This window comes from Calonectris borealis, chromosome W, assembly GCF_964195595.1.
Source record: "Calonectris borealis chromosome W, bCalBor7.hap1.2, whole genome shotgun sequence".
NCBI lineage: Eukaryota > Metazoa > Chordata > Aves > Procellariiformes > Procellariidae > Calonectris > Calonectris borealis.
The window spans coordinates 54,449,736-55,603,168 of NC_134351.1; the positions used below are offsets into that span (position 1 = coordinate 54,449,736).

The 1,153,433-nt window shown below is 44.3% G+C and overlaps 4 protein-coding genes, 3 long non-coding RNA genes and 4 pseudogenes across 9 annotated transcripts; 5 read left to right on the forward strand and 6 right to left on the reverse strand.

Moving 5' to 3' along the window:
* The first annotated feature begins 12,906 nt into the window (after positions 1 to 12,906).
* On the forward strand, positions 12,907 to 284,428 carry LOC142074857 (single-stranded DNA-binding protein 2-like). 2 transcript variants are annotated; one of them, XM_075135770.1, is made up of 17 exons: positions 12,907 to 13,057; positions 90,997 to 91,069; positions 104,813 to 104,874; positions 106,491 to 106,575; positions 218,358 to 218,447; positions 242,624 to 242,683; positions 245,943 to 246,009; positions 246,201 to 246,271; positions 249,877 to 249,944; positions 256,893 to 256,941; positions 260,008 to 260,043; positions 268,873 to 268,927; positions 272,218 to 272,288; positions 273,525 to 273,603; positions 276,599 to 276,627; positions 281,577 to 281,675; positions 284,127 to 284,427. In XM_075135770.1, the coding sequence occupies exons 1-17, from the start codon at positions 12,999 to 13,001 to the stop codon at positions 284,154 to 284,156; spliced, it is 1,083 nt and encodes a 360-aa protein (XP_074991871.1). In that variant the 5' UTR covers positions 12,907 to 12,998; the 3' UTR covers positions 284,157 to 284,427. The 2 variants fall into 2 exon arrangements, with proteins under 2 accessions (XP_074991871.1, XP_074991872.1); XM_075135771.1 differs by lacking the exon at positions 218,358 to 218,447 and having other exon boundaries at positions 284,127 to 284,428.
* On the reverse strand, positions 32,519 to 57,429 carry LOC142074858 (uncharacterized). 2 transcript variants are annotated; one of them, XR_012670729.1, is made up of 3 exons: positions 56,946 to 57,429; positions 55,015 to 55,501; positions 32,519 to 35,057 (listed from the first exon to the last, which is right to left on the reverse strand). It is a non-coding gene; the product is annotated as an uncharacterized LOC142074858 (long non-coding RNA). The 2 variants fall into 2 exon arrangements; XR_012670728.1 differs by lacking the exon at positions 32,519 to 35,057 and adding an exon at positions 53,332 to 54,106.
* LOC142074859 (uncharacterized) lies at positions 130,228 to 142,901 on the forward strand. The gene is made up of 3 exons (XR_012670730.1): positions 130,228 to 130,286; positions 138,241 to 138,319; positions 142,674 to 142,901. It is a non-coding gene; the product is annotated as an uncharacterized LOC142074859 (long non-coding RNA).
* On the reverse strand, positions 150,147 to 752,541 carry LOC142074860 (uncharacterized). Its single transcript, XR_012670731.1, has 3 exons — positions 752,209 to 752,541; positions 708,092 to 708,182; positions 150,147 to 150,185 (listed from the first exon to the last, which is right to left on the reverse strand). It is a non-coding gene; the product is annotated as an uncharacterized LOC142074860 (long non-coding RNA).
* LOC142074698 (creatine kinase S-type, mitochondrial-like) lies at positions 347,367 to 378,832 on the reverse strand. Its single transcript, XM_075135494.1, has 9 exons — positions 378,681 to 378,832; positions 376,057 to 376,255; positions 374,498 to 374,593; positions 372,811 to 373,032; positions 364,855 to 364,940; positions 359,624 to 359,747; positions 357,081 to 357,215; positions 356,614 to 356,739; positions 347,367 to 347,486 (listed from the first exon to the last, which is right to left on the reverse strand). The coding sequence occupies exons 1-9, from the start codon at positions 378,830 to 378,832 to the stop codon at positions 347,367 to 347,369; spliced, it is 1,260 nt and encodes a 419-aa protein (XP_074991595.1).
* Positions 428,974 to 432,886, forward strand: LOC142074991 (protein FAM151B-like; annotated as a pseudogene).
* LOC142074992 (protein FAM151B-like) lies at positions 470,418 to 474,330 on the reverse strand (annotated as a pseudogene).
* LOC142074853 (microtubule-associated protein 1B-like) lies at positions 681,093 to 800,629 on the forward strand. The gene is made up of 7 exons (XM_075135760.1): positions 681,093 to 681,288; positions 686,098 to 686,199; positions 773,146 to 773,228; positions 780,104 to 780,244; positions 790,989 to 797,274; positions 799,507 to 799,745; positions 800,474 to 800,629. The coding sequence occupies exons 1-7, from the start codon at positions 681,108 to 681,110 to the stop codon at positions 800,627 to 800,629; spliced, it is 7,188 nt and encodes a 2,395-aa protein (XP_074991861.1). The 5' UTR covers positions 681,093 to 681,107.
* A 31,740-nt stretch (positions 800,630 to 832,369) lies between these two features.
* LOC142075053 (small ribosomal subunit protein mS27-like) lies at positions 832,370 to 883,730 on the reverse strand (annotated as a pseudogene).
* Positions 883,731 to 898,008: 14,278 nt separating this feature from the next.
* LOC142074993 (pentatricopeptide repeat-containing protein 2, mitochondrial-like) lies at positions 898,009 to 925,673 on the forward strand (annotated as a pseudogene).
* Positions 925,674 to 970,497: 44,824 nt separating this feature from the next.
* On the reverse strand, positions 970,498 to 983,745 carry LOC142074856 (zinc finger protein 366-like). Its single transcript, XM_075135769.1, has 4 exons — positions 982,418 to 983,745; positions 980,103 to 980,294; positions 973,580 to 973,754; positions 970,498 to 971,015 (listed from the first exon to the last, which is right to left on the reverse strand). Exons 1-4 carry the CDS (start codon positions 983,714 to 983,716, stop codon positions 970,498 to 970,500), a joined length of 2,184 nt encoding a protein of 727 aa, XP_074991870.1. The 5' UTR covers positions 983,717 to 983,745.
* Between the last annotated feature and the right edge of the window lie 169,688 nt (positions 983,746 to 1,153,433).

Sequence of the window (1,153,433 nt, forward strand, 5' to 3'; positions counted from 1 at the left end):
AAAGACGTGTAGATGTGGTGCTTAGGGACATGGTTTAGTGGGCATGGTGATGTTGAGTTGATGGTTGGACTTGATGATCTTAGAGGTTGTCCTGGTTTTGGCTGGGATAGGGTTAAATTTCTTCCTAGTGCTGTGTTTTGGATTCAGTATGAGGAGAATGTTGATAACACACTGATGTTTTCAGTTGTTGCTAAGTGCCCTCCTAGTCCAAGGGCAGCTCCCGTGCCTACTGACTGAGCTAGGTACACAAGATGGGAGGGAACATAATCAGGACAGCCAGCCCAGCTGGCTAATGGGGTATTCCATACCATGTGACATCATGCTCAGTATATGAACGGTAGGCGTGATCCAGGAAGTACTGATCGCTACTTGGTTATCGGTCAGCGCGGGTGGTGAGCAATTGCATTGTGCATCACTCATTTTGTATATGCTATCATTATCATTATTATTCTCCCTTTTCTGTTCTATTAAACTTTCTTTATCTCAACCCATGAGTTTTTCTCACTCCTACCCTTCCGATTCTCTCCCCGTCCCACTGGGTGTGGGGGGGAGTGAGCGAGCGGCTGCGTGGTATTTGGCTGCCTGCCAGGTTAAACTACGACAGAGGTCTTTTCCAGCCTTAATGATTCTATGATTCTATGATTCTATGACAGAGCCAGTTCCAGCCAGCTCCAAGACGGACCCGCTGTTTGCCAAAGCTGAGCCAATCAGCGACATTGGTGGCACCTTTATGGTAACATATTTAAGAAAGGGTAAAAAAAGCTGCGCAATAGGAGCTGAGAGACAGGAGTGAGAATATGTAAGAGAAACAACCCTGCAGACACCAAGGTCAGTGAAGAAGGAAGGGGAGGAGGTGCTCCAGGCACCGGAGCAGATTCCCCTGCAACCCATGGAGGTCCACAGTGGAGCAGATATCCACCCTGCAGCCCGTGGAGGACCCCACACCAGAGCAGATGGATGTGCCCTGAAGGAAGCTGTGAACCTGTGGAGACCCCATGCTGGAGCAGGCTCCTGGCAGGAACTGCAGCCCGTGGAGAGGAGTCCACGCTGGAGCAGGCTTTCTGGCAGGACCTCTGACTCCATGGGGGACCCATGCTGGAGCAGTCCATTCCTGAAGGACTGCACCCTGTGGAAAGGACCCATGCTGGAGCAGTTCTTGAAAAACTGCAGCCTGTGGGAAGGACCCACGTTGGAGAAGTTCATGAAGGACTGTATCCTGTGGGAGGGACCCCACACTGGAGCAGGGGAAGAGTGTGAGGAGAAAGGAGCAGCAGAGATGAAGTGTTGTGAGCTGACCGCAACCCCCATTCCCCATCCCCCCTGTGCTGCTCAGGGGAAAGAGGTAGAAGAGTCTTGAGTGAAGTTGAGCCTGCGAAGAAGGGTGGGGGTGGGGGGAAGGTGTTTTTAGTTTTGGGTTTTTTTCTCACTATCCTACTCAATTTTTAATTGGCAATAAATTAAATTAATTTTCCCCAAGTCGAATGTGTTTTGCCTGTGACGGTAATTGGTGAGTGATCTCCCTGTCTTTGTCACATATCATTGTCAGTGAGAGTAATAAACCAATGATGGTTTTATTCTTATCAAGTTGTTGTGGTTTAACCCTGGTCGGCACCACACAGTCGATCGCTCACTCCCCCCCAGTGGGATGCGGGGGAGAATCGGAAGGGTAAAACTGAGAAAAATTCATGGGTTGAGATAAAGACAGTTTAAGAATTAAAAAAAAAAAAAAGTAAGAAAAAAAAACAACAAAGAGAGAGGAAATTAAAAACCCAAGAAAAACAAGCAATGCAAATGAAAACAATTGCTCACCACCAACCAACCAATGCCCAGCCAGTCCCCGAGCAGCGGCCCCCCTGACAACCTCCACCCCCCTAGTTTTATTGCTGAGCATGACGTCATATGGTATGGAATATCCCTTGGGTCAGTTGGGGTTAGCTGTCCCGGCTGTGTCCCCTCCCACCTTCTTGTGCACCCCCAGCCTACTCGCTGGCAGGGCAGTGTGAGGAGCAGAAAAGGCCTTTACGCTGTGTAAGCACTGCTCAGCAATAACTAAAACATCCCTGCGTTATCAACAGTGTTTTCATCACAAATCCAAAACATAGCCCCATACAATTTAACTCTATCGCAGCCAAAACCAGTACACAAGTTTTATTTCTAAGCTAAATATATTCAGATTCTATCTGGCCCTTTCATGGATGAACTATGTAAGAGGAGGCTGCAAAGAATCCCTGCTTCCTCTCCAAAGATGGAAGGAAATTGTAGTCATGGTTCTCATTGGAAAAAGAAAATGTAAATAGGAAGCAGGGCCAAAACTTAAGTTTCGTAGGAGAATGAGAGTGAGAAAGCAAGGACAGACTGTGTTCCGGAAAGAATTGTAGCAGATTGCAAATTCTTCCAGGCAGTTTCAGGGTATAGAAGTACTTCTCTTCTCCCTGTCCTGTAGCTCTTTGCTGAAAGATGTCCCCAGCTGCTTACAGGACAAGTGTCCTTTAGCAGGAAAGAGTTCAGGCTACCAAATACTGGTAGAGACCCCTTCCAGTGGTACTGCAGAAACACCTATAAAAGATACCATGGAGTGAAAGAGCGCGCCATGCTGACAGGAGATCTTTGTGACAAACTGGTTATTAATGAGCCTTTCTTTGAGACTTCTCTTACTATACTGCTCTCACTAACACTGAGCTGTATTTACCAGGCTTTTATTTCCTCCAACTGGAAGACAGGGACAAATAAAACTTTTGTTCTACACTTCTGACCAAAGCATTTCTCCTATCTTCATTCTTCAATAATGATTTAGGACTCATCTCACTCACCTAAGTAATTCTTATCCATCTCTATGGCATGAGAATGAAAATTGTAGAATGAGGTTCATAGTTAGAAACTCCATACAAATATTAAACATCCACTCCATAGAAATATTAAACATCCTATAGAAGGATTCTTGGGAAGAGCTTCAAATCTGCCTAGTCACATACCCGTTGAAAAAGACCAAGCAAAAGCTTCTCTTTTCCATGATATCTTGTCCAAAAAATCTTTCCAGCTACACAACAATAACTATATATAACTAGAATTAAAATAAGGGAGTACCATTTCATGACTTAAATTCCTGAACAGGCCCTTGTTAAAGGCTGTCTGAAATCTGACAGTTAGATTAATTTATGATTTTGAAAATCAACACAGTGGGCAGAACTATATATTGATTGTACATATTCCTGTAAGTATATGAGGAAAGTCATGATTCTATATTATAAGTTACATTGTTTAAGTAACTGTTATACAGCTATACAAGTAATGTTTCACTGCAGACATTCTTAACATTAATCCATAATGTAACTAGCTACAGTAAAAGAAAAAAAAAAAACAACAGTTTGTAGCTATCCTATATCTCAGACAGGGTAATAACATATGTTTTAAAATGATAAACATTCAAGAATAAGATGCAGTTTCCAGAAAAATGTTCATATACACCCAAACAAAAGTAAAATCTTGTAATAATTGTATAATTGCAGCTTTCAGTATTAAAAAGTTTTTTAAAAAAATCCAGCCCAAACCAGCCCTTTTCAGTGGTTTAGCTGGTCAACACTCTGTGGTGGGTTGACCTTGGCTGGCCACCAAGTGCCCACCAAGCCGCTCTATCACTCCCCACTCAACTGGACAGGGGAGAGAAAATACGACAAAAAACTTGTGGGTCGAGATAAGGACAGGGAGATCACTCAGCAATTACTGTCACGGGCAAAGCAGACTTGACTTGGGGAAATTAATTTAATTTATTGCCAATCAAAATCAGAGTAGGATAATGAGAAATAAGAACAAATCTTTAAAACCACCTTCCCCCCACCCCTCCCTTCTTCCCGGGCTCAACTTCACTCCAGACTCCTCTATCTCCTCCCCCCGAGCAGCGGAGGGGGATGGGGAATGGGGGTTGTGGTCAGTTCACTATGTGTTATCTCTGCCGCTCCTTCCTCCTCGCACTCTTCCCCTGCTCCAACGTGGGGTCCCTCCCACAGGAGACAGTCCTTCACAAACTTCTCCAATGTGGGTCCTTCCCACAGGCTGCAGTTCTTCACGAACTGCTCCAGCATGGGTCCTTTCCACAGGGTGCAGTCCTTCAGGAATGGACTGCTCCAGCATGGGTCCCCAGCAGGGCCACAGGTCCTGCCAGAAAACCTGCTCTGGCATGGGCTCCTCTCCACAGGGCTGCAGTTCCTGCCAGGAGCCTCCTTCTTCCCTGACCTTGGTGTCTGCAGAGAGAGTTGTTTCTCACATATTCTCACTCCTCTCTCCCAGCTGCTGTTGCGCAGCAGTTTTTACCCTTTCTTAAATATGTTATCACAGAGGTGCTACCACTGTCTCTGATTGTCTCAGGTTTGGCCAGCGGCGGGTCCATCTTGGAGCCGGCTGGAACTGGCTCCATCTGACATGAGGACAGCTTCTCACAGAAGCCATCCCTGCAGCCCCTCCCTGTTGCCAAAACCTTGCCACACAAACCCAATACACACTCTCATACACAAAGCCCAGTGCTCTTTAAAACCTAAGAAGTAATCAGTATTATGTAAGAGATTATATATAACACTGTAAAAATACATTGTGAATTCCTTTCCACTGTTGGACTGAGAAGCTTTAAAGTACAGCCATCCCTTTATCCCCCTTTTTCACAAACATTGCATCTCTGATATGTGCCTCAAATTTCATTAATTACAATACTGGCCTCATAAGATACAATTGCTGCTGCTAAGAGTAGTGTTTATGCTCAAAATTATTTGATCAAGGGAAAAGATACAGAGATATTATACAAGTATAAATATTTTTAAAAAGAACTAATGACACATAAAACTTCATAAGACTATTCAAATATTTTCATTGAAATTATCTGTTAACTTTAGTATCCGCATGATGTTTTGTTTGCACAGTATTGATAAATAATACATGATAGCATTCTTGCAAACGCAGTTGTAACATTAGTCTCGCAAATCCACAAGTCCTATGAGTCCTTTACTACTTTTTGTGCTCTATTTTTGCATATTCATAATAAATAAGTAGGAGTACCTTTTCTATATATTCCACTGAAGGATCTCTAAGCAAAGTTACAAACTCATCACCTGAATATTAATGGTAGTCTGGGAACCAGACCTCTAATAAATTATTAAGGAAAACAAAATTGTTTCATATATATCAACAAGAGATTCTGTGGCAAAAAAAAGAAGACCCAAGAAGATTCCCTAGCCAAGAAATGACTTCAGTACTGTTTTCATGTGAATGCAGTACTGATCCTATGGCTAATTGGTGGCAGTATAAAGCCTCGGAAAAGAGATAGTCAACATATCTGACAGGGTGATAGCACCTGTTTGACTAAGGCAAGCAAATATTTAGATGAAAATGGTACTCTGCATTATAATGATAGAATAGAATAGAATAGAATAGAATAGAATAGAATAGAATAGAATAGAATAGAATAGAATAGAATAGAATAGCCTATTTCAGTTGGAAAGGACCTACAACGATCATCTAGACCAACTGCCTGACCACTTCAGGGCTGACTAAGTTAAAGCATGTTATTAAGAGCATTGTCTAAATGCTTCTTAAACACTGACAGGCTTGGGGCATCAACCACCTCTCTAGGGAGCCTGTTCCAGTGTTTGACCACCCTTTCAGTAAAGAAATGCTTCCTAATGTCAAGTATAAACCTCCCCTGACGCAGCTTTGAACCATTCCCACGCATCCTGTCACTGGATCCCAGGGAGAAGAGCACAGCACCTCCCTCTCCACTTCCCCTCCTCAGGAAGAGAGGAGAGAGCAATGAGGTCGCCCCTCACCCTCCTTTTCTCCAAACTAGACATTCCTCATAGGACATGCCTTCCATCCCTTCCACCAGCTTTGTTGCCCTCCTCTGGATGCATTCAAGGACCTTCACATCCTTCTTAAATTGTGGGGCCTAGAACTGCACACAATACGCACGGTGAGGCCGCACCAACGTTGAATACAGCGGGACAATCACCGCTTTTGACCGGCTGGTTATTCTGTTTGATGCAGCCCAGGATGTGGTTTGCCCTGTCGTGGTTTAACCCCAGCCAGCAACTAAGCACCACCCAGCCACTCATTCACTCCCCCCACAATGGGATGGGGGAGAGAATCAGAAGGGTGAAAGTGAGAAAACTCGTGGGTTGAGATAAAGACAGTTTAATAGAACAGAAAATGGAAAATAATAATAATAATAATAAACGATAATGATAGAATATACAAAATGAGTGATGCACAATGCAATTGCTCACCACCCGTGCTGACCGATAACCAAGTAGCGATCACTACTTCCTGGAACATGCCTACCATTCATATACTGAGCATGACGACACATGGTATGGAATACCCCGTTGGCCAGCTGGGCCAGCTGTCCCGGCTATGCTCCCTCCTGCCTGCGCTTGGTAGAGCATGGAAGCTGTCCTTGACTAGCAGGGTACATAGCAACAACTGAAAACATCAGTGTGTTATCAACATTCTTCTCATACTGAATCCAAAACACAGCACTAGGAAGAAATTTAACTCTATCTCAGCCGAAACCAGGAAAAACCCAAATTCCTCAGCCACTCCTCATAGGACATGCCTTCCAGCCCTTTCACCAGCTTTGTTGCCCTCCTCTGGACACATTCAAGTACCTTCACATCCTTCTTAAATTGTGGGGCCCAGAACTGCACACAATACTCAAGGTGAGACCGCAACAATGCTGAATACAGCGGGATCATCACCTCTTTTGACCGGCTGGTTATGCTGTGTTTGGTGCACCCCAGGATGCGGTTTGCCCTCTTGGCTGCCAGGGCACACTGCTGACTCCTATTGAGCCTGCTGTCGACCAGCACCCCCAGATCCCTTTCTGCAGGGCTGCTCTCCAGGGACTCCTCTCCCAATCTATACTTGTGCCCAGCGTTATTCCGTCCCAGGTGCAGAATCCGGCATTTGGACTTGTTAAATTTTATCCCGTTAATCATAGCCCAATGCTCCAATCTATCTAGATCCCTCTGCTAATGGTACATTCAGCTCCTGCATCCAGATCACTGATAAATATATTGAACAGGACTGGCCCTAGAATTGAGCCCTGAGGAACACCACTGGTGACTGGTCACAAGCCAGATGTAGCCCCATTCACTACAACCCTTTGAGCTCTGCCCTTCAGCCAGTTCTTCACCCAGCGCACCGTGAACCTGCTCATCCCACAGTTGGACAACTTGTCCAGAAGGATGCTGTGAGGGACAGTATCAGAAGCCTTACTAAAATCCAGAAAAGCTACATCCACCGCCTTCCCTTCATCCACTAGGCAGGTGACCTTATCACAGAAGGACGTCAAATTAGTTAGACAGGGCTTTCCCTTTGTGAACCCATGTTGACTGTGCCTGATGATTGCATTGCTCTTTAAATGCCTTTCAATAGCACCCAGTATGATCTTCTCCATAATTTTTCCAGGAACTGAGGTTAGACTAACAGGTCTGTAGTTTCCTGGGTCTTCCCTCATGCCCTTCTTGTAAACCGGAATAACGTTGGCTAGCTTCCAGTCAGCAAGGACTTCCCCAGACTCCCAAGACCTTTCATAGAATCATAGAATAGTTTGGGTTGGAAGGGACCTTTAAAGGTCATCTAGTCCAACCCCCCTCTGCCATGGGCAGGGACATCTTCAACTAGATCAGGTTGCTCAGAGCCCCGTCCAACCTGACCTTGAATGCTTCCAGGGATGGGGCATCTACCACCTCTCTGGGCAACCTGTGCCAGTGTTTCACCACCCTCATCGTAAAAAATGTCTTCCTTATATCTAGTCTAAATCTACCCTCTTTTAGTTTAAAACCATTCCCCCTTGTCCTGTCGCAACAGGCCCTGCTAAAAAGTTTGCCGCCATCTTTCTTATAAGCCCCCTTTAAGTACTGAAAGGCCGCAATAAGGTCTCCCCGGAGCCTTCTCTTCTCCAGGCTGAACAACCCCAACTCTCTCAGCCTTTCTTCAGAGGAGAGGTGTTCCAGCCCTCTGATCATTTTTGTGGCCCTCCTCTGGACCTGCTCCAACAGGTCCATGTCTTTCTTGTGCTGAGGGCTCCAGAGCTGGACGCAGTACTGCAGGTGGGGTCTCACCAGAGCAGAGCAGAAGGGCAGAATCACCTCCCTCGACCTGCTGGCCACGCTTCTTTTGATGCAGCCCAGGATACAGTTGGCCTTCTGGGCTGCGAGCGCACATTGCTGGCTCATGTCCAGCTTTTCATCCACCAGTACTCCCAAGACCTTTGGTAGATGATTGAGAGGGGTCCTGCCATAACATCTGCTAGCTCCTTCAGTACGCTGGGATGAATCCCATCAGGCCCCATGGACTTGTGAACATTCAGCTGATACAACTGGTCCCTTACAATTTCAGTGTCCACAAACGGAAAGTCACTGTTCCCACACTCGTAGTCCTCCGACTCAGGGGACCAGGCAGCCCAAGGTCTATCACTATTATTAAAGACTGAGGCAAAAAACGCATTGAATGCCTCTGCTTTTCCTTCATCCCTAGTAGTCAGGTGACCCTCTTCAACAAGTATCGGTCCAATGTTTTCTTTAGACCTCCTCTTGCTATTAACGTACTTAAAAAAGCCTTTCTTGTTGTTTGACACAACACTGGCCTGTTTCAACTCTAGTTGAGCTTTGGCCTTTCATGTCTTCTCCCTGCATATACGAACCATGCTTCTGTAATCTTCCTGCGAAGCCTGACCTCGCTTCCAGAAATCATATAATTTCTTTTTCCTCTTGAGTTCCACGACAAGTTCCCTGTTCAGCCAAGCTGGTCTTCTGCCCTGCTTGCTTGACTCATGACACAATGGGATTACCTGCTCCTGTGCTTCTAAAAGGTGGTTCTTAAAGACTGACCAGCACTCGTGGACTCCTAAGCCCTCAAAAGCAGATTCCCAGGGGACTCTGCCAAGTAGCTTCCTGAGTAGCTTAAAGTTTGCTCTCCTGAAGTCCAGGGTAGCAACTCTGCTGTCCTTTTTTCTCATTACACTGAAAATTTTAAACTCAACCATTTCATGATCACTGTGGGCAAGACCTACCATCACATCCCCCACGAGTCCTTCTCTATTCACAAACAGCGAGTCTAGGAGGGCATCTTTCCTAGTTGGCTCACTGAGTACTTGTGACAAGAAGTTATCATCTCCTACAAACTTCAAGAATTTCCAAGACCTGCTCATCACAGCAGTATGATATTCCCAGTTGATGTCTGGGAAGTTGAAATCTCCCATAAGGACAAGGGCTACCGATCCAGAGATTTCTCCTAATTGCCTATAGAATAACTCATCAGCACTTACATCCTGGCTGGGCCATCGGTAGTAGGCACCCACTACATCTGCTTTGTTTTCCATCCCCCTAATCCTCACCCAGAGGCTCTCAACCACATCATCACTAACTGTAAGGGCTGTACAGTCAAACCTCTCCCTTATGTATAGTGCAAGTCCTCCACCTTGCCTGCCCTGCCTATCCCTCCTGAACAGCCTGTAGCCCTCCATCCCAGCACTCCAATTGTGAGACTCATTCCACCAAGTCTCACTAATACCAGTGACATCATAGCTCTGGGAGCTGACCAACACTTCCAGTTCATTCTGTTTGTTTCTCATACTGCATGCTTTGGTGTACAAGCATTTCAGATGTGCTCCTGAGCCCTCCGTGCTCTCTGGAGCAGCGTAAATGTTCCCACTAGCATTGCCACCCTCGGGCGATGCCATGCCAACCCTTGGCTTACCTGCTGCAATCCTGTTGGTATCCCCTTCCCCCATTGATTCTAGTTTAAAGCTCTCTCAATCAGTCCTGCCAGCTTATGCCCAAAGACCCGTTTTCCTCATTGGGACAGGTGGATCCTGTCAGGCCCCAGCATACCTTGTGTCTCGAAGACTCTTCCATGGTTTAAAAACCCAAAGTTTTGATGATCCTGTACCAAAATGTGTCAACTATCCTTCTAGCATTTGCCTAAGAATATCCATGCTCACTCTTTTTCTTCCCTCAGCTACTCTTATATTTTACTCACAACCCAAGTCCTTCTTTGTTCTCTTTCCTGATTCTTTCTATCATTTTTTGCTACCCATATTCACATCCAGCTTTTCATCTACCAGTACCCCCAAGTCCTTCTCGGCAGGGCTGCTCTCAATGCCTTCATCCCCCAGCCTGTATTGATACTAGGGGTTGCCCCGACCTAGGTGCAGGACCTTGCCCTTGGCCTTGTTGAACCTCATGAGGTTCACACGGGCCCACTTCTCCAGCTTGTCCAGGTCCCTCTGGATGGCATCCCGTCCCTCAGGCGTGTCAACCGCACCACTCAGCTTGGTGTCGTCTGCAAACTTGCTGAGGGTGCACTCGACCCCACCGTCTGTGTCATTGATGAAGATATTAAACAGGACTGGTCCCAATACGGACCCCTGAGGGACACCACTCGTCACCGATCTCCATCTGGACATTGAGCCGTTGACCACTACCCTCTGGATGCGTCCATCCAACCAATTCCTCATCCACCGGACAGTCCACCCATCAAATCCATACCTCTCCAGTTTAGAGAGAAGGAGGTTGTGGGGGACTGTGTCAAAGGCCTTACAGAGGTCCAGATAGACGACATCGGTAGCCCTTCCCATGTCCACTGATGTAGTCACTCCATCATAGAAGGCCACTAGGTTGGTCAGGCAGGACTTGCCCTTGGTGAAGCCATGCTGCCTGCCTCGAATCCCCTCCCTGTCCTCCATGTGCCTTAGCATAGCTTCCACGAGGATCTGTTCCATGAACTTCCCAGGCACAGAGGTGAGGCTGACTGGCCTGTAGTTCCCCGGGTCTTCCTTTTTTCCCTTTTTAAAAATGGGGGTTCTGTTTCCCCTTTTCCAGTCAGCGGGAACTTCACCAGACTGCCACGACTTCTCAAATACGATGGATAGTGGCTTAGCAACTTCATCCGCCAGTTCCTTCAGGACCCGTGGATGGATCTCATTGGGTCCCATGGACTTGTGCACCTTCAGGTTCCTTAGATGGTCTTGAACCTGATCTTCTCCTACAGTGGGTGGCTCTTCATTCTCCCAGTCCCTGTCTTTGCCTTCTGCAGCTTGGGCCTACCTTTCAAGTGTTCAGATACAACAGGATTTGTCCAATCACTACTTAACACACACACGCTACTGTTTTGCAAAGCAACTATAATTCTGTGGTGTCATCATCCATCTGCTTCTTTCTTGATCTAGATGTCCCTGGAGTAGGTCTTGCTACGGTTACTTATCTATGATGCCAGATAACGGGAAAGTTTCACCGAGGTGTCGGAGGGGCTAGGATGCTGGCATTATCTCGGTAGTTGAGGGGTATCCTTTTTTCTTCAGGGTGGGTGCTGTTGTCCTCCTCCTTGCAATGAGCTGGAGTCCTTTGGTCATGCTTACTTAACCATGACTATGCAGTATACAATGTCAACTATATATATCTCTCTCTTAAGAAAGTTCATACAGTTTCATACTATAAAGACTAATTGGTACAATAGTTAGGGAATGAGATTTTCCTAACAATTTCCAATGTGGCCTGACTAAGAAGCACTCTGAGTGCTTGACATTAAACACTAAAAGCCCCCTTGGGTTACACACATGAGTAGATTTACAGGATTAGTCATATAAAGATAAATATGTATCAAAATCTGAAAAATTTGGGATTTTACTTGAGTAGCAACAACCAAAGTCTTGAAACTTTGGGATACTTAAAAAAACCCAAGTAATAAATGGTAGCAGTGGTTTCTCTCTTCCTATCACCTCTCAGGAGCATGCAATTATTTGAAATGTACCTTTAAAAAAATCTTTAGGTTTTGGTGGTGTGGTTTTTTTTTTTTAGCTTTTCTAAGACATACTGTTTTGATTCAGTATCCCTACTGTGATAGGGAACACACTCTCAGCTTGTCCCTACCCTTCCTAGCTGTGCTAGAAGAAGAGTTTGAGCTTTGGTGCTCAAAGAATGTAAGAGCTGAGCAGATTTCTGTGGGAGGGCAGACATAGGTGCTCAAGTAGTTTGGGGCCTGACAGAAGTAGCATGTGCCATAGCTTGGGGGGTACTTGTGGGTACTAAAAGTGGATTTGAAACCCAGCACGAAGGGGTCTAGGTGGAAGGGCCCATGAAGTGGCCTCTGAGGTGGTCAGAGGGCTCAAGGGCAAGGGTGTTGCAGTGCCAAGGCTTGGTGCGGGCCCCCACATAGTGCAGGGTGTGTGAAGCATCTCCAGTGGGCCAGAGGAGGCGCAAAAGGGGTGGCAGACCCTAAGGTAGTTTGGGGCTGAGTGTCAGGGCCCTGCAGCTGCTGAGGGGACTTCTGCAGGGAGTGGGGTCACCGTGGACGCCGAGGGCAGTTGGGGTGGAGGGGAGGAGGGGGACGGAAGCAGCCGCAGGGCCGCTCTAGTTCCCAGGAGGGTGGCAGAGGCGACTCCGTGCCAGCTGTGCCCCCAGCCTCCGGGGGATGGCGGACGCAGCGCACTCCACAGCTGGTTGAATGGGCTAGGGGCAGGGAAGGGGTGCCGGGGAGGACGGCAGGCGCGGTGGCCTGTGCAGCTGGCTGAACAACAGGGAGACTGGGAGCTGCCTGGTGGTGCTAGCTGTGGAATCCAGTCCGCACTTTCCCGCTCTCCTTCGTGCTCTCCCTCGCCGGTAGCAACGGAGGGCGGGTAGCGCGCGCTCGGAACAGCGAGTTGTTTAAAATCCTTCTAGAACCGTTTCTAATTCCCCCTTGCACAGGGGAAGGGAGAGCGCAAGCGGGGGAGGGGAGGGAGGAAGAAGAAGAAGAAGGAGGAGAAGGAGGAGCCGAGAGGGTGGGGAGAGCGAGAGGGAGGAGGAGGAAGCAGTCTGTCCTGTTCTCTGCCTGTCAATCACCGCGCGGGGGGTGTGCCCTTCTGCGCGGCGGGCCAATGGTGTGTGTGTGTGGCAGCGTCTCCATGGTGACGGGGCTGTTCCCGGGGAGGCTGTGATGGGTTGACAGGTGCGTGACAGTCGGAGCTCTCTGCAGGCATGTACGGCAAAGGCAAGAGCAACAGCAGCGTCCCGTCCGACAGCCAGGCCAGGGAGAAGTGAGTACAACCTGCCTGATCGGGCGCCTACACACGCACATTGCACAACGTAACTTTCCTGCTCGCGGGTGATATGGCCGGGTGCACGCTCCGGGAAAGGAAGGGGGAGCCCGTGGGGAGCGGAAGGGACCGGGCGGGAACGGGCCGGGGCGGCGGGAGGCAGGGAGGAGTTGGGCCGCGGGTGCCCTGGCTCTCGCACCGGGGTGGGCAGGGAGGCCCGACACGGGGGCTGGGGGCGATGTGGAGGGAGGCGATCTCAGGCTGCCCTCTGCGCCGCGGGCGAGAAGGGTCCGGGAAGGGGTCCCTCAGTGCCCCGCGGCGGGAGAGGTGGCGGGACAGGAGGGGCCGACAGGGGCTGGGTGAGTGGGAAGGAGGGAAGCATAGGTCGTGCTGGCGGAGACCATCGCCCCCCCTTCCCCCGCTCCTCAGCGCGGCGGGATGTGGGGTCAGGGAGGGCGACCGTTGAGCCGTCGGCGCGCTAGGGCGAGGACGCAGGAGTGCACTTGGGCGCCCCTTCCTCCTGGCCCCAGCGGGGCCAGGGAGTGTTTGTGGTAGCGCAAGGTTTTGGGACAACTTTGGTAACAAAGAGCCTCAGCCTGGCTGCTGGGGACGGTGCTGCCGCCGGGTGGGGGCGGGGGCATCGGGAGCCTCCCACCGCTGCTTTATAACTCTCTGGCTCTCAACTTTTCATCGGGACCGCGTATCTTCCTGCCCCCTCCGCGTTTGTCTTCCTCTTCTCTGCCTGGCTGGCCCTGCCGGCCGTGTCCGGGCCCGGGGTGCGGGCAGCGGGCAGCGGCCGGGCCGGGGAGGGGGCACGGAGTGAAGTGCATTGTTCTCCGGGAGTTAAAATAGGGATACTGCAAGCAGGGGGGGGATTACTTGCGAGGGATATTGTGTTTCAAGAGACAGGGGAAAGCAGTGGTGTGTTCATCGTTTTGTTTATTTAGTCCGTTAAAAAAACAAACAGCAAAGGTGTTAGAAGAAAGCAAACGGTCGTCGTGTGTGTGAGTGTGTGTGTGTGTGTGTGTGTGTAAAAGGGACACCAAACGCTAGAACTTTGTCAAAATTGGCTAATGCTTAAATAGTCTGCAAGAACTACTTTTTAGGTGTTGGCACTGTGATATGAAAAATATAAATAAAATCTGTTAAAACCATGTAAGGATTTCTTTATTTAAACATACACAGGAGGAAAAAAAATAATAAAAGACTTCAGACTGGGAGAAACTTGACAGTGCGCATGAGAAATGCTGAAAACTGACAATGTAGCACATGCAATAAAATGCCCACAGTAAATATAGTGGCAGTGGTGGGACAATAAACAGTGTTGTTTGGCTGAGCGGGGTTTTAGGATTATTTCCTTCAGATATTATAACGTTATACATTACTTGCAGATATAGTAGGTGCAAAATAATTGGAAGGAAAAATGACTTCCGAGTAGTGTCTCTTTAAGTTCGCTGTAGTTGCAGCTTTGCTTTGCATTACTGAGATTGGTTTAGCACAGGCAGGAGGTGATGGCTGTGAAGGAGGAAAAGTCGAATAAAGCGAAGGGGTGGGAAGAAGTGTATAAGTGGCTTTAGCCTGGTCAAGGCTACCGAGTCAGTCTGCTGCAGCCTGTAGAAGGTTGAGAGAGGCTGTTGAGAGGGTCAGGTGACCTCTAACCAAAAATATGTTTGCGTGTGTCTTCTGCAAAAATAGTATTGCTTCAGAATTGCATTTAACATGACAACACATAGTCCAAACATGAGTGATGAGTTTTCGTTCAGGCAGTTTGTCTTGAACCTTCAACTAGAAGTGGTTTGGGTTTGGATTTTTGGGTTTTGTTGTTGTTGTTTTGTTTTGGGGGAGGTGGGTTTTGCTACAGTATTTTAGGGACTAGATAAGAGAACATGAGATTCATCTGACTGGACAAACAGTAGCCCTATAGGTTTATTTTAATTCCACTTTGCAAAGTCTACCTGATACAAGCTATAGACAAAACTCTCTTGATTGTAGGACTGGAATATTAAAATATTTTCAGTCTTTTTTCTTTTAAGCTGACTTTTCTTCCTGAGTCCTGCTGACATTTTTCTTAGGGCGCAAGATCTCTCAATCCCGATGTGCAAGAAGTCGGGCAGGGGAGGCAGGAGGCCAGCTTGGCTAAGTCAAGACTTCTTAGCCAAACTAAAACACAAAACCAAAATGCATAGGCAGTGGAGGCAGGGATACACATCCTGGGGAGATTATAGGGATATGGCCCAAGAGTGCAGGAAGGGGATCAGGAAAGCCAAGGCACAGCTGGAGCTGAACATGGCTAGGGACGTAAAAATCATAGAATCATAGAATCATTTAGGTTGGAAAAGACCTTTAAGATCATGGAGTCCAACCATAAGCCTAACACTGCCGAGTCCACCACTAAACCATGTCCCTAAGCACCACATCTACAGGTCTTTTAAATACTTCCAGGGATGGTGACTCAACCACTTCCCTGGGCAGCCTGTTCCAGTGCTTGACAACCCTTTCAGTGAAGAAATTTTTCCTAATATCCAATCTAAACCTCCCTTGGCGCAACTTGAGGCCATTTCCTCTCGTCCTATCGCTAGTTACTTGGGAGAAGAGACCAACGCCCACCTCACTACAACCTCCTTTCAGGTAGTTGTAGAGCGCGATAAGGTCTCCCCTCAGCCTCCTCTTCTCCAGACTAAACAGTCCCAGTTCCCTCAGCCGCTCCTCATCAGACTTGTGCTCCAGGCCCTTCACCAGCTTCGTTGCCCATCTCTGGACACGCTCCAGCACCTCAATGTCCTTCTTGTCGTGAGGGGCCCAAAACGGAACACAGTATTCGAGGTGCGGCCTCACCAGTGCTGAGTACAGGGGGACAATCACTTCCCTACTCCTGCTGGCCACACTATTTCTGATACAGGCCAGGATGCCGTTGGCCTTCTTGGCCACCTGGGCACACTGCCGGCTCATGTTCAGCCGGCTGTCAGCCAGCACCCCCAGGTCCTTTTCCTCTGGGCAGCTTTCCAGCCACTCTTCCCCAAGCCTGTAGAGTTGCATGGGGTTGTTGTGGCCCAAGTGCAGGACCCGGCACTTGGCCTTGTTGAATCTCATACAGTTGGCCTCGGCCCATTAATCCAGCCTGTCCAGGTCCCTCTGTAGAACCTTTCTACCCTCGAGCAGATCAACACTCCCGCCCAACTTGGTGTCGTCTGCAAACTTACTGACTGTGCACTCGATCCCCTCATCCAGATCATTGATGAAGATTTTAAACAGAACTGTCCCCAGTACTGAGCCCTGGGGAACACCACTCGTGACCGGCCGCCAACTGGATTTAACTCCATTCACCACAACTCTTTGGGCCCGGCCAGCCAGCCAGTTTTTTACCCAGCGAAGAGTATGCCCGTCCAAGCCATGAGCAGCCAGTTTCTCCAGGAGAATGCTGTGGGCAACGGTGTCAAAGGCTTTACTGAAGTCCAGGTAAACAACATCCACAGCCTTTCCCTCATCCACTGAGCAGGTTACCTGGTCATAGAAGGAGATCAGGTTAGTCAAGCAGGACCCATGCTGACTGAGCCTGATCACCTGGTTGTCCTGTACATGCTGTGTGATGGCACTCAAGATGATCTGCTCCATAACCTTCCCCGGCACCGAGGTCAGACTGACAGGCCTGTAGTTCCCTGGATCCTCCTTCTGGCCCTTCTTGTAGATGGGCGTCACATTTGCTAACCTCCAGTTAACTGGGACCTCCCCGGTTAGCCAGGACTGCTGATAAATGATTGAAAGCGGCTTGGTGAGCGCTTCTGCCAGTTCCCTCAGTACCCTTGGGTGGACCCCATCCGGCCCCATAGACTTGTGTGTGTCTAAGTGGTGTAGCAGGTTGCTAACCATTTCCCCTTGGATTATGGGGGCTTCATTCTGCTCCCCATCCCTGTCTTCCAGCTCAGGGGGCTGTGTACCCAGAGAACAATTGGTCTTTCTGTTAAAGACTGCGGCAAAGAAGGCATTAAGCACCTGTCTTGGTTTCGGCTGGGATAGGGTTAAATTTCTTCCTAGTGCTGTGTTTTGGATTTAGTATGAGAAGAATGTTGATAACACACTGATGTTTTCAGTTGTTGCTAAGTATCTTGTCAAGGACAACTACCCTCCCGGAAGCTACCAAGCTACTACCCCCCAAGACTGGGAGGAGGGAAAACAGCCAGGACAGCTAGCCCAGCTGGCCAACGGGGTATTTCATACCATGTGATGTCATGCTCAGTATATGAATGGTAGGTGTGATCCAGGAAGTACCGATCGCTACTTGGTTATTGGTCAGCGCGGATAGTGAGCAATTGCATTGTGCATCACTCATTTTATATATATTAATTATTATTATTATTTTCTCTTTTCTGTTCTATTAAACTATCTTTATCTCAACCCACGAGTTTGTTTCCTCACTCTCACCCTTCCGATTCTCTCCCCACCCTGCTGGGGGGTGGAGTGAGTGAGCGACTGCGTGGTATTTGGCTGCCTGCCAGGTTAAACCACGACAGCACCTCAGCCTTTTCCTCATCCTTTGTCACTATGTTTCCCCCCACATCCAATAAAGGATGAAGATTCTCCTTAGCCCTCCTTTTGTTGCGAATGTATTTATAGAAACATTTTTATTGTCTTTTACAGCAGTAGCCAGATTAAGTTCTAGTTGGGCTTTGGCCCATCCAATTTTCTCCCTGCATAACCTCACGACATCCTTGTAGTCCTCCTGAGTTGCCTGCCTGTTCTTCCAAAGGTCAAAAACTCTCTCTTTTTTTTCCTGAGTTCCAGCCAAAGCTCTCTGTTCAGCAAGGCCGGTCTTCTTCCCCGCCGGCTCGTCTTTCGGCACATGGGGATGGCCTGCTCCTGTGCCTTTAAGATTTCCTTCTTGAAGAATGTCCAGCCTTCCTGGACTCCTTTGCCCTTCAGCACTGCCTCCCAAGGGACTCTGTCAACCAGGCCCCTAAACAGGCCAAAGTCTGCCCTCCGGAAGTCCAAGGTGGCAGTTCTGCTAACCCCGCTCCTTACTTCTCCGAGAATCGAAAACTCTATCATTTCATGACCTCTGTGCCCAAGACGGCCTCCAAACATCACATCACCAAAAAGTCTTTCTCTGTTCGCAAACAACAGGTCCAGCAGGGCGCCTTCCCTAGTTGACTCCCTCACCAGCTGTGTCAGGAAGTTATCTTCCACACACTCCAGGAACCTCCTCGACTGTTTCCTCTCTGCTGTACTGTATTTCCAGCAGACATCTGGTAAGTTGGAGTCCCCCACGAGAACAAGGGCTAGCGATTGTGAGACTTCTGCCAGCTGCTTATAGAATATTTCATCTACCTCTTCATCCTGATTGGGTGGTCTATAACAGACTCCCACCGTGATATCTGCCTTGTTGGCCTTCCCCCTGATTCTTACCCATAAACACTCAACCCTTTCGTCACCATCGTCAAGCTCTAGACAGTCAAAACACTCCCTAACATACAGGGCTACCCCCACCGCCTCTCCTTCCTTGCCTATCCCTTCTGAAGAGTTTATAGCCATCCATTGGAGCACTCCAGTTGTGCGAGTCATCCCACCATGTTTCCGTGGTGGCAACTATATCATAGTTTTCCAGCTGCACAGTGGCTTCCAACTCCTCCTGTTTGTTGCCCATGCTGCGTGCATTGGTGTAGATGCACTTCAGTTGGGCTATTGACCCTGCCACCTTTTTGGGGGGGAAAAGCCCTAATTCCTACATGACTGTTCTCAGGCGCTTCCGTGGTTTCTAATACATCAGTAATCCTTGGGTCCATCCCCTACCTCCACTGAGATGGCAGACCGAAGGACCTCGCTAGCACACCGTCCCTCAAACATTGGCATGCTGCCCCCAGGCTTCTCTCTAGTGAGCCTGGTTTTCCTCCTTTCCCCCTTCAAATCTAGTTTAAAGCTCTTTCTGCGAGCCCTGCTAACTCTTGCGCAAAGATCCTTTTCCCCCTTTGAGACAGGTGTACCCCATCTGTTGCCAGCAGGCCTGGTGTCGTGTAGAGCGACCCATGATCAAAAAACCCCAAATTCTGCTGGTGACACCAGGCTTGGAGCCAGGTATTGATCTGCTGGGTCTTCCTGTTTCTTCCCTCATCATTCCCTGCAACTGGAAGGATAGAGGAGAACACTACTTTAACATGCAAATGAGGAGAATGTAAGCTAATTGCAACTCCCGTCAGAGCATGCGACCACCCAGGTTTCTAGCTGCAAGGTGTGTGTGTGGGGCTACTCCCAGAGATGGAGGGCGGTAGCAAGCAAGCCTGTGGGAGGTGTGCCCAGGTAGATGAACTGCTCTGCCTGGTGGCCGAGCTTCAGGAGGAGGTGGGCAGACTGAGGAGCATCTGAGAGGGAGATTGACCAATGGAGCTGTGCTCTGCCATCTCTGATGCACACAAGCCAACTCAGCACGGCCACTACGGAGGCAGGTCCAGGATCTGTTTTGTGCCAGGAGGAAGGCAGTGTTACGAGGGATAGGGACGGGTGGAAGCAAGTTACTGCATGGAGTTGTAAGAGGAACCCCTCCTTACCCTCTCAGCTACCTTTACAGAGTAGGTATGAGGCTCTGGGTATGGTAGACAAAGCGCATGATGAGATAGAAGAGGAGGAACCTGCGCAAGCACTCTCGCTAAGGTCAGATTGACCAACCCCTCACATCAAGAGCCGCATTAAGACCAGCACCGAGAAGAAATAACGGCAAGGTATGGTTATAGGTGACTCCCTCCTGAGTGGAACGGAGGCACCCATCTGCAGACCGGACCCTCTTTTCAGGGAAGTTTGCTGCCTCCCTGGGGCCTGAATCAGGGATGTCACCAGACAACTGACGAGCTTAGTACAGCCATTGGACTGTTACCCACTCCTGCTCTTTCACGTGGGTACTAATGACATTGCAACAAGAAGTGTAACGTCAATCAGAAGAGATTTCGGGGTCCTGGGAAGAATGCTAAAGGATTCAGGAGCACAGGTAGTGTCTTCCTCAATCCTCCCAGTAATGGGGAGAGACACTGGAAGAAACAGGTGAAATGACATCAATACCTGGCTCCAGGACTGGTGCCTCTGCCAGAACTTTGGGTTTTATAACCATGGAAGAGCCTTTGAGACACAAGATACGCTGGGGCCTGACGGGATCCACCTGTCCCTATGGGGAAAACGCGTCTTGGGCGTAAACTGGTGGGACTGATTGAGAGAGCTTTAAACTAGGATCAATGGGGGAAGGGGATACCAACAGGAGAGCTGACGCTAAGCCAAGGGTTGGCATGGCACCGCCTGAGGGTGGCAATGCTAGTGGGAACATTTACGCTGCTCCAGAGAGCACGGAGGGCTCAGGAGCACATCTGAAATGCTTGTACACCAACACACGCAGTATGAGAAACAAACAGGATGAACTGGAAGCATTGTCGGTCAGCTCCCAGAGCTACGATATCATTGGTATTAGTGAGACTTGGTGGAATGAGTCTCACGATTGGAGTGCTGGGATGGAGGGCTACAGGCTGTTCAGGAGGGATAGGCAGGGCAGGCGAGGTGGAGGACTTGCACTATACATAAGGGAGAGGTTTGACTGTACAGCCCTTGCAGTTAGTAATGATGTGGTTGAGAGCCTCTGGGTGAGGATTAGGGGGATGGAAAGCAAAGGAGATGTTGTAGTGGGCGTCTACTACCGATGGCCCAGCCAGGATGTAAGTGCTGATGAGTTATTCTATAGGCAATTAGGAGAAATCTCTGGATCGGTAGCCCTTGTCCTTATGGGAGATTTCAACTTCCCAGACATCAACTGGGAATATCATACTGCTGTGATGAGCAGGTCTTGGAAATTCTTGAAGTTTGTAGGAGATAACTTCTTGTCACAAGTACTCAGTGAGCCAACTAGGAAAGATGCCCTCCTAGACTCGCTGTTTGTGAATAGAGAAGGACTCGTGGGGGATGTGATGGTAGGTGGGTGTCTTGGCCACAGTGATCATGAAATGGTTGAGTTTAAAATTTTCAGCGTAATGAGAAAAAAGGACAGCAGAGTTGCTACCCTGGACTTCAGGAGAGCAAACTTTAAGCTACTCGGGGAGCTACTTGGCAGAGTCCCCTGGGAATCTGCTTTTGAGGGCTTAGGAGTCCACGAGTGCTGGTCAGTCTTTAAGAACCACCTTTTAGAAGCACAGGAGCAGGTAATCCCATTGTGTCATAAGTCAAGCAAGCAGGGCAGAAGACCAGCTTGGCTGAACAGGGAACTCCTCATGGAACTCAGGTGGAAAAAGAAATTGTATGATCTCTGGAAGCGAGGTCAGGCTTTGCAGGAAGATTACAGAGCCGTGGTTCGTATATGCAGGGAGAAGACATGAAAGGCCAAAGCTCAACTAGAGTTGAAACAGGCCAGTGTTGTGTCAGACAAAAAGAAAGGCTTTTTAAGGTACATTAATAGCAAGAGGAGGTCTAAAGAAAACATTGGACCGATACTTGTTGAAGATGGTCACCTGACTACTAGGGATGAAGGAAAAGCAGAGGCATTCAATGCGTTTTTTGCCTCAGTCTTTAATAATAGTGATAGACCTTGGGCTGCCTGGTCCCCTGAGTCGGAGGACTACGAGTGTGGGAACAGTGACTTTCCGTTTGTGGACACTGAAATTGTAAGGGACCAGTTGTATCAGCTGAATGTTCACAAGTCCATGGGGCCTGATGGGATTCATCCCAGCGTACTGAAGGAGCTAGCAGATGTTATGGCAGGACCCCTCTCAATCATCTACCAAAGGTCTTGGGAGTCTGGGGAGGTCCCCACTGACTGGAAACTAACCAACATTATTCCAATTTACAAGGGCGTGAGGGAAGACCCAGGAAACTATAGACCTGTTAGTCTAACCTCAGGCACAGGCAACATGGGTTCACAAAGGGAAAGCCCTGTCTAACTAATTTGACGTCCTTCTGTGATAAGGTCACCTGCCTAGTGGATGAAGGGAAGGCGGTGGATGTAGTTTTTCTGGATTTTAGTAAGGCTTCTGATACTGTCCCTCACAGCATCCTTCTGGACAAGTTGTCCAACTGTGCGATGAGCGGGTTCATGGTGCGCTGGGTGAAGAACCAGCTGAATGGCAGGGCTCAAAGGGTTGTAGTGAACGGGGCTACATCTGGCTTGTGACCAGTCACCAGCAGTGTTCCTCAGGGCTCAATTCTAGTGCCAGTTCTGTTCAATATATTTATCAATGATCTGGATGCAGGAGTTGAATGCACCATTAGCAAGTTAGCTGATGATACCAAACTGGGAGGTGCTGTTGACTCTCTTGAGGGACAAGAGGCCTTGCAGAGGGATGTAGATGGATTGGAGCATTGGGCAATCATTAACGGCATGAAATTTAACAAGAACAAATGCTGGATTCTGCACTTGGGATCGAGTAATGCCAGGTACAAGTATAAATTGGGAGAGGAGTCCCTGGAGAGCAGCCCTGCAGAAAGGGATCTGGGGGTGCTGGTTGACAGCAGGCTCAATAGGAGTCAGCCTTGTGCTCTGCCAGCCAAGAGGGCAAAATGCATCCTGGGGTGCATTAAAGACAGTATAACCAGCCGGTCAAAAGAGGTGATTATCCCTCTGTCTTTAGTGTTGTTGCGGCCTCACCTTGAGTATTGTGTGCAATTCTGGGCCCCACGATTTAAAACAGTTGTTAAGGTACTTGAATGCGTCCAGAGGAGGGCAACAAAGCTGATGAAAGGGCTGGAAGGCATGTCCTATGAGGAGCGGCTGAGGACTCTGGGTTTGTCTAGTTTGGAGAAAAGGAGGCTGAGGGGCGACCCCATTGCTCTGTACAGCTCCCAGTCTTTCCCTCCCAAAATTATTTCACATGGCATCTCATTTGAGGCACAGGTTTTACAACTACCACCCACACCTTTCCCATTCCACCCAATTGTCAGTATTTGATAGGTCTCTGTAGGTTTTATCTTCAGTATAAGACATTTTACCCTTGATTTCCACAGATGTACTGGCAGCAAAGGAATGATTCTTTTCTAGTATCTGGAAGGAGTGTTTGTTCCTCCTAACTTAACAAAAATCTTCCCCTTTCCGATTTGTCTCCTTCAAGGTATTCTGGTTGTTGTTCTGGCTCTATTCTCTGCTTTGTACCAGGTTCATTTTCCTTGTCTAGATTCACTGAGCTCCCAGTCAGATCTCTGATCCTGCTGTCAGTCTCCTTAGAGAGTAATTCTTTGTGTTATCTCTCTGATCTGCCATTTCTACCCTACTCCCTCCAGTCTCCTTCACAAGCCAAATCCTAATTATCTCTATTTCCTTACATCTCTCCACTGTAGACTCCAATCGCTCATATTTACATTCTCCTTCTCATCAATGTCCAGTCCCAAATTTCTCTCCAAGCTTCTCCTCTGATCCGATTATTTCCATATGCTTCAGTTCTTTTTTCAGTCCCCCTGCCTAGCCAGTTCCAGTTCATAGAATCATAGAATAGTTTGGGTTGGAAGGGACCTTTAAAGGTCACCTAGTCCAACCCCCCTGCCATGGGCAGGGACATCTTCAACTAGATCAGGTTGCTCAGAGCCCCGTCCAACCTCACCTTGAATTTTTCCGGGGATGGGGCATTTACCACCTCTCTGGGCAACCTGTGCCAGTGTTTCACCACCCTCATCGTAAAAAATGTCTTCCTTATATCTAGTCTGAATCTCCCCTCTTTTAGTTTAAAACCATTCCCCCTTGTCCTGTTGCAACAGGCCCTGCTAAAATGTTTGCTGCCATCTTTCTTATAAGCCCCCTTTAAGTACTGAAAGGCCGCAATAAGGTCTCCCCGAAGCCTTCTCTTCTCCAGGCTGAACAACCCCAACTCTCTCAGCCTTTCTTCATAGGAGAGGCATTCCATCCCCCTGATAATTTTCGTGGCCAGTTCTCTCATTGCACTCTCAAATTCCTGTCAAATTCTTCTTATCCAAAGTCCAATCCCTCTCTCTAACAAACTGCATTCATCCCAGCTCTTCATACAAATTTTCCATCCACAAGTGGATGGATACTAGCCAGTATCCCTTGTCCCCTTCTTAGCTCCTAGATCATGTCTCCTATGCAGCCAGATGCAGTTTCTTAACTCCTTACAGAAAAAGTCTGGTTTCTCCCATAAGCCCTTGGCTACTGCGTGTTCTGTCACTGAATGGGAAAGGATATATGTCACACAGAAACCAAACATTCGGGGCTTGCTCACTTAAATCTGTGAGAATGGCATGTGTGCAGTCTAGTCAGAATGCATCTTTGCAGCATTCTCAGAAGAAAATGAAATATTCAGAGATTACAGTTAGTAAACCCTAAGGATATGCAAATCGATCTTTTTGAAAGGCTTGTATCCTGGCTAAATTCAGATGCTTTGTCATGCAAATGGCAAAAGACATCCCTGGAATAAAATCTCTCATGCTTTTTCAACCAAATTTCAAGTGTTCTAAAGGAGAGTGGTACTACCAGTTTCCACAGTAAAAGTTGCCAGAACATTTAAAACTTTGGAAAATACATTTTTCTCTTTTTCTAATTTTCAAAACCAGCCAAAATATTTTCAACCAAAATTTTACACACACAGAAATTAAATAAATCAGCACAAAGCATATATATGCCATTATAAATTTTCAGCCCAAACAGTTAAATTTTGGCAAAGTTATAAAAATCTTGTTTGGCTACTTTAATACTTGGTGACATTATCGTCTGCCTATAATTTCAGCCAAATGAATTATTAATATATACCTGTTTCTGTTAACTACTGTCTCCTCCGGCAAGATTTAATTATCTCTTAACTGAGTCCAAATCATGCTTACTATAGTGAACAGTATATCTGCTGGGTGGGTAACAGGTTTCAGAAGTCCCTACTCTTCAGTAGCAAAAATTTGCTTAACATTACAGAGGCTATGAAAGGTGGAATTAGACACCCCATTACATTCATAATTAAGAATAAACACAGGAAAGAAAAAAAAGAACTTTTATGAGCAGACCAATTGAGGAAGCAATACAGAAATAGATTTTTTGCCTTTGGAACGTCCAATAAAGCACTTCAGCATGTGCTTAACTATATGCATACAAATAGCCCCACTGTAGGCAATACACTTAAAATTTAGGTATATATTTCAGCACACTGCTAATCTGAAATATGTTTCTATGGTCCATTGTAGGTATCATTGTGTCTATCAGTGACCTGTTAAATCTACAGTGCAAGAGCAATTATTCTTAGTGGTCTGAATTATAGCACATACATTATGTGAAATGCTTTGATATGCTGTCCAATATACCTGCACAATATAGAAGAGCACCTGAAGCACCATGATCAACAATAAATACTGAGAAATAGTTACCATTTCCAGAACCTTCCCTTCTGTGCTCCTCCCTATTAAAAAAAAATATTATTGTAAAATTGCAAAAATTGTTTGTTCATAGACTCCCCAAACAGTATTCCTGCAACTTCTACATTGTTACATACAACAGTTATATATTTTATAAGTTAAACTTAATGGATGAAACCAGTGTGCAAATGTAAAATCTAAATTTTGTAAAGCAGTCTGGATTAAATTATCAATTTTGGGTGTTTTTTGGGGGGGATCAATATCTTTCACCACCTGAAGCTTGAAAAGCTAGCTCACCATTTCCCAGTGACAAATAGCAAGTTTATCATTGATGGCAATGAATTTTTAATCTGTATCTTACTTTTACGTAGCTTACAGACAAAGCAAAGATATCTCAGTGGCAAAGATAACCTTAGTAATGTAAATACATGCAATGCTGTCTTTTCAAATAATAATAAAAATCCACACAATTCTCCAGAAATCCACAAACCCTCCAAAACCTTAGGAAATCTCAGAGATTTGCTCAACAGCAGCAGAATCAAATGAGGAAAGCATTGCTAAATTTTTCTGTATTTATGGAGAACTCTATTGGTACCACCAAAAAGACAGAAATTGTGTAATTTTAGCTGTTTTCCTGCCTGGGAAGAGATATATATCAAGGCAGGCACTCAAACCATTCATATAGAAGACCCATACATCCAAACAGCCAATCAACCAAGACAGACTTGAGGAGAAACAAAGGGGACACTTTCTGTTTCTTCAAAGCAGTGCAAGCTATATGGAAAAGAAAAAGAGAAAAATGCCCATCTTCCTTCATGCAGCCAACTGGCAGGGATCAAACTTACAAGACATTTACAAGTAGGGTCATGCAAAAAAATGGAGCAAGAATACCATGTTCACAGCAATTAAATATTCTCACTTTCTTTTGGTCCTCTCCTACCCCAAGCTGCAAAGAAATCAATAATTGATTTTAATGCTTGTCTCTACATTGTTACATTGATCATGCATCCTTTTATATTAAACTAAATAGAAGTCTCTAATCACCTGGTAATTTTTAAACAAAATTTGCATGCTTGCTGAGCCCCAACAAGAAAAAAGCATCTTGGGAAAAACCTAGTTTAGAGGACTGCTGAAAGATCAAGATAACTGAACACAAACCAGCTAATCCCTTCAGAAATTAATTTTGCTTATAACATAAGTCTTTTTAAGTATTTTTATATATTTTTTTCTAACTTTAAACACTGCTTATATCTACAGATATTACTATTGGAGAATGCCAATAGAAGTGCTGTTTAAAAAGGTATATAACTGGATATAAAATTTGCATGGTCCAATCCTTCTTTCTCCAAGATTAAAAGTTCATAGAGTTTTGCCACTCAATGAAATGTTAGGAGGTCCAAACTCCTAATCTGAATTAATCCAATTTTAAGGAATAAGAAGAAAAATAAAAAAAGATATATTTGCTGTGAAGAGATAACAAAAGAGGATGTTAAGAAAAATTTTAGTCTTTTTCCTTTAACAATTTAGACGAGCCTTATTTGGCTCTGGCACAGCATGAGTAGAACAAGAGCTATTGTTTAATACAACTTTATCATCCATTATGCAATAGGGGTGGCCTGAACCCAGAATTAAGTCACAACTGTTCCAAAACGGGAGGAAGTGGGGTAAAAACATTTCTGATTTTTCTCTTTTCATCTTCTTTGCGCTTTACAGATACCATGCCTTCATTTTTCAGGTTTTACCTAGCTGTACTGTACACAGCTGTACACTTTATACCTCTGTGGTATAAAGTTAGATATTTTTCCTGAATTCATCTATCCACACTTCAGGTTTGTTGTTAAGCTACATAAAAATAGGTAATTTACCCCCAAGGTCACATGGGAGGGACAAAGAGAAAGACTATAAAATGAATGCAATCTTTGGAACTGAAAACTTGCCAGAGGCTTCTGTAAGTGACTTACAAAACATCTTCATTTTATTTAATAGAAATTACCTAACCTCAAAAGACAAATATTAAAGGCAGCTTATAGTGAGATACTGTCGTGGTTTAATCTGGCAGGCAGCCAAATACCACGCAGCCGCTCACTCACTCCCCCCGCCTGCCCAGTGGGACGGGGAGAGAATCGGAAGGGTAAGAGTGAGAAAAACTCGTGGGTTGAGATAAAGACAGTTTAATAGAACAGAAGAGGGAAAATAATGATAATAAATAATGATAGAATATACAAAATGAGTGATGCACAATGCAATTGCTCACCACCCGCGCTGACTGATAACCAAGTAGCGATCGCTACTTCCTGGATCACGCCTACCGTTCATATACTGAGCATGACGTCACATGGTATGGAATACCCCATTGGCCAGCTGGGCTGGCTGTCCTGATTATGTTCCCTCCCATCTTGTGTACCTAGCTCAGTCAGCAGGCATGGGAGCTGTCCTTGGACTAGGAGGGCACTTAGCAACAACTGAAAACATCAGTGTGTTATCAACATTCTTCTCATACTAAATCCAAAACACAGCACTAGGAAGAAATTTAATCCTATCCCAGCCGAAATCAGGACAGTATCCACCCCTTATTCTATACCATCTACGTTGTGCTTAGGTCTCACATTTTTCGATACATTTCAATTAATCACCACTATCTTTCTTTTTATATATACATATATATATATATATGCACACACAGATATCATTCACTTAGTCTATGGACTATCCCTTTAAACTGTCCATTGAGTTCATTTAGTCCACGACTTTGGGCTCCATCTGTCATAACAGTCTTTCAGGGCGGGAGAGATGGTGTGTGGTGTTGGGCTGTTGCATGCTGAAGCCAGTTCTCATTTCGGTACTGCTGCGCTCGTCCAGTTCTATCATCGTTGCACTTTGCTTGGTTTCATCGGAGGTAGTTCATTCTTCGTTAATCTGGGTGATTTTCACGACTCTACCATTGATAGCAACCATAGAAAAAATGATATACAATATCATATAAAAATTGACATCATAAAATTCAGTTCATTGGCTATTTTCACCCAAAATCAAATCCCCTTGAGGTACACACCAGACTTCCCCATCCTTTCGCATTACCCACCAAGTGCACCCAGGTCCTTGAGCAAAAGCAATCCCACGGATGGGTTTTCCCTTGCCAGAGGCAGGAGTAACCCAGACTGTCTTCCCCAGCATATTTCTTATGTGCACGACAGGGACTTTATCTCCATCTACAGTACATAAGAGTTTTGATTGGACAGGGCCAGCTTGAGTGACAGATCCCCTGGTGTTGACTAACCGGGTGGCCTTTGCTAAATGTGTGTCCCAATGCTTGAATGTCCCACCACCCATTGCTCTCAGTGTAGTCTTTAGCAGCCCGTTGTATCGTTCGATTTTCCCGGAGGCTGGTGCATGGTAGCTGATGTGATAGACCCACTCCATGCCATGCTCTTTGGCCCAGGCGTCTATGAGGGTGTTTCAGAAATGAGTCCCCTTGTCTGACTCAATTCTTTCTGGGGTGCCATGTCGCCATAGGACTTGCTTTTCAAGGTCCAGGATAGTGTTCCGGGCAGTGGCATGGGGCATGGGATATGTTTCCAGCCATCCGGTGGTTGCTTCCACCATGGTGAGCACATAGCGCTTGCCGTGCCGGGTTTCTGGGAGTGTGATACAATCAATCTGCCAGGCCTCCCCATATTTATATTTCAACCATCGTCCCCCATACCAAAGAGGCTTTACTCGCTTGGATTGCTTGATTGCAGCGCATGTTTCACATGCATGGATAACCTGTGCAATAGCGTCCATGGTCAAGTCCACCCCTCGATCACGAGCCCATCTATATGTTGCATCTCTTCCTTGATGGCCTGAGGCGTCATGGGCCCACGGAGCTATAAATAATTCACCCTTATGTTGCCAGTCCAGATCCACCTGAGCCACTTCAATCTTAGCAGCCTGGTCCACCTGCTGGTTGTTTTGGTGTTCTTCAGTGGCCTGACTCTTGGGTCCGTGAGCATCTACGTGATGTACTTTTACAGCCAGGTTCTCTACCCGGGAAGCAATATCTTGCAACAATACAGCGGCCCAGATGGGTTTACCTCTGCGCTGCCAGTTGTTCTGCTTCCACTGCTGCAACCACCCCCACAGGGCATTTGCCACCATCCATGAGTCAGTATAGAGATAAAGCACTGGCCATTTTTCTCGTTCAGCAATGTCCAAGGCCAGCTGGATGGCTTTCACCTCTGCAAACTGGCTCGACTCACCTTCTCCTTCAGCAGTTTCTTCAACTTGGCGTATAGAACTCCGTACAGCATCTTTCCACCTCCGATGCTTTCCCACAAGGCGACAGGACCCATCAGTGAACAGGGCATATTGCTTCTCGTTTTCTAGTAGTTTATTATACAGTGGGGCCTCTTCAGCACGCATCACCTCCTCCTCTGGGGATATTCCAAAATCTTTGCCTTCTGGCCAGTTCGTGATCACTTCCAAGATTCCTGGGCGACTGGGGTTTCCTATTCGGGCCCGTTGTGTGATCAGTGTGACCCACTTACTCCACGTAGCATCGGTTGCATGGTGTGTAGAGGGGACCCTCCCTTTGAACACCCAGCCCAGCACCGGCAGTCGGGGTGCCAGGAGGAGCTGTGCTTCAGTACCAACCACTTCCGAAGCAGCTCGAACCCCTTCATATGCTGCCAATATCTCCTTCTCAGTTGGAGTGTAGCGGGCCTCGGATCCTCTGTATCCCCGACTCCAGAACCCTAAGGGTCGACCTCGAGTCTCCCCTGGGGCTTTCTGCCAGAGGCTCCAGGTAGGGCCGTTCTCCCCGGCTGCAGTGTAGAGCACATTCTTTACATCTTGTCCTGCCCGGACTGGCCCAAGGGCTACTGCCTGAACTATCTCCTGTTTAATTTGTTCAAAGGCTTGTTGTTGCTCAGGGCCCCATTTGAAGTCGTTCTTCTTCCTGGTCACTTGATAGAGGGGGCTTACAATCAGGCTGTAATTTGGGATATGCATTCTCCAAAAGCCCACAACGCCTAAGAAAGCTTGTGTTTCCTTTTTGCGAGTTGGTGGGGACATGGCTGTTATTTTGTTGATCGCATCCATTGGGATCTGACGATGTCCATGTTGCCACTTTATTCCTAAAAACTGGGTCTCCTGTGCAGGTCCCTTGACCTTACTTTGTTTTATGGCAAAACCGGCCTTCAGAAGGATTTGAAGTATTCTCTCCCCTTTCTCAAAAACTCCAAAATCTTTGGGCATTTGTTCATCGTCCAGGTTACTATAAACTACCTCCAGCACGCCTAGTTCTCTCAGGTACTGGATACCTCTCTCCATAGTGGACCATTTGCCTGGGCGATATATAACATCTTCCTTGAAGGGATACCTTTCCTTCTCGCCTGACAGCAGTCGCCTCCAGAGGCTGAGGACCTGTGTCCCTTTGCAATTGCTTTGTCAATGCGCCCTTCCCTAGCAAGGGATCCCAGCTGCTTGGCTTCCTTCCCCTCCAATTCCAGGCTACTGGCCCCATTATCCCAGCATCAGAGCAGCCAGGTAACAATATGCTCGCCTGGACGTCGGCTGAAATCTTTCTGCATATCTCGCAGCTCACTCAGGGATAGGGATCGGGTGGTTTCCGTCTCGTTTATGAGTTCTTCCTCTTCCTCCTCCTCTCCTCGTCATGGCCCTGCTTTTCCATCATCCCTTTCTAAACGACCTGACTTCCGCTTCCAAGATTTCCTCTTCTGTACAGGGGCAACGGATACCAGCAAGGGTTGGTCCTCTGGTTCAGCTGTAGTGCCTGTTGCTGGGGTTTGGGTAGCTGCAGTGCCTGTCATGGGGGTTGGAGTAACTGTAGTGACTGTTGCCGGGGTTTGAGTAGCCATAGGGGTTGTCGTGGGGGTTGAAGTAGCCGCAGTGCCTGTCGTGGGGTTTTGAGTAGTCACCGTGTCTGTTGCCAGGGTTGATCTCCCGCTGCCCGCCGCCCCCGGGACCCGCCGCTCCACCTGCCCCGACGAGGCACCGCCGTTTGCCCTCCCTCTTTTCTTGTTCCTGAGGGTTGATCTCTGGACAGTATTCCTGAATAGTTGTTTAACCCTAAACAAGGCCTGAACCACATTCAGGGGACATAGCAATATGAACATGCTTGTTTGAACATCCCAAGGATATTCAAAATTCTCAGGGAATATTGTGGACATCTTCGTGAAGAGGATAGAAGAAAAAGGAGTTTCTGACGATATGGAAGGGAAGATGAACAAGTGGGAGAGAGTGTCCCATCCTGTCTCCCCCTTAAATTCATTCTCCAAGGAGAAAAAAGTGCAATTACCGATAATTTCTAAGAGGTGGTTCCCGAGGTACAGAAATGACGGCAGTGCCGAGTACAGATACCAGATTAGACTTATGACCAATGATTTTTTCACCTCATAAAACAGCAGCAAAATGATAATCTTGGCCCAGTTCCGAATAATGATAAACAGCACAACAGGGAACACATACTGTAAGCAAGGTATTACATGACCCAACATTGAGAGCCAGCCCCACAACTTTGACAGCCAATACATCAACATTGTGACCAATCAATATAATGGATGCTTATAACAATTTTGCCTTAACACACTGTGGTCAGATCTATCGTTATCTCAACCCTTCGAGCCCCATGTTGGGTGCCAAAAAGGACTGTCGTGGTTTAACCTGGCAGGCAGCCAAATACCACGCAGCCGCTCACTCACTCCCCCCGCCCCCCCAGTGGGACGGGGAGAGAATCGGAAGGGTAAGAGTGAGAAAAACTCGTGGCTTGAGATAAAGACAGTTTAATAGAACAGAAAAGGGAAAATAATGATAATAAATAATGATAGAATATACAAAATGAGTGATGCACAATGCAATTGTTCACCACCCGCGCTGACCGATAACCAAGTAGCGATCGGTACTTCCTGGAACACGCCTACCGTTCATATTCTGAGCATGACGTCACATGGTATGGAATACCCCATTAGCCAGCTGGGCTGGCTGTCCTGATTATGTTCCCTCCCATCTTGTGTACCTAGCTCAGTCAGTAGGCACGGGAGCTGTCCTTGGACTAGGAGGGCACTTAGCAACAACTGAAAACATCAGTGTGTTATCAACATTCTTCTCATACTAAATCCAAAACACAGCACTAGGAAGAAATTTAACTCTATCCCAGCTGAAACCAGGACAGATACTACACTAGAAATGTATTTGGCACTGCATCAGTCTGTAAAATATATTACATCCTTGATTAGAAACAAACAAAATCAAAACAAAAACACACACACCTTTTCCAGACTTGAAAAATACTCCTCACTAGACTAGCCCATGATTTAAAATCAATCCATTAAGTGTTTTATATAAGATAATCTATACATGAGCAATTAATTTTTTCAGCATTTAGTTATAATGAATGGAGACAAAGTGTATGTAAAAATTGAACAGCATCATCTAGCAGGGCCACCCATAACTTTACTTAGGAGTGCAGCTACTATTCAGAAATAGGTCAGTTTGGCAGGCTTGCCTTGAAAATTATTATTAATATTTTATAGAGTATAAAAATCCTTATGTGGTTTATGATCATAGATCATAGAATGGTTTAGGTTGGAAGGGGCCTTAAAGATCGTGTAGTTCCAACACCCATGCCATGGGCAAGGATACCTTTCACTAGATCAGGTTGTTCAAAGCCCCGTCTCTCTCAGGCTGTCCTCATAGAGGAGGTGCTCCAGCCCCCTGATCATCTTTGTGGCCCTCCTCTGGACCCACTCCAACAGGTCCATGTCTTTCTTATGCTGGGGTGCCCAGAGCTGAACACAGTACTCCAGGTGGGGTCTCACGAGAGCGGAGTTGAGGGGGATAATCCCCTCCCTCGACCTGCTGGCCACGCTTCTTTTGATGCAGCCCAGGATTCAATTGGCTTTCTGGGCTGCGAGTGCACATTGCTGGCTCATATTCAGTTTTTCATCCACCAATACCCCCAAGTCCTTCTCTGCAGGGCTGCTCTCAGTCCACTCATTGCCCAGCCTGTATCCATGTTTGGGATTGCCCTGACCCAGGTGCAGGACCTTGCACTTGGCCTTGTTGAACTTCATGAGGTTTGCACGGGCTCACCACTCAATCCCACTGTCCATGTCCCCAACAAAGATGTTAAATAATACTGGTCCCAATACGGACCCCTGAGGGACACCACTCATCACTGGTCTCCACCCGGACATTGAGCCATTGACCGCAACTGTTTGAGTGCGACCATCCAGCCAATTCCTTATCCACCGAGTGGTCCACTCATCAAATCCATGTCTCTCCATTTTAGACAAGGATGTTGTGCGGGACAGTATCAAATGCCTTGCACAAGTCCAGGTAGATGACATCAGTCACTCTTCCCTTATCCACCAATGCTGTAACCCTGTCGTAGAAGGCCACCAAATTTGTCAGGCACGATTTGCCCATAGTGAAGCCATGTTGGCTGTCACCAATCACCTCTGTTTTCCATGTGCCTTAGCATAGTTTCCAGGAGGATCTGCTCCATGATCTTGCTGGGCACAGAGGTGAGACTGACCGGCCTGTAGTTCCCCGGGTCTTCCTTTTTTCCCTTTTTAAAAATGGGGGTTTTGTTTCCCCTTTTCCAGTCAGCGGGAACTTACCAGTCTGCCATGACTTTTCAAATATGATAGATAGTGGCTTAGCAACTTCATCCGCCAGTTCCTTCAGGACCCGTGGATGGATCTCATCAGGTCCCATGGACTTGTGCACCTTCAGGTTCCTTAGATGGTCTCGAACCTGATCTTCTCCTACAGTGGGCAGTACTTCATTCTCCCAGTCCCTGTCTTTGGATTCTGTGAATGGAGTGGCATGGCTTGAGCACTTGCTGGTGAAGACTGAGGCAAAAAAGTTGTTGAGTACCTCAGCCTTTTCCATGTCGGTTGTAGCCAGGTCTCCCGTTTCTCTCATCGGGGGGGTACAGTTTCTTTCATCTTCCTTTGTTGTCTTACATACCTGAAGAAACCCTTCTTGTTATTTTTCATGTCCCTGGCCAAGTTCAGCTCCAGCTGTGCTTTGTCTTTCCTGATCCTCTCCCTGCACTCTTGGGCCACATCCCTATAATCTTCCCAGGATGTATATCCCTGACTCCACTGCCTATGCATTTTGGTTTTGTGTTTTAGTTTGGCTAAGAGGTCTTGACTTAGCCAAGATGGCCTCCTGCCTCCCCTGCCTGACTTCTTGCACATCGGGACTGAGAGCTCTTGTGCCCTAAGAAAATTGTCTTTAAATATCTCCCAGTTCTTATTCGCTCCTTTAACTCTGAGGGCAGTTTCCCAACTGCACTAGTGCCCTAAACAGCTGAAAGTTTGCCTTTCTGAGTTTTAGGGTCCTGACTCTACTTTTTACCTGTCCTGTACCCCTCAAGATTGAGAATTCCACCAGGGCATGATCACTGCAGCCCAGGCTACCTCCAATCTTGACCTCTCTGATAAGTTCTTCCGCATTAGTGAGCAACAGGTCCAGCAGTGCCTCTCCTCTGGTCAGGCTCTCCATCACCTGTACTAGGAAGTTGTCCTCAATGCACTCCAGTAGTTTCCTGGACTGCTTGCAGTTCACTGTGTCGCTTTTCCAGCAGATGTCTGGGTGCTTGAATTCCCCTATCAGGATCTGGGCCTGCGAGCGTGATGCTTCCTGCAGTTGAAGAAAGAACTCTTCATCAACCTCCTCTTCTTGATCGGGTGGCCTGTAGTAGACACCAACCACAAAGTTTCCTTTGTTGGCTTGGTCTCTAATTTTCACCCATAAGCTCTCGACCTGCGCATTGCTATTCTTCAAAGATAGCTCCGTGCAATCAATCCCGTTTTTGACACAGAGGGCAACTCACCCACCTCTCCTTCCTTTCCTGTCCCTTCTGAATAGTTTATAGCCATTTTGTTTCTTTCCTATCTATCTCCTATTCCTAAAGAAAAGACTTTTCTTTGAAAGAGAGAATTTCAATCATGAAGAAGAAATTAATGTAATGGGAAGAAAGTACTGATTACACAGTATCCTGTGTTTTATATTTACTTTCATTTTACTTGCAATGCTTTTTACTTTTGGGAATGATTTCACCTTTTAGAAAATATCCTTGTAAGTTTTCTAGAAAGGACCCAGTATTTTGAAAATACGGTAAGTCATATGTTATCAGTATATGTAAATCATAGAATAGTTTGGATCCCATGGTTGTACATGTAAAATTTCTTTTTTTTAAAATATTGATACTGAAAATGTCTTCTTACTAGCAGATGTATTTTGAAATTCATTTAATGAGTTTGGAAAATTAATAACGTTCCATTCTTGGGATTAAGTATTTTTACTAGTAGTTATAGAAAGATAATATTATCTGTAGTGTATTTTCTGTGATAATCAACTTAATGCTCATAGAAACAATCTCCAAGACTAATAGTCTACCACTTTTTATTTGTTTAAAAAAAAAGTTACATCAAAATCAATGGCAACCTAAGCTTGCCTGTTGTCGTATTGGCATATCACAGCCTTTCATTTGGAAGGGCTGTGCTTTCTGAAGAAAATATTTGAGTGCAAAAGTGGAACTATAATTCCTTAATAAATATGCTGTCTCTTGACAGTCTCAGGACAAAATGGATCATGTGGCTGATGGGCTGTATGATTGTGTCATAAATATTCAGTGATTTATGAGAGTGAAAGTAAAGATTCCACCCAGTGCTAGGACTATAAAAGTTGTGGTGCTTTATCAAATATTTGTAATTATAACAGTAAGATATGATAAAACAAAAAAAACCTTTGTTTTTTAAATACTAAATATTTTATTTACTGTTCTTTTCTCCCAACTGTCAAAGAATAGGGGGCTAGTCATGGAAGGCTCCAATTATTTCAGATTAGGTAATCCTTTGATTTGAGGTGTGTGTGTGGGAGTTGATAAAAGCTATTTATAGGAGGAGTATGGATGAGTTAGTGAAATTACATCAGGTGTATGAGGAATAATAAAGCTCTTCTGCTGAATCTGAAACTGTCTTAGAAGTGAAGGTTATGACTCCCACTGACAATCTCTTGAACTGTTCAGCTCCTTGAACTGTTTATTACTAAACCCTCTTGAAACTGTGTATTGTTTAATCTGCCTTGAAATGTAAATTATAAGTCAAGGCCTTTGAGTAATATAGTGAAAAGTTGTCTGATTTTTATTGCATCCTCAGCAAGTATTTTCTAAAACTTGGTAAATTGCTGTTCAATAGCTTGTTATAGCAGTGTTCTTTGACAACAGAACTGTTGGTGCCTCCTACAACTGTGGTATAGTAGGGGAAAGGCTCCATTCTGCTCTGCTCCTTTTTTATAAAGAAATAAAAAAACCTTCTGTGACGATGCCAGTGTTAATAAAATATTTATAGAGTATTATACATGGAGAGGATGTTTTAGAAACTTAAAGAAACTTCATGTCCTGCAGAATTAACTTTGATTTTCCTTTGTGTTATATGCATATTGTAAAATAATATAAATGGAAGTTGATTTTCTGGGTTGGAGTAGGAAAAGTACTTGATCAACAAATACACGGAGAGTAGTGCTTGCACACAGGACAGACTATATAAGAAAATACAAAGCTAGGAGAGATAAAGGAAAGCTTCAGAAGATGAACAGTGTGAGAAATATGAAAGTACACCTCTAGTAATAGTAATAAGCTTCACAGACAGATATGAAAGGTACAACACATTGATGCTTCTGACTTCTGTTGCGGCTACTCAAATTCAATGCCACAATTTTACTATCTGTACATCTAATTCTTTATAGAAAAGAGATGTTTACACTTTGAGACTTAATATCTGTAGAAATGTGTAACTGGATGTCGTGGTTTAACCCCAGCCAGCAACTAAGCACCACACAGCCGCTCGTTCACTCCCCCCACAATGGGATGGGGGAGAGAATCGGAAGGGTAAGAGTGAGAAAACTCGTGGATTGAGATAAACACAGTTTAATAAATGAAATAAAATATAATAATAATAATAACAATAAAAATTGTTATGAAAAGGAAAATAACAAAGAGAGAGAAATAAATCCCAAGAAAGACAAGTGATGCAAATGAAAACAATTGCTCACCACCAATCGACCAATGCCCAGCCTGTCCCCGAGTAGCGGCCCCCCCGCCAACCTCCCCCCAGTTTTATTGCTGAGCATGACGTCATGTGGTATGGAATATCCCTTGGGTCAGTTGGGGTCAGCTGTCCTGGCTATGCTCCCTCCCAAATTCTTGTGCACCCCCAGCCTCCTTGCTGGTGGGGTGGGGTGAGAAGCAGAAAAGGCCTTGACTCTGTGTAAGCACTGCTCAGCAATAGCTGAAACATCCCTGTGTTATCAACACTGTTTTCATCACAAATCCAAAACATAGCCCCATACTAGCTACTATGAAGAAAATTAACTCTATCCCAGCCAAAATCAGCCCACTGGAAAACCTAGAACCTAAATTCTTTTTAGAAATAAAGTGAGACTAATGTAGCAAAAGCAGAAGAAAGCTGTATCTCATGCTTTGAAGATGCATGACAAATAATTTGACCAACTATAGTTGGGGAACCTATAATGAGAGAATGAAAAGAAAATCTTGATTTCACAGGACTTCTTAAAATAGATAACTAAAAAAACCAGACTGGAATACTGGATGCATCTATATTCATATACTAGTCACTGAGGAAAGTTGCTTTTAAATCTTTCCAAATATTCCCAAGCAGCCTGTAGTTATTCAAAATAAAAAACAAACATATAAAAAGTTTGCAGCTGCATAGGATTATTCATTTTTTAAAAAGGGCATAATAAACAGGAAAAGGTTTTATTTGTCATAAAGCCACAATTATTTTTCCCCTATAGCCAAACATTCATTTGAAAGTGTATAGACATGCATGCAAGAGATTTTCGGTGTATCTGTTCACATATATACAGCAGATTTTCAGTGTACCTGTTCCATATTCTAGGTTCTCATACAAACACTTTTGACAAGGAACACTTGCCAAAAACTGCAGACTGTATCAGTGACTATAGTAAGATTCACATCCACTCAGTAGTTATAGGCTTGTTTCTCCCTCTTTAATACCACATCTTAATCCTCAGTAACTTGATCTGGTAAAATAGACAAGTTCTGCAACATCATCCACAGCTAAAAATATTTTTTTCATACTTTGTTGGAACAATCAGCTGTGTGTGCATACTGTAGGTTCACAGTTATCCAAAGGTTAAGGAAGTACACTTGTAGGAATCTTCATTTTCATGTTTGGAGTACTTGAAATGCTCATAATATTTGTAGTTGGCTGTCCTTTGGTAGAGTTATAGGCTTTGAAACAAATTGGAATTGTGTATTTTCGTGGTTTAACCTCAGTAGGCAGCTAAGCCCCATGCAGCCACTCACTCACTCCCCCACAGAGGGATGGGGAAGAGAATCGGAAGGGTAAAAGTGAGAAAACTCGTGGGTTGAGATAAAGACAGTTTAAAAGGTAAAGCAAAAGCTGCACGCGTAAGCAAAGCAAAACAAGGAATTCATTCACTGCTTCCCATGGGCAGGCAGATGATTAGCCATTTCCAGGAAAGCAGGGCTCCATCACGCGTAACAGTGAGAAGACAAATGCCATACCTCTGAACGCCCCCCCTTCCTTCCTTCTTCCCCCAGCTTTATATGCTGAGCACGACGTCATATGGTATGGAATATCCCTTGGGTCAGTTGGGGTCAGCTGTCCCGGCTGTGTCCCCTCCCAACTTCTTGTGCACCCCCAGCCTACTCGCTGGTGGGGTGGGGTGAGGAGCAGAAAAGGCCTTGGCTCTGTGTAAGCACTGCTCAGCAATCACAAAAACATCCCTCTATTATCAATACTGTTTCCAGCACAAATCCAAAACATAGCCCCATGCAAGCTACTATGAAGAAATTTAACTCTATCCCAGCCAAAACTAGTACATGTATGCACATGCTGAAGCTGCACTTTTTTGTTCTCCTGATGCTAGCTCTTTAGTGTTTTTTTTTTTAACCATGTTACAGTGGAACCTATACTCTTAAGCTAGCAGCAGATCTTTAAGTTAAGTTAAAACAAACATAAACAATCTCCCATCCCTCAAAAAACTTAAAATATTTTGGTGATAATTTTTTATTGATTTGGTTGCAGGGTTGTTGCAAACTGTATCTAAACCCTGAAATACCATGGGGAGAGATGATAGGAACATTTCAAGAGAGATGGTAGGAACATTCCAAGAGGACAGGCCAGATGTTCTGCTTTTTGGAATAATACATAAATTGCCTTAAGTATTGAGGTCATCTTTGAACCCTGTTTGCTCCACAATATTATGGCTATAAGAACCTGTCGTGGTTTAATCTGGCAGGCAGCCAAATACCACGCAGCCGCTCACTCACTCCCCCCGCCTGCCCAGTGGGACGGGGAGAGAATCGGAAGGGTGAGAGTGAGAAAAACTCGTGGGTTGAGATAAAGACAGTTTAATAGAACAGAAAAGGGAAAATAATAATGATAATGATAAAATATACAAAATGAGTGATGCACAATGCAATTGCTCACCACCCGCGCTGACCGATAACCAAGTAGCGATCGGTACTTCCTGGATCACGCCTACCCTTCATATACTGAGCATGACGTCACATGGTATGGAATACCCCATTAGCCAGCTGGGCTGGCTGTCCTGATTATGTTCCCTCCCATCTTGTGTACCTAGCTCAGTCAGTAGGCATGGGAGCTGTCCTTGGACTAGGAGGGCACTTAGCAACAACTGAAAATACCCTGTTGCCCAGCTGGGCTAGCTGTCCTGGCTGTGCTCCGTCCTCCCAGTCTAGCTTGGTAGCAGAGGATAGTTGTCCTTGACAGGGTACTTAGCAACAACTGAAAACATCAGTGTGTTATCAACATTCTTCTCATACTAAATCCAAAACACAGCACTAGGAAGAAATTTAACCCTATCCCTGCCGAAACCAGGACAGAACCATAAGATAAAAATGCCATGTACTCCACACTAATTTATGATGTATCTGACTACTCAGAGGTGCTCCTTGGACCCGGCTTGCCATTTCCTCTTCCCTCAACCTGCTGTTTAGCATGGGAAATTTCCCAGCATTTGTTCTGCTTGTTTTTTCATCCAACATATAAGAGCCAGAAATTGGCTCTATAAATTAGTAGGGCAGCATCATAACATTCAGTGACTTGATTTAACCCATAAGTTACTCTGTGACATTCCTCCAATAAAGATATTGAGGTGTCATTACATAATAGTCTAGATTTTTTTTCTTCACATTCAAAGTTTCAGATTCAGTAAATAGTCATTTTCCAACTCATAGGTGATCTGCCTCTTAATATTTTATATTTGTTATTTAGACTCCAGGAATGTCACTGCTTGAAGTGTTTGAAGTATGAGTGTTTTCTAGTGGCAGAATTATCTTTTGTCTATTTTTTAAAGTAACACAGTTCGTAAAATTAAGTAAATTTCAACTGTCTGAAGCATTTTTGTGAATAAGTAATGTTCAACTATAGTATCTACAAGAGTTCAGCAGAATTGTACTGGTATTCTCTTTTCTTAATTGTCAAATGTTTCAAGTAAGTGAAGATGTTTGTATACAGAAACACTACACTTAGGTCCTGCATGGAAGGAAATATATGAGATGATTCTAACAAATCCAAACCAGTTTGAGTGTCTCTCTAATGTAGTATGATCCAATATGATGTACAAGTTTCAAATACATGATTAAAGATGATAAAGCATAGTGTTATATGCTTTAGCAAGATCATTTCTCTTTATGCGGTTTTTCCAGCACTCTAAGAATTTTCTTTCAAAATGAAGTAATGCAAGATTATTGAATCCTAGCTTATTTTCTGGGTTAATTGTCCTAAAACATCATGGTTGCTATGTTTATTTTATAGTTGACATGACCCCATTCTGCTGGCCGCCTTTATTCTTCTGAGTACAGAAGGCAGTTAAATGTAGGTGGATTCTGCTTGCATTTCAGTACCTTGCCTGCTTACAGAAATGAAAAAAACTTAATGATGTGCATGTGTGTACCTGGAAACCAAAACAAAGTTGGATTTGCTCATTTGACTAATTCACCTTCAGTTTGAAAAATATGTAAGAAATAATGGTACAGTTCAGATCTGGGAATCTTGTTGGCTACAAGATTCATTTTGGATTAGAATCAGTGGAAGAAAATATCTATAGCCTTTCAATCCCTGCAGTATCTGTGTTAGCAGCCTTCTAGAGGAGCATCCCAGTTGAGGGGAAAAGTTAGCCTTGGCAGAAAGCTCCAGAGCAGAAAAAGAGCAATCATTTACTCAGTTTGCTCATTTACCTTTCTCTGAATACCTTCAAACTCCACAGGTTATACTTCAGGGCAGGAGTACTGCATATATTACAAAACTGTTGTAGTAACTGTTTCAGATTTATGTGATGGGCAGCAACTGTGTGTTTCGGTGGTGTACGGAGAGGGGAAATGTTTTTCTCCTCCCATCAGGACTGCATTATTGGGCGTGTTGCCCGCCCTCCCCGCCGGTTCCTGTGCAAAATATGTTCATATGGGTGAGTCACCTCTGTTACTATGTTTTGAATACTTCCTCCCTAATGTGGTTTATTTTTGGCAGGGAAGGGAAAGAATTTATGCTGGTTTGGTTCTTTATTTCTGTTAGAGCTCTGTTAACAACTTCTAGCTGAGGGAGTTCTTAATATTTTTAGCCTGAGGTATTTAGATATGTTAGCCTCTTTATATATTTTTCCCCTGATAATATATTAATTGGGGGAAAAAATGGCTCTTGTTAGTTAATATATTCATGAGCATGCTTGCCAAATTGCCTGTACTTATTCCCAGGAATCTGAACACTTCAGAATTTTTGGGAAAGTTTGCGTCCTGGTCTAAACTGTGACAGATGTTAGAAAAAGATTTTAATTGAATCTTCCTCTTTATTTTTAAGAGAATGTATTTAGTATTAAAAATGTATGTAATTGATATTCTGCTCAAAAAAACACTCAAATTAGAAGTAAATAAACTAAAAGGATCAAAGAACCATAAAATGGGAACCCTTGTTCCTCATTTTTTTTTAAGTATCTTTTGAGCGGCAGGATGCTCTGTCTTATTCCTAAAGTTACTGTTTTATTGATTGCCTGGCTTAGTCTGATGTAGTTCTTTAATATTCCAAATACTGAACTTGCTGGCACATCTTGTATATACAGCATTTTCAAGTTTCTGAATAAACTTACCCCTCCATGAAATTTATATGACTATTACTTTGAAATAAAATACTTCATATTGACCTTTTGCATTTAAGAACCATTTTAAACTGTTTAACCAAAACTTTACAGATTTTGTTATCATAGGTTCTTTTTTTTTCTTTTTCCTCTAACAAAATTTCAAAACCTGTTTTGAAACCTGTTTGAATAGTAATTCTGTTTGAATCATTGGAATATCTTCATTAGGCAAATGATTCCTCCAAATTTGAGAATATTGTTATTATCATTAAACTTATTATTGGTTACACTTATGTTAGCTTGTCTCACTGAAATATAGTGATTCCAGTAAATACTCTAAAGGTCTCTGTCCTGGTTTCGGCTGGGATAGGGTTAAATTTCTTCCTAGTGCTGTGTTTTGGATTTAGTATGAGAAGAATGTTGATAACACACTGATGTTTTCAGTTGTTCCTAAGTGCCCTCCTAGTCCAAGGACAGCTCCCGTGCCTACTGACTGAGCTAGGTACACGAGATGGGAGGGAACATAATCAGGACAGCCAGCCCAGCTGGCTAATGGGGTATTCCATACCATGTGACGTCATGCTCAGTATATGAAGGGTAGGCGTGATCCAGGAAGTACCGATCGCTACTTGGTTATTGATCAGCGCGGGTGGTGAGCAATTGCATTGTGCATCACTCATTTTGTATATTTTATCATTATCATTATTATTTTCCCTTATTTTTCCCTGTTCTATTAAACTGTCTTTATCTCAACCCACGAGTTTTTCTCACTCTTACCCCTCCGATTCTCTCCCCGTCCCGCTGGGGGTGGGGGGAGTGAGTGAGCGGCTGCGTGGTATTTGGCTGCCTGCCAGGTTAAACCACGACAGTCTCTCTGAAGGGCCTAGGGGGTGGGGGAGGTGGAAATCATGTTTAGTTTAAAAAGAAAATTAAGTGACAGTCCTTCACAAACTTCTCCAATGTGGGTCCTTCCCATGGGCTGCAGTTCTTCACGAACTGCTCTAGCATGGGTCCTTTCCACAGGGTGCAGTCCTTCAGGAACAGACTGCTCCAGTGTGGGTCCCCCACAAGGCCACAGGTCCTGCCAGAAAACCTGCTCCAGCATGGGCTCTCCATGGAGTCACAGCTTCCTTCGGGCACATCCACCTGCTCCGGCGTGGGGTCCTCCATGGGCTGCAGGTGGATATCTGCTCCACCGTTAACCTCCATGGGCTGCAGGGGGACAACCTGCCTCACCATGGTCTTCACCATGGGCTGCAGGGGAATCTCTGCTCCGGTGCCTGGAGCACCTCCTCCCCCTCCTTCTTCCCTGACCTTGGTGTCTGCAGAGAGAGTTGTTTCTCTCACATATTCTCACTCCTCTCTCCCAGCTGCTGTTGCGCAGCAGTTTTTACCCTTTCTTAAATATGTTATGACAGAGGTGCTACCACTGTCGCTGATGATTGTCTCAGCTTTGGGCAGCGGCGGGTCTATCTTGGAGCCGGCTGGAACTGGCTCTGTCCGACATGAGGACAGCTTCTGGCATCTTCTCACAGAAGCCACCCCTGCAGCCCCCCTGCTACGAAAACCTCGCCACGTAAACCCAATACAACCTCCCTGAGACTGGGTAGTCACTACTCCCTATTTAGACATAAATCTTTGTTTAGCTTTGAGGATCTAATTTAAAACATGTGCTCCAATTTTTTTTCCAAAGTACTTATCAAAATGTTTATTTCTATACTTTTTAAACACTGGAGATTTTTTCCTGATAACTGTAACCTTTTTGGAAACTTGCCATTCTTTTGCTGTAAGCGATGGGGCCTTTTAAAGACAAAGATTCTGTGTTTTACCCCTAGATTTAAACTGGTTTTTGTGCCTTTTCATAGAAAGATTCTGTATTCCACTTTAAAAGAGTAATTTTAAGTGAACTGTTTTTGTTTTGCATTGTCAGTCTCTCTGCTTCAAGGTTGACTGATATTGCTGAGAAGCCCTAGAACAAGCACAATAGACCCTTAAGTATGATGCCTGATCTGTGCTGGGCCTTCTCAGTGGGACTGCCAGATTAACTAAATACTAATCTTGAGCTTCTGAATGTTTTCAGTAAGGACAGTCATAATCTGATTACTTTTAACTGTTTTGTAATAGGCTAATATAATTACACTGTGGGGAATTTTTTATATTTTTTTTTCTTTGCAAATCCAAACCTAATAAGGTTGTTTCATTTTGCAGAGTGAATTTCCTTTGCAATTTCTTTTGAACTGCCCTATGAGTTACAGGGACCCTAAATAAAATGAGCAGCTGACTCCTTATTCTTTGCCGTTTGTACAACTAGTTTTTCCATTGGTCCTTCTTGAACATTGTCATGGTTTAACCCCAGCCAGCAACTAAGCCCCACACAGACGCTTGCTCACTCCCCCCACAGTGGGACGGGGAGAGAATCAGAAGGGTAAAAGTGAGAAAACTCGTGGGTTGAGATAAAGACAGTTTAATAGGGAAAGCAAGAGCCGCGCGCGCAAGCAAAGCAAAACAAGGAATTCATTGACCACTTCCCATTGGCAGGCAGGTGTTCAGCCATCTCCAGGAAAGCAGGGCTCCATCACGCGTAACGGTGACTTGGGAAGACAGATGCCATTACTCCGAACGTCCCCCCTTCCTTCTTCTTCCCCCAGCCTTATATGCTGAGCATGACGTCATATGGTATGGAATAGCCCATTGGCCAGTTGGGGTCAGCTGTCCTGGCTATGCTCCCTCCCAGCTTCTTGTGCACCTGGCAGAGCATGGGAAGCTGAAAAGTCCTTGACTAATGTAAACACTACTTAGCAACAACTAAAACATCAGTGTGTTATCAACATTATTCTCATACTAAATCCAAAACACAGCACTATACCAACTACTAGGAAGAAAATTAACTCTATCCCAGCTGAAAGCAGGACAAACATGAAAAGCAATACAATAAAATATTTGGAGGAGAGGAAAGGAAAATGTTACATAGAAGTTGTATTTAGTGACTTCAACTCAGTGTACAAAAAGTACATACATAAGTTCCATAGACTGTTTTCAACCTTATATTTGCAATCTCTTATCCTAGTACTGACCAGGCCAAATCTTGCTTTGCTTATGAGACCTGACAAGATCACAGTCGATATGATTTTGTTTCTTGCATTAATGGAAGCCCTGGGGAGTGAAATAACTAGAGCAGGAATGAAACTGTGCTTTCCTACACAACACAACACAAGCACTATAACAACTTGGCCAGCAGAGATTTTAGATAGATAAATAGATGATGTTAGATAATAGAAAGATGTTCGTGCCAGCAGGGCGTGCGAGCAGGGCGCAGCCCCCCCTCCAGACTCTAGAGGCTGGCTCAACTCGTGGTCGTCGCCCTCCCAGAAGAGGACCTGGCCATGGTATCCACTCGGCCGAAAGCCATCGCCAGAAGAAACGTGGCGACCCAGACGGAGCCCCTACGCAAACAGACATCTGTCCAGGTCTCTGGCTGCAGGGAGTGCCTGAGGCTGTCACTGGTACAGGAGGGCAGCAGAGACGACGCCTGTGTGCGCTGCGACCAGGTGGATGATCTGCTCAGCCTGGTGGCAGAGCTGAAGGAGGAAGTGGAGAGGCTAAGGAGTATCAGGGAGTGCGAGAGGGAGATAGATTGGTGGAGCCGCACCCTACCGTCCCTGAGGCAAGGGCAGCAAGTGGAGGCTCCACAAGAAGCGGAGGAACCCCTGCCCTCTTGCTGCCAGGCAGAAGGAGGGGACCCAGGCGACGGAGGGGAATGGACACAGGTCCCTGCTCGGGGCGCCAGACTGTCGTGGTTTAACCTGGCAGGCAGCCAAATACCACGCAGCCGCTCACTCACTCCCCCCGCCCCCCAGTGGGACGGGGAGAGAATCGGAAGGGTAAGAGTGAGAAAAACTCGTGGGTTGAGATAAAGACAGTTTAATAGAACAGAAAAGGGAGAATAATGATAATAAATAATGATAGAATATACAAAATGAGTGATGCACAATGCAATTGCTCACCACCCGCGCTGACCGATAACCAAGTAGCGATCGGCACTTCCTGGATCACGCCTACCGTTCATATACTGAGCATGACGTCACATGGTATGGAATACCCCGTTGGCCAGCTGGGCTGGCTGTCCTGATTATGTTCCCTCCCATCTTGTGTACCTAGCTCAGTCAGTAGGCACGGGAGCTGTCCTTGGACTAGGAGGGCACTTAGCAACAACTGAAAACATCAGTGTGTTATCAACATTCTCCTCATACTAAATCCAAAACACAGCACTAGGAAGAAATTTAACCCTATCCCTGCCGAAACTAGGACAGTATCCACCCCTTATTCCATACCATTTACGTTATGCTTAGGTCTCACATTTTTCGATACCTTTTAATTAATCACCACTATCTTTTTTATATATATACATATATAATACATATACATACATATATATATATAATACATATACATACATATATATACATAAATATATATAAATGTCCGTTGAGTTCTTTTAGTCCACAACTTTGGGCTCCATCTGTTATAACAGTCTTTCAGGGCCAGAAAGATGGTGTGTGGTGTTGGGCTGTTGCGTCCTGAAGCCAGTTCTCATTTCGCTACTGCTGCGCTCGTCCAGTTCTATCATCGTTGCACTTTGCTCGGTTTCATCGGAGTTAGTTCATTCTTCATTAATCTGGGTGATTTTCACTGCTATACCATTGATAGCAACCATAGAAATAATGATATACAATATCATATAACAATTGACATTATAAAATTCAGTTCATTGGCTATTTTCACCCAAAATCAAATCCCCTTGAGGTACACACCGGACTTGCCCATCCTTTCGCATCACCCACCAAGTGCACCCAGGTCCTTGAGCAAAAGCAATCCCATGGATGGGTTTTCCCTTGCCAGAGGCAGGAGTAACCCAGACTGTCTTCCCCAGCATATTTCTTATGTGCACGACAGGGACTTTATCTCCATCTACAGTACGTAAGAGTCTTGATTGGGCAGGGCCAGCTCGATTAACAGACCCCCTAGTGTTGACTAACCAGGTGGCTTTTGCTAAATGTGTGTCCCAATGCTTGAATGTCCCACCACCCATTGCCCTCAGCGTAGTCTTTAGCAGTCCATTGTATCGTTCGATTTTCTCGGAGGCTGGTGCATGGTAGGGGATGTGATAGACCCACTCAATGCCGTGCTCTTTGGCCCAGGTGTCTATGAGGGTGTTTTGGAAATGAGTCCCGTTGTCTGACTCAATTCTTTCTGGGGTGCCATGTCACCATAGGACTTGCTTTTCAAGGCCCAGGATGGTGTTCCGGGCAGTGGCATGGGGCACAGGGTATGTTTCTAGCCAGCCGGTGGTTGCTTCCACCATGGTGAGCACATAGCGCTTGCCGTGCTGGGTTTGTGGGAGTGTGATATAATCAATCTGCCAGGCCTCCCCATATTTATATTTCAACCATCGTCCCCCATACCAAAGAGGCTTTACTCGCTTGGCTTGCTTGATTGCAGCGCACGTTTCACATTCATGGATAACCTGTGCAATAGCGTCCATGGTTAAGTCCACCCCTCGATCACGAGCCCATCTATATGTTGCATCTCTTCCTTGATGGCCTGAGGCATCATGGGCCCACCGAGCTATAAATAATTCACCCTTATGTTGCCAGTCCAGATCCACCTGAGCCACTTCAATCTTAGCAGCCTGGTCCACCTGCTGGTTGTTTTGATGTTCTTCAGTGGCTCGACTCTTGGGTACGTGAGCATCTACGTGACGTACTTTTAGAACCAGGTTCTCTACCCGGGCAGCAATATCTTGCCACAATGCGGCAGCCCAGATGGGTTTACCTCTGCGCTGCCAGTTGTTCTGCTTCCACTGCTGCAACCACCCCCCCAGGGCATTTGCCACCATCCATGAGTCAGTATAGAGATAGAGTACTGGCCATTTTTCTCGTTCAGCAATGTCCAAGGCCAGCTGGATGGCTTTTACCTCTGCAAACTGGCTCGATTCACCTTCTCCTTCAGCAGTTTCTGCAACTTGGCGTATAGGACTCCATACAGCATCTTTCCACCTCCGATGCTTTCCCACAAGGCGACAGGACCCATCAGTGAACAGGGCATATTGCTTCTCGTTTTCTGGTAGTTTATTATACAGTGGGGCTTCTTCAGCACGCGTTACCTCCTCCTCTGGGGATATTCCAAAATCTTTGCCTTCTGGCCAGTTCGTGATCACCTCCAAGATTCCTGGGCGACTGGGGTTTCCTATTCGGGCCCGTTGTGTGATCAGTGCGACCCACTTACTCCACGTAGCATCGGTTGCATGATGTGTAGAGGGGACCCTCCCTTTGAACATCCAGCCCAGCACCGGCAGTCGGGGTGCCAGGAGGAACTGTGCTTCAGTACCAACCACTTCCGAAGCAGCTCGAACCCCTTCATATGCTGCCAATATCTCCTTCTCAGTTGGAGTGTAGCGGGCCTCGGATCCTCTGTATCCCCGACTCCAGAACCCTAAGGGTCGACCTCGAGTCTCCCCTGGGGCTTTCTGCCAGAGGCTCCAGGTAGGGCCATTCTCCCCGGCTGCGGTGTAGAGCACATTCCTTACATCTTGTCATGCCCGGACTGGCCCAAGGGCTACTGCCTGAACTATCTCCCGTTTAATTTGTTCAAAGGCTTGTTGTTGCTCAGGGCCCCATTTGAAATCGTTCTTCTTCCTGGTCACTTGATAGAGGGGGCTTACAATCAGGCTGTAATCTGGAATATGCATTCTCCAAAAGCCCACAATGCCTAAGAAAGCTTGTGTTTCCTTTTTGCTAGTTGGTGGGGACATGGCTGTTATTTTGTTGATCGCATCCATTGGGATATGACGACGTCCATCTTGCCATTTTATTCGTAAAAACTGGGTCTCCTGTGCAGGTCCCTTGGCCTTACTTTGTTTTATGGCAAAGCCGGCCTTCAGAAGGATTTGGACTATCCTCTCCCCTTTCTCAAAAACTTCTTCTGCTGAGTTACCCCATACAATGATGTCATCAATGTATTGCAGGTGTTCTGGAGCCTCACCCTGTTCCAGTGTGGTGTGGATCAGTCCATGGCAAATGGTAGGGCTGTGTTTCCACCCCTGGGGCAGTCAGTTCCAGGTGTACTGGACGCCCTTCCAAGTGAAAGCAAACTGTGGCCTGCACTCTGCCGCCAAAGGGATTGAGAAGAACGCATTAGCGATGTCACTTGTGGCGTGCCACTTGGCTGCCTTTGACTCCAGTTCGTATTGGAGTTCTAGCATGTCCGGCACGGCAGCACTCAGTGGCGGCGTGACTTCGTTCAGGCCACGATAGTCCACTGTTAGTCTCCACTCTCCATTAGACATTCGCACTGGCCATATGGGACTGTTAAAGGGTGAGCGAGTCTTGCTGATCGCTCCTTGGCTCTCCAGTCGATGAATCAGCTCATGGATGGGGATCAGGCAGTCTCGGTTGGTGCGGTCTTGCTGCCAGTGCACCGTTGTGGTAGCGATTGGTACCTGCTGTTCTTCAACCCTCAGCAACCCCACAACAGTAGAGTCCTCTGAGAGACCGGGCAAGGTGGACAGCTGTTTAATTTCCTCCGTCTCCAGGGCAGCTATACCAAAAGCCCACCGGTACCCTTTTGGGTCCTGGAAATACCCTCTCCTGAGGTAGTCTATGCCAAGGATGCACGGAGCCTCTGGGCCAGTCACAATGGGGTGCTTCTGCCACTCATGCCCGGTTAGGCTCCCTTCGGCCTCCAATACAGTTAACTCTTGGGATCCCCCTGTCACTCCAGAAATACAAATGGGTTCTGCCCCTTTAGAGCCTGATGGCATGAGGGTACACTGTGCACCAGTGTCTACGAGAGCCTTATACTCCTGTGGGTCTGATGTGCCAGGCCATCGAATCCACACAGTCCAGTAAACCCGGTTGTCCCTTTCCTCCACCTGGCCGGAGGCAGGGCCCCTCTAGTCCTGGTCATAATATCTGTTTCTCACTTCTTGCAAACATGAGTGAAGAATTTCTTCATTACAATCCAAAGTAAGATCAGCCCTTCTACTCTGTCTGGGGAACTGTTCACTGGAAACTGGACCGTCCTGAAAAGTGGAGCAGCATTTTTCCTGGGAGAACCCCCTTGTGTGATTGTTTTGCCTTGCAACTCACGTACATGTGCCTCTAGGGTCAAGGTAGGTTTTCCATCCCACTGCCTCATGTCCTCTCCGTGGTCACGTAGGTAAAACCACAGGGTACCCCGTGGTGTGTACTTTCTATATCCTCTCTCTTGAGCAATAGGACGCTGACTCCTAATGGATGAGATACTGGTCTGTACAGGTGGAGAATAGGACATATCCTCTTCGAGTTGCTGGACCTTCTGGGACAGTTTCTCCACAGCCGAGATAAGGGAGGAGGAGACAGTTTCTTCGAAATCCCGGAGTCTGCTAACCACGACATCCACCGTTCGTGCTTCTTCCTCTGCCCAGGAAAATGTTGCCAATGAACTGGCGTACGACGCTGGTGCGCTCCGTACCAACTTCCTCCACATGGGTCACGTGCACTGGACTTCATCTGGATCTTTGGGCATTTGGTCGTTGTCCAGGTCACTATAAACCACCTCCAGCATGGCTAATTCTCTCAGGTACTGGATATCTCTCCATGGTGGTCGACTTGCCTGGGCGATATATAACATCTTCCTTGAAGGGATACCTTTCCTTCACACCTGACAGCAGTCGCCTCCAGAGGCTGAGGACCTGTGTCCCTTTTCCCATTGCTTTGTCAATGCCCCCTTCCCTAGCAAGGGATCCCAGCTGTTTGGCTTCCTTCCCCTCGAATTCCAGGCTACTGGCCCCATTATCCCAGCATCAGAGCAGCCAGGTAACAATATGCTCGCCTGGACGTCGGCTGAAATCTTTCCACATATCTCGCAGCTCACTCAGGGATAGGGATCGGGTGGTTTCCGTCTCGTTTATGAGTTCTTCCTCTTCCTCCTCCCCTCCTCGTCATGACCCTGCTTTTCCATCATCCCTTTCTAAACGACCTGACCTCCGCTTCCAAGATTTCTTCTTCTGTACAGGGGTGACGGATACCAGCAAGGGTTGGTTCTCTGGTTCAGCCGCAGTGCCTGTTGCTGGGGTTTGGGTAGCTGCAGTGCCTGTCGTGGGGGTTGGAATAACTGTAGTGACTGTTGCCGGGGTTTGAGTGGCTGTAGTGCCTGTGACGTGGGTTGGAGTACCAGCAGTGTCTGTTGTTGGGGTTTGAGTAGCCACAGTGCCTGTTGCAGGGGTTGGAGTAACTGTGGTGGTGACTGTTGCCGGGGTTTGAGTAGCCACAGTGCCTGTTGTAGGGGTTGGAGTAACTGTGGTGACTGTTGCCGGGGTTTGAGTAGCCACAGTGCCTGTTGCAGGGGTTGGAGTAACTGTGGTGACTGTTGCCGGGGTTTGAGTAGCTACAGTGACTGTCATGGGGGTTGAAGTAGCCACAGTGGTTGTCGTGGGGGTTGAAGTACCTGCAGTGCCTGTCATGGGGGTTTGCGTAGCCACTGTTTCTGTTGCCGGGGTTGATCTCTGGACAATATTCCTAAATAGTTGTTTAACCCTAAACAAGACCTGAACCACATTCAGGAGACATAGCAATATGATCATGCTTGTTTGAACATCCCAGGGATATTCGAAATTCTCAGGGAATATTGTGGACGTATTTATGAAGAGGACAGAAGAAAAGGACTTTCTGAAGTTATGGAAGGGAAGATGAACAAGTGGGAGAAAGTGTCCCATCCTGTCTCCCCATTAGATTCATTCTCCGAGGGGAAAAAAGTGTAATTACTAATAGTTTCTAAGAGGTGGTTCCCGAGGTACAGAGGTGACGGCAGTGCTGAGTACAGGTACCAGATTAGACTTACAACCAACGATTTTATCACATCATAAAACAGCAGCAAAATGATAATCTTGGCCCACTTCTGAATAGCAATAAACAGCACAACCGGGAACATATACTGCAAGCAAGGTATTACATATTGCAACATTGAGAGCCAGCCCCACCACTTTGAAAGCCAATAAATCAACATTGTGACCAATCAATATAATGAATGCTTATAACAATTTTGCCTTAACACGCTTTGGTCAGATCTATCGTTATCTCAACCCTTCGTGCCCCACGTTGGGCGCCAAAAAGAACTGTCGTGGTTTAACTTGGCAGGCAGCCAAATACCACGCAGCCACTCGCTCACTCCCCCCACCCCCAGAGGGGCGGGGAGAGAATCGGAAGGGTGAGAGTGAGGAAACAAACTCGTGGGTTGAGATAAAGATAGTTTAATAGAACAGAAAAGAGAAAATAATCATAATAATTAATATATATAAAATGAGTGATGCACAATGCAATTGCTCACCACCTGTGCTGACCGATAACCAAGTAGCGATCGCTACTTCCTGGATCACACCTACCATTCATATACTGAGCATGACGTCACATGGTATGGAATACCCCGTTGGCCAGCTGGGCTACCTGTTCTGGCTGTGTTCCCTCCTCCCAGTCTTGGGGGGTAGTAGCTTGGTAGCTTCCTGGAGGGTAGTTGTCCTTGTTCTCACTTCTTGTAGTCCTGTTCTCACTTCTTGCAAACATGAGTGAAGAATTTCTTCATTACAATCCAAAGTAAGATCAGCCCTTCTACTCTGTCTGGGGAACTGTTCACTGGAAACTGGACCGTCGTGAGACAGGGTTTTCCTGAAAACTGGAGCAGCATTTTTCCTGAGAGAACCCCCTTGTGTGATTGTTTTGGAGCAGTTTGCAAAGAACTGCAGCCTGTGGGAAGGACCCACCTTGGAGAAGTTTGTGAAGGACTGTCTCCTGTGGGAGGGACCCCACGTTGGAGCAGGGGAAGAGTGTGAGGAGGAAGGAGCGGCAGAGACAACGCGTTATGAACTGACCGCTACCCCCATTCCCTGTCCCCCTGCGCCTCTTGGGGGGAGGAGGTAGAAGAGTTGGGAGTGAAGTTGAGCCTGGGAAGAAGGGAGGGGTGGGGGGAAGGTGCTTTTAGATTTGTTCTTATTTCTCATTATCGTACTCTGATTTTGATTGGCAATAAATTAAATTAACTTCCCCAAGCCGAGTCTGTTTTGCCCATGATGGTAATTGCTGAGTGATCTCCCTGTCCTTATCTCGACCCATGAGGTTTTCATCATATTTTTTTCCCCCTATCCTGTTGAGAAGGAGGAGTGAGAGAGCAGATTGGCGGGTACCTGGTGGCCAGCCAAGGTCAACCCACCACAGTGTGTACGTATATATGTATTTATTTATATAAAAAGCATAGTCTCATGCAAGCATTAATGTAACCTGTTAGCCCATGTAGAACAAATGGGAGATAATCACCCATTCTGGTACCAGACAGGTCAAAACTGTATTGAGCTTTGGAGAAGTAGAGTGCTCAGTAAAACCAGTTGTTACCAAGTGTTTCATGTAAATCTTCAGTTCCAGCTTACTATGCTTGAAATTTAGTCCTGCTGTTGTAAAGTTAGCACTGACACATAGAAAGATTTTTATGCGTTGTTCACCTTGAATGAAATGTAAAAAGCACTTTGGAGGGCTAATCTTCCATTGTTATCTGTAAATGTGAGAGAAAGGCATGTGAAAGAGAAAAGCAACAGAATAAAGAACTGCCAGTTGGGTTTGAGAAGGTGGGAAACAACACACAAATACTTGGAATAGAAGAAGCATTGAGGGAACTTGTTACTCAGTTTAGGATACTGTATTAAATGATTAAATTTGAGATTGACATCACAAAAGCTAACTTGAGACTTCAAGGATAGGAACTTTTTTGTATTGGCTTGATTTTACAATGTGATATCCATTTCAAGATTATATTAATCCATATTCCCATGAGCTATTGTATTTCTAATTGTTAAAAGATGTTCTAATCTACATAAATAAGTCATCTTGGCATTTGATGTATGTTGTTATTGAATAAGCACCAAGAAACTTAAACAATGCAGATATACCAAATCTTAACAGGGATAATGTTATTTAAAAAGCATGTCTTTTGTAAAGAGAATTCTGAGTTCAATCAAAAAATGTCAGAAGTTTAAGTACTGTTACAAAGCTATGGTTGTTTACTCACTTAATGAATAGGAGAAAAATCCCAGGGAAGGGAGGTGCAAACAACAGATTTGAAAATTTAGGAAAGTGTTGTTTCTTGTTGCTTGCCATTAGAAAACTTTTCTTACATTTTGCTGCAATATAAGTATTAACTTTAACACAGTTCTCATGTGAGAAGAATAATATTTATAGTAAAGGCAAGCCAGTATGGTGCCAGGAGGAGTCTCAGAATGCCTTATAGTAAAACTGATAACTAATTTTAATACTAAAAATATATAGAATGTGAACTACTCTGAAAAAATGAATGTTGACACTTAGTTAACATACAATACTGTTTCCAAAATCTATGTCTAAAAGCTTTTTTCTTCAAAAATGAGGGAATAATGCAATACACAGTTTTCCTAAAATTTTCATTACCTGTTGAGTAAGGAGATTTCAGGCAGTCTTGGCTAAGATGATCTCATTAAATAAAATACTTCTAAGACTCTCCAACCTGTAAGTGACCAGAAATATGAAAATAGTTGTATAAGCTTTTCAGCATCCAATTTTATCTGTATGGTAGCACCAGGGAGCTGAGCTTCTGGCTCTGGAGATTATTCTGAGTGTGCAGTTCTATGAACTTCAAATTACCAAAGGAAGCAGTAAAGACTTCTCAAACTGGCTTTTGTTCCTTTGAGGCAGTTCCATCTTCTCTGTTTTAGACTGGCCTGTCCCATCTACCTTTGAGACAGTTCTGAAAGATATTCAGCATTTAGTCTTTTGGGAAACCCTTTTCCAGGGTGTATTTGGGAAGAGGTTTTCAGCAGTTGTTTAGTGGAAGAGCAGATTTGAGCTTCTTTTCTGATGTAATCCCACTGCTGTCTCTGTTCTTAAGTTGACTTCCCTTCTCTTTTTGTTGAAGTAGCTGTATAGTGAAACATTTACATACTTACTATTTCTCTCCTAGTAATAATTTTATTATTTAACAGTTATGAAGTCAGATGCCACAATTGGAAGCAGGACCCTATTGTGCTAGGAAATGTATTATGACAGATTGTTTATATCTTATTATACTAGGCAATCTCTGGACACATAGGGAACTCTACTTTCAGGATTTGCTTTATGCATGATGGACGGGATGTATGAAGGCAGGACTAAAATCTGAATGATTGGCTTTTGGTGTGGAAGGAGGCAGGACATGGAACAAAATGTGATGATAAAGTTTAATGGGGAAGATGGTGCAAATGTGTTCTTTGGAAACCGTTCATAAAATCATAGAAATGTTGGATAGAAGGGACTTCTGGAGGTCATCTAGTCCAAATTCTTACTTGAAGTGGGATCGTCATGAACAATAGATCAGGTCAGCCATGGCTTTGTCTAGCTGAGTCTTGAAAACCTCCAAGGACTGAGATTCCTCAACCTCTACAGATAACCTTTTCCAGTGCTGCACCCTCCCTCCTGCCCTGTTTTGCTTAGTATATTTATAGTACTGGAAAAAACAGAGATGGCATACAGCTTGCTCATTCTAGAGAGAAACTGGGCAAAAATATTCAGAGTGGAAGTATTTGTGTCAGTCATCTGTGTTCAATCTCAAGTATTCATGGTTTATACAGGACCCAGGATAAAAACTGAAAATAAGGTAGACTATTTTTGTATGTCAGGTAGATGATCACTATGTGCAGAGGTTGATTTCTTCCCCGTGTTGCTAAAACTCACTGGAATTTAAGGGCGGAAAGGAAGAAGCTTTGTTGTGACTGTTAGACACATTTTATTGAGAGTTGTAGATACTTCTCAGCCAAACAATAAAGATTTTTACAAACAGTCTGTTTTGTAACTGTGATTTGACTGTCTTTCTGTCACGAAAGAATAGCGATTTGTAAGCTGACTGATTTAAAATGTGTTTTCAGTGAGGACTGAAACATTTTTTGAGTCCCATTTAGTTTCAAAGGAACATTTAATACAGAATACAGGAGAGTTTACTAATGAATCACAAGTGTTGTCTTTCTTTTCTTTTTCATTATATTCATTACCCATTTAATATAATTTCTTTCACTCAGTTTTTGCATTTATTTAAAAGCTGGAAGTAACATTTATTTGGGAAAAGCATATACATCATTATTATTTTCCCTTCATTTTCTATCCTACTAAATTGTCTTTATCTGCTATAGTAATTCCTATAACATGCAACTCAAATCCCGGGTTACAACAATTTAAAGGTATTTCCATTACAATCTCCACCCCTGGTCCCTTTGAACCAGACCATCGGGTTTAACATTGCAATGAACTCCTCCCCTTGCCCCTGCTCCAGCTTGGACTTACCCACAGACTGCAGTCCCTTAGGGGTGTACCTGCTCCAAGTGGAGCCTTACCTATGAGCCACAGTCTCTCCAGGGGTATACCTGCTGCGGCATAGACTTATCCACAGCCACAGTTGCTTTGAGGTGCACCGGCTCCAGCATGGCCTTCTCCATGGGCCACAATGCCTTCAGAGAGAGACCTGCTCCAACGTGGCCTTACCCACAGCCACAGTCCCTTCAGAAGTAAACCTGCTCCAACATGGCCTTGCCCATGGCTGCAGTCACTCCAGGGCTGTACGTCCCCTGTCATGGGCTTCTCCATGGCCACACGCTTTGAGGTGCTCCAGCATGACCTCATGCACAGCCACTGATGCTTCAAGGTGTACCTGCTGCAGCATGGACTTATCCACAGCCACAGATGCTTCGAGGTGTACCTTCTCGAGCGTGGACTTATCCTTGGGCCACAACCCCTTCAGAGATATACCTGCTGCGGCATGGACATAACCACGGCCACAGACGCTTCGAGATGTACCTGCTCTGGCGTGGGCTTATCCACGGCCACAGATGCCTCATAGAATCATAGAATCATAGAATCATACAGGTTGGAAAAGACCTCTAAGATCATCGTGTCCAACCGTCAACCCAACACACCATGCCCACTAAACCATGTCCCTAAGCGCCACATCTACACGTCTTTTAAATACTTCCAGGGATGGTGACTCAACCACTTCCCTGGGCAGACTGTTCCAAGGTCTGATCACTCTTTCAGTAAAGAAATTTCTCCTAATGTCCAATCTAAACCTCCCTTGGCGCAACTTGAGGCCATTTCCTCTTCTCCTATTGTTAGTTACTTGGCAGAAGAGACCAACACCCACCTCACTACAACCTCCTTTCAGGTAGTTGTAGAGCGCGATGAGGTCTCCCCTCAGCCTCCTCTTCTCCAGGCTAAACAGTCCCAGTTCCCTCAGCTGCTCCTCATCAGACTTGTGCTCCAGGCCCTTCACCAGCTTCGTTGCCCTCCTCTGGACACGCTCCAGCACCTCCATGTCCTTCTTGTAGTGAGGGGCCCAAAACGGAACACAGGATTCGTGGTGCGGCCTCAGCAGTGCCGAGTACAGGGGCACGATCACCTCCCTAGTCCTGCTGGCCACACTATTTCTAATACAGGCCAGGATGCCGTTGGCCTTCTTGGCCACCTGGGCACACTGCCGGCTCATGTTCAGCCGGCTGTCAACCAGCACCCCCAGGTCCTTTTCCTCCGGGCAGCTTTCCAGTCACTCTTCCCCAAGCCTGTAGCGTTGCATGGGGTTGTTGTCGCCGAAGTGCAGGACCCGGCACTTGGCCTTGTTGAATCTGATACAGTTGGTCTTGGCCCATTGATCCAGCCTGTCCAGGTCCCTCTGCAGAGCCTTCCTACCCTCCAGCAGATCAACACTCCCGCCCAGCTTGGTGTCGTCTGCAAACTTACTGAGGGAGCACTCGATCCCCTCGTCCAGATCGTTGATAAAGATATTGAACAGGACCGGCCCCAGTACTGAGCCCTGGGGAACACCGCTCGTGACCAGCCGCCAACTGGATTTAACTCCGTTCACCACAACTCTCTGGGCTCGGCCGTCCAGCCAGTTTTTTACCCAGCGAAGAGTGTACCTGTCTAGGCCTCGGGGTGTCCTGCTCCCGCATGGACTCATCCACAGGTCACAGTCCCTTCGACTCGAGTTCACACTGGAGTTCCAGCCTGCCCAGTACGGCAGCACAGAAACAGCAGCGATGCCCTGGCCATCTGCCAGCCCAGGCGCATCGCCATTGCTGTTATCAAAATGTTCCCAGGCACAGCAGAGTCAGACGATAAGCAGTGCAGCAGTACAGCAAGCAGCGAAAGCAAAAAGCAGCCACTAACGAGCACTAGGCTCTAAAATACAGTGAAGCAAGCAAGCCCCATGGCAAGCACAGGAGCCTGCCAATTAATAGCTAAACAGCAATAACAGCTATAAATTTGATCTAGCACATTCCAATCAAACCTGTTGTTATCTCCAACCCTTCGAGCCCCACGTTGGGCGCCAAAAAGGACTGTCGTGGTTTAACCCCAGCCGGCAACTAAGCCCCACGCAGCTGCTCGCTCACTCCCCCCACAATGGGATGGGGGAGAGAATTGGAAGGGTAAAAGTAAGAAAACACGTGGCTTGAGATAAAGGCAGTTTAACAGGGAAAGGAAAAGCCGCGCACACAAGCAAAGCAAAACAAGGAATTCATTTGCTATTTCTCATGGGCAGGCAGGGGTTCAGCCATCTCCAGGAAAGCAGGGCTCCATCACGTGTAACGGTGACTTGGGAAGACAAACGCCATCACTCCGAACGTCCCCCACTTCCTTCTTCCCCCAGCTTTTTATTGCTGAGCATGACGTCATATGGCATGGAATATCCCTTGGGTCAGTTGGGGTCAGCTGTCCCGGCTGTGTCCCCTCCCAGCTTCTTGTGCACCCCCAGCCTCCTTGCTGGTAGAGTGGGGTTAGAAGCAGAAAAGGCCTTGAGTCTGTGTAAGCACTGCTCAGCAGTAACGAAAACATCCCGCGCTGACTGATAACCAAGTAGCGATCAGTACTTCCTGGATCATGCCTACCATTCATATACTGAGCATGACGTCACATGGTATGGAATACCCTGTTGCCCAGCTGGGCTGGCTGTCCTGGCTGTGCTCCGTCCTCCCAGTCTAGCTTGGTAGCAGAGGATAGTTGTCCTTGACAGGGTACTTAGCAACAACTGAAAACATCAGTGTGTTATCAACATTCTTCTCATACTAAATCCAAAACACAGCACTAGGAAGGAATTTAACCCTATCCCAGCCGAAACTAGGACACTACCCCACACAGTGAGTATGTTAGGGGTGGCCAAGAAGTTGGGAGGGGAGACAGCCTGGACAGATGACCCAAATTGACTAAAGGCATATTCCATGCCATATAACATCATGCTCAGCAATAAAAATGGAAGGGAGGAGGGCAGCCATTGCTCAGAGACTGGCTGGGCATTGGTCTACTTGTGGGAGGTGGTGAGTGACTGCCTTTGCATCACTTGTTTTGCTGGGGCTTTTTCTTCTTTTTTCCTTTGCTTATTAAACTATGTTTATATCAACCCACAAGTTTTCTCACTTTTGCTCTTCCTTTTCTCTCTCTTGTCCCACTGGGCAGGGGGAGTGAGCAAGCAGCTGAGTGGTGCTTAGCTGCTAGCTGGAGTCAACCCACCTGTGCTGGTTTTGGCTGGGATAGAGTTAATTTTCTCCATAGTAGCTAGTATGGGGCTATGTTTTGGATTTGTGCTGGAAACAGTGTTGATAACACAGGGATGTTTTAGCTGTTGCTGAGCAGTGCTTACACAGACTCAAGGCCTTTTCTGCTTCTCACCCCACCCCACCAGAGAGTAGGCTGGGGGTGCACAAGAAGCTGGGAGGGGACACAGCCGGGACAGCTGACCCCAACCGACCAAAGGGATATTCCATACCATATGACATCATGCTCAGCAATAAAAAGCTGGGGGAAGAAGAAGGAAGGGGGGACGTTCGGAGTGATGGCATCTGTCTTCCCAAGTCACCGTTACGCGTGATGGAGCCCTGCTTTCCTGGAGATGGATGAACACCTGCCTGCCGATGGGAAGCAGTGAATGAATTCCTTGTTTTGCTTTGCTTGCGTGCGCGGCTTTTGCTTTACCTTTTAAACTGTCTTTATCTCAACCCACGAGTTTTCTCACTTTTATCCTTCCCGTTCTCTCCCCCATCCTGCTGGTGGGGAGTGAGCGAGCGTCTGTGTGGTGCCTAGTTGCCGGCTGGGGTTAAACCACGACAACACAGAACAGAAAAGATAACTAATCTAAAGGAGTTTTGGTTTTACTGTTCTTTTACACAAATAGTCAAGACGACTGATATGCACACACAGACAAGACTCAGTTTGCTTGATTAGACAGAGTTGATGTTAGACAAAACTTAATATGCACTGTTTTTTAGGATAGCACTATAGATAGAATCTAAGAAGGATCCTCTTAGTCTTTTTCTCCCCAGTATATTGCAGATGTATGAAGTCCAGAGGCATAGAAGTTTGCCAACGATACTAAACTAGGAGGAGCGGTGGACTCCCTCAAGGGTAGAGAGGCCTTACAGAGAGATCTGGATAGACTAGAGAGCTGGGCAATCACCAACCGTATGAAATTTAACAAGAGCAAGTGCCGGATTCTCCACCTGGGACGGGGTAATCCTGGCTATACGTACAAATTGGGGGACAAGAGGCTGGAGAGCAGCCCCGCGGAAAGAGATCCGGGGGTTTGGGTTGATGGCGAGTTGAATATGAGTCAGCAGTGTGCCCTGGCAGCCAAAAGGGCCAACCGTGTCCTGGGGTGCATCAAGCACAGCATAGCTAGCCGGTCGAGGGAGGTGATTGTCCCACTCTGCACTGCACTGGTGCGGCCCCACCTCGAGTCCTGTGTGCAGTTTTGGGCGCCTCAATATAAGAAGGACATCAAACTATTGGAGTGTGTCCAGAGGAGGGCGACCAAGATGGTGGAAGGTCTTGAGGGCAAGACTTATGAGGAGCAGCTGAGGTCACTTGGTTTGTTCAGCGAAGAGAAGAGAAGGCTGAGGGGTGACCTCATCGCAGTCTACAACTTCCTCAAGAGGGGCAGCAGAGGGGGAGGTGCTGATCTCCTCTCTCTGGTGACCAGCGATAGGACACGAGGAAATGGAATGAAGCTGCGTCAGGGGAAGTTCGGATTGGACATTAGGAAAAGGTTCTTCACTGAGAGGGTGGTCAGTCACTGGAACAGGCTCCCCAGGGAAGTGGTCACAGCACCAAGCCTGTCAGAGTTCAAGGAGCATCTGGACGACACTGTTAGTCATATGGTTTAGTGTTAGGTAGTCCTGCGAGGAGCAGGGAGTTGGACTCGATGATCCTTATGGGTCCCTGCCAACTTGAGATATTCTGTGATTCGATGATTCTATGATATATTTAGTTGTATTCAGTGACAAGCAAAGCACATGCTGAAATTTTATGACAAATCAAATAGTGAAATAATCCTCATCATGTGAAAAAATGTTGTCTAAAAAAAACCCATGACATTATCTTTTGCTACTGCAATTAGAAACTGTGCAACTTAAAGAGAAGTAATCAAATCTTTCTGTATCTAATAATTTTATGAGTCAACCTGTGTGTTTCAGAATGACTAGCAACTAAGTTGGTTGAGGCAGCAGTACTTCAGAAATCATTAAATCATGCCCAAGTACTTCCCTCCTCCATCAATCAATCTTAAATCTTTCTTTTTTTTTGCAGAAGCAAAGACAGAAAAAATATTAGGTCAGGTAATGCAACCTACTTAGCATTAAACATGACTTGTCTGATATACTAGACCACACACGCCTACAGCAAGAATAATTTTCTTAGATCAAGAACAACACATACCTAATTAAAAATTCTGAATTGCTAATATGAATTAATAAATGAGCCTTCTGTACTTTTTGTACTTGACAATTACAGTTTTTAGATATGACAGTGCAACTCTATTACTTGACCTGTAATCTAACAACAGGGTTTTGATATTATCAAACCCCTTGACCTGACTCAGAAGCTAGAATTCAGTCACTGGCTTTATGACAGTCTTTATTGATGATGGAATTTTGATTCCTCTTGAGTCAGTGGCCAAACTCTACATGGGTCAGGATTTCACAGAGCATTTACTAAATGTTTATCTTCAACTACTATGAAATATGCTTTACTGTATTTTATAACCATTTGTCATGTGCTTTAATATGAACGTACAATACACTCATGAAATATTAAATATATAAACAATTTCAAAAGTATGCATTTGTCACGATGCAGATTATTTTATTAAACAAAAACCACATGACACAAAGGAACAGCATCAGTTTTGCTAGATATCAGACAAGTTCATCTCAACTGTGACAAAAATAATGCAACAGCTAGCTTTTCCTGTCACCTCAAAAGATTGAGAAAGAATGGGTTACAGAAATACCTGGTGAATGTATTTATAAAATAAACCAATTTATTTCTAAAATAAACATTCATCCTCTCTTATGCAGATTGATGTACATACAGAAGCATACCATGATCTCATTTATTTTATCAAACAAGACTTTATACAGTAACATTCACACAAGCACACAATTGTATCACACACAACATTCATTTGAGTATTTTCTCAGTTTTTTGAATTATGATAATAAATAGCAGACAGAACTAAGCAATAAGACCATGGAATAAAGAGTCTGGTCCTAAGAGTTTCCAGAGTAATTCAAGACTAATTTTTTTTTCCTGGTAACAAACAGGGAAAATGAAAGGATGATGAAGATAATATATGAAACATGGAATAGCATAAGCATTGCAGGGTATATGTGCATAGCTTTCTGGCTTAAGATCAGATCTTTTTAATACCATATAAATAACTCAAGTTATATAAATATTTGCTGAATATTTAAATGAGACGAGACATGAATAATATGTTTAAGTTGTGTAAGTCAGTTTTTCTGTGTTCTGAAGAAATAGTTTGATCAAAACTCTTTAAGAAGTCACCGAGAAGAAATTAAAAAACCTGCTCAAGCAGTAGTTTGAACCTGAGTAGTGGACAAAGTAGTATTTATATTTAAATAAAACATTTTTGAGTGCCTTTTGAGTGTTAAATTTATTTTGCACTATTATTACAGAGGATGTTTAGGTAAAATGCCTTATCACTGATGATATTTTGGAAAATGTGTTTTGAAACTAACTCCATCCCTAAAGTCCTTGCAAAGAGCTCTGCAGCATTTTTTAATTGTAATGCTTTGAGTCCTTTAAGATATATTCACTATCTTGTTCTTTGTTGACAAGCTAACAGTAGTACTTTTTAGCTATGCTTGATATGCCACTGTTGGTATTCCCTATGGGTATTAGTGCTTTCAAATGTGCTTCCATAGCTGGAGTCAGGTGTGGACTCATGCAGCTGTATTAATAGGTGTGCAGTGTTGCAGTGCATCCGCCTATTGGAGCATAAGCCTTGATGCTAACTTCTGGAAGCTTAAATTTTTTTTGCTGCCAAGACCCCATTTGTGGGGGTTTTTTGTTTGTTTTTGTTTTCCTTCTTCCCCATCTTAAAACCTGACCACGGCCTTTTGGAGTCTTCTGTTTGTTTACTGTTTTGCTGCTTTGGGTATGCACTGCAGCATTCCATCTTGGCATTATGACAGTGGTTTACAGTCTACATCTCCTGACTTGCCTGCTTATAAAATGTCAACAAAGTTAATTTGTAAACTAAATTTGTTTATGCCTTCAAAAGGCAACTGAGATTCTAGTAGTTCTAGTAATCCCTACTTACAGAACTGAGAAAATATAATTTGGGGACCTGGGACACAAAAAAGCAAAATCTAAGATAACTTATTCTGAAGTGAATATGTACTATACAGAAATACATTCATAATTGGTAAGAGCAAAATAGCCAATCTGAATTGTGTCCTACACATGGTAGAATTTCAGTCTTTTTGATGCTTGGATCTTTTAAATTTTGATTTAGAAATAAGAAGTGCTCAGCCAGAGGTTTTCCCAGAAGTGGTTTGCATATTTTCCCTTGTTTTAATTATGAAAAAATACAATACCATATCAGTTTTTCCACCAAACATCAACCATCAGTATGGAATCAAATACTTTCATCCCTGTTGTCCAGTTGTCCTGGTTTCGGCTGGGATAGAGTTAAATTTCTTCCTAGTGCTGTGTTTTGGATTTAGTATGAGAAGAATGTTGATAACACACTGATGTTTTCAGTTGTTGCTAAGTACCCTGCTAGTCAGGGATATTCAGCTTCCATGCTCTGCCAAGTGCAGGAGAGGCTGGGAGGGAGCATAGCCGGGACAGCTGGCCCAGCTGGCCAACGGGGTATTCCATACCATGTGTCGTCATGCTCAGTATATGAATGGTAGGCATGTTCCAGGAAGTAGCGATCGCTACTTGGTTATCGGTCAGCACGGGTGGTGAGCAATTGCTTTGTGCATCACTCATTTTGTATATTCTATCATTATTATTATCATTATTTTCCCTTTTCTGTTCTATTAAACTGTCTTTATCTCAACCCACGAGTTTTTCTCACTCTTACCCTTCTGATTCTCTCCCCGTCCCACTGGGTGTGTGGGGGAGTGAGCGAGCGGCTGTGTGGTGTTTAGTTGCTGGCTGGGGTTAAACCATGACAGTCCTTTTTTGGTGCCCAACATGGGGCACAAAGGGTTGAGATAACGACAGATCTGACCAAAGCGTGTTAAGGCAAAATGGGTTATAAGCATTCATTATATTGGTTTAATAGTCGCTGGTCACAATGTTGATGTATTGGCTCTCAAAGTTGTGGGGCTGGCTCTCAATGTTGGGGTATGTAATACCTTACTTGCAGTATGTGTTCCCTGTTGTGCTGTTTATCACTGCTCGGAGCTGGGGCAAGGTTATCATTTTGCTGCACTGTGTAACACAGTTTTATGAGATGATAAAATCATTGGTTGTGAGTCTAAGCTGGTATCTGTACTCAGCATTGCCATCATCTCTGTACCTCGGGAACCACCTCTTAGAAACTATTAGTAATTACACTTTTTTCTCCTTGGAGAATGAATCCAGGGGGGAGACAGGATGGGACACATTCCCCCACTCCTTCATCTTCCCTTTCACATCTCCAGAAACTCCTTTTTCTTCTATCCTCTTCATGAAGCCCTCCACCACAGTTCCTGAGAATTTTGAATATCCTTGGGATGTTCAAACAAGCATGTTCCTATTGCTATGTCTCCTGAATGTGGTTCAGGTCTTGTTTAGGGTTAAACAACTATATAGGAATATTGTCCAGAGATCAACCCCGGCAACAGACACGGTGGCTACTCCAACCCCCGCGACAGGCACTGCGGCTGAACCAGAGAACCAACCTTTTCCGGTATCAGTCGCCCCTGTACAGAAGAAGAAATACACAAGAAAATCAGCTCGTTTAGTAAGGGATGAAGATGAACCAGGGCCATCACGAGAACAGGAGGAGGAAGAGGCAGAACCCGTAAATGAGATGGTAACCACCCGATCCCTATCCCTGAGTGAGCTGCGAGATATGCGAACAGATTTCAGCCGTTGTCCAGGCAAGCACATTGTCACCTGGCTGCTCTGATGCTGGGATAACAGGGCCAGTAGCCTGGAATTAGAGGGTAGGGAAACCAATCAGCTGGGATCCCTTTCTAGGGAAGGGGGCATTGACAAAGCGATTGGATAAGGGACACAGGTCCTCAGCCTCTGGAGGCGACTACTGTCAGGCGTGAAGGAAAGGTATCCCTTCAAGGAAGATGTTATATATCGCCCAGGCAAGTGGACCACCATGGAGAGAGGTATCCAGTACCTGAGGGAATTAGCCATGCTGGAGGTGATTTATGATGACCTGAACAACGAGCAGTTATCCAAAGACCCAGATGAAGTCAAATGCAAAGTTGGTACGGAGGGCACCAGCGTCGCATGCAAACTCGTTGGCAATAATGACCTGGAAAGATGGAGACGAATAAACGGTGGATGAATTGTCTGGCCAACTCTGGCAATACGAAGAAAGTCTCTCTTCCTCCCTACGGGCCTGCGTCTCTGCTGTGGAGAAACTGTCCCGGGAGGTCCAGCAACTCAAAGAGGATATGTCCTATTCTCCACCTGTACGGACCAGTATCTCAGCCATTAGGAGCAAGCGTCCCTCTGCTCAAGAGAGAAGATGTCGTGGGTACACACCCCGGGGCACCCTGTGGTTTTACCTGCGTGACCACGGAGAGGACATGAGGAAGTGGGATGGAAAATCTACCTCAACCCTAGAGGCACGGGTACGTGAGTTGCAAGGAAAAACAATGACACAAGGGGGTTCTTGCAGAAAAACTGCTGCTCCAGTCTCCAGTGAGCAGTTCCTCAGACAGAGTAGAAGGGCTGACTTTACTCCCAATCTTAAAAAAGGGAATTTTGATTCATATCTACAAGAAGTGAGTAACGAGTACTATGACCACTGGCCAGGTGGAGGAAAGGGACAACCGGGTTTACTGGACTGTGTGGATTCGATGGCCTGGCACATCAGACCCACAGGAGTATAAGGCTCTCGTAGACACCGGTGCACAGTGTACCCTGATGCCATCAAGCTCTAAAGGGGCAGAACCCATCTGTATTTCTGGAGTGACAGGGGGATCCCAAGAGTTAACTGTATTGGAGGCCGAAGTGAGCCTAACCGGGCATGAGTGGCAGAAGCACCCCATTGTGACTGGCCCAGAGGCTCCGGGCATCCTTGGCATAGACTACCGCAGGAGAGGGTATTTCAAGGACCCAAAAGGGTACTGGTGGGCTTTTGGTATAGCTGCCCTGGAGACGGAGGAAATTAAACAGCTGTCCACCTTGCCCGGTCTCTCGGAGGACCCTTCTGTTGTGGGGTTGCTGAGGGTCGAGGAACAACAGGTACCAATCGCTACCACAACGGTGCACCGGCGGCAATATCGCACCAACAGAGACTGCCTGATCCCCATCCATGAGCTGATTCATCGACTGGAGAGCCAAGGAGTGATCAGCAAGACTCGCTCACCCTTCAACAGTCCCATATGGCCAGTGCGAAAGTCCAATGGAGAGTGGAGACTAACAGTAGACTATCGTGGCCTGAACACAGTCACGCCGCCACTGAGTGCTGCCGTGCCGGACATGCTAGAACTCCAATACGAACTGGAGTCAAAAGCAGCCAAGTGGCACGCCACAAGTGACATCGCTAATGCGTTCTTCTCAATCCCTTTGGCGGCAGAGTGCAGGCCACAGTTTGCTTTCACTTGGAGGGGCGTCCAGTACACCTGGAACTGACTGCCCCAGGGGTGGAAACACAGCCCTACCATTTGCCATGGACTGATCCACACCACACTGGAACAGGGTGAGGCTCCAGAACACCTGCAATACATTGATGACATCATCGTGTGGGTAACACAGCAGAAGTAGTTTTTGAGAAAGGGAAGAAAATAATTCTAATCCTTCTGAAGGCCGGCTTTGCCATAAAAGGTCAAGGGACCTGCAATGGAGATCCAGTTTTTAGGAATAAATTGGCAAGATGGACGTCGTCAGATCCCAATGGATGCGATCAACAAAATAACAGCCATGTCCCCACCAACTAGCAAAAAGGAAACACAAGCTTTCTTAGGCGTTGTGGGCTTTTGGAGAATGCATATTCCAGATTACAGCCTGATTGTAAGCCCCCTCTATCACGTGACCCGGAAGAAGAACGGTTTCAAATGGGGCCCTGAGCAACAACAAGCCTTTGAACAAATGAAACGGGAGATAGTTCAGGCAGTAGCCCTTGGGCCAGTCTGGGCAGGACAAGATGTAAGGAATTTGCTCTACACCGCAGCCGGGGAGAATGGCCCTACCTGGAGCCTCTGGCAGAAAGCCCCAGGGGAGACTCGAGGTCGACCCTTAGGGTTCTGGAGTCGGGGATACAGAGGATCCGAGGCCCGCTACACTCCAACTGAGAAGGAGATATTGGCAGCATATGAAGGGGTTCGAGCTGCTTCGGAAGTGGTTGGTACTGAAGCACAGCTCCTCCTGGCACCCCGACTGCCGGTGCTGGGCTGGGTGTTCAAAGGGAGGGTCCCCTCTACACATCATGCAACCGATGCTACGTGGAGTAAGTGGGTCGCACTGATCACACAACGGGCCCGAATAGGAAACCCCAGTCGCCCAGGAATCTTGGAGGTGATCACGAACTGGCCAGAAGGCAAAGATTTTGGAATATCCCCAGAGGAGGTGACGCGTGCTGAAGAGGCCCCACTGTATAACAAACTACCAGAAAATGAGAAGCAATATGCCCTGTTCACTGATGGGTCCTGTCGCCTTGTGGGAAAGCATCGGAGGTGGAAAGCTGCTGTACGGAGTTCTATACGCCAAGTTGCAGAAACTGCTGAAGGAGAAGGTGAGTCGAGCCAGTTTGCAGAGGTGAAAGCCATCCAGCTGGCCTTGGACATTGCTGAACGAGAAAAATGGCCAGTGCTTTATCTCTATACTGACTCATGGATGGTGGCAAATGCCCTGTGGGGGTGGTTGCAGCAGTGGAAGCAGAACAACTGGCAGCGCAGAGGTAAACCCATCTGGGCTGCCGCATTGTGGCAAGATATTGCTGCCCGGGTAGAGAAGCTGGCTGTAAAAGTACATCACGTAGATGCTCACGTACCCAAGAGTCGGGCCACTGAAGAACACCAAAACAACCAGCAGGTGGACCAGGCTGCTAAGATTGAAGTGGCTCAGGTGGATCTGGACTGGCAACATAAGGGTGAATTATTTATAGCTCGGTGGGCCCATGATGCCTCAGGCCATCAAGGAAGAGATGCAACATATAGATGGGCTCGTGATCGAGGGGTGGACTTAACCATGGACGCTATTGCACAGGTTATCCATGAATGTGAAACGTGCGCTGCAATCAAACAAGCCAAGCGAGTAAAGCCTCTTTGGTATGGAGGACGATGGCTGAAATACAAATATGGGGAGGCCTGGCAGATTGATTATATCACACTCCCACAAACCCGGCACGGCAAACGCTATGTGCTCACCATGGTGGAAGCAACCACCGGCTGGCTGGAAACATACCCTGTGCCTCATGCCACTGCCCGGAACACCATCCTGGGCCTTGAAAAGCAAGTCCTATGGCGACATGGCACCCCAGAAAGAATTGAGTCAGACAACGGGACTCATTTCCGAAACACCCTCATAGACACCTGGGCCAAAGAGCATGGCATGGAGTGGGTCTATCACATCCCCTACCATGCACCAGCCTCCGGGAAAATCGAACGATACAACGGGCTGTTAAAGACAACACTGAGGGCACTGGGTGGTGGGACATTCAAGCATTGGGACACACATTTAGCAAAAGCCACCTGGTTAGTCAACACTAGGGGGTCTGTTAATCGAGCTGGCCCTGCCCAATCAAGACTTTTACGTACTGTAGATGGAGATAAAGTCCCTGTCGTGCACATAAGAAATATGCTGGGGAAGACAGTCTGGGTTACTCCTGCCTCTGGCAAGGGAAAACCCATCCATGGGATTGCTTTTGCTCAAGGACCTGGGTGCACTTGGTGGGTGATGCGAAAGGATGGGCAAGTCCGGTGTGTACCTCAAGGGGATTTGATTTTGGGTGAAAATAGCCAATGAACTGAATTTTATAATGTCAATTTATTATCATTATTCTCCCTTTTCTGTTCTGTTAAACTGTCTTTATCTCAACCCACGAGTTTTTCTCACTCTTACCCTTCCGATTCTCTCCCCGTCCCACTGGGGGGGCGGGGGGAGTGAGTGAGCGGCTGCGTGGTATTTGGCTGTCTGCCAGGTTAAACCACGACAGCTCGTTATCGAGGGGTGGACTTAACCATGGACACTATTGCACAGGTTATCCATGAATGTGAAACGTGCGCTGCAATCAAGCAAGCCAAGCGAGTAAAGCCTCTTTGGTATGGAGGACGATGGTTGAAATATAAATATGGGGAGGCCTGGCAGACTGATTATATCACACTCCCACAAACCCGCCACGGCAAGCGCTTATTGCTCACCATGGTGAGGATATGTCCTGTTCTCCACCTGTACGGACCAGTATCTCAGCCATTAGGAGTCAGCGTCCCTCCTGCCCTGAACGACTGTTATGACAGATGGAGCCTAAAGTCATGGACTAAATGAGCTCAATGGACGTTTTAGAGGGATGGCCCATAGACTAAGGGAATGATATTTGTGTGTATATATCAAAAGACAAGAAAGATTGTGGTGATTAATTGGAATGTATTGGAAAATGGGAGACCTAGGCATGATGTAGATGGTATAGAATAAGGGGTGGATACTGTCCTGGTTTCGGCTGGGAGAGAGTTAACTTTCTTCCTAGTGCTGTGTTTTGGATTTAGTATGAGAAGAATGTTGATAACACACTGATGTTTTTATTTGTTGCTAAGTACCCGTCTAGTCAAGGACTTTTCAGCTTCCCATGCTCTGCCAGGTGCACAAGAGGCTGGTAGGTAGCATAGCCGGGACAGCTGGCCCAGCTGGGCAACGGGGTATTCCATACCATATGACATCATGCTCAGTATATAAATAAGAGGCGTGTTCCAGGAAGTAGCGGTCGCTGTTTTGGGCATTGTTCGGCGAGTGGTGAGCAATTGCATTGTGCATCACTCATTTTGTATATTCTATCATTATTATTGTTATTATTTTCCCTTCCTTTTCTGTTTTATTGAACTGTCTTTATCTCAGTCCACGAATTTTACTTTTTTTTCCGATTCTCCCCCCCATCCCGCTGCAGTGGGTGGGTAGTGAGCGAGCAGCTGTGTGTTGTTTGACTGCCTGGCGGGTTAAACCACAACACTTCAGAAAAAGCTTAGTGTTTTCTCACATATGCATTGGCAAGACATTCAGAAGTACAGGCTCCAGGTTTTGTGAGGCAGTGGCATTGGACAGGTAATGAATCTACTGTTGACTCCATGCTGGACATCCAAATTGACACCTCCTGGTGTCAGCAGCTTGATCACAGTCTCTGCCAGTGCTGAAGCTGCCCTTAGCACCACAACAGGTCTCAGCACTACCATAGTTTTGGCACCATAATGTTGCAGCCAGAACAGCCATTGGATTCCACTCTTCATGGAGGCCATGAGGATTTACACCGAGGGCATGCTTCCTAGCCTGACTAAAGTCAAGGTCTGCTTTCCTCATTTCTAACACCACCAGTTGTTCTGTCAGAGAAGGAAATTTGATTTTATTGAAGTAGAATTAATGTGATCTCTTCTTAAGAAGCAGAGCCAATATTATGTTCTTGGCTTGTCTGATCCTAAAAAGTGAACATTCGTGGTGATAGAGATTATTTCTGAGTGGACTGTAAATCCCCGGACCATTTCTTTTTCCCTTTTCAAAAGACATGTACTAGACTTTCTTCAGTCCTTCCAGGTTCAGAATATACTTTGTCTTGTTTCTTAGTGGTGTTGAGGGAATATCATCAAGTCCTCTCAACTGTAGTACAGCTGTCTTACTATAAGTATTCTTTAACCTGTTGTTTCCTATTACTGTGTGTATTGCTGTTGATGCATTTAAATAATAATGCTGTCTTTTCCTGTTTTGTGAAGGTGGGAATGAAGTAGGCATTAAGACTTCATACTTGACATTCTTTCCTTTATGCTCTTTTTCCATTTAATAGTAGAACTCTAGCTCTTTGGTGGTATAAAATGTGTTCTTGCTGCCTTATTAATGTCCTTGCTAACTGAAACTCATTTTGGACTTCAGTCTTTCTCATTTTGTCACTACATGCTTCTGGTGTTCCTAAATACTGTTATGTCTTTGTTTTCTTTTTTGTTGTTGCACTTTTTTCTTCTATCGCTGAGGAATTTGTGATGCAGCCAAAATAACCTCATATTATTTCTTATCTTTCTTCCATGTGATATTTGCCATTGAGTTGTTTAGTAGTTTTTTTTTTTAAATATAGTCTGAATCATTTAAGATGTCTTGCACTCTTTTCTTCTGGTTATTTATTTATTCAAGAAATTATTTCCACCAATTCCCTGAATTCGTTTGACAAATTCAAACAGGCTAACAGTTGTCTGTTAGCCTTATTCTGATTCTTTCAGGACTTCCTCTCTCTAGAAGGGAATGCTATCATTTCATAATCATTCACACAAATTACTTTCCACCATTACTTTTTAGATAGATACTCAGGGAAATCATCCCATATGATTCCCATAAGATTGATGACGTGAACTCATTCTTGCTTGTCTCTTCCTCCTTTTTTCTCCCTCTCCCTTTTGAGACTGACTCCATTTCATGATTCTTTCGTGGCTCCTGGCAGTTTACTGTTTTATTCTTTTATGATAATGACCATTATTTCAGCTTGCCATTGAGATAATCTGCCAGCCAGGAGTGTTAATAAGAGTCATTCTTTGTCTATCTGGTTCTAAAAGGAAACTTTGTGATGAAATTCAGGAAGTAGTTTTCTAATATATTGCCGAGATGCAATTTCATCTAAACCAGTCAGTAAACTTAGAAGTGTTCTTTCCAAAACTTTGTGCTTCTTAGTAGAGGAGAATCTGTGTTTTAGAAATCTCTACAGCTGTATGCTGCTATCTGAACCCAAATTCTTCAGCTCTTTCCTATTTATTTGTTACCGCATGGGTATGCTAAAAAGCCAGGCATGATCAACTCAGAAGCTTTCCAAATAGATGACTCTCTGGATTTCCACCTGTCACCAGTTGGCTGCCATATAAGTCTGTAGGTACACTGATCTCAAGCTGCTTCAGTAATATGCCAGTTTTTGATACTTAAAAAGAACTCTTTAGAGCATCTAACCAACTACCAAAGAAGAACATTTTTGACATGTCAGCTGGAGCAGGCAGTGAGTGGGAAAGTACAATACAGTCTTTAGTTGACTAATTATCTGTGACTTCTCATGCTGTTGTACAAGAAGTATGCTGCTTGCTAGTTGCCTACAGCGGGATTAGCCATGATATGGTCTAAAAGAAGAAAAAAACCCAATTATTTGCCCAACATTAACTATGACTCTTAAAAAGGAGATAGGCAGTGACTCCTACAGCCCTGCCTGTATTCCCATCCAGAGTCCTTGTCTTCCAGTTCTTCACTCCACATTGTGACAACTTAGATATTAGTCTCCTGCTGTCTCACTGTACAGCTTTGAAGAGGGGAGTTGAGGTTTCAGTGGCAGTGATTTCTGGTAATCCTAATTGTTGTGGAACCACCATGTTTATTAAAGATATTAAACCTATACTTTCTGAGAAGAGCTAAGAAAACTGGCAAAAACATGGATCCTTCTAGTAGCCAGATATTCAGAAATACTGTTTTCCTCATATGAATGAAATAATGTTATATATTACTTGCCTTGTGTAGTAAGTGGAGCTGATTCACGTTGCAACTTCCAGTTGGCACTGATTTGAGATTAATCTAATTCATTCTTGGAGAACTGTCTGTATGCATTCATGCTTCCTCCTTTTTCTCTGCCTTTTCCTGGTACTGCTGAAAACAGAGAATACTTTCTCCTGAAAGGATAGTATCATGCTGTTAGCTCTACTTACTGCTGGGGCAGGATGCATTTCATTAAACTCTTTAACCATAGTAAATTACATAGTAGGGAAAAATAGCATTTAAAAATTTGTTATTATCCCATTTGAAAGAAGCAGGGAAGACCAAAGTTATCACCTTTATTACCAGGAAGAGCTGGACCCCCCTGTATTTATAAAGGTGTTGAATTTTCTCAACTTTCTTTTTAAAACGTGTTTTGTTGTTTAACATTTTTAGCTGACATTTAACAAATTTTATAGTTATGATAAGTTGAATAGTTTATATGGTTAACTGGAACATGGATAAAGGAAGAATGATTGCCAAAGGAACTACTTAAACGTTACCTTAAGAATACATTTGTTCTCATAAAATGACAATTCTGAGATTCTAGCCACAAGGAAGAATTAAAGGCATTTTGTGGCTGCTCTGGCATTTGTCTGACACTCAACAGGCTGATTCTGCTCACTGATCAAGCAGAAAACTCTTTACTTTTTTTGTTGGGTTAGTTTTCTAACCACTTTAGCTGGGAATGGGAGAAGAAATGAGGGAGTAGTGGGAAGAGGAGGCTTGGTCCTCAGTGTCAGTGAGTGATTGGATTAACTCAGCCTTCTTTCCTGATCTTACAGGAAGGAATAGGCCTAATTCAGTGTAAATAGCATGCCCTCACAGAGGAAAAGCATAAAGGTCAAAGACCACATCAGCAGCAGACTGGCTTAGTGTTGGACAGCCCTGAGAATTATGAGATAAAGGCATTTTATTATGTATGCATGGTCTCAGCAAGTCACCTGAGCACCCAAAGACCTTGACTTGCTTCCTCTGGTACAGCAAAGTAATCCTTGATGACAAAAGATTTCCAACAGTAATAGTTTGGCTAGTCTAGAATAAGCCTCAGCTTCCTGCCCCTTTGGGCCCAAGAGAGAAGGAAGAGGACAGTCTTTCAGCCAGTACAGAGACTAAAGAACTATTTGTAATGTGACTTCAGGAATGATATATCTAAACGATTTAGCTTTCTAGACTGGTGACATTAGATTGGGGAAGGCAAGAAGGTGGGAGAGGAAGCTGCAGAAATACATAATGTGTTAAGCAGAGGTAGTGGCAACTGAATAAACTGAAAGAACAGGACAGTTGAAAGCTACATAAGAAACACTCTGAAAATGCAAAGTCAACTAGAATTAATTTTGGCACGTTTCACTTTTCATTTGCATCTATCATTTGCAAATGAAATTAAAGGTAGTCCTATTTCTGACAATTGCAACTGTTGATGCACTTGATGTTTAACAATTTTCACATAGCTATATTGTAGGAATAATGATGGGGCTGTAATGGCCTAAGAGAACAAGGTTTGTAGGAAGATATACTATATTTTGTTACACCAGCAAATATAGCTGGAAAAAGCAGACAAACTTCCAGGCATATAAGCCATACTTCTCTTTTAACCATGGACTAGGAAGTCTGTGAAATTCTACTGGTAAAATTTTGAGGAATATATGTGCAAAACATAGTTGTGAAACCTTAGAGGTCATCAAGAAAATCAACCTTTTGATGAAGCATTTAGAATTTGGGAATCAATGAAAATTATCCCATTCAGAATAAAGTATACAGAAAGAATGTTTTAATATTGCAGTATTTTGGATCTGTAGTAATTTCTACAAGCTGAGACCTGAGACAAAAATTAATTTGAAACTTGGTCAGAATCAAATGAAAATAACATGTGGAGCAATGTGCATTGTGACATTTTAGCACAAACCAAGACAACCTTAGCAGATGAGAATATGTAAACCCATGGTCAATTAAATGCTTGTGGGAGAGATCGCAGACTCCACCACAGCATATATCTCTGATTTTTTCAAATGATCAATGGACACCAGATACTTGTTTGATTTTTAGTTGGATACTGGAGCACAAGTTAATGTGTTGCTGGAAATAGTTATGCTAGCACTTAATCTCCCCCTACCTGTGGATTTCAATTAGTAAACGTATATGAAATTATCCCCACAAAAAGAATTTGTGAGTTTAAGTGTATGGGTAAACTGAAAAAAACCACATTATTTCTAATAGCATCAAAGTAAAAGAGCACTTACTAGGTTACAACTGTTTTTAGCACTTGAAGCAGTATATACAAATGAAGAGAGTATATACAATCAAGGGGAGACCAAAATTAATGAGGCATAGTTTCAGGATGTCTTCCAAGCAATCAGGTAGAATAGACGTGAAAGTACCTCCCCAGAATCATGCTACTAGAAGGCTTTTCCTCTCTGTAAAACCAGAATAAATGAAGAGGAGGATCAGCTAATACCTTTTGTACCATAAGCCTAATAGAAGGCACTGAGTCCATTGGTTATTATAACACTGGGTATAAGCCCCAAATAGTTAAATATGTACAGGGAGAACATTTCTTTGCTATCTACAAAGAGAGGAAGAAATAAGTGGTTATGGATAATGTCAAATACGTATATTTTTATGCTGCCTGTGTTTGTAGGGTTGTGATAGGAGCTCTCCGAAAAAGCAGTGCACATATTCGAACAAACATTTAGTATCACTTTTGGGACATACTGTTTCCTCATACCAATGTTTGTTTTTTCTTTAATCATAGAATAATAATACCCAAGTGTTTCTCAGAAAACCAGTCACATTGTTGATAGGATAGAGAGTACTAACATTAACTCAGATGATGTTTTGTGCTGGAAAAAAAACAGTAGACTGGTATGATTAGAGGCTCTTGAAAAGAGCAGTCTGCTGGCCTCAAGCTAAGCAAACAAAAATGTAAATTATGTGTAGATGAAACAGCATGCCTGGGAGAGCTAATGTATGAAGGTGTGTGTACAGAAAAAAAACTGTAAAGTTGGGGACATCATTAATGTACCTGCCTAAGCAAATGAAAAAGCATAAGCAAATTCTTGGGTATAGCTTGAGTTTGATGCTGCATCTAAGCAAATTGATCTTCCCACAGTACAAAGAAGCTGAGTAGAGATAGGCACAGGTGACTCTACTATGTTGACTTTGTGCAGCATAGCACTTCTACATCCAGCACAGCCCTTATTATTTCTTATCCCAGTCCTCTGTTATCATGGATAATTGAGAGTTGACTGAATCACCTTAATCTCAGGTACTAGGAAAATTATTAAAGTTTGGACCAGAAGATCTTTCGAGGTCCCTTCCAACCTGGGCTATTCTATGATTGTATGATTGTCAATATGATAAAATAGGGAAGAAAGGATGGTTTGGCCATGGCATACTTGACTGTTGAAAATATGAAACTTTTTAGAAAGCTGTTTACCCTTGTTAGTTGAAACTGACCAACACCAGCTTTCTGTCAAGAGCTTCAGAGCAGTTTTAAATCTACTGAAGTGATGGGTTTGAGAAAGTTTGTTTGAAAAACTTCAAACTTGAAGTGTTTTTTAGCTGTTGTATTATATTTTAAATATGGGCTCAATGCTACTGTCTCTTACTTTAGAGAATGAGATTTATATTTTAGATATTAAATCAGTGAGATTTCTAGGAATCTCAGGATTTGAAATGGAGTCTATATAACTTTTTATAAACAAAAGAAAAAAAATACTGCTTCTCTGTATGGGTCTGAGTAGTGATTTTGTGTTGTGGTTTAACCCCAGCCAGCAAAAATAAACTCCACGCAGCCGCTCGATCACCCCCCTCCTCCGGTGGGATGGGGAAGAGAATTGGGAGGGCACAAGTAGGAAAGCTCCCGGGTTGAGATAAAAACAGTTTAATAATTGAAATAAAACGAAGTAGAACAGTAAGAATAACAATGAGAACAACAACAATAACAGAATACACAAAACAGGCAATGCACAACGCAACTGCTCGCCGACCGTCGACCGCGTGTCACGAACGGGGGGCGAGCCCCCCCACACACCTGGTTTTTATACTGAGCAGATGTCACATGGTATAGAATACCCCATTGGCCAGCTGGGTCCACCACCCCGGCTGTGCTCCCCGCTCCCGGTGCAAGCACCACCCAGCAACAGTCAAAGCATCAATGGGCCATGAACGCTCCTTTCACACCAAACCCAAAACACAGCACACCCCCAAGCTACTGGGAAGAAAGTTAACCCTGTCCCAGCCAGAACCAGGACATTTTGGAATATTGCAAGTCTCCTTAAACACAGAAAGGAACATTTAGGATCTTTTCTATGGAACTACTTTTAAATGTTGCCCAGCTGCTTCACTCTTCTTCACACAAACTAAAAATTATCTATGTATATTGATTTTTTAGTTTTCATTGTGATTTTTTAATTATTATTTAATATTAAATTTTTATGGGTAGTATGTTGTATGCAGAACTTTCCATACACACTTAGTTTAAAAAATGAAATCTATTAACAATCCAAAAATGCTAGATTTATTTCCACGATACTCAGATCCGGAACATTACAACTATATATATAATTTTTTCTATATCCAGCATCAGATGTTAACAGCATAATGGCTATTGCTGGCAAAGGAGGTGCTAACATCTAGGAAATAAGCTGATATATTTCTGTGATTGCACTAATTCTCTGTCATAGACTTTGTGAAAGAGTATACTACTTGGAATGTGCTTTGACACACTGGCAAATTTGGCGAGCTTGAGGCTTTCACTCTACCACATTGATTTTATTACTTTCTGGATTATGGTTATACACAACTATACCTTCAGTTAAAATATATTTTTTTTTTTAGGTATGTGTATTAGGTGTATGTGTTAAGGTTTTGGGGCGGGGTGCTGCAGAGGTGGCCCCTGTGGGAGAAGGTCAGGGGCTGCCCTGTGCTGGACACAGCTGGTTCCATCTGGTTCTGCAGCAGACCCACTGCTGGCCAAAGCTGAGCCCATCAACTAAGTCAGTGGTGCCTCTGTAAAATCATATTTAAGAAAGAACAGAAAACGCCGGGCAGGCAGAGGATGAGGGAACAAAAAGAGTGAGAAATAAGAGGGAGCACCAAGGTTGGAGGAGGAGGAGGTGCTCCATGGCGGAGCACATATTCCCTGCAGCCCTTGGAGGACCCACACTGGAGCAGAGAAAAAGTGTAAGAAGAATGGACTGGCAGAGAGAAACTGCTATGTACTGACTGTAAACCCCTGCTTTGCACCGCTTGTGGCCTCACTGAAGGGACTGAGTGTAACCTGCGATGATTATAAGAGGGGGGAGGAGAGGAGTCTGGAGTGAAGCCTGGGAAAGGGGGTAGGAAAGGCGCTTTAATGTTTGTCTTTTTGTTTCTCACTGCCACTATGTGTTTAATTTATTTGTCTTGGAGGGGGAGAATCCTGGCCTATGGCCTGTCTTTATCAAAAATTACTACAGACTTCACATAAATTGATTAGTATAGGATGTTATAGGATGTCAACAAGTATGTAAATATGAAAATTTAACATATGTTTACTTGCTGCTTTTACAAAATTTCTCACATCCTTTTATTGCATAAAGACTCTCTTTGAAAATGCCACTTTGAACCCAAGTCCTTTGGTGTTGAAGAATATCTCACTATTATTTTCTTAGTCTTCTGCTCAGATGTGAAATAGTTTATACCTCTGTTAGTTGCAGACTGGACCCTCTTTTCAGGGAAGTTTGCTGCCTCCCTGGGGCCCGAATTAGGGAAGTCACCACAAGACTGAAGAGCTTAGTACAACCTTCAGACTACTGTGCATTCCTGCTCTTTCACGTGGGTACTAATGATGTCGCAACAAAAAGTCTGAGGTCGATCAAAAGAGATTTCAGAGCCCTGGGAAGAATGCTAAAAAGTTTGGGAGCACAGGTAGTGTCTTCCTCAATCCTCACAGTAATGGGGGTAGACTCTGGAAGAAACAGGTAAGCCCAGGATATCAATATCTGGCTCCAGGACTGGTGCCTCCACCAGAACTTTGGGGTTTTAAACCATAGAACAGTCTTCGAGACACAAGGTATGCTGGGGCCTGACAGGATCCACCTGTCCCAATGAGGAAAATGGGTCTTTGGGCATAAGCTGGCGGGACTGATTGAGAGAGCTTTAAACTAGAATCAATGGGGGAAGGGGATACCAACAGGATTGCAGCAGGTAAGCCAAGGATTGGCATGGCACCGCCCGAGGGTGGCAATGCTAGTGGGAACATTTACGCTGCTCCTGGGAGCACGGAGGGCTCAGGAGCGTATCTGAAATGCTTGTACACCAAAGCATGCAGTATGAGAAACAAACAGGATGAACTGGAAGTGTTGGTCAGCTCCCAGAGCTATGATGTCACTGGTATTAGTGAGACTTGGTGGAATGAGTCTCACGATTGGAGTGCTGGGATGGAGGGCTACAGGCTGTTCAGGAGGGATAGGCAGGGCAGGCGAGGTGGAGGACTTGCACTATACATAAGGGAGAGGTTTGACTGTACAGCCCTTACAGTTAGTGATGATGTGGTTGAGAGCCTCTGGGTGAGGATTAGGGGGATGGAAAACAAAGGAGATGTTGTAGTGGGTGTCTACTACCGATGGCCCAGCCAGGATGTAAGCGCTGATGAGTTATTCTATAGGCAATTAGGAGAAATCTCTGGATCGGTAGCCCTTGTCCTTATGGGAGATTTCAACTTCCCAGACATCAACTGGGAATATCATACTGCTGTGATGAGCAGGTCTTGGAAATTCTTGAAGTTTGTAGGAGATAACTTCTTGTCACAAGTACTCAGTGAGCCAACTAGGAAAGATGCCCTCCTAGACTCGCTGTTTGTGAATAGAGAAGGACTCGTGGGGGATGTGATGGTAGGTGGGTGTCTTGGCCACAGTGATCATGAAATGGTTGAGTTTAAAATTTTCAGTGTAATGAGAAAAAAGGACAGCAGAGTTGCTACCCTGGACTTCAGGAGAGCAAACTTTAAGCTACTCGGGGAGCTACTTGGCAGAGTCCCCTGGGAATCTGCTTTTGAGGGCTTAGGAGTCCACGAGTGCTGGTCAGTCTTTAAGAACCACCTTTTAGAAGCACAGGAGCAGGTAATCCCATTGTGTCATAAGTCAAGCAAGCAGGGCAGAAGACCAGCTTGGCTGAACAGGGAACTCCTCATGGAACTCAGGTGGAAAAAGAAATTGTATGATCTCTGGAAGCGAGGTCAGGCTTCGCAGGAAGATTACAGAGCCGTGGTTCGTATATGCAGGGAGAAGACATGAAAGGCCAAAGCTCAACTAGAGTTGAAACAGGCCAGTGTTGTGTCAGACAAAAAGAAAGGCTTTTTAAGGTACATTAATAGCAAGAGGAGGTCTAAAGAAAACATTGGACCGATACTTGTTGAAGATGGTCACCTGACTACTAGGGATGAAGAAAAAGCAGAGGCATTCAATGCGTTTTTTGCCTCAGTCTTTAATAATACTGTCGTGGTTTAATCTGGCAGGCAGCCAAATACCACGCAGCCGCTCGCTCACTCCCCCCACCCCCAGCGGGGCGGGGAGAGAATCGGAAGGGTGAGAGTGAGGAAACAAACTCGTGGGTTGAGATAAAGATAGTTTAATAGAACAGAAAAGAGAAAATAATAATAATAATTAATATATATAAAATGAGTGATGCACAAATGCAATTGCTCACCACCCGCGCTGACCGATAACCAAGTAGCGATCGCTACTTCCTGGATCACACCTACCATTCATATACTGAGCATGACGTCACATGGTATGGAATACCCCGTTGGCCAGCTGGGCTAGCTGTCCTGGCTGTGTTCCCTCCTCCCAGTCTTGGGGGGGTAGTAGCTTGGTAGCTTCCTGGAGGGTAGTTGTCCTTGACAAGATACTTAGCAACAACTGAAAACATCAGTGTGTTATCAACATTCTTCTCATACTAAATCCAAAACACAGCACTAGGAAGAAATTTAACTCTATCCCAGCCGAAACCAAGACAGTATCCACCCCTTATTCTATACCATTTACGTCGTGCTTAGATTTCACAATTTCTAATACATTCTAATTAATCACCATCACCTCTCTCGTCTTTATATTTATATATACACAGATATCAGTCCCTTAGTCTATGGGCCATCCCTCTAAAATGTCCATTGAGTTCATTTAGTCCATGACTTTGGGCTCCATCTGTCATAACAGTATTTCAGGGCGGGAGAGATGATGTGTGGTGTTGGGCTGTTGCATTCTGAAGCCAGTTCTGATTTCCAGTATTGCTGTGCTCCTCCGGTTCTACCGTCGTTGCACTTGGCACGGTTTCCTTGGAGTTAGTTCATTCTTCATTAATCCGGGTGATTTTGCTGCCATAGCAACCATAGAGATAATGATGATATACAATATCATATAATACTGTTAATATGGCATATGGTAACCATAGAAGTGATGACATACAGTACTATGTAAAAAGTAACATCATAGAATTCGGTTCATTTGCTATTTTCACCCAAAATCAAATCCCCTTGAGGTACACACCAGACATCCCCATCCTTTGGCATTACCCACCAAGTGCACCCAGGTCCTTGAGCAAAAGCAATCCCACGGATGGGTTTTCCCTTGCCAGAGGCAGGAGTAACCCAGACTGTCTTCCCCAGCATATTTCTTATGTGCATGACAGGGACTTTATCCCCCTCTACAGTATGTAAGGGTTTGGATTGGGCAGGGCCAGCTCGATTGAAAGATCCCCTGGTGTTGACTAACCAGGTGGCTTTTGCTAAATGTGTATCCCAATGCTTGAATGTCCCACCACCCATTGCTCTCAGCGTAGTCTTTAGCAGTCCGTTGTATCGTTCGATTTTCCCGGAGGCTGGTGCATGGTAGGGGATGTGATAGACCCACTCAATGCCATGCTCTTTGGCCCAGGTGTCTATGAGGGTGTTTCGGAAGTGAGTCCCGTTGTCTGACTCAATTCTTTCTGGGGTGCCATGTCGCCATAGGACTTGCTTTTCAAGGCCCAGGATGGTGTTCCTGGCGGTGGCATGGGGCACGGGGTATGTTTCCAGCCAGCCGGTGGTTGCTTCCACCATGGTGAGCACATAGCGCTTGCCGTGGCGGGTTTGTGGGAGTGTGATATAATCAATCTGCCAGGCCTCCCCATATTTATATTTCAACCATCGTCCCCCATACCAAAGAGGCTTTACTCGCTTGGCTTGCTTGATTGCAGCGCACGTTTCACATTCATGGATAACTTGTGCAATAGCGTCCATGGTCAAGTCCACCCCTCGATCACGATATGTTGCATCTCTTCCTTGATGGCCTGAGGTGTCATGGGCCCATGGAGCTATAAATAATTCACCCTTATGTTGCCAGTCCAGATCCACCTGAGCCACTTCAATCCTAGCAGCCTGGTCCACCTGCTGGTTGTTTTGGTGTTCTTCAGTGGCCTGACTCTTGGGTACGTGAGCATCTACGTGACGTACTTTTACAACCAGGTTCTCTACCCGGGCAGCAATATCTTGCAACAATGCAGCGGCCCAGATGGGTTTACCTCTGCGCTGCCAGTTGTTCTGCTTCCACTGCTGCAACCACCCCCACAGGGCATTTGCCACCATCCATGAGTCAGTATAGAGATAAAGCACTGGCCATTTTTCTCGTTCAGCAATGTCCAAGGCCAGCTGGATGGCTTTCACCTCTGCAAACTGGCTCGATTCACCTTCTCCTTCAGCAGTTTCTGCGACTTGGCGTATAGGACTCCATAAAGCAGCCTTCCATCTCCGATGCTTTCCCACAAGGCGACAGGACCCATCAGTGAACAGGGCATATTGCTTCTCGTTTTCTGGTAGTTTGTTATACAGTGGGGCCTCTTCAGCACGCGTCACCTCCTCTGGGGATATTCCAAAATCTTTGCCTTCTGGCCAGTTCGTGATCACCTCCAAGATTCCTGGGCGACTGGGGTTTCCTATTCGGGCCCGTTGTGTGATCAGTGCGACCCACTTACTCCACGTAGCATCGGTTGCATGATGTGTAGAGGGGACCCTCCCTTTGAACATCCAGCCCAGCACCGGCAGTCGGGGTGCCAGGAGGAGCTGTGCTTCAGTACCAACCACTTCCGAAGCAGCTCGAACCCCTTCATATGCTGCCAATATCTCCTTCTCAGTTGGAGTGTAGCGGGCCTCGGATCCTCTGTATCCCCGACTCCAGAACCCTAAGGGTCGACCTCGAGTCTCCCCTGGGGCTTTCTGCCAGAGGCTCCAGGTAGGGCCATTCTCCCCGGCTGCGGTGTAGAGCACATTCCTTACATCTTGTCCTGCCCGGACTGGCCCAAGGGCTACTGCCTGAACTATCTCCCGTTTAATTTGTTCAAAGGCTTGTTGTTGCTCAGGGCCCCATTTGAAATCGTTCTTCTTCCTGGTCACTTGATAGAGGGGGCTTACAATCAGGCTGTAATCTGGAATATGCATTCTCCAAAAGCCCACAATGCCTAAGAAAGCTTGTGTTTCCTTTTTGCTAGTTGGTGGGGACATGGCTGTTATTTTGTTGATCGCATCCATTGGGATATGACGACGTCCATCTTGCCATTTTATTCGTAAAAACTGGGTCTCCTGTGCAGGTCCCTTGGCCTTACTTTGTTTTATGGCAAAGCCGGCCTTCAGAAGGATTTGGACTATCCTCTCCCCTTTCTCAAAAACTTCTTCTGCTGAGTTACCCCATACAATGATGTCATCAATGTATTGCAGGTGTTCTGGAGCCTCACCCTGTTCCAGTGTGGTGTGGATCAGTCCATGGCAAATGGTAGGGCTGTGTTTCCACCCCTGGGGCAGTCGGTTCCAGGTGTACTGGACGCCCTTCCAAGTGAAAGCAAACTGTGGCCTGCACTCTGCCGCCAAAGGGATTGAGAAGAACGCATTAGCGATGTCACTTGTGGCGTGCCACTTGGCTGCCTTTGACTCCAGTTCGTATTGGAGTTCTAGCATGTCCGGCACGGCAGCACTCAGTGGCGGCGTGACTTCGTTCAGGCCACGATAGTCCACTGTTAGTCTCCACTCTCCATTAGACATTCGCACTGGCCATATGGGACTGTTAAAGGGTGAGCGAGTCTTGCTGATCACTCCTTGGCTCTCCAGTCGATGAATCAGCTCATGGATGGGGATCAGGCAGTCTCGGTTGGTGCGGTCTTGCTGCCAGTGCACCGTTGTGGTAGCGATTGGTACCTGTTGTTCTTCAACCCTCAGCAACCCCACAACAGAAGGGTCCTCTGAGAGACCGGGCAAGGTGGACAGCTGTTTAATTTCCTCCGTCTCCAGGGCAGCTATACCAAAAGCCCACCGGTACCCTTTTGGGTCCTGGAAATACCCTCTCCTGAGGTAGTCTATGCCAAGGATGCACGGAGCCTCTGGGCCAGTCACAATGGGGTGCTTCTGCCACTCATGCCCGGTTAGGCTCCCTTCGGCCTCCAATACAGTTAACTCTTGGGATCCCCCTGTCACTCCAGAAATACAAATGGGTTCTGCCCCTTTAGAGCTTGATGGCATCAGGGTACACTGTGCACCGGTGTCTACGAGAGCCTTATACTCCTGTGGGTCTGATGTGCCAGGCCATCGAATCCACACAGTCCAGTAAACCCGGTTGTCCCTTTCCTCCACCTGGCCGGAGGCAGGGCCCCTCTAGTCCTGGTCATAATATCTGTTTCTCACTTCTTGCAAACATGAGTGAAGAATTTCTTCATTACAATCCAAAGTAAGATCAGCCCTTCTACTCTGTCTGGGGAACTGTTCACTGGAAACTGGACCGTCCTGAAAAGTGGAGCAGCATTTTTCCTGGAAGAACCCCCTTGTGTGATTGTTTTGCCTTGCAACTCACGTACCCGTGCCTCTAGGGTCAAGGTAGGTTTTCCATCCCACTGCCTCATGTCCTCTCCGTGGTCACGTAGGTAAAACCACAGGGTACCCCGTGGTGTGTACTTTCTATATCCTCTCTCTTGAGCAATAGGACGCTGACTCCTAATGGATGAGATACTGGTCTGTACAGGTGGAGAATAGGACATATCCTCTTCGAGTTGCTGGACCTTCTGGGACAGTTTCTCCACAGCCGAGATAAGGGAGGAGGAGACAGTTTCTTCGAAATCCCGGAGTCGGCTAACCACGACATCCACCGTTCGTGCTTCTTCCTCTGCCCAGGAAAATGTTGCCAATGAACTGGCGTACGACGCTGGTGCGCTCCGTACCAACTTCCTCCACATGGGTCACGTGCACTGGACTTCATCTGGATCTTTGGGCATTTGGTCGTTGTCCAGGTCACTATAAACCACCTCCAGCATGGCTAATTCTCTCAGGTACTGGATATCTCTCCATGGTGGTCGACTTGCCTGGGCGATATATAACATCTTCCTTGAAGGGATACCTTTCCTTCACACCTGACAGCAGTCGCCTCCAGAGGCTGAGGACCTGTGTCCCTTTTCCCATTGCTTTGTCAATGCCCCCTTCCCTAGCAAGGGATCCCAGCTGTTTGGCTTCCTTCCCCTCGAATTCCAGGCTACTGGCCCCATTATCCCAGCATCAGAGCAGCCAGGTAACAATATGCTCGCCTGGACGTCGGCTGAAATCTTTCCACATATCTCGCAGCTCACTCAGGGATAGGGATCGGGTGGTTTCTGTCTCGTTTATGAGTTCTTCCTCTTCCTCCTCCCCTCCTCGTCATGGCCCTGCTTTTCCATCATCCCTTTCTAAACGACCTGACCTCCGCTTCCAAGATTTCTTCTTCTGTACAGGGGTGACGGATACCAGCAAGGGTTGGTTCTCTGGTTCAGCCGCAGTGCCTGTTGCTGGGGTTTGGGTAGCTGCAGTGCCTGTCGTGGGGGTTGGAATAACTGTAGTGACTGTTGCCGGGGTTTGAGTGGCTGTAGTGCCTGTGACGTGGGTTGGAGTACCAGCAGTGTCTGTTGTTGGGGTTTGAGTAGCCACAGTGCCTGTTGCAGGGGTTGGAGTAACTGTGGTGGTGACTGTTGCCGGGGTTTGAGTAGCCACAGTGCCTGTTGTAGGGGTTGGAGTAACTGTGGTGACTGTTGCCGGGGTTTGAGTAGCCACAGTGCCTGTTGCAGGGGTTGGAGTAACTGTGGTGACTGTTGCCGGGGTTTGAGTAGCTACAGTGACTGTCATGGGGGTTGAAGTAGCCACAGTGGTTGTCGTGGGGGTTGAAGTACCTGCAGTGCCTGTCATGGGGGTTTGCGTAGCCACTGTTTCTGTTGCCGGGGTTGATCTCTGGACAATATTCCTAAATAGTTGTTTAACCCTAAACAAGACCTGAACCACATTCAGGAGACATAGCAATATGATCATGCTTGTTTGAACATCCCAGGGATATTCGAAATTCTCAGGGAATATTGTGGACGTATTTATGAAGAGGACAGAAGAAAAGGACTTTCTGAAGTTATGGAAGGGAAGATGAACAAGTGGGAGAAAGTGTCCCATCCTGTCTCCCCATTAGATTCATTCTCCGAGGGGAAAAAAGTGTAATTACTAATAGTTTCTAAGAGGTGGTTCCCGAGGTACAGAGGTGACGGCAGTGCTGAGTACAGGTACCAGATTAGACTTACAACCAACGATTTTATCACATCATAAAACAGCAGCAAAATGATAATCTTGGCCCACTTCTGAATAGCAATAAACAGCACAACCGGGAACATATACTGCAAGCAAGGTATTACATATTGCAACATTGAGAGCCAGCCCCACCACTTTGAAAGCCAATAAATCAACATTGTGACCAATCAATATAATGAATGCTTATAACAATTTTGCCTTAACACGCTTTGGTCAGATCTATCGTTATCTCAACCCTTCGTGCCCCACGTTGGGCGCCAAAAAGAACTGTCGTGGTTTAATCTGGCAGGCAGCCAAATACCACGCAGCCACTCGCTCACTCCCCCCACCCCCAGAGGGGCGGGGAGAGAATCGGAAGGGTGAGAGTGAGGAAACAAACTCGTGGGTTGAGATAAAGATAGTTTAATAGAACAGAAAAGAGAAAATAATCATAATAATTAATATATATAAAATGAGTGATGCACAATGCAATTGCTCACCACCCGTGCTGACCGATAACCAAGTAGCGATCGCTACTTCCTGGATCACACCTACCATTCATATACTGAGCATGACGTCACATGGTATGGAATACCCCGTTGGCCAGCTGGGCTACCTGTTCTGGCTGTGTTCCCTCCTCCCAGTCTTGGGGGGTAGTAGCTTGGTAGCTTCCTGGAGGGTAGTTGTCCTTGACAAGATACTTAGCAACAACTGAAAACATCAGTGTGTTATCAACATTCTTCTCATACTAAATCCAAAACACAGCACTAGGAAGAAATTTTAACTCTATCCCAGCCGAAACCAAGACAAATACTGATAGACCTTGGACTGCCTGGTCCCCCGAGTCGGATGACCACGACTGCGGGAACAGTGATTTTCCATTTGTGGACACTGAAATTGTAAGGGACCAGCTGAAATGTGGTCGATGCCCCAAGCCTGTCAGTGTTTAAGAGGCATTTGGACAATGCCCTTAACAACATGCTTTAACTTAGTCAGCTGTGAATTGGTCAGGCAGTTGGACTAGATGATCGTTGTAGGTCCCTTCCAACTGAACTATTCTATTCCATTCTGTGCTATTCTATTCTAATTTTACATACTTGGACTGTGGCCATTTTTATCTTGTTCTAGTCCTTCTTATGTCATAGTTAAAGTCACTATATCCATTAATCCTACTTGTTACGCTGTGTTGAATCTTTTTTGATTTCTTTGCTATCTTTCCTCAGAGCATCAGTTTTCATCGATCATTTTGCTCTGACTAATGCAGTAAAATATTAGTATCTTTTTTTTGATCTCTGTGGCAAATGCATTTATTTCTGAATGGAACTATAATGTTGTTAACTTCTGTAAAGACTTCCTGTCAGAATAATAGCTAGGATGGGCAAACAATTTAGATTTAAAATGAACCAATCCGATTAGCTTATGCTTTGCCTTCTGTCTCACATCTGTTTGTGGAAGGTGGTCCTGGCTTTCCTGTCAGAGGAGTTATGCAGTTCATTTGCTAGTGTGGTCCCACTCTTAATTTATCACAGTTGAATAATCTTGGAAGGCTAAAATGTGACATATTTTATCTTTTCCTGAAATCTGTCTCCTCCCACCCTCTGCTTAAAAAACAAAGTTGTTTCAGCATTTCATTTCATAGTTAGTGTATTTAGACCAGTATGTAATAATGTATGTCAAAGTGTAGGAGACTTTATAATTTTAATTACAACTTAATTAGCACATTCCATATGCTTATATCAAACCTCTAGGGTTGTCTTTTTTGTTGTGTTAAAAAAATCTTGGGTTTTTTTAGATGCTGACCAACTAAGATGCATAGAGGGTAGTGATATTCAGTTATACTGGAACATTGCTGGCATGTGCTGTGTTTTGCAGATAGATTCCAGGAGTCCTTAGATGATACTTAGAAATCTTTTATGATATTAAAGTATTGTGCTGTCGATTTGGGTATCATAGCACAGTATTCACTAAAGCTTTTAATAGATGGCAGACTTATGAAGGTGGTGTATCTGCAATAAACACCTGGTTCTGGTATCTGCACTGCAGGCTTCATGTTTTGAGAAGAACAAAAAAAATGTGCATCTTGGAAAACAAATGAAATATTTTAAAGTGTTACTAGGTATATAAGTCATCTTGGTTATTATATAGAGTTCTTCCTCTGTCTTTTACATCTTTCTGATCTTAGATTTTGTCTATAACCATTTATTGCTTAAAAATTGAATCATAGTTCAACTGGAAAATATTAAGTCAACAAGATTTGACTTTTCTTTTTTTTTGAAAGATCCAGTTGTGCTTTTGAGATGAGAGGCTAGAATAAGTGATCCTCTCTCTCTTCACAGTAATTAGAAAAAGCATATCACTGTATCATCTCTGAGCTGTTAGGCATTTGAGCTATGAATGGTACCATGCTCCATTAGAATAACTCTGCTTTCTCCTTATCACACTCTTTGTATTTATTCATATGGCTTCATACAAACTAATAGACAACTGTTTTGTAAAATACTAGAATTAAAAAGTGGGTATGGTCCCTTTCAAGGTTCAAACTAAAACCAATCATATGCTTAAATATTAAATAGCAGTATATCACAAAGTGCACTCATAGATTTTGCTTCTTAAAAACAGTACGGCTAGCAGTTTTTTAAAAAGTGCAACGTGACTTTCTTTTCTTTCTTGGACTGAAATGTTTTATAGACAATTTCTAAGCATTATTATTAAATCATTATTTTAAACAGATGAAAATCTCAATAAATGAGATTTCATTTTGAAAGACTTGAAAAATGCAGACAGGAACATCTCTAGAGAATCAGTTGCAGAATAGGAAGTGCTACATGTTTAGTTTTCTAACTCAGATCTAGCCTATATTAATAGAAGTTGTTTCTTACTGCTCACCTGTTCTTGGTTTTTTTTAAAAGGCATTCTCAGCCCAAGTTCTAGTGGATATCCATTCAGGGTGTGAGTCCCATTTTTGCAATAAGATCCTTGTGCCAGCTCTATTGATTTATTTGGAGATGTGCCTGCCTGCTGAAGATCACTTTTTGTGAAGCTTCTTCTGGAACTGTGACAATAATTTGTAGCTGTGTTGTCATCAGAACTCAAAGATGCATGTCTGAATAAATCTAAAAATATGTTTACACTCTGCTTAAGAGATGTGGTTGTACTACAGTAGTGTTGTGAATTCTGTAATTACTTTTCCTGATGCAGCTTGAAGTTTGCATGTTCTTTCAATAAACATAGACTATTGTTCACATGTGCTCACAGCTTGACACATTCTACATGTAAAAATTTTGATTTGGAAAGATAATCAGGGTTTCTGTATGAATATATTATATTTACAATAAGCATGCTATAGTGGGCAAATAGGCAGCAGTAGGTCAGTTGTTAGCTAACTGGGCACCTGTCCAAATATCATTAAAATATTGACATCAAGTAATTTGCTTTTTAATAATATTTAATTAACTACTATTTAAACACCTCTGTTCAGATTGACCTACATGTTCTAGTTTTAAAAGTTCAGTACAGATAATAGATTTGACATGCTTGGTGTGCATAATAGTTTCTGAAAGGAAACAGTGTGCAACACTGATTTCTGAAATCCTTTGTTTCTAAAAAGAGGAACAAACAAATGCACAATACTAAATATTGTCTTGTTTATTTTTCAGATTAGCACTGTACGTATATGAATATCTGCTCCATGTAGGAGCACAGAAATCAGCCCAGACATTTTTATCAGAGGTATGTTTTCCCCATCTTTGTTTTTTTCTTCCATAACTTTCAAGCATGTGCAAGTGAAATAAATATGTCGGTTTAAAATGAAAAGCAGTGACAACCTTGAGTATCAGTTTACATTGATCAGCATAGATTTCTGATCCTGCAAAAGCCAGTTTGCTATGTATGTCATTTTACATGCCTTAGTATAATTACTTTTTCTATGATTTGTTACCCCCTGTTCTCTGATTTGCTACTACACTGAGAAAGATTCCCCTATTTTCTCTAATAAATATGCATGTTAGAGAATGCATCGATGGTGCTCCTTTTTGATGATCTTCTAACTTATTGTTGATACGCCCAATTGTGAATAATGGAGCCATCCCAAATACACAGCAGTCAAGTATTTTACATCCTACTGTCATATACTTGCAGTTCTCATTCTCTTAAGCATTGCTAATCTCCATATATAGTCTTACCATGCTTCTAACCACTTCACTTTTCATCGGGTGAATCAATTATGACTATAACCATTTAGGTCCTGTTTCTTAAACACTTCTTAACCGCTAGTAGAATTTTTATTATTGCACAATAGTTAGTATTTTTCATAGTCTTTTGCAAAACCACCTGTGTACCTGTTGTGGTTTAAGCCAGCAGGCAGCCAAACACCACACAGATGCTCGCTCACTCCCCCCAAAATGGGATGGGGGAGAGAATCGGAAGGGTAAAAGTGAGAAAACTTGTGGGCTGAGATAAAGACAGTTTAATAGGGAAAGCAAAAGCCGTGCACGCAAGCAAAGCAAAACAAGGAATTCATTCACTACTTCCCATGGGCAGGCAGGTGTTCAGCCATCTCCAGGAAAGCAGGGCTCCATCACGCGTAACGGTTACTTGGGAAGACAAACGCTATCACTCCGAACGTCCCCCCTTCCTTCTTCTTCCCCCAGCTTTATATACTGAGCATGACGTCATATACTATGGAATACCCCATTGGTCAGTTGGGTTAGCTGTCCTGGCTGTGCCCCCTCCCAGCTTCTTGTGCACCTGGAAGAGCATGGGAAGCTGAAAAGTCCTTGACTCTCTGTAAGCACTACTTAGCAACAACTAAAACATCGGTGTGTTATCAACATTCTTCTCATACTAAATCCAAAACACAGCACTATACCAAAAACTAGGAAGAAAATTAATTCTATCCCAGCCGAAAACAGGACAGTATCCACCCCTTATTCCACACCATTTACGTCATGCTCAGGTCCCACACTATGCAATAAATTCTCATTACCCACCACCCCCCTTCCCATCCTTTGATATAATACACAGATATCATTCCCTTAGTCTATGGATCACCCCTGTGAAATGTCTGTAAAATATCCATAAATGTCCACAAAATGTCCATTGAGTTCATTTAGTCCTTGACTTTGGGCTCCATCTGTTATGGTGGTCACTCAGGACAGGAGAGGTGGTGTGTTGCGTGGAGTTATTAGGCACCAAAGCCAGCTTAGGTTGGGTCACTGCTGCACTTGCGCTGCTTCTTGTAAGGCTTGTCCTCCATTGGTTCAGGTGGTTCCTGCTATAGTAATTCCTATAACATGCAACTCAAGTCCCAGGTTACAACAATTTAAAGGTATTTCCATTACAATCTCCACCCCTGGCCCCTTTGGACCAGACCATAGGGTTTAACATTGCAATGAACTCCTCCCCTTGCCCCTGCTCCGGCTTGGACTTATCCACAGACTGCAGTCTCTTAGGGGTGTACCTACTCCAAGTGGAGCCTTAACTATGAGCCACAGTCTCTCCAGGGGTATACCTGCTGCGGCACAGACTTATCCACAGCCACAGTTGCTTTGAGGTGCATCGGCTCCAGCGTGGCCTTACCCACAGCCACAGTCCCTTCAGAAGTAAACCTGCTCCAACATGACCTTGCCCATGGCTGCAGTCCCTCCAGGGCTGTACCTGCTCTGTCGTGGACTTATCCACGGCCACATGCTTTGAGGTGCTCCAGCATGACCTCATGCACAGCCACTGATGCTTCAAGGTGTACCTGCTGCAGCATGGACTTATCCACAGCCACAGATGCTTCGAGGTGTACCTTCTCCAGCGTGGACTTATCCTTAGGCCACAATCCCTTCAGAGGTATACCTGCTGCGGCATGGACATAACCACGGCCACAGACGCTTCGAGATGTACCTGCTCTGGCGTGGGCTTATCCACGGCCACAGACGCCTCGGGGTGTCCTGCTCCCGCATGGACTCATCCACAGGTCACAGTCCCTTCGACTCGAGTTCACACTGGAGTTCCAGCCTGTCCAGTACAGCAGCACAGAAACAGCAGCGATGCCCTGGCCATCTGCCAGCCCAGGCGCATCGCCATTGCTGTTATCAAAATGTTCCCAGGCACAGCAGAGTCAGACGATAAGCAGTGCAGCAGTACAGCAAGCAGCGAAAGCAAAAAGCAGCCACTAACGAGCACTAGGCTCTAAAATACAATGAAGCAAGCAAGCCCCATGGCAAGCACAGGAGCCTGCCAATTAATAGCTAAACAGCAATAACAGCTATAAATTTGATCTAGCACATTCCAATCAAACCTGTTGTTATCTCCAACCCTTCGAGCCCCACGTTGGGGGCCGAAAAAGACTGTTGTGGTTTAAGCCAGCAGGCAGTCAAACACCACACAGCCGCTCGCTCACTCCCCCTACAATGGGATGGGGGAGAGAATCAGAAGGGTAAAAGTGAGAAAACTCGTGGGTTGAGATAAAGACAGTTTAATAGGCAAAGCAAAAGCCGTGCATGCAAGCAAAACAAAACAAGGAATTCATTCACTACTTCCCATGGGCAGGCAGGTGTTCAGCCATCTCCAGGAAAGCAAGGCTCCATCACACATAATGGTTACTTGGGAAGACAAATGCCATCATAGAATCATAGAATCATAGAATCATTAAGGTTGGAAAAGACCTCTAAGATCATCGAGTCCAACCATCAACTCAACACCACCATGCCCACTAAACCATGTCCCTAAGCGCCTCATCTACATGTCTTTTAAATACTTCCAGGGATGGTGGCTCAACCACTTCCCTGGGCAGCCTGTTCCAAGGCCTGACCACTCTTTCAGTACAGAAATTTCCCCTAATGTCCAATCTAAACCTCCCTTGGCGCAACTTGAGGCCGTTTCCTCTCGTCCTATCGCTAGTTACTTGGGAGAAGAGACCAACCCCCACCTCGCTACAACCTCCTTTCAGGTAGTTGTAGAGCGCGATAAGGTCTCCCCTCAGCCTCCTTTCTCCAGGCCCTTCACCAGCTTCGTTGCCCTTCTCTGGACACGCACCAGCACCTCCATGTCCTTCTTGTAGTGAGGGGCCCAAAACTGAACACAGTATTCGAGGTGCGGCCTCACCAGTGCCGAGTACAGGGGCATGATCACCTCCCTACTCCTGCTGGCCACACTATTTCTGATACAGGCCAGGATGCCGTTGGCCTTCTTGGCCACCTGAGCACACTGCCGGCTCATGTTCAGCCGGCTGTCAACCAGCACCCCCAGGTCCTTTTCCTCTGGGCAGCTTTCCAGCCACTCTTCCCCAAGCCTGTAGCATTGCCTGGGGTTGTTGTGGCCGAAGTGCAGGACCCGGCACTTGGCCTTGTTGAACCTCATACAGTTGGCCTCGGCCCATCGATCCAGCCTGTCCAGGTCCCTCTGCAGAGCCTTCCTACCCTCCAGCAGATCAACACTCCTGCCCAACTTGGTGTCGTCTGCAAACTTACTGAGGGAGCACTCGATCCCCTCGTCCAGATCATTGATGAAGATATTGAACAGGACCGGCCCCAGTACTGAGCCCTGGGGAACACCGCTCGTGACCGGCCGCCAACTGGATTTAACTCCGTTCACCACAACTCTCTGGGCTCGGCCGTTGTCCTGGTTTTGGCTGGGATAGGGTTAAATTTCTTCCTAGTGCTGTGTTTTGGATTTAGTATGAGGAGAATGTTGATAACACACTGATGTTTTCAGTTGTTGCTAAGTGCCCTGCTAGTCCAGGGACAGCTCCCGTGCCTACTGACTGAGCTAGGTACACAAGATGGGAGGGAACATAATCAGGACAGCCAGCCCAGCTGGCCAACGGGGTATTCCATACCATGTGACGTCATGCTCAGAATATGAATGGTAGGCGTGATCCAGGAAGTACCGATCGCTACTTGGTTATCGGTCAGCGCGGGTGGTGAGCAATTGCATTGTGCATCACTCATTTTGTATATTCTATCATTATTTATTATTATTATTTTCCCTTTTCTGTTCTATTAAACTGTCTTTATCTCAACCCACGAGTTTTTCTCACTCTTACCCTTCCGATTCTCTCCCTGTCCCGCTGGGGGTGGGGGGAGTGAGTGAGCGGCTGCGTGGTATTTGGCTGCCTGCCAGGTTAAACCATGACAGTCCTTTTTGGCGCCCAACGTGGGGCTCGAAGGGTTGAGATAACGACACATGTGACCTGAACGGGTCATCTGACCTGAGCCGTCCAGCCAGTTTTTTACCCAGCGAAGAGCGTACCTGACTAGGCCGTGAGCCGCCAGCTTCTCTAGGAGAATGCTGTGGGAGACAGTGTCAAAGGCTTTACTGAAGTCCAGGCAGACCACATCCACAGCCTTTCCCTCATCCACGAGGCGGGTCACCTGGTCATAGAAGGAGATCAGGTTGGTCAAGCAGGACCTGCCTTCCATGAACCCGTGCTGGCTGGGCCTGATCCCCTGGTTGTCCCGCACATGGCTCGTGAGCGCCCTCAAAACGAACCGCTCCATGATGTTCCCCGGCACCGAGGTCAGGCTGACTGGCCTGTAGTTCCCCGGATCCTCCTTCCGGCCCTTCTTGTAGATGGGCGTCACATTGGCAAGCCTCCAGTCGTCTGGGACCTCCCCAGTTAACCAGGACTGCTGGTAAATGATGGAGAGTGGCTTGGCAAGCTCCTCCGCCAGCTCCCTCAGTACCCTCGGGTGGATCCCATCCGGCCCCATAGACTTGTGAACGTCCAGGTGGCATAGCAGGTCATTAACTGCTTCCTCTTGGATTATGGGGGGTTTATCCTGCTCGCCGTCCCTGTCTTCCAGCTCGGGGCTGAGTGGCCTGAGGATAATTGCTCTGGCTATTAAAGACTGAGGCAAAGAAGGCGTTAAGTACCTCAGCCTTATCCTTGTCCTCGGTGGCAATGTTCCCCCTCGCATCCAATAAAGGATGGAGATTCTCCTTGGCACTCTGAACGTCCCCCCCTTCCTTCCTTCTTCCCCCAGCTTTATATGCTGAGCACGACGTCATATGGTATGGAATATCCCTTTGGTCGGTTGGGGTCAGCTGTCCCAGCTGTGTCCCCTCCCAGCTTCTTGTGCGCCCCCAGCCTACTCGCTGGTGGGGTGGGGTGAGAAGCAGAAAAGGCCTTGACTGTGTGTAAGCACTGCTCAGCAATCACAAAAACATCCCTCTATTATCAATACTGTTTCCAGCACAAATCCAAAACATAGCTCCATGCAAGCTACTATGAAGAAATTTAACTATCCCAGCCAAAACTCTACAAGCCCATGGAGAAGACCATAGAAAAGCAGGTTGTCCCCCTGCAGCCCATGGAGTACCACGCCAGAGCCTGTGGAGGACCCCATGCTGCAGCAGGTGGATATGCCATGAAGGGAGTTGCAGCCTGTGGAAAGCCCATGCTGGAGCAGGCTCCTGGCAGGAATTGTGGCCCATGGAGAGGAGTCCATGCTGGAGTACTGTTTTCCTGAAGGACTGTATCCCGTGGAAAAGACCCATGTTGGAGCAGCTTGTGAAGGACTGTATCATGTGGGAGGGACCCCACTCTGGAGCAGGGGAAAAGTGTGAAGAGGAAGGAGCAGCAGAGACAAAGTGTTATGAACTGATGCCAACCCCCTTTCCCCACCCCCGTGCACCACTCAGGGGGTGGGTGGAAGAGGTAGAAGAGTCGGGAACACAGGGGTCAAGTTGAGCTTGGGAAGAAGGGGGTGGTGGGAAGGTGGTTTTAGTTTTGTCTTTGTTTCTCACCATCCCACTCTATTTTTAATTGGCAATAAATTAAATTAATTTTCCCCAAGTTGAGTCTGTTTTGCCCATGACGGTAATTGGTAAGTGATCTCCCTGTCCTCATCTCGACCCATGAGCTTTTTCATCTTATTTTCTCCCCCATCCTGTTGAGGAGGGGAAGTGAGAGAGCGGCTTGTTAGGCGTCTGGCAGCCAGCCAAGGTTAACCCACCACACTCCTCCAAAAGATAATAGAATTATATGCTAGTGATGATATTTTGGAGGTGGGAGAGGGAAGGAAGAGAACAGGAGGGTTGTTTTAGGTAGATATCATGGAAAATTCACATAACAGCTAGGTAAAAGGGGTAAAAATTGTGGTAGTATCAATTTATGTTTATAGTAAAGTATGTTTTTGAAAATTGTTTTTTCTCTTTAGTAAAGCAATGTAAAAATAAGAGAAAAAAGAGAAAATAATGGAGAGTACAGTCTTGGCTTTTACAAAACAGCTGTCACATAAATAATACACTGTGCAGGATTCATTTTGCTCATTTTGATTTTAGGATATATTTGCAAAATGAATAGCTGACAGTTTAACTTCTGTGACATTTGGATTTCAGGAAAATATTCAATATAGTGTCTTGACATGTTTCTCTTAAAACTAATTAAAACTTGGACTATAGAGAAAATGTCAGATCTGAACTAATACAATCTGAGAATATATCACAGCTTTCAAATTCAGACTGAGACTAGCCAAAAGACAATGAGTACGAGGTAGAGATAATTAATAATGTATTGGATTGGTATGAGGTGTCTGTTAGGTTTCACACGGAGCTGTGAGCTTGTTCATCCCATTCATTAGCAATGCAGAGGGGCAAAGACTATGCTGGTAATGTTTGTAAATAGTTGTATGTTGGAACAAAAGACAGTTATCACTAATACAGAGAAACCTGGAAAAAAACTGATATTTGGACTGAAAGTCATAAAATGAGGTTCAGATTGAGAAAACCGTACACTAATACAACTTGGAGGAAATAATCTAAGACACAAGTTAAATGGCAAGTGGCAAAAGCAGCACTTGTGGGCTGTAAACCACAAAATAATAGCTCTACTCCCCCTCTCTACCCCATGTGAGTCAGCTGTAGTTGTTAGAAAATTATTATTGGCATACAGGATGAAAATGAGAGAACAGCAGTTGAGAAGTCCAAAAAAAAAGTCTTCTAGACAAATAATTTATGATATGAAAGTTACGATTTTCCATCTATTTTTGTACTTTTCTGATTCATGCCTGTTGAGAAGCAACTGCCCTATTGCAGTGAATTAGTTGCGAGAATGCTTCAGTTTTAGGAGATATCCAGGTGGCATAGGAGGAAATTGATATTGTTTTGGTCACTCCTGAAAGAGCATGGCTGTCTGGGCTCAATGCCCTCTCAGCTCTGGCAGTCCATAGCTGCCAGAACAGTTTGGGTGGATTTTTAAAAAGATTAAATAGTTCAGAGTAGCTTTAAAACTGACTATTGGAGCATAAAAGAAGTAAGCATATATAATCTGAGCAGGGAAAGTGACTAAGAATAATGGAACAAAATTAAGGAAAAGAAAATTTAATCTGGATATCATGAAATCACTCTGATATTAGATAACTTAGAGATGGTTGTCTTAAGCAGTTCTACATTTTTGTGATGCATTGTGTCTAGTTTAGATTTCATAGAACTGATTCACAGATTAGTAAGTTCCAGAAGCTCTCTGCTGGTCTTTCTCACTTGCAAGATGCACTGTGGTTTCCACATCTTTGTGGTCCCTGTTGAGTACAGCCTTCAAAGCTTTGTTGCCTTCATCTCTAAAATGTAGGACCTCATGTTCAACTAGCCTTTTCCTGGATCTCTGGATTGCAGAGACCTCTAATTTATTAACTATAGCTCTAGTCTCTTGGTCTGCAAATTACTTCCTTTCTAGAGACATGGTGTGAAGTAATTGATTGAAGGAACTCAACAGCTGTTTCATCCCAAAATATGTAGTTATTGTACAATTGGCAAAATGGCAAGGAGCCAGCACAAATAGATTTCATGTAAAGCACATCATTTTCTTATGAGGGTTAAAAAAAGGCTATTCAGATGATGTACCCAAATTTTTGAAACAGAAGAAGCTGCTCTGCTCCAGAATCTTTCCTTTGATGTCCAAGCTGCTACATTTTCCTTCAAGAGTTGATCCTTAGTCCACATATTTTAATGCTTTAGTATCCTTGGAAATTAGGTTCCAGCCTTGAAGGAATAATTCCATTAGCTTGGCTGGACCAGGAAGGTAGGCATTTCCTGGTTAATAGATCATCAGTTATGAACTTAATTGGTACAGTTGACAATATGGGTATTTTTTTAATTAATAATTCTTTATAATTATTTTTAAGATTAATTCTTTTAAGATTGATTCTTTTTATGATTAGAAAGACTGACATCTACCAGATGAAACAGAATGCATATTTTTTTTAAAAACAAAACAAAGAAAAGAAAACCCTCAGGTAACCCCCAAACGTCCATATTCCCTTCAGGCTCCTTCTTTGAATACATTTATCAAGATGAAATGTGTCCCAATAAAAAGGACCAGCGTAAGACCTGTGAATCAGGTAATTTCCTCATCAAGCCCTGCTTTGAAGAGCTCAAATACTGCATAGACATTGTGAGGGCTTTCTACACAGACTTAATTTTTACTCTAACTGAATGATTTTCCAACTTCAGAAACAATTTTTGGTTTTGACTATATATTGCATCTCTTCTTCAGTATGTTGCTTTTGAAACATCCCAGAAGTACTGTGTATTCCTGGTGATAAACACAAGTCCTTCCAAGCCATTCCCAATGGATGTGAGGAGCACTCATGCATTTGAGGAGCGTGAAATACCTTTTTAGTAGCTTTGGTTTTTATTTATATTTTTCATTTTAATTAATATTTTTATCTGGCAGAGTTTAGGCAAGAGTTCCGCATTTTAAAAGTCCTTTTTATATCTTAACTGTTGTTACATGGTGGGGGGTGTGTGTGCGTATGAAGCTCCATGCAGTTGGCTCATTCTGCCGACTTTGCTGACAGAAATGATAGTGCCTCTAGGTTATCTCTTAAAATAATATCTTAAAATAATATCTCTTAAAATAATCTGCTTAAAACAGCAGAATGATTTTTGAATAGTTGTGCCCATTTACATAATACATCAAAATTACGTTAGGTAACTTCATATGAGAGTGAAGAAAACTTTTTAGGTGTACTAATTATATATTCCTCTCCTGCAAGCTATTGACAGAAAATATATATGCTTAACTTTCTTAAGAGTTGGGTGCAGAAATCAAGTTGGAGCTGAGAATCAAAGTTTTATTTTCTTTTGAAAAATCCCAGCTTTACCAGTGCCTCTTGCAGTATGAACACTGTTAGGTTTTGTGATAAAAGCTTGTCTGCACACCCACAAAGGAGCCCAGAAAGACAAGGGGGGAGAAAGCCCAAATAATAATACCCTGCCCCAGCTCCTCCCAGGTCCATCACAGGAGCTATCAACTATGTGATGGGCCTTATCAAAGGCCTATCTCCACAAGCCCAGAGGAGCACAGAGGTCCCAGGGCAGGCAAGAACCCAAATTAAGGACTTGGAGGAATGGATATCCTGTCTGGGCCTCTCCCAGGAGACCCTTAGCCCCATTGTCCAGATGTGACATCCATCAAGATGAGTCAACACTAGAGCACCTTTCGGACTGAGAGGGGTTGCTGCCTAGAGGTATGGGACACATTATGGGATGCAGGGGAAGAGCATTTTAGGATTGCACAGGATTTATTATGGTATGTTTACGGGAGGAGCCAAAGGTGAGAAAGGGGAGGGATTTAGGTGATTTGGGGAGGAACAAGTGTGGGGAAAATAGAGGGGTAAGGGGATAAAAGGGCCGATTACGTGTAAATAGGTGCTGATCAGTGCATTTGTTTGGTCATACCCTGCACCTGATCAGTGCAGTCTGTCCTATCTTCTTATTAAATTACTTTCTAACTCTTTCCTGGGTGAGGGATTCTCTACACGCTCTGTGTGTGTGTGTGTGTGTGTGTGTATTGGGGGCTGAGTGCCAACAACTGGAGTCAGACCATGGGTCAGAGGGCCTGTGTGGCTGTGGTGCCAGTGATTGGAGAGACCGGAGTGAATGGACTTCACTGCCAGCAACTGGAGTAAGACCTCGGGTCATAGCAGCCTGTGTGTCTGTGGTGCAAGCAACTGGAGTGAGTGAGGGTCTGGGTGCCAGCAAATGGGCTGGGACTGCAGGTTGGAGGGCCTGGGTGCCAGTGACTGGAAAGACTGAAGTGAGTGAAACCAAGTGTCAGCCACTGGGGTGGGACCAGGGGTCAGAGGCCCATATGTCTGTGGTGCTAACAACTGGAGTGAGTGCGGGTGTGCAAGCGAGTGTGTGAGCGCTAGCAAAGATCAAGCCGGACTAGCTGGCAAGTAGGTGAAGTGGCCTGGGAGCCAGGCGTGTGTGTGTGTCTCTTAAGGGTGAGACCACTGGGGGTTGGCTACTGGGGAACCAGATGTGCGTGTGAGACGATCAGTTCCAGCAACTGGAGTGGGGCTGTGGCCTAGGGAGCTCATATGTCCAGGTGCCAGCAACAGGGGAGACTGGGATCCAAGGGCAGCTACTGGGCAGACTGAGTGTCTGAGCCCAGCTGCTGGAGGGATCCACGTTATACATATGTATAGATATTCTCACTAGTGGACCTCCATCCTGCTCAGCTAGAGAGGGGAGCAGGATGAGGCTGTTGGTGCTGTCTGTGTTCATGTGTGTGCTCTGAGTGTCTGTCTGTGATCTGTGTGGCCTGCCATGTATATATGTATATATGTATATATGTATATATGTATATATGTGGTGTATATGTGTGCTCTGTGTGCGTATGCCTACTGAGAATACATCTTCAGCCTCGCTACTGGTTAGACCTGGGGATGTGGAGCTGCAGCAGCCTCGCCTCTCTTGGGCTGTCGAATCCAGTGTGGAAATCAAGTTGGAGCTGAGAATCAAAGTTTTATTTTCTTCTGAAAAAATCCCAGCTTTACCAGTGCCTCTTGCAGTATGAACACTGTCTACCTTTTATATTAAGCATTTATATACCTTTATATATATCTTTACATACATTTCATATTAAAGCTGTTCAAGCATTTCATTAAAATAATCCTCCTTTCATCTGCCATTACTTCTGTCTCTAGAGCAGAATATGGTATGTATTTAAACAATTATTTTTAGCAATTTTTGCAGGAAATAATGCTATGTGTAGTTGTAACTGGAGGAATTTGGAGTATATAGAATGCCCTGGTGTCCTGGTTTCAGCTGGGATAGAGTTAATTTTCTTTCTAGTAGCTGGTGTGGTGCTGTGCTTTGGGTTTGGTACGAGAGGAATGTTGGCACATTGATGCTTTAGTTGTTGCTAAGTAGTGCTTACAGTAGTCAAGGACTTTTCAGCTTCCCATGCTCTGCCTGGTGCAGGAGAAGCTGGGAGGGAGCATAGCCAGGACAGCTAACCCAACTGGCCAATGGGGTATTCCATATCATATGACCTCATGCTCAGTATATAAACTAGGAGGCATCGTCCGGGAAGGGGGATTCGCAGCTCTGGGGACAGGCTGGGCATTGGTGGGTGGGTGGTGAGCAGTTGTATTGTGCATCGCCTGCTTTGTATATTCTATTATTGTTGTTGTTATTATTATTATTGCTACTCTTCTGCTTTGTTTTATTTCCATTATTAAACTGTTTTTACCTCAACCCACGAGTTTTCCCACTTTTGCCCTCCCGATTCTCTCCCCCATCCTACCGGAGTGGGGGGGTGAGCAAGCGGCTGTGTGGTGTTTAGTTGCTGGCTGGGGTTAAACCACGACACCTGGTTTCCACCTTGTTTTAAGATGAGCTGGCCTTCCTAACAGTGTTGTATGGATTTCTACAGAATCTTAAGTGATTTGTGATAGAGTTCCTTAAACAATCACACTGGCTTTATTATAGTTCAAACTCTTTAGTTTTGTAGTTAAGGACAAGCTGATGACTATGTCATTAATAAAATGATTGTGTGGTAATGGTTAAGAGATAACACTTTTAAAGAATTGCAGAGAGCCAGAATGCTTTCACAGTGTGTTTATGTTGTCTAATGTGTTAGTTGATCAACAATAAAAGTGTGAAGTCAAAGGTAAGAATTCTTAAACTGCATTTCCTTTGAAAACAGTGTTAAATAAACCAGAGTTCTCAGCTAGGAAAGCAAGCATAGATAGTATATCTCTATTCAACAGAGTTTGCCAGTGCAGGCAAATCAAGCCAAACTAGTTTTACATTTTCATTGTATGGTGAGAGAATGGGTTATAACTCTGTTGTTACTCTGATGTTAGTCAGATTTGTCACGTTACCTCTAACAGTGAAGTACTTCTTGAGGATTCTAAAACATTTGCTCACTTCAGATGTGGAGAGAAGACTGCCACCTGCTGAATCAGTAACGTTAGTCCTGTATCTTGTATGTTTTTCTTAGGAATTATTCTTGGAAAATCTTTTAGATAACTTTAGGGGTGTTTTTTAACACTTTTTTGTTATGAATTTTTGAACTTAAATAATGGTGGAGAGAGACAAAATATATCCTTAATAAAATCGTATTAAAAATCTTTTAAAAATAAATCTAAACCATGCTTTGCTAAAATAAGAGGCATCAGCTTAATTAATAAGTGTGTGTATTGGTTGTACATGGCAAGGTTTTGGTAGCAGTGGTGGGGGCTGCAGGGGTGGCCTCTGTGAGAAGAGTTCAGGGGCTGCCCTGTGCTGGACACAGCTGGTTCCAGCCGGCTCCACAACATCCTCACTGCAGACCAAAGCTGAGCCAATCAGCAAAGTTGGTGGCACCCCTGTGAAAACATATTTAAGAAAGGACACGAACGCCAGATGAGTAGAGGAGTGAAGAAAAAAAGTGAGAAACAACTGTACAAACACCAAGGTCAGAGAAGAAGGGGGGGAAGGAGGGGCTCCAGGCGTGGGAGCGGAGATTCCCTTGCAACCTGTGGAAGAGACCACAGTGGAGCAGATATCCACACTGCAGCCTGTGGAGGACCCCATATCAGAGCAGTTGGATATTTCCTGAAGGAAAGTGTGGCCCATGGAGAACCTACACTCCGGCAGATTTTTTCCTGAAGGACTTCAGCCCATGGAAGGACCCCAGCCCATGGAAGGACCCACGCTGGAGCAGGGGAAAAGTTTGATGAGGAAGGAGTGGCAGAGAGGAATTGTTATGTACTGACTGTAACCCCCCAAAGGCTCAGGGACGATGGGGGGGTGGGGTGGGGAGGTAGACGGAGTTGGGAATGAAGCAGCAAAGTTGAGCCTGGGAAAAAGGGGGAGTGGGGGAAAAGGTTTTATTTTGTTTCGCATCATCCTACTCTTTTTTAATTGGCAATAAATTAAATTAATTTTCCCCAAGTTGAATCTGTTTTGCCCATGATGGTAATTGGTAAGTGATCTTCTGTCTTTATCTCAACCCATCCTATTTTCTCCCCCTGTCCTGCTGAGGAGGGGGAGTGACAGAGCTGCTTGGTTGGCATTTGGCCCTTAGCCAAGGTCAACCCACCACAGTGTGATAAAGTAATATGGCCACCCAGACTGATGATGATAAAGCCTTTCATAACTACAAAATCTTTTATTCTTCCTTTTTTACTACCTGAATAAAGTATGTAATGCTTTTTAGTCACAGTGATCACAAAAAGAGTACAGACTGTTTTTACTGTTTCTCTTTAGATAAGATGGGAAAAAAACATCACACTAGGGGAGCCCCCAGGATTCTTGCACTCCTGGTGGTGGTAAGTGTCAATTTTCTTTTCCTCTGATTTTTAGAATATGTTCATTGTGAATTCCAGTGTCTGGAGGCAAGAAATTCAGGTGAACACTGTAAAAAGGATGTGAAGATGAGTATCAAGAACTATTTTCTCGTAAAGTGTTGAAAGAACAGAAAATTAGATATAGGAGAGTATATAGATATTAGATATAGGAAAAGAAATATTGAATAACGGATTGATAAGGCAGCATCTTTGAAAGAAGATGGCCTGCATTTCTTTGTTTACCATCTTTTATTAAATTGTGCGTTTAAGAGATCATTCTCTATATCCTGAATAACTACATTTGAAAGAAATATATACAGAGACTCTGCAAATAGATGTGAGCTTCCTCAGTCTTTAGTGCACATTTTAGTCACGGGAATAGCATATGAAAGCCATTAGCTGAACCCAAGCTACCAGCATTTTTGAGGGGCAGTGTATGTTAGCATGAGCTTGGAGTTGTAGTAGCTGCTTTTGCAATTTCTTTCAGCTCAGAATATGGGTAGGACACAGATCTGACTTGCAATTTTTTATGCATGATGCTCCTTACTTATATATATTGCTTTCTAGAGAAAATATATGTATATATAAAATTCCCAAGGCAAAAAGCTATAAGTTGTAAAGTAGTCCCACTTGAATATAAAAACCCATGTGATTTGTACAGCTGTGTGGAAGATGCTTTTAATTAAGTGACAGAAGCCTGACAAGGAGAACTTGTTCCTTGTATCTCTGATGTCTGCATTATCCTTAATTTTGATCATCTGCAGCAGAGTGGTCAAATTTTCCACAATTCTGAATTATGGTGCTGGGCTAAGTTAGAGGGTTAAGTCTAAAACAATAAAGAAACAAAATGAAACTAACAAATTTTATTCTTTTAATTGTTCTAGCATATAGATAATTTCGTTCTAGAAACTTTGAGGCTAACATTCCTGCCATAATGAAATATCTTATATACTGTTTCTTAACAGTTCAGAGATACTTGTAGTGTGTTAGAATCAATTCATGTATAACTCCATTTGAGGCAGGGGAAGACTTATTGGAGTATCATAATTTCCTTTTACTCTTTCATTCTTTATCAACCAAGAACTATAGGATAGCATACCCTTCTATTTCCTACTCTTATCCATACATTTGTTTCTCTAGGAACTTTTGTTTAAAGGACAGTATTGGAACTTGGAAGAACTCCCAGTTTTCTCTTCATTTTCTTGCCTTTTCACAACATCACAGTATTACTGCATGAATCTGTGCCTTCCAGTGCTTTGTGGTAGTAAATTGCAGCAGTTGCAGAGGTATGAGGTTAAATGCAGAGCTTTATTAATTTGCTTTATACTCTGAAAGCTTGTATATTAGACTAGCTTCTTGGTTTATACTACAGTGGTTTTAAAGAAATACAAGCACTGCTTGCTTCAGAGAATCAGATAACAAGACTTGATTCCTCATAGATGTTTTACAAAGCTGAATTCTTTCATAGAGGTATTTTCAGCTCTTGGCTAGAAAGTGATGTCTATTTCATACATATATATGTGTGAAGTGTGTACACCATAAAATCTATGAGAATTACAATGATTTTCTCACCATATCTGTTACTTCTTAACTTGCAGTGTATTTTGGGATCTCTACTGTGCAGCTCCAGAAAGACGAGAAACATGTGAACATTCAAGTGAAGCAAAAGCCTTTCATGACTATGTAAGTTTTATGTATCTTTATCATGTTTTTATTAATTGTATGTATGAATGTGATAGAGAAATATTTCTGCAGGACAGTGACTCAAAAATGCAGGAGTCCATCAAATATAAGTAACTCTCATAGTGTCACGTGGGAAACTCCTGGAATCTATCTCACAAGTCAAAGTACTGTCCTATTAATACAGAATGAAGGATGTCCATCTCTCTCTCCCCCATGAACACAGCAGCCTGGTCTCAGTCGCAAAGACCCGGGCCAAATAGAAGCACAGATATGTGCTGTCCAAATAACCATACCCTATCAATGCTAAAGAAAAGACAGTTCAGTAGATGGAATTGATCCCATGGCTTCTGGCAGGACCATACTGATTTAACATGTGATTATTCTTTAGATATTTTGGTATCCTGAAATAAGTATTTTTTGTTACAGTAGTAAACACTTATGCATCATAGAACAAGTTAAATATCAATCATCTAGTCTACTAGAGCAAAAGAAAAAGGGGAAGGGACAAAAGTATTATGCCGATTTCGATGCCACTGAGTTCCAGTTCAAAGCACAGCAATAAGTTTGGTGGTGTTTTGCCTGCAAGGGCCAAAAAAAAGTTCTAGAAACTAGCAATGACAACAACACTGTAACAGTTTTCCATTCCTTTTTTTATATTCTCATAATATAAATGGAGAACTCCAGCACTCTGGAACTGCATTCCAGAGTTGGAATGGAATTTGGGATACATTTACTATGACATCTCTTCTTCATCTGTTGATTTCCTTTTTACCGATGAAATCCTCAGGAGGCTGACTGAACTGGGTTTATCATTCCTTTGGGCCATTCATATAATATAAAGAAGGAATATAAACACTCCCCCAATTATATAGTTCTGAAACCTCTTTCCTTGAGTGTTTTCTAGGTCTGTCTTAAAAATATTTTCTAATTATTGCAGAAAAATATTTCTACACATAAAATTAAAAGTAGGCTGCCATACCACAATGCCTTATGAACAGAAATTTGGAAAAATTTAGACAAATCAACTAAGTGATCATTTTCCACTGTCTATTTAATTTCAAGATACTGACACAAATTGTCATAATCTGATGACAGCTCAGCATCCTATAATATGTGAACTAATGGTAATCTTGCCTTATTTGTAGTTAACAAAGACTATGTTACAAATGCACCATTAACACAATTAGAACTGTTAAGCATATTTTACTTACAGACTAGTGACACTTTAATATCCTGTCCTTGGTGGTTAGATTTTGAGGCTGACTGGTAGAGGAGCTTGGATAGTTTTGCACAGTAGTGTCTATGCTGCATTGATTATTCACTTGTCATAATCAATGAAAAAAATGTGTGAGAGAGGAGAAGTTGGGAACAAAAATATGAGGAAGTTTCCCATCCACTGAGGTGTTAAGGTCAACCAAATTGGTAAAGCATATTCCTCAAATTAAAAACAAAGTAACCATTGCAAGTACAAATTTCTGCCATCTTTTTTACCTTTTCTGTTTTAAATATACAGTGGTTGAAAAAAGTACAATATTGCAATAGCTTTGCTGTTATGAATGCTTGTTATTAGAGCAATGTTTAATTCCCCACTGAAGAAGGAATAGTTTTACAGGAATAGATGATGACAGTAAGGAATGACTATAGTGAAGTAAATTTGTGGAGATCAGAATCCACAGTATGACAGTTGACTTCAGCGGGCCATTGTGCACTCACAATATAGTGTGTATAACAAAAGCCAATGTGGTGGGTTGGCCCTGAATAGCAGCCAAGCACCCACACAGCTTCTCATTCACCCCCTCTTTGTTTCGGGAGGTGGGGGGGAATGAGACAGAAAGAACAGGTGCAAGAAAACTCATGGGTTGAAATAAAGACTGGGAAATCACTCAGCAGTTACTGTTGCGGGCAAAACAGACTCGACTTGGAGAATTTAACTTAATTTATTGCCAATGAACATAACCTAAACATTTAATTACTGATTTGGGTATTGGGAAACAAAGACAAACATTTAAACACTTAGGGAAAGCACCTTTCCTCCCCCTTTCCCAGGCTCAACTTCACTCCAGACACCTCTCCTCCCCCCATGTTATCACCATGGGTTACACTCAGTCCTTTCAGTGAGACAATGAGCAGCTCAGGAGATTGGGGTCAGTGCGTGGAAGTTTCTCTTTGCCACTCCTTGTTTCTCACTCTGTTCTTCCTGCTGTTCCTTCCTTCATACTCATTTCCTATGCTCCCGTGTGGGTCCTCCACGGGCTGCAGTCCCATCGGGAGTGTGCCTGCTCTGCCATGGAGCATTTCTTACTTCTCTGACCTTGTTGTTCCCTCCATTCTTCCCTACTCCTCAGCATTTTCTGCCCTTTCTTAAATATGTTATCACAGAGCTGCCACAAACTTGGCTGATGGGCTCAGCTTTAGCCTGTAGTGGGGCCGTTGCGGAGCCAGCTGGAACTGGCTGTGTCCGGCACAGGGCAGCCCTGACCTCCTCCCACAGTGGCTACCCCTGCAGGCTGCCCTCCAAAAAACCTTGCCATTTACACCCATGCAGCCAAAAATGTAGGAAACCTATAAAAGTTGTGAAATTATTTTGAAATGAAATAACAAAGTACTTGGAGATTGAAAAAGGAGTAGACTCTACAGTTCTTTAAACTCATGATCCATTTGAATTGCAAAGTTTCCCTTCCAAAATGGGCAACTACTATGCTGATTCCTGGGAAGAATTACACCATCAGCTTTGAGTTTGCTATTCATGTTGGGAGAGAAGTTCTGCACAAGGGACCAAAGTGAAAAAACTCAAGGTATTTCCCTTAAAATAAAAAATTATATTAAAAAATATTAAAAAAACCCAAAGATACTCTACATAGTATAGGTACAGAAATTTTCGGCACACATAACTTGATCCTGCAAAACATCATGCACAAAAAACTTCAAATCACTGCAGTTTGCACCCATAGGTCAATTGCACACAATTTGATATGATCAGACCTACCAACTAACATATGGCTGCCAGCCCTATTACACCTGTCTGCTGAATTTTCACACATCTGGCTAACCTGCTGGAAAGCTATAAGCATTTGCCTGCAATTTCTCCTCAACTCACGCATCCAGCTACAAGCTGCAGTCTATGCATGACAAGTTTGTTAAGCTTCAAGTCCTCTCTCAAGCTGCTGAGGGGATAGTCTACTGCACAAACATACATATTTTACAACTTTACAGATAATTTGCTTAGACTCCAAATTGGAAATTACTGGAAATATTTTCTTTCAAGAAGTAAGGCATAAAAAATTGCTAGTTTCAATATCCTCCCAGAAATGTTTAGTGAGAATACTTTCCAAACAGAAAGAATTTCATCAGTGGAAGGAAGATATTTGACAATCTGGCTAACAAAGAGTTGTTCCACACAAAAAAAAACAACCAACCCAGTAACTTTAAAATCCTGTAGTTGTGAAGCTATACTACCAAGTGTGATGACCAATCTAGAGAATTTTATTGCTAAATGACCAAATTGCCTCTACTTGCTGGTCTTACAACGGAAGAAAGCAGACACTGGTGTCGTGGTTTAACCCCAGCCAGCAACTAAGCACCACACAGCCGCTCGCTCATTCCCCCCCTCAGTGGGACGGGGAGAGAATTGGAATGGTAAGAGTGAGAAAATCTCATGCATTGAGATAAAGACAGTTTAATAGAACAGAAAAAGAAGGGAAAATAATAATAAGGATAATAATAATAATGATAATGATAGAATATACAAAATGAGTGATGCACAATGCAATTGCTCACCACCCACACTGACCGATAGCTCAGTCGGTAGAGCATGTAAGCTGAATGTCCTTGACTAGGAGGGTACTTAGCAACAACTGAAAACATCAGTGTGTTATCAACATTCTCCTCATACTAAATCCAAAACACAGCACTAGGAAGAAATTTAACCCTATCCCAGCCGAAACTAGGACAGTATCCACCCCTTATTCTATACCATTTACGTCATGCCCAGGTCTCAAATTTTTCAATACATTCCAATTAATCACCACCACCTTTCTTGTCTTTTGATATATACACACACAGATATCATTCCCTTAGTCTAGAGGCCATCCCTCTAAAATGTCCACTGAGTTCATTTAGTCCATGACTTTGGGCTCCATCTGTCATAACAGTCTTTCAGGGCAGGAGAGATGGTGTGTGGTGTTGGGCTGTTGCATTCTGAAGCCAGTTCTGATTCCATTATCGCTGCGCTCATTCGGTTCTATCATCGTTGCACTTTGCTCGGTTTCACTGGAGTTAGTTCATTCTTCATTAACCTGGGTGATTTTTACTGCTATACCATTGATAGCAACCATAGAAATAATGATATAAAATGTCATATAACAATTAACATCATACAATTCAGTTCATTGGCTATTTTCACCCAAAATCAAATCCCCTTGAGGTACACACCGGACCTCCCCATCCTTTGGCATTACCAACCAAGTGCACCCAGGTCCTTGAGCAAAAGCAATCCCACAGATGGGTTTTCCCTTGCCCGAGGCAGGAGTAACCCAGACTGTCTTCCCCAGTATATTTCTTATGTGCACGACGGGGACTTTATCTCCATCTACAGTACATAAGAGTTTTGATTGGGCAGGGCCAGCTTGAGTGACAGATCCCCTGGTGTTGACTAACCGGGTGGCCTTTGCTAAATGTGTGTCCCAATGCTTCAATGTCCCACCACCCATTGCTCTCAGCGTAGTCTTTAGCAGTCCGTTGTATCGTTCGATTTTCCCGGAGGCTGGTGCATGGTAGGGGATGTGATAGACCCACTCAATGCCGTGCTCTTTGGCCCAGGTGTCTATGAGGGTGTTTCGGAAATGAGTCCCGTTGTCTGACTCAATTCTTTCTGGGGTGCCATGTCGCCATAGGACTTGCTTTTCAAGGCCCAGGATGGTGTTCCGGGCAGTGGCATGGGGCACAGGGTATGTTTCCAGCCATCCGGTGGTTGCTTCCACCATGGTGAGCACATAGCGCTTACCGTGTCGGGTTTGTGGGAGTGTGATACAATCAGTCTGCCAGGCCTCCCCATATTTGTATTTCAACCATTGTCCCCCATACCAAAGAGGCTTTACTCGCTTGGCTTGCTTGATTGCAGCACACATTTCACATTCATGGATAACCTGTGCAATAGCGTCCATGGTCAGTCCACCCCTCAGTCTCGAGCCCATCTATATGTTGCATCTCTTCCTTGATGGCCTGAGGCGTCATGGGCCCACCGAGCTATAAATAATTCACCCTTATGTTGCCAGTCCAGATCCACCTGAGCCACTTCAATCTTAGCAGCCTGGTCCACCTGCTGGTTGTTTTGGTGTTCTTCAGTGGCCCGACTCTTGGGTACGTGAGCATCTACGTGACGTACTTTTACAGCCAGGTTCTCTACTCGGGCAGCAATATCTTGCCACAGTGCGGCAGCCCAGATGGGTTTACCCCTGCGCTGCCAGTTGTTCTGCTTCCACTGCTGCAACCACCCCCACAGGGCATTTGCCACCATCCATGAGTCAGTATAGAGATAAAGCACTGGCCATTTTTCTAGTTCAGCAATGTCCAAGGCCAGCTGGATGGCTTTCACCTCTGCAAACTGGCTCGACTCACCTTCTCCTTCAGCAGTTTCTGCAACTTGGCGTATAGGACTCCATACAGCAGCTTTCCACCTCCGATGCTTTCCCACAAGGCGACAGGACCCATCAGTGAACAGGGCATATTGCTTCTCGTTTTCTGGTAGTTTGTTATACAGTGGGGCCTCTTCAGCACGCGTCACCTCCTCCTCTGGGGATATTCCAAAATCTTTGCCTTCTGGCCAGTTCGTGATCACTTCCAAGATTCCTGGGCGACTGGGGTTTCCTATTCGGGCCCGTTGTGGGATCAGTGCGACCCACTTACTCCACGTAGCATCGGTTGCATGGTGTGTAGAGGGGACCCTCCCTTTGAACATCCAGCCCAGCACCAGCAGTCGGGGTGCCAGGAGGAACTGTGCTTCAGTACCAACCACTTCCGAAGCAGCTCGAACCCCTTCATATGCTGCCAATATCTCCTTCTCAGTTGGAGTGTAGCGGGCCTCGGATCCTCTGTATCCCCGACTCCAGAACCCTAAGGGTCGACCTCGAGTCTCCCCTGGGGCTTTCTGCCAGAGGCTCCAGGTAGGGCCATTCTCCCCGGCTGCGGTGTAGAGCAAATTCCTTACATCTTGTCCTGCCCGGACTGGCCCAAGGGCTACTGCCTGAACTATCTCCCGTTTCATTTGTTCAAAGGCTTGTTGTTGCTCAGGGCCCCATTTGAAACCGTTCTTCTTCCGGGTCACGTGATAGAGGGGGCTTACAATCAGGCTGTAATCTGGAATATGCATTCTCCAAAAGCCCACAACGCCTAAGAAAGCTTGTGTTTCCTTTTTGCTAGTTGGTGGGGACATGGCTGTTATTTTGTTGATCGCATCCATTGGGATCTGACGACGTCCATCTTGCCAATTTATTCCTAAAAACTGGATCTCCATTGCAGGTCCCTTGACCTTTTATGGCAAAGCCGGCCTTCAGAAGGATTAGAATTATTTTCTTCCCTTTCTCAAAAACTACTTCTGCTGTGTTACCCACACGATGATGTCATCAATGTATTGCAGGTGTTCTGGAGCCTCACCCTGTTCCAGTGTGGTGTGGATCAGTCCATGGCAAATGGTAGGGCTGTGTTTCCACCCCTGGGGCAGTCAGTTCCAGGTGTACTGGACGCCCCTCCAAGTGAAAGCAAACTGTGGCCTGCACTCTGCCGCCAAAGGGATTGAGAAGAACGCATTAGCGATGTCACTTGTGGCGTGCCACTTGGCTGCTTTTGACTCCAGTTCGTATTGGAGTTCTAGCATGTCCGGCACGGCAGCACTCAGTGGCGGCGTGACTGTGTTCAGGCCACGATAGTCTACTGTTAGTCTCCACTCTCCATTGGAGTTTCGCACTGGCCATATGGGACTGTTGAAGGGTGAGCGAGTCTTGCTGATCACTCCTTGGCTCTCCAGTCGATGAATCAGCTCATGGATGGGGATCAGGCAGTCTCTGTTGGTGCGATATTGCCGCCGGTGCACCGTTGTGGTAGCGATTGGTACCTGTTGTTCCTCGACCCTCAGCAACCCCACAACAGAAGGGTCCTCCGAGAGACCGGGCAAGGTGGACAGCTGTTTAATTTCCTCCGTCTCCAGGGCAGCTATACCAAAAGCCCACCAGTACCCTTTTGGGTCCTTGAAATACCCTCTCCTGCGGTAGTCTATGCCAAGGATGCCCGGAGCCTCTGGGCCAGTCACAATGGGGTGCTTCTGCCACTCATGCCCGGTTAGGCTCACTTCGGCCTCCAATACAGTTAACTCTTGGGATCCCCCTGTCACTCCAGAAATACAGATGGGTTCTGCCCCTTTAGAGCTTGATGGCATCAGGGTACACTGTGCACCGGTGTCTACGAGAGCCTTATACTCCTGTGGGTCTGATGTGCCAGGCCATCGAATCCACACAGTCCAGTAAACCCGGTTGTCCCTTTCCTCCACCTGGCCAGTGGTCATAGTACTCGTTACTCACTTCTTGTAGATATGAATCAAAATTCCCTTTTTTAAGATTGGGAGTAAAGTCAGCCCTTCTACTCTGTCTGAGGAACTGCTCACTGGAGACTGGAGCAGCAGTTTTTCTGCAAGAACCCCCTTGTGTCATTGTTTTTCCTTGCAACTCACGTACCCGTGCCTCTAGGGTTGAGGTAGATTTTCCATCCCACTTCCTCATGTCCTCTCCGTGGTCACGCAGGTAAAACCACAGGGTGCCCCGGGGTGTGTACCCACGACATCTTCTCTCTTGAGCAGAGGGACGCTTGCTCCTAATGGCTGAGATACTGGTCCGTACAGGTGGAGAATAGGACATATCCTCTTTGAGTTGCTGGACCTCCCGGGACAGTTTCTCCACAGCAGAGACGCAGGCCCGTAGGGAGGAAGAGAGACTTTCTTCGTATTGCCAGAGTTGGCCAGACAATTCATCCACCGTTTATTCGTCTCCATCTTTCCAGGTCATTATTGCCAACGAGTTTGCATGCGACGCTGGTGCCCTCCGTACCAACTTTGCATTTGACTTCATCTGGGTCTTTGGATAACTGCTCGTTGTTCAGGTCATCATAAATCACCTCCAGCATGGCTAATTCCCTCAGGTACTGGATACCTCTCTCCATGGTGGTCCACTTGCCTGGGCGATATATAACATCTTCCTTGAAGGGATACCTTTCCTTCACGCCTGACAGTAGTCGCCTCCAGAGGCTGAGGACCTGTGTCCCTTATCCAATCGCTTTGTCAATGCCCCCTTCCCTAGAAAGGGATCCCAGCTGATTGGTTTCCCTACCCTCTAATTCCAGGCTACTGGCCCTGTTATCCCAGCATCAGAGCAGCCAGGTGACAATGTGCTTGCCTGGACAACGGCTGAAATCTGTTCGCATATCTCGCAGCTCACTCAGGGATAGGGATCGGGTGGTTACCATCTCATTTACGGGTTCTGCCTCTTCCTCCTCCTGTTCTCGTGATGGCCCTGGTTCATCTTCATCCCTTACTAAACGAGCTGATTTTCTTGTGTATTTCTTCTTCTGTACAGGGGCGACTGATACCGGAAAAGGTTGGTTCTCTGGTTCAGCCGCAGTGCCTGTCGCGGGGGTTGGAGTAGCCACCGTGTCTGTTGCCGGGGTTGATCTCTGGACAATATTCCTATATAGTTGTTTAACCCTAAACAAGACCTGAACCACATTCAGGAGACATAGCAATAGGAACATGCTTGTTTGAACATCCCAAGGATATTCAAAATTCTCAGGAACTGTGGTGGAGGGCTTCATGAAGAGGATAGAAGAAAAAGGAGTTTCTGGAGATGTGAAAGGGAAGATGAAGGAGTGGGGGAATGTGTCCCATCCTGTCTCCCCCCTGGATTCATTCTCCAAGGAGAAAAAAGTGTAATTACTAATAGTTTCTAAGAGGTGGTTCCCGAGGTACAGAGATGATGGCAATGCTGAGTACAGATACCAGCTTAGACTCACAACCAATGATTTTATCATCTCATAAAACTGTGTTACACAGTGCAGCAAAATGATAACCTTGCCCCAGCTCCGAGCAGTGATAAACAGCACAACAGGGAACACATACTGCAAGTAAGGTATTACATACCCCAACATTGAGAGCCAGCCCCACAACTTTGAGAGCCAATACATCAACATTGTGACCAGCGACTATTAAACCGATATAATGAATGCTTATAACCCATTTTGCCTTAACACGCTTTGGTCAGATCTGTCGTTATCTCAACCCTTTGTGCCCCATGTTGGGCACCAAAAAAGGACTGTCATGGTTTAACCCCAGCCAGCAACTAAACACCACACAGCCGCTCGCTCACTCCCCCACACACCCAGTGGGACGGGGAGAGAATCAGAAGGGTAAGAGTGAGAAAAACTCGTGGGTTGAGATAAAGACAGTTTAATAGAACAGAAAAGGGAAAATAATGATAATAATAATGATAGAATATACAAAATTATGATAGAATACAAAAAATACAGGGTAGCCCTGTATGTTAGGGAATGCTTCGACTGTCTAGAGCTCGATGGTAGTGATGACGAGGTCGAGTGCTTGTGGGTAAGGATGAGGGGGAAGGCCAACAAGGCAGATATCCTGCTGGGAGTCTGTTATAGACCACCTAGCCAGGACGAGGAGGCAGATGAAATATTCTACAAGAGGCTGGCAGGAGTCTCCCAGTCGCTAGCCCTTGTTCTCGTGGGGGACTTCAACTTTCCGGACGTCTGCTGGAAATACCACACGGCAGAGAGGAAACAGTCGAGGAGGTTCCTGGAGTGTGTGGAGGATAACTTCCTGACGCAGCTGGTAAGCGAGCCCACCAGGGGAGATGCCTCGCTTGACCTGCTGTTCACGAACAGAGAAGGGCTGGTGGGAGATGTGGTGGTCGGAGGCCGGCTTGGGCTTAGTGACCATGAAATGGTAGAATTTTCGATACTTGGTGAAGTAAAGAGGGGGGCCAGCAAAACCGCTACCATGGACTTCCAGAGGGCAGACTTTGGCCTGCTCAGGACACTGGTCGAGAGGGTCCCTTGGGAGACAGTCCTGAAGGGCAAAGGGGTCCAGGAAGGCTGGACGTTCTTCAAGAAGGAAGTCTTAAAGGCGCAGGAGTGGGCTGTCCCCATGTGCCGCAAGAAGAACGGGCGGGGAAGGCGACCGGCCTGGCTGAACGGGGAGCTCTTGCTGGGACTCAGGAAAAAAAGGAGAGTTTATCACTTGTGGAAGAAGGGGCAGGCAACTCAAGAAGAGTACAGGGATCGCGTTAGGTCGTGCAGAGAGGAAATTAGAAAGGCAAAAGCCCGGCTAGAACTCAACCTGGCCACTGTCGTGAGAGACAACAAAAAATGCTTTTATAAGTATGTTAATGACAAAAGGAGAGCCAAGGAGAATCTCCATCCTCTATTGGATGCGGGGGGGAACGTTGCCACCAAGGACGAGGAAAAGGCTGAGGTACTCAACGCCTTCTTTGCCTCAGTCTTTAGTAGTCAGAGCAGTTATCCTCAGGGTACTCAGCCCCCTGAGCTGGAAGACATGGACGACGAGCAGGATAAACCCCCCATAATTCAAGAGGAAGAAGTTAATGACCTGCTACGCCACCTGGACGTTCACAAGTCTATGGGGCCGGATGGGATCCACCCGAGGGTACTGAGGGAGCTGGCGGAGGAGCTTGCCGAGCCGCTCTCCATCATTTACCAGCAGTCCTGGTTAACTGGGGAGGTCCCGGACGCCTGGAGGCTCGCCAATGTGACACCGATCTATAAGAAGGGCCAGAAGGAGGATCCGGGGAACTACAGGCCGGTCAGCCTGACCTCGGTGCCGGGGAAGATCATGGAGCGGTTGGTTTTGAGGGTGCTCACGAGCCATGTCCGGGACAACCAGGGGATCAGGCCCAGCCAGCACGGGTTCATGGAAGGCAGGTCCTGCTTGACCAACCTAATCTCCTTCTATGACCAGGTGACCCGCCTAGTGGATGAGGGAAAGGCAGTGGATGTGGTCTACTTGGACTTCAGTAAGGCCTTTGACACTGTCTCCCACAGCATTCTCCTAGAGAAGCTGGCGGCTCACGACCTAGACAGGTGCACTCTTCGCTGGGTAAAAAACTGGCTGGACGGCCGAGCCCAGAGAGTTGTGGTCAACGGAGTTAAATCCAGTTGGCGGCCGGTCACGAGCGGTGTTCCCCAGGGCTCAGTTTTGGGGCCGGTCTTGTTCAATATCTTTATCAACGATCTGGACGAGGGGATCGAGTGCTCCCTCAGTAAGTTTGCAGACGACACCAAGCTGGGCGGGAGTGTTGATCTGCTCGAGGGTAGGAAGGCTCTGCAGAGGGACCTGGACAGGCTGGATCGATGGGCCGAGGCCAACTGTATGAGGTTCAACAAGGCCAAGTGCCGGGTCCTGCACTTCGGCCACAACAACCCCATGCAACGCTACAGGCTTGGGGAAGAGTGGCTGGAAAGCTGCCCAGAGGAAAAGGACCTGGGGGTGCTGGTTGACAGCCGGCTGAACATGAGCCGGCAGTGTGCCCAGGTGGCCAAGAAGGCCAACGGCATCCTGGCCTGTATCAGAAATAGTGTGGCCAGCAGGAGTAGGGAGGTGATCGTGCCCCTGTAGTCGGCACTGCTGAGGCCGCACCTCGAATACTGTGTTCAGTTTTGGGCCCCTCACTACAAGAAGGACATGGAGGTGCTGGAGCGTATCCAGAGGAGGGCAACGAAGCTGGTGAAGGGCCTGGAGCACAAGTCTTATGAGGAGCAGCTGAGGGAACTGGGACTGTTTAGCCTGGAGAAGAGGAGGCTGAGGGGAGATCTCATCGCGTTCTACAACTACCTGAAAGGAGGTTGTAGCGAGGTGGGTGTTGGTCTCTTCTGCCAAGTAACTAGCGATAGGACGAGAGGAAATGGCCTCAAGTTGCGCCAAGGGAGGTTTAGATTGGACATTAGGAGAAATTCTTTACTGAAAGAGTGGTCAGGCCTTGGAACAGGCTGCCCAGGGAAGTGGTGGAGTCACCATCCCTGGAGGTATTTAAAAGACGTGTAGATGAGGCCCTTAGGGACATGGTGTAGAGGGCATGGTGGTGTTGGGTTGACGGTTGGACACCATGATCTTAGAGGTCTTTTCCAACCTGTATGATTCTATGATTCTATGATTCTATGATTCTAAGGTCAGGTTGGTCAGGGCTTTGAGCAACCTGATGTAGTGAAAGATGTCCCTGCCCATGGCATGGGGGTTGGACTATTTGATCTTTAAAGGTCCCTTCCAACCCAAACCATTCTATGATTCTATGGTTCTATGAAACGCATCTCTTTCCCTATAGTCACTGTTAAAACACTATAATTTACTTTTTTTATAAATGGTGTTCATTTTTGAGTATGAATGAAATGCCTTTCTTTCCTGCTATTTCATTCTGCAGAGATATGTTTTAATTCCTATTGCTTAGGTATATTTGTAGTTAAATATTGTGGTGGGTTAACCTTGGTCAGCTGTCAGATGCCCACCCAGCTGCTCTCTCACTCCCCCTCCTCAACAGGACAGGGGAAAAATAGGATGAAAAAGCTTGTGGGTCGAGATAGACAGGAAGATCACTTACCAATTACTATCACGGGCAAAACAGGCTCGACTTGGGGAAGATTAATTTCATTTATTGCCAATTAAAATAGATTTGGATGGTGAGAAAGAACATCAAAAATTAAACACCACCACCCCCTCTTTTCCTAGGCTCAACTTCACTCCTTCATTCCCAACTCCTCTACCTCCCCCCGCAAGTGGCTCAGGGGGGATGAGGGGCTACGGTCAGTACATAACAGTTCCTCTCTGCCACTTCTTCCTCCTCACACTTTTCCCCTGCTCTGGCGTGGGTTCTCCACTGGACGGAATTCCTTCAGTAAATATCCAACTGCTCTGGCATGGGGTCCTCCATGGGCTGCAGTGTGGATATCTCCTCCAGCATGGTCTCTTCCGTGGGCTGCAGGGGAATCTCTGCTGTGGCACCAGTAGCACCTCCTTCCCCTTCTTCTTCTCTGGCCCTGGTGTTTGTACTGCTGTTTCTCACTTTTTCCTCCCTCTTTCTTAAATGTTTTCATAGACGCACCACCAACTTTACTGATTGGCTCAGCTTTTGCCTGTGGTGGGTCTGTTGCTGACTCAGCTGGAACTGGCTGTGTCCGGCATTGGGCAGTCCCTCATCTCTTCTCACAGAGGCTACCCCTGCAGCCCCCTGCCCACTGCTACCAAAACCTTGCCGTGTATACCCAATACTTAGATATGAAAGCTAGGAGGAGACTAAGGAAGCCTGTAATTTTCTCTGACATTCCATATCAGAACATATTTTATAAATCCATATGGTTAAAGACTACACTGTTTCATTAGAAAAATAAAATGGATAATTAATAAGTCATATTCAGTACAGAATACTCTAAGTAGCGTGTCTTACAAGGTGATATGTCTTTGGCTTACTTAAATGTTCAACCAAAAATCTGCAAGGCTCAAAGGTAAAGAAATGCTAATGTCAGTGCCTGAGTGATTTTGCATGTACGACCTTCAGTATTAGAAAGCAAGCAAAAAATCTCCAGTTAGTAAACTGTTTTGCAAAATGTGATATATGTTTAGAATTCTTATCTTTCTTCCAGTTGTCAATTGCATAGGAACACTAGTATAAAATGAGGTGAATGTCTATATGGGATGACAGTATTTTTTGGAAGGTTTGGAGAGGACAATGTAGTAGTATTTGCAATCTGAGAGTCTTCTTGTACAGTGGTATTGGCAGAATTGTGCACAGGCAAGCTTAACTTTTTCAGTCTCTTCAACTGCTTAATTCTGTTACTTAGTAGATGTTCTTTAATGCAGTTGTTTGGAATGGAATGATTAAAGCATGCTCCAGCCCTCAGTCAAAGTAAGCATCACTTTCTACAGGAAAGCTGCATTGACATGTATCAGGATTTGGTCCACATAATTATAGGTATATCTCAAATAGCTCAAAACAATGTTGTACTGTTATCTCGAAGACCTATCAAACTGTTTATGTCTGTTCTTCAGAAATTTGCCAAATTGAGAAATTGATACTTTCCTTGGACTGTAGGGACCCCTTTTGCAGGAAAATATGGATTTATTTTTTGTTTCATGTTAAGAAAATCTCCAAGAGAATTCTCCTCCTCACATTTTCATGAAGAAGGAAGATGTGCCCTTTCTGCCCCTACAATCCTCCTTCATCGTTCCTTCCCATAAATTATTGGATAATGTACTCCATGTCACAAATCTAAATTGTAAGCTCTGATACAGAAATGTATTGTTTCTTACAATCCACATAAGTTTTTCTCTTTATAGAGACAGTTTCATAGGTAAATTTGTGCTGTGCTTTCCTTTTATGAGGACTAAATAATTTTTTTCAGGTAGAAAAAAACAATATATCCTCCCCATTCCATTTTCTATGGAAATCCCAGGATATTACAAATTGTTTCTGCTTGGTTGTGCTGATGAACAGTTGTTAACTTTTAACCATTTCTCAGAGCTATGTTGTTCAATATATCTTACTCCAAAATTTCAAGCAACTGACTCCTGATGTATTTGGAATAAACTCTATTTAAATTTAAATTTTCAGTTTTGATGTGCTATAATGGAGTATTTATGCTACTAAACAAAGGTTGTACTATAATTTAAAACTTAGACTTAATGATTTGGAGTGAACTCAAAATCTTTTTAACCAAGGTTTCAATAGAGAGGGGATATTTTTTCTATTACAAATGGAAACCCTTCTTTATACACATACACATTTCATGGTATACATTTTAATAAAGTATAAACGTATGAACCTTGTGGGTTTTAGATATTCCCTCAGAAGTTGTAGAAATTTTGCTGCTTGTTAATTGATTTTGCTTTTAAGAATGAGAATATACATGATACCATGAGTTTAAATAGAGTGCATTGGCTTATTTCTAAACTTTTGTTTTAATAGTTGCATGTAACGATGTTATATTTACTGCTGTTAACATGGATCATTCTTATTCATTGCATACTGTAAGCAGTATGTATTTTAAGTGGTCTAGAAAGTTATTAAAGGAGATTAAGTTGTAGCTTAGTAACATGGGGAATGTTAAATTGGCTAACAAATGCTCTCTAAATTTAGAGTTAAAGATCTTTTGACATGAATATTTAACATTGTACATAGAATCATAGAATCATAGAATCATTAAGGTTGGAAAAGACCTCTAAGATCATCGAGTCCAACCGTCAACCCAACACCACCATACCCACTACACCATGTCCCTAAGCGCCTCATCTACACGTCTTTTAAATACTTCCAGGGATGGTGACTCAACCACTTCCCTGGGCAGCCTGTTCCAAGGCCTGACCACTCTTTCAGTAAAGAAATTTCTCCTAATGTCCAATCTAAACCTCCCTTGGCGCAACTTGAGGCCATTTCCTCTCGTCCTATCGCTAGTTACTTGGGAGAAGAGACCAACACCCACCTCGCTACAACCTCCCTTCAGGTAGTCAATGAGGTCTCCCCTCAGCCTCCTCTTCTCCAGACTAAACAGTCCCAGTTCCCTCAGCCGCTCCTCATAAGACTTGTGCTCCAGGCCCTTCACCAGCTTCGTTGCCCTCCTCTGGACACGCACCAGCACCTCCATGTCCTTCTTGTAGTGAGGGGCCCAAAACTGAACACAGTATTCGAGGTGCGGCCTCAGCAGTGCCGACTACAGGGGCACGATCACCTCCCTACTCCTGCTGGCCACACTATTTCTGATACAGGCCAGGATGCCGTTGGCCTTCTTGGCCACCTGGGCACACTGCCGGCTCATGTTCAGCCGGCTGTCAACCAGCACCCCCAGGTCCTTTTCCTCTGGGCAACTTTCCAGCCACTCTTCCCCAAGCCTGTAGCGTTGCATGGGGTTGTTGTGGCCCAAGTGCAGGACCTGGCACTTGGCCTTGTTGAACGTCATACAGTTGGCCTTGGCCCACCGATCCAGCCTGTCCAGGTCCCTCTGCAGAGCCTTCCCACCATCCAGCAGATCAACACTCCCGCCCAACTTGGTGTCATCTGCAAACTTACTGAGGGAGCAATAAAGTACTGAACATTTGATCAATAGAAAGCAAATATTGGATTAAAACCTTGCAATAACCTAATTCTAGTGCATGCTTTTCTTTCCCCACTTCTTGTCCCCTCCTGGCATTCTTTCTTGTGATGCTTTATTTTCCATATCAGCATTTCATCTGATATTTATTATTCTAAATGAGAGTAGAGATTTAGGTTGCCTTTTATTAAATGTTTTCATTTAGAAGTTCCAATTTAGCTAGTGAAATTTCTCTATTAGGTAATTTCAAGAGAGTATTTTGAGAACTCTGTATAGGTGTGTGTATCCATGTGTGCGTATGTATGTAGTGATATATTCATATCTATTAGAATAATAAAGTACAAGTCAGCACTACATTGATGTAAAGAATTTTTATTTTTCTGATAACAGTATTTGGCTAGATTTGAGGCACTCTGCTTAAATATATTCTTTAGCCTCACAAAAAGTAAAAGTGAAAGTGAGTCTTATTCCTGTACAATATGCCAAACACAGATTTTGTAATAAGCTCAACTGCTCTGTTAATACCTTTAAGTGACTCATTTCAGACTTGCTTAACACATGCCTGGAAAAACCAAAGACTTTAACATCCATCTGCTCTCTAATATGATGAAAGATGAATCCTGAAGGTCACAAATTGTGGGAGACATGCAACTCTTAATAAGAACAGCTGAACAACAAATGCCTTGTGAGAGGTGGTGAAAAATTAAGTCATGAGGAGGAAAAGCAGGCAAGCCTCTTGAGGGAACATGGATATCCATGACTGAATAGAATAGAATAGAATAGAATAGAATAGAATAGTTCCATTGGAAGGGACCTACAACGATCATCTAGTCGAACTGCCTGACCAATTCAGGGCTGACCAAAAGTTAAAGCATGGTATTAAGGGCATTGTCCAAATGCCTCTTAAACACTGACAGGCATGGGGCATCGACCACCTCCCTAGGGAGCCTGTTCCAGTGTTTGACCACCCTCTCGGTAAAGAAATGCTTCCTAATGTCAAGCCTGAACCTCCCCTGATGCAGCTTTGAACCATTCCCCCGCGTCCTGTCACTGGATCCCAGGGAGAAGAGCTCAGCACCTCCCTCTCCACTTCCTCTCCTCAGGAAGCTGTAGAGAGCAATGAGGTCACCCCTCACCCTCCTTTTCTCCAAACTAGACAAACCCAGAGTCCTCAGCTGCTCCTCATAGGACATGCCTTCCAACCCTTCCACCAGATTTGTTGCCCCCCTCTCGACTAGAACTGACTAGAACTTGTCACATTGCACGAAATATGAAATACACATTATATAGCACAAGTCACAGGGAACAGATAATAGTCTGTTTAAATTTTCTACAAAATTAATGCCTTAATATTACAAGAACTGTGCTAAAATGAATTCCTGAGCTTGCACAGACAAACTGTTTTACGTCAGAAAAAATGTGGTACTGTCCTGGTTTCGGCTGGGATAGAGTTAAATCTCTTCCTAGTGCTGTGTTTTGGATTTAGTATAAGAATGTTGATAACACACTGATGTTTTAGTTGTTGCTAAGTACCCTGTAGTCAAGGACTTTTCAGCTTCCCATGCTCTGCCAAGTGCACAAGAGGCTGGGAGGGAGCATAGCCAAGACAGCTGGCCCAGCTGGCCAACGGGGTATTCCATACCATGTGATGTCATGCTCAGTATATGAATGGTAGGCATGTCCAGGAAGTAGCGATCACTGGTTTTTTTGGGGCATTGCTCGGTGAGTACACTCATTTTGTATATTCTAATAATAATAATAATAATAATAATAATAATAGTTTCCCCTTCCTTTTCTGTTCTATTAAACTGTCTTTATCTCAACCCACGAGTTTTCTCACTCTTACCCTTCCGATTATCAACCTGTCCCACTGGCGGGGAGGGGGAGTGAGTGAGCGGCTGCGTGGTGTTTGGCTGCCTGCCGGGTTAAACCATGATAGATCTCCATAGTAGGATATCAGTTTTCAAAATGAGGTTTTAAAATCTTCTGTTGTTTTTTTTTTAATCCCCACATTAATACCAAACAATGCAAATTTTCTGTTAAATTAGCTGTTGAAAATGTATAAAACTTTAATGTACACAAATAGAGCATCTCATTTCTATGTAAAGTGTAGCAGAAAAAAACATACATGCATACATGTACACTCAGAGCAAAAAGAAGATTGTGGCATAGTCAAGGAGAATTAAAATTAAGCCTGACTTAAGATGAAATTCTGCTTTGCGCTTTTTCATTCCAGACTGTTTAAATGTGGCCCCTCCTTAATTTAAATGGACATCTCCATAGTGCTGTCACAGTAAAGTACACAAACTAGGTTTATGCCAGTTAGCAAGGATACCTATAACAAGATTGAGATGCAGCAGCCTGTAACCCATCAGAGGCTAATTTACACTGCCAAGAAAGTGCATAATTCACTGTGCATAATTCACACCAGAAGAGGAGCATGACCTAATTTACTCTGACATAGGAAGAAGACAAAGCTCATTATTAGATGTGTTAAATATTATGTTCTGAGACACAGAGAATCTTGCAAACATTTTCCAATTCTGCTTTTGAATCTGATTTCCTTAAATGTATTTCAAACCTGAAATCTTAGCCTATGAAATGTACAAAGTTCTTAACTATAAAATAGTTAAAGGAAAGTAATCCATGAGGTGAATTTTAGTCTCTTTTATGTTGGGGGGACTGTACAGATCATAGAATCATAGAATCATAGAATGGTTTGGGTTGGAAGGAACCTTTAAAGATCATCTAGTCCAACTCCCCTACCATGGGCAGGGACATCTTTAACTACATCAGGTTGCTCAAAGCCCCGTCCAACCTGACCTTGAATGTTTCCAGGGATGGGGCATCTACCACCTCTCTGGGAAACCTGTTCCAGTGTCTTACCACCCTCATCGTAAAGAATTTCTTCCTTATATCCAATATAAATCTGCCCTCTTTCAGTTTAAAACCATTGCTCCTTGTCCTGTCAATACAGGCCCTCGTAAAAAGTCTCTCTCCATCTTTCTTATAAGCCCCTTTCATATATTGAAAGGCCACAATAAGGTCTCCCCGGAGCCTTCTCTTCTCCAGGCTGAACAACCCCAACTCTCTCAGCCTGTCCTCATAGGAGAGGTGTTCCATCCTCCTGATCATTTTTGTGGCCCTCCTCTGGACCCGCTCCAACAGGTCCATGTCTTTCCTGTGCTGGGGGCCCCAGAGCTGGATGCAGTACTCCAGGTGGGGTCTCACCAGAGCAGAGCAGAGGGGCAGAATCCCCTCCCTCGACCTGCTGGCCACGCTTCTTTTGATGCAGCCCAGGATATGATTGACTTTCTGGGCTGCAAGTGCATATTGCCGGCTCATGTCCAGCTTTTCATCCACCAGTATATCCCCAAGTCCTTCTCGGCAGGGCTACTCTCAATCCCTTCATCCCCCAACCTGTATTGATACCGGGGGTTGCCCCAACTCAGGTGCAGGACCTTGCCCTTGGACTTGTTGAACCTCATGAGGTTTGCATGGGCCCACTCCTCAAGCCTGTCCAGGTCCCTCTGGATGGCATCCCTTCCCTCAAGCGAATCAACTGCACCACTCAGCTTGGTGTCATCCACAACCTTGCTGAGGGTGCACTCAATCCCACTATGTCATTGATGAAGATATTGAATAGTATTGGTCTCAGTATGGACCCCGAGGGACACCACTCGTTACTGGTTTCCACTTGGACATTGAGCCATTGACTATAACTCTTTGGATGTGGCCATCCAACCAATTCCTTATCCATCTAACAGTCCATCCATCAAACCCATATCTCTCCATTTCAGAGGGAGGAATGTTGTGGGGGACCGTATCAAAGCCATTACAGAAGTCCAGGTAGATGACATCTGTAGCTTTTCCCTTGTCCACTGATGCAGTCACTCCATCTTAGAAGGCCACTAGGTTAGGTATTGCATATAGTGGAGTATCATGTTAAACTTCATAAATCAATTTTACATGAATAAGATGTGCAGTAAGACTTGTAAAGACAGATACTTGAATCCCTGTGGAGTATAACCTCATTGACTTTATCACAGATCTACACAGATATTGCAATCTGCCTCTACAGATCTGATAGCAGGACCGGGTCTTTTACCCTAATCTGGTAAACAATTTCATGATTGAGTAGCATTGTATGTGTGAATATTCTCATTAAACTCCCATATATGTTTGCAGTATTAGGATCATATGAAACAGTACAAAAGCAATGGATGGTTCTTGTTTACTGTCCAATTTTACTTATTTCTCAATATAGAAATCATCTCTTCAATTATTTATTCTGTTTTTTCTTCTTGAATATTCATGTACAAAGAGACCTTTTTCTGATTCACTCTACTGTGAAGAAAACCTCTAAATTTCTGTTTATAAGGACAAAATTCTGTTGAGGAGGGGTCCCTTGGACAACTCTCATGTATCATTGCAGAAGGCTTTTTGCTCAGTCCCAACAGTTAATTTATCACATTTTATTTTCCCACTGTTTTTATGGTTTTACATTATTCCATTCTGTGTACACCAACATAGTATTTTCTGACTCCAATTTCCAACAGTTTTATATTTCTTGCTTCAGTTGCTTTTCCCCCATTTGGTGGGTTAGTATACCTCCTACCACTCCTAAGTCAGATAAAGTTGCTGTCTTGGCTTTCACTAATTTAGAAGAGTTTACTTTCTGCTAGTTGGATTAATTTAGCATTTCCAGTAACTGCCCTTCTCCCTTGAGAAATAAACAAAAATAAAACTAAACAGCCTCCTACCAACTGTTCTTTCTCTTTCTGTGTGATGGCCATCTCTTGAGGCTTTGTGGAATCTTCTGTTTTCCTTGATGCTGGAAAGAAAGGCTTGCTTTCACTATATTTTGGGAAACTTTTTTTCTTCAATATTAAAAAGCTCTATAGTACGGGGGGGGGGTGGTGTTGAGGTTGAAGCCTCTGCTCCCTAAATCATTTTCCTTAAACTATATAATCAACTCAGTTTTCATTATTTTTAAAAAATATCTTTCTTAGCCTGCTTGATTGCTTAGAAAATATAACGTGAGCCAAAGACGGAAAATGATTAGGCACCAAAAAAAAAATCCCTAATAAAGATGACATTGTGTATATTCTGTTTTTTGAAATCCAAATTGCCATAAGAAAATGGTATTCATAGAATCATAGAATTGTTTAGGTTGGAAAAGACCTTTAAGACCATCGAGTCCAACCATTAACCTAGCACTGCCAAGTCCACCACTAAACCATGTCCCTAAGCACCACATCTACATGTCTTTTAAATACCTCCAGGGATGGTGACTCAACCACTTCCCAGGACAGCCTGTTCCAAGGCCTGACAACCCTTTCAGTGAAGAAATTTTTCCTAATATCCAATCTAAACCTCCCTTGGCACAACTTGAGGCCATTTCCTCTCGTCCTATCACTTGCAACTTGGGAGAAGAGACCAACACCCACCTCGCTACAACCTCCTTTCAGGTAGTTGTAGAGAGCGATGAGGTCTCCCCTCAGCCTCCTCTTCTCCAGACTAAACAGTCCCGGTTCCCTCAGCCGCTCCTCATAAGGCTTGTGCTCCAGGCCCTTCACCAGCTTCGTTGCCCTCCTCTGGACACGCTCCAGCACCTCCATGTCCTTCTTGGAGTGAGGGGCCCAAAATGGAACACAGTATTCGAGGTGCGGCCTCACCAGTGCCGAGTACAGGGGCACAATCACCTCCCTACTCCTGCTGGCCACACTATTTCTAATACAGGCCAGGATGCCGTTGGCCTTCTTGGCCACCTGGGCACACTGCTGGCTCATGTTCAGCCGGCTGTCAGCCAGCACCCCCAGGTCCTTTTCCTCTGGGCAGCTTTCCAGCCACTCTTCCCCAAGCCTGTAGCGTTGCCTGGGGTTGTTGTGACCCAAGTGCAGGACCTGGCACTTGGCCTTGTTGAACCTCATACAGTTGGCCTCGGCCCATCGATCCAGCCTGTCCAGGTCCCTCTGCAGAGCCTTCCTACCCTCGAGCAGATCAACACTCCCGCCCAGCTTGGTGTCATCTGCAAACTTACTGAGGGAGCACTCGATCCCCTCATCCAGATCATTGATAAAGATATTGAACAGAACTGGCCCCAATACTGAGCCCTGGGGAACACCGCTCGTGACCGGCCGCCAACTGGATTTAACTCCATTCACCACAACTCTTTGGGCCCGGCCAGCCAGCCAGTTTTTTACCCAGCGAAGAGTATGCCCGTCCAAGCCATGAGCAGCCAGTTTCTCCAGGAGAATGCTGTGGGCAACGGTGTCAAAGGCTTTACTAAAGTCCAGGTAAACAACATCCACAGCCTTTCCCTCATCCACTGAGCAGGTTACCTGGTCATAGAAGGAGATCAGGTTAGTCAAGCAGGACCCATGCTGACTGAGCCTGATCACCTGGTTGTCCTGTACATGCTGTGTGATGGCACTCAAGATGATCTGCTCCACAACCTTCCCCGGCACCGAGGTCAGACTGACAGGCCTGTAGTTCCCTGGATCCTCCTTCTGGCCCTTCTTGTAGATGGGCATCACATTTGCTAACCTCCAGTCAACTGGGACCTCCCTGGTTAGCCAGGACTGCTGATAAATGATTAAAAGTGGCTTGGTGAGCACTTCTGCCAGTTCCCTCAGTACCCTTGGGTGGACCCCATCCGGCCCCATAGACTTGTGTGTGTCTAAGAGGTGTAGCACGTTGCAAACCATTTCCCCTTGGATTATGGGGGCTTCATTCTGCTCCCCATCCCTGTCTTCCAGCTCAGGGGGCTGGGTACCCCAAGAACAATTGGTCTTTCTGTTAAAGTCTGTGGCAAAGAAGGCATTAAGCACCTCAGCCTTTTCCTCATCCTTTGTCACTATGTTTCCCCCCACATCCAATAAAGGATGAAGATTCTCCTTAGCCCTCCTTTTGTTGCGAATGTATTTATAGAAACATTTTTATTGTCTTTTACAGCAGTAGCCAGATTAAGTTCTAGTTGGGCTTTGGCCCATCCAATTTTCTCCCTGCATAACCTCACGACATCCTTGTAGTCCTCCTGAGTTGCCTGCCTGTTCTTCCAAAGGTCAAAAACTCTCTCTTTTTTTTCCTGAGTTCCAGCCAAAGCTCTCTGTTCAGCAAGGCCGGTCTTCTTCCCCGCCGGCTCGTCTTTCGGCACATGGGGATGGCCTGCTCCTGTGCCTTTAAGATTTCCTTCTTGAAGAATGTCCAGCCTTCCTGGACTCCTTTGCCCTTCAGGACTGCCCCCCAAGGGACTCTGTCAACCAGGCCCCTAAACAGGCCAAAGTCTGCCCTCCGGAAGTCCAAGGTGGCAGTTCTGCTAACCCCGCTCCTTACTTCTCCGAGAATCGAAAACTCTATCATTTCATGACCTCTGTGCCCAAGACGGCCTCCAAACATCACATCACCAAAAAGTCTTTCTCTGTTCGCAAACAACAGGTCCAGCAGGGCGCCTTCCCTAGTTGACTCCCTCACCAGCTGTGTCAGGAAGTTATCTTCCACACACTCCAGGAACCTCCTCGACTGTTTCCTCTCTGCTGTACTGTATTTCCAGCAGACATCTGGTAAGTTGGAGTCCCCCACGAGAACAAGGGCTAGCGATTGTGAGACTTCTGCCAGCTGCTTATAGAATATTTCATCTGCCTCTTCATCCTGGTTGGGTGGTCTATAACAGACTCCCACCGTGATATCTGCCTTGTTGGCCTTCCCCCTGATTCTTACCCATAAACACTCAACCCTTTCGTCACCATCGTCAAGCTCTAGACAGTCAAAACACTCCCTAACATACAGGGCTGCCCCACCGCCTCTCCTTCCTTGCCTATCCCTTCTGAAGAGTTTATAGCCATCCATTGGAGCACTCCAGTTGTGCGAGTCATCCCACCATGTTTCCGTGGTGGCAACTATATCATAGTTTTCCAGCTGCACAGTGGCTTCCAACTCCTCCTGTTTGTTGCCCATGCTGCGTGCATTGGTGTAGATGCACTTCAGTTGGGCTATTGACCCTGCCACCTTTTTTGGGGGAAAACCCTAATTCCTACGTAACTGTTCTCAGGCGCTTCCGTGGTTTCTAATACATCAGTAATCCTTGGGTCCATCCCCTACCTCCACTGAGATGGCAGACCGAAGGACCTCGCTAGCACACCGTCCCTCAAACATTGGCATGCTGCCCCCAGGCTTCTCTCTAGTGAGCCTGGTTTTCTCCCTTTCCCCCTTCAAATCTAGTTTAAAGCTCTTTCAATGAGCCCTTCTAACTCCTGTATTAAAGGTGTATCCAAAAGGGTGATTGCAAAAGAGAGCTTTATACTGTTCATTAATGCTTTACCATGTTATTAGATGTCATCTCATCCCATAGTGGTAATTATAGAACCTTTATAATTAATAAATATACATCTTTTTTATTGCCACTGAAGGAAGTACACCAACAAATGTAACTTTTAGTTTTCTTACAATATGTATAATATTTTTATGAAGTGGAATCTATTGATTAAGATTCTTTTAAAAGTCTGGGTTTATTTGTTTATGATTTTGTTAAACTTCAGCAATTCCATCTGAATTGTCTATTCAAGGTGTCTGCTTCAGAATGAATTCTTTTTTCCCAGTAACTTTTAGCAAAAGTAGTTCTTGGAGGGTTTATAGAGATATCTCTCAACCAAACAAACAAACAGACAGAACTGTTCTTCCTTTTGATGGAACCATTATGTTTTGCTGTGGGAGAAAGAAAGGGATGAGCTAGCTCACCCACCATGGCCAGAATAATCTATGACAATATGATGTTTCTACATACTGGAAGCATTATTAGAGACTGGTATCATTGTTTTGTAAATGTTCTAAATATTATATTTGTAAATATTGTCCTTAGACTCGGTATGCTTCTCCCTTACCATCCTCATGTGCTACAAAAAAAATTGAAGTTGGAGGAACGTGCAGTCCAGCCCATCCTGTGAAGCATGGGTCCCACAGAAAAAAAGCTATGCATGATCATGTAATTGAAGAGTGTGTCACCATCCTTACAGGCATGGGTCTAAAATTAAACTTAGAAGTCAGGGCAGTCATCTTGGAAGTTGGAGATCATAGAATCATAGAACAGTTTGGGTTGGAAGGAACCTTTAAAGGTCATCTAGTCCAACTCCCCTGCTGTGGGCAGGGACATCTCCAACTAGATCAAGTTGCTCAGAGCCCCATCCAACCTGACCTTGAATGTTTCCAGGGATGGGGCATCTACCACCTCTCTGGGAAACCTGTGCCAGTGTTTCACCACCCTCGTTGTAAAAAATTTCTTCCTTATATCTAGTCTGAATCTACCCTCTTTTAGTTTAAAACCATTCCCCCTTGTCCTATCGCTACAGGCCCTATTAAAAAGTCTGTCCCCATCTTTCTTATAAGCCCCCTTTAAGGACTGAAAGGTCACAATAAGGTCTCCCCGAAGCCTTCTCTTCTCCAGGCTGAACAACCCCAACTCTCTCAGCCTTTCTTCATAGGAGAGGCATTCCATCCTCCTGATCATTTTCGTGGCCTCCTCTGGACCCGCTCCAACAGGTCCATGTCTTTCTTGTGCTGAGGGCTCCAGAGCTGGACACAGTACTGCAGGTGGGGTCTCACCAGAGCAGAGTAGAGGGGCAGAATCCCCTCCCTCGACCTGCTGGCCACGCTTCTTTTGATGCAGCCCAGGATATGATTGACTTTCTGGGCTGCAAGCGCACATTGTCGGCTCATGTCCAGCTTTTCATCCACCAGTACCCCCAAGTCCTTCTCGGCAGGGCTGCTCTCCATCCCTTCATCCCCCAGCCTGTATTGATACCAGGGGTTGCCCCGACCCAGGTGCAGGTCCTTGCCCTTGGCCTTGTTGAACCTCATGAGGTTCACACGGGCCCGCTTCTCCAGCTTGTCCAGGTCCCTCTGGATGGCATCCCGTCCCTCAGGCGTGTCAACCGCACCACTCAGCTTGGTGTCATCGAAGCTGAGTGGTGTCCTCGAGATGTGTGCTTGATAGCCCCAGGGTTATGAGTTACTGAGCTACAGTTCCTCAGTAAGTGCTGTGACGCTAATTGGTGGTTTGATTTTGTTCTTTTTAAAGGTTGTGGGAGGAAGTGGGGATGTTACATCACCAGCAGTAGTTCAAGAAAACAGTGGTCACCACTACACTTTCCATAAAGTACAGTCCTGAATACGAATGTTTGTCTAAAGGAAGGTGAAGGGCTGTGGTAGCAGTTAGACATCTGTGAAGTTAGATGGTACGAGTTGTGTTTTTTCTGGAAGGTATTTTTTATTAAATAGCTATGTCCTATTTAAATCCCATGTTAAGCATGCAAATTCTTTTGGATGGAACCTTCACATTCTACTACAAGACCCTCTTCAACTCTAGAGGAGTCTTTAAAGTGTCCTTCAATGACAGCTTGGGCTAGTCCACATTTTTGTAGATCAGACATCCCTAACAATTGGTGTATTTACTGTTGACAGACCTGTGACTTAAAAACTTCAAAATACATGGAAGAGAATAAATTATCATCTTGATATGTTTATTTTGTTCTATCTTCTCAATTCGTCAGATACCCAAAGTGCAAAATAAATCGATCTCGAAGAAAAGTGTAGCTGAATGACACTATGCACATTGCAATGTATTGCAACTATCCTAGCTATTCTGTTCTTGTGAACCAGCAGGAGTTTTATATTAAGGAGATTCCTGTTCTCCAGTTTTTGAAGAGTAGGATTTTTGTGTAACTCAGTCCCCCACTAGTTCAAAAATAGGGCTGGCAGAAAGAGCAGAGGATGATTTGTTTAATAATGTTAGCTGGGAATGGCCTGGTTGTCAGAGTCCAATACTCTCTGACCAGGTTCTTTTAGACATTCCACACAAGGAGGATTTAATGTTTTAATACCAAATTTACTTATTTGAAGTTATTTGACGTTACACAGGATTTTGATTTAGCAGTGAGACAGCAATATACTGAAATCACAATACAAGCATAATATAGCAATTATAATATACAGTTGAATCATAATACAAACGTGATTCCCATTATCAGTCTCTCATCATCACGGATGCTCACTGTCACAACACTGGGTGCCCCCAGTTGCTGGGAAGGAACGCATGGGTTGAAGTCACCTCAAGCCCATTGCTCTCTTCAAAGTTCATTTTGTTGTTGGTTCAGTTTTTATAGTAGGGCTATAGTTTTTTTAACTATAAAAACTATAGTTTTTATAGTTAGGCTGAGCCACATATACACTTCCCCTGTCCTGGTCTGGCTAGCTCAGGAAGATATTCAGAACCTTTTTGGTTAACTCTGGGAAGGCCATTTACATAACTAGTTGATCCACTCAACTGATACAGCCATTTATCTAAAACAAAGGCCAGCTTCCAATCCCCTTTGTGTTGAGGTAAGTTCAGCTTTCTTTGTAACAGCTGTGGTTACTCCCTATATTCTTCCCTGAGCTTCATGAGCTCCTGGCCTGTGCCCATCTCCTCTGAGCCCTCTTCCATTGTAAGGGTTCCTTGATCTGTCACACCAGTTAACATTATTAATATTATTACCATTGAGCCCAGGTTTGAACAATTGTTAAAACCTCTGTTTTTGTTTTCTGTTTTAAAAATACATTTAAAGCTAGCAGGAGCTGAGCGCTAGTAATTTGGGACCTGATGAATTAAATTTCAGCTATGGGTGCCTAAAGATTGGCTCCAAAGTTCATGCCAATATAGTTAGCCTGATTATTTTTTTTTCAAAACCTCTGAGTATGCAGCAGCTTTTATTGAAGCCAGATGAATTCCAGAGGTGCTCCAACTGTCATAAATCAGGCTACCTATTTGGGAGGCTGAGTGCACATATGGTACTAGGATACTTATTCTTTTAAATCTTGGGTTTTATTGTTTCAAACTATGGCTCAGTTTATACACGTTTCAACAGTAATATCTTTGTTTTTTTAAAAAACATTTCTTGATACAAGGGTAATACTTCATGAATTGAAGGGATTTGATAAACTGGCCACATAAAAGACTTGGTATATCCTGGTTCTGTAAAAAATTTCCTGGTTTAAAAAAATTATAGTAAAACATAATAATTTGAATACCTGGTCTATTTTGTTTTCAGATTACTCACAGTTTTCAGAGTTTCAGGGTAAGATCAAAGGAAATATTTCAAGAAATACATTATAAAGCACTTAGGTATTGGATTTCATATTTCTTAGTGACTAGAAGCTGTGTCAGAAAATGTATTCTAACTTTATTAAATGGGGCCTGACAAATGTTGCAGTAGTTGAGATACTGCCTTGATAACAGTAAAAATCGAATTATTATTTTTGTGCTTATTGTAAGCAATTACACACCACCATTACCTAAACGTGTATATTATGTATTCTCCTGGAAGAAGAATTCTGTCAGTAATATTGTTTTTTTTAATAGTCATTTCTATGTTATATTTTTGCTGAATACACCTATTGAAGCAGCAAAACTGTAAAATGCCTCCATTTTTATATTGTGGAGAACACACCTTATTTGAACTTTTTAAAACATCATGTAGTCCCGCAGTCCTGATATAATTCTCCTAACTACTTGTTATTTTCATTTCCTATGACACTGAATCTGTCGATCCTTAAACTTTCTTTTGGATGAGCTCTAACTCTTCCTTGGCCAAAAGATTGTTACCTAGTACTCCCTACTCTTTCATAGACACGAGGCCCTATAGTTCAGGTGCCTTTTGCTCTTATGCTGAAACTTTCTATTTTCACTGTCAGAAGCAGTTTTCAATAAAAATTGCTTCTTGCATTTCAAAGTGCTTTCTTAATATAGGGAAAAAGGAAGTTTTGAACTTGATGCTGTTATGATAGCTCTGTGGTTCACTGGAACTTAAATAAGCATTTGCCTGCTCTGTAAAAATGTTTCTATACTAGTTAATTGGTACTGTACAAATTGCAAGAGTAAAATGGAATAACTTTTGTTGAATATCTAAACTTGACGTACTGATTTTTAAATAATTTATGTATTTATAATATTTTATAACAACTTTGCCAGAATCTCACTATGAATAACTTTTGAGAATGAGTGCTTAGCTGACTCTCTGTAGACCAGTGGTCTCCAAAGTGGGGTGGGTGCACAGGGTGTGGGAAGAAAATATTTTTTGTACCATTAATAAATAAAATAAAAGAATATTTTTTAAATAGTGTTTATTCAATCTTTATCTCATCCTTTTTTAATTTCTATTTTTGTGTATGTTTTATAATGTACATAATATATTAGTACAGTCATATATGTATATAATTTATAAATAAATATACATATGTCGTGGTTTAACCTGGCAGGCAGCCAAATACCACGCAGCCGCTCACTCACTCCCCCCACCCCCAGCGGGACGGGGAGAGAATCGGAAGGGTAAGAGTGAGAAAAACTCGTGGGTTGAGATAAAGACAGTTTAATAGAACAGGGAAAAAAAGGGAAAATAATAATGATAATGATAAAATATACAAAATGAGTGATGCACAATGCAATTGCTCACCACCCGCGCTGACCGATAACCAAGTAGCGATCGGTACTTCCTGGATCACGCCTACCCTTCATATACTGAGCATGACGTCACATGGTATGGAATACCCCATTAGCCAGCCGGATTGGCTGTCCTGATTATGTTCCCTCCCATCTTGTGTACCTAGCTCAGTCAGTAGGCACGGGAGCTGTCCTTGGACTAGGAGGGCACTTAGCAACAACTGAAAACATCAGTGTGTTATCAACATTCTCCTCGTACTAAATCCAAAACACAGCACTAGGAAGAAATTTAACCCTATCCCAGCCGAAACCAGGACATGGAGGTGCATGCTCAAAAATTTTTTACTAATAGTGATGCACGATCAAAAAAGTTTGGAGACCACTGCTGTGGACCATCTAACTGTGCTCCAGAAGTGTTTTCTCTCATGAGAAAACAGCACAGAGTCCTCTAGAACATAGCTAGTGAATGAGTTAGTTTGACATCAGGAGATCTGAATGAAGAAAAGGAGGAGCAGCTAAGGGGTTGTAATTATTTATCATGTGTCAATTTTCTCTGTTTACCTTTTTCTACATGTAGCTTTTGGAAGTATCCAATATGCAAGGTCATTAAAATAAAAAAAACTCAAGAAGAAAACTTCTGCAATATGCCACTTAAGACATTTTATACTAAATTGTTTCTTTGAGTATTACCTATTTAATGTAGATTTGGAGGTGTTTCATTATCTATTGTTTCCTTTCCTGGTGTGAATTAGTGAGCTCATGGCCTATTTACTTAACTCCTGAACCTTTCCTTACCAGGGGAATTCTTTGTCTGCTAGACTTGCGTACTATAACAGAGTGTAGTTTTTAGTCTTCCCTTGACAACTACTGTCACTTTGACATTCTGTTTGGGAAATCAATCAAATATGTCTGTCTCTAGAGCAGACATTTTTGTGTTGCTTTATGGATCAAGTAGCAGAAGGTGGTAAAAATCACAAATAGCTTTTGCCTTTAGATTCATAAAATACACCATTTTCAATAACCTAGGATCTGTCAACTTCTGACCTCCAGATGCATGGACAAAGAATGTGTATTATTGAGAAGTGCCAGTCCAGTGCCAGTGCACAGTTTTCTGTTTACTCACTTTGCTTGGTTTACTTTTCATTGTATCATTGTGTCTTCAGGAAAAAAATAATTGTATGATTAATTGCATCAATGTAAGCATGCAAACACATTTTCACATTAAAAAATGTTGACAATTTTTTAAAAAAAGTTCATAGTGTTCTGCAAAGATCAAGAATTAAACTAACAGTTCTGATGTAACTATCACAAGTTATTTGAGGGTTTTATTCCAGAGTTTAGTGAAATACTGAAACATAATAATTTCATCTGTATGTTATTTGAATGAAAAAGTTATTTTAAATAATGCTTGGAAATATAAAGAAGAGTTGATCACTCTGAGCATTCTTTCTGTGTGTACCTACTACATTAGCCAAGGCACAGAATCTTTTTAACTGCATTTTCATTCCATATTTAACAGTATCATATGTCTGCATTTATTTACATTTAACCTATATCTTAATTTTGACCTCTCTGAAACTACTTTAAAATAAGTCAATTAATACTTAATGGCAGTTTTCCTGTGTGTGGACAGATGTCTCATCATACTGTTGAGTGACGTAACCAACCTTTTTTTAGTAAGTCATCTAGTATCAGCTAGATGATACCAGCTTGCTGGCACAATTAGCATTCTGAAAACTGAATGTATGCTCTTGGGGCTGTGTCACAGTCCATTTGGATAACTCAAATTTACAGGACAACATACTCTGTAAATTAAACTGTATTTCACGAGCCCATAAGATAAAAAAAAAAAATCAAACAAGGGATCAATCCTCTTTGTACAGACTAGTCTAACACATGAAATCTCAAATTCATTACTTCATTAATTCTTTAGCTTGCAAATTCTCTCACTTGCAAATTTTCTAACTTCTAACTCACGTGCCTATGAGCAACATAGTTATCTAGATGACGATGACAGTGCTCATTCTTCCTCCTCCGTCACGGTGTAGGCATCCCCTGTATCACACCGGGAAGCATGAAAGCCTCAGCAGTCTGGCTGCTGTTGGACCCGCTTCAAAAGCTTTTTGGGTAAGCTGACATATTTATACCTTCCAGCCTGGAAGTTTGGTCTATACTATTTCCATAAGTTAGTGGATTCTGAAGAAACTGCCGAACAGTTACTATGCAAAAATGCAGAAGATGATGGCTGCAGGAGACGGCAAGTTGCAGGTGATCACGGTGGCAGAATGGCCCTTATCCCTTCCTGTCCATTGTGTCCTACACACATGTTGCTCTCGCTTTGACCTAATGGCACTGCTCCCAGCATACATCAGACTTTACCATGAGCTGTGTGTTAGGCCAAAACCTGAGCAGGAATTGAGTGAACAGTCACAGGCTGTGCACAACAGAATAAATCCCTTGAGCTCTTTGATTCCGTTTTTAAAATTATATTTTCACTTTCTGTACAGGCATTTAGTATCCTGTATAAAAAAAGATAAAAACAAGACTGAAATACTGCTCTCTAGCAGTCTCAAGTGTCCATCTCAAAACTGGCTATCAGCCTTGATGAAGTATGCAAATTTTTCTTGCTTGTCTCATCTTCTCCTTTTCTCAACCCACTGTCACCATTGTTCTGATAATTCCCCACTGCTAAGTGATTTTTTTTTTTTTAATTGGAACTCCTTTATTATTTCCTTTTGGTTCACACCTGATATAGGCAAAGATGCAACCCTGCATATTTCTTCACATGAGAGACCTTGTGATGAGTTACGCCTTCCCTCTGAACCCCTTCTAGCATTACTGACTGTTTCAGAAAACAGTTTCAATTCCTGACATGCCAAGACCTCTGCTTTAATTTTTTATTCTGACCTGACAGGCATTCAGATTCATTGCCTGTAACTGCACTAGAATCAACATATTATTGCATATGTTTGATGAACCATAGAATTGGTTCAAGTTTCATTTTCAGTTACTTAGTTTCTGAATGTAACACTGTTGTCAATATTCTTTGTTCTGGTTGCTCAGCAGTTTGCAGTTTAATATTGTCGAGGGACTGTTGTATTACAGCAAAATGTTTTTCTTCTCATTTCTATGTGGGGTAAAGTTTAAATAAAACCACATTCTTTACAGCTTGTTTTTATCTGTGAACATTATGGTAGCTTTTTAATTAAACAACAAGCCAAAAATGATTCAATTCACCATGAAATCCAGAAAATTGTATCTGCTCTTTAAATTGGTGCTATTTTTTTTTCTATATTTGAGTTCTTTCAGTGTTTTTTTTTTTTCTTTTATTTCTGAAGATATGCAGTTAGCACATACTGTGTCTCTATGGTAGACTTTTTTTTTAGATACAAAATTGAATTGTGGTAAGTAGTTCAGATGCTGCATTACTTCCGTACTGAGTTCTGGAACCAAGCTTTCATCTACTGTTTAGTATAAAACCCCCTTTTGTTTGCTAAACTGTACTCTATACGTACCTAGACCTGAAACAGTGTTCCTAATATGAAATCTAACACATAAAAGAATTCTTAAATCAGTTGCTCTCCAGCAAAATCTGATTTCCTGTTACTGTGGCAAAATTCTTAGGAATTTTAGGAGGATTAGGGAGTAAATAAGGGCTGAAGTTGTCAGGATTTGGTTTTAATTTGTATATCTGCTAATTTAATACCACTGTAATGGGGATTCAGGGATAGTTCTGCAAGGTTCTTTGAAGGTTGGGAGGATTCAGAAAAGAATGCAGTTTAGACTCCCAGTACAGTTGATGAAAATCTAAGAAGATAATAATTTCCACAGAATGGATAAAAATAATGTATAGCCTTCTTGAAAAAAACAGCATTGCACATAATTTTTCAAGGTACAGCAGATGATTACTGAAAGAAGATTTTTTGGGGGTAGTTCTTTAGAAACGTTTTTTATTTTTTAAGTTAGAGTTGACTGCTGGATTGTACTGCAGTGAAATTGGCACCAGATTTGCAAGATGTATAAACATATGCATGTAAATATATCTGATGAATATAGGCATTATAATCTGTATGTCTCAAAATGGAGCTGTATCTAATTTCAAGACTTAATTGGTGAAATAACATCATGCATATATATTTCAGCATTAATACTTGTGTTAAAATCAATTACATGTTGCAGAGTTCATATTATATTACTGCTCCTATCTCTCAGTGAAGAAGGAGGCATATCTTTAAGCCTGCAGCTATGTGGTTGATTGTTGTGGTTTAACCTGGCAGGCAGCTAAGTACCACACAGCCGCTCGCTCACTCCCCCCCAGTGGGATGGGGGAGAGAATCGGGGGGGTAAAACTGAGAACACTTATGGGTTGAGATAAGAACAGTTTAATAATTGAAATAAAATAATAATTTTAAATAATTAAAATTAAATAATTTTAAATAATAATATAATAATAATAATAATAATATGATGTAATGAAAAGAAAGATAACAAAAAGAGAGAGAAATAAAACCCAAGGAAGACAAGTGATGCAAATGAAAAAAAACAAAAACAATTGCTCACCACCCACAGACTGATGCCCAGCTAGTCCCTGAGCAGCAGCCCCCCGGCTAGTTTTCCCCTAGTTTATGTACTGAGCATGACATCATATGGTACGGAATATCCCGTTGGCCAGTTTGGGTCAGCTGTCCTGGCTGTGCCCCCTCCCAGCTTCTTGTGTATCTCCAGCCTTCTCAGTCAGTAGAGCATGAGAAGCTGAGAAGGCCTTTACTCTGTGTAAGCACTGCTCAGCAGTAACGAAAACATCCCTGTATTATCAACACTGTTTTCAGCACAAATCCAAAACATAGCCCCATACTAGCTACTACGAACAAAATTAACTCTATCCCAGCCAAAACCAGCACATTGATGTAAGCAGGACCTACTTGAATGTTGACATGCTGGTATGTAAAACTGAAGATTGAAAAGTCACTAGTCATGCTGAGAACTTGTTATAATGAATACTGGATCTAAACCATTTCTAAATCAAGGGACCAGTAACTTAGGCATGCAATAATATCTCATAAACCTCCAGTTCTGCACATAGCTGTTGGGAAGCTGGGATTCTCCAAGTCAAAGGGAGATTTCCTGGAGATAATTAATCTATTTTAAAGTAATTAACATTTCAGTTTTCTGCATGCTCACCAATCGTTTTCATGTTTTTCAGTCTGAGAGCAAGACTAGACCTGTAAGACAGCCTGTGAGGATTTTAGGTAGCCCCTGCAAATTCTGTTCTGCAGGAGCAAACACTGCAGGTCCTGACCTCTGTTCTAACTTCTGAGTTTTTCCTGGGCTAATCATATATCTGAACAGAGATTTTAGGTAAACTAGATTCTCCTCTTTTTCCCCTACCAACACCTGGCCCTGGCTGTCTCCCAACATCCGCTTCCTCCAATCCTCCTGTCATGTAGCACAGTATCTCAGTTCACTGAAGGAGTTAGGTCTTTCTTTTTGCTATAGTTTGATTTCCCTTTTTTCATCTCTGCCATCTTTGTAGCAGAATTTTATACTCAGACATAATCAGATTCCATACTTGCAATCTCAGTTGCCTCTTCTCTGCTTTTGAATCACTGCTCAAATCTTTGACTCCTCCCTCCCTTCTTTCTCCATGTAGGATCTCAATGACTTCTTAAAAAGAAAAATAAACAATAACATAATAACATAGTGTGACCTTTCCCCTTCCCTGGTTTGTCTTTTCTTTCCCCTTTTCCTTGTTCAGTTTTCTTCTGTCACAGATTTGGGAAGGGCTTTTAACTCTCCTTCAGTAATCCTTCCCACTTGCTCCATTGTTTCAAACCTTCTCATCTCTTGCTTTCTTTGTATAAATTCTTTCCCTTTCTTTTGTTCTTAATCTCCATTCCCATCTGATGTTTAACTTCGAAAAGAAGTTTTTCAGTCCTTCTCTTTAAAAAAAAGGCAAAAAAATTTTTTACTCCATTTTCCTTTAGCTACACACTCCCACCAGCTTTTCATCTCTCAACTGGCTGAATACACTGTTTACATGTGGAGTGCCTCTTCCCCAAAGATATCAGAGACCTTCCTCAATACAGATTCCACCTGTTATATTAAAATGAAATGGACCTCTTGACCCATTTTTTATTTCCTTCATTCTTTCCTTCCTCCTGTGAGCAATTTTAGCTGTTGCTCAATATACTGTTTGTGTTAGGAAGCTGTTTACCAATTTAATGCTGTATAATATGCAGTTCAAATATGGTAGCAAAATTGATTTGGAATTTTAGATTAATTTCTGTTGATAGTTTAACCACTTTAGTTTTCCCTTCTTAATAAAATGTTAAATATTTTCAGACTTCTAAGAGAAAGCCTTATTAGTTATGCTTAACATTGCTATTATAGAATACAAAGTTTACTATTAAACTTATTAGTTGTCTTTCTGAAATTTATTGCATTTAAATTCAACTGTCTTCTTTCATTTCATTCTTTGCAGCTTCAAATGCCCTGATTAGAAGGCAGTTCAACCGGTCTTGCTCTAGAGGAAAGAACTGTCTTTCTTCCCATTCTCTGAACCTTTGTCTACCACTTTTATATCAATTCCACATAGAGGAAACAATCCAATTCCCTTATCTCCTGAGAACGCAAACAACCTCCCAATCAACCTATGTTGTCTTCCTTCAAACTAAACTTCAATGTGCCCCAAACCCCACTGTGTCTTATTAAAAAGAAATGCAACACAATTTTAGTTTGATTTATCTTTGTCTTCCAACAAGGATGTTGATAACAAGACTAATCCCTGTTACTTAGAAAGGTGAATCTGGAAAAGACACAAAGTAACGTTGCATATCTAACATTTATTTAATGGAAGAACAGGGGTAATAAATCCAGACAGTAAATAAAGGAAGTGAAAGTTATCACTGTTTTTATAAGTAGTCTAAGTATCGGTTTGACTAAGTACTTCTTGTGGCAAAATAATAAATGTTATAAGCCTTAAAGGAGGTTGCTGAACTGTTGCTACGCATTATTTTCAATTCTAATATATATTAATGACTCGTTTCCCATCAGTCTAAACTGTTAATAAAAGACACATTCATTGTCTGCATTAAGGTATCATCTGCATACCTGTATTGTGCTTTATGACTATTTTTTTTTTTTGGCATTTCTTTTCTTCTACCTAATATACTCAGTATATTACCAAAATGCAGTAAGAATATGTCGTGGTTTAACCTGGCAGGCAGCCAAATACCACGCAGCCGCTCACTCACTCCCCCCCCACACCCAGTGGGACGGGGAGAGAATCGGAAGGGTAGGAGTGAGAAAAACTCGAAAACTCGTGGGTTGAGATAAAGACAGTTTAATAGAAGAGAAAAGGGAAAATAATACTAATAATAATGATAGAATATACAAAATGAGTGATGCACAATGCAATTGCTCACCACCTGCGCTGACCGATAACCAAGTAGCGATCGGTACTTCCTGGAACCATTCATATACTGAGCATGACGTCACATGGTATGGAATACCCCGTTGGCCAGCTGGGCCAGCTGTCCTGGCTATACTCCCTCCCAATGATTGTTTTGTTTTGTTTTCTTGAGCTGAATGTCCTTGACTAGCAGGGTACTTAGCAACGACTGAAAACATCAGTGTGTTATCAACATTCTTCTCATACTAAATCCAAAACACAGCACTAGGAAGAAATTTAACCCTATCCCAGCCGAAACCAGGACAGTATCCACCCCTTATTCTATACCATTTACGTCATGCCTAGGTCTCACATTTTCCAATACATTCCAATTAATCACCACCACCTTTCTTGTCTTTTTATATATATATATATATACACACACATACAGAGATATCATTCCCTTAGTCTATGGGCCATCCCTCTAACATGTCCACTGAGTTCATTTAGTCCATGACTTTGGGCTCCATCTGTCATAACAGTCTTTCAGGGCCGGAGAGATGGTGTGTGGTGTTGGGCTGTTGCATCCTGAAGCCAGTTCTCATTTCAGTATTGCTGTGCTCCTCCGATTCTATCATCGTTGCACTTTACTCGGTTTCATCAGAGTTAGTTCATTCTTCATTAATCTGGGTGATTTTTGATGCTACACCATTGATAGCAACCATAGAAATAATGATATACAATATCATATAACAATTGACATCATACAATTCAGTTCATTGGCTATTTTCACCCAAAATCAAATCCCCTTGAGGTACACACCGGACCTCCCCATCCTTTGGCATTACCAACCAAGTGCACCCAGGTCCTTGAGCAAAAGCAATCCCACAGATGGGTTTTCCCTTGCCCGAGGCAGGAGTAACCCAGACTGTCTTCCCCAGCATATTTCTTATGTGCACGACAGGGACTTTATCTCCATCTACAGTACGTAAGGGTTTTGACTGGGCAGGGCCAGCTCGATTGGCAGATCCCCTGGTGTTGACTAACCAGGTGGCTTTTGCTCAATGTGTATCCCAGTGCTTCAATGTCCCACCACCCATTGCTCTCAGTGTTGTCTTTAGCAGTCCGTCGTATCGTTCGATTTTCCCAGAGGCTGGTGCATGGTAGGGGATGTGATAGACCCACTCCATGCCATGCTCTTTGGCCCAGGACTCTATGAGGGTGTTTCGGAAATGAGTCCCGTTGTCTGACTCAATTCTTTCTGGGGTGCCATGTCGCCATAGGACTTGCTTTTCAAGGCCCAGGATGGTGTTCCTGGCGGTGGCATGGGGCACGGGATATGTTTCCAGCCATCCGGTGGTTGCTTCCACCATGGTGAGCACATAGCGCTTGCCGTGGCGGGTTTGTGGGAGTGTGATATAATCAATCTGCCAGGCCTCCCCATATTTGTATTTCAGCCATCGTCCTCCATACCAAAGAGGCCTTACTCGCTTGGCTTGCTTGATTGCAGTGCATGTTTCACATTCATGGATAACCTGTGCAATAGTGTCCATGGTCAAGTCCACCCCTCGATCACGAGCCCATCTATATGTTGCATCTCTTCCTTGATGGCCTGAGGTGTCATGGGCCCATGGAGCTATGAATAATTCACCCTTATGTTGCCAGTCCAGATCCACCTGAGCCACTTCAGTCTTAGCAGCCTGCTCCACCTGCTGGTTGTTTTGGTGTTCTTCAGTGGCCTGACTCTTGGGTACGTGAGCATCTACGTGACGTACTTTTACAGTCAGGTTCTCTACTCAGGCAGCAATATCTTGCCACAGTGCAGTGGCCCAGATGGGTTTACCTCTGCGCTGCCAGTTGTTCTGCTTCCACTGCTGCAACCACCCCCACAGGGCATTTGCCACCATCCATGAATCAGTATAGAGATAAAGCACTGGCCATTTTTCTCGTTCAGCAATGTCCTAGGCCAGCTGGATGGCTTTTACCTCTGCAAACTGGCTCGATTCACCTTCTCCTTCAGCAGTTTCTGCGACTTGCCGTATAGGACTCTGTGGTGTATGATTGCACAGACCCTCACATACATGCACAGAATCCTTTATTGTTACAATACTGGAACCTTTATCATAACAGGGCAGTCCCACTATCTCTCCATCCATTGCCTCACCCGTCACCCGATTTGTCTCCCTTATATACTAAGAAAAACAGTATCTCTTCCTTCTGGCAACGATCACATGTCTGCTCACAATTCCCTTCACCTGTTTCAGCTCTTGAATCAGCTGGTGCTCATTAGACAACCTCTTCTGCTTTATTCATTTCTTCCTTAGCTTCCACATCTGCCACCTCAGGGTGACTGCAAGCAGCATCCCTAGCTGAGAGCTTTTTCATTTTATTCTTTACAGTTTCCTTACAGAGGAGACAACTAAGACAGGAGTTCAGGTCTTATCTCAGGCGTATGTGCGCGTCTGCTAGTTCTCAGCGCACAGGCCGAAGTCCTAACTTATCTTGGCCGAAACTCCCGATTCCACAATTCTTCTCCACAGGACTCCATACAGCAGCTTTCCACCTCCGATGCTTTCCCACAAGGCGACAGGACCCATCAGTGAACAGGGCATATGGCTTCTCTTTTTCTTCTTCTTTTTCTGGTAGTTTGTTATACAGCGGAGCCTCTTCAGCACGTGTCACCTCCTCCTCTGGGGATATTCCAAAATCTTTGCCTTCTGGCCAGTTCGTGATCACTTCCAAGATTCCTGGGCGACTGGGGTTTCCTATTCAGGCCTGTTGTGTGATCAGTGTGACCCACTTACTCCACGTAGCATCGGTTGCATGATGTGTAGAGGGGACCCTCCCTTTGAACATCCAGCCCAGCACCGGCAGTCGGGGTGCCAGGAGGAGCTGTGCTTCAGTACCAACCACTTCCGAAGCAGCTCGAACCCCTTCATATGCTGCCAATATCTCCTTCTCAGTTGGAGTGTAGCAGGCCTCGGATCCTCTGTATCCCCGACTCCAGAACCCTAAGGGTCGACCTCGAGTCTCCCCTGGGGCTTTCTGCCAGAGGCTCCAGGTAGGGCCGTTCTCCCCGGCTGCGGTGTAGAGCACATTCCTTACATCTTGTCCTGCCCAGACTGGCCCAAGGGCTACTGCCTGAACTATCTCCCGTTTAATTTGTTCAAAGGCTTGTTGTTGCTCAGGGCCCCATTTGAAATCGTTCTTCTTCCGGGTCACGTGATAGAGAGGGTTTATGATCTGACTGTAATTTGGAATATGCATTCTCCAAAAGCCCACAACGCCTAAGAAAGCTTGTGTTTCCTTTTTGCTAGTTGGTGGGGACATGGCTGTTATTTTGTTGATCACATCCATTGGGATCTGATGACGTCCATCCTGCCATTTTATTCCTAAAAACTGGATCTCCTGTGCAGGTCCCTTGACCTTACTTTGATTTATGGCAAAGCCGGCCTTCAGAAGGATACGGACTATTCTCTCCCCTTTCTCGAAAACTACTTCTGCTGAGTTACCCCATACAATGATGTCATCAATGTATTGCAGGTGTTCCGGAGCCTCACCCTGTTCCAGTGTGGTGTGGATCAGCCCATGGCAAATGGTAGGGCTGTGTTTCCACCCCTGGGGCAGTCGGTTCCAGGTGTACTGGACGCCCCTCCAAGTGAAAGCAAACTGTGGCCTGCACTCTGCTGCCAAAGGGATGGAGAAGAAGGCATTAGCGATGTCACTTGTGGCGTACCACTTGGCTGCCTTTGACTCCAGTTCGTATTGAAGTTCCAGCATGTCCGGCACAGCAGCACTCAGTGGCGGCGTGACTTCGTTCAGGCCACGGTAGTCTACTGTTAGTCTCCACTCTCCATTGGACTTTCGCACTGGCCATATGGGACTGTGAAAGGGTGAGCGAGTCTTGCTGATCACTCCTTGGCTCTCCAGTCGACGAATCAGCTCATGGATGGGGATCAGGGAGTCTCGGTTGGTGCGATATTGCTACCGGTGCAGTGTTGTGGCAGCGATTGGTACCTGCTGTTCTTCAACCTTCAGCAACCCCACAACAGAAGGGTCCTCCGAGAGACCGGGCAAGGTGGACAGCTGTTTAATTTCCTCCGTCTCCAGGGCAGCTATACCAAAAGCCCACCGGTACCCTTTTGGGTCCTGGAAATACCCTCTCCTGAGGTAGTCTATGCCAAGGATGCACGGAGCCTCTGGGCCAGTCACAATGGGGTGCTTCTGCCACTCATGCCCGGTTAGGCTCACTTCGGCCTCCAATACAGTTAACTCTTGGGATCCCCCTGTCACTCCAGAAATACAAATGGCTTCTGTCCCTTTATAGCTTGATGGCATCAGGGTACACTGTGCACCGGTGTCTACGAGAGCCTTATACTCCTGTGGGTCTGATGTGCCAGGCCTTCGAAACCACCCAGTCCAGTAAACCCGGTTGTCCCTTTCCTCCACCTGGCTGGAGGCAGGGCCCCTCTAGTCCTGGTCATAGTATCCATCTCTCACTTCTCGCAAACGTGAGTCAAGAATTTCTTCATTACAGTTACAATCCAAAGTAAGATCAGCCCTTCTACTCTGTCTGGGGAACTGTTCACTGGAAACTGGACCGTCGTGAGACAGGTTTTTCCTGAAAACTGGAGCAGCATTTTTCCTGGGAGAACCCCCTTGTGTGATTGTTTTTCCTTGCAACTCACGTACATGTGCCTCTAGGGTCAAGGTAGGTTTTCCATCCCACTGCCTCATGTCCTCTTCGTGGTCACGCAGGTAAAACCAGAGGGTGCCCCGTGGTGTGTACTTTCTATATCCTCTTTCTTGAGCAGAAGAACGCTGACTCCTAATGGCTGAGATACTGGTCCGTACAGGTGGAGAATAGGACCTATCCTCTTTGAGTTGCTGGACCTCCCGGGACAGTTTCTCCACAGCTGAGACAAGGGAGGAGGAGACAGTTTCTTCGTATTCCCGGAGTCTGCTAACCACGTAATCCACCGTTGGTGCTTCTTCCTCTGCCCAGGACAGTACTGCCAACGAACTGGCATACGACGCTGGTGCGCTCCGTAGTAATTTCCGCCACATGGGTCGCGTGCACTGGAATTCATCTGGATCTTTGGGCGTTTGGTCATCATCCAGGTCACTATAAACCACCTCCAGCACGCCTAATTCCCTCAGGTACTGGATACCCCTCTCCATAGTGGTCCACTTGCCTGGGCGATATATAACATCTTCCTTGAAGGGATACCTTTCCTTCACGCCTGACAGCAGTCGCCTCCAGAGGCTGAGGACCTGTGTCCCTTTTCCAATCGCTTTGTCAATGCCCCCTTCCCTAGCAAGGGATCCCAGCTGTTTGGCTTCCTTCCCCTCTAATTCCAGGCTACTGGCCCCATTATCCCAGCATCAGAGCAGCCAGGTAACAATATGCTCGCCTGGACGTCAGCTGAAATCTTTCCACATATCTCGCAGCTCACTCAGGGATAGGGATCGGGTGGTTTCTGTCTCGTTTATGAGTTCTTCCTCTTCCTCCTCCCCTCCTCGTGATGACCCTGCTTTTCCATCATCCCTTTCTAAACGACTTGACTTCTGCTTCCAAGATTTCTTCTTCTGTACAGGGACTACGGATACTGGCAATGGTTGGTCCTCTGGTTCAGCTGTAGTACCCGTCGCGGGGGTTGGAGTAGCCGCAGTGCCTGTCGCGGCGGTTGGAGTAGCTGCAGTGCCTGTAATTTTGTCATCAGATCCGGAGACCTTCTCTCCCCCTTGAGGGTTCTGAATAGTGTCGAACAGGGCTCGGTAGGCATGGGCCAGGCCCCAGCACGTTGCAGTGATCTGGGTCTCTCTGGAATTGCCAGGGTGACAGCATACGTTTTCCAAGTATTTTACTAGTTTTTCAGGATTCTGCACTTGTTCAGGGGTGAAGCTCCAAAACACTGGAGGTGACCACTGTCCTAGGCACTTGCCCATGCTGTCCCACACACCCTGCCACTCATAACTATCCAGCCTTGGGGCAGATCTCTGGGTGGTATTCTTAAGTAGTTGTTTAACCTTAAACAAGGCCTGAGACACATTCAGGAGACATAGCAATAGGAACACGCTGGTTTGAACATCCCAAGGATATTCAAAATCCTCAAGAGCTGTTGTAATCAGCCTGGAGGAGAAGGGGAAGGTGAAGGAAGCTGTCTCCCCCCTAAATTGGCTCTCCGAGGAGAAGAGGTAAAAAGTGTAATTAATAATAGTTTCCAAAAGATAGCTCCCGAAGAACAGGAATGACGGCAGTGGTGAGTACAGTCTCCTGACCAATAATTTTATCATACCATAAGCCAGTGTCACACAGTATAGCAAAGCGATGACCTTAATCCATTTCCCAGAGATGACCAACCCCACATACAAACTGATAATCAGCAGTATAGACAGCCAGTAAGGTGCTACAGACCACAACTGCAAGAACAGATCCAAAAACTCTGAGAGCAAATAAACCAACATTGTGACCAGCGAGTACTAAACTGATGTAATGAATGCTTATAACAAATTTGTTTTAACCCGTTTGGGTCAGATGTGTCATTATCTCAACCCTTTGAGCCCCACGTTGGGCGCCAAAAAGGACTGTCGTGGTTTAACCTGGCAGGCAGCCAAATACCACGCAGCCGCTCGCTCACTCCCCCCACACCCAGTGGGACGGGAAGAGAATCGGAAGGGTAAGAGTGAGAAAAACTCGTGGGTTGAGATAAAGACAGTTTAATAGAACAGAAAAGGGAAAATAATAATGATAATGATAGAATATACAGAATGAGTGATGCACAATGCAATTGCTCACCACCCGCGCTGACCGATAACCAAGTAGCGATCGCTACTTCCTGGATCATGCCTACCATTCATATACTGAGCATGACGTCACATGGTATGGAATACCCCGTTGGCCAGCTGGGCTGGCTGTCCTGGCTGTGTTCCCTTCTCCCAGTCTTGGGGGCGTAGTAGCGTGGTAGCTTCCTGGAGGGTAGTTGTCCTTGACAAGATACTTAGCAACAACTGAAAACATCAGTGTGTTATCAACATTCTTCTCATACTAAATCCAAAACACAGCACTAGGAAGAAATTTAACTCTATCCCAGCCAAAACCAGGAAAAAATACCAGAAACAATTATCACTTATTTAACAAAGGAAGTCAACATACTTAACTTTTTACATACAGGAAATCCAGTTTTATTCTTGTTTTTATGACAGGTTGTCATAGAGCATTAAACCACTCAGTACACAAAAGACAGAGATAGAGGGCGGACTTTCAGCCATTTCCTCTTATTGCCTCCCTTCAAATCCAGAAAGAAAGGATAATCTTGTAGTTAAAATTATATATATGTACATATTGTATAAACTGGGGAGGACTGAGGAAAATGTCCAGTTTTGAGGCAGACGTCCTATATGAAGAACATTGAATTTCTCTGCCTCGATTCCTCATCTGTTAACTGTAGTACATAATTGTAGTCCTTTTCTTAGATCTCTTGCCTCTGTTTGAACTTTAAATTATTTGTGGTAATGATTATCTCTTGCTTTTTGTTTATACAATGTGCCATAATCAAATTCTGACTTGGCTGAGTCTTTTTCATTAAAATACAAACAATAAGTAATAATAGGCATGGGATCTCATTGCAAATTAAAAAAACCTTAGGGTAGGCTGAAATTTATTAGCCCCTGAGACAAAGATTGCCAGAATATACTGTGTTTTTGCTATATTTTCAGATATGGCGTGCATTTGTGTGTGACAGTAAAAAATGAGGGATGGCAGTCAGTAGTATAGCTCTGACAATGCTAATTTTATTTAATTTTCATTAATTTCTTTACACAGATATTGTTAGCTGGTTTAAAGCCAGTTTTGGGGTTTTCATCCCCAACTGCAAGAAACTAAGCATGCTGTATAATCAAGCATCAGTCAAGAAAAGGATACTGAGATAGTGAGTTCACAACAGAGGGAGCTGAAGAGTCTGTGAAATCTGACTAAATTATAATAACACAGGACTTAAGTTAGAACTAAATTGGTCGAATAGCACAAAATTTTAGGTATACTTTTTAGCACATTAAAGAACTGTTTTATCAGAACAGTTTGTTGGAGAGCCCACATTATTCTCAATTTAATATTAAATAGTTAACTGAAGTTAATTTAAGACAGGATAACTGAAGGTCTGGATGTTACTTAAGAGAACAATGACAGTTCCTTAGAAGCCAGTGTGCTACTGAATGGGAAGGTAAGGTAAACTGGGATGGTTAACCAGTACAGTTTGAAATCCTATTCGAACTAAACAAAAACGGATGGAAATTTGGAAAATTTTAGTGAAGAGCAAATAGAAAGGATCATAAAATTCAGCAAGCAATTTTTAAGGGGAAATTAAAAGACTGAAAATGCATTTTCAGGACTGTGGGCAAAAGTGCAAAACTAAACCAATTCTTAACGTTTATTAAAAACAGAAAGCCTGCAAAAGAACTGAGGGTTAAGAAAGCTAAATTGAGAAATATTCCATTGTTTAAAAATTAGGACTAATCCATATAATACTTAACTGTCATAGCGTACTAGAACAATGGAGGAAAGGGTCTGGACTGTTGTAGGTAGTTCAGTGAAGACCTCTGTAACTGTGGTCCAGAAAACTGATCAAGATAAAATTAAAACCAGAAGGGAAGATTAAATGGATTAATCTGAATTCCTGTCTATATCAGACCATAAAGTTTCACCCAAGATCTCTGTATCAAGTCAAAAAACTTTAGCTAGACTACATGTTTTGCCCCTATTGACTTGCGGAAACCGGACTCCACAATCTATGAGATTGTAAAGTAGGTATGTTTATTCAGCGCTGGGCAGCACGGGGGGTAGTCCCACCAAAATCATGCGCGCCTCAACGCGGCACTCACCATAAATATATACAGTAAAATATTACATATTCATAGAGTTTTGTAATACGCCTATACATATGCATGACCTGTCCCCGCTTTGTATTAAAATGAGTTCCAAGAAGTCATTTCCATAGACCCCTCCCATCTGCGCTTGCGCATTGCTTCCTAGTGGTGGTCGTCGGGGGTCGTGGGGATGAAGGCTGATAGTTCCTCTTCGTCACCGCTAGTAACCTTTTGTTCTTGCGCAGGCTCAGTTGTCCTCTTACTTTTGTCCGAACCGCAGGGTCGGTTTTAGCTGGTTTCTTAAGGCAAGTTCTTAGTTCTTATCAGGAGCTGTCCTTGTGAGGCGCCTCAGTTAATTTACACAACAAAGTATCAGACTAATCCTTTAACTACTATCAATCACTCTACTACCTTAACCCCTTCTCTCAGTCCCCCCTTTTCTAAAAAGTTAGTAAATTCTTTTACTTTATATTAATGCCTTTTATATTATCCCATTCTTCTCCAGGTTCTTTATAAGATTTTTGCCTGTTTCAATTTGTTGTCGGAGCTGATAGACATATATCAAGTGCCTTATTTGTTTTACCATTCGCCAATTTAAAACATATAGCACTATAGATAAAACAATACTAATACAGGACAAAATTAGGAGAACAATAATAGGGTGACACAAGTTATTAAGGATACCTGTAGCAGTGGGTGACCATCCGAAAAGTGTATCTCACCATTTATGTTCTCCATCCTTTTCTACTCTTTTTAGTACTTCTTTTAAGTATACTTGACTTCCGTGCATAACCACGGTACATAGATTTGCACCCTTTCGATCAGAATGTATCCCCATGGATCCAGTGTATCCGATATAAGCTTGAGACCAAGGTTGCCCAATATTATTCTGGCTAGAAGTGCTCCCCCATCCCTGAATTATAATTATGACTGTGAGAAAAATAATTTTCCTGGTTGGGCTTGTGCAACCTTCCATGGAGATTTATGTGTCTTTTTCACTCTGGTGTGATGGATCCAGGCGCTCTGCTCCTTGATTTTGATTGCTGTGAAGGAGGTGAGGAGTACCTGGAATGGTCCTTCCCACTGCGGCTCCAAAGCCTTTTCTGTAAGAGACTTTACATACGCATAGTCTCCAGGTTGTATATTATGTACAGGCCCATCCAAACCCCTACTTCGAGTCCCAACCACATATTTCTCAACTTTCCTGAGTTGTTTCCCCAATGCAACCATGTAGGAGGTCATGATTTCATCCCCGGCTTGTGTGGTCATCCCTTTCTGTACTCTGTAGGGTCGTCCATACAAGATTTCAAAAGGGCTCAGTCCTTCTTTTGCTCTTGGCCTAGTTCGTATGCGCAAAAGAGCCAAAGGAAGAGACTGAGGCCAGGCCAAGTTAGTTTCCTGTCCCAATTTCACAATTTGCTGTTTGATTAAGTGGTTCATTTTCTCTACCTGGCCACTCGACTGAGGGCGATGGGGGGTGGGGGGAGTGAGCAAGCGGCTGTGTGGTGTTTGGATGCCTGCTGAGTTAAACCACAACAGGTGTAAAGTTACACGGTACAGTGATTTTGTTCTTTTCATGAACAAAGACTTCAAGCAAATGTCTTTGAAACAAATACAATCTTGAAATTCATGAGCCTGTTGTGAAAGGACATCTCTCTGAACTTCCTATGAAACCACCACAGGAAAGACCTATTGCTTAGAGGCCTATGAAGGTCTGACAGACAGATTATTGTTAAATCTAGAAGAAAAGTTAAACCAAGAAACGAACTTGCTGAGCAGAAAATGTTTCTCTAAGAGAATATAGTCACTTTTTGGACCTTTCTAAAATTACCTCTTAAACTCTAATTACTTTCACTGACTCCAGTGAAAATATAACAACTTTGACCTAGGATTGGTTGCTCTCTATTGTCAGCTTAGATACCCCAGTAATGGACCCCAGTAATGAAGTGACTTGTAACTCATAAATAAAATTATTTTAGAGTAAGAAGTTCCTTTTCCAATAGAACTTAATTTGGAATGAAATTGACTTAGATCACATTGAGTGAGATTTAGCTGGCACAGATGTAAGGACTATGGGTGGCAGTAATTGAATTCTTTTCCCTCAAATGCTAGGAAGGTTTTAACTTTTCAAGTTGCTCCATTTCTTAGGAAGAACTTTATCTTAAGGTGGATTTTTTTCCCCCTTCTTTTGTTAGTAACCATGCAGTACAAAAAGTCCATCCTTATATATTTACATTTATATGGTGTATGCATTTACTTTACCTCTCTCCTACTGTGTCAGGTAGCAAGACAATAATTACAGGGGTTTTATTTTTCTTTCTGCTGGCTAAAATAAATTTATTTTTGTCTGTGGTATAGATTTTATTTTGCCATCTCTGTGATCCCTAACATTTTTTTGTAAGACATTTAAGTAATGTCCCACCCTTAATGCTTCCTTTTCTGATGCTAAGGGGAGAGGAAGGCTTCCTCGGCCTCTAGAGAAGCTATATCCTGCTTGGTCTAGCTTTTTTTGCAAGTACAGACTCCTGATTTATAATAAGATAATTCTCATTGCTATTACTACACCAAATGGACAGTTATTTCTTTAAATACATAATAGATGCATAAGATTGTAGTTGTTTAAAACATAATTACAAGGTGAATTCTCAGTGAAGCTTGGTTTACTTTTTTTTAAAGCCTTTCTTGACATATGAGTGTGTTCATTTCAGTTTGATTATAGCATGCCATTGGTATTATATGTCACTGCCTCATAGTATTGTAATGGATTTAACTTCAAAACAACCCTGTAAAAAGAGACAATATTAGTTTTAAATGTTTGGATTTTCTGTTTCAATAATGTTATTTAAAGTCTTGACTGCAGTAGTTAGGTTAAATTTGACTCAATTTTCTCAGGACTGAATCTGAAAGAGTGATTTAGTGCTACATAATGTCTTGTTTATGCTTTATAAAGCAGTTAAAATACTATAGAAGAGGTGAGTCTGCCCTTGAGATAGAGCTAGAAGTATGAGGCTAGCATGAAAATCATTTTAAATAAGGGTTAAAATATTTTCTGAGCTTTGATGAAATCACTGTGCAATCTTTTCTATCATCTGAAGTAAAAAAGTGCACTGAGAAATTTGGAAATCCAAAACTGCCAGCTCTGGAGTACAAAATATACAATGGGAATGAAATATTACTATCTTTAGGCTTGATGTGGGAGGCATTCTTTGAATATTTCAATTTTAATTTCAAAGATGTTGAATACCTTAAAGATAAAGAGAGTTCTGTGCCCAGCACTTATAAGATCTCCAGTTAAAGAGAAAGTTGCTCTTTATAAGGGTATTAAGTGATAGTGTCAGTAAAACAGGCCAAATACTGAAAAATCTTATTGAATTCAAATGGATTTTGTTGTAATTCTGTGTTGGGGTTTTTTGTTTGTTTGTTTTGTGGGGGAGGGTTGCATACTGGAACAACTTTCTCAATAAAAAATGACAGGGCATGTAAAACAAATGATAATATGAGAGTGTGAGAATAATTACTGCTTCATTACTACATTATTAGGAAGTCCTCTCTTTACAGAAAAAAAAAAGTATTTTCACAATAAAGTTTTCTCACTGTCTTTGGTTCTCATCTTTGAAATACTTACAATTTCTCTGTATTTACAGCCCCAGACTTTGCTTGAGCTTACTTTTAGAACTCTAACAGGCAAATAAGTGTAAAAGATTTTGGAAGAGGTGGTACATGTAAAATATGAACTCATTCTGACCCATTTCCATATGTATGCTGCTACCATTTGCTGATGGAGTGTCCTTCAGTCTTTTCTTCACATGTCCATATCTATAGAGAAAATGCACATAACTTTCCCAATCTTGATTTTTAAAAAAAGTTCATTATGCTATTAGAAAAGCCCCAAATAAATAAGTGGGTCCTTTTACCCTCACAAATTTGAGTAGTTTTATCTCATTTTCTTTTAAACTTCTTGTTCCATTAACCAAGTTCTCTGGACTCAGTAGTCCTGTTGCCCTTTGTAGGGGGTTCCAACTGGGGGCTTCCTAGTCTTCTTTGTCTCCACTGTACTGTGTTCCTTGCTTTCTGTGAAGCTTTACTTGGCGATCTTTTCTTTGCCAGCAACCACTTAAATTCTAAGAAAATTCATAACATCTCAGAACTATTCCAGTTTCCTAAATATTACATTGCTCACAAGGCAGCCTTTCTCAGAAGAGAAAGAGCTACTCTTGCATGAACTTGGGTTACCAGGCTCAGAGCAGTCCCAGCGAGCTGCACCTAACCTACCTAATTAACCTTTCCTGTAGGAAAGGAGAGGGATGCCCTCTAGAGAACACAGTAGCTTTAAAATGCCTATGTTATTTAATTGCCTTTCTTATCTTGGGATGATCTTTAGTCCCTTTTGCTGACTTTGCAACATACTATTAGGAAAAAAACCCTCTAAGACATGGACTGTTTTAATACTTTAATGTTTTAATGGATTTTTAATTGGCCTTTGAATGAAAAAAAATGATAGTTAAGTAGCAGTGTAATGATTTTTGGGTTTGTGTCAGGTTTGGGTGTTGTTTTCCATAGATACAACTGATAAAGAAAAATAGTGGCAATATGTAGTGTTCTGTGTATTTACAGTTCACATTGGTATTAAGATAATATACTGGTATCAGAATCCGCAGATGTAATTACTATTATATAAGAAGTTATAAACTGTTAGTTGTGTGTCAGATGATTAATGACAAACTTTCTGAAGAGTATAAAAAACATGGCGAACTAAGTATTGTCATGCACAAAAAGTTTGAGTATATAATATTTTGAGTGTTGCAAACATAAAAAAGGCAGTCAATTTTTTTTTTGGGGGGGGGAAATCATTTATACTTTTAGGTTAATTTAGCATTAATTCATGGTAGAGATATGCTGCTTTTCCCTGGAATTAACAACTGCTGAAATTTAATAGTTCACTAACATTTAATTTGTGGAGAGTAAGAGAAATAAAAGGCTCTATACACATATGTACTTTTCTTTTGCCTGGAGCCTGGAGTGATTTATTGATTCTTTCTGTCTACGTTGCAGTGTCTGAAGACATTCTTGTCTGAAAGGCTCTAGCTTAGGTAGGGTCATTGCAAACAAAATCTAGTTAAAACTGGCTAGTAGTTCTGGCCTGAGTCTAGCTTGTCTTTCTATTCTCTTCAGTATAAATTTGCTTTATTGTTCAAAACACTGTTTATGTATGTTATAGCCAAAGGCTGCTGGCTTTGGCTTGGAATAACAACTGTATTTTTTGAATGGGTAAACAAATTGAAAAGGAAGATTGTATTTATTTTGCCTTTTGAGTATTTCACATGAGCATCAATAACACAATGTTTCTCTGGAATGAGTAGCAAGGGAATTTAATCAATACATATTAAATGACACATTTTCATTGTTTTAAATATGGTATGGAGACTTGCTGTGATTTCTCTTTTAAAAATAAGGTTCTGTAATTAAATCTTTAGATTCAATGGGCACTGTGTTATGTTGGCATATTGCCATGTCTTAATTTCCTTCGAAGAATAAAAGCCAACTGTCTCAGCTACTTGTGAAATGTTAAGAACCCGGTATGAGAGACAGTCTGAAATGTCTTAGTGTGATGGCGTTATTTTATAATATAAGTACAATAAACTAATGCATGTATTGTAACACCATGAAAATTATGTGTAAAATTAAAATGATGTAAGTTAAGCTCTTAATTATTTTGTTTTCTTGATTTTAGATCTTGTTTTAAATTAAAACTAACTAAATGGCATTTAAAATAATTCTGAGTCAGCTTTTAAATACAGAAGAAGTAATAAAATATAAATACTAGGAGAAGTTATGACAAGCAGTTGGTTACTCTATTAATTTTCTCTTTTTTTTTCTTATGAGGACCATGTGGTGTTTTGTGTATGGCACAGACAATGTACCAGTAGGGGCACTTCTCTTCCCCATTCTTTTTCTCCAGTAAGAGTTAAACTCAAAAATGTGATTAATTTTTTTAGTAACATATTAAATCTCAAAACTAAATCAGAAGAGATAAAAGGTAGTAGTGGATCAGGGAATGGGGAGGAACTTAAACAAAGGCAGCAAAGAAACAAGCAATTTATCAGAGAGAGAAAAGAAAAAGAAGTGAGAACAGAAAGAATAGACAAAAGCACAAAAAATGGATTTTGCAGGTTTTGTCTTGAAAATTTTTTTGGGGGGAAATTGGTTACATTTTTGCAGAATCACACCTTAAATTACTCTACAGACTAATAATGAAATAAAGTAACAACAATCCAAAATATGTTATAAAGATTAACTACATGGAAAACTTGATGATTTTGAGTTAATTCTTAATATAATTTCTTTAACATAGATCAACATAAAAATATTAACATTCTCTTCACTGAAAAAGTTACTGCAATTTTAAAGCTGAATAATACTGAATGTTAATAATATTGCACAACTAATTTGTTTCCTCAGGGTCAGTCACTGAACCTCCATAAATTTGACAGTTGGTATTTTATTTATTTTTCAGATTTTTATTTTTTCCCAGATTGGGAAATCCCTCAGTCTAAAGAATATCCAAAATCTACAAAATAAACCAAATTTTTTTCATTAAACAGAGCTAAATTCAAAGCAATAAAATAAATGCTTAGTCTTAAGTACTTACTCGTAAGTAAGTACATAGAAAAAAACTCCTTACAAGGAGTTGTTTTATAGCTTGGAATATTCTCCCAGAGGAAGTGATGAAAGCATCACTACTTTCAAGTCATTTCAAAGCAGAAGGGACAAAACACTTGGGTATATATTATAAGACAGTGTAATAGTGTTGCATTAGAGTAGCTAACCTAGTATTTCTTTTCTATCCAGAAACTGTATGTAGCTTTAACCATACAGCATACTTATTGTTCTTTATATTTATGTGCTTCTCCTTTATTCAGGAAGTGTCTAATGGCGTTTGGGGGAAGGAAAGGTCATTAGCTTCCTTCCTGAGTAATGTAATTTTTATTTCCTGTTGTAACAGTGGCCTCAGCCAAAACCAACAATGTAAAAAGGGGGTGGGGGGAAGGGTTGCCTGTGCAAAACATTTGCTTGTCTGAGGTGAAATACTGGTTACAAGAAAATGTTGAGACAAATGAGCAGTTTTAAAAAATACTTTGCAACATGAGAATTGCAGGAGACATTGAACTTTATGTCCTACATTGCAGAAGGCAGCCAGTCAACCAAGATAAACCTTGTTCCAATCTTCAGGTATAGTTCCTTAGCTTTTGGCAGATAAGGGGAGCACTGCTGTCGATTCCTTATTAATGGATTTGAGCAGCATCCCTTGAAACCAATGGGGATTCTGCAACAGCTAAAGAAAAGTACCCCAAGTTTGGAATGCTGAATATACTCAGAGTCTTCCTATTGGCACACATCTTTTTCTTAGTGTGCTAAGGCATGAGTTAAATTTGAAAATGTGAAACAGCCTACTCTCGTGTCTTGTAATTTTGTATTAGCATTATAGCCTGTAAGAACCATGTTCTACTTTTTACTTTAAAACCCTTTTTTTTCCTGAAAATAACTTATATACTTAGTATTAGATTGCTTAACAAATATTGCAGGAAATGGACAGCAGTATTGTTGAGAATGAAAATGAAAATGTCGTGGTTTAACCCCAGCCGGCAACTAAGCACCACACAGCTGCTCATTCACTCCCCCCACAATGGGATGGGGGAGAGAATCGGAAGGGTAAAAGTGAGAAAACTCGTGGGTTGAGATAAAGACAGTTTAATAGGGAAAGCAAAAGCCACGCACGCAAGCAAAGCAAAGCAAGGAATTCATTCACTACTTCCCATCGGCAGGCAGGTGTTCAGCCATCGCCAGGAAAGCAGGGCTCCATCTGTCGTGGATGGAGTGAGAGAGAGATGCACTTCACTCGTAAGAGAGAAGCAGCAATATGTTTATTGATGTAAGACCGTGAGTTAACAGGATTCGATGGCAAGGTACACTTGATTATTTACTGCATAGAGGACAGGGTCAGACAAAACTGTCAGGGAGACCCTCCCATTGAGTCATGAGGTTCAGAAAGGACCCCCTTGCTTTCTAACTCCTTCTCAGAGAGGAGTCTAGCTGTGGCTGGATCCAATCCTAGTCCCAGACTTGGTCAACCCTGAGAGGCGTCCCTACTCAAGGGGAGATCCTGGTGTGCAGCCGGCTGCCGTGCCGGAGAGTTCAAAGGGCTCTTGGGCTGCCCACTATTTATGGAGGTAAGATGATTGACTCATAGTCATATTTACATACCGACTGCAGACATTAGTTTCTTCCAAATTTGGCTTGAGTTGGACATTGACCAGCACTGTGGTTAGGTGAATGCATCACCTATTGTGTTGTTATCTGCATCCATCAGATGCATTCATCACAGTTGCCACAGGTGGTTATCACTTGAGCAGGGTTATGGGAAAAAGTCAGGTCGGGGGCAGGGGGAGCACACCGTCACACCATCACGCATAGCGGTTACTTGGGAAGACAAAACGCCATCACTCCGAACGTCCCCCCTTCCTTCTTCTTCCCCCAGCTTTATATGCTGAGCATGACATCATATGGTATGGAATATCCCTTTGGTTGGTTGGGGTCAGCTGTTCCAGCTGTGCCCCCTCCCAGCTTCTTGTGCACCCCCAGCCTACTTGATGGTGGGGTGGGGTGAGAAGCAGAAAAGGCCTTGGCTCTGTGTAAGCACTGCTCGGCAATCATGAAAACATCCCTGTATTATCAACACTGCTTTCATCACAAATCCAAAACATAGCCCCATACTAGCTACTATGGAGAAAACTCTATCCCAGCCAAAACCAGCACAGAAAAGAAAATGAAAAGTTTTTTAAAAATTGTTACACTGAGTCAGGTAATAAAATGCGAACTTTTTGTTTTTTAATACCTTTTCAATTGCACATATAATAATTGTCATGCACATAACCATCATACACTTTTCTGTGCATAAAGGAGGATTTTAATATATAATTGAAAGTCTATTGTGCTGAGTCTGGCTGGGATGGAGTTAACTTTCTTCATAGCAGCTGGTATGGTGCTGTGCTTTGGATTTGTGGCTAAACCAGTGTTGATAACACACCGATGTTTTGGCTATTGCTGAACACTGCTTGCACAGCATCAAGGCTTTTATTTCTCACTCTGCCCCCCTAAGCGAGTAGCACAAGTGTTTGGGAGGTGACACAGCCAGGACCAGAATTGGCCAAGGGATATTCCATACCATATAAAGTCATGCTCAGCAATAAAACTGGCGTAGAGGAAGAAGGAGGTGGGAGTTTTGGCTTCCAAGGTGGCTGTTGCTCAGAAACTGAGGTCTGCTTGTGGGAGATGATGAGCGATCTACTTTCTGTTGCTTTTCTGTTATGTTTTTTTTTCCCCTCTTTCCTTCTTCTATTAAATTGTCTTTGTCTCCACCCACAAGTTTTCTCACTTTTGCTCTTTCTATTCTCTCCCCTGTCCTGCTAGCTGGGGGGTGTGTGTGTAAGTGAGTGAGTGGCTATGTGGGTGCTTAGCTGCTGGCCAGGGTCAACCCACCACAGCTGTATAAGTTCATGTTACCTCAAACAGCCTGAGAAGTTAAACATTTTGTCCATGTGTCCTGGTTTCGGCTGGGATAGAGTTAAATTTCTTCCTAGTGCTGTGTTTTGGATTTAGTATGAGAAGAATGTTGATAACACACTGATGTTTTCAGTTGTTGCTAAGTACCCTATGGTCTAGGACATTCAGCTTCCCATGCTCTGGAAGAGGCTGGGAGGGAGCATCATCGGGACAGCTAGCCCAGCTGGCCAACCGGGTATTCCATACCATATGATGTCATGCTCAGTATATAAATAGGAGGTGTGGTCCAGGAAGTAGCGATCACTGTTTTGGGCATTGCTCAGCAAGTGGTGAGCAATTGTATTGTGCATCACTCATTTCGTATATTCTATCATCATTATTGTTATCATTATTATTATTATTTTCCCTTCCTTTTCTGTTCTATTAAACTGTCTTTATCTCAATCCACGAATTTTACTTTTTTTTTTTCCCCCGATTCTCTCCCCCATCCCACTGCGATGGGGGGGAGTGAGCGAGCAGCTGTGTGGTGTTTGGCTGCCTGCCGGGTTAAACCACAACACCATGCTTCATATTGTATATATTTAAAAACAGATTTTCTTCTCCTTTTCACACAATTGCTACTATATTTTGAACTGCTTTTCACTCTGGAAATTTCAAGTTGGTTCATTCAGTCTAACTATAACTATGCATTCACTAACTTGAAATATTTGTCCTAAATGAATATGGCGTGAATCTTGCTATGTTGCATGAATTTGGCACTAGTATACAATATGCTACATACACTTATAAGTCTATACTAGACTAACACCAAGCTAAGGCCACTAAAAGAAAAAATAAACTTTTGGTTATCCTTCTGCTATACAAACTCTGAATCTTTTTGCTTGAGTTTAAAGGCTGGAATGGTAGCATTTACATTAGGCTGCAGATTAAATATATTTGAGTAGGAATTATATTTTCCTGAATCTTGAAACTTCATTATTTAGTATCTCTTGAAATTGCTTATTACCAAGTTATTAAAAATTTACTATATTGTTTATTTTATTAGTCTAGCTCATCTGTTTTTGGTGCGTCCATTAATAATTATGATATTGTAGTCATTTGTATCCCAATGCTGATATGAAGGGATAATAGTACAATGGAAGTAAAAAAATGAGTAATAAACCAGTATTTGCTGCTTAAAAACTGTGTGAAGCATTTTCTTTCTATTCTGTACAATATAGACAGCTTTGAAAATGAAGACATTCTTGTTATTGTGAGGTTTCTTTTGAAGAAGTAGTAAATTGAGTGGTTAGAAAGTAAGGAGAACTACCTTCCTTGCATATAATCTTCATTAGTCAAATCATAATTAGAACAGTAATCACAGAAATGTTCAATATAGCTAACAGACACCAAGGAATGAGACCCTGTTTTCTAAAACAAATTCTGAAAAGTCACTAGCCATTTACTGTATGCACAACTGTTTACAATTTGAGTTCCCTAACTAATTTAATGAAGCTAACATACATTGATACATTGCATCATTGGGGAATGTTATTCAGAAGGAAAATTAAACACAGTAGCTCTTCATTTTACATGAACTAAGGGGAATGAAGGACTTTAGGCAGGCAGGTTAGGATGTTTAAGCTTTGCTGTATGGGGTGGGTTGACCCCAGCCAACAGCCAAACACCCACACAGTCGCTTACTCACTCCCCTCTCCCGTGGGATGGGGAGAAAATAGAAGGAACATGAGAAGACTCATGGATTGAGATAAAGACAGTTTAATAGGGAAAGCAAAAGCTGTGCACGCAAGGAAAGCAAAAAAAGGAATTAATTCACTACCCATCAGCAGGCAGATGTTGAGCCACTTCCAGGAAAGCAGGGCCTCAGCACATGTTAACAGTTACTTGGGAAGATAAATGCCATAACCACGAATATCCCCGCTTCCTCCTCCTTTCCCCAAGCTTTCATTCCTGAGCATGACATCATATGGTATGTGTCGTGGTTTAATCTGGCAGGCAGCCAAATACCACGCAGCCGCTCGCTCACTCCCCCTGACCCCCAGTGGGACGGGGAGAGAATCGGAAGGGTAGGAGTGAGAAAAACTCGTGGGTTGAGATAAAGACAGTTTAACAGAACAAAAGAGGGAAAATAATAATAATAATAATGATAGAATATACAAAATGAGTGATGCACAATGCAATTGCTCACCACCCGCGCTGACTGATAACCAAGTAGCAATCGGTACTTCCTGGATCACGCCTACCGTTCATATACTGAGCATGACGTCACATGGTATGGAATACCCCATTGGCCAGCTGGGCTGGCTGTCCTGATTATGTTCCCTCCCATCTTGTGTACCTAGCTCAGTCAGCAGGCATGGGAGCTGTCCTTGGACTAGGAGGGCACTTAGCAACAACTGAAAACATCAGTGTGTTATCAACATTCTCCTCATACTAAATCCAAAACACAGCACTAGGAAGAAATTTAACCCTATCCCAGCCAAAACCAGGACAGTATCCACCCCTTATTCCATACCATTTACGTTAAGCTTAGGTCTCACATTTTTCGATACATTTCAATTAATCACCACTATCTTTCTTTTTTTATATATATATATATATATATATGCACACACAGATATCATTCCCTTACTCTATGGACTATCCCTTTAAAATGTCCATTGAGTTCATTTAGTCCACGACTTTGGGCTCCATCTGTCATAACAGTCTTTCAGGGCAGGAGAGATGGTGTGTGGTGTTGGGCTGTTGCGTCCTGAAGCCAGTTCTCTTTCCGGTACTGCTGCGCTCGTCCAGTTCTATCATCGTTGCACTTTGCTCAGTTTCATCGGAGTTAGTTCATTCTTCATTAATCTGGGTGATTTTTGATGCTACACCATTGATAGCAACCATAGAAATAATGATATACAATATCATATAACAATTGACATCATACAATTCAGTTCATTGGCTATTTTCACCCAAAATCAAATCCCCTTGAGGTACACACCGGACTTCCCCATCCTTTGGCATCACCCACCAAGCGCACCCAGGTCCTTGAGCAAAAGCAATCCCACGGATGGGTTTTCCCTTGCCAGAGGCAGGAGTAACCCAGACTGTCTTCCCCAGCATATTTCTTATGTGCACGACACGGACTTTATCTCCATCTACAGTACGTAAGAGTCTTGATTGGGCAGGGCCAGCTCGATTGGCAGATCCCCTGGTATTGACTAACCAGGTGGCTTTTGCTAAATGTGTGTCCCAATGCTTGAATGTCCCACCACCCATTGCTCTCAGCGTAGTCTTTAGCAGTCCATTGTATCGTTCGATTTTCCCGGAGGCTGGTGCATGGTAGAAGATGTGATAGACCCACTCAATGCCATGCTCTTTGGCCCAGGTGTCTATGAGGGTGTTTCGGAAGTGAGTCCCGTTGTCTGACTCAATTCTTTCTGGGGTGCCATGTCGCCATAGGACTTGCTTTTCAAGGCCCAGGATGGTGTTCCGGGCAGTGGCATGGGGCACGGGATATGTTTCCAGCCAGCCGGTGGTTGCTTCCACCATGGTGAGCACATGGCGCTTGCCGTGGCGGGTTTGTGGGAGTGTGATATAATCAATCTGCCAGGCCTCCCCATATTTGTATTTCAACCATCGTCCCCCATACCAAAGAGGCTTTACTCGCTTGGCTTGCTTGATTGCAGCGCATGTTTCACATTCGTGGATAACCTGTGCAATAGCGTCCATGGTTAAGTCGACCCCTCGATCACGAGCCCATCTATATGTTGCATCTCTTCCTTGATGGCCTGAGGCGTCATGGGCCCATGGAGCTATAAATAATTCACCCTTATGTTGCCAGTCCAGATCCACCTGAGCCACTTCAATCTTAGCAGCCTGCTCCACCTGCTGGTTGTTTTGGTGTTCTTCAGTGGCCCGACTCTTGGGTACGTGAGCATCTACGTGACGTACTTATACAACCAGGTTCTCAACCTGGGCAGCAATATCTTGCCACAATGCGGCAGCCCAGATGGGTTTACCTCTGCGCTGCCAGTTGTTCTGCTTCCACTGCTGCAGCCACCCCCACAGGGCATTTGCCACCATCCATGAGTCAGTATAGAGATAAAGCACTGGCCATTTTTCTCGTTCAGCAATGTCCAAGGCCAGCTGGATGGCTTTCACCTCTGCAAACTGGCTCGATTCACCTTCTCCTTCAGCAGTTTCTGCAACTTGGCGTATAGAACTCCGTACAGCAGCTTTCCACCTCCGATGCTTTCCCACAAGGCGACAGGACCCATCAGTGAACAGGGCATATGGCTTCTCGTTTTCTGGTAGTTTATTATACAGTGGGGCCTCTTCAGCACGCGTCACCTCCTCCTCTGGGGATATTCCAAAATCTTTGCCTTCTGGCCAGTTCGTGATCACCTCCAAGATTCCTGGGCGACTGGGGTTTCCTATTCGGTCCCGTTGTGTGATCAGTGTGACCCACTTACTCCACGTAGCATCGGTTGCATGATGTGTAGAGGGGACCCTCCCTTTGAACACCCAGCCCAGCACCGGCAGTCGGGGTGCCAGGAGGAGCTGGGCTTCAGTGCCAACCACTTCCGAAGCAGCTCGAACCCCTTCATATGCTGCCAATATCTCCTTCTCAGTTGGAGTGTAGCGGGCCTCGGATCCTCTGTATCCCCGACTCCAGAACCCTAAGGGTTGACCTCGAGTCTCCCCTGGGGCTTTCTGCCAGAGGCTCCAGGTAGGGCCGTTCTCCCCGGCTGCGGTGTAGAGCATATTCTTCACATCTTGTCCTGCCCGGACTGGCCCAAGGGCTACTGCCTGAACTATCTCCCGTTTCATTTGTTCAAAGGCTTGTTGTTGCTCAGGGCCCCATCTGAAGTCGTTCTTCTTCCTGGTCACTTGATAGAGAGGGCTTGCAATCAGGCTGTAATCTGGAATATGCATTCTCCAAAAGCCCACAACGCCTAAGAAAGCTTGTGTTTCCTTTTTGCTGGTTGGTGGGGACATGGCTGTTATTTTGTTGATCACATCCATTGGGATCTGACGTCGTCCGTCCTGCCAATTTATTCTGAAAAACTGGATCTCCTGTGCAGGTCCCTTGACCTTACTTTGTTTTATGGCAAAACCAGCCTTCAGAATAATTTGAATTATTCCCTCCCCTTTCTCAAAAACTTCTTCTGCTGTGTTGCCCCACACGATGATGTCATCAATGTACTGCAGGTGTTCTGGAGCCTCACCCTGTTCCAGTGCGGTGTGGATCAGCCCATGGCAAATGGTAGGGCTGTGTTTCCACCCCTGGGGCAGTCAGTTCCAGGTGTACTGGACGCCCCTCCAAGTGAAAGCAAACTGTGGCCTGCACTCTGCCGCCAAAGGGATTGAGAAGAACGCATTAGCGATGTCACTTGTGGCGTGTCACTTGGCTGCCTTTGACGCCAGTTCGTATTGGAGTTCCAGCATGTCCGGCACGGCAGCACTCAGTGGCGGCGTGACTTCGTTCAGGCCACGGTAGTCTACTGTTAGTCTCCACTCTCCATTAGACATTCGCACTGGCCATATGGGACTGTTGAAGGGTGAGCGAGTCTTGCTGATCACTCCTTGGCTCTCCAGTCGACGAATCAGCTCATGGATGGGGATCAAGGAGTCTCGGTTGGTGCGGTATTGCCGCCGGTGCACTGTTGTGGTAGCAATTGGTACCTGCTGTTCTTCAACCCTCAGCAACCCCACAACAGAAGGGTCCTCCGAGAGACCGGGCAAGGTGGACAGCTGTTTAATTTCCTCCGTCTCCAGGGCAGCTATACCAAAAGCCCACCGGTACCCTTTTGGGTCCTGGAAATACCCTCTCCTGAGGTAGTCTATGCCAAGGATGCCCGGAGCCTCTGGGCCAGTCACAATGGGGTGCTTCTGCCACTCATTCCCGGTCAGGCTCACTTCGGCCTCCAATACAGTTAACTCTTGGGATCCCCCTGTCACTCCAGAAATACAAATGGGTTCTGCCCCTTTATAGCTTGATGGCATCAGGGTACACTGTGCACCGGTGTCTACGAGAGCCTTATACTCCTGTGGGTCTGATGTGCCAGGCCATCGAATCCACCCAGTCCAGTAAACCCGGTTGTCCCTTTCCTCCACCTGGCTGGAGGCAGGGCCCCTCTAGTTCTGGTCATAGTATCCATCTCTCACTTCTTGCAAACGTGAGTCAGGAATTCCTTCATTACAATCCAAAGTAAGATCAGCCCTTCTACTCTGTCTGGGGAACTGTTCACTGGAAACTGGACCGTCGTGAGACAGGTTTTTCCTGAAAACTGGAGCAGCATTTTTCCTGGGAGAACCCCCTTGTGTGATTGTTTTTCCTTGCAACTCACGTACATGTGCCTCTAGGGTCAAGGTAGGTTTTCCATCCCACTGCCTCATGTCCTCTCCATGGTCACGCAGGTAAAACCACAGGGTGCCCCGGGGTGTGCACTTTCTATATCCTCTCTCTTGAGGAGAAGAACGCTGACTCCTAATGGCTGAGATACTGGTCCGTACAGGTGGAGAATAGGACCTATTGTCTTTGAGTTGCTGGACCTCCCGGGACAGTTTCTCCACAGCTGAGACAAGGGAGGAGGAGACAGTTTCTTCGTATTCCCGGAGTCTGCTAGCCACGTAATCCACCGTTGGTGCTTCTTCCTCTGCCCAGGACAGTACTGCCAACGAACTGGCATACGACGCTGGTGCGCTCCGTAGTAATTTCCGCCACATGGGTCGCGTGCACTGGAATTCATCTGGATCTTTGGGCGTTTGGTCATCATCCAGGTCACTATAAACTACCTCCAGCACACCTAGTTCTCTCAGGTACTGGATACCCGTCTCCATAGTGGTCCACTTGCCTGGGCGATATATAACATCTTCCTTGAAGGGATACCTTTCCTTCACACCTGACAGCAGTCGCCTCCAGAGGCTGAGGACCTGTGTCCCTCTTCCAATCGCTTTGTCAATGCCTCCTTCCCTGGCAAGGGGTCCCAGCTGTTCGGCTTCTTTCCCCTCTAATTCCAGGCTACTGGCCCCATTATCCCAGCATCGGAGCAGCCAGGTGACAATATGCTCGCCTGGACGACGGCTGAAGTCTTTTCGCATATCTCGCAGCTCACTCAGGGATAGGGATCGGGTGGTTTCCGTCTCGTTTATGAGTTCTTCCTCTTCCTCCTCCTCTCCTCGTGATGGCCCTGCTCTTTCATCATCCCTTTCTAAACGACCTGATCTCCGCTTCCAAGATTTCCTCTTCTGTACAGGGGCAACGGATACCAGCAAGGGTTGGTCCTCTGGTTCAGCTGTAGTGCCTGTTGCTGGGGTTTGGGTAGCTGCAGTGCTTGTCATGGGGGTTGGAGTAACTGTAGTGCCTGTTGCCGGAGTTTGAGTGGCTGCAGTGCCTGTTGCAGGGGTTGGAGAAGCTACGGTGACTGTTGCCGGGGTTTGAGTAGCCACAGGGGTTGTCGTGGGGGTTGAAGTAGCTGCAGTGCCTGTCATGGGGTTTTGAGTAGCCACCGTGTCTTTTGCCACCGCCGAGACTCGCCGTTCCGCCCGCCCCGATGAGGCACCGCTGCTTTCTCTCCCTCTTTTCTTGTTCCTGAGGGTTGATCTCTGGACAGTATTCCTGAATAGTTGTTTAACCCTAAACAAGGCCTGAACCACATTCAGGAGACATAGCAATATGAACATGCTTGTTTGAACATCCCAAGGATATTCAAAATTCTCAGGGAATATTGTGGACATCTTCGTGAAGAGGATAGAAGAAAAAGGAGTTTCTGACGATATCGAAGGGAAGATGAACAAGTGGGAGAGAGTGTCCCATCCTGTCTCCCCCTTAAATTCATTCTCCGAGGAGAAGCAAGTGCAATTACCGATAATTTCTAAGAGGTGGTTCCCGAGGTACAGAAATGACGGCAGTGCCGAGTACAGATACCAGATTAGACTTACGACCAATGATTTTATCACCTCATAAAACAGCAGCAAAATGATAATCTTGGCCCAGTTCCGAATAATGATAAACAGCACAAAAGGGAACACATACTGCAAGCAAGGTATTACATGACCCAACATTGAGAGCCAGCCCCACAACTTTGACAGCCAATACATCAACATTGTGACCAATCAATATAATGGATGCTTATAACAATTTTGCCTTAACACACTTTGGTCAGATCTATCGTTATCTCAACCCTTCGAGCCCCACGTTGGGCGCCAAAAAAGGACTGTCGTGGTTTAATCTGGCGGGCAGCCAAATACCACGCAGCCGCTCGCTCACTCCCCCCGCCCACCCAGTGGGACGGGGAGAGAATCGGAAGGGTAAGAGTGAGAAAAACTCGTGGGTTGAGATAAAGACAGTTTAATAGAACAGAAAAGGGAAAATAATAATGATAATGATAGCATATACAAAATGAGTGATGCACAATGCAATTGCTCACCACCCGCACTGACCAATAACCAAGTAGCGATCTCTACTTCCTGGAACACGCCTACCGTTCATATACTGAGCATGATGTCACATGGTATGGAATACCCCATTAGCCAGCCGGGCTGGCTGTCCTGATTATGTTCCCTCCCATCTTGTGTACCTAGCTCAGTCAGTAGGCACGGGAGCTGTCCTTGGACTAGGAGGGCACTTAGGAACAACTGAAAACCTCAGTGTGTTATCAACATTCTCCTCATACTGAATCCAAAACACAGCACTAGGAAGAAATTTAACCCTATCCCTGCCGAAACCAGGACAGTATGGAATATCCCTTTGGTCAGTTGGGGTCAGCTGTCCCCTCCCAACCTCTTGCTCAGCCACAGCCTACTCACTAGCTCACAAGGTTAAATATCCTCAAGGTACACACCAGATTTCCCCTTCCTTTCGCATTACCCACCAAGTGCACCCGGGTTCTTGAGTGAAAAAAATACCATGAATGGGTTTGCCTTTTCCCAAGGGAGGAGCAACCCACACTGCCTTTCCCAACCACTTCCCAGCCACTACGGGAACCTTAGTTTCTACCACAGTATGTAGGGGCTTTGTTTGGGCAGGACCAGGGGCATTCCTTGGGTATGTTGCCCCACATAATGATATTGTCAATGTACTGCAGATGTTCAGGGGCTTTGCCCTGTTCCAGTGCAGCCCGTGTTAGTCCATGACAAATGGTAAGACTGTGTCTCTACCCCTGAGGCAGATGATTCCAGGTGTACTGGACACCTGAGAGAGCAGTTGGAGTGTGTGTAGCTCTGCCTGGAGATGGATGATGAGCTAACTGAGAGCTTACGGGTAGGGATTAAAGACAAGACAGGTAAGGGTGACATTGTAGTGGGTGTCTGCTATAGGCTGCCTGACCAGGAAGAAAAAGTGGATAAGGCCTTCCACAGACAGCTAGGAGCAACCTCACGTTTGCAAGCCCTCATCCTCCTGGGGGACTTTAACCATCTCAAAATGTGCTGGAGGGACAACACAGCAGGGCATAAGCAATTTTCGTGATTTAACTAAGCCGGCAACTAAGCACCACACAGCCACTCGCTCACTCCCCCCACAATGGGATGGGGGAGAGAATCGGAAGGGTAAAAGCGAGAAAACTCATGGGTTGAGATAAAAACAGTTTAATAGGGAAAGCAAAAGCCGCGCACGCAAGCAAAGCAAAACAAGGAATTCATTCACTCCTTCCCATCGGCAGGCAGGTGTTCAGCCATCTCCAAGAAAGCAGGGCTCCATCATGCGTAACGGTTACTTGGGAAGACAAACGCCATCACTCCAAATGTCCCCCACTTCCTTCTTCTTCCCCCAGCCTTATATGCTGAGCATGACATCATATGGTATGGAATACCCCGTTGGCCAGTTGGGTTAGCTGTCCTGGCTGTGCCCCCTCCCAGCTTCTTGTGCACCTGGCAGAGCATGGGAAGCTGAAAAGTCCTTGACTAACGTAAACACTACTTAGCAACAACTAAAACGTCAGTGTGTTATCAACATTCTTCTCATACTAAATCCAAAACACAGCACTATACCAGCTACTAGGAAGAAAATTAACTCTATCCCAGCCGCAACCAGGACACAATCCAGGAGGCTCTTGGAGAGCGTTAATGACAACTTCCTCACCCAGGTGATAGAGGAGCCAACGAGGAGAGGTGCTCTGCTGGACCTCCTACTGACCAACAAGGAGGGGCTCATTCGGGATGTGAAGATCAAAGGCAGCCTTGGCTGTAGTGACCATGAGATGGTGGAGTTCAGGATCCTTGAGGGTGCTCACAAGGCATGTGCAGGACAACCAGGGGATCAGGCCCAGCCAGCATGGGTTCATGGAAGGCAGGTCCTGCTTGACCAACCTGATCTCCTTCTATGACCAGGTGACCCGCCTGGTGGATGAGGGAAAGGCTGTGGATGTGGTCTACCTGGACTTCAGTAAAGCCTTTGACACTGTCTCCCACAGCATTCTCCTAGAGAAGCTGGCGGCTCACGGCCTAGACAGGTACGCTCTTCGCTGGGTAAAAAACTGGCTGGACGGCCGAGCCCAGAGAGTTGTGGTGAACGGAGTTAAATCCAGTTGGCGGCCGGTCACGAGCGGTGTTCCCCAGGGCTCAGTACTGGGGCCGGTCCTGTTCAATATCTTTATCAACGATCTGGACGAGGGGATCGAGTGCTCCCTCAGTAAGTTTGCAGACGACACCAAGCTGGGCGGGAGTGTTGATCTGCTCGAGGGTAGGAAGGCTCTGCAGAGGGACCTGGACAGGCTGGATCGATGGGCCGAGGCCAACTGTATGAGGTTCAACAAGGCCAAGTGCCGGGTCCTGCACTTTGGCCACAACAACCCCATGCAACGCTACAGGCTTGGGGAAGAGTGGCTGGAAAGCTGCCCAGAGGAAAAGGACCTGGGGGTGCTGGCTGACAGCCGGCTGAACATGAGCCGACAGTGTGCCCAGGTGGCCAAGAAGGCCAACGGCATCCTGGCCTGTGTTAGGAATAGTGTGGCCAGCAGGACTAGGGAGGTGATCGTGCCCCTGTAGTCGGCACTGGTGAGGCCGCACCTCGAATCCTGTGTTCCGTTTTGGGCCCCTCACTCCAAGAAAGACATTGAGGTGCTGGAGCGTGTCCAGAGAAGGGCAACAAAGCTGGTGAAGGGCCTGGAGAATAAGTCTTATGAGGAGCAGCTGAGGGAACTGGGACTGTTTAGTCTGGAGAAGAGGAGGCTGAGGGGAGACCTCATTGTGCTCTACAACTACCTGAAAGGAGGTTGTAGCGAGGTGGGTGTTGGTCTCTTCTCCCAAGTAACTAGCAATAGGACGAGAGGAAATGGCCTCAAGTTGCACCAAGGGAGGTTTAGATTGGACATTAGGAAATGTTTCTTCACTGAAAGGGTTGTCAAGCCTTGGAACAGGCTGCCCAGGGAAGTGGTTGAGCCACCATCCCTGGAAGTATTTAAAAGACATGTAGATGAGGCGCTTAGGGACATGGTTTAGTGGGCTTGGTGGTGTTGGGTTGACGGTTGGACTTGATGATCTTAGAGGTCTTTTCCAACCTTAATGATTCTATGATTCTATGATCCTCAGGGAAGGGAGGAGGGTGAAAAGCAAGCTCACAACCCTGGACTTCAGGAGAGCAGACTTTGGCCTCTTCAGGGATCTGCTTGGAAGAGTCCCATGGGATAAGACTCTGGAGGGAAGAGAGGATGAAGAAAGCTGGTTAATATTCAAGGATCACCTCCTCCAAGCTCAAGAGTGGTCCATCCCAACGAGCAGGAAGTCAGGCAAAGATCCCATGGGCCCTGTGTGAATGAACAAGGAGCTCCTGGACAAACTCGAACGCAAAAAGGAAGCATACAGAGGGTGGAAGCAAGGACAGATAACCTGGGAGAAATAGAGAGACATTGTCCGAGCATGCAGGGATGACGCTATGGAAGCCAAAGTCCACCTGGAACTGAATCTGGGCAGGGATGTCGAAGGCAACAAGAACTTCTTTAAGAACATAGGAGACACAAGGAAGACTAGGGAAAACGTGGACCCACAGCTGAATGAGACAGGGAACCTGGTTACACGGGACACGGAAAAGGCTGAGGTACTGAATGCCTTCTTTGCCTCAGTCTTTACAAGCCAGACTGGCCTTTGGGAATTCTGGGTCCCAGAGACCAGGGGCAAAGGCTGGAGCAAGGAAGATGTACCCATGGTGGAAGAGGATCAGTTCGGGGAATACTTAAGCAAACTGGACATACTTAAGTCCATGGGCCCTGATGGGATGCACCCACGAGTACTGAGGGAACTGGCAGATGTCATTGCAAGGCCATTCTCAATTATCTTTGAATGATCATGGCGATTGGGAGAAGTGCCTGGGGACTGGAGGAAAGCAAATGTCACTCCTATCTTCAGGAAGGGCAAGAAGGAAGATCCAGGGAAATACAGGCCAGTCAGCCTCACCTCGATCCCTGGGAAGGTGATGGAGCAGTCAGTCCTGGGAACCATTTCCAGGCACATGAAAGGCAAGAAAATCATCGGGAGTAGTCAGCATGGCTTCACCAAGGGGAATTCATGCTTGACCAACCTGATAACCTTCTATGATGACATGACTGGCCTGGTAGATGAGGGGAGAGCAGTGGATATTGTCTACCTTGACTTCAGGAAGGCTTTGGCACTGTCTCCCGTAAGATCCTCATAGAGAAGATTAATGAAGTATGGGCAGAAGTGAGGTGGACTGAAAACTGGCTGGACGACCAGGCCCAGAGGGTGGTGATCGGTGGCATGTAGTTGGAGGCCAGTGACTGGCAGTGTACCCCAGTGGTCAATACTGGGTCCAGTCTTGTTCAACATCTTCATTAATGATCTGGATGATGGGGCAGAGTGTACCCTCAGCAAGTTTGCTGATGACACAAAACTGGGAGCAGTGGCTGATAGGCCAGAGGGTCATGCTGCCATCCAGAGGGACCTCGACAGGCTGGAGAAATGGGCCAACAGGAACCTCATGAAGTTCCACAGAGGGAAGTGTAAAGTCCTGCACCTGGGGAGGAACAACCCCAGGCACCAGTACATGCTGGGGGCCACCCAGCTGGAAGGCAGCTTGGCAGAAAAGGCCCTGGGGGTCCTGATGGACACCAAGTTGAACATGAGCCAGCAATGTGCCCTTGCCGCAAAGAAGGCTAACGGTATCCTGGGCTGCATTGGGAGGAGTGTTGCCACAGGTCAAGGGAGGTGATCCTTCCCCTTTATTCAGCGCTGGTGAGGCCACACCTGGAGTACTGTGGCCAGTTCCTGGGCTCCCCAGTACAAGATAGACATGGACATACTGGAGACTTATATAAAGGGTCACAAAGATGATGAAGGGACTGGAGCCAGGCTCTTTTCAGTGGTGTCCAGGGACAGAACAAGAGGCAATGTGCACAAACTAAAACACAGGAGGTTCTCTCTGTACATCAGGAAACACTTTGTTACTGTGAAGGTGACCAAGCACTTGAACAGGTTGCCCAGGGATGTTGTGGAGTCTCCCTCCTTGGAGATATTCAAAAGCTTTCTGGACATGGTTGGACCAGATGACCTCCAGAGGTCCCTTCCAACCTCAGCCATTTTATGATTCTTTGTTTCTGTGTGTGGTGGGTTGACCTTGGCTGGACGCTAGGTGCCCACCAAGCCACTCTATCACTCCCCCTCCTCAGCAGGACAGGGGAAGAAAAATATGACAAAAGGCTCATGGGTCGAGATAAGGACAGGGGGATCACTCACCAATTACCGCCACGGGCAAAACAAACTCAACTTGAGGGTATTAATTTAATTTATTGCCAATCAAATCAGAGTACGGTAATGAGAAATAAAAACAAATCTTAAAAAAACCTTCCCCCCACCCCTCCCTTCTTCCCAGGCTCAACTTCACTCCCGATTTTCTCTACCTCCTCCCCCCGAGCGGCGCAGGGGGATGTGGAATGGGGGTTGTGGTCAGTTCATCACACGTCATCTCTGCTGCACCTTTCTCCTCACACTCTTCCCCTGCTCCAGCGTGGGGTCCCTCCCACAGGATACAGTCCTTCACAAACTTCTCCAACGTGGGTCCTTTCCACGGGGTGCAGTCCTTGAGGAACAGACTGCTCCAGCATGGGTCCCCCGTGGGGCCACCAGTCCTGCCAGAAAACCTGCTCCAGCATGGGCTTCTCTCTCCACAGGGTCACAGGTCCTGCCAGGAGCCTGCTCCAGCGCAGGAACTCCATGGGGTCACAGCCTCCTTCAGGGCACATCCACCTGCTCTGGCGTGGGGTCCTCCACGGGCTGCAGGTGGATATCTGCTCCACCGTTAACCTCCATGGGCTGCAGGGGGACAACTTGCCTCACCATGGTCTTCACCGCAGGCTGCAGAGGAATCTCTGCTCCGGCGCCTGGAGCACCTCCTCCCCCTCCTTCTTCCCTGACCTTGGTGTCTGCAGAGTTGTTTCTCTCACATATTCTCACTCCTCTCTTCTGGCTGCAGTTGTGCAGCAGTTTTTTTCCCCTCCTTAAATATGTTATCACAGAGGCGCTACCACCGTTGCTGATTGGCTCGGCCTCGGCCAGCAGCGTGTCTGTCTTGGAGTTGGCTGGCATTGGCTCTCTCGGACATGGGGGAAGCTTCTAGCAGCTTCTCACAGAAGCCACCCCTGTAGCCCCCCTGCTACCAAAACCTTGCCATGCAAACCCAATACACTGTGACACCCCTCCACGTGAACGCAAACTGGCCTGCACTCTGCTGCTAAAGGAATCGAGAAGAACACATTGGGAATATCATCAGTTGTGGCATACCACTTGGCCGCCTTTGACTCCAGTTCATGTACAGCAGTACTCAATGGTGGTGTGACTTCGTTCAGGCCACAATAGTTCAGTTAACCTCTACCCTCTGTGAGACTTTCACACTGGCCATATGGGACTATTAAAGGGTGAATGAGTCTTGCTGATCACCGCTTGGCTCTCCAATTGATTAATCAACTTACAAGTGGTAACCCAGAAGTCTTGGTGCGATACTGCTGTCAGTGCACCATTGTGGTAACAATCAGTACCTGCTGTTCTTTGACACACAGCAACCCCACAACAGAAGGATCATCTGAGAAGCCAGGCAAGGTAGACAACTGTTTAATATTCTATGTATCCAGGGCAGCTACATGAAAGGCCCACTTGTACGCTTTAGAGTCCTTGAAGTACCCTCTCCTGAGGTAGTCTATGCCAAGGATACACATGGCCTCTGGGCCAGTCACAATAGGGTGCTTCTGCCACTTGTCCCCTGTTAGGCTCACCTGGGGCTCCCTTTCCCTCCAGCAGGGGGAGGCTGGCTCTGTGGGGCACCCCTGACAGCTGCGATGCTGGCCCATGGAGATGAGAAGGAAGAGAGATTCTCTTTGAAATGCTGGAGCCAGCGGGACATTCTCTCCACAGTTGATATCTCAAGGTCTGGCTTGTCCGTCATTGCCAGAGTGTTGACATACAACACTAGTGCATTTCACACAAACCTCCTCCACATGGCCTGTGTGCACTGGGCACCATCTGGATCTTTGGAGGCCTGGTTGTTGTCCAGGTCACTGTAGACCACCATTGCTAATTCTCTCAGACACTGGTTACCTTCCTCAACAGTAGTCCACTTACCTCAGTAGTTTACAAGACCTTCCTTGAGGGGATACCTTGCCTTGTGCTCAACAGGAGCCACCTCCAGAGGCTGCGGATTGTCACCTCTCATTCGATTTCTTTTTCTATTTCCCAGTCCCTAGCTAGGGATCCCAGCTTCTGGGCTTCCCTACCCTCTAAGTCCTGAGTGTTGTCCCCAGTATCCCAGCATTGGAGCAACCAGGCAGCAATCCGCTCCTCTGGCTGGCAGCTGTAATCTTTCTGCATATCTTGAAGTTCGCTCAGGGTTAGGACCTGGGTGTTTTCCGCCTCTTGGGTGACTTCTGTCACTGAAGGACTGGCTTGCTGGGGCAGGGCAGGGCAGAGTGGGAAGGAGAGAAAGCCTTGATTATCTGCAAGCAGTGTTCAACAATAGACAAAACATCGGTGTGTTATCAACACTGTTTTAGCCACAAATCTGAAGCGCAGCATCATACTGGCTGCTATGAAGAAAGTTAACTCCATCCCAGCCAGACCCAATATACTGTAACAATGAAATAATTTGCAAAAGAAACTGACCTTACAGTCCTGTAAATCTAGGTCCTTTTCCTTTCATCAGCTGTTACTACCTAAAGATCAGGCTACTAGGTTAAATTAAACAATTGAATATAGTACTGTTTCTATGGGACTTAATTATCTATTGTAACCTTACACTTTGCAGTTTTGTCAGCTTTTCCTTTGTGCTAAATATGATATCCCTCCCTTGGGAACTTTGTAGTGTCTGTGGAGACACTCTACCCACAGAAACTTGGTAATTTTTGAGAAAACAGCAGAAGTCCCTGGAGAACAAAAAACCTAGAGTTGTTTCTAGGGATTTGAAAACTTAGAAATGGAAGCAAAGAAAAAGAAATTATAGGATAGATTAGCTTTAAATTTATTTATCTTGTCCATTGCTCAGAGGAAATCCCCATAAATGTTGCATTTCCCTCATTCCTTTAACAAAATATCACTTGGATGTAAACTTGCTATCTGGCAGCTCAGCTGCTGTCTTTTAGAAGTGGGTCTTATTTTGTCAAACTTCTCCAATTTAAGATTCAGAGAAGAAGAATGTCAGCTTTCCAATACTTTACTGATGTGAATCTTATGAGCAGATAGCGAGAGCTTTATAATTTCCCATCAAAAGTCTGTATTACGATTGCTAGCTTCTGCAGTGTAATATAGGCTATTTACCTGATGGTAGGGGACACAGCTAGAACACTGGTTTGGTTTAGCCATTTATAGTTTGTATTATGCCCGTGTAGCACAGCACTTTGGGGTCAGCCAGCTCTCTATAATTAACCAACCTGGCTGGGAAATTATTAGGTTTTCTCTATCAGCATGAAGAGAAATGGTATCATAGAAATAGAGGCTGTGGTCAGGAGGATGAAAGGGAAAATACCTCTGGCTGTCATAGTTTAGGTAGTTTAGGATGAAGAGAAACCTTAATTTTTTTTTTCTTTGTAGGGGGGGTGCCTGAGTTTTGACTAGATACTTCACCTGCCTCAGAAAAGACCTGGGTCTGTAGTTCTTTCTCAGCCAAGGAAGTTGGCCAGCTATCTTACGTTCCAATAGGCAGCACATTACAGACACTCTGCTACCAGCCTGTACATTATATAGTTCTTAGACTGCTGTAGTTTAACCTGGTCTTAAAGTAACTTTTAACAGCTTTATGTAGTGGGAATTATTAAGGTGACACATTGGTGACTTTTGTTGCTCTCTTCCACTTGAGCAGAGCTAAGCTGGATCTGTACTTTGCTTCCTACAAGCTTCTCAGTGTTAGGTGAGAGGAGGAAAACAGCTTTTTATGTATAGAGAAATATGGATTATTCCAACTAGTTATCACTTGTATTTATCACTAGTCTTTTAGATTATCTTGGACACTGCCCTGAAGTGAAGCTGACTATGACAGTTAGGTTTGTACTAATATACTTAGTTAGGGAATTTGGAAAAACATGCTTTTTTTTTTTCATGGTGTGCAATGAAGAATTATATGGTGAAGGAGAAGTTTTGGCAATCTTAATTCTGGCAATCTTAAATGGACTAGCTTTTGTCTCTTGTTCCTTGTATAACATATATATCTAAAAATAAGATGATCTGTCCTATGTCTTACAGGTTAGAACTGTTTGTTTCTCAGCATGTTGAGGGTGGGTTCAGTCTGGGCAGAGCAGTATACTACTGTGCCTGTTGTTCACTTGCATGGAAGCATTAAGGGTCCTAAGAAAGGAGTGAATTTTAGGGGCAGCCAAAAGCATTGTTAAGGAAAAAGACTGACTGTAGTGGCAGCCTACATATGTACTGTGTGTATAATTCCATTATTTAAAAGCATTTTTAAAAAGTAAAAAATTTTTGGTTTACTATCAATATTAGCATTTTCCTCTCAGATAGCTATCCATATGGGTATCCCGGTGGTCCACAGAAGGACAGGACAAGAGAGAAAGCCCAGTGGGATAGCTGTTTGCATAAGGGGTCAGTGTGCATGAATCATCATTCTTACAAAAAAGGAGGTACCTTGACTTCACTTTATATGTCTAGAGTTTGCTGGCAGTGTGAAGGAATGGCCATAACTACCCTGAGCATTAGAGCCATGGTGGAACCAGCTCTTTGAGTATGTCTCCTTCTTTCAGATGACTGTGGATTTGATGCCACTGTGAGATTTTGAGATTTCCCCTAATTTAGAGATTGGAGAAGCAATGCATCATTTAAGTTTGTGTGTTTACTCTCACATTAATGTTTAAAAAGTCTTTAAAATTGAGAGCAAAGGACTGTGCCTTTTCCTGCATTCTACTACATCAATGTGTGTACATTACTTAAAACAAATGTAATAATAAAATAAGCAAAAATCTACATAAAGATTAAGGTTTTAAAAGTATATTTAAGAGCTTTAAGAGCTAGTTAACCCTAAAATACTCAAGTTCTCATTATCACAGGTATTCAGTCACCATAAGGTGTAAAATAATTGGTTCCCTGAAGAGAAGCATCTTAACATCATAAGGAATCTATAAGGAGTATGCTAGTAACTAACAGAGTTCATTTTGTCATATGAGATACTGTCGTGGTTTAACCTGGCAGGCAGCCAAATACCACGCAGCCGCTTGCTCACTCCCCCCGCCCACCCAGTGGGACGGGGAGAGAATCGGAAGGGTAAGAGTGAGAAAAACTCGTGGGTTGAGATAAAGACAGTTTAATAGAACAGAAGAGGGAAAATAATAATAATAATAATGATAGAATATACAAAATGAGTGATGCACAATGCAATTGCTCACCACCCGCGCTGACCAATAACCAAGTAGCGATCGGTACTTCCTGGATCACGCCTACCATTCATATACTGAGCATGACGTCACATGGTATGGAATACCCCATTAGCCAGCCGGGCTGGCTGTCCTGATTATGTTCCCTCCCATCTCGTGCACCTAGCTCAGTCAGTAGGCACGGGAGCTGTCCTTGGACTAGGAGGGCACTTAGCAACAACTGAAAACATCAGTGTGTTATCAACATTCTCCTCATACTAAATCCAAAACACAGCACTAGGAAGAAATTTAACCCTATCCCAGCCGAAACTAGGACAGATACTGTACTTAATTCCCAGAGAAATGAGGATTTTTAGTCTTTATTAGATGAAAATATATCATGCTGGATCCAACATCTGGAGAGAGGCAAGGCTGCTGCTGCTGCTCCATATCCCCAGGTCCAACCAGTAGTGAGGCTGAAGATGCATTCCCAGCAGACACACACACACACACACACAGAGCACACATATACACTACATATATACGTGGCTGGCCACACAGATCACAGACAGACAATCAGAGCACCCATGCTCCCCTCTCTGGCTGGACAGGATGGAAGTCCACTAGTGAGAATATATATACACGTATGTGCAAGATGGATCCCTCCAGCAGCTGGGCTCAGACACCTTTCCCCATGTCGTGAATGAGTGGTTTAGAGGCCGCTTAAAGAGTCGCCATCAAAGGTATGAGCAGAAAGTGATTTTAATAGAAATTTATAAAAGCACGACTTAACAGAGTTCGATGGCAAGGTTCACTCTATCACTTACTATGTGGATGAAACATACAAAGGAAAATCGAGTTAGAATTGTGCTAGAATGATTTATACAGAGACCGAGGACGGAAAAGGGTAAGGGAGACCCCCCTTGCTTTCTAAACTCCTGATGGAGCTTAAGTGTGGCTGGATGTACTCTTAGTCCCAGACTTGGTCAATGGTTTATGTCTAAGGGATTATATGTGTTTAGCAGCAGTCTAAGGTTCATTCACAGTTTTAAGATAGATCACAAGATTTTAGTAGCACTTAATCATTAACTAATTTAACATTTACAAAGTAAGTTAGTAGAGTCTACTACAATCACAACAGTGACTTAATTACAGATTATGCTTATTATCAGTTCACACACACAGAGACAGGCAGAAATATATATATTAATGTACAAAAGGTATACCTGTTAAAAATTCCCCTTGAGTCCAGTGAAATATTCACGTCAAATGTCTTGGCATTTCTCAACGGGCGAAGGGTTGAGGTGTTTCAGCCGAGGAGAGTTTCAGCCCAGGTCCCGTCATCAGTCGGCAATGATCCTCCAAATATCGCAAACTTGAGAGTTCACGAGCTTTGAGAGGCGTCCCACTCAGAGGGAGATTCTGGGCGCAGCCCGCTGCGGTCCTGGAGAGCTCAAAGGGTCTCACTTAGGACCACCGTTTATAGGTTCGCAAGATGGTTGGCTTTAGTCATCCGTAAATTTCCATCCTGGCCACAGTCCCAGGTGGTAGTTACTAAAAATTCTCAAGGTTTCAGTGTTGTTCCACTTGAGCTACGACTCAGATAATGGTATCAGGGGATGACACCTGGGCCGGGCAGTGGGAGTACGTTCCCAACCTCAGCTATGCAGAATTTCTGATACGTTCAAGGAGCGCTTAACTGCCAGACTCAGTACACCAAGGCCAAGGTTTCATGGAAATTTCTGAGATCAACAAGCAGTCCAGGAGGGGCGGGGGGATGCACCACCACATATGTAAATTGAGATATTCCAGCATATATCTCTATTTTTCAGATGCTTGTTGTTTTTCTGAAAATGTTGGTCTTGTGCTGACACTTCTGCTTGTGAAATTAACTTCAGGAAGTTTATAGAACAGATTGACTCTTAAGAAAAATAACGAAATCTCTTTGCAAGAATAATATAGGTGGGTTTTTATTTAATTCCAATTACTCAATGGCTTAAAATTACTACATACTTGTTATGGAATTAAGGATTTATTGTTCGACACCCATATACATGAGAAATGCCACTGATTTTAAAGTTGCAAAATTCATGCTTGAGACTTTAAAGAAAAGTATGTATTGTGTTACATACCACTAACACTATCGAGAATAGAGCTAATGTTCAAAAAAACAAACAGCTTCTTCAGCATGTTCTATCTATGAAAATTTGGTGTCAGTATTAAAATATCTGTGAAGTCACACATTTTTGGTTTTTTGGACAGAGCAATATTTACAACATGGTCTTAAAAAAGACAAAGATAGTATTTTAGTAGCAGTTCTTAAAGAGTAATACATATCAAGATATGAAGGTCCAAACAAGAACACCTGAATGTACTCTTTCTTGAGCAGAGGAGCAGTTTCATCATGATGTGAATTCTGCAGTTCAACTCCTTCTGAAATAGCATTTGGGTTTCTATCTGTATGCTTTCTTTTTCAGCCTACTACCTATAGAGAGAAAAAATCCAATTTGGAGAGAGAAGGAATTACTGAGGTTGGCTGTGATTTTTTTCTGAAGGTATACAGATATTGCCAAGACTGCTGAATCACTCCTAGTAGACTTAAGGATACCCTCAAACCTCTCTAATTTCCATTTCATATTCAAAATTCAGCCTTTCAACATACTTTTTTTCACGTAATTATTCATAGCATGTTTGCTCTTTTGTGTTTCATGACTTGGAGAAAACAGAGAACTGTAGAGAAACTTTAATCTTACCATTATTAATATATATATTTTTAAAATGGGAAAGCACTTGACTATTGTGTGGAGTGCAGTGGTATCAAAACTGGAATACAATAGCATAGCAATCTTAAAATCTTTGAAAAATAAAATGGGTTTAATAATTGTCATAATGAAATGATTTAACAAAAGTGTAACATGAGTCACTGGGATAGAATTTGGTATTTTGGTTCCATACATAGATATACATTATTAAATAGCAGTGTGCTTGGAATTAAGCTGAAATAAATGCCCTTATTTCAGTACCAAATTGTCTGAAAACATTTGAAATATTACTCTTCTTTTTTGTATTTTCATAAAGAAATAGGAAAAGACAAGTATTTAGCTTTTAAGTATAGTTCTGTTCAGTTCTAAAGCAGAATAGACAATAATTTGATAGTTTAGTGTGTTTCCATATTTAAAACACAAGTTATTTTTGCACTTTTCCTTATTTTATGAAAAAAAAAAAGAACATTCTGTTGATACCTTTGTGTAATAGCAATTTTTAATAACTTCCAATAAATGATAAAGGTTTATTTTAAAATAGCTTTTCTTTATAACCATACTTTAGAGAAATCCTTCACTGGAAATTGTGTTATAAACAATCCAAGGGAAGAAGAGCTAAGAGATAGGACTGAAATGCTGTCTTTGCACAAGACTTTGAAATCTTTTTATTAATTTTATTAATTGATAGCAAAGGTTTCCTTAAAAATCCTTTCTGTTATACTTAACATTTTAGTTCCAAATTAACATATAGTTTACAGTTCTGTAATAGAATTTCACTATATCAGCTAAGTAGAATGAAAACCCCAGATTGGACACTGGGATACGGTAAAGCAAAGTATAATCCTACTTCAGATATATGGAAGCTCTGCTTATATGAAGGTTGTTTTGGGGGTAGGATTACTACATGGGGAGAGAAGAATTATGTTTTAGGCAGATGGATTCCCAGAGTATACCATATTAGTGAACAGCTTTGATACTTCAAACTAAACTGACTGTCGTGGTTTAACCTGGCAGGCAGCCAAATACCACGCAGTCGCTCACTCACTCCCCCCACCCCCCCAGTGGGACGGGGAGAGAATCGGAAGGGTAAGAGTGAGAAAAACTCATGGCTTGAGATAAAGACAGTTTAATAGAACAGAAAAGGGAAAATAATAATGATAATGATAGCATATACAAAATGAGTGATGCACAATGCAATTGCTCACCACCCGTGCTGACTGATAACCAAGTAGCGATCGCTACTTCCTGGATCACGCCTACCGTTCATATACTGAGCATGATGTCACATGGTATGGAATACCCCATTGGCCAGCTGGGCTGGCTGTCCTGATTATGTTCCCTCCCATCTTGTGTACCTAGCTCAGTCAGTAGGCACGGGAGCTGTCCTTGGACTAGGAGGGCACTTAGCAACAACTGAAAACATCAGTGTGTTATCAACATTCTCCTCATACTAAATCCAAAACACAGCACTAGGAAGAAATTTAACCCTATCCCAGCCGAAACCAGGACAGTATCCACCCCTTATTCCATACCATTTACGTTGTGCTTAGGTCTCACATTTTTTGATACATTTGATACGGCCTGGCTGAACGGGGAGCTCTGGCTGGGACTCAGGGAAAAAAGGAGAGTTTATCACTTGTGGAGGAAGGGTCAGGCAACTCAGGAAGAGTACAGGGATCGCGTTAGGTCGTGCAGAGAGGAAATTAGAAAGGCAAAAGCCCGGCTAGAACTCAACCTGGCCACTGTCGTGAGAGACAACAAAAAATGCTTTTATAAGTATGTTAATGACAAAAGGAGAGCCAAGGAGAATCTCCATCCTCTATTGGATGCGGGGGGGAACGTTGCCACCAAGGACGAGGAAAAGGCTGAGGTACTCAACGCCTTCTTTGCCTCAGTCTTTAGTAGTCAGAGTGGTTATCCTCAGGGTACTCAGCCCCCTGAGCTGGAAGACATGGACGACGAGCAGGATAAACCCCCCATAATTCAAGAGGATGAAGTTAATGACCTGCTACGCCACCTGGACGTTCACAAGTCTATGGGGCCGGATGGGATCCACCCGAGGGTACTGAGGGAGCTGGCGGAGGAGCTTGCCGAGCCGCTCTCCATCATTTACCAGCAGTCCTGGTTAACTGGGGAGGTCCCGGACGACTGGAGGCTCGCCAATGTGACTCCCATCTACAAGAAGGGCCGGAAGGAGGATCCGGGGAACTACAGGCCGGTCAGCCTGACCTCGGTGCCGGGGAAGATCATGGAGCGGTTGGTTTTGAGGGTGCTCACGAGCCATGTGCGGGACAACCAGGGGATCAGGCCCAGCCAGCACGGGTTCATGGAAGGCAGATCCTGCTTGACCAACCTGATCTCCTTCTATGACCAGGTGACCTGCCTAGTGGATGAGGGAAAGGCAGTGGATGTGGTCTACTTGGACTTCAGTAAGGCCTTTGACACTGTCTCCCACAGCATTCTCCTAGAGAAGCTGGCGGCTCACGGCCTAGACAGGTACACTCTTCGCTGGGTAAAAAACTGGCTGGACGGCCGAGCCCAGAGAGTTGTGGTGAACGGAGTTAAATCCAGTTGGCGGCCGGTCACGAGCGGTGTTCCCCAGGGCTCAGTACTGGGGCCGGTCCTGTTCAATATCTTCATCAATGATCTGGACGAGGGGATCGAGTGCTCCCTCAGTAAGTTTGCAGACGACACCAAGTTGGGCGGGAGTGTTGATCTGCTCGAGGGTAGGAAGGCTCTGCAGAGGGACCTGGACAGGCTGGATCGATGGGCCGAGGCCAACTGTATGAGATTCAACAAGGCCAAGTGCCGGGTCCTGCACTTCGGCCACAACAACCCCAGGCAACGCTACAGGCTTGGGGAAGAGTGGCTGGAAAGCTGCCCAGAGGAAAAGGACCTGGGGGTGCTGGTTGACAGCCGGCTGAACATGAGCCAGCAGTGTTCCCAGGTGGCCAAGAAGGCCAACGGCATCCTGGCCTGTATCAGAAATAGTGTGGCCAGCAGGAGTAGGGAGGTGATCATGCCCCTGTACTCGGCACTGGTGAGGCCGCACCTCGAATACTGTGTTCCGTTTTGGGCCCCTCACTACAAGAAGGACATGGAGGTGCTGGTGCGTGTCCAGAGGAGGGCAACGAAGCTGGTGAAGGGCCTGGAGCACAAGTCTGATGAGGAGCGGCTGAGGGAACTGGGACTGTTTAGCCTGGAGAAGAGGAGGCTGAGGGGAGACCTCATTGTGCTCTACAACTACCTGAAAGGAGGTTGTAGCGAGGTGGGTGTTGGTCTCTTCTGCCAAGTAACTAGCGATAGGACAAGAGGAAATGGCCTCAAGTTGCGCCAAGGGAGGTTTAGATTGAACATTAGGAAAAATTTCTTTACTGAAAGAGTGGTCAGGCCTTGGAACAGGCTGCCCAGGGAAGTGGTGGAGTCACCATCCCTGGAGGTATTTAAAAGACGTGTAGATGAGGCCCTTAGGGACATGGTGTAGTGGGCATGGTGGTGTTGGGTTGACGGTTGGACACGATGATCTTAGAGGTCTTTTCCAACCTATATGATTCTATGATTCTATGATTTCAATTAATCACCACTATCTTTCTTTTTTATATATACATACTATATATATATATACGCACACACAGATATCATTCCCTTAGTCTATGGGCCATCCCTCTAAAATGTCCATTGAGTTCATTTAGTCCATGACTTTGGGCTCCATCTGTCATAACAGTCTTTCAGGGCGGGAGAGATGGTGTGTGGTGTTAGACTGTTGCATCCTGAAGCCAGTTCTCATTTTGGTACTGCTGCGCTCGTCCAGTTCTATCATCGTTGCACTTTGCTCGGTTTCATCGGAGTTCATTCTTCGTTAATCTGGGTGATTTTCACTGCTATACCATTGATAGCAACCATAGAAATAATGATATACAATATCATATAACAATTGACATCATAAAATTCAGTTCATTGGCTATTTTCACCCAAAATCAAATCCCCTTGAGGTACACACCGGACCTCCCCATCCTTTCACATCACCCACCAAGTGCACCCAGGTCCTTGAGCAAAAGCAATCCCACGGATGGGTTTTCCCTTGCCAGAGGCAGGAGTAACCCAGACTGTCTTCCCCAGCATATTTCTTATGTGCACGACAGGGACTTTATCTCCATCTACAGTACGTAAGAGTCTTGACTGGGCAGGGCCAGCTCGATTGGCAGATCCCCTGATGTTGACTAACCAGGTGGCTTTTGCTAAATGTGTGTCCCAATGCTTGAATGTCCCACCACCCATTGCTCTCAGCGTAGTCTTTAGCAGTCCATTGTATCGTTCGATTTTCCCAGAGGCTGGTGCATAGTAGGGGATGTGATAGACCCACTCAATGCCGTGCTCTTTGGCCCAGGTGTCTATGAGGGCGTTTCGGAAATGAGTCCCGTTGTCTGACTCAATTCTTTCTGGGGTGCCATGTCGCCGTAGGACTTGTTTTTCAAGGCCCAGGATGGTGTTCCGGGTGGTGGCATGGGGCACGGGATATGTTTCTAGCCATCCGGTGGTTGCTTCCACCATGGTGAGCACATAGCGCTTGCCGTGGCGGGTTTGTGGGAGTGTGATATAATCAATCTGCCAGGCCTCCCCATATTTATATTTCAGCCATCGTCCTCCATACCAAAGAGGCCTTACTCGCTTGGCTTGTTTGATTGCAGCGCATGTTTCACATTCATGGATAACCTGTGCAATAGTGTCCATGGTCAAGTCCACCCCTCGATCACGAGCCCATCTATATGTTGCATCTCTTCCTTGATGGCCTGAGGCGTCATGGGCCCATGGAGCTATAAACAGTTGACCCTTATGTTGCCAGTCCAGATCCACCTGAGCCACTTCAATCTTAGCAGCCTGGTCCACCTGCTGGTTGTTTTGATGTTCTTCAGTGGCCCGACTCTTGGGTACGTGAGCATCTACGTGACGTACTTTTACAGCCAGGTTCTCTACCCGGGCAGCAATATCTTGCCACAATGCGGCAGCCCAGATGGGTTTACCTCTGCGCTGCCAGTTGTTCTGCTTCCACTGCTGCAACCACCCCCACAGGGCATTTGCCACCATCCATGAGTCAGTATAGAGATAAAGCACTGGCCATTTTCCTCATTCGGCAATGTCCAAGGCCAGCTGGATGGCTTTCACCTCTGCAAACTGGCTCGACTCACCTTCTCCTTCAGTAGTTTCTGCGGCTTGGCGTATAGGACTCCATACAGCAGCTTTCCACCTCCGATGCTTTCCCACAAGGCGACAGGACCCATCAGTGAACAGGGCATATTGCTTCTCGTTTTCTGGTAGTTTTTTATACAGTGGGGCTTCTTCAGCACGCGTCACCTCCTCCTCTGGGGATATTCTGAAATCTTTGCCTTCTGGCCAGTTCGTGATCACCTCCAAGATTCCTGGGCGACTGGGGTTTCCTATTCAGGCCTGTTGTGTGATCAGCCCGAGCCACTTACTCCACGTAGCATCGGTTGCATGATGTGTAGAGGGGACCCTCCCTTTGAACACCCAGCCCAGCACCGGCAGTCGGGGTGCCAGGAGGAGCTGTGCTTCAGTACCAACCACTTCCGAAGCAGCTTGAACCCCTTCATATGCTGCCAATATCTCCTTCTCAGTTGGAGTGTAGCGGGCCTCGGATCCTCTGTATCCCCGACTCCAGAACCCTAAGGGTCGACCTGTTCCAGTGTGGTGTGGATCAGTCCATGGCAAAAGGTAGGGCTGTGTTTCCACCCCTGGGGCAGTCGGTTCCAGTTCACTGGAAACTGGACTGTTGTGAGGCAGGTTTTTCCTGAAAACTGGAGCAGCATTTTTCCTGGGAGAACCCCCTTGTGTGATTGTTTTTCCTTGCAACTCACGTACACGTGCCTCTAGGGTCAAGGTAGGTTTTCCATCCCACTGCCTCATGTCCTCTCCGTGGTCACCCAGGTAAAACCACAGGGTGCCCCGGGGTGTGCACTTTCTATATCCTCTTTCTTGAGCAGAAGAACGCTGACTCCTAATGGCTGAGATACTGGTCCATACAGGTGGAGAATAGGACCTATCGTCTTTGAGTTGCTGGACCTCCCGGGACAGTTTCTCCACAGCTGAGACAAGGGAGGAGGAGACAGTTTCTTCGTATTCCCGGAGTCTGCTAACCACGTCATCCACCGTTGGTGCTTCTTCCTCTTTCCAGCACAGTACTGCCAACGAACTGGCATGCAACGCTGGTACGCTCCATACTAATTTCCACCACATGGGTCACGTGCACTGGACTTCATCTGGATCTTTGGGCGTTTTGTCATCGTCCAGGTCTCTATAAACCACCTCCAGCACGCCTAATTCCCTCAGGTACTGGATACCTCTCTCCATAGTGGTCCACTTGCCTGGGCGATATATAACATCTTCCTTGAAGGGATACCTTTCCTTCACGCCTGACAGCAGTCGCCTCCAGAGGCTGAGGGCCTGTGTCCCTTATCCAATCGCTTTGTCAATGCCTCCTTCCCTGGCAAGGGATCCCAGCTGATTGGCTTCTTTCCCCTCTAATTCCAGGCTACTGGCCCCATTATCCCAGCATCGGAGTGACTTGCAGAAACCGGACTCCACAATCTATGAGATTGTAAAGTAGGTATGTTTATTCAGTGCTGGGCAGCACGGGGGGTCATTTCCATAGACCCCTCCCATCTGCGCTTGCGCATTGCTTCCTAGTGGTGGTCGTCGGGGGTCGTGGGGATGAAGGCTGATAGTTCCTCTTCGTCACCGCTAGTAACCTTTTGTTCTTGCGCAGGCTCAGTTGTCCTCTTACTTTTGTCCGAACCGCAGGGTTGGTTTTAGCTGGTTTCTTAAGGCAAGTTCTTAGTTCCTATCAGGAACTGTCCTTGTGAGGCGCCTCAGTTAATTTACACAACAAAGTATCAGACTAATCCTTTAACTACTATCAATCACTCTACTACCTTAACCCCTTCTCAGTCCCCCCTTTTCTAAAAATTTAGTAAATTCTTTTACTCTATACTAATGTTCTTTATATTATCCCATTCTTCTCCAGGTTCTTTATAAGATTTCTGCCTGTTTCAATTTGTTGTCGGTGCTGATAGACATACATCAAGTGCCTTATTTGTTTTATCATTCACCAATTTAAAACATACAGTATTGCACATAAAGCAATACTAATAAAAACTAGAATTAGGAGAATAACAATAGGGTGACACAAGGTATTAAGGATACCTGTAGCAGTGGGCGACCATCCGAAAAGTATTTCCCACCATTTGTGTTCTCCATCCTTCTTTACCCACTTTAGAACTTCTTTTATTTTGTCTACGTCATGATGCACCGTTATCAAGATCTCCTTTCCATTGTTTTTTAACTTCTAGTATCCGTATTAAATCGTGATGCTGTAGTAATTCCTTTGTTCGGGCTAAATCCATCCTGAGGGATGTAGGTATCAATTTATGGAATAATGTATAATTAGATTTAAGAACCTGATGGGATATAACTGGAGCTATATAATTAAAGTCACACCCAATGATTTTAGTAAAATTGCAAATGCAAAAATTTGAGTAATTTTTAGTATCTACCTTCGTGTCCTCTACAAATATAAAACTAGAAGTAGTTCTCAAACATACGCAACCTTTGCCAGTGTATATTAATATGGTTTTAAGGTCGGCATTGGGGTGAATTTCAAAATGACAAACTTTCTGATCAGTGTCAAGACAAATATCTTGCATATCGATAGCATTATTCTCACAAATGAACCCTTGTTGTTCTCGTACAATGCAAGATTCATTCCCTGTTTTTTGAGCCCATGCCCTATGTTCAAAAGGGTAAAGTAGAGTCTTGTTGTGATTCAGTCCTAATGCTATAATAGGGTGGATCACATATACTGTAGCTTTGCTAATAGTTAATACAAAAGCCTCGACTGTGTTTGTAGCAGGATCATAAGTAAAATTCACCAAGTTCCACCAAGACTGAAGTTTCTTTTCGAAGTCATTTGCATTGTCCCAAATTAATTTCCGAATTTCAGTGGGGAAGATTCCCTCTTCACCCTCTCTTAGGACTGAAGCAGTTACTGATTGCATCCACAATTGTGCCTGAATACAGCTGAGAGCTAGAGAAACATTATTTTGGAGCCCACCAAGTGCATTCATGATTATCTCATGGTCTCCTCTGTTTATTCTTTCCCAATCAGGTAACACTTTTGACAGTAGCCACTGATGGGTTCCCAGAGCCAATAGGGAAGATCGTAAAGGCTGGTGTAATTTTGTCAGCTCGGTAGTAGAGGCAGCCAATGTATTCATTATTACCTCTGAGTCAATGCTATTTAGGACCCCTAACCCTGTACCTAAAATACCAGTTAAGTCTCTTGATATTCTTCTTTTATGTAGCCAGGTAGTCCACCCCTCGTAAGAGGTTTACAAAAAAGGAGAACAGGCCGGTTGAATTTCTGCTGTAGTTTTACTCCATTCCCCTCTCAAGTAAACCTGGCTTCCGTGTATAACCACGGTAGATAGATTTAAGCCTCTCAGATCAGAGGATTTCCCCATGGATCCGGTATATTTGATATAAGCCTGAGACCAAAGCTGCTCAGTATTATCCTGGCTAGAAGTGCTTTCCCACCCCCAAATCATAATTATGGCCGTGAAAAAATAATTTTCCCGGTTGGGCTTATGTGACCTTCCATGGAGATTTGTGTGCCTTCTTCACTCTGGTATGATGCATCCAGGCGCTCTGTTCTTTGATCTTGATTGCTGTGAAGGAGGTGAGGAGTACCTGGAATGGTCCTTCCCACTGCGGCTCCAAAGTTTTCTCTGCAAGAGACTTTACATACGCATAGTCTCCAGGTTGTATATTATGTACAGGCCCATCCAAACCCCTACTTCGAGTCCCAACCACATGTTTCTCAATTTTCCTAAGTTGTTTCCCTAATGCCACCATGTAGGAGGTCATGATTTCATCCCCGGCTTGCGTGGTCATCCCTTTCTGTACTCTGTAGGGTCGTCCATACAAGATTTCAAAAGGGCTCAGTCCTTCTTTTGCTCTTGGTCTAGTTCGTATGCGCAAAAGAGCCAAAGGAAGAGACTGAGGCCAGGCCAAATTAGTTTCCTGTCCCAATTTCACAATTTGCTGTTTGATTAAGTGGTTCATTTTCTCTACTTGGCCACTCAACTGGGGACGATACGGGGTATGAAGCTGCCAATCTATGCCCAAATGGCAGCTAATTTGTTGTACTACTTTGGAGATGAAATGTGGTCCTCTGTCAGAAGATATGGTTGCTGGAACACCCAAAACGTGGTGTTATTTCTTGTATTAATGCTCTGGTTACCTCCCGAGCCTTGGCTGTTCTGGTAGGGAATGCCTCTGGCCAACCTGAAAACGTATCAGTTAATACCAATAAATATCGATACCCCCCTTTTCTTGGGAGTTCTGAAAAATCGATCTGCCATTGTTGCCCAGGCCCATTGCCTCTCCCAATTTGGCCCATTTCTAGTTTGGGGTGTTCTTGGGATTTGTCTGGAGACAGAGATCGCACTGCTGAGTCACTTGCCTTACAGTAGTGTATAGATTTCTAGCTACGATCTCTCTAATTAGGTGTTTATATAGGGCCTCTGCCCCCCAATGCCTCTTCTTATGTTCTTCCCTTATCAGAGACCATGTTAGATAGGAGGGAATAATTACTTTCCCTTGTGGGGTGAGAGCCCATCCCTCTCTATTATATGACCCTTCTAGATCTGCAATAAGCTTCTCATCTTCTTTTGTATATTCTGGCTTACCTTCTAGGGAGATTCGCCCGTCAGGGATTAAAGCCCCTTCTATTTTTACCTTTGCCTTGGCTGCCTGTTTTGCCTCTCTGTCCGCCAGCTCATTTCCCCTTTCCAATTCCGAGCTCACTTTCTGGTGTGCTTTAATGTGTATAATTGCCACTTTGTTAGGGAGTTGTACTGCCTCCAACAGTCTCAAAATTTCCTCTGCGTGTTTAATATTCTTTCCTTGAGAGTTCAATAACCCTCTCTCTTTCCAGATTGCTCCATGTGCATGCACAACTCCGAAGGCATATCTTGAGTCTGTATAAATGTTCACAATTTTTCCTTGGGCCAATTCCAAGGCACGGGTTAGAGCGATTATCTCCGCTTTCTGTGCCGAGGTATTTAGGGGCAAAGGCCTTGATCCTTTTATCTCCTGACTAGTGGTAATAGCGTATCCCGCGTATCTTTTACCACTCAGGACATAGCTGCTTCCGTCTGTGAACCAGTTCTCTCCGTCTTCTACGGGGCTGTCTTTCAGATCTGGCCGGCTTGCATATGTTGCTTCAATGGTTTCTAAGCAGTCATGATGCACTGGTTCTCCTGTGTTTCCCTCTAGGAAGGAAGCTGGGTTGACAATGTTAGTGACTATTATTTCCACATCATCCTGTTCTACCAATATAGCCTGATATCTTAGAAATCTTTGTTGAGAAAGCCAATGTCCACCCTTCGCTTCCAGTACTGCAGATACTGTATGGGACACCAGCACAGTCATTTTCTGACCCAGGGTGAATTTTCGGGCTTCTTGTATGTTTATGCGGGCAGCTGCGACTGCCCGCAAGCATCCAGGCCAACCCTTCGCAGTTGTATCCAACTGTTTGGAAAAGTAGGCAACTGCTCGTCGATCGGGACCCAAATTCTGTGCTAGTATCCCCAGAGCAACCCCTTGTTTTTCGTGGGAAAAGAGGAGAAATGGCTTACTCACATCTGGGAGCCCCAAGGCTGGAGCTGATATCAAGGCTTTCTTTAGCTTCTCAAAGGCTCGTACGGCCTGGTTGTTCCATTCAAGGTGTCCCTGGTTGGTAGTTATTAGGGCATATAATGGTTTAACAAGCAGTCCATAATTATAAATCCACAGCCGACACCACCCAGTCATTCCTAAGAAAGTCCGTAACTCTTTCACTGTTCGAGGTCTCTGGGTTTGGCAGATTGCCTCTTTGCGGGCTTGTCCCAAAGTTCTTTCCCCAGCACTGATTTCATAGCCTAAATAAATCACTTTGCACTGTATTACTTGGGCTTTCTTCTTAGACACCCGGTACCCTTGGAGCCCCAAGAAATTTAATAGACTCACCGTCCAGGTGATACAATCGTTCTCTGTTTCGGTGGCAATCAGGATTGTATTGTAGCAGTTTTCCTTTTTCAGACGGGTTTTCCCATGATTCCAAGTCCTTTGCAAGCTGATTGCCAAAAATGGTAGGGCTATTTTTGAATCCTTGTGGCAACACCGTCCAAGTGAGTTGAGTCTTGCGACCGGTTTTGGGGTTTTCCCATTCGAATGCAAACAATCTTTGGCTGGCTTCATGGAGAGGGAGGCAAAAGAAGGCATCTTTCAAGTCTATAACAGTAAACCAGGCTAATTCAGGTGTTAGTGTAGTCAACAGAGTATATGGATTCGCCACCACGGGGTAGAGATCCTCAGTTACCTTGTTTACAGCCCGTAGATCCTGGACCACACGGTACGACCCATCAGGCTTACGAACTGGTAATATGGGTGTGTTAAAATCAGACTCACATTCTTTCAATAGTCCCAATTGTAAAAATTTTTCGATTATTGGCCGAATCCCTTCTCTATCTTCTCTCTTTAGGGGATATTGCTTAATCCTTACTGGTTGTTGGTTTCCCTTTTTAAGTCTAACTTCACCAGGTAATGCATTCTTTGCTCTTCCGGGTACATCGGTAGCCCATACCCCAGGGTATACCTGATTTAAGACTTCCTCCCTAATTTCTCCTTTTATGGAAGGACTGGTTAAGAATAAACCCAGGATTTGAATGTATTGTTGATCTTTTACTTTCAGAGAAATTTCTCCTTTTTCAAATATAATTTTTGCACCTAATTGTTCTAGCAAGTCTCTTCCCAATAGGGCCTTTGGAGAGTCGGGCATATATAGAAATCTGTGAATTCCCCATTGTTTTCCCAGTTTATATTTCAAAGGTTTACAGAAATACGCCTTTTCACTTTGGCCAGTTGCCCCCTTTACCATGATGTAATCGTTCTCCAGGGGCATCAAGGCTTGATTCAAAACTATGTTGCCCCTGTATCAACTAAAATTCTACCTCTTGTTGTTCCTTCCCTAGCTTTATTATAACCAGTGGATCCGCTAGGGTGGATTCCCCAGGTTCCCGTCAGTCCTCTTTCACATGAGCTACCACTTTCCTTGCCTGATAACTTCATCCTCTTCCCCTATTCATCGGACATTCTCCTTTCCAATGACCAAACTTTTTGCATCGTGCACATTGATTTTTTTCTAAGCGAGGCGGTTCTCGCCTAGGTCTCCTTTCCTCTTTTTTCCTTACAACTGCCACTATTCTCCTTTGCACCTGCTTGTATCCTTCTTCTCTGTTACTAAATACTCTCCATGCTTCATCTAGCAACACTTCCAAATTTCTACTTTCTGTAGTGCGTAGCTTCTGGAGCTTGCGCCTAATGTCCCCTGTGGACTGACCCAAAACCAGAGAGACTAGTTGTTGTATTCCTACCTCGGATCCAGGATCCAGCGGTGTGTTACGGCGCATTGCATCCCTCAGTCGATCCAGGAATTCAGATGGGGACTCGGAGGGACCTTGCTTAACTGCATATAGAGCTGAACAGTTTATGGTTTTGGGTATAGCCTTTTCATAGAATCATAGAATCATTAAGGTTGGAAAAGACCTCTAAGATCATCGTGTCCAACCGTCAACCCAACACACCATGCCCACTAAACCATGTCCCTAAGGGCCTCATCTACACGTCTTTTAAATACTTCCAGGGATGGTGACTCCACCACTTCCCTGGGCAGCCTGTTCCAAGGCCTGATCACTCTTTCAGTAAAGAAATTTCTCCTAATGTCCAATCTAAACCTCCCTTGGCGCAACTTGAGGCCATTTCCTCTTCTCCTATTGTTAGTTACTTGGCAGAAGAGACCAACACCCACCTCGCTACAACCTCCTTTCAGGTAGTTGTAGAGCACAATGAGGTCTCCCCTCAGCCTCCTCTTCTCCAGGCTAAACAACCCCAGTTCCCTCAGCCGCTCCCCATCAGACTTGTGCTCCAGGCCCTTCACCAGCTTCGTTGCCCTCCTCTGGACACGCTCCAGCACCTCCATGTCCTTCTTGTAGTGAGGGGCCCAAAACGGAACACAGTATTCGAGGTGCGGCCTCACCAGTGCCGAGTACAGGGGCACGATCACCTCCACTGCTCCTGCTGGCCACACTATTCCTAATACAGGCCAGGATGCCGTTGGCCTTCTTGGCCACCTGGGCACACTGCTGGCTCATGTTCAGCCGGCTGTCAATCAGCACCCCCAGGTCCTTTTCCTCTGGGCAGCTTTCCAGCCACTCCTCCCCAAGCCTGTAGCGTTGCCTGGGGTTGTTGTGGCCGAAGTGCAGGACCCGGCACTTGGCCTTGTTGAACCTCATACAGTTGGCCTCGGCCCATCGATCCAGCCTGTCCAGGTCCCTCTGCAGAGCCTTCCTACCCTCCAGCAGATCAACACTCCCGCCCAGCTTGGTGTCGTCTGCAAACTTACTGAGGGAGCACTCGATCCCCTCGTCCAGATCGTTAATAAAGATATTGAACAGGACCGGCCCCAAAACTGAGCCCTGGGGAACACCGCTCGTGACCGGCCGCCAACTGGATTTAACTCCGTTCACTACAACTCTCTGGGCTCGGCCGTCCAGCCAGTTTTTTACCCAGCGAAGAGCGTACCTGTCTAGGCCGTGAGCCGCCAGCTTCTCTAGGAGAATGCTGTGGGAGACAGTGTCAAAGGCTTTACTGAAGTCCAGGTAGACCACATCCACAGCCTTTCCCTCATCCACTAGGCGGGTCACCTGGTCATAGAAGGAGATCAGGTTGGTCAAGCAGGACCTGCCTTCCATGAACCCGTGCTGACTGGGCCTGATCCCCTGGTTGTCCCGCACATGGCTCGTGAGCGCCCTCAAAACCAACCGCTCCATGATCTTCCCCGGCACCGAGGTCAGGCTGACCGGTCTGTAGTTCCCCGGATCCTCCTTCCGGCCCTTCTTGTAGATGGGTGTCACATTGGCAAGCCTCCAGTCGTCCGGGACTTCCCCAGTTAACCAGGACTGCTGGTAAATGATGGAGAGCGGCTCAGCAAGCTCCTCCGCCAGCTCCCTCAGTACCCTCGGGTGGATCTCATCCGGCCCCATAGACTTCTGAGTGTCCAGATGGCGTAGCAGGTCATTAACTTCATCCTCTTGAATTATGGGGGGTTTATCCTGCTCGTCGTCCTTGTCTTCCAGCTCTGGGGGCTGAGTACCCTGAGGATAACCACTCTGACTACTAAAGACTGAGGCAAAGAAGGCGTTGAGTACCTCAGCCTTTTCCTCGTCCTTGGTGGCAACGTTCCCCCCCGCATCCAATAGAGGATGGAGATTCTCCTTGGCTCTCCTTTTGTCATTAATATACTTATAAAAGCATTTTTTGTTGTCTCTCACGACAGTGGCCAGGTTGAGTTCTAGCCGGGCTTTTGCCTTTCTAATTTCCTCTCTGCACGACCTAACGCGATCCCTGTACTCTTCTTGAGTTGCCTGCCCCTTCTTCCACAAGTGATAAACTCTCCTTTTTTTCCTGAGTCCCAGCAAGAGCTCCCCGTTCAGCCAGGCCGGTCGCCTTCCCCGCCCGTTCTTCTTGCGGCACATGGGGACAGCCCACTCCTGCGCCTTTAAGACTTCCTTCTTGAAGAACGTCCAGCCTTCCTGGACCCCTTTGCCCTTCAGGACTGTCTCCCAAGGGACCCTCTCGACCAGTGTCCTGAGCAGGCCAAAGTCCGCCCTCTGGAAGTCCATGGTAGCGGTTTTGCTGGCCCCCCTCCTTACTTCACCAAGTATCGAGAATTCTACCATTTCATGGTCACTAAGCCCAAGCCGGCCTCCAACCACCACATCTCCCACCAGTCCTTCTCTGTTCGTGAATAGCAGGTCAAGCGAGGCATCTCCCCTGGTGGGCTCGCTTACCAGCTGCGTCAGGAAGTTATCCTCCACACACTCCAGGAACCTCCTCGACTGTTTCCTCTCTGCCGTGTGGTATTTCCAGCAGACGTCCGGAAAGTTGAAGTCCCCCACGAGAACAAGGGCTAGCGACTGGGAGATTTCTGCCAGCCTCTTGTAGAATATTTCGTCTGCCTCCTCATCCTGGCTAGGTGGTCTATAACAGACTCCCAGCAGGATATCTGCCTTGTTGGCCTTCCCCCTCATCCTTACCCACAAGCACTCGACCTCGTCATCACTACCATTGAGCTCTAGACAGTTGAAGCACTCCCTAACATACAGGGCTACCCCACCGCCTCTCCTTCCTCGCCCGTCCCTTCTGAAGAGCTTATAGCCATCCATTGCAGCACTCCAGTTGTGAGACTCATCCCACCACGTTTCCGTGATGGTGACTAAGTCATAGCTACCCCGCTGCACAATGGCTTCCAGCTCCTCCTGTTTGCCGCCCATGCTGCGTGCATTGGTATAGATGCACTTGAGCTGGGCTGCCGATTTCTCCCCCGACATTGGCGTGCGGTCCCTAGGCTCTTCTCTAGAGAGCCTGGTTTTATCCCCTTCCCCCTTCAAATCTAGTTTAAAGCCCTCTCGATGAGCCCCGCCAACTCATACGCGAGAATCCTTCTCCCCCTGTGAGACAGCTGAACTCCATCCGTCGCCAGCAGGCCCGGTGCCGTGGAAACCTCCCCGTGGTCAAAGAAGCCAAAATTCTGTCGATGGCACCAGCCCCTGAGCCACGTGTTGATCCGATGAGTTTTCCTGTTCCTTTCGGTGTTCCGCCCTGCCACTAAAGGGATCGAGGAAAACACTACCTGTGCTCCCAATCCTCCCACCAGTCGCCCCAGTGCCCTGAAGTCCCTTTTGATCCCTTCGGGACTTCTCCCTGCAACCTCCTCACTGCCAGCCTGTATAACCAGTAGCGGGTAGTAATCGGAGGCCTGCACGAGACTAGGGAGCTTCCTAGTAATGTCCTTAACCCGGGCCCCAGGGAGGCAGCAGACTTCCCTGGGGGATGGGTCTGGCCGGCAAATTGGGCCCTCCGTCTCCCTCAGAAGGGAATCACCAATGATAATTACCCTCCTTTTTTTCTTAGCAGAGGCAGTCGTAATTTGTGGGGCTGGCTGCCTCGCCTCGGGCAACCCCCTGGATGGGCCTTCATCTGCGTCCTTGTTTGTCTGGCCCTCAAGTTCCAGAGCCCCATATCTGTTGTGTAGGGGCAACTGGGAAGGTTGAGGTGAGGGAGGCCGGGCAGGGGTTTGCCTGGCACCCCGAGCAGGGACCTGTGTCCATTCCCCTCCATCGCCTGGGTCTCCTCCTTCTGCCTGGTGGCAAGAGGGCAGGGGTTCCTCCGCTTCTTGTGGAGCCTCCACTTGCTGCCCTTGCCTCAGGGACGATAGGGTGCGGCTCCACCAATCTATCTCCCTCTCGCACTCCCTGATACTCCTTAGCCTCTCCACTTCCTCTTTCAGCTCTGCCACCAGGCTGAGCAGATCATCCACCTGGTCACAGCGCACACAGGTGTCGTCTCTGCTGCCCTCATGTACAAGGGACAGCCTCAGGCACTCCCTGCAGCCAGAGACCTGGACAGATGTGTGTTTGCATAGGGGCTCCGTCTGGGTCGCCACGTTTCTCCTGGCGATGGCTTTCGGCCGAGTGGATACCATGGCCAGGTCCTGGGAGGGCGACGACCACGAGTTGAGCTAGCCTCTGGAGCCTGGAGGGGGGCTGCGCCCTGCTCGCACGCCCTGCTGGCGCCAACTGCCGCGCCATGCCCTTCTGACGCGCCACGCCCTGTTTGCTCACCCTGTTTGCCGCGCTCCGGGTCGCTCGCGCTCCCTGGGGGCTGCTCTTGTATCTGAGGGGGTTTGGCCGCCGTCCCTCCTGTCCCCGCCCACGCTGAGTCAGAGCCGCCGCTCGTCAGGAGCTCGCTCCTCCGGCTCGGGGGAGGGGGGCTGGGGCACCCTCTCGCTCCCTGTGCTTTTGCCTTCGCGGTTTTTGCCGCGGTTTCGCCGCTTCAGGAAGGGTCCCCCGGCGCGATCCTCCGCTCCGGAGCCCTTCGCCTCGGTGGCTTCCATTCCTCTCGAAATCCACTCCTGATACCCCTGTAGTTTTACCTTTTCTGCAGATCTGTTCGCATCCCATCTTGGATCTTGTAGAGGGAAATATTCCTTAACATCCCCTCCTGTAGTCTTATAGTGGTCATCAGCCAAACTCCCTGCTGTTTTTTAAAATCGATTCCTTTTCTGTTTCAGTCATACAGTCTAATAATAACTGTATGTCCTTCCAATCAGGGTTATGTTGTTTCACAATAAACTGTAAATGTTTAGTTACACTGATCGGATCACTCCTATAATCCTTTGCAACCCTTTTCCATTCCCCTAAATCAGTAGTGGAAAAAGGTACCTTGATTAGCATCGTCCCGCCATCAGGCGCCACCGCCTCTTGAAGAGGTGCCTGTAAGGCTACTGGGGCAGTTTTCTTTCTGGTACGGGACGATACTGGGCTGTCCGGAGGGGTGGAAGTTTCATCCGAGTCCGCATCCTGTTCCTGTGGTCGAGGGGGAGGCTTAAACAGATCAGTTAGCTCTGGTTCCAGTGCCTGGTGAATTTTGTTTGCTTTAATACACCTTTGTCCAATACTACATGCCGAGCAACACCGCTTCAGTTTACCTTTAAGTTCCTTATTATTTTCTCGCTCAAGTGTGAGTACCATAGGGTCCTGTGGTGGTACCATTCCACAGTCCCTTTGCCACTCCGGATGGTTTCGGAGGGTAAAAAAACATATCTGCATATGAAACTTCATCCCACTTCCCTTCTCTCCTTAGAAATAGCATCAACTGTAGGAGAGTAGTGTAGTCTATTGATCCATTAAGTGGCCATTTAACGTCACTTTCCAATTTATACAATGGCCACCATTGATTACAATACTTAATAAGAACCTTTCTATTTTCCGTCCCTCCGGTCCCAACAATATCTCTCCAATGAGCAAGCACACAGCCCAAGGGGCTTTTCTTCAAAACTCCCTTTTGAATGTTACCCGTTTCGTATCTTCCCTTTATTGATCTTTTCTGTTAACCTTTAATAAGATTCTGGGACTAGTTTTCCTTCCCCCACTGTCTCAGTGATTTTATCGGAGGTTTTCTTATCATAGAACTCTCTAGATATACAATACTGCTTTTCCACAAAATTCTACAATGTTTTCGTACACAAAAGACGAAGGCTCAATCCTATCATTCACTTCGTTCGTCTCCGGCCGGTCTCCTCGCAGAGATTACGGAACCGCGGATCAGAACTCCGCACTCGCTTCGCAGCTGTGCTGCGTCTCACTCTGTCGTGGTTTAACCTGGCAGGCAGCCAAATACCACGCTCACTCACTCCCCCCGCCCCCCCAGTGGGACGGGGAGAGAATCGGAAGGGTAGGAGTGAGAAAAACTCGTGGGTTGAGATAAAGACAGTTTAATAGAACAGAAAAGGGAAAATAATAATAAATAATGATAGAATATACAAAATGAGTGATGCACAATGCAATTGCTCACCACCCGCGCTGACCGATAACCAAGTAGCGATCGCTACTTCCTGGATCACGCCTACCGTTCATATACTGAGCATGACGTCACATGGTATGGAATACCCCATTGGCCAGCTGGGCTGGCTGTCCTGATTATGTTCCCTCCCATCTTGTGTACCTAGCTCAGTCAGTAGGCACGGGAGCTGCCCTTGGACTAGGAGGGCACTCAGCAACAACTGAAAACATCAGTGTGTTATCAACATTCTCCTCATACTAAATCCAAAACACAGCACTAGGAAGAAATTTAACCCTATCCCAGCTGAAACCAGGACACACTCATACAACACAGACACTCAGTCACACAATAAATTGTTGCAACAGATGATAATACTTATAGCCATGCCCCGTACAACTCCTCAGACTAATTGTACATTAATTACTCCAATTAACACCCACCCATCAGCTGCAACTGTAAAGATGACCCAATCGTAATTGTGAGGAGGTCTGCTTACCCTTCTCCTGCTTCTTATATACCAGACATTAGCAGGTCCGTCCTGGCTCCCAACACTGGGATGCAGCGGAAACCTCGGATTCACTCGATCTACTCCCAAGATCACTAGCGGCCGCTCTATCAGTCAACTAAATCCAAAACACAGCACTAGGAAGAAATTTAACCCTATCCCAGCTGAATCCAGGACACTGACTCAAACCCAATTTTTTTTTCAGAAGATGAAATGTGATTCTTTTTCTTCTGATAACAGATCTATAACTTGGATATTAATAGAATTATTATTACATTTCACTATTTTTTTTTATCACTCATAATGATGTACAAGATGAAGTGAACAGAAGTACAATTTCAGAATCCAAGTCAAACTGTAAGGAGTTGAAATTTGATAAAAACTGAGCAGTTATAAATAATACCTTTTACTATTATTCTTTTAAGACTAATACTGCAGTGTGAGTGCCTTTCTGTTACAGAACAGAAATTAAACATTGTAGATCTATATATATCAGTGAAACTATACTAAGGATTAATTAGCTCTTGTGAGCTAGATTTTTCAAATGGCTTGCTTGGATGGATGTGATGAATCTGCCTTTTGGGGCAAGATCTTCAAATCATTCTAAATAGACCATGTCTGTTCAGTCCAAATCTGGATATGGTTCTTGTGTATACAGCTGAACATTCAAGGGCTCTACACAAGGAATAATAATTTATTGCTAGTTCTTTTTTTTATTTTTTTGTTCAGAACTGTGAGCAGTTTTATGTTCTATCTTAAAGAAAATGAGAAGATTTTTTAGTGGAGAATTAACGTAGTATCTCTTAATATTTCATTCTCTGATTTGTAGTAGGTGAAAAACAATGAAGCACTATCATAGTAACTGGCTAATAACTTAGAAATACTCAATAAGTTACACGTCGAAGTGTTTCCAAAAGGAAATTTGTTGATCTTGTTACAATATTGACTACAGTACATCTGGCAGTGAAGCTGTCAATGGCCAGGGGGTAAATGAAATTGGAAATAATAATCATTGATAATTTGTGTTTCCAGGAAAAAAAAAAAGATTTAATTTCCCTTGTCATGAACTTGAAAAAATAGGACTGAATATTTATCCTATGTCCTTTGGGGAAAAAAAAAAAGGCAAGTTTTTAATTGTTCTCCTAAAGAAGACAACATATTTGTATGAAAAATATTCTGTAAAATATAATAAAATTTAATATGCACTTTTTGCATCTGTCTGTTCATCTGGTTTTTATCTGTTTGCATAAAGCTGGAGAATGCATGAAATTCTGTGAATTAGAAGGTATGGAGAGAATCGGAAGTGATAGAGGAGCCAACATGGAGAGGTGCTCTGTTGGATCTCCTACTCACCAACAAGAAGGGCTCGTTGGGGATGTGAAGATCTAAGGCAGCCTTGGCTGAAGTGACCATGTGATGGTGGAGTTCAGGATCCTGAGGGCAGGGAGGTGAATTGAAAACTGGCTGAATGGCCCGGCCCAGAAGGTGGTGATCAGCGGCGCAAAGTCTAGTTGGAGGCCACTGACTAGTGGTGTACCCCAGGGGACAATACTGGGTCCGGTCCTGTTTAACATCTTCATTAATGATCTGGATGATGGGGTAGAGCGTACCCTCAGCAAGTTTGCAGATGACACAAAACTGGGAGCAGTGGCTGATAGGCCAGAGGGTTGTATCAGCCACTCAGGGTTCAGGGGGGATCTTATTAATGTATATAAGTACCTGAAGGGAGGGCGCAAAGAGAACATAGCCAGGGTCTTTTCAGTGGTGCCCCATGACAGGACCAGAGGCAATGGGCACAAACTGAAACACAGGAGGTTCCATCTGAACATCAGGAAACACTTTTTTCTGTGAAGGTGACTGAGCACTCGAATAGTTTGCCCAGGGAGGTAGTGGAGTCTCCCTCCTTGGAGATATTAAAAAAAAATCTAGACATGGTCCTGGGCAACTAGCTCTATGTGGCCCCTGCAGGGGGGGTTGGACAAGATGACCTTCAGAGGTCCCTTCCAACCTCAACCATTCTCTGATTTTGTGATTCTGTATTCTTTAAGGTAATAAGTAGTAAGTAGGTAACAAGTAGTTAGATTTTTGGTGCATTATATATATCCATGCTTTCATGACGCAACAACCAGACAGCTGTGTTTAACTTACAAAAAAATGTTGGAAAAAGGAGGGTATGAGAAAGTAATGAAAATAGACAGTTGGCTTTTGGATTATTTTGCTGTTAATACTCCTATTTTGGTGCATCAGAGACTGATCACAGCTAAACATAATGGCCTTTACTAGTCTTCTGTTCCTGTGTTTATTTACATTTCTTTTAATTTGCATCACTGGCTGTGATGAATTAAGCAATACTGATTTGGAGAGACATTTGATTTTCATATGAACTTACTTGTACATTCATCTCAGAGCTTTCAACTGACTATCAGAGTCTTATTTAAACTTAGTATGAGCTTTAAGCATGGGGTTCAAGGAAATATGTACCAGAAATTAAATATTTTCTTCTTTTCCTGCCAACAGTATGCTGTTATCAGTGTTTTAAACTTAGTACTAACAGCAGCTGTAGTTTCCCTGTGTTCTCCTTCACATCATTCCTTACATGTCTCTGCTTTTGACAAAGTCTTTGTAAAAAGCTTGACAAGATCAAGCCACCCGGAATTCTGAGTCTACTTTTTCCCAGTGCTAACCAAAGGTTCTTCTCTTAATACTTTACACACTGTCTGCCTGTAGCTACCTATTACCTCTGCTTTGGACTTAAATTGTGAACTTTTTCATCAGGAGCATCTCTGTTCCCTGTCTACAAAGCATAGGACAGTGAGGTCCTGGTCTATCACTGGGTATTTTTGCTTATCAATATACTTATCGATAACAATAGCAACACATAAAATAAATAGTAGGTCATGTTGTGAAATGAAATTATGACATAGTCTTAAAAGGAGTCCGTGTTCCCTGTTCAGTTTGTGTAAATTACCTATGTATTAATGTCATATGAACATAAACAAAACTAACTTGAAATATTAAACATTGCTTTTGTTAATTTTATTGAATTGATTGTTTTAATATCCTTCATGAGAGAATATTTTTAGTCTGGTTATCGCATATTTTGGTTGCATATGTATATATGACAAAGTTATATTAATATTCCTATACCATAATTTTTAAAAGACATCTAAATTCATTTAGGTTAGAAAGCTCAGTGATTTTTAAAATAAAAGGATAATTGGTTTATTTATTAGATATCAAAATTATCCTTAACATGAGGTTAAGTGCCAATTGTATCTATATTTGAGTAGTTGAGTTTGAGGAGTGAATTATGTCTTAGTCACATTAAGGTTTAGATGAAATGTAAAATGATACTCCATATATAATACAGCTAGCTTTCTGGATTTATATAAGGTAGATTTTTCATGAAAATATCACTCTTGATGAAAAATTTAAATTTCAGAGAAATGGATTTAAGTGTTATTATTTCTGAAGATCTTGCCAAAATTCTCACGACCTAACTTCTCTCTGAAGCAGGATTCAGAAAGAGGAAAGAAAGCTTAAGTATGTCTAGCATTACTTACAGTAGTTCAAAGTACATCAAAAGCCTTTTCTGATTCTCATTCAAAATCAGATATGACATTTTGGATTAATCTAAGAAAAGCTTTCAGGTTTATTATTAAAGTGATTAGAGTCTCAGCAAAAGGAATATGCATGGTAGGAGTTCCTACACCATGTAATATTTTCAGTAAATGCTACTTTAGACTTCAGAGTTCTGAGATCTATAGTAAACATGAAGTTTCTTGGGTATTTTTGTTTGTTTGTTTTTTCTTGCCCTTGACTTCAGAAAAATGGTGCATACAATTTATTAATACAGTTTGCAGCCAGTTTTGCAACTGGATGTTTCTGCTCAGTCCATTCAGTTTGTAGGACTCTCACAAAAACAGGTTAGAAGTTTGTTCTTCCAGAATGCTCTCTAAATCACATTTTTGCTACAAATTTTTACTAGTATAATGAATTTTACATATTTGTACTGATATTGCTAATTCAGTCAATATGTTCACTCTGGGCTGCCTTTACTAATGCAATTCATTCATGATGCATCACATTCTGTCAGAGTCTAGGGGTGTATCTACAGGTTTAGATGAAAATTTAGTTTGGAGATCAGTTAACTCCAAGGAGGTTAAACATCTCGCAGTTTGAGGAGGCACACTTTGTGTTTGCTTGATTTTTGTCATGGGAGCAATCACTTTAACACTATTTTCTTCTCATGGATCATCTGAATCATCATCATGAAGAGGATTGGGAGGGTCGAGATCAAGCCAGATATCTCCTGACCTTTCATGGTCCTTGGTATACATAGCAGCCACCACTTAAACAGGGTCTATTTGAGTAGACTGTAGTAAGTAATCCCTATGCATGTGGGCATTGGCTATGATCTGAGGCTGCAATTTTGATTCTAAGAATCTATTCTGACTTTCTAGTAGCGTACATCGTGTTTTATACATCATGTTATCTTTTATAACTGTTTCTTTTTCTCTTTCTAGCATACTATTCTTACATACCTCCTCTTCTATCTTTTCCACTACAGCTCTCAAGCAACTTCCTAACAAACAGCACAAGCCTCTCCTTTCTTCAACTTTTTAGAACCTTTGCATTTTTCAAATTAATCCCAAATATTATTGGGATCACTACAATGTTCTTCTATCCATGAAAAATCCCAATTAGGATTTATCCATCCCTTTTTTTCAAATTTATCAGCTAGCTTTTTCCAGCCTTTGTTACTATTCATAATGATTGATACCCTCTAAATGGTAGTGGTCCTGTCTGTAGCCAGTCTTATCACTACCCTTCCTTACTCACAGTGCTAGTTGCCTCTCTTAGGCTCTTATTCATTACTATAATGCTAAATCAGAAATCCCATTATTGCCGAACTGTTAGTAAACAGCATTCACTCTCAGGAATATCCTGTCCACGATGCCAATTAGTGTCAGAGTCCAATACTCTCTGACCAGGTTCTTTTAGATATACCACACGAGGATGGTTTAATGTTTAATACCAAATTTACTTATTTGAAGATATTTGACATTACATGGGATTTTGATTTAGCAGAATGATACAGCAATATACTGAAATCACAACACAAGCATAATATACCAATTGCAATATACAGTTGAATCACAATACAAATGTGATTCCCATTACTGGTCTCTATATGCTCACTGTCATGATGCTGGGCATCCCCAATTGCCAGGAAGGAATACATGGGTTGAAGCCAGCTCAAGCCCATTGCTCTCTTCAAAAGTTGTTTTATTAGTTGTCCAGTTTTTATACTTTATGTTGTTCTCAGCCACTTGTATGCTTCTCCCATTGTTGGTCTGGCTAGCTCAGGAAGACATTACGCTCTACTAATTATCTCAGAGAAGGCTGTTTATACAACCTGATGACCCACTGGTACAGCCGTACATCTAAAACAAAGGTTGCCCTTTGGTCCCCCTTGTGTTGTGATAAGTTCAGCTTTCTTTACGATAATTGACAGTCATCCTTTACATTCTTCCCTGAGCTCATCACTCTTGCCCATCTCCTCTGAGCCTTTTTCCATTGTGGGGGTGTGTTGGTCGGTCACATTCCACCCCTTGCTCAGACCAACATTAAACGATTACTGGTGTAAGCACAGTGAGCTTAATACATTCACTGTATGAATGACCAGCCTCTTGCCAGTGAGAGCATATATATATATATATACACACACACACATATATATGGGAAGATGGTAATTTACAACAGTTTAGTATGTGATTTAACTTGAGTTCATATATCATTCATGTGTACTATTTGATTTTTAAGGTAACAGATCAATATCAAGGTTGCAACAAATAACAATATGATGATTATTAACAATGCAAGTATAGGATGTAACATCAGTTACAGTACATTGGTAGCCACCATTGAGTGTTGCTGTAGTTGAAGGCGGCCAAGTGGTATGCCACAACTGATGATATTCCCAATGTGTTCTTGATTCCTTTAGCAGCAGAGTGCAGGCCAGTTATGTTCACATGGAGGGGTGTCACAGAAACAAAGAATCACAGAATAGTTGAGGTTGGAAGGGACCTCTGGAGGTCATCTGGTCCAACGTCCCTGCTCAAGCAAGGCCACCTAGAGCTGGTTGCCCAGTACCGTGACCACGTCCACAAAGCTTTTGAATATCTCCAAGGAGGGAGACTCCACAACATCCCTGGGCAACCTGTGCCAGTGCTCGGTCACCCTCACAGTCAAAAAATGTTTCCCAATGTTCAGGCGGAACCTCCTGTGTTTCCATTTGTACCCATTGCCTCTTGTTCTGTCACTGGGCACCACTAAAAAGAGCCTGGCTCAGTCTTCTTTACGTCTTCCCTTCAGGTATTTATACACACTGATGAGATCCCCCCTGAGCCTTCTCTTCTCCAGGCTGAACAGTCCCAGCTCTCTCAGCCTTTCCTCATAGGAGAGATGCTCCAGTCCCTTCATCATCTTTGTGGTCCTTCGTTGGACTCTCTCCAGCATGTCCATGTCTCTCTTGTACTGGGGAGCCCAGGAACTGGCCACAGTACTCCAGGTGTGGCCTCACCAGCGCTGAATAAAGGGGAAGGATCACCTCCCTTGACCTGTGGCAACACTCCTCCCAATGCAGCCCAGGATACCGTTAGCCTTCTTTGCGGCAAGGGCACATTGCTGGCTCATGTTCAACTTGGTGTCCATCAGGACCCCCAGGGCCTTTTCTGCCAAGCTGCCTTCCAGCTGGGTGGCCCCCAGCATGTACTGGTGCCTGGGGTTGTTCCTCCCCAGGTGCAGGACTTTACACTTCCCTCTGTGGAACTTCATGAGGTTCCTGTTGGCCCATTTCTCCAGCCTGTCGAGGTCCCTCTGGATGGCAGCACGACCCTCTGGCCTATCAGCCACTGCTCCCAGTTTTGTGTCATCAGCAAACTTGCTGAGGGTACACTCTGCCCCATCATCCAGATCATTGCCCTGGCAGCCCAAAGGGCCAACCGTGTCCTGGGGTGCATCAAGCACAGCATAGCTAGCCGGTCGAGGGAGGTGATTGTCCCACTCTACACTGCACTGGTGCGGCCCCACCTCGAGTCCTGTGTGCAGTGTTTTGGGTGCCTCAATATAAGAAGGACATCAAACTATTGGAGTGTGTCCAGAGGAGGGCGACCAACATGGTGGAAGATCTCGAGGGCAAGACTTATGAGGAGCAGCTGAGGTCACTTGGCTTGTTCAGCTTAGAGAAGAGAAGGCTGAGGGGGGGCCTCATCGCAGTCTACAACTTCCTCAAGGGGGTCAGCGGACATTACATGTCTGTAATACCTATTTCATTTTATTGTTAAAACCATGTGCAGCTTCCCATCTAGTGTTATCACATATAGTCAAATTCAGGTTAACTTTAGATCTTAGGGTTAGTGTAACATTAACACCTACTATCAATCCTTGATGTCATGTTAATACAGATGGTATTCCTCCTGTAACTGTAGTTTCAAAGATGGGTTGTGACTGGTGTTCAACACTTAAGTTGTTCCATGGGCAACGTGAAAAGGCAGAACCTGTTAGAGACAGGTTAGGTGTATGTTCCAGTTATCAGTATTTCCACGGTGATAAGGTAGTCCCACATTTTCCTGCAAAAGAAGACATCTAGGTCTTGGACATAATCCAAGCCTCAATTTTTGTTAACTTACTCCCTTTAGTGTCTACAGCATCCCATACTCCTTTTCCTTTGTAGAGGAAAACAGTCACCCATATTGAACCCTGAGTTGGGTGTGTAACCACAACCTCATCTCCAGGACTTAGATAGGATTTTACTTCTGTTTTAACAGGAATTTGTGCAGCTACTGACATGAATGCCTTATCTATGGGACTTCCCATGGGAGTTTGCCACTTATTTAGCCAATTTACAACTCCCCACAAATGGAATCCCCACTTAGAGGTATTCATAGATTTGCTCTTGTGTAGCTGTCGCTTTAGTAGTCCATTCCATTGTTTTACTATCCCATTTCTTTGAGGTAGATATGGTAGGTGAAAAGTCCATCGTACTCCATTTGAAGCTCACTAAGTTTGCACTTCTTTATTCTTAAAATGTGATCAATTATCAAATTGTATTTCTCTGAGAAAAGGTAAAGTAGCAAACCACCGGTTTAAACCAGCAATGGTTGCTAGACCAGTTGCAGCTCTGGTGGGGTGCATGTTCCCCATGCCACTAATTATTTTTTCTCCTGTGAGGATGTATTTCCAGCCTTCAGGTGTTCACTTTAAGAGACTGATATAATCTACTTGCCAAGTTTCCCAGAGTAGTTTACCTTCCCTGAGATTGGCAAACTGTTGTCCTTTTGACGTGTACTGTACCATTGTTTGACAAAAATGACATGAGTCTACAATTTGTTTTGCCAGGACTTTTGTCAAAGGCCATCCTCTCCTTGCAGCCTGTTGAAACAAATCATAACTCCCAGTGTGTCCTAGCCATTCGTGTAACCACTTACCTAGCCATTCTACCTCAGAATTTTGTACTACATTTATTCTAGCAAAATCATCAGCCATCTGATTCCACTTTGCCTCAGGGTTTTTAGGTTTTTGGTGGGCAGATACATGTCCTATGGAAATGCTCTTAGGTTGAGCTATATCATAAATCTTTTTCCAATATGATTTCCCCATATGTCTCGACCATTTACTTGCCAGTTGTTTTTCACCCAATTCTCTAGCCACTGGGTAGCACTGGCCCATACAGCATATGAGTCTGTATAGACACAAGTGACTCTTTGCTCCAGGGCCATCTCCACAGCTCTGAGCTCTGCCAACTGGGCCAAGCCATTGATTTCCTCTGTGAAAGATTCTCTGGTCTCTACCCATATAGGTGCGGCTTTGCCTCTCCATTGTTTCCCTATGCGCTGGGCGTTCCCGTCTGTGAACCATACCCCCAGCTTTTGTCTCGCCATCCCAGGGTGGGGCGAATGGTGGCTGGGAGTACTCCGTAGGCATCCCGAGTCGCTCTGCACTCTCCAATAGATTGTTTTCTTTATTCATCCCATCACTTGTCACCCGGTGATGTATATACAAAGCCCATTGCTGCACTGTAGTCTTTTGTGCTACCCCTAGGGGTAACTGCTTAGCAGTTAAAATCGGTTTTAAAATAGGAATAGGCACACATAACTTGATTTCCCTTTCTTGAGTTAATGGCTAATAGCACTTTCTCGAACAGGGTGTAGTTCTGTTGAGAGCCTTGCCAGGATTTAGAGCCAAAGGTAATAGGGTAATCCTTTTTAGTTTGCACATCTTGTTGCCATAATCCCCATTGATATCCCTTATCACCTATGCCTATATGTACTTTAAATGGGTGTGTAGGGTGGATGGGTCCCATAGATTGTTAAATAAAATTTCATCTTTTAAAGCAGTTATTGCTTCATGATGTTTCTGTTCCCAGTTTCATACTGCGTTTTTCTTCAGCAAATCATACAGAGGTCTTGCTAGAATACTGAATCCAGGAATGTGTGACCTCCAAAACCCGAAAGTTCCTAACAAAGCTCGCAAGTCTTTTTTATCAGAAGGTGCCTGAATGCTTTGTATCTCTGCTAATGTAGATTCTGCCACAGTTTTCCATCCTCCTATCCATGGGGTACCTAAAAATGTAACCTCTTGACTTAGTCCTTGCCGTTTTGAGTTGGGAATGCTAATATCTAATTCCTGTAAATGCTGGACAATAATGTTCATACTTTGGTGAACTGTTTCCTCATCTGGTCCTCCAATTAGAATATATTGTAAAATTGTTACCTCAGGTGGGAGGATGATTGATTCTAGTTCTTTAGCTAACATGGCGTCAGCAATGGTGGGGCTATGTTTAAAAACTTGGGGTAAGTGATTAAAGGTGTATTGTATTCCACCCCAAGTAAAAGCAAACTTTGGTTTGTCTTGCTCTTGTATTGGGATCACAAAGAACATGTCTTTTATATCTAACACTGCCAGTTACAGAAAAGCACGTTAATTTATTGTATTAACTATATCTACTATGCTAGGAATAGCAGCCCTATAGTCAATAGTCATGCGTCATGTCCTGTCTGTTTTTTTAACAGGCCATATGAGGCTGTTATATAATGAATGTTTTTTTTTCTATAATACCCCATTGCTTTAATTGCTTAATTCTGTCACAGGTTTTATGGCAGGAGCAGGTAGCTTATACTGAGAAATGTTAACTGGTTTTCTATTAGGCAGGGGTGGGGCTATTCGTAGCAGATTTACAGGCTTAATCATATGGAGATTAGTTTTTAACTAATTAGTTTTTAACTACATCCTCCTGTAATTGGAGGACTACCGATTTCCCATTTCCCTAGCTATCTATCCAAGACTGTCCTTTCGGAATATCCATTCCCAGAATATTCATTTTGCCCAATAACAACAACAGTTGTACGGTACATCCATTAGACAATGTTAATTTAGCCTGTACAACTGACTGGATAAGTGTTAATTGCACCATTAACATCTACTACTGAATCTGCTTCTTTCTTTAAAGGAGCTTTACCTTCATAGGTATGTTGATCTATCATTGAAACTTGTGCTCCTGTATCAATCAAAAATGTTGTGGTGTACATTTACAGCAACCAACATTTCCAGACTGGCAATCATCTATGCCTTATTAGGTCCAGCTCCACACCTTCTTCCAAACCAGAGTTATTGATGCATCTGATTCCTCATCCTGACACTACTGCCATGTTCTCAACAAACTATTGCTCCTCCTTGCTCTTTGATGCCAGCTTTAGCATCATTGAATCTTAGACAGTAGTTTGAATTTGCCTGCTTCATGGACAGTAGTGCTAGTAGTTTCAATGTAATCTAGAGGCACTAGCTTGTCCCTGCCTGGAGTCCAGCATGGACTTTTACTTGCTTGGTCTTCACAGCACAACTCACCTGTAACATGCTCATGCTTTGCCACAGAGGACAAGGGCACTGCCTCCAAATAAACCAGTAGCAGGAGGGGTTTGATGCAGCTAAGGAAGAAGTGGGTATCAACCATCTCTAGGAATTCATCAGGAACTAGTATTGTCCAGTTAAAGGTGCAGAATTAGAGCTGATGTGGAAGACATTTGTGAAGGAAGCTTGGGTGATGAGGGAATTGAGTTGGTAAGAGTGTCCATAGATCTTCCTTATATGTGAGATCCAACTTCTCTTATTCATTCCAAATAGACTTCTAAAAAATTGGAAATTGCCTTTTTGTGGAAAAAATTAGTAACACATGTTAAATTCTTACTTTGGATAAAAATAAGGATGTCTTGCTCTAAGCAAAATATTTAAAATGAAATGTCCAGATTAGTGAATGAGAGAGATCAGGATTTTTATGGATAAACTCAAGTCCTTTCTTTGTAAAATATTTTGATCACATATGGAATTCACCCTGTGAGCTTCTGTCACAAACCACTTTTTGTGATAGCTTCAGAAAATGACCTGTGTATTGCAAGTTGCTCTTATGATTTTTATATGTGGTTTCAATATTTGCAGATACTGAATTAATGGAATAACTAATCTATTTGTATTTTTATTTTGTATTTACTTTGTAATTTCTTTATTGGTAAAAATTAGTCTAAACCATGGCTATCAGCAACTACTGATCAGACACTAGTTTTAATTTTTGTATATAATCATCTATTTTTACATTGCCTAGTGTTGCTTGGGTAGATCAATGAATGTTCACAGTAGTTGTTATTCAAGTAGACCATTTTAATTAATAATTGTAAAGAGATACCATAAATTCAATATTTTAGATAGAAAAAACAAATAAAGTTTTCCATTTTAAGGAGGTAAAATATATGAAGAGATTAAACAATTTAAATTTTCTTTTTATGAAAAGCAGGGAAAGCAAATTTCAAATATTGCAAATATTTTAAATTTGGAAATAGAATGGAAATATAAATTATGAACAACTTGTAATGCATGCAAAAAGAAGCCATGGTTTGTAGCGAGACTGTGAAAGGAGAACTGAACAGGCTAAATAAGAATATTTCAATGCAGCTGCTGCAGGTTTGTTTATTGATCTACCTGATGTAAGTTTTAAAAATGTTTGTTGTATAGTGCAGGCTAGAAAACATATAATACCTAAAACACTGAAAATGCTTTATTTCTAGTTTTGGGACTTCATTGTCCTTTGGGGGAAAAAAAATCCCAAACAAACAAACAAACAAACATGAAAACAGAAACAAACTCCAGTACATTACATAATGAAAGATAGAAATTGTAATTTCACTAACACCTAAGCCTAAATTACTGTGGAATGCCTATAACTACAAAATTCTTACAATTATAAAGCAGCATGCGCTTACCATTATTTAGCAAGGTGTGATAAAACTGACCTACTATTGTAGCCACTCACACTTTGCATCATTCTGTCCTCCTTCCCACTCCCAGAAATATAGAGGAGAAATGGTTTTACATAGTGTCCATAAACTACACAATGTAATCAAGTCTCAAATAATTTAGGACAATTAAAACCAACACTTTGAATACCTCCCTGTAACATCATGGTCCACAAACAAAAAATGACCAACATTAACAGAGTAAATTAAACTAATTTTTAGTAACTAGCATGAAGCAAAGAGCTGGTTCCCTTCTAGTTGAGACCTTTTTCTCCAGAAACCACTAGAACTGAGAATAATTAAATAATTCAGTCTGGATCACTTGTGGTGTAATCACTTCCACAAGATGTTGCTTTCGTTCTCCCTTCATCACCACAAAGAATTCCTTTTGCCAACCTCTGTTTTATTACTGTATGATAGCTACTATTACAGCAGCCATTTTATCAGGCCTTGAAAATTGTGTACTATTCCCTCAGGTTGAATGAATGGAGCTGGATTCCTCAGGTATCATTGCTAAGTCAGATTACAAAATTGTAATCAAAATATATTTAAAAAAAAAAACTATTGAGACTTAATTACCTAAATGTTATCTTTAGGCATATTTTAAAATAAAGCTTTGTTAGGAAAGTTTAATGGCTAATAGAAATCCTAACAGATATAATTTTTAACTTTTTTTCCACCCTGTTTTGGAATAGTCATTATTTCTTTCTCTCTTTTTTTTTTTTTTTCCTATTAAGTATAATTTACCATTTTTTCTTTTGCTCTGTTCCATTTTGAAGTGATTTTTGAAGTGTGGAAAACAGAGTGAACTCTGCTGGGGCAGATTGCCATATCCCTATAGGAACACTGTACCGTGAGAAGTCACTCTCTCCTCTTACGTTGTTTCATAACCAGGATAGTCTGGCAGAGGTCTCAATTGAGAAGGACATCTAAGACCCATTTTCCATTGTTCATTAAGGCACTATGCCTTAAGGCACATGCATTAATGCCTGATATAATTTAGTTTAAATAATATGAGCAAATGTGGAACTTGTGGTGGGAGCCTTCAGAAAACCGGTCATATATCAAAGGAGGTGCTACTTGGTTCTTTTTTTGAGATCTCTCCACTTACAGGATTTTGAATAACTGAACTGATACTGTTGACATATGTTTGCCCAGTGATTTATTTTAGTCTGTTCAAATGCTTTATTCTGTAACATCAACTCTGTTGGACATATAGTGCTTCACACATGACCACTAAAGACAGACACATCTAAGGTAGCATAGGGACAATAAGGCATTAGTATGCAAGGAGGGATGATATTGTAATCAGGTTCATAATTATTAATGCCCTTTTAATGGACTACTCCCTCTTAGTTTAAGGCTGCAGTGCAGAGTATTTTGGACATTTTAGGTTGTTCAAGCTTTTAACATCATCAGTTTTCTCCATCAGTGATGTTACTGTTGTCATTCTTTAGCTAGAAAACCTTTACATCTGGAAGCTGTACATCTGTTCATGATTTTACTTGACATTATGATCTGATGCTCAGTTTAACCAAGTCCATTTTTTGCCTAAAAAAATCCCCAGAACTTTCTTGTCTGTTCTCCTTTGGAAATATAGATATTCTGAGAGTAATTAGTGGACAGACACAGATGCCATGCAAAAGAAAAGAAGGATAACAAAATTACATTGTTCTTCAGGAGTTATTTCTGTGCATTAACACCACTTGCTTATTTTCCCCTCTGGGAGTCCAAGATAGTGCCACAGACCTGGAAGAAGGACCTGAGATGTTCCAGGGAGTAGTATGCTTTTCCATGCATCTAAGCAGCCTCATACTCCAATCCCATGAACTTCAGGCAGTGTTCAAGGAATGGCCGTTACTAGCAGATAATCATCTTTATTTGCTGAAGCTTTATAGAATAACTTGATAGGTTTATGTTAGTCCTTCACAAAAAGATTGTGATTCAAATGTGGTTGCTACTTCAAATTCATGTGACTGACATTTTTTGTCAATTGTGATTAATATTTTAACATTAATCCTACAGACCAGATCTTTGCATAAATAAGAACGGCCTTTATTACAGGGTTTTCTAGGGAATCAAAAGTCTCGTACTCAGTTCTGAAGCCAGTACTTATTACAATCTTCATGCTTTAATAGCACGTTCTAGACTTTTGTTTGAGAAGAACATACAGCTTAGATGCTAAATGTGTTACTGGTAGTTGTTAAAAAAATTGATTCTAAAGCACAGTTTAGGCCATTGAAAAATCTTTGGTAATTAACTGAATATTTCCTTTTTGCTTGGTTTAAAAAGGTCAGTCCATCTTTGTGCCAGTTTTCAAATCTTTCCAGCATTATTCTTTAATTTCCTAGACAGTGTGCCAAACACCTGGAAATATAATTTAGAGATCTGCATCTTTTTGATAGCAAGTGTGAGAGTACATGGAGTAATAAGTTAATAAACATAAGTCATGCATATTCTGCAGGGCAGATATTGGCAGATCATCAGTGAACTGCAAGCGGCTCACTTTGCATTGTGTGTGCATGAGTACTTTTACAAAAGACTGCAAGTCTTTATAAGTGATTCAGTCTTGTGCCCTAACAGAAACATATTGCAGGAAGAAAGACTGCTGGAAATTAAAAGTGACTGAGGTTCCAATACATGACAACAATAATGGTTTGACTTTCCTTTTTGTGATGATCTCCTGCTTATAAATTGCCAGAAGCAATATTCTTTACTTGCTTCTTCCATCTGAAAGATTTGCAAAGGTAACTAATTTCATTCTTTGATTCACTTCTTAGAAATACTTTTTTTTTTCTTTCCAAAAATGTAACCTGAATTCTTCTAATTTATCATGGTGGTTATTTTGAGGGTTGGTAAAATCATGAGTATTACTAGTAGTATTGTGAGCATTCCTTCTTGTACTATTTGTAACAGAAACATGTTTTGAAGCTTGATATAATTCTGAAAGAATATTACAGTCTGCTGAAATTATCTTTAAAGTGCTTGGAAATTGCTCATAAAATGCATAAATTAATTTCCTTATGCTACATATATATCTGTATGCATGTCTGGGAATGTTTATACACATAATACAAAAAAAAGTGTGCAAGTTACATTCTCGCTTGTGTATATATAGACACACTGAGATACATTTTTTAAAAAAAAATCTAGTCAAGATCTATCTAGTCAATACATATTTGTATGTCTATACAATCTCTAGCATCCTTCCCCTCAACATACACTTGTCATCTTTAACAAATCATTCTGTTTGTATAAAATAAGACTAAACACTATACAATTTTAATTTACCTTTAGATGAAACAATGACATTATGACATATCTGGAGAATTACTTCCTGCATTTTGGTCATGGCAGGTTTTTTTGGGATTTTTGTTTTGTTTTTTTTATGCCTACCATGCAATGACAAAGGTTTATTTTCCCTTTGTTCTTTTCAGAGTGCTGCAGCAGCTCCCAGTCCAGTGCTAGGAAACATTCCCTCAGGAGATGGCATGCCAGTAGGCCCTGTACCACCGGGTTTTTTTCAGGTATTCAGAAAAATTATGATTACAGGAACTTTAGGATAGAAAATCCTCCATAATACTGTTTAAAAGTTTGTAGAAAAGGTCCTCTTCTAAACTATATGTCATTATACAGTACAATACTTGAGAGGGTTTTTTTAACAAAAGTAAATAGATGGAAAGGAAGGGATCTCTCTAACCAACAAATATTCAATTTGTGAAATAGTACAGCACAACTCATTTAAAAATTTCAGGAATAAGAAATAGTGCCAGTTGACGGTTGGAGCTTGGAAATGCTTGAATATAATTTTATAACAATTTCTTATGATAAAATATTAGAATTGAATATTAGAATTGAAATAAGAACTTTGTTGGTCATGCCACAAGCTAGACAATTGAGATGTTCAAATTTCAATGAAAGTTAGACCTAGACAATTAAGAATATCCTACTGAGCATCTCTTTGCATTGAAGATCTCAACCCCAATGCCTAAAAACAAGCCAAGGAATTAGAGCATATGTTGCCTCTCATAAGTTTTGTCATAAATGAAATTAAATAGCCAGTTACCACTTTGGATACTAGCAGTACAGAATACTAGGATTGGAAAAAATTGCAACTTATAGTGCAAGGCCAAACTACAACTGTAGTCAAAGATTGGATTGCTCATATGAGTGAGCTTGCATCTCCTGGTCACCAAAGCTCAGTTCTTTTTCTCCTCACTGGCAAACTCTCTCTGTGCAGCAGTAGGAGGAAATGCTGCTCTGGAATTGAAACAGTCCTTTAAGATGGGGCACAATAGAGATTTCCACTTCACATACTTGAGCTCATGATGTGAAAGGAACAATTCAGATTTCCAGGACCATGATGTGGGGAGAAGATCATGATAGGAAGCTTCTGTTCCATAAAAAACAAGTGTTGAAATCCAGGTAGAGATACAGGGTAGCATAATTTTCCTTCTTCCATGAGATACGTAGACAAAAGAAGCTATTAATCTGAAAAAAGAGATGTTTTACTCTCTTACATCTTTACAACTCTTTATTTTCTTATCAAAATGGTGATCGTAAAAAATGGCAGGATATCAGCAGTCTTTATTTCATGTTTTTCTTCTGTATGTGAGTGACAAGGGGTTATTTGTGGTGTTCCTTTTCCCACAGTCACGGGGGAAAGAGTGCTATGTTGCAGTATTGATACCTACCTAGAGAAATCCAAAACCTGGCATGAGCATGTTGTTTCCTTGATTGACTCAGAATCTGAAGTGCGGTTTTTAATACATGAATGAAAAGATACTTGCAAGTACAAAATATCTTATAGTTGCCAGTCACAAAATCTTCAGGAGGTGGCAGAAGTGAGGCCAATAGACAGGAAAAATTTATGTGTTGTTAAAGATTCCTCCATAGGGGAAAGTCTTTCCTTTTCTGTTCCACTAAAGCTTCCATTCTCTTCCCCAAAAAGCCTCAGGCCTCAGCACTGGCTTCATATATCAGAAGAAAAAGATTCTTGTTTGTCAGTATCTGAATTCAGTCTTATTGGAAGCCCCACAGACAGCCTGCTCTTTTTCCAAGGCCTGGGACTGAAAATAAACTGAGAAAAATCTATTTTCACTGTAACATTTTGTAACATTAATTAGAGCTATAATCAACTCAAAAATATGTCTGATGAATCTTCTGCAAGGCAGGTTTCAAGAACTGATCTATGCAGTCCAATTAGTTTGGACTCCTCCAGAGATTACCATTCACCTATTCTTAAAATTGCCAAGTCCTTGTCATCATGTATCTCTGTAACATGCAAGACCTGAAATGAGTCCTTTGTAGTTTTAGTTGCTAGAAACCTACTTTCTTCAGTTGAATGGCCTAGTTAACAAAACAAACATTTTTCAAGAGGCTATTAGTTTTCTCTGTAGTTAAATGTTTAAGAATATATATAAAGAAATAACATTTTAGTTAGCAAATCCAACTGTAAGTTTGACAGCAAATATATTAATATGGTTGGGAGCAATCCTGACTGTCCTGGTTTTGGCTGGGATAGAGTTAATTTTCTTCCTAGTAGTTGGTATAGTGCTGTGTTTTGGATTTAGTATGAGAATAATGTTGATAACACACTGTCCTAGTTTCGGCAGGGATAGGGTTAAATTTCTTCCTAGTGCTGTGTTTTGGATTCAGTATGAGGAGAATGTTGATAACACACTGATGTTTTCAGTTGTTGCTAAGTGCCCTCCTAGTCCAAGGACAGCTCCCGTGCCTACTGACTGAGCTAGGTACACAAGATGGGAGGGAACATAATCAGGACAGCCAGCCCAGCTGGCTAATGGGGTATTCCATACCATGTGACGCCATGCTCAGTATATAAATGGTAGGCGTGATCCAGGAAGTGCCGATCGCTACTTGGTTATCGGTCAGCGCGGGTGGTGAGCAATTGCATTGTGCATCACTCATTTTGTATATTCTATCATTATTTATTATCATTATTCTCCCTTTTCTGTTCTATTAAACTGTCTTTATCTCAGCCCACGAGTTTTTCTCACTCTTACCCTTCCGATTCTCTCCCCGTCCCACTGGGGGGGCGGGGGGAGTGAGTGAGTGGCTGCGTGGTATTTGGCTGCCTGCCAGGTTAAACCACGACAGTCCTTTTTGGCGCCCAACGTGGGGCTCGAAGGGTTGAGATAACGATAGATCTGACCACAGTGTGTTAAGGCAAAATTGTTATAAGCATCCATTATATTGATTGGTCACAATGTTGATGTATTGGCTGTCAAAGTTGTGGGGCTGGCTCTCAATGTTGGGTCATGTAATACCTTGCTTGCAGTATGTGTTCCCGTTTGTGAAGTTTATCATTATTCGGAACTGGGCCAAGATTATCATTTTGTTGCTGTTTTATGAGGTGATAAAATCGTTGGTCGTAAGTCTAATCTGGTATCTGTACTCGGCACTGCCGTCATTTCTGTACCTCGGGAACCACCTCTTAGAAATTATTGGTAATTGCACTTGCTTCTCCTCGGAGAATGAATTTAAGGGGGAGACGGGATGGGACACTCTCTCCCACTTGTTCATCTTCCCTTCCATATCGTCAGAAACTCCTTTTTCTTCTATCCTCTTCACGAAGATGTCCACAATATTCCCTGAGAATTTTGAATATCCTTGGGATGTTCAAACAAGCATGTTCATATTGCTATGTCCCCTGAATGTGGTTCAGGCCTTGTTTAGGGTTAAACAATTACTCAGGAATACTGTCCAGAGATCAACCCTCAGGAACAAGAAAAGAGGGAGGGCAAGCAGCGGTGCCTCATCGGGGCGGGCGGAGCGGCGAGTCTCGGGGGCGGCTACAGACACGGTGGCTACTCAAAACCCCACGACAGGCACTGCGGCTACTCCAACCCCCACGACAACCCCTGTGGCTACTCAAACCCCAGCAACAGTCACCGTAGCTTCTCCAACCCCTGCGACAGGCACTGCAGCCACTCAAGCTCCGGCAACAGGCACTACAGTTACTCCAACCCCCATGACAAGCACTGCAGCTACCCAAACCCCAGCAACAGGCACTACAGCTGAACCAGAGGACCAACCCTTGCTGGTATCCGTTGCCCCTGTACAGAAGAGGAAATCTTGGAAGCGGAGATCAGGTCGTTTAGAAAGGGATGATGAAAGAGCAGGGCCATCACGAGGAGAGGAGGAGGAAGAGGAAGAACTCATAAACGAGACGGAAACCACCCGATCCCTATCCCTGAGTGAGCTGCGAGATATGCGGAAAGATTTCAGCCGTCGTCCAGGCGAGCATATTGTTACCTGGCTGCTCCGATGCTGGGATAATGGGGCCAGTAGCCTGGAATTAGAGGGGAAGGAGGCCAAACAGCTGGGATCCCTTGCTAGGGAAGCGGGTATTGACAAAGCAATCGGAAAAGGGACACAGGTCCTCAGCCTCTGGAGGCGACTGCTGTCAGGCGTAAAGGAAAGGTATCCCTTCAAGGAAGATGTTATATATCGCCTAGGCAAATGGACCACTATGGAGAGAGGTATCCAGTACCTGAGAGAACTAGGCGTGCTGGAGGTGGTTTATAGTGACCTGGATGATGCCCGAACACCCAAAGATCCAGATGACGTCCAGTGCACCCGACCCATGTGGCGGAAGTTGGTACGGAGCGCACCAGCATCGTATGCCAGTTCGTTGGCAGTACTGTGCTGGAAAGAGGAAGAAGCACCAACGGTGGATGAGGTGGTTAACAGACTTCGGGATTTTGAAGAAACTATCTCCTCCTCCCTTGTCTCGGCTGTAGAGAAACTATCCCGAGAGGTCCAGCAACTCAAAGACGATAGGTCCTATTCTCCACCTGTACGGACCAGTATCTCAGCCATTAGGAGTCAGCGTTTTTCTCCTCAAGAAAGAGGATATCGAAAGTACACACCATGGGGCACCCTGTGGTTTTACCTGCGTGACCACGGAGAGGACATGAGGCAGTGGGATGGAAAACCTACCTTGACCCTAGAGGCACGTGTACGTGAGTTGCAAGGCAAAACAATCACACAAGGGGGTTCTCTCAGGAAAAATGCTGCTCCAGTTTTCAGGAAAACCCTGTCTCTCGACGGTCCAGTTTCCAGTGAACAGTTCCCCAGACAGAGTAGAAGGGCTGATCTTACTTTGGACTGTAATGAAGGAATTCTTGACTCGCGTTTGCAAGAAGTGAGAAGCGGATACTATGACCAGAACTAGAGGGGCCCTGCCTCCGGCCAGGTGGAGGAAAGGGACAACCGGGTTTACTGGACTGTGTGGATTCGATGGCCTGGCACATCAGAGCCACAGGAGTATAAGGCTCTCGTAGACACTGGTGCACAGTGCACCCTAATGCCATCAAGCTATAAAGGGGCAGAACCCATTTGTATTTCTGGAGTGACAGGGGGATCCCAAGAGTTAACTGTATTGGAGGCCGAAGTGAGCCTGACCGGGAACGAGTGGCAGAAGCACCCTATTGTGACTGGCCCAGAGGCTCCGGGCATCCTTGGCATAGACTACCTCAGGAGAGGGTATTTCAAGGACCCAAAAGGGTACTGGTGGGCTTTTGGTATAGCTGCCCTGGAGACGGAGGAAATTAAACAGCTGTCCACCTTGCCCGGTCTCTCGGAGGACCCTTCTGTTGTGGGGTTGTTGAGGGTTGAAGAACAACAAGTACCAATCGCTACCACAACAGTGCATCGGCGACAATACCGCACCAACCGAGATTCCCTGATCCCTATCCATGAGCTGATTCGTCGATTGGAGTGCCAAGGAGTGATCAGCAAGACTCGCTCACCCTTCAACAGTCCCATATGGCCAGTGCGAAAGTCTAATGGAGAGTGGAGACTAACAGTAGACTACCGTGGCCTGAACGAAGTCACGCCGCCACTGAGTGCTGCCGTGCCGGACATGCTAGAACTTCAATACGAACTGGAGTCAAAGGCAGCCAAGTGGTACGCCACAAGTGACATCGCTAATGCCTTCTTCTCCATCCCTTTGGCAGCAGAGTGCAGGCCACAGTTTGCTTTCACTTGGAGGGGCGTCCAGTACACCTGGAACTGACTGCCCCAGGGGTGGAAACACAGCCCTACCATTTGCCATGGACTGATCCACACCGCACTGGAACAGGGTGAGGCTCCGGAACACCTGCAATACATTGATGACATCATCGTGTGGGGCAACACAGCAGAAGAAGTGTTTGAGAAAGGGGAGAGAATAATTCAAATCCTTCTGAAAGCCGGTTTTGCCATAAATCAAAGTAAGGTCAAGGGACCTGCACAGGAGATCCAGTTTTTAGGAATAAAATGGCAAGATGGACGTCGTCAGATCCCAATGGATGTGATCAACAAAATAACAGCCATGTCCCCACCAACTAGCAAAAAGGAAACACAAGCTTTCTTAGGCGTTGTGGGCTTTTGGAGACTGCATATTCCAGATTACAGCCTGATTGTAAGCCCCCTCTATCAAGTGACCAGGAAGAAGAACGACTTCAGATGGGGCCCTGAGCAACAACAAGCCTTTGAACAAATTAAACAGGAGATAGTTCATGCAGTAGCCCTTGGGCCAGTCCGGGCAGGACAAGATGTGAAGAATGTGCTCTACACCACAGCCGGGGAGAATGGCCCTACCTGGAGCCTCTGGCAGAAAGCCCCAGGGGAGACTCGAGGTCGACCCTTAGGGTTCTGGAGTCGGGGATACAGAGGATCCGAGGCCCGCTACACTCCAACTGAGAAGGAGATATTGGCAGCATATGAAGGGGTTCGAGCAGCTTTGGAAGTGGTTGGTACTGAAGCACAGCTCCTCCTGGCACCCCGACTGCCGGTGCTGGGCTGGATGTTCAAAGGGAGGGTCCCCTCTACACATCATGCAACCGATGCTACGTGGAGTAAGTGGGTCACACTGATCACACAACGGGACCGAATAGGAAACCCCAGTCGCCCAGGAAGGCAAAGATTTTTCGCCAGAAGGCAAAGATTTTGGAATATCCACAGAGGAGGAGGTGACACGTGCTGAAGAGGCCCCACTGTATAATAAACTACCAGAAAACGAGAAGCCATATGCCCTGTTCACTGATGGGTCCTGTCGCCTTGTGGGAAAGCATCGGAGGTGGAAAGCTGCTGTATGGAGTCCTATACGCCAAGTTGCGGAAACTGCTGAAGGAGAAGGTGAGTCGAGCCAGTTTGCAGAGGTGAAAGCCATCCAGCTGGCCTTGGACATTGCTGAACGAGAAAAATGGCCAGTGCTTTATCTCTATACTGACTCATGGATGGTGGCCAATGCCCTGTGGGGGTGGTTGCAGCAGTGGAAGCAGAACAACTGGCAGCGCAGGGGTAAACCCATCTGGGCTGCCGCATTGTGGCAAGATATTGCTGCCCGAGTAGAGAACCTGGTTCTAAAAGTACGTCACGTAGATGCTCACGTACCCAAGAGTCGGGCCACTGAAGAACACCAAAACAACCAGCAGGTGGAGCAGGCTGCTAAGATTGAAGTGGCTCAGGTGGATCTGGACTGGCAACATAAGGGTGAATTATTTATAGCTCCATGGGCCCATGACGCGTCAGGCCATCAAGGAAGAGACGCAACATATAGATGGGCTCGTGATCGAGGGGTCGACTTAACCATGGACGCTATTGCACAGGTTATCCATGAATGTGAAACGTGCGCTGCAATCAAACAAGCCAAGCGAGTAAAGCCTCTTTGGTATGGGGGACGATGGTTGAAATATAAATATGGGGAGGCCTGGCAGATTGATTATATCACACTCCCACAAACCCAGCACGGCAAGCGCTATGTGCTTACCATGGTGGAAGCAACCACCGGATGGCTGGAAACATATCCCGTGCCCCATGCCACTGACCGGAACACCATCCTGGGCCTTGAAAAGCAAGTCCTATGGCGACACGGCACCCCAGAAAGAATTGAGTCAGACAACGGGACTCATTTCCGAAACACCCTCATAGACACCTGGGCCAAAGAGCATGGCATTGAGTGGGTCTATCACATCCCCTATCACGCACCAGTCTCCGGGAAAATCGAACGATACAACGGGCTGCTAAAGACAACACTGAGGGCAATGGGTGGTGGGACATTCAAGCATTGGGACACACATTTAGCAAAAGCCACCTGGTTAGTCAACACCAGGGGATCTGCCAATCGAGCTGGCCCTGCCCAATCAAGACTCTTACGTACTGTAGATGGAGATAATTCCCTGTCGTGCACATAAGAAATATGCTGGGGAAGACAGTCTGGGTTACTCCTGCCTCTGGCAAGGGAAAACCCATCCGTGGGATTGCTTTTGCTCAAGGACCTGGGTGCGCTTGGTGGGTGATGCGAAAGGATGGGGAGGTCCGGTGTGTACCTCAAGGGGATTTGATTTTGGGTGAAAATAGCCAATGAACTGAATTTTATGATGTCAATTGTTATATGATATTGTATATCATTATTTCTATGGTTGCTATCAATGGTATAGCAGTGAAAATCACCCAGATTAATGAAGAATGAACTACCTCCGATGAAACCGAGCAAAGTGCAACGATGATAGAACTGGACGAGCGCAGCAGTACCGAAATGAGAACTGGCTTCAGGATGCAACAGCCTGACACCACACACCATCTTTCTGGCCCTGAAAGACCGTTATGACAGATGGAGCCCAAAGTTGTGGACTAAAAGAACTCAACGGACATTTTTATATATTTATGTATATATATGTATGTATATGTATTATATGTGTATATGTATTATATATGTATATATATAAAAAAGATAGTGGTGATTAATTGAAAGGTATCGAAAAATGTGAGACCTAAGCATAACGTAAATGGTATGGAATAAGGGGTGGATACTGTCCTAGTTTCGGCAGGGATAGGGTTAAATTTCTTCCTAGTGCTGTGTTTTGGATTTAGTATGAGGAGAATGTTGATAACACACTGATGTTTTCAGTTGTTGCTAAGTGCCCTCCTAGTCCAAGGACAGCTCCCGTGCCTACTGACTGAGCTAGGTACACAAGATGGGAGGGAACATAATCAGGACAGCCAGCCCAGCTGGCCAATGGGGTATTCCATACCATGTGACGCCATGCTCAGTATATGAATGGTAGGCGTGATCCAGGAAGTGCCGATCGCTACTTGGTTATCGGTCAGCGCGGGTGGTGAGCAATTGCATTGTGCATCACTCATTTTATATATTCTATCATTATTTATTATCATTATTTTCCCTTTTCTGTTCTATTAAACTGTCTTTATCTCAACCCACGAGTTTTTCTCACTCTTACCCTTCCGATTCTCTCCCCGTCCCACTGGGGGGGCGGGGGGAGTGAGTGAGCGGCTGCGTGGTATTTGGCTGCCTGCCAGGTTAAACCACGACACACACTGATGTTTTAGTTGTTGCTAAGTAGTGCTTACCTTGGTCAAGGACTTTTCAGCTTCCCATGCTCTGCCAGGTGCACAAGAAGCTGGGAGGGGGCACAGCCAGGACAGCTAACCCAACTGGCCAACGGGGTATTCCGTACCATATGACGTCATGCTCAGCATATAAGGCTGGGGGAAGAAGAAGGAAGTGGAGGACGTTCGGAGTGATGACGTTTGTCTTCCCAAGTAACTGTTACGCGTGATGGAGCCCTGCTTTCCTGGCGATGGCTGAACACCTGCCTGCCGATGGGAAGGAGGGAATGAATTCCCTGTTTTGCTTTGCTTGTGTGCGCGGCTTTTGCTTTCCCTATTAAACTGTCTTTATCTCAACCCATGAGTTTTCTCACTTTTACTCTTCTGATTCTCTCCTCAATCCCAGTGGGGGGAGTGAGCGAGCGGCTGTGTGGGGCTTAGTTGCTGGCTGGGGTTAAACCACGACACTGACAAAAGGAAGTTAAGCCAAAATTAAGTCAGTTACATATCAGTGTACGGAAACTATACGGTGTGTATAAAGCAAATATGTACAGACAGTCCATGATAATGTGTTGTGGTGTTGGGATGAGTGTCTATTGTCAAGAAGCAGTTAATATCTGGTTTTAATGCCTTCAGAGCTGAATCTTACTGATATCAATCTATCTGAGGACAAGAAAATATATTGGCAGACATCAGCCCTGTAATGTGGACCTTGAAAATTGAGGGGCATCATCTGTTTCTTAAAAAGTAGGTGAAAAGACAAATAAGAAAGACAAACTCATGGGCAAAACATCCTACTTTCTTAATAGATGCTGTCTTTCTACTATATCTTTAACTAGTAAATCAGTTTCCATATACTCTTCTGCAACTCCACTGATCCTGACTGATCACAAGAGTAAACCAAACCACCGAAAATATGTTCACCTGTCTTAGCCTGAATACTGGGGAACTCCAGTCCCTTTCCTATGAATTACCAGTCTTTCACTGAGGGATGAGAATTTACACTTGGACCTGCAATTCACTCCTAGATTATGAAAGTGAACAATTCTGTTTTTTAAAGAGTGGGAAGATTATAGAAATAGTGGTAGAATGGTACTTATATCTATATATAGTTCACTAGGACTATATTTAGTTTACTAAGACTTTCCATTACAAAAACATTGTAACAGTTCAATGTTTTGCAAACTACAATTTATCTGGAAGATCATCCTGGAATGATAAAGCTGCCTTTTGTTGCATTCATGAAAATGTTTGGATTGGTCTAAGTTACAGCTGTCAACAACCACTATCTTCCAGCTCTACTTGGCTAACTCTGAATTGCTAGGCGACTTAAAATCATTTCATTTTTCATCAGTACTGGCTCTTAGTTTTGCACTGGAGCTTGATTTCAGTGTGTGGTGCAAACTACTAACTAGGACACAAGCAAAATGGATCCTCTTGCTACAGCAATTGCTTCTCATCAGACAATTCAGAGGAAGGTGGAAATTAGGTAAGGACTGTGCTGGGAACCAAGAAACCTTACATGAGTTCCAGTTTCACTGGAACTACTGCCCACTGCTGTTAATTCTGTCCTTTATTTTTTATAAAAGAAAAAGAATCCAGTACACTAGTATGACACAGTAATCGCTCCTATAGTCAAACACTGGAAGCTTTGCTAAATGTGGTGAGCTGACCCTGGCCAACAGCCAAACACCCACACAGCCTCTCACTCACTCCCCTCTCCTGTGGGACAGGGAGAAAATAGAAGGAAGACAAGAAGACTCACGGTTAAGATAATGACAGTTTATTAGGGAAAGTAAGTAAAAGCTGTGTGTGTAAGGAAAGCAAAAAAAGGAATTAATTCACTGTTTCCCAGATGTTTAGCCGTGGCCAGGAAACCAGGGCCTCAGCACACGTTAACAGTTACTTGGTGTCCTGTTTTCGGCTGGGATAGAGTTAAATTTCTTCCTAGTGCTGTGGTTTGGATTTAGTATGAGAAGAATGTTGATAACACACTGATGTTTTCAGTTGTTGCTAAGTACCCTGCTAGTCAAGGACATTCAACTCAAGAAAACAAAACAAAACTAAACAAAACAAGCGTTGGGAGGGAGCACAGCCAGGACAGCTGGCCCAGCTGGCCAAGGGGGTATTCCATACCATGTGACATCATGCTCAGTATATGAATGGTAGGCGTGATCCAGGAAGTAGCGGTCGCTACTTGGTTATCAGTCAGCGCGGGTGGTGAGCAATTGCATTGTGCATCACTCATTTTGTATATTCTATCATTATCATTATTATTTTCCCTTTTCTGTTCTATTAAACTGTCTTTATCTCAACCCATGAGTTTTTCTCACTCTTACCCTTCCAATTCTCTCCCCGTCCCACTGGGGGGATGGGGGGAGTGAGCGAGCGGCTGCGTGGTATTTGGCTGCCTGCCAGGTTAAACCACGACACTTGGGAAGACAAATGCCATAACCACAAACACCTCCGCTTCCTCCTCCTTTCTCTTAGCTTTTATTGCTGAGCACGACATCATATGGTATGGAATATCCCTTTGGTCAATCAGGGTCAGCTGTCTTGGCTATGTCCCCTCCCAACTTCTTGCACACCCCCAGCCTACTCACTGGGGGGGCAGAGTGGGAAAAAAGAGAAAACCTTGATGCTGTGCAAACACTGTTCATCAACAGCTAAAACACTGGTGTGTTGTCATCACTGTTTTAGTCACAAATCCAAAACACAGCACCCTACAGGCTGCTATGAAGAAAATTAACTCCATCCCAGCCAGACCCCGTACACAGCTATAGCATGCTCAAATCAAAACTGTTGTTATCTTGGGCCTCACGTTGAGCGCCAAAAGGACTATGGTGGTGTTGTCCCTCAAGCGGGGTTCGTTACCCAGTGTGCAATAAGCCAATCTCACACACAGAGCCGAGATAGTTGTTTATTCCATGTCTGCGCAGAGATGGGTGCTAGGTAGTAACTCCACAAAGCTAGCACCCCTCAGTTAACACGCGGTAAGTATTTTATACATTCCGAGCAACAGTTATCAGTACTTTTACATCTACGCTTAGTCATCCTTGCTTCTATTGGTTCTTGTAATGCCTCGTCTTCACTTAAAGTCACAGTGTCCTTTCTTTTTACTGTGCGTATTCAGTGGGGAAGGGGCTTTGTTGGGTAGGGGGCTTTCCTTCCCTGGGGGTGCGTTTTTTACTATGCTAATTAGAATAGGTCAGAATAGGTCAGACTACTCTAGAGGAATTTGCTGGGAAACAATGGGGTTAATTGGTAGCTCTTATCTTGTTTCAAGGATGTACCTCCTCACTTATCTTACCGGAGCCGCCCCCCCCCCCCAGCACCCACCACCCCTGGCGCCTCCAATCCCCAAGACAAACAATGCCAATGCATCCCAAAAGCCAACCCAAACATATGGATCTGATCAGACTACAGTGGGTTGACCCCAGACAACAACCAAACACCCAGACAGCTGCTCACTCTATACCCTCTCCCGTGGGATGGGGAGAAAATAGAAGGGAGAAGACTCATGGATCGGGATAATGAAAGTTTAATAGGGAAAGCAAAACCTGCACGTGCAAGCAAAGGAAAAAGAGGAATTCATTTACTACTTCCCATCAGCGGGCAGATATTTAGCCACTTCCTGGAAAGCAGGGCCTCAGCACGTGTAATGGTTACTTAGAAGACAAATGCTATAATCACAAATGTCCCCACTTCCTCCTCCTTTCCCTGACCTTTTATTGCTGAGCATGACACCATATGGTCAATCTGTGTCAGCTGTCCAGGTTGTGTTCCCTCCCAGCTTCTTACATATCCCTTGTTTTGCACCGGGAGGTGCTGGTCCGTGATGATCCCAGCAAGAAAGGCACTCAGACTCTGGAAGGTAATATTTAAAATGCTATTTATTAGAGCTAACACTATAAGAAGGTAAAAGCATAGATAATCTTATGTCCCTTTAGATGCTGGGAACCCCGAGTGGTGTAGCATCAAACAGGACTCTGACCTACATGCAGCATGCTGTGCAGACCCTGTCTGTAGAGGAGACTCCCACATTTAGGTCATTCAAGCTATTATAGGCTTTTCTTACAAGGAAACAACTCTATTCACCATTTCTGCTGGCAAACAGAAAGGATGCTCTCATGAGAACTTCTTGCTGCACTGTTAGATAAAGGCAAGGCCATGCAGGTGGCATAATCGCAGCAAGCGGGAGCTGCCTGCAGGCTCCTCTCATAATGAACCGGCTGAGTTTATCTTGCAGCCAAAGGATTTGTGCAGCACAGCACAGGCCTGGGCCTACCCAGGTTAACTGTTATGTGGATCACTAACTCCTCGACGTACAGTGGTCTCCCAGTCAGGATCACTACATTCCACCCCTTGATCCACATGCAGTTTACCTTTCCTAAAGATATTATAAGTTACAGATTATATTAGTAAGCAGTTCAGCTAATAGAAAGTTTCTTATACATAAGCTAGTCACTATGAATAATAATAGTACAAGGATAATGGCAAGTAAAACAAATACTGGTTGTGAAAATAACTGTAGAACAGCAATGATATTAGGGCTAGCATAGTGCAGCACAGCACAGCACAGGCCTGGGCCTGCTCATGTTAACTGTTACGTGCATCCCTAACTCCTCAACGTAAAATGGTCTTCTGGTCAGGACCACTACAACCCCCAGCCTACTTGCTGAGGGGACAGAGTGAGAAACAAAGAAAGCCTTGATGCTGTGCAAGCAGTGTTCAGCAATAGCCAAAACGTTGTTGTGTTATCAATGCTGTTTTAGCCACAAATGCAAAGCACAGCACTATACCAGCTGCTATGAGAAAGTTAACTGCATCCCAGCCAGACCCAGTACAGTATGTATTTTAATATAACTTTTAATTTCAGAGCTACATATTTTTTATTCACAGGATCTTGTCTTCTTTCAGTACATAGGATAGGTTATACTCTGGAAATAAATTGGTGTTAAACAGTAACTGAATCTGTTCCTGCTTCATTTGCTGCAAAACTCAAAGTGTGGGACTACCGGAAGAGAGAATAGTTTTGTGATATGAAGCTCTTAAACCCCAAATAGGAGAACCTAAACAAATTTTAGAGTTGACTTTGTATCTGGCTGTAATGGTGGGTCAAATGCAGTTCAATAACTGGGATTTCTGGAGTGTCAGCACATCTGAAAGTTCCTTTCTTAGACAAGGAGTCTCAGAGAAAGCTAATGGTTGGAAATCAGAGTGCTAGACTGGATCTTAAAACCATGTGTGCAGTTCATTGTTAAGTTAGCTACATTTCTCCTGGGTAATCCAAGATAAATAATTTCATTTCTCTTTTTTCTTGTTTTTCCACAAATAAAAAGGAATGTCATAAGAGAAAATCCTTTTTGAAAGATTATGAATCGATTTGGCAATAGAAATGATAAAACTATCTTAGATTCCATAAGGATAAGATGACTATATACATGTCTGAAATTCTCGTCTAAAATAATCTTGCTTCCAGTCACAGTTCCTGTCAGGAAAATCTGTTCCAGTGTGGGCTCTTCTGTGGGCTGCAGGGAATATCTGCTCCAGTGCCGTGTAGCACCTCCTCCCCCTCCTTCTCTGACCTTGGTGTTCCCTTTGCTGTTTCTCACTCTTTTTTTTCCCTCCTTCTGTCTCTGTCCAGCATTTTTGCCCTTTCTTAAATATGTTTTCACAGATGCGCCACCAACTTCACTGATGGGCTCAGCTGTGGCCTGAAGTGGGGCTGTTGCAGAGCCGGCTGGAACTGGCCATGTCCAGCACAGGGCAGCCCCTGACCTACTCCCACAGAGGCCACCCCTGCAGCCCCTCTGCTACCAAAACCTTGCCACCTGCACTCAATACAACCACATTCATTACATTGATGATCTGTGCTGTACATGGAGTTACAATATGAAGAAAGCACTTAGCTGCTATGTTAATAAAATAATTCAGGACATTTTCTGCGCCATTTTTAAGCATCAGAGTTAGTAATTTGTAATGTCTTGGTATGTCTGTGCACAGAGATCAACATGACCTAGTCTTCATCCCTATTTTTGCAGCCCTATCTGATACTGAAATAGTAGGAGTGCAGTAGGAGTGAAATAAGAATGTAGCAATTATTTACCTTCAGGTCTAGATATTAGAGGATGCATATAATATCTGCAGTCAAAGTTTTACATAAGGTTCTAATAGAACAGCAGCAGCAGTTGTTGCTGTGTGCTGAGAAGAGTGAGAGGCTCGTGAGGTCCCCGGGAGGTGTCTGAGGGGGTTTCTGGGCCCCTGGCACCCTTGGGCTGTATGTGTGGAGGGACCGGCCGGCAGGCGACACGTCTTGCGAGAGGGGCGGGAGAGAGTTAGGCGGTGCTGGCGGTCCCCGCGGCTAGTTCAAACCGCTAGGGAGCGTCAGCGACCAGGACATAGCGTGGTAGTTCGCTTGTGCAAACAGGGAGCAGTGCCTGAGGGGAGCGGTGCAGCAGTTTGCGCAGAAGGGCGGCGCACCCTACCAGTTGTCGGGCTGCTGCCTGCTCTGCTCGCCTGCAGGCCTAGGCTGCAGCACCGATGGTCTCCCCAGCTAGCTGGTGACTGTGCAAGCCTACCCAGCAGCTTGAGGCCTCCAGGGAATTAGAAAGGCATATTAAGCAGTGCTTTGAGATCATTGGAAGCATGGTGGCAGAGATCAGGTGAGGGCTGTGCTCTGCAGCAGCTGGGAACCATCTACCTAGCCAGGCTAGCCTGGGACGAGCAGAGGCAGCCACCCAGACAGAGCTTCCTATCAGGGAAGCTGCTGTCCAGGTGGAGGGCTGTAAAGTCTGTACCCCACACTCCTGGGTGGAGGAGGGTGCAAGCTCCACCTGCGCAAGGTGTGCTCTGGTGGAGTCACTCAGGCAGCAGGTGGAGGAGCTGTAGGAGGAAGTCAGCAGGTTATGCTGTATTAGGGAGGGGGAACAAGAAATAAAGTACTATTTGAGGCATTGCAAGAAGAAATATTAGGGCCCCATGGCACTGACCTCCAAGGACTACCAGACAAAGAGCATCAACAGCAAACAGACAGCACCTTGGAGAAGGAGGTGCCATGGTCTCTGGTGACCCATGGGAACAGGATATCACTTCACCCCATTTCCTCATATGTACCAACCAGCAACAGATGCAAAATCTTAGCAGTGGATGAAGCCAATGAGCAAGACTCACAGGGAGAAACTGCACCAGTTGCACACACTAAAAGCTGCAAAAAGAAGCGGCGAGTGCTAGTAGTGGGTGACTCTCTGCTGAGAGTGTATATCTGCCGGCCTGATATACAGTCAAGGGAAATTTGCTGTTTGCCAGGAGCCAAGATCCGGGATGTCACAGAGAGACTGCCACAACTGGTAAAAAGCACAGACTACTATCCCCTACTTCTTTTTCATGTGGGCACCAATGACATGGTAAAGCATAACCTGGGCAAGATCAAGCAGGACTTCAGAGCCCTGGGGGCACAAGTGAAGGGGACAGGAGCCCAAGTGATCCTCTCCTCTGTCTTGCCAATCAGGGATAGGGGTGCAGACAGAAGTCGACGCATCATGCAGATCAACACCTGGCTTTGTGGCTGGTGTCATTGCCAGGGCTTTGGTTTCTACAATCATGGGATGTCCTTCGATGAATACAGATTATTGGGGAGAGATGGGATCCACCTATCTAGAAGAGGCAGGAGAATCTTCACTAGCAGATTGGCTGACTTAGTGAATCACATTTTAAACTAACGAACTTGGGGGATAGTGTCCAAAGCTGTGACACTTGTGTACTCACAAGCAGCAGGGTGGATAAGTGCACCTAGCAGATTAGTGAGGAATGCCCCCCAACCCTCCAAAAAGGTTCTGCCAAAAAGGTGAGACAGCTGACAGTCCAACTGAAGTGTCTCTATACCAGTGCACACAGCATGGGTTACAAGCAGGAGGAGCTGGAAGCCACTGTGCAGCTGGAAAGCTATGATCTGGTTGCTATCACTGAAACTTGGTGGGATGAATCACATGATTAGAGCACTGCAATAGATGGCTATAAACTGTTCAGGAGGGACAGGCAAGGAAGGAGGGGGGGGGGGGGGGTTGCCCTCTGCATAAAAAAATTGATTGATTGCACAAAGCTGTCCTTGAAAAACAGCAGTGCACAGGTTGAGAGCTTATGGGTGAAAATTAGTGACCAAGCCAACAAAAGAAACCTTGTGGTTGGTGTTTACTACAGGCCACCTGATCAAAGGGAGCCTGTTGATGACGTGTTCTTACTTCAACTACAGGAAGCATCACGCTCACAGGCCCTGAGCCTGCTGGGGGACTTCAATCACCCTGACATCTGCTGGAAAAGCAGCACAGCAAGCTGCAAGCAGTCCAGGAGACTCTTGGAGTACATAGAGGATAACTTCCTAATCCAGGTGATAGACAGCCCAACCAGAGGAGAAGCATTACTGGACCTGTTGCTCACTAATGCAGAGGAACTTCCTGGAGAGGACAAGACTGGCTGTAGCATGCCCTGGTGGAATTCATGGTCTTGAGGGATATAGGCCAGGTGAGAAGTATAGTCAGGACCCTAAAACTTAGGAAAGTGAACTTTCAGTTGTTTAAGGAATTAGTGGGTGGGACCCCCTGGGAAACTGCCCTCAGGGATAAAGGAGCAGAAGGGAGCTGGCAGCTCTTTAAGGACATTTTTCTTAGAGCTCAAGAGCTCTCGATTCCCACATGTAAGAAATCAGGCAAGGAAGGCAGGAGACCAGCGTGGCTGAGCAAGGACCTCCTGGTCAAACTAAAGTGTAAGAAGAAAATGCACAGGCAGTGGAACAGGGACGTGTATCCTGGGAAGAATAGAAGGACTCTGCCCGGATGTGTAGGGATAGGCTCAGGAAAGCTAAGGCACAGCTGGAGCTGAATTTGGCAAGGAATGTGAAGAATCATAAGAAGGGCTTTTACAGGTACATTGGTCAGAAAAGGAAGACAAAAAAAATTGTACACACACACACACACACCCCCCCGATAAATGAGACGGGATCTGGTGACAACCAACATGGAGAAGGCTGAGGTACTCAACAACTTTTTTGTCTCAGTTTTCACTGGCAATCACTGTTCCCACATCTCTCAAGCCCCTGAACCTCAGTGCAGGGACTGGGGGAATGAAGTCCCTCCCATCGTAGGAGAAGATCAGGTTCAAGACCACCTGAGGAACCTGAACAAGTCCATGGGACCCGATGAGATACATCCTAGGGTCCTGAGGGAATTGGCTGATGTAGTTGCCAAGCCACTCTCCATCATATTTGAAAAGCCGTGGCAGTCAGGTGAAGTCCACAGTGACTGGAAAGAGGGAAACATCACACCCATTTTCAAAAAGGTTAAAAAGGAGGACCCTGGGAACGACCGACCACTCATCCTTACCTCTGTGCCCGGTAAGATCATGGAACAGATCCTCCTGGAAGACATGTCAAGACATATGGATGACAAGGAGGTGATTAGAGACAGCCAACATGACTTCCCCAAGGGCAAATCGTGCCTGACTAATCTAGTGGCCTTCTATGATGGAGTGACTGTGTTGGTGGATAAGGGAAGAGCTAAGAATGTCATCTACCTGGACTTCTGTAAGACCTTTGATACGGTCCCCCACAATATTCTTGCCTCTGAATTGGAGAGATATGGGTTTGATGGATGGACTGTTAGGTGGATAAGGAATTGGCTGGATGGCCACATCCAAAGAGTTATAGTCAACGGCTCAATGTCCGAGTGGAAACCAGTAATGAGTGGTGTCCCTCAAGGGTCTGTACTGGGACCAATACTATTCAATATCTTCATCAATGACATAGACAGTGGGATTGAGTGCACCCTCAGCAAGGTTGTGGATGACACCAAGCTGAGTGGTGCAGTTGATTCGCTTGAGGGAAGGGATGCCATCCAGAGGGACCTGGACAGGCTTGAGGAGTGGGCCCATGCGAACCTCCTGAGGTTCAACAAGGCCAAGGGCAAGGTCCTGCACCTGGGTCGGGGCAACCCCCGGTATCAATACAGGTTGGGGGATGAAGGGATTGAGAGTAGCCCTGCCGAGAAGGACTTGGCGGTGCTGGTGGATGAAAAATTGGACATGAGCCAGCAATGTGCTCTCACAGCCCAGAAAGCCAATCGTATCCTGGGCTGCATCAAAAGAAGCGTGGCCAGCAGGTTGAGGGTGGTGATTCTGCCCTTCTGCTCCACTCTCGTGAGACCCCACCTGGAGTTCTGCATCCATCTCTGGGGCCCCCAGCACAAAAAAGAAATGGACCTGTTAGAGTGGGTCAGAAGAGGGCCACGGAAATTATCAGGGGGATGGAACACCTCTGCTATGAAGAAAGGCTGAGAGAGTTGGGGTTGTTCAGCCTGGAGAAGAGAAGGCTCCGGGGAGACCTTATTGCGGCCTTTCAATACTTAAAGGGGGCTTATAAGAAAGATGGAGAGAGACTTTTTACCAGGGCCTGTAGTGACAGGACAAGGGATAACAGTTTTAAACTGAAAGAGGGGAGATTTAGATTGGACATAAGGAAGAAATTCCTTACAATGAGGGTGGTGAGAGACTGGAGCAGGTTGCCCAGAGAAGTTGTGGATGCTCCATCATTGGGAATGTTCAAGGTCAGGTTGTACGGGGCTCTGAGCAACCTGATCTAGTGAAAGATGTCCCTGCCCATGGCAGGGAGGTTGGACTAGATGATCTTTAAAGGTCCCTTCCAACCCAAACCATTCTATGATTCTATGAAAATAATCTAAGGTGAGGTAAACTCATTCAATTGTGATCAGAAGGGATTAGTTCATAGAATTCAAAGAGGCTAAGATTTTAACAATCTTATTTCCAGTTTCTGGTCTGAGGACAGCTTTTTTCACAACAGTTAGTTCTGTACAGTAGAGAAGTGTTATATTTGAAAGTTCTGTTAGATTTAGGCCTAGTGAGATCTTCAAAGTATTTAGTACTAGCTTCATTCTGTTCTTCCTGAGGACAATGAGATCTGAAGAAATTCATATTTTGTCCTTACATATCATGGTATGGTATGAATGAAAAAATATTTACTTGAACATTTAGAAGTTTTGCCATGGAAATTTTGAATTCCTGGTACACCTCTATTCTATGATACATGCCAGTGCATCCATTTTAAGTGCAAGTTGCATTCAGGTACATACCAGTACTCTTCAGGTAGTACAGTGCTGTCTCATTTCCATCTATCTCTTTATTGATCTTGAGATCAGCTAAAAAAATTGAGGTTTATTACATTTGTCTTTTCACAAAATATTTCTTTGTGATCTTTGTCTATATTATCAGCTTTACTAAGTAAATAAACAAAGGCCAGAGGAAATTTTTGGAGCTTGTGTTCGTTGAAGTATGTTTAATTTTTTAAAAACGTGAAAAGTGTTGGTTTTATAGGATTTTCTTTGCCTTTTAGTTATTTTTTTCAGTTTTAACATAGGTAAATATAGAGTTCTAGGTTCTAATCCAATGGAATTCATTGTGTTTCTTCAAGTTAGTGACAATTTGCACTGCGGAAGATCTGACTCAGGTTGCTTAATTTTGCAGTGCAATTATGAGAAACATTTAAATGCATATTTAATGAAACCAGTGTTATCTTCGCCTCTTTTATTACCTGGCTGACCAAAAGTTTGCCATGTCTGCATCTATATAAAAGAATCTTTTTTTTTTTTCAAGGCACTCAGGTAGATAAAAACATTGAGATTGTACTTAACTCACCTGGGAGACACTGCTAAATAGTTAAGTCATCAAGTGCCAACTGAGATTTGGAGGAAACAGGTTGTTTATAATTCACAGTTCACGTTTTTAATTTGGTAGATTTTTTTAAATTAAATTCTACCACTGACTATAGCTTTTGCACATATGTTTTTAAATGTGTTACTGTTTTGTAGCAAATTTGTTAAGATTTGTTCTAGTTGAGCTAACCTCTAAACCTTATTTCTAAAGTGCGTATATAATGTAAAGGAATTGTCATGTAGTTTGCTTCATTCACCAGTTTTGATCATCACAAATACTAGGATAGGCATGGGAATAATGTGTTGACAGCATGTTTGAAATACAAATGTTACATATTGCTCTTACATAAAGCAAAAATATCCCCCAAAATCCAACCCACCAAAGTAATATAAGGCTGTCATAACATCTAGTGGCAGTTGTTCATTCTTATATTAGCTCAATCCATATTATTCTAATATATTACCTTTAGCCTTGTTGTGCTTTAGTAGAGCTGAACTAATGCTCTAGTAGAGCATTATTACAGTAAGACAGAGCAAAAAGAACTTTTCCATTTCTTTTCCTGCCTAGCATTAGCTATAAAAAAAGTGAATTTAAATAGCACATAGATAGTGAAAATAATCAAAATAAGTTAGTGAATTAAAAATCAGTAATATACATCTCTTTGCATTTCAAAACAGAAATAGTGAACTATTTACATATAAAAAGAAAATGGTTTTTTAAGCTTATGTGAAAGGATATAAAAAGTCTGTCCTTTTTTCAAGTCATTGATCAGTGAAGCCTTTTACAGGTTTACAGGTTCACTCAGTCCTTGCAGTCACTTTAATCTAGCTCACATGTGTTAGTCTCCTAGAAACTATTCTACTGGCCAGGGATCTGCTGGGTACATGATCCTCTATGTCAGCCCCTTTGCACTTGCAGAACATCCTCCCAAATTGCTAATTTGAACAAGCATCCAACAGTAAGAAAGATAAGGAGGGAGAAATCCTCCGACGTCCCTTTAAAGCCATTTTGAATTGTCCACTGAGGGGTTGTTGTTGTACAAGGAATGAAGATACCTAATTCCTGCTGCTAAATTATATGACTAAAGTTAAATGATACAGATATCTCTCAGACTGATCTTTGCAGGTCCATAGTGTGTATTTACATTGATTTTGAAAATTTTTTGTTTCTTTTTAAACCTCTTTGAACTGTTTAAACTATTGTCTTCCCCTAATCCTCATGTAGTTTCCTGGTTTTCCAGGGCATTACCATTTTTTCCAGCATTGGAAACAAAATGAGTCATATTTTGAAAAGTAAAATTTTGATTTTGTATGAGCAAACCTCTGCTTAATGCAGCGGGAGGATCTGTTTCAGAACTTTGTACTCTTACATTTTCTGCAGCATTGACATGAGGATGAAAAGCACTTTTTATAAACTTTCGATTCTGTACAAAAATATGTTGCATTTTTTTTTGGTATTTTTATAAACTGAATAGAACAGTAAACCCATTGGGAAGAGAGGGGACATGGCTAGAATTAAAGGTGATAAAATGAGTTCCATCCTGCTTGAAAGGAAATATAAAAGTTGAAAGAGTAGACATTCTGTGAATTATGCACTATTATATAATAATATCATGTAATGTGATACTATGTTAAAATACGGTTGACTTGAGAGATATTGCTGACATCTCTTTTATGAGATGTACAACTGTAAATAAACTTAAAGTACTGTTTGCTGAATATAGTAAATCAAGTACACTAATGTGCTGCACTCCATAGAATGCAATTAGTTGACCTTTAAGGAACCTGTTTAGATTCTGATTTCCTCCCACTCTTACTGCTTCACAAGGATCACGTTTACAACCTTCACCACACACACAATCCTTTTTTCTCTCTTTTTATCATAAAATCTCACCATCAGACAGAGGGCATGAAGAAGCCTCCCTCTTTTATAGCACATAATTTCAAAGGCTCTTTTTACTAATGTAATCTTTTCATAACTGTCATTTAACTTTTATTCTCCAGTTTGTAAACCCTCTATATTTTAAATTTCTTTCTAGTATCTTTTTGGAACATGTGTTTATGTAGAAGATTATTATTACAACTTTCATCTGATTCTGACATGTGAAAGGTTCAGTAAATGTTTTTCTGCATACCATGTGAAAAATATTACTAGTTATTAGTAACATAATTATGTTGCTAGTTATTACTAATATTATTGCATGGATTGCTAATAATGATGATAACTGACAGTTTATAACACAGTACAGCTGACAGAGCCCAAATATGCCATTCATTCATGAAACAATGATGTTGACCATAGAGTTTTAGTGACCTGTTTGTGTTCCTTAGCTATAGCAGAGGAGATGGTTTCTGGTTAGGTACATTTGTTTTATTTCCAAGAGATCCCAAAGAGTGGGTTTCTGCAATATCTCATTTGTCATAAGAGATTTCTCTTGGGAAGTTCTATGAGACTCCTTTCTTTTATATCTCTCATTTCTCCTATGACTGCTAGGCAGTTTCATGAGTGGAAGTGAGCTCCTGTTTCATAACATAAAGTTTTATGGCATTTTTGCTTTCCCAGTGCCCAGCGATTTAGGCACAGGAGAGAAGATGCTAGTGTATTAGTAGAAGGTTTGAGAGGAAACCTCATGGAAAGATTTTTTTCCCCTCTTAAAGGAAACAGTCTTTTTTGTCCCTGTATTCACAGTCAAAGTGTACATTTAGTCTTCATTTTCTTCTGAAATTATAGGTATGTTTGCTTGCCAAAATAATCCTCTTCATCATATGTTTAGTCAGATGTTTGTGCCTTTTTCCTGTAGATCTCAAACTTGCCACTAATCTCCCTGCGTTTTAGATTTCTAGATTGCTGTCGCACTTTGAGATGGAACAAGTAGAGATGTTAAAGCTATTTGCTGATGCTACCATTTGTTTATCATTTATTTCTGGACCTAGTTTAAGGGATTGAACTTTTTTCTAGGCTACAAAGTAGTATAGTAGTAGCGAAGAGCCACTAGAATCTCAAAGAGTGCAGGATGGTATGAGAATTGAGTGGATATTTGGTTTTGAGAGAGGAAGAGTTGTAATGAGCATGGAGCTACGTATGGAGGGATGGAAGGAGTACAATACTGAGTTAATATAGTTCACCACTAGATATTTATGACATAAACTTGAAATCCATGCCCTCACAGGTTAGATCTTGTATTGTATTTTACTGTATTATTATAAAAAAGTGAAGGGAAAGTATTTGCTAATTATTATGCTGTTATTTACCTCTTGAGTCTTCCAAGAACATTTTTCTTTTGTATTCCCCCTTATCCAGTCAAAAAATTAGATGTGTGATTATATGATCTAAATGGTTTCTTATTCTTCATAGTTGATGCATTAAGTTGTTTATATCTGCCTTCACAATAGCTGTAGCAAAATTTTATATTTTAAAATAATGTATCTTAGTAGATAGATACACTAAGGATCTTCAAATTTATTTAGTTATAGCTAAACATTGCAGAATAATGTACTGGATGCTCTGTGGAAGCATGTAAGCTGGATTCCTGAGTTTTGAGCATGACACAAGCCATATGCCCAATGACTCAACGCAGTATTTACAAGCTAACTTGAATTATTCAGCACTACTTTTTTTTCCATAGCCTTTCATGTCTCCTCGATACCCTGGAGGTCCAAGGCCACCTTTAAGAATACCCAATCAGGTAAGAATTTATCACTGATGCACATTTGTGTTCCAGGAGCATGGTGCAGTATTGAGAACAGGGAATGTTCTCTCGTTGGCTACCAATTTCTCTGACATACAAAACTCACTTAGTTTCTCTCTACCCCATTTTGTCTGACCATTAAATGGTTATTTTGATATGGTGTGTGATAAGACACACCACTCTCAGCTCACTTTCCTATGCTTAATTAGTGTCTACACCTCAAAATTTATTGTGCATTAAGCCTGTCTACAGAGGGAGAATATAGTTGTCTTGTGCAGTGCTTCATTAACCTTAGCCAATCAGTGCTGTCTCCTCTGAGAAGGCGGCAGAATGTCTCCATGGTTGTTATATTCTGTAAACTTTCCTAACCACATTAAGCAGTTAGCATTGAGAATTTTTTTACTTAATTATGCATAAAATGCATCACTCCCTCCTATTCCTTGTTAGATGTGTAAAGTATTTTTACTTTGCAGTTATGGAGATTATTGGTGAGGTAAAGATATCATAAAGAACACTGTGCCTCTTACAGAATGAGTAATGAGCTGCTGTTTGTCAGCAGAGACCTTTATTGGCCCATCTGTGAAAAGATGGTTCTGGAAGCAGATAACTTTTGCATTTTTACAAATTTTTACATTTTTGTTCTCCTTAGTGTAGATAGATGAAGAGAACACAGTAGTTAGCAGATGAAAAGTTAGAGATAAGCAGATGGAAATTATCAGCTGAGCTCTGAAAGTGAAACTGAGTCAATTAAAAGATTGGGAAAGGTTGATAGGATAGCTGGAATAGGGTTTTTTTGTGCAGCTTAGACTTCCAGGACTGCTTTTCTTGTGGTCACAGCTTGATGAGGAGACTCTTCTGCTCCAACCTCAGTTCTGGCTATTGTTTATGTCTGTATGGCACAATGTCAACAAAATGATCTTGAGCACTGGCACAACATTGCCAGAAAGTTGAAGTTTAAATTTTAGTGAGCTGGACACTTCAGGTTGCAAGACTTCTTCAAATGTTCCCCTTGATGAAGTTTGAGAGCAGGTTAAGTTATCTATAGCATAGCTACTTTCTCACAAGGGAAATAGGTGACTTAACATTCCTGAAGTGATCATCAAGGGACAATATAAGAGTGCAATATTAGGGCTTTAGTTAAATATTTGTTATAGATATACTGTAAGTCAGTATCGGATATCTTCCTGCTTTTTGCACCTTTCAATAATGTTAGCCAAAGATACACAAGCATTTGGCTTTCACTTTTTTTATTTCTCTTTCTACGTTTCTGAATTGTATAAATACTGACAGGTAAAAACTGGATGTGGTAAATGCTATAAAAGTGCTACCAACCTCCAGTTTTAGTTTCAGAACTATTTTTCAGCTATTTTTGTCTGTACATTACATTATTTTCAGATTAGAGTTGTAACATAATCTTAGTGAATTACAGCTCTTGCAATTCATTTACATTGTGCTGCATTCATGAATTACTGCTTTTGGCAATGCTGCCATACTGTAAGTTACAGTATATATGGGCAGTGTGTGGAAGTAATAAACTATTGTAATGCAGCTTTAAGGTTGAAATTTTGATTACATGAAAGTCAGTAAAAATCAGACTTAAAGTTCCCACTGTAACTATAATTCTATCCCTTAATGCATTGCAGTAGGGATTATATTTCTTATGCAAGGAAGTGTAACAAAGGGCATGCATACACAGCACAGTGCAGTGCTGTGTAAGGATATCTGAGCTAGTTTTAAGCTTTTTAGCAAGGAAAGTTAGCATATACTGAGTATCACACTAATGCACCTAAAGTGCCTCTAGTACTCGTTCATCTAGTCCTACAAGAGCATCTGCTCTTGGCAATGCATTGTGCTGTGCAGTTTTCTTGAAAAGTAATATGATACACTGAAAAGGAACTGCAGTCTCTTATGTAACTATCCACACTAATTACTGCATGAGTTAAGTCTTCAGTCAAATGGGCTTACAGCAGTTCCTCCCTCCTTGTCCTTATTTATCACCTGTCATCTCTGACAGAAATTAACAGTTCCTGCTTCACTAGTATTTGGCACTTCTCTGTGTATTATTTCATGTGTTGTTCTTGCATATCGTCCTGACTTGGAGCCACTGAAGTAAATATAAAACTCTGATTTAAATTATGCAGTCTCAGATTAATATATATTCCATAAATACTACAATAGAATACCTTTTGAGTAGGTGTTAAAATGAGGTAACAATGTGGATCTTAATTTTGAATTTCCTACCTCTTGTGGAAATAAACGTTGGAGTATTTGCATATGGTTCCCCTTTGTATATATCCCAAACTACCACAGTATTTCCAAGTCAAGAGTAACTGAACCGTTCCCTCAGTAAGCAATAACTCTATTGTCTGAGTAGATTACTTTCATAATACCAGATTTATTCACTCCAGATACATTTTTACTGAAAATGTGGTGTTGTTCTGAAATGTTAAATAGCACTTTATGGATCAGCTACAAAGATCCATTTATAACAACATTTTTCTAGTTGACTAAACTATAGGTAAGAGACTGTAGAAATTGGCCTTAAACCTAAAGGTTACTATAAACTCAAAGGGCAGATAAAAAACTGGGGATTTAAAAATAATATGTTTGATTTGGACCAGAGGTGAGGTAACAACACAATATATCTTCATGCTTGAAGGCAAGATTTAGGAACAAGTTTTGTGACTCTTGTACTACTCTTCTGTAGATGGATAATAAGCTTATTTTAGCATTGATGTCCTTCAAGAGTAAGGCAGAGTGGAAGCTAAAATATCACTCACATCACAGCCCTAATTTACCCTTTGAATGCTGTGAAGTTGGCTCATTTATGACTCATTCTCAGAGAAGATCACAATCTTCGCATTCTGGCCTCTTAAAGGAAGATGTTAAAATAATGGTTAAAAAGGAAAACTATAAAAATTTAAGCTTATGATAAATTACCAGGTAACCAAGAAATAGGTAATGTTCTGAGGTTAAAAAATAGGTAAGGTAAATTGAAGGAAGAATTGGGGAAAAAAGAAAGAAAATTAGGCAAGAGTATATTTTGGAGATTATTTATACATAATTCCATGGAAGCCCAAGATTTTGTTTGTGCAAATCCATAATCAGTGTCTTAGGCATTTAGGAGAGTTAACTCTTCCAGATTGCTCTTGATTTGGAAGAAACATCTGAGAATTAAAAACAAAATACCTGTATTATATGTTTAACACAAATTATAGTGTATTATCTCCTTTTAATACTGTTTCTATGTCTGCAGGCACTTGGAGGTGTCCCAGGAAGTCAGCCATTATTGCCTAGTGGGATGGACCCAACACGGCAGCAAGGTGAAGTGTGAAATAATTATTTGGAATGTTCAAAAGTACTATGATCTCAAACTTGTGTCTTTCTCTTTATGTTTCAAAGCTTACTGCAACTTTGTAAAGTCTTTGTTAAACTAAGGGATTATTTGTTAAAGTTATTTTAGAAGGTGCTTGTATATTGCATAGCTGTTCAAGTTGCATAATTTTCTTTCCAGGGCATCCAAACATGGGTGGGCCAATGCAGAGAATGACTCCTCCAAGAGGAATGGTTCCTTTAGGACCACAGGTACCTTCCATGGATATATGTCTCTTTTTACTGACAGGATCTGTACTTATACTATATTACTCTGGCTTTCTGTGAGTTGAAGATAGAATGTGCCAGGACCTGTTCTTCTAATCCCATTTTAAAATAAATTTTATCTCTTTTATAGAATTAATTCTGAGTTGCATCTGTACAATGTCTCAAATTCAAGAATAAGTTATTTTAATTAACAGTTGAAATTAAAACTTACTTGAGTAACTTACTTATTTCAGAAAAGTTATGTTTGTCCCCCAGGCAGTGTATGTTATAACTAAAGGATTTGTAAAGGAGCTCAAGGACTGAGTAGGTGTTTCCTTATCCTCCCAACCTAATTGATTGCACTGTTTAAGAGGGAAGAATTAATCTAATACAATTAAGTTAGTCAAATCCACTATTGATCTAGATTTTTGTTGAGTGCCAGAGAGAATTTAATGTAAGATTTGAAGTTCACGCTGCTGTTTCTCCTCCTTATCAATCATAAGCTCTAGCTCTGTTTTCAAGGAGCGAAGCAACCTTGAATTGCAAGAATCAGCCTGCTGCCTTGCTGCACAGGCAGTAAATGGAAAACCCTTAATGTGCTGGTATAGAAACGCTTATATCAAGTATAGCATTTATATGTTTGTTTCCCAACTTCTATAAACTATTACCAGTAGAAATGCTTTGATGCCTATATGATTGTGTCATATACTTATGTCAATATAAACCATGACTGTAAACAATTTTTTTCAGTGTAAAGACATACATAGTGTGACTTAAGTCCTCCAAAACCAGAAAAGTTACCTCAGTTTTATATTTTATGATTCTAGACTGTTTCAAACTAAATAACTCGAAGCAAAAAGTGGTATACAGTTGTAAATGCTCGAGTCTTTGAAAAGCTCCAAAGGCTTTGGTTCAAGCTTTTTCAAGCTGCAGTTATGCCAACTGAACAGGCTGCTACCTACAATCTGTGACTGGCTACTTATTCCAAGTCCCTCATATCTGCTGGTGAGCTTCTCACATGCTCCCTAATGCATTCTAGTCAAAAACAATTGGGTTATCTTAAATATTTAAAAAATAAGTCTTGGCTAATCTGGCTCATTTTGACCATCAGAAGTTAGGGAGCACTTTTATGAACAACTCAACTACCAGATAAACGGTGGAGATGGTGACTTTCATTAAAAAGTTGTAAGGAACAAATTAGGGCAATAACTTCTGCAGAGAGCATAGCTGCAGCTGAAGGAACCTATGTATCAGTAGCCTTAATGAAAATATTTTATGACCAAGAAGTACATTTGAGTAGAATTCTTCCAGCCCTGCAGGATTCCATAAAGATCTTTAACCCAGGTCCACACAAATGATTCTTGAACTAAAGTAAAGAGGGGAGATACCAGACAGACCAAATAAGGAGAATGGCTCAGCCCTCAAAATCAAGATGTGAAAATGAAATAAAATAGATACAGAACTACTGTTTTGTTACATTAAGACTGTGTCCTCTTCCAGATCCAGTAGTGCCAACTGAAGATGTTACTGTGCCTAGCTGCTTTGGCTACCCACCAGTTACTGCCCTACAGTTCTGACAGAGGAGTTGTTACTGTGAGCATCCTCTAATCTATGTCAGGCAAAATTATCTAGGATAACTCAGGTTAAACAGGTGGTTTGAGTTAATCTGGCTGACTTTTGCCTGAGCATGCACACCAATCAGTCTGCCAGCACTACAAAAAAAGGCAGGAATGAGTAGTGCTTGATGACTAGCCGCTATGAATAATACTATCTTCAGATGGCACAGTTGGATCTAGAAAATGACATCAGTTTGCAGCCTTTGGACCTATTATTGCAAACCAGCTATCTATGGGACACTTTTGGGAGTTTCTAATAATGAAGGAAATTATAAGTGTGGGGTTTTTGTTTGCAGCAACAGAACATCCTCTCGTAGTTCTAGATCAGTTCTAGGTAACTGATATGTCTCGTATCACTCAACGTATATACAGCACCAGACCAATACTTTGAATCTCATTGTTGGATTTCTCCCAGGTCTTCATGACTTCATTTTGACATGGATTTGTGAATCTGACCAATATAGAGAACACCCATAAACTTGAGTCATATAGTTTATAGTATATGTAGTTTATACTATAAGTAGAGCGTATTAGTTCTAGTATTGGAAAATAGCAACAATTATTTAGGACTTTTTTAAAATAAATCATTTCCCCCCTGTCCTGGTTTCGGCTGGGATAGAGTTAATTTTCTTCCTAGTAGCTGGTATAGTGCTGTGTTTTGGATTTAGTATGAGAAGAATGTTGATCACACACTGATGTTTGAGTTGTTGCTAAGTAGTGTTTACATTAGTCAAGGACTTTTTCAGCTTCCCGTGCTCTGCCAGGTGCACAAGAAGCTGGGAGGGAGCATAGCCAGGACAGATAACCCAACTGGCCAATGGGGTATTCCATACCATATGACGTCATGCTCAGTACATAAATTGGGGTTTGGTCGGGGAGGGGCGATCGCTGCTTGGGGATGGGCTGGGCATCGGTTGGCAGGTGGTGAGCAATTGCATTGTGCATCACTCATTTTGTATATTCTATCATCATTGTTACTATTATTATTTTCCCTTCCTTTTCTGTTCTATTAAACTGTCTTTATCTCAATCCATGAATTTTACTTTTTTTTTCCTATTCTCTCCCTCATCTCACTGGGGAGGGGGGAGTGAGCGAGTGGCTGTGTGGTGTTTGGCTGCCTGCCGGGTTAACCACAACACCCCCCCTTCAAAGTGCACAGCTGTTCATTTTAGAGAATATGCTATTATCCATTCCTTTGGAATATCAGAAAAATTTAGCACGATTAACAGAGATTACAGAGTGAATTATGCTTGTCAGGTGAGATAGATTGCTCTGCATTCATTTAAATAAAAATAGATATAATTTAGTTTTTCATATAAATAGTACAGTTGCTAGGGTTTTGCCATAATATTATCAAAGCACAAACTCTGATTTTATAGGCTTTGGGCAATATGTTTATTGGCATTGTTATGACATTCATTATCATATTAAATAATTTTCATATTAGTTACCTTAGATTTATTAGAATAGACTGACTGATTAGAAGATAAATGTAATGGTTATTTTATATGTTATAAAAGTGATATGTGGTGTAATTTCATACAAGCATTTATTGATATACTGTTCATTAACAAAATCTAATTAAAAATAATTTTATTTAAATTTTATAATGTAGAAATCTCAGAACAGTCCAGATTTCTTATTTTGATTGAGCTCCCTTGGTATAAAAGTTGAATACATTATAAAACCTGCCCCTCACTGGCCATTGACCGGATCTCTATATGTGTAAATAATTCCTCCTGAAACAACTGACATTTTAAGTATTCTTAGTGTGTTTATATTGTTTGAGTAGTACATGTAATTCTTTTTCCTTGGGGATAACAATATTATTTTTTTAAGACAACAATGGAAACTCCTGAGAGAATGAATTACATTGGCCTATCTAGTCAGCAGTTATGTAGGGATATCATTAACCTGCTGTCCTTTCTTTCCCCCTCCTCTTTGGTTTTGTTTTTTTTTGTTTTGTGGTAGTCTGACCCTTGGTTATCATTGCAGAACTATGGAGGTGCAATGAGACCCCCGCTGAATGCTTTAGGTGGCCCGGGGATGCCTGGAATGAACATGTAAGCATAATAATAAAATCTTATAATGTTTAGAAAAAAACATTATTTCTTTCTAGAAATAACATTTGATAAACATAAGACAAGGGAGAACATGCTTTGGTTAGTAAACATGCTTTGATGGATAATAACTGCAATTAAAAAAAGTGAACCTACAGCAATTCTTCTGCACACATCTCTTACAGGCTCTTTTGCTTTCCTTCCAAGTCTGTACAAATACTGAGTTTCTTTTACAGGTCAAAATTCAAATATTGGGAATATTTTGTCAGTATAGTCACTGATATTTGCTTGTATGCATTTTTTACTGACATTGTTTTCCTTTTTTTTTCTCTGATTATTTTGCCAAGAATAGTACAAGTATGCTTCTTTTCTGCAAAATAAATACATTATTTTAGCAAAATAAAGCCATTGTCTATTTATAAAAAGGACACGTATTTGAAAAAAAGAGTGTGGATGATTCTCCCTCTGTTGCTGTTTTTATTTCTGTAACTACATTTATTTCCACTCTAACTGGATAGAACAGTATTACAGATATAAGTTCTTCAGTATTTCTGTGTACTTCTCAGGCTGGTTTGTCATTTAGTGTAAATTGACTGAGTTCAATTAAGCTATATGAATTTATTCCAGGTGTGGATTTGGTCATTGGAATGCATTATTCCTTTTACACCTGTAGAGACACACACCCTTCCTAAGCATGTAGAAAAATTTCAGATGTAAAATTACTGTATCTACAGTAGACCAGATTTAAACTAAGGATTTTACCATAGCAAATAGCCCAAAATGAGTAATCTTCTGCACTTATGATAAATCCTTTGTTCACTAAGAGATGTTTCTATGATTAGCAAGCCTGGGAAAAATAAGGTGCTCCTTGCATTATTTAGATTTCTCTCTTAAGAGATTCAGAAATTTTAAGGGGCTGTTATAATTACATTCAAAATAACACAGGCCAGAGATTATCAAGTGATTCTTGTATCTTGGCCCTACCTCTACATAAGTTACTACACTGTTTTTTTAACCAGCATTTTGCAATCCCTGGGTAGTCACAGAAGGCAGCATGGCAGTCAGGATATCAAGACACTAAAATGATATTACAATCTAAAGCAGAGAACATTTTATTTTCTTACTCCTTTTACACCTTTGTCTTTCAAGAATGAGTTTGCAGCAGATCGACACAGAAAACACAGTGAAGATTTATATATGCTTGTTATCATTATATCATAGATACTAATTTTTACTCTTATTTTTAAGTTTTATTTTATGTTTATAGGAAACATAAGCAAGAGAGGATAATTTTCATTTCAAATAAAGAGTTACCAACCTGAAAAAGTAAAAGAGGTACTGAGTTTTAGAAAAATATCTAATCCAACATATCCTTAATTTATTCTGATTTCCAGATAAAACTTGAATTCTCGAAGCAAATCAAATCTAAAGTTGGTTGTTACTCTATTATAGACAGCATATATTGGACTCAAGACAATTCTAGGGTAGGCATTTCTTCTTTTAAATAGAATCGATGTAGAAAAAATATTTAGATATTTGACATTCAGTGCGAGTATATAAGCAGTACATAGATTGTCCTCAGGAGGAGATATTACGATAAGAAAAGGAAATACAAATTTCTAAAATAAAATGTTCTATAAGTAAAATTCAGGATAGGTAAGATATTTTGAGGATAGTTATCCACATAAATCAGTATTTACATAAAAAAGATTGGCAAATGGGTTCCTGGATGAAAAAAAGAACTCCTCCTCTGCCAGAAAGAAGAATATGGTTATGGGTTGAAATACTAATATTTCATTATTGCAGTATTTAAGAAGCACATTTCATCTTGTGTTGAGTCAGTAAATGTACATAGATCGTGTTCTTTTAATTCAGTGATGTGGGAAGAGCATTTTTCTTTGAACTTGTGTGTTCTGTTGAAGGGGATACCATGAACTGCAGTCCTTTACTCAGGGAATTCATGAGCTTTGAGACAGTGTATGATTTCTTCTGAGAGCAACATTATATAAAGTAGTAATTACGAAGTAGGTAACCATAGCTATCTCTATGTCTATCAATCAGGCATATGCTGCACTCCTTTACATTTCTTACAAACTCATCTTTACTCCAGTTCAGCTGAAAGTGGGAACAGAATACTGTTTCTTGTTTTCGAACAAGACTTCACACTGTCCCTTGCCATATAATGCACATTAAAGGCTTAAGAGAGTCCAAAGTGCTAATGCTGGAATATTATGCTGTAGCATATATTTATCTGTGTTACATGCTGAATCACAGACCTCTGTAAGGAGTTCCATTATTGCATGCCTTCTATGTGAATAATTTTTTAGAACTTTTTTTTTACTGTCAAACAATATTTTTTCCTCTTTCAAATGGAGTAACATATGCTGTAGTTTGGGTTTCTTTTAACTGTATTTCCAGGACATCAATTTGATTTCTTACTGTAAAGTTATTGCTGTCAAATTTGTCTGAAATCTGATAGTACTGAAGTCCTTATAGTGTGAAATCTTAGTAAAGACTTGTCTGATCAATTCCAATATTCAAAATCAGTCAGAGTGTATCTAAGGATAACCCATGGGCAGTAGCAATAAATGGACCCAAATGTGTTAGAATTCATACTTTGTACATCAAATAAATTGTAAGGGATAATATAATGCTAAGAAATATCAGTGTAAGTCACATAGTACTTGCATTTCTATGTAAGATAACTTCCCTATTGCCTTATGTACAGTGCATATTCATTTACATTTGCCTTCACATAGACATATCTTTTTCTTACATTAAAATTTTCCTGTGTTGTATTCAATGTTTTTGGATTTCTGGCTATGTTAAAATATAAAAATATGTGTACTCTACAAAAACAGTTGTCATTTTAAAATCCAGCTTTTTCTCCCATGAAAGCTCAAAAGGAAGCTGTTCTGGTTAAGAGCAAAATATCTGCCAAATATAATTTTACATTTTTCTGGATGAAAAAGTATCCTTTATTTTTAAAAATGGCAACAACCAGCCTGAGAGGTCATAGACAGTATTTCAATACAGGAGCATATACATCATAAATTTAGTTGTATTAGGTGTATGTGGGAAGGTTTCAGTAGCGGGAGGGGAGCTGTGGGAGGAGGGCTGCAGGGGTGGCCTCTGTGGGAGTAGGTCAGGGGCTGCCCTGTGCTGGACATGGCCAGTTCCAGCCGGCTCTGCAACAGCCCCACTTCAGGCCATGGCTGAGCCCATCAGTGAAGTTGGTGGCGCCTCTGTGAAAACATATTTAAGAAAGGGCAAAAACACCAGTTGGGGGGGGAAAGACAAGACAAGACAAGACAAGACAAGACGAAGACAGACTGAGAAACAGCAGAGGGAACACCAAGGTAAGAGAAGAAGGAGGGGGAGGAGGTGCTCCATGGCACCGGAGCAGATATCCACCCTGCAGCCTGTAGAGGACCTCATACCAGAGCAGGTGGATATTTCCTGAAGGAATCGTGTCCTGTGGAGAACCCATGCTGGTAGCTGGGGAAAAGTATGAGGAGGAAGGAGCAGCAGAGAGAAACTGTCATGTACTGACTGTAGCCCCCCCATCATTCCCCATCCCCCCTGAGCCACTTGGGTGGGAGGATAGAAGACTTGGGAAGAAAGGAGTGAAGTTTGAGCCTGGGAAAGGGGGGGAGGTGATGTTTTAATTTTTGTCTTTGTTTCTCACTACCCAAATCTATTTTGACTGGCAATAAATTAAATTAATTTTCCCAAGTTGAATCTGTTTTTCCCATGACAGTAACTGGTAAGCAATCTCCCTGTCTATCTCGACCGAAGAGCTTTTTCATACTATTTGAAGCAAATACAGAAGCAAATTGATGCCCAGCCAGTTTTTATTGCTGAGCACGACATTATATGACATGGAACATCCCTTTGACCAATTTGGGTCAGCTGTCCTGGCTATGTCCCCTCCCAACTGCTTGCCCACCCCCAGCCTACTCGCTGGAGGGCAGAATGGGAAGAAAAAGAGAAAGCCTTGATGCTGTGTAAGCACTGTTCAGCAATAACCAGAACATTGGTGTGTTATCAACACTGTTTTAGCCACAAATGCAAAGCACCGCATAATACGAGCTGCTATGAAGAAAGTTAACTCCATCCTGGCCAGACCCAGTACACACAAAGACCCTCTCCCACATTTCTGTCTTTCCAACCTTCCAAAAATAATGTCAGCAGCTGTATTGGTTGTACATGGCAAGGTTTTGGTAGCGGGGGGGCTGCAGGGGTGGCCTCTGTGGGAAGTGGTCAGGGGCTGCCCTGTGCTGGACACAGCTGGTTCCAGCCAGCTCCACAACGGCCCCACTGCAGGCCAAAGCTGATTTAATCAGCAAAGCCTGTGGCACCTCTGTGAAAACATATTTAAGAAAGGGCAAAAATGCCACAGAGAGAGCAGAGGAGGGAACAAAAAGAGTGAGAAACAGCAAAGGGAACACCAAGGTCAGAGCTCCATGGTGGAGCAGATATCCACACCGCAACCTGTGGAGTACCCACACCAGAGCAGATGGATATTCCTAAAGAAACTGCAGCCTGTGGAGAACCCATGCTGGAGCAGATTTTTCTGAAGGAGTTCACCCTGTGGAGAACCCACACCAGAGCAGAGGAAATGTGAGAAGGAAGGAGTGGCAGAGAGAAACCATTATGTACTGACTGTAACCCCCAATCCCCCATCCCCCCTGTGCTGCTTGGGTGAGGCAGGTAGGGGAGACTGGAGTGAAGGAGTGAAGTTGAGCCTGGGAAAGGGGGAGGAAAGGTGGTGTTTTAATGTTTGTCTTTTTGTTTCTCACTACCCAAATCAGTATCTACTTTAATTGTCAATAAATTAAGTTAAATTTCCTCAAGTCAAGTCTGTATTGCTCACTACAGTAATTGGTAAGCAAACTCCCTGTCTTTATCTTGACCCACGATCTTTCTCTTTCCTGTTCTTCCTATTTTCTCCCCTATCCCGCTGAGGAGGGAGAGAGAGTGAGTGAGCAGCTGGGTAGGAGCTTGGCTGTTAGCCAAGGCTAACCCACCACAGCAGCATAAAATGAAATGATTCACTTAAATTTTCACTTTATTTCAGTTGATTGTTTTAGCCAACTTCTTTATAGTTTTATCAACAATGTAATAAAAAATAAGAGAGTTTCAATATTAAAACCCTGAGGCAACATATATACTTAATAGTTTTTAGTTCTGCAAAACTTTAAAATAGATAGAAAACTTCCTTAACTCATTTATAAAGCCTACTTTTTGCGCTGTATTTAAATAATTTTCCCATGTCTAGTAAGCTGTGGTGGCTAATATAGCTTTTCTAAAGCCCATGAGGCCAAAGTGCCATTTTAAATGCAGAAATTTTGTCATCTGCTCTGCCTTTATGTTTTCAGGGCCTTCAAAAAGTCATTTCATCTTATTTTTAAATAAATAGGAGTGCTAATGCTACCAGGAGTAATTTTAGTTATTCATATGTTATGACTGTAAACATTGAGATTTTTATCTTCCATATGGTTTAGTTCCCTCAAGACTTTTAAAGTAAGAAGCCTAACCACCAAACTACTCTGAGCTCAGATAAGATTAAGAAAGTTAATATAACCGCAAAAGTTGTGAGAAAAACCTGCTCTGTCAGGAAAGGAGTTTTTTCCTTTTTCCTTTCCCTCATTTTGCTTTTAGTATCTGTCTGATGTTTAGTCTGAGTTAGCTTTATCAAAGACTTCTTTTGCATGTTGTATTCTTCTCCCACCTGCTAGGAAATTGCCACTTAATCATAAATATACTATTTGGGCAAAGTGTAACAAAAGAATGTCTGAAAAGTCTGAAATTTCCATTTTGCCTGCTGTATGGTAAATTTCATGTTTATGTGATTTCTGTGGAGATAACGTAGCCTAAGTCAAGTAGCAAACTAATTTTAGATACATATCTAAATATATGCTTAAAATGTATGTATGAAATGGCATGTTTTCAATTTTTAATATATAAAATATATAAATATATCACTATATAAATATAGTTGTTATTCTTCTTAGATACATATTACAGCAAATGGCTTGTTTTTCTAAAAAATAGTTTTAATCAAAACATTTATAAGGAACTAGCATTACTTTACTTTTACTAATGAAACCTTACTATACTTGCAGTATTCTAGACCCATACTCAATAAATGTTTGCTACAGTCTTTCAGGAAGGTATTTAATTATGTAAGCAAGAGTACATTTCTATGGCTGAAATTGCACTTACAGTTTAGTACCTTTGGTCTATATTGTAAATAGACTTCTGCGGAATGTGTGATACTTCCTCCAAATATTTTTTAAAATGTGAACAAAGTACAAAGAAAAACACTCCTCATGAGAACTTAAAGAATTTTGCAACTTGTATTTTACTCTCTTTAAAACTTCTGTGCCACAATAAAACATTATCTCTATGTAACGTAGAGTTAAATTCTCCCTGAACAAGAAGAAAGCACTATAAGAGGCACAAATTTGCAGCATCTTTCAAATTGTTCCATTGAGAACATGATAGGGGAATGTCTGACACTTCCTAAATCTGCAAGTGTTATGACACTGATGCAAAACTATATCATCTCCACTATAGCCTCTGGCAGTGTGGCTACTGATGAAAGACTTGTTATGATACAGTTCTAGCAGGTAGTGTCCTGAAAAGGCCATAGAATGAGTTAGGAACTGAAATGTCTTAAATGTAAATGGCAAGGTTCTAATAATAAATAAATTATCTTTAATCATCTCATAAACTGATTAAATGAAGAAGGTAGTGCAACAATGATAATTTTGCTATACCATTATAACTTGGTGTAGTTACAGTTTATAATCACACTTTATTACAATTTAAAAAGCTGTATTCTAACTTAATCTGGGAACAGATTACTTGAAAACATTTGCTTCCTCATAATTGGTCAGAAACTGGGGGGTCATTCTGTTTCTCATCTTTCATCTTCTGTTACAGGGGTCCAGGCAGTGGTAGACCTTGGCCAAACCCAACCAGTGCCAATTCTGTAAGTAAATATTTAAATATATTAGACATCATCTTACATTAAGTGAGTTGTTTTTCATCAAGACACCGAACCACAGGAAACAAAATCTACTTTATTCAACAAATAGAATATTGTGGCGAATGAGGACACGGACTCCGTCTCAGAGGGCATGAAGACGAAGACAAAAAAAAAAAACCTTTATTATACAGCACAAGCGCCTTTTTATACCTCACATTATGCCACGTATACACTTCAAAGAATTCCCTAGTACATCCCCCAAGCAAAGGTCATCTCGACACTCTTCCGCTAATTTCCTTATCTTTGTCATGCCCTCAGAACCGTTAACTGCCACCTCTTATCTCCCTTTTTCCCACGGCTTCTTTCACTTCCCATCTTCCCACGGCTTCTTGTTTAGCAACGCTATGATACTGCTTGTACTCTCAGACATTGATTCCTCCACATCTCCCCCTTTTTCTTTTACAACAAACACTAAGCTAACTGACTTTTCTATTATTCGTTTCACACATTGCAATAAACATAGTACACACACAAGAATACATACAAATACAATCAAATGTATAATTCCCAGTTCAATCAAACTCATTACCCATTTTGCCAAGCCCCAATAATTCTATCTTTTGTGGCTCTACACTCAGGGGCGGATGGTACACCAAACATCCGTCCCAATTGTCAGTCACATTGCGGCCGCCACTACAAAGTGTTGCATGCGGCTCCGTGAGACCTAAGGTCCAATTGTTCCACGGGAGTCCCACTAAGCAGGTGGAAGAAGGATCTCCAGGTGACGAGAGCGAAAGGCAAATGGTCTCCTGGCCTGTCTGATTCGCAAGGGCGATGGGGCCTAAAACGCGCTTACGCCTGCGACAACGGCGATCAAGACGGCTTGACGAACCGCGCTGGTACCCATCTTGGTCCTTGATCTCTGTTCTGCAGAGACGATTCGACGTCACTATCCTGTTTCCTTTCAACAGCTTTTCTCCCGTTTCCTTTCAACGGCTTTCTTCCTGTCTCTTTTCAACGGCTTTTTTCCTGTTTCTTTTCAACAGCTTTTTTTTCCTGTTTCTTTTCAACAGCTTCTATCCCGTTTCCTTCCAACGGCTTTTTTCCTGTTTCTTTTCAACGGCTTTGGCAGTTCAGCGGGGCTCGCCACCGGATATTTCTATTTCCTTTCTTCAAGACCTTCTTCCTTCAGATTTTCTTCTTTCAAGTCCCTGTTCGGGCGCCATTTGTGGCGAATGAGGACACGGACTCCTCTCAGAGGGCATGAAGACAAAGACGAAAAAAGAAACCTTTATTATACAGCACAAGCGCCTTTTTATACCTCACATTATGCCACGTATACACTTCAAAGAATTCCCTAGTACATCCCCAAGCAAAGGTCATCTCGACACTCTTCCGCTAATTTCCTTATCTTTGTCATGCCCTCAGAACCATTAACTGCCACCTCTTATCTCCCTTTTTCCCACAGCTTCTTTCACTTTCCATCTTCCCATTGACCATTTTTGACTGCACATATCCAGCTCTGTTCATAATCACACAACAGCTCTACATCAGTTACAGAACTTCCTTAACAAAAAAGTTTTCCTGGAGTATATTTAAAATATATTTTAGCTTCCTTTAGTGCAAGTAAGAAGAGTTAGGTCAATACTATTTGGCTAGCAATCTCTACAGAAATCATAGTTTGAGAAGATTTATCCTAATGTGGGCTTATGTATTTTACATAACAAAAGCACATTTACTGCTGTTAACTAGGGAACATAGAATCATAGAGCAAATGCTTGCAAGACATCAGCATTTGCAGTTGGATAAGATGGGTCTGACTTGCCAGATGGTATCGGTTCTTTTTGTTGTTCTCAGTTTTGATTTTTTATTTCTACTGAATTACAATTAGGAAAAAAAAAGAGCTGAAACTCTTCCTCTGTTTATTTTTGCATGCACTCAACTAAAATGGACATTAGGGTATTTTTCGACTCATAGTTGAAACATTTTCACTCTGTGAAATCAATTGAGAAGTCCAGTACTAGATACATTTGTAACAATTAGTTGGCTGACAAGTTGTCTACAACCATGGAAAATGCTTATTCCACAAAATAATTTTGTCATTTCTCAATTGAGTTTCTTAAGTCTTACTCCATCCTCCTATAATGGTATTGCTCCCTGCTCCTTCAGAGAGAATCATCACAAAGACTATTTCATAAAGAAGAAAAACGGATTATTTGCGGGCAACTGTTTTTCTCCAAATATCCTCTGTAACAAATACCAAAATTGAATTTGAAATTAAATTAGGACACTGTCCTTTAAAAAAGAAAAAAAATAATGCAAAGAAATAAAATTAGTATCTTCTCGGCTGAAAGAAATGAAGAGAGATGCTTTTCCTTTTATGGTCTGGATTTTAATCGAGATTCAGTACATGTAAGAACATAGAAATTTAGTCCCTGTTTGGTATGACTCTGAAGTCCTGTTGACTTAAATGCAAGTATGTGTTACTTAAGCTTAGAACTTTATAAAGCATATTACATTAATAATCTTACTGCTGAACCTTTTACAAGATTGTAGAGCTTTACAGAGCTTATTGTGCCTCCCACACTACGAATCAGAAGATTCTTGTGATAGACACAAGGGCTGGCATTGGTACTGGAGTTTGTAACTCTTACAAGAGTGATGTTGGCTGTTCAACATGCATGCATCACTTAGTATGAAATAATAGAGAATAGATATCAGACCTCAACTTGCATACATTTAAGTATGTGAATTATGTTATTCCTGTTGATTTCAGTAGAGTGGGTTCCAGGACACAGTAATCTTAAATGGAAATATTTTGATTTGAAGTATTTGGTATTAAATTCTGTTTATGACTATATTGCAAGTTTTAGTCTTCAACATACAATAAGTTGTTAATTAGAAAAGGTGCAGTGTGTTTGTTAACAATAGCATTTTCCCATAATCTTTAACTTTGTCTTTAAAATGAATTATACAAATATGCTTTAACATATGACTGTCAATAAATGTAGGTATGGATACCATCTCTCTGCAGAAGAAATTACTGTCTTGTTTCTGTTGATATTACAGATACCTTATTCTTCAGCATCTCCTGGGAACTATGTAGTAAGTACACTGTTATGTATTTGCTCATTAAAATAGGTGTTACATTTTATTTAGGCAAAGAAATCATTGTCCACATGAAGAACCCTTGTGTGTTGGTTGAGAACTGAACATCTGATCTGCAGTTAGCTGTTTTGTCTGCCATCTGTGGTGCATATGTTGATATTCATTACTAGAATCATTATCAGTCTGCTCTAAATTGCCCCGAGTACTATGTTTTATTTCAGCATATGTTTCCATAACCAACAAAATATATTGTCTTCAATAAAGGACAAAAAAACCCAGCTTCTTTGGTGATACAATATTGTGCATGAATTTCTGAACTTCTTCAGGAAAAAAAGCATTTGAAGAATTAGAAGAAGATTTTATCTCCCCAAAGATGTATAAATGGGTCCCTATAGCTAACATTTTAAAGGATATTTTTATTCTTATAATTACCTTCTAGAGACTTGAAAACTTTTTTCCCCTCCATATTCTGTTTTGTTTTTATTTCACAAACGTTGTCTTAATTTATTATGGATTAGTTGGTATTGTTTTTTCTTAGTATTAACTGTCATTAAACCCCAGGTGACATGTGCTGCACAAAGGATTTGTGCAGCACAACACAGACCTGAAGGCCATGCTGTATGTGCAGCATAGTGCAGCACAGTGTGGCGCAGTGCAGGCCTAGGCCTACTCAGGCTAACTAACTGTTATGTGGATCATTAGCTCCTTGATGTACAGTGGTCTCCCAGTCAGGATTACTATGTTCCAACCCATGATCCACATGCAGTTTACCTTTCCTAAATATATTGTAAGTTACAGATTATATTAGTAAGCAGTTCAGCTAATAGAAAGTTTCTTATACATAAGCTAGTCACTATGAATAATAATAGTACAAGGATAATGGCAAGTAAAACAAATACTGGTTGTGAAAATAACTGTAGAACAGCAATATTAGGGCTAGGACTACTGAAGATGTCCTGCCATTGGGCTCCACCCTTCCTCCCATGTCCTGTAAGACAATGGTGGTGCAAATTTCACCAAACAGTCCAGTTACTTGTGTAGTAGACAGGAAGGAGCTTTAGTGCAGCCAGTGGGCAGGGGCATCCAACACCTCATGTTTGTTGATACACAGCATGCAGCAAACAAAAGCAGCAGTGTGAGGCTCCACATAGAAGTTCTGCATGAGATAAATCAAAGGCATTATTTTATGTACAGCATATATTGAGGCACATAATGAGGTGTGTTTGCCTGCTCCTCTAGGATTAGGTACATGGCCTCTGGTCCCTTTGCCAGGATCTCTGCAGGGATGAATTTCCCTTGAGGAGTCTGGTACATGCAGTTGCCTCTGACTCGCAGTGAGTCATGAGACTCTGTCAGCATCTAGGATTGTACCTCATAGTGGTGACCTAATAGAAGCTGGTAGGAGGTATAGCCTTGGAAGTATGCTTTATTATTCAAATTCATTACAGCTTGTTGTAGCACTGTTGGCCAGTTACACAGAGTGTGAGAGGAACAGCATATGTAACTTCCTTCAGTAAGGCATTGGTCTGCTTGACTAGACCAGCTCCCCTGGGATGATGGGGTATGTGGTATAACCAGTGTACTTTGTGCTCGGCAGCTTTTTTGGCCTGTAAAATGAGACCCGTTGTCTGACTGGATACAGGTGGGTGGGCCTATCCACTGGCTAAGTAATCATAGGCCTTTCAGTGTCCCTTTCTGGTCGACATGCGTAGCCAGGGACACAGCAACACAGTATATGTGTCAACCATTACCAATATGTACTGTAACTGCTGTGCTTTTGGTAAGGGCCCAATGTAATCTATTTGCCAGGTATAGCCAGGGACAGGGCCTCATTGAATCTGCCCATAAGACTGCTGAGGCAACTTTTTATCTTTCAATACCTTAGAGACTGCGCACCGCTGCACTAGCTCCTGAATGGCTTCCCAGGTACATGGGAGGCCCCAACTTTGGGTCCATCTGTATGTACCATCGACACCCAGGTGCCCAGATTTTTTGTGGGCCCATTGACTAAGGGCTTCCTCATCAGGTAATAGAGCATCAGGGGATGGGATATCAGGAGGTAAAGTAACACTATTAATTTGAGCTAATCGATCAGCTGTGGCATTGTGCTCCCACCCCTCCCTGACACCCCGGGTGACATGGACATCAACATGTTGAACCCACAGGTTCAAATTCACACATTTCTGGGCTGTTTCCATAAGTCCTGACCCCACAATGTTTTCCTGTGTATTGTCCAATTGTCTGCTTGCTGCTTACTAACCCATGCAGTTAATCCTGTATATGCCACCCAGGAATTGATATATATGCATAGCTCAGGACTGGGGGTCTCTTTTTATATCATGAGCACAGCCATTAGTTCCACATACTGACTGCTATCCCCCTTGCCTTGCTGAGTCAAAGAGATTTGCTTGGCAGAATTAAAGGTGGCAGTCTTCCACCACCTCTCCCCCTTAACATATCTTGCTGATCCATCCATGAACCAGGCACACTGTCACTGCTCAGGAGTGAGGTGTTTGTATGGTGGGGCTTCCTGAGCCCAGGCAGGGAGTAGTGGCTCCAAACTAGGTTGAGATACAGTTGTCAGTTCTAGTTGGGCTATTTTTTCCTGCAAGGCACTGATTTTGTGGGGACCTGGCTTTGCCTGCATGGGAATATACCATTTCCCTTTTACAGTGCTGGACTGTTGTGCATTTCCAATTCTATAGTTGGTATCATTAGACAAAATCCACTGCAATATAGGCAAGCCCACATTCAGAGTAACAGTCTCTCCCCCAGTGACTCGATCAGTTTCTACTAAAGCGCAATATGCAGCCAGTAGTTGTTTTTCAAAAGGCATGTAGTTCTGTGCAGAGGGGGGGAGCTGACGTGACCAGAAGCCAAACGGGATTCACCTCCCTTCACCTTTTTGCCACAAGCTCCAACGTGCTAGCAATATCATCTCCTGAAACTAGGACTTCCAGCTCAAAAGGTTTGTGAAGTTGCTTCAAACCCAGTGCAACAGCACAGGAGACGGCGTGCTTAGCTGGTTTGAAAGCTCTTTTTTCATCTTCCCCTCATACAAACTGGTTCCTCTTTCTTGCTACATTATGCAGGGGTCTTAAAATCTGTGCTGTGTGGCCAGTACCCCAGTAATCCTACAAAGTGCTACACATCAACCTTGCTTTGGGGCTCAGCTATATGAAGTACTGTTTGTTTTGCAGCTTCAGGCATAATCCAGCAGGGTCCTTGCCAGATGAAGCCTAAAAATTTTACTTCAGCTGCTGGCCCTTGTGCTTTTTGTGGATTGACTTCCCAACCATGCCCCCTCATGGTGTCCACGACACTGCTCAGTGCCTCTCCAACATCCTGCTCTGTAGGTCCAGTCAGCAGGATGTCATCAATGTAATGGAACAGTTGACACTGGGGGCAGGCTGTGCTCCTCCAAGTTCAAAAGCTGGTAATCCACAGTCATATGCCAGGATCCATCTGGTTTCTTTGCAGGCCAAATAGGGCTATTAAAAGGTGAATGTGTCTGTCTGATAACTCCGGCTTCTAACAACTGTTTAATAGTTTGAGAAATTTCAGCATGCCCCCCAGGCAACCAGTATTGTTTTAAGGCTATAGGATGGGGGGGGGGGTCAGCACAATGGGGGAAGTCACAATCCTCCCTACCATAAGTGCCCGGATCTGAGCTGATTGGATACCAAAAGAATATCTTCCCCCAATGGTATAAAAGGTCTTGCCTGCTAACAGATTGTGCCCTATGATATATTCGGGCACTCTCGTAATCCATACTCGAGCCGAAAATGATGGGTATCCTTCTAAGTGCAAGATCAGAGAAACTTGTTGAGCTGGCTCTTCTCCCCTCCCCCTGAATACATTAATATTCATCAGTTTATTCTTGGGGTAATGGGACGGATTTCCATGAATTAGGGTTACTTCTGCCCCAGTATCCAGCAGGGCCATAACCCATTGCTTATTATGCCAGCTCCGATGTATTACAAGCAGAATGTGTGGGTGGTGGTCCTCCCAGCTAGCTTGCTTTATTATCCGTACTGGAGAGGGACCACACATTTCCTATTCTTGTTTCTAAGGAGAAAGGTTGGGGTATTTAGAGGCAGCTGGGGAGGATGCATCTTCACTGTCGACAGAGGGTGATGCGGGTGGGACTGATGTCCTGATGCTCTGTGCTTCCCTTCACACCTTCCTCTTTTCTTTTGCTTTCTTATGCAACTCCACAAATAAGGAGTTGATTTGCCATCTATCTGCTCCCTAGGCACTCATGCCTGCATTAGTGCCAGAAACATCTCTTTCTGCGTCACCTTTCCCTTCAGCTGTTGCATTTGAAATGCGTCAGGCTCTGTCTCCTCTTTTTCAGTCTGATAATCACCAAGCTGTCCTAGCGATAGGATAACATCCCACACTGGTCTTCCCACAGCAGCCCCTAGCAAGGAAATTATTGGTCCCTTCAAGGCAAATGGGTGCCCTCTAACATGCAGGTTTTTATGCTGGGTGCAAAAGGTTCCATATCAGGACTTTACAAGTTATGCAAATAGACGCCTTGCTGCGTGGCCGATTCCCATAAATACTGATCAGCCTCAGCTATACTTTTCCAGGATTCTGCTTTATCGTCCCAAATGGTAGGCGAGGGATACTCTTAAAGCTTCCTGGAGCCATGCTCACAGGGAATGGGATACATTACCCTGCGCTCCTCTCAGACACTGGGTAATCATAGGGTTTTGCGAGATGACACCCAAACACTTTAACTCTTTAGGATTTAAATTTATACTATCGCCTCCAAAGTCCCATACTCGCAATAGCCACTGCAAAAGCCTTTCTCCCGGCTTTTGCCAGTATGCTTTTGCTAAATCTTGCAACTCAGGCTGTGTAAAACCACACACTGAGACAGCCTGTTGGGATGCCCCCGGAGGCCCTTTGCTTTGTGACTCACTAATGGCCAGATGAAATGTGGTTGCTGCACTCATCCTCTGACCCCTATGTCTATTCGTCCTCACCACAGAAACAGGGGTCCTCGTCCTACCATTCATCCCTCTGGCGAATAGTTCGTACCTCAGCACTGCCCTTCCTGGGCTGCTCTGTGCACCCCTCCCTGCACCGTGGGCACCTGCACCACCGCTTGCTACCCGGGGACTGCCATGAGGAGCTGCGCCTGCAGCTCATGCAGTTCGTTTTGCATCAGCTCTAAATGCCCCCATGTCCGTATCAAGCATGTTAGTAACAACCAAAGACAGCACAAATATTCCTTGCCTTTTCCATTCCCCAGCCTCTGCTTTCTAAGACAAGATAATACTTCAGCTGGGGTGGGGCATTCAGACAATTCCTCCTCACTTTCCCAACCCGTTGGTGAAGCTACCTGGGCTAAATACCTTGCAAACGCCCCCCCCCCCCCCCCCCCCGGCTGCTTGCAGGGCCAGCCAGGCACCCAGTTTCTCTCTTTACTATTCTTTCTCCTGAAAGGCATTTCTCACTGGATCCTGCCGACTACGCCAAATGTTTTGCACCAGGAGGTGCTGGTCTGTTATGATCCCATTAAGAAAGGCACTCAGGCTCTGTAAAGTATAATTTAAAATGCTATTTATTAGAGCTAACACTGTAAAGAAAGAGAGAATAATATAGATAAGCTTATGTCACTTTAGATGCTGGGAACCCCGAGTGGTGTAGCATCAAATGGCCCTCCAATCTATGCACAGCACGCCGTGCAGATCCAGATCCCATCCATGGAAGGGGTACCCCATTTTGGTTATTCAAGCTATTATAGGATTTTCTTAAAAGGAAACCACTCTATTCATCATTTCTACTGGCAAACAGGAAGGATGTTCGCGTGAGAACTTCTCGTTGAATTTTTAGAGAAAGGCAAGGCGTAATCGCCGGTACCAAGTGGGAGCTGCCTGCAGGCTCCTCTGATACAATGATCTGGCTGAGTTTATCCTGCGGCCAAAGGATTTGTGCAGCGCAACACAGGTCTGAAGGTCGAGGTGTACGTGCAGCACAGTGCAGCGCAGCACAGACCTGGGCCTACCCAGGTTACCTGTTATGTGGATCACTAACTACTTGATGTACAGTGGTCTTCCGGTCAGGATCACTACATAAGCTTAGTGCACAAGTACATGGATAAAAGGATAAACATTCCCAGAAATTTGGAATATGTGATTTAAAGGTCCCTTTGAATTTAGAGTCTGTAGCTCTACAACAGAAATGGGAAGATTTTTTTGTTGCTGAGGTCTGAATAAGCATTTCAAACACTTTTGGCAAGGCCAATCTTAACACATTCATTTCTGATTCAATTATAATTTGGAGGGGAAAAAAAGCTATGGAGCTGCCAGCAGTATGAAATGAAATTGTGATTATACCTTGATTTGTATTACCTGACCTGTGGGTTTCAAACTTTATAAGAGATGCTCAGTGACCTTGCTTACTTTACAACAAAAGGGAATCACAAGATGAACTGGTAGGTGTTGTTATATATAAGGGCATAGAGGTATATATATGTTGTTTGACTGCAGGAACGTGCTGCTACTTCTGGGTAAAACATTTCTCTTTAATCTACAATTAACTGAGAGTTAATCACTGATTGGCAGAGATGCTTCCCACTGAAGTGTTAAGTATTTTACTTGTATGAACCTGGGGAGGAGTGCTATCAGTCAGAAAGCTGCTACATTACTGATTTTGACTGTCTGGAAACAGTCTTCACTAGTGTATTGCTACTAAATGTTTTGTAAGAAATGTTATTTTTAGCAGGCCAGCGAGAAAGTGTCTATTGTTTTAATTCCAGAACTTCCCCGCCTCATTCCAAAATATTTCAGTGAATTTTAGCAAATCTCAGCAATGTCCTTTTAAGCAGACAGGAACAATCAAACCTTTATATTCAGTGCTATTGAAAAAAAATCTTTCTGTTTGGAACAGTATATCTACTATTTTAAAATATAAGAAATGATAAAAAATATAATAAAAGTCATACAGCAATGAAAATAATCATCTGTTGTTAGCATTCTGCATCATTTTTATTACAGAAAATGTGGGGGGCAGTTTATTTTTATTGACATAACATTTTTGTCAAACTATAAGTAGGCAGTTTTTCATGTTACTTCAAAATATTAGTGGATCTGCAAATGTAGGAAGCAAGAAGTTATGATTCAGTTCTTACTAAACAATTAGGACTTTTAGAATAAAATTATTGGAGACATTTTTAAAGAACCTTAAAAAGCTTGTTTAACAACCAGAGCAGTCTGTATACAATGTTTACTCATAAACAGATTTACAACACAGAAATACCTTAAACTAAGTAAATAGATATTCCTTGGGGTTTTGTTTTGTATTCTATGATTTAGCACTCTAGGTAAGTGATATGACTATACCCAAATTTATGCAGCTGGCATCATCCTGACATATTTTATTCATTTGTCATTAATTTGAGAAGGAATTATCATAGAATCATAGAATCATTTAGGTTGGAAAAGATCTCTAAGATCATCAAGTCCAACCATTAACCTAGCACTGCCAAGTCCAGCACTAAACCATGTCCCTAAGCGCCTCATCTACACGTCTTTTAAATACTTCCAGGGATGGTGACTCAACCACTTCCCTGGGCAGCCTGTTCCAAGGCTTGACAACCCTTTCGGTGAAGAAATTTTTCCTAATGTCCAATCTAAACCTCCCCTGGTGCAACTTGGGGCCTTTTCCTCTCGTCCTATCACTTGCTACTTGGGAGAAGAGACCAACACCCACCTCGCTACAACCTCCTTCCAGGTAGTTGTAGAGCGCGATGAGGTCTCCCCTCAGCCTCCTCTTCTCCAGGCTAAACAGTCCCAGTTCCCTCAGCCGCTCCTCATAAGACTTGTGCTACAGACCCTTCACCAGCTTCGTTGCCCTTCTCTGGACACACTCCAGCACCTCAATGTCTTTCTTGTCATGAGGGGCCCAGAACTGAACACAGTATTCGAGGTGCGGCCTCAGCAGTGCCCAGTACAGGGGCACGATCACCTCCCTACTCCTGCTGGCCACAGTATCATTTGTATTGTATAATTTCTGATACAGGCCAGGATGCTGTTGGCCTTCTTGGCCACCTGGGCACACTGCCGGCTCATGTTCAGCCGGCTGTCAGCCAGCACCCCCAGGTCCTTTTCCTCTGGGCAGCTTTCCAGCCACTCTTCCCCAAGCCTGTAGCGTTGCATGGGGTTGTTGTGACCCAAGTGCAGGACCTGGCACTTGGCCTTGTTGAACCTCATACAATTGGCCTCGGCCCATCGATCCAGCCTGTCCATATATATATATACACAGGTGTTATTAAAAAAGAATCGTGGAATATTATACAGACTGAATTAAGATTGACATGATACCGAGATACCAAGTCTGCCTCAAAAAGAAAGCTTTCTTCAGGTGATTAGCCTCTTCTGCCCCCACAAAGCATCCCCATATTTTGTGCTTAGCAGACATTGATTACTCTGCCATTGACTATGTACTGAGAGCAATGAAAGAGAAATGCCAGTTGGAAAACTGGTGGTAACAAAAGTAGGTTGAGGGAATTAAATATAATTGTCTTAGGCCCTGATCTAAGTATCCCTCTTGTCTGACTCACAGCATGGTTCAGAGTTTTTGACTAATGGATCTTCTTGGATCCATAGATCTACATATATCAGAACTCTGTGCCAGAGTCTGCTGACCAATGATGTCTTAATGAGCTGTTTTGCTAGCTTATCAGAAAATGTGCATGTTTTTACCAGAGTAACTCATGATATTCATGATACTTTTTTTCTTTTGTACCATATTCATTCTTGACTGTGGTATTTTTTTCCTTTCATGCTAACTCTTATTTTCTACCCTCTCTAGGGTCCTCCAGGAGGTGGAGGGCCACCAGGAACACCTATCATGCCTAGTCCAGCAGGTATTGAAATCTACTCAGAAAAAAATGAAAGAAAATTATAAGGGATTTTAGCAAGTACACAAATTCTTTTTTTCAGATTTTTTTGTGCTATTAATGCAGACAAAATGATAGATCCAATTGATACATTTTTCATGAAGGATCAGCTAATGAGAAGTTATTAGTTTTGTACTTTCTGTATCAGTTTTTTTTTTCTGCTCTTTCCCTTTCTTTCTCTCCCTGCTGTGTTGCAGAGATACAAAGCCTTGTATCTGTGCAGTTCAAAGCAATTAATTACTCTGGCTCTTGAGCCCATCTTTTCTTGCATGATTTTAGCAATAGCAAGAAAAAAAAGAAAGAAGGCAGAATGTGTATTTGATTTTGCTGATGTTGTTCAGGACAATTCTTCCAGTTCGGAAATCAGGAGATTTTTGAATCCTGTGAAACTTCCTCTATAGTACCCTATGTGATAGACCTTACCGATATATGGCTCTTTAGCTATGCATGACTCAGAAGCATGACTGCATCACATGGCTATGTCATCTGACTGACAGCATGGTTATGCTGGACAGACTGCTCTCCTCTATCCTGCAATGGAGCAGTAAGGCCCCAGAGAAACCATTGTCATGTCCTATTTGTGATCTGTTCCCAGAACTTCACTGTCCCGTTTTTTTCTCCAAGTTACATGATCTGTATCTTGGAATTCTGACCACATGGAGATTTTGGCCATACAGATTGGCCACCATTCCTATTAAGGTTTAAAGAATCGAGGAGGAGGATGGGAGCATTCAGGACAGCTAGCTAGCTTCTCAAGGCTTAAAGTTGGTCAACTAGATGTAAGTATTTCCCTCCATGGAAGTTCAGCAAGTATCTGACATGAAGGAGGAACTGCAAGATATGGAGGATGCTCTCCTCCCATGGATATCATCAGATATCTGCTAAAAAGAAACTAATTACTTTTTGTGTAACCCAATATTCAGCAGATATTCAGACTCCTTTTGGCCAACATCTGTCTTTGTAACCCACTCTGACCAGCTAAGAGGGACCTGTTCACCTCAGTGATGCTATAGCATCCTCAGTCCTCACATCCTACATATTCTTGCTGTCCTCTACAGCACAAGAGGGTAGGGAAGTTTTCTAACTTCCCATGAAAACTTACTGCACCAATGTAAAATCTTAATTAAATACAATTCCAGGGCTGTAAAATGTGACCTGAAATAAAAAGTAGGGCTTCCTTGTTCATATCATTAGTGAAAAAGATAATTAACGTGAGCTGGCAGTTAAAAGGTAGAATCTCTTTTAACATAAAAACAAATGCACAGACAGCCTGCACTTTTAAAAGTAGTCAGCACTGTAGTTATAGCATGTGTTAAGCTGTCTGTGTGCACTTAAAATAAAGCATCTATTGAGGAATTGTTTCTATTTTCAATTAAAGAGACTCTAACGTGTTTTAAGGCCTCTGCTTTCCAAAGTATAAAAACACTTAGACATTGGCCACCTGAGAATTTTGCAAAGGTACTCACTCACCTCTGAAAAAACCCTTCCAGCTCTGAATGTTTCCATGGTCCAATCAATCTGTATGTGTTTTTACAAGAGGCAGTAGAACTTAGGGTGAGCCAGGATCTGGTGGTTAAAGAACTTATTGTCTACCTCCTTGAAATTTAAAAATAAATTTTTATATGCTAATTTTACTTTTGCTAACTTTAGGCTAAAAGCTTTTAGTTTCCCTCTTTTTTAAACAATATATTTGAATGTCCTAGTAATGCATAGTTCTTTGTATATAATGGAATTATTTACTCACCAAGGTTACATTAATTAATGCTTGGAAAACTGTATCAGAAAATAAAGGAATAGACAAAGACCTTGATTTTAACTGCCCCGAGTATGTACAAATATATTCTTGCATGAGGTCAGGCTGCATTCCCAGTTCCAACACACATCAGTCTGGTCTAGACTTTCTTGCTTTGACTACTTCTGACTCAAAAGTCCCTTGTTTTGGAAAAAGATTTACAGCTCAACAGTGTTTTTTTGTGTCTGCTGTTAAGCTCAAAACTCACAGTTCAAAGTGATGGAATAGTGTTTTGGAGGAACTAGGTATAGAGCTACTTAGCTATTCTTTTACTCTTTTTGTAGATATTATAGAGGGTAGTGTTTTTCCAGAGTTGCCTAAATTTTTTAAAGATATGCTGTCCCCTTAGGGATTTATTTAGACTTTTCTGAGGTCATTCTCCTCTCAGTAAACTTTTTTGTTACATGGCCTATCTCTTGTCAAGTTCCCTTGTGAAAGTTTTTTTCCTAATTTGTCTACCTATCTATCATTTTTTGCCTTCTCCTTCTTACAAATATTGATGAGGGGTATTAAGACTTTGTGTGTGTTAGCAGTAGGGATAAATTGGAGCTGGGAATGAATAATTTGTATCTACTAGTAGTTTTCAAGCATTGATTTCCTAAGTTCAACCAGAAGAGTTATGTGGGTTGTATTCTGTATGTCATTATTTAAATCTTGCATTTTGACTCTGGAGGTGCTCCAGTCTGAAAGTTCATGTACACTGATTGGAGGGAAAGGGCATATCTGTCCTTTGGTTCTATGTGAAGTAATCCCAGACTGAGAAGCAGTATAGCTTTGTCAACTTCTGGCAAGGCCCAGTGAAGCTCTTGGCAGAACTTATAGCTTAGGCATCACACTGTGCCAACATGGTTTTGTTGGTTTTGGATTCAGGTTGGTTTTGAAGCATTGCACCACACTGTACCATGAAGATACATTAGCTAAAGCTGTCCTTGGAGAGGGGATCTTTGCACAATGTTCCACTGAATAGTTAGATCTATTAAAAATCTAACAGACTGACACAGATGAGAATAAAAGATTTTCATTCACTACACTAACCTGAAGGATATATAAAAGAAGCTATTTATTGGTTATTACAGATGGAAAACAAATTACAGGAAGTATTGATAAGAGAGAAACTCCTGTTTTATAGATTATTGAAGATGAGTGAAGTAATTTGGAACTCCAGGAAAAAGGGTTTAAGGAATTAAATAGTTACAGATACTTGGTGATTTATAAACCTTTTAACGGTCATTCATAAAAGTAGAGTCTAGAAATAGTCGCGTAGGGACAATTGCAATTATTTCTTTTCATAGCTCTATTGTGTGGTAGAAATAGATAAAAAGGGAATTAAATCTTCCATTATATTGCCACTGTGTATCAGTGATTCAGGAACAGAAATAATATGAACTAAATGAAAAGAAATGTATTAGGTGAGTAGTTTTATTGAAAGGTATATATTAGCACTTAAAATAATCTCTTATTACAGATTCAACCAACTCTGGAGACAACATGTACACTTTAATGAATGCAGTACCACCTGGACCCAACAGGCCTAATGTAAATATGAATCTAGTTATTTTTTTTTTAATTATACAGCCTTGTTTTATCCAAACCACTACATTTCTATCACACCATGTCCATTGTAGTGTTTTTAACGTTTCGCAAATCGATCATGCCAGTACGTGCAAAATAATGATTGGGGCCTATTTTTCTACACAGAAAAGACCTGAGAAGCATGTGCATGTGGATATTGAGGATGACTTAGTTTGTCATACTGCAGTGCAATAGATTTCTGTACAATATGACACCATCCTAGGAGCTGCCACCAAGCATTAGTTTCTGCTGGCTTTAAACTTTCATTATAAAAAAGTCTCTATGACTGAAGAGGGAGAAGAAAACTGTTGAAAGTGGCCCAGTATTATGTTTCCCTGCTATTCTGTAAAAAGGGGTAAAATCAATACCTTTAAGAAGAAACAAACTTCCCTGTTTATCTAAATAAGGTGTCAAGAATGAAAGCTAATGATAACATTTAGGTATTTGCCTCGTTAACTACCGGACTGGTGACTATTTTAGCCCAAACTTCAGCAGTTCTAGAACTGACAAAAATTGGAATTCTTAGATAGAACTTGTTTCTTTTCTGATCTCTATCTATGCCTTCAATTTTATTGTATTTATCTGATTACAACCATATTTCATCTAATTACAGTCCATATTGCAGGCCTTTTGAAAAAAGGACAATAAAACTTTAAGAATATAGATACTTAGATATTGCTAAATTGGTATGCAGTGAATTTTAGAAAATGTTCTGTAATGCTAATGCCTTTAAGTTTTTGAAGAACTGAATTTAAGGTTAATATCTTAAATCTGTAAGAAACTGATCATATTGCAAAGGTAATGCAGAGTAGTCTGACTGTCAATATAGATAGGGTGGGGTTTGAAAACTGTTAATCACCTACTAATTGAAGTGAATAGTAAAATTCTCTGTAACTTCAATGGGAGTAGAGTTAGGTCAGCACTTGCAGGTTTGAAAATCATGTACAAAGTATTAAAGTAGATTAGCCAGCCTACAGAAATGAGTTTCTCAAAAAATGATGAAGGTAGCATCGGAAAAAAGTAAAAAAAACCAATGACACTTTTTGCAATCATCACGTGGAAGACTTTCACTTGACTTTCACATTCAGAGATGGGACTGTGCATTTTTCCTTTACCATTTTTTTCTCAGGAATTTTTTTTTTATTAGATTATCTTAAAAAAATGTGCAGTAATATTTTTTAATGTCTGATCCTTTTATAGTTTCCAATGGGGCCAGGGTCAGATGGACCTATGAGTGGACTGGGTGGAATGGATTCACATCATATGAATGGATCATTAGGTAATAACAGTAAATGTTATGAACATTGTGAATTTACAATGACCAGTGCCATTTTCTATGACTAGTTCTCTAAGTTATATGGGAGACTGTATGTTAAAATATTTTAAAAACTAAAAAAGCTGTATATACATTAATAAGAAATATTAAGATATTTTTAAGCATATGAATTGGATTATATAATGCACCTCTGGAAGAAAAATACTGTGTTATTTATATAACAGAGTATAATTTTAATCCAGTTGTTTCAAACCACTCTATAAGCATACCATCACAGTAATGTAGAACTGATGGCATAAGACCCATTTTTCTTTACCTCTCTTCCTCTTTCAAAAACTTGAGAAGGTGTCATTATGACATGCTGGTTTGAGTTCTTATCAAGTACATGGAAGTAAGTTATTACATATATTGATGTATGTGTTAAGCTGGTTTTATCCCATATTTTGATATCTTTATTTGTTCTGTAATTAGCCTTCTGTCTGTTAAATATTAGTTTTATTATTCCATCCCCATAAGCAGCTTCAGACAGTTGCCATTTTAGTGCACCAAGAAAGAACATGCATTCTTGTCAGGGCACGCAGAGGCAGGAAGAATAGAGTACTTCCTGTCTTTCGACACTATGGTTTTCGACTCTTATCTAAGGGAGAAGCCTTATACAATTCTAAAAAACATGCACTGCTTTATCCCCTGACTATCCTAGCAAACTCTGCTCTTACTCTTTGCTGGATGGATGATAGACACTTGAAAGGGATTTAAGCAACAATCTGCAGCTAAATAAATTGCATTTATGCCTTCCTCTTCCATACCCACAAGGTAAATAAATACCTTGTATTTATTTGTACTCATACCATAACACCAAGCCAGTAACTCTGAATACAGTTTCTGTATTCTGTTCTTCACTTCTATCTGCACCAAGGAGTGTCATTCATACGGGCAACAACAGGGGGGAACCTCAGTCTGCAAAGACTTCAGATCTATTTCCTCTTCTATCCCCACTGTTGACCAGCAAGGTTTTCTTTTACATCTGGGAGCTGGCCCTATGACACATGGCACCTGCAACACTGCTGAATAGCATTTTTCTTTATGTGGAAAAACCCAAGCAAGCTAAATGCATGATGGGCAAGCAGAAGCCAAGCTGTCACTGTTCCCCCTGCTTCTATCCATACTACCATGGTGGATGGAAAAATAGCAGTTATAGCCTAGCAGCTGGAGACTGTGAGACAGGAAATATAAACAGGTAAGAAGAAGGGAGAAACTGGAAAAGGCTATGCCAAGATGAGAAAAAACTAAACCATCAAACCTCACTTAGAAGATGTATTCTGAGCAATTAAAATTCAACAAAATGCATCTAACTCCTGATAGAATTGTCTTTTTTTCTTGGCAAGCAGGTCTCTGAAACTCCTATATTACTTTGCATAAGGCCATCTTGTGAGTTTATAGCTTTTCTTTACATATTACAATCCTAAAATGGATTGTTGCTTTAATTAATAATGATGCACATTATATTCAAGTAAATGAAAACCTGTAAATGATAATTGCATCTTTTTCTGTCACTTATTATAGCCCAAGAATTATTTCTCAGCTAAAAGAAAAATTAAAATTGAAACAGTTACAGATGGTTTTTATATGTACCTAGTTGGTTAGTTATTTTCTCTAGTGAAAATTATATCATGTTTAGTCAAATTAACAGCAACTGTTTTCTAAGGTTAATTTAATTTCTAAAATGGAACCTGAGTTCTTTTAGGAATGTAACACTGGAAGAGATCTCCTGCATTCAGTTCCATGCTGTAGCAGGCAGTTATGTCTCATAATCACAGGCATAAATTGGTCAAGCTCCATCTTGAACTTCTCTAGCTTCTTTAACCACAACCCTTCTACTGGATATCTGTTCATGCCTCTGATGGTTAGAAAGAAATCTTTTTCTGATTTCCACCAAAATTTTTCCATTTGTCCATGACAAAATGACTTTTCCTCTTCCTAATGTTTATGTATCTGGTGTATTTATAGTGAGAAATCATATTCCTTCTCAGCCTTAATTTGCCTGGCTAAGTATACCAAGCTATTTCAGTCTCCTCCCATAACTCTATTTTCTTGATTGTTTTTCTCTGACACTCTTCCAGTTTGAATTTGTCTTTCCTGAAAATAAGTGACCAGAATTGTTTACTGTCTGTTGCTGCTAGAAATGCTTTTCTTGATACATCCATCCTTAAATTATATTTCATTTATTCTTGGCTTCAACTGAGAGCTACAGCATATGAGAAAAATTCTTTTTGTTAGTCTTGCACTCATTATATTTAAATTTTTTTGGTTTCTATTACTCCAGTCCTCAGGATCACCTACTTTCTTCTGAAAGATATTATCATCATCAGTATTTGTAATGCATCCAAAGTTGATGTCATTTTAGCAAATTTCAGTAGTAGGCTTCTGCTTCTGGGGGCAAAGACATTGATGAAACACCCCCCAGCTGACCCTAGAGATATTTCATTAGCAGTCTTCTATGGAGTTTTGGGTAGCTGAAGTTCAGTAAAAATGGTGATCATTTTTGTCAGCAACATTAACTTTTACTAGTTATCCATGATTTTGCTTTTTTTTCCCCCTCAATCTGAAGCAACATCTTCCTCAGGTGTATGTACCCAAAATGAATTGCAGTACCTGGCTAAGAGGACAGGGAGGTTGGACATATCCTTTTCTGAGTTGTGTCAGGCTGTGTCATCCTAAAGGATGCCATTCAAGGAACTGATACAGATCAGAAATGTGTCCTTCATTCTTTTCTCCTTTTTTTTTTTTTTTTGCATTAGGTGTGTACACAGAGAAAGGACAAACATTATTCACTACTGACTGTAAACTTTTACTCAGAGAGACAGTGGGAAGGAAGGGAGATCAAGCACAGTTATGTTTTAACATACTGCTGTTACACTATATATTTTAGTATGAAAAATAAGCTCTTAGATTAATTTCAGCTCAAAACTAATTGAATAATTATCTATTTTAATTTAAGGCTCAGGAGACATGGACAGTATTTCCAAAGTGAGTATCTAGTAAAATATTTGGAATTTTTAGAATAATATTTCACTCTAAACATATTTTCATTGTCTCTGTTAAACTTTTTATTATGTATCTAGATTTTCTGCTTGTCAACTCTTTGGAGGCTGTGCAGACAGAATTAGCATTAATTGAAAGTTTTAAAACAATATCTATAATCAATAGGGAGTATAAGTAGACTTATTTCTTACTGCATAACAATGTGTATTAATGAATGTGATTAATATATATCCAGTTCATAATCTGATTGATCATGTTATAATCTTCCATACTGTTAAGACAAATGAATATAGTTCTAATAATCAATTCTAGTTGAATGCAAATTTGGGAAAATGTCATTAGGATGTTACTTTTATGCACTGCATGATTCCTTTTGTCACCTCTGTAAGGCAACATTAATATCTTAATCACTAGTCTAAGTCCCTAAAAGCTAGATTAAAAAGTAGTTGCAAAAAAAGCACTGTTTTGATACAACCGTTAAACAAACATTAAATAGTAAACACAACCATAAAATAGTATATGCAAAATGAATGTGAGTTTAACCTGTAGGGGTTTTGCAGCTACAAAAATAATATTGTGCTTGAATGTGTCATTTCTTCCATAAAAATAAAAATCTGCTACATCTGTAATCATTATTAATTTAGGGACTTATTCAAATAAGGAATTAATGAGCTTATTCAGTGTTGATAAAGTGGTAGAAATTTGTCCTTGTAAAATACTGTGTTTTGTACTCAGCATCTTCAGATGTAAATGACTAAAACTAATAAAAATATCACTAAAATTGTCTCCCTGTACTTTTGTGCTTTTGATCTATAAATATGGAATTGATGAAGGGATTGTTTCAGTTAAAATTTTATAACTCATTCATTTGAAATTGCTGTAACAAAATTCTTATCGATCTTCCAAAAAAAAAGGAATGAGAGTTTGAGTGAATTAATTGCCTGCATCTTTTGGTTGACCCAGGACTAAGTGCTACAGCACCGTGGCTAGATCTCTCTCAGTTCAGACTTTGCCACTTTGAATCTGGCTAAGGCTTGTCTGCACGTGTTCTGGTCGTACTAAGGATGTCACTGTAGATGCTCTCTCAGGCTAGCACTGAGATATGATGAGATACAAACACATGTCAAAAGGGAAGAAAATATTGGCCTAAATTCCTGTGGCTTAAAATAGAAGTTTGTAGTATGAATTAATTTAAAATACACTTTCAAATGTTCAAAAAACAGGAAGCATTCTTCAATTAGTGATACAGTCCTTTTAAAATTACATAGGTGATTATAGCCTCAGAACAACCTTCCATGGCCTTTCATGGAGAGTAGGACCACAGCAGTATGCCTCTTAGGCCATTTTGGGGCTATGAGGGAAAAACATCTATAGCAGTGCTACATTTTTGTAAGTTTTGAAGATCTGTATCATGTTCAGACCCTGTGAAGAATATAACAGTGGACTGAAATGACCATGTTGCCTTAGCTGTGCTGTGCTCACGTGTACAGTGGTAGATTCAATATACACCTCCAATGAGATAATAAGCATACAGCACATTTTTAATCAGTGCCTATAATTTTTCTTCAGATTTTTTGTTTTTTTTTTCAAAATGCAGCATTTTTAAAGTAGAAAACATTTCCATTACCTTGCCACTAAAATTTTTTTTAAAACCTGTATTCAACCCACTGGTATTAAGTATCAGCATATGCGCTAATATGATTATTAGAAAACCTGGATCCAAAAATTTATCTGGAAGTCTTGTAATTTGTTAACCTTAATAAATACATATATTTGATGCAAGTCTTTTTCAAATAGCTAAAAGAAAAGTGATGTTTACTTGGGAAGTAAGTGTTGTATTGCTATACCATTATATATAACAGCTTTTAAATATCTTTTTCTGAGTAGCACTCTGCCCAATATGCAGCCTTAATTGATACTAGTAAAAGTGTGTGGGCAGTCTTGTATATAGCATTAGCAATTTCAGGTAGATAATAGTATAGAATACTTTTGGAACTTGATTGGAAAAGTTTTGCATGCAAGGAATACTAGATTTCTGGGGTTTGATGCATGCAAAATTAATATGTGGCTGCCTTCCAATTTTGTACATAGTTTACCAGGATTCTTCTTGTTAAGGCAACAGTTTCCCTTTATACATCACCAGCTAGTTGTTCAACTGGCTTTTTCACAAGTAGATTTCCAGATTACTAATTAATGTGACAGAAATTGTTCACTGAAGTTAATACAGTTTGGGGTACACGTTGCTAGATGCTCAAGGCCAGGCACAGGATTTCAATGGAGTAAAATGCATATTAGAGGAACAGATTATCTATTACCACTGAGATGAAGAAAATTAATCCAGTCTTGGTAGAATCATTACAGCTGACAGAATTCATAGCTACATTTTCCAGAGAAGATTTTAATTTAATTGGCTGAATGACAAAATGTGACTTTTTAAAAATCTATAAATATGAATTGATTAATCCACATAAAGTAGATTGAGATGGGGGAAAGTAAATGAACTGAAATTATGCATATTAAATAAACATCAATAACCAGTGTTTCTTGCAGTGCCCGTGGAATTTCTGCAGTCATCAAAGAAATATTTGCTTTGGAAAAACTCAGCTAGTGCTACAATGCTAGACCCCATACTGGCAATAAAAGCAGCCCAGAGAGTTGCTATAAAAGCATTTATGTCAGGAATTTGAATCTTTGGGCCTGGCACACTGTAGCAATTGCAGAATTTCAAAGCTTAGTACTACACAGAGAAAGATAAAATAGGAGTAAATCCCCAAGGAATGAACAAAAGTCTGGAAGCATCATATAAAATAAATGTGACAAGGCCTTAGTGGGTTTTAAACTATATATTCATAGATTTTAAGGGCAGAAGGGACTGATGTGATTGACCTCCTGCATAATACATGCAACAGGACTTCCCTGAATTAATTCCTGCTTCAGGTGCGATAGCTGTGGTTGAACTAAAGCAATAGTTTTCAACCTTTCTCAAGCTGTAGATTCCCAAATATTTGGTATAATAACTTTACTGAATAGTAGACTTAATTGTCTGATGTTAATTAGCTAGTTAATTTTTAGTTGCCTTTGATGGACCCTTCACCTGCTGTCCAGTGATTTCTGGAGATCTGAGGATCACAGTTTGAAAGCCAGTGAACTAGATTGTGAAGAAAACAACAGGGCTAAGGGAGGGGTCTTGACCCTACTCTATAAGCTGCATTTCAGATGCCAGTTAAAAACAGTTATGTCTTCATGGTGGTTATGTAATTAATTTTACATTTCATCTATAACTGAAAATAAATACACCAGGCTGAACCCACAAACATATTTGCCCATTCAGGTGGAAATGGTAATCTTCCTTCAGGGGAATATGGTTAAAACTTAACAGCCTTTCAGTAAGGAGACTTTCTCTTAATTTAACATTTCCTATTTTTCACTCAAAGTTTGCCCCATTGCAGCCTTAGTTATACTAAATGAAGACTGCAGGCAGGTATTTTCAAATTATGATATATTTTGCTTTTTTTTAAAGAAGCTTCATAAATCTATAAGCTAACAGAAATGCTATGTTAGGATTGTAATTGAGAATTAACAGAAGAAAAAGAGGACAAATTCATTTATGATTCTTACAGATGTTATCATTTGGTCACTTTGATCAAATGCTCTACTTTGAGTTGCATTTTGTTAGCCTACCCATTGACTATACTAGGTTTGTGTTAAGCCTGCTTAAACTTTGTGTTAAACCTGCTCAAACTTTAAGCCTGATGCATTTGTACATGTACAGATATGTACATATGTATATGCTGTATTTGTAAATCTTGTGTTTAATTTTTCTGGATTAAAAAAACTCAAGGGAAGAACTGTGATAGACATAGTAAATGTTTTATGATGAAGTTCATAATTTCACTCCCCCTTTTCCCTGACTGTTCCTTTTCCATCACAAAGCCCGTATTAATAGGAGTCTAACTGTGATGGAAAGAGAATCATCCCTGCCCCAGGCATGGTAGGGTACCACAAATCAACTTTGTAAACGCACCTAACTACTTGTAGTATTTACAATAATCATGTATTGATTATTGATGCTGAATAATTTCTGTGAAAATTATCTAGTTTTATTCTTTCTGTGACTAACTGAATCTTGAAAGCATTTTCTGAACATTATAGAGGTGGTTGAGCAGGAGCACTTCCATAAGAAAAGAATTTACCTTCAGGAGTCTTTGTATTGTTATTATTTAGTAGCATTTCACTTGCACCTAGACACTGAAAAAGTAGATGAAGACCCTACTGCATTATGCTCTGTGCAAGCAGATAGCAAAAGTACAGCTCCTCCTGAAAATGTTTGTAAGGCCAATCCTGTGGCTGGCTGTTATTCATGAGTCTTTTATCTAATACTCTTGTTAACTCATTTATCTATAAACTGTACATAACTGCTCTTGGTGAAGTGGTTTAGCAACTCAAAATTTGAACTAGAAGCTATTTCAACAAACTACACACTATGAACAAATACTTCAAATACAGGCCTTGATTTGTGAAGGTCTGTGCAGACCAGATCTGTCCACATGTCTACCTTTAAGTACATATTCTGAACTCACATATTTCAAGGCACATGCTCATATACCACTGATTTGACCGTACTGATTTAATGTAGTTTCAGAGCTAATACTTATTCCTACCATTTATACTTTTTCCCAACTTTAGTAGGAGAACATGCTGGCTATACCCTGAAAACAAGAATCACAGGTAAATAGTTGTTACTTCAGAGGAGAAAATACTTCTTTGCAGGTTAAAATTAGTAATTGAAACATACAGAACTCTACAGAGACTTATCTTTTAAGTTCAGAAATTCCAGTGCATTGTACAGATACTCTTTTGACATGCTAGGTGAAGCTGGGAAAGGAACTGAAATCTTCAACATTTCATCTGTATTTTAAAATCTTGTTTAACAGAACTCTCCCAGTAATATGAGCATGAGTAATCAGCCTGGTACTCCCAGGGATGACGGTGAGATGGGTGGAAACTTCCTAAACCCTTTTCAGAGTGAGAGCGTAAGTATTTAAGTAGTTTTTTACTTGGCAAAATTTATCCCTGATCTTTTATTTTAAAAAAGAAAAATAACAGCCAGAACAAACAGTTTTGTAGTGTACCTGTAATGCAATGCTGTGCCTTATGTGTTTTTTTACTAGCATCTAAAATTATAGCATTGATTCACTAAAAAATTGTGCCAAATACTTTTAGAAGTTGAGCTGAAACTGAAAAATGTGGGAGGTGTAGATTTACTGCAGAAGTTCTTTTTCTAGGTTAAGAGGTCAATTGTCAATGAAAGTTAAATCTGTCAAACAGTAATAATTATGCCATACATATTCAGTAATGCACAATGGGCATTTGTCAGGCAATATCTGAACAGCCTAGATACACATAGTTGTCAGATCTTTACATCTGAGTGTTTCAATTTTTGGTTTTTCAAACTTTGACTCCTGAACCATGTATTTTGCAGGGCAGTAATGTCTTTTAGAACAGGATTCACACTGAAGTATATAATTAGAGCACCAAGAGATCTTACGTTGAAAAGATGTCGCATGCTTTTAGAGCAGAGAAAGCAAAGATACCCTCTAGTGTTCATTCTGGGAAAAATTATATTTTTTAAAATGGAGAATGTTTGAGGCAGCAAAACATGGTATAAAATACATTACAAAGCTAGACTAGTATTTTAATACTCATGTGCCTGAAGTTGGGTTTCTAAATCCACGTTTAGGTTCCTATATAGAAGTGGCCTGATTTTTCAGAAGTGCTGAGTGACTTCAACACTTCTATTCTTACTGGAAATCACTGCTGTTCAGAAGTGAGTGCAACTTCATTAACTATGCCAGTGGTGATATTTAGCTCAGAAATTATGAAGACTAAACAGTTTCTCTTAGATCACACAACAGTCAAAGATCATGGCAAATTTCATGAAAATCAGATTGGGGGGGCAGTTGTTTCTTAAACTAGTGAAAAGGAAGAGGGAGTATTTTCTGCATGTTAGCTGTTTGTGTCCTCATAAAGAGGGCACATGTTCAGATTGTTTGGGGTATTGGAGAAAATTGATTTGTACAAAGCAAAAAGACTGATGTTTCAAAATCTGCAGAAAAAGCAGTAACCACAAAATCTCCATTAAATGTGATCTTTGGTCATGGTAGTCCATGTTAGTTCTCAACTCAGCATGCTTTACTTGTGCTGAGGACAAACAGTCTGATTCAGCAGGCAGACCAGTTCACCAAACCAAACTCATTAAAAGAAGGACATCAGTTGTACTCAAAAGAAAATTAGTTTTCTCAGATGCTTACTACTTACTGGATTCTAGATACTCCTAGTTTTCCTACCTGAATGAATCTGGGACCCAACTAGTAAGATAAGCTTTGCTGGGCCCACTATGAGAGGGCTCAGCACATGACGGGAGTAAGCCCTAAAGCAGACAAACCATCAGAGACATGATATGGGACAAAATGGATTTTACCCAAGTGGTCCATTCTATGCAATTTATATGACAGAGAAGACCCATCCAAAATGCTTTTTCTGAATATGTTTTGACACTTAGAAATGGCCACCTCAAAAATCTAGCTTTGGTAGGTTTTTTTTATTACATATCTGTTTTTTCCAAGGCAAATGAATATCTTTCTGTTTCTTGTATCAGTATATTTCTATTGTATCACTAATATTTCTTGCGTTTGAACATTTTCCTCTACTTAGAAGATTTTTAGGCCAATTGAGTATTTCTGCAGTCTATAAGTTTCAATTGAAATACAAATTAAAATAAGCATATAAATGTGCATTTGTATTAGGCATTGTGGTGTCCCATTGATTATTTGTAATGAAGTATTGCTAACTTGAGGGCAACTATAGCTTGTATAAGGGCTGCAGTTCAATTTGTGTTACAATAATAATGTAATATGGTGATGATTGAATTTTCAGTTCACGTAAAGAAGAATAACCACTGATACTTGATTCAGCTTGCCTCATAAAATCTATAATACAGAATTTAAAAATAAGCCAAAAACCTAGTTTAATTCCAGTCAGACATTTCACCTTTTTCCCATCAAGTAGTAAAAAGCCCTTCAAAATAGTTATGTGGTTCAAGTGACCACAAATGTAGCTGGTCTGTTTGAGACTAGCTATCTTGCCCAGCTAAATCCCTCCAGTAGCCAACATTGACCAGTAAAAGGCATGAAAAGCATCAGTGAAATATTGATTCATCATACTACCCAGGTAGCAGTGTCCAACACTGAAACTGTCAAGTGAATTGATTTCATCAGCAATGGCTATATTTTTACATAATGATAGAAGTATAACGGAAGTTATGATACCACAAAATGAACTACAGCCTTAGCATGTGCTATAGTACAAATTTAGGAGAAAATTAAAATAGCATGTTGACATTTAAACTTATTGCTCTTGTCCAAAAGTGGTTTTAGTTACCTGGGAAAGAACTGTTGTTAAAATGTGGATTCCTCTTTTTTCAGTATTCCCCTAGCATGACAATGAGTGTGTGATCTGTTACCAAGTCTCCTCATGAAGACCACAGTGAGTTGGCTCTCTTCAGAGAGCTACTACAGAAGAAAATTATTTGTCCCAGTGTATAGTTTAACAAAAGGATCTCAGACACAATCAGAACCACCATTTTTTCCTACCATCTCCCCAGTTTTGTCAAGAAATTGGGTCCCAAACATGATTGAGACAAGAGTAGAGTGGCGTAACAGAATTGCCCAAGATGGAACTGCGAACAATTATCTGTCTATGTAAATATATGGGTTAATGTATATGTATGTGTGTGTGTGTGATATAGAAATACACACATACATATATAAACCTGCAAGACATTGTAAAATATTGTCACATGACATCTTAAGTAGAAATGAGGAGTAGGGACTTTTATTCCATCTTTTTTTTTATGTTTACATTTTAATTATTAAAGTTTGCTTTCCTTCTTCCCTCCTGAACTGTTTTATGTTGCATATATCACTGCTTTATAAGTTATTTTTTAAGGTGAACTCAAATGATAAATTCTTCTGATTTTGTAAATGTCTGCCATTATTGATAGGAATAAAATTGCTTATAAGAGCTCTCATTAATTTGTGTTTGATACCAGTTACCCTGTGAATCACAAACTGTATTGTCTCAAGAAATAGAAGAAAGCATAATTTTTGGAGAAATTTAATAATTTTCACCTAGTTTGGTGATTTTTTTTTTATACTTTGCCTTTAAAAAAAGAAGCACTGAAGGTTATTTTTCTTCTTTAATTGAAGCCTAATATCTGCAATATCTATTTTAAATGGAAGCCTGAATTTGATACAAGCTTCTCAGTTTATATAGAGTACTATAAGTTTATTGTAAGTGAGCTCCAATTGATATAGAATCTAGCAATAAAGTATCAGGGCTTCTTCTGCCCTTGGAAATGAGTTTTCTATTTAGCATGATCTTCCATAGGGTTGGTAGTGGAAATACAGTTGAGTCCTTATTACTGAAATATTTTCTAACAATTTACCATTATGTTTCCCCTTTTCAATGATTCTCAACTGAATCATAACAATCCATAAGCCTGATTATAAACAGCATCTCCAAAGCCCATTCAGAAAATCAGATCACCCTGGTACTTCAATATGTATTTTTTACTAGGTTTATCAGGCTGAAACACCCCACCCCCACAACTTTCCAGTAAGCAGTCATTTTTGTGAACCAAAATGATTGGGTGAACTTTTTATGACTACTAGCCTTGTGAGGGTCCTATCTTTTGCTATAAACATAAGAGGAACAAAGGTCTGAGCCATTTCATAAAGAGGTTGGCATATTGAACATGAAAGCTTGGGACAGAATGGAGAAAAGGTATATGGCCTTAAAGGAAAAGCTTCTAGAAGCAGTCCCCTGTCTCCTCAAGCAAAGTTCTAAAACCAAGATTATAGTAAATTTAGTTCCTAAAGACTTCCAGCTCCCCCAAGAAAATGAAAGCTCGCAATTGTGTAGTGGTCAAAAGGTTGATGGTCAGCAATGCAGACACAAAGTGGCTGAACTAAAATTCATGCCACAGACAAAGAGCAAAGATCTTACCTTGGATTTTGCATACAGAAGAGCCACTTACATAGGGGAAACAGTTCTGAGATATGATATGTCTATGCAGTCTTGTAAGGAGATTTTTTTTTTCATGAAATTGTGATGAAGAGGTGTATGTAATGGGTTCATTGTGAAGGTAGATGCACATAACTGTATGTGTAAGGTGAACTACAATCTCCTAATTTTTATTTTTACATATAATATATATATGAAAATAAAAAGATGTAATACTTTCTACTCTCGTTAGGACTATTCAAAGATGAAACTCTTGGAGACAGGGTCTTACTTAAAATTATGTTAAAATGTCAAAGATTTTGGTGGCATTACTTTTTTGTTAATAATAACTGCTTTGATCAGTTGTAATCATAAACTAGATAGATAGTCATTATATGGTTTTGTTGACTGTATTCCCAGTGATTATGAAGGTTGAATTCATTTGTTTGTCTTTGGAAAACAGTTTGTTGCTGTCTCAAAAGATGCCAGAAGCCCCTACTATTGATTTGATTTATAAAAAGATAAAATGATATTTCAGTACCCGAGATCCTGAACTTGACCGTTGTCACTAATACCACTGGTTTCAGTGGCTTATGTCTCCTGTGCACCCCAGCTTCCACCATAAGTAGTGCAAAGTTCAGGCGTGCTTGCAGCCTACATTTGGCATCTATATTATCCTCGTTGGTGGCCTTCTAAGAAGGACTTTAGGACTCTCTTCTGCCCAGTTTCAGTCATATGATGTCACCGCAACTGGACTAAGATAGATGGATATGTCTGGAGTATGCATCAAGTGCCAAAGCCCATTCACACACCAGGTAAGTGTGCCCTCAAGTGAGCTCTTAAACTGTTGAATACATCTGGGGTCTGATGTGTATCCCTAGGGGAACACCCTGTACTGTCCCAAGCCAAGCCAGGGCTCCTGCAAGCAAGCAGTGTGTCCAGTGACCATGCAACAACTGGCCTTGATGGCATCACTGAGGGCTCTCTTACAAAACAGAGTGCATGCCACCACTGGAGCTTCTCATGCTGGCAAAATTAAGCTGAATCAGGATCTAGTATTAATCAGAAACTGAACTTTTTTTCTTTTTGAATTTGCTGCTATCTGCAATAGTTTAGCTTATAGGTGCCTGTTAAGGAAAAAAATCTGATCATTAAATTAAAACTGGGAAAATAAGAGCACAGAATATAATATGCCCTTTAAAATGGAACTGTCAACACATACTGAATAGTATTATCAAATATGTTATCCTAATTTAACTACAAGAGAATAACATCCTTTCAGTCACATAATTTTTTTCTGTAATTCTTTTGAACTCCCTTCTATACAATTTTTCTTACTGCCAGCATATCTTTGTTTCCCCTTTCCATTTCCTTTCCAAAACATTTATATTAAGTTTAACATTGTTGCATTGATCTTACAGCATTAATCTCGGTATATATGCTGATGGCTTCAAAAAGAACAGGATTGAGCCCTGCTTCTTGTAGGCTAGCATTCTATGCTCTCATATAGCAAGTTGCTAAGTATGCCCAGCACTTTTCATACCTAGGTAGCCCCATAGACTGGTGGGATAAAATATGTGTAAGCTTGCAAAATTTTAGTTTCGGGACATCTGCTTGAATATTCAGTGCATATCTTATTATTAGAATTTTTATCAGATGTAAGTAAACCTAATCACCTTGCTTTTTGTAGGGAATGAACCTATGCTTACATACATGAGTAAAGTTATTTACATGCACATTGGTAAGATCAGGCGATTATAACTATACATAAGTTCTGCAGCTGAACCATAGAAAACAATTTTATGTGCTAAATATTCCACTTACTATGAGTAAACCCTTTGGTTTTTTTAATTTGCATAGAGCTTTTTGTTTGTTCATTTGTTCTCTTGCTTATAAATCCTGTAGGATTTTTCATTGTATATAGGAGTATTAATATAGAAAGAAAGATTATTTCTAAGCACTGATTTTTTTGCTTACATTTCTAATGCACTAGATATCAACATGTAATTTAACTGCTGTTTATTTCTGTCTTTATGCAACAACATTATTGATAATGTCAGAATTTGTCCAGCTCTGTGAGGAATAGTAATTTAAGTGGTACAGGATAGTTTTTCCACACTGGGTTTTTAAATAGATTTCTCTCTTTAATGTAGAAATAAATAGAACATGATTCTCTAAATGGGTCTTTCATACAAGGTTAAAATAACGCTTTTTAAAACAGAAGTGACCAAATCTTAGAATAGCAGAAATAGTGTAATAATGGATCTCTCTCACTGTAAGAACTCTGGCAAAAATTCTGGCCTTGTAGAAATCAGCTGAAGTCGTGATTTGCTACAATGAATCCAGTATTTTACTTACTGCATAAACCCACAAAAAGGAGTATTCATACCGAGATTTTATTTCCATATGTAAGTTTCGTATAGACAAGAACAGGACAAGGAAGAAGCTGTATGAATCACAAGTAAAACATGTGGCCTGATGTGCATTTAAAAAATACATGGATATTTGTATGCATAGGTTGCATTATTTTATTAATAACCTGAGCATGAGGAAGAACTGCAATTGAACTGAGTGTTCTCCCCCCTTTATTGTAGACTGAATTTTGTGCATGTGAGAAACATGGCAATAACCTCGAGACTAGTCTTTGACACACCTTACGCTGCCCAGTGGAATGTGCCCCAATCTTGACTAGGAGTGACTGGCTTTTCAAAGTGACAGAACAGGTCAGTTCCCAGATCAGTAAGTTGTCATGCAGTCTGCTTATGGCCACATTTGACAATTTTTATTTGGAAGCCTTCTGATTGGAGACTACGCCACCAATGTGTTATGTATTCAAATACTGTAACATCTTTCAGACTTATCAGCCTGTTCCCCATATTCCATGACCAGTCCTCTGAAGATACCCAGCCATCACTTTCCCTTTAAAACACAATGGGAAATGTGTAGACTAATTATTTATTTTAAATACTTCAAATTAGGAAGAAGTGAATAGAAGCTTGTTTCTTTATAGATAGCAATTTAGAATCTCTGCATCAGAAGGATAGCTTCTTGAACTGGCTAAAAATCATTTGAATTTTCCCCTGTTCTGTAGCTAGCAAATGAAATACTGCATGTGAAGAAGATTTGGAATTAGATGGGAAATTTAATGAGGGACCAGCTGTTACAATATTCAGCATTGTACATTTTTTTCTTTTTTTTTCCCCCTTTACTAGATAAAATGAATTTTCAGCTGATAAATGTTGCACTGATTTCTATTTCTCAGATCAGTTAATTATTTTTAAGCATTATCTCCTGTTCCTAGATATCTCTGATGTTGTTGTTGCTAAATATGGGCTGAATTCTTCAAGATTTGACCCCACACATTTGCATTTGAAGAATATAATAAAATAGAGTTTAGTGATGAAAAAAGATCTGTATAGGTAAATTTATTTTTCTTTAATTTACTGTAAGTGATGGTATAACCACAGTTCCCATTCCAAACAGGCATGGGTTTGGTTGGGCCCTAAGGATGGATTGGGCCCTAAGGAAGGAAGCATGTCTTTCAAATAAAAAAAACCAAAAAACCCTTACCACAGTGACAGCTCATTTCTCTTCAAACTGATCACACTAAGGACCTAATTCAGAATTTAATAATGGTATGAAACAACTATAAAAATTCAATGCACTCAAGTATATATGAGTTAGATTTAAATTTTTATTATGTGCAACTTCCTCTACTTTCCAGACATTATTGGCTCAATCCTATAATCTGCTGTTCATTCCAGTTGTCCTACTGAAACTTTGACGAAACCACAAGCATAATGTCATTTTTTGCAGGATTTCACCCTGAACTGAACAAAATATATAGTTTGAGGTGTGACATTATTTGGCAGATGTATACAGTATAGAGCAAAATGCAAAAGGTGTGTAAAAATTAACAAAATGTTTCAACCTGAAAATCAGAGGCAAAAAGTCCTTATCTAAAATATTGCTTTGAGTGCATGCATGTAAGTTGTCTGCCAGTGCTGTGACATTGGAAATATTACATTATGGTAACAAATTTAGAGCACATAAATGGATGATCTACTCAGCACATTAAAACTCTGATCCTGCAAACACATTCACATTCGTTTGAAATAAAGCTTATACATGCTTAATTTTAAACATATTTTAAGAATACAAGTTCTTTCAGAACGGTGGGACTGCTAATAGTCTTAAACCATGTTTGAGCATGGACAGTCTAGAAGCTCAAGTTAAGTCTTCCCTAAACAGATATTTTATTTTATTTTATTTTATTTTTAAGATTTTGCCAATGCAGGAGTATGTTTATGTATTGAAAGTATTGATATGTGGAACAGATTTGGCTTTCTTCTGTTTCTTATTTTATTAGAGCATTGTTCACTACTACATGAACTACTTTTGTGAACTTGTCCTTTCATATTGTTTTAAATTGTATAGTCATTGTTTCCCTCAACATAGCTAACAGCTTTGCAATTTTAGTCCAAACTTCTGTTTGGTCACTCTTCTTCATTTAAGCTTGAAATATGTAAGGAAGCCTCTCATGTAATGGGAAAACTTGCCATAAAAATGTATAAAGGTTTTCTTGAACATGTTTTCACATTTAATAAAAATACAGTTTTCATTTATAATTTGAAATGGTCACTTTCTAGCCACTATTTAATTTCTATGTGCATAAGAAATTAAGAAAACAAATTACCTTTTTTCCATTTGAATTCAGCATCGTAAATACTTGCTGAAAGACATGGTTTTTGGGAAATCAGATCAAAACAAGATTTACTACATATCTTCTATGAATAATAAAAGTGGACTTTATGTTGAAAGCTCCTTCCACATTCCCAAAATTGGATTTCCTAACATCTGATATGTATGACTATAAAAGCTCAATTCACAAAAAGTCAAGTTTGATTTGTGTACTCTGTGTTTTCATTGTATCTAATGGATGATTCAGCGTGCCCCTCAGCTGTGTAAGTTTCTGTGTTTAAATCTCTCAGAAAAGTAATTGAGTGGTCAAGCAGACTTGTTCACAGAGTCTGGTAATTAAGTACTGGATAATATATCTGCAAAGTGTACCCAACTGTTCATTCAGTATTCTTACATTACCTCGCGATTCTCTTAAGAACCTCTACAGTATTGCAATTAGGTCTAGGGACTCCCATAAGATTTTACAATCACAAAACAAGAGGCTTAATTTTACTAATAGAAAATTCTGGTAGTTTAGCACTAGTTTTCATAGGGAATCATCTGATAATGTGTTTTTTGAAAGGCTGCACGTTTTCTCAATATCCTGGTGCACTAGCGTACTGGGTATGGCTGGGATGGAGTTAACTTTCTTCATAGTTGCCCATATAGTGCTGGTTTGGATTTGTGACTAAAACAGTGTTGATAATACACCAATGTTTTGGCTATTGCTGAACAGTGCTTGCACAGCACCAAGTCTTTCTCTTCTTCTTCCCACTCTGCCCCCCAGTGAGTAGTCTGGGAGTGGGCAAAGAAGTTGGGAGGGGACACAGACAGGACAGCTGATATGAATTGGCCAAAGGGATATTCCATGCCATGTAACATCATGCTCAGCAATAAAAACTGAGGGTAGAGGAAGAAGGGAGGGTTGGTTTTTTTGTCTTCCAAGGTGGCTGTTGCTCAGAGACTGGCTGGGCATTGGTCTGCTTGTGGAAGGTGGTGAGTGATTGCCTTTGCATCACTTGTTTTTTTCCTCTTTCCTTCACTTGTTAAACTGTCTTTATCTCAACCCATGAGTTTTCTCCCTTTTGTTCTTCCTATTCCCTCCCCCATCCTGCTGGTGGATTGGGGGAGAGTCAGCAAGGGGCTGCGTGGGTGATTAGCTGCTGGCCAGGGTCAACCCACCACAACTCGAAAATAGACCATACAATTTAAACATTTGGTCTGTTACAGAGATATATACAGTTCCTCAGAATAGGAGAGAATTATAACAATAACCATGACCAAAACTATGTTTGTCCCTATAGAGTGAAATCATCTGTAATCACTTTTGATATGAAGAATTATTGCTATGGAATCCTGCTCCAATCAGTGAGGAGCCAAATTATCAACTGGATGAACCGAATATTTGCAGGCTTTATTTCTGTTGTTTAATCTTCATGTTTTCTTCTCTCTCATTTGGATTTTCCCATTAATCATACCATGCCAAACATATGGAAAGTTCTTCACATCTGTAAAGAGAGTCCTACTACAGATAGTTTATTTCATTGGAGACATTGTACATAACAGCAAATAAGGAGTGGCTGTGCAAGATCCTGAGAGCCCTCAGTGTTAGATATTAGGAAAGTTAGCATCACACAGGCTTATGCATTAGTCAAGATGATTTCTAACAATGACATAAAATGACTTGAAACAAAAAACTGATCTTTGCCATGCAAAATGGAAGAAAATAAAATCCACATAAAGCATATTTAATTGAATTAGAAATTTACTAAAGATATAATTTACCAGCAGAATTTGAAAAGTATGTTATCAAATATAAGCTTGTTAGCAGCAGACAGCAACAAAACTGAGCGCTACGATTCAGTAGTTCCTCTATTTTTTAATGTGGAGGTGCAGCCTGCAGAGTCTGTACACCCCAGCCGAGAGACTGCATGAGGGTTAGGTTTCTTGATCTAGACAGAAGGTTATGGACAAGGGGATGCAATATCCACAGACCACACCTTTTGTTACAGATGAGCAAAGTACAAGTACCCTTTCAGCAGATGTCAAAGTCCATCTCTAACAAGAACACATAGAATGTTGAAAATTTAGCGAAAAGAAAAAGCAGTTTGTTAAATTGCTGTCTAGAAACATGACATTCAAAAGCGGTTGTAAGCTGTTCCCAGATGTATTTTCATTTTTCTAATTAACTCCTAGTTTTGATTTGATTTACAATTTACACTGTTTGTTAAGGAAGAGTAGTACAAATTCCTAAACAAGGCCTGAAATACAGACTTGAACAGTGGCATGAGCAAAGTGGAACCTGGAGCTTTCTATTATTTGAGAATCAAGTAACATTTTTTTTTCAGGACAGAAAGAATCCTTGCAAGAAACTTTCTTAGCCTTGTAGTGGCTATTTGAGAAGTGTAAATCAATATGCTGTATATGTTTAAAGACCAAATTTGAGGGCTGTTTTGTGGCAAGTATCCCCTCGCAAAAATATTCCAGTGCATCTGTTTTGTGCATGTTTGTCTAAAACCACAAAAACAAAACAACTTTTTATGGATTGCCATACATGCATTTGGCAAACGGTCATTTCTGGTGGGGAGAGAAAGAAGATTTGATAGCTGGTGGGTTATCATATTTATCTGAATTACTTAAAGCATTGGTAAACTATTGTCAACTTTGTTCACATTGCACAAGATATTCTATGTAGAGATTTACTTTTTACTTTACTGCTGGCATTATAACCTCAGTGATCCATGCATATTTTGTAAATTCTTGTAGGTTTTGTGTAAGAAACCTTGTCACCATTGCTGTAAATACTGTAAATTCTTGTTTTGAAGCAAGAGGTGGCTTGATTGTATTATATACTACAATAGTACTTGTTCTGTCCTCAAAACTTGCTGTTCGCATATAGTTAAAGCCTTGTTAAGCACACTTAGTGGTTTCATAATTTATTTCAAACAGCAAATATATAAGCCATTTACAGGAATATTAAATCAAATGTAACATAAGAAAATTCAACCCAGTTCATATCCTTTTTGAGAGCTTGGGGTTAGATTTTAGCAGATGATAGGCAGTTGCAGTTTAGCACATTTCATGACTCAGTGCAATGTGTGCAGTGTATGCTTTCAAGCTGCAGCTGCCTATGTAAAGCCTGAGTAATCAGGCTGTGCAGGGAACTACACAACAAGGAAAGTCTTTTTTCCTACTGTCCCCTGCCCAAGGCAAGCTACAGAACTTCAGCAGGCTGTCTCAGAGAAATTTTCCAACCTACAGGCTTCCTTGCACTAAGTAAGCATAGATATACTAGCTTTTCCTCTGTCGTCTCTTTTTTGCACTTCTACGTCGCTGCCAGAACAGAAACTCAACTCTGGGGTATGCAGGAGGTAAGGAAGCAATTTCTCTATATTGTGCCCTTGTCTCCAGCTACCACAGACTTTATGTGAGGCAGTCTTAAGGAGGATTTCATTATTTATCTGTTTACTCAGAAAGAAAAGAACTCCAACTATGAATTCATTTATACTGCTATTTTATGATATACAACAAAGAACTGAAAATATATACGAGTTCTTTGCTTGTTTCTAACATCAGAAATTCAAATCCCATCTAGACTGAAAGACTTTATGATGACTGGAAAAGAGTGAAAAAGCTGACAACACAACCAGCGAAAGTTGAAAGGGATTCTTACTTGGATCATTTGAAGTTCTGTGTTTTATTTGTTTTTGTTTATAGTTTAAATGACTAGGTTAACCTTTTGAATAAAGATAGTCTTTGTTAATGACTTTGCACCTTCACCCTTTCACATAAAACTTTGGGTACTTACAATAAATATTCCTCACACCTCCAAGAAAAACTGTAGATAAATTCCTTGTATTGCTAAGGTCAAAAAAATGTTCTTACAGATTGCTTGAGCCCTTTATGGAGAACAACAGGGCATAATCCCAATTGAAGAGAAGTATTTGCAGGTCACATTTAAACAATTAGGTAGGTGTATTTTAGACAAAGAATGACTTTCACCATCATAAGTGAAACTAATGTACAAATCCAGTCTTTAAAAGTAAAGAAAACCTCAGTAATATTCCAAATCAGCAGGAATTAAATTTGTCAATATAAATATTAATGTATAAAAATATATAGAAATCTTGATGCTGCCTCTGACCTTAAGCAATAATATTGATAATATTGAGGGAGTCTCACAAACTTTGTGTATTTCAGAACAGTTTTTACCTGTCCTCAGCGAGTGCTTCATTATTGACAGCTACAGCAGAACCAATCCATGCCATACCAAAAGAGTTCAAAAGCATGGCAATACAAAATTCCCACAACCTCATAAATATGCCAACATGTTTGTCTTGTGTTAGGATGAGTAATCATTCCAACTGCAAACTTCTCCAGACCATGTTTGTAACTTTTAAAAACAGCCTCTTAAATCATTTCAGAAGGGCAGCAATCTGTGTTGATGGGACATCCAACAAGCTGCTTGACAATGATCATATTACAAATGACTTATCGACACTATGCCAGCTGCAATCTCTGGAAGGAATTGTACCATCTTTATTTGAAGCCCTTTGACTGTGTCAGAAAACAGACCTTCCACTGAAGGCTTCCCTTTTCTAAGCATTCTTTTTGAAATATACAGCTATTTTCCACAGCTATTAAAGCGCCGAGAGGTTTGGTGATGCTAGTTCTGTTGTACTAAAATACAGCTCTGATGTTGCATTTGTATATTCGGAGAGCATCCCTGCAGAAAGTGCTTCTGAAGTCCAGTATAGCACAACTCTTGGGAATCTATGGTGTTCAAAGAAACCTCCTTGTCTAAGGACCAAACAAGGGAAACAAGGTCATAAAATCAAGCTTCATTGGTTTATCTTAAAAACATTCCTGGCAAGACTGGGGAGTTGCAAAGACATGGATCATATGGGTCACTAACCACAAAGCATATCTGGGTTGGAGCCTCAGACTTTAATGCTATTACAGGCTGTTTTGTAATGGTAATATTATACCACTAGATCGTATTTGTTTGTATTCCACACTGCGTCCTGATTCATCCTACCCTAACTTTAGCTGTCGAAAAATTAGCTGCCTAGATTTCCTCAGTAAGTCACTGGAGGGACAGAAAAAGAGATGCCTCCAGAAGATTGCATTATGGCATCAATTGCCCTCTCCATTGATGAATCCTGAATGCTTTTAAGGGCCTAAAGTTAGGTGGGATGAATTCAAGGGTTTATGTTTAGCCTCATATTCCTGTACACAAAAGTCTATTTATTTGAGCCTCAGCACAAGACAGACATGGACCTGTTGGAGCGGGTCCAGAGGAGGGCCACAAAAGTGATCAGGGGGATGGAACGCCTATGAAGAAAGGCTGAGAGAGTTGGGGTTGTTCAGCCTGGAGAAGAGAAGGCTTCAGGGAGACCTTATTGCGGCCTATCAGTACTTAAAGGGGGCTTATAAGAAAGATGGGGACAGACTTTTTAGCAGGGCCTGTTGCGACAGGACAAGGGGGAATGGTTTTAAACTAAAAGAGGGTAGATTCAGACTAGATATAAGGAAGAAATTTTTTATGATGAGGGTGGTGAAACACTGGCACAGGTTGCCCAGAGAGGTGGTAGATGCCCCATCCCTGGAAACATTCAAGGTCAGGTTGGACGGGGCTCTGAGCAACCTGATCTAGTTGGAGATGTCCCTGCCCATGGCAGGGGGGTTGGACTAGATGACCTTTAAAGGTCCCTTCCAACCCAAACTATTCTATGATTCCATGATGGTCTCAAATGGGCAAGAATAATGTAATTATTAAGAATTTGAATCTGTGTGACTTCCAGATAATTTTCTGAATCCTTCAATCTCAAACATGACATTTCCGCCCCCATAGTTTGCTGTTCTCTCCTCCTTTACTTCCTTTTTTTTATAAACAGGTGCAAATCAGTTGACTTGTTTGAACATTTCTGGAGGGTTTACCCCTGCCTAGAAATTCTGACCTTTATTTGTTAAATGAGCAGTCTTTGACTGCACAGATTCATTCACTTAAAGCAACGCATGAAGAAACCATTGCATAGATGAATCAACACCAGCAATAGCATGTACTTCTTTTAAATTAAATATATTAATGTATGTTCTTTCTAGGGGTGGGTAAATATACCTTTCCTAAGAACTTTAAAGAATAAATCTAGAAGCTCATAACAGGATTGTGAGAATCAAGGCAGTAATGGTAGTTTATGATTTTTGTAAGTTTCTTGTAAATATATATATATATGATTTCACATCCTGGTTTGGAGATGAGGAAATTGCCTAGTTTTAGATAGACCAGTTCTTTGTAGACAGCGTTACTGTCTGGATTATCAAAGCCCATTTATAGCCGGTTTCACCTCAGGCTTGCACCATGCACCTACCTTATTCTAGTTCGACTTGCTATCCTTCTTCATTAACTGTTGGTACCAAATCATAACAATGATTGTACCAGTTCTTGTTGCGAGCTGAGGAAAGCTGAGGTTGAAAATTATGAATGTTGTAACTTGTACCTTTTCACCTTCATGAAGTGTCCACATTCTCTCGGCTGGTCCTGAGACAGGGTGGCTGCTTCCAAAGTTACCATATTACTTCATCGCAAAAAATAGGTGTAATTTTCTTTTGTGAGTCTAACAGCAGAAATATTGATATGTTTTTGCTTTATTTTCTGAGTTGTGAGTCATTCAGTGTTGATAATGATATGCATCTTTTGTAGCTATGTATAAAAAAAATTGATAAATGCTTTTTATGATATGCTAGTACAATCCCTGCTCTACTGTTCAGTATTTTAAGTGCTGAACTTAACCAAAATATTATGTTTAAGAATTATCCTAGCATCATCCTTGCATGAAAATGGGTATGAATTTCCTGTTACTATTTCTGGGTTCTCAGTGAATTCTGGGACAAAGGTAAAACTGTTGCAATGGGGAAAGATTACTGTGGTAGCCACTTACTGACTACTTTTCAGATGCATAAAACAATTCTGTCTATCATCTGATATTTTTCCAGTTTTCTTGGTAGATCACGATATTCTTGAATATCTTAATGGGCTTTGTCAGCCAACAGAGGAGAGGTGGACGTGCTTATCACCCAGGAAGTATAGAAAAGTAGGAATTGATGAGTTACCTTCTCCAGCAGTTATTTATTTTTAGTGCTTAGCTTTCAATTAACATTTATATTTTCAGTTATTATTTTATCATTCAGCATTTTGAGGTGGTTTGAGCAAAAGTATATGAATATACATATAATTTATAAGAAATATAGGCTTGTGTTGTGCTTTTGTAATTCTCTTCAGCTTCAGTATCTAAGCTATGAGCATACAAATTTCTTCCCTCTTTTGGGGTATTCTTTACTACCTAGTAGCTGATGGCTTCATTAATACTGGATATTTGAGTCTTCTGGGGCTAATGTTTATATTTTCCCAGATGAAAATGCTATAGTGTTCTCCACCAGATACAAGCACAATATCATGTCACTGCAGTGCATGCTGTCTTTTACCTTCTCTCTATGTGATTGCATAATGAAAATTTAGAAATGCTGCTGTATAAATAAATTGCTATGCTGTTCACCCAATTCAGGTGTTCTGCATCCCTTGTTTGCTCAAAACTCCCATTAACTTAAAAGTTAGTGCTGGCTTGAAAGGGAGTTTTGGAAGCGCAATGGGGCAGGGAGCAACTCTGTAGTAGTTTACAGGCTGCTGTAAACTAATATATTTTCAGAAATCAAAGAAATGTAGCAATTTAGCAGTGACTTCCTAGTGAAAACACTGAGTGGGCTTATCACTCGAGATTTTAAGATAAAACTGTCACTGTGTAATTGTATCTCATCTAATTTTGACACTTAATGAGTAATATTTGATGAGGTATGAATCTCAGTTGTATCTACATGTTTGATTATGATATACAAACCAATGCAAAACTGAAAGGTGAACAGCCATGTTTTAGTATCACAGCTACACAAGATATCAGTTTTCAAGAGAATCTTTTTAGATTTTGTTTCATTATTTCTGAAATATTTTCACCACTGAAGTATTTTTCTATGTAGTTACCTGAGGCTTGGCTTCCTTTCACCATCCAAAATAGTCTGTAGCCTTCTACACTGTGAAAGGCAAGTTCTGTGGAGAAACATGGGCTTTGTGCTTGCCCAACAAATTAGCAGAAATTTCATCTAAGCCATAAAAGCCTTTTATAGTATTCTGGTTTATGTAATCAAAGCAATTAGGGATAGGAGCTTCAGGAACAGAGAGAGATCTCTATCTACCATTTTACTTTCTCTAATTCATAGGGATTTAAGAGTTCTTTTTTCAAAGCTCAGCTGTGTCTCTGTAAAACAGTGCAGTCTAAGAATCATGTGAGATTCAGTTTATAGAGATAGCATTGGAGTGGGAAAGATTTAGTTTTGATAGCAAGGAGTAATATATGTCCCTATGGACATGGACACTTGCAAACAAGTCTGATACCAAGAATAAAAAAATCAAGATGGTACCAGTATATCAGACTCTATACTACAGTGGCTTTTTTAGCTTTTCTTGTTTCTATTTTATTTTGCAGCAGAGGAGTTGGGGCATCTCAGATCATATGGGGCATTTTAGAAGTATATCACTCAAGAATCATTTTATGAAGTCTAACTTCAAAATGCACTATGAATTATTCAAAAAATATATTTTCTTCTGTTTGCCAACATGGTGGTTCCATTTTGTGATAAGTTAAAGAGTTAATTTGTTGCACTGCCTAGCTGCATGAATTCATCCAGTGTACATAGGTATCTGTGCAGCATTACTTTGGGTTTTGTATTTGAATTTGCAGTATTGATTATTTTTGTATTTTACTTTGCCTCTGTTATTAGAATTGTAGTAAACATAATTTATACATATTATTTTACAACTGTTTTGCAAATGAAAAGTCTTTAAATTGTAAAGTTTTATTGATGGATACTCATTAAAATGATATAAGAATTATATTAATAATTGTTTTGTGTTTCAATGCTCTCTGTACATAAATATATGATTATATATCTGTTTAATGGTGCTTATGTCTTGCAATTTTGGACACATTTTAGAATAAAGTTTCATTTTACAAGAAGTAGTTGTATTTTCAAAAACTGTGTCAAAAAAACCCTTTTTTCCAGGAATAAATGGGGTTATGACAGAAACATATAAACCTCTAAAGCATTTATGACTTCAGGCAGTAATACATTTTTTTCAAGAATATAGAAGTATATAGTCTATAAAGATACAGAGCTACATATTGTAGTCAATTTACTTCAGTAACTGACATCTGTATTTAAAATATCACCCAAAAGAAACATTTTGGAGGCATGTCCTACAGCTGCTGACATTGGTAAAAAATATCTCTAAAGGCCTTTTATACACCTTACAATGTCACAATTATCATGTTAGTCTGTAAGTCATACTAAAACTTTCCAATCTTACTTACATCTGTTTAAATATTGAAAGAATTTTGGTAGAAACCTAAAACACTATTCTAGAATACAGCCTTCTAAATTATGGAAAATTTTAGTTCTAAATCAGAACTCCTTTACTAGCCCTCTGTTCTATAATTCTTGGAATAGATTCTACTTTGGCTGAAATTTCAGTCAGGAGCAGTTACATTGTTAGTTGAGCTGGTTGCTAACTGTCTACATACTGTACAATTGAGTAGTATTTCTTGCTAGCTCTAATGGCTTTACTTTATAGAATATTTATCTACATCTAATACTGAGCTAATCTTTTATTAATAAAGTGCCTTACCTCTTCTGGCACAATTTCTTTAAAGCTGTTGTGCTGTGTCTTGTTCTTCACAGCACTCATGAGGTATGTTATTGTGCTACACAAAGATTTAAAATTGTTGCTTCAATTACAAATGCATGTGATCAGGAGATAAAAATCTAGTATCCATTCTGGTTTTTCTTTGTAAATGTATTTAAAACAGTACTACACCTGTTTTTGTTGTTTGCTGTTTTTACTGGGTTTTTTTTAAAGTTCATTAGAAAAGAACAGTTCTGAAGGGAAGCCAATTTCTTACTCGGTTACCCAAACTTTTAAAACATTCACACTTTTTAACACTCTAATTCACCACCAATCCTCATTTCAAAACAATTTCACTGAAGACTCAGTGACATACATGTTTGTATGTAAGGTATCTTCCATCTGCCTTTGACCATTTGTTCCTCTCCCCACAACAGAGATCAATAAATACAAATTTGATGGCTCACAAAGATGCTTCTCAGAGCCTGCCTTAGCCATGTAGTGTTGGTCCAGCCACCTTCTTCTGTGTGGTGATACCGGAGGTTCTGGTACAGGCTGCTGTGCTACAAAAGGCGCTTTCCAACTGGGAAACTTAATCTGCAGCACAGATCTCCTCTGTGAACTTGGACCAGTAACTTAATTTCCGTAATTTTTCAGTTGTAAAAGGAGAACAATATAGCTGACTAAACTTGCATGTATTTTCGAGGATAAATACAGTGAAGATTGTAAAATACTCAGTTATTCCAATGGAGACTATTAGGAAACTATAAGATTGTAAGGGAATGCAGAGAAAGGAAAAAATGAAGTGTCCTGGTTTCGGCTGGGATAGAGTTAATTTTCTTTCTAGTAGCTGGTATAGTGCTGTGTTTTGGATTTAGGATGAGAATAATGTTGATAACACAAGGATGTTTTAGTTACTGCTGAGCAGTGCTTACACAGCCTCAAGGCCTTCTCCTGCTTCTCACCCCACCCCACCAGCGAGTAGGCTGGAAGTGCACAAGAAGTTGGGAGGGGACACGGCTGGGACAGTTGACCCCAACTGACCAAAGGGATATTCCATACCATATGACATCATGCTCAGCATATAAACTAGGTGAAAAGCTGGCTGGGGGTCCGCTGCTTGGGAACTGGCTGGGCATCGGTCAGCGGGTGGTGAGCAATTGCATTGTGCATCACGTGTTTTGTATATTCTTTTATTATTATGATTTTCCCTTTCTTTTCTGTCCTATTAAATTGTCTTTATCTCAGCACACGAGTTTTACCTTTTTTTTTCGATTCTCTCCCCATCCCACTGGGGGGAGTGAGCAAATGGCTGTGTGGTGTTTAGCTGCCTGCCAGGTTAAACCACAACATGAAGCCAACTGGAAGAAAGACATTTGAGTCAGTTACTTCAGCAGACAGGGTCAAAGGAGAGGAGCTGGAGTGCAGGACAAAAGAAGCTTACAAAAGCAGAGACTAGTTTTAGAAAAGGACATTTTAGGCTGTGAGATCATTCACTTTCCAGGTGTATGTTTGCCAAGTATCCAAAGCATTGGTGGCCATGCGCATTTCTGGTTTGGATCCTGGATGGCCATTCCTGTTCTTGAAGGGCAGCTCATACTTCCAATAGGCATATTTTGTATGACACACTCCTTTATGTTCTTCAAATAATGTTTCCCAACAGAAACGACAGACGTTACCTTTTCTGTTTCTCTAAAACCCTTCTTTCTATACAGCCTGAGAGGTCTGCTGACCGCTCACCCCAAGCATGTATTCCTCCAGGTACTTCAGAAATGTTTAGATTTGAGCAGATTTAGATTTTACATTTACCTGTGATGCTAACAGCTTTGTAGCTCCTAATCTCACAGCAGACAACAGATATATTATGGGCCAAATACCTAATCAGTGGGACTATGTTAAATGGAGGTGAAAATTACCTGTGAGAGAACAACAAATAAGCATAGTCTTAGAGGAAGCCTAGATAATGACAAGGTAAACCTGAAAACAAATTTACAGATTACTGGCATAGGCAGGAAAAAGACAAGTTAACTTTTTTTTTAAATAACAAAATGTTTAGTTCAGTTTAAAGACTATGCCTTCTAATATCCAGGATCCATGGTGTGAGAAGTTGATACTTGACTTTTTGTCATCTGTACAGAGCAGATGAGGAAGGAAAAAAGAATACCAACTGCATGCCTTTTACAAGCCCTTTTCAGGTAGTAAGACTGAGCTATGCCACTGCCACTTCTAAGAGTCTGTTTCTTTCCTTCACAGAAGACAGACAGAGGGAAAAAGAATTCAGTACAAACTTTGTTCTGAAGCAACAGAATAAAAGTAAATTTAGGGAATAGCACAGCATGCTGATTTTCAGAGCCAGTATCCTCTGTAATGTATCTAGTGTGACGGTACAGACATCCTGTTGCTTGCCAAAAGACTATGTGACAAAGAAACAAAGATCTTGCTATAGTGCAGTGATAGTAGCACAGATCATGTGGGAAGAAAATCGCTGCTGCACTGAGAAACTATCTTGGTGAGACAGGTTGGTTAAAATTCAAATTTTCCCTGCTGTTTTGGGTTAAAGCTAGATCTTTAACAATGTTTAAATGAGTAACACACTTTGACACTCAAGAATCGGCTGCCTCAGGGCACGTTCTTGTGTGACATCCCCATTCCAATTGATTAACCTTATGAAAAGACAAAATCAGATTCATGGCACACACCAATACAGGCATTCTGGTTATGCAGGGATGTTCAAGAAACTGAAGGGCTGGAAACCAGGGCTGGAAACATCTATCCCAGAGGAGAAGAGGAGGGAGGTGCCATTCTTCATTTCCCCTACAAAGTGGCTTCTGGAGAAGAGGAGAAAGGTGCGATTGCTAATTGTCTCCAAAAGATGGTTCCCAGAGTACTGGGATGGCAGCAATACTGGGGTCACATACCAGATTAGGCTCAAGGCCAATGCTTTCATCATAGCTCTCCCAGGCAAAGCAAAACAAAATGATAAACAACACAGCAAACAGCAAAAGCTTAAAGCAGCCATTAAGAAGCTCTGGAATTTGATGTACAGCAAGAAAGGGAGCAAGCAACGGAGCAGGTGAGGGAACAAATAAATCAATATTGAGACCAAACAAGTCAACATCATGACTGGCAAAAGCAAGTAACTGCTAAACAGGTATAACAGCTATAAATTCAGTCTAGCATACTCCGATCAAACCTGTCATTATCTCAAGCCCCTCAAGCCTCACGTTGGGCACCAAAAAGGACTGTGGTGGGTTGACCCTGGCCAGCAGCTAAGCACCCACACAGCCATTCGCTCATCTCCACCCCAGTGGGATTGGAGGGAGAGGATAGGAAGAGCAAAAGCAAGAAAACTCGTGGGTTGAGATAAAGACAGTTTAATAAGCAAAGGAAAGAGGGGAAAAAAAAACAACAAATGATGCAAAGGCAATCAATCACCACTTCCCACAAGTAGACTGATGCCCAGCCAGTCTTTGAGCAATGGTTACTTTGGAAAGGTCAAACCCCCATTTTTTTATTGCTGGGCATGACATTATATGGCATGGAATATGCTTTTGGTCAATCTGTCTCAGTTGTCCTGACTGTGTCCCCTCCCAATCTCTTGCCTACCCCTAACCTATTTGCTGGGGGGGGGGGCAGAGTGAGAAACAGAGAAGGCCTTGATGCTGTGCAAGTACTGTTCAGCAATAGCCAAAACATTGGTGTGTTATCAACACTGTTTTAGCCACAAATGCAAAGCATAGCACCATACCAGCTGCTATGGAGAAAGTTAACTCCATCCCAGCCAGACCCAGTACAATAGCATAACAGTTATGTTTGAACAGTCTTTGACCACTTAGCAAAGGATACATTAAAAAAATAGAGTTTTCAAAATCAAGTTTTCCTTGTAGCCCAGCTATACCTGGCTAGTTGAATTCTCCTTTGTGTAATAGCTCCACAATATCACCTCATACCATCCTTTATAAAAAGTAAACCAGACAGTGACACACCTGATTAATTTAGGACACATTCTATTTTGACAAATTTGTGCCACTAATAAAAACATCTAAAAATTATTTCTTATAGGTGGACGAATGCTGGAGATGTATTAAAAATAAGTAAAGAACTGTACTTTGTACATTAGACTTTCCCCAGATTAACCTGAGTCAATGATTTACTTTTAACTTGACAATATCCCTTTAAGTTGGCAAAAACAATCCAGTAAAAAAGTACTATCACAGTAGCATACTCCTAGCACTTTAGTCCTAGCCCACAGACAGCTGGGCAGCGCAGTGCTACACAGAACATTTTATTCTTTCCAAATATGCCACCTTCCAGATAAACTATTAATCCAATTCACCTTTATCTAGTGTTCAAAGCGTGAAGGAAATTTGGAAGAATTCCTGTTTTAGTGCACATTGATTTGGGGAACAGAGAATAGCTATAGCAAATCAGAAGCAAGCACTGTGCAAATGGATTTGATCTGCCCTTCAAGGTGGCAAGTCTGTCCCTTCCCTTATTATTACTCTAGCCCAGGGTGGAATTTTTTGGAAGCATACAAGTGATGCAAAAGCACAAACTGCACCAAAAGTCAACAGGACTTGTTATCCTGAAAGACATACCATTTTGGAAAAAGCTTCTTTTTCTTTGCTTTTAAGAGATGACATACAGCTTTTACTGGAATAAGCAGGATCTCCAGATTAGTGCATCTCAACCTTCTTTAACCCAAGGACCACCTAATATTTTTTTAAGACATCTCTTCACCATTTTGTAGAGCATTGACATATAGTTGTCAATTTCAGTCAAATGACCACCGAAAGTTTAAATTACTTTGAATGCATTTCCCAGATTTTTTTGCTTGACTGTGCAGGAATGGGTGTACATGTTTTTAACTTGATGCTTAATTTGTGAATGTCCCTCTAAGCAGGTCTTTAAGGAAAGCACTGGTTTATTTTGGAAGGAGCTAAGCTGCTGGGGCTTTTTTTTTTAATTTTTGAAAAGAAGAAGAGTCAATCTTTCCTCTTGCAATAATTTTTTGTGGGCACTAGTGAACCTTACTGCCGTATCTAGTACATAGTACACCTTGATTTATTTGTCCAGTTGCCATACTACAAAATGTAAGTTCACTGATGGTAAATAATAATTTCATTTCTGTCTATGCTGGCTCTCTTAAAATACCATAATTGAAGCAATAAGTTAATGACAGGTGACATCACAGCAAATAATTTAACAACAGTATTCACACTGCTCTGAGTGCTTAGTGCACCACTTGCAGGGAAACACATGCTGAGATCTCCATGTCAAAGGAATCGGACAGCTGGCCCATGTCACAGGAGTTGATTCCCACAGACTACTTTACTAACTCTATTTTTTTGTCTTCATTAAGGGTTTATAGAAGTAACTTCATCCATTTAACACTTAAGAGTTTCAGTCATTTTCTTGCATCTTCTATAGTCAGTGGAGATTGTACAAGACCTGTACAGACAGGTGCTTCTAAAAGGCAGATTCTTCCTCCCTCTCCATCAACTACAGAAGAAGTTCAAATGACAACTACCCTCCACTAGACTTCTCAGTTTTGGATGGCTGAAGTTAAGTATGACGAATCTCTCGCTCAGAGGCAAACGTTCATTTAGAGGCTTTCTCTTCCCCCAAAGATGCTTATCAGTGCACAGTCTTGTTTAGTCCTTGTTTTCCCAGGAAAGCTGTCAGTGGCTGGCTGTATGACGTGGAGTGTGCTGGGCTGGACTACATAATTGCATGTATGCATTCATCCTACTCCTGAGGATGAGAGCTCACCTTTGTAGTAGGTTTAACTCAGGGGAAGGTGAGCAGCTCTTCTTTGTCATTTGCAGCAATAGAAATGAGGAAAGCACTGTTAATATGCCATGCTTAGTCCTTGATCCATTCTTCACAGTTAAAAGCTTCAAAACGAACACCAACATCCACACTGAAATAAGAGTTTAAATTAATTTTTGAAGTACGCTAAGTGATGCAGAAGCAGCCCTGAGACGTACTGAACAGGACTGCTGTAAACTTCCTGGGTGCAGGAAGTCTGACTCAAATATATTCTGTAGCACTGAAAATAATATACTCAGTCTGGACAGATACATTTCAGAAATAAAATAAATTAAAAGGTGGCACTAGATAAATAGTATGAGTAAAAAGAATGTGAGCTAAGTAGCAAAATATAAACACTGATGAGCAAAGTGGGAGAACAGACAGCAAAAGCGAGCAGGATTGTATTGATTTGAAATTCAGCAGAAACATAGTGTTCTGCACTGGCAGGGGAGGAGAGAGAGGGGGGTGGTGAGAGAGAGACAGACGTTGCAGGGTTCTTTCTCGATCTCAATAAGAAAGGCCCAATGACAAATGGCATAATAAAATATCATTCCGATCAAATGGGGAGGGATGCAGTAGCTTTACTTACCCTGCAATCATTCCCAAAGAGAATAAATCACATTTCCATTTACCTGAGCCCCTTTTAATCATTACATCTCCATTGGATTTGGGGAAATAGCTCCCAGACAAATCACTTCTTGCAGACTCGGTCGTATACTATGCTCTCCTTGGTCCTACACTCACAGAATACCATTGTCCTATTCTTTCTCCAGGCTTCTGTCGATACAAGTCTGCCACATTCTGCAGCTCAGTCTGAGTATAGTCTTGCATTGATATCGAGTCTCGCACTGATATTGTATGCTGTGGTGCCCTGGGAGTGTGTGTGTGTGTGTCCCCTTTTGCTTTGTTAATAACAAAAAGGCACACAGGGATGGGATCACTCTAACATTTACGTCCTCGGACCCTTCAGTCCATTCCTTGGTAGAGGAATCCCAGCTGCTACCATCCCGATAATCACTGGGGTAACTCACTACTCAACCCCTGTGCCCCAGTCACCCAGTGCAGGCACTCTGCCCCTTCCTCGCTGTGTGTACTTGGGTTTCTGGTATATCCCCCTGTGCCTGGGCTTTCAGTTTATCCAAGCGCAACCAGGTCTCCAGACTTTCCAGTTGTGCTTGGAATTCCCTTGTTTTCATTTGCTCACTTTCTAAGGTCTCCCCCTGTTGCCAAAGGCAGGTTAACAATAACCCGATACTACTTAGATCTTGTTGCCCTCTGCCCCATTCTAGCCCTTGCTTCACTAAACATTTCTTAACATCCACAGGAGTAGGGCACTAGGGTAATTCCTTCTCAGTTTTCCAACTCACTGGAGGGGGTCACCTAGGCTAAACACTGTGCAACTGGCCCCCATACCTGTTTGCTGGGCCAGCCTGGCACTCATTTGATATTTCCTGCTCCCCGCTATCCCTCTTCTAAAATGACATTTCTTATTGAGATCCTGTCCATGACACCAGATGTTCTGCACTAGTGAGGGGTGGGTAAGAGGGGGGTGAAAGAGAGAGGGTGTGTGTGGAGGGGGGGGAGAGAGACAGTGTGCAGAGTTCTTTCTGGATCTCAATAAGAAAGGCCTGACAACAAATAGCATAATAAAATAGCTGTTTTAATAAGATAGAATAAAAAGAGGACTACAGATAGAGACTAAATCTTACATCCCTTCAGATGCTGGGATCCCCACAATCGTGCAGCATTGGACAGACCCTGGATGGATTTTTCCAGGGCATGCTGCGCAGATTTTGTTCGTGGAGAAGCTCCTCCTTTTATGGTCATTCAAGCTATTATGTGATTTTCATACAAGAAAAGAACTCTATTCATCATTTCTACTGTCAAACAGAAATGATGTTCTCATGAGAACTTCTTGCTTCACCTTTTGATAAAGGCAAGTCCATGCAGGTGGTGTAATCACCAGTACCAAGTGGGAGCTGCCTGCAGGCTCCTCTGGTACAGTGAGCTGGCTGAGTTTATCCTGCAGCCAAGGGATTTGTGCAGCACAGCACAGGCCTAAAGTCCATGCTGTACGTGCAGCACAGCATGGGCCTGGGCCTACCCAGGTTAACTATGTGGATCACTAACTCCTCGACGTACATTGGTCTCCCAGTCAGGATCACTATATTCCACCCCTTGATCCACATACAGTTTACCTTTCCCAAAGATATCCCAATAGAGCAGAAATGGCCTGTTCAAGATCACTAACTCCTTCAATACAGTGTCTTCCTCAAGGCTCCCAATATACATAGCATGAAGGTAGTTCATGCCCTGTTAGCATTCTGTGGGGACCAAATATACCTACAAAGAAAGCAGCCATAAAACAGCTATGTCAGGATAACATTTGTCCAGCAGACAAAAGTTGGGTGATGGATTACTTTAGCTTCTGCCCTCTTGTGGCTTGTCTTGCTACACCTCCTGTGACCTCTGACCAGGTCCTGCTGCTCTGGGTAAGGGCCAGGTTGATGGAACAGGGCTCAGTGTAAGTCATATCACATCCCTGGCCTGATCAGAGTGTCCCTTGGCCCAAAGAGCCATTCCTGTAGATGGGGAAAACAGCCTAGCAGAGAGGTGTTATCCCTTTACCAAAGTTCAGAGGCAAGTCATTCTCTGTGAGACAAACAGTAGTCTTAAATCTGCAGAGAAGATAGTGCATGCATGGGGGAGAGAAAAAGAGAGGGAAACCATCAGCAGGAAGGATCTGTGGGAGACTGGTCAACAATCACACAATTAAATTCCAGGAGCATGCATTTAGTGTGCCCAAATGCATGTTTCACTCTTACAATGACCATATACTCAATCAAAGATAAAGGTTCAGCATAGCCTGTAGCTATTCATTCCAAACTACAATGGGAAAGCCTCACCCCTGGGTGTACCGAAACCATTCCTGGGAAGAAAAACAAACAAACAAAAAAAAAACCCCAAAGCATGAATTGTGCTAGCAGCCAGGAATAACTGGAACCCAGATCTGTCAACAGATGCCAAGACAGGAAGATCCTGGCAGCAAGTTGGAGCTTTCTGAAGGATCAAAGCCATGAGACCAAACATCCCTTGACAATCCCTAAATTTCATAGTGATGTTTATCGTCATTTTGCAGGATTGAGATTTGGCTATAAATGATCTTTAAATTTTGAGAGTGAAAGTAAGAGAATAAATTTTTAAAAAACTTTCACTGAGAAAAGTAAAAAATAAAAATCCCTCAAAAACACAATTGCAAAAATCATTCGTTCAATAAGGCAAATCCCACTGATGGCTGAAACATGAAACATTAAGTTAGGTTGGTGCTTGTCAGAGTCCAATACTCTCTGACCAGGTTTTTTTAGATATTCCACACTTGGAGAGTGTAATGTTTAATATCAAATTTACTTATTTAATGATAGTTGATGTTACACAGGTTTTCTGATTTAGCAGAGTAATACAAAATATATTGCATAACACAATACAAATGTAAGTTACACTTAGAAATATATATATAACAATTGCAATAATGCCAATGTTATTCCCATTACTGGTCTCTATAATATGCTCACTGTCACAACGCTGGGCATCCCCAATCACCAGGAAGGAATCCGTGGGTTGAAGCCAGTACAAGCCCGTTGCTGTCTTTGAAATTCTTTTACTAGTTGTCAAGTTTTTATACTCTATGTCTGGCCAACTCAGGGAGACATTTACACTCTTTTAATGATCTCATGTAGAAACATTTACACCACCAGTTGATCCACTCAACTGACATATAGCTGTTTATCTAAAAAAAAGGCCAACCTCCGGTCCCCTTTGAGTTGAGAGAAAGTCAGCTTTCTTTGCAACAGCTGTGGGCAGTCACACCCTGCATTATTCCCAGAGCTTCATGGGCACATCACCCTTGCCCATCTCCTCTGAGTCTTCTTCCATTGTAGGGGTTTATTGGTTAGTCACAGTGCTGGAGAAGTCAAGGAAGACAAGTATATGAGGAGCTTTACCTATTATGAAATGTATTGTTCATGATTGCATTGAAGACAAGGTCCCAGAATTTAAACATAAAAGAAAGCAGAAAAGACACAGAGTAAAATATATAGTCTTGTAAAGGCTAATTAATACTCACTGCTTGTTATTACCTTCTTTTGGAACCAGACTATGAATCCCTTACCTACAGAGTAGCCACTTACTTCTCAGAGTTTCATTAATTTCTGTATGACTGCATGGGGAGTAGGATATTGCTCAGTATGTAAAAATGCCAGATCATAAAGCCTTTAAACAACTAAAGAAACCTGAGCAGAAAGGTTCAACACCAGAAAGTGTTCAAGCAAAGAAACGTCAATCTATTCTTTTTAATATTGATACTTTTCTGCCTCTTTATCAGATGTTTTCTGGTAGTGTTATGTGAAATAAGAATAAAAGACCACCAATAAAACTGCTAAATGCATAGATGTTATTGTTTTGATTTGGTCTGGTTTTCTAAGCTACATGCAGTTGTTGTCCGAAAAGCAGATTCGTGCCCGGCGTGCAAGTAACCAATTCCACACGCTCAGGAGAGATAGTGTTTTATTCAGGCCTGGGTGCTCGGTGGACTTGCCACGAATCAAGCACACCTGGTCTAGTCACCTTTCTGTTTATATCCATGCTTCTCATACATATTTTAAATTTCCTTGTTACATTTTCATTACATTTCCGAGAACTAATTATAATATTACATCATCTTAAACACATGCGCACTAAAGCCTTTAGGGTCTTCTTGGGGGTCTCGGGTGGTCTCTGGTGGTCGGCAGGGTAGTGAACTCTTCATGAACTTATTTCCTCTTTTACCTTATAGGGTCGCAATTTGTCCCTAAGTCATGCTTGGACCACGTTTGTTTATAGTTTCCATAGCTCACTACCTCTAAAACACACAGCTTATAATTAATTACTACTCCACACAATTACAAACACACACCTGTTAGTTATCTAACTTCTAAGCAACAAATCTGCATTGTTTAAAATTACAGAAGCGAGCAATATAGAATCCACAACAAACTATCTATCACCATAGTGTTCTTAAATTAAAACACATACATCTTGATCTCCTCCAATCAAACACCCACTCACTAGCTTCATCATTCTGGTTTCTTATTAACTGGCCTTTTAACCCAGTTCTGGGTGAGGGCTATACACAGGATGATAACACTTTGAAGATTAATGTTGATTAAGATTAACATTAACAATTCCCCCCTTTGAGACTTATGATGTTAAGCATCATGAGTCTCATAATACTTATTTTCTACAAAAAGATACAAATTGAATCATACAACATGTAATCATAATTAAAATAACAATCAGTACCACAAACAAAAATAATTGTCTAAGCCAATTTAAATTTGGAAGCCACGAGAACAACCAAGAAAAATCTAATCCTTCCTGTTCTTTAAACCCATATGCCAAATCTTTTAATTGTTGGATTTTCTTCTCTACTAACTGTGAATTATCACTCAAATTAAAACAACACATTCCTTTAAATTCTTCACAGCCATGATTGTGTCTTAAAAGTAAATAGTCAATTGCAGCCCTGTTTTCAAGTGTGGCTTCTCTTATTTGTGTCATTTCCATACCAATAGTTGAAAGTGCTTGGGAGGTATAATTTATATCTTTTCTTACCAAACAAGAACTATACATCTCTCCCACAGAATTTTCGGCTGCAATACAAAAGGAAGACATGTTGGTTACTTCTCGGGCTAAAAGTTCCCAGATATTTCGATTTCTATAACAAAAATTGAGAATCAATCTGACTGATCGTTATTAACAACAACACATTCCACATCTTCCCTCTCTCTCTAATTCTGTTCAATAATCAAATTGTTACACTAATTTAGCAGCATCTCTAGTATCTCATTGAACACGCCGCAAAGTTAACTTCAATGGTTCCTCACATACAGATGTCCACAGTCCAGGTGGCATTTTCTTAATCCTCGTATAATGAATCCAAGAATCTATTCCTTCTAGTTTCACAGCAGTGTTTGTTGTTAACAGCACCTGCAAAGGTCCTTTCCACTTTTCTCCAAGAGGGTCGTCCTTCCACGTTCGCAAATAAACTTGATCCCCTGGATTAAATGAGCGTACTGGAAATTCAAGAGGTAAAGGTGTCTTCAAAAGGACATACTTATGCAAAGAATTCAACACCTTACTCAAAGATAAAAGATATTCAGTTAATACTTTTTCTCCTATTACATGCATTTGTTCTGATCGTCCTGTCAAATTAACACTATAAGGTTTTTCATATAAAATTTCAAATGGACTCACTTTTTCTTTAGCTCTAGGGGTCACCCTCATTCTCAACAAGGCAAGTGGTAAGGCTTCGATCCACTTCAATTGAGCTTCCTGACATATTTTAGAAATTTGTCTTTTCAATGTTTGATTCATCCTTTTCACCTGCCCACGAGATTGAGGTCTCCAAGGGGTATGGAGATCCCACTTAATCCCTAATGTCTTACTCATGTTTTTAACAACCTCTGCTACAAAATGTGGACCTCTGTCTGAGGATATTCCTAAAGGGACTCCAAACCTTGGAATTATTTCTTTCAACAAATGTTTTACAACCTCTTTTGCCTTGTTGGTTCGACACGGGAAAGCTTCTGGCCATCCAGAGAAGGTATCTACCAATATCAATAGATATCGGTATTGGTTACATCGTGGTAACTCTGAAAAATCTATTTGCCAATACTCACCGGAAGTTATGCCTCTTTTTACCTCTCCAGGAGGGGGTCGGATTTGTATTTTCGGATTGTTCCTAAGACAAATCTCACATTTATTACTCACACTTTTAGCAATCAATAACATTTTGGTTCCTATCGCATATCGTCTTACTGATTCCACCATTGCCTCTGTTCCCATATGTGTTTCAGCATGGGTTTTGACCATTAATTTCTTCATAATTTCAGGGGTTACTAGACATTGTCCATGTGAAGTTATCCACCATCCTTGATCATTCTTCTTACAATGTAATAACATAGCTAATTTATTTTCTTTCTCATTATAATTTGGGGATTCCACCTGAATTTCTTTTGATGGAATTAAAACATAAATCAGTGTATTTAATGCTACACGTTTAGCAGCCTCATCTGCTTTTCGATTTCCTTGTATTACTTTTGAGTCCTCTTTTTGATGAGCTTTACAATGAATCACCGCAACTTCTTTAGGCTTCTGTACTGCTTCCAACAAATTCAAAATCTCTGTTCCATATTTTATAGGGGTACCGCTAGCAGATAAAAGTCTTCACTCCTTCCATATTGCTCCATGAGCATGCACAACTCCAAAAGCATATTTAGAATCTGTATAGATGTCTATAATTTCTGCTTTCTGGGCGGATGTATTTGGAGGTAATGCTTTTACTTCTCGATCTTCAGTTAAAGTTACCACGGCATAGCCAGCCCTCCTTTCTCCTTTGACAACAAAGCTGCTTCCATCAGTAAATAATTCTTCATCCGGAGTTTGGAGAGGGACATCTTTCAGATCTGGCCTGCTGGCATATACCTGTTCAATGACTTATAAACAATCATGGTTAAGATCACTCTCTTTTTCACTTGGCATTAAAGAGGCAGGATTTTCTTCAGGGCCTTTGGTTGCCTCATACAATGGTTTTGCCATCAAACCATAATTTGGAATCCAAAGGCGACACCATCCAGCCATTCCTAGAAATCCTCTCAACTCTCTTTTGGATTGAGGGGGTGCCATCCTGCAAATGGCTTCTTTTCTACCATTTCCCAATCTTCGCTGTCCTTGGGAAATCTCAAACCCCAAATAAATTACAGTTTGTTTTGCAATTTGTGCTTTCTTCTCTGACACCCTGTAGCCAGCCATTCCCAAAAAATTTAGGAGGCTAACAGTCTTTTCTTTGCAGATCTCAGTAGCATTTGCTCCCAATAGGATGTCATCAACATACTGAAGGAGGGTGATTTGATCTTCCTTACCGGACCACTGTTCCAGTTCCTTATTCAGAGCTGCTCCAAAGATGGTTGGGCTATTTTTAAACCCTTGTGGCAGCACGGTCCAGCAGAGCTGAGTCCTCCTCCCAGTCGACGGATCTTTCCATTCAAAAGCAAAAATCTTTTGGCTGTTTTCTTCCAGAGGTATACAAAAGAAAGCATCTTTCAAATCTATAACAGAGAAATATGCATTTGATTCATTGATAGTTGTTAACAGCGTATATGGATTAGGGACTATTGGATGAATGTCCACCACTAACTGGTTTATCGCTCTTAAATCTTGAACCAGCCTATATCCTTGGTTATGTGGCTTTTTCACTGGAAGGACAGGAGTATTATAATCAGATTGACATTCTATTAAAAGTCCATATTTAAGAAAATTATTTATTATTGGTTCCAAACCTTTTCTGGTTTCTATACTAATAGGATATTGTTTCTTTCTTACCGGTCGAACTCCTGTTTTCAATTCAACTTTTACCGGTTCCACATTTTTCGCTCTTCCTGGTTTCTCTGTCGCCCAAACAAAAGGGTAAACTGCATCTTTAATCTCTTCTGGAATTTCTTCAGATTCATCTGTGTTTGTCTGTAATAAATAAACTTGGGCTTGCCAGGCATTAGCTTCAGGAAAATGAACTTGGATTCTTCTTTTTAAAGATGATTTGTGCTCCCAATTTATTCAATAAATCCCGTCCTAAGAGAGGCATGGTGCATTCCGGTATATATAAAAATTCATGCATCAATGTTTTTCGTCCAATTTTATATTTTAAAGGTTTCAAAAAAAAAGGCCTTATCTCCTTCTTTCCCGTGACCCCAGCAATAGATACATTAAATTTACTCATTGGTCCTTTACATGTATTTATAACAGAATATTTTGCTCCAGTATCTACTAAAAAATCGACTACTTCATCTCCCAGCTTTACTGGAACCAGGGGCTCAGCTGGGAAAATATAATTTTCTACCCCCGGTCCCCATCATTCAGAATCTCCTCCCATCATAAGTAAATCAGCTTCAGGTGGTATCTGCTGTGACTGAGTCACGACTGCTTCTTTGTTCTCTGGACACTCACTCTTCCAGTGTCCCTGTTTCTTGCATACAGCACATTGATTAAATCCTAATGGGGTATATTGTTTAAACATATCTCTACCTCCTCTGCCTTTTCCTCTCAAATACCCTCTACCTCTACCTCTCAAATATCTTCTGCCTCTTCCTCCAGCTGATCCTTGGGCATTTACAAAAGCAGCTGCTAAAATAGCAGCTTTTTGTTTCCTGTCTTTTATTTTTTCTTTTTCCTGATTTTTCTTTGCCTCCTCTTCCCTATTATTATAATATAGTCATTCCTGTAATTTCATCCACTTTCTGCAATTTCTTTTGAATATCTGGAGCAGCTTGCCTTACAAACAAAGTAGTAAATATTGCTCTATTTTTATCACTCTCAGGATCTAAGTCTGTCCATTTCCTAGCTGCCTCACATAATCATTCATAAAAGGTGGATGGGTCCTCTGTTTTTCCTTGAATTATTTGAGTCAATTTCGCCAAATTCTTTGGGCAGGGTATTCCATTCTTTACTCCATACAAAATTAATTGTTGATACTGTTTAATCATCAATTTCCCGTCATTACTATTGGGATTCCAATTTGGGTCTTGAGTTGGCATAAAATGAGCAGGACCTTCTCTTGCATTTATTCTTTCATTTTCCATATTTGCTTTTTCTAATACTACCCTCTTTTCTTCAGGAGTAAACAAATTATTCAAAAGAATTTGAATATCTTTCCAATCTGGATTATGATTTTCAATAATTGTTCGAAAGGATCTATACACCTTTTCTGGATTCTCTCTGTATGATCCTGCTAACTCTTTCCAATTCATTAAATCAGAAGTTGTAAATGGTACTTTCACAAATACTGGCTCCCCCCTTGGGCCCACTGCCTGGCAAAGGGGTGCTAACAATACAGACCCTTGCTGGGTTCTAGTCCTGCCAGCTATCGGACTAAAAGTATTGCTTCCTCTTGCTTCGGTTTCAGAAGTTTCATTTTTACTTGGTGGTACTAACATTTGTGTATCCTCCTCTTCTTCTCCTAGTTTTAAACACCGTTTTCCTATGCTACATGCAGAACAACAATGCGCTTTTGGTTCCTTATTTTCCATCATCATCATCATCACATTAGAATCTGAATCTAAAAGCTTACATTTTCTCCGAATTTCATGATCATTTCTCAAAGAAAAAAACAAATCTACATAAGGTACCTCATCCCATTTTCCTTGTCTTCTACAAAATAACATTAACTGTAAAATAGTATTATATTGCAAGGTTCCCAATTCTGGCCATTTTTCCTCATCTTCCAATTTATACATTGGCCACCATTTAGTACAATATTCAATTAATTTATCCTTTCTCAAAGGATCACCCCCAAATTTTCCCCAATGTTTAATGATGCATCCTAAGGGGGAACAAGGTGTTACTTTTGATGGTTGAGCTCCCATATCTTTACCAAAAAAGAACGTTCTTAACCACAACTTCATATACTCCAGTCGTCACTGTCAAACGCATATGAATATACCGGTTTACCCCTGGCGCCTACAACTTCATATACTCCAGTCGTCACTGTCAAACGCATATGAATATACCTCTTTACCTGTGGCCACAATTCCTTACCAAATGCATGCACAGTTTTATACTCCAGAACAAAATCTCATTTACCTTAGCGTTGCACCGTTGAGTCGCTCACCTGCTCTGGTCGGGGAGAATACTCACGGAGTCCCCGATCAAAAGGTCGGTGCGCGCTGGAGTCCGGAGAGCAGAGTCTCCCCACCGAGAGCCGGCGAGTCGATCCGGGCAAGGCTTCACAGCGGTCCCATCTGGGTCGCCAAAAACTGTTGTCCGAAAAGCGGATTCGTGCCCAGCGTGCAAGTAACCAATTCCACACGCTCAGGAGAGATATTGTTTTATTCAGGTCTGGGTGCTCGGTGGACTTGCCACAAATCAAGCACACCTGGTCTAGTCACCTTTCTGTTTATATCCATGCTTCTCATACATATTTTAAATTTCCTTGTTACATTTTCATTACATTTCCGAGAACTAATTATAATATTACATCATCTTAAACACATGCGCACTAAAGCCTTTAGGGTCTTCTTGGGGGTCTCGGGTGGTCTCTGGTGGTCGGCAGGGTAGTGAACTCTTCATGTACTTATTTCCTCTTTTACCTTATAGGGTCGCAATTTGTCCCTAAGCCATGCTTGGACCACGTTTGTTTATAGTTTCCATAGCTCACTACCTCTAAAACACACAGCTTATAATTAATTACTACTCCACACAATTACAAACACACACCTGTTAGTTATCTAACTTCTAAGCAACAAATCTGCATTGTTTAAAATTACAGAAGCGAGCAATATAGAATCCACAACAAACTATCTATCACCATAGTGTTCTTAAATTAAAACACATACATCTTGATCTCCTCCAATCAAACACCCACTCACTAGCTTCATCATTCTGGTTTCTTATTAACTGGCCTTTTAACCCAGTTCTGGGTGAGGGCTATACACAGGATGATAACACTTTGAAGATTAATGTTGATTAAGATTAACATTAACACAGTTACTGGTGCTGAGCTTGAAAACTCATCTTTGCACATACAAAGGGACAGCAAGATGTTGAATTGAGTACTTATTCGTTCAGAAACCCAGAATTGTTGGCTAAATTTCAAAAGATGAGGACAAAGTAGTATATCCAAATCTTAATACGTCTGATTCCTTTGTTCTTCCAGGTGCATATTGCATAAACTCACCTGTCTTTTCTTATTTCAGGCCTGATCCTGTACTGTATTCAATTACATGCAGTCAGTTTCAGCTGAGTTGTCCTACTGGATCTCTTTGAATTGCCTGTGAAATATGCTGTAGTCACCCTGGTTAGACTTTCCTGGTTTAATACAGATGTCCTGTGCCAGGAGAGCACCACTTCCACAAATGGAATCACAGAATCACAGAATGGTTGAGGTTGGAAGGGACCTCTGGAGGTCATCTGGTCCAACGTCCCTGCTCAAGCAAGGCCACCTAGAGCCGGTTGCCCAGTACCGTGATCAGATGTTTTTTGAATATCTCCAAGGATGGAGATTCCACAACATCCCTGGGCAACCTGTGCCAGTGCTCGGTCACCCTCACAGTCAAAAAATGTTTCCCAATGTTCAGGCGGAACCTCCTGTGTTTCCATTTGTACCCATTGCCTCTTGTTCTGTCACTGGGCACCACTAAAAAGAGCCTGGCTCAGTCTTCTTTACATCTTCCCTTCAGGTATTTATACACACTGATGAGATCCCCCCTGAGCCTTCTCTTCTCCAGGCTGAACAGTCCCAGCTCTCTCAGCCTTTCCTCATAGGAGAGATGCTCCAGTCCCTTCATCATCTTTGTGGTCCTTCGTTGGACTCTCTCCAGCATGTCCATGTCTCTCTTGTACTGGGGAGCCCAGGAACTGGCCACAGTACTCCAGGTGTGGCCTCACCAGCGCTGAATAAAGGGGAAGGATCACCTCCCTTGACCTGTGGCAACACTCCTCCCAATGCAGCCCAGGATACCGTTAGCCTTCTTTGCGGCAAGGGCACATTGCTGGCTCATGTTCAACTTGGTGTCCATCAGGACCCCCAGGGCCTTTTCTGCCAAGCTGCCTTCCAGCTGGGTGGCCCCCAGCATGTACTGGTGCCTGGGGTTGTTCCTCCCCAGGTGCAGGACTTTACACTTCCCTCTGTGGAACTTCATGAGGTTCCTGTTGGCCCATTTCTCCAGCCTGTCGAGGTCCCTCTGGATGGCAGCACGACCCTCTGGCCTATCAGCCACTGCTCCCAGTTTTGTGTCATCAGCAAACTTGCTGAGGGTACACTCTGCCCCATCATCCAGATCATTAATGAAGATGTTGAACAAGACTGGACCCAGTATTGACCACTGGGGTACACTGCCAGTCACTGGCCTCCAACTACATGCCACCGATCACCACCCTCTGGGCCTGGTCGTCCAGCCAGTTTTCAGTCCACCTCACTTCTGCCCATACTTCATTAATCTTCTCTATGAGGATCTTACGGGAGACAGTGCCAAAGCCTTCCTGAAGTCAAGGTAGACAATATCCACTGCTCTCCCCTCATCTACCAGGCCAGTCATGTCATCATAGAAGGTTATCAGGTTGGTCAAGCATGACTTCCCCTTGGTGAAGCCATGCTGACTACTCCCGATGATTTTCTTGCCTTTCATGTGCCTGGAAATGGTTCCCAGGACTGACTGCTCCATCACCTTCCCAGGGATCGAGGTGAGGCTGACTGGCCTGTATTTCCCTGGATCTTCCTTCTTGCCCTTCCTGAAGATAGGAGTGACATTTGCTTTCCTCCAGTCCCCAGGCACTTCTCCCAATCGCCATGATCATTCAAAGATAATTGAGAATGGCCTTGCAATGACATCTGCCAGTTCCCTCAGTACTCGTGGGTGCATCCCATCAGGGCCCATGGACTTAAGTATGTCCAGTTTGCTTAAGTATTCCCCGAACTGATCCTCTTCCACCATGGGTACATCTTCCTTGCTCCAGCCTTTGCCCCTGGTCTCTGGGACCCAGGATTCCCAAAGGCCAGTCTGGCTTGTAAAGACTGAGGCATTTGGTACCTCAGCCTTTTCCATGTCCCGTGTCACCAGGTCCCCTGCTCCATTCAGCAGCGGGCCCACATTTTCCCTAACCTTCCTTTTTCCACTTATGTACTTCTAGAAGCTCTTCTTGTTGCCTTCGACATCCCTGCCCAGATTCAGTTCCAGGTGGGCTTTGGCTTTCCTAACTGCATCTCTGCATGCTCAGACAGTATCTCTGTATTCCTCCCAGGTTACCCATCCCTGCTTCCACCCTCTGTATGCTTCCTTTTTGCGTTTCAGTTTGGCCAGGAGCTCCTTGTTCTATGCAGGCCTGATGGGATCTTTGCCTGACTTCCTGCTCATTGGGATGGACCGCTCTTGAGCTTGGAGGAGGTGATCCTTGAATATTAACCAGCTTTCTTCGGCTCCTCTTCCCTCCAGGGCCTTATCCCATGGGACTCTTCCAAGCAGATCCCTGAAGAGGCCAAAGTCTGCTCTCCTGAAGTCCAGGGTTGTCGGAGTGACCATGGGTCGGAGTGGGAGTGCGTTCCCGGAGTAATGATGAGTCCCAATATGGGTATGATCATTCTCGTTTATTTCAAAATACTACGCTACTTTTATAAGCCAGCCACATTAACACGCGCACCTACAAATCCTCTATTGGTTACAGTCAGCAAGCACACGAATCTTAATATACACAGATTGGTCAAAAGCAGGTGTCCACGCGAACACTTCCTGCGCCTGCATTCCGTTACCTAATCTACTGATAGTTACATTCCTCAGCCTGTTTTCCCTATTCTGCTATCGCTTCAGAGACTCTAAAACTACAATTGCTCTTTAGCAACCCTTTGCCTTATACTATTGCTAACAAATCCTCAGTGCTTGGAATGTTCATAGGATGTCCGTTATTTAATAAAAATCCTTCCACACAGGGTTGTGAGCTTGCTTTTCACCCTCCTCTCTCCTTCCCCTCGGGATCCTGAACTCCACCATCTCATGGTCACTGCAGCCAAGGCTGCCTTTGGCCTTCACATCCCTAACAAGCCCCTCCTTTTTGGTGAGCAGGAGGTCCAGCAGAGCACCTCTCCTCGTTGGCTCCTCTGTCACTTGGGTGAGGAAGTTGTCATTGATGCTCTCCAGAAACCTCCCAGATTGCTTATGCCCTGCTCTGTTGTCCCTCCAGCAGATATTGGGGTGGTTAAAGTCCCCCAGGAGGACGAGGGCCTGCAAATGTGAGACTGCTCCTAGCTCTCTGTAGAAGGCCTCATCCACTTCTTTTTCTGGGTCAGGCAGCAGACATCCCCTACAATGTCACTCATACCTGTCTTTAATCCTTACCCATAAGATCTCAGTCGGTTCATCATCCATCACCAGGCAGACCTCCATGCTCTCAAATAAAGAGCAACTCCCCCTCCTCGTCATCCTGGACTGTCTTTCCTAAAGAGCCTGTATCCTTCCAGTGCAATGCTGCAGTCATGGAGCTCCAGTCTAGGAGTCATTTCACCACGCCTCTGTGATCCCAGCAAGATCATAACCCTGCAACTGTGCACAGATCTCTAACTTATCATGTTTATTCCCCATGCTGCGTACATAAGTGTACAGACACTTTAGAGAGGAACTCCAGCATGTTGAGTTCCTAGAAAGGGTTTGGGGCCTGCCCAACCTGACTTTGAACACTTCCAATAATGGGGCATTCGCAAGCAGCAAATCTCTCTAGTTGATAGGTCAGGTCCACAGATGGGTGCCTCTGTCCACCACAGCAGGGAGTCACCCATTATAATGACTCAATGCTTCTTCCCGGTGGTCTTGCATAATTTAGGGTCAGTTGGACCAGATCCTTTGCTTGAAGGCACATCTGGCTCCTTCTCAATTTTGAAGGTAGTAAACCCATTTTGTAGTTGTAAGCCTTTAGGTGGGGCAGGAGCCTTCCTCTTGGTGCCAGAAGTCACCAGCTTCCATCCTTCACCTTTTCCAGAGGTTGCAATTACCTTAATATTAGGGGTGGACACTGCCCACTCTTCTACTGAGGTTGGGGTCAGGGGCTCCTCAAGCTGCTGTGTCTCAGAGAAGATCCTGTCTACTTCCCTTGTCTCTGATGCCAGCTCACTTCCTCCCTTAACTCCTCCACTTGGTGGCACACCTCCTCGAAGACAGCACACCTTCTGCAGGACAGAGGGCCATCTCTCCTGGCATCAGAGAGAGGCCTCAAGCACTCCCTGCAGCCTGGGACTTGGAGGGCTGCATCCACCATCTGAAGCTCCCTCTGCACTGAAGCCTCTACCCTAGCAGGGACAGCTGTTCCAACACCTGCTGGGGAAACTGTTCTGTGGTGTGTCACCACCATATATGAGACTGTTACAGTGGTACTAATTCAACTGAGGCCCCCTTCTTTGCACCCTTTTGCACAAACTGCTATCAGAGTTACTAGCTAAAATAATCCATTAATACGTTGCTGCCATATTTCAGATACTCGTAAAGAGGAAGATGGAATTTCAACTGACCTTACTCACGTGCAGAGTATTGAGCTTGTCCTCATGCAAACCATCATGAAAACACTTTTGGTTGCCAGATCATGGCTTGGATGGAGACAATGGCTATTTCAGCAAGGTGCTTCTCTGCGTCATAGTCTTTGTATGTGGTTCTGAGTGGATGTATACCTCCACGTTAATATTAAGGGCTTCACTGGGATTTATTTCTTTATGAAGACCCAAATCTTTGTGACACTTCTTCCTCCTAAGATTGCAGCAAGCCTTTGACCTATTTATATGGTACATTTCCTACAGCATGCCACACCAGTGTAGGGGTCAAATATTGTTCTCCCTCTCTTACACGTGCAAATCCTGAGGCAAAAGAGGCTATGTTATTTACCTGAAACTCTCTGCAGAAAGTCAGCATCAGAAGTAGGAATAGAAACCAGGCCTCCTCATGGTTGGTGCAGTGTTCTAAAAGTCTTTAGGTCGAGATAAAACTGATAATGACCCTGTATCAATTGATATCTAAAAATAAAGAGACTTTTAAATAATAGTCTGCAGATCCTTATGCCAGAGGAAAGAATAAGTCATGCAAGAAGAATCAGAAGAAACAGGTTTGTTTCTGTTCTGTTGGTGCTGAAGCAAAATGGATGTATAACCTTTGGCAAATCACTTAATCTTTCAGTCCCTCTGAGTCCCACATCCTGTGGGTTGTAATGTTTCTAGCGGTTTAAAAACCACAAAATATTTTTGCAACACTTACTAGTATTGCTCGTTATTATGGCCCAGGCATATAGTAATTTCATTTCTCTTTCTCTGAAATCAAACCATTGCTTTTCTCCCTTCCTGTTCTTGGGCTCTATACAAAGCTTCTTTGTAAACAAGACTTGAGTTTCAGTTTGAATTCTCTTTGCATACCAAGTGACCTAATTCACTGCAGGGATGTTAGATATGTGTTTGGTTTTTAACTTTAATAATTAATTGACGTTCCCATTCATTATCCATGCCCTTTTGATTTGTAGCCAGTAGTTGTACTGATAACAACAGATTTTCTGTAGTGGTTGGATAAACAGCTCATGTGATTAACATTAGAATATACTGACCTTACCCTAGTGTGCAATTTCATTGACTTCAAAGGGATTGGTTCTGATTTCTGCCATAATTTGACCCAAAACATTTACCTGTTTTCATTCGATAAATTTGACCTAGTGAGAGTCACATTTAGGTTTAAAAAGAGAAAGGAAACAGCAAACCAGATAGTGAAAATATTTTCTTTGGAACTATGCATGTCAAATATTATTTGTCATATTGAAAATTTCAATAATAATCATTGACAACAGAGGCTGGATGAAAACAGATTCTGTAGTTTATGCATGAGAAATAGCTAGTTTCACTATGGACCTTTTGTGAGGCCAGTCACAATTAGATCTGACATTTGAAGGTGACAGTTAAGAGTTGCTATGGCCATAGACTTTGAAGGAAGAATGAAAAAGGAGGGGTAACTCTTGAAAAATAAATTTCTAAGGGTATTTTAAAGGTTACTTCCCCCTCACACCCACACATACTTTTTTAGCTGGACAGTAATTGAACATCTAACAGATATCAATGAATCCATTTGAATATTTGTTTGAACTGGATCTGTCCTTTCTGATGTTTTACACTTCCAGTAAAAGTAGTCAGGGCATAGTTTCCCAGGAAAAATATGATAATATTTAGGGCAAATTTCCCTTTTGTTCCTCTCTTATTTTCAGTAATGCCATGTTTGCATCTTTATTGTGAACGTTGTAAATGAGATCACCATTTAGCATTTTAAATAAGAAGAGCAAATTATTCTTAATGAAATTACAAAGTCGTTTGAATGTATTAGTGTCCTGGTTTCGGCTGGGATAGGGTTAAATTTCTTCCTAGTGCTGTGTTTTGGATTTAGTACGAGGAGAATGTTGATAACACACTGATGTTTTCAGTTGTTGCTAAGTGCCCTCCTAGTCCAAGGACAGCTCCCGTGCCTACTGACTGAGCTAGGTACACAAGATGGGAGGGAACATAATCAGGACAGCCAGCCCAGCTGGCCAACGGGGTATTCCATACCATGTGACATCATGCTCAGTATATGAACGGTAGGCGTGATCCAGGAAGTACCGATCGCTACTTGGTTATCGGTCAGCGCGGGTGGTGAGCAATTGCATTGTGCATCACTCATTTTGTATATTCTATCATTATTATTATTATTATTTTCCCTTTTCTGTTCTATTAAACTGTCTTTATCTCAACCCAAGAGTTTTTCTCACTCTTACCCTTCTGATTCTCTCCCCGTCCCACTGGGGGGCGGGGGGAGTGAGTGAGCGGCTGCGTGGTATTCAGCTGCCTGCCAGATTAAACCACGACAATTAGTCTATTAAAAAGATGTACCAGTCAGTTAGCAACAGATAATTGTATGCATTGACTATGTTTAGTACTGCTGAAGAAACTAAATCCCAATTCCGCAAACCCATAAACTGCATCTACACTGTAGATTTTCTTCTGGCATGTCTGTAAAGGTCAGAGATGCAGTGGGTTGTTGGGATTCCCAGTGTAGATGCCACAACACTGCAAAACTATTTTCTAAAAGTGTGGCAAAGGTATCTTTGCCATTAGGATGGCTGACCTCATAAGGAGGGCTTTAAACAAAGAATGATGGGAGAGGGCGAGAGTAACCAGCAGCTCTGTGAGGGAGTGTCAGGGCCTTTGTTCAGAAAAGGAAGATTAAAGAAAATGTACCTCCCTGGTAAATAAGACAGGAGAACTGGTGACAATCGACATGGAGAAGGCTGAGGTACTCAAAAATTTTTTTGCCTTCATTTTCACTGGAAGCAGCCAGGACAGAGGAGTGAGAATATGTGAGAGAAACAACTCTGCAGACACCAAGGTCAGGGAAGAAGGAGGGCGAGGAGGTGCTCCAGGCGCTGGAGCAGAGATTCCCCTGCAGCCTGTGGTGAAGACCATGGTGAGGCAGGCTTTCCCTCCGCAGCCCATGGAGGTCCACGGTGGAGCAGATATCCACCCTACAGCCTGTGGAGGACCCCACGCCGGAGCAGGTGAATGTGCCCTGAAGGAAGCTGTGACCCTGTGGAGATCCCATGCTGGAACAGGGTCCTGGCAGGAACTATGGCCCCATGGAGAGGAGTCCATGCTGGAGCAGGTTTTCTGGCAGGACCTGTGACCCCGTGGGGGCCCCACGCTGGAGCAGTCCATTCCTGAAGGACTGCACCCTGTGGAAAGGACCCATCCTGGAGCAGTTCTTGAAGAACGACCCACAATGGAGAAGTTCGTGAAGGAGTGTCTCCCATGGGTGGGACCCCATGCTGGAGCAGGGGAAGAGTGTGAGGAGGAAGGAGCAGCAGATATGAAGTGTTATGAAATGACCGCAACCCCCATTCCCTGTCCCCCTGCAACACTCGGGGGGAGGAGGTAGAGAATTCAGGAGTGAAGTTGAGCCTGGGAAGAAGGGAGGGGTGGGGGGAAGGAGGTTTTTTAGATTTGTTCTTATTTCTCATTATCCTGCTCTGTTTGATTGGCAGCAGCCACTTGGCTGGTTAAGACCAGAGGATCTGCTAACCATCCTGGTCCTGCCCAAACAAAGCCCCTACATACTGTGGGAGGAGATAAGGTCCCCGTAGTGCACATAGGGAAGTGGCTGGCGAAGGCAGTGTGGATTGCTCCTCCCTTGGGAAAAGGAAAAACCATTCATGGGATTGTCTTTGCTCAAGGACCTGGGTGTACTTGATGGGTAATGCAGAAGGATGGGGAGATCCAGTGTGTACCTCAAGGAGGTTTAACCTTGGGGGAAAATAATCTGTGATGCGAGTTGTATGTTGTAGGAAGCAATGTAGCAGGAACTACCTGAACTGATGAAGAGTGAGCTTTGCAACGAATCGGGCAAGTGCAGCGATGACTCAAACCAAGCATGTGTCCTGGGAGAGAAGGAACTGGGCAATCTTTAGATCACGTCCTACTGTCTTCCTGCATAAAATGGTGCATTTGTACACTTTTTGGGTGTGTGCAACAGTTATACAGACCTTGACTATTTCCAAACCGGAACTGTTGTACTTAAGTATTGTGGTAGTCATGGAAGAATGGATAAATGTGCAATTAGATGAACATTTTTTTTCTCTGAAAAAAGAACAAGAGTGTAAATACTTCACTATCGATTTAAGAGAGAGTTTCATACAGAACATAAAAAATTACTCTAAGAGAATCTATTAACAAGTTGTCCCTTAAGCAGCATAAGATGGGTCTCCTGCAGATTTATGTCCCTATGTCCTATCTTTTCCTTTCCCAATGACATTAATTCCAGTGCCCATCCCTCCTCTCTGTTCCTTTATTGTTTTGTCACTGGGCAAGGCCAAGTGCATTGCCTGACTAGTCTGGAACTATGCATGTGCTGATTTGCCAATCAGGTGTTGCTAACCAGAATATTTTAAAAACTGAATTCTGCTGTAGAGAAACTGATTTGGGTCTTTCTCCTTTACCCAGATACTAACTTTCACAAAACTTCTAGGGATTTTATAATCTCTTGTATTTCAATCTCTGTTTCTAAATTAAATTTGAAATGCTAAAAGTATGTGTGGGGTGGCATGGTGATACCAACAGATAGATGAACAGTGAAACAGTGTAAACTTTGTTTCTGTGGGAAATGAAGGTGAAAACATATATTCATTCCTAGATACACTGCATCAAATAGTACATGATTCTGGCTTGGACATGCTAGGCCATAGAATGTGCCTCTGTCATAAAATAAATAGTGATGAACCTGAACTTTTTTTGATTTATACACACCCTAAATGTTGTTTCAATGTGGAATTTTTGTGGTTAAATTTTCATTGAAGTTAAGCTCTCAGTGGCTTCTAGACATTTTACTGGATCTTTTTCTATTACATCTAAATGTAAATAAATAATAGTTGGAGATTTATAATGCAGGAAGTGATTTGCTATTACGAGTGGCATCACCATGAGAATTTGAACCCTGTGAACACAAAATGTCTTTTCTGCAAGACGATAAATATAAATATGCACGTGTACTGGTTTTGGCTAGGATAGAGTTAATTTTCTCCATAGCAGCTAGTATGGGGCTATGATTTGGATTTGTGCTGAAAACAGTGTTGATAACACAGGGATGTTTTAGTTACTGCTGAGCAGTGCTGACACAGAGTCAAGGCCTTTTCTGCTCCTCAGACTGCCCCGCCAGTGAGTAGGCTGGGGGTGCACAAGAAGCTGGGAGGGGACACAGCCGGGACAGCTGACCCCAACTGACCCAAGGGATATTCCATACCATATGACATTGTGCTCAGCATATAAAGCTGGGGGAAGAAGGAGGAAGGGGGGACATTCGGAGTTATGGCATTTGTCTTCCCAAGTAACCGTTACGCGTGATGGAGCCCTGCTTTCCTGGAGATGGCTGAACACCTGCCTGCCGATGGGAAGGAGTGAATGAATTCCTTGTTTTGCTTTGCTTGTGCACGCAGCTTTTGCTTTCCCTATTAAACTGTCTTTATCTCAACCCACGAGTTTTCTCACTTTTACCCTTCCGATTCTCTTCCCATCCCACTGGGGGGGAAAATGAGTGAGTGGCTTTTCTCTTGCAAGGATTGTGTGTACTTTGTTAAATACAAGTTATTCCCTTTGAATTTTCTGTGGCACAGTCCAGGCCTAAGACTAGACATAGACCTAAAATAATGAAGGTATTGCAAATATGGGACAACAGAGGCAGAAATACATTTTGAAATAATGTTTAGTACATTGTGAAACAGAGTACCCGGAGTTAACAATAAGGACTGCAAAAAATTTTTGTTGGAAAGAGAAATGTTCACCCATTTTAGGGCAAGGGGGCATAGGCCAATATGTGACTGATTTACATGGATAAAGGGAGTTTAAGTAGTTAAATTCTAATAACTGCCTATTCCAACTTCTTTGTGCCTTTTAAAGAACAGCTATTGGACTACATAGCTTGGGGAGGTGGTTCAGGCAGGTAATCCATATGTCATCTAAAATAATCTGTCTTAAAATTGGCAAGTGCTTTTTTAAAACTCTAGTCCCTTTTGGATGTTTCTAGTTAAGCTCCCCAAACCTGCATGCCCAGGATTGCTGGATATGTTCCAAAATCTTGATGGTAGGGAGGGCAGTTGGTTGGCTTTGTTTTATTTTGCTAGAGTCTGTATTGCTTCACACATAATGGCAGGGATGTTCATCTCATCTAGTGTGGCCTCACTGCACCTCCTTCCTGCTCACCAGTGCCACATCCAATGAAATTTATGGAAAGCTACAAGTAACGATCACCACTACTTCACATAAACCAACTTTTTAAAAGTTTCCTCCTTTCCTTCTTAAAAGTTGTAAGTTACCTCCTCTTACATTCCCCTATTTATGTAACTTAACCTGACTTGAGGGCAAGTTTAAAAAGAGGTAGAATTCTGGACCATCCCCTGTCTAGGTTTAAAGTCCAGTCTCCTGTCACCAATCACTGATGCCAGATTCACAAAATGAAATGCATGAAGTACTCAGATTGCCCCCTCAGCTTTTGGAGTCAGTGCACTGAGGCTTTTATGAGGCGACTTTCTGAGAAGATGCTTTTACTTTAATTCCTAAGTGGATCTGGTATTGTTTATGAAAGTGATACCATCTACATTGTCCTGACTTTCCAGACAGAAGAAAAATACACTGAAACAACTCTCAAATCTTTCCAAGGCACCTGTAGTATGAAAGGTATTGAGAAACTATATGCACATAGTATGAGAAAGAGGTTGTACTGGCCTTTCAGACTCCTTTATCTCCACTCACAAGCTAATTCAATTATCCCTAACCACATGTAATTCAAACTGTGTGATCTCACTATGCAATCAGTGTATTTGTTTTTACATTGTGCTATATTTGAATGTAAAACTAATCTTGAACATTTATCTGGCTTTCATCTGTCATATGTATTTTCATATCTACTCTTGAGAAAATCTGCCTAAGCCATAAATGTATGATGTTTATAAGTGTTAAAATATTTATAATCAATCACCTTTGTTTTTAATGTGCTGTTCATTTTTTTCAGATAAAAGTATGGACTCATGAAGAGGATGATGTCTTGCCACTCAAAGCAGAAATGCAAGTGAAGATACCATCAGATCTAGCTTTCTCCCTTTTGTCTGACTTCACACGCCATTGACAATGGGAGAAACATTACTTGTAAGAAGAACTTGCCTTTTCTTTAAGACTGTTCAAATCCACCAACTAACCTTTCCTGATACAAATATTTTTTGGGATGCTGACACTTTTATACCTAATTAAGAATAAATTGCTGTAAGAAGTTGACATTAAAGATTCATTAGTCAAAGTATGGATGGGGTTTTTCCCTTAACAATAAAATTTAATTTGTCTTAAACCTGTTTTAAAAGTAGGGTTGCCCTGGACTGTCAAAAGAGAGAGCTGGAACAAAATTCCATGCCTAAACATATGTACATTGCAAGGGTTGACTTGAGTAGGTTATATGTAACTTTAGCTGGATATACTGTGAATGCTCTGTATAAGAAGTAAGGCAAAGCTGTAGACTTCTTCATGTTTGCGCCCTGTGGGATGCTGATGTCACAGCAGTCAAAGTGAGAAATGAAGAAATTGGGATCTTCAAAATTCATATTTTAAGAAAAATAACCTCTTATAAAGTATATTTGAATTGGAATGGATTTCAGAATTGCTGTTAAAGATGTTTTTTAATTTGACTTTTATGGTGTAGAATAATGATTAGTGAGAGTTGATATAAATTCAGTTGATGTGATAACAGTTTGACTAGGTGAATACTCTCTTGAAGGAGAAGCTTTGTCAGTTATTCATTGTATCCTCATTTTTATCAGAGGGTTTATTTCAATTATTAAACTGTTTTTATCTCAACCCGGGAGTTTTCCTACTTGTGCCCTCCCGATTCTCTCCCCCATCCCACCGGAGGAGGGGGGTGAGCGAGCGGCTGCATGGGGTTTATTTGATGGCTGGGGTTAAACCACGACAGTCCTTTTTGGCGCCCAACGTGGGGCAGCGAAGGGTTGAGATAACGACAGATTATTTAGAGCATATTAAGGAATTTATATCTGTTAACATATTAATTTGTTCTGCACCATGCTCCTGTTTTTACTGTACCTGTTAAAAATTGGAGTTGGGTTTTGTAGTCTGCTGTGCTCTGCAGTCATTAATGATGTTTTGCCTGGGAGATTTGTTACTAAAACGCTGGCATTGGGGGTTATTTGGTATTTGGGATTCGTAATGAAGCCGTTACTGTATTTCAGGTACCACCTCATGGAGACCATTAGCAATTATACCTTTTCCTCTGAGAGTTTTTTTATGGAGGAAATAGAGAATGGCACCCTCGCTACCTTCCTCTATGATGTCTTCTCCTTCGTTAAAATAACTTGTCAGTATCTTGAACATTCCTGGGTAGTTAAGATACATATATTGGTACTCCTTGGGAATATTGTTGTGGTTTTATCCAAGGTTAGTAAGCAATTTAAGAATGTCATCCAGAGATCTGCCCCAAGGCTGGATAGTTACGAGTGGCAGGGCGAGTGGGATAGCATGGGCAAATGCCTAGGACGGTGGGCACCCCCAGTGTTCTGGAACTTCACCCCTGAACAAGTGCAGAACCCTGAAAAATTAGTAGAATATTTGGAAGAAGTATGCTGTCACCCTGGCCATTCTAGGGAGACACAAATCACTGCAATGTGCTGGGGCCTGGCCCATGCCTACCGAGCCCTGTTTAACACCACTCAGAACCCCCAAGAGGAAGGAAATGACAAAGCAACAGGCCCTGTGGCTACCCCACCCCCCACGGCAGGCACGGCAGCTACTCCGCCCCCTGCGACAGAGAACCAACCCATGCCGGTATCAGTCACCCCTATACAAAAAAGAAAATAAACAAGAAAATCAGCTCGTTTAGTAAGGGATGAAAATGAACCAGGGCCATCACAAGAACAGGAGGAGGCAGAACCCGTAAATGAGATGGTAACCACCCGATCCCTATCCCTGGGTGAGCTGCGAGATATGCGAAAAGACTTCAGCCGTTGTGCAGGCGAGCACATTGTCACCTGGCTGCTTCGATGCTGGGATAATGGGGCCAGTAGCCCGGAATTAGAGGGGAAGGAAGCCAAGCAGCTGGGATCCCTTTCTAGGGAAGGGGGCATTGACAAAGCGATTGGACAAGGGGTACAAGTCCTCAGCCTCTGGAGGCGTCTCCTGTCAGGCATGAAGGAAAGGTATCCCTTCAAGGAAGATGTTATATGCCACCCAGGCAAGTGGACCACCATGGAGAGAGCTATCCAGTACCTGAGGGAATTAGCCATGCTGGAGGTGATTTATGATGACCTGAACAACGAGCAGTTACACAAAGACCCAGATGAAGTCACGTGCACCTGACCCACGTGGTGGAAGTTTGTACGGAGCGCACCAGCATCACATGCAAACTCATTGGCAGTAATGACCTGGAGAGATGGAGAGGAACAAACAGTGGATGAACTGGCTGGCCAACTCCGGCAATATGAAGAAAGTCTCTCTTCCTCCCTACGGGCCTGTGTCTCTGCTGTGGAGAAACTGTCTCAGGAGGTCGAGCAACTCAAAGAGGCTATGTCCTACTCCCCACCTGCACGGGCCAGTATCTCAGCCATTAGGAGCAAGCGTCCCTCTGCTCAAGAGAGGAGACATCGTGGGTACACACCCCGGGGCACCCTGTGGTTTTACCTGCGTGACCACGGAGAGGACATGAGTCAGTAGGATGGAAAACCTACCTTGACCCTAGAGGCACGGGTACGTGATTTGCAAGGAAAAAATATCACACAAGGGGGTTCTCCCAGGAAAACTGCTGCTCCAGTCTCCAGTGAGCAGTTCCTCAGACAGAGTAGAAGGGCTGATTCCACTTCCGACCTTAATAAAGGGACTGCCGATTCATACTTACAAGAAGTGGATAGCGAATATGATGACCAGGACTAGAGGGGCCCTGCCTCCAGCCAGGTGGAGGAAAGGGACAACCGGGTTTACTGGACTGTGTGGAGTCGATGGCCTGGCACATCAGAGCCACAGGAGTATAAGGCTCTCGTAGACACCGGTGCACAGTGCACCCTGATGCCATCAAGCTATAAAGGGGCAGAACCCATTTGTATTTCTGGAGTGACAGGGGGATCCCAAGAGTTAACTGTATTGGAGGCCGAAGTGAGCCTGACCGGGAATGAGTGGCAGAAGCACCCCATTGTGACTGGCCCAGAGGCTCCGGGCATCCTTGGCATAGACTACCTCAGGAGAGGGTATTTCCAGGACCCAAAAGGGTACCGGTGGGCTTTTGGTATAGCTGCCCTGGAGACGGAGGGAATTAAACAGCTGTCCACCTTGCCCGGTCTCTCGGAGGACCCTTCTGTTGTGGGGTTGTTGAAGGTCAAAGAAGAACAGGTACCAATTGCTACCACAACAGTGCACCGGCAGCAATATCGCACCAACCGAGACTCCCGGATTCCCATCCATGAGCTGATTCGTCGACTGGAGAGCCAAGGAGTGATCAGCAAGACTCGCTCACCCTTCAACAGTCCCATATGGCCAGTGCGACAGTCCAATGGAGAGTGGAGACTAACAGTGGACTACCGTGGCCTGAACGAAGTCACGCCGCCATTGAGTGCTGCCGTGCCGGACATGCTAGAACTCCAATATGAACTGGAGTCAAAGGCAGCCAAGTGGCACGCCACAAGTGACATCGCTAAGGCGTTCTTCTCCATCCCTTTGGCGGCGGAGTGCAGGCCACAGTTTGCTTTCACTTGGAGGGGCGTCCAGTACACCTGGAACCGACTGCCCCAGGGGTGGAAACACAGCCCTACCATTTGCCATGGACTGATCCACACCGCACTGGAACAGGGTGAGGCTCCGGAACACCTGCAATACATTGATGGCATCATCGTGTGGGGCAACACAGCAGAAGAAGTTTTTGAGAAAGGGAAGAAAATAATTCAAAACCTTCTGAAGGCTGGTTTTGCCATAAAACAAAGTAAGGTCAAGGGACCTGCACAGGAGATCCAGTTTTTAGGAATAAAATGGCAAGATGGACGTCGTCAGATCCCAATGGATGTGATCAACAAAATAACAGCCATGTCCCCACCAACCAGCAAAAGGGAAACACAAGCTTTCTTAGGCATTGTGGGCTTTTGGAGACTGCATATTCCAGATTATAGCCTGATTGTAAGCCCCCTCTATCACGTGACCCGGAAGAAGAACGGTTTCAAATGGGGCCCTGAGCAACAACAAGCCTTTGAACAAATGAAATGGGAGATAGTTCAGGCAGTAGCCCTTGCGGCAGTCCGGGCAGGACAAGATGTGAAGAATGTGCTCTACACCGCAGCCGGGGAGAACGGCCCTACCTGGAGCCTCTGGCAGAAAGCACCAGGGGAGACTCGAGGTCGACCCTTAGGGTTCTGGAGTCGGGGATACAGAGGATCCGAGGCCCGCTACACTCCAACTGAGAAGGAGATATTGGCAGCATATGAAGGGGTTCGAGCTGCTTCGGAAGTGGTTGGTACTGAAGCCCAGCTCCTCCTGGCACCCCGACTGCCGGTGCTGGGCTGGATGTTCAAAGGGAGGGTCCCCTCTACACACCATGCAACCGATGCTACGTGGAGTAAGTGGGTCGCACTGATCACACAACGGGCCCGAATAGGAAACCCCAGTCGCCCAGGAATCTTGGAAGTGATCACGAACTGGCCAGAAGGCAAAGATTTTGGAATATCCCCAGAGGAGGAGGTGACGCGTGCTGAAGAGGCCCCACTGTATAACAAACTACCAGAAAATGAGAAGCCATATGCCCTTTTCACTGATGGGTCCTGTCGCCTTGTGGGAAAGCATCGGAGGTGGAAAGCTGCTGTATGGAGTCCTATACGAGAAGTCGCAGAAACTGCTGAAGGAGAAGGTGAGTCGAGCCAGTTTGCAGAGGTGAAAGCCATCCAGCTGGCCTTGGACATTGCCGAATGAGGAAAATGGCCAGTCCTTTATCTCTATACTGACTCATGGATGGTGGCAAATGCCCCGTGGGGGTGGTTGCAGCAGTGGAAGCAGAACAACTGGCAGTGCAGAGGTAAACCCATCTGGGCCACCGCACTGTGGCAAGATATTGCTGCCTGGGTAGAGAACCTGGCTGTAAAAGTACATCACGTAGATGCTCACAGACCCAAGAGTCAGGCCACTGAAGAACACCAAAACAACCAGCAGGTGGACCAGGCTGCTAAGATTGAAGTGGCTCAGGTGGATCTGGACTGGCAACATAAGGGTGAATTATTTATAGCTTGGTGGGCCCATGACGCCTCAGGCCCTCAAGGAAGAGATGCAACATACAGATGGGCTCGAGATTGAGGGGTGGACTTGACCATGGACGCTATTGCACAGGTTATCCATGAATGTGAAACATGCGCTGCAATCAAGCAAGCCAAACGAGTAAAGCCTCTTTGGTATGGAGGGCGATGGTTGAAATAGAAATATGGGGACGCTTGGCAGACTGATTGTATCACACTCCCACAAACCCACCACGGCAAGCGCTATGTGCTCACCATGGTGGAAGTAACCACCGGATGGCTAGATAATAGCCAATGAACTGAATTGTATGATGTTAGTTACTATATAATGCTGTATGTCATCACTTCTATGGTTACCATATGCCGTATTAACAGTATTATAGTAAGAATCACCCACATTAATGTAGAATGAACTCCGATGAAACTGAGCAAAGTGCAATGATGATAGAACCGGACGAGCACCCAGAACTGGCCTCCACATGCAACAGCCTAACACCACACACCATCTCTCCCACCCTGAAACACTGTTATGACAGATAGAACCCGAAGTCATGGACTAAATGAACTCAACGGACATTTTAGAGGGATGGCCCATGGACTTAGGGAATGATTTCTCTGTGTGTGTGTATATAAAAAGGCAGGAAAAGTTGTGATGACTAGTTGGAATGTATTGGAAAATGTGAGACCTGGGCATGATGTAGATGGTATAGAATAAGGGGTGGATATTGTCCTGGTTCTGGCTGGGACAGGGTTAACTTTCTTCCCAGTAGCTTGGGAGTGTGCTGTGTTTTGGGTTTGGTGTGAAAGGAGCGTCGATGGCCCATTGATGCTTTGGCTGTTGCTGGGTGATGCTTGCACCAGGGAGGGGGGAGCACAGCCGGGGTGGTGGACCCAGCTGGCCAATGGGGTATTCTATACCATGTGACATCTGCTCAGTATAAAAACCAGGTGTGTGGGGGGGCTCGCTCCCCCCGTTCGGGACACGTGGTCGACGGTCGGTGAGCGGTTGCGTTGTGCATTGCCTGCTTTGTGTATTCTGTTATTGTTGTTGTTCTCGTTATTCTTACTGTTCTACTTAGTTTTATTTCAATTATTAAACTGTTTTTATCTCAACCCGGGAGTTTTCCTACTTGTGCCCTCCCGATTCTCTCCCCCATCCCACCGGAGGAGGGGGGTGAGCGAGCGGCTGCTTGGTGTTTAGTTGCTGGCTGGGGTTAAACCACGACAGCTAAGCACTGCAAAAGCTAGGCCTCTTTGTGGATGCAGCCACAGGTCTTTAAGTGTGTAGTGGGGGGAGTCTTTTTCCATAGCCTAAGTATTATATACCAAGCTCTATCCAGCTTCTAAGACAAGGAGATTCAAGAAGTTTCTGGTAGCACAAGCTTTGCTTAAACTTTAATAATTTGCCTAACTTTTAAGTTTGCCTGTGAATACAAAGCATGTTTACATGCAGCACCTTTTACAATGGTTTTTCAATTAGCATTCTAACTACACATACCTTTGTGAAATCACTTGGAATATTTATTAGTCAGTGCATTTGACAAATAGTTTTGTCCAACAGTTACTGAGGATTGCTAATCTGTGCTACTGTTTTACAGAGTGTAGTGCAAACTTTTCAGTACCTCATTTTCCTCAGCAATCACTGAAGCAGAGAACAGGAATAAGAGGGAAGCTTATACTTTACCAGTCCCATGCAAGTACATGCTTTGCTTGATTGCCTGAAAACAGCTGTTGCTCTTAAACTGAAATTCTCATGGAGACCTACCTTGTGATTTAAGTCTGAAGCCTGTTATTCCTTCTCATATGACAACAACAGAGCAGTAGTTAGTTGCAGAAGCTTGACAAGTGGTTTAGAGTGCAAGATGGAACGAAGCAACAAGTATGAAACTACAGGTTGTTTTATTCAATGATGGTTGTTAGGCTCACTGACCATCAGACTACCACCACAAGGAAAACTGCATCACCATTCTGAAGGGAAGGCTGAGTTCAGAAGGTGGGCAAGCTGGGTACTAGCATGCCCTGCTTGTGTTCCCGCCACTTCAAGAACAGAGGTTAAAAGAAATTGTCAGTCATCCTACCTTTAGCATAGTCCCTTTAGCCAAGTAAAAGTCATAGTGATCAGCTGTGGGAAGGGAACAGTGAATTTTCTTTTCCTCCCCCAAGATACATGAAGTACACCATATAACTTAGCAATCTGTGAAAGAGACATTTCTGCCTCAGCTTGTGTCGTGGTTTAACCTGGCAGGCAGCCAAATACCACGCAGCCGCTCACTCACTCCCCCCGCCCCCCCAGTGGGACGGGAAGAGAATCGGAAGGGTAAGAGTGAGAAAAACTCTTGGGTTGAGATAAAGACAGTTTAATAGAACAGAAAAGGGAAAATAATAATGATAATGATAAAATATACAAAATGAGTGATGCACAATGCAATTGCTCACCACCCACGCTGACCAATAACCAAGTAGCGATCGCTACTTCCTGGATCATGCCTCTTATTTATATAGTGAGCATGACATCACATGGTATGGAATACCCCATTGGCCAGCTGGGCCAGCTGTCCCCGCTATGCTCCCTCCCAGCCTCTCATGCGTTTGGCAGAGCATGGAAGCTGAATGTCCTTGACCATAGGGTACTTAGCAACAACTGAAAACATCAGTGTGTTATCAACATTCTTCTCATACTAAATCCAAAACACAGCACTAGGAAGAAATTTAACTCTATCCCAGCCGAAACCAGGACAGTGAGTATTTCACTGAATACGAGGGGGATTTTTAACAGGTATATCTTTGTATATTTATCTATCTTTTCACCCGTGTGCGTGTGTGTGTGAATTGACGGAAGTATCTGCTAGCAAATATAGTCTGCTAAAGTCTTATGATGTATCTTAAGGTTGTGAATGAACCTTAGACTGCTGCTAAACACATATAATCCCTTAGACATATACTGTTGACCAAGTCTGGGACTAGGGGTAGATCTAGCCGGGTCTACTCTGAACCTTGTGACTCAATGGGAGGGTCTCCCTTAACCTTTTCGTTCTTGGCCTCTGTATAAATCATTCCAACTCAATTCTAACACAATATCCTGGTTTCGGCTGGGATAGAGTTAAATTTCTTCCTAGTGCTGTGTTTTGGATTTAGTATGAGAATAAGGTTGATAACAGGCTGATGTTTTAGTTGTTGCTAAGTAGTGCTTACACTGGTCAAGGACTTTTCAGCTTCCCATGCTCTTTTCCTTTGTATGCTTCATCCATGTAGTAAGTGATAGAGTGAACCTTGCCATTGAACTCTGCTAAGTCGCGCTTTCATAAATTTCTATTAAAATCACTTTCTGCTTACACCTTCGACAGTGATTCTTTGAGCAGCCTCTAAACCACTCATTCGCGACAAGCTGGGAGTAGTATCTGTAAGGGTATGTAAAAGAAGAGAGTATCTGCTCATGTATTGGATTTTCATGGCAAGGTTTTGGTAGTGGGGGGGGCTACAGGGGTGGCTTCTGTGAGAATACACCAGAAGCTGCCCCCATGTCGGAAAGAGCCAGTTCTACCCAGCTCCAAGACAGACCCGCTGCCGGTCAAAGCTGAGCCAATCATCAGCGATGGTGGTAGCGCCTGTGTGATAACATATTTAAGAAGGAAAAAAAAAAACTGCAGAGGAACAACAGCGGGAGAGAGGAGTGAGAATATGTGAGAGAAACAACTCTGCAGACACCAAGGTCAGGGAAGAAGGAGGGCGAGGAGGTGCTCCAGGCGCCGGAGCAGAGATTCCCCTGCAGCCCGTGGAGAAGACCATGGTGAGGCAGGCTGTCCCCCTGCAGCCCATGGAGGTCCACGGTGGAGCAGATATCCACCTGCAGCCTGTGGAGGACCCCACACCAGAGCAGGTGGATGTGCCCTGAAGGAAGCTGTGACCCCATGGAGAGCCCGTGATGGAGCAGGCTCCTGGCAGGACCTGTGACCCTGTGGAGAGGAGCCCACACTGGAGCAGGTCTTCTGGCAGGACCTGTGACCCCACGGGGGACCCATGCCGGAGCAGTCCGTTCCTGAAGGACTGCACCCTGTGGAAAGGACTCATGCTGGAACAGTTTGAGAAGAACTGCAGCCCGTGGGAAGGACTCACATTGAAGTTTGTGAAGGACTGTCTCCTGTGGTAGGGACCCCACGCTGGAGCAGGGGAAGAGCGTGAGGAGGAAGGAGCGGCAGAGACGTGTGATGAACTGACTGCAACCCCCATTCCCTGTCCCCCTGCGCCACTTGGGGGAAGGAGGTAGAGAAATCAGGAGTGAAGTTGAGCCTGGGAAGAAGGAAGTGGTGGGGGGAAGGTGTTTTAAGATTTGTTTTTAATTCTCATTATGCTACTCTGACCTTTGATTGGCAATAAATTTAAATTAATTTCCCCAAGTCCAATCTGTTTTGCCCCTGACGGTAACTGGTGAGCAATCTCCCTGTCCTTATCTTGACCCATGAGCCTTTTGTCATATTTTTTTTTCTTCCCCTGTCCTGCTGAGGAGGGGGAGTGATAGAGCAGCTTGGTGGGCACCTGGCATCCAGCCAAGGTCAACCCACCACAGCTCCCTTAAGGGTATCTGGTCAAGGACCTTTTCAATGCAAAAGGGGATAAAAAGAAAGGGGGGAAGCAAGGAACAAAATATAGAGATACAAACCTGACCAACACATGATAAGGGAGCCAGTAGCAAGAACCAAACCTGGTCAGTCACACTAATTGATCAGGGTATGTGGAAGGTGAGAACATTTATTTCAGTAAGATTATCTGATCAAGGACCTTGTCAAAATGGGATAAGGAAAAGGGGGAGGCAATAAACAAAACATCCAGAGGCACAGACCTGACAAACAAACAATAACAGAGACAACAACCAGAAGTCACACTAATTGAGGAAATCAATTAAAAATCAAGAAACTGCAGGCAAATGGGGACTTTGCAACTGATAAGGATGCAAACCTGAGGGTCCAGGATATTGCAGGGCATGGGGGAAGAGGTGGGAGGGTGGAACTATACAAAATGATGAAGGAATGTGCAGGGGAAGGGGATCAGGGAGGAACAAAGGGGGGAACAAACAGAAAGGGGTATAAAAGGGGCCAGTTGTGTGCAAAACATCTGCTTGTCTGACCCAGCCCTGCGCCTTATCACTGCAGTCTGTCCTATCTTCTCATTAAATCTTCTCTTAACTATCTCTCTGTGTAATCTTGCACTCTGTCCTGTGTGTGAGTGCTGCAAGAACTAAGTGCCAGCTACTGGTGAGACCTGTGTGAGTGGATATGGGGCCAGCAACTGGAGTCAGATTGGGGGTGTAGGTGCCCCGGGCCTGTGGTGCCATTAACTGGAATGAGTGGGGGTCTCAGTTCCAGTCACTGAGGCAGGACCGGTGTGTGTCCTGGGCACAGCTACTGGGGGGACTGGTGTTAGTGAAGAGAGTGAGGGGCTCAGCATGTGCGGCTGGAGTGGGACCGCAGGTTACAGCCTGTGTGCCTGGTGCTGGCTGCTGGGGGGTGGGGGTGGGGTGAGTGCTTTTATCTTCCCCAAACCAGGTGTGCATGGGTGTGTGCTTTTCTAATTCACTAGCAAGCTTCAAGATGGACTAGCTGGCCAGTAGGAGGCCCCAGGTCTAGGCCGAGGTATCAGGCGGGCAGAGGGTCTGTGCTGGTATTCAGGGGGATCTGTGAGTGTGGAGTGACTGTGAGACAAGTGTGTGAGTGCATGCATCTGTTTGCTAGCAAGCACCAAACTGGACTAGCCAGTGAGTAGGAGACCCATGGAGCAGGTAAGAGGGCTCAGGATCTGGGCAGGGGTATCGGACGGATACTTGAGGGTTGTGCATGTGTTTGTAAATCTAGAGAGTAGAGGCATGTGTGCTTTCACTAGTGAACTTCTATCCTTACCAGCCCAAGAGGAGGAAGGGGACTTGGCTGTCTATATTTAGGTTTTATGTGAGTTCTATATGTAGGTGCTGTTGAAGGCAGTGCCTTGTCCATGGCAGTCTGCTTAGCTGGCCGTGTCAGTGTCCTGTGTGTGTTTGTGTGTCTCTGTGTGTGTGTGTCTCTCTGGGATACATGCTCAGCTTCACTACTGGTTGAACCTGCAAACAGGAAAGCAGGAGCCACATCCATCAGCCCGGGATGGAGGCCCCCGGGTGCACCATGCTGGGCACCAGCATCTGGGCAGGAGGAATTTCTGGGCCCGGAGCTGCTGGAGGCAGCAGCCACTTATCCCTTAAGAGTATCAGCAGAACACGTTTCACATCTAGAAGGGCAGGCAAAGGACACTGCCAAGGTGCCCATTGCTACTGTAGGTACGGATACGTCTAGGGCATGCAGTCCAGTAATCCCCAAACTAGTACTTGGAGCTCATTCCCGCACCTTGTGCAATGTAACTTCATCACTGTAGCCATGCACCAGGACTGAGTAGCTGGGCTAAGCAGACCACGTGCAGCCCTGAGCTAATGTGTTCATGCTGCTTTCAGAACCTCAGCTAGTTCCTCTGCAGGGCTATGCATGTATTTATTCAGAGATCTCTAACATGGCAGGGTTTCACTGTGTATATGTACCTGAAGTGCCAGATACAGCATTCAGACATGCTTTTGTCCATTAAAAATCCTACTCTCCCCTATCCCTGGCTTCTTCCACCATTAATTAGAACTAAAACATGCCAAGTTGTCCACAGTTCTCTAGCAGTCATGGTGACATTTTGCCCTTAGGGGTGAATGTCAGATCATGCCAGAGAAATGGTCTTATTGCTAAGTCTCTTGAAAAACATCTCCCATTTCTAGTAAGCTTCTGAGAAAGCTAGGATCAAATGGCATTAGTTATGCTAACCATATTACCAGGGATCGGGAGCAGGGGGTTCCGGTCACACTTGAGGTTCAGGTGCTTGAGAGATGTGGGAAGAGAGATTACCATCAAAAACTGAGGCAAAAAATGTGTTGAATACCTCAGCCTTCTCCATGTTGCTTGTCACTAGATCTCCTGTCTTATTTATCATGGGGTGGGGGGGTACATTTTCTTTAATATTCCTTTTCTAACCAACGCACCTGTAGAAGCCCTTCGTATGATTCTTCACATTTCTTGTCAAATTCAGCTCCAGCTGTGCCTTAGCTTTCCTGATCCCATCCCTACACATCCAGGCAGCATCCCTATATTCTTCCCAGGATACACATCCCTGTTTCCACTACCTGTGCATTTCCTTTTTACACTTTAGTTCAACCAGGAGGTCCTTACCCAGCCATGCTGGTCTCCTGCCTTCCTTGCCTGATTTCTTACATGTGGGAATCGAGAGCTCTTGCGCTCTGAGAAAGATGTCCTTAATGTGCTTCCAGCTCCCTTCTGCTCCTTTATCCCTGAGGGCAGTTTCCCAGGGGGTCCCACCCACTAATTCCTTAAAGAACTGAAAGATCGTTCTCCTAAAATTCAGGGTCCTGACTCTACTCTTCACCTGTCCCATATCCCTCAAGACTGTGAATTCCACCAGGGCATAGAATCATAGAATCATAGAATTGTTTAGGCTAGAAAAGACCTTTAAGATCATCGAGTCCAACCATTAACCTAGCACTGCCAAGTCCACCACTAAACCATGTCCCTAAGCACCACGTCTACACGTCTTTTAAATACCTCCAGGGATGGTGACTCAACCACTTCCCTGGGCAGCCTGTTCCAAGGCTTGACAACCCTTTTGGTGAAGAAATTTCTCCTAATGTCCAATCTAAACCTCCCTTGGCGCAACTTGAGGCCATTTCCTCTCGTCCTATCGCTAGTTACTTGGGAGAAGAGACCAACACCCACCTCGCTACAACCTCCCTTCAGGTAGTCGATGAGGTCTCCCCTCAGCCTCCTCTTCTCCAGGCTAAACAGTCCCAGTTCCCTCAGCCGCTCCTCATCAGACTTGTGCTCCAGGCCCTTCACCAGCTTCGTTGCCCTTCTCTGGACATGCTCCAGCACCTCTGTCCTGGTTTTGGCTGGGATAGGGTTAAATTTCTTCCTAGTGCTGTGTTTTGGATTTAGTATGAGAAGGATGTTGATAACACACTGATGTTTTCAGTTGTTGCTAAATACCTTGTCAAGGACAGCTTCCATGCCCTACCAAGCAGAGGCATGTGACGTCATGCTCAGTATATGAATGGTAGGCGTGATCCAGGAAGTACCGATCGCTACTTGGTTATTGGTCAGCACGGGTGGTGAGCAATTGCATTGTGCATCATTCATTTTGTATATTCTATCATTATCATTATTATTTTCCCTTTTCTGTTCTATTAAACTGTCTTTATCTCAACCCACGAGTTTTTCTCACTCTTACCCTTCCGATTCTCTCCCCGTCCCACTGGGGTGAGCGGCTGCATGGTATTTGGCTGCCTGCCAGGTTAAACCACGACAGTCCTTTTTGGCGCCCAATGTGGGGCTCGAAGGGTTGAGATAATGACACATCTGACCCGAACGGGTTAAAACAAATTTGTTATAAGCATTCATTATATCAGTTTAGTAGTCGCTGGTCACAATGTTGGTTTATTTGCTCTCAGAGTTGTTGGATCTGTTCTGGGAGTTTTGGTCTGTAGCACCTTACTGGCTGTCTATACTGCTGATTATCAGTTTGTATGTGGGGTTGGTCATCTCTGGGAGATGGATTAAGGTCATTGCTTTGCTATACTGTGTGACACTGGCTTATGGCATGATAAAATTATTGGTCAGGAGACTGTACTCTGCACTGCCGTCATCCCTGTGCTTCAGGAGCTATCTCTCGGAAACTATTAATAATTACACTTTTTACCTCTTCTCCTCAGAGAGCCAATTTAGGGGGGAGACAGGATGGGACTCTTTCCCCCACTTGTTCATCTTCCCTTCCATATCTTCAGAAACTCCTTTTTCTTCTATCCTCTTCATGAAGACGTCCACAATATTCCCTGAGAATTTTGAATATCCTTGGGATGTTCAAACAAGCATGATCATATTGCTATGTCTTCTGAATGTGGTTCAGGCCTTGTTTAGGGTTAAACAACTATTCAGGACTACTGTCCAGAGGTCAACCCTGGCATCAGACACGGTGGCTACTCAAACCCCGGTGACAGGCACTGCAGTTACTCCAACCCCCGCGACAGGCACTGCAGCTACCCAAACCCCAGCAACAGGTACTCCAGCTGAACCAGAGGACCAACCCTTGCTGGTATCCGTCGCCCCTGTACAGAAGAAGAAATCTTGGAAGCTGAGGTCAGGTCGTTTAGAAAGGGATGATGGAAAAGCAGGGCCATCACGAGGAGGGCAGGAGGAAGAGGGAGAACTCAAGACGGAAACCACCTGATCCCTATCCCTGGGTGAGTTGTGAGATATGCAGAAAGATTTCAGCCGTCGTCCAGGCGAGCATATTGTTACCCGGCTGCTCCGATGCTGGGATAATGGGGCCAGTAGCCTGGAATTAGCGGGTAGGGAAGCCAAGCAGCTGGGATCCCTTGCTACGGAAGGGGGCATTGACAAAGTGATTGGACAAGGGACACAGGTCCTCAGCCTCTGGAGGCGACTGCTGTCAGGCGTGAAGGAAAGGTATCCCTTCAAGGAAGATGTTATATATCGCCCAGGCAAATGGACCACTATGGAGAGAGGTATCCAGTACCTGAGAGAACTAGGCGTGCTGGAGGTGGTTTATAGTGACCTGGACAACGACCAAATGCCCAAAGATCCAGATGACGTCCAGTGCACGCGACCCATGTGGTGGAAGTTGGTACGGAGCGCACCAGCGTCGCATGCCAGTTCGTTGGCAGTACTGTCCTGGGCAGAGGAAGAAGCACCAATGGTGGATGACGTAGTTGGCAGAATCCGGGATTTTGAAGAAACTGTCTCCTCCTCCCTTGTCTCGGCTGTGGAGAAACCATCCCAGGAGTTCCAGAAATTCAAAGAGGATATGTCCTATTCTCCACCTGTACGGACCAGTATCTCAGCCATTAGGAGTCAGCGTTTTTCTGCTCAAGAGAGAGGATATAGAAAGTACACACCCCGGGGCACCCTGTGGTTTTACCTGCGTGACCACGGAGAGGACACGAGGCAGTGGGATGGAAAACCTACCTTGACCCTAGAGGCACGTGTACGTGAGTTGCAAGGAAAAACAATGACACAAGGGGGTTCTCCCAGGAAAAATGCTGCTCCACTTTTCAGGAAAAACCTGTCTCACGATGGTCCAGTTTCCAGTGAACAGTTCCCCAGACAGAGTAGAAGGGCTGATCTTACTTTGGATTGTAATGAAGGAATTCTTAACTCGCGTTTGCAAGAAGTGAGAAGCGGATACTATGACCAGGACTTGAGGGGCCCTGCCTCCGGCCAGGTGGAGGAAAGGGACAACCGGGTTTACTGGACTGTGTGGATTCGATGGCCTGGCACATCAGAGCCACAGGAGTATAAGGCTCTCGTAGACACCAGTGTACCCTGATGCCATCAAGCTATGAAGGGGCAGAACCCATTTGTATTTCTGGAGTGACAGGGGGATCCCAAGAGTTAACTGTATTGGAGGCCGAAGGGAGCCTAACCGGGAATGAGTGGCAGAAGCACCCCATTGTGACTGGCCCAGAGGCTCCGTGCATCCTTGGCATAGACTACCTCAGGAGAGGGTATTTCCAGGACCCAAAAGGGTACCGGTGGGCTTTTTGTATAGCTGCCCTGGAGACGGAGGGAATTAAACAGCTGTCCACCTTGCCCGGTCTCTCGGAGGACCCTTCTGTTGTGGGGTTGCTGAGGGTTGAAGAACAGCAGGCACCAATTGCTACCACAACAGTGCACCGGCGGCAATATCGCACCAACCGAGACTCCCGGATTCCCATCCATGAGCTGATTCGTCGACTGGAGAGCCAAGGAGTGATCAGCAAGACTCGCTCACCCTTTAACAGTCCCATATGGCCAGTGCGACAGTCCAATGGAGAGTGGAGACTAACAGTAGACTACCGTGGCCTGAATGATGTCACGCCGCCACTGAGTGCTGCCGTGCCGGACATGCTAGAACTCCAATACGAACTGGAGTCAAAGGCAGCCAAGTGGTACGCCACAAGTGACATCGCTAATGCCTTCTTTTCCATCCCTTTGGCGGCAGAGTGCAGGCCACAGTTTGCTTTCACTTGGAGGGGCGTCCAGTACACCTGGAACCGACTGCCCCCGGGGTGGAAACACAGCCCTACCATTTGCCATGGACTGATCCACACCGCACTGGAACAGGGTGAGGCTCCTGAACATCTGCAATACATTGATGACATCATCGTGTGGGGCAACACAGCAGAAGAAGGTACTTAGCAACAACTGAAAACATCAGTGTGTTATCAACATTCTTCTCATACTAAATCCAAAACACAGCACTAGGAAGAAATTTAACTCTATCCCAGCTGAAACCAGGACAGTGAGTATTTCGCTGAATACAAGTGAGTGAGCTGCTGCGTGGTATTTGGCTGCCTGCTAGGTTAAACCATGACACTCATGTAAAATGTCTTGACATTTCTCAACGGGCGAAGGGTTGAGCCTCAAGGAGTATTGCAGCCCAGGTCCCGTGTCAGCCGCCAACGGTCCTCTGAATATCGCAGACTCGAGAGTTTGCAAACTCTGAGGAGCATTCATCTCAGAGGGAGATTCTGGGCGCAACCCACTGCGGTCCAGGAGAGCTCAAAGGGTCTCACTTGAGACCGCTGTTTATAGGGTCGCAAGATGATTGACTTTAGTCATCAGTAAATTTCCATCCTGGCCACAGTCCAAGGCGGTAGTGACTAAAATTCTGAAGGTTTCAGTGTTGTTACAACTGAGCTACAACTCAGATAAGATGGCGCCTGGGCCAGGCAGTGGGAGTACATTCCCAGCCTCAGCCATGCAGAGTTTCTGATATGTTCAAGGAGCGCTCAACCGTCAGACTCAGTACACCAAAGCCGAGGTTTCATGGGAATTTCTGAGATCAACGAGCGGCCCAGGAGAAGCGGGGGAATGCACCACCACACACCTCAACAGCAACACAGACAGCACATTCGCCAGAGCATGTTTTGATTTTTTTCTTCGGAGAAAAACTGGTGTTTTGAAAGGTTACTGTGCAACACTGAATATGTTTCAATATGCAAAAGAGAAGCAAAGGGACTGTAACTGTCTGCTATTTTTCCAAGCTGTTCACCACACGGAATAGCGGTGAGCACTGAGATTTTACTCAGCGTGGCAATATATCCTAGGCACTTGGATGACTAGTGCTGGAGCCTGGTCTCCATTACCTGGGACCTGAAAGCTGCAGGAAAAGACTGGAATAGGCCATGCTGGGCAGGTTTCTGTTGGATACAGAATATCAGCAAACTGATATTTGTTACTGCTGATTTTTGGTCCAGCTTGCTGCAGCCTAAGGCCACAGGCCAGAGGTGGTGCCTGAGGAAAACACCTGAGAAGTGACCTGGTGAACTCTCCAGGGCTAAGGAAGTCTGAGGGTTTGGGATGACATGGTAAAGAAGTTTGTCTGCAAACCAGTCCTGGACAGAGAAGAGACAGCTCCCATACAGAGACACCAATGAGTTCCAGATGACAGGTCAAGTGGTGGACTTCAGAGACTGAAGCCATTTGCAGCTGCCTACTCTAGTTAACTATTGAACTTACCATGGTGTTGAATGCTGAAAAAGTAATGAGCGCTTTGCAGCACCTGCCCGTCAGACTGACAGATTTTGGCTGTCTGGACAGTCACTTGAGAGAAGTGCTTCTGTGAATAAAAATCAGGTGCTCATAGAAGACTGCGTAAATATGGCTATAAGTGCACATACAGGCTAGAATTAAGGATTTGTGCTTTTTGCATTATTCAAGTAATACTTTCCTTATCACCAGCCAAGAAAGGAAGGTTCAAAGCCTAGGTAAAGCTTGCTGAGATGACAAAGGGAGAAGGGAAGCAGTCCCCACAAAGTGGTTGTCCTACTAAAGCTGCACTAAGACTAGTTTCTGTCAGTGCAACCAAGCATCTAGAGAGACATTAGGTATCAGGCAATGTTTTATTACACAAGGTATTTATACAGAGATATACAGAGGTGCCTTTCTGTCAAAATGGCAGCCATATTTACCATCATTAACAGTCATCAGCTGCAAGATCACTTCCTGCCAAACTGAGGTAACGGTGGTGGTACTTTAATGTCTTGACCTCTTTCCAGTTTCTTCTCACAGTCAACTAGATAGTTTACCCCATCAATGACAATCTGAACTAGTTCTACCTACAACGACAAGAAAAACAATAATAATAAAAGATTTAGGCAACGCTGTTAATAGAGTAAGGAAAAAATTGGCTTGTACGGCAAAGACAGCAAGTAAAGCCAGACCCAAGGATGGCCATAGAGACCTTGGCATAGAGATCACATATGCTGTGGCACAGGGAGTATGGGTCATGCACTGGTCCAGTGGAAGCCCATAGTAATTCCCTTTTCCCTACCCCTTCTTCTGTTCGTGCTGAGTTTGGCCTTCTGACAGGCTTACTGAAGACTGCATCCTTGGGCATAACAATTAAAACCCATGAATATTTGAGATTAGATATAGAATATGTAAACATTTACTACAAAAAGACAAGAAAGCCAAAAAGAAAAGGATCAGTAATCTGTTCAGTTTACGGTTAAAAAAACAAAACAGCCCCCTGTACAGGAGCCCTCAGAATGCTACATATACAAAAGAATTTAAGCAAAAGCAGTCCTTCCTTGTTCCTTTCTCTCTCCAGGCTTAAATCAAAATTATAACAACCAGAAAAATGTCATCCTGACACTCTGGCAATTAATATTAACTATCTGAAGATCATAGGCAAAAAAAGAGTGAACAAAGATGCCATCAATCATGCTTAAGTACAACTAAAGACTCTGACACTTCTTCAGCAGACAAAACTTCTCTTTTGGGGGTTTGAGGATTATAAATATTATCAGCCAGAACAAAAATAAAGTGACTTTTTGAACTTTCTAAAGAACTTGACACTGTGACACGTTCAGCTGCACATTCTTGCCTGTATCAAATACCAGACTACATGGAATGTCTTTATATTCCTTTTTCAATTTACTACAGTCTTTGTTTGGGCTCCACATATGCACCTGCCTAATCTACCTCTTGTAAAAGGAGTTGCAGCATAGCTGTGAATCCCAGGGTTCTGATACAGAAGTTTCTCCCTCAGCATTCCTTCACAATTTCTTACTACTGCATCTTTTTTGCCCTTCTGCATTTTTTACTCTGCTGTCCTGTGTTCACTGAACCTTAATCATAGGCCCTGTTTGGCATTTAACCCCTCTCATTTTCTGTACCAGTCTTTCCAGATTGCCAGCACAGCTCTCAATGGCCCTAGAGCACAAACTGGCCCTTGCTCTGCTTGCTGACATTCCACTGTCACCAGGAAGGTATATGCTCCTTTCCTGGCAAACGCTGGAAGGAATCCCCCAAGAGCCGCGTTTCCAGCTGCAGCTTCAGGAATAGTCGTAATTGTAACACCCTCTTGAGTCCATACAAATTCTGAAGAGGAAAAAGTGCTTAACCCCCGTGTTTTCTGGACTTTCAGCAGAAGGCCAGCTCAGCTGCTCTTTAATGGTCACTTGCAGCTGCCAAGAGAGGCAGTCTCACCTTCCTTGCTGTGTGTTTCCAGTTCCCAAGCCTGTACCTCCCTTGTGCTCGCAGGAGAATTTATGTGAGCACAGTCAGCTGAAAACTAATTGGAATGGGGGTGCAAGGAGGGGAAGAGACACACTCATTTCCCCAATCCAGTGGTACCATGAGCCCTGAATGCTGCTGGATGCATGGGGTAGGAGGGAAGCGGGGGTTCTTTCACATGACTGGGAATTGGTAGGATGGCAGGACTAGACTTTTGGCCACAGCTGTTTGACTGGCTGAAAGAGCTCATCAGAGTCTTATACTTCTTCAAAGGCATGGCTCACTCCACCTGCAGCACCATACATTCCTCTGCAGATGATCATGAGTTGCTCATTCCCTACGATGATAATTCATCAGGTGCCTTTATGTAGGGAAAGATGTCCTACTCATTCTGACAGGAGTGTTGGCATTGCTGATATGTTTTATTAAGCCCAGGAACCACATTTTTCAGGCAGAGGGACTCATCCTAAACTCATGCTGGCTTTATATCATCTATAATTCCTTCGTTTTTCAGCTGACGTGCTCTTGATGTACACTGGCACTGGTAGGATTGGATTCAGACGCAGAACAGCATCAAAATTTGCAATTCTATATTGCATAGCATAGTGGTATCTTTGTAATCTTTTTCAAAATTACTGAAGAATACAAGATATCTTGTCCCCAGCATAATTCCTCCACAGGCAGTGACATGCTAGGACTCCAGACCCCATGGCATTGTTAGCTTCACAGTAGCCAGCAAGCTATATTACTGATTTTTCTTAATCTTCATGAAATGGTTCATTAGCAATCTTTAATGACTGGTTTGTTAAAACTTAACGCAAAGACTAAATCCCATTGTCTCCTTATTGTGACAGTGGCTTATTTTCAAGGGATTTGTTTTTACTATAAAGCATTCAGTGGCTTAGCAGTTTATTTTACTGTCTTTTACAGACCAGCTGTGTTGGGAAATCAGAGGTCTGAATTTGCAACCTCCAGGAGAAAAATAATTTCATATTAAGTTTTCATTGACCAGTAACTGAAACAAAGGAAAAATGCAAACAATTTTATCTTGCACCTTTAGGAATACAATTCAGTTATGTAAACACATTTACCACATAATGGAATTTATTTTATTATATACTGAAAAAATATGTCCAATAATAAACATTTCTATCTCTTTGAGTTTGTCTTGTCCTATTTAGATTTAAAAATCTACAAGGTAGGGAATTATATCTTATCTATTGGCTTAATTCTTTGAATCCTCACTATATGAAGCACCACTGACTTCAGTGGAGGTCTTCATATAAGCAAAATTTATAGGTTCAAGTCATCTGTCAGTAGAACTCATTAATTAATCATGCCATGTAATCCTTTTTATATTATTAGTGTTATTTTAGTATAAAGCACACATGGTGATGTTTCAGATATTAATAAATGCCTATATATTTAGGGCTAGATGCAAAGGAAGTTAGCTACCTACTTGCCAGCATAGACATCAAAATTCAGAATTTAAATTCTCCAAACCCCTGTCCAAATACACCTTGGCTGTGAAGACATTTAAGATGATGTCCAAATAAGAAAGGACAAAAGACTTGAATTTGCTCTGTCCCATAGGCAGAAAATGCAGGGTGAGCAAAAAAGGGAATCAAACTGGATGGATGTGAACCAGTTTTAATCTAGTTGCAGTCTGAGTGCATTAGCCCAGGGTTCTATTTGTATAATAGGACCAAACTGCATACATACCTAGGCTGCTAAAGCCTCTCAGTGCTATGCTGGTCTATATAAATATACCTTGACAGTACACTCCATTTTGCAATGGAGTTTTAACTTGCAGCAGTCCCCAAGGTAATTAAAATTTTAGTGCTATGCAGGCAGGCAGCCTTTCAAATCCTGCCCCATACAAGCAGGTTGGCATCTGAGACCAAACCTCATTTTGTGTTGTTAGTAGAGTTCAGTGGAGTAAGAGTCCTCAGGAGACATCTATCCCACTAGGACCTGCCCAACTGACCATAACTGAGAGGTTAGAACACTCACGTGGGAAGTGAAAGACATGTTTGACAGAAGATTTGAACCTATATTTCCTATCTACTAGAAAAGTGCTCGAATCACTGGGCTTACAGGGTCTTGCAAGGTTAATTTTTATCTCAGTTGTTCTTGACATGTCCAAGGATGAACACAACCCTGATCTCAGTGAGGAAAAGGAAGTTGTATAGCTGTGCTACAGGATTTAGTATATAAATTGGCTCAGGTAGAGCTAATGGAAGTGGGCTACAACTTTTGAGGGCGCTCACAAGCCATGTCTGGGACAACCGGGGGATCAGGCCCAGCCAGCACGGGTTCATGGAAGGCAGGTCCTGCTTGACCAACCTGATCTCCTTCTATGACCAGGTGACCCGCCTGGTGGATGAGGGAAAGGCTGTGGATGGGGTCTACCTGGACTTCAGTAAAGCCTTTGACACTGTCTCCCACAGCATTCTCCTAGAGAAGCTGGTGGCTCACGGCTTAGACAGGTACGCTCTTCGCTGGGTAAAAAACTGGCTGGACGGCCGAGCCCAGAGAGTTGTGGTGAACGGAGTTAAATCCAGTTGGCGGCCGGTCACGAGCGGTGTTCCCCAGGGCTCAGTTTTGGGGCCGGTCCTGTTCAATATCTTTATCAATGATCTGGATGAGGGGATCGAGTGCTCCCTCAGTAAGTTTGCAGACGACACCAAGCTGGGCAGGAGTGTTGATCTGCTGGAGGATAGGAAGGCTCTGCAGAGGGACCTGGACAGGCTGGATCGATGGGCCGAGGCCAACTGTATGAGGTTCAACAAGGCCAAGTGCCGGGTCCCGCACTTCGGCCACAACAACCCCAGGCAACGCTACAGGCTTGGGGAGGAGTGGCTGGAAAGCTGCCCAGAGGAAAAGGACCTGGGGGTGCTGGTTGACAGCCGGCTGAACATGAGCCGGCAGTGTGCCCAGGTGGCCAAGAAGGCCAATGGCATCCTGGCCTGTATCAGAAATAGTGTGGCCAGCAGGAGCAGGGAGGTGATCGTGCCCCTGTACTCGGCACTAGTGAGGCCGCACCTCGAATACTGTGTTCAGTTCTGGGCCCCTCACTCCAAGAAGGACATGGAGGTGCTGGAGCGTGTCCAGAGGAGGGCAACGAAGCTGGTGAAGGGCCTGGAGCGCAAGTCTGATGAGGAGCGGCTGAGGGAACTGGGACTGTTTAGCCTGGAGAAGAGGAGGCTGAGGGGAGACCTTATCGCTCTCTACAACTACCTGAAAGGAGGTTGTAGCGAGGTGGGTGTTGGTCTCTTCTCCCAAGTAACTAGCGATAGGACGAGAGGAAATGGCCTCAAGTTGCGCCAGGGGAGGTTTAGACTGGACATTAGGAGAAATTTCTTTACTGAAAGAGTGGTCAGGCCTTGGAACAGGCTGCCCAGGGAAGTGGTGGAGTCACCATCCCTGGAAGTATTTAAAAGACGTGTAGATGAGGTGCTTAGGGACATGGTTTAGTGGGCATGGTAGTGTTGGGTTGATGGTTGGACTCGATGATCTTAGAGGTCTTTTCCAACCTTAATGATTCTATGATTCTATTCTATGATTCTATGATTCTGTTTCACACTGCTGTTTTTTTCCCCATTCACCTGTAGATTTGCTCTTTGGAGCTGTTCTGCTTTATAAAATACTTAAATATTAAACTGGAAAGAGGTCTGGGACCCAAGTCTTCCAGGAGAGCAACTTCACCATCTGTCACCCAACACTAAGGGGACACCACCAGACTGTAGGGTCATTTCCACTCTCTTTCTGGCTCAGTGAATATGCATTCAAACTGAAATAGCTTCAAAAGAAGTGTCTGAGACTAACCCATTGCATCTTAGCCTAGAGCCCAACAGAGAGGGCTCAGACACGACAATTCAAATCTCTGCTCTACAGAAGGCAGAGGACTGATTTAAACCCATCTCTCTTGCATCCTGTGCTTAGTGTGACATTGGACATGGTAAGATGGCACTAACTCATCCTCCTTCATTATTTTGGTGTGAAAGGACTGGCCTAGTCCTGCTGTCTAACTATAGATGTGGTGGGTTGACCTTGGCTGGCTGCCAGGTGCCCACCAAGCTGCTCAATCACTCCCCCTTCTCGGCAGGACAAGGGGGGAGAAAATAAGATGAAAAACTCATGGGTCGAGATAAAGGAAGTTTAATAAAGAAAAGCAAAGGCCATGCGTGGAAGCAAAGGAAACAAAAAAAAATTATTCTCTACTTCCCAACAGCAGGCAATGTCCAGCCACTTCCTGGGAAGTAGGGCCTCAGTACGCGTAGCGGTTGCTTCGGAAGACAAACGCCTTAATAACGAATGCCCCCCCCCTCCTTTCTCTCAGCTTTTATTGCTGAGCACGACGTCATATGGTATGGAATATCCCTTTGGTCACTTTGGGTCAGCTGTCCTGGCTATGTCCCCTCCCAACCTCTTGCCCACCCCCAGCCTACTGGCCTTTGGGGGTGGGGGGGTTGGAGAGACAGCCTCCATGCTGTGGGAGCACTGCTCAGCAGTAGCCAACACATTGGTGCGTTATCAACACCCTTCTAGCTACAACTACAAAGCACAGCACTACCAGGGCTGCTATGGGGAAAGTTAACTCCATCCCAGCCAGACCCAATACAGGAGAGAAAGTGCATGACTGTGAATCCTAAAAGGAAAACTGCATGTTAATTCAGTCTTGATTTCAGTGCCTGATTCCCTGAGTGGGTTAGTCCTCAAATCCTGCTTCTTTCCTCAGCGTTTTGCACTGTGTATGGCAGGTACCTGCCCAATGTACAGTACCTAGCTCTGTTCCCAGTGTACAACTTCAGTGAACCCCATTCGTAGATACCTATCTCATGTCCAGCACTGTAGAGAGAACCTGGACACCTAGCTCATAGCTGTGTACTCCAGCAGGTATTCAGGTATAAGAGTTTGTGCTGTGATGCTGAGAAACATCGTCCTAAGGGAGTTCTGTTACCACAGCCAAATGTTTCCAGTACCTGCACACTTTCAATAAAAAGCCTCAGCACATGGTATAAACAAGTCACATTTATGAAACTTGCTCAGGGTTTTTTTTTTCATTGTCATATTTGGCAAACACTGCATACACAGTAGTAACTTTTCATAGAATAATAGAATAGTTTGGGTTGGAAGGGACCTTTAAAGGTCATCTAGTCCAACCCCCCTGCCATGGGCAGGAACATCTTCAACTAGATCAGGTTGCTCAGAGCCCCGTCCAACCTGACCTTGAATTTTTCCGGGGATGGGGCATCTACCACCTCTCTGGGCAACCTGTGCCAGTGTTTCACCACCCTCATCGTAAAAAATTTCTTCCTTATAGCTATTCTGTATCTACCCTCTTTTAGTTTAAAACCATTCCCCCTTGTCCTGTTGCAATAGGCCCTGCTAAAAAGTCTGTCCCCATCTTTCTTATAAGCCCCCTTTAAGTACTGGAAGGCTGCTATAAGGTCTCCCCGGAGCCTTCTCTTCTCCAGGTTGAATAACCCCAACTCTCTCAGCCTGTCCTCATAGGAGAGGTGTTCCATCCTCCTGATCATTTTCATGGCCTCCTCTGGACCCACTCCAACAGGTCCATGTCTTTCCTCTGCTGAGGGCTCCAGAGCTGGACGCAGTACTGCAGGGGGGGTCTCACCAGAGCAGAGTAGAGGGGCAGAATCCCCTCCCTCGAGCTGCTGGCCATGCTTCTTTTGATGCAGCCCAGGATACGGTTGGCCTTCTGGGCTGCGAGCGCACATTGCCGGCTCATGACCAGCCTTTTGTCCACCAGTACCCCCAAGTCCTTCTCGGCAGGGCTGCTCTCAATGCCTTCATCCCCCAGCCTGTATTGATACCGGGGGTTGCCCCGACCCAGATGCAGGACCCTGCACTTGGCCTTGTTGAACCTCAGGAGGTTCACACGGGCCCACTTCTCGAGCTTGTCCAGGTCCCTCTGGATGGCATCCCGTCCCTCAGGCGTGTCAACCGCACCACTCAGCTTGGTGTCGTCTGCAAACTTGCTGAGGGTGCACTCGATCCCTCTGTCTATGTCATTGATGAAGATATTAAACAGGACTGGTCCCAATACGGACCCCTGAGGGACACCACTCGTCACCGATCTCCATCTGGACATTGAGCCGTTGACCACCACTACCCTCTGGATGCGTCCATCCAACCAATTCCTCATCCACCGGACAGTCCACCCATCAAATCCATACCTCTCCAGTTTAGAGAGAAGGATGTTGTGGGGCACCGTGTCAAAGGCCTCACAGAGGTCCAGATAGACGACATCTGTAGCCCTTCCCATGTCCACTGATGTAATCACTCCATCATAGAAGGCCACTAGGTTGGTCAGGCAGGACTTGCCCTTGGTGAAGCCATGCTGGCTGTCTCGAATCACCTCCCTGTCCTCCATGTGCCTTAGCATAGCTTCCACGAGGATCTGTTCCATGAACTTCCCAGGCACAGAGGTGAGGCTGACTGGCCTGTAGTTCCCCGGGTCTTCCTTTTTTCCCATTTTGAAAATGGGGGTTCTGTTTCCCCTTTTCCAGTCAGCGGGGACTTCAGCTGACTGCCACGACTTCTCAAATACGATGGATAGTGGCTTAGCAGCTTCATCCGCCAGTTCCCTCAGGACCCGCGGATGGATCTCATCAGGTCCCATGGACTTGTGCACCTTCAGGTTCCTTACATGGTCTCGAACCTGATCTTCTCCTACAGTGGGCGGCTCTTCATTCCCCCAGTCCCTGCCTTTTCCTTCTGCGGCTTGGGCGGTGAGGCTCGAGCACTTGCCGGTGAAGACCAAGGCAAAAAAGTCATTGAGTACCTCCGCTTTCTCCATATCCCGCGTAACCACATCTCCCGTTTCCTTCTGGAGAGGGCCCAGATTTTCCCTAGTCTTCCTTTTATCCCCGACGAACCTATAGAAGCTTTTCTTGTTGCCCTTGACGTCCCTGGCCAGATTTAATTCTATCAGGGCTTTAGCTTTCCTAACCTGATCCCTGTATTCCTCCCAGGCTACCTGTCCTTGCTTCCACCCTCTGTAGGCTTCCTTTTTGTGTTTGAGTATGTCCAGGAGCTCCTTGTTCATCCATGCAGGCCTCCTGGCGTTTTTGCCTGACTTCCTCTTTGTTGTGTTGCATCGCTCCGGAGCTTGGAGGAGGTGATGTTTGAATATTAACCAGCTTTCTTGGGCCCCTCTTCCCTCCAGGGTTTTGTCCCCTGGCACTCTGCCAAGCAGATCCCTGAAGAGGCCAAAGTCTGCTCTCCCTTTAATCCAGGGTAGTGAGCTTGCTGTGCGCCCTCCTCGGTGCCCTAAGGATCTTGAACTCCACCATTTCATGGTCACTGCAGCCAAGGCTGCTCTTGAGCTTCACATTCCCCACCAGCCCCTCCTTGTTGGTGAGAACAAGGTCCAGCATAGCACCTCTCCTCGTTGGCTCCTCTACCACTTGGAGAAGGAAGTTATCATCAATGCATTCCAGGAACCTCCCGGATTGCTTATGCCCTGCCGTGTTGTCCCTCCAACAGATATCAGGGTGGTTGAAGTCCCCCATGAGGACCAGGGCTTGTGAACGTGAGGCTGCTGTGTAAGCCTTTCCATTGGATCAAATTCATCAGGAGCAAAAACTGCCATAGCTCTAAAAAGTGACTCTAAAATCAGAGTGAACCGAAATGGAGGGAAACTGACTTATATCAGTGCAGATCTGAGTTTAAAAGCAAGGAAAAAAACAAACAGTTTACCTCTGATCGACCCATGCGGTCCAGGTTGGAGATATCATACACATCTGCTACAGCTGCTGTGTCCACTCCACCGGTGCCGCGCTTCTGCAGCCTCAGGTTCTCCAGGATTTTTGGAAACCTGGGATCCTAACAGAAGAAATATGTTTGTGCATATTGCCTTTTGCCTTGCTTATTGTTATTATCCATGATTTAATAGCATCTCCGGAAAGACAGGCAGAGACATTTTCCTCTGTCTTTGGATTATAGCCTGTGTTGGTGGCTTTGTGCTGAGTAGATTAATTTCCATAACAAATACAATAATTTGCAGAATAAAAGTATGCTCAATTAGTCATGCATTATGCCTGGGACCTAGTTGTTGCACATCATGCAAACATCCAATTGCTGTAAACTGTCATTTTGTATTTGTTCCTTTATAAATCAGATCAAGACCTGATTTATGTCACTGGCCTTTTAAACAACTTATGTACCTTGCTAAGCTTTGGCAGCTTAACATGGACTCCAGCACGTAAACCAGTTCCCAGGTTGGAAGGACAAGTCAGAACGTATCCAAGACGTTCATTCCACATGAACTCCCAGCCTCGTTCTTTAATTAATCTTTCAACCTATGAAGGCAAAAAAAAAGAGAAAGGAAAAAGAGAGAGCTGCATACAAATGTCTCATCTTCTGACACTTGTTTATAGCTGAAATTCTTTTCACCTTGTATCTATGTTGATGATGAACTTTGCTATTCACCAGTGGAGGTGCATAAATATATACCCAAGTAGAGTCTGGTTTGGCTCTGGTGTGAACCTTTGCATTCATCAGGCACCAAGTTCCCCAGCGAATATTACAAGGATTTCTTCATAATTTTCTCACTACCACTAACTTGAAGGCTCTTTGGCACTTTATCACATGGCCTTAGCCCATGAAGCCATATGTTTACATAATAATTATGGCTTTTACCTAGAATATAAATGATTTTCTAGCCTCGGTGCTTTTAGAGCAAGGTTGCAAAGCACAAGTCCAAATATCTCAAACACCGTGGAGCAAACAAAAGGAGCCAAAGCCTAGTTTTATATAATTTTCAAAGTGATTCCATGATGCTAGGTGAAGGACACTTGATTTCTAAATGCTTAAATTTCACAGCCCTGCTTCCACTATAAAAAGACTACATAGCTTCTATATAATGCTTTTCATTAGTAGTTCTAAAACCCAATTACAAAGGAGACTGAAATCATTATCCTCAGAAATATCACAAAGGTCTATTGACCTTTGAATAAACCACTATTCTGTCCACTCAGCTACACTTCCGAGACTTATTTCTGTGATCCCAATAAAATTTCAGTTCAGTAAATTCACTGCCAGAAGAGAATCAGATACATATGCCAGCTTAGGTTCACAAGACCTCTGCAATATAGGCAAATAATTCTATTCTGCAGAAGGTTACAAAATAATGGACTCTCCTGACATCATTTCTATATTGTGTGAGGATACCAAAATTGCTGGTAAGAAACTAGACCTGATTTCCTGCCTCAGACACCCGCTCTGGTCACAGTTCCCAAAGCTATCTGACCACTTCTCATGGCAAGGTCCATAGGTCCACTTCTGTTGAACAAGAGCTAAGCACAGTAGCAGAGGCAAACCTGGAAACATCCACAAGCTATGTCACTTAGGCCACAATCCTGTACATTATTCAGTCTCATGGGTATACCTGAGAAGCATACCAGATCCCAGTGAACCATCCAGATGCCAAAGAAGCACCCATTAGGCGCTTTTGTTTTTCCATGTTCCCAAACTCACTACATACTCAAAATTTCCTAGAGATGCTCTGAACTTACCTTTTTCTGGTTTTCAGGGACCACTTCCACAATCAGAGATTATGGTTCCCTGCTCTCCCTACTTTGCCTTGTTTTTTTTTTTTCAGGCCAGGGCCTGTGCTGGTGGCTTTGAAGTGATATGGGAGTGCACAGTTGTATGAGCTCTACAGCAGTTGGGGATTCCCTGAGACAGGGGAGTCTCTAGAAAGCCAGAGAAGCTGGAGTGAAAGCTGTTTTGCCAGAGTGAGAGGAATGAAGCAAGTGGTGCAAGGAACAAAAGCAGTATGATGGATATAAACATTGTTCCTCTACAGTGCAGATGAATTGAGCATGTTAAGGACCCCAATGGGGAGAAATAATTGTTTTATGCAGCCTGAGTATTCTTACAGTCTTGGAGACAATTTGAACCCAGTTTCAACCTTACATAACTTAACCTCTGGGATATTGTGTACCATGGCAATCCATCCAGGAATGATGTGGACAAGAATAGTGGAGAATAAAGTTCTGACACATCACCTATCCCGCTCTGCCTTTTTTGCTAGTATTGCTTGTGGGAATCCTTTTTCTCTGTTAAAGCAACTTTTTCTTTGCCAGAGCAGTACACAGGCCTGCATTGGGCCCAGAGCCAACTTGCTGTCATACCTGGATTGTCTAGACTAAACTGTTTTAACCCACACATCATTCTATGAGGCCTTTTTTTTCTTTATGAATAGCTAGACCAGAATAAAATCCAGGAGCCCTGGCTATCAGTCCTTAGTATTCTGGTCACAAAACCCAGTATGTCCCCAAAGTTGGCAGTGAGCTCAGGAGTCCTATGTCCTAAGTCCTGTGTACAACCTCAGCAACATCCAGTCCACTCCCAGAATCAGGGATGAGAACCAGTAAGCTAGTCTTCCAAAATAAAATGCTTTATTTATGAACTCCTACAGCCTGCAGACACAAGGTGGCAAAGAAGAAACATTTCTTTAGCCAGCCAGTGTGAAGATTGTAATATAAAAGCTAAAATGACATTTTATCTATTTTTCCCTACAACTCAGCTAACAATTTGTCTTTGTTTCCTTCTTTAAATGCCATTAATGTGGGTTGCTATTTGAACTGGTGTTACTTTATTTTGTTGCTTCTGGAGATGTCAGTTCAGTGTTAACCACACTAAGTAGTGCTGACAACAGCCCAACAATAAACAAACAGGCATAATAAATTCATCGAGTTACTACCTCTTTCAAACCACGGCAAAATCTTTCAAACACCCGTTTCATGTTGCCACCCTTTTCCATGGAGATCACCCTGGTGTGGTCCTCTTCATTAATCCAGATAAGAAATGTCTTGTCATTGTTATGCCTGGTTGAGAGAAAAATTAGTAGCTTTAAAACACAAGATAAGCCCTGAAAAATAACTCTCAGTATCCTTAGTTTTATCACAGTCTTTCAGGACTGTGAAGAGGTTAAGCACTGCAAAATAACATTGCTCTGCACAGTTAAGGACATGAGCTACTTTCACAGCTTGATCCCCCATGCCAGTGGAATTATGCAGGTTTCTCAGGTCACAGTGAGAAGAGCAGTTTTCTCTGATCACATCATGCTGCCCTGAACCTAAGCTATGAAGAACATGTCTTCAAACATGAACACAGTTGGGAGGTACAGCTGCTAAGGGAACAGGCAAAGGGAGAAGCCAAACTCTGCATCTTCACTGACTGGGGATGTTTTTTATTGTTCTTAGAAAATTGTGCAGTTATAAAACAACTAACTGGGGGCCCAGCCATCATATGACCTTACTTACTTGTATTGTCTTCTAAATCAAATCCCAGTGCCCTTCATATTACTTAGTAACACTGGATTGCCACATCAGTCAAATTATATGTCTGAGGAAAACAGCTATATGTTGCTTCCGGACACTGCATTAAAGATGCTGGCTTGTTAATCAAGATAAAAATGCCTAAAGAGAAGTTATCTACTCTTGCTTCAGACAGATCAGTCATGACTAGGTTTATAAAGTGCTAGGTCAAACCTGAGGTCACTTTTCCTGGCTTTTCTCCATTTTTTCTGTCTTTTACAACAGTCTTTCTACAGAATGTAGAAGGTGATTGATAAGATTAGACTTGTTCATACAAATAATGGAATATTACCAAATTTGAAACACATGAAATTTGAAACTTCACTGAGAGCCTAACTTGCAGCTTGTCTTTTACTGCAACTCACTTTTCACGCTTGGAGTTTGCCAATGCAAAACCAAACAGGTGCAAACATCCTGTGGCCTGACATTAGAGTTACAGAGAGGTCCAGTTATCTCATTTTCAGTCACGTACAAATATTCAGGGTAGGATTTCCCAAAGAGATTGATGTTGGCCTGACTCAGCTCCCCCTTTAATTAAATGAGTCTTCCCATTGCTTTAAGGAATGCAGAGTGAGACAACACTGAGGAAAAAAATCTCTTCTGTGGCAATACTGGATCGTGTTCAGAAGCATATCCAGTATTATTCTGATAAGTTAAACCTGCTTTGTCAGGGAGCAGGCACTGTGAAACCTGATCAAAAGCCTGTTGGAAATCTGTGAGGATTTTTTATTTCAGTGATCTTCCTATTAGTTCCCCAGTGCCTATTTAAATCTGAGGAAGAGATTTGTTCTAGGCATTCTAAATCTGAGGCATTCTGTTCATTGTCTCTACAACCGAAAAGAAAAAGCACCAACAATGTAAATATTATCCAGGGATCTCCTGAATAAAACAGATCTGATTTTGGCTTGTCTTACATGTGAAATATCAGGTAGAATGAAAAAAAAAGAGTTAGTGTGATTTGAAAAATATTTCAGTGAGCCAGATTTGGAAAACCTACCCTTCTTTTATAAGAAATTGTTGTCTAAAAGAGTACACATGATGACATCCTCTCTGAAAGTCTTGAACCTGCCTAGGGCAAGGAGATAGGATAGAAGGCTTCTCAGAATCCCTTTTAGCCTAATTTTCCAGAATTATAACATCTGGTAATCCCTAGAAATATACCAGGATGGATGCAGATGCTAGGCACTGCACAGCTGCCTCCATCATGTGATAGGGGGTGTGTGTGCACTGTACTGGGGGCTATTATCCCTTTCTCTAAAAATATTCTATTCAAGCACAAAAAATATCAAGGTTATAAAAGAAGAAACAGACCTAAACCAAATAGGAAATTCAACTCTTTCTGTGTCCACTCTTTGTCCAGTTTATTTGAAAAGAAAGGATTACTTTCAGCTTGGGGAATTAAAATAACATTCTGTGTCTCAAAAGTGGGGAGGAGGGGAAAGGAATTTACAGTGCAATATCCTGCAACTGTATTGCCAATGGTTCCTAGCTGATAGTGTTGCTACAATCCAGTTTTAGGCTGTATTTGTAACCTCACTCTGCTGATTTCATGGTGATTCACTGGCTCTTTCTCAAATCAATTTTTATTTTGAAATAGGAAAAACAGATATAAAAAAGCCATAGAAGGAGCCATGCTTATGATGCTATGTTGTGTTGCTGATATTAATGATTGTTTCTATAGAATCACAGAATCATTTAGGTTGGAAAGGACCTTTAAGATCATCGAGTCCAACCATTAACCTAGCACTGTCAAGTCCACCACTAATCCATGTCCCTAAGCGCCACATCTACACGTCTTTTAAATACTTCCAGGGATGGTGACTCAACCACTTCCCCGGGCAGCCTGTTCCAAGGCTTGACAACCCTTTCAGTGAAGAAACATTTCCTAATATCTAATCTAAACCTCCCCTGGCACAACTTGAGGCCATTTCCTCTCGTCCTATCGCTAGTTACTTGGGAGAAGAGACTGACACCCACCTCACTACAACCTCCTTTCAGGTAGTTGTAGAGAGCGATAAGGTCTTCCCTCAGCCTCCTCTTCTCCAGGCTAAACAACCCCAGTTCCCTCAGCCGCTCCTCATCAGACTTGTGCTCCAGACCCTTCACCAGCTTCGTTGCCCTTCTCTGGACACGCACCAGCACCTCCATGTCCTTCTTGGAGTGAGGAGCCCAAAACGGAACACAGTATTCGAGGTGCGGCCTCACCAGTGCCGAGTACAGGGGCACGATCACCTCCCTGCTCCTGCTGGCCACACTATTTCTGATACAGGCCAGGATGCCATTGGCCTTCTTGGCCACCTGGGCACACTGCCGGCTCATGTTCAGCCGGCTGTCAACCAGCACCCCCAGGTCCTTTTCCTCCGGGCAGCTTTCCAGCCACTCTTCCCCAAGCCTGTAGCTTTGCATGGGGTTGTTGTGGCCGAAGTGCAGGACCCGGCACTTGACCTTGTTGAACCTCATACAGTTGGCCTCAGCCCATCGATCCAGCCTGTCCAGGTCCCTCTGCAGAGCCTTCCTACCCTCGAGCAGATCAACACTCTCGCCCAACTTGGTGTCGTCTGCAAACTTACTGAGGGAGCACTCGATCCCCTCATCCAGACCACTGATGAAGATATTGAACAGAACTGGCCCCAAAACTGAGCCCTGGGGAACACCGCTCGTGACCGGCCGCCAACTGGATTTAACTCCATTCACCACAACTCTCTGGGCCCAGCCATCCAGCCAGTTTTTTACCCAGCAAAGAGTATACCTGTCCAAGCCATGAGCAGCCAGCTTCTCCAGGAGAATCCTGTGGGAAAAGGTGTCAAAGGCTTTACTAAAGTCCATGTAAACAACATCTACAGCCTTTCCCTCATCCACTAAGCCGGTCACCTGGTCATAGAAGGAGATCAGGTTAGTCAAGCAGGACCTGCCTTTCATAAACCCATGCTGATTGGGCCAGATCACCTGGGTGTCCTGTACGTGCTGCGTGATGGCACTCAAGATGATCTGCTCCATAACCTTCCCCGGCACCGAGGTCAGACTGACAGGCCTGTAGTTCCCTGGATCCTCCTTCTGGCCCTTCTTGTAGATGGGCATCACATTTGCTAACCTCCAGTTAACTGGGACCTCCCCGGTTAGCCAGGACTGCTGATAAATGATTGAAAGTGGCTTGGTGAGCACTTCCGCCAGCTCCCTCAGTACCCTTGGGTGGACCCCATCCGGCCCCATAGACTTGTGTGTGTCTAAGTGGTGTAGCAGGTTGCTAACCATTTCCCCTTGGATTATGGGGGCTTCATTCTGCTCCCCATCCCTGTCTTCCAGCTCAGGGGGCTGGGTACCCCGAGAACAATTGGTCTTTCTGTTAAAGTCTGTGGCAAAGGCGGCATTAAGTACCTCAGCCTTTTCCTCAGCCTTTGTCACTATGTTTCCCCCCACATCCAATAAAGGATGGAGATTCTCCTTAGCCCTGCCAGCTTGTCTTTCGGCACATGCTTTTAAGATTTTCTTCTTGAAGAATGTCCAGCCTTCCTGGACTCCTTTGCCCTTCAGCACTGCCTCCCAAGGGACTCTGTCAACCAGGCCCCTAAACAGGCCAAAGTCTGCCCTCCGGAAGTCCAAGGTGGCAGTTCTGCTGACCCCTCTCCTTACTTCTCCGAGAATCGAAAACTATCATTTCATGATCGCTGTGCCCAAGATGGCCCCCAACCATCACATCACCCAAAAGTCCTTCTCTGTTCGCAAACAACAGGTCCAGCGGGGCGCCTTCCCTAGTTGGCTCCCTCACCAGCTGTGTCAGGAAGTTCTCTTCCACACACTCCAGGAACCTCCTCGACTGTTTCCTCTCCGCTGTGTTGTATTTCCAGCAGACATCTGGTAAGTTGGAGTCCCCCACGAGAACAAGGGCTAGCGATTGTGCGACTTCTCCCAGCTGCTTATAGAATATTTCATCTGCCTCTTCATCCTGGTTGGGTGGTCTATAACAGACTCCCAGCAGGATATCTGCCTTGTTGGCCTTCCCCCTGATTCTTACCCATAAACACTCAACCCTTTCATCACCATCATCAAGCTCTAGACAGTCAAAACACTCCCTAATGTACAGGGCTACCCCACCGCCTCTCCTTCCTTGCCTATCCCTTCGGAAGAGTTTATAGCCATCCATTGCAGCACTCCAGTTGTGTGATCCCACATGTTTCCGTGATGTCATCCCACCATGTTTCCGTGATGGCAACTATATCATAGTTTTCCAGCTGCACAATGGCTTCCAACTCCTCCTGTTTCTTGCCCATGCTGCGTGCATTGGTGTAGATGCACTTCAGTTGGGCTATTGACCCTGCCACCTTTTTTGGGGGAAAACCCTAATTCCTACGTAACTGTTCTCAGGCACTTCCATGGTTTCTAACACTTCAACAACCCTTGCATCTTTGCTGTGTCTTTGCCTATATGAATATAAAGATCTTAAAATTGTTAATTTTTTTTAATTAATCATTTAAAAGATTGCAAAAATAAATTTAAAAAACAAACTGAACATGCTGTGAGTATCAGTGCAGAGTGACTGTGGGGTTAGGACAAGCAAGGAGACTTGTAATACAGTCTTTTAAATATGACACAAGCTTCTACGTGTCACACAACATACCAGATTCCTCTGGCGTCTGGCCAGTCACGTGCCATCCCAGCACATGTTAGCAAAGGGGACACCGGCTTATCAAAGAGAAAATGATCCTGGACACCAAGATGGGACCAGAGAGAGAGAGACAAACAGAGAAAGAGAAAAAACAAGACAAAATTGAAGTTTATTCAGGGAAGCAGTATAACACTGTCTTATGCATTTAATACGAAGGTAATCTATACAAGTAAATCGCATAGCATGGCTTGTGAACCTGGTTCCTTCCTGACTGAAAACTAAAAGCACTTTACCCAGGTGACTTTCTTAGAGGGCAGGTTCTTGCAGATTCTCACCGACACTGGTAATATGACTTAAGTTTTGCCAAAAAACATTTTTGAATTGTAGAGAGGAAGTGGACGTGGGGACCTAATACCACATACACACAACAGAGGGGATTGTGGAGGGACTTAACCACTATAACCAGAGATGTGCATCTGCATACAGACAAATTTCAGGGTAGGAGAAGGCAATGAGTCCTTAAAAATAGCAAAATATCCAATGCTAGATCTGAAAAGAGATTTCTCCAGCATAGAGATTTAGCAGTTTATTTTGAGTATGAATCAAGGTAGGAATTAAATCAGTGCTAAGCTTGATGTTTTGGAATCACAGACTTGTTCTATTCCTCAATTCAGTGAGGAATCAGAGATTCAATTTCTGATTTAATAAATGTATCACTTGGTGTGCCACAGACTTGCCACATTCCAAATAATTTTGTTTTCACTTGGCTGTTTTTTTTCCCAAGCAAATAAGTATTGATTTTTATGTGTGTGCTGAAAAACTATTAGTTCTTAATTCCTCAAATGCTGTCATATCAAATGTTGTGGATTTTTTCTTAGGATTTAATTGAGAATAGGGAGGGAAGCTATCCAGAATAAATATGACAAGGTAGACAAGTTGATAAGCTTTACCTTTTTCCCCCCTCAGTTGAGAAATTTAGGCCTTCATCTTTGAATGCCCTGTGATGGGCATCATGCAGCCCAAACACCAACCATACAGAAAAAAATGAGAGAGTTCTTTCTGCTCATCATAGGGACACAACATTCATTTCCTCAATTTCCTCCACTCTACATTTTTGTTTCAAAGAAAAAATCCTCCTTTTGCAAGAAATCAGCCGAGCACTATTAGTTTCCCTTACATGCCTATGGCCTGTGGTGGTGCATTTTCCCCCCCTCCCCTGGGCCGCTCTATGATCTCAGGAATTCCTGTTAGGCCTAGGCCTTTGTGTAATGAGTTGGGCAGTTAAGCGTCCCTTGACCGTACCAGGGACTCTTGCCTGGCTAAGGTGGGGAGCGGCACTGACCATACCAGGAACTCCTGTTGCCTGGCCAAGGTGGGGAACGAGAGTGGGGATAATTAGTCATCCCCTGACAGCCTTGGAACATTCCTTACCTGGATTGTAGCTCTAGTGGAACAGTACCATTGTTACTGTTCCAGATTGTGGCCAGGATGGAAATATACTGATGACTAAAGCCAATCATCTTGCGACCCTATAAACAGCGGTCCTAAGTGAGGCCCTTTGAGCTCTCCTGGACTGCAGCAGGCTGTGACCAGCATCTCCCTCTGAGCGGGACGCCTCTCAGAGCTCGCAAACTTGAGAGTTTGCGAAGTTCGGAGGACCGTCGCTGAAAGATGACGACGGGACCTGGGCCAAAACCCTTCACTCCTTGAGGCTCAACCCTCGCCCCTTGAGAAATGCCGAGACATTTGAAGTTAATATTTCACCGAACTCGAGGGGAATTTTTAACAGGTATACCTTTATACATATATATATCTTTGTGTCTGTGTGCATGCGTGTGTGAATTGATTTAGGTAACCGATAGTAAGTATAGTATAAATATTGCCAACTCAAGTCTGTAATTAAGTCACTGTTGTGATTGCAGTAAATTCTATTAACTCACTTTGTAAACATTAAATTAGTCAATGATTAAGTGTTGCTAAAATCTTGTGATCCACCTTAAACTGTGAATGAGCCTTAGACTGCTACTAGACATATATAATCCCTTAGACATAAACCGTTGTCCAAGTCTGAAACTAAGATTAGACTTAGCTGCACCTAAGCTCCATCAGGAGTTTAGAAAACAAGGGGGTCCACTCTGAACCTCGTGACTCAATGGGAGGGTCTCCCTTTTGCATCTTCGGTCTCTGTATAAATAATTCTAGCTCGATTCTAACTCGATTTTCCTTTGTATGTTTCATCCATGTAATAAGTGATAGAGTGAACCTTGCCATTGAACTTTGTTCAGTCGCACTTTTATAAATTCCTATTAAAGCCGCTTTTTGCTAATACCTTTGATGGTGATTCTTTAAGCGGCCTCTAAACCACTCATTCGCAACATGGCCCAAATATGCAAAGTACTGAACGCCTCCTGTGTTGAATGCTATTCAACTCTCACTGATTTGAGTTGACAGAAATCAAACGGCGCTTATAAATGGTTGGCAGAAAGTCTGACATCTTAGAGGTTCAAGATCCTAAAATACTGAAGGAAGTAAGCAATGATATAAATTAAAGATGGAATCTGAGGTTGCCACATTCAATGCCTTGATTTTCATAAATTTGCATTACTGTGAAAACAAACAAAACAAGGCAAAATGCTGAATCAGCAAAGCCTATTCCACTTTCCAAAGAACTTAACCGGTAAACCATGAAGGAATTATGTTCTCAGTGCTCTTATTTTGACCTGTGCTTCTTGAAGAGCTCTCTACTGCTGAAGAAGTCAATGAAATAAACCCTAAGATAGGTAATCAATATCTTGTCAATAATCATATTGCCAAGGACATTCAATGAAAAAAGTTACTGACCTTACATAAATTCTTAACTCCTGGTTAATCCAGAGTGTGACACCTAGTTGCAAGGTTATAAATAGTTATGTTATTTCATCAGTTCCCTTTTGGTTGATGTTATGGATTAATACGCTATGAATATAGCTAACAAGGTACAGCCATTCCTTTGGATATTTAAAATGCACATTCAAGCTTTGGTTTTTTTGAAACAATCTTCTAGATTTTGCATTTTTAAAAGTCTCAATATGAATCCCTGTTATGGATTTTCAAAATAGTTGACTGTTGTACAGTTTTGCCATGAAAACACTTGGGAACTTTGATCCTCTCAAATATGTCTCTGCAGGAACTGAATAATGAGATGATGCAACAAAATCCATAATGAAAATCCTTGTGTTCCTATCTGTGTGACAATGAAAACTATTGTTATGGACCCGATTCTTCAAGTCCTTAAACACGGTTACGGGACTGGGAAAAGTTGACCTGGATGCAGTTTGCTACAACCATTTTGGAGAAATTAAAATTAGTGTAGTTTTGACATAAAAAAATTATAGCAAAAAACCCCCACCCTGATAGTCTAGAATACAGAAAATATGTAATATTTATCTCAATGTAATATGTAATACTACTGGTTTAAATTGTTATTAATATAGAAAATATGAATCTTTTCTCAAGGAAATAACCAAAAAAGAGTCCTGAATTTACTTTATAATTTGGCAAAAGAGGTGGCAATAGCCATATGTATTTGATTTGACAGAGACCTTCCTATGTGGAACATAAATGATTTTTTTTGGATCTGCACAGTATGTATTTAGCCAAAATATAGACTCTGGACAATTTGTCATCATGCTAAAAATATTGAGAGGCCATTAACTACTGGGTTTATGCTGTGATTATCTTCCTTAGCTACACAGAAGAGAATGTACGCCAAAGAAAGCCAAAGATAAAAATAAGTGAGAGTAAACGGAGATGGTGTCAGTACTGGATGTATCGCAGAGCTCCCAGCTTGCATCCAGGCAATCCACCAAATCAGAGCCATGCTGGCTGAAGCAGAAGGTCATATCTGAAGCTGCAAGAGTAAAACAGTAAAGTTTGCCCAGCCATGCCTAAGGGGGAGTCAGGCAGGATCTGTTATCAATAAAGAAGAGTAAATTGCTGTTAGCAATAAAGAAGAGGCAAGGAAGGCAAGGACGGGGGGCCTGGGGTGATGTGACAGAAAAGGATCACAAAAACCAAAAAAATGGGGCTTAAGCAGGGTCACATCTGTGGTGGTGCATTCTTCCCCCCTTCTTTTCCTCTGGGCTACGATACGATCTCAGAACCTTCTGTTAAACTTTAGCCATTGTGTATGAGTTGGGCAGTTAAGCGTCCCTTGGCAGTGGGCTGCATCCAAAATCTCCCTCTGAGTGGGACGCTTTTCAGAGTCCGCAAACTCGAATTTGTGATACTCGGAGGATCACCGAGATCTTGGGCTGAGACACTCCTCGGGGCTCAACTCTTCGCCCATTGGGAAATGCCAAAGCATTTAACGTGAGTATTTCACGGGACTCGAGGGGAATTTTTAACCAGTATACCCTTATAAATTAACTAACTCTAGGCCTTTCATTTAGCTTTGGTACCATATCCATATGCATATATATATGTATTGATTGATCTAGATCTTTTTGCGCACTTATCCGTACAGTTACTAACAAGTATAATCTGTAGTTAAGTTGTTTTAATCTTTGTAGTATTTGTAGCAACTTGACTAATTCTTTGTGCAGCTGTCAAATTGATCAATGTTTAAGCATTGTAAGACTCTAAGTTGCTGCTAAAACCCTTAACCCTTTAGTCATAAACCATTGCCCAGGTCTGAGACTAAGGGTAGATCCAGCCGCACCTAGGCTCCTTTCTGAGAAGGAGTTTAGAAAACAAAGGGGTCTACTCTGAACCTCATGACCCAACGGGAGGTCCTTCCTATCCCTTTCTGTATTAGACATAAACCATTTCCAAGTCTGAGACTAAGATTGGGTCCAGTCGGATCTCTTCTAAACCTCGTGACTCAACGGGAGGGTCCCCCCTTTTACCTTTTTACCCTTTTACCCTTTTACCCTTTAACCCTTTTACCCTTAATCTCTGTACAAATCATTCCAACACAATTCTAATATGATTTTCCCCTGTGTAACTTAATCCATGTAATAAGTAATAGAGTGAACCTTGCCATCAAATTCTCTTAAGTCACGTTTCTATAAATTTCTATTAAAATCACCCTTTGCCAATACCTTTGCCAGTGATTCTTTACGTGGCCTTAAACCACTCATTTGTGACAACATCCAGCATTTGCATGCAAGCAGTGAAGTGAAAGGCAACAAGAAGAGCTTCTAGAAGTACATAAGTGGAAAAAGGAAGGTTAGGGAAAATGTGGGCCCGCTGCTGAATGGAGCAGGGGACCTGGTGACACGGGACATGGAAAAGGCTGAGGTACCAAATGCCTCAGTCTTTACAAGCCAGACTGGCCTTTGGGAATCCTGGGTCCCAGAGACCAGGGGCAAAGGCTGGAGCAAGGAAGATGTACCCATGGTGGAAGAGGATCAGTTCGGGGAATACTTAAGCAAACTGGACATACTTAAGTCCATGGGCCCTGATGGGATGCACCCACGAGTACTGAGGGAACTGGCAGATGTCATTGCAAGGCCATTCTCAATTATCTTTGAATGATCATGGCGATTGGGAGAAGTGCCTGGGGACTGGAGGAAAGCAAATGTCACTCCTATCTTCAGGAAGGGCAAGAAGGAAGATCCAGGGAAATACAGGCCAGTCAGCCTCACCTCGATCCCTGGGAAGGTGATGGAGCAGTCAGTCCTGGGAACCATTTCCAGGCACATGAAAGGCAAGAAAATCATCGGGAGTAGTCAGCATGGCTTCACCAAGGGGAAGTCATGCTTGACCAACCTGATAACCTTCTATGATGACATGACTGGCCTGGTAGATGAGGGGAGAGCAGTGGATATTGTCTACCTTGACTTCAGGAAGGCTTTGGCACTGTCTCCCATAAGATCCTCATAGAGAAGCTGTTGAAGTATGGGCTGGATGAGCAGACAGTGAGGTGGGGTGAAAACTGCCTGAACGGCTGGGCCCAGAGGGTGATGATCAGGGGAACAAAGTCTAGTTGGAGGCCAATAAGTAGCGGTGTACCCCAGGGGTCAATACTGGGTCCAGGCCTGTTCAACATCTTCATTAATGATCTGGATGATGGGGCAGAGTGTACCCTCAGCAAGTTTGCAGATAACACAAAACATGCTGCAGGCTGCCCAGCTTGAAAGCAGCTTGGCAGAAAAGGACCTGGTGGACACCAAGTTGAACATGAGCCAGCAATGTGCCCTTGCCGCAAAGAAGGCTAATGGTATCCTGGGCTGCATTAGGCAAAGTATTGCTAGCAGGTCAAGGGAGGTGATCCTTCCTCTCTACTCAGCGCTGGTGAGGCCACACCTGGAGTCCTGTGGCCAGTTCCTGGGCTCCCCAGTACAAGAGAGACATGGACATGCTGGAGAGAGTCCAACGAAGGACCACTAAGGTGATGAAGGGACTGGAGCATCTCTCCTATGAGGAAAGGCTGAGAGAGCTGGGACTGTTCAGCCTGGAGACAAGAAGGCTCAGGGGGGATCTCATCAGTGTGTATAAATACCTGAAGGGAGGGTGCAAAGAAGACAGAGCCAGGCTCTTTTTAGTGGTGCCCAGTGACAGGACAAGAGGCAATGGGCACAAACTGAAACATAGGAGGTTCCGCCTGAACATCAGGAAACCCTATTTTACTGTGAGGGTGACTGAGCACTGGCACAGGTTGCCCAGAGAAGTTGTGGAGTCTCCCTCCTTGGAGATATTCAAAAGGTATCTGGACATGTTCTTGGGCAGCCTGCTCTAGGTGGCCCTTCTTGAGCAGGGGGGGTTGGACCAGATGACCTCCAGAGGTCCCTTCCAACCCACACCATTCTGTGATTCTGTGATTCTTTGATTCTGTACATGGCCTTGATCGGCAGTCCATCTCAAATGCTTCTGAATCAATTGCACACTCTCCCGTGACAGCTCAGGCATCGCAATAACAATAATGGGCATGGGATGGGAATGTATGATCATGCAATTCTCCTTCCAGGAATGATAATGCAGTCTCTTTCTGTGGACAACTCCTCGTACCTAGAGAGAGCTAGAAAGAGCTGTTAGCTCTTGGTCCTGGTTTGGGTGGGATTTCCAAGGTAATGGCTCTCTGGAACCTCCCTTTTGTTCCCAGGAGAAGCAGCCACCTACTAATCCCCTGACTCAGCCCAGGATTAACAGCTATCTTTTATTTTGTGCCAGTACCGCCCCCCAAGCAGAGCTTCTAAGTTAAGAGCCCCTTTTTGTTAACATATGTAAATCTAAAAAGACTCCATAAGAATAATTTTCATATAAATATGGGGTCTACACGTAGCAAAACAGAGAGTAGAAGAAAAGAAGAAAGGAAGGCAAGCAAGCAAGTCCAAACTTAACACCAGGAACCTTATCTCCACTCACCGCAAAACTTAAGGAGAGGTATAATTCTCCCCACTTTACTCATACGAGAAGATGAAGCTTTCTCTCTTTCACACACACACACGCTCTCTCACTCTTTCTTTCTCTTTTCCTAATGCTTTCAGAGACTTCTATCTTTAGTTAGTCATCCTTGCTGTAAGTTTCTTTAAATTGTAATTGCATAGTCTTCCTTTTGTCAGAGAAATTTCTGGGAATATAGCCCCTATTTGATGAAATCGAGAGTTGCTAAATTAACAAAGGACTGACTAAAGATAGGATTCCTTGCTTGTAATAGAAATCCTGTTTTACCAGCAACTGTTTTTAAGGAACCCTAAAACAAAATACTTATGCTTGTACATTCATGTTCCCATGTTCCTGTATTTTATTTTCTGTCAAATTAGACTCTGAATTTATGAATATCGTGATCTGTGTGTGTGTGTGTCGCATTGAGAATTTGGATCTTAGCCTGTACGCTTGCTACCCTCGACCTTAGAGATCCCAAATGCGTAGGCACCATTTGAACTAATTTCCCCAAATCAGTTTCATTTTTGCATTTTCTCTGAGTGTACACGTGACTCTTATTCACATGCAAAAGCCCTACACGTAACATGGAGTTATACTTACATCAATAAGCTGCTGCTGATCCTTCTCAGACATATTGGTCAAACTATAGTACTTTCCAGAAAGGTCTCCTTTCAGCCCAGCTAGAGCAGTGACCACAACATTTTCCACTTCTCTTCTCTCTGCCCTGGTACAAGCTGGAGGAAGGCTGAGGCCCCGGATGCTACGACCAGTACGTACACGTGATGAGAGGACATAGCGCTCATCAAATTGACCATGGGTGATCTGAAGGAAGAATGTTTTTTAATTTACACACAGTCCCCCATTTTGTACACTACCATTTAAAAAACCCATCAAACAAAAATGGGGCATCTTTCTGCCCAGGGATCATGACCTCTCCTAGATATCGCAGAACATTAGGAACCCCTCAGTGTTTCAGATACTAAGGCTTTTTTAGGAACTCCAAAGTTCTTTTGCTGACCAAATGTGGCAAAGTAACCAGCTGATTCTTCTTAGCTCCAGCATGGAATATGAAAGGATCTGAGTGGCTTTTGGAAATATGTATATGAACATAGAAAGAAGGCCAGGTATGGAAGATCTTTTGAAAGAGGAAAGCCCAAGATGATGCTAATCTACACTGTTATTGAACTATGAAGGAAATATTAAGCAATGGGTAAGATTTGATTGTGTGAGTGGGGGGAAATGCTTTCACTCTAATCCTTAAATACATGGTTATCTTTATCTTATGAACAGACTCTCAGTGCCATTAGGCAGAGGCCCAAATGCTTAGTACCAGCTGGGACTGATCCCTCTGTTAAGAACAAGGTAGGGATGCAACTAGCTTGCTGTTAGGGCCATGAGTGCACCAAGGAGCTCTGCAAACCTTTCACCCTCTCTCCACTGGGTTTTAGCCAGCTCTAATATTGCACAGCTGTGTAACTATGGATCCGACAACTTTGAAAAGAGCTGTCTGGAAAAGATCTGTGAGAAGTTTCATCTGAGGTCTTTACACCTTGGTTTGAGCTGCATTTAAACTAAGGCCCTCACCCTCAGTCCTTGCCTGAGCTACTTTGTAGGTACGCCTGCGCCTGGCCTTGTACCTTGTTTATCCTGACCCTGCCTCGCTGACCTGACCTCAGACCTGCCTTGTCAGTATGGGCTTCTCTGTCAATCACTGGGCTGTTGGCTGAACCTGGTTACTGTAACTAGACCTGTTCTCTTCTTGCTTGGGTACCGCGGAACTGTGCCCTTGGTGAGCCCACTGCTCTGCCTGTCTTGCTATCACTCTTGGCTCCTGGCTTGTTCCTCTTGTAGAGCAGCACAGTCTCGCACCTCTGACACTTCTGCATGATGTCAGGGTGTAATTGAATAGAGTAGTCAGGTGAACACTAGAGTAGTCAGGTGAAAGAGGTCCACTAAAGAGAGGAAATTAGAAGAGAAGAATAAGGAAGAGAAAGAAAGGCCGTGTAGATGCTAGCCTGGTTTGTCCTTTGTCAGATGCTGAAAACCCCAGCAAACCTAAGCTGTAAACTAACAGCCTTGCAAAAAGAAAGGACAGAACCAGGCCTCACTTCATTTAGACATACTCCCTGTGGGATGTGCCATTTCAGTCATTTGTGGCATTCCTTAGCCCTAAAATCATTTTCTTTGGAGTTGAATCAGGGGGAAAAAAGTACTATTACATACAATATCATCACTGTAAGAAGCAGCATTCAATCTTTATTTCCTCATTATTTTATTTAAATCCTACCTTGGATGCATCCAGGTCTGTGTGATGCTTCATTGTGCATGGATCATAGCCATTATGTCTCACTTTAATGACAGGGTCAAAAATCTCAGCAAATACCTATGGAGTCAAGAGAATCTACAAAGAGTCTTCAGTATCACAGAAACACTTTAATGCACTAACTTCAGTCACAAGGGAAATCCCTTGGTACAGGCTCCTGGATGGCAGCCATAAAGGGGACTTTGCAAGTGCTGACAGGGGTAAATATGAAGGGAAGGGTCATATGTGGGTTGTATCTTTGAAAATTGGTCTCTGAAAAAATTATCCCTCAAAATCTGATCTATTTTCAATAGATCTCTCTTTTATGTAGCACAGGGTAACTGCCAGTAGTTTGCCATGAGTTTCTCAGTTGCTCTGACTTTCTGCTGTACCTCTTAGAAGCAGAACATGGAATTTCACCCTCTGTCTCCTAACAATAAATTGGGAGATTATTGGTGGTGGATTTCAGTAATTTTGACCTAAACAGTGCTCTGTAGTGGTTGCTCATCTTCACAACAAAAATTGCACCTTACCTTACAATTGCACCTTACTTTAGCTACAAGCTTATTCTAGTTACTACAGATAGGTACTGGATGTGGTGGCAACCAGATTGGATTTCAGGATTTATTAGCAACTAGAATACACGTTCAGTCCCCAGGCAGCTTGTGTCCTGTTCTTAGGTCATATGAGAATACCTATGTCTTCACTGCCATTGGATACTGGTGCTAGTTAGAGCCATTTAGCACAGGTATGTCAACACTGATCACAATCACACCTTCATTCTGTAGCAATAACTCTGGCAGAGCTTTTCAAGGCAGTCACCATGTCTAAATAAGTAAAACAAATCACAGAAGCTGGTACTTCCAGAATACCAGATGTCGTCTTCCATCCTGAGCAGCCTAGCATTTGGGATACTATTAAGAGATTGTATAATAATAGATACTGTTGTATGGTAGACTGAAGGAAGCAGACCACAGAGGTCAATAAAAATAAGGATTTTCTTCTTTCTCTATTCTCCTTGTTTCAGAATTACATAAACCTGTCTATCCTAATACTATCTTTGGCTTTTGTCATGGTCCAATAGCTATGGCTTAAAGATGCCTGGCACTTCACAGAAGCCATTTTCTTTTCAGTTCTGCCTCAATTGTTTTACAATGTAATTTCCATATTACCTTTATTTTGATGTGTCTCATTTTTTTTCCATAAACTATGTTTAGTAGAAGGAAAGAGAGCAGCTGTTGGAGGCAAATAGAGTATTGCTCCCAAGCAGCCATATTTTATTAACTTTGACTGCAGTAGAGAGGGCTCCTTTAGCAATGCCTCATATTCACTGCATTTCCTAATGTAGAATAGCATTCAAATCCTCATAAAGAGTAGGGAAAATACTGTCTTTATGCACATGGCCTGCCCTTTATATATTCTCTGAGATACAATTTCTCTTAGGAGTGCATATTCTACTAAGAATCTGTGTTCATATAACGAGCTCTTGTGAACTATACCATACAAACTGAACCAAATATGATAGCATTGTGAAAATATTTTACCTCATAGGATTCTTCATCACCTGCAACCATGCCCACAGTTTTAATGAAAGGATGGCCAGGATTGTCAACCCCGGTTTGGATACACTGGTCTAGGGTGTAGCCATTGGGAGTCATCTTGTCCCTTAGCCTAGCATAAATTGCTGGTGTGAGGCATTCAGCCATGCAGTTGTTATGTTTGCGGAGATCAGGATAGTCTGCACTGAAGAGGAAAAAAATCACAAGCACTTAATGTGATATCTTTAAACAGTAATCTTTGCTACTTTAAAAAACTACTTAAGCGATCAGGAGATATGGAGTACATAGCACAGTTTAAAAATATAATTAGTTCTTGGTTTATACATGTATTAGGTTTATGCGGCAAGGTTTTCGTAGTGGGGGGGCGGGCCTGCAGGAGTGGCTTCTGTGAGAAGAGATCAGGGGCTGCCCCCATGTCGGACAGAGCCAGTTTCAGCTGGCTCCAAAATGGGCCCACCGCTGGCCAAAGCTGAGCCAATCAGTGAAGCTGGTGGCGCCTCTGTGATAAGATATTTAAGAAAGGGTAAAAAACACTGCATAGCAGTTGTGAGAGAGACAAGTGAGAAAAAAATGTGATAAAAACAACCCTGCAGACACCAAGGTCAGTGAAGAAGGAGGGGGAGGAGGTGCTCCAGGTGCCGGAGCAGAGATTCCCCTGCAGCCCATGGTGAAGACCATGGCAAGGCAGGCTGTCCCCCTGCAGCCTGTGGAGTACCCCACGCCAGAGGAGGTGGATATGCCCTGAAGGAAGCTGCAGCCCATGGTGAGTCCATGCTAGAGCAGGCTCCTGGCAGGAACTGCCGCCCATGGAGAGGAGCCCACGCGGGAGCAGGTTTTCTGGCAGGAACTGTGGCTTGTGGATAACCCATGCAGGAGCAGTCTTTTCCTGAAGGACTGTACCCCATGGAAAGAACCCATGCTGGAGCAGTTCTTGAAGAACTGCAGCTTGTTCTTGGGTTCTTGGGAAGGTTCCACATTGGAGAAGGTCGTGAAGGACTGTATCCCATGGGTGGGACCCCACACTGGAGCAGGGGAACAGTGTGAGGAGGAAGGAGCGGCAGAGATTAAGTGTTATGAGCTGACCGCAACCCCCTTTCCCTGTCCCCCTGCGCCACTCGGGGGAAGGAGGTAGAGAAATCAGGAGTGAAGTTGAGCCTGGGAAGAAGGGGGGTGTGGGGGATAGGTGATTTTAGTTTTGTTTTTATTTCTCACTATCCTACTCTGTTACAATTAATTGGCAATAAAATAAATTAATCTTCCCCAAGTCATGTCTGTTTTGCCTGTGACGGTAATTGGTAAGTGATCTCCCTGCCCTTATCTCAACCCACAAGGTTTTTCATCCTATTTTCTCCCCCTGTCTTGCTGAGGAGGAGGAGTAAGAGAGTGGCTGGGTGGGCATCTGGCAGCCAGCCAAGGATAACCCACTACAGTACATTGCACTGAAATTTAGGAAGGGAGGAATATTGAAGTCACGCAAAGTACTCCACACTGCACTGGTGGGCAACTACACTAACAGACAATAGCAGCTTTCTGTTACTTGGAGCTACCAGAAAAATGAATCCCAATGATCTTTGAAAGTGTATTAAACCCTATTAAATCTCTGATGAGACACTCTTATTCAGAATTAAGAGAGCTCTAACGTTGTTTTGTTCAAGTAGGAAATTAATTACGTTTAACTGGATAAGATCTCTCATTCTGAACCGAGATGTTCTTGCAGCTTTGTGGACATCAGTGGAACTGTCTGATCTATATCAGCTGGAAATCTAACTCTTTTACAATATTTGGGGTTGTTTTAATGGTTTTATTTACAAAAAGCTGTACAGTACAATAAACTAGAGAAAATGAAGACATTATGCTTTAGTAAAGCATTTTTGCAAGTGAGTCAGATCACATTTACCTTGTTTTGATAACACTTTGCTTTATGCACAACTCCATTATTTTTATAAGAATTTATTTGAACTAAGATAATATTTGCTACGTAAAAAAAAATTTGTCAAAGCCTGGTCCTTTTTTTTGGTGTTTTGTTTTGTTTTGTTTTTTCACAAATATGGCCAGCAAAGTCAACTTACATATCTGTAGTTAGTTTCTAATCATCAACCAACTAGTTTTTAAACAGAATTAGGAATATTTCAAGTACAGTAGTTATATAAGAGATTTCTTTACTACTTGCATAATTAAAATACTTTCATGGTTCTTAATAGTAGAATCTATACAATTAATCAGTCCAATAGGCACTGAAAGCATTCAAGAGCTGATGAGATAAAATAAGGACTAATTTGGTGCTTTGCCTAAAAATTAAACCGTTTTTCAGGCTTGTCATTGTTTGGCAATGTTTTTGTGAGTGTGTTGATACAATCTCACATCCCTGTTTTCTGGTCTTGAAGGCCATTGTCAGTGCTGTCTAAAACTGGGGTTATTAATAAAGTATGCTGGGTTTTAGGTTGTCAGTCAACAGCCCATATGCTGACGCATAGATGGTGTGTTTGCATGAGGGAGTAGGTACTCTGCAGCTTTAATGGGGATCTTCCTCCTGCAAAGAGTTAAACGCTATGCCTAGCCCAGTTAACTGGGCCCTATGCTCAGCTGACTACTTAACCCAAAGTGCTTACCTTGGAGGGAAGAGTTTTCGTTTTTCTTGAAAAACAGCCTTAATGTTTTGCTTATTGAGGAGGTACCCAGTGGTTAGGACTCCTGTGCCTGCTGCTGCAAAGAGTGCAGCAGTTGCACGGCCAGCCAGGAGATGACAGAATCTGCTAGCCATTCGTCTTGGAAGGATACAATTTCTAGAAGAGAAGACAACCTAAAATCAACCCATAAGACCCCATACAATGCAAATGAAAATCAAACCCTCACTTTTAACTGTAGTCCAATAAAAGAAGCAATTAATTTTTATTATTGGTTTGCATTGAAACAGTGTGTTAAGAAAAATGGTTAGCATTTACTGTATTTCTATATATGTACCTTTGGTAGACTTGGAAATCAATTAATTTTTAGTGCTGTATTGAGCGCACAATTCTAAACCCAACACCCAGAATATTTTAATTGTTTTAATGATTTAGGGACATAATTGAATGCTTTAGCTTGCTTCATAGCAACAATGCATTACACAGAGACATCTTTCCACTGACAAAAAAGGTACAATATCAGAGTAAGAAACAGCAGAAAAAAATATTTAAAGTGAAAGGAGTATTTTGGTATTTTGGTGAAAGGGGTAATAGGAAAGGAGGTTAAAATCTTGTGGAGGTTTTGAGTCTGAGGTTTTGAGTATTTCATGGTATAATCAATTATATAATGCTGACTGTAGATTGCAGGGTTTTGTGGCATGGGGTGGGATAAGGCATCCTGCAAAGTCAGAAGTGTGAGTTCTATATTTTTATTGAAAATGCTTCCAGGTGACTCTGCTGTAAGTGGCTGTCCAGTCAGAAAAGTAAAATGTGGCAGGATATGGCATTAGGTAGGTCATTCCTTTCAGTGCTATCACCTACAGACACTCATGTGCCTTTTCCATGCTAGCCTGACCTGTTAAACACTTTGTGCTTTTTTCCATATGAATAAAGTTGAAGTAGGCCAGAACTCATCAGCCTGAAAAAGAGACAGTTTGGAGGAGGGATATGGTAGGGACCTAAAAATCCTGAGTGGCATGGGAAATGTGGATAGAGATCAACTCTTCACTGCCTTTTCCAATATAAGAATATAGTCCATCAAACGCAACTAGTGGGAGCAATATTCAAAACAAAGGTAGGTAAATCTTTACACAATCTGTCATAGACCTATGGAACTCCTTGTCAAAGGATGATGTAGATGCAGGACATTTACATGGGTTCAACAGGATACTGGACAAGTACATGGAAGAGATTCATTGTGGGCTTTAAGCAGACAAATGAAAACAGGCTAACAAAATTCCCTGATCTGAAAACAGCTGAAAGCTGTGAGAGTATCAAGGAGTATCATGTTTGTTCTGCTCTCTTCTCTGAGCATCAACTTATGGCCATTGTTGGACAGAGTACTGGCTTATGAAGACCCCTGGTCTGGATCCGTACTGTTATTCTTGACATTTAGGATACTATGGAAGTATACAATCATCTTTCAGAACAACAAATATGGCTAAAGAAAGCAAAGTAAAAGGACTTCTTCAAGCCACAAGGTGTCACTTAGCAGAGGCACATTATAAGTAGCAGTTTCTGGCTCAGCTTTGAGGTACCAAACTAGGATTATGTTTGTTTCTCAAGAAATGAAGACCTTTCCTTCTTCAAGACAAAGAGAGATTCTCCTTTGCATTTATACCACATGTACTGCACAAAACTTTAAAATAAGAATGAACATAATGGATACCAAATTTAGAGGCCTTGCTGCAATCCAAGAACGTTCTCAGTGTAAGGAGCAGGGTGGGGGAGGGGGGGGTCTTTTAAAGATGAAAATATGTAGAGCCTGCCTCATGACATGTTCCTATAAAATTCCTGTAGCATGGATTTTCAGAGAGCTAGGGAAGAAAAGAGCTTTAAGGCCAACAAGGCAGACGTCCTGCTGGGAGTCTGTTATAGACCACCTAGCCAGGACGAGGAGGCAGACAAAATATTCTACAAGAGGCTGGCAGAAGTCTCCCAGTCGCTAGCCCTTGTTCTCGTGGGGGACTTCAACTTTCCAGACGTCTGCTGGAAATACCACACGGCAGAGAGGAAACAGTCGAGGAGGTTCCTGGAGTGTGTGGAGGATAACTTCCTGACGCAGCTGGTAAGCGAGTCTACCAGGGGAGGTGCCTCGCTTGACCTGCTGTTCACAAACAGAGAAGGACTGGTGGGAGATGTGGTGGTCGGAGGCCGGCTTGGGCTTAGCGACCATGAAATGGTAGAATTCTCGATACTTGGTGAAGTAAGGAGGGGGGCCAGCAAAAGCGCTGCCATGGACTTCTGGAGGGCAGACTTTGGCCTGCTCAGGACACTGGTCGAGAGGGTCCCTTGGGAGACAGTCCTGAAGGGCAAAGGGGTCCAGGAAGGCTGGACGTTCTTCAAGAAGGAAGTCTTAAAGGCGCAGGAGCGGGCTGTCCCCATGTGCCGCAAGAAGAACGGGCGGGGAAGGCGACCGGCCTGGCTGAACGGGGAGCTCTGGCTGGGACTCAGGAAAAAAAGGAGAGTTTATCACTTGTGGAAGAAGGGGCAGGCAACTCAAGAAGAGTACAGGGATCGCGTTAGGTCGTGCAGAGAGGAAATTAGAAAGGCAAAAACCCAGCTAGAACTCAACCTGGCCACTGTCGTGAGAGACAACAAAAAATGCTTTTATAAGTATATTAATGACAAAAGGAGAGCCAAGGAGAATCTCCATCCTCTATTGGATGCGGGGGGGGAACGTTGCCACCAAGGATGAGGAAAAGGCTGAGGTACTTAACGCCTTCTTTGCATCAGTCTTTAATAGTCAGAGCAGTTATCCTCAGGCCACTCAGCCCCCTGAGCTGGAAGACAGGGATGGCGAGCAGGATAAACGCCCCATAACCCAAGAGGAAGAAGTTCATGACCTGCTATGCCACCTGGACGTTCACAAGTCTATGGGGCCGGATGGGATCCACCCGAGGGTACTGAGGGAGCTGGCGGAGGAGCTTGCCGAGCCGCTCTCCATCATTTACCAGCAGTCCTGGTTAATGGGGGAGGTCCCGGATGACTGGAGGCTTGCCAATGTGACGCCCATCTACAAGAAGGGCCGGAAGGAGGATCCGGGGAACTACAGGCCGGTCAGCCTGACCTCGGTGCCGGGGAAGATCATGGAGCGGTTTGTTTTGAGGGCGCTCACGAGCCATGTCCGGGACAAACAGGGGATCAGGCCCAGCCAGCACGGGTTCATGGAAGGCAGGTCCTGCTTGACCAACCTGATCTCCTTCTATGACCAGGTGACCTGCCTAGTGGATGAGGGAAAGGCTGTGGATGTGGTCTACCTGGACTTCAGTAAAGCCTTTGACACTGTCTCCCACAGCATTCTCCTAGAGAAGCTGGTGGCTCATGGCCTAGACAGGTACACTCTTCGCTGGGTAAAAAACTGGCTGGACGGCCGAGCCCAGAGAGTTGTGGTGAACGGAGTTAAATCCAGTTGGCGGCCAGTCACGAGCGGTGTTCCCCAGGGCTCAGTACTGGGGCCGGTCCTGTTCAATATCTTTATCAACGATCTGGACGAGGGGATCGAGTGCTCCCTCAGTAAGTTTGCAGATGACACCAAGCTGGGCGGGAGTGTTGATCTGCTCGAGGGTAGGAGGCTCTGCAGAGGGACCTGGACAGGCTGGATCGATGGGCCGAGGCCAATGTATGAGGTTCAACAAGGCCAAGTGCCGGGTCCTGCACTTCGGCCACAACAACCCCAGGCAACGCTACAGGCTTGGGGAAGAGTGGCTGGAAAGCTGCCCAGAGGAAAAGGACCTGGGGGTGCTGGCTGACAGCTGGCTGAACATGAGCCGGCAGTGTGCCCAGGTGGCCAAGAAGGCCAACGGCATCCTGGCCTGTATTAGGAATAGTGTGGCCAGCAGGACTAGGGAGGTGATCGTGCCCCTGTACTCGGCACTGGTGAGGCCGCACCTCGAATACTGTGTTCAGTTCTGGGCCCCTCACTCCAAGAAGGACATTGAGGTGCTGGAGCGTGTCCAGAGAAGGGCAGCGAAGCTGGTGAAGGGCCTGGAGCACAAGTCTGATGAGGAGTGGCTGAGGGAACTGGGGTTGTTTAGCCTGGAGAAGAGGAGGCTGAGGGGAGACCTCATCGCGCTCTACAACTACCTGAAAGGAGGTTGTAGTGAGGTGGGTGTTGGTCTCTTCTCCCAAGTAACTAGTGATAGGACGAGAGGAAATGGCCTCAAGTTGCGCCAAGGGAGGTTTAGACTGGACATTAGGAGAAATTTCTTTACTGAAAGAGTGGTCAGGCCTTGGAACGGGCTGCCCAGGGAATGGGTTGAGTCACCATCCCTGGAAGTATTTAAAAGACATGTAGATGAGGCGCTTAGGGACATGGTGTAGTGGGCATGGTGGTGTTGGGTTGATGGTTGGACTCGATGATCTTAGAGGTCTTTTCCAACCTTAATGATTCTATGATTCTATGATTCTATGATTCTAGGCGTTTGGAGAGAGGAAGTCATTGTGGGCAACATTGCTCTGGGAAGACAATCCAGGCTCTTTCCAGATTTGCAATGTGGAGGCATGGAGGCTCTGCTCTCTGCCAGCCAACCAGGCCAAGGTCAGGGACATTACGCAATGTATACTCTGCCCCTTCCCTTCTAACAGCAGCTACTCTATGAGGGACAGGGATGAAGTCTGGGAAAGGATTTGGCCTCTAAAGTGAAGAGGCCTGTGGGACTCCTGAAAAAAAGAGAAGTGTCAGTAGGATTGAAAAAGCCTCTACAACAGAGAAGAAATAAATATGTAGGGCTTTACAAAGCACAGGAACCTTATTTTTAATATTTCATCCTTAGCAAATATCACTATAATGAAGAAACATGTCTTAGGACAATAGCATGTGAGGAAGTCCTCAACCCCCTTCCACATATCTACTAGGCTAGATATATCGTGTGTGTGTTGGCCAATATATAATTGCTCTGTAATTTTGAGTCATATATATCATGCTTGCAGTCTCTTTGTGCATAAGAAATGATCCCTGAACAGTGGCCCAGAGAGAGACAGTAACACCAGCAAGATTATCCAGGCTTAAAATACTTCCCAGGAATTTGTGTGCTCTATTAATTATTCCCAGCAGTATGTTCAGAGTGCAGCTATGGTTTTGGGATTATGTCTAGAGTACAGGAGATCTCTGAGTCTAACAGAGAAAATGGCATGTTCTATGAAAGACTGAAGAAGAGAATGCATATGTTTTCTTCCTCAAAAGAGAATGAATTTTTTTCTTCCTCAGAATCAGAATTTGACTTGCAAAGCACTATCTACTTTGTACTTTAGTCATGTGATATGTGAGATGAGAAACACAGGAGATGTGTTTCAAATTTGAGTCATTTGTTTCATATCCTATATCTTGTTTAAATAATTTTATACCTGAATTTTGTTATTCTTAACTGTCTCCTCCATGCCCTCAATATGCAATATACATCTGTCTAACTTTCTGTTCAGAGAAAAGTGTTGACTGATTGAAAGAAGTTTCAATATTCTTTCATTGAAAGAATTTCCCTAAAACAGAAATAGGGAGAGACCACACAGAGAAGGAAATTTTTTTCATTAGGAATACATTCTGTCTTCCTCAGCTATTCCAAGTCCTTGAGAATTAGTTGCACAACACTAGAATATAATGAAATATGTATTGATACATGAATGGGACAGGAGGCAGATAATTCCTTCTTGGCTCAGCAATATAGCCTTATCTTACCTTATGGGAATGGTTCCACTCCATTAATGAATTAGTTTAGGTAAGTGAGAGTTGCAGGACTGGCAACAGGATTTTTCCCTCCCAAATGCAATGGGACAATGTTTGACTGTAAACCAAAACCAAGTTTCAGGTTTGTGATAGAGGTTTTGTACTCCTTTCCTTTACTCCTTATTTAGAAGATGGTTCTTTTTTTGCTTTTTCACAATACAGCATCCCCATCCTACACTTTGGAAATATTTGCTTATGACTAATCTGTGGAAAACTATCATTATCATACCCAAGTGTCTCAGAAACAGTGGATGTATTTTCATAACAGCTCTATGTATTTATAGTTATGTTTCACAGATCCTATTGTTACTGCAGGGAATTGGCTGACAGTCAAAATCCTGTCCTGAAAACCAGATTTGTCAAAATCCTCTTGCAGATGATGACATTATGACTTCAACCACCCCAGACACTCATCAGTCTCCACCAGCTTGGATTCTTGGTAGCTTCTGAATCCTGTGCCACTTTAAGGGACAAATCTGGTTCATATATCTGATTAAAGTAGAGGAATTGCATGCAATATATGTTTAGAAAGCCACGTGAGGCACAATAGTATAATTATAATGCTTTAGAAATAACCAGAGCATTGTGCATGTTGACCACAGAATGTACCACAGCATAACAGGTAGTTAGCAGCCTTAGGCCATTATATTTAGTTATGTCATGTATCTGCTGGCAAGGATACTCTTTGCTGATAGTTGTTTTTACATAACCTCCATTCCTTATATTAATGAGATGTGACATGAAAGTCCTATGCTTTGTAACAGCAGCTACTGATTGGCTGACTGCATAATTTTCTACCTTGGAGCCTTTTCCAATGATGTAGTATGCACAACAGATAGAAGCAACATTCCAACAAGAAAATCACTATACATTTCAGTATGATGTTATGGTCTGTGACTGGAAGCTAATCACAGTGTGTTCTTAGCTATGTACTTGGAATTAATCTGTTCTTGAGGAGCTGAGAACTACACAGGAGTTCTGTGAGTGTGAAGTATGCTAGAAGTTGTTCTCTGTAATTTCTTTGGGGGACAAACTGTGCTCACTCAAGTTGTTAAAAGCTAAAGGCTCTATAGCTGCTATTTCAGTGCTTCTGTTCTTGTGTCTTTCATTTTGTACTTGTGACATTTATTAGATAAGAGAGCACCTGATCCCGAGAGCAGCAGAGCAGAGTGCAATTCTTTCACAGAATTTGATGTGCAAACGATATCCACTGTGGATAGCTGGCATCCTCAACTTTTATGTTGAACTACACTGTGTACCTGAGGTATATTGTAGTCACGGAAATCACAGTCTGTGAAAAGAAAGTAAAATAAACCACCTGGAAAAAGAAATGGATGAACCTGAGAGAAAGGAAGCTAGTTTAAAAAAGCAAAGAGACTTTTTCTGTAACTCAAATGGTGGAGGCTTTGTGCCATAGCTGATCCAGGAAATACAGAGAAGTTGTACCACTTGGTTGTACCTTACTTCTGCAGAATGAGTATGAGGACCCCATCCTTGCTCTTCTTTATGCTTATGTTTGTCTACATGTTCAATGCAAAGCTTTAACCCCTAAGGCAGACGCTCTCAGTAGTGACAGTTTTCTTGTTCCCTTCCTCCCTTACTCAGGCAGCATTAGCAGTTTTCTGGCCCGTTGAGGATTTGATGCATTAAATGGATCTGTAACTTTGGGAACAACATTTTGGACACCTGATCAAAGGCAGATTTTATACACATAAAATTATTTTCCTTTTTGAATTTAAAAAAAAGGCCCATAACCCAAGTATATTTCTTTTTGGCAATGTTCTCTTCCATTCTGGTTGCATTCCCTGTCCCTAGAATACTTTGCCTTCCTGAATCACAGAAAAGTCTTCCCTTACTGAAAGGCAGGCTCTACTTTACCTGACAGATCCTTGTCTAAGATCTCTTTAAAGCTTCCAACACTGGAGATTCCACAGCCTGTGTAGGTTAACTACCTTAAAAAAAAATCAGAGTAAGATGGGCTCCTTTTTAAAAAAAAAAAAACTAATATCTAACTAAAGGTCTCTTGTTAGAACTTAAACCCAGCAGTCCTCATCCTAACATTTACTTCCCTAAACTTTATAGTTCTGTGAGCAGAAGTTCAGTTTCTGTCTTTACTAGTAAGTGCCTCAGCTTTCTAAACTAAATTGCTCCTGCAAAAAAGGTGAGTCTGCTAAGAAAGTGATCTGACAAGCATCAATCATAGCATCACGCAGTTGACATCTGCAGGAATTGGAAGATGGTAGCTGGCTTGATCTTGCACCTTAGGTAGGTAGGAACTTCTGACTGGAGGTTGGCATAGCAATTTTAGGAACAATCATTCTCAAAACTGTCAAATGCAAAAGGTCTAGGAGAACATGACAGATTTTTTTTAATGGGAAGAAAAATATCATCTGGACTTCTGTGGAATGGAGTATGTTATGTTTCTATCAAAATGGTGAAACTCCTAATTTAATTAACACTTCTTGCCACAAGGATGGGCTATAGTTCTGAATCTAAATGCATATAATACTGCAGCACAAATTAAGCACGTTATGCATTACACAGGTAGTCCACATACAATCAGAAAGTAGATTTGCACAAAAACATGACATTTTTAGTTCAGCAACCAAAACAAAGAACTTTTAAATAAATAGGGTGGGTAATGAACAAGACACTTTATTTAACAGGAAACAAGACTTTTGTTTTTCACAATTTTTTTCTCCTTTAAAAAATAGATTGATTTCTAAACAACATATTGTATGGAAACAAAACTTCAAAAAGATTCATTCTGAAAGTGTCTAAACTGAATGTTTCTCCACCTAAAAAGATTCTAATCAAAACTATTTGCCAAATCTGACCACAAATCATGAACATTTGGTAGGTTTTTTTCCCACAGAACATGTCAATCTGCACTAACAATAAATTTGTACCATCACCACCAGTGTAGATTCAGAGAATGGTAATTTTCCCAGTCAAAGGCATAGTTACAATATGCAAGGTTTTGTAAGAACACTTTACCAGAAATACCATGCTGTGATTCAGATTTCACTGCAGTATTACTAGGTCTCCACTAAAAGTATTTCACTTTCATCAGTGAACATTTACCATTGTATAGCCTTAAAAACAATAGAACACACTTTTTTTGGTATAGAAGTTTACTAAGGATCTTCCCTAGCGCTCATGGTGATAGAAAAACCATTTTCTCATAGATGCTTATAATGCATTTATTGAAGGGGAAAGAGAAGATTTTTCAAGATCAGAACTTTCATGATTATCAGTTTTAGCCCTCTGAAAAATAATCCAGGGTTTTCCTAAACTAATCCAGTGTGTTGGAAGGAAAACACCTCCATTAGAAAAGCATCCATCTTGAATTTAAAACTATCCAGAGAGAATATGGTCCTGAGAAGCTAATGGAGTTCCAAAGGTTAATCAATCTCTGAGTTAAAAATAAATAAAAATCATACCTTACTTCTTGTTTGCACTTGTTTGTCTTCAATTTTGAATCATTGGCCTTTGTTATGACTTTATCAGTTTATTGTTTAATGTCTACTAATTATATGCTTTATATGTAGCTACTTAATGACTAGCTTTTTTTTTAATGTCTTTCCATCAGTTGTTTTTTTTTTTCAAAAAATTATTTTTTCAAATTTCTTAATCACTCTTTGGCTCTTCCCTGAACTCTTTCCATTTTATTTTCATTCCCAACATCCTCCTGATACCAGAACAGTCACTGGATTCCAGTAATGGTTGTTATAAGTGTAGTGATCCTGACTGGAAGACCATTGGACATCGAGGAGTTAGTTAGTGATCCACATAACGGTTAACCTGGGTAGGCCCAGGCCCATGCTGTGCTGCACGTACAACATGGCCTTCAGGCCTGTGCTGTGCTGCACAAATCCCTTGGCCGCAGGATAAACTCAGCCAGCTCACTGTACCAGAGGAGCCGGCAGGTAGTGCCTACTTGGTACCCGCGATTACGCCACCTGCGTGGCCTTGGCTTTATCTAACAGTGCAGAAAGAAGTTCTCATGAGAATATAATTTCTATTTGCCAGTAGAAATGATGAATAGAGTTGATTCCTTTTAAGAAAAGCCTATAATAGCTGGAATGACCAAAATGGGAAAACCCTTTCTACGGACAGGGTCTGCACGACATGCTGTGTGTGGATCAGAGGCCCGTTAGATGCTGCATAACTCGGGGTTCCCAGCATCTAAAGGGATGTAAGATTACCTATATTATTATTTCTTTCTTTATAGTGTTAGCTCTAATAAATAGCATTTTAAATGATACTTTACAGAGTGCTTTTCTTACTGTGATCATAACAAAACAGCACCACCTGGTGCAAAGCACCAAGTCCCCAAAATAGAAGGAGCAGAACACCTCTACAGCTACTAAACAATTAATGCATTAAAATATCATATTAGCCCTTTGGGGCCACGGCAGATCACTAGAAGTTCAAGCTCTGTTAATTGCCTAAAAAGTTTTGACCCCTTTTAAGAATCACAGAATTCTCCGAACTGCAAATATGGAGTGATGACTACAGTCCTCAGAAAAGTATGATTCTGGAGTGACTACAGAGCTCTGGGGGCAGTAGTCAAGGGCATGTGGACCCAGGTGATGCTCTCCTCAATTCTGCCAGTAAGAGTAAAGGCGTGAGGAGGATATTACAGGTCAATAACTGGCTGCGGAATTGGTCTTGGCAACAGGGTTTTGGTTTCTATGACCATGGGACCCTGTCTGAGGATCAGTGTCTGCTTGGTAGAGATGGGATCTACCTCACTAACTGGGGCAAACCTATCTTTGCCAGAAGGATGGCTGACTGGGGGCTGACCTGGCAAGGAGGGTTTTAAACCAGGACCCCTGTGAGGGAGTGATGGACAGGGTAGACGAGCAAAGGGCCTGGGGTGATGTGACAGAAAAGGATCACAAAACCAAAAAAATGAGGCTTAAGCAGGGTCACATCCAGCATTTGCATGCAAGCAATGAAGTGTCTACAAGGCACTGTTGTGGAGTGTTGTGGTTTAACCTGGCAGGCAGCTAAACACCACATAGCCGCTCGCTCACTCCCCACCCTGCAGTGGGATGGGGGGAGAATTGGGAGGAAAAAAAGTAAAATTCATGGATTGAGATAAAGACAGTTTAATAGAACAGAAAAATTATTATTATTATTATTAATATTAATAATAACAATAATAATAATAATAGAATATACAAAGTGAGTGATGCACAATGCAATTGCTCACCACCCGCTGACCGATAACCAAGTAGCGATCGCTACTTCCTGGAACACGCCTACGATTCATATACTGAGCATGACGTCATATGGTATGGAACACCCCGTTTGGCCAGCTGGGCCAGCTGTCCCGGCTATGCTCCCTCCCAGCCTCTTCCAGAGCATGGAAGCTGAATGTCCTTGACTAGCAGGGTACTTAGCAACAACTGAAAACATCAGTATGTTATCAACATTCTTCTCATACTAAATCCAAAACACAGCACTAGGAAGAAATTTAACTCTATCCTAGCCGAAACCAGGACATGGAGAAATCCCCAAAATCCTTCTGGGAAATTAACATGCTGGGGTGCCTCTCTAAAGTGCCTGTACACTAATGCATGCAGTATGGGGGATAAACAAGAGGAATTAGAGATCTGTGCAAAGTTGCAGGGCTACGATCTTGTTGGGATCACAGAGACGTGGTGGGATGGCTACCAAGACTAGAGTGTTGCAATGGAGGGATACAGGCTCTTTAGGAAAAACAGTACGGGAAGAAAAGGAGAGGGAGTTGCCCTTTATGTTAGAGAACAACTGGAATGTATGGAGGTCTGCCTGGGGATGGATGATGAGCCAATTGAGAGCTTATGGGTAAGAATTAAAGAGCATACAGGTATGGGAGACATTGTAGAATCATAGAATCATAGAATCATAGAATAGTTTGGGTTGGAAGGGACCTTTAAAGGTCATCTAGTCCAACCCCCCTGCCATGGGCAGGGACATCTTCAACTAGATCAGGTTGCTCAGAGCCCCGTCCAACCTGACCTTGAATGTTTCCAGGGATGGGGCATCTACCACCTCTCTGGGCAACCTGTGCCAGTGTTTCACCACCCTCATCGTAAAAAATTTCTTCCTTATATCTTGTCTAAATCTACCCTCTTTTAGTTTAAAACCATTCCCCCTTGTCCTGTTGCAATAGGCCCTGCTAAAAAGTCTGTCCCCATCTTTCTTATAAGCCCCCTTTAAGTACTGAAAGGCCGCAATAAGGTCTCCCCGGAGCCTTCTCTTCTCCAGGTTGAATAACCCCAACTCTCTCAGCCTGTCCTCATAGGAGAGGTGTTCCATCCTCCTGATCATTTTCATGGCCTCCTCTGGACCCACTCCAACAGGTCCATGTCTTTCCTCTGCTGAGGGCTCCAGAGCTGGACGCAGTACTGCAGGGGGGGTCTCACCAGAGCAGAGTAGAGGGGCAGAATCCCCTCCCTCGAGCTGCTGGCCATGCTTCTTTTGATGCAGCCCAGGATACGGTTGGCCTTCTGGGCTGCGAGCGCACATTGCCGGCTCATGACCAGCCTTTTGTCCACCAGTACCCCCAAGTCCTTCTCGGCAGGGCTGCTCTCAATGCCTTCATCCCCCAGCCTGTATTGATACCGGGGGTTGCCCCGACCCAGATGCAGGACCCTGCACTTGGCCTTGTTGAACCTCAGGAGGTTCACACGGGCCCACTTCTCGAGCTTGTCCAGGTCCCTCTGGATGGCATCCCGTCCCTCAGGCGTGTCAACCGCACCACTCAGCTTGGTGTCGTCTGCAAACTTGCTGAGGGTGCACTCGATCCCTCTGTCTATGTCATTGATGAAGATATTAAACAGGACTGGTCCCAATACGGACCCCTGAGGGACACCACTAGTCACCGATCTCCATCTGGACATTGAGCCGTTGACCACTACCCTCTGGATGCGTCCATCCAACCAATTCCTCATCCACCGGTGTCCTGGTTTCGGCTGGGATAGGGTTAAATTTCTTCCTAGTGCTGTGTTTTGGATTTAGTATGAGGAGAATGTTGATAACACACTGATGTTTTCAGTTGTTGCTAAGTGCCCTCCTAGTCCAAGGGCAGCTCCCGTGCCTACTGACTGAGCTAGGTACACAAGATGGGAGGGAACATAATCAGGACAGCCAGCCCAGCTGGCCAATGGGGTATTCCATACCATGTGACGTCATGCTCAGTATATGAAGGGTAGGCGTGATCCAGGAAGTAGCGATCGCTACTTGGTTATCGGTCAGCGCGGGTGGTGAGCAATTGCATTGTGCATCACTCATTTTGTATATTTTATCATTATCATTATTATTTTCCTTTTTTTTTTCCCCCTGTTCTATTAAACTGTCTTTATCTCAACCCACGAGTTTTCCTCACTCTTACCCTTCCGATTCTCTCCCCGTCCCGCTGGGGGTGGGGGGAGTGAGTGAGCGGCTGCGTGGTATTTGGCTGCCTGCCAGGTTAAACCACGCAGTCCTTTTTGGCGCCCAACGTGGGGCACGAAGGGTTGAGATAACGACACATCTGACCCGAACGGGTTAAAGCAAATTTGTTATAAGCATTCATTATATCAGTTTAGTACTCGATGTTCACAATGTTGATTTATTTGCTCTCAGAGTTTTTGGATCTGTTCTTGCAGTTGTGGTATGTAGCACCTTACTGGCTGTCTATACTGCTGATTATCAGTTTGTATGTGGGGTTGGTCATCTCTGGGAAATGGATTAAGGTCATTGCTTTGCTATACTGTGTGACCTGGCTTTATGTTATGATAAAATTATTGGTCACGAGCCTGTACTCAGCACTGCCATCATTCCTGTTCTTCGGGAGCTATCTTTTGGAAACTATTAATAATTACACTTCTTACGTCTTCACCTCGGAGGATGAATTTAGTGGGGAGACAGGATGGGACACTTTCTCCCACTTGTTCACCTTCCCTTCCATATCTTCAGAAACTCCTTTTTCTTCTATCCTCTTCATGACGACGTCCACAATATTCCCTGAGAATTTTGAATATCCTTGGGATGTTCAAACAAGCATGTTCCTATTGCTATGTCTCCTGAATGTGGTTCAGGCCTTGTTTAGAGTTAAACAGCTATTCAGGAATACTGTCCAGAGATCAACCCCAGCAACAGATACAGTGACTACTCAAACCCCCACGACAGGCACTGTAGCTACTTCAACCCGCACAACAACCACTATGGCTACTCAGACCCCGGCAACAGTCACTACAGTTACTCCAACCCCCGCAACAGGCACTGCAGCTACTCAAACTCCGCCAACAGTCACTGCAGTCACTCCAACCAGTGCGACAAGCACTGCAGCCACTCAAACCCCGGCAACAGGCACTACAAATACTCCAACCCCCGCGACAGGCACTGCAGCTACCCAGACCCTCGCGACGGGTACTACAGCTGAACCAGAGGACCAACCGTCGCTGGTATCCGTCGCCCCTGTACAGAAGAAGAAATCTTTGAAGCGGAAGTCAGGTCATGTAGAAAAGGATGATGGAAAAGCAGGGCCATCACGAGGAGGGGAGGAGGAAGAGGAAGAACTCATAAATGAGACGGAAACCACCCGATCCTTATCCCTGAATGAGTTGCGAGATATGTGGAAAGATTTCGGCCGTCGTCCAGGCGAGCATATTGTTACCTGGCTGCTCCGATGCTGGGATAATGGGGCCAGTAGCCTGGAATTAGAGGGGAAGGAGGCCAAACAGCTGGGATCCCTTGCTAGGGAAGCGGGTATTGACAAAGCAATTGGACAAGGGACACAGGTCCTCAGCCTCTGGAGGCGACTGCTGTCAGGCGTAAAGGAAAGGTATCCCTTCAAGGAAGATGTTATATATCGCCCAAGCAAATGGACCACTATGGAGAGAGGTATCCAGTACCTGAGAGAACTAGGCGTGCTGGAGGTGGTTTATAGTGACCTGGACGACACCCGAACACCCAAAGATCCAGATGACGTCCAGTGCACCCGACCCATGTGGCGGAAGTTGGTACGGAGCGCACCAGCATCGTATGCCAGTTCGTTGGCAGTACTGTGCTGGAAAGAGGAAGAAGCACCAACGGTGGATGAGGTGGTTAGCAGACTTCGGGATTTTGAAGAAACTATCTCCTCCTCCCTTGTCTCGGCTGTGGAGAAACTGTCCCGGGAGGTCCAGCAACTCAAAGAGGATATGTCCTATTCTCCACCTGTACGGACCAGTATCTCAGCCATTAGGAGTCAGCGTTTTTCTCCTCAAGAGAGAGGATATAGAAAGTACACACCCCGGGGCACCCTGTGGTTTTACCTGCATGACCACGGAGAGGACACGAGGCAGTGGGATGGAAAACCTACCTTGACCCTAGAGGCACGTGTACGTGAGTTGCAAGGAAAAACAATCACACAAGGGGGTTCTCCCAGGAAAAATGCTGCTCCAGTTGTCAGGAAAAACCTGTCTCACGACGGTCCAGTTTCCAGTGAACAGTTCCCCAGACAGAGTAGAAGGGCTGATCTTACTTTGGATTGTAATTGCAATGAAGAAATTCTTGACTCACGTTTGCAAGAAGTGAGAGATGGATACTATGACCAGAACTAGAGGGGCCCTGCCTCTGGCCAGGTGGAGGAAAGGGACAACCGGGTTTACTGGACTGTGTGGATTCGATGGCCTGGCACATCAGACCCACAGGAGTATAAGGCTCTCGTAGACACTGGTGCACAGTGTACCCTGATGCCATCAGGCTATAAAGGGGCAGAACCCATTTGTATTTCTGGAGTGACAGGGGGATCCCAAGAGTTAACTGTATTGGAGGCCGAAGTGAGCCTGACCGGGAATGAGTGGCAGAAGCACCCCATTGTGACTGGCCCAGAGGCTCCGTGCATCCTTGGCATAGACTACCTCAGGAGAGGGTATTTCAAGGACCCAAAAGGGTACCGGTGGGCTTTTGGTATAGCTGCCCTGGAGACGGAGGAAATTAAACAGCTGTCCACCTTGCCCGGTCTCTCGGAGGACCCTTCTGTTGTGGGGTTGCTGAGGGTTGAAGAACAACAGGTACCAATCGCTACCACAACAGTGCACCGGCGACAATATCGCACTAACTGAGACTCTCTGATCCCCATCCATGAGCTTATTCCTCGACTGGAGAGCCAAGGAGTGATCAGCAAGACTCGCTCACCCTTCAACAGTCCCATATGGCCAGTGCGAAAGTCTAATGGAGAGTGGAGACTAACAGTAGATTATCGTGGCCTGAACGAAGTCACGCCGCCACTGAGTGCTGCCGTGCCGGACATGCTAGAACTCCAATACGAACTGGAGTCAAAGGCAGCCAAGTGGCACGCCACAAGTGACATTGCTAATGCCTTCTTCTCAATCCCTTTGGCAGCAGAGTGCAGGCCACAGTTTGCTTTCACTTGGAGGGGCGTCCAGTACACCTGGAACTGACTGCCCCAGGGGTGGAAACACAGCCCTACCATTTGCCATGGGCTGATCCACACCACACTGGAACAGGGTGAGGCTCCAGAACACCTGCAATACATTGATGACATCATCGTATGGGGCAACACAGCAGAAGAAGTTTTTGAGAAAGGGAAGAAAATAATTCAAATCCTTCTGAAGGCCGGCTTTGCCATAAAACAAAGTAAGGTCAAGGGACCTGCACAGGAGGTCCAGTTTTTAGGAATAAAATGGCAAGATGGACGTCGTCAGATCCCAACAGATGTGATCAACAAAATAACAGCCATGTCCCCACCAACTAGCAAAAAGGAAACACAAGCTTTCTTAGGCGTTGTGGGCTTTTGGAGAACGCATATCCCAAATTACAGTCAGATCGTAAGCCCCCTCTATCACGTGACTCAGAAGAAGAACGACTTCAAATGGGGCCCTGAGCAACAACAAGCCTTTGAACAAATTAAACGGGAGATAGTTCAGGCAGTAGCCCTTGGGCCAGTCCGGGCAGGACAAGATGTGAAGAATGTGCTCTACACCGCAGCCGGGGAGAATGGCCCTACCTGGAGCCTCTGGCAGAAAGCCCCAGGGGAGACTCGAGGTCGACCCTTAGGGTTCTGGAGTCGGGGATACAGAGGATCCGAGGCCCGCTACACTCCAACTGAGAAGGAGATATTGGCAGCATATGAAGGGGTTCAAGCTGCTTCGGAAGTGGTTGGTACTGAAGCACAGCTCCTCCTGGCACCCCGACTGCCGGTGCTGGGCTGGATGTTCAAAGGGAGGGTCCCCTCTACACATCATGCAACCGATGCTACGTGGAGTAAGTGGGTCGCACTGATCACACAACGGGCCCGAATAGGAAACCCCAGTCGCCCAGGAATCTTGGAGGTGATCACGAACTGGCCAGAAGGCAAAGATTTTGGCATATCCCCAGAGGAGGAGGTGACACGTGCTGAAGAGGCCCCACTGTATAATAAACTACCAGAAAATGAGAAGCCATATGCCCTGTTCACTGATGGGTCCTGTCGCCTTGTGGGGAAGCATCGGAGGTGGAAAGCTGCGGTATGGAGTCCTAAACGCCAAGTTGCAGAAACTGCTGAAGGAGAAGGTGAGTCGAGCCAGTTTGCAGAGGTGAAAGCCATCCAGCTGGCCTAGGACATTGCTGAACGAGAAAAATGGCCAGTACTTTATCTCTATACTGACTCATGGATGGTGGCAAATGCCCTGTGGGGGTGGCTGCAGCAGTGGAAGCAGAACAACTGGCAGCGCAGGGGTAAACCCATCTGGGCTGCCGCATTGTGGCAAGATATTGCTGCCCGGGTAGAGAACCTGGCTGTAAAAGTACGCCTCTTTGGTATGGGGGACGATGTTTGAAATATAAATATGGGGAGGCCTGGCAGATTGATTATATCACACTCCCACAAACCCGGCACGGCAAGCGCTATGTGCTCACCATGGTGGAAGCAACCACCAGATGGCTGGAAACATACCCTGTGCCACATGCCACTGCACGGAACACCATCCTGGGCCTTGAAAAGCAAGTCCTGTGGCGACATGGCACCCCAGAAAGAATTGAGTCAGACAACGGGACTCATTTCCGAAACACCCTCATAGACACCTGGGCCAAAGAGCACGGCATTGAGTGGGTCTATCACATCCCCTACCATGCACCAGCCTCCGGGAAAATCGAACGGTACAATGGACTGCTAAAGACTACGCTGAGAGCAATGGGTGGTGGGACATTCAAGCACTGGGACACACATTTAGCAAAGGCCACCTGGTTAGTCAATACCAGGGGATCTGTTAATTGAGCTGGCCCTGCCCAATCAAGACTCTTACGTACTGTAGATGGAGATAAAGTCCCTGTCCTGCATATGAGAAATATGCTGGGGAAGACAGTCTGGGTTACTCCTGCCTCTGGCAAGGGAAAACCCATCCATGGGATTGCTTTTGCTCAAGGACCTGGGTACACTTGGTGGGTGATGCGAAAGGATGGGGAGGTCCGGTGTGTACCTCAAGGGGATTTGATTTTGGGTGAAAATAGCCAATGAACTGAATTTTATGATGTCAACTGTTACATGATATTGTATATCATTATTTCTATGATATAGCAGTGGTATAGCAGTGAAAATCACCCAGATTAGTGAAGAATGAACTAACTCCGATGAAACCGAGCGAAGCGCAACGATGATAGAACTGGACGAGCGCAGCAGTACCGAAATGAGAACTGGCTTCAGGATGCAACGGTCCAACACCGCACACCATCTCTCCGGCCCTGAAAGACTGTTATGACAGATGGAGCCCAAAGTCATGGACTAAATGAACTCAATGGACATTTTAGAGGGATAGTCCATAGTCCGAGGGAATGATATCTGTGCGTGCATATATATATATATGTGTCTATATATAAAGAAAGATAGTGGTGGTTAATTGAAATGTATTAAAAAAAGATGTGAGACCTAAGCACGACGTAAATGGTATGGAATAAGGGGTGGATACTGTCCTGGTTTCGGCTGGGATAGGGTTAAATTTCTTCCTAGTGCTGTGTTTTGGATTTAGTATGAGGAGAATGTTGATAACACACTGATGTTTTCAGTTGTTGCTAAGTGCCCTCCTAGTCCAAGGACAGCTCCCGTGCCTACTGACTGAGCTAGGTACACAAGATGGGAGGGAACATAATCAGGACAGCCAGCCCAGCTGGCCAATGGGGTATTCCATACCATGTGACGTCATGCTCAGTATATGAAGGGTAGGCGTGATCCAGGAAGTACCGATCGCTACTTGGTTATCGGTCAGTGCGGGTGGTGAGCAATTGCATTGTGCATCACTCATTTTGTATATTTTATCATTATCATTATTATTTTCCTTTTTTTTTTCCCCCTGTTCTATTAAACTGTCTTTATCTCAGCCCACGAGTTTTCCTCACTCTTACCCTTCCGATTCTCTCCCCGTCCCGCTGGGGGTGGGGGGAGTGAATGAGCGGCTGCGTGGTATTTGGCTGCCTGCCAGGTTAAACCACGACAACCGGACAGTCCACCCATCAAATCCATACCTCTCCAGTTTAGAGAGAAGGATGTTGTGGGGCACCGTGTCAAAGGCCTTACAGAGGTCCAGACAGACAACATCTGTAGCCCTTCCCATGTCCACTGATGTAATCACTCCATCATAGAAGGCCACTAGGTTGGTCAGGCAGGACTTGCCCTTGGTGAAGCCATGCTGGCTGTCTCGAATCACCTCCCTGTCCTCCATGTGCCTTAGCATAGTTTCCAGGAGGATCTGTTCCATGATCTTCCCAGGCACAGAGGTGAGGCTGACTGGCCTGTAGTTCCCCGGGTCTTCCTTTTTTCCCTTTTTAAAAATGGGGGTTCTGTTTCCCCTTTTCCAGTCAGCGGGGACTTCACCTGACTGCCATGACTTTTCATATATCATGGAGAGTGGCTTGGCAACTACATCAGCCAATTCCCTCAGGTCTCTGGGATGCATCCCGTCAGGTCCCATAGACTTATGTATGTTCAGGTTCCTCAGGTGGTCACGAACCTGATCTTCTCTTACAGTGGGAGGGACTTTGCTCCCCCAGTCCCTGCCTTGAGGTCCATCCACTCGAGACGTGTGGGAAGAGAGGTTGCCAGTGAAGACTGAGGCAAAAAAGTTGTTGAGTACCTCAGCCTTCTCCTCGCCCGTTGTTACCAGTTTGCCAGTCGTGTTCATCGGGGGGGGGTACGCTTTCTTTGACCTTCCTTTTCTGGCTGACATACCTGTAGAAGTCCTTCTTATTATTCTTTGCGTCCCTTGCCAAGTTCAGCTCCAGCTGCACCTTGGCCTTCCTGACCCCATCCCTACACAACCGGGCAGTGTCCCTATGCTCTTCCCAGGATACCTGTCCCTGCTTCCACTGCCTATGCATTTCCTTCTTGCCCTTTAGTTTGACCAGCAGGTCTCGACTCCTCCATGCCGGTCTCTTGCCTTCCTTTCCTGATTTCTTACACCTGGGGATCGAAAGCTCTTGCGCTCTATGGAAAGCGTCCTTAAAGATCTGCCAGCTCTGTTCTGCTCCCTTGTCCCTGAGGGCAGTTTCCCAGGGGGTCCCATTGACTAACTCCTTGAACAGCTGGAAGTTTGCTTTCCTAAAATTCAGGGTCCTGACTTTACTCTTCGCCTGTCCCATATCCCTCAGGACTGCGAACTCCACCAGTGCATGATCACTGCAGCCCAGGCTGCCTCCAATCTTGACATCACCGATTAGCTCACTTGCGTTGGTGACCATCAGGTCCAGTGTCGCATCCCCTCTGGTCGGGCTGTCTATTACCTGGCCTAAGAAGTTATCCTCAATGCACTCCAGGAGTCTCCTGGATTGCCTACAGCTCGCCGTGCTACTTTTCCAGCAGATGTCAGGATGGTTGAAGTCCCCCAGCAGGACCAGAGCCTGCGAGAGAGATGCCTTCTGGAGCTGGAGTAAGAAGGCTTCATCAGTAGGCTCCCCTTGATCAGGTGGCCTGTAGTAGACACCAACCACAAGGTTCCCTTTGCTGCCTCAGTCTCTAATTCTTACCCATAAGCTTTCAACCTGCTTGTGGCTATTCTTCAGAGACAGCTCTTCACAATCTATCCGTTTCTTGACATAGAGGGCAACCCCTCCGCCCCTCCTTCCTCGCCTGTCCCTTCTGAACAGCTTGTAGCCATCGATAGCCGCACTCCAGTCATGGGATTTGTCCCACCAAGTTTCAGTAATGGCAACTAGGTTGTAGCTTTCTAGCAGCATGGTGGCTTCCAGAGGTGGAAAGCTGCTGTGTGGAGTCCCACAGAACAAGTCATAGAAGCCATCAAAGGAGGAGGCGAGTCGAGTCAGTTGGCAGAAGTGAAAGCCATCCAACTGGCCCTAGAGATTACTGAACGAGAATAGTGGCCAGTACTCTATACCAACTCATGGATGGTGGCAAATGCCCTATGAGGGTGGCTACAGCAGTGGAAGACGACCAATTGGCAACACAGAGGTAAACCCATCTGGGCTGCTGCATTGTGGCAGGACATTGCTGCCCGGGTAGAGAACCTTGCTGTTAAAGGCACGTCATGTAGATGCTCATGTGCGTAAGAGCCGTGCTACTTAGGAACATTGAAACAACAAACAGGTAGACAAGCTTGTCAGAATTGAAGTGGCTCAGATGGACCTGGACTGGGAGCATAAGGGTGAGCTATTCGTAGCTCAGTGGGCCCATGCAACATCTGGACATCTAGGAAGAGATGCAATATACAGAGCCAGGGGTGATCCAGGGATGGGCCTGAACACTGAAGCCATCACACAGGTTTTCCGTGAAAGCAAAACATGCACCATAATCAAGTGAGCCAAGTGAGTAAAGCCTCTCTGGTATAGAGAACGGTGGCTGCAATATTGATATGGGGAGGCCTGGCAGATCAATTATATCACACTGCCATGAACCCACCAAGGCAAGCACTGCATGCTTACCATGGTGGAGGTGACCACCGGAGGGTTGGAAACACCCTGTAACCAATATCACCGCTTGAAACACCATCCTGATTCTTGTAAAGCAAGTTCTGTGGCAGCACAGCACCCTAGAAAGAATCAAGTCAGACAACGGGACTAATTTCCAAAGCAATTTCATGAGCATCTGGGCTAAGGAACACAGCATTGACCATAGAATCATAGAATCATAGAATAGTTTGGGTTGGAAGGGACCTTTAAAGGTCATCTAGTCCAACCCCCCTGCCATGGGCAGGGACATCTTCAACTAGATCAGGTTGCTCAGAGCCCCATCCAACCTGATCTTGAATGTTTCCAGGGATGGGGCTTCTACAACCTCTCTGGGCAACCAGTTCCAGTGTTTCACCAAACAGGATTGGGTGTACCACATTCCCTATCACGCATCAGCCTCTGGAAAGATTGAAGGGTACAATGGACTGTTAAAGACTGTACTGAAAGCGATGAGCGCTGGGACATAGAAGGACTGGGATGCAAATTTAGCAGAAGCCACTTGGCTGGTTAATACCAGAGGATCAGATAACTGACCTGGCCCTGCCCAAACAAAACTCCTATGTGCTGTAGAAGGAGATAAGGTCCCTGTAGTGCGTGTAGGGAACTGGCTGGGAAAGACATCATGGGCAAATCCATTCGTAGGATTGCTTTCGGTCAAGGACCCAGGTATAATTGGTGGATAATGCAGGAGGATGGGGAAATCTGTTGTGCACCTCAAGGAGATTTAACCCTAGGGGAAAATAACCCATGATTTGAGTTGTATATTATAGGAAGTACAACAGCAGGAGTCATATGAACCAACAGAGAACGAGCCTTGCAAGAAGCCAAGCAAGTGCAGCAGCAACCCAACCTGAGCTGGCTTTGGCATCCAATAACTCAACACAACACACAACCTCTCCTGTCCTGAGTGACCGCCATAATGAATGGAGCCCAAGTCATAGACTAAGTGAACTCAATGGACATTTTATGGACATTTTACAGGGGAGGCCCATAGACTAAGGGAATGATATCTGTGTATATATCAAAGGACAGGAAGGGGGAGTGATGATTAATGAGGATGTATTGGATAGTGTAGGACCTAAGCGTGACGTAAACAGTATGGAATAAGGTGTAGAGGTTGTACTGGGTTTAGCTGGGATGGAGTTAACTTTCTTCATAGCAGCTGGTATGGTGCTGTGTCTTAGATTTGTGGCTAAAACAGTGTTGATAACACACTAGTGTTTTGCCTATTGCTGAGCAGTGCTTGCACAGTATCAAGGCTTTCTCTTTTTTCCCACTCTGCTCCTTGCAGTGAGTAGGCCGGGGGTGGGAGGGGACACAACCTGGACAGCTGACCCAGACTGACCAAAGGGATATTCCATGCCATACAACATCATGCTCAGCAATAAAAACTGAGGGGAGGAGGGGTTTGGAAAGTAGCCATTGCTTGGAGACTGGCTGGGCATCAGTCTACTTGTGGGAGGTGGTGAGTGACTGCCTTTGCATCACTTCTTCTGTTTTCTTCCTCTTTCCTTCACTTATTAAACTATCTTTAACTCAACCCATGAGTTTTCTCGCTTTTGCTTTTCCTATTCTTTCCCCCGTCCCAGTGGGCTGGGAAAGTGAGTGAGCAGCTGTGTGGTGCTTAGCTGCTGGCTAGGGTCAACCCACCACACTACTTAAAAAATGTTTCTCTGCTAATTGGTTTATAACTGCATCACTCTTTGTAGAAATTAGTTGTTTGAGTGCACCACAAGCTACATACACATTTGGACTTTATTTTGGAAATATATAGGACTGAATTAGTTGCAACTTAACTAGCTGTTGTGGTTTAACCCAGCAGGCAGCTAAACACCACACAGCCGTTTTCTCACTCCCCCCACCTCTGGTGGGATGGGGGAGAGAATCGGAAAAAAAAAAGTAAAATTCGTGGGTTGACATAAAGACAGTTTAATAGGACAGAAAAGGAAGGGAAAATAATAATAATAATGATGATGATAAAAGGATATACAAAATAAGTGATGCACAATGCAATTGCTCACCACCCGCTGACCAATGCCCAGCCAGTTCCTGAGCAGTGGTCACCTCTCCCCAGCCAACTCCCCCCAGTTTATATACTGAGCATGACGTCATATGGTATGGAATACCCCATTGGCCAGTTTGGGTCAGCTGTCCTGGCTATGCTCCCTCCCAGATTCTTGTGCACCTGGCAGGGCATGAGAAGCTGAAAAGTCCTTGACTCAATGTAAGCACTACTTAGCAACAACTAAAACATCAGTGTGTTATCAACATTCTTCTCATACTAAATCCAAAACACAGCACTATACCAGCTACTAGCAAGAAAATTAACTCTATCCCAGCTGAAACCAGGACACTAGCCCTGATTTTTAGTTCTTTAAACATTTCTTCTTTAGTTGTCTAAATAAGGTCTAATTTCTGTGATATTGTACACAACACTTTTTTGAAGTATAAAGCTTAGTAATTTTATTTTATATATTTGAAGGACACTTTTAGGATTCGTAGCAAGAGACCACAACCATATGTCACTCAGATGATACTCCCATAGTAATAAGACTGTTTTTCCAAAACATTATAGACAGCTTCTTCCTTTATTAATTGGATGATGTCAGGGATTTCAGCTACTAACCCATTTTGCACACTGTATTAGAAATATTCAGGGAAGTGATCTAAAATGAACCATTTCAGTGTAAGACACTTGAATCTAGAGCACTGTATATATTCTATATGCAGATCAGCAAAAGCTAACATATCAGGAAACACAACAGTCCAAAGTGAATAAATGAGAACTGGTATTTCACAGTGTGGAAATATAAATCGGAACACTAACTCAGATCCACAGATTAAGACAGCATTGATGTTATTGCAGGATGATGAAAAGAATAGCAGACAGAGAATACCAGCTAAAGAAAAGCAGGAGCTTCTCAAATACTATAGCAGGTCACAGAGATACAAAAATGCACCTCGTGCACTGGGGTGATTGGCCCATACCCCACACAGTTGTGCTCTGTTGTCAGCCAGCACCTATAATACTTCTGTCTTTCTTTCCATTTCAGATGGCATGGCCTTGGATACAAGCTTCAGCAGTATCCACAATTGCTTATCCATTAATTGCTGAAGGTGGAGTGTAAAATATACATGTATCAGCTGGTATCCAGCATCAGGTGGTTTTCCTGTGGGTAAGGTGGAGGGATTTTTCTCTTGTTAGCTAAGTGTGCTGCAAAACATTTTGATGACTCCTGGGATTTCAATCTAACTTACAGCTTTACAAAATGCTTGGACAACTAGCCTTACACATTTTGCCTTTATTATGTCATTCTGCTCACAATTTGGATGCTGGATTTGCCTCATGATAACTAGTTAAGATATCTTTTGTATCCCTCCAGGTCTACGCATGCCTTTGGCTCAAGGGCAGAGCCTGGAGTACAGCTCAATAGTTCTGAGCATGGAATTTGTCACTGGCAATAAGTCCTTTAAAGTTTTATTTCCAAGGCCATTTGTACTTGTACTATAACTTGAAGAAAGCAAAAATATTGTTCTACAGAAGTGAAGAAATACAGAACAATTGGCTCAGCAACAGCTGCTATGTATTTTCCATGCAACAGATTTACTCCTATAGTGAACAATTTTGATTAATTCCTTACAAGCCATCTTGTGGATCAAGTTAATAGGGAGTGGTCACTTCATGTGTGAAATGATTCATTGTGAGGGGAATAAATGCTACATTGACTTAAAGTAAGTCACTAAGACATGCAAAATATAGCATTAAGTGTCTGCAAAAACAAGTTTTCTTCATAGCTGAACACAATTATTCCTGATCTCCCACCACATCAGCACTATAAAGGGTAAGCAAATTCAGAGCCAAATTGGAATTGCCTTTTCTAGAGCAATATTCAATAAGCTATGGCTTCCAGTGAATCAGCAAAAACAATCTGAAAGGTCTTGGAGGTCATAGCCTATCTCTTTTCTCTCCCCAAGATTTGCTCAGCTACCTGTAACCAGCCTTTAGAACATTAGCGTTCTGACAGGAGTGTATTGTGTTTTTAAAATTCCATTTTAATACTATATATATATATAAAAAACCTACCATGCACAGAATGCAGAGACAAAAGCCAGCTGCAAGATTCAGTAGAAGTCACTGCAGCAATTCTGGTGCTGGCTGAGAAACAGCCCAAAGGATTCCAAATATCATTTAAGGTGGAGCTGCTGTTAGTAGCCACAGTCTGAATCCCAGGATGAAAAAAAAAGATAATGCCTCTTTTAGGGCATTAAACCAGTTTTCCCTCTTCACAATACATCTAGATTACAGCCTCTGTTAAAGGCCAATATAGGCTCCAAAAGAAATACAATTTTTATAGATCAAGTCCCTCACCAACACAAAAAAGATACCTTTTTTCGATTAATAACTTATGAAAATTCTATTGAACCAAGACATATCAAAACTCCCCTTGCCACTCTGACCAGAGGTTGCATAGAATTCTTCAGGACATTTGATTCACAGCTACAACCTTGTTCAGACTATTTCAGCAGTGTCATATTGCACACAGCGATCCTGTGATCTGCACGCAGGTGAAACCATTCCATCCATTTCAGAGACTGAATCATCATAAATGCACAAACCACCTCTTTACCCTTTAAGGAACTTGCAATCTTTACTACTACTTTTAATATAAACAAACTCTTTTGCAATTAACCCTTTAATTTCTCGAACTTCTTTTAAAGAGAAAGTTGTCAGCTCTATTTTCTTAGGTGGATATTCATGTAGTTGAACATAAATATTGATTATCCTTTATTTTACACTAGGCAGCACATGTTCTTTTAGCCAAGGATGGAAAGAAGGTACAAGGGTTACAGACTGAACAGTGACATTTCTAGAAATAGAACTAGATTAAATATTTGAATCATGTAATGGGTGATATTAAGTGCCACACCATGTGATCCTGAGTGACATTTTAGAGGACTGGCAGAGTCATAGCTAAAGTTCACACAGACACATAAACACCGATAACATATATGCACATTTTAAACTGTTAAGTTGTCTAATGGTGATACTGTACTGAGCAGAACTTTCCATGTGGTGGAGAAATGGGTTACAAAAGATGCTGGTCTTTTATATTTGAGAAATAATTCCTTTGAGTCATCCTTAGCTTGATCTAGAACCCACAGAAGCCACTGGAAATTTTTCTCTGCCCTTCTACAGCAGTTGTGGGCACCTTAGAAACATCTGCAAAAAACGTCATAAGTGACTAAATGCCTGATATACCATTTTTAGATGCCTAAAAAACAGTTTACATTGCTCTTGGTTTGCTATATCACTCTACAAGGTCAGAAGATAAGATCTAAATGAAAACATTAAATCTCATAAAGCAATATTGGTGGGGTTTTTTTCAGTTTCTCATAGCTCAGCCTGAGCAAGACCTGAACCTTTCTGACTGATCTCTGTTTAAGATAAAAATCTCCAGAGTGCAGACATAATGTTAGTGCAGACATCATTCTAATTATGTCTTAATCATAGCATGGAATGTCTCTAGGAAAAATAAACTAAAATTCAGTTTCTTTTCTCCTCATAATTCCAGAGGTTGGTGAACAGGTATAAAAATCTAATCCTCTTTTTAAAAAAATAAACCAGAAAACTTCAAACTCCGTGTTATGAAAGGAGGAGATATGGAAAAGACTATGACTCTTAATAGGTCAAACAACTACCCTTTAGTCACAACACTCTCTTTGATTTCTACCAGCTAAAGATCTGGCTCATTAGATTTGACCTGGTGAGATTTAGAACCCCAAATTCTCTTACTGAAGCCAGTCAAAGGTGTTGGGAGTGCTTGCTCTTTTGAATCAGTCAACCACTATTTTACAATATGAAAAACTCATCTCCACAGTGCAGAGAGCTACAAACTCTCTAACTCTCAAATAACTTCCCAAATTAAAGATGGTTTCTCTGAACTGTTATTACACCTCTGCAAAGGAACTTATTTTCCCCTTATTTAAACTGTTACTTAAGGGTTGACATTTGAAGCAGCTGCACAGTGGGCTGACACATTTTCCTACACCAAGTAGTTATGCAAATCAATAAATTATAACCAAGTTACATCACATCTTGTGGTGCTTTGAATTCATTTTTAATAAGCCTTGTATTTGAAATGCCACCATTTGAGTTACCTCAAATAAGATAAGCAATAGAGTTAGTTAAACTGACCTTGAAGCTGAAGGTAGACACGTCCTGCTACCTGCAGTGAGCCCAGAGTGTAAAGGGAATAACAAGTTGGTATGATCACAGGATTCCAGGTAATATGAGAGGGGGGAAGGAGGAGAGGGAAAGGAAAATAATTGCTGCAGTGGCCAATCCTATTTCACTCAGTTATGTCAATGAAATTTGCTCACACAAGGGTGCCCTTGAGGACTTAAGTAGGATGTGGCAAAAAGGGGGCCATTTAACAGTTGGGTGATAGCAACATCATCTTTCAAACACCTCTGTCCTGGTTTTGGCTGGGATAGAGTTAAATTTCTTCCTAGTGCTGTGTTTTGGATTTAGTATGAGAAGAATGTTGATAACACACTGATGTTTTCAGTTGTTGCTAAGTACCTTGTCAAGGACAACTATCCTCTGCTACCAAGCCAGACTGGGAGGGAGCATAGCTGGGACAGCTGGCCCAGCTGGCCAATGGGGTATTCCATACCATGTGACATCATGCTCAGTATATGAACGGTAGGCATGATCCAGGAAGTAGTGATCGCTACTTGGTTATTGGTCAGCACGGGTGGTGAGCAATTGCATTGTGCATCACTCATTTTGTATATTCTATTATTATTATTATTATTATTATTATTATTATTATTATTATCATTATTCTCCCTTTTCTGTTCTATTAAACTGTCTTTATCTCAACCCACGAGTTTTTCTCACTCTTACCCTTCTGATTCTCTTCCCGTCCCACTGGGGGGTGGGGGGATTGAGTGAGCAGCTGCGTGGTATTTGGCTGCCTGCCAGGTTAAACCATGACAACCTCTCAAGGGGAAAGAGATTACATCAGCAAATGATTGGCCAGATGCTTAACTGCAATAAGATGCCTCTCCACTGCTCCACCCCAAGGGCCCATTTGGTAACAGCCAAAGGAGAAAGGTCATGAGCAGCTTCTGTGCTGGTTTGCCTTGCCTGCCTGAACTACTCCTTAGATACACATAAGAGCAGGAGAAATCCACCTGTACTCACCCCAAATGGAAGCTCGTCAGAGCATGAAACTGGACCCAAGTTATCAGGAGAATGAGATGAGATCACAGTGGGCCTATATGTTTTTTATTACTTTTTAATTCACTACATAAATTTTTGACAGACTTCTGGCAGAGAAGTCCAGAAACATGAAATGTAAAATGTACTGATAGAAAACAACTGTTAAGGATATCTGAAGCCTCCCATTTAGAATTACTATAGCTGCATAGTGGTAAAGTACTAGAAGAAATAATACATGATGGATGGAAGAACAAACAAGAAAATGCAATTTCATTCACCAAACTCTGCTCCCACTGAAGCTGAAGGCTGACAGAGGAAAAGGCTGACAGAGGAAAACAGAGGCCAATGCTGAACAGCTTTAAAAAAATCCAAGACTTTAAAACCCTTTTTCCTTTGTACATTTAATATTTCTTGAATTATACTTGGCAATTTCCTAACCCCAATCTCAGCTTTGTGAAACTGTATAAAACATAAACATCTCTCCCCAAAAGTGTTATGACTTCTTCAGATTAATGAGGGAGCCATGCATATCCACCATAACTAAAAGCAAAGCAGCCACCTCAGATCAATGCATCTGGACTACCTAGTATTTGAAGCACCCCCTTTTTACCACACCTGCGCTTTTTATCAACCCAACACTATTTTTTTGGTATTGATCCAAAGAAGCCATTTGAAGATCTCTTGATGTAACATGAGTATAGAAATATGACCACAACAGCAGTATAAAACAAAACTGCCCTGTGCAGGAATCAGCAAAGAAAACAGAAGCCAGCTTTTCCTTTCATACTAAGCAAAAACTACTTTATAATTGTGTCATATCTTTTGCTCTGTCGATAAGGTCCCCAGTGTGCATTAAATGCAGAGTTTTGCATACTAACATTTCTTCTGTGCAGGCTGTCATCTCTTTGTTCATAATGCAGTCCCCACCCACACTGTCAGACTCCAGTTCAACAACTCTGTTGTGGTTTAACCCAGCAGGCAGCCAAACACCACACAGCCGCTTGCTCACTCCCCACCCCCCTCAGTGAGATGGGGGAGAGAATCGGAAAAAAAAAGTAAAATTTGTGGATTGAAATAAAGACAGTTTAATAGAACAGAAAAGGAAGGGAAAATAATAATAATAATAATAGTAATGGTAGAATATACAAAATGAGTGATGTACAATGCAATTGCTCACCACCTGCCGACCGATGCTCAAACAGTGATCACTACTTCCTGGACCATGCCTCTTATTAATATACTGAGCATGATGTCATATGGTATGGAATACCCCATTGGTCAGTTGGGTCATCTGTCCTGGCTATGCTCCCTCCAGGCTTCTTGTGCACCTGGCAGAGCATGGGAAGCTGAAAAGTCCTTGACCACTTAGCAACAACTAAAACATCAGTGTGTTATCAACATTATGAGAGGTAATGGCCTCAAGTTGTGCCAAGGGAGGTTTAGATTGGACATTAGGAGAAATTTCTTTCCTGAAAGAGTGATCAGGCCTTGGAACAGGCTGCCCAGGGAAGTGGTGGAGTCACCAACCCTGGAAGTATTTAAAAGACGTGTAGATGAGGCCCTTAGGGACATGGTGTAGTGGGCATGGTGTGTTGGGTTGACGGTTGGACACGGTGATCTTAGAGGTCTTTTCCAACCTGTATGATTCTATGATTCTATGATTCTATGATTCTCATACTAAATCCAAAACACAGCACTAGGAAGAAATTTAACTCTATCCCAGCCGAAACCAGGACAGTATCCACCCCTTATTCCATACCATCTACGTCATGCCCAGGTCTCACATTTTCCAACACATTCCAATTAATCACCATCACTTTTCTTGTCTTTTGATATGTACACACAGATATGATTCCCTTAGTCTATGGGCCATCCCTCTAAAATGTCCACTGAGTTCATTTACTCCACGACTTTGGGCTCCATCTGTCATAACAGTCTTTCAGGGCAGGAGAGATGGTGCGTGGTGCTGGATTCTTGCATCCTGAAGCCAGTTTTGGTTCCATTATCGCTGCACTTGTCCAGTTCTATCATCGTTGCACTTTGCTCAGTTTCATCAGAGTTCGTTCTTCATTAATATAGGTGATTTTTACGGAAATTCCATTGATATGACATATAGCAACCATAGAAGTGATGATATACAATATCATATAGCAATTAACATCATACAATTCAGTTCATTGGCTATTTTCACCCAAAATCAAATCCCCTTGAGGTACACACCGGACCTCCCCATCCTTTCGCATCACCCACCAAGTGCACCCAGGTCCTTGAGCAAAAGCAATCCCACGGATGGGTTTTCCCTTGCCCGAGGCAGGAGTAACCCAGACTGTCTTCCCCAGCATATTTCTCATATGCACGACAGGGACTTTATCTCCATCTACAGTACGTAAGAGTCTTGATTGGGCAGGGCCAGCTCGATTGGCAGATCCCCTGGTGTTGACTAACCAGGTGGCCTTTGCTAAATGTGTGTCCCAATGCTTGAATGTCCCAGCACCCATTGCTCTCAGCGCAGTCTTTAGCAGCCCGTTGTATCGTTCGATTTTCCCAGAGGCTGGTGCATGGTAGGGGATGTGATAGACCCACTCCACGCCACGCTCTTTGGCCCAGGTGTCTATGAGGGTGTTTCGGAAGTGAGTCCCGTTGTCTGACTCAATTCTTTCTGGGGTGCCATGTCGCCGTAGGACTTGCTTTTCCAGGCCCAAGATGGTGTTCCGGGCAGTGGCATGGGGCACAGGGTATGTTTCTAGCCAGCCTGTGGTTGCTTCCACCATGGTGAGCACATAGCGCTTGCCGTGCCGGGTTTGTGGGAGTGTGATATAATCAATCTGCCAGGCCTCCCCATATTTATATTTCAAACATCGTCCCCCATACCAAAGAGGCTTTACTCGCTTGGCTTGCTTGATTGCAACGCACATTTCACATTCATGGATAACCTGTGCAATAGCATCCATGGTCAAGTCCACCCCTCGATCACGAGCCCATCTATATGTTGCATCTCTTCCTTGATGGCCTGAGGCGTCATGGGCCCACGGAGCTATAAATAATTCACCCTTATGTTGCCAGTCCAGATCCACCTGAGCCACTTCAATCTTAGCAGCCTGGTCCACCTGCTGGTTGTTTTGGTGTTCTTCAGTGGCCTGGCTCTTGGGTCCGTGAGCATCTACGTGACGTACTTTTACAGCCAGGTTCTCTACCCGGGCAGCAATATCTTGCCACAATGCGGCAGCCCAGATGGGTTTACCTCTGCGCTGCCAGTTGTTCTGCTTCCACTGCTGCAACCACCCCCACAGGGCATTTGCCACCATCCATGAGTCAGTATAGAGATAAAGCACTGGCCATTTTTCTCGTTCAGCAATGTCCAAGGCCAGCTGGATGGCTTTCACCTCTGCAAACTGGCTCGACTCACCTTCTCCTTCAGCAGTTTCTGCAACTTGGCGTGTAGGACTCCATACAGCAGCCTTCCACCTCCGATGCTTTCCCACAAGGCGACAGGACCCATCAGTGAACAGGGCATATGGCTTCTCCTTTTCTGGTAGTTTGTTATACAGTGGGGCCTCTTCAGCACGTGTCACCTCCTCCTCTGGGGATATTCCAAAATCTTTGCCTTCTGGCCAGTCCGTGATCACTTCCAAGATTCCTGGGCGACTGGGGTTTCCTATTCGGGCCCGTTGTGTGATCAGTGAGAGAGCCTTATACTCCTGTGGGTCTGATGTGCCAGGCCATCGAATCCACACAGTCCAGTAAACCCAGTTGTCCCTTTCCTCCACCTGGCCGGAGGCAGGGCCCCTCTAGTCCTGGTCATAGTATCCATCTCTCACTTCTTGCAAACGTGAGTCAAGAATTCCTTCATTACAATCCAAAGTAAGATCAGCCCTTCTACTCTGTCTGGGGAACTGTTCACTGGAAACTGGACCGTCGTGAGACAGGTTTTTCCTGACAACTGGAGCAGCATTTTTCCTGGGAGAACCCCCTTCTGTGATTCTTTTTCCTTTCAACTCACCTACCCGTGCCTCTAGGGTCAAGGTAGGTTTTCCATCCCACTGCCTCATGTCCTCTCCATGGTCACGCAGGTAAAACCACAGGGTGCTCTGTGGTGTTTACCTTCTATATCCTCTCTCTTGAGCAGAAGAACGCTGACTCCTAATGGCTGAGATACTGGTCCGTACAGGTGGAGAATAGGACATATCCTCTTTGAGTTGCTGGGCCTCCTGGGACGGTTTCTCCACAGCCGAGACAAGGGAGGAGGAGTCAGTTTCTTCGTATTCCTGGAGTCTGCTAACCACGTCATCCACCGTTGGTGCTTCTTCCTCTGCCCAGGACAGTACTGCCAACGAACTGGCATACGACGCTGGTGCGCTCCATACCAACTTCCACCACATGGGTCGGGTGCACTGGACGTCATCTGGATCTTTGGGTGTTCGGGCGTCATCCAGGTCACTATAAACCACCTCCAGCACGCCTAAGTCTCTCAGGTACTGGATACCTCTCTCCATGGTGGTCCACTTGCCTGGGCGATATATAACATCTTCCTTGAAGGGATACCTTTCCTTCACGCCTGACAGCAGTCGCCTCCAGAGGCTGAGGGCTTGTGCCCCTTTTCCAATCGCTTTGTCAATGCCCCCTTCCCTAGCAAGGGATCCCAGCTGTTTGGCTTCCTTCCCCTCTGTCGCGAATGAGTGGTTTAGAGGCTGGGGGGATATGAATGCACCACCACACCCTTGAATTCCAGGCTACTGGCCCCATTATCCCAGCATCGGAGCAGCCAGGTAACAATATGCTCGCCTGGATGACAGCCAAAATCTTTCCGCATATCTTGCAACTCACCCAGAGATAGGGATCGGGTGGTTTCTGTCTCGTTTATGAGTTCTTCCTCTTCCTCCTCTCCTCCTCGTGATGGCCCTGCTTTTCCATCATCCCTTTCTAAACGACCTGACTTCCGCTTCCAAGATTTCCTTTTATGTACAGGGGCGACTGATACCAGCAAGGGTTGGTCCTCTGGTTCAGCTGTAGTACCTGTCGCAGGGGTTGGAGTAGCCGCAGTGCGCATCATTTTGTCATCAGATCCGGAGACCTTCTCTCCCCCTTGAGGGTTCTGAATAGTGTTGAACAGGGCTCGGTAGGCATGGGCCAGGCCCCAGCACGTTGCAGTGATTTGTGTCTCTCTGGAATTGCCAGGGTGACAGCATATGTTTTCCAAATATTTTACTAGTCTTTCAGGATTCTGCTCTTGTTCAGGGGTGAAGTTCCAAAACATTGGGGGTGACCACTGTCCTAGGCACTTGCCCATACTATCCAGCCTCAGGGCAGATCTCTGGGTGGTATTCTTAAATAGTTGTTAAACCTTAAACAAGGCATGAAACACATTCAGGAGACATAGCAATAGGAACACGCTGGTTTGAACATCCCAAGGATATTCAAAATCCTCAAGAGCTATTGTAATCAGCCTGGAGGAGAAGGGGAAGGTGAAGGAAGCTGTCTCCCCCCTAAATTGGCTCTCCGAGGAGAAGTGTAATTATTAATAGTTTCCGAGAGATAGCTCCCGAAGCACAGGGATGACGGCAGTGCTGAGTACAGTCTCCTGACCAATACTTTTATCATGCCTTAAGCCAGTGTCACACAGTATAGCAAAGCGATGACCTTAATCCATTTCCCCGAGATGACCAACCCCACATAAATACTGATAATCAGCAGTATAGACAGCCAGTAAGGTGCTACAGACCAAAACTCCCAGAACAGATCCAAAAACTCTGAGAGCAAATAAACCAACATTGTGACCAGCGACTACTAAACTGATATAATCATAGAATCATAGAATCATACAGGTTGGAAAAGACCTCTAAGATCACCGTGTCCAACCGTCAACCCAACACACCATGCCCACTACACCATGTCCCTAAGCGCCTCATCTACACGTCTTTTAAATACTTCCAGGGATGGTGACTCCACCACTTCCCTGGGCAGCCTGTTCCAAGGCCTGATCACTCTTTCAGGAAAGAAATTTCTCCTAATGTCCAAATGAATGCTTATAACAATTTGTTTTAACCAGCTCGGGTCAGATGTGTCGTTATCTCAACCCTTCGTGCCCCATGTTGGGTGCCAAAAAAGGACTGTTGTGGTTTAACCTGGCAGGCAGCCAAACACCACGCAGCCGCTCTCTCACTCCCCACCCCCCTCAGTGGGATGGGGGAAAGAATCAGAAAAGAATAAAAAAAATTCATGGGTTGAGATAAAGACAATTTCATAGAACAGAAAAGGAAAGGAAAATGATAATAATAATAATAATAATAACAACAACAACAATAATAATAATAATGATAGAATATACAAAATGAGTGATGCACAATGCAATTGCTCACCACTCGCCGAGCAATGCCCAAAACAGCGATTGCTACTTCCTGGACCACACCTCCTATTTATAGACTGAGCATGACATCATATGGTATGGAAAACCCTGTTGGCCATTTGGGCCAGCTGTCCCGGCTATGCTCCCTCCCAGCTTCTTGTGCACCTGGCAGAGCATGGGAAGCTGAAAAGTCTTTGACTCTCTGTAAGCACTACTTAGCAACAACTAAAACATCAGCCTGTTATCAACCTTATTCTCATACTAAATCCAAAACACAGCACTAGGAAGAAATTTAACTCTATCCCAGCCGAAACCACGACAGGAGGGGGGAGCGAGCAAGCGGCTGTGTGGTGTTTGGCTGCCTGCTGGTGTGGTGGTGCATTCCCCCCCTCCCGGGTCGCTCCACGATCTCAGAAACTCCTGTTAAACCTTGGCCTTGGTGTAATGAGTCAGGCGGTGAAGCGTCCCTTTACCGTATCAGGAACTCTTGCATAGCTGAGGTTGGGGAATGTACCGATCGTACCAGAAACTTCTGCTGCCTGGCCCAAGTGGAGGATGAGAGCGGGGATAATTTTCATCCCCTGATACCCTTATCTGAGTCGTAGCTCAGGTGGAACGATACCATTGTTACTGAAACCTTGAGAGTTTTGACCGATGACTAAAGTCAATCATCTTGCGACCCTATAAACAGTGGTCCCAAGTGAGGCCCTTTGAGTTCTCCTGGTCCACAGGGGACTGCACCCAGCATCTCCCTCTGAGTGGGACGCCTCTCAGAGCTCGCAAAGTCTCGAATTTGCAATATTCGGAGGACTGCCATTGACTGACGACAGGACCTGGGCTTCAACACTCCTCGAGGCTCAACTCTTCACCCGTTGAGAAATGCTAAGACATTTTACGTGAGTATTTCACTGAACTCAAGGGGAATTTTTAACAGGTATATCTTTGTATATTTATCTATTTTTTTGTGTCGAGGGGTGTGTGGGTGTGGGTGTGGGTGTGTGTGAATTGATGGAAATACCCGCTAGCAAATATAGTCTGCTTAAAACTTATGATCTATCCTGAAATCGGGAATGAACCTTAGACTACTGCTAAACACATATAATCCTTTAGACATAAACCGTTGACCAAGTCTGGGACTAGGGGCAGATCCAGATGGGTCTACTCTGAACTCCGTGACTCAATGGGAGGGTCTCCTTACCCTTTTGGTATTAGACAAAAACTGTTGTCCAAGTCTGAGACTAAGATCGGATCCAGCCGGGTCTTCTCTGAACCTCGTGACTCAACGGGAGGGTCTCCCTTAACCTTTTCATCCTCGGCCTCTGTCTAAATCATTCCAACTCAATTCTAACACAATATCCTGGTTTTGGCTGGGATAGAGTTAATTTTCTTCCTAGTAGCTGCTACAGTGCTGTGTTTTGGATTTAGTATGAGAATAAGGTTGATAACAGGCTGATGTTTTAGTTGTTGCTAAGTAGTGCTTACACTGGTCAAGGACTTTTCAGCTTCCCATGCTCTTTTCCTTTGTATGCTTCATCCGTGTAGTAAGTGATAGAGTGAACCTTGCCATTGAACTCTGTTAAGTCGCGCTTTCATAAATTTCTATTAAAATCACTTTCTGCTAATACCTTTGACAGTGATTCTTTGAGCGGCCTCTAAACCACTCATTCACAACAGCCGGATTAAGCCACAACAGCCCTGAAGGAAGCTGTGACCCCGTGGAGAGCCCACGCTTGAGCGGTCTTCTGGCAGGACCTACGGCCTGTGAAGAGGAGTCCACACCAGAGCAGGTTTGCAGGCAGGACCTGTTACCCTGTGGGGGACCCACGCTGGAGCAGTCCATTCCTGAAGAACTGCAGCCCTTGAGAAGGACCCATATTGGAGAAGTTTGTGAAGGACTGTCTCCCGTGGGTGGGACCCCATGCTGGAGCAGGGGAAGAGTATGAGGAGGAAGGAGCAGCAGAGACAAAGTGCTATGAACTAACTGCAACCCCCATTCCCCACCCTCCTGTGCTGCTCATGGTGGGAGGAGATAGAAGAGTCTGGAGTGAAGTTGAGCCTGGGAAGAAGGGAGGGGTGGGGGGAAGGTGGTTTTAAAGATTTGTTCTTATTTCTCATTATCCTACTTTGTTTAATTGGCAATAAATTAAATTTCCCTAAGTTGAGTCTTTTGCCCATGACGATAATTGGTAAGTGATCTCCCTGTCCTTATCTCAACCCATGAGCTTTTTGTTGTGTTTTTCTCCCCCTCATCCTGTTGAGAAGGGGGAGTGATAGAGCAGCTTGGTGAACATCTGGCAGCTAGCCAAGGTCAACCCACCACAAAGGTGACCTGGTTATAAGGGGAAAAATACTGAACATATGCTGAAATACTGACAGAGAAAATGCCTGCCAGCCTGGGAACTAGGCCTGGGAAACAGAAGCATCCTTGAGAAGTGCAGCTGGCGTCTTTGAAGTGCAGCTGGGGTCTTTGAAGTGCAGCTGGGTACCTAGAAACCAGAGACATCCTGAGATACCATCGATAAGTGCAAAACCAAGGAACTGTAACAGCAACTTATCATCTGGAAAGGTGAAAAATAGTCTGGAAAAGGGGAAAACATCCTGAGAAAGTAACAATCGGTAACTGCCATCGGCTGTTCTAACTGCAAGAACAGGAAAACAGTCTGGAAAAATAAAAATTGGTCTGAGAGAATAGAAAACATTGTAATCTATTGGCTGCCCCAGGTGAAAAATAGGAATTAGCAGCATCTATTGGCTGCTCCAGGTAGTGGTGTCCTACGCCCCCTTATGTCTCTGCGATATAAAATTGATTTACTTTTTTCCCAAAATGGAACCTCTTTCTCTGAGAACTCCCCGTGTACGCACCCTTTTCCTTCCTATGTTTGATGCTATATTATAGCTACTATTGATTGCTGATAATAAGTTGTAATAGCTTGATATATATATATATTTGCTTTATTAATCATAGGTATACTTGCTAGTGGCAATTTGTAGTAATCTGTAAATAAGTAGAGAAATTTAGGAAATAAAGCATCCGTGTCCTTGTGTATTATGGAATCCTGCAAATCCATGGTCGCGATCTCCATACACCCACAGGCCAGGTAACCCTTTAGGTGGTGACACTTGCCCAAATTCCATCAACTTCAATGGGATGTAAGTGGTTGAATGTCATCTCAAAACAGAATGTTTTCCTGGTTTGAGATCTCAGTCACTGCGTATACTTTATGTAACTGGATATTGAACATCCACAATCACAGAGAAACCTCAATAAAAGTTTTTCCTGCTATTGTTTTCCATTTGGTAAACAATGATATTTCTTCCAAAACAGCCCAAGATGGTATACTTCACTGTATTATTGTATGTCTGTCTTCAGGAATCTCAAGAATTAAAGACCCATTGAACTTGAAAACCAATGATTTCCATTGAATCTAGGTCGACTGTTAGCTTATAAGGATAGTATGTGTAGTGGCTTTTTGCAGCTGTACAGTACCAGAGCTCTGACCCCAAGAGCAGGAGAGCTAATGATTAAGTATGCTTGGAAGCTCTTCAGAAAAAACATGGTGTCATCTAATTCCTAATTTGATACATGTGATAAGTAACAATAACCAGCCTTATTTGGGGGGTAGACAGAAAAGGGTATTAAAAGGGGCTGGCCCCATGTAAAATGGGGCTGGTACAGGGCCGGTCAGTACGCTTGTCTGGCTGAGCCCTGCACCTGATCACCACAGTCTGTCCTATCTTATTTCTTCTCATTAAATCTTTTCTTAAATATCTCTCTGTGTAATCTCAGTCTCTATCCCATATGCATGTTTGCTGTGAGGACTAAGTGCCAGCTACTGGTGAGACCTCTGTGTGTGTGAGTGAAAAATGGTGCCAGCTACTGGAGTCAGACCTGGGGTGCAGGTTCCCCTGGCCTGTGATGTCAGCTACTAGACTGAGTGGGGTCTCAGCCGCCAGCTACTGGGGCAGGAACGGTGCATGTCCCAAAAATCAGCTACTGGGGGGGGACCAGTGTGAGTGAGGCAAGTGAGGGGCTCAGCACTGGCAGCTGGAGTGGGACTGAGGGTCACAGCCTGTGTGCCTGGTGCCGACGGGTGGGGCAAGTGTCTGTACATTCCCCAAACCTGGTGTGCGTGGGGGTGTGCATGTATATTCGCTAGCAAACTTCAAGCTGGGCTAGCTGGAGAGTAGTGGGGGTGGCCTTGGGTCTGGGCCAGGGTATCAGGCAGGTAAGGGTCCATGCTGCTATGCTCAGGGGAACTTGTAAGTGTGGAGTGCCTGTGAGACAAGTGTGTGAGTGGATGCGTGTTTGCTAGTGAGCATCAAGCTGGACTAGCCAGCAAGTAGGGGACCCGTGAAGTGGGTAAGAGGGCCTGGGATCTGGGCAGGGTTATCAGGTAGACAGAGGGGGCAGTGCTTCATACTCCAGGGATCCACGAATGTGTGTGTGCTTGTGATTCAAGTGTGTTGTGTGTGTGCTTTCACTAGTGAATTGCTATCTCTACCAGTCAAAGAGGAAGGGAAGTTGGCTGTCTATGCTTATGTTTATGTGAGTCCTATATGTAAGCGCTGTTGAAGGCAGCAGCTTGTCTGTGGCAGTCTGTGTAGCTAGCTCTGTCAGCATCCTGTGTGTGTCTGTCTCTGGGCAGGAGGGAGTCCTGGGCTGGAGCAGCTGGAGGAGGCAGCCATGCTCTTATCACTTAACATTAATGTTAATGACATGTTCTTCAGAAATCATAAGGGAACTTCTATTCTAGAACAGAATAGAAGAGTTCGGTTGGAAGAGACCTACAATGATCATCTAGTCCAACTGCCTGAACAATTCGGGGCTGACCAAAAGTTAAAGCATCTATTGCTGGCCCTGGCATCAAACTGGTAGGAGTGGGATGGATTGAGGTTCCCCTCCCCTGGCAACTTTAGCTTGAAGAGGGCTTTAAACTAAAGTTGCCAGGGGAGGGGAACCTCAATCCATCCCACTCCTACCAGTTTGATGCCAGGGCCAGCAATAGATGCCCAGAGCCTGGAGGAGGATCACAGGTCAGCAGGAGAGTGCCTGAAGAGCAGCACAAAGGAACTCCAGCCACTCCAGCCAGTAAGACAGCTTCATCGGGGGCCCAACTTAAATGCCTCTATGCAAACGCATGTAGCATGGGGAATAAAAAAAGAGGAGTTAGAGACGTGTGCACGCCTGCACGGCTACAACCTTATTGACATCACGGAGACGTGGTGGGATGGCTCCTATGATTGGAGTGTTGGAATGGAAGGATACAGGCTCTTTAGGAAGGACAGGCAGGGGAGACGAGGAGGGGGTGTCACCCTCTATGTCAATGACCAGCTGGAGAGCATGGAGCTCCGCCTGGGGATGGATGAGGAGCCAACCGAGAGCTTATGGGTCAGGATTAAAGGGAGGGCAGGGACAAGTGACATTACGGTGGAGGTCTGCTACAGGCCACCTGACCAGGAAGAACAAGCGGATGAGGCCCTCTATAGACAGATAGGAGCAGCCTCACGTTCACAAGCCCTGGTCCTCATGGGGGACTTCAACCACCCCAATAACTGTTGGAGGGACAACACGGCAGGGCATAAGCAATCCGGGAGGTTCCTGGAATGCATTGATGATAACTTCCTTCTCCAAGTGGTAGAGGAGCCAACGAGGAGAGGTGCTATGCTGGACCTTGTTCTCACCAACAAGGAGGGGCTGGTGGGGAATGTGAAGCTCAAGGGCAGCCTTGGCTGCAGTGACCATGAAATGGTGGAGTTCAAGATCCTTAGGGCATCGAGGAGGGCCACAGCAAGCTCACTACCCTGGATTAAAGGGAGAGCAGACTTTGGCCTCTTCAGGGATCTGCTTGGCAGAGTGCCAGGGGACAAAACCCTGGAGGGAAGAGGGGCCCAAGAAAGCTGCTTAATATTCAAACATCACCTCCTCCAAGCTCTGGAGCGATGCATCCCAACAAAGAGGAAGTCAGGCAAAAATGCCAGGAGGCCTGCATGGATGAACAAGGAGGTCCTGGACAAACTCAAACACAAAAAGGAAGCCTACAGAGGGTGGAAGCAAGGACAGGTAGCCTGGGAGGAATACAGGGATCAGGTTAGGAAAGCTAAAGCCCTGATAGAATTAAATCTGGCCAGGGACGTCAAGGGCAACAAGAAAAGCTTCTATAGGTTCGTCGGGGATAAAAGGAAGACTAGGGAAAATCTGGGCCCTCTCCAGAAGGAAATGGGAGATGTGGTTACGTGGGATATGGAGAAAGCGGAGGTACTCAATGACTTTTTTGCCTTGGTCTTCACCGGCAAGTGCTCGAGCCTCACCGCCCAAGCCGCAGAAGGAAAAGGCAGGGACTGGGGGAATGAAGAGCTGCCCACTGTAGGAGAAGATCAGGTTCGAGACCATGTAAGGAACCTGAAGGTGCACAAGTCCATGGGACCTGATGAGATGCACCCGAGGGTCCTGAAGGAACTGGCGGATGAAGCTGCTAAGCCACTATCCATCGTATTTGAGAAGTCGTGGCAGTCAGCTGAAGTCCCCGCTGACTGGAAAAGGGGAAACAGAACCCCCATTTTTAAAAAGGGAAAAAAGGAAGACCCGGGGAACTACAGGCCAGTCAGCCTCACCTCTGTGCCTGGGAAGATCATGGAACAGATCCTCCTGGAAACTATGCTAAGGCACATGGAGGACAGGGAGGTGATTCGAGACAGCCAGCATGGCTTCACCAAGGGCAAGTCCTGCCTGACCAACCTAGTGGCCTTCTATGATGGAGTGATTACATCAGTGGACATGGGAAGGGCTACAGATGTTGTCTATCTGGACCTCTGTGAGGCCTTTGACACGGTGCCCCACAACATCCTTCTCTCTAAACTGGAGAGGTATGGATTTGATGGGTGGACTGTCCGGTGGATGAGGAATTGGTTGGATGGTCGCATCCAGAGGGTAGTGGTCAACGGCTCAATGTCCAGATGGAGATCGGTGACGAGTGGTGTCCCTCAGGGGTCCGTATTGGGACCAGTCCTGTTTAATATCTTCATCAATGACATAGTGGGATCGAGTGCACCCTCAGCAAGTTTGCAGACGACACCAAGCTGAGTGGTGCGGTTGACACGCCTGAGGGACGGGATGCCATCCAGAGGGACCTGGACAAGCTCGAGAAGTGGGCCCGTGTGAACCTCCTGAGGTTCAACAAGGCCAAGTGCAGGGTCCTGCATCTGGGTCGGGGCAACCCCCGGTATCAATACAGGCTGGGGGATGAAGGCATTGAGAGCAGCCCTGCCGAGAAGGACTTGGGGGTACTGGTGGACGAAAAGCTGGAAATGAGCCGGCAATGTGCGCTCGCAGCCCAGAAGGCCAACCGTATCCTGGGCTGCATCAAAAGAAGCATGGCCAGCAGCTCGAGGGAGGGGATTCTGCCCCTCTACTCTGCTCTGGTGAGACCCCCCCTGCAGTACTGCGTCCAGCTCTGGAGCCCTCAGCACAAGAAAGACATGGACCTGTTGGAGTGGGTCCAGAGGAGGGCCACAAAAATGATCAGGGGGATGGAACACCTCTCCTATGAGGACAGGCTGAGAGAGTTGGGGTTATTCAACCTGGAGAAGAGAAGGCTCCGGGGAGACCTTATTGCGGCCTTTCAGTACCTAAAGGGGGCTTATAAGAAAGATGGCGGCAAACTTTTTAGCAGGGCCTGTTGCGACAGGACAAGGGGGAATGGTTTTAAACTAAAAGAGGGTAGATTCAGACTAGATATAAGGAAGAAATTTTTTATGATGAGGGTGGTGAAACACTGGCACAGGTTGCCCAGAGAGGTGGTAGATGCCCCATCCCTGGAAACATTAAAGGTGAGGTTGGATGGGGCTCTGAGCAACCTGATCTAGTTGGAGATGTCCCTGCCCATGGCAGGGGGGTTGGACTAGATGACCTTTAAAGGTCCCTTCCAACCCAAACTATTCTATGATTCTATGATTAAGGGCATTGTCTAAATGCCTCTTAAACACTGACAGACTTGGGGCATCCACCAACTCTCAACTGTGGGGTGGGGGGGAGTGAGTGAGCGTCTGCGTGGTGTTTGGCTGCTTGCCAGGTTAAACCACAACAGTCCTTTTTGGTGCCCAATGTGGGGCTCGAAGGGTTGAGATAACGACAGATCTGACCAAAGCGTGTTAAGGCAAAATTGTTATAAGCATCCATTATATTGATTGGTCACAATGTTGATGTATTGGCTCTCAAAGTTGTGGGGCTGGCTCTCAATGTTGGGGTATGTAATACCTTACTTGCAGTATGTGTTCCCTGTTGTGCTGTTTATCACTGCTCGGAGCTGGGGCAAGGTTATCATTTTGCTGCACTGTGTAACACTGTTTTATGAGATGATAAAATCATTGGTCGTGAGTCTAATCTGGTATCTGTACTCAGCATTGCCATCATCTCTGTACCTCGGGAGCCACCTCTCAGAAACTATTAATAATTACACTCTTTACCTTTTCTCCTCGGAGATCCAATTTATGGGGGAGACGGGGGGGCACTTTCCCCCACTCCTTCATCTTCCCTTTCATATCTCCAGAAACTCCTTTTTCTTCTATCCTCCTCATGAAGCCCTCCGCAACAGTTCCTGAGAATTTTGAATATCCTTGGGATGTTCAAACAAGCATGTTCCTATTGCTATGTCTCCTGAATGTGGTTCAGGCCTTGTTTAGGGTTAAACAACTATTCAGGAATACCGTCCAGAGATCAACCCCGGCAACAGACACGGTGGCTACTCCAACCCCCGCGACAGGCACTGCGGCTACTCAAACCCCCACAACAGGCACTGTAGATACTCCAACCCCCGCGACAGGCATTGCAGCTACCCAAACCCCAGTGACAGGCACTGCGGCTGAACCAGAGAACCAACCTGTGCCGGTATCAGTCGCCCCTGTACAGAAGAAGAAATACACAAGAAAATCAGCTCGTTTAGTAAGGGATGAAGATGAACCAGGGCCATCACGACAACGGGAGGAGGAAGAGGCAGAACCCGTAAATGAGATGGTAACCACCCGATCCCTATCCCTGAATGAGCTGCGAGATATGTGAAAAGATTTCAGCCGTCGTCCAGGCGAGCACATTGTCACCTGGCTGCTCCGATGCTGGGATAATGGGGCCAGTAGCCTGGAATTAGAGGGTAGGGAAGCCAAGCAGCTGGGATCCCTTGCTAGGGAAGGGGGCATTGACAAAGCGATTGGACAAGGGGCACAGGCCCTCAGCCCCTGGAGGCGACTCCTGTCAGGCGTGAAGGAAAGGTATCCCTTCAAGGAAGATGTTATATGCCACCCAGGCAAGTGGACCACCATGGAGAGAGGTATCCAGTACCTGAGGGAATTAGCCATGCTGGAGGTGATTTATGATGACCTGAACAACGAGCAGTTACACAAAGACCCAGATGAAGTCCAGTGCATGTGACCCATGTGGCAGAAGTTTGTACGGAGCGCACCAGCATCGCATGCAAACTCATTGGCAATAATGACCTGGAAAGATGGATGAATTGGCTGGCCAACTCCGGCAAGATGAAGAAGATGAAGTCTCTCTTCCTCCCTAGGGGCCTGTGTCTCTGCTGTGGAGAAACTGTCCTGGGAGTTCCAGCAACTCAAAGAAAATACGTCCTACTTCCCACCTGCATGGACCAGTATCTCAGCCATTAGGAGTAAGCGTCCCTCTGCTCAAGAGAGAGGATATAGTGGATACAGACCCCGGGGCACCCTGTGGTTTTACCTGCGTGACCATGGAGAGGACATGAGTCAGTGGGATGGAAAACCTACCTCACTCCCTTTGGCAGCAGAGTGCAGGCCACAGTTTGCTTTCACTTGGAGGGGCGTCCAGTACACCTGGAACCGACTGCCCCAGGGGTGGAAACACAGCCCTACCATTTGCCGTGGGCTGATCCACACCGCACTGGAACAGGGTGAGGCTCCCGAACACCTGCAATACATTGATGACATCATCGTGTGGGGCAACACAGCAGAAGAAGTTTTTGAGAAAGGGGAGAGAATAGTCCAAATCCTTCTGAAGGCCGGTTTTGCCATAAAACAAAGTAAGGTCAAGGGACATGCACAGGAGATCCAGTTTTTAGGAATAAAGTGGCAAGATGGACGTCGTCAGATCCCAATGGATGTGATCAACAAAATAACAGCCATGTCCCCACCAACTAGCAAAAGGGAAACACAAGCTTTCTTAGGCGTTGTGGGCTTTTGGAGACTGCATATTCCAGATTACAGCCTGATTGTAAGCCCCCTCTATCAAGTGACTCGGAAGAAGAACGATTTCAAATGGGGAAAATGCCTTTGAACAAATTAAACGGGAGATAGTTCAGGCAGTAGCCCTTGGGCCAGTCCGGGCAGGACAAGATGTAAAGAATGTGCTCTACACTGCAGCCGGGGAGAACGGCCCTACCTGGAGCCTCTGGCAGAAAGCCCCAGGGGAGACGCGAGGTCGACCCTTAGGGTTCTGGAGTCGGGGATACAGAGGATCCGAGGCCCGCTACACTCCAACTGAGAAGGAGATATTGGCAGCATATGAAGGGGTTCGAGCTGCTTCGGAAGTGGTTGGTACTGAAGCCCAGCTCCTCCTGGCACCCCGACTGCCGGTGCTGGGCTGGATGTTCAAAGGGAGGGTCCCCTCTACACATCATGCAACCGATGCTACGTGGAGTAAGTGGGTCGCACTGATCCCACAACGGGCCCGAATGGGAAACCCCAGCCGCCCAGGAATCTTGGAAGTGATCACGCACTGGCCAGAAGGTCCCTTCCAACCCAAACTATTCTATGATTCTATGATTAAGGGCATTGTCCAAATGCCTCTTAAACATTGACAGGCTTGGGGCGTCGACCAACTCTCCAGGAAGTTCCAGAGTTCTGTTCCAGTGTTTCACTACCCTCTCGGTAAAGAGATGCCTGCTACTGAAGGTAGGAATTGTCTAGTGTAGATTCATGTGCTTGAAAGTGGCAACAATTTTATTTCAGGAAATTTCAGCCCTCTGAAAAGTTGCTCCTGCATGGCATTTTGGTGAAGTTATTGTCTCGTTTTAAAAAAAATGAAAAAAGATAATTTTTATTTCACTGGAATGCTTTTTTCCTCTCAAGAGGGTATGTTGAGAATATGATTACAAATAAATGTTACTACTTTACAAGAGAAAACTTTGACATCCTCTCATCTCCAACCAAGAGAAGGATATTTGTTCTGTTCCTGCTGCTGCTCCAATAGGGCCAGCCATTTCTGATGATGGAGTCCCAGATTCTAACAGACCATTGCTTTCTCTTCAACTATGTATTTGAATCTCTAATATCAGATTTTCCCCAGGTGGGATTCTTATTCCCCTAATAAAACAGTATTGTAAAAATGCTGCAACTTATTTAAAATTAACAATATTTGAAAAATTAATCAGTTCTTAGATTCAAAAGAGTAATAACTAGAGAAGCACAGCCAACAAACTTTTTACAGTATGGTAAAGTCCAGGCACCTTCCCTCTTTCCACCATGCTGATTCAGCATGGTGGAAACTCCATAGAAACTCCAGCAAGCATGGTTCAGGAAGAAAAGGGTGTTCTTTTTCAGACAGCTCTCCCATTAGAAGATGAAATGTTAACAGTAAACAAACTGGAATAAATAAAATATTCTTTTTAGATTTAGAACAGAATAGAAAGCATTGATAGGACTTTGCATCTTTTTTGTGGCTGGAATAGTTATTACTGTTGTTTATGTGAAGCATATCTAGGATCGAGAATGGAAAAGTAAACCAGTTCCCAATCTGTATAAATGAAGAGATCCCAGGGGACAATAACAGGAGAGAACACAAAACTTTAATAATAGGCGGAGATATTACTTTGTTTCTGACCCATCTATCTAGGCATGTGCACATTATGTGTGTCAATATGGTATATTGGTATCTGATTCGAAGAAGCTTACAAAGTGGAAAACAAATTTAAAATGGGTTCTGCTGCTACACTTATCAACCCATGTATGCAGGGTTGGCTTCATCAGTCAGGGAATTGGAACAAATGCCAGGGATTGTTTCAGTGCTCTTTGAAACTGGAAATTTCAAGCAAAAATCTGCCTTTCTCAAATTTTACTTCTCCTATGCTATACACAAATTGACTCAAAACATTCAAATACAACTTTCAAGGCATAGCTCAGTCTTAACAATTCTCATTCATTACCTTTAGATAATCAATCGAGACTGATTTCAGTATTTTTCTTCACAGAGTTGAGGATTTCAAACAGCATGTACCACTGTATTGGGTCTGGCTGAGATGGAGTTAACTTTCCCCATAGCAGCCCTCATAGTGCTGTGCTTTGTATTGGTAGCTAGAAAGGTGTTGATAACACACCAGTGTTTTGACTACTGCTGAGCAGTGCTCCCACAGCATCAAGGCTGTCTCTCCAACATTCCCCCCTCACCAGTAGGCTGGGGGTGGGCAAGATCTTGGGAGGGGACATAGCCAGGACAGCTGACCCAAAGTGACCAAAGGGATATTCCATACCATATGACGTCTGCTCAGCAATAAAAGCTAAGAGAAAGGAGGAGGAGGGGGGGCATTCGTTATTACGATGTCTTCCGGAGCAACCGCTACGCGTACTGAAGCCCTACTTCCCAGGAAGTGGCTGGACATCGCCTGCTGATGGGAAGTAGAGAATAAATCTTTTGTTTTCCTTTGCTTCCACGTGTGGCCTTTGCTTTTGCTTTATTAAACTGTGTGATAGAGCAGCTTGGTGGGCACCTGGTGTCCAGCCAAGGTCAACCTACCACAACCAGCTAGCTTCCCTCTCTTTCTTCACAAGCAAGATTAAAAAGAGCTGTGTGCTGTCAGATTTCCTAGAAGGAGATTTGATCTTTTTCAGTGAGTCTACCATTTTACAGAGTATTTAGTGTTTTCTTGCAACATAGTGAAAAGTAGAAAACAATATTCTCTCTGCTAAATACTTGTAAAACAACAGCCTATGATGATGGCATTAGGAGAAAGAGGTAAAACCAGCCAACTCCTTGGCATTAGGTTAATGAAAAGGTTAAAAGTGCGGGGAAAACAACCTGAAAAGAAAATCGTCCTGCAATAGCCTGTACTTTTAAGTAGAGCAACTTGGAAGGTAGTTTGATTTTTTCTTTTTGCGCTGAAAAAATTTGACAGCTTCAGGAGTAAGTTGTTTTCTCAGTAAATTTCAGTTCTTATGCGAGAAGCTGAAAAGTAAAAAAAAAAATAATTGCGGAAAATGCCTTTGAACAAATTAAACGGGAGATAGTTCAGGCAGTAGCCCTTGGGCCAGTCCGGGCAGGACAAGATGTGAAGAATGTGCTTCAAAGGGAGGGTCCCCTCTACACATCATGCAACCGATGCTACGTGGAGTAAGTGGGTCGCACTGATCACACAACGGGCCCAAATGGGAAACCCCAGTCGCCCAGGAATCTTGGAAGTGATTGCGAACTGGCCAGAAGGCAAAGATTTTGGAATATCCCCAGAGGAGGAGGTGATGCGTGCTGAAGAGGCCCCGCTGTATAACAAACTACCAGAAAACGAGAAGCAATATGCCCTGTTCACTGATGGGTCCTGTCGTCTTGTGGGAAAGCATCGGAGGTGGAAGGCTGCTGTATGGAGTCCTACACGAGAAGTCGCAGAAACTGCTGAAGGAGAAGGTGAGTCGAGCCAGTTTGCAGAGGTGAAAGCCATCCAGCTGGCCTTGGACATTGCTGAACGAGAAAAATGGCCAGTGCTTTATCTCTATACTGACTCATGGATGGTGGCAAATGCCCCGTGGGGGTGGTTGCAGCAGTGGAAGCAGAACAACTGGCAGCGCAGGGGTAAACCCATCTGGGCCGCCGTGTTGTGGCAAGATATTGCTGCCCGGGTAGAGAACCTGGCTGTAAAAGTACGTCACGTAGATGCTCACGTACCCAAGAGTCGGGCCACTGAGGAACATCAAAATAACCAGCAGGTGGACCAGGCTGCTAAGATTGAAGTGGCCCAGGTGGATTTGGACTGGCAACATAAGGGTGAATTATTTATAGCTCGGTGGGCCCATGACGCCTCAGGCCATCAAGGAAGAGATGCAACATATAGATGGGCTCATGATCGAGGGGTGGACTTGACCATGGACGCTATTGCACAGGTTATCCATGAATGTGAAACATGCGCTGCAATCAAGCAAGCCAAGCGAGTAAGGCCTCTCTGGTATGGAGGACGATGGTTGAAATATAAATATGGGGAGGCCTGGCAGATTTTTTCAGCTTCCCATGCTCTGCCAGGTGCACAAGAAGCTGGGAGGGAGCATAGCCAGGACAGCTAACCCAACTGGCTAACAGTGTATTCCATACCATATGACATCAGGCTCAGTATATAAATAGGAGACGTGGTCCAGGAAGTAGCGATCGCTGCTTGGAGACGGGCTGGACATCGGTCAGCAGGTGGAGAGCAATTGCATTGTACATCACTCATTTCATATATTCTACCATTTTTATTATTATTATTATTATTATTATTATTATTATTATTATTATTTTCCCTTCCTTTTCTGTTCTATTAAACTGTCTTTATCTCAATCCACAAATTTTACTTTTTTTTTTTTTCCAAGTCTCTCCCCCATCCCACTGAGGTGGGTGGGGAGTGAGCAAGCGGCTGTGTGGTATTTGGCTGCCTGCCAGGTTAAACCACATCAATAGCATATCCATCAGTCAGATAGTTTATTTATTTTTCTTCTTTTGCTTCAATAGCTGTTGGTAACAGCCAGTTTGAGCATATCTGAAATCAAAGGTATTCCAAAGGTATTTAGTGGTAATGCCCAGGATGGTGTGTAATCTCTTCTTGCACATTTTGTCTCGTACATAGCTGCTGATAATGGAGCAAGTGTTTCCATGACTGTGATGTGTGTGTCAGAGGGACAGAATGTGACTTTTTTAATCAGTGAGGGTCAAGAAAAGGGAAGAACCTTGCTTGTGCCCCAAATAGGCTACACTGAAGTAATTTATGAGAAAAGTTAGCCCAGAACTCTCCATTTCCATGAAGCAGTTCGTATTGGGCAGCAGGGAGACATGAGGCTTACACCAGCAGTTATAGTCAGCTTATGGTAGAAAGGGTCCTCAGCATTTGCCCAAATCTTCTCTGGCTTACAGTTTCATTTGCATATCCATCTATTATATATGCACTATATATTTCCTGTTCTCAGAGTAATGTGTCATATCAACTGCGTATTGATACAGTCTAGAAGCTGTACAGCCTTCTTTGGAGCTCCTTGAACATGTGAAGCTGCATCTGAGATGACCTGTTTGGATCAACACAGATATTCTACCAGAACCTAATGGAAAAACTAGTGGATGCAAAAGGATTCCTTGACACTGTCACTTCATTTTTCCCAACCATAACCTTATCGCTGGGATGGACAACTAGCTGACACCCTGGAAAACACAGTAAAGGTAAAGATAGAAAATTTAACACTTATGCTGCATGGCCTGTTTTCTTCAAATTCTTTTCAAAATTGATTCAAAATAAATTGTATGCCATTTTGACAGTTTGAAAATAATAGTGAATATAAGAAGAATTGTTTTCTTTATTTGTGTATATTTGATAGTGTGTTATATATCAATTAGTTCAATGTTTAATTGAATTGCAATGGGACTGTATGAAAATCTGATTTTTTTTTCGAAAATAAACAGTACTTTGTTATTTAACTCATTCTCACATATTGAGGAATTTGGGGAGGGCAAATAATTTAAGCCTTGTTTCAGGTAAGTCTACTCCCTGAATTATAGCAGGATTAGTTTGTTAATCGGAATTCTGGCACATTCCCTGAAGAAAAATAACATATTAGCTGGAAATTTAAAACCCTGTCTAAGGGGTTTTGTATTAGATGACTAAAATAAAATTGTATGTCAACACTGGTTTTAACATTTTGTTTCTATTGAATAATTGAAATTTTACAATAAATTTTCCAATTTACTGACTTTAATAACTTTTAAAAATCTCAGTTTTGAGAATCTAATGACAGTTTTTTATTGTTAATCCCTAACTAGAATTTAGGTCTTGAACATATAATCATTATTTTAGGATCCCTTTCACAAGCTTCCTCTTATAATTCTCATGGCTGCTTTGTTCAGGGGTTTTACTCCAGTGCACATGCATTTGTGTGCAATAGCATAGTTCCCATTCATACAATCTGTGACTACAACTACAAAATTATACACCTTTCCAAATTCAATAGCAAGATTTAGTATTGTGTTGTTATGATTTTATTAAACTATATGGATGACCGAGCACTGGAACAGGTTGCCCAGGGACGTTGTGGAGTCTCCCTCCTTGGAGATATTCAAAAGCCATCTGAACATGGTCCTGGGCAACCAGCTCTAGGTGGCCCTGCTTGAGCAGGGCAGTTGGACAAGATGACCTCCAGAGGTCCCTTCCAACCTCAGCGATTCTGTGCAGTTGCTAGAAACATGCATTAGAAATACTGTACTAAGTAATATTTTTAATAAAGGTGATAATTTTATTTTCATTGTACATTTCAGTTTATGGTGATGCTAATTAAGGATATACTGTAAGACACAAGAAAACCAGGTTATTTGACCAATTATAACTACAAGTTCCTGTTTGCTCAACAAAACATTTTTAAAGATTTGTCACTTCTTAGTCTATTCAGTCACTATATTGCATATGATTAATCCAGAAAAAAAAAAAATTACTGTGATTATTGAAGTTAAGATTTTCATAGCCAGTAGAAGTAAAAGAACAGTTAAATATCATTTTAACTAGTTCTAGGGCTTGTAAAAATCTTAAACAGCAGGGACTCTTAAAGCATTTTATATTTCTTGCTTTTAACATTTTTTTTAAGTACAAAGCATTTTACCTGCTTCATTTCTCTATAACTTAGTCTTTTATTGCATTCATTCTGAAATACTTAAAAAAAAAAAGTTTCAAAGTGTTTCTGTTTTTAAAGGACCATTGTCAAGTTAAAACTAGTCTGTATTGAAGTCAGTAGCAATACTGTTTTTAAGAGAGAGAGGAAAGATATAATTCCCTGAATACACTCTATAGCTATATTTAAAATAATGCTTCAGTTGATGGAAATAAGGATTTTCGAAATAAGTTTCTTTTTCCATGTTAGCATTGCTTTTTTCCCCTGGGACACTGACATTATTTTAAATCATTTGGTGATTTCATTTTTAGAATTATCTGATTTTCACAAAACCCACATTTGCTCTTGTTTTGTCCTAAAACCTAACTATTCTATAAATCATTGCATCTTTTTTTAGATAGAGATTGTATTTGCAAAGAATTCATTTTAATTAAATGGTCTTTATTGCAGGCTATGTTTGGAGGATGTTAAAAGAAATGGCACAGATATGCAATACACTTTCTCAGTCTCTAACTTTCCCTGTAAGAGCAGCATTAGTGCGACAGTCAATATCTGAGCTCTGTTAGTTATTACAACAGTCAGATATGTAAATTTGAGGGGGTTTATTTTTAGTAGTCTTATTATAAAGGCGCATATTAGTTATTAAATATAGCATACTTATCCCAATTGCATTGAAATTTTTTTCTTTCTGTTTATTCCTTAAGATCCTTAGTTCCTTTAGTTTTTTAATCATTTTGACATGCAGAAGTGGACACTATTCATTTATATTACACCTTAAAATTCCAAAAGGCTATTTTAAAATTACGTTCTAGGTAATTATGGTGGGTTCGCCTTGGCAAACAGCCAAGTGCTCACCCAGCTGCTCACTCACTCCCTGTCCTGGTTTCGGCTGGGATAGAGTTAAATTTCTTCCTAGTGCTGTGTTTTGGATTTAGTATGAGGAGAATGTTGATAACACACTGATGTTTTCAGTTGCTGCTAAGTACCCTGCTAGTCAAGGACTCTTCAGAGGCTGAGAGGGAGCATAGCCGGGACAGCTGGCCCAGCTGGCCAATGGGGTATTCCACACCATGTGACGTCATGCTCAGTATATGAATGGTAGGTGTGGTCCAGGAAGTAGCGATCACTGTTTTTTGGGCATTGCTCAGTGGGTACACTCATTTTGTATATTCCACCATCATCATCATCATCATCATCATCATCATCATCATCATTATTATTTTCCCTTCCTTTTCTGTTCTATTAAACTGTCTTTATCTCAACCCACGAGTTTTCTCACTCTTACCCTTCCAATTCTCTCCCCGTCCCACTGGGTGTGGGGGGGAGTGAGCGAGCAGCTGTGTGGTGTTTGGCTGCCTGCCAGGTTAAACCACGACACTCCCCCTCCTCAGTGGGACAGGGGGAGAAAATAGGATGAGAAAGCTCATGGGTTGAGATAAAGGCAGGGAGATTGCTTACCAATTACTGTTGCAGGCAAAGCAGACTTGACTTGAGGAAAATTAATTTATTGCCAATTAAAATAGATCGGGTAGAGAGAAACAAGAAGACAAACATTAAAACAACACCTTTCCTTCCCTCCCCCCTTTTCCAGGCTCAAGTTCACTCCTTCACTCCAATTTTTGGAGTAGTATTTTCATCCAGCAGTTGCTTTTTCCCAGTAAGTTGAAGTCATTATGGTAACAATGAGAGTGGAGGGCAAGGACATATAAAACTTTAATTCTGGTAGTTCATAAATTTTGGTTGCTTAAGTTTGAAATCTAAAGGAGATTAATTTTTTGGTATGTAATTACATTACTAAAATTAAGATATCACAGTCCTGACTATATTTAGAAGCTTATTAATGCCATGTCTTTCTGTCTCATATGCTTAAATTAAGATAACAACGTATCAGTTTAACTTCTTTTTTCTTTTTTTTAATTTTTTTTTGATAAAAAATAAGAGTGAGGTACAATGTCACTGTTTGGACAGGAAAGCAAGATGAGTATTCTGTAGATTTGCTTTATACCTGAGAGAACTTTGGTAATAGTAGGGTTTATTATGACATCTTAGAACTGCAAAATTCTGAATTCAAAAAAGCCATAGGAGTGGAATACTAGATATGAAGCAGGGCAATCTCTGACCTTAGAATACTTAGCCTCTTTAATGTGAAGATTTCTTGATCAGGGAAATGCAAACCTTACAAATGCAACCTATACAGTCCTTCCCGAAGAATTGTATAGAACACATCCATGCATATTGAAGGAATTTTAGTATAACATTTTATTGAAAGGCTACTCAAATAGAAATTTAATACCTTTAATATGTCAGAAACGTTACTTGCTTATCATATGCATGTTCCCTCTCCTTCACCCAGTAGCGTTTAGTAAAGGCTCATGTTTCCTTGTCATGGTTTAACCCCAGCTGGCCACTGAGCACCACGCAGCCGCTCGCTCACCCCCCCCCGGCTGGGATGGGGGAGAGAATCGGAAGGGTAAAAGTGAGAGAACTCGTGGGTTGAGATAAAGACAGTTTAATAGGGAAAGCAAAAGCCGCGCCCACAAGCAAAGCAAAACAAGGAATTCATTCACTCCTTCCCATCGGCAGGCAGGTGTTCAGCCATCTCCAGGACAGCAGGGCTCCATCACGCGTAACGGTGACTTGGGAAGACAAACGCCATCACTCCGAACGTCCCCCCCCTTCTTCTTCTTTGCCCAGCCTTATATGCTGAGCATGACGTCATATGGTATGGAATAGCCCATTGGCCAGCTGGGCCAGCCGTCCTGGCCACGCTCCCTCCCAGCCCCCTGCGCACCTGGCAGGGCACGGGAAGATGAAAAGTCCTTGACTAGAGTAAACATTACTTAGCAACAACTGAAACATCAGTGTGTTATCAACATTATTCTCATACTACATCCAAAACACAGCACTATACCAGTTAATAGGAAGAAAATCAACTCCATCCCAGCTGAAACCAGAACATTCCTAAATATTCTTGCATTTGTCCCCTACAAGCATATAGAATCATAGAATGGTTGAGGTTGTAAGGGGCCTCTGGAGGTCATCTGGTCCAACCCCCCCTGCTCAAGAAGGGCCACCTAGAGCAGGCTGCCCAGGACCACGTCCAGATGGCTTTTGAATATCTCCAAGGAGGGAGACTCCACAACTTCTCTGGGCAACCTGTGCCAGTGCTCAGTCACCCTCACAGTAAAATAGGGTTTCCTGATGTTCAGGCGGAACCTCCTATGTTTCAGTTTGTGCCCATTGCCTCTTGTCCTGTCACTGGGCACCACTAAAAAGAGCCTGGCTCTGTCTTCTTTGCACCCCCCTTCAGGTATTTATACACACTGATGAGATCCCCCCTGAGCCTTCTTGTCTCCAGGCTGAACAGTCCCAGCTCTCTCAGCCTTTCCTTATAGGAGAGATGCTCCAGTCCCTTCATCACCTTAGTGGTCCTTCGTTGGACTCTCTCCAGCATGTCCATGTCTCTCTTGTACTGGGGAGCCCAGGAACTGGCCACAGGACTCCAGGTGTGGCCTCACCAGCGCTGAGTAGAGAGGAAGGATCACCTCCCTTGACCTGCTAGCAATACTTTGCCTAATGCAGCCCAGGATACCATTAGCCTTCTTTGCGGCAAGGGCACATTGATGGCTCATGTTCAAAAGGTGAGAATGACCCCAGTTGATAGCTGTGAACACAGGTAATTTGCTCCTCTCTCCACGGGGTCACAGGTCCTGCCAGGAGCCTGCCCCAGTGTGGGCTTCCCATGGGGTCACAGCCTCCTTTGGGCACATCCACCTGTTCCAGTGTGGGGTCCTCCACAGGCTGCAGGTGGATATGTACTCCTCCATTAACCTCCATGGGCTGCAGGAGGACAGCCTGCCTCACCATGGTCTTCACCACGGGCTGCAGGGGAATCTCTGCTCCGGCGCCTGGAGCACCTCCTCCCCCTCCTTCTTCCCTGACCTTGGTGTCTGCAGAGTTGTTTCTCTCACATATTCTCACTCCTCTCTCCGGCTGCAGTTGCCGTTGCGCAGCAACTTTTTCCCCTTCTTAAATATGTTATCCCAGAGGCGCCACCACCGTCGCTGATGGGCTCAGCTTTGGCCAGCGGTGGGTCCGTCTTGGAGCTGGCTGGCATTGGCTCTATCAGACATAGGGGAAGCTTCTAGCAGCTTCTCACAGAAGCCACCCCTGTAGTCCCCCCACTACCAAAACCTTGTCATGCAAACCCAATATAGGGAGAAAGAATAATTATTTATACTGAGTTAGAACTAAATTAGTTCTTTGCAATGTGATAATCGTGCATTTCACACCATGGTTCCTCCCATGTTTTTGAGCCATCAGCACCATAGTCCTTGGATTGTGAGAAGACTGAGATGGAGCTGTAGCTGCACTGCAGGAGGCACTGAGGCATACAGAACCCCCCAAATGAAGAGTAATCCTGACTACTAGTCAAGAATAATCCCGTCCTGTACATAAAGCATATAGATGGATTATAGTGCAGTATACATCTGCTACAGCATTAAAAGAGCTACAGCGGTTTGTAAGAGAGAACTTGTTGACTGTTCTTTCAAGATTCTTAAACTAAATTTAAAGTATAACAGGAATTATGTAAAATGTTCTGCTGCAGTATTTCTAAAAGCCAGAGGCTGTAAGAATAGAATAGAATAGAACAGAACAGAACAGAACAGAATAGAATAGTTCAGTTGGAAGGGACCTATAACGATCATCTAGTCCAACTGCCTGACCACTTCAGGGCTGACCAAAAGTTAAAGCATGGTATTAAGGGCATTGTCCAAATGCCTCTTAAAACACTGACAGGCTTGGGGCGTCGACCAACTCTCCAGGAAGTTCCAGAGTTCTGTTCCAGTGTTTCACTACCCTCTCGGTAAAGAGATGCTTCCTAATGTCAAGTCTGAACCTCCCCTGATGCAGCTTTGAACCATTCCCCCGTGTCCTGTCTCTGGATCCCAGGGAGAAGAGCTCAGCACCTCCCTCTCCACTTCCCCTCCTCAGGAAGCTGGAGAGAGCAATGAGGTCGCCCCTCAGCCTCCTTTTCTCCAAACTAGACAAACCCAGAGTCCTCAGCCACCCCTCATAGGACATGCCTTCCAGCCCTTCCACCAGCTTGGTTGCCCTCCTCTGGACACATTCGAGTCCCTTCACATCCTTCTTAAATCGTGGGGCCCAGAACTGCACACAGTACTCAAGGCGAGGCCGCACGAACGCTGAATACAGCGGGATCATCACCTCTTTTGACCGGCTGGTTATGCTGTGTTTGGTGCACCCCAGGATGCGGTTTGCCCTCTTGGCTGCCAGGGCACACTGCTGACTCCTGTTGAGCCTGCTGTCGACCAGCACCCCCAGATCCCTTTCTGCAGGGCTGCTCTCCAGCCACTCCTCTCCCAATCTATACTTGTGTCCAGCGTTACTCCGTCCCAGGTGCAGAATCCGGCATTTGGACTAGTTAAATTTCATGCCATTAATCATTGCCCAATGCTCCAATCTATCTCCCCTCATGAGAGTCAACAGCACCTCCCAGTTTGGTATCATCAGCAAACTTGCTAATGGTGCATTCAGCTCCTGCATCCAGATCATTGATAAATATATTGAACGGGACTGGCCCTCGAATTGAGCCCTGCGGAACACCGCTGGTGACCGGTCGCCAGCCAGATGTAGCCCCATTCACTACAACCCTTTGAGCCCTGCCCTTCAGCCAGTTCTTCACCCAGCGCACCGTGTACCTGCTCATCCCACAGTTGGACAACTTGTCCAGAAGGATGCTGTGAGGGACAGTATCAGAAGCCTTACTAAAATCCAGAAAGACTACATCCTTCATCCACTAGGCAGGTGACCTTATCATAGAAGGAGATCAAATTAGTTAGACAGGACTTTCCCTTTGTGAACCCATGCTGACTGTGCCTGATGATTGCAATGTCCTTTAAATGCCTTTCAGTAGCACCCAGTATGATCTTCTCCATAATTTTACCAGGAATTGAGGTTAGACTAACAGGTCTGTAGTTCCCTGGGTCTTCCCTCATGCCCTTCTTTTAAATTGGAATAATATTGCTTAGCTTCCAGTCAGTGGGGACTTCCCCAGGCTCCCAAGACCTTTGGTAGATGATTGAGAGGGGTCCTGCTGTAACATCTGCTAGCTCCTTCAGTACTCTGGGATGAATCCCATCAGGCCCCATGGACTTGTGAACATTCAGCTGATATAACTGGTCCCTTACAATTTCAGTGTCCACAAATGGAAAGTCACTGTTCCCACAGTTGTGGTCCTCCAACTCAGGGTACCAGGCAGCCCAAGGTCTATCAGTATTATTAAAGACCGAGGGAAAAAAAGCATTGAATTCCTCCACTTTTTCTTCATCCCTATTAGTCAGGTGACCATCTTCAACAAGCATCAGTCCAACGTTTTCCTTGGACCTCTTCTTTCTAGTAACATACTTAAAAAAGCCTTTCTTCTTGGCTGACACAACACTGGCCAAAAAAGAATCTAGAGCAGGACACCAGCCAAGAGAAGGCAAAGGATTTTTAGAGAAAAGCCCAAAAACAAAACAACAAGAGAGAGACATTAGCAACAATGTTATTTTCTGTCTGTTAATATAATTCATTGCCTCTTGTTTAAAGAAATATTCTCTTGAAACATGAAGTCATTAAACACCACCTGAAATGGTGTTTAAATTACACTTATTTGTAACTTCCTATAAGAGCATTGTAGGGTGCAAGACGACTTTGTTATGGTAACCCAGGATAGTTCGCCTCCCCCCCTTCTGCACCTACTCTTGCACAGGCACCAATGTGATGGCCAGCTGCAGATCTCGGAATTTGGACAACAGGACCTGCATTACATCAATGAGTTCGCTAATGAGCAAAACAAGACATTGCAGTGCTTTCCCTTGAGCTTCACCCCTAAGCAGGGCTCTGCTGCATCGGGTCCCCATTTGATTAGTGTTGGTGTCCTGGGACTCCCACCATGGTAATGCTATGCTTTCAATAAAGCCAAAGCTTTCACTCACTGAGTGTCGTGCCTCGTCCCTGAGGGCCAAGCACCTGCTTTTTGCTCGTAACACTTGGTGTAGTCAGCAGGATCCATCAGGTATGATGCTGCTTTGTTTTAAAGCTGGGGAGGCAGAGAAGCTTGATCTGTCCCTGCGACACATACTGGAATGGCCCTCGATGGAGCGATGGGGGTCGGTTGTGCAGATGGTGGCAGGCTGGGTGGCTCCGGTGGACTGGCCGGAGTTGCAAAAAGAGGCTGAAGTAACACCACAGCAAGTTGAGGCAATGTTAACTTGGCTGCGCCTGGGCCGCTGGCCAGGGTTGGAGAAGAAAGAGGTGGGTGAAGCATCGTGGTTATTCCTCACTGCGCTCCGCACCCTGGATGATGAAATATTACATTTACGTAGGATGCTCTTAGGTAAGGAGCAAGAATGTCGGGAAATGGGGGACATTCAGAGTTAAGGTGTTTATCTCCCGAAGCAACCGCTACACATACTGAGGCCCTACTTCCCAGGAAGTGGCTGGACATTGCCTGCTGATGGGAAGTAGAGAATAAATTTTTGTTTTCCTTTGCTTCCGCACGCAGCCTTTGCTTTGCTTTACTAAACTGCCTTTATCTCGACCAATGAGTTTTTAATCTTATTTTCTCCTCCCTGTCCTGCTGAGGAGGGGGAGTGATAGAGCAGCTCGGTGGGCACCTGGCGGCCAGCCAAGGTCAACCCACCACAGTCCTTTGTGGCGCCCAACATGGGGCATGAGGAATTTGAGATAAGGATAATAATTGGAGAGGTAACGGGCAAAACATGGATTGAACATTGCTAGAGAGTGGAATAATTGTGGGGAATTTCTGTTGTAATTGTGGTGAAGGGACGAGGGGTGGAGTGTGTGTAAATTGTTCACCTCTGTCGGTTTTGTGATGATGTTATTTTGCTTTTGGTGTGGGGAATTCTTTTTGTTGATGTAAGTGAAGTTTGTGAAGATTGTAAATTGTGTAATGAATGTGTATTTTAATGATAATTCTTGAATATGTGATTCACAGAAGCGAGGGGTGGAATTTATTAGGTTTATGTGGCAAGGTTTTGGTAGTGGGGGGTGGGCTGCAGGGGTGGCTTCTGTGAGAAGCTGCTGGAAGCTTCCCCTATGTCCGATAGAGCCAATGCCAGCCGGCTCCAAGACGGACACGCTGCTGGCCACAGCAGGGCAGCGTAGTGCGCCACCTACTGGAAAGGGCAAGGGGGCTGCAAGAAATGCCCGGATGCCACCTGCTTCCGCAGTCCCCCATGCCCCGGTTGAATGGTCCCTGCCGCTGGCGCGGGATTGACTTGTAGGCGGGCCCTCCGCAGTGCGAGCGGTGACAATAAGCACGGGGGACCGACGCCCCTTTGTTCCACTTACAATCCAGTGGCCGCAGGGAGGAACGCAACATGTGCTGGCCTTGTTGGACACCGGGGCGGAAGTAACTATTTTGCATTCAGCTTCGCGGGACTTGCAGGTACGGACAGTCCCGGTACAAGGATCGGGTGGGGGTGGAGACTGCAGCTCGAGTTGTAACAGTAACATTGACATTAGGTAAAGCACCCCCATTTAAAGCTACAGTGCTTGCGGCTCCAATTGGTGAATATATAACCCATTTTACTGCACAGCAAGTAAATGATGGGACAATGATGTGGGTATACGATGGTTGTATCACCTACCATATACCCCAACAGCAAATGGTCTGATAGAGTGTATGAATGGCCTCTTAAAGGACCAAATATGAAAATTGACAGCTACCCACACACTGAAGGGGTGGGGGGAGGTGCTGCAACAGGCAATGTTCTACCTGAATAATCATCATGTTGGGAAAATGACAGCCTATGAGTGTTTGCTAGATGCACCCGATCACTCAGTAACTGCTTGTATGCAGCAAGACCTGATGGGACAACTGCGGATGGATGGCACATCACTTCAGCTGCTTGCGGGGCAAGCAGGAAATCTTGCCCCCGCCGCTACTCCTATCCCATGGGCAGCAGGTGGGAAGCGACATAGCACACCAAATACTGTTTTTGCACTGACGTCACCAATTGTGGACCTGCAGTGGAGTCTAACTTTATGGCAACTGGAAGAGCTACCATTAACAGCCCTCCATTGCCACAGTTGTGGCAATCATGAAATATCTTGGACAGCAGGTCAACGTTTATTAACCATTTCTGCTTTGTTACCCGAAACAGGTCGAGTTGTCCTTACAGGACCACAATCTGCTGGTGTACCACTTGTCAGCGCTTGGTATCACGAGGGACCAGGAAAACAAGCAGTCCCTGTAAATACCCTTGGTGATGGGCAAGGGACTGCCACTATTCTCCCCGATAAAGGAGAAAATGTGTTGAGTCTCCACCTGCAGGTTAACTCGGCAAGCACTATGAATGGTGGAGTTTTGCTCCTTGTTCTGTTGGGAAGCACCATTGCAGATTGATGGGGACCATGCGCCAAGGACACCACAAACATATGGGTATTGTTAGCACACACCGCTCTAAATGCATCAGCATTCTGTTTACCTCACACTGTAGCTGTGGGGGATCTGATGGAGACGTGTTTTAGGAGTCAGTATACCACTGAATGTTTTGCAGAATTATACTCTATTGAAAAGTTTCTAAATACGCGCCACTTTTGCTAACCTATATGATATGGGTACTGTCATTTCCCAGTTAGATTATTGCACCTATGCTTTTCGCATTGCTAATGTTACCCCCACAGAAGCTTGTGTAGTCTTTGTCAACGCCACTAAATCCCAAGTAATTTTAAACTTGCTGTTGCCAATCGGATCATTTCTATTGTGCAGTAAGATTGCTCGAACATATGTACCGGCAAATAGCAGTGAAGGGCCATGCACGATCGGATGAATCGCTCTTTGTCGTGGTTTAACCTGGCAGGCAGCCAAATACCACGCAGCCGCTCACTCACTCCCCCCGCCCCCCCAGTGGGACGGGGAGAGAATCGGAAGGGTAAGAGTGAGAAAAACTCTTGGGTTGAGATAAAGACAGTTTAATAGAACAGAAAAGGGAGAATAATGATAATAAATAATGATAGAATATACAAAATGAGTGATGTACAATGCAATTGCTCACCACCCGCGCTGACCGATAACCAAGTAGCGATCGGTACTTCCTGGATCACGCCTACCCTTCATATACTGAGCATGGCGTCACATGGTATGGAATACCCCATTGGCCAGCTGGGCTGGCTGTCCTGATTATGTTCCCTCCCATCTTGTGTACCTAGCTCAGTCAGTAGGCACGGGAGCTGTCCTTGGACTAGGAGGGCACTTAGCAACAACTGAAAACATCAGTGTGTTATCAACATTCTCCTCATACTGAATCCAAAACACAGCACTAGGAAGAAATTTAACCCTATCCCAGCCGAAACCAGGACACTCTTGTTCTCTGATTGCCCCCCTCACCAGGGACACGAGTTTGTAGGCCTCTGCCCAGTATACCCCTACCACCCACATGTAAATCAGACATTACCTTGTTTTCAGAATCAGAAGCTTTAGCAATGGCTGTATCCCTGATAGGAGTCCCTGGTTTGGTAGTACACAACTACCGTGCCATCGAGCATTTAGCCTGCACTTTGGCAAAAACATTAAATATCACATCCATAATAATAGCAGCTCTGAATAAAGAAGTAGGTGAAATCCGCAAAGGTATTCTCCAAAACCGCATGGCTGTGGATTATCTATTACTTAGACATGGCCACTGCTGTAATGAGTTTGATGATATGTGCTATTTCAACATTAGCAATGAAAGTGATAGTATTGAAAAAGAACTTGAACAATTGCAGTGGCTGGCTCAGGGTATTCATCAAATGCAGGGAGATTAGTGGTTGTGGTCATGGCTTGGATCCCTCCGAGGCTGGGCTGCACATTTAGTGCAGGGTGGTTTGCTTTTAATTCTGGGATGTGTTGCACTGTACTTTGGTATTACCTGTGGAATTAAGTTGTATTTTTTAGGACTCCATCGAACTCAGCAAGAGCTACACTCTGCAGACTTAGGCGATACCTTGTAACTCATCATGGAGGAGGCACGGGGAGGAGTGTAGGGTGCGAGAAGACTTTGTCACGGTAACCCAGGACAGTTTGCCTCCCCCATCCGAGTATGTAGAGTCCCAAGCACGTCTTATCTTGTTGCTACAGTAACCCAGGATAGTTCGCTTGCCCCCCCATCTGCACCTACTTTTGCACATACACCAATGTGACGGCCAGCTGCGGATCTCAGAATTCGGACCTGCATTACATCAGCGAGTTTGCTAATGAGCAAAACAAGACACTGCATTTGTATGATATGTTAGTCAGCGCAAGTTTTATTATCCACCCCTGTGGTGCTTTCCCTTGAGCTTCACACCCGAGCAGGGCTCCGCTATGTCAGGTCCCCATTTTGACTCGCGTCGGTGTCCTGGGGCTCCCACCGTGGTAACGCTACACTTTCAATAAAGCCAAAGCTTTCACTCGCTGAGTGTTGTGCCTCGTCCCTGAGGGACCAGCACCTGCTTTTCACTCATAACAAGCATAAAGGGAATAAAGGTGCGGAAGGGGAGCAGCTTTCCTTAGCATAATTTTTGGCCCATCAAGAAAAACAAGCTGTGCAGCTAGTTCTGTTTAATTTATGTTATATGTCTTGTTTAGGTATTTATGTTGTACACTTCACAATGGATCTCAGTTGTGTATGAAATAGGCTTCATTCTCTGTTCCAAGTTTAAATCAGCATTAATTCCAATGATGCCCATAGCAGCTTCAAAGCAACATAAATAAGCAAAGGATAAAATGCAGCAAGTCAAACCATTCTCTAACAGTAAAAACACAAAGAATTTTCTCTGATTTTGCCCTTTTTATTAATGGCTTTTCCCTTCCTCTCCTATGTTTTTCTAAAAGTCTCAGTAATTCAGAAGGAACGGGTTAAGATCTCACTTATTCACCACAGCAGAATAAAAAATAAAGAGAAACAAGTAAGAATTATTGAAACTCAGGGAAAAAAGATTGTTTAATTAGCGTATAGGCACAACACCATCTGATATACCTTGCTAACAATACAAAGCAATAACCCCAGGTCAAAAGATAAGTTATAATACATGCAAAAACATCTGAATGTGCACTAAGCAATATGTTAGATATAGGTACATCTGTCAAATAAACACACATTTGTTCACCTAAAGAACAGGCGGAACCTCCTGTGTTTCCATTTGTGCCCTTTGCCTCTTGTCCTGTCACTGGGCACCACTGAAAAGAGCCTTGCTTTGTCTTCTTTACACCCTCCCTTCAGATATTTATATACATTGATGAGATCCCCCCTGAGCCTTCTCTTCTCCTGACTAAACAGTACCAGGTCTGTCAGCCGTTCCTCATAGGAGAGATGCTCCAATCCCTTAATCATCTTAGTGACTGTTCACTGGACTCTCTCCAGTAGCTCCATGTCTCTCTTTGTATTATGAGCATGATTGTTGTACAGAGGCAAGCAATATATTAACTGAAAGGTGTATAAAAGTACCTGCTCATATATCATGAGTAAAATCATTTTTTTAAAAAAGTGATTAGGTCCGCAACAATTTTTTTTTACTAAAAAAAATTATAACTTGAACCATGTCTGTTTTTAAATATTCACTAACTAGTCTAATATTTAAATTTTTTGCTTCTATCATCAAGATCATTTAAAGTAGTTCTATCACTCAATCCTGGAAAGCCTACTTTTAAATATAGCACTTGCAAAGAGCTAAAATATGGGTTTTGTACGGAAGTATTTGGACACAATATATACATAAACTGTAGAACCCTCACCACAGGATATTTTGGATACCAACTTTACATAAGGTCAAACACAATGTGGAAAGTCAATGAAAAAAAAAATTCAAGGACTACTGTACAAAAATGCAAACTGTTTCATGAATTCCAGTGTGTTTCATGAATGGCAAACTACAAGGGGCTGGGAGAGTATAGGAGCCGAAATATCACATGTTTGTCCTGCTCTTACATTCCTCTCTAAGCATCAGCTATTGGCCTCTATCAGAGACAAGATAAAGGGGTGAATGGATCTTGAATCTGACTCATGGTTATTCTTAAGTTCTAAACTTATCTGGAATAAGAACTCTATGGAATCATGGTTTTGAATAAGAACCTTTATAAACCTGGTCTTACACTTAAAAAAAAAAAAGTTTATCAGTGTAAGCAAAACCCCAACAAGGAACATTTCACACAGAATAATAGTTTAATTTGTTTCAACAATTCTCCGGAGATATTATTTATCTATCAATCAGAGGTACTAAATCACAGGATATCCAGCAAAACAATAATGCCAAATAGAATAAAACTAAATTTTAAAAGGTTATTGGGTAAAAATATTAGCCAATATTATATTAAGTATTGAAGCTTACTCAAAAATTGTTAAAGCTTGCTCATCTTAAACATGTACTATCCATTGATTATAACTAAATGTAATTATATTATGCAGGGAAGCATACTTTTTAAGCATTTCTCTAAGATTTTTAAATGTTCCTTCAGATGATAGTCTTCTGCAGCTTAGCCATGACAGCTTTTGTCTAGAAAGAGAATGCATTACAAACCTCATTGCTGTTTCATGTGAATGACTGGGATTAAATTTTTAGAAAGACATAATTCACTTATCATCTTCATCCCATTTTCAAAAATAATAATGTAGGCATTAGGAACTTAGCTTCACTGTAGTTCCTAATGTATTTCCGAAAACGGAGATTAGGAAGCATTAAAGATTTTACTTTGAGTGATACACAGAAAGTGTATCTATGTTAATATTATTAGCTAGCAAGTTCAGGGAAAAAAGGCAAGTTCATTAAACTCATAGTCAGCAATTCACTTTACTGTGTATACAATGATATAAGAGACCTGATGTTACATGTTGCTAAGGATTCTCAGCTGAGTTTACTGAAATTAGTGAGAGTAAAGGATGTTCACTGTTTCGCAGCCTTCACTAAGGTGATAGAAGTTCTTTTTTAAAAAAAAAAGCCTCCAAGTTTCTGATAAAAGCTGAATATATATATGGCAAAGATATTACTATTTTATAAGAATTACTTTCAATGCACATCATCAGGGTCTAGTTGTGGTGTATGATTGCACGGACTCTCACATAAGCATGCACAGAATCATTTATTGTTACAATACAGGAGAATATATCCTTTACCATAACGGGGAGGTCCCGCTGTCTCCCCCAATCATCACCCAATTCGTATCCCTTATTAACTAAGAAAAACAGTCTCTCTTCCTTTTGGCAAAGATCCACACGACTGCTCTCAGATCCGCTTATTCTCACGGTTAACCAGTTACATAATTCTCTTGATGTTTTCAGTTTCCTTACAGAGGAGACAACTAAGCCAGGTGTTCAGGTCTTATCTCAGGCGTATGTGCGCGTCTGCTAGTTCTCAGCGCACAGGCCGAATTCCTGTCTTATCTTGGCCGAAACTCCCAACTCCACAATTCTTCTCCACATCTCCCCCTTTTTTGTTTATCACCACCCCATTGGTAAGTAGGGTCACCATGACGCGAGCTTCTATTTTACGCACGTTGCAGATTGCAGACCGAAGGACCTGCAGGAACACTAGGAACAAAATAAACATTCTTGCCCCTATACCAATAAACACCTACATGTGTAGATTGAGGCCATTAAACCAATTTTTTTGATTTATCCAAGACAAGTCTTGCTGTAACCTGTCAAACACACTTTGGCTAGTCAATTCCTGTAATCTGTGAACCTGATCCTGCAGCTGATCGTGTAAGGACTGAATATTTTGCTGCAATGACAAATCGAATGCTCCCATCAAATGTCTCTTAATAAAAGTCCAATCATGTTGTGATGAATTCCATGGTAAGGGGGTTACACAAAAAGATTTGTGTACGTGTTCCCAATCACGCGGCAGACTAACTCTCGTTTTTAACGCTTCCTGCCGATCCCCCAACCACATCACAGTAGCCTCTAGGGCTTGTAGCCGAGATAATACCTCCTCATCAACTTTCTCTTGAATTTGGAATTCTTTAGTAACATTGGTTAATGCCTCACTTACCTCATGTGCAGTTTTTACAGATTGTGTCAAGGAAGCGATAGCTGCAGTGGCACTTGCTAAAATAATAACAGCAGAAATAATTGCAAAAATTAACCAACCTAAGAATCGTTTTGCTCTTTTCTTAGACTTATCTATATCTTCTACTAGAATTCTAACAAATCTACCCAAACCATCCTCCCCTTCCCACTGTCTGGTTAAATTAACTGGTATCCATAGTTCTGCCCGACGTCGAAGGGGAAAAATATAAGCAGTTTCATTAAAATCATGTTTAGATATACAACTTCTAAAAGAAGGAGAATAAAGCTGAATACAAAAGGAGTGATTACATCGAGTAATGTTTACACGCGAAGTCATAGCAAAAATATAAGGATGAGTAGTACATACCGTCACATTAATTTCATGTATTATACTCAGATTAGCTTGTGTTTTGTTGACAATCCATACTTGAGATCGTTGCCTCGTAAAAAAAGGCAAAGCTAAACGCCACACATTCGGTTGTGGAGGAGAAAATGAACCATTATACTCCATCTGCAGGATGGGTCCCGCGGACCCACCATTGTGCCAGACTATTGAATGATTGGCTTTCTGAAAAGGCAAAACAGATTGATTCAAAGATGGATCCCAAAATGACCCATAAGGGCCCCAATCTATAATACGATCAACGGTTAAATTTTGTTCTCGAGGTCGTTCTCCCAAGCATGGCTTCCAACCAAATTGTGTGATCGATGAGAGTTTGTGCAAAATGCATTGCGGAAAATCAGGAACAAAGTCACCAATTAACATATCATTATCAATAGTATTTTTTGATGCCAACCCAGGAATGGTGACCATTGTAAGGTTCGCCCGTTTTCCATGTGACACTGCTACTAAGTGTTGCTGTGTTTCAACGATCACACAATACTCTGACTTGAAGCCACCGAGGCGAAGGGCTCCAGAGCGGAGGATCGCGCCGGGGGACCCTTCCTGAAGCAGCAAAACCGCGGCAAAAACCACGAAGGCAAAAGCACAGGGAGCGAGAGGGTGCCCCAGCCCCCCTCCCCCAAGCCGGAGGAGTGAGCTCCTGACGAGCGGCGGCTCTGACTCAGCGTGGGCGGGGACAGGAGGGACGGCGGCCAAACCCCCTCAGATACAAGAGCAGCCCCCAGGGAGCGCGAGCGACCCGGAGCGCGGCAAACAGGGTGGGCAAACAGGGCGTGGTGCGTCAGAAGGGCGTGGCGTGGCAGTTGGCGCCGGCAGGGCGCAGCCCCCCTCCAGGCTCCAGAGGCTAGCTCAACTCGTGGTCGTCGCCCTCCCAGGACCTGGCCATGGTTTCCACTCGGCCGAAAGCCATCGCCAGGAGAAACGTGGCGACCCAGACGGAGCCCCTACGCAAACACACATCTGTCCAGGTCTCCGGCTGCAGGGAGTGCCTGAGGCTGTCCCTTGTACAGGAGGGCAGCAGAGACGACACCTGTGTGCGCTGCGACCAGGTGGATGATCTGCTCAGCCTGGTGGCAGAGCTGAAGGAGGAAGTGGAGAGGCTAAGGAGTATCAGGGAGTGCGAGAGGGAGATAGATTGGTGGAGCCGCACCCTACCATCCCTGAGGCAAGGGCAGCACACGGAGGCTCCACAAGAAGCGGAGGATCCCCTGCCCTCTTGCCACCAGGCAGAAGGAGGAGACCCAGGCGATGAAAGGGAATGGACACAGGTCCCTGCTCGGGGTGCCAGGCGAACCCCCGCCCGGTCTCCCTCACCTCAACCTTCCCAGCTGCCCCTACACAACAGATATGGGGCTCTGGAACTTGAGGGCCAGACGAACGAGGACGAAGATGAAGGCCCATCCAGGGGGTTGCCCGAGGCGAGGCAGCCAGCCCCACAAATTACAACTGCCTCTGCTAAGAAAAAAAGGAGGGTAATTATCATTGGTGATTCCCTTCTGAGGGAGACGGAGGGCCCAATTTGCCGGCCAGACCCATCCCCCAGGGAAGTCTGCTGCCTCCCTGGGGCCCGGGTTAAGGACATTACTAGGAAGCTCCCCAGTCTCGTGCAGGCCTCCGATTACTACCCGCTACTGGTTATACAGGCTGGCAGTGAGGAGGTTGCAGGGAGAAGTCCCGAAGGGATCAAAAGGGACTTCAGGGCACTGGGGCGACTGGTGGGAGGATTGGGAGCACAGGTAGTGTTTTCCTCGATCCCTTTAGTGGCAGGGCGGAACACCGAAAGGAACAGGAAAACTCATCGGATCAACACGTGGCTCAGGGGCTGGTGCCATCGGCAGAATTTTGGCTTCTTTGACCACGGGGAGGTTTCCACGGCACCGGGCCTGCTGGCGACGGACGGAGTTCAGCTGTCTCACAGGGGGAAAAGGATTCTCGCGTGTGAGTTGGCCGGGCTCATCGAGAGGGCTTTAAACTAGGTTCAAAGGGGGAAGGGGATAAAACCAGGCTCACTAGAGAAGAGCCTAGGGACCGCACGCCAATGTCGGGGGAGAAATCGGCAGCCCAGCTCAAGTGCATCTATACCAATGCACGCAGCATGGGCGGCAAACAGGAGGAGCTGGAAGCCATTGTGCAGCGGGGTAGCTATGACTTAGTCGCCATCACGGAAACATGGTGGGATGAGTCGCACGATTGGAGTGCTGCAATGGATGGCTATAAGCTCTTCAGAAGGGACAGGTGAGGAAGGAGAGGCGGTGGAGTAGCCCTGTATGTTAGGGAGTGCTTCGACTGTCTAGAGCTCGATGGTAGTGATGACGAGGTCGAGTGCTTGTGGGTAAGGATGAGGGGGAAGGCCAACAAGGCAGATATCCTGCTGGGAGTCTGTCATAGACCACCTAGCCAGGATGAGGAGGCAGACGAAATATTCTACAAGAGGCTCGCAGAAATCTCCCAGTCGCTAGCCCTTGTTCTCGTGGGGGACTTCAACTTTCCGGACGTCTGCTGGAAATACCACACGGCAGAGAGGAAACAGTCGAGGAGGTTCCTGGAATGTGTGGAAGATAACTTCCTGACGCAGCTGGTAAGCGAGCCCACCAGGGGAGATGCCTCGCTTGACCTGCTGTTCACGAACAGAGAAGGACTGGTGGGAGATGTGGTGGTCGGAGGCCGGCTTGGGCTTAGTGACCATGAAATGGTAGAATTCTCGATACTTGGTGAAGTAAAGAGGGGGGCCAGCAAAAGCGCTACCATGGACTTCCGGAGAGCGGACTTTGGCCTGCTCAGGACACTGGTCGAGAGGGTCCCTTGGGAGACAGTCCTGAAGGGCAAAGGGGTCCAGGAACGCTGCACGTTCTTCAAGAAGGAAGTCTTAAAGGCGCAGGAGTGGGCTGTCCCCATGTGCCGCAAGAAGAACGGGCGGGGAAGGCGACCGGCCTGGCTGAACGGGGAGCTCTGGCTGGGACTCAGGAAAAAAAGGAGAGTTTATCACTTGTGGAAGAAGGGGCAGGCAACTCAAGAAGAGTACAGGGATCGCGTTAGGTTGTGCAGAGAGGAAATTAGAAAGGCAAAAGCCCGGCTAGAACTCAACCTGGCCACTGTCGTGAGAGACAACAAAAAATGCTTTTATAAGTATATTAATGACAAAAGGAGAGCCAAGGAGAATCTCCATCCTCTATTGGATGCAGGGGGGAACGTTGCCACCAAGGACGAGGAAAAGGCTGAGGTACTCAACGCCTTCTTTGCCTCAGTCTTTAGTAGTCAGAGCGGTTATCCTCAGGGTACTCAGCCCCCTGAGCTGGAAGACAAGGACGACGAGCAGGATAAACCCCCCACAATTCAAGAGGATGAAGTTAATGACCTGCTACGCCACCTGGACGCTCAGAAGTCTATGGGGCCGGATGGGATCCACCCGAGGGTACTGAGGGAGCTGGCGGAGGAGCTTGCTGAGCCGCTCTCCATCATTTACCAGCAGTCCTGGTTAACTGGGGAGGTCCCGGACGACTGGAGGCTTGCCAATGTGACGCCCATCTACAAGAAGGGCCGGAAGGAGGATCCGGGGAACTACAGGCCGGTCAGCCTGACCTCGGTGCCGGGGAAGATCATGGAGTGGTTCGTTTTGAGGGCGCTCACGAGCCATGTCCGGGACAACCAGGGGATCAGGCCCAGCCAGCATGGGTTCATGGAAGGCAGGTCCTGCTTGACCAACCTGATCTCCTTCTATGACCAGGTGACCCGCCTGGTGGATGAGGGAAAGGCTGTGGATGTGGTCTACCTGGACTTCAGTAAGGCCTTTGACACTGTCTCCCACAGCATTCTCCTAGAGAAGCTGGCGGCTCACGGCCTAGACAGGTACACTCTTCGCTGGGTAAAAAACTGGCTGGACGGCCGAGCCCAGAGAGTTGTGGTGAATGGAGTTAAATCCAGTTGGCGGCCGGTCACGAGCGGTGTTCCCCAGGGCTCAGTTTTGGGGCCGGTCTTGTTCAATATCTTTATCAATGATCTGGACGAGGGGATCGAGTGCTCCCTCAGTAAGTTTGCAGACGACACCAAGCTGGGCGGGAGTGTTGATCTGCTGGAGGGTAGGAAGGCTCTGCAGAGGGACCTGGACAGGCTGGATCGATGGGCTGAGGCCAACTGTATGAGATTCAACAAGGCCAAGTGCCGGGTCCTGCACTTCGGCCACAACAACCCCAGGCAACACTACAGGCTTGGGGAAGAGTGGCTGGAAAGCTGCCCAGAGGAAAAGGACCTGGGGGTGCTGATTGACAGCCGGCTGAACATGAGCCGGCAGTGTGCCCAGGTGGCCAAGAAGGCCAACGGCATCCTGGCCTGTATTAGGAATAGTGTGGCCAGCAGGAGCAGGGAGGTGATCGTGCCCCTGTACTTGGCACTGGTGAGGCCGCACCTCGAATACTGTGTTCAGTTCTGGGCCCCTCACTCCAAGAAGGACATGGAGGTGCTGGAGCGTGTCCAGAGGAGGGCGACGAAGCTGGTGAAGGGCCTGGAGCACAAGTCTGATGGGGAGCGGCTGAGGGAACTGGGGTTGTTTAGCCTGGAGAAGAGGAGGCTGAGGGGAGACCTCATTGTGCTCTACAACTACCTGAAAGGAGGTTGTAGCGAGGTGGGTGTTGGTCTCTTCTCCCAAGTAACTAGCGATAGGACGAGAGGAAACGGCCTCAAGTTGCGCCAAGGGAGGTTTAGATTGGACATTAGGAGAAATTTCTTTACTGAAAGAGTGGTCAGGCCTTGGAACGGGCTGCCCAGGGAAGTGGTGGAGTCACCATCCCTGGAAGTATTTAAAAGACGTGTAGATGAGGCCCTTAGGGACATGGTGTAGTGGGCATGGTGTGTTGGGTTGATGGTTGGACACGATGATCTTAGAGGTCTTTTCCAACCTGTATGATTCTATGATTCTATGATTCTATGACTTATTATCTACGGTAAGACATAATGGAGGAAAATCAGAAACAAACATTGTGTCATTAGCATAATATGTATCATCTTTCCCATCTAGAGATGGGGGAACCCAAATGCCACCTGACCATAAAGTATCACTATTGCTAATCGGTAATGACGCGTCCCACCATGTCAAAGGTCGGAAAAAAGGAGGGTCCACCACATGTGCCCAATAAACGTGAGCTTCCACAGGTTGAAACATCATGGTAGTGCCAATTCCCCATAGCATTATCGTGGGACAAGATTGAACAGAAAACAGCACTGTAGACCATATTACTAATGTTAACCTGACTGCATTACCGAACCGTCGTAGGAGCAGCATCCTCTCGTTGTTTTTCCTCGGGTCCTTTTTCTGGGCCATCTGCCAACACTTGCGCTGGCTTGACATTCTTCGCAGGGACCCAATATGGGCCTGCAGGAAGAGAAACACAAGCGTATCCCCGTCCCCAGGTAAGCAAGGGAACCGGACCTTTCCATAGACCAGATTCTAAGTGTTTATAAAATACCTTCGGATACACTTCAGTAACCTCTCCTGTTCGAAAATGCTGGTCAGCAGCTGAATGATATTGCTGCTTTGTCCCTGACAAATTTAAAAAATTTAATACATATGTGGCTTTATCTAACATCTCCTGAGGGGTAGTTCCCAGCGGATTCCCCCTTTTTTGTTTTTCAAGAATCAGCTTTAAGGAAGAGTGAGCACGTTCCACAATTGCTTGACCTGTGGGGGAATGCGGAATACCTGTAACATGATACACGCCCCATGCCTGTAGGAATAATAACAACCGTTTAGAGACATAGGCAGGTCCATTATCTGTTTTGAGTTTACGGGGGACCCCCAATACCGCAAAGCATCGAAGAAGATGTTTGATAACATCACGAGCATGTTCACCCGTATAAGCCGTTGCGACCAAAAACCCAGAAAAGGTATCAACAGACACATGAACAAAGCGCAAACGACCAAAGGAGGAAACATGAGTAACATCCATCTGCCATAGTTCATTGGAAGTCAGTCCCCTGGGATTCACAGCAGCTACTACTGGCATTGGCGTGAGCCGCTGACAATCCGGGCAAGCACGAACGATGTCCTGGGCCTGTTCAGCTGTAAGAGAAAACTGCTTCCGTAAGGAGCGAGCATTCTGATGAAAAAATTCATGGGATAATTTTGCTTGTTCCAAACGGCGAGGTAGGACTGCCATCAGAGTGAGTGCATCTGCAGCAGCATTACCGGAAATGAGCGGTGCTAGTAAATTAGTATGAGATCGGATATGCATAATAAAATACGGAAATCGTCTAACACGCAGCAGCTGTGCTAACTGTATTAGTAAAGAAAATAGTTGCTTATTATCTACTTCTCGAATAAATGCAGTCTCTATGCGCTGTACTATGCCTGTGACATAAGCTGAGTCTGCCACTATATTAAGTGGTATTTGAGAAAACAATTCAAAAGCGTGAACAGCAGCTGCTAATTCAACTACCTGCGTAGATCCAGGTAGAGAAGTAACATCCGAAGACCAGGAGGCCTGATCTGCTTCCTCCGCTTGGTGTTCAGACGTTTTCCGTCCTCCCGGCGTCTTCCACACCACTACAGCTTTACCTGTTTTTCCAGATCCATCAATGAAAACAGTTTGCGCCTGTGGAATAGGCACAGAACTTAATAGTATGCGTGGCTGTAGTGGTAGAGACTGTAAGGAATTCAAAAGTCGATGGTGTGGTAAGTTGTGTTCTATGGAATTAACGTAATCCGCCGTTGCAATCTGAAAACTCAGGCTGTTTTGTAATAATGTCCAAAATTCATCTCCTGTGAAAGGCAAATGCATAACATCTGGATCTCGACCTGTCAATTGTTGACATCGTAGTCGACCTTGTGATATCAAACGAGAGATCATTTCAATTGCAGTGGTGAATGTCTTACTAAATGAGTGAGGTAAAAACATCCATTCCAGAATGCGTAAGGCATCCTTTTCAGTTTGTACCCTAGCATCCCATTGTCCCAGTAAGGCAAACAGCTGAAAAGAGTGGTAAATAAGGAACAATCGAACTGGCAACGATAGCCGGATTCGATGTGCGAAGGTATCATTAATTTTATCCATTACCTGTTGCAATGCTTCTTGGCCTGGTTCCGAAAGAGATCTGGGGGATGCCAAATCAGGATCCCCTTTCAGCAACGAGAACAAGGGTGACAGTTCATGGGTGGTAATTCCCAATAGAGGTCGCACCCAATTGATTGTGCCCAACAACTTCTGTAGATCGTTCAGAGTACTTACAGTAGTGGCAAGCCGCAAGGCTTGTGGACACACATGCGACTCGAAGAGTTTCCAGCCTAGGTATTTCCAAGGAGAAACTGACTGTACCTTCTCTGCTGCTATCTGAAATCCATATCGATGTAATTCTGTGGACAAACACTCAAAGATTTGAGAGAGATATGATTCTGTCTCAGCTGCCAACAAGATATCATCCATATAATGATACAATACAATATTTTTATACCGTTGACGAATTGACAAAAGTGCCTCTCCCACCACTACTTGACAAACGGTAGGACTATTCTTCATGCCTTGAGGTAAAACAACCCAATGGAACTGTTGCATAGGTCGATCATTGTTAATTGTAGGAACAGAAAAAGCAAACCGAATACAATCCTCTGGGTGTAAATAAATTGTAAAAAAGCAATCTTTGAGATCAATAACTTTTAAATGCCAATCATCAGGGATCATGGTAGGATTTGGGGTCCCGGGCTGCAAGGCCCCCATGGATACCATAACGGCATTAATAGCTCGCAAATCCTGTAACAATCTCCATTTCCCTGATTTTTTAGGTATGACAAAAATAGGCGTGTTCCAAGGACTGGTGGATGGCACTATGTGTCCTAATTGTAATTGCTCCTGTACTAATTCCCAAGCCTTTTCTAGCCGCTCACCCTTCAAAGGCCACTGATCAACCCACACTGGCTTGTCTGTAAGCCAAGTCAGTTTCAGGCGCGGCTGTACTTCAGTGGCCTTCATTAAAAATGTGTCGTAAGTGCTACATCCCATTGTTGCAACAGATCACGTCCCCATAGGGTACATGGGACATTTAAAACATAGGGTTTCAGCATGGCATGTTTATTTTCCGGACCTTCCACCAGTAAAGAATGCAAGCTCTGCCATGGTATTTGGGTACCACCAACTCCGGTAACGGCAGCAAAAACTTGTACTAATGGCCAATCAGAGGGCCATTCAGATCTCTGAATTATGGAGACATCCGCCCCTGTATCCACCAGTCCAGTAAAAGCACGGCCATTTACTTTACACATCAACATAGGCTGACCCGTAGTTATCTTTTGAGTCCAGAATATTCGAGGCAAACCTGTGCTTCCAAATCCTGCTGACCCCCTCTGCTGGCCTGATATAGGATCTCCCTTCTCCCTTTGAACATTAGGGAACAAAATTAGCTGAGCAATGCGCTCCCCCGCAGGAATAGTACACAGAGGAGTAGGAGTCCAAGCCATAATTTTAATTTCCGCAGTATAATCAGTATCAATCACCCCAGGAAGAACAAAAAGTCCTGCCTTGGAGGTTGAGGAACGTCCTATCAATAAGGCACAAAACCCTGCTGGTAAAGGGCCGTACACTCCAGTGGGGAGTATGTTAACAGATTGATCTCGTATTACTGTTGATTGGCTGGTGGCCAGATCCAACTCGGCGCTTCCGAATGTAGCTGGCTTAAGGACATGGATGGTTGGCAATTGTTGACATTTACTTCGTGCGAATTCACCGCCCAGGTTGAGGCTTGCGCCACCGGCCCTGAAATCGGGGTCCTGTTGAAGGTTCTCGGGGCGCCGGACCTCGCGCCCCTCCTCCCGTTTCCCTGCATCAGTCCTGGGAGCAGGTTACCATTCGTATCAAATTTGGATCGACATTGGTTACCCCAGTGATATCCCTCCTAGAGCAGCTGGCGGCTCACGGCCTAGACAGGTACACTCTTCGCTGGGTAAAAAACTGGCTGGATGGCCGAGCCCAGAGAGTTGTGGTGAACGGAGTTAAATCCAGTTGGCGGCCGGTCACGAGCGGTGTTCCCCAGGGCTCAGTACTGGGGCCGGTCCTGTTCAATATCTTTATCAACGATCTGGACGAGGGGATCGAGTGCTCCCTCAGTAAGTTTGCAGACGACACCAAGTTGGGTGGGAGTGTTGATCTGCTGGAGGGTAGGAAGGCTCTGCAGAGGGACCTGGACAGGCTGGATCGATGGGCTGAGGCCAACTGTATGAGATTCAACAAGGCCAAGTGCCGGGTCCTGCACTTCGGCCACAACAACCCCATGCAACGCTACAGGCTTGGGGAAGAGTGGCTGGAAAGCTGCCCGGAGGAAAAGGACCTGGGGGTGCTGATTGACAGTCGGCTGAACATGAGCCGACAGTGTGCCCAGGTGGCCAAGAAGGCCAACGGCATCCTGGCCTGTATTAGAAATAGTGTGGCCAGCAGGAGCAGGGAGGTGATCGTGCCCCTGTACTCGGCACTAGTGAGGCCGCACCTCGAATACTGTGTTCAGTTCTGGGCCCCTCACTACAAGAAGGACATGGAGGTGCTGGAGCGTGTCCAGAGAAGGGCAACGAAGCTGGTGAAGGGCCTGGAGCACAAGTCTGATGAGGAGCGGCTGAGGGAACTGGGACTGTTTAGCCTGGAGAAGAGGAGGCTGAGGGGAGACCTTATTGTGCTCTACAACTACCTGAAAGGAGGTTGTAGCGAGGTGGGGGTTGGTCTCTTCCGCCAAGTAACTAGCGATAGGACGAGAGGAAATGGCCTCAAGTTGCGCCAAGGGAGGTTTAGATTGGACATTTGCGACGAGCGAGGGAAGGCAGGCAGTCGACTCAATGTGAGTGATAAGGCCAGCTTCAACTTTATTGTAAAACCCTACACATATTTATACACTAAGTTCTACCTTATGCATACTTGTCTCACAATCATTGGCTTAGCTCTAAAAATTACATTATCATATTCCTCCTACTTTCGGTTACTGCTACGTGGTCCGGGTTCCATCCTGTTTTTCTTATACTGTACTTTCTCAAAGTTGCTTATCTGCACAGAGCAAGGTCAACATGACTTTCTTTTCTCCCTTCTCAGCATGACTCAGAATTTTCCCACCGCGGCCTAGTCTGGCTAACTTTCTCCAACATTTCCCCCTTTTTCTTTTTGGACCACCAATACATTGTGGTTCATTTTTACAACATTATTTAAAATACAGTGATATGCTATTTTTACTATAACTATAATTGTTAATAAAATACCAAGCCAGCGCTTGCGCAGTGCCTATGTTAGGCACTAGGGAAGCAAATACATTGGCTGTGGTTGACCATAATTCTATATTGTCGTTACAATCTGCCTGCAATTGATGTATAGACCTTTTGTGTCGATTTGTCGCTACTGTAGTTATATTAAGCCAACTTTGTCGGCTAACTGTGAGCAGAGTTAATTTACCTACATAACAAGGCCCTCCAAAGGCGTTCTTTGGAATGCCAGGCCATGCTCGATCCCCACAGATCAAAAAATATCCGGGGGGAAGAGCTTTGGCCATATCATTGTTCCACAAAGAGTTACTGGTTCCCTTCATACTCCGTCCATAGGCACTGAATGTTTTGGAAGCGTTATAATTCCCACAATATTGGCCTATTTCGAATCCTTTCGTAAAAGGTGAAACAACAGTCCAACCGGTGGTATTAACAAAAGGGTTGTTATCATCAGTGCGGCTGCTTATGCCGATCAATGACTGAAAGGTCTGGGCCTGTGCGGCAAAGCGGCTAAAGCTGCCAAACACAAAACATGTCTGAGTAGTAACATTATCAGTTGCATTTCCAATTTTTTCTGACCCCAAAAGGTCAATTTCTTGGGGGTCCCAAGGGAGAGTGTGGTTTAGGGCTCTTATTAGTTGTACCGAGCAATTTGCTACAGTAACATTTATACAATTAACTGTTACAGACGTCCAATTATCAAAATCTCTGGCAATAATTTCAGGAAAGCCTATCAGACATGTTTTAAAGGGCTCAGTTGCCGTAGCTGAACTCAGGCAAAAGTCTGTCGTCCCAGTTTTATTCGCCCACGCCACCCATAAGTTCGCACGGCTGGGCAACGGCATCGCTGGGACCAGTACGGGCAGAGCTGCATTGATCATCATCAGCAACAGCAGCTTTGGTCCAGCGGCTTGGAATCCACTTCGGCCCTGTGGGAGTAAGTACACACATATAACCTCTACCCATATACTTCACTTCTGCTGGACCTTTCCACAGTCCGGTTGCTGGATCTCTATACATAACGAAAACTGGCTTGTCATCCTTATTTTCTTTAGGATAACCATGCACCCATGCTGGTGGCTCTTTCTGATCTGCAAAAATACATAAATGATTTAGCACAAAAAGAGTCTTAACAAGTCTTTCTTGTACATCTGAGATTTCCCTAAATTTTTGCAAATATTGTTTCAGCGTTTGATGCGCCCTTTCAATGATAGCTTGTCCCGTGGGTGAGTGCGGAATACCAGCAGTATGTCGCACTCCCCATGTTTGGAAAAAACATTTCACTTTGGCGCTTGTGTATGCAGGGCCATTGTCAGTTTTTATCGTTTGTGGCACTCCCATAACTGCAAAACAACTAGTCAAATGTCGCATTACGTGGAGTGCTCGTTCTCCTGTTTGTGCCGTGGCCCATATAAATTTGCTATAGGTGTCAATCGTAACATGTATATATCTCAGTCTGCCAAAGTCAGCAATGTGAGTCACATCCACTTGCCACAATTCTCTGGCCTCGAGTCCCCTGGGATTCATGCCGATTCCGAGACCAGGCCCATGGTGGCTACACGTAGGACAGGCCCGCACAATCCCCTGTAAAATGTCCATAAAATATCCATAAATGTACACAAAATGTCCACTGCGTTCATTTAGTCCATGACTTTGGGCTCCATCTGTTACGGTGGTCACTCAGGTCAGCAGAGGTGGTGCGTTGCGTGGAGTTACTGGGCACCAAAGTTGGCTCAGATTGGGTCACTGCTGCACTTGCGCTGCTCCTTGTAAAGTTTGTCCTCCGTTGGTTCAGGTGGTTCCTGCTGCTTGGGCATGGGCTTATCCACAGTCACAGACGCCTCGGGGCGTCCTGTCCCGCATGGACTCAGCCACAGGTCACAGTCCCTTCGATTCGAGTTCACGCTGCAGTTCCAGCCTGTCCAGCACAGCAGCACAGAAGCAGCAGCGATGCCCTGGCCATCTGCCGGCCCAGGCGCATCCCCATTGCTGTTATCAGAATGTTCTCAGGCACAGCACAGTAAGACGATCAGCAGTGCAGCAGGACAGCAAGCAGCGAGAGCAAAAAAGCAGCCACTAACGAGCACAAGACTCTAATACACATTAAGGCAAGCAAGCCCCATGGCAAGCAAAAGAGCCTGCGAATTAATAGCTAAACAGCAGTAACAGCTATAAATTCAATCTAGCACATTCCAATCAAACGTGTCGTTATCTTGAACTGTAGTCTTTGGTTGCATTCCGGTAAATATCCATTCTAATACTCTCACAGTCTCCCCCTTTTTCTTTTTGCACTGCGTGAGTGCACCAATAAAATGTGTGGGGCCGTGCAAAACGGTTAAGTCCACAGGTAAGTCAGGGTCAATACGATCCACTGCTCGGTCAACGATGTGGGTACTGAGTTTTTGAATCACAATCGATAAGTCCTCGTAATATAAAAAGTCCTTGGAGACCACTGGATGATCGCCCCAACAACAACGCTCCATGAGATTGTCCATTGATAACTATGGGCCCTTTAATTCCTGTAGCAATTTTTCGCGGCCAGTCGTCAATTAGCGTGACATCTACTGCTGTTGCCAGATCCAGTCCGAGGCTCCCCCTGGTTGCTGGTCGAAGTTGGGTTGCTGGTCGAAGCTGGGCAATGGCGTCTGGTATCTCTGCACTGTCGTTTGGTTGGGGGCTGCCGTTGGCCTGAAGGTGACCGGAGCCGCGATTGGTGTCGGCGCGCTGCGGCTCTTGGCGCTCGGTTTCCCGTTTCCCGAACGCCGGCAGACCGTAGTATTATGATTATTCATTTGACAGTTCTGGCAGCTCCCGACATTGTCGACGCAGATGTCCTGGGTAGCCACATCGGAAGCACTTATACTCTCGTCGGCCAGTCGTCTTACTTTGGTGGGCATCCGGAGGCTTCAGTGGGGCAAGAGCTGCAAACGCCTGTCCCTGCGCCTTGACTAATTTTTCCCCTAGTTCTCTGATTGTTTCAACTAACATGGCTTGAGCTCCTACAGGAACTCTACTCATTCACTCTAACATGACTTCTATGGTGGCGTCTAAGGGTAAGGTGACAAGGATGCCCTTCGTATAAGTATTACAATTCTCTAATACACACTGTCTCAGCAAAGGTCCTTTCATAAAATCTGCCATATCTGCGCGGTCAATAGCGTCTGTGACTCTTTCTACAAAAGATGCAAAAGGCTCCTCTCTTCCTTGTTTAATTGACATATATGAGGGAGGAGCTGGTGTAGTTTTAACTTTCTGCAAGGCTTCTCGTGCTAATTTCATAGATTCTAACAACACGTCTGGGCCAGTTTGCATCTGCATTTCTACAGAGGCAAAAGGACCTATACCCATTAGTTGTTCTACAGTTACTCCAGCTAAACGATCATTTGGGGCTCGGGGCGAGTGCGCAGATATTTCACAAAGTCTTTGCCAGTGAGCTTGCCAAAGTAATTGTTGTGATTGCTTCAAAATAAGCCTCATTATGTTCTTAATATCTTCTGGACATAGCATTCCGCTACCCCAGATATAGTTTAGCATTTGCCTTGCAGGCTCGCTATGCACTCCCGACTCATTAACTGTGTTTCGCAATTGATTTAATATTTTCCAATCTAGGGCCTGATGCACCCCAGTCATAGCCCCCGCGTTATCTACCTGGTAGATTACCGGGAAGGCTTGAGGGCTAATTTGATCTAATAAATCAAAATCTTTTTGTTCAACAGCTTCTCGTGCTATTTTGTCCCAACTAACCCGCACTAAACGCGGCTGTTGATGAGCTTGGGATGGGAGGGGGGGGTGGGGGGGGGGTGGGGGGGTGGGGGGGGTGAGGGGTGGGGGGTGGGGGGTGGGGCCTTTAGAAGACTTTCAGCTTGAGCAGTCTCCTGTCCGCTACTGTCTACCCTCTCATTTTCACTTGGACCTTCCCTCTCCCCTCCCTTTCCCCCGGCGGTGCGGAGGGACAAGCCCTTTCTGTCAGTGGATCAGGAGGGGGACGAGAGGGTCGGCGAACGACGGGAACAGGAATTCCCGAAGGCGGAGGTGAAAAGTAGTCACCCCCTGCTGTGAGACGTCCAGCGGCAGGATCGGACTGCTCAAGCCGATCGGAGGCAGCTGTAGCTATTCGCCTTTCAGTTTTATATCTTTTTATGCAATTAATAACATCTCTCCAAGATTTCATTAATTTTTTTGCTGATTTATCATCATCGATTACTAGATCCCACAAACAATCTCCATAAAAACGCCACTCGTCTACTTCAAACATACTTTCAGGGTCTTTAAAAAACCCTTTCGCTTTCCCTAACGCAATTAACCCAGCCAGGTCTTTTAATTGGCTTACTCCCCGCTCTTCTAAAAAGCATTTTAAAATATCGAAGGCTACCTCTACTTCCATTGCGCGCTTCTCTTGACCCTCTTAATTATCCGGTCGTTTGCAGCCTTTTCCCACGGGTAGCCTTCTATCGAACGGCGAACCCCTTTTAATCATCCTGGGTTCAAGCACGGATCAGGCACGCCGCGACAGCGTCTACTGATCTTCTGCTCCCTGGTCGCTGCTACCAGTGCTTCTCTGATCTCGCTGTCCGGTGGAAAACAGGGATGGGGGGTCCCTGTTCGGGCGCCACTTGCGACGAGCAAGGGAAGGCAGGCAGTCGACTCAATGTGAGTGATAAGGCCAGCTTCAACTTTATTGTAAAACCCTACACGTATTTATACACTAAGTTCTACCTTATGCATACTTGTCTCACAATCATTGGCTTAGCTCTAAAAATTACATTATCATATTCCTCCTACTTTCGGTTACTGCTACGTGGTCCGGGTTCCATCCTGTTTTCCCTATACTATACTTTCTCAAAGTTGCTTATCTGCACAGAGCAAGGTCAGCATGACTTTCTTTTCTCCCTTCTCAGCATGACTCAGAATTTTCCCACCACGGCCTAGTCTGGCTAACTTTCTCCAACAGACATTAGGAGAAATTTCTTTACTGAAAGAGTGGTCAGGCCTTGGAACAGGCTGCCCAGGGAAGTGGTGGAGTCACCGACCCTGGAAGTATTTAAAAGACGTGTAGATGAGGCGCTTAGGGACATGGTGTAGTGGGTATGGTGGTGTTGGGTTGACGGTTGGACACGATGATCTTAGAGGTCTTTTCCAACCTTAATGATTCTATGATTCTATGATTCTGACAACGAGGACACAGCTGAGCAGGACCTTTAATTTGGCCCTTTGTTCCTCGTCTTGCTCTGGGGCAATCTTTTTTAATATGACCTTCCTGGCCACATACAAAACACTTAGTCGCCGCTCGAGCCACTGTTAGTTGTTGAGCCAACGCCGCTGCTAATATCTCCGCTTTAAACTGTTCTGACCCCACATTTTGACAAGCTCTGATCAAATCAGTTAAAGTCTTTGCCTGATTCCGAACGGGGTCTATGGCTTTTCTACAATCAGAATTAGCATTCTCAATTGCAAGCTGAAAAAGCAACAACTCGGCGGCTTCAGGAGACTCTATCTGACGTTGTATAGCAGTTTGTAATCGATCTAAAAATTGCACATAGGGTTCTTGCGCCCCTTGCCGGATCGTAGCAAATGATGATTCCGGCTTGCCAGAATCCGGCACTCGCCTTAATGCTTTCATAGCCAAATCAGCCGCCTGTGTAAGCAGTTCACGGAGTAAGGTGGCTTGTGCAGCAGGTGACGCCCAATTCCCTTCACCTAACATTTCATCTCACCCATAGGGTAGTTGCAAATTGTCCAAATTGTCCATTACCTTTGCAATAACAAGTTCACGATACTCAAAAAACCACACAGAATACTGCACCGCTGACAAAACAAGGCGTAATACAGACTTCCAATCTAAAGGAGTCATCGTATAAGATTCCCCTATTGCTTGCAGTAAGTTTATAGTAAATGAAGCCTGTAACCCGTACTCCTTTATCGATTTGCGCACCTCCTTAATCACCTCATATGGTAAATGAGCATACTCTGGCGCTCTGCCAGGTCGATAAATTACAGGCATTGCCTAGAGAAGCGTTATATCCCCCTTTTTTAATGCCTCTGTACGACACTCATCAAAGGACAGCCTTGGCGCTACCGTACCTAAAGGCTGATATGTGGGGGGGGTGCGCGGATCCCTGCAGCGGTTCTCCTCGAGGGGGGGAGGCGCAAATGGTGGTGGTTTCATGACGGACAACCGAGAAAGTGTCTTTTGTCTCTGTCGCTGTAAAATTTCATCCGCCGTTGGCGCGGATGCAACCATTGCTTTAACTGGCGAGAGTGGAGGGTATAAATCAGGCTCTCGTTCGGGGTCTATCGAGCCCGTGTCAAAGGGATCGTCTGGCTCCGAATCATCCTTCAGAGGCGGGGACTCCGCCTGAGGCATTACAGTTTCATCAGGAGCCAACAGTTCAAATGAATCTTCCCCATCTTTTGATTCTCCCCCCGGTATTGCTGGATCAGTCACATTTTGCAACACCTGTTCGGCAGGGCATAACTTTTGCAGAGCCGTATACACAACTCGCCAGGTAATCAATATTCCCTCTGGAACTTCTAGTTGCAAAATCTGTTTAGTCTGTAATTCCTCACCCACTTTTTGCCATTGCTTTAAATCATAACACCCAGCCGTTCCTACAGAAGGGAACCAAGGGCAGTGATCCCGGACCCACGCAAGGAGTCTCACCAATTGTATTGGAGCGACCTTAAAACCTTGTTCCTTTAAAATACGTTGAAATATTTCAAGTTGAAGCTTCTGTGACTGAGATGCCGACTGCCCCATGACCAATGTATAAAGTTCGTATAACTTCCCCGCGGCTGCTCACCTGAATCGTCCTGCGACCGGTGATGAATCGAGCTTGATATGTTGATCCTCCGTTTATCCTCCGTCCAGCTCAACAGGGGTACACCACCGGATATTTCTATTTCCTTTCTTCAAGACCTTCTTTCTTCAGGTCGTCGTCTTTTTTTTTTTTCAATCGTGCCCCACGTTGGGCGCCATTTGTGGTGTATGATTGCACGGACTCTCACATAAGCATGCACAGAATCATTTATTGTTACAATACAGGAGAATATATCCTTTACCATAACGGGGAGGTCCCGCTGTCTCCCCCAATCATCACCCAATTCGTATCCCTTATTAACTAAGAAAAACAGTCTCTCTTCCTTTTGGCAAAGATCCACACGACTGCTCTCAGATCCGCTTATTCTCACGGTTAACCAGTTACATAATTCTCTTGATGTTTTTCAGTTTCCTTACAGAGGAGACAACTAAGCCAGGTGTTCAGGTCTTATCTCAGGCGTATGTGCGCGTCTGCTAGTTCTCAGCGCACAGGCCGAATTCCTGTCTTATCTTGGCCGAAACTCCCAACTCCACAATTCTTCTCCACATCTAGTTACTTTGTAAGTGAAAAAAAAACTGCTTTTCATTACTTATTTATGCTATAGTCTTGAGACAGCACAGAGGATCATGAGAAATTTGTCATATTTGAAACTCAATTTCCAATTAAGAGAAAGCTGTAGGCAGAAACAGTCGCTTTATTTTTCTTCTATGGTAACAGTCTGATGAAACATTCAGATAATGTTTCCAAGATGTGGTGGGCTAACCTTGGCTGGCCACCAAGTACTCACCAAGCTGCTCTCTCACGCCCCCCCTTCAACAGGACAGAGGGAGAAAATAAGATGAAAAAAAATCATGGGTTGAGATAAAGGCAGTTTATTAAAGAAAAGCAAAGGCCATGCGTGGAAGCAAAGCAAAACCATAGGAGACCTATTCTTTACTTCCCATCAGCAGACAATGTCTAGCCACTTCCTGGGAAGCAGGGCCTCAGTACGCGTAGCGGTTGCTTCAGAAGACAAACGCCTTAATAACGAATGCCCCCCCTCCTCCTCATTTCTCTTAGCTTTTATTGCTGAGCACGACGTCATATGGTATGGAATATCCCTTTGGTCACTTTGGGTCAGCTGTCCTGGCTCTGTCCCCTCCCAACCTCTTACCCACCCCCAGCCTACTGGCCTTTGGGGGTGGGGGGTTTGGAGAGACAGCCTCCATGCTGTGGGAGCACTGCTCAGCAGTAGCCAACACATTGGTGCGTTATCAACACCCTTCTAGCTACAACTACAAAGCACAGCACTATGAGGGCTGCTATGGGGAAAGTTAACTCCATCCCAGCCAGACCCAATACATGAAGTTAAATATCTGAAGTTAAAAATATATCTTTAAGAAATATGAATTCTTGTTTAGAAAATATCAACTAAAGATCAGATATTCTAACTGGTATCTTGGCTAAGGGTATAAAAACAGATTTTTCCTTGCCTTGATTTTATAATTAATTACATATACAGGATTATTACACCCTCAGTGGAAACAGCAATTATTTACAAAAAGCTCAGATCACAGAGGAAAATGGCAAATGTCTCCCCTGAGAAGCAAAATTCTTCTGTAGTGTTGCAAGTACAGGCTTGCAACACTTTTTGAGTTTGTACTCAACAACTTTTTTGCCTCAGTTTTCACTGGAAATTCCTCTTCCCACATCTCTCGAGTTCCTGAATCTCAAGGCAGGAATTGGGGGAATGAAGTCGCACCCATCATAGGAGAAGATCAGGTTCGAGACCACCTGAGGAACCGGAACATACAGAAATCCTTGGGACCCAATGAGATGCATCCCAGGGTCCTGAGGGAACTGGCAGATGCAGTTGCCAAGCCACTCTCCACCATATTTGAAAAGTCATGGCAGTCAGGCGAAGTCCCCAGTGACTGGAGAAAAGGAAACATCACATCCATTTTTAAAAAGGGTAAAAAGGAGGACCCTGGGAACTACTGACCAGTCAGCCTCACCTCCGTGCCCGGTAAGATAATGGAGCAGATCCTCCTGGAAGTTATGCTGAAGCCATATGGAAGTCAGGGAGGTGATGAGAGACAGCCAACATGGCTTCACCAAGGGCAAATCATGCCTGACTGATCTAGTGGCCTTCTACGATGGAGTGATTGTGTTGGTGGAAAAGGGAAGAGCTACAGAAGTCATCTACCTGGACTTCTGTAAGGCCTTTGATACAGATCCCCACAACATTCTTACCTCTAAATTGGAGAGAGATGGATTTCATGGATGGACTGTTAGATGGATAAGGAATTGGCTGGATGGCCTCATCCAAAGAGTTGCAATCAACGACTCAATGTCCAAATGGAGATCTATTATTCAGGCACCTGCCTAAATAACTTTGGCTAATGAAACTATGTTACTTTTGGTTCCAAAAGCTGGATCATGTCCCCTAAGTGCTTCTTGTTCAATGGTATATCCCAGAGAATAAAAAACTCTGAGCTATACTATTTCCTACTAGATTATTGTACACTATAGATTCAAAGCAATGTTTGTAACTTTGGTTTAACTGGAGCTTTGGTCAGTCATAAGTCCTGTTCTCCCTGAAGAGAAGTTAAGTGAAAAGGTCCTTATCCATAAAAGGCTATTGCATGATCAGATCTGCTAGCACACCTGTTCATACAATAGCTCCTGAACCTGGTTTAGTCAAAATTATCTGGCTTAGAAAAGGATATTTTAAGTATTTAAAATATTTTACATAGTTATGACAGGCTAGGAAACACTTAATTGATCTTTTTCCCATGATACAGCAAGGCATGTGTGCAAATCTAATAGAAACAAATACTTTAAAGAATAGAGAGGTTAAATCCTTTCAAATGAGATCATGCTGTCTCAGTTAACTAAGAAATACATCGCTTCTCCCGATTCATTAAAAGGAATGACACTGCCAAACTTGACCTTTTGAGTGGTTACTGCCATTCATATCGACAGATTGTGTAAATTAAATACTCTGTTTAAGTACTCCAAATACTATTAGATAGTTTTCTTCCTTATTCTTCCAGTGTTGTACAAAACATCAAAGACGACAAAATTTCTGTTGCAAAGCAAGCTAGAGGAATGGGAAGAGGACGAGAAGAACATGCCAGGGGAATGCCTCTTCACAAAATCAGCTTTCATTTACAAATCAAAATCTTTTCTGACACTATGGGAAAAAAAACTCTTTGCAATTTTAGACAAAAGACAACAATACACAGCTTGTGTCTTAATCTGCAGAGATTTCAATATCTGTATTCATTTTTAAGAGATGCAGAAGCATCAGTAGGCTTTTTCCTGCAGATGATAAACAGCATTGCAATGAGTTTAGTTTTTCAAAGGGAAGTTCAACTTTTCAAAAGTTTTTTAAAAAGTATTATGAGAGTTAAAAAGATGCACAACCTAGGAGAATGTAGAAAATAACTGTACAATCACAGAAATGTACAAGTATTGCTGTAAGTACTAATAACTACAGCTACTTCATTCATTTCATTTCAGCAGGTACACGGTGCGCTGGGTGAAGAACTGGCTGAAGGGCAGGGCTCAAAGGGTTGTAGTGAATGGGGCTACATCTGGCTGGCGACCGGTCACCAGCGGTGTTCCGCAGGGCTCAATTCGAGGGCCAGTCCCGTTCAATATATTTATCAATGATCTGGATGCAGGAGCTGAATGCACCATTAGCAAGTTTGCTGATGATACCAAACTGGGAGGTGCTGTTGACTCTCATGAGGGGAGATAGATTGGAGCATTGGGCAATGATTAATGGCATGAAATTTAACTAGTCCAAATGCCGGATTCTGCACCTGGGACGGAGTAACGCTGGACACAAGTATAGATTGGGAGAGGAGTGGCTGGAGAGCAGCCCTGCAGAAAGGGATCTGGGGGTGCTGGTCGACAGCAGGCTCAACAGGAGTCAGCAGTGTGCCCTGGCAGCCAAGAGGGCAAACCGCATCCTGGGGTGCACCAAACACAGCATAACCAGCCGGTCAAAAGAGGTGATGATCCCGCTGTATTCAGCGTTCGTGCGGCCTCGCCTTGAGTACTGTGTGCAGTTCTGGGCCCCACGATTTAAGAAGGATGTGAAGGGACTCGAATGTGTCCAGAGGAGGGCAACCAAGCTGGTGGAAGGGCTGGAAGGCATGTCCTATGAGGGGTGGCTGAGGACTCTGGGTTTGTCTAGTTTGGAGAAAAGGAGGCTGAGGGGCGACCTCATTGCTCTCTCCAGCTTCCTGAGGAGGGGAAGTGGAGAGGGAGGTGCTGAGCTCTTCTCCCTGGGATCCAGAGACAGGACACGGGGGAATGGTTCAAAGCTGCATCAGGGGAGGTTCAGACTTGACATTAGGAAGCATCTCTTTACCGAGAGGGTAGTGAAACACTGGAACAGAACTCTGGAACTTCCTGGAGAGTTGGTCGACGCCCCAAGCCTGTCAGTGTTTTAAGAGGCATTTGGACAATGCCCTTAATACCATGCTTTAACTTTTGGTCAGCCCTGAAGTGGTCAGGCAGTTGGACTAGATGATCGTTATAGGTCCCTTCCAACTGAACTATTCTATTCTGTTCTGTTCTGTTCTGTTCTATTCTATTCTATTCTTACAGCCTCTGGCTTTTAGAAATACTGCAGCAGAACATTTTACATAATTCCTGTTATACTTTAAATTTAGTTTAAGAATCTTGAAAGAACAGTCAACAAGTTCTCTCTTACAAACCGCTGTAGCTCTTTTAATGCTGTAGCAGATGTATACTGCACTATAATCCATCTATATGCTTTATGTACAGGACGGGATTATTCTTGACTAGTAGTCAGGATTACTCTTCATTTGGGGGGTTCTGTATGCCTCAGTGCCTCCTGCAGTGCAGCTACAGCTCCATCTCAGTCTTCTCACAATCCAAGGACTATGGTGCTGATGGCTCAAAAACATGGGAGGAACCATGGTGTGAAATGCACGATTATCACATTGCAAAGAACTAATTTAGTTCTAACTCAGTATAAATAATTATTCTTTCTCCCTATATTGGGTTTGCATGACAAGGTTTTGGTAGTGGGGGGACTACAGGGGTGGCTTCTGTGAGAAGCTGCTAGAAGCTTCCCCTATGTCTGATAGAGCCAATGCCAGCCAGCTCCAAGACGGACCCACCGCTGGCCAAAGCTGAGCCCATCAGCGACGGTGGTGGCGCCTCTGGGATAACATATTTAAGAAGGGGAAAAAGTTGCTGCGCAACGGCAACTGCAGCCGGAGAGAGGAGTGAGAATATGTGAGAGAAACAACTCTGCAGACACCAAGGTCAGGGAAGAAGGAGGGGGAGGAGGTGCTCCAGGCGCCGGAGCAGAGATTCCCCTGCAGCCCGTGGTGAAGACCATGGTGAGGCAGGCTGTCCTCCTGCAGCCCATGGAGGTTAATGGAGGAGTACATATCCACCTGCAGCCTGTGGAGGACCCCACACTGGAACAGGTGGATGTGCCCAAAGGAGGCTGTGACCCCATGGGAAGCCCACACTGGGGCAGGCTCCTGGCAGGACCTGTGACCCCGTGGAGAGAGGAGCAAATTACCTGTGTTCACAGCTATCAACTGGGGTCATTCTCACCTTTTGAACATGAGCCATCAATGTGCCCTTGCCGCAAAGAAGGCTAATGGTATCCTGGGCTGCATTAGGCAAAGTATTGCTAGCAGGTCAAGGGAGGTGATCCTTCCTCTCTACTCAGCGCTGGTGAGGCCACACCTGGAGTCCTGTGGCCAGTTCCTGGGCTCCCCAGTACAAGAGAGACATGGACATGCTGGAGAGAGTCCAACGAAGGACCACTAAGGTGATGAAGGGACTGGAGCATCTCTCCTATAAGGAAAGGCTGAGAGAGCTGGGACTGTTCAGCCTGGAGACAAGAAGGCTCAGGGGGGATCTCATCAGTGTGTATAAATACCTGAAGGGGGGTGCAAAGAAGACAGAGCCAGGCTCTTTTTAGTGGTGCCCAGTGACAGGACAAGAGGCAATGGGCACAAACTGAAACATAGGAGGTTCCGCCTGAACATCAGGAAACCCTATTTTACTGTGAGGGTGACTGAGCACTGGCACAGGTTGCCCAGAGAAGTTGTGGAGTCTCCCTCCTTGGAGATATTCAAAAGCCATCTGGACGTGGTCCTGGGCAGCCTGCTCTAGGTGGCCCTTCTTGAGCAGGGGGGGTTGGACCAGATGACCTCCAGAGGCCCCTTACAACCTCAACCATTCTATGATTCTATATGCTTGTAGGGGACAAATGCAAGAATATTTAGGAATGTTCTGGTTTCAGCTGGGATGGAGTTGATTTTCTTCCTATTAACTGGTATAGTGCTGTGTTTTGGATGTAGTATGAGAATAATGTTGATAACACACTGATGTTTCAGTTGTTGCTAAGTAATGTTTACTCTAGTCAAGGACTTTTCATCTTCCCGTGCCCTGCCAGGTGCGCAGGGGGCTGGGAGGGAGCGTGGCCAGGACGGCTGGCCCAGCTGGCCAATGGGCTATTCCATACCATATGACGTCATGCTCAGCATATAAGGCTGGGCAAAGAAGAAGAAGGGGGGGGACGTTCGGAGTGATGGCGTTTGTCTTCCCAAGTCACCGTTACGCGTGATGGAGCCCTGCTGTCCTGGAGATGGCTGAACACCTGCCTGCCGATGGGAAGGAGTGAATGAATTCCTTGTTTTGCTTTGCTTGTGGGCGCGGCTTTTGCTTTCCCTATTAAACTGTCTTTATCTCAACCCACGAGTTCTCTCACTTTTACCCTTCCGATTCTCTCCCCCATCCCAGCCGGGGGGGGGTGAGCGAGCGGCTGCGTGGTGCTCAGTGGCCAGCTGGGGTTAAACCATGACAAGGAAACATGAGCCTTTACTAAACGCTACTGGGTGAAGGAGAGGGAACATGCATATGATAAGCAAGTAACGTTTCTGACATATTAAAGGTATTAAATTTCTATTTGAGTAGCCTTTCAATAAAATGTTATACTAAAATTCCTTCAATATGCATGGATGTGTTCTATACAATTCTTCGGGAAGGACTGTATAGGTTGCATTTGTAAGGTTTGCATTTCCCTGATCAAGAAATCTTCACATTAAAGAGGCTAAGTATTCTAAGGTCAGAGATTGCCCTGCTTCATATCTAGTATTCCACTCCTATGGCTTTTTTGAATTCAGAATTTTGCAGTTCTAAGATGTCATAATAAACCCTACTATTACCAAAGTTCTCTCAGGTATAAAGCAAATCTACAGAATACTCATCTTGCTTTCCTGTCCAAACAGTGACATTGTACCTCACTCTTATTTTTTATCAAAAAAAAATTAAAAAAAAGAAAAAAGAAGTTAAACTGATACGTTGTTATCTTAATTTAAGCATATGAGACAGAAAGACATGGCATTAATAAGCTTCTAAATATAGTCAGGACTGTGATATCTTAATTTTAGTAATGTAATTACATACCAAAAAATTAATCTCCTTTAGATTTCAAACTTAAGCAACCAAAATTTATGAACTACCAGAATTAAAGTTTTATATGTCCTTGCCCTCCACTCTCATTGTTACCATAATGACTTCAACTTACTGGGAAAAAGCAACTGCTGGATGAAAATACTACTCCAAAAATTGGAGTGAAGGAGTGAACTTGAGCCTGGAAAAGGGGGGAGGGAAGGAAAGGTGTTGTTTTAATGTTTGTCTTCTTGTTTCTCTCTACCCGATCTATTTTAATTGGCAATAAATTAATTTTCCTCAAGTCAAGTCTGCTTTGCCTGCAACAGTAATTGGTAAGCAATCTCCCTGCCTTTATCTCAACCCATGAGCTTTCTCATCCTATTTTCTCCCCCTGTCCCACTGAGGAGGGGGAGTGTCGTGGTTTAACCTGGCAGGCAGCCAAACACCACACAGCTGCTCGCTCACTCCCCCCCACACCCAGTGGGACGGGGAGAGAATTGGAAGGGTAAGAGTGAGAAAACTCGTGGGTTGAGATAAAGACAGTTTAATAGAACAGAAAAGGAAGGGAAAATAATAATGATGATGATGATGATGATGATGATGATGATGATGATGGTGGAATATACAAAATGAGTGTACCCACTGAGCAATGCCCAAAAAACAGTGATCGCTACTTCCTGGACCACACCTACCATTCATATACTGAGCATGACGTCACATGGTGTGGAATACCCCATTGGCCAGCTGGGCCAGCTGTCCCGGCTATGCTCCCTCTCAGCCTCTGAAGAGTCCTTGACTAGCAGGGTACTTAGCAGCAACTGAAAACATCAGTGTGTTATCAACATTCTCCTCATACTAAATCCAAAACACAGCACTAGGAAGAAATTTAACTCTATCCCAGCCGAAACCAGGACAGGGAGTGAGTGAGCAGCTGGGTGAGCACTTGGCTGTTTGCCAAGGCGAACCCACCATAATTACCTAGAACGTAATTTTAAAATAGCCTTTTGGAATTTTAAGGTGTAATATAAATGAATAGTGTCCACTTCTGCATGTCAAAATGATTAAAAAACTAAAGGAACTAAGGATCTTAAGGAATAAACAGAAAGAAAAAAATTTCAATGCAATTGGGATAAGTATGCTATATTTAATAACTAATATGCGCCTTTATAATAAGACTACTAAAAATAAACCCCCTCAAATTTACATATCTGACTGTTGTAATAACTAACAGAGCTCAGATATTGACTGTCGCACTAATGCTGCTCTTACAGGGAAAGTTAGAGACTGAGAAAGTGTATTGCATATCTGTGCCATTTCTTTTAACATCCTCCAAACATAGCCTGCAATAAAGACCATTTAATTAAAATGAATTCTTTGCAAATACAATCTCTATCTAAAAAAAGATGCAATGATTTATAGAATAGTTAGGTTTTAGGACAAAACAAGAGCAAATGTGGGTTTTGTGAAAATCAGATAATTCTAAAAATGAAATCACCAAATGATTTAAAATAATGTCAGTGTCCCAGGGGAAAAAAGCAATGCTAACATGGAAAAAGAAACTTATTTCGAAAATCCTTATTTCCATCAACTGAAGCATTATTTTAAATATAGCTATAGAGTGTATTCAGGGAATTATATCTTTCCTCTCTCTCTTAAAAACAGTATTGCTACTGACTTCAATACAGACTAGTTTTAACTTGACAATGGTCCTTTAAAAACAGAAACACTTTGAAACTTTTTTTTTTTAAGTATTTCAGAATGAATGCAATAAAAGACTAAGTTATAGAGAAATGAAGCAGGTAAAATGCTTTGTACTTAAAAAAAATGTTAAAAGCAAGAAATATAAAATGCTTTAAGAGTCCCTGCTGTTTAAGATTTTTACAAGCCCTAGAACTAGTTAAAATGATATTTAACTGTTCTTTTACTTCTACTGGCTATGAAAATCTTAACTTCAATAATCACAGTAATTTTTTTTTTTTCTGGATTAATCATATGCAATATAGTGACTGAATAGACTAAGAAGTGACAAATCTTTAAAAATGTTTTGTTGAGCAAACAGGAACTTGTAGTTATAATTGGTCAAATAACCTGGTTTTCTTGTGTCTTACAGTATATCCTTAATTAGCATCACCATAAACTGAAATGTACAATGAAAATAAAATTATCACCTTTATTAAAAATATTACTTAGTACAGTATTTCTAATGCATGTTTCTAGCAACTGCACAGAATCGCTGAGGTTGGAAGGGACCTCTGGAGGTCATCTTGTCCAACTGCCCTGCTCAAGCAGGGCCACCTAGAGCTGGTTGCCCAGGACCATGTTCAGATGGCTTTTGAATATCTCCAAGGAGGGAGACTCCACAACGTCCCTGGGCAACCTGTTCCAGTGCTCGGTCATCCATATAGTTTAATAAAATCATAACAACACAATACTAAATCTTGCTATTGAATTTGGAAAGGTGTATAATTTTGTAGTTGTAGTCACAGATTGTATGAATGGGAACTATGCTATTGCACACAAATGCATGTGCACTGGAGTAAAACCCCTGAACAAAGCAGCCATGAGAATTATAAGAGGAAGCTTGTGAAAGGGATCCTAAAATAATGATTATATGTTCAAGACCTAAATTCTAGTTAGGGATTAACAATAAAAAACTGTCATTAGATTCTCAAAACTGAGATTTTTAAAAGTTATTAAAGTCAGTAAATTGGAAAATTTATTGTAAAATTTCAATTATTCAATAGAAACAAAATGTTAAAACCAGTGTTGACATACAATTTTATTTTAGTCATCTAATACAAAACCCCTTAGACAGGGTTTTAAATTTCCAGCTAATATGTTATTTTTCTTCAGGGAATGTGCCAGAATTCCGATTAACAAACTAATCCTGCTATAATTCAGGGAGTAGACTTACCTGAAACAAGGCTTAAATTATTTGCCCTCCCCAAATTCCTCAATATGTGAGAATGAGTTAAATAACAAAGTACTGTTTATTTTCGAAAAAAAAATCAGATTTTCATACAGTCCCATTGCAATTCAATTAAACATTGAACTAATTGATATATAACACACTATCAAATATACACAAATAAAGAAAACAATTCTTCTTATATTCACTATTATTTTCAAACTGTCAAAATGGCATACAATTTATTTTGAATCAATTTTGAAAAGAATTTGAAGAAAACAGGCCATGCAGCATAAGTGTTAAATTTTCTATCTTTACCTTTACTGTGTTTTCCAGGGTGTCAGCTAGTTGTCCATCCCAGCGATAAGGTTATGGTTGGGAAAAATGAAGTGACAGTGTCAAGGAATCCTTTTGCATCCACTAGTTTTTCCATTAGGTTCTGGTAGAATATCTGTGTTGATCCAAACAGGTCATCTCAGATGCAGCTTCACATGTTCAAGGAGCTCCAAAGAAGGCTGTACAGCTTCTAGACTGTATCAATACGCAGTTGATATGACACATTACTCTGAGAACAGGAAATATATAGTGCATATATAATAGATGGATATGCAAATGAAACTGTAAGCCAGAGAAGATTTGGGCAAATGCTGAGGACCCTTTCTACCATAAGCTGACTATAACTGCTGGTGTAAGCCTCATGTCTCCCTGCTGCCCAATACGAACTGCTTCATGGAAATGGAGAGTTCTGGGCTAACTTTTCTCATAAATTACTTCAGTGTAGCCTATTTGGGGCACAAGCAAGGTTCTTCCCTTTTCTTGACCCTCACTGATTAAAAAAGTCACATTCTGTCCCTCTGACACACACATCACAGTCATGGAAACACTTGCTCCATTATCAGCAGCTATGTACGAGACAAAATGTGCAAGAAGAGATTACACACCATCCTGGGCATTACCACTAAATACCTTTGGAATACCTTTGATTTCAGATATGCTCAAACTGGCTGTTACCAACAGCTATTGAAGCAAAAGAAGAAAAATAAATAAACTATCTGACTGATGGATATGCTATTGATGTGGTTTAACCTGGCAGGCAGCCAAATACCACACAGCCGCTTGCTCACTCCCCACCCACCTCAGTGGGATGGGGGAGAGACTTGGAAAAAAAAAAAAAGTAAAATTTGTGGATTGAGATAAAGACAGTTTAATAGAACAGAAAAGGAAGGGAAAATAATAATAATAATAATAATAATAATAATAATAATAATAATAAAAATGGTAGAATATATGAAATGAGTGATGTACAATGCAATTGCTCTCCACCTGCTGACCGATGTCCAGCCCGTCTCCAAGCAGCGATCGCTACTTCCTGGACCACGTCTCCTATTTATATACTGAGCCTGATGTCATATGGTATGGAATACACTGTTAGCCAGTTGGGTTAGCTGTCCTGGCTATGCTCCCTCCCAGCTTCTTGTGCACCTGGCAGAGCATGGGAAGCTGAAAAAATCTGCCAGGCCTCCCCATATTTATATTTCAACCATCGTCCTCCATACCAGAGAGGCCTTACTCGCTTGGCTTGCTTGATTGCAGCGCATGTTTCACATTCATGGATAACCTGTGCAATAGCGTCCATGGTCAAGTCCACCCCTCGATCATGAGCCCATCTATATGTTGCATCTCTTCCTTGATGGCCTGAGGCGTCATGGGCCCACCGAGCTATAAATAATTCACCCTTATGTTGCCAGTCCAAATCCACCTGGGCCACTTCAATCTTAGCAGCCTGGTCCACCTGCTGGTTATTTTGATGTTCCTCAGTGGCCCGACTCTTGGGTACGTGAGCATCTACGTGACGTACTTTTACAGCCAGGTTCTCTACCCGGGCAGCAATATCTTGCCACAACACGGCGGCCCAGATGGGTTTACCCCTGCGCTGCCAGTTGTTCTGCTTCCACTGCTGCAACCACCCCCACGGGGCATTTGCCACCATCCATGAGTCAGTATAGAGATAAAGCACTGGCCATTTTTCTCGTTCAGCAATGTCCAAGGCCAGCTGGATGGCTTTCACCTCTGCAAACTGGCTCGATTCACCTTCTCCTTCAGCAGTTTCTGCAACTTGCCTTGTAGGACTCCATACAGCAGCCTTCCACCTCCGATGCTTTCCCACAAGACGACAGGACCCATCAGTGAACAGGGCATATTGCTTCTCGTTTTCTGGTAGTTTGTTATACAGCGGGGCCTCTTCAGCACGCATCACCTCCTCCTCTGGGGATATTCCAAAATCTTTGCCTTCTGGCCAGTTCGCAATCACTTCCAAGATTCCTGGGCGACTGGGGTTTCCCATTTGGGCCCGTTGTGTGATCAGTGCGACCCACTTACTCCACGTAGCATCGGTTGCATGATGTGTAGAGGGGACCCTCCCTTTGAAGCACATTCTTCACATCTTGTCCTGCCCGGACTGGCCCAAGGGCTACTGCCTGAACTATCTCCCGTTTAATTTGTTCAAAGGCATTTTCCGCAATTATTTTTTTTTTTACTTTTCAGCTTCTCGCATAAGAACTGAAATTTACTGAGAAAACAACTTACTCCTGAAGCTGTCAAATTTTTTCAGCGCAAAAAGAAAAAATCAAACTACCTTCCAAGTTGCTCTACTTAAAAGTACAGGCTATTGCAGGACGATTTTCTTTTCAGGTTGTTTTCCCCGCACTTTTAACCTTTTCATTAACCTAATGCCAAGGAGTTGGCTGGTTTTACCTCTTTCTCCTAATGCCATCATCATAGGCTGTTGTTTTACAAGTATTTAGCAGAGAGAATATTGTTTTCTACTTTTCACTATGTTGCAAGAAAACACTAAATACTCTGTAAAATGGTAGACTCACTGAAAAAGATCAAATCTCCTTCTAGGAAATCTGACAGCACACAGCTCTTTTTAATCTTGCTTGTGAAGAAAGAGAGGGAAGCTAGCTGGTTGTGGTAGGTTGACCTTGGCTGGACACCAGGTGCCCACCAAGCTGCTCTATCACACAGTTTAATAAAGCAAAAGCAAAGGCCACACGTGGAAGCAAAGGAAAACAAAAGATTTATTCTCTACTTCCCATCAGCAGGCGATGTCCAGCCACTTCCTGGGAAGTAGGGCTTCAGTACGCGTAGCGGTTGCTCCGGAAGACATCGTAATAACGAATGCCCCCCCTCCTCCTCCTTTCTCTTAGCTTTTATTGCTGAGCAGACGTCATATGGTATGGAATATCCCTTTGGTCACTTTGGGTCAGCTGTCCTGGCTATGTCCCCTCCCAAGATCTTGCCCACCCCCAGCCTACTGGTGAGGGGGGAATGTTGGAGAGACAGCCTTGATGCTGTGGGAGCACTGCTCAGCAGTAGTCAAAACACTGGTGTGTTATCAACACCTTTCTAGCTACCAATACAAAGCACAGCACTATGAGGGCTGCTATGGGGAAAGTTAACTCCATCTCAGCCAGACCCAATACAGTGGTACATGCTGTTTGAAATCCTCAACTCTGTGAAGAAAAATACTGAAATCAGTCTCGATTGATTATCTAAAGGTAATGAATGAGAATTGTTAAGACTGAGCTATGCCTTGAAAGTTGTATTTGAATGTTTTGAGTCAATTTGTGTATAGCATAGGAGAAGTAAAATTTGAGAAAGGCAGATTTTTGCTTGAAATTTCCAGTTTCAAAGAGCACTGAAACAATCCCTGGCATTTGTTCCAATTCCCTGACTGATGAAGCCAACCCTGCATACATGGGTTGATAAGTGTAGCAGCAGAACCCATTTTAAATTTGTTTTCCACTTTGTAAGCTTCTTCGAATCAGATACCAATATACCATATTGACACACATAATGTGCACATGCCTAGATAGATGGGTCAGAAACAAAGTAATATCTCCGCCTATTATTAAAGTTTTGTGTTCTCTCCTGTTATTGTCCCCTGGGATCTCTTCATTTATACAGATTGGGAACTGGTTTACTTTTCCATTCTCGATCCTAGATATGCTTCACATAAACAACAGTAATAACTATTCCAGCCACAAAAAAGATGCAAAGTCCTATCAATGCTTTCTATTCTGTTCTAAATCTAAAAAGAATATTTTATTTATTCCAGTTTGTTTACTGTTAACATTTCATCTTCTAATGGGAGAGCTGTCTGAAAAAGAACACCCTTTTCTTCCTGAACCATGCTTGCTGGAGTTTCTATGGAGTTTCCACCATGCTGAATCAGCATGGTGGAAAGAGGGAAGGTGCCTGGACTTTACCATACTGTAAAAAGTTTGTTGGCTGTGCTTCTCTAGTTATTACTCTTTTGAATCTAAGAACTGATTAATTTTTCAAATATTGTTAATTTTAAATAAGTTGCAGCATTTTTACAATACTGTTTTATTAGGGGAATAAGAATCCCACCTGGGGAAAATCTGATATTAGAGATTCAAATACATAGTTGAAGAGAAAGCAATGGTCTGTTAGAATCTGGGACTCCATCATCAGAAATGGCTGGCCCTATTGGAGCAGCAGCAGGAACAGAACAAATATCCTTCTCTTGGTTGGAGATGAGAGGATGTCAAAGTTTTCTCTTGTAAAGTAGTAACATTTATTTGTAATCATATTCTCAACATACCCTCTTGAGAGGAAAAAAGCATTCCAGTGAAATAAAAATTATCTTTTTTCATTTTTTTTAAAACGAGACAATAACTTCACCAAAATGCCATGCAGGAGCAACTTTTCAGAGGGCTGAAATTTCCTGAAATAAAATTGTTGCCACTTTCAAGCACATGAATCTACACTAGACAATTCCTACCTTCAGTAGCAGGCATCTCTTTACCGAGAGGGTAGTGAAACACTGGAACAGAACTCTGGAACTTCCTGGAGAGTTGGTCGACGCCCCAAGCCTGTCAATGTTTAAGAGGCATTTGGACAATGCCCTTAATCATAGAATCATAGAATAGTTTGGGTTGGAAGGGACCTTCTGGCCAGTGCGTGATCACTTCCAAGATTCCTGGGCGGCTGGGGTTTCCCATTCGGGCCCGTTGTGGGATCAGTGCGACCCACTTACTCCACGTAGCATCGGTTGCATGATGTGTAGAGGGGACCCTCCCTTTGAACATCCAGCCCAGCACCGGCAGTCGGGGTGCCAGGAGGAGCTGGGCTTCAGTACCAACCACTTCCGAAGCAGCTCGAACCCCTTCATATGCTGCCAATATCTCCTTCTCAGTTGGAGTGTAGCGGGCCTCGGATCCTCTGTATCCCCGACTCCAGAACCCTAAGGGTCGACCTCGCGTCTCCCCTGGGGCTTTCTGCCAGAGGCTCCAGGTAGGGCCGTTCTCCCCGGCTGCAGTGTAGAGCACATTCTTTACATCTTGTCCTGCCCGGACTGGCCCAAGGGCTACTGCCTGAACTATCTCCCGTTTAATTTGTTCAAAGGCATTTTCCCCATTTGAAATCGTTCTTCTTCCGAGTCACTTGATAGAGGGGGCTTACAATCAGGCTGTAATCTGGAATATGCAGTCTCCAAAAGCCCACAACGCCTAAGAAAGCTTGTGTTTCCCTTTTGCTAGTTGGTGGGGACATGGCTGTTATTTTGTTGATCACATCCATTGGGATCTGACGACGTCCATCTTGCCACTTTATTCCTAAAAACTGGATCTCCTGTGCATGTCCCTTGACCTTACTTTGTTTTATGGCAAAACCGGCCTTCAGAAGGATTTGGACTATTCTCTCCCCTTTCTCAAAAACTTCTTCTGCTGTGTTGCCCCACACGATGATGTCATCAATGTATTGCAGGTGTTCGGGAGCCTCACCCTGTTCCAGTGCGGTGTGGATCAGCCCACGGCAAATGGTAGGGCTGTGTTTCCACCCCTGGGGCAGTCGGTTCCAGGTGTACTGGACGCCCCTCCAAGTGAAAGCAAACTGTGGCCTGCACTCTGCTGCCAAAGGGAGTGAGGTAGGTTTTCCATCCCACTGACTCATGTCCTCTCCATGGTCACGCAGGTAAAACCACAGGGTGCCCCGGGGTCTGTATCCACTATATCCTCTCTCTTGAGCAGAGGGACGCTTACTCCTAATGGCTGAGATACTGGTCCATGCAGGTGGGAAGTAGGACGTATTTTCTTTGAGTTGCTGGAACTCCCAGGACAGTTTCTCCACAGCAGAGACACAGGCCCCTAGGGAGGAAGAGAGACTTCATCTTCTTCATCTTGCCGGAGTTGGCCAGCCAATTCATCCATCTTTCCAGGTCATTATTGCCAATGAGTTTGCATGCGATGCTGGTGCGCTCCGTACAAACTTCTGCCACATGGGTCACATGCACTGGACTTCATCTGGGTCTTTGTGTAACTGCTCGTTGTTCAGGTCATCATAAATCACCTCCAGCATGGCTAATTCCCTCAGGTACTGGATACCTCTCTCCATGGTGGTCCACTTGCCTGGGTGGCATATAACATCTTCCTTGAAGGGATACCTTTCCTTCACGCCTGACAGGAGTCGCCTCCAGGGGCTGAGGGCCTGTGCCCCTTGTCCAATCGCTTTGTCAATGCCCCCTTCCCTAGCAAGGGATCCCAGCTGCTTGGCTTCCCTACCCTCTAATTCCAGGCTACTGGCCCCATTATCCCAGCATCGGAGCAGCCAGGTGACAATGTGCTCGCCTGGACGACGGCTGAAATCTTTTCACATATCTCGCAGCTCATTCAGGGATAGGGATCGGGTGGTTACCATCTCATTTACGGGTTCTGCCTCTTCCTCCTCCCGTTGTCGTGATGGCCCTGGTTCATCTTCATCCCTTACTAAACGAGCTGATTTTCTTGTGTATTTCTTCTTCTGTACAGGGGCGACTGATACCGGCACAGGTTGGTTCTCTGGTTCAGCCGCAGTGCCTGTCACTGGGGTTTGGGTAGCTGCAATGCCTGTCGCGGGGGTTGGAGTATCTACAGTGCCTGTTGTGGGGGTTTGAGTAGCCGCAGTGCCTGTCGCGGGGGTTGGAGTAGCCACCGTGTCTGTTGCCGGGGTTGATCTCTGGACGGTATTCCTGAATAGTTGTTTAACCCTAAACAAGGCCTGAACCACATTCAGGAGACATAGCAATAGGAACATGCTTGTTTGAACATCCCAAGGATATTCAAAATTCTCAGGAACTGTTGCGGAGGGCTTCATGAGGAGGATAGAAGAAAAAGGAGTTTCTGGAGATATGAAAGGGAAGATGAAGGAGTGGGGGAAAGTGCCCCCCCGTCTCCCCCATAAATTGGATCTCCGAGGAGAAAAGGTAAAGAGTGTAATTATTAATAGTTTCTGAGAGGTGGCTCCCGAGGTACAGAGATGATGGCAATGCTGAGTACAGATACCAGATTAGACTCACGACCAATGATTTTATCATCTCATAAAACAGTGTTACACAGTGCAGCAAAATGATAACCTTGCCCCAGCTCCGAGCAGTGATAAACAGCACAACAGGGAACACATACTGCAAGTAAGGTATTACATACCCCAACATTGAGAGCCAGCCCCACAACTTTGAGAGCCAATACATCAACATTGTGACCAATCAATATAATGGATGCTTATAACAATTTTGCCTTAACACGCTTTGGTCAGATCTGTCGTTATCTCAACCCTTCGAGCCCCACATTGGGCACCAAAAAGGACTGTTGTGGTTTAACCTGGCAAGCAGCCAAACACCACGCAGACGCTCACTCACTCCCCCCAACCCACAGTGGGATGCGGGAGAGAATCAGAAAAGAAAAGTAAAATTCATGGATTGAGATAAAGACAGTTTAATAGAACAGAAAAGGAAGGGAAAATAATAATATTAATAGTAATGGTAGAATATACAAAATGAGTGATGCACAATGCAATTGCTCACCACCCGCCGACTGATGCCCAGCCAGTCCCCAAACAGCGATTGCTACTTCCTGGACCACGTCTCCTATTTATATACTGAGCCTGACGTCATATGGTATGGAATACCCCACTGGTCAGTTGGGTCACCTGTCCTGGCTATGCTCCCTCCCAGCTTCTTGTGCACCTGGCAGAGCATGGGAAGCTGAAAAAGTCCTTGGCTATGTAAGCACTACTTAGCAACAACTAGAACATCGGTGTGTTATCAACATTCTTCTCATACTAAATCCAAAACACAGCACTAGGAAGAAAATTAACTCTATCCCAGCCGAAACCAGGACAGCTAGACTTCACTTAACTACTACCAAATAGGTCATCATACCTTCCCACTTCTTGGCTGCATCTTTCCTCAGTCTCTTGCACCAATACTGGTGCTCACCTTAGTAGCAGTATCTGAGCTCTGGGACACAAAGTGCTAAACAACTATTCTCATTATTTTGTAGGGCTAGTTCTGTACCAGGTTGTTCCCTGACCTGGCTCATGATGAGTTCAGATGAATGGTGTTGGAATTTGCAGCCAGAAATGGGAAAGGCAGACAGCTGTTACATCAACTTAGCTATAAATAAAAAACTGTACCAAGTTGTGTTATTTTCCGTGAAAAGTCGTTTTATACATTTTAATTTTTGTATTGTTAAGAAAACTGCATTGCAGCAGGAATTCCACTAAACATTTTCAGTTAGCAACGTATTAGCTCAAGTCTCCTTAGAGAAAAGTTAATGATCGCTTCAGTTACCATTACTGGCTTCAGTATTTCTCACATAGTCTGAGGCCAGAACAGTTCAAATTTTCCCAGAATTAATATACAAATGATAAAGTCAAGTCTGTGGACTGCCTTCTTTTTCACTACAAAGAACTTAACGAGGTAAAGAGGAAAAAATCCCAAAGCAGCTTTTCCTGAAACAAAAAAAAACCAGACAACAGTTTTTATTGCACAGCATTTGAAAAAATAAGATGTACTGCCTACTACATATTGAACGATTCTGGCATTTTTCAGATGGGACTCTCAAATTCTTTTGCAGAATACATTAATTTCTGTACATAAATCCAGCAGGAAATGTGATTATGTGGTCAACCAAGCTGACAGGGTAGAAATATACAAAATATTTATTTTTTAGCACTATTGGAATAAACTTCAATATTTCAGAAATGGTACCCAAAGAAATATTATCCAAAAGAACATCAAATTCTGTAACTCATTTGACTAAATCTGCATTGTGTACTTGCATTTAAAAATATTTTTATACAATTAGACTTTTATAATGCAATATTACTTTAAAAGTGGTTTTTTTTATTCATTGTGCTGGAAACTCCTTAAGGAAAAATAGGAAAAAGATGTTTTTAAATGAGTTTAAACAAAAATTAAAGTGAAATTTTAAAAAATCTACTTCTCTTCTCCTTTGCCTTCTACATCCGGGTGGACACCTACAAATTCTGTAACAATAAAAGGATTTAGCCTCCCCCCGTTATTTGTATTTTCAGAAACTTTTATATGTGTATTCGATTTGTGTGGCAAGGTTTTGGTAGCGGGGGGCTGCAGGGGTGGCTTCTGTCAGAAGATGCCAGAAGCTGCCCCCATGTCAGAAAGAGCCAGGTCCAGCTGGCTCTAAGACGGACACGCTGCTGGCCAAAGCTGAGCCAATAAGCGATGGTGGTAGGGCCTCTGGGATAACGTATTTAAGAAGGGAAAAAAAACTGCTGCGCAACAGTAGCCGGAAGAGAGGAGTGAGAATATGTGAGAGAAACAACTCTGCAGACACCAAGGTCAGGGAAGAAGGAGGGGGAGGAGGTGCTCCAGGCGCCAGAGCAGAGATTCCCCTGCAGCCTGCGGTGAAGACCATGGTGAGGCAGGCTGTCCCCCTGCAGTCCATGGAGGTTAACGGTGGAGCAGATATCCACCTGCAGCCCGTGGAGGACCCCACGCCAGAGCAGCTGGATGTGCCCAAAGGAGGCTGTGACCCCGTGGAGAGCCTGTGCTGGAGCAGGCTCCTGGCAGGACCTGTGACCCCATGGAAAGGACCCATGCTGGAGCAGTTCGTTCCTGAAGAACTGCAGCCTGTGGGAAGGACCCACGTTGGAGAAGTTCCTGAAGGACTGTCTCCCGTGGGTGGGACCCCGCGATGGAGCAGGGGAAGAGCGTGAGGAGGAAGGAGTGGCAGAGACAACGTATGATGAACTGATCGCAACCCCCATTCCCCGTCCCCCTGTGCCGCTCAGGGGGAGGAGGTAGAGAAGATGGGAGTGAAGTTGAGCCCGGGAAGAAGGGTGGGATGGGGGGAAGGTGTTTTAAGATTTGGTTTTATTTCTCATCACCCTACTCTGAGTTTTGATTGGCAATAAATTAAATTAATTTCACTGAGTCAAGTCTGTTTCGCCTCTGAAGGTAATTGGTGAGTGATCTCCCTGTCTGTATCTTGACCCATGAGCTTTTCATTGTAATTTCTTCCCCTCATCCTGTTGAGGAGGAAGAGTGATAGAGCGGCTTGGTGGGCACCTGGTGGCCAGCCAAGGTCAACCCACCACAGTAATAAAATCACAGTTTTCATATTGTGGGGCCATAGTTCCTGCCAGGAGCCTGCTCCAGCGTGGGCTTCCCACGGGGTCACAGCTTCCTTCAGGGCACATCCACCTGCTCCGGCGTGGGGTCCTCCACAGGCTGCAGGTGGATATCTGCTCCACCGTGGTCTTCCATAGGCTGCAGGGGACAACCTGCGTCACCATGGTCTTCATCACAGGCTGCAGGGGAGTCTCTGCTCTGGCGCCTGGAACACCTTCTCCCCCTCCTCCTTCTTACTGACCTTGGTGTCTGCAGAGTTGTTTTTCTCACATATTCTCACTCCTCTCCCTCAGCTGCTGTTCCGCAGCGTTTTTTCCCCCTTCTTAAATACGTTATCACAGAGGCGCTACCAATGTTGCTGATGGGCTCAGCTTTGGCCAGTGGCGGGTCTGTCTTGGAGCCAGCTGTAACTGGCTCTGTCCGACATGGGGGCAGCTCCTGGCATCTTCTCAGAGAAGTCATCCCTGCAGCCCCCACGCTACCTAAACCTTGCCACATAAACCCAATACAATTATACAGGACAACAGGCACAAATCACATTTTAAAACTATCTAGCAATTTTGTCATTTCTATAGAATACTCAGGCTTTGATGAAGCTCTTTTTTAACATGGGGGTGGATTCATCAGCTGCAAAAGCAGACATTGTACATGCATATTCCCGCAAACTTAAGTTAGGAATTGCATAGGTGCATGTCTGAAAAAAAATCACAGCTCACTTTGAACCCCATTTTGAACTTTTCAAGTTAGGCCAAAGAAACTGAATTTACTTCAACATACATAGTTGTTTCCGCACACAAAAAACAACAAACTTTTTTGTATTATAAGCCATTGCAAAAAAATCTTCCATCACATCCCAGTGATGTGGCATGAGATCAGATATTCAAAGGAGTACACTTAATTCTTGAATTGAGACACCCCCAAAAGATTGTTAATATTGGAGCTAAATAGGAAATAGAAATCCTTTCTTTAAAAAAAAATCCATGGAAACAAGAAATCATGCTGGTGTGGGATGATGTGTTAAAATTAATATGTACTTCAGCATACGTAGAGCAGGACTTTGATTTTCAGCAAGCTTTACAGAAGCTCCTTCAAAGGCTTTGACACTTTCATTCCCCTTCCATGGGAAAGAATGACACCAAGAAACCTGGAACAACAGTGGGAGAGACCTGCACACTGCCGGGCAGAGAGACACCCAGTGCGCTCAACCCCATTTGTAGCCTGGGAGCAACTCTCTGGCTTCCCAACCGAAAGGTTGTCTTTTCCAATTTCTTTGCACAAGCAGAAAACTGACATGAGCTTTCCAGATAGTCTCTATCATTTCAGTTTTACCAGTGGAAATAATTTGATTTCTTCCTGTAGGGCTATAATATTATCTGCGGTTTCATTAATGACTTTTTAAAATTCTGCTGATACATTTACAATAGCTCTTTCTAGTTGAAAAAACCCCCTATCCATGGGATAAAAGCTCTTACAAACTGATGGAACTTAGTGCCACATTCTATCAGAGGGTTGTAAAGCATTTTCACATATATCTGTGGTGGGTTAAGCTTGGCTGGCTGCCAGGTGCCCATCAAGCCACTCTATCACTCCCCCTCCTCAGCAGGACTAGGGGGAGAAAATAAGATTAAAAACTCGTGAGTCAAGTTAAAAGCTGTTTAATAAAGAAAAGCATAGGCATGTGCAAAAGCAAAGGAAAACAAAAAAAGATTAATTCTCTACTTCCCATCAGCAGGCGATGTCCAGCCACTTCCTGGGAAGTAGGGCCTCAGTACGCATAGCGGTTGCTTCAGAAGACAAACGCCTTAATAACGAATGCCCCCCCTCCTCCTCATTTCTCTTAGCTTTTATTGCTGAGCACGACATCATATGGTATGGAATACCCCATTGGTCAGTTGGGGTCAGCTGTCCTGGCTCTGTCCCCTCCCAACCTCTTGCCCACCCCCAGCCTACTGGCCTTTGGGGGTGGGGGGGTTGGAGAGACAGCCTTGATGCTGTGGGAGCACTGCTCAGTTGGTGTGTTATCAAACCTGTTCTAGCTACCAATACAAAGCACAGCACTATGAGGGCTGCTATGGGGAAAGTTAACTCCAACCCAGCCAGACCCAATCCAGTCTCCACCCCTTGTTCCATACCATTTGCGTCATGCTCAGGTCCCACGTAATTTGATACATTTACATATCTTCTGACCATCCCCTTGTATCTATTTCTCATCCCCAAAATCCCCTCTTACCAAGACTTACAACTGATACTACATACTTAAACCATCTTTATACCTAACGTACAGATGTATATACATTCTCAGTAGCCACTATCCCCTGACCCTTAACAGATAGATAGATATTATTCCCCCATTCCATGGGCTTCCGCCACTCCCCCAAATGTCCATAAGAACAGGCAATGACTTGGGCCCCATGTGACGCACTGTCCTGGTTTTGTCTGGGATAGAGTTAATTTTCTTCCTAGTAGCTGGTATAGTGCTGCGTTTTGGATGTAGTATGAGAAGAATGTTGATAACACACTGATGTTTTAGTTGTTGCTAAGTGGTGCTTACATTGGTCAAGGACTTTTCAGCTTCCCATGCTCTGCAAGCGAGAAGGTGCACAAGAATCTGGGAGGGAGCATAGCCAGGACAGTGACTCAAGCCATGACATAACCAGGAATTCTATCCTTTGAGAGTACTGCAAAGGTAATTACTTCTTGATGGGCTAGGCCATCCTGAGTCCTGCCCTTGCCTGTGCAGCACCTGTCACCCCATCTGTCAAGATGGTCGCTCAGGACAGGAGACGCAGCATGTTTGATTGTTGGGCACCAACACCAGCTTGGTTTGGGTCATTGCTGCACTCACCCGATTCGTTGCAAAGCTCACTCTTCATCAGTTCAGGTATTTCCTGCTACATTACTTCCTACAACATACAACTCGCATCACAGATTATTTTCCCCCAAGGTTAAACCTCCTTGAGGCACATACCAGATCTCTCCATCCTTCCGCATTACCCACCAAGTACACCCAGGTCCTTGAGCAAAGACAATCCTACGAATGGTTTTGCCTTTTCCCAAGGAAGGAGCAACCCACACCGCCTTCCCCAGCCACCTCCCTATGTGCACTACAGGGACCTTATCTCCTCCCACAGTATATAAGGGCTTGGTTTGGGCTTTTGTTTTGGGTCTTTTTGGACCAGGATAGTTAGCAGATCCTCTGGTGTTAACCAGCCCAGTGGCTTCTGCTAAATTTATATCCCAGTGCTTCCATGCCCCATTGCCCAACGCTCTCAGCATAGTCTTTAACAATCCCTTTGTCCCGGTTTTGGCTGGGATAGGGTTAAATTTCTTCCTAGTGCTGTGTTTTGGATTTAGTATGAGGAGAATGTTGATAACACACTGAGGTTTTCAGTTGTTGCTAAGTACCCTCCTAGTCCAAGGACAGCTCCCGTGCCTACTGACTGAGCTAGGTGCACGAGATGGGAGGGAACATAGTCAGGACAGCCAGCCCAGCTGGCCAATGGGGTATTCCATACCATGTGACGTCATGCTCAGTATATGAATGGTAGGCGTGTTCCAGGAAGTACCGATCGCTACTTGGTTATCGGTCAGCGCGGGTGGTGAGCAATTGCATTGTGCATCACTCATTTTGTATATTCTATCATTATTTATTATCATTATTTTCCCTTTTCTGTTCTATTAAACTGTCTTTATCTCAGCCCACGAGTTTTTCTCACTCTTACCCTTCCGATTCTCTCCCCGTCCCACTGGGGGGGCGGGGGGAGTGAGTGAGCGGCTGCGTGGTATTTGGCTGCCTGCCAGATTAAACCATGACACCCTTACATCTCTCAGTCTTTCCAGAGGCTTATGAGTGATAGGGCATGTGATACACCCAGTCAATGCCATGTTCTCTGGCCCAGGAGTCTGAGGTTATTTTGGAAGTGAGTCCCATTGTCTGACTCAATTCTTTCTGGGTACCATGTCTCCATAGAACTTGCCTTTCAAGGCCCAAGATGGTGTTTCGGGCAGTGGCATGGTTTACAGGGTATGTTTCTAGCCAACCGGTAGTCACTTCCACCATGGTGAGCACGTAGCACTTGCCTTTGCGGGTTCGTGACAGTGGTCCAATATAGTCAATTTTCCAGGCCTCCCCATATCGAAAACCCAGCCACCACCTTCTCTTCTAGGAAGACTTTACTCGTGTGGCTTGCTTGATTGCGGCACATGTTTCACATTCATGGGTGACCTGCGTGATATCTTCCACGGACAGTTCCACCCCTCCATCACAAGCCCATCTGTATGTTGCATCTCTCCCTAGATGTCCCGATGTTTCGTGGGCCCATCGAGTTACAAATAGCTCACCCTTACTGTTGTGGTTTAACCCCAGCCGGCCACTGAGCACCACGCAGCCGCTCGCTCACACCCCCGCCGGGTGGGATGGGGAAGAGAATCAGAAGGGTAAAAGTTAGAAAAACTCATGGGTTGAGATAAAGACAGTTTAATAGGGAAAGCAAAAGCCGCGCACGCAAGCAAAGCAAAACAAGGAATTCATTCACTACTTCCATCGGCAGGCAGGGGTTCAGCCATCTCCAGGAAAGCAGGGCTCCATCACGCGTAACGGTTACTTGGGAAGACAAACGCCATCACTCCGAACGCCCCCCCCTCCTTCTTCACCCAGCCTTATATGCTGAGCATGACGTCATATGGTATGGAATAGCCCATTGGCCAGCTGGGCCAGCTGTCCTGGCCATGCTCCCTCCCAGCCCCCTGCACATCTGGCAGGGCATGGGAAGATGAAAAGTCCTTGACTAGCGTAAACATTACCTAGCAACAACCAAAACATCAGTGTGTCATCAACATTATTCTCACACTACATCCAAAACACAGCACTATACCAGTTAATGGGAAGAAAATCAACTCCATCCCAACCAAAACCAGGACACTTACGCTTCCAGTCCAGCTCCAACTGAGCTGAGTCCAGCTCAGTTCTGGCAGCCTGGCCTACCTGCTCATTGTTTCGATGTTCTTCAGTGGCACAGTTTTTGGGCATGTGAGCATCTACATGACGCAACTTTACAGCAACGTTTTCTACTTGGGCGGTAGTGTTTTGCCACAGTGCAGCAGCCCAGATAAGTTTACTTCTGTATTGCCAATTGGTCTGCTTCCATTGCTGTAGCCACCCCCACAGGGCATTTGCCACCATCCATGAGTCTTGAAGCCTTGATGCTGTGCAAGCACTGCTCAGCAATAGCCAAAACATTGGTGTGTTATCAACGCCGTTCTAGCCACAAATGCAAAGCACAGCACTATATGGGCTACTATGAGAAAAGTTAATTGCATCCCAGCCAGACCCAGTACAACCTGAAATAATAGAAAGGTTAAATACAGTTAGCAACCTGGTTATATAAAAACAAGAGGAAAAAAATATTTCAATATATACATAATCCAGAACAGATTGAGCCATAAATACCAAAGTTTGTTTGCTGGCAAATTATACCAGTATTTTATCTGTTTAATCAAAATACTTATTGTGTGACTAAATGGCCATGGGAATATCCGGATTATACATTTAGAGTCATCAAAAAACTTACAGATATGACTAAGTCTTTTTGAAAGGAAATAATGGAAAGCACGTAAACTCATCAAATAGTTAGAGAAAACTATTTGCATATCGGTATGGTCACACAAATAAGTTTATTTCTTTGGTAGCATCTCTATCCACTTTACTACTTTTTAGAATAGTTAGGTGGTAAAAAAAGCTCAAGCACAATGTAATTTACTAACTTCAGTACACTTAATAAAACTTCCTTCTGTTTCAAAGTCTCTGCCTTGTGGTTCCTTTTTCACTCCAAGTTTGTTTTAATGATTTTCTATCTACTGGGCTTTAAATTCTATAGAAGATAATAACATGGTTAACACCAACATTTTATTTCCTATATGCTATTCAACTTCAAGCAGGGTTTAAATAGCCTTTAAGGATGATTAAACAGCTATATAACAAAATCTAGTACAGGATTTGCATTATGGAAATACAGATGCTACAAGAACAAACATCTTGGAGAACACACACAGCCTGCCACTTATTGAATAAAAACTCAACTTATGTGTTGAAGATGCTAGAAACCTTCTTAGATAAATTCTATTTGTTCTAATTGGTCAGAAAAGCCACAGGAAAAGACATAGCAAATCAAGCCTGTGGCTTGAGAAACAATATATTTAGCTAACATGTAAGGGACAAGCTTTGCATTAGTGACGTATAATTAAATCCCGGTTAATGTTTGAACCTATACGAACAACCATTCAAGTTATATGGTTTAAGGATGTCTTGCATCCCATTTTGCCTAACTCAATGCTGGCATTCCAAGCAATGAGTGGGCAAAGGCAGTATTGTGCACTTCCAAGCCCCACTAAAAAGTGAATTTAAGAGATTAATTCCATCCTCAAACTGATTATTGCTTTGACAGAGGACTTGAAGGAAACTGAGGGTTCATATCTTCCTGTCAACTTCCACAACAGAGGAAGTAGTATTAATTTTGATGAATACTACAAGCAAAATTGTTCTGCTAGTGACATCTAGAGGATTGCAGGTAGTTTACTGTCCTATTCACTTACAGGTTTTAAGTATTAAATTCTGTCCTGGTTTTGGCTGGGATAGAGTTAAATTTCTTCCTAGTGCTGTGTTTTGGATTTAGTATGAGAAGAATGTTGATAACACACTGATGGTTTTAGTTGTTGCTAAGTTCCTTTAGTCAGGGACTTTTCAGCTTCCCATGCTCTGCCAGGTGCACAAGAGGCTGGGAGGGAGCATAGCCGGGACATCTGGTCCAGCTGGCCAACGGGGTATTCCATACCATGTGACGTCATGCTCAGTATATGAATGGGAGGTGTGGTCCAGGAAGTAGCAATCGCTGTTTTGGGCATTGCTCGGAGGGTGGTGAGCAATTGCATTGTGCATCACTCATTTTGTATATTCTATCATTATTATTGTTGTTGTTATTATTATTATTTCCCTTCCTTTTCTGTTCTATTAAACTGTCTTTATCTCAATCCATGAATTTTACTTTTTTTTCCCGATTCTCTCCCCCATCCCACTGGTTGTGGCGGGGAGTGAGCAAGCAGCTGTGTGGTGTTTGGCTGCCTGCCGGGTTAAACTACAACAATTCCTTCTTTCAATAAAAATGCTTCAGAGGAATTCCCTGAAAGAAAAAGTGGATATCTAAGAGTTGGGAACAAGAGAATTCTACAATAAATTTTGCTTTGTTAACATATTTACCTTTTTTTTTTTTTTTTCTCCTCATTTTCTATCCAGCAAACATCTACTTATTCTTTTAGGTCTCCTGCAACCATTTTGCCACAAGTTACTTTGAAGTCCTTCTTGTCTTTCAATGCCTAAAGTAGGGTTTCCATTGTTCCTGGTGTTATTTGTCCCATTAGTCCACCTAGAAGAAGTGTCAGTTAAAATTCTCACTTATCTACAGAAAAAGTAGCAGAACATTTTAGTAGAATCTTGGCTTAGATCCTACTGGGAGGGACCCTCTCCTACAGCTCCTCAATAAACACACATGAAGTCTTAACTTGGACTCTGTCCTCCAATTACTGCATTAGATACTACATGAAATAGAAAGCTAGGAAAGCTTTTCTAGTCAGACTAATAGATCTTAACAGTTTTTTGGTATTTATGTATCAAAATATGCATTTCCATCAATACAGCTGTCCTGGTTTCGGCTGGGATAGAGTTAATTTTCTTCCTAGTACCTGGTATAGTGCTCTGTTTTGGATTTAGCATGAGAATAATGTTGATAACACACTGATGTTTTAGTTGTTGCCAAGTAGTGCTTACCTAGTCAAGGACTTTTCAGCTTCCCATGCTCTGCAAGCAAGAAGGTGCACAAGAATCTGGGAGGGAGCATAGCCAGGACAGCTGACCCAAACTGGCCAATGGGGTATTCCATACCATATGACGTCATGCTCAGCGTATAAAGCTGAAGAAGGAACGGGGGGACGTTTGGAGTGATGGCGTTTGTCTTCCCAAGTCACCATTACGCATGATGGAGCCCTGCTTTCTTGGAGATGGCTGAACACCTGCCTGCTGATGGGAAGGAGTGAATGAATTCCTTGGTTTGCTCTGCTTGTGTGCGCGGCTTTTGCTTTCCCTATTAAACTGTCTTTATCTCAACCCACGAGTTTCCTCACTTTTACCCTTCTGATTCTCTCCCCCGTCCCACCTTGGGGGAGTGAGCGAGAGGCTGTGTGGGGCTTAGTTGCTGGCTGGGGTTAAACCACAACAGCAGCAATGAAAATACATCCAGATATATGCATCCATAAAGGAAATACTTACATTGACTGAATTAAGTGGAGAGTTAAAACCCAATATATATCAAAACAGGTGATGACATGATTTTTTTGCAATAGGTTTTCCACAAAGTTAAAAATCCTGAAAAGAAAAAGCTTAACTTACCGTGGGATAAAGATCTCATACAAGACTGCTAATCATATATGTATATGCACACACACTTTAAAATTCTTTAAGAAACTACATAGCACAACATTCTTACCTTCAGCTATACTGGATTTAGCTAGAAATCCTGAACATGTTTTCAAGGATCCATTAAACACCATAAAACTTGCACCTGTAACTAGAAAAGTAGAAAAAAGTGAGTACCACCACATATCGCTCAAGTTTGTAGTTAGGATGATATGAAACATAACTCTCTAAAGAGAAAAGAATGTTCCAATCAGACCTTGACAAAAAAGATCAGCTTTCCTAACTTATTTTGTGAAGGCATACAACATTCCCATAACATGTTGGCAGATGTATAACACAGGCAAGCTGAACAAGCACAGTATACAAAGAGGAGAAATAGTTAAAGAAAGAGCTTGTTTTTAACATGAATTACATGCTACACAACTTTTAAATTTAATTACAGAAGATATTCCTGATGTTTAGGTCAATTTCAGTGGTACTAAAAGCAGTAGAAATTCACTTATGTAATCTTTTTTTCCAGTGCTACAAGCTTTTCCATAAATTTGTTAGTTCGGGATTAGTTAATCTGTATATAGTACTTCATTAAGCATATCTACTTAGCATGTTTTTGAAGCATAGAACGGAGATTCAAATTCATACCAGCGCTGGTAAGAGTACAGCCATATCCATCTGGAATTCCTCCCCAACTAACAGGCCCTGTTGAGAAGCATGACTAATCAATCCAGATGCACTGCCATGCAACACAGCTGTATGCCTTTCAAAACCTCAAAGGTACCTCTGCACAGCTCTTTACTGTACATGTGGTTGCATCAGTTTGCTAGGTGTTGTATGGAGATGCTCACTGTTACATATTATATATTCAGTTACCAAGACTATTTGTCTACATCTATAAATATATTGCCCAATTAATACTAATTTAAATTTGGAAAGAGGTAAAAAACTGATTATGTCTGAAAACATAAGCATTTGGAAACAAAGAGAAAAGTATTAATCTCCATTTAATGTAACTTTTATAAAAGGTACCTAAGTGTTGATAAAAGTTACCAAAATTTTATTTTACATTTAAATTACTTAGCTGTGAGAATACTGAACTTTTGTCCAAACTATTGGGAATACATATTTTCCTTACAACCTGAACACTAATCTTTCATTTCTGCTCAAGAAATGAGATTGTTCCCCACAAGCCAAACTAGACTGCTTACCTTTCCTAGGATGTCTATCTGTTTGTATGTGATAGACATCCTTATTCTGCACACACACTGAGTATCTGCTTCAGTATTAAAACTGGCTCCTGTACTAATTACATGTTCATTAGAAGAATTTATCACCTTCATTACCTGTCAATAAAAAATTTGTCATGAAACTGACAAATCTGTTTTGCAGAACTTGTGTTAAACAAGACATTTTTCAAAGAAGATCCTATGTTAAAAAAACAGCTCAAAGCAAGAATTACCTGCAAGGAGGTTGTAGTGAGGTGGGTGTTGGTCTCTTCTCCCAAGTAACTAGCGATAGGATGAGAGGAAATGGCCTCAAGTTGTGCCAAGGGAGGTTTAGATTGGACATTAGGAGAAATTTCTTCACCGAAAGGGTTATCAAGCATTGGAACAGGCTGCCCAGGGAAGTGGTTGAGTCACCATCCCTGGAGGTATTTAAAAGACGTGTAGATGTGGCACATGGTGGTGGACTCGGCAGTGTTAGGTTAACAGTTGGACTTGATGATCTTAAAGGTCTTTTCCGACCTAAACGATTCTATGATTCTATAGTTATTCCCTTTTAAACAATTCTAAAGAGTTTGTACAACAGAATTTGCCATGATTAGCTAGAGGAAAACTTCTATGCATGATCAAAAATACTATTTCAATTGAGAGGAATGAGTAAGTCTGAATACCTCTAGACAAAGTAGACTCTCAGTTGTGGGTTGGTTTTTTTGGTCTTGTAAGGTTAAAATATGCATTAAGCTTAATGCAGTTTACTGTTAAGTTGTTTTGTTAAAGCTCAAGTAAGCAAACTGTAATAAAAACTACACTTTGGCAAAAAAAATTTTTTTTAAGTGTAAGCAAAGCACCACCTTTAGGAAATCACCCTTGAAAATATATGCTAAAAGATTTCAGAGAAACCGCTGATCTCTTTCACCATTTAACAGTTATCCTAAAGCCCAACTTTTCACTTGGTATCCACCTTCCAACATACCCAGAAAGAAGAGATGTTCCAATAATTACACCCCACAGACATACACGACTACACCAGTTTAAATTTCAGAGAGTCTACTACATAGTAAATAGCAAAGTAATCTAGAGAGCTGCAATCAAGCAGAAAAATCATTCACAGAACAGCCTGGAAACTGATTTCAGAATACAAAAGCTTTTCAGCCTATAGTCAAGTTACCCTTCCGCCCCCTTTTTTTTAAAAAAAAAAAAAGAGCTCATATGAAAGATATGACTGGTATGATATGAAAAGTAAATATTAAAGTAGTTTGGATTAGAAAGCTAATAATCAAGATAGTTTTACTCATCTCATTATATTTCCTTAGAGGTATTTTAATACAGCTTCTATACATTTCCACATGAACAAAGAGGTTACGGTATGCAAAGTATATTCATAGTTTTTAAGGTCCTGTAACAAAGTCCTTAGTTTAGCAGATGGTTTTGCATCATTTTCTTAAGTTTTATAGTAAGTCTCATCTACACATGCAGTATTTTTACATTAATCTCTAAGCTTCTACAGAGCAATAACATCAAGTATGGCTAAAGACTTACTGATCACTTTTTTCCTACTGTGATGTATATGCAGGGTATCTTAGTCAATATATTAACACATTTATAGCACTGACAAAGTAGATGTAAATATCATTTACCAGTGCGCTATTTAGACTACAGCTACTTTATTCACATTAGGATCTTAGCATGTTTTAGATGACAAAGTACTTCAATAACCTCCCTCTCTGATAGAAAAGCAAAGTGTGGAAGCTTCTGTCCAGATGAGTTTATTTACATGTTCATACCCTTTCTCCTGCAGCTATAACCTCCTTGACACGCTCAAGTACTGCATTGTTTATTATACCTTTCTCTGACGGAGGTTATCATCCATTTCTGGAATGAAACAGAACAGGGACATTTTGCTGAAGAACTATGTTAGGTGTAAAATGGTTTCATTTGCCTTTAACAGCTCAGTTAAAGAGAGACAGGTTAGACAAGGTTCCTATCAGCAGCTGAGCCAGGAATTTGTATCTTCTTGTTACAGCTGTGCTGGTTGAAGAAAGGCATTTACAAACAGATCTCATATTACAAGTTTCAGTTGAACTGGCATTGTTTTAGCAATGTTAATGATATGCACCACACACTCCCTTTGCCTTCATTATTTATCACCATCTCAGTCACTTGTGTGGTACTGCATTTTACCATCTTTGAGAACTTGCACCCCATGTGCACCCAACTTGCACCCACCTTAAATGCCTCTATGCAAACGCACTTAGCATGGGGAATAAAAAAAGAGGAGTTAGAGATGTGCACACGCCTGAAGGGCTACGACCTTATTGGCATCACGGAGACGTGGTGGGATGGCTCCTATGATTGGAGTGTTGGGATGGAAGGATACAGGCTCTTTAGGAAGGACAGGCAGGGGAGACGAGGAGGGGGTGTCACCCTCTATGTCAATGACCAGCTGGAGAGCATGGAGCTCCGCCTGGGGATGGATGAGGAGCCAACCGAGAGCTTATGGGTCAGGATTAAAGGGAGGGCAGGGACAGGTGACATTACGGTGGAGGTCTGCTACAGGCCACCTGACCAGGAAGAACAAGCGGATGAGGCCGTCTATAGACAGATAGGAGCAGCCTCACGTTCACAAGCCCTGGTCCTCATGGGGGACTTCAACCACCCCAATAACTGTTGGAGGGACAAAACAGCAGGGCATAAGCAATCCGGGAGGTTCCTGGAATGCGTTGATGATAACTTCCTTCTCCAAGTGATGGAGGAGTGTCCTGGTTTCATCTGGGACAGGGTTAAATTTCTTCCTAGTGCTGCTGTTTTATGAGGTGATAAGATCATTGGTCGCAAGTCTGATCTGGTATCTCTACTCAGCACTGCCATCATCTCTGTACCTCGGGAACCACCTCTTAGAAATTATTGGTAATTGCACTTTTTTCTCCTCGGACAGGATGGGACACTTTCTCCCACTTGTTTGTCTTCCCTTCCAGAAACTCCCTTTTCGTCTTTCTTCATGAAGATGTCAACAATATTCCCTGAGAATTTTGAATATCCTTGGGATGTTCAAACAAGCATGTTCCTATTGCTATGTCTCCTGAATGTGGTTCAGGCCTTGTTTAGGGTTAAACAACTCTTCAGGAATACTGTCCAGAGATCAACCCTCAGGAACAAGAAAAGAGGGAGGGCAAACGGCGGCGCCTCGTCGGGGCGGGTGGAGCGGCGAGTACCGGGGGCGGCGAGCGGCGGGAGATCAACCCCGGCAACAGACATGGTGGCTACTCAAACCCCCACGACAGGCCCTGCGGCTACTTCAACCCCCACGACAACTCCTGTGGCTACTCAAACCCCGGCAACAGTCACCGTAGCTTCTCCAACCCCTGCGACAGGCACTGCAGCCACTCAAATCCTGTCAACAGACACTGCGGGTACTCGAACCCCCGTCACAGGCACTGCAGCTACCCAAACCCCAGCAATAGGCACTACAGCTGAACCAGAGGACCAACCCTTGCTGGTATCCGTTGCCCCTGTACAGAAGAGGAAATCCTGGAAGCGGAGATCAGGTCGTTTAGAAAGGGATGATGGAAAAGCAGGGCCATCATGAGGAGAGGAGGAGGAAGAGGAAGAACTCATAAACGAGACGGAAACCACCCGATCCCTATCCCTGAGTGAGCTGCGAGATATGCGGAAAGATTTCAGCCGTCGTCCAGGCGAGCATATTGTTACCTGGCTGCTCCGATGCTGGGATAATGGGGCCAGTAGCCGGGAATTAGAGGGGAAGGAAGCCAAACAGCTGGGATCCCTTGCTAGGGAAGGGGGCATTGACAAAGCAATTGGAAAAGGGACACAGGCCCTCAGCCTCTGGAGGCGACTGCTGTCAGGTGTGAAGGAAACGTATCCCTTCAAGGAAGATGTTATATATCGCCCAGGCAAGTGGACCACTATGGAGAGAGGTATCCAGTACCTGAGAGAATTAGGCGTGCTGGAGGTGGTTTATAGTGACCTGGACAACGACCAAACGCCCAAAGATCCAGATGAAGTCGAGTGCACGCGACCCATGTGGTGGAAGTTGGTACGGAGTGCACGAGCGTCGTATGCCAGTTCGTTGGCAGTACTGTGCTGGAAAGAGGAAGAAGCACCAACGGTGGATGAGGTGGTTGACAATCTCCGGGAATACGAAGAAACTGTCTCCTCCTCCCTTGTCTCGGCTGTGGGGAAACTGTTGCGGGAGGCCCAGCAACTCAAAGAGGATATGTCCTATTCTCCACCTGTACGGACCAGTATCTCAGCCATTAGGAGTCAGCGTCCCTCTGCTCAGGAGAGAGGATATAGAAGGTACACACCACGGGGCACCCTGTGGTTTTACCTGCGTGACCACGGAGAGGACATGAGGCAGTGGGATGCAAAACCTACCTTGACCCTAGAGGCACAGGTACGTGATTTGCAAGGAAAAAAAATGACACAAGGGGGTTCTCCCAGGAAAAATGCTGCTCCAGTTGTCAGGAAATACCTGTCTCACGACGGTCCAGTTTCCGGTGAACAGTTCCCCAGACAGAGTAGAAGGGCTGATCTTACTTTGGATTGTAATTGTAATAAAGAAATTCTTGCCTCGCGTTTGCAAGAAGTGAGAAGCGGATACTATGACCAGGACTAGAGGGGCCCTGCCTCCGGCCAGGTGGAGGAAAGGGACAACCGGGTTTACTGGACTGGGTGGATTCGATGGCCTGGCACATCAGACCCACAGGAGTATAAGGCTCTCGTAGACACTGGTGCACAGTGTACCCTGATGCCATCAAGCTATGAAGGGGCAGAACCCATTTGTATTTCTGGAGTGACAGGGGGATCCCAAGAGTTAACTGTATTGGAGGCCGAAGTGAGCCTGACCGGGAATGAGTGGCAGAAGCACCCCATTGTGACTGGCCCAGAGGCTCCGGGCATCCTTGGCATAGACTACCTCAGGAGAGGGTATTTCCAGGACCCAAAAGGGTACCGGTGGGCTTTTGGTATAGCTGCCCTGGAGACGGAGGGAATTAAACAGCTGTCCACCTTGCCTGGTCTCTCAGAGGACCCTTCTGTTGTGGGGTTGCTGAGGGTTGAAGAACAGCAGGTACCAATCGCTACCACAACAGTGCACTGGTGGCAATAACGCACCAACCGAGACACTCTGATTCCCATCCATGAGCTGATTCGTCGACTGGAGAGCCAAGGAGTGATCAGCAAGACTCGCTCACCCTTTAACAGTCCCATATGGCCAGTGCGAAAGTCCAATGGAGAGTGGAGACTAACAGTGGACTACCGTGGCCTGAACGAAGTCACGCCGCCACTGAGTGCTGCCGTGCCGGACATGCTAGAACTCCAATATGAACTGGAGTCAAAGGCAGCCAAGTGGCACGCCACAAGTGACATCGCTAAGGCGTTCTTCTCCATCCCTTTGGCGGCGGAGTGCAGGCCACAGTTTGCTTTCACTTGGAGGGGCGTCCAGTACACCTGGAACCGACTGCCCCAGGGGTGGAAACACAGCCCTACCACTTGCCATGGACTGATCCACACCGCACTGGAACAGGGTGAGGCTCCGGAACACCTGCAATACATTGATGACATCATCGTGTGGGGCAACACAGCAGAAGAAGTTTTTGAGAAAGGGGAGAGGATTGTCCAAATCCTTCTGAAGGCCGGTTTTGCCATAAAACAAAGTAAGGTCAAGGGACCTGCACAGGAGGTCCAGTTTTTAGGAATCAAATGGCAAGATGGACGTCGTCAGATCCCAATGGATGTGATCAACAAAATAACAGCCATGTCCCCACCAACCAGCAAAAAGGAAACACAAGCTTTCTTAGGCGTTGTGGGCTTTTGGAGAATGCATATTCCAGATTACAGCCTGATTGTAAGCCCCCTCATCAAGTGACTCAGAAGAAGAACGACTTCAGATGGGGCCCTGAGCAACAACAAGCCTTTGAACAAATTAAACGGGAGATAGTTCAGGCAGTAGCCCTTGGGCCAGTCCGGGCAGGACAAGATGTGAAGAATGTGCTCTACACCGCAGCCGGGGAGAATGGCCCTACCTGGAGCCTCTGGCAGAAAGCCCCAGGGGAGACTCGAGGTCGACCCTTAGGGTTCTGGAGTCGGGGATACAGAGGATCCGAGGCCCGCTACACTCCAACTGAGAAGGAGATATTGGCAGCATATGAAGGGGTTCGAGCTGCTTCGGAAGTGGTTGGTACTGAAGCACAGCTCCTCCTGGCACCCCGACTGCCGGTGCTGGGCTGGATGTTCAAAGGGAGGGTCCCATGCCACCGCCAGGAACACCATCCTGGGCCTTGAAAAGCAAGTCCTGTGGCGAATTGGCACCCCAGAAAGAATTGAGTCAGACAACGGGACTCATTTCCGAAACACCCTCATAGACACCTGGGCCAAAGAGCACGGCATTGAGTGGGTCTATCACATCCCCTACCATGCACCAGCCTCCGGGAAAAACAAACGATACAATGGACTGCTAAAGACTACACTGAGAGCAATGGGTGGTGGGACATTCAAGCATTGGGATACACATTTAGCAAAAGCCACCTGGTTAGTCAACACCAGGGGATCTGTCACTCAAGCTGGCCCTGCCCAATCAAAACCCCTACGTACTGTAGAGGGGGATAAAGTCCCTGTCGTGCACATAAGAAATATGCTGGGGAAGACAGTCTGGGTTACTCCTGCCTCTGGCAAGGGAAAACCCATCCGTGGGATTGCTTTTGATGAAGGACCTGAGTGCACTTGGTGGGTAATGCCAAAGGATGGGCAAGTCCGGTGTGTACCTCAAGGGGATTTGATTTTGGGTGAAAATAGCCAATGAACTGAATTGTATTATGTTAATTGTTCTATGATATTGTATATCATCATTTCTATGGTTGCTATCAACGGTATTGCAGTAAAAATCACCCAGATTAATGAAGAATGAACTAACTTCCATGAAACCGAGCAAAGTGCAATGACGATAGAACCGGACGAGTGCAGCAATAATGGAACCCGAACTGGCTTCAGCATGCAACAGCCCAACACCACACACCATCTCTCCTGCCCTGAAAGACCGTTACGACAGATGGAGCCCAAAGTCATGGACTAAATGAACTCAATGGACATTTTAGAGGGATAGTCCATAGACTAAGGGAATGATATCTCTGTGTGTGTGTGTGTGTATATATATATATATAAAGACAAAAAAGGTGGTGGTGATTAATTGGAATGTGTTGGAAAATGTGAGACCTGGGCATGACGTAGATGGTATAGAATAAGGGGTGGATACTGTCCTGGTTTTGGCTGGGATAGAGTTAAATTTCTTCCTAGTGCTGTGTTTTGGATTTAGTATGAGGAGAATGTTGATAACACACTGATGTTTTCAGTTGTTGCTAAGTACCCTGCTAGTCAAGGACACTCAGCTTCCATGCTCTGGAAGAGACTGGGAGGGAGCATAGCCAGGACAGCTGGCCTAGCTGGCCAAGGGGGTATTCCATACCATGTGACGTCATGCTCAGTATATGAATGGGAGGCGTGATCCAGGAAGTAGCGATCGCTACTTGGTTATCGGTCAGCGCGGGTGGTGAGCAATTGCATTGTGCATCACTCATTTTGTATATTCTATCATTATCATTATTATTTCCCCTTTTTTCTGTTCTATTAAACTGTCTTTATCTCAACCCACGAGTTTTTCTCACTCTTACTCTTCCGATTCTCTCCCCTTCCCACTGGGTGTGGCGGGGAGTGAGCGATCGGATGCGTGGTGTTTAGCTGCCTGCTGGGTTAAACCACGACAGCATGACATCAGTACTTAAAGGGGGCCTATAAGAAAGATGGGGACAGACTTTTTAGCAGGGCCTGTTGCAACAGGACAAGGGGGAATGGTTTTAAACTAAAAGAGGGTAGATTTAGACTAGATATAAGGAAGAAATTTTTTACGATGAGCGTGGTGAAACACTGGCACAGGTTGCCCAGAGAGGTGGTAGATGCCCCATCCCTGGAAACATTCAAGGTCAGGTTGGACGGGGCTCTGAGCAACCTGATCTAGTTGGAGATGTCCCTGCCCATGGCAGGGGGGTTGGACTAGATGACCTTTAAAGGTCCCTTCCAACCCAAACCATTCTATGATTCTGCGATCTCTCTAAAGAGTTGCTTCTAGTGTCTGAAACTTACTCTAGGAGTTGGATGTACTAAGGTGGTAGAGGAAGAGAGGGTATATGTTTATCTGCAAACAACTGCTAATCTAAATGTTTTTATAATCAGATATATGTTATGTTTTTTAACCCCAACGATACCTGACTACCAAAGGAACTAGAGGCACTGTCTGCTTCTCTCCCATAGACTACTCTTCTGCACACTGCATGGTTTCCTCACCCTCAGTTATATCCTACTGCAATCTCATTTCATGGAGTCACTCCCCCAGCAGCAGCAACCATCTTGGGACAGAGAACTGTTACTACTTTCATATGCAGCTAGGTTTCTTGCAGTAGGTGAGCTGGAGGGAGACATCATGGATTTAGTCTTTGGGTCACTAGCAGAGAGAGGGGCATAATAATTCCTTGAATACCGTTAAGGTTAACATTTGCTTTTATGTCAGTGCTATAACATGAAGTGAAGCACAACATAGTACTGATAAGCAGGAGTGAAGTGAATGAGGAGGTTCATATGAAGTAACATGATTTAAAGTGCTTTCAAGTTCCCTGGTTAGAACAGGTAACACATGCAGGCAGAAACTAGGGAAAATAGGGAGATGCAGGAGACTAGAGACCGCAACATAAAGAAGCTACCATCCTCCTCAACATGCAGACAGAAGTCTGGCCAGTGGAACACTGCTATTGAGCCAAGAAATTAATAAACGATTAAGCAATATATATTTATGAATTTACAATTCATACAACGGTAGGCTTATTTATCAAAAAACCATTCAGCTCAAAGTTGTGTATGATATATTTACAAGTTCACCCCACTAACAGCTGGACCATGCTACACCCTATCCAAATTGCTAGTCTCCTATCATAAGGAACAGTGCAACAGGAAACAAAACTGTACTTATACTGCTAAATATCAGCATCTTCATCATCCAAGCATGCACACCAGCAACTCTAGATGTTTAGGACACTATGTACTTTCAGGTCTTGTGCAAACTAGCTTTATCTGTTTTTCAAGGTGTCGTGGTTTAACCCCAGTCGGCAACCAAGCACCACACAGCTGCTTGCTCACCCTCCCCCCCACCCCACCCCCCCGGTGGGATGGGGGAGAGAATATGAAGAGCAAAAGTAAGAAAACTCGTGGGTTGAGATAAGAACAGTTTAATAATTGAAAGAAAATAAAATATAACAACAACAACAACAATAATAATATTAAATTGTAATGAAAAGGAAAACAACAAGAGAGAGAGAGAGAGAGGAACAAAACCCAGGAAAAACAAGTGATGCAACTGCTCACCACCCACCAACTAACGCCCAGCCAGTCCCTGAGCAGCAATCACTGCTCCCCGGCCAATTCCCCCCAGTTTATATACTGAGCATGATGTCATATGGTATGGAATATCCCTTTGGCCAGTTTGGGTCAGCTGTCTTGGCTGTGCCCCCTTCCAGCTTCTTGTGCACCTGGCAGAGCATGGGAAGCTGAAAAGTCCTTGACCAGGGTAAGCACTACTTAGCAACAACTAAAACATCAGTGTGTGATCAACATTCTTCTCATACTAAATCCAAAACACAGCACTATACCAGCTACTAGGAAGAAAATTAACTCTATCCCAGCCGAAACCAGGACACAAGGCAATGGGGATCTACATAAATACATTCCCCCAATGAGCCTGGAGCAGAATCAATGCAAGTGTCATGAAAAGAAGAGCAGAGAAAGTTCATATCAGCCTGCAATGGACTGTGGAAGGCAGTTCCCACATGGAAGTTGTGCCACTGCATCACCAGTTGGTGGTGCACATTTACATACTCTCCGTTCACTTCACTTTGAAAGAATGGCTCCTGCATTTTTACAGGCCTAGAGATTTTGAATATACTGTTAGTAAGTTATCCTTATAAGAAAGGGATATCTTCATCCATTTTGTGAAGTACTTATATTTTACCACTCCATTTCAGTAATATTAATCAGGAAAAGACATTTGTCAAAGCTGTAAATTGGGCTATTGAGCTTCCCTTCAAAAGTATCTCCTGTGACAACAAAAGACACAAATTTTGATAATTGGGCCTAGAAACTAAAACTGACAATTATAAACTATATCTTCAACTAAGTTGAGGGGGGAAAAAAAATCAAGAGAGTCTAGCAGCACAGAAAGTAGATTCCCATGGGGAGCCACTTGTTGAGATACTTGTATGAAGCCTCAGTCTTACAAAAGCAGAATATAAACTACCACAAAGACAGTTTCTGAACATTTTGCTTGCATACAAAAACCTATATTTTTCAAAGGGAATTTTATATTTATACAGATATTTCAAGTGTTAAAACTTATCCCATATTCTGCTCCCAATCTCAACATTAAATGGATTGGAAAAAAACTTTTGCCCAGGGTACTTCCAGCTTATGGATGAAAACACCACAAAGAAAAGGGTTATCTGGTAAAAGGAGACCTTTAAGTTTCTGAAAGGTTGGCAAAACAAACAGGAATCCTCCATGCTCTTTGTTACTGAGAAAGTTTTCACTAAAAGTCATGTTGCAAATGGGAAGTTTACCAAAGTATATGAATGAGAAAAAGTTGCTAAATTTTATTCCTCCTGTTGTTTAGTTAGAACCTGAAGTTAATACTGCAAGCATTTTCAAAAATGCATTAGATATCTACAAATAATGCAATAAAAATTACATAAACTTCCAGGTTTACAGATCAGCAAGAGATATTATAAAGTTAGACATTAAAATTACGTACCTTTCATTGCATCCTTATAGATGCTAATAAACAATTGGAGCATTTCATTAGGAAAAGTCTCTTCATCTGGCAAACACAGTAGTGGAATGATAATTTCTGCCTGACCCAAACTATGTAGTCCATTTGTTGAGAAGTACCAGCGCTTTTCTGAAGAATTTTTAATTAGAAATAAGAAACCACAGTGTTACTGTTTTACAATCACAAGAAGAAATACTGATTTAGTGGAAAAGAACGGGCACTACAACATATTAACTTGACATTCACAAGGAAGCTTTCATTTAGAATAAAAGTTAATGGATTAGGACCTCCTGCAAAAAGCAAGGTGACCTGCTGGCAAGATGGATGTTCTTCCACTAGAGGATCTAAATAAATTAACACCTCATTTAGTTCAGCATGTCATCTAAAAAAAAATTACAGATCATAGCATCTGAAAGACTGTCCCACCTTTCTATCTTAAGAGGGTGGTAAGTATTCTCAAAATTAGAATAGTTACAGATCAACAAATTAACAGCTTACCCCAAGACTGAAAGATCATATAAAAATAAAACAGTAACTTGTAAAAAAAGTGTAAACTAGGGTTACCATTCATCTGCTCATTAGTGATAAATTCCATATGCTGTCTCCTCATCCATATACTAGTACTGTAACAGTAACAATAAGCACAAACACTACTAAATTCCATTTAAGTATCATTTTCATAACATACATATTAATCTTTTCAATAATGAATATACAGTTATTAAACAATCCAATGTGCAGCACAGATGACAAGTTAAAATTGCATTAAAATACACATTATATACACAGACATTCATATTTAGAAATCTTGCATCAGGTGATGCAATACTAACAATTTTACCTTTTCCTTTTTTACCTGCTGCAAACCAAATCAATGGCAGTTTATCACCATCAGGAACAATGCTGATCTCTTTACTAACAGTTTTCAACAGCACATAGTGCTCTTATGTGGAGCACTAAAACACCTTCCCCACACACCCCCGTTCTTCCCAGGCTCAACTTCACTCCTTCATTCCCAACTCTTCTGCCTTCTCCTTCCCTCCCCGCAGCACAGGGGGGATGTGGGCTGCGGTCAGTTCATAACACTTTGTCTCTGCTGCTCCTTCCTCACACTCTTCCCCTGGTCCAGCATGGCATCCCTCCCACAGGATACAGTCCTTCACAAACTGCTCCAACAAGGGTTCTTTTCCACAGGATACAGTCCTTCAGGAACAGACTGCTCCAGTGTGGGTCCCCCACGGGCCACAGGTCCTGCCAGAAAATCTGCTCCTGCATGGGCTCCTCTCCATGGGCTGCAGTTCCTGCCAGGAGCCTGCTCCAGCGCGGGCTCCAGCTTCCTTCAGGACACATCCACCTGCTGCAGCATGGGGTCCTCCATGGTCTGAAGTGTGGATATCTGCTCTGACATGGTCCTCCATGGGCTGCAGGGGGACAACCTGCATCACCATGGTCCCCTCCACAGGCTGCAGGGGAATCTCTGCTCTGGTGCCTGGAGAACCTCCTCCTTCACTGATCTTGGTGTCTGCAGGGTTGCTTTCTCTCACATTTTTTTCTCGCTCCTCTCTCTCACAACTGCTGCGCAGTGTTTTTTTTACCCTTTCTTAAATATGTTTTCAGAGGCGCCACCAGCATCGCTGATTGGCTCAGCTTTGGCCAGCAGTGGGTCCGTTTTGGAGCCGGCTGGACCTGGCTCTGTCCAATATGGGGGCAGCTCCTTGTCTCTTCTCACAGAGGCCACCCCTGCAGCCCCTCCTTTACCAAAACCTTGCCACATAAACACAATACATTTCATTAATATCTGGAATCCATTTGCCTTCACTGTTCAAATAATTTTACCATTTTGATCATCTGCAATGGCGGACTTACAGGATAGACAACTGTGGGACTCAAATCTTCACCCTTTTAACAGGGAAGTTGGCTATGCAGTTCTATCTTTATGATTTTGCAAGGGGACCTTTTAATTTATCTTATGGCTGCCTAATTTCTTTTTTGAGGAGTCCTTGATAAGCTTTTCTGGAAATACAGATTCATCAACAATATCAGCATTATCCCTACCATTGCTGACTCCTTTATAGAATAATAGATGTGTGAGGCATGATTTTCTCCAGCAAAAATCTTAACATTTTCTTCCCATTAATCTCAACTGATCCTCAGGTCTACTGACTCTATTAAAGTTCCTACAAAAGAAAAGAAGAATTACAAAGGTCAAATTCATCTGCAAAACTTATTGGAGTCCTTGTTCAAATGAACTCACACTTAATAGCATCCATTCTTCAAGAATTAAGGCCAATTTAAATATTACACACCAGTAATTGTTCAGATTTTTCTTATGTGAATAACTATAATCTGGTCTTGTCTGTTAGCTTTACTAATTTGTTTTTAAAACTCTTGAACTTTGTTAGAACTTGAGACAGTGCTTCAGAGCTACATTTACAAACAAATGCTCCAGCCCAGGAATCTCTCCAAACCCTTCTAACAGCAAACTTCTAGCACTTCTTTGGACTTCAGTTTTCCTGCCAAGTGCAACTATAGTTCAACACCATGAGTACGATCTTTTATAAAAAGCTACCCCACAGCTTAATATTTGTACCTGTTAGAAGCAATAAGTGGGGTTTGCTGCACCCTATAATGTAGCCCTCTAGTGCATTAAGTAACTTCTTGTAGGAGCAACCTAGTTTAATCCAATAGGCAAATTATAGTAAGCCAGTGAGGGGGAAAAAAAGCTTCTACTATAAACACATTAATAATGATGAGGATGCCTTTACAGAAGTAGTTAATCAAAGGCTGTGCAGAAAACAACTTCAATGCTACACCATTTTTAAAATTCACATACACCCCAAACCAAATATGGTTTCCTTTAAAGTATGGTCAACACAAGATTTAATCCAAGGACTTCATAGATACACACACCCCCCCACCACCCCCACCCCCCCCCCAAAAAAAAAAAATCAATTTTTGGTTCACATTCTAACAGCTTTCAAGCAAAAGTCACATAAGGTCCCATCAATAGCAAGCAAAGTTATTTCAAGAGATAATTCACACACCTACACACACTTCTTAATTCATGCCATATGCGTCTTTGTCAAGTCAGAGTTTACTGGACTTCAGCCCTGTGATGGCCTCTTTGCTCCAGATGAAAGTTTTGTCCCATCTGCAACTTCACCATTTCGCAAAATATCATCTGCAAACCAAACTCTCCTCTGTTCTTTGGGGCACAGCCCTAGGATAGGTTGAAAAAACAACACTGACTTCATATTATTGTACTGTCCTAATAACTGAAAGGGATAAAAAAAAATCAGCCCCCCCTGTTGGTTTTTACTATCCTTGTAATACTATATTGTGCTGGTTTTGGCTGGGATAGAGTTAATTTTCTCCATAGCAGCTAGTATGGGGCTAAGTTTTGGATTTGTGCTGGAAACAGTGGTGATAACACAGGGATGTTTTAGCTACTGCTGAGCAGTGCTTACACAGTATCAAGGCCTTTTCTTCTTCTCACCCCACCCCACCAGTAGGGAAAGCTTTTGCTTTCCCTATTAAACTGTCTTTATCTCAACCCACGAGTTTTCTCGCTTTTACCCTTCCGATTCTCTCCCCCATCCCACTGGAGGGGGAGTGAGCGAGAGGCTGGGTGGGGCTTAGTTGCTGGCTGGGGTTAAACCACGACATATATGAAAGTGACTCAGTAATCTCAGCTACCAAAATAAAACATTGCTCTTATATCTTCCTGAAATATATAGGAAATCTGTTTACTGGAACCAAACACAAATACACAGCTTGACTCCAGCCAGTCTCCAGTCATGCAGAAAGTTCCCATATTTGCAGAGGAAGCTGCCATGCTATAGTTAACTGTACTAGGTCTGGCTGGGATTGTGTCGTGGTTTAACCTGGCAGGCAGCCAAATACCACGCAGCCGCTCACTCACTCCCCCCGCCCCCCAATGGGACGGGGAGAGAATCGGAAGGGTAAGAGTGAGAAAAACTCGTGGGTTGAGATAAAGACAGTTTAATAGAACAGAAAAGGGAGAATAATGATAATAAATAATGATAGAATATACAAAATGAGTGATGCACAATGCAATTGCTCACCACCCGCACTGACCGATAACCAAGTAGCGATCGGTACTTCCTGGATCACGCCTACCCTTCATATACTGAGCATGACGTCACATGGTATGGAATACCCCATTAGCCAGCCGGGCTGGCTGTCCTGATTACGTTCCCTCCCATCTTGTGTACCTAGCTCAGTCAGTAGGCACGGGAGCTGTCCTTGGACTAGGAGGGCACTTAGCAACAACTGAAAACATCAGTGTGTTATCAACATTCTCCTCGTACTAAATCCAAAACACAGCACTAGGAAGAAATTTAACCCTATCCCAGCCGAAACCAGGACAGATTGATTTAACTTTCTCCATAGCAGCCCCTATGGTGCTGTGCTTTGCATTTGTGGCTAAAACAGTGTTGATGATAACACACCAATGTTTTAGCTATTGCTGAACACTGCTTACACAGTATCAAGGCTTCCCTCCCCCACCCCAAAAAGGCCAGTAGGCTGGGGATGGGCAAGAGGTTGGGAGGGGACACAGCCAGGACAGCTGACCTGAATTGACTGCTGATGGGAAATAGTTATGAATTCCTCTTTTTACTTTGCTTGCGCGCAGCTTTTGCTTTCCCTATTGATCTGTCATTATCTCCATCCATGAGTCTTTTCACCTTCCTTCTATTTTCTCCCCATCCTATGGTAGAGGGGACTGAGTGAGAGGGTAGGGTGGGTGTTTGGTTGCTGGCCAGGGTCAATCCACCACATTAACAAATGTATCAATTCCTATACAAGACAACTTCCTTAGTCATCCCTCTGTACAAGGATGAAAAGCATATCATAACTAGAAGATGAAATATACTCTCTAAAAAAATCAGCTTACCACAGTTTTAAAAATTTATTTCCATTGAAGAAAGTCAGATGTTTTATTAAAAGTGGAATGAAGACACTATTTAGCCACTAATCATTCATCTTTATCAAAGAGAATGAACCCCTACTTTTGCCTAACAACTTTTGCTTAAACAACTACTTTTTGCTATTACTGTAGCACTAGCAGTGGCAACACAAGCCAGAAATCTGCTTGGCTTTCAGTTAAGAAAAAACTAACTTACAAATCAATTAATTAAAGTGACTTATAAAACTATTAGGAGAAAAAGCTATATAAAATGGGAAAATAATATGTGAGAACTAGCATGGGTAGAACCTTTGAACATGTACAAGGCTATCCTTGAATCACAGGGAAAAAAGCATCATTCTTTTGCTAGACTCCTGTAACAGATGACCAAATAACACAACTTTACATGTAGTCCTATGGCGTCTAAATCTATGTTTGTTTTATACAAAAAACAGCCTACAAGTCAAGATTTAAAATAAAGACTGAACCCCAACTGAAGAGAGATACAGCTATTATCCTCCTTCCTTTATCTCAGAAACAATAGGAAAATTTAAACCAATGAAGCTTTCCAAAAAGTATAAGGGTTAAAAAGATTAGCTGTTCTTATCTTTCATTAATTATTATTCTAATTACTCAAAAATAAACACTTCTTACCTTTAATAGAGTGGTAACAGACAATACAGACTTGCTTCCTTCTCCATATACTATAATTTCCATTTTTGTTTGTAACAGCCACTGCAAAAAAACACCTGAACCAGAACAAGACTGAATTAAGTATTATAGACAAATCCCCAGTATTTCCTGAATTAAGTTCCTATTGCTACTCACTTATTTTGCTAAAACAGATTGAATTATATAAAGCACGCATACACATTCTTGGGAGGAGGGAAGGAGAAAAGGAGGTTTAGAACACATATCTTAAGATACATTTCTGTTTGGGGAGAAGGGAAGATACTAGAAAGAGAACATTTTTTATTAGCAAGCTCAAAAGCCCCATAGTTTGGGCCAGACTTCTGTCGTAGTTTAACCCCCGTAGGCAGCTAAGCCCCACACAGCCGCTCGCTCGCTCCCCCTCCAGTGGGATGGGGGAGAGAATCAGAAGGGTAAAAGCGAGAAAACTCGTGGGTTGAGATAAAGACAGTTTAATAGGGAAAGCAAAAGCCGCGCACGCAAGCAAAGCAAAACAAGGAATTCATTCACCACTTCCCATCGGCAGGCAGGTGTTCAGCCATCTCCAGGAAAGCAGGGCTCCATCACGCGTAACGGTTACTTGGGAAGACAAATGCCATCACTCCAAACATCCCCCCTTCCTTCTTTTTCCCCAGCTTTATATGCTGAGCATGACGTCATATGGTATGAATACCCCATTGGTCAGTTGGGGTCAGCTGTCCCGGCTGTGTCCCCTCCCAGCTTCTTGTGCTTCAAGCATTTCTTAGATGTCTACAAAAGCTAGCCTTCTGCACATGGCCAGAAATGCCTACATTAAGTAGTTAAGCACTTAGCCCCTGCCAACACTCATTCAGATCCAGATATTAAACAGAGCAGCACTTCAAATTTCCTGCTGTGAGCAGGTCTAATTACACATGGCCAGGTCTCCACAAAATAATTAAAAATTAGAATATTGCCCATATCTTCCATCTCTCATGGATGTCTATGATAAAAACCTTCAGCAAAAAAAAGCAATATGTACAGAACCAAGAGGAGCAACAAGGACAAGTCATAACTCATTACATCAAAATGCTTATCTGGGATGATGAAAAGAATTCCAGGTTTCACCATCTATTCTCAAGTTCACTCCTACTTTTTTTTTAATCCCATAACTGTTTTACATTAAACAGCAATAGGAACAAGGACTGAACCCCAGAATTGGGTCTGATTTGCTTTACCACCTTAATATTATCACTGAATAAGACCACTGCAATCTCCCACTAGAATTCAGGTGGTGGTTGAAACCATCTAGTCCCATACCAGCCATTCTTGGCCCATTGATCTCACAGCAGTCACTAAGCACACTGTGCACTGTGCACCAAAGCTCTGCATAACAAGCATATCAGTTTGTCAAAGTCCAAGCTGCCTTTTTTGCCTCACAGGGAACAGTCTAAGCCAGGGCTCGTTCTTCCCAAACAACTTACTATGTTGGCCCAGGAACTATGTTGGCTAGGTAGACTCCCTCACCCTCTGTCAGACAGAATAATGTTAGTTGTCATCTTATGACTAGCTCCCTCCAGCAAAGTATTTAAAGAGCTTGCTGGAGGCTGCTTTAAAAGAATAGAATATGCTCTTTTAGTCATACAGGATATATATCCTGACTATTTTTAAACGGAGTTGGGGAAAAAAGCGCATCTCTCTAGTTTGGAATACACCTGTGCAATCCCATTCAAAGAACTGTGTCTCTAGTAAAACTGTTCTCTGCAAGAGTTCCCATAAATAGCTGGTGCTTTACTTTCTCTTCCCTTATGTTCTTTCGGGGGGGGGGGAGGATTGTTGCAAGTTTTCAAAGTCTTACTACTTTTAGCTATATGCAGGCTCTAGAGTCAATATTAAGCCTTCGCAAAAAATCTTTTGAAACCCTGGTCTGACAGAAGCCTTTGACCTTTTGCCAGAGTTAAGTAAGTGAATACAGCACTAAGTCTTCTGTTTTCTTGGGGATAATTAGAAGTAACAGAGTGGATTAAGAAAAAAAATGAACAGCAGTAACAGAGAAAGAAATTAAATTATTACAGGTGAACTCCTTTAAGCAGGAAAAGTCACTGTAAAGTAGTAATCAGTGTAAGATGAGCCCAAAAAAGAAGCCATTCCAGGTGCTTCTGCATTAGTGTCACAGGTAATTTATCTTGACTGAAAACACATGCTCAATAAAGATGTTAGGAATGTAACTGGAGAGGAGAAATTGCAATCAGCTACAATTCACCTTAGGGCTTCAACTGCCGAGTAGTACAATCCTTTGCAATTGGTATTCTCCTCTTAAGACTTGGTGCCACTGGGACTGACAATAGAGGAAGCATCTTAGTCCTAATGCACAGGATACAAAATGTGGAGACAAGCTAAGGGGCAGATAGCGTAAATGGGAAAGGAGATGAAGCTGCTGAGCAAAGAAATCGATTTTGTTTGAGCAAGGAAGGGGAAGGGTACCCCACTAAAAGGCAAACACCTAGATAAACAAACTGAGATGAGAAGTTGTTTGGCCTCATAAGTAATGCAGATGAGAGAATTTTTACCAGTTTCTCTTCAAGTCCAAGTGGTTGAAGACAACAACCCACAACAGGTCCATGAGGAAGGTTTGGGGTTTCTTTTAGGCAAGTGGCAAAAAGTTAAGCTATTGCATATTCAGAAAAGCTATGATAGTTATAGCTGTGTAGCACTCATTATCTATTAAGATAGTCAATACTGCCTTCATTCATCCTCCCAATGCACGTGCATTGTAATGTTGACTTTAATTATGTTGTTCTAAGCTTCCACACCCCACCTCACCCCACCCCCAAACCCTCTGCTAACACACAGGATTAGCAACATTTTTGCACAGCAAATGTAAACAGACTTCAAGTCAGTCTTATGACTGAAACAAATGCTACTCTGAAGAACTGTATTTTGAACTGCCACAGAAATTCAACAGGGTATTTTGCCAAGTGCTTAAGTTCAGCTATTCCTAGATTGTCACAGAGTTCTTAATTTTCTTGGTGCCCAACTTCAGACCTATGCTTTAATTTACATTTAATGCAATTGAAGTAAATGTGGTCTATGCTTTGAATACAGTGATAAAAGAGGCATTCTGGGAAAAAAAAACAATCTGTATGTCTCTGAAATAAAGCCAAATTAAAGTTTTAATAAAACACTTTCTACAGTCTATAAGAGTTTTGTCCACATTCTTTCTCCTTTATATTTTGGTTGTTCCTAAATCAGAGGGACTTTTCCTCAATCGAGATATGCATCAGTTAGATCAGGTAAGAGAAAAGGTAGTTATTACCTATAAAACAGAACTAACCACAGCAAGTAGAGGACCAACACAAAGCTATTAACCTAGAGTGAGAGAGACATGCAAGTAGCTTATAGCCATGATAAGTGTCTCAGAAGAAAACCTGGTTTTATGACACTTCATACTCTCCAGAGGCTGCCCAAGCGCCACAGACCCACAGCGATACCTGCCTCTGCCCAGCAGTGGTTCCCCCGACATCACTGTGCTCCTGCACAGCCCTAGCGAGCAGCGACCCATCACTCCTGAACTTCGAGAGATGCTTGGAAACAGCAGCTACCCCACCACAGCCTCCTGCCCCATAGCTGCCAGGACCCTGCACAGCGCCCCCAGCCCCCCCACCACCCCACCACAGAAGGCAGCCCAAGAGACCATGACTCCCCACGGGAGAAGGCTGTCCAGCAGCAGAGAGCTTAGGAAACAGGGGAGCAGAGGTGAACAAGCGGATGCCCATGACCGTCTTCGGGTCACGCTTCCCTGTCAATGCCTCGCCTGGCACCCCAGTTGCACCACAGCTCCCCCTAGCCCCAACAGGGGCATCCTCACCCCAAGACAGCCAGGACTAAGCCATTTCAGTCCAGCGGAGGAAGGGCGGCGGGCAGGGTTTCCCTCCCCAGCTGCCAAAGGAGACACATGGCCCTTTCTTCAGTGAAGAAATGTGTCGAATGTCTAGGCATTCCCTCTCAACGGGCAAAAGGGTTGAGCTTCGAAGGGGACTCAGCCCAGGACCCAACGGTCCTCTGAATATCGCAGGCCCGAAAGATCGCAAGCTCTGAGAGGTGTCCCACTCAGAGGGAGATGCTGGGTGCAGCCCGCTGCGGTCCAGGAGAGCTCAAAGGGCCTCACTTAGGACCACTGTTTATAGGTTCACAAGATGGTTGGCTTTAGTCATCAGTAAATTTCCATCCTGGCCATGGTCCCAGGTGGTAATTACTAAAAAATTCTCGAGGTTTCGGTGTTGTTCTACTGGACACCTGGGCCAGGCAGTAGGAGCATGTTCCCAGCCTCAGCTATGCAGAGTTTCTGATACAGTCAAGGAGCGCTCAACTGCCAGACTCAATACACCAAGGCCGAGGTTTCATGGGAATTTCTGAGATCAACAAGCAGCCCAGGGAAGAAAAGGGGGTGTGTGAATGCACCACCACAATGGGTAAGGCAATATCTAGTTACTATGCCTTGTCTCTTTAAAAGAAGTTATATGGAGAAAAGCTTCCCAAATTCTAGTATTGAAAATCCTCTTATTCAGTCGGTCTCATAATCAAATTATTGTCACCTACTGCTTCTAAGTATCTACGGCCTATATGTTTACTGCCTATTTTTTGATATTTTACAGGTACCCACTACCATTATACTTTTACAGTTAATATGGACTAATGAGCAGAATTTTTAGTCCCTTTAGTGTCAGAAAATTAGTAGGTGTCACCTGACGCTAAGGGGACAGACAGGTTCTTTTAGGGATCCTTGGCAGAATGATGATGACACTAAATTGTAGTTACAATTAAAGCTTTATTTTCTTAACAGGATATTATGATTTGTATAGCATAGAATTTATGAATAGAATAGCACAGGATTTCTACAAGCAGAATCAATGTAGCACAATTTATAAGTAGCATAATACAGAATTTATAATACAACTTAATTTATAATTTCTAATCACCTGGATCCTAACTTAACTTATGATTTCTAATCACCTGGACCCTCTGCAGATCGGGTCAAATCTTAATACATGGTTTGCTGTATCAACATAACAATCTGTCCTGGTTTCGGCTGGGATAGGGTTAAATTTCTTCCTAGTGCTGTGTTTTGGATTTAGTATGAGAAGAATGTTGATAACACACTGATGTTTTAGTTGTTGCTAAGTAGTGCTTACAGAGAGTCAAGGACTTTTCAGCTTCCCATGCTCTGCCAGGTGCACAAGAAGCTGGGAGGGAGCATAGCCAGGACAGCTGACCCAGCTGGCCAATGGGGTATTCCATACCATATGACGTCATGCTCAGTATATAAACTAGGGGGGGTGGTCTGGGAAGCAGTGATCGTGGCTCGGGGACTGGCTGGGCATCAGTCAGCGGGTGGTGAGCAACTGCATTGTGCATCACTCATTTTGTATATTCTATCATCATCATCATCATCATCATCATCATCATCATTATTATTATTATTATTATTCCCTTCCTTTTCTGTTCTATTAAACTGTCTTTATCTCAATACACGAATTTTACTTTTTTTTTTGGTTGTCTCCCCCATCCCTCTTAGGGGTGGGGAGTCAGCGAGCGGATGTGTGGTATTTGGCTGCCTGCCAGGTTAAACCACAACTTTCATGAGGATGGGGAGCAACAAACACTGGTCCCTGCTGAGATCGTGGCCCAAGGGCTGAGGTGTACATTCTTACTTTTGGAACATTCTGCTGATATTCCTAAATATAGAATCATAGAATGGTTTTGGTTGGAAGGGACCTTTAAAGATTATCGAGTCCAACCCCCCGTCATGGGCAGGGACATCTTTCACTAGATCAGGTTGCTCAAAGCTGTCGCGGATGGAGTGAGAGTGCACTTCACTCGTAAGAGAGAAGCAACAATATACTTTATTGATATAAAACAGCGAGTTAACAAAGTTCAGTGGTAAATGCGACAGTGGTTGAACAAGATTTGATGGCAAGGTACACTTGATTATTTACTGCATGGAGGACAGGGTCAGACAAAACTGTCAGGGAGACCCTCCCATTGAGTCATGAGGTTCAGAAAGGACCCCCTTGCTTTCTAAACTCCTTCTCAGAGAGGAGTCTAGCTGCGGCTGGATCCAATCCTAGTCCCAGACTTGGTCAACAGTTTATGTCTAAAGGATTATATGTGCGCAATCAATCCTTTATATCACTTAGCTAAGATTTCAAAATTTAGCATGCTATTAGTCACTTACCAAGAATCTGTTGCGGCAAGGAATCTCTCAACCTCGAGGAGTAACCCTGAGAGGCATCCCTACTCAAGGGGAGATCCTGGCGTGCAGCCCGCTGCTGTGGAGGACAGCTCAACGGGCTGTGGGCTGTCCACTATTTATAGAGTAAGATGATTGACTTATAGTCACATTTGCATACCAGCAAGACGTCTGGGTCACTGTTCCAGACAGCCCTTGGCTACCGTGTTGCCATCCGTCCCCCAAAGTCCGGCATAAACTGGATGGAGCCATCACGACCCCCACTGGTGGTTATGGCTTAAGTGTGGGGGGGGGGGGGGGGGTGAGCACACCGCCACAAAAGCCCCATCCAACCTGATCTTGAACACTTCCAATGATGGGGCATCCACAACTTCTCTGGGCAACCTGCTCCAGTCTCTCACCACCCTCATCGTAAAAAATTTCTTCCTTATGTCCAATCTAAACCTACCCTCTTTCAGTTTAAAAATGTTACCCCTTGTCCTGTCACTACAGGCCCTGGTAAAAAGTCTTTCCCCATCTTTCTTGTAAGCTCCCTTTATATATTGAAAGGCCGCAATAAGGTCTCCCCGGAGCCTTCTCTTCTCCAGGCTGAACAACCCCAACTCTCTCAGCCTTTCTTCATAGCAGAGGTGTTCCAGCCCTCTGACCATTTTCGTGGCCGTCCTCTGACCCACTCTAACAGGTCCATTTCTTTCTTGTACTGAGGGTCACAGAGCTGGACGCAGCACTCCAGGTGGGGTCTCATGAGAGCAGAGTAGAGGGACAGAATCACCTCCCTCGACCTGCTGACCACGCTGCTTTTGATGCAGCCCAGGATGCAGTTGGCCTTCTGGGCTGCGAGCGCACATTGCCGGCTCATGTCCAGCTTTTCATCCACCAGTACCCCCAAGTCCTTCCCCACAGGGCTGCTCTCCATCCCTTCATCCCTCAGTCTGTATTGATATTGGGGGTTGCAGGTGCAGGACCTTGCTGTTGGCCTTGTTGAACTTCATGAGGTTTGCATGGGCCTACTCCTCAAGCCTGTCAAGATCCTTCTGGATGGCATCCCTTCCCTCAAGAAAATCAACTGCACCACTCAACTTGGTGTCACCTGCAACCTTGCTGAGGGTGCATTCAATCCCTCTGTCTATGACATTGATGAAGATATTAAACAGTATTGGTCCCAGTACGGACCCTTGAGGCGCACCACTCGTTACTGGTTTCCACTTAGACTTTAAGCCATTGACTGTAACTCTTTGGATGCGGCCATGTAAGGGACTGAACTGTAAAGCATTTGTCTCAAAGATTGCTTGTCTAAGTGAAGAATAGTATGGGAGCGACTGCGGGGCCATGGAGACCTCTGGTTTGCAGAGGCTGCGCTGTGTGCAGGATTCGGTTGGGGTCATCTGAAGGTCACGAGAGACCCCGTGCTAGCCGCAGTCGTGAGGAGCATGTGCAGCCACGTGCTAGTTGTGTGCTAGCTGTGTGAAGAGCGAGGCTGGAGCCGTGTGAAGCATATGCGCAGGAAAGTAGCACTGTGCAAGTACGTGCCGTTGCCATGGAAACTGCAGCCCTTGAGTGAGGATAAAAGGGGCTGCCCAGACAAGCCCCAGCACATCGCCCACCACCGACCCTGCTGCGACCACCCACCACCGAAACCAAAACCCCGAAGGTTTGGACCCCGGCGCGACTGCCTGCTGCCGCCCGCTTGGACCCTCGGAACGCCACGGATCCATGGTGGTGACTATTCTTGCAACTCTATCCCGAATGCTTGCTTAATTTCTATCTTTGTTCTAATCTATCCTATCACCACTAAGTTTAACTTTTGATAATAAAAGTTGTTTAGGACATTTGAAATTGGCAGCATTTGACCTTGTTTGTGTCTTAATCTCGCTCCTGGGATCGTATCGAAACCTCCCCCGACATTGGATCTGCCAGGTACACAAGAAGCTGGGAGGGAGCATAGCCAGGACATCTGACCCAACTGACCAATGGGGTATTCCATACCATATGACATCATACTCAGTATATAAAGCTGGGGGAAGAAGAAGGAAGGGGGGGACGTTGGGAGTGATGGCGTTTGTCTTCCCAAGTCACTGTTACGCATGATGGAGATTACTATTGAAAACTGAGGCAAAAAAGTTGTTGAGTACCTCAGCCTTCTCCGTGTCGGTTGTCACTAGTTCTCCTGTGTTATTTATCAGGAGGGGTACATTTTCTTTAGTCTTCCTTTTCTGACCAACATACCTGTAGAAGCCCTTATTATGATTCTTCACATCACTTGCCAAATTCAGCTCCAGCTGTGCCTTAGCTTTCCTGATCCCATCCCTACACACCCAGGCAGCATCCCTATATTCTTCCCAGGATGCGTGTCCCTGCTTCCGCTGCCTATGCATTTCCTTCTTGCGCTTCAGCTCAACCAGGAGGTCCTTACTCAGCCATGCTGGTCTCCTGCCTTCCTTGCCTGATTTCTTACGCGTGGGAATCGAGAGCTCTTGTGCTCTAAGAAAAACGTCCTTAAAGAGCTGCCAGCTCCCTTCTGCTCCTTTATCCCCGAGGGCAGTTTCCCAGGGGGTCCCATCCACTAATTCCTTAAGCACCTGAAAGTTCGCTCTCCTAAAATTCAGGGTCCTGACTTTACTTTTCACCTGGCCCATATCCCTCAAGATCATGAATTCCACCAGGGCATGATCACTGCAGCCCAGGCTGCCACCAATCTTGACATTTCTAATTAGTTCATCTGTGTTGGTAAGCAACAGGTCTAGTAACACTTCTCCCCTGGTCGGGCTGTCTATCACCTGGGTTAAGAAATTATCCTTGATGCACTCCAAGAGTCTCCTGGACTGCTTGCAGCTTGCTGTGCCACTTTTCCAGCAGATGTCAGGGTGATTGAAGTCCCTCCAGCAGGATCAATGCCTGCGAGCATGATGTAGTGATCCGGACCGGGAGACCATTGTAAATCGAGGAGTTAGTGATCCACATAACAGTTAACCTGAGTAGGCCCAGGCCTGTGCTGCGCTATGCTGCACATTACAGCGTGACCTTCAGGCCTGTGCTGTGCTGCACAAATCCCTTGGCCACAGGATAAACTCAGCCAGCTCACTGTACCAGAGGAGCCTGCAAGCAACTCCAACATGGTACCGGCGATTACGTCACCTGCGTGGTCTTGCTTATACCTAAAAGTGCAGCAAGAAGTTCTCATGCAAACATCCTTTATGAATAGAGTTGTTTTCTTGTAAGAAAATTACATAATAGCTTGAATGACCAAAAAGGAGGAGCTTCTCTCCATGGATGGGATCTGTGCAGCGTGCCAGGGGAAAATCCATTTGAGGTCCATCCGATGCTGCATGATCACATGGTTCCCAGCATCTGAAGGATGTAAGATTTACTCGCTATCTGTATTCCTCTTCTTATTCTGTCTTATTAAAGCAGTTATCTTATTAAGCCATTTGTTGTTGGGCTTTTCTTATTGAGATCCAGAAAGAACCCTGCACCATCTCCCTGTATGTAGTGAGTGTGGGCTTCCTTTTCTGATGTGTTTCTGGGTATCCTGTGGCCAACTACCTGCAAGGAGGTTGTAGCAAGGTGGGTGTCGGTCTCTTTTCCCAAGTAACAAGTGATAGGACGAGAGGAAATGGCCTCAAGTTGTGCCAGGGGAGGTTTAGATTGGATATTAGGAAAAATTTCTTCACTGAAAGGGTTGTCAAGCCTTGGAACAGGCTGCCCAGGGAAGTGGTTGAGTCACCATCCCTGGAGGTATTTAAAAGACGTGTAGATGAGGCGCTTAGGGACATGGTTTAGTGGTGGACTTGACAGTGTTAGGTTTACAGTTGGACTCGATGATCTTAAGGGTCTTTTCCAACCTAAATGATTCTATGATTCTGTGATACTGGTAGGGGTGGCTAGTTCTGCCTGCCAATCACAGGATGACCGGGGAGCACATGGGCATGACAATGTCAAGAAATGGCTGTCAGCTAATCACAGAGCAGTATGAAAACACATGGGTTATGACATTTAACAAAATGTCAGCTCTCTGCCATAAAATGTTGGCTGAAACAAAATGGTGGCCATATGTGCATGTAGGGGGAAAGGACTTCCTGGTCTGATGTACTTCTGGGTAAACTAGAAGGGGTGGCTGGTCCTGTCAGCCTGTCATAACAGACCATGTGACTGGAAAAGGTGAGTGACTTACAGGTCAAATGGAACATGTGGCTCCCTGCAGGGGGAGGAGACATCCACCAGAAGCCGGGAGTGGGGTACCTGTCACTTCTTATCTTGGATAAAAGTTGTCCCTATACTGCTGTAATACCATAGCGTTGATACAAAGCCTTGAAGAACAGAACTTTCTTGACCTTCTCTCTTTCTCCAGAAATAGTTCTCAGACATGGGGAATGATCTGAGCTCCTGTCTCTTTACTGCTTCCCCTGTGTGTCCAATAGTTGATAGTGTTGGTTACAGGCTGGCTGCAGATACAAAACTGTGTTGGTTTACACTCTTATCTGGAAATAGTTTTGTTTTCTTTATTTTTAAATGGTTGTTTTGGATATTAATCCTGAACTGCAGAATGTGGCATGTGGCAAGTTCTGTGTGCATTAAATCAGAATACAGGGACTTCTGCCATTTAGATGAAAATGTCAGTCTATTTTGAGCCAATTTATTGACAGAACAGACATGAGCCTGAAGTGAGGAGTTGAAGTGGACAAAGAAACTTCATCTGTGGCTGTTATTTTCAATATACCTCTTCTTGAAGCCTTGAACTATAATCCATTTTCCACTCTATACTGGAATAAGGAAGAGGTTGGAGAAGGAATAAACATTTCTGTTGTATGCACAGTTTCTTTTTCAGAAAGTCTAGTTCCTATAAAATACAGTCAAAACATTTTTTTCATATCCAAGTGCAGTCACATTAAAGGGAAGATGTGTTAAACGACAGAACTTATTGCAGATGGAGTAGCATTAATTTTGATCTCAATGGAATGGACAAAGAACAGTGAAAATCTCCATCATTCAGATACCATCTGCTGGTGTGTATGATAGAACAGTGGAAAGAAAAGCACTGACTTAAAAAAGAGAAAAACCCCTCAAAAGTTTTTTAATGGCCTTATTTTTCACTTCAGCAAGATGAATGACTTGGAGACTTACTGAGCAGAGTATTTTGATTTTTTTTCTGTTATATAATCTTTGTTTGCACCCCATTTTGTTTGTTTATTCATTCATTTTGAGTGGTTATCCTGGACTGTAAATATTCAGGAGAAAGGACTACTTTATTTTGATGTTTTAAATAACTTCTACGGCAAAGGATTGTTATGCTCCATTGGGGGCTCGGATGTTGCTGTTGTAATACTGTCAACCTGCTTTTTGGCAAATGTATTAAGTATTCATTTAGCTCTTGGGCTAAAGCTCAGATGATACCCAGGGTTAGGGGTTGGGGAGAGATAAAGCATAGAGCTGCAAGAGAAGAGGGATGGAAAAGGGGATCCTGTAAGGAAGGGGGAGATAATGCAAAAAGAATTCTCCACTGAGAACTTTTTCTTATGAATCATCTGACAGAAAACAAGTCAACATTATTACAACAGCAATGTCAGAATCCCTGACTGAGTATAACAGTCCATTGTCCCAGAAGCTATTTAAAACACTGAAATAAAGCAGTCCCTTCCCTTGATAATTTGCATTCCAGAACAAACTGGCAAAATACAAACAGTGGAATGAATAAATAAGCAATATAGGGTGGAAGCAAAGATCAGATAATGCTTTATATGGGGGGAAGAAACAATTTGATACAGGCTTATACCTTGCTCTGAATTACAATTTCATATTCATCATAGGTATATAGTTGCTGAAAACTGTCATGGTAACTAAGCTGAGGATAGGATATGTAGTGAGTGTTTTGTGATTAAATCATTAATGGCCAAATAACCATCCTACAAAAAATTAGTTGATGCTGTCTTTAGTACTTACTGTAACAGCACAATAACTATTCCTTTGGAGAAACAGTCTTATTTAATGGAACAGTCACTTCAAAGCAAGATAAAGCAGAGTAGTGGTTACTTAAGTTTCAGTTGCTTGAACCTATGCTTTTACCTATGTGACCGGTACCCCGTGCTCCCGACCCCTGGTAATATGGTTAGCATAACTAACGCCATTTTATGAGGCTGTTGTGGTTTAACCAAGCAGGCAGCCAAACATGACACAGCCGCTCGCTCACTCCCCACCCCCCACAAAATGGGATGGGGGAGAGAATGGGAAAAAAACAGTAAAATTCGTCAATTGAGATAAAGACAGTTTAATAGAACAGAAAAGGAAGGGAAAATAATAATAATAATAATATTAATGATGATGATGATGATGATGATAGAATATACAAAATGAATGATGCACAATGCAATTGCTCACCACCCGCCGACCGATGCCCAGCCAGTCCCCTAGCCGTGATCGCTGCTTCCCGGACCACCCCCCTTAGTTTATATACTGAGCATGACATCATCTGGTATGGAATACCCCGTTGGCCAGTTGGGTTAGCTGTTCTGGCTATGCTCCTTCCCAGCTTCTTGTACACCTGGCAGAGGCGGGAAGCTGAAAAGTCCTTGACTAGAAGGATACTTAGCAACAACTAAAACATCAGTGTGTTATCAACATTCTTCTCATACTAAATCCAAAACACAGCACTATACCAGCTACTAGGAAGAAAATTAACTCTATCCCAGCCAAAACCAGGACAGTATCCACCCCTTATTCTATACCATCTACGTCATGCCCAGATCTCACATTTCCCAATACATTCCAATTAATCACCACCACCTTTCTTGGCTTTTGATATGTACACACAGATATCATTCCCTTAGTCTATGGGCCATCCTTCTAAAATGTCCACTGAGTTCATTTAGTCCATGACTTGGGTCTCCATCTATCATAACAGTCTTTCAGGGCCGGAGAGATGGTGTGTGGTGTTGGACTGTTGCATCCTGAGGCCAGTTCCGATTCCATTATCGCTGTGCTCGTCCGGTTCTATCATCGTTGCACTTTGCTTGGTTTTCATCAGAGTTCATTCTTCATTAATCTGCGTGATTCTTACTGCAATACCGTTGATATGACATATGGCAACCATAGAAGAGATGACATACAGTATTATATATGAATTAACATCATACAATCCAGTTCATTGGCTATTTTCACCCAAAATCAAATCCCCTTGAGGTACACACCGGACTTGCCCATCCTTTGGCATTACCCACCAAGTGCACCCAGGTCCTTGAGCAAAAGCAATCCCACGGATGGGTTTTCCCTTGCCAGAGGCAGGAGTAACCCAGACTGTCTTCCCCAGCATATTTCTTATGTGCACCACAGGGACTTTATCCCCGTCTACAGTACGTAAGAGTTTTGATTGGGCAGGGCCAGCTCGATCGGCAGATCCCCTAGTGTTGACTAACCAGGTGGCTTTTGAATGATAGTGGATGTGATATACCCACTCAGTGCCATGCTCTTTGGCCCAGGTGTCTATGAGGGCGTTTCGGAAATGAGTCCCGTTGTCTGACTCAATTCTTTCTGGGGTGCCATGTCGCCATAGGACTTGCTTTTCAAGGCCCAGGATGGTGTTCCTGGCGGTGGCATGGGGCACGGGATATGTTTCTAGCCATCCGGTGGTTGCTTCCACCATGGTGAGCACATAGCGCTTGCCGTGGCGGGTTTGTGGGAGTGTGATATAATCAATCTGCCAGGCCTCCCCATATTTATATTTCAACCATCGTCCTCCAAACCAGAGAGGCCTTACTCGCTTGGCTTGCTTGATTGCAGCGCACGTTTCACATTCATGGATAACCTGTGCAATAGCGTCCTTGGTCAAGTCCACCCCTCAATCATGAGCCCATCTGTATGTTGCATCTCTTCCTTGATGGCCTGAGGTGTCATGGGCCCACGGAGCTAAAAATAATTCATCCTTATGTTGCCAGTCCAGATCCACCTGAGCCACTTCAATCTTAGCAGCCTGGTCCACCTGCTGGTTGTTTTGGTGCTCTTCAGTGGCCCGACTCTTGGGTACGTGAGCATCTACGTGATGTACTTTTACAGCCAGGTTCTCTACTCGGGCAGCAATATCTTGCCACAACACGGCGGCCCAGATGGGTTTACCTCTGCGCTGCCAGTTGTTCTGCTTCCACTGCTGCAACCACCCCCACAGGGCATTTGCCACCATCCATGAGTCAGTATAGAGATAAAGCACTGGCCAGCAGTTTCTGCGACTTGTCGTATAGGACTCCATACAGCAGCTTTCCATCTCCGATGCTTTCCCACAAGGCGACAGGACCCATCAGTGAACAGGGCATATTGCTTCTCATTTTCTGGTAGTTCGTTATACAGTGGGGCCTCTTCAGCACACGTCACCTCCTCCTCTGGGGATATTCTGAAATCTTTGCCTTCTGGCCAGTTCGTGATCACTTCCAAGATTCCTGGGCGACTGGGGTTTCCTATTCGGGCCCGTTGTGGGATCAGTGCGACCCACTTACTCCACGTAGCATCGGTTGCATGGTGTGTAGAGGGGACCCTCCCTTTGAACACCCAGCCCAGCACCGGCAGTCGGGGTGCCAGGAGGAGCTGGGCTTCAGTACCAACCACTTCCGAAGCAGCTCGAACCCCTTCATATGCTGCCAATATCTCCTTCTCAGTTGGAGTGTAGCGGGCCTCGGATCCTCTGTATCCCCGACTCCAGAACCTAAGTACGTCACGTAGATGCTCACGTACCCAAGAGTCGGGCCACTGAAGAACACCAAAACAACCAGCAGGTGGACCAGGCTGCTAAGATTGAAGTGGCCCAGGTGGATTTGGACTGGCAACATAAGGGTGAATTATTTATAGCTCCGTGGGCCCATGACGCCTCAGGCCATCAAGGAAGAGATGCAACATATAGATGGGCTCATGATCGAGGGGTGGACTTAACCATGGACGCTATTGCACAGGTTATCCATGAATGTGAAACATGGGCTGCAATCAAGCAAGCCAAGCGAGTAAAGCCTCTCTGGTATGGAGGACGATGGTTGAAATATAAATATGGGGAGGCCTGGCAGATTGATTATATCACACTCCCACAAACCCGCCAAGGCAAGCGCTATGTGCTCACCATGGTGGAAGCAACCACCGGATGGCTAGAAACATACCCTGTGCCCCATGCCACCGCCAGGAACACCATCCTGGGCCTTGAAAAGCAAGTCCTGTGGCGACATGGCACCCCAGAAAGAATTGAGTCAGACAACGGGACTCACTTCCGAAACACCCTCATAGACACCTGGGCCAAAGAGCATGGCTTTGAGTGGGTCTATCACATCCCCTACCACGCACCAGCCTCCGGGAAAATCGAACGATACAACGGACTGCTAAAGACTACGCTGAAAGCAATGGGTGGTGGGACATTCAAGCATTGGGACACACGTTTAGCAAAAGCCACCTGGTTAGTCAACACCAGGGGATCTGTCAATCGAGCTGGCCCTGCCCAATCAAGACTTTTACGTACTGTAGATGGAGATAAAGTCCCTGTCGTGCACATAAGAAATATGCTGGGGAAGACAGTCTGGGTTACTCCTGCCTCTGGCAAGGGAAAACCCATCCGTGGGATTGCTTTTGCTGAAGGACCTGGGTGCACTTGGTGGGTGATGCGAAAGGATGGGCAAGTCCGGTGTGTACCTCAAGGGGATTTGATTTTGGGTGAAAATAGCCAATGAACCGAATTCTATGATGTTAATTGTTATATGATATTGTATAGAAGTATGAGAAGAATGTTGATAACGCACTGATGTTTTAGTTGTTGCTAAGTACCCTGCTAGTCAAGGACTCTTCAGAGTCTGGGAGGGAGCATAGCCAGGACAGCTGGCCCAGCTGGCCAACGGGGTATTCCATACCATATGACGTCATGCTCAGTATATAAATAAGAGGTGTGATCCCGGAAGTAGCGATCGCTACTTCGTTATCGGTCAGCGGGTGGTCAGCAATTGCATTGTGCATCATTCACTTTGTATATTCTATTATTATTATTATTATTATTATTATTATTATTATTTCTTTTTCTGTTCTATTAAACTGTCTTTTTCTCAATCCACGAATTTTGCTTTTCTTTTCACACGATTCTCCCCCCATCCCACTGGGGGGTGGGGGGAGTGAGCGAGCGGCTGTGTGGTGTTTAGCCGCCTGCCGGGTTAAACCGCAACAGTTTCCCTCCTCTGGACACATTCGAGTCCCTTAACATCCTTCTTAAGTTGTGGGGCCCAGAACTGCACACAGTACTCAAGGCGAGGCCGCACGAACGCTGAATACAGCGGGATCATCACCTCTTTTGACCGGCTGGTTATGCTGTGTTTGGTGCACCCCAGGATGCGGTTTGCCCTCTTGGCTGCCAGGGCACACTGCTGACTCCTGTTGAGCCTGCTGTCGACCAACACCCCCAGATCCCTTTCTGCAGGGCTGCTCTCCAGCCACTCCTCTCCCAATCTATACTTGTGTCCAGCGTTACTCCATCCTAGGTGCAGAATCCATCAACTGGACTTGTTAAATTTCATGCCATTAATCATTGCCCAATGCTCCAATCTATCTAGATCCCTCTGCAAGGCCTCTTGTCCCTCAAGAGAGTCAACAGCACCTCCCAGTTTGGTATCATCAGCAAACTTGCTAATGGTGCATTCAGCTCCTGCATCCAGATCATTGATAAATATATTGAACGGGACTGGCCCTAGAATTGAGCCCTGCGGAACACCGCTGGTGACCGGTCGCCAGCCAGATGTAGCCCCATTCACTACAACCCTTTGAGCTCTGCCCTTCAGCCAGTTCTTCACCCAGCGCACCGTGTACCTGCTCATCCCACAGTTGGACAACTTGTCCAGAAGGATGCTGTGAGGGACAGTATCAGAAGCCTTACTAAAATCCAGAAAGACTACATCCACCGCCTTCCCTTCATCCACTCGGTGGTTGACCTTATCATAGAAGGAGATCAAATTAGTTAGACAGGACTTTCCCTTTGTGAACCCATGCTGACTGTGCCTGATGATTGCAATGTCCTTTAAATGCCTTTCAGTAGCACCCAGTATGATCTTCTCCATAATTTTACCAGGAACTGGGGTTAGACTAACAGGTCTGTAGTTCCCTGGGTCTTCCCTCATGCCCTTCTTGTAAATTGGAATAGCATTGGCTAGCTTCCAGTCAGTGGGGACCTCCCCAGGCTCCCAAGACCTTTGGTACATAATTGAGAGGGGTCCTGCTGTAACACCCACTAGCTCTTTCAGTACTCTGGGATGTATCCCATCAGGCCCCATGGACTTGTGAACATTCAGCTGACACAACTGGTCCCTTACAATTTCAGTGTCCACAAATAGAAAGTCACTGTTCCCACAGTCGTGGTCCTCCAACTTAGAGGACCGGGCAGCCCAAGGTCTATCAGTATTATTAAAGACCGAGGCAAAAAAAGCATTGAATGCCTCCACTTTTCCTTCATCCCTAGTAGTCAGGTGACCATTTTCAACAAGTATCGATCCAATGTTTTCCTTGGACCTCCTCTTGCTATTAACGTACTTAAAAAAGCCTTTCTTGTTGTTTGACACAACACTGGCCAGTTTCAACTCTAGTTGAGCTTTGGCCTTTCGTGTCTTCTCCCTGCATATACGAACCACAGCTCTGTAATTTTCCTGCGAAGCCTGACCTCGCTTCCAGAGATCATACAATTTCTTTTTCGTCTTGAGTTCCACGAGGAGTTCCCTGTTCAGCCAAGCTGGTCTTCTGCCCTGCTTGCTTGACTTTCGACACAATGGGGTTGCCTGCTCCTGTACTTTTAAAAGGTGGTTCTTAAAAACTGACCAGTACTCGTGGACTCCTAAGCCCTCAAAAGTAGATTCCCAGGGGCAAAGTGCCCCGGGGCAATGTGGAGAACCAGAAGGAGGAGTTGGAGCCACAGCAGACTTCAACCTGGAGACCGCTGGGGGTTTGCGATCCAACTCCTGCGCAAGGCACCTCCGTGGATAGTGGGTTGCTCCAGACCTTTCCACGGACGGACATTTCACAGCGTCTTCGGGCAACCTGTGCTAGTGTATGACCAAATGTGATCTGGGGAAATAGCTGTAGTAAGGGCCAGGCAGAGGAGAAGCAGAAATTTCAGCTGCTGCAGAGCTTTAGGTTAGAGACTGATCTCAAGTGCAAAGTGAGATCACAAAGAGACCCAACTCTGTGGGTTTCTGAGTACAGCATTTTGAATTTGGCCTACTTCTTGTTTTGACCGTTCTCAAGATCTCTGCATGCCTTAAGAAAAAATATTGACTCACGGACATATCTGTGTTATTTAACTGAGCACTTGCACTGCAAAATATGAGTAGATAGTGATTTGGAAAGTGAATATTTCTTTTGAAAGGTTACCTATCGTATTGTCTGTGCTGCACTGTTGTGTAGTGGGCACTGTTGATATTCACCCATGCCTTTGATGAAGCTTAAGTAAAAGAAGGAGCTAAAAAGGAGACTGGGGTGAAATAAAGCCCATTTTGAGTAGACTGCTGGTACTTAATTTTTTCTATCATGTGCCAAAGAGACCACGGGTTGTATATTACTGTCATTTCCAAGAGACATCAGGCCTTCAGAATGAAAAATACAACTAATTATTGAGGGGTGTGAGGGTGGAAAGCCCCCGATATAGGTGCAATGGGGGAACCTGGCTGTTCCTCATGCTTTCCAGGAGTCCGTTGGCCCACAAAGCCAGTCTGGCCCCACGCAAATCGGAGGAGGGAAGCTAGGGCTCCCTGCGGCCAGTGACTTTCTATATGCTTGCTGTCGTGGTTTAACCCCAGTGGGCAGCTAAGCCCCACACAGGCACTCATTCACTCCCCCTCCAGTGGGATGGGGGAGAGAATCAGAAGGGTAAAAGCAAGAAAACTCGTGGGTTGAGATAAAGACAGTTTAATAGGGAAAGCAAAAGCCGCGCACACAAGCAAAGCAAAACAAGGAATTCATTCACTACTTCCCATCGGCTGGCAGGGGTTCAGCCATCCCCAGGAAAGCAGGGCTCCATCACGCGTAACGGTTACTTGGGAAGACAAACGCCATCACTCCGAACGTCCCCCTTCCTTCTTCTTCCCCCAGCTTTATATGCTGAGCATGACGTCATATGTTATGGAATACCCCATTGGTCAGTTGGGGTCAGCTGTCTCAGCTCTGTCCCCTCCCAACTTCTTGTGCACCCCCAGCCTCCTTGCTGGTGGGGTGGGGTGAGAAGCAGAAAAGGCCTTGAGGCTGTGTAAGCACTGCTCAGCAGTAATGAAAACATCCCTGTGTTATCACCACTGTTTTCAGCACAAATCCAAAACATAGCCCCATACAAGCTACCATGAAGAAATTTAACTCTATCCCAGCCAAAACCAGTACACTTGCCCATTTGCGTGATCAGTGATGGGCATCAAGAATGCAAATACAAAGGCTTTGGATCAGATCAGTCCCTAAAGTTGCTTAATGAGCTTTTTTATCTCGTCTTGAAAATGATGACCACCTGTAATACTGCCAGGAGTGGAGACATCTGAAAAAGCCAAAGGAATCTGATCCCCATGGCATTTACAACACAGACAGCAGCACATACAGCTGATGCAAAGAAGCCGCAGCTCTCATCCTTTCTAAGTTAAATGCGGGAAGAGGCCCATGTTAATAACCAAATGTTAAAATTAGTGGAATTTCTTTTGAAGTGGGGGGGGCCGAGCCATTGATGGCTCTGAGTGCAAGACAAGAGGGGTTTTTCATATGTGTCTAGTAATACAACTACCTCTTTATGAATCCCTTGTTTAAGAGCTCACAGCCTGCTTGGTACAAGAAAGGCAGTCTTTTCTCCAAACGGCTTACAAATTAAATGCCCGTTTTTTTTCTCAGCGTGTTTCCCCATTGAGGCATACAAAAGCAGGACTAGGGTCAGTACTGGTGTAGAAAAAGCACAGGCTGTGCTGAAAAACCCCAGAGCATGGAAGAATCCTGTTTTTCCATCCATAACCACATCTCCTTGGCCTGGCAGCCTCACGGGGTGGCCCTGTCCCCAGAGAAACTCGCTATTTCCTGGGTTTGCCTGAGCTGGAAGCAGCAGAGTTTTGTGCTCTGCGTGTTTTGTTGCTCCTAATATGGGCCCAGAATAGGAATTGTGGTTATAGATGAAAATAGTTGACTTTTAAAATCAAACTTCCTGAAAGTCAGCAGTAATTAGAAGTTGGGGTTGAAAATGCGGGTTTAGGTGAATGAAAATGTGTTTCCTCTCATCTCAGCGAGAACTTCGCCTGAGTAAGCCCTCTGTAAGGGGCCAAGGGTGGGATAACACGTCCGAATTTGCCTCTCCTGGGTGGTGAGACTGAGACAACCGAGTTCAGCTGGGAGGAAAAAAGCCTAAAGGGGGATATAATTGCTGTTTCCAGGTACTAATGGGGGCTTACAGAGGAGATGGAGCCAGAGTCTTTTCCAAGATGTAAAGGTCAAGGGGCACAATTTGCAACAAGGGAAATTCTGATCAGATATTATGAAAGAGTTCCTTATCATGACAGCAGTTACACTGAAACAAGCTGTTCATGGATGCTGTGGAGTCCTCGGAGATATACAAAACCTGACTGGGTAAGGCCATGAACAACCTCATCTAATTTTGGAGTCAACTCTGTTTTGAGCAGGGAGTTGGATTAGAGATATTCCAATCTATGAGACTAATAAATTAATCTATGAGGTAAATTGATAAGTTATGATAAATTATTCTATGAGATCTTTAGACTCCTAGTGATGATCTTAATTTGCAGAGATGAAAATAAATCAGCCAGGTGTTACAGAATATGGGAAAACATGTTTGATCAGACTCCTCTCAGGTAAAGGCTTGAGAAGTCTGTTTTACCTCTAGCATACCCTCTCCCTAAATATTCTTCTCATGTCAAACTCTTGTAAATAAAGCGGTATGTATATTTGTGAAGTGACTACAATGGCAGTTGATATATTTAATGGTGCACAACATAGCATGATATATTGTAATTATCTATCCTAAACAAATATAAGCGATCTCTGCAATAACAATTGATGGTGAATATATTATTTGATTATATCCATTTTTATGTAAAGATACACATCCTTGATAAGCTGAGCAAGAAGCCAAGAAATCGTGCATCTAATATTGTCTCCTATGAGCAAACCCCTTGTTGCCGCACTCCCGTGCCACTTCTGAAAGCACCCGTGATACTGGAGGTATTTTGTTTCCATCAGAGCAGAGAGAGATGGTCTCTTCCCAACGGGGCTATCGGTGGCACTGCAGTGTCTTGTTGCAATGGTGACCTGTTAGGATCCTTTTTTCATTTGGATTTCATTATATGTGCCAAATGAAGCTGTCATCACAGTGTACACTTCTCCTGCATGTAACACAGTGATCTAGCATAAATATGTATGTATTGTGGTCTCCTAAGGGTTGGGAATCAATATTCATTTTCCCTTTGGGCTATGGTAAATCTGCAGGAATATGATCTGAGGCTGGCTACTCCCCTCATGTTAGTCATGCCTGGTGTTTCTTGTCTGAGCACGATGAGCAGGACTTGGCCACAGGCTATGTAGCAGCAGCCCCAGATGCTCCAGGACAAGGAATCATAGAATCATAGAATCATAGTATCGTTAAGGTTGGAAAAGACCTCTAAGATCATCAAGTCCAACTGTCAACCCAACACCACCATGTCCCTAAGCGCCTCATCTACACGTCTTTTAAACACCTCCAGGGATGGTGACTCCACCACTTCCCTGGGCAGCTTGTTCCAAGGCCTGACCACTCTTTCAGTAAAGAAATTTCTCCTAATGTCCAGTCTAAACCTCCCTTGGAGCAACTTGAGGCCATTTCCTCTCATCCTATCGCTAGTTACTTGGGAGAAGAGACCAACACCCACCTCGCTACAACCTCCTTTCAGGTAGTTGTAGAGCGCGATGAAGTCTCCCCTCAGCCTCCTCTTCTCCAGGCTAAACAGTCCCAGTTCCCTCAGCCACTCCTCATCAGACTTGTGCTCCAGGCCCTTCGCCAGCTTCGTCGCCCTCCTCTGGACACGCTCCAGCACCTCCATGTCCTTCTTGGAGTGAGGGGCCCAAAACGGAACACAGGATTCGAGGTGCGGCCTCACCAGTGCCCAGTACAGGGGCACGATCACCTCCCTACTCCTGCTGGCCACACTATTTCTGATACAAGCCAGGATGCCGTTGGCCTTCTTGGCCACCTGGGCACACTGCCGGCTTATGTTCAGGGGGCTGTCAGCCAGCACCCCCAGGTCCTTTTCCTCTGGGCAGCTTTCCAGCCACTCTTCCCCAAGCCTGTAGCGTTGTGGGGGTTGTTGTGACCCAAGTGCAGGACCCGGCACTTGGCCTTGTTGAACCTCATACATTGGCCTCGGCCCATCGATCCAGCCTGTCCAGGTCCCTCTGCAGAGCCTTCCTACCCTCGAGCAGATCAACACTCCCGCCCAACTTGGTGTCGTCTGCAAACTTACTGAGGGAGCACTCGATCCCCTCGTCCAGATCATTGATAAAGATATTGAAGAAGACCGGCCCCAGAACTGAGCCCTGGGGAACACTGCTCGTGACCGGCCGCCAACTGGATTTAACGCCATTCACCACAACTCTCTGGGCTCGGCCGTCCAGAAGGCGTTAGCCTCCCCTGTTATCCTCCTTCCAGGGACACCCCTTTTGCGCATTATGTGATGAATGTTATCTCCCTATGGACAAATGGTGAGGCTGGGAAAGCCAGTATTGCTGCATGACAGACTGCTGTGTCACTTGCTAGGCACAGGCAGCAATGCAAACAAGGGGTCAGGATAAGTGCATCAACTTAAAAATCTTAACTTCAACATTTAATTAACATTTCCAAAGTTTCTTGGATCCTTATGAGACTTTTCCCTTTCTGTTGAGCATCAGCCAGTATTGATATTGGGCAGATGCCAGAGCCCTTGGCTTTAAAGTTTGTAAGTCTGAACCACATTAGCTTTTTTTCAAGATGTATGTCTCAAACTCTGATAACAAATATGCTATTCACTTCTGAGATGGAAATAGCAAGTCTTTACAGAACTCCTCAGATTTTATCCATGCAAGTGTGTGTCTGTGCACATACCCTGCAGCCAATCTGCCTGAAACTCAAATCCAAGAAATACACCAAGATTTCAAATCAGTGCTTGTAATAAAAACTTCTACTTGTCAGAGGATATTAAATAGCCCATCTATGGCTGATTGCTGGGAAGGGTGGCTTACAACTACAACAAGTGTGACAAACTTAGGAAAAAGCGGGAAAGAAAATGGTGGTGTGAAGGTAAGTAGAATAAAGGGGTCCAAAAAATTTAGGAAAGAGGAGGTTGGCTCTAAGCAGTGAGACTTTAGAAAGGCTTGAGGTGAATGCTGCTAGAAATCTCCCTAATGAACACAACACTGGGATCTGGATAGAAAAGGCTAGAGGGCAGAGAGACAAAAAGAGTGCTTGGAGGGGTATGTCTGACATCAGGCAAGCCAATCTTGCACTCCTGGTTAGCAGAGTGAAAAATGCTAGGGAGATAACATGCTTGCTAAGAGATCCTTGCTTAAAGAACACTACTTAAGGAAAAAGTTGCAGGTATTCTGTATTGCCATATGGAATATTTCATTTGGTAAGACAAGTACGGTTTTATTGCCTCTGATTTCTTTTGAGGGAAAATAGTTGTTAGAAGCATAATTTGGAAAAGACAAATGTCTGAAGGAACAATCAGGAAATACAGATACTTTGTGAATTTTTAATTTATTATAAAAAACTTCCTCTCATTCCCGCTCCATTTTTTAATTCAGTGCAAATAAGAAGGTTTTGGTAAAAGAGTCGCTTCTGGTCAGGTGGTGTTAAAGGTACTAGGAACATCTTTCCTGATTCCTTCTTTGTCTTATCTGCCTCACTCATCATGACAGAGACTCCTAAATCAAATGTAGTGAGAAAACCTAAACATTTCTTTTTAGGGTATTTGGGCCAGGAGAGCCTTGGAATTGCAGTGACCAAGGGCTGGTCTGCTCCTCTCGCTCGTTAGCTTTGTGAAACCGAGGATTTAAGCCTGAAGTATCCAGACACTGAAACCCTGCAAAGGGAGCAACTCGCACACATGGCAGTGGTTGGCCTTGTCTACTCCTGCTTTCTCAGGCCACTGCTCTTTGTATCTCAGGTGTGTGGATGCCAGAGGGAGGCGGGCACGCAGCCCTGCTCGTCTTACACTCATCCCAGGGGGGAAATTCATAAGTAGTGATGAGGAAAACTTTTTTCAGGTTAGTGCATTCCTGCCCAATCCTTGTCAGGAGATGTCTGTTATGGACTCACTCGAAATGTATCATTAAAACCCAAACCAAACAAATAAAAAAACCCCTTTCCTAAATAACATGTCTTTAAAAAGCAGCCACACTTCAGCTAACAACATCAGCACCTCGGTGAAGTGCTTCAGCTGCATCAACAGAGGGCACAATTCACATAAAAATCACTCCAACTCTTTATTTAAATGGGGCCCTGGAAAATCGTAGCTGCTAATCCTCTGAGCCTTCAGGTCTTGAAGAGAAAAGCATCTGCTGCTGCTGCTCCCCCACCTGGGTGTCCATGCGGTTTTGGGTGAGCATTCTGTCTTTCACAAGGGGATTTGTGCATGTATTAGCATCAATGGCCATTATCCAGGCTAATTTCCCACAAGCTGGTGAGGTAATAGGTCTCGGGTTTTTTAAACTGGTTGCTGGAAGCTGACACCGAAAATCCTTTTAAACGTAGCCTAGCGAAAGCACCCAGCCACCTCTTTTCTTTCCTGATGGTTGCCATGCCTGTGTTCCTTATGGAAGCATCGCCAAAGTATTGCTTTTATAAACTTCAGCCTTAGTCAGTATGTTGCTTGATTTTAGACTGATCCTTCTGCTTCAAAAGTTATTTGAAAGTAGTCAGGGCTCATGTTTGCTGTTATAATCCTTGTGGTTATCTCTCCCCCCATAGATCTCACCACCTGTTTTAGCTCTGCTGCCTAGGGCACTGAAGTTCCTTCCTTCTTTCCCTCTCTCCCTCTTTTTTTTAATTGCATCTTCTCCGCCAAGCTATAAAAAACTCACCCTTATGTTGCCAGTCCAGATCCACCTGAGCCACTTCAATCTTAGCAGCCTGGTCCACCTGCTGGTTGTTTTGGTGTTCTTCACTGGCCCGACTCTTGGGTACGTGAGCATCTACGTGACGTACTTTTACAGTCAGGTTCTCTACTCGGGCAGCAATATCTTGCCACAACGCGGTGGCCCAGATGGGTTTACCCTGCGCTGCCAGTTGTTCTGCTTCCATTGCTGCAACCACCCCCACAGGGCATTGGCCACCATCCATGAGTCAGTATAGAGATAAAGCACTGGCCGTTTTTCTCATTCAGCAATGTCCAAGGCCAGCTGGATGGCTTTCACCTCTGCAAACTGACTCGACTCACCTTCTCCTTCAGCAGTTTCTGCAACTTGGCGTGTAGGACTCCATACAGCAGCCTTCCACCTCCGATGCTTTCCCACAAGGCAACAGGACCCATTAGTGAACAGGGCATATTGCTTCTCGTTTTCTGGTAGTTTGTTATACAGCGGGGCCTCTTCAGCACACGTCACCTCCTCCTCTGGGGATATTCCAAAATCTTTGCCTTCTGGCCAGTCCGTGATCACTTCCAAGATTCCTGGGCGACTGGGGTTTCCTATTCGGGCCCGTTGTGGGATCAGTGCGACCCACTTACTCCACGTAGCATCGGTTGCATGGTGTGTAGAGGGGACCCTCCCTTTGAACACCCAGCCCAGCACCGGCAGTCGGGGTGCCAGGAGGAGCTGTGCTTCAGTACCAACCACTTCCGAAGCAGCTCGAACCCCTTCATATGCTGCCAATATCTCCTTCTCAGTTGGAGTGTAGCGGGCCTCGGATCCTCTGTATCCCCGACTCCAGAACCCTAAGGGTCGACCTCGAGTCTCCCCTGGGGCTTTCTGCCAGAGGCTCCAGGTAGGGCCATTCTCCCCGGCTGCGGTGTAGAGCACATTCTTCACATCTTGTCCTGCCCGGACTGGCCCAAGGGCTACTGCCTGAACTATCTCCTGTTTAATTTGTTCAAAGGCTTGTTGTTGCTCAGGGCCCCATTTGAAACCGTTCTTCTTCCGGGTCACTTGATAGAGGGGGCTTACAATCAGGCTGTAATCTGGAATGTGCATTTTCCAAAAGCCCACAACGCCTAAGAAAGCTTGTGTTTCCCTTTTGCTGGTTGGTGGGGACATGGCTGTTATTTTGTTGATCACATCTGTTGGGATCTGACGACGTCCATGTTGCCATTTTATTCCTAAAAACTGGATCTCCTGTGCAGGTCCCTTGACCTTACTTTGTTTTATGGCAAAACCGGCCTTCAGAAGGATTTGGGCTATTTTCTTTTCCCTTTCTCAAAAACCTTGTCTGCTGTATTGCCCCACACGATGATGTCATCAATGTATTGCAGGTGTTCCGGAGCCTCACCCTGTTCCAGTGCGGTGTGGATCAGTCCATGGCAAATGGTAGGGCTGTGTTTCCACCCCTGGGGCAGTCGGTTCCAGGTGTACTGGACGCCCCTCCAAGTGAAAGCAAACTGTGGCCTGCACTCTGCCGCCAAAGGGATTGAGAAGAACGCCTTAGCGATGTCACTTGTGGCGTACCACTTGGCTGCCTTTGACTCCAGTTCGTATTGGAGTTCTAGCATGTCCGGCACGGCAGCACTCAGTGGCGGCGTGACTTCATTCAGGCCACGGTAGTCCACTGTTAGTCTCCACTCTCCATTGGACTTTCGCACTGGCCATATGGGACTGTGAAAGGGTGAGCGAGTCTTGCTGATCACTCCTTGGCTCTCCAGTCGACGAATCAGCTTATGGATGGGAATCAGGGAGTCTCGGTTGGTGCGACATTGTTGTTGTTGCACTGTCATGGTAGCAATTGGCAGCTGCTGGTTTTTTAACAGGCAGCAACCCCACCACAGACGGATCCTCTGAGAGACCAGGCAAGCTAGACAGCCGTTTAATCTTCTCCGTACTCAAGGCAGCTATACCAAAAGCCCACCGGTACCCTTTTGGGTCTTTGAAGCACCCTCTCCTGAGGTAGTCTATGCCAAGAATACATGGAGCCTCCGGACCAGTCACAATAGGATGCTTTTACCACTCATTCCCAGTTAGGCTTACCTCAGCCTCCAACACAGACAGTTCTTGGGATCCTCCCGTCACTCCAGAGATATAGATGGATTCTGCCCCTTTGTAATCTGATGGCATCAGGGTACACTGTGCACCGGTGTCCACTAGAGATTTATACTCCTGTGGGTCTGATGTGCCAGGCCATCGAACCCACACAGTCCAGTAAACCCGGTTGTCCCTTGCCTCCACCTGGCTGGAGGCAGGGCCCCTCTATTCCTGGTCAGAGTCTTCATTACTTGATTTTTGTAACTGCAAAACAGAAGTCCCTTCATCAGGGTGAAAAGTACGATCAGCCCTTCTACTCTGCCCAGCAGACACTGGAGCAGTAATTTTCCTGGATGGATGCTTTTTGGCTGTTGTTTTTTCTTGCAGTTCCTGTACCTGAGCTTCTAGTCTCCCCAGCTAGAACTCAGACTGGCCACTGTCGTGAGGGACAACAAAAAATGCTTTAACAAGTATATTAATGACAAAAGGAGAGCCAAGGAGAATCTCCATCCTCTATTGGATGCGGGGGGGAACGTTGCCACCAAGGACGAGGAAAAGGCTGAGGTACTCAACGCCTTCTTTGCCTCAGTCTTTAATAGTCAGAGCAGTTATCCTCAGGGTACTCAGCCCCCTGAGCTGGAAGACAGGGACGGCGAGCAGGATAAACCCCCCATAATCCAAGAGGAAGCAGTTAACGACCTGCTATGCCACCTGGACGTTCACAAGTCTATGGGGCTGGATGGGATCCACCCGAGGGTACTGAGGGAGCTGGCGGAGGAGCTTGCCGAGCCGCTCTCCATCATTTACCAGCAGTCCTGGTTAACGGGGGAGGTCCCGGACGACTGGAGGCTTGCCAATGTGACGCCCATCTACAAGAAGGGCCGGAAGGAGGATCCGGGGAACTACAGGCCGGTCAGCCTGACCTCGGTGCCGGGGAAGATCATGGAGCGGTTTGTTTTGAGGGCGCTCACGAGCCATGTGCGGGACAACCAGGGGATCAGGCCCAGCCAGCACGGGTTCATGGAAGGCAGGTCCTGCTTGACCAACCTGATCTCCTTCTATGACCAGGTGACCCGCCTGGTGGATGAGGGAAAGGCTGTGGATGTGGTCTGCCTGGACTTCAGTAAAGCCTTTGACACTGTCTCCCACAGCATTCTCCTAGAGAAGCTGGCGGCTCACGGCCTAGACAGGTGCACTCTTCGCTGGGTAAAAAACTGGCTGGACGGCCGAGCCCAGAGAGTTGTGGTGAACGGAGTTAAATCCAGTTGGCGGCCGGTCACGAGCGGTGTTCCCCAGGGCTCAGTTTTGGGGCCGGTCTTGTTCAATATCTTTATCAATGATCTGGACGAGGGGATCGAGTGCTCCCTCAGTAAGTTTGCAGACGACACCAAGTTGGGCGGGAGTGTTGATCTGCTCGAGGGTAGGAAGGCTCTGCAGAGGGACCTGGACAGGCTGGATCGATGGGCCGAGGCCAACTGTATGAGGTTCAACAAGGCCAAGTGCCGGGTCCTGCACTTGGGTCACAACAACCCCCACAACACTACAGGCTTGGGGAAGAGTGGCTGGAAAGCTGCCCAGAGGAAAAGGACCTGGGGGTGCTGGCTGACAGCCGGCTGAACATGAGCCGACAGTGTGCCCAGGTGGCCAAGAAGGCCAACGGCATCCTGGCTTGTATCAGAAATAGTGTGGCCAGCAGGAGTAGGGAGGTGATCGTGCCCCTGTGCTGGGCACTGGTGAGGCCGCACCTCGAATCCTGTGTTCCGTTTTGGGCCCCTCACTCCAAGAAGGACATGGAGGTGCTGGAGCGTGTCCAGAGGAGGGCGACGAAGCTGGCGAAGGGCCTGGAGCACAAGTCTGATGAGGAGTGGCTGAGGGAACTGGGACTGTTTAGCCTGGAGAAGAGGAGGCTGAGGGGAGACTTCATCGCGCTCTACAACTACCTGAAAGGAGGTTGTAGCGAGGTGGGTGTTGGTCTCTTCTCCCAAGTAACTAGCGATAGGACGAGAGGAAATGGCCTCAAGTTGCTCCAAGGGAGGTTTAGACTGGACATTAGGAGAAATTTCTTTACTGAAAGAGTGGTCAGGCCTTGGAACAGGCTGCCCAGGGAAGTGGTGGAGTCACCATCCCTGGAGGTGTTTAAAAGACGTGTAGATGAGGCGCTTAGGGACATGGTGTAGTGGGCATGGTGGTGTTGGGTTGACGGTTGGACTCGATGATCTTAGAGGTCTTTTCCAACCTTAATGATTCTATGATTCTATGATTCTATGTAGGTTCACTCTCCCACTTCCTCATGTCCTCCCCCTGGTCACGCAGGAAGAACCACAGGGTGGCACGTGGTGTGCACCACCGGTACCCTCTCCCTTGAACAGAAAAAGGCTGACTCTTAATAGCTGAAGCCTTGGTTGGAGTGTGTGAGGAAGGCCTATCCTTCTCGGACTGCTTGGACATTTTTTGGGTCAGTCTGTCCACAGCCGAGACGCAGGCCCGCATGGAGGAAGCGAGATTATCTTCATATTCTCGGAGTTGTCTGGCCAGTCCATCCATAGTTGGTGCCTCCATGTCTGTCCAGCCCATTATCGCCAGGGTGTTGGCGTATGACGTCGGTGCACTTCGTACAAACTTTCGCCACGTGGACCGCGTGCACCAGATTTCATCCAGGTCTTTGGATGCCTGGTCGTCATCCAGGTTGTTATAGATCACCTCCACCACAGCTAATTCCTTCAGATACTGGATACCTCCCTCAATGATGGTCCATTTGCTTTGGGAATTTGCAAGTTCTTCCTTGAAGGGATATCTGTCCTTCACACTCCACAGGAGTTGCCGACAAAGACTGAGGACTCCTGCCCTTTTTCCAATCCCTTTGTCAATGGCCTTATCCTTAGCAAGGGATACCAGCTGCCGGGCTTCCTTACCCTCTAATTCCTGACTACTGGCCCCGATATCCCAGCATCGGAGTAACCAGCTGAGAATTAGCTCGCCTGGTTGATGGCTAAAATCTTTTTGCATATCTCGCAGCTCACTTAGGGATAGGGATTGTGTGGTTTCTGTCTCATTTATGATTTCAGTCTCTTCATCCTCCTGTTCTTGTGACTGCTCTGCTGCAGAACAGGCTCTCTTCTGATTCTCCCTCCTGCTCCCTCTTAGGAGAAGCTTCTTCATCCCTTACTAAACGAGTTGATTTCCGCTTCCATTGTTTCTTTTTAGTTATAGGGGCGACTGATATAGTGTCTGGTTTAGCCATAGTGTCTGTTGGCATGTTTTCCCTCTCTTCTCCCTGAGGGTGCTGCATAATATTGAGCAGTGTTTGGTAGATGCTGGCCAGGGCCCAGCATAGTGCGGTAAGTTGTGCCTCTTTGGAATAGCCACGGAATTTTTTTTTCAAACATTCTATCACTTCATCAGGATCCTGCAGTTGTTCGGGAGTGAAGTCCCAGACCACTGGAGGTGAGAAGTTGTCTAGATACCTGCCCATATTCTCCCACATGCCTTGCCACCCATGACCATACTGTCGTGGATCCTGGGTCATATTCCTAAATTGCTTGTTAACCTTAGACACAACCAAAGCAATATTCCTAAGAAATACCAATAGAAGTATTTTAACTACCCAAGGATGTTCAAGATACTGAAAAGTTATTGTAATGAGGGAGAAAACATCACAGAAGAAGGTAGAGAAGGTGCCTTTCTTTATTTCCTCCACAAAAAACCTCTCAGAGGAAGAAGTATAATTGTTAATTGTCTCCATGAGATGGTACCTGAAGTACAGTAATGGCTTCAGTACAGAGCCCAAATACCAGATTAAGCTCAAGGTCAGTGTTTTAATAACAAATCTCCCAGGAAAAACATCACTAATTGCTACAGTGCACAGCAAACGGCAAAAGCCAACACCAATCTTTAACATGCACAGCAAAAAAAAGAGCATGGCGCAGATCAGATAAACTAATATTGAGAACAGATGAATCAATATTGTGACCCACAACTCTTTGGAAAATGGAAATCCAAAACATAGCCCCATGCTAGCTACTATGAAGAAAATTAACTCTATTCCAGCCCAAACCAGCACAATATGAAATCCTAGACTGGAAGTGTAGGAGTCAGAGGACACCAGAAAGCCCATTTCATGCACATGCTTTAGAAATACAATATTTTATAAATCACTTTGCATTTGTCGTGGTTTAACCCCAGTAGGCAGCTAAGCGCCACACAGCCGCTCGCTCTCTCCCCCTCCAGTGGGCTGGGGGAGAGAAGCGGAAGGGTAAAAGTGAGAAAACTCGTGGGTTGAGATAAAGACAGTTCAATAGGGAAAGCAAAAGCTGCGCGCACAAGCAAAGCAAAACAAGGAATTCATTCACTCCTTCCCATCGGCAGGCAGGGGTTCAGCCATCTCCAGGAAAGCAGGGCTCCATCACGCGTAAGCACTGTTCAGCAATAACTAAAACATCCCTGCGTTATCAACACTGTTTCCAGCACAAATCCAAAACATAGCCCCATGCCAGCTACTATGAAGAAATTTAACTCTATCCCAGCCAAAACCAGTTCAGCATTACATGTTGACCATTCAAAAATTGCTATGCCCTGAAGAAGATGTGCTGTGCAATGCAGTGGCAGCAAAGGACAACAGAATCACACTGAGTTTTTGGGTGGTTCAGGAAGGGCTGAGGTGCAACATAGAAAACAGTCACTTGCTTTCCCTGGTCTTGCTGTGCTACTAGACCAGTAGGGCAGACCAAGGAAACTCAACAGAGAATAGTTGCAAGACTTATCCATTTGAGGTGAAGACAAAGGCTGAAGCAGGGGCTTCCTCTGTAACTATTGCCTGCTGTATACAAGAACATGGGAAATCAAGCCACATATTTGCCACTGGGAACACATTTGAGAGCGTTGCTTCTTTGAATGAGACTGGTGCTTTGATGAATCCTCAGCTTGTTAGGCTTGTATGTGGGAAACTACTGTGCTCAAACTGTACCAACTCACCTTGTATTATCTGTAAGTAAGTCAACAGCATAGAAATTCTCGTCAAGTATGTTCATCACATATAAAACAAAAAACGGTGTCAGCTACCCGTCTCCTAAAAACTACACAATGTTCTCTTTCCTGACTAACATGCGTACACAGTCACTGTCACCACAGCATGTGATGACTATTGCTTAGCCCTCTTCAACAAGAGGAACTGAGGCATAGAAAAGCCATATATAAGGGGATATCATGCACCAAACTGCAACTTTAGACACCAAATTTAAATCCAAAGAGTTACATCCTTCATAAACAGGCCTTTGTCTCATTGGAAGTCAGCTCTTTGGAAAATGGAAATGCAGGTGCTTTTGAAAATGTTGCCATCAGTGCCTTGCTCGCAGTAATGTAGAAAATTGGTCATGAAACAGCAGTTTGAACCTGCAAGTGTCTGAAGGTGCAGGCCTCGCTTCCTTTCTTTTCAAAATGCCTCTGTTTTCCAACTGGTAGTATTTGCTTAAGTCCCAGTTTATGGTGACTAAGAGGTATAATGGCTGAAAAATGGCCTAAGGGTCAGAAATCTTCAGCTCGGTTCAGCCCTGGGTCACTGCATTGATCCGAGACTGACCTCTCCGAGCTGCTTTATGCCCTGTAGTGAAATTATGCATTGTTTATAAATGTAATTGATTTTAAAGAGCTCAGAGCCTCTCAGATGAAGCCACTAATAGCAAGCAAAGCTGTTATTGCCATTCTAAAAACTGATGAAACAAAAGTATATACAAAGAACAAAGCCCTACCTAGCAGTCGACCTAGGGTTTCTTTTTGTACACTCCTGTTCAGAAAACATACCCAAAAAATTATCAAATTTATACCCTGCTCTGATGAATCAGGCAATAAGTTGAGGCTATACTGGCAGTGTAAAATGAACAGTGCCCTATATCCACGCAGAGAAGTTTATGTGTGTGTACATGTGTGTTGTCCAAGTACCTGAACACACACATAAAAGCACATGGGCGCAACAAGGTAAATGCATTGTCCTGGTTTTGGCTGGGATGGAGTTGATTTTCTTCCTATTAACTGGTATAGTGCTGTGTTTTGGATGTAGTGTGAGAATAATGTTGATGACACGCTGATGTTTTGGTTGTTGCTAGGTATTGTTTACGCTAGTCAAGGACTTTTCATCTTCCCATGCCCTGCCAGATGTGCAGGGGGCTGGGAGGGAGTGTGGCCAGGGCGGCTGGCCCAGCTGGCCAATAGGCTATTCCATACCATATGACGTCACGCTCAGCATATAAGGCTGGGTGAAGAAGAAGGAGGGGGGGCGTTCGAAGTGATGGCGTGTGTCTTCCCAAGTCACCGTTACGCGTGATGGAGCCCTGCTTTCCTGGCGATGGCTGAACACCTGCCTGCCGATGGGAAGTGGTGAATGAATTCCTTGTTTTGCTTTGCTTGCGTGCACGGCTTTTGCTTTCCCTATTAAACTGTCTTTATCTCAACCCACGAGTTTTCTCACTTTTACCCTTCTGATTCTCTCCCCCATCCCACCCGGCGGGGGGGGTGAGCGAGCGGCTGGGTGGTATTTGGCTGCTGCCAGGTTAAACCACGACATGCATGTACAGCATTCAGCACAGGTTGGATACCAAGCTTTTCACATGCATATGTGCAAATATCTTATTTGTCTTCATCAGTTTCACAAGCTTTGCCGCATATATCCTTCTGGAGGAACAGCTGAAAAATGTCTTATGTGTAACTATGCCACAATATGCAAGCATATAATGGAAAAGGGAAATAGCAAATTATGTCATTAAAGAACCCCAAGCAATTTGGCCAGTAAAACATGCTGTGGTCTCCTTGGCAGCCTTTCAGAGAGCAACAGAATCAGTTTAATTGGTCAGCCTCTCTGAAGGGAAGTTTTGACTTTTGTTTTTTTATTCATCAAACAAGAAAATATAAATATAGTCTTTCTCTTTGGAAACTGGACATGGACAAAATATGGCAATGCAGAGAAAGGAAAAGAAAAGCACAGCATTACCAAGCATGTGTGAGGGAGAAAAAAAATTTTTCCTGCCATCTCACACAGCATACAACCAGAGGCCATTTCACATCTTTATATCGTCTCAACAGTACAAATATATTTCACATACAAAACCCTGGGGAGAAATTACTGGAGAGGAACTCCATAGAGTTATATGCGAGCTTACCACGTGGCTTTTTGAGCCGCAAAAGTGACTTTTCCCAACATCACCCACCACGAACCGTCAGATGCAGATTTAATGGCCCAAGCCCCAGGTGTTGCCACCCGTGAGAACAGGATTTGGGCACTGCGGATGTTGTGGCGCAGGCTGCAAGGCCCCGGCAGCTCACTCCCATACAGCCGAGGTATATAACGGAGCCCTATATCTCGAGCAACTCAGTAAAAAATAAGCTTTTGCTGACAAATGCAGTCATGCTTTTTTTTTTCTTGCAGAACAGATATTGGTAAAGTGCAAAATGATGTTTTGACAACACTGTTAAAGGACTGCTTTAAACCAACTGTTTTTCCCACAAGCTTGCTAGGCCTGGAAATAGAAAAATATATCTCCAATTTTTTTGTACTGGTAGCTTATGGCCTCAGTCCAGCAATCCCCAAGGAGACCATGTCAATAGTGCTGGACTAAGCCCTAGCACTTGAGACGCACCCAGACACTTTACTGATAAATGAAAACAACAAGCCCACGATAATATTAATTTCTAATGCGAATGACATCATCACTATTACTAATATGAGTGTTGGCATCAGAAAGTTGCCAAGCATCTCAGAAATATTTCATGCTGACAACAATTTCCTAGCATTGATGCAGTCTGCCAGAGGAAGTATTTCAGGAGCCTGGAGCTGGCACTGGGGACGGGGACATCGCTCCCCCATGGTGGCTGCGCCAAGAGCTGCCAACACTGCTGCAGCGTTTCACTGTGGAATTAACGCCTTTTTCCCTTTCAGGCAACACAGACATCAGCTCTCAGGGTCTGCCACCCTGTGCTGGTTTTGGCTGGGATAGAGTTAATTTTCTTCACAGTAGCTAGTATGGGGCTATGTTTTGGATTTGTGCTGAAAACAGTGTTGATAACCCAGGGCTGTTTTCGTTACTGCTGAGCAGTGCTTACACAGCCTCAAGGTCTTTTCTGCTCCTCACCCCACCCCACCAGCGAGCAGGCTGGGGGTGCACAAGAAGCTGGGAGGGGACACAGCCAGGACAGCTGACCCCAACTGACCAATGGGGTATTCCATACCATATGACGTCATGCTCAGCATATAAAGCTGGGGGAAGAAGAAGAAGGGGGGGCGTTCGGAGTGATGGCGTTTGTCTTCCCAAGTAACCGTTACGCGTGATGGAGCCCTGCTTTCCTGGGGATGGCTGAACCCCTGCCTGCCGATGGGAAGTAGTGAATGAATTCCTTGTTTTGCTTTGCTTGTGTGCGCAGCTTTTGCTTTCCCTATTAAACTGTCTTTATCTCAACCCACGAGTTTTCTCACTTTTACCCTTCCGCTTCTCTCCCCCATCCCACTGGAGGGGGAGTGAGCGAGCGGCTGTGTGGGGCTTAGTTGCCGGCTGGGGTTAAACCATGACACACCCAGACAGAGAGAATGAACACAAGGCCCTGCAAAATAGCCCTCGGAAAGCTTGGCCTCGGACCTGCGTGCTCCCTGGGGGAGCAGGGTTTGGTGAGCACCCAGCGAAGCTTCAGTAAAGCAAGGGGTTTGCCTCAAACAGCTTACACACAGCCCTTCACGAAACACACGGTGGGGAAAAAACCCTATCATGAGCACACAGGTTTCTCCAAATCATAAAAGGCCATTTATACAATTCTTTTTCTGCAGATTATAAAATCAGGTAGAGTCACTGAGAAGTACAACAAAAGTAAAAAGGTACATTGAAGAACTGCATTATATGTATGAAAACATATATTCCTGTCCATATGTGGCTCACGGTTTTGATTTCCTTCCCCATTGCTATTGGTAGTCACACATACATAACAAGCGCCAGAGTGTGAGGAAAGCTGCATTTATTCACACTGCTGTTTGCTGAGTTTGGTTGGTTTGTTTGTTTTGTAGTTTTTTGTCCCAGAGTCTGACAAACAGCATCACAACTACCAAGGATTCTGGTGAGAGCAGCAATGCTTCTGCAACATCACCCAGTATGGCCAGTAATGGTTTTAATCTCATAGATGAGCATTTAACTGCTGCAGTGCCCTTTAAAACAATGTGCTAGGTACATGCATTAATATTTAACATTGAAAAGCAATATAAAAATGTGGCAATGCTGCACATAAATAAACGCATTTACTTCAATACAGTTGAATTTGGCCTGCTGTATTGACTTTTGCAATTAAAAACAGAAGCACAAATAACCCAGTTACTGAAAGAAAGAAACAAAATAAATGTGTTGCCCTGGGGAAAATAATACTCAAAGACTGAAAAAATAACTATATGAAAGGATAGGTTAAAACCTGAAATACAAAACATATTTATTTTAGTGTAGGCTAAGCATTCTGAAAGTGCTCGTGTGATGCTATAGCAGTATTTCCCTTACAGAAAGGTGTATGTTGAAGAAGGAAGGCAAAAACCGGTTTGTGGTAAAATGGGTGAATCTCAGCAATAATCAGGTTCACTGCACCCAGCAGTTTTGGGGCTCTTTGATTAATAAGCCCGCTGACCTTGGAGTTTTTGCAAGTGGTGGTAAATTAGTTTCACACCATCTTTGCTGTATGAGGACAGACTGTGTGTGCATCTATTACTCACATAATGAATGTCAGAAAAGCAGAATTCAAATTCACGCTGCAGCCAATTAAAACTAGACCAGAAGAAGTGCCAGGGGACTGTGGAGCAGCAGCAGCTCCCCGCTAGTTACTGGTGAAACCTTTCACCCACGGCCTATGCTTTCAACTACAGACCCACTCGCAACCCCACTCACAAGTTCCCAAAGCAAACAAACTGTACACTGAGCGTTTTCCCCACCATGCTTCACCAAGGGCTTAATTTGCAGTGCTGCACTTGGAGGGAGCACAAACCACAGCGCAGCTGAAGCGCAAGATCGTTTCTGGACAAGACAGGCCCAGCCCACGAGCGCTTCCCGCTGGCTCGGATGCTCAGCCCTGGGAGAGAAATCCTGTAAAAATCAGTTTATGCCGAGACAAAAACAACTCTACCCCCTCAACGCCTCTCTAAAATACCTTACACTCAACATGTTCAGAAATAAACCTAAGGGTGTCTCTAGCTTCTCATACCTGATGTAACCCCTCGTCACCTCCCTGGATCACCACTCACCTTCACTTTCATGCTTAATACTTGTGAGCAGGTTCCGGTTTTGAAACAGTGAATTACTGGGAGACAGAAAGCCTTTCCCTAGTCAAGAAATCAAATATTCACATGCCACAGCTATATTACAGTTTGCTTCTGTCCCGGTTTCGGCTGGGATAGGGTTAAATTTCTTCCTAGTGCTGTGTTTTGGATTTAGTATGAGGAGAATGTTGATAACACACTGATGTTTTCAGTTGTTGCTAAGTGCCCTCCTAGTCCAAGGACAGCTCCCGTGCCTACTGACTGAGCTAGGTACACAAGGTGGGAGGGAACATAATCAGGACAGTCAGCCCAGCTGGCCAATGGGGTATTCCATACCATGTGACGTCATGCTCAGTATATGAATGGGAGGCATAATCCAGGAAGTGGCGATCGCTACTTGGTTGTCGGTCAGCGCGGGTGGTGAGCAATTACATTGTGCATCACTCATTTTGTATATTCTATCATTATTTATTATCATTATTTTCCCTTTTCTGTTCTATTAAACTGTCTTTATCTCAGCCCACGAGTTTTTCTCACTCTTACCCTTCCGATTCTTACCCCGTGCCACTGGGGGGCGGGGGGAGTGAGTGAGCGGCTGCGTGGTATTTGGCTGCCTGCCAGGTTAAACCACGACACTTCCCACAAAGCTAATAACCCCTCAATGTAAGTTACACGTGCAAGCTTCCAATATTGCCTTTTCTTGCCCCATCCCAAGGCACCGTACAATAACTGCAACCCCAAAGGGGTCAAATATTCCAGCTGCTCCAAAACGTTTGGAAGTTAACTCACAAGGGGCGCTGGGGTCTTTGCGCTTCGTGCTGGAGCTTTTCCCTCGGAGAGGCTAAAAGGTTCAGGGACTGACGAGAACGGGATTGCAGAACTGAACAGCAGCAAAGATGAACTAATCAGTGAAGACAACACAGGAAGCAGTAATCTTTTTAAGACTGCTTTAATCAAAATGAAAGATCTTCCCTGCTCCAGACATAACAGTTGATCAAGATAGCATTGTGCATTTGGATCACATTAGGGTGAAGGAGGGAACTGCTAGGGAGTAAACGTCTCTTTCCCTATGGACATTCTGTATCGGCATCTCTTCTTTTACAGCTATATTTTGCAGTGGTTCAACCTGCGTTGCACAGGTTGCTTTTCTGAGGAAGGAAATAGCAGTGGACAAAAACCAGTACAGAAGCATCCAGGGAAACCAAGGTACTTATAATTTCAGAATTCGTGCCCCTGCATTATGATTCAATACTTCCCAGGAGATGGGCTTGTGATGCCTTACCCTGTGGCACAGGAGCAGTGATGTCTCATGCTCAGTGACAGCTGCAAAAGTAAAATTTGCATCTCTTTCATTAACGGCAGCCAAGAAGAATTATGAACAAATGGATAAAGGCACCCTAAGTCTGGTATTGGAGGCTGATATGTCAGTGCTGTTTGCCTACTGTAGCTGGCAGGAAGACCTGAGAGAATAACTACAAATAAAATCCCACACAGGCCCATAGCTTGATGGCTTGCAGACTCAGCTTAGTCAAGAGTGCATTAATAAATAAACATTGCCGAGGGCTGGGAGACCACCTGACAACCCATCTGAGGGTCACCCCAGAGCTCCACAGTCCACGCGTGACGTCCAGCCACGGGGAATATACGGTCATGGCCAAGCTCCCGGGGAGGAAATGGCTTTGATGGGAGCAGAGGGGAGCACGTTGGAACAAGGGGAAAAGCTCCCTCCAGTGGTGCCCTCTCAGGTCTCAGTCCCCATAAACATTTGCAGCTACACATTGCCACACAAATGATGTCTTCGTCCTGGGACAGCAAGGAGGCCGGATACCTATCCCCTTCCATGGGCCTTCTTCCCAGGAGGAGCCACATGCCGTACCCGGGACCACCAGCCCCTCGTGCGCTCCGCCGCATTTTGTGCAAACTTCCCAGAGCAGCAACACACAGGCTTCCCATAGCACGCAGGAACGGAGATTTTCACCGACAAGTTTGCTTTGCTCAGATATTGTTTCCATTGATGCTTTCACAGATCTGAAGTTGCAGATCTGTATTTTTGTCCTGTCAAGTGCAGTGACCCATATTAACCTTCTTCATGCAAATCAATCAACTACTTATTTCCCTCTGCATGCTCTGCCTTCAACAACAGATTGATAATGAGGACAGTTAGACAGTCAGAAACCATATGATTAAGCCTTCACCTCAGAGGGTGCTGTAGTATCTGGCCCACTTCCCTTTATCTCTGTGTTTAAGGATTGCCTTTCTCAAGGATAAAGAAAAAGGGAAGGAGAGGGAGGGGAAAAGAGAGAGGACTGTCTTCCTGAGATCTGGTCCATTGCAAAGTTTTTATGCTTAGGCTCAACTGTAGAAGTAATTTCTGGTACTCATACCCAAGACTACAGTTGCAGATAATTGCTTGCTTTAGGCTTGGCTACTACGTCTTAATGATCTCCTAAACTGTGTCGTGCCATGGGGCCACGGTGCCTTGCATCTGTTTTCTGGACATGCTTGAGCACACACACTTTGGGAGTGTCATATTTTAAATACGCCTTTGTCTCCAGAAAGGGAAAAAGTAAATTGCCTGACATGGCAACAAATCCTCAGAAAGAAAATTTTTGGAGGCATAAGTGTCAGAGGGCAGAGGGAAGGTTAATGAAATGTGTGAGGCAACAGAAAGAATTTTCTAATTTTCCCCGGTGATAGCTGGTCATTTGCACTGAAGCAAGCAAAAAAATTCAAAATTAATAAAGCATTAGATACCAGGCATTAAGTCAGAATTACAGTGTTGGAGCAGAGTTGACTGGAGAATGAAATATAAGACAAGTTAACCATCTGATTGCTATCAGGGCAGAACACTGATTCCTCCCAAGATTTCTCTCTGCAGCACTGCCCCTTTTGTTCATGTGTTGCTCAATTCAGCGCTTTTATCAATGGGAAAACAGTCTCATACTCTCATTATTGTTATTTTAATGCACAGACTTGCACTCCTCTGGCAAAGGTGTGGGGGGCAAAGAAAGCACACCTATCTCTGCATAATCAGGCATGATGCCTTTGTGCCAGCACAGGTGATGCATTTCCCCAGTGGTCCTTCTTGCTGCTCATGGCTTGTGTCTCCAGTAGTGCCTACCGATCCCGAGGGCAGGTGCTGGCCAGGGAATGGCACCTGCGCTAAATGTTCCGGGATGGGCCAGGCTGTGCCAGGGTACGGGAGCTGCTGCCTACCCAATGTGGGCAATGCAAGACATCTCCTCTCCTGCCACTCGTTGCTGTAGCCCCGCCACGGGCCTGTGCATTTACTGACCGGCAGCAGCACCCACAGCCCAGATCCCACAGCCTGGCACAGCCAAACACTTCCAGCACGTTCAAAGTGGGGCATATATTTAAGCACTTCACTGAATCAAGACCCACATGCCCATAGTAAATGTGGTCCCTTTACAACCTGCATCTCGTCACAGCAGCACACTTGATCCCACGTACTGCAAATCGTTTCACTTACAGAATTTTTTATGTATTTAACCAGTTCAGATTAATAGCCATATAATTAGCCAATAAATTCTCCTTCCTTTGTCCTGAAAGTTTGTCCATCCCAGAATGTGATTCTCTAACAAGGAGGTTATTTTCAAGATATTAGTCAACACTGAAATATCCATTTCAACTGGAGATTTAGTAGCTTAACTAGGTAATCATATGGTAACTAATGTGATTATCGATGTAGTTGATACAAGATGTTTCCTCGGCCATGCAAATGAAAGGAATGTGTGAGAGTACTCACATGTGCGCTTTGAAGGGGAAATTCAAATTGTAACCAAATTGTAATTCAAATTGTAACCAAATTGTAACTGGGGGGAGCAGGTTTCTTTTCCCCTCTCCCCATCCTATCACTCAGGGAGGATGATGAACAGAAAGAGATGCAGGGACAGCTCAGCCCTGCTGTCTGTGTTTTGGAGAAGCTATAAAGAAACTCTTGGCACCGGTCAGCAGCTGGAAATGTGCGAGATGCTACAGTAAACGTGTGGTGGGTTGACCTTGGCTGGTCACCAGGTGCCCACCAAGCCCCTCTCTCACTCCCCTTCCTCAACAGGACAGGGGGAGAAAATAAGATGAAAATCTCATGGGTTGAGAAAAAGGCAGTTTAATAAAGAAAAGCAAAGGCCGCGCGCGGAAGCAAAGGAAAACAAAAAGATTTATTCTCTACTTCCCATCTGCAGGCGATGTCTAGCCACTTCCTGGGAAGTAGGGCCTCAGTATGCGTAGCGGTTGCTTCGGAAGACAAGCACCTTAATAACGAATGCCCCCCCCCTTCCTTCTTTCTCTCAGCTTTTATTGCTGAGCAGACATCATATGGTGTGGAATATCCCTTTGGTCGCTTTGGGTCAGCTGTCCTGGCTCTGTCCCCTCCCAACCTCTTGCCCACCCCCAGCCCACTGGCCTTTGGGGGTGGGGGGGTTGGAGAGACAGCCTTGATGCTGTGGGAGCACTGCTCAGCAGTAGCCAACACATTGGTGCGTTATCAACACCTTTCTAGCTACAACTACAAAGCACAGCACTATGAGGGCTGCTAGACCCAATACAAAGCGTATCATTGCCTGCACTACCTCCTGGCAAGGAGTATGTGTTATGAGAGGACCGCAGTGGCAGAGTCCTTTTTTAATGCTGCTGAGCACAATCCAAAAGGACGCAGCGGTTCTGCATATGGGCAGTGGCAAAGCACGACAGACTGGTAAACTCTGAAGAGTTCTTATCCAAAGAGACTCAGCTGGGTAGTAGGGACTGAAGCCCAGCTGTGACTTTCAGCAATTGCTGCTGGCTTGGGCATCTGGCTATGGCCACTGGTAATGTGAAACAGAGGCCGGTGGAAGCCATGTGTCTCCAAGATGTGGCATGGAGGAGGTCTGAGATGAGACTCTCATTCTGAAAACATACTTCAAAAAATAAAAGAACAATCCTGTAAATGCTTTCCTCATGCTTCTGCTTTCTTTTGCTCTTTCTGGATAGAGTAGGGTGTTTCTCTCATTTTAGAGTTCATTACTCAAAACTCTAAGCAAAAATTAATAGCTCAAAAGACAGTGAGCAAAAGCAAGAGTTCTGTTCCCAGTGTTACAGACTGCTCTGTACCTGGGTGGGAAACAACCGTGTCTCACGGTGGGCTCCCAGTTCCTGACTTGGGTATTGCTGAAATAGAACTATCTTAAAACATAATGTTTAGACATGGAAGTACTTAGTGTTTTTCAACCTAGTGCTAACTTCCCCATTCACTCCTTACACTACAGCTCTCCTTGAACAGGCAGCTGTGATGGAGAATGTCATATGCTGATCCAATTAACGTTCCCTTGAGAGCCTTTAGAAGGCAGATCCTCAGTTGGTATAGGTCAGCATGGCTTGCAGGAGCTGACATTTTGAGATTTGCCTTCCACTGAGACTAATTAGATACTGCATGGGAGTAAGTTCACATGTTTTGCTGCATGGGGTGAGGTCTGTGCTCCTTTCGGCAGGAGGAAGCTGGGGAAGAAGCTGATGGCTGGGAACACCAGACTGGTCTGGCCGGGCACCCTCCCAGTGTGCATGGAAAGCCTTTTGGCTTCTGCAGGGTCCTCAGAAATGAAGCTCCCAAAGTAATGCAATCATGAATGTTTCCGCTTCGCTCCCTTCGAGGCCTGCTATGGGCTCAGAGTTAACCAACCTGTGAGAGGAAGGATAAACCACACGCTCTGCACGAGTCCCCCCTCTCCTTGGTCTCTCCTGCTTTGCTAAGGTGGCCTGAGAGGGGGAAGGTTGAAACTTTCTCTCTACCTGGAAGCCATCTGAAATCAGGAAAGAGCCAAAGTCTCCGAGTTGGGACTTTCACAGGGTAGCTGATGGTCTGACCAAAGCCAGGGTCAACTGAAGCCTGCACATTAAAAAGCTTTTTTCTTGGGCTGGCAGGAACAATACATTGTAAAAATCGAGTGCTAATACAGTTATTATCTATTTTAAGTTTGATGGGCATGTAGGAAGAAAAAAAGAAACAGTAGCATCTGAGATATTGATGTGTTCATAGCTGTTTTTATTTTAACTGCTGTAACAGTTGGTGATGGATGATGCCATTTTAATGAAGAATATCCTTCTGTAGAAACGTGGTGGTTTTCTTGGATGTTTATTGTCCTTTGGGCTTTGAGTTACTTGAGGCTTGCTCTTTGTTTTGCATATTATATTTTTTTCTGGTTTGATTGGCATTTTGCTGAGTCACAGCTTTGTTTTTAATTTCCCAGTGACTTAGGTGCTGGCAGCAGTTGTGTGGGCATATGCACTGCAGTGCTGAGCAGTAGTGCAGCTCAAAATACAAGGGGCACAGCAGCAACAAAAGAACAGCTTGTGCTTGGCTGTAGTGTTCGGATTTGGCTACGGTGAGCTTCTCATTACTGGGTTGTAGGGACTAACAAGAGGAGAAAAGTCCCCAACACCAAAGGCCCTCCTCCCCTTGCTCCAAAAAAATCTGTAAAAAGTCAATTTTTAATTAGGTGTAACAGTAACCTCTGAGGAAAACAAATTGATCTATTGATATACTTCTGCCAGGGAAGGAACATCTTTTCTAAATTGCCACTACATCTGATGCAGAAAAGGAAGGCCTCAATTTCTGTTTTAACTTTAGAGAAAGCAAATAAAGCAACTAGCAGTTGGTCTTTGCCAAGCTGTTTGCTGTAAATGAGGGGAGATGTTCTAATGCCATGATTAAGTAACTCTCTCAAACATCATACTGTCCATGACTTTTCTTTAGTGAAGAAGTCTGTAGTAACATGGTCATTGCAGACTTGCTGACTTAAGTCCTCCATGTTCCAGGGTCAAAAAGTGAGTTGCTAAATTCAATTCTGACTAAGCTATTTGAAGACATCCCCTTCAGGGACATATTTTGAAAATTCAGTCTGGGGAAAAGATGAGGGACTGTGGCTGTGATTGCTGTGGCAGTGAGCATCACTGCTGGCCCACTGGAAGCAATCTCATGGGGGGGGTGGGGGAAAAAAGCGTGTCATAGTAAGGTTTGCATAGGAAAATGTCCCTGTGTCTATAAAATTCATAAATGAATGAACTATGTCTACTGGCAACAAGCAGTGTTGTATCAGAAAGAACAGAGCACTTTGTGTCTGTGTGATGTGGAGTGCAGTGTTCTCCTCTTGCAAGCTTCTGACTGATTTTGACCATGGGTGCACAGTTTTGCATTTGGAAAGATAACAGTTAAAGCAAAATTCGTGGAAACACTCAATGAGAAATATTTGCAGGGGGTAAAATCTTACTGATGCTCCCAGTTGGGAGAAAGATCAAGGTGCCGGCTGACCAGCCCAAAGCCCACAAGCCAGATCCACAGTTGCAATTTAGAGTCTATTGAGCTCTCTTTGAGGTAAACGCAGGGCAATATGGTTGTAGTTCTCAGAACCCAGCTATTGCCCAGTACAGTGTCTTTGACTGCTGTCGCTGTGTAACTACAGCAGCATCTTCCATTTCAAAGGGAGGTATTTATTCCATGGGGTTTAGGAGAAAAGTGGGAACATACCACCTGAGCATAACTGATGCAGTAAAGGTCTGTATGGACCTGGAGATGCTCCGAGACAACAGTTTGCAGGTATCCCAGCTATCCCAGGCCTCTGAAGGGAAAATTCAAATTGTAACTGCTCGGCAGTGGTAATTTGTGACCAAGGAATGATCTGGCACGGAAGGCAAGAAGGCCCAACTGCAGAAGGGGTTAAACTGGCTGGAAGCAGGGATGCCAGAGACAGCAGGACTCCCTGCAAGGGAGTGAAGTTTCCCTTGGTGATGAGATAAGGAAGAGCTGCAGCATTGTCTTGTAGCCATCCTGGAATGGGAGCGCTCAGGGGCCCAAGCTCAGGGGCCACCTTTGGGCAGCAGAGCTGGGCCGGGGAATGGACCTACTGGCCGGGCTGAGGTGCCCCATGCAACCGCTCATGGGATTGGTGCTGGTGCAAGTGGATATAAGGCATCAGCTCGTGACAAATTTAACACTGTAGGCACATTAGCAAGGGATCAGTCCATTATCACATAAGAATTATGCACGCATAATCTCGGGAGTACTCACAACTTGACCAAATCCTGCTGGCTACGAAACTGTTAAGGGATGTTAGAAGCATGTCTGACTTCTCCAGCAGCCCGGGCCAGGATCCCTCTGCACAGCCACTGGAGCCCAGCCCTGGTGCCCGGGGACCTGGGGTCTCTGCTCAGGCTGGGGGCTGTGGCTGCCGCTTTCCTGGGTGCAGGCTTAACCAGGAGCGAAGCTGAGCACATATCCCAGAGACACACACATAAGACATACACAGGACATTGACACGGCCAGCCACACAGACTGCCACAGACAAGGCGTTGTTATCAACAGCACCCACGTATAGGACTCACATAAAACATAAACACAGCCAGCCAAGTCCCCTTCCTCCTCTTTGGCTGGGAGGGATATAAGTTCACTAGTGAAAGCGTGCGTGCACACACACACACATTACTTTCTAGATTCACAAGCACACGCACATTCGCAGATCCCCCTAGTACCAGTACGGACCCTTCTGTCCTCTCGGTACCCCTGCCGGGACCTCTTTTAACCCTGCACCACCTGGTGTATAAGGTGGGGTGTCTGGCACCACCGGAGGAGCGGGATACAGGGGGAGGACTGGTGCAGTAGCACCAGGTACTAAGCTCGGGTACAGAGTTTTAGGTGCTGCAGCTGAAGTTTTAGAAGGATCCTTATTTTTATTTTCGCCTAATTTTCTCTTTTCAATTTGTTCTTTCATTTTTGCATTATTATCATTTAAGCTAGCCATAATAGATCGTTCGCCTCCTCATCCCACAAAAACCAAGCATCCGTTTGTCTCGGTTTATTGTCTTTGAGGTAATGGCAAAGATAAGTTAATTTGTCCAGGTCAAAGGTTCCCTCGTCTGGAAATTGCAGTTCTGGTGTGGCAAAAGCATAGCCCTTCCACTGGTGGGCAAGTTGGACCGACCGCCTGCCCCCATTTTTTCCCAATCGTGTACTGTAATTGTGGCACATGGAGCCTAACAGCCTTTTAGGATCCGGACAGGAGGAACCTTGACCCATTTTCCCAATTAGTTCTCGACTTTTCTCAGTGAGGGAGTACAAAGCTAAGGCCTATGCACAACAAAGGGTTAGAAGGAGAGGTTTGGGCATCCCCGAGAAGACAGAGCTTTGACTCGATCCCCTCAAAGCGAAAAGCTTTCAGAGCCTACTCTCATTCGGCTTCTGGGCCCTTATAAAACTGAGGGAGCACGAAGCTAAGCCCTGTACATGGCAAAGGGCTAGAAGGAGAGGTTTGGCAAAGGGACAGGAGGGGAGGTTCAGCAAAGGAATAGAAGGGAAGGTTCAGGTGTCCCCTCAAAGACAGAGCTTCGACTTTATGCCCTCAAAACCTGGACCCAAACAGGAGACGTCATGTCAGCGGCGAGCAGACCCTATGTTATTTTAGTTTGTACTTAGAATATAAAGAAAGGGGGTATCGTGGTTTAACCCGGCAGGCAGCCAATACCACGCAGCCGCCCGCTCACTCTCCCGGCCCCTAGTGGGACGGGGAGAGAATCGGAAGGGTAAGAGTGAGAAAAATTCGTGGGTTGAGATAAAGACAGTTTAATAGAACAAAAAAGGGAAAATAATCATAATAATCATAATAATCATAATCATAATAATCATAATAATGATAGAATATACAAAAGGAGTGATGCACAATGCAATTGCTCACCACCCGCGCTGACCGATAACCAAGTAGCGATCGCTACTTCCTGGATCACGCCTACCGTTCATATACTGAGCACGACGTCACATGGTATGGAATACCCCATTGGCCAGCTGGGCTGGCTGTCCTGATTATGTTCCCTCCCATCTTGTGTACCTAGCTCAGTCAGTAGGCACGGGAGCTGTCCTTGGACTAGGAGGGCACTTAGTAACAACTGAAAACATCTCTGTGTTATCAACATTCTCCTCATACTAAATCCAAAACACAGCACTAGGAAGAAATTTAACCCTATCCCAGCCGAAACCAGGACAGAAAGGGATGATGGAAAAGCAGGGCCATCACAAGGATGGCAGGAGGACAACTCATAAACGAGACGGAAACCACCCGATTCCTATCCCTGCGTGAGTTGTGAGATACGTTGAGAGATTTCAGCCGTCGTCCAGGCGAGCACATTGTTACCCGGCTGCTCCGATGCTGGGATAATGGGGCCAGTAGCCTGGAATTAGAGGGGAAGGAAGCCAAACAGCTGGGATCCCTTGCTAGGGAAGGGGGCATTGACAAAGCAATTGGAAAAGGGACACAGGTCCTCAGCCTCTGGAGGCGACTGCTGTCAGGCGTGAAGGAAAGGTATCCCTTCAAGGAAGATGTTATATATCGCCCAGGCAAGTGGACCACTATGGAGAGAGGTATCCAGTACCTGAGAGACTTAGGCGTGCTGGAGGTGGTTTATAGTGACCTGGACAACGACCAAATGCCCAAAGATCCAGATGACGTCCAGTGCACGCGACCCATGTGGCGGAAGTTGGTACGGAGCGCACCACCATCGCATGCCAGTTCATTGACAGTTCTGTGCTGGAAAGAGAAAGAAGCACCAACGGTGGATGACATGGCTAGCAGACTCCGAGATTTCGAAGAATCTGTCTCCTCCTCCCTTGTCTCGGCTGTGGAGAAACTGTGCCGGGAGGCCCAGCAACTCAAAGAGGATAGGTCCTATTCTCCACCCGTACGGACCAGTATCTCAGCCATTAGGAGTCAGCGTTCTTCTCCTCAAGAGAGAGGATATCGAAAGTACACACCACGGGGCACCCTGTGGTTTTACCTGCGTGACCACGGAGAGGACACGAGGCAGTGGGATGGAAAACCTACCTTGACCTAGAGGCACGGGTACGTGAGTTGCAAGGAAAAACAATCACACAAGGGGGTTCTCCCAGGAAAAATGCTGCTCCAGTTGTCAGGAAAAACCTGTCTCACGATGGTCCAGTTTCCAGTGAACAGTTCCCCAGACAGAGTAGAAGGGCTGATCTTACTTTGGATTGTAATGAAGAAATTCTTGCCTCGCGTTTGCAAGAAGTGAGAGATGGATACTATGACCAGAACTAGAGGGGCCCTGCCTCCAGCCAGGTGGAGGAAAGGGACAATCGGGTTTACTGGACTGTGTGGATTCGATGGCCTGGCACATCAGACCCACAGGAGTATAAGGCTCTCGTAGACACCGGTGCACAGTGTACCCTGATGCCATCAAGCTATGAAGGGGCAGAACCCATTTGTATTTCTGGAGGGACAGGGGGATCCCAAGAGTTAACTGTATTGGAGGCCGAAGTGAGCCTGACCGGGAATGAGTGGCAGAAGCACCCCATTGTGACTGGCCCAGAGGCTCCGTGCATCCTTGGCATAGACTACCTCAGGAGAGGGTATTTCCAGGACCCAAAAGGGTACCGGTGGGCTTTTGGTATAGCTGCCCTGGAGACGGAGGAAATTAAACAGCTGTCCACCTTGCCCGGTCTCTCGGAGGACCCTTCTGTTGTGGGGTTGCTGAAGGTTGAAGAACAGCAGGTACCAATCGCTGCCACAACACTGCACCGGTAGCAATATCGCACCAACCGAGACTCCTTGATCCCCATCCATGAGCTGATTCGTCGACTGGAGAGCCAAGGAGTGATCAGCAAGACTCGCTCACCCTTTCACAGTCCCATATGGCCAGTGCGAAAGTCCAATGGAGAGTGGAGACTAACAGTGGACTACCGTGGCCTGAACGAAGTCACGCCGCCACTGAGTGCTGCCATGCCGGACATGCTAGAACTCCAATACGAACTGGAGTCAAAGGCAGCCAAGTGGTACGCCACAAGTGACATCGCTAATGCATTCTTCTCCATCCCTTTGGCGGCAGAGTGCAGGCCACAGTTTGCTTTCACTTGGAGGGGCGTCCAGTACACCTGGAACCGACTGCCCCAGGGGTGGAAACACAGCCCTACCATTTGCCATGGACTGATCCACACCACACTGGAACAGGGTGAGGCTCCAGAACACCTGCAGTACATTGACGACATCATCGTATGGGGCAACATAGCAGAAGAAGTTTTTGAGAAAGGGGAGAAAATAATTCAAATCCTTCTGAATGCCGGCTTTGCCATAAAACAAAGTAAGGTCAAGGGACCTGCACAGGAGGTCCAGTTTTTAGGAATAAAATGGCAACATGGACGTCGTCAGATCCCAACAGATGTGACCAACAAAATAACAGCCATGTCCCCACCAACTAGCAAAAAGGAAACACAAGCTTTCTTAGGCGTTGTGGGCTTTTGGAGAATGCATATTCCAAATTACAGTCAGATCGTAAGCCCCCTCTATCATGTGACTCAGAAGAAGAATGACTTCAAATGGGGCCCTGAGCAACAACAAGCCTTTGAACAAATGAAACGGGAGATAGTTCAGGCAGTAGCCCTTGGGCCAGTCCGGGCAGGACAAGATGTGAAGAATGTGCTCTACACCGCAGCCGGGGAGAATGGCCCTACCTGGAGCCTCTGGCAGAAAGCCCCAGGGGAGACTCGAGGTCGACCCTTAGGGTTCTGGAGTCGGGGATACAGAGGATCCGAGGCCCGCTACACTCCAACTGAGAAGGAGATATTGGCAGCATATGAAGGGGTTCGAGCTGCTTCGGAAGTGGTTGGTACTGAAGCACAGCTCCTCCTGGCACCCCGACTGCCGGTGCTGGGCTGGGTGTTCAAAGGGAGGGTCCCCTCTACACACCATGCAACCGATGCTACGTGGAGTAAGTGGGTCACACTGATCCCACAACGGGCCCGAATAGGAAACCCCAGTCGCCCAGGAATCTTGGAAGTGATCATGGACTGGCCAGAAGGCAAAGATTTTGGAATATCCCCAGAGGAGGAGGTGACGCGTGCTGAAGAGGCCCCACTGTATAACAAACTACCAGAAAATGAGAAGCCATATGCCCTGTTCACTGATGGGTCCTGTCGCCTTGTGGGAAAGCATAGGAGGTGGAAAGCTGCTGTATGGAGTCCTATACGCCAAGTTGCAGGAACTGCTGAAGGAGAAGGTGAAACGAGCCAGTTTGCAGTGGTGAAAGCCATCCAGCTGGCCTTGGACATTGCTGAACGAGAAAAACGGCCAGTGCTTTATCTCTATACTGACTCATGGATGGTGGCAAATGCCCTGTGGGGGTGGTTGCAGCAGTGGAAGCAACTGTCAGCGCAGGGGTAAACCCATCTGGGCCGCCGCGTTGTGGCAAGATATTGCTGCCCCGGTAGAGAACCTGGCTGTAAAAGTACATCACGTAGATGCTCACGTACCCAAGAGTCGGGCCACTGAGGAACATCAAAACAACCAGCAGGTGGACCAGGCTGCTAAGATTGAAGTGGCTCAGGTGGATCTGGACTGGCAACATAAGGGTGAACTGTTTATAGCTCTGTGGGCCCATGATGCCTCAGGCCATCAAGGAAGAGATGCAACATATAGATGGGCTCATGATCGAGGGGTGGACTTAACCATGGACGCTATTGCACAGGTTATCCATGAATGTGAAACGTGCGCTGCAATCAAGCAAGCCAAGCGAGTAAAGCCTCTCTGGTATGGAGGACGATGGTTGAAGTATAAATATGGGGAGGCCTGGCAGATTGATTGTATCACACTCCCACAAACCCGCCAAGGCAAGCGCTATGTGCTCACCATGGTGGAAGCAACCACCGGATGGCTAGAAACATATCCCGTGCCCCATGCCACCGCCAGGAACACCATCCTGGGCCTTGAAAAACAAGTCCTATGGCGACATGGCACCCCAGAAAGAATTGAGTCAGACAACGGGACTCACTTCCGAAACACCCTCATAGACACCTGGGCCAAAGAGCACGGCATTGAGTGGGTCTATCACATCCCCTACCACGCACCAGCCTCTGGGAAAATCGAACGATACAATGGACTGCTAAAGACTACGCTGAGAGCAATGGGTGGTGGGACATTCAAGCATTGGGACACACATTTAGCAAAAGCCACCTGGTTAGTCAACACCAGGGGATCTGTCAATCGAGCTGGCCCTGCCCAATCAAGACTCTTACGTACTGTAGATGGAGATAAAGTCCCTGTGGTGCACATAAGAAATATGCTGGGGAAGACAGTCTGGGTTACTCCTGCCTCTGGCAAGGGAAAACCCATCCGTGGGATTGCTTTTGCTCAAGGACCTGAGTGCACTTGGTGGGTGATGCCAAAGGATGGGGAAGTCCGGTGTGTACATCAAGGGGATTTGATTTTGGGTGAAAATAGCCAGTGAACTGGATTTTATGATGTCAATTTTTAAATGATATTGTATATCATTATTTTTATGGTTGCTATCAATGGTATAGCAGTGAAAATCACACAGATTAATGAAGAATGAACTAACTTCCATGAAACCGAGCAAAGTGCAACGATGATAGAACTGGACGAGCGCAGCAGTACTGAAATGAGAACTGGCTTCAGGACGCAACAGCCCAACACCACACACCATCTCTCCTGCCCTGAAAGACTGTTATGACAGATGGAGCCCCAAGTCATGCAGTAAATGAACTCAGTGGACATTTTAGAAGGATGGCCCATAGACTAAGGGAATGATATCTGTGTGTGCATATATATGTATGTATATATAAAAAGAAAGATAGGTGATTAATTGAAATGTATCGAAAAATGTGAGACCTAAGCATAACGTAAATGGTATGGAATAAGGGGTGGATACTGTCCTGGTTTCGGCTGGGATAGGGTTAAATTTCTTCCCAAAAACTGGATCTCCTGTGCAGGTCCCTTGACCTTACTTTGTTTTATGGCAAAACCGGCTTTCAGAAGGATTTGAATTATTTTCTTCCCTTTCTCAAAAACTTCTTCTGCTGTGTTGCCCCACACGATGATGTCATCAATGTATTGCAGGTGTTCTGGAGCCTCACCCTGTTCCAGTGCGGTGTGGATCAGTCCATGGCAAATGGTAGGGCTGTGTTTCCACCCCTGGGGCAGTCGGTTCCAGGTGTACTGGACGCCCCTCCAAGTGAAAGCAAACTGTGGCCTGCACTCTGCCGCCAAAGGGATGGAGAAGAACGCATTAGTGATGTCACTTGTGGCGTACCACTTGGCTGCCTTTGACTCCAGTTCGTATTGGAGTTCTAGCATGTCCGGCACGGCGTCACTCAGTGGCGGCGTGACTTCGTTCAGGCCACGATCCTCTACTGTTAGTCTCCACTCTCCATTGGACTTTCGCACTGGCCATATGGGACTGTTAAAGGGTGAGCGAGTCTTGCTGATCACTCCTTGGCTCTCCAGTAGACGAATCAGCTCATGGATGGGGATCAGAGAGTCTCGGTTGGTGCGATATTGCCGCCGGTGCACCGTTGTGGTAGCAATTGGTACCTGTTGTTCTTCAACCCTCAACAACCCCACAACAGAAGGGTCCTCCGAGAGACCGGGCAAGGTGGACAGCTGTTTAATTTCCTCCGTCTCCAGGGCAGCTATACCAAAAGCCCACCGGTACCCTTTTGGGTCCTGGAAATACCCTCTCCTGAGGTAGTCTATGCCAAGGATGCACGGAGCCTCTGGGCCAGTCACAATAGGGTGCTTCTGCCACTCATTCCCGGTCAGGCTCACTTCGGCCTCCAATACAGTTAACTCTTGGGATCCCCCTGTCCCTCCAGAAATACAAATGGGTTCTGCCCCTTTATAGTTTGATGGCATCAGGGTACACTGTATCCATCTCTCACTTCTTGCAAACGTGAGTCAAGAATTTCTTCATTGCAATTACAATCCAAAGTAAGATCAGCCCTTCTACTCTGTCTGGGGAACTGTTCACTGGAAACTGGACCGTCGTGAGACAGGTTTTTCCTGACAACTGGAGCAGCATTTTTCCTGAGAGAACCCCCTTGTGTGATTGTTTTTCCTTGCAACTCACGTACACGTGCCTCTAGGTCAAGGTAGGTTTTCCATCCCACTGCCTCGTGTCCTCTCCGTGGTCACGCAGGTAAAACCACAGGGTGCCCCGTGGTGTGTACTTTTGATATCCTCTCTCTTGAGGAGAAAAACGCTGACTCCTAATGGCTGAGATACTGGTCCGTACAGGTGGAGAATAGGACATACCCTCTTCGAGTTGCTGGACCTTCCGGCACAGCTTCTCCACAGCCGAGACAAGGGAGGAGGAGATAGTTTCTTCGTAATCCCGAAGTCTGCTAACCACCTCATCCACCGTTGGTGCTTCTTCCTCTTTCCAGCACAGTACTGCCAACGAGCTGGCATACGATGCTGGTGCGCTCCATACCAACTTCCGCCACATGGGTCGGGTGCACTGGACGTCATCTGGATCTTTGGGTGTTCGGCCGTCGTCCAGGTCACTATAAACCACCTCCAGCATGCCTAATTCTCTCAGGTACTGGATACCTCTCTCCATAGTGGTCCACTTGCCTGGGCGATATATAACATCTTCCTTGAAGGGATACCTTTCCTTCACGCCTGACAGCAGTCGCCTCCAGAGGCTGAGGGCCTGTGTCCCTTTTCCAATTGCTTTGTCAATACCCGCTTCCCTAGCAAGGGATCCCAGCTGTTTGGCCTCCTTCCCCTCTAATTCCAGGCTACTGGCCCCATTATCCCAGCATCGGAGCAGCCACGTGACAATACGCTCGCCTGGACGACGGCCGAAATCTTTCCGCATATCTCGCAGCTCACTCAGGGATAGGGATCGGTTGGTTTCCGTCTCGTTTATGAGTTCTTCCTCTTCCTCCTCCCCTCCTCGTGATGGCCCTGGTTTTCCATCATCCTTTTCTACACGACCTGACTTCCGCTTCAAAGATTTCTTCTTCTGTACAGGGGCGACGGATACCAGCGACGGTTGGTCCTCTGGTTCAGCTGTAGTACCCGTCGCGAGGGTTTAGGTAGCTGCAGTGCCTGTCGCGGGGGTTGGAGTACTTGTAGTGACTGTTGCCGGGGTTTGAGTGGCTGCAGTGCTTGTCGCACTGGTTGTGGTAACTGTAGTGACTGTTGGCGGAGTTTGAGTAGCTGCAGTGCCTGTTGCGGGGGTTGGAGTAACTGTAGTGACTGTTGCCGGGGTCTGAGTAGCCATAGTGGTTGTTGTGGGGGTTGAAGTAGCCACGGTGCCTGTCGCAGGGGTTTGAGTAGCCACAGTGGTTGTCGTCCGGGTTGAAGTAGCTACAGTGCCTGTCGTGGGGGTTTGAGTAGTCACCATGTCTGTTGCTGGGGTTGATCTCTGGACAGTATTCCTGAATAGTTGTTTAACTCTAAACAAGGCCTGAACCACATTCAGAAGACATAGAAATATGAACATGCTCGTTTGAACATCCCAAGGTGTGGTGGTGCATTCATACCCCCCTTCTTCCCTGGGCCACTTGTTGATCTGGGCCGCTTGTTGATCTCAGAAATTTCCATGAAACCTCGGCCTTGGTGTATTGAGTCTGGCAGTTGAGCACTCCTTGACTGTATCAGAGGCTCTGCATAGCTGAGGCTGGGAACATACTCCTACTGTCCGGCCCAGGTGTCCAGCAGAACAACACCGAAACCTTGAGAATTCTTTAGTAATTACCACCTGGGACTGTGGCCAGAGTGGAAATTTACAGATGACTAAAGCCAACCATCTTGTGAGCCTATAAACGGTGGTCCTGAGTGAGGCCCTTTGAGCTCTCCTGGACCGCAGTGGGCTGCACCCAGCATCTCCCTCTGAGTGGGACGCCTCTCAGAGCTTGCGATCTTTCAGGCCTACGATATTCGGAGGACCGCTGGGTCCTGGATGAGTCCCTTTCGAAGCTCAACCGTTCGCCCGTTGAGAGGGAATGCCTAGACATTCGACGTGAGTATTTCTTCACTGAAATCGAGGGGAATTTTTAACAGGTATACCTTCTGTACATAATATATATATATATTTCTCTGTGTGTGCACTAATAGTAAGCATAATCTGTAATTAAGTTGTGATTGTAGTAGACTTACTAACCTACTTTGCAAATAGTGAATAGTTAATGATTAAGTGTTACTAAAGTTTGTTAATGATTAGTTGATAATTAAGTGTTGCTAAATTGTGAATGAAACCTAGACTGTTCCTAAGATATAAACCCTTAGACGATTTTCTTTATATATTTCACCCGTGTAATAAGTAATAGAGTGAACTTTGCCATCGAATCCTATTAGGTCGCACCTTTATAAATCTCTATTAAAATCACTTTCTGCTAATTTCTTTGACGGTGATTCTTTAAGCGGCCTCTAAACCACTCATTCGCGACAAATTGGCGTAGTCGGCAGGATGGCAAGTACTATCACTGATTACTTATTAAAACATGGAGTGAATCCAAGCCCTAAATTCTTGGACGAATGGGTCCGTGATAATTGGCATGATTGGGAAGCTGTGGAAAAACAACTAAAGGTATCTAGGGGCTGTGTAAAAGACGGAAAAGGAAAAGGAATTATTTGCAAAATGTTAGGCACCTGTTTGGAGGCTGCTTATCAGTTTAGAAAGGATAGTAATAAGAGAGAGCAGGATCTAAACGAAGAAATAGAACAAAGAAAGGCAGCTGAATTAAAACTGTCCTCGAAAATCGAGCAGCTGCAAAAACAATTACAGGAAGATAAGGAGAAAGCCGAGTTAATACTATCCTTGAAAGTTGGGCAGCTGCAAAGAGAGTTACAGGAGGAAAGGGAGAAAACTAAAAGGTTGGAAGGAAGGCTTGAGATGATATTAATGCAGGCTCCCAACCCCCCCGACATTGTACAGATTAGGAAATTGATTGTATCACCTGAGGAGTGGGATGGAAAGATATGGAATGATTCTAATGATAGTGAAACAGGGGAGAACGACTGTTTAATTCCCTCAAATCCCCCTGAATATGTAGCTAGACCCATTATAAAAACAGAAGAAACTACTGGACCTCGGGGCGGTTTGGTAGATCGCACCCGAAAAACGACCCCATTCGATCCCCTTCAGATGGCTAATTTGCAAGATCGCTACGGCCGTAAGCCAGGCGAAACTGAAACTGAGTATCTATGGCGGGTATGTCTGACCGGAGGAGATAGAATCTTACTAAACGGCGAGGAAGCTAATGGATTTTGGGGACCTGGTGTCTTTTTAAACTCTGGACCTGAGCCCGCAAATAATCCCCATTCCATAACAAGTAGGGTGGCATACTGGGCTGGTGGAATAGACGTACTAGAAAGAGGAGAGCCCCTAGTAATACCTATTAAATCCTTAAACGAGATCTCCACAGCTGTTACAAAAGCTGCCTGTATTCAGGCCATGCATGATCGTGGCCCTCGCGATATTCCCATATCAGCAGAAGTAAATCATGAAATGCTAAGGCCGCTAATTAAAGGAGCCCCCGCTATGCTCAAACCTTACCTCATTACAAGGCGGGATCAAATTAGGAGAGATGCAGAATTCAATGCCCAACTTGTTGGAGAGCCAATTATGATACCCAGAGCGATCCCTACCTGGGCGACGCTGATGCATGATATTATAAATCATGGGCGAGAAATGGGATGGAGCGATCTATCTAGCGAAGTCAAAAGGTCAGATCGCAGTATCAGACAAATTAAACAACTACCAGATAGTCCCCAGAAATCGGAATCTATCATCCGGCAACCTACGGTTCAGAGGTGGAAAGAACTATACAATCAAGCATTAGCGTTAGGCATTCCAAAAGCCATAGTTCAGAGACAAACTGCATACAACATCCAGAATCTAATTCATGCAATTTTGAAACGCAATGAGGACAAAAGAAAAGAGCATATCTTAGATGTTCAGGCGCCATTGCCAGCTCCAAGAAAGAGGGACAGCCCCTTTCTACAAAATTCGGAATCAAAAAACGAATAGTGCCAGGACGGCAATTGGGCCTGCCTGTCCGGCAAGTAAAATCCTACCAATGGATAAATAACAATGGCCCATATATTTTAATTCCAGTTGGTCCTCGGCAACAATTAGTAAAATTTTTAATAGATACGGGAGCACAAATTTCAATATTAACACAGCAAGATGCCGAGAAGCTGGGTATACGTCCCGGACGGCAAAAAGTTAAAATCACTGGAGTGAATGGAGCAAGTGTTATGTGCCAAACTGCAAAAGTTAATTTATGGCTTCCGGATGAGAAGCGTATATCATCCGCTCGTTTTGCAATTAAAGATCACAATGAAAATATTTTAGGCTTTGATGTTTTGAACGGTCGAACCTGGCGTCTCCCGGACAGCAGCGTGTGGTCCTTCGGTTCGAATGTCAACCCTAACCCTGATAAAAAACAGGGAATGATAGTGCGCGTACTCCGTGCAGCTCCTGTACTCCCTGATTCAAAAATCACTAACGTCCCGCAGTATCCGATTTCTGCTGCGGCACGAGCTGGAATCTCTGAAGTGATAGCAGATCTGGAAAAGCGGCATATTATTTCCAGAACCCACTCCCCATATAATTCACCAGTTTGGCCAGTGCGAAAACCAGACGGGAGGTGGCGATTAACAATTGATTATCGGCGCTTAAATGCCAATACAGATCCGCTAACGGCCGCCGTACCTAATATTGCAGTTTTAACAGCCACATTACAAGCAGCCGCACACCCGTGGATGGCAGCACTAGATGTAAAGGATATGTTCTTTATGGTCCCTTTACAGGAAAAAGACAAAGAGAAATTTGCTTTTACTTGGGATGGCATACAATACACCTTTAACAGACTCCCACAGGGGTATAAACATTCACCCACTATCGCTCATGCCGCGCTTGCTGAGCTTCTACAAACAGTCTCACTTCCCCAGAATGTGAAACTGTACCAATATATAGATGATATTCTAATCGGAGGAGATTCCCCTGAAGAGGTAGGGGAAGTAGCAACAGCAGTATGGCAAGTATTACAAAACGCAGAAATTGAAATTCCCCCTGAAAAATGTCAGGGACCGAGTAAAGAAGTAAAATTTTTAGGTACTTGGTGGATTGCAGGTAGTGCAACAATTCCACCAGATACCCTAAATAAAATAGAACAATTGCAAATGCCCCAATCTAAGAAAGAATTACAACAGCTCATGGGTACCTTAGGATATTGGAGGAAACATGTACCTGGATTTTCTATCATTGCTCGCCCACTATATTCACTTTTACGAAAAGGAAAATCGTGGGAATGGAATTCAGAACATGAAGAGGCAGTCAAAACTCTGATTCAGGAATTAAAAGCATATCAATCATTGGGACCAGTACACCCTCACGACCCTATCATAGCAGAATGGGGTTTTGCTGAACACGGTACTTATTGTAATCTGTTCCAAACTGGCCCTGGCGGACCAAAAAGACCTTTGATGTTCAGTTCGACTGCATTTAAAGAGACAGAACAGAGATATTCCGAGTGGGAAAAGGGACTTTTGTCCTTAGTCCGAGCAGTGAAACAAGCTGAGAAAATACACCAGGAACAACCTGTACAAACTAGAGGTCCATTTAATTTATTAGAAGCAGTTCTAAAGGGGACTGCCCCCCCAGAAGGAATTGCACAAAAGCCTACAATTAGGAAATGGTATGCTTATTTGACAGGAATTGCAGAAGAAATGAGATTAACTGAAGGACACACTAAACTTTCTAAATTACAGATGCCTATAAATGCAGACCCATTAGCATTACAACAACCTTTTAAACCATCACCTATTTTAAATGCACCTCCCTTTACCGAGGGAACACCATCAGAAGATATTTGGTTTACCGATGCCTCAGCAAGGAGAATAAATGGCAGATGGCAATACAAGGCTGCTGCATTAAACATCAACACTGGCAAACAAATCATAGAAGAAGGTGAAGGTAGTGCACAAGTAGGAGAATTAAGGGCAGTTGTTCTAGCAGCACAAAACGGAGCAAAAGTTATCTATGTCGACTCCTATGCCGTGTGGGCAGGTGCCACACAGTGGCTTTGCCAGTGGGAAGTTCTGAACTGGGAAGTAAATAGATCTCCAGTTTGGAGATCTCAAGATTGGCAACTATTACTTAAAATAGCCAGAAACACTCCATTCAAGATGGGATGGGTGAAAGCTCATGCCAAAAATAATGAACCAGCCACAAATTGGAATCAAAAGGTAGATGAATTGGCAAAAATTAGGAAAATAAAAGTAGGAAATTCCTTAAATTCTGAGTGGTATCGATTGGGAGAATGGCTACATCAAAAATTAGGTCATACAGGTAAAGAAGCACTTTATTTTGCTGCGCAAAGTAGGGGTTGGCCCCTAAACAGGAAAACCTGTGAAATTATTCTTACAGAATGCCCTCAATGTAGATTAAAATTACAAATGAATCATCCTGCTAAAGCACCCCCCCTTACATATTAGTCAGGGAAAGACTTTGTGGTCTACATGGCAAATTGATTACATTGGGCCACTAAAATCTTCTGCAGGATATCGATATATCCTCACGGGGGTAGAAGTAGTCTCCGGCCTGCTTATGGCAACTAAATGCCGAAAAGCTGATGGGAAAAACACAGTATGAGGACTATCTTCTTGGTTCTCTAGTCTACCTACTCCTGATGCTATCCAAAGTGATAATGGCACACATTTTACAAATAGGGAAGTGCAAGAATGGGCAAAACAAAAGGAAATTCAATGGGTATTTCACACCCCCTACTACCCCCAATCAAATGGAATGATAGAACGAGCTAATGGCTTATTAAAAAAGAGCCTTAAGCCACACGAAGTCCGGTGGGATACACGACTTTCTGAAGTACTCCATCAATTAAACAATCGATACGGACCCACTGGAAGCCCTGTGAGCCGAGAATTCTTTATAAAAACTAAATCTAATATTCCCCCTACTGATGAAAGAAAATGTCCGCTAACATTACAGCCAGGACAACCCGTTATGGTAAATTTACCACAAATTGGAACTGTGCCTATGACTTGAACTAAACCCCGTGGCCCACTGGCTTGGGAAGCTACTGATAGCAGTGGTGCAAAACATAGAATCAGTACTAGATGGATTTTTCCTTCTTTCTAAAAGGGGTAACCCGTTCGGCCTTCCCCACCGAAACGTCGTCTTTCTTTTCTTTTAAACAGGAGAAGATGAACCTATACCGATGGCAACCACAACAACAGCAGCAGCATTTCCCCAACCCAATTTTATTTTTCCTTTTAATCGAGATAAGTATAATCCTTTTAGTTCAGACACAAGACCCCTGGGACCATGCATTATTAAATTACACTGGAAGTATGGGAACCCTACCAACAGAGAAGACAAACTTGAACCTTGCTATTTTAGTTATACATGGGAATGAGACATATTCAAAAGATGAATGGAGATGGGAGACACTACACCAGAAAGAAATTAAAATATCTCACAATAATAACAACATTCGTCAAATTTTATCACTTCAAGCCACACCAGGGGAAGAAATAAAAATAGGGTGCCTTGTAATCAATGGATCTACTCAAAGAAAATCCACTAAAATTAAAATATACTACACCAATTTCTCTAAACCTAAAACCAATGAGAAGTCTTGCTATAAGACGCCAGAACCAGATTGTTGGTACAATTTCACTTTTACACAACCTGTACTCGCATTTTGCTTCTGGGGTAATCGTGGTGTAGAACTATTGTTTGATTTTATGATTAGTGAAGGAAAAATTTGGAATTTGTGTACGACAGGGTGGCCGTGGATTGATGCATATGTGTCTTTTAACATACCTACATCTAATTTAAATTTATCTGCAATAGCACTACACAATAACATCACCTTTCATAGGCAGGAATGGATTATTAAAGACGAAAATGAAAATCAACAAATTCCATCCTTAAAGGGAACCAAAGGAGACACCATTTCGATAGGATGCCGAATTGAAAATCATACTAAATGTATGACAACAACCTTACATATTGTTATAAAAAACATGGAAGGAAAAGACAACATACATACCTGTCCTTTTAAACAAGAATGTTGGTATACTTTTACTATATCCCGTTCAGTACTTGTAATGTGTCTTTGGACAAACCCTAACTCTCATTCCAGCTTAGGTTTTCAATTCAGGATTAATACGGCACAACCACATTCACCAACTCAGCCTCCTGTCAAACTGTCTCCTTACATTTATAACATTGGTCCCTATATAATCAAGAACATAGGACAACAGCAAGTGCTATTTAATCCATCGTGGTCTCTAAAACGAGTGGAGCTATCAATGCAAGTTGATATCTCTACAATTAAACCTGCTTGCTCACCATTCCTGAATACATCTTTTACAGGATGGTTAGCGTGGCTACATGGACGAACCCTCACCTCTCCAAAGCGATCAAGGAGAGATGTAACTGGCATCCTGGGAACGGGACTAGGAATATTGAACAGCATGGATGCTGAAGTTTTAGCAAACAAAATAAATTCGGCAACAAGTGATCTACATAAATTAGAACACCCATTACAATCTTCTTTGACAGCATTAGGAACGAGCCAGTGGCTTTTGGCTAATATATTGCCTACATGGGAAAGAATTAATGAAAAGGACCACCAACTAATCACAAATACATTTGGCACAATCCAAAATAATATTTCTCTAGCTCTTAGCTGCATCCAGGCCAAATTATGGATACAGTCTACTGTGGCAGCTATTATAAGAGAAGGTGATGAGGGCACCTTGCCCACTGAAATCCGAAAAGTAGTTTGGGATAATGCAACTAAATTTGAAAGAGAATTTCAATCCTGGTGGCGTCTAGTTAATTTTACCTACGACTCCACTGACAGCAAAGTCACAGCCTTTGTCTTGACAATACGCAATGCTTCGGTATATATCATATACCCAATCATTGCACTGGGATTAAATCACAATGGAACGGTACTCTACCCGTTGGAACATAGAGTATGGGCCCAAAAAAATGGGAATAAATGGCAAACTATTGATGTTGATGCATGTGTTGTGCGAGAACAACAGGGATTCATTTGTGAAAGCAATACCATCAAAGCTCAAGACATTTGTCTTGACACCAAACAAAATGTTTGTAATTTTGAAATACATCCTGATGAAACCCCTGAAACTGTACTTATATATGTTGGAAATGGATGTGTTTGCATGAGAACTCTTTGTGATTCTATTCTTACAGATAACATAATTGTGGAAACATCTAACCATTCAAATATCTGTGTTTGTAATTTTACTAAGATTATAGGATGCGACTTCAATTATTCAGCTCCTGTTACAACCCATCAATTGCTACAATCAAGCTATACATCTTATCAAGATCTACTACCTACCCCCATCGGAATGAATCTTACATTAGTACAAAAACTGTTACAACATGATGACCTGAGCCAATTGCTAAACCAGATTCGAAACAACGGACAAAGAACTCTGATTACGGTCCATCATGACGCAGAGAAGATACATCATGTCCTAGAAAAGGTGAAGAAGGATGGAGAACATCACTGGTGGGATGTTTTATTTAAATGGTCACCAACAGCAACAGGAACTTTGAATTGGATTTTACATCCCATAACAATTTTATTAATTTCTATTCTGTTATGCTTATTATTGAATATTATTCTATGTGTCAAAGTGTGGAAAATAACTAAACAAATGGCACTAATACCAAAACCTCCTCGCATATATAACATTGCTTAATTGTACTTAATAAAACCTTAATAGTTAAGTATATTAATGATTAAGTATACCAACCAAAAATTTCCCTCAAATTACAATTGGAATATGACATTGATCTGTTTATAGGCACAGAGGCAAGAGGCGACCACACCGCCACTCTGTGATCAAGATGGATTGACTTTAGTCACGGGGTGGATTGTGGTGGTGCATTCATACCCCCCTTCTTCCCTGGGCCACTTGTTGATCTGGGCCGCTTGTTGATCTCAGAAATTTCCATGAAACCTCGGCCTTGGTGTATTGAGTCTGGCAGTTGAGCACTCCTTGACTGTATCAGAGGCTCTGCATAGCTGAGGCTGGGAACATACTCCTACTGTCCGGCCCAGGTGTCCAGTAGAACAACACCGAAACCTTGAGAATTCTTTAGTAATTACCACCTGGGACTGTGGCCAGAGTGGAAATTTACAGATGACTAAAGCCAACCATCTTGTGAGCCTATAAACGGTGGTCCTGAGTGAGGCCCTTTGAGCTCTCCTGGACCGCAGTGGGCTGCACCCAGCATCTCCCTCTGAGTGGGACGCCTCTCAGAGCTTACGATCTTTCAGGCCTACGATATTCGGAGGACCGCTGGGTCCTGGATGAGTCCCTTTCGAAGCTCAACCGTTCGCCCGTTGAGAGGGAATGCCTAGACATTCGACGTGAGTATTTCTTCACTGAAATCGAGGGGAATTTTTAACAGGTATACCTTCTGTACATAATATATATATATATTTCTCTGTGTGTGCACTAATAGTAAGCATAATCTGTAATTAAGTTGTGATTGTAGTAGACTTACTAACCTACTTTGCAAATAGTGAATAGTTAATGATTAAGTGTTACTAAAGTTTGTTAATGATTAGTTGATAATTAAGTGTTGCTAAATTGTGAATGAAACCTAGACTGTTCCTAAGATATAAACCCTTAGACGATTTTCTTTATATATTTCACCCGTGTAATAAGTAATAGAGTGAACTTTGCCATCGAATCCTATTAGGTCGCACCTTTATAAATCTCTATTAAAATCACTTTCTGCTAATTTCTTTGACGGTGATTCTTTAAGCGGCCTCTAAACCACTCATTCGCGACACAAGGATATTCAAAATTCTCAGGGAATATTGTGGACGTCTTCATGAAGAGGATAGAAGAAAAAGGAGTTTCTGAAGATATGGAAGGGAAGGTGAACAAGTGGGAGAAAGTGTCCCATCCTGTCTCCCCCCCTAAATTCATCCTCCGAGGTGAAGACGTAAGAAGTGTAATTATTAATAGTTTCCAAAAGATAGCTCCCAAAGAACAGGAATGATGGCAGTGCTGAGTACAGGCTCGTGACCAATAATTTTATCATAATATAAAGCCAGGTCACACAGTATAGCAAAGCAATGACCTTAATCCATTTCCCAGAGATGACCAACCCCACATACAAACTGATAATCAGCAGTATAGACAGCCAGTAAGGTGCTACAGACCAAAACTGCAAGAACAGATCCAAAAACTCTGAGAGCAAATAAACCAACATTGTGACCAGCGACTACTAAACTGATATAATGAATGCTTATAACAAATTTGTTTTAACCCGTTCGGGTCAGATGTGTCGTTATCTCAACCCTTCGTGCCCCACGTTGGGCACCAAAAAGGACTGTCGTGGTTCAACCTGGCAGGCAGCCAAATACCACGCAGCCGCTCACTCACTTCCCCCACCCCCAGCGGGACGGGGAGAGAATCGGAAGGGTAAGAGTGAGAAAAACTCATGGGTTGAGATAAAGACAGTTTAATAGAACAGGGAAAGAAAGGGAAAATAATAATGATAATGATAGAATATACAAAATGAGTGATGCACAATGCAATTGCTCACCACCCGCGCTGACCGATAACCAAGTAGCGATTGGTACTTCCTGGATCACACCTACCCTTCATATACTGAGCATGACGTCACATGGTATGGAATACCCCATTGGCCAGCTGGGCTGGCTGTCCTGATCATGTTCCCTCCCATCTTGTGTACCTAGCTCAGTCAGTAGGCACGGGAGCTGTCCTTGGACTAGGAGGGCACCTAGCAACAACTGAAAACATCAGTGTGTTATCAACATTCTCCTCATACTAAATCCAAAACACAGCACTAGGAAGAAATTTAACCCTATCCCAGCCGAAACCAGGACAGAGACAAATTGCTGGTGGTGTTATTCTGGTGGTTGCTCTCTCTACACAGCCCTGGTATAAGACAAAGCATGACACATCGCTTACAGATTCAGTGCAATAAAGTGTAAATAATTGAAAGCTTTTTGATATTATCCTGTCTTTTTTTAGCATGTATCTTCAATAATTAATTCATTTGTTTCTTAAAAGTGTCTTGCTCCATATCATCAGTCATTTCCATAGCTTTGCTTATTAACCTTGAGAGATCATGATCTGTTTTGTATATACTTTTTCCCTGTGGTGTTATTGTATTTATGCTCTGGGAGTTTTCCTCTCTCATACTCATCATTTTCCATATCACATTTGGAAATCACCATGTCTACTGCCTCCAGTAACCATAGTTAGCAATAATAGCTAACATGATTGTACCGTTCAGTATTTTAATTAGGATTAGGATTCAAGACCTGCAGTTTCTTCCTTCTTCTTACTGAGTGTGCACTTGCTGTCCCTGGAGAATTCAACCCACCCCTCCGGGTGCCGCAGAGCATCACAGCCCTGATGCCCAGGTGACATCTGACATAGGTAACATTCTTCATGAGACCAGACTGGCCCCTGATTCATTAACCTCACTTTATATTCTATGGCCTATTAAAAAAAAACTATTTAAAAGGTTTATTAGTCTGCTTACAAAATGTTATCACTTTTAAAAAAACTTCTAGGTTTTGTGGGAGAGATTTTCCAGGCTAGAAAATTTATTTCAGACTAAAAATTTGTCACCTATGATCTGTAGACATAGATATTTCCTTCATTCACTATCGTGATTTGGTTTACTGGGACTGTTCCTGCTCCTATTTCAGTCACCAAAATCTGCTGCCTAACTGAATAAGGATGGGCTCAATCCCTGAAAGTTTATTTTAAAGCTTTTTCTTTTCTAGGCTATTTTTGTCATTCTTTTCATCCCCCATTGATTGATTCAGTTGTGTGTTTCTTTAAACAGAAATGTTACACTGTTTTAGTACTTCACCAATACCTGTCTCTGAATGGGTTTCTTTTGCTGAAACTTTTCTAGTTCTTAAAGACTGTTTCCAAAAAACATGAAGGAACAATATTGAAGAGGGTAAATTGTGGCTAGGAGGCTCGGACTAAAAACGGTTTCAAAATAAATTCTGTTAGGAAATTGATTGTTTCTCACACTTTGTAATTAGCACTTTGCTAACCTTTGGGAAAAACAGACCCAGAGCAAGGCAACATTCAGCTTCTAAAGGCAGAAATAGAAGGCATTAATGATTTTCCTAAAATGTCTCATTTACATTTTGACTTTGCTTCATATTGTGCATTGGATATTTCTGTAATAATTTGCCACTGTGATAATTCTGACATATTATATTGTCCTGGTTCCGGCTGGGACAGAGTTAACTTTCTTCCCAGTAGCTTGGGGGGTGTGCTGTGTTTTGGGTTTAGTGTGAAAGGAGCTCGATGGCCCATTGATGCTTTGGCTGTTGCTGGGTGATGCTTGCACCAGGGAGGGGGAGCACAGCCGGGGTGGTGGACCCAGCTGGCCAATGGGGTATTCTATACCATGTGACATCATGCTCAGTATAAAAACCAGGTGTGTGGGGGGGCTCGGCCCCCGTTCGTGACACGCGGTCAGCAGTCGGTGAGCAGTTGCATTGCGCATTGCCTGTTTTGTATATTCTGTTATTGTTGTTGTTCTCATTGTTATTCTTACTGTTCTACTTCGTTTTATTTCCATTATTAAACTGTTTTTATCTCAACCCGCGAGTTTTTCTACTTGTGCCCTCCCGATTCTTTCCCCCATCCCACCGGAGGAGGGGGGTGAGCGAGCGGCTGCGTGGGGTTTATTTACTCGGCTGGGGTTAAACCACAACATATATCTATCTACCCAGCTCTGTGTGTGTGTGTGTATATAGATGTGTGTGAGTGTGATCCAGCTTACACAGGTACTTTTATATGTCGAAATGCATTTCTTAAATATGCTGTATCAGATATGAAATATATGGTTTATTAAGTAAGTTCGTATCACACAGACTGAATATAAAAATTCTATTAATTCTCATAAATATATATATGTTTCTGACATGTATATACTTTTTCTGATTTGATATCTTTGTCCAAGATGATCTACAGGAGCAGACAGCAATATCTTTCTTTCATGAGCTTTGTGGGGCAAAAAGGATTGATATTTTAATATTTATCCCATAAACTGGAATGTTTAATATATAATTCACCAAAATGCACCAATTTTTATGGGTAGAGCAGGAAGTCTACTCACCGTTACTAAATTTCTCCCAGATTGGTGCTTTATTTAATAAATCCAGAATGAAATGCAGGATTAGTTTTCAGTAAGATCTCCCTGATTATGAATTTTAAGACTTTTCAAAATGCAGACATTTCTAGTGTTAGCTGCTGTGCCTATGCCAATGATTATGTGTCGTTCAGCACATACAGGCATTTCTATATGGCTGAACACGTTCATTAAATGTGCCAGCTCGAACACTATGTATATGATCTACTAAGTGAGAGCATCTCATGCAGACTGACTATAAACTCTATAATTTCTCATTGACTGGGTAGTTTCTAATTGAGCTTTACTCATGGTGCAGCCAGACACCACAGTCCACTTTCTCTTTGAAAGGACTAAAGGCAGCACAAACAACCTGCACGGGCAAACCTCCCCGGCTGGGAGGAGAGTTCTGGTGTCTTGGAGCCGACCCCTGCGGGTTGGCACTGGAGAAATGTGACTGCATCAGAGGCAACCTCACTGCTGGCTGTAAGGTTTTCCCCAGCTCTCTCTGCCCTGTCAGCTCTCCTCTGCTGAGCTTTGAAGTCTCTGCCTGCTCCACTTCATTTTTTCCCTCTCACTATCCTGGCTGCCAGCTTCTTAGTCAATCAGCTTTGTACCTTCTGCCATACAAACTCCTCTTATGTAGAAACTCCTTCCCTGGTTATAGCGCCATCCCTCGTAAGGGACATCCTCCTGCCGGGCTACCTGTGTGCGTTGGAGCCTCTGCCTGGTGTTATGGACTTGACTTTCTTCCTTAACCTGGCAGCTTTTCTAGATCAGAGGTGGCCCCTGTCAGATGTCTGGAAATGCTACTGTTTCTGGAATACAATTATAAATGAATATTACTAATGCCACTAAGCAAAACACCCTGACATACATCAGTGCAAAAAAATCAGGTATGCTAAAGCAGTAATAGTGAATTGATGAGGGTGAAGAAAATCAGTACATGTCAACATTGAAATAAGACCCGAGACATGGAGACTTTTGTAAAAGCTAGCTTCATCTTGGATCTAAAGGAGCTTGCTCACACATCGTATAATCCTCTACAGAGCCAAGATGAACTGCAACAAGGGCTGTGAGTGGTCCATTTTTTTGCACTTATCACCTGAAAGATTTGTATTAGTCTTACAGCCACCATGATCCTGAATCAAAAATGGAAGCAACATCCACACCAGATGGAGTCGGACAATTTATCCCCTTTTTTAAGCAACACATGGGAGAGGGGAGAGAACTTATTGATTCTGTTCCTTTTGTAGACAATTGCATTGACTGGTAGTATAACATGAGCAAGAAAGATTACTATCAGCGTCACCTATTGAACACCCAGAATAAAGCAGTTAATTTTGAAGAGAAGTCATCAAGAGGAGAGAGAGGGAAAGCAATTGTGCTAGCAACTCACCCCATTCCCCAGATGATTAAGGTCCTTAGGGTCTACATGATAGCATTGGCTTTGAGTTTATGCCATTTTGGAAAAGATTACCAAACTGTGCCATCATTGATCCAAACTTTGCTACACTGTTGCTACACAGACCCATTTATGGTAGCAGGTCTGCAGGCTTGATGGGGGAGGGAGGGATATTAGCCTCACAGGTGGTAGAGTTAGCAGTCAGGGTGCTTTTGAGATGCTTCAGAAATAATCTTCCATACTGAACAGAAATGTTTCCACAAAAAGTTTGCTACCATGTATAACTAGTGTGCTGGGACAGGGCCCCAGAAGAAGCCCCCCCGTAAGATGAGCACCATGCATGAAGCAGCTACCCCAAATCACCATCAGTTATTTCACATTACATCTTCATGTGAAGGTTATATAAGAATGAATCCTATGGAGTATATAAAAGAAATGATTAAATGTACAAATGAGATCTCTATCATCAGATGATAGTGCTACGAGAGGCCAGGGAGGAATAAGAGATATAAGCAAAGCAATAGATGTGTTCATTAAACAAACCTAAAGACATGAAGCAGAAACGCTGCAATTTCCTGTTCCAGTACCCAGACAGCATAACCAGCAGGAAGGAAAATAGGAATGAGAAATGCCATTGTGAGCAAAAGGAGCTGGTTTGGAGGCAACACAGCACAATGTAGTGCTACACGTCCCCCCCCGCAGTCTGCCCCCTGGGTATGCCAGCCCCTCGGATTTCCTAGGACAGGGAGCTGCCTGTATATGGGGTGGTGGGGAAGACCCTTCTTGTGTCCTGGTTTCAGCTGGGATAGAGTTAAATTTCTTCCTAGTGCTGTGCTTTGGGTTTAGTATGAGAAGAATGTTGATAACACACTGATGTTTTTAGTTGTTGCTAAGTACCCTGCTAGTCATTCAGATTCCATGCTCTGCCAAACGCATGAGAGGCTGGGAGGGAGCATAGCCGGGACAGCTGGCCCAGCTGGCCAACGGGGTATTCCATACCATGTGACGTCATGCTCAGTATATGAATGGTAGGCATGTTCCAGGAAGTAGCAATCGCTACTTGGTTATCGGTCAGTGCGGGTGGTGAGCAATTGCATTGTGCATCACTCATTTTGTATATTCTATCATTATCATTATAATTATTGTTATTATTTTCCCTTCCTTTTCTGTTCCATTAAACTGTCTTTATCTCAACCCACGAGTTTTCTCACTCTTACCCTTCCGATTGTCTCCCTGTCCCATTGGGGGTGGGGGGAGCGAGCGAGCGGCTGCGCAGTTTTTGGCTGCCTGCCAGGTTAAACCACGACATCTTGGTAAGCATAATACTAAGGAAGCGCTCTGTTTTCATACCTGTTTCTGTGATTGCCAGCATAACTTTTGACCCTTCTTGATAGAAAGCAGCAAACTTAGTCTTTTTTTCTCTCTTTCATTCATCCCCAAGCAACTGAACACAGACTGCTCCACACTCAGAGGGTGGCAAATGTGTCAGCAAGCGCCGGATGGCTCGTGAAGTGCTGTGCACACTTTGCAGGTTTAGGTGATCCAGTGGCTCTACAGGGCAGTCCTCTACTAACCTGCAACGCTCTGGTTGTGGGCTGGTAACAGCAAACACCAAGACTGTAGGGAGATCTTGAGATTCAGCAATAACTTCAAACTCGGCACAGTTACCTGCAGAAATAAAATCTGACTTTACATTGCTAATGGTCTCCGGGCTTGAAAAGCAAAACCAAGAGCCACTCACTACAGTTCAGAATGCAATTGCAAAAAAACCCCAAAAAACAACCCAACCCTATACTGTCCACAGCACTTATAAAATGGTGTGTTTGATAAACAGTTTCTACACGTACAATGACAAAATGCAGTAGGGACTGCAGGTGTGGCGAAACGAGCCAATTGCCCTCCTTGGGAGCTCCCCAGAGGATCTGGATGTGTACCTGTGAGAGCTGCAGCAAGTCCTCACTTTCCAGATGACTTCTGATGAGACCTTGGGTAAGTAACTTAATTCCTCTGTGCCTCAGATTCCCGGCCATAAAATTATGCTCTCATTCTAAATCCTTTACTGACCTTGTTTACTTACAGTGCAAATTTATCAGAACAGACACTGTTACTTATTATGTGTTTGTACAGCAGATAGCAAACAGAGAACCTGACCTTGGCTGAAGGTCACAGGTGACCCATGCTTTGAGGAACAAACAGCCACAGGGTGTATCTTATGAACAGAAAAAAAAATAGAGTTTAATCTCTCTCCAATCTCATAGACATGCTTCTACATTCACGAATTCAAAACAGTATACAAAACAGTTCCACAGCACATCAGATATGCATGGACAGCATGTTTCTCTCTGTGAATTTCTGCATTTCACCTCTAACATGGAGAACGGAAGACAGTGGCTTTGACTTCTCCAGTATATGGAGATATTTATTACACTCAATTCTTCTATTTCAACAGCAGCTTCAGTTGCTATTACATGACAAGTTGCTACTACATGACTTGTCTCAGTTCAAAGAGCTGTAATGCACTAGTACTCCATGTCCTTGTACTAAATTTAGAGAGGATATTCAATACTATAGTGCCGTTGTCTTGTCAAATGCAGCAAAAAAAAAAAAATCCCCATATAAAACAGAATATTACCATCCCTATGCCTGTTAGTCCAACTGAGGATGAAGGCAGTGAGTGGCTTCTGGCAGAAGACACCAGTGGGACCACTGGTGGAAGAGCAGTTTACAGCTCCAGAAAAGCAAGTCCCAGCACTGCACATTGAGTGGCTCCCATGTAGACACACACAACTGACTGACTTAGTTTATGTCTTTCTAGTAGAGTGGTCACAGCACTGTGCTGTTCAGTGTGGATAGCAAAACCCTTTCTCAACTGCAGAGTAAGGAGTCCTACAGACAGCCTGTCCTCAGCTAGGTGCTGCTCCTCTTTCGCTGCTATAGATGTCCAAACTCACCAGGCCAGAACGGGCTTTGGTCCCTAAACCTGTGTTGCTCTCACACCTCTGATAGCACTACACACAAACCTAGAATTGCATTCACTCTCATTTCCTCTATGAATTTTAGCAATTATTTTCTCTAAAGGCATTTTTTTATTACTTGTAAATGCCATACGTGAGGAGTTCTGCCTTCAGAGCATCCCTAGGTAGGTCTCAAACTCATAGCAGGCAGTGCTAGACTCACCAGGGAGGGCAAAGCCTTTAACTTTCTTCTACAGCAAATAGCAGCGCCCTGCTGTGACCCAGGACTGTGCAGCAGAAGCAGGGAGAGACACAGGGATGCTCAGGGACCAGCTTTGCATTAGATGCAATAAGGATTAATTTGGCCCTGGTACTACAGAAGCAGCAGGGAAATGCTGGAGAGGCTGGAAAGCAAAGAAGTATAGGAGGCAGACAATATCTCTCCAGTATAAAAAATAACTCTGAAAAAATATTGGAAACAGTATAACTGGGTTCACCGGAGTCGGCAGTTGAAATTTCCATGCCTCAGGTTTTGGGGCATGTAATCTGAGACATGCAAAGGAAGACAATCAGAGATGCTGAGCGTTTTCACTGCAGTTAGCAGCTGCCAGCAGTATTTACCATCCACTTTCCACAAGGATGACCGATCCTTCTCTCTCTGTTCGTTATTTGCCACCAGTTGTACCTTATGGAGTACAGTGCTGTGGAGAGGAGATTTTAAAGTCACCAAGGTCTGTCCCAGATGGCAAACTTCATGTTTATCAGTGGCAGCTTACAGAGCTGGACCTAATGTAACAGAAGGAACAAAACAGGTTTTTCTTTAAAAATCAGGAGAACTGGAATACATGGGAAATATAGAAAATAACAAAGCAGGTCACTGTTGGTCAGATTCCTGCAGGGGTAAGAAATCAACAACTATCAGGAGGAAAGCCTGGGACCAGCACAGCCTAAGCTGGAAGAGACAGTGCCGCAGCAGCAAGCCAGGGCCAAGGCACAGGCTGAGCTTGGCTGCTCAGGGAGAGGCAGTGCAGGCAGTGGAGCTGCGGGCAGCCTTGCCGGGGGCTGTGTGCTGCCCCCATCCCAGCAGCTGGCTCCTTCATGAGTGCCTGGAGGAGGCAGCCCCGCACCCAGGCACGTGTCTAGGGAGCCCTGCCTGTTTGCAGCCAGAGGCAAAGGCTCATGAAATCAAACCGTGCAGCTGAAAGGCAGGCATTCTGCTGTCTTTAGTTTTTCTTAGACAGGGAAAGCATCGGTCTACAAACAAAAGACTGCTGTAACATGCTGGCAGCATTTCTTTTAGATGACCTCAGCATTTGCTCATTCTGATATTATTGTCAGGAGCAATATAATTCAGGCTGGTGTCCTGTGAAATCTTGCCAGCTGTGGTAAACCAGAAAGAAAAAGGCAGAATCTCAATCACTTTATCTTCTCTCCTGTAAAAGGTAGTCATAGGCCTACTTCCTATCAAATATAGTTTTATATATATCAAAATGGGAGGAGGATTCATATTACTTAGTTACATTTTGCTCTGAGGTGCTGTGGGAACAGGTAAGGACAACACATTCTCTTCCCTGGCTGCAAGCTGGCATTGTTACTGAACAGATCACCCCAGAAATGAGGGGGGGTGACCAGTACCCCCTGCTCCTGACCCCTTGTAATGTGGTTAGCATAACTAACACCATTTTATAAGGCAAGCAGCCATTCTCTGTGACCGAGCAGGTCACGTATTCGTTCCCTTTCCCCTCATTCTCAGGCCCTGAAGGTCCTGTGCACCAAGTAGACAAAACCAAACAGATTTCTTCTTCCCCTCCCTACTGGCCTCAAGATTCCTGGGCACCAGGCCAATTACTCCCTTCCTTGCTGGCCTTGAAGGTCCCAGGCACCTGGCCAACCAGGTGGTGGTGATGACCCCATCACAGAACAGGGAAGCGTAACAGCACCCAGAGCACTGTCTATAAAATCAAGCAGTTACAAGTCCTAGGGGGGAACTTGGACCTGAACTGCTGTGGGACAGTGAGACCCGTGACCCCCTGGTGGCCAGGGACACCTCCACCATCATCTGCTTCCTCTGAGGATTGAGTGACTCGTATTCTTTTATATGCTTTTGAGTCTAGATTATGATTGTTATGTTGATACAGCAAACCATGTATTAAGATTTGACCCGATCTGCAGAGGGTCCAGGTGATTAGAAACCATAAGCTAAGCAGTGCTATAAAATTCTGTATTATGCTACTTATAAAATTGCACTACACTGATTCTGCTTGTAGAAATCCTGTGCTATTCTAATCATAAATTCTGTGCTATACTAATCATAATATCCTGTTAAGAAAATAAAGCTTTAATTGTAACTATGATTTAGTGTTGTCATCATTTTGCCAAGGATCCTTAAAAGAACCTGTCTGTCCCCTTAGTGTTGGGTGACAGGGGAATGCTTGCAGGGCAAGCTGCACTGCTTCTCTATCCTGTTCACTGGAGGAGGAATCTCTAGACATGTCACACCACATGGTTCCAGTGCCAACTCTGCTCTTAGGTGAATGAGATGCTAGGTCAGCAGGACAGGGAATAGTTGCTCCAGTCTCATAAACCTTTTGTGATGCCAAAGAGTTTTCCAAGCCAAAAATTAAAATCTCATAAGTTTCCACAAACTGGAATGCCAGAAGCAATTTTGATCTAGGTCAGCTGAAACATTTTCCGTTTCAATCACTGAACATCTTTTCCATTTGTATTTCAGACATTCTGTATGTTTTACCTTTTTTACTGCAAGTAGCATTGCTGTACAAATGAGAATATGTTTCAAAACAAAAAGAACATATATTCTTTTTCACTTGAAGATTCCTAAGAAAAGTACTGGGTGAAAATATCATCAGAACTAACACTTCCCCACCAGGAAAAGAAAAAAAAAATCCGTTTCAATGAAAAGCATTTGGTCCAAAATTTCCTGAACAGCTTTTAATGCCGACACAGGAAATTCCATGATGTGAGTGCTAGAAATGAGAAGGACTTAGACACTGTTTCTAAAGGAAAGAGCAGCCTAAAGGTCTGTCTCCTGTGCTCTGTCCCCGACACACCAGTGAGAGCTCTGGTCTTCACACAGTTTTTGCACCTCTTCCAGGAAGTAAAATCTGAGGTCCTGTAGTCACCCTCTGCTCACAGTGCAAACTGTTCCTTCAGCGGTAACCCCAAAGGTGAGATATCTCTGCAGACCAGTGCAGAGACTGGGTCCATACCCATAGCTATGTTCATGCTGCCTGCTCCTTTTTAACCATGCTCCCAGCAGCGTAGATGTGAGCAGTTCACAACCCCGAGGCAGCTTTTGCACAAGAGAGAGGAAGAAAAGGAAAGCTCCTTTCATTCTTCCCCTCTCTCTGTAAAGGCTTGCCCAAATCTGCAAGAAATTATATATTACAGATTTTATACATATACAAACATATATATAAAATTAGGTCAAAGCAGATGCATGCTGTGATAATACTGCCAAACCTGCAACTGCAAATCCTCTCATTAAAGGTAGGGCAGTGTTTCCCTTTTAAGGTCTGTTTCTGTACTGCAAGCTGTATTGCAAACCTTCTTGCTGTCTGAGACCTTCCTAGGGAGTTGCAAGTTGAGCCTCCGGCAACTCAGGATGTGTTTTCCTTCAGCACAGTCAGTTGGGGAGCATAGCAGGTGCCCATCTCTTGTTTAACAGCAAATCTCCTTCATCCATTTCCCTAGCTTCCTTTCCATTTGATTTCAGGAAGCATTTCCACCCCTGCCAAGCGTGATCCCCTGCAGCCTGCATGGTGTTGGTATTTGGGGCGAAAGGAGGGAGACTGTCACGCTCTGTGTCTCTGAGGGCTCTAGGCAAATTCAGCTCTGTTTTGGCGGTGCAAGGTCAGTCTACATCAAGCTGTTCGTTTCCCAGGATGTGACTGATCCCTGTGGTCACAGGGTCTGGCTTCCTTCCCCTGCCTGAACAGCAAACTTTAGAACAGGTTATTAACTAATCATGAGTCTGGAACTGGAAATAGGGAACATTTGGGTATGAATTGTCAAATGGATGTTGCTTGTGCTTGGCCTTGTAAAACTCAGTTCTTCAGATGTGCTCATGAATACAGCATCAAAGCGTACTGTGCTTATTGTAACCATACACGAAGCAGTCGAGCCAAATTGTCATTCTTATCTGCCAAAAGACTTTGGGGACATCTTTTTCCATTATTTCAATACTTTTTGTCCTGGCTCAGATATAATTTTTTTAGGCTGATGAAGGACAGTTTTAATTTTCCAAATCTCACCTGGCATCTATGGAATCAATCTTGAATTACTCTTTATTGCTTAAATTTCTGAAGGGAAAGAATGGGCAATCAGCAGGTTTTAAAGCTGAGAGGTCTGTGTCTATAGCCCAGGCAAAGCATCAATGCCCTCCACATAGGCAGAAATCAGATATCCCAACTTGGTTTATTCCCACATCACGCCAGATGAAGGTGTTATGATACGGGACCTGCTTCTGAGCTGGAGTAGAAAGGTTAAAGCTTGCTGAATCATAGAATCATAGAATCATTAAGGTTGGAAAAGACCTCTAAGATCATCGAGTCCAACCGTCAACCCAACACCACCATGCCCACTACACCATGTCCCTAAGCGCCTCATCTACACGTCTTTTAAATACTTCCAGGGATGGTGACTCAACCCCTTCCCTGGGCAGCCTGTTCCAAGGCCTGACCACTCTTTCAGTAAAGAAGTTTTTCCTAATGTCCAATCTAAACCTCCCTTGGCGCAACTTGAGGCCATTTCCTCTTGGACTCGATGATCTTAGAGGTCTTTTCCAACCTTAATGATTCTATGATTCTCTCGTCCTATCGCTAGTTACTTGGGAGAAGAGACCAACACCCACCTCGCTACAACCTCCTTTCAGGTAGTTGTAGAGCGCGATAAGGTCTCCCCTCAGCCTCCTCTTCTCCAGGCTAAACAGTCCCAGTTCCCTCAGCCGCTCCTCATAAGACTTGTGCTCCAGACACTTCACCAGCTTCGTTGCCCTTCTCTGGACACGCTCCAGCACCTCCATGTCCTTCTTGGAGTGAGGGGCCCAGAACTGAACACAGTATTCGAGGTGTGGCCTCACCAGTGACGAATACAGGGGCACGATCACCTCCCTACTCCTGCTGGCCACACTATTTCTGATACAAGCCAGGATGCCGTTGGCCTTCTTGGCCACCTGGGCACACTGCCGGCTCATGTTCAGCCAGCTGTCAACCAGCACCCCCAGGTCCTTTTCCTCCGGGCAGCTTTCCAGCCACTCTTCCCCAAGCCTGTAGCGTTGCCTGGGGTTGTTGTGGCCGAAGTGCAGGACCCGGCACTTGGCCTTGTTGAACCTCATACAGTTGGCCTCGGCCCATCGATCCAGCCTGTCCAGGTCCCTCTGCAGAGCCTCGAGCAGATCAACACTCCTGCCCAACTTGGTGTTGTCTGCAAACTTACTGAGGGAGCACTCGATCCCCTCATCCAGATCGTTGATAAAGATATTGAAGAAGACCGGCCCCAAAACTGAGCCCTGGGGAACACCGCTCGTGACCGGCCGCCAACTGGATTTAACTCCATTCACCACAACTCTCTGGGCTCGGCCGCCCAGCCAGTTTTTTACCCAGCGAAGAGTGTACCTGTCTAGGCCGTGAGCCGCCAGCTGCTCTAGGAGAATGCTGTGGGAGACAGTGTCAAAGGCTTTACTGAAGTCCAGGTAGACCACATCCACAGCCTTTCCCTCATCCACCAGGCGGGTCACCTGGTCATAGAAGGAGATCAGGTTGGTCAAGCAGGACCTGCCTTCCATGAACCCGTGCTGGCCGGGCCTGATCCCCTGGTTGTCCCGGACATGGCTCGTGAGCGCCCTCAAGAAGAACTGCTCCATAATCTTCCCCGGCACCGAGGTCAGGCTGACCGGCCTGTAGTTCCCCGGATCCTCCTTCCGGCCCTTCTTGTAGATGGGCGTCACATTGGCAAGCCTCCAGTCGTCCGGGACCTCCCCAGTTAACCAGGACTGCTGGTAAATGATGGAGAGCGGCTCGGCAAGCTCCTCCGCCAGCTCCCTCAGTACCCTCGGGTGGATCCCATCCGGCCCCATAGACTTCTGAGCGTCCAGGTGGCGTAGCACGTCGTTAACTTCTTCCTCTTGGATTATGGGGGGTTTATCCTGCTCGCCGTCCCTGTCTTCCAGCTCAGGGGGCTGAGTACCCTGAGGATAACTGCTCTGACTATTAAAGACTGAGGCAAAGAAGGCGTTGAGTACCTCAGCCTTTTCCTCGTCCTTGGTGGCAACGTTCCCCCCCCGCATCCAATAGAGGATGGAGATTCTCCTTGGCTCTCCTTTTGTCATTAATATACTTGTAAAAGCATTTTTTGTTGTCTCTCACGACAGTGGCCAGGTTGAGTTCTAGCTGGGCTTTTGCCTTTCTAATTTCCTCTCTGCACGACCTAACGAGATCCCTGTACTCTTCTTGAGTTGCCTGCCCCTTCTTCCACAAGTGATAAACTCTCCTTTTTTTCCTGAGTCCCAGCCAGAGCTCCCCGTTCAGCCAGGCCGGTCGTCTTCCCCGCCCGTTCTTCTTAAGGCACATGGGGACAGCCCGCTCCTGCGCCTTTAAGACTTCCTTCTTGAAGAACGTCCAGCCTTCCTGGACCCCTTTGCCCTTCAGGACTGTCTCCCAAGGGACCCTCTCGACCAGTGTCCTGAGCAGGCCAAAGTCTGCCCTCCAGAAGTCCATGGTAGTGGTTTTGCTGGCCCCCCTCCTTACTTCACCAAGTATTGAGAAGTCTACCATTTCATGGTCGCTAAGCCCAAGCTGGCCTCTGACCACCACATGAGCTCTAGACAATCGAAGCACTCCCTAACATACAGGGCTACCCCCACCGCCTCTCCTTCCTCGCCTGTCCCTTCTGAAGAGCTTATAGCCATCCATTGCAGCACTCCAGTCGTGAGACTCATCCCACCATGTTTCTGTGATGACAACTAAGTCATAGCTACCCCGCTGCACAATGGCTTCCAGCTCCTCCTGTTTGCCGCCCATGCTGCCTGCATTGGTGTAGATGCACTTGAGCTGGGCTATCGATTTCGCCCCCAACATTGCTATGCCACCCCTAGGCTCATCTCTGGTGAGCCTGGTTTTATCCCCATCCCCCTTCGAACCTAGTTTAAAGCCCTCTCGATGAGCCCGGCCAACTCACACGCGAGAATCCTTTTCCCCCTGCGAGACAGCTGAACTCCGTCCGTCGCCAGCAGGCCCGGTGCCGTGTAAACCTCCCCCTGGTCAAAGAAGCAAAAATTCCGCCGATGGCACCAGCCCCTGAGCCACGTGTTGATCAGGTGTGTTTTCCTGTTCCCTTCAGTATTCTTCCCTGCCACTGAAGGGATCTAGGAAAACACTACCTGTGCTCCCGATCCTTCCACCAGTCGCCCCAGTGCCCTGAAGTCCCTTTTGATCACTTCTGGACTTCTCTCCGCAACCTCCTCACTGCCAGCCTGTATAACCAATAGTGGGTAGTAGTGAAGTTCAGAGGTGACAGAGGCAAAGGCACATCCACCATCTCCATGTGCCCTGGCACCGCTGTGCGTCAGTGCAGACGTGGTCACAACCAAGAGCCCCCAAATAGCTGCTCTAAGTGGCATCAGATGCTGGCAGCCTCCAGGAGTAACCCTGGCAGTCAACACCCTTCCCTGGCCTTTGCCATTTGCCTGCTAGTGAGACACAGGGGTGCAGGGGCATCTCCCATGGGGCACCCAGTAACCTTCAGGATTGTCTGAACATAAGTGAACAACCTATTTGCAACATGGTATGGTTATTCAATGGATTGTTGAAAATTTCCTTGCAACTTTTATATCCGTATATTTTTAGGGCTATTTCTCTGCTTATAGTCCAGTGAAGACTGTTTTAAAGAAACTACTGCAGCTCTTTGCAAAAGCCCTGGTGCTGCTGCTGTCTGTGATTTCATTCATTCCTTGTCTACTATGACTGCCTCATTCATCTGTTTTGTATCAGGCCTTTCACAAAACCATTGCATTTCAGTATCTTTTAAAGCAGCTAGAGTTTGCCCTTCAATTATGCACATGTGCATTTCAACCTGCTGAAAATAACCATAGCCTTCTTGGGATCAGATTTCTGCACTCTGCTTTCTATTAATATGTGAACTGGGTGCTGCTGGTGCAATCACATTTCTACAAGGAGCAGGCAGAGTTTGCAGAGTCCACTGGCCATCTGCGTGCACGAGTCAAGTATCAGCCTGATTAATACACATTGGTCTGCTGCACTCTGGGACGCAAGGGATCTTGAGCAAATCTTTCAAGACTAAGGAATTTGACATGCAGAATTCAATCCACAATAAAGGAAAACACTCTAAAACATCAGCTCTTAGACTATGGTACTTAGTGTAGCAGAGAGAGATTTCCTTTAAACACATAAGGGTTGGGGCGTATAAGCAGTCTCAGCCCTGAGAACAGCCAGAGACTAAACACTGCTAACAAAACTACCTGTTAAATGCTTATAAACTCTTCCTAAGTAGACCAAAAAGAAAAAAATTGAGATCTGGTCAGACCTGAAAATGAGAAAATACACACTTTGGAGCACACTTTCGAGCACACTTTCAAGAACACTTTGGAGATGTGCAGCAAACTCTTCAATCTTTGTTTCCCTGCTCAACTCTCTTTGGAGGGAGCAGAGCTCATCGTGACAGTATGTTTCAGAGAGGTTTTAGTCTATCACCACCGCTCCCTCAGTTTACAGACATCCCCTCTTACTGTGGCTATGGCTGCCGGTGCCCCTGGCAAAGGGAAGTCTTTTGCTTGTGCCCGACAAGCCACCGCTCTTACTACAAAATGGGGCACATCACAACCCGGTGTTCAGCAGGAAAACAGAACCACACTCATACCTTCCATCTCCAGAAAAACCTTTTGCTCAGGCGCGGGTCCAGCTGGGACTGGCTCTATAGTGACTCCAAGTCACCAGCCCACTAGTAAAAGCCTAAATCTCTTGGAAACTTCAGACATTGTCATAATATCTTTTCTATGAATCAGTAGATAACATTTAACCTCTTGCCATAGATATCACATTTGCAAACGAATATACTTGATTTTGAAACAAGGGTAGGAAGGCTTTCTCTCCAGACTTCTAATGAGTTTGATACTGCAGAAATATACACTCATTTATTGTAATATAAATGTAGTTTTCCATTGCCAATAACAAAGTGATCATAAGTAAGCATAGCAAAGGCAGCACTGCTCTGTGGGCTTTCTGAAGCAACCCCGTAATTACAGGTTACATGTTAAGACCATGCTGATCTCATTTGGTGATGTCACTGCAAGCAACAGAAACCCCTGTAGCAGCACAGATGAGGCAGAAAGTCACCGCCACAGCTATGAGTTCTTTGCAAAGCAGAATAAAAGCAGCTGTTTCAAATAAGAATAAGCACATGTTTAAACTGTGCCAAAAATAAAATAATGCGATAACACAAGGAAATCCCTCTTGGACTGCAGTAGTAAACCCCTAGTGTCACTGGGGTTATGGAGTCAGCAAAACTCCACAGCAGTGTAATGCCAACACATTTGGGAAGCTTCACTTTTGAGTTCAGGTTTTTTTCCTCAGCTGAATTAACAGAGGTGAGAAGAACAAGTAGCTGTGAAGCTTGCAGAATTCACACACCATTGCTTGACAAATTTTCTTTCATGTTTCCTTTCATTCCCTCAGATTAAAAGAGAGAAGAAGAGAGGTGACCTGGTGATTCTTAGCCTACCTCCTAGCTGAGCATTGGAGCATTGGGAGCACAGATGCTGTCCTCTTCAAATTTCAGACCTGCTCCACCATTCATAACTACATCATGCTGAGTTTGGTGGAATTCCAGGTTGTGGTAGTGATGTGCAAAGCAGTTTCCCCACTCCAAATCCCCAGAGGCAGCAAGTAAGGATCAGATCACCTGACAAACAGAAGTACCTGATTGGGGAGACTAGTGACTATAAGAAAAATGGTTTGATTAGGAGAGGAGATGTGTTTTCAGAAATGAACAAGATGTCATGAGTCAGAGAGAAAAAACTTTCTAGGAAAAGCATCCCAGATACCCTAGACAGCTTTGGACTATTCCCAAAGGATGTTCTGGAGCTTTAAGGAAACAGTGTGTTTCTTGTGTTAAAATGCTGAATGAGCAGGCTAGAAAGTCTTGCAAAGTCCTTCCATTATTTGTTTCAATTAGCATGAGCTGCTGTGAAAAAAAAGGAAAATTAAAGTGGAGTGCCCACAGTACTGGGTGAAGTAGCAAGACAGACAAAACGAAAGCCTAAAACCAAAAGCATTGACTAGGATTTCCTGGCTGGGTCTCGATCACAGAGCGCTCACCAACGATCTCAGTTCCTCCAAGTAAGATATGAGAAAACACAACTGACATGCCCATGGGAAACACCACCCTGCACTTTCTGCTTGCCTAGGCATCTTCAGGAGAAGCCCGTGTGCTTTTGCAGTGTTGTGGTTTAACCCCGGCTGGCAACTAAGCACCACACAGCCGCTCGCTCACTCCTCCTCCAGTGGGATGGGGGAGAGAATTGGAAGGGTAAAAGTGAGAAAACTCGTGGGTTGAGATAAAGACAGTTTAATAGGGAAAGCAAAAGCTGCGCACGCAAGCAAAGCAAAACAGGGAATTCATTCACTACTTCCCATCGGCAGGCAGGGGTTCAGCCATCTCCAGGAAAGCAGGGCTCCATCACGCGTAACGGTGACTTGGGAAGACAAACGCCATCACTCCGAACGTCCCCCCCTTCCTCCTCCTTCCCCTAGCTTTAATTGCTGAGCATGACGTCATATGGTATGGGATATCCCTTGGGTCAGTTGGGGTCAGCTGTCCTGGCTGTGTCCCCTCCCAACTTCTTGTGCACCCCCAGCCTGCTCACTAGCAGGGCAGTCTGAGAAGCAGAAAAGGCCTTGACTCTGTGTAAGCACTGCTCAGCAATAACGAAAACATCCCTGCGTTATCAACACTGTTTTCAGCACAAATCCAAAACATAGCCCCGTACTAGCTACTATGGAGAAAATTAACTCTATCCCAGTGTCGTGGTTTAACCTGGCAGGCAGCCAAAAACCGTGCAGCCGCTCGCTCACTCCCCCCACCCCCAGTGGGACGGGGAGAGAATCGGAAGGGTAAGAGTGAGAAAAACTCGTGGGTTGAGATAAAGACAGTTTAACAGAACAGAAAAGGGAAAATAATAATAATAAATAATGATAGAATATACAAAATGAGTGATGCACAATGCAATTGCTCACCACTCGCGCTGACCGATAACCAAGTTGAAATCGGTACTTCCTGGAACATGCCTACCGTTCATATACTGAGCATGACGTCACATGGTATGGAATACCCCATTAGCCAGCTGGGCTGGCTGTCCTGATTATGTTCCCTCCCATCTTGTGTACCTAGCTCAGTCAGTAGGCACGGGAGCTGTCCTTGGACTAGGAGGGCACTTAGCAACAACTGAAAACATCAGTGTGTTATCAACATTCTCCTCATACTAAATCCAAAACACAGCACTAGGAAGAAATTTAACCCTATCCCAGCCGTAACCAGGACACCCAGCCAAAACCAGCACATGCAGAAACACTCTCTGATCAGCTCCAAGAAGACCAGACAGCTGCCATCCCTCCTAGAAGATGCCCAGGGCCACCTGCATTGGGGGCAGAGAGGATTTATCAGCAGCTTGACCTCAACCGGGCTCGGGTTGCCAGAGAGGCCAGTTTGGCTGGGAGGTGCTTGCTTTCTGGCCCCAGGTTTCATGGTACGCAGGTCCCACCACAGTGTGACCTTTCCCTGCAAGCAGCCTTTGTGCCAGGCCGGCTGCCTGCACAGCCTCTTACTGCAGATGGGAGCCTTTGACAGGATTCCACAGCAAAGGTTATTAAAAGAGCTGTGTTGCCATGGATAGGATGAAATGTCCTTCTAAGGATTAAAAGCCCTTTAAAGTATAAGAAGCAAAGAGCAGGGCCTAATGTCAGACCTCAGGGTGGAGAAGAGTCAGTGGTGGGAACCCATGGAGGAAGGCACTGGAATATTTTTATTCAACACCTTCATCAGTGACCTACAGAATGGGTTGAACAGTGAAATACTTAAGTTTGCAGATGGCAGCTGAGCTCCTTCAGTCAGTCACCAGCTGTGCCGATGGTGAGATGCTCCAGAATGACTTCAGACAAATGAATGCATGGGCAGATGGGCACTGATGTGGATAAATGTAAGGTAGTAGATCTGAACCATGATACTGAACCTAGGACTGGCAGTTACTATTTAGGCAAGAGGTCTTGGAGTCGCCATGGGCAGCTCTTTGAAATCTTTGGCTCAGTGTTCAGGGGGAGCTAAAAGAGCCAACAAACACTAGGCATCATAGGAAAGTGTGTTGAGATGAAGAGAGAAAGTGCAGGTTTGCTACTATATGAAACGCTTGTTCACCCACTTCTTGACAGCTCTACACATCTCTCTCTTTTCTGCATCTCAGGAAGGAAGTACTGCAGTTGGGGGAATACAGAGAAGGGCAAATACAGCAAGTAAGGGGATGGTGCAGCTGTCTACTGAGGGAAGACCAGGAAAGCTGCAATCCTTCAAGGAGAAGGCTGAAGGGGAATATGATCTCTGTTTCCAAAATAGTGAATGGGGAACTGCTGCTCGCGAAATCCTGCCGTTGAACAATTAAGGGCCATGCAATTAAATCAGTAGGAGATAAGTCTAAATCAGATAAAATACAGTCCTCCTTTACCCAGCAAGTAGTAACTTCTGTAATTTGCTGCCACAGGGGGCTGGGGCAGATGGTATCAGCATGGTCAGAAATGGTTTAGACGAACTCATAGACAACAGGTCTATAAATGGATCTGAAAAGGACTGCTCAGAGATGTATTCTCCAACATATCTAACGCAAGAGCTGTGGCTGCAGAGTCATAGCAGGAAAAGAGGTCCCAGGGAGGGCTGGGCCTTACATTTGCACCCCAAAAACCTCTCCCACTGCTGTGACAGGAGAGAGACTGCAGGGCAGGGGGGCTGCCAGTCTGATCCCACCAGGAACTCCTTGCACCCTTAATTCATCCCACGTATCTGTGCGACAAGATTCATCACATTTGGGTCTCAAGTGCACTGCTGGAAGATTTCTTGATCTGGTTCCCAAGGCAATAGCTTCCAAATGCCTCACATGCGTCCTCACAACCCTCTTGGGGCATAGAAAAATATTTGGCATCACTTTGCAAACAGAGCCTTGAAGCAAAGGAGAGCGAGACTCTCCCGAGGGGGAAGGCCAACAAGGCAGATATCATGGTGGGAGTCTGTTATAGACCACCCAACCAGGATGAAGAGGCAGATGAAATATTCTATAAGCAGCTGGCAGAAGTCTCATGATCACTAGCCCTTGTTCTCGTGGGGGACTCCAACTTACCAGATGTCTGCTGGAAATACAGTACAGCAGAGAGGAAACAGTCTAGGAGGTTCCTGGAGTGTGTGGAAGATAACTTTTTTGACTCTTGTTAGCAGAACTGCTACCTTGGACTTCCGGAGGGCAGACTTTGGCCTGTTTAGGGGCCTGGTTGACAGAGTCCCTTGGGGGGCAGTCCTGAAGGGCAAAGGAGTCCAGGAAGGCTGGACATTCTTCAAGAAGGAATTCTTAAAGGTGCAGGAGCAGGCTGTTCCCATGTGCCCTAAGAAGAACGGGTGGGGAAGACGACCGGCCTGGCTGAACAGGGAGCTCCTGCTGGGACTCAGGAAAAAAAAGAGAGTTTATGACCTTTGGAAGAAGGGGCAGGCAACTCAGGAGGACTACAAGGATGTCGCGAGGTTATGCAGGGAGAAAATTAGAAGGACCAAAGCCCAACTAGAACTTAATCTGGCTACTGTCGTAAAAGACAATACTAAAAAAAAAATGTTTCTATAAATACATTAGCAACAAAAGGAGGGCTAAGGAGAATCTCCATCCTTTATTGGATGTGGGGGGAAACATAGTGACAAAGGATGAGGATAAGGCTGAGTTACTTAATGCCTTCTTTGCCTCAGTCTTTAATAGTAAGACCAGTTGTTCTCAGGGTACCCAGCCCCCTGAGCTGGAAGACAGGGATGGGGAGCAGAATGAAGCCCCCATAATCCAAGGGGAAATGGTTTGTGACCTGCTACACCACTTAGACACACACAAATCTATGGGGCTGGATGGGATCCACCCACGGGTACTCAGGGAGCTGGCGGAAGTGCTCACCAAGCCACTTTCAATCATTTATCAGCAGTCCTGGCTAACTGGGGAGGTCCCAGTTGACTGGAGGTTAGCAAATGTGATGCCCATCTACAAGAAGGGCTGGAAGGAGGATCCAGGGGACTACAGGTCGGTCAGCCTGACCTCAGTGCTGAGGAAGGTTATGGAGCAGATCATCCTGAGTGCCATCACACAGCACGTACAGGACACCCAGGTGATCAGGCCCAATCAGCATGGGTTTATGAAAGGCAGGTCCTGCTTGACCAACCTGATCTCCTTCTATGACCAGGTGACCCGCCTGGTGGATGAGGGAAAGGCTGTGGATGTGGTCTACCTGGACTTTAGTAAAGCCTTTGACACCTTTTCCAACAGGATTCTCCTGGAGAAACTGGCTGCTCACGGCTTGGACGAGGGTACTCTTCGCTGAGTAAAAAACTGGCTGGACGGCCGAGCCCAGAGAGTTGTGGTGAATGGAGTTAAATCCAGTTGGCGGCCGGTCACGAGCGGTGTTCCCCAGGGCTCAGTACTGGGGCCGGTCCTGTTCAATATCTTTATCAACGATCTGGATGAGGGGATCGAGTGCTCCCTCAGTAAGTTTGCAGACAACACCAAGTTGGGCGGGAGTGTTGATCTGCTCGAGGCTCTGCAGAGGGACCTGGACAGGCTGGATCGATGGGCCGAGGCCAACTGTATGAGGTTCAACAAGGCCAAGTGCCGGGTCCTGCACTTCGGCCACAACAACCCCAGGCAACGCTACAGGCTTGGGGAAGAGTGGCTGGAAAGCTGCCCGGAGGAAAAGGACCTGGGGGTGCTGGTTGACAGCCGGCTGAACATGAGCCGGCAGTGTGCCCAGGTGGCCAAGAAGGCCAACGGCATCCTGGCTTGTATCAGAAATAGTGTGGCCAGCAGGAATAGGGAGGTGATCGTGCCCCTGTACTCGGCACTGGTGAGGTCGCACCTCTAATACTGTGTTCCGTTTTGGGCCCCTCACTACAAGAAAGACATTGAGGTGCTGGAGTGTATCCAGAGAAGGGCAACGAAGCTGGTGAAGTGTCTGGAGCACAAGTCTTATGAGGAGCGGCTGAGGGAACTGGGACTGTTTAGCCTGGAGAAGAGGAGGCTGAGGGGAGACCTTATCACGCTCTACAGCTACCTGAAAGGAGGTTGTAGTGAGGTAGGTGTTGCTCTCTTCTCCCAGGTAACAAGTGATAGGACGAGAGGAAACAGCCTCAAGATGCACCAGGGGAGGTTTAGATTGGATATTAGGAAAAATTTCTTCACCAAAAGGTTTTTCAAGCATTGGAACAGGCTGCCCTGGGAAGTGGTTGAGTCACCATCCCTGGAGGTATTTAAAAGATGTGTAGACGTGGTGCTTAGGGACATGGTTTAGTGGTGGACTTGGCAGTGTTAGGTTAGTGTTTGGCCTTGATGATCTTAAAGGTCTTTTCCAAACTAAATGATTCTATGGTTCTATTCTATGATTGTATGACATGCAAGCTCTTTGCAGTCTCACTTGGAATTGAGCTCCTGTATCTTAAATTAAGTGTCTCATTTTTCAGACCATTAAAAGTAAAAGGCTATTCTCTAAGTAGGTTGAATGCAGGTAAATTCAACAATCCCTAGCACGGGGTGTAAGGTGCATAAGGAACAATGCGTGATATGTTATGTGCAGGAACACCACACTATTGCATTCCATGCACTGAAAGCCATGTACTCTGACACATAGGCAGATCAGTTGTGTACCAGCAGCCAACAGCAAGTTGTGCTACAGGGAATCCTCACCAATTCGAGATGCTGTCACAGCAACTTTTCTCTAATGGAGAAGTTTTCAGTCTCAGAACAGACAGAGCAAGAGCTGCTGCAGGTAGTAATCTTCGAAACAGTGTTCTCAAAGTGTTTACGTATATGTATACAACCTGGTGCAAAAAATGCAGTGCTGTGACATGGCAATGATACATCATTGGCCTCCCCAGAAGAAGCAGCAGCTCTGCTGTGCACACCACAGTGTCGCTGTCTGGGCACAACCAGACATAACTCAGGACTGTCAGACTCAGCAGCTGTCAAGGCAGCAGGTCATATGCCAGTGCCAAAGGCCTGTCACTGCATCTTACATGGCAATACAGAAGGAATGTATGTGATCTACATGATAGCTGTAACACTCTGCTATTAATCACATGGGTACACAGTGCTCTCATGATAAGAGTGTGAATACACACATTGCAGTTCAGCAGGAGAACAATTACATCTCTTTTTTTGGCTGTCATACAATTTGAGGTCTTCTGAAAACTGTTTTCCTTCACTCACCTTACCCTGCAGTAGCTATAACATCTTGTGCTGCAGAAGAGAGATGCTGCCTGTGTGGTGGGTTGACCTTGGCTGGTCGCCAGGTGCCCACCAAGCCACTCTCTCACTCCCCCTTCTCAACTGGACAGGGGGAGAAAATACGACAAAAAGCTCTTGGGTCGAGATAAGGACAGGGAGATCACTCAGCAATTACCAATCGTCATGGGCAAAACAGACTCAACTCGGGGAAATTAATTTAATTTATTGCCAATCAAATCAGAGTAGGATAATGAGAACAAATCTAAAAACACCTTCCCTCCACCTGTCCCTTCTTCCCGGGCTCAACTTCACTCATTTGCTCACATAATGTCTGCATCAAAGTGTTTAGAAACAAGAGATGTGGGCAGAAGCACGACCATTCCTAGACAATGTTTCCTGTGTTCACCTTTGCAGAAGGCAGAAGCTTTCACAGTTCCAGCAGGCTGGCATTTACACACGTGTACCACTGGTACCTTAATGCCTTCACCCCCTAACAACGTTCCTTGGTATTTCTTCATTTATTTGTTCAAATATTAATCAGTGTAACGACTGCATTGATGAATCTCTGTAGTCTTTTATTTACTCTACTTAGATTTCTTTCATGTAGAAGATTGGCACAACTCCCAAAAGATACAAAACTAATGAAGAACTCATTTCCACTGTGACACTAGAAGTTGTCTGTTTAAGTTATAAAGCAAGAAAGTCTGGCACATGGATGACATCAGATGAGACTGTTTACAGTAAGTGCTTCAGTTTGGAGCTTTAATAGGAAACAAATAGACCATCATGGGAATGCAAAACTGCAATAAACACAAACTGAATTTAATATTTGTAACAGTGGGGCTTCAATAATGCAATATTCTTGCCAGGGATGGCTGTTCTAACAGCAGTGCAACAACAACTACGCAGCTTCTATAGACCTAAGAGATGAGTGGAGTATTTTACCATCCTTAGCTCAATTCCTTCTGCAAGTACTATGTCCTTCTTTCTCCCTTTCCCTACTTAGCAATTATTTCCACAGATAACCTTATCTTTGTTTGCATGTAGGCTTTAAGTACATATTGGTAACTCAAAGATAAAACATCACAGTAATGCTGTAGATAAAGTTAACTACATACTAGAAACTTACAGACCAAATAGCAAGGATGTTGTAGCGCCAATATTGATACAGTATCACAGAGCCTGTAATAACCAGAGTAAAAAACAGATGATTGATAAGTTGGCAAATGCAGAATTGTTGTTCACTGGGGCATGAACTAGTTACTACTACAATTATAGTTACTACAATAATGAGAATATCTTTGCAGGGATTTTTTAAGATCTAATGTAATTCAATCATTACAAGCCTTCAGAGGCAAAAATGACTGGTAGTTGGCTCAGATAGCAAACATGTCAGAGCAAATATAAAAATAAAAGACCCCAAAGCCAAAAACAAAGCTCTGCTGAGATTTACTGCTGCTACCAAAGGGTCCTGTTGTGCAGTGGACACAAGGGAAAGGATGTGGGCACTTTCAGCACACACCTGTCACCTGTTGCGCTCCTGGTTCACTGGCGCATCCCAGCCTGGAAGGGGCGGCTGAGGAGTGGGCAAGGGCATCGTTCCTCATCTGCTCTTTGAAGATCTGGAAGTTTTCCTCTGCCAGATCCCCCTAGCGGCTGCGTGCCGGCACTGCTGCTAGGCCGTGGGCCAAGGCACCCAGATGTTCGGCGGGTATGTCAGGTGGGGAGCAGCCCCAGCCCCGCCGCACTCTGGGACGTCAGCTGCTTGGCAGGAGCGGAGGCTGCGGGGGGCGAAGACAAAGGAGCAGCAGCTGATCCTGACGGGAGGCTCCTGCCATCAAAACGTCTAGGGCACAATGTGAGGTCCTAGTAATAAGACAGTTATTATCTATCTCCATGTGATTATCTTGTTATTTACAGGGAAAAGCAGGCAATGCAGTTTTCTGCTTTAAAAGAAAGAATATAGTCTTTTATTCTTCAACCATTTATCACATCTTTCTCTTTTTTCTGACTGCCAACTGTAAGGGACTACATGAAGTCAGGATTCACACCAATAAAGAGGATAGCAGACCCACACTGGACTGCCTGCATTTTTTTGTTTGCCTTCTGAAAGCAAACACTGACATATGTAACAGCAGGAAAGCTCACCACTGACACCAGCATACAATGGACATGTACTTTGAATACTGCTGTGAAATAAAGCAGCATTATCACAAACAGAAGCGTATTTCAGTTATATAGTTCTCACCTCAATCTCAAAACTTCCCAAACACTGTTATGATGGAGCTTTTTGAACCTGGTTTCTCTTTATCCCACTCTGAAACAATGAATTTTGCAGTTGCAGGTCTCTGTCTCTGGACTTTGGATAACTTCATGGACGTGTTTGGATCTGGACTCTGCCTTCTGATTCACCTCCAACTGGATATGTGTGAAACATATCATATTTGGTCTGAATTTCAGCAAAAACACTCACAAGTTTTTGCACAACTCGGATATGTTTAATTTGCAGTCTCCTGTGTATGTGGTAGTAAATATAATCAGCAACTCCTTTTTTAAACCTACTCACCCAGCCAATAAATGTCAGTGCACAAGATATCCCAAGCTTGACACAAAATTAAAAAGAATTAACAAGTAAAATCTCATCAAGGAGTGCTAACCCCTGGGTGGTGCTTGGGACTATGGCTGTAAAAACACCAGTGGTAGATGCCCTCTGTGCAGAAATGGCAGAAGCACCTGTGCCATGAGAGGCTCCCCAAAGGCTGCTTGACCACCCTGCTGAGCACACCCCCTCCCCGAAACCCAGCACCTCCCCCCATAGCCTCTGCCTGGACAGCGGAGACAATGCTTAACATAAAGAGTGATCATTTCTCAAACATGCATTCAGGGGCACCACACAGGTGGCTGAAACACTCTGTAGTAGGTGACCGAGGCAGGACTGTGCTAGGATTTATATTTCTTCCTGCAATTGGGGCTATTAAAATTTTATTCGAGAAACCAAAAAGGGATGGTATTTGAAAGTTCATTTGTTAATGTCAGTGAGGCAAGATAATTCAATGTACCATATAATTTTCTACAAACACGAGCTGAAAGGGATAAAGCAAAAAACAACTATTTGAATTTGTGAAAGAAGACAAAGCAAAACCAATTGAGCAGGGAAGAACTGCAGGCAGTGTTTAAAATGGGGCAGCAGTCTTAGTGTCTGACAGCATTTAATTTCAATTAATGACCAAGCTACTAATACAAGTTATAGTATCTTGGGAATAAAATGTCGAAGGAAACAGTAAGCTCTTGCTGAACAGAGATTTTGTAATAATACAGTCACATATCTGTAACTTGTACTTCTGCAGTTCTTTTAGTGCTATAAAGAGGTAGTCACTCCATCAGCTTTGATATTTCAGGTCTTTGACACATCTGCTTATATCCAGACCTACACATTTCCCCGATTGCTATGAGCTTAAAAGAGTACTTCAAGATCAGTCTGAAGATAGCTGTCAGCAACTGAAAAAAATGAAGAAATATTTTAAAATACAGAGATTTTGTTAGCAATAGCAGTTATTTTAATGAGCAAAATACTGCAAGGTCATAGTCATCTGGTCCCTTAGTTTAGAATAATTTATCAATATAGTGTTATCAAATTATCAAAGTAATGAATTATCAAAATATTGTTTACCTTGTGCCTATGTATGAATATAAAAATATCTGTGTTACGAGTGCAGACAGCGTTTCTGTGCAAACTAAGCAGGTAGCAGAATAACGTGACTTTTTAAGTCTCATAGGTACAAGTATAGGTATCAATTTGCAGAATGGACTGCTGAAATAGATTACTAAAATGCTAATTTTTATTATTTTGATGCTTGTGTTTTAAAATAACATAGCTAACAAAACCTGACATCACCATTATTTGATTTATTATGGATGTAGTCCAAGGAATGAATAGAACAGCATGCTATGGACCCAGGCCTGGGCTCCCTCATTGCAACCCCCTTAGAAACTAGCCAAAGGAAAATAATTAATTAGCATGAATAAAATGGCACTTTGATATGTTCTAGTAAATGTATGTCTCAAGAACTTTGGATGGTCAGTTTGGATGCTTATGTAAAGCTTCTTCTATCTGCCACTGCTCAAAAAATAGGCTTTTCTTTCAATCAAATATCACATTTTCTTCATTTCTGGCAATACAGAAATACTGGAGCTTTATTTCCTTGGTACATTCTAGCATCTTTACATTCTAACAAGATGATATAGCACAAATTCTTGGAAAAAGACTTTGTAAATAAAAACAACAATCTTTTTTCAAACTTTTATATGTAGTTCAAATGATGGAAATTAAGAAGTACTTTCGAACATTTTATATCCCTCACTGAAAATACTTTTTTAATGAGAAAAAATGCTAGGTTACAGTTTTAGATTTATGGCCTCCGTTCAATATGATACCTTGGCACAAGACTAACTTTAAATATGTGAGTAGTCCTATAAATTGAATTATTTACATTTCTAAATTAGATATGCACATAAATAATGAGTCCAAGTTAAGATTACCAAAGAAATTAAATCAATCACTAGCCCATCCAATCCCCATATGAATTAGAAACAGTCTGTATCTTTTTCCACTTTTCTTGTAATTCTAAAACTTATTCTTAATGTATGAATTAACTCTAATACCAATGCATTAAACTAATGCAAAAATTGTAAAAGACGACAGATCATCAAGTGCTATCCATTTCCATTTTCTTTCATTGCCTGAAAATATCATCTTCCCTTAAAAAAGTCATTCAAAACAGAAACATTTTACCCCAGCTCTACTAAGAAGAAATGAAAATTCTAGGGTGAAAATTTCTAACTATGTCCCTGGTCATGTTTTGCCGATTGGCAATTAGTGATAGATGATCTGTACACAATGGATGTTTTCTCCTTGAGCATGAACTTCCTGTTAGGTTTTCATTAAGCTAGGTATTACAGTCTTTCCAAACATCTTTGTTTCTGAAGGGGGATTAGTTATGTGAGGAGCTACATTAGAAATCTCGCATTACAGATCTTTTATTCTATGCATTTCAAAAAGATTTCAGGCAGAGAGATATATTTTTTCTCATATTTGTTCCATGTTTTGTGCTATGCATAAGCAACACAGCCACATCTAAAAATTGACTGTGACCTCAAAATTCTGCATTTAACTGAAAGAACAAGTATTCAAAGGTCAGCCAGCTACAATCTATACTGAAATGGATTCAAAACAGTGACACTTGCTGGAATAAGTAATAGGAGATTGATGTCCCTAGTATTAGCATATCAAGGAGGTAAAGAAAGTGATAGATGATCATCATCTGTCAGATGCTTACATTGGAAAGATATTTGGGTCCAAGTAAGCAAACGCAGAGTCTTCCTTCTAGACTGTTTTTGTTGTTACTTAATATTGATACAGCATTAGCTCTTGGATCAAGCCCCAGGAATGGAGGTGATACAGTAATATACAGAAAACATAGCCATGAATTTACAGTCCTAAGGCTAATTTTATGGGTTTTTGACCTCCCACACATTTGCCTGTGGATTCTCTGTCCTATGCCTCTCTATAAAATGGGGAGCAGAAAGCTAAGATCCCTGTCTGACTTTTATTTATAACCATCTTCATCATCACAGGTCTGTCAAGTTTTTTAACTGATTGTAGGTTAATGTTTGGCTGCTAAACTGGCTACCTGTTTTTATGAAACCCATAATGCTCTGTCTCACCATCATCACTCTGCAGGCCCTGCCGAGCTGATTCCTGTGGCATGATCTATGACCCAGCGAACAGAGGCAGATCCTGCCCCTAACCCACATTGCTGGTGGTCGGTGTTGGCCACAAGCGTGCCCCATTTTGCTCGATAACTCGTAACTTGCTTTCTCCATCGGGTTGCAGGGCAGATGGGCATCAGTCAGCGATAGGGAGTGAGCAACAGAGTGGGAAATCAAGCAAAAGCCTGGGAGAAAAAATTAGCTTGAAGATCAATGTTTATTATTGTTGCTGCTGTTGTCAATGAACCTAATGCACAGCCTTAGGTTAGATTAAATGAACAGAATACAAATTGAAAAACTAAAACATTCACAGAAAACCACAGAAAGGAATACATACTCCATGAGCACTGGTCATTCTCATTTATTCATGAAAATATTCATCCTCCAGAAGATAAACACCCACACATCACACGCTGCCATCATTTCATGCACCCCAGGACTCTACTCCTTCAGATAAACCTGCAGTGCTTTTAAGGAATAACTAAGCATTCCACAGCATACTCCAACCGTAACAGGGTGAAGACTGTGCACAAGTAAAGAGAGATGATAAAAGACGGCAAGGCCCCCAGCAGAACCACAGCAAGAAAAAAGCAAGAGGTATGTCAGATGAGGGCAAATATGCCAAGTTGCACCAGGACAGCAAAGGAAGGGTGATTATGGACTTAGAGCAACAGGGTGGTGAAAATGAGATAGTGCTGCCTAAGGGCAGGGGCAAGGACCCAGTTTGGGCAGGTGGAAAAGAGAAGGGTCAGGAAAGCACAAAGGGGAAGGAGAGTGAAGTAAGAGAGGATTTTGTGGCACTGTAGTGTCTTGCTACAGTCACAGTTGCATGGCAAAAATTTCCCTCATTTGTCTGTTTTCAGCCTTTGAGAGAAGTGGGAATTTTAAAAGCATGGGCTTTGTAAAGATTAAACATTAAGTCGCTAAGTGCCCAGCGCTAAGCCCACTTGCGTGGTAGGGTGGTCTCCAGTGCCTTTCCGCTACCTGCCCAAGTGTGAGACAGAGTGTATGGCACTGAAGAGTACGCCAGCTTGTTCGTGCACTGTGATGCACCTTACCTCTAGTCTATGACCAATATTTATTAGCAAATACTCATTTAAAAAACTGGAAAAGGGTAGGCAATGATGTGTAATGTGTTTAATATTGGTCCCACCATGCCTGGAGGTTACAAATCACCTGCTAGTTTATGAAAAGACAACAGGTAGAGCCTGAGGTAAGAGTAAATTAGAGCAAATAGTTTTAGAAGCAAATGTCAAATCACAAAATCTGTTTGGCCTCCCAAACCACAAAAAATTGGAATGTGATCCAAATGCTGCTTTGTTCTAACACATCTCTGTAAATGGAAGATTATTATACTGTTAATGCAAGAAAATAGCAATGTGTCAAATTCAGGGCTCTGAGCAAATTTTCTGATACATTTCTGAAACAGTGAGGAAACCTTCCCCAATGTGAGTCCATGAAAAGTATTGTCTTGTACCTATTACTTTGTTCTATTAAACCAAACATCCAAAAATAATATCATTCCATATTTTCCATTTTAAACATAATGAGCCAAATTTTCAAGTAAAATCAAAGGGTCATTTGCAAAAAAATACACAACAATTACATGTCTAATTTTTGTTCAGTTACCTTGACAGCGCCTACATAGCAGGTAATTTCTCTTCCAGATGGGCAATTATGTATCACACAGATACAGAAGCACAACTGATTTTAGAAAGACTGTAGCTCTTAGGGATTTGGTGCCTTTCTCTTACGTGCGAAAAGCAGGTCCGGATCCCTCAGGGACGAGGCACAACACTCAGCAAGTGAAAGCTTTGGCTTTACTGAAACTGTAGCGTTACCATGTTGGGAGCTAAGTATCCTGCCAAGGACAGCTCTCATATTACCACGCAGAGGATGGGAGGGAGCATCATCGGGACAGCTAGCCCTAGCTCAGTTAGTAGGCATGGGAGCTGTCCTTGGACTAGGAGGGTACTTAGCAACAACTGAAAACATCAGTGTGTTATCAACATTCTCCTCGTACTAAATCCAAAACACAGCACTAGGAAGAAATTTAACCCTATCCCAGCCAAAACCAGGACAGTATCCAATGTGGGGCTCGAAGGGTTGAGATAACAACACATCTGACCCAAACGGGTTAAAACAAATTTGTTATAAGCATTCATTATATCAGTTTAGTACTCGCTGGTCACAATGTTGGTTTATTTGCTCTCAGAGTTGTTGGATCTGTTCTGGGAGTTTTGGTCTGTAGCACCTTACTGGCTGTCTATACTGCTGATTATCAGTTTGTATGTGGGGTTGGTCATCTCTGGGAAATGGATTAAGGTCATCGCTTTGCTATACTGTGTGACACTGGTTCATGTTCTGATAAAATTATTGGTCACGAGCCTGTACTCAGCACTGCCATCATTCCTGTTCTTCGGGAGCTATCTTTTGGAAACTATTAATAATTACACTTCTTACGTCTTCACCTCAGAGGATGAATTTAGGGGGGGAGACAGGATGGGACACTTTCTCCCACTTGTTCATCTTCCCTTCCATATCTTCAGAAACTCCTTTTTCTTCTATCCTCTTCATGACGACGTCCACAATATTCCCTGAGAATTTTGAATATCCTATTGCTATGTCTCCTGAATGTGGTTCAGGTCTTGTTTAGGGTTAAACAACTATTCAGGAATACTGTCCAGAGATCAACACCAGCAACAGACACGGTGGCTACTCAAACCCCCACAACAGGCACTGGGGCTACTTCAACCCCCACGACAACCACTGTGCCTACTCAAACTCTGGCAATAGTCACTGCAGTTACTCCAACCCCCACAACAGGTACTACAGCTGAACCAGAGGACCAACCCTTGCTGGTATCCGTTGCCCCTGTACAGAAGAGGAAATCTTGGAAGCGGAGGTCAGGTCATTTAGAAAGGGATGATGGAAAAGCAGGGCCATCACGAGGAGGGGAGGAGGAAGAGGAAGAACTCATAAACGAGACGGAAACCACCCAATCCCTATCCCTGAATGAGTTGCGAGATATGCAGAAAGATTTCAGCCGACGTCCAGGTGAGCATATTGTCACCTGGCTGCTCTGATGCTGGGATAATGGGGCCAGTAGCCTGGAATTAGAGGGGAAAGAAGCCAAACAGCTGGGATCCCTTGCTAGGGAAGGAGGCATTGACAAAGCAATTGGACAAGGGGCACAAGTCCTCAGCCTCTGGAGGCGACTCCTGTCAGGCGTGAAGGAAAGGTATCCCTTCAAGGAAGATGTTATATATCGCCCAAGCAAATGGACCACTATGGAGAGAGATATCCAGTACCTGAGAGAATTAGGCATGCTGGAGGTGGTTTATAGTGACCTGGACAACGACCAAATGCCCAAAGATCCAGACGAAGTCCAGTGCACGCGACCCATGTGGCGGAAGTTGGTACGGAGCGCACCAGCGACGTATGGCAGTTCGTTGGCAGTACTGTGCTGGAAAGAGGAAGAAGCACCAATGGTGGATGAGGTGGTTAACAGACTCCGGGAATACGAAGAAACTGTCTCCACTTCCCTTGTCTCGGCTGTGGAGAAACTGTCCCGGGAGGTCCAGCAACTCAAAGAGGATATGTCCTATTCTCCACCTGTACGGACCAGTATCTCAGCCATTAGGAGTCAGCGTTCTTCTCCTCAAGAGAGAGGATATCGAAAGTACACACCACGGGGCACCCTGTGGTTTTACCTGCGTGACCACGGAGAGGACATGAGGCAGTGGGATGGAAAACCTACCTTGACCCTAGAGGCACGGGCACGTGAGTTGCAAGGAAAAAAAATCACACAAGGGGGTTCTCCCAGGAAAAATGCTGCTCCAGTTTTCAGGAAAAACCTGTCTCACGACGGTCCAGTTTCCAGTGAACAGTTCCCCAGACAGAGTAGAAGGGCTGATCTTACTTTGCTGATCTTGTTTGCAAGAAGTGAGAGATGGATACTATGACCAGAACTAGAGGGGCCCTGCCTCCGGCCAGGTGGAGGAAAGGGACAACCGGGTTTACTGGACTGTGTGGATTCGATGGCCTGGCACATCAGAGCCACAGGAGTATAAGGCTCTCGTAGACACCAGTGTACCCTGATGCCATCAAGCTATGAAGGGGCAGAACCCATTTGTATTTCTGGAGTGACAGGGGGATCCCAAGAGTTAACTGTATTGGAGGCCTAACCGGGAATGAGTGGCAGAAGCACCCCATTGTGACTGGCCCAGAGGCTCCGTGCATCCTTGGCATAGACTACCTCAGGAGAGGGTATTTCCAGGACCCAAAAGGGTACCGGTGGGCTTTTGGTATAGCTGCCCTGGAGACGGAGGAAATTAAACAGCTGTCCACCTTGCCCGGTCTCTCGGAGGACCCTTCTGTTGTGGGGTTGCTGAGGGTGGAAGAACAACAGGTACCAATTGCTACCACAACAGTGCACCGGCGGCAATATCGCACCAACTGAGACTCCCTGCTTCCCATCCATGAGCTGATTCGTCGACTGGAGAGCCAAGGAGTGATCAGCAAGACTCGCTCACCCTTCAACAGTCCCATATGGCCAGTGCGAAAGTCCAATGGAGAGTGGAGACTTACAGTGGACTACCATGGCCTGAACGAAGTCACGCCGCCACTGAGTGCTGCCGTGCCGGACATGCTAGAACTTCAATATGAACTGGAGTCAAAGGCAGCCAAGTGGTACGCCACAAGTGACATCGCTAAGGCGTTCTTCTCCATCCCTTTGGCAGCAGAGTGCAGGCCACAGTTTACTTTCACTTGGAGGGGCGTCCAGTACACCTGGAACCGACTGCCCCAGGGGTGGAAACACAGCCCTACCATTTGCCATGGACTGATCCACACCGCACTGGAACAGGGTGAGGCTCCAGAACACCTGCAATACATTGATGACATCATTGTATGGGGCAACACAGCAGAAGTTATTTTCGAGAAAGGGGACGTTCTGCCATAAAACAAAGTAAGGTCAAGGGACCTGCACAGGAGGTCCAGTTTTTAGGAATAAAATGACAAGATGGACGTCATCAGATCCCAATGGATGTGATCAACATAATAACAGCCATGTCCCCACCAACTAGCAAAAAGGAAAAACAAGCTTTCTTAGGCGTTGTGGGTTTTTGGAGAATGCATATTCCAGATTACAGGCTGATTGTAAGCCCCCTCTATCAAGTGACCAGGAAGAACAACGACTTCAAATGGGGCCCTTAGCAACGTCAAGCCTTTGAACAAATTAAACGGGAGATAGTTCATGCAGTAGCCCTTGGGCCAGTCCGGGCAGGACAAGATGTGAAGAATGTGCTCTACACCGCAGCCGGGGAGAATGGCCCCACCTGCAGCCTCTGGCAGAAAGCCTCAGGGGAGACGCGAGGTCGACCCTTAGGGTTCTGGAGTCGGGGATACAGAGGATCCGAGGCCCGCTACACTCCAACTGAGAAGGAGATATTGGCAGCATATGAAGGGGTTCGAGCTGCTTCGGAAGTGGTTGGTACTGAAGCACAGCTCCTCCTGGCACCCCGACTGCCGGTGCTGGGCTGGGTGTTCAAAGGGAGGGTCCCCTCTACACACCATGCAACCGATGCTACGTGGAGTAAGTGGGTCGCACTGATCCCACAACGGGCCCGAATAGGAAACCCCAGCCGCCCAGGAATCTTGGAAGTGATCACGAACTGGCCAGAAGGCAAAGATTTTGGAATATCCCCAGAGGAGGAGGTGACGCGTGCCGAAGAGGCACCACTGCATATCAAACTACCAGAAAATGGGAAGCCATATGCCCTGTTCACTGATGGGTCCTGTCGCCTTGTGGGAAAGCATCGGAGGTGGAAGGCTGCTGTATGGAGTCCTACACGCCAAGTAGCAGAAACTGCTGAAGGAGAAGGTGAGTCGAGTCAGTTTGCAGAGGTGAAAGCCATCCAGCTGGCCTTGGACATTGCTGAACGAGAAAAATGGCCAGTACTTTATCTCTATACTGACTCATGGATGGTGGCCAATGCCCTGTGGGGGTGGTTGCAGCAGTGGAAGCAGAACAACTGGCAGCGCAGAGGTAAACCCATCTGGGCTGCTGCGTTGTGGCAAGATATTGCTGCCCGGGTAGAGAACCTGACTGTAAAAGTACGTCACGTAGATGCTCACGTACCCAAGAGCCAGGCCACTGAAGAACACCAAAACAACCAGCAGGTGGACCAGGCTGCTAAGATTGAAGTGGCTCAGGTGGATCTGGACTGGCAACATAAGGGTGAATTATTTATAGCTCCGTGGGCCCATGACGCCTCAGGCCATCACGGAAGAGATGCAACATATAGATGGGCTCGTGATCAAGGGGTGGACTTGACCATGGACGCTATTGCACAGGTTATCCATGAATGTGAAACATGGGCTGCAATCAAACAAGCCAAGTGAGTAAAGCCTCTCTGGTATGGAGGACGATGGCTGAAATATAAATATGGGGAGGCCTGGCAGATTGATTATATCACACTCCCACAAACCCGACACGGCAAACGCTATGTGCTCACCATGGTGGAAGTAACCACCGGATGGCTGGAAACATATCCCGTGCCCCATGCCACCGCCAGGAACACCATCCTGGGCCTTGAAAAACAAGTCTTATGGCGACATGGCACCCCAGAAAGAATTGAGTCAGACAACGGGACTCATTTCCGAAACGCCCTCATAGACACCTGGGCCAAAGAGCATGGCATTGAGTGGGTCTATCACATCCCCTACCATGCACCAGCCTCCGGGAAAAACAAACGATACAACGGACTGCTAAAGACTACGCTGAGAGCAATGGGTGGTGGGACATTCAAGCATTGGGATACACATTTAGCAAAAGCCACCTGGTTAGTCAACACCAGGGGATCTGTTAATCGAGCTGGCCCTGCCCAATCAAAACCCTTACGTACTGTAGATGGGGATAAAGTCCCTGTCGTGCACATTAGAAATATGCTGGGGAAGACAGTCTGGGTTACTCCTGCCTCGGGCAAGGGAAAACCCATCCGTGGGATTGCTTTTGCTCAAGGACCTGGGTGCACTTGGTGGGTGATGCCAAAGGATGGGGAAGTCCGGTGTGTACCTCAAGGGGATTTGATTTTGGGTGAAAATAGCCAGTGAACTGGATTTTATGATGTCAATTGTTATATGATATTGTATATCATTATTTCTATGGTTGCTATCAATGGTATAGCAGTGAAAATCACCCAGATTAATGAAGAATTAACTAACTCTGGTGAAACCGAGCAAAGTGCAACGATGATAGAACTGGACGAGCGCAGCAATACTGAAATGAGAACTGGCTTCGGGATGCTACAGCCCAACACCACACACCATCTCTCCGGCCCTGGAAGACTGTTATGACAGATGGAGCCCAAAGTCATGGACTAAATGAACTCAGTGGATATTTTTGAGGGATGGCCCATAGACTAAGGGAATGATATCTCTGTGTGTGTGTGTGTATATATATATATAGACAAGAAAGGTGGTGGTGATTATTTGGAATGTATTGAAAAATGTGAGACCTACGCATGACGTAAATGGTATAGAATAAGGGGTGGATACTGTCCTGGTTTCGGCTGGGATAGGGTTAAATTTCTTCCTAGTGCTGTGTTTTGGATTTAGTATGAGGAGAATGTTGATAACACACTGATGCTTTCAGTTGTTGCTAAGTACCCTCCTAGTCCAAGGGCAGCTCCCATGCCCTCCCAACTGAGCTAGGTGCACAAGATGGGAGGGAACATAATCAGGACAGCCAGCCCAGCTGGCTAATGGGGTATTCCATACCATGTGACGTCATGCTCAGTATATGAAGGGGAGGCGTGATCCAGGAAGTAGCGATCGCTACTTGGTTATCGGTCAGCGCGAGTGGTGAGCAATTGCATTGTGCATCACTCATTTTGTATATTCTATCATTATTTATTATTATTATTTTCCCTTTTCTGTTCTATTAAACTGTCTTTATCTCAGCCCACGAGTTTTTCTCACTCTTACCCTTCCGATTGTCTCCCCGTCCCAGTAGGGGGTGGGGGGAGTGAGCGAGCGGCTGCACGGTTTTTGGCTGCCTGCCAGGTTAAGCCATGACGCTGTCACATTGGCGCCTGTGCAAAAGTAGGTGCAGATGGGGCGGGGAGTGAACTATCCTGCGTTACTGTGGCAACAAGATAAGACGTGCTTGGGACTCTACATACTCAAATGGGAAGAAGCGAACTATCCCAGGTTACCGTAACAAGATAAGATGTGTTTGGGACTACATACTCGGATGGGGGAGTCGAACTATCTTGGGTTACCATGACAAAGTCTTCTCACGCCCTACACTTTCTGATAACTAGAAGCAAAAGGCACAATAAAAACCTGTCTCCCTACTCTTTCTTTACTATTAAATCCATACATGACTTTATAATTTTGATTGTCTTCTGAGATCAGCTTTGGCTCTGGCAGTTTCTACCAGATATTAATTGGAATAAGAGTTTAATTCAATAAAATTTAGTTTCTCAGAAACTCTACTGAAAATACTGCCAGCTCCATCATTCTCACCTATATGCTTCTGTGCAGATCCTTCTTTTTTCCCTGAAGGAGTTTCTGCAATTTTGCTTGATACCCATTGATCAGAGTGGTATCGGGCCTTACAAAAAACTTGTAAATAATGCTGCATATTGTTGAGCAACATCTTCTGGTACAATAACTCCATTATCCCCACAGCTACTGCTGCAGATGCAGCGCACACACTCTCACAGCAGGCAATGCTTTCTTAAAAAGCTGTGAGGGCATGTGGGGATGGTGTGGCTCCTGCTCCCTGCCTGGGGCAGGGCAGCAATGCTCCAAGCCCTAGATACCCTCTTTGACCTCTTGACTTCTCCTGAGGCTGCCAGTGCTGCCATCCTTGCCCCCTCTCAGCACAAGGGTGTTACATGTCTTCCAGGGAGTATTGGGAATCACCTCCTCCCAAGAAATAGCACCTTTCGAGTCACATTAGAAACCATCAGAAGAGTTTTGTTTCTGCCTCGGTTGCTCTCTCTTCACCCCAGGGCCCCTGGGAAAGGCTGCAGGTCTGCCACCCCCCATTGTGGATCCCTCCTGCACCATCTCCAGCCTGCTAGGACCAGGGAAATGCAGCCTCTCCAAGCTGCAAGAGCTTCCTGACTGCTAATAGCAGAGCTTAGATAGAGGATCCTCTCATCAAACATATTTTCTATTTTTCAGACAAGCAGAATTGGCCCATTTTCTCACCACAAAGCAACATTCTATGCAATGTCCATATGGCAAGTGTTTGCTAACACTGTATGACCGGGTCAGTAAGTCAGTTATCCTCTTTCCTCCCAAGCAGCTCATTTACAAATATTCATTTACAATACAAGGGCCAAGGTGGGGCAAAGGCTCTCACAGCTGCTCTACCCAGCCATGGAGCCCCCGCATGCCTGTCCTTCGAGGGGAGAAGGGCAATGGCAGTCACCCTGTTCCTGGGTGAAGGCAGTCACTTGGGGACCGGGGGCAAAGCCTGGCACAGCCTCGGGCTGGTCTTGCACCGACTGGCACAGAGAGCACTGCAGAAACAGAGACAGAGCTCAGCCCCCGAGTGGGTTCAAGTTTTGCCCTTCTGGGCAATAAGCACACAGCTCTGGTTATAGGAAAGCCTTTTGAAGAATTCCCAGAAATTAAATGCATAAATAATGTACAGCAGTAGGTTATCAGACCAGGTGGCAGACAGATAATAAAGATCTGACAAAACTCACTTCTGCATTAGGACTGCTGAGGCTTCACTAAAAGTACTCCTTCCTCCAGTATTTCAACATTCCCTTACATTATGGTCCTTGCTTCACAGGGTTGCCACTGTCCCCTGATATTGAAAGGGAGAAAATAATATATATTTTTTAAAAGTATTTTTACTTTGGCATCTAAAGGGTATCAAAAGGCAGAATGAAATCTGCTGCACAGCCCCTACAGTACCAGCCATTTGGAGTGCTGACAGTTTTCAGGGGCAGAGAAGCACAGGGAAGATGAAGCTTACGAATTAGTAATTGGTGTTGACATAGTTGGTAAAATATGCTGAAAGTCTAAGTGGCAATACTACAAAACAGGTCGATTCTGCATGTTTTTTCGATTGATTCCCATGGTTTTTGGCAACTGAGCCCTGGCTGTAGGAAAACGCATTGCCCCGTCTCTTGCTACCGCAGCCCCAAGTCATCTGGAGCACCCAGCTACAAGACATCCAAGACAGAAAGCACAGGCCTGTGACCAGGAAGCTAATTTCTTCTCCCAGGTTAAAAAAAACAAGGAATTTTTCACATGGGTGAAAGGTGGAGGTGGGAGGCAGGTGCCTGGCAGTATTGCTCTGAAAACCAGGCGGAAAGGTTTAAACAGTCACTTTTATGTGTTTTTATGGCATTTGATTTTTTTTTCTGCACTATCAGATTTTTACAGCACCAGGATTTTGCAAACAGTGTGTGATACCAAAGCAGGAATTTCTGCCAGAGGATTTGCTTGAAGACAAAAGGAAGAAGGGCAGTGTTCTTCAATTTTATATCTGAGAATGAGCAGTTTATAAGGTCTGCATATTTAATGTACCCTGTGTTGTTCCTGCATAATTCCAGTCTTACTTTGGAAGCAAATACATGGCTGATCATCTCAGCTGTGTTCAAAAGGTTTCCATTTTTTGACACCAGCTGACATTTTGTGAATTATTTACAGTGACACACTGCATCATGCATTACATCCCTGCTAAAAGCTTAACTCTTCAAGGCAACCATCTGGCTTTCCTGACATTGGAATAATTGATCCAAAGACAGGATGTGGGAGCCAAATTCACCCTGTGGCCCCTGAAACCAATTGCTGCCATTTTATCAATCTGCAGAGAATCAGACAGCTAATAAAGTACACTGAGGCTTCAAAAATGAAGGAAATCAAAAGACTACATTTTCTCTTTACTATCTGATCAGGAAACTGCCAGTCCCACAGTGGGAACCTCTGAAAGACAAACAGCTACAGGCTCTGCTGTGAACATCTTCCTCACCAGCTGCAAAGCTTCAAAACAGCCTGGTGTGGCAGATCCCTGGAGTCACACCACTAAATGATTTCCAGGAAAAGATGGTGAACTCCTCTGGGAGAAGTGGACAGCACCAGCATGTGAGGCACCAGAACATGTGTCAAATAACAGAAATCAAAGGTTGCATGCTGAGACACAGCACAGAGTAAGGACATCTATCCAATGGGGCTAGGACCCCCGTTCCTTGCAGCTCTGTCCAGCAGGCACTGAGCTAAGCCTGGGGCAGCTGAGCTCCCCATTCCTATTCACAGCAAGTCCTCTGTAGGCTCAGTGTGAATATTACCTTGGTAAGGAAGGCTGCACAGCTCCTTGCATATCTCGCCGGTATGGATCATAAACATAGACTCAATTATCTTTGTGCTGCTTTTCTGCAGGGATAAGGAAAGTGTTGCAGAGGAAGGGATTTACTGTAACATTTTCTCTTGGAAGAGAGAAAGTGTATGAGGTTAAAGCCCAAGTGTGCCTAACCTCAAGCACACGCCAGTGCACTTAAGAACAGATTTCCTTCTTAAATGTGGGACTCAGGCTCACAGAATTTTACTGAGCATACTTGACTTTCCCCAGGTCACCCAGAAAATCCATGGGGCAGCTGGGAGCTGAACAGTGAGCTCTTGAGTCGTTATGTACAGCCGCTTGCTCACTACCCCCTGTCCTGGTTCCGGCTGGGACAGAGTTAACTTTCTTCCCAGTAGCTGGGGGGGTGCTGTGTTTTGGGTTTGGTATGAGAGGAGCGTTGATGGCCCATTGATGCTTTGGTTGTTGCTGGGTGGTGCCTGCACTGGGGACTTTTCCGCCTCCCATGCTCTGCCAGGTGCATGGGAAGCTGGGTGGAGGGAGCATAGCCAGGGCGGCTGACCCAGCTGGCCAATGGGGTATTCCATACCATGTGATGTCATGCTCAGTATATAATTAGGAGGCGTGGTCCAGAAAGGGGGGCTTTTGCTGTTCAGGACACGCGGGGCATCGGTTGGTGGGTGGTGAGCAGTTGCATTGTGCATCGCCTGCTTTGTATATTCTATTATTGTTGGTGTTACGATTGTTATTATTCCTGTTCTACTTTGTTTTATTTCAATTATTAAACTGTTTTTATCTCAACCAGCGAGATTTCCTCATTGTGCCCTCCCGATTCTCTCCCCCATCCTACTGGAGGGGGATGGAGAGCGAGCGACTGCATGGTGTTTAGTTGCTGGCTCGGGTTAAACCATGACATTCCTTTTTGGCGCCCAACATGGGGCTCGAAGGGTTGAGATAACAACAGATTAACTAGAGCGTATTAAGGAATTTATATCTGTTAACAGTTGCTGGTCACAATATTGATTCATCTGTTCTCGATATTAATTTATCTGATCTGCACCATGCTCTTGTTTTTGCTGCACCTGTTAAAGATTGGAGTTGGTTTTTGCAGTCTGCTGTGCTCTGCAGTGATTAGTGATGTTTTGCCTGGGAGGTTTGTTACTAAAACGCTGGCATTGGGGGTTATTTGGCATTTGGGATTCGTAATGAAGCCGCTACTGTATTTCGGGTACCACCTCATGGAGACCATTAGCAATTATACCTTTTCCTCTGAGAGATTTTTTATGGAGGAAATAGAGAATGGCACCTTCACTACCTTCCTCTATGATGTTTTCTCCTTCATCAAAATAACTTGTAAGTACCTTGAACATCCCTGGGTAGATAAGATACATCTATTGGTGTTTCTTGGGAATATTGTTTCGGTTTTGTCCAAGGTTAATGAGCAATTTAAGAACATCATCCAGAGATCTGTCCCAAGGCTGGATAATTATGAGTGGCAGGGTGTGTGGGATACTATGGGCAAATGCCTAGGACGGTGGGCACCCCCAGTGTTTTGGAACTTCACCCCTGAACAAGTAAAGAATCCTGAAAAATTAGTAGAATATTTGGAAAAAGTATGCTGTCACCCTGGCAACTCTAGGGAGACACAAATCACTGCAATGATCTGTTGCCATCACAGAAACGTGGTGGGATGAGTCTCACAATTGGAGTGCTGCAATGGATGGCTATAAGCTCTTCAGAAGGGACAGGCGAGGAAGGAGAGGCGGTGGGGTAGCCCTGTATGTTAGGGAGTGCTTCGACTGTCTAGAGCTCAATGGTAGTGATGACGAGGTCGAGTGCTTGTGGGTAAGGATGAGGGGGAAGGCCAACAAGGCAGATATCCTGCTGGGAGTCTGTTATAGACCACCTAGCCAGGATGAGGAGGCAGACGAAATATTCTACCAGAGGCTGGCAGAAGTCTCCCAGTTGCTAGCCCTTGTTCTCGTGGGGGACTTCAACTTTCCGGACGTCTGCTGGAAATACCACACGGCAGAGAGGAAACAGTCGAGGAGGTTCCTGGAGTGTGTGGAGGATAACTTCCTGACGCAGCTGGTAAGCGAGCCCACCAGGGGAGATGCCTCGCTTGACCTGCTGTTCACGAACAGAGAAGGGCTGGTGGGAGATGTGGTGGTCGGAGGCCGGCTTGGGCTTAGCGACCATGAAATGGTAGAATTCTCGATACTTGGTGAAGTAAAGAGGGGGGCCAGCAAAACCGCTACCATGGACTTCCGGAGGGCGGACTTTGGCCTGCTCAGGACACTGGTCGAGAGGGTCCCTTGGGAGACAGTCCTGAAGGGCAAAGGGGTCCAGGAACGCTGCACGTTCTTCAAGAAGGAAGTCTTAAAGGCGCAGGAGCGGGCTGTCCCCATGTGCCTTAAGAAGAACGGGCGGGGAAGGCGACCGGCCTGGCTGAACGGGGAGCTCTGGCTGGGACTCAGGAAAAAAAGGAGAGTTTATCACTTGTGGAAGAAGGGGCAGGCAACTCGGGAAGAGTACAGGGATCGCGTTAGGTCGTGCAGAGAGGAAATTAGAAAGGCAAAAGCCCAGCTAGAACTCAACCTGGCCACTGTCGTGAGAGACAACAAAAAATGCTTTTATAAGTATATTAATGACAAAAGGAGAGCCAAGGAGAATCTCCATCCTCTATTGGATGCGGGGGGGAACGTTGCCACCAAGGACGAGGAAAAGGCTGAGGTACTCAACGCCTTCTTTGCCTCAGTCTTTAGTAGTCAGAGTGGTTATCCTCAGGGTACTCAGCCCCCTGAGCTGGAAGACAAGGACGACGAGCAGGATAAACCCCCCATAATTCAGGAGGATGAAGTTAATGACCTGCTACGCCACCTGGACACTCAGAAGTCTATGGGGCCGGATGGGATCCACCCGAGGGTACTGAGGGAGCTGGCGGAGGAGCTTGCTGAGCCGCTCTCCATCATTTACCAGCAGTCCTGGTTAACTGGGGAAGTCCCGGACGACTGGAGGCTTGCCAATGTGACGCCCATCTACAAGAAGGGCCGGAAGGAGGATCCGGGGAACTACAGGCCGGTCAGCCTGACCTCGGTGCCGGGGAAGATCATGGAGCGGTTTGTTTTGAGGGCGCTCACGAGCCATGTCCGGGACAACCAGGGGATCAGGCCCAGCCAGCACGGGTTCATGGAAGGCAGGTCCTGCTTGACCAACCTGATCTCCTTCTATGACCAGGTGACCCGCCTGGTGGATGAGGGAAAGGCTGTGGATGTGGTCTGCCTGGACTTCAGTAAGGCCTTTGACACTGTCTCCCACAGCATTCTCCTAGAGAAGCTGGTGGCTCATGGCCTAGACAGGTACACTCTTCGCTGGGTAAAAAACTGGCTGGACGGCCGAGCCCAGAGAGTTGTGGTGAACGGAGTTAAATCCAGTTGGCGGCCGGTCACGAGCGGTGTTCCCCAGGGCTCAGTTTTGGGGCCGGTCTTGTTCAATATCTTTATCAATGATCTGGACGAGGGGATCGAGTGCTCCCTCAGTAAGTTTGCAGACGACACCAAGTTGGGCGGGAGTGTTGATCTGCTCGAGGGTAGGAAGGCTCTGCAGAGGGACCTGGACAGGCTGGATCGATGGGCCGAGGCCAACTGTATGAGGTTCAACAAGGCCAAGTGCCGGGTCCTGCACTTGGGTCACAACAACCCCCACAACACTACAGGCTTGGGGAAGAGTGGCTGGAAAGCTGCCCAGAGGAAAAGGACCTGGGGGTGCTGGCTGACAGCCGGCGGAACATGAGCCGACAGTGTGCCCAGGTGGCCAAGAAGGCCAACGGCATCCTGGCTTGTATCAGAAATAGTGTGGCCAGCAGGAGTAGGGAGGTGATCGTGCCCCTGTGCTGGGCACTGGTGAGGCCGCACCTCGAATCCTGTGTTCCGTTTTGGGCCCCTCACTCCAAGAAGGACATGGAGGTGCTGGAGCGTGTCCAGAGGAGGGCGACGAAGCTGGCGAAGGGCCTGGAGCACAAGTCTGATGAGGAGTGGCTGAGGGAACTGGGACTGTTTAGCCTGGAGAAGAGGAGGCTGAGGGGAGACTTCATCGCGCTCTACAACTACTTGAAAGGAGGTTGTAGCGAGGTGGGTGTTGGTCTCTTCTTCCAAGTAACTAGCGATAGGACAAGAGGAAATGGCCTCAAGTTGCGCCAAGGGAGGTTTAGATTGGACATTAGGAGAAATTTCTTTACTGAAAGAGTGGTCAGGCCTTGGAACAGGCTGCCCAGGGAAGTGGTTGAGTCACCATCCCTGGAAGTATTTAAAAGACGTGTAGATGTGGCGCTTAGGGACATGGTTTAGTGGACATGGTGTGTAGGGTTGACGGTTGGACACGATGATCTTAGAGGTCTTTTCCAACCTGTACGATTCTATGATTCTATGATTCTATGCAATATGCTAGGGCCTGGCCCTAGTGCTGTTCAACACTATTCAGAATCCTCAAGGGGAAGAAAAGGTCTCTGGACCGGACGACACAACAACAGGCCCTGCGAATACCCCAACCCCCATGGCAGGCATGGCGGCTACACCGCCCCTGCGACAGAGAACCAACCCGTGCCGGAATCAGTCGCCCATATACATAAAAGGACAGGCGATCCAGTTTTTAGGAATAAAGTGGCAAGACGGACGTCGTCAGATCCCAATGGATGTGATCAACAAAATAACAGCCATGTCCCCACCAACCAGCAAAAAGGAAACACAAGCTTTCTTAGGCGTTGTGGGCTTTTGGAGACTGCATATTCCAGATTACAGCCTGATTGTAAGCCCCCTCTATCAAGTGACTCGGAAGAAGAACGATTTCAAATGGGGCCCTGAGCAACAACAAGCCTTTGAACAAATGAAACGGGAGATAGTTCAGGCAGTAGCCCTTGGGCCAGTCCGGGCAGGACAAGATGTGAAGAATGTGCTCTACACCGCAGCCGGGGAGAATGGCCCTACCTGGAGCCTCTGGCAGAAAGCCCCAGGGGAGACTCGAGGTCGACCCTTAGGGTTCTGGAGTCGGGGATACAGAGGATCCGAGGCCCGCTACACTCCAACTGAGAAGGAGATATTGGCAGCATATGAAGGGGTTCGAGCTGCTTCGGAAGTGGTTGGTGCTGAAGCACAGCTCCTCCTGGCACCCCGACTGCCGGTGCTGGGCTGGGTGTTCAAAGGGAGGGTCCCCTCTACACATCATGCAACCGATGCTACGTGGAGTAAGTGGGTCGCACTGATCACACAACAGGCCCGAATAGGAAACCCCAGTCGCCCAGGAATCTTGGAGGTGATCACGAACTGGCCAGAAGGCAGAGATTTTGGAATATCCCCAGAGGAGGAGGTGACGCGTGCTGAAGAGGCCCCACTGTATAACAAACTACCAGAAAACGAGATGCAATATGCCCTGTTCGCTGATGGGTCCTGTCGCCTTGTGGGAAAGCATCGGAGGTGGAAGGCTGCTGTATGGAGTCCTACAGGGCAAGTTGCAGAAACTGCTGAAGGAGAAGGTGAGTCGAGTCAGTTTGCAGAGGTGAAAGCCATCCAGCTGGCCTTGCATATTGCTGAATGAGAAAAATGCCACATTGTGGCAAGATATTGCTGCTCGGGTAGAGAACCTGGCTGTAAAAGTACGTCACGTAGATGCTCACAGACCCAAGAGTCAGGCCACTGAAGAACACCAAAACAACCAGCAGGTGGACCAGGCTGCTAAGATTGAAGTGGCTCAGGTGGATCTGGACTGGCAACATAAGGGTGAATTATTTATAGCTCCATGGGCCCATGATGCCTCAGGCCCTCAAGGAAGAGACGCAACATACAGATGGGCTCGTGATCGAGCGGTGGACTTGACCATGGATGCTCTTGCACAGGTTATCCATGAATGTGAAACATGGGCTGCAATCAAGCAAGCCGAGCGAGTAAAGCCTCTTTGGTATGGGGGACGATGGTTGAAATATAAATATGGGGAGGCCTGGCAGATTGATTATATCACACTCCCACAAACCCGACAGGGCAAGCGCTATGTGCTCACCATGGTGGAAGCAACCACCAGATGGCTGGAAACATATCCTGTGCCCCATGCCACTGCCTGGAACACTATCCTGGGCCTGGAAAAGCAAGTCTTATGGCGACATGGCACCCCAGAAAGAATTGAGTCAGACAATGGGACTCACTTCCGAAACACCCTCATAGACACCTGGGCCAAAGAGCACGGCATTGAGTGGGTCTATCACATCCCCTACCATGCACCAGCCTCCGGGAAAATCAAACGATACAACGGGCTGCTAAAAACTACGCTGAGAGCAATGGGTGGTGGGACATTCAAGCATTGGGACACACATTTAGCAAAAGCTACCTGGTTAGTCAACACAAGGGGATCTATTAATCGAGCTGGCCCTGCCCAATCAAAACCCTTACGTACTGTAGATGGAGATAAAGTCCCTGTTGTGCACATAAGAAATATGCTGGGGAAGACAGTCTGGGTTACTCCTGCCTCTGGCAAGGGAAAACCCATCCGTGGGATTGCTTTTGCTCAAGGACCTGGGTGCACTTGGTGGGTGATGCGAAAGGATGGGGAGGTCCGGTGTGTACCTCAAGGGGATTTGATTTTGGGTGAAAATAGCCAATGAACTGAATTGTATGATGTTAATTGCTATATAGTACTGTATGTCATCACTTCTATGGTTACTACATGTTATATCAACGGTACTGCAGTAAGAATCACCCAGATTCATGAAGAATGAACTGTGATGAAAACCAAGCAAAGTGCAACGATGATAGAACCGGACGAGTGCAGTGATAATGGAACCAGAACTGGCTTCAGGATGCAACAATCCAACACCACACACCATCTCTCCTGCCCTGGAAGACTGTTATGACAGATGGAGCCCCAACCATGGACTAAATGAACTCAGTGGACATTTTAGAGGGATGGTCCATAGACTAAAGGAATGATATCTGTGTGTATATATCAAAAGACAAGAAAAGTGGTGGTGATTAATTGGAATGTATTAGAAAATGTGAGACCTGGGCATGATGTAGATGGTATAGAATAAGGGGTGGATACGGTCCTGGTTACGGCTGGGACAGAGTTATCTTCTTCCCAGTAGCTGGGGGGGTGGGGCTCTGTTTTGGGTTTGGTGTGAGAGGAACGTTGATGGCCCATTGATGCTTTGGTTGTTGCTGGGTGGTGCTTGCACTGGGGACTTTTCCGCCTCCCATGCTCTGCCAGGTGCATGGGAAGCTGGGTGGGGGGAGCATAGACAGGGCCGCTGACCCAGCTGGTCAATGGGGTATTCCACACCATGTCATGTCATGCTCAGTATATAATTAGGAGGCGTGGTCCAGGAAGGGGGTTCTCGCTGTTCGGGACACGCGGGGCATCGGTCGGCGGGTGGTGAGCAGTTGCATTATGCATCACCTGCTTTGCATATTCTATTATTGTTGTTATCATTGTTATTATTCCTGTTCTACTTTGTTTTATTTCAATTATTAAACTGTTTTTATCTCAACCAGCGAGATCTCCTCATTGTGCCCTCCCGATTTTCTCCCCCATCCTACCGGAGGAGGGGGGTGAGCGAGCGGCTGCATGGTGTTTAGTTGCTGGCTAGGGTTAAACCACGACACCCCCCAGCGGGATGGGGGAGAGAATCGGAAGGGTAAAAGTGAGAAAACTCGTGGGTTGAGATAAAGACAGTTTAATAGGGAAAGCAAAAGCCGCGCACACAAGCAAAGCAAAACAAGGAATTCCTTCACTCCTTCCCATCGGCAGGCAGGTGTTCAGCCATCTCCAGGAAAGCAGGGCTCCATCACGCGTAACGGTTACTTGGGAAGATAAAATGTCGTTGTCATGGTTAAGAGTACTTTCCTGAGCCGAAGGTGAGCATTGGGTCCCCTCTGAGATAATTGCTGTGCCATGTTGTATATCACAAGGAGAAGCTTGGAGCATAAAGGTCATCAAATGATAAAGTGATAAAAGACAGGAGGCACAATCATTGCTATGAAAGCTCCCACCTCAGCAAAATCTTACTTGTTGCAGAGAATAGCCTGAACCAAAATCTGAGTTGCGAGTGGTTGTGAGTGCAGAGGAAATACTTAAAGGGGGCTTATAAGAAAGATGGGGACAGACTTTTTAGCAGGGCCTGTTGCGACAGGACAAGGGGGAATGGTTTTAAAGTAAAAGAGAGCAGATTTAGACTAGATATAAGGAAGAAATTTTTTACAATGAGGGTGGTGAAACACTGGAACAGGTTTCCCAGAGAGGTGGTAGATGCCCCATCCCTGGAAACATTCAAGGTCAGGTTGGACAGGGTTGTGAGCAACCTGATCTAGTTGGAGATGTCCCTGCTCATTGCAGGGGGGTTGGACTAGATGACCTTTAAAGGTCCCTTCCAACCCAAACCATTCTATGATTCTATGATTCTATGAAATATAGAACCAAATGTTGTGGCTAGCCCATCAATGGGAGCGTAGGAAGTAGCATATAGGACCAGCCTGCAGGTACAGGTACCCAAAGATATGTCCCAAAGCTCTCTTTCCTGATTGTTACAAGAAACTCTGATACATCCGGTATTAAAGAAGTACCCATTATTATAAGAAACTCTGCTTCCAATGCATTTGTATCATGCAGGTTGTTAACATACTCGGTCCACAGAAAGAGTTAATTTTTGGCATTGGAAAATTGTTCTGTCTCAAACAAGAAAGCGGAAGTATTTGTCTTGGATTAGACAGAAAGATGCAGTAGCTGGAAATATCTTGGTATCAAAAGAGGGAGTTCCCAGATTGTTAATGAGACATTTGTCTCAGCCTATAATACTTCCAAAAATTGTTTACACACTGAATTAGCAAGGAAGTTGTATACAAAATAAATAAAAGTTCTCTGTAGAGACTTTTATTAATAATGAAACAATATTGTTCTCTATTGATGGAGATATTCAAAACCCAACTGGACATGCTCTAGGGCAACCTGCTGTACCTGACCCCGCTTGAGCGGGGGGGTGGGACTAGAGGATCTCCAGAGGTGCTGGCCAGCCTCCGTGATTTTGTGATTCTTTTTTTCCTAACGCTAAAGCTGCTGTTGTTTTTTTTTTTTCTAGAAATAAACAGATTTGATAGGTGCATCTGTCATCTGTTTTTAATGAGCAATTATCAATTAAATAGAAAATTTAAAGAGGGACAAATAGTATTTTAAACTTAAAAATATAGGGACTAGAAAGAAAACTGAGGCTGAAAACAGCAGGTTAAAGCAAAAAGACCTGAAATGAGCTTATTCATTCCTTGAAAAACACATCAGAATATTCTAACTGTAAGTCAAAGGAAACTGAGGCAGCCCAGGATGGGCCCAGGTTGGTAAAACTGAAGTCAGACCTTTTTTAAAAAAAAGGCAACATTCCCATTTAGACTGGGGGCATCCCACTGAGCCCTGGCAGGGTGCTGCAAGCCAATGGCTTTGTTTGTCTCTGTCCCGAGCTTTGTGATACTGACCCAAGTGTCCAGTTCAGTCTTTCTCGTCGGCTTGTCAGATTGACCATTTCCATGTATGGGGGAAAACCCTGATGGCAGGTCTCCATTGGAGGCCTGGGACAGGTTGACCCACTGCTCCTTGAAGTGGCAAAGCTGATGTTGGATGCAGGGGTCCTTCCTCCAGTAAAGGTGTCAGCGAGATGTTTGGGAGAAATGAGAGCAAGTACTGCTGGGCTGTCAGTTAGCGTGAGTTAATCGTGCTGCCGCTCTGCTGCTGCTAATATTCAATTAGCACTTGTTGGAACTGTACTATGCCAGACTTTGGCCCAGATGATAAAGGCACCAAGAACAAAATCAGACATCATTGCTTTTAATTCACCATTTTCAGTTGTTGAAAGAAATGTACCATACTTCACGGGCAGGTGCTGATTATAGGACTTGCAAAGGAATAAATGGAGTGAGATTTCTAAGCAATTATCCTGATCATTAGAGAGGTCAATGCTCACAGAGCCACTTCTGAAGTCACTGGGAGCAAAGGAACAGGAGTTAAATATGTAACTCTTATTGCCAATGGCACCAGTAGAATGTGAGATCTGTCATTTTCTTTGTTAAGAATAAAAGACAAGTGGTTTTGACAATCTTGATTAAAATCCTACTCTGAAGCAAAAAAGTAGAGTTCAGACACTTGAATGAGTGATTTCACCCTGACCAATCTCTCTGTAAGGCCATCAATTCTTTTATCATTTCCCAGTTATCCAGGATACTTTGGCTACAGTGGCCACATGAGAAACATCTTTGCGAGAATCCTCTGTATGGTGAAAAGCTGCAGAACTGTAGTAGCTGTAGTAACTGTAGTGAAACTTCATCTCCACTTGTTGGAAATAGATCCATGCCCTGGAATAAATGCTGCATGGGATGAAATTTCCATGACAAGCTCTCCATGGCAAAACAGCCAGCAAGAAGTCTAATGCAGCAACATGTCTTGCAACAATATTTTGTTGTGACCAGATGTGCTGGTTTTGGGTGGGGTAGAGTTAATTTTCTTCATAGTAGCTAGTATGGGGCTATCTTTTGGATTTGTGCTGAAAACAGTGGTGATAACACAGGGATGTTTTCATTACTGCTGAGCAGTGCTTACACAGAGTCAAGGCCTTTTCTGCTTCTCACCCCACCCCACCCCACCAGCAAGGAGGCTGGGGGTGCACAAGAAGTTGGGAGGGGACACAGCCAGGACAGCTGACCCCAACTGACCCAAGGGATATTCCATACCATATGACGTCACGCTCAGCATATAAAGCTGGGGGAAGAAGAAGGAAGGGGGGATGTTCGGAGTGATGGCGTTTGTCTTCCCAAGTAACCGTTACGCGTGATGGAGCCCTGCTTTCCTGGCGATGGCTGAACACCTGCCTGCCGATGGGAAGGAGTGAATGAATTCCTTGTTTTGCTTTGCTTGTGTGCGCGGCTTTTGCTTTCCCTATTAAACTGTCTTTATCTCAACCCACGAGTTTTCTCACTTTTACTCTTCTGATTCCCATCCCACTGGAGGGGGAGTGAGCGAGCGGCTGTGTGGGGCTTAGTTGCTGGCTGGGGTTAAACCACGACACCAGATGTCCACGGTAGTGATTTTTCTAATGAAAAATATGCAGGAAGAGGACAAATATCAAAATGGCACTCTGTTGTTCTTGATGTCTGAAGGATATTTGCAAGAAAAAGAAAATCTTTTGTGGGAATTAAAGTAGAAAACACTGGCATGCATCATTAAATTTTAACACTTGAACCTAATAAAAAGGGGAATGCTAAAGGAAATTGAACAAGTGATTGATGTAGGCCTGGCACACCTCAGTACTATTAAGGCAGCGAGATGACTGGTAAGCCTGAAATGCTCTATCAATGCTACTTGAATTAACTTGCCAACCCCAGCCTTTCTCTTGCTCCTGCAACTATGCCAAGTCTAGTAGCCAGAGTGTGGATGCTGCTGCCATGGGAAGAAGCAACGCTGGCAGGTGCTGTGAGGACTCGGTTTGTGACCATTCCTCCTGCATGGCGAGTTTTCCTGCTTTCCTCTGAAGAGGGGGGTGGGAAGGAGGGAGCGGTGACAACCCTCTTCAGTTCTGAAAGAAAGATTTATTGATTCTTGAGAATATTGCATTTTACAGTGATCTACCTTTTCCAGTTACTGCAACTTGAATCTGAACCTGGAAAATTTATGACGGCTTTTTAGATCAATACAAGCCTGTCTAGAAGCACGTCATTTATGCAGTGACCAAAAAAGGGAGAGAGGACAAGGTTAGGTATTTCAGCTGCAGAGCAAGGAACAATAAATATGCTTTGGAGATGAAGCCTAATTTCACTATGAGGTGACCCAGCTGTTTGAGACTCCAACAAGAGATCAAAAAATATGATACAGCCTACAAGTAATCTTGTTTAACTGCAAGCAAAAAATTAAAAATAAAAAAAAAGAACGAGAGGCATCTCATCTCTTTCGTGCAGTGCATGAAACAACCTGCACGGTTTTCTAATGGAAGACTAGCATTGGCCCTAATAGCACAGCTGAGCTCTGAGGATGAATTTTCCACATAAACATGCAGTTTACACATTTCAGAAATCCTGTCTGCTTCTGAGATCTCAATCCTTCTTTGCCAACGGGCCAGTCTAGGTGACTTGTCTAGGTCTCTACCAGACTGCCCTTCTTCCTCAAGGCTGCATCTCAGGATCCGAGAGGTAAGAATACATGTCCCTTTAAGGCAGATTAGATCATAATTGTCTATTACGGGGCTTTAGTGGTTTTTTTTTTTTTGGTGGTGTTTGTTTTAGATCAGACCATTGTCTGAGATAACCTGCTGAGGCAAATGAGAACTCACATAAACAGCTAGGAGAGTCCTGAGGGCTCTGTACATTTTTGAGTTCAATTCTTTTGTTTCAACATGGTGCCATATTGAAGCCATAAAAATAAATGCACTGCAATGGGGGAATACTCCAGTATAGGAATCGTGATTACATATGGTAGCCCTCCATGGTATCTCATACTAGATGGAGTTGCCTGAACAATGGTGTCTGATCAACAAAGAGTTGAGCAGTGTTCTCTTTTAATTTTCATTTTTTTCCTCTTCCTTTCATAGCCCTAATGATGGGCATCTAAATTTTGTATATCTCTTATCAAGGACATCCCCCGCTCCTCCCTCTCCCCACCCCAGCTTAACCTTGATGAAATGGTGTTGCTCCAAGCCTCCAATAAACTCTGGTAAGCATGAATTGCATGTTTTACTGGGATGTAACCTTAACTCTCAGTTGTATGGACCACACATAAATGCCACTGTCAACTTCTTCACTGTGGTTGTTGATTATTTTTTTTTAATTATTTTTTATTTTTTCAGAAACATGTTCCAAACACACCTATCCCAGAATCTCAAAGCCCTCCAACTCCAAGCCTTCAGGTTCAGTAAAGATGCTGTTGGTTTTCTGACTGGTGCCAAGGCCATTAGAACTTGTATGAGTTGTCAATAGCTAGCAGGAGAGCATAAGCACCAGCTCAGTAGCCAGGTAAATAAGCGAAGGCCTGTTCCACTGACCTCATTGCCCGTTTTTCGTGTTTCAGCCCTTTGCCACTCTGAAAGCTGTGCCCATTTAGGGGAAGCTGCCACGGGGTTTCCGTTCTGCTGCACCCAGAGGAGTGAAGATATCCAGCTGTGGACCTGATGCAAGCAACTGCACATGGCCTTGCCACTGCGCACTTCCAGAGCATTACCAGTGGGGTGGGGGACAGCAGGCAGAAGATTGGCTTTACCTGTGGTTGCCCTCCACAAATTACTTAATCCAGTGTCAGCTTCCACCTAAAACCCTGGGAAACTGCACAGTGTCCTAAATGGCGCTCTCAGGTAGGGCTTGCTTAGCTCCAAGTCTGGGTGTGAAGACACTTTTGTTAGGGGAATATCTGCAGCAATGGCATACATACACAAGCAGTCTCATACCTATCCCATCCTCTTCCTGGCAAGCATGCTAAACCCTTCCCCTTGTTAGGGGCACTGGTGCAGAGCTCACCCTCCTCCGCTCTGAACACAAGATGCATGCTGAATATGCATTTCTTAAACTGAGAGCATCCTTTAAGTTGCTGGGAAACAATGCAGACATCGTAAGAACATGAGTGGTTAGGTTTTAGTGAATTGTTGAAATAAAAGCAAAATGGCTTTTTGCCTCTGTTTTGTAACATGCGATGTCCCGGCGCTGCTGTCGGGTCCCCACTGCCAAACACTGCTGAGTTCTGGAATTCACCCAGTCCCCTTTCGGCTTCTGAAACGCTTTGTGCAAGCACCTAGGATCCACTAAGGAGGACTGTGAGTTGCATGAGCAGTAAAGGTATGAAGAAAAGGACAGAAATGCTTTTAAAAGACTGAAAAGTCAATAATGAAATGCATTAGGGGAGCATCAAAATGTCCATTCCCAACAGGCCTTTGTTTTTATTTTGGTGAGGGTTTGAAATGTGCTTGGCCTTCCAAAGGAAAGTTGGTGTCTTCCGGAATAAACTTCTAATCTCAGGCAGTTTATGGTTTTCCATCACTGCTTTCCTGATACAGCTACAGTGGATTGCAAAGCATTTCACAGATGCCAAGCCCCTGTGATTCAACCCTTTTGCCTGACAGTCTGCAGACAAATGCGTTCATTTTCAATAAAGGTCATAAGTTAAAGGGAAGCAGGAGAGCTATAAAATGAAAATGTATACTATCTGAAACACTGTGACAGAAACAATATAGAGCTGGTAATGCAATGTAAACATTGGATGCAAGCCCAGTAACAAAGCTAGAAAAGCAGCATTTCAGTTAGCACAACTCTGAAAGAAGAACTGGAACTATGGGAAAGAGTTTTAAGCTTGTCAGTCTCTGTTTTGCCCCACTGGTTTGAAATTGCAGCAGCAGGGGTTCTTGCTGAGAAAGGACATCTTTCATCTCCATGCTGCCAGGGACAGTGAAAGGCATCACACACGTATTTTTTTCCATGGACATTTTGAACAGTGAGGCAAATCAGAAGGGAAGGTGTAGCAAGGACCTTTGTGAAAGTAAGGGTGAAATGATGTGGGATAATAGGTAGTGAGCTGGAAATGGGCTTGCAGGCCACTCTGTGCAGAGCCAGACCTGCTTTCATTTGTTGCTGCTTTGTGCTGGAGGGGCATTTCCCTGGGGAAATGTCGCATGTATGTGTGTTTGTGTGTGTCTGACTACGGCCTTGCTTTTCTTATTCAGCTTTCCCAGGAGTAGCCCACAGATGACAGCTGAAAGCCCCTGGTGGAGATCCTGGTTAACAGCCCCAGTTTTGATTGGGGATGCTCACTTGCCAAGTTTAGAGTTTATTTAAAGTTTGTTCTAGAAGTTCTTTGCTGCTTATTAAGGGTTAGGCACTATGATGTGAGTATTTGGACTCAGTTGCAAAAGTTCAGTGTAGAATTATTAATTGTCCTTGGTTTGTAGAAAAATATTGGTAAATTTTCAATTTTATCTCTCCAAAGGAATGGTAATTGTGTCTGCTGTGTTTCAGTTGGGATTAGTGACACTTTGTGCTTTCATCCAAAATAAATCTGAAATAGCTTCACTCTCTGGGTGCTTAAATGATTGCCCAATTTCAGTAGTGTCACTTATTGTTCATATTTTGGATGAAAACAGAGCCTCCCCCTTGAAGGGGAAATTCAAATTGTAACTGCTCAGCAGTGGTAGTTTGTGACCAAGGAATGATCTGGCACGGAAGGCAAGAAGGCCCAACTGCAGAAGGGGTTAAACTGGCTGGAAGCAGGGATGCCAGAGACAGCAGGACTCCCTACAAGGGAGTGAAGTTTCCCTTGGTGATGAGATAAGGAAGAGCTGCAGCATTGTCTTGTAGCCATCCTGGAATGGGAGCGCTCAGGGGCCCAAGCTCAGGGGCCACCTTTGGGCAGCAGAGCTGGGCCAGGGAATGGACCCACTGGCCGGGCTGAGGTGCCCCATGCAACCGCTCATGGGATTGGTGCTGGTGCAAGTGGATATAAGGCATCAGCTCGTGACACATCTTTGCAGGCTCCTTGTAGAACCGCTTATGGTGGTAGGACCCTGCCCAATGTAGTGTTCTTTTTATTTATATATATATTTTTAAGCACAAACGTGTGTTTAATTCTCCTCAAGGGGTACCATAAAAATTCCCCAACACCCTCCTCTTATTTTTGCACATTTCTGCCTCTGAATTTGAGCTGGTGAGTGGTAAAGGTCAAAATGCCAGTGAGATTCAAACTGGTATTTGAGTTCATGTGTCCATCTGCTGAACCTTCCTTTATTTCTGCTTTCAGAATTAGCATTTGTGTATGCGTGCAAAGGCCAACTAATAAGTATCTAACAATTAATGCATGAATTTGAATGAAAGAATACCTGCTTGCATGCAAAAATACATGCCTTGCATCAGTTTCACATACGGTTTTAGAGGCGGGAGTTTAAAAACTAGTACTGGAAATAAAACCTTAAAGTAGGCAGAAGTGGCTAGAGGCTGGAGACAACTTGATGTGATGACTATAAAGAACTGCAGAGCTGTCATGAAACAACATCTATGGTACCAAAGTTGACTTGCATAAGGGTGAGCGATAGCAAAATTACTATGGGTGGTTCGGTAGGTAATGAATTTCAAGTTTTTAATGCTGTGTCAGTCATGGAATATACTATTACATGGCCAAAGGGGGTTGATATGAACAGTGATTAAATCTTGTGACCCTTGAAGCAAATTCAGTATTAGAGATGCAACGTGCCAAGTCTGTCACTGAGTGTTATGTAATCTCCCACTGATTTTTGTGGCAGTTCCCCTTTCAGGGTCATGGCAAATGGCCAAGGGCTCTGAGGCAGGTGGCAGTGTCCCAAAAAATATTAGAAATGGAAAATCAGAAAATTTTGTTATCAAGCAACTTTAGGCATGTTGTGATTCAAATCCTGCTGCCATCGTTTAATGAGTCTTTGTGAGAGATACTGTAGGATATGTAGAGATATGTACTGCAGAGATACTGTAGGATACTTCATCTTCAGTTTTAAGACTCACCAACAATATAAAGAGAGCAAACCTAAGAGTCTCCAAAGATTCTGGTAGATGACACTAAATACACTGATGGAAAAAGAGCCCAGAACATCGCAAGTTAAGTACAATGCTTTTAATATGAGAGGAGGAAGATCTGAGAAAAATTTACAGGTCTGGGCAAGAAATAGGACTCTTCTTGTCACTGCATCCAGACAGTGTGCAAGAGCTGCCTGGGCAGTATCTTCTCTGAAGCCCTACAGTATGAATGCCCTTACCTTGGAAAAGGCTGCAGCACCAGGCTTAAGATCTTCCCTTTTCATTAATTTGTTTTCCCAGCTTGTCCTGAGAAGCTATTTATCTGTTGATTTTATTTCATGCGACTGGGGCCTCCATTGCCATGATTAGTTGATTTTGTAGTGCTCAGGTGCTCCTCTCGCACGGTGCGCTCGGATGGAGGGTAACGTTTCATTACAAATCCACTGTGACTTGCAGTTTCCTGTTTTCTTGTATTGCTCCTGAGGGCTGTGTTGGTGATTATTTAAATGCCCTCTTATTAGCAAATGTCCTCTTGTGTTGAGCAAGCAAACATCAGCTTTATTAAACAAAATTTCCTCTACAGATTTTGGCAATTAGAAAGTCATTAGAAAGCATAGACAGCAAAAAGTAAGTTAAAAAGCTCATTTAGCAGAATGGGAATATGAAAATTAAGGTGTAAAACATTAAAAAATGGGGAGAGGGAGGTTTGGTCAATTTTGAAAGTCCCTGATTCATCACAAATGTTTTTGTGCTCACATTCTCCCTACAGCAAGCATGCAAAGTAATAGACAGAGGTTGGAAAAGACAGTGTAGACAGTATCTAAGGCCGTTAAAAAATGCATCTCGGAAGTGTCTAGTTAGGAAAAAGAAAAGGGGGAAGAGAGGAAAACAGCACTGAGAGAAAGTGAAAGATGGATTGAACAAAGTAAAAATCAAGCATAGCAAGACAGAAGAAAGCAGCAGAGATGGGGAAGGTGGCATTTACAAATCCAAAACCTGAGGCTTTTCTGCAGGCAGAGGACATCTAGGAGGCTGCTGGAGTAGGGGAGGGTATCCCTGCACTCTATCACAGAGCTCACCTACGTATTTATATGCAAGCAATGGACTCTGCTCCTCTCCTGTTGTTAAGCGATGAGCAGGGGACCTGGCTCCCACCACTCGCCCAAAATCCACACAGGCCTGTGCAGGTATTGTGTCCCCTGTAGTCTTTTGGACCTTGGTATTTTTTCCCACCCTGGCTTTTAAAGGAGATTTTTTTTTTTTTGGCATGGAGGAATACCTTGGGGAAAGAATAGTGTCAGGGGCAGGACATCCTTAATTGCTTATAGCCAACACAAAAAAAAGGAAGCAACATGTTTGTGGCCTCAAAACTTGTGGGACCCTTGTGAAGCCAAAAGGGTGCTATGGAGTGTAAATTAGCAGTCAAAAATACAGATGGGGCCAATTCTGAAATGTAATAATAAACGTATGGGGCCTGAATTATTCAGTTGTATGTTTTGCCTTCAAAAATCATAGCAAAGCACCATGTTTGCATACTGTACTGGTTTTGGCTGGGATAGAGTTATTTTTGTTCATAGTAGCTAGTATGGGGCTATGTTTTGGATTTGTGCTGGAAACAGTGGTGATAACACAGGGATGTTTTCATTATTGCTGAGCAGTGCTTACACAGAGTAAAGGCCTTCTCAGCTTCTCATGCTCTACCGACTGAGAAGACTGGAGATACACAAGAAGCTGGGAGGGGGCACAGCCAGGACAGCTGACCTAAACTGGCCAACGGGATATTCCATACCATATGACGTCATGCTCAGTATATAAACTAGGGGAAAGCTGGCTGGAGGGCCGCTGCTCGGAGACTGGCTGGGCATTGGTTGGTTGGTGGTGAGCAATTCTGTTTTGTTTTTTTTTCATTTGCATCACTTGTCTTTCTTGGGTTTTATTTCTCTCTCTTTTTGTTATCTTCCTTTTCATTACTTCTTCTTCTTCTTCTTATTATTATTATTATTATTATTATTATTATTATTATATTACTTTATTTCAATTATTAAACTTTTCTTATCTCAACCCATAAGTGTTCTCATTTTTACTCTTCCGATTCTCTCCCCCATTCCACTTGGTGGGGGGGAGTGAGCGAGCAGCTGTGTGGTGTTTGGCTGCCTGCCAAGTTAAACCACGAGACTTACAAAAAACCTAAAGCTATGACAGCAGGAATGAAGACCTGAGCTATGATGTGCTCTTGAAGTCAATTCACTTTCGGTGCTGATCAGTCCGTGTGATTGGAAGCAAGCCTGGGCTACCACATTTGTCATTTGCAGGGCTGGGAATCCCTAATATGTCTATGATTCATCTTTCAGAGCTGTGAGGATGCTTCTCTGTGCTTGGAAGAGAATAGGCTTTATAAAATCTCGGCGGGGGTGGCGATTGAGACGTGTGGGTAAGAGAGGGGGAGCTGGCTCTTCGGGATAGGAAAAGCCATTTCCTTTGGAAGCCGGCAGCCCAAGGAGCCATGGGTTCACCTCCTCCAGAAAGAACGCTTTACGTCCAGGTCAGAAGGTTGCAAACAGGAACCGTAGCCATAAAAGTGAAAAGTACATAATCTGTAACATTTTTAACCACTGCTTTAAGCAGTTACTTAAAAATGTAATTTTAAGAGGGGTTAGTCAATATGTTTATTTTCTTCTGATACAAAGCTGAATAAGCAACTGGTGCATGAAATATATCAAGACTTGTTAATTTTCCATTGATTTTGCGAAAAGGGAATTTTCCCTATAGACAAGATGTTTATTACATTAATTAATAACTAATGCACTGAAACCTGAATTTGGATTTCTATTGCTGGCTTTCTCTCATGAATGTCCAGATATACACTTTTAATATACCTTTGAAAGACTGTTCATCCTAAAGAACTCTAATGTGTAGGTGCGTGCATATAGAGAAATATGTTTGTGTGCATGTATATTTGTGTATGTGCACAGATAGCACATGCATGTAGATATACATATTAGTCTCTCTACATAGCGTATACATTATATATATTTAAAGAACCACAGTGCAAGTGTACAGTGTATATTTTTAGCATGGTTGAAATGCAGCCATCATTATGGGGAGAAGAAGGACCATTAACAAACCATTGTACAGGAAACAGCCATTTCAACCAAATGCATCAGGCAAATTCTCACTCCTTTGTGAAACCCAATGCTATCTTGAACATGCAGATAACGAGACAGGTGGTGAGTTAAACTGTGTGCACAGCTAATCTATGTGAACACACACTCATGATATCCCTGCTTTATCCTCCTTCTGATGCATCTATTTGCTTCATGCAATTGTTTAATTCTATTATTGGTGGGAAAATGTTGGCCTTGAATACTGCAAAGTTTGTGCTCTTATAGGAAGAGCCAGGACTGAGCCAGAGAAGTAGATTTTCATCTCTCTGGAGAAGTTACTAATGATAATAATGATAAAGTATCCCTGTGTGTAGATGAAGCAAAGCTAAATAATTCATCTAAAAAAACCCAACAAACTTCTAGCCAGGTGGAGTAAGGGCTTGTGACCTCTGTGTGAGTGTCTTTGCTCTATATAGCACAGTGTGCTTGTTTCTTACATTGGGAAATTGTATCTTCTTTATCCTGGCAGACTTTCTTGAAGACTGGAGAATTGAGAGGTTTATGACTTCAGCAAGGAGAGTGAACTTCATGGGGAATTTTTCTCCCATCCACTTTGCAGCATTTTGGGGGATGGATTCCCTACTGCATCTGAGCTTTCCCAGGACATCGGGTGGGCAGCATCCCCCCGCCAACACCCACTAGACTGGGAGCTGGGCCTGGGTCCAGCCTCATGTCAACAAAAAAACCCAGGAAAGCACTGCCTGGAGGTGTTATTCAGACTTCCAAACTTCCGCTGGCCCCCCCCCCTGCACGTTCAGGGAGCCCATGACATACCATGTATCAGGCACCACTGAATCTTTGCCTGATACTCTATTGTTGCCACTGGTGAAGCTTCAGCAGGGATCGTGGAGGGGGAAGAAAGGCTGTTGTCCAGCCTGGCTGCCGCTGCGGGATGAATGCAAGGGGGATGGGCAGGGGTCTGAGCAGCCACTGGGATCTCCCGGGCATATGCGGGACTAGTGTGCATGTGTGTGTGGCAACACAGAGCACGGTTCCATACCTCTCCCTCCTCATCCTGTAGAACAAAGAACACGCCTGACTTCAAGCACATAGCCATTCAGAGGGTGGGGAAAAAAGGAAGGCTGCAGAATAAAATGTGTCTAATACAGAAGATCAATGTGCAGTGGGAAAAAAGTGCATATAGGACTGCTATTTTTCTTATTTTTAGAACCACACTGCAACTATTATGTTAGTATACTACATACAAGATCCAGGCAAAATGAGCTCACTTCTGATTTTTTTTTTTTTTTTGTAAATTAGATGGTTTCTGTGCTATAGAAGCCACTTTGAAGTTAATTGCTGGGGAATTTTTATGGTACCCCTTGAGGAGAATTAAACACACGTTTGTGCTTAAAAATATATATATATAAAAAAACAGAACACTACATTGGGCAGGGTCCTACCACCATAAGCGGTTCTACAAGGAGCCTGCAAAGATGTGTCACGAGCTGATGCCTTATATCCACTTGCACCAGCACCAATCCCATGAGCGGTTGCATGGGGCACCTCAGCCCGGCCAGTGGGTCCATTCCCTGGCCCAGCTCTGCTGCCCAAAGGTGGCCCCTGAGCTTGGGCCCCTGAGCGCTCCCATTCCAGGATGGCTACAAGACAATGCTGCAGCTCTTCCTTATCTCATCACCAAGGGAAACTTCACTCCCTTGCAGGGAGTCCTGCTGTCTCTGGCATCCCTGCTTCCAGCCAGTTTAACCCCTTCTGCAGTTGGGCCTTCTTGCCTTCCGTGCCAGATCATTCCTTGGTCACAAACTACCACTGCTGAGCAGTTACAATTTGAATTTCCCCTTCATAATCAAACTATATATAAAAGGCTGGCACACATTTCATTTTAATATGCTATCCTATTCTATATTTGCTGTAGCTTCACATACAGAAGGCAGGATGCTCATCTCATTTCTACTTGTATGAATTCAGAATAACTCCACTGTCTTTGATGTCAACACATGGCAATCATAATCTGACAGTGCAGTGTACTGATTTATTTACCAGCTCTCACCTATTAATTGCTGGTCGCATGCTCCTAAAATATTGTTTAACCTTAAGAGCAACAGGACCATCCTAGTCAATCCTATGGCCTTAGGCTCAGGTTTTGCACATGTGCAATGTCATGTACATGCAGCAGTACCACTGACCTGACCTCTGCCTACACAGAACCACCCTTTGAGCTTCTCAGCAAGAGCCATCTCTGCATAGCACATCAGGCTGAGTTGCTCTACCCATATCAGGCCCATTGGCCCTGCCTGCTGAGGGTGATGCAACTAGCATAAGAGCCAAAGCTATGCACTTGCTGTAGGGCAACCTTCAAACTGTTGGGTTTTTTTTTTTTGGGGGGGTGGGGGTGGTGCATGGAGGTGAGATGGCATTGAGCAAAAAAGGGTCCTTAATGAAGAAGAGCTTTTAACATAGCAGACAGCTAAATGCATGTTATATAATCATAGAATCATAGAATAGTTTGGATTGGAAGGGACCTTTAAAGGTCATCTAGTCCAACCCCCCTGCCATGGGCAGGGACATCTTCAACTAGATCAGGTTGCTCAGAGCCCTGTCCAACCTGACCTTGAATGTTTCCAGGGATGGGGCATCTACCACCTCTCTGGGCAACCTGTGCCAGTGTTTCACCACCCTCATCGTAAAAAATTTCTTCCTTATATCTAGTCTGAATCTACCCTCTTTTACTTTAAAACCATTCCCCCTTGTCCTATCGCTACAGGCCCTGCTAGAGAGTTTCTCCCCATCTTTCTTATAAGCCCCCTTTAAGTACTGAAAGGCTGCAATAAGATCTCCCTGAAGCCTTCTCTTCTCCAGGCTGAACAACCGCAACTCTCTCAGCCTTTCTTCATAGGAGAGGCATTCCACCCCCCTGACCATTTTCATGGCCCTCCTCTGGACCCCCTCCAACAGGCCTATGTCATATTTGTGCTGAGGTTATCTTGCCTGATGGTTCAAAAGGCCCTTCTTGTTCAGTAGCCTTCTTGGCTACTGCTGTAAAAGACAATAAAAAATGTCTCTATAAATACATTCACAACAAAAGGAGGGCTAAGGAGAATCTCCATCCTTTATTGGATGCGGGGGGAAACATAGTGACATAGGAAAAGGCTGAGGTACTGTCGTGGTTTAACCCCAGCCAGCAACTAAGCCCCACACAGCTGCTCGCTCACTCCCCCCCGGTGGGACGGGGGAGAGAATCAGAAGAGTAAAAGTGAGAAAACTCGTGGGTTGAGATAAAGACAGTTTAATAGGGAAAGCAAAAGCCGCGCACACAAGCAGAGCAAACCAAGGAATTCATTCACTCCTTCCCATCGGCAGGCAGGTGTTCAGCCATCGCCAGGAAAGCAGGGCTCCATCACGCGTAATGGTGACTTGGGAAGACAAACGCCATCACTCTGAACGTCCCCCCCTTCCTTCTTCTTCCCCCAGCCTTATATGCTAAGCATGACATCCTATGGTATGGAATACCCCGTTGGCCAGTTGGGGTTAGCTGTCCTGGCTATGCTCCCTCCCAGCTTCTTGTGCACCTGGCAGAGCATGGGAAGCTGAAAAGTCCTTGACCAGGGTAAGCACTACTTAGCAACAACTAAACCATCAGTGTGTGATCAACATTCTTCTCATACTAAATCCAAAACACAGCACTATACCAGCTATTAGCAAGAAAATTAATTCTATCCCAGCCGAAACCAGGACAGGTACTTAATGCCTTCTTTGCCTCAGTCTTTAATAGTAAGACCAATTGTTCTCGGGGTACCCAGCCCCCTGGGCTGGAAGACAGGGATGGGGAGCAGAATGAAGCCCCCATAATCCAAGGGGAAATGGTTATCGACCTGCTACACCTCTTAGACACACACAAGTCTATGGGGCTGGATGGGATCCACTCAAGGGTACTGAGGCAGCTGACGGAAGTGCTCACCAAGCCACTTTCAATCATTTATCAGCAGTCCTGGCTAACCGGGGAGGTCCCAGTTGACTGGAGGTTAGCAAATGTGATGCCCATCTACAAGAAGGGCCGGAAGGAGGATCTGGGGAACTACAGGCCTGTCAGTCTGACCTCGGTGCCGGGGAAGGTTATGGAGCAGATCATCTTGAGTGCCATCACGCGGCACGTACAGGACACCCAGGTGATCAGGTCCATTGTGCATCACTCATTTTGAATATTCTATCATTATTTATTATCATTATTTTCCCTTTTCTGTTCTATTAAACTGTCTTTATCTCAACCCACGAGTTTTTCTCACTCTTACCCTTCCGATTCTCTCCCCGTCCCACTGGGGGGGCGGGGGGAGTGAGTGAGCGGCTGCGTGGTATTTGGCTGCCTGCCAGGTTAAACCACGACACCAGTCAGCATGGGTTTATGAAAGGCAGGTCCTTCTTGACTAACCTGATCTCCTTCTATGACCAGGTGACCCGCCTGGTGGATGAGGGAAAGGCTGTGGATGTGGTCTACCTGGACTTCAGTAAAGCCTTTGACACTGTCTCTCACAGGATTCTCCTGGAGAAACTGGCTGCTCATGGCTTGGACAGGGGTACTCTTTGCTGGGTAAAAAACTGGCTGTATGGCTGGGCCCAAAGACTTGTGGTGAACGGAGTTAAATCCGGTTGGTGGCCGGTCACGAGCGGTGTTCCCCAGGGCTCAGTACTGGGGCCGGTCCTGTTCAATATCTTTATCAATGATCTGGATGAGGGGATCGAGTGCTCCCTCAGTAAATTTGCAGACGACACCAAGTTGGGCGGGAGTGTTGATCTGCTGGAGGGTAGGAAGGAGCTGCAGAGGGACCTGGACAGGCTGGATCGATGGGCTGAGGCCAACTGTATGAGGTTCAACAAGGCCAAGTGCCGGGTCCTGCACTTCGGCCACAACAACCCCATGCAACGCTACAGGCTTGGGGAAGAGTGGCTGGAAAGCTGCCCGGAGGAAAAGGACCTGGGGGTGCTGGTCGACAGCCGGCTGAACATGAGCCGGCAGTGTGCCCAGGTGGCCAAGAAGGCCAACGGCATCCTGGCTTGTATCAGAAATAGTGTGGCCAGCAGGAGTAGGGAGGTGATCGTGCCCCTGTACTCGGCACTGGTGAGGCCGCACCTCGAATCCTGTGTTCCGTTTTGGGCCCCTCACTCCAAGAAGGACATTGAGGTGCTGGAGCGTGTCCAGAGAAGGGCAACGAAGCTGGTGAAGGGCCTGGAGCACAAGTCTTATGAGGAGCAGCTGAGGGAACTGGGACTGTTTAGCTTGGAGAAGAGGAGGCTGAGGGGAGACCTCATCGTGCTCTACAACTACCTGAAAGGAGGTTGTAGCGAGGTGGGGGTCGGTCTCTTCTCCCAAGTAACTAGCGATAGGACGAGAGGAAACGGCCTCAAGATGCACCAGGGGAGGTTTAGTTTGGATATTAGGAAAAATTTCTTCACCAAAAGGGTTTTCAAGCCTTGGAACAGGCTGCCCAGGGAAGTGGTTGAGTCACCATCCCTGGAGGTATTTAAAAGACACGTAGACGTGGTGCTTGGGGACATGGTTTAATGCTGGACTTGGCAGTGTTAGGTTAATGGTTGGACTCAATGATCTTAAGCGTCTTTTACATCCTAAATGATTCTATGATTCTATGATTGTCTGAAACCCTTAAATTCTGAAGAACAGGTATCAGTCGGCTCTTCAGAAATTTCTGTGTCACTTCAGAGCCCTTGGTACCCCTTTGTTAAAATCCTGGCAGATGAGTTTTCTCTGTCCTGTATCATAAACCTTGCAGAACCAGTTCTGGCAGCTCAATGTAATCTCAGAATAGCATCACAAAGTGGAAAGTCTGCACAGTTTCTTATTTCATGAATAAGAATTTGACAAGCAATGTGAATATTAGGATTAAATCTAGCCCTTATGATTCCTCCATGAATTTTCTGACCCGACTACTAGTAAACTTTGTCTGTGTGCACAATTAAATAATACTTGCTCAAGAGATGGGATTAATCAATTAGTATGGATCAGTGCAATGTCTTTTGAAAGCAGTGCCCAGTCTCACACTGATGTGGTTGGCTCTGGGCAATAAGACTTTGGCAATGTTTTTTCTGACAGAAGAAAGACTGCTCTGTAATTCTGTTCCTGGTTGTCCTGGTTCCAGCTGGGACAGGGTTAACTTTCTTCCCAGTAGCCTGGGGGGTGTGCTGTGTTTTGGGTTCGGTGTGAAAGGAGCGTTGATGGCCCATTGATGCTTTGGCTGTTGCTGGGTGATGCTTGCACCGGGAGGGGGGAGCACAGCCGGGGTGGTGGACCCAGCTGGCCAATGGGGTATTCTATACCATGTGACATCATGCTCAGTATAAAAACCAGGTGTGTGGGGGGGCTCGCCCCCCGTTCGTGACACGCGGTCAGCGGTCGGTGAGCGGTTCTGTTGTGCATTGCCTGCTTTGTGTATTCTGTTATTGTTGTTGTTCTCACTGTTATTATTACTGTTCTACTTAGTTTTATTTCAATTATTAAACTGTTTTTATCTCAACCCGGGAGCTTTCCTACTTGTGCCCTCCCGATTCTCTCCCCCATCCCACCGGGGGGGGTGATCGAGCGGCTGCGTGGCGTTTATTTTTGCTGGCTGGGGTTAAACCACGACACTGGTGTTTCATTCTGGTGCATCCAAATGCCCACCAGTCTCCTCCTGCATTCACTGAAAAGCAAGTTTTTTGTACATAAATGAATAAATAAAAGCTATGGGCAATATTTTGGAACCCCACGTTTTCATTTATTTTCTATTACTTTAATCCAGAAGCGTGGCACAGAAACTGTAGCTGCTGTGAATCATTGTGTCACTACTGTGAAACAAAGCATGTGCCTGTGCTTTGAAAGAAAGCACTGCTCCCTTGTAGTTTTTTTCCTTTTGCAAGTTATAGCATTAAAAAAAACCCTTATATTTTATCTCCCATGCATTAAATATGAAAGGTAAACACCATTTATCAGTAAAACACAATATGATTTTCCATGTTGACAGCCAAAGGATCTCTCTTATTTATAGGAAGATCTCTGTATGCATCTAACTTTTTTTTATTATTGCATTTCCAGCATTTCCAGCTGAGGCAGGAATGTGAACCCCAGTGAAATGAAGATGTCTGGGTTTTGCTACATTGGTACTGAACAAGGAATCATACCACTGAAGAAACTGTGTTAATGGGCAACTTTTGAGTGAAGGAAAACAAAGTCCATAAGGTAATGATTAAAGAAATAAGGACAAAGCACAAATAATAAGGTTTCATCATGGTTTAAAGTTATCATTAAAAATTAACAGTGAGCCTTCACCACATCTGTGAGTTATTTGTTGTGTGAATTGACAAGCAACACATATATCAATTCCAGTACACATATGCAAGAAACTGCTAAATGACACAAAAAAATGCAAGTGAAATGACAATGCAAAGGCCATGATTCTATCTTAAAAGGAAAGAAAAAAAGGGACTTATAAAGGCAGGAGTATGGAAGTGTTCCTTTACAGGACCTTAGATCATAAGCTTATGACTGCAGGGTATAAAAATCAAAATTGCAAGGAGTGACATGCCACAATCATAAGAAATCCCATCATCAGCCTCCTGGGATATCATTAAACTGATTGAGGACAAGATCAAAATGGTCTGGATAGTAATTTTCAGGGTTATACTGATGATATGCATCCAACAGCCCAAGCATCACCCAGGTTGCAAATTAAAGGGGAGCTGTCAAAAAAAGTCTTATGGAATCTTAGACCATTGTTTTGTGTTAAAGGCCTATATTTATACAAAGCAAACTTTATGTCACTTTATTTTTTTCAAATGTTGAATTCTGTTGTACACACATATCAAGCATGCAGACAGCCTTAAACTATATTTTAGCTCAGCCATCTCTTGTCATATTCCACTATTTTTTTGTTTGGATCAGTGGAAGAGAGGGAAAAATTAGTAAGATGGGTGTAAGTGAAGGCAAAATGATACCCATAGCATATGCCTCGTTTGGTAAATGCAATGTTGGCAGAAGAAGGAATAGAATATTGCTTCTATATTTATATTGCTACTGTATTTTCCAGTTTCAGGTGCCAGCAGTGAGAGGTAGACTACTGAAACACTGTTTTGTATATCATGTATCCTGATCACCAAATAATATGCTTGGGCAAGTGATTAGAAAGGTATATTTTGGGTATCACACTGGAAAATAGAAGTGAACAAACATGCATTTAAAACAATATAGAAATCATTCTGATCATTTATCTCATAAGAAACATTTCAGTTTATGTCCCTTTGCAATGTCCCTGCTAAATCATTTTCATCTGAAGCAAAATAATTCCATTGATCACCATGGTATTGCTCTTATTTTCACTAATGGACCTGAGGATAGGTCCGGTCCTCATCTATAATTGTACTTACCTAAGCCTGCAAGAAATGTGTTTCAGAAACTCAAAGCTGTTATTTGACTAAAGTTGATTCTTAGCCAAAAGTTGATTCATCAAAGTGGTTGTTATGTTTTGATTAGGAAAAAATAAGACCCAGTAACTGAAACAATCCAGGATCAGAGATCAGAGTTAAAGATATTATTCATTCTTTTCTGGGAATGAAAGTGCTCATGACAATAGAAAAAAAGAGGCTGTATGGCTCTTACTTTATGTCTGTTCTCATTCTCACATTCATTTTGGCATAATGTGGCCCTTGGTTATCCATTAAATTCAAGAGGCTACAGGAGCATTACCAAAGACAGATATTTGGTCCCAAAATGGATAGGATATTCCTAAGTGATGGGTTTGGGGTTTTATGTACTTATTTATTTTGGAGGTGCATAGATTTGAGACTGTTTAGCCTGTTGGGGGATTGCCTGTAATCCATGACTTCTTCTGGAATATTCTTTATTGCTGCTTAGTAGCATATGAAGCTATGCAATTTCAAAGCTGTGTAGTGCCTCCTTAGGTATAAAGTGAAGTTCACATCCCATCTTCGGGGTGTTCCATGTGAAGTAGTTCAAAAGCAATGATATTGCTATGTGAGTTGTACAGGCTGTGTGCTTGGTCAAGGAGATGTTATAATGATTCTTTCTTTCTGTGCTAGCTGCAATAATCTAAATAAAGCCATTCAGACTAAAAACGTGTAAGCTGTGAAGATGCAAAAAAACAAAAAAAAAAAGGAAGAATTTTAAAATTTATTTTAATCTGGTAATCTTTAGTCTTTCCTCAAAATTTCAGCTAGCTAATTGGCTTTTAAGATTTCTGCATTGCTATGAACGTGGTATTTCTGCTCTCACACTTACAGGTGACCTTACCCTTAAAGTTACCCTTGCCTCTATTTTGTCAACTTGACACTCTGCTACATTCAGGAGTAACCGGGGGGCTAATTGTCCACTCTCACATCTCTTCAACACTCTGGTGGAAGTGATAAAGTTTACCACTATTGTAGCACATCTCAGAGTCTTTTACCAACGGTAAATTAAACTAACAGCACTGAAAATTATGACATTTGAAAAAGACAAGAGAAAGGGCTGAAGAAAATCTATAAGTCATGGTGTCGTGGTTTAACCCGGCAGGCAGCCAAACACCACACAGCTGCTTGCTCACTCCCCCCACACCCAGTGGGATGGGGAGAAAATCGGAAGGGTAAGAGTGAGAAAAACTCATGGGTTGAGATAAAGACAGTTTAATAGAACAGAAAAGGAAGGGAAAATAATAATAATAATAATAATAACAACGATAATAATAATAATAATGATAGAATATACAAAATGAGTGATACTGTCGTGGTTTAACCCCAGCCAAGTAAATAAACCCCACGCAGCCGCTCGCTCACCCCCCTCCTCCAGTGGGATGGGGGAGAGAATTGGGAGGGCACAAGTACGAAAACTCGCGGGTTGAGATAAAAACAGTTTAATAATTGAAATAAAACGAAGTAGAACAGTAAGAATAACGAGAACAACAACAATAACAGAATATACAAAGCAGACGATGTGCAATGCAACTGCTCACCGACTGCCGAACGCATGTCACGAACGGGGGGCGAGCCCCCACACACACCTGGTTTTTATACTGAGCATGATGTCACATGGTATAGAATACCCCATTGGCCAGCTGGGTCCACCACCCCGGCTGTGCTCCCTCTCACTTGTGCAAGCATCACCCAGCAACAGCCAAAGCATCAAAGGGCCATCAATGCTCCTTTCACACCGAACCCAAAACACAGCACACCCCTCAAGCTACTGGGAAGAAAGTTAACTCTGTCCCAGCCGGAACCAGGACAATATCCACCCCTTATTCTATACCATCTACATCATGCCCAGGTCTCACATTTTCCAATACATTCCAACTAGTCATCACAACTTTTCCTGCCTTTTATATATATACACACACAGAGATATCATTCCCTAAGTCCATGAGCCATCCCTCTAAAATGTCCATTGAGTTCATTCAGTCCATGACTTTGGGCTCCATATGTCATAACAGTCTTTCAGGGCCGGAGAGATGGTGTGTGGTGTTGGACTGTTGCATCCCGAAGCCAGTTCTCATTTCAGTACTGCTGCGCTCGTCCGGTTCTATCATCGTTGCACTTTGCTCGGTTTCATCGGAGTTCATTCTACATTAATCTGGGTGATTCTTACTGTAATACTGTTAATATGGCATATGGTAACCATAGAAGTGATGACATACAGTACTATGTAGTAACTAACATCATACAATTCAGTTCATTGGCTATTTTCACCCAAAATCAAATCCCCTTGAGGCACACACCGGACTTCCCCATCCTTTCGCATCAATCCCACGGATGGGTTTTCCCTTGCCAGAGGCAGGAGTAACCCAGACTGTCTTCCCCAGCATATTTCTTATGTGCACGACAGGGACTTTATCTCCATCTACAGTACGTAAGAGTCTTGATTGGGCAGGGCCAGCTCAATTGACAGATCCCCTGGTATTGACTAACCAGGTGGCTTTTGCTAAATGTGTATCCCAATGCTTGAATGTCCCACCACCCATTGCTCTCAGCGTAGTCTTTAGCAGTCCGTTGTATCGTTCGATTTTCCCAGAGGCTGGTGCATGGTAGGGGATGTGATAGACCCACTCAATGCCGTGCTCTTTGGCCCAGGTGTCTATGAGGGTGTTTCGGAAGTGAGTCCCGTTGTCTGACTCAATTCTTTCTGGGGTGCCATGTCGCCACAGGACTTGCTTTTCAAGGCCCAGGATGGTGTTCCGGTCAGTGGCATGGGGCACGGGATATGTTTCTAGCCATCCGGTGGTTGCTTCCACCATGGTGAGCACATAGCGCTTACCGTGTCGGGTTTGTGGGAGTGTGATATAATCAATCTGCCAGGTCTCCCCATATTTATATTTCAACCATCGTCCTCCATAACAGAGAGGCTTTACTCGCTTGGCTTGCTTGATTGCAGCCCATGTTTCACATTCATGGATAACCTGTGCAATAGCGTCCATGGTCAAGTCCACCCCTCGATCACGAGCCCATCTGTATGTTGCATCTCTTCCTTGATGGCCTGACGCGTCATGGGCCCACGGAGCTATAAATAATTCACCCTTATGTTGCCAGTCCAGATCCACCTGAGCCACTTCAATCTTAGCAGCCTGGTCCACCTGCTGGTTGTTTTGATGTTCTTCAGTGGCCCGACTCTTGGGTACGTGAGCATCTACGTGACGTACTTTTACAGTCAAGTTCTCTACCCAGGAAGCAACATCTTGCCACAGTGCGGCAGCCCAGATGGGTTTACCTCTGCGCTGCCAGTTGTTCTGCTTCCACTGCTGCAACCACCCCCACAGGGCATTGGCCACCATCCATGAGTCAGTATAGAGATAAAGCACTGGCCATTTTTCTCGTTCAGCAATGTCCAAGGCCAGCTGGATGGCTTTCACCGCTGCAAACTGGCTCGACTCACCTTCTCCTTCAGCAGTTTCTGCGACTTCTCGTGTAGGACTCCATACCGCAGCTTTCCACCTCCGATGCTTTCCCACAAGGCGACAGGACCCATCAGTGAATAGGGCATATGGCTTCTCGTTTTCTGGTAGTTTGTTATACAGTGGAGCCTCTTCAGCACACGTCACCTCCTCCTCTTGGGATATTCCAAAATCTTTGCCTTCTGGCCAGTTCGTGATCACCTCCAAGATTCCTGGGTGACTGGGGTTTCCTATTCGGGCCCGTTGTGTGATCAGCGCGACCCACTTACTCCACGTAGCATCGGTTGCATGGTGTGTAGAGGGGACCCTCCCTTTGAACACCCAGCCCAGCACCGGCAGTCGGGGTGCCAGGAGGAGCTGTGCTTCAGTACCAACCACTTCCGAAGCAGCTCGAACCCCTTCATATGCTGCCAATATCTCCTTCTCAGCTGGAGTGTAGCGGGCCTCGGATCCTCTGTATCCCCGACTCCAGAACCCTAAGGGTCGACCTCGAGTCTCCCCTGGTGCTTTCTGCCAGAGGCTCCAGGTAGGGCCATTCTCCCCGGCTGCGGTGTAGAGCACATTCTTCACATCTTGTCCTGCCCGGACTGGCCCAAGGGCTACTGCCTGAACTATCTCCCGTTTAATTTGTTCAAAGGCTTGTCGTTGCTCAGGGCCCCATTTGAAGTCGTTCTTCTTCCTGGTTACTTCATAGAGAGGGCTTACGATCCAGGCTGTAATCTGGAATATGCAGTCTCCAAAAGCCCACAACGCCTAAGAAAGCTTGTGTTTCCTTTTTGCTGGTTGGTGGGGACATGGCTGTTATTTTGTTGATCACATCCATTGGGATCTGATGACGTCCATCTTGCCATTTTATTCCTAAAAACTGGATCTCCCGTGCAGGTCCCTTGACCTTACTTTGTTTTATGGCAAAACCGGCCTTCAGAAGGATTTGGACTATTCTCTCCCCTTTCTCATAAACCTCTTCCGCTGTGTTGCCCCATACAATGATGTCATCAATATATTGCAGGTGTTCCGGAGCCTCACCCTGTTCCAGTGCGGTGTGGATCAGTCCATGGCAAATGGTAGGGCTGTGTTTCCACCCCTGGGGCAGTCGGTTCCAGGTGTACTGGACGCCCCTCCAAGTGAAAGCAAACTGTGGCCTGCACTCTGCCGCCAAAGGGATTGAGAAGAACGCCTTAGCGATGTCAATTGTGGCGTACCACTTGGCTGCCTTTGACTCCAGTTCGTATTGAAGTTCTAGCATGTCTGGCACGGCAGCACTCAGTGGCGGCGTGACTTCGTTCAGGCCACGGTAGTCTACTGTTAGTCTCCACTCTCCATTGGACTTTCGCACTGGCCATATGGGACTGTTGAAGGGTGAGCGAGTCTTGCTGATCACTCCTTGGCTCTCCAGTCGACGAATCAGCTCATGGATGGGGATCAGAGAGTCTCGGTTGGTGCGGTATTGCCGCCGGTGCACTTTTGTGGTAGCGATTGGTACCTGTTCTTCTTGGACCTTCAACAACCCCACAACAGAAGGATCCTCCGAGAGACCGGGCAAGGTGGACAGCTGTTGAATTTCCTCCGTCTCCAGGGCAGCTTTACCAAAAGCCCACCGGTACCCTTTTGGGTCCTGGAAATACCCTCTCCTGAGGTAGTCTATGCCAAGGGTGCACGGAGCCTCTGGGCCAGTGTCGCGGTTTAACCTGGCAGGCAGCCAAATACCACGCAGCCGCTCACTCACTCCCCCCACCCCCAGCGGGACGGGGAGAGAATCGGAAGGGTAAGAGTGAGAAAAAACTCGTGGGCTGAGATAAAGACAGTTTAATAGAACAGGGAAAAAAAAGGAAAATAATAATGATAATGATAAAATATACAAAATGAGTGATGCACAATGCAATTGCTCACCACCCGCACTGACCGATAACCAAGTAGCGATCGGTACTTCCTGGATCACGCCTACCCTTCATATACTGAGCATGACGTCACATGGTATGGAATACCCCATTAGCCAGCTGGGCTGGCTGTCCTGATTATGTTCCCTCCCATCTCGTGTACCTAGCTCAGTCAGTAGGCACGGGAGCTGTCCTTGGACTAGGAGGGCACTTAGCAACAACTGAAAACCTCAGTGTGTTATCAACATTCTCCTCGTACTAAATCCAAAACACAGCACTAGGAAGAAATTTAACCCTATCCCAGCCGAAACCAGGACAGCCAGTCACAATGGGGTGCTTCTGCCACTCATTCCCGGTTAGGCTCACTTCGGCCTCCAATACAGTTAACTCTTGGGATCCCCCTGTCACTCCAGAAATACAAATGGGTTCTGCCCCTTCATAGCTTGATGGCATCAGGGTACACTGTGCACCGGTGTCTACGAGAGCCTTATACTCCTGTGGCTCTGATGTGCCAGGCCATCGAATCCACACAGTCCAGTAAACCCGGTTGTCCCTTTCCTCCACCTGGCTGGAGGCAGGGCCCCTCTAGTCCTGGTCATCGTATTCGCTACTCACTTCTTGTAAGTATGAATCAGAAGTCCCTTTATTAAGGTCGGAAGTGGAATCAGCCCTTCTACTCTGTCTGGGGAACTGCTCACTGGAGACTGGAGCATTATTTTTCCTGGGAGAACCCCCTTGTGTCATTGCTTTCCCTTGCAACTCACGTACCCGTCCTTCTTGGGCTGAGGTAGATTTTCCATCCCACTTCCTCATGTCCTCTCCATGGTCACGCAGGTAAAACCACAGGGTGCCCCGGGGTGTATACCCACGATGAGCAGAGGGACGCTTGCTCCTAATGGCTGAGACACTGGCCCGTGCAGGTGGGGAGCAGGACATATCCTCTTTGAGTTGCTGGACCTCCCGGGACAGTTTCTCCACAGCAGAGACACAGGCCCGTAGGGAGGAAGAGAGACTTTCTTCATATTGCCGGAGTTGGCCAGCCAGTTCATCCACTGTTTGTTCCTCTCCATCTCTCCAGGTCATTACTGCCAATGAGTTTGCATGTGATGCTGGTGCGCTCTGTACAAACTTCCGCCACATGGGTCGGGTGCATTTGACTTCATCTGGGTCTTTGGATAACTGCTCGTTGTTCAGGTCATCATAAATCACCTCCAGCACGGCTAATTCCCTCAGGTACTGGATAGCTCTCTCCATGGTGGTCCACTTGCCTGGGTGGCATATAACATCTTCCTTGAAGGGATACCTTTCCTTCACGCCTGACAGCAGTCGCCTCCAGAGGCTGAGGACTTGTGCCCCTTGTCCAATTGCTTTGTCGATGCCCCCTTCCCTAGCAAGGGATCCCAGCTGCTTGGCTTCCCTACCCTCTAATTCCAGGCTACTGGCCCCGTTATCCCAGCATCGGAGCAGCCAGGTGACGATGTGCTCGCCTGGACAACGGCTGAAGTCTTTCTGCATATCTTGCAGCTCACCCAGGGATAGGGATCGGGTGGTTACCATCTCATTTACGGGTTCTGCCTCTTCCTCCTCCTGTTCTCGTGATGGCCCTGGTTCATTTTCATCCCTTACTAAACGAGCTGATTTTCTTGTGCATTTTCTTTTTTGTATAGGGGCGACTGATACCGGCATGGGTTGGTTCTCTGTCACAGGGGGCAGAGTAGCTGCCGTGCCTGCCGTGGGGGGCGGGGTAGCCACAGGGCCTGTTGCTTTGTCATCAGCTGCAGAGACGTTTCCTTCCCCTTAGGGGTTCTGAGTGGTGTTAAACAGGGCTCGGTAGGCGTGGGCCAGGCCCCAGCACATTGCAGTGATTTGCGTCTCCCTAGAATGGCCAGGGTGACAGCATACTTTTTCCAAATATTCTACTAATTTTTCAGGGTTCTGCACTTGTTCAGGGGTGAAGTTCCAGAACACTGGCGGTGCCCACCGTACTAGGCATTTGCCCATGCTATCCCACTCGCCCTGCCACTCATAACTATCCAGCCTTGGGACAGATCTCTGGATGACATTCTTAAATTGCTTACTAACCTTGGATAAAACCAAAACAATATTCCCAAGGAGCACCAAGAGATGTATCTTAACTACCCAGGGATGTTCAAGATACTGACAAGTTATTTTAACAAAGGAGACGACATCATAGAGGAAGGTAGCGAGGGTGACATTCTCTATTTCCTCCATAAAAAATCTCTCGGAGGAAAAGGTATAATTGCTAATGGTCTCCATGAGGTGGTACCCGAAATACAGAAACGGCTTCATTACGAATCCCAAATACCAAATAACCCCCAATGCCAGCGTTTTAGTAACAAACCTCCCAGGCAAAACATCATTAATGACTGCAGAGCACAGCAGACTACAAAACCCAACTCCAATCTTTAACAGGTACAGTAAAAACAAGAGCATGGTGCAGAACAAATTAATATGTTAACAGATATAAATTCTTTGATATGCTCTATTTAATCTGTTGTTATCTCAACCCTTCGCTGCCCCACGTTGGGTGCCAAAAAGGACTGTCGTGGTTTAACCCCAGCCAAGTAAATAAACCTCACGCAGCCCCTCGCTCACCCCCGCCTCCGGTGGGATGGGGGAGAGAATCAGGAGGGCACAAGTAGGAAAACTCGCGGGTTGAGATAAAAACAGTTTAATAATTGAAATAAAACGAAGTAGAACAGTAAGAATAACAATGAGAACAACAACAATAACAGAATATACAAAGCAGACGATGCGCAATGCAACTGCTCACCGACCGCGTGTCACGAACGGGGGCCGAGCCCCCCCACACACCTGGTTTTTATACTGAGCATGATGTCACATGGTATAGAATACCCCATTGGCCAGCTGGGTCCACCACCCCGGCTGTGCTCCCCCTCCCTGGTGCAAGCATCACCCAGCAACAGCCAAAGCATCAATGGGCCATCAACGCTCCTTTCAGACCAAACCCAAAACACAGCACACCCCCCAAGCTACTGGGAAGAAAGTTAACTCTGTCCCAGCCGGAACCAGGACAATGCACAATGCAATTGCTCACCACCCGCACTGACCGATAACCAAGTAGCGATCGCTACTTCCTGGACCACGCCTACCATTCATATACTGAGCATGACATCACATGGTATGGAAAACCCCCTTGGCCAGCTGGGCTGGCTGTCCCAGCTATGCTCCCTCCCAGCCTCTTCCAGAGCATGGAAGCTGAATGTCCTTGACTAGGAGACTACTTAGCAACAACTGAAAACATCAGTGTGTTATCAACATTCTTCTCATACTAAATCCAAAACACGGCACTAGGAAGAAATTTAACTCTATCCCAGCTGAAACCAGGACACATGGCAAAGTCTTTTTTTCATTCAAAGTACAGGATATTGCGAATTTGATTATCACCTAGGATTCACCTAAATGCACTTACCTTAACAGCTCGTTTCACAGGAGCGGATGTATGATTTTTGTATGTAAGTGGATTTTAGGTTGTTTCCTGCATGATAAATATAGTGCAGAGAAAGGGGCTAGGAGACAATTGTAATCTGTAGTTTATCAAATATATTTTTCAAGACTACAGAAACAGTGATTCACTCTAAGGCTGAAGCTTGACTTCTTGTTTCACCTTTCAGGCCATAAATGGATGCTGACAGTAATTAGTAGATGGTAGGTGGTTTCTGAGCATGCCTAGTGGGGAAGCTTGCTTTTTCCAAAGCACAGTTTCTATCTTGAGGAGAGAAGGAAGGAACTGAGTTGTGGTGTATCTTGCAATCTGTTCTGGCACAACTCCCTGTGCTGTGCGAAGGATTTCAGACATTTCAGCATTGCCTTCAGATAGGAGTTAGGACTAATGAAGACTGAGGACTGAAAGCACTACAGCAGAAAGAGGTGAAAATATTGTAATGTTTTTAGGAGGTGAAGGATGAAAATATTGTAATATATAGCCCCTTGCTTTGTATGAAGAATGAAATACTAACCTATTTTCATAGCAAGATACATGTGAGAAGCCTCGAGGTCCCCAATTTCGCTGGCCCAGATAAAAAGTGAGAAAAGCAAACAATACAAAGGAAATCTTAAGTGCTACTGTTTGAGACAAGCAACCTTCCTTGCCTACACTGAAGAGATTACTCTCCGTGTACTTTAGCTGATTGTAACCTTTGCTTTATCATCACTGCTGAGCCTAGAGTTGGATGGGATCCTAGAGCTAAAAGCCTGAAACTTCCAGAAAAGGAACACATTTGGCAGCAGTTGCTGATGGTATAGGACCTTTCAGGGCAGCTTGCTTCTGAGCAATCAAACTGGAAATTTCTTCAGAGCCTGGTGGTACAGACTGTGCTTGTCTTCTGCAGCCACCTGCAGAGCTCTGGTTTAAAACCAGCTTTTGAGCCCTTGATGCCAGCAAGGAGAGTAACACAATGGGAAAATCTTCATTTGTCTTCTTTTTTTCACTCCTTTCCCCCTTTATACCTTATGGAAAAGTCCATGGATGGCATATTCCATTGAGCATACAATAGCGAATTAAAACTTAAAGCAGGGTTTGCTATGTTTGTCTGTGCTCTCCAGTGATAAATTGCATGCTGAACATTTTGATAACAAGAAGCAAAAGCCATGTTGGGTCGGCAGGATGTTGTAGCTCGACGTAGCATCAGTTGCAAGATGTGTAGAGGGGACCCTCCCTTTGAACATCCAGCCCAGCACCGGCAGTCGGGGTGCCAGGAGGAGCTGTGCTTCAGTACCAACCACTTCCGAAGCAGCTCGAACCCCTTCATATGCTGCCAATATCTCCTTCTCAGTTGGAGTGTAGCGGGCCTCGGATCCTCTGTATCCCCGACTCCAGAACCCTAAGGGTCGACCTCGAGTCTCCCCTGGGGCTTTCTGCCAGAGGCTCCAGGTAGGGCCATTCTCCCCGGCTGCGGTGTAGAGCACATTCTTCACATCTTGTCCTGCCCGGACTGGCCCAAGGGCTACTGCCTGAACTATCTCCCGTTTAATTTGTTCAAAGGCTTGTTGTTGCTCAGGGCCCCATTTGAAGTCGTTCTTCTTCTGAGTCACGTGATAGAGGGGGCTTACGATCTGACTGTAATCTGGAATATGCATTCTCCAAAAGCCCACAACACCTAAGAAAGCTTGTGTTTCCTTTTTGTTAGTTGGTGGGGACATGGCTGTTATTTTGTTGATCACATCCATTGGGATCTGACGACGTCCATCTTGCCATTTTATTCCTAAAAACTGGACCTCCTGTGCAGGTCCCTTGACCTTACTTTGTTTTATGGCAAAATCGGCCTTCAGAAGGATTTGGACTATTTTCTTCCCTTTCTCAAAAACTTCTTCTGCTGTGCTGCCCCACACGATGATGTCATCAATGTATTGCAGGTGTTCTGGAGCCTCACCCTGTTGCAGTGCAGTGTGGATCAGTCCATGGCAAATGGTAGGGCTGTGTTTCCACCCCTGGGGCAGTCGGTTCCAGGTGTACTGGATGCCCAGATTACAGCCTGATTGTAAGCCCCCTCTATCAAGTGACCTGGAAGAAGAACAACTTCAGATGGGGCCCTGAGCAACAACAAGCCTTTGAACAAATTAAACGGGAGATAATTCAGGCAGTAGCCCTTGGGCCAGTCCGGGCAGGACAAGATGTAAAGAATGTGCTCTACACCGCAGCCGGGGAGAACGGCCCTACCTGGAGCCTCTGGAGAAAGCCCCAGGGGAGACTCGAGGTCGACCCTTAGGGTTCTGGAGTCGGGGATACAGAGGATCGGAGGCCCGCTACACTCCAACTGAGAAGGAGATATTGGCAGCATGTGAAGGGATTCGAGCTGCTTCGGAAGTGGTTGGTACTGAAGCACAGCTCCTCCTGGCACCCCGACTGCCGGTGCTGGGCTGGGTGTTCAAAGGGAGGGTCCCCTCTACACATCATGCAACCGATGCTACGTGGAGTAAGTGGGTCGCACTGATCCCACAACGGGCCCGAATAGGAAACCCCAGTCGCCCAGGAATCTTGGAGGTGATCACGGACTGGCCAGAAGGCAAAGATTTTGGAATATCCCAAGAGGAGGAGGTGACGCGTGCTGAAGAGGCCCCACTGTATAACAAACTACCAGAAAACGAGAAGCCATATGCCCTGTTCACTGATGGGTCCTGTTGCCTTGTGGGAAAGCATCGGAGATGGAAAGCTGCGGTATGGAGTCCTATACGAGAAGTCGCAGAAACTGCTGAAGGAGAAGCTGAATCGAGCCAGTTTGCAGAGGTGAAAGCCATCCAGCTGGCCTTGGACATTGCTGAACGAGAAAAATGGCCAGTGCTTTATCTCTATACTGACTCATGGATGGTGGCAAATGCCCTGTGGGGGTGGCTGCAGCAGTGGAAGCAGAACAACTGGCAGTGCAGAGGTAAACCCATCTGGGCTGCTGCATTATGGCAAGATATAGAGAACCTGGTTGTAAAAGTACGTCATGTAGATGCTCACGGACCCAAGAGTCGGGCCACTGAAGAACATCAAAACAACCAGCAGGTGGACCAGGCTGCTAAGATTGAAGTGGCTCAGGTGGATCTGGACTGGCAACATAAGGGTCAACTGTTTATAGCTCCATGGGCCCATGACGCCTCAGGCCATCAAGGAAGAGATGCAACATATAGATGGGCTCGTGATCGAGGGGTGGACTTGACCATGGACGCTATTGCACAGGTTATCCACGAATGTGAAACGTGCGCTACAATCAAACAAGCCAAGCGAGTAAAGCCTCTTTGGTATGGGGGACGATGGTTGAAATATAAATATGGGGAGGCCTGGCAGATTGATTATATCACACTCCCACAAACCCGACAGGGCAAGCGCTATGTGCTCACCATGGTGGAAGCAACCACCGGATGGCTGGAAACATACCCTGTGCCCCATGCCACTGCCCGGAACACCATCCTGGGCCTTGAAAAACAAGTCCTATGGCGACATGGCACCCCAGAAAGAATTGAGTCAGACAATGGGACTCATTTCCGAAACACCCTCATAGACACCTCGGCCAAAGAGCATGGCATGGAGTGGGTCTATCTCATCCCCTACCATGCACCAGCCTCTGGGAAAATTGAACGATACAACGGGCTGCTAAAGACAACACTGAGGGCAATGGGTGGTGGGACATTCAAGCATTGGGACACACATTTAGCAAAAGCCACCTGGTTAGTCAACACCAGGGGATCTGCCAATCGAGCTGGCCCTGCCCAATCAAGACTCTTACGTACTGTAGATGGAGATAAAGTCCCTGTCGTGCACATAAGAAATATGCTGGGGAAGACAGTCTGGGTTACTCCTGCCTCTGGCAAGGGAAAACCCATCCGTGGGATTGCTTTTGCTCAAGGACCTGGGTGCACTTGGTGGGTGATGCGAAAGGATGGGGAAGTCTGGTGTGTACCTCAAGGGGATTTGATTTTGGGTGAAAATAGCCAATGAACTGAATTGTATGATGTTAAATGTTGTATGATATTGTATATCATTATTTCTATGGTTGCTATCAATGGTATCGCAGTAAAAATCACCCAGATTAATGAAGAATGAACTAACTTCCATGAAACCGAGCAAAGTGCAACGATGATAGAACCGGATGAGCACAGCAGTACTGAAATGAGAACTGGCTTCAGGATGCAAGAATCCAGCACCACACACCATCTCTCCTGCCCTGAAAGACTGTTCTGACAGATGGAGCCCAAAGTCGTGGACTAAATGAACTCAATGGACGTTTTAGAGGGATAGTCCATAGACCAAGGGAATGATATCTGTGTGTGCATATATATATATGTATATATAAAAAGAAAGATGGTGGTGATTAATTGGAATGTATTGAAAAATGTGAGACCTAAGCATGACGTAAATGGTACAGAATAAGGGGTGGATACTGTCCTGGTTTCGGCTGGGATAGGGTTAAATTTCTTCCTAGTGCTGTGTTTTGGATTTAGTGTGAGGAGAATGTTGATAACACACTGAGGTTTTCAGTTGTTGCTAAGTGCCCTCCTAGTCCAAGGACAGCTCCCGTGCCTACTGACTGAGCTAGGTAGACAAGATGGGAGGGAACATAATCAGGACAGCCAGCCCAGCTGGCCAATGGGGTATTCCATACCATGTGACATCATGCTCAGTATATGAATGGTAGGCATGTTCCAGGAAGTAGAGATTGCTACTTGGTTATCGGTCAGTGCGGGTGGTGAGCAATTGCATCGTGCATCACTCATTTTGTATATTCTGTCATTATCATTATTATTTTTCCTTTTCTGTTCTATTAAACTGTCTTTATCTCAACCCATGAGTTTTTCTCACTCTTACCCTTCCGATTCTCTCCCCATCCCACTGGGGTGGGGGGAGTGAGTGAGCGGTTGCGTGGTATTTGGCTGCCTGCCAGGTTAAACCACGACAGCCAGTTTGGGTCAGCTGTCCTGGCTGTGCCCCCTCCCAGCTTCTTGTGTATCTCCAGTCTTCTCAGTCGGTAGAGCATGAGAAGCTGAGAAGGCCTTTACTCTGTGTAAGCACTGCTCAGCAATAATGAAAACATCCCTGTGTTATCACCACTGTTTTCAGCACAAATCCAAAACATAGCCCCATACTAGCTACTACGAACAAAATTAACTCTATCCAAACGAAAACCAGCACACAGCAGTATAGTCACAGGCCACGTTTCTTCTAAGCTGCCAGGGAAGCAAAAGGCAGCATGGGTATTCAGTGCAGGGCCAAAGCTGGGAAAAGGAAAACTGTGATAGCTCCACTTTTCATGTTTAGCTTGGCTCTTGGAAACACAGTTCCCAAGCCTCTGGTGACAGTGTTACTATAGAGACAATGCCCTGTGCCAGTCTAGGTTTTACTGCAGTCAGCAACTTGCATGAATAAACTGCCAAAAGATTTCTGCTACGTGTTTTCTCTAAGATGGAAGGTTTATATGACATGTAAATATACATTCAGATGCTCTTCTTATTAATGTTTACATAGAAATTTTGCAGGTTCCTGATTTCTCAAAGCAGAATGTTAGCTCTGCTTGAATTTTTTCCTTCATGAGATTGATTTAAATGACAGGTTAATACTGTACTCCCCCAACCTGTGTATGGGCTCACAACTCTGTGCCTGTAGCACTTATCTATTTTTACTACAGCCCAATTATTGATCAGTATTATGCTGATTTTTTTTTTGCCATGTAATTTTTTTACTAAATGCTACATCAAGTGCAATACAAGCAAACCAACAGACCAGATAGTCACAGGTGAGAAATCAAATTCTGTCCCCAGCTGGTCCCTCCGCTGTATTCCACCTGACTAAGGCATGTGCAGGAACAAGAAGTTAGATGGCCACCTAAACTCGTCTGTCGCTGAGCCAGGCAACCAAAATTACCATTACATGTTACAAAATTCCTTCTGTTTTACAGTGAATTGCAGAGACTCATGGAATTTGAGCTGTGTTTCCAGCTGGGTTTCAAAGGGCATGGGACTGGTGTAATCAAGCTGTCTGTCTGTTGGCTTCCCTCCTTCCTCCTCCTTGTGACTTCTGGACATATGGACAGGTTTCAACCAAGTTTGAAAGAGTGGAAGATGTTGCAAATACATTTAAGTTCTTGCATATATTACGAACACTAGTGGCAGGGTAGAGAGAGCCAAAACAGCACCCCGTGTTTCAGAGAAAGTCAGTAAAACGTGGTTCTTACACACTGTTTGGAAGTAATATGTGGCTAGTCCACAGTTGTATCCTGCTCAGCTGTATGTATAACACTTGGCTAGACTCAGTAGGCGTACTCAGGTGGCAGCACCACAGAAAACATAGGGAGGGAAAGCTGGGCTTGTTGTCCAAAAAGCGGATTCGTGCCCGGCGTGCAAGTAACCAATTCCACACGCTCAGGAGAGATAGTGTTTTATTCAGGCCTGGGTGCTCGGTGGACTTGCCACAAATCAAGCACACCTGGTCTAGTCACCTTCCTGTTTATATCCATGCTTCTCATACATATTTTAAATTTCTCTTTTACATATTCATTACATTTCCAAGAACTAATTATAATATTACATCATCTTAAACACATGCGCACTAAAGCCTTTAGGGTCTCCTTGAGGGTCTCGGGTGGTCTCTGGAGGTCGTCAGGGTAGTGAACTCTTCATGAACTTATTTCCTCTTTACCTTATAGGGTCGCAATTTGTCCCTGAGCCATGCTTGGACCACGTTTGTTTATAGTTTCCAAGGTTATTCTTCACTAGAGCCTAACAATGCTTCCAGGATACACAATTTAGACTAGTTACAATTCTACACACCTGCAAACACAACACCTGCTAGTTACCTAACTTCTAAGCCACAAGTCTTCATTGTTTAGAATTACAGAAGCGAACAGTAGAATTACAGAAGCGAGCAGTATGGAATAGTAGATACTGTACCTACTACATTAGGCTCATTGTAGCAGGATTGAAATAAAGAAGGCAAAACATGCCAACGGGGACTGAAATCATTCTTCTTAGAATATTTAGCTTTTTTTTAAAGGAAAGTGTCTGCTCCTGGAATCCTGTGAATATGAGACACTCTGCTTTCATTTAGCAACAGTTTCTAGCTTGCATGTTTTTTGAGAAAAGCTTGGAAAGAAGACTTATTAATTTAAAAAGGCAAATTAAAAAAAACCCCACCCTTTAAATTTTCTTTTTTAAAATCTCAAAATATTGAAAAAAATTTCATGATCTGGGGTGAGAGGACAGAACTTATTCCTAATGCAGTAAATACACTTGTTTTAACTTCATAAGACAGGATCTTTAGCTAATGCTCTGCTGAGTATGGTAACGCATCTGCAATCAAACTGTTTATCCATTTACTTCCTTGAGCTGAAATCTGCTATCCTATGTGGTGCTCTACAAGTAGAATAATTCATATCCAAGGAGCTGATCATACGAGAAGAAAAATTTAAAGCAAGTAGTGAGCTTGTTTTTCAGACAATGTGGTTCTTCTAAAAAAAAAGAAATCAGTTTAATGAGTTGGTGGGAAAGCAAGTCAATAAACCTTATACATAAAATATTGGGATAATGCTTATGGTTAACAAATACTGTATATAGATGTAATAATGAACTAAAAATTTAACAGTTTTGGCTCTAAAGACAGAAACAATAATTTACTATATTTAAGCTTCAGTTAACTTCATGTTTGGAAACAATATATTGCTTGCATGTGAGCTGCTTTTAAGTTACAAAATTTTAAAAATCTTTCACAGTTTGTTATCTGAAGACTGAAGGTGCTGAAAAGGGTATGCTTTGTTTATAGTTTTTATGTACACTTAGAAATAGAAAGCCATCAGTGATAAAAGCTAAGTACATATAAGTTTAAAGCAGTAAAAAAAGGAGTTTCCTTTATAACATTGTGAAAGACTGAATTGTAGAACTTTTGTCTCAAAGACTGCTTATCTGGGCGAGGGTTGCTTTGGCTGCTGAATATGATAAGAATGGCTGCAAGGCCACAGAGATCTCCGGCTGGCAAGGTGTGAAAGACTGAATTGTAGATCTGGGCGAGGATTCCTTTGGCTGCTAAGAACGGCTGCAAGGTGTGAAAGATCTCTGGCTGGCACGTGCTTGGACGGTCAAGACTCAGGAATGCGGAGACACTCAGGAATGCGGAGACGTGTCATTGCCATGGAAACTGCAGCCCTCGAATGAGAATAAAAGGGACTGCCAAGAGGACCCCGGTGCAATTGCCGACCCTGCCGAAACACCGCGGACCCCGGGGCGACCGCCCACCGCCGGAACACCGAGAGACTTGGTCCCCCGGGACGCCACGGATCCATGGCGGTGACTATTCTTGCAAGTCTATCCTGAATGCCTGCTTGACTTCTGTCTTTTTACTCTATTCTATCCTATCGCTACTAATTTTCTACTTTTGATATTAAAAGTTGCTGTTTTCGGTATATGGCATTTGACCTCGTTTGTGTCTTAATCTCGCTCTTGGGATCATATCGAAACCTCCCCCAACATCGGATCGGGACATTCCCGACATGGGATCGGGACAAACATTAATTTTTCAGTGGTATTTCCTCTGCATTTTGCTACTTAAAATTTTTACTAGAAGAACAAAATTTATCATACAATTCTGATTTCGAAAACCACATCAAACTAAGGAATAAAATCTTAGGGAAAGCATTGCTACCAGCAGGAATGAAGTATACTATTCATTATCTCTGCTGACAGTACAGTTGAAGTGTGAAGTTCTTATTAATATCTTGAAGACAGTTGAGTCAGATTCCCAAAACACTGCAGGTGCACAAAACCCATGGATACAAACCTGTTCCCTCACTGTTCACTGATGCTTCTGTGGTGGGTTGACCTCGGCTGGCCACCAGGTGCCCACCAAGCTGCTCTATCACTCCTCCTCCTCAACAGGACAGGGGGAGAGAAATACGATGAAAAGCTCTTGGGTCGAGATAAGGACAGGGAGATCACTCAGCAATTACTGTCACGGGCAAAATGGACTCGACTTGGGGAACATTAATTTAATTTATTGCTGATTAATCAGAGCAGGATAATGAGAAATAAGAACAAATCTCAAAACACCTTCCCCCCACCCCTCCCTTCTTCCCGGGCTCAACTTCACTCTGAAATTCTCTACCTCCTCCCCCCCAAGCGGCACAGGGGGATGGGGAATGGGTGTTGTGGTCAGTCCATAATGCTTTGTCTCTGCCACTCCTTCCTCCTCACACTCTTCCCCTGCTCCAAAGTGGGGTCCCACCCACAGGAGACAGTCCTTCACGAACTGCTCCAGCGTGGGTCCTTCCCACAGGGTGCAGTCCTTCAGGAATGGACTGCTCCAGCGTGGGTCCCCCACGGGGTCACAGGTCCTGCCAGGAGCCTGCTCCAGCACCGGCTCTCCATGGGGTCACAGCCTCCTTCGGGCACATCCACCTGCTCTGGCGTGGGGTCCTCCACAGGCTGCAGGTGGATATCTGCTCCACCGTGGACTTCCATGGGCTGCAGGGGGACAGCCTGCCTCACTATGGTCTTCACCAGGGGCTGCAGGGGAATCTCTGCTCCGGCGCCTGGAGCACCTCCTCCCCCTCCTTCTTCCCTGACCTTGGTGTCTGCAGAGTTGTTTCTCTCACATATTCTCACTCCTCTCTCCAGCTGCTGTTGCAAAGCAGTTTCTACCCCTTCTTAAATACGTTATCACAGAGGTGCTACCACCATCACTGATGGGCTCAGCTTTGGCCAGCAGCGGGTCCATATTGGAGCCGGCTGGAACTGGCTCTGTCCAACATGGTGGCAGCTTCTGGTGTCTTCTCACAGAAGCCACCCCTGCAGGCCCCCCCCCCCCAAAAAAAACTTGCCACAAAAACGCAATACAGCTTCCTTCATGGTCATGGTCCTGCAGAGGTTTGTCAGTGATTGTCCATACTGCATGTTGGGTTTTCCCCCTTGAGCCTCACTGATCACGCAGACAGTTAAGCACATAGAGAATATGTTAGAAGACCAGGGCTTCAGTCATCAACCAAGTACTTTGGTATGTTATTATGGGTTAAACATCAGGGAGGGTGTATACCAAATGGAGGACAATTGCAAAAATGCTCCGATGCTTGGGTTGAATATGTGACCCAGCAAGTTGGGAAGGTTCAAATATTGTTTTGCATTTCATTTGCATTGTATTGTGTAATGAGCGGGGATTTATATTTCTCTACATTTTATTTGGGAGTTATCTTGATTTGCTATACATTCCTCTGTGGATCTATAGCATACCTATTATTGATCCATTACTTAGTGCTGTGTTCATTTAAACCTGAATAACAGATTTACAAGACTCCAAGGACAAAAAAGATTAGAGAATATAATGCAGGGAGGCAACTGTGTTGGCAGTGGGATATATTAGATCTGTGGTCTTTTCTGCTTTTGGTGTGTCCTGGTTTCGGCTGGGATAGGGTTAAATTTCTTCCTAGTGCTGTGTTTTGGATTTAGTATGAGAAGAATGTTGATAACACACTGATGTTTTCAGTTGTTGCTAAGTACCTTGGTACCTTGTCAAGGACAACTATCTGCTACCAAGCTAGACTGGGAGGGAGCACAGCCAGGACAGCCAGCCCAGCTGGCCAATGGGGTATTCCATACCATGTGACGTCATGCTCAGTATATGAATGGTAGGCGTGTTCCAGGAAGTACCGATCGCTACTTGGTTATCGGTCAGCGCGGGTGGTGAGCAATTGCATCACTCATTTTGTATATTCTACCATTATTATTATTATTTTCCCTTTTCTGTTCTATTAAACTGTCTTTATCTCAGCCCACGAGTTTTTCTCACTCTTACCCTTCCGATTCTCTCCCCATCCCACTGGGGGTGGGGGGAGTGAGCGAGCGGCCGTGTGGTGTTTGGCTGCCTGCCAGATTAAACCACGACACAGTGTCTATAACTGAAATACATGTTTGCATATGTACAGCTGGGATTTTTTTTTAATAGGTGTCTCTAGTAATATTCCTTTGCCTATAGGGAGCCAGTGGGGAAACTCCATTTAAAAATTAGATTGTGCTTTAAATACAGATATGGATATCTAGCTTTAGGAGCTCATCTTTCAAAATCTCTGCTCTCATGCTTCTAGAGTTTGATGCAGATCTGACTTGCATCAGTTTATAGCAATATTCTCAGAAAACATGGTCCTTTTTACTGACATGAAAGCACAGTAAAACCTCTCGGCACACACATGTCCGTGGGTGTCCACACGCATACTTGCATTTGCAGATGCTCACTATTTTCCTCCTCCAGTACATGAGGCTCAGAGCACAGGAGCAGGTGACAAGCCAAGGTTGCAGCCAAGAGCTATCTATTCACAAAGCTGCTGGCTCCCACCTCGTCGAGGAGTGTGTGCGCGCAGACCCGTAGGTCACCATGCTGATCAGCAAGGCTGGCCCCATCTGGCACTGTGGTCCCAGGGCTGGAGAGAGCTGGGGACGCTGTGCCTGGAACCCAAAACCTTGCAAAAAGCAGGTGAAATATTCCCAGGAAATATAGCCATACTGCTTAGGTGTTTGTGGCTGTGCCTAAATACAACCCTATCAGCCTGAGAGTGGATATGAGTTAAACTTTGTACGTATAGTCTGAAATTTATTCATGTCGTATTGTGACCTGGAAATATGTAACTATATTAGGACAAACCAGCAGGACTGTCAGGAAAGAAATAACAAAGCAAAATGATGCCATGTGGGTGAAAGACCTTCCCACAAACTCAGGAATTTGTTCAAAGATGACTTGGTGAACAGCTGAGCGAAAGGGTTTGGCTTGACCTCCTGTGAAGTTCAGCAAATAGGTGGTGAACTGCAGGGTAAGGAGCAGGAAAATGCCAAGACAAAACCTTGCTACGTAAAAAGTGACTAATTTGCAAATTTGTTGTTTGGAAGCTGTCTCAGGAATTAGCTTATCTAGAGGCTTTGCTCTTCTCTTATATCCTGCTCAGTTCCTATCATCAGGTTGATCAATACATTAAGAATCTACCATATTCACCATCAGCCACAGACTCACAAAGGGAATAATGTCAATACTGGACCCAGTCAGGCCTCCTGGGTAAGGATGATCAGTGCTCTCATTTAGCACTTAGCATAAAAATGGGAAAACAGCATGATGGGGTTTCTGAAGGGGTAACACTGTAGATGATAGAAGAAGCTGAGTTGCAGCTATTTGCTTAACCATGAACACTGTTAATTTATAACACACATCCATTCCAATTTTTAAAGAAAATAAGCCTTATTTATAATTGATTGTTTGTAACTGGTCCATAGAATTTTGTGTTAATGCATTTACTGAATTTGTATTCTGAAGTGTAGAAAAAGTAGTACAAAACAATGTTCCAGAGGCAACACTCAAGGAAAAACTGCTTAGAGGCCCTTGACTTATTAAGAAGAAAAAAATCAATTTTTCCTTCAAACACCTTATTGGACAGTACTTGTAAGCATCCGAATAATGGCATTATTAAAGATTTTGTACTGTGACTCACTGGTTCATTGTACAGATCTGAAGAGCTGAAAGCTTAGTAAAGTCTCATCAAGCTTTTTTCATTGAGAAAGTGAAAACACATGGCACAATCTCCTCCTCTTCTGGGACTGGGATAACTTTGCCTTTCATGCTCCAAGGCAAGGATTTTTAGAAATCCAGCATAATTTGCATACTGCTCAGTACGTATTCACTGTAGGCATTTATATTAGAGACCTCAGTTAGAAGGGCTTGTCTTTCCCACCTTCCATTATAGTCAATGTGGCGGAGGGCAGGGGAACCCTTGCAGAGTTCAAGTCAACTCCCTGACCACCCCAACTGCAAAAAAGACTTGAATAACCTTTCTTGCTACTCTGGTTGTCCTCTGCAGCATAAAGATAACAGAGTGGTGGTACAGATCCAACCTTCAAAATAGGAAGAATTAAACTGCATTGCTGGTATGTCTGATGGAAAGAATTTTTATTGAACAGATATTAATGCACTAATGAATTATTCAGTCATTGTTTGCACATTTGAGGTACCTTCCATTATTTCATTAAATTTCAGTTTTGATACCAGTGAAACTTGTTTAATAGAATCATAGAACAATAGAATATCTCAAGTTGGAAGGGATCCATAAGGATCATCGAGTCCAACTCCCTGCTCCTCGCAGGACTGCCTAACACTTAAACCATATAATGAAGAGTGTCGTCCAGACGCTCCTTGAACTCTGAAAGGCTTGGTGCTGTGACCACTTCCCTGGGGAGCCTGTTCCAGTGACCGACCACCCTCTCAGTGAAGAACCTTTTCCTAATATCCAATCTGAACTTCCCCTGACGCAGCTTCATTCCATTTCCTCGTGTCCTATCGCTGGTCACCAGAGAGAGGAGATCAGCACCTCCCCCTCCGCTGCCCCTCTTGAGGAAGCTGTAGACTGTGATGAGGTCCCCCCTCAGCCTTCTCTTCTCCAAGCTGAACAAGCCAAGTGACCTCAGCTGCTCCTCATAAGCCTTGCCCTCAAGACCTTCCACCATCTTGGTCGCCCTCCTCTGGACACACTCCAATAGTTTGATGTCCTTCTTATATTGAGGCACCCAAAACACTGCACACAGGACTCGAGGTGGGGCCACACCAGTGCAGTGTAGAGTGGGACAATCACCTCCCTCGACCGGCTAGCTATGCTGTGCTTGATGCACCCCAGGACATGGTTGGCCCTTTTGGCTGCCAGGGCACACTGCTGACTCATATTCAACTCGCCATCAACCCAAACCCCCGGATCTCTTTCCGCGGGGCTGCTCTCCAGCCTCTTGTCCCCCAATTTGTACGTATAGCCAGGATTACCCCGTCCCAGGTGGAGAATCCGGCACTTGCTCTTGTTAAATTTCATATGGTTGGTGATTGCCCAGCTCTCTAGTCTATCCAGATCTCTCTGTAAGGCCTCTCTACTCTCAAGGGAGGCCACAGCTCCTCCTAGTTTAGTATCGTCGGCAAACTTGCTCAATGTACATTCGATTCCTGCATCCAGTTCATTTATAAAAACATTAAAGACCACTGGCCCTAAAATTGAGCCCTGGGGACCCCACTGGTGACTGGCCGCCAGCCTGATGTAACCCCATTTACTATAACTCTTTGAGCCCGACCTGTCAGCCAATTGCTCACCCATCATATTAGGGACTTGTCAAGCTGTATGGACATTTTGTCCAGAAGGATACTGCGAGAGACAGTATCGAAAGCTTTGCTAAAATCCAAAAAACTCCCACATCTACTGGCTTCCCTTGGTCAACTAGATGGGTGACCTTGTCATAAAAGGTAATTAAGTTGGTTAAGCAGGACTTTCCCCTCGTGAACCCGTGCTGGCTATGACCAATGACTGCATTGTCTCTCGAGTGTTTTTCAATGACTCCCAGAATGACCTTCTCCATAATTTTACCAGGCACTGAAGTGAGACTGACAGGCCGGTAATTACCAGGGTCTTCCTTCTTACCCTTCTTGAAAATTGGGACAACATTTGCCAGCTTCCAGTTGACTGGGACCTCTCCAGACTCCCAAGACCATTGAAAAATAATGGAGTGAGGTCCTGCGATAACATCAGCCATGATTTGCTATCATGGCATGATATTATGATTTGATAGAAAACAAACCTTTTATAGAATGACCTGCATCACAAAATGGCTGTGACCTGTGTGTGTTGCTAGAGAACCAGGTGATATTCAGTGAGAACAAACCCAAATCAATATTATAGGATGAGGTTATGGGTCAGCATCTACCAATATTATATGGAGGCAGAGGAAAAAAGGCAAAGTAAATGAGCTTTCTTTCATCTAAAGTATACATCAATGTTTTTTCCCTCTGGGCAGCCTGGTGGTCAATGAATGTTTCAAGAAACAAAATCAAGAGGTTCATCTCCAGTCATTTCGTTATCTACCATTTTATTTGGGCATTTAAGTTTAGATGAAACTCAGCAATGAGTCCACTGAACAAGTGACAAAGCGTTCATTCACTTCAGCAGGGCTTCATACTCCACCTTTACACACCAACAGCAGTGGATATTCAGTATCTTCTAAGAATCAATGCCCTTTTGACTTTTCATAAGCTGAGCACCCAAAACTACTTTAGCCTTCACTCAAAATTGGTAACTCAGTCACTTTCCATACACAATATAAAATTTTAACATTATAAGCTTAAGTTACCACAGTTTTAGTTTTTTAGGCATCTAATCTAATGGTCTGAATTGAAAGGTTCATCTTCCTCAGTCCCCATTGCAACCAACGGAGGAAAAGCAGCACTCCCGCAGAGTGCTGTTCACAGCACCCGTTAGACTCCTGCTCTGAACGACATCTCGTCCTCTCCTGACGATACAGGGAGCAGACAGAGATTTCCTTCCTAACCTGGAAACCCAAGTTTGGTATCTTAGAGAGAATGACTGTTCCCGATATTCACAGTGCAGTTTTCAAACTTAGCTTGTAATTGTTATTGTTGGGAAATCCTAATGTGATCATTATCCAATGCACGTGTATGCACTGTGGATAGTAGTAAGTAATAATGCACAAGGACAGACCATTACGTCATTAAGGCTGCAATGAAGACAAGAGATGCAGTTATTGTGGTCTGGACTAGATAAATGCTACAAATTTTAATCTGCTAGTATCCTGAAGCTGTAAAACAACCAGGCCTTAATTCTCGTCCCATTAAAACAAGTCAGATTTTTGCAGTGACTTCATTAGGCCCCAGATTAGACCCAGTGTGAGCTAAAGCTTGGAGAGGTGTACAAACAAATTTGAAAATCATGGAAATAATTGATATAAGAGGATTTAGTGTTCATATTAAGGATATCCCATTTTCTGGAAATGTAACCTTTTAGGACAGGTTAAGTCAATTGAATGCAAATATATTATTTCAAACAAGAAGACTAGAAGCTATTCAGGGCAACTTACACATTATTACAACCCCTATGAAATGTTGAACATGCATTTAAATCATGTGGCTCATGCACACCTTGTTCCCTAGGCATACCCTACGCTTACCCAAGGATGTTGCCTTATTCTGGCCCTTCATCCAAACCTGAAATACTTGCAGTCAGTCTCAGTTTACAATAACACCCACAGCTGCATTTCAGGGCTCTGCTTGGGGACTAATGGCCTATTGCTATGCCTTGGGCCATGTGTTTATCCCTGTCAGTCATTAAACCAGCAGCAATGTTCACTCCTGATCATTATTACTTAAGTCAATATCAGTCTAGTTACTAAGCAGATGAGCTCTTATCATGGTGGTTAGGATGAGATAACTGCATAGCTGCAAGCAAATCAGATCATTCCCTACCAGTATCCACGTTATGTATAAAAATAATTCTTCCAGGTGGTTCAAAGCGGTTGTAGGTGTGCCTAACAACTCACCTAGGCATTCTGGGATTGCATAATAAAATACTACTTGTCATGTCTTATTGCTTAATTATTGTTATCAGCTTCCAGAATTTCAGTAAACTCGGTGTACTGCATAATGAGGTTATACTAAGCCAGAGGCATTGTATCACAAGCACAGAGACCTATATTACTGTATTGTACTGGATACACTATTACCCCAACACAGTAAACTTTTCAGTCTCTTATATTTTTTCTAGGGAAAAAAAAACTGTTTACAGTAGACTCTTCTGCAGTGTGCCTGTATCTTAAATTCTCTGAGATACTATAAACTCCTTTTGTTAATATTATCACAGCATGCTTAAAATATATCTGGAGAGTAGATGAGCAGACCCCTCAGGCTAGGAGACAGCAAAAGGGAAAGCAAAAGGACAATGATCATCCTCTCGTGTTATGAAATCTCACCTTCACTCATTTGCTTTTTAAATCAATGACATCAAGAGCATAAATGCTTAAGGTAAAAAAACCCAACTGAGTAACATTAGGAGAAAATTCCTTAAAAGCAAAATATACATGTAGGAAATTGAGCAGAAGAAAACAAATGTAAACAAAAATCCAGAGAAAAAATACCTCTGGTTTTGCTGTTCTCTAAGAACTGAATATCTTCTGGCAGAACATGGCCAAATATGTCTCATAATTTGAAAAATGATTAATCCTTGTTATATCTACCTTTTCTCCCGCATATTTCAAACAGCTTTCCAAAGCTGAGCAAGTACTACTAACTGCAGTTTATAAATGAGAAAACAGGAGAATAATGAAGGTCAAATACGTGATTTAGTATAAATACATTTATGTGACAAATGTAAAATACATTGTTTCCCTTGGCAGATTGGCTCGTCTCATTCCTTCAGAATTACCTAAGCTTACTTTACTCACTAAAATAAGATTTTATTAATTTTTACTGCCATTAGCAGTAGAGAACAAATTCAGCTCTTGGAAGATGAGCTGGATTTTATTCTGGTTTATTTATCATCAAAAGAACTGCTAATTAAATTCTCAGTGCAAAATATCACTGTAGATGCATCAACCCAAAATAACCTAGCTTGCCTTTCAGTGTTTATTAGATTATAGAGTATGTTTTCCTGCTCATGCTCAGGAAAAAAATAACAAAACAAAACCAAACCCTAAAAAAAGCTTTTAAATGGAAATCTGTCTAGAAGCCACTGGAAAACAATTCTTATGGAATGAAACTTTTAGTGGCTACCCCTAGTCAGACAGCAAGGCAATGCCAAGTTGGAGATAGGTTAGATGCTCCTGATTAGTCCTTGCACACTTGTTGCTGGTGCAATAGTGGATCGACAGGCCAAGCCATCAGTGGCATGATGCAGAGAGAGAGGGAGGCAGGGGTCTGCAAGCAATCTTGAGAAATTTCTCCCCAAAAGAGTGGAGTTCAGAGAGATCACAGTACACTCAGTCTGAAAAATGCTCACTCATGAGAGCACCCCATTAGCTTTCAGACTTGGAGCCAGAGTATGTTGGCACTGCTTGAAAAGAAGTTGAAGAGCAGCATGCTGTATAGCAATCCTGTGATGTGATGCTGTGCTCCTGCTTTAGACAAACAGTCCTGTTGATTACAGCAGTTTTTTTTAGTGTGGTCTGTAGGTCCATGGAAATCTGTAGGTGCCCTCTCAGGGGCCGTGGAAGGCAACTTGGAAAATCTAGTCTGTCGTCAATAGGTTTAAATTCTCAGTGTGGTAATCTGCATCTCCACAGGACAGTCCATACATTTGATAAAAGCTGAAATTGCATTAAAATCATAAGGAGCTGTTTGATCAGTCTTAAAATCCTGGAGGCAGTTAATGAGTGCAGACCATACTGGTCACCTTTCATAAGTGCCCAGAGAGGAAAATGAGAGCTGTTGCAGGGATCCTGAGAGTCAGGAGCTCAGGGAGGTGCTGACTGCATGGCCGGTGCTCTGCTCCATGGGGAAAGCAGATGACCACTGCTGCAAGAAATCATTCTGCTTTTCTGAGGGGATGAAGTGACTCTTTTGGCCAGTGCCCACCTTGATTTACCTTTTGTGCAGTCCCTTGGATTTTGCAGGGTTGAGGCAGAAGGGGAATTGTGCCAGAATCAACCCCCTCCCCTTTTTTTCCCCAAATGATGAATTCCCATCTGGGACACTGATTCTCCCGAGGAGAGAGCATGGGAAGAGAAGTGATCAGCTTTAATGTTTGTTTAGATTCCTACTACATCTGTCCAAATCTCTTTCTACAGCTTCCCATCCTTTATTTATGCAATTACTTTCCAGATTCCATTCACAATGCCATGGCCCTCTTGCTATTCACCTCTTTACTTTTCCCCCAGTGCCCACAGCCTGAGAGCAGGTACTAATAGCTATTATCACAGAAAGATGCACACTATCTGGGCATCTTTATCAGCCAAGCTAAACATGGCTCTTTCTTGATTTCATGTTGTTCTTAGTCAGAAACTTTTCCTCTTAATAATATTTCACAATTCTTGGTGTTTACCCCTTTTCTGTGCTGACAGAACATGGGCTTTGCCAGTCAGCAATGCCTTTCAGATCCAGACCAGCATGCTAGCCACCTAACTTGACCTTCTGAAAAGACAATAGCAAAAAAGCTTATCAACCCTGATCATGCTTGGATCATAAAACCAAAACCTAGACTTCAGAGAACTTTTCTGAGGGAGAAAATAGCTCTTTGTCCATTTTGTTATAACTTCACCAATGTCTTTTGTATTTTGTCTCCCAATCTTTTCTTCTCAGTACTTTGAACTGTAAAGCTGGTTTTAGCAGTTTTCTTCTAAATATAGTTTTACTGGTCCTTCTACCACGGTCTTAATTTAGTTTTCCATAAAAGTGGCCATGGGCAGCTGATTAATACTCCCCACTGAGTTTGTTAATATCAAACGATATCGAGATACTAATTGAACCCGAGGAAAATGTTGTGGTCAAAGTAGAAGCCTGAACCTAGAGCTTTGAGACGTTGTAAAATGAAAAGGTAATCAGAGACTCCTCTGGAGATAAGCAAAACTTTTCACTGAATGAATTATTTAAAATTATTTTAATGCTGTTAAAAACAGAACGTGTGAATGCAGGAATATAACAATGAACTATTTCATGGCCCATGGGTCATAAGGAATTGTTTGGGTGCTTTTTCTCAGTGATGACAAAAGCTACTGTGACTGAACTTACCTAGTGCAAAACCTCCAAAGAAAACATGTAGTGCTTGCAGTAAGGATGTCCAAATAAATAACACCATTCCCTTAATTTATTAGTAAACCTATTTCCTATTAGACAGTTGACATATTATGGTTTGCAGAACTGGGATTTCCTCAGTGATATGTGAAAACACAGCTCTGACCACATGTTGCTAAAATCCAGAGCCTTTGTATTACCCAAAAATGGGGGTTACATTCTGCCTGTGCAATGTAATTCTATGATTTTGCTTGGAAAGGATATATTTCTTCACGTCTTTTCACAAAACTGAGTGCAACTGCAGCATACTGTGTTTTATCCCAGAAATAGCAGCATTTCAGTGCTGGACAAAATTATTCCTATACGTAGAAAGTTGTAGTTGCAGAATTACTGGGAGGAGAAAGAGGCTTTACATATATCATGTACATCATATGTACAAATACATATTATTGTGCCACATAATGACAATATAATAGCTGCTATCTCAAAAGTGTGTATATAGGGTGACTGCAGTAAAATACATCAGATCTGGCTAATATAAATCTTGCCTTCCTTGAGTTTTGAAGACTAAATTATGACCTTTTAAATGTGGAATTTAAAAAGTTGTTGGAACGAGCATAAACAGAAGTTGGAAAAAAAACCACAAAAAGTTCAAGTTATCTATCTTGGGTAAAACTGTATGAAATATTTGGAAAAGAATGTTAAAATAATGCTCCTTTTCTGCATTCGTGGAGCTATATTTTTGTATTGGAAATCATACTTTTCAGCAATGGCTCTAATGTTGTCACTCTACTGCATTTGCAAATAGCGAAGAACAAAACTTTCCGTATTTCAGAAATACAGCACTCTGGCATTAACCGAAGAAGTTGGGTCATGCAACATCTGCAAACAGGATACCTGACAAAAATCAGGACAATTCTTAGGGAGAAATTGTGGAGGACCCTTGCCCGTCCCCTGTCACGGTTCTAGCTCCACAAGGGCTCCTGGGGCACTGCCATGGGCACAAAGCAAACTGTGACCCCCTGTATATCAGAATGCACAGTGGTGGTCTCTGCCCACTCCCAAAATAGGGACCCTTGAGCAAAATGCTCTGCTTGCTGCTCTCTCTGGGCAGCCCTGCTGCACGCCTTCTACTACATTAACTAAATTCTGCAGTGTGACCCTTAGTCAGCAAATCCCAACCTACTGCAAAATAACGATGACTAGGAATGACTTATTAAATTAAAGAGCAGATAAAGTAGAAAGAAAGAAAAGAACAGAGGAAAAAACATCCTTAAATCATCTTTACTTTGTATGAGCCTATTGGAGTGCATGGAATAGACAGATAAATAGACAGAAACCAAAGGGAAGCCAAAACCAAGCCAAAATGATGCTGCAAAATTGTACTGATAGTAATGTTGCTTTTAAGCTACAATAGAAAGTGCAAGAAGATGGAAAGGAAGCAGATGGTCAGTCTTGTAGGTGGTCTGAATGAACAACTCTGGTGTTTTGTTTTGAGAGACATGTAAAAGGAAGTTAACCATTTGTCCTGGTTTCGGCTGGGATAGAGTTAAAACTCTTCCTAGTGCTGTGTTTTGGATTTAGTATGAGAAGAATGTTGATAACACACTGATGTTTTCAGTTGTTGCTAAGTACCCTGCTAGTCAAGGACATCCAGCTCCCATGCTCTGGAAGAGGCTGGGAGGGAGCATAGCTAGGACAGCTGGCCCAGCTGGCCAACGGGGTATTCCATACCCATACCATGTGATGTCATGTTCAGTATATGAATGGGAGGCGTGTTCCAGGAAGTAGCAATCGCTACTTGTTTATCGGTCAGCACAGGTGGTGAGTAATTGCATTGTGCATCACTCATTTTGTATATTCTATCATCATCATCATCATCATCATCATCATTATTATTATTATTATTTTCCCTTTTCTGTTCTATTAAACTGTCTTTATCTCAACCCACGAGTTTTTCTCACTCTTACCCTTCCGATTCTCTCTGTGTCCCACTGCGGGGTGGGGAGTGAGTGAGCGGCTGCATGGTATTTGGCTGCCTGTCGGATTAAACCACGACACCATTCCTCCTCTTTATTCTGTAAGCGTATCAAGTTCTATGGAAAAAGTACGAGGTTTTTTTGTAGTTGAAATGGTTAAAGAACTGGATTATTGTGGTAGTAAGACTAAAGGGTCCATTTGTAGAATAACTAAAACCTGTTTAGGCAATATCAGAGTCACAAATTATTCTCATAGGAATAGGCCACATTTCATTGTAACTTACTACACATCTTTAGGTGAAATCCAGAGTCGCTGAAAGAGAACTAGAATGAAAGGCCACATCAAGACCCTTGCAGGAATGTAGTTTGCATGCATAAAAAGTCCTGAGCAAGGGTGCAGAATAACACACTACCCTGGTTGCAGCTACAGATTATGTGAAATCGCTGTGGCGATTCCCAGTGCAGGACCATGGCCTGCTGGACCTGTGCAGTAGGCAGATCAAGCAGTTGCCCAGTTTCCATGTTCACAAACCTGTCAGCGTACTCTATGAAATAATGCTTGCCTGGATTTCTTTCTTCCCATTCTCTATGCAGTAGCAATATGGCATTTCTATTGTAGTGTGCTCAAGACAACGTGAGAATGGACTCTTGTAAAATAATTAGTTTTAAATCCTACAGAACTAGCAGAGCTAGGCAACCTCTGCAAAGTATTTTAAGGCAGGTCTTAAAGCTAGATGAGAATATAATGTAAAATATCTACTTGCTGTTGGGTCCCCAGAAGCAGCTTTAGATGATTCAGCCTGGGAGGAAAACCAAAAAAATGCCCTTTGCTTTAGAGCACCTCCATGTGCTTTTGCCACCCAAGTAGCTAGGATACAGTAGCATGTGACCGAGAGCTCATAGATATTTTTCTTCTCTGTGCCTGCAGTGAGTTACAAGACTAATACCTGACATACAAGACAGCTGATAGTCTTCCATTGGGGCCACTGATAGGGTGTGCTGCAGGGGCAGATGGGTTTCAAGCAGCCTGTGCCCAGGCTGAATGTAGGCTGTATGGTGGCCAACACCACCTTGCAGGAACTCTCAGCTTCCAGCCGCCACCAAAATTAAGCAGATGATAGTGTAAATGTAGCCATTCAAAACCCATGGCTTGATTCGTCTCCCTCTTAAGTCAAGGGAGCTCTAAAACTGGCTTGAAAGGAAGTATACATTGAGCCTCTGCATAGCAGTACTCCTCAGGCTGGTGTGATAGGAGAGAAATTATATTTTGTCCCTAGAAGCCAAATATAATTCTGTAACTTGTAGTCCTTCGACAAGAATTAAAAACCAGCAGAACCCACTGCCTTAAACCCAAGCTATATCCCATATCAACAGACCATTATTCTCTCTCTTGTTCAGAAGGGTTCAAAACTGCTCAAAGGAAACTCAAAACTACTGCCTGATGCTGTTTCACACTCTCTTGCCATTAGTTTTGTTGATGATGATGTTTTAATTATACATCCAGCTTTGCAGTACAATGGATATCATTGCTTTCAATGTCTTTATTATAATTTATCACTGATTTTTAAGTGTCATCCCAATTAGTAAACAGGATCTGATTACTTAAAACTGCTCTATTTTCTCTCCAACAGTGGAGAAGAAATCATTTTATTTTCATGTAAAACTATGTGTTTTTCATAACAAATTTCAGGATAAATTTATTCAAAATCATTCATTTCTAATTTGTCTTTTTTTAATACTCAAGAGGAAATTCCTTTTTTTTCCCATTTCATTCTCAATAAAGTGAAATAAAGTATTTTTTCACTTTCCTCCTTTTTTTACTTCTAACTTCTTTTTCCACTGAACAAAAAGGGGGAAATTACTCTGAAAAAAAATTTAACTTTTTCCATTAGAAACTAAAGCAAAATGTTACTTGGTGTTATTTTTATCTCACTTCAAGAGAGAAAGTTGAAAGTGAGAGAAAATGTTATTTTTAAAAGCAATAGTGTTGCTTTCCTCACTTTTTAAAAAAATATTTAACTTCCCCTTTTCTATGGGGAAAGTGGGAGGAGTGGGAAACAGCAGAAATACTGAATGAAATGGATATTTCACCACAAGCAAATAAAAACTTTCTTGCTTTTGCTGTTTAAAAAATAGCCATTAAAATTGAAGTAATATAATTTAAAATACTTGAAATGAATGTCAGCCAAGTAATTTTTATTTAGCATGTAGTTAAACATAAAGCTTGCCATCTTAAAAAGTAAAGTAAGTATTTCCCCTCTTAAAATGTCTTTCCCTGAGTCTGAGTCCCTCGCTGCTCACTCAGGTACAGAGCTCTCATGCCCCTGGCTTTTGCTATATCACTGCTGCAGGAGAAGCTCCTCCAGCAGTGCCAGCTTCTGTTAGGGATGAGGATGCCTCCCTGTTTGAAAAAAATGGGGGAAGGCAAGAGGAGTTGTCTTTATGAACCACACATCCTGGTTCTTGCAGGGACATGCAGGGCTCCTGACTAATCATGTCATGGCCAGTGGCTGCAGAATGACACGTCTGCTCTGCTGGGGTCAGGGCGATGTGCTGACTGTCCCTCCGTGCCTGCGCTGCTGCTGCGTGCTCTGCTGAGTTGCCATAAAGGAGCAACATAAGGAGGTGACTCTGGGAGGTAAAGGTTGAACCATGTGGGGATGGTGGAGCTGCTGACTGCAGGAAATGAGGAGTGTAGGGTCACATATGAGGGAGCGGGAGTATTGAGAGTGACAATAGGTCACACTGGGAAGACATCAGGTGAGGTACAAAATGTTATGGGTATTATTTGCTATAATAATGGTGGCATATTCTTGACTTCATCATGCATCAGGAAACACTTTTTCACTGTGAGGGTGATCAAGCACTGGCACAGGTTGCCCAGACAGGTTGTGGAGTCTCCATCCTTGGAGATATTCAAAAGCTGTCTGGACATGGTCCTGGGCAACCTGCTCTAGGTGATCCTGCTTGAGCAGGGTGGTTGGACAAGATGACCTCCAGAGGTCCCTTCCAACCTCAACCATTCTGTGATTCTGTGATCTCTGGTGTAGGCTGGCAAAGCTTCATCTCTAAAATATGTTATGTCTTACTGCCTCTCCTTATGAAAACCTACCCACTTCATGAACCCACTTCATGACTCATTGTGCAGTCTTCAGATTAACATTTCACTCAGTGAAGACAGACTATGTAAGAGCCTTCTGAACCACTTCACTTTCATTAAAGTTCTTAAATTGGTCTGAAGTAATGCACATGGATATGTATTTCTTTTATGCTAGGAGTGGCATCTTGCCTTGGACAAAGGGTCAGCCTACGGGTTTGTGCATCACTGAAACCTCATTTAAAACTTGAAGATAGGACTTGAACAAAACCTGAATATTAGTGGGTAAGAAATGGCATGCACCATCAGGAAGTATGTTCTAGTTTTAGGCTTCAAGCGCTTTATTTAAAATTGCCTGTTTACTTTAAAAAAATACCAGATCCGGAAGAAAAATACAGCTCTATGTGTAATGTTTGACTATATTTAATTGTAGGATACCAATTTGGTATTAAACATACTAAAGGAACAAAATCAAACCAAAACAAAGCAAACAAAAAGCTAGACAGCAGTGGGTATCAATCATTGTCTCTTTAAAACAGCAAGACATATTCCATAGTCCACATGTGTTTTGCTATTTTTTCTACTGAAGTGGCATATCTATGTGATTTAGCTGCAGCTAGGAGGCTGGTATCACTTTCAAACATTGAGGGTCACATGACACTGAGTCAGCTTTATACAGCACATTTCCACATTTCACCCAGCAGCAGATCTGTTGATATGCTCCATATTGCAGAATAAAAACGGGTTTCCAGATACGGAAAGATGATGACAAACAAAACTACTGGAGTGAGACTCCAACAGGGCAAATTATAGCATGAACACTGACCATGGAGCTGGGAACCTGCAGCTTTCTCAGAGACACATCCATGAGGTTAAAGCATCTTTTCTTGTCTGACTTCCATCTCAGATGAAGCAGCATATGCTTGTGAATACATGAGGGCAGAGGTCTGCGTCCCTTAAAGAGTTTAGCACAAGACCATTTTCTTCCAAAGGCACCCTCTTGTCCTTAGGGTTTTAATGTGTGAAACATCTCCCATCACAATACAGTTTGATTGTAACAGTTCACCTTTTATCATACCATGTTCTAGCTGCATATTCTTTTACAGAGCAATATAAAATAGAGGACTACCTCAGCAGGCTATTTCAAGTATATCTGTATTACCTACCTGTATGTAAGCGTTTTCTTCTTTGACACAATACATTCATTTCACCTTTTACTTTTCAAATCCACAGGCAATTTTCCAGTTATGTATGTATTCATTTTTTCTTAAAATAAGAAAGTGCTAAAAAGCACATATAATGCATTTTGTATACTGGCATGCATTTCTCAGAGTAATGCATTTAACCTGCTGTGCTTGTGAGGCAAGTAATTGTTTTACCTTTATGTCCGGGAACCACTACCAGTCTATTCTGCAACCAGTTAGCAAGTCCCCTTGGAAAGCCCCTTCCACACTCCAGAGACCAGATGCTCTTGTTGGTGATTGAAATAAAGGCATATCCCAAAGCTATGTATTGCAGTGGGAGAAGCCAGAAGCTGGCTTCCTCCAGTGGGCACCATGTGGCAAGTCTTGAGGGTATCTATAATTAGAATACAGACTATTAGGGTGGGGGTCATATAGGACATGGCCACAGAGGAGTGGACATTATTTCTAGGTAGACATCTACACTATCTCATGGAAACTGCCAGGCTCAGCAAAGAAACACCAAAGTCATAGCTGGGCTCAGACAAATGGGGGTACCTGAAGAGCAACATTGTACCCATGAATACCTCGCCAACTTTAGAACTGCTACTAGTTCTTCTGCATCTATGCCATTGCATTTGTTCTATTAGTAGTGTCAGCTCTAGTGAAGAATGAGCACGACTGCTCTTTGTCACTGTGTCATCTCAGCCACCTGACCTGGCTGTAAAAATGCTTGTCCACAAGTCTACAACCTTCAGTGTAACGACAGCTCAGAAAAATAGTCTACTTTGGATGCAACATCCAAACATATCACACCATATCAGTCAAGGCTCTCAATGCTGTATTTATGCAGAAGAACTATTCATATTAAAAACACTAGGTGCTATAGGCAGATATAACATTATATAACATTATATAACATTTACCAGCACCTACAACAACGGGGTTTCAATCTTTGTGGGTTCCTCTAGGCAAATAAGACATGTTAATTAGAATGAGTCCAGTGTGCCCTGAAACAAAGTACATATTCTAAGAAAACAGGACTGATGTATTCGTTCATCTAGGCAAGTACTCTGTGTTTCTGAGGAACAGGCAGGGAATTTGAGCAGTCAGTACTGGAAGGAGCTGCACGCAGAAAGTGTCTTCTCAGTCAGGGACCAGAGGTTATCTTAAAAACCAGGCTATAAAAGTTTATATCCTTTCCTAGGTCACAGTGAGATTTCTCCCACATTACTTTAGGCATATAAACAAGATGCTTAGTGTAAACCAGTGCCTGGCTTCTGTCAGTAAAGTGAGAGGAACATCTTAGAGAGGCTGATTTATCTCAGACTGCTCTATCCCATTTTAGGGGAGGATAAAACACTTTTAGGAGGTGATTGAATTTATCTCTTGAGTGGGTCTCTGAGTATCAGGGAGTAGATGTCTAACTTTTACGTGGTAATGAAGAGGAATCAAGCCTTTGTTTTGGTAATTGTAGATGTTTTCTGATACCATTGCTCCCTGGAGTTGTTTGAGCCCAGTCAAAATTAGTTACCCAAAGCCCTTTGAACTTCTGGAGCCTTCAGAGTATGGGTTTTAGCAGCTTGTCCAGAAACAGTGCTAAGTCATATATCTACGGGCCTTGAATATGTGCAGAAAGCCTATGTTTGAAGTATCTTATTAAGTGAACTGCTTTCAAACAAAAAGAAGGTAACAAGAATATTTAGATTGCCAGTTGGGGGGAGGGGGGAAATATGGCTCAAATTTTGCTGCAGTGCTACAGTGAGATGCAGGAGACTGGACTCTTGGCCTTGGACAGTGGAGCTGCTTTTTTCATCCAGCATCAGGGGTGCAGCTGGAGCCCTGATGCTGGCTCTCCTAGATGAGCTCACCAGGTCTGCCAGGGCATCATCTGCAGCTCCTCATGGCACGGCCACCATGCTTCAAGGCTGAGACCCTGGGAGGGCCTTGGGGAGTGGGAGATGGCCAAGCCAGCAGAGTGAGGCCCTGGGGGAACAAGGGACATGGGATGACCAAACCAGCAGGGTAAGACAGCAGGAGGGCACAGGGGAAGGGGGTGTGTGTGAGGGACGCGGGACCTGTGCCGGCCGGGGCAGCACGGACAGAGGGATCACGCGGCGGGCCGGGGCGCACCCCGAGGCCTCCCTCGCGGCGGCCCCTCGGGGCATTGTTTGCACCCCGCGTCCTTCCTGCTTCCGGAGGCCGCCGCGGGGAGGATTTGCCGCAGATGACATCAGCTGTGGATGCTGGAAAAGTGGCGGTGCGGGGATGCGCCGGCTCCCCCCCCTTCTTCTTCTCCTTCTCCTTCTCCTCCTCCTCCTCCTCCTCCTCCTCCTCCTCGCCAGGTCCCTGCCCTGCACCGTCTCCGTATAAAAGCGCCGCCGCCTCCTCGCCCGCCCTCACTCCCTGCCTCCTGCGGAGCCGCCGCCGAGTGGCTCTTCTCCCCCCAGCGCCCCGGAGCCGCGGGGCGGAGCGGGGCGCCCGCGATGGCCACCGTGGTGGTGGTGGAAGTGGACTCGGAGCCCTCCTGTAGCATCCCCAACCCCACCTCCCTCTCGCCCAGCCTCTCGCACCGCTTCCTGGACAGCAAATTTTACCTGCTGGTGGTCATCGGCGAGCTGGTGACCGAGGAGCACCTGCGGCGGGCTATCGCCAACATCGAGCGAGGTGAGGCGGAGGGGAGCGGGTCCGCCGCAGGCAGCGCCGCAGCCCCCCGGAGCCCCCACCCCGCCGACGCCTTCCCCTCGGAAGTGGCCGCGGCGAGGCCCCCCGGCCAGGCGGGGCGCCGCGGAGGGCAGGCAGCCGCTCCCCGTTTTCTTCCCCTTCCGCGCGGGGCGAGCGGGGGCGCTGCCCGGGCTCGGCCGGCGGGGCGGGGGCCCGGCCGCCCCTTGCTCATGGTCGGGGCGACACACACACACGGCACAGACACATGAGCTGCGAAGTCGTGGTCTCTGGTTTCTTCTTTTTATTTCACGAGGGGCTCGTCGTCCCGTCTGCGCGCACGCCCCTCCCGCCCCACCGGACTCGGAGCCCCCACGTTGGGTGCGAGCGCCGGGGAGCCGCCCGCGGCGGTCAGCGGCCGCGGGCCGGGCCCCATGCGGCGCCCGGCGGCGGCGGCTCCCTGCTGCCGCCCGCACAAAGATCCGCAGTCGGCCCGCGCGTACCGCGCCCCGCTGTCCATCCCCAGGAGCGTCTGCCCCGCCGCTAGCAGCGGGCGAAGGGGGCAAGCCCCCTCCTCACCATTGTTGGGGCGGAGGGGCTGGGGCTGCGGCAGGAGCCGAGCGCCCGCAGAGCCGCCGAGCCCGTCTGCCCGGAGACAGCGGCGGGTGGGCGTGGCGCAGTCCGCACTGCGGTCCCTATGGCAGCACGGAGCGGACAAAGGGCGTCCGCGCCGCCGAAAAAAACCCGCGCCTGGGGCTGGGGCGGCCGGGCTGCGGGGCGGCTGTAAGGCGTTTCCCTCGGTTCCCCAGCAAACCCCTGTCCCCCACCGCGAAACCAAACAAGCGGGATTCGTGGCGTTTTCCTTCTCAGTGGCAAAGACTCCCTGAGCAGGAATGCAGCTGTGCCTATTGTGTCTAACTTTCAGCAACGAGACTTTTCTCTTGGCTGGAGAATTTTTCAGGACCTAAGCTTTATATGCACATATATTTTTCAATAAAGAAAAAGATATGGGTAATAAGGCTAATACCTGAGTGCTCAGCCTCGTTATTGTCCAGCTACGGGATGCTATGACTCACTATTTGTCTGGTGAAAGCAGAAATATCAGAAACCTGCCATTGTTAGAAGGGAGAAAGAGACCTTGGAAAGGGGAATTGGTAGCAGCCTTGCCATGTAGGTGTGGTTCAGCAGTCCAGCTAGGACTTCATTTGTCTCTATTGTTGTTTTCTCAACTATTGTTGCTTTACTTGGCTATGTCTCTTGATTCTTTTTTCATGACTGTTTGTGGTAAAGGGCTGCCTCATCACAGCTAACCAGCTTCATCATGACCTGTTCATCTTTATTGCTACCATTGTCTCCTAGGGAGAACTACTGAGGCAGATGCTTTGTCATTCAGAGCCTCTTTAGCGTTGCACTTTCCTAATGCTATCTAATTTTTGGTTGTGTCAGAAGTAAATTGGCTGCATTTAATTAAATTATTAAAATTTATAGAGCAAATGGATAAAACTTATGCCCTCAAGACATTTGATGTCATCCTTCCTCTGAAGAAATGCCCTTCAGTCTCTTCTTGAAGCTTCTATTGTACAGTTGCTGCTGCATAGCTCTGTTGCTGCTACCTCTTGCCACTAAGCATAACACCCACTTACAGTTTTGCTTTGGCCTTTTTATTCATCATTTTGGATTAGAAATCACCTCACTGCTCCTGGTGTCAGACAATCTGATTGGGATTTTGCCTGCTAGGAAAAAATCTTGATCAAATTTTGAGGTGCATTGTTCTGGATGAGTATGCTGGGAGTCTGAAGCTCTATCTGTATGAGGCAAATATGGGCTTGACTAATCTCTTTCTCATTGGAAAGTATGCTGTAGTCTGGAAAAAATGTCTTCTTTCAACCTTTATTCTCAACAGAGCCTTAAATGCGTTTAGGGTTCTTGATAACTGCCTCACTGTCTTCTCTGGTACATCTCCTAAGTACCATCACTGAAAAGTGTGGATTCATGTGCTGAACTGCAGCACAATGTGTCAAAGAAAACATCTGCTGATAACACATCAGTGGCGTGATGCTACGCAACCTGGTGGAATGCAGAGTCATTTCTTAATATATCATGAAGAGGGAATGGTGTGGCAAGCTGCATTTTCAATAATTACATTTAGGATGTCACTTTGCTAAGGGGGCAATCCTCCAACCCACCGTCCACCAAAAAAGAAGGAGGGAGTGAAGAGAATGCTTCAAGATTTTTCCACTGATTTGGCAGATGCCACTGGGTGTGCCCTGTCTGCTGTCTGATAAGTCCTGTGTCTAGTGACATTGCACTCCTAAGCCTACAGAAAGAAATGGCTCCAGTTCAGTCATACTTCCAGTAGTTACTTCCATGCTGTTAATGACATACATCATTGGATTGACCTTGGATTTTAGTTCCAGAATTACCTCTGTTCTACCCAAACCTGATTTGGTTATATAATGTATACAATACATTATACTACATTATAATGTATATGCATAATTTTTGCATCCAGAATGCTGAATCATGCAGCTGCAGATTTGGGATATTCTATCCAAATCCCAACTTCAGCTTCTAGGACTACTGTGTGCGTGGTATGTCTAGGCTTTTCTTTTTTTTTTTTTTGTTATTTATTTCACATTGAGTCCTGTATTTTAGACATTGCCTGGCTCAGCAGTCTGACTATGCCTAATCAGAATCTTACCCTACTGCAAATTTGGATTCACAACAAAAGCAGCTAGGGATGGATGGTGGACAGATCCTATCATTAGTGGCATTACTGAATCATAGTCCATATTGTTTAATTGACCTCCGGAAAGCTTTGTAGTCTCCCCACACAAGCTTGCTGTCAGAGGCCAGTGAGCTGTTTATCTTCTAGCTTCTTGAAGTTCAGCACTCATTCATTCAACATACTTCAGCTTTGTGATCAATGTCAGTTTACTAGTCATAGTTTTCATATGTGCTGTACATGCGTGGTATTATATCATCTTTACTTTCTTGCTCTCGGATATTCCAACACCTGGAAAATGTTAAAGCCTGCTGAGCTGTGTTTGTCTGCCAAAACTACGCTCCAAAAATGCACCATATGGCCAAGAGATTTTTGAGAAATGAAAATAATGAGACTTACAGAAGAGACTCACTGCTTATGCCTCTGAACAATGATGCATAATTCAGGAAGTGGAGGTGGCTGGTTATAGTTCAGTTATTTTTCTCTTGAGTGGTTATGAAACACACAGGTGATACTGTATTTCCAAATTTATGTAGTTTCAAATGGCAGCTACTTAATAGCTGGTAGCATATCCCAGTAAGAAGCATGCTCCTACCTTGACTGGGATGCTGACAAGGAAAAGCCCTGGATGAATTCTCTCCGAAGAGGCTTCAGGCTCTTGAAATGCAGATGTTCATATTTGCATGGAGAACCTACCCAGAGCTGCAATCGGAGACTGGCAGCACAGATCTGGTTTCTCTGCTCTTCCCCCTCTTTCTCCTCCTCATGGCTTCTGCCAGTGCGAGGCTTGACATTTATGCTGCCTTGAAAGAGAGTAAAGCATGAGAGGCAGCGTTGTCAGTAAAGTTTGCAGCCTGAAATCTTGACAGAGTTACCAGCAGAAGTGTTAGTGCTAGTCTCATAGTAAGGGGTTGGCCACGCACCTCTTCAGGCATCTCCTCCACCCCAAAGGTACCAAACCCCAAAGTGATTTAACTCAACAATTTCATGCAAAGACATGGTCAGGCATGTGGGGAGGGGCCACTAGACACTTCCTCACCTGCAGTCCCTTCTGCCTTTGCCAGCTAATTTGTGTAAGTCTAATGATATTCCTTTAGGAAAAAAAACAAAAATCACTATAATGTTGGTGTTCAAAATTGCAGCAGTGCCTGGACTTACCAGTAGTGCAACTGCCTGCTCATTATTTTCAAAAAACCCCAAGAAAACTATAAAAAAAGATTAAAACATGTTCTCCTGTTAATTTGTTGTGGGTTTTTTGTGGTTTTGTGTTTGTTTTTTTTTTTTAAATTTAGTCATCAAAATCTTATGGTAGGAAACTATAAATTTGTCTTTTGGCTGCAGTGATTTTTTTTTTCCCTGGTCAAATTTCAATCCTTAAAAATATATTTTGGAATAATACATTTTATGATCATATATGTGTCAAGTGTCTCACTTTCTAAGTAGCTGGAGGGAAAAACAGTAGGGAATAGAGATGTGATGTTTATTTTTTAAAAGAAAAAAGATCAAGTGTAGCATTTTAAAATCTCAAAACTAGAATTTTGATATTTCATAAACAAAAGATCACTTAAATTTTAATTTAAAATATGGGATGCTTCAAAGCTTTTGAATGAAGAAGTCAGCAATTTAATACTTTGTATTTAAATATTAATTTGCAACATGCTAGGTGATGCTGTCTTTTTTTCTTGGGGGGACAAATACAATGGTCTTGCAATAGGGCTAACGTATCCCCCGAGTGGTTCAGTTTTATAAATCAGTGTATTGCTATTTTAAAGTCAATTCCAGGACATCAGTAACTTCTCGTAATGTGGCTACTAGGATGTGGGAACCAGCAGTCCTAAAGCAGGGGCCTTAAGGGATTGTTACCTTTTGGAAAGGCAGATTTCCTCTTGCTTGTGACTGATCCCTGTCCAGAGTGCTTCTTCTGGGCACTCAGCACTTTGCAAAGGATAGCTGCGTGGCTTGAAAGGAAGAGAGGCTGGTTTTGGAATTTAGAAATATGCAAATAACATGAATGTAAATGGAGAAATAATCAATTAAAACTTCCAGTGCTCATATATCAAGCTAGATGTGTTTTGCATTTTGAATTTTAGGAATCCGATCATGGGACACAAATGTGATTGAATGCAACTTGGATCAAGAACTGAAACTTTTTGTGTCTCGCCATTCAGCTCGATTCTCTCCTGAAATTCGAGGTGAGTTTTTGGGAGTGTTTGAAAAAGTTTTGTTTTGTATGTTTTTTTTAAGAGCAGAATTAATAAATACACTCAGGTATTGGACAGCCCACTTTCATTTGTGATTCTTTACAATGAATACTTTTTTCTTTCTTTTAAAATATGGCTTGAAAATTATAATTTGTTTTAACTTTCTGACAACAGGAAATGTCTGAAACTTTAAAATAATCAGCCTTTTAGGTTAGCTTCATGTATCTCACCATGATTACTTTGGCAGTAGATGTTAGTTTTAGGGCCCCATTAAAGTTAAGTGAAACTCACTTTTTGACTGAACAGTTAGTTTGTTCATGTAGCACAAATCTAGTAGTCCTGGAGACTGAAGCTGTTCCTCACTGTGGTAGGTAGAGCACATGCAGAAAATAACCTGAAAGGTTAGCTCTACAGTTTGATAGAGCCAGAAATGGTGTCACGGCTGTTGTACGAGTGTGGCTCGAGCCCCATGTTTGTCCCAAAAGGGCTTGGACTTTTCTCTTTCTTGGTATGAAAAAGCTGAGGGGTGGAGGGTCTACCTTGACTCACAGGAACTTTCTTTGGCTTGTATGAAGAAATTAGAATTTTACAGGGCTCATGAGACTAGATCTTCTCTTCTGCTGCCTTTTCTTCAAGCCTGTCCTTCCTTTAGAGGATTCATAAAATAAATAAAAAAACCCAACAATTTTGTGAAGTGTAAAATTTGATTTTATTCTGAGTGCATGGGAATCAAGTGTTTGGTAAGTTTTCTAACATCTCATTACTTTAACACAAATGCTGAGTGAGTATGTGTGAAATTAATCTTGGTTTTCATATAAAAATATATAGCCTTCTCCAAGGAGTATAGGTTGCTTTCATTGGTGAAATTATTGTGGCCATGTGCACATTGACTAGTACAACCTAGTATTGATGAATGTTATAAATTCTAGCTTCAGGAACATCTCTTAAGTTTGGTGAAAAGAGCTATGAAATGTTGTATCATACTACTGCATCACATTCCTAGGGTCAGTTGCTATACACCGTTGACAAAGAGATCCTGACGTCTTGCTAGCATGACAGCATTGACCTGATGGTCTTGAATAATGTACCAAAATGTCTTGTGTAACTAATTCTTCCTCTTGCAGCATAGATTATAGCAGATTTTGTCATATCTCCCCATATCTATAAAGAGTAAAACATTGCCAGATTTAAGAAAAAAATACACCTCTATGATTCTTCCCCTGGTTTGTAAAACAACAGAACCAATACAAGAATACTCAGTGTGAAGATTTAGGGTCAAGGCATGTAGTTCCTGAATTACATATAAGTAAACTCAGGCCTAGAATACATATCTTTCATTTCAATTTAAATGTCATGAAGCCAATTCAACTTCTCAGTGACATCAGTTGCCTCATTTTACGGAGAGGGTATTCTGATAAATGAAATTAGCAGAATTTATCTTTAAGGAATGCAATACGCAGTGCACCTCATTTTTAACATGTATGTGATTTATTTTAAAACTTCAGGAAAAAAAAGATCTTGTGCTTCTTGTTTAGCAAAAATATTCCAGTGTGTCTAGGTTTTTTTTGTTGTCTTGTTTAGATGATATGTCTTGATAGCATTGCATGAATTAAAATAAAGCAAATACTCTGCTTTCATATGATAAATGAAATAAGATTGTGCACCTCTTTTCAACAGAAAGATTATAGAATCCTCTAGGAATTTTTCTCTAGGAATTGTATTTTTGGTTGATTTTTTCTTGTTTGTCTAGACTTGCCTATTTAGTCTGTCATTGTGTTGAATTGCAGCTTAATTGCATGTGACTGGAATTCATCAACATCTCTATGACAAGCAGTAATGAATGTGTTTTTCAGCACTGTTCAATCTTTAAACAATAAGCTCCCAAAATCTATGTTGAAAGAGCATTAAGGGAGCCTGAAACCAGGAAAGGGGGAACATCCAGGAATAAAGCTAGCCCTCTTGACCAATTTAATTTCTCAAATTTTGTGGAGAAGCCCATTGACACCTTCAGAATCCCACTGTATAGATCAGATGACAATATTTTAGTCTCTCTAGTCTCTCTGTGGTTCTCTGATGTTGAATCTGCATGAGGCTCCGTTGTGTCTTCTCTACTGTTTGATAGGAAGGAGAGTTTTTTCTTGCCATTTGGTAATAAAATTTCAGAATGTTTGATTTCTGTTCAACAAATGTTGAATTTTGAGTGTTTAACCAGGGAAACTGGCAACATTTATACTAAAGAGATGATTGTAAGTATGCATTCTCTTATGGTCCCAAACTCAGAAATTCTCTGGAATTTGGGTAACTAGGTGACCTCTTGTCCAAGGAAAGTATTCATCCAAGATGATGGGATAGTCTGTGGGATTTAATTAAACAACCTTTTTTTCAATCTTTTGAGACTGAACTCTGTGCGACTCAAACATAGGGACAGTTTACTCTTGAGGAAGGGTAGAGTCATTTAGTGTGTCTGCACAGCTCTTAGTATAGTGAGGTCTGACTACTGGCTGAAGCCTTTTTGATTATAATGTTTAATTATGGTAATTGCAGTGCCAATTCAGTACATGCTTGTATGCTTCTCAAAGCAGCTTGAGGATACACGCAGCAGCAATGTAAAGGGTAGGACTCTTTCTCCAAAAGGAAGCTTGGAGGAAACAGGGCCAACCCTGTCCCCATGCCATATGCCTGCACTGTCGAAGGAGAGACATGCAAGAGAATGTCTGTCAAAGCATTTGTGTGTTTTCGCTTGAGGAATTTGAGGTCTAATCCTTCTCCATGTGTAGTGAATAGCAATGTACATATTGATATTGCAGGGAGCATGACCGGATCCCAACACTCTTTTTGTGCTCTTATCAAGGGAATGGATTGTCACAGTGGTATTTGTGCATCGTATATTTAGCTGCTGGGCAATTTATGGATGATTTACGATTCCCTGAAAAATAGGATTCAGAATGGAAATGCCAGCAGATCTTTTCTGATACCTTGTAAAGCAGCTGAGTTAGCAGACTCCTTAATAATACCAAATCTTGCAGAGATGTTGTTGTCAGGTGCTGGTGAAAAATGAGTAACAGAGCTTATTAACTGGTTGCCAAGACAAGAGGCAACATGACTTAAAATGGGTACTCCAGTGCTTGCCTCTGTTTTCTCTGTCATGTACTGATGATAACTTCCATCTTATGTTAACTTCACGAGGACAAAAAATTCAAACAATGAGTTGTAACATGTATGTGCTGGAAACTGTGTATCTGGTAGTGAGGCAGAGCATGTGGAGAGTTTTGGAAAGAGCTCTGTTGAAATTGCAGCTGTTGCTACCAATCTTAATTAAAAAAAAAAAAAGTTTCAGTTGCATAAAGCTGAATATCCTGCTTCACAAAAGACCAAGTAAAAGGATTTTGTGTGTGGATGAAGCCATTGAGGGCCCTTCTGCAAGACTTCCACACCTGCCGTTTTGTCCCTCAGCTTCCACCTGGGGACACTTGACTGTTTCATTGGTGTGTATTCAAGTCCTTGTTTAGATTAGAATCTGTTTTATTTCAATAGCTGTGCAGTATCTAGTCACCCCAAATCTTCTAAGAAATACTGCTCAAGCAATGCACTGTGGCTACTTTGTATTTTGTCCTGTTGTTATGAAGAACATGTATCTGTGGAAGGCATGTTTCCTATCTGATCAGTACCAGAAGGTCTCCTGTTGCCCATAAGTCAGCGGTCGGTGACTGCACTGACTTAAGTGAGTCCTTCTTTACCTGTGCCCAAGACTTTATTTTCATCAGCCTGCATGTGGCCAGGGAGGACCTTGGCAAAGTGCAAGATGTGTTTGGTGTCCCCTCGGCAGCTGCTTGCCTCAGCAGCGGCAGTGGGCTTGCCTCCTTCGGGCTTCCTAGAGAAGGTCGTTGTTCTTTGAAACTGTCATTACCCCAAAAAGCCTTAACAGCATTCATTCTGAAAGTTACCATTTCAAAAGTTACAATTAAGGATTGTTAGTATCTGGGAATTTTGGTCATCAATACACATAACTCCATAGTTTGCCAAAATGCTGTAGAGTCCTATTGCTTTTGTCAAAGCAGATCTACACCCAGTTAATATCACGCCTAGTAGCTTGCAATATGAGCTCATGGAGTTGCTGATAAAATCCTAAAGGGCATGGTTTTAGTGCTATCTTACTGAAAACTGCAGTTAATCAAAATTCGTCAAGTAAGAGGACATAGGTACTTGAGCAAAACTTATCACTTAAAATGAAAGACACAAAAAAAAGAGCTAAGAAGTCAAGGCCAGATTTCTCAACCGGTATTTGAGCACAATCACTAAGCACCTAGGAATTAATTCAGCTTAAAAACTCAAGTAGTCTGGTATGCACATTTACGGGCAACCTATAAATATGATTCTACATCTATTAGAGACTGTGATAGCTGGAATAGCTATTGAGTGGAGTCATTTATGAGCAGTCCTGGCTAATCGTAGAGGTCCCAGTTGACTGGAGGTTAGCAAATGTGACGCCCATCTACAAGAAGGGCCGGAAGGAGGATCTGGGGAACTACAGGCCTGTCAGTCTGACCTCGGTGCCGGGGAAGGTTATGGAGCAGATCATCTTGAGAGCCATCACGTGGCACGTACAGGACACCCAGGTGATCAGGCCCAGTCAGCATGGGTTTATGAAAGGCAGATCCTGCTTGACTAACCTGATCTCCTTCTATGATGAGGTGACCCGCTTAGTGGATGAGGGAAAGGCTGTGGATGTGGTCTACCTGGACTTCAGTAAAGCCTTTGACACCTTTTCCCACAGGATTCTCCTGGAGAAGCTGGCTGCTCATGGCTTGGACGGGGGTACTCTTCGCTGGGTAAAAAACTGGCTGGCTGGCCGGGCCCAAAGAGTTGTGGTGAATGGAGTTAAATCCAGTTGGCGGCCGGTCACAAGCGGTGTTCCCCAGGGCTCAGTACTGGGGCCGGTCCTGTTCAATATCTTTATCAACGATCTGGATGAGGGGATCGAGTGCTCCCTCAGTAAGTTTGCAGACGACACCAAGCTGGGCGGGAGTGTTGATCTGCTGGAGGGTAGGAAGGCTCTGCAGAGGGACCTGGACAGGCTGGATCGATGGGCCGAGGCCAACTGTATGAGGTTCAACAAGGCCAAGTGTCGGGTCCTGCACTTGGGTCACAACAACCCCATGCAACGCTACAGGCTTGGGGAAGAGTGGCTGGAAAGCTGCCTGGAGGAAAAGGACCTGGGGGTGCTGGTTGACAGCCGACTGAACATGAGCCGGCAGTGTGCCCAGGTGGCCAAGAAGGCCAATGGCATCCTGGCCTGTATTAGGAATGGTGTGGCCAGCAGGAGTAGGGAGGTGATTGTGCCCCTGTACTCGGCACTGGTGAGGCCACACCTCAAATACTGTGTTCAGTTCTGGGCCCCTCACTACAAGAAGGACATTGAGGTGCTGGAGTGTGTCCAGAGAAGGGCAACGAAGCTGGGGAAGGGTCTGGAGCACAAGTCTGATGAGGAGCGGCTGAGGGAACTGGGGTGGTTTAGCCTGGAGAAGAGGAGGCTCAGGGGAGACCCTATCGCTTTCTACCTGAAAGGAGGTTGTAGCGAGGTGGGTGTTGGTCTCTTCTCCCAAGTAGCAAGTGATAGGACGAGAGGAAATGGCCTCAAGTTGTGCCAGGGGAGGTTTAGATTGGATATTAGGAAGAATTTCTTCACCGAAAGGGTTTTCAAGCCTTGGAACAGGCTGCCCAGGGAAGTGGTTGAGTCACCATCCCTGGAGGTATTTAAAAGACACGTAGACGTGGTGCTTAGGGACATGGTTTAGTGGTGGACTTGGCAGTGTTAGGTTTGCGGTTGGACTTGATGATCTTAAGGGTCTTTTACAACCTAAATGATTCTATGATTGTATGATGGTATGTTTTTGGCTCATTATATGTTGGGAGAGGTTAATTTTAGTTGGCTACCAGACTTGTTTTGTGTCTTAAAGTATTTCTGTCTTGGCAGAAAGAAAATGGAGACAGAATAGGACTTGAATAGGGAATTGAGTTGACTCATGCTGCTGTGGCTGTGATTGGTGTCCCTGCAGGGCGTTGCTGTGAGCGGTGCAAGGTTGCAGTGGTGGGGCTGCCCAGTGGTGCCGAGGCGGGGGGAGCCCGGGTGTCCTCACAAGGACAATTGGCAGGGGAGCACATGTAGCACTCTCATCCACTCGCAAGCTTTTTTTTTTTTTTGTGTGAGATGCTAGGATTTTTAGTGGCTCAGGAAGGATTACAGTGCAATAGCCTATACATTTGGATACATGAATTGTCAAAGCTTTCATTTCTTAGTACTAATAAAAATTCCAGAGATGGGATCATAAGTGACTTTATCTTTTTTCAGCTAATAAATTATTGCGCTTGTGTGACAATCATTCTGGCACTGACTTCCATTTCTGCTTTTTTTAGGAATGATCTCAAAGAAAATTAGCATGAATTTACATTACTGCCAAAACACCAGTACCTGCTGATGCTAAGCTGTTAGCATGAATCAGCAAAATGACTCAGAGGTTATTTTGAAATGCCTTGTATCACAAGTACATACAATGAGTTCAGTTGTCTTAGAATAGCCCATATTTTATGGGAACAGGTTTTTGACCTGTGTGAGGCAGTTATCAGAGGCATGGGATTAAGTTAGTGGTAAATAACAATAGAATTTTAACTCCAGTATGAAATTTGATCGCCATTCCTTTTTATTAGAAGAATAATTCAGCATATCTAATTGTATATTCACGAGGTTTATTTTGTTAAGGGTTATTTAACAGATACTTGCAGAATTATACTTCTTAATTTGTCCCTTACAAGACTCCTCAATCTTTGTTTGCTAACATTTTGTCTATGTTGGATGTCTGAAACTGAAGATGTAAACAATATTTTATTTTTGACCCTTGCCCAGTATCATTTACAGGTGACCTACCTCTCTCTCTTCCATCATGAATTTATAATAAATGTGTAACTAGAACAGAATTGCCATTTTTTTCATCTAGTTTCTGGTTGTCATGGGCAACATTTTTCTCAGATGTCTGTTTTTCTTTCTAGGATTTATCTTTTTTAATTTGCTGAATTTTCTGTTACTTTCTGGTACTATTTATCAATGACTTGAGAGAAATATTAAATGTTTGTAATTGGACTTTATTATGAGAAAAGACTTGATCCAAAGGCCACTGAAATAACTGGATTGGGCTTTGGATCAAGCCTTAAAAATTAGAGGAAATATTATCTAGTATTTTTAAGGTAGAACAAGGACCAAATTTTCACATAAGGAGGGACAAAGGGAAAATTTTAACTTATATTTCTTGCCAGATAAAAATGGTGCTTTATTCGCAGTGATTTGCCTACCATTGTATTCAGTAATAGGACCAGACCCAGCCTTCGCTGGGAAGAAGAGTTTAGACACTCCTTGTCTCTAGACTGAGTGTAATGGGGAGCACGTGTTCATTCCTGTTGCCAAATGTAGCGTGAGAGGTGCCACTGTAACTGCTGCCATCAACCTCACAACAGCATGGGGAGCTCCAGCCGTCATCTATCTTGTAGAGACAAATGCAGAAAGCATTGCAAGAGATGCATTAGTGCTGGCTGCAGATCCAGGTGCTCCTGTCTGTAGACTGCTGGGAGTATCCTGTAGTACCTCATAGTCCGTATGAGTAGGTAGGGAAGATATGCACTTTAGTCAGTAATAGTCACAAATAGAAAGCTGAATAGTTCTGTAACAGAGACCCATGCTTTTGCATCAAACCCTCAGATGGTCCCACCAAAAAGACATGATGGGTACTTTTGGCTTGTAGTCGCTGGTTGCAATCTGTTCCTAGAGTTGAGAAGAAAAGCCAGTGCTCCTGATGACCTGGGTTTGCATGCTGTCTGTGTGGGGTCTGTGTGTGCAGCATAGACTCATAAATGTAAGGACATGACTTTTCTGGTTCCTGGCTGTTCTACTGGTTGGAATTAGTCTGTTTATGATTCAAAACCAGTTGCTGATAAAAGACAAAATTAAGTTAAAATTATATAAAAATAATAACTAAGTATTGTATTCAGAAATGAATTTGTGTGAATTTCAGTATTATTTTGATGTTGCAACTTTATGTACTTTGGTACTTGAGAGCTTGTCTATAATGGTGAGATGAGTCACTCTCCTGTGTCCCTATGTCCCCGTCTCCTGCATAGCTATATGTGGGAGATTCTGCCTATCAGAACTGTGGGAAGCTTAGGGTTTTATTTAAAAAACAAGCAAACAAAAAAACCCACAAAAAAAAACCCCAAAAATAAAACCCTTCCAAGGAGGTAAACCAAGTTCTTACTGGTATAATCTTAGACTGTGTAATCTCTGAGTAACTCTAATGAGCTATGGAGACTTTCACCTGGAAGTCAACTCCCCTTTGCCTAGCTAGGCAGCCTTTGGAAGCTCTCCCAATTTTATGGCAGTTCTGTAGCTCTTCTGGCGAAAAGACCGATCCCAGCTTCAGCTCCCATGTCTTGAGTCACAAATAAGATTTTCTGAGTCTTGTAAGCTCTTTGTGGTGGACTGACCCTGGCCAGCAGCCAAGCACCTGCACAGCTGCTCGCATCCCCCCCGAGAGACTAGAAAGAGCAAAAAGCAAGAAAACTCATGGGTCAAGAGCTCAGATTCTAAAAGTTCATTAGACTTGGAATATTTAAATATTTTTCAATACTAATTAGGTTTTTGTACATTTAACATTTCCTAACAACTTTGTAAGTTTTAAACTTTCTGTCCACTTTTTCAATAATTGCATTACAGAATGCCATTCTTCTTATATTTCAATCCACTATATATATAAAAGCTTGAAATGGTCTTTTGTTTGTTTTTTATTGTGCCCTACAATGTGAATTGCTGGATCAAATGAAAATCAAACCACCTTTCAACAGAACACATGGAAGACACAGAAGTCACCAAAAAGAAATCCAAATGGAGATGATGTATTATTTAAGTGACTCTTTAGAAGTAAGGATAGGATCCTTTGATCACAGCACTGTCTCAAATGCATAAATAGTTTGGCTGCACCAATTGTATTCCTGAAGAGTTCCTAGTGGGAATAGTTGCTCTGCACCTAACAACCCTCTATACCTATTAAAGCCTGTAATTACAATAGGAATTACAATTTGTAGAGGATTATGATGTGGAAGGAGACCTTGCTGACATTCTCATTTCATGTTGAACAGGAGGATCTGATTGTATTAATCTGTTAAGAGGAGCTGTTGCCTTGCTACAGTGGGGGAAACCCATTTACTGGGCTATGCTAATGGATATGGGTACTCCACAACCATTTATTGACAGTAATCATAGGAAAGAGGAGATGCAAAGCATTCCGATTTCCTTAAACAAAGGACTTACTCTTCAGTCCATTGAACAGTATAATACAATCATTCTTTAGAGCCGTACTTACCTAAAAAGGTGTAGTTTTGACCTCTGGGTTGTTTCATGGCCTGTGTGCTCCCTCTGTAATTAAATTAGTTTAAACTAAAAGCAAATTCCAGGCCAAGGAATCAGTTTCTTGCAGAGAATATGGAAGAAACGTAGAGATTTAATTTGTTTTACAGGTCTCTACTTTTTTTATTTTTGCACAGCATGTTATAGATTTGCAGAGTTGATGTTCTTCTAATGTTCAGTCCATTCTGAACTTGATTCTTTTTCCCTGCTGATGTTGGACACAGCTGGGCATCTATGAAATTACCTGTGTCCTCCTGTGCTTTTCAGGCCTTCCGAAGTACTCTGAGAGTCAAATGAGTTTTTAACACAGTGCCTGCTGCTTTCCAGGGATGTGGTAGCTAGTGTGGTGTGTTCAGCCCAGGGCAATGTTCAGTCCTGCCATGGTAACACTTTCTCCCTTCTTGTCTTGACTTGTAGTCACAAAAAAGCAGGGATGACTAAAAGAAGGGGCCACTCTAAAAGCTTTTTTTTCGCTATCAGAAGTGAAAGAGTAGTGGTGCAAGGCAGCCCTATGTAGAGCTACCCTACCAGCACCAGATGAGCTGGTACCTCTACCCAGGACAGTGCAGCCCCAGACTTCAGTTCCTGGGAGCAGAATGATCACATCAGTGATGGGGTCTCTCAGAAGACCATCAGGAGGGATTATCTTCCTCATCACATCAGTATTTAGCTTTGCCACAGCACTGTGTTGGCAGGGCTCTACTGCCATGTTTCAGAGACAGCTTTGGTGTCTCTGCAAGGGCAGTTTTTGCATGGACAAAGCATAGATCAAAGACTTTATTCTGTGACAATGACATCCGAAACTATTTTTCCCTTTTTCCTGATTTATTTTTTTATTTCTTCAGCTTATTTTAGAAGTTGTATCCTATTCCCTTCTGCTTTCCTAAAATGAGTGAAATGCTGAGTTTTGATATTAGTAGATGTTTTCAAGACTTACAGAGAAGCTTGTGTTCATCCTAGATGACACTTCTTCTTCTTCCTTTCCCTGTTGCTGTTCCTCCTGCAGTCTTCCTATATGTCACGGTAAGTCAAGGTGATTTAGTGGTAAAATGTGAATGGTACCTTGTCAGTACTGGCACTTCCAGGCTTGCCCCCTTTCTTGGAACCACACTGCAGCTAACAACAAAGGAATTTTTACTTTTTTAAGAGATGAGTTTAGAAAAAGCTGTGGTCAGGGATGTCTTTGCTCCCAAATGATGTTTTGTAGTTGTCTACTACTACTCCTGGCTTCACTCTGCTATTAAATACGTTGGAGGCTACTTCTGGCACTTCCAACTTTTTTTTTGGTCTTCCTTTTGAGCAGATTGCTGTCTCTCTGTCAGTGATTGTTACTTTAATTTAGGCAGTGATCAGATTAGATTTAGACCAAAGTCCTTTCTGAAACCCACCAAATATTACTCCCTGTAATATTCTCCCACCAAATATTAGTAATGTACTCCTCACCAAATATTACTCCATATCTGTTACTTGCAAAGATGGGACACTCTCAGAGAATATTGGTTCAATATTAGGCCAACTGTTTTTCATCAGATAGTCTAGGTAACCTAGTTGTTGGCTAGGTGTGGACTGGACACAATAAAAAATCTCATCAATAGTTGCAAAAAAAATATAAAATGTTTTCAAACCAGCAGAGATACAGCTTAAGTGGATCTGCCTTTCTGCCTTGCCATAGTGCTATGACAACAGTTATTGCTTTGTAAGTGGAGTTAATAGGACAGATATTCTCCACCAAGGTGACTATTTGTGATCAAATCACGAATTGGCTGTGTAAATCTTGGAATCAGGGTTGCTATAGCTGACAGCAACAGTTTCACTGCTGAGTTTGATGCTTTTTCAGATTTTAGTGTCAAAGGTTTAGACACTGAATATTCTCACCAAATATTTAAAGAAGTCTTGAGAGTTATTTTTTGAGATTCTGTGAAATAAGAGGCATCATAGGAAAGTAAAAGGAATCTCAGTCTTGCAGCTCTATTAATATTTTCTCATTATCTCTGATGTCTTTTAAATTGTTACTATTTTCATACATTACCCTTTTCTGGTACAAAATTAATTTGTAATAATAGTAATCAGGTTCAAAACTCGTTCCCAGCAAAGTTTCTACATAAAATTCAGCATCATATCATGGAGTTACAACTACTTGATTTAAAAAAAACATGAAATGAGCAATTTAAAAAAAAAAACCACCAAAACCCAACAAACTAACAACCCACATCATGTTTTCTTACCCTTTCCCTTTTTTGGAAACAGCCTGCCATGGAATTATGCTCACTCATGCTTTTTTGCCAGTAGATGGCATTCTCAAAGCCCATACTCATTGCTGTGCAGTAAAAGAGCACATACTAAAACCAGTATAAATACTTCTCTACTGTTTTTAGGTCATAGTACTTAATGTGATACATATGTTTCTATTTTGCTCTGAGATCTTGCTTGGAGTTTAAATTTCAGACAATTCAGATCTGTTGACTTTGAAGGATGAATCCCTCAATGTGAAATGAGCTCAGCAAACTTCAGACCTCTCATAGAAGCAGAATATAGCTCAGGCAGGGCGAGAGCTCTCACAGTTTGAAGACCACAGACAGCGATCATTTATGAAAATGCTTAACATTACATTAACTCTGCAGAGCCAGTAGGGAAAAAAGCAAGACCATTATACATATGGCTATATTTGTGCATAAATTAATGCATGCTGTAGATATATCTGAGGAAATACTTGTTAAACCAGCCTTACAGATCATGTATTCTCTGTATTGTCAGAATGCCTTTATCAGACCTGAGCTTCCCCTGTTTTGAAGCTGCAATATAACCACACCAAGATGTATAGTAGTGCCTCCTCTCCCTTGCTGAATTTAGAGCACAGCATGAAATAAAAGATCTGAGACCTAAGCAAGTAGACTCTGACTCACTTGTCAAGTTTAGTATATCTCAGTTTTTCCCCCTGTCTCAGTCTGTGGTATGACTGTCTGTTAGGAATATAAGAATACAGTAGCATGTAGTTTGACAAAGCATTTCAGTATTGTCTACCTAAAAATACTTGTTCATACAAGTTAAATCCCAGTGTGGCCTTTTGCCTTTCTTAGGGATGGCAAAAAAATTCATGTCTTTCTAAGTGACTGTAGAACACATGATATATCCTAAATCAAGAGACCTAAAGTTTAGTTCTTAACTTTGCCCCTCAGCTACATAAAGACTGTCAAACACAGATGTTGTGGACAAGCCTTGATCTGGATTATTCAGTTGCAGAGATGTAATGACATTTAATTTTTTTTGTCTTGCTTCAGCTTCCCATCAAGGACTGCTCTGCCAAGTGTGCCAGTGGGGAATCTAATGTCAGTGATTTATGTGGCGTGGTCTTCATTAGAATTCAAAATGAGGCCACCAACTCTCTTCAAATAAGCCACCAGCCAGATGTTAGAAAGTAATCACTACAGGGATCACTCAACTTGATTTGAAAATAACACAAAAGGTGAAAAGCTGAGATTAGCCATTCACCAATTTGTGTAACTCCTTCAGATTTCTGAGTTGTATTTAAAAAAAAAAAAAAAAAGTGAGGACCATTTTATGAAACTGAACACCTGCATACATCTGCATGGGCAAAACCTTTTGATATATCCCATTATATATTAGGGCAACATTGGAGTGCTGTTGAAGAATTGCAATTTTCTAGATCCCATCTATAGATAGTTTGAGGGAATTGGTTATAGTTTGTAACAGGGTTCCACATAAAATGAAATGCAGCACTGCTGAGTTGCTGTGGCACCACTTGAAATAAATCCCAGCAGTTCTCTCGGATGGTTTCCTTGCTAGTTTGGCTATAAATCAGCTGACTTCCATTAGACCTAAACCCCTGTAGGAAGCTGAGTGTTTGTGCACAGCATAAGCCAAGCTGGTGAAATATTGTCTGCCATCTCTAACAAAGCTTCATGTCAAGTGGGACTGAAACGCTTTTAAGTGCTGCTGCGTGTCTGTGGAAATGTGTGCTTTGTGATTATTAAAACCTTTTTGCCAGTCCTAAATCCAGAAATGCTTACAGGGTAAAAGTTAAAATGCCATGGGGAGATGAAATAAATGACATTTTGATTACCCCTCAGAGCTTGGCTTAGTGACTGACACAACCTTCAAATCCTGGGGGAAGAGAAATGGCAAGGAGTAGTCTTTCCCTTTGGCACCTCTGCTATGCCATCCCTGCCTCTGCATGGCTGCTTATCTCATGGCGGAGGGTTAATTAGAAGACTTTAAGGATGAAGTTGTGGAAGAGAATTTAAATTCCATCTGTATGGATCTGGTGGAGTTCATTAGCATGCAGACAGAGTTTGAGTGCCTGTCTTCCAAGAGGCCTGTGACTTCCAGGCATTTTCACACACTGGCAGATCTGTTGTGCCTTATGGGCTTGGCCTGCATTTTCATATTAGCACAGTTTAATTAGGCAAGGAGTGATTGCTGTGTCTCCAGAATGATCTACTGATATGATAGATCAATATTTATTACAAAGATTCTTTCAAGTAAATGTCTGTTCTGTTAGACAGGTTTGCTCATTCAGAGGCCCTAGAGCCATTTAGGAAACAATTAAATCCTCTCTGGTGTGAAGCAGAATATTAAAAAGAATTAACACTGACAGATCATGTATTCTCACTAGTTTCTGCTATGTTCCTATGCCTTGCTAGTCTAATCTGATATGTAGGTTTGATAGAAGGAGTTGTGTTCAGAGACTACTTCCCATTCCTTGCAGCAGCATAAGCGTAAGGGGAGAAGTAAAATGGGTCAAAACATTGGCTAAAAATGATCAAGCCCAAACAGAAATATGCAGCTGTAGAGGAATATACAACTGTTGTGCTGAGAAGAACTTTCGATAGCTTAATTCCATAAATTTATCCTTGTTATCCAAATTTGAAGTGAAAGGCGGGTGTGAAGCGGTCCAGTCTTCTAAACACTCATGTGAGTAGCCAGGTTTACAGTGACTGTCCAGTAAATGTCATATGAGGAGCACTTGCATGATCAGGTCATTATTGATCTTTTTTTTTTCCTGATTTTTTTTTTCCCCAACTTAATTTTAGTGTTCTGTGCAAGGGAAGCAGTTTTCCTGTGAGGGAGCATGTTGGAACAGTATGCAAAATCTGCTCATTTGTGAGGAGTCACAAAGGACCTAAAATAGAAGCCATAAATCAAAAACTTTTCAACAGAGGAAGGCAAGGTGAAAGACTTTCTGATGTCAACTAATAAGAAGAAATTATATAATTTGTACAGAAAACAAACGTTTTCCTTTCTAAGTTTTGTGCAGTTTGGATTCATTTACATGGCTGAGTTTGCTACTCATATTATGTATATTCCTTATATGCCCAAACTGGCAAATATGGCTGATTTGACTAGTCTGGCATACACGAACCTGCCTTTTCTTTGCTGGAGTCTTCAAATATAAACTGAATTTGTAGCAAGAAAAGTCTTATATCTGAAATTGCTTCTGTTAGAAATCAGTTGGAATTTTGCTCTTGATCCCAATGAAGGCAGGATCAGCCCCAACATTATTTACTATTCCTGTTCTCCATAGGTAAATACTTTTTTCTTAAGTTAAGAAAGAATCTTCTTGTGCATTTGTAATACTTAGAACTATCATCAGGCATAGGTCAGTTGGTTAACATCTAATAAGAGTTCTCCTTTTAGTGTAATTCCTTAGAAAATTAAGTGTGCCAGACTTAAAATGTCTCATGGTTTATATGAAAAAAAGAAAAAGAATGCAACCGTAAGGCAAGACAGTGGAAGCTTCCAGTGGAAATCTAATGGCAACCTTTACATTTCTTTGTCAACAGAAAATATTAAAACTCACAGGATTTCTCTTCCCAAAGAAGAGAAAATACTTTAAATACTGAGTTATTTTAATCTGTGGGGAAAAAATAAAACTATATTATGTATTATGTACCTTAAGCATCCCCCTGTGTTGTTTTTTTTAAACTGGTGATGATCCTAAAAGTGTACTTGAGTTGTATTCATTTAATACTGGGTGGGTTAAATTTCTCACCAACGCCGACACTTTGTCATTCTAATGAAGTATAATTCATGAGTGACTATAATTACACAGTCTGTATGTAATCAGCAAGATTTCTAAAGGGAGTGTATCACATCTAAAATAACATTTTCTGCATTGCATAGTCTAATTTCACCTGACATTTTGCCAGCCAGGGCACAAGCTTTCTGCAAGCAGCAGCAGAGTATCTCTGGTCTCCTTTAGACAAAAGAAGGTGGAAAATTAAGTTATTATAAATCTGCTTCTAATTATGTTAATGAAATATTACATCATGTAGATCGACCTGCTGTAGATCCTAGATACTTCTTTTATTGTTTTAGTAATTTGTTCTATTTGTTATTGTCGTGGTTTAATCTGGCAGGCAGCCAAATACCATGCAGCTGCTCGCTCACTCCCCCCACCCCCCCAGTGGGACAGGGAGAGAATCAGAAGGGTAAGAGTGAGAAAAACTCGTGGGTTGAGATAAAGACAGTTTAATAGAACAGAAAAGGGAAAATAATGATAATAAATAATGATAGAATATACAAAATGAGTGATGCACAATGCAATTGCTCACCACCCACGCTGACCGATAACCAAGTAGCGATCGCTACTTCCTGGATCACGCCTCCCATTCATATACTGAGCATGACGTCACATGGTATGGAATACCCCATTGGCCAGCTGGGCTGGCTGTCCTGATTATGTTCCCTCCCATCTTGTGTACCTAGCTCAGTCAGTAGGCATGGGAGCTGTCCTTGGACTAGGAGGGCACTTAGCAACAACTGAAAACATCAGTGTGTTATCAACATTCTCCTCATACTAAATCCAAAACACAGCACTAGGAAGAAATTTAACCCTATCCCAGCCGAAACCAGGACAGTATCCACCCCTTATTCCATACCATTTACGTTGTGCTTAGGTCTCACATTTTTTGATACATTTCAATTAATCACCACTATCTTTCTTTTTATATATACATATATATATATGCACACACAGATATCATTCCCTTAGTCTATGGACTATCCCTCTAAAATGTCCATTGAGTTCATTTAGTCCACGACTTTGGGCTCCATCTGTCATAAGCCACCGAGGCGAAGGGCTCCGGAGCGGAGGATCGCGCCGGGGGACCCTTCCTGAAGCAGCAAAACCACGGCAAAAACCGCGAAGGCAAAAGCGCAGGGAGCGAGAGGGTGCCCCAGGCCCCCTCCCCCGAGCCGGAGGAGCGAGCTCCTGAGGAGCGGCAGCTCTGACTCAGCGTGGGCGGGGACAGGAGGGACGGCGGCCAAACCCCCTCAGATACAAGAGCAGCCCCCAGGGAGCGTGAGCGACCTGGGGCGCAGTGAATAGGGCAGGCAAACAGGGCGTGGCGCGTCAGAAGGGCGTGGCGCGTCAGAAGGGCGTGGCGCGGCAGTTGGCGCTGCAGTTCATGCCGGCAGGGCGTGCGAGCAGGGCGCAGCCCCCCTCCAGGCTCTAGAGGCTAGCTCAACTCGTGGTCGTCGCCCTCCCAGAAGAGGACCTGGCCATGGTTTCCACTCGGCCGAAAGCCATCGCCAGGAGAAACGTGGCAACCCAGACGGACCCCCTACGCAAACACACATCTGCCCAGGTCTCCGGATGCAGGGAGTGCCTGAGGCTGTCCCTGGTACAGGAGGGCAGCAGAGACGACGCCTGTGTGCGCTGCGACCAGGTGGATGATCTGCTCAGCCTGGTGGCAGAGCTGAAGGAGGAAGTGGAAAGGTTAAGGAGTATTGGGGAGTGCGAGAGGGAGATAGATTGGTGGAGCCGTACCCTACCATCCCTGAGGCAAGGGCAGCAAGTGGAGGCTCCACAAGAAGCGGAGGATCCCCTGCCCTCTTGCCGCCAGGCAGAAGGAGGGGACCCAGGCGATGGGGGGGAATGGACACAGGTCCCTGCTCGGGGTGCCAGGCGAACCCCCGCCCGGCCTCCCTCACCTCAACCTTCCCAGTTGCCCTTACAGAACAGATATGGGGCTCTGGAACTTGAGGGCCAGACAAACGAGGACGCAGATGAAGGCCATACCAGGGGGTTGCCCGAGGCGAGGCAGCCAGCCCCACAAATTACGACTGCCTTCGCTAAGAAAAAAAGGAGGGTAATTGTCATAGGTGATTCCCTCCTGAGGGGGACGGAGGGCCCAATTTGCCGGCCAGACCCATCCCCCAGGGAAGTCTGCTGCCTCCCTGGGGCCCGGGTGAAGGACATTACTAGGAAGCTCCCCAGTCTCGTGCAGGCCTCCGATTACTACCCGCTACTGGTTATACAGGCTGGCAGTGAGGAGGTTGCAGAGAGAAGTCCCGAAGGGATCAAAAGGGACTTCAGGGCACTGGGGCGACTGGTGGGAGGATCGGGAGCACAGGTAGTGTTTTCCTAGATCCCTTTAGTGGCAGGGAGGAATACTGAAGGGAACAGGAAAACTCATCGGATCAACACGTGGCTCAGGGGCTGGTGCCATCGACGGAATTTTGGCTTCTTTGACCAGGGGGAGGTTTCCACGGCACCGGGCCTGCTGGCGACGGACGGAGTTCAGCTGTCTCACAGGGGGAAAAGGATTCTCGCGTATGAGTTGGTGGGGCTCATCAAGAGGGCTTTAAACTAGTTTCGAAGGGGGACGGGGATAAAACCAGGCTCTCTAGAGAAGAGCCTAGGGACCGCACGCCATTGTCGGGGGAGAAATCGGCAGCCCAGCTCAAGTGCATCTACGCCAATGCACGCAGCATGGGCGGCAAACAGGAGGAGCTGGAAGCCATTGTGCAGCGGGGTAGCTATGACTTAGTCGCCATCACGGAAACATGGTGGGATGAGTCTCACGATTGGAGTGCTGCAATGGATGGCTATAAGCTCTTCAGAAGGGACAGGCGAGGAAGGAGAGGCAGTGGGGTAGCCCTGTATGTCAGGGAGTGCTTCGACTGTCTAGAGTCAATGATAGTGATGACGAGGTCAAGTGCTTGTGGGTAAGGATGAGGGGGAAGGCCAACAAGGCAGATATCCTGCTGGGAGTCTGTTATAGACCACCTAGCCAGGACGAGGAGGCAGACGAAATATTCTACAAGAGGCTCGCAGAAGTCTCACAGTCGTTAGCCCTTGTTCTCGTGGGGGACTTCAACTTTCTGGATGTCTGCTGGAAATACCACACGGCAGAGAGGAAACAGTCGAGGAGGTTCCTGGAATGTGTGGAAGATAACTTCCTGACGCAGCTGGTAAGCAAGCCTACCAGGGGAGGTGCCTCGCTTGACCTGCTGTTCACAAACAGAAAAGGACTGGTGGGAGATGTGGTGGTCGGAGGCCGGCTTGGTCTTAGCGACCATGAAATGATAGACTTCTCAATACTTGGTGAAGTAAGGAGGGGGGCCAGCAAAACCGCTACCATGGACTTCCGGAGGGCGGACTTTGGCCTGCTCAGGACACTGGTCGAGAGGGTCCCTTGGGAGACAGTCCTGAAGGGCAAAGGGGTCCAGGAAGGCTGGACGTTCTTCAAGAAGGAAGTCTTAAAGGCGCAGGAGCAGGCTGTCCCCATGTGCCCTAAGAAGCATGGGCGGGGAAGGCGACCGGCCTGGCTGAACGGGGAGCTCTGGCTGGGACTCAGGGAAAAAAGGAGAGTTTATCACTTGTGGAAGACGGGGCAGGCAACTCAGGAAGAGTACAGGGATCTCGTTAGGTCGTGCAGAGAGGAAATTAGAAAGGCAAAAGCCCAGCTAGAACTCAATCTGGCCACTGTCGTGAGAGACAACAAAAAATGCTTTAACAAGTATATTAATGACAAAAGGAGAGCCAAGGAGAATCTCCATCCTCTATTGGATGCGGGGGGGAACGTTGCCACCAAGGACGAGGAAAAGGCTGAGGTACTCAACGCCTTCTTTGCCTCAGTCTTTAGTAGTCAGAGTGGTTATCCTCAGGGTATTCAGCCCCCTGAGCTGGAAGACAGGGACAGCGAGCAGGATAAACCCCCCATAATCCAAGAGGAAGAAGTTAATGACCTGCTACGCCACCTGGACGTTTACAAGTCTATGGGGCCAGATGGGATCCACCCGAGGGTACTGAGGGAGCTGGCGGAGGAGCTTGCCGAGCCGCTCTCCATCATTTACCATCAGTCCTGGTTAATGGGGGAGGTCCCGGACGACTGGAGGCTTGCCAATGTGACGCCCATCTACAAGAAGGGCCGGAAGGAGGATCCGGGGAACTACAGGCCGGTCAGCCTGACCTCGGTGCCGGGGAAGATCATGGAGCGGTTTGTTTTGAGGGCGCTCACGAGCCATGTCCGGGACAACCAGGGGATCAGGCCCAGTCAGCACGGGTTCATGGAAGGCAGGTCGTGCTTGACCAACCTGATCTCCTTCTATGACCAGGTGACCCGCCTGGTGGATGAGGGAAAGGCTGTGGATGTGGTCTGCCTGGACTTCAGTAAAGCCTTTGACACTGTCTCCCACAGCATTCTCCTAGAGAAGCTGGCGGCTCACGGCCTAGACAGGTGCACTCTTCGCTGGGTAAAAAACTGGCTGGACGTCCGGGCCCAGAGAGTTGTGGTGAATGGAGTTAAATCCAGTTGGCGACCGGTCACGAGCGGTGTTCCCCAGGGCTCAGTACTGGGGCCGGTCCTGTTCAATATCTTTATCAATGATCTGGACGAGGGGATCGAGCGCTCCCTCAGTAAGTCTGCAGACGACACCAAGTTGGGCGGGAGTGTTGATCTGCTGGACGGTAGGAAGGCGCTGCAGAGGGACCTGGACAGGCTGGATCGATGGGCTGAGGCTAACTGTATGAGGTTCAACAAGGCCAAGTGCTGGGTCCTGCACTTTGGCCACAACAACCCCAGGCAACGCTACAGGCTTGGGGAAGAGTGGCTGGAAAGCTGCCCAGAGGAAAAGGACCTGGGGGTGCTGGTTGACAGCCGGCTGAACATGAGCCAGCAGTGTGCCCAGGTGGCCAAGAAGGCCAACAGCATCCTGGCCTGTATCAGAAATAGTGTGGCCAGCAGGAGCAGGGAGGTGATTGTGCCCCTGTACTGGGCACTGGTGAGGCCGCACCTGGAATACTGTGTTCAGTTTTGGGCCCCTCACTACAAGAAGGACATGGATGTGCTGGAGCGTGTCCAGAGGAGGGCAACGAAGCTGGTGAAGGGCCTGGAGCGCAAGTCTGATGAGGAGCGGCTGAGGGAACTGGGACTGTTTAGCCTGGAGAAGAGGAGGCTGAGGGGAGACCTCATCGCGCTCTACAACTACCTGAAAGGAGGTTGTAGCGAGGTGGGTGTTGGTCTCTTCTTCCAAGTAACTAGCGATAGGACGAGAGGAAATGGCCTCAAGTTGCGCCAAGGGAGGTTTAGATTGGACATTAGGAGAAATTTCTTTACTGCAAGAGTGGTCAGGCCTTGGAACAGGCTGCCCAGGGAAGTGGTGGAGTCACCATCCCTGGAAGTATTTAAAAGACGTGTAGATGAGGCGCTTAGGGACATGGTGTAGTGGGCATGGTGGTGTTGGGATGACGGTTGGACTCGATGATCTTAGAGGTCTTTTCCAACCTTAATGATTCTATGATTCTATGATTCTCTAACAGTCTTTCAGGGCAGGGGAGATGGTGTGTGGTGTTGGGCTGTTGCATCCTGAAGCCAGTTCTCATTTCAGTATTGCTGCGCTCGTCCGGTTCTATCATCGTCGCACTTTGCTCGGTTTCATCGGAGTTAGTTCATTCTTCATTAATCTGGGTGATTTTTACTGCTATACCATTGATAGCAACCATAGAAATAATGATATACAATATCATATCACAACTGACATCATACAATTTGGTTCATTGGCTATTTTCACCCAAAATCAAATCCCCTTGAGGTACACACCGGACTTCCCCATCCTTTGGCATCACCCTCCAAGTGCACCCAGGTCCTTGAGCAAAAGCAAACCCATGGATGGGTTTTCCCTTGCCAGAGGCAGGAGTAACCCAGACTCTCTTCCCCAGCATATTTCTTATGTGCACGACAGGGACTTTATCTCCATCTACAGTATGTAAGAGTCTTGATTGGGCAGGGCCAGCTCGATTGGCAGATCCCCTGGTGTTGACTAACCAGGTGGCTTTTGCTAAATGTGTGTCCCAATGCTTGAATGTCCCACCACCCATTGCTCTCAGCGTAGTCTTTAGCAGTCCGTTGTATCGTTCGATTTTCCCAGAGGCTGGTGCGTGATAGGGGATGTGATAGACCCACTCAATGCCGTGCTCTTTGGCCCAGGTGTCTATGAGGGTGTTTCGGAAGTGAGTCCCGTTGTCTGACTCAATTCTTTCTGGGGTGCCATGTCGCCACAGGACTTGCTTTTCAAGGCCCAGGATGGTGTTCCGGGAGGTGGCATGGGGCACAGGGTATGTTTCCACCATGGTGAGCACATAGCGCTTGCCGTGGCTGGTTTGTGGGAGTGTGATTGTCGTGGTTTAACCTGGCAGCAGCCAAATACCACGCAGCCACTCGCTCACCCCCCCCGCCGGGTGGGATGGGGGAGAGAATCAGAAGGGTAAAAGTTAGAAAAACTCGTGGGTTGAGATAAAGACAGTTTAATAGGGAAAGCAAAAGCTGCGCACGCAAGCAAAGCAAAACAAGGAATTCATTCACCACTTCCCATTGGCAGGCAGGTGTTCAGCCATCGCCAGGAAAGCAGGGCTCCATCACGCGTAATGGTTACTTGGGAAGAGAGACGCCATCACTCCGAACGCCCCCCCCTCCTTCTTCTTCACCCAGCCTTATATGCTGAGCATGACGTCATATTGTATGGAATAGCCTATTGGCCAGGTGGGCCAGCCGCCCTGGCCACGCTCCCTCCCAGCCCCCTGCACATCTGGCAGGGCATGGGAAGATGAAAAATCCTTGACTAGCGCAAACACTACCTAGCAACAACCAAAACATCAGCGTGTCATCAACATTATTCTCACACTACATCCAAAACACAGCACTATACCAGTTAATAGGAAGAAAATCAACTCTATCCCAGCCAAAACCAGGACAGTGATATAATCAATCTGCCAGGCCTCCCCATATTTATATTTCAACCATCGTCCTCCATACCAGAGAGGCTTCACTCGCTTGGCTTGCTTGATTACAGTGCACATTTCACATTCATGGACAACCTGTGCATTAGCATCCATGGTTAAGTCCACCCCTTGATCGCGAGCCCATCTATATGTTGCGTCTCTTCCTTGATGGCCTGACGCGTCATGGGCCCACCGAGCTATAAATAATTCACCCTTATGTTGCCAGTCCAGATCCACCTGAGCCACTTCAATCTTAGCAGCCTGGTCCACCCGCTGGTTGTTTAGATGTTCTTCACTGGCCCGACTCTTGGGTCTGTGAGCATCTACATGACGTACTTTTACAACCAGGTTCTCTACCCGGGCAGCAATATCTTGCCACAGTGCGGCGGCCCAGATGGGTTTACCTCTGTGCTGCCAGTTGTTCTGCTTCCACTGCTGCAACCACCCCCACAGGGCATTTGCCACCATCCATGAGTCAGTATAGAGATAAAGCACTGGCCATTTTTCTTGTTCAGCAATGTCCAAGGCCAGCTGGATGGCTTTCACCTCTGCAAACTGGCTCGACTCACCTTCTCCTTCAGCAGTTTCTGTGGCTTGTCGTATAGGACTCCATACAGCAGCTTTCCACCTCCGATGCTTCCCCACAAGGCAACAGGACCCATCAGTGAACAGGGCATATTGCTTCTCATTTTCTGGTAGTTTATTATACAGTGGGGCCTCTTCAGCACGCATCACCTCCTCCTCTAGGAATATTCCAAAATCTTTGCCTTCTGGCCAGTTCGTGATCACTTCCAAGATTCCTGGGCGACTGGGGTTTCCTATTCGGGCCCGTTGTGTGATCAGTGCAACCCACTTACTCCACGTAGCATCGGTTGCATGATGTGTAGAGGGGACCCTCCCTTTGAACATCCAGCCCAGCACCGGCAGTCGGGGTGCCAGGAGGAGCTGTGCTTCAGTACCAATCACTTCCAAAGCAGCTCGAACCCCTTCATATGCTGCCAATATCTCCTTCTCAGTTGGAGTGTAGCGGGCCTCCGATCCTCTGTATCCCCGACTCCAGAACCCTAAGGGTCGACCTCGAGTCTCCCCTGGGGCTTTCTGCCAGAGGCTCCAGGTAGGGCCATTCTTCCCGGCTGCGGTGTAGAGCACATTCTTCACATCTTGTCCTGCCCGGACTGGCCCAAGGGCTACTGCCTGAACTATCTCCCGTTTAATTTGTTCAAAGGCTTGTTGTTGCTCAGGGCCCCATTGGAAATCGTTCTTCTTCCTGGTCACTTGATAGAGGGGGCTTACAATCAGGCTGTAATCTGGAATATGCATTCTCCAAAAACCCACAACGCTTAAGAAAGCCTGTGTTTCCTTTTTGCTAGTTGGTGGGGACATGGCTGTTATTTTGTTGATCACATCCGTTGGGATCTGACGACGTCCATCTTGCCAATTTATTCCTAAAAACTGGATCTCCTGTGCAGGTCCCTTGACCTTACTTTGTTTTATGGCAAAACCGGCCTTCAGAAGGATTTGGACGATTCTCTCCCATTTCTCAGAAACCTCTTCTGCTGTGTTGCCCCATACAATGATGTCATCAATGTATTGCAGGTGTTCGGGAGCCTCACCCTGTTCCAGTGCGGTGTGGGTCAGTCCATGGCGAATGGTAGGGCTGTGTTTCCACCCCTGGGGCAGTCGGTTCCAGGTGTACTGGACACCCCTCCAAGTGAAAGCAAACTGTGGCCTGCACTCTGCCGCCAAAGGGATGGAGAAGAACGCCTTAGCGATGTCACTTGTGGCGTACCACTTGGCTGCCTTTGACTCCAGTTCATATTGAAGTTCTAGCATGTCCGGCACGGCAGCACTCAGTGGCAGCGTGACTTCGTTCAGGCCACAGTAGTCCACTGTTAGTCTCCACTCTTCATTAGACTTTCGCACTGGCCATATGGGACTGTTAAAGGGTGAGTGAGTCTTGCTGATCACTCCTTGGCTCTCCAGTCGACGAATCAGCTCATGTATGGGGGTCAGGGAATCTCGGTTGGTGTGATATTGCTGCCAGTGCACTGTTGTTGTAGCGATTGGTACCTGCTGTTCTTCAACCCTCAGCAACAAGAAAAGAGGGAAGGCGAACGGCAGTGCCTCGTCGGGTTTCATGAATGCATGAAAAATGCTTTTGATAAGCCATATTTATCATTCTTGCTAATGAACCAATGCCTACAATTACTGCCCTTAAGGATATATCTTCAGAACATACAATGTTAGAGGGTTGATAATGAGCACATATAGTAGCTGAAGACACTGATTAATTTAATGAGGTTTATTTTGCCTGTTGCCAAAGTATAGGAGGATGGATGCTGCCACTGGAAAATGCTGGAGCATTTAACCTGTGGCTATGTATTTAGGGAAAAAATCAGTTCAGCCATCCTGTTTCAGAAACATTGGTAATGCAAAATGTTTTCTCCATTATAAAGGCAGTAGGTATTTACTACCTTGTTCAGATCAATTTATTATGAAACAGCATGACACCTAGTACTGTGAATCTTAATAATGCCTGGAGGCATTCACATTAAAATTGCTCATTTAATTTTCACTGGATTACTTTTCTTATTTAAACAACAATAACAATGTAAAGTTCAGGGCAGAGCTCCAATAGCTTGTAAGGGTCCTTTCCCAATATTCTCCACCTAATTTTGAAAGATTCATCTTTTAATGTACAGCTTAAGATTTCAAAGTCAGATCAATATTTTAGATGTGTACTTTACAAGCACCTTTTTTTTTCCTTATGTGGAAAGCTGAATATTTGTTACTAGTTTTCTTAGTTCAACCAAAGCAGGGTGCTTGTCACCAAAGGATACAGGCCATTCTTTAGGCAAAACGTCTGTCAACCCAACTGATTGAAATAAAATGGGTAATAAACACAACTTGCACTTGGTCATGATTTCTGTTGTCAAAGAAAAGGGGCCCAGCACAACACTTCTATGTGATTGGAAACCAGGCACGTAAAAGACATACTTTGTTTTTGAGATGGATATTGCTAATGGAATTGCCTGTGAGAGCATTGTCTGCCAGATGATGAATAGATCAGCACTAACACAGCCTCTCAAAGGCTGCAGATACCCTCCTCTAAGGCAGAGGAGGAGTGATGTGTTAGTGACCACAGCTCTCAGGGGGAGGAACGGTAGGGGCTGAGGATATATCAAGGGGAAGATCAGTGGTAAACAGACAGACTGGATGGCTTTTACTCACCTTCTATGAAATCTCTGGATGTCCCCGATGGCTATAAAAGAATAAAATGGCAGAAATTTACTGTCACTGCATTGTTCACTAATCCATGGGCCGAAAGAATGTCTTTCAATTCATTTAGATTTGCTTATGTCCAGTTTTCCAATATTTTCATGTTAAAACACCATCAAGAAAGATATTTTTTTGTGGCTGCTGCTAGCAGAAGCTCTGAAGAGAGGGAGAGGGTGTTTCTGCTTCCTTTTCTGCCCTTCAATGTGCTCTTTCCAGCAAAATGCCCCCAGTCACCTCCTCCTGGGGTTGGAGCTGTGGTTTGTTCAGACCTCTTGTGGTACCTGGTCATGTAGCTCTGTATCTCCTGACAGGCTCACGCATTTAATGAGAATCCTAAGACGTGGTTGGCCAGAGACTCCTCAGTTTTCACAGCTACCAGCTGCTTTCTTGCTCTCTCAGTGATAAGTACGGATCACAGAAGCCAGAGTTGACCCAGGCATTAAAAACAGGAGCCAAGTTTGCCCAGTACTTTTCTGCATTTTCTGATTGAACATCATCTAGGTAAGGCTGCGAGAAAACAGCTCCAGAATCACTCTGGATGTTATAGAAAAGACTTGGATTCATTTCTTGTGCCAGCTTTGTTTTGAGATAGTTTTTAAAACAAGACCACTCCAAAGCGCTAGACTTGGCATGTCCATCCACTCTGTAGCCAGCCCTAGAAGAGAATTGGGCTAATGCTGACTGAGAAGAAAAGGAGAAGCAGGTGATGAGAGAGACTAGAGGTAACTTTCTTTTCCTGAGTATTACTCAGAGACTCACTGAGCAGGCTTTGTTCCTTACTAGGGAAAATGTTTTGTTGGTTATATCAAACTGCAATGTAACTAATATTGTCTTCATTATACTGTTGTTTGAAAAAACAACCCCCAAAAAATCTCTTGAATCTAGACCTTAAAAAAGCCTGTTATTTCCCTTATATCAGCCCAAGGGAAATCTTGCTATTTCCAAAGTAATACAGATTTTTCCCTGGAGGCAATACTTACTAATAGCCTATACTGAAATTCAGACCTGGAAATTGCTTTTATGTTCCCATGGAAAAAAAAAAATGTGCAGTACATACTCCATGTTACATGTACTCTTCAAACATCATTTTCAGGTTAATCAGTACTAAAGGAGAATTCTTATAAAGCTTACACCTTTAAAATTTTACTAGGTGAGTGGCTCTTCAATAGTCAGACAACCTGTACAGACCAGTCGTCAGTGTAATAATATTCAAGGGTTGAGATAATTCAGTATTGTTTCTTTATAGTTGGGTTGGTTTTTTTGTTATCCCATTCCTTTGCTAACAGTTCCCTTCTACTGTACTAACCTGATAATTAGGGAGAAATTGCAGCAAATCTTGACATGATCACATACTTCAGAACTTTAAATGGTCAGTTTAATTACGAAGAAATCTGCATTTGTTAACAAAGTAATAAAATGCAGAAATAGGTAATAAGTCACCAAGCGGGAGACCATACATGCTGCTACTAATCTTGCAAAGGAATGCTTACTCTACATAAATAGTTAGCTGTTTATATAATTTGCATAAACAATGTAAATGCCAAAGTTGACACAAGATGCTTTGAAATATGATTTTAGTATTCATTTTTCTTTCCCTTCCTCTTTAATGAAACGTAAGAGATGGAAAGCCAAGCCTTCCCTTTGTGCCTCTTTTAAACAGACTTCCATTCTGAATTTCTGTAGAAAGAAGGCTGAGAAAATTGTAATTAATATCATAGGAACTCAGTATAGTCCATGCATTATCAAATATGACTAATGAGTGCAGCTACAAGCTGTTATATCTAAAGATAACTCTGCTGATGTCACATCGGTCTTATGGCCCATGTAGTTATGTGGACCACAGCATAGTGCATGCGTTGCTGGGGGAGGGGAACCTCAATCCACCCCACTCCTACCAGTTTGATGCCAGGGCCAGCAATAGATGCCCAGAGCCTGGAGAAGGATCACAGGTCAGCAGGAGAGCACCTGAAGAGCAGCACAAAGTAATTCCAGCCACTCCAGCCAGTAAGACAGCTTCATCGGGGGCCCACCTTAAATGCCTCTATGCAAACGCATGTAGCATGGGGAATAAACAAGAGAAGTTAGAGACGTGCATGCACCTGCAGGGCTACGATCTTATTGGCATCACGGAGACGTGGTGGGATGGGTCCTATGATTGGAGTGTTGGAATGGAAGGATACAGGCTCTTTAGGAAGGACAGGCAGGGGAGACGAGGAGGGGATGTCGCTCTCTATGTCAATGACCAGCTGGAGTGCATGGAGCTCCGCCTGGGGATGGATGAGGAGCCAACCGAGAGCTTATGGGTCAGGATTAAAGGGAGGGCAGGGACAGGTGACATTACGGTGGAGGTCTGCTACAGGCCACCTGACCAGGAAGAACAAGCGGATGAGGCCCTCTATAGACAGATAGGAGCAGCCTCACGTTCACAAGCCCTGGTCCTCATGGGGGACTTCAACCACCCCAATAACTGTTGGAGGGACAAAACAGCAGGGCATAAGCAATCCGGGAGGTTCCTGGAATGCGTTGATGATAACTTACTTCTCCAAGTGGTAGAGGAGCCAACGAGGAGAGGTGCTATGCTGGACCTTGTTCTCACCAACAAGGAGAGGCTGGTGGGGAATGTGAAGCTCAAGGGCAGCCTTGGCTGCAGTGACCATGAAATGGTGGAGTTCAAGATCCTTAGGGCATCGAGGAGGGCCACAGCAAGCTCACTACGCTGGATTAAAGGGAGAGCAGACTTTGGCCTCTTCAGGGATCTGCTTGGTAGAGTACCATGGGATAAAGCCCTGGAGGGAAGAGGGGCCCAAGAAAGCTGGTTAATATTTAAACATCACCTCCTCCAAGCTCAGGAGCGATGCAACACAACAAAGAGGAAGTCAGGCAAAAAAGCCAGGAGGCCTGCATGGATGAACAAGGAGCTCCTGGACAAACTCAAACACAAAAAGGAAGCCTACAGAGGGTGGAAGCAAGGACAGGTAGCCTGGGAGGAATACAGAGAAATTGTCCGAGCGGCCAGGGATCAGGTTAGGAAAGCTAAAGCCCTGATAGAATTAAATCTGGTGTCGTGGTTTAACCTGGCAGGCAGCTAAACACCACACAGACGCTCGCTCACTCCCCCCTTAGTGGGATGGGGGAGAGAATCGGAAAAAAGGCAAAACTCATGGGTTGAGATAAAGACAATTTAATAGGACAGAAAAGGAAGGGAAAATAATAATAATGATAAAAGGATATACAAAACAAGTGATGCGCAATGCAATCGCTCACCACCCGCTGACCGATGCCCAGCCAGTTCCCGAGCAGCATTTTTAAAAAGGGAAAAAGGAAGACCCAGGGAACTACAGGCCTGTCAGTCTCACCTCTGTGCCCGGTAAGATCATGGAGCAGATCCTCCTGGAAACTATGCTAAGGCACATGGAAAATAAGGAGGTGATTGGTGACAGCCAACATAGATTCACTAAGGGCAAATCGTGCCTGACAAATTTGGTGGCCTTCTAGGACGGGGTTACAGCATTGGTGGATAAGGGAAGAGCAACTGACGTCATCTACCTGGACTTGTGCAAAACATTTGACACTGTCCTGCACAACATTCTTGTCTCTAAATTGGAGAGACATGGATTTGACGGATGGACCACTCGGTGGATAAGGAATTGGCTGGATGGTCGCACTCAAAGAGTTGCAGTCAATGGCTCGATGTCCAAGTGGAGACCAGTGACGAGCGGCGTTCCTCAGGGGTTGGTATTGGGACTGGTGCTGTTTAACATCTTTGTCGGCAACACGGACAGTGGGATTGAGTGCACCCTCAGCAAGTTTGCCGACGACACCAAGCTGTGTGGTGCGGTTGACACGCTGGAGGAAAGGGATGCCATCCAGAGGGACCTTGACAGGCTTGAGAGGTGGGCCCATGCGAACCTCATGAAGTTCAACAAGGCCAAGTGCAAGGTCCTGCACCTGGGTCGGGGCAATCCCAAGCACAAATACAGGCTGGGCGGAGAATGGATTGAGAGCAGCCCTGAGGAGAAGGACTTGGGGGTGTTGGTTGATGAGAAGCTCAACATGACCCGGAAATGTGCGCTCACAGCCCAGAAAGCCAACCGTATCCTGGGCTGCATCAAAAGAGGCGTGACCAGCAGGTCAAGGGAGGTGATTCTCCCCATCTACTCTGCTCTTGTGAGACCCCCACCTGGAGTACTGTGTCCAGCTCTGGGGTCTCCAACACAGGAAAGACATGGACCTGTTGGAGTGGGTCCAGAGGAGGGCCACGAAGATGATCAGAGGGCTGGAGCACCTCTCCTATGAAGACAGGCTGAGAGAGTTGGGGTTGTTCAGCCTGGAGAAGAGAAGGCTCCGGGGAGACCTTATAGCAGCCTTCCAGTACCTGAAGTGGGCCTATACAAGAAAGTTGGAGAGGGACTTTTTACAAGGGCATGTATTGACAGGACAAGGGACAATGGCTTTAAACTGAAAGAGGGTAGATTTAGATTAGATATAAGGAAGAAATTTTTTACGATGAGGGTGGTGAGGCACTGGAACAGGTTGCCCAGAGAAGTTGTGGATGCCCCATCCCTGGAAGTGTTCAAGGCCAGGTTGGATGGGGCTTTGAGCAACCTGGTCTAGTGGAAGGTGCCCCTGCCCATGGCAGGGGGGTTGGAACTAGATGATCTTTAAAGGTCCCTTTGAACCCAAACCATTCTATGATTCTATGATTAATAGAAATGAAGGCATACAGGGGATTTGATTCCCCCCACAGAGCATCCAGGTGTGCCCTTGTTCTGGATGCAGGAGTCTGGGACCCTGGGGGCCCACAGTGTGTGCTTGTCCTCTTGGAAACCCTTGATACTCCCAGATGGATCCTTCTCCTGGCAGCTGCCAACCCAGTTCCTCTTCCATGGAGAAGTATCCCCAGTCTGCAGTGCGCTCTGTCTGTGTTACCCTTTTTCAACACTTCCTTGGACTCTTTCATATGTTTCTTAATGTTGCTCCACTTCCTTTGCAGGTTTCCCATCTAGTTAGACTCTAAGCCTGTCAGCATAGGAAATATATAATTTTCATAAAAGAAAAGACCACCAGATTATTATAAAGGCCAGAACTAAATGATTCACAGGAAATTTTTAAGCTGAGGGAGATAATTTTAAATGAGAGTTTGCTTTTTTTTCTTTATTTGTAGAAGAAACAAAAACAATTTGGGCACTAGAAATGTAATAACAACCCAATGTTTTTGTGAACTTTCATTACTCATTTAAACAATAGACTTTTTTCTTCATGTACTTTTTTCTAAGGGAAGCAAATTACAATAGTCAAATTATAAACCACTCAAAACCAGCAGCTTATGAAAAAATGCTGAAAATGTCTTATTTGTATCTATACTGCTAGGCCATTCCTGTGACAGGTATACTACAAAGGATCTTATACTGTCAGATGTCTTCTGAGTAGAAATATACCCAGATCCCAGGAGGAAATGAAAGAAAACAATTTTTTGTCAGAAAACTACATTATGCTTATATCAGGTTCTGTGAACTTCGTTTGCCAGATTAGATGACTTTGCATATATTGCCGTGGATTCAGACATCATCTTACACTCATTCTCTACTCCACACAGAAAGTAGAGGTGGCAGCTCATGATAGGTCTACATGCAAGTCTTACTAAAACTATTTGATGTATTTTATAAAAGGTAGCCAGGATTTTTTAGAAGAATCATGCAATAATATGATACACAGTGAACAGAAGATAACAGTACAAGAAACTCAAGCCTTGTTTCAAGAGAACACTTAAATGAATGCTACTTTGAATAGGTGATTAAAAACTGTATTAACAGAAAGGGAAACTTTTACATCGTAATATATTTCAGATCTTACAATTCAAAAATGTTTGCACAGTCCCTAATTTTGGGGGGCTTTGTTTTTACATGTCTTCAAACAGGATGGAAGATCAGATTTCTATTCCTTTTCAAAGTACTTGCACTCTGATGTACTAAAATGTTATTCCCTTGTAACTTAAAAGTCCTTTTCAGAGGTAGTGAAAGATCCATGATCAGAAGCTCAAGGCTTGGAGGCCTTGTTGTGTCTTACTAACTGTAAGGTCCTTTCTGCTCCTCCTCAGACTCACAAGTGGCAGTGGCATGAGTAGAGGGGTCATCCTTGATCTTCTGCTGACAGCTGCCTACGTGAGGCATTGACTGCGTGGAAAATGCGCACTCCAGCTGGAGGCTCTGTTGCCTCCTTCACAGATTGTCCCCGGGGTCTGGTTGGGACCAGGAGCAATGTGTCCTTGCACATCCCTGAACCCATCCAGAATTATGCTAGACCTCAAATAGTGGCATGTGGTATCCTAGAGATAGCTGACCAGTACTCTCTTCTGTCCTGGTTTCGGCTGGGATAGAGGTATTTTTCTTTCTAGTGGCTGGTGTGGTGCTGTGTTTCGGATTTGGTATGAGAAGAATGTTGATGACACACTGATGTTTTGGTTGTTGTTGGGTAGTGCTTGTAGTAGTCAGGGAGCTTCCCATGCTCTGCCAGGTGCAGAGGGGGCTGGGAGGGAGCATAGCCGGGACGGCTGACCCAGCTGGCCAATCGGATATTCCATACCATGTGACATCATGCTCAGTATATAAACTAGGAGGCATGGTCCAGGAAGCAGTGATCGCAGCTCGGGGACTGGCTGGGCATCAGTCGTCAGGTGGTGAGCAATTGCATCGTGCACCACTTGCTTTGTATATTCTATTATTATTATTATTATTACTACTACTACTATTATTTTACTTTATTTTATTTCAATTATTAAACTGTTTTTATCTCAACCCATGAGTTTTCTCACTTTTACCCTCCCGATTCTCTCCCCCATCCCACTGGTGGGGGGGGTGAGCGAGCGACTGTGTGGTGTTTATTGCCGGCTGGGGTTAAACCACGACAGTCCTTTTTAGCGCCCAACGTGGGGCTCGAAGGGTTTGAGATAACAACAGATTAACTAGAGCGTATTAAGGAATTTATATCTGTTAACAGTTGCCGGTCACATTATTGATTCATCTGTTCTCGATATTAGTTTATCTGATCTGCTCCATGCTCTTGTTTTTGCTGTACATGTTAAAGATTGGAGTTGGGTTTTGCAGTCTGCTGTGCTCTGCAGTGATTAGTGATGTTTTGCCTGGGAGATTTGTTATTAAAACACTGGCCTTGAGCGTTATCTGGTATTTGGATTTTGTACTGAAGCCGTTACTGTACTTTGGGTACCACCTAATGGAGACCATTAGCAATTATACCTCTTCTTCTGAGAGGTTTTTTACGGAGGAAATAGAGAATGGCACCTTCACTACCTTCCTCTATGATGTCATCTCCTTTGTTAAAATAACTTACCAGTATCTTGAACATCCCTGGGTAGATAAGATACATCTATTGGTGCTCCTTGGGAATATTGTTTTGGTTTTATCCAAGGTTAGTAAGCAATTTAAGAATATCATCCAGAGATCTGTCCCAAGGCTGGATAGTTATGAGTGGAAGGGCGAGTGGGATAGCGTGGGCAAATGCCTAGGATGATGGGCACCGCCAGTGTTCTGGAACTTCACCCCTGAACAAGTGCAGAACCCTGAAAAATTAGTAGAATATTTGGAAAAAGTATGCTGTCACCCTGGCCATTCTAGGGAGACGCAAATCACTGCAATGTGCTGGGGCCTGGCCCACGCCTACCGAGCCCTGTTTAACACCACTCAGAACCCCTAAGGGGAAGGAAACGTCTCTGCAGCTGATGACAAAGCAACAGGCCCTGTGGCTACCCCGCCCCCCACGGCAGGCACGGCAGCTACTCTGCCCCCTGTGACAGAGAACCAACCCATGCCGGTATCAGTCGCCCCTATACAAAAAAGAAAATGCACAAGAAAATCAGCTCGTTTAGTAAGGGATGAAAATGAACCAGGGCCATCACGAGAACAGGAGGAGGAAGAGGCAGAACCTGTAAATGAGATGGTAACCACCCGATCCCTATCCCTGGGTGAGCTGCAAGATATGCAGAAAGACTTCAGCCGTCGTCCAGGCGAGCACATCGTCACCTGGCTGCTCCGATGCTGGGATAACGGGGCCAGTAGCCTGGAATTAGAGGGTAGGGAAGCCAAGCAGCCTGGATCCCTTGCTAGGGAAGGGGGCATCGACAAAGCGATTGGAGAAGGGGCACAAGTCCTCAGCCTCTGGGGGCGACTGCTGTCAGGCGTGAAGGAAAGGTATCCCTTCAAGGAAGATGTTATATATCGCCCAGGCAAATGGACCACTATGGAGAGAGGTATCCAGTACCTGAGAGACTTAGGCGTGCTGGAAGTGATTTATGATGACCTGAACAACGAGCAGTTATCCAAAGACCCAGATGAAGTCAAGTGCACCCGACCCACGTGGCGGAAGTTTGTACGGAGCGCAACAGCGTCACATGCAAACTCATTGGCAATAATGACCTGGAAAGACGGAGAGGAACAAACAGTGGATGAATTGGCTGGCCAACTCCGGCAATATGAAGAAAGTCTCTCTTCCTCCCTACGGGCCTGTGTCTCTGCTGTGGAGAAACTGTCCGAAAAACTGTCTCGGGAGTTCCAGCAACTCAAAGAGGATATGTCCTACTCCCCACCTGCATGGACCAGTATCTCAGCCATTAGGAGTAAGCGTCCATCTGCTCAAGAGAGGAGATATCGCGGGTACACACCTCGGGGCACCCTGTGGTTTTACCTGCGTGACCACGGAGAGGACATGGGGAAGTGGGATGGAAAATCTACCTCGACCCTAGAGGGACGTGTACGTGAGTTGCAAGGAAAAACAATCACACAAGGGGGTTCTCCCAGGAAAAATGCTGCTCCAGTCTCCAGTGAGCAGTTCCTCAGACAGAGTAGAAGAGCTGATTCCACTTCCGACCTTAATAAAGGGACTTCTGATTCGTATTTACAAGAAGTGAGTAGCGAATACTATGACCAGGACTAGAGGGGTCCTGCCTCCAGCCAGGTGGAGGAAAGGGACAGCCGGGTTTACTGGACTGTGTGGATTCGATGGCCTGGCACATCAGACCCACAGGAGTATAAGGCTCTCGTAGACACCGGTGCACAGTGTACCCTGATGCCATCAAGCTATAAAGGGGCAGAACCCATTTGTATTTCTGGAGGGACAGGGGGATCCCAAGAGTTAACTGTATTGGAGGCCGAAGGGAGCCTAACCGGGCATGAGTGGCAGAAGCACCCCATTGTGACTGGCCCAGAGGCTCCGTCCATCCTTGGCATAGACTACCTCAGGAGAGGGTATTTCCAGGACCCAAAAGGGTACCGGTGGGCTTTTGGTATAGCTGCCCTGGAGACGGAGGAAATTCAACAGCTGTCCACCTTGCCCGGTCTCTCGGAGGACCCTTCTGTTGTGGGGTTGCTGAGGGTTGAAGAACAACAGGTACAAAATCGCTACCACAACGGTGCACCGGCGGCAATATCACACCAACCGAGACTCCCTGATTCCCATCCATAAGCTGATTCGTCGACTGGAGAGCCAAGGAGTGATCAGCAAGACTCGCTCACCCTTTAACAGTCCCATATGGCCAGTGCGACAGTCCAATGGAGAGTGGAGACTAACAGTAGACTACCGTGGCCTGAATGAAGTCACGCCGCCACTGAGTGCTGCCATGCCGGACATGCTAGAACTCCAATACGAACTGGAGTCAAAGGCAGCCAAGTGGTACGTCACAAGTGACATCGCTAATGCGTTCTTCTCCATCCCTTTGGCGGCAGAGTGCAGGCCACAGTTTGCTTTCACTTGGAGGGGCGTCCAGTACACCTGGAACCGACTGCCCCAGGGGTGGAAACACAGCCCTACCATTTGCCATGGACTGACCCACACCGCACTGGAACAGGGTGAGGCTCCCGAACACCTGCAATACATTGATGACATCATTGTATGGGGCAACACAGCGGAAGAGGTTTCTGAGAAAGGGGAGAGAATAGTCCAAATCCTTCTGAAGGCCGGTTTTGCCATAAAACAAAGTAAGGTCAAGGGACCTGCACAGGAGATCCAGTTTTTAGGAATAAAATGGCAGGACGGACGACGTCAGATCCCAAGGATGTGATCAACAAAATAACAGCCATGTCCCCACCAACCCGCAAAAAGGAAACACAGGCTTTCTTAGGCGTTGTGGGCTTTTGGAGACTGCATATTCCAGATTACAGCCTGATTGTAAGCCCCCTCTATCAAGTGACCCGGAAGAAGAACAATTTCCAATGGGGCCCTTAGCAACGTCAAGCCTTTGAACAAATTAAACAGGAGATAGTTCAGGCAGTAGCCCTTGGGCCAGTCCGGGCAGGACAAGATGTGAAGAATGTGCTCTACACCGCAGCCGGGGAGAATGGCCCTACCTGGAGCCTCTGGCAGAAAGCCCCAGGGGAGACTCGAGGTCGACCCTTAGGGTTCTGGAGTCGGGGATACAGAGGATCCGAGGCCCGCTACACTCCAACTGAGAAGGAGATATTGGCATATGAAGGGGTTCGAGCTGCTTCGGAAGTGGTTGGTGCTGAAGCACAGCTCCTCCTGGCACCCCGACTGCCGGTGCTGGGCTGGATGTTCAAAGGGAGGGTCCCCTCTACACATCATGCAACCGATGCTACGTGGAGTAAGTGGGTCGCACTGATCACACAACGGGCCCGAATAGGAAACCCCAGTCGCCCAGGAATCTTGGAAGTGATCACGGACTGGCCAGAAGGCAAAGATTTTGGAATATCCCCAGAGGAGGAGGTGACGCGTGCTGAAGAGGCCCCGCTGTATAACAAACTACCAGAAAACGAGAAGCAATATGCCCTGTTCACTGATGGGTCCTGTCGCCTTGTGGGGAAGCATCGGAGGTGGAAAGCTGCGGTATGGAGTCCTATACGCCAAGTTGCAGAAACTGCTGAAGGAGAAGGTGAATCGAGCCAGTTTGCAGAGGTGAAAGCCATCCAGCTGGCCTTGGACATTGCTGAACGAGAAAAATGGCCAGTGCTTTATCTCTATACTGACTCATGGATGGTGGCAAATGCCCTGTGGGGGTGGCTGCAGCAGTGGAAGCAGAACAACTGGCAGCGCAGAGGTAAACCCATCTGGGCTGCTGCATTGTGGCAAGATATTGCTGCCCGGGTAGAGAACCTGGTTGTAAAAGTACATCATGTAGATGCTCACGGACCCAAGAGTCGGGCCAGTGAAGAACATCAAAACAACCAGCAGGTGGACCAGACTGCTAAGATTGAAGTGGCTCAGGTGGATCTGGACTGGCAACATAAGGGTCAACTATTTATAGCTCCATGGGCCCATAACACCTCAGGCCATCAAGGAAGAGACGCAACATACAGATGGGCTCGCGATCGAGGGGTAGACTTGACCATGGACGCTATTGCACAGGTTCTCCATGAATGTGAAACGTGCTGCAATCAAGCAAGCCAAGCGAGTAAGGCCTCTTTGGTATGGAGGACGATGGCTGAAATATAAATATGGGGAGGCCTGGCAGATTGATTATATCACACTCCCACAAACCCGCCACGGCAAGCGCTATGTGCTCACCATGGTGGAAGCAACCGCTGGATGGCTGGAAACATATCCCGTGCCCCATGCCACCGCCAGGAACACCATCCTGGGCCTTGAAAAGCAAGTCCTATGGCGACATGGCACCCCAGAAAGAATTGAGTCAGACAACAGGACTCATTTCCGAAACACCCTCATAGACACCTGGGCCAAAGAGCACGGCATTGAGTGGGTCTATCACATCCCCTACCATGCACCAGCCTCTGGGAAAATTGAACGATACAACGGGCTGCTAAAGACTGCGCTGAGAGCAATGGGTGGTGGGACATTCAAGCATTGGGACACACATTTAGCAAAAGCCACTCGGTTAGTCAACACCAGGGGATCTGTTAATCGAGCTGGCCCTGCCCAATCAAGACTCTTACGTACTGTAGATGGAGATAAAGTCCCTGTCGTGCACATAAGAAATATGCTGGGGAAGACAGTCTGGGTTACTCCTGCCTCTGGCAAGGGAAAACCCATCCGTGGGATTGCTTTTGCTCAAGGACCTGGGTGCACTTGGTGGGTAATGCCAAAGGATGGGGATGTCTGGTGTGTACCTCAAGGGGATTTGATTTTGGGTTTTAATAGCCAATGAACTGGATTGTATGATGTTAATTACTATATAATACTGTACATCATCACTTCTGTGGTTGTTGTCAATGGTATAGCAGTAAAAATCTCCCAGATTAATGAAGAATGAACTTTGATGAAAACCAAGCAAAGTGCAATAATGATATAACTGGAGGAGCGCAGTGATAATGGAACCAGAACTGGCTTCAGAATGCAACAGTCCAGCACCACACACCATCTCTCCTGCCCTGAAAGACTGTTATGACCGATGGAGCCCAAAGTCATGGACTAAATGAACTTAATGGACATTTTAGAGGGATGGCCCATAGACTAAGGGAATGATATGTGTGTGTGTATATATATCAAAAGACAGGAAAAGTGGTCGTGATTAATTGAAATATATTGGAAAACGTGAGACCTACGCATGACGTAAATGGTATAGAATAAGGGGTGGATACTGTCCTGGTTTCGGCTGGGATAGAGTTATTTTTCTTTCTAGTGGCTGGTGTGGTGCTGTGTTTTGGATTTAGTATGAGAAGAATGTTGATGACACACTGATGTTGTGATTATTGCTGGGTAGTGCTTGTTGTAGTCAGCGACTTTTCAGCTTCTCATGCTCTGCCAGGTGCAGAGGGGGCTGGGAGGGAGCATAGCCGGGACGGCTGACTGTCGCGAATGAGTGGTTTTGAGGCTGCTTAAAGAATCACCAGCAAAGGTATCAGCAAAAGTGATTTTAATATAAACTTATAAAAGCATGACTTAACAGAATTCAATGGCAAGGCTCACTCTATTACTTATTACATGGATCAAGCATACACAGGGAAAATCATGTCAGAATTGAGTTGGAATGATTTACAGAAAGACCGAGGACAACAAGGGTAAGGAAGACCCTCCCGTTGAGTCACGAGGTTCAGAGTAGACCCCCTTGCTTTCTAAACTGCTTCTCAGAGAGGAGTCTAGGTGCGGCTGGATCTACCCCTAGTCTCAGACCTGGTCAACGGTTTATGCCTAAGGGGTTATGTGTTTAGCAGCAATTTAAAGTTCATTTACAATTTTAAGGTAGATCATAAGATTTTAACAGTACTTAATCATTGACTAATTTAACAGTTACAAAGTGAGCTAATCAAGTTTACTACAATTACTAAAGCGACTTGATTACAGATTATGCTTATTACTGGTTATCTAAATCAATACACACAACCACACACACACACACACATATACAGGAGATCTAGATCAATTCACACATAAGGGCCCAAAGCTAGATAAATTTATAAAGGCCTAAAGCTAGATAAATTCATAAAGGTATACCTGTTAAAAATTCCCCTTGAGTCTCGTGAAATACTCACGTTAAATGTCTTGGCGTTTCTCAACGGGTGAAGGGTTGAGCCCCCCAAGGAGTGTCTCGGCCGAGGAGTGTTTCAGCCCAGGTCCCGACGGTCCTCCGAATATCGCAAACTCGAGAGTTTGCAAACTCTGAGAGGCGTCCCACTCAGAGGGAGACTGGGCACAGCCCGCTGCAGTCCAGGAGAGCTCAAAGGGTCTCACTTAGGACCACTGTTTATAGGTTTGTAAGATGATTGGCTTTAGTCATCCGTAAACTTCTATACTGGGCAAAGTCCAAGGTGGTAGTTTCAGCAACAATAGTGCCGTTCCACTCGGGTTACGACTCAGATAGGGGTGTCAGGGGATGACGAATTATCCCCAATTTCATCCCCCACCTGGGTTAGGTAACAGGAGTTCTGGTACGGTCAGTGCCATTCCCCCACTTCAGCCATGCAAGAGTTCTGGGTACAGTCAAGGGATGCTTCACCACCCAGCTCACTACACAGAGGCTAAAGTTCATTGGGAGTTTCTGAGATCATAGAGTGGTCCAGGAGAAAAGTGGGGGGGAAGGAATGCACCACCACAATCCACCCCGTGACTAAAGTCAATCCATCTTTCTCACAGAGTGGCAGTATGGTCACCTCTTGCCTCTGTGCCATATTCTAATTATAATTTGAGGGAAATTTTTGGTCGGTCTACTTGATTATTAGGGTTTTGTTAAATGTGATTGAGCGATGTTATATATGCGAAGAGGTTTTGGTAACAGCGCTATCTGTCTAGCCATCCTCCACACTGACATATAGAACAATGTTTAACAGCAAGCATAATACAACAGAAATTAGTAAAATTACGATAGGGTGTAAAATTCGGTTCAAAGTCCCTGTTGCTGTTGGTGACCATCCAAATAAGGTGTCACACCAGTGATGTTCTCTATCCTTCTTCACTCTTCCTAGGACATGGTGTATCTTCTCTGCATCATGATGTATGGTAATCAGGTTTTTGTCTGTGATTTCGGCTTCGTTGTAGCATTTGACTCAGGTCATCATGTTGCAACAGTTTTCTTACCAATGTAGGGTTCATTCCCATGGGGGTAGGTATTAAATCTTGATAAGATGTATAGTTCGATTGTAGCAATTGGTGGGTCGTGACAGGAGCTGAATAGTTAAAGTCGCATCCCATAATTTTGGTAAAATTACAAATACAGATGTTTGAGAGATTATAGGTCTCCACAGTGACGTTGTCTGTAAGTATAGAATCACAAAGAGTTCTCATACAAACACATCCATTTCCAACATATATAAGTACAGTTTTAGGGGTTTCATCAGGGTGTATTTAAAAATGGCAAACATTTTGTTTGGCGTCAAGACAAATGTCTTGGGCCTTAATGGTATTACTTTCACAAATAAATCCCTGTTGTTCCCGTACAACACATGCATCCACATCAATAGTTTGCCATTTGTTCCCATTTTGTCGAGCCCATACTCTGCGTTCTAATGGATAGAGTACTGTTCCATTGTGATTTAATCCCAGTGCAATGACTGAGTGTATATGATGTATACCGAAGCATTGCGTATTGTCAAGACAAAAGCTGTGACTTTACTGTCAGTGGGGTCATAAGTGAAATTGACTAGACGCCACCAGGATTGGAATTACCTTTCAAATTTAGTTGCATTATCCCAAATTACCTTTCGGATTTCAGTGGGCAAGGTGCCCTCATCTCCTGCCCTTATAATTGCTGTTACAGTAGATTGCACCCACAACTGAGAAACATGTATGGTGCAGAATGTACTGTAGTTACCACATTGATTAGCACGAACAAAGGAAGTGAGGGTCTCCACCCCGTGCGTCGGGTTTGTTGGCGTATAAGCCAAATTTGGTCTATGCTGACAATGATTGCTCATGCGAGAAGGATAAGCAATCCTTCGATGGTTAACCCAATCTCCAGGGGAGGTGTTGTGCTGGTATCATTCCTGGTATTGTTCCTGGAAAGGTTTTTCCAGACAGGTTACCCCTTAGTGGTTTAACTTGTTTAACTGTTCAGACTACAGACAATAGTCCCTTTTCCCACTTGGAATATCTCTGTTCTCTTTCTTTAAATGCAGTTGAGCTGAACATCAAAGGTCTTTTTGGTCCATCAGGGCCAGTTTGGAACAGGTTACAATAAGTACCATGTTCAGCAAAATCCCATTCTGCTATAATAGGGTCGTGGGAGTGTACTGGTCCCAATGACTGATATGCTTTTAATTCCTGTATAAGAGTTTTGACTGCCTCTTCATGTTCTGAATTCCATTTCCACAGTTTTCCCTTTCGTAAAAGTGAATATAGTGGGCGAGCAATGATAGAAAATCCAGGTACATGTTTCCTGCAGTATCCTAAAATACCAATAAGTTGTTGTAATTCTTTTCTAGATTGGGGCATCTGCCACTGTTCTATTTTACTTAGGGTGTCCGGTGGAATTGTTGCACTACCTGCAATCCACCAAGTACCTAAAAATTTTACTTCTTTACTTGGTCCCTGACATTTCTCAGGTGGGATTTCAACTTCTGCTTTATGTAGCGCTTGCCGTACTGCTGTTGCTGCTTCCCCTACCTCTTCAGGAGAATCTCCTCCGATTGGAATATCATCTATGTATTGGTACAGTTTCACATTCTGAGGAAGTGAGACTGTCTGTAAGAGTTCAGCAAGCGCAGCATGAGCAATTGTGGGTGAATGTTTATACCCCTGTGGGAGTCTGTTGAAGGTGTATTGTATACCTTCCCAAGTAAAAGCAATTTTTTCTTTATCCTTTTCCTGCAAGGGGACCATAAAGAACATGTCTTTTATATCTAGGGCTGCCATCCATGGGTGTGCGGCTGCTTGCAGTGTAGCTGTTAAAGTTGCAGTATTGGGTACTGCAGCCGTTAGCGGAGCTGTATTGGCATTTAAGCTCTGATAGTCCTGTCGTGGTTTAATCTGGCAGGCAGCCAAATACCACGCAGCCGCTCGCTCACTCCCCCCGCCCCCCCAGTGGGACGGGGAGAGAATGGGAAGAGTAGGAGTGAGAAAAACTCGTGGGTTGAGATAAAGACAGTTTAATAGAACAGAAGAGGGAAAATAATAATAATAATAATGATAGAATATACAAAATGAGTGATGCACAATGCAATTGCTCACCACCCGCGCTGACCAATAACCAAGTAGCGACCGGAACTTCCTGGATCACGCCTACCGTTCATATACTGAGCATGACGTCACATGGTATGGAATACCCCATTGGCCAGCTGAGCTAGCTGTCCTGGCTGTGCTCCCTCCCAACGCTTGTTTTTTTTTTTAAGCTGAATGTCCTTGACTAGGAGGGTACTTAGCAACAACTGAAAGCATCAGTGTGTTATCAACATTCTCCTCATACTAAATCCAAAACACAGCACTAGGAAGAAATTTAACCCTATCCCAGCCGAAACCAGGACAGTATCCACCCCTTATTCTATACCATTTATGTCATGCTTAGGTTTCACATTTTCTAATACATTCCAATTAATCACCACCACCTTTCTTGTCTTTATATATATATATTTATATATACACACAGATATCATTCCCTTAGTCTATGGGCCATCCCTCTAAAATGTCCATTGAGTTCATTTAGTCCATGACTTTGGGCTCCATCGGTCATAACAGTCTTTCAGGGCAGGAGAGATGGTGTGTGGTGCTGGACTGTTGCATTCTGAAGCCAGTTCTGGTTCCATTATCACTGCGCTCATCCGGTTCTATTATCGTTGCACGTTGCTCTGTTTCATCGGTGTTCATTCTTCATTAATCTGAGTGATTTTTACTGCAATACCATTGGTAGCAACCATAGAAGGGATGATATGCAATATCATATAGCAATTAACATCATACAATCCAGTTCATTGGCTATTTTCACCCAAAATCAAATCCCCTTGAGGTACACACCGGACTTCCCCATCCTTTCGCATCACCCACCAAGTGCACCCAGGTCCTTGAGCAAAAGCAATCCCACGGATGGGTTTTCCCTTGCCAGAGGCAGGAGTAACCCAGACTGTCTTCCCCAGCATATTTCTTATGTGCACGACAGGGACTTTTCTTTCTGGAGTGCCGTGTCACCATAAGACTTGCTTTTCAAGGCCCAGGATGGTGTTCCTGGCGGTGGCATGGGGCACGGGATATGTTTCCAGCCATCCGGTGGTTGCTTCCACCATTGTGAGCACGTAGCGCTTGCCGTGGCGGGTCTGTGAGAGTGTGATATAATCAATCTGCCAGGCCTCCCCATATTTATATTTCAGCCATCATCCTCCATACCAGAGAGGCCTTACTCACTTGGCTTGCTTGATTGCAGCCCATGTTTCACATTCATGGATAACCTGTGCAATAGCGTCCATGGTCAAGTCGAACCCTCGATCGCGAGCCCATCTATATGTTGCATCTCTTCCTTGATGGCCTGAGGTGTTATGGGCCCACAGAGCTATAAACAGTTCACCCTTATGTTGCCAGTCCAGATCCACCTGAGCCACTTCAATCTTAGCAGTCTGGTCCACCTGCTGGTTGTTTTGATGTTCTTCAGTGGCCTGGCTCTTGGGTCCGTGAGCATCTACGTGACGTACTTTTACAGCCAGGTTCTCTACCCGGGCAGCAATATCTTGCCACAATGCAGCAGCCCAGATGGGTTTACCTCTGCGCTGCCAGTTGTTCTGCTTCCACTGCTGCAACCACCCCCACGGGGCATTGGCCACCATCCATGAGTCAGTATAGAGATAAAGCACTGGCCATTTTTCTCGTTCAGCAATGTCCAAGGCCATCTGAATGGCTTTCACCTCTGCAAACTGGCTCGACTCACCTTCTCCTTCAGCAGTTTCTGCGACTTCTCGTGTAGGACTCCATACAGCAGCTTTCCACCTCCGATGCTTTCCCACAAGGCGACAGGACCCATCAGTGAACAGGGCATATGGCTTCTCGTTTTCTGGTAGTTTGTTATACAGTGGAGCCTCTTCAGCACGCGTCACCTCCTCCTCTGGGGATATTCTAAAATCTTTGCCTTCTGGCCAGTTCGTGATCACCTCCAAGATTCCTGGGCGACTGGGGTTTCCTATTCGGGCCCGTTGTGTGATCAGTGCGACCCACTTACTCCACGTAGCATCGGTTGCATGATGTGTAGAGGGGACCCTCCCTTTGAACATCCAGCCCAGCACCGGCAGTCGGGGTGTCAGGAGGAGCTGTGCTTCAGTACCAACCACTTCCGAAGCAGCTCGAACCCCTTCATATGCTGCCAATATCTCCTTCTCAGTTGGAGTGTAGCGGGCCTCGGATCCTCTGTATCCCCGACTCCAGAACCCTAAGGGTCGACCTCGAGTCTCCCCTGGGGCTTTCTGCCAGAGGCTCCAGGTAGGGCCATTCTCCCCGGCTGCGGTGTAGAGCACATTCTTCACATCTTGTCCTGCCCGGACTGGCCCAAGGGCTACTGCCTGAACTATCTCCCGTTTCATTTGTTCAAAGGCTTGTTGTTGCTCAGGGCCCCATTGGAAATCGTTCTTCTTCCTGGTCACTTGATAGAGGGGGCTTACAATCAGGCTGTAATCTGGAATATGCAGTCTCCAAAAGCCCACAACGCCTAAGAAAGCTTGTGTTTCCTTTTTGCTAGTTGGTGGGGACATGGCTGTTATTTTGTTGATCACATCCATTGGGATCTGACGACGTCCATCTTGCCATTTTATTCCTAAAAACTGGACCTCCTGTGCAGGTCCCTTGACCTTACTTTGTTTTATGGCAAAACCGGCCTTCAGAAGGATTTGGACTATTCTCTCCCCTTTCTCAAAAACTTCTTCTGCTGTGCTGCCCCACACTAGGAAGAAATTGAACTCTATCCCAGCTGAAGCGAGGACACTGGCTTTTCCAAATCACATGCTTCATTTGACTTGTGATAGCCCCCAGGAGGTTTCATTCTATAATTTCCCAGGGACTGAAGTAAGATTGATGGGCCTATAATTTCCTGGATCCTCCTTTACGCCCTTCTTGTAGATGGGGGTGACATTAGCCTTCTTCCAGTCTTGTGAGATGTCCCCCGATCTCCACGACTTCTCAAAGATTATGGAGATCGGCCTCACAATGATGTCAGCCAGCTCTCTTAACACCTGTTGTTGTTTAACCTGGCAGGCACCCAAACACCACACAGCTGCTCGCTCACTCCCCCCTCCCCAGTGGAATCAAAAAAAAAAATGTAAAATTCGTGGGTTGAAATAAGGACAGTTTAATAGAACAGAAAAGGAAGGGAAAATAATAATAATAATAATAATAACAATAATAGTAATAATAATAGTAATAATAATGGTAGAATATACAAAATGAGTGATGCACAATGCAATGGCTCACCACCTGACGACCAATGCCCAGCCTGTCCCCAAGCAGCGATCGCTACTTCCAGGACCACACCTCCTAGTTTATATACTGAGCATGACGTCCTATGGTATGGAATACCCTGTTGGCCAGTTGGGTCAGCTGTCCTGGCTATGCTCCTTCCCAGCTTCTTGTGCACCTGGCAGAGCATGGGAAGCTGAAAAGTCCTTGACTATCGTAAGCAGTACTTAGCAACAACTAAAACATCAGTGTGTTATCAACATTATTCATGTACTAAATCCAAAACACAGCACTATACCAGTTAATAGGAAGAAAATTAACTCTATCCCAGCCGCAACCAGGACAACACCCTCAGGTGGATATTGTCAGGGCCCATCGATTTGTAGGGGTCAAGCTCCTGTAATATTTCACATACCAGCTGTTCCTTCACTGACGGTGGGTCTGTGTTTGCATCAACCTGGATTTTTGTTCCCAAGGCCTGGGGCCCAACAGTGCTGGTAAAGACAGAGGTGAAAAACGTGTTGAGAACCTCTGCCTTTTCAGCATTGTTGGTGACTAATTCACCTCTCCTGTTTAACAGTGGGCTGATATTTTCCTTCTGTTTCTGCTTGTTGTTTACGTACCTGAAGAACCCTTTCTTGTAGTTTTTGACATGTCTGGCCAATTTCAATTCAAGCTGAGCTTTTGCTTTTCTAACTGCATCTCTGCATGCCCTGGCAATGCCCTTGTAGTTCTCAACGGGTATTCGTCTGCTTTTCTATCTCTTTTGGTTTTGAGCAGACTCAGAAGCTCGCAGTTAAGCCAAGGGGGTGTCTTGCTCCTCCTACTTCCTTTACCTTTAAAGGGGATGAACTGTTTTTGTGCTCCCAGGAGAGCGTTCTTGAAAAACTCCCAGCACTCGCTAGCTCCTTTATCTTCCATGGAAGCTTCCCACGGAATCCCTCCCAATTGAGCTCTGAGAGAGCTGGTCGTCTAAAATCTAAAACCTTTGTCTTAGTACTAACCTTCAGCGTGCTCAGCAGGATCCCAAACTCCACAATATTGTGATCACTGCAGCCAAGGCTATCACTAACCGAGACATTACAAAGCAGGTTTTCTTGGTTTGTGAGTAGCAAGTCCAGCAGTGCCTCATTCCTGGTTGGCACATCTAACATTTGTATGAGGAAGCAGTCCTCTACGCATTCCAGGAACTTGATGGATGACATGTGAGCTGCTGTATTCTTCTTCCAACAAATGTCTGGGCAGTTGAAGTCACTCATAAGAACCAGGTTCTGTTGACCCAAAGCTTGCTTAAGTGACCCAAATATTGCTTTGTTGGCCTTATCGTCTTGGTTTGGAGGTCAGTAGCAGATGCCTACTGTAAGATCCCCCTTGGAGATGACCCCTCTGATCTTGACCCAGAGGCATTCGATAGGGCTTCCACAATCACCATAGTTGACTTCTATATGTTCAAGTTTCTCCTTAACATAGAGAGCAACTCCTCCTCCTCTTCTTCCCTGCCTGTCTTTACGAAACAGCCTATGGCCATCCATCATGATCCTCCAGTCATGTGAGTTGTCCCACCATGTTTCAGTTATTTCTATGATATCATAACTTTCTGACTGGGCGCGGAGCTCCAGTTCCTCCCGTTTGTTCCCCAGGCTGCGTGCATTGGTATACATACACTTGAGGTGGTTGGTCTTCTGGTTCTCATCTTGGGAGGCAGCTAAGGAACATTTGTCACTGCTCTGGTTGGCCTGGCTTGTTCCCCAGTTGGTTGCAATGGCGTAAGTGTTGCCACTTTGGACCCTGCCCCCCAAGTCCTTCAGTTTAAAGCCTGCCTCACCAAGTTGGCCAGCCTGCTGCCAAAGATTACCTTGCGTCTTCTAGACAGGTGGATCCCATCCCTCCCTAACAGGGTATAGTCATCGAAGAATGTTCCGTTGTCATAAAAGCCAAAACCCTCATGACGGCACCAGCCACAAAGCCAGAAGTTGATTTGCATTATATGTCTATTTCTGGCTGCACCCTTTCTTCTAACTGGTAAAATGGAAGAAAAGATAACTTGGGCACCAATACTTCTCGCTTGCACCCCCAGGGCTTTGTAGTCTTCCTTGATTCTGCCCAGGTTCTGGCTTGCGGTGTCATTCATGCCCACATGAAAGAGTAGCAATGGATAGTAGTCTGTGCTCTTGACAAGTTGTGGCACCCTCTCAGCAACATATCGGACTTTAGCTCCCGGAAGGCAGCATACCTCTCGTGACTCCCTGTGAGGCCGGCAGATGGGCGCCTCAGTGAGTCACCCACTACGAGCACTCGTTTCTTTTTGCAGTATCCACTGTGTGATGCTGGTACAGTTTCTCCTTGCAGACCTTGTTTGTGTCTACAGCTGTTAAAGCTTCATATCTGGTTTTGGTTGTAATGCTGGAGGGTGGGGACTGAAGCAGAGTCCTGCTTTTGTGGGTCACCAGGGTCCAAGGTGCCTCATTCTCTGTGGTGTCTGCCATAGGAGCATGGTTCTGAAACCACTTACTTATCTCTGTCTTGGCCCCTCTAATACTGTGCAGCCTTTTAACTGTTTCCTGCAACTCAGCCACCTAACGCAACAGATCATCAACCTGTGGACATCTTTTGCAGGTACTTACCTTTTCTCCAGGAGAAGGGTATGGGCACTCGTTGCAACCTACCATCTGTACTGAAGTCTCCTTCCTTACCAGTTCTGTCTGGGGGGAAGCATCAGACATTCAGGGGCTTTCTCTGTAGAAACACTGGTTTTAACTATGCAGAGCTTCAATTTATTTTGTAGTTCATTGCTTCCATTGATTCTGTTTGAAATGCAAATAATGGCAGAAACAGTAGGCCAACAGATGCAGCTGTGAAACATGACACTCACTCCAAATGTAAATGCAGCACACAGGGACTAACCTGCCATCCCTGTGGCCTGGAAGGGTTTTGTCAGGAATAAAGCAAGCAAGTGCTCCCAAGAGCTAGGGGAGTGAGCTGGAAAGAGCACTAAAAGCAAACCAAAATGAGAATTTTGACCTCTATAACTAAAAATAAAGATTGCAAAGTTGGTCAAAGATTTTAGCTAAGCATATTTTAATTGAAAATACCCTTTCAATAAATTTCACGTTCTGCTAAAGTGTCTTTTTTATTTTTCCTTAGATAAAGGCTTTTTCAGATATAAGCAAAATGTGTCAAATCTTATCTTCCTTTTGCTGCCCCCACAATTTCCAAATTGAACATGGTGTAAAAATTCAATTCCATTTTAAAAATATTACCAGAAAAGCATTGCTTTCCAGTCAGTGTAAGATTGGCATTATCAGGGACATTTGTACAAAGTCTTCCTTTCCCCCAATCTATTCAAGGAGGGAGGTGAAGGAGGACTCAGGTCTGCAGAGCTGAGGTATAGGCACTTATTTAGGCCATAAGTAATAGTGAGAGCTAGGGCCTGATGTGCTGATGCTGCCCACGTCCATTCCCCTGGGACACCTGCAATCAGAGGATGTCCTGGATGTCTACATTGCCTCGACTCACCTAATACACGCTGGATTCATGGGCAGCATATGCTGCTCTTGTGTTTCTCATTTATATTGCACATCTGTGTTGGTTCACATACTTCTCAAGAGACAGAAAGGAGACAAGGGAAGAGTGGAGAAGGATGAAAGTTTTGGTAACTGATTGGCACAAAAGTTTTCAACATTTTGCGATGCCGGTGCTGCAAAGGAAATGAAATTCCACGGCGTAAAGTGAGGGACCCACTTCAGCCTCGTAGTAAGGTAAGACAGCCAAACCTTCCCGGGGAATCTGGTTTCTTACCGCTTTCCTATTTCCTTCCGAGTCACCAGGAGCTGCAGGTAGCCAGCCCTGCTGTGGATTTGGCCAGTGAAGACAGATCCTTGCAAGCCACCAGACTCTGCCCGAGTGGCGGCGATCCCTCTGATGGGTGTTCAGACCTTGGGGATCCAGTTTACAAACATGAGAGAGTCAAACACTGGAATACGCTGTTCAGAGCCAGAATTAAGACCTTTTGTGATTCAGAAAGGTCTAGAATTTATTGCCGTAAAAACTTTGTAGATGTACTGCAATTCATAATTGAAATGAACATATTGGTTAATATATTAACTGATGCTAAGATGGGCAATTAATATTTTTCTTGGAGATTAAAATGACATAAAGAAGGGCGCTATAGGGACTGTGAGTATGTACATGGATATAGAATGGCATGTATATCAAGTCTGACAATGGTGGGGTGATAAGTGCTCAGATATTTGGAGTGGATAGGGAAAATGTGGGCATATTAATGTTGGCATAGATCAATTTTCAGAGAAATAAGAATGAAGCACCATCTCATAGGTATGTTAATATATAGGAATGTTAACATATAGAAGTCAAGTGGGGGAAAAAAAGTTCTGATATAGGATGCACAGAACTGTATCAGTGTAATTAAAACTTCGATTCAGACCTACTAATTGATTTTATGCTCATGAATACATCCTTCCCCAAACATAGTTTGCATACACAACTCATGTGGCTTGAAAAATGACCCATACTCTGAAGATATAAATGAGCCCTTAATATTTTTAAGGACTGTCTGGTCTGACATAGTTGATTGTTATAAAGTTGTCCTGGTTTCGGCTGGGATAGAGTTAATTTTCTTCCTATTAACTGGTATAGTGCTGTGTTTTGGATTTAGTACATGAATAATGTTGATCACACACTGATGTTTTAGTTGTTGCTAAGTAGTGTTTACACTGGTCAAGGACTTTTCAGCTTCCCATGCTCTGCCAGGTGCACAAGAAGCTGGGAAGGAGCATAGTCAGGACAGCTAACCCAACTGACCAATGGGGTATTCCATACCATATGACGTCATGCTCAGTACATAAACCGGGGGTTGGTGGGGTGGGGGAGGGGCGATCGCTGCTTGGGGACGGGCTGGGCATTGGTCAGCAGGTGGTGAGCAATTGCATTGTGCATCACATTTTGTATATTCTATCATCATCATCATCATTAGTATTATTAGTATTATTATTATTTTCCCTTCCTTTTCTGTTCTATTAAACTGTCTTTATCTCAATCCATGAATTTTACTTTTCTTTTCTGATTCTCTCCCCCATCCCACTGGTGGGGGGGGAGTGAGCAAGTGGCTGTGTGGTGTTTGGGTGCCTGCCGGGTTAAACCACAACAAAAGTGTTTCTGAGAGTTTCATGCATTAAATGAAATATTACAATGCCAACTGAATTCTCAGTATCACATAACAGATAATGAAAGCAATTTATAGCATTCAAGGGAGAGTCTCAGGGGACATTTTATAAATATATTAAAATAACAGCAAACATGCTGTGGTTTGATGATACATCTATAAAATATAAGTCCACATGCTTTGACGTGAGGGAACAGCAGAGATGTGTTTACAGTTGCATATCAAGAGAGCTGTGCCAAAGAACTTGTGTTTTTAATTTTATAGCAACCAAGCCAAGGACAGTTTGTAAATAAATGTGGCAATTTTCTTGGGATTTTTTGATTATTTTTTTATTCTTTGGCATGCAAAAAAGAAAATATTTCCCTCAATTGTAACTATCATTATGAGGGTTTTACTGTTGAACATATGAAATATTATTGTCAGGGTCTAATATTCATACCAGACAATATCTGTGTTTAGAATCTGATTGGCCTCTAGCCCGTGTTTTGTTGTCTTCTAAATTAAAAGCAAAAGCACATGTACTGTCTCACAATATTTGGGGAAAACAGGGTGTCCTAGTTTCGGCAGGGATAGGGTTAAATTTCTTCCTAGTGCTGTGTTTTGGATTTAGTATGAGGAGAATGTTGATAACACACTGATGTTTTCAGTTGTTGCTAAGTGCCCTCCTAGTCCAAGGGCAGCTCCCGTGCCTACTGACTGAGCTAGGTACACAAGATGGGAGGGAACATAATCAGGACAGCCAGCCCAGCAGGCCAATGGGGTATTCCATACCATGTGACGTCATGCTCAGTATATGAACGGTAGGCGTGATCCAGGAAGTGCCGATCGCTACTTGGTTATCGGTCAGCGCGGGTGGTGAGCAATTGCATTGTGCATCACTCATTTTGTATATTCTATCATTATTTATTATCATTATTTTCCCTTTTCTGTTCTATTAAACTGTCTTTATCTCAACCCACGAGTTTTTCTCACTCTTACCCTTCCGATTCTCTCCCCGTCCCACTGGGGGGGCGGGGGGAGTGAGTGAGCGGCTGCATGGTATTTGGCTGCCACGACACAGGGAAAGGAAGACCTGTTGGAAATCCTGGTGTCTTGCTGAGACCTTTAAGTTGGGAAATAAGGGATGCTAGGGAGGGGGCCAGAGACATTGTTTTGAAATCTAAATCTCATTTATTCCTACGCTGTTGGTCATTACTTAAAGCACTGGAACACATGGCTCTGACCCACCAGGATTTTCCTGGAAGTGATGGGGAAGCAAGTTTACTGACCTCGGCAAATCTCTGATGCTTGCACACAGCTAAGCCCAGTGCCCATCATCGCAGCCCTGAGAGGATGGGTCCTAAAACTGGGATCTAATCTCCCTGTGGATTCCTGGTGTGAACTATCCAGAGGTTGTGACAAGGCCCTCTCATGTCTGGGTGATATCTGCTCTCCTCGAGGGTGACCTTGGTTTGTTTCTAAAGCCCTCAAGCCTAGCAGATCAGTAAATGGGTCTTCTTCTGGTTCTCTCCTTTAACTGGATGGATACGAGCAGCTTTAGGATAAGTGCTGAACGTTCCCAACAGCGCAGTCCCGGTCGGTAGGGAAAACTACAAACATACATGCTTTTCTTTTTATCTTTCTTAGCTATATGAAAAGAATAAATAAACTCTGTATGTAAAGATACAATCGCTTACCCCATGCCTACCAGCAGTCATATTCAGTTCTTTCTTAAGCATTCATAAAAAATGAATGAAATTTTGCCCAATGACCTATTAAAAATTGCGTAGCAGCGTATGGGATTTAGCCTGCACTACTAGGCTTATGTGGAGAACCAACAGCTCTTTTTATAATCACTGGGTATTTATTTTTTCCAGGTGCTTATAAAACAGTCTCAAAGGCTATTTCAGTGTTGAGCCATGCCAGTTCTGTTTCAAATGAGGAAGGTACATATTTCTCAGGATTGGGTGAGGTTTTCATCAGTCTAGATTGGACTGTGTGGTAATGAGGAGTGTGGTATACGGAGCACATCCTGCATCACTGTGTGGGCTACAAGTTTAATAAGAGAGTCATTTTATGTATCAGCTGGAAAAAAGAAAAAAACAAACAGCAAACTGGCTGTTCTTTGAAGAGGAGGTCTCCAGAAGTTACCTTTAGTTAAGAAATGCAAGTAATATAGAATACTTTTTTCTTATGAGAACAAAGTGAAATCTTGCCCTTTGTGCAAAGGTGATGTTGCCTTGCTTTGTGCCGCGTGTGCAGACCTAGTGCATACTGTTTGCTGTAATGCAGATGTGGCTTAAGAGGCACATTTAGTCTGAATTTGTACAGCACTTGACTGTCTTAATGCTACTGAACTTTTGGACTTGACTTTCTTCATTTAGAATAGAATCATAGAATCATAGAGTAGTTTGGGTTGGAAGGGACCTTTAAAGGTCATCTAGTCCAACCCCCCTGCCATGGGCAGGGACACCTTCCACTAGACCAGGTTGCTCAAAGCCCCGTCCAACCTGACCTTGAATGTTCCCAGGGATGGGGCATCCACCACCTCTCTGGGCAACCTGTGCCAGTGTTTCACCACCCTCATTGTAAAACATTTCTTCCTTAGATCTAGTCTGAATCTCCCCTCTTTTAGTTTAAAACCATTCCCCCTTGTCCTGTCACAACAGGCCCTGCTAAAAAGTCTGTCCCCATCTTTCTTAGAAGCCCCCTTTAAGTACTGAAAGGCTGCAATAAGGTCTCCCTGGAGCCTTCTCTTCTCCAGGCTGAACAACCCCAACTCTCTCAGCCTGTCTTCATAGGAGAGGTGTTCCATCCCCCTGATCATTTTTGTGGCCCTCCTCTGAACCCGCTCTTTACTCTGTAGATATCTGTTCTTAGACAACACACAGCATTACACCATCGTGTCTGAATCGGGAAAATGTTTTTCTCTTGATTTTTCCAGTGGTTTTCTTCAAGCCATCTTGGAATGGGCCTCCTTTTGTGTGTGCCTGTCCAAGGGCACACTATTAAAGCTTATGAATATCCTCAGGGAGTCTTGCCAAATGCTATAAAATTCCCATTTTTGCAGCTCTAGATTCTGCAGATCTTTTTTGGGGAAACCCTACAGGATTTTTTGAGACTAGCTAGATCAAAATGAAGATGTTGGTTATTGATAAACGATATATACTTAAAAAATTTCAATAAAACTGTCCTTACTCTATCTACTGAATTTACCACACTCCCTTGTTCTCATCTATGTGAGAGCTGAGATTTTTTTCCCCCTGTTATTTGGATTTTCTGCATATCACCTTCTTTTAAAAAACTCCCAAGTTTTCTGGCTCTCATATCCCCCAGTTGTTTTATCTGGGGAAACACAGCATGAAGAGAATTTTCAACAGCTAAGAGCCTCCAGATTTGAGGACTCCTGGAGCATGTTTCCAGGGGCAATCAGTGCACAGAGATAATGGCAAAGCCTGGAACCTGCTGGGGAGAGGAGCCAGAGACATGGAGGGACCACCTTTATAAATGAGAACGTGGGCTGGCTCTCTTTAAAAATCCAAACTGTTCTAGATCCCCTGATTTAAACAGAACCTTTACATCTCTAGGATCTACCCAGTATTGCTCAAGAGCTACCACTTTAGACAAATTATCAGTGTGAATTGTTATGAAATCCCCAGATGGAATATGGATACAACACATTTTTAAATCATACAAAATAAAAATGCTGTACATTTCTTTCTTCAGTGTTTCCACTTTAATTGGAGCCCTCATTTCTCTATGTCCATATCAACACATCAGCTCTTTTAATAATATTCTGCCAACACATCTCTAGATTTCAGTTTTGACACATTTGTAAGTGCATCTTCCTCTCTAATTAGCTTTAAAGTCTTATCTTGGCAATCCATTGCTGGAGGCTGCTTGGTGTCAATTGCCAAAAGTAATTACAAAGATGAAATTTGTTTAAAAAGTTGGTGATCACCATTCTTCCTGCTCGTACCCTAAAGCATCACAACTGGATGTGAGCCAGAGGAATTAATTCTAATCCTTAGCTTAGTGTGAATGAGTCTCTTTGTCGTGGTTTAACCTGGCAGCAGCCACTAATGTTTTAAGCAGCCACTTAAGTTTAAATTTTGTAAATTTCTAGATTTCAGATAGAGAAACAGGGGTTGCCAATGGTAATTTTTTTTTTCACAACATGATGAAATTTGTATGATGAAATCTGCTTTAATTACTCATTTGGTGCCTGAAAATGGTTGATTAGTGATTGGTGGCCTTTCTGTTCAAATCTGCAGTAAAACTGTGATTTGTGGGCTAGGTCACTAGCTGGTGTAAGTCATCATGACTCTGCTGATTTAATTGGTATGCACTAAGTCAACCTAGTTAAAAATATCTCCATATATATTTAAGAATAGTATGGATAGCCTCTATAGACAAGACAATACTGACTGTCAAAAGAGACATCTCATATGGTTTTCAGTGTTCTCGTTTCTCTTTTACAGATGTCTATATTTTCTCAGATTGAAGTCTTGAAGAGTACTTAAAATCAGCCCTGCAGCAATTTTACTTTTGGAAAGTACTAGGTGAAGTTGATCATATGGTAACTCAAGAAGACCAGCCTGTGTGAAGATTGCACTGAAAAACATCACAATATATTCATTCCTAACTAAACACCTTTGTATTTGAATCCATGATTCTTAAAAAAAAAAAAAAATTAAAGTATCTGTGTAGTTAAAAATTAATTAAAAATTTTCTATTGTTTAGTTACAAATATACAAATTGAAAATAAAAACACATGTTGTTCTCAGTGGGGGAGAAAGCGTTAGGAGAATAGATTCATAGCAGCTTACAGATTAATCTCCTAAACAGAGACTGGTCTGTGCGTGTGTTGTGGAAGCAGCATTCCAGTTACAAGGCACCAGGTGGTCACCTATGGTTGATTTAAGAAGCAAACACTGCCACAAATGCTATTAGTAGTGTGTAATGAGATTAACTCCCCATAGTACTTGCAATATCCTTGTTTTTTCGTAAAGGAGCACAGAGCTGATCACCACCTCTTAAACAATAGAGTTTAATCTTTCATTGTTATATGCACATAACTCTCATTGGCATTAATAGGAGTTAAGCATGCACATAAAGGGAAGAATAGACCTTAAAGTTTATGTAATCGTGGTATGCTAAAGGTTTCTAACAATTTCACAAAGGACCAGACCAAAATTGTACAACTACTCCCACTGGGTGACATTAAGTATTTTCAGAGATTTGTATTTTTGAGGCATAAAGGGTGATTAGAGGTTCCTAAATAACAATGAAGATTTAGGAAAAGGTAAGAAGACTTAGCTGCAAGACACAGAACCTGAGGCAGAGCTCATATTTAATCAAATGTATTTCCTTTCCATGACAGGGTGAGCCTTTGCTTTCTTTCATTTTAAGGTAACTAGTTTTGATACATACTTTTGATATGTGGACTTCCTGGGAGTTTGATGAACATTTATCTAGTTAGAGATGACACAGTTCTCCACAGCAGTTCTTGTATGTGTAGGAGGAAACTATTTCACTAGGTGCAAATTCTGTGCCCTCCTGTAAAAGCTTGTGGCTGTGTGAGCAGAAAGTATCCTCCCATTATGGGGCAGCAAGAGTAGTCCTCTGCTCCTCAGCTCAGAGGCTGTCTGAACTATTTCTAGGGGCATCTGCTTCTTCCTAGGGCGAAGACTGGGAGTAAGAAAGGATATGAGAAATGATAACTCAAACACTTGAAGATGAAAGTAGTTTTTTTCAGAACTAGATCTGTTCCTCACTTTTTCCATACTGAAGTTGGTGCAGGGAGAGTGCACAGGGTCAGAAAAGAAAAAAAAAATAGATCCAAGCTGGACTCTTGACTGGCCTCTGGAGTCTGCCCACTTTTATCATATAGATGGCCAGCTTTTGCCTTCACATGTGCTGGTTCATTGATTTCTGATTTCTAAGCCCTTTGACTTCTGATAGCAGGTATTTTTTTCTTGTAGTGTATCAGTGGATATGAGCTACCGCTATTTGTTGTTCATACATTGCTTTTTGATACTACAGTTTCCACCACTGATTAGAGTAATTGCTTTGTAAAATTTTAGAGTTTAGGTATTAAAAGGTATTGACTTTTCAAGATAATGTTTGGATATGGGTTTGTATTTCCTGAAGATACTTGCTGGTTTTTTCCCTCTCTACTTGTTTTTGATATTCTAATTACAGGATAGCATTGACTTTTTCAGTCTTATAATATAGTCCAATTGATTGTACTTAAGCACATTGTATGAAAATTTAAGGGCAAAGACTGGAGGGACTACTTTATGGCTTGTTTTAATTCCAGAAACATTCACTTTGTGCTGAAACATCTAGCTGGCAGATGCGCCTTCTCATTTTCTTCTTTATAAAACCTGAAATTAATTAATAGTACTTGCCTGCATTGTATGCAGAGGCAATTGATTTCATATTACATTTGCAATTTGTATAAAACCACCACGGTGGAGAATTGCACACATCCAGTAAAGAATCAGAAGATGAAGGTGTTTTGAGGCTTTCAAGTGAGTCTCTCTCCTGGCAGAGCAAGATCTCTTGCCTTCAGGTGGAACAGTTGCTCTGCTCTTTCAGACCAGGAAAGCTTTTGCTGCTAGAATAGGACAGTGAATTCAAGTTCAGAAATTGATTAGTAACACTGTTTATCTTCATGACTATATATAAAGCAAAATAAAAGCTTTGGACAAGTTCTCTCATGGAGCTGGGAATCTGGATGGTTGCCAGGGGAAAAGCTTAAACCCAATTCTCATTAAAGGCTTACAAACAGAGCATCTTGTTAGGTTTTGCAGTGGTTGCGTAGACTCAGGGATATTCCACAGCTGGTAAATTAGTTGATAGCAAGAATATGTTTGACAGAATGAGAAGTTTCTAAAGCAGACAAAAGTAAACCCAAGTATTCAAAAATATAACTTTTCCACTGTAACACAGCTATTATAATTGTGTGATTTGTTCAGGAAACAGGAATAAAGCTGTGATGTTACTGGTGAAAGAACTTCACAAAACCAGAAAGTCCTTTCAAAGAGCACCATTAAGTAAATTATGTTTAAGGGGGTACTTTGGCAAACAACCTGAAATTTTTATTGTACTTAATAAATGTTACAGTACAAGTATCAGGGGTAGGTTATAAACTGTGGGTTTTTTCCCAAGAAAATTTACTGATTGCCAGACTGTAGGAAGATTCAACCATAAATAATTTTATATACTGCAAAGTTCAGTGTCTAATCTGGAGTGCAAGGCTCGCTGCAGCAACCCTTAATGCTTGTGAACAGATCTGTCATTCATTATTCATGGGCTACCAAGCCAAAGACATTCTCTGAATTGAACTAGGAGGAAGGATAGAAATTGTATATAAACTGAGAAACTTTGATTTTGTAATAAATACATGTCAAAGAAAATCTGCTTGAGGGAAAGAATGGATTCCCCATGTGTGAAACCCCTATAGGTTGTATTGTCTTGTCTGACTTTCAATGGAGATGGTAGATGAACTTAAAACTAAGTTGCATTTGCAGTAATGACTCCAAGACCAGAAATATCCCCCAGAGGATTTTAATCGGAGCTTTGGCTTTGGCTTCGGCTTCAGCTTCAGCTGCCATAGTGATGAAAGCCCATTAGTAAGTAGGCTGTGGCAATTTCGAAACGTTAACAGAGACTTTCTGAAATTATCAGAGACCTCTCCCTGAAGGGAGGGAGTAAAAGACTAAAAATGTATTCAGGTAGAGATGTCTGGGAAAAGGAAAGGCAGACTTCTTAAATTATTTTTTCCTGAAATATTCATTTCAGTATTTATCCCTTTGCTGCACATTTTGCATTTATATGCTTTTCCCTGATGCTACTGTGCTCCATTTTCCATATGAAGGTAGGAGTTGCAGTGACATGCAAGGAAGCATCTGCACAGAGTGCTGCAGGGAAAAGGAAAGATTCTGAAGAAACTTCCCTGCCCTGGCAGTTGAAGGTGAGGGCAGAATGGCACAGCCGGGCACTGCAGCACAGGGAGGTAAATGGGAAGGATGTTAAAAAGAGGTTTTAGCAATGACAACATTAGAAGAGAGATAAAGTACATTTAACAAATTTTTTTTTTTTTAAATGCAGGAAGGATCTTAGCTTCTTGCTTAAATTCCATTAAGGAAAAGAATAATGCTGACATTTCCTGTCTTGTTTTCAACAGCAGATATTTATAATCTGAGAATCTTTTCCAGTCCTCATTGAGCTCAGTGGCAATTTTCCTATGGAGTTCACTTGGATTTGAGTTAGACACTATGTTATTTAATGCAGATTGGCACATTCATGCTTTGTTATCAGAAGTCGTTAAAATAAATCTGATGTTTCTTTTCCATAAAAAGCAGCCCTTGGAAAAAGTCCCAAGCACTTTTCCTTTGATGCACAAATTTGCTTAGCATCTTTAACAGCCTGGTAAATGGTTTTCCTTGTAATATTGTGAATATACCAGGCACTTGATATAACAAAAGAACACTTACACTTCTAACCAGTCCTGTGAATTCTTTACCCTTCTTCACTGGGTAAAAAACTGGCTGGACGGCCGAGACCAGAGAGTTGTGGTGAATGGAGTTAAATCCAGTTGGCGGCCGGTCACGAGCGGTGTTCCCCAGGGCTCAGTACTGGGGCCGGTCCTGTTCAATATCTTTATCAATGATCTGGACGAGGGGATCGAGTGCTCCCTCAGTAAGTTTGCAGATGACACCAAGTTGGGCGGGAGTGTTGATCTGCTCGAGGGTAGGAAGGCTCTGCAGAGGGACCTGGACAGGCTGGATCGATGGGCCAAGGCCAACTGTATGAGGTTCAACAAGGCCAAGTGCCGGGTCCTGCACTTGGGTCACAACAACCCCAGGCAACGCTACAGGCTTGGGGAAGAGTGGCTGGAAAGCTGCCGAGAGGAAAAGGACCTGGGGGTGCTGGCTGACAGCCGGCTGAACATGAGGCGGCAGTGTGCCCAGGTGGCCAAGAAGGCCAACGGCATCCTGGCCTGTATCAGAAATAGTGTGGCCAGCAGGACTAGGGAGGTGATTGTGCCCCTGTACTTGGCACTGCTGAGGCCGCACCTTGAATCCTGTGTTCAGTTCTGGGCCCCTCACTCCAAGAAGGACATGGAGGTGCTGGAGTGTGTCCAGAGGAGGGCAACGAAGCTGGTGAAGGGCCTGGAGCACAAGTCTGATGAGGAGCGGCTGAGGGAACTGGGGTTGTTTAGCCTGGAGAAGAGGAGGCTGAGGGGAGACCTCATCGCGCTCTACAACTACCTGAAAGGAGGTTGTAGTGAGGTGGGTGTTGGTCTCTTCTCCCAAGTAACTAGCGATAGGACGAGAGGAAATGGCCTCAAGTTGCGCCAAGGGAGGTTTAGTTTGGACATTAGGAGAAATTTCTTTACTGAAAGAGTGGTCAGGCCTTGGAACAGGCTGCCTGGGGAAGTGGTGGAGTCACCATCCCTGGAGGTATTTAAAAGACGTGTAGATGAGGCCCTTAGGGACATGGTGTAGTGGGCATGGTGGTGTTGAGTTGATGGTTGGACTCGATGATCTTAGAGGTCTTTTCCAACCTTAATGATTCTATGATTCTATAATTATGGTATATGATGCTGTTCTGTAAACACTGGAATGTGAAGTAATGAGCCACAGAGGTATTGAGAAAGAAGTAGTATTTTTTCCAAAGAAGATTGTGTTTGGCTATTTGACAGTTAACACCAAGTTGGGATGTGAAAGAGAGATTCCTTTTCTGAATAACTGAGCAAAGTTAAAATATCACATTGTTGGGACTATTGCAAAGAAATTATACTGGGAAATGGACTGCTCTGCTCGGTGTTATTTTAGTTTCTGGGTCCGAGATGTTTTTTGGTGGTAAAAGAAGAAATTTCCTTCTTTCTAGACAGAGAAGATTGTTTCTGGAAGAGGTTGATCATAGAATCATAGAATCATTTAGGTTGGAAAAGACCCTTAAGATCACCGGATCCAACCGCAAACCTAACACTGCCAAGTCCACCACTAAACCATGTCCCTAAGCACCACATCTACACATCTTTTAAATACCTTCAGGGATGGTGACTCAACCACTGCCCTGGGCAGCTTGTTCCAAGGCTTGATAACCCTTTCAGTGAAGAAATTTTTCCTAATATCCAATCTAAACCTCCCCTGGCACAACTTGAGGCCTTTTCCTCTCGTCCTATCACTTGCTACTTGGGAGAAGAGACCGACACCCACCTCGCTACAACCTCCTTTCAGGTAGTTGTAGAGAGCGATAAGGTCTCCCCTCAGCCTCCTTTTCTCCAGGGTTGCCCCGACCCAGGTGCAGGACCTTGCCCTTGGCCTTGTTGAACCTCATGAGGTTCACACGGGCCCGTTTCTCAAGCTTGTGTAGGTCCCTCTGGATGGCATCCTGTCCCTCAGGCGTGTCAACCGCACCACTTAGCTTGGTGTCGTCTGAAAACTTGCTGAGGGTGCACTCTATCCCACTGTCTATGTCGTTGATGAAGATATTGAACAGGACTGGTCCCAATACGGACCCCTGAGGGACACCACTTGTCACTGATCTCCATCTGGACATTGAGCCGTTGACCACTACCCTCTGGATGCAATCATCCAACCAATTCCTCACCCACCAGACAGTCCACCCATCAAATCCATACCTCTCCAGTTTAGAGAGAAGGATGTTGTGGGGGACCGTGTCAAAGGCCTCACAGAGGTCCAGATAGACAACATCTGTAGCCCTTCCCTTGTCCACTGATGTAGTCACTCCATCATAGAAGGCCACTAGGTTGGTCAGGCAGGACTTGCCCTTGGTGAAGCCATGCTGGCTGTCTCGAACCACCTCCCTGTCCTCCATGTGCCTCAGCATAGCTTCCAGGAGGATCTGTTCCATGATCTTCCCAGGCACAGAGGTGAGACTGACTGGCCTCTAGTTCCCTAGGTCTTCCTTTTTTCCCTTTTTAAAAATGGGGGTTCTGTTTCCCCTTTTCCAGTCAGTGGGAACTTCACCGGACTGCCACGACTTCTCAAATATGATGGATAGTGGCTTAGCAACTTCATCTGCCAGTTCCCTCAGGACCCGCGGATGGATCTCATTGGGTCCCATGGACTCGTGCACCTTCAGGTTCCTTAGATGGTCTCGAACCTGATCTTCTCCTACAGTGGGTGGCTCCTCATTCTCCCGGACAAATTCTGTCCCGGACAAATTTCTCACTAACTCCAGTGGGTGCTGGTTTCTGTTTTCTGTTGCCATTTGTAGCTAGAGTTTCAAGGTCTGGAGTGATAAAATTATTATTTCTTAAATAATATAGATATCTTAATAGGCAGGCATGTGGCTTATGGAATTTCAGCCGTGGAAAGTAAAGGTGACTTAGGGAGTCCTTCCATAAAAAATAATCCATTATGCATAGCTTTTTAAGTATTCAGTATTTTCTAATGCACAGCATAGTGATGTACCTAGCAGAACGAAAAGGATTATGTAGCTAAAGCACTCTGCTTGGCTTCTAAAGATTCAGGGTTCTCTTTCTGTATGACCTCGGAAATTGTTTACTTATCTCTATTTTATGGGGTTAAAATCCTTTCACACCTATCAGATGTGTTCTAAAGATAAAATTCATTGTGAAAGTAGTTGTTCAGAGATCAGAGTGTCTCTAGAATTCTAATCTACAAAACCAATATGTTGAAATATTCCTAAACAAGATTAAAATATGCATTTCAGGAAGCTACTCTGAACTGTGAATATTTTGGAGGAAGATCCTAAGTTTTGTTTATATGGAGCATTAATAAGTGCTACCTATTGTCTTGAAAATAGTGGAAAAGACTATGCAGTTTATATAAAAAGGCTTTAAGGGCAAAACAATTGAAGAATAAGACATAAAGATGCATATGAAGATTTCCATGTTGGTGAGTGCTGCAGTCTTTTAGCTGTCTCTGAAACCTCTCATTTCAAGGTTGGAAGGGTGATTCCTGAGGGAGATGGTGACTTAAGGTAAATGAATTGTTAGTGAAAGCCCATGTCAGACACTTGGGATGGGCTGGACTGTTGGCTTTTCAAAGCCATACTGACTACAGCCATGCTATTGAACAAGGCAGTTCTCGTGACTAGGGACATTGCATGGCCCTCTGGTAAACAGCCATCACTCCTCTCTCTCTGCCCAGATATGAAATCGCCCTGATCTCTAAACACTCCTTTTTTTTTAACTTCCTATAATTACAAGAGATCATTTCTTGGAGTAGGGTCACAAAGCCGCACTCACCTGTTTGAAAAGCGTAATTCCAGCTGTGCCAGTTCGGATTTACATCCTTTGCTTGCCATCCTCTCACTGAATTTACAATGCTGCCAAATAGTGGCAGACAAGGCTTCCGGGATTTGAGCTTTATCCACCATGTGGATTGTGAATGACCCAGGTCAATGAAAGAATAGAAGTGGCAGAGTTCAGAGACAAGCCATGCCTGACTACAGCAACAATTAGGCATCAAACGAGAAAGCAAAGACTGCTGCCAGAAACCCGCTATCTCTGCAACAACTGGTTGGGATATTGGGTAGTTCCCCCAGAAATATGAAATCTTAGGTATTGGGAATAATTGGTTATCCTAGGATGATAAGGAATGTTTGGTTTCCTAATCAAAGAAGTATTCCAGTAATTAAAGACAGTCACACACCCACTGAGCAACCTCTTTGTCTTCAATTGCTCCTTAAAATACTTAAATGTTCTTTGCCAAAAATATTGATTAAAAAAAAATGACAAAAGAAAAGCCGCTTTCTTCAGGAAGAGGCTTGTCTTTTTGCCTGTTGGTAGCAAATTTTAATGCTAGATAGCAATAACTTGCAGCTGAACTCATTGAAGAGATTGGTACTGTTGACTGACTACTGGATATATTTTTCCTTAAGCAAAGTCAAGGGTGAACCCATTTATCAGGAGCATTGTATTCCACTACTGTTGCAAGTACAGTATATAAACAGGAGGTGTATTCTTGTTCTCTTTGACTCTGATTTTACTGAGGTCTTCAGCAATCTTGGTTTTAAATTTCACTGCTGTCCAGACTCTCAGTGAAATCAATAATGAAATCCCTAAGGGACTTGGTTTAGTTTCTGTGGCATATCCCCTTTTTGTGAGATAAACCTATTTTAGTAGGCATTAAAAATATAATATATAAACTTTTATTGTTGTTGTGCTTTAGACTGATTTGCTTCAATTTTTTTTTCAAGAGTACTTTTTGTAGTACTACTTTGTTCAGAAGAGATTTTTAGTGCTTCAGCAGTCATTCATAGAGACCTGAAATTGTAAACCATGAAGAATTATGTGAAAAATACTGTTTCTGAAGGTGAGGAATGGAAGTTGAGGGTAGTAATTTGCCCCTGACAATAACAGATGGGAGTGAAAGGCCAGCAGTTTGCTTCCACTTGATAAATGGCTGTAGTTTCACAGCAAATTAGATGTCACATTGTCGTGGTTTAACCCCAGCCAGCAAAAATAAACGCCACGCAGCCGCTCGATCACCCCCCCCCCCCCCCGGTGGGATGGGGGAGAGAATCAGGAGGGCACAAGTAAGAAAGCTCCCGGGTTGAGATAAAAACAGTTTAATAATTGCCACCTGGCAGTCGGTTCCAGGTGTACTGGACGCCCCTCCAAGTGAAAGCAAACTGTGGCCTGCACTCTGCCGCCAAAGGGATGGAGAAGGCGGCATTAGTGATGTCACTTGTGGCGTACCACTTGGCTGCCTTTGACTCCAGTTCGTATTGAAGTTCCAGCATGTCCGGCACGGCAGCACTCAGTGGCAGCGTGACTTCGTTCAGGCCACAGTAGTCTACTGTTAGCCTCCACTCTCCATTGGACTTTCGCACTGGCCATATGGGACTGTTGAAGGGTGAGCGAGTCTTGCTGATCACTCCTTGGCTCTCCAGTCGATGAATCAGCTCATGGATGGGAATCAGGGAGTCTCGGTTGGTGCGGTATTGCCGCCGGTGCACTGTTGTGGTAGCAATTGGTACCTGTTGTTCTTGGACCTTCAACAACCCCACAACAGAAGGATCCTCTGAGAGACCGGGCAAGGTGGACAGCTGTTTAATTTCCTCCGTCTCCAGGGCAGCTATACCAAAAGCCCACCGGTACCCTTTTGGGTCCTGGAAATACCCTCTCCTGAGGTAGTCTATGCCAAGGATGGACGGAGCCTCTGGGCCAGTCACAATGGGGTGCTTCTGCCACTCGTTCCCGGTTAGACTTACTTCGGCCTCCAATACAGTTAACTCTTGGGATCCCCCTGTCCCTCCAGAAATACAGATGGGTTCTGCCCCTTTATACCTGGATGGCATCAGGGTACACTGCGCACCGGTGTCTACGAGAGCCTTATACTCCTGTGGGTCTGATGTGCCAGGCCATCGAATCCACACAGTCCAGTAAACCCGGTTGTCCCTTTCCTCCACCTGGCCGGAGGCAGGGCCCCTCTAGTCCTGGTCATCATATTCGCTATCCACTTCTTGTAAGTATGAGTCAGAAGTCCCTTTATTAAGGTCAGAAGTGGAATCAGCCCTTCTACTCTGTCTGGGGAACTCACTGGAGACTGGAGCAGCAGTTTTCCTGGAAGAACCCCCTTTTGTGGTTGTTTTCCCTTGCAACTCGTGTACCCGTGCCTGTAGGACTGAGGTAGGTTTTCCATCCCACTTCCTCATGTCCTCTCCATGGTCACACAGGTAAAACCACAGGGTGCCCCGGGGTGTGTACCCACGATGTCTCCTCTCTTGAGCAGAGGGACGCTTGCTCCTAATGGCTGAGACGCTGGCCCGTGCAGGTGGGGAGCAGGACATATCCTCTTTGAGTTGCTGGACCTCCTGAGACAGTTTCTCCACAGCAGAGACACAGGCCCGTAGGGAGGAAGAGAGACTTTCTTCATATTGCCGGAGTTGGCCAGCCAGTTCATCCAGTGTTTGTTCCTCTCCATCTCTCCAGGTCATTACTGCCAATGAGTTTGCATGTGACGCTGGTGCGCTCCGTACAAACTTCCGCCACATGGGTCGGGTGCATTTGACTTCATCTGGGTCTTTGCCAGGTGCCCACCAAACCGCTCTATCACTCCCATCCTCAGTGGGACAGGGGGAGAAAATAAGATGAAAAAAAATCATGGGTTGAGATAAACGAAGTTTAATAAAGAAAAGCAAAGGCTGCGTGCGGAAGCAAAGGAAAACAAAAAGATTTATTCTCTACTTCCCATCTGTCATGGTTTAACCCCAGCCAGCAACTAAGCCCCACACAGCCGCTCGCTCACTCCCCCCACAATGGGATGGGGGAGAGAATCGGAAGAGTAAAAGTGAGACAACTCGTGGGTTGAGATAAAGACAGTTTAATAGGGAAAGCAAAAGCCGCACATACAAGCAAAGCAAAACAAGGAATTCATTCACTCCTTCCCATCGGCAGGCAGGCGTTCAGCCATCTCCAGGAAAGCAGGGCTCCATCACGCGTAACGGTTACTTGGGAAGACAAACGCCATCACTCTGAACATTCCCCCTCCTTCCTTTTCCCCAGCTTTATATGCTGAGCATGACGTCATATGGTATGGAATACCCCGTTGGCCAGCTGGGCCAGCTGTCCTGGCTATGCTCCCTCCCAGCCTCTGAAGAGTCCTTGACTAGCAGGGTACTTAGCAACAACTAAAACATCAGTGTGTTATCAACATTCTTCTCATACTAAATCCAAAACACAGCACTATACAAACTACTAGGAAGAAAATTAACTCTATCCCAGCTGAAACCAGGACACCATCAGCAGGCGATGTCCAGCCACTTCCTGGGAAGTAGGGCCTCAGTACGCGTAGCGGTTGCTCTGGAAGACAAACGCCTTAATAACGAATGCCCCCCCCGCCCCTTTCTCTTAGTTTTTATTGCTGAGCATGACGTCATATGGTATGGAATATCCCTTTGGTCACTTTGGGTCAGCTGTCCTGGCTCTGTCCCCTCCCAACCTCTTGCCCACCCCCAGCCTACTGGCCTTTGGGGGTGGGGGGGTTGGAGAGACAGCCTCCATGCTGTGGGAGCACTGCTCAGCAGTAGCCAACACATTGGTGCGTTATCAACACCCTTCTAGCTACAACTACAAAGCACAGCACTACCAGGGCTGCTATGGGGAAAGTTAACTCCATCCCAGCCAGGCCCAATACAGGGTTATTGCACTATTGTTTGCTTTAAATGGATGATGTGCAAGGTATATGATAACCTTCCAATAACCTTCATCAGGCATGGTACCTCTGAAACAGATGTAGTTGAGACGTTTCTTGATCAGTTATTGCTTTCCAGCATAGTGGCTGACAAACCCTGGTACTGTCTTTCAGATTCTTAGCAGCTCAAAGACTGTGCCCCATCTGACATCTTGTTCAGTGGTAAAGATCTTTGTTGTGTGCCTCCGGCTATTTATTACTTCCATTTTTGCTAAAGGCAAATTTTCTTCTACCAAATTAATTAAATGTAAAAGAGTGCCTGACTTGCCCATGCCTTGACCTTTAGTGCATGGATGCATAGAAACGGAGTGTAAAATCCCTCCTCTTCTTCTCCCACCTCTCTTCCAAGCCCCCTATATACTCACATATATGAAATCCTTAGCTGGTAATATTTTTCAGTCATCCAGCTCTTGCTTAGCATGGATGTAAAGGCAGTGGGAACTAAAGCTTTTAAGATGTGACTATGTGTGGATACCAATAAACAGGGTATTGTCCTGAGTAGGAATTAAAATGCACCAGGCCTTTCCTGCCATGTATACCCAGAAACGTCGAGGAAAATGGTTGCACATTCCTGCTTCTCAAACACAACGTTGCCCAGTTGGGAAAAATGTCTTCCTCAGTGACTGTATTTGTCTGTTAAAAATGTCTTATCAGAGTTGAAGAAAGAACTCTAGGAATGGGTGTTTTATGGTTCATTTAGAAAGATTTTTATCCCCTCAGTGTCCAGAAATTCTTCCACAAGACACAGGCAGCTAGGGGGCTCTGGGCATTGGAGCTATTTGCAAGTGCAGAGCGATGAACGTTTCCAGCTGCAGAATTCACTGTCTATTCATGGCTTGTGGGAAGTTTCCTTATAAAGCCTTGGAAGCTGTACCATCTGCTGATGCCACCCAGCAGGTGACTGGCATAACACGGCAGTCATGTCTTCTGAAAGAGAAACGATACTTTAAAGTTCTTTACAATGAAAAAGAAAAGATGCTTAAAGTTGCAAAAGGGTTATGTTTGAATGTCAGCTCAGGTGCGAAACAGTCATCATCTTGTTGGGGAATTTTTATGAGCAGGAAGAGTCATAGACATATTAGGGTCTCCCACCCCTGCAAATGACAAATGTGGTAGCCCAAGCTTGCTTCCAATCACACGGACTAATCGGCACCGAAAGTGAATTGACTTCAAGAGCACATCATAGCTCAGGTCTCCATTCCTGCTCTCATAGATTTAGGTTTTTTGTAAGCAAACATGATGCCAGGAGGAGCTGTGCTTCAGTCCCAACCACTTCCGAAGCAGCTCGAACCCCTTCATATGCTGCCAATATCTCCTTCTCAGTTGGAGTGTAGCGGGCCTCGGATCCTCTGTATCCCCGACTCCAGAACCCTAAGGGTCGACCTCGAGTCTCCCCTGGGGCTTTCTGCCAGAGGCTCCAGGTAGGGCCATTCTCCCCGGCTGCGGTGTAGAGCACATTCTTCACATCTTGTCCTGCCCGGACTGGCCCAAGGGCTACTGCATGAACTATCTCCCGTTTCATTTGTTCAAAGGCTTGTTGTTGCTCAGGGCCCCATTTGAAGTCGTTCTTCTTCCTGGTCACGTGATAGAGAGGACTTGCGATATGACTGTAATTTGGAATATGCAGTCTCCAAAAGCCCACAATGCCTAAGAAAGCCTGTGTTTCCTTTTTGCTGGTTGGTGGGGACATGGCTGTTATTTTGTTGATCACATCCATTGGGATCTGACGACGTCCATCTTGCCATTTTATTCCTAAAAACTGGACCTCCTGTGCAGGTCCCTTGACCTTACTTTGTTTTATGGCAAAACCGGCCTTCAGAAGGATTTGGACTATTTTCTTCCCTTTCTCAAATACTTCTTCTGCTGTGTTGCCCCACACGATGATGTCATCAATGTATTGCAGGTGTTCTGGAGCCTCACCCTGTTCCAGTGTGGTGTGGATCAGTCCATGGCAAATGGTAGGGCTGTGTTTCCACCCCTGGGGCAGTCGGTTCCAGGTGTACTGGACGCCCCTCCAAGTGAAAGCAAACTGTGGCCTGCACTCTGCCGCCAAAGGGATTGAGAAGGACGCCTTAGCGATGTCACTTGTGGCGTACCACTTGGCTGCCTTTGACTCCAGTTCGTATTGGAGTTCTAGCATGTCCGGCACGGCAGCACTCCGTGGCGGCGTGACTTCATTCAGGCCACGGTAGTCCACTGTTAGTCTCCACTCTCCATTAGACTTTCGCACTGGCCATATGGGACTGTTAAAGGGTGAGCGAGTCTTGCTGATCACTCCTTGGCTCTCCAGTCGACGAATCAGCTCATGGATGGGAATCAGGGTGTCTCGGTTGGTGCGATATTGCCGCCGGTGCAGTGTTGTGGCAGCGATTGGTACCTGCTGTTCTTCAACCTTCAGCAACCCCACAACAGAAGGGTCCTCCGAGAGACCGGGCAAGGTGGACAGCTGTTTAATTTCCTCCGTCTCCAGGGCAGCTATACCAAAAGCCCACCGGTACCCTTTTGGGTCCTGGAAATACCCTCTCCTGAGGTAGTCTATGCCAAGGATGCACGGAGCCTCTGGGCCAGTCACAATGGGGTGCTTCTGCCACTCATTCCCGGTTAGGCTCACTTCGGCCTCCAATACAGTTAACTCTTGGGATCCCCCTGTCCCTCCAGAAATACAAATGGGTTCTGCCCCTTCATAGCTTGATGGCATCAGGGTGCACTGTGCACCGGTGTCTACGAGAGCCTTATACTCCTGTGGGTCTGATGTGCCAGGCCATCGAATCCACACAGTCCAGTAAACCCGGTTGTCCCTTTCCTCCACCTGGCCGGAGGCAGGGCCCCTCTAGTCCTGGTCATAGTATTCGCTACTCACTTCTTGTAAGTACGAATCAGAAGTCCCTTCATTAAGATCGGAAGTGGTATCAGCTCTTCTACTCTGTCTGGGGAACTGCTCACTGGAGACTGGAGCAGCATTTTTCCTGGAAGAACCCCCTTGTGTGATTGTTTTTCCTTGCAACTCACGTACCCGTCCCTCTAGGGCTGAGGTAGATTTTCCATCCCACTTCCTCATGTCCTCTCTGTGGTCACGCAGGTAAAAAACCACAGGGTGGCCCATATTTTGTACCCTCCATATCCTCTCTGTTGAGCAGAGGGACGCTTGCTCCTAATGGCTGAGACACTGGCTCGTGCAGGTGGGGAGCAGGACATATCCTCTTTGAGTTGCTGAACCTCCCAGGACAGTTTCTTCACAGCCGAAACAAGGGAGGAAGAGAGACTTTCTTTGTATTGCCGGAGTTGGCCAGCCAATTCATCCACCGTTTGTCCCTCGCCGTCTTTCCACGTCGTTACTGCCAATGAGTTGGCATATGACGCTGGAGCGCTCCGTACAAACTTCCGCCACATGGGTCGGGTGCACTTGACTTCATCTGGATCTTTGGATAACTGCTCGTTGTTCAGGTCATCATAAATCACCTCCAGCACGGCTAATTCCCTCAGGTACTGGATACCTCTCTCCATGGTGGTCCATTTGCCTGGGCGATATATAACATCTTCCTTGAAGGGATACCTTTCCTTCACGCCTGACGGCAGTCGCCTCCAGAGGCTGAGGACCTGTGTCCCTTATCCAATCGCTTTGTCAATGCCTCCTTCCCTGGCAAGGGATCCCAGCTGTTTGGCTTCCTTCCCCTGTAATTCCAGGCTACTGGCCCCATTATCCCAGCATCGGAGCAGCCAGGTGACGATGTGCTCGCCTGGACGACAGCTGAAATCTTTCCGCATATCTCGCAGCTCACTCAGGGATAGGGATTGGGTGGTTACTGTCTCATTTATGAGTTCTTCCTGTCCCTCTGAGGAAGAGGAGGAACCCGCCTGCTGACTTCTTCCTTGGTGGAAAGTGGGGATTCTTCCTCTTCCTCCCCCTGTTCTCATGATGGCCGTACTTTAGAGTAGTCTGCCTCCTCTCTGGCAGGACGGTATGCTTCTTCCTCCTGCTCCCTCTTAGAAGGAGCTTCTTCATCCCTTTCTAAATGAGCTGACTTCCGCTTCCAATATTTCTTCTTGTGTATAGGTCTGACCGATACCGTCACGTGTTGGTTCTCTGGTTTAGCTGCAGTGCCTGTTGATGGGGTTGGAGTAGCCACAGTGCCTGTCATTTTGTCATCAGATCCGGAGACCTTCTCTCCCCCTTGAGGGTTCTGAATAGTGTTGAACAGGGCTCGGTAGGCATGGGCCAGGCCCCAGCACGTTACAGTGATCTGGGTCTCTCTGGAATTGCCAGGGTGACAGCATACGTTTTCCAAATATTCTACTAGTCTTTCAGGATTCTGCACTTGTTCAGGGGTGAAGCTCCAAAACCTTGGAGGTGCCCACTGTCCTAGGCACTTGCCCATACTATCCCACACACCCTGCCACTCATAACTATCCAGCCTCGGGGCAGATCTCTGGGTGGTATTCTTAAGTAGTTGTTTAACCTTAAACAAGGCCTGAAACACATTCAGGAGACATAGCAATAGGAACACGCTGGTTTGAACATCCCAAGGATATTCAAAATCCTCAAGAGCCATTGTAATCAGCCTGGAGGAGAAGGGGAAGGTGAAGGAAGCTGTCTCCCCCATAGATTGGCCCTCCGAGGAGAAGGGGTAGAAAGTGTAATTATTAATAGTTTCCGAGAGATAGCTCCCGAAGTACGGGGATGACGGCAGTGCAGAGTACAGTCTCCTGACCAATAATTTTATCATAACATAAACCAGTGTCACACAGTACAGCAAAGCGGTAACTTTAATCCAATTCCCAGAGGTGATAAACAGCACCGCAGGGAGTGCATACGGCAAGTAAGGTGTTACATAACACAACTCTGAGAACAAGCACAACAACTCTGAAAGCAAATGAATCAACATTGTGACCAGCGACTATTAAACCAATATAATGAATGCTTGTAATCAGTTTTGCCCTAACACGCTTTGATCAGATCTGTTGTTATCTCAACCCTTCGGGCCCCACGTTGAGCGCCAAAAAGGACTGTCATGGTTTAACCCGGCAGGCAGCCAAACACCACACAGCTGCTCGCTCACTACCCCCCAAGTGGGATGGGGGAGAGAATCGGAAGAGTAAAAATGAGAACACTTATGGGTTGAGATAAGAAAAGTTTAATAATTGAAATAAAGTAATATAATAATAATAATAATAAGAAGAAGAAGAAGAAGAAGAAGAAGTAATGAAAAGGAAGATAACAAAAAGAGAGAGAAATAAAACCCAAGAAAGACAAGTGATGCAAATGAAAAAAAAACAAAACAGAATTGCTCACCACCAACCAACCAATGCCCAGCCAGTCTCCGAGCAGCGGCCCTCCAGCCAGCTTTCCCCTAGTTTATATACTGAGCATGACGTCATATGGTATGGAATATCCCGTTGGCCAGTTTAGGTCAGCTGTCCTGGCTGTGCCCCCTCCCAGCTTCTTGTGTATCTCCAGTCTTCTCAGTCGGTAGAGCATGAGAAGCTGAGAAGGCCTTTACTCTGTGTAAGCACTGCTCAGCAATAATGAAAACATCCCTGTGTTATCACCACTGTTTCCAGCACAAATCCAAAACATAGCCCCATACTAGCTACTATGAACAAAAATAACTCTATCCCAGCCAAAACCAGTACAGTATGCAAACATGGTGCTTTGCTATGATTTTTGAAGGCAAAACATACAACTGAATAATTCAGGCCCCATACGTTTATTATTACATTTCAGAATTGGCCCCATCTGTATTTTTGACTGCTAATTTACACTCCATAGCACCCTTTTGGCTTCACAAGGGTCCCACAAGTTTTGAGGCCACAAACATGTTGCTTCCTTTTTTTTGTGTTGGCTATAAGCAATTAAGGATGTCCTGCCCCTGACACTATTCTTTCCCCAAGGTATTCCTCCATGCCAAAAAAAAAAAAATCTCCTTTAAAAGCCAGGGTGGGAAAAAATACCAAGGTCCAAAAGACTACAGGGGACACAATACCTGCACAGGCCTGTGTGGATTTTGGGCGAGTGGTGGGAGCCAGGTCCCCTGCTCATCGCTTAACAACAGGAGAGGAGCAGAGTCCATTGCTTGCATATAAATACGTAGGTGAGCTCTGTGATAGAGTGCAGGGATACCCTCCCCTACTCCAGCAGCCTCCTAGATGTCCTCTGCCTGCAGAAAAGCCTCAGGTTTTGGATTTGTAAATGCCACCTTCCCCATCTCTGCTGCTTTCTTCTGTCTTGCTATGCTTGATTTTTACTTTGTTCAATCCATCTTTCACTTTCTCTCAGTGCTGTTTTCCTCTCTTCCCCCTTTTCTTTTTCCTAACTAGACACTTCCGAGATGCATTTTTTAACGGCCTTAGATACTGTCTACACTGTCTTTTCCAACCTCTGTCTATTACTTTGCATGCTTGCTGTAGGGAGAATGTGAGCACAAAAACATTTGTGATGAATCAGGGACTTTCAAAATTGACCAAACCTCCCTCTCCCCATTTTTTAATGTTTTACACCTTAATTTTCATATTCCCATTCTGCTAAATGAGCTTTTTAACTTACTTTTTGCTGTCTATGCTTTCTAATGACTTTCTAATTGCCAAAATCTGTAGAGGAAATTTTGTTTAATAAAGCTGATGTTTGCTTGCTCAACACAAGAGGACATTTGCTAATAAGAGGGCATTTAAATAATCACCAACACAGCCCTCAGGAGCAATACAAGAAAACAGGAAACTGCAAGTCACAGTGGATTTGTAATGAAACGTTACCCTCCATCCGAGCGCACCGTGCGAGAGGAGCACCTGAGCACTACAAAATCAACTAATCATGGCAATGGAGGCCCCAGTCGCATGAAATAAAATCAACAGATAAATAGCTTCTCAGGACAAGCTGGGAAAACAAATTAATGAAAAGGGAAGATCTTAAGCCTGGTGCTGCAGCCTTTTCCAAGGTAAGGGCATTCATACTGTAGGGCTTCAGAGAAGATACTGCCCAGGCAGCTCTTGCACACTGTCTGGATGCAGTGACAAGAAGAGTCCTATTTCTTGCCCAGACCTGTAAATTTTTCTCAGATCTTCCTCCTCTCATATTAAAAGCATTGTACTTAACTTGCGATGTTCTGGGCTCTTTTTCCATCAGTGTATTTAGTGTCATCTACCAGAATCTTTGGAGACTCTTAGGTTTGCTCTCTTTATATTGTTGGTGAGTCTTAAAACTGAAGATGAAGTATCCTACAGTATCTCTGCAGTACATATCTCTACATATCCTACAGTATCTCTCACAAAGACTCATTAAACGATGGCAGCAGGATTTGAATCACAACATGCCTAAAGTTGCTTGATAACAAAATTTTCTGATTTTCCATTTCTAATATTTTTTGGGACACTGCCACCTGCCTCAGAGCCCTTGGCCATTTGCCATGACCCTGAAAGGGGAACTGCCACAAAAATCAGTGGGAGATTACATAACACTCAGTGACAGACTTGGCACGTTGCATCTCTAATACTGAATTTGCTTCAAGGGTCACAAGATTTAATCACTGTTCATATCAACCCCCTTTGGCCATGTAATAGTATATTCCATGACTGACACAGCATTAAAAACTTGAAATTCATTACCTACCGAACCACCCATAGTAATTTTGCTATCGCTCACCCTTATGCAAGTCAACTTTGGTACCATAGATGTTGTTTCATGACAGCTCTGCAGTTCTTTATAGTCATCACATCAAGTTGTCTCCAGCCTCTAGCCACTTCTGCCTACTTTAAGGTTTTATTTCCAGTACTAGTTTTTAAACTCCCGCCTCTAAAACCGTATGTGAAACTGATGCAAGGCATGTATTTTTGCATGCAAGCAGGTATTCTTTCATTCAAATTCATGCATTAATTGTTAGATACTTATTAGTTGGCCTTTGCACGCATACACAAATGCTAATTCTGAAAGCAGAAATAAAGGAAGGTTCAGCAGATGGACACATGAACTCAAATACCAGTTTGAATCTCACTGGCATTTTGACCTTTACCACTCACCAGCTCAAATTCAGAGGCAGAAATGTGCAAAAATAAGAGGAGGGTGTTGGGGAATTTTTATGGTACCCCTTGAGGAGAATTAAACACACGTTTGTGCTTAAAAATATATATATAAATAAAAAGAACACTACATTGGGCAGGGTCCTACCACCATAAGCGGTTCTACAAGGAGCCTGCAAAGATGTGTCACGAGCTGATGCCTTATATCCACTTGCACCAGCACCAATCCCATGAGCGGTTGCATGGGGCACCTCAGCCCGGCCAGTGGGTCCATTCCCTGGCCCAGCTCTGCTGCCCAAAGGTGGCCCCTGAGCTTGGGCCCCTGAGCGCTCCCATTCCAGGATGGCTACAAGACAATGCTGCAGCTCTTCCTTATCTCATCACCAAGGGAAACTTCACTCCCTTGTAGGGAGTCCTGCTGTCTCTGGCATCCCTGCTTCCAGCCAGTTTAACCCCTTCTGCAGTTGGGCCTTCTTGCCTTCCGTGCCAGATCATTCCTTGGTCACAAACTACCACTGCTGAGCAGTTACAATTTGAATTTCCCCTTCAAGGGGGAGGCTCTGTTTTCATCCAAAATATGAACAATAAGTGACACTACTGAAATTGGGCAATCATTTAAGCACCCAGAGAGTGAAGCTATTTCAGATTTATTTTGGATGAAAGCACAAAGTGTCACTAATCCCAACTGAAACACAGCAGACACAATTACCATTCCTTTGGAGAGATAAAATTGAAAATTTACCAATATTTTTCTACAAACCAAGGACAATTAATAATTCTACACTGAACTTTTGCAACTGAGTCCAAATACTCACATCATAGTGCCTAACCCTTAATAAGCAGCAAAGAACTTCTAGAACAAACTTTAAATAAACTCTAAACTTGGCAAGTGAGCATCCCCAATCAAAACTGGGGCTGTTAACCAGGATCTCCACCAGGGGCTTTCAGCTGTCATCTGTGGGCTACTCCTGGGAAAGCTGAATAAGAAAAGCAAGGCCGTAGTCAGACACACACAAACACACATACATGCGACATTTCCCCAGGGAAATGCCCCTCCAGCACAAAGCAGCAACAAATGAAAGCAGGTCTGGCTCTGCACAGAGTGGCCTGCAAGCCCATTTCCAGCTCACTACCTATTATCCCACATCATTTCACCCTTACTTTCACAAAGGTCCTTGCTACACCTTCCCTTCTGATTTGCCTCACTGTTCAAAATGTCCATGGAAAAAAATACGTGTGTGATGCCTTTCACTGTCCCTGGCAGCATGGAGATGAAAGATGTCCTTTCTCAGCAAGAACCCCTGCTGCTGCAATTTCAAACCAGTGGGGCAAAACAGAGACTGACAAGCTTAAAACTCTTTCCCATAGTTCCAGTTCTTCTTTCAGAGTTGTGCTAACTGAAATGCTGCTTTTCTAGCTTTGTTACTGGGCTTGCATCCAATGTTTACATTGCATTACCAGCTCTATATTGTTTCTGTCACAGTGTTTCAGATAGTATACATTTTCATTTTATAGCTCTCCTGCTTCCCTTTAACTTATGACCTTTATTGAAAATGAACGCATTTGTCTGCAGACTGTCAGGCAAAAGGGTTGAATCACAGGGGCTTGGCATCTGTGAAATGCTTTGCAATCCACTGTAGCTGTATCAGGAAAGCAGTGATGGAAAACCATAAACTGCCTGAGATTAGAAGTTTATTCCGGAAGACACCAACTTTCCTTTGGAAGGCCAAGCACATTTCAAACCCTCACCAAAATAAAAACAAAGGCCTGTTGGGAATGGACATTTTGATGCTCCCCTAATGCATTTCATTATTGACTTTTCAGTCTTTTAAAAGCATTTCTGTCCTTTTCTTCATACCTTTACTGCTCATGCAACTCACAGTCCTCCTTAGTGGATCCTAGGTGCTTGCACAAAGCGTTTCAGAAGCCGAAAGGGGACTGGGTGAATTCCAGAACTCAGCAGTGTTTGGCAGTGGGGACCCGACAGCAGCGCCGGGACATCGCATGTTACAAAACAGAGGCAAAAAGCCATTTTGCTTTTATTTCAACAATTCACTAAAACCTAACCACTCATGTTCTTACGATGTCTGCATTGTTTCCCAGCAACTTAAAGGATGCTCTCAGTTTAAGAAATGCATATTCAGCATGCATCTTGTGTTCAGAGCGGAGGAGGGTGAGCTCTGCACCAGTGCCCCTAACAAGGGGAAGGGTTTAGCATGCTTGCCAGGAAGAGGATGGGATAGGTATGAGACTGCTTGTGTATGTATGCCATTGCTGCAGATATTCCCCTAACAAAAGTGTCTTCACACCCAGACTTGGAGCTAAGCAAGCCCTACCTGAGAGCGCCATTTAGGACACTGTGCAGTTTCCCAGGGTTTTAGGTGGAAGCTGACACTGGATTAAGTAATTTGTGGAGGGCAACCACAGGTAAAGCCAATCTTCTGCCTGCTGTCCCCCACCCCACTGGTAATGCTCTGGAAGTGCGCAGTGGCAAGGCCATGTGCAGTTGCTTGCATCAGGTCCACAGCTGGATATCTTCACTCCTCTGGGTGCAGCAGAACGGAAACCCCGTGGCAGCTTCCCCTAAATGGGCACAGCTTTCAGAGTGGCAAAGGGCTGAAACACGAAAAACGGGCAATGAGGTCAGTGGAACAGGCCTTCGCTTATTTACCTGGCTACTGAGCTGGTGCTTATGCTCTCCTGCTAGCTATTGACAACTCATACAAGTTCTAATGGCCTTGGCACCAGTCAGAAAACCAACAGCATCTTTACTGAACCTGAAGGCTTGGAGTTGGAGGGCTTTGAGATTCTGGGATAGGTGTGTTTGGAACATGTTTCTGAAAAAATAAAAAATAATTAAAAAAAAATAATCAACAACCACAGTGAAGAAGTTGACAGTGGCATTTATGTGTGGTCCATACAACTGAGAGTTAAGGTTACATCCCAGTAAAACATGCAATTCATGCTTACCAGAGTTTATTGGAGGCTTGGAGCAACACCATTTCATCAAGGTTAAGCTGGGGTGGGGAGAGGGAGGAGCGGGGGATGTCCTTGATAAGAGATATACAAAATTTAGATGCCCATCATTAGGGCTATGAAAGGAAGAGGAAAAAAATGAAAATTAAAAGAGAACACTGCTCAACTCTTTGTTGATCAGACACCATTGTTCAGGCAACTCCATCTAGTATGAGATACCATGGAGGGCTACCATATGTAATCACGATTCCTATACTGGAGTATTCCCCCATTGCAGTGCATTTATTTTTATGGCTTCAATATGGCACCATGTTGAAACAAAAGAATTGAACTCAAAAATGTACAGAGCCCTCAGGACTCTCCTAGCTGTTTATGTGAGTTCTCATTTGCCTCAGCAGGTTATCTCAGACAATGGTCTGATCTAAAACAAACACCACCAAAAAAAAAAAAACCACTAAAGCCCCGTAATAGACAATTATGATCTAATCTGCCTTAAAGGGACATGTATTCTTACCTCTCGGATCCTGAGATGCAGCCTTGAGGAAGAAGGGCAGTCTGGTAGAGACCTAGACAAGTCACCTAGACTGGCCCGTTGGCAAAGAAGGATTGAGATCTCAGAAGCAGACAGGATTTCTGAAATGTGTAAACTGCATGTTTATGTGGAAAATTCATCCTCAGAGCTCAGCTGTGCTATTAGGGCCAATGCTAGTCTTCCATTAGAAAACCGTGCAGGTTGTTTCATGCACTGCACGAAAGAGATGAGATGCCTCTCGTTCTTTTTTTTTATTTTTAATTTTTTGCTTGCAGTTAAACAAGATTACTTGTAGGCTGTATCATATTTTTTGATCTCTTGTTGGAGTCTCAAACAGCTGGGTCACCTCATAGTGAAATTAGGCTTCATCTCCAAAGCATATTTATTGTTCCTTGCTCTGCAGCTGAAATACCTAACCTTGTCCTCTCTCCCTTTTTTGGTCACTGCATAAATGACGTGCTTCTAGACAGGCTTGTATTGATCTAAAAAGCCGTCATAAATTTTCCAGGTTCAGATTCAAGTTGCAGTAACTGGAAAAGGTAGATCACTGTAAAATGCAATATTCTCAAGAATCAATAAATCTTTCTTTCAGAACTGAAGAGGGTTGTCACCGCTCCCTCCTTCCCACCCCCCTCTTCAGAGGAAAGCAGGAAAACTCGCCATGCAGGAGGAATGGTCACAAACCGAGTCCTCACAGCACCTGCCAGCGTTGCTTCTTCCCATGGCAGCAGCATCCACACTCTGGCTACTAGACTTGGCATAGTTGCAGGAGCAAGAGAAAGGCTGGGGTTGGCAAGTTAATTCAAGTAGCATTGATAGAGCATTTCAGGCTTACCAGTCATCTCGCTGCCTTAATAGTACTGAGGTGTGCCAGGCCTACATCAATCACTTGTTCAATTTCCTTTAGCATTCCCCTTTTTATTAGGTTCAAGTGTTAAAATTTAATGATGCATGCCAGTGTTTTCTACTTTAATTCCCACAAAAGATTTTCTTTTTCTTGCAAATATCCTTCAGACATCAAGAACAACAGAGTGCCATTTTGATATTTGTCCTCTTCCTGCATATTTTTCATTAGAAAAATCACTACCGTGGACATCTGGTGTCGTGGTTTAACCCCAGCCAGCAACTAAGCCCCACACAGCCGCTCGCTCACTCCCCCTCCAGTGGGATGGGAATCAGAAGAGTAAAAGTGAGAAAACTCGTGGGTTGAGATAAAGACAGTTTAATAGGGAAAGCAAAAGCCGCGCACACAAGCAAAGCAAAACAAGGAATTCATTCACTCCTTCCCATCGGCAGGCAGGTGTTCAGCCATCGCCAGGAAAGCAGGGCTCCATCACGCGTAACGGTTACTTGGGAAGACAAACGCCATCACTCCGAACATCCCCCCTTCCTTCTTCTTCCCCCAGCTTTATATGCTGAGCGTGACGTCATATGGTATGGAATATCCCTTGGGTCAGTTGGGGTCAGCTGTCCTGGCTGTGTCCCCTCCCAACTTCTTGTGCACCCCCAGCCTCCTTGCTGGTGGGGTGGGGTGGGGTGAGAAGCAGAAAAGGCCTTGACTCTGTGTAAGCACTGCTCAGCAGTAATGAAAACATCCCTGTGTTATCACCACTGTTTTCAGCACAAATCCAAAAGATAGCCCCATACTAGCTACTATGAAGAAAATTAACTCTACCCCACCCAAAACCAGCACATCTGGTCACAACAAAATATTGTTGCAAGACATGTTGCTGCATTAGACTTCTTGCTGGCTGTTTTGCCATGGAGAGCTTGTCATGGAAATTTCATCCCATGCAGCATTTATTCCAGGGCATGGATCTATTTCCAACAAGTGGAGATGAAGTTTCACTACAGTTACTACAGCTACTACAGTTCTGCAGCTTTTCACCATACAGAGGATTCTCGCAAAGATGTTTCTCATGTGGCCACTGTAGCCAAAGTATCCTGGATAACTGGGAAATGATAAAAGAATTGATGGCCTTACAGAGAGATTGGTCAGGGTGAAATCACTCATTCAAGTGTCTGAACTCTACTTTTTTGCTTCAGAGTAGGATTTTAATCAAGATTGTCAAAACCACTTGTCTTTTATTCTTAACAAAGAAAATGACAGATCTCACATTCTACTGGTGCCATTGGCAATAAGAGTTACATATTTAACTCCTGTTCCTTTGCTCCCAGTGACTTCAGAAGTGGCTCTGTGAGCATTGACCTCTCTAATGATCAGGATAATTGCTTAGAAATCTCACTCCATTTATTCCTTTGCAAGTCCTATAATCAGCACCTGCCCGTGAAGTATGGTACATTTCTTTCAACAACTGAAAATGGTGAATTAAAAGCAATGATGTCTGATTTTGTTCTTGGTGCCTTTATCATCTGGGCCAAAGTCTGGCATAGTACAGTTCCAACAAGTGCTAATTGAATATTAGCAGCAGCAGAGCGGCAGCACGATTAACTCACGCTAACTGACAGCCCAGCAGTACTTGCTCTCATTTCTCCCAAACATCTCGCTGACACCTTTACTGGAGGAAGGACCCCTGCATCCAACATCAGCTTTGCCACTTCAAGGAGCAGTGGGTCAACCTGTCCCAGGCCTCCAATGGAGACCTGCCATCAGGGTTTTCCCCCATACATGGAAATGGTCAATCTGACAAGCCGACGAGAAAGACTGAACTGGACACTTGGGTCAGTATCACAAAGCTCGGGACAGAGACAAACAAAGCCATTGGCTTGCAGCACCCTGCCAGGGCTCAGTGGGATGCCCCCAGTCTAAATGGGAATGTTGCCTTTTTTTTAAAAAAGGTCTGACTTCAGTTTTACCAACCTGGGCCCATCCTGGGCTGCCTCAGTTTCCTTTGACTTACAGTTAGAATATTCTGATGTGTTTTTCAAGGAATGAATAAGCTCATTTCAGGTCTTTTTGCTTTAACCTGCTGTTTTCAGCCTCAGTTTTCTTTCTAGTCCCTATATTTTTAAGTTTAAAATACTATTTGTCCCTCTTTAAATTTTCTATTTAATTGATAATTGCTCATTAAAAACAGATGACAGATGCACCTATCAAATCTGTTTATTTCTAGAAAAAAAAAAAACAACAGCAGCTTTAGCGTTAGGAAAAAAAGAATCACAAAATCACGGAGGCTGGCCAGCACCTCTGGAGATCCTCTAGTCCCACCCCCCCGCTCAAGCGGGGTCAGGTACAGCAGGTTGCCCTAGAGCATGTCCAGTTGGGTTTTGAATATCTCCATCAATAGAGAACAATATTGTTTCATTATTAATAAAAGTCTCTACAGAGAACTTTTATTTATTTTGTATACAACTTCCTTGCTAATTCAGTGTGTAAACAATTTTTGGAAGTATTATAGGCTGAGACAAATGTCTCATTAACAATCTGGGAACTCCCTCTTTTGATACCAAGATATTTCCAGCTACTGCATCTTTCTGTCTAATCCAAGACAAATACTTCCGCTTTCTTGTTTGAGACAGAACAATTTTCCAATGCCAAAAATTAACTCTTTCTGTGGACCGAGTATGTTAACAACCTGCATGATACAAATGCATTGGAAGCAGAGTTTCTTATAATAATGGGTACTTCTTTAATACCGGATGTATCAGAGTTTCTTGTAACAATCAGGAAAGAGAGCTTTGGGACATATCTTTGGGTACCTGTACCTGCAGGCTGGTCCTATATGCTACTTCCTACGCTCCCATTGATGGGCTAGCCACAACATTTGGTTCTATATTTCATAGAATCATAGAATCATAGAATGGTTTGGGTTGGAAGGGACCTTTAAAGGTCATCTAGTCCAACCCCCCTGCAATGAGCAGGGACATCTCCAACTAGATCAGGTTGCTCACAACCCTGTCCAACCTGACCTTGAATGTTTCCAGGGATGGGGCATCTACCACCTCTCTGGGAAACCTGTTCCAGTGTTTCACCACCCTCATTGTAAAAAATTTCTTCCTTATATCTAGTCTAAATCTGCTCTCTTTTACTTTAAAACCATTCCCCCTTGTCCTGTCGCAACAGGCCCTGCTAAAAAGTCTGTCCCCATCTTTCTTATAAGCCCCCTTTAAGTATTTCCTCTGCACTCACAACCACTCGCAACTCAGATTTTGGTTCAGGCTATTCTCTGCAACAAGTAAGATTTTGCTGAGGTGGGAGCTTTCATAGCAATGATTGTGCCTCCTGTCTTTTATCACTTTATCATTTGATGACCTTTATGCTCCAAGCTTCTCCTTGTGATATACAACATGGCACAGCAATTATCTCAGAGGGGACCCAATGCTCACCTTCGGCTCAGGAAAGTACTCTTAACCATGACAACGACATTTTATCTTCCCAAGTAACCGTTACGCGTGATGGAGCCCTGCTTTCCTGGAGATGGCTGAACACCTGCCTGCCGATGGGAAGGAGTGAAGGAATTCCTTGTTTTGCTTTGCTTGTGTGCGCGGCTTTTGCTTTCCCTATTAAACTGTCTTTATCTCAACCCACGAGTTTTCTCACTTTTACCCTTCCGATTCTCTCCCCCATCCCGCTGGGGGGTGTCGTGGTTTAACCCTAGCCAGCAACTAAACACCATGCAGCCGCTCGCTCACCCCCCTCCTCCGGTAGGATGGGGGAGAAAATCGGGAGGGCACAATGAGGAGATCTCGCTGGTTGAGATAAAAACAGTTTAATAATTGAAATAAAACAAAGTAGAACAGGAATAATAACAATGATAACAACAATAATAGAATATGCAAAGCAGGTGATGCATAATGCAACTGCTCACCACCCGCCGACCGATGCCCCGCGTGTCCCGAACAGCGAGAACCCCCTTCCTGGACCACGCCTCCTAATTATATACTGAGCATGACATGACATGGTGTGGAATACCCCATTGACCAGCTGGGTCAGCGGCCCTGTCTATGCTCCCCCCACCCAGCTTCCCATGCACCTGGCAGAGCATGGGAGGCGGAAAAGTCCCCAGTGCAAGCACCACCCAGCAACAACCAAAGCATCAATGGGCCATCAACGTTCCTCTCACACCAAACCCAAAACAGAGCCCCACCCCCCCAGCTACTGGGAAGAAGATAACTCTGTCCCAGCCGTAACCAGGACCGTATCCACCCCTTATTCTATACCATCTACATCATGCCCAGGTCTCACATTTTCTAATACATTCCAATTAATCACCACCACTTTTCTTGTCTTTTGATATATACACACAGATATCATTCCTTTAGTCTATGGACCATCCCTCTAAAATGTCCACTGAGTTCATTTAGTCCATGGTTGGGGCTCCATCTGTCATAACAGTCTTCCAGGGCAGGAGAGATGGTGTGTGGTGTTGGATTGTAGCATTGTGTTTACTACTTCTCTCTACTAGACTGATTCTGAAACAAGCAGCTGCCAAGACTCTTTATTCATATCTGGTTTTAATTTGAAGCTTTACTTAATAAAATCAAGGATGAGCAGATACTTAGTTTTCTTCCAAACAGGATAAATATTTATTTCCAGAAGTCTTTAGGTAGGATTTTGACCTACTTTCCAGAAACTAGAAGTGGGTAAAATCTAGCTACCCAACCACTTCTGTGCAACCTGGAAGTTTCTTCCTTTCTTCCTCTGACACGTCACAAAAATGTTCTGTCCAGTGTGTAGAGATATGCTATAAATATCTGGTAGAGTTAATTTAAAGCAACCCCAGATCTTCTACACAAATCTCAGATTCTCCCACTTCGTCTGTAGTTTAATAAGTCGGTCTCTTGCCAGTTTGTGAAATGCTGTTGCTGCTTTCTGCTCCCACACTGTGATACTTCATTTCTGTTTGATAAAACTCTTCCCATGGGAGACTTTCCTTCATTCCAGCTGAGCATCTGAGTATCAACCTGAGCAGTAAGCCTGTGTTGCTCTTACAAAATTGTCAACAGTTTTAATAAATGAGGTGTGTTTTTTGTTTGTTTCTCAAGCAGTTGACATAGGACCATGTTACTGATACCAGCAAGTAGAGACCCTTCTGAAGTTTTACATGGGATGGGAGCCCTCATAGTGACTCACACTCTACCAGTGCTGGGTCCCCACCCTGTAAGATAAGCAGTAACACTTGTTGATGCCAAGGAGTCGAAGAGGGAGGCAGTCACACATGCAGCTCTAAACAGGCATGTGTACATGGTGCAGACTGCTACACTTGCCTCTGGAAATCAATCTCAAGTTGCATGAAACCATGCAACCACTGGAGCTGGGCATCTGGTCCACGGGAGCATAGGATGTAAGTGACCACCATTGGTGCTGGTCAGTGCGAGTTGCAACTCCACAGGTCAAATCCCTCCCAGCTACACAGATACATGACTTGGAGCAGCTTCAGTAAAGTCCAAAGTCAATGCTTTGAGTCAGGTGGACACTATGCATCTTTGTCTAACTTTACATGTGGATAATTGCATTTCTTTTCTATCTATGTTTAATGTGTTAATATCTAATCATATATGAGGCTTAGTCTGGCCTGAAGCAAAGTGTATGTTCTGTGTCACCAACTATTAAGTGAGAAATTTCTGTGGCAACTGAAGGGTGATAATTTCTTTTGTTTCCTTCCCAATGCTAAAGACTAGATTCAATAAACTCTGCCTAATGTCTTCGTTTGAGGAAAACCTGCAGAATAACTAAAATATCAGATCACAGGGCATCTTCTGAAGGAGTCTGTGGTAACAGAGCCATCTGGATGTTTTACTGAATGTAGTCTTATATAAGCATTCCTGTTAGGCAAAGAAGCAGAGCTATTAAATTGAATTACAAAGGGTAATGCCAGAACTGAATGCTGCAGAGGGAGACTTGCCCTCCTCCCCTTTCATAATAACTGTAATATGTGTTAAGAAAACTAGGTTTCTTCAAATGAATTAGATTATTATCCACAAGCCTCTAGGCATTTACATGCACAAGAGAGTAAACTACAACCCCATCTCTCATTTTACCTGAGAACATTATTTTTTTCCTTCTCCTTCACTTTCTATCATTTGATTAAAAGCTCTTATGCTTCCTGGGGCCCCCTGCCTGGGGGAGGGCCTGTCGGGGGAAGGGCCTGGGGCAGCAGCGAGCCTGCCCCAAGGCCAGGGCAGTGTGGGAAAGGTTGGCTACCCACCCTCCCAGACTGCCTCCATGCCACTCTCGTGTTTTCAGGAATGCAAAGTTCTTTTCACCATTGCCATTCTCGTCCTCATCTCTTTACAGGGGGATTTTTCTAAATTGGCAAATAGGTGACTTGTTCTGTGTCCCTCGTACCTCCTTTTAAGCTTAATTAATTATTTTAATGAATTAATATTACAGTTTGCTCGGAAAGGACAGCTCTTCTGGTTTTTGGACTAATTACCAGTCTGGATTTCTGAATGAAAAGACGGCTGCTAATTAATCTCGCTGCAGTTCTTACAGAAAGAGACGCTGATAAGAACTTGCTAATTACCATAGAAAAAAAAAATACAAGAGTCCTGTTGTGTTTTTCTGGCATCCACTCCCAGTCACATCACTATTAAATACAGAGAACAGACTAACTACTAAGTATGAAAGCCAATGGACTGTGAGGCTGCTCCAAAATTGCCCAGATGTTATTCATTCAGGAGCTAGCTGTATTTTGTACGTCTGTTCACTCTTGTTGCCTAACATTGCTTGCTATAGCTTTTGTAAGCAGGAGAAAGATGAAGCAGGGCAGCATGGCAAGTGTTCGACCATCCCGATAGGGAATTTCTCACAGTGTCCCAGTGTTAATCAATATTAGTAGAAGGCTGAACAGGGAGTTTTGGCAGGGTGGGTCCCAGCTTTCACCTGGTTCATTTGGTGCGGCCGTGGGCCTGTGGTCTGTGTGGGGTGCTGCCTGGCTTGAGAGCGCTCCCACAGTGTGTGATGGGGAGCACGTGTGCTGTGCAGGACGGTGCTGGTGGTGGGGAGTGGGGACATCCCTGGGCTCCTTTGCTTGTCTCACAAATTGTGCTTGTTAGGGCTTGATGGGCAGCGCCAGCATACGTCCCAAGTATTCACTTTGCTTCTTGCAGGGGAAATTTGCAGCCCATGCTGACTTTCCTCCTGCTGTGGCTAAGCCACCAATAGTTCCTGGAAAAGCTCATTTAAAACCACCTAGGCATGTTACAGGACTGTGTAACCTCAGCTGTATCTGTGGTGTAGATACATCCATGAAAATCCAGGGCCAGATGCTCAGCTGGTGACAGTTACTTCAGTCCCTGATCCACACCAGCTCAGTAAGACCAAGGTGAGTAACAGGGACTCCTCCTGCCAGGGGGAAAGGACAGGCCCCAGCGCTGTTGCCAGTTTGTTTTCATTACCTTGAATTTTCTGGAGTGGTGTTTCTGGCCCATAGGACCACATGCCATGGGTATTTCTGAAGACATGAGCCAGCACAGTAGTTGCTGTGGCTGGCATGCACTGCCCTGGGTAACCAGAGGGCTGTCGCACAGTGGAACATATAACTAGCTCAGTGAAAGCACTGGTTTAAACCATGCTGGTTGAATTTAATGTCTTTTCATTTTTTTTTCTTTCTGTGCTTGCAGGTCAGAAGATTCTTCACCACAGAAGTGATGTCTTAGAAACTGTAGTCCTGATCAATCCCTCAGATGAAGCAGTTAGTACTGAGGTAAGTCAGTCAGAAATGCTTCACTGGATGTGTCATAAAAGCTCCATTAAGTGGACAGGTTGAGAGCAGCTCCTAACTGTGGACGAAAGGACATGTTAGGAGCAAATATCATCAAAAACATCAGCCATCCCTTGATTTTCTTCCTGGTTTCCCGGACTCCTGATAAAGCGTCAAAGGCATAGGACAGAAACACACCACTTATCCCAGCACTCATTTCCTCATAACACACCAAATTCCCTTCTTGATGAAGTGAAGGCAGCTGTGGTGAAACTGCATCTGCTTTTTGTCTGCTCCTCCATTGTTTGGTAGCTCTGGAAGCCTATTTTACATATGAAAAAGTGCCTGAAAAGAAACCAGGTGCCCTGAGATAAATTTAGGTCTTCAAGAAGAATTACCATATATGTGGTGGTGACTCTAGGTTGATCTATGTGATCTGTCCTTCAAAAAGCACCTGACATGATCAATGGACTCTGGAGAGTGCCCCAGAAGAGGACTGTCAAATCCTCATGAACTCGCTAGAGTAGAATCAAAGAACTGAGCATGAAGCTCAAAGACAAAATTGACAAATTTAGCTAGCGAGACTGAAGGTTGTAAAAAATAGGGATAATTACATTGCTAGCCAGTGCTGGGAAGCACTGACATAGTACAAGTTCTTTTGGGAAATGAAGTGGCTTTGTTTGCAGTACTTTGTGAAAAATCTATTTTGTTACCAACCTTAAGTGATATTAAACACAAACAGGAGGAAACACACCAAAACAAATGGAATTTCTGAAGTTTTAAAAGTTTAAAAAAGTAAGTAACCTTAGTTAATGGCAGCTCGTGCACTAAAAAATTATGCATGAAAATCTCTTACATTGCGTTAGACGTATGTTGTGGTTTAACCCGGCAGGCAGCCAAACACCACACAGCCGCTCGCTCACTCCCCACCCACAGCAGTGGGATAGGGGAGAGAATCGGGGGAAAAAAAAAACCAAACAAAAGTAAAATTCATGGATTGAGATAAAGACAGTTTAATAGAACAGAAAAGGAAGGGAAAATGATAATAATAATAATGATAACAATAATGATAGAATATACAAAATGAGTGATGCACAATGCAATTGCTCACCACCCACCAAGCAATGCCTAAACAGTGATTGCTACTTCCTGGACCATGCCTCTTATTGATATACTGAGCATGACATCATATGGTATGGAATACCCCATTGGCCAGTTGGGTTAGCTGTCCTGGCTATGCTCCCTCCCAGCTTCTTGTGCACCTGGCAGAGCATGGGAAGCTGAAAAGTCCTTGACTAGCCGGGTACTTAGCAACAACTAAAACATCTCTGTGTTATCAACATTCTTCTCATACTAAATCCAAAACACAGCACTAGGAAGAAATTTAACTCTATCCCAGCAAAAACCAGGACAAGGTACTTGGTAAGGAACAAGGGTGTCAGCTGGGTAGCAGCTCTTAGGGTTGTCTTTAATACACTCAGGCTTTCAGAGTAAAAAGCTATAAAGGATGGGGGAGGGGAAGAGCTGAAGGAACTGTCAAAAGTAGGGAAATGCTGCTTCTGTCACTGTTGCTTGTCATTCCTTTGATGGATGACCACATGGAAGAACATGGTCTGAGGCTGATTAATGCCTTCTGACCCCTGGCTTTACTCCTTTGGCTCTGGAAGATGTTTGGCTAGGTTACTGTTAATTTCCTCTCGCTAGACTGTGAGAGGCAATCTTTTCTTCGCTTTCATCTCACCGGACTGGTCACAGCCAGAAGTTACAAACTGAGATTTACCTTGGCTGGCTAAGCGAGACCCTCACTGGACAAAAGCCACAACAAGATGATAAGAAAGAGGCAGAAGAATTAAATCCGAGGTTGGAATAAACATGCTTTGCCCATTATGGCAAATAGAAAACTTAGTTCTACATATCAAGAGATTTCTAGGTTGCATCTGGGGAGACAGTGATATACCATGGAGCTCTGACTTTCACCAGAAGAGGAAATTGAATCTATCAGTTCAGGAAAAACAAAGGCAAAAGATATTAAAACAAATCCCTGCTAATCTGGCTGGTAATAGCCATACTGGTGGTAGTCTGAGCATAGTTCTGCCCAAAGCTCCTATCATGTTCTGTCAGCTGCCAAATACCTCCCAAAAGAGAGAAGCCCAAACGGAGAGAGACTGCAGTTGCCTAAAGAAAACAAGTTTCTGAAAACCCCATGAGCAGTTACTTACTTCTTAAGAAGATCCCACTCCATTGCTCTAATACTCCTGTGTCTGTACCGTAAGTCTTGGAAACTGCTGATCTGCTTATGCTCCTGTCTCAGTTCACACTCTGTCTTTAACTCTGTTTTGACTGAGACTAAGTCTTGCTGTTCACTTTCTTCAAACAATTTAGGACTTCAACCAAGGGTAAAGCTGAACAGAATCATAACCTTGCAATATTTCTGTAGCGATCTTGAAATCAGCAGACAAAATTCTGGTAGTCCCTCAGGAAGCCTTGATTATACCCAGACACAGAATTTATGTGTCTCTCGAAGTTCTTTCATGTGTATCATAAATTATGCTCTGTAATCTGAAAGCATTTATTTACTTTTTTATCCTGCCATAGTTTTCTAGCTCTGCAGAACCTATTTCACCATCAATTAATAAAATAGATTGAAGGAGAATTATGTGACAGTTGCATATCAGTGATTCACAAGTCAGGAAATAATTTTGTTGTTGGAAAACCTGGTGAGTTTATACATAAGTTGGCAGACTACCAAGAACTGCTGCCAGCAATGAGAGAAAAGATAGAAGAGGAAGCCAGTTCTTTTATGGTTTTAATACAACTAAACCTGACAAGATTTCAGCCACACATCAGCCAGCCAGCGGCACTTATCTATATTTTTGTATGAAATAAAAATGAATACACTCGATCCAGCAAGGATATTGCTGAATTTATAATCATTTAGTGCAATTAGTGACAGACCAGCATTAGTCCTGCATTTAATTAAAGGAACTTTCTGCTGCTCAAAGTCAAGGCCACTTATTTAATAAAATAAAAATGAAGATGTGGTAGAGTTGGGATCTTAGAATCATAGAATCATAGAATATTTTGGGTTGGAAGGGACCTTTAAAGGTCATCTAGTCCAACTCCCCTGCCGTGGGCAGGGACATCTTCAACTAGATCAGGTTGCTCAGAGCCCTGTCCAACCTGACCTTGAACACTTCCAGGGATGGGGCATCTACCACCTCTCTGGGCAACCTGTGCCAGTGTCTCACCACCCTCATCGTAAAACATTTCTTCCTTATATCTAGTCTGAATCTCCCCTCTTTTAGTTTAAAACCATTCCCCTTGTCCTGTCGCAACAGGCCCTGCTAGAGAGTTTGTCCCCATCTTTCTTATAGGCCTCCTTTAAGTACTGAAAGGCTGCAATAAGGTCTCCCTGGAGCCTTCTCTTCTCCAGGCTGAACAACCCTAACTCTCTCAGCCTTTCTTCGTAGGAGAGGTGTTCCATCCCCCGATCATTTTTGTGGCCTCCTCTGGACCTGCTCCAACAGGTCCATGTCTTTCTTGTGCTGAGAGCTCCAGAGCTGGATGCAGTACTGCAGGTGGGGTCTCACCAGAGCGGAGTAGAGGGGCAGAATCACCTCCCTCAACCTGCTGGCCACGCTTCTTTTGATGCAGCCCAGGATACGGTTGGCTTTCTGGGCTGCGAGCGCACATTGCCGGCTCATGTCCAGCTTTTCATCCACCAATACCCCCAAGTCCTTCTCGACAGGGCTGCTCTCAATCCCTTCATCCCCCAGGCTGTATGGATACAGGGGTTGCCCCGACCCAGGTGCAGGTCCTTTCCCTTGGCCTTGTTGAACCTCATGAGGTTCACACGGGCCCACTTCTCAAGCTTGTCCAGGTCCCTCTGGATGGCATCCCGTCCCTCAGGCGTGTCAACCACGCCACTCAGCTTGGTGTCATCTGCAAACTTGCTGAGGGTGCACTCGATCCCACTGTCTGTGTCATTGATGAAGATATTAAACAGGACTGGTCCCAATACGGACCCCTGAGGGACACCACTTGTCACCGATCTCCATGTGGACATTGAGCCATTGACCACTACCCTCTAGATGCAATCATCCAACCAATTCCTCACCCACCAGACAGTCCACCCATGAAATCCATACCTCTCCAGTTTAGAGAGAAGGATGTTGTGGGGGACTGTGTCAAAGGCCTTACAGAGGTCCAGATAGATGACATCGGTAGCTCTTCCCATGTCCACTGATGTAGTCACTCCATCATAGAAGGCCACTAGGCTGGTCAGGCAACTGACCAACTATCTTCTTTCAGATAGATACTCTTCAGTGGCTCTTTTCTACTTGTACTGAAAACATGAGTTGTTCAGCAGAGATTTAGGTCAAGCCTCCCTGGCTCAGCCTCCCTGGCATGAGCGGGAATTGTTTAGAACAACTAATTGCTTAACAATCAATATAAAAATTTAAAAGAATGGCTTGCTAGGACAGCTGAGGTAATTATGTCATCTCAATGGAGATGGAGTTTGGATTCAATACCTACATGTGGAGTTTTTTGGGATGGACTCTGCTCATTTAGTTTAATACGTGGATAGCCTTATTCTGGAATCACAATTCTGGTTTAACTTAATTCTCCCTGAACAGAAGAATTAGTGCACTTGAAATTCATACCTTACCTTAATTTGATTGATTTTTCAGTGTTGGACAAGACTTTTGAAATATTTGCTGTATTGGGCCTGGCTGGGATGGAGTTAACTTTCCCCATAGCAGCCCTGGTAGTGCTGTGCTTTGTAGTTGTAGCTAGAAGGGTGTTGATAACGCACCAATGTGTTGGCTACTGCTGAGCAGTGCTCCCACAGCATGGAGGCTGTCTCTCCAACCCCCCCACCCCCAAAGGCCAGTAGGCTGGGGGTGGGCAAGAGGTTGGGAGGGGACAGAGCCAGGACAGCTGACCCAAAGTGACCAAAGGGATATTCCATACCATATGACGTCATGCTCAGCAATAAAAACTAAGAGAAAGGGGCGGGGGGGGCATTCGTTATTAAGGCGTTTGTCTTCCAGAGCAACCGCTACGCGTACTGAGGCCCTACTTCCCAGGAAGTGGCTGGACATTGCCTGCTGATGGGAAGTAGAGAATTAATATTTTTCTGTTTTCCTTTGCTTCCGCACACGGCCTTTGCTTTTCTTTATTAAACTGCCTTTATCTCGACCCATGAGTTTTTCATCTTATTTTCTTCCTCCTGTCCTGTTGAGGAAGGGGAGTGTGAGAGTGGCTTTCTGAGCACCTGGGGGCCAGCCAAGGTCAACCCACCACATTTGCAAAAAGTTTACTCAACAGTACAGAATCTTACAAAGGTTTTTGTCATGGTTTAACCCCAGCCAGCAACTAAACACCACGCAGCTGCTCGCTCACCCCCCCACCACCACCACCTCCGGTGGGATGGGGGAGAGAATCAGGAGGGCACAAGTAGGAAAACTCGCAGGTTGAGATAAAAACAGTTTAATAATGGAAATAAAACGAAGTAGAACAGGAATAATAATGATAACAACAACAATAATAGAATATACAAAGCAGGCGATGTACAATGCAACTGCTCACCACCTGCTGACCGATGCCCAGCCCATCCTGAGCCACGAGAGCCCCCCCTTCATGCACCACACCTCCTACTTTATATACTGAGCATGACATCCTATGGTATGGAATACCCCGTTGGCCAGTTGGGTCAGCTGTCCTGGCTATGCTCCCTCCCAGCTTCTTGTGCACCTGGTAGAGCATGGGAAGCTGAAAAGTCCTTGACTCTCTGTAAGCACTACTTAGCAACAACTAAAGCATCAATGTGCCATCAACATTCCTCTCATACCAAACCCAAAACACAGTGCCACACCAGCTACTAGAAAGAAAATTAACTTTATCCCAGCCGAAACCAGGACAGTTTTATTTAGTTTTGCTCTTCAATTTAAGTTGAATTCAGCCAATAGAAGTATACTGAATATATGGATTTTTCTTAGCATGCAAGTAAATCTCCCCCTGGGGGGGAAACAGGAATTATTACCAGCTGTAGTGAGGGTCAAATAAAGTAATGAGGATCTAGTTTAAAATAGTTAACAGTTATTTCAAAATGCAGAAGTTTATTTCTCAGTAGCAAGCTCCTTTGAGCCATCAGGCATCTACATAATTTATTATTGTGTATTGAAAAAGGTCTTGGGCTGGCATACTTAAAAAAGTTATAGTCTCCATAGTTAGTGATATCACGAGATGTAAATGGTGCATGTGACTGTATCTGAGTGCTTGATTATGATTATGGTGAAACAGAAACATCCTTTAACTTTGGAGATGATTCAAGTTACAACAGAATGATGGTCTAAATATGCCACTTTTATGTGTGATTTGTGGCTGTTACTTTTTAGTGACATTTTTGCAACTGAATGGCAAGTAATGCTGTACACTGGGAAAAGAAGATCAGCCTTCCAAAAACAGTCTGACACATGTAGTTGTTCCTCATTAGCATGTGGGACACAGTTGGCCAAGGCTGTCCTGGTACAGTGCTATTAAAATTCAACAAGAGTTATACAAGAAATGTATTTGTTCATTGAAAATTTTTTTAAATTCAATTTCTGTTCTCTTCTGCTCCTTGCTCTTTTTTCCCCCATGTCATTAGTTTGGTTTATTCATCAGACTTTCTCTTTAATTGCTTTTTGTGCCCCCTTTTTTCCCTTTTGCTCCTTTCTTATCTTTTGTAAACAGCACTATAACTTGAAAATGTTTCGACAGTCCTGGGAGACTCTGGTGCAAAATATGTTTTAAATTAGATGAGGTAAACTGTATGTTTGCAGAGGAACACGTGGTAACTCCCGTTATTGATGTGGTTCTCTCCTTCACTCTAGGTACGCTTAATGATCACAGATGCTGCAAGACACAAGCTCCTTGTACTAACTGGACAGTGCTTTGAAAACACAGGAGAACTCATTCTTCAGTCAGGGACCTTCTCCTTCCAGAACTTCATTGAGATCTTCACAGATCAAGAGGTGTGTTCAGAAAAGTGTCTTCCATACATTGTCATGTGATGGCACAGGTTTTTAGAAGATTAAAAATGGCCCTCTGTGTTGCTAGAGTTAGCATTGGCTAACTAATGCTGATGCTCTTTACTCTTCATTATAGGCTTTCTTTCAAGACATTTATTTAATTTACTTTAGTTTTGATGTAAATTGCTTAACAAAGGAATTACATTTTAATTTGGGGAATTAAATTGCAACTTCGAGAAACAGAAAACCAATGAACATTTTGACAATGGAAGGAGATAGTGTTGTGTTTAAAATATACAGCTTGTTTATCTAAGGTGCACATACAGAGCAGTCAAATTGAATTTGACACCAGGTTCTTGCCTGGTGGCAGCTAAGTAATAGGTGACATTAAATAAGACAGAGGCTATCTGTTGGAATGGCTGTAGTTTTTTGCATCACCTACCTGCTTGGCTTCTTTACTGTAGTGTTTCAAATTTTGCTAGTGAAATCTGTAAATCTTGTGATTTTTACATACCAAAAATATAAGTATGAAGTATACCAATATTTAATGTTGTTTCTTAATGCTGCCTTGCTTAATGTACTGTGTCTGAAAGCTCCCATAGGGCAGGAACCCATAGTAAACAAGCTGTCACACTTAATTTAGCTGCTGTGTAAAATATGCATTTAAATAAACTACATGGCTGCATCCCTAGGTATTTAGTTTCCAAAATTAATTAGGAGCATTTCAGTGGAGTGAGATTTGAAAGTTCAGCACTGAAAAAGCAAAGTTTGCATGAGCTCCAGTGTGACCTTATTGTATCCATTTGATCCATTTCTCAAAGCCTCTTTGTTCAACATATGGTTGTAGGGTTGGGGAAAGAACTGGATTCCTGCTCTCTGAAATGTGTGTGACACCTAAAATTCTCTGCCAGTTCGCAGTTACTTTTCTGTGAAATTGCAAACCTGAGCTCCTTGCATCACTGGCTAATTAGCGACACATAATTACTTTATGACTATATGCAAAACTAGGGGCAAATCCTACCATTACAGTTAGGAAGCCAAACCGTCGGCTGGAAAGCAGAGCAGTGGTGGTTGGCTATGAGTTACAGCCGCCGAGGGATTGCCGCAGTGGTGGGCATTCAGGGCATAGTCCCATGGTCTCTGAGTAAAGCTCACTTGGCTTGTCTCTGCTGCTGGCAACATGCTCACCAGCCAGCCAGCATGGCTGTTTTAAAGTGTTGGCTTCCAGCTTATTGTCTCTGAAACCTCAGGCTCCCACTGCTTCTAAAAGATTTCACAAAAGCAAAGAAAGATCATATTTGCCATACTGCAGTCTGTGTATGTGACATTTTTTAAAGGGTCCCATTAATGGGAAATTTTTAGGTGGTCTACAAATTGGAAAAAGGTTAGAAAAAATTTCAGTCTTTAATAATACTAATAAACCTTGGGCTGCCCGGTCCTCTGAGCTGGAGAACCATGAGTGCGGGAACAGTGACTTTCCATTTGTGGACACTGAAATTGTAAAGGATCGGCTGTATCAGCTGAATGTTCACAAGTCCATGGGGCTGGATGGGATTCATCCCAGAGTACTGAAGGAGCTCGCGGATGTTATGGCAGGACCCCTCTCGATCATCTACCAAAGGTCTTGGGAGCCTGAGGAGGTCCCTGCTGACTGGAAGCTAGCCAATGCTATTCCAATTTACAAGAAGGGCATGAGGGAAGACCCAGGGAACTACAGACCTGTTAGTCTAACCCCAGTTCCTGGTAAAATTATGGAGAAGATCATACTGGGTGCTACTGAAAGGCATTTAAAGGACATTGCAATCATCAGGCACAGTCAGCATGGGTTCACAAAGGGAAAGTCCTGTCTAACTAATTTGATCTCCTTCTATGATAAGGTCAACCACCGAGTGGATGAAGGGAAGGCGGTGGATGTAGTCTTTCTGGATTTTAGTAAGGCTTCTGATACTGTCCCTCACAGCATCCTTCTGGACAAGTTGTCCAACTGTGGGATGAGCAGGTACACGGTGCGCTGGGTGAAGAACTGGCTGAAGGGCAGGGCTCAAAGGGTTGTAGTGAATGGGGCTACATCTGGCTGGCGACCGGTCACCAGCGGTGTTCCGCAGGGCTCAATTCGAGGGCCAGTCCCGTTCAATATATTTATCAATGATCTGGATGCAGGAGTTGAATGCACCATTAGTAAGTTTGCTGATGATACGAAACTGGGAGGTGCTGTTGACTCTCTGGAGGGACAAGAGGCCTTGCAGAGGGATGTAGATGGATTGGAGCATTGGGCTATGATTAATGGGATGAGATTTAACAAGTTGAAATGCCGGATTCTGCACCTAGGATGGAGTAACGCCGGGCACAAGCATAAATTGGGAGAGGAGTGGCTGGAGAGCAGCCCTGCAGAAAGGGGGGTGCTGGTCGACAACAGGCTCAATAGGAGTCAGCAGTGTGCCCTGGCAGCCAAGAGGGCAAACCGCATGTCGCGAATGAGTGGTTTAGAGGCCACTTAAAGAATCACCGTCAAAGATATTAGCAGAAAGTGATTTTAATAGAGATTTATAAAGGTGCGACCTAACAGAATTTGATGGCAAGGTTCACTCTATTACTTATTACACGGATGAAACATATAAAGGAAAATCATCTAAGGGTTTATATTTCAGGGATTATATGTGTTTGGCAGCAGTCTAGGTTTCATTCACAATTTAGCAACACTTAATTATCAACTAATCATTTACAAACTTTAGTAACGCTTAATCATTAACTAATTCAATATTTGCAAAGTGAGTTAGCAAGTCTACTACAATCACAACTTAATTACAGATTATGCTTACTATTAGATCACACACACAGAGAAACATATATATATATATGTATATAAAAATATACAGAAGGTACCTGTTAAAAATTCCCCTCGATTTCAGTGAAGAAATATTCACGTCGAATGTCTAGGCGTTCCCTCTCAACGGGCGAAGGGTTGAGCTTCGAAAGGGACTCACCCAGGACCCAGCGGTCCTCCGAATATCGTAGGTCTGAAAGATCGCAAGCTCTGAGAGGCTCCCACTCAGAGGGAGATGCTGGGTGCAGCCGCTGCGGTCCAGGAGAGCTCAAAGGGCCTCGCTTAGGACCACTGTTTATAGGTTCACAAGATGGTTGGCTTTAGTCATCCGTAAATTTCCATCCTGGCCACGGTCCCAGGTGGTAATTACTAAAAAATTCTTAAGGTTTCGGTGTTGTTCTACTGGACACCTGGGCCAGGCAGTAGGAGTATGTTCCCAGCCTCAGCTATGCAGAGTTTCTGATACAGTCAAGGAGCGCTCAACTGCCAGACTTCAACACACCAAGGCCGAGGTTTCATGGAAATTTCTGAGATCAACAAGCGGCCCAGATCAACAAGTGGCCCAGGGAAGAAAGGGGGGGAGGTATGAATGCACCACCACACCGCATCCTGGGGTGCACCAAACACAGTACAACCAGCCGGTCAAAAGAGGTGATGATCCTACTGTATTCAGCGTTGTTGCGGCCTCACCTTGAGTACTGTGTGCAGTTCTGGGCCCCACAATTTAAGAAGGATGTTAAGGGACTTGAATGTGTCCAGAGGAGGGCAACCAAGCTGGTGGAAGGGCTGGAAGGCATGTCCTATGAGGGGTGGCTGAGGACTCTGGGTTTGTCTAGTTTGGAGAAAAGGAGGCTGAGGGGCGACCTCATTGCTCTCTCCAGCTTCCTGAGGAGGGGAAGTGGAGAGGGAGGTGCTGAGCTCTTCTCCCTGGGATCCAGTGACAGGACGCATGGGAATGGTTCAAAGCTGCATCAGGGGAGGTTCAGACTGGACATTAGGAAGCATTTCTTTACCGAGAGGGTGGTCAAACACTGGAACAGGCTTCCTAGAGAGGTGGTCGACGCCCCATGCCTGTCAGTGTTTAAGAGGCATTTGGACAATGCCCTTAATACCATGCTTTAACTTTTGGTCAGCCCTGAAGTGGTCAGGCAGTTGGACTAGATGATCGTTGTAGGTCCCTTCCAACTGAAATAGTCTAGTCTAGTCTATTCTATTCTAAGAAAGGGCTAGAAAAAAGTGGTTAGTGGTTTGTTAACTAGTGATTAGAAGAAAGAATTCCTGTGCTGTCCTGACCCATAAGCATGTACGGTTTGATGAGTATTGTAGTAAAGTTGGTATTTCTGGTCTCTGTCTATTTTTATTTCACCGGACCAAACCTGAACTATGGTCATGGGATGTGCTTACAAATAGTAAGTAAAGTAAATATTCTTTGAGGGATAATCTTATGAAGTCCTATTCAGAAATCCATCTCTACCTTGCAGAACTCCCTGCAGGCAATGCCTAAAAGTGTTGTTTTCAACTTTTCCCGTGCCAGAAGATTGAAGATGTCCCATTCCACTGCCTCTGCAGCAACAGCTAGCAGAGGAAAACCTTTCTTTTTCACCTTTGTGGTCCAGGGTGTTACGACCCAGACCGGGCAAACCGGGGGAGGGGGTGTCGTATTGCACCGCATATAATTTCAAAGCATCGGGTAATCCCCTTATAAGAAGCTGCAACCTGTCGGGGTCTGCCGCATATTGCATGGGAGAGGGCTGTTGCGGGACCAATAATCGGTCATGCATCAATTGGAGACATGCAATTTTTTGTACACTTTCTAAAACTTTAATAGAGAAAGGATCTCCCCTTTCCATAGGGTCCAATCCACCTGCCCAATATGCTACTCTTTGGGTCAGGGACCAGGGTTCTCTATCGTCATTTGTGGTTATAAAAACTCCTGGTCCCCAATACCCTCTTGCCTCGTCCTCACTCAGCAAGATACAGTCACCCCCGGTAAGAGATACTCTCCATACATATTCAGTTTCCATTTCTTGGGGTCCTCGGGAATATTTTTCCTGAATTTTAGCCAAATTGGTGGGGGAATAGGGAACAATGCAGGTGGTAACCTGCTGAGCTCCTCCTTGACCGCCATCCACAGTCTTGGTCTTAATTAAAGGTCGCATTATGACTTCCCCCCTCTCAAAGGAAAATATTTCTCTCATATATTCTAGGTCTTTAAGAGGGTATGACAATTTTGCTTCTCTTCCCCCATCAGAATTTGTGTCCATATTTTCTACATCGATTTGGAAGCGGGTTTCATCTAATTGCTCCCTTAATATTTTCTCCCACTCCAAAGCCTCCGTCAAAGTGGTATGTAATCTTTGGTTAGTCATTCACTCGGCGGCAAGTTGGTCAGAGAGACTTCTTGTCTCATTTTCTAATTGTCCCTTCAAAGCCTTCACTAGATCTTGAAGGGATCTTATTGCCCCCTCTTTTGCCTACCGGGTCACATTTTTATCCCGCTGTGCTGCCACCAAGGCGGCTCCTAAAACCGCACAGACTAATGCTTTCCCCTTTCCTTGCTTCAACCTTCGTTCTTTAGCCAAAGTGGAGATTCTGTCCGCTACGGTTTGCAGATCTTGCCAATTATTATGGACCCAAGTCATACCAGGGGGAGAAGGTCGGGCGTTATAGCCCTCTAATCTCTCCAGGAGAGGGGTATAGTCTACAATTGGACCTCCCAGGGAGGCCATAATGGGTTCTACAATCGGACGTCCCAGGGAGGCCGTAATGGGTATACAATTATAGGGAACAGATCCCTTGTTAGTCCTCTGAGGACTGTCTCCCCTTATGTATGATGCCTCTCAGAGAGGGGCTGCCGTAAAGGCCTTGTCCCAACGATCGCTTTAGCACTAATGAGGGATCCTGCCCACTACGCCAATTTCAAAATATTACGACCCAGACCTGGCAAACCGGGGGAGGGGGGGGTGTCGTAGAGGTTTCGAAATTCCCTCAGGCTAAATTAAGGTGAAACGACACCAAACGATCGATTAAACGTTTTATTTAAGGTAGAAGCAACCTGAACTTGGAAAGTGTAACAGTAGGCAACGTGGGTTCTATTGAAACATTTAGGAGAAGAAGAGGAAAGAGAGGAAAAGAAAAAGGAGAGAGAGAGAGAGAGAGAAAGGAGATAGAGAGATATCACCACCCTTGGATCCCGCGATGATGATGATGAATGCGGCAATCCTCCGGTGATGGGCATGCGCTGGCTCCTTGGGTTGGTGTCCTTTTATAGTCTTGTTTCCACCACCCCCGATTATGTCAGTCACGTAGCTTTTGGTTTTCTGCGCAGGCGCCACTGTGTGTGTGTGGGGGGTGGTCACGAGGGGTCTTTTGGGTGGTCTTTGGGTGGTCGAGAGCCCCTTCCTCAGATAAACTCTGTATGACCTTTTGCCAGATATGGTGAGTCATCGTTACTTGGCTGAACTCGGAACTGCGCATCCTCTGGCACGCCCTCTGGGTCCTGTGTTAATCGACTTCTCACTTGCGGCTTATCGGCTTATTGTTGCTACACAGAACTTGCTTTGCCACAATGTTTGAGGCATCAACTTCACATTAACTCTTTCAGTCTCTCACACAGGGTATGAAACAATCTTGTATTTTCTCTGAGCAGCCAACTTCTTGTTTGCCTTCACTAGCTGTAACACCTTTAAAACTTGAGGATTCCTCAACAGATGTATCTCAGTGCTTGAAAAGATGATGAGGTTCACAGATACATTTCTTTGCTCCCAGAGTGACTTTGAATCCAGAGAAGAGAATGAGCAGTTACATCTCTGTGTTATCAAATAGCGTAAGCAATGGAACTGTTGATATCCTTTGTGTCACCATTTGAAATGCAAATCCATTAAAGACTTTTCTAGGGCATTCATGAACTCGCTATTTCTAACAGATATGATCTATGTCTGGAATAATTTTTCTCCAACGTTTCATTGGCCTGCATTACCACTGGCTTAACACTGTCTACATTATGTGTGCCAACTTTTAGGAGCAAAGAAAGTCAGAATTTAGGAGTATGAAACAGCAATCCAAATATGTTATAATATAAACTGGATAGGACTAACCCCAAACCTTGGCCCAGTATATTCATTAGCCCATGTCGTGGTTTAACCCCGGCTGGCAACTAAGCCCCACACAGCCGCTCGCTCACCCCCCCCCGGTGGGACAAGGGAGAGAATCGGAAGGGTACAAGTGAGAAAACTCGTGGGTTGAGATAAAGACAGTTTAATAAGGAAAGCAAAAGCCGCGCACACAAGCAAAGCAAAACAAGGAATTCATTCACTCCTTCCCATCGGCAGGCAGGTGTTCAGCCATCTCCAGGAAAGCAAGGCTCCATCACGCGTAACGGTGACTTGGGAAGACAAACGTCATCACTCCGAACGTCCCCCCTTCCTTCTTCTTCCCCCAGCTTTATATGCTGAGCATGACGTCGTATGGTATGGAATATCCCTTTGGTCAGCTGGGGTCAGCTGTCCTGGCTGTGTCCCCTCCCAACTTCTTGTGCACCCCCACCCTACTCGCTGGTGGGGTGGGGTGAGGAGCAGAAAAGGCCTTGACTGTGTGTAAGCACTGCTCAGCAATAGCTAAAACATCCCTGTGTTATCACCACTGTTTTCAGCACAAATCCAAAACATAGCCCCATACTAGCTGCTATGAAGAAAATTAACTCTATCCCAGACAAAACCAGCACAGCCCGGTATATTACCATATGATTTTTTACCTAGCCAGAATATTTGCCCTACATGAGAAATGGTCTGTACTCAAGTTATCTATCTCCTTATTTATGCAACAGACTTGGATTTATTCTTCCAGAAGTGATCTTTTATTACTTTTGTCTCTCCCTAATAATGTGTTTTCAACCCTGACCAGAGACACTGCATAAAGTAGTATGCTCGAGATCCTAAATCTATTTCAGAGCTGTGCTCTGTGCTGCCCCTGTTTTCTTATTTCTGTGGTAAACAACAGGAATGGTTCTCTGATTTTCCTTATTTTTCATCCTTTTCTGCCTTTACTCCTTTTATTTTGTTTTGCTTTGTTTTTTTCTTTGCTCTTTTTCAGACAAAGCCATGTCTGACATAGGGGTGAGATTTATTTATACTCCTATCAAATGGTTTGAATACAAAGTAAGGCCAACGAAGAAAGACAGAAAATATGTATTTTCTGCTTTATTTAGGTATTGGCTGGTGTCCTTGTTTTGGCTGGGATGGAGTTAAATTTCTTCCTAGTGCTGTGTTTTGGATTTAGTATGAGAAGAATGTTGATAACACACTGATGTTTTTAGTTGTTGCTAAGTACCCTGCTAGTCAAGGACTTTTCAGCTTCCCGTGCTCTGCCAGGTGCACAAGAAGCTGGGAGGGAGCATAGCCAGAACAGCTAGCCCAACTGGCCAATGGGGTATTCCATAACATATGACGTCATGCTCAGTATATCAATAAGAGGCGTGGTCCAGGAAGTAGCGATCGCTACTTGATATCGGTCGGCGGGTGGTGAGCAATTGCATTGTGCATCACTCACTTTGTATATTCTACCATTATTATTATTATTGTTGTTGTTGTTGTTGTTATTTTTATCCCTTCCTTTTCTGTTTTATTAAACTGTCTTTATCTCAATCCACTAATTTTACTTTTTTTTTTTTGATTCTTTTCCCCATCCCACTGCGGGGAGGGGGGGAAGTGAGCGAGTGGCTGTGTGGTGTCTGGTGTCTGGCTGCCTGCCGGGTTAAACCACAACAGTCGGATTGTTTTTGTTTAGATAACAGCCACTGTATCTTTGTTGTGTTTTATTTTTGGTAAATACTGAAAATAAATTATGTAGCACAAAGAAAGGAAGTGAGACATACACACACAGAGGCCCACAGAGATCTACTGCAATCAAACATCATTAATTTTTTATATATTCATTTCTTCTGCTCATTTGGCTTGTGGTCCAAGAGTTTCAAATTATTCAGCTGTAGCCTAATCTATATCATCTTTATGAAAACTGTTCCTATAGCTTGAACTAACAATTGAGTCTCTGCAAATAAGGTTGTGGTATTTTGCATGTTACTGCATGGGCATATTTTACACTGACATTTTATGTCTGAATTACTTCTTTAAAGTTTACATCATTTTGTGGTCTCTTTGTTAAGAGCAAATAGAACAGAAATGGGCTACGTTTAACCTACTTTCCTGTAAAAAAAAAAGTCAAATGAAAGTATCTGTGGAACTGGGAGAAGGTATAAAATATATCATACTTTTTAATGTTTGTTTGTGTACTAATCTGGAACCACCAAATATTGTTTTTTAGTTCAGATTGGAACAGAACAATAGCTCTTCATACTATGGCATAGAACTTTTTGTTTTCTGTGCCTTTATTTCAGTAGCTGGTTTTGGTACTAGCATGTTATCAAACACTGTCAAAATTAATGGAGTTATTCCAGATTTTCACTTTTGTGGTCCATGAGTTTAAAATCAAAATAATGATCTTTTTAACCTTAACACTTTTTTCTGGCTCTTTCTTTAGCCCTGAGTTTATATTTTTATTTATAAAACTATATATATAAAAGGCATTATAAATATATCATATATTGCATAATATGATATAATATGTATTTTTATATATATTTGTCATGGTTTAACCCCAGCTGGCAACTAAGCACCACACAGCCACTCACTCACTTCCCCCAGGTGGGATGGGGGAGAGAATCAGAAGGGTAAAAGCGAGAAAACTCATGGGTTGAGATAAAGACAGTTTAATAGGGAAAGCAAAAGCTGCGCACGCAAGCAAAGCAAAACAAGGAATTCATTCACCACTTCCCACCGGCAGGCAGGTGTTCAGCCATCTCCAGGAAAGCAGGGCTCCATCACGCGTAACGGTTACTTGGGAAGACAAACGCCATCACTCCGAACGCCCCCCCTTCCTTCTTCTTCCCCCAGCTTTATATGCTGAGCATGACGTCATATGGTATGGAATACCCCTTTGGTCAGTTGGGGTCAGCTGTCCCGGCTGTGTCCCCTCCCAACTTCTTGTGCACCCCCAGCCTACTCACTGGTGGGGTGGGGTGAGAAGCAGGAAAGGCCTTGACTCTGTGTAAGCACTGCTCAGCAGTAATGAAAACATCCCTGTGTTATCACCACTGTTTCCAGCACAAATCCAAAACATAGCCCCATACTAGCTGCTATGAAGAAAATTAACTCTATCCCAGCCAAAACCAGCACAATATAACATATAAATATATGTACCTCACAATCTCACAAATACAAAACACGCAACTGTTTGGATTTTTGATGCAATAAAACATTTCTTAGTGTTCTGGAAAACTGTCCTGCAGTCAGTCATGCTAATCTGGGAGTCAGGAGCCAGCCTGCAGAAAGAACGATAGTAATGATGGTGTGTGAGGAGGGGGTGAGGAAGGCAGCTGCCCCGGGAGGATGCTGGCCTCCTCTGGGCTGCAGTTATTCTCTGTCAAGAGGATGTGCTCTTTCCCTTAGATATTTGGCTGGCTCTTCTGGATGGGCAGGGGCAGCAGGGAGACTCATGAGCCAATGGCAGAGATAGTGGCAGCTCTGGCAGCGTTAGCCTCATAGTCCTCATCCCCTCTAAATATAAAAGCTTGTACTGTCCTCCTATAAAGGGTGGAGGAGGGAAGGGGGAACCTTGGGGTACTTTCCTCCTTTGGGCAATGAGGAAGGGACCTTTCCTCATAAGCTGCTCCTTTGTATTTAAAAAAATACAGCAGTAAACTAATTGTGCTAATAGGTTCCTTTAGCTTCTAGGATGGGTACCCAACAGTGCAGAAGTGAATGAAAAAGGTTTTATCTATCTGATGAGGAAATATTATGTTCTGACATCAATTGTCATTAAAAACTGAATTTACATGCATCTTCTTGTGTTTTTGTTTTACAACCCTAGATTGGTGAATTATTGAGCACCACACACCCTGCCAACAAAGCTAGCTTAACTCTTTTCTGCCCTGAGGAAGGAGACTGGAAAAATTCCAACCTCGACAGACACAACCTTCAAGACTTTATTAACATTAAATTCAACTCAGCTTCCATATTGCCCGAAATGGAAGGACTCTCTGAATTCACAGAGTATCTGTCAGAATCAGTAGAAGTGCCATCACCCTTTGACATTTTGGAGCCTCCAACTTCAGGAGGCTTCTTGAAACTCTCCAAACCCTGCTGTTATATTTTCCCGGGTGGAAGAGGGGACTCTGCGTTGTTTGCAGTGAATGGATTCAACATGCTTATCAACGGAGGATCCGAAAGAAAATCTTGCTTTTGGAAACTTATCCGGCACTTGGACAGGGTAGATTCCATTCTACTCACTCACATCGGAGATGATAACCTGCCAGGAATCAATAGCATGCTTCAGCGAAAGATAGCTGAATTAGAAGAGGAACAGTCCCAAGGGTCTACTACCAACAGTGACTGGATGAAAAATCTGATCTCACCTGATTTAGGAGTTGTATTTCTTAATGTACCTGAGAAACTGAAGAACCTGGATTCTAACTTTAGAGTAAAAAGGAGTGTAGAAGAAGCTTGTTTTACTCTCCAGTATTTAAATAAATTGTCTATGAAACCAGAACCTCTTTTCAGAAATGTAGGAAATACCATTGACCCCATCATTTTATTTCAGAAAATGGGAGTTGGCAAACTTGAGATGTATGTGCTTAATCCTGTCAAAAATAGCAAAGAGATGCAATATTTTATGCAACAGTGGAGTGGTACTAGCAAAGATAAAGCTGAATTCCTGCTACCAAATGGCCAAGAACTAGACATTCCATTATCCTATTTCACTTCTGTCTCATCCCTGATTGTGTGGCATCCAGCTAATCCTGCAGAAAAAATAATCCGAGTTCTGTTTCCTGGAAACAGCACCCAATATAATATTCTAGAAGGACTAGAAAAACTCAAACACTTAGATTTCCTTAAACAACCAATGGTTACACAAAAAGACCTAACTGGGAACATTGCTAGTCCATCTGTGAAACAAGCAAAGTTGAAACAACGAACAGACAGCAAGGAGAGTCTGAAGCCTGCTGCAAAGACACCACCAAGCAAGCCTGTCAGAAAGGAATCTAAAGAAGAAACAACGGAGCCTGCAAAGCCTAGTCCAGCACCGGAAAAGCTTCAGAAATTGGAAAGCAAAGAAAAAGTTCCAGTTAAAAAAGAGAAACCAGCAAAAGTGGAGACCAAACCTATAGTGGCAGAAAAAGATGTAACAAGTAAAGAAGAGCAATTAGTAAAATCTGAAACTCCTGAAAAACAAGCTACAGATGTAAAACCAAAAGTAGCAAAGGAGAAGCCAGTGAAAAAGGAAGTCAAAGCAAAACCTGAAGAAAAGAAAGAGGAGAAAGAAAAACCAAAGAAAGAGGTTTCTAAAAAAGAGGAGAAAAAACCCATCAAAAAAGAGGAAAAACCCAAAAAAGAAGAGATCAAGCAAGAAGTTAAAAAAGAGGTGAAAAAGGAAGAGAAGAAGGAAACTAAGAAGGAAGTAAAGAAAGAAGCTCCACCAAAGGAAGGTAAAAAAGAAGGTAAAAAAGAAGAGAAGGAAATTAAGAAGGAAGAAAAAGAAGCCAAAAAGGACATCAAAAAGGTTCCTAAAGAAACAAAGAAGACAGCTGCTCCTTTGACTGAAGTCAAAAAGCCTGCAGCAAAGCCTAAACCACGAAAGAAGGAGGAACCTGCTAAAAAAGAAGCAGTACCTGCTGGAAAGCCAAAGGAAAAAGGAAAAATTAAGACTGTGAAGAAGGACATCAAAGTCAGTGGAGCGCAAGCTGCCCTTGCAGCAGTTGGAGCCTCTGCCACAACTGTAGCAGCTGCAGAAATTACAGCTAGTGGAAAAGAACTTGAAGTGGAGAGATCCCTTATGTCTTCACCAGAGGATTTAACAAAGGATTTTGAGGAATTAAAAGCTGAAGTAGAAACAATAAAAGAAACAAAACCTCAAGTTGCACTTATAGAGGATGAACTGAAACTCACTGGCACAGAACAAAAAGAGGCCTTTGAAGTCCAAAAAGAAAAATTAGATAATGAAGGACCTGCTGAGTCCTCCGATGAAGGCATAACTACCACAGAGGCTGAGGGTGAGTGTGAACAAACGCCCGAAGAATTGGAACCTGTGGAAAAGCACAGGGTTGATGACAATGAAAAGTTTGAAGATGAGGGAACTGGCTTGGAAGAATCATATGAAGCAGGAGATTATGAGGAAAAGGCAGAGACAGAAGAAGCTGAAGAACGAGGTGAAGATGAGGAAGAAAAGACACCACTGGACACCACAAAACCATATATGGAGGAAGCAAGAAAAATGGAAGAGAGTTCAGAAGAAATAATGGCTGAAGCAGATGCTAACATTAAAGCCGAAAAATATATTGAAAAGGCAGATAATGAAGCATCAGATGAACGGGCTGAGGAAGACAGGGAAGAAGCAGTAGAAAAGGCAGAAACTGAAGAGACTGAAGAAGAGGAGGAAGACAAAGCAGAAGACATCAGAGATGAAGAGGAGACTGAAAAAATAGAAGCTGAAGAAGATTATGTGATAGCTGTGGTAGACAAAGCTGCAGAAGCTGGTGAAGTTGAAGATAAATATGGCCTACTCATAATTACACCAACAAAATGCTCAGAGCCTCAGTCTCCAGCAGTTGAACCGGCCTCTCCTATCCATGATGAAACATTACCTGGTGGTTCAGAAAGTGAAGCCACTGTTTCTGATGAAGAAGATAGAGAAGATCAACCTGAGGAATTCACTGCTACTTCAGGTTATACACAGTCTACCATCGAAATATCCAGTGAACCAACTCCAATGGATGAAATGTCTACACCCCGGGATGTCATGAGTGATGAAACTAACAATGAGGAAAGTGAGTCACCTTCTCAGGAGTATATGAACATTACCAAGTGTGAGACATCACTGTACTCTCAAGAATTTGCTAGACCTAAACTTTCTCCACTTCTGGATGCTTTTAATGGATTATCAGAAGCATCCAAAACAGAGGCCACAGAAGGTAAAGACTATAATGCCTCAGCTTCTACCATCTCACCACCTTCTTCATTAGAGGAAGACAAATTTTGCAAATCTGCATTCCAAGATGTATACTGGCAAAAAGGAAGTGAAATCCAAGGCACTGCCAAATTAGAAATCAAAGAACCCTATCCAGAAGATGGTGGAAAACATAGTCCAGCCAAGAGTCCAGCTGAGAGTTTGTCCCCTCCATCACCCGTTGCCAAAACACCACTGAGTGAACGTAGTGTGAACTTTTCACTCACTCCCAATGAGACCAAGGTCTCAGCTGAGCCTGTCCCCATTGCTACATTGCCTGATGTACATCAAGAAGTTGCTGAAGAGCATTGTGCAAGCCCTGAAGATAAAACATTAGAAGTAGCATCTCCCTCACAGTCTGCTGCTGGTAGTGCTGGCCACACACCTTATTATCAGTCTCCCACTGATGAAAAATCCAGTCAGCTTCCCTCTGAAATCAGTGAAAAGTCAACAGAAGCTCCTGTTAGCTTTGAACTCAGTGAAGTCAAAGATGAGTCTGCAAAACCCAGAATAAGCCCTATGGATGAGCCTGTGCCAGATTCAGAATCTCCTATTGAAAAGGTTCTCTCGCCTCTACGGAGTCCACCACTGATAGCTTCAGAGACCACTTATGATACATTTTTGAGTGCTGATGTAAAGTCTCCCACCAGAGATTATGGAAGTCCTTCTGAGGGGAAACCTGAAAAAGAAAAATCACCTGTTCAGATGAGCCCAGCTTCTGAAGCCAGCTCTGTGGGCCTTTTCCAAGAAAAACAAGATGAAAAAAGCATGGAGTTTATGGTAATTAAGGAAGGCTTCAGCCTAGAAAGGAAAATGGAGGATACAGAACCCAGCAGCTCCCAGTCTTCACTGGTCTTGGATGAGCGGAAGTTAGCAGGTGATCTCTCACCTACTCAAATAGATATCGGTCAGTTCGGTTCCTTAAAAGAAGACACCAAAATGTCAATTTCTGAAGGCACTGTTTCTGACAAGTCTGCAACCCCAGTTGATGAGGTTGTAGCAGAAGACACCTATTCCCATATAGAAGGAGTAGCTTCTGTCTCTACAGCATCCGTTGCTACTAGTTCATTTCCAGAACCAACTACTGATGATGTATCTCCTTCTTTGCATGCTGAGGTTGGATCCCCCCACTCTACTGAAGTTGATGATTCCCTTTCAGTGTCAGTTGTACAAACACCAACAACGTTTCAGGAAACAGACATGTCTCCATCTAAGGAAGAGTGCCCAAGGCCCATGTCAATTTCTCCGCCAGATTTCTCACCTAAAACCGCAAAATCAAGAACCCTGGTGCACGATCACAGATCTCCTGAGCAGTCAACTATGTCAGCAGAATTTGGTCAGGAGTCCCCTGAGCAGTCTTTAGCAATGGACTTTAGCAGGCAATCTCCAGACTATCCTACTGTAGGCACTAGTATACACCATATATCTGAAAATGGACCAACAGAAGTAGATTATAGCCCTTCAGATATACAGGAGCCTACTTTTGCACGGAAAATTTCCCCTGTGGAGCAGTCATCTTACTCTCAGGAGAAGGATATTTCAGAAATTATTTCAGTTTCTCAAATTGAAGCTTCATCCTCAACTTCATCAGCTCATACACCTTCCCAGTTAACTTCGCCACTGCCAGAAGAAACTTTTTCAGGTGCTGTTCCACCCAGAGATATGTCACTGCATTCTTCTTTTACCTCAGAAAAGGTGCAGAGCCTAGGAGAAAAACTGTCACCAAAGTCTGACCTATCTCCGTTAACTCCAAGGGAATCTTCTCCTTTGTACTCTCCTAGTTTTCCAGATTCACCTCCTGCAATCACAGAAGCGGTGTCAGTTAGTCACACATCTTCGTTGTCACTGCAAGTTTCCTCTGTCAAAGCATTTGGTTACCAGGAACCCCTAACAAAGCACAGTCCAGAACCTTTAATCAGCCCAGAAAAAGAAGATTCAGAGAAAAGCAGCAGGTCACCAGAAGAACTTAGTTATTCTTACAAGGCCACAGAGAAAACTACTAGGTCACCAGAGGATATTAGCTACTCCTATGAGGCAGTTGCAAAATCTAGATCACCTCAGGCCACAGATTATTCCTATGAGATAACAGGGAAAGCTACTAGGTCACCTGAGGCCACAGATTATTCTTATGAGATGACAGGGAAAACCACGAGGTCACCAGGAGTCACAGATTATTCCTATGAGAGAATTGGGAAAGCTACCAGCTCACCCAATGCTATGGATTACTCCTATGAGACAACAGGGAAAGCCACCAGCTCACCTGAAGCCACAGATTACTCATTCGAGACAACTGGGAAAACCACCAGATCATCCGAAGCTACTAGCTATTCCTATGAAGCAAGTGCACATTTTACTCCAGGAAAATCGTTAGCAGAATCCTGTCAAGATGTTGACTTATGCCTTGTGTCCTCCTGCGAATATAAACATCCTAAACCTGAACTTTCACCCTCATTTATCAACCCAAATCCCCTTGAGTGGTTTGTAAGTGAAGAACAGTCTCAAGATCAAGAGAAGCCATTAACTCAATCTGGGGGAGCCCAGCCACCTTCTGGGGGAAAGCAGCAAGGGCCACAGTGTGATGAAACCCCTCCCACGTCCGTGAGTGAGTCTGCCCCATCTCAGACTGATTCGGATGTTCCCCCCGAGACTGAGGAATGCCCTTCCATCACTGCAGATGCTAACATTGACTCAGAAGATGAGTCAGAAACCATTCCGACAGACAAGACAATTACATACAAACAAATTGACCCGCCACCTGTCCCGATGCAGGATCACAGCCCTTCCCCTAGGCACCCTGATGTCTCCATGGTTGATCCAGAGACTTTGCCCATCGATCAGAATTTGGGTAAACCTCTGAAGAAGGACCTCAAAGAAAAGACAAAGACAAAAAAGCAGGGTACTAAGACCAAGTCGTCTTCTCCTGTTAAAAAAAATGATGGTAAATCAAAACAAGTGGCTTCACCAAAACCAGCTGTAAAAGAATCTTTAGACAAAATTTCCAAAACAGCTTCTCCAAAAAAGAAGGAGTCTGTGGAGAAGGCAACCAAAAATATCTCTAATCCAGAAGTAAAGTCTCGAGTGGAAGAGAAAGATAAGGACACCAAGAATGCAGCAAATACAACAACATCCAAGTCAGCAAAGACTGCAACCACAGGTAAAGACAGATAGGAGTTCCCTAATGTTAAGATTTTCTTAGTTGTTGCAGTGAAGTTAGGTTGCCTTTATATCAGATGAGAATGTGGTTTGTAGCAAACCCCCAAAGAAAGTCCATGTTTTAAATATAAATCTGGCATGTTAAGGCCACATTTAAATGAATGAAATTCACTGAATTAACTTTTGCAATCTGAGAAACTTGATGTGTCAGTTTGCTCAGATGTAAAGAATTAGAGTGTACAACGAATATAAAAGAACTTAATACTAGCTGTCTGAATTGTTAACCAACTAATAGAATTAAAAGTACCACTTTTGTAGGTGAAATTAAATCAGTAGTCAAGTGAACCACTTTATTCATTGTAAGAATCATGTAGGCACAATGATCTTAACATAAAATAATGCAATTTAATATTGTGAGAGGCAAAGGTACAATCAGACATTGGATGCTTTTTTACTTTGCTGGATTAATTTTAAAAAGAGTATTTTAAAAAAATGATAACAGTAGTAAGAGCACTTTCAGTGAGCTGAGCATGTATATCACATAATCCAGTTAAAGTCTTATGCCATCAGTGATGACTAAACATACAGAAAATTAATGTCATTTTGAATGACTGTTGTGTATTCTAAGTAGTAATAAAATATGAATTAGATTACTGAAGGAGGCATTGTGCTAATATGTTGTTTCCGGCGGATCTTGTTAGAGAGTGTTTTGGGGATACTTTGATTTTGCTGTTGTCAGGACTGATGTTCTATTGAAAGCTTTTTACAAGGAGCAGGTCTAGGATTCAGTACAAGCAAACCAGCATTCAGCTATCTGTAGTTTCCCTGTTTTAAGTGGTCCGCTGTTCCTTTTTTACACCATCATTTGCATGTGTCTGTTAGTAGATGCTTTTCAAAGCAGTAGTACAGTTCCTCATGCTGTACATTTCTCTAGCACTTTAGCTTTATATTAGATTCTTCTTCCTTGAAGCATACTTCTCAGGTATATGCTAGAGCTGAAGTGTAAAATGTAATGTCTAATATTTTATCCAATGTTGGTATCCACAATTCAGAAAGATGTATCACAGATTTTTTATGATGAAAGATGATAAAAGATTTTGTAACATACCCAATAGTTAAAAACTCTCTAATTCAGGAAATCTTATCATATTATGATGCTTATTTGGCATATTGCCCTATGATGAACAGCAGGTCACACTAGACAATTGTATTGGACTTTCCTGGCTTTACAATATGTGATCCTAAATAGAGTGTATTGCTCAGATAATTTAGTTTACCAAACTTCATCCTCTGTAACATCATGAGAAGGCCAATAAAACATAAATGGTGATCATCTGGATATAATTACTGGTTGAATCCTGATTGTCAGTTCACACCATGATCCAGTGTGTAGCAAAAGCAGCTTTTTTTGGTAGTATTTTTAATGTGAGTGTTTAAACTTTGAACTTCCTTTTGACTGAATCTCTTCTTAGAACAGATACTACACTATGTATAGCAGCAAAAACATGCTTCCCTCTACTTTTTGTGATAAGTGGCTAGTTTGTGTATGCAAATAAGGATCCAGCAGGCAAACAAACACTTGTTCTCAGTTTCCTGAAGTAATTGCTTTAGGAAGTTTCTCTGTTCTCCCAAGTTCCTCTTTGCCCCTCTTTCTGCTCACATGTAGTAGCTTCCTGATGCACCTGTAAGACAGTCTGAGCATATCAACAGCTACTATGTCTTGGTATGTGCTGATACCCCAAATCTCAGGACCACTTCTGCATGGCTCCCTGTGTGACCCTAGCTTTTATAATCATGCATACCTGAGACTTTCGAAAAGCTGTACTTCTTAACTTGGAAAATAATACTGCCATTTATTTAATGGTAATTCAGTAATCACAGCCCTGCGTAGTAATTGTTGGCTAATAGCAGTATATTACTGGGAAAGGTTCAGTCAAATGTTGGTTATGTGTTAGTGAGTTTTTATTGTATTATAGAGTTAGTTACTTTTATTCCATTTTTTTCCTCCCAGTACAATCGTAATTGGCATACAACAAAGCTGGAATGTTTCATTAGATGTAGGAGGGTAACACCATAATTGTTTCAGGGGACACAGAAGTACAATTGTAGCTATGTAATGCTTAACCAACACTAGCAATTTTAAGAATATCATCTGAGCGGTTATAATGGTAATTAATAAATGCATGTTTTTAACCAGCTTGTGATATATTCTTTTGTTGTTTGATTTCCAAAGGACCTGGGAATAGTAAGTCAGCAAAATCTACAGCAGTGCCTCCAGGACCTCCCGTGTATTTGGATCTGGTGTACATTCCCAACCACAGCAATAGCAAGAATGTCGATGTTGAGTTTTTCAAGAGGGTGCGGTCATCCTATTACGTGGTGAGCGGGAACAATTCTGCAGCCGAGGAGCCAAGCAGGGCTGTTCTGGACTCCCTGCTGGAGGGCAAGGCCCAGTGGGAGAGTAACATGCAGGTAGGCTCTTCACTAGTATTTCTACCTGGAAATTTAATCTTCTCTGGGAAGCAACTACAGGAAGCCAGAGAGTTTCTGGAGTGGGCAGCAGCTGCTGGGGACAGGAGTTCCCAGCCTGGGCACTTTGTTTCACCAGTGATGTGAGAAGACACCCAAGTGAAACACAGAGCTGCAACATACTCAGCTGCTCCCCCATTTCTGGCCCTTCTGACCTGTCTCTGGAGAATAAAACAGTTGGGAACTGGTTTACAGGGCCATTTGGCTATTTCATCTTGTTGTTATACCATATATGATCCAAGTTTGGAAATCTTGCAGTTTGTAAGTAGGAAAGAAAAGTGAATGTTTCATGGTTTATATGGTAATCACTTACACTTGGAAACTTCATGTGCCTTTCCAACATGATAAATAAGTAAACAAAATATTTGGCCATAATCTGAAGAGCTATCAGTGCAGACTACAGACTGCTACTTCTCTGGAAAGTTGCATCTCAGCACCTTAGAGAACCAAGGTTTTATTTTGATAAACTGCTTCTTTACAGTCATTTTATCTTTTCTACATGTTTGTTTATTTCCTTTTATCCATCCATTTATTTAAGTATTTATTGCATAAAGATCCACTCTTTCCAAAAGGGAATCATACTTGTTGGCCAGGACTTCTTACAAAGACATTTTTCTTATCAGTTGTTTCTGTTGTCCATTCCTCAGGAGTTCTCCTGTTTTGTGTTGCAGGTGACCTTAATCCCAACCCATGACTCAGAAGTGATGAGGGAATGGTACCAAGAGACCCATGAGAAACAGCAGGACCTCAACATCATGGTTTTGGCAAGCAGCAGCACTGTTGTTATGCAAGATGAATCTTTTCCTGCATGCAAGATTGAACTGTAAGAACGAGACCATGCACCACAAGATTTAACTTTGTTTCCAGAAATTCTTCAGTTTGAAAACACCTTTTCTAAAAATTCAACCCATCTATTTCAGCTGTTGAACTGTATACCTGCAAAATGCTATACTGTATCACAATGATGCAAGTCACTAATATTTTTCAGTCTTTGCTGATTGCTAAGGGAAATAACAGTATTCCCATAGTAGGGTTCAAATTACTGCAAAAATACAGATTCAGTTTCATCTCTGCTGAACATTTGGAAACCATGTACTAGCAACCCCAACTGACTTCTGCCAGGTAGAGGCATTTGCCCTCTAAAGAAACACAGAGAGAGAGAAAGAGAGAGAGGGGTAGGAGGAGAAAGTAATAAATAATTAGATCTCCAGTAGTCTCATGGCAATAGCTGTATCGCTTACTGCAGTCTGTTTATGCACTCACATGAAAAGGAGGTTTTAAATTTGTATCAATCTGAGCTCTCACAAAGGAGGTCCTTACTTTACAGAATTAAGTTAGCTGGAAAATAAGAAGCAGCAGAATGTGGCTAGGAAGGGACGTACAACCTAAACGCTCATTAGCAGTTTTCCACTTTAATTTGAACTCTGCATACTGACATACCATAACAATCGTAGGCCAAATATGCACATAGTCTGAACCCCGTTCAGAATTCTAAAACCTTTCAACATGCAGAATTGTTGGTCTAAGGCATGCTGCCAGTAAAAATCCACTCACTCCAGTCAGAACTGACCAGTCCACATGCTTAAACACCCATGTCCACTGTCAATTAACTGAAGCAAAATATCAAAGCAGTTGGAAGTACATACAGTAGACAATTTGTCTTAGAAAGTGACTTGAATGTACAAAGAAACTTGATGCACTTATTTTTTAATGTTGAGACAGCAAATTTATAAAACATCTGTGTAGGATCGTAGTTACACCAGTAAAGAAGTGTGAGTGTGCATGTGTGGTACTAGAAACCTATCCGACTGGTCAAACAGCTTGGTGCTATGAATTACGTATGTTAGTTCTGTGAACAATTCGTTGATGCACCAGGACAGCTCAACAAGGCAAGATGAGCATTTTTTTTTGAAAGCTTCTTTTGTACTGTGGAAGCAAGATTGAAGTGGTGTCCGGTATCAGAGTTGCAAAACTTAGCGAAACATTCAGGATGATGAAAAAAGTTACCTGCAAGTCTGTACAGTATTCAACCTTCCTTTGTCTTACCTTATTTTATTTGTTTAATTTAAGAGTAAATATGGGAACAAATGTACAGAAACCTTTTTTTTTCTTTTTTTAGTGCTGCGTGAACTTTTAATAGATTTTTAACAAAAGTTTTCATTTACAGGAAAATGCAAAGAAAAATTTTTCAGGTGAAGGCAATTTTTTTAGTAGTTTTGTAAGATAAATTAATAATGTTGTTTAAGGTTCTAGTGAGAATGGATATTGAAGTAAGATTTATTGAAAATAGTCAACTGCCGATACCTTTTCAGGAACGGGGGGGAGGGGCACCCTGGTGGTAAAATTAACCTATTGATGATGACAGAAAATGGGATTTGAAATGTTGATTGCCTAATATTTACAAGGGTGTAACCTACATTCTCAATCCTCACAAGATCTTGAAAAAAGATAGAATAAGCAATAAGCTAAAATAAGTCCCTTTCCTTTCCTTTTCCTTTCCTTTCCTTTCTTTTTCCTTTCCTTTCCCCCTTCCTTTCCTTCTCTAGACTGCTTGCAGAAGAACAGCATGTAGAACATTTCTGTCATTTAAGAAAGTTTGGATTTTTTAGTTTCAGAAGTTTTATCCCAATAAAAAAATCTTGTTACATTGTAGAAGGTTTGCAATCTGAATTTAAAGAAGGTCTAAAGGCCTCCAAAATGAAGATATGTGCTGGTCTGTATGATTCACCATTATGGCTGGTATTAAGTTTCACAATGTAGTGAACTATGACCTCATTTTATTTTCTTTACTTATAATTTATTTCAATTTTACATTGTTAGGATATATTTGTTTAACAGGTATATGTTTGTACTCCTAATTTTTATGAGGGTTTTTTTTATACTGCTTTAGGGCCCTTTAAATGTGGGCTCCTGAGGCCTATTTAATGCTGTGAATTACTGTTTGTCAATTGTTGGGGTTTTTGATTTATTTTTAATGTTATCTTTTTTTTAGGTATCTCTAGCAATGCTGTTTTATTTATTACTATACCTTTTAAGTCGTTAAGAATAACTCAGAATGACTATGGCAGAAAAGGCAGATGGAAATGTATTGTGAAAACAAGCATGTTTGCTGGGCTCATAATCATTCACTTAAAATTGCTTTTGTAATACATAGTCTTCAAAGTTACAGGCAAAATGTTTGGCAGAATAGTTGTACTATTTCTACAATTCTGCTTTGTCTACTTTCTTATATAGGTCAGATTTCAAACTTTTTGAGTGGGTGGGAACAGATTTTCTGATTTTCTGACAATATCTGAAATGGTTTGTACCTCTGCTTTGGTAGAAAATCTAAGTACAGCAGTAGTCCTGAGACTAATCTCACTTATGCCACTTACTCTTGTGAATCAGGGGCAATTTCATTACAATCAGGGAAGTTACAGTCATTTGGTCCTACTGTAAATGAAATCAGAATCAAGCCTTAAATCTTCCCAAGTAAGTTTGTGATGGCTCAAGCATTTTTTTTACTTTAAAAAAAAAAATACTTAGGCAGTTACAGCTGATCTTAAAATGTTCATTCATTTTTTGCTGCTACAAGAATATTAAAAACCCAGTCTGGCTATTCTGAGGTATTGTAATGCCTGTTCCATCCATTCTATTTTAAATGGTAATCACGCCTGGGTGTAACACAGCAATGAACTCCTCCATTAGCTCCTCTTGCCCTTAATGTCTTTCCTGCCTGTGGAACTAATCTAACTGTGCTAATCATAATACTACACAATTAGTTTAGTAACAGTCATCAAAATGTACCGTGTACATTAATGATGAGTGCTGTTGATCAGCATAGATTTCTAGGAGCATGGTTTGTTATTGATTAAAGATTCAATATCTGAGTGTAAAGGACACTCCATTTAAATGATGGTATTACCCATAACAGCATCCCCAGTCATGATCTTTATGCTATTACTATACGGCTTCATAAAATTCAATGAAGAATTAACTTTAGAGATCACACCCCACTCCTGAACTTGGACAGGGCCTCTCTTGCATGCCTTTTCAAAGTCCTGTGGTGGGCCTGACTTCACTGACCTCTACTTTTCACCCCATCTTTCATAGAATTCACTTTTGATTTTTTTATTATTATCTTACATACTGTGGTGAATGGAGCTAACTGTGTATATGAATGGGTTTTTTTAATTGTCTACGATAGCTTATGCATTTTAGGAGAGTTCTGGTACTCATTTAATAAGATTTAATCAATTTGTTAATTGAATTTTCAATCCCTCCCACCACAAGGAAGTCAGCTCCAAAGAGCACTTACTGTGCATTTAGGAGATTTCTGTCATATGCTTCTCCTTGTTCATCTGTCGCAAGGGGTTCTTGCTCAGTAATGATGTTTTGAGAGAAATAGTAATTTTGTTGGTCTGGATTTATTAGAAAAGGAAAAAGTATAATGTTTACACTTGTAAGAAACTGTAAGCTTTCATCTTTTCACTTAATTGAACAAAACACTAAAATCAACTAGGGGTAAGCATTTCTTAGAATGCAATTATATTATTCACCTGGTTTAAAAATGTTTGCTATCTAAAATAAAAAAAAGAAAAAAGTCTGATTGTTGTGACTTTACAAAAAAATCTAAAAAAAAAAAAACCTAAATAAAACAATGGCATAAAAATATTGAAAGAAAAAAAGAAGAAGGAAAAAAAGCTTCTCTGCACTAGACTAGCTAGGAGCTCCAGATGGCAGAGCTACCTCTTCAAGACTGGGCTGTAATCGAGGAAATCTGAAATATGCTTTCACGCATTTGCATGCAGCTATCATCTTCCAAACTATGGAAACAGTCTTGTTGCTGGCTGAGAAGCACCTCACACCTCCTCTCTCTTGTTCTGAATGGTGTTTGTGTCAGTCTGCAGCTGTGTATGGTATTATGTCTTATAATCCTGCATTGCTTCTATTCTATCCAGTCATATCTAATGTAGAAAATTAGTTTCCAGTGAAAGTAATATGTAGTGCTTTTATGATATTTGTGTGCAATGTCCCCTCTTCCATTGAGGATATTTGATGTAAAGGAAACAAACCCAGTTCCACAATAAAATACAAAAGTGGTAAAGTGGTGTTGACATTTCTTGTCTTTGTGTATGTATCTATTTGTAAGTTTTCCCTTTCCTTCAATCATGATTACCTACTATATGGACTTTTTCTCAAAAGATCAATGACTATTTAAATACTAGATAAAAACCAATCTTTATTTAGAAATTGAAAAATAAATGCTGAAGATTACTTTTATCTCTTGTAGTGTAAAACATTACCATGATGTACCATGATGTGGCTTCTTTTTGTTGTTCTCATTTCTGTAACCCTCAGCAGCATGAGAAAACACCTCATTTTCAGTAAGTACACGTTCAAGGGGCTGTGTCAGAGATGATACCCAATAAAGTTACATCGCCGAGGTGAGCAGCTCCGGTGCCGGCAGGATCCGCAATGGAGCGCTCTAGCGCGGTGCACAGGGGGTTTCCTGAACCGGAGGAACCTCAGGGGGAGAGCCGAGAGAGCCGCCAGGAGCCCGCAGCTCGCGCGACAGCGGCTGACGAGACCTGGGCGGGGCCAGCAGCAACGGCGGCCAAGCCCCACACACACGTATAAAAGAAGTCCCTAGGGAGCGCTAGCGACCAGGAGTGCCACGACCAGGACGGGCAAATAGGGCGTGGCGCGGTAGTTTGCGCGGCAGGGCGCGCAGGAAGGGCGCTGTAGCTCTCCCGGCTCGACCAGGGAGCAATGATATCCACCCGGCAGAAGGCTATGTCCACTCTAAACTCTGCATCTGCCACAACTGACGCAGCTTCCCAGACTCTGATGGGAACATGCTGCCACCCAGGTGTCAGGCTGCAGGGTGTGCCCTATTCTTACACCAGTATCGGACGGCAGTAGTGAGTACACCTGTGGGAGGAACTCCTCACCTTAGTGGCAGAGCTCTGGGAGGAGGTGAGTATCAGGAAGCCCAAGAGAGAGAGATAGACTACTGGAACCGCACCCTACCTTCCCTGGGACAGGCTCATCAGGCAGACAGGACACGTGATACAGAGGATTCCCTATCCTCTCTCCACCTGGCTGAACATGGTGACTTAAGGGATAGGGGGCAATGGCGACAAGTTCCTGCCCGCGCAGCAAGTGTGTCTCCTCTGTGACTACCCCACCTTCCCAGGTTCCCTTGCATAATAGGTATGAGGCTTTGCAAGTGGAACTGAATGATGATGAGGATGATGATCCATCTAGGTTGGAGGTGTTGCCAAGGTTAAGTCAGCCTACGCCCTGCATCAAAACCACTTCCATAAAGAAAAAAAGATGGGTCATTGTCATAAGAGACTCTCTTCTGAGGGGAACAGAAGGCCCAGTATGCAGACCGGACCCACTTCTTAGGGAAGTCTGCTGCCTCCCTGGGGCCTGGGTTAAAGATGTGACGAGAAAACTTCCTACCCTGGTACAGCACTCGGATTATTATTCATTATTGCTTTTTCATGTAGGCAGCAATGAAGTTGCAACAAGCAGTCCGAGGGCAATCAAGAGAGACTTCAGGGCCTTGGGACAACTGGTTAAGGGATCAGGAGCACAAGTAGTGTTCTCCTCTATCCTTCCAGTTGCAGGGAATGATGAGGGAAGAAACAGGAAGACCCAGCAGATCAATACCTGGCTCTGAGCCTGGTGTCACCAGCAGAATTTTGGGTTTTTTGATCACGGGTCGCTCTACACGACACCAGGCCTGCTGGTGACAGACGGGGTACACCTGTCTCAAAGGGGGAAAAGGATCTTTGTGCAAGAGTTAGCAGGGCTCGCAGAAAGAGCTTTAAACTAGATTTGAAGGGGGAAAGGAGGAAAACCAGGCTCGCTAGAGATAAGCCTGGGGGTGGCATGCCAGTGTTTGAGGGACGGTGTGCTAGCGAGGTCCTTGAGTCTGCCATCTCAGTGGAGGTAGGGGATGGAGATCTATGTGGCAGCAAAGACACAAGAGTTATTGATGTGTTAGAAACCATGGAAGCACCTGAGAACAGTCACATAGGATTTAGGGCTTCTCCCCCAAAAAAGGTGGCAGGGTCAATAGCCCAAATGAAGTGCATCTACACCAATGCACGCAGCATGGGCAAGAAACAGGAGGAGTTGGAAGCCATTGTGCAGCTGGAAAACTATGATATAGTTGCCATCACAGAAACATGGTGGGATGACTCGCACAACTGGAGTGCTGCAATGGATGGCTATAAAGTCTTCAGAAGGGATAGGCAAGGAAGGAGAGGTGGTGGGGTAGCCCTGTATGTTAGGGAGTGTTTTGACTGTCTAGAGCTTGACGATGGTGATGAAAGGGTCGAGTGTTTATGGGTAAGAATCAGGGGGAAGGCCAACAAGGCAGATATCACAGTGGGAGTCTGTTATAGACCACCCAACCAGGATGAAGAGGCAGATGAAATATTCTATAAGCAGCTGGCAGAAGTCTCATGATCACTAGCCCTTGTTCTCATGGGGGACTCCAACTTACCAGATGTCTGCTGGAAATACAGTACAGCAGAGAGGAAACAGTCGAGGAGGTTCCTGGAATGTGTGGAAGATAATTTTTTTGATTCTCGTTAGCAGAACTGCTACCTTGGACTTCCGGAGGGCAGACTTTGGCCTGTTTAGGGGCCTGGTTGACAGAGTCCCTTGGGGGGCAGTCCTGAAGGGCAAAGGAGTCCAGGAAGGCTGGACATTCTTCAAGAAGGAAGTCTTAAAGGCGCAGGAGCAGGCCGTCCCCATGTGCCAAAAGACGAGCTGGCGGGGAAGAAGACCGGCCTTGCTGAACAGAGAGCTTTGGCTGGAACTCAGGAAAAAAAAGAGAGTTTATGACCTTTGGAAGAAGGGGCAGGCAACTCAGGAGGACTACAAGGATGTCGCGAGGTTATGCAGGGAGAAAATTAGAAGGACCAAAGCCCAACTAGAACTTAATCTGGCTACTGCTGTAAAAGAAAAAAATGTTTCTATAAATACATTAGCAACAAAAAGAGGGCTAAGGAGAATCTCCATCCTTTACTGGATGTGGGGGGAAACATAGTGACAAAGGATGAGGAAAAGGCTGAGTTACTTAATGCCTTCTTTGCCTCAGTCTTTAATAGTAAGACCAATTGTTCTCACGGTACCCAGCCCCCTGAGCTGGAAGACAGGGATGGGGAGCAGAATGAAGCCCCCATAATCCAAGGGGAAATGGTTTGCAACCTGCTACACCTCTTAGACACACACAAATCTATGGGGCTGGATGAGATCCACCCAAGGGTACTCAGGGAGCGGGCGGAAGTGCTCACCAAGCCACTTTCAATCATTTATCACCAGTCCTGGCTAACCGGGGAGGTCCCAGTTGACTGGAGGTTAGCAAATGTGACACAAGAAGGGCTGGAAGGAGGATCCGGGGAACTACAGGCCGGTCAGCCTGACCTCGGTGCCATCACACGGCACGTACAGGACACCCAGGTGATCAGGCCCAGTCAGCATGGGTTTATGAAAGGCAGGTCCTACTTGACTAACCTGATCTCCTTCTATGACCAGGTGACCCGCCTGGTGGATGAGGGAAAGGCTGTGGATGTGGTCTACCTGGACTTCAGTAAAGCCTTTGACACCTTTTCCCACAGGATTCTCCTGGAGAAACTGGCTGCTCATGGCTTGGATGGGCGTACTCTTCGCTGGGTAAAAAACTGGCTGTATGGCTGGGCCTAAAGAGTTGTGGTGAATGGGGTTAAATCCAGTTGGCGGCCGGTCACAAGTGGTGTTCCCCAGGGCTCAGTATTGGGGCCAGTTCTGTTTAATATCTTTATCAGTGATCTGGACGAGGGGATCGAGTGCTCCCTCAGTAAATTTGCAGACGACACCAAGTTGGGCGGGAGTGTTGATCTGCTGGAGGGTAGGAAGGCTCTGCAGAGGGACCTGGACAGGCTGGATCGATGGGCTGAGGCCAACTGTATGAGGTTCAACAAGGCCAAGTGCCGGGTCCTGCACTTGGGTCACAACAACCCCAGGCAACGCTACAGGCTTGGGGAAGAGTGGCTGGAAAGCTGCCCAGAGGAAAAGGACCTGGGGGTGCTGGTTGACAGCCGGCTGAACATGAGCTGGCAGTGTGCCCAGGTGGCCAAGAAGCATCCTGGCTTGTATCAGAAATAGTGTGGCCAGCAGGACTAGGGAGGTGATCGTGCCCCTGTACTGGGCACTGGTGAGGCCGCACCTCGAATCCTGTGTTCCGTTTTGGGCCCCTCACTACAAGAAGGACATGGAGGTGCTGGAGCGTGTCCAGAGGAGGGCAACGAAGCTGGTGAAGGGCCTGGAGCACAAGTCTGATGAGGAGTGGCTGAGGGAACTGGGACTGTTTAGCCTGGAGAAGAGGAGGCTGAGGGGAGACCTTATCATGCTCTACAACTACCTGAAAGGAGGTTGTAGCGAGGTGGGTGTTGGTCTCTTCTCCCAAGTAACAAGCGATAGGATGAGAGGAAATGGCCTCAAGTTGTGCCAGGGGAGGTTTAGACTGGATATTTGGAAGAATTTCTTCACCAAAGGGGTTGTCAAGCCTTGGAACAGGCTGCCCGGGGAAGTGGTTGAGTCACCATCCCTGGAGGTATTTAAAAGACGTGTAGATGTGATGCTTGGGGACATGGTTTAGTGGTGGACTTGGCAGTGTTAGGTTTGCGGTTTGACTCGATGATCTTAAGGGTCTTTTCCAACCTTAATGATTCTATGATTCTATGAAACTGAGCCCACCCTGGTTTGGAAAAGAGGACTTTTCCAAATCTGTTGCAGTTTTACAAGAGTGCACGGCTTGTCTCCAGTGGACATCAACCCTTCACAGCCGCCATTGCCCAGTAATCTTGGTGAGAGGGGACAGGGCTTTTGGGAGAAGCTGGGCTATCAGTTTAGTTTTTTACTTTATAAACAGCAGACTTGTCCTCTACTCCTGTTAAAGGGACGCTGTAAGAGCAGGCTTTCTGCCTTTGTAGTTTTGCTTGGCAGCAGTCAAGGCTTATGTTTTTCTCCTCGGTGAACAGCGAGCCAGTGGGAGATGGTAATCACGTGAAAGCAGGTAAAGGCTGGGGCAGCATGGAGCAAGGGGTGCTCGCTCCCAGGAGAATCAGTGGCCCTGTGGGATTTCCTTTGTCCTCAGACAGCAGTCCTGTGGGCCCTTATCCATCTCCAACTTCTAAGGTTTCATTTGTAACTTCCAATGACATTAATAAGAAATATTGTGCTTGGCTTGAATTGAGCTGAGTGCGGCGAAGTAAATTAAAATGAAGACCAGATGAGGGGAATCAACTGCTGCAAATCTTATATCTCAAGTATAATCCTGCATATGTTTGCTTCAAGGTTTTTTTGAGATGTTGTGGTATAGTAGCCCAATGCTACTTAAAATATATTAAAACGATTGTGCAAAACAGACCAGGTCAGGTTTCAACTTCAGTTATTCATATGTAATTGCAGAGTGAAGCTCTGGATTTGCACGGGTGGGACCACCCGTGGTACCTGTGGATAGGGGTAGGCCAGCTTGGTCTGTAGCATTTGGCTTGCTGCTTCCAGAGGCCAAATGAAAGCTCCTTTCTTCAACGCAGCTGCTGAGGAGGAGAAATTTTATTTCCACTAGTGTTGTTAATGAACAAATTCAGTCAGCTTGTGAAGTATTTCAGATGGCATGGGAAAATGACCCTCTTGGGTCTATCTAAAATGAGGGATCGAATTTGTGACATCCCAGACCAAGAGGCTGTTTAATACTGATTTTTAGCATTTTATGGTTGGGAGGAAATTGTAGCTTTTCATGGTTCCTAGGATGGGATGAAAAGAGGTGTCCAGGGATCTCTTGAGTAATAGCCATGGTGATACCTCATAGATCCAGCTCGTTCCTAGCGTTACAGCAAAGCTTGGCTTCCTAGAGGGTGACTCTGGGCATGCGATGCTTCTGCTGTATGAGCATTGCCTGTGCCCCTCATTCAGTGAACAGTTTTTGACCACCACCTACTGCTGTGGTCCCTACCTCCACCTCCCACAGACATGACCAGTCCAGGCTAGCATGAAGCCCCCAGGGCATCATCCTCTGTTTCCCTGCGTGTGCTTTCCTCAGATTCAGCCTACACCCACCAGAGGCTGTGTCTCATGAGCAAAGCTGAATGCCCTCAACTTACCCGAGGATTTGTTGCATGCTCAGCATCACTTCCACTAGAAATGAAATTAGTCCTCCTCAATATTTAAGGGAATAAAAATAAAGAACTAAATCAGCAGGCACTGTAGTCTGCATGAGCTCTGTTTGCTGTTTCTCATGGATCCTTACCACTTGATGTAGCTGCTTCTCTGCAGTTCAACAACTCCAGTGTTACCGGCCCCAATGTGAATAGCTGGCAAGGCAGGAACAGAGAGTGACTGCATCTGCTGTCAGCTTCACTGCCAAAAGGATTGCATATGCCATGATTTACACATCAAACTGCAGCTCGACCCATCACCTGTGCTTGTGAATTACAGAGAGAAGATAAGTGAAATAGATGGAACTTATGTCCTAATACAAACAAAGCTATATATACTGAGTGTCCTGGTTTCAGCTGGGATAGGGTTAAATTTCTTCCTAGTGCTGTGTTTTGGATTTAGTATGAGGAGAATGTTGATAACACACTGATGTTTTCAGTTGTTACTAAGTGCCCTCCTAGTCCAAGGGCAGCTCCCATGCCTGCTGACTGAGCTAGGTACACAAGATGGGAGGGAACATAATCAGGACAGCCAGCCCAGCTGGCCAATGGGGTATTCCATACCATGTGACGTCATGCTCAGTATATGAACGGTAGGCGTGATCCAGGAAGTAGCGATCGCTACTTGGTTATCGGTCAGGGCGGTTGGTGAGCAATTGCATTGTGCATCACTCATTTTGTATATTCTATCATTATCATTATTATTATTTTCCCTTTTCTGTTCTATTAAACTGTCTTTATCTCAACCCATGAGTTTTTCTCACTCTTACCCTTCTGATTCTCTCCCCGTCCTGCTGGGGGTGGGGGGAGTCAGCGAGCGGCTGCGTGGTATTTGGCTGCTTGCCAGATTAAACCACGACAGTCCTTTTTGGCGCCCAACGTGGGGCACTTAGGGTTGAGATAATGATAGATCTGACCCGAACGGGTTAAAACAAATTTGTTATAAGCATTCATTATATCAGTTTAGTACTCACTGGTCACAATGTTGGTTTATTTGCTCTCAGAGTTGTTGGATCTGTTCTGGGAGTTTTGGTCTGTAGCACCTTACTGGCTGTCTATACTGCTGATTATCAGTTTTTATGTGGGGTTGGTCATCTCTGGGAAATGGATTAAGGTCATTGCTTTGCTATACTGTGTGACCTGGCTTTATGTTATCATAAAATTATTGGTCACGAGCCTGTACTCAGCACTGCCATCATTCCTGTTCTTCGGGAGCTATCTTTTGGAAACTATTAATAATTACACTTTTTACCTCTTCACCTCGGAGGATGAATTTAGTGGGGAGACAGGATGGGACACTTTCTCCCACTTGTTCACCTTCCCTTCCATATCTTCAGAATCTCCTTTTTCTTCTATCCTCTTCATGAAGACTTCCACAATATTCCCTGAGAATTTTGAATATCCTTGGGATGTTCAAACAAGCATGATCATATTTCTATGTCTCCTGAATGTGGTTCAGGCCTTGTTTAGGGTTAAACAACTATTCAGGAATACCGTCCAGAGATCAGCCCCAGCAACAGACACGGTGACTACTCAAACCCCCACAACAGGCACTGTGGCTACTTCAACACACACGACAACCACTGTGGCTACTCAAACCCCGGCAACAGTCACTGCAGTTACTCCAACCCCCATGACAAGCACTGCAGCTACCCAAACCCTCGCAACAGGCACTACAGCTGAACCAGAGGACCAACCCTTGCTGGTATCCGTTGCCCCTGTACAGAAGAAGAAATCTTGTAAGCAGAGGTCAGGTCGTTTAGAAAGGGATGGTGGAAAAGCAGGGCCATCACGAGGAGGGCAGGAGGAAGAGGAAGAACTCATAAACGAGACAGAAACCACCCGATCCCTATCCCTGAATGGGTTGCGAGATATGCGGAAAGATTTCAGCCGTCGTCCAGGCGAGCATATTGTTACCTGGCTGCTCCGATGCTGGGATAATGGGGCCAGTAGCCTGGAATTAGAGGGGAAGGAAGCCAAACAGCTGGGATCCCTTGCTAGGGAAGGGGGCATTGACAAAGCAATGGGAAAAGGGACACAGGTCCTCAGCCCCTGGAGGCGACTGCTGTCAGGCGTGAAGGAAAGGTATCCCTTCAAGGAAGATGTTATATATCGCCCAGGCAAATGGACCACCATGGAGAGAGGTATCCAGTACCTGAGAGAACTAGGCGTGCTGGAGGTGGTTTATAGTGACCTGGATGACCCCCGAACACCCAAAGATCCAGATGACGTCCAGTGCACGCGACCCATGTGGCGGAAGTTGGTACGGAGCGCACCAGCGTCGTATGCCAGTTCGTTGGCAGTACTGTGCTGGAAAGAGGAAGAAGCACCAACGGTGGATGATGTGGTTAGCAGACTCCGGGATTTCAAAGAAACTGTATCCTCCTCCCCTGTCTCAGCTGTGGAGAAACTGTCCCGGGAGGTCCAGCAACTCAAAGATGATAGGTCCTATTCTCCACCCGTACGGACCAGTATCTCAGCCATTAGGAGTCAGTGTTCTTCTACTCAAGAGAGAGGATATAGAAGGTACACACCACGGGGCACCCTGTGGTTTTACCAGCGTGACCACGGAGAGGACATGGAGAAGTGGGATGGTGTTGGAGAAAGTTAGCCAGACTAGGCCGCGGTGGGAAAATTCTGAGTCATGCTGACAAGGGAGAAAAGAAAGTCATGCTGACCTTGCTCTGTGCAGATAAGCAACTTTGAGAAAGTACAGTATAAGAAAAACAGGATGGAACCCGGACCACGTAGCAGTAACCGAAAGTAGGAGGAATATGATAATGTAATTTTTAGAGCTAAGCCAATGATTGTGAGACAAGTATGCATAAGGTAGAACTTAGTGTATAAATATGTGTAGGGTTTTACAATAAAGTTGAAGCTGGCCTTATCACTCACATTGAGTCGACTGCTTGCCTTCCCTCGCTCGTCGCAGGATGGAAAACCTACCTTGACCCTAGATGCACGGGTACGTGAGTTGCAAGGAAAAACAATGACACAAGGGGGTTCTCCCAGGAAAAATGCTGCTCCAGTTTTTAGGAAAAACCTGTCTCACGACGGTCCAGTTTCCAGTGAACAGTTCCCCAGACAGAGTAGAAGGGCTGATCTTACTTTGGATTGTAATTGTGATGAAGAAATTCTTGACTCACGTTTACAAGAAGTGAGAAATGGATACTATGACCAGAACTAGAGGGGCCCTGCCTCCAGCCAGGTGGAGGAAAGGGACAACCGGGTTTACTGGACTGTGTGGATTCGATGGCCTGGCACATCAGACCCACAGGAGTATAAGGCTCTCGTAGACACCGGTGCACAGTGTACCCTGATGCCATCAAGCTATGAAGGGGCAGAACCCATTTGTATTTCTGGAGTGACAGGGGGATCCCAAGAGTTAACTGTATTGGAGGCCGAAGTGAGCCTGACCGGGAATGAGTGGCAGAAGCACCCCATTGTGACTGGCCCAGAGGCTCCGTGCATCCTTGGCATAGACTACCTCAGGAGAGGGTATTTCCAGGACCCAAAAGGGTACCGGTGGGCTTTTGGTATAGCTGCCCTGGAGACGGAGGAAATTAAACAGCTGTCCACCTTGCCCGGTCTCTCGGAGGACCCTTCTGTTGTGGGGTTGCTGAGGGTTGAAGAACAGCAGGTACCAATCGCTACCACAACAGTGCACCGGCGACAATATCGCACTAACTGAGACTCCCTGATCCCCATCCATGAGCTGATTCGTCGACTGGAGAGCCAAGGAGTGATCAGCAAGACTCACTCACCCTTTCACAGTCCCATATGGCCAGTGCGAAAGTCTAATGGAGAGTGGAGACTAACAGTAGACTATTGTGGCCTGAACGAAGTCACGCCGCCACTGAGTGCTGCCATGCCGGACATGCTAGAACTCCAATACGAACTGGAGTCAAAGGCAGCCATGGGCCCATGACATCTCGGGCTATCAAGGAAGAGATGCAACATACAGATGGGCATGTGATCGAGCGGTGGACTTGACCATGGACGCTATTGCACAGGTTATCCATGAATGTGAAACGTGCGCTGCAATCAAACAAGCCAAGCGAGTAAGGCCTCTTTGGTATGGGGGACGATGGCTGAAATATAAATATGGGGAGGCCTGGCAGATTGATTATGTCACACTCCCACCAACCAGCCACGGCAAGCGCTATGTGCTCACCACTGGATGGCTAGAAACATATCCCGTGCCCCATGCCACCGCCAGGAACACCATCCTGGGCCTTGAAAAACAAGTCCTATGGCGACATGGCAATCCACAAAGGATTGAGTCAGACAACGGGACTCATTTCCGAAACACCCTCATAGACACCTGGGCCAAAGAGCACGGCATGGAGTGGGTCTATCACATCCCCTACCATGCACCAGTCTCCGGGAAAATCGAACGATACAACGGGCTGCTAAAGACTACGCTGAGAGCAATGGGTGGTGGGACATTCAAGCATTGGGACACACATTTAGCAAAAGCCACCTGGTTAGTCAACACCAGGGGATCTGTTAATCGAACTGGCCCTGACCAATCAAAACCCTTACGTACTGTAGATGGAGATAAAGTCCCTGTCGTGCACATAAGAAATATGCTGGGGAAGACAGTCTGGGTTACTCCTGCCTCTGGCAAGGGAAAACCCATTCGTGGGATTGCTTTTGCTCAGGGACCTGGGTGCACTTGGTGGGTGATGCGAAAGTATGGGGCGGTCCGGTGTGTGCCTCAAGGGGATTTGATTTTGGGTGAAATTAGCCAATGAACTGAATTGTATGATGTTAATTGTTATATGATATTGTATATCATCATTTCTATGGTTGCTATCAATGGTATAGCAGTAAAAATCACTCAGATTAATGAAGAATGAACTCCGATGAAACCGAGTAAAGTGCAACAATGATAGAACTGGACGAGCACGGCAATAATGGAATCAGAACTGGCTTCAGGATGCAACAGCCCAAGACCACACACCATCTCTCCCGCCCTGAAAGACTGTTATGGCAGATGGAGCCCAAAGTCATGGACTAAATGAACTCAGTGGACATTTTAGATGGATGGCCCATAGACTAAGGGAATGATATCTGTTTGTGCATATATATATGTGTATATATAAAAAGAAAGATAGTGGTGTTTAATTGAAGTGTATCGAAAAAAATGTGAGACCTAAGCATGACATAAATGGTATGGAATAAGGGGTGGATACTGTCCTGGTTTCGGCTGGGATAGGGTTAAATTTCTTCCTTGTGCTGTGTTTTGGATTAATATGAGAAGAATGTTGATAACACACTGATGTTTTCAGTTGTTGCTAAGTAGTCTCCTAGTCAAGGACATCCAGCTTCCATGCTCTGGAAGAAGCTGGGAGGGAGCACAGCCAGGACAGCCAGCCCAGCTGGCCAATGGGGTATTCTATACCATGTGATGTCATGCTCAGTATATGAACGGTAGGCGTGATCCAGGAAGTAGCGATTGCTAATTGGTTATCGGTCAGCGCGGGTGGTGAGCAATTGCATTGTGCATCACTCATTTTGTATATTCTATCATTATTATTATTATTTTCCCTTTTCTGTTTCATTAAACTGTCTTTATCTCAACCCACAAGTTTTTCTCACTCTTACCCTTCCGATTCTCTCCCCGTCCTGCTGGGGGTGGGGGGAGTGAGCGAGTGGCTGTGTGGTATTTGGCTGCCTGCCAGGTTAAACCACGACTCTGAAATTATGTCCTGTATACCTGTTAAGGTCTAGAAACTCATTTTGACTGAGCTTTTACAAACCTCTTATCACAGCCCAGCTGTGTTGCTTTCATAGCTTAAAGCGTTGAAGATAAACTGAACCACTGAGCCACTGAAATACTTAATATGAACACCCACCCCCCCCCCCGAGTGCAAGTCAGTATTTCCAGCAAGAGTTTACAGTTTCGAAAGATGTAATTGTAGCAGCAGTTACCATGTGTATTAGAGCAGAATAGGCTTGAAATGTTCTTTCCCAATTCATTTAAGGGAGGAATTGTCAGGATTTGCAATAAACAAGATATATTGAAAGCTGAATTTTGTCCTGATAATCTAATGTGCTTGTCAATGGGGCTCTAATGCTATTTCTGTGCCTGGGGCATCTGCAATTTGGAATGGGTGGGTGGACTTGAGTTTATCAGAAAGGTTTAAGAGCACCAACAGAGTTAGTACTATGCAATTGCTAGCTGAGTTCGGTAACAACTTTGTAATTACTGAAAGGTGTATATATTTCCATGGGGAGATTGACCCAGAGTAGATTGCACAGTTTTCTATCACGTTTACTATCTTAAGTTACTCCTGAATTAATGTTTTGTGACTAATTCTTGGCCTATACTTTATTCTGAACAGTTTTATTTTGAAATATTTTTATTTATTAAAATAAATAAATAATATTTTGAAATATTTTTATTTATTAATCCCAGGATCAGGTTGGCACTTATGTCAGTAGTTTCTCTTCTACAGTGGAAGAGCCTTGTCCTCATATTAACATATCCTATAATTGTATATCTGGGAAGTTAATTTTAACTTTACTTTCCACAAATGTGCTCAAATATTCAGTAGAAATACATTTTGCAAGGTTCAGTTGTAGTTTCTACATAAACAGCCCCAGTAAAATCAGCAACAGTACTTGCAGAATCAGATGCTGTTCAGTGGACTAGATCTTGCATCCCTTGAAGTCAGTGGTGCAACTCTCTTTTGTAAATATGACTCCAGCTTTCTGAGGAGGTGGGGGAAGAGAGGACACGCCTCAACCTTCCCAGCTGCCCCTACACAACAGATATGGGGCTCTGGAACTTGAGGGCCAGACGAACGAGGACGAAGATGAAGGCCCATCCAGGGGGTTGCCCGAGGCGAGGCAGCCAGCCCCACAAATTACGACTGCCTCCGCTAAGAAAAAAAGGAGGGTAATTGTCATTGGTGATTCCCTTCTGAGGGGGACCGAGGGCCCAATTTGCCGGCCAGACCCATCCCCCAGGGAAGTCTGCTGCCTCCCTGGGGCCCGGGTGAAGGACATTACTAGGAAACTCCCCAGTCTCATGCAGGCCTCCGATTACTACCCACTACTGGTTATACAGGCTGGCAGTGAGGAGGTTGCAGGGAGAAGTCCCGAAGGGATCAAAAGGGACTTCAGGGCACTGGGGCGACTGGTGGGAGGATCGGGAGCACAGGTAGTGTTTTCCTCGATCCCTTTAGTGGCAGGGCGGAACACCGAAAGGAACAGGAAAACTCATCGGATCAACACGTGGCTCAGGGGCTGGTGCCATCGACAGAATTTTGGCTTCTTTGACCACGGGGAGGTTTCCACGGCACCGGGCCTGCTGGCGACGGACGGAGTTCAGCTGTCTCGCAGGGGGAAAAGGATTCTCGCGTGTGAGTTGGCCGGGCTCATCGAGAGGGCTTTAAACTAGGTTCAAAGGGGGACGGGGATAAAACCAGGCTCTCTAGAGAAGAGCCTAGGGACCGCACGCCATTGTCGGGGGAGAAATCGGCAGCCCAGCTCAAGTGCATCTACGCCAATGCACGCAGCATGGGCGGCAAACAGGAGGAGCTGGAAGCCATTGTGCAGCGGGGTAGCTATGACTTAGTCGCCATCACGGAAACGTGGTGGGATGAGTCTCACGACTGGAGTGCTGCAATGGATGGCTATAAGCTCTTCAGAAGGGACAGGCGAGGAAGGAGAGGCGGTGGAGTAGCCCTGTATGTTAGGGAGTGCTTCGACTGTCTAGAGCTCGACGGTAGTGATGACGAGGTCAAGTGCTTGTGGGTAAGGATGAGGGGGAAGGCCAACAAGGCAGATATCCTGCTGGGAGTCTGTCATAGACCACCTAGCCAGGACGAGGAGGCAGACAAAATATTCTACAAGAGGCTGGCAGAAGTCTCACAGTCGTTAGCCCTTGTTCTCGTGGGGGACTTCAACTTTCCGGACGTCTGCTGGAAATACCACAAGGCAGAGAGGAAACAGTCGAGGAGGTTCCTGGAGTGTGTGGAAGAGAACTTCCTGACGCAGCTGGTAAGCGAGCCCACCAGGGGAGGTGCCTCGCTTGACCTGCTGTTCACGAACAGAGAAGGGCTGGTGGGAGATGTGGTGGTCGGAGGCCGGATTGGGCTTAGCGACCATGAAATGGGAGAATTCTCGATACTTGGTGAAGTAAGGAGGGGGGCCAGCAAAACCACTACCATGGACTTCCGGAGGACGGACTTTGGCCTGTTCAGGACACTGGTCGAGAGGGTCCCTTGGGAGACAGTCCTGAAGGGCAAAGGGGTCCAGGAAGGCTGGACATTCTTCAAGAAGGAAGTCTTAAAGGCGCAGGAGCAGGCTGTCCCCATGTGCCACAAGAAGAACGGGCGGGGAAGGCGACCGGCCTGGCTGAACGGGGAGCTCTGGCTGGGACTCAGGGAAAAAAGGAGAGTTTATCACTTGTGGAAGACGGGGCAGGCAACTCAGGAAGAGTACAGGGATCGCGTTAGGTCGTGCAGAGAGGAAATTAGAAAGGCAAAAGCCCAGACAGAACTCAACCTGGCCACTGTCGTGAGAGACAACAAAAAATGCTTTAACAAGTATATTAATGACAAAAGGAGAGCCAAGGAGAATCTCCATCCTCTATTGGATGCGGGGGGGAACGTTGCCACCAAGGACGAGGAAAAGGCTGAGGTACTCAATGCCTTCTTTGCCTCAGTCTTTAGTAGTCAGAGCAGTTATCCTCAGGGTACTCAGCCCCCTGAGCTGGAAGACATGGACGACGAGCAGGATAAACCCCCCATAATTCAAGAGGATGAAGTTAATGACCTGCTACGCCACCTGGACATTCACAAGTCTATGGGGCCGGATGGGATCCACCCGAGGGTACTGAGGGAGCTGGCGGAGGAGCTTGCCGAGCCGCTCTCCATCATTTATCAGCAGTCCTGGTTAACTGGGGAGGTCCCGGACGACTGGAGGCTCGCCAATGTGACGCCCATCTACAAGAAGGGCCGGAAGGAGGATCCGGGGAACTACAGGCCGGTCAGCCTGACCTCGGTGCCGGGGAAGATCATGGAGCGGTTGGTTTTGAGGGTGCTCACGAGTCATGTCCGGGACAACCAGGGGATCAGGCCCAGCCAGCACGGGTTCATGGAAGGCAGGTCCTGCTTGACCAACCTGATCTCCTTCTATGACCAGGTGACCCACCTGGTGGATGAGGGAAAGGCAGTGGATGTGGTCTACTTGGACTTCAGTAAGGCCTTTGACACTGTCTCCCACAGCATTCTCCTAGAGAAGCTGGCGGCTCACGGCCTAGACAGGTGCACTCTTCGCTGGGTAAAAAACTGGCTGGGCGGCCGAGCCCAGAGAGTTGTGGTGAACGGAGTTAAATCCAGTTGGCGGCCGGTCACGAGCGGTGTTCCCCAGGGCTCAGTACTGGGGCCGGTCCTGTTCAATATCTTTATCAACGATCTGGACGAGGGGATCGAGTGCTCCCTCAGTAAGTTTGCAGACGACACCAAGCTGGGCGGGAGTGTTGATCTGCTCGAGGATAGGAAGGCTCTGCAGAGGGACCTGGACAGGCTGGATCGATGGGCTGAGGCCAACTGTATGAGGTTCAACAAGGCCAAGTGCCGGGTCCTGCACTTGGGTCACAACAACCCCAGGCAACGCTACAGGCTTGGGGAAGAGTGGCTGGAAAGCTGCCCAGAGGAAAAGGACCTGGGGGTGCTGGTTGACAGCCGGCTGAACATGAGCCGGCAGTGTGCTCAGGTGGCCAAGAAGGCCAACGGCATCCTGGCTTGTATCAGAAATAGTGTGGCCAGCAGGACTAGGGAGGTGATCGTGCCCCTGTACTCGGCACTGGTGAGGCCGCACCTCGAATACTGTGTTCAGTTTTGGGCCCCTCACTACAAGAAGGACATGGAGGTGCTGGAGTGTGTCCAGAGGAGGGCAACGAAGCTGGTGAAGGATCTGGAGAACAAGCCTTATGAGGAGCAGCTGAGGGAACTGGGGTTGTTTAGCCTGGAGAAGAGGAGGCTGAGGGGAGACCTCATCGCGCTCTACAACTACCTGAAAGGAGGTTGTAGCGAGGTGGGTGTTGGTCTCTTCTTCCAAGTAACTAGCGATAGGACGAGAGGAAATGGGCTCAAGTTGCGCCAAGGGAGGTTTAGATTGAACATTAGGAGAAATTTCTTTACTGAAAGAGTGGTCAGGCCTTGGAACAGGCTGCCCAGGGAAGTGGTGGAGTCACCATCCCTGGAGGTATTTAAAAGACGTGTAGATGAGGCCCTTAGGGACATGGTGTAGTGGGCATGGTGGTGTTGGGTTGACGGTTGGACACGATGATCTTAGAGGTCTTTTCCAATCTGTATGATTCTATGATTCTATGATTCTATGACACTTGCTAACCTGTGCCCCAGGCCGTCTTCTGCTCGTCTCAGCGGCACAGCAACGGCTGCTCAGGTCAGAAACCCCCTCGCACCAGTCAACCTTCATCTGCAGCTGGGGTAGGTCATGGGCATGATCCCACAGTTTTAGGGTGACCAGAGAGTACAGGCAGGGAGGCAGCTGGGACAGGCCACAGGGGCAGGGAGCAGGCGCTCAAAGCTGTGGGAAGGGACTCGATACCAGCGCTGTGCGTAGAACACAGCATCTGACCGGGCCTGAGTGCATCTAGTAACCTTATTTTGACAAGGTTGGGTGTTACCATAAATACAGCCCATCTGTGCAAGGCTTTGGGCAACATTTATTTGAGCTGCAAGGCAATAAATACGTAATTTTATTCTTGTGAATAATGGATTATGATCTTCAGTGCTTCGCTAGAAGTGTTCTGCCAGTGACACTTGTGGGAGGAAGAGTTACACATTTGCTTACCTAATCAGCAACATATTTGGAGTCTGCCATGGATTTGAATTGGGAAGCTGCTTTTTGAATTAAAAGGAAGAGCTTTAACCCTTAAAGTGCTGGTATTTCTCCTAACAGCAGCCGAATTCATGCCAACATACCAAACAGGCTTTGCATCTGTACTGGTTTCTGTTTCTTTTGGCTAGTATTGTCAAGAGAAGGGTCTCTCCCACACCTGGGGAAACACAGGGAAGCTGTTAACACCGCCAAGCATGTGCAAGTCTGGCATGCTTGTACCATAAGTGTTAGTGCAGGCAGGTATTATTTAGACTGGTAGTCACCTTGTTTGCATGCACAACTCGGTGACTGTGCATGCAAATGCATTGCTTCTAGCACTGGGAGATTTCCTGTGCCTTTAGCTATACAGATACCAGGATAATGACTAGGGAACTTATTCAAAAACTTTCACTAAGAAAGATGCACTCCTGTGATTTAGAAATATACTGACAAGGGAGAAACTGCAATAGCTTTAATCCAAATCACAGCTGTAGTCACAAAAGAAAACAGGATGTGAAGGAACGTTTCTAGGAGAGGCGATCCAAAAAAAGGAGATAGTGTTACTACCAAAAAAGATTTTGGTCTGTCCCTTCCAGGAAATATTTTGACAGTCCCATCCACATGTAGAAAGGTCTAGGCAGCTGCCTGAAATGTTTCAGCAAGGAGCAGCAACATTTCAGAAAGCTTGAGAATGTCCTAGTGAGGGAGCACTAACTGGGTTGTGAGCTTGCATCGAATGAGTGCCAGGGCATAGGACTGGATGAACTCAGAAGCTTTTTGTGTTTGTAGAGCATACAAGTCTTTTTTAATATGCATGTATATACACATCCACATTCTTCCCTTAGCATCAGAGCTCACATTTAAGCAGCAGCAGCTGTATGGTTTCTGTGCCCCCCTTCTAAATGCAGCTGGCTGCATCATAGCAGGTGATGGCTATCACAGGAGTGCATGCAAAGCCGTGGACATCCAGACAGAAGGACTTTTGACTATCTGGGGCCCAGTTTCACTCCTAGGTGTTGCTATGAGTGTTGTTCAAACTCCTTTTTAAGAGTACTCCAGCAAGCAGCTGAAAAACAGGTTGTGTGTAAAACATTATTCATGCAAAGGGGCGAACAGTCAAGTCTATCTTACTTTTCCTGGACTGGGAAGGAGAAAAGCAGGTAAGTTGAGCCGAGTTAGTTGATTGTTGATTTTTCATGCTGCTGCATTTGTGGTGAACTACCGTCTGTGTCTCCCTTGGGAAGCTGAGCACATGCCTGAACAGCACTGGTCTCAGATGGTCTCTGAATTCCCCCGTCTCACAATTTGTCTGTCTCACTGTTGACCTGGCTCAAAGGTAGCAGGTAGGAGAGAGCACCAAAGAGAAGAGTACCTCCCCCCGCTCAAGTTTCAGTTGCTAATTCATGTTTCCAACCTCTTGAGAGTGAGCTGCATCCCGGGACCTAAAACCTCAGGGCACCCAAGTGCTGGGTGCCCCAGGCTGCAGTCTGCAGAGCTGGGGGCACGTTGCTGTCTGAGACAGGGGGGCAAAAAGACATGGTTGGCCTCCTTGGAGAGGGGAAAGAAATAAATGTGAGATGATGTACGGGAGGAACATGAAGGGGATCAAGGGGGAGGTCAAAGGGGAAGCAGGGAAAACTGGTGAAGAGGATTGCTGGCGAGCTCAAGAAGGTGCAGGTAGGCTTGTGGGAAATGTGAGAATTTGCTAGGTGAGAAAACACTGGTTTGGCAGAAGCTGGTTGCTATCAAGTGAGACGGTGGTGAGACCTGGGGTGGGGAGAAGCAGGCAAGATGGAGGCTTCTGGACCGTGGAGAAATACTTGGCTGGGGCATGAGGGGGAGGGAAGAAGGGCCCTGGTGTGGGGCTGGCCCAGCTGGTGGAAGTGTCAGAAGTGGTTTCTTGCTCAGGGTGATACTGAGGGGACAGATATACGAGAGGGCTTGGCAAAACTTTTGGCTCCTTAAGCCACAAATGTTCCGGACCCACTGCCCCGGGTCTTGGGTTTGATGTCCTTCATCTAGCCCCAGGAATCTGCTTTGCTGCCTGCAAAGCATTTGGCAGGGAAACCCCCCTCTCCCAAGGGCAGGGGGGACAGATGGGAGGAGATTCGAGCTGAATGCAGAGTATCTGGTTGCCGTGGTTTAACCCCAGCCAGCAACTAAGCCCCACACAGCCGCTCGCTCACCCCCCCCCGGTGGGACAAGGGAGAGAATCGGAAGGGTACAAGTGAGAAAACTCGTGGGGTGAGATAAAGACAGTTTAATAGGGAAAGCAAAAGCCGCGCACACAAGCAAAGCAAACCAAGGAATTCATTCACTACTTCCCATCGGCAGGCAGGTGTTCAGCCATCGCCAGGAAAGCAGGGCTCCATCACGTGTAACGGTTACTTGGGAAGACAAATGCCATCACTCTGAACGTCCCCCTTCCTTCTTCTTCCCCCAGCTTTATATGCTGAGCATGACGATATATGGTATGGAATACCCCATTGGCCAGTTGGGGTCAGCTGTCCTGGCTATGCTCCCTCCCAGCTTCTTGTGCACCTGGCAGAGCATGGGAAGCTGAAAAGTCCTTGACTCTCTGTAAGCACTACTTAGCAACAACTAGAACATCAGTGTATCAACATTCTTCTCATACTAAATCCAAAACACAGCACTATACCAGCTACTAGGAAGAAAATTAACTCTATCCCAGCCAAAACCAGGACACTGGTTTACCTGTGGTGCAGGAAAATCTTTCCTGAAGGACAAAACTACACAAAACGTGTTCTTCACAGTTCATTTAAAGCCTATGTCTGGGTGAAAGGTTGTATCTACAGTGTTTGAGTTTCAACTTCAGGCTGGGCTCAGAGCATTCAAACCCACAATGCCTGGAGTAAAGCAAGGTGGCAACCTGTAATATTAATTAACAGGTTACTCAGAGCTTAGAGGAGGATTATTTTTTTCCTATTGCTATAATAGTTAAGTCTAAATAAATGGAAAGTGGGGGGTAGTTGCGAGGGAAGTGAAGCATGCTCTGTGAGAGAGTGGGGGGTGCAGCAGCCAGCAGCTTGCTGGAGCTCAATTAGCATTAGCAGCCTGGCATATCTACTGAGCAGGGTGAGGGAGGGTGGAGGTAGGGCCAGAAACAGGCTCCTTGTGCTGCCAAGAAACAGATGCTAACAAGAAACAAGGAGAAATGTGGCAGTGCCCATTGTGGCCTAGCCAAACAGTGTCTCATAAGCAACAGGATCAACAGCTGTAGTGGCTAGAGGCCATGTGTCAGCAAGGAGGGTCTTAAAACTGTGGTGGTGTAGAGAAGATCCTAGGAGGGAGAGGTGGTGCCTGTAGAAAGAAGCTGAGAAAGAAATTGGAGGATGCAGGAGTAATTGTGAACTTTTGGAGGAACAACCCGTGTCCTGATACAGAAAACCTGAAATGTGTGGGCAGGGGAGGGACACTTCGGACTCCTGTGGCTGGACTAGGAGTGATGACCTCTTTGAAGCCACCAGTTTTAAGGAAATTGTTAAGAGTGTGTTTGGCCTCCAACTCGCCCTTAAGGCTCCCTGACTTCTCCTAGCAATCAGAAAGCATTTAGACCAAGAAAGAGGAAAAAACTTCAGAAGACTTGAGAGAGAAAAGTTGCTTGGGAAAGTCCACTGTTGGTTTAGTTAGGCCAAGCCACAAAATCATCCACTTACCCGGAGACAGCACTCTCTTACTGCAATATGGGAGAAACTATGGGACTTGCTGACAAGATGGAATGACGGACCTTACTGCCATGTTCTTGGATGTGAAAGAGCAATCAGGCTCTTAGTGCATTCACTGGGAATAAGAGAGGTATTTGGTGGATGCTTTCCTACGCTTAAGTTCACTTCACAGATTGGCAGTGTGTTCTCACTGGATTTACAGTGAGTTTGTGACGTTAGTTTTATGGCTGTAAGACTAGACAGGTGCATGATAAAACTGGAAACTCTAATCAGACCCTGTGGTAAAGCACAATGAGACAACACTCTCGTTGCCATAACAAGCTGCAATACGGCAGGGCTGTTGCTAGGGTCTCCCAATTTTTAAGGAACTTGCCCTGCCGGGAGCTGTAGAAAGTCGCGGGCTGCATCTAATCAAATTCTGCAGTGACAGGGAATGTAAGCAGGGATGGATACTGATGCACCTCACAACCAATATGCTATGATCCCTCGCTCCCTTACCATTTCCTTGTGCTCTCTGTGAATAGCTACATTGTTTTACCAATCTGAAGAATGGGGCATGGGACCATGAACGCAGCTGAGGCAAGAAGGGAATTAAGTCAAAAACCCCATGAAACTGCGCCCAGAGTATAAAAGGAAACTGCAGTGCACTATGAGGTTCCTTGGTGTTTGCCGAGGTGACTGTGCATGTTTCTCTATTGACCTTAAAAGTGGAGCAGAGTAGTGCTAGTGAAGTCAGAAATTCCTAAAGTCCTTACAGGGAAGGCATATCTGAGTGCCTGTGCAAGTGCTAATTCACTAGGCTAAAATTCTTTTAGAGTACTTTTTGAAACAGTCTAAAGTAGGCAGTTCCCCAGACAGAGTAGAAGGGCTGATCTTACTCCTGATCTTAATGAAGGGACTTCTGATTCATACTTAAAAGAAGTGAGTAACAAGTACTATGACCAGGACTAGAGGGGCCCTGCCTCCGGCCAGGTGGAGGAAAGGGACAACCGGGTTTACTGGACTGTGTGGATTTGATGGCCTGGCACATCAGAGCCACAGGAGTATAAGGCTCTCGTAGACACCAGTGTACCCTGATGCCATCAGGCTATAAAGGGGCAGAACCCATCTGTATTTCTGGAGTGACAGGAGGATCCCAAGAGTTAACTGTATTGGAGGCCGAAGTGAGCCTAACCGGGAATGAGTGGCAGAAGCACCCCATTGTGACTGGCCCAGAGGCTCCGTGCATCCTTGGCATAGACTACCTCAGGAGAGGGTATTTCCAGGACCCAAAAGGGTACCGGTGGGCTTTTGGTATAGCTGCCCTGGAGACGGAGGAAATTAAACAGCTGTCCACCTTGCCTGGTCTCTCAGAGGACCCTTCTGTTGTGGGGTTGCTGAGGGTCAAGGAAAAACTGGTACCGATCGCTACCACAACGGTGCACCGGCGGCAATATCGCACCAACCGAGACTCCCTGATTCCCATCCATAAGCGGATTCGTCAACTGGAGAGCCAAGGAGTGATTAGCAAGACTCGCTCACCCTTTAACAGTCCCATATGGCCAGTGCAAAAGTCTAATGGAGAGTGGAGACTAACAGTAGACTACCGTGGCCTGAACGAAGTCACGCCGCCACTGAGTGCTGCCGTGCTGGACATGCTAGAACTTCAATACGAACTGGAGTCAAAGGCAGCCAAGTGGTACGCCACAAGTGACATCGCTAATGCGTTCTTCTCAATCCCTTTGGCAGCAGAGTGCAGGCCACAGTTTGCTTTCACTTGGAGGGGCGTCCAGTACACCTGGAACCGACTGCCCCAGGGGTGGAAACACAGCCCTACCATTTGCCATGGACTGACCCACACCGCACTGGAACAGGGTGAGGCTCCAGAACACCTGCAATACATTGATGACATCATCGTATGGGGCAACACAGCAGAAGAAGTTTTTGAGAAAGGGGAGAGAATAGTCCAAATGCTTCTGAAAGCCGGTTTTGCCATAAAACAAAGTAAGGTCAAGGGACCTGCACAGGAGATCCAGTTTTTAGGAATAAAATGGCAAGATGGACGTCGTCAGATCCCAATGGATGTGATCAACAAAATAACAGCCATGTCCCCACCAACCAGCAAAAGGGAAACACAAGCTTTCTTAGGCGTTGTGGGCTTTTGGAGAATGCATATTCCAGATTACAGCCTGATTGTAAGCCCTCTCTATCAAGTGACCAGGAAGAAGAACGATTTCCAATGGGGCCCTGAGCAACAACAAGCCTTTGAACAAATTAAACGGGAGATAGTTCAGGCAGTAGCCCTTGGGCCAGTCCGGGCAGGACAAGATGTGAAGAATGTGCTCTACACCGCAGCCGGGGAGAATGGCCCTACCCGGAGCCTCTGGCAGAAAGCACCAGGGGAGACTCGAGGTCGACCCTTAGGGTTCTGGAGTCGGGGATACAGAGGATCCGAGGCCCGCTACACTCCAACTGAGAAGGAGATATTGGCAGCATATGAAGGGGTTCGAGCTGCTTCGGAAGTGGTTGGTACTGAAGCACAGCTCCTCCTGGCACCCCGACTGCCAGTGCTGGGCTGGATGTTCAAAGGGAGCGTCCCCTCTACACATCATGCAACCGATGCTACGTGGAGTAAGTGGGTCGCACTGATCACACAACAGGCCTGAATGGGAAACCCCAGTCGCCCAGGAATCTTGGAGGTGATCACGAACTGGCCAGAAGGCAAAGATTTGAAAATGATCAGAGGGATGGAACACCTCTCCTATCAAGAAAGGCTAAGAGAGTTGGAGTTATTCAGCCTGGAGAAGAGAAGTCTTTGAGGAGACCTTATTGCAGCCTATAAGTACCTAAAGGCGCTTATAAGAAAGATGGCGGCAAACTTTTTAGCAGGGCCTGTTGCGACAGGACAAGGGGGAATGGTTTTAAACTAAAAGAGGGGAGATTTAGACTAGATATAAGGAAGAAATTTTTTACAATGAGGGTGGTGAAACACTGGCACAGGTTGCCCAGAGAGGTGGTAGATGCCCCATCCCTGGAAACATTCAAGGTCAGGTTGGACGGGGCTCTGAGCAACCTGATCTAGTTGGCGATGTCCCTGCCCACAGCAGGGGGGTTGGGCTAGATGATCTTTAAAGGTCCCTGCCAACCCAAACCATTCTATGTTTCTATTCTATGATTTCGGAACATCCCCAGAACAGGAGGTGACGCATGCTGAAGAGGCCCCACTGTATAATAAACTACCAGAAAACGAGAAGCAATATGCCCTGTTCACTGATGGGTCCTGTCGCCTTGTGGGAAAGCATCGGAGGTGGAAGGCTGCTGTATGGAGTCCTACACGACAAGCCGCAGAAACTGCTGAAGGAGAAGGTGAATCGAGCCAGTTTGCAGAGGTGAAAGCCATCCAGCTGGCCTTGGACATTGCTGAATGAGAAAAATGGCCAGTCCTTTATCTCTATACTGACTCATGGATGGTGGCAAATGCCCTGTGGGGGTGGTTGCAGCAGTGGAAGCAGAACAACTGGCAGCGCAGAGGTAAACCCATCTGGGCTGCCACATTGTGGCAAGATATTGCTGCCCGGGTAGAGAACCTGGTTGTAAAAGTACGTCACGTAGATGCTCACGGACCCAAGAGTCAGGCCACTGAAGAACACCAAAACAACCAGCAGGTGGACCAGGCTGCTAAGATTGAAGTGGCTCAGGTGGATCTGGACTGGCAACATAAGGGTGAATTATTTATAGCTCGGTGGGCCCATGACGCCTCAGGCTACCAAGGAAGAGATGCAACATATAGATGGGCTCGCGATCGAGGGGCGGACTTGACCATGGACACAGGTTATCCATGATTGTGAAACATGGGCTGCAATCAAGCAAGCCAAGCGAGTAAAGCCTCTTTGGTATGGGGGACGATGGCTGAAATATAAATAAGGGGAGGCCTGGCAGACTGATTATATCACACTCCCACAAACCCGCCAAGGCAAGCGCTATGTGCTCACCATGGTGGAAGCAACCACCGGATGGCTGGAAACATATCCCGTGCCCCATGCCACCGCCAGGAACACCATCCTGGGCCTTGAAAAACAAGTCCTATGGCGACATGGCAATCCACAAAGGATTGAGTCAGACAACGGGACTCATTTCCGAAACACCCTCATAGACACCTGGGCCAAAGAGCACGGCATGGAGTGGGTCTATCACATCCCCTACCATGCACCAGTCTCCGGGAAAATCGAACGATACAACGGGCTGCTAAAGACTACGCTGAGAGCAATGGGTGGTGGGACATTCAAGCATTGGGACACACATTTAGCAAAAGCCACCTGGTTAGTCAACACTAGGGGATCTGCCAATCGAGCTGGCCCTGACCAATCAAAACCCTTACGTACTGTAGATGGAGATAAAGTCCCTGTCGTGCACATAAGAAATATGCTGGGGAAGACAGTCTGGGTTACTCCTGCCTCTGGCAAGGGAAAACCCATCCGTGGGATTGCTTTTGCTCAGGGACCTGGGTGCACTTGGTGGGTAATGCGAAAGGATAGGGAGGTCCGGTGTGTACCTCAAGGGGATTTGATTTTGGGTGAAATTAGCCAATGAACTGAATTGTATGATGTTAATTGTTATATGATATTGTATATCATTATTTCTATGGTTGCTATCAATGGTGTAGCAGTGAAAATCACCCAGATTAATGAAGAATGAACTAACTCCGATGAAACCGAGCAAAGTGCAACGACGATAGAACTGGACGAGTGCAGCAATACCGGAATGTGAACTGGCTTCAGGATGCAACAGCCCAACACCACACACCATCTCTCCTGCCCTGAAAGACTGTTATGGCAGATGGAGCCCAAAGTCTTGGACTAAATGAACTCAGTGGACATTTTAGAGAGATAGTCCATAGACTAAGGGAATGATATCTGTGTGTGCATATATATATATGTGTATATATAAAAAGAAGGATAGTGATGATTAATTGAAATGTATCGAAAAATGTGAGTCCTAAGCATAACGTAAATGGTATGGAATAAGGGGTGGATACTGTCCTAGTTTCGGCAGGGATAGGGTTAAATTTCTTCCTAGTGCTGTGTTTTGGATTTAGTATGAGGAGAATGTTGATAACACACCGATGTTTTCAGTTGTTGCTAAGTGCCCTCCTAGTCCAAGGACAGCTCCCGTGCCTACTGACTGAGCTAGGTACACAAGATGGGAGGGAACATAATCAGGACAGCCAGCCCAGCTGGCTAATGGGGTATTCCATACCATGTGACGTCATGCTCAGTATATAAATGGTAGGCGTGATCCAGGAAGTACCGATCGCTACTTGGTTATCGGTCAGCGCGGGTGGTGAGCAATTGCATTGTGCATCACTCATTTTGTATATTCTATCATTATTTATTATCATTATTTTCCCTTTTCTGTTCTATTAAACTGTCTTTATCTCAACCCACGAGTTTTTCTCACTCTTACCCTTCCGATTCTCTCCCCGTCCCACTGGGGGGGCGGGGGGAGTGAGTGAGCGGCTGCGTGGTATTTGGCTGCCTGCCAGGTTAAACCACGACGTGAACATCTATCTCTGCCCTGTGAACTACACCTGTAGGTATCCAGGGGTTGAACTGGGAAGACTAGCTGATGCTGGCCTAATGGATTGTAGAGAAGAGTCTGAGAGCTCTTCCAGGCTTAGCTGACACGGCATTCTGACTTGAGAACTCCTTTTCTCATCCAGACAGCCAGAAATCGTGGCTTGTTTATATCCAAATTACTGTTGGATGCCTAGACTTCACACAAGGGCTATGTCTTTCCTTATCTTCAGACTTTTCTGGTGAGACCTTAGAGCTAAGGATGGAGACTGGTTTGTTGGCTCAATGTTAGGGCACTCACTACCACACCAGGGAATGCCTGAACTGGGGTTAATTATGGAATTTCTGGAAAGGTTGAGGTGATGAGAAAACTACCCTCTTGGCACCAGTCTGTTCCCAATTTGACATTTAGGCCTTGTTTTGAGCACTCTGCATTATTTTATTCAGGGGTAGACAATGGATGGACAATGAGAGACTCATAAACATGTCTCAATCCCTCCTTCAAAGGGCACTTGTGTTTACCTAACTCACTGTAATTCATTCAGGCATTAATTATCACGTGCTGAGCACCCACTTGTTCCCAAACACTTTAATTAAAAAGTTCTAAGTGCCTACAAAACAAGTTTAATATCTAAAGATTAGTGGCAAATAATTTATGTAAATAAAAACTAAATAAGGGAAAAGTGTGTGTTTGTGAGGTGAAACCATAGGATACTAGTCTTTTAACTTCTGAAATTTCTTTAGAAGAACAACTGTCTGTATCCAGAACAACTGTCCAAAGGTCATGACAGCAACAATGGAAACTGATGGGCTAAGGAAAGATTGCTGCTCCTGGAACTGTAGGCCAGATTAGTTTTAACCTGGGGTATTTGATTTTTACCACAGCGCAAATCAGAAATAAAATAATCAAATAAAGTGCAGTCATCATATAGCTATGCCCTAATGAAGAACTGTTTGTGTTTCACATTTTTATCATCAGCGTGATGACTTAAAGATAAAAGGGAGGGGATATAGCCTTACTTAATTCCCCAGACCGAAAGTATAGGATGCAACATTCCTACTTAATCATAAAATACATAAATGGACAATAAATTCAGGATGGTCTCATCCCCAGTACAATTTATTTTAATGAGCAAGAGCCCACACAAGGTCAGATAATGGATCTCTAATGACATACCACTTCTGCAAACAGGATTTGGATTTATCATTTTGGTGTATGAAAAGTGAAGGTAAAATCCCAGCAGACAGACAAAAGACAAGTGGCCTTAAGCACTTATTTCTCTGAAGGCTGCTTCCTGTTTGAGGAAGTGAAAATGTAAGGTGACATCAGTTTCAAAAATGCCCGGTAGGACTCCTGATGCACTGAAAGGGTGGGTGTCAGTCTACTAGCCATAATAAGCGAGCAGATTTATTTTCTAGTATATACTATAGAGATCTACACAGTGTGCTGGTTTTGGCTGGGATACAGTTAATTTTCTTCATAGTAGCTAGTATGGGGCTATGTTTTGGATTTGTGCTGAAAACAGTGGTGATAATTGTCCTGGTTTCAGCTGGGATAAAGTTAATTTTCTTTCTAGTAGCTGGTATAGTGCTGTGGTTTGGATTTAGGATGAGAATAATGTTGATAACACAGGGATGTTTTAGTTACTGCTGAGCAGTGCTTACACAGAGTCAAGGCCTTTTCTGCTTCTCACCCCACCCCACCAGTGAGTAGGCTGGGGGTGCACAAGAAGTTGGGAGGGGACACGGCTGGGACAGCTGACCCCAACTGACCAAAGGGATATTCCATACCATATGATGTCATGCTCAGTATATAAACTATGGGAAAAGCTGGCCGGGGGACCACTGCTCAGGAACTGGCTGGGCGTCAGTCAGAGGGTGGTGAGCAATTGCATTGTGCATCACTTGTTTTGTATATTCTTTTATCATTATTATTATTTTCCCTTTTTTTTTCTGTCCTATTAAATTGTCTTTATCTCAACCCACAAGTTTTACCTTTTTTTTCCAATTCTCTCCCCCATCCCATTGTGGGGGGAGTGAGCGAGCGGCTGTGTGGTGCTTAGTTGCTGGCTGGGGTTAAACCACAACATACAGCTTAAAATATTTAGATAAATTAAAATCTCTTACCTTGAATTGGCTGTAGTACTCAGGTGCTTTAGACCACTCTGTTTCTTCTGATTCTGCATACTGTGGCTTCTGCTCTAATGCCTTGACTTTGGATGATTCTGGACCAGGTTTTGCTTCAAGGATAGACTGCAAAATGGACTCCAGAACATCAATCTGAACAATCACATTTGTCATTGTTAGCATAAAAAGTTTGGAAATACAGTCTGAGTAATACTGCTGTCACATTTACAAACAACTTAACGAGTTACCATGTATTTTGAGATGACTGCTGTGTACGATAAAAAGAAAACCCAATTCTAAAAGGAAATGGACTTATTCTTGGAAGAATTGTGTACTGTACTTGGGACCTTTGAGGTTGGACATTTTAAAAGTCCCTGCAACAGAACAACTCCTCCACCTCCTGTCAACAGAAAAACTCCCCATGACTCAGGTGCTGACTTGTATTTGTGGATGTGTCAGGTATTAGACTAACGTCTCCTCTCAGCCTGATATCCAGCCATAAATACTAACGCTAAATGATAGTCACAGTGATAACAGCACTAGCATGATATACAATCACAGATACATCTAAATAAGATATTACTATGGAATGCTTGAACAATATAATCTCTAATAGATCATCTCAATACCTCTTTGGTGAAAATAAGCAGGGAAATAACCTGTTCAGCAACAAGAGCATTTATTCTTATCATTAGTTTGATAATTTAACAGGAAAAATGGAAATGTGGGTGTATAATATATCAGTATAGGTATATTTTTAATCTCTATGACACTCTTGTTCTCTTCATGTTTTTATCTTTCGAGGTAGTAAGAGAACAACCCTCTCCTAATCTAATTGCAGTTGTATAAAAAGAATGTATTAGCTTTACTAAGGGACTTGGTAAATTATTTCTGTATGTATTATTGATACAAAAGATGGAACTGCTATATGGACGCTGCTGCTGTTTTGGGAATAACATGATCTCCATAACTGAAATTATTGAATGCAGGCTGCCTGCATTTTAAAGTTCAGCCTTTACAAATGAAAGAGCTGTTATCCTTCTGTGAATCCTAATTCTGAATGTTTAACAGGATGAAATAACTCTGTAACCTTTGAATCTGTGACACTTTCCACAAGCAAAAGGGATCTTGATACCTATGGTTTAATTTTCCTGGCATAAGTATATAATGCTAAAGGAATAAAAATTAGGCTTATTTGAAATAATATTCTTGACACTGAAAGATAATCTTTAAACTAGCAATACTGAAACAGGATGAAATAAGCAATGAAATCATAACTATGTGCTTGGAAATACATACACTCTCATTTGGAGAGTTTCTCAGACAATCGAAAAAACCAAAACTTGTCTTGCTTGTTCACAGTTAAGCAATATATCACAATACTAAAATAGTATTTCTATTATGTTGTTATGATAGTAATGGCAGAGAGAAAAGGGACACCCTGCTAGTCAGAAATGGACAGAAGCTTAAAGCCTGAAAGAAAAGTAAGCAACTGATAATGATTGGCCAAATCACTTGAAAATGTTTACACCAAAACTGCACAGTTAAAAAACTTAATTTGAAAACTTCTCTTTTAGAAAATGAAATTTCTTCAGCCAGAAGAACATAGAATCATAGAAGATCATAGAATCATTAAGGTTGGAAAAGACCTCTAAGATCATTGAGTCCAACCATCAACCCAACACCACCATGCCCACTAAACCATGTCCCTAAGCGCCTCATCTACACATCTTTTAAATACTTCCAGGGATGGTGACTCTACCACTTCCCTGGGCAGCCTGTTCCAAGGCCTAACCACTCTTTCAGTAAAGAAATTTCTCCTAATGTCCAGTCTAAACCTCCCTTGGCGCAACTTGAGGCCATTTCCTCTCGTCCTATCGCTAGTTACTTGGGAGAAGAGACCAACACCCACCTCGCTACAACCTCCTTTCAGGTAGTTGTAGAGCGCGATGAGGTCTCCCCTCAGCCTCCTCTTCTCCAGACTAAACAGTCCCAGTTCCCTTAGCCGCTCCTTATAAGACTTGTTCTCCAGACCCTTCACCAGTTTTGTTGCCCTTCTCTGGACAAGATATTACTATTTTTACAGTATCAGTACACAGAAGGATGGGACCTTCCTTAGACTTGATGTACCATAGACACATGCAACCTTGTTTCAGCACTAGGATGTTCGTCTGTAACCCAGAGCAAGCTGAGGAGTTCCTTAATTTGTGTAGGGTTTGTAAGCAGAAACAAAAAATCAAAAATGTATTAGGCTGAGTTCTTCAGACTTGGAGTAAGAAGAAATCCCCAAAACCACACACCCAAAGAGATAACTCAAAATGGTGGGAGTTTCAGATGTGACACTTCCTTCCTTGCACTATCCAGTATTACACAGAGCTGCTTCTGAGTATGGAGCAATAGAAGAGCCTGCTGAGCAGTGCCCTGGCCTTTGTATGTCAAGGAAAATGCAGAGAGTGCAAACCTAGTAGTGATGCTAGCAAATGGGAGACTCCCATCACAACAGAGTCCTTCAGGAAAGAGTACCAAGAAGGGGAGGTGAGACCTCAGTGCTGTTTCTACACACCAGCACATGTGGTGGTGGTTTCCTAAGTTACTCCACCTAAGCTGTCTGGTTCCAGGATCGGCCTGAAGCCCCACAGCACTCCTAAGCCCTAAGTCCCTTAGTCAGTGCTGACCTTGCAAACGGACTGAATCCATCCATCCATCCTCCCCAACTGAGGGCACTACAACTCTTCTAGAAATCACTCTGCACTGTCTTTGGACCAGTATCACTCAGGACATGATATCACCTCAGAGGGCACAGAATACATGGAATTAGCTGGGAGAAGAACAAGATGTGATGTTTCATCCTCACTGCTAAGTAGTATGTCTCTGAGTGAGTTCAAAGGCTTGGGAAATAAAGGTGTCTTCCCATCCCCATAGCCATGTGCTTGCTGTGACACAAAGCTAGGAGGCTTAGGAACATACTTAAATGATTTGTGGCAATAGTAGACACTCATTCCCAAGGACGTGCCAGTAGACATCATCACTGGCTCATCAACTGAAGCAGTGGTTCTGTTCTAAACATTACTTCCTGTACTGTCCTCCAAAGACCTTTGAAGTATTGCTGGGCCTGTAAAGGTCTGTTATCTTCTGATTAGCAAGGCACAGATTTCACGGGTTTTACTGGAGTTTGGCTTGTATGAAATTCCCTCTGTTGAGTGGGTTATAATCTTAATACTTACAGAATCTTTGCAGATTTTTCTGTCTCCTGACAATGAAGCCACATTCTCCATCACTTGCAAGGCTTTATTCAAGTATCCAGGTGTCCACATCAGTGACATTAAATTGTATACAGCTCTCAGCCCTTTATTCAACTCCACTTTCCCTGTGATAAAACAATACTTTTGGATTAGTACTTCAACACTTCTTAATGGAATCTATATGGGTTGGCTCTGTTGTTTTAGAAGTGACAGCAAGTGTCTTGGCTTCTGTGGTAAAAACAAAATACTCTTCTACAAAGCTGCTCTGACAGAATTGTTATTACCTTAGTTTGTAAAGAGGAAAAGTGGCCAGGTTTTCTGGCTGTCTGGCAGTTGTAACAGCAACTCTGAGCAGGATGTCTGAAGATCTCAGACAAATGGCTCCTTAGCCTTCAGGGTCTGGACTCATGTCTGTGGCATTTAGGGTCTACTCACACATGTGTCATGGCCAGACTGTACAGGACTTACAGCTGTCACGAATGAGTGGTTTGGAGGCCACTCAAAGAATCACTGTCGAAGGTATTAGCAGAAAGTGATTTTAATAGAAATTTATGAAAGCGCGACTTAGAGTTCGATGGCAAGGTTCACTCTATCACTTACTACATGGATGAAGCATACAAAGGAAAAGAGCATGGGAAACTGAGAAGTCCTTGGCTAGTGTAAACACTACTTAGCAACAACTAAAACATCAGCGTGTTATCAACATTCTTCTCATACTAAATCCAAAACACAGCACTATACCAGCTACTAGCGAGAAAATTAACTCTATCCCAGCCGAAACCAGGGTATCGTGTTAGAATTGAGTTGGCATGATTTATACAGAGGCCGAGAACAAAAAGGTTAAGGGAGACCCTCCCGTTGAGTCACGAGGTTCAGAGAAGACCCGGCTGGATCTGATCTTAGTCTCAGACTTGGGCAACGGTTTATGTCTAATACAAAAAGGGTAAGGAGACCCTCCTGTTGAGTCACAAGGTTCAGAGTAGACCCAGCTAGATCTACCCCTAGTCCCAGACTTGGTCAACGGTATATGTCTAAGGGATTATATGTGTTTAGCAACAGTCTAAGGTTCATTCATAACCTTAAGATAAATCATAAGATTTTAGCAGACTATATTTGCTAGCAGGTACTTCCATCAATTCACACACACACAGGCACACGGGTGCAAAGATGGATAAATATACAAAGGTATACCTGTTAAAAATCCCCCTCGAGTTCAGTGAAATACTCATGTCAAATGTCTTGGCATTTCTCAACGGGCGAAGGGTTGAGCCTTGAGGAGTGTTGCAGCCCAGGTCCCGTGCCAGCCAGCGACGGTCCTCCAAATATCGCAAACTCGAGGGTTTGCAAACTCTGAGGAGCGTTCCACTCAGAGGGAGATGCTGGGCGCAACCCACTGCGGTCCAGGAGAGCTCAAAGGGTCTCACTTGAGACCGCTGTTTATAGGGTCGCAAGATGATTGACTTTAGTCATCAGTAAATTTCCATCCTGGCCACAGTCCAAGGTGGTAGTGACTAAAATTCTGAAGGTTTCAGTGTTGTTACAATTGAGCTACAACTCAGATAAGATGGCGCCCGGGCCAGGGAATGGGAGTACGTTCCCAGCCTCAGCCATGGAGAGTTTCTGATTGTCCTGGTTTTGGCTGGGATAGGGTTAAATTTCTTCCTAGTGCTGTGTTTTGGATTTAGTATGAGAAGAATGTTGATAACACACTGATGTTTTCAGTTGTTGCTAAGTGCCCTCCTAGTCCAAGCACAGCTCCCGTGCCTACTGACTGAGCTAGGTACACAAGATGGGAGGGAACATAATCAGGACAGCCAGCCCAGCTGGCCAATGGGGTATTCCATACCATGTGACGTCGTGCTCAGTATATGAACGGTAGGCGTGATCCAGGAAGTAGCGATCGCTACTTGGTTATCGGTCAGCGCGGGTGGTGAGCAATTGCATTGTGCATCACTCATTTTGTATATTTTATCATTATCATTATTATTTTCCCTTTTCTGTTCTATTAAACTGTCTTTATCTCAACCCACGAGTTTTTCTCACTCTTACCCTTCCGATTCTCTCCCCGTCCCGCTGGGGGTGGAGGGGAGTGAGTGAGCGGCTGCGTGGTATTTGGCTGCCTGCCAGGTTAAACCACGACACTGATATAGTCAAGGACTGCTCAACCGTCAGGATCAGTACACCAAGGCCGAGGATTCATGGGAATTTCTGAGATCAACAAGAGGCCCAGGAGAAGCGGGGGAATGCACCACCACAACAGCACATGCTCTGGTGTCCTGGTTTCAGCTGGGATAGAGTTAATTTTCTTCCTAGTAGCTGGTATAGTGCTGTGTTTTGGATTTAGTATGAGAAGAATGTTGATAACACGCTGATGTTTTCAGTTATTGCTAAGTAGTGTTTACACTAGCCAAGGACATGCTCTGCCAGGTGCACAAGAAGCTGGGAGGGAGCATAGCCAGGACAGCTAACCCAACTGGCCAACGGGGTATTCCATACCATATGACGTCATGCTCAGTATATAAACTGGGGGGAGTTGGCTGGGGAGCAGCAATTGCTGCTCGGGGACTTGCTGGGCGTCAGTCGGCGGGTGGTGAGCAATTGCATTGTGCATCACTCATTTTGTATATTCTACCATTATCATTCTTATTATTTTCCCTTCCTTTTCTGTTCTATTAAACTGTCTTTATCTCAACCCATGAATTTTCCTTTTTTTTTTTTTGATTCTCTCCCCCATCCCACTGGGGTGGGGGGGAGTGAGCGAGCGGCTGTGTGGTGTTTGGCCACCTGCCGGGTTAAACCACAACAACTGGATAACAAACTACAGCTCTATGGAAAATTCTGCTTTCAAATTAATTTTCACATTTATCCCCCTTTTTGACTGGAAATGATTTTTTTGTCTTACAGTCATGATAAATCAGAATCAGCATCCTAACTCTGCCACTACACATTGTATTTTGAGGCCACATTTTAAGAACAATTCCACTTTTTATTACCCTGAATAAATTCTAGAATATAATATAATGAAGTAATTGAAGAACTGCATAATGATAACTTCTAAATTAATTAATTATTTTCAAGTAAATAATAATTTTGCAGAGAAGGACAAAAACTCTCTGCACTATATTCCTCTAAAGGTTAGAGGAAATTCAAGAATTACTTATCCCTTCTTCCCCATCCCCCATTCCTCTTCCCTCCAATTCTGGATGTACTCTGTCTAACTGCTCTTTAAATAATATAACATATCATTAGCAGTGAAGATTCCTTAACAGATGCAGGATAAAGGCACTGCTATCTGCTGTTCACAACAGAAACATTAATTTTACAGCGAGTAGTAAATGTTCTAAACATGGTGTTTTTCAGGCTTTGGTCTCCAAACTTCTTGGAGTTTAAGGATTATTTTAAGAAGCTCACAAACTTTAACCAGAAAAAGAATTTATTGTCCATAACCTTAAACTTGTTTTATGGAACTCTGTACTTTTGTTTTTTGGAAAATTTGTTGGTCCACAAACAAACCCACCCTGCTGTTCTGTAAGAATGTCATCTTTCTTTCAGCTGCCAATTCAAACCTGCAGGGACCCTAAAGGAGGTTCTGAAGCTGTGTGATAAAGGGCATACCATTCAAATCAGTACTAACCCCCCAGCCTTACAAAACAGATTCAGTCAACGCTGAAATTGTTCCTTCTACTACTTCTGCCTTTTTTTTCCTTATCCTTTTCTTAGCTTTTACATTTTAATAAAGCAAAGATGCCAATTTAATTCAGCCACTGAAGACAAGAGGGAAAAGATGACTGTGAGGGAGGTAAAACTTACCAAGGAATGCATAGCCATACAGCTAGGAGCTAAAACCCACAATGCTTGTTTGCTTTAGACCTGTAAGCACTAGCGATGCTCCAAGATTTCTCTCCTCTTCCCACTGCAAATAATGTAAACTAAGTTATCCTTGACAAACACAAACATAAAATGGCAGCAGCCAAAGACAGCACATGTGGCCTTCATAAGATATCTTAGGAATAAAGTAAAGAATCATTAAACATGTCTAGTGTTCAGAGTTACACTATATATATATCCTGAGGAATAGTATACTTATACTGAGGAACACCTCTCATTCCAGAAGACACTAAAATGTGAGTGGCTGAGATTTTTTGCATGGAAGTCAATCAGTGTGTTTCCTTCAGAATAAAGGGTTACACTGATTTACATTGGCCAAGCTCTGCCTCTGTTCTGTATGTCTTAACACTTGCTTCAGGCTAATGCTGCTGAAGACAAAATTATGTAGCTTCTGTACCAGAGCAGCCCTTTCTTTTAAGTATGTGTCGTGGTTTAACCCCAGCCAGCAAAAATAAACTCCACACAGCCGCTCGATCACCCCCCACCTCCGGTGGGATGGGGGAGAGAATCGGGAGGGCACAAGTAGGAAAGCTCCCGGGTTGAGATAAAAACAGTTTAATAATTGAAATAAAACTAAGTAGAACAGTAATAATAACAGTGAGAACAACAACAATAACAGAATACACAAAGCAGGCAATGCACAACAGAACCGCTCACCGACCGCCGACCGCGTGTCATGAACGGGGGGCGAGCCCCCCCACACACCTGGTTTTTATACTGAGCATGATGTCCCATGGTATAGAATACCCCATTGGCCAGCTGGGTCCACCACCCCGGCTGTGCTCCCCCCTCCCGGTGCAAGCATCACCCAGCAACAGCCAAAGCATCAATGGGCCATCAACGCTCCTTTCACACCGAACCCAAAACACAGCACACCCCCCAAGCTACTGGGAAGAAAGTTAACCCTGTCCCAGCCGGAACCAGGACAATATCCACCCCTTATTCTATACCATCTACATCATGCCCAGGTCTCACATTTTCCCATACATTCCAATTAGTCACCGCTACTTTTCCCTGCCTTTTGATATATACACACACAGATATATCATTCCCTTAGTCCATGGGCCATCCCTCTAAAATGTCCGTTGAGTTCATTTAGTCCATGACTTCGGGTTCCACCTGTCATAACAGTCTTGCAGGGCAGGAGAGATGGTGTGTGGTGTTGGGCTCTTGCATGCGGAGACCAGTTCTGGGCGCTCGTCCGGTTCTATCATTGTTGCACCTTGCTCAGTTTCATCGGAGTTCATCCTACATTAATCTGGGTGATTCTTACTGTAATACTGTTAATATGGCATATGGTAACCATAAAAGTGATGACATACAGTACTATGTAATAACTAACATCGTACAATTCAGTTCATTGGCTATTTTCACCCAAAATTAAATCCCCCTGAGGTACACACCGGACTTGCCCATCCTTTCGCATCATCCACCAAGTGCACCCAGGTCCCTGAGCAAAAGCAATCCCACGGATGGGTTTTCCCTTGCCAGAGGCAGGAGTAACCCAGACTGTCTTCCCCAGCATATTCCTCATATGCACGACAGGAACTTTATGCCCCTCTACAGTACGTAAGGGTTTGGATTGGGCAGGGCCAGCTCGAGTGACAGATCCCCTGGTGTTGACTAACCAGGTGGCCTTTGCTAAATGTGTGTCCCAATGCTTGAATGTCCCACCACCCATTGCCCTCAGCGTAGTCTTTAACAGCCCGTTGTATCGTTCAATTTTTCCAGAGGCTGGTGCATGGTAGGGGATGTGATAGACCCACTCAATGCCGTGCTCTTTGGCCCAGGTGTCTATGAGGGTGTTTCGGAAGTGAGTCCCGTTGTCTGACTCAATTCTTTCTGGGGTGCCATGTCGCCATAGGACTTGCTTTTCAAGGCCCAGGATGGTGTTCCGGGCGGTGGCATGTGGCACAGGGTATGTTTCCAGCCATCCGGTGGTTACTTCTACCATGGTGAGCACGTAGCGCTTGCCCTGTCGGGTTTGTGGGAGTGTGATATAATCAATCTGCCAAGCCTCCCCATATTTATACTTCAACCATCGTCCTCCATACCAAAGAGGCTTTACTCGCTTGGCTTGCTTGATTGCGGCGCACATTTCACATTCGTGGTTAACTTGTGCAATAGTGTCCATGGTCATGTCCACCCCTCGATCACGAGCCCATCTATATGTTGCATCTCTCCCTTGGTGGCCTGAAGTGTCATGGGCCCACTGAGCTATAATTAATTCACCTTTATGCTGCCAGTCCAGATCTACCTGAGCTACTTCGATCTTGGCAGCCTGATCCACCTGCTGGTTGTTTTGGTGTTCTTCAGTGGCCCGACTCTTGGGTACATGAGCATCTACGTGACGTGCTTTTACAGCCAGGTTCTCTACCCGGGCAGCAATATCTTGCCACAGTGCGGCAGCCCAGATGGGTTTACCTCTGCGCTGCCAGTTGTTCTGCTTCCACTGCTGCAACCACCCCCACAGGGCATTTGCCACCATCCATGAGTCAGTATAGAGATAAAGCACTGGCCATTTTCCTCGTTCGGCAATGTCCAAGGCCATCTGGATGGCTTTCACCTCTGCAAACTGACTCGATTCACCTTCTCCTTCAGCAGTTTCTGCAACTTGGCGTATAGGACTCCATACCGCAGCCTTCCATCTCCGATGTTTTCCCACAAGGCGACAGGACCCATCAGTGAACAGGGCATATTGCTTCTCGCTTTCTGGTAGTTTGTTATACAGTGGGGCCTCTTCAGCACGCGTCACCTCCTCCTCTGGGGATATTCCAAAATCTTTGCCTTCTGGCCAGTTCGTGATCACCTCCAAGATTCCCGGGCGACTGGGGTTTCCTATTCGGGCCCGTTGTGGGATCAGTGCGACCCACTTACTCCACGTAGCATCGGTTGCATGATGTGTAGAGGGGACCCTCCCTTTGAACACCCAGCCCAGCACCGGCAGTCGGGGTGCCAGGAGGAGCTGTGCTTCAGTGCCAACCACTTCCGAAGCAGCTCGAATCCCTTCACATGCTGCCAATATCTCCTTCTCAGCTGGAGTGTAGCGGGCCTCGGATCCTCTGTATCCCCGACTCCAGAACCCTAAGGGTCGACCTCGAGTCTCCCCTGGTGCTTTCTGCCAGAGGCTGCAGGTGGGGCCATTCTCCCCGGCTGCGGTGTAGAGCACATTCTTCACATCTTGTCCTGCCCGGACTGGCCCAAGGGCTACTGCATGAACTATCTCCTGTTTAATTTGTTCAAAGGCTTGTTGTTGCTCAGGGCCCCATCTGAAGTCGTTCTTCTTCCTGGTCACGTGATAGAGAGGGTTTACGATCTGACTGTAATTTGGAATATGCATGGCTTGGAATACGCAAGGCTTGTGTTTCCTTTTTGTTAGTTGGTGGAGACATGGCTGTTATTTTATTGATCACATCTGTTGGGATCTGACGCCGTCCATCTTGCCATTTTATTCCTAAAAACTGGATCTCCTGTGCAGGTCCCTTGACCTTACTTGGTTTTATTGCAAAGCCGGTCTTCAGAAGGATTTGGACTACTCTCTCCCCTTTCTCGAAAACTTCCTCTGCTGTGTTGCCCCACACGATGATGTCATCAATGTATTGCAGGTGTTCGGGAGCCTCACCCTGTTCCAGTGCGGTGTGGATCAGTCCATGGCAAATGGTAGGGCTGTGTTTCCACCCCTGGGGCAGTCGGTTCCAGGTGTACTGGACGCCCCTCCAAGTGAAAGCAAACTGTGGCCTGCACTCTGCCGCCAAAGGGATGGAGAAGAATGCATTAGCGATATCAATGGTGGCGTACCACTTGGCTGCCTTTGACTCCAGTTCGTATTGAAGTTCCAGCATGTCCGGCATGGCAGCACTCCGAGGCGGCGTGACTTCGTTCAGGCCACGATAGTCTACTGTTAGTCTCCACTCTCCATTAGACTTTCGCACTGGCCATATGGGACTGTTGAAGGGTGAGCGAGTCTTGCTGATCACTCCTTGGCTCTCCAGTCGACGAATCAGCTCATGGATGGGGATCAGGGAGTCTCGGTTGGTGCAATATTGCCGCCGGTGCACTGTTGTGGTAGCGATCGGCACCTGTTGTTCTTGGACCTTTAACAACCCCACAACAGAAGGGTCCTCTGAGAGACCGGGCAAGGTGGACAGCTGTTGAATTTCCTCCGTCTCCAGGGCAGCTATACCAAAAGCCCACCGGTACCCTTTTGGGTCCTGGAAATACCCTCTCCTGAGGTAGTCCATGCCAAGGATGCACGGAGCCTCTGGGCCAGTCACAATGGGGTGCTTCTGCCACTCATTCCCGGTTAGGCTCACTTCGGCCTCCAATACAGTTAACTCTTGGGATCCCCCTGTCCCTCCAGAAATACAAATGGGTTCTGCCCCTTCATAGCTTGATGGCATCAGGGTACACTGGTGTCTACGAGAGCCTTATACTCCTGTGGTTCTGATGTGCCAGGCCATCGAATCCACACAGTCCAGTAAACCCGGTTGTCCCTTTCCTCCACCTGGCTGGAGGCAGGGCCCCTCTAGTTCTGGTCATAGTATCCGCTTCTCACTTCTTGCAAACGTGAGTCAAGAATTCCTTCATTACAATCCAAAGTAAGATCAGCCCTTCTACTCTGTCTGGGGAACTGTTCACTGGAAACTGGACCGTCGAGAGACAGGGTTTTCCTGAAAACTGGAGCAGCATTTTTCCTGAGAGAACCCCCTTGTGTGATTGTTTTTCCTTGCAACTCACGTACACGTGCCTCTAGGGTCAAGGTAGGTTTTCCATCCCACTGCCTCATGTCCTCTCCGTGGTCACGCAGGTAAAACCACAGGGTGCCCCGTGGTGTGTACTTTCGATATCCTCTCTCTTGAGGAGAAAAACGCTGACTCCTAATGGCTGAGATACTGGTCCGTACAGGTGGAGAATAGGACCTATCGTCTTTGAGTTGCTGGACCTCTCGGGATAGTTTCTCTACAGCCGAGACAAGGGAGGAGGAGATAGTTTCTTCGAAATCCCGAAGTCTGTTAACCACCTCATCCACCGTTGGTGCTTCTTCCTCTTTCCAGCACAGTACTGCCAACGAACTGGCATACGATGCTGGTGCGCTCCGTACCAACTTCCGCCACATGGGTCGCGTGCACTGGACGTCATCTGGATCTTTGGGTGTTCGGCCATCGTCCAGGTCACTATAAACCACCTCCAGCACGCCTAGTTCTCTCAGGTACTGGATACCTCTCTCCATAGTGGTCCACTTGCCTGAGCGATATATAACATCTTCCTTGAAGGGATACCTTTCCTTCACACCTGACAGCAGTCGCCTCCAGGGGCTGAGGACCTGTGTCCCTTTTCCGATTGCTTTGTCAATACCCGCTTCCCTAGCAAGGGATCCCAGCTGTTTGGCCTCCTTCCCCTCTAATTCCAGGCTACTGGCCCCATTATCCCAGCATTGGAGCAGCCAGGTAACAATATGCTCGCCTGGACGAGGGCTGAAATCTTTCCGCATATCTCGCAGCTCACTCAGGGATAGGGATCGGGTGGTTTCCGTCTCGTTTATGAGTTCTTCCTCTTCCTCCTCCTCTCCTCGTGATGGCCCTGCTCTTTCATCATCCCTTTCTAAACGACCTGATCTCCGCTTCCAAGATTTCCTCTTCTGTACAGGGGCAACGGATACCAGCAAGGGTTGGTCCTCTGGTTCAGCTGTAGTGCCTGTTGCTGGGGTTTGGGTAGCTGCAGTGCTTGTCATGGGGGTTGGAGTAATTGTAGTGCCTGTTGCCGGAGCTTGAGTGGCTGCAGTGCTTGTCGCAGGGGTTGGAGAAGCTACGGTGACTGTTGCCGGGGGTTGAGTAGCCACAGGGGTTGTCATGGGGGTTGGAGTAGCCGCAGTGCCTGTCGTGGGGTTTTGAGTAGCCACCGTGTCTGTAGCCGCCCCCGAGACTCGCCGCTCCGCCCACCCCGATGAGGCACCGCTGCTTGCCCTCCCTCTTTTCTTGTTCCTGAGGGTTGATCTCTGGACAGTATTCCTGAATAGTTGTTTAACCCTAAACAAGGCCTGAACCACATTCAGGAGACATAGTAGCAATATGAACATGCTTGTTTGAACATCCCAAGGATATTCAAAATTCTCAGGGAATATTGTGGACATCTTTGTGAAGAGGATAGAAGAAAAAGGAGTTTCTGACGATATGGAAGGGAAGATGAACAAGTGGGAGAGAGTGTCCCATCCTGTCTCCCCCTTAAATTCATTCTCCGAGGAGAAAAAAGTGCAATTGCCAATAATTTCTAAGAGGTGGTTCCCGAGGTACAGAAATGACGGCAGTGCCGAGTACAGATACCAGATTAGACTTACGACCAATGATTTTATCACCTCATAAAACAGCAGCAAAATGATAATCTTGGCCCAGTTCCGAATAATGATAAACAGCACAAAAGGGAACACATACTGCAAGCAAGGTATTACATGACCCAACATTGAGAGCCAGCCCCACAACTTTGACAGCCAATACATCAACATTGTGACCAATCAATATAAGGGATGCTTATAACAATTTTGCCTTAACACGCTTTGGTCAGATCTATCGTTATCTCAACCCATCGAGCCCCACGTTGGGCGCCAGAAAGGACTGTCGTGGTTTAACCTGGCAGGCAGCCAAATACCACGCCGCCGCTCACTCACTCCCCCCGCCCCCCCAGTGGGACGGGGAGAGAATCAGAAGGGTAAGAGTGAGAAAAACTCGTGGGTTGAGATAAAGACATTTTAATAGAACAGAAAAGGGAGAATAATGATAATAAATAATGATAGAATATACAAAATGAGTGATGCACAATGCAATTGCTCACCACCCGCGCTGACCGATAACCAAGTAGCGATCGGTACTTCCTGGATCACGCCTACCGTTCATATACTGAGCATGACGTCACATGGTATGGAATACCCCATTGGCCAGCTGGGCTGGCTGTCCTGATTATGTTCCCTCCCATCTTGTGTACCTAGCTCAGTCAGTAGGCGTGGGAGCTGTCCTTGGACTAGGAGGGCACTTAGCAACAACTGAAAACATCTGTGTGTTATCAACATTCTCCTCATACTAAATCCAAAACACAGCACTAGGAAGAAATTTAACCCTATCCCTGCCGAAACTAGGACAGATGGGGGAGAGAATCGGGAGGGCACAAGTAGGAAAGCTCCCGGGTTGAGATAAAAACAGTTTAATAATTGAAAGAAAACAAAGTAGAACAGTAATAATAACAATGAGAACAACAACAATAACAGAATACACAAAACAGGCAATGCACAACACAACCGCTCACCGACCGCCGACCGCGTGTCATGAACGGGGGGCGAGCCCCCCCCCCGGTTTTTATACTGAGCATGATGTCCCATGGTATAGAATACCCCATTGGCCAGCTGGGTCCACCACCCCGGCTGTGCTCCCCCCTCCCGGTGCAAGCATCACCCAGCAACAGCCAAAGCATCAATGGGCCATCAACGCTCCTTTCACACCGAACCCAAAACACAGCACACCCCCCAATCTACTGGGAAGAAAGTTAACCCTGTCCCAGCTGGAACCAGGACAGTATGTGTTAAGATACATGCTCCACTATCCCTCACTAGAATAGGAAAATGCTGAGAGAAGAATATGCTGCTAGTGGCTGCTCCGAGTCCAAAACCTGCACTGTGAAAAGAACATATGCAACTCACCAAGACCACTGTATGTCCATTTAGCAATGCTCTAGGATTAAGAGTACAGCTGTCTCTCCAGCTAGAGAGAAGTACCAGCTGTCTGAGCCAGACCACCAGTGATGGCTAAAGAAGGGGACCCAATCAATCCACAAGGGTAGTGTGAATTTTGTTTTGCTATGGGATAGTACAATACATTTTTCAAGACCAGGGAAGCACAGACATCAAGGATAAATGTCTCTTCTCAGCAAGTGAAAGGAGCTGAACAACTCCCATTGCTAAGATAATGGGGAAAAGGAAGATATAGAAGGCAATAAATTGGAGGAAGTCTGACACTCTAATACATGGGTTTTGTTGCAGGGTACTTCTGTGTGTTGTTTATTACCTTATGTCGTGGTTTAACCTGACAGGCAGCCAATACCACACAGCCGTTCACTCACTCCCCCCGCCCCCTCAGTGGGACGGGGAGAGAATCGGAAGGGTAAAAGTGAGAAAAACTCGTGGGTTGAGATAAAGACAGTTTAATAGAACAGAAAAGGGAAAACAATAATACTACTAATAATGATAATGATAGAATATACAAAATGAGTGATGCACAATGCAATTGCTCACCACCCGCGCTGACCGATAACCAAGTAGCGATCGGTACTTCCTGGAACACGCCTACCATTCATATACTGAGCATGACGTCACATGGTATGGAATACCCCATTGGCCAGCTGGGCTGGCTGTCCTGATTATGTTCCCTCCCATCTTGTGTACCTAGCTCAGTCAGTAGGCATGGGAGCTGTCCTTGGACTAGGAGGGCACTTAGCAACAACTGAAAACATCAGTGTGTTATCAACATTCTCCTCATACTAAATCCAAAACACAGCACTAGGATGAAATTTAACTCTAACCCAGCTGAAACCAGGACACCTTATGACCTGGAACAAATACCCCTGGTGTATTGGCTTTGCATGACAAGGTTTTGGTAGCAGGGGGGCTACAGGGGTGGCTTCTGTGAGAAGACACCAGAAGCTGCCCCCATGTCCGATAGAGCCAATGCCACTGGCTCCAAGACGGACCCGCTGCTGGCCAAGGCCGAGCCAATCAGAGACAGTGGTAGCGCCTCTGTGATAACATATTTAAGAAGGGGAAAAAAAACGGTGGAGCAGATATCCACCCTGCAGCCCATGGAGGACCCCATGCCAGAGCAGGTGGATGTGCCCAAAGGAGGCTTTGACCCTGTGGGAAGCCTGTGCTGGAGCAGGCTCCTGGCAGGACCTGTGGACCCATGGAGAGAGGAGCCCACACTGGAGCAGGTTTGCCGGCAGGACTTGTGACTCCATGGGGGACCCACACTGGAGCAGTTTGTGGAGAACTGTAGCCTTTGGGAAGGACTCATGTTGGAGAAGTTTGCGGAGAACTGTCTCCTGTGGGAGGGACCTCACGCTGGAGCAGGGGAAGAGTGTGAGGAGTCCTCCCTCTGAGGAAGAAGGAGCAGCAGAGACAACGTGTGATGAACTGACCGCAACCCCCATTCCCCATCCCCCTGTGCCACTCGGGGGGAGGAGGTAGAGAACTTGGGAGTGAAGTTAAGCCCGGGAAGAAGGGAGGGGTGAGGGGAAAGTGTTTTAAGATTGTCCTGGTTTTGGCTGGGATAGGGTTAAATTTCTTCCTAGTGCTGTGTTTTGGATTTAGTATGAGAAGAATGTTGATAACACACTGATGTTTTCAGTTGTTGCTAAGTGCCCTCCTAGTCCAAGGACAGCTCCCACGCCTACTGACTGAGCTAGGTACAAAGATGGGAGGGAACATAATCAGGACAGCCAGCCCAGCTGGCCAATGGGGTATTTCATACCATGTGACGTCATGCTCAGTATATGAATGGTAGGCGTGATCCAGGAAGTAGCGATCGCTATTTGGTTATCGGTCAGCGCGGGTGGTGAGCAATTGCATTGTGCATCACTCATTCTGTATATTCTATTATTATCATCATCATCATCATTATTATTATTATTATTATTATTATTTTCCCTTTTCTGTTCTATTAAACTGTCTTTATCTCAACCCACGAGAACCCACGAGTTTTTCTCACTCTTACCCTTCCGATTCTCTCCCCGTCCCACTGGGGGGGCGGGGGGAGTGAGTGAGCAGCTGCGTGGTATTTGGCTGCCTGCCAGGTTAAACCACGGCAAAGATTTTGTTTTATTTCTCATTACCCTACTCTGATTTAATTGGCAAGAAATTAAATTAATTTTCCCCAAGTCGAGTCTGTTTTGCCCGTGACAGTAATTGGTGAATGATCTCTCCCTGTCCTTATCTCAACCCACGAGCCTTTCATTATATTTTCTCTCCCCTGTCCAGCTGAGGAGGGGAATGATAGAGCAGCTTTGGTGGGCACCTGGCATCCAGCCAGGGTCAACCCACCACACCTGGTGAAAGGAAGAAGCCTTCTGAAAAATTCCCTGATGCACACTGAGTCTTAAAAAACACAAAGATTTGACCTTCTAGTTTAATGCATTATTCAGAGATGTCTTTTCAAGGTGTGGCATTTTTTGTGTCTCCATTCAGGTGCTACATGAATTTGCATATTATCATCCAACACAAAATACCATCACCTGACAGCCAGGCAAGGTATGTGCCTGACCCAGGAATGGGATACAAGGGGATAGGGCTGTTTCCTGCTGAATTCAGCACTCCAGCTGAATGTTATGGGAAAATCAGATGCAACTGGAAAAACAGGGCTTTTAACGGTCTAGGTTCTTTTGGGAGCTAGCCCATTTGGCTTCAAGAGGTGGAGGAACTGCAAGGAATTAACGTTAATATCTTTGCAGTGGAAGGCGGCAATCATACTGATTGTTTGCAGCAGTCCAGGAGGAAACTCTGGGGAGAGCCAAAACCAGTCAGGCTTTCAGCAGCGTTTACAGCAGCAGAAAAATGGAAACTCTCTATCACCAGTGCTATACACACTAAGGACTAACATAGTCAGATTGCCCAAGATTCAGCTCTCAAAGTTAAAAAACATTTCATCAGGCTGCTGGACCCTAAACTACGGCCAAGGGCCTCTCTGCAAGAGGACACTGGCTGACCTGTCTCACACCTTAGGAAAAAGGAATGAGGATTTTCCTAGTGAAAATGCTTTATAGTTCTACAACATCACCATTACCAAGCTCTAATGGTGAGCAGTGCTCACCTTAACAGTATTCTATATAATAGGTGACAGAGTTTTTTGTGTTAACTGATGGAGCCCTCTTTGAACTGAACTGAAATGTTATTTTATAACCTTCCAATGGGCATACATCACATCTGAAAATCCTGACACACTTTCCTTTTCAGAGAAAGGAGCAACTAAAAGGGGTGACAACTTATTTGCTGGCTTTCATAATTTGTTGCTTTTTTTCCCTTTCTTATGCAGTTGTAAAAATAATGAAAAAACCTGGACTATTTCATTTTTTCTAGGTAAAATTAGGGGAAATAAAATATATTCAAGACCAAATGCCCATTTGCCTGCACCACGACACTTGGAAACAGAGGCTCTGCATATCATTTTGAGTGTGGTCAGCTTACCGTATGTTCAGACTTGGTTGGCAGGTACTGATATAAAACATAGAGAGAAAGAAGTTGTGTTGAGAATTCATCAAAACTTTCTTGCAGCATGATCTCTGTTATAACTGACATAGCATCTGTGGAGGAAAACAAAACATAATCAGCAAATGCAAATTTACACAGCTCCTTCCTTTCACACCCACTGATGTTCACTGATACTTTACTGCTCTAGTATGTTTTGAAGTAGTTAGGGAGAAAGTTAAAGATTTCTTATGACGAGTAGTATAGAATTAGTCTTACCCACTTGGGTTATTCTAACACACTGCAAGAAGGAAGAGTGGGTTGTGAAGGGGAAATTCAAATTGTAACTGCTCAGCAGTGGTAGTTTGTGACCAAGGAATGATCTGGCACAGAAGGCAAGAAGGCCCAACTGCAGAAGGGGTTAAACTGGCTGGAAGCAGGGATGCCAGAGACAGCAGGACTCCCTGCAAGGGAGTGAAGTTTCCCTTGGTGATGAGATAAGGAAGAGCTGCAGCATTGTCTTGTAGCCATCCTGGAATGGGAGCGCTCAGGGGCCCAAGCTCAGGGGCCACCTTTGGGCAGCAGAGCTGGGCCAGGGAATGGACCCACTGGCCGGGCTGAGGTGCCCCATGCAACCGCTCATGGGATTGGTGCTGGTGCAAGTGGATATAAGGCATCAGCTCGTGACACATCTTTGCAGGCTCCTTGTAGAACCGCTTATGGTGGTAGGACTCTGCCCAATGCAGTGTGCATTAAATTTTTCTTTTATATTTAAGCACAAACGTGTGCTTAATTTGCCTCGAGGGGTACCATAAAAATTTCCCAACAGTTAAATAGCATGAGACCACAGAAAAGGAGCTTTCTAAACTCATCTTAACTCAACACTCTTCAATTGGCTCTTCTTTGCTTAGCCCTTCAATCATTAACATTTTTTAAAAAATCTCTAAAAATGACTTATTTTTCTTGTGTTTAGATTACAAACAAGAGAAGACTGGCTTAAAATCACTGCCCTTTAGGTGACAGGAGAGTACAATGGAGCAGAATTGTTGTCACAGATCATCCACAGTACTCACAGTATTCACCAAACAGTGCTCTTGAGGAGCTCCACAAGGAGTTCCAGTGACACTCCCTGTCAGGAAGGACAGTTCTTTTAAAAGAAAAGGCCTTGAGCCTGTCAGAGAAAAGAAATATGGATGGAATAAGGGGATATTCACAGATAGGGGGGGCTCTCAAAAGAAAATGAGTACATGTATTAATTTGCTATTAGGTTTAGCAAAACCTTCATGATAAAAGCTAGACAAGTCCTTCTGCAATTCTATTGTCCCTTTCAGTTGTTTGTTTTGCAAGAGGTTTATGCAAAGAAAAGCTCACTGCAAGTCCACAGTACCAGAAAACCTGCAATGAAATGAAAACCTTAAATGTTTGTCATCAAACATGAGAGTATTATTCATCTCAACACTTAAACAGTCAATAGTGAAAGACAGGCACCTCAACATGGCAATTCAGCATAACTGGCTCTCTCCAGTGACAGACGGAAAGTTTGTAGCTTTTTGAATAGCTAAATATAGGTAAGATTAACCTTACCAACATGCATTTAAATTCTTATAACACTCTAATTGTCATTAATAACTCCTAAAATATCGTTAGCATGTAAGCTGGACTTGGTAAAAATTGGAGAGAAGATGGCTTACATTTGGAATGGGATTAATCATGGTAGAAACTCTGTGAATTGCACGTGTTTCAAAATTATACGATGAATAAGATCCCAACAGAAATGAGATATAAACAGACAGACTTTTTAGCAGGGCCAGTTGCGACAGGACAAGGGGGAATGGTTTTAAACTAAAAGAGGGTAGATTTAGACTAGATATAAGGAAGAAATTTTTTACAATGAGGGTGGTGAAACACTGGCACAGGTTGCCCAGAGAGGTGGTAGATGCCCCATCCCTGGGAACATTCAAGGTCAGGTTGGACGGGGCTCTGAGCAACCTGATCTAGTTGAAGATGTCCCTGCCCATGGCAGGGGGGTTGGACTAGATGACCTTTAAAGGTCCCTTCCAACCCAAAATATTCTATGATTCTATGATAAACATGCAGAAAAGTAGTTTAAAGAAGGAAGGAGAAGGTGTGTTTTTACGGTGACTTCAAAGAAAATATGGCTAAAAGTTTTTAATTCAATGAAAGGCTCTGCAGATTTAAGAGCATACAGCTGAGGATGCAGAATTGGTATACAGTTTCTTACCTTCATATTTCTTCTGCTTTATAAAAAAATCCAACAAAATACTGAACGTAAAATCATCTGGGAAAATTCCATACTGAACCTGAAGAGAAGAAGGAAAGAATCAGTGTGAAAATCTGCTGTTCAGATCTTCCCAAGCATAGTGCTGCAGGTATCAGAAAGATCAGAACCATGGCATTGCACACTGGTGCAATGTGACAGTTAGTCAAGCATCGCAAGGAACTTATTAGCACTGCTCCTGTGATGTATGCCTTCTAACTTTTGATGTACTGGATTTGTTTTGACATTTTATCTGAGCCTTTGGGACCAGGAGGGGCACTGCCTATCAGGTTTTTATGTCTCTCCTGCATCTAGCATGTTTTGGGCACCAGTACTGTTTAAAAACAAAAAGCTTCCTGGGAAAGAAGAGGAAATAAAAGCTGTAAAGAGCTTTAGCTGAAATTTAAGTCCAACTTTAATTTTAGTTTGAACAAAGAAATATCTGAACTTAAAACCACAGTCTACAGACCTGGCTGTGATAGGAATTCCAGGTAAGCCACACTTGTCTCAAAAAGCTGATCAAATATAGTCATGGCTTTTCGTTGTAAAAACTTTTTAATGTGTATAAGACTTTGTCTTGTACACCGTATTTTAAGCTCTGTCTGGATGGTCCAGTCTCTCAAGTACCAGCAATTTGGACTATGCCGAAACCTAAAGGATGATAAATGGTCCAGGTGACAATATGACTCTCTGTTATAGAAACAAATTCTGTAATCAATAAACTGTGGGTTTCAGAAGCCCTGCCTTTCATGATCCCAAATATAAATCTGTCAATCATTGCTCTCCAAAGAGCTCTATCTAGCCCTTTCAAGTAAGAGAAACAAAACTTTGATACACTTTAAGCATGTACGAAGGGAGAATCTGACCTTTTCACAAATGCATAATATCTTAAACTTCTCACTTTCCAGAAAGCTTACTGCTTTTCCCCTGAGAAGATGAATACCATAAAATAATAGCTTGGTATATTTATGAAGGCCAACTGAGATTGCTATAAACACTGTAGTACTTTTTAACCTTGTCTTTCTGATTGTATAACATTGTATTGTCTCTTCAAAGAGCAATATTGCTCCATGACTGACGACATCAACAAGTATCAGAATTACATCAAAATACAGCTGGGTCTGAACCTTCAGAGCTTGTGTAATCTGGTGTCTCTCAACCTCTCTAACTCATGCCTCACTTCAACCACTTCAGAATTTATTGCTCCTCAGCACAGGCCATCCCTGGAGTGCTGCATGCTTCATTGGCATTTAGAAATGCTTCATCAGTGAGGCATGCCTCATACACTGGGAAACTCTGCTGGAGACCCCTCCCCTGCCCCCCTGCACCAGCTGTGTTGATCCTGACAGATGTTTTTTTTAACCTGTTCTGAGACACCTCATGCCATAGCTTCAGCAGTGTTCCTAGGCAACCTATTCCAGTGCTCAAACGATTTGTAAAATTAAATACTTGAAGTTCAGTCTCTTTTGTTTCATCCTTATTCAGCCATATATGCTTTGCTCTGTATTTGGAAAAAAAGTGATGAAAAACATATGGAGCTTTACCTTTGGCAAAGACTCAAAAACCAATTAGAGTCCAGTGGAAGGAGCTGCTGCCTTGATCCTGGGCTGAATTTCACACCCCAGTGTGAAGAGATGCACACAACCTTTCTCAATTCAAATTGTATGCATGAAAAATGGGCTCAGTCCCCAGCACAGAAGTGACTGTCACTTTCTGTAGAAAACGCCGATGAATGAGCTGGGCTCATGTACAGATACTTGCAGCCTCGAGCCAAGCTGCAGCACCATTTAGAGGCAGGGTTGGCTCTTCCATCTGAGCGAGCATGCTTTCCAGAACTTTTATCAGATTAACATAGCCACCAATTCTTTCCCTCCCCAGTGAATCTCTATGTATTGTATCCCACGGTTGAGGGCTACAAAGATGACCAAGCCTGGAAAAGTACTGCTGCCTATAGAGCCTTCAGAATGCAGAAGACATCAGTGCCAAAAGCAGAGCTAAACAACTACACAAAGTCTAAATATACTGTTTCTTAAGTGGCACATGAAATCTCCCCATTGTTCAGAGGCATATTATAAAAACTCCAAAAAAATCTTCACATGAGCTTTGTAGGGCTGGGACTGATTTGCGTGTGTGTGTTATGGACAATCACAGGATCTATCAGATATAATTACTGTATGTTACTATTAAGATCCTTATTCTCGGACCAGGTTTCCACTGTGCTAGGTACTATACAAACAAAAAGCAAACAGCTTCTCAGCCAAAGAATTTTCTAGTTAATTCTAATAATTAATTACAAAACAGTTGCATGGGAATGAAGAGGGGACTGGTGCCAAAATTTCTCTGGCTCCATGTTAACAAGAATGCAATACATGTGCATGTACATGCTCCCTCAGCACTACACACTTCCATTAATTCATGATGTGGTAGAAGGAGAATTGGAAGTGAAGGATAAACAGTCACACTGCAATCTTTAATTGTTTCTGATCCATATAATGCTGGCATGAGCTCTGTCTCTGTTCTACTAGCTGAGAAGAGAAGTCAACAGAATATCTGTTTTTACAGCTAACCTAGACAAACTAACCAAATGTTGTGGCAGACATTTTTATTTGAAAGGGAATGAGGGAAAGGAGGAGATTGTTGGTCATTTTGACAAGCATTAACATCTTCCTCCTTCTCTTTCTCCACAAAACATAAAACAGGATATAATAAAGCAAGGCAATATATTCAGGGACAGATGAAAAGACAGAAGGAAGCTAAAACTACAGAAAGCAGAGGATTCAGAATGAATTAAATAAAGGAAGTCTCTAGCAATTGCTGTGTGTTTAATGGAAAGACCAGGAGGTTATCTTGCAGATGTCTGCTGCCGAAACTCATTTTTCTGAGAACTAATAAAAACCTGAGAAGCACAAGATTCTTATAATGCATTCAGAAAAGACAAGGAGAAGCATCCATAACAATATTAGGGGAGCTCCCTGTTGGTACACTTTAATGTTAATGGCTAAAGAATCAATATGGTGATCCTCCTAGTCACTGAACTGAGAACATCTGTCCCCACAGGGAACAAGAGGAGGAATATCTGTAAGACAAGGAGTTCCTGAAATATCAAGGTCATTGTGAATCTAACAGCACACATTGCAATGGTACTAGAATTCCCCTTACTTTGGAAAATTGTTCAAATGATCCAGTCCAGAAACTTGATTTTCATTAAACCATTGCTTCGTACTTGCAAAATGATTATTATTATAACTTGGAAGAGATACAGTGAGCGTACAGCCTCAGTACAAGGCAATCAGAACATTTTTAGCCAAGCAAGTGCACACTCTCTCTTGCTCACAAACTGGCCAGTGTATCAGGCTAAGAATACATTTTTAGTTTACTAATTTCCTGCACAAGGCCCTATTGCTGATTATTTACAGCAGTGATGAAGTACTCATGCTGTGTTAAAGAAACTGAACAATGGAAAAGTTTATCAAATGCTGAGAGTGTTTTATGGAGTGCTCTACTATCACAGCAAGCTTGACTTACTTCTATTGGTGCCTTCCCACACTGCAGAAAAGCTGAGTTGCTTCCCTTCTTTATTTATTTTAAATGTCCTTTCAAATTTGTTTGGTGTCATCAAGTTGTGATACACTCTAGTGCTGCTTTCACATACCTTGTATTCTGTAGCTTTCTTAAGGGTGGATTCAATTCCTGGACCTGCCAGAGGCTATCCTTGTGCAATATACTATTTTTCTTCCCCCCACATCTGTAAAACTGAAGGAAGAGTCTCTTTCTTTCTCCAACATTGTCTGACCTAATGAGAAAGTATTTTGTTATGATCTACACATCCAGTGCACATGTCTTGGTTTCGGCTGGGATAGAGTTAATTTTCTTTCTAGTAGCTGGTGTGGTGCTGTGCTTTGGGCTTGGTATGAGAGGAATGTTGATGGTACATTGATGCTTTAGTTGTTGCTAAGTCCTGCTTACACTGGTCAAGGACTTTTCGGCTTCCCATGCTCTGCCAGGTGCACAAGAAGCTGGGAGGGAGCATAGCCAGGAGAGCTAACCCAACTGGCAACGGGGTATTCCATACCATAGCACATCATGCTCAGTATATAAACTAGGAGGAGTGGTCTGGGAAGGGGGATTTGCGGCTCTGGGGACGGGCTGGGCATCGGTCAGCGGGTGGTGAGCAGTTGCATTGTGCATCGCCTGCTTTGTATATTCTATTATTGCTGTTGTTGTTATTATTATTACTACTGTTCTACTTTGTTTTATTTCAATTATTAAACTGTCTCTATCTCAACCCACGAGTTTTCCCACTTTTGCCCTCCTGATTCTCTCCCCCATCCCACCGGAGGTGGGGGGGGTGAGCGAGCAGCTGTGTGGTGTTTAGTTGCTGGCTAGGGTTAAACCACGACAGCACAGACCTGTATGATCTCTTAGGCCTCCAGATTTTTTCAAGACTTTCTAAATTTCACCTGCATTTTGCTTCATAGAATCATAGAATCATTAAGGTTGGAAAAGACCTCTAAGATCATCAAGTCCAACCATCAACCCAACACCACCATGCCCACTAAACCATGTCCCTAAGCGCCTCATCTACACGTCTCTTAAATACCTCCAGGGATGGTGACTCAACCACTTCCCCGGGCAGCCTGGTCCAAGGCCTGACCACTCTTTCAGTAAAGAAATTTCTCCTAATGTCCAGTCTAAACCTCCCTTGGCACAACTTGAGGCCATTTCCTCTCGTCCTATCGCTAGTTACTTGGGAGAAGAGACCAACACCCACCTCGCTACAACCTCCTTTCAGGTAGTTGTAGAGCGCAATGAGGTCTCCCCTCAGCCTCCTCTTCTCCAGGCTAAACAACCCCAGTTCCCTCAGCCGCTCCTCATCAGACTTGTGCTCCAGGCCCTTCACCAGCTTCGTTGCCCTCCTCTGGACACGCTCCAGCACCTCAATGTCCTTCTTGTCGTGAGGGGCCCAAAACTGAACACAGGATTCGAGGTGCGGCCTCACCAGTGCCGAGTACAGGGGCAGGATCACCTCCCTGCTCCTGCTGGCCACACTATTTCTGATACAAGCCAGGATGCCGTTGGCCTTCTTGGCCACCTGAGCACACTGCCGGCTCATGTTCAGCCGGCTGTCAGCCAGCACCCCCAGGTCCTTTTCCTCCGGGCAGCTTTCCAGCCACTCTTCCCCAAGCCTGTAGCGTTGCCTGGGGTTGTTGTGGCCCAAGTGCAGGACCCGGCACTTGGCCTTGTTGAACCTCATACAGTTGGCCTCAGCCCATCGATCCAGCCTGTCCAGGTCCCTCTGCAGCGCCTTCCTACCCTCGAGCAGATCAACACTCCCGCCCAACTTGGTGTCGTCTGCAAACTTACTGAGGGAGCACTCGATCCCCTCATCCAGATCGTTGATAAAGATATTGAACAGGACCGGCCCCAAAACTGAGCCCTGGGGAACACCGCTCGTGACCGGCCGCCAACTGGATTTAACTCCGTTCACCACAACTCTCTGGGCCCAGCCGTCCAGCCAGTTTTTTACCCAGCGAAGAGTGCACCTGTCTAGGCCGTGAGCCGCCAGCTTCTCTAGGAGAATGCTGTGGGAGACAGTGTCAAAGGCTTTACTGAAGTCCAGGTAGACCACATCCACTGCCTTTCCCTCATCCACCAGGTGGGTCACCTGGTCATAGAAGGCGATCAGGTTGGTCAAGCAGGACCTGCCTTCCATGAACCCGTGCTGGCTGGGCCTGATCCCCTGGTTGTCCCGGACATGGCTCGTGAGCGCCCTCAAAACAAACCGCTCCATGATCTTCCCCGGCACCGAGGTCAGGCTGACCGGCCTGTAGTTCCCCGGATCCTCCTTCCGGCCCTTCTTGTAGATGGGCGTCACATTGGCGAGCCTCCAGTCGTCCGGGACCTCCCCAGTTAACCAGGACTGCTGATAAATGATGGAGAGCGGATCGGCAAGCTCCTCCGCCAGCTCCCTCAGTACCCTCGGGTGGATCCCATCCGGCCCCATAGACTTGTGAACGTCCAGGTGGCGTAGCAGGTCATTAACTTCTTCCTCTTGGATTATGGGGGGTTTATCCTGCTCGTCGTCCTTGTCTTCCAGCTCAGGGGGCTGAGTACCCTGAGGATAACTGCTCTGACTACTAAAGACTGAGGCAAAGAAGGCATTGAGTACCTCAGTCTTATCCTCGTCCTTGGTGGCAACGTTCCCCCCCGCATCCAATAGAGGATGGAGATTCTCCTTGGCTCTCCTTTTGTCATTAATATACTTGTTAAAGCATTTTTTGTTGTCTCACGACAGTGGCCAGGTTGAGTTCTAGCCGGGCTTTTGCCTTTCTAATTTCCTCTCTGCACGACCTAACGAGATCCCTGTACTCTTCCTGAGTTGCCTGCCCCGTCTTCCACAAGTGATAAACTCTCCTTTTTTTCCTGAGTCCCAGCCAGAGCTCCCCGTTCAGCCAGGCCGGTCATCTTCCCCGCCCGTTCTTCTTAAGGCACATGGGGACAGCCCGCTCCTGCGCCTTTAAGACTTCCTTCTTGAAGAACGTCCAGCCTTCCTGGACCCCTTTGCCCTTCAGGACCGTCTCCCAAGGGACCCTCTCGACCAGTGTCCTGAGCAGGCCAAAGTCCGTCCTCCGGAAGTCCATGGTAGCAGTTTTGCTGGCCCCCCTCTTTACTTCACCAAGTATTGAGAATTCTACCATGATGAGATAGATAGCATGGGAGATTTGCTTCACTTCTTGTTGCTTAGAGATATATCCCCAATTAAAGAAACCAATCAGGCACTTTAATATAGTGTTCCTATTTTTCTCCTCCTCCTAGGATAATAGTGTGTCTCGTTACCCAGCACCCTCCACCTCTCCCACTCCTTTTGGAAAAGACGGGCAGGAAAATCAGATTTTCTTCTCACGCACATGAAGAATCCATACTACTTTCACCATAAAGATGAATTTGTTTGAAGAGCAGCAGTTAACAAAAAAAAGGAAAATTATTGTCATAATAATAACAACAATAATAAAAAGCCCAACTTTTCACCAAACTATTGACTGTAAAGGACACAGCTACTAGGATTTCTCTCTCTTAAAAATATTTCTGGGCTTTTACAGTTGAAATGACTGGTTTTGAATATAAATGCCATTAATAATCTCGTGATTGAATAGAGTATCAAGGCTGAGGAAAATATGGAGAATGATGGGGAGAATTGTTGCTATAGTGATTCTGATAAGATACTCTCTAGTGTCTTCCCTTGTCCCCATGCAACCACAATAAAGTCTAATTTAAAACCAACACTTGCATTAATTATAGCTTTTCCTGGTATCCTGGCATAGAAAAACATATAGAGAGAAATTAAGAACTGTACAACACACTAAATTTCTTGCTTTGGGGAGAATTTTGAATCTCAGCAATTTCTAAGTATGTCAGGCTAAAACTTGCTGTATTAAAGCTCAACAAAGGGTTAGTTCTGCTGGAATCTTTACTCATCTCTCTGAAAACTGATTAACACAAAGACTGTAAAAAAAGGCATATGTAAGTAAAATACTGTTTTGATTGTTACCATTTTACTAGCTCAGCTATGCCCGTCATTACTTCAACTAATTCTCCACCTGCTTGAAAGCTGGTACACAAGTTATCAACTAGATTAATTATCGTGGTTTAACCCTAGCCAGCAAAAATAAACCCTACGCAGCCGCTCGATCACCCCCCCTCCAGTGGGATGGGGGAGAGAATCGGGAGGGCACAAGTAGGAAAGCTCCCGGGTTGACATAAAAACATTTTAAGAATTGAAATAAAACGAAGTAGAACAGTAATAATAACAATGAGAACAACAACAATAACAGAATACACAAAGCAGGCAATGCACAACGCAACTGCTCACCAACAGCCGACCGCATGTCATGAACGGGGGCGAGCCCCCCTCCACCCCTGGTTTTTATACTGAGCATGATGTCACACGGTATAGAATACCCCATTGGCCAGCTGGGTCCACCACCCCGGCTGTGCTCCCCCCTCCCGGTGCAAGCATCACCCAGCAACAGCCAAAGCATCAATGGGCCATCAACGCTCCTTTCACACCAAACCCAAAACATCAAATCCCCTTGAGGTACACACCGGACCTCCCCATCCTTTCGCATCACCCACCAAGTGCACCCAGGTCCTTGAGCAAAAGCAATCCCATGGATGGGTTTTCCCTTGCCAGAGGCAGGAGTAATCCAGACTGTCTTCCCCAGCATATTTCTTATGTGCACGACAGGGACTTTATCTCCATCTACAGTACGTAAGGGTTTTGATTGGGCAGGGCCAGCACAAGTGACAGATCCCCTGGTGTTGACTAACCAGGTGGCCTTTGCTAAATGTGTGTCCCAATGCTTGAATGTCCCACCACCCATTGCTCTCAGCGTAGTCTTTAGCAGTCCGTTGTATCGTTCGATTTTCCCGGAGGCTGGTGCGTGATAGGGGATGTGATAGACCCACTCCATGCCATGCTCTTTGGCCCAGGTGTCTATGAGGGTGTTTCGGAAATGAGTCCTGTTGTCTGACTCAATCCTTTGTGGATTGCCATGTCACCATAGGACTTGCTTTTCCAGGCCCAGGATGGTGTTCCGGGAGGTGGCATGGGGCACGGGATATGTTTCCAGCCATCCGGTGGTTACTTCCACCATGGTGAGCACATAGCGCTTGCCCTGTCGGGTTTGTGGGAGTGTGATATAATCAATCTGCCAGGCCTCCCCATATTTATATTTCAGCCATCGTCCTCCATACCAAAGAGGCCTTACTCGCTTGGCTTGCTTGATTGCAGTGCATGTTTCACATTCATGGATAACCTGTGCAATAGCGTCCATGGTCAAGTCCGCCCCTCGATCACGAGCCCATCTATATGTTGCATCTCTTCCTTGATGGCCTGAGGCGTCATGGGCCCACGGAGCTATAAACAATTCACCCTTATCTTAGCAGCCTGGTCCACCTGCTGGTTGTTTTGGTGTTCTTCAGTGGCCCGACTCTTGGGTACGTGAGCATCTACATGACGTACTTTTACAACCAGGTTCTCTACCCGGGCAGCAATATCTTGCCACAATGTGGCAGCCCAGATGGGTTTACCTCTGCGCTGCCAGTTGTTCTGCTTCCACTGCTGCAACCACCCCCACAGGGCATTTGCCACCATCCATGAGTCAGTATAGAGATAAAGGACTGGCCATTTTTCTCGTTCAGCAATGTCCAAGGCCAGCTGGATGGCTTTCACCTCTGCAAACTGGCTCGATTCACCTTCTCCTTCAGCAGTTTCTGCCACTTGGCGTATAGGACTCCATACCGCAGCCTTCCACCTCCGATGTTTTCCCACAAGGCGACAGGACCCATCAGTGAACAGGGCATATTGCTTCTCGTTTTCTGGTAGTTTGTTATACAGTGGGGCCTCTTCAGCACGCGTCACCTCCTCCTCTGGGGATATGCCAAAATCTTTGCCTTCTGGCCAGTTCGTGATCACCTCCAAGATTCCTGGGCGACTCGGGTTTCCCATTTGGGCCCGTTGTGTGATCAGTGCGACCCACTTACTCCACGTAGCATCGGTTGCATGATGTGTAGAGGGGACCCTCCCTTTGAACATCCAGCCCAGCACCGGCAGTCGGGGTGCCAGGAGGAGCTGTGCTTCAGTACCAACCACTTCCGAAGCAGCTCGAACCCCTTCATATGCTGCCAATATCTCCTTCTCAGTTGGAGTGTAGCGGGCCTCGGATCCTCTGTATCCCCGACTCCAGAACCCTAAGGGTCGACCTCGAGTCTCCCCTGGTGCTTTCTGCCAGAGGCTCCAGGTAGGGCCATTCTCCCCGGCTGCGGTGTAGAGCACATTCTTCACATCTTGTCCTGCCCGGACTGGCCCAAGGGCTACTGCCTGAACTATCTCCCGTTTCATTTGTTCAAAGGCTTGTTGTTGCTCAGGGCCCCATTTGAAGTCGTTCTTCTTCTGGGTCACTTGATAGAGGGGGCTTACAATCAGGCTGTAATCTGGAATATGCATTCTCCAAAAGCCCACAACGCCTAAGAAAGCTTGTGTTTCCTTTTTGCTAGTTGGTGGGGACATGGCTGTTATTTTATTGATCACATCCGTTGGGATCTGACGACGTCCATCTTGCCATTTTATTCCTAAAAACTGGATCTCCTGTGCAGGTCCCTTGACCTTACTTTGTTTTAAGGCAAAACTGGCCTTCAGAAGGATTTGGACTATTCTCTCCCCTTTCTCAAAAACTTCCTCTGCTGTGTTGCCCCACACGATGATGTCATCAATGTATTGCATGTGTTCTGGAGCCTCACCCTGTTCCAGTGCGGTGTGGATCAGTCCATGGCAAATGGTAGGGCTGTGTTTCCACCCCTGGGGCAGTCGGTTCCAGGTGTACTGGACGCCCCTCCAAGTGAAAGCAAACTGTGGCCTGCACTCTGCCGCCAAAGGGATGGAGAAGAATGCATTAGCGATGTCACTTGTGGCGTACCACTTGGCTGCCTTTGACTCCAGTTCATATTGGAGTTCTAGCATGTCCGGCATGGCAGCACTCAGTGGTGGCGTGACTTCGTTCAGGCCACGATAGTCCACTGTTAGTCTCCACTCTCCATTGGACTTTCGCACTGGCCATATGGGACTGTTGAAGGGTGAGCGAGTCTTGCTGATCACTCCTTGGCTCTCCAGTCGACGAATCAGCTCATGGATAGGGATCAGGGAATCTCGGTTGGTGCGGTATTGCCGCCGGTGCACTGTTGTGGTAGCAATTGGTACTTGTTGTCCTTCAACCCTCAACAACCCCACAACAGAAGGGTCCTCTGAGAGACCGGGCAAGGTGGACAGCTGTTTAATTTCCTCCGTCTCCAGGGCAGCTATACCAAAAGCCCACCGGTACCCTTTTGGGTCCTGGAAATACCCTCTCCTGAGGTAGTCTATGCCAAGGATGCACGGAGCCTCTGGGCCAGTCACAATGGGGTGCTTCTGCCACTCGTTCCCGGTTAGGCTCACTTCGGCCTCCAATACAGTTACTCTTGGGATCCCCCTGTCACTCCAGAAATACAAATGGGTTCTGCCCCTTTATAGCTTGATGGCATTAGGGTGCACTGTGCACCAGTGTCTACGAGAGCCTTATACTCCTGTGGGTCTGATGTGCCAGGCCATCGAATCCACACAGTCCAGTAAACCCGGTTGTCCCTTTCCTCCACCTGGCCGGAGGCAGGGCCCCTCTAGTCCTGGTCATAGTATCCGCTTCTCACTTCTTGCAAACGTGAGTCAAGAATTCCTTCATTACAGTCCAAAGTAAGATCAGCCCTTCTACTCTGTCTGGGGAACTGTTCACTGGAAACTGGACCGTCGTGAGACAGGTTTTTCCTGACAACTGGAGCAGCATTTTTCCTGGGAGAACCCCCTTGTGTGATTGTTTTTCCTTGCAACTCACGTACACGTGCCTCTAGGATGAAGGTAGGTTTTCCATCCCACTGCCTCATGTCCTCTCCGTGGTCACGCTGGTAAAACCACAGGGTGCCCCGGGGTGTTTACCTTCTATATCCTCTCTCTTGAGCAGAAGAACGCTGACTCCTAATGGCTGAGATACTGGTCCGTACAGGTGGAGAATAGGACCTATCGTCTTTGAGTTGCTGGACCTCTCGGGACAGTTTCTCTACAGCCGAGACAAGGGAGGAGGAGACAGTTTCTTCGTATTCCCGGAGTCTGCTAATCACGTCATCTACCGTTGGCGCTTCTTCCTCTTTCCAGCACAGTACTGCCAACGAACTGGCATACGTCACTGGTGCGCTCCGTAACAACTTCCGCCACATGGGTCGCGTGCACTGGACGTCATCTGGATCTTTGGGTGTTCGGGTGTCATCCAGGTCACTATAAACCACCTCCAGCACGCCTAGTTCTCTCAGGTACTGGATACCTCTCTCCATGGTGGTCCATTTGCCTGGGCGATATATAACATCTTCCTTGAAGGGATACCTTTCCTTCACGCCTGACAGCAGTCGCCTCCAGAGGCTGAGGGCCTGTGTCCCTTTTCCAATTGCTTTGTCAATGCCCCCTTCCCTAACAAGGGATCCCAGCTGTTTGGCCTCCTTCCCCTCTAATTCCAGGCTACTGGCCCCGTTATCCCAGCATCGGAGCAGCCAGGTAACAATATGCTCGCCTGGACGACGGCCGAAATCTTTCCGCATATCTCGCAGCTCACTCAGGGATAGGGATCGGGTGGTTCCCGTCTCGTTTATGAGTTCTTCCTCTTCCTCCTCCTCTCCTCGTGATGGCCCTGCTCTTCCATCATCCCTTTCTAAACGACCTGACTTCCGCCTACAAGATTTCCTCTTCTGTACAGGGGCAACGGATACCAGCAAGGGTTGGTCCTCTGGTTCAGCTCTAGTACCTGTTGCTGGGGTTTGGGTAGCTGCAGTGCCTGTCACGGCACTTGGAGTAACTGCGGTGACTGCTACGGGGGTTTGAGTAGCCACAGGGGTTGTCGTGGGGGTTGAAGTAGCCGCAGTGCCTGTCGTGGAAGTTTGAGTAGCTACCGTGTCTGTTGCCGGGGTTGTTCTCCCGCCGCTTGCTGCCCCCGGGACCCGCCGCTCCGCCCGCCCAGACGAGGCACCACCGTTTGCCCTCCCTCTTATGTTGTTCCTGAGGGTTGATCTCTGGACAGTATTCCTAAATAGTTGTTTAACCCTAAACAAGGCCTGAACCACATTCAGGAGACATAGAAATATGATCATGCTTGTTTGAACATCCCAAGGATATTCAAAATTCTCAGGGAATATTGTGGACGTCTTCATGAAGAGGATAGAAGAAAAAGGAGTTTCTGACGATATGGAAGGGAAGATGAACAAGTGGGAGAAAGTGTCCCATCCTGTCTCCCCCCTGAATTAATTCTCCGAGGAGGAAAAAGTGTAATTACTAATAGTTTCTAAGAGGTGGTTCCCGAGGTACAGAGATGACGGCAGTGCAGATACCACATTAAACTTACGAGCAATGATTTTATCGCCTCATAAAACAGCAGCAAAATGATAATCTTGGCCCAGTTCCGAATAATGATAAACAGCACAACAGGGAACACATACTGCAAGCAATGTATTACATAACCCAACATTGAGAGCCAGCCCCACAACTTTGAGAGCCAATAAATCAGCATTGTGACCAATCAATATAATGAATGCTTATAACAATTTTGCCTTAACGCGCCTTGGTCAGATCTATTGTTATCTCAACCCTTCGTGCCCCACGTTGGGTGCCAAAAAGGACTGTCGTGGTTTAACCTGGCAGGCAGCCAAATCCCATGCAGCCGCTTGCTCACTACCCCCCCTGGTGGGGCGGGGAGAGAATCGAAAGTGTGAGAGTGAGAAAACCTCGTGGGCTGAGATAAGGATAGTTTAATAGAACAGAAAAGAGAAAATAATAATTATAATAATAGAATATACAAAATGAGTGATGCACAATGCAATTGCTCACCACCCGCACTGACCGATAACGAAGTAGCGATCGGAACTTCCTGGATCACGCCTACCATTCATATACTGAGCATGACGTCACATGGTATGGAATACCCCGTTGGCCAGCTGGGCTAGCTGTCCTGGCTGTGCTCCCTCCCAGCTTCTTCCAGAGCATGGAAGCTGGATGTCCTTGACTAGGAGACTACTTACCAACAACTGAAAACATCAGTGTGTTATCAACATTCTCCTCATACTAAATCCAAAACACAGCACTAGGAAGAAATTTAACCCTCTCCCAGCCGAAACCAGGACACTGGGATTCACCATCCTTGGTGCATCTAACCCCTAAGATAAACAATGTCAATGTAACCTAAAAGCTAACTATTTGATTAGACTACATGCTGAGATCCTTACACACCACACATGCACATGGGTCATTAATTAGACAAAAGCTGGGAGGCAAGGGCTACAACTCTGGCACATTTCAAGGATGTGCAGCCCAGTGTCCCACAAAATATGTCACGGTGGTGAAGATGGAAACCAACTGCTGAGAAGATAGCTGCGGCAGCATTATTCCTGAAACAACCAACCTGACATTTAACAGAGCCCCTCAGGCTTTCTAACTGGCATAGCAAAGAGGAGACAGTGAGGCAGCTGAAAAGCCTGGGGGCATTCTCCTTCAGGGACAGGGGTCATGTCAGGATTTTAGCAAATAGGTAAGGGGTATGATGATGAGGAGATATCATCAGCTGATAGGAGGGGCTTGGGCTTCTATCTAAGCTCCCCCTGCCCCATCCTGTCCCATCCCATCCCATCCTGTCATCCCTCCCTCCTTCCCCCCCTCCATAGGAGTAAGGAAGAGATTATTCTGCCTAGGAACCAAAGATTTACCAAGTAAAGGACAGGACAGAAACAGAAAAAGAGGTAACTGGGACTCTGCCAGAAGGCACAGTCACAGGTAGCTGAGCAGAGTGACTGGAGTGCTTGGTACATAGAAGCACTGAAAAATGCAACTGGCCTCATTCCAGCAGACAGTATGTTATCTGGAGCATGCAGCTTTAAAAATAGCTCACTATTAAAGTAGCACTAAAACATCAAAAAAAAGTAGGCACCCTGAATTCACTGTTTTTTCACTTTGCTACTGGGCATCTTACATTCAGAAGTTTGCACCTTAATTTCCCATTTCTGGAAAAGAGAGAGAGTAATAACCTCAGAAATCACCTCCGAAAAATGTTAAGCTATGACCTTTGCTTATCAGTACCTCTATTCAATTACAGCAAAGCATTGTTTTGTAAGTCTGTTTGCAACACAAGCTTCTTAGGGAGTATAACACTTTTTCACAGGCAGGAATGTATATGCTACAGAATTAAGTAGCTATACAAGTTGGATAAATGTACCTGCTTATTTTCATTTTTGTTCTGCACTTCAATGCTTTTGGACATTTCTGAATAAAATGAAAGTATTCAGAAAAAATGAACCATCGGAATGAAGCAATGTAAGTTGGCTTCAAATTTCTTTATTACTGGGACCAAAAAGAAATCTATGGCCTGATGGATATAATTGTATAATTTTCTAAATATCTTAATAATCGATTGTTGACCAAACATTTTCAGTCCTACAAAAGCATAAACATCCATTTCTGTAAATAAAAACAGCCAGCTATTTGAAAATGAACATTCCCAATAATTTGTATGCTAAAGAAAGACATAGGCTGAAGTGGGTCTCTCTCCTCCCTGTCACAGTAATTTTGATTGATAGAACAAAAGAAGATCAGATCTATACTTGTGGTGCATTATTTCATCCCTTATCAAGGTCATCTTAATGTTCTTTCCATTTCCAAAAGTTTTCATCTTCTGGAACCTGCATCACATCTGCTATCCGTTACTACATACTATGCAGCAACATACATCAAAACCACAGAAATTCTCAGATCGCAACACAACAGATACTCTATTGGATCACATTACTAAACCGAATGTCTTCACCATTACTGACAAAGCTTAAAATTTAAAATTAAGATCATATGGGTTTTTCCTTGTATACAGAAAAAGAAGCGAAGTTCTCACTGAAAAGTGCACGTGAGCCTTATATTTCATATGTTGACTGAGGTAACACAGGAAAAAAGATTCTAGTGCCTTTGTCCTTCTCTCCATCAGTCTACACTATAAAACCAGCACATGACTTGCCATCATTCAACCATACTGACAATCTTCTTACAAAAGGTGGTGCAGAACGGGAATTCTCATGCAGTGGAACATCAGAGTTCCACTTTGGTTCCAGCTCAGCTTCTGTGCACCCCGCGAGAGCTGATACTGTTTCCACAGTAGGAAACCAACAGTGTCATGAAACTGCTTGTATAGATATTATTAGCACTCACATTAGTCTCCTGGATAATTTTTTTTCAAACATTGTAAAGACAAAAAAAAAACACCACAAAAAAACAAAAACCCCACCAAAATCAATAGACAGACAGACAGACAGACAGAAATCCCTTTCCATGCTAACCTACACTGTAATATGGCCTGGAATGCTTCAAAGCATTTCACGTTCTTAATGGATCTCCAGTCCCACCTTCTTATAAGCATTACTTTCATTTACAAATAAGAGAAAAACAATTAAAACAAAATCCTGAATAAACCCAGGTAAGTGGATCAGCTTTACAACATGTACACTCAACCCAACATGTATTTTCTATTTAACAGCTGTGGTAGGCTACGCAACTCCTATACCCAACATCAGGACACTAGAGAGCCAACACTACTTTCTGCATATATTTCATCTCCAGCTCCTAACTTAAATTTTTCCAGAATAAAAGCGACAAAGTCAAAAACCATGTCCAAGCTCTAAATATTCATCCTGTTCTTAAAAATCCATTTTAAATAAAATACTTGTTCTCATCTTATGAGAAGCTCATCCACAGTTTCTTGTATATTCCACTGGTATTGGCTCAGTATATTCCACTGATATTGCCGCTGGTGCACTGTTGTGGTAGCGATTGGTACTTGTTGTTCTTCAACCCTCAACAACCCCACAACAGAAGGGTCCTCCGAGAGACCGGGCAAGGTGGACAGCTGTTTAATTTCCTCCGTCTCCAGGGCAGCTATACCAAAAGCCCACCGGTACCCTTTTGGGTCCTGGAAATACCCTCTCCTGAGGTAGTCTATGCCAAGGGTGCACGGAGCCTCTGGGCCAGTCACAGTGGGGTGCTTCTGCCACTCATTCCCGGTTAGGCTCACTTCGGCCTCCAATACAGTTAACTCTTGGGATCCCCCTGTCCCTCCAGAAATACAAATGGGTTCTGCCCCTTCATAGCTGGATGGCATCAGGGTGCACTGTGCACTGGTGTCTACGAGAGCCTTATACTCCTGTGGTTCTGATGTGCCAGGCCTTCGAATCCACCCAGTCCAGTAAACCCAGTTGTCCCTTTCCTCCACCTGGCTGGAGGCAGGGCCCCTCTAGTCCTGGTCATAGTATCCATCTCTCACTTGCAAATGCGAGGCAAGAATTTCTTCATTACAATCCAAAGTAAGATCAGCCCTTCTACTCTGTCTGGGGAACTGTTCGCTGGAAACTGGACCGTCGTGAGACAGGTTTTTCCTGACAACTGGAGCAGTATTTTTCCTGGGAGAACCCCCTTGTGTGATTGTTTTCCTTGCAACTCACGTACACGTGCCTCTAGGATGAAGGTAGGTTTTCCATCCCACTGCCTCATGTCCTCTCCGTGGTCACGCAGGTAAAACCACAGGGTGCCCCGGGGTGTGTACTTTCGATATCCTCTCTCTTGAGCAGAAGAACGCTGACTCCTAATGGCTGAGATACTGGTCCGTGCAGGTGGAGAATAGGACCTATCATCTTTGAGTTGCTGGACCTCCCAGGACAGTTTCTCCACAGCTGAGACAAGGGAGGAGGAGACAGTTTCTTCGTATTCCCGGAGTCTGCTAACCACGTCATCTACCGTTGGTGCTTCTTCCTCTTTCCAGCACAGTACTGCCAACGAACTGGCATACGTCGCTGGTGCGCTCCGTACCAACTTCCGCCACATGGGTCGCGTGCACTGGACGTCATCTGGATCTTTGGGTGTTTGGTCGTTGTCCAGGTCACTATAAACCACCTCCAGCATGCCTAAGCCTCTCAGGTACTGGATACCTCTCTCCATAGTGGTCCATTTGCCTGGGCGATATATAACATCTTCCTTGAAGGGATACCTTTCCTTCACGCCTGACAGCAGTCGCCTCCAGAGGCTGAGGACCTGTGTCCCTTTTCCAATTGCTTTGTCAATGCCCCCTTCCCTAGCAAGGGATCCCAGCTGTTTGGCCTCCTTCCCCTCTAATTCCAGGCTACTGGCCCCGTTATCCCAGCATCGGAGCAGTCAGGTAACAATATGCTCGCCTGGACGACGGCTGAAATCTTTCCGCATATCTCGCAGCTCACTCAGGGATAGGGATCGGGTGGTTTCCGTCTCGTTTATGAGTTCTTCCTCTTCCTCCTCCTCTCCTTGTGATGTCCCTACTCTTCCACCATCCCTTTCTAAACGACCTGACCTCCGCTTCCAAGATTTCCTCTTCTGTACAGGGGCAACGGATACCAGCAAGGGTTGGTCCTCTGGTTCAGCTGTAGTGCCTGTTGCTGGGGTTTGGGTAGCTGCAGTGCTTGTCATGGGGGTTGGAGTAACTGTAGTGACTGTTGCCGGAGTTTGAGTGGCTGCAGTGCCTGTCACAGGGGTTGGAGAAGCTACGGTGACTGTTGCCGGGGGTTGAGTAGCCACAGGGGTTGTCGTGGGGGTTGAAGTAGCCGCAGTACCTGTCGTGGGGTTTTGAGTAGCCACCGTGTCTGTTGCCGGGGTTGATCTCCCGCTGCTCACCGCCCCTGAGACTCGTCGCTCCGCCCGCCCAGACGAGGCACCACCATTTGCCCTCCCTCTTTTCTTGTTCCTGAGGGTTGATCTCTGGACAGTATTCCTGAATAGTTGTTTAATCCCAAACAAGGCCTGAACAACATTCAGGAGACATAGCAATATGATCATGCTTGTTTGAACATCCCAAGGATATTCAAAATTCTCAGGGAATATTGTGGACATCTTTGTGAAGAGGATAGAAGAAAAAGGAGTTTCTGAAGATATGGAAGGGAAGATGAACAAGTGGGAGAAAGTGTCCCATCCTGTCTCCCCCTTAAATTCATTCTCCGAGGAGAAAAAAGTGCAATTACTAATAATTTCTAAGAGGTGATTCCCGAGGTACAGAAATGACGGCAGTGCCGAGTACAGATACCAGATTAGACTTACGACCAATGATTTTATCACCTCATAAAACAGCAGCAAAATGATAATCTTGGCCCAGTTCCGACTGATGATAAACAGCACAAAAGGGAACACATACTGCAAGCAGGGTATTACATGACCCAACATTGAGAGCCAGCCCCACAACTTTGACAGCCAATACATCCACATTGTGACCAATCAATATAACGAATGCTTATAACAATTTTGCCTTAACTCACTTTGGTCAGATCTATTGTTATCTTAACCCTTCGAGCCCCACGTTGGGCGCCAAAAAGGACTGTCGTGGTTTAACCTGGCAGGCAGCCAAACCCCATGCAGCCGCTCACTCACTCCCCCCGCCCCCTCAGTGGGACGGGGAGAGAATCGGAAGGGTAAGAGTGAGAAAAACTCGTGGGTTGAGATAAAGACAGTTTAACAGAACAGAAAAGGGAAAATAATGATAATAAATAATGATAGAATATACAAAATGAGTGATGCACAATGCAATTGCTCACCACTCGCGCTGACTGATAACCAAGTAGCGATCGGTACTTCCTGGATCACGCCTACCATTTATATACTGAGCATGACGTCACATGGTATGGAATACCCCATTAGCCAGCTGGGCTGGCTGTCCTGATTATGTTCCCTCCCATCTTGTGCACCTAGCTCAGTCAGTAGGCATGGGAGCTGTCCTTGGACTAGGAGGGCACCTAGCAACAACTGAAAACATCAGTGTGTTATCAACATTCTCCTCATACTAAATCCAAAACACAGCACTAGGAAGAAATTTAACCCTATCCCAGCTGAAACCAGGACATCCACCTAAGCCATGAACACCCCGATTCACCCCATAGAAAACCATCGCTAATGGCAATGAATCAACACCATAACTTATGTCATAATTTGCCTTCTCTCTCTCTTTTATTACTGAATACAGTAAGATATTCACAGCCACTGACATTCCCAGCAAATTTTCTGCCTGATCTGGAAGCCTTTTGGCTTTTTACTTATTTCTGTGTTTTGAAATTGTGACATTTAAACTGTTCAGCATTTTGAGTACACACTGGTTGCAATGGCACAAAAATATATTTTTTAAAGTAAAGGATAAATCCTCTCTCATTTTTAATCTATTTTGTTATTTTATACATGATGTATGAAGATAAAGTTAAAATGGCCTAACCTTTTCATTTGAATGGCTACCCCCACTTTTGCTCACATCACCTTCTTGTGCTACTGAGTAGTGTGACTCAGTAAGTTAAAACTAATAAAAAAAATAACAGAATTGCTATTTGAAATAATTTGCTCACCAAAAAAACTGAATTCAACAACTTGTATTAAATATCTTCTTTCCTCAAGAAACATGTATTTTACAGTTAATTTTACCAGCAGGATACCATAGACTAGGGAAAGTTACTAGCTAAGCAACTGAAACAAGAATTTTTAATGACTGTTGCCCCTTCTACAGCTGCAATGATAATATATTCCTTATTCTCCTATGTTATGTTTAGTTCAGCTCAATAATGAGTAACTTGTGACTGAAAACAGCAGGAATGCATGCTTACCTCTTCTAAATAAAAGAGGAATAAAAAATGGCACCTACAAATACTAAAATCCTGAAATCGAGAATCTGTTAATTTCACCAAATAGAAACAAGATTTCCTGTAGTTGATAAGTTTTAAATGCAAAACATGTTCTGATAAATGCTTTCTATATTGTATCTAATATAATTAACATTTACATAATCATTAAAATGTGTACATTTGCAGAAAAGTAATACTTTCATTCAAGTTTATTTCTCAAGAGAGTTGTCTACATCAATGAAAAATAGTACTCTGGTAAACACTTCTCTCTTTTTTAAAAGATAATCAAATATATAAATCAAAGCTGTAAATAAATACCTGTTAACCTTATAAGTACATACACGATGGTTTTCTTGGTCAGCAAAAAAATGGTTCCAAATTCAGTTTAATCATTCCAAAGAAAAACAAAATGGCTTAAAGGGTTACCAGAAAACAACAATAAGGCTTTCTTTAGAAAGATAAATAAAATTATAAACATGAAACATGATTAGTCTCTTTTATTTGAATTAAGGTTTCTTGCTTGCTGATTTAAACTGAGATCAAATTCAACAATTCAAATAGTTCTAATTATAATCAACCCATCTGTAGTAAAACAGCTATGGTCTACAGCATGTCAAGATTATTCCTTAAAGATGTAGTTCATCATTATTTTTTCTGCTGTATTTATTTTGATCAAAAAGGAATAAATACTCACACCATAAAGGAATGATTCAGGTTGATGGATACAATAACCACAAAGTTAGCAGTTCCCAAAGAAGGGATCATGGTAGCTCTGAGTACGGTTGTAAGCCTAATAAAAAAAATCAATTTTTTTTCCTCATAGTTGCAATCTTCAACATTACTTAACAGGAAGAGATTGCTGTACTGGTTAACACTACTTAGGAAAGCTATAACAGAGAGAACTCAACAGAAATGATAACTTTATATACTTTTTTCTTCTGTTTACATGGGTTTGGAGCTGCTGCCTGGCTCTGGCTGCCATTACTGCTCAGGAGCCGTAATGGAACCTGAAGTTTCTTTCTGGGGAAGCTGAATGGGGTTAATTCGCAAGTGTATCATCTTGACAATTATTAGTCATCAAAGCTAGCAAATGAATAAATATCTGCATGTGTTTATGTTTTAAATTCTAAAACTTATAAAAGGCTTTATTCTGTCCTGCTCGTTTGTATTCATATGAACTGCTGACTCTTTACATTTTTGGCTGCAACTTAACCTCTGTCTAGACTTTCAATATTTCTAAAATATAATGCATGATCTGTCTCCAGCCGGGCTTTTTGCTGGTGCAGGAACTTATGAAACAACCTTCAGAATGCCACTGGATATAACGAAATTTAGCTTTAAGGTGAGTATGAGTCGAATCCTGAGACAAAACTGCCTTTTCTCCTTCAACATATAATGAGTACAACATTCTTTTCAGATCTGGTCCTAAATACTTACTGCTCACATTATACTTCAGTCTATTTCCATTACTATCTACTACATAGAATGCTTTGAGCTGTTGGCAAGAAAGATGCTGGTTGAAAGATATGAAAATTCTGCTAATATTCTTTTCTTGCAAGAATGGTAATGAAAGCCTTTCTCCCAATACTAAATGAAAAATGCATCTACATGGGGTGTGGACTGAGTCAGTTCTTTCCATTTCTGAATCTGTCTGGCTTTATCTTTCTATCTACTCCAGAAACATTGTGAGTTTTTTCCCCCCTAAGGTTGATATGTGTGTTCTGTTTGTAGAAGAATCTTTCTTTTTCCCTTGTTTTAAACATGAAAGGTTTTAAAAATCCAAATGCTTATCCCTTTAGTGTTGCCAACATGAAAAAAAGATTAGTGTTGAAGGAAAGTCTTCCAACTTTTTCTGCTTTTATATGCAGTGCCTAGAAAATTCTTGTCCAGTTTCTGCCAAGCTTAAAGGAAAGCTTATACAAAAGGACAGATGAACTATGAAAAGAAGATGACTGAAAAGATCTGTGTTACAGGAAGAGATCCTTCTGAATGCTTTTCAGTGTTAGATTTTTATTGATGGTTCTCCACCACTTTACAGAGCAGTTCCACTGACTTAATACACCTACTTGAATGAGAGATGGTTACAGGATTAGACTTGCTGAAATTTGGTTCTGGGTTCTGAAGTGTAGTTGCTAGTTATTTTCTCTGAAGATTCCTATAGCTCAGACTCTGACAAACCACGGACAGACAATGACAACAGACAAACCATGAAAGATGACGGGGAGAGTAAGCATGTGTGCCCCTCTGTGCAGAAATGAGTGAATGCTGGAGCCGGAAGGGCAGTGGAGTCTGTAAGACCAGAACCCTTACATCTGACAGCACTGGCTTGGATAGTGACCAACAGTTCTTCCCATGAAGCAGCATCACACACTGGCCACCATAATGCAATGGCATTAAAAACAGGTATTTCTGTCATTCACTTGCAAATCACTTGAATATTCTAATGAGGTAAACCTCTCTGGTGCTTCCCTTGCTTGTGTCTCCCAACCTGCCAAAGAGCAGCTCAGATCTTTTGCAAATGAAGTTGTTTTGGATTACTCAGCTGAGGCTGGTGTCCAGACTGGTAAAACATATCATTCTGGTTACAAAGTGTATTTTTCCCTCAGATGCTTCCACCACTTCTCAATATCATTTCAAAACATAACTGCTGCATTACTTGAATAATAGGCAGATATTTTTGACTCATTTATTTTTATATATCTTTTTTTTTACCCACATATTTCTGTAGAGGGAGTAAAAGCCAAGACCTGATGAACTAATGAAGTCTATGTCAGCTACAGCCTTAGGACAATGAAAACACCTCAAAGGAAGATGTCGTGGTTTAATCTGGCAGGCAGCCAAATACCACGCAGCCACTCGCTCACTCCCCCCGCCCCCCCAGTGGGACGGGGAGAGAATCGAAAGGGTAAGAGTGAGAAAAACTCGTGGGTTGAGATAAAGACAGTTTAATAGAACAGAAAAGGGAAAATAATAATAATAAATAATGATAGAATATACAAAATGAGTGATGCACAATGCAATTGCTCACCACCCGCGCTGACCGATAACCAAGTAGCAATTGGTACTTCCTGGATCACGCCTACCGTTCATATACTGAGCATGACGTCACATGGTATGGAATACCCCATTAGCCAGCTGGGCTGGCTGTCCTGATTATGTTCCCTCCCATCTTGTGTACCTAGCTCAGTCAGTAGGCACGGGAGCTGTCCTTGGACTAGGAGGGCACTTAGCAACAACTGAAAACATCAGTGTGTTATCAACATTCTCCTCATACTAAATCCAAAACACAGCACTAGGAAGAAATTTAACCCTATCCCAGCCAAAACCGGGACAGAAGAATTAAATATCTTGTAGGATTGTGTCTATGTCTCTTCTCCTTTTTCTATTTGTGCTGGAACAGGTTAATGGCATTCATTACATCCTGTAGATGTATATACAGAAACAAGGTATCATATTAGTGGGAATGAATGACGTGCATAGTATATTTCAGGAGTCAAAATTTTTTTTGGTCCATTGTGATCATTTATTATAAGCAATATTTTAGAGTAACTGAACATTTTCAGACAATGCTAAACTGCTTGATTGGCATGAAAATATCAAAACCTGCAACTTCTGCACCTGAAAACACACATGCAGATATACAGTGCAGATGAAACTTATTTTTCATGTGATGTTGGACTAACTACTGATACACTGGCTTTGCAAGGAATAAGCATTATTTCATATATATGGAGACCGCTATAACCCCAAAATTATTTAACGGTTGAAATCAGGCTTCAAAAATGTAACTTGCTACCATGAAAGATATAATGGCATATCTAAGAAGAACTTCTAATAGTTTGATATTGTACCATTTTGTGATTACAATCAAGTACTGACCCCAGGCAATAAATACTGAAATCTGCAGAAATAACTCAATTTCCAACAAACAATTATCAATGAAGGAAAGGCAATGAAAAATTCCACATAAATTGTGCAAGAATTTGGAGAGCACATCCATACACAAACATTTACATTTTACAGACAGTGTGTATACTTTTTTGTACACTGTGGTCATGGGTTTAATGCAATTAAAAAAACCTCCTGAGGAATCTCAACATAAATCTTCCACAATAGCATTCAAACACACTGAAAATCTTTGTTGGCATAAAATCTACACGCAGAATCAGCAGAGTTACCTCACCACAAAACCTCTCTCCATTATGCTAATGTTTCTATCATCCAAAAACCACTCTGATGTGAGAAATAGTGACATCTGAGTGAGACAGGACAAAGTAAAGCAAACTACAGGTCTTTGATCTGGTTAAAAGTGCTCTGCATTCTGATTAGAATTTCTGCTGGGATCCTAGGAGATGAAAGGATTTTTAAGTCTGACAGTTAATGGGGGTGGAGGGGAGGTATTCAGAAGAGAACAAAAAGAGGAGCACTGAAAGCAGATGACATCATGCCTCAAAATGGCCTTTACCATCTTACTGACATGTTCTACAATGTAGCATAGCAGTTTCCACACAGCTATTCTTGAGAGCTCAAGATCCTCTGTGGAGACAGTATGGTTGGAGATCCACTGCTTTAAAAGCATGGAAAGTTGAAACAGGTCTAAATATAATACGTATATTGTATTTCAGGGCCCAAAATACATTTTGGTAATGCTCCAGAATACTGCTTTTCAAAACTATGTTCTGCCTGACACAATACAAGGAAAGTCTTCAGTCTACAAAGCTTACAATTACAAGTTCTGGCACTCCCATCTTCAGGAAAAACCCACACAGCGAGCATGGAAATACCATTTATTTCCCTCTGATTCTTCCCACAGGCACAGTTTGCCCTTTTGTATCAGGAACATCTTCCAACCTTGTAGGGGCCTTGGAACTGATTACCCTTCACCTCAGATTTCCAGAGGCACCCAACACTGGGGAGAGATATCATCTCCCCCTTATATTCTATAGGAAGTTAAGGAGAAAAGCACAGGACTTTAGGAGCATTCTGCTTATTTATGTTCAGACAAATGCACATACAGCCAACTTATTGGGCAATGCACATGCCATTTGCTCACAATGGATACCTTAGAAGATATAAAAAAGCTTTTCACTGATACTGCCCTTCTCTTTTTTAAAAGCTTACTCTCCTTACATAAAGTACAAAAATTGTGCTTTGAACAGTTTCTCATTAAGCCAGAAAAAGAGATTTCTTGTCAAAGCTTCTCTATTTCTTAACTCTCCCTCTCTACCACCTCCTTCACATCTCACAGTGCGGCCACTTTTGCAGGAATCTCTGTGTCAAATATCCTCCCAGCCACAAAGAGATATCTTTATAAACATGTCCTTCATTTGAACTCCAGCCTAAGTGCAAAATGTACAGAACAATAAAAGGGGCCTTGCGGATACCAACCTCATCTCCTATTTCCTGAAGCTAGTACGCTTATTTTCATTTGAAAGGGAAGCTGATATAATTGGGATTTTTACATTTTCACATGAATTACAGACCTCTACACTGTTTCACTACCTGCATATTAATGCATTTTGAGAATAGTTTCACAGATCATGCTGGAATGAAGTCTCCTGGAAAACTGATGCTAACATCACCAAAAGACTAAGCATTTTGCAACACCAAAACCAAGCAGCATTACAGGGACATACACAAGACAAATTCCAACCAAAGCATGTCTGACAAGCCACGTGATGCATCATTACCTCTCTATTCTCTCCACACAGGCTACTAAAATCTGTATCAATTACAGTTGATCATATTTGATGTGCACATAACTATACTCTCACCAGCCGCAGAAGAATTATTTCTTAGAGAAGTGGTAAATAACTAATTATTTTTGAACTGCAAATCTCTCCTTTAGAATGTGTTTTTAAGGATAAAACCCCTGTATTTTAAACTGATGCACTAACCAGGCACAGATGAAGAGTGGGGAGGATATTTACATGTTAGAGATTCTCATTCTATTATCTCCCTCTTACTATGGAAGCTTTTCTATGCTTCTATTTTTTTGTCACTCTTTCTGAACCTCTTGTTTTCAAGAAGGAAGAAAGCCTGTAAGATATATTACATATGAACAACTCACTCTGACTATCTGGATTTTGTCTGTACCATTTTGAGACTCAGCAATCAAACTTCCACACTTTCCTCTTGGTGTCAGGGCATTCAAAGTTCTCTTAGCATCCCTTACCCTGCAGGGCCCAACTTGATCAGCGAGAACTGGAGTCTGTGTGGCACAATATACATTACAATCTTCAAGAATGTTATCAAAAGGTACTAACGGCACACCTGTAAAACAAAAACAAGGGCTTGCCTTAAACAGGCTTTACTTTCTCCTGTTTTTGTCTTACCAGAACCTCTTGCAGAATGGAAAACTGATTTCTGACCACAGATTCTGACAGGACTAATGAAATCTTGATCAGAAGGAATGAAAGCTCCACTAATCTGCACTCTGTGAGATTATTCTTCCTCCTTTTCTTTTTTCATTATAGGATATTGCTAGTATTAGCAAACTGGATTTCTTTTGTTTCCATCTTGAAGCTTGGAGGTTCAGATACTGCCCCAGTAGTACCAGAAGATCACAGATATCTGAAGTCTAATGCAATCATGCACTTACAACTATGCATGTACTTAAAGCAGCCATCCAGTAAACTTCTTCATTAAAATAACAATCATTATTATTTACAAATACCAACCTGACATTATTTGTAAACAAGATGCTTTCTCATGCACTTTGACAGAATGAGTTACTTTCTCCATCAGGAAACCTAGCTCTCAAAATGTGTGTGTAACCATCCATAAAAGTACTAATTTATTTTAGTGATCAGCAAGATTTATTGCCCTCTCAAAGTCAATATTGAGATGTATTGACCTGAAGCAAGCAAGCATTCAACCTGACACTAGCAGAAAAGCTACCCAATACACTTAACACAAAAATAGTTGCAGAAAACCCTAACAACCCATGCATAAGGTGAACTACACAGCTTATCCGGGACACAAACTAGAAAGGGGATAAAAAAGCCCCTATACTTCATTTAGCCTTGCTAACTTGATCATTACCACAGCAACCCTGTTCTCATTTATGTTCATTCTGAGGAAACAAGCTTCCCTGAGTCCTACACTTACACATGCAAATACACATATAGCCAATTTAGTTAAATTATGACTTAGAGGACAAAAAAGCATCAGAAGGAAAAACTGTAAACAAACAAAATTCCTTATAATTTCAGCATCCCTAATTTAAATCATAGCTGGAGATTGTATTAGCTGTTCAGACTAACATGCTTGACAGGAGTCAATGCCAGAGGTTCGGAAGGAGGGTAGCCATAACAAAGTAGAAGTTATCAAAAAGGACCTTAGCTGTGAGTTGTAAGACAAGTAGATGCACATATTTTGCAACAGAGAAATCAAAGCCAATAAGCTGGAAAGGGTCAGTCTTAAAAGGGCAAGACTTCATGGTATTTACTTTGAGACATACAAGTTCATGTTCGGGGGGAAAAGATGCTTACTTGTAAAGGTAATATTTGGCTTGAAACACTCCCTCTCATGAAAGAAATGTTGTCAACAAATTGATTAAAAAATAAGAAATAAAAGCTTCAGAGGGAGCACTCACAAAGCATATTAGAAGAAAATGCCACTTGAATAAACAAAATACATTTGTTTGGCATATTTAGGTGTCTGACAGTAATGGAGGTCTTCAAGTCTTTGCTTGCTCCTAGTCAGGTTTCTTCTAGACTGCTAAAATTAAAATACTTTTAAACTGAGACAACTCCCCCCTCACCTCTAAGAAATGCTATGCACCTTGAAAACATGGAGACCATCTGAGAATTATGTCCCTATAGCTCAGTACCCAGTATTTTTGTTGCTCGTCTCTGAATTTTTTCCACTTTAATCACGTCCTTTAATTTGAGAATACATTTGGTTCCTAACTCTTTTTTCCGATTTTGAGTGAGTCTCAACATGCCTTAATTCCCTTTCTAAAAAGCATTCTTTTCCCTAACACTTGCCTGTTGTGCCTATTCATACTATAAATTCTGAAGGACAGGGGCAACAGCATTTTGCATTTCACCATACATACAAATAACAGTAAGAAAAAAATCACCCCCCTCAAGCTGTAAAGCATAACTTTCCTCTCATTTAAAACCTTATCTATTCCAGGCAATCTTACAAAATTCCCAGTACTGTCAACTATTTAAATAAAAGCAAAGTTTTCAACCAGACTTTGTCTTATGGTAATAGTGAATCCTGTTTTCCTCTAGGTTTAACTAACATGAGCATAAAGATGCTGGAACACTCCAGAGTCTTCCCTATATACTTTTAGCTCAGAATATATAAACATGTTCTCAAGGTCAGTATTTCTCCTTACCCTAAGAGTAAGCTAAAAATAGTTTCAGCTGACTGGTACTTGCTCTCCAGTTTCTTAACTCTCCTTGCACACTGTATACATGTATATCTCATCATTGAGTGTGGTAAATAGCATGCCTGTGCACTTTATTTACATTTTAGAAAATTAGAATCTGATGTGAACTCCAGGTATTGGAAAATGGGGCTGTTTGATAACCTGGAAATGCCACTTCTCCAAGGAAGAGGTCAGCCCAAAGCAGGAACATGAGGAGGGAAAGGAATAAAGCTGATTAAATAATAAAAGGGAGAGGGAACACCCTTTTCTCCCATGGACACTGTCTCAGAAGCAATCATAGAATCATAGAATCATAGAATCATTTAGGTTGGATCAAGAATGTTCAGTAACTGTACAAAATGTTCTGTGACTCTTAAGTTAGTGGTGCCAATGATCCTAATTAGTGTTAGTGGTGTTACTGAGGTACCAGGGTAGTGACTCAGCTTTTTTGGATAATTTTGAAGACTGAAATTTGATTTTAAAAATCAAGTGATATATTTATTCTCCTTCTTCAGTACAAATGCTCAGTTACACAGAGAACTTAAAAGCACATCTCACATCTCTGCCTTTACTTCCCCTCCCCAGAATAACCCATCCAGAGGATGGAACTGGTTACTAATTCTAGTAAAAATAATGGCTTTACTTATCCCACACCAGCATTTGTCCTGCCTCAGTCTGCTGAGGCAAGGAAAGAAAACTATAGAGGTGAAATGTAGCCACCTCTGCCTCACTCTGAAAGGAGCCTGGAAGTGGAGGAAGATGCATGCAGACAGGCAGTGTGCTAATTCATTGCATTCCCTTAGCAGCCTGGGTTCTTATAAAGTGCCTGAGGGGACATTAAAGCTCTCACTAACAAAGACAGAAACCACAGGAAGGCAGGGAACATACATTATGGAAATACATAGCCCAGTAACAGAGCGAGGCCCGATTTTGCTGAGGAAAAAAACCTATTTCTGTTTTGAAGACCCTACAGTCCAGATACTAACTAATGAGCACAAAGTAACAATAAAACAGTTTTACACAGCAATTTAACGGTATAAGAAGACATTTACAATCCCACAACTCCCAACAGAGGTGATAGCATTTATCCCCTCTGAACCCACTTGATTGCATAAGCATTCCACTGTCATTTCCATCACTTTATGATTGGAATTTATTTCCTTACCCAGGCTATTGTCAAAAAGTTGACAGGCAGCTTTTTTTCATAGGTGCTGTCCATTAAGTTGGCTAAGTGTCCTGGTTTCGGCTGGGATAGGGTTAAATTTCTTCCTAGTGCTGTGTTTTGGATTTAGTATGAGGAGAATGTTGATAACACACTGATGTTTTCAGTTGTTGCTAAGTGCCCTCCTAGTCCAAGGACAGCTCCCGTGCCTACTGACTGAGCTAGGTACACAAGATGGGAGGGAACATAATCAGGACAGCCAGCCCAGCTGGCTAATGGGGTATTCCATACCATGTGACGTCATGCTCAGTATATGAATGGTAGGCGTGATCCAGGAAGTACTGATCGCTACTTGGTTATCGGTCAGCGCGGGTGGTAAGCAATTGCATTGTGCATCACTCATTTTGTATATTCTATCATTATCATTATTATTTTCCCTTTTTCTGTTCCATTAAACTGTCTTTATCTCAACCCATGAGTTTTTCTCACTCTTACCCTTTCGATTCTCTCCCCGTCCCACTGAGGGGGCGGGGGGAGTGAGTGAGCGGCTGCGTGGTATTTGGCTGCCTGACAGGTTAAACCACGACACTAAGTCAGCTGGAGAAAACAGAAAAAGAGTATGTTTAATCAACTGATATTACAGGAAAATCTACAGAGCCATCATATAACTTAGAATAGAACCTCCATCCATGAAATCAAATTCTGGTTCCTTATTAATGTCTCACTTTGAGGTTGCATGAAAACAATACTTTCAATTATTTTTACAGAAAATAATACATGGAAAGGTTCTCAACACGATGATTTTAACTTATTAGTATAACTAATATAACTTATCTAAAAAACCTGAGCAGATGTCCCAAAAATTCACACTTGCTTTCAAGCTTAGCATATGCTGGACAGTGCTTTTAGTGTGGGTTTGTCCTTTATTTTACAGTAAAACAATGAGACACAGAAACAAGCAGTACCATACTGATAAACCCTATAGTCACAAGCAGCAATCCAAAGAAATCCTGTTAATCAAACTGGGCACTGTGCCAGTACCTTATTAACTTTATAGTATTCTGCTCCAGCAGTCATATAACAATATTAATTTGACCATACAGGAACTTTAAGCTTCTGACTGTTGAACAGATAGCCAAACATTGAATTTAATTAATTTAATTGGAAGTTAAATGAATTTAATTTGGAGTTTTAGTTTTGTACTGTTCCTGGAAAATAATGATGACTCAGGAAGAGTAAGCTGTTTATTGTATGTTTAGTGTCAGCTGTTTGATTCTTACCTGAGACATGAACTGATGATATCCAATCTATAACATTTAGAGACTTCAATCATACTCTTTCTTTCTATTCTCCCACATCTTCCAGGAGCAGGAATCCAACATATTCTACGTATTCTCTCTGCATCACTAGCACCTCTCTTCATCCTTTGCACCCCAAGACTCCAACTGTTACTAAACCAGCCTCTCCTTTGACATCTCTGGATCAGTCCCATTGGCCATGATACAAGAGCTGATAGGTTGGCTCATGTCCTGGTTCCGGCTGGGACAGAGTTAACTTTCTTCCCAGTAGCTTGGGGGATGTGCTGTGTTTCGGGTTTGGTATGAGAGGAGTGTTGATGGCCCATTGATGCTTTGGTTGTTGCTGGGTGGTGCTTGCACTGGGGAGTTTTGGTTTCTCTTTTTGGCCTCCCATGCCCTGCCACGTGCAGGGTAAACTGGGACAGGGGCGGGGAGCACAGCCGGGGTGGTTGACCCAGCTGGCCAATGGGGTATCCTATACCATGTGACATCATGCTCAGTATAAAAACCAGGGGTGTGGAGGGACTCGCCCCCCGTTCGTGACACGCGGTCGGCGGTTGGTGAGCAGTTGCGTTGTGCATCGCCTGCTTTGTATATTCTGTTATTGTTGTTGTTCTCATTGTTATTGTTACTGTTCTACTTCGTTTTATTTCCATTATTAAACTGTTTTTATCTCAACCCAGGAGTTTTCCTACTTGTGCCCTCCCGATTCTCTCCCCCATCCCACCGGAGGTGGGGGGGGTGAGCGAGCGGCTGCATGGGGTTTATTTGCCGGCTGGGGTTAAACCACAACAGCTCATTTTACAATTAATTTTCCAAAACTGTCATCCGACCTCCACACCTGTCAATGAAACATGAGGTGAGCAAAACTTCATAGAATCATAGAATCATTAAGGTTGGAAAAGACCTCTAAGATCATCGAGTCCAACCATCAACCCAACACCACTATGCCCACTACACCATGTCCCTAAGCGCCTCATCTACACGTCTCTTAAATACCTCCAGGGATGGTGACTCAACCACTTCCCTGGGCAGCCTGTTCCAAGGCCTGACCACTCTTTCAGTAAAGAAATCTTTCCTAATGTCCAGTCTAAACCTCCCCTGGCGCAACTTGAGGCCATTTCCTCTCGTCCTATCGCTAGTTATTTGGGAGAAGAGACCAACACCCACCGAACTTGCAGCACCACATCAGAATTGACTAAGCCTTCTACTCTGGCAAAGTTGGCAAGGACAGGAAGCAGCATTGCACCAGTAACATGCAATGTCTCCGAGGGATGCAGTCTATGTATGTTCTGTCCACAAAACAAGTGATATCACTATTCATCATTTTAAAAACACGCCTGCACCGCCAGTGAATACTGAGGGGTATATAGTTCTAACAGTACGAATGGCATTCAATGCTACTCTGACCTTAAAGGTACTCTCTCAAATTAAAACACACGTCCAAAGATTTTTGCTGCAGTAAAATGATAGAGCCTTGATGTGGAATAAAATGGTTGACTGAGTTAGGATAATGCTGCTGTCCACAGCATATCAGTATTTCGTATTTATAGAACGTCTTCCTTCCTGAGGCCCTTTAAGGTGTTGTCCTGGTTTCGGCTGGGATAGAGTTAAATTTCTTCCTAGTGCTGTGTTTTGGATTTAGTATGAGAAGAATGTTGATAACACACTGATGTTTTCAGTTGTTGGTAAGTAGTCTCCTAGTCAAGGACATCCAGCTTCCATGCTCTGGAAGAAGCTGGGAGGGAGCACAGCTAGGACAGCTAGCCCAGCAGGCCAATGGGGTATTCCATACCATGTGATGTCATGCTCAGTATATGAATGGTAGGCGTGTTCCAGGAAGTAGCGATTGCTACTTGTTTATCGGTCAGCGCAGGTGGTGAGCAATTGCATTGTGCATCACTCATTTTGTATATTCTATCATTATTATTATTATTTTCCCTTATTTTTCTGTTCTGTTAAACTGTCTTTATCTCAACCCACGAGTTTTTCTCACTCTTACCCTTCCGATTCTCTCCCCGTCCCACTGGGTGTTGGGGGGAGTGAGCGAGCGGCTGCGTGGTATTTGGCTGTCTGCCAGGTTAAACCACAAGAGTCCTTTTGGTGCCCAACGTGGGGCACGAAGGGTTGAGATAACGATAGATCTGACCAAAGTGTGTTAAGGCAAAATTGTTATAAGCATCCATTATATTGATTGGTCACAATGTTGATGTATTGGCTGTCAAAGTTGTGGGGCTGGCTCTCAATGTTGGGTCATGTAATACCTTGCTTGCAGTATGTGTTCCCTTTTGTGCTGTTTATCATCAGTCGGAACTGGGCCAAGATTATCATTTTGTTGCTGTTTTATGAGGTGATAAAATCATTGGTCATAAGTCTAATCTGGTATCTGCACTGCCATCATTTCTGTACCTCGGGAACCACCTCTTAGAAACTATTAGTAATTACACTTTTTCCTCCTCGGAGAATGAATTTAGGGGGGAGACAGGATGGGACACTTTCTCCCACTTGTTCATCTTCCCTTCCATATCTTCAGAAACTCCTTTTTCTTCTATCCTCTTCATGAAGCCCTCCACAATATTCCCTGAGAATTTTGAATATCCTTGGGATGTTCAAACAAGCATGTTCCTATTGCTATGTCTCCTGAATGTTGTTCAGGTCTTGTTTAGGGTTAAAAAACTCTTCAGGAATACTGTCCAGAGATCAACCCCGGCAACAGACATGGTGGCTACTCGATCCCCCACGACAACCACTGTGCCTACTCAAACCCCTGCGACAGGCATCGTAGCTTCTCCAAGCCCCACGACAGGCACTGTGGCCACTCAAACTCTGGCAACAGTCACTGCAGTTACTCCAACCCCCATGACAAGCACTGCAGCCACTCAAACAGGTACTAGAGCTGAACCAGAGGACCAACCCTTGCTGGTATCCGTTGCCCCTGTACAGAAGAAGAAATCTTGGAAGCGGAAGTCAGGTCATTTAGAAAGGGATGATGGAAAAGCAGGGCAATCACGAGGAGGGCAGGAGGAAGAGGAAGAACTCGTAAACGAGACGGAAACCACCCGATCCTTATCCCTGAATGAGTTGCGAGATATGCGGAAAGATTTTGGCCGTCGTCCAGGCGAGCACATTGTTACCTGGCTGCTCCGATGCTGGGATAATGGGGCCAGTAGCCTGGAATTAGAGGGGAAAGGAGCCAAACAGCTGGGATCCCTTGCTAGGGAAGGGGACATTGACAAAGCAATGGGAAAAGGGACACAGGTCCTCAGCCTCTGGAGGCGACTGCTGTCAGGCGTGAAGGAAAGGTATCCCTTCAAGGAAGATGTTATATGTCACCCAGGCAAGTGGACCACCATGGAGAGAGGTATCCAGTACCTGAGAGAACTAGGCGTGCTGGAGGTGGTTTATAGTGACCTGGACAACGACCAAACACCCAAAGATCCAGATGACGTCCAGTGCACGCGACCCATGTGGCGGAAGTTGGTACGGAGCACACCAGTGTCATATGCCAGTTCGTTGGCAGTACTGTGCTGGAGAGAAGAAGAAGCACCGATGGTGGATGACATAGTTAGCAGACTCCAGGAATACGAAGAAACTGTCTCCTCCTCCCTTGTCTCAGCTGTGGAGAAACTGTCCTGGGAGGTCCAGCAACTCAAAGATGATAGGTCCTATTCTCCACCTGCACGGACCAGTATCTCAGCCATTAGGAGTCAGCGTTCTTCTGCTCAAGAGAGAGGATATAGAAGGTACACACCCCGGGGCACCCTGTGGTTTTACCTGCGTGACCACGGAGAGGACCTGAGGCAGTGGGATGGAAAACCTACCTTGACCCTAGAGGCACGGGCACGTGAGTTGCAAGGAAAAACAATCACACAAGGGGGTTCTCCCAGGAAAAATGCTGCTCCAGTTGTCAGGAAAAACCTGTCTCACGACGGTCCAGTTTCCAGTTCCCCAGACAGAGAAGAGGGGCTGATCTTACTTTGGATTGTAATTGTAATGAAGAAATTCTTGACTCACGTTTGCAAGAAGTGAGAAATGGATACTATGACCAGAACTAGAGGGGCCCTGCCTCCGGCCAGGCGGAGGAAAAGGACAACCGGGTTTACTGGACTGTGTGGGTTCGATGGCCTGGCACATCAGACCCACGGGAGTATAAATCTCTAGTGGACACCGGTGCACAGTGTACCCTGATGCCATCAGATTACAAAGGGGCAGAATCCATCTATATCTCTGGAGTGACGGGAGGATCCCAAGAACTGTCTGTGTTGGAGGCTGAGGTAAGCCTAACTGGGAATGAGTGGCAAAAGCATCCTATTGTGACTGGTCTGGAGGCTCCATGTGTTCTTGGCATAGACTACCTCAGGAGAGGGTGCTTCAAAGACCCAAAAGGGTACCAGTGGGCTTTTGGTATAGCTGCCTTGAGTACGGAGAAGATTAAACGGCTGTCTAGCTTGCCTGGTCTCTCAGAGGATCCTTCTGTTGTGGGGTTGCTGCCTGTTAAAAAACCAGCAGCTGCCAATTGCTACCATGACAGTGCAACAACAACAATGTCGCACCAACCGAGACTCCCTGATTCCCATCCATAAGCTGATTCGTCGACTGGAGAGCCAAGGAGTGATCAGTAAGACTCACTCACCCTTTCACAGTCCCATATGGCCAGTGCGAAAGTCCAATGGAGAGTGGAGACTAACAGTAGAGGATCGTGGCCTGAACGAAGTCACGCTGCCACTGAGTGCTGCCGTGCCGGACATGCTAGAACTCCAATACGAACTGGAGTCACAGGCAGCCAAGTGGTACGCCACCATTGACATCGCTAAGGCATTCTTCTCAATCCCTTTGGTGGCAGAGTGCAGGCCACAGTTTGCTTTCACTTGGAGGGGCGTCCAGTACACCTGGAACCGACTACCCCAGGGGTGGAAACACAGCCCTGGAACAGGGTGAGGCTCCCAAACACCTGCAATACATTGATGACATCATCGTATGGGGCAGCACAGCAGAAGAAGTATTTGAGAAAGGGGAGAGAATAGTCCAAATCCTTCTGAAGGCCGGTTTTGCCATAAAACAAAGTAAGGTCAAGGGACCTGCACAGGAGATCCAGTTTTTAGGAATAAAATGGCAAGATGGACGGCATCAGATCCCAACGGATGTGATCAATAAAATAACAGCCATGTCCCCACCAACTAGCAAAAGGGAAACACAAGCTTTCTTAGGCGTTGTGGGCTTTTGGAGAATGCATATTCCAAATTACAGCCTGATTGTAAGCCCTCTCTATCAAGTGACCAGGAAGAAGAACGACTTCAAATGGGGCCCTGAGCAACGACAAGCCTTTGAACAAATTAAACAGGAGATAGTTCATGCAGTAGCCCTTGGGCCAGTCCGGGCAGGACAACATGTGAAGAATGTGCTCTACACCGCAACCGGGGAGAATGGCCCTACCTGGAGCCTCTGGCAGAAAGCCCCAGGGGAGACTCGAGGTCGACCCTTAGGGTTCTGGAGTCGGGGATACAGAGGATCCGAGGCCCGCTACACTCCAGCTGAGAAGGAGATATTGGCAGCATATGAAGGGGTTCGAGCTGCTTCGGAAGTGGTTGGTACTGAAGCACAGCTCCTCCTGGCACCCCGACTGCCGGTGCTGGGCTGGATGTTCAAAGGGAGGGTGCCCTCTACACATCATGCAACTGATGCTACGTGGAGTAAGTGGGTCGCACTGATCACACAACGGGCCCGAAGAGGAAACCCCAGTCGCCCAGGAATCTTGGAGGTGATCACGAACTGGCCAGAAGGCAAAGATTTTGGAATATCCCCAGAGGAGGAGGTGACGCGTGCTGAAGAGGCCCCACTGTATAACAAACTACCAGAAAACGAGAAGCAATATGCCCTGTTCACTAATGGGTCCTGTTGCCTTGTGGGAAAGCATCGGAGGGGGAAAGCTGCTGTATGGAGTCCTATACGCCAAGTCACAGAAACTGCTGAAGGAGAAGGTGAGTCGAGCCAGTTTGCAGAGGTGAAAGCCATCCAGCTGGCCTAGGACATTGCTGAATGAGAAAAATGGCCAGTCCTTTATCTCTATACTGACTCATGGATGGTGGCAAATGCCCCGTGGGGGTGGTTGCAGCAGTGGAAGCAGAACAACTGGCAGCGCAGAGGTAAACCCATCTGGGCTGCCACATTGTGGCAAGATATTGCTGCCCGGGTAGAGAACCTGGCTGTTAAAGTACATCACGTAGATGCTCACGTGCCCAAGAGTCAGGCCACTGAAGAACACCAAAACAACCAGCAGGTGGACCAGGCTGCTAAGATTGACGTGGCTCAGGTGGATCTGGACTGGCAACATAAGGGTGAATTATTTTTAGCTCCGTGGGCCCATGACACCTCGGGCCATCTAGGAAGAGATGCAACATATAGATGGGCTCGTGATCGAGGGGTGGACTGACCATGGACGCTATTGCACAGGTTATCCATGAATGTGAAACATGCGCTGCAATCAAGCAAGCCAAGCGAGTGAAGCCTCTTTGGTATGGGGGACGATGGTTGAAATATAAATATGGGGAGGCCTGGCAGATTGATTGTATCACACTCCCACAAACCCACCACGGCAAGCGCTATGTGCTCACCATGGTGGAAGCAACTACCGGATGGCTAGAAACATATCCCGTGCCCCATGCCACCGCCAGGAACACCATCCTGGGCCTTGAAAAACAAGTCCTGTGGCGACATGGCACCCCAGAAAGAATTGAGTCAGACAACGGGACTCATTTCCGAAACACCCTCATAGACACCTGGGCCAAAGAGCATGGCATTGAGTGGGTCTATCACATCCCCTACCATGCACCAGCCTCTGGGAAAATCGAACGATACAACGGGCTGCTAAAGACTACGCTGAGAGCAATGGGTGGTGGGATATTCAAGCATTGGGACACACATTTAGCAAATGCCACCTGGTTAGTCAATACCAGGGGATCTGCCAATCGAGCTGGCCCTGCCCAATCCAAACCCTTACGTACTGTAGATGGAGATAAAGTCCCCGTCGTGCACATAAGAAATATGCTGGGGAAGACAGTCTGGGTTACTCCTGCCTCGGGCAAGGGAAAACCCATCCGTGGGATTGCTTTTGCTCAAGGACCTGGGTGCACTTGGTGGGTAATGCGAAAGGATGGGGAAGTCCGGTGTGTACCTGTTGTAGTTTAACCTGGCAGCCGCTCGCTCACTCTGCCCCCACCCCGGTGGGACAGGGAGAGAATCGGAAGTGTGAGTGTGAGAAAAACTCGTGGGTTCAGATAAAGACAGTTTAATAGAACAGAAAAGGGAAAATAATAATAATAATAATAAATAATGATAGAATATACAAAATGAGTGATGCACAATGCAATTGCTCACCACCCGCGCTGACCGATAACCAAGTAGCGATCGGTACTTCCTGGATCACGCCTACCATTCATATACTGAGCATGACGTCACATGGTATGGAATACCCCGTTGGCCAGCTGGGCTGGCTGTCCTGATTATGTTCCCTCCCATCTCGTGTACCTAGCTCAGTCAGTAGGCACGGGAGCTGTCCTTGGACTAGGAGGGCACTTAGCAACAACTGAAAACATCAGTGTGTTATCAACATTCTCCTCACACTAAATCCAAAACACAGCACTAGAAAGAAATTTAACCCTATCCCAGCCGAAACCAGGACAGTACCTCAAGGGGATTTGATTTTGGGTGAAAATAGCCAATGAACTGAATTTTATGATGTCAACTGTTATATGATATTGTATATCATTATTTCTATGGTTGCTATCAATGGTATAGCAGTAAAATCACCCAGTTTAATGAAGAATGAACTAACTCCGATGAAACCAAGCAAAGTGCAACGATGATAGAACCGGACGAGCGCAGCAATACTGAAATGAGAACTGGCTTCAGGATGCAACAGTCCAACACCACACACCATCTCTCCTGCCCTGAAAGACTGTTATGACAGATGGAGCCCAAAGTCTTGGACTAAATGAACTCAATGGACATTTTAGAGGGATAGCCCATGGACTAAGGGAATGATATCTCTCTGTGTGTATATATATATATATATATAAAAAAAGACAAGAAAGGTGGTGGTGATTAATTGAAAAATGTGAGATCTAGGCATGACGTAAATGGTATAGAATAAGGGGTGGATACTGTCCTGGTTTCGGCTGGGATAGGGTTAAATTTCTTCCTAGTTCTGTGTTTTGGATTTAGTATGAGGAGAATGTTGATAACACACTGATGTTTTCAGTTGTTGCTAAGTAGTCTCCTAGTCAAGGACATCCAGCTTCCATGCTCTGGAAGAAGCTGGGAGGGAGCACAGCCAGGACAGCTAGCCCAGCTGGCCAATGGGGTATTCTATACCATGTGACGTCATGCTCAGTATATGAATGGTAGGCGTGATCCAGGAAGTTCCGATCGCTACTTGGTTATCGGTCAGCGCGGGTGGTGAGCAATTGCATTGTGCATCACTCATTTTGTATATTCTATCATTATCATTATTATTTTCCCTTTTCTGTTCTGTTAAACTGTCTTTATCTCAACCCACGAGTTTTTCTCACTCTTACCCTTCCGATTCTCTCCCCATCCCACTGGGTGTTGGGAGGAGTGAGTGAGCGGCTGTGTGGTATTTGGCTGCCTGCCAGGTTAAACCACGACAGGTGTTCTTCAAAACACAAATAGAGCATCTTTGACATGCAGTTATCTCTGACTGAGGGAATGCAAGCATTTCATGACCATGAAAGCAAAGGGAAATCTGGGGCAAGGATGCTGAGGCAAGTACCAGCTTCTATGAAATACATGCAATACAGGATGCTGAGATGATTTGGGCTACCAAGGCCATGCTATACCACATAACCACTAGAACAGCAGAACAACTTTTTTAATGATAAAGAAATTTCTGTGGGGATATCCTTACAAGAAGTGTCTGCATTTCACTCTATATTACCTGTCTCTCCAGTACTCATAAAGGTCATGATGGAGCACATAAGTAAAGACTTTGAGGGCATTCCCAGTAGTGCTAGAAGTTAGAGAGAACAGACTGTGCAGCCAAGTCAACTTGTCAGGAATCAAGAAATGGCTCGATCCTTGCCTAACCATGCTAAGGCAACTGTCAGCCAACATTCTTCATCTGCATTTTGAGATAGCTGAAAAAAAGTATTCACTCCAACATCTGCTATGTTTGATGACATGGTAACATGGACCTGAGACAGACAACTGCACAGGTTCGGAGTTCATTTATCTACTCCAGAACTATTTTTGTTATGCATCTCCCTCTGAAAACTGGAAGGTGATACCTAAGACCATTTTGGGCCATACTCAACACCTGAGCTTGGCACTTCTTTTGTCTAGGTGCTCATGAAGGTGAAGAGCCCATTTCAGGAAACACTGAGTACTTAAGTAGAATATAAAACAAATGAATACAATGCCATGAGTGCAAGATCTCAAGACTCTTAGCCATTTATACACAGGCCTCCTCTGGGAGAGTTCACATGCAGAATTTTAATGATTGACCTTTTATGCTGTCTACAAAGCTGGAATTCTCCATCAAAACTTTAGCATGGAAAGCAACATGAAGCACTTATCTATCAGCTCCAGTACAATAGTCACAATAAAATGAAAGCTGATTAAACCTTAAAGAATAGGAGACAAATTAAGTTTACTGGAAATTTAGCTATGTTTCCAGACAAATTGCGGTTTCTGCTGTAGTTTCTAGATATGAATAATTTTCAGTGAGTAATTTTTTTCCTGGTTTGCTTTTTCTGAAGAGCACCTAAAAGCAGATTTTTTTCTCAGATTCATGATTTGAAATAATTCAGCTACCTTTTGTGAACCAAGTTTACTCTGTAAGTTGCTATTCAATAATCAAGATTAAAGCTTGTTCCTAGTTAAAAACATCCTGACAGAAGTACTAGAATGCAAGAGCGTGAATGCCCAAGTCTCCCAGCACCATTGGTAGTAAAACTTGAGTGCTAACATGGGTGTAGAAACCAAACAAATGTTTTAATGGCCAAAGCAAAATTCTATGTACATTCTAACAGATATATGTTGCAAATGCTTTTACACTATTTATCTGCTAGTCGTTATCAAAGAGGACACTAGTATATATAATCCATCATACACATTGCCTAAAAATAAATTTCCACAAGATAAACTTTTACAAAACTTTAATTTCTCTACAAACCTATTTTTGCATATTCCAGAACCTCATGGATTTAAACAAACTAACAAAACAAACCATAAGTCTGAGCTGAGGTCACTTAACTTTTGGACATGACTTCACAGTTGTCTCTAGAACATTAGTATCTAGGATTTCATGTTCACTTTCTTCTTCATTTGTTCATAGAAACTCAATTTCTTGCTGCCTGCAACAGGCTGATTCAGGACAATGACTGGGAAAATATTGTCCCTCACCTTCCAAGTCACTGGTTATGACATCTAATACCTGTTTGGTGGCCTAGGAAATCAATACAGTTTCAGTTTGATTTGCAGTGTGTACCTATCCACAGCATGTAGCCACTCCAACAAGCGGCACGTTTGGCCACCATGTAAGGTCAAAGAATATGAACTCTTCTCTTATTCTTAGAAGTGGTCCATCCAGTACAGGGCTGAAATCCAGTGATGGGGCAGCAATGGGAAAGCGGATACAACTGTGACCCAAAGTTTACTTGTCCTGGGAATGATGGGCAGAGCTAATACATTAACTTACAAGCTAACATTTAGTTTTCTATTTACAGAAAACCTTGATTTATTTTAAAGACACAATTAAAATATAAAGGAAGGCTGAGGCGAGTACTTTGCCTTACAAATTTATGTTTCACATTTCTCAGTATTTCCACATCCCTAGCAGCTTCTGGAAAGAACTACAGCTTTGTACCAAAGAACACTTTGAGTGGAAATTATTCAAGTCTGCAAAGGCAGCACTGCCACCTGTTGTTGCGGATGAGCCATTTTGGGTACCATGAGTTTTTCTAACAAAAAAGACATTTCCTATCTCACTTGGATTTTGCCATTCCCTGGGATTTTGGTAATTGCTATTCTTCTCATCAAGATGCTTACTGTCACTTCATTTTACCCTTGGTGACAAACCAACTGAAACATTAGAGAATCTAAGTCCAACCATGCCTCCCATTTCCTTGATATCTCATTTTTAATAAGTGGAGTCCAAATTACTTCTAAACAAGTATCTTCTTACCAGCAAGCAATTTGTAAATTCCAAATTAGGGCATTTTCTATCCTTACCTTTTTGAACAAATGTGCTTCTGTACACAGAATACAATCTTGTTCTTTCCCACACTTCTTTCAGTACTGAAGTTTGCTAAACTCACTCAAGCTTGGAATGCTAAACTGAGACTATGGAGAAGAGAATAAAACATATCTTATATGGACACGGTAAATGAGTTTGAGTCTGGGATGGCACCACATCACTGCAGCAGAGAAATGGAACTGACTTTAAATCAAAAATACTTTCATCTTTAAATCAAAAATACTTTTTTTCTGTAAATGTACTCTCATGACATAGTTTTGCAGAATAACAGTTCTGAAACAGTGTTTGAAATACACAAATAAAAGAGCATCTCCTCAACACAAGGAATTCACTCTAGCTACAATCATCAGTTACTACATACAAGATTATATGTGCAACCATACAACTGACAGCTACAGAGCAGACATCTGTAGTGCTGTCTTCTCTTTGAAAATGCTAATACAGCTGACACTGTGTTAACTTGTTTTCTCTTTTCTATGAACACAAAATGAAAATGCAAAGCAGTTCTTTGAAAAGCATGGAGCAGGCATCTGCTTTGGATCAAGATCTTCGGCAGAGCAGCAGCAAGAACTGTGCTTGCCAAAGAGCCACAAAAGGTCTTGCCAGGCCTGGGGAAAGCCAAACATAGACTGTACAAGCACTTGCACAACAATGTTTTCTTCTACAATGGATTTCTATTGCCTATGACGTTTGTCAAAATAAGAACCCTTTTTCATCTGGAGGTGACTGGTTCAAATGCATCCCAGGGTGCTAGTCTGTGGCTCCAATCCAAAAAACACTACATGAGCAATCCTGTTGACAGTAAAGGGTTACAAGGTGTAACAGTCTCTGCAGGATCCAAGCTGCAGTCATGGGCACCCACCAGCTATTTCTGGCCCATGTACAGTAAAACATGTTGACAATACCAACCTAGCTGTTTATAGGCAAAGAACAGAAACAAATTAGTGCATAAAAAACATTACTCTGATCATTTTGTCTGTCTTCCTGCCTGACAAAAGCCCTTGAATTTCACCTGCTGATTCTTCTTTCTGCCTCATAATCTGTGTTAAAATTAACAAATACAGTTCAGGGGCCTAGGAATGAAAAACAGAAGACAAATATTATGCATTAAGGGGTCTCCAAAACAGTTTCACTCATGGTACAAAATAATGCATATGTATCTTTAGCATAGAAAAAAGTTTCCCATGATGCCTTCCATTCGACATAGTCACCAAAAAGATGGTGGCATATCATTTGAAATGTAATCTAGCCAAAGAATTTAGCTATGAAATTCCCATGAGAGAATGTTAGCATTTAGTTAAATGTAGGCATAAAATGTAGGCATAAAAGCATAAAAGATGAATATGCACAAAAAGGCTTTTTTTGTTGTTGTCTGGTTGTCTTTTCCACCTCTACAGATTTGTCTCACTGGAAATGAAAGGTGGATGCTCATTTGGTAATATTGCATGTTTGATCATCTCCTTTGTTTGCAGCTCCTGTGAACTGCAGAATTCACTCAAAAGTTTGTGAAAGCTTTTTCCAAATACTCTTTGTACCACCTTTGAAATCTGCTCAAGACTCTGTTCTAGCTTTTGAAACAAAATGGAAAATGCTTCAGTTGGAAGAACATGGGCCATGTTCGTGCATCACTGACAGATGATGAAGCCTTGAAGATGCATGAGGGATATCTGGATAAAATTTGTTGAAGGAAGATATAGAAATACATGCAGAAGGTTGCAGAAATTAATGTTAAGAAACGTGAAATATTTTAAAAATAAACATTACCATGCTACACAGATTTCTTAGCAACTACCTTAAAGCCTTTACCTGAAAATCTATCTGCTACCACTAAAACTTTGTTATTCTCAGGCGTGAAACAATTTTCCTCTTTATCATCCTCCTGACATACATTTATACATACATGTCCAGCTCTGAACATCTTTGCAAATTTTTGTCAAAAAGACCTGGTACTCAGAATTCCACAGTCAGAATATGAGAATATGAGAATATGAGCTTTACGAAACAGTTAGAAAATGAGAAAAAGAGGCATTTTTGTTTGTTTGGTGTTTTTTTTTTTTAAAGCCATTTTTCATTATGCTGATAAATGATGCACACAGAAGATCTGTGGGTTTTTTGGGTTTTTTTTTAGGATAAATTTCTATATGCTCATTCACAGCTAAGGATGCCACTAGAAAGCATGACAGTTTAAAGAACTATTTTCTATACTACAAGCAACTGTCTGTATGACAGTGCTTTGCTCAGGTAAGCTGGAAGTCAGGTTTGAGCTCTTCACTCTGGTGCGATTTTGAGCAGCTACAGTGCTAGAGGAAAAAGTGGCATTTTTGAGATATGGGCATCTAGCTATCAGGAAGCAGTACAGAGAAATTTCTGCTCCAGTAAGTTGAAAAGGCACAATAAACTTACCCGTCATCACCACACTTCAAGTAAACATCGCTGTGTTCAGTTCTTCCCAAAGGTCAGTTTTTTTGCAAAGGGAGCTTTTCAAAAACGTCAGTCTTGGTTGTGCTTTTGTCACCTGAGTTATTAGACAGGTTTTGCTAAACATTTACTGCCTCGGGTCTGGCAGACTGTCGTGGTTTAACCCCAGCCAGCAAATAAACCCCACGCAGCCACTCGATCACCCCCTCCTCCGGTAGGATGGGGGAGAGAATCGGGAGGGCACAAGTAGGAAAACTCCCGGGTTGAGATAAAAACAGTTTAATAATGGAAATAAAATGAAGTAGAACAGTAATAATAACAATGAGAACAACAACAACAACAGACGATACAAAGCAAGCAATGCACAATGCAACTGCTCACCGACCGCTGACCGCATGTCACGAATGGGGTCGAGCCCCTCCACACCCCTGGTTTTTATACTGAGCATGATGTCACATGGTATAGAATACCCCATTGGCCAGCTGGGTCAACCACCCCAGCTGTGCCCTCCCCCCCCAAGCTTGCCCTGCACATGGCAGGGCATGGGAGGCCGAAAAGAGAAACAAAAAGTCCCCGGTGCAAGCACTACCCAGCAACAACCAAAGCATCAACGGTCCATCAACGCTCCTCTCATACCAAACCCGAAACACAGCACCACCCCCAGCTACGGGGAAGAAAGTTAACTCTGTCCCAGCTGGAACCAGGACACAGCCTCAATAAAACTTTGTATTAATTGACCCAAAAAGCCAGGTCCTAAGATATTAAGCTATGAAGTTGGTAAGGTGGAAGATCTATAAAAACAAATGAAGAATAGTTTTCCGCACTGCATGTTATTGATATGCCGTTCTCAGCGTTCTCTCCAATTTTATATAACTGTATAAAGGTGAAGTGAAAGTCTCCGCACAGCGCCCTGCCCCTGCGCACACTCCCCACGGCGGCGGCGGCCACCACAGCCAGTGGCCACTACAGCCAGCGGCCAGCGGCAACCACGGCGACTTGAGTGCTTGTCTCACCAGAGCCTGTCCCCCGCCGCCACCGCCAGCCCGAGCCGCGCCATCCGCACGGCCCGGCCACCGCCGTCCCTCAGCGCGCTTCCACCGCCCCGCCGCCGTAGTGAGCCCTGCTGCCGCCTGGCAACAGACCACGGACCTGTTGCAGCACCGAGGGCCCTGCGAGGGACAGGCCTGCGAGCGCCCCACCCTCAGCCGCCACCAGCAGGCCTAGGCATGTCCTGGTTTCGGCTGGGAGAGGGTTAAATTTCTTCCTAGTGCTATGTTTTGGATTTAGTATGAGGAGAATGTTGATAACACACTGATGTTTTCAGTTGTTGCTAAGTGCCCTCCTAGTCCAAGGACAGCTCCCATGCTCTACTGACTGAGCTAGGTGCACAAGATGGGAGGGAACATAATCAGGACAGCCAGCCCAGCTGGCCAATGGTGTATTCCATACCATGTGACGTCATGCTCAGTATATGAATGGTAGGCGTGATCCAGGAAGTACCGATTGCTACTTGGTTATCGGTCAGCGCGGGTGGTGAACAATTGCATCGTGCATCACTCATTTTGTATATTCTATCATTATCATTATTATTTTCCCTTTTTCTGTTCTATTAAACTGTCTTTATCTCAACCCATGAGTTTTTCTCACTCTTACCCTTCCGATTCTCTCCCCATCCCACTGGGGGTGGGGGGAGTGAGTGAGCAGCTGTGTGGTATTTGGCTGCCTGCCAGGTTAAACCACGACAGCTGGGTAAAAAACTGGCTGGACGGCCGGGCCCAAAGAGTTGTGGTGAATGGAGTTAAATCCAGTTGGCGGCCGGTCATGAGCGGTGTTCCCCAGGGCTCAGTTTTGGGGTCGATCTTATTCAATATCTTTATCAATGATCTGGATGAGGGGATTGAGTGCTCCCTCAGTAAGTTTGCAGACGACACCAAGTTGGGCAGGAGTGTTGATCTGCTCAAGGGTGGGAAGGCTCTGCAGAGGGACCTGGACAGGCTGGATCGATGGGCCAAGGCCAACTGTATGAGGTTCAACAAGGCCAAGTGCCGGGTCCTGCACTTGGGCCACAACAACCCCATGCAACGCTACAGGCTTGGGGAAGAGTGGCTGGAAAGCTGCCCAGAGGAAAAGGACCTGGGGGTGCTGGTTGACAGCTGGCTGAACATGAGCCGGCAGTGTGCCCAGGTGGCCAAGAAGGCCAATGGCATCCTGGCCTGTATCAGGAATGGTGTGGCCAGCAGGAGTAGGGAGGTGATCGTGCCCCTGTACTGGGCACTGGTGAGGCCGCACCTCGAATCCTGTGTTCTGTTCTGGGCCCCTCACTACAAGAAGGACATGGAGGTGCTGGAGCGTGTCCAGAGAAGGGCAACGAAGCTGGTGAAGGGCCTGGAGCACAAGTCTGATGAGGAGTGGCTGAGGGAACTGGGACTGTTTAGCCTGGAGAAGAGGAGGCTGAGGGGAAACCTCATCGTGCTCTACAACTACCTGAAAGGAGGTTGTAGTGAGGTGGGTGTTGGTCTCTTCTGCCAAATAACTAGCGATAGGACGAGAGGAAATGGCCTCAAGTTGCGCCAAGGGAGGTTTAGATTGGACATTAGGGAAAATTTCTTTACTGAAAGAGTGGTCAGGCCTTGGAACAGGCTGCCCAGGGAAGTGGTTGAGTCACCATCCCTGGAAGTATTTAAAAGATGTGTAGATGAGGCGCTTAGGGACATGGTGTAGTGGGCATGGTGGTGTTGGGTTGACGGTTGGACTTGATGATCTTAGAGGTCTTTTCCAACCTTAATGATTCTATGATTCTATGAACTCTAAATTTATGGCTATGTATAGAAATACATAGATTATGTATGAAACTCTCTGTGTTTGTATCAATTATGAAGGAGTTTAAATCTTTTGTACTAACGGTGTTGAGTAGTTCTTATGCTAGTTTGAATGCCGAGTGGGAATGTGTGTGTTTGTTTTTCAAAAAAAAAAGAGCATAAGGCAGAAAATGTCGCTTACAAAAGCTTCCTTCCTCTTTAAAATTTGTGTATTACCTGATATATTCCATCACATACACAATGGAATTAAGTTAACAGTAAGCATCTTCTCAGTTTTCCAAGTGTGCTGTGACTTCATGGGGACACCTAGACATGCTTTTTTGTGGGAAACTTTATGCCTTTTTATTGGTGAAAAAAACAAGCTTTCTGCTGCATTGAATCTCCATGTTTCAGGTACCGAGTACACAACACAGATAATGGAATTGTCTATAGACTGCTTCTATAATGTGTTTTATTTTCAGATCTGTATTTTAAAAGTATTAAAGAAAAATGGAATGATTCTCAAAAGTGAATTAAAAATTTTACTGCATTTATGTCAGACTTCATCTGATGTGGAACTAGCCAGAAAAGTTATTTACAGGTTCTATTAACAATCCAGGTAACACTGTTTTCTGTCTTTATTTTTTTGCTTTTATCAGATCATCGCAGGTTATGTCTGCAATTGAGGGTTTGCCCTAATTCAGTGTCTATCTGCATAGTTAATCTCTTAAACTAAGATATTTTCATTTACTTTGGATCTTCCAACCCTTCAGAGACTCTCAGATCAAAGGAGAGTCAAGCTACAGGAGCGAACCGGTGTCCTACTGTATGCAGAATGAATGGTGAGCCATATAGAAACTTCAGCTGTCAGCTGAGAGGTAGTGGTATGTTCAGTTGTTTGGGTTTTTTTTAGTGTGAGAGAGAAAAAGTTGATGTATTTTAGCAGGTACCGCTGCTAAAATAGACCACTGCAACTTCCTGTGCTATTGCTCTGTGAATAGAAGATAAAGTAGCTGGGAATTTTGGTGACAGAGACCCATTCTATTACTAATCCAATGCAGGTTACTTTACTGGAAATAGAAGAGATTACATATTGCTATTTAATTTTTTTTTATTAGTTCAATCGAAACAATATTTTTCCATAAACTTAATCTACTGTTATCTAAATGTCATTGACTGGTGCAGATAGAGAAGCATGCTTCTGTCATTGCACATACAGATCTTGCTGTCTATTTAAAGCTGTTTTCCCTTGATGAATTCCATGCCTTGTGATTAACTTTTTTGAATGGGCAGAATGGACTCACAGCCTTACATAATTTTAAATTTGGACCCCTCTTTATGAGGCTAAGTTATGAGCTGGACTTTGAAACACCTGCAGTAGAACTTATCAAAGACCAGGTAACTTTCCCTATATATTTTGAAAATATCATTATTACTATTAGTCCAATATGAGTAATTGGTATGCTACACATGAGCCTTGTATGAGCTCAGAGACTTGAAGTATATCTATTGCAGTAGCAAGGATGTCTCTAATATTAATGTAAGGATGCAGATTACATGTTTTTTATTTTAAAAGTAGTGAAACAGCAATTAAAAGAAAATGAAAAGCTAGTTTGACTGACGACTTTATTAATATATTTCTGTATAATTGCATCATTTGAATAAAAAGTATTGATTAAAAAATAATTCCTCAAATGAACACAGCTGATGCATGTTTTCCTGCATCCTGTGTTGCATTAGATCATTCTTGGAAATGAACACTTCTGAGTTTTTATGTAGCAGTCCTCTGAAATCCCTTGGATTATTTGCACCAACAGATTTATCATGTTACTCTGTACTTCAAACTCCCTCTGAACCCTCTAGAGGTGGTGTGATATTCATCAGCTCTGGAACTTGTCTGGTTTAGTGTTGAAGAAACTTAAGGACTTGTTTTTAAACATCTGTAAAATGGTGTGTGTGTGTCCGGGTTTCGGCTGGGATAGAGTTAATTTTCTTCCTAGTAGCTGGTATAGTGCTGTGTTTTGGATTTAGTATGAGAAGAATGTTGATACACTGATGTTCTAGTTGTTGCTAAGTAGTGCTTACAGAGAGTCAAGGACTTTTCAGCTTCCCATGCTCTGCCAGGTGCACAAGAAGCTGGGAGGGAGCATAGCCAGGACAGCTGACCCAACTGGCCAATGGGGTATTCCATACCATATGATGTCATGCTCAGTATATAAACTGGGGGGAGTTGTCCAGGGAGGGGCGATCGCTGCTCAGGGACTGGCTGGGCATCGGTCGGCAGGTGGTGAGCAATTGCATTGTGCATCACCCATTTTGTATATTCTATCATCATTATTATTATCATTTTCCCTTCCTTTTCTGTTCTATTAAACTGTCTTTATCTCAATCCACGAATTTTAATTTTTTTTTTCCGATTCCCTCCCCCATCCCACTGCGGGGGGTGGGGAGTGAGCGAGCGGCTGTGTGGTGTTTGGCTGCCTGTCAGGTTAAACCACAACAGTCCTTTTTGGTGACCAACGTGGGGCACAAAGGGTTGAGATAATGGCAGATCTGACCAAAGCGTGTTGAGGCAAAATTTGTTATAAGCACTCATTATATTGGTTTAATAGTCGCTGGTCACAATGTTGATGTATTGGCTCTCAAAGTTGTGGGGCTGGATCTCAATGTTGGGTTATGTAATACCTTACTTGCAGTATGTGTTCCCTGTTGTGCTGTTTATCACTGCTCGGAGCTGGGTCAAGGCTATCATTTTGCTGCACTGTGTAACACTGTTTTATGAGATGATAAAATCATTGGTCGTGAGTCTAATCTGGTATCTGTACTCAGCATTGCTGTCATCTCTGTACCTCGGGAGCCACCTCTTAGAAACTATTAATAATTACACTCTTTTCTCCTCGGAGAATGAATTTATGGGGGAGACAGGATGGGACACTTTCCCCCACTCCTTCATCTTCCCTTCCATATCTCCAGAAACTCCTTTTTCTTCTATCCTCTTCATGAAGCCCTCCACAATAGTTCCTGAGAATTTTGAATATCCTTGGGATGTTCAAACAAGCATGTTCCTATTGCTATGTCTCCTGAATGTGGTTCCGGCCTTGTTTAGGGTTAAACAATTATTTAGGAATACCATCCGGAGATCAACCCTGGCAACACTGTGGCTACTCCAGCCCCCGCGATAGGCACTGTGGCTGCTCAAAACCTCGGTGACAGGCACTTGCAGCTGTTCCAACCCCCGCGACAGGCACTGTGACTACTCAAAACCACAGCAGTGTGCTATTATCTCAAGATATTAATCATGCCCGGTGTATAATAAGTAAAAAAGATTCTGTGCAATAATGTGTCTTCAAAACTCTCTGTGGGCCAGTGGAAAGTCATCTCTATGATATTAATTAATTAAGGCATGGGATATGCCTAACCAAAAATGGGAGAAATATCGCTTGGGCTACTATTCTTAAATTAGGCATGTGTAAAAGTGTATGTGGTTTTTGGTTTGTTTTTTTTTGATTGAGATCTGTGTCATTGAGACAGGACCTGTAGTAATTGCAGGACTTAGTAACTGATGGATAGTAACGTACAGTACCACTTCAGACTCTGCTGCAGAAATTCAGACTCAATACCTCTGGCATTTTATCTGGCTATTCCCAACACACAGTGTGATTGAAGTGGAATGTAAAATATACTTGTTCTTTGTTCTGCTATTCTGTTTGTCATAACTCAAGCCCTCGTGCTGATCTGTTCATTGTTTGATAGCAGAAAATTCTTTCCGTTTCATGGTGGTGGTACTTTACCCCAAAGATATTTTTAATATCTTTTATTGTTAATAAAACTGCAAGCTGTATTTCTGCTAAGCTTTTGGAGTTGCCATTAGTCAGTGACTTCTGCTTGCATTAACTTAGAGGTCACAATCTGTCATTAAAAAAAAAAAAAAATAGTGGGCATCTCTGGGAAATTTCTGTTTAATTTTTAAGTGAGCTTTTGACCATACTGAGTCACTGGTATTTTAGAGGTTACTTGACAGAGGGACAGTCAGGGAACCCAGAGAGTTAAATGTTGAACGTGTGAAGATGGAGCTTATTCCAGTAGGAAGACCTGCTAAATGCTGCACACAGTAAGAATGCTCACTGTCCTAACTTTCTTTAAACTTGCTCTGTTTGTATGTTTCTTCTCCAGAATTTGCGTGTTTTTTTCCTGAGTACATCGTTCCTGTGCTGATTTTGGCTGGGGTAGAGTTAATTTTCTCCATAGTAGCTAGTATGGGGCTATGTTTTGGATTTGTGCTGGAAACATCATTGATAACACAGGGATGTTTTCGTTATTGCTGAGCAGTGCTTACACAGACTCAAGGCCTTTTCTGCTTCTCACCCCACCCCACCAGCAAGTAGGCTGGGGGTGCACAAGAAGTTGGGAGGGGACACAGCCGGGACAGCTGACCCCAACTGACCAATGGGGTATTCCATACCATAGGGCGTCATGCTCAGCAATAAAAGCTGGGGGAAGAAGGAGGAAGGGGGGATGTTCAGAGTGATGGCGTTTGTCTTCCCAAGTAACCGTTACGCGTGATGGAGCCCTGCTTTCCTGGAGATGGCTGAACACCTGCCTGCCGATGCAAAGGAGTGAATGAATTCCTTGTTTTGCTTTGCTTGCGTGCGCAGCTTTTGCTTTCCCTATTAAACTGTCTTTATCTCAACCCACGAGTTTTCTCGCTTTTACCCTTCCAATTCTCTCCCCCATCCCACTGGAGGGGGAGTGAGCAAGCGGCTGTGTGGGGCTTAGTTGCCGGCTGGGGTTAAACCATGACAGTTCCATATTTTGATCACTATGTTGTTTAAAAAGAGCCATTATGAAAGTAAGTACTGTGTTTGCTAAGGCAAATGCATTTTGAGGAGGATGCTTCCCACTGTAAGTGTGTGCGTGTGTATAAATATATATGTTTTAATGAATATTGCTGATTGGTTTATGGTTTTAGAGAGCCAAACATGATATAAATCAGTGTAGATGTGAATGAGCTGCACTGTAGTGTGTAATAAAAATGGAAGGCTTTATCTGTTTCATATTTGCAATGGTATTCTTACCATCCTCGGTTGCACAGAATTGTGATTATACAGGGGGGCTTTTTTCCTAAACCCTCTTCTCTGAAGGCTTAACTTCTCTTTGGTTTGTAATTTCCCACAGCTTTTTGTTTTCCATATTCAAAGTTTGTTTTACATGTTTTTTGGAACAGGAAGTTCTTCAATGAATTTGGCAGTTCTGCATTTGTGTCAGAGCAGGGAAAAGTACCCTTTTTCCTTTGATAAGAAAGCAGACTGGAGTCTTGGTTTGTGTCCTAGTTTCGGCAGGGATAGGGTTAAATTTCTTCCTAGTGCTGTGTTTTGGATTTAGTATGAGGAGAATGTTGATAACACACTGATGTTTTCAGTTGTTGCTAAGTGCCCTCCTAGTCCAAGGACAGCTCCCACGCCTACTGACCTAGCTAGGTACACAAGATGGGAGGGAACATAATCAGGACAGCCAGCCCAGCTGGCCAATGGGGTATTCCATACCATGTGACGTCATGCTTAGTATATGAACGGTAGGCGTGATCCAGGAAGTACCGATCGCTACTTGGTTATCGGTCAGCGCGGGTGGTGAGCAATTGCATTGTGCATCACTCATTTTGTATATTCTATCATTATTATTATCATTATTCTCCCTTTTCTGTTCTATTAAACTGTCTTTATCTCAACCCACGAGTTTTTTTCTCACTCCTACCCTTCCGATTCTCTCCCCATCCTGCTGGGGGGGGCGGGGGGAGTGAGTGAGCAGCTGCGTGGTATTTGGCTGCCTGCCAGGTTAAACCACGACAGTCCTTTTTGGCGCCCAACGTGGGGCTCGATGGGTTGAGATAACGATAGATCTGACCAAAGTGTGTTAAGGCAAAATTGTTATAAGCATCCATTATATTGATTGGTCACAATGTTGATGTATTGGCTGTCAAAGTTGTGGGGCTGGCTCTCAATGTTGGGTCATGTAATACCTTGCTTGCAGTATGTGTTCCCTTTTGTGCTGTTTATCATCAGTCGGAACTGGGCCAAGATTATCATTTTGTTGCTGTTTTATGAGGTGATAAAATCATTGGTCGTAAGTCTAATCTGGTATCTGTACTCGGCACTGCCGTCATTTCTGTACCTCGGGAACCACCTCTTAGAAATTATTGGTAATTGCACTTGTTCCTCCTCGGAGAATGAATTTAAGGGGGAGACGGGATGGGACACTCTCTCCCACTTGTTCATCTTCCCTTCCATATCGTCAAAACTCCTTTTTCTTCTATCCTCTTCACAAAGATGTCCACAATATTCCCTGAGAATTTTGAATATCCTTGGGATGTTCAAACAAGCATGTTCATATTGCTATGTCTCCTGAATGTGGTTCAGGCCTTGTTTAGGGTTAAACAACTCTTCAGGAATACTGTCCAGAGATCAACCCTCAGGAACAAGAAAAGAGGGAGGGCAAGCAGCAGTGCCTCATCGGGGCGGGCGGAGCGGCGAGTCTCGGGGGCGGCTACAGACATGGTGGCTACTCAAAACCCCACGACAGGCACTGCGGCTACTCCAACCCCCATGACAACCCCTGTGGCTACTCAAACCCCGGCAACAGTCACCGTAGCTTCTCCAACCCCTGCGACAAGCACTGCAGCCACTCAAGCTCCGGCAACAGGCACTACAATTACTCCAACCCCCATGACAAGCACTGCAGCTACCCAAACCCCAGCAACAGGCACTACAGCTGAACCAGAGGACCAACCCTTGCTGGTATCCGTTGCCCCTGTACAGAAGAGGAAATCTTGGAAGCGGAGATCAGGTCGTTTAGAAAGGGATGATGGAAGAGCAGGGCCATCACAAGGAGAGGAGGAGGAAGAGGAAGAACTCATAAACGAGACGGGAACCACCCGATCCCTATCCCTGAATGGGTTGCGAGATATGCGGAAAGATTTCAGCCGTCGTCCAGGCGAGCATATTGTTACCTGGCTGCTCCGATGCTGGGATAATGGGGCCAGTAGCTTGGAATTAGAGGGGAAGGAGGCCAAACAGCTGGGATCCCTTGCTAGGGAAGCGGGTATTGACAAAGCAATCGGAAAAGGGACACAGGTCCTCAGCCCCTGGAGACGACTGCTGTCAGGTGTGAAGGAAAGGTATCCCTTCAAGGAAGATGTTATATATCGCCTAGGCAAATGGACCACTATGGAGAGAGGTATCCAATACCTGAGAGAACTAGGCGTGCTGGAGGTGGTTTATAGTGACCTGGACGACGGCCGAACACCCAAAGATCCAGATGACGTCCAGTGCACGCGACCCATGTGGCGGAAGTTGGTACGGAGCGCACCAGCATCGTATGCCAGTTCGTTGGCAGTACTGTGCTGGAAAGAGGAAGAAGCACCAACGGTGGATGAGGTGGTTAACAGACTTCGGGATTTCGAAGAAACTATCTCCTCCTCCCTTGTCTCGGCTGTAGAGAAACTATCCCGAGAGGTCCAGCAACTCAAAGACGATAGGTCCTATTCTCCACCTGTACGGACCAGTATCTCAGCCATTAGGAGTCAGCGTTTTTCTCCTCAAGAGAGAGGATATCGAAAGTACACACCACGGGGCACCCTGTGGTTTTACCTGCGTGACCACGGAGAGGACATGAGGCAGTGGGATGGAAAACCTACCTTGACCCTAGAGGCACGGGTACGTGAGTTGTAAGGAAAAACAATCACACAAGGGGGTTCTCTCAGGAAAAATGCTGCTCCAGTTTTCAGGAAAACCCTGTCTCTCGACGGTCCAGTTTCCAGTGAACAGTTGAACAGTTCCCCAGACAGAGTAGAAGGGCTGATCTTACTTTGGACTGTAACGAAGGAATTCTTGACTCACGTTTGCAAGAAGTGAGAAGCGGATACTATGACCAGAACTAGAGGGGCCCTGCCTCCGGCCAGGTGGAGGAAAGGGACAACCGGGTTTACTGGACTGTGTGGATTCGATGGCCTGGCACATCAGAGCCACAGGAGTATAAGGCTCTCGTAGACACCGGTGCACAGTGTACCCTGATGCCATCAGGCTATAAAGGGGCAGAACCCATTTGTATTTCTGGAGTGACAGGGGGATCCCAAGAGTTAACTGTATTGGAGGCCGAAGTGAGCCTAACCGGGAATGAGTGGCAGAAGCACCCCATTGTGACTGGCCCAGAGGCTCCGTGCATCCTTGGCATAGACTACCTCAGGAGAGGGTATTTCAAGGACCCAAAAGGGTACCGGTGGGCTTTTGGTATAGCTGCCTTGGAGACGGAGGAAATTCAACAGCTGTCCACCTTGCCCGGTCTCTCAGAGGACCCTTCTGTTGTGGGGTTGTTGAGGGTTGAAGGACAAGAAGTACCAATCGCTACCACAACAGTGCATCGGCGACAATACCGCACCAACCGAGATTCCCTGATACCTATCCATGAGCTGATTCGTCTACTGGAGAGCCAAGGAGTGATCAGCAAGACTCGCTCACCCTTCAACAGTCCCATATGGCCAGTGCGAAAGTCTAATGGAGAGTGGAGACTAACAGTAGACTACCGTGGCCTGAACGAAGTCACGCCGCCTCGGAGTGCTGCCGTGCCGGACATGCTAGAACTTCAATACGAACTGGAGTCAAAGGCAGCCAAGTGGTACGCCACAAGTGACATCGCTAATGCCTTCTTCTCCATCCCTTTGGCAGCAGAGTGCAGGCCACAGTTTGCTTTCACTTGGAGGGGCGTCCAGTACACCTGGAACCGACTGCCCCAGGGGTGGAAACACAGCCCTACCATTTGCCATGGACTGATCCACACCACACTGGAACAGGGTGAGGCTCCAGAACACCTGCAGTACATTGATGACATCATCGTATGGGGCAACACAGCAGAAGTTGTTTTTGAGAAAGGGGAGAGAATAATTCAAATCCTTCTGAAAGCCGGTTTTGCCATAAAACAAAGTAAGGTCAAGGGACCTGCACAGGAGATCCAGTTTTTAGGAATAAAATGGCAAGATGGACGTCGTCAGATCCCAATGGATGTGATCAACAAAATAACAGCCATGTCCCCACCAACTAGCAAAAGGGAAACACAAGCTTTCTTAGGCGTTGTGGGCTTTTGGAGAATGCATATTCCAGATTACAGCCTGATTGTAAGCCCCCTCTATCAAGTGACCAGGAAGAAGAACGACTTCAGATGGGGCCCTGAGCAACAACAAGCCTTTGAACAAATTAAACAGGAGATAGTTCAGGCAGTAGCCCTTGGGCCAGTCCGGGCAGGACAAGATGTGAAGAATGTGCTCTACACCGCAGCCGGGGAGAATGGCCCTACCTGGAGCCTCTGGCAGAAAGCCCCAGGGGAGACTCGAGGTCGACCCTTAGGGTTCTGGAGTCGGGGATACAGAGGATCCGAGGCCCGCTACACTCCAACTGAGAAGGAGATATTGGCAGCATATGAAGGGGTTCGAGCTGCTTCGGAAGTGGTTGGTACTGAAGCACAGCTCCTCCTGGCACCCCGACTGCCGGTGCTGGGCTGGATGTTCAAAGGGAGGGTCCCCTCTACACATCATGCAACCGATGCTACGTGGAGTAAGTGGGTCGCACTGATCACACAACGGGCCCGAATAGGAAACCCCAGTCGCCCAGGAATCTTGGAGGTGATCACGAACTGGCCAGAAGGCAAAGATTTTGGAATATCCCCAGAGGAGGAGGTGACACGTGCTGAAGAGGCCCCACTGTATAATAAACTACCAGAAAACGAGAAGCAATATGCCCTGTTCACTGATGGGTCCTGTCGCCTTGTGGGAAAGCATCGGAGGGGGAAAGCTGCTGTATGGAGTCCTATACGCCAAGTCACAGAAACTGCTGAAGGAGAAGGTGAATCGAGTCAGTTTGCAGAGGTGAAAGCCATCCAGCTGGCCTTGGACATTGCTGAACGAGAAAAATGGCCAGTACTTTATCTCTATACTGACTCATGGATGGTGGCAAATGCCCTGTGGGGGTGGCTGCAGCAGTGGAAGCAGAACAACTGGCAGTGCAGAGGTAAACCCATCTGGGCTGCCGCGTTGTGGCAAGATATTGCTGCCCGGGTAGAGAACCTGGTTGTAAAAGTACGTCACGTAGATGCTCACGTACCCAAGAGTCGGGCCACTGAAGAACATCAAAACAAGCAGCAGGTGGACCAGGCTGCTAAGATTGAAGTGGCTCAGGTGGATCTGGACTGGCAACATAAGGGTGAATTATTTATAGCTCCGTGGGCCCATGATGCCTCAGGCCATCAAGGAAGAGATGCAACATATAGATGGGCTCGTGATCGAGGGGTGGACTTAACCATGGACGCTATTGCACAGGTTATCCATGAATGTGAAACATGCGCTGCAATCAAACAAGCCAAGCGAGTAAAGCCTCTTTGGTATGGGGGACGATGGTTGAAATATAAATATGGGGAGGCCTGGCAGATTGATTATATCACACTCCCACAAACCCACCACGGCAAGCGCTATGTGCTCACCATGGTGGAAGCAACCACCGGATGGCTGGAAACATACCCTGTGCCCCATGCCACTGCCCGGAACACCATCCTGGGCCTTGAAAAGCAAGTCCTATGGCGACATGGCACCCCAGAAAGAATTGAGTCAGACAACGGGACTCACTTCCGAAACACCCTCATAGACACCTGGGCCAAAGAGCATGGCATTGAGTGGGTCTATCACATCCCCTACCACGCACCAGTCTCCGGGAAAATCGAACGATACAACGGGCTGCTAAAGACAACACTGAGGGCAATGGGTGGTGGGACATTCAAGCATTGGGATACACATTTAGCAAAAGCCACCTGGTTAGTCAACACTAGGGGGTCTGTTAATCGAGCTGGCCCTGCCCAATCAAGACTCTTACGTACTGTAGTTGGAGATAAAGTCCCTGTCGTGCACATAAGAAATATGCTGGGGAAGACAGTCTGGGTTACTCCTGCCTCTGGCAAGGGAAAACCCATCCATGGGATTGCTTTTGCTCAAGGACCTGGGTGCACTTGGTGGGTGATGCGAAAGGATGGGCAAGTCCGGTGTGTACCTCAAGGGGATTTGATTTTGGGTGAAAACAGCCAATGAACTGAATTGTATGATGTCAATTGTTATATGATATTGTATATCATTATTTCTATGGTTGCTATCAATGGTGTAGCAGTGAAAATCACCCAGATTAATGAAGAATGAACTAACTCCGATGAAACCGAGCGAAGTGCAACGATGATAGAACTGAATGAGTGCAGCAGTACCGAAAAGAGAACTGGCTTCAGGACGCAACAGCCCAACACCACACACCATCCTTCTGGCCCTGAAAGACTGTTATGACAGATGGAGCCCAAAGTTGTGGACTAAAAGAACTCAATGGACATTTATATATATTTATGTATATATATGTATGTATATGTGTTATATGTATATATGTATGTATATGTATTATATATGTATATATATAAAAAAGATAGTGGTGATTAACTGAAAGGTATCGAAAAATGTGAGACCTAAGCATAACGTAAATGGTATGGAATAAGGGGTGGATACTGTCCTAGTTTCGGCAGGGATAGGGTTAAATTTCTTCCTAGTGCTGTGTTTTGGATTTAGTATGAGGAGAATGTTGATAACACACTGATGTTTTCAGTTGTTGCTAAGTGCCCTCCTAGTCCAAGGACAGCTCCCGTGCCTACTGACTGAGCTAGGTACACAAGATGGGAGGGAACATAATCAGGACAGCCAGCCCAGCTGGCCAATGGGGTATTCCATACCATGTGACATCATGCTCAGTATATGAACGGTATGCGTGATCCAGGAAGTACCGATCGCTACTTGGTTATCGGTCAGCGCGGGTGGTGAGCAATTGCATTGTGTATCACTCATTTTGTATATTCTATCATTATTTATTATCATTATTCTCCCTTTTCTGTTCTATTAAACTGTCTTTATCTCAACCCACGAGTTTTTTCTCACTCCTACCCTTCCGATTCTCTCCCCGTCCCACTGGGGGGGCGGGGGGAGTGAGTGAGCGGCTGCGTGGTATTTGGCTGCCTGCCAGGTTAAACCACGACAGTTTGTCTTACTAGTGTGCACACACAGAGTGGCTGTGGAGGGATTTTTATTAAATAACGGTCATCCTATGAACATTCCAAGCATTGAGGATTTGTTAGTAATAGTATAAGGCTGCTAAAGAGCAATTGTAGTTTTAGAGTCTCTGAAGTGATAGTAGAGTAGGAAAAACAGGCTGAGGAATGTAAATATCAGTAGATTATGTAACGGAATGCAGGCGCAGGAAGCGTTCGCGTGGACACCTGCTTTTGACCAATCTGTGTATGTTAAGATTCGTGTGCTTGCTGACTGTAAACCAATAGAGGATTCGTAGGTGTGCGTGTTAGTGTGGCTAGCTTATAAAAGTAGCACAAGATCTTGAAATAGAGGAGAATGACCATACCCACATTGGGACTCCTCATTACTCCGGGAACACACTCCTATTCCGACCCATGGTCATTCCAACAAGTGGCTATTGCAATATTAAGTCAAATGCTTCAAATCAGTTTGGCCCTTTGTGAGGATAAGGGAGAATCATCTGACCTGACTGAAAAGACTTTCTATCAGAAAATCTAAACTTTATCATGGAGTAAGCTTTTCAAGCAAATCCCTTTATTTGAAATTTGTTGAACGTGCAGCACTTGGTCTCTTGACGTTTGACAAATCTAAGTCCAGTGGTTGTCCTAAAAGTTGAGACTGAGACATTGTAAAAATAACTAGATCAGAGCCTGGATGCAGTGTCGTGGTGTAGTGGAGCATGTGCGTTAGTGAGGAGCTTTTAGATAGTTTGCCTAAAATGGTGGAAGGTTTGGTTATGTGTTTAAAAGACTTGCTTGCTTTCTGGGCAGTTAGAAAGAATGAGAGTGGCTTTGTCAAGTATCCAGAATTTAGTTTTAGATTTGTATGAAAATAATGAACAGTAAGAGTAGATGCTAATGTAGATTGAAAGCCTTCTTGCTGGGAAGCAATATTTACATCCAACTGACCCTAAGTTAAAGTTTTTGAAATGTATTAATTTTTTAAAAAATTAACAGGTTTCAGTTTGCATTCTTATTTTGAAATAGACTTACTGAGCTCATACCATGTTGAATTTTAAATTTTTTTTTCAGTCACTAAATGTACAGCCTTAAATTTTTGAAGTGAGTAACACTACTGTATTTTTGGTAGGTGCTTTGGAAGTTCTGGTAGAAATTAAAAAACAAGGTATACCTTTCAACAAAGAAACCTATCTACTTGCATTTGCAATATGCTACAAGCTGGTAAGTGTTTTCAATTTACATGCTGAAGTACTTGAAATGCCTTTTCTATGTCTTCCCTTTTTGGGATTGTAAAATTTCCATATATTCCCAGTCATGATTTCTTATCTAATGCAAATACTTTAGACATATTTAAGTCATAAATTGCTTCATTGTACATGATATGGTGCACATATATAGCTTCCCATACAAACTAATGTCACAAAGCAAATCTCTCAAAAAATTACATGGACATAAGCACTAAGGAACAAATTTGATACAGCCTTTGTTTAGCTGATAGCATTCTTTCTCTGGGATCTGTGCATCTCTTCAGAGTATACTCTGTGCTTGAGCCACAATATTGGTTTTATGGTATGACTTCCTTAAGAGACAGGGCATATATGATATTTTCTGTTTGTCAGACATCTCCCATCCATTTCTCCCCTCCCCCTCCAAGTAACTCTTGCACCCAAATAATTACACCCAAATTTGACAAGGGTTAGAGTTCTCAAAGGTAATCTGTTCCTACATGCCTGATGAAAATGGGCAGCTGAGTGGAGAAAAGAAACCTAAATGAATGCCTTCAGTGAGAGACAGGCTGCCCCTTGAGCTTAACTGTATTTTTAGCTCAGAGAAAAAGAGCATGAACACAGTAAGAAACTAGGCTACATAGGTTCTACAACTGTTTCCCTAGAACAGTTTCCCTTTTGTAGCAAAGTGAGATCCCCAAACTTTTTTCTTTTGATCTTCATCTCCAGATTTGAATCAGTGCTGCAATTTGAAATATTAACATAGGCCCTTCCCAAACTCAGTAGGAAACTCTTATTCAATTTCCCCATGTTTTTAGGAAGAAAGACACTGGCTGAAGAAAAATTATACCACTAGACTAAACTTCCTCAGATTTCTCAGTTAACCATACAATGAAACTGAGTGCATATGTGATAAAAAAGAGTTGGCCTAAAATGGTAGCTCAGCAGTAATTTATGTGGTGCTTCTGAAATTCTCAGTTCTAATGAATCAGAGCTGCCTTTAGGTCAGGGGAAATAGAAATCACATGGCTTTGGTGTTTGGAGAGTGGGGCAGTAGACAGCTCAAAAAGAGCTGTGGAAACTGTCTGCTGTTAAAAACAGCTGGAGATTGATGGTTACAGTCTGTTTAGGGATGTTACCAGTTCTACCTAGAAGGCACCTTTTTTTTAGGGAGTTATGAATGTACTAAGACTCTGACACTATGCTACAACCCAAGTTTTATAAGCTGGTGTTTGCTACTAGCATCCACTGAGGCAATATTTACCACTTCAAGGTTACTCCTTGATCTACACTCTGCCCATTTAGGTAAAGGCTTTCACAGAAACCCACTGTGTTTCTCTGAGGTATCCTTTACTCCCTCTGCTGTAGCTTCTCATCATCCCTAAAATCTTTACATGGTTCTTTCCATGGCCTGCTGTCAGAGGGCTTGGATCCATGGCATATGGAAGAGGAAGAGGTTCCTGAGACTTTGGTTTTCTACTACTTCTGGCTCTACCTGTGTTTTCAATAGAGAATCTGGCCCATCATTACTTGTTTAGTGAATTGATAAGAATAGAGGGGAAATGATTCTAAACTGTCACCCAGTTGTTTTAAGAGTCACAATAAATTTGTGGATTTTTTTCATTAAGATAAAATACTGTCAATAAGGGAATAAGCTGTAGTAACCCTTTATGCACTAAAGAGGATTAGGTGGAGCTCTTTCAAAAGCTTAATCTGTTGATTCAGCTGTTAGTGGTAGGAGGAGAAACCATGAAGCTCAAAAGTGTTTTTGCTTGTGATGCATCATAAGTAACTTCAGAAAAAATCTTGAAGGGAAATATCTTCAAGATGCACTACTTGAATACTGGAAATAATGGTGCTGGTATCATTAACAGCAGGGCTGAATTTTTGCCAGCTTAATTCTTGGTTTATTTTGAATAACCATGCCAGAGACCAGTACAGAAAAATGTAAAAGGCTTAAAGCTTGGATTATTGCTAGTGGATAAACAAAGGAATTAATGTTTAATCTTTGTACAGAAGTGTTTTTGAGGACAATCGTTGCGATGTTTTAAACCATTGTACGGCACTGTTATCCTCTAAGGTAAACAGGTGGTCCTTCTTTTAGTGCAGGAAAGGGCTATAGGCCTTTTGATGACAACAAAATGTTTATGTAAGTAATCAATCTTCTGGTGGTCAGAATGTTTCTAAATTTTCAAAGAACATGTGAGGTTTCTCATGTGGTTTAAAAGGTGTTTTCACAAGCTGTGCAGACCATTCAGCAGTGGAATCCCTTAAACACTCAAAGGATGACCCTATCCCTGAAATCATGGCTGGTATTTTGCAGGAATGGCACTTTGAACAGTAGGAACAGAAATCAACACCAAATACTAGGAAGGAACATAAAGGCTGTTATCCAGATCGGTGGTACCAGTTGTTACAAAACCTTCCTGCTGACAGCAGGTATTATTTTGTTTGGGGTTCAATCAGCTCTACTCATCATTTCCAGTGTGAGGAGCATTGGTTTTGAGAGTTAGTGGTTTGTGAGATAATACACAATTAAACTCATTGCCTTTTACTATAGACTCTTATTGAAAATAGTGACGTTAGTGTTATTACCATGTCATTCACTACAATAAGATGCAGATTACTTATGCCCATAATGTTAAGTGTGAAGGTAATTCTTGACCTTTGGAGCACTTAATTGCTAAGTGAATGTGAAGATGGAACATTGATGCAATTTTTTTCATCCCAGCAATAATGCAAGCTTTCTGTGTTGGAAAACAGGCAAATATCTAAGCTATCATATTAGAATATCGTATTAGAATATCTACTTTGGAAACATCTTGCAAAATTTAATCCCTAAGAGAGAGGTCAAAATTGCTGAACATTCAAATTTGCACATACACGTATTTCTTTAATATAATGGTGCTGAATAGTTGAATGCTTAGAAAACATTGATTTTCATTAACTACCTAATGTAGCTTTTAGAATAAAGTAAGGACAAAAAGTCAGCTTTCTTCCTGATTTGGGAATGATAGGAAAATGGAAAGGAAAGTGTCTGTTGGTTTTAGCAGACTGCCAAGGGTTGTTTTATCTCTTGTAGAAACCAAAACAGTCAGGGCAAGGCATAGTTGTTAAAAATAATGGAAGTTATTTTTACCCTCTTATGAACTCTGTAGCTCTGAATATCATATTTTGGTGTTGTGTTTCTCAAGAAGTGCTGGACAGAATCTGCTTGGTTGGGTTCAGATATAGATTGCCTTGCTGGTCCTACAGTATGTTGACTTCTGAATGCCTTCTGAATGTGACTGCAATTGCCTACAGTCCTTTCAGATCACAAGATTAACAAGTGCAACTTAGGTTTGAAATTTCTACACAGGACAGCCTGGAGTCTTGCAAAATCTCTGCAAAACTGCTTGAAGAAGCACAGCTAAAAGGCAACACGTTACCACTGCGAGCGTTCTACTTTGCTGTGTCATCTGCTCTGAAGCGGGTACAGTACCTTTTGTTTTGATTTTTGCCTGAATCTCTATAGTTTTCTTGTAATATGATAGTCAGCGGGAGGAAGCATAACTGATTTATGCAGTAACTTCAAGTACTAGAACTTTTAGGCCCCAGAAAGAGTAGGATTATAGACAACTCCCATGCAAAGTGAATGTGGAAATTCTGAAATCTAAACCAATGTATTGAGTCTAATGCACAGATGTTTTGTGCCACTGACAATGCCACATAGAATATTTTTACAAAATGAAAGAGAGTTGGGACAGCAGGTTAGATGTACCCATGGACCCAGTCCTGTAGATCATAGAATCATAGAATCATAGAATCATTAAGGTTGGAAAAGACCTCTAAGATCATCAAGTCCAACCGTCAACCCAACACCACCATGCCCACTAAACCATGTCCCTAAGGGCCTCATCTACATGTCTTTTAAATACTTCCAGGGATGGTTACTCAACCACTTCCCTGGGCAGCCTGTTCCAAGGCCTGACCACTCTTTTAGTAAAGAAATTTCTCCTAATGTCCAGTCTAAACCTCCCTTGGTGCAACTTGAGGCCATTTCCTCTCCTATCGCTAGTTACTTGGCAGAAGAGACCAACCCCCACCTCGCTACAACCTCCTTTCAGGTAGTTGTAGAGCGCAATGAGGTCTCCCCTTAGCCTGCTGCTATTTAGTGATGGTTTCCTTTAAATAGAATAAAAAAGATAACTTAAAATATTTGCAAAATCAGCTCTTCAAAATGTTTATCTGGGGAGGCAAACTCAAAGGCTACGATGTGTATTGCCCTACTGCTTGGGAGATGGCCTATCTTTCTCCACAACATGTTTCTTCAGGGCGAGTTTTTTCATATACCTCATGTGCCTAAGCACTGCCATGAAGAGGCTCTGAGGCAGTACAGGGTGAAATATTGAACAGAAAAATAATAATTAGGAATTTCTGCAGTCTTAATATTTCCTCTGCTGTTAATTTGTGTATACAGCTTGAAGAAATTCTGAACCTTCTCTGTTTCATGTCTAAACAGAGGTCAGATTGCTTTCAGTCTCTCCAGAGGCACTATAAGAGCTAGCAATTTGATGTTGTTCAGATTTCAATGCATGAAGTAGAATTGTTAAAATTTTGTTATGCATTCTGTGATCTTTTTGCACTGTCTCTGTGAACAGCAGACACTGAACAATAGCATCATTGAAATTAATTTATTCATGTGCATGGTGGCGTGATGGGGCTTCTCATTGGCATTGAGGTTAAAAACCAAAATCTCTGTCTCTGAAACAACATGAAATATCCTTGATGCTGTTGTTTTATATAAAAGTTAGTTAAAATTCTTGTTTTGTATTACAGAATAATGTTCCACATTACATATAACTATTCCTAAAGCTGCGTGATCTTTGGCAGTACATCTTGCTGTGAGTAAGATGTATCTTGATCCCAAGTAACTGTGGTTGGTCTAGTAAATGTCAGTGTAACATTTACTGTCTATACAAATAAGTTGATGTCATAGATACTGTACTGTAAATGTGTATGTCCAAAAGGTTAAAAGTGCTGGACAGGATAAATACCCACATGAACATATGCTGCACTTCATTTAAGTATTCTGACATGTGCCAAACTGAGCATGTGTGTAGTTCTTTTAGCTTTTAGGTGCTCTCATGCTCAGTGTTGGTTACATGCTTCATTTCCTTGCTGAGGCCTGAGATCTGAAAATAGTCTGATGTGCTAGAGAGCCAGACTACATGGGAACTCCAGCATGGGGTGTTCCTTTCACAGGCTGGATGCTGTTTGGAGTCTGTGGGTCTTGGTGAAGGGGTTCTAGATGCTGGTTTGTGATTCATTGAAAAGCTGTAAGAGACTGTTGTTTTTCTTGAACTTTTATTGTAAAAGTATGTCACACATGTTTAACTGTTTGGGTTTGTTTGGGTTTTTTTAATATTATTATTTCTAATTCCTTCCTAGAATGATGTAGCACAACCCCAATTTTATTGTTCCCAGATAATGAAAACAGAGAACAAACTATACAATAATCTTAAAGTAAGTATGCTTGCTTTGTCTTAAGAGTCTTACAGAGAAGTATGCTATACTGGACAAACAACTCCCACATGCAAAGTAACAGAAGGCCAGATTCTTAGTAGCACAGGTGTATATCAGTAATGTTGCTGAGCTTGTTTTTGAGCCAACAGACAATTTCTGTCAGTTGGATGAGTTACATTCTGAATTGTTAACACCCTCCCCCCAGTTTTTTAAAATCGCTTCTTACCATAGATGGGAATGGGAAGTAGACCGGTCCTACATCTGTGAGTATAGAGCTGGGAACAATTTCTAATTATGACATTGTGACTTTTTGCTTTCTTGCTACAAGAGATTTAAGAAAACACAGCTTCAAGTAAATGCCTTCCTTAGCTCTGCTCTGCCTACTTCAGGCCTCCTTCAGCCCTATGAACCTTAACCACATCTGTACATACAACAATTTTTTCTTTAGTTGCATGGTCTACAACTGGAGAGAAAGTCTGCTGCGTGTGCCCTGTAAGTGACCTCTCTAAGCTATGGAAAAAACCACTTTATTCCAGAACAGCTAATTGTCCTGGTTTTGGCTGGGATAGGGTTAAATTTCTTCCTAGTGCTGTGTTTTGGATTTAGTATGAGAAGAATGTTGATAACACACTGATGTTTTTAGTTGTTGCTAAGTAGTCTCCTAGTCAAGGACATCCAGCTTCCATGCTCTGGAAGAAGCTGGGAGGGAGCACAGCCAGGACAGCTAGCCCAGCTGGCCAACGGGGTATTCCATACCATGTGACGTCATGCTCAGTATATGAATGGTAGGCGTGATCCAGGAAGTAGCGATCACTACTTGTTTATCGGTCAGCGCAGGTGGTGAGCAATTGCATTGTGCATCACTCATTTTGTATATTCTATCATTATTATTATTATTTTCCCTTATTTTTCTGTTCTGTTAAACTGTCTTTATCTCAACCCACGAGTTTTTCTCACTCTTACCCTTCCGATTCTCTCCCCGTCCCACTGGGTGTTGGGGGGAGTGAGCGAGCGGCTGCGTGGTATTTGGCTGTCTGCCAGGTTAAACCACGACACTAATGCAGCTCTATCAGAGGAGCTCTGCCTCCTGGCTCACCCTTCCTTTCCAGGTCCCAGCTGCAAAAAAAACCATAACAAAACTCTGTGGAAATTGATTATTCCCTCTGCTTTCTTCATGATTAATGGATGTTATCAGTGCAGCATCTAGAAATGTATTTTGTCCCGCTTTGCTTCATGTCTTCCTCAAACATTTTTTTTAAAATTTGCATTCTGATGATAAGTACTATTTGTGTGGTGTGGATTTATTTTATTTTTAAGGTTCTTGTCCAGCTCAGATCTGGTTCACTAGAAGAAGTAATAAAGACATTAGAGGCAGCAGTGGAAGTAGATACTCTTCCCTTTGTGGGGGAAAAAAACAAAAAATAAAAGAAAAAGTTTTCTGAGCAGGTGGTAAGTATACAGTAATGAACTGAATCAGCCAGAAACCATGGCATCACTGATGTTTGCTGGTCAGGGATACAGGTCTGGGGGTGATGAGGCAAGCCTGAGAGGAGGTCCATGGTGCTTTGCTAAGCCATGATGGCAGTGGTTCAGCTACAGAACTTCAGATGCCTGAGTTCATCCTACTAAAGTTGTTTGGGTTCTGATGCATTCAGATGCCAAAGCAGCTGGCTGGCTTACTGTACTGTTGGACAAAGCACTTAGTTGTCTGCTTCCCTTTTTTATTGTGGATCTTGCTCTTAGAAGGTCAAATTTCATCTGAATGTAGATGAAGAGTTCCCTAGTGTCATTAAATAATTTAATCCCTTGCCTTCTATGCTAGTTTCATTTGATGCAAAAATGAGAATAAACTTCTGACCACAGTGTATTGGATTTGCATGACAAGGTTTTGGTAGTGGGGGGGGCTACAGGGGTGGCTTCTGTGAGAAGATGCGAGGAGCTTCACCTATGTCCAACAGAGCCAATGCCAGCTGGCTCCAAGATAGACCTGCCGCTGGCCAAGGCTGAGCCAATCAGCGACAGTGGTAGAGCCTCTGGGATAACATATTTAAGAAGGGGAAAAAAACTGCTGCGCAACAGCAGCTGGAGAAAGGAGTGAGAATATGTGAGAGGAACAATTCTGCAGACACCAAGGTCAGTGAAGAAGGAGGGGGAGGAGGTGCTCCAGGCACCAGAGAAGAGATTCCCCTGCAGCCCGTGGTAAAGACCATGGTGACACAGCCCATGGAGGTTAACGGTGGAGCAGATATCCACCCTGCAGCCTGTGGAGGACCCCAAGCCAGAGCAGGTGGATGTGCCCAAAGAAGGTTGTGACCCCATGGGAAGCCTGTGCTGGAGCAGGCTCCTGGCAGGACCTGTGACCCCATGGAGAGAGGAGCCCACGCAGGAGCAGGTTTGCTGGCAGGACTTGTGACCCCGTGGGGGGCCCACGCTGGAGCAGTCTGTTCCTGAAGGACTGCACCCCATGGAAAGGACCCACGCTGGAGCAGTTCATGAAGTACTGCAGCCCGTGGGAAGGACCCACGTTGGAGCAGTTTGTGAAGGACTGTCTCCCATGGGAGGGACACCACGCTGGAGCAGGGGAAGAGTGTGAGGAGGAAGGAGCAGCAAAGACAACGTGTGATGAACTGACCGCAACCCCCATTCCCCATCTCCCTGCGCCGCTCAGGGGGAGGAGGTAGAAAACTCAGGAGTGAAGTTGAGCCTGGGAAGAAGGGAGGGGTGGGGGGAAAGTGTTTTAAGATTTAGGTTTTATTTCTCATTACCTTACTCTGATTTGATTGGTAATAAATTAAATTAATTTCCTCAAGTCGAGTCCATTTTGCCCGTGACAGTAATTGATGAATGATCCCTCCCTGTCCTTATCTCAACCCATGAGCCTTTCGTAATATTTTTCTCTCCCCCTGTCCAGCTGAGGAGGGGGAGTGATAGAGTGGCTTGGTGGGCACCTGGCGGCCAGCCAAGGTCAACCCACCACAGACAGTGATATTGTTAGCTTGGTAATATTTGCAAAGACTTATGATGCTATACAGGGAAGTGTGATATGGAAAATAATAGCTTTTACTGTTACAATATTGGTCACTGAGAAGGCTTCCTTCAAAGCACACATGTATCCCTATCAGCTTGGTAGAATTGCTGCTTCTTTTCCTGACACTTATTAGTATATTCATTTTGAACATGTCTGTGGAACAAGATATTTTAAGACTGTGTTAATAATTAAATACTTACCCTTTCACTGCTGCCTATTAAACAAAATGAATAACTGATACATAAAATAACAAGTACTAGGTAGAAGAGGGGCATGCCTTTCAAAACACAGCCCATGTATATTAGTTGCTATGTTGAAAATAATTTTTTTAAAGCAGCATTTGGTTTTGTAAATTCATTGCAATAAATGTTGCATGTGTCAATGTTGTATTTTGATTTTGTTTGGCAAATTTGTTACAGTCCCTAAGACCAAACATTAGTCCTAACCCATTGTCGCGAATGAGTGGTTTAGAGGCTGCTTAAAGAATCACCGTCAAAGGTATGAGCAGAAAGTGATTTTAATAGAAATTTATGAAAGCGCAACTTAACAGAGTTCGATGGCAAGGTTCACTCTATCACTTACTACACGGATGAAGCATACAAAGGAAAATCGAGTTAGAATTGAGCTAGAATGATTTATACAGAGACCGAAGATGCAAAAGGGTAAGCGAGACCCTCCCGTTGAGTCAGGAGGTTCAGAGAAGACCCCCTTGCTTTCTAAACTCCTGATGGAGTCTAGGTGTGGCTGGATCCGCTCCTAGTCCCAGACTTGGTCAACGGTTTATGTCTAAGGGATTATATGTGTTTAGCAGCAGTCTAAGGTTCATTCACAGTTTTAAGATAGATCATAAGATTTTAGTAGCACTTAATCATTGATTAATTTGACATTTACAAAGTAAGTTAGTAGAGTCTACTACAATCACGACAGTGACTTAATTACAGATTCGAGATGGTAGTATTTATACCATACTTGCTAGCGGGTACCTCCATCAATTCACACACACACGCACACACAGACACAAAGATAGATAAATATACAAAGGTATACCTGTTAAAATTCCCCTCAAGTCCAGTGAAATATTCACATCAAATGTCTTGTCATTTCTCAATAGGCGAGGGGTTGAGCCTCGAGGAGTGTTTCAGCCCAGGTCCTGTCATCAGCGACGGTTCTCTGAATATTGCAAACTTGAGAGGTCGTGAGCTCTGAGAGGCATTCCACTCAGAGGGAGATGCTGGGCACAGCCCACTGCGGTCCAGGAGAGCTCAAAGGGCCTCACTTAGGACCACTGTTTATAGGGTCGCAAGATGATTGGCTTTAGTCATCCGTGAAAATTCTCAAGGTTTCAGTAACAATGGTGCCGTTCCACTTGAGCTAAGACTCAGATAAGGGTATCAGGGGATGACAAATTATCCCTGCTTTCGTCCCTCACTTGGGCCAGGCAGCAGGAGTTCCTGGTACAGTCAGTACATTCCCCAACCTCAGCTATGCAAGAGTTCCTGATACGGTCAAGGGATGCTTCACTGTCTGACTCATTACACCAAGGTCAAGGTTTAACAGGAGTTTCTGAGATTGTGGAGCGGCCCAGGAGGGGAGGAATGCACCACCACACCCATTCCTTCCACAATAGGTTATTGATCAATAACAATTTTTAACAGATTTACTTATACTTGAGCTCATACTCTGTGTATGGCATAGTTTACCGAACTTTTCAGTGTTCTTTAGTCTGACTTTTATTGATTTGTATTGTACATTTAGTGTGATACATAATAATAATTAGAATTGTGCTGATCTGGAAAATAGATTCCAGGAAGCAATTATGTTGCCTGGGTTTAAATAGAAAATAATTGTGTTAGTCTGTACTAGGACTGAAAATAGGACTGTACAACTTTGAGGAAGTTTTTAACCTAATAAACTCTCTCTAATAGGTATTCAGTGCATTTCCACCATTGCCTGGTGATGTATAATGTGTGCTGCTTAAAATCCTCTTCTTACGAGTCATTGCATTAGCCATGTATCTCATGTTGTGTACTTTTTCTTCCGAGTGCTTGTCATCAATATGGTGATTGATTGAGACCTTCACTTGCTAAACTGTAACAGCATATCATTTTCCCCTCCTTAGCTAGCTACAGTCAGAGAAAAGATGGAAGAAAACCCTGACCTTTCTGCCAAATTAGGAGATATTTATACCAAACTACAAGCATCAGGACAGGTAACCGCATGCATGCTCGAAGACATGCTTTTCCAGATTCCTAGTTCAAAGATGACACCTGCAAAGCTTTTAAATCAAAAGCAATTGGGCTATCAGGCTGCTAAACTGCTTCAGTCAAATCTGTTGTTGGAATAATTCAATATTTGATGGTAAACTGAACTGCTGTTAGCATCTCTTAGAAGCAGGTTTGAATAAAATGTCTTCTCCCCTCCTCCATGATAGACAATTATTTAAGTTGTTTGTGTGAAACTGCATTTTAAATATAGGTCGTGTAGCTTCCATGTTTGAATTTTGATGCTAAAAATAAGCCATGACGGTGGGTATTTGTGTTTTGTTCAGAAATGGAGAGATCAGAATGGTTTGAAGTTTTTCCTCAAGCACTTAAATCAGGATTTTCCTATACTAAATGTCCTGATGGAAGTGAACAAAATAGTATGCATATTTGACCTGACTTCTGTGGTTCATGAGAAGAAAATTCAGTGTTTATCAGATGTGATGTTCTGACTAAAAGGATAGATGCAGTCCAGAGCCTAGACAAGAGAGTATCCAAGTGCGTTAACTGTTCTGTACATCTCAAGAGAATCATAGAGGAAAGCAAGAATCTTTGTTGCCCTTTAATAAAATTTTCTTCAGAAGCAATATATTATTATGTTTTTTCTTATCGAATGGGATCACGGAAATGCTATGGGAGGTAGCATGGTAACCAACTGGTTGTTTTCTCACTTGAAGGAGATTCCTGAACAAAAGTCCTCTCAGAGTGAGTGGCCCCACATATTGCTTCCTTCAAATTTTCTGATATTAAGTCTCCCTCGATAAGCAGATCTTGATACAAATTTGCAATTAAGTCCTAAAAGTATGATCACTTTTTAGACTAGAATTACATCTCATCTGTGTAATTCACTCATACTTAGAGCAAGTGATCATAAAAACAGTACAAAGAAGCTTCATGTTGACCCAGCTTTAATGACTCCAGGCCAAATGTGGTTGGTTCTAGTAATAAAAAGCTGTTTTGTGACTATGAGTCCTATATACCCAAAAATCTTTTCTCATTCACCCTCCAGAATAGAAGGAATTGGAAACAGCTGTACCTTGGCTTGCAGCCAGGTACTTTTGGTTTACTTGTGCATATGGAGTGATGAGCCTGTTGATACAAAACTTAGCAGTCCTGTGAGCACAAGAATGGATGGAGCCCAGCTTGGTACTCTCCAAGTTGGGCCGCCTTCTGTCTCCTGTGGCTTCTGTTCTTTTTTATTTTTATTATTTTTATTCTCACACACACACACACACACACAATTGTAAAGGAATCCCTGATCAAACAAATGTCAGAACTAAAAGGATTCTTTCTGTGGATGGATCTGTGCATGCTATATGAAACTTTGTTGAAGCCAGTGAGTCACTGTGAAGAAACAAGAACCCATCCAAGCAGAAACACATATTTAGCCATTAAAGCAAGTGTGGCTAAAGCAGGTCAGAGGTTTCCTTCTGAGGCTCTGACACCGTAACTCATTTCCGTCACTTGTTAATACTAAAATGCACAAAACTGTTACACAGTGGATGGAATTTCATGCATGTGTAAGTGAAGAATAATTTGAAGTTCGTATCCTATTTTTGTGAAATGTGTGCACACTTTTTATGAGTGATTGTGTAGGTTAAAGTACTACATACATTAGTCTAAGAACACAGCTAGTTTTTAAAATACTTGTTCTGTAATATTGTGTAACACATAATTTCACACGTAATTCAGGAGTACAGATTTTTAACAGTTCTCTTTGCCCTCAATTGGGAATTCTTTCAACACTTCCAATACAATATGGACCCTTAAGTAGCTCCCAATCTTTTCTCCATAAATAAATTTGATATAGGATTTGTAAAGGCTGCTTGTGGTGTGGCAAGTTTTAATTTCAGAAAAATGAAAGGAATGAACTACTCTTGAATCTATTCAGATGGTTGCTACTATCAGGAAAACTGTTTGATATAAAACTACTTTTTTATAGGCAATAGAAGATAGTTTGACCCATTTAACCTGTTACATTGCAAATATATAAGGTCAATACTGTTTAATTTCTTTATTTGGCATTTTCAAAGATGTATTACTTGCAAGAAGCTGGTTCATCCTAGGACTGAGATGTGCAAGTTTGGTTTTTTAATCTGAATTGGTTAGGTCCCTGACTTAGGCTGTATCTTACCTGCAACTGAAGTAATGATAACTTATATTACAATTCACTGTCAATACAGATGTTTTTTATTCTTTGTTCTCTTGACTACTGGTTTTCTTGAGATTGATTTACTCAAGCTAACTATTAAGTCAATAATTTGTTTTAAAGAAATTCCATTTCTTTCTCTTGAGAGAGAGAAGGGGGATGCCCTTAAATAACTAACAACACTTCAGTGGAAAGAGAAAGCAGGGACTCAAAAAGGATTAAAGGGTAAGTTCAAAGAAACACAGACAAAAGTCAGACAATTAACTATTAGAATATTGAAGGTTGCTCTGGAAGTGTTGTGAAAGACTGGTAACATCCTTCCTTAGGAAAGAAGGTAGGAGAAAAGAGCAACTTCTAATACTTATGCAGCTGATTTCAAACAAAGTCTAGTTTGTTTCATACAAGTTGCACAGCGGCTTGTTAATCTGGAAAGCTTGGATTTGTATGTGTGTGTTTATAAATTTAGCTTTTGGTGCCTCAAGGTCCTGAGCACTCTGGCTTTTGTGCAGAAGAGTCTTTAGCCATGTGCTTTATTTAGTGTATTTAGGTGTGGTTGGCTTCTGGTTTCCCAGCGCCCAAGCTCAGGAAACCAAACTTGTCTAAAGTTAAGCAAATACTTAAGGGTTTTGCTAGATCAGAGTGCCTGGAATGTCAAGGGCTCAGTTACTAGAGAGCACCTCTTGGAAACAGCCTCAGAGAATAGGATGTGCACTATAATATTGTAGCCAGTGGAATAATTATACTTTGCTTACATGGAGTTTTAATTAAGGATGAACCTTGAAATTAAAGAGAAGCCAAGATTGTGGAATTCAATTAATAGAAGTTTTTTGTGAACATTCTGGAAAAAAACAAGGCATTTGCATTTTAAAGTGAATTGCTGCATTTTTTTTCTAGGTTACAGTGCAAGAGACTTCTGTAGGAAATGCTGCTTAAAGCTTTATGTAGTAAGTCGCTCAGATGAGGATCTGAGGGCTCATTTGGGTACTGTTATGTGAGAAGGAATTGCTGTTTATCACATTCAAATATTCTTCCTGCAGTAAAACTAAACATGAGTTTTGTGCATGTCCTTGCACTCCAGCAGCTTTTTTGGAACGGTGATCTGGGAGACAGCAGGTGGCGTTTCTTGATCATACTTGACCAACGCTATTTCCAGGGATAGCTTTTACGTGCAGTGTCAGTTATGTAAAGGCAGGGCAGAATGAACTGTTTGCCCTATATTTAACGCATGCCACCTTAAAATGGAAAATCTGGGCATTAGTCAGCAGCCTCTACTGGTTGGTAATGGGCATAGACCACAAACCTAGAGATTTACACCGTTTAATTCGAAACACTGCATTTATTAAAACAAGTCATTTTTGACAATGATCACAATGCAGTTTTTACCATATTCTGTAGAAATAGTTATCAATGACCTAGGAGGCAGGCTGCTGCTGTTACTGCTAGTACACTATTGACAATTATAAAGGCTTACTTTGCTATACCTGCTCTATATTTAAGAGAAAGTTGGGCACCTTTTCCAACTTGAATTGGAAAAGTATTCATTTTTACATTCACATGGGATCTGGATTGTGCAGTCTTCAAAGGACTGATATTCTTCTGCTATAGATGCTTCTGCTTTTCTCCATGGGTTAATACCTCTTTCTTTTTTCCTTTCCACAAGCATCTTGAGTCTTGGTAATGAAGGATCACTTCCTCTGTGCTTCTTCCAAGTTAATTTTCTGCTTCAAAACAATAAAAATGAAGGTGAAAGGCTTAGTCATTGCAGGGGAGCTCAGGAATGCTTCCAGGCCTCAAGAGGAGTTTTGACTTATTTAATGAACCTTGTAGGCAAGTTTAAATAACTTTTGAAACAAGGACTTGTTAGAACTTTGCAGCACTAGAAAGTAGGGAGACCTATAGTGTATAGGTCTACAGCTATTCAAGTTGATTGTTTTTTTTTTTCTCAAGGTTGTTTCAGGTTGCATCCTTCTAAAAATGTTTTACTGCAAAATAAGCAGACTTGTTTGTTTGTTTTAAAGCTATGTGGCTGCTTACATGCCCTTGTGCTGCCACATACTCCTTAGCAAGGTTATTAAAAGTAGATGTTGCTCATATACCTCCTTCCTCCTCTGTTACTTTTTTCTGACTGGACCTCCTAATAATTCCAGCAGCACATGCAGTGAAAACTGAGATAGGCTGACTTCACCTACCCAAGCACAGATGCTGGTTATTGCAAATACTGATGCTCTAACTAACTACAAAACTTTTCATACACTGTCAAGGTCAGGTAAGTCCCTATGCCAAGCAGCAAATCAAAATAAATGCAGAACCACTGATAGCAGAAGGAAGTTGAGTTAGGGACCATCTGCACAAATCAGACATGTACAAGTCGATGGGATGCATCAGAGCCAGCTGAGCCTGAACCTGGTGTCCGCATGAAGGGTAAAAGCGGTGTGATAGTTATAGGAGACTCCCTCCTAATGGAGGATGAAGGCACCAATCTGACAACCTGACCTGATGTCTTGGGAGGTTGTGGAGGGGCTGCCCAGGCTTGTTCAGCCTTTGGACTATTACCTCTTGCTGCTCTTCCATGTGGGCACCAGTGATGCTGCCAGGAGTAACCTGGAGTGCATTAAGGGTGGCTACAGAGCACTGGGGATGAGGTTGAAGGGCAGGAGGACCAGGTGGCCTCTCCTCAATCCTGTCAGTGAGGGAGGGAAAGGCCTAAGCAGAAGTGGACTCATCCAGGGTGTCAAGGCTTGGCTGCATGGCTGGTGTCGCAGGCAGGGCTTTGGCTTCTGTGACCAGTCACAGTGAGGGCTACTGAGCTGAGATGGGATATGCTTGACAAAGCAAGGCAAGAGTGTCTTTGCAAATAGGCTTGCTAACCTAATGAGGAGGGCTTTACATGAGGTATGCCAGGGAGGGTTATCATAACCTGGAGAGAACTGAGGTCACAAGAGGCAGAGCAGATATGTCTGGGAGACAGCATGATGGGGAGGCTCTCACACTTCCCCTGTAAAAGCAGCACAACTTGGGACCCATCTCAAATGCCTGTACACAAATGAGTGTAGCATGAGGAACAAGCAGGAGGACAGTCTATGCACAGCTGCAGAGCTAAGACCTCATTAGGATTGTGGCGATGTGGTGGGATAGCTCTCATGACTAGAGTGCTGCAATGGAGGCATGCAGGAAAGACAGAGTGGGCAGGGATGGCAGAGAGGTTGAGCTCTGTGTAAAGGAGTTGTATGCATGGAGCTTTGCCTAGGGACAGGTGATGACCCAGTGGGGAGCTTGTGGGTAAGGATCAGAGGACGGACCAGCACACGTGATGCTCTAGTGGGTATCTGCTACATCCTATCTGATCAAGAAGAGGGGGCAGGTGAAGCCTTCTTTAGGCAGCTGTAGAAAGTCTTAGTCACAGATCTTGGTACTCATCGGTGACTTTAACCACCCTGATATCTGCTGGAAGGGCACCATGGCTGGGCACAAGCAATCCAGATTTCTGGAATGTATTGAAGACAATTTCTTGATGCAGGTGACTGGTGAGGGAAGGTGCTCTGTTGGACCTGCTACTCACAAATGAGGAACAATTGGTGGATGATGTAAAGGGCAAGGGCAGCCTTTGCTGCAGCAACAATGAGACTTGTGGAGTTTAAGATCCTGAAAGGAGTGAGCTAGACCTAGTACTTCAGAAGAGCAGGTTTTGATTTGTTCAGGGACCTGCTTGCAGGATCATGTAGGAAACTTTCCTGGAAGGAAAGGGGCCTGGGAGAGCTGGTTGATCTTCAAGGATAGCCTCCTCAGAGCACAGGAATGATCCATGCCAATGTGCAGAAAGTCAAGCAAGCTGGCAAAAGGCCAGCATAGATGAACATGGAGCTCCTGACTGAGCTCAAACATAAAAAAGATGCACACAGAAGGCGGAAGCAAGGATAGGCTATCTGGGAGGAATGCAAAGACATTGCCCATTCATGTAGAAATGGAGTCAGAAAAGCCAAAGCTTAGCTGGAGTTGAAACTAGCAAGGGAGGTGAAGAGCGATGAGAAAGGTTTTTCTAAGTACATTGGTAGCAAAAGAAAGGTTAAGGAGAATGTGGGCCTACTGGTCAATGAGGCAGAGGAACTAGTGACAAGTGACAGGGAAGAGACTGAGGTACTCCACCTTTTTGCCACCAAGCTGGTCAGGGGACTGGAGAACATGATATACAAAGAGAGGCTGAGAGAAATGGGTTTGTTCAGCCTTAAGAAGAGAAGGCTCAGGGAAGACCTTATTCCTGTCTACAGTAACCTGATTAGAGGACAAAGAGAAGGTGGAGCTAGACTGTTCTCAGAGGTGCATGATGATAGGACAGGAAGCAATGGACACAAGTTGAAACATGGGAAATTCAGATCAGGTATTAGGAAAAAAAAATATCACAAGGGTGATCAAACCCTGGAACAGGTTGTCCAGAGAGGATGCAAAATCTCCATTCTTGGAGGTCTTCAAGACTCGATTGGACATGGCCTTAAGCAACCTGACCTGATTAGACCTGCTCTGAGCTGGGGTTTGGACTAGATGACCTTTGGAGGTTCATTCCAAACTGAATTATTGTTATACACCAGGGTGAGCTACAGACTATCCTGGCTTACATTCCCCTACTGTCCTGTGAGAAGCAAACGCACACAAAGATTTCAAACTCCCAGCATGCTACCATGTAGCTGGCTTAGTAGTTGGCTTCTACACATTTCTATAGACAAGGCTCTCTTTTTGGTCTCTTCCCTACTGAGGATGGTGATCACCCAGCTGGGGGTTGCCTGGTTCCCATGCTTACTTGGTGTGTCAGGGTTACGAGTTACAATGACAGTTCTGGACTCAGACCGCTCTCCCAGCCTCTCTGCTGCCACTTTGCTATCCAGAGCACAGCAATGCAAATTTCCAAATCATATGACAATCATGTGCTGTACAAATAAGCAAGATGATAGCTAGTCTGGCTAGTTTCACTCTTTGGTCTGGAAATCACCAAATTTAGCTAGATGTGGTATAATAAGAATGAGGTGGCCTTGGGAACCTAATAGTCAGCAATGATCTAGTAGACTCCCTGAATGGGCATGAATAGTCTTTTCACCAGTTCTTTATAGGATCTGTGTTATGTGATCAAACGTTACTCTTTTTTGGCAGTAAACATCTCTAACATCAAATGTCCAAAATTCTTTGAGGGATTTGAAACGAGTTCAAGAACACTGTCAGATACTTTCTTCTACAGTGGAACTGGAGCTCATTTTGTTCCTTTTCCACAGTTTGTCTGATTCATATTGTAAAATCCAAGATTGAAAGGGATAAGATCAACATTGTGTTGCTACCTGGATTGTTCTAGATAGGACTGGTGTCCTCAGCCTCCAATTCAAATCCTTAATTGCTAGATTCTCCATTTAGACCAAGAATTATTGCTACTTCTCTGGTTTGTCTGAATATGACATACCTCCTAGTATTTTGGCTTGAGATGCTGGTACAAAGTTTTCACAGACAGCTTGTGTATAGTCTTTTAATTTCACATGCTATCAGCCTTTATTTGTCTTCTGAAACTTGACAATTTGCCAGGATAACAGAAAATACACATCTCAAGTGAGCTTTGCTTTATCATATCAGTAAGAACAGGTCATTAGAGCAATGGTCTTAATGTTTCTTGCTATCTTTGGAGTAATTTAAGGGGAAGTCTCCTTTTCACAGACAATATCAAATCAGATAATGATGTGGACTAACACCATGTTACCAGCAGTCTGCTCTATGTGCAAGTCATACCCTCTGCCTGCTTCAGGCAAAAGAAAAAAAAGTGCACTCCTGTCAAACACAAAGCTTTGACTTAGCTGCTTGGTCTGATGGTATGCTTGGACAGGCAACATGACTGTTGTTTGTCTGAAATAGCTGGGGCTCTTTGTTCCTGGAATCCCAAGGGGCGAGGGGTGCATGCAGCAACCTGCCCCTGCATCCACTCTGACACCTACTCCAAAAGAGAAAATGTCCTCTTAGGTCACATTAAAGGTGTTTTATTCAAGGCTTTGTACTCAAGGTAGATATTGTAATATGTGCCCTTCATGTCCAATTTCCTAAGTCCTGAGCTAGACTTTGTTTTCAGTTTCTATGCAGTTAAGGGAAGTTTGTGGGTTCTCAGTTCCATTGGCCTTTGTGAGACGCTTGAAGAGAGATTAGGACCTCAGCCATATCCAGCAGAAACTGCAACATCAAAATAAAAAAAAACATTGAATGCCTCCACATTTTCTTCATCCCTAGTAGTCAGGTGACCATCTTCAACAAGTATCGATCCAATGTTTTCCTTGGACCTCCTCTTGCTATTAATGTACTTAAAAAAGCCTTTCTTGTTGTCTGACAGAACACTGGCCAGTTTCAACTCTAATTGAGCTTTGGCCTTTCGTGTCTTCTCCCTGCATATGCAGACCACAGCTCTGTAATCTTCCTGCGAAGCCTGACCTTGCTTCCAGAGATCATACAATTTCTTTTCCCTCCTGAGTTCCAAGACGAGTTCCCTGTTCAGCCAAACTGGTCTTCTGGCCCGCTTGCTTGACTTTTGACATAGTGGAATTGCCTGCTTCTGTGCTTCTAAAAGGTGCTTCTTAAAAACTGACCAGCTCTCATGGATCCTTAAGCCCTCAAAAGCAGATTCCCAGGGGACACTGCTAAATAGCTTCCTGAATAGCTTAAAATTTGCTCTCTTGAAGTCCAGGGTAGCAACTCTGCTGACCTTTTTTTTTCATTACACCAAAATTTTGAACTCAACCATTTCATGATCACTGTGGCCAAGACACCCACCTACCGTCACATCTCCCACAAGTCCTTCTCTATTCAGTAATAACAAGTCTAGGAGGGCACCTTCCCTAGTTGGCTCACTGAGTACTTGTGACAAGAAGTTATCTTCCACAAACTTCAAGAATTTCCAAGACCTGCTCGTCACAGCAATGTGGCATTCCCAGTTGATGTCTGGGAAGTTTAAATCTCCCATAAGGACAAGGGCTACCGATCCAGAGATTTCTCCTAATTGCCTATAGAATAACTCATCAGTGCTAACATCCTGGCTTGGTGATCGATAGTAGACACACACCACGACATCTGCTTTGTTTTCCATCCCCCTAATCCTCACCCAGAGGCTCTCAACCACATCATCCCTAACGGTAAGGGCTGTACAATCAAACCTCTCCCTTATGTATAGTGCAACTCCTCCACCTCGCCTGCCCTACCTATCCCTCCTGAACAGCCTGTAGCCCTCCATCCCAGCACTCCAGGCGTGGGACTCATTCCACCAAGTCTCACTAATACCAATGACATCATAGCTCTGGGAACTGACCGACGCTTCCTGTTCATCCTGTTTGTTTCTCATACTGCGTGCATTGGTGTACAAATCTTGACAGTTTTTAAATTCCAGCACAATTAAACCGCAAACTTCATAAACCCCAAGGTGTTTGGATGTTTCCATAAAACATACTTCTGGTGGGTTGACCCTGGCTGGATGCCAGGTGCCCACCAAAGCTGCTCTATCATTCCCCTCCTCAGCTGGACAGGGGGAGAGAAAATATAATGAAAGGCTCATGGGTTGAGATAAGGACAGGGAGGGATCATTCATCAATTACTGTCACGGGCAAAATGGACTCTACTTGAGGAAATTAATTTAATTTATTACTAATCAAATCAGAGTAGGGTAATGAGAAATAAAACCTAAATCTTAAAACACCTTCCCCCCACCCCTCCCTTCTTCCCAGGCTCGACTTTGCTCCCGATTTTCTCTACCTCCTCCCCCCAAGCGGCGCAGGGGGACGGGGAATGGGGGTTGCAGTGAGTTCATCACATGTTGTTTCTGCTGCTCCTTCCTCCTCAGGGGAGGACTCCTATCCTGGTTTCAGCTGGGATGGAGTTGATTTTCTTCCCATTAACTGGTATAGTGCTGTGTTTTGGATGTAGTATGAGAATAATGTTGATAACACACTGATGTTTTAGTTGTTGCTAAGTAATGTTTACTCTAGTCAAGGACTTTTCATCTTCCCATGCCCTGCCAGATGTGCAGGGGGCTGGGAGGGAGCGTGGCCAGGACGGCTGGCCCAGCTGGCCAATGGGCTATTCCATACCATATGACGTCATGCTCAGCATATAAGGCTGGGCGAAGAAGATGAAGGGGGGGACGTTCGGAGTGATGGCGTTTTGTCTTCCCAAGTCACCGTTACACATGATGGAGCCCTGCTTTCCTGGAGATGGCTGAACCCCTGCCTGCCGATGGGAAGGAGTGAATGAATTCCTTGTTTTGCTTTGCTTGTGTGTGCGGCTTTTGCTTTCCCTATTAAACTGTCTTTATCTCAACCCACGAGTTTTTCTCACATTTACCCTTCTGATTCTCTCCCCCATCCCACTCGGGGTGGAGTGAGCGAGCAGCTGTGTGGGGCTCAGTGGCCGGCTGGGGTTAAACCAGTACAACTCCTAACACTCTTCCCCTGCTCCAGCGTGGGGTCCCTCCCATGGGAGACAGTCCTCCACGAACTTCTCCAACGGGAGTCCTTCCCACGGGCTGCAGTACTTCATGAACTGCTCCAGCGTGGGTCCTCCACGGGGTCACAAGTCCTGCCAGCAAACCTGCTCCTGCGTGGGCTCCTCTCTCCATGGGGTCACAGCTCCTGCCAGGAGCTTGCTCCAGCGCGGGCTCTCCGTGGGGTCACAACTTCCATCAGGGCACATCCACCTGCTCCTTTGGGCACATCCACCTGCTCTGGCTTGGGGTCCTCCACGAGATGCAGGTGGATTTCTGCTCCACCATTAACCTCCATGGGCTGCAGGGGGACAGCCTGCTTAACCATGGTCTTCACCACAAGCTGCAGGGGAATCTCTGCTCGGGCGCCTGGAGCACCTCCTCCCCCTCCTTCTTCACTGACCTTGGTGTCTGCAGAGTTGTTTCTCTCACATATTCTCACTCCTCTCTTCTGGCTGCTGCTGTGGTTCCCCCCGCTTCTTAAATATGTTATCACAGAGTGTCCTGGTTTCGGCTGGGATAGGGTTAAATTTCTTCCTAGTGCTGTGTTTTGGATTTAGTATGAGAAGAATGTTGATAACACACTGATGTTTTCAGTTGTTGCTAAGTGCCCTCCTAGTCCAAGGGCAGCTCCCATGCCTACTGACTGAGCTAGGTACACAAGATGGGAGGGAACATAATCAGGACAGCCAGCCCAACTGGCTAATGGGGTATTCCATACCATGTGACGTCATGCTCAGTATATGAACGGTAGGCGTGATCCAGGAAGTACCGATCGCTACTTGGTTATCGGTCAGCGCGGGTGGTGAGCAATTGCATCGTGCATCACTCATTTTGTATATTCTATCATTATCATTATTATTTTCCCTTTTCTGTTCTATTAAACTGTCTTTATCTCAACCCACGAGTTTTTCTCACTCTTACCCTTACGATTCTCTCCCCGTCCCACTGGGGGGGCGCGGGGAGTGAGTGAGCGGCTGCGTGATATTTGGCTGCGTGCCAGATTAAACCACGACAGTCCTTTTTGGGGCTTGAAGGGTTGAGATACCGATAGATCTAACCAAAGCGTGTTAAGGCAAAATTGTTATAAGCATTCGTTATATTGATTGGTCACAATGTTGATGTATTGGCTGTCAAAGTTGTGGGGCTGGCTCTCAATCTTGGGTCATGTAATACCCTGCTTGCAGTATGTGTTCCCTTTTGTGCTGTTTATCATTAGACGGAACTGGGCCAAGATTATCATTTTGCTGCTGTTTTATGAGGTGATAAAATCATTGGTCGTAAGTCTAATCTGGTATCTGTACTCGGCACTGCCGTCATTTCTGTACCTCGGGAACCACCTCTTAGAAATTATTAGTAATTGCACTTTTTTCTCCTCGGAGAATGAATTTAAGGGGGAGACAGGATGGGACACTTTCTCCCACTTGTTCATCTTCCCTTCCATATCTTCAGAAACTCCTTTTTCTTCTATCCTCTTCACGAAGACGTCCACAATATTCCCTGAGAATTTTGAATATCCTTGGGATGTTCAAACAAGCATGTTCCTATTGCTATGTCTCCTGAATGTGGTTCAGGCCTTGTTTAGGGTTAAACAACTCTTCAGGAATACTGTCCAGAGATCAACCCTCAGGAACAAGAAAAGAGGGAGGGCAAACGGCGTTGCCTGGTCGGGGTGGGCGGAGCGGCGAGTCTCAGCGGCGGTGAGCAGCGGGAGATCAACCCGGCAACAGACACGGTAGCTACTCAAAACCCCACGACAGGTACTGCGGCTACTTCAACCCCCACGACAACCCCTGTGGCTATTCAAACCCCGTCAACAGTCACCGTAGCTTCTCCAACCCCTGCAACAGGCACTGCAGCCACTCAAGCTCTGGCAACAGTCACTACAGTTACTCCAACCCCCATGACAAGCACTGCAGCTACCCAAACCCCAGCAACAGGCACTACAGCTGAACCAGAGGACCAACCCTTGCTGGTATCCGTTGCCCCTGTACAGAAGAGGAAATCTTGGAAGCGGAGATCAGGTCGTTTAGAAAGGGATGATGAAAGAGCAGGGCCATCACGAGGAGAGGAGGAGGAAGAGGAAGAACTCATAAACGAGACGGAAACCACCCGATCCCTATCCCTGAGTGAGCTGCGAGATATGCGGAAAGATTTCAGCCGTCGTCCAGGCGAGCATATTGTTACCTGGCTGCTCCGATGCTGGGATAATGGGGCCAGTAGCCTGGAATTAGAGGGGAAGGAAGCCAAACAGCTGGGATCCCTTGCTAGGGAAGGAGGCATTGACAAAGCAATGGGAAAAGGGACACAGGTCCTCAGCCTCTGGAGGCGACTGCTGTCAGGCGTGAAGGAAAGGTATCCCTTCAAGGAAGATGTTATATATCGCCTAGGCAAATGGACCACTATGGAGAGAGGTATCCAGTACCTGAGAGAACTAGGCATGCTGGAGGTGGTTTATAGTGACCTGGACGACGGCCGAACACCCAAAGATCCAGATGACGTCCAGTGCACCCGACCCATGTGGCGGAAATTAGTACGGAGTGCACCAGCATCGTATGCCGGTTCATTGGCAGTACTGTCCTGGAAAGAGGAAGAAGCACCAACGGTGGATGAGGTGGTTAGCAATCTCCGGGAATACGAAGAAAGTGTCTCCTCCTTCCTTGTCCCAGCTGTGGAGAAACTGTCCCGGGAGGTCCAGCAACTCGAAGATGATAGGTCCTATTCTCCACCTGTATGGACCAGTATCTCAGCCATTAAGGGTCAGCGTTCTTCTGCTCAAGAGAGAGGATATCGGAAGTACACACCACGGGGCACCCTGTGGTTTTACCTGCGTGACCACGGAGAGGACATGAGGCAGTGGGATGGAAAACCTACCTTGACCCTAGAGGCACGGGTACGTGAGTTGCAAGGAAAAACAATCACACAAGGGGGTTCTCCCAGGAAAAATGCTGCTCCAGTTGTCAGGAAAAACCTGTCTCACGACGGTCCAGTTTCCAGCGAACAGTTCCCCAGACAGAGTAGAAGGGCTGATCTTACTTTGGATTGTAATGAAGGAATTCTTGACTCACGTTTGCAAGAAGTGAGAAACGGATACCATGACCAGGACTAGAGGGGCCCTGCCTCCAGCCAGGTGGAGGAAAGGGACAACCGGGTTTACTGGACTGTGTGGATTCGATGGCCTGGCACATCAGACCCACAGGAGTATAAGGCTCTCGTAGACACTGGTGCACAGTGTACCCTGATGCCATCAGGCTATAAAGGGGCAGAACCCATTTGTATTTCTGGAGGGACAGGTGGATCCCAAGAGTTAACTGTATTGGAGGCCGAAGTGAGCCTGACTGGGAATGAGTGGCAGAAGCACCCCATTGTGACTGGCCCAGAGGCTCCGTGCATCCTTGGCATAGACTACCTCAGGAGAGGGTATTTCAAGGACCCAAAAGGGTACCGGTGGGCTTTTGGTATAGCTGCCCTGGAGACGGAGGAAATTCAACAGCTGTCCACCTTGCCCGGTCTCTCGGAGGACCCTTCTGTTGTGGGGTTGCTGAGGGTTGAAGAACAGCAGGTACCAATTGCTACCACAACAGTGCACCGGCGACAATACCGCACCAACCGAGACTCCCTGATCCCCATTCATGAGCTGATTCGTCGACTGGAGAGCCAAGGAGTGATCAGCAAGACTCGCTCACCCTTCAACAGTCCCATATGGCCAGTGCGAAAGTCTAATGGAGAGTGGAGACTAACAGTGGACTACCGTGGCCTGAATGAAGTCACGCCGACACTGAGTGCTGCCGTGCCGGACATGCTAGAGCTTCAATACGAACTGGAGTCAAAGGCAGCCAAGTGGTACGCCACAAGTGACATCGCTAAGGCGTTCTTCTCCATCCCTTTGGCGGCAGAGTGCAGGCCACAGTTTGCTTTCACTTGGAGGGGCGTCCAGTACACCTGGAACCGACTGCCCCAGGGGTGGAAACACAGCCCTACCATTTGCCATGGACTGATCTACACCGCACTGGAACAGGGTGAGGCTCCCAAACACCTGCAATACATTGATGACATCATCGTGTGGGGCAGCACAGCAGAAGAAGTATTTGAGAAAGGGGAGAGAATAATTCAAATCCTTCTGAAAGCCGGTTTTGCCATAAAACAAAGTAAGGTCAAGGGACCTGCACAGGAGATCCAGTTTTTAGGAATAAAATGGCAAGATGGACGTCGTCAGATCCCAACGGATGTGATCAATAAAATAACAGCCATGTCTCCACCAACTAGCAAAAGGGAAACACAAGCTTTCTTAGGCGTTGTGGGCTTTTGGAGAATGCATATTCCAAATTACAGTCAGATCGTAAGCCCCCTCTATCACGTGACCAGGAAGAAGAACGACTTCAAATGGGGCCCTGAGCAACAACAAGCCTTTGAACAAATTAAACGGGAGATAGTTCATGCAGTAGCCCTTGGGCCAGTCCGGGCAGGACAAGATGTGAAGAATGTGCTCTACACCGCAGCCAGGGAGAATGGCCCTACCTGGAGCCTCTGGCAGAAAGCCCCAGGGGAGACTCGAGGTCGACCCTTAGGGTTCTGGAGTCGGGGATACAGAGGATCCGAGGCCCGCTACACTCCAACTGAGAAGGAGATATTGGCAGCATATGAAGGGGTTCGAGCTGCTACGGAAGTGGTTGGTACTGAAGTACAGCTCCTCCTGGCACCCCGACTGCCGGTGCTGGGCTGGATGTTCAAAGGGAGGGTCCCCTCTACACATCATGCAACCGATGCTACGTGGAGTAAGTGGGTCACACTGATCACACAACGGGCCCGAATAGGAAACCCCAGTCGCCCAGGAATCTTGGAGGTGATCACGAACTGGCCAGAAGGCAAAGATTTTGGACTATCCCCAGAGGAGGAGGTGACACGTGCTTAAAAGGCCCCACTGTATAACAAACTACCAGAAAATGAGAAGCAATATGCCCTGTTCACTGATGGGTCCTGTTGTGGGAAAGCATAGGAGGTGGAAAGCTGCTGTATGGAGTCCTATACACCAAGTCGCAGAAACTGCTGAAGGAGAAGGTGAATCGAGCCAGTTTGCAGAGGTGAAAGCCATCCAGCTGGCTTTGGACATTGCCGAACGAGAAAAATGGCCAATACTTTATCTCTATACTGACTCATGGATGGTGGCCAATGCCCTGTGGGGGTGGTTGCAGCAGTGGAAGCAGAACAACTGGCAGTGCAGAGGTAAACCCATCTGGGCTGCCGCATTGTGGCAAGATATTGCTGCCCGGGTAGAGATCCTGATTGTAAAAGTATGTCATGTAGATGCTCACGGACCCAAGAGTCAGGCCACTGAAGAACATCAAAACAACCAGCAGGTGGACCAGGCTGCTAAGATTGAAGTGGCTCAGGTGGATCTGGACTGGCGACATAAGGGTGAATTATTTATAGCTCCATGGGCCCATGACACCTCAGGCCATCAAGGAAGAGATGCAACATATAGATGGGCTCGTGATCGAGGGGTGGACTTGACCATGGATGATATTGCACAGGTTATCCACGAATGTGAAACATGCGCTGCAATCAAGCAAGCCAAGCGAGTAAGGGCTCTTTGGTATGGAGGACGATGGTTGAAATATAAATATGGGGAGGCCTGGCAGACTGATTATATCACACTCCCACAAACCCGCCACGGCAAGCGCTATGTGCTCACCATGGTGGAAGTAACCACCGGATGGCTGGAAACATATCCCGTGCCCCATGCCACCTCCCGGAACACCATCCTGGGCCTTGAAAAGCAAGTCCTGTGGCGACATGGCACCCCAGAAAGAATTGAGTCAGACAACGGGACTCACTTCCGAAACACCCTCATAGACACCTGGGCCAAAGAGCGTGGCGTGGAGTGGGTCTATCACATCCCCTACCATGCACCAGCCTCTGGGAAAATCGAACGATACAACGGGCTGCTAAAGACTGCGCTGAGAGCAATGGGTGCTGGGACATTCAAGCATTGGGACACACATTTAGCAAAGGCCACCTGGTTAGTCAACACCAGGGGATCTGCCAATCGAGCTGGCCCTGCCCAATCAAGACTCTTACGTACTGTAGATGGAGATAAAGTCCCTGTCGTGCACATAAGAAATATGCTGGGGAAGACAGTCTGGGTTACTCCTGCCTCGGGCAAGGGAAAACCCATCCGTGGGATTGCTTTTGCTCAAGGACCTGGGTGCACTTGGTGGGTAATGCGAAAGGATGGGGAAGTCCGGTGTGTACCTCAAGGGGATTTGATTTTGGGTGAAAATAGCCAATGAACTGGATTTTGATGTCAACTGTTATATGATATTGTATATCATTATTTCTATGGTTGCTAGCAATGGTATAGCAGTGAAAATCACCCAGGTTAATGAAGAATGAACTAACTCTGATGAAACTGAGCAAAGTGCAACGATGATAGAACTGGACGAGCGCAGCAGTACTGAAATGAGAACTGGCTTCAGGATGCAACAGCCCAACACCACACACCATCTCTCCTGCCCTGAAAGACTGTTATGACAGATGGAGCCCAAAGTCATGGACTAAATGAACTCAGTGGACATTTTAGAGGGATAGTCCATAGACTAAGGGAATGATATCTGTGCATGCATATATATATGAGTATATATAAAAAGAAAGATAGTGGTGATTAATTGAAATCTATTAAAAAAAATGTGAGTCCTAAGCACGACATAAATGGTATAGAATAAGGGGTGGATCCTGTCCTGGTTTCAGCTGGGATAGGTTTAAATTTCTTCCTAGTGCTGTGTTTTGGATTTAATATGAGGAGAATGTTGATAACACACTGATGTTTTCAGTTGTTGCTAAGTGCCCTCCTAGTCCAAGGACAGCTCCCGTGCCTACTGACTGAGCTAGGTAGACAAGATGGGAGGGAACATAATCAGGACAGCCAGCCCAGCTGGCTAATGGGGTATTCCATACCATGTGACGTCATGCTCAGTATATGAATGGTAGGCGTGATCCAGGAAGTAGTGATCGCTACTTGGTTATCGGTCAGCACGGGTGGTGAGCAATTGCATCGTGCATCACTCATTTTGTATATTCTATCATTATTATTATTATTTTCCCTTATTTTTCTGTTCTGTTAAACTGTCTTTATCTCAACCCACGTGTTTTTCTCACTCTTACCCTTTTGATTCTCTCCCCATCCCGCTGGGGGTGGGGGGAGTGAGTGAGCGACTGCGTGGTATTTGGCTGCCTGCCAGGTTAAACCATGACAAATATCTTTATCAATGATCTGGATGAGAGGATCAAGTGCACCCTCAGTAAGTTTGCAGACGACACCAAGTTGGGCTGGAGTGTTGATCTGCTGGAGGGTAGGAAGGCTCTGCAGAGGGACCTGGACAGGCTGGATCGATGGGCCAAGGCCAACTGTATGAGGTTCAACAAGGCCAAGTGCCGGGTCCTGCACTTCGGCCACAACAACCCCAGGCAACGCTACAGGCTTGGGGAAGAGTGGCTGGAAAGCTGCCCAGAGGAAAAGGACCTGGGGGTGCTGGTTGACAGCCGGCTGAACATGAGCCGGCAGTGTGCTCAGGTGGCCAAGAAGGCCAACGGCATCCTGGCTTGTATCAGAAATAGTGTGGCCAGCAGGAGTAGGGAGGTGATCGTGCCCCTGTACTGGGCACTGGTGAGTCTGCACCTCGAATACTGTGTTCCGTTTTGGGCCCCTCACTGCAAGAAGGACATGGAGGTGCTGGAGCGTGTCCAGAGAAGGGCAACGAAGCTGGTGAAGGGCCTGGAGCACAAGTTTGATGAGGAGTGGCTGAGGGAACTGGGGTTGTTTAGTCTGGAGAAGAGGAGGCTGAGGGGAGACCTTATCGTGCTCTACAACTACCTGAAAGGAGGTTGTAGCGAGGTGGGTGTTGGTCTCTTCTCCCAAGTAACTAGCGATAGGACAAGAGGAAATGGCCTCAAGTTGTGCCAAGAGAGGTTTAGACTGGACATTAGGAGAAATTTCTTTACTGAAAGAGTGGTCAGGCCTTGGAACGGGCTGCCCAGGGAAGTGGTTGAGTCACCATCCCTGGAAGTATTTAAAAGACATGTAGATGAGGCGCTTATGGACATGGTGTAGTGGGCATGGTGATGTTGGGTTGATGATTGGACTTAATGATCTTAGAGGTCTTTTTCAACCTTAATGATTCTATGATTCTATGATTAATTACCATATTTTAAGAAGGAAGACCTAACTGAAGGTGGTGGAATTCCAGATTACTACAGGATTATGTTTTTTTTCTCCATGCTGTTACTCTATCAGATGGGGATTTTGGAAGACAATGTTCAGCAAGTTGTCTGCATAGTGGCTGTTGGTGCCAGTAAAAAACGTGGGGAGACATTTAATCTTCTGCACGTTGCTTAGAGCACAGAAGTAGCCAAAGAAAAGGAAACTACTCTCATCTGCTTTACCAGAGTCCCATTAGCAACATCTCACATGAGAACAACCCAACTTCAAATGAGTTATTCCTGGTTTACACCATAAGAAGGCAATCCAGTTCATCAGAGGAAGGCAATCAAGTTATATTCCTGGGTTTAAAAACCACTAATATGAACCAACAAATAGTTAAACGTTTAAAATGTCTTGCTGTGGAGAGGAGCAATTAGGTTTTAGATATCTACTGAAATCTCTTACCCCGTTGCTCTGACTTTGTGTTGCTTTTTAACTGATTTAGAAAGATACCTGGTTTCAGCAGTGTCTGCTGTGCTGTAAAATGAAGGCTTCACTAACTGCTATTTAACTTAATAGTTTTCAGATTGCATCCCACATGGCTACAAAAAGGGAAACATCAGCTATATTTACAATGTCAAGAAAGACAACGTTTTTTCCCTTAAGCTTTCATCTTGTTTGCTCCCTTAAAAATACTAAAAAGTAATAGAAAAGAATTTCCTGGGGAAAACTCTGAATCACTTAGATAAAATAGAAGGAAATGACAATGAAAGAGAATGACAGGCCTCTGTGTCATGGATGGGGGTGGGAGAGTTCAAATTATGAAGCAGAGGGTAAGAAGCAAAGTGTTTCTTCATAGTCAGTGGCTAAAAAGTCATGACATTATTAATCATTTGTATAGGACAAGAAATGTGCATGACTCTGTACTGTGAAAGATAAACAAATAGATGTATCTTTCATGGGTTTACATTTTAAAGGAAGGGGAAAAGTCAAAGGAACAGAGTACTGCACATATAACCATCACAGTTTTCAAGTTTTAGAGAATAGTTGAAGTTTTTATAAGGTCAGGAGTGCCTACAGCTGAGAAACACTTTCTGAATAACTTCTGTCAGAAAAAGCTGTTTCAAATCAACCTATTTCTTTCCTGCAAAGCTGTATTGATTTCAATGAAATTTTCTGCAATCAGAAAGGGTTTTACTTAAGAAAAGATTCAGATTTCATTTCGGAATCTATTCTGAAAAAAATTTATTATTTGATGTTATTAGATGATATTACATAAGTAACATAAATTGTGCTTGTAAATGTTTCTGGGCACCTGCTAGCTTGTGTTTCTTGCCATCTCTAGCTCTTCATTTGTCTAGTGTAACACATGACTTAGATTTGGTTTATATTGAAACATTTTGGGGAAAAGTAGTTGGTAGTTATGCTACTTACCTTTATCCAGGTAAGTTGGCTGCTCATTAGGAAGCCAGTCTCCTTGCATAGCCAGCAGAGACATGTAAGCATATTTGTTTTCTGTGATGTCTATGGATGGTGATTCACAAGAACAGGAAGAGTAGATTTGGAGGCTGAGACAATTACTGCCATCCATTTGCTAAAATGGGATCCTACAAAAGCTTGAGCTCAGAAAGTGTTTTTATAAGGCAACGTGTCAAATTACTTTTCAGTGACACAAACAGGACTTGTTACCCTGAAGAAAGAGAAAGTGTTTCATATCAGTACTTCAGTGCTAAGCAGACCTCATTGATTTTTAGAATGAAAATAGAATATTTGCACTACTGCATTATAAAATAATGTGAAAATATGAAAATGGAACCATCCATGAAGGAAAAACATGTAAAAAGATCTTGTAATTGTGAAATCATTTCAGAAAATTCAGAAACTGAAAAACTTGGAAATGTTTTTTTCAGGACCTAGGGTTTCTAATTCTGCAAATATTCTTTTAACTTCAAATTAATAATAAAATAAACATCAAACTGCCATTCCCATTAAACTGGATTTCTAAGCTTCAGCCAGCTCTAGGGCTAACCAAGCAGCTTGCTCATGCCACTTTCCCATTGATGAATTAAGTGAACTCTCCTATTTGATTCCCAAACCAGACTAGCTAGAGATATGCTAGATGATGTCTTCTCATTGCAGGGGGGGGTTGGATAGATGACCTTTAAAGGTCCCTTCCAACCCAAACTATTCTATGATTCTATGCCACCCTCCCAAGCGGCAAAGCATTTACTAAATCGCAGTGTTTGTGAGTCACATCTATCAACCACTGCTGCTAAGAGCAATTTTGGCACAGGGATCACATCGTTATACCCTTCTGTTTTGTATATCATCAGCTGGAGTTATTTTTCAGAACAATGCTGAATGCCTACTACATACTGCTTCAAGCATGTCAGTATATATTAATATTACACTGACCAGCCATATTTCATTTTCATGGATGTCATGAAAGGAGTCAGGGAGGTAATAGTTATGTTTTAGACATACAAGGATGTGAAATCAAATTAATTATCAAGTAGATTAGGTAAACTGCATTTAATTCCTTTTTGTATACTGTTTTTCAGAATTAAATTTTATGTAGCTTAATTCAAATTCAAAGGGAATTTAATCAAATCAAATTCAGGCTACCTTAGTACCTAACAATCTAAAGCTGTAAGAATGCTCCACTTTAAATGCACACCTTTATATAAATCAGATTCATCTTCTCAATTCTGATCATGTTGTCAACCTGCCAGTTGAATTCCTGCGTATCCTAACTTGTTTTCTTATAAATACAACACTTCTAGGCTGGAGGATGCTGGTAGCTGCCAGGGTTCATAACTTTGATATATTGGTGATCTCAAACCTCAGTATAGCTGGCTAGTAGACTTTCATATAACCTCACTAAGAAAATAATTGAATATCCTTTTGTTTAGCAAGAAATGAAACAGTAGAAACTGCTACTCAATTCACAGACCAGCAAGGTCCTAAGGAAAGCCTGGACTGTACCAGTCAAAAAGCTTTCTCTGGGACATTTTGCAAACGCAGACAATGGGTTCAGACTAGATTGTAAAGGTGCATATGTGTGAGTGAGAAGTGAACCTAACAAAAATGCAGTCAAAAAAAGCCAGGGCCAGCTGAGGAAGTACCAGCAGCATGGCCCTGGAAGAAATCCAAAGAGGGAGAGAAAGTTCTAATTTTGGACAGAATACTGGCTTAAAACAGATTTGATTTTCTGAACAAAGAAACTGCCTCCTGTTGTTTGTCTCTACTGTATTCAAGGAGACAGAATTCTGTGTACATTCTTTGTAAATAGAGAGCAACACACCCCAAAATCCCAAACTCTCCAGATGTAACTTGTTTTAGATCAAGAGTCTTGGATCAACGCAGAATTATATGCCTGAGGTACTTGATATTCAGTTCATAGCTACTGTTTTTCTAAAATCTGCTGCCTTCATTAACTCTACTCCTCAGCTTCTTTTGCACAGATACAAGGACTGTCGTGGTTTAACCTGGCAGGCAGCCAAATACCACGCAGCCGCTCACTCACTCCCCCCGCCCCCCCAGTGGGACGGGGAGAGAATCAGAAGGGTAAGAGTGAGAAAAAACTCGTGGATTGAGATAAAGACAGTTTAATAGAACAGAAAAGGGAAAATAATAATAATAAATAATGATAGAATATACAAAATGAGTGATGCACAATGCAATTGCTCACCACCCGCGCTGACCGATAACCAAGTAGCAATCGGTACTTCCTGGATCACGCCTACCATTCATATACTGAGCATGACGTCACATGGTATGGAATACCCCATTGGCCAGCTGGGCTGGCTGTCCTGATTATGTTCCCTCCCATCTCGTGTACCTAGCTCAGTCAGTAGGCGTGGGAGCTGTCCTGTCCTTGGACTAGGAGGGCACTTAGCAACAACTGAAAACATCAGTGTGTTATCAACATTCTCCTCATACTAAATCCAAAACACAGTACTAGGAAGAAATTTAACCCTATCCCAGCCAAAACCAGGACAACAAGTATTGATCTTTGGCAGAAAAAATGGTCAATTCAAGAATCTAAACGCTACTTGTTTTTTCTTCTTGCATACTGTGCATTGATGTAAATAGCAGAAAAAGTCACCATATCTTTCTCTCCCTGTACCACTCCCTGGTGACATGGAGTACCTCTCCAGAAAGACGTGGTTAGCACAAGGTCCTCATTCCTGGGGGAAGCTGTCCAGGTGCTGGCCTCTGTGACCTGGGCTGTTTTCAGCAAGTGTGAACCGACATACTCCTCTGTGACACAGCAGCTTTGTGAGAACGTTCCTTGCCTGAGCTCATCTCTCAGTCTTTTGAGAAACTAGTGGAAATGATCACAAGAGGTGAAAGATGCTCATGGGGACCTGATTTAAAAACACAACAGTCACAATGACGAAGCAGCTTGGAGGGGAGGTTATTCTGTCTGAAGCATGATATTCTTCTGTGATACTTTTACATTATTCCTGCTGTAGATTTCTTATCTCTCTGGCTTAGAAAAATACTCTGTATGCCACAGAGCCTACAATTGGGTAGCAATGAAGTTCCAATGCTTTTAATTTCCCTAAGCACTTCTACTAGGTCTTATCACTGACTTTGATTTCCAGTTACTGAACTGAACAGTATGGTAGATCTCCAATGCCTGACACCTTGCTTTCAGGGTTGGAGTGTAAACCAGTCCCACAGCTACACTCATAATACAATAGTGTAACAAACAGTGAGAATGAGTAAAAATTATGAGAGTGTGAGGGTGTGAAGGGTCACAGAACATCCTTGTTTCAGTTAGAAACTAAAATATAGACTTCCCATTTCTTTCCTCCTGCTACTCCAAACTTCTCCTTCCCCTTCAGATAATGAGCTAAGGAGAGCCTTATACAAACACGTGGCTTGTATCGGTGCCTTGGTGTTTTTAGATGGGACAGATAATTCTTCTAACTTGCTGTCCTCCAGGAAGAATATTGTGCATCAGCTCACGTGATCAGACTAATGAAACCCATTGCAAGCTGGTGTAGCCTTTTTTTATAGGATGAAGACTTTCCATGAGGACAGAAAGGGAGAGGAAGAAAGTGATCTCACATAACCAGTTTAACCCTCAGACGATGAAGCCCTTTCTAATAGGTTAGCATTCTTGACAGCAAGATGAATGTAATCAAACTCTGCAGTGGCATCTTGAATTCTGATTTAGATTGCCACCTCCAGAGACCCATTTTATTTACCAATGTTTTCCAGATCACACATTTACACCTGAATATGGGGTAAGTGCTGCTATAGGAGCTGTAATAGCAATTGTCTATTGAAAGAACTGCTGCTTTCTGTCTTTCCAGGATTTGCCATGGGTAATTATGTTTTTTGCTGCTGGGTAGCGCAATGAAGCTGAAATACAGCCTTGGGTCAAGACCCATATCTTTACAGGGTCAAATTGTTCTTTATCTAACTCAGAATCTTTGACTGCCTGCACAGCTGCTCAGGCAGAAGAAGAAGGAAGTTTGCATGTCAGGAAGATTGCTTCCTATTGCAGCATGAATAACCCAACTGGTAGCAAGTTGGCTATGTGCCATTCAAAATTGAACAGCCAAGTCAAACTGGGACATGGTTGCGCTTTACTGGGGTAATGCTGTCTAGTCAGACACTGGCGCAGGAGCATTTTCAGATCAGTCTGCTCAGCCACGGGAGGAGGAAGAGAGAGCAAAGGAAGTTTGGCTGTCAGAAACCTTGCTTTATCTTCTATTGTAAATAGCCAACTGGCAGCTGGTCAGGCATTCAAAGTTGAAAGATCTAGTGACACCTGTTTTAGGTACATCTCTTCCTCAGCTAATGGGCTGAAAGCATAAGCATCAGGCAGCAGCCTGAACTGATAGCTAAAGCCACTTTTCATTTCAACTGTGCGGTGGACTATGTTGATCTGTAAGTTCTGCATCTATTCCTTGCCTATGGGCACATAGGTCAGGTTGATATTGTCATTGCCGGTGGATGAGGCAACTGCTGTTCTTGCTGTCAGGCCCAATCCACTGCCCGTTAAAGACAGAGAACACACCTGGGCTGCTGTTTATGCATGCTGAACTGTCTCCATAAAGTCCTTTTTACTCTCATATGTGTTACAATTGGTTTGTGATAAAGTGAAAGTCAATTCTGAAAAACTTTCCTGTGGATCATGGTTTTAAAATTTACCCTTTTAAAAACAACATCCCTGAGATGGCTAAAGACAAGAGAATTAAAACTTTAATTTAAAGGTGGAAAGTGCAATCACATCCACCATAAATACGAACCTACTATTATTTTCTTGCACAGTGAACCTTAACATGTGCTTCAGCTGTACGGTTAGGGCAGCATGCAGTTTTGCTCTATATTTTTGTTTGGCTTTATAGTCTGACTTACATAACTACCTACTGCTTCCTGCCTGAAGAGAGGATGTTGCAGTTGCATCTATCTAGAGGAAAGAAGAATAAAAAAGCAGAGGGAAGAAAGGGCAGAAGGACAAAAGATTGCTGGAAAAGGCATAGAGCACAAAATGATAGCACTTTTGAGACGAGCGATGCTATTCCTCCTCTCACAAAGGAGAGCTCCGTAATAATAAAATGTATACCCTAACAGGACATTATTCAGGTTGCAAAGTCAAACACCCAAAGGTTAGCAGAAAAAAAAGTAAAGATGGTGTGGTGAGGTGGTGTCCTGGTTTCGGCTGGGATAGAGTTAAATCTCTTCCTAGTGCTGTGTTCTGGATTTAGTATGAGAAGAATGTTGATAACACACTGATGTTTTCAGTTGTTGCTAAGTACCCTGCTAGTCAAGGACTTCTCAGCTTCCCATGCTGTCATGGTTTAACCCCAGCCGGCCACTGAGCACGAGGCAGCCGCTCGCTCACCCCCCCGCCAGGTGGGATGGGGGAGAGAATCAGAAGGGTAAAAGTGAGAAAACTCGTGGGTTGAGATAAAGACAGTTTAATAGGGAAAGCAAAAGCCGCGCACGCAAGCAAAGCAAAGCAAGGAATTCATTCACTACTTCCCATGGGCAGGCAGGTGTTCAGCCATCTCCAGGAAAGCAGGGCTCCATCACGCGTAACGGTGACTTGGGAAGAAAAACGCCATCACTCCGAACGCCCCCCCTTCCTTCTTCAAGAGAGAGGTATCCAGTACCTGAGAGAACTAGGCGTGCTGGAGGTGGTTTATAGTGACCTGGACAACGACCAAACGCCCAAAGATCCAGATGACGTCCAGTGCATGCGACCCATGTGGCGGAAGTTGGTACGGAGCGCACCAGCATCGTATGCCAGTTCGTTGGCAGTACTGTGCTGGAAAGAGGAAGAAGCACCAACGGTGGATGTCTTAGTTAGCAGACTTCGGGACTTCGAAGAAACTATCTCCTCCTCCCTTGTCCCAGCTGTGGAGAAACTGTCCCGGGAGGTCCAGCAACTCAAAGACGACAGGTCCTATTCCCCACCTGTACGGACCAGTATCTCAGCCATTAGGAGTCAGCGTTTTTCTCCTCAAGAGAGAGGATATCGAAAGTACACACCACGGGGCACCCTGTGGTTTTACCTGCGTGACCACGGAGAGGACATGAGGCAGTGGGATGGAAAACCTACCTTGACCCTAGAGGCACGGGTACGTGAGTTGCAAGGAAAAACAATGACACAAGGGGGTTCTCCCAGGAAAAATGCTGCTCCAGTTTTCAGGAAAAACCCTGTCTCACGACGGTCCAGTTTCCAGTGAACAGTTCCCCAGACAGAGTAGAAGGGCTGATCTTACTTTGGACTGTAATGAAGGAATTCTTGACTCACGTTTGCAAGAAGTGAGAAACGGATACTATGACCAGGACTAGAGGGGCCCTGCCTCCGGCCAGGTGGAGGAAAGGGACAACCGGGTTTACTGGACTGTGTGAATTCGATGGCCTGGCACATCAGACCCACAGGAGTATAAGGCTCTCGTAGACACCGGTGCACAGTGTACCCTGATGCCATCAGGCTATAAAGGGGCAGAACCCATTTGTATTTCTGGAGTGACAGGGGGATCCCAAGAGTTAACTGTATTGGAGGCCGAAGTGAGCCTAACCGGGAATGAGTGGCAGAAGCACCCCATTGTGACTGGCCCAGAGGCTCCGTGCATCCTTGGCATAGACTACCTCAGGAGAGGGTATTTCAAGGACCCAAAAGGGTACCGGTGGGCTTTTGGTATAGCTGCCCTGGAGACGGAGGAAATTCAACAGCTGTCCACCTTGCCCGGTCTCTCGGAGGACTCTACTGTTGTGGGGTTGCTGAGGGTTGAAGAACAACAGGTACCAATTGCTACCACAACAGTGCACCGGCGGCAATATCGCACCAACCGAGACTCCCTGATCCCCATTCATGAGCTGATTCGTCGACTGGAGAGCCAAGGAGTGATCAGCAAGACTCGCTCACCCTTCAACAGTCCCATATGGCCAGTGCGAAAGTCTAATGGAGAGTGGAGACTAACAGTGGACTACCGTGGCCTGAACGAAGTCACGCTGCCACTGAGTGCTGCCGTGCCGGACATGCTAGAGCTTCAATACGAACTGGAGTCAAAGGCAGCCAAGTGGTACGCCACAAGTGACATCGCTAAGGCGTTCTTCTCAATCCCTTTGGCAGCAGAGTGCAGGCCACAGTTTGCTTTCACTTGGAGGGGCGTCCAGTACACCTGGAACCGACTGCCCCAGGGGTGGAAACACAGCCCTACCATTTGCCATGGACTGATCCACACCGCACTGGAACAGGGTGAGGCTCCAGAACACCTGCAATACATTGATGACATCATCGTGTGGGGCAACACAGCAGAAGAATTTTTTGAGAAAGGGGAAAGAATAATTCAAATCCTTCTGAAGGCCGGTTTTGCCATAAAATAAAGTAAGGTCAAGGGACCTGCACAGGAGGTCCAGTTTTTAGGAATAAAATGGCAAGATGGACGTCGTCAGATCCCAATGGATGTGATCAACAAAATAACAGCCATGTCCCCACCAACTAGCAAAAAGGAAACACAAGCTTTCTTAGGCGTTGTGGGCTTTTGGAGAATGCATATTCCAGATTACAGCCTGATTGTAAGCCCTCTCTATCAAGTGACCAGGAAGAAGAACGACTTCAAATGGGGCCCTGAGCAACAACAAGCCTTTGAACAAATTAAACGGGAGATAGTTCAGGCAGTAGCCCTTGGGCCAGTCCGGGCAGGACAAGATGTGAAGAATGTGCTCTACACCGCAGCCGGGGAGAATGGCCCTACCTGGAGCCTCTGGCAGAAAGCCCCAGGGGAGACTCGAGGTCGACCCTTAGGGTTCTGGAGTCGGGGATACAGAGGATCCGAGGCCCGCTACACTCCAACTAAGAAGGAGATATTGGCAGCATATGAAGGGGTTCGAGCTGCTTCGGAAGTGGTTGGTACTGAAGCACAGCTCCTCCTGGCACCCCGACTGCCGGTGCTGGGCTGGATGTTCAAAGGGAGGGTCCCCTCTACACATCATGCAACCGATGCTACGTGGAGTAAGTGGGTCGCACTGATCACACAACGGGCCCGAATAGGAAACCCCAGTCGCCCAGGAATCTTGGAGGTGATCACGGAGTGGCCAGAAGGCAAAGATTTTGGAATATCCCCAGAGGAGGAGGTGATACGTGCTGAAGAAGCCCCACTGTATAATAAACTACCAGAAAATGAGAAGCAATATGCCCTGTTCACTGATGGGTCCTGTCGCCTTGTGGGAAAGCATCGGAGGTGGAAAGCTGCTGTATGGAGTCCTATACGCCAAGTTGCAGAAACTGCTGAAGGAGAAGGTGAATTGAGCCAGTTTGCAGAGGTGAAAGCCATCCAGCTGGCCTTGGACATTGCTGAACGAGAAAAATGGCCGGTCCTTTATCTCTATACTGACTCATGGATGGTGGCCAATGCCCTGTGGGGGTGGTTGCAGCAGTGGAAGCAGAACAACTGGCAGCGCAGAGGTAAACCCATCTGGGCTGCCGCACTGTGGCAAGATATTGCTGCCCGGGTAGAGATCCTGATTGTAAAAGTACGTCATGTAGATGCTCACGGACCCAAGAGTCGGGCCAGTGAAGAACATCAAAACAAGCAGCAGGTGGACCAGGCTGCTAAGATTGAAGTGGCCCAGGTGGATCTGGACTGGCAACATAAGGGTGAGTTTTTTATAGCTCGCTGGGCCCATGACGCCTCAGGCCATCAAGGAAGAGATGCAACATATAGATGGGCTCGTGATCGAGGGGTGGACTTAACCATGGACGCTATTGCACAGGTTATCCATGAATGTGAAACATGCGCTGCAATCAAGCAAGCCAAGTGAGTAAAGCCTCTCTGGTATGGAGGACGATGGTTGAAATATAAATATGGGGAGGCCTGGCAGATTGATTATATCACACTCCCACAAACCCACCACGGCAAGCGCTATGTGCTCACCATGGTGGAAGCAACCACCGGATGGCTGGAAACATATCCCATGCCCCATGCCACGTCCTGGAACACCATCCTGGGCCTTGAAAAGCAAGTCCTGTAGCGACATGGCACCCCAGAAAGAATTGAGTCAGACAACAGGACTCATTTCCGAAACACCCTCATAGACACCTGGGCCAAAGAGCACGGCATTGAGTGGGTCTATCACATCCCCTACCATGCACCAGCCTCTGGGAAAATCGAACGATACAACGGACTACTAACGACTACGCTGAGAGCAATAGGTGGTGGGACATTCAAGCATTGGGACACACATTTGGCAAAAGCCACCTGGTTAGTCAACACTAGGAGATCTGTCACTCGAGCTGGCCCTGCCCGATCAAAATTCTTACGTACTGTAGATGGAGATAAAGTCCCTGTCGTGCACATAAGAAATATGCTGGGGAAGACAGTCTGGGTTACTCCTGCCTCTGGCAAGGGAAAACCCATCCATGGGATTGCTTTTGCTCAAGGACCTGGGTGCACTTGGTGGGTGATGCGAAAGGATGGGGAGGTCCGGTGTGTACCTCAAGGGGATTTGATTTTGGGTGAAAATAGCCAATGAACTGAATTTTATAATGTCAATTGTTATATGATATTGTATATCATTATTTCTATGGTTGCTATCAATGGTGTAGCATTAAAAATCACCCAGATTAATGAAGAATGAACTAACTCCGATGAAACCGAGCGAAGTGCAACAATGATAGAACCGGACGAGCGCAGCAAAACTGAAATGGGAACTGGCTTCAGGATGCAACAGTCCAACACCACACACCATCTCTCCTGCCCTGAAAGACTGTTATGGCAGATGGAGCCCAAAGTCTTGGACTAAATGAACTCAGTGGACATTTTAGAGGGATAGTCCATAGACTAAGGAAATTATACCAAAGAGGCTTTACTCACTTGGCTTGTTTGATTGCAGTGCACGTTTCACATTCGTGGATAACCTGTGCAATAGCGTCCATGGTTAAGTCCACCCCTCGATCACGAGCCCATCTATATGTTGCATCTCTTCCTTGATGGCCTGACGCGTCATGGGCCCACGGAGCTATAAATAATTCACCCTTATGTTGCCAGTCCAAATCCACCTGAGCCACTTCAATCTTAGCAGCCTGGTCCACCTGCTGGTTGTTTTGATGTTCCTCAGTGGCCTGGCTCTTGGGTACGTGAGCATCTACGTGATGTACTTTTACAGTCAGGTTCTCTACCCGGGCAGCAATATCTTGCCACAACGCGGCGGCCCAGATGGGTTTACCTCTGCACTGCCAGTTGTTCTGCTTCCACTGCTGCAACCACCCCCACGGGGCATTTGCCACCATCCATGAGTCAGTATAGAGATAAAGGACTGGCCATTTTTCTCGTTCAGCAATGTCCAAGGCCAGCTGGATGGCTTTCACCTCTGCAAACTGGCTCGATTCACCTTCTCCTTCAGCAGTTTCTGCCACTTGGCGTATAGGACTCCATACCGCAGCTTTCCACCTCCGATGTTTTCCCACAAGGCGACAGGACCCATCAGTGAACAGGGCATATTGCTTCTCGTTTTCTGGTAGTTTGTTATACAGTGGGGCCTCTTCAGCACGTGTCACCTCCTCCTCTGGGGATATGCCAAAATCTTTGCCTTCTGGCCAGTTCGTGATCACCTCCAAGATTCCTGGGTGACTGGGGTTTCCTATTCGGGCCCATTGTGTGATCAGTGCGACCCACTTACTCCACGTCGCATCGGTTGCATGATGTGTAGAGGGGACCCTCCCTTTGAACACCCAGCCCAGCACCGGCAGTTGGGGTGCCGGGAGGAGCTGTGCTTCAGTACCAACCACTTCCGAAGCAGCTCGAACCCCTTCATATGCTGCCAATATCTCCTTCTCAGTTGGAGTGTAGCGGGCCTCGGATCCTCTGTATCCCCGACTCCAGAACCCTAAGGGTCGACCTCGAGTCTCCCCTGGGGCTTTCTGCCAGAGGCTCCAGGTAGGGCCATTCTCCCCGGCTGCGGTGTAGAGCACATTCTTCACATCTTGTCCTGCCCGGACTGGCCCAAGGGCTACTGCATGAACTATCTCCCGTTTAATTTGTTCAAAGGCTTGTTGTTGCTCAGGGCCCCATTTGAAGTCGTTCTTCTTCCGGGTCACTTGATAGAGGGGGCTTACAATCAGGCTGTAATCTGGAATATGCATTCTCCAAAAGCCCACAACGCCTAAGAAAGCTTGTGTTTCCTTTTTGCTAGTTGGTGGGGACATGGCTGTTATTTTGTTGATCACATCCATTGGGATCTGACGACGTCCATCTTGCCATTTTATTCCTAAAAACTGGACCTCCTGTGCAGGTCCCTTGACCTTACTTTATTTTATGGCAAAACCGGCTTTCAGAAGGATTTGAATTATTCTCTCCCCTTTCTCAAAAAATTCTTCTGCTGTGCTGCCCCATACGATGATGTCATCAATGTATTGCAGGTGTTCTGGAGCCTCACCCTGTTCCAGTGCGGTGTGGATCAGTCCATGGCAAATGGTAGGGCTGTGTTTCCACCCCTGGGGCAGTCGGTTCCAGGTGTACTGGACGCCCCTCCAAGTGAAAGCAAACTGTGACCTGCACTCTGCCGCCAAAGGCTTGGAGAAGAACACCTTAGCGATGTCACTTGTGGCGTACCACTTGGCTGCCTGTGACTCCAGTTCGTATTGGAGTTCTAGCATGTCCGGCACGGCAGCACTCAGTGGCGGCGTGACTTCGTTCAGGCCACGATCCTCTACTCTTAGTCTCCACTCTCCATTGGACTTTCGCACTGGCCATATGGGACTGTTAAAGGGTGAGCGAGTCTTGCTGATCACTCCTTGGCTCTCCAGTCTACAAATCAGCTCATGGATGGGGATCAGGGAGTCTCGGTTGGTGCGGTATTATCGCCGGTGCACTGTTGTGGTAGCGATAGGTACTTGTTGTTCTTCAACCCTGAGCAACCCCACAACAGAAGGGTCCTCCGAGAGACCGGGCAAGGTGGACAGCTGTTTAATTTCCTCCGTCTCCAGGGCAGCTATACCAAAAGCCCACCGGTACCCTTTTGGGTCCTTGAAATACCCTCTCCTGAGGTAGTCTATGCCAAGGATGCACGGAGCCTCTGGGCCAGTCACAATGGGGTGCTTCTGCCACTCATTCCCGGTTAGGCTCACTTCGGCCTCCAATACAGTTAACTCTTGGGATCCCCCTGTCACTCCAGAAATACAGATGGGTTCTGCCCCTTTATAGTTTGATGGCATCAGGGTACACTATGCACCGTTGTCCACTAGAGCCTTATACTCCTGTGGGTCTGATGTGCCAGGCCATCGAATCCACACAGTCCAGTAAACCCGATTGTCCCTTTCCTCCACCTGGCCGGAGGCAGGGCCCCTCTAGTCCTGGTCATAGTATCCATCTCTCACTTCTTGCAAAGGTGAGTCAAGAATTTCTTCATTGCAATTACAATCCAAAGTAAGATCAGCCCTTCTACTCTGTCTGGGGAACTGTTCACTGGAAACTGGACCGTCGTGAGACAGGGTTTTCCTGACAACTGGAGCAGCATTTTTCCTGAGAGAACCCCCTTGTGTGATTGTTTTTCCTTGCAACTCACGTACCCGTGCCTCTAGGGTCAAGGTAGGTTTTCCATCCCACTGCCTCATGTCCTCTCCGTGGTCACGCAGGTAAAACCACAGGGTGCCCCGTGGTGTGTACTTTCTATATCCTCTCTCTTGAGGAGAAAAACGCTGACTCCTAATGGCTGAGATACTGGTCCGTACAGGTGGGGAATAGGACCTATCCTCTTTGAATTGCTGGAACTCCCGGGACAGTTTCTCCACAGCCGAGACAAGGGAGGAGGAGACAGTTTCTTCAAAATCCCCAAGTCTGCTAACCACCTCATCCACCGTTGGTGCTTCTTCCTCTTTCCAGCACAGTACTGCCAACGAACTGGCATACGATGCTGGTGCGCTCCGTACCAACTTCCGCCACATGGGTCGGGTGCACTGGACGTCATCTGGATCTTTGGGTGTTCGGCCGTCGTCCAGGTCACTATAAACAACCTCCAGCACGCCTAGTTCTCTCAGGTACTGGATACCTCTCTCCATAGTGGTCCATTTGCCTGGGCGATATATAACATCTTCCTTGAAGGGATACCTTTCCTTCACGCCTGACAGCAGTCGCCTCCAGAGGCTGAGGACCTGTGTCCCTTTTCCAATTGCTTTGTCAATACCCGCTTCCCTAGCAAGGGATCCCAGCTGTTTGTCCTCCTTCCCCTCTAATTCCAGGCTACTGGCCCCATTATCCCAGCATCGGAGCAGCCAGGTAACAATATGCTCGCCTGGACGACGGCTGAAATCTTTCCGCATATCTCGCAACTCATTCAGGGATAAGGATCGGGTGGTTTCTGTCTCGTTTATGAGTTCTTCCTCTTCCTCCTCCCCTCCTCGTGATGGCCCTGGTTTTCCATCATCCTTTTCTACACGACCTGACTTCCGCTTCAAAGATTTCTTCTTCTGTACAGGGGCGACGGATACCAGCAAGGGTTGGTCCTCTGGTTCAGCTGTAGTACCCGTCGCGAGGGTTTGGGTAGCTGCAGTGCCTGTCGCAGGCGTTGGAGTAATTGTAGTGACTGTTGCCGGGGTTTGAGTGGCTGCAGTGCTTGTCGCACTGGTTGGAGTGACTGCAGTGACTGTTGGCGGAGTTTGAGTAGCTGCAGTGCCTGTTGCGGGGGTTGGAGTAACTGTAGTGACTGTTGCCGGCGTATGAGTAGCTACAGTGGTTGTCGTGCGGGTTGAAGTAGCCGCAGTGCCTGTCGTGGGGGTTTGAGTAGTCACCATGTCTGTTGCCGGGGTTGATCTCTGGACAGTATTCCTGAATAGCTGTTTAACTCTAAACAAGGCCTAAACCACATTCAGGAGAGATAGCAATATGAACATGCTTGTTTGAACATCCCAAGGATATTCAAAATTCTCAGGGAATATTGTGGACGTCTTCATGAAGAGGATAGAAGAAAAAGGAGATTCTGAAGATATGGAAGGGAAGGTGAACAAGTGGGAGAAAGTGTCCCATCCTGTCTCCCCACTAAATTCATCCTCTGAGGTGAAGACGTAAGAAGTGTAATTATTAATAGTTTCCAAAAGATAGCTCCCGAAGAACAGGAATGATGGCAGTGCTGAGTACAGGCTTGTGACCAATAATTTTATCATAACATAAAGCCAGGTCACACAGTATAGCAAAGCAATGACCTTAATCCATTTCCCAGAGATGACCAACCCCACATACAAACTGATAATCAGCAGTATAGACAGCCAGTAAGGTGCTACAGACCAAAACTCCCAGAACAGATCCAACAACTCTGAGAGCAAATAAACCAACATTGTGAACATCGAGTACTAAACTGATATAATGAATGCTTATAGCAAATTTGTTTTAACCCGTTCGGGTCAGATGTGTCGTTATCTCAACCCTTCGTGCCCCACGTTGGGCGCCAAAAAGGACTGTCGTGGTTTAACCTGGCAGGCAGCCAAGTACCACGCAGCCGCTCGCTCACTCCCCGCACCCCCAGCGGGACGGGGAGAGAATCGGAAGGGTAAGAGTGAGAAAAACTCGTGGGTTGAGATAAAGACAGTTTAATAGAACAGGGAAAAATAAGGGAAAATAATAATGATAATGATAAAATATACAAAATGAGTGATGCACAATGCAATTGCTCACCACCCGCGCTGACCGATAACCAAGTAGCGATCGGCACTTCCTGGATCACGCCTACCATTCATATACTGAGCATGACGTCACATGGTATGGAATACCCCATTGGCCAGCTGGGCTGGCTGTCCTGATTATGTTCCCTCCCATCTCGTGTACCTAGCTCAGTCAGTAGGCACGGGAGCTGTCCTTGGACTAGGAGGGCACTTAGCAACAACTGAAAACATCAGTGTGTTATCAACATTCTCCTCATACTAAATCCAAAACACAGCACTAGGAAGAAATTTAACCCTATCCCAGCCAAAACCAGGACATTATTACTGTTCTACTTCGTTTTATTTCCATTATTAAACTGTTTTTATCTCAACCCAGGAGCTTTCCTACTTGTGCCCTCCCGATTCTCTCCCTCATCCCGCCAGAGGTGGGGGGTGAGTGAGCGGCTGCGTGGGGTTTATTTTCTGGCTGGGTTTAAACCACGACAGTTGTATTAAACTGTCTTTATCTCAATCCACGAATTTTTCTTTTTTTTTCGATTCTCTCCCCCATCCCACTGGGGGGTGGGGGGAGTGAGCAAGCGGCTGTGTGGTGTTTGGCTGCCTGCCGGATTAAACCACAACACCCTCTTTTCAGAGAAGTTTGCTGCCTCAGGGATGAAGTTTGCTGAATCAGGGATGTCACCAGACAACTTACAAGCTTAGTACAGCCTTTGGACTATTACCCACTCCTGCTCTTTCACGTGGGTACTAATGATGTTGCAACAAGAAGTCTAAGGTCAATCAGAAGAGATTTCAGGGTCCTGGGAAGAATGCTAAAGGATTCAGGAGCACAGGTAGTGTCTTCCTCAATCCTCCCAATAATGGGGAGAGACACTGGGAGAAACAGGTGTGCCCAAGGCATCAACACCTGTCTCCAGGACAGGTGCCTCTGCCAGAACTTTGTTTTTCATAAGTGTGGAAGAGCCTTCAAGGCACAAGGTATGCTGGGGCCTGACGGGATCCATCTGTCCTGATGGGGAAAACGCTGCTTTGCTCGTAAGCTGGCAGGACTGATTGAGAGGGCTTTAAACTAGGATCGATAGGGGAAGGGGATAGCATCAGGAGAGCTGAAGGTAAGCCAAGGGTTGGCATGGCATCGCCTGAGGGTGGCAATGCTAATGGGAACATTTACACTGCTCCTGGGAGCACTGAGGGTTTAGGAGAACATCTGAAATGCTTGTACATCAACGCACACAGTATGAGAAACAAACAGGATGAACAGGAAGCGTCAGTCAGTTCCCAGAGCTATGATGTCATTGGTATTAGTGAGACTTGGTGGAATGAGTCCCACGCCTGGAGTGCTGGGATGGAGGGCTACAGGCTGTTCAGGAGGGATAGGTAGGGCAGGCGAGGTGGAGGAGTTGCACTATACATAAGGGAGAGGTTTGATTGTACAGCCCTTACCGTTAGGGATGATGTGGTTGAGAGCCTCTGGGTGAGGATTAGGGGGATGGAAAACAAAGCAGATGTCGTGGTGTGTGTCTACTATCGATCACCAAGCCAGGATGTTAGCACTGATGAGTTATTCTATAGGCAATTAGGAGAAATCTCTGGATCGGTAGCCCTTGTCCTTATGGGAGATTTAAACTTCCCAGACATCAACTGGGAATGCCACATTGCTGTGACGAGCAGGTCTTGGAAATTCTTGAAGTTTGTGGAAGATAACTTCTTGTCACAAGTACTCAGTGAGCCAACTAGGGAAGGTGCCCTCCTAGACTTGTTATTACTGAATAGAGAAGGACTTGTGGGAGATGTGACGGTAGGTGGGTGTCTTGGCCACAGTGATCATGAAATGGTTGAGTTCAAAATTTTGGTGTAATGAAAAAAAAAGGTCAGCAGAGTTGCTACCCTGGACTTCAAGAGAGCAAATTTTAAGCTATTCAGGAAGCTATTTAGCAGTGTCCCCTGGGAATCTGCTTTTGAGGGCTTAAGGATCCATGAGAGCTGGTCAGTTTTTAAGAAGCACCTTTTAGAAGCACAGAAGCAGGCAATTCCACTATGTCAAAAGTCAAGCAAGCGGGCCAGAAGACCAGTTTGGCTGAACAGGGAACTCGTCTTGGAACTCAGGAGGGAAAAGAAATTGTATGATCTCTGGAAGCAAGGTCAGGCTTCGCAGGAAGATTACAGAGCTGTGGTCTGCATATGCAGGGAGAAGACACGAAAGGCCAAAGCTCAATTAGAGTTGAAACTGGCCAGTGTTCTGTCAGACAACAAGAAAGGCTTTTTTAAGTACATTAATAGCAAGAGGAGGTCCAAGGAAAACATTGGATCGATACTTGTTGAAGATGGTCACCTGACTACTAGGGATGAAGAAAATGTGGAGGCATTCAATGCTTTTTTTGCCTCAGTCTTTAATAATAGTGACGGACCTTGGGCTGCCCGGTCCCCTGAGTTTGGAGGACCGTGAGTGTGGGAACAGTGATTTTCCATTTTTGGATACTGAAATTGTAAAGGATCAGCTGTATCAGCTGAATGTTCACAAGTCCATGGGGCCAGATGGGATTCATCCCAGAGTACTGAAGGAGCTAGCGGATGTTACAGCAGGACCCCTCTCGATCATCTACCAAAGGTCTTGGGAGCCTGGGGAGGTCCCCGCTGACTGGAAGCTAACCAATGCTATTCCAATTTACAAGAAGGGCATGAGGGAAGACCCAGGGAACTACAGACCTGTTAGTCTAACCTCAGTTCCTGGGAAAATTATGGAGAAGATCATACTGGGTGCTACTGAAAGGCATTTAAAGGACATTGCAATCATCAGGCACAGTCAGCATGGGTTCACAAAGGGAAAGTCCTGTCTAACTAATTTGATCTCCTTCTATGATAAGGTCAACCACCGAGTGGATGAAGGGAAGGCGGTGGATGTAGTCTTTCTGGATTTTAGTAAGGCTTCTGATACTGTCCCTCACAGCATCCTTCTGGACAAGTTGTCCAACTGTGGGATGAGCAGGTACACGGTGCGCTGGGTGAAGAACTGGCTGAAGGGCAGGGCTCAAAGGATTGTAGTGAATGGGGCTACATCTGGCTGGCGACCGGTCACCAGCGGTGTTCCTCAGGGTTCAGTTCTAGGGCCAGTCCTGTTCAATATATTTATCAATGATCTGGATGCAGGAGTTGAATGCACCATTAGTAAGTTTGCTGATGATACCAAACTGGGAGGTGCTGTTGACTCTCTGGAGGGACAAGAGGCTTTGCAGAGAGATCTAGATAGATTGGAGCATTGGGCTATAATTAATGGGATGAGATTTAACAAGTCGAAATGCCGGATTCTGCACCTAGGACGGAGTAATGCTGGGCACAAGTATAGATTGGGAGAGGAGTGGCTGGAGAGCAGCCCTGCAGAAAGGGATCTGGGGGTGCTGGTAGGCTCAGTATGAGTAGGCATGTCCTATGAGGAGCAGCTGAGGACTCTGGGTTTGTCTAGTTTGGAGAAAAGGAGGCTGAGGGGTGACCTCATTGCTCTCTCCAGCTTCCTGAGGAGGGGAAGTGGAGAGGGAGGTGCTGAGCTCTTCTACCTGGGATCCAGTGATAGGACGCGTGGGAATGGTTCAAAGCTGCGCCAGGGGAGGTTCAGACTTGACATTAGGAAGCATCTCTTTACCAAGAGGGTGGTCAAACAATGGAACAGGCTTCCTAGAGAGGTGGTCGATGCCCCAAGCCTGTCATGTTCAAGAGGCATTTGGACAATGCCCTTAATACCATGCTTTAACTTTTGGTCAGCCCTGAAGTGGTCAGGCAGTTGGACTAGATGATCGTTGTAGGTCCCTTCCAACTGAACTCTTCTATTCTATTCTGTTCTTTTCTATTCTATATCTGGAAACAGCATTAGCAGTGATCCCTATTTAGTGTTTCATCATTTACAAGTGCTGAAATGACTGGCACCCTGCATGTGTTTTTAGATCAGATCTTTGCAACCATGAACCAACACATTTAGTTGTATCACACTACACAAGCCATAGAGTGTATTAATGGAACAAATTTGGCAAGGGGTTGTATATGCAGCCTTGTTACTTAAACTGGGATTTTGATCTGTTGAAGGTCTAACACACTGCAACTTGACAGTGACTTGCTCTAGTCAGAGATATCCCATCTCATTTGCATCTAACTAGAGTTGTTTTTCCTTTCCATCACTTTTTGTTGTAACATCTGTATTAATTTTGCTGTCTCCATGACAATACTTTAGATATACTGGTCATTTCCCCACATTTCACTACAGGCATAGAAATGCCCCCTGGGAACATCTGAGAGACTCTCTCTTCTACTTCCTTTCTGCTTGTTTGAAGACATAAGTGAGCATAGCTCAGTTATCAACAAAAATTGAAAGGACCAAACATATGTTTTTCTATATTATATTTTTGCAGCTAGCAAAGAGGAAACTTTGAGTGTCATTGATACTGAGTCACATGGAAATGAATTAGGTCACTCCCCAGCTAAAGAAACATATCCACCTCATGTAGAACTAGCTTATAATCTTCATAGTGGTTTTATCTGCAATCAAAACAGAAGGAAAAAAGAAGAAAATAAGAAAACAAGAAAGCAAAAAAGGCTTAGTTCTGTTTCATTTAGCCTCTTACATGATTTTCTAGTGTTTCTATAAGCCTCCTTGCACTTTTTAAGGTATATACCTCTGAGAATTAGAAACTGAATATTTTATTACTTGGGTTATTTTATAGCCAGCATTCCAGTTGCTTTCTCTCTGTGTTCAAAAACTTAAAAGCTTAAAATCGTCTCTGTGAAGTCTGATGATGCCAATTTCATCAGGATCTCATTAAAACAAACAAACAAACAAATCCAAGAGTTTACTCATCACTTAGAAGTGATGCTTTCCATTAGAAAAAGAAACTCTGAGCTTCTGAGTTCAGAGTCTTCTGCTTATTCCTTAAATTATAAAGGTATTCCTACTTTCTTAACTTCAATTTTATAACATATCTGGTTGTTTTTTTCTTCTCTTTTTGCAGGATGCATATCTTTGAAACATCTTTAAGATAAGGATTACATCTTTCTTTTTTAGCTTGTCTGAGGCTAAGTTAACAAATACCATAATCATTCCAGAGCGTTCTTTATGTCCTCCCTGCAGGCTGTAATAATAAAGTGATCTTTCTGTCTCAGAGGACCTGGCAGCCCTTCTGCCTTTGTCTCCTAACTAGTCCTCTTTCATTCATTTTGGCTTCCCTTTACAAGGACCACTCTTCAGTGGTGCTGAGTGAAGTATGACCTTGTCAGACCAGCCCCATGCATTTACTATATAAAATAGCTAGGGTGCCAAGAACTCCAGATCTATTTCAATACAAAGGACAGCAGCATCTCCAGTATATATTTATTTGCTTAAATTAATACAATACATCATACATGCTTTTACTATTGAGATGGAAAGCCAGAAACTAAATATTCACAGATAGTTGGTCCAGTTTTTGAGTTGGGGCTTTAAATAGGAACCCAGTGTTCTATGTGAAATAAATATACACCACATCATTTGCAAAATCTGTTAGGAGTACAAAATGTTAACTCTCTTACATCTTGTTCAGCTAAGCAGACATGACTTATTTTCAAAACTGTTAATAATTATAAAAAACTTCTTGGAATAATAAATATAGTACTTATATTACTTCTTAACTGTACATTCATAACAGCAGAGTACAGCAGCACTGTATGAAGAGAGAAATGAGAGAATAGCCACTAAACCAATACAGAGTTGTAAAAATGTGAGTGTGGTAGCTTTCCGGTAACTTTCCAAGAACATGTTTTATAGGACGCAGCACAGGATAAACTACTATTCTAATATTATCATAAAGTGTTTTATCCTTTGAGCTGCTGAGCACATAGCACCTGTCTTTGCCTTCACAGACTGGAGGCTGTCCAGCAGCTAGAACTCAGGTTCACAAGGAGATGGCTGAGTCCTGGTGTCCAGACTCAAAACAGCTCAGTCCAAGATTACCTACAACTTCACTTTCTCAGTAAATACATCATATTTCTTTACCCTCAAATTTAATTAACCCAACTTTTGACTTTTCATCCACCTACTCTGTTCTGTACAGTGTCTTGCAGAATTCTCCCTGCTGCCCTTTACAGCAGAAAAGCCTCTAATTTAACAAACCATGTGCCTTCACTTGCCCAGACTCATTATAGTGTTCCCAATTTACCATTCCTCAGCAAGGCTTCTTGAGCATCTGGTTTGGAAAACATCTCAGTTGTATGAGTTTGTGGTCACTCTTATTTGCTCTGATGTTCTCCAAGAGGATGAAGTTAGGCTTCATATAATAATGCAGGGAAATGGTATGGATGTGATTTAATATAGACATGGTGGAGACTGGTCTTTAATTTAATGTCTTATCACAAGCTGAAAACCCAAATAGCAGAGAAGTCAGATAGATACTTTTTTTCCATGACATTGCAAGAAAAAGGTAGATAGACTCAGATTAGGAAGGAGGAAAAAAGAAAATAAGTGTCCCAAGGTCCAGGACACAGGCAATGTCTCTACAGGACTTCTGGGCCTCTATTCAAAGCAAAATAAGGAAGCTAATCCTTCTAAAATGGGAAATAACTTGGTTATGAGAGCAAATTTCTATAAAGTATTTTCAAAGCTATTAAAAAACAAAGACTGTTACTGTCTGTTCCCAAAATGGTGCCAATGTAAATAGTGTGAAAATAACTTATGTTTGAAAAGCAAGGTGCTTCACAGTGAAGGCTGTTATTTCACTTTTAATTTGTCCCTTGGGGCCTCTTTATAAGTGTCTTAGACCCAGCTGCATTATGTTCTGCAGTAGGGAAGATTATCATCTAATCCATTTGCTTGGGTCACTTGGCACTGCCTCCTTATCTCAGTAATAGTTTTGTTTGCAATTCCTCTGTCTGGTCACTTACAGTTTTAGATGAGTTATTTACTACTCCAACATGAATTAGCTGTGGGTACTTGTGAATTAGCTTAGTGTGACTATGTGACCGGGCACAGTCTCAAGGCCTCATTATAATGAAATATTCTCCACTTTCTAGGAAGAATGCAAGAAAAGGGATTTACATTACGAATTATTCCCAAATAGCATTGCCATTCTGGGGACCTCTACTCCTTTCTACCTGGCTGTATGTTGTTGACAGTTGCTTTTGCTCCAATGAGAAGTGGGATTGTAGAGGTGGATAAATTGGCTGCAGTGAAGGTGTGGTTGAAAGTGTTTGGGTTAACCATTCAGACAACCCAGAATTGTTTGCAGTGAGTTCCTTTCCTGAGGAAACCTCTGACACTTTCCCTTATGAGGTCTGTAAGAGAATTCTGGACTGCATACTTCCAGTAGACATCATTTTTGTGGTTATGATGTTATCTGCTGGGAGTTGAGCTCTGCTGAAAATGTCTCCTTTGTTCCGTTTGCCTGGAATGCTCTTGATATGTAACCATTTGTCTCTAGGATTGATAAGGATTGTCTAGCTGTCCTGTAACACTTTCCAATTTATAGACAACAGGGCTATACAAGGGCTGCATGCCTTTCTGCTCTACCCACTGCAGAAGTGAAGTGACTTGCTAAGTTCAACTCATCTGCATGACCACCATTATAGAAATTGCAACCAGGTTTGACTTTTATTATAGGATCTTATATGGCTGCAAAGGTGGAGTGGACTGATCTTGAATGGTGCACAGCTGGGAACTACATCACCTTGAGAAAGACATTTCTGAGAGTCAGTGGCTCCCAGCTCTTGGCTGTATACGTTCTAAAATAGGAGCTTTTGTCAGGCAGAGGCAATATATTGCCAAGAAGGTAATTGAAGGACTTGTTCCCATTTCTAAAAGACGGTCTCCTAGACTGAATTCATGATGAATTTCTACCTGATCATTTTGCTTCTGGGCTGAGAAAGAATGCAGTTGTACACATTATTCCTAAAAGTTTTCTGATTCTTCTGCTTGACCACAATGTTTTCCTTGAAAGATGGCTCCTTTTTCAAGAGGAGTTATCTTGCAGTGGAAGCAAGGAAGTTGAATGTATATGATAAAACAGTTCATCACTGAAAAAACATGGCTATGTACCTCTGAAATACACCTCATTTTGAAAGACTTCATTCATTCTAGTCCTAAAGTGACCTACATTCCACATCAACTTGGTATACCCTTTTTATTTTAAAAAAGTATGTACATCAGCTGTAGAGTTAGTTACATTTAGAGGAGTGACCTGTACGTTAAAGCTTCTTATATCAATAGCTTTCTCTGCTCTTCATTCAGAATCTTTATTATGCTGTGTTTGAGCCCTGAAAAATGAAATCATCTTCTGCAACCTCGGACTACACGAACCCAGTTTTATATGATGAATAAGGACTATTGCCCTGTGAATGCTGATTAACTGGTAGGTGTGAGAATTACTTCTGTAAGGCGAGAGGTTTCTTATAATGGCAGAGAGCTGCAGCTACAGGCCTCTAGCCTTAGCAAGCCATAAGTATATGACTTAATATTTAATTATAACTTGCTATATATTGAGCATGATGATAACAAGGTATTTCAAATCAAGATCTTGGCAGGTAAGTGAAGAATGAAGTAATATTTGGAAATGATGTACTATATATATAAGTTTTAACCTTTTGAGCTGGGATGTCAAAATGACATAGGAATAATTAAACTACTTATTAAATCTTTATTTCCTTAAAAGCAACAGGATGGCTTGGGGCTGTTTGTCGTATATCTTGAAGATGCAGGAATTAAGGTGCTGGTCAAACTATTCATGCAATTAATGGAATGTGCTTAATGGAATGTGCTTTTATGAACATATAATTGTATATATATATTTGTTATGAACATATAATTGTATGGGAATCAGAGGATGAAAAGTTGGGAATGACTCATTAAAAACTACATTAATGGAATTCTTCTGAAAGGCCTGGAGCTTACTGGTCAAGCCATGTTAATAAGGGAAAATTTCTGACACAGATAAGAGGAAATCTAAAACGAGTTTTCCTCTGTGAGGTACTGCTTGCCCTGTAAGGGCTCTTTTTTGGCATCCCTTCTAAAATAAAATCTGATCGGACCTGGGAATTTCAAAATCATCCTTGCTAGCCAAGATAAACTGAAGAGATAAACGGCAAAATTACATAATTTTCTCAATGAAATTACTCTTATTGCTTTATGTGTAATTACAGCAAGACTTGCAAATGCTACATGCTAATGATGATGATGATTAAATGTCTGAGCAGACAGAGAACAAAATGTCAATGCAGTCCATGCTATTTCACTTGAAGAATTGCTGAATACTCCCATACTGACTGAAACATAGCAAAACACAAACATTCCTTGTGCCAGAGGAAAAGCTTCTGTGACCATAATAAATTCCAGTCCTTTCAAAGCCTTGCAGAGTTGCACTTCACTATCTCACAAGACATTAGCATTTCTTCTTAATTTGTTTCCCATTTCTCATTGTAAGTGGTTGAACTAAAACAGTAACTTCAGTAAATGAAAGTATTTGGATTGTGTTAGTTCTGAGAGTGACAGCACTTTCATGCACACCATATTTAACAGTACTCTTGCTTATACTGTGAAATACTTAGCATTTTCAGATTTTTTGAGACCTACGGTTAGAAATGTTCATATATATTTAGTCAGCTAATAAATCAAACACTAAAGTATGTTGCTTTTTGATAACTAGAAAATTGTGTATAAGTCTCTACCACCCCAGATAAAGGAAAATAAACTTCTGTACCCACCCCGTTGTCTGCTTTTACATCAATTGGCTAAGTATAAAAATGTTAGTGTTCAATATCTATTGCATTTCTTGGTGACCTTGGACTGCTTTATTCTTTTAATGTACATGTTTTACCTTAAATTATTTTTATTCATTTGGCTTGTTTATTTCTAAAGACTACTACAAACTTCCAGGCTTTGGTAAATTACAGTTCATGCTAAAAGCTATCCGGTTCCAATTTTCCAGCTGTTTTAAAATGTCCATTTAAATGCCTATAAGCATTGTTTGTTTTTCCATTTTTCTTTCCAGCAATTCTTTCAAACTCTTGTTCCTGTGTTTGAAATACAAGTAATCAGAGAGAGAATGGCCAAGTCTGGCCTTTTCAAAGGATCTAAAGCTGAGGTGTTCTTTGTTGTTTGCAAGGTCTCTCTCTCCTTGGCTCTCCTGTTTGTCTGAATTTCCTATTCTCTTTTCCAGTCCTCCCTCACTTAGCATTTCTTCCTTCTCATTGCAATCCTTCATCATGCACTCAGGTTTGCCAGACAGATCTTGAGCCACGTACAGCTTGTTGTTGTCGTGATGGTACATGCCAGGGCTGTAATGCTCTGTCTCATAGCAGTTATCTTCCTCTTCTTCCTGGCATGAGCTTCCCTTGGCACTCTTGCCATCCGAATGAAATGAGATCCCCTTCCCTTGGCTTTTCTGGGAAAGATCAAAGGGTTCTTCCTGTTTCAAGCTTCTCAAGATATTTGTCTGGGACAGAGAAATTCTTCTTCCAAAACCTTGTAGTGATTTGAGGGGGGAGAAAAGGAACAATTTATATATAGCAAATTTTGCTATGTGATACATGGTTAAAAAATGTGAGATGGCCTTCTATTTAATATTTTACCTTCGTCTTCCACCCAGCTATCTCCAACTACTTTACTGTTTACATCTCATGGCATTTCCTTTGAGATGCTGTTAAAAGAAATACTATCGTATCCACTTCACAGCCAGGTCAGGACACACAAAACCTTGTGCTGTACATGCCAGACACTTGAGAGCGCTAGGAATAAAAGTGAAGTGTCCTGGCCTCTTGTAAACTATTTTTGCCAGTGAACCTACCCACTTCCTCCTTCCTTTTTTTTTTTTTTTAAATGAACACTTTGATCTAAACCATCACATGCCATAATCAAAGTCTCAGGTTTTGTCTCAGGTTTTGTACATTTTTTTCCAGAGGGGTGGAAGAGATTAAAAACATGTTAACATATTTGTTCTATGGACCCCCTGGTTCAAAGTTACTACTTTAAAAATGAAAACACAATCATGTCTCATCAGTCTACGACCTCCGCTCTCCTTGATTTTTTCTCTCTCATCTAGTGCCACTGAAAAGCTATATGCACTAGATAGTGCTTCAGCTTGAAGAAATCATTATAATCAAATGATGATTTTGAGTTGTGCAGTATAAATCTGAGTGTGGTCCTGGATCTAGTTTGTCTTAATATTTGTCAGAGAGTCTCCTTTCTGTTCCTCTTGCTGGAAACCCAGATGTTACCCAGGAGGCATCTGTGGACTTAAATGTGCTCTGACCATCAGGATGCACAAAAGAAGATTCAGACACTGTAGGCATAGTCCATCTTAATTAAAAGAAAGATGACAGTACTGGGGTGAGGATTTCACCCAATAGCAAAAATCTGTGAGAGCCATTATTTTACTTGCTTAGTTTGGGGGTTTTTTTTCCTCAGTAATTGAATCCAGTTTCTGCAGGATTTATGCAGCCTCACTAGATACAGCTGCTACTTTGCAACAGGTTGTATTTGTTAAAATGGTTCATGAGCAGGTGGCAGCCCTCACAAATTGTCTTATGTCTGATAAGTCTCAAGGGCTGAAGAAACCCTGTACACTGAAAAGCACTTAGGCTGTCTTCAATTACAAGTAATTGTGTAACTAGCATGGTGCTGTAGGAGATTTACAGGAATAAAAGAGCCATTTATATTATTATCTGTTAGGATCTTTGTAAATTTTATCCCAAATGTCATTAGAGTATGCGTTTTCCATATGTGCTAGGCTGCCCTAAAGCCTGAATTTGAGGAACACCAAGAAATCTTACCCATGAAGGAGTTATTTATCCAGAAAGTCTTAACAAACAAAATATCTTGGATACTCAAACTCTCAAAACAATCCCCCCTAATTCCCCCACTTCTTTAGATAGCATTGGCATGTGTGCACACATGAGGCTGATTTTAGGAAGTGTATGTGGTGGGCGGGAGATAGGAAATGCTTTGCAGGATACCCTGAGTGGTCAAAAATCCATATACTTTGAGATGAGGGAGGAGCGTCTCCTCCTGTCCACATGCTTCTTTGTAAACTGGGTCTGAGCTTATGGCCTTTATCTAACATCAGCTATGTCAATACATCACAGAATAACCATATCTTAAGCAGAAAGGCTTTTGGATGTAGAGCCATTCGGCTTCCATTCCCATTCCAGACTAGAATCCAATAAGCAGTGAACAAGACCCGTGAAATCTTCTAGATTTTTTGCTTCTGTCAGCTTTGAATGTATTTACGATTTATCTCCATGTTTAAAACCATGGGGATGTATCTCAAACATGAGAGAAAAACTATAAACTCCTAACCAGATGTGTCTGGGGAAAAATGTCTTCTTGTTCATGGCTGCTAGGCTGTGGTCTGTCAGCATCGGGGAATCAACCCCCCCAAAACTGTAAAATTTATTAAAAAATAATGGAACTACACCCTCAGTTAGGAAGATCAATGCAATTTCAGCCATGTCCTCCAATCATTCCCCTGGCCAACTACATGTGCCACAGTCTCACTAAGGCTGAGTCTCCACCAGCTCACTCCCGTTTGTGTCTCAGGGGTACCCACGTGCTGGGAGAAGCTCTGCGGTGCTGTGGATATTGCACCTTCCCCACAGTAATGGGCAGCCCTGGGCTTAAGTACAAGAACATTTGGTATGGCTTGATAAATCCTCTGCTCTAACGCTACTGACTATATTTTCCCTAACACTTGACAACAGCAACTTAGTGCACTAAAATTATTTCCTTTGTGCTCACAAGTACTGTCTCATCTTGTCTCCATCTACTACTCCGTCTCGGTCTGTACTTCTGTGTCATCAGATATCTAGTCTGAAAGGTCTCTGAGACAAGGGTCACTACCTTGGGGATCTCTGAACTATAGCACTGGAGTAATATAGATAGTTAATAACAACCTCCCAGGCTTATGGGATTCAATCTCTTCCAATCGCATTGGACCTATGGTACAAGATCATAGATCTGTGGTACAAAGCCCATTTGGGTTTACTGATATGCGCCTTCAAACCTCTCAGAGAATAACTGAAAAATATTACCTTGAGAATGAAATCCTCTTTCCATGATGCTGTGTTTGACTTTCATGTGCCTGGTTAGGTTCCCCTTCAAGGTGAATTTGCTGGGACAGTAGAGGCACTTGAAAGGCTTACTGTCTGAGTGCAAGTGCATGTGTCCCATTAAATTGTGCATTCTGTTAAATTCCTTTCCGCACAGCTGTCAAAAACAGTAAAAATGAAAATTATTTGTTCGTAGGGGTACTTCCAAGGAGAACATTTTAAAAGGAAATAGAACCTACCCTTCTCAACTTGAACCCCGGCAGCTTCTGGCTGCAATTTGTTTTTCAAAGATACAGGCAAAAAACCTACAGACAAGTATATGTGGTTGAGTTTGATCTATCTAGGGCCTTCTGCACTGCTGCCATTTTTTTTAAATTTGGTGACTAGGAGAGACACACAGTCAAGGATTCCCCAAAATCAGGGAATGTTGTTGTAAGGAGGGGAGAGGATTAAGTACGTAACCTGAAAGGCTCTTAACTTGAATGAAATTCAAAGTATAACTTTCTGCCCTGGTGAACCATTTCATTTGTAGTTTATAAATCTAGCCTTTAATCAAGAACAATGCCAGGCAGAGATGGAGATACAAGATAAAACCAATGAAGAATTTCTGTGAAACAGTCAAGCAGAATATTAGTTCTACTTAAGTGGAAATGAAATGGCTGTACATTTTGCTTAAAGCTAGAAAAAGAAATTCCTTTTTTTCTTTATTTCTTGCTCCTCCATTTTTCTCTGATCCTCTTATCTTCTGTTTACCAGCTTCTGTGTTTCAGTGTCTCTGGTGAGTAAGCTGGAATTTAAACAGTCATGGGGCTGCAAGAATGACTCAGCTTTCCCTGAAGTGTTTTCCTGACAGCTCGAGCCATTGATTGTGCAGATTTCCATTTGATGAAACAATAAGGGTTTTTTTTCATTGTTGTTGTTTATCTAGATGGGTCCTTTTGTAGTCTGGTCTCTTATAAATCAAATATATTCTCACATCCAAAGAAGAGCAACGAAGCTGGTGAAGGGTCTAGAGCACAAGTCCTATGAGGAGCGGCTGAGGGAACTGGGGTTGTTTAGCCTGGAGAAAAGGAGGCTGAGGGGAGACCTTATCGCTCTCTACAACTACCTGAAAGGAGGTTGTAGCGAGGTGGGGGTCGGTCTCTTCTCCCAGGTAACAAGTGATAGGACAAGAGGAAACGGCCTCAAGTTGTGCCAGGGGAGGTTTAGATTGGATATTAGGAAAAATTTCTTCACTGAAAGGGTTGTCAAGCATTGGAACAGGCTGCCCAGGGAAGTGGTTGAGTCACCATCCCTGGAGGTATTTAAAAGATGTGTAGACGTGGTGCTTAGGGACATGGTTTAGTGGTGGACTCAGCAGTGTTAGGTTTGCGGTTGGACTCAATGATCTTAAGGGTCTTCTCCAACCTAAATGATTCTATGATTCAAGACATGAGAGTTTGACATCACTATTACAAGCTTCTAGTCTTACTTGTCTTCTGGTCTTTCCCTATCAGGATTTATAATTTTATTCACATTCAAGTGGCTATTTCCATCCTCTGCAAACTTCTATGTTTGTTTTCTACTTAAGCTCTTTTTTTGGAATGTTTTTAGACAAATACTTTTACCATCAGAATTTTTTTTTATGATCTTTATTACTATATGAGCCAGAATCACCATTACTGAGTAACTGAAACTTATATCAAGCAGTGTACTCATCTGGAAGAAAATGATTTAAAAGCAATTACTGAGATTCCACCAAATTTTTGGTCCAATCTGACTTCTGATTTAATTTATTTTGGTAGTGATGTAGTAGGTACAGTATCTACTATTCCATACTGCTCGCTTCTGTAATTCTACTGTTCGCTTCTGTAATTCTAAACAATGAAGACTTGTGGCTTAGAAGTTAGGTAACTAGCAGGTGTTGTGTTTGCAGGTGTGTAGAATTGTAACTAGTCTAAATTGTGTATCCTGGAAGCATTGTTAGGCTCTAGTGAAGAATAACCTTGGAAACTATAAACAAACGTGGTCCAAGCATGGCTCAGGGACAAATTGCGACCCTATAAGGTAAAGAGGAAATAAGTTCATGAAGAGTTCACTACCCTGACGACCACCAGAGACCACCCGAGACCCTCAAGGAGACCCTAAAGACTTTAGTGCGCATGTGTTTAAGATGATGTAATATTATAATTAGTTCTCGGAAATGTAATGAATATGTAAAAGAGAAATTTAAAATATGTATGAGAAGCATGGATATAAACAGAAAGGTGACTAGACCAGGTGTGCTTGATTTGTGGCAAGTCCACCGAGCACCCAGGCCTGAATAAAACACTATCTCTCCTGAGCGTGTGGAATTGGTTACTTGCACGCCGGGCACGAATCCGCTTTTCGGACAACAGTAGTACAGAAGGTCTGCTACAGTACTTTTTGATTCAAATTCACAAAGCCATCACCTGGAATATCTGGATGAAATGTATGTAGTGGAATGATCCTCGGTGAAGTAGTACTGTATCCTTTGCTTTTTATACCATCTATTGAGGGAAAATGGAAGCAGTTCACTAATATAAAAATTGGCAGTGGTATTGTTTTTAAATAAAAACTAGAGCTGAGTCAATGTTGCAAAAAGGAAAAGTCCAGAAATATTCACTTGCTTTTAAAAAAATATTTACTTCAGCTGCATTAGTTCTCTTCTGTGATTTGCTCTCTGTGATTTTGCTAGAATGAACATTCTAGCAAATAAATTTATCAGCAAAGTGAAAAAAAAAAAAGAAAAAAGAATAGCCACTGAAAATGAGTTATTAATTTGTAAAAGTAAGATATCAGATTCCAAGGGTCATCCATCCACTTAGGAAAGAGGACTGTCTCTCTTTTGCATTCAAAGAAAGCTAATCTGCCAGATGACTTATATTCAGCGAAATGAATGCACCAAAAACATTCTGAAAGTGCTGGGAGGAAACAAAGAGGAGAAGAAGCACTGATAAGCACAGAAAATTCACAAGGAAGAACACCAGCTGAATATATCTTGACAGCTGCTGGAACGATCTATGATGTGTCAATATTTCTCTGGCTATAAGAATGCCAATAATAATACCTCTCTAATACCTTTTAGCAGAAGGCTTCTGGTTATCTGCTTGGCTGACCTGTGTTCTTACCAGCTTTTGCTTTCTGATAGCTAGGTCTTTATTTCTCTATCTAAACTGGTAATCAAGGAAAATCAGGTTGAACAGGTGAATGGTTAGAGTACTTCATGCAAATCTATATGGGTCTGGTAGGAGCATTTTTTTTCTGTCAAGGCAACATTTATTTCTCTTTCTTCATAATGAAAAGAGAGGGGACTTCCTAAAGGATAGTTCCTTACAGCATAAAAGTTTTGTGTCTCTGAATAAAGGGGATAGGTGTTCCATTTCCCAAAGTCATGCACAGTCTTAGGAATGTGTAATGTGTTCCTGTCCTGAAATCTCCTCTGGGGACATGAGGAAAAGGTACCAGAGTGGAGAGGTGTGGCAGGAAAATGAAAGAAATGCAGATATGAAAATTGTTTTTTCAGAACCATGGCTCTGTGTGGCATGGTATCTGGGTAAGACGTCCCTTTCAAAAGGCACAAGACAAGTTTCAGATGAATGTCCATGATTCAGAGGCCGAAGGGAGCAGGTTTCAGGCTCACGTGCTGAAAGACAGCAACTCAGAGCTAGCTGGGGTTCACAGCTAGTGCTTAAACAACAGCCTGAGTCTGCAGACCAAACTAGGAAGGCATACAAGATTTTCTTCCTCTGTGACAGGACAGGGGTGTGAGCACTGATGAGCAGAGTGTGAAAGATGACCCAGAGACAGTTGCATGGGAGGGAGCTCCAGCAGAAGTCACCACAGAGCACCTTAGCACTCAGGGAGATGCAAAGCTCATGAAAGAGATCTTGTGATAGCAGGAACGACATGGTTTACTTGTGGACCTTTTGTTAGGCTCTCTAGTTTAGACAAAATAAAATTCAAGCCCTGAAGAGAAAGACTTCAGCTGCAAGTCTGCTGAACACACTTTGATGCACTGGCTGGTGAAATGGACTTCAGTACAGTTTGCTAGAAAAGCTGAATTAGTTCAACACTAGATTTTGTCTTCCTAAGCCACCGCATGAAGTATCACCCTTCTAGATTTGTCAGTCTGTTTTGTTTCTTCCCAAAGTACTTATCTCTCACATTTTCTTTGGTTTTGACTCCTGATCTAAACCCATGATTTTAGATGGGAAAAAGTGGAGTTCAAAACATCTGCTGCAAAGTGCATTTCACCAGGCTGGAGAAAACTTCATTGCATTCTTTATTACAGGTCTGAAACATTATTGACTTCAGCACTAAAAGCAACTGTAAATTTCATAGGAGCTTCCTCTGCAAATCAGAATTAGCACTATTGCACCAGTTGGTGCAACTCCTTCAGAACTCTTCAGTGTTTTTGTTTAAAACAGAAATAAACAAGGAAGCATGGGCTCAGGCCTTTAAAAGCTACAGAGTTCACTCTTCAGAGAAAAATCAAACACAGATCCAGGCTGCAGCTGGATGAGGAAACAGAAGGGACAACTGCTACTCCCTCACTTCAGATAGTCTGTGCTTAGCTGTGATTAGACACATAGGAAAGCCTCATGTTTATTTTTGCTGTGAGAAAAAGGTAAAGAAAGCCATTGCATGTGGTGAAGTAGAAAGGCTACTGCTGTGCTCTCTTTCCCTTGCATTCTTCTTCTTTTTTCTTTTTTTTTTTTCCTTCATAAGAAGGGTGTTCCTTTCCTCAAAGAGAGAAGGAGAGGGAGAAAGACTGTAAACTGTCCAAAAGGACCGTGAGAAAACAGGAAGCTTTGAAAAGTACAAGAGAAAGCAAGATGAAATCTATTTGCAGGCGGTTCCCGGGGGACATGTGAGCCATTGTTAAGCAGGCTGTTCATACAGCTATATCCTTCCTTCTGCTGAGGAGGAGCTTGGTGCCAAAAGGCTGCTATCTGGTCATTGCCTTAACCCTCTGAATACCAGCCAGAAATACTTGCTCAAGTCTTTCAAGGGGTCTGCCAGAGAGGCAAGGGATGTTCCTAATGCCAAAGAGCAATTCCTGATTCTCCCTTTGTTTATAGTTAGGATCTCCACTCAGTTCAGGGACATTGATGTTGATTCATACCCCTTCAGCCATAGGAGAAACTGGTTCACTGTGCTTACTTGTTTCTTTCCTCCTAGGAACATTGGGTGGGGACAGAGAAGTAAAAAAAAAAAAAGAAAAACAGGTGTTCCTGTAGAGCTTTTGTTACTGGCTGGAAAACATACTGTTGGTACTCCAGTTCCTGGCTGGCTTTGCTTTTATTTTTTCAAAGTTAAATGTTTCAAAGTTATCAAAGCAAAATGAGGAAGTAAAAAGATTCATTTTGACATTTTCCTATTAAAATTATCACTGAAAGCCATATTTTCCTATGACATTTTGAAGTTCTACATTTTTCAAGAGAAAATAATTCCGTTTAAAATTTTTCATCCAGCTTTGCTTCTCGATGAAAGACTCCTTTTAAGAAAATATTTAATTCCATAAAGATGTTGGATGAAAGAGTTCTAGAAGTTGCTTCCAGATCAATCTTCAGTTACTTAGGCATAAACTGGGTAATACGCTCCACTCCATATTTATAGCCCTCTTAGAGCAGATCAAAGTGGGAATAAAACCTACAGCCTTTGACTTCACAAGGTATGACTACAATAATGAACCAGATAGGAAGCAAAAGGAACAGATGTAGTGTCCAATACTGAATAAGAATATAAACATTCATAAGGAAGAAATTAGAGATGAGCACAGTCAAGAAAGCCAAAGCCTCAAAAGTTTATGGGGAGGGGGGAGAAGAGGGGATGGAAAGGGAATGTCAGCCTCCAATGTGCTGGAGGGAGGTAGCAAACTGGAATTCCCAGAGGATCCTAAAAAGGCCAGATGGTCTCAGAGGCTGTTTCGTTAGGATACTGATGTCCTGCCCTGAATTTCAGTCTGGTAATTACATTTGGCCCATTCAAGTCCCTTCTGCAGTTCAATTTTGCTGTGGCTTTCTTTGAGTCCTTCCCTGATCTGTTGCATAGCATCACTGTGTGAAGTCGTGGCTGCTGCTTTTCCATGGTCCTCTGCAGGGTGCACAAGTTGATCTATGTGTTTAGTCAGTGTTTCAAGCTATTAAGCACTTAGACTTCTGTTTGGATGGCTGTACTAAGCAAATGTCAGATATGTTTATTGTCCTCAAACTGCAGTGATGTTTAAATGCTCACTAAGTGGAAAAAAATATTTGAGGATGAAAGTTACTGATATTGAAGGGGAAGGGAGTAAATCACAGATATTTACCGCCATTATTTTGTGCTACCTAAGCAGAACCTGGATCAAGAAAGGAAACTAGACTGTTTTATGTTAATTTAAATACAACTGTAGAATGTGTTAGCAAATCTTGTTTTTCTAATTCTACCATATCACCAGGTGATAACATCACAGAAATAGCCAGTGGGTTTATGCCTCTGCCACCAAAGGAGATACACTTACCTTGCATTTAAAGGGTTTAACATCAGAGTGAACAATCATGTGGGCCTTGAGAGTCTGCTTTTGCACAAAGCTCTTGAAGCACAAATGGCATTGATAGGCTCTGATATTGGTGTGGATCAGGACATGTCTCTTCATGTTGGCCAGCAGAGTAAATTCCCGGCCACAAATTCCACATTTGTGCTCTTTCACACCCTGTAAGAAAAGAAAAAAAATCAGAAAATTCTGTAGATGGAATATTTTCTAGATAATTTCATCTTCAGTACAGCAATATATGAATTATTCATTCTGCAATAGCAAAGCAGGTAATAAATTATTTTGCTTTTAATATCATTTGCTAAAGTAATAGATACTTATGTATTTTTTTCTTGGCAAATTCTTACAAGAATCTGAGAAGCAGAGAGGGAAAACAAAATGTAAGCTTAATGTAATAATGAGTTTTGTTTCCATCAGTAAGTTTACAAATCAGTGAGACATAGTAGCAGAGCTTCTCTGTCCTACTCTGCTGCTTATGTAAAATATTGGTCAAATGTGTACACTTATTGACCAAGAATAAAAGCTAACCAGTTAAGAGACTAAAGTAGTGCCTGCCTACAGTAATTGAGCATCATGGACTTCTAAAAAAGACCTGTCCCTGTTTTGAAGAAAGATATAGAAAATAATCTGAAATAACCAAGAAGTATTCAAGCAATGCCACCAAATAAGGACGTGCATGTTACATTCAAGGAAGAGAAAAAACTATTTACTCTTAGTGGGACTTGCACTAACTCTAACGGAGTGACCCCATTTTATCTGGTGTTTACAGAGCATTTCTAGCACCCTGTATGTCATCTGGTCAATTTACTAATGCATAATTCAATATTCTTGGTCACACCCATGTGGTCTAACTGCCAGCTCCTCAAAAAGTCATTTAGATGCTATGAAAATCAATGAATTTACCACTAAACACTTTAAGAATTTGAGTATAACTTGCTGAAGGTAATGAGGATTTACTAGTGAAGTGCCAAGAGCAATTACTCCTCCTGCAGGCCCCCATTACAAAGATGACTTGAAACAATCTCTACTTTTGTACCAGTAAGTGGTTTTCATAGTTAATTGCAAAGCTGTGATCACCAATAGCAACTCTAAGTGTCTGCTTATCTGATGTGAGGCTACATATGGGCAGCTAAGTACTGTTAATTATGTTCACAGCAGCAGCTGTGGACAAAGAAGCAGAAGCTCTCTAAAGGCTCAAGGGCATTGCATTTCCTATGACAAAAAACTATCAAGTTTTGAATTAGTAGAATTTTGCATGGTAAATCCAAAGACCAGGGAATCTCCAGAAAGAGCAGAAATTATAATAGTGTAGTAGGGAAGAACAAGCAAATGTGGAAGTAGAGGTTGTTGTTTTTTAAAAGAAAATGTGTCTATTAGACTAAAAAGCTGTAGCTTTCTGTTTTTCATATAAAAGCCAAAATTCAAGTGTTAAAGGAAAAAATATGCAAGACTGGAAGCAATTTTTTATAAAATGTGTGGGGTTTTTGACTTGTCTTAATAATGTTGTTGTAAAGGTGTATAAACTAATTTCAGACATTGTTGAATGGAACGCTTACATTTTTCCTATTTTTTAAAGTGATCCTTTTGGATGTGTTCCAAAGCCTGCCCCTAGTCAAAACTGACACTGCTGTCAGCAGTGGCAAGACTGCCACTTGATATGAATTGGCTGGGATTATGGTCCTGCTTGTCCACTTTTATTAACTGGCATTCTGGATAACTTATGCACAAAGGGGAATTTTTCTTAGGTTGTTTTTTTCCCTAAATGTCTCATTATAATGATTCTTCAAATTCTGATGAGTAATAATATACTTTCTTTTGCTGCATACATACAGCCTACTGCATATCCACCTACTTCCCAGTTAAGGGAAGCAAAGCAATAGATCTGTTTTTCAGTAGAAAATTTCTGTTAAAATTTCAGGGGGGTTAGACAGCTCTACAAAATTATATTATTTTACAGAAGGTCATTCTGAAGATAAAACCCAGAAACAGGGAGATGTGAATACAATTTTGGGAAGTAATACAGGTGTTTTAATTTAACTCCTGTTTATAACAAAACATTTTTGCATGTACTTTCTTAAGACTGACAGAGACATCTAGCTTCTAGTATTGCCAGTGCTGCTGGGGCTTTTGCTCTGCATAAAATTCTCCTGCTGGCAAAGGGCCAGCATGAGGCTCTATAGGCTGATTACCTTCTTTCCAAGGAGGTACGTGTATCTTTAGTAGTCTGTAATCCTTGTGCTACCTTCCGATGCAAAGCGACAGTGCAACTCATGATGGCTTACCTTGTGAGTTAGGGAGTGTTGTTTGAGATGGTGAGGCTGCACAAACTCCATGCCGCATTCAGTGCAGATATATGGACGGATGTCTTTGTGCTTCATCATGTGGTTTTGCAGCTGACTCGGGTACTGGAAGGTCTTATCACATTCAGTGCAATTGTACTGTATAGGGCCACGGTGGGTTGTTAAGTGTCTCTTCAACTGGGCCAAGGTTGGGAAGTCCAGACCACACTCCACACAAATGTTCTCTCGGCCACTCTCATGCTTAGACTCATGTGCTTTCAGCTCGCTGGGATAGGCAAAACCTCTGCCACAGATCCTGCAGTTGTAAGGCTTGATGTCACTGTGTTGCATCATGTGTCTCTTAAGGTGACTGGTTTGAGTGAAAGCCTTGTGGCACACCTGGCACTTATGTGGCCTAGTGCCCTGGTGTGTCAACATATGCGTGTGCAAGTGGCTCAGCTGCTTGAAAAGTTTGCCACATCGGGTGCAAGCATGTGGCTTAATGCCGCTGTGCCCCAAGATATGGGTGACCAAATTGTACTTGGATGTATAGGACTTCTCACACATGGGACATTGCCAGCGTTTCTGTTCACCCCCCACATCAACATAGTAGCTGTCGTCTATCTGAAGGTTGACATCTACTCTTTCCACTTTCTGTTTTTTTTCACCACTTCCTCTTACTTCAGCCCTCCTGAAGGGTGGCTCTGGAGGCCTTTTCATTTGAAAGGGGTTCCTGAAATGAAAGTTTGGGGGCACAATAAAAGGAAACATTAAGCCAGGATGGACTTTAGGATAATAAGGGTAAGGAGCCTGCATGAATGCTGGGCTACTGGGCCATGCCATCTTAGGCTTCACTGGTTCTTGCTTAATGGGCTTGGCTCCAAAGTGCTCCAGAGTTCTGTAGAACTGAAAACCAAAGTTGCAGAGGTCGATCATCTGGGAACTGTATTTGGGCTGTGCTGGCTGTTGAAACACCAAGGGGAGACTGGAGGAGCCTATATCATTGTGATCTTCAGGTCTGTCTGGTGGTGATGAGGAACCCTCAAGAGCAATAGGAGGAGGCATTTTTGTTGGCATACTCTTGCGTTTCCGAGACCCTCCTTCCAAGAACCCCTGGAAAGTTTCCATGTCTCCAAGAGGAGGAGGGCCATAGTGGAAATGTGAGAAGTGTGGTCTGAATTCTTCACCAAATGGAGTCGTTCTGTGTGGCTTTGTAACAGGGCTCAGCGGCTGCAGGCAGCAGGAAAAGGGAGAGGCTCGTGTGCTGTCCACATTAAAACTCATTTCTTCATTCTTCATCATATTTAATTTTTTCTGTGTTGCCCAAATTCCTTAAAACAAACAAAAAAAACCCAAATCTCTTTTTTTCTTCCTATTCTCCTGGGGTTAACATTTTATTGTCTAGTTTATTGGTTTGGAGGTTGTTGGTTTTTTAATTAAATGCAACTAAGGATGTCTTAGGCCCATATAAGACAAATGCCTTTTAAAGCAGAATTAAATTGGCTAATGGAGAACAAAGAAGCTTTGGTCTTCCTGTGGTAGAATTGGTGGTTTAAATCAAATTTGACCCATACATCATCTTTGCAACATAAACATGCTGTACCATGACACACTACTTAGCAGATGAATCTGTATGGCAATGTTTCTGCTTAATTTAATTCAGCCAGGCTATTTGTGGGCAAAATCCTGTCCTTGGCTGTGCATGCACAGGCTCTAGAAATTGGTGGTACATCTAAAGGATATGGCAATACAAACAATAATGTGCACATTTATTATGGCTGTGACATGAAAAGTCAAAGCCAAAAAATTTTAAAATTCTTTGTATCATTAACATGCGCTGCTGTGAGAGAAAACAATGGCCAAGTGATCTAAGGACACTGTGTACCATCAGGTTTTGCTCCATGTTTCCTGGCTTCTCTCACTTTGTATTGTAATAAGAAGGCAGAGATTAATTAATTTTCTTTGTTTTAATCCCAGAGATATTTACCTGGCAGATTTGGGGGAGGAAAGGCCTTTGACCACTCTCTGAATTACTTTCAGTTTTATAGACATAATCTAGGAGGTTTTTTGTTTGTTTCTAAACAGGTGGGCAAAACCCCCACTTTAAAACTAAATATAGAATTAATGTCAACAACCCCTCAGGTCTCCAGAGTAATTGGCACCTAAGAATGCTCCGATCCTTTCTATGGTACAGTGTGACAAGGCAGATTAATAATTGTCCTCTGGCAAAATTTTATATTCCACTGATTGTATAGGGAGCTTCTCCTGAATTTGGGGTTCATCTAAAATACTGATTATGAATTTTGGTTCATCTTAAATAAGGCTTCTACCTTTTGCCTTGGCTCTCTAGGGATGCACTAGGGATTGTGACATGTTGATGCTATTTACAAAACCATTCTTGGAAATATTGGGTGGAGAGCATGAAGGTGGTTAGTGTACTAAAGACACTCCTGTTACATTTCAGGAAGCTTCGTGCTGGACAAATCTGCTTCTGAAGATAGATAAAAGCACATCTCTCTGACCTAGTTAGGCTGTGGACAAGAGAAGGCATCTTAAAAACGTGCTTGCAAACAGATTACTTCCTTCTAATAGGGTAGATTGTGGAATTATCTTTGAGATACTGTGTGAAGCCAAAGGCTCAGTGACAAAACTTTAAGATGGAAACTTTAGACAAAGGGATCAATCAATGCACAAAGAAGGAATAGTAATTGAAGTGAAAATTGTAGGATCTCGAAAATGATGATTCTAAAAACACCTGTGATAGGGCAAAAGCCTAAAAAAAAAAATTGCTTAAAACTGGGATAAGTATCTAATAATTATACCAGGATGTGACTTTCAGTCCCTAGCTCACTGATTGGCAGTAGTGTGTGTGTGTATATATATATATACACACATGTCCTGGTTTTGGCTGGGATGGAGTTGATTTTCTTCCTATTAACTGGTATAGTGCTGTGTTTTGGATGTAGTGTGAGAATAATGTTGATGACACGCTGATGTTTTGGTTGTTGCTAGGTAGTGTTTGCGCTAGTCAAGGACTTTTCATCTTCCCATGCCCTGCCAGATGTGCAGGGGGCTGGGAGGGAGTGTGGCCAGGGCGGCTGGCCCAGCTGGCCAATAGGCTATTCCATACCATATGACATCATGCTCAGCATATAAGGCTGGGTGAAGAAGAAGGAGGGGGGGCGTTCGGAGTGATGGCGTTTGTCTTCCCAAGTAACCGTTACGCGTGATAGAGCCCTGCTTTCCTGGCGATAGCTGAACACCTGCCTGCCGATGGGAAGTGGTGAATGAATTCCTTGTTTTGCTTTGCTTGCGTGCGCGGCTTTTGCTTTCCCTATTAAACTGTCTTTATCTCAGCCCACGAGTTTTTCTCACTTTTACCCTTCTGATTCTCTCCCCCATCCCACCTGGCGGGGGGGTGAGCGAGCGGCTGTGTGGTGCTCAGTGGCCGGCTGGGGTTAAACCACGACAGTCCTTTTTGGCGCCCAACGTGGGGCTCGAAGGGTTCGAGATAACGACAGGTTTGATTGGAATGTGCTAGATTGAATTTATAGCTGTTACTGCTGTTTAGCTATTAATTCGCAGGCTCTTGTGCTTGCCATGGGGCTTGCTTGCCTTAATGTGTATTAGAGTCTTGTGCTCGTTAGTGGCTGCTTTTTTGCTCTCGCTGCTTGCTGTACTGCTGCACTGCTTATCGTCTTACTGTGCTGTGCCTGGGAACATTCTGATAACAGCAATGGGGATGCGCCTGGGCCGGCAGATGGCCAGGGCATCGCTGCTGCTTCTGTGCTGCTGTGCTGGACAGGCTGGAACTGCAGCGTGAACTCGAGTCGAAGGGACTGTGGCTGTGGGTAAGGCCACGCTGGGACTGGTGCACCTCGAAGTGACTGTGGCTGTGGATAAGTCTATGCCGCAGCAGGTATACCCCTGGAGAGACTGTGGCTCATAGGTAAGGCTCCACTTGGAGCAGGTACACCCCTAAGAGACTGCAGTCTGTGGATAAGTCCAAGCCGGAGCAGGGGCAAGGGGAGGAGTTCATTGCAATGTTAAACCTGTGGTCTGGCCCAAAGGGACCAGGGGTGGAGATTGTAATGGATATACCTTTAAATTGTTATAACCCATGATTTGAGTTGCATGTTATAGGAATTACTATAGCAGGAACCACCTGAGCCAACGGAGGACAAACTTTACAAGAAGCAGCGCAAGTGCAGCAGTGACCCGACCTGAGCCGGCTTTGGTGCCCAGTAACTCCACGCAACACACCACCTCTGCTGACCTGAGTGACCACCATAACAGATGGAGCCCAAAGTCATGGACTAAATGAACGCAGTGGACATTTTGTGGACATTTATGGATATTTTATGGACATTTTACAGGGGTGGTCCATAGACTAAGGGAATGATATCTGTGTATTATATCAAAAGATGGGAAGGGGGATGGTGGGTAATGAGAATGTATTGGATAGTGTGGGACCTGAGCATGATGTAAATGGTATGGAATAAGGGGTGGATACTGTCCTGGTTTTGGCTGGGATGGAGTTGATTTTCTTCCTATTAACTGGTATAGTGCTGTGTTTTGGATGTAGTGTGAGAATAATGTTGATGACACGCTGATGTTTTGGTTGTTGCTAGGTATTGTTTACGCTAGTCAAGGACTTTTCATCTTCCCATGCCCTGCCAGATGTGCAGGGGGCTGGGAGGGAGTGTGGCCAGGGCGGCTGGCCCAGCTGGCCAATAGGCTATTCCATACCATATGACATCATGCTCAGCATATAAGGCTGGGTGAAGAAGAAGGAGGGGGGGCGTTCGGAGTGATGGCGTTTGTCTTCCCAAGTAACCGTTACGCGTGATAGAGCCCTGCTTTCCTGGCGATAGCTGAACACCCGCCTGCCCATGGGAAGTGGTGAATGAATTCCTTGTTTTGCTTTGCTTGCGTGCGCGGCTTTTGCTTTCCCTATTAAACTGTCTTTATCTCAGCCCACGAGTTTTTCTCACTTTTACCCTTCTGATTCTCTCCCCCATCCCACCTGGCGGGGGGGTGAGCGAGCGGCTGTGTGGTGCTCAGTGGCCGGCTGGGGTTAAACCACGACAACACACTATATATATACACAAATATATATGGGTGTGTATGGGTGTGTATATATATATATATATAAAAAATATATATAAGCATGTGTGTGTGTGTGTGTTCCATCAGAGAGGATTGTTAGAGAGTATGCATTTTGTTATGTTTCCCTGTTACCCTAACTCCCTGGGCAAAATAAGGAACAGTTAGATCTTAAAGACTCTTTTGGTACAAAGGATGACTTATTAAAATGGGAAAAGGGGAAGGGAATCCTCTGAATACCAAAAAAGGCTCCAATTCTTTCCAAACAGGAAAAAAAGTTTTTCAAAATTCATTTTGAGCAATGTTAAACTCACACAATTTGAACATAAAATATGCCTGTAGACCAAACTCTCCCCTTCAAAGTATGGACCTGTCCTTCAAATGTCTTTCATCATGTGTATCTGATTCTTTCCTGGCAAATTGAGTATAAAACGTGTCAGAAATCCCATAGCAATTGAGAACCCAGCTATGTTATTTACTAGCTTTGTTAGATTATTGAAATGCTGCCAAAAATATACAGAAGTGACAGTCGCCCAGGAATCTTGGAAGTGATCATGGAGTGGCCAGAAGGCAAAGATTTTGGAATATCCCCAGAGGAGGAGGTGACGCGTGCTGAAGAGGCCCCACTGTATAACAAACTACCAGAAAATGAGAAGCAATATGCCCTGTTCACTGATGGGTCCTGTCGTCTTGTGGGAAAGCATCGGAGGTGAAAGGCTGCTGTATAGAGTCCTGTACGACAAGTCGCAGAAACTGCTGAAGGAGAAGGTGAGTCGAGCCAGTTTGCAGAGGTGAAAGCCATCCAGCTGGCTTTGGATATTGCTGAACGAGAAAAATGGCCAGTACTTTATCTCTATACTGACTCATGGATGGTGGCAAATGCCCTGTGGGGGTGGTTGCAGCAGTGGAAGCAGAACAACTGGCAGCGCAGAGGTAAACCCATCTGGGCCGCCGCACTGTGGCAAGATATTGCTGCCCGGGTAGAGAACCTGGCTGTAAAAGTACGTCACGTAGATGCTCACATACCCAAGAGTTGGGCCACTGAAGAACATCAAAACAACCAGCAGGTGGACCAGGCTGCTAAGATTGAAGTGGCTCAGGTGGATCTGGACTGGCAACATAAGGGTGAATTATTTATAGCTCCATGGGCCCATGACGCCTCAGGCCATCAAGGAAGAGACGCAACATATAGATGGGCTCATGATCGAGGGGTGGACTTGACCATGGACGCTATTGCACAGGTTATCCATGAATGTGAAACATGCGCTGCAATCAAGCAAGCCAAGCGAGTAAAGCCTCTCTGGTATGGGGGACGATGGTTGAAGTATAAATATGGGGAGGCCTGGCAGATTGATTATATCACACTCCCACAAACCCGACAGGGCAAGCGCCGTGTGCTCACCATGGTGGAAGCAACCACCGGATGGCTGGAAACATATCCTGTGCCCCATGCCACCTCCCGGAACACCATCCTGGGCCTGGAAAAGCAAGTCCTATGGCGACATGGCACCCCAGAAAGAATTGAGTCAGACAACGGGACTCATTTCCGAAACGCCCTCATAGACACCTGGGCCAAAGAGCACGGCATTGAGTGGGTCTATCACATCCCCTACCATGCACCAGCCTCTGGGAAAATCGAACGATACAACGGGCTGCTAAAGACTACGCTGAGAGCAATGGGTGGTGGGACATTCAAGCATTGGGATACACATTTAGCAAAAGCCACCTGGTTAGTCAACACCAGGGGATCTGTCACTTGTGCTGGCCCTGCCCAATCAAAACTCTTACGTACTGTAGAGGGGGATAAAGTCCCTGTCGTGCACATAAGAAATATGCTGGGGAAGACAGTCTGGGTTACTCCTGCCTCTGGCAAGGGAAAACCCATCCGTGGGATTGCTTTTGCTCAAGGACCTGGGTGCACTTGGTGGGTGATGCGAAAGGATGGGGAGGTCCAGTGTGTACCTCAAGGGGATTTGATTTTGGGTGAAAATAGCCAATGAACTGGATTCTATGATGTTAATTGTTATATGATATTGTATATCATCATTATTTCTATGGTTGCTATAGCAGTAAAATCACCCAGGTTAATGAAGAATGAACTAACTTTGATGAAACCGAGCAAAGTGCAACGATGATAGAACCGGACTAGCACAGCAGTACTGAAATGGGAGCTGGCTTCAGGATGCAACAGTCCAGCACCACACACCATCTCTCCTGCCCTGAAAGACTGTTATGACAGATGGAGCCCAAAGTCATGGACTAAATGAACTCAGTGGACATTTTAAAGGGATGGCCCATAGACTAAGGGAATGATATCTGTGTGTGTATATATATATATGAACAAAGAAAGATGGTGGTGATTAATTGAAATGTATCGAAAAATGTGAGACCTAATCATGACGTAAATGGTATCCAATAAGGGAATAAGGGGTGGATACTGTCCTAGTTTCGGCTGGGATAGGGTTAAATAATTTCTTCCTAGTGCTGTGTTTTGGATTTAGTATGAGGAGAATGTTGATAACACACTGATGTTTTCAGTTGTTGCTAAGTGCCCTCCTAGTCCAAGGACAGCTCCCGTGCCTACTGACTGAGCTAGGTACACAAGATGGGAGGGAACATAATCAGGACAGCCAGCCCAGCTGGCCAATGGGGTATTCCATACCATGTGACGTCATACTCAGTATATGAATGGGAGGCGTGATCCAGGAAGTGGTGATCGCTACTTGGTTATTGGTCAGCGCAGGTAGTGAGCAATTGCATTGTGCATCACTCATTTTGTATATTCTATTATAATTATTTTTATTATTATTATTATTTTCCCTTTTCTGTTCTATTAAACTGTCTTTATCTCAACCCATGAGTTTTTCTCACTCTTACCCTTCCGATTCTCTCCCCGTCCCACTGGGGGCGGCGGGGGGTGAGCAAGCAGCTGTGTGGTATTTGGCTGCCTGCCAGGTTAAACCACGACAGCTGGGTAGAAAACTGGCTGGAAGGCCCAGCCCAAAGAGTTGTGCTGAATGGAGTTAAATCCAGTTGGCAGCCGGTCATGAGTGGTGTTCCCCAGGGAGTGTTGATCTGCTGGAGGGTAGGAAGGCTCTGCAGAGGGACCTGGACAGGCTGGATCGATGGGCCGAGGCCAACTGTATGAGGTTCAACAAGGCCAAGTGCCGGGTCCTGCACTTGGGTCACAACAACCCCAGGCAACGCTACAGGCTTGGGGAAGAGTGGCTGGAAAGCTGCCCAGAGGAAAAGGACCTGGGGGTGCTGGTTGACAGCCGGCTGAACATGAGCCGGCAGTGTGCCCAGGTGGCCAAGAAGGCCAATGGCATCCTGGCCTGTATCAGGAATAGTGTGGCCAGCAGGAGTAGGGAGGTGATCGTGCCCTTGTACTGGGCACTGGTGAGGCTGCACCTCGAATACTGTGTTCCGTTTTGGGCCCCTCACGACAAGAAGGACATGGAGGTGCTGGAGCATGTCCAGAGAAGGGCAACGAAGCTGGTGAAGGGTCTGGAGAACAAGTCTTATGCGGAGCGGCTGAGGGAACTGGGACTGTTTAGTCTGGAGAAGAGGAGGCTGAGGGGAGACCTTATCGTGCTCTACAACTACCTGAAAGGAGGTTGTAGCGAGGTGGGTGTTGGTCTCTTCTCCCAAGTAACTAGCGATAGGACGAGAGGAAATGGCCTCAAGTTGTGCCAGGGGAGGTTTAGATTGGACATTAGGAAAAATTTCTTTACTGAAAGAGTGGTCAGGCCTTGGAACAGGCTGCCCAGGGAAGTGGTTGAGTCACCATCCCTGGAAGTATTTAAAAGACGTGTAGATGTGGCGCTTAGGGACATGGTTTAGCGGGCATGGTGGTGTTGGGTTGATGGTTGGACTCAATGATCTTAGAGGTCTTTTCCAACCTTAATGATTCTATGATTCTATGAAATATATGTTCAGCAGAGAAAGTTAATACAAAGCCTAATAGCTACTTTACTGTCCAGAGAAGGCCTATGCCAGTAATTCTCTTTTAATCTGCTCTGTAAATTTAGTTAGCTTATTCTTTTAGCTTTTTTTTTCCTTTTACCTAATAAAACTTCTCAGTTTTACACCCAATTCCAGATGATGTCTGTAAACTCAGAATATGAAAAACAAGTTCAGGTTTTCCAAACTGACGAAAGAGCAAGATCGGTGGATTTTCCCTGATGTGGATTTTGTCATGCTAGTTTAAAGTGTATACAAATTCTTTTCTTTAGGGAACATAAATATAAACATAAATCTGTCCTTAAAATTTAAGTAAGGTTAGGTAAAACTTGACTTCCTGCACCTGTTTAATCATGTTCTATGGTTGCTATATATCATATCAACGGTATTGCAGTAAGAATCACCCAGATTAATGAAGAACGAACTGTGATTAAACCGAGCAAAGTGCAACGATGATAGAACCGGACGAGTACAGTGATAATGGAACCAGAACTGGCTTCAGGATGCAACAGTCCAACACCACACACCATCTCTCCTGCCCTGAAAGAGTGTTACGACAGATGGAGCCCCAAGTCATGGACTAAATGAACTCAATGGACATTTTGTGGACATTTATGGATATTTTACAGACATTTCACAGGGGTGATCCATAGACTAAGGGAATGATATCTGTGTATTATACCAAAGGATGGGAAGGGGGGTGGTGGGTAATGAGAATGTATTGCATAGTGTGGGACCTGGGCATGACATAGATGGTATAGAATAAGGGGTGGATACTGTCCTGGTTTCAGCTGGGATAGAGTTAATTTTCTTCCTAGTAGCTGGTATAGTGCTGTGTTTTGGATTTAGTATGAGAAGAATGTTGATACACTGATGTTCTAGTTGTTGCTAAGTAGTGCTTACAGAGAGTCAAGGACTTTTCAGCTTCCCATGCTCTACCAGGTGCACAAGAAGCTGGGAGGGAGCATAGCCAGGACAGCTAACCCAACTGGCCAACGGGGTATTCCATACCATATGTCGTCATGCTCAGCATATAAAGCTGTGGGAAGAAGAAGGAACGGGGGGACGTTCAGAGTGATGGCATTTGTCTTCCCAAGTAACCATTAGGCATGATGGAGCCCTGCTTTCCTGGAGATGGCTGCACACCTGCCTGCCGATGGGAAGTAGTGAATGAATTCCTTGGTTTGCTTTGCTTGCGTGTGTGGCTTTTGCTTTCCCTATTAAACTGTTTTCTCACTTTTACTCTTCTGATTCTCTCCCCCATCCCACTGGAGGGGGAGTGAGCGAACGGCTGTGTGGGGCTTAGTTGCTGGCTGGGGTTAAACCACGACAATCTATGCAGCAGCTAATAATGTTGTTGAGTTAATTTCCATGAAAGGGAAAGAGAGTTTAACACAGAATATGAATCACCATTTACTTTCTCATTTCCACTCATCGTATTTCTACAGACAAAGGATTTTAAAAAAAGTACGTAAATCATGCTATTCACTCTACAAGCACACACATTGTTTTAGTCCCCAGTTAATATTCTGTACTGATGTCAACAGCAAAATTTCTTTAGACCTGTTGTAGTTTAATCTGGCAGGCAGCCAAATACCACACAGCTGCTCACTCACTCCTGAGTGAGTAAGAGTGAGAAAAAACTCGTGGGTTGAGATAAAGACAGTTTAATAGAACAGAAAAGGGAAAATAATAATAATAATAAATAATGATAGAATATACAAAATGAGTGATGCACAATGCAATTGCTCACCACCCGTGCTGACCGATAACCAAGTAGCGATCACTACTTCCTGGATCACGCCTACCCTTCATATACTGAGCATGATGTCACATGGTATGGAATACCCCATTGGCCAGCTGGGCTGGCTGTCCTGATTATGTTCCCTCCCATCTTGTGTACCTAGCTCAGTCAGTAGGCACGGGAGCTGTGCTTGGACTAGGAGGGCACTTAGCAACAACTGAAAACATCAGTGTGTTATCAACATTCTCCTCATACTAAATCCAAAACACAGCACTAGGAAGAAATTTAACCCTATCCCAGCCGAAACCAGGACAAGACCTCAATAAAACCAAGGTTCTGCTTCCAGTATGGAAGTGCCTTCTATCTATAGAATAAATATAAACTCAGCAATAAAAATGGGATGTTATGAAGTTGCTCCAGCTTAAACACTGACTACTACTGTTCTGATTTTGTTCTTGGGCAACACAGTGGTAAAAACTGAAATGAGACCAACATGAGTGAAAGTGATATGTACCCTCTGACAAACAGGCTACTTTATTATGAGGTTTGCACTTGTGTTTTCTCTTTCAAAAGAAGATGAAACAGAGGAAAGTGTAGGAAGGCTAAAGGTGGCTGAATAGGCTGATCAGCTGCTCTTAGCTGGAAGAGAAATTCCGTGTTTAAATGAACATATATGACTGTAGAAACCGTGCACTCTAAGAGTACATTTCTGCTCTCCTCCTGAGGCCTGAAATATTGGCATCTATAAGGAAAGAATGAAATCTAACAGCTGTTTCTGCATAGGATGTGGTGAGGATCAGTGACAAATGACACACTATTACATTTCTTGAGCTAAAGTTGAGCAGTTGGAGAGCTCCAGCCTTATTGAACAACCAGCTGTTTTTTCAGTCACTGACTTTTGTAAACTTTTATTATAGAGGTGGTTATGCTTGTCTTAATAGGTTTAATGGGATCTCCTTCATTCAGTTCACCCTTCAGTATAGTTTTTGGTTTTAAATGTATTCAGTCATACAGCTGTTGAACTAAACACCAAAGTCTTTACTTAGTTTTCACTCAGTCGCTATTTATGCAAAACTTGCATCAGTCTCGGGATCTGACCAATGGGGCTTCGCTATGCTGAATTCATCTCATTTCAGCAGCAAAGCAGTGTTCCCTACTGAATCTACACTGCTTTGAAGTATTTTTCAGACTTTTAAAATGCCAGGAATACCTGTACGAACATGAATGGTAACCAAGTATTTTCAGTTAGTACACATCTGATTGATTTTCCCTGCTAGTTTCCTTCAGTGACAACATGAGCCCTCCATAAGCCCCTTTTTTCTTTCTCTTCTGCTTGTTTTCATGTCTTCTTTCATGCTGCATCCTGTGTGTGAGTGAAGTCCCACAATAATGTTGCTGTTCCCCATTTCATAATTTCGGAGAGTTGGAAAATAATAAGTGGATTTTTTTTTCACCTCTAATTTTCAAGTGTATCTTGTCTGTTTTGCTGGTTTTATGGCCTGTCTTAAGTAAGAAGTTGGACTAGATGATGATAATGTTCCATATCTGTAAAATCCATGCATCTGCTTGTCATTTGTACAGTCAGATTTTTGTTTATAGGTGCTGCCTTGGTGAATTATGCAGAAGCTGTAAATATGCTCAAAAGATTTAGAGTTATTTCAATACTAGGCTCTCTAGATATTAGTTCAAACTGCCATTGTTATTCGATAATGGGTTATTTGTACAGTTTTTATCAAATTAAGGCATTTTATTTACTCTAGGCTTGAGTGACTATAGTCATTAGAGGAGGGCAGGAGGTAAAAGATCATGTTCAAATCCATACCAGAACTTCTCTAAAATCAGTGTCAACCCTACTCTCTTATTCTTTAGAGAAGTCCATGCAAGGTATGTTTTCCATCCATGTTCTCCAGGCATCAATAGCCACATTTCAAGCATACAAATTTGAAAAATGGACTCCATTAACATATACTGAGTGTATGTTAATATACTCAAGCTGAGTATATAAACTGAGTATATGTTATATATAAACTAAGTATATGTTAATATACCCAAATCAGCCTTGAAGTCTTTATGCTACATTATTTGAAACGAACCTAAAAGATTATTATTTACATTTTAAATGAAGAGAGCACTTTTTCTGCTACGGTGTGGAGCTGGGAGAAGGCAGAAATTTGGACTACCTTGCAAAAATAAACATGGATTTAGGGAAAGTATCCAAAATCGATGAGTGCGGATACTGATTAGGGAGACACAAATGTTGGGGAGGCTTTAAAAAAACAGGTCTAAGTTGGGAATAATAGACTGTAGAGTTTAGTCAGATCTTTTCCAATACCACTTCTACAAACATTTGTTTTCTCTCTCTCACATGCATGTAGACCTTGTATCAAATGAAGTCCATGATTTAATCATCAGCTTAATTGTCTTCTGAGATAAGACTTCTTGTCTCATAACTTTTATGAGACAGATATGTCTGTTGAAATGGAGAACACGATCACGATAAAGGTAATTCTCTTCCCCTTTTGGATTACCATCATTAATAGAATTGGAATTAGAAACAAGTAAACAATTGTTCATTAAAATGATCTGGAATGACTGTAAACGAGAAGTGGACCGGATCAGGTTTTTTCTTCCTACATTAGTATGATAGTACTGAGGAGCTCGGTGTCTTTTCACTTCTCCCTGGGAAATTACCTTCATCTGCTGATATCAGGCTTCAGGAAAAAACTTCTTCTTTCCAACAACAAACGCTTTTTTTCTCAGCAAATGCTTGGTAAAGTAAAATTGATAACCTTGGTAACTCTTCCTAGAGCATAATTCAGAGCTCACTAAGGCTTATGGAAAGACTTCCAATGAACTCTGAAACTAATCCTTCACAAATTTCCTTGTAATTTGTTACGGGTTCTGTTGTCCAATGAGATATGATCCCATCTATGCCATGACCAAATTTTGATACTTTTGACAAATTTGTTGTATAAATATGGAAAAAAATACCTTATATCCTGAGACAATGTTAACAGATGGTAACCTTTGCAGACAAACTTAATGGAAATCATACAATTACACACCTAAGAAGCTTAATTGATTAAAAAATCTGAAATGTTTAAACAGTTTAACATGACACAGTAGACAGATGCAACAAGCAATGAACTTTCAAAGATATCTCATATATTAAATAATCCTTATTTTTTTCCCTTGCTTCATGTTTGAGGTTCGATCATTTTAGATATTCCGTCTGCTTTAAGGGTTTCCTATGCAGTGTAGCTGCATTCATATTGTCTAGGAGATGATACCAATATGAAGAAATGGGTCTTCTCTCAAAAAGCTGTGCAAGAGAAATACCTTCCCTGCATTGTCTTTGTTATTCCCAAATTTTAACATTTTAACTTACATAATTTTTGTTTTATTTTATCTGGGAAATATAGATGTTTAGGAAACATACCCACTTGCCTGCACTGCTTATAGAGTGGCTTTTGGAATCATCTTGGATAGATGTGTAACTTCTTTTTCTATTCTATTTTCAGGGAGCAAGATGCTATAAGCACTTTTACAGGAGTATAGGTATTTTGGTATTTCTTGTAATAGAGAAAATGCTTAAAATAATATCAAAAATGAATGCACAGTCACTTTTCCATAATTTACAGATAATTTTTGTTTTGATAGTTATTGAAAATGTTAAACTAGATTCTGAGATTTCCTCTGCTGAAAATCTGGAGCAGTCCCACCACCTACGCTGCCAAAGCTGGGGCACTGTTGGTGGCATCAGATGTGCTTATAGAGTGGGTTATGGCATAAATTGCTTTTCAATGGTGGCATTTATTAGATTTAAAAAAAAAAATTGCCTGGTGCTGTAGTGAGGTAGCTGTAGATATTTTTCTTCTCTCCAGTATGAGTGCTCTTTTCTCAGTTTAGCATAATGATTTGCTATCCCTCTCATTGCTTTTATGCGTGCTCTGTCCTTAGTTTAGCAAAACCTTCCCTATCATTCTCATTACTTCTTTGTTGCCTAACAAGACAGTTGGGTGTTTCTTCTTACAGTTCCCTGAAACCCATGTGTACTGTAAGTCATTTCACTTATGCCCCACTTTCCATCTCCCCACCACTCCCCGAACAGCCGATGTCATCCTGCTTCAATTTCTCCCAGCTTTTGAAACTGATCTTTTGCCACTGCAAAGCTGGATTATTTTTGCTGATAACCCTTGAACTGCATAGTCTTAATCGGTTACATTTTTTTTAATGTACAAGCAGGCTAACCAGTGTGTGGCACTCACCTGTTTTTGAAGGTGCTCCTGTGTTTATGTCAAGAAGAAATTGTCTTAGGTACTCCAGACTAGTTTCATCTAGTTTCATCTGAAAAGAAAACAAAAAAGCAAGTCTGAGTGCTGAGAGCTTTTGTCCAGGAAGTGAGTATAGGTCTGAGTTTAGGCTGAGGATGTTCCAGGCCTAGAAAAGTACCTTAACAAATTGCACTCACCCATACTGGACCGACTCCCTTCTTCTGGAGCTTTGGCACTGCAGAGAAAGGGTTACCAGGAAGAATGAACTGAAAGGAGCCTGACTTCATAGCCAAGCCATAAGTGCAATCACACAGGAGGGTGAAGTGCCTTTAATTTGTGACCGTTCAATAAACCTGCAGAACTGACACCTGGAGGGGAGCCCAGACCTATCTCTAGAGAGGATGGAGTCTGCTGCCCCTAACTACCCCATCTGACTTCTCTCTTCTCCCTGCCCCTTGGCACTTGCATTTTTGGCTACATAATGGCCCAGCTCCAGCCAAAGGAGAGCAGGGTTACCCTCACAGCCCAGGGCTCTAGTTAGGGCACTCTCTTAAGAGGCTAGAGATGGGGGTCCAAATCCCTCGGGGGGGGGGGAGGAGGGAAATGCATCAGTCTCCCACTTCATGACTGTTATATTTTACACTGAATTTGATGCCATTAGTGTATATTCCATTTCATATAAATATTCTTACAGGACTGGATCCCCATTTGGGCATAGGTATACTGAGTTTCCAGACCCTGCCCAGACTTCAGCGCTGACAAGACCAGGTTGGCCAGGATGGTGACATCAGGAGCACACACAGTAGCAGAACTTAAAATGTGCAAAGCTTAACTGGTACCAGCAGACCGGGTGGAAATGCAATTTGATCCTGTTGTGGTTTAAGCCAGCAGGCAGCCAAACACCACACAGCAGCTTGTTCACTCCCCACCCACAGCAGTGGGATAGGGGAGAGAATCGAAAAAAAAAAAAGTAAAATTCATGGATTGAGATAAAGACAGTTTAATAGAACAGAAAAGGAAGGGATAATAATAATAATAATAATAATAATAATAATAATGATAATGGTAGAATATACAAAATGAGTGATGCACAATGCAATTGCTCACCACCCGCGCTGACCAATAACCAAGTAGCGATCGCTACTTCCTGGATCACGCCTACCATTCCTATACTGACCATGACAAGATATGGTATGGAATACCCCGTTGGCCAGCTGGGTTAGCTGTCCTGGCTATGCTCCCTCCCAGCTTCCTGTGCACCTGGCAGAGCATGGGAAGCTGAGAAGTCCTTGACTAGCAGGGTACTTAGCAACAACTGAAAACATCAGTGTGTTATCAACATTCTTCTCATACTAAATCCAAAACACAGCACTAGGAAGAAATTTAACTCTATCCCAGCCAAAACCAGGACAACTACTTATTAGAATCAACGATGGGTTGGCAAGCTCAGTTAATTACTCAATTAAACAATGGCAGTAATTCATCCTAAGTAACTGTCCTAATTCCTAGAATCATAGAATCATAGGATCATAGAATAGTTTGGGTTGGAAGGGACCTTTAAAGGTCATCTAGTCCAACCCCCCCTGCCATGAGCAGGGACATCTTCAACTAGATCAGGTTGCTCAGAGCCCCATCCAACCTGACCTTGAATGTTTCCAGGGATGGGGCATCTACCACCTCTCTGGGCAACCTGTGCCAGTGTTTCACCACCCTCATCGTAAAACATTTCTTCCTTATATCTAGTCTGAATCTCCCCTCTTTTACTTTAAAACCATTCCCCCTTGTCCTGTCGCAACAGGCCCTGCTAAAAAGTCTGTCCCCATCTTTCTTAGAAGCCCCCTTTAAGTACTGAAAGGCCACAATAAGGTCTCCCCAGAGCCTTCTCTTCTCCAGGCTGAACAACCCCAACTCTCTCAGCCTTTCTTCATAGGAGAGGCGTTCCATCCCCCTGATCATCTTCATGGCCTCCTCTGGACCCGCTCCAACAGGTCCATGTCTTTCTTGTGCTGAGGACTCCAGAGCTGGACGCAGTACTGCAGGTAGGGTCTCACGAGAGTGGAGTAGAGGGGCAGAATCACCTCCCTCGACCTTCTGGCCATGCTTCTTTTGATGCAGCCCAGGATACGGTTGGCCTTCTGGGCTGCGAGCGCACATTGCCGGCTCATATTCAGATTTTCATCCACCAATACCCCCAAGTCCTTCTCGGCAGGGCTGCCCTCAATCCCTTCATCCCCCAGCCTGTATTGATACCGGGGGTTGCCCCGACCCAGGTGCAGGACCTTGCACTTGTCCTTGTTGAACCTCAGGAGGTTCACACGGGCCCACCTCTCTAGCCTGTCCAGGTCCCTCTGGATGGCATCCCGTCCCTCAGGCGTGTCAACCGCACCACTCAGCTTGGTGTCGTCTGCAAACTTGCTGAGGGTGCACTCGACCCCACTGTCTGTGTCATTGATGAAGATATTAAACAGGACTGGTCCCAATACGGACCCCTGAGGGACACCACTTGTCACTGATCTCCATCTGGACATTGAGCCGTTGACCACTACCCTCTGGATGCAACCATCCAACCAATTCCTCGCCCACCAGACAGTCCACCCATCAAATCCATACCTCTCCAGTTTAGAGAGAAGGATGTTTTGGGGGGACCATGTCAAAGGCCTTACAGAGGTCCAGACAGACGACATCCGTAGCTCTTCCCTTGTCCACTGATGTAGTCACTCCATCATAGAAGGCCACTAGGTTGGTCAGGCAGGACTTGCCCTTGGTGAAGCCATGCTGGCTGTCTCGAATCACCTCCCTGTCCTCCATGTGCCTCAGCATAGCTTCCAGGAGGATCTGTTCCATGATCTTCCCAGGCACAGAGGTGAGGCTGACAGGTCAGTAGTTCCCAGGGTCCTCCTTTCTACCCCTTTTAAAAATGGGTGCAATGTTTCCCTTCTTCTAGTCACTGGGGACTTCACCTGACTGCCATGACTTTTCAAATATGGTGGAGATTGGCTTGGCAACTACATCAGCCAATTCCCTGAGGACTCTGGGATGCATCTCATCGGGTCCCATAGACTTATGTTCCTCAGGTGGTCACGAACCTGATCTTCTCTTACAGTGGGAGCGACTTTGCTCCCCCAGCCCCTGCCTTGAGGGCCATCCACTCGAGAGGTGTGGGAAGAGGGGTTGCCAGTGAAGACTGAGGCAAAAAAGTTGTACCTCAGCCTTCTCCTTGCCCGTTGTTACCAGCTTGCCAGTCGTGTTCATGGGGGGGGCACGCTTTCTTTGACCTTCCTTTTCTGGCTGACATACCTGTAGAAGCCCTTCTTCTTATTCTTTGCATCCCTTGCCAAGTTCAGCTCCAGCCGCGCCTTGGCCTTCCTGACCCCATCCCTACACAACCAGGCAGCGTCCCTATACTCTTCCCAGGATACCTGTCCCTGCTTCCACTGCCTGTGCATTTCCTTCTTGCCCTTTAGTTTGACCAGCAGGTCTCTTGCCTTCCTTTCCTGATTTCTTACACCTGGGGATCGAGAGCTCTTGCGCTCTATGGAAAGCGTCCTTAAAGATCTGCCAGCTCTGTTCTGCTCCCTTGTCCCTGAGGGCAGTTTCCCAGGGGGTCCCATTGACTAACTCCTTGAACAGCTGGAAGTTTGCTTTCCTAAAATTCAGGGTCCTGACTTTACTCTTTGCCTGTCCCATATCCCTCAGGACTGCGAACTCCACCAGTGCATGATCACTGCAGCCCAGGCTGCCTCCAATCTTGACGTCACCAATTAGTTCACTTGCGTTGGTGACCATCAGGACCAGTATCACATCCCCTCTGGTAGGGCTGTCTATTACCTGGCCTAAGAAGTTATCCTCGATGCACTCCAGGAGTCTCCTGGATTGCCTACAGCTCGCCGTGCTACTTTTCCAGCAGATGTCGGGATGGTTGAAGTCCCCCAGCAGGACCAGAGCCTGCGAGCGCGATGCCTCCTGGAGCTGGAGTAAGAAGGCTTCATCAGTAGGCTCCCCTTGATCGGGCAGCCTGTAGTAGACACCAACCACAAGGTTCCCTTTGCTGCCTCGGTCTCTAATTCTTACCCATAAGCTTTCAAGCTGCTCGTGGCTATTCTTCAGAGACAGCTCTTCACAATCTATCCATTTCTTGATGTAGAGGGCAACCCCTCCACCCCTCCTTCCTCGCCTGTCCCTTCTGAACAGCCTGTAGCCATCGATAGCTGCACTCCAGTCATGGGATTCGTCCCACCAAGTTTCAGTAATGGCAACTAAGTAATTCTCTCCCTGGCATCATCCACATTGTACTGAAATCATTATGGAAAATCTGGGGTGTAGTTGAGAACAAGGTTTAGGATTTGGCTGTTTTGAGGTGATGCCAATAAGACAAATTTCTTCCTTTTCTTAAGTGGATAAAGAGCTCTCATGTCAGAGGCTGGAACCATGGATCTGCCCCTGCCTTTATAAAGTATGTGGAGTCACTTTAATCACTGTTGATAGAAGTCCTATCACTCCATCCCTGTTTCCTGTCTACTTCCATATCTGCCACTGCAAATTTGGCGATCTGATGTATTAAATAATTTTTCCTCTGGAATATTAAAAAATTACACTAACGCAGTTTTAGGATTTTTTTTTCTCACCATTCAGATATTATAAGAGACAGGGTGAACTGACGAGCAAATAAATAATATAAATATAAGAAGGGATCTTGTGGTAAAATAGTAATATTGAAGTCCTTGAAAGAACACTTTGGACAGAATCGTTCTACCTACAAAGAACAATCATTAAACACTAAAGAGTGAAGTGGAGAGAGAGGGGTTTTGAGCTGTGCAGTAGTATTATTTTAAAACAAATAACGGAGCTATGCAGAACACCCAGAATTAGAATGATCAAAAAAAGCATGCCCTTCCATGACCCTCATGCTGTCCTGTTTGGGGTGTTGTTTTGAAAGTAAACCTTTCACTGGCATTCATGACCTTTAAAAAGGAAATAGATTAGCTTTCCTTCCTACTGTAGTCCCAGTGTCGTTATCACCTCTATGGAGGCCAGGGAGATGGTCTGGTCTCCTCCCACCTCTTTGTTATCTTAAAGGGTAGCTGAGGGCCACCTTCAGCCTTGGTTCTTCAAGCCAGCCCACTGACACGCTCCCACAACATTAGCAGTTAATGTATGGGAAAGCAATTGCACCTTCTGAGCGTTGTATATGTAAAGCAACAGGTAAGTACCAGATAAAGTGTGTACATATGCTTGGAGAAGGGCAGAGTAGAAGAGAATTGTATGGGAGAGTTTTCATATAAAGTCTCCAAAACAGATTAATTTTTTAATGAAAGTCTAGTTTTACTTAAACATGGGGAGTATTGTTAGTCTTCAGCAGGACCAAGATTTTGCTCTTTGTGTTTATTTTGCTTTCTGTGTTTATTTTGCTTTCAATTCTTTGTTTCACACGTCTTGGTTTCGGCTGGGATAGAGTTAAATTTCTTCCTAGTGCTGTGTTTTGGATTTAGTATGAGGAGAATGTTGATAACACACTGATGTTTTCAGTTGTTGCTAAGTTCCCTGCTAGTCAAGGACAGCTTCCATGCCCTACCAAACGCACGAGAGGCTGGGAGGGAGCATAGCCAGGACAGCCAGCCCAGCTGGCCAACGGGGTATTCCATACCATGTGATGTCATGCTCAGTATATGAACGGTAGGCGTGATCCAGGAAGTACCGATTGCTACTTGGTTATCGGTCAGCGCGGGTGGTGAGCAATTGCATTGTGCATCACTCATTTTGTATATTCTATCATTATCATTTTTTTTTTCCCTTTTCTGTTTTATTAAACTGTCTTTATCTCAACCCATGAGTTTTCTCACTCTTACCCTTCCGATTCTCTCCCTGTCCCACTGGGTGTGGGGGGGAGTGAGCGAGCGGCTGCATGGGGTTTGGCTGCCTGCTAGGTTAAACCACGACAACACAGTTCAAAACTCATAGTGAAACCGAAGGTTGCTGAAGTGGTAGGTATCATGTGTTCCAGTAAGACATGCTATATCCTACAAGAACTGAAAGAAGAGGATTTCATCCAGAAATTGACAGAATTAGGCAGAATGTATCTGCTACTGAACACTTCTCTTGGTGTCCAGTTCCTTAAAATGAATTACCAGATGACGCTTTCCTAGTCATTTTGGAAAAATGAATAAATTTGGTTTCAGCTGAAGTTTGAGCAGACTTCTTACTGAAAAAGCTGCTTGGCTGAAAAGACTAATTAATCCCTATTAACCTCTATTACTCATTTGCAATTAAGCTGTCTCAGTAGTGACTTAGTCATTTCCCTCTGAACAGAAGTTCAATAGGAAACACAGCAAAAGAATTAGAGATGTCAGTGCCATTCCTAGGACACCACTGTGTTTATCCTGTTGATGATACCCAAACAAGAATAGAAAAAACTAAGGAGCATGGGCAATGAGACAGAGTTAAAAATGGTTCTTAAGGCAAATTACTGGAGCATTGGGAGGAAACTACTTTTGATATGTCTGCACCGTGATTAGGGAGCTCTGCTTTCCAGATCGCCACAGCATAAAATATGTCTTAAAGCATCCAGACCATGCTGAACTAAAATATGTGTTTATTGTTCAGAAAAAAGATCACCTTCACATACATCCCGCAGCTGCATTCAAATGAAGGTTCATTTTTTAAAATAAATTTATTATATTTTGTTTAAAGAGCAATGTGCTTAGTTCTTCAGTTCCAGCATAAAATGGTAATTTTTGACTGATCATATGAAGTTCCTGCAAGGAAGTAATTTAAGGTAACTTCCTCTCTGGCTTTGCCCTTCACCTGTGTTGCCAAACTTGAATCTTCTCATTGACTGAACAGCAAGAAGCAAATGCTTTCCCTCTCTGATCCCCTAAATGCATCCTGTATATAGCACTTAATTATTCTGTTAACTTCTAAAAAGTTTTAAAAATAAGAATTAGTTTGCTGTGACAACTAAAGGAAATCTGAAATTTAAAACAAATTTTGTATTGCTTCTGTGATTTTGATCACTTAGAAAACAAACCTCTATGTAAATCAACTAACAGGGAGAAATTCCTGAGATTAATTATTTTAAACTGAAACAGATTTAAAAATGCCAGTTATGCGGAATTCAATAAACTAGCATACAGAGTGGGAATGGCAGATCAGACTTAGCCAAATGTCATCAGCAGATACTGGAATAGAGACTACGGCTACAAACAAATAAGAAATTATTTTTTGCTCCCCCTCCCAAAAGAGAGAAGAAACTGAACATAGTTTGAAATCTGAAATTCTGAACGTTTCCCAAACCACTCTAGTACTAATCCTTCACCATTAGTGATGCCAAAGGCTTGTTCTGGATACTAACTCAATTCAGATTTTCATCGAAGAAAAAGGAAACCAAAAAACCATCAAACCACTGTGACTCTACCCTATGTCTAAGAATGGCCAACCAGCAATATAAAATGAAGTTTTTTAAAAAACACCTTATATATTAATATAACTCTTTCTCTCAACCCCCCCCCCCCCCCCCCCCAATGAATAACTAAATAAATAAATCATTCTATTCAGAGCTTTTTCCCTGGAAAAATGCCAAGTGCCACGTACAAAAACCTAGAAGATTTGATAGAAATTATTGCTGTGTTTTGGGAGGAATGGCAGGCGAGGCTGTGCTATGGGCAGGGGGACAATACCCAAGGATAAACTGTTGTGTGAATTCTGTTCTGACTTACTGGCCTAACCACGTTCAGTGCCTTCCACTGGATGCTTGTTCATGGATTTTTTTCTGTGTCTAGTAGTGAACAAACTAGTGAAAATCTTCGCTGCAGTCATTAGAGAGAATCCCGAGTCCTGACCATTTGCCTGCAGAATCCAGTGACATCTGTTCAATCACATTTCTTTACCTGTCACTTAAGCTTGGGGGGGAGGTCCCTTTTTGTGGGATAGGAAAAAAGAAATTAATACATTTGGGGTTAAAAGACTTTAATTAGTATTTTGATTTCTCTGGCAGAGACAAGAGGAGATATGGAGGAGTCGTCAGTCAGCACCATTTCTCTGATGCATGTGACTGCTTCCATAGCATCTTGACAAAATGCTACCTACAGACATATAAAATGGTTCTGGAAACCTTGGTGACTTCATATTGTGAGTGGAGCATTATGCAGAAAAACTGTTTGATATAACATTCATGCTGGTGTGATTCCTTGCTGTGGTGCTGCAGAAAAAAGTTTCCTGCACCTTTATAAAAGGATTGTTTTAGTTTCTGGTAAACCTATGAGCACCCTGTTGTCAACTTGCTCTTCCAGGAGGTTCTCTACAGTTTTCTAATTCCTATCACAGGACAATAGTTTTGGACTAATACAGGATGCTCTTCATGACTTCAGAAACCTGCACTAGAGAACCAACCCAGCATGGGCTGGTGCCTACCAGATGGTTCAAACAAGTTCTGCTGTTCCTTAGAAGCTGACTGATGCTCTAAAAACAGGTCATCCCTTTCCTTTTCACCTCCTGATATTGTTTTCATTACACATATATTCTAAATACTTTTAAGAAAAATTAGACAGGTAGAAAAATATCCTGCTTCCTGGAAGTACTATATGAAAGACAACCCCTTTTCAAACAATGCTTTCAAATAATGCTTTCAAATAATTTTATCTGGAGCTGAAACACCAAGGAGCTACTTGCTTTAGAAAGTACCTCAGAGAGAGGACTAAACCTCAAATAGTGACTATATTCCACAATGTGTTCTTCCCTGATATCTTTAGAATGGGTATATTTAAATTTGGTTTAAATCTAGCGTATTGGATGTTAGTAAGAGACATACTCGTTCCAATTTACAAAGACCTTAGGAAACCTTTGGATTTTAACCATTTCCAGAGGAGTAGTAGCAGATCCAGCATAGAGCCCCATGTGCTGGTTTTGGCTGGGATAGAGTTAATTTTCTTTACAGTAGCTAGTATGGGGCTATGGTTTGGATTTGTGCTGGAAACAGTGGTGATAACACAGGGATGTTTTTGTTCCTGCTGAGCAGTGCTTACACACAGTCAAGGCCTTTTCTGCTTCTCACCCCACCCCACCAGAGTCTAACAGTTACACTGTAACCCTGATCAGAGAAGGCTAAAGCATAAGCAGCTTTTGCACAGTTGAGGAAGAGAAAGAGGAAGACTGGAAGTCATCTTGTCACTCCCAGCCCACACACTTGTGGCTTATCAGAGCACCTGGTGTCAGAATAAGCTGCTCCCTGATAAGGGGTAAAGCCATGTGCTCCCATCCCAGAGCCATCACACCTGCTCCTCCATGCTGGGAACACCACCCTGTGAAATTCTTTCTATGCAGAGAAATTAGGTGGTTTTTATTCTTCATCAGGCCTCCAGAGGACTGCGTGGTTAATGCCTGCTTGCCATGCATTAGTATTCCTTGTAGTACAGCATCGTCTAAGAATAACAACTAAAAATGTATGACCCTTCTCATAGCCTTGCTTTCAATTTCAAATCAGTTGCACCTTTCTCTAATTCGTTAGAGAAAAGTGATGTTATCAATGTATAAGACTCGGTTTACCTTGTAGCTTTTTGTAATTAAATGAACCTTCAGATTCAATGACCATTTGTGTTTTTCAGTGTTCCCAGAATTCTGGTGTTTCTAATAAGCATAAGCAGCTGGAAAGTTGGATATTTTCAGGTTTACTTTTTATGAATATTGGCAAGGGGAAAATAGGTTTTCAGGAAACACACTTTTTATCCTAAGTTTTTTCTTTTAAATCAAACCCCTGAGTTTTTTCTTTTAAATCAAACTAAAATTCATACACATGAATTCATGCACATCCACAAAGTAGAAGGAAAATGTGTCAGTGTTTTATCTTTCACAGTAGAAGAGGGAGGGGAGAGAAAGTAATAATAATAATTTTTTCATCCTTCATTCAAATAATTAATAATATGTCTTTCTAACATATGAAGCATGAAATAAGGAGTGAAAGTAAAAAAAAAAAGCAAATATTCACATAATTTCTTCCCGTAACCTCCAGAGCATGAAAATATTTTCTTTTAACATAGCTTAATTGCTTCCAGTGTCAGTGGAAGTCTTTACAATACATTAAGCAATGTTGGTTTAGAAGAAAAATGCTGTATTTTTCTTATCAAGATCAGGGTAACACTAGTATAAAACCATTTGTTTTACAAAAACAAGTCACAAAGGTATTAAGTTTGGAAGGAACTAAAACAAAGATTAAATAATATTTTTCATTGGATCATTAGTATTTTAGAAACCAGGCAAGAAGGACTAGTCCCTGCCAGATAGATATAAAGAAAAATCAGACATCCAGCATGCAGTTCAGTGCGTGTTTAAATAACCAATAAGTATTAACTTAGACCTCTTTACTGGATGAAAATCTGAATATCATCCATAAAATTCCATTGAATTTTTTACAGTAGTGGAGAGCTGCAGTCTCAGTTTCAGAATATTAGCTTTTCAGCAAGAAAGAGGATAGCCGTAAGTCATCTTTTTTTCAGACTTGTTTCTTTCTTTTTAAAGGCTTCATATTATTTGTCTCTCTATAATTCTTTCTTCTCCAAGCTGACATTCCTTCCTTTTCATTGGTCTTCTGGGATGGTAAACTAGAATGGGGAAAACTACTGCATTTAAGAAGAAAATGTTCATTTGGTTTTAACAGTTGGTCTATTTTAAAAAATTGGTTGGGGTATAAAATTAGTCCATCAAACGAATAATTTTACAACTATCTGTAGCAGTCTACACAGCACTTGCAAGGTCTGTTTGAAGGAGCAGTTTGTTTCATTAGATCAGTTACTACTGGGGAACATTCATTAGTGCTCAGAAGCTATGGATTATTTCTCATCAACTAATAAGAGGCTACCTATCCTTACACACCTTTGCCTCACTTGTATCCTTAAACCATCAGCGCACAAAAGCCCTATTATCTTATGCAGCATTTACTGCTTTTGTTTCTCAGGGTAATATTCTGATGACATATCTGTGTGAGTGGCGTGGTCCATTCAGATAGATGTCTTTCTGCATCATTGAGGCTTTGCAATATCAAAGATTGGAAACAATATAAGTGCTATCTGGGGTAAACCGTATTCTACCATGATTCATCCCTCTGTGCTTCTTCCATTCTAAATACTGCATATCTATCTGGCACTACTAGAAACGGCACCTAAAAGACATGCCAATATGTGCATCTGCGAGATGCACATGGTGCCTCTCAGTCCACCAGTATCTGCTCTACATCCAGACAGTCCTAAGGCAAGGCTCTTATCGATGTGCTTGTTTGAAAGAATGAGAAAACAATAAAAACTCCTTAAAATATTCAAAGATTCAAATTCTCTCCTGGTCAAAAATCTATATTATAGACCCCAAAATGTTACTGGGAACGTAACTCAGTGCTAGTATTCTGCATCCAAAACTCAGATTTTCAACAGTTTTCACCATTAAAGAACTTGGTCCTAAGTATAAAAAGCCAACTGACATTTACAGAGACTTCTATCAGTTTCTGTGCTTTTTGAATCAGACCTGTTAACTTGGGATTTCCATACAACTTTTTTCCATATTATCTTTGCCATCATTGGTGTAATTTTGTTTTTATTTTCCAGAACAAAAGCAAAATCTGTCTATATTTTCATTATAATTGAGAACAAATCAAATGGAAATAATGGCTTTGAATAATTCTGTGGGAATTGACTGACCTTTTACTTATATATGCTATATACATAAATATGGCTCTTAGCAATAGCAGCAATAAGACTTTAAGCAAAATAAAGAGCATCTCTCTTTTCATTCTTGTTTTTTATTATTGGTTTATTGCTTCAATGAAATTTTTTTTAATAACATTGAGGTGAATAACTGAAAACTGATTTCACAAACATTTAATTTGTGCCATAAGCTGGTAGTGGATCTGTACTCAATCTGGCCTCAGACTATACCATTCTCTGCTTATAAATATCTCAGCAATGTGGGATAAGGATAACACACCAGCCAAAAATCTCCTCTTCCTGACTCCTGGAGAAAGATATGAGTTGTGTTACAAATTACCATTATACTAAATCATGTTACAGTTATCCTAGCAATAAAATATACAATGTGAAAAAAATAAACTCCAAATGATTGCAAAAATGTACTATTTGAAGGAAAAATAAACCTGAAAGGTGAAATCTAAGAATGAAGTTCAAAACCCAAAGTCTGTTTTTTACCGTCAAATTATTAAGCATTCCTTTAAAAATGCTCTTTCTGTGTGCTCATTATTGGAGAATGGGTTTAAAAATAGCGTTTACTGCTTTTGACCACCTACTATGAATATGAACACATATATTCTTATTTATGTATTTCAGACAATCTCTCAGAGAGAAAGAATTTATGGTATACATGGTCTAAATCAATGATACGTTGATGTTTAGTATCTTCAAAAACAAAATCTGTACCTAAATGCTGCAACTGGCTCTTACCTACATGGTAAACTGAACTTCTGAACTAACCAGATCAAAACTTCCAGGTGACTGCAATCCAGACTAACACTCTGCAATTTGAACAAAATACCACAACAGAGCTTAAATGTTTTTGAATGTTTAGGAGACTCCTCTACTTCTCACTTGAAGTAAAAAGTGTTTTTCCAGATATTTGACACATAACTGTCAAAATAGCTGTCCAAATCATCTACTTAATTTGAATCAGTATTTAGTCATGTAAAACATAAACCCAGGTATCCCTAGCAAAAGATGTGGCAAGTGGTTTTCACGGCAACATCTGGAATTTTCTTGCTATTAGCAGAGAATTCTTTGTGGGTTAAGTATCACCAAGTGAATCTAATAATTGGTACCAAACTAGACCGAGCTGCAACATTAAGCTACGGAGTTCGAGAAACAAGTTATTTCCACCTCCTTTGGCAGAACCCATGTGCTTCTCTTAAAGCAAAGGGAATTTACAACTTACCCAGAAATCGGGCTGAATTTGGGGTAGATCACTCCTTCCTATGGAAAAACTTGCAGAAAGGCACCAAATAGAGGGGGAAGAAAATCCGTTCTACTAGTTGGTTCAGCAAGGAGTGGGAGCAGAGGACTGTCCCAGGGCGGAAGCGCAGCCCAGGTGCCCTGGTGGGAGTGGGAGCGTGAGTGGGAGAGGGGCAGCTCGAGCTGCCTGCCGGCTCTCTGCAATGCCTGCCTGCCATTTGGAGCTGCTCTGTCTGGGCTCCAGGCATCCTGTAGAGGATCTTGCACTTCAGAGAGCCATGGCTTGAAGAAATACTGGGTCAAAAGATGACCAAGCTCTCCTTCTGCAGAGAAATGATCACCTGTCCTAATTCTTCCCCCCACCTCTACATTCTGCTTTTATATAAGCATGGGGGGGGGAAATTTTCTCTTCCAGTATTTGAAACATACTCTTACATTCAATCACTCATTTTATGCACCACTTCTGATCATTCTGATACATTTATGCCCAACATGAAAAATATTATTGGTATCTACAACAATGTAAATGACAAATAAACAGACAACATTTGAGTCCATCCTATTACTGATGCTGGTGATCAACCTTGGTGGTGTTACATACTATGCAACGTGAACTTCTTTTTCATTTTTTTTCAAGTGAGAACCTGGAACTGTCTTAGCATGTCTTAAATGTCACTTTTTCTAGACTAATTGTATACACGGATGAGTAGAGATAAACACATGTAATCATAAACACAATACCGTTTGAAGGAAAAAAACACTAGTAATTTTTCTCCCACTATAGCACAGGTTGGTGCAGACTTTAGTAGTGGCAGATGATATACGAAATATATCAATTTGCATATGACACAGCTTCTCTCTTTGAGCAATGGCCCAGTGAAGCTTGCCGAAACATTCAGGATAAAGTTAGTGAAGCCTGTAACAAGATTCTGTTAGGAGAAGCCCTATATGCAAAATTCACAGCAGATTATGTTATGAATATTATCAGCCTCACTGGAAAACATTTTCTTGTCTGCATTGGTTAAACTGCATGCTATTAGCACCACTATCTAAGAACCAGGCTATAGATATCTATAGCATAAATATACTGCTTGTCAATGCATATGGTTATTATCTTTTTATCAGTTAAATGTGTATCTGATAAATGCCTTTTCTTAATTAAAAAACATATATTGCACTTCTAAAGAGTTAATCATAAAAACATTTTTACTTAACTTACCAGTTATTGAAGCTGGAATGAGTCTTGCCCTAAACTCTCTACCTGATCTCATGTTGGTAATCGATCTTTCTCTCTTTCTCCCCTCCCCCCTGTGCAGAGATTGCAGTAAACTTAGAAAACTAGCAGGGACAGTGTTTCAAATGACTTAAGAAAGAGAACAGGAACAATCATTTCGTTCTCTTTCTTTCAGATGAGTACAGTACCTTCAGAAAGAAGGAAGGAAGGGAGGGGAGAGGAAGTCAACAACCCTTTGCTTTCCTGCAAAAAATAAGGAAAGAGCAGATAGCAATCTCATTTTCTCTCAAACAAAATGTTTGGAAAAATAAATATAACCAAACCAAAAGGAATTCCTCAAGTATTATATGTGCATTATTAGCTTCATAAAACCTACTTTAGAGCTTGTTATGTGCAACTACATTAATGCAATTGAATTTCCCATGTGGTGACTAGGAATAAGACACCCATATCTTATGCAGAAGAGTTAGCCATAAGCTTGTACAGATAATGCAGGCTTTCACTCTAGACAAGGAGCGATCATACATGTATACACATATCTTGTTTCCACGGTGATATAGGTAAAAAAAATCCTAAAACCCCTCTTTACTGTGATCACAAGAAAACAACAGATTGGATATTTACAGAATGCTGTCAAATGAAAAGGGAGATAGAGGGGATCACAAATATGGTAAGGATTGCAGCTTGATATTGGAGTTGCAGTAACAAGTAATTTATCTCAAAGATGTGAAATATAGAAGGCATCCTGATTTATCCAAACAAAAACTATGTGCTATGTTCTAGGACAGATTTTATACTTTATTTTGTTTCTTTCTTTCCCAATTAAACATATGCAAATGAAATATTCTATAAGCAGCTGGGAGAAGTCTCACAATCGCTAGCCCTTGTTCTCGTGGGGGACTTCAACTTACCAGATGTCTGCTGGAAATACAACACAGCGGAGAGGAAACAGTCTAGGAGGTTCCTGGAGTGTGTGGAAGATAACTTCCAGACACAGTTCGTGAGGGAGCCAACTACAGAAGGCACCCCACTGGACCTGTTGTTTGCAAACAGAGAAGGACTTGTGGGTGGTGTGATGGTTGGAGGCCGTCTTGTGCACAGCGATCATGAAATGATAGAGGTTTTGATTCTCGGAGAAGTAAGGAGCGGGGTTAGCAGAACTGCTACCTTGGACTTCCCGAGGGCAGACTTTGGCCTGTTTAGGGGCCTGGTTGATAGAGTCCCTTGGGGGGCAGTCCTGAAGGGCAAAGGGGTCCAGGAAGGCTGGACATTCTTCAAGAAGGAAGTCTTAAAGGCGCAGGAGCAGGCCGTCCCCATGTGCCAAAAGATGAGCCGGCGGGGAAGACGACCGGCCTGGCTGAACAGAGAGCTTTGGCTGGAACTCAGGAAAAAAAACAGAGTTTATGACCTTTGGAAGAAGGGGCAGGCAACTCAGGAGGACTACAAGGATGTCGCGAGGTTATGCAGGGAGAAAATTAGGACCAAAGCCCAACTAGAACTTAATCTGGCTACTGCCGTAAAAGACAAAAAATGTTTCTATAAATACATTAGCAACAAAAGGAGGGCTAAGGAGAATCTCCATCCTTTATTGGATGTGGGGGGAAACATAGTGACAAAGGATGAGGAAAAGGCTGAGGTACTTAATGCCTTCTTTGCCTCAGTCTTTAATAGCAAGACCAATTGTTCTTGGGGTACCCAGCCCCCTGAGCTGGAAGACAGGGATGGGGAGCAGAATGAAGCCCCCATAATCCAAGGGGAAATGGTTAGCGACCTGCTACACCTCTTAGACACACACAAGTCTATGGGGCTGAGGGAGCTGGCGGAAGTGCTCACCAAGCCACTTTCAATCATTTATCAGCAGTCCTGGCTAACCGGGGAGGTCCCAGTTGACTGCAGGTTAGCAAATGTGATGCCCATCTACAAGAAGGGCTGGAAGGAGGATCCGGGGAACTACAGGCCTGTCAGTCTGACCTCGGTGCCGGGGAAGGCTATGGAGCAGATCATCTTGAGTGCCATCACACGGCACGTACAGGACACCCAGGTGATCAGGCCCAGTCAGCATGGGTTTATGAAAGGCAGGTCCTGCTTGACCAACCTGATCTCCTTCTATGACCAGGTGACCCGCTTAGTGGATGAGGGAAAGGCTGTGGATGTGGTCTACTTGGACTTCAGTAAAGCCTTTGACACTGTCCCCCACAGCATTGTCCTAGAGAAACTGGCTGCTCATGGCTTGGACGGGTGTACTCTTTGCTAGGTAAAAAACTGGCTGTATGGCTGGGCCCAAAGACTTGTGGTGAACGGAGTTAAATCCAGTTGGCGGCCAGTCACGAGTGGTGTTCCCCAGGGCTCAGTTTTGGGGCCGGTCTTGTTCAATATCTTTATCAATGATCTGGACGAGGGGATCGAGTGCCCCCTCAGTAAGTTTGCAGACGACACCAAGTTGGGTGGGAGTGTTGATTTGCTGGAGGGTAGGAAGGCGCTGCAGAGGGACCTGGACAGGCTGGATCGATGGGCTGAGGTCAACTGTATGAGGTTCAACAAGGCCAAGTGCCGGGTCCTGCACTTTGGCCACAACAACCCCAGGCAACGCTACAGGCTTGGGGAAGAGTGGCTGGAAAGCTGCCCGGAGGAAAAGGACCTGGGGGTGCTGATTGACAGCTGACTGAACATGAGCCGGCAGTGTGCCCAGGTGGCCAAGAAGGCCAACGGCATCCTGGCCTGTATCAGAAATAGTGTGGCCAGCAGGACTAGGGAGGTGATCGTGCCCCTGTACTGGGCACTGGTGAGGCCACACCTGGAATACTGTGTTCCGTTTTGGGCCCCTCACTGCAAGAAGGACATTGAGGTGCTGGAGCGTGTCCAGAGGAGGGCAACGAAGCTGGTGAAGGATCTGGAGAACAAGTCTGATGAGGAGCGGCTGAGGGAACTGGGACTGTTTAGCCTGGAGAAGAGGAGGCTGAGGGGAGACCTTATCACACTCTACAGCTACCTGAAAGGAGGTTGTAGTGAGGTGGGTGTTGGTCTCTTCTCCCAAGTAACTAGCGATAGGACGAGAGGAAATGGCCTCAAGTTGCGCCAAGGGAGGTTTAGATTGGACATTAGGAAAAATTTCTTCATTGAAAGGGTTGTCAAGCCTTGGAACAGGCTGCCCAGGGAAGTGATTGAGTCACCATCCCTGGAGGTATTTAAAAGACGTGTAGATGTGGTGCTTGGGGACATGGTTTAGTGGTGGACTTGGCAGTGTTAGGTTAACGGTTGGACTCGATGATCTTAAAGGTCTTTTCCAACCTAAATGATTCTATGATTCTATATTTTGACAACCAACAACGTATTTTGACAACTGGCCAGCTGGCTGGAGTTATTCTTGGGATAAGTTTAGTCCATTGTGCTCCACTGTGTTTTTGTTTACTTGTATGTTTTCCCCTAACTTTATTTATCATTTGAAGTCCATTTATAGTGAGTAGATGCTCCCTTTTTTCCCCACTAATTTGTTTTCATTCTAATATTCTTGCCAGTAAGCACCTTCACAGTGTCACTGGGGCTGCATTTTCAGTTAGCCTTGTAATGTGGTACCTAATACAGTGCTGCTCATCGACAAGCAATTCAGTGTTGAGTTCTGTGAAAGACAGTAAAACAAAAAGCCATTGCAAATGGCCCTCTCCTATAAATTGTGCATCCAGACTTTGCTGTAGGAGCAATAGATAGATGAATGTTGCTGAAGTAAACTGAGTTATTGCTATATTCTAGTGTTAATGGGAGGACAAGTTGGTACACTATCCCATAAAGATTGTTATTTCTTTTATTGTACAATAATGAAAATTGATAAGCTGCAAACCAAACATAGGAAGTAGCTCTTTGGCACCTGTGTTCCTTCATGCAGTTCCTGATGCTATTTCCAGAAGACATCTAGCAATGATTTGACTGGAGAGGCTTTCATTTTAATATTTAGCAACTAAAAGCTTGCTTATGGACATCGGTAGTTGACAGAGCAGTGCAGGTGCTACAAGTGATCTCTGGACTTATAATATCACCAGTGTTTCCTGGAATGGGTGAAAGCTTAAAGGGAGGGTGAATTTTAAAAGCAAAAGAATGCAATGCACTTAGGGTATATACCGTAAAAGAAGTACTTGATACTCCCTTGGGAACGGAGGCCTCAGTCAAACAGAGTTCTAATGCATACCAAGCACAAAGAAAGTTAAGAGGCATGGGAAGCCACCAAATTAATGTATTGTGCTGTGGGGTCAGTCTAATAGCTGAAAAAGTTTTATTTTGTTTTTAAATAGTTTTTCTAGCATCACCACAATTTCTTAAAGATGATAGAAGCTTCCAGGCTTTTTAAGTTTGTTTTATTTATTTATTTGCCAGGCGTGCCAGGTTAATGAGACCCTGCAGACTGCCATCAGATATAATTTTGTTTCTCTCCATTGGGAACACATTGCAGAAGTTTAGTCGAAAACCTATACTGTCCAAGTTAGGATCATTCTTATATAAGTCACTGAGAGTATGTGATAGTCTGTGTAGTCCTCTATGAAGGACTTCATTGTCATGGATGTCCCTTACTTCTTCAAATAGCAGGTTTCACTTTCTTGGGGATTGCAAAGCTAAGAAGCTGGCCACAAACATCCATGTGGCAGCTTCAAAAGGTTATAAGACACTGATTGAAGGAGACTGTGAGAGCCCCCTACTTCAGCAAGGAGAGCAGGAGATGTAAGGTCTTTGCTAATCCTGCCTCAGGTCCCATTGTCAGCAGCCTTTCCACCACCCAAGTGCTCAGGAGGTACTTAGTTGCCCCATCCAAGGCCAGGTAGAGTAATCTTGCTTCCCAGGGTGCAGCCACTGTAGTACTTGACTTGCTCTTACTTCTGCCCATTTCTCCCAACTGCTGCCAGAAAATCACAACCCAAGGAGGAAGAGGCACTGAAACTGTAATTTTCATGCCAGAAAATACTTTGCAAGGTCATTGCCTATGCAATTTCTGACTGTGGAGAAATAAAAGCATGGCCAAAAACATTAGTATCTAGAGTCATGCAAACCAAGTCACAACAGATGACACTATTTATGATATTTAACCAAGTTTTTAAGGGACAAATTCATCTGTTTTTTCAGAACATATTTCTGGAAGAAGTTTTATCCTTTTTATTTTCACCTTTTCTCGCTGTGCTGTTACTAAAATGAATCTACAGACACAAATTCAGAAAGGTACAGTCCCAGCCTCAATGCAGATAAGTGAACAACTTCAAATGTAAATGCTTCCCCGGTCCAGTAGATAGTCTCTGTAAGGCAGAAGAGTGGCCAGGAAAAAAACATATTCGTGGTCATGGTCAGGGTAAGCAGTGAGGAGCAGGAAGATTCCACTAGTGCCAGTCTGTATGATTAGACTAGGTCTTCAACCAGACTAACATCTATGATGTTAAGGAATTGATTTCTTTTTTTTTTCCTTTTTTTTTCTTTTTCTTTTTTCTTTTTCTTTTTTTTTTTCTTTTTATTCCAATAGGGAATAAATTGTGCTTCATAGGCTCTTTCCAATGATGGCACTCCATGGTCAGCATGCTAAAAAAATTGAGGGAAGGGTTTCAAACAGTAGTCTTTGTGCCACTATCCAGTGTAGATAGGAAAGAATGCATAGGTAACTGCAGCAGCAACAATATTCAACTACATCCTGAGAAAATGAGACCAGAGGCAAAAAACGAAGACGTTTACTGGTTTGCTTGACTGCTTTAGGACAATAACCATATACATCTGAACTGTCTGTGAAAAAAATAAGATTAATATCTTCCTTCCAGTCTACAGTATACCTGTGGCATTTTAACTGAGTAAAAATAATACACTTCTCACTTAGAGACAAAAAAACTGAAGGACACCTAATTGTTTTCCATAAGTCACTCTCTGCTGTGCTTTCCTGACTTCTTTTCTGCATTGAATGTTTACTTTAGACTGTTCAGGAACGAGCTGGCAGAATAATAATGGGATCAGAGACATGCAGAGCTGAATCTAAAGGACTCCCCTTCTGTGCTGCAGCATGTGAAGAACATGACTCTAGTTACCAGTATTCAGGAATGTATTGCAATTTGTTGTATTGCTAGGCATTAAGCCTGCATACATTGTTACACAATAATATATTTCCAGGGGTTTTTTTTAATTATTGCAGTCATACCATATGTATTTAATTTAGTTTCTCAGATTAGAAAATATTAGAATATTAGAAAATATTCTGAAGGTTTTACACTACTACCTGTCTTTCATGATCATAATATAATCAGAGTATTCTCATGACTATGTTCTTGTACAGCTAGATTTACCACTCTGTCATCTAAATCTTTTTGATTTTTGAGTCAGGTAATATCTAATCAACACTTTAATGTGCTATTAGCATTTGCAGACTATAACATTTGGACCAACCATATTTGTCAATTGTTTGGGGGAGAGAAAAGTGGAAATTTGTATTAAAAATGATTTAAAGAGGGGAGCATTCCTGGCAATAAACACCTTATTAGAATTTAAAGTGTCCTTTATAACTTATCCTGGGCCAAACTAATTTCTGGTAAACGACATTGGTTGCAGTCATTTAAAGACTGGCTTTTCCTGTACCTTGTATGTAATCATCACAGCTGCGTTTATTAAAACAATACCATCAAAAGCTATTTTAAAATAAGATGGTATGATTAAGATGATGTAGTTTCATCTTTTAACATGCATAAAGTTATATGAGCAGGTTTGTGAGTCCTATTCAGGTCAAAGGTGGACAAGAACTTGCCTTTGGTCAGTGTGTTTGAATGTGTCACATTTGAAGATCTGTAATATGTGGAAAGTTGCCAAAGTTTTTTGGTGGTTCCTCAAAGCTGGCCATTTGACAGCAGTAAAGGCTGCAGTTTTATCTCTACTTAGACTGGGAAATTAATGCAGCATTTGCTCTGATCTTTCCTGGTGATCTTACTTGTTTAAGAATTTTCATGTACTCTAATGTCCATTTAGTGTACTGTAACACCTGAAATTACTTAACATGTTTACAAGCTTAGATTGGGCATGTAGTGTTCTAAAATGTGTTGCTCTTCAGAAACTTCAGAAAATATAAAATATAAGCATTTTTGTGTATTTTTCCCTGTGTAGTGATGCTTCTTACCTTGTTAGCTCTGATAATATGACAGTATTTCTTCTGGAAGCCTGACAGTACATTTCAAGATGAATTTGAAATTAATATGAATTTATCTAATTTTTGTAATCAGTCTGCAATTGCAATTGTTTTCATTTTAGTTATTTTAGTCACCAAACCTGGCTAACATAGACTCTATCTTATATGAAGTAAAATAGTAGTAATGATTTTTGAGATATACTTTTGTCCTTTAGTTTGTGATATTTTTCCAAAGTATTCAGTGTTGGCCAGATTTTGCTACAGTTGAAGTGCTGTGGGCACTTTAAAAAGGCCCTTTCTGAGGGCAAAATAAAGATATTGAACACCCACCACCGCTGCTACCAAGTAGTGCACCTCTGATTTATAGCTGCTAGGCTGTAGAGCCAGGAAAACTCTTGGGAAATCAGTACTCCACATCTATGTGAATGATGATAAATTGTGTCTCTAAGGCTTTTTTAAACTCTCTGTGCTTTAAAGAAAGAAAGAAAAAGAAAGAAAGAAAGAAAGAAATCAATCAATCAATCAATCAATCATAGTGTATTAGGTTTGCATGGCACGGTTTTTGTAGTGGGGGGCTGCAGGGGTGGCTTCTGTGAGAAGACACCAGAAGCTGCCCCCATGTCCAACAGAGCCAGTGCCAGCCAACTCCAAGACGGACCCACCGCTGGCCAAGGTCGAGCCAATCAGTGACAGTGGTAGTGCCTCTGTGATAACATATTTAAGAAGGGGGGGGGAAACTGCTGCGCAACAGCAGCCGGGAGAGAGGAGTGAGAATATGTGAGAGAAACAACTCTGCAGACACCAAGGTCAGTGAAGAAGGAGGGGGAGGAGGTGCTCCAGGCGCCAGAGCAGAGATTCCCCTGCAGCCCCTGGTGAAGACCATGGTGAGGCAGGCTGTCCCCCTGCAGCCCATGGAGGTCCACAGTGGAGCAGATATCCACCCTGCAGCCTGTGGAGGACCCCACGCCAGAGCAGGTGGAGCAAGTGGATGTGCCCGAAGGAAGCTGTGACCCCATGGAGAGCCCGTGATGGAGCAGGCTCCTGGCAGGACCTGTGAACCCATGGAGAGAGGAGCCCACGCAGGAGCAGGTTTGCTGGCAGGACTTGTAACCCCGTGGGGGACCCACGCTGGAGCAGTTCATGAAGAACTGCACCCCGTGGGAAGGACCCACGTTGGAGAAGTTTGTGAAGGACTGTCTCCTGTGGGAGGGACCCCACGCTGGAGCAGGGGAAGAGCATGAGGAGGAAGGAGGAAGGAGCGGCAGAGACAATGTGTGATAAACTGACTGCAACCCCCATTCCCCGTCCCCCTGCGCCACTCGGAGGGAGGAGGTACAGAAATCGGGAGTGAAGTTGAGCCCAGGAAGAAGGAAGGGGTGGGGGGAAGGTGTTTTAAGATTTGGTTTTATTTCTCATTACCTTACTCTGATTTGATTGGCAATAAATTAAATTAATTTCCCCAAGTCGAGTCTGTTTTGCTAATTGGTGGGTGATCGCTCCCTGTCCTTATCTTGACCCACGAGCCTTTCATTATATTTTCTCTCCCCTGTCCAGCTGAGGAGGGGGAGTGATAGAGCGGCTTGGTGGGCACTTGGCATCCAGCGAAGGTCAACCCACCACACATAGAATCATAGAATGGTTTGGGCTGGAAGGGACCTTAAAGATCATCTAGTTGCAACCCCCCTGCCATGGGCAGGGACACCTTCCACTACACCAGGTTGCTCAAAGTCCCATCCAACCTGGCCTTGAACACTTCCAGGGAGGGGGCATCCACAACTTCTCCGGGCAACCTGTTCCAGTGTCTCACCACCCTCATAGTGAAGAATTTCTTCCTAATATCTAATCTAAATCTACCCTCTTTCAGTTTAAAACCATTACCCCTCGTCCTATCACTACACTCCCTGATAAAAGAGTCCCTCCCCATCTTTCCTGTAGGCCCCCTTTAAGTACTGCAAGGCTGCTGTAAGGTCTCCCCAAAGCCTTCTCTTCTCCAGGCTGAACAACCCCAACTCTTTCAGCCTTTCTTCATAGGGGAGGTGTTCCACCCCCCTGATCATCTTCATGGCCCTCCTCTGGACCCGCTCCAACAGGTCCATGTCTTTCCTGTGCTGAGGACTCCAGAGCTGGATGCAGTACTCCAGGTGGGGTCTCACGAGAGCAGAGTAGAGGGACAGAATCACCTCCCTCGACCTGCTGGCCACGCTGCTTTTGATGCAGCCCAGGATACGGTTGGCCTTCTGGGCTGTGAGCGCACATTGCTGGCTCATATTCAGTTTTTCATCCACCAGTACCCCCAAGTCCTTCTCCTCAGGTGTTTAGGTTGGGGTTTGGGGTGTTTGTATCTTTTTTGGGGGGTTGGGTTTGGATTTTCTTGTATTTTGGGGTTTGTTTTGTGCCTTGACACTTGGGAAATACCAGGCAGAGTAAACACTGTACTCCTGCAGTCCTCATTCATTCGATGCTCCCACTGACTGCCATAAGACTTCCCCATAACTGGAGATTATTGTTAGGTCCCACATGTATTAAAGGCTACAGCCAGTAGCCAATGTAAACTAAATGATTGCATGTGACAGAGCATATGGATTGACACATGAGCTCACAGAAGTTCAAAGCAGTTATCAATAAATAAAAAGTGTGCATTAAGACATCTAGCCAAGAATAATTAGGGGAAAAGAAAAGCAGAGCTGTTAGGTCTGTTAGATTTCCTGTATTCTTCAAAAAGTTTAAAAGGGTTTTGGTTTTGGTCCTTGGTTTTTTTTATTTTAACAAAACAGTTTTGCTGAGACTGCTATTGTTTTGTAGAAAAGCATTTGGTTATAACTTAAAGCACAGGAAAAATCCCCATTTACAGGAAAAATCTCAGACTACACTAGAAGTCTTGCCACTGGGATTTCTTCAGATGTACATTTCCCTTTTGCTCATCAGGGCTGCTCACTTTGGTTCATACACCAAAAATTTACCCTGATACAACACTGCTGGTGGTCATTCTGTATATGCATAATGCCAGAATATCCCTTCTAAGATGTTATTACTCAGTAAACAGTGTTGCAAGGTTCCTGAATATTTCTGGAGAAATTATGTGTGTGTGTGTGTGTGTTTGTAGTGATTGATAACAGGTCTATTTTGTGGGGGAATTTTAATTATTTTTTAAAGTCAGTTGAGATTTGTGACTGGCAACACTTGGTCTTAGGCAACAGTCATTAAAAAGGAGGATGGAAGAACAAAATGAGGCTGAACTGAAGACTGTAGTTACAGAACAAGTATTATCTCTGGACTGTTAGGCTTGCATGATTGTGTGTTGAATTTTCTGCAATTTTTTTGTCTCCTGTCAACCACATAGACTTGAAATGCTGGACATTTTCTCCTGCTGCTTAAGGTAGAGCATTGGAAATGGACTGCAGCTGGAAGCGCCATTCAGAGCAACCCTCTGCATACTGTTTGCTGCCTTTTGCTGTCTCCTTCCAAGAAGAAATCCTTCATGAAAGTTGCTGTTGTTGTCCGAAAAGCGGATTCGTGCCCGGCGTGCAAGTAACTAATTCCACACGCTCAGGAGAGATATTGTTTTATTCAGGTCTGGGTGCTCGGTGGACTTGCCACAAATCAAGCACACACGGTCTAATCACCTTTCTGTTTATATCCATGCTTCTCATACATATTTTAAGTTTCCTTGTTACATATTCATTACATTTCCGAGAACTAATTATAATATTGCATCATCTTAAACACATGCGCACTAAAGCCTTTAGGGTCTTCTTGGGGGTCTCGGGTGGTCTCTGGTGGTCGGTAGGGTAGTGAACTCTTCATGAACTTATTTCCTCTTTACCTTATAGGGTCGCAATTTGTCCCTGAGCCATGCTTGGACCACGTCTGTTTATAGTTTCCATAGCTAAAATTAATTATCACTACTTCTAAAACACACACCTGTTAGTTACCTAACTTCTAAGCAACAAGTCTTCATTGTTTAAAATTACAGAAGCGAGCAATATAGAATCCACAACAAACTAAACTATCTATCACCATAGTGTTCTTAAATTAAAACATATACATCTTGATCTCCTCCAATCAAACACCCACTCACTAGCTTCATCATTCTGGTTTCTTATTAACTGGTCTTTTAACCCAGTTCTGGGTGAGGGCTATACACAGGATGATAACACTTTAAAGATTAATGTTGATTAAGATTAACATTAACAATTCCCCCCTTTGAGACTTATGATGTTAAGCATCATGAGTCTCACAATACTTATTTTCTACAAAAAGATACAAATTGAATCATACAACATATAATCATAACTAAAATAACGATCAGTACCACAAACAAAAATAATTGTTTAAGCCAATTTAAATTTGGAAGCCACGAGAACAACCAAGAAAAATCTAAATCCTTCCCGTTCTTTAAACCCATATGCCAAATCTTTTAATTGTTGGATTTTCTTCTCTACTAACTGTAAATTATCACTCAAATTAAAACAACACATTCCTTTAAATTCTTCACAGCCATGATTGTGTCTTAAAAGTAAATAGTCAATTGCAGCCCTGTTTTCAAGTGTGGCTTCTCTTATTTGTGTCATTTCCATACCAATAGTCGAAAGTGCTTGGGAGGTATAATTTATATCTTTTCCTACTAAACAAGAACTATACATCTCTCCCACAAAATTCTCGGCTGCAATACAAAAGGAAGACATATTGGTTACTTCTCGGGCTAAAAGTTCCCAGATATTTCGATTTCTATAACAAAAATTGAGAATCAATCTGACTGATCGTTATTATTAACAACAACACATTCCACATCTTCCCTCTCTCTCTGATTTAATTCTGTTCAATAATCAAATTATTACACTAATTTAGCAGCATCTCCAGTATCTCATTGAACACGCCGCAAAGTTAACTTCAATGGTTCCTTAAATACAGATGTCCACAGTCCAGGTGGAATTTTCTTAATCCTCGTATAATGAATCCAAGAATCTATTCCTTCCAGTTTCACAGCAGTGTTTGTTGTTAACAGCACCTGGAAAGGTCCTTTCCACTTTTCTTCAAGAGGGTCGTCCTTCCACATTCGCAAATAAACTTGATCCCCTGGATTAAATGAGTGTACTGGAAATTCAAGAGGTAAAGGTGTCTTTAAAAGGACATACTTATGCAAAGAATTCAACACCTTACTCAAAGATAAAAGATATTCAGTTAATACTTTTTCTCCTATTACATGCATTTGTTCAGATCTTCCTGTTAGATTAAGGATCATAAGGTTTACCATACAAAATTTCAAATAAACTTACTTTTTCTCTAACTCTCGGGGTCACCCTAATTCTTAACAAGGCAAATGGTAAAGCTTCAATCTATTTCCACTGAGCTTCTGGATATATTTTAGGAATTTGTTTCTTTAATATTTGGTTCTTCACATTTTAATAACCTCTGCTACAAAATGTGGGCCTCTATGAGAGGACATTTCTAAAGGGACTCCAAACTTTGAAATTATTTCTTTCAACAAATGTTTCACAACCTCTTTTGCCTTGTTGGTTCGACACGGGAAAGCTTCCGGCCATCCAGAGAAGGTATCTACCAATATTAATAGATATCGGTATTGGTTACATCGCGGTAACTCTGAAAAATCTATTTGCCAATACTCACCGGAAGTTATGCCTCTTTTTACCTCTCCAGGAGGGGGTCGGATTTGTATTTTCGGATTGTTCCTAAGACAAATCTCACATTTATTACTCACACTTTTAGCAATCAATAACATTTTGGTTCCTATCGCATATCGTCTTACTGATTCCACCATTGCTTCTGCTCCCATATGTGTTTCAGCATGGGTTTTGACCATTAATTTCTTCATAATTTCAGGGGTTACTAGACATTGTCCATGTGAAGTTATCCACCATCCTTGATCATTCTTCTTACAATGTAATAACATAGCTAATTTATTTTCTTTTTCATTATAATTTGGGGATTCCACCTGAATTTCTTTTGATGGAATTAAAACATAAATCATAGTATTTAATGCTACACGTTTAGCAGCCTCATCTGCTTTTCGATTTCCTTGTATTACTTTTGAGTCCCCTTTTTGATGAGCTTTACAATGAATTACCGCAACTTCTTTAGGTTTCTGTACTGCTTCCAACAAATTCAAAATCTTGGTTCCATATTTTATAGGGGTACCGCTAGCAGATAAAAGTCCTCGCTCCTTCCATATTGCTCTATGAGCATGCACAACTTCAAAAGCATATTTAGAATCTGTATAGATGTTAACTCTTTTACCTTTAGCCAAATTTAAGGCTTTTGTGAGGGCTATAATTTCTGCTTTCTGGGCGGATGTATTTGGAGGTAATGCTTTTACTTCTCGATCTTCAGTTAAAGTTACCACGGCATAACCAGCCCTCCTTTTTCCTTTTACAACAAAGCTGCTTCCATCAGCAAATAATTCTTCATCCAGAGTTTGGAGAGGGACATCTTTCAGATCTGGTCTGCTGGCATATACCTGTTCAATGACTTATAAACAATCATGGTTAAGATCACTCTCTTTTTCACTTGGCATTAAAGAGGCAGGATTTTCTTCAGGGCCTTTGGTTGCCTCATACAATGGTTTTGCCATCAAACCATAATTTGGAATCCAAAGGCGACACCATCCAGCCATTCCTAGAAATCCTCTCAACTCTCTTTTGGATTGAGGGGGTGCCATCCTGCAAATGGCTTCTTTTCTACCATTTCCCAATCTTCGCTGTCCTTGGGAAATCTCAAACCCCAAATAAATTACAGTTTGTTTTGCAATTTGTGCTTTCTTCTCTGACACCCTGTAGCCAGCCATTCCCAAAAAATTTAGGAGGCTAACAGTCTTTTCTTTGCAGATCTCAGTAGCATTTGCTCCCAATAGGATGTCATCAACATACTGAAGGAGGTGATTTGATCTTCCTTACCGGACCACTGTTCCAGTTCCTTATTCAGAGCTGCTCCAAAGATGGTTGGGCTATTTTTAAACCCTTGTGGCAGCACGGTCCAGCAGAGCTGAGTCCTCCTCCCAGTCGACGGATCTTTCCATTCAAAAGCAAAAATCTTTTGGCTGTTTTCTTCCAGAGGTATACAAAAGAAAGCATATTTCAAATCTATAACAGAGAAATATGCATTTGATTCATTGATAGTTGTTAACAGCGTATATGGATTAGGGACTATTGGATGAATGTCCACCACTAACTGGTTTATCACTCTTAAATCTTGAACCAGCCTATATCCGTGGTTATGTGGCTTTTTCACTGGAAGGACAGGAGTATTATAATCAGATTGACATTCTCTTAAAAGTCCGTATTTAAGAAAATTATTTATTATTGGTTCCAAACCTTTTCTGGCTTCTATACTAATAGGATACTGTTTTTTTCTTACCGGTCGAGCTCCTGTTTTCAATTCAACTTTTACCGGTTCCACATTTTTCGCTCTTCCTGGTTTCTCTGTTGCCCAAACAAAAGGGTAAACTGCATCTTTAATCTCTTCTGGAATTTCTTCAGATTCATCTGTGTTTGTCTGTAATAAATAAACTTGGGCTTGCCAGGCATTAGCTTCAGGAAAATGAACTTGGATTCTTCCTTTTTTAAAGTTGATTTGTGCTCCCAATTTATTCAATAAATCCCGTCCTAAGAGAGGCATGGTGCATTCCGGTATATATAAAAATTCATGCATCAGTGTTTTTCCTCCAATTTTACATTTTAAAGGTTTCAAAAAAGGCCTTATCTCATTCTTTCCCGTGACCCCAACAATAGATACATTAAATTTACTCATTGGTCCTTTACATGTATTTATAACAGAATATTTTGCTCCAATATCTACTAAAAAATCGACTACTTCATTTCCCAGCTTTACTGGAACCAGGGGCTCAGCTGGGAAAATATTATTTTCTACCCCCGGTCCCCATCATTCAGAATCTCCTCCCATCATAAGTAAATCAGCTTCAGGTGGTATCTGCTGTGACTGAGTCACGACTGCTTCTTTGTTCTCTGGACACTCACTCTTCCAGTGTCCCTGTTTCTTGCATACAGCACATTGATTAAATCTTAATGGGGTATATTGTTTAAACATATCTCTACCTCCTCTGCCTTTTCCTCTCAAATACCCTCTACCTCTCAAATATCTTCTGCCTCTTCCTCCAGCTGATCCTTGGGCATTTACAAAAGCAGCTGCTAAAATAGCAGCTTTTTGTTTCCTGTCTTTTATTTTTTCTTTTTCCTGATTTTTCTTTTCCTCCTCTTCCCTATTGTTATACTCCTTATAAGCAATTTCAATTAACTGTGATATAGTCATTCCTGTAATCCCATTCACTTTCTGCAATTTCTTTCGAATATCTGGAGCAGCTTGCCCTACAAACAAAGTAGTAAATATTGCTCTATTCTCATCACTCTCAGGATCTAAGTCTGTCCATTTCCTAGCTGCCTCACATAATCGTTCATAAAAGGTGAATGGGTCCTCTGTTTTTCCCTGAATTATTTGAGTCAATTTCGCCAAATTCTTTGGGCAGGGTATTCCATTCTTTACTCCATACAAAATTAATTGTTGATACTGTTTAATCATCAATTTCCCATCATTACTATTAGGATTCCAATTTGGGTCTTGAGTTGGCATAAAATGAGCAGGACCTTCTCTTGCATTTATTCTTTCATTTTCCATATTTGCTTTTTCTAATACTACCCTCTTTTCTTCAGGAGTAAACAAATTATTCAAAAGAATTTGAATATCTTTCCAATCTGGATTATGATTTTCAATAATTGTTCGAAAGGATCTATACACCTTTTCTGGATTCTCTCTGTATGATCCTGCTAATTCTTTCCAATTCATTAAATCAGAAGTTGTAAATGGTACTTTCACAAATACTGGCTTCCCCCTTGGGCCCACTGCCTGGCGAAGGGGTGCTAACAATACAGACCCTTGCTGGGTTCTAGTCCTGCCAGCTATCGGACTAAAAGTATTGCTTCCTCTTGCTTTGGTTTCAGAAGTTTCATTTTTACTTGGTGGTACTAACATTTGTGTATCCTCCTCTTCTTCTCCTAGTTTTAAACATCATTTTCCTATGCTACATGCAGAACAACAGTGCACTTTTGGTTCCTTATTTTCCATCATCATCATCATCACATTAGAATCTAAACCTAAAAGTTTACATTTTTTTTTTTCCGAATTTCATGATCATTTTTCAAAAGAAAAAAAAACAAATTACATAAGGTACCTCATAACATTAATTGTAAAATAGTATTATATTGCAAGGTTCCCAATTCTGGCCATTTTTCCTCATCTTCTAATTTATACATTGGCCACCATTTAATACAATATTCAATTAATTTATCCTTTCTCAAAGGATCACCCCCAAATTTTTCCCAATGTTTAATGATGCATCCTAAGGGGGAACAAGGTGTTACTTTTGATGGTTGAGCTCCCATATCTTTACCAAAAAAGAACGTTCTTAACCACAACTTCATATACTCCAGTCGTCACTGTCAAACGCATATGAATATACCGGTTTACCCCTGGCGCCTACAACTTCATATACTCCAGTCGTCACTGTCAAACGCATATGAACATACCTCTTTACCTGTGGCCACAATTCCTTACCAAATGCATGCACAGTTTTATACTCCAGAACAATATCTCATTTACCTTAGCGTTGCACCGTTGAGTCGCTCACCTGCTCTGGTCGGGGAGAATACTCACGGAGTCCCCGATCAAAAGGTCGGTGCGCGCTGGAGTCCGGAGAGCAGAGTCTCCCCACCGAGAGCCGGCGAGTCGATCCGGGCAAGGCTTCACAGCAGTCCCATCTGGGTCGCCAAAAACTGTTGTCCGAAAAGCGGATTCGTGCCCGGCGTGCAAGTAACTAATTCCACACGCTCAGGAGAGATATTGTTTTATTCAGGTCTGGGTGCTCGGTGGACTTGCCACAAATCAAGCACACATGGTCTAATCACCTTTCTGTTTATATCCATGCTTCTCATACATATTTTAAGTTTCCTTGTTACATATTCATTACATTTCCGAGAACTAATTATAATATTGCATCATCTTAAACACATGCGCACTAAAGCCTTTAGGGTCTTCTTGGGGGTCTCGGGTGGTCTCTGGTGGTCGGTAGGGTAGTGAACTCTTCATGAACTTATTTCCTCTTTACCTTATAGGGTCGCAATTTGTCCCTGAGCCATGCTTGGACCACGTCTGTTTATAGTTTCCATAGCTAAAATTAATTATCACTACTTCTAAAACACACACCTGTTAGTTACCTAACTTCTAAGCAACAAGTCTTCATTGTTTAAAATTACAGAAGCGAGCAATATAGAATCCACAACAAACTAAACTATCTATCACCATAGTGTTCTTAAATTAAAACATATACATCTTGATCTCCTCCAATCAAACACCCACTCACTAGCTTCATCATTCTGGTTTCTTATTAACTGGTCTTTTAACCCAGTTCTGGGTGAGGGCTATACACAGGATGATAACACTTTAAAGATTAATGTTGATTAAGATTAACATTAACACTGTTAGGTCCAATTACTTTATGCTGTTCCAAGTCTTCTAACTTCATTGGACTGGTTCTTTCTTTCTCACTAATGTATATCACAATTGGTCCCTTTTCACAGGGACAGATTAGCCCACTAAAGCATCATTAGTGGTGCTGTATGGTTTCCTCCTCACTGGGCTGTCCCTTTGAGAGACTTTCTCAGCAGTGCAAACTCAGTCACACTATTGGGCCTAGATAACAATGTCTGATCATAATTCCCATTCTTGTGGAAGTTTCAGATCAAGAGAAAATCAAAGTCTGGCTGTAGAAGTTCTCTAGTCTCCATCCTCAGCTGCATAGGCATCTGACAATGACTAGGTTAATAAGCTGGGGGAAAAGAAAAGAAACCCAAATGAGCTCATGAATCATCTCTTAGCGTGGAGGTGCCATCAGCCAAGCCTGTTGATCCCTTCTCAGACATGCTGTTTGTTTTTCTTCTATTTGTCTGAAACCATCTACAAGGCAAAGATTGTTAGCTTGCATAATAAGGCAACCTACATTCACCAGGCAGTGAGCATGAAAAAGGGAGAAGGAGAGATTGCATGTTCTCTTCTTGGCAGTTGTCCCATCCATAGAGGTTATATCTGCACAGTACATGCCCAAGTGGTTCCAAATCAGATGGTTAACAAATAGCAATAACATAATGAACAGGTTTCTTCTCTGTTCTTTTTCTTAATAACTGTAATGCCACAGTTCAGGTTGTGGGAGTGAATCAGCACTCTCAAGAAAATACTGTAAATAGATGTCAACAGGGTGCAACGGGTAGTGAAATAATTCTCATGCTCAACTGCAACATTGCTTTTGTTAATTTTCCACATGTAAAATTACTATGTGGATTAAGATTTTTATAATGCATGGCAAGATTTGTTTCAGCCTGCCCTATATAACTATGAAGACGATCTTAATCTCTTACATCAGCATGAATCCTGTTAAGTCAACTGAAGTATTTTGGATTTACTGAGTATTTTTGGATTTACTGTGCTGCTAAGAGCATTGCAAAAAACATCACCAACTGTTTTTCTTGTAATCATTGTTTTTCTCCACATTTCAAGAAAATAAAATTATGGATATTAAAAACCTATTTTATACTGCAAAATAACATAACAATAAATTCAGGTTTTCTTTGTCTCCTGAATCGATTGCTGTGGTGGGTTGACCTTGGCTGGCCGCCAAGGTGCCCACCAAGCTGCTCTATCACGCCTCCTCCTCAACAGGACAGGGAGACAAAATATGACGAAAAGCTCATGGGTCAAGATAAAGACAGAGATCAATCAGCAATTACCATCACGGGCAAAACAGACTCGACTCAGGGAAATTCATTTAATTTATTGACGATCAAATAAGAGTAGAGTAATGAGAATAAAAACAAATCTTAAAACACCTTCCCCCCACCCCTCCCTTCTTCCTGGGCTCAACTTCACTCCCTACTCTTCTACCTCCTCCCCCTGAGTGGTGCAGGGGGACGGGGAATGGGGGTTGCAGTCAGTTCCTAATGCTTTGTCTCTGCCGCTCCTTCCTCCTCACGCTCTTCCCCTGCTCCAGCGTGGGGTCCCACCCACGGGAGACAGTCCTTCACAAACTGCTCCACCGTGGGTCCCCCACGGGGTCACAGGTCCTGCCAGAAAACCTGCTCCAGTGTGGGCTCCTCTCCACGGGGCCACAGGTCCTGCCAGGAGCCCCCTGCCTGGGGTCACAGCTTCCTTCAGGCACATCCACCTGCTCCAGTGTGGGGTCCTCCATGGGCTGCAGGGTGGATATCTGCTCCATATTGATAAATATATTGAACAGGACTGGCCCTAGAATTGAACCCTGAGGAACACCGCTGGTGCCCGGTCGCCAGCCAGATGTAGCCCCATTCACTACAACTCTTTGAGCCCTGCCCTTCAGCCAGTTCTTCACCCAGCGCACCGTGTACCTGCTCATCCCACAGTTGGACAACTTGTCCAGAAGGATGCTGTGAGGGACAGTATCAGAAGCCTTACTAAAATCCAGAAAGACTACATCCTTCATCCACTAGGCAGGTGACCTTATCATAGAAGGAGATCAAATTAGTTAGACAGGACTTTCCCTTTGTGAACCCATGCTGACTGTGCCTGATGATTGCAATGTCCTTTAAATGCCTTTCAGTAGCACCCAGTATGATCTTCTCCATAATTTTACCAGGAATTGAGGTTAGACTAACAGGTACACCTGGCCTTTCCAACTGCTAGCCTAGGCAGAGATAATGTTGAAAAAGCTAACTGGATTTATTGAAATGTAAAGTCTACTTTCAGGATGAAACCAAATCAGAAACTGAATGCCAGATTCTGGCTATGTCTTGATTTTCTTCACTCTAAGTAAACAGAATGATTCTGGAGTCATGCTGGAAAAACCTGGAGCCTTAAATGTCCCAGATGAGGGAGAGGGAAGGTCCCAGGAGAGGAGTGAGAGGTTTTTGCTAACAACAGAAATAAATGGCAAGATTGTTTGGGGTGGGTCTGATTCTGTTTCAGAACCTAGGAAACAGATTCTCCATGGGTGAAAATTGTCATGTAGCAACTTACAACAGCAGGGAATATGCCCTAAATCTCAGTGAAGGAGAACCAGATCAAAATTCAATTTCCACAATACTGTCTGAATATCTGCAGGATCGATGTAGCTAAAGAAAAATACCAGAATTTGATCTTTAAACCAGATACAAATCAAGTCATTCTGCAAGGGGGGGTGGGGTGGCTAAGCTCAGGAAAAAAGAGGGAGTCTCCTTGTAAGAGCACATAATTTGGATCTCTTTCCACAGGATGGCATTTTTCAGGAATGTGATTCAGCACAGGATTAAAAAAACCCTCAGAAAAAGGTGATTTTTTTTTTCCCAGTGGCTAGAATCACTGACGAGCTCTGCGCCATGCTGAGCAGGATGGGTGGGGGATGAACGGTCGTAGTCTTTGACTGACAGCTGCCCACGCCATGCCAGTTCCTTGCATCTACATCATACAATGGCTAAACCGCTCCTTTAGCATGCATGGCCAGGGGTGGAAAGTAGAATGTGCTCAGGCATCATGGGAATGCCACCGTATGTCTATGCAAATGAGGGTCCCCGCTCCCTAGCAAGGGACAGTCAGACATTTTCATAGCAAATTCAGTTAACCATTTTTGCGCTGGCAGATCTAGGAGTATTTGATTCTTGAATTTCAGTAGTATTTTTTCAAGTCCATATATTTTTCATTATTTCTCATGTTTGATTAGTGTTAGTCTTCATTCAGTTCAGAAAAATTAGATTAATCAGATATACCATTCTTATAAATTAGGTTTGGTATCATGTATTAGTTCTTACAAAATCCAAAGCAAAAATTGTCTTTCAGTAACACATTCATCTGAAAGATATTTCAATAATCTTTAGGTTTATAAACCTTTATTTTATTGGTTTTGGGAGAAGTAGAATTTGGATTTGAACTACCTATCAGTTACTTTCAACATTTTTATTGTGACTAACAAATAGCACACTCTTAAAACTTCTTTAATGCACTAATAAAAAAACAATTCACAGACTATGAAGACATTTTTCTTTTCTTTTCATTACCCCATGGCTGCCTGTAACATAGATTCCCTTTTCATCCTCTTTGCCAACAGCTGACACTAAACCAGATACATGGAGAGATCAAACACACAAAGATTCTCTGTGTGTTAGCACTAATAATTTGCTCTCATAATCCACTAAACAAACAGTCCTCTTAGTCTCTGGTGTGTCTCATCATTTTCACAAGCTTCATAAAACACAATGTCACTAAAGGATAAGATTTGAAGCACTTTGCAGTTGCAAGATAGATCACATCCTATTAGAGAATAAAGCAGGAGGGGCAAGAACGAGCTATCAGTGGTGGAGGGAATGAAAAGCCAAGACAGAGGTGCATCACTTAGGGCAGCTGGGCTGCTTTCACGTGCCTTTCGCCACTTACCTGAAGGATATTGGTTACAGCCTGTCATGAGGCCATAACACACCCCTCAGGGCAGGAAGGGTCCCACAAGTGGTGCTGAGGTGTAGAGACCTTGTGAGTAAACAGTCCTGCCTGGCACAATGACTCACCTGTCCCAAAGTAAAGGAATAGTCTCTGTTTGCCAGGTCACTTAGAAACTGCAGCATTGCCGTGCAGCATTTAGTGGGAAGGAATACACTTGCTTTATTCTTCCAGGGATGAAATAGTCAGCTGTATTTTGACATTGTTACAAAAGGGAAAGAAAAGGCAAAGCAGTTAAATGCAATGTCATGCCTACCTGAACAACAGCCATAGTCTGACACAAGGGAAGTGGCAGGGAAGGAGAAGACGGAAAGCACAGGGCCCTTGCTGTCAAGGGCAGTGTAGTCTTGGACCAACCGAAGCCAGTTGTGAACCCACACCCTTGGTACTCCTTGCAGTTGCCAGGTCAGAGTTTTGCTTCCAGGGTATCTTCAGCTGTTTAATCTGAGGACAGTCCTGGTTACCCTCGCCTTTAGCGAAGAGAGCTCCTGAGACTGTCAAAGACCCTGCGCCCTCTCTCTCCCTTAGAGTGAACTGGTCTATATTTATCCCCGACCTGAGCTTTCTTCCTAGTTTGCTGTTATGTCTTGACACAGCCCATAGAAATGCAGGGAATTCCCCTCCCTGCCTGCTCAGCCTTTCTTTATTTTCAGACCCATTGTATCCCTTATTTTGGATTCCTGCTACCTTTATGGGCTTTCTTGCAATCCAAAACAGATTTAAATTCCACACCATATTTTGTATGATGTGCATTTAAGAAAAGGGGGAAAAATCAATGGATATTCACCTTATCATCTATAGTTTTGTTCAGATGAAGGCTAAACATGATACCTGGAAATGATAAAAGAAAGCAACCAGAGGATGGTGGGGTTCAGCCATTGCAGCATCTCTCTCACACCATTAGATTTAGGAGAGCTAAGTATTATTTCAAGAAATGATATGGTATTCTGAGAGGGTAGATTCCAGGAAAAGTATTCTAAAACCAGTGTCCACTACATGGCATGACCGCTGCCTGAGCCATATGACAGGAACAGCACAGTCTTGAAACTGTGCTTTGAATCCACCTGATTTCATATCACCAAACTTACAGCTCTCCACTCAATCCATTTTGACAACTCATTTCTTTTACAGTAGCCATAAAATCAGAAGTTCACAGCAATAACTCAAATTAATTATTTTAATATCTTGATTCCTTTCTGTCATGCCTGTTCTTTGTTATGTTGGCTCAAAGATATTAAAATATTATTTTTATTTGCTATTGCAGAGCAGCAAGCACACTGTCAACATTAAACAAATAGTTATGTTGACTACATTTTGAAAAGCATGGCCTTAAGTCAACACTGTCATATTCACATATTGCAGTTTTGGCTTTTTATATCCTTGTTTGCTAAAGCAAAACAATTACATTTTGTCAAGATGTACTTGTGGTACATTGTACATTGTGGTGTATTCCCTAACAAATCAGTAAATATTGTTAATGTGTTTTGGATAAAACCCCATATAAGTAGGTTGCAGAAAACAGTCCTAGTGCTTACAGTATCAAAAACTTGAATTTAAGTATGCGTAAATAATTCTCCAACTATGATTTACTAAAGGAATGTTTTCTCAGCTTTACAGCAAATTACAGCAAAACATGACACTGTAGTTCCCTAAACATTACCCGGTTCTTGCAAGGTGCTGAATTCCCCAATCCTCATTGAAAAGAAGTGAGGATGTTCAGCCACTTGCTTGATAGGGGCCTCTACTGCTCCCAAACAGGGAAACTGTTACTTGAAGAGTCAACTGCTGAAGCGAGTACCCAAAGAAGAGCCACTGTCTTCATCTCCACAGCAAATGCCCATGCTTGAGTGTTTTGCATAAGCTGTGGTTCCCAAGCTAAGTCCTTCTCACCAGCTTTTAAAAGATGTCCAGCTCGTCATTTGAAATGCTAAATTCAACATTTAAGCAAGCAGATGATGTTTATGTGATTACTATTGGAATACAAAAACATATTAAGTACAGGTGATTTGTATAAGACTCCTCTGCTAATTCTTCCAGCCTCTAACCTGCCTCTGGTGAGTTGCCCCATGTGCTGGTTTTGGCTGGGATAGAGTTAATTTTCTTCACAGTAGCTACTATGGGGCGATGTTTTGCATTTGTGCTGGAAACAGTGTTGATAACACAGGGATGTTTTTGTTCCTGCTGAGCAGTGCTTACACAGAGTCAAGGCCTTTTCTGCTCCTCTGTCGTGGTTTAAACTGGCAGGCAGCCAAATACCACGCAGCCGCTCACTCACTCCCCCCGCCCCCCCAGTGGGATGGGGAGAGAATCAGAAGGGTAAGAGTGAGAAAACCTCATGGGTTGAGATAAAGACAGTTTAATAGAACAGAAAAGGGAAAATAATAATGATAATGATAGAATATACAAAATGAGTGATGCACAATGCAATTGCTCACCACCCGCGCTGACCGATAACCAAGTAGCGATCGGCACTTCCTGGATCACGCCTACCGTTCATATACTGAGCATGACGTCACATGGTATGGAATACCCCATTAGCCAGCTGGGCTGGCTGTCCTGATTATGTTCCCTCCCATCTTGTGTACCTAGCTCAGTCAGTAGGCATGGGAGCTGTCCTTGGACTAGGAGGGCACTTAGCAACAACTGAAAACATCAGTGTGTTATCAACATTCTCCTCATACTAAATCCAAAACACAGCACTAGGAAGAAATTTAACCTTATCCCAGTCGAAACCGGGACAGTATCCACCCCTTATTCCATACCATTTACGTCATGCTTAGGTCTCATATTTTTCGATACATTTCAATTAATCACCACTATCTTTTTTATATATATACATATATAATACATATACATACATATATACATATAATACATATACATACATAAATATATACAAATGTCCATTGAGTTCATTTAGTCCATGACTTTGGGCTCCATTGTCATAACAGTCTTTCAGGGCCAGAAAAATGGTGTGTGGTGTTGGGCTGTGTTTCCACCCCTGGGGCAGTCGGTTCCAGGTGTACTGGACGCCCCTCCAAGTGAAAGCAAACTGTGGCCTGCACTCTGCTGCCAAAGGGATTGAGAAGAACGCCTTAGCGATGTCACTTGTGGCGTACCACTTGGCTGCCTTTGACTCCAGTTCGTATTGAAGTTCTAGCATGTCCGGCACGGCAGCACTCAGTGGCGGCGTGACTTCGTTCAGGCCACGGTAGTCTACTGTTAGTCTCCACTCTCCATTGGACTTTCGCACTGGCCATATGGGACTGTTGAAGGGTGAGCGAGTCTTGCTGATCACTCCTTGGCTCTCCAGTCGACGAATCAGCTCATGGATAGGGATCAGGGAATCTCGGTTGGTGCGGTATTGTCGCCGGTGCACTGTTGTGGTAGCGATTGGTACCTGCTGTTCTTCAACCCTCAGCAACCCCACAACAGCAGGGTCCTCCGAGAGACCGGGCAAGGTGGACAGCTGTTTAATTTCCTCCGTCTCCAGGGCAGCTATACCAAAAGCCCACCGGTACCCTTTTGGGTCCTGGAAATACCCTCTCCTGAGGTAGTCTATGCCAAGGATGCCCGGAGCCTCTGGGCCAGTCACAACGGGGTGCTTCTGCCACTCATTCCCGGTCAGGCTGACTTCGGCCTCCAATACAGTTAACTCTTGGGATCCCCCTGTCACTGCAGAAATACAAATGGGTTCTGCCCCTCTATAGTTTGATGGCATCAGGGTACACTGTGCACTGGTGTCTACGAGAGCCTTATACTCCTGTGGGTCCGATGTGCCAGGCCATCGAATCCACACAGTCCAGTAAACCCGGTTGTCCCTTTCCTCCACCTGGCCGGAGGCAGGGCCCCTCTAGTCCTGGTCATAGTATCCGTTTCTCACTTCTTGCAAACGCGAGTCAAGAATTCCTTCATTACAATCCAAAGTAAGATCAGCTTTCTTCTCTATCTGGGGAACTGTTCATTGGAAACTGGACCGTCGTGAGACAGGTTTTTCCTGAAAACTGGAGCAGCATTTTTCCTGGGAGAACCCCCTTGTGTGATTGTTTTTCCTTGCAACTCACGTACACGTGCCTCTAGGATGAAGGTAGGATTTCCATCCCACTGCCTCATGTCCTCTCCGTGGTCACGCAGGTAAAACCACAGGGTGCCCCGTGGTGTGTACTTTCTATATCCTCTCTCTTGAGCAGAAAAACGCTGACTCCTAATGGCTGAGATACTGGTCCGTACAGGTGGAGAATAGGACCTATCGTCTTTGAGTTGCTGGACCTCTCGGGACAGTTTCTCCACAGCCGAGACAAGGGAGGAGGAGACAGTTTCTTTGAAATCCCGAAGTCTGCTAACTAAGACATCCACCATTGGTGCTTCTTCCTCTGCCCAGGACAGTACTGCCAATGAACTGGCATACAATGCTGGTGCGCTCCATACCAACTTCCGCCACATGGGTCGCATGCACTGGACATCATCTGGATCTTTGGGCGTTTGGTTGTTGTCCAGGTCACTATAAACCACCTCCAGCACGCCTAGTTCTCTCAGGTACTGGATACCTCTCTCTATAGTGGTCCATTTGCCTGGGCGATATATAACATCTTCCTTGAAGGGATACCTTTCCTTCACACCTGACAGCAGTCGCCTCCAGAGGCTGAGGACCTGTGTCCCTTTTCCAATTGCTTTGTCAATGCCTCCTTCCCTAGCAAGGGATCCCAGCTGTTTGGCTTCCTTCCCCTCTAATTCCAGGCTACTGGCCCCATTATCCCAGCATCGGAGCAGCCAGGTAAAAATATGCTCGCCTGGACGACGGCTGAAATCTTTCCGCATATCTCGCAGCTCACTCAGGGATAGGGATCAGGTGGTTTCCGTCTCGTTTATGAGTTCTTCCTCTTCCTCCTCCTCTCCTTATGATGTCCCTACTCTTCCACCATCCCTTTCTAAACGACCTGATCTCCGCTTCCAAGATTTCCTCTTCTGTACAGGGGCAACGGATACCAGCAAGGGTTGGTCCTCTGGTTCAGCTGTAGTGCCTGTTGCTGGGGTTTGGGTAGCTGCAGTGCTTGTCATGGGGGTTGGAGTAACTGTAGTGACTGTTGCTGGAGTTTGACTGGCTGCAGTGCCTGTCGCAGGGGTTGGAGAAGCTACGGTGACTGTTGCCGGGGTTTGAGTAGCCACAGGGGTTGTCGTGGGGGTTGAAGTAGCTGCAGTGCCTGTCATGGGGTTTTGAGTAGCTACCGTGTCTGTTGCTGGGGTTGATCTCCCGCTGCCTACCGCCTCTGAGACTTGCCGCTCCGCCCGCCCTGATGAGGCAACGCCGTTTGCCCTCCCTCTTTTCTTGTTCCTGAGGGTTGATCTCTGGACAGTATTCCTGAATAGTTGTTTAACCCTAAACAAGACCTGAACAACATTTAGGAGACATAGCAATAGGAACATGCTTGTTTGAACATCCCAAGGATATTCAAAATTCTCAGGGAATATTGTGGACATCTTTGTGAAGAGGATAGAAGAAAAAGGAGTTTCTGGCGATATGGAAGGGAACATGAACAAGTGGGAGAAAGTGTCCCATCCTGTCTCCCCCTTAAATTCATTCTCCGAGGAGAAAAAAGTGCAATTGCCAATAATTTCGAAGAGGTGGTTCCCGAGGTACAGAAATGACGGCAGTGCCGAGTACAGATACCAGATTAGACTTACGACCAATGATTTTATCACCTCATAAAACAGCAGCAAAATTATAATCTTGTCCCAGTTCCGACTGATGATAAACAGCACAAAAGGGAACACATACTGCAAGCAAGGTATTACATGACCCAAGATTGAGAGCCAGCCCCACAACTTTGACAGCCAATACATCAACATTGTGACCAATGAATATAACAAATGCTTATAACAATTTTGCCTTAACACACTTTGGTCAGATCTATCGTTATCTCAACCCTTCGAGCCCCACGTTGGGCGCCAAAAAGGACTGCCGTGGTTTAACCTGGCAGGCAGCCAAGTACCACGCAGCCGCTCACTCACTCCCCCCGCCCCCCCAGTGGGACGGGGAGAGAATCGGAAGGGTAAGAGTGAGAAAAACTCGTGGGTTGAGATAAAGACAGTTTAATAGAACAGAAAAGGGAAAATAATGATAATAAATAATGATAGAATATATAAAATGAGTGATGCACAATGCAATTGCTCACCACCCGCGCTGACCGATAACCAAGTAGCAATCAGCACTTCCTGGATCACGCCTACCGTTCATATACTGAGCATGTCATCACATGGTATGGAATACCCCATTGGCCAGCTGGGCTGGCTGTCCTGATTATGTTCCCTCCCATCTCGTGTACCTAGCTCAGTCAGTAGGCACGGGAGCTGTCCTTGGACTAGGAGGGCACTTAGCAACAACTGAAAACATCAGTGTGTTATCAACATTCTCCTCATACTAAATCCAAAACACAGTACTAGGAAGAAATTTAACCCTATCCCAGCTGAAACCGGGACATCCTCACACCACCCCACCAGTGAGCAGACTGGGGGTTCACAAGGAGCTGGGAGGGGACACAGCCGGGACAGCTGACCCCAACTGACCAAAGGGATATTCCATACCATATGACATCATGCTCAGCATATAAAGCTGGGGGAAGAAGGAGGAAGTGGGGGACGTTCAGAGTGCTGGCGTTTGTCTTCCCAAGTAACCGTTACACATGATGGAGCCCTGCTTTCCTGGAGATGGCTGAACACCTGCCCGCCAATGGGAAGTAGTGAATGAATTCCTTGTTTTGCTTTGCTTGCACACGCAGCTTTGGCTTTCCCTATTAAACTGTCTTTATCTAAACCCACGAGTTTTCTCACTTTTACTCTTCTGATTCTCTCTTTTTGTTTTCATGCAGAATATTTAGGTGTTGAAATATTTCACCAGTTATTCCACTCAGTGTTGAGGCTCAGTGTCTGAGATGTAACCAAAGCAGCCACTGTGTATCAGCAATGTTGTGCAACTGTTTTTGAGAAGGGAAATGAAAAACAGCACACTCAATTTGAAACTACAGGAGAACTAAAAGTCAGCACAAAAGAGGTAAATCGGAATTTAACCAGGACAATAAGGACTTAATCTGTTATTATTGCCCAAAGTGCTAATGAGTTTTAGTCAAATGTACAAATCCAGGGTCACTTATCATCATGCCTGATCACGAATCCCTGCTTCGAGGGATAACCTATTACTACTAAGTTATAAGGTATAAGGCTTTGGAGTAAATTGTTAACCACTTAAGAAAGAGTTGTTGTAGTGGTCAAGGAATTTCATAAGAAACTCCACAGAACAGTGGGGATACTTAAGTGTGGCAGTACATGGCTGAAAGCCATCGCCAGGAGAAACGTGGCGACCCAGACGGAGCCCCTACGCAAACATACATCTGTCCAGGTCTCCGGCTGCAGGGAGTGCCTGAGGCTGTCCCTGGTACAGGAGGGCAGCAGAGATGACGCCTGTGTGCGCTGCGACCAGGTGGATGATCTGCTCAGCCTGGTGGCAGAGCTGAAAGAGGAAGTGGAGAGGCTAAGGAGTATCAGGGAGTGCGAGAGGGAGATAGATTGGTGGAGCCGCACCCTACCGTCCCTGAGGCAAGGGCAGCACATGGAGGCTCCGCAAGAACCGGAGGAACCCCTGCCCTCTTGCCACCAGGCAGAAGGAGGAGACCCAGGCGATGGAGGGGAATGGACACAGACCCTGCTCGGGGTGCCAGGCGAGCCCCCGCCCGGCCTCCCTCACCTCAACCTTCCCAGTTGCCCCTACACAACAGATATGGGGCTCTGGAACTTGAGGGCCAGACGAACGAGGACGAAGATGAAGGCCCATCCAGGGGGTTGCCCGAGGCGAGGCAGCCAGCCCCACAAATTACGACTGCCTCCGCTAAGAAAAAAAGGAGGGTAATTGTCATTGGTGATTCCCTTCTGAGGGAGACGGAGGGCCCAATTTGTCGGCCGGACCCATCCCCCAGGGAAGTCTGCTGCCTCCCTGGGGCCCGGGTGAAGGACATTACTAGGAAGCTCCCCAGTCTCGTGCAGGCCTCCGATTACTACCCGCTACTGGTTATACAGGCTGGCAGTGAGGAGGTTGCAGAGAGAAGTCCCGAAGGGATCAAAAGGGACTTCAGGGCACTGGGGCGACTGGTGGGAGGATCGGGAGCACAGGTAGTGTTTTCCTCGATCCCTTTAGTGGCAGGGCGGAACACCGAAAGGAACAGGAAAACTCATCGGATCAACACGTGGCTCAGGGGCTGGTGCCATCAACAGAATTTTGGCTTCTTTGACCACGGGGAGGTTTACACGGCACCGGGCCTGCTGGCGACGGACGGAGTTCAGCTGTCTCACAGGGGGAAAAGGATTCTCGCGTGTGAGTTGGCCGGGCTCATCGAGAGGGCTTTAAACTAGGTTCAAAGGGGGAAGGGGATAAAACCAGGCTCACTAGAGAAGAGCCTAGGGGCGGCATGCCATTGTCGGGGGAGAAATCGGCAGCCCAGCTCAAGTGCATCTACGCCAATGCACGCAGCATGGGCGGCAAACAGGAGGAGCTGGAAGCCATTGTGCAGCGGGGTAGCTATGACTTAGTCGCCATCACGGAAACGTGGTGGGATGAGTCTCACGACTGGAGTGCTGCAATGGATGGCTATAAGCTCTTCAGAAGGGACAGGCGAGGAAGGAGAGGCGGTGGAGTAGCCCTGTATGTTAGGGAGTGCTTCGACTGTCTAGAGCTCAATGGTAGTGATGACGAGGTCGAGTGCTTGTGGGTAAGGATGAGGGGGAAGGCCAACAAGGCAGATATCCTGCTGGGAGTCTGTCATAGACCACCTAGCCAGGACGAGGAGGCAGACAAAATATTCTACAAGAGGCTGGCAGAAGTCTCACAGTCGTTAGCCCTTGTTCTCGTGGGGGACTTCAACTTTCCGGACGTCTGCTGGAAATACCACAAGGCAGAGAGGAAACAGTCGAGGAGGTTCCTGGAGTGTGTGGAAGAGAACTTCCTGACGCAGCTGGTAAGCGAGCCCACCAGGGGAGGTGCCTCGCTTGACCTGCTGTTCACGAACAGAGAAGGGCTGGTGGGAGATGTGGTGGTCGGAGGCCGGATTGGGCTTAGCGACCATGAAATGGGAGAATTCTCGATACTTGGTGAAGTAAGGAGGGGGGCCAGCAAAACCACTACCATGGACTTCCGGAGGACGGACTTTGGCCTGCTCAGGACACTGGTCGAGAGGGTCCCTTGGGAGACAGTCCTGAAGGGCAAAGGGGTCCAGGAAGGCTGGACATTCTTCAAGAAGGAAGTCTTAAAGGCGCAGGAGCAGGCTGTCCCCATGTGCCACAAGAAGAACGGGCGGGGAAGGCGACCGGCCTGGCTGAACGGGGAGCTCTGGCTGGGACTCAGGGAAAAAAGGAGAGTTTATCACTTGTGGAAGACGGGGCAGGCAACTCAGGAAGAGTACAGGGATCTCGTTAGGTCGTGCAGAGAGGAAATTAGAAAGGCAAAAGCCCAGCTAGAACTCAACCTGGCCACTGTCGTGAGAGACAACAAAAAATGCTTTAACAAGTATATTAATGACAAAAGGAGAGCCAAGGAGAATCTCCATCCTCTATTGGATGCGGGGGGGAACGTTGCCACCAAGGACGAGGAAAAGGCTGAGGTACTTAACGCCTTCTTTGCCTCAGTCTTTAATAGTCAGAGCAGTTATCCTCAGGGTACTCAGCCCCCTGAGCTGGAAGACAGGGACGGCGAGCAGGATAAACCCCCCATAATTCAAGAGGAAGAAGTTAATGACCTGCTACGCCACCTGGATGCTCACAAGTCTATGGGGCCGGATGGGATCCACCCGAGGGTACTGAGGGAGCTGGCGGAGGAGCTTGCCGAGCTGCTCTCCATCATTTACCAGCAGTCCTGGTTAACAGGGGAAGTCCCGGACGACTGGAGGCTCGCCAATGTGACGCCGATCTACAAGAAGGGCCGGAAGGAGGATCCGGGGAACTACAGGCCGGTCAGCCTGACCTCGGTGCCGGGGAAGATCATGGAGCGGTTGGTTTTGAGGGTGCTCACGAGCCATGTCCGGGACAACCAGGGGATCAGGCCCAGCCAGCACGGGTTCATTGAAGGCAGGTCCTGCTTGACCAACCTGATCTCCTTCTATGACCAGGTGACCCGCCTAGTGGATGAGGGAAAGGCAGTGGATGGGGTCTACCTGGACTTCAGTAAAGCCTTTGACACTGTCTCCCACAGCATTCTCCTGGAGAAGCTGGCGGCTCACGGCCTAGACAGGTGCACTCTTCGCTGGGTAAAAAACTGGCTGGGCGGCCGAGCCCAGAGAGTTGTGGTGAACGGAGTTAAATCCAGTTGGCGGCCGGTCACGAGCGGTGTTCCCCAGGGCTCAGTTTTGGGGCCGGTCTTGTTCAATATCTTTATCAATGATCTGGACGAGGGGATCGAGTGCTCCCTCAGTAAGTTTGCAGACGACACCAAGTTGGGTTGGAGTGTTGATCTGCTGGAGGGTAGGAAGGAGCTGCAGAGGGACCTGGACAGGCTGGATCGATGGGCCAAGGCCAACTGTATGAGGTTCAACAAGGCCAAGTGCCGGGTCCTGCACTTCGGCCACAACAACCCCAGGCAACGCTACAGGCTTGGGGAAGAGTGGCTGGAAAGCTGCCCGGAGGAAAAGGACCTGGGGGTGCTGGTTGACAGCCGACTGAACATGAGCCGGCAGTGTGCCCAGGTGGCCAAGAAGGCCAACGGCATCATGGCCTGTATCAGGAATAGTGTGGCCAGCAGGAGCAGGGAGGTGATCGTGCCCCTGTACTCAGCACTGGTGAGATGAATACTGTGTTCCGTTTTGGGCCCCTCACTCCAAGAAGGACATGGAGGTGCTGGAGTGTGTCCAGAGGAGGGCAACGAAGCTGGTGAAGGGCCTGGAGCACAAGTCTTATGAGGAGCGGCTGAGGGAACTGGGACTGTTTAGCCTGGAGAAGAGGAGGCTGAGGGGAGACCTCATCGCGCTCTACAACTACCTGAAAGGAGGTTGTAGTGAGGTGGATGTTGGTCTCTTCTCCCAAGTAACTAGCGATAGGACGAGAGGAAATGGCCTCAAGTTGCGCCAAGGGAGGTTTAGATTGGACATTAGGAGAAATTTCTTTACTGAAAGAGTGGTCAGGCCTTGGAACAGGCTGCCCAGGGAAGTGGTTGAGTCACCATCCCTGGAAGTATTTAAAAGACGTGTAGATGTGGCGCTTAGGGACATGGTGTAGTGGGCATGGTGGTGTTGGGTTGACGGTTGGACTTGATGATCTTAGAGGTCTTTTCCAACCTTAATGATTCTATGATTCTATTTACAGTTCTGATTCACATTTTCTACAGCATCTGAGTTCAAACTAACTGTATATATTACATATGTTCATCATTTCTAATTTGAAAGAAGTTTTTTTAGAGAGTTGTTTGATGCTGGTTCTGCATTTACCTCACAGGGCAGGGGTAAATTCAAGTTATGACAATCCATAACAGCATGAGTATGGGAGCTCTCCACAGCTGCTGGGGAACCACTGCACAGCTGGGGTTAGTGGGAGTGCAAAGATGTCCAGTCACCTTTAAATATCCTAAGTACTGCCATAAGTGAACACGTCTCTCTCAACACTGGTAGAGCTGCACTTCCATAAAAGCATGTATCTCCTGCAGTCTCTTTCCACTACTGTAAAATGATGAAAAATTAATGTTATACTATATCTGTTCCTCACAAGGGCATTGTGCATCACTTGCTTTGTTTTGGAAGAATGTTGATAACACACTGATGTTTTAGTTGTTGCTAAGTAGTGTTTACATGAAGTCAAGGACTTTTCAACTTCCCATGCTCTGCCAGGTGCACAAGAATCTATGTAATGTCAAGGTGTTGGTTGATCTAGACAGCAGGACCCAAACTGGCCAGGGTGAGCATAGCCAGGACAGCTGACCCCTCTCTTCTGTGGGGTAGCTCGTATAGTGCTGTGTTTTGGATTTATTATTGTTATTACTATTTTACTTTATTTTATTTCAATTATTAAACTGTTCTTATCTCAACCCACAAGTTTCTCGGAATTGGTGTGGTACTGAAAATACAAGAGGGACAGAGCATAGACATCTGTGCAGGAACATTCCTCTTTAGGGTAAAAGATAGAACTGGTCTGATGCTGTAAGCATGTTGTGAGCCTTCCCATTTTGTTTCCAAACTCCTAGTGAAAGCACAGAAATACAGGAGTCGACCCAGCACTTCAAAGCAAACCAGCATTTGCGCTATATACTATGAAAATCACTGCTGTTCCTCTGTGTATTGTTAAACATTCATGGGTTGTTGGTGAGAGTGTGTGGTTATTTTTTCTCCCTGATGTGCTCTGCAGTATGTCAGTGGTTATCTAAATATGACCCCTAGTGTTCAACTTGGATGGCAATAATTTAAGAAAATTAAAGCCCTTGCTAGACTTCCCTTAAGAGGGCCATCTTTTCTGGTTATCCCAATATCCTATAAAAAAAAAAAAAAAACCAACAAAAAACAAAACTAAATTATTCTTGCTTGTGGAGTACAAATTGTTGAAGATATACTGTTTTCAAGGCATAAACCACTGAAGAATCACATCCAGATTTTAGAGATAATTGTTACAGGCAGGGAATAATCTACATTGAAAAATTTTATTGCAACATTATCCCATCTGCAGAAAAAGAAAATATTAAGTAATGAAGTTGCTAATGGTAGAGCATCAGTGGAAGTTGTCATACACTGCTATGCATTACATTACAAGGACAGTGATGAAGACTCTATGGTACAATGGCTGATACAAGAAACAGTGAGATAGGACTTGTTATTTTTGTTTCATTCCCGATGCTGCCACTAATTTTCTGGTATGCTTGTCAATAGGTCATTTAATCTCTCTGTTCTTCTGTTTCCTTCTTGACAAAGTGCACAGACACATTTTTTTGTTTGACAGTTTAACAATTGTCTGTAAAGTTGTCTGAAATTTTGGATAAAAAGCAAAATAAAATTGAGTTGCCACTTGCCATTTTTAAACTATGGGACAGGGAAGAAAAAGAATCTATGTATATTTTATTAGGTATAAGCAATCAGAGGGACGGTCTGGGACTGCAGTCTGCAGAAGTGTGCAAGACCATTAGGTAACACTGCAAGTTGCATGACATTAAGGGAGGAAGAGGAAAGGTGCAGTGCTTTATCATCCAGGCTGCAGATATCTAACACCAGTTCTTCGAGAAAGGATGGACACAGTTAAACTATTGCTTTGGCTGTGTTCCTTTCTTCCTGCTTTGATACTTGCTATATTCCCACATGTTTTTTAAAAGGACAAATAGTAACGATATGGACCAAAACAGTGGTCACTGAAAGCTTAGAGAATCAGCAGTGACAAGCTGGTTTGCAATGATGTCCTTTGCTGATTGTTTTAAAGTATGTCAGACTGCAGATACAAATGAATGATTTATCACATCATGGTGTAAAGCAATATGTATGACATGTATTGTGTAAACACATGTCGTGGTTTAACCCTGCAGGCAGCTAAACACCACACAGCCGCTCGCTCACTCCCCCCCCCCCAAGTGGGATGGGGGAGAGAATCAGAAGAGTAAAAATGAGAACACTTATGGGTTGAGATAAGAACAGTTTAATAATTGAAATAAAATAATATAATAATAATAATATGTAATGAAAATGAAGATATCAAAAAGAGAGAGAAATAAAACCCAAGACAGACAAGTGATGCAAATGAAAAAAACCGATGCCCAGCCAGTTCCTGAGCAGTGGCCCCCTGGCCAACTTTTCCCTAGTTTATATACTGAGCATGACGTCATATGGTATGGAATATCCCGTTGGCCAGTTTGGGTCAGTTGTCCTGGCTGTGCCCCCTCCCAGCTTCTTTTGTATCTCCAGTCTTCTCAGTCAGTAGAGCATGAGAAGCAGAAAAGGCCTTGACTCTGTGTAAGCACTGCTCAGCAATAATGAAAACATCTCTATATTATCAACACTGTTTTCAGCACAAATCCAAAACATAGCCCCATACTACCTACTACGAACAAAATTAACTCTATCCCAGCCAAAACCAGCACAATACATAATACAGGGCCTCCTGCTTCCTGAGCTTGTTTGCTCTGTCCACACAAGCATCTTGCAAACTTGACTACTTTGCCTCTTGTTCAGATATGGAATAGCTCCAACAGACTTATTTCTGCTCTCATCTGAATGCCTTAAGCATTAATGTGTATCTCTGATGTGCTCTCAAAGCCCTGTGGTTTACTTGCTTGAGGAGTGCTATCACCAGAAAAATCGCTGCCACTTCAGCTCTGGCCTACAGATCTCATATACAGTATGCTGCTTCTTGTTATGTAAATGTTTCTTTGTGCCTGTTCAAATTTGGCCTCCCTGGTAGGAAAGCATGCATGTCCTGGAGGCAGATATCAGATATTATTTTTAATTTCAGTGTCATATTCCTCTTAATGCTTTTGAGCCTAAAAATGGAGTGCTACCACTTTCCATTGCTTCCATCTTACTTGCCCATGGCAGTGAGACAGGAACCAGGTCCAGACTGTTACTTTGAAAACAGACTGCCCCCGAAAGCTGGTAGATGTTGTAAAGGCATTTTTCTTTACTCACCTTTACAACTTTTTCCTTGATCAGTCCTGCCACAAGCGGGGAGGAAACACAGGAGCATGCATACACCTTGCATATCAGGGTGAACCAGTTTGTGCTTACAGCCATAGTGAGTACAGTGTTCAAGGCTGAAGTTTCTTTTTCCAGTTAACATAACCAGTGTCCTTTCTGTCTGAGGATAAAACTCATTCCAGGTGTACATGGTGTGGGAATTGTTTGCCTCCTTAGGGCATGCAGCTCAAGGGACACATCTCTCAAACTGTGCCCACTGTGGCACCAGAACCAGAGCAGGGACCTGTCACCAAGGACACCATTTGTGGTAGCTTCCTCTGCAAGGCAACACTGTGTTGCAGGACCAGAATTGAGAGGACTGCAAAGAAGAAAATCCACCCTGATGATCTTTCCTGACCTGACAAAGTGCTAATACAGCCAGTGTTGGCGCCCCAGTGTGAGCATGAGTCAGAAAGAGAAGACCAAGAAGAGGCAAGATGTGGCTTTGGGGGAAGGCATAGTCCCACAGATAACAGGGAGGGCATTGCCACCAATAGGACACCCAAGGTTCTCTATGGAGAATGACACTAAGTGAAGGAGCATCATCTGCACCAGTACCAGCTCCAAGGCCAAAATCTGTCCTTATGGAGCCATGGGATTCTGGCTGGGAACCATGACTCAGATCAAGTGCTTTTAGGGAAATGCAGTCAGCTGCAGAAACACAAAATTATTTGGTCAGTACGGATCCTGGCACTTCGCTGTTGAAGGGAAACCTGCTGCTGGCTTTAAAGGGAGCAGGAAAAGGCCCGTCCTGTCTCTCTCTTGCTTTGGACAAGGATGATGAAAAACACTCAAAGCAGCAGCAAAATTAACACATTTGGAGGATATCAGCAGAATCTGCAGTTCTGTGCGCTGGCTCCCAGGCAGGCCGGAAAGCAGCCAGCTGGGGTTTTCTGCATGCCAAACATTCCCAAACATTGTGGAAAAATCTTCCTATCCTTTCTTTCCCAAAGCTATTTGTTTTCCAAACAGTGATTGCATGTTGGCAACACAGTTCTGACTTCTAGGGTGTGGGTAGCCCCATTTGTGCTTGCTGCTCTTCAAGGTGAAAGGAAATCTATTTTCATTCCAGAGGATAAAAATGGCAGAGCTTCAGCTTTCACCTTCTCTCAGTCCAGAACTTTTATTGCCAATGAGTGTTAAACACACTGCGGGTGTATCTGCAACTATTGCAGTGCCTTTCCAAAAGGTCCTAGCTCAGTTTTTTCTGGTAAAAGTGCTGGGTTTTTATCTTTTCCAATTTGCTATCAAGTTTAGAGTCTGGGAAAGTTTTGAATACACCTGTGCTGCTCTTTCCTCATGTGCTGCTTACCTCTTACTTGTCTGTGTCTTTGACCAAGTGCTGAGCTGTTCTGAGGTTCTAGTCTCACCGTGTCACAGACAGTACAGTCATAGCATCCACATTGTGCTTACCCTTGCTAATGCCTGATAATGACAATAGTTGTGAAAAATGTTACAGTAAAGACAGGTCATGTAACATCTTATGGAAGCACTGCAAAGCCATGTTCTCTCTTTCTTGTCAAATGACTGGAAGTACCTCCAGCATTTACTCAAAATTTTGGTTCCCCCATCATGTGTCTGGTGCAAATCTGGTCACATAACATCTGCATCATTGGAGGGGACATAACACTGTGGGCTGTCTGAACAATTTGTCTGCCCACAGCAACCTCCCTGTCTGTGCCTGAGGATCCCCAGCAAAGAGGGCAGTGGGGGGCAGGTTGCAGAGTAGAGAAGGTGTTTTGGCAGCTAGCCCCAGTCACTACCTCTATCTTAAGATGTATGTCTCATATGTGCCTTTTTTAGAGACTCATGCTAGGCCCATAAGAAATAGCATGGAGGCAGAATAGCCATTTTATTGTGACGTTCTGCCCTCACTGAAAAGCAAAAGTGATTGTTCCAGACAGACTGCTGCTGGTACTTGAACTACCTCAGGTATTTGTGCAGGAATAATATAATAAAATCAGAAAGCCTGTTTGTTGTTGTACTGGTGAAAGAGCCAAGATATGACTGTGCTTTGGACCCAGTATCATATCCACTTTCACAAGAAAAAAACAGTGACCATAAACACCAATAAATGGAAAGGGTCAGTTCATGCATTAATTTTTGAGGACTGGAGATAAAAATTCTGCTATAGACTGATGAATTTAATGTTTAGAGGCAGACACAACACAATAATCTCTATTTAAGATATATGTGAACTTCTTTTAAAAAGGATTGCTTTGGGGGTTTTTTGTTTGTTTGCTTTGATGCTGTAGTGCTTTCACACTCTTAGAGGCTGTAATACAACTTCTAAAATCTGCACTTTGGCTCTGGAATTAGAAGGGAAAGATCATTTGGATGGATGAATTTGTCATTTTAAGTTTGATCAAAAGGCTCCTCTGATGTAAATTCAGCTGTGCTGCCTTATACCAGAAGAATATTTGGCCCAACAACTTAGTATAACATCACAGATGGCATATTATCTATGATTTGACAGTAGCTTGCAATTCCATTACGGTGTGAACCACAGTTCGTTAAATAAGACATAAAACCTACATTTTTCTCAAGTTCCAGAAAAATGAACAGATGAATTCAGAAAATAATGACTACAAAGCTGAAGTGGTTATGCTCGGCATTAATAATAAAAAAGATTTGTGCAGTCCCCTAAGCAGAGCTTCTGTATGTCTTTCTGCTAGAGACTGATGGTGCAGATAAAACTTAATGTCACAGAGAGCAGGATTTCATTGAGTGATACAAATGAGAAAGACATGTTATTAGAGCAGCATTGCATTCAGTCAGAAGGTCAAGTTCAGTGTAGTTTTCCATTAAACAAGACGAGAAGTTGTATTATCCCAAGCCTGTACATTTCACAAACAACATCAAACTCCATTGGCTTATATTACCCCGTGTCTCCTTATAATGTACAGTCTGGCAATAGGCCAAATGCAGGTCTTGGGAGTCTGAGGACTTAGTGGTAAAGCCATCTTCTGAAACGGTGTCTGTGCCCAGGTGGTATCTTGAGAGGTAAAAGTGTCGGAGACTAACGCAACATAACTCCATGGAGGGACTGCAGAAAACAGAGGCCAGGCAGCAGGAATTCAAATGGAGATTGGGACCCACTGCCATAATCTTTTGCTATTTTTCATTTGAATCAAACATGACACCTTGTTACTAATTTCCCCCTCTTCCACAGCGTAAGTATGGCAAAACATTAAAGACAAGGAAAAGAATTGGGAAAACGCAGGAAAGGAGCTCAGGTAGTTGGTGAAACTCCAAGGCAACCATGTCTCCCAAAAGGTCACAACATGAGATAAGCAGTGGTGGCAGAAAATCAGCCTTTTCACCTGGAGGAATAAGAGCCTACTGCTGTGTCTGGCTACTGCTGTCCCTGTCCCAGCAGCGGTTATACTAACCATAATTATAGAATCATAGAATCATAGGATCATTAAGGTTGGAAAAGACCTCTAAGATCATCGAGTCCAACCGTTAACCTAACACTACCAAGTCCACCACTAAACCATGTCCCTAAGTGCCACATCTACACGTCTTTTAAATACCTCCAGGGATGGTGACTCCACCACTTCCCTGGGCAGCCTGTTCCAAGGCCTGACCACTCTTTCAGTAAAGAAATTTCTCCTAATGTCCAGTCTAAACCTCCCCTGGCGCAACTTGAGGCCTTTTCCTCTCGTCCTATAACTTCGTACTTGGCAGAAGAGACCGACCCCCACCTCGCTACAACCTCCTTTCAGGTAGTTGTAGAGAGTGATAAGGTCTCCCCTCAGCCTCCTCTTCTCCAGGCTAAACAGTCCCAGTTCCCTCAGCCGCTCCTCATCAGACTTGTGCTCCAGGCCCTTCACCAGCTTCATTGCCCTCCTCTGGACACGCTCCAGCACCTCAGTGTCTGTCTTGTAGTGAGGGGCCCAAAACTGAACACAGCATTCATCTCACCAGTGCCGACTACAGGGGGACAATCACCTCCCTAGTCCTGCTGGCCACACTATTTCTGATACAGGCCAGGATGCCGTTGGCCTTCTTGGCCACCTGGGCACACTGCCGGCTCATGTTCAGCCGGCTGTCAACCAGCACCCCCAGGTCCTTTTCCTCTGGGCAGCTTTCCAGCCACTCTTCCCCAAGCCTGTAGCGTTGCCTGGGGTTGTTGTGACCCAAGTGCAGGACCCGGCACTTGGCCTTGTTGAACCTCATACAGTTGGCCTTGGCCCATCGATCCAGCCTGTCCAGGTCCCTCTGCAGAGCCTTCCTACCCTCCAGCAGATCAACACTCCCGCCCACCTTGGTGTCGTCTGCAATCTTACTGAGGGTGCACTCGATCCCCTCGTCCAGATCATTGATAAAGATATTGAACAGGACCGGCCCCAGTACTGAGCCCTGGGGAACACCGCTCGTGACCGGCCACCAACTGGATTTAACTCCGTTGACCACAACTCTCCGGCTCGGCCATCCAGCCAGTTTTTTACCCAGCGAAGAGTGTACCTGTCTAAGCCATGAGCCGCCAGCTTCTCCAGGAGAATGCTGTGGGAGACAGTGTCAAAGGCTGTTGTGGTTTAACCCAGCAGGCAGCCAAACACTACACAGCCGCTCGCTCACTCCCACCACCACCGCAGTGGGACGGGGGAGAGAATCGGGAAAAAAAAAGTAAAATTCATGGATTGAGATAAAGACAGTTTAATAGAACAGAAAAGGAAGGGAAAATAATAATAATAATAATAATAGCAACAACAACAACAACAATAACAATAATAATAATAGAATATACAAAATGAGTGATGCACAATGCAATTGCTCACCACCCGCGCTGACCGATAACCAAGTAGCGATCGGAACTTCCTGGAACACCTACCATTCATATACTGAGCATGACGTCACATGGCATGGAATACCCCATTGGCCAGTTGGGCCAGCTGTCCCGGCTATGGTCCCTCCCAGCCTCTCGTGCACTTGGCAGAGCATGGAAGCTGAAAGTCCTTGACCAGTAGGGTACTTAGCAACAAATAAAAACATCAGTGTATTATCAACATTCTTATGCTAAATCCAAAACACAACACTAGGAAGAGATTTAACTCTATCCCAGCTGAAACCAGGACAAAGGCTTTACTGAAGTCCAGGTAGACCACATCCACTGCCTTTCCCTCATCCACTAAGCGGGTCACCTGGTCATAGAAGGAGATCAGGTTAGTCAAGCAGGACCTGCCTTTCATAAACCCATGCTGACTGGGCCTGATCACCTGGGTGTCCTGTACGTGCCGTGTGATGGCACTCAAGATGATCTGCTCCATAGCCTTCCCCGGCACCGAGGTCAGACTGACAGGCCTGCAGTTCCCCGGATCCTCCTTCCAGCCCTTCTTGTAGATGGGCATCACATTTGCTAACCTGCAGTCAACTGGGACCTCCCCGGTTAGCCAGGACTGCTGATAAATGATTGAAAGTGGCTTGGTGAGCACTTCCGCCAGCTCCCTCAGCCCCATAGACTTGTGTGTGTCTAAGAGGTGTAGCAGGTCGCTAACCATTTCCCCTTGGATTATGGGGGCTTCATTCTGCTCCCCATCCCTGTCTTCCAGCTCAGGGGGCTGGGTACCCCAAGAACAATTGGTCTTGCTATTAAAGACTGAGGCAAAGAAGGCATTAAGTACCTCAGCCTTTTCCTCATCCTTTGTCACTATGTTTCCCCCCACATCCAATAAAGGATGGAGAGTCTCCTTAGCCCTCCTTTTGTTGCTAATGTATTTATAGAAACATTTTTTGTCTTTTACGGCAGTAGCCAGATTAAGTTCTAGTTGGGCTTTGGTCCTTCTAATTTTCTCCCTGCATAACCTCGCGACATCCTTGTAGTCCTCCTGAGTTGCCTGCCCCTTCTTCCAAAGGTCATAAACTCTGTTTTTTTTCCTGAGTTCCAGCCAAAGCTCTCTGTTCAGCCAGGCCGGTCTTCTTCCCCGCCAGCTCGTCTTTTGGCACATGGGGACGGCCTGCTCCTGCGCCTTTAAGATTTCCTTCTTGAAGAATGTCCAGCCTTCCTGGACTCCTTTGCCCTTCAGGACTGCCCCCCAAGGGACTCTGTCAACCAGGCCCCTAAACAGGCCAAAGTCTGCCCTCCGGAAGTCCAAGGTAGCAGTTCTGCTGACCCCCCTCCTTACATCTCCGAGTCCCTTGGGAGACAGTCCTGAAGGGCAAAGGGGTCCAGGAAGGCTGGATGTTCTTCAAGAAGGAAGTCTTAAAGGCACAGCAGCAGGCTGTCCCCATGTGCCCTAAGAAGAACGGGTGGGGAAGATGACCGGCCTGGCTGAACGGGGAGCTCTGGCTGGGACTCAGGAAAAAAAGGAGAGTTTATCACTTGTGGAAGAAGGGGCAGGCAACTCAAGAAGAGTACAGGGATCTCGTTAGGTCGTGCAGAGAGGAAATTAGAAAGGCAAAAGCCCAGCTAGAACTCAACGTGGCCACTGTCGTAAGAGACAACAAAAAATGTTTTTACAAGTATATTAATGACAAAAGGAGAGCCAAGGAGAATCTCCATCCTTTATTGGATGCGGGGGGGGGGGGAACATTGCCACCGAGCATAAGGATAAGGCTGAGGTACTTAACGCCTTCTTTGCCTCAGTCTTTAATAGTCAGAGTAGTTATCCTCAGGGTACTCAGCCCCCTGAGCTGGAAGACAGGGACGGCGAGCAGGATAAACCCCCCATAATTCAAGAGGAAGAAGTTAATGACCTGCTACGCCACCTGGATGCTCACAAGTCTATGGGGCCGGATGGGATCCACCCGAGGGTACTAAGGGAGCTGGTGGAGGAGCTTGCCAAGCCACTCTCCATCATTTACCAGCAGTCCTGGTTAACAGGGGAGGTCCCGGACGACTGGAGGCTTGCCAATGTGACGCCCATCTACAAGAAGGGCCGGAAGGAGGATCTGGGGAACTACAGGCCGGTCAGCCTGACCTCGGTGCCGGGGAAGATTATGGAGCAGTTCGTCTTGAGGGCGCTCACAAGCCATGTCCGGGACAACCAGGGGATCAGGCCCAGCCAGCACGGGTTCATGGAAGGCAGGTCCTGCTTGACCAACCTGATCTCCTTCTATGACCAGGTGACCCGCCTGGTGGATGAGGGAAAGGCTGTGGATGTGGTCTACCTGGACTTCAGTAAGGCCTTTGACACTGTCTCCCACAGCATTCTCCTGGAGAAGCTGGCGGCTCACGGCCTAGACAGGTGCACTCTTCGCTGGGTAAAAAACTGGCTGGACGGCCGAGCCCAGAGAGTTGTGGTGAACGGAGTTAAATCCAGTTGGCGGCCGGTCACGAGCGGTGTTCCCCAGGGCTCAGTACTGGGGCCGGTCCTGTTCAATATCTTTATCAATGATCTGGACGAGAGGATCGAGTGCTCCCTCAGTAAGTTTGCAGATGACACCAAGTTGGGTTGGAGTGTTGATCTGCTGGAGGGTAGGAAGGCTCTGCAGAGGGACCTGGACAGGCTGGATCGATGGGCTGAGGCCAATTGTATGAGGTTCAACAAGGCCAAGTGCCAGGTCCTGCACTTGGGTCACAACAACCCCAGGCAACGCTACAGGCTTGGGGAAGAGTGGCTGGAAAGCTGCCCAGAGGAAAAGGACCTGGGGGTGCTGGTTGACAGCCGGCTGAACATGAGCCGGCAGTGTGCCCAGGTGGCCAAGAAGGCCAACGGCATCCTGGCCTGTATCAGAAATAGTGTGGCCAGCAGGACTAGGGAGATGATTGTGCCCCTGTACTCGGCACTGGTGAGGCCGCACCTCGAATCCTGTGTTCAGTTTTGGGCCCCTCACTACAAGACAGACACTGAGGTGCTGGAGCATGTCCAGAGGAGGGCAACGAAGCTGGTGAAGGGTCTGGAGAACAAGTCTTATGAGGAGCAGCTGAGGGAACTGGGGTTGTTTAGCCTGGAGAAGAGGAGGCTGAGGGGAGACCTTATCGTGCTCTACAACTACCTGAAAGGAGGTTGTAGTGAGGTGGGGGTTGGTCTCTTCTCCCAAGTAACTAGCGATAGGACGAGAGGAAAAGGCCTCAAGTTGTGCCAAGAGAGGTTTAGACTGGACATTACTGAAAGAGTGTAGATGAGGCGCTTAGGGACATGGTGTAGTGGGTATGGTGGTTTTGGGTTGACGGTTGGACTCGATGATCTTAAAGGTCTTTTCCAACCTTAATGATTCTATGATTCTATGAGAATCAGAACCTCTATCATGCCCAAGACAGCCTCCAACCATCGCATCACCCACAAGTCCTTCTCTGTTTGCAAACAACAGGTCCAGTGGGGTGCCTTCCCTAGTTGGCTCATGTGGCGAATAAGGGCACGGACTCCGTCTGAGAGGGCACGAAAACGAAGACGAAAAAACCCTTTATTATACAGCACAAGCACCTTTTTATACCTCACATTATGCCACGTATGCACTTCAAAGAATTCCCTGGTACATCCCCTAAGCAAAGGTCATCTAGACACTCTTCCGCTAATTTCCTTATCTTTGTCACGCCCTCAGAACCGTGAACCGCCACCTCTTATCTCCCTTTTTCCCACAGCTTCTTTCACTTCCCATCTTCCCATAGCTTCTTGTTTACCAATGCTATGATACTGCTTGTACTCTCATTGATTCCTCCACAGGCTCACTCACCAGCTGCATCAGGAAGTTATCTTCCACACACTCCAGGAACCTCCTAGACTGTTTCCTCTCCACTGTATTGTTTTTCCAGCAGACATCTGGTAAGTTGAAGTCCCCCACGAGAACAAGGGCTAGTGATCATGAGACTTCTCCCAGCTGCTTATAGAATATTTCATCTGCCTCTTCATCCTGGTTGGGTGGTTTATAACAGACTCCCACCGTGATATCTGCCTTGTTGGCCTTTCCCCTGATTCTTACCCATAAACACTCGACCCTTTCATCACCATCGTCAAGCTCTAGACAGTCAAAACACTCCCTAACATACAGGGCTACCCCACCACCTCTCCTTCCTTGCCTCTCCTATATTATTATCAGGCAGGTCACCACAAAGGTCCCCTTTCTCACTTGGATGTTAAAGAATGCTATTCAATGAATCTCTGCACAGAAATACAGAGACAAGCTAAAATGAGTGTAGAGGAGGATGAATGCCTTCCATCTCAGATCAAAATGAGACACAGGGAAACTTATGTTAGAAAATCAAGCTAAAGTCATAGAGGCCACTAATTTGCTCTCAAAGGCATTTTTGTATGCTACAGCTACCCTGTCATTTTTGTTATTTCATTCTCCCATTTTCTCCTTTTCAGTATCATTATTTTTTTAAGAATGTCAAGAAATGTCTAAAGGAAACACTTATCTTTTTTTCTTGCTTATCGAACATTACCATCATCTTCCAGTGCTTATGCCGAGCCATAGGCCTTGCAGGTAAGAGGAAGGACTATATTGACTTCAATGAGTGCTGCATTGGGCCAGGTCTGAAAGTCAATCTTTTGGTGGATGGACTCTTTTTAAAGTTCAGTTTTAAGGCAGACCGAAGTTTTAAAAAAAAAAGACCTGCTGGATTATTTTTCATTCATCTTGAGAGTGAGGTGAAGAGAACACCTGGTAGCACCTATGAGGAGCACAGTGGGTGGGTGAGTGCACAGTTTCCCTTCCTCCACTCCTCTTACAGACACACATCTCTGACTTTTGCATGTAATTTGCTTTAAAAATATCTGCAGAGGACCCAGGTAGGAAACTGCAGGGGGAATCTTGCAACCTTTTCTCGAGAATAGCTACTCCTGGTTTTCTCTTTGCTTGCCTGGGAAAGGTGTGTGGAAAGACCTTCGGGACACAACCTCCTCAAGCACTCTCATGATCCAGATGTTTTCTGATTCATAATTTTCTTATTGTAGCATTTTGATGAGGTTTTTGTTTTGATTTTGCTAAAACAAAACACTCCCAGTAATCGAGTGCGGAAAACGTGCTTGGTGGTTAGAAGAGGAAAGCAAGAGCCGGGACATCCGGGTTCTGCTTCCCGATCAGCCACTGACTCAACTTGGGTAATTCATGTAACTCCTCGCACTTCAATTTCTTCCTTATAGCACAACATTACTTACTTACAGACTGTTGTCGTAATGGTTAATTTATTCATGTCCATGAAGTCCTTAAAGATCATGAAATGAAGGGCATTAGGTAAGTGTGACACATATTATTGATATTCTTTTTACTTATTATTCATCGTAACTGAGGATGGAAGGAAAGCCAAATAAGTTTCCCAAACACTACAATGTTAGGATTAAATTGTGTTGCTAAAAATAGCCAAAAAATGTCTTTTCGAAACCATCATGTCAAGGTTAGCTATCTTCCATTAATATGAAGGAAAGATTTGATTTAGAAAATTAGGGCCTGACACAGTCAGCCCTCCCACATATAGGTAAATTCACTGTGATTGGGTAGTTACCTATATGAGAAAGGGGTTGCAGAATCAGATCCTTAATACTTTCACTTGTAATTGTCTGCAGTACCGTTTGTATTTTGATCAGTTACATTAATTTAAATATCCTGGGGTATATTATCTCTTTGAAGCATACATACAATTAATGTCAATGAGACTTAAGAGCTCAAACCACAAAGCTACTATAGGCTTTTAGCTTTTCTTCTGATGTTTCATTTCAGTATGTTTTACACCTAAAGAGCAGTACATTATATGTTTAATCTAAGCAGGCTGTTTGTACAAGAACATATTGATTTTCATATAATATTTCACTGATTGCCAACCATTTCTATTTGGGGAGTTTGATGAGGAGGTGCTGCTAAAGTCATGCATGCTTGACATTAAATAATATGATGGACATGTTGAGAAAGGAAATTATCCTGTTTAGATTAAATAATATCTTTGCTTTGAAAAGTTATCTGGATTTGACAGAAGTAGAATAAGAATTTCACTAAAGCTATTATACTTTGGAGGAAGGGACAGGCATTAATGAAAGGATTTCTGTTGCCTACTATATGTGTTCTCATGCTGACCTGATACCTCTTAAACTATAAGTTAAGTGATTGCTCTTAGCAAAAAAAAAAAAAAAATATCTGGTCGATATGATGGGGACATGCCCTCAAGCTGGATGGAATAGGTAAGGAGGCTGAGAATGAGGTCTGAGCAGGGACCATTTGCTGAGATGGCATTTGGAATCAGATACTTTAGGCTCTTTGCCCCTGACAAAGCTGGAAAAGGGCTTGCCATTTTCTTGGAGAAAGCCTTTGAGACACGTAGCCCAGAAACAGATAGAATAGAATAGAATAGAATAGAATAGAATAGAATAGAATAGAAAAGAATAGAATAGAATAGAATAGAATAGGAATGGACTATTTCAGTTGGAAGGGACCTACAACGAACATCTAGTCCAACTGCCTGACCGCTTCAGGGCTGACCAAACGTTAAAGCATGTTATTAAGGGCATCGTCCAAATGCCTCTTAAACACTGACAGGCTTGGGGCATCGATCACTTCTCTAGGAAGCCTGTTCCAGGGTTTGATCACCCTCTCGGTAAAGAAATGCTTCCTAATCATAGAATCATAGAATCATAGAATCATTAAGGTTAGAAAAGACCTCTAAGATCATCAAGTCCAACCATCAAACTCAACACCACCATGCCTACTAAACCATGTCCCTAAGCGCCACATCTACACGTCTTTTAAATACCTCCAGGGATGGTGACTCCACCACTTCCCGGGGCAGCCTGTTCCAAGGCCTGACCACTCTTTCAGTAAAGAAATTTCTCCTAATGTCCAGTCTAAACCTCCCTTGGCGCAACTTGAGGCCATTTCCTCTTGTCCGATCGCTAGTTACTTGGGAGAAGAGACCAACACCCACCTCACTACAACCTCCTTTCAGGTAGTTGTAGAGTGCAATGAGGTCTCCCCTCAGCCTCCTCTTCTCCAGGCTAAACAGTCCCAGTTCCCTCAGCCGCTCCTCATCAGACTTGTGCTCCAGGCCCTTCACCAGCTTCGTTGCCCTTCTCTGGACACACTCCAGCACCTCAGTGTCTGTCTTGTAGTGAGGGGCCCAAAACTGAACACAGCATTCATCTCACCAGTGCCGACTACAGGGGGACAATCACCTCTCTAGTCCTGCTGGCCACACTATTTCTGATACAGGCCAGGATGCCGTTGGCCTTCTTGGCCACCTGAGCACACTGCCGGCTCATGTTCAGCCGGCTGTCAACCAGCACCCCCAGGTCCTTTTCCTCTGGGCAGCTTTCCAGCCACTCTTCCCCAAGCCTGTAGCGTTGCCTGGGGTTGTTGTGACCCAAGTGCAGGACCCGGCACTTGGCCTTGTTGAACCTCATACAATTGGCCTCAGCCCATCGATCCAGCCTGTCCAGGTCCCTCTGCAGAGCCTTCCTACCCTCCAGCAGATCAACACTCCCGCCCAGCTTGGTGTCGTCTGCAAACTTACTGAGGGTGCACTCGATCCCCTCGTCCAGATCATTGATAAAGATATTGAACAGGACCGGCCCCAGTACTGAGCCCTGGGGAACACCGCTCGTGACTGGCCGCCAACTGGATTTAACTCCGTTCACCACAACTCTCTGGGCTCGGCCGTCCAGCCAGTTTTTTACCCAGCGAAGAGTGCACCTGTCTAGGCCATGAGCCACCAGCTTCTCTAGGAGAATGCTGTGGGAGACAGTGTCAAAGGCCTTACTGAAGTCCAGGTAGACCCCATCCACAGCCTTTCCCTCATCCACCAGGCGGGTCACCTGGTCATAGAAGGAGATCAGGTTGGTCAAGCAGGACCTGCCTTCCATGAACCCGTGCTGGCTGGGCCTGATCCCCTGGTTGTCCCGGACATGGCTCGTGAGCGCCCTCAAGACGAACCGCTCCATAATCTTCCCCGGCACCGAGGTCAGGCTGACCGGCCTGTAGTTCCCCGGATCCTCCTTCCGGCCCTTCTTGTAGATGGGCGTCACATTGGCAAGCCTCCAGTCGTCCGGGACCTCCCCTGTTAACCAGGACTGCTGGTAAATGATGGAGAGCGGCTTGGCAAGCTCCTCCACCAGCTCCCTCAGTACCCTCGGGTGGATCCCATCCGGCCCCATAGACTTGTGAGCATCCAGGTGGCGTAGCAGGTCATTAACTTCTTCCTCTTGAATTATGGGGGGTTTATCCTGCTCGCCGTCCCTGTCTTCCAGCTCAGGGGGCTGAGTACCCTGAGGATAACTGCTCTGACTATTAAAGACTGAGGCAAAGAAGGCGTTAAGTACCTCAGCCTTATCCTTATGCTCGGTGGCAATGTTCCCCCCCCCCCCCGCATCCAATAAAGGATGGAGATTCTCCTTTGCTCTCCTTTTGTCATTGTCGTGGTTTAACCCCAGCCAGCAAAAAATAAACGCCACGCAGCCGCTCGATCACCCCCCCCCCAGTGGGATGGGGGAGAGAATCGGGAGGGCACAAGTAGGAAAGCTCCCGGGTTGAGATAAAAACAGTTTAATAATTGAAATAAAACTAAGTAGAACAGTAATAATAACAGTGAGAACAACAACAATAACAGAATACACAAAGCAGGCAATGCACAACAGAACCGCTCACCGACCGCCGACCGCGTGTCACGAACGGGGGGCGAGCCCCCCCACACACCTGGTTTTTATACTGAGCATGATGTCACATGGTATAGAATACCCCATTGGCCAGCTGGGTCCACCACCCCGGCTGTGCTCCCCCTCCGGGTGCAAGCATCACCCAGCAACAGCCAAAGCATCAATGGGCCATCAACGCTCCTTTCACACCGAACCCAAAACACAGCACACCCCCCAGGCTACTGGGAAGAAAGTTAACCCTGTCCCAGCTGGAACCAGGACAATATCCACCCCTTATTCTATACCATCTACATCATGCCCAGGTCTCACATTTTCCCATACATTCCAATTAGTCACCGCTACTTTTCCCTGCCTTTTGATATATACGCACACAGAGATATCATTCCCTTAGTCCATGGGCCATCCCTCTAAAACGTCCGTTGAGTTCATTTAGTCCATGACTTCGGGTTCCACCTGTCGTAACAGTCTTTCAGGGCACGAGAGATGGTGTGTGGTGTTGGGCTCTTGCATGCGGAGGCCAGTTCTGGGCGCTCGTCTGGTTCTATCATTGTTGCACCTTGCTCAGTTTCATCGGCGTTCATCCTAAATTAATCTGGGTGATTCTTACTGTAATACTGTTAATATGGCATATGGTAACCATAAAAGTGATGACATACAGTACTATGTAATAACTAACATCATACAATTCAGTTCATTGGCTATTTTCACCCAAAATTAAATCCCCCTGAGGTACACACCGGACTTCCCCATCCTTTCGCATCACCCACCAAGTGCACCCAGGTCCCTGAGCAAAAGCAATCCCACGGATGGGTTTTCCCTTGCCAGAGGCAGGAGCAACCCAGACCGTCTTCCCCAGCATATTTCTCATATGCACGACAGGGACTTTATCCCCCTCTACAGCACGTAAGGGTTTGGACTGGGCAGGGCCAGCTCGAGTGACAGATCCCCTAGTGTTGACTAACCAGGTGGCCTTTGCTAAATGTGTGTCCCAATGCTTGAATGTCCCACCACCCATTGCCCTCAGTGTTGTCTTTAACAGCCCGTTGTATCGTTCAATTTTTCCGGAGGCTGGTGCATGGTAGGGGATGTGATAGACCCACTCAATGCCGTGCTCTTTGGCCCAGGTGTCTATGAGGGTGTTTCGGAAGTGAGTCCCGTTGTCTGACTCAATTCTTTCTGGGGTGCCATGTCGCCACAGGATTTGCTTTCCAAGGCCCAGGATGGTGTTCCGGGCGGTGGCATGGGGCACAGGATATGTTTCCAGCCATCCTGTGGTTACTTCTACCATGGTGAGCACATAGCGCTTGCCCTGTCGGGTTTGTGGGAGCGTGATATAATCAATCTGCCAGGCCTCCCCTTATTTATACTTCAACCATCGTCCTCCATACCAAAGAGGCTTCACTCGCTTGGCTTGCTTGATTGCAGCGCATGTTTCACATTCGTGGATAACCTGTGCAATAGTGTCCATGGTTAAGTCCACCCCTCGATCACGAGCCCATCTATATGTTGCATCTCTCCCTTGGTGGCCTGAAGTGTCATGGGCCCACCGAGCTATAAATAATTCACCTTTATGTTGCCAGTCCAGATCTACCTGAGCTACTTCGATCTTGGCAGCCTGATCCACCTGCTGGTTGTTTTGGTGCTCTTCACTGGCCCGACTCTTGGGTACGTGAGCATCTACGTGACGTACTTTTACAGCCAGGTTCTCTACCTGGGCAGCAATATCTTGCCACAATGCGGCAGCCCAGATGGGTTTACCTCTGCGCTGCCAGTTGTTCTGCTTCCACTGCTGCAACCACCCCCACAGGGCATTTGCCACCATCCATGAGTCAGTATAGAGATAAAGTACTGGCCTTTTTTCTCATTCGGCAATGCCCAAGGCCAGCTGGATGGCTTTCACCTCTGCAAACTGGCTCGATTCACCTTCTCCTTCAGCAGTTTCTGCAACTTGGCGTATGGGACTCCATACCGCAGCCTTCCATCTCCGATGTTTTCCCACAAGGCGACAGGACCCATCCGTGAACAGGGCATATTGCTTCTCGTTTTCTGGTAGTTTGTTATATGGTGGGGCCTCTTCAGCACGCATCACCTCCTCCTCTGGGGATATTCCAAAATCTTTGCCTTCTGGCCAGTTCGTGATCACCTCCAAGATTCCTGGGTGACTGGGGTTTCCTATTCGGGCCCGTTGTGTGATCAGCGCGACCCACGTAGCATCAGTTGCATGATGTGTAGAGGGGACCCTCCCTTTGAACATCCAGCCCAGCACCGGCAGTCGGGGTGCCAGGAGGAGCTGTGCTTCAGTACCAACCACTTCTGAAGCAGCTCGAACCCCTTCATATGCTGCCAATATCTCCTTCTCAGTTGGAGTGTAGCGGGCCTCGGATCCTCTGTATCCCCGACTCCAGAACCCTAAGGGTCGACCTCGAGTCTCCCCTGGTGCTTTCTGCCAGAGGCTCCAGGTAGGGCCATTCTCCCCGGCTGCGGTGTAGAGCACATTCTTCACATCTTGTCCTGCCCGGACTGGCCCAAGGGCTACTGCCTGAACTATCTCCTGTTTAATTTGCTCAAATGCTTGTCGTTGCTCAGGGCCCCATCTGAAGTCATTCTTCTTCTGAGTCACGTGATAGAGAGGGCTTACGATCTGACTGTAATTTGGAATATGCATTCTCCAAAAGCCCACAACGCCTAAGAAAGCTTGCGTTTCCTTTTTGTTAGTTGGTGGAGACATGGCTGTTATTTTATTGATCACATCTGTTGGGATCTGACGACGTCCATCTTGCCATTTTATTCCTAAAAACTGGATCTCCTGTGCAGGTCCCTTGACCTTACTTCGTTTTATTGCAAAGCCGGCCTTCAGAAGGATTTGGACTATTCTCTCCCCTTTCTTGAAAACTTCCTCTGCTGTGTTGCCCCACACGATGATGTCATCAATGTATTGCAGGTGTTCTGGAGCCTCACCCTGTTCCAGTGCGGTGTGGATCAGTCCATGGCAAATGGTAGGGCTGTGTTTCCACCCCTGGGGCAGTCGGTTCCAGGTGTACTGGACACCCCTCCAAGTGAAAGCAAACTGTGGCCTGCACTCTGCCGCCAAAGGGATGGAGAAGAAGGCATTAGCAATGTCAATGGTGGCGTACCACTTGGCTGCCTTTGACTCCAGTTCGTATTGAAGTTCCAGCATGTCCGGCACAGCAGCACTCAGTGGTGGCGTCACTTCGTTCAGGCCACGGTAGTCTACTGTTAGTCTCCACTCTCCATTGGACTTTCGCACTGGCCATATGGGACTGTTAAAGGGTGAGCGAGTCTTACTGATCACTCCTTGGCTCTCCAGTCGACGAATCAGCTCATGGATGGGGATCAAGGAGTCTCGGTTGGTGCGGTATTGCCGCCGGTGCACTGTTGTGGTAGCGGTCGGCACCTGTTGTTCTTGGACCTTTAACAACCCCACAACAGAAGGATCCTCTGAGAGACCGGGCAAGGTGGACAGCTGTTTAATTCCCTCCGTCTCCAGGGCAGCTATACCAAAAGCCCACCGGTACCCTTTTGGGTCCTTGAAATACCCTCTCCTGAGGTAGTCTATGCCGAGGATGCACGGAGCTTCTGGGCCAGTCACAATGGGGTGCTTCTGCCACTCATTCCCGGTTAGACTTACTTCCGCCTCCAACACAGTTAACTCTTGGGATCCCCCTGTCACTCCAGAAATACAAATGGGTTCTGCCCCTTTATAGCCTGATGGCATCAGGGTACACTGCGCACCAGTGTCTACGAGAGCCTTATATTCTTGTGGATCTGATGTGCCAGGCCATCGAATCCACACAGTCCAGTAAACCCGGTTGTCCCTTTCCTCCACCTGGCTGGAGGCAGGGCCCCTCTAGTCCTGGTCATCATATTCGCTATCTACTTCTTGTAAGTATGAGTCAGAAGTCCCTTTGTTAAGGTCGGAAGTGGAATCAGCCCTTCTACTCTGTCTGGAGAACTCACTGGAGACTGGAGCAGCAGTTTTCCTGGAAGAACCCCCTTTTGTGGTTGTTTTCCCTTGCAACTCATGTACCCGTGCCTGTAGGACTGAGGTAGGTTTTCCATCCCACTTCCTCATGTCCTCTCCGTGGTCACGCAGGTAAAACCACAGGGTGCCCCGGGGTGTGTACCCACGATGTCTCCTCTCTTGAGCAGAGGGACGTTTGCTCCTAATGGCTGAGACGCTGGCCCGTGCAGGGGGGGAGCAGGACATATCCTCTTTGAGTTGCTGGACCTCCTGAGACAGTTTCTCCACAGCAGAGACACAGGCTCGTAGGGAGGAAGAGAGACTTTCTTCATATTGCCGGAGTTGGCCAGCCAGTTCATCCACTGTTTGTTCCTCTCCATCTTTCCAGGTCATTACTGACAATGAGTTTGCATGTGACGCTGGTGCGCTCCGTACAAACTTCCGCCACATGGGTCGGGTGCATTTGACCTCATCTGGGTCTTTGGATAACTGCTCGTTGTTCAGGTCATCATAAATCACTTCCAGCACAGCTAATTCTCTCAGGTACTGGATACCTCTCTCCACGGTGGTCCACTTGCCTGGGTGGCATATAACATCTTCCTTGAAGGGATACCTTTCCTTCACACCTGACAGGAGTCGCCTCCAGAGGCTGAGGACTTGTGCCCCTTGTCCAATTGCTTTGTCAATGCCCCCTTCCCTAGAAAGGGATCCCAGCTGCTTGGCTTCCCTACCCTCTAATTCCAGGCTACTGGCCCCGTTATCCCAGCATCGGAGCAGCCAGGTGACAATGTGCTCCCCTGGACGACGGCTGAAGTCTTTTCGCATATCTCGCAGCTCACCCAGAGATAGGGATCAGGTGGTCACCATCTCATTTACGGGTTCTGCCTCCTCCTCCTCCTGTTCTCGTGATGGCCCTGGTTCATCTTCATCCCTTACTAGACGAGCTGATTTTCTTGTGCATTTTCTTTTTTGTATAGGGGCGACTGATACCGGCATGGGTTGGTTCTCTATCGCAGGGGGCAGAGTAGCTGCCGTGCCTGCCCTGGGGGGTGAGGGAGCCGCTGTGCTTGCCGTGGGGGGTGGGGTAGCCGCAGGGCCTGTTGCTTTGTCATCAGCTGCAGAGACGTTTCCTTCCCCTTGGGGGTTCTGAGTGGTGTTAAACAGGGCTCGGTAGGCGTGGGCCAGGCCCCAGCACATTGTAGTGATTTGCGTCTCCCTGGAATGGCCAGGGTGACAGCATACTTCTTCCAAATATTCTACTAATTTTTCAGGGTTCTTCACTTGTTCAGGGGTAAAGTTCCAGAACACTGGGGGTGCCCATCGCCCTAGGCATTTGCCCATGCTATCCCACTCGCCCTGCCACTCATAACTATCCAACCTTGGGGCAGATCTCTGGATGACATTCTTAAATTGCTTACTAACCTTGGAGAAAACCGCAACAATATTCCCAAGGAGTACCAAGAGATATATCTTAACTACCCAGGGATGTTCAAGGTACTGGCAAGTTATTTTAACAAAGGAGATGAAGGTAGTGAGGGTGCCATTCTCTATTTCCTCCATAAAAAATCTCTCGGAGGAAAAGGTATAATTGCTAATGGTCTCCATGAGGTGGTACCCGAAATGCAGAAACGGCTTCATTACGAATCCCAAATACCAAATAACCCCCAATGCCAGCGTTTTAGTAACAAATCTCCCAGGCAAAACATCATTAATCACGGCAGAGCACAACAGACTACAAAACCCAACTCCAATTTTTAACAGGTACAGTAAAAACAAGAGCATGGTGCAGAACAAATTAATATGTTACCAGATATAAATTCCTTAATATGTTCTAAATAATCTGTCGTTATCTCAACCCTTCGTGCCCCACGTTGGGCGCCAAAAAGGACTGTCGTGGTTTAACCCCAGCCAGCAAAAAATAAACGCCACGCAGCCGCTCGATCACCCCCCCCCCCGGTGGGATGGGGGAGAGAATCGGGAGGGCACAAGTAGGAAAGCTCCCGGGTTGAGATAAAAACAGTTTAATAATTGAAATAAAACTAAGTAGAACAGTAATAATAACAGTGAGAACAACAACAGTAACAGAATACACAAAGCAGGCAATGCACAACAGAACCGCTCACCGACCGCCGACCGCGTGTCACGAACGGGGGGCGAGCCCCCCCATACACCTGGTTTTTATACTGAGCATGATGTCACATGGTATAGAATACCCCATTGGCCAGCTGGGTCCACCACCCCGGCTGTGCTCCCCCTCCGGGTGCAAGCATCACCCAGCAACAGCCAAAGCATCAATGGGCCATCAACGCTCCTTTCACACCGAACCCAAAACACAGCACACCCCCCAGGCTACTGGGAAGAAAGTTAACCCTGTCCCAGCTGGAACCAGGACAGTCATTAATATACTTGTAAAAGCATTTTTTGTTGTCTCTTACGACAGTGGCCAGGTTGAGTTCTAGCTGGGCTTTTGCCTTTCTAATTTCCTCTCTGCATGACCTAATGAGATCCCTGTACTCTTCTTGAGTTGCCAGTCTAAATCTCCCCTTACGCAGCCTTGAACCATTCCCACGCATCCTGTCACTGGATCCCAGGTAGAAGAGCTCAGCACCTCCCTCTCCACTTCCCCTCCTCAGGAAGCTGGAGAGAGCAATGAGGTCGCCCCTCAGCCTCCTTTTCTCCAAACTAGACAAACCCAGAGTCCTCAGCCACCCCTCATAGGACATGCCTTCCAGCCCTTCCACCAGCTTTGTTGCCCTCCTCTGGACACATTCAAGTCCCTTAACATCCTTCTTAAATTGTGGGGCCCAGAACTGCACACAGTACTCAAGGTGAGGCCGCACCAATGCTAAACAAAGTGGGATCATCACCTCTTTTGACTGGCTGGTTATGCTGTGTTTGGTGCACCCCAGGATGCGGTTTGCCCTCTTGGCTGCCAGGGCACACTGCTGACTCCTGTTGAGCCTGCTGTCGACCAGCACCCCCAGATCCCTTTCTGCAGGGCTGCTCTCCAGCCACTCCTCTCCCAATTTATACCTGTGTCTGCTAAATGAAATTAAAAATACCATTAAGAAAGATTTTTGTGAATGTTTTTAATTACAAAGAGAGTAAATTTATTGTCCTGAGATCTACCATGCATATTTACATTCTGTCAGCTGGTTTTTTTAGAGGCTTAAATAAAACACATAATTTCTTGGCCTTGTGCTGGTGGAAATACACCCAGAAACTAGAGGGCTCCACGAGCGACAGCTGGGTTGCTCTGTAGGCAGGCAGGACTACCTCTCTCCCAAGCTGTACTGCGCTGCAAGGTGTGCCTTCCCCCCATCTCGAGCACTGGAAAGGTACTCTCTCTGTAGGGCTGGTTCCAGTGTGGCTCTCCTACCTTATCCAACTAATTTAGTGAGATGGCAGTGGCCTAAACAGGTGTTATTCAGTATGAGCAAGATCAGCAAAACCTGGCTCTGAATGAACATAGCCTTGTTAACTGGAGTATATTCATCAAGGACCTTTCTGCGTCTCTGGGGAGCAAGTCCCCCTTGGTGCAACTCCATCCGTTTAAATCGGTTCTACACTCCTTCACGCCAAGTCTGAACTTGGCCCGTGGTCAGATTAGTGCTTTGTCATAAAGCCATGAACAGTTTTCTACATCTGCAACTGTGTGCAGACTCTGTCCCATGGATTGGTGAAATCATCACATTCCAGACAAGTTTTTAGATCATTTCTTTTCAAGGGTTTAACATGCTTGGCATCTCAGCTACAAATGTTGTGGGTTTTTTTGAATGCTGAATTTAGAGATTTATTACTGCCACCCTTTGGCCAGCATGATGTCATTTAGACCAGAATCTGATCTATTGCACCACCAAGTCTCCAGAGTAATTCTAAATGAGCTCAAAGAGGCTTGGAATTGAGCAAAAGCATGTGTATGTGTCGTGGTTTAACCCCAGCCGGCCACTGAGCACCACCCAGCCGCTCGCTCACCCCCCCGCCGGGTGGGATGGGGGAGAGAATCAGAAGGGTAAAAGTGAGAGAACTCGTGGGTTGAGATAAAGACAGTTTAATAGGGAAAGCAAAAGCCGCGCACGCAAGCAAAGCAAAACAAGGAATTCATTCACCACTTCCCATGGGCAGGCAGGTGTTCAGCCATCTCCAGGAAAGCAGGGCTCCATCACGCGTAACGGTTACTTGGGAAGACAAACGCCATCACTCCGAACGCCCCCCCTCCTTCTTCTTCACCCAGCCTTATATGCTGAACATGATGTCATATGGTATGGAATAGCCCATTGGCCAGCTGGGCCAGCTGTCCTGGCCACGCTCCCTCCCAGCCCCCTGCACATCTGGCAGGGCATGGGAAGATGAAAAGTCCTTGACTAGTGTAAACATTACCTAGCAACAACCAAAACATCAGTGTGTTATCAACATTATTCTCACACTACATCCAAAACACGGCACTATACGAGTTAACAGGAAGAAAATCAACTCCATCCCAGCCGAAACCAGGACAGTATGTAAGTATATTTATATATATTTTGATCAACAAGTGTTTAAATCATATTCAAATTCAGTTCTCCTGCTTGCATTCTTAATGTGGCTGGTAGATACATTATGTTATTAGAATTTCATTTCAGGCTTTGCTTTGATCTATACATTCCTTTTCCTGCAAATTAGGTCAAAGCCTACAGGGTCAGAAACAAATCTGAAAAAATTTTGTTGGTGACCAGCAATGGCAAAACTCCCACTGGCCTTCACATTTCACCCAATGTATTTACATTGTCTAAATACTGGAAACATGGATGGGAGAATGGATCTATGGGAGGTCCCAGGGTTAATGGGAACATGAAGACAACTCAGTACCAGGTTTGTCAGGGCTGCTTCAGCAGTTCATATCACTGCTTCTTCTCTTCAGCTGAGGAAAAGTTTTCATGATTAAAGCACTTAATTTTGCATTGCTAGTGTAGTCAGCCTAGCAGAGATTCTTTCATAACACTCAAATGATTTACAGCAGCAGTAGCCTTGACTGGACTAAATCCAGAATCCAGAAACCAACTCTTAAACCACTTGATGTAACGGCAGCCAAATTCCACATACCAGTTAGAAAATTCACACAACATAGTGATCGTCCAAGTGCTTAACAACTTGAGTGTTCCGATACTGACAAATATATTCAGTAATTCCATTTTAATTTGCTGTAAAGTCTTGGCAGAGCTTGAAATATATTCACTTCCAGACTCAGAGTCACTACAGCCTGGGATAGGCAGCAGATAAGGCTCCGTTCACAGGATACCTTTCAACACCCTCTATATTTTTCCTTGGGTTGTTAAGATCTAACTTGACTATAGTCTGAGGATAGCCTGTTGTTTTTAAGTTTCAATGGGCTGTTTATTATGTTTGGAGTAAGACAGATTCTCTGCTCTTATTTCACTGTTTTCATAACTTTAAAAAAAGTTATACTCTTGCTGCTGATACAAAGATACCTTCATCAGAATTTCACTTTACATAAAACCTGAACTTTTAATTCATTGATTTCTTGACAATTTTCTTAGACTAGAAGCACAAGATCTGTCTTGTGAAACGCTCATGTATGAAAGATTGATGACATTTTCTGATGAAAAAAAAATTTATGTAAAATTCTCAGATGGCTAAGCTGGTTAAAATTTCCTGCTAATGTTTTCTAAAACCGAAAAGAGAATTACAGCATAAGAGACAGCAACTTTCAATCACAAGAGGTAACAATGGTATATAAATCCATTTCATCTGGAGATATACCTGAATATATATACCTGTATGTGGATCACTGTTCACAGTACAAATGTCCCTCTACAATAAGCAAACAACTTCTACATGAAACATTTTCAATTTTATTAAAAATAGGATCAACACTATGTCTGTCTTCTGCTACAGACTATAACAGCCCCCTGTAAAACAGCTGCTGATCTCTGCAGAGAAGAGCTCTCTGAAAGAGAAATCAGCAGCATACCAAAAGCAGAAGCAATCATATTGGCATAAGTTACACTCACTAAATCCAAATAGCAGGAGTTTCAGTACAATTGTATTTCAGTCCAAATTTCCAGCCCTCAAAGTTTTGGAGCGTGTGTTTATGGGAGCATAGTATTCAAACTCAGCTTTTACACCTGAAGTTTCAGTGCTCATGTCCAGTGTAATCATTTATGGCCATTTGCTATTGCTTCCAAAAACCTTGCAGGTCTTTTTTTTTGTCAGTTTCAGAATACGGTGAGGTGTCAAACCTAATTTTTCTCACAGCTCCTGCATGCCAGTAGTTTGCAGTTAGAAGAGTTATCGGACTGAATCATTATGCTATTTCCATCTTCAAAATGAAACAAAAAATGCTGTAGGGGATCCTCTTCTTCAAACAGATGGCAAATGTTTCTGAGAAATGCAAAACAGTGCTTCAGCAGCACAGGGTACTACAGAGTTTCATGGTCATTGCTATTTTTTGTGCTGGCAGTTGTATTTTATGATAATTGCTTATTGGAAAAGGAAAAGAGTTGTCAAAGTTTTACAGAGCAGAATAATGCCTACCTATCTCTAAAAATACAGACCCTTGGCTTCATCTCAGGGATGTGCTACTAGGAAAAATAATGTTAAAGACTGAAAAGTTCTTGGGGATATAGGGGTTATATTAGTCATAGGAAGTTAAGTAAATATTTAAGAAAACATGATATTGAATGGTAAAATGCACATCCTCCATAGCTAAGAGAGGCTGTGCACCAGTAACAACTTTCAGCTCATTAGTATCTATGTGGGCCCTTCAAAAGTGGTACATGCAAATTCACCTTTGCTCAAGCTCAGGGGAGGGGTGAGGGGCAGGGGGAGAAGTTGAGATGAGAGAGAGCAGGTGGGGGGAGGAATCTTGTTACTCCCTTTGTAGACACATTTTAGGTACCTTCAGTATATCAACAACCAATTTTTAATTTGGCTCCAACACTATAAATTCATCTGCATTAAAAAAATAAAAGATTTAAAATAGTTTCCCTGTCATCACAGATCTCAGGTGATGGCTTGAACAGCCAGAACTGAGGATTTCATAAGCTCTTGCATGGGGACAAGACATGAAGGGAAATGTGCTACACAGTGTGCTGCTCTGGCTTAAACAAGGAAGAGAAGAAGGAACTGGCTTTAAAAAAAGTTTCTATTCTGATTGTCCCAATTATAGTTTTTAAAACACTAGTCATTGTTCCCCTAATGCAAATAATTAGATATATAAATTGTCAATAGTTTTTATAATTACACTACTTATGTATTACATATTATGTATTACAGAAATTATGTATTCATATCTCGTGATCAGATTTTTAAGGTATTTATTGTCCAAACATGCAAATAGATACCTAATTTCTTTACCATTTTCAAAAGTACTAAGACAGCGGTTTATGTATTCACACGCCTATATATCTTTGCAAGTGCAGTGATACAAACTGTGTGTGTGTAAATAATTGCGAGTATAGTGGTTTGAGACTGTGTAACATTGTTGAAAAAAATATAGACCGAGGTAAGACAAAGGTCATGCTGCTATGGGGGGACACCAAGAAAAAAGCTTGCTCTTGAAGTGCTACTGTTTTGAGTGTTTTTTTTTTCTTTAGTATTTTGCAGACAACAGAAAGACAAGTGAAGTTACTGGAGCAGAAAATAAACAAGAAATAGAAAGGATAAAAAAAGTACCACAATTTATCCTGAAAGGAGATAGTTAATATATTTCTGTTTCATGTGAAAGTCAAAGCTCATGGACAAAGAATTTTATCTATCCAAGAAAGTTTTAAAAAGTTTGTATGGGAATATGTATGTATGCATCTGCATGGATACACAGACACACATGCATATAATTTACATGTAGAAGTTGTTTCATGTGACAAGATGTAACTTAATCTGCTTATCTTGATGAGATAATGTGGCATGGTAGACGGGCTCATAGAAAAGAATTTGGAAGAACTGGCTTCTCATTCCTGGCCCTGCTACAAGGCATTTCAAAAGTCATTGTGTTTTCTTCTTACTCTTTGTTTTCTATTTAGATAAAAATGTAAATCATAAGCTCTTGAAAGAGTTTGCTGCATATCTTCAGAATGCTTTACTCTGTGGGATCCCAAACTAGTTGAAATCTCTTGGCTTTGATGTAACAACAATAACAGATAAGTCCATCATATAATTTTCATAAATGTAGTACATTTTCAAGAACTAAACATCACATTTCCCTGGATGCTTTGCAGATGAGCTGTGGTATACTACCAAAATTTAACCTTATGTCAAATTATGCATCCTTGCAAGACTGCTCTGATATGAACAACTGCTCTGGTCCCATGAAAGGTTGGACCAGATCTTTCGAGGTTCCTTCCAACCTGGGCTATTCTATGATTCTATGATTTATGAAAGGAAATTTGGCCCACTATATGGTAAAATGAATGCAAAGTTTGAACCAGCTGGCCAAGCTCATCCCTCAGGTGATGGATTTCAGTGGAGCTGTAGAACAAGTAATTTGGTCCATTGCCTTTTGATTTAACTTTTGCTATTTTATTTTACAAAATGTTCAGTGGAACCAACAAGAGAGTTGTAGAGAGTAATGTATTGCTCAGAGCAACAATGGGAAACAGAATGAAGGTCGTCATACCAGGTGAAATATTTAACAAAACACGACTTATATATCAGTGGTATTTCTCCCACTGAGGTTAATAAGTGTAGTAATAAAGGTAAAACTGAAATCCTGACAAAGTTGTGTGACTTGGGCATTTCATTCTTTGAATTAATAATGAAGAATAATTGTGTTTTAAAGTGCTTATTGCCTCTTAACAAGAGGCTTGGAGGGCTAAATGAGACAATTGGATTAAAATGAAGACTCAGTAAAAAGGAACCAAATAAAATTAACTGTTGGAATGAGGGGAAAATAAAACAATAAGAAAAATTCTTCTGTGCCTGGATCTTACACACTGAGCCTAAATTGAGATAAAGGTGGTAAATCCTTAATCGCTCTCGTGTAGCATCCTGGAAATCCTGAGTAGTTGGTGAAAAGCACTATAAAGGAGATGTTCAATACTTTCAAAAACAGACTGTTTAAAAACAAAATCCAAATGTGTAACTTAGTAACTCTACAAACTAATTGCCTTCTTTTTCAGATGCACTGAAAATTACGACAACCTTTCACAAGAGTTAGCAGCCATGATAGTTTGAAAAATATTCTTAAGCTTCAGTGAAGGTATTTTCATCAGTGAAGGTATCTTCATCAGTGATGTCATTACATTAATCAGGTTTAACATGTTATCTCCAAATCAGACAGAATTTAAGCAGTTTGTGTTTGCATTGTCTCTTTGCATAGGTTTTCCCTGTGAGAAAAAAATGTACTTCACAAAATATTTAATACAGCTTCAGTTTATGGTTTTATGATTTGAGTGAGTGCTTGGAAAGCTAAGAACTCCAGACTTCCTCAGAGAGAAATGCATTTTCACAGACCATGCCAATGACTAAATTTTCAGAAGAAAGAGGAGGGAATACTGAAGGAAATTGTCCCATATGTTGTTTCTAATGAGGCCTCTCTTGCATCCCCTCTCTACTGTTATTAGTCAAAAGCAAAGATTATCATCACTGCACCTAACAGCTTGACACACTATTCCTTCATCTTTGTGGCTTAATACCATGCCTGACTGCAGACATCAGGAGAGAAAGATCTAACTTGCCACACACAATCCATTGCACATACTGCCTCTATGTTACTTAGTAAGGTACATTTGTTTCATTCAAAATTTTAAATAATGCAGGACATAAGTCTGTCTGATTGTGAAGACCATAACAGGGTTGAGAGCAGCCTCTGTCTGCAGAGCCCCCGGGTCATTGTAAGCTGGGATCTAGTCAGGACTCTGGCCTCCAACCAGGACACTGCACATGTACCAGTGCCCGAATGAGGAGGATTTTTCTATATTTCTACATTTTTGCATGGTGCCACAGATCATTGCTTCCCACCAGGATGCTGCTCCAGTTGGTTTGATTCTGCGAGGGTTATTCCCCAGAAGCTCTGAACTGCAAGATGTGCCTTCCTTGGGGGGCTTTGAGCACACAGAGCTCAAGCACAAGAAAGGTACTCTTTATACATGGCTGGTTTATGGCGTGCTTTCTTTGAGTGGCAAACCTATGTTATCCATTGAATTATATGAGATGGAAGTTCCCTAAGCAGATGTCATCTGCTGCCCCATAAAGCTCAGGCCAAGAATTAGGCTAATTGACACATACATCTCCGGGCCTGAGCCATGCAGTGAATTGTTTTGTTGGCCTCAGAAGTTCAGAGGTCCTGAATAAGTGTACAGCTAGGCACTGGGAAACACCAGGCAGAGGGAAATAAATTTAGGTTAGGTGAGTAAGGAATTAAGGCAAATTTAGACAGGGTGAGCATGGCCAAAGTTCCCTGCACTTACAAAAAGTGAACATGGCTGTTGTTTGTACTAGAGATGGAATTAAACTGAGACAATTTGTTGTTTTGAGTAATTTGCTGCTAGTTGTAATGATGCTAGCATCACCGCCACTGCAGTACCAGATAATTGACTCATCATTTAGGCTATGAGCAACTGGCTTTTTGAGCCATTCATTCAAGTGGGCAGAAAGCCAGCTGCTTTGATAGGCATGCTGTAGTCTCCAACTCCTAGATCAGCATATCACTCTATGAGTGTATAGCTGGAATACGACAAGCACAATCTGCTTTAAATTAGCCCAAATTGCAGATTACTTTCCATTAAATTTTAACATGCAACTTGGAGAAGGTTGCTTCTCTACGGCACCTTGTTTGGTACAGGGGTCTTTCAGTAGGCACAAACTACATATTGAGGCAAAGAGAAAAATGAATAATTAGGTACAGCTGTACATTTTGTCTCTGAGCTGATGAAATGTGGGACCTTTCCAACCTCAAAGCTCTACTGGGTTATATGTTCTCTTGTTTTGTTACTGTTGACACTGGGATGGGCTTGGTGTTCGCAACAGCATAGGCCGCTGTAAACGCCAAGGCTGCAAGCTGATTATGGTGTTGGAGCTGTTGAATGGTTGCCAAAAAAGCTATGTCTCTACAACTATTGCACACCTGTTATAAGGTTTAGGACTGACTAGACAAACTGTTCATTCCTTTCACTCACATGTTACTCAAACTAAGTAGGAGTTTCTTCTACAAGTGCTCCTAATGTTTTCAAGGGGCTACTCAAGGAGTAACTACTACTCAGGATGAGTAACACCAGTACAGTTTGGTTTTCTATGCTCAATGGTATTTTGCAACCTTAGTCATAATAAAGGAATTTCTTCTACTAAAATTATGCAGACACTTTGTAGCCAGTTTTAGCATGACTTCACTGTGTGGGTATTAAAGAATTCAAAATTGATGCAACGATATCCAAAATTCTCCACTAACACCTTGACTATATAAGAACTCTGCTCACCTCACATTACAAAACTAGAAATTTTTAGAAGAATATTCCCCGAGGATGTTTGAAAATTTCATCTTTAGAGAGTCTTACCACGTATGTTTTGTGATTTATTTTATTCAGATGCTTCTTGTACCAGTTTTGACAGACATATGATGAAATTTGTGCTTCTGCCCAGAATGCAAAATAAGTCCCAGTTCTGAGACTGGCTTTCTCTCACTCCTTTAAGTTTTTGTCTTCATGATTGCTGTTATAGTACTATAACATAACTTTAATGTGTATCTATCATATATCATAAGAAAGGTCTCAAACCAATTATAATTACATTATTGGTCTGCTTCAAGAGAAATTGAACGTGTTCTACCATTAGAGGTTGTTTCATATTTTCCTCTGCTCTCAAAATTTGTCTCATTGATTCTTGCTATTATGTTCCTGGACAGTTCATAAAATGGTACCACTGTAAATTTCATGGTATTTAAGAGCTGCCACAAAAGAAAAATACATGAGCTCTGACAGGGAGGGAAGTTGTTTTGTTGTTGAACTAAAAGCAGAGCCACAGAACTTTCTTACCCCTTCCAAATAGCCCTTTAGCAGATCATCAATTTCACAGAATTTAATTTCTTTCTGTCGTGGTTTAACCCCAGCCAGCAAATAAACCCCACGCAGCCGCTCGCTCACCCCCCTCCTCCAGTGGGATGGGGGAGAGAATCAGGAGGCCACAAGTAGGAAAACTCCCGGGCTGAGATAAAAACAGTTTAATAATTAAAATAAAACAAAGTAGAACAGTAAGAATAACAATGAGAACAACAACAATAACAGAATATACAAAGCAGGAAATGCACAATGCAACTGCTCGCCGACCGCGTATCCCGAACGGGGGGGGCGAACCCCCCCACACACCTGGTTTTTATACTGAGCATGATGTCACATGGTATAGAATACCCCATTGGCCAGCTGGGTCCACCATCCCGGCTGTGCTCCCCGCCCCCCCCCCCCACCCCCGTGCAAGCACCACCCAGCAACAGCCAAAGCATCAATGGGCCATCAATGCTCCTTTCACACTAAATCCAAAACACAGCACACCCCCCAAGCTACTGGGAGGAAAGTTAACTCTGTCCCAGCTGGAACCAGGACACTTTGTGTAAAATAAACCCATGTTGCACATTTTTAAATGAATTAACTTGACCTAAAAGATACTATAAACTGACCTGCTGTTGACTTAACTGCAGGAAATCAGTTTTTAAAAGCAACATTAACAAAAAAGTTAATAAGCAAAATAGAAGTTAGAAAACTGCAGCACTTGCTCACATTTACAGACTCAAATTAGTTTCTAGTTTTAGCAGGGAAGCTTGAAGTGCAAAAATGCAAAATTTCTGATTATAATTGATATGAAGGCATACTATTCTATTCTTGTATAACTCTTCTCTTCATTTTGCTGAAGAGATGTAAAATGGTAAAACATTCTGGCTCATTCAAAATACCAGGGCTATACATTGGTTCTTCTTGTATATATTGTTGCCACAGAATAGGTTATATATGGAGTCTTTTACATTTCTATTTTGATCCTTGTAGATAAACCCTGAAGTAATTCATACCAAAAAGAATTCAGCTGGGAAAATTCTGTAGAACAATGGGACTGAGGCATGTAGTCTAGTGCATAGTGCACCAAGAAACCTGATTCCTATGCCCAGCCTATCATTGACTTGCTAGGTATGAGCAGAGACTACTCGGTTGAGCCTCTAAGCATTGCAGCAATACAAATAGACAAGACTAGCAGCTGGCACTATCTGTTCTCTTTACGTGTCTCAGGAATAAACATGATATTCAGGAAGCTTTTATATGCTAGCCAGATACCTTATTGTGCCTAGAGTCAGGGTGAAAACCATATTTATTAGCAACTCAGAGAAAATAATCAAATTGTGGCAACAGAGAGTCAGTTTTACTTTCCTGCCAGATTAAGCGAGAAACAATAAGGAAGAACTTTCCCTGGTATGTTCTCAATCTCTTCTGCTTCATTCTGACACTTGAGTTTCAAAAACCGTAAGTCATAGTCAGAGCTTCTGGGGTATTTTTCTTTTGAAGAGTTTCATTTAAAGTCTCGTAAATTTTTTAATAAATCTTTAGTCTAGGCAGTGAGCCAAGAAATAATCAATAGGTAATGCTGCAGTCCAGTCCAAGACCCCAAACACAATTCCAATATATCACTAGATTATACCAGTACAGACACGATAGGATGCCTGGGTGTGTGGACACAGTACAGACCAGGGCACTGAGCAGATGGCTGGGAGCCAGGAGTCACTGCCCCGGAGGAGGAAGGGGGACAGTACCTTTGAGAACGTGTACACAAAATTCACAGGATATGACTGAACCACAACCTGGGAGGCAGATTTCCTGGGTGTTTTCTTCATGGACATACTTCTCATTATACTCCATTGGAAAAATTGTTCTAAATAACTGAATGATTTCTGTTTTGTTTATGCTACATACATCACATATACCACCCCAGAGAGAAACCTTAGCTTTGAATTGACTTTCTAATGCATTGAGTTTTTTTCAAACTACATTTGAACATTCAGTCTTCTATTCAGCCCCATCTCAGAACTCATTTGATCTTCCTCACACTCAACATGGTGCTGTCAGAGACACCAGTATAGCTGACTCTCTTATTTCCTTCTCCAGTTTTCTCTCTCTGTGTCTCTGTCCATGCTATCTTCTTGCCTTCTTTCTATTTAGATCTTTTCCAATGACCCAGTTTATTTCTGATCTCACAGACACATTAATCAGCTGTCTTCACCACCCACATGTTTAAGATGAAGAAAGTGAAAAGAAAAATGGTGACATTTTCTATGGAAATGTCAGAACATCCTACCTTGTCTGCATTTATTTCCTAAATAGTTCAGACAGAGACACTTGGGTTCGGGTTTTTTCTATACAACAGAATCTTAACAAACGTAAGTAATAATAATTGAATTACTACCTAGTTCAGAATAGTCTAAAAATGTGTCAGTTGTTGTATACAGCATGCATGTTGCATTCATATATGTTGCATAAATATATATTCCTTTATATCCTGTGAATATATAAAGGATGCTTGTCATGAAACTCCCTGCCTTAGAGAACTTATAGTGTGAGGCTTGTGGACATTTTTTTCCTTTATTTCTTTACATTATCGATATGTATAAAAATCCATGGCTTTAACACCAGCCTAATAAGGTTTTTCTGGGAAATAGGATATGCTGATCTGGCTGAGACAGTGGAGACTTCCTCACCTAAGCCCTTGGAGAGTCTGAGAACCTCTGGGCATTCAAAGCCTGCAAATCAGAGTAACTCTCACTTCAGCAAAAGAGGGCATAATTTGACTCTTTCCAGAGAACATTATCACCATTTCTCAGGACCTGCTGGGAAGATTACTACCAGTAAGTAAACCAAGTGCTGGCATTGAGCATATATTTCCAGGACATTCTGCACCTCCCTGCAGTTTAATTTCATTGCTTCATCAGGATCAAACATCACCCTGTTTTCCTACCTGCTGGGGATGGCACAAGCCCTTTGGAGCCAGGTGTTTCTACTGACAGTAAGGAGGACTATTCATTTGTAACATCTCCTGCTGCAGCAACTCCAGTAATGACTGCAAAGGCAAGGCACCCAAAACAGCTGCACATCAAAATCTTAAAACACAAAGTTGAAAATACTGTAACTTACTTGGAAAGTTCTTTCTACCATGGCAAGAACACAATGTTCTGTTCTGGGAGATGGCTGTTTCCCCAAAGTGTTCTTGTTTGCCTGATGCACTTGCTGAAGGATAGACATTACCTGCCTACACATAAAATGCAGGAGCCGTGTTATTTCTCCAATTTGCATTATTCATCCAGAACGAGAAAGCTTTTCTTGTCAAGAGGAAGCTTGTTGGGCTGGTTTGCTCTGCCTATAATTAAAAAATAACTGAATATTGTGGTTTAACGCGGCAAGCAGCCAAACACCACACAGCCGCTCGCTCACTCCCCACCCACAGCAGTGGGATGGGGGACAGAATCGGAGAAAAAAGTAAAATTCATGGATTGAGATAAAGTCAGTTTAATAGAACAGAAAAAGAACGGATTATAATAATAATAATAATGGTAGAATATACAAAGAGAGTGATGCACAATGCAATTGCTCACCACCCGCGCTGACCGGTAACCAAGTAGCGATCGGTACTTCCTGGATCACGCCTACCGTTCATATACTGAGCATGACGTCACATGGTATGGAAGACCTTGTTGGCCAGTTGGGTTAGCTGTCCTGGCTATGCTCCCTCCCAGCCTCTTGTGCACTTGGCAGAGCATGGAAGCTGGATGTCCTTGACTAGGAGGGTACTTAGCAACAACTGAAAACATCAGTGTGTTATCAACATTCTTCTCATACTGAATCCAAAACACAGCACTAGGAAGAAATTTAACTCTATCTCAGCCAAAACCAGGACACTGAAACATCATTTTAGTCATCTAAACATGGAACAATGCATTTCATTTGTTTAAAGGCCAGAACCAAGTGAATAACTAAAAGTTAATTTTGGTAAAAAATATACAGCAAGTTCTACAGAGGGGCAAGTTCATTACAACACGTTTTCACCTGCAGAAAGGCAAGTGGAAAAAAAGAAGAAATGAAGAAGGAAAACAGAGTTCTGGCAGTTTAGGGCACTGAATCACTACTTTTGGAAAATACCCTTTGTCAAAAGAGCAGGGCATGAAAGGCAGAGAGGAGAAGGCCAGGATCAAGTCAGGACAGGAACAGAGCCGGGCAATCAACTGCAGAATGGGCTCTCAATTATTCATTGTTACACCCCCTAATGTTGTAATCTAGCAGCAGCTGGTTCCACAGCAGTTCAGTAGATATAGGACTGTGAAATTTAGCACTGATGGGCTTAACATGTAAAGTATTATTTCCACATTTTGCAGAAACAGAAATCGGAGATATCTCTCAGCCTGCCACAGAAACTAACTGCATAGAGATTAAATGCTTTTCTTTTTTGTGTGCTATATTTTAACACCATTTTACTTTTCTGCTTTACCTAATTAATTCAGAGTTAGAGCTTGAAGGTATGGGAAGAAACCTTCCAAAACACAAAATGCAACTCTTCTCCAACATTATTTAACTGTGGCTTTGCTGGCAGTCAAGAGAGACTAGCAGGGCTTTTGTCCCTTCGCTTGTACCCATTCATGTAGTGCAACTTCCCCAGCACAGCTGCACCAGTCACATCTGTAGCACAAACTTCTTGAAGTGTAGGAAGAACAGGACTATTTCTATCAGTGGTGACACTGACTTGTGCTGCTTTGGAGAGTTCATCGAACTCTAGCCTAAATCTCTCTCCTCCAGTTTCCCTTCTGTAGTGTTGAAAAAAATTTCTGTAAAAGCGGATGGAGTTTTGAGCAACAGAGAAGATCCAGGGGCTGCTGATGTATTAGGAACAAATAGGGAAACACCTGTGAAATGCCTCAAAGGAATTAGGGCATGTTCCTCCAAAAAGGTGACAAGGTCAATAGCCCAGCTGAAGTGCCTCTATACCAATGCACACAGCATGGGCAACAAACAGGAGGAGCTACTAGCTACTGTGCAGCTGGAAAGCTATGATCTAATCGCTATCGCTGAAACATGGTGGGATAAATTGCACGACTGGAGAGCTGCAATTGATGGCTATAAAGTGTTCAGAAGGGATAGGCAATGAAGGAGGGGCGGGGGGGTTGCTCTCTATGTAAAAGAATGGATTGACTGCACAGAGCTGTCTTTGAAAACCAGCGATGGACAGGTTGAGAGCTTATGGGTAAAAATTAGGGGCCACGCCAACAAAGGAAACCTTGTGGTTGGTGTTTACTATGGGCCCCCGATCAAAGGGAGCCTGTAGATGAAGCGTTCTTACTTCAACTACAGGAAGCATTATGCTCGCAGGCTCTGATCCTGCTGGGGGACTTCAATCACCCCAACATCTGCTGGAAAGGCAGCACAGCAAGCTGTAAGCAGTCCAGGAGACTCTTGGAGCGCATTGAGGATAACTTTTTAATCCAGGTGATAGACAGCCCAACCAGAGGAGAAGTATTACTGGACCTGTTGCTCACCAACAGGGAAGAACTAAATAGGGACGTCAAGATTGGTGGCAGCTTGGGCAGCAGTGATCATGCTCTGGTGGAATTCAGAATCTTGAGGGATATGGGCCAATACAGTCAGGTTGCTGAATGTTAGGAGAGCAAACTTTCAGTTGTTTAAGGAATTAGTGGATAGGACCCCATGGGAAATTGCCCTTGGGGATAAAGGAGCTGAACAGAGCTGGCAGTTCTTTAAGGATGTTTTTCTTAGAGCGCAAGAACTCTCAATTCCCACATGTAAGAAATCAGGCAAGGAAGGCAGGAGACCAGCATGGCCCAGTAAGGACCTGCTGGTCAAACTAAAGTGTAAGAATGAAATGCACAGACAGTGGAACCATGGATGCATATCCTGGGAAGAATACAGGGATGCTGCCCGGATGTGTAGGGATGGGATTAGGAAAGCTAAGGCACAGCTGGAGCTGAATTTGGCAAGTGATGTGAAGAATAATAAGAAGGGCTTTTACAAGTACATTGGCCAGAAAAGGAAGATTAAAGAAAATGTACCCCCCCGATAAATAACACAGGAGAGCTGGTGACAACTGACATGGAGAAGGCTGAGGTACTCAACAACATCTTTGCCTCAGTTTTCAATGGTAATCTCTATTCCCACATGTCTCGAGTCCCTGAACGTCAAGACACGGACTGAGGGAACAAAGTCCCTCCCATCATAGGAAAAGATCAGGTTGAGACCACCTGAGGAACCTGAACACACATAAGTCCATGGGACCCAATGAGATGCATCCCAGGGTCCTGAGGGAACTGGCTGATGTAGTTGCCAAGCCAATCTCCATCATATTTGAAAAGTCATGGCAGTCAGGTGAAGTCCCCAGTGACTGGAAAAAGGGAAACATCACACCCGTTTTTAAAAAGGATAATAAGGAGGACCCTGGGAACTACCGACCAGTCTGCCTCACCTCCGTGCCCAGTAAGATCATGGAGCAGATCCTCCTGGAAGACATGTCAAAACCTATGGAAGACAGGGAGGTGATTAGAGACAGCCAACATGGCTTCACCAAGGGCAAATTGTGCCTGACTAATGTAGTGGCCTTCTACAATGGAGTGACTGCATCAGTAGACAAGGGAAGAGCTATGGATGTCATCTACCTGGACTTCTGTAAAGCCTTTGACACAGTCCCCCACAACATTCTGGCCACTAAATTGGAGAGAAATGGGTTTGATGGATGGACTGTTAGATGGATAAGGAATCGGCTGGATGGCTGCGTCCAAAGAGTTACAGTCAAGGGCTCAATGTCCAAGTGGAAACCAGTAACGAGTGGCGTCCCTCAAGGGTCCATACTGGGACCAGTACTGTTTAATATCTTCATCAATGACATAGAGGGATTGAGTGCACCCTCAGCAAGTTCATGGATGATACCAAGCTGAGTGGTGCAGTTGATTCCCTAGAGGGATGGGATGCCATCCAGAGGGACCTTGACAGGCTAGAGAGGTGGGCCTGTGGGAACCTCATGAGGTTCAACAAGGCCAAGTGCAAGGTCCTGCACCTGGGTCGATGAGTGGTTTGAGAGCAGCCCTGAGGAGAAGGACTTGGGGGTACTGGTGGATGAAAAACTAAATATGAGCTGGCAATGTGCGCTTGCAGCCCAGAAAGCCAATCGCATCCTGGGCTGCATCAAAAGAAGCGTGGCCAGCAGGTCGAGGGAGGTGATCCTCCCCCTCTACTCCGCTCTCGTGAGACACCACCTGGAGTACTGTGTTCAGCTCTGGGGCCCCCAGCATAAGAAAGAAATGGACCTGTTGGAGCGGGTCCAGAGGAGGGCCACGAAGATGATCAGGGGGGTGGAGTACCTCCCGTATGAGGACAGGCTGAGGGAGTTGGGGTTGTTCAGCCTGGAGAAGAGAAGGCTCCGGGGAGACCTTATTGCAGCCTTGCAGTACTTAAAGGGGGCCTACAGGAAAGATGGGGAGGGACTCTTTATCAGGGAGTGTAGTGATAGGACGAGGGGTAATGGTTTTAAACTGAGAGAGGGTAGATTTAGATTAGATATTAGGAAGAAATTCTTTACTGTGAGGGTGGTGAGACACTGGAACAGGTTGCCCAGAGTAGTTGTGGATGCCCCCTCCCTGGAAGTGTTCAAGGTCAGGTTGGATGAGGCTTTGAGCAACCTGATCTAGTGGAAGGGGAGTTGGAACTAGATGATCTTTAAGGTCCCTTCCAACCCAAACCATTCTATGATTCTATGATTACAGATGACTACATTTTATTTCTTTGGAAAATCTGGGAAATCTATTAAGAGAAACAGCAAAATATGTGATGCATTCATAGAAATTCTGCAGAGTATGACCAGTTTAAGCAATGGCTTATGTGGTGGGTTGACCTTGGCTGGACACCAGGTGCCCACCAAGCCGCTCTATCCTCCCCCTCCTCAGCTGGACAGGGGGAGAAAAATACAATGAAAGGCTCGTGGGTCGAGATAAGGACAGGGAGATCACTCACCAATTACCGTCACGGCCAAAACAGACTCGACTTGGGGAAATTAATTTAATTTATTGCCAATCAAATCAGAGTAAGGTAATGAGAAATAAAAACTAAATCTTAAAACACCTTCCCCCCACCCCTCCCTTCTTCCTGAGCTCAACTTCACTCCTGATTTTCTCTACCTCCTCCCCCCTGAGCGTCACAGGGAGACGGGGAATGGGGGTTGTGGTCAATTCATCACACATTGTCTCTGCCGCTCCTTCCTCCTCACACTCTTCCCCTGCTCCAGCGTGGGGTCCCAGCCATGGGAGACAGTCCTCCACGAACTTCTCCAACGTAGGTCCTTCCCACGGGGTGCAGTTCTTCATTAACTGCTCCAGCGTGGGTCCTTTTCCACAGGGTGCAGTCCTTCAGGAACAGACTGCTCCAGCGTGGGTCCCCTGTGGGGTCACAGTTCCTGCCAGAAAACCTGCTCCAGCGTGGGCTCCTCTCTCCACGGGGTCACAGGTCCTGCCAGGAGCCTGCTCCAGCACGGGCTCTCCATGGGGTCACAGCTTCCTTCGGGCACATCCACCTGCTCCAGCATGGGGTCCTCCATGGGCTGCAGGTGGATATCTGCTCCACCGTGGACCTCCATGGGCTGCAGGGGGACAGCCTGCCTCACCATGGTCTTCACCATGGGCTGCAGGGGAATCTCTGCTCTGGCGCCTGGAGCACCTCCTCCCCCTCCTTCTTCCCTGACCTTGGTGTCTGCAGAGTTGTTTCTCTCACATATTCTCACTCCTCTCTCTGGCTGCAGTTGCCGTTGCGCAGCAACTTTTTCCCCTTCTTAAATATGTTATCACAGCAGTGCTACCACCGTCACTGATGGGCTCAACTTTGGCCAGCGGTGGGTCCATCTTGGAGCCAGCTGGCATTGGCTCTATTGGACATAGGGGAAGCTTCTGGCATCTTCTCACAGAAGCCACCCCTGCAGCCCCCCCCACTACCAAAACCTTGTCATGCAAATTCAATACAGCTTAAAAAAACAAAACTCAGCTCAAGTGCATAAATCCAGGAGTTACACACTCACCCTAAAAACTAAATATAGATATTTCACTCAAGTTGGCATTTGATATTTAATACTTTTTAATGAGATGCTAAAAATGGTATTTTTTGTATTATTCCTGCAGAACACACATTTTTCAATGCATTTAGTGGAAATAAGTCAATTTGTATTTTAAGCAAACAATGAAAAAGGGTACAGTGAAAACATGTTACAGTGTTTTATGTTCCAACACACGTAGTGGCTGATGACTGTAGTGGCAGGTCTAACTAACTCTAAGGTGCACGTAGGTCATTGCTTCTTTGTGAAAAGTGAGTAAAATAAACATGGGTATGTCAGAAGTAATTCTCACAACAATGTACAGGTAAGCTTTTCCATCTCAGCAGAGGAAACACCTGTGTGGGGTCAGTTGCTGTGGCATCCTTATGGAGTTGCCCACCTTCCAGCTGGTGATACCAGGGGACCAGAACACAGTTACTTCAGGGAAGCCTCTCTGCTCACTGCAGGCAAGCCACCACAAAGGGACTGACAGAATCTTTTGAGGCTGTTTTTTTCTGATATGAATTTTTCTTTCTTCTTTGGAATAGATAAGAGTTAGGTGTCTTGTAAATGCTCAAGGCACATTGTCAGACGGAAGGCTCATAAACCCAAAGAGGTCCTATGATTTATTAAGAGAGTCTTACCAAGGCAATTTAGTGATGAGAATGGAGTGAAGGCTGAAAAGTAAGTCTTCCTTTTCTGCTCATCTTGTGTAATGCAAGCATATGTACATGAAGAGGAAGAAAAAATTCACACTGTCTGGCAATCTAATATATCATTGATGTGTCATTGTTTGTTGATATCCCCAGAGAAAGAATTTCGCTAGCCTGGGTGTTTCAGTGATAAGGAAATAAAATTTGGATTTACTATTCTGGTTATTATAAAGAGAGATCTTTACTATCAGAAGCTAGTCTCCCAAATACCCAGCACCTGACCTGGTGCCTCCTTTTCTTTCACAAACCAGACCTTTTTCTGTTCTTCAGCACTCTTCTTTGTGATTTCTTTGTACATCACAGGGGGCAGAAACTTTGGGAACTCTTTAGGAGGATGGTTTCCCCAGCATTTTGTTGCTTGTGGGCTGGTTCAGAATTGGCATCTTGAAGTTTCAAAAGACAGGGAGAAGCAGCTAGGTATATGTGGAGGAGGTAGAAATGGAATAGATAGGTATGGCACAAAAGAAATTAAACAAATAATTTTTTAGGCAATTAATTATACCTGTAGCATTAATCAGCCTCTGGTGGCTCATTGTCCTGGTAAAGCAAATATGTATCTTTTTGTTCTATTAAGTCTAGGTAATTCTGTACTCTTGCTTTACGGTCTATCATCTAATTTATTCCCAACCACTTCTTTTCAGATGGGACTTTCCATAGTTGAATGGTTTATAACTTTAAAATTTTCATTCTGGTTCTATTCAAAACCTCATCAGCTCATCTTTGATTGCTCCAAAGCCTCACATTAATCCTTTAGCACAGGGCCAGTGCAAACTTTTTAAGCAAAGTAACTGAAAATAAAGTAAAAGCAATTTGTCTAAAACTGTTTTTACATTCTTATGCTCCAGAGAAACTTCCGCAGATGATATTACATTATCATTTTAATAATTAACCAGTCATTTTAGTATACAGACTTGCTTTGGTTGCCATTTTAATTAACAGATAGCTATAAACTAGAAAAAAATGCTCTTATCAACATTTGGAATTTCAGCAAGCACTTCGTGATGTTATGAGCACTGCAATTTTCTACCCCAAAATTAATAACTGGAATTATATATCATCTTATGTCACAAAAGTATCCCAGAATTCAGGTAAACTGAATCCTGCTCTTTTATTATATTTTCCATAATATTAATTTCCCAAATATATCTAGACGTTTACAGGCTAAATAAACATTGTTTTAAGTGTCTCGGGTACCTGTTGGAAGACTGTTTTTGAAAAAGTAGTTGAACTGTTTATCCAAGAAACAAACCACCAAAGCAAACAGTCAGATTTGATAAAATAACTCAGATATTATCGCAACTAGCAGGAAAATAGCAAACCACTTAAAAAGATAAATTAGGTTTTTTATTGTAATCTCTTAATATTTTATCAATAAAATAATGCACATCTCATATTAACAAAATGGTGGTTCTTCTCTTTCTTTACATTTTTTGTTGAATATGTTGTCATGTCTCTAAACACTAAAAAGTTAGTTTTTAAAAGTAAATGTCAGCCGTTCTATTATTAGGAGCTAGAAGGTATCCAAGCAATTAGGCCAATGTGTTTGCATGTGTTGGACTAAAACCAGTTAATCTTTAAAAAATTGAAGATATTTCTTATCCTATGGCCATTCTCTTCACCCACTCAAAAAGTAAAAGAATCAGTAAGTAGGAAAAAAATACACTGTATAAGTATGTCATTCTTCAACTGATGAAATGGGACAAGGAGCCCCATTATAAATAAAAGGCATCAATAATGTTATGTTGCTGTCATCTGGCCTTCCTGATGGGCTACTTTCAGCATTTATTTCATTAATTTATTATCAGTATAAAACTGTTTTTTACAATTATGAAGGGGAGCTGTGCCTTTTTGTTTATAGTAAAGACTGTTTTCTTAATCACGTCATTAAAAATAGTTTCATGAATGGACAGGAGTACAGAATATAACACAGTGCAATCTGTGTTAGGGTCATCAACAGATTATCTCCAGGTTATCGCAGGATTATGCGATTACCCCTGTGAAATGTAGGTGTGTTACAAATTAAAAATTAATCAGATTTTACAAAAACTATTATTAAGTCAAGATAACAACTGTTGGCCTACATGTATTTAAGTCACGATGCGTTTTAGTGTGGATTTCATAATTAATACAGTGAAGCACAAAAAGACTAGTAAAACTCAAATCCTTAAACTCCTTTAAAAATATCTTGCACTGACTCTACCAAGTAGTCTAGGTGTAGGGGTTTTGTTGTTACCCAGTCCACTCCCAAATGAATTTCAAATATGTCTTTATCTTGACTACTTTCCCCTCCTCCAGCCTTCCTCCAACAGCTTTAACAAAGTCAACTTCATTTTCACTTGGCAAGTTAGAGTCTTGTTCTTCCTGGGATATAGTGCAGAAAAAGGCCCATGTGTTTCCCCAGCTATACCAAATTCAGCACAAAGGGTCAAAACTGTAGCAAAGGGAAAAGACTCCTGTTGTGGTTTAACCCAGCAGGCAGCCAAACACCACACAGCCGCTCGCTCACTCCCCCCACGACCGCAGTGGGACAGGGGAGAGAATCAGAAAAAAAAAAGTAAAATTTGTGTATTGAGACAGTTTAATAGAACAGAAAAGGAAGGAAAAATAATAATAATAATAATAATAATAATAATGATGATAGAACATACAAAATGAGTGATGCACAATGCAATTGCTCACCACCCAATGACCGATACCCAAGCAGCGATCCCCCTCCTCCACCAACCCCCCAGTTTATGTGCTGAGCATGATGTCATATGGTATGGAATACCCCATTGGTCAGTTGGGTCAGCTGTCCTGGCTATGCTCCCTCCCAGCTTCTTGTGCACCTGGCAGAGCATGGGAAGTCCTTGACTAGAGTAAGCACTACTTAGCAACAACTAAAACATCAGTGTGTTATCAACATTCTTCTCATACTAAATCCAAACCACAGCACTATACCAGCTACTAGGAAGAAAATTAACTCTCCCCCAGCCGAAACCAGGACAACTCCTCTGAATTTCCTCTCGCAAATCAAAATGCCCCTTCCGCAAGATCTCATGCTCCGACCAGAGGAAGCAAGTCCATTCCACAGGATTCTCAAAGTCTGGCACATAAAATAGCCCTACTCACCAGCAGGCTACTGCAAAACCCACTGATCCCTCTGCATTTCTTGGGAAGAAATAACTTTAGGAAAATGTAGGGAAGAGAGAGTCCCACAATACACAGATATCTTAAAATCTATACGCACAGACGTTGAAATCCTTCCTGTATCTATCACACAACAGAAGCTACCCTTTGACTGAGGGACTGGAAAATAAATCAAAACACGCATTCAAAATTAAATCTGAAATTTGCTTGCACTCTTCACCAGGAACACGCTCCACATTACGATGGTATTGCTAGTATCACTTCTTGTAAAAGCATATTTACAGGAAAATGTAAGCACACACATGGCCAGTGTTGCTCTGAATGCACACTGTGGGACCCTAGCCCACTACAGGAACTAAATTAAAATGTTGACTTAGAAATGAAGGGTCAAATTTAGTTCAGTCAAATTCACATTAAAACAAGTGTGAAATCAGTGGAACCAGTCAGAAAAGCAAAGAAAGTGGAATGAGATGCAAAGTATATGAAAATAATATCTTTCTGTTCTTAATCATTAAATACTCCTGTGGTGGTGCATTCGCCCCCCTTCTCCTGGGCTGCTTGTTGATCTGGGCCACTTGTTGATCTCAGAAATTCCCGTGAAACCTTGGCGTACTGAGTCTGGCAGTTGAGCACTCCTTGACTATATCAATCAGAAACTCTGCATAGCTGAGGCTGGGAACATACTTCTACTGCCTGGCCAAGGTGTCTTCCCCTGATACCTTTATCTGAGTTGTAGCTCAAGTGGAACAACACTGAAACCTTGAGAATTTTTTAGTAATTACCACCTGGGACTGTGGCCAGGATGGAAATTTACGGATGACTAAAGCCAATCATCTTGCGAACCTATAAACGGTGGTCCTAAGTGAGGCCCTTTGAGCTCTCCTGGACTGCAGTGGGCTGCGCTCAGCATCTCCCTCTGAGTGGGACGCCTCTCAGAGCTTGTGACCTCTCGGGTCTGCGATATTCGGAGGACCGTCGCTGAAAGCTGACGACAGGACCTGGGCTGAAACCCTTCACTCCTCAAGGCTCAACCCTCGCCCGTTGAGAAATGCCGAGACATTTGACGTGAGTATTTCTTCACTGAACTCGAGGGGAATTTTTAACAGGTACCTTTTTTACATTTATATATATTTCTCTGTGTGTGTGTGTGAACTAATAGTAAGCATAATCTGTAATTAAGTCACAGTTGTAATTGTAGCAGACTCTACTAACTTACTTTGTAAATGTTAAATTAGTTAATGATTAAGTGCTGCTAAAATCTTGTGATCCACCTTAAAACTGTGAATGAACCTTAGACTGCTGCTAAACACATATAATCCCTTAGACATAAACCGTTGACCAAGTCTGGGACTAAGGGTAGATCCAGCTGGGTCTACTCTGAACCTCGTGACTCAACAGGAGGGTCTCCCTTACGCTTTTCATCCTCAGTCTCTATACAAATAATTCTAGCTCAATTATAACACGATTTTACTTTGCATACTTTATCCGTGTAGTAAGTGATAGAGTGAACCTTGCCATCGAACTCTGTTAAGTCGCGCTTTTATAAGTTACTATTAAAATCACTTTCTGTTAATATCTTTAAGCGGCCTCTAAACCACTCATTTGCAACAACTCCATGTGAAGGGAACTGTATTTCTCCTGCCCAAATAATGGCTGCCCATAATCTGTAGGTTAGCAAGGTGTCCTGGTTTCAGCTGTGCGACGAGCGAGGGAAGGCAAGCAGTCGACTCAATGTGAGTGATAAGGCCAGCTTCAACTTTATTGTAAAACCCTACACGTATTTATACACTAAGTTCTACCTTATGCATACTTGTCTCACAATCATTGGCTTAGCTCTAAAAATTACATTATCATATTCCTCCTACTTTCGGTTACTGCTACGTGGTCCGGGTTCCATCCTGTTTTTCTTATACTGTACTTTCTCAAAGTTGCTTATCTGCACAGAGCAAGGTCAGCATGACTTTCTTTTCTCCCTTCTCAGCATGACTCAGAATTTTCCCACCGCGGCCTAGTCTGGCTAACTTTCTCCAACAATTCCCCCTTTTTCTTTTTGGACCACCAATACATTGTGGTTCATTTTTACAACATTATTTAAAATACAGTGATATGCTATTTTTACTATAACTATAATTGTTAATAAAATACCAAGCCAGCGCTTGCGCAGTGCCTACGTTAGGCACTAGGGAAGCAAATACATTGGCTGTGGTTGACCATAATTCTATATTGTCGTTACAATCTGCTTGCAATTGATGTATAGACCTTTTGTGTCGATTTGTCGCTACTGTAGTTATATTGAGCCAACTTTGTCGGCTAACTGTGAGCAGAGTTAATTTACCTACATAACAAGGCCCTCCAAAGGCGTTCTTTGGAATGCCAGGCCATGCTCGATCCCCACAGATCAAAAAATATCCGGGGGGAAGAGCTTTGGCCGTATCATTGGTTATTGGTTCCCTTCATACTCCGTCCATAGGCACTGAATGTTTTGGAAGCGTTATAATTCCCACAATATTGGCCTATTTCGAATCCTTTCATAAAAGGTGAAACAACAGTCCAACCGGTGGTATTAACAAAAGGGTTGTTATCATCAGTGCGGCTGCTTATGCCGATCAATGACTGAAAGGTCTGGGCCTGTGCGGCAAAGCGGCTAAAGCTGCCAAACACAAAACATGTCTGAGTAGTAACATTATCAGTTGCATTTCCAATTTTTTCTGACCCCAAAAGGTCAATTTCTTGGGGGTCCCAAGGGAGAGTGTGATTTAGGGCTCTTATTAGTTGTACCGAGCAATTTGCTACAGTAACATTTATACAATTAACTGTTACAGACGTCCAATTATCAAAATCTCTGGCAATAATTTCAGGAAAGCCTATCAGACATGTTTTAAAGGGCTCAGTTGCCGTAGCTGAACTCAGGCAAAAATCTGTCATCCCAGTTTTATTCGCCCACGCCACCCATAAGTTCGCACGGCTGGGCAACGGCATCGCTGGGATCAGTACAGACAGAGCTGCATTGATCATCATCAGCAACAGCAGCTTTGGTCCAGCGGCTTGGAATCCACTTCGGCCCTATGGGAGTAAGTACACACATATGACCTCTACCCATATACTTCACTTCTGCTGGACCTTTCCACAGTCCGGTTGCTGGATCTCTATACATAACGAAAACTGGCTTGTCATCCTTATTTTCTTTAGGATAACCATGCACCCATGCTGGTGGCTCTTTCTGATCTGCAAAAATACATAAATGATTTAGCACAAAAAGAGTCTTAACAAGTCTTTCTTGTACATCTGAGATTTCCCTAAATTTTTGCAAATATTGTTTCAGCATTTGATGCGCCCTTTCAATGATAGCTTGTCCCGTGGGTGAGTGCGGAATACCAGTAGTATGTCGCACTCCCCATGTTTGGAAAAAACGTTTCACTTTGGCGCTTGTGTATGCAGGGCCATTGTCAGTTTTTATCGTTTGTGGCACTCCCGTGACTGCAAAACAACTAGTCAAATGTCGCATTACGTGGAGTGCTCGTTCTCCTGTTTGTGCCGTGGCCCATATAAATTTGCTATAGGTGTCAATCGTAACATGTGTATATCTCAGTCTGCCAAAGTCAGCAACGTGAGTCACATCCACTTGCCACAATTCTCTGGCCTCGAGTCCCCTGGGATTCACGCCGATTCCGAGACCAGGCCCATGGTGGCTACACGTAGGACAGGCCCGCACAATCCCCTTGGCTTCTTCTATGGTGATATTGAACTGTCGGTGCAAGCCTCGCGCATTTTGGTGAAAAGCACTGTGTGCCTCCTGTGCCTTCACAAACTCATTCAGGGGAGCCGCCATGGACACGAGTTGGTCAGCACATGCGTTCCCTTCTCCAAGTCCCTCAGACCACTTGTGGCTTCTGATATGTATGATACAATAAGATAGCGTGCGTTGTTGTATGGCTGATTGCAGTTGTCTAAGTAGCTCAAACAGTCGCAGGTTCTGCACTTCCTTGATTCAAGCGTCTTCAATGCGATTTACAATACCTGCTGTTTCTGCTTGAAGGAGTTGATGTTTCCACTAACCATCTTCGTGCCACGTTGCTGTCGCTTTTCGTGACCTTTTTCCTGCGTCTGTGTATATTGTAACAGCATTTGATAGAGGCCGTTCACTGCGTTTCGGCCGCTCTATCCAAGCGTTATTACTAATCCATTTTAGCAAAGGTGCTTTTAGTGACTCTACCTTAATGTCCAGAGCCTCACTCAGTAGACTCAACTGTAATGCCGGTGATCTTTGCAACCACCACTCTAGATCTTCTCTACGTATTGGTAAATACACAACATTTGGTTCTGTTCCGGTAATCTGTAAGATGCGTGACCTCCCTTTCCGGATAATCTCCGCTAAATTTCGTGTCTTCTCTTGAATTGTAGTCTTTGGTTGCATTCCGGTAAATATCCATTCTAATACTCTCACAGTCTCCCCCTTTTTCTTTTTGCACTGCGTGAGTGCACCAATAAAATGTGTGGGGCCGTGCAAAACGGTTAAGTCCACAGGTAAGTCAGGGTCAATACGATCCACTGCTCGGTCAACGATGTGGGTACTGAGTTTTTGAATCATGGTTCCTGTAAAGTCACAATCGATAAGTCCTGGTAATATAAAAAGTCCTTGGAGACCACTGGATGATCGCCCCAACAACAACGCTCCATGAGATTGTCCATTGATAACTATGGGCCCTTTAATTCCTGTAGCAATTTTTCGCGGCCGGTCGTCAATTAGCGTGACATCTACTGCTGTTGCCAGATCCAGTCCGAGGCTCCCCCTGGTTGCTGGTCGAAGTTGGGTTGCTGGTTGAAGCTGGGCAATGGCGTCTGGTATCTCTGCACTGTCGTTTGGTTGGGGGCTGCCGTTGGCCTGAAGGTGACCGGAGCCGCGATTGGTGTCGGCGCGCTGCGGCTCTTGGCGCTCGGTTTCCCGTTTCCCGAACGCCGGCAGACCGTAGTATTATGATTATTCATTTGACAGTTCTGGCACCACACTTGTGGCTCCCGACATTGTCAACGCAGATGTCCTGGGTAGCCACATCGGAAGCACTTATACTCTCGTCGGCCAGTCGTCTTACTTTGGTGGGCATCCGGAGGCTTCAGTGGGGCAAGAGCTGCAAACGCCTGTCCCTGCGCCTTGACTAATTTTTCCCCTAGTTCTCTGATTGTTTCAACTAACATGGCTTGAGCTCCTACAGGAACTCTACTCATTCACTCTAACATGACTTCTATGGTGGCGTCTAAGGGTAAGGTGACAAGGATGCCCTTCGTATAAGTATTACAATTCTCTAATACACACTGTCTCAGCAAAGGTCCTTTCATAAAATCTGCCATATCTGCACGGTCAATAGCGTCTGTGACTCTTTCTACAAAAGATGCAAAAGGCTCCTCTCTTCCTTGTTTAATTGACATATATGAGGGAGGAGCTGGTGTAGTTTTAACTTTCTGCAAGGCTTCTCGTGCTAATTTCATAGATTCTAACAACACGTCTGGGCCAGTTTGCATCTGCATTTCTACAGAGGCAAAAGGACCTATACCCATTAGTTGTTCTACAGTTACTCCAGCTAAACGATCATTTGGGGCTCGGGGCGAGTGCGCAGATATTTCACAAAGTCTTTGCCAGTGAGCTTGCCAGAGTAATTGTTGTGATTGCTTCAAAATAAGCCTCATTATGTTCTTAATATCTTCTGGACATAGCATTCCGCTACCCCAGATATAGTTTAGCATTTGCCTTGCAGGCTCGCTATGCACTCCCGACTCATTAACTGTGTTTCGCAATTGATTTAATATTTTCCAATCTAGGGCCTGATGCACCCCAGTCATAGCCCCTGCGTTATCTACCTGGTAGATTACCGGGAAGGCTTGAGGGCTAATTTGATCTAATAAATCAAAATCTTTTTGTTCAACAGCTTCTCGTGCTATTTTGTCCCAACTAACCCGCACTAAACGCGGCTGTTGATGAGCTTGGGACGGGGGGTGGGTGGGTGGGGGGGTGGGGCCTTTAGAAGACTTTCAGCTTGAGCAGTCTCCTGTCCGCTACTGTCTACCCTCTCATTTTCACTTGGACCTTCCCTCTCCCCTCCCTTTCCCCCGGCGGTGCGGAGGGACAAGCCCTTTCTGTCGGTGGATCAGGAGGGGGACGAGAGGGTCGGCGAACGACGGGAACAGGAATTCCCGAAGGCAGAGGTGAAAAGTAGTCACCCCCTGCTGTGAGACGTCCAGCGGCAGGATCGGACTGCTCAAGCCGATCAGAGGCAGCTGTAGCTATTCGCCTTTCAGTTTTATATCTTTTTATGCAATTAATAACATCTCTCCAAGATTTCATTAATTTTCTTGCTGATTTATCATCATCAATTACTAGATCCCACAAACAATCTCCATAAGAACGCCACTCGTCTACTTCAAACATACTTTCAGGGTCTTTAAAAAACCCTTTCGCTTTCCCTAACGCAATTAACCCAGCCAGGTCTTTTAATTGGCTTACTCCCCGCTCTTCTAAAAAGCATTTTAAAATATCGAAGGCTACCTCTACTTCCATTGAGCGCTATGTTGACCCTCTTAATTATCCGGTCGTTTGCAGCCTTTTCCCACGGGTAGCCTTCTATCGGATGGTGAACCCCTTTTAATCGTCCTGGGTTCGAGCACGGATCAGGCACGCCGCGACAGCGTCCGCCGATCTTCTGCTCCCTGGTCGCTGCTACCAGTGCTTCTCCGATCTCGCTGTCCGGTGGAAAACAGGGATGGGGGGTCCCTGTTCGGGCGCCACTTGCGACGAGCGAGGGAAGGCAGGCAGTCGACTCAATGTGAGTGATAAGGCCAGCTTCAACTTTATTGTAAAACCCTACACATATTTATACACTAAGTTCTACCTTATGCATACTTGTCTCACAATCATTGGCTTAGCTCTAAAAATTACATTATCATATTCCTCCTACTTTCGGTTACTGCTACGTGGTCCGGGTTCCATCCTGTTTTTCTTATATTGTACTTTCTCAAAGTTGCTTATCTGCACAGAGCAAGGTCAGCATGACTTTCTTTTCTCCCTTGTCAGCATGACTCAGAATTTTCCCACCGCGGCCTAGTCTGGCTAACTTTCTCCAACACAGCTGGGATAGGGTTAAATTTCTTCCTAGTGCTGTGTTTTGGATTTAGTACGAGGAGAATGTTGATAACACACTGATGTTTTCAGTTGTTGCTAAGTGCCCTCCTAGTCCAAGGACAGCTCCCATGCCTACTGACTGAGCTAGGTACACGAGATGGGAGGGAACATAATCAGGACAGCCAGCCCAGCTGGCCAATGGGGTATTCCATACCATGTGACATCATGCTCAGTATATGAACGGTAGGCGTGATCCAGGAAGTACCGATCGCTTCTTGGTTATCGGTCAGCGCGGGTGGTGAGCAATTGCATTGTGCATCACTCATTTTGTATATTCTATCATTATTATTATTTGTTGCGGCATGCAGATACAGCCTTTATCATAACAGGGCAGCCCTACCATCTCTCTCTCTCCATTGCACCTCTCTCCTCTGTCTCTCTCCGTTGCCTCTCTTATATCTTCCTTCTGGCAACGATCACATGCTCACAATTCCCTTCACCTGTTTCTGTTCTTGAATCAGCTGGTACTCATTAGGCCACCTCTTAATTCTTCTCCACAATTATTATTTTCCCTTTTCTGTTCTATTAAACTGTCTTTATCTCAACCCACGAGTTTTTCTCACTCTCACCCTTTCGATTCTCTCCCCGCCCCACCCGCGGAGGGAGTGAGCGAGCAGCTGTGTGGTAGTTGGCTGCCTGCCAGGTTAAACCACTACACAAGGTTAATACAGAAACACATTAATGGATCATGATGGAGATGATTTGAAAGCTCTTCCGTGCATGCCTAATAAGTACTTGCTATTTGTAACTTACCTATGTGTGATTTAGGTTTTCATTATTTGTAATGCAATCTAATTAATGTTTACGTATCTGCCATTGAAGATTCTCTCTGTTATTTGTTTTAATTTGCATGCTACCTGTTTTTGGCAAAATAACTTTCACGTCCTCAGATGTGATCATTAGGAAATATTCTGTCAAAGACGACAGCTGTCAGAGCAACCTCAGAAGTCCTGGGAGAGACCGAGAGAATCACAGGTGCTTCAGGATGGATTTGCTCCTGTAATAGCCTGGTAACAGTGGTCATGATGGTAGCATAGTAACAAAATTCTGAATTATTTGTCCATTATTATGCCCAGCCCTGAAAAGCATGTCCTCAACTCTTTCTGACTCATGGCCTTGCAAAAAGCAGGCTGCAACTTTCTAGTTATTTAAGCTTGGAAGTCTTCTGTAGATTTTAATGAGTTAGGAGCCTTCAATCTGCAGTGCCGTAAGCTGCCTTCAGATGTTCAAGTATATACAACCAGCTCTTAGATACTCCTTTGGAATTTAAGAATGCCAGTACATTAGTGGATATATGCAGAATCTTTCAGGCTTGCCTCTTTGTACATAAAAACTCTAAGGGCCTGGCCTTTATTGGCATATTTTTTATGTTTCAGCTTTTATGGGGAGAAAGGCAGTCATATATTTCACCATTATGGAATATTAATAACTGGAAATAAAACATCATTGTTATATAAAAATTTCTATCATCTCTTACTTTGTTGCTTTCTTGATTAGTTTTTTTAATTAAAAGGAAAAATATTAGTAGACTTCCTCTGTGATAGTTTAATTGTGACTGTGAATAGGATTTCATGGCACCAGCATATATGTCTCCAAGATTTATTACTCAGTTCATGTCTGCTCTTTTATGGATTTCATCCAAGAGATGCTTGAACACCGAATTCTTGAAATGTCTCCCTTGTGGTGGTTTAACTGCACTGAGCTGCATCAGCAAATAGCATTGACACTCACGAAGGCAGCAACTGTTACATTCCAGCATAGTTTTATTTAGTATAGAATTTTTATAGATGTAGTCTGCTGTAACCCTTTTATATCCATTACTTAATGCAAGCCAGGTCTAAAAATCAGTTTCATGGAGTTTAAAAGACTCTGGTATTCCTCTGGAATTTTATCTTGCAAATATGAGAAATACCAGCTCAGGTGTGGTCTAACATGTGAAGAAAAATCCAAACGTAGGTTTTTTTTTAAAGTCACATTTAACCACTTATAGAAAAATGGTAAACAATCTTAACTATTAAAATATTTTTAAAGATACTTCAAAATATGTAAAATCAAAGATCATTTCTAGAAGGTGAGGCATAGGACCTGTACACAGCTGTGCATCTATGTCTGCATATTCAGTTTCAGTGATGAAATTTGGAAAACGAATAACATTTAGTAAGCCTGCTGTATGCATAAAGATATTTGTGAGTGAAAATTTGGGTGTAGAATCATGGAAACATCATTAAATATTTGGCTCTAAGCTTTACACATGTCAACATGCAGTGAATGAAAAGGAGGTTAAAGGAAGAGGTCAGTATACTTCTAGTTCACTAATCAGCCACTGACCTCTTACCAAAAGCAGCACTCAAATCTCATTAAACTGCTCTTTATCTATATGGGGGAAAAATGTCCTTCACTGAAGGACAAATGGCATGCAAGCGTTACGGCTCTTACTGCTCTCAGTGATGAAAGGGAAGAACAAAAATGTAAACACAAATAGCATCTGCAAGGTGATTGTTAAATAATGGACAACACTGGAACAAGAAAAGACAATGGCTGAACACTGGTGACAGATAAGAATGAGAAGTCCTCAATTTTGTGGTTATAAAGTGCAGGTCTCAGAACCAATAGATTTAAGTGAGGTTGTGTGGTGGGTTGACCCTGGCTGGATGCCAGGTGCCCACCAAAGCCGCTCTCTCACTCCCCCTCCTCAGCTGGACAGGGGAGAGAAAATATGACGAAAGGCTCGTGGGTCAAGACAAGGACAGGGAGATCACTCAGCAATTACCATCACGGCCAAAACAGACTCGACTTGGGGAAATGAGTTTAATTTATTACTAATCAAATCAGAGTAGGATAATGAGAAATAAAATCTAAATCTTAAAACACCTTCCCCCCACCCCTCCCTTCTTCCCGGGCTCAACTTCACTCCCGAATTCTCTACCTCCTCCCTCCGAGCGGCGCAGGGGGATGGGGAATGGGGGTTGCGGTCAGTTCATCTCATGTTGTCTCTGCCACTCCTTCCTCCTCAGGGAGAGGACTCCTCACACTCTTCCCCTGCTCCAGCGTGGGGTCCCAGCCATGGGAGACAGTCCTCCACGAACTTCTCCAACGTGGGTCCTTCCCACGGGGTGCAGTTCTTCATTAACTGCTCCAGCGTGGGTCCCTTCCACAGGGTGCAGTCCTTCAGGAACGGACTGCTCCAGTGTGGGTCCCCCGTGGGGTCACAGTTCCTGCCAGAAAACCTGCTCCAGCGTGGGCTCCTCTCCACAGGCTGCAGTTACTGCCAGGAGCCTGCTCCAGCATGGGCTCTCCATGGGGTCACAGCCTCCTTCAGGGCACATCCACCTGCTCCGGCATGGGGTCCTCCATGGGCTGCAGGTGGATATCTGCTCCACTGTGGACCTCCATGGGCTGCAGGGGGACAGCCTGTCTCACCATGGTCTTCACCATGGGCTGCAGGGGAATCTCTGCTCCAGCGCCTGGAGCACCTCCTCCCCCTCCTTCTTCCCTGACCTTGGTGTCTGCAGAGTTGTTTCTCTCACATATTCTCACTCCTCTCTCCTGGCTGCTGCAGCCCCCCCCCCCCCCCCCAAAACCTTGTCAGTAAACCCAATACAGTTGGGAAAAAAATATGTTCACTAGTAAGCAACATTTCTTATGGAATAGGCGTGTTGGCTGTCAAGCTCTGCTACTAGCTGAGGGAAATTATTTCCAAACTGAAACCACTGATGATCCATGTGGTCATGATAATTGGTCATAGACATATAAGGAGCAATATAAAACAGCAAAAACCAAAATGTTGTGTTTAAAAATTTAATGTTGAACTGTACAAAACAGGCTGCAAGAAAATTTGAGGGTTGGCAGAAGTCTGTCAATTCAAAAGGCTGTGGGAAAAAGAGATTGCAGTAATGCCAGGAAATTGATACAGACTCTAAGGTCTGCAAAATTAGTAATAAGCTCCAAAGTAATTTGATATCCCTTTATGACAAAAGGAGGTAAATATAAACTAATACACAATCTGAATATGACAGAGCATGGGGGAACTTGAAGAATTTCTCCATGTAGAACTTCTTGGGACTGAAGACTATCTGTTAAGAACTTGGAGAAGAGAAATAGGGTTTCACAGCCTTGAAAGAATTGAAACTAGAAATTTCCGTGTCTAAGCTTTTCTTGCTTATATTAATTTTTTATTAAAAAAAAAATATTCCAGAATTATAAAATTCTGCCCACTGTGGCTGTTTGTTTTTCCTTTCAACAACCAACACTAGAAAATAGCACTGGATGAAGATCATGGGAGCCTTTTATTGTAGGCCAATTGCCGAAACCAGGACACCAATGAAAGAGAGCCACAGGCTTTGTATAAAAATAGATTAAGAGTATAGACTTTCTCTTTGTGAATGAAAACATTATCTAATAAGACAGTGCTGCTAAAATTGAAAGATATAAACAACTGACTTCCATCCCTTACAGGACACATTTCTTTTCTCAGCTCCCACATCTCTGAGGGAAGTGTGCCTGGTGCAGTACAAAGTATCTCTCTGAGAGCCTCTGTGTACCTTTCTGGAAGTATCCTTCCCAATGCCAAGGCTTGCAGAGATAGAAGGGAGAGGACCACGGCTACCATGTCCTCCCCACTCCTCCACCTTTGAGATGGAGGTGAGAACTAACAAACTTCCATGCCCAAAGATACGCAAAAGGAATAAGAGGACATCACATAGTCTCCACTCCTCCTTTTACATCTGCAATAAGATCAGACACAATTTGGTCCCAAGCAGTGAAATTATTATTGCTTTCAAACTGCAACAGAGAGCGTAAGAAAGGTTGTGCAATAAATGCCTTTAGTAATCTCCAGGATGATTCTGGCCAGCAGTCAAAATGCCTCTGGGGATCATGAAGAAATATATGCCAAAGCAAGAGCTCTGCTGCCATTCAGCCAAACTCAGTGCCTCAAATGCTGTAAATTAACTTAGCTCAGTTAATGACTGTTTCGAACTGTGAGGATTTTTTCAGGCTTATCTCTACTTACACTTCTTAAAGAAGTTCAGGGGGATATTTTGTCCAGGAAAGGTCAGTTAATGTCTTTCTAAACATGTTTCCTTACCAAGAATGTTTACAGTTTGTACTGGAACACTTTCCGGGGATGTTTGTCCTTTGATAAATTTCCAATATCTAAGTAAACACAATACTCATTCTTTCTTTTTTGGGGAGAGAGACAATCATTTTTTCTCTCATGCCTAACGTTCATCATTCTGCCTTCTGTTTTGAAATGAGCTTTGAATTCGCTGTGTTCAACATCCATTTTATAGGGGAGAAAAGAAGAGTGGTGCTTTTTAAATTATACTGATGATGCCTTGCTCAAGAGAAGCTATTAGATTTTTCAAAGGTGGCTGTCACAGCAGAATTGTAATCACCCAGGGTTCCTTTGGAATAATTTGTTGAAGTTAAACATAAGCATTTTACTAAATATTTGAACTCATGATATCTAAGTGGATATTCCCATATTAAATAAGTTGGTGCCTTTTGGTCTCCATTGGGCAGTGAGTGAAATCCCAGCACCATATAAAATGTGGGAATGTTGCCAATGCTTTTGATGAAGCCAGAGTTAGTTAGGGATGATGTCATAATTTTATATTTACTATACATCTTTCCTGGCTATCTAGACCTGGATATAACTTGGATATTTTAATATATTTTAAGCTGTAATTGTAAAACACATACAACTTCTTCTTTAAATCTGTAAGCATAACAAAAAGATTAAAAACAGAGGAGAAAAGCAACCTGATATCATTTGTAACACTGAGATGTTTCATAATATAGTTCTTATACTTTGTGCAATTTACATTTGTCATGTCATCATTTCGGCTTTTAGTATTAAGTTATTTGCAAATATGACTTGCTGGAATGTAAGTAATCAATTTCTCTATTTTTATGTCATCATGGCTAAGCACTTTGGGACTGTGTATGCTAATGGATCAGTAATTGTATTTCTTCTTAACAATAAAGTATAAGAGGGCACACAGAAATCACAGCTGTGTCAAAATTAGTACAAATCTAGCCGACCTGATTACAAATGGAATTTGGTGTTTTTTCATTCCGTAGATGAGGATTCGTTGTCATCTCTTTGAGAAGAGTTGTGAGAAAGAAAAATAATTCTATAATTTAGGCTGAATACTGCAATATGTATTTTTATCAGAACATTCTGGGGCGCATACAGGTGTGTCCTTGGGTCTCCCTTTTATCCAGACCCTTGAAACTATTCCTGATCCCTTTTTAAAAGATTTGGTAATCACTCTAGACCCCACAAACAGTGCATTCTTTGCATGCGGGACCTCCAGCTATCACACAAACCAATAATAACCTCTGAAATGTCTAGGCATCCTTTCCCAAAGTCTTTTTAGCGAAAGACACTCTTTGAAAAATTAGTGGTATTCCACAGATAACTGTGTTCAGCCTCCCAGACCTGTCACCACCTCTCCTTTGCCCTGCCAGCTGTGCTGCTGGTGCTGGCAGGACTCTCACCTAACCAGGCTCACCAGACAGGCAGGACCCTGCTTCAGCATCACAGCCAGCTCTGCCCTGGCTACACAGCACGCCGGTCCCAGGAGCACCATGCAGTGACACCCTGGCTGCTTCTTCAGGGCCAAGACAGCTTCACCAGGTATGCTCTGCACCTCACCTGGGTTTACACCTCACCATGAGAAAGTTGGTGCTTTAAGATATAGCAGTTTATAATAATTGAAACCAAGGAGCAACAAAGAAAGTTTATTCTAAGAAAGAACTAGGTAAATTAAAAGGAGGATGAGAAAACTGGCAATCCTTCTTCTCTTCCCTTTCTCTGAGTCCTTTTTATTCCCAATTCCACTGCTTCTATATCTGGGATCTACCTGACATCTCCACTATCTTTTTCTCTCTTTTATAACCCTTCTTACTGGCTGGACGGCCGAGCCCAGAGAGTTGTGGTGAACAGAGTTAAATCCAGTTGGTGGCCGGTCACGAGCGGTGTTCCCCAGGGAGTGTTGATCTGCTTGAGGGTAGGAAGGCTCTGCAGAGGGACCTGGACAGGCTGGATCGATGGACCAAGGCCTACTGTATGAGGTTCAACAAGGCCAAGTGCCGGGTCCTGCACTTGGGCCACAACAACCCCAGGCAACGCTACAGGCTTGGGGAAGAGTGGCTGGAAAGCTGCCCAGAGGAAAAGGACCTGGGGGTGCTGGTTGACAGCCGGCTGAACATGAGCCGGCAGTGTGCCCAGGTGGCCAAGAAGGCCAACGGCATCCTGGCCTGTATCAGAAATAGTGTGGCCAGCAGGACTAGGGAGGTGATTGTGCCCCTGTACTGGGCACTGGTGAGGCCGCACCTCGAATCCTGTGTTCAGTTTTGGGCCCCTCACTACAAGAAGGACATGGAGGTGCTGGAGCGTGTCCAGAGGAGGGCAATGAAGCTGGTGAAGGGCCTGGAGCACAAGCCTTATGAGGAGCGGCTGAGGGAACTGGGACTGTTTAGCCTGGAGAAGAGGAGGCTGAGGGGAGACCTTATCGTGCTCTACAACTACCTGAAAGGAGGTTGTAGCGAGGTGGGTGTTGGTCTCTTCTGCCAAGTAACTAGCGATAGGACGAGAGGAAATGGCCTCAAGTTGCACCAGGGGAGGTTTAGATTGGACATTAGGAGAAATTTCTTTACTGAAAGAGTGGTCAGGCCTTGGAACAGGCTGCCCAGGGAAGTGGTTGAGTCACCATCCCTGGAGGTATTTAAAAGACGTGTAGATGAGGCGCTTAGGGACATGGTGTAGTGGGCATGGTGGTGTTGGGTTGACGGTTGGACTTGATGATCTTAGAGGTCTTTTCCAACCTTAATGATTCTATGATTCTATGATTCTATGATTCTCTTTTTTCTAGCAACTTTTAGAATCATAGAATCATCTCTAGTTCTTTTTTACTAAGATTTTTTCATCTTTCTCAAGTCAGCCAATCTCTAACTTCTCACAGTATTTCTTTTCTTTCAATTTCCTCCATGTTATGGTTTAACCCGGCAGGCAGCAAAACACCACACAGCCGCTTGCTCACTCCCCGCCCCACAGTGGGATGGGGGAGAGAATCAGGAAAAAAAAAAGTAAAAGACAGATAATAGAACAGAAAAGGAAGGGAAAATAAAAATAATGATTAAAATAATAATAATAATAGTAATAATAATAATAATAATAGAATATAAAAAATGAGTGATGCACAATGCAATTGCTCACCACCTGCACTGACCGATAACCAAGTAGTGATCGCTACTTCCTGGATCACGCCTACCATTCATATACTGAGCATGACGTCACATGGTATGGAATACCCCGTTGGCCAGTTGGGTTAGCTGTCCTGACTATGCTCCCTCCTAGCTTCTTGTGCACCTGGCAGAGCATGGGAAGCTGAAAAGACCTTGACTAAAAAGTACTTAGCAACAACTGAAAACATCAGTGTGTTATCAACATTCTTCTCATAGTAAATCCAAAACACAGCACTAGGAAGAAATTTAACTCTATCCCAGCCGAAACCAGGACAGTATCCACCCCTTATTCTATACCATCGACGTCATGCATAGGTCTCACATTTTCCAGTACATTCCAATTAATCACCACCACTTTTCCTGCCTTTTCATATGTACACACAGATATAATTCCCTTAGTCTATGGGCCATCCATCTACAATGTCCATTGAGTTCATTTAGTCCACGACTTTGGGCTCCATCCGACATAATGGTCTTTCAGGGCAGGAGAGATGGTGTGTGGTGTTGGACTGTTGCATCCTGAAGCCAGTTCTGGCTCCATTATCGCTGCGCTTGTCCGGTTCTATCATTGTTGCACGTTGCTCGGTTTCATCGGAGTTCATTCTTCATTAATCTGGGTGATTCTTACTGCAATACCATTGATATGACAAACAGCAACCATAGAAGTGATGATATACAGTATTATATAGCAATTAACATCATACAATTCAGTTCATTGACTATTTTCACCCAAAATCAAATCCCCTTGAGGTACACACCAGACTTCCCCATCCTTTTGCATTAACCACTGTCCTGGTTTCTGCTGGGATAGAGTTAAATTTCGTCCTAGTGCTGTGTTTTGGATTTAGTATGAGGAGAATGTTGATAACACACTGATGTTTTCAGTTGTTGCTAAGTACCCTGCTAGTCAAGGACTCTTCAGAGACTGGGAGGGAGCATAGCTGGGACAGCTAGCCTAGCTGGCCAACGGGGTATTCCATACCATATGACATCATGCTCACTATATAAATAAGAGGCGTGGTCCAGAAAGTAGCGATCGCTACTTGGTTATCGGTCAGTGTGGGTGGTGAGCAATTGCACTGTGCATCACTCATTTTGTGTATTCTATCATCATCATCATCATCATCATCATCATCATCATCATCATCATCATTATTATTTTCCCTTCCTTTTCTGTTCTATTAAAACTGTCTTTACCTCAATCCACGAGATTTTCTTACCCTTCCGATTCTCTCCCTGTCCCAATGGGTGTGGGGGGGAGTGAGCGAGTGGCTGTGTGGTGTTTGGCTGCCTGTCGGGTTAAACCACAACAGTCCTTTTTTGGTGCCCAACGTGGGGCACGAAGGGTTCAGATAACGACAGATCTGACCAAAGCGTGTTGAGGCAAAATTTGTTATAAGCACTCATTATATTGGTTTAATAGTCGCTGGTCACAATGTTGATGTATTGGCTCTCAAAGTTGTGGGGCTGGATCTCAATGTTGGGTTATGTAATACCTTACTTGCAGTATGTGTTCCCTGTTGTGCTGTTTATCACTGCTCGGAGCTGGGTCAAGGTTATCATTTTGCTGCACTGTGTAACACTGTTTTATGAGATGATAAAATCATTGGTCGTGAGTCTAATCTGGTATCTGTACTCAGCATTGCTGTCATCTCTGTACCTCGGGAGCCACCTCTCAGAAACTATTAATAATTACACTCTTTACCTTTTCTCCTCGGAGATCCAATTTATGGGGGAGTCGGGGGGGCACTTTCCCCCACTCCTTCATCTTCCCTTCCATATCTCCAGAAACTCTTTTTCTTCTATCCTCTTCATGAAGCCCTCCACAATTTTCCCCGAGAATTTTGAATATCCTTGGGATGTTCAAACACGCACATCCATATTGCTATGTCTCCTGAATGTGGTTCAGGTCTTGTTTAGGGTTAAACAATTATTTAGGAATACCGTCCAGAGATCAACCCCAGCAACAGACACGGTGGCTACTCCAACCCCCGCGACAGGTACTGTAGCTACTTCAACCCCTGTGACAGTCACTGTGGCTACTCAACCCCGGCAACAGTCACTGCAGTTACTCCAACCCCCGCGACGGGTACTACAGCTGAACCAGAGGACCAACCCTTGAAGGTATCCGTTGCCCCTGTACAGAAGAGGAAATCTTGGAAGCGGAGATCAGGTCGTTTAGAAAGGGATGATGGAAGAGCAGGGCCATCACAAGGAGGGGAGGAGGAAGAGGAAGAACTATCCCTGGGTGAGTTGCGAGATATGCGGAAAGATTTCAGCCGTCGTCCAGGCGAGCATATTGTTACCTGGCTGCTCCGATGCTGGGATAATGGGGCCAGTAGCCTGGAATTAGAGGGGAAGGAAGCCAAACAGCTGGGATCCCTTGCTAGGGAAGGGGGCATTGACAAAGCAATTGGACAAGGGACACAGGCCCTCAGCCTCTGGAGGCGACTGCTGTCAGGCGTGAAGGAAAGGTATCCCTTCAAGGAAGATGTTACATGCCACCCAGGCAAATGGACCACTATGGAGAGAGGTATCCAGTACCTGAGAGACTTAGGCGTGCTGGCGGTGGTTTATAGTGACCTGGACAACGACCAAATGCCCAAAGATCCAGATGAAGTCCAGTGCACGCGACCCATGTGGCGGAAGTTGGTACGGAGTGCACCAGTGTCATATGTCAGTTAGTTGGCAGTACTGTGCTGGAGAGAAGAAGAAGCACCGATGGTGGATGACGTGGTTAGCAGACTCCAGGAATATGAAGAAACTGTCTCCTCCTCCCTTGTCTCGGCTGTGGAGAAACTGTCCTGGGAGGTCCAGCAACTCAAAGACGATAGGTCGTATTCTCCACCTGTACGGACCAGTATCTCAGCCATTAGGACTCAGCGTTTTTCTGCTTGTCGTGGTTTAACCTGGCAGCAGCCAAATACCACGCAGCCGCTCACTCACCCCCCCCGCCGGGTGGGATGGGAGAGAGAATCAGAAGGGTAAAAGTGAGAAAAACTCGTGGGTTGAGATAAAGACAGTTTAATAGGGAAAGCAAAAGCCGCGCACGCAAGCAAAGCAAAACAAGGAATTCATTCACCACTTCCCATCGTCAGGCAGGCATTCAGCCATCGCCAGGAAAGCAGGGCTCCATCACGCGTAACGGTTACTTGGGAAGACACACGCCATCACTCCGAACGCCCCCCCTCCTTCTTCTTCACCCAGCCTTATATGCTGAGCATGACGTCATATGGTATGGAATAGCCTATTGGCCAGCTGGGCCAGCCGTCCCGGCCACACTCCCTCCCAGCCCCCTGCACACCTGGCAGGGCATGGGAAGATGAAAAGTCCTTGACTAGTGTAAACAATACCTAGCAACAACCAAAACATCAGCGTGTCATCAACATTATTCTCACACTACATCCAAAACACAGCACTATACCAGTTAATAGGAAGAAAATCAACTCCATTCCAGCCAAAACCAGGACACTGCTCAAGAGAGAGGATATAGAAGGTACACACCCCGGGGCACCCTGTGGTTTTACCTGCGTGACCACGGAGAGGACATGAGGCAGTGGGATGGAAAACCTACCTTGACCCTAGAGGCACGGGTACGTGAGTTGCAAGGAAAAACAATCACACAAGGGGGTCCTCCCAGGAAAAATGCTGCTCCAGTTTTCAGGAAAAACCTGTCTCACGACGGTCCAGTTTCCAGCGAACAGTTCCCCAGACAGAGTAGAAGGGCTGATCTTACTTTGGATTGTAATGAAGAAATTCTTGACTCGCGTTTGCAAGAAGTGAGAGATGGATACTATGACCAGGACTAGAGGGGCCCTGCCTCCGGCCAGGTGGAGGAAAGGGACAACCGGGTTTACTGGACTGTGTGGATTCGATGGCCTGGCACATCAGACCCACAGGAGTATAAGGCTCTCGTAGACACCGGTGCACAGTGTACCCTGATGCCATCAAGCTATGAAGGGGCAGAACCCATCTGTATTTCTGGAGTGACAGGGGGATCCCAAGAGTTAACTGTATTGGAGGCCGAAGTGAGCCTAACCGGGAATGAGTGGCAGAAGCACCCCATTGTGACTGGCCCAGAGGCTCCGTGCATCCTTGGCATAGACTACCTCAGGAGAGGGTATTTCCAGGACCCAAAAGGGTACCGGTGGGCTTTTGGTATAGCTGCCCTGGAGACGGAGGAAATTAAACAGCTGTCCACCTTGCCCGGTCTCTCGGAGGACCCTTCTGTTGTGGGGTTGCTGAGGGTTGAAGAACAACAGGTACCAATTGCTACCACAACGGTGCACCGTCAGCAATATCGCACCAACTGATAGAGCAGCATTTTTCCTGGGAGAACCCCCATTTGTGATTGTTTTTCCTTGCAACTCACGTACCCGTGCCTCTAGGGTCGAGGTAGATTTTCCATCCCACTTCCTCATGTCCTCCCCGTGATCACGCAGGTAAAACCACAGGGTGCCCCAGGGTGTGTACGCACGTTATCTTCTCTCTTGAGCAGAGGGACGCTGACCCCTAATGGCTGAGATACTGGTCCGTACATGTGGGGAGTAGGACATATCTTTGAGTTGCTGGAACTCCCGGCACAGTTTTTCGGACAGTTTCTCCACAGCAGAGACGCAGGCCCCCTAGGGAGGAAGAGAGACTTTCTTCGTATTGCCGGAGTTGGCCAGCCAATTCATCCACCGTTTGTTCCTCTCCGTCTTTCCAGGTCATTACTGCCAATGAGTTTGCATGTGACGCTGGTGCGCTCCGTACAAACTTCTGCCACGTGGGTCGGGTGCACTGGACTTCATCTGGGTGTTTGGATAACTGCTCATTGTTCAGGACATCATAAATCACCTCCAGCACGGCTAATTCCCTCAAGTACTGGATACCTCTCTCCATGGTGGTCCACTTGCCTCGGTGGCATATAACATCTTCCTTGAAGGGATACCTTTCCTTCACGCCTGACAGCAGTCGCCTCCAGAGGCTGAGGACTTGTGCCCCTTGTCCAATTGCTTTGTCAATGCCCCCTTCCCTAGCAAGGGATCCCAGCTGCTTGGCTTCCCTACCCTCTAATTCCAGGCTACTGGCCCCGTTATCCCAGCATCGGAGCAGCCAGGTGACAATGTACCTGGACGACGGCTGAAATCTTTCCGCATATCTCGCAGCTCGCTCAGGGATAGGGATTGGGTGGTTACCATCTTATTTATGGCTTCTGCCTCTTCCTCCTCCTGTTCTCGTGATGGCCCTGGTTCATCTTCATCCCTTACTAATGGAGCTGATTTTCTTGTGTATTTCTTCTTCTGTATAGGGGCGACTGATACCGGCACAGGTTGGTTCTCTGGTTCAGCCGCAGTGACTGTCGCGGGGGTTGGAGTAGCCACCGTGCCTGTTGCCAGGGTTGATCTCTGGATGGTATTTCTAAATAGTTCTTTAACCCTAAACAAGACCTGAACCACGTTCAGGAGACATAGCAATAGGAACATGCTTGTTTGAACAACCCCAGGATATTCAGAATTCTCAGGACCTATTGTGGACGTCTTCATGAAGAGGATAGAAGAAAAAGGAGTTTCTGAAGATATGGAAGGGAAGATTAAGGAGTGGGGGAAAGTGTCCCAACCTGTCTCCCCCATAAATTCATTCTCCGAGGATAAAAGAGTGTAAATATTAATAGTTTCTGAGAGGTGGTTCCCGAGGTACAGAGATGATGGCAATGCTGAGTACAGATACCAGATTAGACTCACGACCAATGATTTTATCATCTCATAAAACAGTGTTACACAGTGCAGCAAAATCATAACCTTGACCCAGCTCCTAGCAGTGATAAACAGCACAACAGGGAACACATACTGCAAGTAAGGTATTACATACCCCAACATTGAGAGCCAGCCCCACAACTTTGAGAGCCAATAAATCAACATTGTGACCAGCGACTATTAAACCAATATAATGAGTGCTTATAACAATTTTTGCCTCAACACGCTTTGGTCAGATCTGCCATTATCTCAACCCTTTGTGCCCCACGTTGGTCACCAAAAAAGGACTGTTGTGGTTTAACCCGACAGGCAGCCAAACACCATGCAGCCGCTCGCTCACTCCCCCCCACACCCAGTGGGATGGGGGAGAGAATCAAAAAAAAAAAAAAGTAAAATTCGTGGATTGAAATAAAGACAGTTTAGTAGAACAGAAATGGAAGGGAAAAAAAAATAGTAACAGAATATACAAAATGAGTGATGCACAATGCAATTGCTCACCACCCTCCAACTGGTGCCCAAACAGCGATTGTTACTTCCTGGACCACTCCTCCTATTTATATACTGAGCATTACATCATATGGTATGGAATACCCTGTTGGCCAGCTGGGCCAGCTGTCCCGGCTATGCTCCCTCCCAGCCTCTGAAGAGTCCTTGACTAGCAGGGTACTTAGCAACAACTGAAAACATCGGTGTGTTATCAACATTCTTCTCATACTAAATCCAAAACACAGCACTACGAAGAAATTTAACTATCCCAGCCGAAACCAGGACACTCCAGTACTGCTGTCTGGGAGATAACCCACATACAGACCTTCACCAGTTCCTTCCCTGGTTAATGTAGTCACCAGCACTGCTCCTGAAAACAAGAGGAGCTTTCAGAACTCCTTTGCTGCCTTTGCCTTCACTCACTGTAAAGACAGAAGTAAGGGGTCTCAGCCTTGTGTCTCTGCCCCACTCTTTATAAATTTTTTCATCCCCACATAATAAATCTTTGCCTGGTAGGCACTTATATCTTTTCTGCTCTTTCTACTACTGTCACTTTTACACTCACAGGAAAGGAGTTGAAAACTTTTGTAAAACACAGTGCTAGTGGCAACAGATGACTTTCTCAATGTAACTCATTCAACTCCTTCAGGTGATCTCCGATGATTTCTTCTATCTATGAATTCCTACTGTTTCCAGATGGGCAACCAGTGGCTTTATGAAACAGGAATCCAACAGGATCCAGTGTTCTATTGAAAAAACTTGGCTGGCCAACCAAGAAGAACATGAATATGATGGAAAATGTTCGTGAAGAATTTTTTTGTTAAAAAAGGTACCTGGACAGATGATTAATTTATTTATTATGTCTGTAACAGCCACCAGTCTTGTTTTACATGTTGATGGCCTGCTTTTCCCTGTCCATTTATTTAACATATCAGCTTTTAACCTTTCTGACCTTCAATCTGTGCAGTGAAACTATATCCTTAATATTGTGTATTTCATTTGTTTTAGCTTAAACACATTAATGTCAATACACTTTTACCTTTACTACAGAGCATTTATATTTTAAATTCCACTTAAAATGTATTGGCATCCTATAACTAATCTCAGAGAGATGACTGGTGTAGATTGCTTGAGGCAATAAAAACTTTGGTTGCTACTGTTAAATTTATCTTCAGTTGTGACTCAAAACCTTTAAGAAGGCAGCTTATTCCTTTGTAGTGATACAAAATAGAAAGTAACTTGAGATAGATCTCAACAGCTAACACTAAACACCATCTTGCCTATATGTAGTTGAGAAAATATTTTAAGTTTAGAAAAACGTGGATCAAATTCGCACAAGCATTGACCCAAATGTAAAGAGTTCATATGTCATTTCTGTTAACAGTGAGTTCTTTAAGTCCCCAGCCTAATAGAGATAGTTCATGAACTTAACTAAAAAGTAATACTCTTTGGATAGGCAAAATAGCAGTGATATTTTCATAGAATCATAGAACAGAATCATAGAATCATTAAGGTTGGAAAAGACCTCTAAGATCATCGAGTCCAACCATCAACCCGACACCACCATGCCCACTAAACCATGTCCCTAAGCGCCTCATCTACACGTCTTTTAAATACTTCCAGGGATGGTGACTCAATCCCTTCCCTGGGCAGCCTGTTCCAAGGCCTGACCACTCTTTCAGTAAAGAAATTTTTCCTAATGTCCAATCTAAACCTCCCTTGGCGCAACTTGAGGCCATTTCCTCTTGTCCTATCGCTAGTTACTTGGGAGAAGAGACCGACCCCCACCTCACTACAACCTCCTTTCAGGTAGTTGTAGAGCGCGATGAGGTCTCCCCTCAGCCTCCTCTTCTCCAGGCTAAACAACCCCAGTTCCCTCAGCCGCTCCTCATCAGACTTGTGCTCCAGGCCCTTCACCAGCTTCGTTGCTGTCCTGGTTTCGGCTGGGATAGGGTTAAATTTCTTCCTAGTGCTGTGTTTTGGATTTAGTATGAGGAGAATGTTGATAACACACTGATGTTTTCAGTTGTTGCTAAGTGCCCTCCTAGTCCAAGGACAGCTCCCGTGCCTACTGACTGAGCTAGGTACACAAGATGGGAGGGAACATAATCAGGACAGCCAGCCCAGCTGGCCAATGGGGTATTCCATACCATGTGACGTCATGCTCAGTATATGAATGGTAGGCGTGATCCAGGAAGTAGCGATTGCTACTTGGTTATCGGTCAGCGCGGGTGGTGAGCAATTGCATTGTGTATCACTCATTTTGTATATTCTATCATTATTTATTATTATTATTTTCCCTTTTCTGTTCTATTAAACTGTCTTTATCTCAACCCATGAGTTTTTCTCACTCTTACCCTTCCGATTCTCTCCCCGTCCCACTGGGGGGGCGGGGGGAGTGAGCGAGTGGCTGCGTGGTATTTGGCTGCCTGCCAGATTAAACCACGACAGTTGCCCTTCTCTGGACACGCTCCAACACCTCAATGTCTTTCTTGTAGTGAGGGACCCAAAACTGAACACAGTATATTTCATATTCTTGTAGACTAGGAACTAGTTAAGTTAGTAATTTTGCACATACTGGAGATCAATGGAAAATTTTGTCTATGAAATTAATTAATCTGTAATACTTCTGTCTGAATAGTATCCCCAGTTAATCATGCATTTCTTACAGTTAGTGACCAGGTCTTTGCCAAGTTATTCATCTTACTTTGTTCTCACATATAATGCTTCCAAAAGATGTAAACTGTATATTTTTGAACAAATCCTGCTATATTTCATTAATTAACTATACACAAATATATATTTCATTAACTAGCTAAATCTTCCTTCCTTCCTTCCTTCCTTCCATCCATCCATCCATCCCTCCGTCTTATTCTTCTTTTTGCCTTAAAAACAGTGTATTAATGCAAATACTCACATTTGTACTTTGTGCTCCCTTTCTAGGACAGCAATGTTCTGTCAGATTTCTCATTTTTGCTAGGTTTCTTTCTCTCAGTCATTTCTTGCCTAGGGAACACAATAACTCTAGTACTCTGACAGACACTCTGCAGTGTCTATTTGGAAATAAGTTATGGGACTTATGTCTCTGCACTCGAGAAGGATGAACTGGAAGACATAGCCCCACGTACCTACTTTAATGTTAGCTGAGAGGTTGGGTTTTATTGTTAGTTTGTGGATATACAGTGAGATTGTTGCAGGTATAAGTATTAAGCTATAACTCTGTATAATGCAACTAAGTACAGTCTATAACTACAATACAATCTACTCTGAACATTATGCAGTAAAATAATACTTGAGAAAAACAACAGATTGGACTGTATGGGTAGGGCTTTTTATAGGGGGAAGCAGCCTTTTGAATGTGCACATATAGATCTTTTTGCACAATGAGATCTAGGCGTAGTACTGAAGTATTAATACTTGCAAGATCACCAGACAGGGCCCATGAAAATCATCAAATTGGCATAAGTGTTGGAATAATAGATGATGGATTTGTTATGCATATAAACTTCTGGTGTTCAGCCCAGTCGTGTTTTCAAGTTTTCCTCTGCAACAATGAGGATTAGAAAATGACCTTTAAAAGAAATTAAAATGAAGTTTTTAAATATTGGAAGTAGCTTGGCACAGTGCTAGAGCTGATGTAACAGAGCAACATTGTGGTGCTGTCTTAGACAAGAGGCTGGGAAAGCAGCTCTCTTTATGGAAGACACTGTCTAGTGATTTTGGTCATTGTGAAATCATGGGGGGGGGCATGTGCATACCTAAGAGGCAGAAAGAGAGGATCATCTGAATGAGGAGAGTGCCTGAGAGAGGACCATGTGTCCCTGGGAGTAGGAGACGCACAAGGGAACCATAAGCAAAGTTATCAACTCTGAGTTTGTCTCAAGGCTGTGTTTTTCTAAATGCTCTGTAAGCTTTAGAAATTGGAGAAAATGCTTAGTTTTCATTGTTTAATAAAAAAAGTATTTAGTGCTTACAGTCAAGGATATATGATTGCAGCACAAGTAGAGATTGCTGCTGTAACTTGTTGGGGTACCCTCAGCATGAATGAATATGCCACAACAGCTGGCCATGCAACTCATATAATCATAGAATCATAGAATGGTTTGGGTTGGAAGGGACCTTTAAAGATCATCTAGTCCAACCCCCCGGCCACGGGCAGGGACATCTTCCACTAGATCAGGTTGCTCAGTGTGGCGAATAAGGACACGGACTCCGTCTGAGTGGGCATGAAGATGAAGATGAAAATCCCTTTATTATACAGCACAAGCGCCTTTTTATACCTCACATTATGCCACGTATGCACTTCAAAGAATTCCCTAGTACATCCCCTAAGCAAAGGTCATCTCGACACTCTTCCTCTAATTTCCTTATCTTTGTCACGCCCTCAGAACCGTGAACTGCCACCTCTTATCTCCCTTTTTCCCACGGCTTCTTTCACTTTCCATCTTCCCATGGCTTCTTGTTTACCAACGCTATGATACTGCTTGTACTCTCAGGCATTGATTCCTCCACAGCTCAGAGCCCCATCCAATCTGATCTTGAACACTTCCCGGGAGAGGGCTTCCACAACTTCTCTGGGCAACCTGCTCCAGTGTCTCACCACCCTCATTGTAAAGAATTTCTTCCTTATGTCAAATCTAAATCTATCCTCTTTCAATTTGAAACTGTTGCCCCTTGTCCTGTCACTACAGGCCCTGGTAAAAAGTCTCTCTGTCTTTCTCATAAGCCCCCTTTAAGTATTGAAAGGCTGCAATAAGGTCTCCCCAGAGCCTTCTCTTCTCCAGACCGAAAAACCCTGTGGTGGGTTGATCTTGGCTAGCCGCCAGGTGCCCACCAAGCCATTCTCTCACTCCCCCTCCTCAACAGGACAGGGGAGAGGAAAAACGACGAAAGGCTCATGGGTCGAGAAAAGGACAGGGAGATCACTCACCAATTACCGTCACGGGCAAAACAGACTCGACTCAGGGAAATTCATTTAATTTATTGCCAATCAAATCAGAGTAGGATAATGAGAAATAAGAACAAATCTTAAAAAAAACTTCCCCCAACCCCTCCCTTCTTCCCAGGCTCAACTTCACTCCCGATTTGTCTACCTCCTTCCCCCGAGCAGTGCAGGGGGATGGGGAATGGGGGTTGCGGTCAGTTCCTAATGCTTTGTCTCTGCTGCTCCTTCCTCCCCACGCTCTTCCCTTGCTCCAGCATGGGGTCCCACCCATGGGAGACAGTCCTTCACGAACTGCTCCAGCATGGGTCCCCCACGGGGTCACAGGTCCTACCAGAAAACCTGCTCCAGCGTGGGCTCCTCTCCACAGGGCCACAGGTCCTGCCAGGAGCCCCCTGCCTGGGGTCACAGCTTCCTTCAGGCACATCCACCTGCTCCAGCATGGGGTCCTCCATGGGCTGCAGGGTGGATATCTGCTCCACCGTGGACCTCCATGGGCTGCAGGGGGACAGCCTGCCTCACCATGGTCTTCACCATGGGCTGCAGGGGAATCTCTGCTCTGGCGCCTGGAGCACCTCCTCCCCCTCCTTCTTCCCTGATCTTGGTGTCTGCAGAGTTGTTTCTCTCACATATTCTCACTCCTCTCTCCCAGCTGCTGTCACGCAGCAGTTTCTACCCCTTCTTAAATATGTTATCACAGAAGCGCTAACACTGTTGCTGATGGGCTCAGCTTTGGCCAGCGGCGGGTCCATCTTGGAGCCAGCTGGAACTGGCCCTGTCAGACATGGGGGAAGCTTCTGATGCTTTCTCACAGAAGCCACCCCTGTGGAAGGGTTTGATCAGGAAGCCAATCCTTCAGCAAAGAAACGGGAGGAAGAAGGGAGAGAAATCACACAAGAGGTGGAAACTACCTGGTCCCTGACATCAAAAGAACTTCGAGACATGCAGAAAGATTACAGCCACCAGCCAGGTGAGCGGATTGCTGCCTGGCTGCTCCGATGCTGGGATAGCGGGGCCAACAGTCAACAATTGGAAGGTAAAGAAGCCCAACAGCTGGGATCCCTTGCTAGAAACTGGGGAACTGACAGAGGAATTGGAAAAGAGGCAGCAATTCACAGTCTCTGGAGACAGCTCCTGTCAAGTGTGAGGGCAAGATATCCGTTCAAGGAAGATCTTGCAAACTACCAAGGAAAGTGGACTACCACGGATGAAGGCATCCAGTACCTGAGACAATTAGCGGTGCTGGAAGTCATCTACAGTGACCTAGATAACGATGAGGTCTCCAAAGATCCACATGACATCCTGTGCATACAGGCCATGTGGAGGAAGGTGGTCCAAAACATCCCAGCGTCACATTCTAACAGCTTGGCAACAATGTATTGCCCAGATACGGATACACCAACTGTGGAGAAGTCCTCTTCCTGGCTCCAAAATTTTGAAGAAAATCTCTGTCCCTCCTCATCCCCATGGGCCAGTGCCTCGGCTGTCAGGGGTGCCCCAAGGAGTCAGTCCCCTCCTGCCCCAGTCAGAGGGAAAGGAAGCCCCAGGCACATGCCACATGGCGCACTCTGGTTCTTCCTGTGTGACCAGGGGAAGGACATAAGGAAGTGGGATGGTGAACCCACCTTTAAGCTGGAAGCCCGTGTATACAAACTGAGGGGGAAGACAGCTGTTAAGAAGGGGCCACCCAAGAAGGCTGTCAGCTTAGTTGCTGTAGAGACACAAGGAGGCAATCAACAATCTCGCAGACATAGGACTGAGATCACCTCCCTTGATCCTGGTGAGGGGACTTCTGGTGTGGCACTGCAAGGGTCAGCCAGTGAATACTCTGACCAGGAACAGGAATAGAGGTCCCTGCCTCCGTCCAGGAGGAGGAAAGGGATGACCAGGTATACTGGACTCTGTGGATTCAATGGCCTGGCACATCAGACCCACAGAAGTATAAGGCTTTGGTAGATACTGGTGCACAGTGTATGCTGGTGCCATCAGGGTATAGGGGCATGGAACCCATCTGGATCTCTGGACTGACAGGGGGATCCCAACAATTGTCTGTATTGGAGGCTGAGATGAGCTTAACAGGGGACAAGTGGCAACAGGTATCTACCCTGCCTGGCGTCTTAGAAGATCCCTTCGTTTTGGGCTTGCTGCGAGTCGAAGAACAGCAGGTGCCGATTGCTACCATGACAGTGCACTGGCAGCAATATCGCACCAACTGAGATTCCCTGGCTCCCATCCATGATCTGATTCATCAATTGGAGAGCCAAAGAGTGATCAGCAAGACTCACTCGCCCTTTAACAGTCCCATATGGCCAGTGCAAAAGCCTGACAGAGGGTGGAGGTTAACAGTAGACTATCATGGCCTGAACGAAGTCACGCCGCCACTGAGTGCTGCCGTGCCGGACATGCTAGAACTTCAATACGAACTGGAGTCAAAGGCAGCCAAGTGGTACGCCACAAATGATATCGCTAATGCATTTTCCTCGATCCCTTTGGCGGCAGAGTGCAGGCCACAGTTTGCTTTCACTTGGAGGGGCGTCCAGTACACCTGGAACCGACTGCCCCAGGGGTGGAAACACAGCCCTACCATTTGCCATGGACTGATCCACACCGCACTGGAACAGGGTGATGCCCCTGAACATCTACAATACATTGATGACATCATTGTGTGGGGCAACAAAGCAGAAGTGTTTGAGAAGGGAAAAAGAGTAATTCAGATTCTTCTGAAAGCTGGTTTTGCCATAAAAAGAAGCAAGGTCAAGGGACCTGCACAGGAGATCCAGTTCTTGGGAATAAAATGGCAGGATGGACATCATCACGTCCCTATGGATGTGATCAACAAGATAGCAACTATGTCCCCACCAGCTAACAAGAAAGAAACACAAGCTTTCCTAGGCCTTGTGGGATTCTGGAGAATGCATATTTCAGGTTATAGTCAGCTTGTGAGCCCTCTCTATTGAGTGACCTGAAAGAAGAACTATTTTGAGTGGGGCCTTGAGCAACAGCAAGCCTTTGAGAAGACCAAACAGGAGATAGCTCATGCAGTAGCTCTTGGGCCTGTCCAGACAGGACCAGCTGTGCAAAATGTGCTCTACACTGCAGCCGGGGAGCATGGTCTCACCTGGAGCCTCTGGCAGAAACATCAGGAGAAACCCGAGGTTGACCACTATGGTTTTGGAGCAGGGGTTTTGAGGATCAGAAGCCCACTACATCCCAACTGAAAAAGAGATGCCAGCAGCATATGAGGGGGTTCAAGCCGCTTCAGAAGTTGTTGGTACAGAAGCATATCTCCTCTTGGCACTGCAATTGCCTGTGCTACGCTGGATATTCAAAGGAAACATCCCCTCTACACATCACGCAAACAGCACTACATGGAGTAAGTGGGTAGCGTTGATCATGCAACAGGCTCGACTGGGGAAACCCAGCCGCCCAGGAATCCTGGAAGAGATCATGGACTGGCCAGAAGGCAGAGATTTTGGAGCATCACCTGAGGAGGTGGCTCATGCCCAAGAAGCACCACCATATAATGAGTTATCAGAAGATGAAAGGCATTATGCTCTGTTCACTGATGGTTCCTGTCATGTTGTAGGAAACCATCAGAAGTGGAAAGCTGCTGTGTGGAGTCCCACATAACAAGTCGTTGAAGCCACTGAAGGAGAAGGTGAGTCAAGTCAGTTTGCAGAAGTGAAAGCCATCCAACTAGCCCTAGAGATTGCTGAATGAGAAAAGTGGCCAGTACTCTATACTGACTCATGGATGGTGGCTAATGCCCTATAGGGGTGGCTACAGCAATGGAAGAAGACCAATTGGCAGTGCAGAGGCAAACCCATCTGGGCTGCTGTATTGTGGCAAGACATTGCTGCCTGGGTAGAAAACATCGCTCTAAAGGTACCATCATGTAGATGCTCACATGCCCCAAAACTGTGCCACTGAAGAACATCGAAACAACGAACAGCTAGACAAAGCTGTCAAAATTGAAGTGGCTCAGGTGGACCTGGACTGGGAGCGTAAGGGTGAGCTATTTGTATCTCGATGGGCCCACGAAACATCAGGACATCTAGGGAGAGATGCAACATACAGATGGGCTCGTGATGGAGGAGTGGACCTGACCATGGAGGCCATCACAGAGGTCACTCATGAATGTGAAACATGTGCCGCAATCAAGCGAGCCACACAAGTAAAGTTTCCCTGGAAGAGAGGGTAGTGGCTGGGTTTTCGATATGGGGAGGCCTGGCAAATTGACTGTATTGGACCACTGCCATAAACACGCCAAGGCATGCGCTACATACTCACCACGGTGGAAACTACCACCGGGCGGCTAGAAACATACCCTGTAAACCATGCCACTGCCCGAAACACCATCTTGGGCCTTGAAACGCAAATTTTGTGGCGACATGGTACCCCAGAAAGAATTGAATCAGACAACGGGACTCATTTCTGAAATAACCTCATAAACTCCTGGGCCAAGGAACACGGCATTGACTGGGTGTATCACATCCCCTATCACCCACAAGCCTCTGGAAAGATTGAGAGATATCATGGATTGTTAAACACTATGTTGAGAGTGTTGGGCAATGGGGCATGGAAGCACTGGGATATAAATTTAGCAGCAGCCACTTGGCTGGTTAACACCAGAGGATCTGCTAACCGCCCTGGTCCTCCCCAAACAAAATCCCTACATACTGTGGGAGGAGATAAGGTCCCTGTAGTGCACATAGGGAAGTGGCTGGGGAAGGCGGTGTGGATTGCTCCTCCCTTGGGAAAAGGCAAACCCATTTGTGGGATTGTCTTCGCTCAAGGACCTGGGTGTACTTGGTGGGTAATGCGGAAGGATGGGGAGACCTGGTGTGTGCCTCAAGCAGGTTTAACCTTGGGGGAAAAATAATCTGTGATGTGAGTTGTATGTAGTAAGAAGTAATGTAGCAGGAACTACCTGAACCGATGAAGAATGAGCTTTGCAAGGAACCGGGCGAGTGCAATGATGACCCAAACAAAGCCGGTGTTGACGCCCAACAATCAAATTATGTGGGACCTGAGCATGATGTAAATGGTATGGAATAAGGGGTGGAGATTGTATTGGGTCTGGCTGGGATGGAGTTAAGTTTCCCCATAGCAGCCCTGGTAGTGCTGTGCTTTGTAGTTGTAGCTAGAAGGGTGTTGATAACGCACCAATGTGTTGGCTACTGCTGAGCAGTGCTCCCACAGCATCAAGGCTGTCTCTCCAAACCCCCCACCTCCAAAGGCCAGTAGGCTGGGGGTGGGCAAGAGGTTGGGAGGGGACAGAGCCAGGACAGCTGACCCAAAGCGACCAAAGGGATACTCCATACCATATGAGGTTGTTGTGGTTTAACCTGGCAGGCAGCCAAATACCATGCAGCCGCTCGCTCACTCCCCCCCACCCCCAGTGGGACGGGGAGAGAATCAGAAAGGTAAGAGTGAGAAAAACTCATGGGTTGAGATAAAGACAGTTTAATAGAACAGAAAAGGGAAAATAATAATGATAATGATAGAATATACAAAATGAGTGATACACAATGCAATTGCTCACCACCCGCGCTGACCGATAACCAAGTAGCAATCGCTACTTCCTGGATCACGCCTACCATTCATATACTGAGCATGATGTCACATGGTATGGAATACCCCGTTGGCCAGCTGGGCTGGCTGTCCTGATTATGTTCCCTCCCATCTTGTGCACCTAGCTCAGTCAGCAGGCATGGGAGCTGTCCTTGGACTAGGAGGGCACTTAGCAACAACTGAAAACATCAGTGTGTTATCAACATTCTCCTCATACTAAATCCAAAACACAGCACTAGGAAGAAATTTAATCCTATCCTGTGGAGAAGAATTGTGGCTAGTGTTGCCAGTTCGATTGTTCCTTATTTACCACTCTTTTCAGCCGTTTGCCTTGCTGGGACAATGGGATGCTAGGGTACAAACTGAAAAGGATGCCTTATGCATTCTGGAATGTCTGTTTTAACCTCACTCCTTTAGTAAGACATTGACCGCTGCAATTGAAATGATCTCTCGTTTGATATCACAAGGTCGACTACGATGTCAACAATTGACAGGTCGAGATCCAGATGTTATGCATTTGCCTTTCACAGGAGATGAATTTTGGACATTATTACAAAACAGCCTGAGTTTTCAGATTGCAACGGCGGATTACGTTAATTCCATAGAACACAACTTACCACGCCATCGACTTTTGAATTCCTTACAGTCTCTACCACTACAGCCACGCATACTATTAAGTTCTGTGCCTATTCCACAGGCGCAAACTGTTTTCATTGATGGATCTGGAAAAACAGGTAAAGCTGTAGTGGTGTGGAAGACGCCGGGAGGACGGAAAACGTCTGAACACCAAGCGGAGGAAGCAGATCAGGCCTCCTGGTCTTCGGATGTTACTTCTCTACCTGGATCTACGCAGGTAGTTGAATTAGCAGCTGCTGTTCGCGCTTTTGAATTGTTCTCTCAAATACCACTTAATATAGTGGCAGACTCAGCTTATGTCACAGGCATAGTACAGCTCATAGAGACTGCATTTATTCGAGAAGTAGATAATAAGCAACTATTTTCTTTGCTAATACAGTTAGCACAGCTGCTGTGTGTTAGACAATTTCCATATTTTATTATGCATATCCGATCTCATACTAATTTACCAGGACCGCTCATTTCCGGTAATGCTGCTGCGGATGCACTCACTCTGATGGCAGTCCTACCTCGCCGTTTGGAACAAGCAAAATTATCCCATGAATTTTTTCATCAGAATGCTCGCTCCTTACGGAAGCAGTTTTCTCTTACAGCTGAACAGGCCCAGGACATCGTTCGTGCTTGCCCGGATTGTCAGCGGCTCACGCCAATGCCAGTAGTAGCTGCTGTGAATCCCAGGGGACTGACTTCCAATGAACTATGGCAGATGGATGTTACTCATGTTTCCTCCTTTGGTCGTTTGCGCTTTGTTCATGTGTCTGTTGATACCTTTTCTGGGTTTTTGGTCGCAACGGCTCATACGGGTGAACGTGCTCGTGATGTTATCAAACATCTTCTTCGATGCTTTGCGGTATTGGGGGTCCCCCGTAAACTCAAAACAGATAATGGACCTGCCTATGTCTCTAAACGGTTGTTATTATTCCTACAGGCATGGGGCGTGTATCATGTTACAGGTATTCCGCATTCCCCCACAGGTCAAGCAATTGTGGAACGTGCTCACTCTTCCTTAAAGCTGATTCTTGAAAAACAAAAAAGGGGGAATCCACTGGGAACTACGCCTCAGGAGGTGTTAGATAAAGCCACTTATGTATTAAATTTTTTAAATTTGTCAGGGACAAAGCAGCAATATCATTCAGCTGCTGACCGGCATTTTCGAACAGGAGAGGTTACTGAAGTGTATCCGAAGGTATTTTATAAACACTTAGAATCTGGTCTATGGAAAGGTCCGGTTCCCTTGCTTACCTGGGGACGGGGATACGCTTGTGTTTCTCTTCCTACAGGCCCATATTGGGTCCCTGCGAAGAATGTCAAGCCAGCGCAAGTGTTGGCAGATGGCCCAGAAAAAGGACCCGAGGAAAAACAACAAGAGGACGCTGCTCCTACGACGGTTCGGTAATGCAATCAGGTCAACATTAGTAATATGGTCTACAGTGCTGTTTTCTGTTCAATCTTGTCCCACGATAATGCTATGGGGAATTGGCACTACCATGATGTTTCAACCTGTGGAAGCTCACGTTTATTGGGCACATGTGGTGGACCCTCCTTTTTTCTGACCTTTGACATGGTGGGACGTGTCGTTACCGATTAGCAATAGTGATACTTTATGGTCAGGTGGCATTTGGGTTCCCCCATCTCTAGATGGGAAAGATGATACATATTATGCTAATGACACAATGTTTGTTTCTGATTTTCCTCCATTATGTCTTACCGTAGATAATAAGTCAGAGTATTGTGTGATCGTTGAAACACAGCAACACTTAGTAGCAGTGTCACATGGAAAACGGGCGAACCTTACAATGGTCACCATTCCTGGGTTGGCATCAAAAAATACTATTAATAATGATATGTTAATTGGTGACTTTGTTCCTGATTTTCCGCAATGCATTTTGCACAAACTCTCATCGATCACACAATTTGGCTGGAAGCCATGCTTGGGCGAACGGCCTCGAGAACAAAATTTAACCGTTGGTTGTATTATAGATTGGGGCCCTTATGGGTCATTTTGGGATCCATCTTTGAATCAATCTGTTTTGCCTTTTCAGAAAGCCAATCATTCAATAGTCTGGCGCAATGGTGGGTCCGCAGGACCCATCCTGCAGATGGAGTATAATGGTTCATTTTCTCCTCCACAACCGAATGTGTGGCGTTTAGCTTTGCCCCTTTTTACGAGGCAACTATCTCAAGTATGGATTGTCAACAAAACACAAGCTAATCTGAGTATAATACATGAAATTAATGTGACGGTATGTACTAATCCTTATCTTTTTGCTATGACTTCGCGTGTAAACATTACTCGATGTAATCACTCCTTTTGTATTCAGCTTTATTCTCCTTCTTTTAGAAGTTGTATATCTAAACATGATTTTAATGAAACTGCTTATATTTTTCCCCTTCGACGTCGGGCAGAACTATGGATACCAGTTAATTTAACCAGACAGTGGGAAGGGGAGGATGGTTTGGGTAGATTTGTTAGAATTCTAGTAGAAGATATAGATAAGTCTAAGAAAAGAGCAAAACGATTCTTAGGTTGGTTAATTTTTGCAATTATTTCTGCTGTTATTATTTTAGCAAGTGCCACTGCAGCTATCGCTTCCTTGACACAATCTGTAAAAACTGCACATGAGGTAAGTGAGGCATTAACCAATGTTACTAAAGAATTCCAAATTCAAGAGAAAGTTGATGAGGAGGTATTATCTCGGCTACAAGCCCTAGAGGCTACTGTGATGTGGTTGGGGGATCGGCAGGAAGCGTTAAAAACGAGAGTTAGTCTGCCGCGTGATTGGGAACACGTACACAAATCTTTTTGTGTAACCCCCTTACCATGGAATTCATCACAACATGATTGGACTTTTATTAAGAGACATTTGATGGGAGCATTCGATTTGTCATTGCAGCAAAATATTCAGTCCTTACACGATCAGCTGCAGGATCAGGTTCACAGATTACAGGAATTGACTAGCCAAAGTGTGTTTGACAGGTTACAGCAAGACTTGTCTTGGATAAATCAAAAAAATTGGTTTAATGGCCTCAATCTACACATGTAGGTGTTTATTGGTATAGGGGCAAGAATGTTTATTTTGTTCCTAGTGTTCCTGCAGGTCCTTCGGTCTGCAATCTGCAACGTGCGTAAAATAGAAGCTCGCGTCATGGTGACCCTACTTACCAATGGGGTGGTGATAAACAAAAAAGGGGGAGATGTGGAGAAGAATTGTGGAGTTGGGAGTTTCGGCCAAGATAAGACAGGAATTCGGCCTGTGCGCTGAGAACTAGCAGACGCGCACATACGCCTGAGATAAGACCTGAACACCTGGCTTAGTTGTCTCCTCTGTAAGGAAACTGAAAAACATCAAGAGAATTATGTAACTGGTTAACCGTGAGAATAAGCGGATCTGAGAGCAGTCGTGTGGATCTTTGCCAAAAGGAAGAGAGACTGTATTTCTTAGTTAATAAGGGATACGAATTGGGTGATGATTGGGGGAGACAGTGGGACTTCCCCGTTATGGTAAAGGATATATTCTCCTGTATTGTAACAATAAACGATTCTGCGCATGCTTATGTGAGAGTCCGTGCAATCATACACCACACTATCCCAGCCGAAACCAGGACAGAGGTCGTGCTCAGCAATAAAAGCTAAGAGAAAGGAGGAGGGGGGGCATTCATTATTAAGGTGTTTGTCTTCTGGAGCAACTGCTACGCATACTGAGGCCCTACTTCCCAGGAAGTGGCTGGACATTGCCTGCTGATGGGAAGTAGAGAATAAACCTTTTTGTTTCCTTTGCTTCTGCACACGGTCTTTGCTTTTCTTTACTAAACTGTCTTTATCTCGACCCACGAGTTTTTTTCATCTTATTTTCTCCCCCCGTCCTGCTGAGGAGGGGGAGTGATAGAGCGGTTTGGTGGGCACCTGGCGGCCAGCCAAGGTCAACCCACCACAAACCCCAACTCTCTCAGCCTTTCCTCACAGGAGAGGTGTTCCAGCCCTCTGATCATTTTTGTGGCCCTCCTCTGGTCCCGCTCCAACAGGTCCATGTCTTTCTTGTTCTGAGGGCTCCAGAGCTGGACTCAGTACTGCAGGTGGGGTCTCACCAGCGCAGAGTAGAGGGGCAGAATCACCTCCCTCGACCTGCTGGTGATTGGCTTTCTGGGCTGCAAGTGCACATTGCCGGCTCATGTCCAATTTTTTGTCCACCAGTATCCCCAAGTCCTCCACAGGGCTGCTCTCAATCCATTTATCCCCAGAGAAGTCCAGGAAGACCCTGGCTATGCACTTGTGTTGCCAACTCAAGATGAAATCCAAGGTGATGCATCTTTGCTGCCTAGCCCTTAGCCTTGTTTTTCATTTTTATGATTTTTTACACATGTGTCAACCAGCTCCTGTGGAGCCCCTGCAGCTTGCTGCCATCGCTCCCCTGGTGTGGGGGGTGCGGGGAGAGGAGCCTGGCCTGGGGAGCCTGGTGGTGCCCAGAGGGAAGGGCACCTGTGAGTGGCCCGTTTGTGCCCATGGGTCTGAGGGACAGGTACTGCTGAGGAGGCAAGAGAGCTCCTTATGGGTGAGTACGTGCTGAGGGGTTGGTGGCCCTTCACACTAAGTGCCTCTTTGAGGGAGGCGGTGGCAGGTCGGGAGAAAGGGGACTGTGTGGGGGTGCCCCTGAGGGGGGCAAATGTCGCCCCCATTCCCAGGCAGGAGGCAGTGCCTGGGCGTGAAGCCCGTGTGCATGTCTCCAGCAGCGAGCCGTGCGGAAGCAGGGGGCCGGCAGGGAGAAGCGGCCCTGTGCATGGGAGCCCGGGAGAAGCCGAGGGCGGGGCCGGGCGGCTATTTCACTGCTGTCTCTATCACACCCGAGGCCACGGACCCCAGACGAGGCCGCCATTGCCAGGGTGACCGGCCAGTGGCCCCCCCGCCCTCCCCCGCGCGTCGAGCCCCGCCCCTCGCCCCCCCCCCCCCCCCCCGGCCAATCGGAGAGGTGGTGGCAGCGGAGCGAGGTTCCCTTTGTTCAGCCATTTCAGGGGCCGGAGCGGGTTCGGGTTCGGGTTCGGAGTCGCGAAGGGAGAGGACGAGTCGTTCCCTCGCCATTCCTCTGCCGCCGGGTTCTGGGATGGTGTGGGTAGGTGTTCGGGCTGCGAGGGGCGGGCTGGTACGTCCCATCTCCGGCAGCCGCTGCCTGCGGGCGGGGGCCGGGCCGGCCGGCTGCCGTTAGGGGTTTTCGCGCCGCCGCTGGGAGGGGAGCCGTGCGGGCCCGGCCGTGGGCTGCCCCTTCCCCTCCCGCTATCGCCGCGAGCTCTGCCGCCTCGTGCCGGTGGATGGATGGATCAATGGGTGGGTGGGCGGGCGGGGGTGGCCGTGGCATGAGGGGCGTCCGGGGCCTGAGGGGTCGCGGTCGGAGGACCGGGTTCCCCCCCCCCAGCTCCCTCGGCTCCTCCCGGTGCTACAGCTGGTGCCGTCCCCGCAGCTGGGCCGCAAACTCTCGCCATTGCAGCGAGCCAGAAAGTGAAAGTCGCCTCGGGATATAAGAAAGTGGCCATATTTCCTGCCTTTTTTCTGGGGTGTGTAGGGTCCCTGCTGTCCAGATCTGACTAGGTGGGATTTCTTAATTTTTTTTTTCTAAGAAATATTCGAGAGGAGTGAAATCCCATGTTTGTCTTGTACTTTTGTTTGTTTGCTTGCTTGGGGAGGTTGTTAATTTAGGTGCTCAATGGAAATAGCTGATGGAACTTGTAAAGCCTTTGTGGGGTGACTGTACAAAGGGCCCAAACGCTTTTTGGGTTGGTATAAATGGCTTGCTCAGTCTTTGAGCTCTTTATCTCCTTGCTGTGAAGGTAACAATTCCTCTCCCTTGAATTTATGCTCAGGACCCGAGAGATCCTCCTACTGTGAGGCTTGTTCTGCTATGCACTCTGGCCACCACAGGTTCATAACTTGTTTGCTTGCCTTCTTGCATGTTTAAGTAGTCCTTAATGTGGTATTTGAATGCTTCACAGATATTTTTCAATCCTTACAACACTCACTGAACAAAAAGTTAACTTGTGTCCCTTCAGTATGCGAGTAATTAAACAGAAAAAATAATTGCATGCCCAAGATCATACAAGGAGCCTTTGGTAGAATTGGAAACTGAGCCCGTATTTCTAATCCAGAGTCTCAGCTACGTTTAAAAATGACAGTATATGGTCTGTTTCTAAAAGTCCTTGCTTTGCATCTGCTGTGTGAACTGTAGTTATTTTTGAGTTATATGTGGGAGGATGGAGGAAAGCTGCCCACAATTGGGAAGAATAGTTTCTATATGATCAGAATTACTTTAGAATGCATTTCTTCAAAATATCTAGCTAGCTTATACTCAAAGCAGTATAATACAAAGGGATAACTATGATCCTGCAAAAACAGGGTTAAAAAGCAGTTTACTCTCTGTCTTAAAGGAGGAAGGCTCTGGTTAGAATTAATATTGACTAAGGACCATGTTTACTGTTGGATATAGGCAGTGATACAGACTTCAGTGACTTCTGAAATTGATATAGATGTAAGCACAGCTGCTAAATTGAGCTAAGCATGCCTTGTGGCAGGAAGGTGAAAATAATATTAATGATGGGTTTATGAATGTAGGCTTTTATTGGATTATCTGACATACATTTTTCTAGTATATTATTTAGATTCCAGTTTAGGAGTGCTTGTATGCAGATATTCAAGAGTCAAGAGAACAGATATATGTGCTTAATCTTAAGTTCATGGTATAAATCAGAGCAACCCCAGGGACTGAGCTACCTTATAATCAGGTGATAGGTATGCACAGAGCTGTCCAGCATACTGGCAGAGCTGGAGTAGAGTTTAATTCAATCAAGTTTCCTTCCTACTCCTGCTTTGGGTACACCAAGATGCTATAGCTACAAAGGAGGCTGGCAGAAGTCTCCCAGTCGCTAGCCCTTGTTCTCGTGGGGGACTTCAACTTTCCGGATGTCTGCTGGAAATACCACACGGCAGAGAGGAAACAGTCGAGGAGGTTCCTGGAGTGTGTGGAGGATAACTTCCTGACGCAGCTGGTAAGCGAGCCCACCAGGGGAGATGCCTCGCTTGACCTGCTGTTCACGAACAGAGAAGGGCTGGTGGGAGATGTGGTGGTCGGAGGCCGGCTTGGGCTTAGCGACCATGAAATGGTAGAATTCTCGATACTTGGTGAAGTAAAGAGGGGGGCCAGCAAAACCGCTACCATGGACTTCCGGAGGGCGGACTTTGGCCTGCTCAGGACACTGGTCGAGAGGGTCCCTTGGGAGACAGTCCTGAAGGGCAAAGGGGTCCAGGAAGGCTGGATGTTCTTCAAGAAGGAAGTCTTAAAGGCGCAGGAGCGGGCTGTCCCCATGTGCCGCAAGAAGAACGGGCGGGGAAGGCGACCGGCCTGGCTGAACGGGGAGCTCTGGCTGGGACTCAGGGAAAAAAGGAGAGTTTATCACTTGTGGAGGAAGGGTCAGGCAACTCAGGAAGAGTACAGGGATCGCGTTAGGTCGTGCAGAGAGGAAATTAGAAAGGCAAAAGCCCGGCTAGAACTCAACCTGGCCACTGTCGTGAGAGACAACAAAAAATGCTTTTATAAGTATGTTAATGACAAAAGGAGAGCCAAGGAGAATCTCCATCCTCTATTGGATGCGGGGGGGAACGTTGCCACCAAGGACGAGGAAAAGGCTGAGGTACTCAACGCCTTCTTTGCCTCAGTCTTTAGTAGTCAGAGTGGTTATCCTCAGGGTACTCAGCCCCCTGAGCTGGAAGACAGGGAAGACGAGCAGGATAAACCCCCCATAATTCAAGAGGATGAAGTTCATGACCTGCTATGCCACCTGGACGTTCACAAGTCTATGGGGCCGGATGGGATCCACCCGAGGGTACTGAGGGAGCTGGCGGAGGAGCTTGCCGAGCCGCTCTCCATCATTTACCAGCAGTCCTGGTTAACTGGGGAGGTCCCGGACGACTGGAGGCTCGCCAATGTGACTCCCATCTACAAGAAGGGCCGGAGGGAGGATCCGGGGAACTACAGACCGGTCAGCCTGACCTCGGTGCCGGGGAAGATCATGGAGCGGTTCATTTTGAGGGTGCTCACGAGCCATGTGCGGGACAACCAGGGGATCAGGCCCAGCCAGCACGGGTTCATGGAAGGCAGGTCCTGCTTGACCAACCTGATCTCCTTCTATGACCAGGTGACCCGCCTGGTGGATGAGGGAAAGGCAGTGGATGTGGTCTACCTGGACTTCAGTAAGGCCTTTGACACTGTCTCCCACAGCATTCTCCTGGAGAAGCTGGCGGCTCACGGCCTAGACAGGTACACTCTTCGCTGGGTAAAAAACCGGCTGGACGGCCGAGCCCAGAGAGTTGTGGTGAACGGAGTTAAATCCAGTTGGCGGCCGGTCACGAGTGGTGTTCCCCAGGGCTCAGTACTGGGGCCGGTCCTGTTCAATATCTTCATCAATGATCTGGACGAGGGGATCGAGTGCTCCCTCAGTAAGTTTGCAGACGACACCAAGTTGGGCGGGAGTGTTGATCTGCTGGAGGGTAGGAAGGCTCTGCAGAGGGACCTGGACAGGCTGGATCGATGGGCCGAGGCCAACTGTATGAGATTCAACAAGGCCAAGTGCCGGGTCCTGCACTTTGGCCACAACAACCCCAGGCAACGCTACAGGCTTGGGGAAGAGTGGCTGGAAAGCTGCCCGGAGGAAAAGGACCTGGGGGTGCTGATTGACAGCTGGCTGAACATGAGCCGGCAGTGTGCCCAGGTGGCCAAGAAGGCCAACAGCATCCTGGCCTGTATCAGAAATAGTGTGGCCAGCAGGAGTAGGGAGGTGATCGTGCCCCTGTACTCGGCACTGGTGAGGCCGCACCTCGAATACTGTGTTCCATTTTGGGCCCCTCACTACAAGAAGGACATGGAGGTGCTGGAGCGCGTCCAGAGGAGGGCAACGAAGCTGGTGAAGGGCCTGGAGCACAAGTCTGATGAGGAGCGGCTGAGGGAACTGGGACTGTTTAGCCTGGAGAAGAGGAGGCTGAGGGGAGACCTCATCGCGCTCTACAACTACCTGAAAGGAGGTTGTAGCGAGGTGGGTGTTGGTCTCTTCTCCCAAGTAACTAGCGATAGGACAAGAGGAAATGGCCTCAAGTTGCGCCAAGGGAGGTTTAGATTGAACATTAGGAAAAATTTCTTTACTGAAAGAGTGGTCAGGCCTTGGAACGGGCTGCCCAGGGAAGTGGTGGAGTCACCATCCCTGGAGGTATTTAAAAGACGTGTAGATGAGGCCCTTAGGGACATGGTGTAGTGGGCATGGTGGTGTTGGGTTGACGGTTGGACACGATGATCTTAGAGGTCTTTTCCAACCTGTATGATTCTATGATTCTATGATTCTAAGTATAATCCTCCTTCATCAAAGCTGATATTCAGAATCTGTACAGTTTAAAGATCAGGGATGAAATCAATACTGAGATTTTATTTTTTAAATGTTTCACTGATCGAGATCTCCTTTTGTAGACTCAGTGTTGTTGTCACTGTCATATAAAAATTTGGACCACAGGTTTGTGAAACTTACGCACTGATCAATGCATTATTGTCAATGGAGCTGTGCCAGTGATATGCAACAGGGGGAGGATTTTTCTTTGCTTTGTTTTTGAAAGGGCTAGGACTGTTTTTTTTCCATTATTTTCATGTCTTAATTATGTTGCAACTTTGATGAGTTTTGACCACAGAAATGAATTTTACCAGTTAATTCAGTTCCAGATTCTATGAACATTTAAATACATGTAACAGTAGTATGTTTTGATCACCTATTTCACTTCTTTAAACTGTTTTGTAGTATTGATTTGGATAGCTTGGATAGGTTTTCTATATCTTTTGATAGGTTTCATATCTATATGATAGCTGAAAAAAAAGGAATATGTATTTTTATATATGTATGTATAATATGCAGAAGCTATAGGGGCCCAAGATCAGGGCTGCAATTCATACAGAAATTTTATTTTTAAAATATCTAATTGGTAGATATATACTTGTGTAGACCCAGTGTTGTTGGGTTTATGTATGTGATCTATCATATACATGATAAATCAGTGTACGTAATAATCTGTTTATGCATGTACATATGGATGCCATGGAATGTGGCATCTTTTAATGATATAGAAATAAACTTCCAAACATCACTTTTAGCCTCTAGAAGGTTTTCCTTTCCAAACCAGACTCCAGAGTGTAATTTAAACAATTAAAAAATTCACTGTTAATTTCCTGTGTACTGAATGCTTTGGAAATTTTGAGTTTGTGTGTATATATATATTTTTTTTTTTTTTAATGAGTCAAATCTCAGATAAGGCCTAAAGTCAAACAAAATTCATGTGTAAAGAAAACTTATGGTTTTTAAGCCTTAAGTATAGAATATAAAGTTTCTGTTAAATTATTCCCCTATTAAATAATTTAATTTTAGATAGCATTTTCTACAAGCCATTGTGAAATCCCTTAAACATTCAAAATATGCTGCTTATGAAGAACCTGCCATTAAGGGCATTGATTTAAATAATTGATCAATGCTAAATATAAAAGCAGAGGGAAAGGCAAGACAAAATGTTTTTGGCAGAGAATAGAAAATAGTAGGTGAGTAGGCACAAAGATGCAAGAAAATTTGTTACTCTATTAGAACCCGAAAAGGAAATACTTGCAGAAATGATGGTGAGGTAGCACAGACCAGGGGCTTCCACACCTAGTTAGTGGGTATATGATCATCATTGGTAACTTCTAGCATCCAGGGTCATGTGTTTTTCTAACCACACAAAACCATGGCTCTTTTCTTCCCAGCTCTCCTACTGCATGTTCCCATCTTCCAAGCTAGGATTGCAGTCCAATGCTCACACTCACCTTCCCCATCCATTCATGCACCCGCAGAAGTTTACCCTAATTTTGCACTTCAGCCACATCCTTTCCCCTGCACACATCCAAATCATGAATCTTCACTTCCAGCAAGTACAAAGTGGAACCTCAGCTTCCCCTGTATGCATGCCATCACCCTAATCCTGGTCTTCTTACTTCACCATGTCTTGGTCCTCTTCCTATATCCTGAACCAGAAGTGCAGGTCTGTCTGGGGGCAGCAGAGCTGTTCGTTATTGTTGGATGCAGGTGGTGGCTGCAGTAGTTCCTAACTGTTTTTACAGAGACTTTACAGGACTTAGTAGGCAGTTACTCTGTTACCTGTGTAAGAGCAGTGAGAGCCAGGAGCTGTGGCTCAGTTCAGCATTGAGCATGTCACAAAAGCAGATGTGAGTGGTATGTGCGCTACAGTTTGGCCACCTCTTTTATAGAGAAACAAGGAAAGTCAGTAGCAGACAAGTGTGGAGAGACAAGGGTCTAATTCTCATCGGAGAATAAAAAGCACAGGTCTGCTTTTTAAACCAAATAAGCTAAATCAATGCAAAAGTCCAAATAGATGACTGTATTTCAGTCTGTTTTACATCAGTTGAGCTTGAGCCCATTCCAAAAAAAAAAAAAAGGCATAAGCCAGCCTTAAATTTAAATAAATTGTTTCACACATGATTTTGCAAATTGATGTATAGGCAAGTTTAAGCTAAATTGGTATAACTTCCTTGTGCAGTCAAGCCCTGAGCTACATGTTTGGAAATCAGGAGGGACTTCACTGCATTCCGTTAGGTGTGATGTAGGTAAGTGGAGTTGGCATAAGAGGTGAAAGCTTCAGTTGTTGAATCAGGTCCATAAGTAGCTAAAAACAAACAAGATCAGGTTTGAATGGACCTTTTGAACAAATGGGAACCAATTGCATTAACAAGAACACTAGAATCATGTAATTGCATTCTTCACTCGTGTGTGTGAGAAACTAGTCAGCACTAGGTTGAAAACACTGGAGTCTGAAGCGGAGATGCTTTTGAAGCCCCATGGAAAAGGAATTAAAGTAGACAAACTGATGAGAGGAAATAATTGGTTTTTTAAAAAAAATAATCTATGGTTGTTTCATGTTTCTCTCTAACACAGAAGTGTATACACTAGTGCAAGTATGTATGTGTGTATTACATCTTCAGATATCTGCTTATCTTAAAATCTTTTAACCTTTGATATGTAAAGATCCAGTTGGTCATTTGGTCACATTACCAAACATCTTCAGACAGCTTCCCTTCCAAAATCCTCCTCTCTGTAGAAGACTTTCTATAGTCTTTCTCTGTTTCTTGACTAAAAAATGGGTAATGCACTGTAATTTCACACAATGTTTTGCTTCTGGAGAATACCCTATTACAGTTGTTCTCTGAGCCAATGAGTACTTGTAATACATTTTACAATTTATGACAAGAATATATCTTTCAGTTTAGCAAGGAAGCATATTTTAGGTTAGGCACTGTCCATTCTAGTGATTCTCTTAATTTCTCGGTGATCGCACAGAATCAAAATAGCAAACAAAAGTTAAATAAAGCACAATTGGCGGTATTTTCACAGCTTCCTTCATTTGGAGCGTACATTTCAAGATGTGCTTTGTTTTGTTTGCTACTTACATTTGCAATCCTTTAAAATGTGGATTGGAAAAGATGATACTGATAAGGGAATTTTATGAGACTGAGGTGAATCTTGCATGTAACCACCACAGAGTTCAGTCTCTTTTTCATTAATAATTGTACAATGTGTTTGAAAGATGAGATAGGTTTCTTTTAGATAAGAAAAAAATGAATATAATATATGAAGCTGCATTGTTTAATATTTTCCCTTTTTAGAATGTGGACTTTTATATCTGCACATGAGATTGAGAATCAACAGACATTGAGATTATTGCCATTGCTTTGTTTCTTTTATGCTAGGTAACAGGGCTAATGGAGCATAGTGAGGCTTTAATAACCTCAGCTCCACTGAGGTGGAACTCTCCTAGTTTTTAACAAAAAAACAAATAAAATAAGATAGCAGAGGCTGCCTTTTGAGGATCTTCTTGTAGGTCTTGCTTTGGATAAGCATATTTCAGGATGTTTCTAAATTCAGAAGTAATGCAGATTTAATTGGACATAACGATGATTTAAAACTTCCTTTACCACACTTCTTTCTCCAAGGCTTCAAGAAATAGTACACCCTTGAAAACAAATAACTATCCTAAATTATCTGAGGTCATACAAGTTGAGCTTATACTATGATAGAAATTGTAAAAGTTGGCCTGTGAATTATTGGTAATCTAAATTGCTATTTTCACAAATAACAGACGATACTTAGAGTTTTACATTAGAACCAAATATTACTACGTATAGGGAAAACAATAATAGAAAATAACATTCATCAATTTGGCAGCAGTAAAAATTAATTGATATTTTTCATCCAGTTTTCTTGATGTTCTTGTTTTATCAAAGGTAATAGCAGAAATCATAATGAAGTGTTAGAATTGAGAGATTTGGTGATAAAGTGATAAATAAGGAGGTAAGGTGTTCATTTCAGAAGTTACCCAGTATAGAAGAATTTCATATCTGTGATAAAACATAACATGTCAGAAGAAATTCTAGAAAAGATGCTATAGTATGTGCTCTTGAGCTCTGGAACATCCCTTGTAGCATCTTCTGTGGAGATGACAAGAGAGAGCTCAAGTTCAGAGAAAATTCAACAAAGTGGTCATATACAGTGTAATGTTTTCATTGCAATTTAATCCTTGGATCCTCCAGAAGATGATGTTAATTTAAGATAATAAAATTCATAACACTGTTGTCACAGTATTGTATAGATGGAATTACTGCAGTCTTGCATCTAGGAAGACCTGAATGAAAGCAAGCAAATGTTTTTGTTTGGGGTTTGGATTTGTTTTTTTTGCTTGAGTGAAGTTTAGCTGTCCTGTGTACACTTTAGGTAACTGTATATTAGGGAAAGCTGGTTATTATACAGATGTCTGTCATGGTTTAACCCCAGCCAGCAACTAAACCCCACGCAGCCGCTCGCTCACCACCCACCTCCGGTAGGATGGGGGAGAGAATCAGGAGGGCACAAGTAGGAAAACTCCCGGGTTGAGATAAAAACGGTTTAATAACGGAAATCAAACAAAGTAGAACAGTAATAATAACAATGAGAACAACAACAATAACAGAATATACAAAGCAGGAAATGCACAATGCAACTGCTCCCTGACCGCGTGTCCCAACTGAGAGAGCTTCCCGCCCCCCCGCTGCCGCCCCCCCCCCCCCCCCCCCCGTTTTTATACTGAGCATGATGTCATGTGGTATGGAATACCCCATTGGACAGCTGGGTCAACCACCCCGGCTGTGCTCCCTCCCACCAGCTTCCCCTGCACTTGGCAGAGCATGGGAGGCTGAAAAGTCCCCAGTGCAAGCAACAACCAAAGCATCAATGGGCCATCAAGGCTCCTCTCATACCAAACCCAAAACACACACCACCCCCAGTAGCTGGGAAGAAAGTTAACTCTGTCCCAGCCAGAACCAGGACAATGTCCTTGGACAATAGGCTACTTTAGCCGTAAGCATGTGTGGGACTGAACTCTGCTTTCTTCAGTTAGACTTTGAAGTTCAATTTTAAAATTCTGAAGAAATACTTAACTTAGCGTTGGTCATATCCATGCTGAGCAACTTCCATACAATCATTTAGGTTGGAAAAGACCTTTAAGATCATCGAGTCCAACTGTAAACGTAACACTACCAAGTCCACCACTAAACCATATCCCTAAGTGCCACGTGTACACGTCTTTTAAATACCTCCAGGGATAGTGACTCAACCACTTCCCTGGGCAGCCTGTTCCAAGGCTTGACAACCCTTTCGGTGAAGAAATTTTTCCTAATATCCAATCTAAACCTCCGTGGCACAACTTGAGGCCGTTTCCTCTTGTCCTATCACTTGTTACCTGGGAGAAGAGACCGACACCCACCTCACTAAAACCTCCTTTCAGGTAGTTGTAGAGCGCGATGAGGTCTCCCCTCAGCCTCCTCTTCTCCAGGCTAAACAGTCCCAGTTCCCTCAGCCGCTCCTCATAAGGCTTGTGCTCCAGGCCCTTCACCAGCTTCGTTGCCCTTCTCTGGACATGCTCCAGCACCTCCATGTCCTTCTTGTAGTGAGGGGCCCAAAACTGAACACGGTATTTGAGGTGCGGCCTCACCAGTTGTCCTGGTTTCGGCTGGGATAGAGTTAAATTTCTCCCTAGTGCTGTGTTTTGGATTTAGTATGAGAAGAATGTTGATAACACACTGATGTTTTCAGTTGTTGCTAAGTACCCTGCTAGTCAAGGACTTTTCAGCTTCCCATGCTCTGCCAGGTGCACAAGAAGCTGGGAGGGAGCATAGCCAGGACAGCTTAGCCCAACTGGCCAACAAGGACTTCCATACCATGTGACGTCATGCTCAGTATGGTAGGCGTGATCCAGGAAGTAGCGATTGCTACTTGGTTATCGGTCAGCGCGGGTGGTGAGCAATTGCGTTGTGCATCACTCACTTTGTATATTCTACCATAATTATTATTACTATCCCTTCCTTTTCTGTTCTGTTAAACTGTCTTTATCTCAATCCATGAATTTTACTTTTTTTTTTTTTCTCGATTCTCCCCCCACCATCCCACTGGTGGGGGGAGTGAGCGAGCGGCTGCATGGTGTTTGGCTGCCTGTCGGGTTAAACCACAACAGTCCTTTTTGGTGACCAACGTGGGGCACAAAGGGTTGAGATAATGGCAGATCTGACCAAAGCGTGTTGAGGCAAAATTTGTTATAAGCACTCATTATATTGGTTTAATAGTCGCTGGTCACAATGTTGATTTATTGGCTCTCAAAGTTGTGGGGCTGGCTCTCAATGTTGGGGTATGTAATACCTTACTTGCAGTATGTGTTCCCTGTTGTGCTGTTTATCACTGCTCGGAGCTGGGTCAAGGCTATCATTTTGCTGCACTGTGTAACACTGTTTTATGAGATGATAAAATCATTGGTCGTGAGTCTAATCTGGTATCTGTACTCAGCATTGCTGTCATCTCTGTACCTCGGGAGCCACCTCTTAGAAACTATTAATAATTACACTCTTTTTCTCCTCGGAGAATGAATTTATGGGGGAGACAGGTTGGGACACTTTCCCCCACTCCTTCATCTTCCCTTCCATATCTTCAGAAACTCCTTTTTCTTCTATCCTCTTCATGAAGCCCTCCACAATATTCCCTGAGAATTTTGAATATCCTTGGGATGTTCAAACAAGCATGTTCCTATTGCTATGTCTCCTGAATGTGGTTCAGGTCTTGTTTAGGGTTAAACAACTATTTAGGAATACCGTCCAGAGAATAACCCCCGCCACAGGCACCGCCCCGCCACAGGCACCACGGCTACTCCAACCCCAGCGACAGTCACTGCGGCTGAACCAGAGAACCAACCTGTGCCGGTATCAGTCGCCCCTATACAGAAGAAGAAATACACAAGAAAATCAGCTCCATTAGTAAGGGATGAAGATGAACCAGGGCCATCACGAGAACAGGAGGAGGAAGAGGCAGAAGCCATAAATAAGATGGTAACCACCCAATCCCTGTCCCTGAGTGAGCTGTGAGATATGCGGAAAGATTTCAGCCGTCGTCCAGGTACATTGTCACCTGGCTGCTCCGATGCTGGGATAACGGGGCCAGTAGCCTGGAATTAGAGGGTAGGGAAGCCAAGCAGCTGGGATCCCTTGCTAGGGAAGGGGGCATTGACAAAGCAATTGGACAAGGGGCACAAGTCCTCAGCCTCTGGAGGCGACTGCTGTCAGGCGTGAAGGAAAGGTATCCCTTCAAGGAAGATGTTATATGCCACCGAGGCAAGTGGACCACCATGGAGAGAGGTATCCAGTACTTGAGGGAATTAGCCGTGCTGGAGGTGATTTATGATGTCCTGAACAATGAGCAGTTATCCAAACACCCAGATGAAGTCCAGTGCACCCGACCCATGTGGCAGAAGTTTGGACGGAGCGCACCAGCGTCACATGCAAACTCATTGGCAGTAATGACCTGGAAAGACGGAGAGGAACAAACGGTGGATGAATTGGCTGGCCAACTCCGGCAATACGAAGAAAGTCTCTCTTCCTCCCTAGGGGGCCTGCGTCTCTGCTGTGGAGAAACTGTCCGAAAAACTGTGCCGGGAGTTCCAGCAACTCAAAGAAGATATGTCCTACTCCCCACCTGTATGGACCAGTATCTCAGGCATTTGGAGTCGGTGTTCTTCTGCTCAAGAGAGAGGATATAGAAGGTACACACCCTGGGGCACCCTGTGGTTTTACCTGCGTGATCACGGGGAGGACATGAGGAAGTGGGATGGAAAATCTACCTCGACCCTAGAGGCACAGGTACGTGAGTTGCAAGGAAAAAAAATCACACAAGGGGATTCTTCCAGGAAAAATGCTGCTCCGGTCTCCAAGTGAGCAGTTCCCCAGACATAGTAGAAGGGCTGATTCCACTTCTGATCTTAATAAAGGGACTTTTGATTCGCATCTACAAGAAGTGAGTAACGAGTACTATGACCAGGACTAGAGGGGCACTGCCTCCGGCCAGGTGTAGGAAAGGGACAACTGGGTTTACTGGACTGTGTGGATTTGATGGCCTGGCACATCAGCCCCACAGGAGTATAAGGCTCTCGTAGACACCGGTCCACAGTGTACCCTGATGCCATCAAGCTATGAAGGGGCAGAACCCATTTGTATTTCTGGAGTGACAGGGGGATCCCAAGAGTTAACTGTATTGGAGGCCAAAGTGAGCCTAACCGGGCATGAGTGGCAGAAGCACCCCATTGTGACTGGCCCAGAGGCTCCGTGCATCCTTGGCATAGACTACCTCAGGAGAGGGTATTTCAAGGACCCAAAAGGGTACCGGTGGGCTTTTGGTATAGCTGCCCTGGAGACAGAGGAAATTAAACAGCTGTCCACCTTGGCCGGTCTCTCGGAGGACCCTTCTGTTGTGGGGTTGCTGAGGGTCAAGGAACAACGGGTACCAATTGCTACCACAACAGTGCACCGTCAGCAATATCGCACCAACCGAGACTCCCTGCTTCCCATCCATAAGCTGATTTGTCGACTGGAGAGCCAAGGAGCGATCGGCAAGAGTCGCTCACCCTTTAACAGTCCCATATGATTCTATGATTCTATGATATGGCCAGTGCGAAAGTCCAATGGAGAGTGGAGACTAACAGTGGACTATCGTGGCCTGAACGAAGTCACGCCGCCACTGAGTGCTGCCATGCCGGACATGCTAGAACTCCAATACGAACTGGAGTCAAAGGCAGCCAAGTGGTACGCCACAACTGATATTGCTAATGCGTTCTTCTCCATCCCTTTGGCGGCAGAGTGCAGGCCACAGTTTGCTTTCACTTGGAGGGGCGTCCCGTACACCTGGAACCGACTGCCCCAGGGGTGGAAACAGCCCTACCATTTGCCATGGACTGATCCACACTGCACTGCAACAGGGTGAGGCTCCAGAACACCTGCAATACATTGATGACATCATCGTGTGGGGCAACACAGCAGAGGAAGTTTTCGAGAAAGGGGAGAGAATAGTCCAAATCCTTCTGAACGCCGGTTTTGCCATAAACCAAAGTAAGGTCAAGGGACCTGCACAGGAGATCCAGTTTTTAGGAATAAAATGGCAAGATGGACGTCGTCAGATCCCAATGGATGTGATCAACAAAATAACAGCCATGTCCCCACCAACTAGCAAAAAGGAAACACAAGCTTTCTTAGGCGTTGTGGGTTTTTGGAGAATGCATATTCCAGATTACAGCCTGATTGTAAGCCCCCTCTATCAAGTGACTCGGAAGAAGAACGATTTCAAATGGGGCCCTGAGTAACAACAAGCCTTTGAACAAATTAAACAGGAGATAGTTCAGGCAGTAGCCCTTGGGCCAGTCCAGGCAGGACAAAATGTGAAGAATGTGCTCTACACCGCAGCCGGGGAGAATGGTCCTACCTGGAGCCTCTGGCAGAAAGCCCCAGGGGAGACTCGAGGTCGACCCTTAGGGTTCTGGACTCGGGAATACAGAGGATCCGAGGCCCGCTACACTCCAACTGAGAAGGAGATATTGGCAGCATATGAAGGGGTTCAAGCCGCTTCGGAAGTGGTTGGTACTGAAGCACAGCTCCTCCTGGCACCCCGACTGCCGGTGCTGGGCTGGGTGTTCAAAGGGAAGGTCGCCTCTACACATCATGCAACCGATGCTACGTAGAGTAAGTGGGTCGCACTGATCACACAACGGGCCCGAATAGGAAACCCCAGTCGCCCAGGAATCTTGGAGGTGATCACGGAGTGGCCAGAAGGCAAAGATTTTGGCATATCCCCAGAGGAGGAGGTGACGCGTGCTGAAGAGGCCCCACTGTATAATAAACTACCAGAAAACGAGAAGCAATATACCCTGTTCACTGATAGGTCCTGTCGCCTTGTGGGAAAGCATCAGAGGTGGAAGGCTGCTGTATGGAGTCCTATACGCCAAGTCACAGAAACTGCTGAAGGAGAAGGTGAATCGAGCCAGTTTGCAGAGGTGAAAGCCATCCAGCTGGCCTTGGACATTGCCGAACGAGAAAAATGGCCAGTCCTTTATCTCTATACTGACTCATGGATGGTGGCAAATGCTGGCGGCTCACGGCCTAGACAGGTACACTCTTCGCTGGGTAAAAAACTGGCTGGACGGCCGAGCCCAGAGAGTTGTGGTGAACGGAGTTAAATCTAGTTGGCGGCCGGTCACGAGCGTTGTTCCCCAGGGCTCAGTTTTGGGGCCAGTCTTGTTCAATATCTTTATCAATGAGTTGGATGAGGGGATCGAGTGCTCCCTCAGTAAGTTTGCAGACGACACCAAGTTGGGCAGGAGTGTTGATCTGCTCGAGGGTAGGAAGACTCTGCAGAGGGACCTGGACAGGCTGGATCGATGGGCCGAGGCCAATTGTATGAGGTTCAACAAGGCCAAGTGCCGGGTCCTGCACTTGGGCCACAACAACCCCAGGCAACGCTACAGGCTTGGGGAAGAGTGGCTGGAAAGCTGCCCGGAGGAAAAGGACCTGGGGGTGCTGATTGACAGCCGACTGAACATGAGCCGGCAGTGTGCCCAGGTGGCCAAGAAGGCCAACGGCATCCTGGCCTGTATTAGGAATAGTGTGGCCAGCAGGAGTAGGGAGGTGATCGTGCCCCTGTACTCGGCACTGGTGAGGCCGCACCTCGAATACTGTTTTCCGTTTTGGGCCCCTCACTACAAGAAGGACATGGAGGTGCTGGAGCGTGTCCAGAGGAGGGCAACGAAGCTGGTGAAGGGCCTGGAGCACAAGTCTTATGAGAAGCAGCTGAGGGAACTGGGACTGTTTAGCCTGGAGAAGAGGAGGCTCAGGGGAGACCTCATCGCGCTCTACAGCTACCTGAAAGGAGGTTGTAGTGAGGTGGGTGTTGGTCTCTTCTCCCAAGTAACTAGCGATAGGACGAGAGGAAATGTCCTCAAGTTGCGCCAAGGGAGGTTTAGATTGGACATTAGGAAAAATTTCTTTACTGAAAGAGTGGTCAGGCCTTGGAACAGGCTGCCCAGGGAAGTGGTGGAGTCACCATCCCTGGAAGTATTTAAAAGACGTGTAGATGAGGCCCTTAGGGACATGGTTTAGTGGACATGGTGTGTTGGGTTGACGGTTGGACACGATGATCTTAGAGGTCTTTTCCAACCTGTATGATTCTATGATTCTATCCTGGGCCTTGAAAAGCAAGTCCTATGGCGACACGGCACCCCAGAAAGAATTGAGTCAGACAACGGGACTCATTTCCGAAACACCCTCATAGACACCTGGGCCAAAGAGCACGGCATGGAGTGGGTCTATCACATCCCCTACCATGCACCAGCCTCCGGGAAAATCAAACGATACAATGGACTGCTAAAGACTACGCTGAGGGCAATGGGTGGTGGGACATTCAAGCATTGGGATACACATTTAGCAAAAGCCACCTGGTTAGTCAACACCAGGGGATCTGTTAATCGATCTGGCCCTGCCCAATCAAAACCCTTACGTACTGTAGATGGAGATAAAGTCCCTGTCCTGCATATGAGAAATATGCTGGGGAAGACAGTCTGGGTTACTCCTGCCTCTGGCAAGGGAAAACCCATCCGTGGGATTGCTTTTGCTCAAGGACCTGGGTGCACTTGGTGGGTGATGCGAAAGGATGGGGAGGTCCGGTGTGTACCTCAAGGGGATTTGATTTTGGGTGAAAATAGCCAATGAACTGAATTGTATAATGTCAATTGTTATATGATATTGTATATCATTATTTCTATGGTTGCTATCAATGGTATTGCAGTAAAAATCACCCAGGTTAATGAAGAATGAACTAACTCCGACGAAACCGAGCAAAGTGCAACGATGATAGAACCGGACGAGCGCAGCAATACTGTATTGAGAACTGACTTCAGGATGCAACAGCCCAACACCACACACCATCTCTCCTGCCCTGAAAGACTGTTATGGCAGATGGAGCCCAAAGTCTTGGACTAAATGAACTCAATGGACATTTTAGAGGGATAGTCCGTAGACTAAGGGAATAATATCTCTGTGTATGTGTGTGTATATATATATATAGACAAGAAAGGTGTTGGTGATTATTTGGAATGTATTGAAAAATGTGAGACTTAGGCATAACGTAAATGGTATGGAATAAGGGGTGGATACTGTCCTGGTTTTGGCTGGGATAGGGTTAAATTTCTTCCTAGTGCTGTGTTTTGGATTTAGTATTAGAAGAATGTTGATAACACACTGATGTTTTCAGTTGTTGCTAAGTACCCTGCTAGTCAAGGACATTCAGCTTAAGAAAAACAAAACAAAACAAAACAAGTGTTGGGAGGGGGCACAGCCAGGACAGCTGGCCCAGCTGGCAACAGGTTATTCCATACCATGTGACGTCATGCTCAGTATATGAATGGGAGGCGTCTTCCAGGATCGCTACTTGGTTATCGGTCGGCGCGGGTGGTGAGCAATTGCATTGTGCATCACTCATTTTGTATATTCTATCATTATCATTATTATTTTCCCTTTTTTTCTGTTCTATTAAACTGTCTTTATCTCAACCCACGAGTTTTTCTCACTCTTACCCTTCTGATTCTCTCCCCGTCCCACTGGTTGGTGGTGGCGGAGTGAGCGAGCGGCTGCATGGTATTTCGCTGCGTGCCAGGTTAAACCATGACAATATGTCACATCCAAGAGCATTTAGAATATCATAGAATCATCGTAAAAAATTTCTTGCTTATATCTATTCTGAATCTCCCCTCTTTTAGTTTAAAACCATTCCCCCTTGTCCTGTCGCAACAGGCCCTGCTAAAAAGTCCGTCCCCATCTTTCTTAGAAGCCCCCTTTAAGTACTGAAAGGCTGCAATAAGGTCTCCCCAAAGCCTTCTCTTCTCCAGGCTGAATAACACCAACTCTCTCAGCCTTTCCTCATAGGAGAGGTGTTCCGTCCCCCTGATCATTTTCGTGGCCCTCCTCTGGTCCTGCTCCAACAGGTCTATGTCCTGTGCTGAGGGCTTCAGAACTGGACCCAGTACTCCAGGTGAGGTCACACCAGAGTAGAGGGGCCCTCGACCTGCTGGCTATGCTTCTTTTGATGCAGCCCAGGATACGGTTGGCCTTCTGGGCTGCGAGCGCACATTGCCAGCTCATGTCCAGTTTTTCATCCACCAGTACCCCCAAGTCCTTCTTGGCAGGGCTGCTCTCAATCTCTTCATCCCCCAGGCTGTATTGATACTGGGGGTTGCCCTGCCCCAGGTGCAGGACCTTGCCCTTGGCCTTGTTGAACCTCAGGAGGTTCACATGGGCCCACTTCTCGAGCTTGTCCAGGTCTCTTTGGATGGCATCCCATTCCTCAGGCGTGTCAACCGCACCACTCAGCTTGGTGTCGTCTGCAAACTTGCTGAGGGTGCACTCGATCCCACTGTCTATGTCATTGGTGAAGATATTGAACAGGACTGGTCCCAATACGGACCCCTGAGGGACACCACTCATCACCGATCTCCATCTGGACATTGAGCCATTGACCACTACCCGCTGGATGCGACCATCCAACCAATTCCTCACTCACCGGACAGTCCACCCATCAAATCCATACCTCTCCAGTTTAGAGAGAAGGACGTTGTGGGGGACTGTGTCAAAGGCCTTACAGAGGTCCAGATAGACGACATCTGCAGCCCTTCCCATGTCCACTGATGTAGTCACTCCATCATAGAAGGCCACTAGGTTGGTCAGGCAAGACTTGCCCTTGGTGAAGCCATGCTGGCTGTCTCGAATCACCTCCCTGTCCTCCATGTGCCTTAGCATAGCTTCCAGGAGGATCTGTTCCATGATCTTCCCAGGCACAGAGGTGAGACTGACTGGCCTGTAGTTCCCCGGGTCTTCCTTTTTTCCCTTTTTAAAAATGGGGGTTCTGTTTCCCCTTTTCCAGTCAGCGGGAACTTCACCAGACTGCCACGACTTCTCAAATATGATGGATATTGGCTTAGCAACTTCATCCGCCTGAATATGACTGAATATGCTTGAATGGAAAAAGTTGAAGCATTCTTCTGTTGAAATGTCCATTTCTCTTAGATATTCAGTGTGCATCTATTAATTGAAATAGTTTTCACTACTAAGATTATGCTGTTTTCCTTACCAGATTATCCAGTGAGTTTTATTGTTCTGGTCAGATGAAAAATGGAAATTTTCTAAAGGAATTTTTATACTGTTTGTATTGGGTTTACTTGGCAAGATTTTGGTAGCGGGGGGGCTGCAGGGGTGGCTTCTGTGAGAAGATGCTAGAAGCTGCCCCCGTGTCCGATAGAGCCAGTTCCAGCCGGCTCCAAGACAGACCCACTGCTGGCCAAATCTGAGCCCATCAGCAACGGTGGTAGCGCCTCTGTGATAACATATTTAAGAAGGGGTAAAAACTGCTGCGTGACAGCAGCTGGGAGAGAGGAGTGAGAATATGTGAGAGAAACAACTCTGCAGACACCAAGGTCAGTGAAGAAGGAGGGGGAGGAGGTGCTCCAGGCGCCAGAGCAGAGATTCCCCTGCAGCCCCTGGTGAAGACAAGGTAGAGAAGTCGTGAGTGAAGTTAAGTGGTCAGTTACTAAAACTTTGTCTCTGTCGCTCCTTCATCCTCATGCTTTTCCCCTGCTCCAGCATGGGGTCCCGCCCACGGGAGACAGTCCTTCACAAACTGCTCCAGCATGGGTCCTTTCCACAGGGTGCAGTCCTTCAGGAACAGACTGCTCCAGCGTGGGACCCCCACGGGGCCGCAGGTCCTGCCTGCAAACCTGCTCCAGTGTGGGCTCCTCTCTCCATGGGGTCACAGGTCCTGCCAGGAGCCTGCTCCAGCATGGGCTCTCCATGGAGTCACAGCTTCCTTCAGGGCACATCCACCTGGTCCGGCGTGGGGTCCTCCACGGGCTGCAGGTGGATATCTGCTCCACCGTGGACCTCCATGGGCTGCAGGGGCGACAACCTGCATCACCAATGTTGACGATTGGCTCGGCTTTGGCCAGCAGTGGGTCCATCTTTGAGCTGGCTGGTAGTGGCTCTCTTGGACATGGGGACAGCTTCTGGCATCTTCTCACAGAAGTCACCTGTTGTGGTTTAACCCAGCAGACAGCTAAACACCACACAGCTGCTTGCTCACTCCCTCCCCTCAGTGGGATGGGGGAGAGAATCAGAAAAAAAAAGTAAAATTTGTGGATTGAGATAAAGACAGTTTAATAGAACAGAAAAGGAAGGGAAAATAACAATAATAATAATGATGATAAAATATACAAATTATGTGATGCACAATGCAATTGCTCACCACCCGCCGACTGATGCCCAGCCAGTCCCCGAGCAGTGGTCGCCGCCCCCCGGCCCACTCCCCCCAGTTTATATACTGAGCATGATGTCATATGGTATGGAATACCCCTTTGGCAAGTTTGGGTCAGCTGTCCTGGCTGTGCCCCCTCCCAGCTTCTCGCTGGCAGGCAATGGGAAGCTGAAAAGTCCTTGACCAGTGTAAACACTACTTAGCAACAACTAAAACATCAGTGTGTTATCAACATTCTTCTCATACTAAATCCAAAACATAGCACTATACCAGGTACTAGGAAGAAAATTAACTCTATCCCAGCTGAAACCAGGACATCACCCCTCCAGCCCTCCCCCCCACCCCCAACTTTGCCACATAAACCGAATCAATCGTTTTAATTTCTAAAGCTATTTCTTTGTTCCTACTGAGTTAATGTTGAAGCACTTGACTAATACTGTTTTTTATATTAAACAGTAATAAATTCAACTCATATTTTTCCCATCTTAAAATACTGGTAGTTAGAGCAGGCAAAAACATTTTTTTGAACAGTTGTGGAGTGGGGTTGGGTATCTATACTTCCACTTTTACCTTGCACTCTTTTTTTACTTTCTTCTTCATCTGATGCTTAAAAGACAAGGAATGTCTGTAGTCATTCTTTACCTCTCTCAGTAAGATCAAGGAAGTTCTATTTGCTTACTTACCTTAAGAGTTCTGCTTCTTTCATAAAGTTGCTTAGGGCATCATTCCTTTTGTTTATGTGTATGATTGGAGTACTTAATTCCCCTCACTGATGATCACATGCACAGCTTTGTCTCTTTTGGAGAGAACTCCATTCTAGATCAGTAATTATTTACTTACTCTTCCATGAGGATGGAAGTTCAGAATATTTATCTGAGATTAGAGAAGGACAAACAACTGTACTCAGGCTCATAGAGCAAAAGATTGAATTCCAGTTTCTGTCTGATGCCTTTGAAGTCTTCCATTTGTGTCCCTACCAATTCATATATGACTCCAGTTACTCCCTATGCAGGACACATACTACTTCATTGGAGTCACACAGGGACTAATATAAACCCAAAGTACTGTCGCTTCCTTGAGGCAACAGCATCTTAAGGATCTATGTCAGTGCAGTAAGGAAATTCATCAGCCCTCCAGGGAACAATGTCCTAATTGTGGTGGGTTGACCCTGGCTGGACACCAGGTGCCCACCACAGCCACTCTCTCACTCCCCCTCCTCAGCTGGACAGGGGAAAGAAAATATGATGAAAGGCTCATGGGTCAAGACAAGGACAGGGAGATCACTCAGCAATTACCGTCACGGGCAAAACAGACTCGACTTGGGGAAAAATTAATTTAATTTATTGCCAATCAAATCAGAGTAGGGTAATGAGAAATAAAAAATAAATCTTAAAACACCTTCCCCCCACCCCTCCCTTCTTCCTGAGCTCAACTTCACTCCCGAATTCTCTACCTCCTCCCCCCTGAGCAGCACAGGGGAACGGGGAATGGGGGTTGTGGTCAGTTCATCACACATTGTCTCTGCTGCTCCTTCCTCCTCACGCTCTTCCCCTGCTCCAGCGTGGGGTCCTTCCCATGGGAGACAGTCCTCCACAAACTTCTCCAACGTGGGTCCTTCCCACGGGGTGCAGTCCTTCAGGAACAGACTGCTCCAGCATGGGTCCCCTGCGGGGTCACAGGTCCTGACAGGAAACCTGCTCCAGCGTGGGCTCCTCTCCACGGGGCCACAGGTCCTGCCAGGAGCCCCCTGCCTGGGGTCACAGCTTCCTTCAGGCACATCCATCTGCTCTGGTGTGGGGTCCTCCACAGGCTGCAGGTGGATATCTGCTCCACCGTGGACCTCCACGGGCTGCAGGGGGACAGCCTGCCTCACCATGGTCTTCACCATGGGCTGAAGGGGAATCTCTGCTCCGGCGCCTGGAGCACCTCCTCCACCTCATTCTTCACTGGCCTTGGTGTCTGCAGAGTTGTTTCTCTCACATATTCTCACTCCTCTCTCCGTCTGCAGTTGCTGTTGCGCAGCAGTTTCCCCCCCGCTTCTTAAATATGTTATCACAGAGGTGCTACCACCGTTGCTGATTGGCTCGGCCTTGGCCAGTGGCGGGTCCGTCTTGGAGCTGGCTGGCATTGGCTCTGTCGGACATAGGGGAAGCTTCTAGCATCTTCTCACAGAAGCCACCCCTGTAGCCCCCCCACTACCAAAACCTTGTCACGCAAACCCAATACACTAGCCTTCTATTAAAATGACCAGTGATGTTGGTTTAGCCTACAGTATTGCTATCAGTATTGCAAGTATCACCACAGCACCAATGTTACAATCAATGGCAGATCTGACAGTAGTGGTAGTATCACTTACAGTTGCATGTCTTAATGCATGTTCTGTGTGTGACTGTTTTAATACATATTGAATATTCAGAAAAAACCCAAGGGGGGGAAGTAGGTGAGTGTATGATTCTGAATTCTGTACATCCTGAATGCAAGATATTTTGTCAAGAAGTAAAAATAAAACTAAATCCTGACTAATCAGACCTTTGTGCCCCCAATAACATTTTTGCCTTGACCCCTATACTGAATTCCTAATAATGCTGGATGAGTTTTGACCGGAAGAGACTCCTCAGTTTTTGGAGACATTCTTTGTACTCATTCCTTTACCATTGGTGCTAGTGCATACTGTGAAAAGACAGTGGTCTGATTTAAACAATGTAAAATAACTAATTTTAGTAATTTAAATAAGCTAAAAAAGCTTAAATTTGTGTATTTGGTTTTAACCTTGCTTTATACTTGTAGCTTTTCCTCAATATATCATTCTTATATCATTTATGCATCAAAACATACTTGCAAATAAACATACCATTTGCCTTGTATTTGTTACTTCTTTCTACTAGCAAAAGGACCTCTGTACCTTCACATGTTTCTGTTCAGTATTTTATTAGATTCTGATTTTTTAAATTTTTATGTTAAAAATACCAAAGATGTTTCTACTGGATAATTTTTATTTATGATTGTTAAGGTGGTGTTTTACAAAAAAGCATTTAAACTATTTTGGTTAAACTGTGTGTTGTGGTTTAACCTGGCAGGCAGCCAAATACCACGCAGCCGCTAGCTCACTCCCCCCCACACCCAGTGGGACGGGGAGAGAATCGGAAGGGTAAGAGTGAGAAAAACTTGTGGGTTGAGATAAAGACAGTTTAATAGAACAGAAAAGGGATAATAATAATAATAATAATGATGATGATGATGATGATGATGATGATGATAGAATATACAAAATGAGTGATGCACAATGCAATTGCTCACCACCCGCGCTGACCGATAACCAAGTAGCGATCGCTACTTCCTGGATCACGCCTACCATTCATATACTGACCATGATGACACATGGTATGGAATACCCTGTTGGCCATCTGGGCCAGCTGGCCCGGCTATGCTCCCTCCCAGCCTCTTCCAGAGCATGGAAGCTGAATGTCCTTGACTAGCAGGGTACTTAGCAACAACTGAAAACATCAGTGTGTTATCAACATTCTTCTCATACTAAATCCAAAATACAGCACTAGGAAGAAATTTAACTCTATCCCAGCCGAAACCAGGACACTGTCTTATGGTGGACACGTGATTTATACATATTTTGCATTAAAATTGATTGGTTTATTAAAGTATGTATTAAATACAGTTAGAGAACTGATGATGTATTTTGTTTCATTGTGGTGAAAATTTTTCAAAGTTACCTTAAAAACAGATCATCAATTTTTTTTTACTAATCCCTTTTAGTTGACAAAGATGAGCACATAACTGAACGAAAATAATTTTAGGGACCACATCTCTTCTCTCAATCTTCTATCATTCTCATCCATGGATGTGGCTTTTTTTCAGCCATAACTTCATTTTTAAATTATTTCTGCTACATTTCTCAGGTATTTTCAAAAGTCTCGGTTCTAATTTATTAATGAGGAACAGATTCAAAAGTTATGTATAATTTTGTTTTTACCTCTGTCTTGGGACAGCCTGAATCATCAGTTACAGAATCCTAAGTTCAACCAAAATCTTGCGGACACCGCCTGCTTTGCCTCCTACAGCTAAGAGAAAGAATCATAGAATCATTTAGGTTGGAAAAGACCCTTAAGATCAAGTCCAACCGTAAATCTAACACTGCCAAGTCCACCACTAATCCATGTCCCTAAGCACCACATCTACACGTCTTTTAAATACCTCCAGGGATGGTGACTCAACCACTTCCCTGGGCAGCCTGTTCCAAGGCTTGAAAACCCTTTTGGTGAAGAAATTCTTCCTAATATCCAATCTAAACCTCCCCTGGCGCAACTTGAGGCCATTTCCTCTCGTCCTATTGCTTGTTACCTGGGAGAAGAGACTGACCCCCACCTTGCTACAACCTCCTTTCAGGTTGTTGTAGAGAGCGATAACTTCTCCCCTCAGCCTCCTCTTCTCCAGACTAAACAACCCCAGTTCCCTCAGCCGCTCCTCATAAGACTTGTTCTCCAGACCCTTCACCAGCTTCGTTGCCCTTTGCTGGACACGCTCCAGCACCTCCATGTCCTTCTTGTAGTGAGGGGCCCAAAATGGAACACAGTATTAGAGGTGTGGCCTCACCAGTGCTGAGTACAGGGGGATGATCACCTCCCTGCTCCTGCTGGCCACACTATTTCTGATACAGGCCAGGATGCCATTGGCCTCCTTGGCCACCTGGGCACACTGCTGGCTCATGTTCAGCCGGCTGTCAACCAGCACCCCCAGGTCCTTTTCCTCCGGGCAGCTTTCCAGCCACTCTTCCCCAAGCCTGTAGCGTTGCATGGGGTTGTTGTGGCCGAAGTGCAGGACCCAGCACTTGGCCTTGTTGAACCTCATACAATTGGCCTCGGCCCATCGATCCAGCCTGTCCAGGTCCCTCTGCAGAGACTTCCTACCCTTGAGCAGATCAACACACCCGCCCACCTTGGTGTCGTCTGCAAACTTACTGAGGGAGCACTCGATCCCCTCGTCCAGATCATTGATGAAGATATTGAACAGGACGGGCCCCATTACTGAGCCCTGGTGAAGAAATAGGGAGTTGAATATAGTTCATGTGCACCTGACTCAATCTTGGTATGCTTGAAAGACTTTTAAGCTGGCAAAAAGCACACACTGAATTACAGTGACTCAAGAATGACTCCTGCCTTTGAATACCCACTTACCCCCTTGGAATAGATTTGGCCTGTTACAATGAATGGGGCTTGTTACCCAGGGCAGTGCATTCTACTTTGACCTCCCAATCCATAGTTATCCTTTATTTTCCATGTCTTCGAAAATCCCTCTCGTGTTAGGCAATTAAAGAGGTTCATATGCTTCATGTAGGAGATCTAAGTAAAGTACTCTAGAATTTGGAGAAAGAAGCTTATGTCCTGAGGGGGAGTGAAGGGAAGATTTTGCTATTTTAGACTTCAGCTTATAGATCTGATAGCTTCTGTCACAAATTTAGGAGGTGATTATTTTCTCGAACAGCCCTCCATTCAGTTTCAGAATGTTTTAT

Coding starts and splice junctions, on each gene's coding strand:
- LOC142074857 (XM_075135770.1), top strand. CDS start 12,999: ATGTACGGCAAAGGCAAGAGCAACAGCAGCGTCCCGTCCGACAGCCAG. Junction 218,448..242,623: donor TACCACCGGGTTTTTTTCAG/GTATTCAGAAAA, acceptor TTTTTTCCATAG/CCTTTCATGTCTCCTCGATA. Junction 281,676..284,126: donor ACCCTTTTCAGAGTGAGAGC/GTAAGTATTTAA, acceptor CTCTTTTTTCAG/TATTCCCCTAGCATGACAAT.
- LOC142074698 (XM_075135494.1), bottom strand. CDS start 378,832: ATGGCTAGCAGATTCTGTCATCTCCTGGCTGGCCGTGCAACTGCTGCA. Junction 376,256..378,680: donor CGAAAACTCTTCCCTCCAAG/GTAAGCACTTTG, acceptor TTTCCTCTTCAG/TGCAGACTATCCTGATCTCC. Junction 364,941..372,810: donor ATCAGCAGCAGCTTATTGAT/GTAAGTATAACT, acceptor CTTGGTGTCCAG/GATCATTTTCTCTTTGATAA.
- LOC142074853 (XM_075135760.1), top strand. CDS start 681,108: ATGGCCACCGTGGTGGTGGTGGAAGTGGACTCGGAGCCCTCCTGTAGC. Junction 681,289..686,097: donor TATCGCCAACATCGAGCGAG/GTGAGGCGGAGG, acceptor TTTGAATTTTAG/GAATCCGATCATGGGACACA. Junction 780,245..790,988: donor AGATCTTCACAGATCAAGAG/GTGTGTTCAGAA, acceptor TTACAACCCTAG/ATTGGTGAATTATTGAGCAC.
- LOC142074856 (XM_075135769.1), bottom strand. CDS start 983,716: ATGATGAAGAATGAAGAAATGAGTTTTAATGTGGACAGCACACGAGCC. Junction 973,755..980,102: donor TTAAACCCTTTAAATGCAAG/GTAAGTGTATCT, acceptor TGTTTTTGACAG/CTGTGCGGAAAGGAATTTAA. Junction 971,016..973,579: donor AAGAGGATTTCATTCTCAAG/GTAATATTTTTC, acceptor AATCACTACAAG/GTTTTGGAAGAAGAATTTCT.